Source organism: Homo sapiens, chromosome 1 (assembly GCF_000001405.40).
Source record: "Homo sapiens chromosome 1, GRCh38.p14 Primary Assembly".
In the NCBI taxonomy this organism is placed as follows: domain Eukaryota; kingdom Metazoa; phylum Chordata; class Mammalia; order Primates; family Hominidae; genus Homo; species Homo sapiens.
Window position 1 is genome coordinate 94,362,211 of NC_000001.11, and position 1,153,433 is coordinate 95,515,643.

Consider the following 1,153,433-nt stretch of genomic DNA (forward strand, 5'->3'; position numbering starts at 1 on the left):
ACATCTTTCAAAACTATAATACAATATCAACCTGGATATTTATAGTGATACAGTGCACCAATATTATTGAGTTCCCCAATTTGACTTTTATTCATTTGTGTGTGTGCATGTATACAAGCTTTGTTCTGTACAATTTTATCCCACGTGTAGCTTCCTGTATCCATCACTAGAGTCAAAATACAGGACAGTTCCATCATCACAAAGATCCCTCATGTTCTATTATAACCACACCCTCTTCTTTCCAGTCTCTAGCAAACACCAATCTCTGTTTTTATAATTTTGCTATTTCAATAATTTATACAAATGGAATTATAAAGAATGTAACCTTTTAGGATTATATTTTTTCACTCAGCATAATTCTCTAGAGATTTATCCAGGTTGTTGAGTGTATCAATAGTTCAATCTTTTTCATGGCTGAGTAGTATTTCGTGGCAGTGATATAACACAATTTGTTCAACATTCACCCTTTGAAAGATATCTGGATTGTTTTCAGTTTGAGGCTATTGCAAATATAGCTGCTACTAATATTTTTGAATAGGCTTTTATGTGAACATAAGTTTTTATTTTTCTGGGATAAATGCCCAGTAGTGCAATTGGCGGGTTGTATGATAATTGCATGATTCATCTTTTAAAACATTGTCAAACTATTTTCCGAAGTGGCTGTACCATTTTACATCACCACCAGCAACGTATGAGTAATTCAGTTTCTCTGCATCCTTGCTAGCACTTGGTCTTGTCACTATTTTTTGTTAGCCATTTTGATAGGTATGTAGTAGTATCTCATTGTGGTTTAAATTTACATTTTCCTAATGGCTAATAACATTGAAAATATTTTCATGTGTTTTATTTCCATCTGTGTATCTTCTTTGGTGAAATGTCTCTTCATGTATTTTTCCCATTTTCTAATTGAATTGTTTTTTTTTCACTGTTTTTTCTTTACATATTCTAGATATTAGTGCTTTTTCAGATATGTGATTTGCATATACTTTCACTATGTAGCTTGTCTTTCCTCTTATTAATGTGATTTTTTGCAGATCAAAAGTTTATAATTTTGATAAAGTCCAATGTATCAGTTTTTTCCTTTATGATTGTGTTTTTAGTGTCAAATCTAAGAACTCTTTGCCTGGCTCTAAACTCCACAATTTTCCTCTTACTTTTTTTCTATAAGTTGTATAATTTTATACATGGTAAGTTAATGATCCATTTTGAGTTAATTTTTGTATACAATGTGGTATATAGGACAAGGTGTGTGTGTGTGTGTGTGTGTGTGTGTGTGTGTGTGTGTGTTTTTCTTGCCTATGTATGTCTGTCCAATTGCTCCAGCCCCATTTATTGAAAGGCTATCTTTCCTCCATTGAATTGCTTTTGTACATTTGTCAAAAACCAGTTGGGCTTATTTTGTGGGTGTATTTCTGAGTTCTCTATCCTGTTTCCTTAATCTATGTGTCTGTCTCTCTACCAAAACAATACAGTTTTGATTACTGTAGCTGTATATTAAGTCTTGAAATCAGGTAAACTGAATCTTTTCACTTTATTTATTTATTTATTTAGTTAGTTTTTGAGACAGAGTCTCTCACTGTTGCCTAGGCTGGAGTGCAGTAGTGCGATCTCGGCTCACTGCAACCTTCGCCTCCCAGGTTCAAGCAATTCTCCTGTCTCAGCCTCTGGAGTAGCTGGGATTAAAGGCACTCACCACCACATGTGGCTAATTTTTTGTATTTTTAGTAGAGATAGGGTTTCACTATGTTGGCCAGGCTAGTCTCGAACACCTGACCTCGTGATCCATCTGCCTTGGCCTCCCAAAGTGTTGGGATTACAGGTGTGAGCCACTGCATCCAGCCCTTTCAATTTATTTTTCTTTTTCAAAGTAATTTTAGCTATGTTACTTTCTTTACCTTTCCATATATATCTTAGGATAATCTTGTCTCTATCAACAAAAACATCTTACCGTGATAGGAATTACATTACACTTGTATATTAATTTAGGGAAAATCAATATCTTTATTAAGTTGTCTTCCAATCCATGAACACACTATGTTTTGCCATTGCTCTTTTTTTTCTTAATACATTAAGTTCTAGGGTACATATGAACAGCGTGCAAGTTTGTTACATGGCTATACATGTACCATGTTGTTTTGCTGGACCCGTTAACTCGTCATTTACATTAGGTATTTCTCCTAATGCTATCCCTCCCCCAGTCCTGGGGCCTGGGGCCAGTCCCATGACAGGCCCTGGGGTGTGATGTTCCCTGCCCTGTGTCCAAGTGATCTCATTGTTCAATTCCCACCTGTGAGTGAGAACATGTGGTGTTTGGTTTCCTGTCCTTGTGATAGTTTGCTCAGAATGATGGTTTCCAGCTGCATCCATGTCCCTGCAAAAAACAGGAACCCATCCTTTTTTATGGCTGCATAGTATTCCATGGTGTGTATGTGCCACATTTTCTTTATCCAGTCTATCATTGTTGGACATTTGGGCTGGTTCCAAGGCTTTGCTATTGTGAATAGCGCTGGAGTAAACATACGTATGCATGTGTCTTTATAGTAGCATGATTTATAATCCTTTGGGTATATACCCAGTAATGGGATCACTGGGTCAAATGGTATTTCTAGTTCTAGATCCTTGAGGAATTGTCACACTGTCTTCCACAATGGTTGAACTAGTTTACACTCCCACCAACAGTGTAAAAGCGTTCCTATTTCTCCACATCCTCTCCAGCGTCTGTTGTTTCCTGACTTTTTAATGATCGCCATTCTAACTGGTGTGAGTTGGTATCTCATTGTGGTTTTGATTTGCATTTCTTTGATGACCAGTGATGATGAGCATTTTTTCATGTGTCTGTTGGCTTCATAAATGTCTTCTTTTGAGAAGTGTCTGTTCATATCCTTTACCCACTTTTTGATGGGGTTGTTTGTTTTTTTCTTGTAAATTTGTTTAAGTTCTTTGTAGATTCTGGACATTAGCCCTTTGTCAGATGGGTAGATTGCAAAAATTTTCTCCCATTCTGTAGGTTGCCTGTTCACTCTGATGGTCATGTCTTTTGCTGTGCAGAAGCTCTTTAGTTTAATTAGATCCCATTTGTCTATTTTGGCTTTTGTTGCCATTGCTTTTGGTGTTTTAGTCATGAAGTCCTTGCCCATGCCTATGTCCTGAATGGTATTGTCTAGGTTTTCTTCTAAGGTTTTTATGGGTTTAGGTATTACATTTAAGTCTTTAACCCACCTTGAATTAATTTTTGTATAAAGTGTAAGGAGGGGATCCACATTCAGCTTTCTACATATGGCTAGCCAATTTTCCCAGCACCTTTTATTAAATAGAGAATCCTTTCCCCATTTCTTGTTTTTGTCAAGTTTGTCAAAGATCAGATGGTTGTAGATGTGTGATATTATTTCTGAGGGCTCTGTTCTGTTCCATTGGTCTATATCTCTGTTTTGGTACCAGTACCATGCTGTTTTGATTACTGTAGCCTTGTAGTATAGTTTGAAGTCAGGTAGCGTGATGCCTCCAGCTTTGTTCTTTTTGCTTAGGATTGTCTTGGCAATGTGGGTTCTTTTTTGGTTCCATATGAACTTTAAGGTAGTTATTTCCAATTCTGTGAAGAAAGTCATTGATCGCTTGATGGGGATGGCATTGAATCTATAAATTACCTTGGGCTGTGTGGCCATTTTCATGATATTGATTCTTCCTAACCATGAGCATGGAATGTTCTTCCATTTGTTTGTGTCCTCTTTTATTTCATTGAGCAGTGGTTTGTAGTTCTCCTTGAAGAGGTCCTTCACATCCCTTGTAAGTTGGGTTCCTAGGTATTTTATTTTCTTTGTAGCAATTGTGAATGGGAGTTCACTCATGATTTAGCTCTGTTTGTCTGTTATTGGTGTGTAAGAATGCTTGTGATTTTTGCACATTGATTTTGTATCCTGAGACTTTGCTGAAGTTGCTTATCAGCTTAAAGAGATTTTTGGGCTGAGATGATCAGGTTTTGTAAATATACAGTCATGTCATCTGCAAACAGGGACAGTTTGACTTCCTCTTTTCCTAATTGAATACACTTTATTTCTTTCTCTGGCCTGATTGCCTTGGCCAGAACTTCCAACACAATGTTAAATAGGAGTGGTGAGAGAGGGCATCCCTGCCTTGTGCCAGTTTTCAAGGGAATGCTTCAACTTTTTGACCATTCAGTATGATATTGGCTGTGGGTTTGTCATAAATAGCTCTTATTATTTTGAGATATGTTCCATCAATACCGAGTTTATTGAGAGTTTTTAGCATGAAGGCTGTTGAATTTTGTCAAAGGCCTTTTCTGCATCTATTGAGATAATCATGTGGTTTTTGTCATTCATTCTGTTTATGTGATGGATTATGTTTATTGATTTGTGGTATGTTGAACCAGCCTTGCATCTCAGGGATAAAGCCGACTTGATAGTGGTGGATAAGCTTTTAGATGTGCTGCTGGATTTGGTTTGCCACTATTTTACTGAGGATTTTCACGTCGATGTTCATCAGGGATATTGGTCTAAATTTCTCTTTTTTTGTTGTGTCTCTGCCAGGCTTTGGTATCAGGATGATAGTGGCCTCATAAAATGAGTTAGGGAGGATTCCCTCTTTTTCTGTTGATTGGAATAGTTTCAGAAGGAATGGTACCAGCTCCTCTTTGTACCTCTGGTAGAATTAGGCTGTGAATCTGTCTGGTTCTGGACTTTTTTGGTTGGTAGGCTAGTAATTATTGCCTCAATTTCAGAGCCTCTTATTGGTCGATTCAGGGATTCAGCTTCTTCCTGGTTTAGTCTTGGGAGGGTGTATGTGTCCAGGAATTTATCCATTTCTTCTAGATTTTCTAGTTTATTTGCATACAGATGTTTATAGTATTCTCTGATGGTAGTTTGTATTTCTGTGGGATCAGTGGTGATATCCCCTTTATCATTTTTTTATCGCATCTATTTGATTCTTCTCTCTTTTCTTCTTTATTAGTCTTGCTAGTGGTCTATCAATTTTGTTGATCTTTTCAAAAAACCAGTTCCTAGATTCATTGATTTTTTGAAGGGTTTTTTGTGTCTCTGTCTTCTTAAGTTCTGCTCTGATCTTGATTATTTCTTGCCTTCTGCTAGCTTTTGAATTTGTTTTCTCTTGCTTCTCTAGTTCTTTTAATTGTGATGTTAGGGTGTCAATTTTAAATCTTCCCTGCTTTCTCTTGGGGCATTTAGTGCTATAAATTTCCCTCTACACACTGCTTTAAATGTGTCCCAGAGATTCTGGTATGTTGTGTCTTTGTTCTCATTGGTTTCAAAGAACATCTTTATTTTTGCCTTTATTTTGTTATTTACCCAGTAGTCAGTCAGGAGGAAGTTGTTCAGTTTCCATGTAGTTGTGCGGTTTTGTGTGAGTTTCTTAATCCTGAGTTCTAATATGATTGCAGTGTGGTCTGAGAGTCAGTTTGTTGTGATTTCTCTTTTCTACATTTGCTGAGGAGTGCTTTACTTCCAACTATCTGGTCAACTTTGGAATAAGTGCGAGGTGGTGCTGAGAAGAATGTATATTCTGTTGATTTGGGGTGGAGAGTTCTGTAGATGTCTATTAGGTCTGCTTGGTGCAGAGCTGAGTTCAAGTCTTGGATATCCTTGTTAACCTTCTGTCTTGTTGATCTGTATAATATTGACAGTGGGCTGTTAAAGTCTCCCATTATTATTGTGTGGGAGTCTAAGTCTCTTTGTAGGTCTATAAGGACTTGCTTTATGAATCTGGTTGCTCTTGTATTGGGTGCATATATATTTAGGATAGTTAGCTCTTCTTGTTGAATTGATCCTTTTACCATTATGTAATGGCCTTCTTTGTCTCTTTTGATCTTGTTGGTTTCAGGTCTGTTTTATCAGAGACTAGGATTGCAACCCCTGCTTTTTTTTGCTTTCCATTTGCTTGGTAGATCTTCCTCCAGCCCTTTATTTTGAGCCTATGTGTGTCTCTGCACGTGAGATGGGTTTCCTGAATACAACACACTGATGGGTCTTGACTCTTTATCCAATTTACCAGTCTGTGTCTTTTAACTGGGGCATTTAGCCCATTTACATTTAAGGTTAATATTGTTATGTGTGAATTTGATCCTGTCATTATGATGTTAGCTGGTTATTTTGCCTGTTAGTTGGTGCAGTTTCTTCCTAGCATTGATGGTCTTTAAAAGTTGGCATGTTTTTGCAGTGGCTGGTACTGGTCGTTCCTTTTCATGTTAAGTGCTTCCTTCAGGAGCTCTTGTAAGGCAGGCCTGGTGGTGACAAAATCTCTCAGCATTTGCTTGTCTGTAAAGGATTTTCTTTCTCCTTCATTTATGAAGCTTAGTTTGGCTGAATATGAAGTTCTGGGTTGAAAATTCATTTATTCAAGAAAGTTGAATGTTGGCCCCTACTCTCTTCTGGCTTTTAGAGTTTCTGCAGAGAGATCCACTGTTAGTCTGATGGGCTTCCCTTTGTGGGTAACCCGACCTTTCTCTCTGGCTGCCCTTAACATTTTTTCCTTCATTTCAACCTTGGTGAATCTGACAATTATGTGTCTTGGGGTTGCTCTTCTTGAGGAGTATTTTTGTGGTGTTCTCTGTATTTCCGAATTTGAATGTTGGCTTGCCTTGCTAGGTTGGGGAAGTTCTCCTGGATAATATCCTGAAGAGTGTTTTCCAGCTTGGTTCCATTCTCCCCGTCACTTTCAGGTATACCAATCAGATGTAGATTTGGTCTTTTCACATAGACCCATATTTCTTTGAGGATTTGTTCGTTTCTTTTCACTCTTTTTTCTCTAAACTTCTCTTCTTTCTTTATTTCATTTATTTCATCTTCAATCACTGATACCCTTTTTTCCACTTGATCGAATTGGCTATTGAAACTTGTTTATGTGTCATGTAGTTCTTGTGCCATAGTTTTCAGCTCCATCAGGTCATTTAAGGTCTTCTCTATACTGCTTATTCTAGTAAGCCATTTGTCTAATCTTTTTTCAAGGTTTTTATCTTCCTTCCGATGGGTTCGAACATCTTCCTTTAGCTCGGAGGAGTTTGCTATTACTGACCTTCTGAAGCCTTCTTCTGTCAGCTTGTCAAAGTCATTCTCCATCCAGCTTTGTTCTGTTGCTGGAGAGGAGCTGCAATCCTTTGGAGGAGAAGAGACGCTCTGGTTTTTAGAATTTTCAGCTTTTCTGCTCTGGTTTCTCCCCATCTTTGTGGTTTTATCTACTTTTGGTCTTTGATGTTAGTGACCTACAGATCGGGTTTTGGTGTGGATGTCCTTTTTGTTGACGTTGATGCTATTCCTTTCTGTTTGTTAGTTTTTCTTCTAACAGTCAGGTCCCTCAGCTGCAGGTCTGTTGCAGCTTGCTGGAGGTCCACTGCAGACCCTGTTTGCCTGGGTATCACCAGCAGAGGCTGCAGAACAGCAAATATTGCAGAAGAGCAAATATTGCTGCCTGATCCTTCCTCTGGAAGCTTCGTCCCAGAAGGGCACCCACCTGTATGAGGTGTCAGTTGGCCCCTACTGGAAGTTGTCTCCCAGTTAGGCTACATGGGATCAGGGACCTACTTGAGGAGGCCGTCTGTCCATTCTCCGAGCTCAAACTCTTTGCTGGGAGAACCACTGCTCTCTTCAGAGCTGTCAGACAGGGACGCTTAAGTCTGCAGAAGTTTCTGCTGCCTTTTGTTCAGCTATGCCCTACCCCAGAGGTGGAGTCTACAGAGGCAGCAGGCCTGGCTGAGCTGCGGTGGGCTCTGCCCAGTTTGAGCTTCCTGGGCTGCTTTGTTTACCTACTCAAGTCTCAGCAATGATGGATGCCCCTCCCCCTGCCAGACTGCTGCCTTGCAGGCTGATCTCAGACTGCTGCACTAGCAGTGAGCAAGGCTTGGTGGGAATGGGACCCACCAAGCCAGACACGGGATATAATCTCCTGGTGTGCTGTTTGCTAAGACCTTTGGAAAAGCGCAGTATTTGGGCGCAAGTGTTCCATTTTTCCAGGTACCACTGTCATGGCTTCCCTTGACTAGGGAAAGGAAATTCCCTGACCCCTTGCACTTTCCGGGTGAGGCGATGCCCTGCCCTGCTTTGGCTTGCCCACTGTCTAACCAGTCCCAGTGACATAAACCTGGCACCTCAGTCGGAAATGCAGAAATCACCTGTCTTCTGCATTGATCACCCTGGGAGCTGCAGACTGGAGCTGTTCCTATTTGGCCATCTTGGAAGAATGTGCATTTTTAACAGGGACTTCAGGGACTTGTGAGTTGAAAACCATGGAACTATATCAGACTACCTCAAAAATATCCCCAAATGTTTATAAACAAAGCCAAGGCCATGCATTCAGGCCCGGTGAGGTCCAGGAACTGTGCAAGAGGCCTCTGGCTCAGAGGGGCTGAAACAGGTCTATTTTGCCATTTCTTTAGATCTTCTTTGATATTTTTTATTAGCATTGTTTAGTTTTGGGAACATAAATCTTGTATATGTTTTGTTAAATTTATACCTTAAGTAATTCACTTTTATTGAACAATTTATAAATAGTACAAGTATTTTTCCTTTCTGTGTCCCTGTGTTTATTGCTAGTATATAAGAATACAGTTGATTTTTGTATATTTATCTTGTATCCTGCAAACTTGCTGAACTCATTTATTTCTTGGAGTATTTTTGTTGATTACTTATCACTTTCTCTGTACACAATCATGTAATTTTAAAATAGAAATAGTTTCATTTATGTCTTCCTTATTTGAATGCTTTTAAGTTTTCTTTCCTTGCCTTATTGCTTATTAACTTTTGCCACTATTTTGAGTAAGATTGGTGAGGGTGGACATATTTGCCTTATTTCTGATCTTAGGGGAAAAGCCTCATTTTTTACCAAGTATAGTGTTAGCTGTAGGGTTTTTGTTGTAGATGGTCTTTATCATGCTGGGGAAATTATCTTCTAGTCTTATTTTTCTGAGTTTTTATGATGAATGGGTGCTGATTTTGTCAAATGTTTTTTCTGCATTGATTGATATGCATGTGGCTCTTCATTTTTAGCCTGTTAATGGGTTGAATTACACTGATTGATTTTCAAATACTGAATCAGGCGTGCAACCCTGGTATAAATCTCACTTGGTCAGAGAATATAATTCTATGCTGAATTCAATTTGCTAATACTTTGTTAAGGATTTTTGTGTTTATATCATGAGGGATATTGATCTTTAGTTTTCTTTTTGCACTGTCTTTACCTGGTTTTGGTATTAAGACAATACTAACCTCGTAAAATGAATTGGGAAATATTCATGCCTATTCTATTTCCTGGAAAAGATTGTATAGAATTAGTGTTAATTCTTTTTTAAATGTTTGGTAAAGTTCTCCAGTGAAACCATCTGGATGTGGAGATTTCATTTTTGGGAGTTTTAAGATTACAAATTCAATTTCCTTCATAGTTACAAATCTGAATTATCTATTTCATATAAGTAATTTGTGGCACTTTGTATTTTCTGAGGAATTGGTCCATTTCATCTAACTTGTCAAATTTACATATGTAGACTTGTTAATATGCATGTAGACTTTTAAATAATCAGGGAATACTACTGTGTCCAGAGTTGGTTCCTTCTGGTGGTTTCTTGGTCTTACTGACTCCAATAGTGAAGCCGCAGACCTTCATGGTGAGTGTTACAGCTCTTAAAGGTGGCACGGACACAAAGAGTGAGCAGCAGCAAGATTTATTGTGAAGAGCAAAAGAACAAAGCTTCCCAGAGTGGAAGGGGACCTGAGTGGGTTGCTGCTGCTGACTGGGGTGGCCAGCTTTTATTCCCTTATTTGTCCCCACCCACATCCTGCTGATTGGTCCATTTTACAGAGCACCAATTGGTCCATTTTACAGAGTGATGATTGGTGCATTTACAATCTTTTAGCTAGACACAGAGCACTGATTGGTGTTTTTTTACAAAGTGTTGATTGGTGCATTTGCAATCCTTTAACTAGGCACAGAGTGCCGATTGGTGCGTTTTTTACAGAGTGCTGATTGGTGCATGTACAATCCTTTAGCTAGACTCAGAGCACTGACTGGTGCATTTACAGTCCTCTAGCTAGACAGAAAAGTTCTCCAAGTCCCCACTCAACCTAGGAAGTTCCGCTGGCTTCACCTCTCAATCCCCCCTCTAAATAGGACACCCCAACTGCTGTTGGGAATTGGGCAATGACTGTTCTAGCTACTTCCTGCTGGATAGGGGCAAAGAAAGGGCCCTGCAGTTGTAGTGTCCTCCAGAGGGGAACTCTTTAGGCCAGTCAAAGGGCCAGCAGGTCAGTCCAAGGGTCCTCAGTAGAAGTGGTTAGTTGAGCTCATTTGGGGTTCCACTTGTAAGACCATCTGTAGTTTGATGGCCTCGATCCTACAGGAAACAAATTTGACAAGGAGGTTAAAAATACAGGGCCTGAAGGTGAGTAATAGCAAGATGTCTGTCACGGGACCTAGAAAGGGGAGAAGCCATGTCGCCCAACTTCAGAAGTTGGTATAAGAGTTTGAAAGGCATTATCTGATTTCAGAAGCCGTTTCCTGTAAATGCCGGGGGGCATCTCATACTATCCCTGACTGAAGTGTAAAAACAACACTCTTCCCCTAAGAAGGTGCAGAGTCCTCCTTTCTCAGAAGTGAGGAGGTCTAGGCCTTGGCAGTTTTGGAGAGTCTCTGCTGCCAAAGGGTCTATTTGAGATTGTAGAGTAAGGATAGATTTCATTATTTCTTGCAAACTGTCTGAGAAATCCTTTGAGATTGTGTGGTAGTAGGATAGTGAAGTGGACAAACTTGCTAGTCTGGTTCCTGTAGCAGTGGCCATTCCTAACCCTATAAGTAGGGGTATTAGTTGTATGGCCCTGCACTTATGCACTTGAACTTTGAGGGACACTGATAGGGTCTGATTTCCTGGGGCAATGTTAATGTTGGGACTTAGGAAGACTAAGGTGCAGGTGCCTGTCCTGTTGGTGGGGAGGCAGATATAGGTTGAAGTTCCACATAAGAAGAATATGCCTTGGCTGGGTAGACAGAAATTTACCCTGGCTTTTAAAGGAATAGGGTACACTGTTTTTTCCTTACTACTTCTATCACTCTCTTTTTCTCTCTTTCCTTCTCTGTCTCTCTTTTTCTCTCTCTCTGACTTTCTCTCTGGCTCCTTCTTTTTCTCTTTGTCTCTTCCTCTTTCTCTCTCTTTCCTTCTCTTTGTCTTTCTCTGCCTCTGCCAGCCACTTATGCTGCTGTTCTCCCCTCTCCTTCCCCTTCTGATGCATTCAGCAGTGTAAGACTGCCACCTCCTTGGGTTTTTGCACTGCATGCAATAACTCCATGGTTTCCTTGTGATATTTAAAGGGGGTTCCCCCAGAGGTTAGGAACTCCCTTTCTTTCCATATTGCAGCATGGGGCATGTAGGAGTAGATAAGCATACTTGCTATCTGTATACACATTTATTCTTTCTCCTTTTCCCAGTTCTAAGGCTCGGGTAAGTGCCATTAGTTCTGCTAACTGGGCACTGGTCCCTGGGGGAAGCGGCTTACTTTCAAGTACTATTACATCACTAACTATGGCATAACCTGCCTTTCATATCCTATTCTCCACAAATGAACTTCCATCGATATATAGGTTAAGGTCAGGATTAGCTAAGGGGAATTCTAAGAGAGCCTCTTGGGTGGCATAAGTCTGGACTATAATTTGTTGGCAGTCATGCTCGACTGGTTCTCCATCCTCTGGGAGAAAAGTGGCAGGGTTGAGGGCCACACACGTGCATATTTGAAGCACTGGTCCCTCAAGAAGTAGTGCCTGGTATCTGAGCAGGCAGTTGTCTGATAACCATAAACTTCCTTTGGCATTTAGTATGCCATTTACATCATGAGAAGTCCAGACAGTGAAATCCTTTTCTTGTATTATTTTGATAGCCTCTGACACTAAGATGGCCACCACTGCAATTACCCATAAACAGGCCAGCCTTTTGCTTTTATATCAATTTCCTTACTTAGGTATGCCACTGGTTGTGGGGTTATCCCACGAGTCTGCGTAAGGACTCCAAGAGCTATTCCTGCTCTCTCTGTGACATATAAAGAAAAGTTTTGTCCTGTGGGAAGGCTTAAGGCTGGAGCTTGTACTAGGGCCTGCTTTAAGGTTTTGAAGGCTGTTTCTGCCTCTGGTTCCCATTCTACTATATGAGTATTTGCCCTCTGGGTCTCCTTGATTAGATTATAGAGGGGCCTGTCTATCTCGCTGTATCTGGGGATTCATAGTCAGCGAAAGCTGGCGATTCCAAGGAAACCCTGCAACTGTTTTAATGTCTTAGGGTGAGGATAAGCCAGTATAGGCTGTGTTCCTTCCTTTCTGAGGGCCCTGGTTCCTCTGGTTAAGATTAGGCCTAGATATTAGACTTGTTGTAGGCAGAGCTGGGCCTTCAATTTAGACACCTTGTACCCTTGATTAGCTAGAAAGTTCAAGAGATCTAGAGCAGCCTGCTGGCATGAGGCTTCCAAACTGGTAGCCAAAAGTAAATCATCCACATACTGAAGGACCAGAGTGCCTGGACTTGAGAAGTAGCCTACATCTTGGGCCAGTGCCTGACCAAACAGATGAGGGCTATCCCTAAACCCTCGGGGCAAGACCATCTACATAAGTTGGGACGTGTGGTCTGTGTGATCCTCAAAGGCAAAGAGAAACTGGGAGTCAGAGTGCAGGGGAATACAGAAGAAAGCATCCTTGAGGTCCAGAACAGTGAACCATTCTGCTTCCTCTGGTATTTGAGAGAGCAGAGTATAGGGATTGGGTACAGCTGAGTATAGAGGAATTACTGCCTCATTGATGAGTCTAAGATCTTGCACTAGTCTCCACTGACCATTTGGGTTTTGTACTCCTAGAATTGGGGTGTTGCAGGGACTGCTGCATTTTCTTACTAAGCCTTGAGCTTTTAAATGTCTAACAATATCCTGTAATCCTTTATGAGCTTCAGACCTTAAGGGATATTGCCTTTGATAATGAAAAGTGGTGGGGTCTTTTAGCCTGATTTTGACCAGGCAGGCGTTTTTTGCCCTTCTGAATTGTCCTTCCAATGCCCAGACTTCAAGGTTGATTCCCTCCTCAAGCAGGAGACAACAAATGGGTAATTTGTTCCCCATATTCATGTAGATAATAGCTCCAGCTTTGGCTAATATGTCCCTTCCTAATAAGGGTGTGGGACTTTCAGGCATAACAAGAAAGGCATGGGAAAAGAGCAAAGTCTCCCAATTACAACTGAGGAGGTGGAAGAAATACCTGGTTACAGGCCATCCCAGGATTCCTCAGATGGTAACAGATCTTGAGGACAGCTGTCCAGGACAGGAGATTAACATTGAGAAAGCTGTGCCAGTGTTCAGGAGGAAGTCAATTTCCTGGCCCTCAGTGGTTAAATGTACCCAGAACTCAGTGAGGGTAATGACATGAGCTGGCGCTTGCCCTGGGCACCCTCAGTCCTTTTGCTGGATCATCTGGTTGGGGGCTTCTGGCCCAGAGAACCTTTGCCTTCTGGGGTAGTGCACCTTCCAGTGATTGCCTCGGCATAGTGGACATGGGCAAGGGGGCAGCTTGTTTCTCGTTGGACAATCTTTTTTAAAGTGTCCTTGCAAACCACAGTGATAAAAAGCCCTACCGGGTGATTGGCCTGCTCTATTTTCTGTCCTCTCTGAATCACCAAGGTTTGTTTGTCTGAGGGCCATGACTAAGGCTGCTGCCTTTCTCTGATCTCGTTTTTCGTTTTCAGCCTGTTCCTCTTGGTCCCTATTATAGAACACTGAGGTTGCCGGGTTTAATAATGCCTCCAGATTTTGTTCAGGGCCCAGAGCTCACTTTTGGAGCTTTCTCCTGATATCTGCGGCTGATTGGGTAACAAACTTATCTTTTAGGATCAATTGACCCTCAAGTGAGTTGGGTATCAGGGGAGTATATTTTCTTAAGGCCTCCTGTAGCTGCTCAAGGAAGGCAGAAGGATTTTCTTCCTTTCCCTGGGTTATGGTGGACATCACTGAATAATTCATGGGCTTTTTCCTAATTCTCCTTAGTCCTTCTAGAACACAGTCGACAGATGTTTGTGACTCCAGTCCCCATGATCTGAGTCGAGGTCCCAATGGGGATCCATACTGGGGACAGCTTGCTGACCTGTAGGGAATTTGTCCCTTTCTTCAACTGCCATTCTGTCATTTACTTGACTAAGATACCAGGTATCTCCAAACTCTCCAGCTACAGCTAAAGCCACATTCTTTTCATCAAAGGCCAGGGTTTGATCTAACAATAGCATGACATCTCTCCAAGTGAGATTGAAGGTTTGCCCTAGACCCTGTAGGACATCTATATACCTATCAGGATCATCTGAAACCTTCCCCAGGTCTGCCTTGATTTGCTTTAAATCAGAGAGGGAGAAGGGGACATGTATCCAGGTTGGGCCAAATTCTCCTCCCCCTACAGGTTGAAGGGGACATAACTGATAGCCTGGGGGTTTTTGTGGTCCTTTGGAGATTTCTTTGGTTGTTTCCTTCTGGGTTGGGGAGATTAGAGGAGACTTATCATTAACAGCAAGGGGAGCTATATGGAGGCTAGGATATGGGGGTAAGCTGAGAGGTCCTCCTGTGGGATGTAAATTGCAAGGTTTGCATAGTTGTGGATTGTCCTTCAATGAAAAGAAAGCTTGGACATAAGGTATTTCACTCCATTTGCCTTCCTTCTTACAGAAAAGGTCAAACTGCAGGATAGTATTGTAATTTATACTTCCCTCAGGTGGCCATTTTTCCCCAGCAGAGAGAGAATATTGGGGCAGGCCATAGTACAGAAAAAAATAAGTCACTTCTTTTTCCGGGTTTGGGGGTCAAATTTGTCCCAATGGCTTAGGATGCATTTCAAGGGTGAGCCTGTTGATGCCTGAGTGTTTCCCATCTGAAAGAAAAAACCGCCCACAGTTTTGGTTTGTATATTTTCCCCTGCCCCACCCAAGAACCTGCAACGGTCCCTGGACCCTGCTGATCAGAATAGTTGCACTCACTGATGCAGCAGCAGAAACTCCTCTTGCCCAAGAACCCGCAACAGTCCCTGGACCCTGCTATTGGGATAGCTGCACTCACCGACGCAGCAGCAGATCCCTTTCTTGCCCAAGAACCCACAAAGGTCCCTGGACCCTGCTGATCAGAATAGTTGCGCTCACCAACGCAGCAGCAGAAACATTAGTTTTCCTCTTAGACCGCAAAGAGGACCAAGGAAGGTCAGATTTAGTGGCCCTTACCGACACATTCTCGAAAACCTGTTAGAGTCCTAAGTGTTCTCCTGTTAGTATTGGGACCTTACCCCTGTCCTATAAAGATGTTATGCCCCAAAAATGAAGTGGAGGGCCATACCCTGAGGGAGGGAAGGAATCTCCAGGGTTGGAAGAGTGACGCCTTTTGTCCTCACTTCTCATCATATGAATAGGAAGGATATCATTTCTGAGGCTCCCCATATCCTACCTTCAGGAATAGCTTTTGTTAGGCCTGCTAGTCTGAGGAGGGATCCTAAAATTCCAGGTAGTACCCCCCCTCCCTGATGGGACTTTGAGCAAAAATTATGTCTTTCTGACTGGTGAGCCCGGGTGCCTAAAGAAGGGAGCAGAGTCCTGAAGTTTATACTAGAAATCATTCTTATAGGAGAAACTAGAAAAGCACCAGAGACAGGGAGTGGTTTTTAGAAGCAGGACTAGCCTCGGAGAAGAGAGGTGAGAGGAAGTTTGTCTGACAGGCATTAGGACCCAGGAGGCAAGGGTCAGGATAGATAGGGTAGATGGGGGAGTCTCACTTGGGTGACGTGACTTTGAGAGTTCTGCTCATGGCTACAGGGTCAACCAACTTTTTGTCAGGACCCCGGAGCTGAATGGCTTTCCTCTCTGTCGACCCTCGGCTCAGCCTGGAAGTACAGGAAAAGCAGAAGCTGGTTCCAGGAAAACCAATGCTCCCAACTCCGAAGAGTTGGGTGTTGTTAGAGAGCCCTTTCCCAGAAAGCCTGACACCCGTGTGTTTAGTCCAGTGGCCGCACTAGTTGCTTTTAACTGGCTGACAGGTGCCAATGTTTAGCCCCTGAATTCTAAGGAAAAATACGACAGAATAACAAGCGAAAGAGGTCTGATGGTACGAACCACTTGGCAATAGTCGCATCTGGGTCACCAAGATGTGTCCGGAGTTGGTTCCTTTCGGTGAATTCTTGGTCTCGCTGACTTCAAGAATGAAGCTGTGGACTTTCGCAGTGAGTGTCACAGCTCTTAAAGGTGGCATGGACCCAAAGAGTGAGCAGCAGCAAGATTTATTGTGAAGAGTGAAAGAACAAAGCTTCCACAGTGTGGAAGGGGACCCAAGTGGGTTGCTGCTGCTGGCTGGGGTGGCCCGTTTTTATTCCCTTATTTGTCTTCACCCACATCCTGCTGATTGGTCCATTTTACAGAGTGCCAATTGGCCCATTTTACAGAGTGCTGATTGGTGCATTTACAGTCCTTTAGCTAGACACAGAGCACTGACTGGTGTGTTTACAATCCTCTAGCTAGACAGAAAAGTTCTCCAAGTCCCCACTCGACCTGGGAAGTCCAACTGGCTTCAACTCTCACTACCTGTGATGTCTGTAGAATATGTAATGGAGCTCCTGTTTCATTCTTAATATGGGTAGCAATTTGTGCCTTTTCTTGTCAGTCTTGCTAGAGATTTGCCTATTTTATTGATCTTCTTAAAGAACCAGTATTTTTGTTTCATTGATTTTTCTCTATTGCTTTTCTGTTTTCAATTTTATTGATTTCTGCTCTTATCTTTATTATTTCTTTTCTTTTGTTTGCTTTGGATTTATTTTGCCCTTTTCTTTCTAAGTTCTTGAGGTAAAAGTTTAGATTATTGATTTGAGACTTTTCCCTTTTTCTAATATATGCATTTGATACATGTATTAGGAAAAACAAACATTTTCTTCTGAGTACTGACTTATCTCTGTACTACAAATTTTGATATGTTGTATTCTCATTTTTATTCAGTTCAATGAATGTGTTTATTTATTTATGGTGTTAATGTTTCCACTGTAATAGATTTGTCTCTTTCTCCTTTCAGTTCTATCAGTTTTTGTTTCCCATATTTTGTAGCTTTTATGTTTGTGCATGTGACTTCTTCTTTGACTCATGAATTACACAGACATATGTTGTTTAGTTTCTAAGTGTTTGGAGATTTTCTTCTTAATTTTATGTTTTTCATTTCTAGCTTTACTCCATTGTTTTTGGAGAACAAACTTTGTGTGTTTTCAATTGTTTTTAATTTGTTTAGGTTTGTTTTATGGGCCAGGATGTAGACTATCTCGGTAAATGTGCCGTGGATACTTGGAAAAAAAATATGTGTTCTTCTGTTAAATGGAGTGTTGTATAAATGTCTATTAGTTCTTGGTGGCGGATGGTGTTGAGTTCTATATCCTTGATGACTTTCTATTTGTTCTATCAATTGTTGAGAGAATGGTGTTCATGTCTTCACTCTAATAGATTTTTCTATTTCTCCTTTCAGTTCTATCAGTTTTTGCTTCCCAAATTTTGTAGCTTTTATGTTTGTGCATGTGTCTGTTTTAGTGCACCAAATGTAAAGAGAGGTTTAGTTAAAATAAAGGCATGAACTTTGTTCTGTGGGTTGACCAGCTGACACAACTGTGCCAGGTACTGGGAAGGAGAGGCACTGCAAGTGTAAAGGGCAAGCACTTGCATCTCTGGGCAAATCGTCACTCACTGGACACCTCTCAGTCTGGCCGAAGTCCCTGAAATGTATCTCTTATGGTGGAAGTCTCCAAGTTCTCCGTGTCACTTATCATCATTACTACCTTGAAATGAAGTCAACTCCAATGTTCTTTATAAGGGCTCTTAAAAATGAGTTATTAAATGTGAATTGATTTGCTTAAGTCATAATTTAAAAAACAAAAGCTAATTTAAAAATCTGTCATGTATTGTCATTATTAAATGTTATATATAACATTTTCCATATTAACTTCCCTACTTCCTCATAAGAATATTTTCACCTACAAGGAAAAAGTGTAATCCTAAAGATGTGACCATTTTTTGAAGGGTTAGCTTTCCTTCCTTTTTATGATAATAACACAATAAATGTTTTTAACACAAACGTGTATGTATTAATACCATGTGCTATCCTCATGACTTTTTTTTGTTTTTTTTTTTTTTGAGACAGAGTCTCACTCTGTCACCCAGGCTGGAGTGCAGTGGCACAATATTGGCTCATTGCAACCTCTGTCTTCCAGGTTCAAACGATTCTTGTGCCTCAGCCTCCCAGGTAGCTGGGATTACAGGCATGTGCCACCAAGCCCAGCTAATTTTTGTAGTTTTAGTAGATGTGAGGTTTCACCATGTTGGCCAGGCTGGTCTCTAACTCCTGGCCTCAAGTGATCCACCTGCCTCACCCTCCCAAAGTGCTAGGATTACAGGTGTGAGCCACCATGCCTGGCCTCCTCATGACTTTTTTGCTTTCTTATTTATTATAATATTCTTTAGGAAATGAGTTTAAACTGGACATTATTTGTATTGAAGAAGGAAGTTCTGGATAGTAGGAATTAAGGGCCTTTGCTTGTTACCACACCATAAGGTGGCCAAGTCCAAGCTAGGGAATTGCTGCTTCTTCATTTCAAGAAGTCCTTGTCTTTTGGTTTCCTGTGTGAATGGAAAACAAATCTTGGGACCCCAAAATCACTAAGCCAAAGGGAAAAGTCAAGATGGGAACTGCTTCACACAAATCTGCTTCCCATTCAAAGATAAAAAGCTACATACCTTCCTCACAGTTTGCCCCCACTAGGAAATTCCTTGTGGACCCCAAGATCTTTACTCTAAAACAGTTCTGTCAAATTTCACCCTGATGATGTAAATTGATAGTTTATCTTCACAGGTACAGGTCAAAGGACAGAACTCAAGATCATCCCTCTGCTCACCTGAGACCAATGCATGTCTGACTGCTCCCTCTTGCCCTATGCTTATTTTATCTTAGTAAAAATGCAGATTCATTGAGCTTGATGAATGCATAAGTGGCTATTCTTCTACCCCCTCACATGTGAAGACCTGATCAAAGACTCAAAAGAATGTAATCGTTTGTCTCTTATCTACCCACACCTTTTAAAAATTTATTCCTCTTTCTGCAGTATCTGCTCTTTCTCCTTTAAATATTGAAGCCCTCAAAATCATCTTTGGAGAAAGGCACAGACCTGTCTCCCAGGTGTGTGACCTTAACCTTGGCAAAATAAACTTCTAAACTGATTGAGACCTGGCCAGGCATGGTGGCTCATGCCTGTAATCCAAGTACTTTGCAAGGCCAAGGCGGGCAGATCACCTGAGTTCAGAAGTTTGAGACCAGCCTGGCCAACATGGCAAAACCCTGTCTCTACTAAAAATACAAAAATTAGCCAGGCGTGGTGGTGGGCGCCTGTAATCCCAGCTACTCAGGAGGCTGAGGCAGGGAGAATTGCTTGAACAAGGGAGGTGGAGGTTGCAGTGAGCCGCGATCGTGCCATTGCACTCCAGCTTGGGCAACAGAGTCAGATTCCATCTCAAAAAAAAAAAAATTTGATTGAGACCTGTTTCAGATATTTTTTGGTTTGCACATGCCATTCAGGAGACCATATTTTTCAAAGTATTGGGCAGCTACTTTCTGTTAGGCTCAGAGGGAGACAGGTAAAGGAGGCAGAGGTTTTGCTTTTAAGCAGTTGACAATCCTAAAGCCTCAAAGTGCTACCATTTGAATACTAGTGGTTCTAGGCAAATTCTGAACTGCTCTTGTTGTCTTCACCCACTCGGACCTCAGCAGAAAGAATCACTGAGGAGGTAAAGAGTGGAAAGATGGATTGTGATTATATGATGTTGATGCATGATTCAGTGAAATATAAAGTAAGGAAACAGGGACTGTCTGTAAACTGTGCTACTTAAAAAGAAATGACATGTTTCCCAGTCCTTCTAGGGCACTTAAAATGTCATTTGATTATAAAGTTAAATGTATAGACAGGTCTCAGGGAAAATATGTATTGAGTTTTCAAAACCCTTTTAATCCACTGTACCCAGTGGCTAATTTTGAGGAAGCAGAGTCTTGACAAGGTTGTTTCCTGCCAAGCAGGCTGTGGGGAGGTACTTGGGCAACTGCTTGGTTTACTTTTTAAGCAGGTGTTTCGCTTGGCATGCGGTCTCTCTTTGGGAAATGGCTGGTCCTGCAGGCCCTTACATAACCTTCTTCTCAGACAAGTCCTGCCCCGCCCTTCATGCCATGGCTCTTGCAGCCCACAGTCTGTTTAAATCTTTGATGTCTCTTAAGATGCAGGGCCACAGCCCCTATGAAGAGCTCCTATCTCAATTCAACCTGCTGGGATTTCCTCATCCTTGCAACATACAGGTTTAGTAACCTATACCTGTCACTTAAAAAATATAGGGACGGCCGGGCGTGGTGGCTCACACCTTGTAATCCCAACACTTTTGGAGGCCAAGGCAGGCGGATCATGAGGTCAGGAGTTCGAGACCAGCCTGACCAACATGAAGAAACCCCCGTCTCTACTAAAAATACAAAAATTAGCCAGGTGTGGTGGTAGGTGCCTGTAATCCCAACTACTTGGGAGGCTGAGGCAGGAGAATCGCTTGAACCCAGGAGGCGGAAGTTCCAGTGAGCTGAGATCGCGCCATTGCACTCTCCAGCCTGGGCGACAAAGTGAGACTCCATCTCAAAAAAAAAAAAAAAAAAAAAAAAATATATATATATATATATATATATATATATATATATATATGGACAGCAGAGCGTAATAGTTAAGACTTCAGGCTCTTTATGGAGGCCTCTGGATTCAAACTCACCACTTACTGGACCAGTTTTTTGGTATGTCTCAGCCTCAGTTCCTTCATCTGAAAATGATGATGGTAATCTCACAGGTTAAGTTAATTCTTTTTTTTTCTTTTTTTTCTTGTTTTTGAGACAGAGTCTCACTCTGTCACCCAGGCTGGAGTACAGTGGTGCCATCTCGGCTCACTGCAACCTCCACCTCCTGGATTCAAGCAATTCTCCTGCCTCAGCCTCCTGAGTAGCTGGGACTACAGGCACACGCCACCACACCTAGCTAATTTTTGTATTTTTAGGGGAGATGGAGTTTCACCATGTTGGCCAGGATGGTCTTGATCTCTTGACCTCGTGATCTCCCCCTCTTGGCCTCCCAAAGTGCTGGCCTCAGAGATGTGAGCCACTGCGCCTGGCCTAAGTTAATTCTTATAAAGATGTTTAGAACAACTCAAAGGTCCATCAATGGATAAATGATTAAAAAGCTGAGTGCATATATGAATTTTGTTTATATATGTTTATATAATTTTTGACATTTTGTTTATCTACTTATCCATTGATGAATTCCCTCTTTAAAAGGAAATTCCTTCCTAAAAAAGAATGAAATTTGGATTCATGCTACAACGTGTATGAAACGTGAAGACATTATGCCATGTGAAATAAGCCAGACACAAGAGGACAAATACTGTGTGATTCTACTTATATGAAGTATCTAGAATAGTCAAATACATAGTGACAGAAAGCAGAATAGTGGCCAGGAGAGGCTCGGGGAAAGGGGACATTGGGAATCATGGTTTAATGGGTACAGAGTTTCAGTTTGGGATGATCAAAAAAGTTCAGGAGATGAACAGTGGTCAAGATTACAAAACGATGTGAATGTATTTAATTATGCTGAACTGTACACTTAAACAATGATAAGTTATCTAGTATTTTTTACTACATCAAAAAATAGAGTTAAAAAAAAGTGCTCCGAAGAATGTCTGATACATAGTAAGTTCTCTGTATGAGTTATCTGTGGTATCTCTTGCTTACTGATGTTGCTCTTTAACACTTGCATTTTCACTCGGCATTCAGTTTGATGTCATCTCTTCAATTTCGGGGCAAGGATCTCATCATAATTTGCCTTGTCCTTCACAGACCTGACAGTGTACTTTGCATGTAGTTGGACCCTGTAAATCATTGACTGGTAGTGCAAATTCCAAATGGCCTGTTTCATAATGATGTGACCTATGCTGTTACTCCAGTGGAGTTTATCTCAGTGTTTTCTCTGTGGGAGGCTGTTAGCATGGTGACTAAGAGCTAGGATCTGAAGTCAAGCAGATCTGAGTTTAAATTCCAGTTTTGCCGTTTACTAGCTGTGTACCTTTGGAGAAGTCACTCAGTCTGTCTCAGCTTCTATTCAATTGTGACTAGGATCAATAATACCTACTTTCACATAGTTACTGTAATGATTAAAATGAAATAATTATATAATAAAATTAAATAACACATGGCCCATCCTAGGGGCTCAATAAAGGGTAGTTAATATAAACATTTTTTATCCTAGGCAACACTACCACCTTGACTTCAACACTCAGAGAGACAATTTCTGAAACCAGCCTTTTGCTTGTAGTGGGTGCCAATCTCTGCACTACTGTGGATGTTTCTGCAGCAAAGGATAATGTCTTGAGACCCTAACTACTCAGGTGGATTGTGGGACTTAATGTGCTTCCTAGACCCAGCAGAGTCAGATGTACCAGGAAAATTCTAAAAGCCCTAGCAGAGGGAGAAAAGAAGCTTTCTTAACTCAGAGGGAGTTTCCACTTAATGCCGACAGCTACTCTTAGGTGTGAGTGGCGGCTCAGAGGCTGCAGGGGAGGCAATGCTAAGCATAGTTAGAGCAAAAAGGCTGGGCCTTTCTCCAAAGTCCCTAAGAGATGGAGAGAAGAGGAATTACTGGCCTACCCAGCCCTAAAGTACACACATGAGGAGCAGATACATTGTTCAAAGGCTGAACCTGTTTTTTTAAAAAAATGATGTCTGGTGTGAATGACTTTGATAGCAGCCAGGAACAGGAAGTAGAGTGGCAGCTGCACAGATGAATCCCCGAGAACTGAGTTTTTCCTGTAGCAGGAACCAGATCTGGGCAGATTAAATCTTGCTCTCTCTGAAACACCTTGGGGAGACTTGTTCCCAGAGTGAAGAATGGGGCATTCTCTTAGCTGACAGAAGGGGCACATGGCCATCCCGAGAGGTGAGTGTTGGGGAACAAATGAGGTTATCTTGGAACTGGCATTCCAGGAAGTCTAGAAAGTGTCCTGAGCAAATAAAATACACTTGTGGACTGGAAGGAGACCTCTGATTTTACAACATGTGAGGAGACTCCAGAATACAAAGCAAAGAGAGAGAGAGCAAGCTGAGAAAAAAGAGGGAGAGCAAAAGTGTCAAGAGAACACACTTGATGTGGAGCAGTTAAGAAGAAAGAGGCCAGAGGACTGTACCCATGCTGTTGCACAGAGCACTTACCACCTGACCAGGAGCCACTGACACCAACCCCTGCCATCTGTTGCCATTTCTCTGGCTGTCATGCACCTGGTGGTACAGAGGTACTCTGTATGTGTCAGCCATGGCCTCAAACACAGATGAGTTCCATTTTCCTGTCCATGGAAAATATGCGTAGCTAATCTTCCAAAGAACTTTACATTTCAAAGCTCCTATGTCTAACTTATGAATCTGCTCTTAATCATTACCCATAGCTTGAGAACTGTCACCCTAACCCAACTTTAAGAGATGTTTATCTGTGTCACTAAAGACATCAATTCTCATAAATGGTGCGGAGATGCATATAGATATATGTCTATATATAGCAGGTTACCAAGTAGAATGTGCAGTGTGTAATCTTAACCATGAAAAAAAAATGCTCAAGAAAAAAAGACTAGAAAGTTAGCTTATAGGAGTTATATTCACTTCCTTCTCGATACCTGATACGTACTATAGTTTCCAAATTTTTAGAAGTGAAGAGATTACTTTTAGAATCTGTTTCTTTCTTTCTTTCTTTCTTTCTTTCTTTCTTTCTTTCTTTCTTTCTTTCTCTCAATATGTTTTATATGTAAGTTTCAAAGAAAAAAAGAAATTTCCCACAGCTGCCAAAGCCACATTTCCCTTCAAAGCAAGATGAACAGCCAAGAACTCCTTTCTCTGGGCCATGGATGGGTAGAAGGGTGGTGGGATTGGCAATGACCATCTATTTCTTAAACAGTGGCCTTGAAGGCCATGATGAGCAACAGGCTTCTTGGAAGAAAGGTGTGATATTAATTCAGGGCTTCCTAAATTATATTTTAATTTCATAATAGAAACAATACGCGTAGAGTTTCAAAAACACATTCTCACACTTTTCAAAGCAAGTGTCAAATTACTAAGATAACCTGGGTTTTAATCTCTTCTATTACACATTATTAGTACCGCTAGACTATCAATTTAATTTGGCATATATTTGCTACTTATTATTTACAAGGCAGTTTGCAGAAATGCAAAGCTGAACTTTAATCCAGTGGAAGGGAAAATACAGGTAGATACATAACAATATCACAAGTCAATATATACAATAAATTTGGCAAAAGGCAGTAAAAATGCTGTAGGATTAGTATAATAACTTTTTATACTTTCTGAATCCTTTGTAGTCAATATGAGAATTATAAATATAACAATTTGAACTTTCTAAGCAGTCAGTTGAGTATTTGATGACTAAAAAACTCCCTGGTCAGAAGGCTGAGGCCAGGAGGATTGCTTGAACCCAAGAGGCGGAGGTTGCAGTGAGCTGAGATTGAGCCACTGCACTCCAGCCTGGGTGACAGAGTAAGACTCCATCTCAAAAGAAAAAATAATAAAATAAAATAAAATTTACTGGGTCAATTAAGATTTTCAATGAGCAGCATTTCTTTTATTCTGTTTAATTTTTAGAATTGTGTCTCTGAGAGACTATGATGATTATTTGGAGCTGCTATAAGAAGTTTAACTATCTCCTTGATTTGTTAACATTTTCTTTTCAGTAGATGTGCTCACAGAGATTATTTAGCTTTGGTTCTGTATTTTGGAACATTTTTTCTATGCGAAGCTTTTCCTGCTAAATATGCTTAAACCTTTATTTCACAATTTACGGAAGGTCTGACACCTTCCCCAGTGTTATTGCCAAGTGCCTGGGTGTGTGTTCTGACTCTGCCATTTGCCACTCTGACACCACTTCACTTTTCTGAGCCTCTATTTAACAACAGGACTTGAGTAGTTTGAAATAGTCCATACCATCATTATTTACTTTGGTTTGGTGGAAACTGGAAGCAGTGATGGTGCCTTAACTGGGGCATTTTTTTAAAAGACACTAACAGGTAACCATTTCCATTTCTATAAGCTCTTGGAGCTCCCTGCTGCATCCCACATGGCACCAGGCTACTGACAACCTTGCTCTCTCCTCTCTCCATATTTCTCCCATTTTCCTTCTCATCCTTACCCCTTCCCTTCTTGATGGTCTGAAGAACTCCAAACTCTTCTATTATGAAGAACAATTCCATTTCTTGAACCCTTTCACAAACTCAATTTTGGGTTTACCTTAGCAAAACCAAACCCATTGTGCTACTTAACAGAAGAAAAAAATTCAAATGTAGGATCAGGCATTCATAAAACATAGTTGTGGGAGGAAAATAGCAACTTTTATTCTGCATGGGTGAAAGTTGTTAAGTAAACATTGTCAGTGTTATGCGATCTTCAGCTCTGAGTGCGACAAGGGTCTCTGAAGTTTTCTAATATTTGAATAACAGCAGCAGCATTATAATGTGACAGTGAATGATGGCCTCCCAACTTTTATTCCTCCTGGGCAATTAATTTTTAAAGAATCTGATTCCTTGTACTAAATCTCTTTCTGCTTGAAATACCCAAGGTGCTTTCTGTTTTCCTGCACTGAGCACTTATGATACAAATGAGGGAGTGAAGGCTCAGGTAGCTTAAGTCACTTGCTCAAAGGTCACATAACTTAGAAATGGTAGGTCTATTTGACATCAAAGCCCACACTGCTCTTCAACTCTGTATGTTTCTTAATTATGTTTTTCAGACATGGCTATACTTTTCAAGTAAAATTTACTTATAGTTACCAAGTACAAGTAAAATTATTTCAAGGAAGCAAGGGATAGACATGAAATTTATTTAAAAATAAAACATAATTCCCATGAAGGAATTCTTATCTATGAACGCCTTTGAATTACAAGTGAAAGAAATTCCGTTTAAACTAACGTCTACATGAACAGAAACTTATTGCCACCCGCACAAAGATATATTGTTGCATGACTGTAAAGGGTATATGTAGCTAGATTATGAATGATTGATGCAGAGCATTCTGAGATTATCACTTTATACCTTCCCTCCAATTTTTTTCTGATGTCAGCTCTATTCTCTCAGACCAATTTCTTCAAGTTGTGGACAACATGCTACAAGTGGCTAAAAACCTATATGCTTACAATTCTATAACTAGAAAGGAAGGCTATTTTTCCTAATAGCTCCAAATAGAGAAAATCTGGAGAAGCACCCTACTTGCCCCATCTTGTGTCCCATGTTCATCCCTTGACCAACTTCTGTGGCCGAGGTGATAAAGTTATCTAAGAATATAGCAGTTCCTATTCAGATCACGTGGCCACAGAAGATAGAATTCCCCCAAACAAGTGGAGTAACACAGACAATGACAATGGAGAATCATCTTAGCCTGAGTCCTCCAAACGCCAGAGTCTTGCATTCAGGTAGTTTATTTAAGAAGTATTCTAAGGAGGAGGAGTGAGAGTCTGGAGGAGTAAAATAGGGAAGGAAAAACAAAAAACAATTTAATGATGCATTATTGATTTGGCAGCCACTATGGACAACTGTTGCTCAATCCCACCAAGACCTTCTGAGGATCTAACTTATGAGATGCATCTTAAAATTGCCCATCTGAGTGAAGAGAGAGAAAAGCATTTCTCCACTGGCTTCCAACCATATTGGGCAAGCTTTGCCCCATGACTGTAACTATCTTACATTTCCATTTGGCTCATGGGTGGCAAGTGGCTTCCTATTGGTATCGCACACTTCATCATTAAAGTATCTCCAGGGCAGGAAGCAACAATTATAGAATGTAGTAGGCCCAGATAAAATATTATCAGATTATTTTTGTGCAAAACTATTCAAAGCCTGTCCAAAACTGGTTACTACAGTGATGCCTAAGAGGGCTGGAGAGGATATAAATTCATGCATTGTTGGGAACAGGCCCCCACATCTGGCCATAAACTGGCCCCAAAACTGGCCATAAACAAAATCTCTGCAGTGCTGTGACATGTTCATGAGGCCATGACATCCATGCTGAAGGTTGTGGGTTTACTGGAATGAGGGCAAGGAACACCTGGCCCACCCAGGGCAGAAAACTGCTTGAAGGCGTTCCTGAACCACAAACAATAGCATGAGCGATCTGTGCCTTGAGGACATGTTCCTGCTGCAGATAACTAGCCAGACCCCTCCCTTTGTTTCGGCCCATCCCTTTGTTTCCCATAAGGAATACTTCTAGTTAATCCATAATCTATAGAAACAATGTTTATCACTGGCTTGCTGTCAGTAACTATGTGGGTAAATCTCTGTTCCGGCCTCTCAGCTCTGAAGGCTGTGAGTTCCCTGATTTCCCACTCCACATGCTATATTTCTGTGTGTGTGTCTTTAATTCTTCTAGTGCCCCTGGGTTAGGGTGTCCCCGACTGAGCTGGTCTTGGCAATGCATAAAAAGTGGTCTAATAAATTCCACTCCCTTCACTGCTATAGTCCTTATGGCTGCAGCGCATATGTCTTTCTAAAGCCTCTAGAATATTTGCTACTTCCTGTGCATCGGGTCCAATTAGCATGATATTATTAATATGATAGATCACAGTTATAGTCTGTAGAATGTCAAGATAGCCAAGATCTCTGCAGACTATATTGTGACAGAGAGCAAGAGTGTTAATAAAAACCTGGGGTAAAATGGCAAATATGTACTGCCTTTCTTTCTATGTATAAATGAACTCCTTTGGTCCTTACTGATGGAAATTAAGAAAGAGCAAACTCACCAGATCAATAGCAGCATTCCAAGTGCCAAAGGCAGTCTTGTTCTCTTCTAGAAGACACCATATCTGATGTGGCAGACCTGATTTAAGCCATCACTTGGTTAAATTCACCCTCATTACCATGGTCCATAGAGTTCCTGTAGGGGTCACGTGGGTAATTAGTTGAGAATATAATGGATATCAATGCTCCTGCACTTATTAATTTTTTTTATTTTTATTTATTTATTTATTTTTGTGAGACAGACTCTCGTTCTGTCACCCAGGCTGGAGTATAGTGGTGTGACCTGGGCTCACTGCAACCTCTGCCCCCTGGGTTCAAGCAATTCTCCTGCCTCAGCCTCTTGAGTAGCTGGGATTATAGGTGCACGCTGCCAAGCCCAGCTAATTTTTGTATTTTTAGTAGAGATGGGGTTTCACCACGTTGGGTAGGCTGGTCTCGAACTCCTGGCCTAGGGTGATCCACCCACCCCGGCATCCCAAAGTGCTGGGATTACAGGTGTGTGCCATGGCACCCAGCCCACTCCTGCACTTTTAAAGTGTTTAATGGTGCTGCTAATCTCTGCAATTCCTCCCATATGTGTTATTACTTAGACATATTAACTTGGCTGAGGGGAAGGACAGTTGCAAGTGTCTTACCATGATGGCTCTTACTCTGTAGGCTGGAGAAAAATATGAAGGTTCTGCCAGTTAGTAACTATCCATATCCCGACAGCACATTCAGAAACCAGAGAAATAGCCAAAGGTTAGATCTAACAGATCCCCTAAACCGATTATGAGACATACTTGAGCTAAAATTGCATCTATCACTTGGCTTCTCTATGCCCCCATTCTAACTGGAGCATAATAAAGGTATTTCAGGTCCCTTGATTCAGAATCAATACAGAGCCACGTTCCTCATATACAACATTTCTTGAAAAGTCTGAGGATTTTCTTTTTGCAGGTTCACAGTTACGCTGATAAATAGTCTTAGATCCTTTTGGGGAATATTTATCATATATCCTTGCAGTAGTATTGCAAAATCCTTCCTCAGGTTACCCATCTCTTGTTCAATGAGTGGGCTCCAGGTCTGTGAAATGACTTATCTGGAAAGTGGGTGAGGAAAATCTGTTTTTCTGAAGTGAAAACTGGTAAATGTTTCTGTTCACCAGCTCTTGATGTATTCTTTTTATTATATTAGGTTGGTGCAAAAGTGATTGCTGGTTTTGGCCATTATTTTTAATGTAATCACTTTTGCACCAACCTAGTAAGAGTAAGTAACATTTTGGTTGACTCTCTGTCGCCCTCGTCAGAATGCCCTGACTTGTCAGCCATTGCTGCAGATTCTTCAGGGTCAAGGCATATTGAATCCTACTCTAGCCTTGCAGTAGCTGTCATAGCAGCTATGTCCACATCACTCTAACAGGCCTGCCATTTGACCTCTTCCATTCCAGGTCCTGTCATCCCCTTGATACTAGGAATCTCAATTCCATGGCAATATCTTCTGTCAAGCCCAGCCTATGTAAGACAGTTATCACAAAGTGCTCAAATAATGAGTGCTCCTTAGCACTGCACTCCTCATTGCTTTCATGAAAGAGGTGTCCTCTGGATCCTCCTAGGAAACATTGTCAAGTGCCAGCTTCTCTGATCACACATAATACATTCATTCTAATATTTTTACCTCCTTGAATCTTTGGACCCTTTCCTCAAAAAAAAGTTACAAAGTTACATCCTGTGCAAACATCTGATTGGTTGCAGAAAGAGACCAATCAGAGGTTGAAGTGAAGTTACAAAGTTATACTGCTATGCAAATGAAGACTTGGCTCACAACCAGCCTGATTTGTTGTGGGAGGAGACCAATCAGAGGTTCTTTCAATTTTTCATCTGCCACACAGAAAACGGTGGGGGAGGGAGTGGTTGCAAAGGGAGTGGCCTTTGGTCCTTTCGTTACTTGAGCATGGAAAGTTGGGGTTTTTTCTTTAGATTTAGTTCTAGGAAGTCAGTGTGACTTGGCCTTAGGTTCTTTGCCTTCAGACCCTATTCTCCTGCCTCTGTGGTAATTAATGCTATTTAAAAACATTTCTGTTTCTCCTCTGAAGCATATGATAGAATTCTTCTTCTCTTTCTTAAACTCAACCATGGCTTTAGCCAATAGGATGCATGTGGAAATGACATGTGTTCGTTCCCAGTGGAAGCCTTTAAAAGCCAATGCACAGTCTGCCATGGATTTCCCTCCTGCAACAGTGACCTGAAAAGCTGCAGATGAAGCTCCATCAGCCTGAGTCCTTGTGTGAGGATCATGCAGAATGGTGCCTACAGTAGGTCAACAAAAAACACATGACATGAGCAAGAAATTATGTGTGTTGTGTTAGGTCAGTGAGATTTTGAAGTTGTTTATTACTGCAGCACAGCCCTAGTCTATCCTGTTAGACATTTTGCTTTACTTTTTGAAGCATTCTATCCATCTTACCTTAAAATGATTGCTTGTTATACGGGTGATCTGATGTTGACATCTGCCATCCCATTGATCACCAGAGGGCATGTGATTGTACCTTCCCTCTCTTCCTTTTCCGTAAATACATCTTTCCCAATGATGCGGGTTCAATGGAAGAGGGTAGTTCTCTCAGAAGAGGACCATTTTTTTTAATCAAAGTGAAGAAAACAACTGTGCCTTCTGCTAAAATCTGAAAACAAAGCAAATATGGGTCTTTATAGAGAGATTTGTGACCTTTTTTTAAAGAAAAGAGTCTGTCTAGAAAAGTCTTATTGTAGGCTGGGCGTGGTGGCTCATGCCTGTAATCCCTGCACTTTGGGAGGCTGAGGCAGGCAGATCACGAGGTCAAGAGATGGAGACTATCCTGGCCAACATGGTAAAACCCCGTCTCTGCTAAAAATACAAAAATTAGCTGGTTGTGGTGGCGCGCACCTGTAATCCCAGCTACTCGGGAGGCTGAGGCAGGAGAATCACTTGAACCCAGGAGGCAGAGATTGCAGTGAGCCGAGATCACACCACTCCAGCCTGGTGACAGATCGAGACTCCATCTCAAAAAAATAAATAAATAAATAAAAAGAAGAAGAAAGAAAGAAAGAAAAGTCTTATTGTAGATGGTTGTAATGAGTCCTTGACTAAAGAACTCAAAGAATAGAATGCTTAGCACAATCTCTGGCACATAATGGATATTCATAACATACTTATTCAGAAAGAGAAAGAGTAAAGTGGAAGAGAAAGAGGAGGAGAAAGGGGGAAGAGAGAGGGAGAAGGAGGAAGATCCGAAAGAGATTGAAAGAAGACTGTGGGTTGGGCATGGTAGCTCACCCTTGTAATCCCAGCACTTTGGGAGGCTGAGGTAGGTGAATCACCTGAAGTCAGGAGTTCAAGACCAGCCTGGTCAAGGTGGTAAAACCCCGTCTCGACTAAAAATACAAAAATTAGCCAGGCTTGGTGGTGCATGCCTGTAATCTCAGCTACCTGGGAGGCTGAGGCAGGAGAATCGCTTGAACCTGGGAGGAGGAGGTTGCAGTGAGCTGAGATCATGCCACTGCACTCCACCCTGGGCAACAGAGTGAGACTCTGTCTCAAAAAAAGAAAGAAAAGAAAAGAAAGAAAGAAGATTGCGACTGAAGACACACACACACACAAAGTCAAATTCAGTTGAATATATATATTCAGTAAGAATAATTTAAGTTTCAGAAAGAAGGGTATATCCAGGTTGGCATTATTTTAATCAACCAAGAGACCTATTATAGCATCTATATCTGACAGAGATCTTTCCAATACGATTGATCCATAAAGTCATAAGGCCCATGTGGCAGGGAAATTTGCCCTGCAGCCTGAACCTGATGTAGAGCCTTTTCTTGCTCTGGACACCACTCAAAACTGAATGCCTTGTGTCTCACTTGCTTACAGGATCAGAGAAGGATGCTCAAAGATGGTATAGGTTGCCTCTGAAATCCAAAGAGTTCTTTTCTTTGTGATAGAAGATGCCAGGTATTTTTAACTTTTGGAGCAGTTATTTTAATATGCCTCAACCATTGGACCCACAGAAACTTCACTGGTGTTTCAGACCTTTAAACTTTGTCAGAATTTTTCTTCTATTCTTTAGCATACATGTGATTTACAAAGGCAACTTAGAGTGCTTGCTTCTTACTGCTCACCAGGCACAATTAGCATAATGTAACCAATGTAATGGACCAGTATGATAATCTGTGAGACAGTAATATTATCATCCTCTGGATTCTATTATGACAGAATAGGAGAGTTGACATAGCCCTGTAATAAAACAATGGTGGTGTGCCATGCTCCTTGCCATGTAAAGGTAAACTGTTTCTGATTACCTTTGCTGATAGAAATGGAGAAAAAGCATTTTCCATGTCAGTATCTGCATACCAGGTGCCAGACTGCAAATGACATCATCACCTATTTAAACTTGCAAAAATCCACATTCATATTCCAAGGCCAGTTTGGCTTTTGCCACCAGCCCAATGGACAAGTTAAATGGGAAAATGTAGCCATTGGCAGATTTTTATTAAGGGGGAGTCTGCTTGCCTCAGAGAGCGGAGAGGAAAATGCTTGTGCTGACAAGGAATGTTCAGGGGACATGAGGATTCAAAGTTCTCAGCCCACCTCTTTTGCTGGAATGTCTCCACCACGTGTCTTAGGTTCCTACTCCTTTCCTATCGATGTTGTAACTTAGTACAAGAGACCTAAAGTGTTGTGCATTTAATTGACACTGCAGCCCAGCCAAAAGAGTTCAGTTGGGAGAGTGTTAGACTGAACATCAAAAGGACCCTTCAACTCTGCAGCATTTCCAATCAGGCTCTGTGTTTAATTTTCAATCGTGTCTATCTTGTTTCTATAGGACCTAAGAGACTCTTTTAAAAATGCAGTAGATACTTTCTGATTTCCCACCAATGCCCTGTGTCTGGCATTCAGTGCCTTACATTTGTCCTTTTCTCTAGATATGCTCTCCAGAGTTATGAGACATCCCAGGCCATGCAATCTTTGTGCTTACTGTTACCTTAGCCACTAAATGCCTTGGGTATCCTCCTGAACCTTGCTTTTCTTCTGCATTCCATTCCATAGTCTGAATAATGCTTCTCTCAATACTCCCCCTAGCAAGAGGGTTATCCATATGTTCTGTTTCCTAGAGCCATCCTACTCCCTTTTTAATTGCTTTATCAGTCAGGAGCCTGGCAGGAAAGAGAACCATGAAAGGGGGCAATTAATGAAGGTGCTGTTCACAGACATGTGACAAGATATAGGAAAACCAGAAGAGATGGTGGAGTTCCACAGGGAACTCCTCAACAGCAGGAGGCCATTACCATTTCTAAACTGGAAAGGTCAGGAGAGAGAGAGATTACTGAAACCGGTGAGAGCTGTAGTAGTAGAAGAGGACTTCCCAGCAGGAACCGTGGCCTTTGGCATAGGAATGCATAAATTATCACCAATCAAGGAGACAATCAGGGGAATAAGTCCGTCAGCCTTTTTCTGTCCTCCAATTTTCCAGTCTCTTACCAGTGCTTCCCATTGGCCAAATCCAACTGCAGACTTGGTTAATGCTATTGATAAAGGTCATGATCCTGTGGCACAGTGCAGAGTGCCAAAGAGATGGCAAATGGATCTGAAAGAGCAAGTAAAAATAGTTGGTGCAAAAGTAATTGCTGTTTTTGCCATTAAAATTAATTCTGCAGGTGTGTGTGGTTACCTGTAGTAGTTCCATTTCCATTTCCTCTATGAGACTACAGTGTGAGTGAGTGTGTGTGTGTGTGCACGCGTGTGAGAGAGAGAGAGAGACAAAGAGACACACAGAGAGACAGACAGAAAGAGAGAGACACACACACACATACACACACACAGAGACAGACAGACAGAAACACTTTCATGTTTTTGTCTCCATGGCTACTTCCTTGTTTCCTCCAATCTTTAAACCTGGAAACCAGTCCTAGCAGCACTGAAAATGGATCTCAGGTTTCTGAAGCAAATGCTAAACTCTCTCACATTATTTCTGCCTATCCTTTCCTTCTTGGTTATTGTGTGTGCTCAGCTTTAGACTCTGTGCTGTGGTTAAGAACTCAAACAATAGATTCCAATAGAACCCCAGATTCCAATCCTATTTCCTCAATTACTAGCTGTGTGAGCTTGGGCAAGTTCCTCAGTGTCTCTTAGCTTCAGTTTCCCCAGTTAGTAAAGGGGATAATAATAGTATCTATCTCATAGTGCTATTGTGAGAATAAAGTGAGATACACCACTATAAACAGAAGCTGTAATTATTATTCATTTTTCCCCTTTCACCTCTTGGACCTGACAACAAAATCTCACTTACTGAACTTTAACATTCATCATTTACTAGGACTCAGACTGCAGTTACTCTCAGGAGCTTCCAGCAAACACTTCATCCAACCTCGTTTTCTAGAATCCCCCTGCAGGGGTCACCATCAAGTCAGTGCCCGCCCAGGGATATAGGAAGCTCCTCTTCATCTTTCCTCTCGTCTGCCTCTCATTCCACAAACTGTTCCTCATGTGAATAGAAGTGTGTGTGTGTGTGTGTGTGCGCGCGCGCACGTGCGTGTGTGTTTATAGAACAATTTTATGTAAATTCTTCTTAATTTTATAGTTACATAAATATAACATTAAGTATTTCTATCTCTGAAAAATACCTGAAATTGTATTGAGTTGCTTTGTACTAATATTAAGGCTTTCCTGTGGGCCCATGGGCCTGGATGGGAATGAAATGGTTCCCTGGCCTGGAACCGCATGATCTCCGGAGGGTTATTTAAAGATATGAAAAGCAAGCTAAATGGCAAAGTAATTAGTTCTAGTCTCATGTGATTTGCAGGCTATTTTCCCAGGCTTTGCTGATAGGCCTGTGATGTTGTATTTCAAGAAAAAAAGTGTATATTCACCTATATTTCTTTATATTTAAATTTTTTTAGGATTTGTCTATTTATGCTAGTTTCTTACTTGATTTCAGGATGCAAAAATAAAGCTCTTGATTAGACACTTTTTTTTATTGTGGCACTGAAGACATTTTATCATAACCTTTTTATAAACTTGTTATTTTGAAACAATTTTAACTATTAATATATAGACAAGTTGCAGATAGTACAGAGAATCCTTGTATACCTTTCATCCAGCTTCCCCTAATGTTACCATTGTATCTAAGTATGGCACATTTATCAAACCCAAGAAATCAACACTGGTACAGCACTGCTAACTAACCACAGACTTCATTTCAATTTCCCCAGCGTTTCCACTTATGCTCTTTTTCTGCTCCAGGATCAAGTGGGATCCCACATTGCACTCAGCCGCTGTGACTCCTCAGCCTCCTCCAATCTGTGATGGTTTCTCAGTCTTTCCTTGTTGCTCATGAACTTGACACTTTTGAAGAGTACTGGTCAAGTATTTTGTAGAATATCCCTCGATTTGAGTCTATGTGATGTTTCTTCATAATTAGTTGGGGGTTATGGACTTTTTGGGAGAATGCCATGGAGATGAAGTGCTCTTCTCATTGCATCATGTCAAGGACACATGATATCAACATGTGCTCATCAATTTCTTCCTGGTGTTTTTAACCTGGATCACTTGGCTAAGGTGGTATGTGCCAGGTTTCTCTACTATAAAATTACTATTTTTTTTCCTTTCCATATTCTATTAATTAGAAACAAGTTACTAACTTCAATTAACACTCAAGGGCTAGGTAAATAAATTACACTGCTTGGAGGGAGGAATATCAAAGAATTTTTGGACAGACATTAAAATCACCACAGCATTTAATATATGTTTCAGGGAAAATATTTTGAGGCTATGCTACCATTCTGTTTCTCTTTAAAATTTCACCCAGTAATTTTAGCATTCATCCCTGAGTCTTAACCACAATAATTATTACTGAGATGTTCAAATTTTTTTATTATTATTGCACTCATTCCATCTACATTTATTCTTTGGAATGCTGGAATTTTTCTGTGAGAGTTTTTTCTTCACCCCATTTATTTATTCAATCATAATTTTTATCAGTATAGACTAATGAATTTTTATTTTATTCTTTGGGTTATAATCCAATACTATCATTATTAATTTTGTTTCAGAATTGTTCCAGGTATGGCAAATGAAAGCTCTTTTTATTTCTATATCATCTATCAATCAATCAACATGAGTTCCTACTGCTATCTTTGACCCTATTCTAGCGCCAGAGGGTTGATTCTAGCCATCCTTCTCCTGCTGACTTGTAACTTCATTTTCTGACAGTGGGAAACATGACTTGCATTATCTACAATTTATTTACTTCTGTGTTCAACCCTAATATACCTATAAAATAATATCAGAATCACTAACCTGTCAGAATTGCTAACGTGTATTCTTGTCTGAAACATAAGTAGAATACACTGATTTTATTCAGTTCTTTTTGACTGTAACCTAACAGTTTTCAGTAAAAACACTGTTTTCCAAAATTACTTAGGTCAGCTCCACCCCCACCCCCTGCGGTTTGGTATACAGTTACATTTATTTGTCATAGTCTGCATTCCATCTTGGGATTCCTGGTAGCCTGATATATTTTTTAAAACTTAGATATAGGCTGGGCACAGTGGCTCACGCCTGTAATCCCATCACTTTGGGAGGCCAAGGCGGGCAAATCATGAGGTCGGGAGTTAGAGACCAGCCTGACCAATATGGTAAAACCCTGTCTCTACTAAAAATGCAAAAAAATTAGCTGGACATAGTGGCGGGCACCTGTTATTCCAGCTACTCTGGAGGCTGAGGCAGGAGAATCACTTGAACCCAGGAGGCAGAGGATGCAGTGAGCCGAGATCATGCCATTGCACTCCAGCCCGGCGACAGACTGACAGAGTGAGACTCCGTCTCAAAAAAACAAACAAACAAAAAAAACCTGGATATAGTAAATTTCACTCTTTAGTAGTATGTAGTTGTACTCTCAAAAAAAAAACAAAACTTGGATATAGTACATTTCACTCTTCGGTAGTATGTAGTTGTACTCATATGTAGTAGCATGCAGTTCAGTGGGTTTTACAAAATGCACAAAGTCATGTACTCACCACCATGGTATCATGCAGAACAGGTCCATCACCCTAAAACTCCCTTCTACAGCCCCTTGGAGTGAATTCCTTCACCCTGCCCAACACCTTACAATAACATTTTCAAGACAGAAAGGAGATTAGCAGTCAACTTGTTCAAAAGTGTTATATTTTATAACTTTTTAGAATTTTTTAAATGTATAAAAGTAATGCACACACATTTTTGTTTAACAGTAGATAACTGTGTAATCTGAAAAACGACTCTCCCTCAGTGGTGTTCACATGTGTGAGTATGTAAGGGCTTTGTCTACTATCTCCATTGGTAAGTCCTTGCCCGGCCCAGTCTTCAACCTCTAAATCTGGAAATCTCTCAGTAGCCAATGATTCCAATACCCGTTCCCAGAGGTAACCAGTATTGACCCTTTTATTTCACACATGAGAAAGTTGAGAGCCAAAGATTAAAATTACACAGTCATTTATGAGAAAGCTTGAGGTGGAACCCAGACTCATGACTCCAAGTCCATTGTTCTTTCTACTTCCTGGTGTTTTTGTTCAAGAGCATGTGCTCAGATCAATCTGCAACCCAAATATGGCTGGGTGTGGCATGGATAACTTGTAACAATCAAAAAAACAAAACAAAACACAAACACACATCACTTCTGACCTCAGATGCCGCAGTGCTGCAGTTAGAGGGGAAAGGCATTTGTGTATTTGGGGGAGGACTCCATCCAGATAATATTTACTTTCTACGTTATGACATGGAGAGCTGTGAAATAAAACCTTCCCATTCTGGCTGCACCAGCGATTTAGTAGGGATTTGTAGAGAAGCTTGCAAACAGAAGGTCATAGCATCTGGAGGCTGAGGTGATTGGATCACTTGAGCCCAGGAGTGGGAGGTTCCTGGGTGCCACTACACTCCAGCTTTGGCTACAGAGCAAGACCCTGTCTCAAAGATTTTCTTATGGAAGTTCTTGTTTTGCAAAGATTTGATCAGTTGTAAACAGAAGCACAACATCCTAGAACAATAAAAAAGTAATTGAAGCTGGGTGGCTCCTGCCTGTAACCCCAGCACTTTGAGAGGACAAGGCGGGCAGATCACCTGAGGGTAGGAGTTCGAGACCAGCCTGGCCAAAATAGTGGAAACCCCATCTCTACTAAAAATACAAAAATGAGTCCAGCTTGGTGGCAGCTGCAACCTCAGCTACTCAGGAGGTTGAGGCAGGAGAATTGCTTGAACACAGGAGCGGAGGTTGCAATGAGCCGAGATCGCGCCACTGCACTCCAACCTGGGCAACAGAGTGAGACTCTGTCTCGAAAAAAAAAAAAAGAAAGAAAAAGGAAAGTCATTGATAAAATATGTGTCTTTGAAATTAAACTTTGAGGAACTGAAGAAAATGAGAACCTCTGGAATTTGTGTATTAGCTGTGATGACAGGAAGCACCCTCCCCTCTAGACCAGTGTGGCACTCTGAGGCAAAAGAGAGCAGGAGAACAGCAGTGCCAGCCTGACATAAGAGGTGGAGCTGCCACAGGATCAGGGGATGACACCACCCTTGTGCCTTCCAGCTGAAGGATTCACCAGCACCTAGAGAAAGAGGAGCTGCAGCTCACTGTCAAACTATAGTATGATAATAGCCGAGAATCCTTGAAATACAGCACTGATATTTAAACTTACATTATTACCACTGTGCAGTTTCACGTTTCTGAGCTGCTATGGTTTGAATGTCCCTTCCAAAACTCATGTTGAAACTTAATTCCTAGTGTGGTAGTATTGAGAAGTAGAGCCTTTAAAGGTGATTGGATTGATCATGAGGGCACTGCTCTCTTGAATGACCAATCTGTTAATGGATTCATGGATTAATGTGTTAATCAGGGGAGGGGAACTGGTGGCTAGCACGTGAGTATGCTCAGTCACCTTGCTATGTGATACCTTGTGCTATCTTGGGACTCTTCAGATTCCCCACTAGCAAGAAAGCTCTCACCAGATGTCTTCCTTTAACCTTAGAATTCCCAGCCTCCAGAATGTAAGAAATAAATTATGTTTCTTATAATTACCCAATTTCAGGTATTCTGTTATAAGCAGCCAAAAACGGATTAAGAACATGAACTAATCATTTTATTGCTTGAGTAAAATGAATTCTTTCATATACTGTTTAAGAGAGATATCCAAGCCTGGTCGAACCTGCTAGCATGTATAGTCGTAGGCCTGGTGCCCAGCGTGGGCAGACCAGGGAAACATTTCCAATACGGAATGGTGCCCAAACATGCCCCAATTCTACAGGAATGTGCCACTGTTTATATGTATGAAACAAAATCTCCAACCAGCAAAATCTAGAAATCTTTCCAAGTATAACAACAACATAGGCATCTTTCTGAATCACATACTGGTTAGTTGTGTTTTGAAATTAACTGTAAATCCCACAGGGCATTCTTAACTATTCTGAAGGTTGCTTGAGAGACATTTGAGATAAATTATTTTCCTTCCATTTTTCAGATACCTTAGGTCTTCTTAAGATAAGTTATTTTTTCTTTCATATTTTTAGATATTTCAGGTCCTTCTCAGGACATAAGGTTACAAGTAAATGGTCTTAATACTGGAACAAATTCCAGGGATGTTTAAGTAGATGCAACTCTATCAATCTGAATTTATCTTTAAGATCTTTCTTTTTAAAAAATGATTAGTTAGCTTGTTTGCTCATTCATTCATTGATTCATTTCTTTGGGATTATGATTTACATGCTATAAAAGGCACAGGTCTTAAGTATTCAGTTTGATGAGTTTTGACATTTGTAAATACCCATAAAACCACCACCCCAAAGAAAATATAGAACATTTTTGTCACCCAAGGAAGTTCCTTCATGCCATCTTCCAGTGGATTTTACCCCGCTCCCACATGCACCCACTTTCTTTTATCATACATTGGTTCTGCCTGTTCTCGCATTTGTATTCATTGAATCAAGTAGTGTGTGTCTGCTTATCTGTCTCCTTTCACTCAGTTTTTGTGAGATTCATTCATGTTGCTGTACTTTTCAGCAGTTCTTCCTTTTTATTGAAGAGTAATGTTTCATTGTCTGGATATACCACAACCTGTTTACCCATTCTTTTGCTGATGGACACTGAGTGTGTTTCCAGTTTTAGGAGGTTATGAATAAGGCTGTTATGAGTGTTCTTTAATATGTCTTTAAATTTTCTATTTTCTAAACAAATCTTTTTGTTTTGAAATAATTTCTAATTTATCAAAAGTTACAAAGCTTAAAATGGCACAAACACTCATGTGCCCTTTATTCAGATTTGCCAATTATAAATATTTAACCTTTGCTTTATCATTTATGTGTGTGCTCTTTATGTATGTGTGTGTTTTTCCTCAGGGCCATTTGAAGGCTCTTTACTCCTAAGAAGTTGAGTGTATATATCCTTAGAATATGAATGTTCTGTAATATAATCACAGTATAGTTAGCAATTTCAGCAAATGTAACATTGATATAATACTCTAACCTACCAATAGTATTCCAGTTTTGTTGGTTATTGACCCAATAATGTCCTCAACAACGTCCTCTACCCCCTTCACGCTCTAATCTAAAACCCCGTTTAGGGTCAGCTATTACTTTTGATTGTCACTTCTTTAGCCTCCTTTAATCTGGAACATTTCCATATTCTTTCTTTGCCTTTTATGACATTGATTGTTATTATGAATATAATACTTCCTCTCTTTTTTTTTCTTTTATTACTATACTTTAAGTTTTAGGGTACATGTGCACATTGTGCAGGTTAGTTACATATGTATACGTGTGCCATGCTGGTGCGCTGCACCCATTAACTCATCATCTAGCATTAGGTATATCTCCCAATGCTATCCCTCCCCCCTCCCCCCACCCCACAACAGTCCCCAGAGTGTGATGTTCCCCTTCCTGTGTCCATGTGATCTCATTGTTCAATTCCCACCTATGAGTGAGAATATGCGGTGTTTGGTTTTTTGTTCTTGCGATAGTTTACTGAGAATGATGATTTCCAATTTCATCCATGTCCCTACAAAGGACATGAACTCATCATTTTTTATGGCTGAAAATGTGGCACTTCCTCCCTTTTTAAACAAAATGATCCTCGTCTTAGGTTGTTCTGATGTTTCCTCATGATGAGATTCATATTATGCATTCTAGGCTGGAATCTTGCATAGGAGATGTTGAGAGGCGTGAGATATCCATCTTTCCTACATTGGTGATGTTAATTTGGACTGACCAGTCAAGATTTTGTCCAGTTTATTCATTGTAAAATGACTATGTTTTCTCCATTGTAACTAATAAGCAGTTATCTGTCAGCAGATCATTTAAGATTATGAAAATATCCTGTTCCTCATCAAAATTCACTCCTAGCTTTGGCACCCATTGATGAGTCTTGCCTGATTCAATTTCCACTATGATTGTCACAAAATAATAATTTTCCAGCTTGCACTCCTCCCTTACCAGTTGGCCTTCGCATTTACCTGTAATCAAGAGACCTCTTTTCTCCACTATTATTTATTTGTCTGTTTATTGTAGATATGAACTCATTAATTTCTATTTCTTCAATGGCTTATAATTTATTACTGGACTTATTTTGGTGTACAAATTATCTCAGGTTTGGTCTGGAGGAGCCTTTTCAAGATGACTCCTGTGTTCCTGTGACATGCCCTCATGATTTTTTAATCAACTTTTTAATTTTCTGATATGACTAAATATTCATCTTATACCTACCCTGCTCCATCCCTGGAATTAGCCATTTCTTTGAGGAGCCCTTGTTCCTTTTAGTGGTAAATGGTGTTAAAAGACCAAGATCTAGGTATGAGGTATGATCATTGCTACCAGACTTTGTTTCTTGGTCTTTTCAGTGGACAGAACAAAGAAATATGTAAATGTATACACACTAGTATACAAATGTATACCTGTAAGTACATATACATGCATACTTATCACATATACACACATACACATACCACATACATATTTTACAAATTATACAATCACATCTGAGGTTTCCAGTTGCAATCCATCCCCCTCAGAATTCTTTTTGGTTTTCTCCTACTCCATAATTTTTTTGTCCCTTCTTCGTCAGTGATAACTCTAGATCCCAACAACATCAATACCTTTGCTCATTTGATCAATCCAAAATAAAATTCTTAAACAGTTTAAGAATTACTTTGCCCATAATACTAGAATAAACAAGTCTACTATAATGAGTTCAGGGTTCATGTGTAATTCTTCCTTATCCACAACCCTGCACAAGACTGAGGATGTATAGTCAAATATTATGTTCATAAGCTACATGGATTCCTTCCTTCTTTCCTCTCTTCCATCTTTGGCTCTCTTGTTTTTTCTCTCCAGTGTGGTTATGGTATTAATATGAAATAAAATCAGTTTCATTTGTTGTGGTTTGCTTTCAGTTTTTCATTTTTTCCTTCTTATTCTTATTCATTGAATTTCATTTCTGAATATGTAGAATGTAATCATGCTTCCAAGAGTCAAGCTTATGCAAAAAGATAGTCTCAGAGAAGTGTTACTCTTTTACATCCCTTCCATTCTATTTCTGCATCCCCTTGTAGGTCACAAATTTCATTGTTATCTGATTTTTCATCTAGTATTACTTTTCGCAAAGTTAAATAAATATATGTATATATCTTTATTTTCCCTTCTTTCATATGTTAAAGTTAGCATCCTTCATAAGCTCTTTTGCTTTTATAAAAAACTTAATTATACCTCCTGGAAATTATTTCATTTCAGTTCCTAGAAATCTTCCCTATTTTGAGGCGGAGGTTGCAATGAGCTGATATTGCGCCGCTGCACTGCAGCCTGGGTGACAGAGCGAGACCCATCTCGAAAAAAAAAAAAAGAAAAAAAAAAACAAACAGAAAAGAAATCTTCCCTATTATAGTTTGTGTAGCTGCATAGAACTCATTATGTGTATATACCAAAGATTAATTAGTGTCCTATACTTGAACAGTTGGTTTGTGTTCAATATTATGCTATTTCAAAATAATCTTGTGCATATTGCATTTTTGTATTTTTGGGTGTGTATCTACTTCCTAGTATATGTAAATTCCAAAAGGTAACACTCTAGGGTAAATGCCTGTATAGTTTTATATTTGAATCTGTGTAGCCAAATTCCCCTCAATTGCTTTTCATTCCTACCAGCAATGCATGAGGGTATTTATTTTCTCCATACCTTGCCACATAGTAACATTATCAAGCTTTTTTTTTTTTTTTTTGAGACGGAGTTTCACTCTTGTCGCCAAGGCTGGAGTGCAATGGCCCCATCTTGGCTCATCACAACCTCCGCCTACTGGGTTCAAGCAATTCTCCTGCCTCAGCCTCCCGAGTAGCTGGGGTTACAGGCATGCACGCCTGGCTAATTTTGTATTTTTAGTACAGACAGGGTTTCTCTATGTTGGTCAGGCTGGTCTTGAACTCCCCACCTCAGGTGATCCACCTGCCTCGGCCTCCCAAAGTACTGGGATTACAGGCATGAGACACCGCCATTATCAAGCTTTTGAATTTTTTTGCTAAAGTTGTGGGTGAGAAACTGACTTTAGTATAGTTTATCTTGCATTTCTTTATTAGGAGCGATGTTGAACATCTTCCAACGTGTTTAAAGACCAGCTTTTGTATCTCTTTTTGTAAATTGTCTGTTCTTGTCATTTGCCTATTTTTCTGTAGGATTTTTGGTCTTTTTCCTTAAGTTTTATAAGTTCTTTATCAGTTAGGGATACTGATTTTTTATTTGCAATGTAGGCTGCAAATGTTTTCTTCTAGTTTGTTGTTTGCCTTTTGACTTTGCTTATGGTTTTTGGCATGCCAAAGTTTAGAAATTTTTAAAAATTATATTTATCAATTTTTTCTTTTAGTGCATTTGAATTTTTAGTAACAGAAAACCTTTTCTGATATCTAGATTACAGAGGTATTTACCCATGTTTTCTTGTTGTACTTGTGTAATTTTATTTTCCACATTTATATCTGTGATCCATGTGGAGTTTATTCCTGTGTATGGTCTGAGGAAGGAATTTAACTTTTTTTCAAATGGTTATCCAGCGATCTCAACACCATTTATTAAAAAAAAAAACAACTATATTTGCCTGAGTGAGAAGGGATATTACCTTTATCATACACTAAATTTTTATATGCACTTGTCTCCATTTCTGGACTTTCCATTCTGTCGATCTGTCTATTCATGTACTAGTACCACACTGTTTTAATGATAGAGTCTTTATAGTATTTTGTTTTGTTTTTTTTTTTTTTTTTACAGTCCAGTGGGTTGTTGTTGTTGTTTTACACTTACTATGCCATGAATTCATAGGGAATAGGTTACAGCAGCTCAGGTTCCTTTCCAGTTTTTCTCACAAAGTGTGCTTCTCTGGGTGGAACAGGCTGGCGCTTCAGTTGAATCCAGGTACCTTTCTCTTTGGCTCCCTTCTTTTTCTGATCATTTTCCTTCTTGCGTTTCAGGAAGCTATCTCAGCTCTTAGAGTATGTAATGATGTAATGTGCTCAGTACACACACTGATTCTCTTGATAAGAATCTTGTCCTTAAAGTATTGGTTTATAGCAATGTCAACAACATCCTGAGAACATCGTAGACTTCCAGTTATGGCATGGTAACACTTGTGCCGTGTTCCTTTTTCAACAAGTGCCCATCTCCTTGATGTTTATGACTTAACTTTTCTGATAGATTTGCATGTATGTGGCCAAAGGAGCAATGCCATGTTTCCTAAAAAGCCTGGAGAACATGTATTGGGTGGCTCTCCTCTTTCTCTTTGTGTTCATCATCTTGGCGAATGACTGAAAGATGGTGGTTACAGCCAAAAGGCTATAGTATGTTTCACTATCTAGTGGGGCTATAACCTGCCTTTTCAGTTGCTCTTTGATGTTTATTTTCCCCTATAAACTTTAGGATGAACTTGTCTACCTTCATAAAAACAACAACAACAACAACAACAACAAAAAACCTCATAGGATTTTTTTCTTAAAATTGCATTAAGCTTATAAATTAGCTTAGGGAGAACTGACATACTGATGATATTGAAACATCCTTTTGTTTTTGTTTTTGTTTTTGAGACGGAGTTTTGCTCTCACTGCCCAGGCTAGAGTGCAATGGCCCGATCTCAGCTCACCGCAACCTCCACCTCCTGGGTTCAAGGGATTCTCCTGCCTCAGCCTCCCGAGTAGCTGGAATTACAAGCATGCACCACCATGCCCGGCTAATTTTGTATTTTTAGTAGAGATGGGGTTTCTCCATATTGGTCAGGCTGGTCTCAAACTCCTGATCTCAGGTGATCCGCCCGCCTCGACCTCCCAAAGCGCTGGGATTACCAAGCACAAGGGGTGTCTTTCTATTTGCTCAAGTCTTCTTTTCTGTGTTTCAGGAATGTTTTGTAATTTTCTTCATATAGGTTTTGCACATTTCTTGTAAGTTTATTCCTAAATATTTTATCTTTTTTGTTTCTATTATAAATGGGGCTTTCTCAACCATTGTATCTTACAACTGGTTGTGATTTGTGTATGTGAATATTATCCAGCTCATCAGGAGCACCAGGCTAGACTAAAAACTGAGGAATCTGGATCTCGAGTTTGTTCTTGGTAGTTATTTTATAATCAATTCATTCCTGCTGCTAAAGCGATGGTCAGCAAACTATAGCCTGTGGACCAAATCTGGCCTACCTTCTGTTTTTGTATGGCCTGCAAGCTAAGAATGGCTTTTACATTTTTAAATGGTCAATAAAGAAACAACAACAAACAAAAAATAATATTTCTTGACATTTGAAAACTACAGGGAATTCGAATTTCAGAGTCCATAAATAAAGTGTTATTGGAACACAGCAATGCCGATTCATTTATATTATTGTCTTTGGCTGTTTTCCTGATACAACGGCAGAGCCGAATAGTGGTGGCTGAGGTTCTCTGGCCCATGAAGCCTGAAATATTTATTACTTGGCCCTTTGCAGAAAAAACGTACAGAACTTTTCCTGAAGGAACTCATTCTCTAAGAGATGCAGAAGTTAAGTAAATAAACCAGTACGATACAGAGCTGTCATTTCTATTATAGAGGAGCAAAGAAGATTTTATTTTGACTTGAGGGTAGAGAAAGATAGAGAAAACATAACAGAAAGCGTTGACTGAGCCAAGTCTTGAAAGACAATATACACCGGGATCAGGGTAGCAGATTAGGTTACTAGAATCAGAATGCAAGGCTGCTGCGATGGCTCATGCCTGTCATTCCAGCACTTTGGGAGGCCAAGGTGGGGGGATCACTTGAGGTGAGGAGTTTAAGACCAGCTTGGCCAACATGGTGAAACCCCATCTCTACTAAAAAAATCCAAAAAAAAAAAAAATTAGCTGGGCGTAGTGGCGGGTGCCTGTAATCCCAGCTACTAGAGAGGCTGAGGCAGGAGAATTGCTTCAACTCAGGAGAAAGAGGTTGCAGTGAGCTGAGATTGCGCCACTGCACTCCAGCCTGGGTGACAGAGCAAGACTCCATCTCAAAAAACAAACAAACAAAAAAATCAGAATGCAAAGAATGGGCAGAGCCTGCCATATGGAGACGATAAATCATCCATATGGCTGGATGAGCAGAAGAGCTAAGCTAGGACCACACTAAGAAAAGCATACTCCCATGCTAAGAAGTTTGGATTTTATTCTTAATGTGATGGAGAGTAGCTGAAGAATTTTAGATGAGAGACTGACATGATCATAATTGTGTATTATAAAAAGAGTTTTCATTGCAATGAAACACAAGGATGGAGGAACTTAAGTCTGGAATCAGGCAGAGAACACAAGGCTTCCTCCTATGTTAAACTGCAATAAGACCCTGATAAAGTCGGCTACCACATTCATGTTGTTATACACTCCTATGCGCTTTCTTTTCCTTATACTAATTCTACCCTTATCAATCTGTTCCTTTTTATAACTTTTAAGGCCTTTTTTCCTGGGGTCCTTTTTACACTGAATCATATATCATCTGGGGGGTGGCAGGAGGGGAGGAAGTAGGGAAGGTTAATGGGTATAAAAAAATAGAAAGAATGAATAAGATCTAGTATTTGCTAGCACAACAGCGTGATTATAGTAAAAAATAATTTAATTGTACATTTGAAAATAACTAAAAGAGTACAATTGGATTGTTTGTAACACAAAGGATAAATGCTTGCAACGATGAATACCACATTTACCCTGAAGTGATTATTATGCATTACATGCTTGTATCAAAATATCTCATGTAACCCATAAACATATACACCTACTATATACCCACAAAAGTTAAAAATTAAAATAAAAATTCATCTTATTTTTTTAACTGTTTTGTATTTCGGTCTTTTCTCCCTAATAAATCACTGATAGATCATTGATACATTTTATAACATAGGCAATTGAGACAATATAGTATGAATTAATTTAGACCCACATTGTATTGTAACCCAATTTACATTTTTCTGATCCTGAAATTTATAATTACCATATACCGTTATATCGGTGAAACTTTACTTATTACAACTTTAAAAAATTATACAAACAGCAATAATAAAGACTCCATTGGCTTTTCATAGCTTTTTATTTTAGAACTTTCTGGCATCATTGTGGCGTTTCTGACACATCAGATTTTAGCAATTTTCCACTCTGGTGGGTAGCACATAGTGGTACAGAATCCAGAATCAGATAGTGGCCAGTTGTCACATGAGGACAGTGGGGAGCAGCATCTCAGCCTGGGCATGGTATTATGCAAAGTTCTATTTCTGAGAAGGAGACTTGATAAGGCTCAGCAAAGTATCCAATCATAGCTGGGTTCAAGGCAACACTTTGGTCCTAAGATGGGAACGGTGCTACTGGAATTAATAACCAGTCAAACTAAGCTTTATCAAGCCCTAGGAGCTGTGTCTGGTTGACTGGATATACAGATGGACTCCATATACAGACGGATGGCTGAGCACTGAGTTGCTGAATAGGGCAAGACTGTATAGTGGCTACAATTTGCTTTGTAACTGCATAATTTTATAAATGAATGGAACTGAGCATGCAAGTGTGGCACACAGGGGACAAGAGAACCAAAATTAATATAAATATAAAACTAATGCATGTCATCAGAAACTTGCCTCCTTGCAACTCCCTAGCCTGGAATTTTCACTCTCTTATAGATTCCCATAGTACTTTGATTGTATATCCAGCACAACTTTTATTACAGTGGTCCTTGTGGTTATTATTATTATGGTATGTAGATTATTCATTTCAAGAGGGTAGGACTGTTTTATTTACTTTTGAATTCCTTTTAGGTGGGCTCTCAATTCACAAGTAGCAGGATAATTTCTTGAAATAGCAGTTTTATATTTTCTGTCTAAAATTCTCCCCTTCTCTTTTCCCATTCAGAGAGAAAGGCCTGTGCTTCTTTTTGCCTTCACTGGGGTTGGTAGATGGCTTCCTGACTTTTGATCATCAAAGCTTAGACTGAAACTGAGGTTCAAGGAAACTAAAAAGATCCTGACAGAGGCTGGAGGAGAGAGGGGTTCTTTAGCTGAATAGTGCACAGGTCAGCTGAACGCCTAGGTCTGAAGATCTCAGCCTCACCCCAAAACTTCATACCCCTTTCATGTCATAGAAGGAACCATGAAGGCTGGGGCAATGACAGTTCAGTCACAGCTAGTGCACACAGATGATTAATAAATGGAACGGACTCCATAATGCCCTAGAGATGTATGAGACCCCAGAACTTTGACATAATTCTTAAAGTGGAAAAGCCTGAGAAGATTGGGTTTTTTGTTTCATATTTAAATTTCATTTTCAAATGTAATTGGTTCAACAAATGATGCTGGGACAGCTGGATATCCACATGCCAAAGAGTGACACTGGGCACTCACTTCACACAATATGCAAAAATTGATACAAAAGGGATCAAAGACTTAAATGAAAGAGGTAAAACTACAAAACTAAGAAGAAAACCTAGGGGATACATCTTCATGATCCTGGATTTGGCAATAGATTCCCAGGTATGACACCAAAAGCATAAGAAACAAAAGAAAAAATAGATAAATTGGACTCTATCAAAATGTAAAACCTTTTTGTATTAAAGGACACTATTAAGACAGCAAAAAGACAAACTATGGAATGGGAGAAAATACTTGCAAATTATATATCTGATAAGGGTTTAGTATCCAGAATATACAAAGAATTTTTACAACTCAACAACAAAGAGACAATCAACTCTATAAAAGGGCAAAAGAATTGAATAGACATTTCTCCAAAGATATACAAATGGCCAACAAGCACGTGAAAAGATGCTCAAAATCATTAGTCATTAGGGAAGTGAAAATCAAAACCACAATGAGACACCACTTCACTTTACACTCATTAGGATGCCTGTAATAATAGTAATAAATGAAAAATAACAACTGTTGGCAAGGATGTGGAGATATTAGAACCCTTTTTCATTGCTGGTGGAAGGTAAAATGGTTCAGCTGCTGTGGAAAAGTTTGGCAGTTCCTCAAAAAGTTAAACATAAAATTTTTAAAAGTTTAAACTAAAAAGTTAAACACAGAATTACCATATGACCTAGCAATTCTACTCCTAGTTATATACCCCTCCCAATACATGTACATTCACGTTCATTGTAGAACTATTCAAATAACCAAAAGGTAGAAACAACCCAAATGTGCATCAGCTGATGAATAGATATAAAATGTGATGTTTCCATAGAATGAAATTATTCATCCATACAAAGGAATGAAGTATAGTACTAATAAATGCTACAACATAGATTAACCTCGGAAACTTTATGCTAAGTGAAAGAAGCCAGACATAAAAGGGCACATATTGTATGATTCTATTTACATGAAATGTCCAGAATAGGTAAATTCATAGAGATGAAAGCTGATTGATGGTTGCCAGGGACTACGGGGAGAGGAAGAAGGGGAATGACTGCTTAATGGGTACAGGGTTTTCTTGTTCATGATGAAAGTGTTTTAAAACTAGGTAGAAGTGGGAGTTGCCCCACATTGTAAATGAACTGAATACTGCCAAACTGTTCATTTTAAAATAGCTCATTTTATGTCATGTGAACGTCACCTCATTAAAAAAATTTTTTTGATGTAATAGGTAATATATTCACATGGTTAAAAACTTAAAAGGTACAAATTTATTCAGTGAAGTCTTCCCACCCCTTACCCCTACTAAGTTACCCTTCTTGCAGTCAAGTAGTATTATCAATGTCATGAGTATTTTTCCAAAGATATTTTATTCATCTATAAGCAAATAAGTATATATTACTTTCCCCCACTAGCTCCGTTTACAAATGGTGATAAACTTTGCATATTCTTCCGCACCTGGCTTTTTTCTGCTTAATATTATATTTGAAAATCATATCAGTTCATATAAAATTGCTTCATTCTTTTAATGAGTGTATAATATTCCATTATATTTGTTTATCCAGACCTCCACTGATGGACATTTAGAAAAGTTCCCAATTCTTTGCTCTTACAAAGATGCATTATACCTATGATATTTTACTTATGTGAGAATACATCTGCAGAGTCAATTCCCTGGAGTGGAATTCTGGGTCAAAAGGTACATGCATTTGTAACTATTTTAAAGCTATTGCCCAGTTGTTCTTCTGGAGTTCATATTTATTTACCTGCCTCTCAGAACTAGTAATCAAAAATTACAGTGTTACCACACTTTGGGGTCTTTGCCAATCTGGCAGATAAAAATTGATTTTTAGTGTAGTTTTATTTTGTATCTCTATGATAAGAGTAATCCTTTCATATGTTTAAGAGCCATTTTAATTTTTTTATTGTGTGAGCTATATCATTATTTGCTCATTTTTTAAATTTAGCTTTTGGCCTTTTTCCTACTAATTTTAAGGTACTTTTAGAAAAATTAACCACTTATCTGTAAAAATAAGTGCAGTTTTCCCTTACAGTTTTCTTTCTACCCTGTTTACAGGTTGTTTTTAATCACAAAAAAAATGTTTAAGTTGTGAAATTTATTTATTTATTTTTTCTATGGCTTCTGGATTTTAATACCTAGAAAGGTCTTCCCCATGCCAAGATTATAAGATAAATGTATCATAAAAAATTCTGCCATCTTTTCTTCTAATATTTTTATGGTATCTTTTTTTTCCTTTTAAAAAATTCATTCTTTGAGCAATTTTGAATTTATCCTTTTTATTTTATTGGGAGTATGAGGTATGTATTCAATTTTTTTTTCAGATTATGTAGGATTAAAGAAAAATAAGATTTGGCTCTTTCCCTCATGATAGTTACTGCAATTTAAATAAATAAACACTACGGGAGCTCTGGCAGAAGCCTGAACAGGATGCAATGCGGACACAGTTGGGAGGAAAAGGGAGTACATTCCTCTTTGGGACCCTGATCTAGTGAGACAGGACTATCTGAGTCCATCAGAAAGTCTAGTAGTGGTGAACCTCAAAAAGGAAGAGGTTGAGATCTCAATCTCTTTCCTCCCAGGAGGCTCTCCTATGCAAACTTCCCCAATGCCAGCTTGGGCTAACTAGGGCTATTTGAAGAAACAGCCTTGTCAGGATGTCCTTTCCTTGGTGCAGTTGGGTACCTATTCTCCTTCCATTTCTAATTGGTAAGAGGGGCTTTTCAAGTGACTCTTTTCTGAGCAAAGATGATTTGTTCTCAGTGACTTGAGGTGTTTACCTTTCCAGAGAAATGATTGGCAGGTCTCTAAAAAAAATTTAAGATCTGCCTCCCCAGACACCCTACTACATATTAATAGAATTATATATGAAACAGTAGTAGTACAAAGAAGATAATAATTAACTTGGCAATGGGGTGAAGGGGTTAGGGGGGACTGGTCACAGATGACTGTTCAGAGTAGGAGACCATGAACGCTTCGTTTTAAAGGATAAACTGAGTTGAACGTGAGGATGTTAGGGTAGGAAGGGATTCAGGTAGAAGGAATAGGATATTCAAGGGAAGACTACAGAAGTGAATAGCAGGCATCTATCTCCTGGGGTAGGGGTAGAATATATCTGTAGGAGGGGAGAAGTGCCAAGATAGGAGTTAGAGAGGTAGGCAGAGCTTATATCATCACTGGGTTTGTGTGAGATGCTAAGGCTATTGCAGTTTATCTTGGTGATGAGAAACTAGTAAGGAATTTGTTTGCATCTCATTACCTTTCCTGATGAGCATGTACCACTTCTGTGTCTCCGACCTTGGGTAAATAGTATCACCCTCTTAGACACTCAGCAAGGCAATATCAGAATCAATGTAAAAATTTTCTTCCTATGAATTAATTATTTCACCTATTTCCATTTTATGTGAATCCACAAAGTCATTTTCTTCCTATTTGATCTGTGCTGCCCTGACTCACATGGTCACTACCTTTTACCTAGACTATTTCATGTGTTCAAACTGGTCCCTCTGCTTGATGGTTCCTCCTTCAGCCCACTCTACACACTGCCACTAGCATGATCTTTCTTAAATAAATCCTGAGGTCACTACTCTTTCCCCAGACCTGCAATACACCTTTCTACATGCAGAATAAAAATCCTACCCGGTTGGATTGGTGTTTCAGACCCTCCACAAATTGACTTCAGTTAAACATTGCAAACTTTTCTCTCATTTCACATGCCTCCCTCAGCCTCCATCCACATCAGACTTAATCACCTTCCTCAATCTGCTTCGGTCTCTGCATCTTTGCTCCTGTTGTATCTTCTTCGGAATCCTCTTTTTTCCATCTGTTTTTCAAGGTCACAGTGTCTGCATAATAAATTACCCCCAAATTTAGTGACTTAATACAATAAACACATTACCTTCCACAGTTTCTACGAGTCAGGAATTTAGCAGCATCTTGGCTGAGCTGTCTGGTTTGAGATTACTCATGAGGTTGCAGTCACCTGAAGGCTTGACTGAGGATGGAGGATCTGCTTCCAAGATGGCCCACTCCCATGGCTAGCAAGCTGGTCTGGCTCCTGGTGGGAGGCCTCAGTTCCTCTCCAGGGCACTTTGAGTGCTCTCTGTGGCAGCTGGCTTCCCCAAGAGCAAGCAATCCAAGACACCAAGGCAGAAGCCACAGTGCCTTTTATAATCTGGCCTTTGAAGTCACATAGCATCACCTTCATTATACTCTTTTGGTCACAAAACTCAGCTCTGATGTGAGGGAAATTCCATGAGGGCATAAATATTAGGACACCATGATCACCAGGGACAATCTTGGAGTCTGGCTAACACAACATTTCTTCCAGAGGCTTTCTAGATTCACTAACTTCCTATGCCCTGCCTACCTGTTCTCAGTAGCTCAAATTCTTTAAAAATCAGAGCTCTTGGAGATCTCCCCCATAAAATCACATTTTCTGTTTTTCTTTATTATTTAATATTATGAAGTGTGAACTTGCAAAATTGCATTGTTAATTATCAAAGGACATAGTGCTGAGGAATTTTGTTCTCTAAAATCCTAGACTGTTAGAAAGTTTGTTGTTCTGAGATTCTATCAGTGAGAACAGAACATCCCTTTCTTGCCTGGCAGATTTGAACTCTTTGAGTCACTTAGAGTTACAGAAGCAGTCTCCATTTCCAGTGCAGAAGTTCAGATAAGGGATTTTCAGACACAATATTCTACATTAATCTTAAATGTATGTTTCTAAGAACTAGAATCTTGAATCTGCTTCTCAGCCCAGGTTTGATATTACATACAGATCTGATTTGCTTTAGGCCTATCAAGCACTGCTTTATTTAGATTTTACCTAAACTCCTCTCTTTCTCTAAATACTATAATGACTCCTTATTTCTTCCTTTTTTTTGAGACATGGCCACAATTCCTCTGCTGTATAGTATCTTTTGCTGTAGCAAATTAATAAACTTAATGGGTTCCAGATTTGGTCCTGGTGATTTTTGTCAGATGGGCTTTATCAATAGCTAAAATTATTTGAGCTCGAATAACTAGTGTAATTTTTTAGAATCTCCCATGCTTCTTGAACAAGGGTAACTTTTAGAATGTTTTGTCAATAGATCATTTCTATCTTTCCTCTGACTGTTTTGAAATCTATTTTCTAGACTGTTTTTGACTAATCTTGCTTGTACTTCCTTCACTGTTACAAACTCTAAGATGATACCGTTACTTTCTCACAAGGTTCCCAACTCTTTTCTAGCACTTTATTACTGAATTAGTAATTTCCTGTTTTGTCCTCCTGAGTGACTCCTGCGGTCCTTTAGAATTTAGCTACAGAATCACCTTTGTCAAGCCTTAAGCCTTTATTGAAAGCATTAGACAAAACTAAATATTTTCATGTTTGTGTTCTCATAGCACCTTGTTCATATCTCTAATATAGTACTTACCACATTTATACTTGATTTTTTTTACACGTTTTTCTTCTCTAACAGCCTCTGGAGAATATGATCTCCATGATCTGTTCATCCTTGTGTTATCTGTGCCAGGCATACTTAATTACGTAAATTATGTGAGGTCGTTGGGGCTCACAACACAATACTCCAAAATGAAGGTCTCAGTAGCAAAAGTTCTCTGCCCTACTCTGGCCCTCCTGTCTCTCAGTCCCGTATTTCCCTAGGCTAGCCATAGATATTAGGATCCCTATTCCTCAAGACAAGATGTAGAAACCAGAACCTCTATCCCCTAAAGCCAGCCATAAAAGCCTAAACATATTTTGCTAGTTTTCCCTCCCCCTTTTTCTGTAAAATCTGGCCATAAAGAAATTATCTGACCTGCCTTGTTTGACTGTAGGCTGTTAAGAGCTCCATTCCATTCCTGCCCTATACCCAGAAGGAAGGAATGGTGCTCAGAAGGCCAAGAAGAATCTAGACAGGCCTTGCTGGGTGTCCCCACTCAGTCTGTTAGCATTAGATTATACCATTTTTGTCCAATCACATTTCTACATAGCTGTCCATACTTTGTTGAACCTAAACACAAAAATGGACAATTTTCCAAGTATCTTTGGGTCTCCATTCTGAACGCTCCCATGTATACACATTAAATTTGTATGCCTTTTCTCCTATTAATTTTTTCTTCTATTAATCTGCCTTATGTCAGCGGTTTTCAGTTAACTTTCAGAGGGCCAAAACCTTTTGTCCCTCCAGGTAATGAAAATGTCCACATGACAAATAGTGAATTAGTAGGAGCTTCAGTTCTGCATAATTTAGAATTCACTGTTGAGCACCTCTATACGCATGCCATTATTGTACCTCGTCTTTGTGATCCTCATAACCTGTATTAGGCAACAGCTCATTTATATTGAGAAAACACCTAGGGCACAGCACCACTACTTTGTAGGCTACTTTAATATGTATGTGCATTATGCGAGGTTTTATGAGCTTATTTTCTGACACACTTGCTTTTCTCCAGTTTCCTCAGCTGAAAACAGCGATTCACTGTTACTGTATATATGCTAGGCTCAATGCTGGCGATAACAATTCCTGCAACATAGGGTCAGACAGGAGAAGAATGTTGTAATCTGCAAAGCCCTTCTGATTCTGGGAGTGAGGCCAGCATTAATACAACGCACGATTGTTACTTCTGAATGTCCCTTTGCAAAGAACAGTGTTTCTCAAACTTTTTTCTGACCAGATCTGCATACATTTTACATCGCCGCTGGCGATACATACGTGCAAAACACTGAAATCGAAATTTCTCTAAACAACTCCTTTACTACGTGATGTACTGTGAAACTTTTCTATTTTGTTCTATTCTCAATTTTATTAAAAACGGAGGGTGATGATCCCGATCTACCAAACCAATTTCACAATGCGCTAGAGATTATAACCCGCGGTTTGGAAAATACTGGCTTGGAAAAAGCTCTTTGATCTGTGTCATTCTCCTCACATCTCCCTACACCTCTGCGGAGTTCCGATTGTTTGGTTTCGTCCTGATAATCACTGTGCTGTGTTTTCCCTACACGCTCTGTGACGGGGCCGTCCGCCTCCTTCCTGGGCTCCTTTAAGAGGGTGGTAACGGTACATCACCGCGGGAGTGGAGAGGCAGGGCCCACTAGGTCGTCGCTGCAGGCCAGGCCCGCTCATCCAGTTATTGTGAAAGCCGGGGTGTGCGCGCGAAGAGTGGGAGGGTAGGGGTGAGGCAGGGGCAGCACTGACGCCTCGCAGGGCTGAGTAGCAACAGCTCCTCCGCGCCGCGTTTCCGGAGACCCTGAAGGAGTCCGCGCGTGCGCAGAGCGCGTCCCGGGAACTGTTCCGCCCACGGAGGCTGCCGAGCGCGCTCCCGCCGGGCCAAAGTACAAAGTGGGCTCCAGAGCGCGGGCGGCGCGGCGGCGCGAGCCAGGGGGCGGTCCTGCGCGGCCGGCCCCGCCCTCTGCTCTCCTCCCAGTCTCCCCCGCGCTGCGTGCAGTAAGGTAGCCGCCGCCGCCGCCGCCGCCGCGTCCCCTCGCCGGCTCGCTGGTACCGGCAGTGCCATGGCGGCCTTCAGCAAGTACTTGACGGCGCGAAACTCCTCGCTGGCTGGTGCCGCGTTCCTGCTGCTCTGCCTGCTCCACAAGCGGCGCCGCGCCCTCGGCCTGCACGGGTAAGAAGGCCCGTAGCCGTGCAGCTTTCCCGGGCTGGAGCGGGCGCTCCCCGCGCGCTCTCTCTCCCCACCCGGCCGACAGGTCTCTTTGCCCGACGGGGTCGGGCGGAGAGAGGGCCGACCGCGACTGCCGTGGGACTTCAATGTCAGGGTGTCCGCGAGTCCCCGCCACGACGGCGTCGGTCCCAGCTGGCCTGTCCGGCGACCTCGCTCCACCCCGGGAGTGCGAATTCTTCTGTGCCCGCGGGCGAACCGGCGCCCAGCCAGCACTCAGGCAGCGGCCTCCAGTTGGGGGTGGGAGGGGGATGCGGTGTGTCCCCCACCCCCTTCCCTACATCACCCCCTTCTGTGTCAACTTTCTGGGTGTGTTCTGGTTTTGCCATCTCATCTTCAGACCGTGAAGGATTTGTTTTGGGGACGTGGATGTGTGATTGAGGATGGGGATTGGATTCGCCAGGCTGGAGGCTGGTGTCTAAGTCACTTGGACGAGGTTTGGCTCGATTCCCGACTAACTGCTATTGAAAGTCGCGAGGGTGGCTTCTATGAAACTATTCCCGGTCCACTTGGCAGGATTGCCGTCTAAAGTGGTGAGCCCTTGGAGTCGGTGAACCCTTTGGTCGGTGAACATTTGGTCGGTGGCATTTCATCCGGAAAGGCTGGATCGGTTCTGTCGGACTTAGAGGGAAATGTTTTCCTTCCTGGGCTCTGTAGGTGAAAGATGAGAGTGTGGTTTAGGTGAGGATCAAGCTCCTTTTTAATGACACGCCACTGCTTCCACCGCGGGAGAATTTCAGTGCTTAGATTTAACTTTGGGAGGTTATCAGTTCAGAAAAAGTAAAAAAGAGAGAGCTGAATTACGGTTGCGACATACAGGTATGTATGTCACATACATGCAATTTTTATTTGCTGGACAAGTGAAAGAGAAAAGGCTACTTCCCAAGCGTTCTTGCCAGTCATTGAATATTTCGTATTAAATCTTGACATACTACTTTCATGAATTTTATTTCATTCATTCCTCTGAGCAGGTACTGTTGCCTCCCGTGTTTGATTTGCCTACAATATCTAATTAGTAGTAAAATTTGGGCTAAAACACAAATAGACTTCTAGTTTATAGTACCCTTTCCATTAAGTTCTTTCTAGCCGCCTTCTGTTTTTATCTTACTAGAGTCTGAAGTGATGATCTTTCTTTTCCTTCCTAAATCCATTTAACAGAGTTGAAAATGATTTGCAGCATAGTCTGGGCAATAACAGCGCTTACTCATTTTTCTTCTATTCAGTTTGCTTTTAAAAGGATTAATTTGGGAAAATAAAAAGCAAGTTTTTCTGTTGGTTTGTATGAACTCCCAGTTGCAAATAGAAGTTACCTGTTACCTGGGAACATGCCAGTAGAAAGAAGATGTTAGGTCCTTTAACTTGAATTCTGTTTTTGCAAAGAAGTGTTTCAGGGCATAGAACAGGTGTTTTAATATGGAGGAGGGGACTCGAGGACAGCCCTACAAGTTCTGGATTACTTTTATGATTATATGTATATGTGATATAGTATCACATACATGCCACATACATATAGTACACATAGAGCTTGAAGAATTTTTACAAGTAGAACACACTCGTGTAATCAGCACCCAGATCAAGAAACAGAACATTATCAGCACCCCAGAAATTCTCCTCATGCCCCCATCCAGTCACAGTCCACCTAACTACTAAACCAGTTTGTAAGACCATAGATTATTGCTAAGGGAAATTTTAAACAGAATCTATTGGGAAATAGTAGCGATAGAAGTAAAATAATGTAATAGAATTTGTCTTATTAAATAATTTTAGCTCCTCATTTGCCATTGTAAAATGCCTAAAAAAATTTTTTTTTGAGAAACTTTGTGAGCTTTTGTGGGGATTAAATTCTTTAGCAGGAGATGTACTGAACAAAAGATTATTATTAGTCTTTTGCATTGGGATGAGTGGGGAAAATCTCTATTTTACACAGTATTTTGTTGGAGGAGATTGCAGATTCTGAGCAGATAATCATGAAGTTTAAATTGTTGAGGTGAAATGATTGAACTATTTTGAAACCATTAAAAATGGTATTGAGTGTATTTTTGTAGATATTGTACTTCCAGAAGCTTACAAATATCTTTTAGTCACCACCTTTGGTATCACAGTTTGAAGATTAGAAGATTCTAACTTTATATTTGAGTGGGCTTTTGAATATCTTTGGTAACAGAACTGATTAATTTTAATATCTGGTGCTTAATTAAGGAAACTGTGGCTACTTGGCCTTCTTTTGTCTATGTTGTTAATAGTAGGTTGGTTTTAGAATATATATTCCCTTAGAATTGGATAGGTAATAGAGCTAGTAAAATCACTTTAAAAGTTACAGTGTAACATTATTCCAAACATTGGGAGAATGAGTAATTAAATGTTCTGGGTTACTTTTAATTTTTGTTAATGTAATTTTTTTCACTCAGTTAAATCTCATATATATGTGTGTGTGTTTCTGACCTTTTATTGTGGAAAATTTCACACATATAAAAAATAAATAGAATAATACAAGGATTGCCCAATGCACTTTACCCAAGGAGTACCAACAACATTCTATATTCTTGTTTCATCTATTTCAACCTGCCTGTCACCCCTTATTTTTATAGGTTTTTTAGGTAAAATTTATATACATTGAAATGTACAAATATTAGTTGTACATTTTTTAAACAAATGGATACACTATGTAACACATCCCTATGACAAATTAGAACATTTCTATCCCACCAGAAAGTTCCTTTGTATTCATTCCTGATCAGCTTGTATTCACTCCTGATTCCAGCACTGCTAAGCTAACTTTTTCACCTTAGTTTGCCTAATCTTACCTTTTATTTTATTATTTATGGGGAAAAGAAGAATCTTTTTACTCATGGATAAAGAGGGCTATTTAAAGGAAGTGTCTATTTCAGAATGTTATATTACTGTACTGGGAGCTATAAGATGTGTGTGTGTGTGTGTGTGTGTGTGTGTATTACAAAAATATATGACTTGTTTTCTCAGGGAGCTTACCTTCTTGTTAGGGAAAAGAAACTTAAACACTGATAGCAGAATGAAATGTACAGATAGACATGTCTTAGAAGTTTTGAGAAAGACAAGATTAATGTGTTTGGGAAGGGTTGGGGAAGGCTTCATGAAGGATGTGTGTTAAGCCTAGAAAGGGGGTAGGAGTGGATAACTGGAATAAAGTGACTGTTACAGCATCCTTTATCAGATTTTTGTTGCATTTATGTTAGAAAGAAACTTTGTGGTGCCCTTTCAATCCATCTTCCACTGCCACCAGAGCTCTTTTTAAGAAGCTCAGATATGATCATAATATTCCTTCATTAAAATCATTAATCTACTCTAAAATACAAACTTTCTGTATTCATGGTGTGGTCCTTCCCTACTTTTCCCACTCATCCAACCATAAGTGCTGGGATTACAGGCATGAGCCAACTTGCCCAGCTGATACTTCTTTTTCTTCAAGACTCAGTCAACACTTTGTCTTAGGTGTTTTCTGTCTTTTTCTGATTTCCAAACTGATGTAAGTGTCCTCTGCTTTTATGATACTGTAGGCCAGGGGTCCCCAACCCCCGGGCTGTGGACTGGTACAGGTTGGTGGCCTGTTAGGACCCAGCTGCACAGCCTGTGCAAGCGAGCATTACCACTTGAGCTCCGCCTCCTGTCAGATCAGCAGGGGCATTAGATTCTCATAGGAGCGTGAACCTGTTGTAAACTGCACATGTGAGGGATCTAGGTTGCACACTTCTTATGAGAATCTAATGCCTGATGATGTGAGGCAAAACAGTTTCATCCTGAAACCATCCCCCAACTCAACCCCAATTTGTGGAAAAATCGTGTTCCGCAAAACTGGTCCCTGGTGCCAAAAAGGTTGGAGACTACTGCTCTAGGTATCCCCTACTCTAGCACTTACCATTCTGTATTGTACTAGTTTGTTTTCTTGGCTTTTGCCTACATCAGATCCTGAGTTTCTTGAGGGCATGAACTGAGTCATCTTTAATTCCCTAGTTCGGCTCTGTCATGGGTTAGACAGTGTTTATAGAGAGGATAAATGACATAGGATAGTTGAAGAACTTTTAAGCGTAATTGACAGGCATTTGGAGATGCCTAGTACAAACATGAATAGAAACATTCTTTTTGCAGAAGTAATAGTTGTGTACCTGAGCATATATAACCTGACCTGGGTAGTGGGAAATCAGTGGGCCAATTTTAGAAGGCAGGGAATGGTACCAGTCTGTATAGCCATAGTATTTTATTATCTTTAAAAAACAGAACAGAACAAAGCAGTTTCTTTCGCTTCTTATCAATGCTTGTCAAATAGAGTTCGGATTTCTCATCTTGGATTTCAGAGCCTCCCTCAATCTGGTCTTACTTTACCTGGCTAATCTTATATGCCATTGCCTGCCAATGGGTACTCTCTGTTCCAAATAGGACAGTTTCTACACTGTTCTTTGAACAGGCCACACTCATTTTTGGCTTTGGAGCTTTATTCATGCTGTTACTCATACCTAGAATATCTTTCTATGATATCCCTGTTCTCCAACTCTTGTCATCCTTGAAGGGTTAGGTCAGGGTCACCCTATCCATGAAGTGTTATTTAACTACTCCAGATGATCTAAATGATGATCACCTCTTTTAAAATTTCTGAAGCATGCATTTAAATACCTTTATTGTTTTATCTATTCATTGCTTGACTGGTTATAATCTAGCTAGGTCTACCAAAGTCCACCTGCTTATGGGGTGAGTTTCCTGCTTTTAAAAGCCCCCCTCTGTAAATGGTGGGAACACAGTTTCCTCTCCTAAATATTTCTCAGGAATTTCAGGGAGCTTGTGTTTCTTTTAGTGACATCTTACTTCGCTTCCTTTGGAGCACTTTCTGCTCTATTTTAGAAGGTACTTACATCTTGTCTCTTGAGCCTGTCTCTTTGGCGTCTGCCTTGATTTCTCTAAAGAATCAATCACAAAGCAGATATTTATAGTAGGGCTTTATTGAAAATTTGGGAGGAGTGGTAGGGATTATATCCCAGCATAGTGAACAGCTTAAAATGCTTTTATTTAGAAGTTTTTTGGACATTCCCACTGCTGGAAATTTCTTGACTTTTTTTTTTGTCCTGAGTCTCAGCCCTGTTGCCTGCTGCTGGGCCTTTCTTTACCCATTGGGTGTCCTTATATCTCCAGCTTCTTACTCCCTGCACTACGTTACTGCTAACCCCTCTACAACTTTCCTGCAAACTTCAAAATTCAGCTTTCCTTCCTTAAATCTGCCCCATTCAAATCAAGCTCTAGAAGGGGCTGGCTTCACTTTTCTCAGTTTCACAGGCGCACTGGGTGTTTTGCAAAGTGCAAGCATGAATCATGTGAGGGGCTAGAGCGGCTTGAGACCCTTACAGTTACCCATGAGTAGATGTTATATGGCCCCGTTTGGATCCTCAAAATAAAAAAGAGATGCTTAAGCAACCTTGGATGGAAAAAAAAGCATTGAAGAATTTGCCAGCCAAAGTAGCTGTGTACTGAACCCAACTGAGGCAGATCAGGCCCAGAGCAGTGTTCTGAGAACTGTGTAGCTGTCTGTGGTCTGCTAGGGGGAACTGAGTACAGGTTGTTTAATTAATTATATGTCCCAGTTACTGGCACATTCACATCCTTGGGTAGGCATTCTATTTCAAGGCTTTTGCTCTTGCTGTTTCCCCTGCCTGAAGTGCTCTTTCCTCAGATACTCACATTGCTTACTCTCCCCACTCTTTCAGTCTTTTTTCAGACATCCTTTTAGTGAGACCTTCTATTGCCATTCGATTTATTTTTATTTATTTATTTATTTTGAGACGGGGTCTCACTCTCTCACCCATGCTGGAGTGTAATGGCACCATCTTGGATCATTGCAACCTTTGCCACCCAGGCTCAAACAGTCCTCCTACCTCAGCCTCCCAAGTAGCTAGGACTACAGCCACACGTCACCACACCTGGCTAATATTTTTTGTAGAGACAAGGTCACGTTATGTTGCCCAGGCTGGTCTCGAACTCCTAGGCTCAAGCGATTCTCCCACCTCAGACTCCCAAAGTGCTGGGATTACAGGCAAGAGCCACTGTGCCTGGCCCCTGCCACTCAAAATAGCATCCTGTCTACCTTCCAGACTTTACTTTTCTCCTTAGCACTTATCACTATAAAATATGCTATATATTTTACATATTTATCTTGTCTGTTGTATATGTTTGCAGTATATACATACTGCTAGCATTTAAGTTCCACAAAGGCAAGAATTTTTGTCTATTTTATTCACAGTTATAGCCCCAGTGGCTAGAACTGTGGCTGGAATATATAGTAGACACTCATATTTGTTTGACTCTACAACAACAAATGAGATTCTCATTTTTTGGGGGCTGTGGTTACTATTGTTTTAAATAACACATTCTTTTTGCTACAAATGTAAATGTTGTCTTTAGTATATTTATGAGCTCTTTAGGAGCTGGACCACTTATACCCCCTATATGTACAGGTAAAGCAAGTCTCAGAAACTTAAAAAAATGCTATCATCACCTGCTTTTGACAGTTTAATAGAGTGTAAACATTAAAGACAATTTAAGAAAATTAAAAATCATCCATAATGTTATAACCATAATACAAATATTGTTTTATTTTTGTTTCCTTTTATTCTGTATTTATGTGCATTTTTACAGTTATAACGTACATGTTTTGTTATTTTCATTTAAAGCATACCTCTTTCCTATATTTCCCTGTACATGACCTTCATAACTATACTTTTAAAGAAATACGTAAATATTCCTCTGTGTGACAATATCTTAGTTTATTTTCCTGTTAGCTATTGAGGATCTAGACTGTCTCTGGAATTTTTATGGATTATACTGGTGTATTTTTGCAAGTGAACATTTTCATCTCTGCTGAATAACTTCCTTGGAATAAATTGCCAGAAGTAGGATTAATGAATGGAGGCTTATGAATTTCCTTAGTGTTTGTGGAAACTGTGGGCATTCTTAAACTACACAGGTTGATGTATTACTTTTCATGAGTTGTGCCAATTTGCAGTACTATGAATGAATGCTGACTTAATTACCTACTCATCATTAGGGGATATTTAAATTTTTTTCTACTTTACGGATGCAAAATAGTCTTGAAAGATTATTTTAATTTGCACGTATTTTATAATTTGCAAAAATGAACATTTTTTTGTGCAGCTACTTGATCTTTATTATGGAGGTAGTTTGGCATAGTGTTAAAGAATAGTCTTTAGAGTCAGATGTAGGTTCAATTTTTCCTTTGGCCGTTTGTCAGATCTGTGACCTTGGTCAATTTACTTAACCTCTTTGAACCTCAGTAGAACAGGGATAGTAGTATTTACTCACTCACTCAGCAGTTAAGTGAGGATTAATGGAGAAAACGTTTTAACCCAGTGCTCAGTAAATAAAAGGTAGCTCTCATTTCTATGCTTGCTAAAAGAAAACTAAAAGGACAACAAAACATACCTTTGTTAGCTTCTTAAAAACTCCCGAGCCTTCCTAATTTCCTCAGATACACCCATGAAAATCTCCCAAAGGAAGCCTTTTTCAATTGATAGAATCATTTACTTTCAGAGTTGGAAAGTATCTTAAGTTAGTTTTATGTGACATGGTTTTAGGTTTCTGTATTTTTTCAGTTGCTGCTTCCTGAATATGACAGTCTTTATTTCTCCACCTTTTAAAGAGGCATTGCTAAATGGAATTCGGCATTCAAAGTGTCTTCTCACTGGCACACTAGCAGAGAACTGTGACCTACCTTGTCCTAAGCTTTCATTAAAGATCCTAAGATGTTAAGCTTTCATTAAAATAGCATGAAGTTACATTCATTTTTATGACTCTCAAATATTTTTCACTTGTATTTAGCTTTCACAATGGTTTTCCCTTCTTTCCCCCTCCTCACCTTGATGTGTTTGATTTTTTTTTTTTTGAGATGGAGTCCTGCTCTGTCACCCAGGCTGGAGTGCAGTGGTGCAATTTTGGCTTACCGCAACCTCCGACTCCCGGGTTCAAGTGATTATCTTGCCTCACCCTCCCGAGTAGCTGGGATTACAGGCACCCGCCACCACACCCAGCTAATTTTTTTGTATTTTTAGGAGAAATGGGGTTTCGCCATGTTGGCCAGGCTGGTCTTGAACTCCTGACCTCAGGTGATCTGCCTACCTCGGCCTCCCAAAGTGCTGGGATTACAGGTGAGAGCTACCGCGCCCAGCCTGAATTTTTTTTTTTTTTTTTTTTTTTAAACCTGGGTGCAGGTCTTTATACTTATTTTTGGTTGGGCACATTACTTCTTCCCTCTGAAACTTTTTGATCTGCACAATTAATTACTATTCCTTCTGTATGTTTTCCTAACAAACTTAAAAAACTGATTGGACAGGACTGAGTATAGAACAGTATGTTTACACCACTATAATCTTTCTATTAATTGACACCCTTTGGTTATTGTATTGGCTCTCATTTTTAACTTACCAGCATCTTTTCACACATTTCCTTCTGGTAGTAGACCTGGCATTCTGACAGTATCCATAACCTGATGCATACTGGGCCAGAGTCCTCTTTTGGGATGTTTCTGCTGGAGCTGGTGTGGGGAAGGGTCTTTCTTTCCTGTCACAGAGGTGTGAAGGTAGACCCTAGAACTGTATTAGCCTTGGTCTCTTACATGGAAAGGGCAGAAACCCTGATTTTGTTTATCATCAAATGCTTTGTAGCATAGTGAACAAAATTTACAAAAATTTCGTGGTCCCTTTCAAAGAAAAGAATGACCTTAGTCTGACATAGTTTTTTGGTGAATTCATATTTTCTCCTAAAAGTTACCACTTCCTTCTAAGTACCCATGCCATACTGCCCATTTAGATAAGTAAGTTGTAACTTTTTTCCTAGGATCAACATCACACTCATCCATGACCTGATGAATATCACCTTCTAATCTGTTTCAATGTAATATGAACTTGAATTATGAAGGAGAAAGATAGGATCTTCCTACATTTTCTTTGGAATTTTATCTGCTAAATTAAGTAAAATTTTACGGGAAATGGTATTTCACTATGTTGACCAGGCTAGTCTCGAATTTCTGGTCTCCAAGCGATCGCCTGCCTTGTTCTCCCAAAAGTATCAGGATTACAGGCATGAGCCACTGTGCTCGACCCTATTAGTTCTTTTGGAAAGATTTTTATGTAACTGTTGTTTAAAATGGCATTTATATTATTTCTACATAAAATTAGGCATCAGGCCCTTGCTTAAAAACATGGCTTTCATCATAACATTCTTTTTAAGAGTAAGTCACTTTTGTTTTAGGCATCTCTGTCAAGAATATAGCCTTCTATAAAGTTAAGGATAAAATTCTTTGGATAACTGCTATTTATGTAATACAGTGGAACTATTATAAATATTAAGATGGTTTGAAGCCTTCTTAGGTAAAATAGGAGTATGCTAAAAGGTGTTTTGTTTTTTTTTTTATTTTTTATTTTTTTGCCACAAGATTGAGAAATGGAAAAGTGTTTTTTTAAACACACCTTTCTTATCAGTTTGCTAGATTAGCAGGCCCGAGTGAATGCAGTTAAGTTAATAAAGTATAAAATTGAAAATAAAGCTCATCAAAGCATAATCAGCTAGTTTGATATCTGTAAATAGATGTAGCCGTCTCACCACTATAATGGTACTATAATAATTGACATAAAAGTGGATTATATGATTTACTCTATGCTTAAATTATTTGGACTTTAATATTTTATTAATACATTTATTGGCATTAAAAAGCACTGTGTAGAATGAGGCAACTGCTCTAGGTAAATAATAATTTAGTCAACATGTTATGTTTATAATGTATCATTGCATGTCACTATTTTAAAAATATTTATACAGCTTCTTAAATGTATGAAGTAAGCAATGTGAGACATAGTACGATATGGTTTGGCTGTGTTGTAGGAGGGACTGGTGGGAGGTAATTGAATCATGGGGGCAGGTCTTTCCCATGCTGTTCTCGTGATAGTGAACGGTTTTTTAAAGAGGAGTTCTCCTGTACAAGCTCTTTTTGCCTGCCGCCATCCACATAAGATGTGACTTGCTCCTCTTTGCCTTCCACCAGCATTGTGAGGCCTCCTCAGCCATGTGGAACTGTGAGTCCAATTGAACCTTTTTTTTTTGTAAAGTGCCCAGTCTCGGGTATGTCTTTATCAGCAGGATGAAAACAGACTAATACAGCAAATTAGTACAAGTAGAGTGGGGCATTGCTCAAAAGATACCTGAAAATGTGGAAGTGACTTTGAAACTGGGTAACAGGCAGAGGTTGGAACAATTTGGATGGCTCAGAAGAAGATAGGAAAATGTGGGAAATTTGGAACTCCCTAGAGACTTGCTGAATGGCTTTGACAAAAATGCTGATAGTGATATGAGCAATAAGGTCCAGGCTGAGGTAGTCTCAGATGGAGATGAGGAACTTGTTGGGAACTGGAGCAAAGGTGACTCTTGTTATGTTTTAGCAAACAGACTGTCAGCATTTTGACCCTGCCTTAGAGATTTGTGGAACTTTGAACTTGAGAGAGGTGATTAGGGTGTTTGGCGGAAGAAATTTCTAAGCAGCAAAGAATTCAAGAGGTGGCTTGGGTGCTGTTAAAGGCATTCAGTTTTATAAGGGAAGCAGAGCATATAAGTTCAGAAAATTTGCAGCCTGACAATACCACAGAAAAGAAAAACCCATTTTCTGAGGGGAAATGCAAGCCAGCTGCAGAAATTTGCATCAGTAACAAGGAGCCAAAAGTTACTCATCAAGACAATGGGGAAAATGTCTCCAGGGCATATCAGAGACCTTTGTGGCAGCCGCTCCCATCACAGACCTGGAGGTTTAGGAGGAAAAATTGGTTTCATGGGTCCGTCCCAGGGTCCCTTTGCTGTGTGCAGTCTAGGGACTTGGTGCCCTGCATCCCAGCCACTTCAGCTGTGACTAAAAGGGGCCAAGGTATATCTCAGGCTGTGGCTTCAGAGGGTGTAAGCCCCAAGCCTTGGCAGCTTCTATGTGGTGTTGAGCCTGCGAGTGCACAGAAGTCAAGAATTGGGGTTTGGGAACCTCTGCCTAGATTTCAGAGGATGTATGGAAATGCCTGGATGCCCATGCAGAAGTTTGCTGCAGGGATGGGGCCCACATGGAGAACCTCTGCTAGGGCAGTGTGGAAAGGAAATGTGAGGTTGGAGCCCCCACACAGAATCCCTGCTGGGGCACCACCTAGTGGAGCCATGAGAAGAGGGCCACTGTCCTCCAGACCCCAGAAGGGTAGATCCACCAGCAGCTTGCACTGTGCGCCTGGAAAAACTGCAAACATTCAATGCCAGCCCGTGAAAGCAGCCAGGAGGGAGGCTGTACCCTGCAAAGCCACAGGGGCAGAGCTGCCCAAGACCATGGGAACCCACCTCTTGCATCAGTGTGACCTGTATGTGAGACATGGAGTCAGAGGAGATAATTTTAGAGCTTTAAGATTTGATGGCACTGCCAGATTCTGAACTTGTGTGGGGCCTGCAGCCCCTTTGTTTTGACCAATTTCTCCCATTTGGAATGGCTGTATTTACCCAATGCCTGTACCCTCACTGTATCTAGGAAGTAACTAACTTGCTTTTGATTTTACAGGCTCGTGGGCAGGTCTCAGATGAGACTGGACTGTGGACTTTTGAGTTAATGCTGAAATGAATTAAGACCTTGGGGGACTGTTGGGAAGGCATGACTGGTTTTGAAATGTGAGGACATGAGATTTGGGAGGGACTGGGGCAGAATGATATGGTTTGGCTGTGTCCCCCTAAATCTCATCTTGAATTCCCAGTGTTGTAGGAGGGACAGGTGGGAGGTAATTGAATCATGGGGGCAGGTCTTTCCTGTGCTGTTCTAGTGATAGTGAATAAGTCTCATGCGATCTGATACTTTTATAAAGAGAAGTTCCCCTGCACAAGCTGTTTTTGTCTGCCACCCTCCACGTAAGGTGTGACTTACTCCTCCTTGCCTTGCACCATGATTGTGAGGCCTCCCCAGCCATGTGGAACTGTGAGTCCAGTTAAACCTCTTTCTTTTTTAGATTGTCCAGTCTTAGGTATGTTTTTATCAGCAGTGTGAAAACAGACTAACATGGTGTCTCAGAGGATAAGGACAACAATTCTGTAAATTTTTGTTAATTTAGTGAGTAGGCCTACATGTAAAAAAGCTGTTTTAAAATTAAATATGACTTTAATTTTAAAAATTAAACATTTTTGCATTATCAAAGTTAAATATACACCATGGAAATTTGAATAACTAGAAGAAGGGAGAAAACACCTTTTCTAACGTTTATCATTAGTGTCATATTTTATTGATTCTAAGATGCACTTTTTTTACATTTTAGCATCTCTGTTCACATTTTAACTTCTCTGAAATTTGGATGCAACTTACAATGATGGCATTTAGCTAAAATCATATTAGCATATTGGTGCATTTCCTTTTTACTATGCATACTTTTATCTTGCCTATAAAAATACTGCATATCAGCTTGCATGAAAGTCAAACTTCTGACTATAAATTCATTGTTGTTGCCATTCTTTAGTTTATCTTGGAGGTGTGGCTAAAAAAGGTAAAAATATGCGAAAAAGAAGAATTTGAGATAAAATCAGATTTTTTCCTCTTTCCAGAATGAGGGCTGGAGGAAGTAGCTTGGCCTGAGATAGGCAGGTAGAAATCAATCAACTACTCAAAAACAAAGAACCCAAAGATCATGCCACCAAGTCAAAGTCGAGTGCTTGCTATGTACCAGATGCTGGGTTTTCAGATGTTAAGCTAAAAAGTAAATTAGACAAGAGTTTTGCTGTTAAGAAACTCATAGACTATTGAAAGAGAGAATGTTGTATCTTGACATTTTATATGAAATTTCTAGTTCAAAAAAAACCAACAAACATTCCCTGATAATATTTTATTTAAAATATGGTTTGTTGTTGCTTTTTGAGACAGACTCACTCTGTGGCCTGGGCTGGAGTACATGGTGCCATCATGGCTCACTGCAGCCTTGACTTCCTGGGCTCAATTGATCCTCCCACCTCAGCCTCCTGAGTAGCTGGGACTATAGGTGTGCACCACCATGCCTGGCTAATTTTTAATTTTTTTGTAGAGATAGGGTCCCAAAGTGTTAGGACGATATAGGCGTGAACCACCATGCCTGGACTAAAATATAGTTCTTTATTTACCTGTGAATACAGTTATGTTGCATCAGGAAATTAGATTTAAGATATTTTCAACTGTAGGACTCGTGACTTTTTACCCCATCAACAGTGCCCAAGATATATTGTTTAGTAAAGAGGTGGGGTGGAGGAAGCAAGCATGGGACAGAATAAATGAGGTGATCCCATTTCTTAAGTATCATATAATTTCTAATTTAACTGTTACTGGTTGAATACATTTCTGTATGTATTTTATGACTGGTTCAAGAAAATATCTATTCTCTCTTCCCCCACTGGAGGAAACAGGAATGTGAGAGGAAATAACAACATTTATCCAGTACGTTCTGTTGAGCGCTATATGTCAATAGGCTAGGCTTTGAGATACCAAATTAAATAAACGTTATTTTTAACTCCAGTCTTGTGGCACTATTACTACAAATGCATAGAAAATTTGTACAACTGAGTATGAGTAGACCTGTGGTAGTAACACAGTTTAATTCTTCTGGTTGTTACCTGGGAGGGTTTCATACTGGAGCTTGACCTTAAGAAATATATAGTGTTTTGCTAAGGGGTAAAAGGCATTCCAGGTAGGGAAAACAGCTTGCACAAAGGCATGGAGTTAATGGAGTTATATTTGAGAAGGAACTGCAAGGAGACGAAGCTGGAGATATTACTATAAATAAAGTATTTATTGAACACTTAACCATATTTTAGACATTGTTCTAAATGTTTTACGTTTATTCCTAACAACAGTCTTTTGAAATAATTCTTTTTATTGTCTTCATTTTACAGGTGAGGAATAAGTAAAAATGGTATCTAATTATGAGAGTCCTTAAGTTCGAATTAACCATGTGGAAGGTAAAAGGCAGAATAAAACATTTAAATCAAAGTCTTTCAAATGAATTTAGATTCAAAGAACTCAAGAATCATTCAGGGGTTAAAAAAGGTTTTATATTAAATTACAAAGTGAAATTCATTATTAAAATTCTATTTGCTATATTAAGTCATGCATTGCTTAACAATGGAGATGTCTTCTGAGAAATGCACTGTTAGGCAAATTTTTTTTCTTTTTTTTTTTGAGACGGAGTCTCACTCTGTTGCTCAGACTGGAGTGCAGTGGCACTATCTCGGCTCACTGCAACCTCTGCCTCCTGGGTTCAAGCAATTCTCCTGCCTCAGCCTCCTGAGTAACTGGTATTACAGGCACGCACCACCACCATGCCCGGCTAATTTTTGTATTTTCAGTAGAGACAAGGTTTCACCCTGTTGGTCAGGCTGGTCTCGAATTCCTGACCTCGTGATCCACCCACCTCGGCCTCCCAAAGTGCTGGGATTACAGGCGTAAGCCACAACGCCCAGCCTTTTTTTTTTTTTTTCCAGACATAGTTTCGCTCTTGTTGCCCAGTGTGGAATGCAGTGGCCCGATCTCGGCTCACTGCAACCTCTACCTCCCGAGTTCAAGCGATTCTCCTGCCTCAGCCTCCTGAGTAGCTGGGATTACAGGCATGTGCCACCATGAGCAGCTAATTTGGTATTTTTAGTACAGACGGGATTTCTCCATTTTGGCTAGGCTGGTCTGAAACTCCTGACCTCAGGTGATCTGCCTGCCTTGGCCTCCCAAAGTGCTGGGATTACAGGTGTGAGCCACCACGCCCGGCCCGGTTAGGCAATTTTATTGTTGTGTGAACATCATAGAGTGCACTTATACAAACATAGATGCTATATACACACCCAAGCTGTATGGTATATGGTATAGTCTATTGCTCCTAGGCTACAAACCTGTACCTCATGTTACTGTACTGAATACTATAGGCAGTTGTAACACAATGGTCAGTTTTTTTTTTTTTTTTGTCTAAACATGTCTTTTTTTTAGACAGTGTCTGGATCTGTCGCCTAGGCTTTAGTGCAGCAGCATAGTCTTGGCTTACTGCAACCTCCGCCTCCCAGGTGCAAGTGCTTCTCCTGCCTCAGCCTCCCCTGTAGCTGGGACTACAGGTGTGGGCCATCATGCCCTGCTAATTTTTTTTTTTTTCCAGTTAAAACGGGGTTTTGCCATGTTGGCCAGGCTAGTCTCGAACTCCTGGCCTCAAGTGATCTGCCCACTTTGGCCTCCCAAAGTGCTGGGATTATGGGTATGAGCCACTGCTCCCAGCCTCTAAACATGTCTTAACATAGAAAAGGTTCAGTTAAAATATGGCATAAAAGATCAAAAACGGTGTACCTGTATAAGGTGTAGTTACCATGAATGGAGCTTGCAGGACTGGAAGTTGCTGTGGGTGAATCATTGAGTGAGTTATGAGTGAATGTGAAGGCCTAGCATATTATTGCACATGACTGTAGACTTTATAAACACTGTACACTTAGGCTACATGAAATTTATTTAAAAAAAATTTTTTAGTTTAAAAAAAATCACTGTCTTCCACTTCTATATCTTGTCCCACTGGAAGGTCTTCAGGGACAGTAAAATGTGTGGAGCTGTCATTCATATGATAGCAGTACCTTCTTCTGGAATACTTTTTGAAGGATCTGCTTGAGGCTGTTTTATAGTTAACTTTTTTTTTAAGTAGGAGTACACTCTAATATAATGATGAAAGTATAGTATAGTAAATACATAAACAAGTAACATAGTCATTTATTATTATTATCAAGCATTAAGTACTGTACCTAATTGTTTTATATGACTGGCAGTGCAGCAGTAGTTTCATCACCACATACATGTGAGTAATGTGTTGTACTGCGGTATGATGTCAGCTACAGAGTCACTAGGTGATAGGAATTTTTCAGCTCCATTATAATCTTATGGGACCACTGTTGTGTATGCATTTTTCACTGAAATGTTATGCAGTACATGAGTGTAATACAATCATGGTGCAATACTCTAAGAGTTAAGGCACCTTTTATTGTAGATTATACCACAGACAGAAAACTGCATAAATACATAAATAATGCAATGACATCTTTTACAAAACAAAACACCCTTTTAACCACTACCCAGATCAAGAAATAAATCTTTGCCAGCCACTGCAGAAGCCTTCCACATGGCCCTTCCCAGTCACAGCCCCTTTCCTCTCACCTAAAAGTAATTGCTATCCTGACTTCTGTATAATCGCATCTTTGTGTTTCCTATAATTTCATCACCCAAATGTGCATTCCTGAAAACTATAATTTAGTTGTGTTTGTGGTTTTTTTTTTATCTATGTCTCTTAACCTACATATCCCCCTGCCACCTCCCTTTCCCTTTCTTTCTTACAGTTTATTCCCTGAAGCAGCCAGTTATTTTGACCTGTACAGATTCTGTAGTCTAGATTATGCTGATTGCATACTTTTTCTTCATCCTTTGTATTTCCCATAAATTGGTAGTTGGATCTAAAACCTTGATCAAATTTAGGTTTTGCTTTGAGTTTTGTTTTTTTTCCACTTCCTAGGAGTTAGTGTGGTATATTCACCATCAGGAGATATATAAAGCCAGGCATGGTGGTTCTCACCTGTAATCCCAGCACTTTGGGAGGCCCAGGCAGGAGGATAACTTGAGCCCAGGAGTTTGAGACCAGTCTGGGCAACGTAATGAGACCCTGTGTCTATAAAAAGTAAAAAACATTAGGGAGGTGTGGTGGTACATGCCTGTAATTCCAGCTACTGAGGTGGGAGGATCACTTCAGCCTAGGAGATTGAGTCTGCAGTGAACTGTGATGGCACCATGCATTCCAGCCTGGGCAACAGAGCAAGATTCTGTCTTGCAAAAAAGAGAGTTATAGTGTCTAGTTTTCTCTCTTTTTGTGATTTTAGCAGCCACTGATGCTTGACACCTAGATCAGTGAATTTATTAAAGCTTGCAATATGGTGATATTTGAATTCTGTTATTTCTTCACTTATAAGGTGGAATGCTTCCACAGAAAGAAACCTTTTCTTTTCTGCTATCTGGTTAGTAGTTGTACCTAGTGGTGCAGTTCAATTAGGAAAAGTTGGATATTTGCTTCTTCATTTACCAGTTATCAAAATAATATGTTAATTTCGTGTTATTACCTAAAAGTGACCAGTGAGTTCTTCTTGTCATTATGAACCTTTTGATTTAATTATTTGTGCTTCAGTTTATTACAGCTCTTGTCCTTATTTTTGCTCAATTGTCCCATCTTGGACCAATGGGAGCCTCTTTAAGCTGGCTCCTTAGTGCTTTTGACATGGCTTTAGTGATCTTTGATAGCTTCCTTGCTGTCTGTAGTAATATGTTCCAGGCTCCTCTTAGACATTTCCTGACCCAGATCTAGAATCAGCTTTTTTTCCTAAGAAGAGGTTGCTTCCTTTTATTGGGAAATGGTATTTCAAGATCACAATTGGAATTTAGGGATGCTCATTGCTACTAGGTTGGCAGTTGTTTCTAGGCTTTTCTTATGGACAGAGCCACGATATGCATACTGACACTTCCAATCCACATACAAGATTTCAAGATTTTTTAAATTATCATCTTCTATTTACATCTGTATCTCCTTGTATCCCAAACTGATAATCCTGATTCTCAAAGACACAGTTGATGGTCAAATTAGAGTATCACGGAAATATTCAGTTGCGTTATCCCACTTTACACACTCAGTGTTCTCCAAATAATAATACAAATATCTCTACTATTAATATGATTACTGAAAATAGTTAAATTTTTTTCACATAGGCTCTTTCCATTCTTCCTTATTTTTTGGTTGTACTGTATCTGTGTTGTCAGAGCATATTGATATAGGCATGCCTCATTTTATTGCACTTTACTTTTTTGTGCTTTGGCGGTAATGTGTTTTTTACAAATTGAAAGTTTGTGGCAACCCTGCATTGAGCAAGTCTATTGAAGCCATTTTACCAACAGCATGTGCTCACTTCATGTCTCTGTATCATATTATGGTAATTCTCGTGATATTTCAAACTTTTTCATTTATCATATCTGTTATGATGATCTGTGATTGGACATCTTTGTTGTTACTATTGTAATTGTTTTGGGGTGCCATGAAATTCAAAAGCTAGGTTTCTTGTGCCAGTTAGCCAAGTTGTGAATGCAAAGGAAAAGTTCTTGAAGGAAAACTGCTCCTTCAGTAAACACAAGAATGATAAGAAACAGCCTTATTGCTGATAGGGAGAAAGTTTGAGTGGTCTGGATAGAAGATCAAACCAGCTGCAACATTCCCTTAAGCTAAAACCTAATCCAGAGCAAGATCCTAACTCTTCAGTTCTGTGAAGGCTGAGAGAGGTGAGGAAGCTGTAGAAGAAAAGTTTGAGATTAGCAAAGGTTGGTTCATGAGGTTTAAGGAAAGCAGCCATCTCTATAATATGAAATTGCGAGGTGAAACAGCAAGTACTGATGTGGAAGCTACAGCAAGTTATCCAGAAGATCTAGCTAAGATAATCGATAAAGGTGGACTATACTAAACTACAGGTTTTCAATGTAGACAAAACAGCTATCTATTGGAGAAGATGCCACCTAGGACTTTCATAGCTAGAGAAGATAAGTAAATGCCTTGCTTCAAAGAACAGTCTGACTCTTTTGTTAGGGGATAATGCAGCAAGCAATTTTAAGTTGAAGCCAATACACATTTACCATAGTGAAAATCCTAGGGCCCTTAAGAATTATGCTAAATTTACTCTGCCTACATGTAAATGGAACAATAAAACCTGGATAGCAGCACGTCTGTTTACAGCATCATTTATTGAATATTTTAATACCACTGTTGGGACCTACTGCTCTGAAAAAAGATTCCTTTCAAAATGTTACTGCTCATTGTCAATGTACCTGGTCACCCAAGAGCTCTAGTGGAGATGTACAAGGAGATTAATGTTGTTTTCATGACTGCTTATACAGCATCCTTTCTGCAGCCCATGGATTAAGGAGTAATTTTGACTTTCAAAGCCTATTATTTAACAAATACATTTTGGAAGGCTGTAGTTTCCATAGATAGTTATCTCTGTGATGGATCTGGGTTAAATAAATAGAAAACCTGGAAAGGATTCAGTACTCTAGGTGCCATTAAGAACATTTGTGGTTCATAGAAGAAGGTCAGAATATCCACATTAATGGGATTTTGGAAGAAGTTATTCCAACCCTCATGGATGACTTTGAGGGGTTCAGGATTTCAGTGGAGGAAGTAACTGATGTGATAGAAATAGCAAGAGAACTAGAAGTGGAATCTGAAGATACAACAGAATTGCTTCAATCTCATAATAAAACTTGAAAGGATGGCCAGGTGTGGTGGCTCACACCTCTAATCCCAGCACTTTGGGAGGCTGAGGCGGGCAGATCACGAGGTCAGGAGATCGAGACCATCCTGGCCAACATGGTGAAACCCCATCTCTACTAAAATACAAAAAATTAGCCGGGTGTGGTGGCATGCGCCTGTAGTCCCAGCTACTTGGGAGGCTGAGACAGGGGAATCGCTTGAACCTGGGAGGCAGAGGTTGCAGTGAGCCGAGATCACATCATTGCACTCCAGCCTGGCAACAGAGCAAGACTCCATCACACACACACACACACATACACACACACACACACACACACACACACACACACACACACACAAACTTGAAAGGATGAAGAGTTGCCTCTTATGCATGAGCAAAGAAAGTGATTTCTTCAGATAGAATCTACTCTTGGTGAAGATGATGTGAACATTGTTAAATGACAACAAAGGATTTACAATATTACATAAACTTGGTTGATGTGACAAGATTTGAGAGGATTGATTGACTCCAAGTTTGAAAGTTCTATTGTGTAAAATGCCATCAAACAGCATAGTATGGCACAGAGAACTCTTTTTGTGAAAGGAAGAGTTAATCACTATGGCAAACTTCAGTGCTGTCTTATTTTAATACATTGCCACAGCCACCCCAGCCTTCAGCAACCACTGCCCTGTTTGTTCAGCAGCCATTAACATGGAGGCAAGACCCTCAACCAGCAAAAGGATGAACATTTTTTAGCAATAAAGTATTTTAAAAACCAAGGTATGTCCATTGATTTTTTTTTTAGACGTAATGTCATTGGATACTTGAGAGACTACACAGTATAGTGTAAACATAACTTCTATGTGCACTGGGAAACCAAAATGTTCACGTGACCCACTTTATTGCCTGTTAGCTTTATTGCTGTGGTCTGGAACTGAATGTGAAGTGTCTTTGAGGGTACACTGCTATGTATTCTTTCCCTTTTAACTCTCATTTATTCCTAGTTCTGCAAGTAAATCCATATTGAGTGCTCACTACCTCTTTTTAGGTCACTGGCTTTATAGTCATTCTTCTTGTCCAGAGCTTGTTCTGTAGTAAATTCCTCAGGAAGAGCTCATGGAACAATAATCTCTGAATTGTTTCATGTTGCAAACAGTTTGTCTGTGACCTTTGTACTTGAAAATTTGTCTGGATGTAAAATCCTAGGTTCACATTTTCTCTTCTTGAATATCTTAAATATGTTACTCTATTGTTTTCTGACACTGAGGGTTGTTAACAAAGTCTGTGGCTAATCTCTTTTGCTTTTCCCTTTTAAATGACTTGGTCTTTTGTGTATCCAAAGGATTTTTTTTTCACATTAAAAAAAAATTCTAGGCTGGGCGCAGTGGCTCATACCTATAATCCCAGCACTTTGGGAGGCTGAGGTGGGCAGATCACTTGAGGTCAGGAGTTTGAGACCAGCCTGGCCAACATGATGAAACCCTGTCTCTACTAAAAATACAAAAATTAGTCAGGTGTGGTGGCATGTGCATGTGGTCCCACCTGCTCAGGAGGCTGATACAGGAGAACGTGGGAGGTAGAGGTTGCAGTGAACTGATTGTGCTGCTGCACTCCAGCCTGGGCAACAGAGCGAGACTCTATCAAAAATAAAAAATACTCTGTTTTGTTTGAATATATGAAATTGTATATTTGTATATAATTTGTATATTTACTTTCATGTTTTATCTGTTGTGTTTATTTGCCCTTGTACTTTTTATGGTTTCATATTCAATTTTGAAATTATTTTTCTTTCTAAATTTCTAATATTTTATCACCACATTTGTAAGTTTAAAAAATATTATTTTATGCTGTGAGTTTATGTCTAGCATTGGCTTCTTGTACTTCATTTAGAGACAAACTCTCACTGTGTTCCCCAGGTTGGAATGCAGTGGCTATTCACAGGTGCAATCACAGCTTCCTGCAGCCTTGAACTCCTGGCCTCAAGTGATTCTCTAGCCTCAGCCTCCCAAGTAGCTGGGATTGCAGGCACACACCACTGTGCCTGGCTAGCATTGCTTCTTAATTTTTTCTGGATTATTTTGACATCATAGGTTATAGTTTTTATATCTTGTAGGAATGTGTTTCTCACATGCTTTCATTGTCTGTAGGGATATTTTTATTCTTGTATTTTTTCTTATAATGTTGTAAAAGATTTAACTTTGATACTATCCCATTGTTTGCTTTTCTTTTTTTGTCTGAAATTAATTTTTTCAACTTTTAGAAGAGGAAGTTTGATTTAGGATAACTTTTCTAATTTATGCTCTACAGCACCCTCTTCTGTTGTTTTCAAGTAGTGTTTGAAAATACTGTTTACTATCTGAGATCTCTAGGCTGTTTCTTTCTTACCCTTTGTTCCTATGGTCTCACATAGTATTCTGTTCCTTGCAGTTTCTCTTCGCAGGAGGCTCTGTTCTGAAAGGGAGCTTTAACTGGTTAATTTTGAGTCTTCAAGGGTCCAGGCTGCTCCAAGCCCAATAGACATTACCTTGAACTCCTTGCACTTGCTTACAGTGCTGTTTACTGGACTGTGTGGAATGCCTCCCAGTTCAGCTGCTGCTCTCAAATTGGTCCTTTAAGTTTTCCAGTGAGTTCTTTTAGTGATGTAGGGATCTTCCCGAGGTGGATAAGATACCCTATTACTTCACTCTGCTACCTTTCGGGTTTTGTAGCTGTTGGTAGGTTGTTACCTCCTATTCATATTTTGGGATTTGTAGAAATACTTTGTCATCTAGTTTTCTAGTTTCGTTGTATGTGTTGTCCATGGGTTTTGGGTTTTGCTATCCTAGTTGCTCAGTCAGGTTTTTTCTTGGGAGGTGGAGGATGGGTTCAAGGAGCTTCAAAATAATCCCATTTATCTCAAATCACTAGAATAAAGATAGAATTTTTAATAAATGCCAGTAGAATAATTGGTTAGCCATTGGAAATGCGATAAAATGAGATCTACATCTCATACCATATGTAAGGATAAATCCATTAAAGTATACAAGTGCCAGAGAAAAACATGGGTGGATTCCTCTATAACCTGGGTGTAGGGAAAGCTTTTGTAAGTGTGATTCAAAAATCCAGATGCAACAAAAGAAAATATTGATACATTTGACTATATAAAATTAAAAAGCTTCTGTGTGGTAAAAACCCACCATAACAAAAGACAAATGACAAACTTATAGAACATATCTGTAATATATATCACAGATATAGGGCTAATAAGTATATAGATGATTCTTAAACATGTGATTAACCTCACTTAAAATATGAGAAATGCAAATTTAATCTATACTAAGATACTGTTTCACATACTACTTTGGCAAAAACTTAAAAATGCAACAATATACTTTATTGGTGAGGCTGTGAAGAAACTGGAACTCTCTTAAAATCCTAGTGGTAATGCAGAGGTGCAGCCTTTGTGGAGGGGAATTTGATTATAGCTAACAAAACTGCGTATGCATTTATGTATTGACTCAGTAGTCCCACTGAGGATACAGCTCTGAAAGTGTTCAAATACAGATGTGTAGGGTTATTCATTGGGCATTTCTTGTTATTACAAACTATTGGAGACAACCTAAATGCCCATACATGCATAAGAGGTGGTTGAATAAACTATGGTACTTACACACAATGGAGTGTTACAGAGCTGTGAAGAAAAATGAAGGTGCTTTCTATGGACTGATAGAAAGTGATTTCTAGGAAACATTAAGTGAAAAGTACAAAAGACTAGATATGCTATCTTTTATGTAAGAAAGAAGGGAAAATCAAATATGTTATTTGCTCATTTTGTACAAAAAGAAGATGGATAAATAAGGAAATGATGAAACTGGTTACTTAGAGGGTATGAGTAAGAACGGGGTCAAAAGGAGGGGGTGGTTGAACAAGGTAAGAGGATATTATTGGGATAATCAGAGAAATTGGAATAAGGTCTGATTAGTTTTAGTATTCTATCCATGTTAATTTCATGATTTTGATAATTGTACTATAGTTATATAAGAGAAAGTCTTTGTTTTTAGAATGTAAACACTGAAATATTTAGAAGTAACAATCTCAGATGGCTTAGGAAAAAATGCATGTGTGTGTATATATAGAGAAGAATAAAGCAAATTTGTTAGAACATTAATTGGGAAATCTAGATGGAAGGCATAGAGAATTCAGTGTATTATTCTAGCAGATTTTCAGTATGTTTGCAATCATATCAGAATTAAAAGTTTATTTTAAAAATACTGTGCAATTGCTATAAGCCGTTTTCCCAGAATTCCGTCTGTAAGATGACTTATGTGGCTCTTCTGCCTTTTTTCTAAAGGACTTCCATATTTTTATGGAACACTATTTTATAGTTGCTGTGGAGGAACCCAATTTTATGAGTGTAGTGAATCTTATAAACAAGTTATGCAATGTGCTTTAGTTATCAACTTTTGCATTGGTATTATATATAATTTTTAAAATAGTCTTTACATTAAAAAAATGGTTTAAATATATTTAGGAGGTATAAGTGCAGATTTCTTACATGCATATATTAGACAGCAGTGAAGTCTGGGCTTTTAGTGTACCCATCACCTGAATAGTGAATGTTCTACCCAATAGGTAATTTTGCAACCCTCACCCCGCCACCCTCCCACCTTTTGTAATCTGCAGTGTCTGTTATTCCACTCTGTATGTCTATGTGTACACATCGTTAAGCTCCCACTTATAAGTGAGAACATTTGATATTTGACTTTGTTTCAAAGTTATTTCTTGGGATAATAGCCTCCAGTTCTGTCCATGTTGCTGTGAAAGACATGATTTCATTCTTTTTTATGGCTGAGTAGTATTCCATGGTATATATGTACATTTTTCTTATCCAGTCCTCCATTGATAGGCACTTAGGTTGATTCCATATCTTTACTGTTGTGAATAGTGCTATGATAAACATACCAGTGCAGGTATCTTTTATATATATATATTTTCTTTCCCTTTGGATGTATACCCAATAGGGGGATTGCTGGATGGAATGGTAGTTCTGTTTTTAGTTCTTTGAGAAATCACCATACTGTTTTCCATAAAGATGGTAATAATTTATATTCTCACCACAGTGTGTAAGCATTCCTTTTTCTCCACATCCTTGCCAACATCTGTTGTTTTTTGACTTTTTAATAATAGCCATTTTGACTGGTATAGGATGGTAATCTCCTTGTGGTTTTAGTTTGCATTTCTCTGATGATTAGTGATGTTGAGCATTTTTTCATGTTTTTGGCCCCTTTGTATGTCTTCTTTTGAAAAATGTCTGTTCATGTTGTTTGCCCACTTTTTAATAGGGTTACTTGTTTTTTTCTTGTTGAGCTGAGTTCCTTGTGTATTCTGGATATTAGCCCTTTATTGGATGCATAGTTTGCAAATATTTTTTGCCATTCTGTAGGTTGTCTGTTTACTCCATAGACTGTTCCTTTGTTGTGTAGAAGCTTTTTAGTTTAAGTCTCATTTGTCTATTTTTGTTTTTGTTGTGCTTGGTTTTGGGACTTGGTCATAAATTCTTTGCCTAGGCCAATGGCTAGAAGAGCTTTTCTCTTGTTTTATAAACAAGTTATAAGATGTGCTTATCAGCTTCTGGGATTTGTGTAGTTTTAGGTCTTACGATAAGGTCATTAATCCATCTTGAGTTAATTTTTGTATGTGGTGAGAGGTAGGGGTCCAGTTTCATTCTACATGGCTATGTAATTTTCCCAGCACTGTTTATTGAATGGGGTGTCCTTTCCCCAGTGCATATTTTTGTTGACTTTGTAGACATCAGTAGGTTGTAGGTGTGTGATGTTATTTCAGGGTTCTGTATTGTGTTTGTATAGAAATTTTAGAATTCACATGTTGGGATTTTGGTGGAGATTGCTTCTGATAGATAGATCACTTTCTAATATTGGTTATATTGCCGTATTTTTTTGGATCAGTCTTGCCATGAGCTTATAAAATGTGTTAATTTTTCCCAAAATTAAACTTTTAGTGTAGTTTTCTCTCATGTCTTTTTTATTTCATTATTTTTTGCTTCTATCTGTGTTTTTATATTTTTCGGCTGGGCACAGTGGCTCATGCCTGTAATCCCAGCACTTTGGGATGTTGAGGCAGGCAGACCATGAGGTCAAGAGATCAAGACCATCCTGGCCAACATGGTGAAACCTCGTCTCTCCTAAAAATACAAAAATTAGCTGGGCATGGTGGTGTGCGCCTGTAGTCCAAGCTACTTAGGAGGCTGAGGCAGGAGAATTGCTTGAACCTGGGAGGCGGAGGTTGCATTGAGCCAGGATTGTGCCACTGTACTCTAGCCGGGGGGGCAGAGCGAGACTCCATCTCAAAAAAAAAAAAAAAAAAAAATGGAGTCCCACTGTGTTGTCCGGGCTGGTCTCAAACTCCTGGACTCAAGCAGTTCTTCTGCCTTGGCCTCCTAAAGTGCTGTGATTACAGGTGTGAGCCACTGCACCTGGCCATTTTTATTTATTTTAAATTATTTTAGGCACTGGACAACATGTTGAACCTTCTTCTTAAATATACGCATTTAAGGTTATAAAGTTCTTTGTGAACACTGCTTTAGTTGGAGCCTACAGATTTTTTGTTATAAACCTTTTCATTTTGTAAGTCTGTTGTTACATATATTACTCATTTCAAAATATTTTCTGATTTCTTTGACCCATGACTTTTCACCACCCCAAAGTTCAGTGGTTTCAGCGATTATCTTTTACCCTCAGTTCTGTGGGTGGCTGGGCAGTTCCTCTGCTGGTTTTGTCTAGGTTCACTTGTAAGACTGTTGATTTCTTTTTTCCATTATTTCATTTTTTGTTGGGAACAGGCCCCTAAAACTGGCCATAAACAAAATCTCTGCAGCACTGTGAGATGTTTGCAATGGCCACGATGCCCATGCTGAAGGTTGCAGGTTTACCGGAATGAGGGCAAGGGACACCTGGCCCACCCAGGTTGGAAAACTGCTTAAGGCTTTCTTAAACCACAAACAATAGCATGAGCAATCTGTGCCTTAAGGACATGTTCCTGCTGCAGATAACTAGCCAGACCCATCCCCTTGTTTTGGCCCATCCCTTTATTTCCCGTAAGAAATGCTTTTAGTTAATCTCTAATCTATAGAAACAATGCTTATACTGGCTTGCTATCAATAAATATGTGGGTAAATCTCTGTTTGGGGCTCTCAGCTCTGAAGGCTGTGAGACCCCTGATTGCCCACTCCACACTCTATATTTCTGTGTGTGTGTGTCTTTAATTCCTCTAGCGCCACTGGGTTAAGGTCTCCACGACCAAGGTGGTCTTGGCAAGTGGCGCCCATACATGGGGCTCAAACCCAGGTTGAGGGGTCGCTGGAGTGATGGTTGGAGAACATGGAACTAAGCAGGAGGACACCCGGGTACTCTAAGCAGTCCCCATGGTGGGTAAGAAGGGGAGCTCGGAAGCATCAGGGTAACATTGGGACAAGTGTGGGCTCTGGTTCGTTCCACCTTGGAACCTTTTCACACTGATGTGGAAGGAGAGTATAACGAAGTAACAGAGCAGGTTTGTTTGCCACCTAAAGTAAAAACAGCAAAGGAGGAAGAGGTTCATCCCTACCCTCCTGCACCCCCTCCTTATTTTGAAGAAAAGGAGTGGCCTGACCCTCCAGATCTTTCTTTTCCAGAGGACACTGGGCGAAAAGTAGTTGCCCCAGTGACTGTTCGAGCAGTGCCTCTTCAGTGCTGTAAAACAGGGACCAAAAGAACTGTACATGGATTTTATAGCTCGGTTACAGGAGTCTCTTAAAAAGGTGATTGCAGATTCAGCTGCTCAGGATATAGCGTTGCGGTTATTAGCTTTCGGCAATGCTAATCCCGAGTGCCAGGCTGCTCTGCGACCTATTAGAGGGAAAGTACATTTAGTTGATTATATCAAGGCCTGTGATGGTATCGTAGGTAATCTGCCTAAGGCTACTCTGCTAGCCCAAGCAATGGCAGGACTGAGAGTGGGTAAAGGAAATACTCAGTTTCCTGGAGCTTGTTCTAACTGTGGGAAGCATGGTCATACTAAAAAAGAATGTAGAAAAAATCAGCGAATCAGGCTGCCAGATAGGGGAAAAAAGAAAACTGCTGAGCCTGAAATATGTCCAAAATGTGAAAAAGGAAAACATTGGGCTAATTGGTGTCACTCTAACTTTGATAAAGATGGGAACCCAATTTCGGGCCCCATTCCAAATGGGAGCATTTCCGGCTCAGGCCATTCCCTCACCCCTGGGCAATGTCTGTCCCCTGCCACAGCTGGTAGTGCCGTGGTAGATTTATGCTGCACAAAAGCTGTGAGCCTTCTGCCTGGGGAACCCCTGCAAAAGGTCCCAACAGGAGTCTGTGGACCCTTGCCAGCGGGGACAATAGGATTACTTCTAGGAAGGTCTAATTTAAATTTAAAAGGAGTACAAATACATACAGGAGTCATTGATTCAGATTACAATGGAGAAATTCAAATTGTTACATCTACTTCTGTTCCCTGGAAAGCAGAGCCAGGAGAGCGCATAGCACAGCTCCTGATTGTGCCGTATGTGGAAATGGGGAAAAGTGAAATTAAACAGGAGGATTTGGAAGCACAAATAGACAAGGCAAAGCAGCTTATTGGGTGAATCAAATTACTGATAAATGTCCTACCTGTGAAATAACTATTCAGGGAAAGAAATTTAAGGGTTGGGTAGATACAGGAGCGGACATTTCAATCATTTCTCTACAGCACTGGCTGTCTGCGTGGCCAATTCAACCTGTTCAATTTAACATAGTTGGAGTTGGTAAAGCCCCTGAAGTATATCAAAGTAGTTATATTTTGCATTATGAAGGACCTGATGGACAACCTGGGACTATTCAACCGATTGTAACTTCTGTACCTATAAATCTGTGGGGAAGAGATTTATTACAATAATGGGGAGCAAAAGTTCTAATTCCAGAGCAATTAAACAGCCCTTAGAGTCAACATATGATGCCTGAAATCAGGTATGTCCCTGGTATGGGACTAGGAAAAAATTTGCAAGATTTGAAGGAACCGCTTTAAGCGGAAAGACAAAGTTCCTGCCAAGGTTTAGGATATCATTTTTGATGGCAGCCATTGTTCAGCCTCTAGAACCTATACCTTTAAAATGGTTAACAGATAAGCCAATTTGGATAGAACAATGGCCACTAAGTAAAGAGAAACTGGAGGCTTTAGAGAACGTCGTTAATAAACAATTAGAAGGACACATAGCTCCAACATTTTCTCCTTGGAATTCACCAGTTTTTGTAATTAAGAAAAAATCAGGTAAATAGAGAATGTTAACTGATTTAAGAGCCATTAATTCAGTTATACAACCTATGGGAGCATGGGAGCATTGCAGCCAGGATTGCCTTCTCCTGCTATGATTAAAAAAAATTGGCCTTTAATAGTCATAGATTTAAAAGACTGTTTCTTTACTATCCCCTTAGCTGAGCAGGACTGTGAATGGTTTGCATTTACAATTCCTGCAGTAAACAACCTACAGCCTGCTAAGTGTTTTCATTGGAAAGTGTTGCCACAGGGCATGTTAAACAGTCCAATAATTTGCCAGACTTATGTAGAGCAAGCAATTAAACCTATTGATAAAAAATTTTCACAGTGTTACATTATTCATTATATGGACAATATAATTTGTGCTGCCCCCTATCGAGAAACATTACCCCAATGTTATGATCACTTGCAAAATTCAGTTTCTAGTGCTGGTTTAATTATAGCTCCTGACAAAATTCAGACTACTACTTCTTACTCCTACTTAGGGACCTTAGTAAATGACATTACCATTGTGCCACAGAAAGTAGCCATACGTAGGGATCAATTGAAAACATTAAATGACTTTCAAAAATTACTAAGGGACATTAATTGGATACGACCTGCTCTAGGCATTCCTACCTATGCCATGAGTAATCTATTTTCTATCCTTAGAGGAGATCCTAGTCTCACTAGCCCTTGGCAATTAACAAAAGAAGCTGAGGCAGAGCTTCAGCTAATCAAAAGCAAGTCCATAAAGCTCAAATAAATAGAATAGATCCAGAAAAGACTCTAGATTTGCCAGTTTTTCCAACTCAGCATTCATCTACTGGTGTTATTGTCCACAAGCAGGACTTAGTAGAGTGGCTTTTTCTTCCACATACTAATTGACGGACTCTAACTCCTTATTTGGATCAAATTGCTACTATGATAGGAAACGGGAGAACTCGGATTGTTAGATTACATGGATATGATCCTGGAAAAATTGTTGTCTCTCTCATGAAGGCACAAGTACAGCAAGCTTTTATAAATAGTCTTACTTGGCAAACCCATTTAGCTCACTTTGTGGGTATTCTCGATAATCATTTTCCTAAAACGAAACTGTTTCAATTTTTGAAATGAACTAATTGGATCCTCCCTAGAATAACTAAATTTAAACCAATTGAAGTTGCTGAGAATGTTTTTACAGATGGGTCTAGTAACGGTAAAGCTTCTTATTTTGGATCAAAAGGTAAAGTTTTCCAGACGCCTTATACTTCAGCTCAAAAAGCGGAGCTTTTGTAGCTGTAATTGAGGTATTGACTGCTTTTAATATGCCTATTAATGTGATTTCTGATTCTTCATATGTGGTTCATTCCACACAAATAATTGAAAATGCTCAGTTATGTTTTCTTCTGCCTGTGTTAAACGTCACCTTTTGCAGTGTTTTGCGGTGATGGGCATTCCAGCTTCTATTAAAACAGATAATGCCCCAGGCTATACTAGCCAAGCTCTAGCTGCATTTTTCTCTATGTGGAATATTAAACACAGTACTGGTATCCCATATAATTCTCAAGGACAAGCCATAGTGGAAAAAATGAATCTGTCCCTGAAACAGCAGTTGCAAAAGCAGAGGGGGATAAACAGGGACTACGGGACACCCCATATGCAATTGAATCTAGCATTATTAACTTTAAATTTTTTTTAGCATGCCTAAAGGCTAGATGCTATCAGCGGCTGAACAGCATCTACAGAAACCAGCTGCAAAGACAGAAGCAGAACAACTGGTTTGGTGGAGAGATCTGATAACAAAAAGTTGGGAAATAGGTAAAATAATAACTTGGGGTAGAGGTTATGCTTGTGTTTCTCCAGGACCGAATCAACAGCTGATTTGGATACCATTAAGACACCTGAAACCTTATTATGAGCCAGATGCCAAGGAAGAGATTCTGGGAGGATCCCGAGGACCCCGTAGTTGCAGCCATGTCGAGATTGACACTGAGGAGGATCCCAACTGTCATGAGCAATACCCATCGAACATAGCCACCTACTTGGGGACAGATCAAGAAGCTGTCACAGATGGCGGAATAAAAACCTGAGGAAAGCAGGACAACCAGTCACAATGAGTAATTTGATGGTACCTATGATAGCAGTGATTACCATTGCCGTGAGTATTCCTTCAACAATGGCTGACACAGAGAACAATTATACTTATTGGGCATATTTATCAATCTTGGCTGGCAGTAATGCCTGGATGTAATCACTCTATGACACAGTTACACATGCTTTCTGATCTCAGTATTTACCGTAATGAATCTGCTCCTATAATTGAGGCATACCGCCCTCAAAAAGCTATTTGTAAACAAAATTGAACCTGGCCAGAAAAAGTGAACGTACTTGTTTAGGAAGATTGCATTGCAGAACAGGCAGAGGTGCTGCACAGTGATTTCTATGGAATCATTATTGATTGGTCCCCTAAGGGGATGTTTAGCTTGAATTGCATCTCTCAGTCTGCGTGCCACAGCCACACTTATGTTCAGCTGGTCTGAACAAAATGGTCAGATGGTAGAAATGGTAAGAAGTATGGCAAGAGTTCCTATTATCTGGAAACATGGCGGTATGGTGGCACCTCAACCTCAAATGATATGGCCCGCTGTGGGAGCTAAACATAAGGATTTGTGGAAACTATTAATGGCTGTTAACAAGATCAAAATTTGGGAAAGAATAAAAAGCATCTAGAAGGACACTCTACAAACTTGTCTTTGGATACTGCAAAATTAAAAGAACAGATATTTAAAGCAACCCAGGCACACCTGACCTTAATGCCAGGAACTGGAGTGCTTGAAGGAGCTGCAGACAGATTAGCAGCTAGTAACCCATTAAAATGGATTAAAAACACTTGGACGATCTGTGATTTCACTGATGATTATGCTTTTAATCTGTGTTGTTTGTCTTTGTATAGTCTGCAGATGTGGATTCCAACTCCTGCGAGAAGTAGCTCACTGTGACAAAGCCGCCTTTGCTTTTATTACTTTGCAAAACAAATAAGGGGGACATGTTGGGAACAGGCCCCCCAAATCTGGCCATAAACTGGCCCCAAAACTGGCCATAAACAAAATCTCTGCAGTACTGTGACATGTTCCTGATGGCCATGATGCCCATGCTGAAGGTTGTGGGTTTACCGGAATGAGGGCAAGGAACACCTGGCCCACCCAGGGCGGAAAACCGCTTAAGGCTTTCTTAAACCACAAACAATAGCATGAGCGATCTGTGCCTTAAGGACATGTTCCTGCTGCAGATAACTAGCCAGACCCATCCCTTTATTTCCCGTAAGAAATGCTTTTAGTTAATCTATAGAAACAATGCTTATCACTGGCTTGCTGTCAATAAATATGTGGGTAAATCTCTGTTTGGGGCTCTCAGCTCTGAAGGCTGTGAGACCCCTGATTTCCCACTCCACACTCTATATTTCTGTGTGTGTGTGTCTTTAATTCCTCTAGTGCCGCTGGGTTAGGGTCTCCACGACTGAGCTAATCTCGGCAATTTTTACCCCTTCTAGTAGTTTAGAAGTTATTCTCTTTTTTCTTTTACAAGTTACCCTAGAACTTTTAACATGGGTTTCACTTTTTTCAAGTCTAAACATCAATCGGTAATACTTTATCATCCTCCCAGATAGTAAAAATACTTTAGAATACTACCTTCATTGACTTTTCTCCTAATTTATGAGCATTTGTTGTGGTGTAACTTTTTCTTAGCCATGTGAAATCTCTTAAACCTATTGATTATATGTTTAACTTCAGTTGTATATTTTATTTTTAGAAATTTCATTTGGTTTTCTCAGATCAATGTTACTTTTTGGTAGGTATCTTCTTGGTAGGTATCTACTTCTTGGTACCTACTTCTTGTTAGGTATCTTAAAAATTTTTGTGTGTGTGTTTAAAAAAATACAGTTTACATTGTTTTATAGGATGACTCTGGAAATGCCAACTGAAATCTTGGGTTTGTTTTTGTTTTCTGTAATTTCTGCTGGTCCTTGGTTATGGAGTCTAATTTCCTTAGTGCTTGATAATTTTTTATTACGGTCTGGAGATTTTATTTAAAATTACTTGTCAGAATAATTTTGAGGCTTATAATAAACATACTTTACTTTTAAGAGCAAAGTTTGCTTCTTTACCCAGGAGCATTGTCAGTCAGGGAACAACTTAAACCAAGTTCCTTGAGAACACATTCTAAATTTTTTAGAACAGCATCTTAATAAACAAAAACAACACTCACGTTTCAGATTTTATATTTTTGTTTCCCAAAGGATTTATATCACTGTATTTCCAAGTCATTGTCATGTTAATGTCTTTCAAATCAACATCTCTGCTCATGAACTTCAAATCTAAGCATTTTAAAAAATTGTCTTCTGAACATTTCCGTATACTTAGCTTACGGGATGTGAAATCAACATGTTTATAGTGAATCCAATTACTGTTTCTCTGAATGCTTGTTTTACTGTTATTCTTTATTGTAGTCAGTGAAATCACTGTCCTCCAGTCACCCAGGGTGCAATCTGCCTTTGAGACTTGGAGAAAAATACTTTGCCATTTGAGATATCAGTTTGGAGTTGATAGCTGCTAATACTTCCTCTGTCTTAAGTTTGTGGTCTTCTCTCCCTCTCATTTCCATATGCAGTTAGTTCCCAACTCTTATTTATTCCCTTACTTGTCATTTCTAGTAATTTTCATGCTTCTTTCTTCCACTCTCATACCCACTGTCTTTGTTCAGGCATTCATCATCTCTGATCTTGGGATAATCCTTGGGTGCCTAATACATTCTAATCACTGAGGTCAAGGTTTCTTAGACAGGGTCACCATGTAATTTATTATCCTAACTGGTACAGTTTTGAGACTGAAAGAGTGCAATTAATTATTATATCAGGACAACAGATGTAAACAAGGACCATTCTGGGCAAACTTAATTCAGATGGCCACTCCATTCCAGGAAGATAAGTGCTGAATTTTAAAGACGAGTAGTAATCAAATAAGTTGATTGATGAAGAGTCCTTTAAAGCAAAAGAGATAGTATATGAGCAAATAGTGGGGTGAGAGAGAGCGCAGTATTAGGTTGAAGCATGTGCAGTTGCCATTTTATAAGTGAGAAATGGTCAAATAATTCAGTTTCACATAGTTTAACCTGATAGATGAAGGTAACTTGAGCACAGAGTGTGCCTCGTGGCAGGAGATGAACCTGAAAAGAAGGCAGGAGCCAGATCATGAAGTTCTTTGAGTACCATTTTATGGAATTTGGATTTTATTCTGAAAGTCATTATGTACATATTTATTTTTAAATTTTAATGATAAGGTATTTATCTAATTTTTGAATAGGCAGTACATTCGCATGGTCTGAAATTTTAAAAAAATGTTGGTGTAAGTGGGAATAGTTTGTAGTTTTCTTTGTGGAATTTGATTTTGGTGTCAATGGTTTTTTTTGTTTTTTTTTGTTTGTTTGTTTGTTTGTTTTTGGAGACAGAGCCTTGCTCTGTTTCCCAGGCTGGAGTGCAGTGGCACAATCTCAGCTCACCGCAACTTCCGCCTCCCAGGTTCAAGTGATTCTCATGCCTCAGCCTCCCAAGTTAGCTGGGACTACAGGCATGCACCACCACGCCCAGCTAATTTTTGTATTTTTAATAGAGACAGGGTTTCACCATGTTGGCCAGGCTGTTCTTGAACTCCTGGCCTCAAGTGATCCGCCCGCCTCTGCCTTCCAAAGCACTGGGATCCACCCGTCTGGCCTTCCAAAGTGCTCGGCCTTCCAAAGTGCAGGTGTGAGCCCGCCCAAGTTTGGGTGTCAGTGTTTTACTTGCAGCAAAAATAATGTGGAAGCTTCTTTTACCTGTGTCCTAAAACAGTTAAAGCATTGGAATTATCTGTTCACTGGGGGTTTTGTTAGAACTCCCCGGTAAATCGTTTGGTTTGGTTCTTTTTTGGGGAATAGAAGGGTAGGAGGTGGGCAGCTCTCAGACAACTTTATAATTTCAGTTTTTCAGTCTGTTTTTTCTTCTCTCTGCTAGGTTTGGAAAATTATATTTTTCTTTTTTTTTTTTTTTGAGATGGAGTCTCGCTGTCGCCCAGGTTGGAGTGCAGTGGCGCGATCTCGGCTCACTGCAGGCTCCGCCTCCCGGGTTCACGCCATTCTCCTGCCTCAGCCTTTTGAGTAGCTGGGACTACAGGTGCCCGCCACCTCGCCTGGCTAATTTTTTGTATTTTTAGTAGAGATGGGGTTTCACCTTGTTAGCCAGGATGGTCTCGATCTCCTGACCTCGTGATCCGCCCACCTCGGCCTCCCAAAGTGCTGGGATTACAGGCGTGAGCCACCGCGCCCAGCCGGAAAATTATATTTTTCTAGAAAATTAACCATTTCATTCAGGCTTTCAAATTTCTTTACATAGAGTTGAGATAAGAAGTCTTTTACCTTTTTTTTTTTCAAATTTTATCTATTTTTGTGCTCATTTTTTTTATTTTTTGTGTTTTTGTACTCCTTTTAAAATCAGATTGTCTCGTGATTTATTTTCCAAAGAATCAACTCTTGAATTTTAATGTATTAGTATTTTGTTTTCTAACTCATTAGATTCTGCTTGGGTGGTTTTAAATTTCTTCTGCTTTTTTTTGTTCTTTGTAAACTTTTGGTTGGATGCTTGTATTATTAATCTTTTTTTTTTTCATTTTTTATTGAAATAAGGTTCTGAGCATTGCTTTAGGTGAATTCCACAGGATATATATTTTATATAGATGTATGTGGTCTATATATATATGTATGGGCATGCATATGTGTATGTACTTGGGTATATTCAGTATGTATATACATATACACGTATTTGATGTGGTTATGGAAATAAATTGAAAGAGGACAGAAACTAATGATAACGAACTCAGAAAACAAGTGAGAATATTATAATAGTTCACATGAGAAATTTTGATGGCCTGAATTGAAATCATAGCAGTAGAAATGGAAAGAGCATAGAGAGAGATTGGAAATGAAGTGTATGAGAAAAGGAAAATAAATATCTTAGAATAATTCGCAGCTTTGTGGTTTGAGTAGCTGGTAGATGAAGGTGTGATCACTGATTTAGGGCTTATGTTCAGTATGGAATAATGGAAGAATAGATTTGGGGTGGAAAGGTGAGTTCAGATATAGACATGTTTGCATTAAATCCTGGTACAGATACCTTATTAAAAATCAGATATTCAAGTCAGGGGCTCGGGAAAGAGGAGGAAGCTAGAGATTTTGAGGGAGGGGGTCAGAGAAAGGGTAGATAGTTGATTTTGTGGTTTGACTGAGGTGGTCTAGGATAGTATCTCTTTGACCTAGAGATAGTAGGTCTAAAGATGCATTACTCAGGGTCTAAATTCTTATAGAACTTACTTTCTTTTTCTTTTTAAGATGAAGTCTTGGTCTGTCACCCAAGCTGGAGTGCAGTGGTGCAATCTTGGCCCACTGCAACCTCTGCCTCCAGGGTTCAAGCCATTCTTCTGCCTCAGCCTCCCGAGTAGCTGGGATTACAGATGTACACCACCATGCCCAGCTAATTTTTATATTTTTAGTAGAGACAGGGTTTTGCCATGTTGGCCAGGCTGGTCTCAAACTCCTGACCTCAAGCGATCCACTAGCCTTGGCCTCCCAAGATGCTGGGATTACAGGCGTGAGCCACCACACCTGGCCTAGAACTTTCTTTATAGAACTAATTTTGTTTTCATTTTGATGATAAATTAAAAATAAATTAATATAAGCATATTCTGGGTTATCTGAATGACTACCATGCTATACAGATTTTAGTGCCAGTATTGTGTTTAAATGGTTGCTAAGTGATCATCTAGAGCCCACATGTATGATAAATCTGCTGTATTGGAACTTATATCAGGTTAATGTGTATTAATGTAAAGTCAAGAAAATCATCTTCAACTTCTGTACTCATACTGAATTGTTTTGCCATTAAAAATATCTTTTATAGTGATAATTTCAGGTGAAAGCTATTTTCATAGAACTTCCTGAGAAACAAATCTCATAAAGAAGTTTTTAAGAAACTTATAAATGAATTTTTTTTTTTTTTTTTGAGACCGAGTTTTGCTCTTATTGCCCAGGCTGGAGTGCGATGGCACGATCTTGGCTCACCACAACCTCCGCCTCCTGGGTTCAAGTGATTCTTCTGCCTCAGCCTCCTGAGTAGCTGGGATTACAGGCATGCACCATCACGCCCGGCTAATTTTGTATTTTTAGTAGAGACGGGGTTTCTCCATGTCAGTCAGGCTGGTCTCAAACTCCCGACTTCAGGTGATCCTCCCACCTTAACCTCCCAAAGTGCTGGGATTATAGATGTAAGCCACTGCACCTGGCAAGAAATTTTAATTGTCACAGACTGATTAAAGAAAATAGGACTTATATGTAGATTATGTGTTCAGGCCAATTGAAGCTTTATAAGATGTCATGGTTCCCTCTGAACAAGGTATTTCATGGAAACTTGGAGAGAGAAAAGTGATGAAGTGATGGGAGAGCTGACTGATCATGTGACTCATTGGTAGGTGTGTGTGTACATGTGTATATATATATTTTTGTGAGCATCGTACTGCATGAATCTCCATTTATCTCTAAGTATCAATTTATAACATTTATTAGTGGTAAGCAGTGTGGCATTTTTATTGAATACTAATTTTTTTATTTTTATGTTGATATACATATACATTGTGAAATGATTACTATTATCAAGCTATAGTCACCATCCTGTACATTAGATCTCCAGAACTTATTCATCTTGCGTGACTGAACTTTGTACCTTTTGACCAACTTTTCCCCATTTCCCCCAACCCCTGAGCCCCTGACAACCACCATTCTATTCTCTGCTTCTATGAGTTTGACTTTTTTAGATTCCACATGTAAGTGAGATTATGCAGAATTTGTCTTTTTGGGCCTGGCTTATTTCATTTAGTATAATGTCCCCCGGTTCATCCATGTTGTTGCAAATGACAGAATTTTTTTTTTTTTTTTTTTTTTTTTTTTTTTTTTTTGGAGACGGAGTCTTGCTCTGTCGCCCAGGCTGGAGTGCAGTGGCACAATCTCAGCTTGCTGCAACCTCTGCCTCCCAGGTTCAAGCCAGTTCTCCTGCCTTAGCCTCCCAAGTAGCTGGGACTACAGGTGCATGCCTCCACACTGGACTATTTTTTTTTTTATTTTAGTAGAGACAGAGTTTCACCGTGTTGCCCAGGCTGGTCTTGAACTCCTGAGCTCAGTCAGTCCTCCCGCCTCGGGCTTCCAAAGTGCTAGGATTACAGGCCTGAGCTGCCACACTTAGCTCCTTTTTTTTTTTTAAGCTGAATTTATTCCATTGTATTTATATACCACATATTCTTTATCCATTGATCTCTCGATGGACATTTAGGTTGATTCCATATCTCTTACTGTTATGAATAATGCTGCAGGGAACGTGAGAGTGCAGATACCTCTTTGAGATACTGATTTCATTTCCTTAGGATCTATACCCAGAAGTGGGAATGCTGGATCATATGGTAGTTATGTTTTAATTTTTTGAGGAACCTCCATACTGTTTTCCATAATGGTTGTACTAATTTATATTCTTCTCAACCAACAATGTTCAAGTGTTCTCTTTTCTCCACGTCCTTGCCAACAGTTATCTTTTATCTTTTTGATAATAGTCATCCTAAGAAGTATGAGTATTATCCCATTGTGGTTTTGATTTGCATTTTTCTGATGATTAGTGATGCTGAGCATTTTTTCACATACTAGCCAGCCATTTATATGTCTTTTGAGAAATGTCTATTTGGGTCCTTTGCTCGTTTTTTAAAATTGGATTGTTGTCTTGCTATTGAGTTGTTTGAGTTCCTTATATATTTTGGATATTAACCCCTAATCAGGTGTATGGTTGCAAATATTTTCTCCCATAGTTTATCTCTTCACTGCATTGTTTTGTCGTGCTAAAATGCATTTTGTATAACAGTTTTACAATTCATAAAAGATTTTAAACATATAAATAATCATATTTAAAATATCGTATAATACAACTGAAATTAGAAATAATAATAATCTACGTGCTTTTTAAAATAAGCGCATCTATTGTAGTTAAGTTTGGCTTTTTAGTCTTGTTTGGTGTCCTGGTATCTTACTACTGAAGATGTGCATTCGGCAGATCATCGGAGTTCAAACAGATGTTGAACATAGAGGGTTGAATAATGTATGACCCCTGTAGTAGACTCAGATTCCCCTTTAAAGAAGGGTTTCCTGCCCAGCTGTGAGAAATGTGAAATCCTGACAGCCCCCTCTTTCCCCGCCTTTGTCCCCCACCTTAGAGTCTGGCTCAGCTCTAGAGACACTCCCCTCTCCTCATGTCACAGACTTCCTGGGGCAGCATGCATTTGCAGACTGAGCAAGGCGGAGGTAAAAAAGGCCTGACCATTTCAGCCCATCAGAGAGCACTCTGATGGACAGTGCTTGCTTTAGAATTTCCTATATGGTTGGCTGAAGTTATTTTGGGCTTGCATCAGTTTGAGTTCTGTCCAAACCTGATTTCTCTGCCTTCCATTCACAGGTGTTGATCCCTGATGAACATTTGTACCCCAGACACCATATTACCTCAGCTTCAGAGAAACCAGCCTGCAGTAGCTCCTGATAGCATGGAACTAGTTTAATGGAAGGGAATATACATCCAACAAGAAATTTAAAACGTGATCAATGTTATGTAGAAGCATAGGGTGCCATGGTAGTGCGTTATGGAAAGGACCGATGCCCAGCTAATTATATTGTTTTGGGAGGTAGCCTAGACTAGTAGTCAGAATATGAACCTTGGGCATACTGCTTACTCTCTCCAGGCCACTTTCCTCATTTGTAATATGGGAATGACACATGTTCTGTCATCCTTTAGAAGACTAGCCTAGGATTGCTCACATGGTTGGGGAAAGATTCCCAGCAGTAAGAGGGAGCAATGCACATTTTCCAAGCCTCTGTTTGTGTCAGTTTGCTGATGTCCCATTGGCCAAAGCGGTTTACATGGCCAAGCTATGATTCAAGGATGAAGAAGTAGACTTGCATTTATGTTTGTATTTATACACACACATACACACACCTAAAAATTACCAAACAGAATGTCTGTTACATAATAGTGGTAGTTAAAATTTATTAAGCACTTTTTGTAAATAATGCCTAGTAAGAGTCAGGTGGACTATTATTATTTAATATGTTCTATCTCACTATGATGTGAAAAAGAAGAAACGCTTTTAAATAATTTGGTATATTTGACATCTTAAAATCATCTTAATGATAACACTTTTCACATAAAGTAAAGCTCTCTCTCTCTTTTTTTCCTCTGCAGTAAGAAAAGTGGAAAACCACCATTACAGAACAATGAGGTAAAAGTTTAAATCATCTTCTTTTTGGGATTTCATGCATTTATTTCATTTATTTTGTCATATGATTCTGATTTAGGATTAAATTTTATAATTAGTAGGGAACTTAAAAATACTCCAGTCTTCTACACATTACAGGAATACTCTCTGAAATAGGACTCCTGACAGGAAAGTGTTACTCTAGGAGGCAGCATTAACTGCATTAGTTCTAGCCCATGATGATATTAGTTTCCCCCCCTCTTCTAGCTTCTTAGCAGTGACTCTGTTATATCTTTTGTATCGAGATATATCTTGTCCCCCCTCCCTTCCCCTCCCCGCTTCCCTCCCCTCCTCCACCTCCCCTCTCCTTTTCTCCCTTCCTGTCCCCTCCCCTCCCCTTCCCTCTTTTTTCTTTTCTTCTCTTTTCTTCAAAATTTTCTTTTTACCAACCAGGTCTCATTCTGTCATCCAGGCTGGAGTGCAGTGGCATGATCATAGCTCACTGTAACCTTGACCTCCTGAGCTCTAAGGATCCTCCTACCTCAGCCTGAAGTAGCTGGGACTGTAGATGTGAGCCACCTTGCCTGGCTCTGTTTTCTCTAGTACACCCACATATATTTGAAGATAGTTGTATCTTACGAGTCTTTCTTTTCCTGTGCTAAGCAATCTTGATTCCTTCTAATATGTCTCATGTGACATGGGTTCTGATCCTTTTTCAGTTCTGTATACATTCCTTTGGACCTATACTAGTTTCCTTAGGCATTGTGCTTAGAATGGAATGTAGTTGTCCAGTTATGGCCTGACTAGCATGGAATATATCAGCATGATTACATTTCTTGATATGAATACAATATTGCTAAAATTCATCCTAAAATTGCTTTTAATTCTTTAACCGTAACTATTTTTTACATTAAGTGGAATTTATGGTAAATTATAAACTTCAGGTGTATTTTTGACAACTCTATATCTCTACATGTTATATTCATGATAGATTTATTGAGATATATATACCATAAAATTTATCCATTTAAGTGTATAAATGAGTAGTTAGTGTAGTCACAGAGTTGTGTGGCTATCACCACTACCTAGTTTTAGGAAATTTTCATCTCTCCAAAAAAATCCTGTACTCATTAGCAGTCATTCCTTATTACCCTCTTCCCCCAATCCCTGGCAACCACAAATCTGTTTCTGTCCCTGTTGACTTACCTGTTCTGGACATTTCAAATAAATGAAATCATATAATATGTGGCTTTTTATGCCTAGCTTCTTTCACTTAGCACAATGTTTTCAAGGTTCATCATGTTGTTGTATCAGTATTGCATTCCTTTTTATTGCTGAATAGTGTTCTTTGTATGCATATACCACATTATGTTTATCAGTTCATCAGTTGGTGGACATTTAGGTTGCTTCTACTTTTTGGCTATTATGAATAATAACAATGCTGCTATGAAAATTTGTGCACAAGTTTTTATGTAGAGATATGTTTTTATTTCTCTTGGGTGTGTATCTAGGAGTGGAATTGCTGGGTCATATGTTAACGCAGTTGCTTTGTTTTAGATAAACATTAATTTATTGCGGTAAATGTCAGCTTATTGGGTTTAACCTACTATCTATACCATTAGTCTAATTTTTAGTGCAATTCTCACATCTGGTATGTTAAGTAGAAGAATTATCTACAAATTTAATTTGCCTTTCCTTTCTTTCACAGAACTGCTGATAGTATTGACTATGTAAGGACCAAGGAGATTGCTCTGTGACATCTCTTAATCTTTGTTTCTGGTTATTCAGCTGTGACTACATCCAACTATAGCAAAATCTGGTTCTTATTTCTCCATTGAGACCACAATAATTTTATAAGAAACATCTAATTCCTTTATTAATTTATTAATTCACTTAGTAAGTCAGTCTTTCAGTAAGTAATAAGTTTCCACCCTCATGGAGCTTACATTCTGCATATCAGCTAGTATGCTAGTTATGGTATCCTTAACAAATAAGAAAATTAGAACAATTTAACATGACGTACTTTCAGTAAACTGATGCTGGCTTCTAGTGATTAGTGTCTCTCAAGTCTTCCCCAACCCTCCATGTCAGTGTCTGTTCTCTGAATATCCTGGTGATTGACATCAAGATTGTTGTTCTTTAGTCTCTGTAATATTTCCTTCCTAGTCTTTGAAAAATGTGATAAGATGTGCTTATGTCCACTTCTCTGGCATATCTCCAGCTCCGTGATCTCTCATGTCTAAGTTCTATCTGAGTAATCAAATGTTAGTTATCTGAACTTAGTCATATCTCTTATTTGCATATTGGATATCTGCAAGTTCTAGGACAGCTAGATTCATTTTACTCATTTTTTTCTTATTTTTCTGTACAATATTTTAGCATATACTTATTTGCTGGTTGCATAGTGTGAGAAAGATAAATTTAGGTTATATTAAGTGATTGGCAATAAAAAGGACACAATATGCACACTGATAGCACATTTGTTAAATGTATAGGAAGTACACACGTGTGCTAAAATGAAATCTAGTAGGATATGTAACAAAGGCAGTAGGTTTAATTTTCTTATTTTTGCTCGTCAGAATTTTCTAATTTTTCTACAGTGAATATGTTACTTTTGAGGAAAGCAACTTAACGTATTTTTTTGGTAGAAATTTTTTATATCCTTTGTGATGGAGATAGGGTGGGGAGAGGCAATTTTCATAAGACGTGAATTTTAAGGAGGAAAAAAGAATTTAATTAGAAAGTTGGAGAACAATATAATGAAATTCAAAATGTATAAAGATAAGTACTGTGCTGGGTTCAGTATTTAGCATTCCCATGCATATTTTTGTATTTTGGCATGTGTGTGTATGTGTGTGTATCCATAAACAATATAGTTAGAATTACTTTACATATTTAAAAGTTTCATAAATTCATGTGTAAAATGAATTGCATGTATCATTCTAATTTTTTCCAGCATACTAATTTTTAGGTCACTTCATGTTTAAAGCTGTAGACCTGCTCTTTCATATTCTGTTTCTGTGTATGTGAGCTGCTTTCTTTTTTACAGTTGTATAGAGTTTTCATTGAATAATTTTGCTATGATTTATGTAATATTGGTGTACATCAGGTTGTTTTTAATTTTATGGTATTATAAACGAGTACGATGTTTTTATTTGTGTGGCTAAGCATATGTGCAGGTATATTTGTAGGGTAAGTTCCTGAAAGTAAATTTACTGGGTTATTTTACATTTTACAGTCAGTGTACATTTTACATTTTGATAAATGATACATAATAGTTGTACCAGTTTTCACTTTTCCCTACAATGTATAGGAATACTTATACTCTGTCAGCACTACATGGCCTCTTATTTTACTGCTATTTCAAACATCTTTTTCAGTCAGTCTCACCTACGGTGATTGACGTATCAATAGGAACTTCTCATTGTACTTTGACCTTTGTTACCTTTTGAATTTTAGGTTTTCTTTTTTCCTTTGTTGCATTATTACTTCGACTTCTCAAATAGCTTTTAATGATTTGTTTGCTTTTTCTATAATGTTCATGTTAAACTTATATCACCACAGTGGTCTTTTTTTTATATTTAAAAAAATTATTGGGAAGTTTAGAAGTGGGAAAAGTGGTCTTTTTTTGTATTTAAAAAAATTACTGGGAAAGTTTGGAAGTGGGAAAAGTTCATTGTGAATTTAAAATGAATTCTTAGGAAAGGCTAGTAATATTATGTACTGCCTCTATAGTTACTCTTATTTAGATTGGTTTCAGGTAGAGTTTTGCTGTGATCAAGATTCCTGACATCTCTTTGAATTCAGCCCTTCTGAGCCAGCCTCCCAGTCCAGGTGATCCTTTGCAGAAAACAATGATAATTTGGAAGAATATAGTTAGTTCCTTTCATGGATTGAAACGTAATGAAAATCCATCAGGTTTCAGTCAGTTTAAGGATAGGGAAAGTGACAATAGGAACAGAAGAAAATGAGGAGGAATTTTATACAAGTTAGCAACTAATATTTTAAAGTGTTTCAACGTTACTCTCTTGTAATTCTTTTTTTCTAACTTTCCTCATTGTTTGTCTTAGATCATTTCTTTAGAGTAGCTAGAAACAGGTGGTCCTCTGTTTAACTCAGATGTCCATTTCACCTCAGGATTGTGCCACTTAAAGTTCCAGCTAGCAATAGAGAAGGGTGTTGCCTACAGGTAAGGCAAGGTGAAGTGAGGAGGGAGTGGTGATGGCGATAGGAGGAAGAACAAGTAGTTTAACTTCTTTTTTTAAAAAGGTAGTTAATATGTATCACCTTTTCTTTACTCTTTTCTTCCTATGTTTTCTGGGTTTGGGGAAAATACAAACAGATTAGGTTGAATGTGTAAGGTTTAGCTTGAGGAGAATAGGCTAGTTCAACTAACTGGACTGTGAGTGGGGCTTTTTGTCTGTTTTGTTTGCTGTTGTGTGCTTATCATTTGGAATAGGGTTTGGATCAAGTAGTTGTTTGTTGAATGAATGAATGTAAGCATGTATGAATTAAGTAGACTGAGCCTGTAACTCAGTAGGATGAGGTTTGCAACTTTGTCTGAAAGACCTGAAATGCTGAGTCTCTGTTCCAGCAGTTGCAGGGTAGGTGGATTCTTTTCCAGTTCCTCCTATTGTAGTCTTTCTAGTCTAACCCTATAAACACAGTGCCTTCAGACTTCCTTTTTTGGCCTACAGTTCTGCACTGCACTCAGTGCTTATTTCTTAGGATTATGTCTATAAAGCCTTAGCACAGTGTCTGACACATAGTTGGTAGTTATTATTATTCTAATTCAGTACCCAAACAGTTCACTTAAGGCTCATCAAGTTAGATATTTATTTAATCAAAGCACATTTACATTATAGCTAACTAATAGCGTTACTCTACTAATACAAACAGGTATTTGTTTGTCAGGAGCACAGTAGTTAGCCAGATAAGTGAGCTGTGATAATGGAGTTGGGGAAAGGGTTAGTCAGGGAATTGGGGTTTTTCTGGAGTGTCTTGCCTTTTCCAAGAAGTTTCCCCTGTCCTTCCAAACAGTCCAAGAGTAGTAAGTCTCGTCACGTGTTTCCTTATCTTTGCAAATGGTTTAGTACTTCCATTTTCATGGAGCTAGTGAAAATGAAAAAACTCTTGAGAGAGGTAAGATTATCTTCTTTTAAATCCCTCTACACTCACAGTAAGCTCTCAATCTTTACTGTGGCTTCAAGGCTCTGTCCTTTATAAGCCCTGCCTACCTTTTAAACTTCTCTCATTCTTGTTCCCTTTGCTACAGCAATACTGCCATCTTGCTGTGAAATGTGCACACCGATTTTATTTCCAACACTGTATTTTTGTGCTCGTTGTTCCTTGTGCTTCACTCCCTCCCCTCTGCTACCCACTTTAAATAATCACATGGCTTTTTTTTATTTATGTCTAAGCTTAAATGTCAAGAGACTTTTCAGACCATCCTGTGTGAACTGTTCTTTTTTTTCCCCTCATGACCCTGTCTAGTCTGTCTGTAATAATTTATTTATTGGTTTATTTTTTGTCTATGTTTCTCCCGCTAGAATGTGAGCTGCATAAGTGAAAGAACCTTGTCTGTCTTTGAATTTTATGAGGAAGAGAGAGTGAATTGACAGACTGTATATTGGAAATGTTAAATGGTAAATCTAGGAATCCAAAAGTTTCCTCTATTTAATATCAGGCAAAATTCTGTTCAGGATTTTTTTTTTTTAAATATGGTGTTAATCAGGAAGTGGCTAATACAAAACTCAGTAAACCCTTGACCTTTTTTCAGCTGTCTCTCTGACCTCGTCCTCTGTGATGGTACCTTCCTCACAGCTCCAGCCAGGTTGGCCATTTTGTTCTTCCTCAAGCACGTTGCAGGTGTTCACCTTGGTATTTTGCAGTTGCTATTTCTTCTGCTTGCAGTTTTCTTCACCCAGATAATTGTGTGGTTCCAGAACTCACTTCCTTATTCAGTTTTTAGATAACATTGTTTTCTCAAAAACATGTTTGAATATGAGGAGCAGTGTAAGTATGCAAGTCTGTGTTTTGTAAATTCAGTTTTTATCTTGATAGCTGTTTATGTTGACTTAGATGAAACATGGTTCTTTAATTTTATGATATGTTTGTTATAGCTATCTTAAAAGGGCTTCTTTTTTTTAATGCAGAAAGAGGGGAAAAAGGAGCGAGCTGTGGTGGACAAGGTGTTTTTCTCAAGGCTCATACAGATTCTGAAAATCATGGTCCCTAGAACATTTTGTAAAGAGGTAAGTCTTATGAAATTATAATCTTAAGTATATTGGGCCGTTCTTTAATAAAATACCTGAGGCTGGGTAATTTATAAAGAAAAGAGATTTAATTGGCTCCTGGATCTGCAGGCTGTACAAGCATGGCACAGCATCTCCTCCACTTCCGGGGAGGCCTCAGGAAGCTGGCAATCACAGCTGAAGGTGAAGGGGGAAGCCAGTGTCTCACATGGTGAGAGAGGGAGCAAAGGGCCAAGGAGGTGCCACATACTTTTAAACAACCAGATACATGAGAACTCACTCACTGTCTGGAGGACAGCACCATGCCATGAGGGATCTGCCTCCATGACCCAAACACCTCCCACCAGGCCCCACCTCCAACACTGGGGATTACATTTCAACATGAGATTTGGGTGGAGACAGATACCCAAATTAAATTATTAAGTGTTCAACTTTCAAGGTTATGTAAGATTAGAACAGTAAAATCATAACACTTTGGTTATACTATAGGTCAAATGTTTTCTCTGTAGGTCAAGAAGATTACTAAATTTTTGTCTTTAAATCATCACCTGTCATACAAAAAACCTTGTTCAGTGCCAGTTTTTAAATAGTTTTCTCTTGTTTCTGAAGTATTATTTCATTTTATTTTATGTGAAATGCTAGGGTACTGCCATACAGCTACCCTAAATGGTGTTGCTTTGTTATAGTTAAATACTGTTGATAAACACTAGATTAAATTTCAAAAGACAAACCCTTTTATTACATTGAGATGTTAACAAGTCACATTAGTGTGGAGTATATTTGATTAAATATTTTTAAGATATGCAAAATGATATCTGGATTCATCAGTTATTTCATTCAGGAAGTGAGCTGCTTATACGAATAGTTGTATAATTCGTTCCTTTGCTTTTTTATCAAGATTATCTTCATTATTTGATAAACATTTTTAATGATTATTAAAATAATGCCGTATTCTCCATCTTCCTCAGCATTCTCTCATTCTGTAACTAGAAGTATCATTACCTTCAGCTCTTCCTCTTCCCCTTGTCACCCTTTTTGGTCACTGGGATCTGCTAATTTTTCCTATACTTAACTGTTACAAAAGCATTGCAGTTCCCAAAGAAAACGTACATTCCTTCATCATGCTGGATTTGCTCTTTCCCTCACTTTGGCATCATCTCCTGATGATTCTGCCCTTGAGAAATTCTTTTTTTAAAAAAAGTAATGACACTTGTTTTTTCCTAATTAGACAGAGGTAATACATGTTCCTTGAAGAAAATTAGAAAATGCAGCTAGATTTATTTTTTGGCACCTATCAGCCTCTTACTCGTTTTGATATATAGTCATCCTGTGTGCAAGCATATATTTTAATTTAAAAATGGGATCACACACTTTTAAGATCTGCTCCTTCCCTTATATTATAAATGTTCTTTCTAAGTATCCTAAAGTTTCTTATAAATTATTCTCTCCCTTTACATTCCTACTGTTCTCACTATATCTTACCTGGATTATTATATCTTAATTGGTCTTTTTGCTTCTTTTCCTTTTCCAATTTGTATTCTTTCTTAAAATCCTAATCAAAACATGTAACTTCATTTTCCTTATAGGGTAAATCACAACCTGACTTTGGCCTTCCTTTTAATACCATCTGCTTAGGAGATCATTGTTTTACGATCTGGCCCTATGTCCTCAGCCTTTCATTTGTTTACAACATCATGTCTGTGACATCCTGTACGTCCCCACAACAAAAACAAATATGTTTTTAAAAATTGCTTAATGCTTATCTTTTTTGTGAATATTTCCAGTGACTCTTCAGGCATAACTAATTGTCCTGCCTTTGAAGAATCCTTATTTAAAATACAAGCTTCTCTGGAAAGATGCATATGTTACCTTCCAATCAGTTAACAGCTTAATGTTCATTTTAACTATTGCAGGGGTTCAATGAATGTAAAACAAATTTGAAACATTGGATGAGTCCCTGGGAATTAGTAAGGGAGGTAGAAGGGGCTAATTTGGCCAGCTTCCCACCCTCTGCAGGCCTTCTTCCCTTACTTTAACTTCTATGTCACTGTCTTATTGTTCCAATTTAGAAAATTTAAGATCAGCTTTAAATATGTGTACTTGGGGTTGGGGTGGCAGGATTCTCATCTCACAGAAAGATAACTGATTCCCAGCCAGTCACCCAGCATCTTGACTTTCCCTGCTTCGTAATCTGTCTTGCACAGCATTGCTTAAGTAATATTCTTTAAACATCACTTTTTAACATCACTTTTTGTTCTACTGAGAAGCTTGCGAGAATTTTATGTGTGTAAACTCAGTACAGTACCATAGTTCATATGATTTTAATCCCTTTTTTCCCCCATTAAATCCTTCATCTTTTTTACCTTTAATCCTCATTCTCTTTTTTGTTTTACTGTTTATCATATTTCTAATGCCATAACTGTCTTTTGCTACCCCAAACCTTCCCATCCCACAGCTTAGGACATGAAATGATACAAATATGTTTGCCTAAATTTGTCTGCTACTTTTTATGTGTAACTCTTCCCTTCATAACTAAATTGAAAGCCCTATGAGGGCATGGACACTATTATAAATTTTTCTAACAAATTAAACCAAATTTATTCTACCTAGGCAAAATTTTAGGCTTCAATTTTGGTTAGTTGTATAACTGTATATGTGCAGTTACTGTCATTTTTCTTTGTTAAAGTTATATGTCAAAATATAAGAAAATCAACAATACACTATGATCTAGGTAATCTAAGTTACATTCCCAGCTTCTGTCCTTGACTAGGTATATGAAGGCAAGTCCTTTGACCTGCCTAGGATTCACTTTTGAATTCTGAATGAGAAAGATTAAATGAATCTATGAGGCTTTTTTCATTTATATAATATTCTTGCGTTCCCTTTAAACTATATTTAAAATTACTTATAGAAAAAATGTCAGCCAACTATATTGAAACTTACATAAAGCTTTAGATTTGGAAACCAAAAATTGTTACCAAGGTAATATTTCTTTGAACTTTCTAAAATGCATGTATTTAATTTACTATACCTGGTTTATTTTAGACAGGTTACTTGGTACTTATTGCTGTTATGCTGGTGTCTCGAACATATTGTGATGTTTGGATGATTCAAAATGGGACACTAATTGAAAGGTACTTTTTCAATCACCTTCCTCCTATATGTATGAAATGCTAATTTGTCTCATATTTATGCATTATCTTTATAAGCAACAAATAGATTCTAAGTTAGGTAAAAGATAACCCAAGTCAAATTATGTGTTTGTTCATTTACTTAAAAAATACTTAGTGTTTCCCATGTGCCAGGCAATGTGCTATACTGTGATGGGGTCTATATGCCAGCAACTAGGAGAAACTGTACCAAGCCTTGCTGAGCTGACAGTTTATCAAGAGTTAGAGACAGGTAGACAGAAAATTAAAATGCAGCATAATAAGTGCTGTAATGGGAATTCTAAAAAACCACCAAGTTGGATTTTTGAAATTAATGAGATAATTTGGAGGAAAATTTCAAAGCATTTCAAAGAATCACGTTGAGCATGTTTATTAGAAGGGAAGACAATTCTTAGACATTTCTTTCTGCATCTGGTGATAGTGCTTTTTATATTTTTTCATTATAGTCTTTCTACATATTATTAATCACTGCAATTGCTAATTTTGAATGTAAAAACGTAAAAAATGTCAGTTGGGATATCTTGGGTTATAACAATTTACCATTTATCTGTTAATAAAGAATTTATTTTTCATAATACCAATTAGAATGTCAGAGTAAACATTTTTGCTAGGAATTTTATTTCCTGGTATGCAGTATTTTGTCAGAAAATTCCTTAAAGTATTTAATCTAAAATAACTTTTTGAATGACAGTACTTAAAATTGTTAAATGCCCCAACATTTTGGAATAAAGGTTTTTTTCTCTTAGATTATTGATCTGCTTCTTAAAGATTTGTAGGAAGAGGAAGAATGCTTTATGACCATGCTCTCTGACTCATTTCTCTAGGACAGTAAAAAATCTTGTATGTATAAGGATTAAAGCCTTGAATTACATACTTCTGAATATGGGTAAATTATGTAGGCCCTCACATTCCACCCAAGTCTCCCTGAAACCTGTGGTCAGTCCTGTGCCTTTTAATTTTAATCAAAGTAATATATGAATGTAACTTTAAAAGTAATACATGAACATAGCTTAATGTCAGATGTTCTGCAGGACTTAATGACAAAACACATGAATTCCTTGGCTCCTCTCACTCACAACTGTCATTACGTGGAGCCGGTCTTTTTTCCTATTCTTTTTACTGCTTCATCTCTTATTTTGTGTCTGTGTTTCCATATTGCATACTTGTATTACTGTTCATAGATTTCTCAGTTTCAAGAGTGTAAGTGTTCATTTCCTACTTTGGAAGGTGAGAATTAGCTCTTTTACACTCCCTCCGTGCTCATCTTCTCAATGTTTTATATGTATAATAAAAATTATATAATTTTTGGTTAAATCACAATTTATTGTTTACATGATTTTGACTATTGCTTACAGCTGAGCCACATGGCATACTTTGGTAGTTGCGTTTCCATACAACTTTTTGTTTTTCCTGGTGTTTACAAATTGGCAGTTATTTGTGCACATTAGTTTTTTTTTTTTTTTTTTAAACCTACTTCCCCCTAATTCAGTTTGAGCTTTTTGACAATACTGAGAAATCTTCTCAGTATTGTAATATGGTCAGACACCAACTAATCTATCAACTTCATCTTTCTATTTCCACCCCCGCCCTATACGTTTTGTAGTTTCCAGTGTTCTTGCCTTTTTTTTTTTTTTTTTTTTGAGATGGAGTCTTGCTCTGTTGCCCAGGCTGGAGTGCAGCGGCGCGATCTCAGCTCACTGCAACCTCTGCCTCCTGGGTTCACGCCATTCTCCTGCCTCAGCCTCCTGAATAGCTGGGACTACAGGTGGCCACCACCACACCTGGCTAATTTTTTGTATTTTTAGTAGAGACAGGGTTTCACAGTGTTAGCCTGGATGGTCTTGACCTCCTGACCTTGTGGTCCTCCCGCCTCGGCCTCCCAAAGTGCTGGGTCTTCTTGCTTTAATCAGGATTGGTTGCATTTTAGGCCCACTGAGTAGCAATCACGTTTGAATTTGCTTTTATCATTATTTTGGGAATTTCTTTCATCTTTGTATCCTGAATTAAATAACCTGTTTCTGGATTTTTTGTTTTTCTCTTCCTCAGTTTACTTTCTCGTTTTGGCAGATGCACTCTTTTTCTGAGTAAGGATGAAGGGAGATAAATTTTTGAGACCTTGCAGATCTGAAAATGTCTTTCTTCTAGTCTCATACTTGATTGATAATTTAGCTATGTTTGTGCATTCCAAGTTGGAATTCACTTTTCTTCAGAATTTTGAGAACATCACTCTGTTCTGGGTCTCAACCTTGGCTGCAGAATGATTGGAATCATCTGGAGAATTTTAAGAATTATGAATGTCTGGGCCCCACCACTAGAGATTCTGATTCAATTAATCAAACCTTTTTGAAGCATCTAGTGGATTCTGTTGTGCAGCTCCAGGGTGGGTATTGAGGCCTCTTGCCATTCCGATTGCTCAGCTATAGCTGGAGATTTGTTCCTCCCTCAATCTCCCCCTCAATCTTTTTTTAAAAAATTGTTGATGTTGTATTACTGGATGTTTGAAAATTTCACTGAACATTGGTATGAATTTTTTTTTTTTGTTCATTGTGCTGGGCACTAGGTGAACTCTTTTTCCATCTAGAAACTTATTCTTCATTTGAGAAATTTTCTTGTGTTTAAAAAGAAATTATTCCTCCATTTTTTCTGGAATTCTTATTAGCTGAGTGTTGGAGCCTCTGGACTGATGATCTGATTATCTTATAATTTCTCTTCTATTTTTGTCTCTGCCATTTTATTTTATTTTCTAGGAAATTTCTTTATTATCCAGTGAATTTTTATTTGTTATAATTTTATTTCCAAGTTATCTTCTATATGGATGTTCATTTTTATAGCAATCATTCTTTTAAGTATGCAGTATTTTTTCACCTCTGAAGCTATTTAAGTTTTTAATGTGTTTTTAGCTCCCTGCATTTTTTGTTATTCTGTTGTCATTCACATTAGAGGCCTTCCTCAAGCATTCTGTGACTCTTGGCTGTGAATTCATATTTAAAAGTAAGTGCCTTAAACACTTACTAGAAGCTGGAGTTGAGAGCTTGTTAACTGGTCTCCCTTGAAGGGTGTTTGTAGGGGGACCCTAATCATGTGCACGTGTGTGTAGTACTCAGTTTTAAAATTTAATTATGAAATTTTAAAAAATTGTTTTTCATTTTTTGTATGAGTTTCTGAACCATTTTTTAAAACCATTATTTTGGTATACTTTACACTTACAGAAAAGTTGAAAAATAGAATAAGGGGCTGGGTGTGGTGGCTCATACCTGTAATCCCAACACTTTGGGAAGTTGAGTCAAGAGGATCACTTGAGGCCAAGAGTTCAAGACCAGCCTGGGCAACACAGTGAGACTTCGTCTTTACAAAATATAAAAAAGTTAGCTGGCTGTGGTGGCACATACCTACAGTCTCAATTACACGGGAGGCTGAGCAGAAGGATCACTTAAGCTTAGGGATATCCTGTCTCACAAAAAAAAAAAAAAAAAGATTAGCATAAGGAACTTCCTTATATTCTTAACCCACATTCACCAATTGTAAAACACTCATTTTAAAGTTGTTAACTTTCTCCTAAATAGTTTTGAGCCTCTGCTGTGTATGAAATTCTTTAATATTTGGACCTTATCTCAAAAAAAGTTTTAAAATATTGTACATTCGTACAGGATAATTTTATTTGAAAAGTTAACATATATCTCCATCTCAGTATTTAAGCTACAGTGCAAATTGATTTATTTATTTTCTCTTTTTGCCTTTTCTAAAGTAAGTCCAGATTCATGTATTTCTGCTAAAGAAAGCCTCAAAGAGACTTATTATGGTCCTTAATGTACTTCATTTTAATATCCTTTTCATATTTTAAGCTTATTTGTTGATGGTGACTAATGACTTTGGAGTATGGGCAAATCTTAATAGGAAAGACACCCTCTTTAAGGTAGAAACTATACTAATTCCATGACATGGAGGAAAATTCTTCATACCTTGTTGCTGCTTTATCTAATCATAAAAATATATTTTATTTTCACCCATTTGGCTACAAGCAGAATTTAAAAATTACCAAACTCTCTTTTATAAAGATTCTTAAACATTTGGAAGTTGTAGTGATTAGGGCTATTGTAAAATTGTTTTTTGTTAATTATTTTTTTTGCAGTGGAATAATAAGCAGAAATAAGGCTTTATTCAAGAAACCATTTTTTAAATTTATAGCTGCTACTCCAATGGTAAACCATTGCTGAATGATGGCATGTTCTTGTGTGTTTCACAGCTTGGGCAGCACTAAAGCACTTTGGTTTTAAGTAAGGTTTGGTTCAAACAATTTTAACATAAATTCTCTGAACCTTTTGTACTGTCTTGATTGCTTAATGTCTGTAATATTCTTATTGCTATAAACAACATTTTTGTGTGGTTCTATTTAACTTTCTTGTAGTTAGCGTTTTTTTTTTTTTTAACTGTTTTACTTTTTAGGGGCTATATAAACATTGGAGTATTAATTTCTCTTAATCAGTCTAAAGGAACATTTCCCAAAGTATGTTCTGTGGAATCTTGGCTATGATAGAGGAAATGTTTCATGCTACAAACCCCTCTCAGAGAGTTAAAATGCACATACTATACATTAAAAGCTTTGAGAAGGTCTTTGGTAAAGACATTTGTTAGATTTGTTTAACCTAGGATTTCCCAAATTTATCCATCTAGTCCCTCACAGAAAAGAAATTATTTCTCTAGTCATATACTAGTAATTTTTGTGTGTGCGTGGGCAGCTAGGTTTAAACCACTTAGTCCAGTGTTTAAATGTTTTATATAAATATGTCTTATGAAATTTGGGAACATTATTAAGTATTACTTGAAGTAAGAGTTCTGTGATCAAATACATACTATCTTTGTATTAGGTCATAGACATATCTTACTCAAAGATCCTTTACTTATATAATACTGCTTTGTTCAAATTTTTAATAAAGTTTTAGAACCCTTTTTAAAAATTTTTAATGTATATTTTAAAAGCAGAAAAATATGTAAAACAGATTAACAACAGGCAAAAGAGAAGCTAGTCTAGCTGAAGTGTGTTGAGGAACATGAAGCTTCTGTAGATCCATTCTGGGCTCTGATCTATGCGTTAGTCCCAGTATTGGCAAACTAGGACCCACAGGTCAAATCTCACTACCTGCCATCTGTTTTGGTAAAGTTTTATTAGAATACAGCCACACTTCTTGGCTGCTTTTGTTTTACAGTGGCAGAATTGAGTAGTTGCAGCGGAGCCCTTAGGGTGCACAAAGCCTAAAATATTTACTCTTGACCCTTTGCTGATCCCCATTAAGTCTGTCTCCCTGCCATTAGTTCACACAAATGAGAATCAGATTATTAAAATATTTTAAAACAAACAAATGGTACTTTGTTTATTCATAATAACCCATTCCTGGGACTATAAAGTTGTTAATTGTTATGCTAGCTTAGTTTCTTTTGTAGCCACTTAAGCCTTTTTTTAAAGCAGCCATTTTTACTAAGAAATAATTAGTTATCATTCTGTTTAATTTTGCCATTTGCAGGATGAGGTTCCAGCAAGTTCAAAATGATGACATTTTAAAGTTGCAAACATGTTTTTGCAAAAAAGTGGTTTTTAGCATCTTTTTTATTGATTGTTTTGATTTAATAGAAGTTTCCAAGAGTAATTTTAGAGCTTTACAGAAGTTTTCCTAGTGTTAGATTTTGCTTCTTTTGCAACTAATGCATTGCATGTGGTGGTTTGCAGTGGTATCATTGGTCGTAGCAGGAAAGATTTCAAGAGATACTTACTCAACTTCATCGCTGCCATGCCTCTTGTAAGTTTAATTCATTAAAAATCTTTTTAACACGGGAAATTTGCATCTTATTAAAATCTTTAAGGGTTTTACTTATTAAATTCTTTAAAGACTTATGATACTAAGTTCCTATTTTCAGTTTAGTTTTGTAATTTATAATATAATTTTCAATGTAAACCTTCATACTAGATAAAAAAGGGATTATGTTTGGTTTAATTTCATTTATAATGTGTATATATATTCATATACATATGTATGTGGGTGAGGGGTTTTTTGGCATTTTTTTTTTAACCTTCAGTCCAGGTTTTCTTCAGTGTTTAGCATCATCAATGACCATTAGATAGCAGTAGCACCCTTCTCCTAGTTCTAACAACCAGAAATGATTCCAGTCATTGCAAAATGGGTATGGGCAGGGGGCAACTTGGGGAGTTGGGGGGATTTAGAGGGGGGAATGCAAATCATCCTGGTTACTTTAGGCCATAAACTATTACAGTAACTTGAACTACTAATTTACTTTAAGTTAAATTGGAATTTATGGTCTGAATTTTTTACAGATAAATTGTTTAGTCTAAAATATAAGTGATTTTCTTAGGTTGGTTCTCATTTTAATTTTCTTGGCGCTGTAAGAATGTAATATTCTGAATTTGTGGGTAAAAATGAGAAGCTTGGTTGTAAAATCCAGTTATGTTGAAATTGCCAGAAATTCTTGTTTAATAAAGCTGGAAGCTGGGGCTACATAGCTTTTAGACTTTTTAAAATAAACAATTGGAATAAGCAACATAGATATCAAAGATTAAGATTCAGCAAAGACCACTTGAGAAAATTTGTAATGTAACGATGGAAAATGTTAGTAAAGATGGCTCTAGAAATAATCTGGAAAATAGCATTAGTTGGTGTAAAACCTGTAGTGTTTTTTTTTTTTAACAAATGCAAATATAGTGTATATAGAATTCCGTTGTCTAGGGTTGTAGTGCTGATAGTAGGAAACAGAAAATATAAATGTCTGAACTCCTAAAAGCAAGTCTTTACATTGGCTAGAAAGGGGATATATTTGACTTTTTGCCCGTTTACCAAAAAAAATGGGCAAGGTATGTCGCGTAATTAGTGATATTAACATATTCCATGTAAACTTTAACATAGAATAATTCAAACGAGGTACATTTGGTTTAGCTAAATGCAGTAAAGTAAAACAGAACTGAATTATATAAATTTGGACTAAATTATAAAAATTGTAGGATTTGGGACACAGGAAATAATAGAGAAATAAATTATAGTTTAGTAAGCAGAAATGAAAAGCAAAACCAATAATATTTGTTTGTTTGTTTTAGATCTCTCTGGTTAATAACTTCTTGAAGTATGGGTTAAATGAGCTTAAACTGTGCTTCCGAGTAAGGCTCACTAAATACCTCTATGAGGAGTATCTTCAGTAAGTGATAACCTATTTTTATATTAAAAATATTTAAATAGAAGAGTATTTATGAAGCTGATCAATATAGCAGTTTTTCTTATTTATTGTATGTTTTCTAAGAAAACCACTCTTAGGTACAGAAGCATGTTGGGAACAACCTTTCAGTTATTTGGAATCTAGTCCTGGCTCTTCCATTAATTGACAAGTCATCATTTTCTGGACTTGTGTCCTCCTCTCTAAAAATCAGTTAGGGCAATCAATAGGATCTCTTCTGGCTCCAAACTTTTTTGTTTCTATGTATTTGAGCTAGGTGGTGTAATATGATTTTTTTGTTGTTGTTTTATCTTTAAAGTCACTTGTTTTAAAATCACTTTTCTTCTTGCTATTTTAGAGCTTTCACATATTATAAAATGGGGAATCTGGACAACAGAATAGCTAATCCAGACCAGCTGCTTACACAAGATGTAGAAAAATTTTGTAACAGTGTAGTCGATCTGTATTCAAATCTTAGTAAGGTAAGTTTCTCTCCTTTTTAAAAGATTATTTGTTTAATTTTTTGAATTTTGAATCTAAGCAAATTTATATAGAATTGATTTTGTGGACATAACAGCAGCATGTAAATATTTAATGCTTTTATAAGAAAATTAGAGTTGTTGTAATAGTTTTAATTATTTTAATTTTTTCTATTATTTTTGTGAGGTACTTTGGCAAAGAACTGATAATTTAGTGTCTTATAAGGATTTTCTAAGAATTTTGCAGGTTGATTCCATTAAAACAACAGAAATTTGAATTCTCATCTTTTGACCTGTGTGCATCCGGCCATTGTTAGAGATTGACTGTCAATTTATGTTTCTAACTCCACACTTATAACACTAGACTAGGACTTCCTTTCTGCCCATTTCTCTGCTTCAGTATCTTTAATTCTAATAGATCATTAGTAAGTAGTAGTCAAAAAATTTCACAAGATGCAAGTATATTTCAGTTTTCTAATTACTGTTTTTCCCATTCTCCTCAGAATATTGCCAAAGCTCCTGACTGTGATAGGCCTTAGTCAGTTTTCCTTCTTCTCACTGATTTCTCCAGTTCTTATCTTAGTCATGTTATCTCACCACCCTTACAGCTTTTGCTGTAGTCTTCTTATTAAACCCTCTTCTTTGCCATTACCTCTTGCATTGACTATGATATGTAGTAGGCACCTATAAAATAGTCTGCCCAGCATCCCCTCCCCTCTTCATCTGAGATGCTTCAGTTCCCACTCTAACTCATGTGACTTCCCTTGGTGTTGGCTAGGAGCTTGTCTCATACTGGACCAATGATAGTATCTTTGCCTCTGGTCACAGTTGACCTAGATATACAGTTTTGAGACAAAAGAAAACCAAAACTATAAAAAGGACTGGGTCACATTGTAAGAATAGGAATGTTCTTGCTTCAACCAGATGGATGGAGGGAAGGCAATTCTTAGAGATATATATCCACAAGAGCTGCTCTCCTCATGCCCAGGCCCAATGCTTTTCACTTCCAGCCCAACTTTGTTATTTATTTAGCTCTCCAGAAGCCTTTGCTAACTGATCCCAAACTCGGGAACTCTGACAACTACAAATAGTTCAGTAATTAAGCTTTCTTTTCTGTTCCCATTACCACATTTGAAAGTTTGTTCTCTCTCTTTCTCTCTCTCTCTGTCTCTGTGTGTGTATGTGTGTGTGTATGCATGCATGCATGGTGGGAATGGGGGGTGTATCTATACAACTTTCCATGTAATTTTATAGACATTATTATGTATTCTTTAAATCTTGGCACTTGAGCAAGTCTCAGGTTTTGTCAAATCTGGAATACAGAAGAATATTAAATTAAGTACTTGTAGTGGGGCTGTACACCAGTGTGTAAGTTAGATGTTTTAAACATCTAATTGACCTCCAACTTAAATTATGAGTCATTATTTTTGTCATAAGTTTTAACAGTTCTTGAATTTTATAAGTATCTCTAGCTTCTTGATAACTTATAAGGCAAAAAAAAAAAAAAAAAAAAAAAAAAAAGGAAAGGGAAAGGTAGATGTTGAAACAAGCCAGTTAACAAACCAAGCCATCTATCCTAGTAATAATGTGGATTAGAAAGTGCTGGCTGTTGGCCGGGCATAGTGGCTCATCCCTGCAATCACAATACTTTGGGAGGCCAAGGTGGGCAGATCGCTTGAGCCCAGGAGTTCAAGACTATCCTGGGCAACATGGTGAAACCCCATCTACAAAAAATACAAAAATTACCCAGGCATGGTAATGTGCGCCTGTACTCCCAGCTACTCCAGAGGCTGCAGTGAGCCAAGATCTCCAGCCTGGGTGACAGAGCCAGACCCTGTCTCAAAAAAAAAAGTGGAGGTGCAAGCAGTGGCTGTTGACTTAAAGTGAATGAACACAATTTGTGTTTCTTGAAAAACATTTCAAACTAATGCAGCTGATGGTGCATTAGTTGAGTTGTCTCTGTGTGTAAAGAGCAGTACATTAATGTGTTATTTTGGTTCTAGAGACTTGAGTTTTATATCACAAAATTAGATTCAATGGCTTACTTGATTATTTTGCCATGGAAGTGATAAAGTAATAGAGTCAAACAATATTGGAGCAGGAAAAGCTCCTCACTTTACAGGTGAAGATATGTAGAAACAAACTGGTAGCAGATTTGGGGTTACATCTCAGGTCATTTTATTCAGTGTCTTTACATTATATTGACACATTACTGAGTTACTAGTGGTTAATTATCACAGTAGAGGTATCTTAGTTGATGGAAAGTGATAAATGTTTTTCCTACTTGATGGTCAGTAGACATTGTGTAAGCTGTTCCCATTTTAAGTTTCTTGAGAGGAAAACTGTTATCTTTCATGTATTCTTTGATCTACTTACTATCACAGTACATTGTACATAGTGGGACCTCTACATGTTGATAATTATATATTAAATGTTTAATGACATTTTATAGTTAACATGTTGTATTAGCTATCATTCTAGTGCTTTAGTTTTAATTCTGTGTATTCTAATATTTATTTTACAGCCATTTTTAGACATAGTTTTGTATATCTTTAAGTTAACGAGTGCAATTGGAGCTCAGGTGAGTCTGCTTTTATTTCAACTTTTAAATTGATATAATATAATATTTGAAATACATATTGTGAATAGCTTGATGGCCTGTAAGAATTTTTGTAGATCTCAAAGAATGTATTTTCACATGATTTACCTAACAAAGTCTGGTTATAAAATAATACTTCATTCGAGATTTTAGAAGTACTAATTTTTCTTTTTAATTTTCCTTAAATTAGGTACTTGGAAAAATTTTGTGGCATTAAAAACCAGACAAATGTATTGGCCAGGCGTGGTGGCTCATGCCTGTAATCCCAGCACTTTGGGAGGCTGAGATGGGAGGATCGCTTGAATCCAGGAGTTCGAGACAAGCCTGGACAAAAAGCGAGACCCGCTTCTTTAAAAAATAATAATAAAACAGAAGTTCTTAAACCATGAATATACTTGTACTTATTGTTTCAAAGTAATGTCTAAAAAGAGATATGGAGACATCCATTTTAATATGAAATTCTAATGTTAAAATAACGATACATTTAGAGTGGGTGTAACAGTTCCAAGAATATTTTATAATGTAAATGGTTGGCTATCCCATGAGCCTTATTATCCAAGTCTCTGATATTTGTGATGGCAAGAATCACTTTTAAGTTTTCTTTGAGTTATCTTATTGAAATGTAACTTTAGTCATTTAATATGTAATGTTATTGTTACATATTTATAACACAGCCATATAATAGTATGGTTGTTTTACATATGTGTATGTGTGTATATGCATTTCAGTTGATTAATAAATTATTTCCATACTGGTTTTTGTTGCTTTCCAAAACACTGGAAAAGCAGGGTTTTGGTTTTGCTTTGTTTTGTTTTTCGAATTTTTCTGTTTATTTTCCTAATTCTTTGCTGTCTTGTGATCCAGGTTTTATCATTCTTGTATTTTGTTTTACTATAACCAAGTGAATAGGCCAAATCCTTCTTGTCTCCTTGCAGTCATATTTTTATGGTACTTAACTACATTTTTGTGATACTTAAATATGTCTCCATGTCTACTTGTTATCTGATTCTGCATTTCTTAAAGGCAGAAACTGTTTTAGTTATCTTTTTGGTCCACATTTGTAGTAGTTGTTGATATGCATTGAATTGATCAGATTTACTTTTTTTTTTTTAATCTTGAATACTTACTAGCACATATATTGTGCTAGATAGTAGGAATAAAAAGATAAGTAAGACACAATTCCTGCTGAAGAGGAATTACAATGTGGTAAAACAGGTAGATAGTCAAACAATTATGATGCAGCATGATAAAGTTTAGTAATAGAAGTTTCAAGAAAGTATTTAGTGCCAAGAAGAACTGGAGGTGATATCTGAGCTACTTTGGGGAGGTAAGTAAACATCCATTAGATTATGTCAGGCTTGCCAAACATAAGAACAACCTCACTGAATGGAAACTGTTCAGGAAACATTTATATATTTTAGTATGGCAGAGTATAGGGTATATAGGGGAATGAGGGAAGTGCCTATGATGAACTTGGAAAGGTATGCTTCAAGCATACCTTTCTTTTTCTCTTGGGATGGTCAATGGGTGATGAGGTCACGTACAAAGTTATTAATACATAGTACAGCAGCTGGAAGCAAGATGTACACGCAGGGAAAGACAGAGCTCGTTCAGGGGGAGCTGAACTTGAGGCATCTGCACAGTATTAAGGTAAAGATGTGTAGTACTTATTTCTTGGGTTCATAAGAGTGATAGGACTAGAGGTATAGATTTGAGATGAGAAGAGAACTAAGGAAGGAGTTTGAGGGAATATTAACATTAAAAAAGAAGGCAAGAAAAAGAGGTCTAAGAATTATTGTGGAATCTTAAGAGATTATCAAGAAGAGTTCCAACAGGAGAGTGTTAGATAACATAGAAAAACTGTGAACTGCAATTAGGAGTTTTTAGGTGAGCAAAATGTAGGAGAGCTGAGGGATAAGCTACAGTGGTAAGAGGAAAAGCCCATGAGTAGTAAAAGTGTAGAGGCTACTGTGTACTTTTTCAGAAAAAAAACAAAGGGAAAAAATTACCCAGTAGGGCAATTTCTTTCAGTCATTGAGGTTAATTATAAAAATTGTACATGTTTGTATCTAAGTGAATTTATTATTATATCCCAGAACTTTGTGTATCTTTCTCTCCCAATAATAATAGGGCCCAGCGAGCATGATGGCCTACTTGGTTGTTTCTGGGCTATTCCTAACTCGACTTCGAAGACCCATTGGTAAGATGACAATAACTGAGCAAAAGTATGAAGGAGAATATAGATATGTTAATTCTCGGCTCATCACAAACAGGTAAAGACAAATGCATTAAAGCCTTGCTAAAAATTAATTTCTATGGATATTGATGTCATTTAAATTGACTCCAAAAAGTCTAGTGACACTGTTACTGTAATAATGTGCATATTGTGTTGAAAATATACATTATGAAAGAGACTAGTTTTATAAAGTAGTAATCATGAATATTTTGAACTCTTTTTCTTACTAACCATGTAGTATTCCTGATTCACCTGTTCATACCTTCTGTTGATGAATTTTCTGTTAATTTTACTTCAGACATAATCAGTTTACAATTCAAATTTCAACTTACAATACCTGTTCCAAGACAATTTTGTCTCAATTTTTCCACAAATATTTTTATTTTGACTGTTCATAATGCTCAATGATTCACTGTCACTGCATGTGCCTCTACCTATTTTCTAGAGTTTTTTAAATGTAAGATAGGAAGAAAAAGTGTGGACTTTGGAGCCAGCCATACTAGCTTCAAAATCTACCTCTTCCACTTATCAGTTGCATGTATTTGATTTTAGCGAATTATTCATAGTTTCACTTTTGTTTATAATAGGTAGATAATATAGGGTTGCAATGAGGATTAAATTTGATAATACATATAAAGCTTCCAGCTCAGTTTTTTATATGGAGCAACTGCTCAATAAATGTTCTCATATATTGATCTGTTAATGTTAAGTCATTTTGAGGGTTCTAATATGTATTTAATATTCTACTCTATAGGCATTTGCAAATGACAGTTCCCTCTTCCTTTATTTCCTTGGATTGCTAAAATAGTACAAGTTTTAAATAGGGTTTTTTGCTCTAGGGAGGCAGCGGAATAGAGTTAAGAGGTGATTTGCCAAGTAAATGAAAGATGCCTTTTAGTGAAAGAAGCAGAAAGCATGACTCATGGCTCCAGTAATAAGAACACTCACTGCTTCACGTGAGAACCCTTAAGACAGGGCAGTTCCAGGTATGGCATTATCAGGGCTCTGGCTCTCTGGTGTTCTCTTGGCTCTGCCCTGCTTTGTATGCTGCCCCATTCCTCGGGCTAATTCTTCTTGTGACCACAAGATGGCGATAGCAGTTACAGATTTCACTAGCTCCTCTCCCCTGCAGAAAGCTCCAGAAACAAAAAGGGGCCATCTCGCCTGGTGTGTCTTTATGAGAGCAAAGAAACCTTTCCCAAGAGTCCCACAACTGACTTTCCCTCATATCTTATTGGCTGGAATGGTTACTTGACCATGCCTAAAGCAATCACAGCAAAGTGATTGGCTTAGACCAGTTGGGACCCTAAATGGGGTTGAGGCATTCCTAAAGCATTAGGGTACATGGAAAATAATAGATAACTTTACAAAAGTTGGGATTATTTTAGGAAGAAGAACAATGAAGAGAATAGATGTTGGATGGGCAGCCATCAATATTCCAGGATGTTTTATCCTTTCAGATTTTTCATTAAGGCTAAAATGACTCAGTTCAGGAGGAGAATCCTCACCTCATCTTCTTCCATAGGCTTAGGTGTGGAGAGGAGATAGAAGGAAGTTTTTTTAAAAAGTAATTAGAGGTATAGAATTGTAGGCTTCTTATACTCTTGAGTCTCTGTCATTGTGTCAAGGAAACCATGAAACGCGTGACAAATGTGTCATATCTTATGGGAAGTTAATTTTACTTGAAGTGGTTGAGGTAGGTGGTACCTTGTTTTTATGAAAAACGCAGGTCCATTTCAAAATAGAAATATAAAACATAAATTGTTTAGGGGAAAAAAGAGACTTTAAAGAAATATTTCAACCTTGCCTTCTAGACTTCTCTATAAATATTTTTCTCTGCCATAAGAGGTACTTTGCTGGGAAAGCTTACATCATTCCTGTGTAATAGAAAGACTATAAATGTTAGGGTCAGATAGGAGTTATGATTTCAGCTCCCTGACCTGCTGGCTCTGCAACCTTTACAAATTTACTTAACTACACTGAACTTCTCTTCATCTATAAAATACCTTTTTTTTCTAGTCGTGATCCCTGTGGCCCTTGTGGACCCATGCACATCTGCTCAGGAAACGTGGAATTGTTGTGAGGATATGATGGGGTTCCAGGGTTTCCTCCTGGGAGCTGGCACTTTGAAGCCGGTGGGACTTAGCCTGCTTTTCTGTCTTTAAAAGGCTGTATGTCAAGTCATCACTATCCATCTTTTTCTAGCTGTTGCTTTTTCATCTCTTTCTTGTTTGGGCCTGTACTTTAACTTGAAGTCTGCAATGTTGGTCCCAGCCCTGCCTTTCTGTACATCACAGCAACTTCTTTCTCTAATTTCGAATTTCTGAGAATTCGTGCAGTATGTCTTTTGCAGCCAGGATACCTATGCCATAGGTTGCAGTCCAGCATATGATTCAGTCAGGAGTGTATTCCTGTGCTCCGATCAGCTGAGCTAGGAACAGAATCTCAGGTATAGACTGTGGCTTGAGATGCACCAGATAAGCTCTTAGTCACAAAATGTCCATTTAAATACAAACATTCAGCCATCATATACTGTATTTCAATTATTTTCCAAGCATAGGTAACATTAAAATTAATTGCTAAATTATTTTCTTTAATAGTGAAGAAATTGCCTTTTACAATGGGAATAAAAGAGAAAAGCAGACAGTCCACTCAGTCTTCCGAAAACTGGTAAGATAACACACTTGAGGTTCATGTGTTTATGGAAAGGGTTTTTTTTGTTTGTTTGTTTTGCCTATGGCCGACACACATACACACACACACAAACACACACGTATGTATACATATCTTAAAGATTTTTTGAAAAATAGCTATAAAGGATTTTATACTGCATTTTTAATAAAAAATATGAGATTAAAAACTATCATATCAATATATTCAAGTGCCCATTTATAAAATTGCATAGATTTATTAAAATAATATTAAGTGTACCATCTGATCTTTGACAAACCTGACAAAAACAAGAAATGAGGAAAGGATTCCCTGTTTAATAAATGGTGCTGGGAAAACTGGCTAGCCATATGTAGAAAGCTGAAACTGGATCCCTTCCTTACACCTTATATAAAAATTAATTCAAGATGGATTAAAGACTTAAATGTCAGACCTAAAACCATAAAAACCCTAGAAGAAAACCTAGGCAATACCATTCAGGACATAGGCATGGGCAAGGACTTCATGTCTAAAACACCAAAAGCAATGGCAACAAAAGCCAAAATTGACAAATGGGATCTAATTAAACTAAAGAGCTTCTGCACAGCAAAAGAAACTACCATCAGAGTGAACAGGCAACCTACAGAATGGGAGAAATTTTTTGCAATCTACCCATCTGACAAAGGGCTAATATCCAGAATCTACAAAGAACTTAAACAAATTTACAAGAAAAAAACAACCCCATCAAAAAGTGGGCAAAGGATATGAACAGACACTTCTGAAAAGAAGACATTTATGCAGCCAACAGACACGTGAAAAAATGCTCATCATCGCTGGCCATCAGAGAAATGCAAATCAAAACCACAGTGAGACACTATCTCACACCAGTTAGAATGGCGATCATTGAAAAGTCAGGAAACAACGTGCTGGAGAGGATGTGGAGAAATAGGAACACTTTTACACTGTTGGTGGGACTGTAAACTAGTTCAACCATTGTGGAAGACAGTGTGGCAATTCCTCAGGGATCTAGAACTAGAAACACCATTTGACCCAACCATCCCATTACTGGGTATATACCCAAAGGATTATAATCATGCTGCTATAAAGACACATGCACACATACGTTTATTGTGGCACTATTCACAATAGCAAAGACTTGGAACCAACCCGAATGTCCATCAGTGATAGACTGGACAAAGAAAATGTGGCACATATACACCATGGAATACTATGCAGCCATAAAAATTATGAGTTCATGTCCTTTGTGGGGACATGGATGCAGCTGGCAACCATCATTCTGAGCAAACTGTTGCAAGGACGGAAAACCAAACACTGCATGTTCTCACTCATAGGTGGGAATTGAACAATGAGAACACCTGGACCCAGGGTGGGGAACACCACACACCGGGGCCTGTTGTGGGGTGGGGGCCTGGGGGAGGGATAGCATTAGGAGATATACCTAATGTAAATGACGACTTAATGAGTGCAGCACACCAACATGGCAAATGCATGCATATGTAACAAACCTGCACGTTGTGCACATGTACCCTAGAACTTAAAGTATAATCAAAAACATAAAAAAAAAATTAAGTGTATTTTTACAGAGGTTGCTTAGGAGCCTTATTTAGTGATTCCCACAGAAAGAATTTGTTCCTGAAGCATTCATGAAAATACAATAAAGATTATTATGTAAAGCAAGAGTCAGCAAACTTTTTCCATAAAGGGCAAGATAGTATGTATATATTTTAGGCTTTTCATACCACACAGTGTCTTGCAACTATTCAGCTCCGCTACTCAAGAGTAGCTATATATAATACATGAATGAGTGGGTGTGGCTATGTTCTAATAAAACTTTACTTAAAAAAACAAGTAGCAGGCTAGATTTGGACTATGGGTCAGAGTTTACTGGCTTTTTGTTTTAAAGAATATAAGCATTGTTTCTTGTGAAAGCTTTACTTCAGTTTTTATTTAATTGCCACTTGGAAAATTTGAATTCAAGTACTTTTATTCCATTATTTATTCAAAAGATATTGAATGCCGTCTAGTTGCCTGTGCTCACTCCAGGTGCTAAGGATGATGGTGGTGGACATGATGGATAAAATCTTGCCTTTAAGGAGCTTACATTTTAGTGGAAGTCTGAAGTTTGTGAAATTAAATGTATATTTTAGATGAGTTAAAGAGGTTAAAGAAATTGTCATTTTAAATTATTTCAGAAATTGGATTTTTGCCTCGTCGGTATTTAACATGGCAGAACTTTTAGAGTGCTCACTGGTAGAATGCATTTAAGGTAATTTTTCAGGGGCCTGCAGTTCACCAGTTTGCTCTCCACACGGCTTGCTTATTCTCATCCTTTAGATTTTCAGCCCAAATGTTAACACCTTATTGAAGCTTTGTCTTCTCTGATCAGCCTATTTGAAATGGCCTCCAACAGTTACTTCTTGTTTTAATCATCATCTTTCCTTAAAAGTATATATATATTTGCAGTCAACCCTCTGCATCTGTGGGTTCCAAATCCATGGATTCAACCACACAGATTGAAAATATTCAGAAAAAGAAATTGTGTCTGTACTTATGTACACATATTTTTTTCTTGTCATTATTCTCTGAACAATACAGACATTAGTGTAATAGCTATTTACATTGTATTAAGTTTTATAAGTAATTTAGAGATGACTTAAAGTGTTTGGGATGAGCCAGTTGCGGTGGCTCACCCCTGTAATCCCAGCACTTTGGGAGGCTGAGGCGGGCAGATCAGTTGAGGTCAGGAGTTCGAGACCAGCCTGACCAACATGGCAAAACCCCATCTCTACTAAAAATACAAAAATTAGCCGGTTGTTGTGGCGGGGGCCTATAATCCCAGCTACTCGGGAGGCTGAGGCAGGAGAATCACTGGAACCCAGGAGGCGGAGGTTGCATTGAGCCAAGATGGCACCACTGCACTCCAGCCTTGGCGACAGAGTGAGACTCTGTCTCAAAAAGTAAATAAAGTGTATGGGATGTCGTACTCAGGTATATGCAAATACTATGCCATTTTTCATCAGGGACTTGAGCATCCATGGATTTTGGTATCCAGAAGGTCCTGGAACCAATCCCATCCCCTTTGGATACCGAGGGATGACTGTATTACAGTCTCTAATTATCTTGTTTACTAGTTATGCTCTTTCATTAGAATGTAAACTCCATAAATTCAGGGACCTTCTCTGTTCTATTCATTGTATCTCCAGCTTGAGCACAGTGTCTGACACATGGTAGTCATTGAATAAATGTTCCAGAGATTGTCTAGTTGCAGAAGATACCAAGTTGTTAACAAGCTACCCTGTACTCAGGAAGCCACATTTTAGTGGAGCAGACAATAAATAAACAACTAGATGTTCTGTATAATTTCAGGTAGTAATGAATTCGGTGGCCAAAAATGAAGCAGGATAAAGGGATAGATATGAAGGGGGCTATTGCCCAGCTACTTTAGCTGGAATGGCCAAGATCTTTCTTGAGGAGGTGACATTTAGTCAGAAATCCACATGAAAGTGAAGGAGTCACAAAATATAGATACCTTAGAAGAATGTATTCCTGGCAGTGAGAAGAGCAAGAGGAAATCCTTAAGAAGGTACATGTTTGAGAAACCGTTATTTCTGGAGCTTGGTGAGGAGGAGCAAAGTAGAAGCATATGACCTTAAAAATAGAGCTCAGTGCCAGATCATGCAGGACCTTGAATAATCTGGTAGATGGACAGTTTGAGAACACTACAACTCCAGAATAAAAAAGCAGTTTTAGACTTGTAGTTTTAAGACAATGCGTGCTCATGTTAAAGCTAAAACTGAGGCTGTGTGGCACTGATTTACATTAGCACTCAGTTCAGATTGGGTGTAATACAATTCTTAGATAAAGCACAGACCATGTGTCTCCACTGAAAGCAAAGCATTCAGTGCCAATCCGGACAGCTAGTGTTTCACTCAAACTAGTTAATCTCTGTTCTTTTTGCTTTCGTTGTTGTCCTCTTTTGGGATATGTGTATCCAAAAGCATGGTGACTACAATAGCATTGTGCTATTGCATGCAAGAGAAACAGCATTGTTAAAATTGTTTATGTAATTTCCATGCTGTTTGCATAAAAATGGTTTCATGAAGTGTTTGTTTGGCACCCGCTCTGTGAAGAGCATTGTCCTCGGTGGTGTGATGTACAATATAAACAGAATATAAACAGAAATCACGGGCACTCAGTAAATATTTGTTGAATAAATGAACTATACAGTTTGTTTTATCCTTATAGTAGATTCAGTTTTTTATACAGAGAAAAAGATGGTTTTTTGTTTTTGTTTTCTGCCAGGTGGAACACCTACATAATTTCATTTTGTTTCGGTTTTCAATGGGCTTCATTGATAGTATTATTGCCAAATGTAAGTATATTTTGAAAGAGATGAGATTTGTGGAAAAGGTGAAATACTGTTACTGTTTTAAATCTTACCTGTTTGGTTTCAGACCTTGCCACTGTTGTTGGTTACCTAGTTGTCAGTCGCCCTTTCTTAGATTTGTCTCATCCTCGACATCTCAAGAGTACACATTCGGAACTTCTAGAGGTAAACTGATGATAATACAATGAAAATGTAACAGTAAAAATAAAGCCAAATTTTTAGTCATAGAACTATAAGTAAAAACTAATATTTATTTCTATTTAAGGATTACTACCAAAGTGGAAGAATGCTTTTGCGAATGTCTCAAGCTCTGGGTCGAATAGTTTTGGCTGGGCGTGAAATGACTAGATTGGCCGGGTAAGATTAGTAATAATGAGCTGTTGCAGAAAATAATTTTTAAAAATATATTATCCTTAATGATTGTATCAGTTGAGATTAAGATAAGGGGTCAACATTTCCTAGCCCAGGAAGGTGGTTTTGATAGAAAATTAAGGAAGATTTTTCTGATGGTGAACTTTTCATGTTTCTTGAGGACAGCTGGTTTGCGCAGTACAGTAGATTAGAGGCTGTCAAGTTGTTTGCTCCATGGACACGTATTTGCTAAGTTGGGAAATGTTGAATCATGGCAGTCTTAATTCACAGAAAACTATGTTTATGAATAGAATTTTCTCATTTAAATTTTCTTGTCCTCTACCATACCTTTTTTTCTTGGATCTTAGATACCGGCAACCTAGCAAAACAGATGAATAGAAATGAAGTTGACTTTAATGGGAAAAAAAATGAGATGTTATCTTGTATCTGTAGGCGTGCTTGTGAATGTAGTCATATTATCTAGTAGTAAAATTATCTTTAGACAGTAGAATGAAATTAAATATTAAGATTTCAGTATTTCAATCTCCAATATAAAGGGCATGGTATGGTGTAAAAAACACCATAAATTTTAGGTCACCTGAAGAAGTTTGATGACTGAATATCTTTCCTAGGCCTGTGATCCATCTTCATATTTCTCTTTTTCCTCCTTCTTAGCTCCTGTGGCAGTTATGGTCTTCATGCAATATAGAAGTTGTTAACTACTATGAGTAGAGTCTCTTTCATGAGAATACTAACATTCTTCCTACTTGTTAACTTTTCTTATGGCTTTACAGTTCATGGTATATAAGGTGCTTCTGTTCCTTTAGGGTGTTTCCTTTCACTCTCTCTCTCTCTCTCGCTCTCTTTCTGTGTGGGTGTGTGTGTCTTTCTCTTTCACTCCCTCCCTTCGTCTCCCTGCCCCCCTTTCTTTCTCTTTTTTCCACTTTGTTGAGGTATGATTGACATATAAGAAACTGTTCATATTTAGTGTATACAATTTGATGAATATGGGAATAAGTTATACACGTGTGAAACCATCAAGACCATAAACATTCATCACCTCCCAAAGTTTGCTTTAGGAGGTTTCTGCTTTTTATTCAGAGAAAAATCCTGTTTTCTTCTTCGATGCAGAATACTTTCTCTTTGGCGATCATGGTCATTTTTGTTATCTCCAACCTCTTGTCGTTAGTTTTGATTTTTCTCTATTGCCACAGTGATTTCTATCTAATAATAAGAACTCATCATCTTTCCCCTCTTCAGAGTAAGAAAGAGGGAATCTTTCAGATTCTTCCGTTTGCAGGAAGGCAGCATGCATTCGGCATACATTTAATAAATGCCTTCCTTGGATAGAAAGACCAGCTTTATACATGGCTTTATAGGTCACTTCAGCAAGAGATCAGAGTCCATACTTCCTGGGTCTAAGGAATATACTAGTAGTGGTCCTTTTGTAGTATCCAAGAGAAACCTCCTGAAAATTCTCAGCAAATAACTGCCTTGACTTGGCTATTAATGAAGTATCTGTTGAGTTGGGGATCCTATGGAAACCTCTTCCTTCATCCCTATATTCCTGCTCTCCTACTGAAACATAATAAAGCACACATGTTATCATTAATACTTTATGTTGATGAGACTGTTAGGTTACTTCATTTATACTAAATTATAATTTTAGGAACTTCAGTTTGTATAAAATAAAAGATGTGACAATAGTCTGGAGTTTTGATTATGGTTTCCTTTTCTAAAATTTTAGTTTTACTGCTCGGATTACAGAATTAATGCAAGTACTGAAGGATTTAAATCATGGCAAATATGAGCGCACAATGGTCTCACAACAGGAAAAGGGTAAATATGAGTGTCACAGTTTAAGGTCACAATTTTAAGTGTTTGCTGACATAATATGATGCTTTAATACCTATTTTCCATTTAAGGTATTGAAGGAGTACAAGTCATTCCCTTGATACCTGGTGCTGGAGAAATCATTATTGCAGATAACATTATAAAGTACGTACAGAAAAAGGTCTTTTAGCACCATAAATGTTTGTTAAACTTCATAGTAGTCTTTCTTTTTCAGCTTACAATTGCTTAGTGTTTAAAATTATTTCTGCTTTTTTAAAAAACAGCTTAGAGGTATCATTGACCTAAAAATTGTGTATATTAATATTTAAAGTATGCAACTTGATGCTTTGATATCTGTGTATGTTGTGAAATGATTACGTTTTGGCTAATTAATTTACCTATCGCCTCTACATAGTTAACCATTTTTGTGTGTGTTTAGTGAGAATTTAATTTAGATGTGTCTTAGCAAATTTCAGGTATACAATATAGTATTTTCTACTATTGTCCCAGTACAGTGGATCTACAGAATTTATTCTTCTGGCATCACTGAAATGTTGTGCCATTTGACCAATATTACCCCCATTTCCTCTCTCTCTAACCCCCTGGCAACCACCGTCCTACTCTCTACTTCTATGAGTTTGACTATTTTAGATTCCACATACAAGTAAGATCACATAGTGTTTCTCTTTTTGTGTCTTGCTTATTTTGCTTAGCATAATGTCCTCCAGATCCATCTATGTTGAAAATGGCCCAGTTTCCTTCTTTTTTAAAAGTGGGGTAATATTCTATTGTGTGTATTTTGTGTGTATGTGAATATATACACACTGTACACACTATATTTTCTTTATCCTCTCATCAGTTGAAAGACATTTAGGCAGTTTCCATATATGGACTATTGTAAATAATGCTGGAGTGAACATGGGAGGAAGATTCTCTTTGAGATACTGATTTTATTTCCTTTGGAAATGTTCCCAGAAGTGGGATTGCTAGATCATACGGTAGTCCTAATTTTAATTTTTTGAGGAACATCCATATTGTTTTCCATAATAGCTGTACTATTTGTAGTCCCACCAACAATGTACAAGGTTTCCTTTCTCCACATCTTTGCCAACACTTACCGTTTGTCTCTTTGATAATAGTCATCCTAACAGGTGAGAGGTGATGTCTCATTGTGGTTTTGATTTGCATTTTCCTGATGACTGAGATGTTGAGCACCTTTTCGTATGCCTGTTGGCCATCTGAATTTCTTCTTTTAAGAAGTGTTTAAGCTCTTTGCCCATTTTTTAATCAGGTTATTTGTATTTTTGGTATTGAGTTGTATTAGTTCCTTATATACTTTAAAGTAATTCTCTTTTTAAAAATTTCCTCTATAGGTTTGATCATGTTCCTTTAGCAACGCCAAATGGAGATGTTTTGATCCGAGACCTTAATTTTGAAGTAAGTTTTTAAATGATCATATAAAAGCTTAAATCATCTTTAAAATGTGAACTGAAAAAGATTACCTGAATATTTAAAGTAACTTTAAGGCTCGACTTAGTCTCTGAATCCACAGAATTGCTTTAAAAAGTAAGTCTTTGAAACGCTTAGAAATCTATTTTTCTTAATTGACAGGACTTCAAAATTTCAAATACTACTACCAAAAAACTTTTTGCAAATGAAGTTTATGTCAAGAAAGTCATAGAAAATATAGTAAATTGGAGTCTCCAGTGTAAAATGAGTATTTAAACACACAAATATAATTTTAGTCTCTTTACATTAAAAAGAAACTTATGGTGTGGCTGGTATTGTTGTGACTGTACAGGATGATTTGTACCTATAAAAACAAAATACAGACTGTTTTATTACTGATGAAAACGGGAAGAGCCGCACAGTAGCGCTACAAATAGACACTCACCTAAAACAAGTAAAATCCCATGCCAAGTGAAAACTGATGTTGATTCAATATACTCTGCTAATGAAATGGGATATGGCAGACCAAATTAAAAAGAAAAGACAAAAGATGAATGTTTTTGTACGATTTGTAAGACTCGCAGATTTAAGGGTTACTATTTAGGTTTTCTCTATGTTGTGGCTTTATGAATGGTTCAGATCCAGAAATCTTCATAATTAGTAACAAATTCCTATCACATAGGCTATGTTCCCCATTCTAGACACCATTCCTCTAGAACAACACTTTCCCGTAGAACTTTCTGCAATGATGGAAATGCTCTATACTTTCACTGTCCAGTAAAATAACCATGTGTAGATATTGAGCATGTGAAATGTGACTAGTACAGCTGCAAAACTGAATTTAAAATTTAATTTAATTAATATGATTTAAAATTAAATAGCCACATGTGAGTAGTGGCTATGGTATTGGACAGCACAGCTCTAGAATTCCTCTCCACATGCTAATGTGCATGGCCATCTGTAGTTTGTGTTTCATGTGGGGATTTTTTTCCTACTGCTTTCTTTGAAGGAATATTGTCTGATAGTTTATAAAATAAAGAATATAATTATTGGACTTGTTTTTAATTTGTTACAGTCTTAAGTAAGTCTTCAGTTTTCTGCTCTTAGTAATTTATATTAAGCACATGTCTACTTTCTTCTCAATGAATTATAAAAATGAAAATTGTTAGTTATGCAAAGTACTTTGAACTTATTCAACAATGAGTATTCTATCGTTATCATATTTATTCCAAAGCCAGGAAATACAAGAAGTACAGAAAATGTAAATGTAGTTGGTAAATATTGACTGGCTCCACATATCACAGAAGTGTTTTCTCACATAGCTCCAGGTACTTCAGTCACTTGAATGTTCCTTTGGCAAAGTAGGTAGCCAGGCTTGATTTCCAGTAGCCCCTTTATTGCCACTGTCCAAGGATAAAAAGGACGTGAGACTTCGTTGAAGAATGCCTCTTGTCCCTTTCTCCTACTTACCCTCACTTCTGTCTTTATGCAGAAATAAAATATACCAATAATATAGGGGCACACATGACTGAAGCACAATGAGAAAGGGGGTTGGGATACTTAGAATAGATGGATCATGATTATGGTCCATAATAATATTTTGTCTTGATGTTACCACACTAAAGCTGTCACTTTCTTTTTAGTTCAAAGCCTTTTCTTTTAAAGCCCTTATGTTTGTATTGAATAGACTTCTGTCGTTTCTATAATTTCACTTTTATAGTCTTAAAAATGTCCTAGAAGAAAACCTAGGCATTACCATTCAGGACATAGGCATGGGCAAGGACTTCATGTCTAAAACACCAAAAGCAATGGCAACAAAAGCCAAAATTGACAAATGGGATCTAATTAAACTAAAGAGCTTCTGCACAGCAAAAGAAACTACCATCAGAGTGAACAGGCAGCCTACAAAATGGGAGAAAATTTTCGCAACCTACTCATCTGACAAAGGGCTAATATCCAGAATCTACAATGAACTCAAACAAATTTACAAGAAAAAAACAACCCCATCAAAAAGTGGGCGAAGGACATGAACAGACACTTCTCAAAAGAAGACATTTATGCAGCCAAAAAACACATGAAACAATGCTCACCATCACTGGCCATCAGAGAAATGCAAATCAAAACCACAGTGAGATAACATCTCACACCAGTTAGAATGGCAATCATTAAAAAGTCAGGAAACAACAGGTGCTGGAGAGGATGTGGAGAAATAGGAACACTTTTACACTGTTGGTGGGACTGTAAACTAGTTCAACCATTGTGGAAGTCAGTGTGGGGATTCCTCAGGGATCTAGAACTAGAAATACCATTTGACCCAGCCATCCCATTACTGGGTATATACCCAAAGGACTATAAATCATGCTGCTATAAAGACACATGCACACGTATGTTTATTGCGGCACTATTCACAATAGCAAAGACTTGGAACCAACCCAAATGTCCAACAATGATAGACTGGATAAAGAAAATGTGGCACATATACACCATGGAATACTATGCAGCCATAAAAAAATGATGAGTTCATGTCCTTTGTAGGGACATGGATGAAATTGGAAATCATCATTCTCAGTAAACTATCGCAAGGACAAAAAACCAAACACCGCATATTCTCACTCATAGGTGGGAATTGAACAATGAGAACACATGGACACAGGAAGGGGAACATCACACTCTGGGGACTGTTGTGGGGTGGGGTCCTGGGGGAGGGATAGCATTAGGAGATATACCTAATGCTAAATGACAAGTTAATGGGTGCAGCACACCAGCATGTCACATGTATACATATGTAACTAACCTGCACATTGTGCACATGTACCCTAAAACTTAAAGTATAATAATAATAAAATTAAAAAAAGAACAATAACTACCCTGTATTAAAATACATCAAAATGTTTAAATTAATGAGTTTATTATGATACTCATTATGTTGAAAAGTGACAAAGGGAAAAAAATGTCTTTAATTCTTTCTCTTTTTTGGGTTTCATTTGGAAAGTCTTGAGTCCCCACTTATGTCCTTACTTGTTGGAGTGTTTTACTTCATAACCATGTTCCTTACTTCCTGGTGTTTATCCTGTGATTCTTGTTTTCTCCTCCCCTGGGAACTGTTTCTCTGACTTCTTTTTGGTTCACTGTTATGAATTCTAATCTCTTTCTGACTTAAAGTATTCTAAAGTAGACCTGGGTTTCTCACATTCATTATGTCTTTTTATTGTTTTTCTTAACATAGCCTTTCTATAATCAACAAATGTTCTTCAGTTCTTTGCAGCCTCTAATTATTTTCTACTCATCTGGCTTACTTGAAAATAAAGATTTCTTTCTCTTGGAAAGAGGCATAATAAAACAGACTTGGCCCCTCAAATAAATCTTTCCTACTTTATGATTCATTTGCCTTTTGGGTTACATTTGTAACCAAATAATAAAAACTTCTTTGGAATAAGAGATTTTATACCATTTTCCATTATAAACTCCCCAGTACAGACATATTTATCTGTCTAGATATTATTCTGGGAAGTATGTAGACTGGAGAGATCCTAAGAGGTAACAGCTTGCAGGTTACCATGTGGGGATTAAAATAGTACTTTGTCCAAGGTGGGCGGATTGCTTGAGCTCAGGAGTTTGAGGCCAGCCTGGGCAACATGGCAAAACCCCGTCTCTGTGAAAAATACAAAAAAATTAGCTAGGTGTGGTGGTGCACACCTTTGGTCCTGGTTACGCAGGCGGCTGAGGTGGGAGGATCGCTTGTGCCAGTGAGGCAGAGGTTGCAGTGAGCGGAGATCGCACCACTATACTCCAGTCTGGGCTACAGAGTGAGATCCTGTCTCCAAAAACAAGTACTTTGTAAGTTACTAAGATTTTTACCTTTTCAGTAAGGTATACTTATAGTGTTTAAAGAAACTAATTAATCTTCATAAACACCATACTTTTATATAATTTTTCTTTTACTTAAATTTATGTGTAGAATTTTTTATTTGTTATGATAAATTTATAGAAAGTAGGATTTATCAAGGAGTATTATTTGGGGGGTATATTTTTATTGGTAAGAATATGGTAGTTCAAAGCATTGGTTGATCCGGTAAAGCATTCTGAGAGCCCCAATAATACAATGCTGTTAAGAACTTAATTTTCAGTAAATGTTACTCTTGGCTTTTAGTCTTAATTTAACCCCACAAAAATATGTACTTAATAAATTTTTAATACAGAAAAATTATCACTGGCTTATCATGGCTGACGTCATAATTGGAAGTTTTGTTCAACACTACCAAATGCCGTGAAGTAAAGAAAAGTGAATGCTGAGTAGGTTAGCCAGGCTTGATTTAGAGCATAAAAGGATAACTCAGGATTTCAGTAAGTCTGGTTATTATTTATATACATCATTACAAATCTGTTTTTGGGGTTTCCTGGCATACTGCAACAAATAATGTGGAAGGGTATTATTGGAGGCAGGAATATTGATGCCATTGTAAACCACAAAGAGCAGTTAGGAGGGGAGAATTTATATACGGCCAACATTACTCAAATAAAACGTAGCAGGGAACCATTTAATTACCAGCTCACTGAACTTTAGGACCTTCTAAGGGCATCGCTGTTACAGTAGAGTATGATTATTTTATATGATAACCTTGCTTTATGAGGAACATTCAGTATATTCAATTTTATGTGATAAGGAAATTGTGTTATTTAAAAAGAAGTCTATCAAAATGATTCTTTATCAGAAAAAAGTTTATTCATCTGAACGACTCTTTAACAATTATGTGTGTAAATTGTTATTTTCTTTTAGATCAACTATGTGTTAGGCTGCTTCATTCTTTTTTCTTTAAGAAGTTTTTAAAATGTAAAAATGAAATTTGGCTTTTTAACCATTTCTAAGTGTATAATTTAGTGGCATTAAGTACATTTACAGTGTTATGCAGCCACCACCACTATCCATTTCCAGAACTTTTCCATCATCCCAAATAGAAACTCTGTACTCATTAAACAGTAACTCTCCTTCCTTCCTCTCCCTTGCCCCTGGTAACCTCTCATGCTGTCTGTCTATGAATTTGACTGCTCTAGGAATCACATATAAGTGAAGTCATACAGCATTTGTCCTTTTGTGGCTGGCTTATTTCATTTAGCATAATGTTTTCAAGGTTCATCTGTATTGTAGCATGTGTCAGAGTTTCATTCATTTTAAAGGTTGAATGCCATTTCATTGTGTGTGTGTGTGTGTGTGTGTGTGTCACATTTTGTTTATCCATTCATCCTCTTGGGTCGCTTCCTTGCTTCCACCTTTTGGCTATTGTGAACAATGCTGATGGCTCTCCATTTTGTCACAGTAAAAGTCGAAGTTCTTTCAATGCCTGCCACTACCCTACCCCTACCTGATACATCTCTGATCTCATTTCCTACTATTCTTCTTTCCTGTTCATTCTTCAGTAAAATCAGCCTTGTTTCTGTTTTTTTTTTTTTTTTTTTTTTTTTTTTTGAATAGGATAGCTACATTCCTGCTTCAGTGCCTTTGTACCAGCAAATTTTTTTTTTTTTTTTGAGACGGAGCCTTGCTCTGTCGCCCAGGTTGGAGTGCAGTGGCACGATCTTGGCTCACTGCAACCTCTGCCTCTCGGGTTCAAGCAATTCTCATGCCTCAGCCTCCTGAGTAGCTGGGATTACAGGTGCCCGCCACTGCATCCAGCTAATTTTTGTATCTTTAGTAGAGACAGGGTTTTACCATGTTGGCCAGGCTGTACCAGCTTTTTATGGGTGGTAAAGGTGGGGGCTAGAACAGTCTTCTTTTAGTTAAATCCTAATTCACCCCTTCTTTCAAAGTTTTACTTAGTTGTCATATTCAATAAAGTCTGCTCTGACCACCTTAAAAATGCGGCTTTCCTCACCCGCTCCCAAGTTCCCTTTGTCTGTTTTTTCCTCCAAAGTACTTATTTTCTAATATACTATTTAACTTATATGTTATGTATATTCTTTATTGTATGTCTCTTACCACTAGAATGTAAACCAGTAAGGGTAGAGGTTTTTGGTTTTTTGTTTTCATTTTTTGTCTCTTTAATTCATTAATATGGCCTACTTGCCTAGAACAGAGCCTGACAGAGAGCATTCAATAAATATTCATTGAATTAAATAATAGGAACAGAAGGCTCACCAGCTTAACAAATTTGTTAAAGGCAGGTTACCAGCTAGGGTAACTCATATCTTTCTGATATTTTCTTTCCTATTGTGTTGCATTGGTGTTTAGTGTTGTAAGCTAGAATTATAGCTAAGATTTTCTGATTCTTTACAGAGTTGATCAGATACTTACAAGATCATAAGCCTAGAACTTAACCACTCTTTACATTTTCTCATTTATCTTTATGTTGTTGCAGAATAATTTAGTGACACTTGTATATATTTATAGTGCACATATATTTTGATAAAACACTTATAATTTCTAAGAATGGAATCTACAGAAACATTGCTTACTGTTACATAAGTTGCTGACTTGTACACTCATTGCAATATTATCTAGAAGAGCAAAACAAAATGCAGATGACCTAAATATTTAACCAAAGGGGAGTGTTTAAATAAGTTATAGTATATCCTTACTATGGAAGATGCTTGAGGCATTAAAGGAAAGGAATGGGGGAATCTGAATATACTGACCTGGAAGAATATCTGTGATATATTGTTAAATAATAAAAGCAAGTTGTAGAACAGTCTATAGAGTACGTTTTCATTTTTTTAAAAGAGACTGTGTATACGCATGTATTTATTGTTTTCAAGAATTCTCAGTTTTCTAAACTTTATCTCTCTTTATCTTAAGTTGATGATATCAATCAGTCAGTAAATTTATTTATTTATACATGTATATAGATGGGGTCTTGTTCTGTCAGCCTAGGTGACATCATAGCTCACTGCATCCTTAAACTGCTGGACTCAAGCAATCCTCCCACCTCAGCCTCCCAAGTAGCTGGGGCTACAGGTGTGCACCACCACACCTGCTTAATTTTTTATTTTTATTTTTTGTAGAGATGAGGGTCTTGTTTTATTTCCCAGGTTAGTCTCAAACTCCCAGTTTCAAGCGATCCTCCTGCCTTAGCCTCCCAAAATGCTGAGATTATGGGTGTGAGCCACAGTACCCAGCAATAATAATTTTTTAAGTGAAAAAAAAGTAATGGTAAAAATTGGAAGTAAACAAAGTAAAAGGTCCCTTCACAATACCTCTTCACTGCTCTACCTAATGCTACATTTACAGACAAATAGAAGGCTTATAATTAGCCAGGAGCTATTAATATTTGAGTCTAAGGAAATGTTGATTAAGTATATGTTAATTTGATTTAATTACTTCACAGACTGATTTTTTTTTTTTTTTCAGGTTCGATCTGGGGCTAATGTTCTAATTTGTGGTCCAAATGGCTGCGGAAAGAGTTCACTTTTCCGTGTTCTTGGTGAAGTAAGTACAAGTTGGCCTCAAAATTTTGCAGTCTTATTTTGCCATACTGTCTACCACTTTGTAAATTTTACAATTGTTCTTCTCCCTTCTCTCTCTTTAATAGTTATGGCCTCTTTTTGGAGGACGTCTAACTAAACCTGAAAGAGGAAAATTATTTTATGTTCCTCAGGTAAGACCTAGCTTGAGTTATCTTTGATCTAAAGATCTTTTTGTTTATTTATTTTTTCATGTTGCTTCTAATTGACTTTTGCTCTACTACTGTCAGAGACCTTACATGACCCTTGGAACACTTCGAGATCAAGTGATATATCCAGATGGACGAGAAGATCAGAAAAGGAAGGGAATTTCTGACCTAGTAAGGGAATGTTTATATCCTAGATCCACTGAAAATACTCCAGATTATTTATTTTAATCAATTAAGTATTTTAAATGCCAGGTAGTTTATCTTAAGCTGTAAAGCCTTCCAAAGCTGTAAATTGTGATTTTCTAAGCTGAGGTAAGATGTTAATCCCTTGGCTTAAAAAGAGTTTAATCTTAACCTTTACACCATTGTTTGTTTTCTCATTGCCATCATCCTTTTACTGTGTACAATAGTGTTATTCTCTTTAAGCTACTAGACATATTTTGTCAAGTTTGGTGTAGATACTAGGAGCTGAAAGGTTCAGGGCTACCTTGTGCCACATTCTTTTCTGAAATGTATCTTTTAAGTGGTACAGACAATAGAATTATAGTGATTCCAGTTTAAAAAATAAACCACTATTAAGAATGTTGGCTTATATTAAGTTTAATTTCATCTTTAATCATTTTGCTGAAAGGTACTGAAGGAATACTTAGACAATGTCCAGTTGGGTCATATCCTTGAACGTGAAGGAGGCTGGGACAGTGTTCAGGATTGGATGGACGTACTCAGTGGTGGAGAAAAGCAAAGAATGGCGGTAAGTATACTGTGAAGAAGTTGCACAAGAATGCAACTGGTTCCAGCATTTTGATTAATCAGGACACAAAGTTTCATCTTATATTTTTTTATTCAGCAGCTGTTTCAGTATGGATTAGTTTAAATTATCATAAAAGTGCTTGAAAATCTTTAACTTGCATGTAAATTTGGAATTCTGAAAAATTCATAAATACCCTGCCAGTATCTATGAAAGGAAAAGCTGCAGATCCGACTATATACCAATAATCCATTTTTCTAAAAGTTCAGAGAAACTCTGTAGCTCATTATTCCTGGGATATAAGGTAATCCTGGCTGGGTTATGAAATTTCTTCTCATGTCTCTTCCCTATAGACATCTCTTTTGTATCACTCAGGCTATTCTTTCTGAAATAGCTGAAGGTATTAGAAACGATCCATTCAAATTTTATCTTTATTCTGTTCTTGCCCTTTTCCTCCACTATTATATGTATGTTTTTGTTTCAAGGTTCAGTATCTACTACTTAAAGTTACTTAGAATTTTTAAGTTTTCCTAATATAAACAAGCATTTGAAAGAAACTACTTTAATTGTTATGATGACTAAACTTGTCTCAAACCAAAAATATGCGCTAAACACTACGTAGTAAGAATGAGACCAGCCTGGGCAACATAGCAAGACCCTTTCTCTACAAAAAAAAATTTAAAAATTATCTGGGCGTAGTGGCACACACCTATAGTCCTAGCTACTGGGAGGCGGAAAGATTGCTTGAGCCCAGGAGTTTGAGGCTGCATTGGGCTGTGATCACACACCGTGGCACTCCAGGCTGGGCGATAGAAGGAGATCGTCTCTCTAAAAATAAATAAATAAATAAAAATTTAAAAAGAACGGTAGTTTGGGTACCTTGTCAAGAGGGGCAACTTCATAAAGAGTCATTTTTTAACTATATATTTCATAGTTTGAATAGATCCAAGCAAGAGATTCTCCTCTCCCCCTGCAGAGTATGGAGATTAGAGAAAACTGTAGCTAAGGAAAGAAAGCAAAAGAAATTGGCTTATGGCAGAATTTCTGACCCATTATATTCAGGTTATATTCCACCTTTTTGTTACCTCCGAGTCCCTGATTTTGCAAGTTGTTTTTCCCAAAATCATACCCACTCTACATGAGGTTAATATTAACCTAATAGTGTGACTTGCCTGGCTAGTGCTATAACGTGAGATGAATCTAGTGTGAAGAGTAAATCATAAATGAGAGAGATAATAGCTATATTCAAAATGGAAATTAGGCTGAAGGAGTGAAAATTTGAAATGATTAGGCATTTCTAGAGTCAATTTAGAAGATGACTATAGAAATAACTGCAAAAAAGAGCTGCAAAATAACTTTAAATTTCTGTACTATGTCTTCAGAGAAAATGGAAGGATGTGGTTCAGAAATGGACACGACGGAAACTCAGAGAATGAATAATGAATGTACTTAAACCAAGGAACAGTGTGTGTGTGGTATAAAAGTACAGGAGGGATAATTTTGATTTGAAGATTAGGAATTCAAAGGCGTGCCCAGAGCAGTGGGGGGCTGAGGCGGGAGAATCACTTCAACCCGGGAGGCATAGGCTGCAGTGAGCCAAGATCATGCCACTACACTCTAGCCAGGGCAACAGAGCAAGACTCTGTCTCAAAAGAAAAAAAAAAAAAAAAAAACACATGATCCATAATAGAGGCGTTTGGGAAATGGGGAAAGCTCACCTGTGACACCACTGCATATATAACTGGAGCATGGCCAAGCCATTGTCTAGAGAATTGAATGTGATGTGTAAAAGAGAGCCTGTTGTTTTGTTTCAGAGGGTGGAAAGGAGAAGGCTAACGCTACAAATACTAACGTTGGTGAAATTAGGTAAAGATTATATATGTGTATTCATTTTACTGTCCTTTCAGTTTTTTGGTAGGATTGAAAATTACCAAAGTAGAAAGTTGAGGGGAAAGTAGGTATTAGAATTTTTAGGAAGAACAGACCTAAAAGGCCTAGCCACTTAGAACAGTGAGTCAGCCAGGGTTGCTCCAGCTAATGTCACAATTTGGGATATCTTGTGTTTCTGACCAAAAGTTATCTTTTCCACTCCATTTTTCTTGCTCTTCCTATTTAGTAATAACTTTTCTTATTTTGAATTATGAAAAAGTATATATGATGGAAAAGTGGAATATTTATTTAAGTATAAATTGGGCCAAACCCCTTTACCAGAGATACCACTGTTATAAAATTTTTAGTGTTTTTTTAATCCATTTTTGTAAATCTTTTTTTTTTTTACCTTAAATTAGCAACTATCCCCCTTTCTCAAATTCCCTGAGATCTCTAGAATATTAATCCTTCCCTTTCCTTACAATTGTTCAGTCCTTTTCTGTCTCTGCCTCCTTTCCTGTCCAGTACAGACTTCATAATCCAGGGTGTGGCCCATAGGAGATAAGATATATTTCTTAAGGAATGAACAGTTCATCCCTTCCCCTTAACTTCCTTTCCCACTTTTTGTGTCATCGTATTACCTAAATCCCAGCCCAGTTATTTGCCTTGGCACTTCTCTAACCGCTCTTCTGAGCACAGCTAAAAAACATCAGATGGGCTCACAGCATGGCTTAGCAATCATTTTACTTATTTTTATCCTTCTCTCATTTTTCATGACAATCATTTTAAAACTACCAATTTTGGGTTTTCTACCCCGTTACTTAACCCACTGCACTTGGCAGAATAACTCGCCTTCTACTTTTCAAAGAAAGATAGGCTATTATTTCAATTAAATGACAGCTAATTTTTATTGAGTGCTGAAAAGATGACAGACAGTATGTCAGGCACCTTACACAGGTGATCTCATTTCATCCTCACAACAGTCCTGTGAGGTAAGAACTGGGAATGCCCCCCTAGTTTTTTTTTTTTTTTTTGAGACAGAGTCTCATTCTGTCGCCCAGGCCGGAGTGCAGTGGCACAATCTCAGCTTACCGTAATCTCTGCCTCCCAGGTTCAAGAGATTCTCCTGCCTCAGCCTCCCAAGTAGCTGGGATTACAGGCATGCACCACCACGCCTGGCTAATTTTTGTATTTTTTTTTGTAGAGATGGGGTTTCACCATGTTGGCCAGGCTGGTCTCGAGCTCCTGACCTCAAGTGATCCACCTGCTTCGACCTCCCAATGTGCTGGGATTTCATGCGTGAGCCGCCGCGCCCCATTTTACAGAGGAAATTGAACTTTTGTGCAATTCAGTAGCTGGCCAAGCAAAGACAGCTAGTAAATGTTAAAGCTGGTGGTGGGGGCTTTGTCAGGCTTAGGCAAGCAGTATGGCTGCAGTGTGCATATGCTTATTCACTTTACAACAAGCTTGTCCAACCTGTGGCTCACGGACACATGCAGCCCAGGACAGCTTTGAATGCAACCTAACACAAATTCATAAACTTTCTTAAAATCTTATGAGATTTTTTTGTGTGTGTAATTTTTTTTAAGCTCATCAGATATCGTTAGTGGTAGTGTATTTTATGTGTGGCCCAAGACAATTCTTATTCTTCCAGTGTGGCCCAGGGAAACCAAAAAATTGGACACTCCTGCTTTACAACTTTCTTGTATTGTGGCATTAAGTAGCTGACAGCATAGTGGGAGCGAGAGAGACACATGTTGAGAAAATGTCCATGTCATGTAGTAAGTGTGGTGATGAATGTACGCAGAGAGTCCTTTGGGAGCAGAGAGGAGAGGCATTGGTGGAATGCCCTCAGATAACCATTCCTCTTAATTAACTGTGTGCTGCTCTGTCCTGACCTCCCTACTTCCGCTGTCTTGGAGGATATGTCATCCTTCTTGAGAAAGGCAAATACTTCCATCTATGTTTATGGAGCCTCTGTCTTCTGACTTTATCACATCCTTTTCCTTCAGTTATATCCCCTCCCGCAGCCCCCACCTACATTTAACCTCTTCTAGTCCTTCTCTTGTGGAAAGACATTTTTCAGGTCTCTTTGATCTAAAAAGCAAACTCTGCCTTAGCCAAAGCTTCTCTGTGATCTGTACCTTTCATTTTCTGCACAGTTGAACTTCTTCATAGTCTATACTTGCTGCCTCCCCTTCCTCACTTCATGCAAACAGGTGGAAAGCTGTTTTAGTCATTCATTTATTAGATAGTTGAATGCTACCCATATATAAGTGTCAAGTACATGGTAGTGATTAAAACAGTCTCTGCTTTTCTGAATTTTTTTTTTTTTTTTGAGGCAGTCTCACTGTTTCACCTAGGCTGGAGTGCAGTGGCACAATCTTGGCTCACTGCAACCTTCACCTCTCAGGTACAAGTGATTCTTTTTTTTTTTTTTTTTTTTTTTTGAGACAAAGTCTCACTCTGTTGCCGAAGCTGGAGTACACTGGCACGATCTCAGCTTACTATAACCTCCACCTCCTGGGTTCAAGCGATTCTCCTGCCTCAGCCTCCTGAGTAGCTGGGACTACAGGCACGCATCACCATGCCCAGCTAATTTTTGTATTTTTAGTAGAGACAGGGTTTCACTATGTTGGCCAGGCTTGTCTTGAACTCCTAACCTTGTGATCTGCCTGCCTCAGCCTCCCAAAGTGCTGGGATTACAGGCGTGAGCTGCTGCGCCCGGCCAGGTACAAGCAATTCTTGTTCCTCAGCCTCCCAGGTAGCTGGGACTACAGGTATGCACCACCATGACTGGCTAATTTTTGTATTTTTAGTAGATACGAGGTTTCACCATGTTGGCCAGGCTAGTCTCGAACTCCTAGCCTCAAGTGATCTGCCCTCCTCAGCCCCACAAAGTGCTGGGATTATATATGAAGTGCTTCAGAGGTGTTACAGAAAGGACCCACTTGGATTGTGGCTAGGGATGAGGGTAGGTTTGCCTGAGATGACATTATAAGCAGAAATCTGAAAGCTCTAAGGAACAGAATAAGGCATTTGAGACATCAGAAAAGAATGATGTGTGTTTAAGGCTCTAAGGTGTAAAGCACCTTGTTCCTAGCAGTTGAGAGGAGGCGGTGTTGGCTAGAATGTTGGGGTTAGAGCGTGAGTAGAAATAAGATTGTGCAGGTCTTGTAGACTGTGGTAAGGAGTTTGAGTTTTAAGTGAAATGGGAAGTTGTTGAAGGGTTTTAAGCCAGAGAGTGAAGTTCCCTGATTGACATTTGTGAAAGATGTTCTCTGGTTACATGGAGAGTGGACTGGAGAGGAGCAGCAGAAGTGGTAGGAGGCTACTTGTAGTCTATCCAGACAGGAGATGAGTGTGCTCTGGGCTAAGGGCATGTTTGTGGAGATGAGGAAAAGTGAGTGAACTTGAAACTTCACATTTCTTTCTTGAATGGACTTTTTAGTTCATTTTAAAAATAGCTGTGGGAGAGTGAAAGGGAAGAGGAAAAGGGAAGGACCAGACCAGGGAGGACTCCTGGCTTTCTAGCTGGAGCAACTGTTTGATAGTTTCATTTGCTGAAGTGTTCAAGATTAGGGAAGGGAATGGATTTTAGAGGGAAAATCTAGAAATTACATTTGAGTTTTAGACTTTTAACGTTTGAGAGTCCTGTGAGATACCCAAGTAGAAACTCAAAGAGGAATTTTTATTTTTAATTTTTTAAATGTTTTAAATTTAAAATGTTTGTTTTTTGAGATAGCGTCTTGCTGTTTCAGCCAGGCTGGAGTGCAGTGGCCTGATCATAGCTCACTACAGCCTTGAGCCTTGACCTACTGGGCTCAAGCCCTCCTGTCTTAGCCTCCTGAGTAGTTGGAACCACAGATGAACACCACCATGCTTGGCTAATTTTTTTTTTTTTTTTTTTTTTTAAGAGATGTGGTTTCCCTGTGTTGCCTGGGCTGGTTTCAAACTCCTGATCTCTAGCAATGGCTCCTGCAACAACCTCACAAAGTGCTGGGATTATAGGCGTGACCCACTGTGCCTGGCTGATATTTTTATATATCTGGAAATTTGAGAAGTATGAGTGAGAGATGCATATTGCAAGTTTATAAAATGTAAATAGTATTTGAAATCAGAAGATTGGATGAGATCACTGACAGAATACAGGAAAAAGAGGAGGAGACCTAGAAATTAGCCCTAAGGAGCTCCTGTATTTAATGGTCGAGTGAAGGAGAAAGTGCTAGAAAAGAAGCTGAGAAAGGATCCTCAGAAGTAGGAGGAAACTTAGGTGCATGGTTTCACTATCACTTTCTCAAGAAGGATGGAGTGGTCTTCTAAAGAGAATGTTGCAGAGAAGGTAAATTAAGGATAGAAGAGTGCCCCATTGGTCTTAAACATGGAGATCTTGTCAGGGGGCAGATGACAAAAATTGGAATATCTGTTAGACAAAAGGTCAGAATAAACAATCCCCAGAAAATACATGGGAACATAAATGTAGGAAAATGTTCATCATTCCTGATAGTCAAAGAAATGTATGCTATAATTTTGATGTTAATTTTCATTTATAAAATTAGCAAAGGCTTAAAAAAATGAGCACAACCAGAACTGACAATGGGGATATAAAACAGGTACAATAAAAATTATTGGTGAGAATATTAATTGGTACCATTACTTAAGCAACAAAATATTTAAAATAGAGACCTTTTTGCGTCGGAGTCATCTAGTCTGAATTCTGAGATTTGGTTAAAATATGTACTCTGTAATCTTATTTGTTTAGTGAGCTTTCTTTAATACTAGTTTGAAACTTCCTCTCTCATCAGTCTTAAGGTTTGTGTTTTACTCTGAGCAATTAGTATTTCCCATGAAGTACGTTTTTCCCTTTGTTCAGGATGACAGCAAAAACAGTTATGTTTATATTGTTTCTATTTCTGGGAAGTAGATTTTTTGAATTAGAATAATTTTTATACTTTTGATTTACAAGACTACAAATGCATATTTAACATAAGTTTGTTTCGGCTTACTAATTTTAGGTCTGCCTGTGTTTTACACAAAAAATTTTTTTTATGCTTCAGATGGCAAGATTATTTTATCATAAACCCCAGTTTGCCATTTTGGATGAATGCACAAGTGCAGTTAGTGTCGACGTGGAAGGCTACATTTATAGTCATTGTCGAAAGGTAAGTACGCAGGTGCTCAGTTTGAGGAGCCATGGCCTCCTACCTAGTGTAAACTATGTCCAAATCTGTCCAAAGAGAAGATTCCAGGTCACTAAGTAACAAAATTTCTACCAAAAGATTTCTTGTTTTAATAAAGATTTAAAACATATGAATAAAAGAAAAAGAATTATAAATACAGTTCTGTATATAATTCTCTTTATATATGGGAAATAGATTTAAATATGTTGTTTTATATAAGTGAGATATAAAAGATATATATAAATGAGATACAAAAGATATCTCATTTATATATAAATGAGTTACAAAAGTTTTTAACTTTTATGTTAAAAGATTTATTTATTTATTTTTTAATTTATTATTATTATACTTTAAGTTTTAGGGTACATGTGCAAAATGTGCAGGTTAGTTACATATGTATACATGTGCCATGCTGGTGCGCTGCACCCACTAACTCATCATCTAGCATTAGGTATATCTCCCAATGCTATCCCTCCCCCCTTCCCCCACCCCACAACAGTCCCCAGAGTGTGATGTTCCCCTTCCTGTGTCCATGTGTTCTCATTGTTCAATTCCCACCTATGAGTGAGAATATGCGGTGTTTAGTTTTTTGTTCTTGCGAAAGTTTACTGAGAATGATGATTTCCAATTTCATCCATGTCCCTACAAAGGACATGAACTCATCATTTTTTATGGCTGCATAGTATTCCATGGTGTATATGTGCCACATTTTCTTAATCCAGTCTATCTTTGTTGGACATTTGGGTTGGTTCCAAGTCTTTGCTATTGTGAATAATGCCGCAGTAAACATACGTGTGCATGTGTCTTTATAGCAGCATGATTTATAGTCCTTTGGGTATACACCCAGTAATGGGATGGCTGGGTCAAATGGTATTTCTAGTTCTAGATCCCTGAGGAATCGCCACACTGACTTCCACAATGGTTGAACTAGTTTACAGTCCCACCAACAGTGTAAAAGTGTTCCTGTTTCTCCACATCTTCTCCAGCACCTGTTGTTTCCTGACTTTTTAATGATTGCCATTCTAACTGGTGTGAGATGTTATCTCACTGTGGTTTTGATTTGCATTTCTCTGATGGCCAGTGATGGTGAGCATTGTTTCATGTGTTTTTTGGCTGCATAAATGTCTTCTTTTGAGAAGTGTCTGTTCATGTCCTTCGCCCACTTTTTGATGGGGTTGTTTGTTTTTTTCTTGTAAATTTGTTTGAGTTCATTGTAGATTCTGGATATTAGCCCTTTGTCAGATGAGTAGGTTGCGAAAATTTTCTCCCATTTTGTAGGCTGCCTGTTCACTCTGATGGTAGTTTCTTTTGCTGTGCAGAAGCTCTTTAGTTTAATTAGATCCCATTTGTCAATTTTGGCTTTTGTTGCCATTGCTTTTGGTGTTTTAGACATGAAGTCCTTGCCCATGCCTATGTCCTGAATGGTAATGCCTAGGTTTTCTCCTAGGGTTTTTATGGTTTTAGGTCTAACGTTTAAGTCTTTAATCCATCTTGAATTGATTTTTGTATAAGATGTAAGGAAGGGATCCAGTTTTAGCTTTCTACATATGGCTAGCCAGTTTTCCCAGCACCATTTATTAAATAGGGAATGCTTTCCCCATTGCTTGTTTTTCTCAGGTTTGTCAAAGATTAGATAGTTGTAGATATGCGGCGTTATTTCTGAGGGCTCTGTTCTGTTCCATTGATCTATATCTCTGTTTTGGTAACAGTACCATGCTGTTTTGGTTACTGTAGCCTTGTAGTATGGTTTGAAGTCAGGTAGTGTGATGCCTCCAGCTTTGTTCTTTTGGCTTAGGATTGACTTGGCGATGCGTGCTCTTTTTTGGTTCCATATGAACTTTAAAGTAGTTTTTTCCAATTCTGTGAAGAAAGTCATTGGTAGCTTGATGGGGATGGCATTGAATCTGTAAATTACCTTGGGCAGTATGGCCATTTTCACGATATTGATTCTTCCTACCCATGAGCATGGAATGTTCTTCCATTTGTTTGTATCCTCTTTTATTTCCTTGAGCAGTGGTTTGTAGTTCTCCTTGAAGAGGTCCTTCACATCCCTTGTAAGTTGGATTCCTAGGTATTTTATTCTCTTTGAAGCAATTGTGAATGGGAGTTCACTCGTGATTTGGCTGTTTGTTGTTGGTGTATAAGAATGCTTGTGATTTTTGTACATTGATTTTTGTATCCTGAGACTTTGCTGAAGTTGCTTATCAGCTTAAGGAAATTTTGGGCTGAGACAATGGGGTTTTCTAGATATACAATCATGTCATCTGCAAACAGGGACAATTTGACTTCCTCTTTTCCTAATTGAATACCCTTTATTTCCTTGTCCTGCCTAATTGTCCTGGCCAGAACTTCCAACACTATGTTGAATAGGAGTGGTGAGAGAGGGCATCCCTGTCTTGTGCCAGTTTTCAAAGGGAATGCTTCCAGTTTTTGCCCATTCAGTATGATATTGGCTGTGGGTTTGTCATAGATAGCTCTTATTATTTTGAGATAGGTCCCATCAATACCTAATTTATTGAGAGTTTTTACCATGAATGGTTGTTGAATTTTGTCAAAGGCCTTTTCTGCATCTATTGAGATAATCATGTGGTTTTTGTCTTTGGTTCTGTTTATATGCTGGATTACATTTATTGATTTGCGTATATTGAACCAGCCTTTGCATCCCAGGGATGAAGCCCAGTTGATCATGGTGGATAAGCTTTTTGATGTGGTGCTGGATTCGGTTTGCGAGTATTTTATTGAGGATTTTTGCATCAATGTTCATCAAGGATATTGGTCTAAAATTCTCTTTTTTTGGTTGTGTCTCTGCCTGGCTTTGGTATCAGGATGATGCTGGCCTCATGAAATGAGTTAGGGAGGATCCCCTCTTTTTCTATTGACTGGAATAGTTTCCGAAGGAATGGTACCAGTTCCTCCTTGTACCTCTGGTAGAATTCGGCTGTGACTCCATCTGGTCCTGGACTCTTTTTGGTTGGTAAGCTATTGATTATTGCCACAATTTCAGCTCCTGTTATTGGTCTATTCAGAGATTCAACTTCTTCCTGGTTTAGTCTTGGGAGTGTGTATGTGTCGAGGAATTTATCCATTTCTTCTAGATTTTCTAGTTTATTTGCGTAGAGGTGTTTGTAGTATTCTCCGATGGTAGTTTGTATTTTTGTGGGATCGGTGGTGATAATCCCCTTTATCATTTTTTATTGTGTCTATTTGATTCATCTCTCTTTTTTTCTTTATTAGTCTTGCTAGCAGTCTATCAATTTTGTTGATCCTTTCAAAAAACCAGCTCCTGGATTCATTAATTTTTTGAAGGGCTTTTTATGTCTCTATTTCCTTCAGTTCTGCTCTGATTTTAGTTATTTCTTGCCTTCTGCTAGCTTTTGAATGTGTTTTCTCTTGCTTTTCTAGTTCTTTTAATTGTGATGTTAGGGTGTCAATTTTGGATCTTTCCTGCTTTCTCCTGTGGGCATTTAGTGCTATAAATTTCCCTCTACACACTGCTTTGAATGCGTCCCAGAGATTCTGGTATGTTGTGTCTTTGTTCTCCTTGGTTTCAAAGAACATCTTTATTTCTGCCTTCATTTCGTTATGTACCCATTAGTCATTCAGGAGCAGGTTGTTCAGTTTCCATGTAGTTGAGTGGTTTTGAGTGAGTTTCTTAATCCTGAGTTCTAGTTTGATTGCACTGTGGTCTGAGAGATAGTTTGTTATAATTTCTGTTCTTTTACATTTGCTGAGGAGAGTTTTACTTCCAAGTATGTGGTCAATTTTGGAATAGGTGTGGTGTGGTGCTGAAAAAAATGTGTATTCTGTTGATTTGGGGTGGAGAGTTCTGTAGATGTCTATTAGGTCTGCTTGGTGCAGAGCTGAGTTCAATTCCTGGGTATCTTTGTTGACTTTCTGTCTTGTTGATCTGACTAATGTTGACAGTGGGGTGTTAAAGTCTCCCATTATTAATGTGTGGGAGTCTAAGTCTCTTTGTAGGTCGCTCAGGACTTGCTTTATGAATCTGGGTGCTCCTGTATTGGGTGCATATATATTTAGGATAGTTAGCTCTTCTTGTTGAATTGATCCCTTTACCATTATGTAATGGCCTTCTTTGTCTCTTTTGATCTTTGTTGGTTTAAAGTCTGTTTTATCAGAGGCTAGGATCACAACCCCTGCCTTTTTTTTGTTTTCCATTTGCTTGGTAGATCTTCCTCCATCCTTTTATTTTGAGCCTATGTGTGTCTCTGCACGTGAGATGGGTTTCCTGAATACAGCACACTGATGGGTCTTGACTCCTTATCCAATTTGCCAGTCTGTGTCTTTTAATTGGAGCATTTAGTCCATTTACATTTAAAGTTAATAATGTTATGTGTGAATTTGATCCTGTCATTATGATGTTAGCTGGTTATTTTGCTCGTTAGTTCATGCAGTTTCTTCCTAGTCTCGATGGTCTTTACATTTTGGCATGATTTTGCAGCGGCTGGTACCAGTTGTTCCTTTCCATGTTTAGTGCTTCCTTCAGGAGCTCTTTTAGGGCAGGCCCGGTGGTGACAAAATCTCTCAGCATTTGCTTGTCTGTAAAGTATTTTATTTCTCCTTTACTTATGAAGCTTAGTTTGGCTGGATATGAAATTCTGGGTTGAAAATTCTTTTCTTTAAGAATGTTGAATATTGTCCCCCACTCTCTTCTGGCTTGTAGGGTTTCTGCCGAGAGATCCGCTGTTAGTCTAATCGGCTTCCCTTTGTGGGTAACCCGACCTTTCTCTCTGGCTGCCCTTAATATTTTTTCCTTCATTTCAACTTTGGTGAATCTGACAATTATGTGTCTTGGAGTTGCTCTTCTCGAGGAGTATCTTTGTGGTGTTCTCTGTATTTCCTGAATCTGAACGTTGGCCTGCCTTGCTAGACTGGGGAAGTTCTCCTGGATAATATCCTGCAGAGTGTTTTCCAACTTGGTTCCATTCTCCCCGTCACTTTCAGGTACACCAATCAGATGTAGATTTGGTCTTTTCACATAGTCCCATATTTCTTGGAGGCTTTGCTCGTTTCTGTTTGTTCTTTTTTCTCTAAACTTCCCTTCTCGCTTCATTTCATTCACTTCATCTTCCATCACTGATACCCTTTCTTCCAGTTGATCACATCGGCTCCTGAGGCTTCTGCATTCTTCACATAGTTCTTGAGCCTTGGTTTTCAGCTCCATCAGCTCCTTTAAGCACTTCCCTGTATTGGTTATTCTAGTTATACATTCTTCTAAACTTTTTTCAAAGTTTTCAGCTTCTTTGCCTTTGGTTTGAATTTCCTCCCGTAGCTCGGAGTAATTTGATCGTCTGAAGCCTTCTTCTCTCAGCTCGTCAAAGTCATTCTCCGTCCAGCTTTGTTCCGTTGCTGGTGAGGAACTGCGTTCCTTTGGAGGAGGAGAGGCGCTCTGCTTTTTAGAGTTTCCAGTTTTTCTGCTCTGTTTTTTCCCCATCTTTGTGGTTTTATCTACTTTTGGTCTTTGGTGACCGTGATGTACAGATGGGTTTTTGGTGTGGATGTCCTTTCTGTTTGTTAGTTTTCCTTCTGACAGACAGGACCCTCACTACTGATTTCTTCTCTTCTTTCCTCCCTTTTTCCTTTTTTTCCTTCCTAAATGATATAGAAATTTTAGGTAGTCATGTAAAAGATATCTCATTGATATATAAATGAGATATAAAAGATACCTCATTTATGTAAAACAACATATTTAAATCTCTTTATAATTCTCTTTATATATGGGAAATATATTTAAATATGTTGTTTTATATAAATGAGATATAAAAGATAAAAGATATAAAAGATACCTCATTTATATAAAACAACGTATTTAAATCTATTTCACTTTACCTCATTACTTAGAGTTAATAAACTGACCTTTTCTTAATTTTTCCATTAACTTTATCTAAACATTAGAGTTTTTTTATGAATAAAACTCAACAATAATTATTTGGCAATTTTTAATTTATCCGTTTTATTTTCTAGCCTGAGCAATATTTTACCAAAGCTGCTTTTAGTAGCTAAGTCTGAGGCTATCTTTATTGGTTCCATTCTTTAAGTAATTATTCAATAGTATCAGTTTTCTTTCTTTGAGAAATTGTTACCAACATCTATACTATGGTTAAATTTTGGAACAAATGTAGTATATCCTAGCTGTTTTATAGTTTCTATATAAGTAAATGAGGTAGATGAGGATTTTTAACATTTTGTATGTGTTCTTTGGGAGTTCTCAATAAATAAAAAAGGTCATATTGAGTATATATATTATGAATTCCTACTATTCCAAGTGTGTTCATGATCAGCAGCAGCAGTGTCACCTAGGGGTTTGTTAGAAATGCAGAATTTCAAGCCCTGCTAAATCAGAATCTGCATTTTACCAAAATTCTAAGATGATTCAAATGCGCATTAAAGTTTGAGAAGCACTGGCGTGATGATGAAAGAATTTGCTATTCTTTGTAGAAAGATTTTAACTACTGATTTTATCTTGTTAATGATTTATTTTCTATTCTTGAATTTGCTTTGGTAATATATAATTATACATTTGTTCATGTTGGTTTTCAAATATATAGGTATTAGAGATGTTTATGGTATTCTCATGTACATAAAACCATGTAGTCTGCAGTTGATTCAATGACATAGCAGCTCTTTGCTGGTAATTTTGACCACGTGATTTCCTCTTATGCTCTAGCTATAGGCTTGAAGTCCCCACATAAGACTGTATAAATTCTATAAAACATCAGTTCCATTTAAAAGAAAATTCATATGGGGCCTCATTGATAATTTAAATTACTGTGATACCACTTAAACATGTATAAACATGATGAGGTGTGAATTCCTTAAGCTTAGAGCTCTTTTACAGCTACAAAACTAATATAAACTTACACATTAAATACATTAAATACAGACAAAACTTAAATACAGTTTCAAATTTACAACATTAAAGAGACCTATGATACCGTTTAGATGAAACTAAACCAGTGGTTTGGGATTTAATTAAGGAAAGATAGAATCTGAGGTTCAAATTTCATTATTTTGCATTTTGCTTTTTATTTTGACTTATATACTTCATATATTTTTTATATCCTCATGTAAAGAATGTGTGCATTAAGTAGATGTCTAATCCAATTATTGTAGTATCATAAACAGAGAAATAATATCTTAAATGAGCTCTGAAAAATCAGAAAAGTGTGGTATGGTTGAAATATATGTTTTATTAATACTGATAATATGCTTATTTTATTATGCAATTCCTAACCAATTTAAGAACCTTTTTACAGTGCAGCCAAACTTATTACACATTAGAAGTTTTATTTTATATCACTTTGGCAATCAGAGGTGTAGATACAAACCGAGGAACTTGAATCTCATGGTAAAAATGATCTAGAATATACTTATAATGATCTTTTAAAAATTATCATCAAAATGAAAATAAAATTAAGAAACCATGGTGGAAATTTCCCAGATGCCCTAAGCATGCATTTGCCAGCCTTGAGTGATCCACTTGGAGGAACAGTGACCCAGAGTGGGGTTTCTCAGTCCTGGCACTATTGACCTTTTCACTGTTAATTCCTAGTTGGGCAGGGTTGAGGGTTGCTGTGCACTGGAGGATGTTTAGAAAGCATCCCTGGCCTCTGCCCATTAGATGGCAGTAGTGCTTTCAGTTGTGAAAATAAAAATGCCTCCAGTCATTGCCAAATGTCCCCCTGAGGGACAAATATCACTGACCTCCCCACCTTGGTTGAGAACCACTGATCTAGAGCAACTACAGCTATTATCTATTAATGTTTTTTTTTTTTTGAAAATCTGAAGTACAGATCTATAAATACGTATTCACAATCTGAAATCCAGAAAGTGCTTAAATTTAAAACATTTTTCATAATTTTGTAGCAAGCTCACTGGGTAAAACTTCGCCTAAGCTAACAAAAGATATTTAAACTCTATATGTCTCAATATCAGTGTCCATGTGTGTTGCTACAGAAACATTTATGTGTTTAATTATAAAATTCTGCCTCAGAACTCTCTGGGGGTGTTAAATAATACATTTTCAAAATCTGAATTCCAAGACACATTCCAAAACAGTAGTTTACGGTAGGGGATTATGACCCTGTATTTGAAAAGCAAGTTGACTGTCAACAATGCTATACTGATTTAATTTTTCCTGATTTTGACCTTTGGCTATTTTTATCCTTCTCATATTCCTCTCATATATTTTTCACAATAAAATAGGAGACATGATAGGAGATATGTTTTTTGCCCAAAAGAAAATAATACACTTAATGCCAGTACCTGGTAGTTTTTATTATGTGGTTGATGGCCAGTACTTTCCATTGCTATAAACATTTTGCATCCAGTTGTAAATTTTTTCTCATTGACATTGCTTTTTAACTTTAGTCACTGAAGACTGTCCTCTTAACAGCTTAAAGTACATGGACTAGTTTAATTTGTGACTCTGTTACTCATTAAACCTAAATCATTTTCTTTGTATTAGGTTGGCATCACTCTCTTCACTGTGTCTCATAGGAAATCTCTTTGGAAACATCATGAGGTTTGTATTTCTTTCATTGAATGGTACAGTGAAATTTTATTTTCTTTAAAATATGAATTCAGGTTAATATGGTTTTAGATTTTATGGTTTGTATTCCCTTAAACATATGTCTTAAGGAGAAAAGGTGGTTTTGTTTTATAAAATAGGATTTTCTTAAATATTATAGTTGTCAGTTTTGAAAGCAATGGTGTAACAGTTTTTCTCCAGTTTTATAAGTGACTCTTATCTGTTAATAGTAACTGACTAAACTTTGCATAGTCTTATCACAAATATGGTGAAGTAAACTTTTCTTATCCAGCAGTGACAGAGGAGAAAAAGTCTTAAGAAGAATTAGATGGCAAAAAATTTAGGGACATTTTTAATAGAGGTCAGGACTACAAGGGGGAAGATTGAATAACATAAGCTATGTTTATCAATGTACTGTAGTAAGTAGGATTCATTAGATAGTCACTATAATTTACAAAGATATTCAAATGAGGCTTACATTGGTGCACGTGTATTACTTATTCTGGTGCTTCAGTAGTGCCATTCTCACTATGTCAGTTCTTTTCAACTCAATGTGAAATGCTCAAAACCTGAAAGTAAACCCAGTTTAATTCTCTTTATTTTCTTTCCTCCTCCCTCCCTCCCTCCCTTCCTTTCTTCCTTCCTTTCTTTTCTTCTTTCCTTTCTGTCTTTCCCCCTTCCCTCTTTCCTTTCTTCTCTTCTTTCCTTCTTTTCCTTCCTAAATGATATAGAAATTTTAGGTAAAAGCAAGGATTTGAGAAAAATTGGAATAATGGTAAAGGTGCCTTGTTCCACAAAATACATACCTGATTAAGGACCTTTTTTTGCCAGATACTGAGCTAAGTGTCATGAGGGATGCAAATTAATTACAGTTTTTACCTTCAAGAACTTTAGGATGTAGATGATAGTCTACAAGTGATAAAATGAAGAGCATAGGATTTGAAGTCAGAGAGCCTGGGTTCAGGCACCAAAGTTTCTAGCCTCAGTTGCTTCCTTTGTATAATGAAGTTATTGAGCCTTACCTTCCTATCTCTTAGATTACCATGAAAATTAGACAGGTAGCCTATATGAAAGTACTTAATAAAATTCAGTGAAATTCTATATAACTGTGTGACTTTTAAAGATAGCTTTTATTATTTTATGGCATATTATAACTTGTCAATTTTTCATGAACTGAGCAGGAAATTGAATAACTAGAAATCAAAGGCATTTAAAATATAGCCAAGCCTTTATGTTTTCTCGGAAGTTCATAAGTATTATAGCCATAGGACATTGAGAGGAATTGAGAGCATTTGGGTTTCACCCTTCCTCTTCTTTTGGAGGTATAGACAAGTAGCAAAATAATCATCACGCCAGTGATCATGTGAAGGAGGGGAACACAACTAGAATGTGAGGGGCCAGGATAGCTAAGAAATAGTAATACAGAAAATGGAAACTCAGAAAGCTTTCTGAAAATAAGCCACTAAATAAAAACAGAAGGCTTTGTAACTGCTGTTGTGTCTTCAGAGGTTAGGATATATCGGCAGTTTTTATAGCTCTTTTTCCCCTCTACTAAATTAAAAACAAATAAAAAGCCTTAAGCTGGAGATTTCAAGCTGATTAGGAAATCAGGCTACAGGAAACAATACTGACTGACCTATGGAACAGTCTTGCATTTAGCACAGTTTAACCTACTGGTAGCTGAGATCCTTGGTCATGGAGTTACGGAAGCATTCTGATTTGTGGGATGCTTATAGATTTAGCTCCCTTAAAATAATGAGGAAGTCTGTATTTTACTTTTCATAAAAGACAGTACTATATTCACTCTTAGTTACTGACTTTTTTTCCCCCTTCTTTCCCATAGTACTACCTGCATATGGATGGCAGAGGCAACTATGAATTCAAACAGATAACAGAAGATACAGTTGAGTTTGGCTCTTAGAGAAATCTGGAGAACTATACCTGCTTCAGTGAAATAATTACAGAATATACTTAGAAAGGCAAAGTACATTGTAAAATAAAGTTGAGCTTAGTTTTTTTTAAAAAAAAAAACAAAGCAACAAATTAACTAGATACAGAATAATGGAGAACAAGTTGTTAAAACATTTAATATTATATAGGATATTGCTAATTGTGTATATGTTGGTTTAATTAATAATATGTACTAAGAATGTCCTTATTCTTGTGGTTAAAAACCTGCCTAAATTAAATTGGGCTTCAATCACTGTAACCTGATTCATCCTGGGATGTAAACCATTCGAAGTCAGCTAATTGGACTTTTATGGCTCTATCTTTTCCTTCAGTGAAGAACCCTATTTAAAACTGGGTCATCATTTGTCCTGTTCTAGCAAGATAGTCTTCAGTTTCATTTTCCTGTGCCCTGTGGTAGTTGGAAACAAATCATAATGTATTATTTAAATGTTTAACATCATTGCATAACAGCGTTTATTATACAGTGGCAGATTTCTTTAGCTGCCACAGTAATACTCATTCCTTGTGTGTGTCTTGGAGTGCATTTGACTCCAGGAAAAGCCATTTTGGTTTTCCTTAACTAAATGATAAATGTACCCCTCTCAGTCTGCAGTATTGAGTTGTTTAAAGTATATGTGCAGTCTTGCTTACAAGGAGGGGTTACCATGTATCACACCTAATCTTCCCAATGTTTGGGATATTAAAACACAAAGTCCTTAACATGCCAGGCTCAAGGTCTTATAAGAGTTCTAGATTTTTAAGAGAATTAGACAAATTTGTGTGTGTTAGAAGCCCATTCATTAGAAGTGTGGTGGTTATTTGGTATTAAACTCCAAATGAGCCATAGGAAGGCACTACATGAAATAATGCACTGAGTATGCAATGCTATCACTGTCTTTGACTGTGATTTTATGTTTAAAAAGTATGTTCTAAAATTATTATATATACATGGGTGAATTATGTTTCCGAGGCACTGTTTTATCTCTGTGAATCTTGAATAACTTTTTTATATTTGGGTTATGATGTCAAACGATCCTAAGCGAAGATGATTTCAGTTCATCAAATCATCATTAATGACTTTATGTATTATTTGCACAGGGAGAATTGAAACTGAGTATAATCAATAAGCTAGATACGAAATCAGTTTCTCAAACTGAGCTTCAGAAAGGGGCATTTTGTACTCTTGTTTTTGCATAACTGGTTTTGTTTTTTTGCAGAATTAACTATAACAATCACTGGCTACCGAAGTAAACTGATGTACTGAATTCCATAATACATAACATTCAATTTTTACCACTTCTGTTTAGCGAACTTGTATACTTATTTTCTGTTCAGATTAAAAAAAAAAAAAAAAAACTCAGATATCCTATACAACCTTTGCTTGTTCTTTTTATTCTGGTATCTAAATACTGAGAAGTTCATTTATAATTCAGCCTTGACTTGAAAACATAGATAGTTTAATCTTGACTTGAAAAACACAAAAATAAATTCAGAAAATGCTTTTAGCACAGTGTCTCTTTTTTAAAGTTTTGCCAAGTGTGGTTTTTAATTGAATGAATTTCTCTTTTAGAAAAGTTCAGTAAAATCTGTGTACCTGACAAATGCTACCAAACAGCCAGGAGACCTTAAAAGATACTATTCGTCTTGGAAAAGATTTTAAGGCATGGGAAAGTTTCAGATTTTCAGATTTCTGGGTTACCTTAAACCTACTCGTAGAAGTATTCTCCTAGCTGCCTTATAATTGCTTTTGTTATGATTCTTGCCATCAAAACAACAACAACAACAATTTGGGCTTTTTTTCTTAATTATTTTCTTTTTTATGTAACAAATATTACAGTGCCTCACCATTTGAGGCACAGAGGAAGATCCTTCTGGAGAATCACATTAACATAATAGTGGTTCTTCGAAGACCCACAGTAAAGAAATCCATTGGTTCAAAAACATGATTGACCACGGAACATCTTTTTCTACATAATTCCTATTAACACCTTCCAGAAACTGCAGTGGGAAATGGTAGTTTAATCCGAAGAATAAACCAAAGAATAAGAACTTTCATCCATGAGCACCACGCTGCATGCCAAGACATATCACCGTGTTCTCATAATAAGTTTTTACTTTTTATATAATGAGAAAATAAGTATGAAACAGCAATGGTAGTTTGTTTTGCATTAATAGAATAAAATATATCTAGCATTTGTCTCTTTCTCCCCTTTCTGAATGATTAACATTTGGCTTAAAACCGGTGATATGATAGCATCTGGCATTACTTTATGTAAAGTTTTAACTTTTAAATTTGGTGTTTAAAATCATAATTTGTGCTGAGAAGCAGAATGAATTTTCTTCTAACAGATGGACTTTGACATTGTTAGCTGCAGGAAGCTGTCTCTTTTTTTTTAAACCTACATTAGTGATTTTTCCTTTGTGAAGAATTGGAATGTTCTGACCATTTCCATATACATAACATATGCATGTCACTTTAAGAAAGTGCCAAAAAAACTGAAAAGCAATCCCCTCCAAACCTTAGGAGCAACGATTTTAAACTCTTCTAGTTGGTGTAATTGCATTTCATTTTTTTAAACAATATGCCTTTATAGCCATTTCTTGATTTATCAATTTTAGACATTCCCTACCACCTTTGTTTCTGCCACATCCCCTCATGTAGTTAAATCATTTTTTAAATTTGTAAACATTTTATTGTAGTATATGTACAAAAACATTGATAAATTTATAAGAAAGCATACACACTGGTAACCACACCCAAACACCAAATGAAATAGAACATTGTTACAGCACTAAAGGCTCCTTCTTGTTCTCTTCCAATTATTAGCTCCTGACTTCTATCACATAAATTGGTTTTGCCTGTTTCTGGACTTTATATATATTAGATACCCTTCTGTGTATGGCTTCTTTCCCTCAGTATTGTGAGGCTGATTGATCCATGGTAAGTGTGACCATAATTCCTTCACTTTCATTGCTGTATAATGGTTAATTGCAGACCATCCCTGACTTAACAGAGGGTTCACCTTACAAGTTTTCAGCTTTATGATGGGTTTACCTGGATGTTAAATGCATTTTTTGACTTAACGTATTTTTGACTTACTGTGAGTTTATTGCGATGCAGCTCCATTGTAAGACCAGCAGCATCTCTATATTGAATAGGCTATGTATTCCTCTTCCCATTGATGGGCATTGGGTTGTTTTCTGTTTGGAGCTGTTAGGAACACTTCATAGAAACACTCTTATGCATGTCTTTGGGTGCACATGTGTGTGCATTTCTGGAGTGGAATGTGTTCAGCTTTGGCACTGCCAAAGTTGTTCAGTTTTTACACTGCCACCATAAGTGTGTAAGAATTCTGGTCTTCTTAGTCCTTGCAAAGATTTGGTATTCCCAGTGTTCTTTTTTTAATTTTTATTTTTACTTAATGTATCTTCAGCCATCATTGTGGTTTCATTTTGCATTTCCCTGATGACTAATGAGGTTGAACTCATTTAATGTTTATTGGCTATCTAGATGTCCTCTTTTTTGAGGTGCCTATTTAGTCTCTGGGCCCTCTTTTAAATAATGTTCTATTCCAGATATTCTATATTCTGGATATGAATCTTTTATTAGATAACTATTCTAATATCAGACAAATTAGACTTTAAGACAGTGAGCATTTCTGGAAATAAAGAGGGACATTTCGTAATGATAAAGGTCAGTCAAGCAGTGTAACATTTCTTGATTTGTATGTACCTAATAGCATAGGCTCAAACATAGAAACTGACAATAATAAGGGAAAATAGACAACCCCAATTTTTAGAGTGTTACTTATAGACCATTCCTGACTTAACAGAGGGTTCAGCTTACAAGTTTAATTCCATGATGTTTAATTTCTTTGGAATTTCTGTTAACTCAGGTAAAGCTCCTTTTGCTAGTTCTTAGAGTGGAATAGCAAGCTCTGGGATCTGGATTCGAAAATGCTTTTCAAAAGTAGCAGTTATTCTAAATAAAAATAGTTATAGGCAATACTTTGAAAGCTGTCTCTCTTTTTAAAAAAGATAATTGGTGCAACTCTAATTAGCCAGTCAATTTACCAAGTGACTGGAATGCTTGAGGCAATACAAAACTCCAAATTTTGTCAAACACACATTTATTTTTGGCATTATCTATGACCAAGATAATGTTTTAATGATGGTGGCATGCCCTCTTCCTGGAACACTTTGTAACTTCCCCCCACCTTGCCTGGTTAACTCTATGTCCTTCAGCTGAGATTGTAGGTAACCCTTCCAGGTCCAAGTTAGGTGGCTCCATGTAAGTTCCCCAAAACACCCTACTTTCCTTATCATAACATTTATGTTCTATTGTAATTGACATTTCACTCTGCAAATACATAAGCTCCACAAAAGTTGGGATTATATGTTTCATATTTTAATCAAATCTATAATGTCAGGCATGTAGTAGGTGCTTAGTATTAGATTAAGTTACTGAACAAACGAGTGAATTCAAATGCATAAGTATGGTTCTTGCCAAGGAAATGACAATCCAGAAAAGGGGCTACAATGGGTGGACAACCGTTTTGTACAGTAGTAAGAGTTAGAGTGTAGTAAGGAAGTGGAAAGAATGCAGTGGGAATCCAGGAGAGGAAACCTCCTCGGTGAGATCCAGGAAACATTACAGTCTTGCTGAGTTGGTAGAAGCAAGGAGCATGATCAATGTAAGCAAGGCAAGAAAGCTTTTGGTCTTTAGGAAGCTGTGGATTAAGACAGAGGTCCTCAAATTATTGTCTGGAAAATGTATAGTATTTTTAGTATGATCACTACTCTGCCTTTTCTTATGGCTTGGATTCAGAACTTGCTGATATTTAAGTTTTAATACATGGCATCTTATCAAGACTGTGCAGTTCTATCCATTGGTGGGGTGCCTGTCTCCCTTTTCCATCCCACCTCCCCTACCCTGTTTGTGAAGGAAGGCATAGAGAGCAGTTTCTCAGACTTCAGTGTGCATACAAACTACCTGGAAAATGCAGATTATCATTCATTAGGTCTGGGATTGGGCCCAAGAATCTCGATTTTTAACTAGCTTTCAAGTGATGCTAAAGCTGTTGTCCCAGACCACAGTTGAAGTAGCAGGATCTGGGGTGGGAGCTCTGGCTATAGACTAGAGAGGCCATCACAGGTACAGTTGCAGAAATCTGCAGAATATTCTCTGGGTTCATTTATTCAGGCTTCCCTTTCATGTTCCTTCATGCTTAATCACCTACAGGTATTCTGGATTTTATTTACAATTCCTTTAGTTCTTTTATAATCCAGTCTGTGAACATTTCAGTCAAGTTATCTGTCCTTCTCAGGAACTCAAGATGGCGCCACAATCTTAGTTGTAAAGGACGCTTCCCGTCCCAAATGATGTTAATATATGCAAGGGAAAAAGCATTTCCTGCCCCTCTGAGTTTCTGTTACATCTCTTATTCTCCGGCCTGAAATATGCTTGGAGAAGACAAATTGCTTTGCAAATGGAGCATAGTTGTTTGGTTGGTTTTTGAGAATCAGGCTGGGTAAAGATTGTCATGTCAAAAAATTTTTTCTTACAACTCCTTTAGATCCCTATTTTTAAGGTTTATTAAATTGTATATATTCAAGATGAATTTCAGCTTCTCGGTTTCAAAATTCCTGAATTTTTAATTTTCATTTCACCCAGAAATACAGTGATTTTAAAGTATTAATTATTGATGCTTTAATAATGTATAATCATAGGATTTAAGTGAAAAGGGGCTAAAGATCTTAGACCAATGAGCGCACCTGAAAAAAATTTTCCCATTTTTGCTTAAGCTGTCTTGAGTTTCTGTTCCTTGCAACCAGAAAAATCCTAACAGACTCATATATAACAAACTTTACAGGGAGTGTGCAGTCTACAGATGGAGACTTGTCTATGCTCTATGTATTCTTAATTTGTTTTGGCTTCAGAGCAGGTTGCATTCTGATTTCTCCAAGGCCTGGGAAGCGCCATTTGGGTCTGTGACTACTTCCAGACTCTCTGCAGTAAATAGTAAACACGTATTGCTGATCGCGGTCATTAATAGATCAAGCCAGTGGTTCTCAAACTTTAGTGGGCATTAGAATCACTTGAAGGGCTTCTTGTTAAAACATAGATTGCTAATTTGGTAAGTCTGCAGTCAAGGTCAAGAATTTGCATTGCTACCACGTTCTCAGGTGACACAAATGCTGCTGGTCTTGGGACTACACTTTGGGAACCGTCAGATTAAACTAACAGTGGAATAAAGCAATGGTTTGGATGCATTCAAGAAAATGAACAAAATTTCTTCAGAGAATCAGATATGCACACAAGATTTAATCTTTGCCACCATGCAGATAGCTTTTCTTTAAAAGGAAATAGTCTGGCTTAAAAAAAGAATATTAAAAATAAATATGGACAATTGGGCCCCCAGGCATGGAGGAAAGTGTAGCAGGATGAGGGAGATGTCAGAAAGGCACAGGGGTCTGCTACAGAATGGCAGACGAGCATGTATCTGGATTTAGGAGAAAAAAGGCTCCTCCACCTTCGCACCAAATGCCTTCACAACAGCTGATGAGTAAAATTCTACCTTTACTCTCATTTTTTTTTCATTTTAAGAGTATGACTCTTGATAAAATATTATGAATCATTGACACTTTAATGATTTTTAAATCCTTTCATTAGTTGGAATGGTGAAATGGTATCCTTTGAAATATCCATCTGTGGCTGGGCGTAGTGGCTCACGCCCGTAATCCCAACACTTTCGGAGGCCGAGGTGGGCGGATCATTTGAGGTCAGGAGTTCAAGACTGGCCTGGCCAACATGGTGAAACCCCATTTTTTTTTTTTTTTTTTTTTTTTACAAAAAGGCCGAGCGCGGTGGCACATGCCTGTAGTCCCAGCTACTCGGGAGGCTGAGGCAGCAGAATCGCTTGAACCTGGGAGGTGGAGGTTGCAGTGAGCCAAGATCCCTCCACTGCACTCCAGTCTCGGCAACAGAGTGGGACTCCGTCTCAAAAAAATAAATAAATAAAAGAATTATCCATCTATGTTTTTACCCAGGTCTGTCTTTTGATCCTTGGCCCTTTTCCCCATTTAGTTAGCTCAGTAGTTCTGTGATCACTGTCTCTGGAAGGGATATGGCAGCTGAAAGCAGAGAAAAGTGGATTCTCCTGTGGTTCAGGACAGTGTGAACAGCAGGACTAGTGCATAGACCACAGATTTAAAAGAGAACATGGCAACAAGTAGGACAGAGGCTTCCCCACCCCAGCCTGCCACTCTCAGACTTGAAAAGGACTTTCCAAGCTGGAGGGAGAGGTTAGAGGGGAAGTGGAGGGATCTAGAGGGCAGTTACAGTGGTGGCGGGATGTGCACTTGAACACAACTCCAGTGGAAAGGTAGGTAACCCAGAGGGAGTCACCAAATTGCTTTGGATGGTTTCTATCATCTGGTGGAAAGGAAGCCTAAATAAAAAAACCACGTGTTAGAGAAATGAAAAATACTACTATTGTGTCCGTGGACTCTGTTCTTCTATTTGTACCACTATGGGGCCTCGTGTATGGGAAGTCATGAAGTCTCGTGGCTCTGGAGTAGGAAGTTGCACTAAACGGTGAAAGGCTGGACAGGAGGCTCCTGGTGCATGCACTGGCCTGCACTGAGCAGCCTTTTGGTCCTCATCCATTGGGTGCTCTTCTCTGGAAGCCGGTGGGTCTGTAGAAGGAAGGATCATTCCTTCCTTCACATCCACCTCATCTTTGAAGACTTTGTGGATCCCCACAGAAGAATATGGTCATTTCCTCCTTGGACTTTGAGAGAGAGAGAGCTGGTGAAGGAGAGCTGGTGGAAGATTGCTCTAGATCCAGTGTGGGGCCTGGGGTCCCTAATGGTCAGCAGAATGAGAATTGAGTTAGAAATAGAGTCACAGAGTCAGGGAGAGCCAGGGCAAGCTAGAATCTGGGAGCATCCCTGCATTTGTCTCTCGCCACCTCTAACCATGATGACCAAATGGCTGCCACTTCACTTCTCCTGTCCAAATCTTGTGAAAATATCTCTTTCAGTTAACTATAATCTAGAACCATACAGGGACCATAACTCTGGGAAACATAGTTCCGGATTAGCCAAATTGACACATTATAAAATTGCTCATAGAACCCTATGAGCATAGAGTTGACAACAATACCCATTAAAACATAATTTATTACTTGTAAAAGGGTTACTTAGGTGTTGCGAGGAAAATAGACTGTAGGGGAGTAACTGTGGGAACAGGAGGCTAGCCAGGAGGCTATTGCAGTCTTCCAGTGAGACAGGAGAATGGCTTGAAGTAGAGGGAGAGCAGAGGAGGTGACCTTTGGAATTGGGGTGTATTTTAAAGGTAGAGATAGCAGGCTTTGCTGATGGATTGAATGTGGCATGGGAGAAGAAAGATAAGTCAATGATAACACCAAGAAGTTTTGGCCTGAGCCAATGGTGGCTGTTTCTTAAAATGGGAAAGACTAGGGGAAAAACAGGTTTTGGGTTTGGGAGAAATTAAAGATTCTCTTTGCATGTGTTGAGATTAAGATGCCTGTTAGCTATCCAAGGAGAGAGTTTGTGTAAGTATTTGGATCAACAGTGCAGCTCTGGAGTTCAGAAAAGAGGTTGGAGGCTGTGACACGTATTTGGGAGTCATCAGCATCTAGATATTATGGGCATCTGGCATGATAGAGCCATGGACTTGAATATATTACCTAGAGAGTGATTATTGATAGAGAATGGGAGAACTAATGAGAACTAATTATCTTAGTTCAAGCACTAAGTTAATCCAATATTTAGAAGTTGGAAAGAAGATGGTGTCCAAGAGGGAATAGGAAGTTAAGGAGAAAATCCAGATGAGGGATTCCAGGGATCAAAGGAAACTTGTTTTTTATAAGGTAGAAAATAATACAGGATGTTTATCTTCTGCTAGGAATGATCAAATAATACGGGAGAGATTTATACGGCTGGAATGAGGGGATAATTTTAGGGGGCAGTGTCATTAAGTAATTGAAAAGGCATGAAAATGAAATGTTATTTTACACTATAAGTTCACATTCTAGGGACCTTCTCTTTGTGTTTATATTTGATGGTCAGCGCTTATACAACATGATAGGGTGCTTTTGACTGCAAGGAACAGAAAACCTGACTCAGCTCGCTTAAACAATTAGTCAGATAATGTCCAGTGAAAAGTCCATGGGTTGGGACTTTGAGCAAGGCTTGATCTAGCAGCTTGGTGCTGTCACCAAAGACTTCACTTCTTTTTTCTTTTTTTTTAAGCAGTCATCTATAACATGTCTCAAAGAGTGGTTACAAACACATGTGAAACAAATGTGAAATTCAAAGGTCTTGCCAAAGGAATGAAAAGCAAAGACTTCACTTTTTACAATTGCTCTGCACTGCTCTCCAATATGTCAGCTCCATGTAAAGCTGGCTCCCTTTGTGGTCTCAAGACTGCTGCCAGCAGCTCTTGTGGCTACGTCTCTTCACTATGTTCATCAAGAAAGAGCATCCTGCCATTCCCAGAAAAAAGCCTTGATATACACTCCTCTTAGTCTTGGTTAGGTCACATGCCTACCTCTAAACCAATTTTTGCAGCCATGAAGAAGGAATGTGCTGACTGGCAAAGCTGGAATCACCTAGATCACAGTCGAAAAGCAAGGGCTATGGGAAAGGAGAGCATAAGCATTCATTCTAAGTATCTGAACGAAAGTCGGAGGATGTCATAACAGTAATAAACCTTCCAAGCAACTATTGGAGGAAAATCACACAATTAAGTACACATGTCCTAGAACAGGTAAAAAGAGCATTTGGGAACGAGTTTATTCACCATTTGATGAATAGAGATAATTGTTTAAGGGGCAGTTCCTTAGATTATAAGCCATCAGCTGAAATTAAGCTAAAATGTCTTTGGATTTCATGAGTATTAGTTTCTTATATGTAAGCCAAATTCAGTTAATAATTTAAGATTGGAAAAATATCTTTAGAACGCATGAAAGGGCTGGGCATGGTGGCTCACGCCTATAATCTCAGCACTTTGGGAGGCCGAGGTGGGTGGATCACTTGAAGTCAGGAGTTTGCCAACATGGCAAAACCCTATCTCTACTAAAAATACAAAAATTAGCCAGGGATGGTGGCTCACACCTGTAATCCCAGCTACTCAGAAGGCTGAGGCACGAGAATCGCTTGAACCTGGGAGGCAGAGGTTGCAGTGAGCCGAGATCTCACCACTGCACTCCAGCCTGGAGACAAAGCCAGACTGTCTCACAAAACAAAACAAAGAATGCATGATAGTTTGGTTAACTAACAATTAGCTCTATGGGGTACATTACTGGTCAAGTAATGAAGTATAATTTGGTCCACTGGAGGGCAACAGTTTCTGGATTGCAGCCAACAGTCTTTGGTATGGTTTCTGCCCCAGTGTCAATCACAGTGCTGATTTTTAGTATCGGCTGTTAGGTCTCAGCAATTCAGAGGGATGTGGCAAAGTAGGGAGTGGTTAACATTTGCTGTGTGGAAGCTTTCTGATTATTGCAGTTCAGCCTCATTCCAGTCCATAATGAATCCCTTCCTTGTGATCAGCCAGATTCCTCATTAGTACCCAGACCTGTTTTCTATCTGCCAGTATTTTCCTTAGTGGAATAATTCAAATTCCTTAGATAATGAGGCCAAGAAATTACATAATGCTATAATTAATCCTGGCAGGGAAATATCTGGTTAGGCACCTTCTGCTGTAGCTTGTTCTGCCTCCTCATGTAATGCACTAAGCTCTTTGTCCCAGGTAGCCCCATGTGAGCAGGAATTTGAGATAAAGGTTGAAGCACCTTGAGGATGTGCCCCCATGCCAGTTTCTTTTTTGTTGACTCTGCTGCAAATACATCCCTTTTCTCTGTATAACAAAACACTACAACAGTGCAAGATTCAACCTCTCTAGCCTCTGTGTTGATGGCCAAAAAAAAGTAATAATAAACAAAACCAACCAAATAAACCAACCACTGGTCTGTTTTCCATAATTTCTCCAAAATGGCTATCATTTTTATGAGGACATCAAAGGTTTGTTTCAGGCATTCTTCCTTAGGATGTGGTGTTACATAAAACAGTTCATGTTTGGAATTTTATTGACATTGTTCAATTTCTTTGGTGCAAAGGAACAAAACGGACTTAAAATTTATTAACAGCTAGATAGTGAGCTGAGGCTGCTCATCTGAATGCTTGCTCAATTTCTTTGTGGAACCACTTCTGAGTAGGTGTGCCATCTGGATGTTTTTCCTAGATAACAGTGCCCCCTTCCACAGTGGGAAGCAAAAGCAGTCTTGTGGCCCAGTAGGTGCCAAGAACCTTTTTCATCTCTAGTTAGAATCCTCTTTTACTACAGTTGAGAGAATAAGGCTGTTTTGCATTTGAATGGAGAACTACATTCTAGAGATAATAAAGCCAACTCAACTCAGCCATGACTGACTGAGTCCACTGTGCAGTCACCCTCAAGAGCTGTAAACCATGAGCTAGGCCCAGTCCCTGCCCTCCAAGAGCTCTCAATCTAGCTTGCTTTTAATGGACTCTAGAGATCTCATTCCACTTATATCTCTCCCTATCCTATATTGTCCTTTTACCTAATTTTGTTTCAATACAATCATCCCAAGAATGTTTCTTTTTTTCTCATCTCCAATTAGTCAAACTACTGCCAATGGGAAGAAATCTCTCCAAGTCTGCAGTAGAGAGCATTATCTTTTCTCTTCCCTGTAAGACGACATCCCTGCCCCGTCATGTGCCTTGCAGTGACTCCAGTAGACAAAGTATTGTCAGGCTTGGTCACTTGCTTGGGACAGTAGCATGTGAACAGAAGTGACAATGGGCACCTACAGAGCAGAAGTGTAGGAGATGGGCTTAAAGCTTGAAGCTGTGGTTGCCGGTTTCTACCAGTTTTTTGTTTTTCCCTCTGCCCTGATCTAATTAGGGGCTTCTCCATTGGTTTGCATCCTAGAATGAGAAAACATTGAGAAGAAGTGCAGTCAGCCTACAGTCACCAAAATGTATTATAAGCGAAAAAGATACGTTGTTGTAAGCCACTGACAATTTTACAGTCATTTACTGTAGTAGAGCTAATACAAACACCAAATTGTACATAAATAATAAATGGAAGATAGAATAAGTACAACAGTAACAATTCCCAGTCACCTTTATTTAAAGTATATTAAATAAATTATCTCAATATATACAAATAGAACAATATTACCTACATAAATAGAAAATCCCCATATAGAAAACCTTTTTAAAAAATTATATATACAATGTCAACCATAGAAGCTTTAAGTACCTTAAATCATAAACTCTGTAGTTTGTATAGTAGTCTTATAAAAATATAGTTAGCTCTCAAATGTTTAATGCCACTTAAGTCAGTTAAAGTGCAGATTGTAAAGCATATTAGGAAGGTGCCCAGAATACCAATGTCTCCTGCACTTAACACATTAATACAAAGTTTGCCAATTGTTTTGAATTTCCAAATGTATTCCTGAAAAAAAAAAGAACCTAAACACTATATTATAGACATATGTTAGAAAAGTCCTAGAAATGCACCCAATTTCCTTCCATTTTACTTTCCTACATGGATTGAAGTCAGCCCCTCAAAAGCTTTTCGGCTGGGCATGGTGGTTCACGCCCATAATACTAGCACTTTGGGAGGCCAAGGTGGGTGGATCACCTGAGGTCAGGAATTCAAGACCAGCCTGGCCAAGATGGTGAAACCCCATCTCTACTAAAAAATACAAAAATTAGCTTGGCGTGGTAGTGCGCACCTGTAATCCCAGCTACTCGGGAGGCTGAGGCAGACAATTGCTTGAACCCGAGAGACGGAGGGTGCAGTGAGCCGAGATCGTGCTACTGCACTCCAGCCTGGGCAACAGAGCAAGACTCCGTCTCAAAAAAAAAAAAAAAAAAAAAAAAGCTTTTCAAAAGTCCACCCAGGATTTTTTAAGACATTTTCCCATTTGTTTTTGCTTGGACGACCTGGTTACTCCTTGAGTGCGGAATATATAATCTAAAGCATGTTATGTGCAAAAGGTGCCATGGTGTTAAAAATTAAAACTTGGAATTGGTTGTAGTACCATTCGTTACATTTCAAAGTGACTAATGCTGATGTCAAAACCAGAATGCTAATGGTAATAACAGGTCATATCAAGAGTTTTTTGAACTCCAGGGTCTTCATGCTCCGAAATACTCATTTGCGTTTCCATGTATTCTATCCTCTTAAAAGTTCTCGGTCACAGTGCAATATAGCATTTGCAGTAGCTCCAACAGTGCTTCCTTTATGAAACATTCAGTGGGGAGTTCTCCTTCCAGCTCTGCCCCACTCCTGCCTTTCTACACTTGTGTAGAGATATAGCCAGGATGATGACAAGGATGATGACCACAAATACCACAGCTCCAATGATGTAGAATATTTCTGAAAAATAAAGGGCATCTAGTCAACTTGGAGAGCTCAAATCCCATTTATCAGTGGACAAAATTGACGGCATAACCCCAAATTACACCATCCTATTTTTGTGCAATTTGACTTTCTTTCACTCTTTCCACCACACTTACATTAGGAAAGAATTTGTCAAAACCTGAACGTTTCAGAGTAATTGACAATGGCTAAACACATTTAATGGGCATTTAATAAACTGAATAATGCACAGTCCAGAAAAGATATGTAGTTGGAGGTAAGAACAATGGCTGGAAAGAAGTGCCTAAAAACGATGCTGAGATTGATGGCAATGATTATAACGGAAGGTGAACCCTAAGTGCAAAGTGGGAGATCCAAAGTGCTACCAGGATTTGGGTGAAGAAGAGATAGTAACTAGTTGGTGCAGTAGCAAGGCCTTCTGGTGGAAGTGGCGTTTGAAATGCCTCTCCAAGATAGAGAACGGCCAGGGAAGCAGAGAAGTGTGTGTGCACAAAAGGAGAGGCAGTGGAATTAGAGCTAGGCTTTAGGACAATGACTGAAGGCTGTGGGTAGGATGGCTCAGAGGGGTGCAGGACCAGAGGTAAAGAGAAACCTCTCCTGTCAGTGGCAATAAACAGGAGAGAACAGTTTATTTAAAGTGTTTTAAAATGTTCAAATATCATCTTCACATGGAGCTAAGCCATCATTTCTTTTTTCGTTGTTTCTTTTTTTTTTTTTTTTGAGATGGAATCTCGCTCTGTCACCCAGGCTGGAGTACAGTGGTCCAATCTCAGCTCACTTCAGCCTCCGCCTCCCAGGTTCAAGCAATTCTCCTGCCTCAACCTCCTGAGTAGCTGGGACTACAGACACGTGCAACCACACCCAGCTACTTTTTGTATTTTGAGTAGAGATGGGCTTTTACCATGTTGGCCAGGCTGGTCCCAAACTCCTGACCTCAAGTGATTTGCCTGTCTGGGCCTCCCAAAGTGCAGGGACTACAGGCGTGAGCCACCACACCCAGCGTAAGCCATCGTTTATATCCCCTGACTCTTTTCTTCACTGGAAGTACTCAGAATACTTTCCCTGTAAGGCATGGATCGAGACACACAGGCTTGCAGCTTCCTGCAAGAGTCTGAAGGCCCACAGCACTTCCGGTTAGGGACTGTTCCTCGCACAATGGGCCTGAGCTCCCAACATATGCACATGCATGTACACACACGTGTCCGCCATATACACACATGCATGCATGTGGGTATATTTGATATACTCAATCCCTTCCCTTGATGGGTTAGACTCTACAGCCTCTGTGGCAACAGCCCACAGTGGGTACTCACGAATGTCTACTGTGTCCTGCTGCAGCTGGTCCAGAAGCCACCCCCAGAATTAGAATTTAAGCATGAAAAAATGCCCAGGGAAATCTGTGACTTGTTGCTAAATCCTAAACACAGTTTGTGTATCCAGTGCTCAGCAGAGGGCTTAGCACATGACAGGTGCTCAAGAAAACACCTGCTAATACAAGGGCACAATCAACACAGAAACATTTCTAAATGTCCAAAATCTTTTTTGTACCAAAGCAAAATCAAAACCAAAACAAACAAATAACAACAAAAAACCTCCAGGCAGTTTGTTTTCCTGAATATTTAACCAAGGAAGTATATCCCAGCCCTGAGGGTGGAGCTACTCCTCCAGAAGTCACCCACAGCACCCATACCCCCAGGCAAATGGCTGGCAGAGCCACTCACCTCTGAATTCCCCTTTCTCCTGGCCCATACACTCTACCGGGCTGTCTGTACTCTTCCGGTTAACTGTTCGGGAGGGAATCACTGCTTGAACACTGAAACAGTAGTTTTCTCCTTTATCCACATCAATCAAAAACTCATTAGTGTTTGTTTTGGCTGTTTTCTGTAAAAAGATAGAGTTCTTAATTCATCTGGGCTCTGAGTCAATTCTTTCCCCTTTATTAAGTCACTGTGGAAGTAAAAACCTAGGTTCTAAGCAAAGCCTACAAGAACACAGCTGACACGTGAAGGATTAGAAGTGACTTCGCTAATCAGTTTCCCTTGATCACTGCTAAAAATGCCTTTTCCAAGACTGAGAAGATCCAATTTAGGCATATTGAACCCTATTGAGCCCCTTTAGAAGATATCTGCAGTAAAAGAAAAAGGAAGGGAGTATTATGCATTGAACCAAAAACAAATTTTGTGCCTGGGATCCTCAATAGAGGGAGAAATGTGAGCATGGCGGGACCTTTAGAGATGACCTGATCCAGCCGGTTGGCTGAGGAACCTGGGTCTCCGAGGGGGCCCTGCCCAGAGTCACAGGGTAGTGCAGAGTCACAGGTAGGACCAGGCCTGTTGTCCACCCCTCCCCACAGTGCGCGCTCCCCCTTCTACTCCATCACCTTCTCAACAACTCTGTTCTGCTATTTTTGAATTGGGGAAGAAATGGGTTGTAAAACCCAAGTATTCACAATTTAAAACAGGTCATAAAAACAAATTAAAAAATGCTCACCTTTCCTGAACTTGAAGATTTCCAATAATAAAGTGTATAAATTAAGTCCTTGCCAAAAACATCCCGGAGGCTTAGGAAAGTGTTGTTCCTTCTGACTAAAGTCCGTTCATCTTCTACGGTCACATTCACTTTTGTTCCCACCTGTTCAAAACTCTGAATTGTTGGCTGTCCGAGGTTTGCTGAAACAAAGGAAATGAGCTTGGTTGGAACCAAAGAATTCTGTACAAAGTCAAATCCTGTTTTGTTATCACAATTGACAACTTAATTATCTCTCATATAAAACATGTGCATAGAACCAGCTCCCTGAAAGAAGCAGGCGTGGCGGCCTGGAGCTGAATCCTAAGACATTCTGTGGTAGTGCTGGCCCAAGGGGAAGACAATGGAGCCTCAGATGTCATTTTAAGTTTTCTAGTAGTCACATTAGAAAAAGTAAAAAGGAACAGGTGAAATTAATTTTAATAATATATTTTATTTAACCAAAGACAGTTGACCCCTGAACAACATGGGTTTGAACTCTGTGGATCCACTTGTATGCAAATTTTTTTAAATAAAAGTTACACCAAGTGTGCCGCCTCCTACTTCCTCCATCTTTTCTCCTGCCGTGGCCCCTGCTCTTCCTCCTCCTCCTCCTCCTCAGCCTACTCAACATGAAGATGACGAGGATGAACACCTTTATGATGATCCACTTCCACTTTATCAATAGTAAATATATTTTCTCTTCCTTATAATTCTTTCTCTTCCTTCCTTCTTTCTTTTCTTTTCTTTTCTTTTTTTTCTTTCTTTCCCTTTCTTTTTTAGACAGAGTCTCGCTCTGTCACCCAGGCCGGAGTGCAGTGGCGCAATCTCAGTTCACTGCAACCTCCTCCACCTGGGTTGAAGTGATTCTCCTGCCTCAGCCTCCCAAGTAGCTGGGATTACAGGCACCCACAACCACGCCTGGCTAATTTTTGTATTTTTAGTAGAGATGGGGTTTCACCATGTTGGCCAGGCTGGTCTTGAACTCCTGACCTCAAGTGATCCACCCGCCTTAGCATCCCAAAGTTCTGAGATTACAGGCACGAGCCACCATGCCCAGCCTCTTTTCCTTATAATTTTCTTAATAACATTTTCTTTCCTCTAGCTTACTTTATTGTAAGAATACAGTATATAATACACGCAACATGAAAAATGTGTGTTAATTGACTGTTTATCTTATTGGTAAGGCTGCAGTCAACAGTCAACCGATAGGTAGGCTATTAGTAGTTAAGTTTTTGGGGAGTCAAGTTATACTCGGATTTTCAACTGCACAGGGAGTCGGTGCCTCTCAGCCATGCATTGCTTGAGTCAACTGCATATATCTGGAATATAATCATTTTAATGTGTAATCAATATAAAAAAGTTTTGAGATATTCTACACTTCTTAAATTCCAGTGTGTACTTTATACTTAGAGCATTAGCCATATTTCAAGTGGTCAACAGCCACATGTGGCTAGTGGCTACTATACTGAACAGGGTGGTAGCATAAACTACGATATTTTAGGTTCAAAAATATGTAGGGCTGTGAGAAAGCCCAGGAAATGTCCTTGGTACCTCGAGAAGCCGGATTTAACCACGGGGTCTCTGCAATGGCTCAATTATCTCATGTGCTTTGGTTAAATGACAGGAAAACAAACATCAATTCACAGGCCAAATATGTGTGTGCACATGCAAAACAAACACATAAAATATCTTCTATCTTGCACCAACAAAGGATTTGAAGTAGCTTACAAAAAAACTCAAGAACTATTAATATAAAAGAGAATCATGAGGATGCCATTAATTAGGGGGGAAATGAATGTCAACCATGCCACAGTCACCAGAGGGGCTGCTGACGCTGCTACATTCTTGCCTGGTGCCACAAAAGACACAAGCAGAAGCACCTGGGGGTCTGGAGGGTCTTGCAAATGGGGGCTCTGGGAAGGCAGCCACATTCACCTGGGGTCAGGCCCCCTATTTCAACCCTCAAAGTAGATACCAGAGGAGGATGGTTGGTTGGTTGTCCGTCCACCCCTTCTTTTCACCATTCCTACCTTGAGAAACTGTTCTCTCTCGCTGGGCCTAACACTCACACAACACCTTCATTCTAACCAGCTGGCCTTACAAGAGAAGCTAATTTCACTCTACTCAATGTGCTACATGCATTTATCTAAATTGCCTAGCTCAGAGCCACAGTTGCGGCAAAAGAATAAATCTCCTACTTGACAGGAATTCTCTTCATTCTTTTACTGGCTCCTAGGGCCAGCTTACAGGGGCAAAGGCTGAGGAGGAAAGTATTCCACCTTTCCAAAACCAGAACGAGGGTGACAGGCAGATGGCTGGGCAGGTGCTGGCACATCACGGAACTCAAATCATGGCCAACTGATTAGAAAAGGTCAGCATAATTAGGCTAATTATGGGCTCAGAGGGAAACCATGGACTTTCCTCATTGATTTATGACCGTTTGGGAAAAATCCTCAACTGGGATTTTTAGTGTGATAACGGGACAGAAAAATCAGGATACATGATATATATATAGGGAAAAGCTAAAACCCCGGCCTTGGTGGATTTCCTATCCCTACCCGCTTCCCTGGCCCGCCCTCTCCCAACACACATTCAGCCGGTTACTGAGGACAGTAACAGGGTCTGGGGACAGACTGGGGGAGAAAGTTACTTGATGACACTGTCATCAGCTCCAAAGTTCACATTCTGTGAACCTCCTACCACATCTGGAATGTGTGAAGAGGGCTGTGATACATACCAGTTTCTGAGAAAAAAAGAATAAATATTTTTAATTTTGTAGCCCCTAAAGGCACAAGATCACGAGAATGTTCAGACGTTTCTAACAAGAATGAACGGTATTACAGCCCAAGCCACTTACTCTCCAGGTAAGGTGTGAACTCTGGGGAGTTCTCATACAGAGGCTCCCCAGCAGAACCGGTGCTCTCCACATTCCCTGCCGGGTAGGAGAAGACCCGTGCCAAGTACGTCTGCTTCACATCCTTCACAATCTCGTCGGTGAGGTCACACTCTGTGTCTGTTGTGTAAAAGCATTTGCTTTTCCAATCTCCTGACTTAGTGCTAAAGAAAGAAAAGAAGGAAGAAACATAAATGGAATGTTACAATTTGCACCCAACAAGATAGACTGCTTCCTGGCTGTGGTGTTCTGTGCTAACATCAGGAGCCCTACAATCAATCCTAATGATGCAGTCACTGTGCTGAGCACTTTGCTTTTTTTTAAACATTGTTTTGTAGAGATGGGGTCCTGCTATGTTGCCCAGGCTGATCCTTCTGCTTCGGCCTCCCAAAGTGCTGAATGTACAGGTGTGAGCCATCATACCTAGCAACACCGAGCACTTGGGATGCATGTTTGAGTCCTCATAGCAACCCAGGGGATGGCTCTGTAATTTGCCTTGTTTTTACAAATAAGGCTACTGAGACAAAGTGAGATTGGGTGACTAGCTCAAAATCACACAGCTGGACTTTGAACCAGACAGCTATTTGACTCTTGGATCTGTACTCAACCATTTTGTTAAATATCTTTCTTTTAGAATGTAGACGCTCTCTGTCAGGGTAACAGGAGAGAAAGAGCAGTTTTCCATCAAGATGAGGCAACTGAGACAAAGTGAGGTTGTTTACTATAGTCTACTTATTATAGTTGTTTGTTATATAATGTTCTATATTCTATGTAGAATAGAGTCTATATAGTGAGTCTACATAATAACATGTTATACATATATTCTCTCATGACCACTATTAATAATATTATTAATCATTCATTGACTCCACTATATGCCAGGTATTCTGCTGGACCCTTTACTCATGTTACTTCATTTGATATAATCCTTCCAAGAAGGTGTTGGATCTTTCTTATCCATGAGGACACTGAAGCTCACAGGCACTAAGCAACTTGCAGAAGGTCACATATCTAACGAGTGGCAGAGCTGGGTCTGTTTGCCCCATTATACTACATGCCTCCCTTCCTTTGCAAGATGTGAATCCATCCCAACAAAGATTACAGAATAAGAGTACAGGTAGTATCTGTCTAATAAAGTCTGAGACTAAAAAGCTAAAGACAGATCTTTCTTTTGTGAGACGTCACTGAAGGGGAAATGATTTAAAGGACTTCTACTGACAATGAAATTCTTCTAAATGACCAAAATAATAAATAGGTGAAGCGTCACTGCAACTTGATTCACACACTTCTGTCCCATGGAAAGTGACAGTTATGCTGCTCTTCCCTTTGGCATTACTGACTGCCAGAGCCAGACCCATCGTTCAAGGCCAGGTCCCAACTCCACCTGCTCCAGGAATCTCCAGATCTCCCTGCTGAGCATTTACATCTCCCTCCCCTGTCCCCCAGCATGAGTTTCTCCACGATGCTGTTAATATGAACACAGTCTGCCTGGTACGAGGGCTGCATGCCCTTGTGTGCCCCCATTAAGCAGCAGGGCTATAGGGTCTCGCTGACTATTAGATGGTTTGCATTTACAGGTTGAATTAATACATAATCTCAGGGAAAACGAGGCACCACATGGATTCCATTGTCTAAATTCACACATAAAAGCCACAAATATATTTTCTTTCAAAATCTGAACTAAGTAACCAGGCCAAAAGGATTTGGGTAAACACATTCTTTATCCTAAAGTGCACAAACTAAGATTGATACTGAAATATTTTGGTTTCTATTTATTTAATTTTATGTGATAAAAGTAGAGAGGGTATTTTGTTCCCGAATGACCAAAATGTGTTTTATTTTATCATTTCCATTTCAAAAAGTGAATGAGACTATGCTGTTTCCTTTTTATCAGTACAGCAAATAGTTGTTCAGATAACAGGAGAAAGTCTCCTAGGGCTTTCTATGTAACATAGAGATACAGTATTTGGTTCCTCCCAGCTCACAGCAGGGACCACATACTCTATAGCAAAATTTAGCACAAGGATTTATACAGTACCCTGGTAAGTAGTAAAACTGTATAAACAGGTAATGAAGGGACAATTCTGTAGAAAATCCCTCTGAATGCCATTAATAGCATTAACACTTTAAAAGCCTCCAAGGTTCCTCCAGGCATTGCAAAACCCTCTGATTTGGAATTTTGAGTTAACTAAAAAATTCAGTCACTAATTTGGTTGCAGGTTGTTTTCCAGAAGCTTTGTAAATTCAGCTTTAGAATTCAGAACATTTCCATGGAATGAATATCACCGGTGACGGTTTGTGCTAAGGCTTAAGCCAATAACATTTCCCAACCACCACTGAAAACTGTTAGCAAAGGTGAAAAATGCAGTTGGAGTTCCAAGTAGGGGCTTCTGCACAGCAGTAGTGTCCTGCGGCTGGAGCCAGGCTGCAGTAGTGAGAGCAGTCGGGAGGGAAGAGGGGCAGCTGCTTAAGATGCTAACTGTAGGGAGGGAAAACAGGCAGAGAGGAAGGCCAACTGAGGAGATGCAGTGGGCAAGACTTTCCTTCTTCCTCCCGCTTTGGAGCCTCCCATCAGACTGTGGCAGAGCCACCTGAGGGATGGTGGTGTGTGGATACTGGGTAGACTTTGGTTCCAGACCTGACATGGGCACTCACCATCAGTGTAGTCATGAATAAATCCCTCACTTCTCAGAGCAACAGTTTCCTCAACTGTAAAATGACTGCTCTGGTCCTTTTTAACCAGGAATCTCATTTATTCCTGGGGTGGGCAGGAGAAGAGTGCACACCTCAGGCCGAGGCTGATGGAAAAGCTCCCAGGCCCTCCAGTACAGCAGCAAGAGATTGTTCAGTCCATAGGACCACCCTGAGTCGGCTGGCATCCCCCAAGCTGTAGCCCTGCGCTCTGCTGTTTGCAGATCAGGAGCTGTGCTCATTTAAATAACAGCAGCCTTATAAAGTTCAAGAACTTACAGTTAACAAAGGCTTATGTTTAAAAAGCAGATGAATCATAAATATATTCCCATGTGTCCCTCAAATATTAGATTGAATATATTTAGGAGGTAAGCATTCCTCCCAAAATCTAATTTTTACCATATGGAAGTAAAGTGTTTACTAAGGTAAACTTCAGGCCTGTATCAGAGAAATTACTTACTAATTCTCAATTGGTGAAATCTGAATTGACAAGTTTGACCAGAACTGTAATCATTATTTCATGTTATGAAATTCCTTCATCTTTCTCTCCCCCCACCCCCATACATATCCACACATGCATGCACGTATGCATGCAAGTTCTCCTTGCTGGTTTGGCAACTACTGTCATGAAGTTCATTTTGAAAAACAAGAACATTCACTTAAAAGATGCATCGTTATCTAGAAGTTGCATTCCTAATGCTGTAAAAGGCCTGGCACAAGCTAAAACAAAACAGAACAGCAAAATACCTTTTGTTTTAGCTAGTGCTACTTTTGTACTTTTATGTAATTAGCATTAAAATAATTTCCACAGCAGCTATTCTCTATTTCATAAGATCTCTACCAAGCCTCCTAGAACATTTCAAAAACCAAAAACTTGCCAAGAATATGGTGAAAACCATCAAGGAAGTCATAACCTTTAGATTGAACATGCTGAATTATCGCCTCCTGGGGACAGCTGCCAGTCAGAGTTGAGGCACCAAGAAGCAGAGCCACACCAGACCCAGAGGGTGCAGACAGCAGAGTATTTCTGCTCTGCCAGGCTCAGTGAGTCACGCATTTGGCCTCCTCCACTAAGATCATGTATTCTACCAGATTTCGATTCATGGAGTCCAAAGATGAATGAATCAAACACTGCTTAAGGGCAATGTATACATTGGGATTCCTCCCCACCTCTTCCCTAAGGTGTTAGACATTGTTCACAGTCTAGACAGCAACAGAAAAAGACATCAATGTTTAGATGAGATTAATTAATCTATCATGACCCAAAGCACACTTCAGTGCCTACTCAAGATGGTTCATCTCTCCACAGTTTATACTCCACTTAGGAACTCTCCCATCATTTCCAAAAACAATTAAAACAATTAAAATGTTCTATCAGTTTAAGGTCTGGAAATGTTGCAGGCCTAATAGAGTATGACACCGGCCAGCGAATTGCCAAGAATCCCTTCTTCTTCGTCATCTGTTAAATAATTTCATCCAGTAATCAGCTTTAAAGACATTCTTGTTCAGCATAGGACAGTAGAAACATCAAAGACCTTAATTTTCTTTTTCTGTACCCAGCTTACCTTATTTGAACAGTGTAGACTTGATTGACGGGTTTGGGTTCCCACTCCAAAATTGTCTTGAAATTAGTTGATTTCCAAGTTAAATTATATGCTGCCACAGTATTTGTAGTGCCTTTAAACAACAGAGAAACAGCTATTATTACATGCACTTCAGAGCACTCGAATGTATTGATGTATAAAACACCTTCCCACCTGACATCACCATAAACCTCACTTTTTATTTTTCAACCACAAAAGCTTCATTAGTGAATTATCAAGAGAAAAAGAATCTTCAAATTTTTTCTAGACCTAGAATTTCTTCATGACAAGATTCACCTTGTAATCCCAGGACACCGGCAAGGATCTTGACATTTTCGTTTGAAATTATTCATGGGCAAAGCCTTGTTATAACTTGACCGGGAAGAGCCCAGAGCCATCAGTGTGCCAGTCCAGGACTCAGCTCAGGAAGAGTCAGGTTCAGCCCGCCAGGAAGGGTTTTCAGTAAGTTATGGAAAAAGATAAATCCCACACGTGTGACAAGAGTTAGGACTGCATACAAATGAAAAAAGCCAAACTTCACTTTTTCCACTTTTATCTGAAATGTCGCTACACTGAAACTTCCACAGAGACCCACGGGGACGTGTGGCCTGTCACACCGTCGGCTGTATTGGATCAGGATTATTTCTTATGAAGGTCTGCTTTGCCAGTACGCAGCAGGTCCCAGTCTCTACGCCGTCCCGAACACCTCGTAGAAATACGGGGCATGCACAACGTTGTACCTGCTCCAATCTAAGCAGCAATCCAGCCCTTTTGGATTGCCTCTACCCAAACCTAGAACAAAGATGGCCAGGAAAAGACCAGGGACGCTCTTTATTAAGGGAAGATGCACATATAATGAAAGATAATATCCAAACCTCTGCACGCCAACACGTGCAGACGCAGGCACAAGTCCTATCATATTGAAGGTCGCAACTCACTGGGAAGCCCTTTCCCCAGAGTTAAAGCGGGAGCTAAAAGTCCGCTTATGCAACAACAGTCCAATTACTCGGACACCCCGAGCAAAACTCTCCAGCGGAAGGGGCAGCGGGGTCTGGGGCGCCAACTCCCTCCCTGCAACTCCCGCCGGCGCCCGACGGACTCGGTTCATTCAAGCCGGGCTGGGTGAGCGCAGCCGAGTCCCGTAGGCGCGGGGGACAACATGGGCGCCCCGGGGAACCAGGGCGAGCCCGCTGCCAGCCAGGACTGTCGCCTCCCTCCTGCGTGTGGCGCGCCCCGGGCTTCCAGGGGCTGGTGCCACTCACCTGAAGCGCCGGCCACCTGGGCGAAGACCCAGCCGAGCAGGAGCGTCCGAGCGACGGCGGTCTCGGGGCGCGGGACCCGGGGCCAGGCAGGGGTCTCCATGTCTACCAGTTGGCGGCGAGATCGAGCGGGTTCCGTGGCGCCCGTGGGGCTGGGGAGGTTGGGCTGAAGGCGCCCTGGGCCGGCCAGAGGGAGTGCGAGGGGGTGCGGGGAGCTCGCAGTCTTGGGGAGCCGGTGCCCCGCGCGCTATAAAGGGCCGGCGGCGCGCTCTCCCGCGCCTCTGCCCGCCCCCGGCGCCCGCCCCCGCCGCTCCTCCCGACTCCCCGCCCCCGGCCCGGGTCACTTGCCGTCGCGGTGGGCGGCCCCCGGCGAGTCCACACCCCTGCCCCGCCTCCTCCCGGTAGGAAACTCCGGGACCCTGCAAGGGATGACTCACCCCAGTGATTCAACCGCGCCACCGAGCGCGGAGCTGCCCTGGAGGACGCAGGCGGGTCTAGTTGCCCGGGTCCCCCAAGGCCCCCGGATTCACCCAGGCCCGCGACTCCGACGTGCAGCTTAGGTGGGTTGCAGGTCTATGGCAGGAAAGGGAGGGCGCCTTGGAAGAATTCTTCCCTTCCATTTGGTGATAAAGTGGGAGAGGCGGCATTTACAACATTTAATAGAAAGCACGGGCTCTGGGCTCCCCTCGGGCAGCGGAGGGCATTTCCCGGATGCTTTGCCCACCTGGGGCAGAAGCTCGGGACCTGCAGCGAAGTAAACGTGTGGCTGTGAGCAGGGCCCTCTCCCAGCCACGGTGGCTTCTTCTACCCCACGAAGGTCAAGAATACCTGGCCTGCCCACCTCGCGGGGCCCTTAGCGGGTCGCACAGGAGAAAGGCGGTGGGAATGCCGGTGTCAGCCACGGTGTGACCGGCTCGGCTCACAGGTCTGAGGGTCAGTTGGCTCAGGCATCGCCCGGTACGACCAGAGATAGTGACTGAGGAAGAGCAGCCTCACATCTGGCAGTTTGCCTCTGGGAGAATTCCAGCGTGACATCTGCAGCTCTGTGGTTCCAGAAAGGATGGTTCCCACATTGAAGAAGACATCTGTGGGACTGAGTTCCACCGAAATGCAGAGGAACCAAAAATGAAAATGAAAAATGTAACCAGAGTTGTGTGCCACTAGTTTTAAGCTTTGGTTTTTCTAAATTATTTTCTGGCTTCTCCTTCTGGGCTTTGCTGTAAACTTGCCAAGCATGAGAACAACTCTTCATCTATTGAGTGGCATTTTAAGCCATCCTGTCAAAGTATCTCCTGTCATTTTTATTATTATTACTCTATATTGCCTGCAAGACACGACTGGAGAATTCTTAGTGTAAGAATTGTTTGTTTCCTCTCTCCTTCTTTCCCACGTTTTCCCAGGGAAGTCAGTCTTGCATTTTAATGCATACTATATACATATCTCGTTTAGCTTACTGAACCACTTGTTTTAACAGAATAAAACTGTGCAAAATTTTAATTTTCCTCCTTTGCCTGAACTGAAATAGCACATCCAGGTTTAGCCCTTGTAGACTTTCCTTCCTCGAAGCAGAAAGTTGCCCTTGATGATTTCCTCTTTGAGCTCTCTGCCAGCTCTGAAACCCACAAAATTTATGTTTGCAAAACTAAGCCATGCAATCCTCTTTTTATGCAGGCTCTAGCCTGAGTCATTTTCCCTAAGAGATCTTCAGCTCCACCTGGGATGTGATTCTTTGCTCTCTGGGATTGAAGGTAGCTGAAGAGAAATAGTTACACTTCAGGTTTGTTACAAGACCCAAGAAATTGTTGCAATTCCACTTGGAGTCACTGACTTTTCTGAAATCATATAGGGCTTTAAACAATGTCAAGATCAGCCATTTGATAAGAAAAATGTTTACCATTGGATTGTGATACACAATGTGCCTTAAATATTGATAAATTAGATGAATATTTATTTTGTATATCCATTAAAATAGACAGGAAAGAGAAGATGTTGGGTGTTTGCACAGGCTTTTTAGTCAGTACGGAATGACATTCTTCAAGATTTAAAAATGCTAAAATCATTACTATTTTCAAGAAGAGGGAGGAAGAAAACGTGGTAAATAATATTTCATTGCGAAGTGTTTTTCCCTGACTGATCTAATTGTGGCCAGATCTACTTTTTGACGGTGCGAAGTGTACTTTTTAATGGTGCCAAACAGCAGTTGATCTATAATAACTGCTGCTTGGCACCATTAAAAAGTACATATCTAAAATTTCACTGTTGAAATTTGTTCACAAGAACAAATTGACTGTTAAAATTATTCCCTAACCTTAACACAATTTTTTTTACTCCTGTCAGTAAAGTCAAGCTTAGCAGTTAACAGTTCCCTCCTCCATGATCTATCTTGGAGGCTCTGAGAAGTTCAAAAAGTTACTAAACTATAACAATAATCTCTCTGGCTTGACCAGTCCCTTTCTCATTGGATTTTAGGATGTCAGAGGATGGGAGAACCTCACAGACATTCTTTTATGGATGAGAACCCTGTGGCCAGCTGATCTGAGTAAACTGGCTTGCCTAACCACACAGTGCAGATCTGGTCTTCTGACCCCGGGGGCTTTCCTTCCATCACCAGGCTTTCTCCTACTCCCAATGAAGGAAAGTAAGACTGGGTGGTAAATCCATCAAATGAATGATTAATTAATCCATCCATAAGCACTCAAAAATGTTCTGCATGTACACAAAGTGCAGAAAAGTGCAAAACTGCACAAAAACTGCACACAAAGTATAGAAAATACTTTGCAGTTTGGGGAACTCATTGTTCTTAGGCAGAAATATCCTGATGGTTAGTCCTTGAAATAGACAGACAAGGAGACACGTAGAAGAGTTTGAATTCCCTTTGCATAACCAGTGATGAAATGTGGTTGATGAGAAGTCTGAAAATAACTGCGGAGATGTTTCAGCCCTTCCACTGTACTTTTATAGTACTTGCTGCCAATTTTACCGACTCATTTTCATTGAGAACTTCACTTAATCTCACTTGTGTGTTTACCTGTTAATCTTTCCTGTTGGATTGGGTTTTTTGTCTGTTTTTTTCCTCTCTCAACCCTTTCCACAATTATCAGCACATAATAGGCACTTAATACCTTTTGAGTCAATGAATACTTTATAAAACTATGAGTGCAACCAAATATTTCACTGGTGTTCAAGAGATGAAATCTGTCACTGAAAACTCTTTCTAGGGGCCAGGCAGTGAGTGTTTCATGATGCTGAGATTGGTAAGAAAATACAAATCCATCATGACTGGAAAGGCACCACTCGACCGCAAGTTCTAGCAGTCTAACCAGTGATTAGCTATCTCTGCACCACCAGAAAATCTCACCAGGAGGAGAGATAGCTGAGAAGCAGAAACCAGATACAGAAGTTTGGAAACTAGCTAGCATTTTTTTAAAAGACTGGATTCTACGATGATTCAGAATATACTTCATCATGCGATGAGGTTGTTGATAGTTTTCCTTGCATACAGAGGCTGAATAACTTTTTAAAACAAATTCCTCAAAATGTTTATTTCCCAGGAAAGAGATAGGTTAAGATACATGATAGCAAGTAAAATTGAGAATAATTCAGAGAAACTTATTTTATGCATATGAAATGGTAAAAAGAGCAATGAAACCATTACCCAAAATTCAGGTAAAAGGCAAAGTATGAGAAAAGGCCAGAGGGAATTAGGAGTTAGTAGGAACACAGAGTTCTGGAGGAAAAGGAAAAAAGTGACTCAGCAGAACCTAAGAAACATCTGGCTGGGTATAGTTAGTCATGGAAAAATTGGCAGTCATGATTATGCATTTTGTGAAAATAGCAATATACTAGTCCAACAGTTCATTTAGACCAAAATTAAACAGTTGAAAGTCAGTATGATAAAATCTATTATCCTGGTCATTCAAAATACTTCTATCAACTGTCTAGAACAGCTTACAAGAAGCTTTGCTAAATGAGTTATCACATAGCACCAGTATTCTGAAAAATGTAACTTTAGAGAAAAACCTTCCAATTCAAGTCTTAGACTGGGATTGGTATTTTCAGCAGACATCTATTTTTATAAACGTAAAGCTTATCAAACTACCTTTCAACTTTCATTTTGATGAACAGTAAATATTATTTTATTATCTACATACAATGGTGACAAAATAGATAAATAATAAATATGAATTGTGGGTATTATTTTAGTAACAAAAAGTCATTTAAAATGAAAACCCTTAACCTATGTTCTTATTAATATAATATTTATGTGATTTAAAATTTTGTATATGGTATCATTTACTTAAGCATCTCTTAATTCCTCATTTCTGTAACTCTTTATACCTGACATATGTACTAAATTTGATGAACAGAAATTCATTCATTCAACAAATGCTTGAATGTCCACCAGATACTGGGTTCTTTGCTAGACTCTGGATGTACAGAGTAAAACAAAGAAGTCCCTTTCCTGTTAAACATATCATCATTCCTACTTATGTCCAGATTTTATGTTTGTTTGTTTGTTTTTTGAGACAGAGTTTCGCTCTTGTTGCCCCAGGCTGGAGTGCAATGGCACAATCTCGGCTCACTGCAACTCCACCTCCCAGGTTCAAAGCAATTCTCCTGCCTCAGCCTCCTGAGTAACTGGGATTACAGGCATGTGCCACCATGCCCAGCTAATTTTGTATTTTTAGTACATACAGGTTTATCTATGTTGGTCAGGCTGGTCTCAAACTCCCGACCTCAGGTGATCCGCCTGCCTCTGCCCCCCAAAGTGCCGGGATTACAGGTGTGAACCACCATGCCCGGCAGATTTTATGGTTTGAATGATTTTCTGTCAGCATTTGAATTGGATATAAAACAATCTTAACAGTGTTGTTTATTTACAAATTTCATTCTGTCCTCCCCCCAAAAAGATTTAGGTGTGTCATGATCAGTTCATCAAATAGGTATCTTTAACTCAGAAAATGACTTACAGGTTTAAAATATACATTCTCTATCAGTTTGAACGTATTGATGAACTCTCAAAGTTTTGAATATGGAAAAAATATATGAAGCTCAACAAGAAAGACAGCTTTATAAAAAGGCAAGTCTAGCAGAAAAGATAACCAAGTAGGAGGAGATTCCTCACGTAAGGAAAAAAACAAGTAAAATAATCAGCTTAAAAGCATGTGTGCAAGATATTTCATTGTTATTTTTATGTTTGTTTGTTGACATTTTATAGCCTAGTTAACAGATGCTCCAAATTTTGAGCCTGTAACCCTTCCAATCCCTTGCTGCCTTTGATGGTGATGCTCCATCCTATTATACCAACTCCACATTGAAGCAGAACTCTCAAGACAGAGGTAATTCCTTAGTAAGCAAAGTTATTTTTCACACTGGAAACATGTTTGTTTGACTGGTTGTAATTGTCATCCTAAACCATCATTACCCTTTATGTTACAACATTTTAGCATCTCACAGTTCTAAATCAACTACTTCTATTCTCACAGTTCTAAATCAAATACTTCTATTCCTTGCCATAAGGGGAATAACAGGTTGCTTTAGCGTCATTGTTTGTGCCCCCTCACACCCACCCAGCAAATCCGTATGTTGAAATCCTCACCTCCAATGTGATGGTGTTAGGAGGCGGAGCCATAAGTAGATGATCTGGTCGAGGATGGAGCCTTTGTGAATGGGGTTAGTGCCCTTATAAAAGAGCTTCATCTTCCTTTCTGCCATGTGAGGACATAGCAAGAAGACGGTTCGGGAAGCTGAACCAAACCTGCTCGAAACTTGATCTTGGACTTCCCAGCCTCCAGAACTGTGAGAAATAAATTTATGTTTGTTTAAGCCAGTTGGACTATGGTATTTTTTGTTATGGCAGCCTGAATGGACTAAGATACAGGACATATACTATGGAGACAGCTATTAAAATGACCAATTTAGAGCGATTGATCTTAGACCTGCACCTTATTTTAAGAATAGTGTTTACTTTTCATCTCCAATCACAATGGATTTGTTAACCAAGATCCTGCCTTATATGGGTTAATCAATACTTATTAAGGGATTACTATGCACAGGACAGTATACCAGGAACTGTGAGTCCCTTTGGTAAAATATCTCGTAACTAGTCAGGAAGACGAGACAAATACTTAAGCTTCCACAGGGGAAAGTGGTACGAATGATGTGGGATATAGTGTCACATCTCTTGCTAGTAGATTGAAAGCCCTGTGCTGGAAGAGACTGCTCTATCTTTACAGGTAGCTACAGTGCTAGCAACAGTGCCTGGCACACAGTAGGTCCTCCGTATTCAGAAAGCTTTGCTTAAAGATACAGAAGATGTTCAGGACCTCTACAGAGAGAGTTTGGTTCTCACTGGGGTGATGAGAGAAGGTTCCCTAGAGGAAAGTATTATTTAAGCTGTGGCTTAGTCCATTTAGTCTGCTCTAACAAAATACCTTAGACTGGGTAATTTATAAGTAACAGAAATAACAGTTCTGGCAGCTGGGAAGTCCAAGATGAAGGCACTGGAAGATTCGGTGTCTGGCAAGGGCTCACTCTTTGATTCGTAGCCGGAAACTTGTTGTTGTATCTCCATGGCAGAAGGGACAAGGCAGCTCCATTTAACTTCCTTTATAAGGGCACAAATCCCATGCATGAGAGCAGGGCCTCATGCATCACTGCCTAAAAGGCCCCACCTCTTAATACGATCACATTGGGCATTAGGTTCCAATGTATGAATTTTAGGAGGAAACCAACATCAGACCATAACAAGCTGGACCACAGAGGAACAGCAGAGAGGAGGAGGAGAGTTTTAGTAAGAAAGAGGAGGTCATGGCCTCTAAGAGTGAGCAGAAAACCAGTTACAGGCAGACTCTGGAGATAATGAAGATTCAATTCCAGACCATGGCAATAAACCAAGTATCACAAGAAAGCAAGTCACACAAACTTTTTGGTTTCCTAGCACATATAAAAGTTACGTTTATACTACATCATAGTCTATAAAGTATATAATAGCATTATGTCTAAAAAAGTACAGACCTTAATTTAACAATACTTTATTGCTAAAAAAAATACTAAGAATCATCTGAGCCGTCAGAGAGTTGTACTTTTTTTGGTGGTGAAGGGTCTTGTCTTGATGTCGCTGGCTGCTGACTGATCAGGGTGGTGATTACTGAAAATCGGGGTGGCCGTGGCAATTTCTTAAAATAAGATAACATGAAGTTTGCCACATTGATTTTTCCTTTCACAAAAGTTTTCATCACCCTATATTGAGGTTACACACGATGTCTGTGTCTTCTGCTCTACCCTAGCATCATGCAGGCAGGAATGTGTCTGTCTTGGTTCTCCACCAAAGGCCAGTACTTCTAATACTTAGATGCTATAATCAAGCACTTGCCAAAAAAAAAAAAACAAAAAAGTCTGATAACGAAGACATAGCCCTGACATGGTTCTGACAGTTTATGTCTTGGTTATGGTTATGACAAAACCTTTCCGAGGATTCAGGAAATCTGCAAAATGGCTTTGTTCTGTCTTTTATTTCTTAGCTGATGTCATGATGTCAGTGGAAAAGCAAATGATCATTTGGGAATATCCAGTGATCTCAATACCAGTCTATTACTTGCTGCCAGTGAAAATGGCCAAAAAATATTGTTCTAGCATCCTATAGGTATTAACTGAATGCTCACAACAACCTTCTGAGAGGTAGGTGGAACTATACATTTTACAGACAGGCTAACTGAAGCCCAGAGAGGTTAAATAATTTGCCCAAAGTGGCACAGCTGGGAAATGGCTAAGCTGGGATTTGAACACAAATAGTGGAGCTGCAAGGTGCACATCCACAACCTATGTTGCTATGTGGCCTCTCCTCAATCATGACACTAACACATGCACATTTCCTATGAAAGCTCAGTGAAAACCACTGCACTGATTCAAGTCCCTTTTTCCTTTTTCCCCTGTCTTCCCTACCTGGTGAAGTTGACCCTCTGTGATGCGCCTGGCTTCAAAACATGGGGACTTTCTGAAAGAAAACTAAGCCAAAACCTGGCCCAAGTCAAGAACAAAGGGATCTTTCTTTTGCTTTGTTTCCAACTCATTTCATCCACATCTAGATTGCTTTCCTCTCCAAAACAGGAAAAAGGAAGCTATCTCTGAAAATGGCTTATTTACCCTGACAACATGAGATAAATGCTCCTCAGCATCTTATTATTTATTAAGAAATATGGGTCATGATTACAACTCATAAATATTAGGAAAGCCCTTTCTGACCTACTTCTTGCTTATGGCATCATTGAGCTGATGAGTTAGATTAGTCCATAATCACTTTCACTTATCTATCAGCCATTCCACAGCCCTTTTCTCACCTATGAATTAATGTCCTATTTATCATCGTGATACAAACATCCAGGCTCAAGTTGGAACTTGTCGTGCAGTCACTTCTATTTCCCTGGAATATTTGTGCAGTGATTGCTCCCTACTTGAGAGCCCCGTAGGGAGCCTCTGCAGATGAGCTCCCTCCTATGGGATGTAGGGTGGTCTCCACTACGACCTGACCCCTCCGTGGTCAGTCACTTCCCCAAATGTAATCTATGTTGCCTGGTACCAGCTTCAGAGCCTGCCTCTAGTACCAGGTTATGTGATACCAGTGCCTGGGTGTCACCTAGAAAAATGTCGGCGTCTGCAGAACCCACGACTGAGGCTCATCCCAGGAAAAATCACCTTGTGCCCTTTTCCTCCCTCCCATCAGAAACATTTTTGTCGTTTGGCAATCAGGTTACAATAATCATTACAAGCAGTCATTAAGGAAAAAAACTCATAGGCGCGATGGTAGTTGATTGAGACGGGGCGTGTGTGTGTGTGTGTGTGTGTGTGTGTGTTAGGGAGCTGTTGGGGAAGGTGGAGATTTTATTTTTATAATGAAGAGGGTTTGGAATTGATTGTAAAGGCATGAACCACAAACACCCACCAGCTGTCTCCGAATATCCCACGAATGGGAAAGGAGAGCTTTGGACCCTTACGTGAGAAAGTCATTTTGCCTCTGTTTTTACAGGGCAGAAAGGTCATGCTGTAACTGGAGATATTACCCCAATGATACCAAGCAATACCAATAGATTCTCAGTCCCAGCTGCTTTTTAGCTGAGTGGGGTAGGGATGGTTTCTCACAGTCTCATACAGCGATGAGTTACAATAATAGGTGTGCCAGAGCTGCTATCTCTGTGGTTCTGTTTCACAGAGAAGTTCCACGCACTCTAAATTACCAAAGAGAACTTCTTCCTTCGTTGCAGTTTCAGCTCCAGCTGCTGCACTCTTTCTTGATTGTATCTGATGTCTGGCCCTGCTTTGGTCTCTGCCTTTTGTACGCTGTATCCAATGTGGGCCTCCTGAAAATCTGATCCCTGGATATCTGATTCAGGCCTTTTCTGTTGCTAGAGAAGTGTGCATGCTGGCTCTTGGCTTTCTTATGTGCTTGTGACCTGTTGGGCAAGGCACTAAATAAATATTCTCCAGTCAGCATTTCAAAGAGAAGATTAGGAACACGTTAAGCCTTTAGTTTAAATGGTTCAGTTAATCCAGGAGTAAAGCACACTGAGGTTTGAGGCCATGTGAAATAGCTGACGTCTTAAAATGAAATGTAAGCATGGAAAAGTGGCACACACTCCTTCCATGAAGGGAAGGAAATGTGAACGCACGCTGCCCATATGTGTCTAGCCATTTGATTTCCCTGGGGTTTAGCTGTACTATCTGTAAAAACGGGGCAATGGGCCTGTGGTCTGGATCTCATATTTTATGATTTGCTACTTAAAGACTTGGATATTTGGGCCAGAGCTTATTATCATAGCTGATCTGTGCCAGTTATATTGAATAATTACTATTTCCAATTTTATTTTAAAGTTTTAATTGACATTTATCTGCTTCTAATAATTGTAGTTCATAGTTTCTGGGAACCTACTTTCCAAACTGACGTTGTTCAAAGCATCCAATATTTCTAGATATAAACTGGTTATGAGAGTTTAACACCAAAACCAGACTGACTGTTTCTTTTCACAGGAATTAACTCAGATATTAGAGGTCATTTGCTTGCGGGTCTGTTTGCTTTAGTTCGGCATTGACGTCACATGCAGTAATTATGGTTACTGCGGTCTTAGCACTGTCCATCATTACCAAGACTCGGCCATGCAGTCAGTGCCCAGTGAATGCTCAGCTCTCAGGGCTGGATAATCTCACCAGGCACATTGGTAGGGCAATCACACACCCAGGACAGGGTAGGTGCCCAAAGGAGACGGCTGGGTGAAAATGGGTTGCAGGACAGGCTCTGCACCTGCTATCAGTGTTCATCACTTTCCGTACTCAGCAGGGATGTGCTGTTCTGGGAAGGGCTTTGGGGAAGAGAGAACTAAATAGGGACAGGTGAGAGAGTAAGACACAAAGTAATTTTCTGGGATTCTTCTATCAAGTATAATATCCTCCCAGACAAACTCACTGAATTTTCCCTTCAACTAACAGCCTCTGGCCTCTCAATTCTTCAAAGCCTTCTTGATGATAATGGACAAGTATTGGTGGTTTCCCCCAGCACCCACTTTCTAATCCTCCCACCTTCACTAAGCACCTGCCTCAATGAGTAGATTTCCCTTTGCCTGAACACTTCACAAAGAAACCATTGTCTTACCAGCATTGATGAGTATTCTGCCTAGGGTAGTATTGTTTAGTCACTGATAACATCCTGAATATTTTGAGTGCTTGCCATGCACTAGGCTTCTCTAATTTACTGCTCATGAAAACCCCGGGAAGCAGGCGCCATGACCTTCCCCATTTTACCCTTGAGAAAGCTGGGGCTAAAAGTGGCTAACGTAACTTGCTCAAGATCACACACTGGGGTGTGGTAGAGCTGGGGCCCAAAGCACGTTGTTTCGCTCCAGAGTGCATGCACTTGACCATGACCCAGCCGGTGAGCACCCTACCCAGCACTCACTCTGCATCAGCACAGAGTGAGATTCTGCAACGGCATCAGAAGAACAAGCTGTTCCTCCTGCCCTAGAGGGGGCCTAGGGAGGGGAAGGCAGAAATATGCGCTACAAGAGGACACAGTGCCAGGTCCATGATACAGACAGAACAAGAGTGCTGCAGGGGCCTGAGAAAAGAGTCGTCAATTTTGGGTGCGGAATTATTTTATCTTTCAATTCACCTGGCTAACATGAATTATTATACATTAAAACAATGATTCGGACTGAAAATTGGGGAAACAGTGCCTTTTACACCCACACAAAATGGATGTATGGCTTCAAATAAAATTTTAGAGCCCATTTCTCATTTGCATTCCCCAAATAATTGGATGCCTCTCTGTTCACTTTTGTTTTTTCTCTTACTGTCAATTTTCTTCAAGGGTGAATTTAGCTTCCTTTAGCAGTTTACTTCATTCCTTCCCAAGGTGTTAATGTTGATGTAAAATCTTTTGATTAACTCTGAGGAGGAAGAACAGTCCCTTAAGTTGATCTGCCCCTCCCACACCTGTTAAACTGCTCTAGCTTAATGAAACCAAAGAATCAGACAAACCCCACATCCACCCAGCCCTCTAGTTCACCCCCTGAACAGTTGTTTGATTGATGGATAATGTTTTGACTTGGCTGCTCAAGCCAATGACAATAATGACAGTGTTTGATCTTGTAGACAGAGCCTAAAACTTTGCTGATGTCCTTAGGTGTTGAAAGGAATAAAAATTTCAGATTAGTATAATGATCAAAATGCTACTGAGGATCATATCCAGGTAGAATTTGCTTTTTTCTGTGTAAATTCACTCAGAGTGAGGCAGCAGGAAACCCTAGGATGCGGTGGGTGAGGAGGCTGGAACGAACAAGACCTGAGTGGGTGGAAGGGTGGCTTCCCAACAGCCCCGCTGAGCCCCAGGCTGCAAGCCCCTGTGGGGGTGGAGGGTGGGAATGTCCCAGCAGGACGCCAGCAGACTTTGTCCTTTCTTGAAAACACAAACAGATTGAGAGGTCTGCACAAATTGCTACATGATACCCAACATCCTGTGGCTGAGTAAACGGAGACACTTGGCTACCTAAGTCCTTGCTTATGTTTAAAAATTTAGTATTCCAGGAAGCAGAGATTTTACACCAAGGATGTCCAGGTTTGGACATGATTTTTTTCCTCTTATGAAACAGAAACATGTCTGCACTCTTAAGATACAACAATATCATCCCAGGAATGCAATTATGAGTGTATTGCCAGAAAGAAATGAATATCTTGAAAAACAAATAGAGTCTTCTTTTTTCTTATCAACCAGATAAACCCGTTTTTAAAGAAAAGTTTGCTATGCAAGAAATTTATTCAGATGTATTTTTTCCTAATTATTAATCAACCAGAAAGTAAGTTATGCCACTGAATTAGTTTACTTACCTAGTCACTTTTTGCAAAGCATTAATCTAAGGGGAGAAAAATCAGACTTAGAAGTAAATAAAATATTTTTTCCACTCCCTGTCCCCTTCCAGATGGGGAGGGATGGATGGGCTGTGAGGCCCCCCAGCCAAGAAGCTGGAAGAACTTTCTCGAATCCTGCAGAGCTGCTCAGGGGCCTGCCTTGTATCTGCCTGGCTGTTCCAGGGAGGTTGGAAGACAAACTGAAGGCTTTCCATTGCTGAACATCAGACCTCAGAAGTACTGACTGGAGGGCTCCCAAGCTGGCTCAGATCAGCCTCATATTGCCCCGAACAGTATCATCACCGCTTTGCCCTGGTGGGGAAACTACTCTTTACCCTCTGTATGAACCTATGAAGCACGCAGGTCACTGGGGCAATTTCTGAGTTTGAAGTTGCTTGGATTTGCCATTGCTGCTATGTTGAAGGGAAGGGAGTGCTTTTGAAGAAAATGTTCATCTCTAGTTCCAGTAACAGGCATGGAATTGACACATAACAGGTGTTTGTTGAATTGAGCTGAATAAATTAGAATCTGGGGCAAAATATAGTTGTTCTTTATAGTCCTAAGTCTATTAATAAAGCAGATATATCCTTATTACATGTTTTACTGCCATAAATGTGTCTACCAGAACTAGGAATAATGACAGACGGAAGGGTTGAGGATTCTTTCTGACGATAACCTGCCAGGACACCCGCTTCCTCCCTCCCTGTCCAGATGGGGTGGACTACAGTGCTCTGGCTCACACCAGGGGTGGAGGTATTCCCATTATTTGTCTGTTTTGTTGTCTGTAGTGCTTAGTCAGAATGCTGCCTGATACATTGCAGGGGTTCAATGACTTTCTGTGGAATGAATGAACAGACAGATGGTTACTTACCCCAGGGACATAAGAGCCTCACATAGCTGCAGCGTGAGCAGTGCCCTCTGCAGTCCTGGACCCAGATGCATAGAGGCCGAGATGTTCAGCCTTCCACCCCATGGCCATCCCGGAGCCTGGGGCTGACTCTGTCTGGTTTGGCTGCTTCTCTTCAGACAGTTGTCAAGCTCTGTCTTTTCTCAAACAGCTTTATTAAAATGAGTTATAACTACAAGAAGTTAGTTCTATAGTTATCTTCTATTTTGCAAATTGAACATGCATTCATTATTCTTTGACACTTCCTTGGAATTTACATTTCCTGGATTTTTAGCCCATCTTTAGGGTCCTCTTTCTCACTTTCCTAAAAATGCTTTCATATATTTGATAATGTGTTGGGGAGAACATCATTTTCGCCAGGGATGAGCAGAGAAAGTCCTTGCATATTACCTACTCGTCCTTGATCAGTGGCCTCTGGCAATACCTCCAATCCTTCTTTCCCCGCCCTGCCCCACCTCTTGCCATATTTGCAACCGATTCTCCACTACATTGTTGATTTCAGCATAGTGCCAGTTATTCACCTGTATGCCCTTAGATTCGTAAATGGCCTTTCTCTGTCCAGCCCTATATGTCAGGGAAGTCCACCTCCCAGGCTCCTTTTCCCTCCAGCCTCAGGTAAGTTCAGTCATTGGGAGGAACAGTCAGAAGCCTGGAGGGCAAGAGAAAGGGAAAAGCCAGGGCATTTCTCCCCACCCTCAGACTCTGTGCTGGTCAGCGTGTCCATTGCTGGCTGTGCCTCCATCTTGGACCCAGCTGGGCAGCCCTACACCTGGGATCTGGTAGCACCACTTCTTCCTGTTGCCCCCTGTCCCTGGGGATGGTAGCAGATGTCAGCTCTTGTTCTTCTTGAGACTGCCTCCTGTGCCCTTTCTGGTTTCTCAGCTCTTCCATGACGTTTGTAACCAATTCCCTGTAACAAATCCACTCTGTGTGAGAAACCTGGAGTGGCTTCTGATATCTGATAAGACTCTAATGGCACAGCCCAAAAATACCACTGCTGACTTCATGTGAGCCCCTCACTTTCCTTCTGACTGGAATGGGTGCCCTCACCAGATACCCTGATAATCAGTTATCTGTGGAAAATCTCTGAAATCTTCGAATGGCTAAGTTAAAAGTAAGTATATATTTCATTAATTGGCATTCATCCAAATATTCACTGCATGCTGAAAAATATTTTTAATTTCTATTTCTTTTGGAGCAACCATTTGAAAGATTGCTGGTTGAAAAGAAAGAGCACTAATTTGGCAATGGTTTTGCTTGCCTTCCAAGCCTGGAGACAGCTGGGGTACCTGACTTGTCACTCACTCAACGTCAGGCCGCCTTCCACCTCTGCTAAAGCCATTTGTCCAGTGTGCTTTGGACACCAGTGAGAACCCAAAGCTAGATCCAGTGTAGCTGTCCCAAGGAACCTGGCAGATGACTCAGGGCTGCAGGTCTGGGTTGGTGAGGTTCAGTGGGAAGGGAGTTGTCATCAGAGCCAGACGTGCCTACTTTGGAGTCCCAGCTTTGGATCTCCCAAGCTGTGTAAGGTTGGGAAAGTTTCTTAAATTATTTAAGTCTTTTTTTTTAATATCATTTTTCAAATGAGGAGAAGAAAGCCTGTTTTGAAGGATTGTGAGGATTGCAGATGATGGGTGCTGGCACCTCAAAGGGAGCTCTGAAGATTACAACAGCAATTATTAGTAATAGATGCCTGTCTAAGATGATCCTGTATGTATGAAGTTGGTGGTCGCTTCTTAGTTGTAGCAAGTGTGGCTTTGACTGGCACTTGTTAGCTCTCTGCTAAGTCATGAAGAAACCCAAGAAAACAGAGTTATGTTTGCTTTGTAAAACAAAGTATTACCAGTACATTCTGCTCAACTATGTACTGGTAGCATTTATAAACAATTTATTCTAACTTTTTTTTCAAAATACTGTTGCAAAAAAGTCTTGTTTCTTCTTTCCTCTTTGCACAGCCATTAAATTTCAGCAATTCTAAATCAGAATAGCATCTAATAGACTGCATATGAAATGTGTTTACTATCTTCAAATATTTTCTGGCCTATTCATTAAGTACTCAATATTTATTTATTTATTTATTTAATTTATTTTTTAAGACAGGGTTTCCCTCTTGTTGCCCAGGCTATAGTACAATGGTATGATCTCAGCTCACTGCAACCTCTGCCTCCTGGCTTCAAGTGATTCTCATGCCTCTGTCTCCCGAGTAGCTGGGATTACAGGCACGTACCACCAAGCCCCGCTGATTTTTCTATTTTTAGTAGAGACAGGGTTTCACCATGTTGGCCAGGCTGGTCTTGAACTCCTGACCTCATGATCCGCCCCCCTTGGCCTCCCAAAGTGCTGAGAATTACAAGCGTGAGCCACCGTGCCGGGCCTCAATATTTATTTATAACATCATGTTACTCTGTTCAGTAACTAAAATAAATTGGCAAATATGGATCTGTATTTTATTTTTTTAGCAGAAGAATTCTGTCCTATATTGCTCTTTTCTTTTGGGTATTGGTCAAATTTAAATAACATATACGAAAGTGTTTTTTATGCTATCTGTTACTGGAAATAAAAGCTCTTTAATTAGTTAACTGAGATAGGTGAGATAGGATACTAATATACAAAGTTTTAATAGTCCCAAGATTGGCCCAATAGCTATATGGGCAATGATACTGTGTATTTAAATTAATTTTAATTTTAAAAATAATAAATATATTGTTACTATATGATCTTCAGTAAATAAAGAATATATAGAAAAAGTGAACCTCTCCCCTTCTTCCTCCCCAAGTTCTACTCTTCTCTCCAAAAGACTGTTAAGAATTTGACATCTATCCTTCAAGATCTTTTTCTATGTACATACAGACACACATATGAGGCCTCTGCAGATATTCTATTTTTGTTTATTCCATAAATGGGATTATACAGAATGTATTCTGCAAGTGGCTTTTTGTTCTTTTTTACAATGTTTTGGAGGGCTCTGTACGTTGATTGGTATTCTTATTTTTATTTTTATTTTTCAAAGAAAGCCTCGAGGCCCCCTGCTGTAGGTTCAGAGTGGCTCCTCCCAGGCAGTTAGACTCCCTGTCTATTGAACTTGGGGCGGATGTGCCAGGCAACTCCCAAGGTTCAGAGGCACCTTAGGCTTTACCGTCAATGGGCTTTATATTAGGGTGTAGACACCAGGGCTTTCTACCTGGCTTTACATTAGGGTGGTTGCCTTAGAGACAAAGACCTGCCTTATAGGAAGACCCAGTGAGCAGTAAGGCCACAGCCAGCATCTGTAACTCTAAGACTTGGTTCCTGAGAGCTGGCTCGCTCCTTTACCATCGACACAGTATATAAGGTCAGCTCATGACCCATACCCGAAGCCAGCTGCCATCTGTTTCCAGATATGCTCAGAGGTAACCCAGATCTAAGGCCTTTTAAAGAACACAATAACTTTGTTTCTACTAAAAAGTTGGCTTCCTTAATTGGTTCTTTTCTGGGTTTATTAATCTTGCCTGTTTATTAAACACATGTTGCTTAGCCTTTGTAAGCAGGATTAAAAAATGAAGAGATTCAAAATGATGTTGAGCATTTTTTCATGTTTGTTGGCTACTTCTGTGTTTTCAAAAAGAAGTCATAGATATCACCTCACACCAGTCAAAATGGCTATTAAAAAGTCAAAAAAATAACAAGGGCAGCAAGGCTGTGAAGAAAAGGGAATGCTTATACACTGCTGGTGGGAATGTAAATTAGTTCAGCCACTGTGGAAAGCAGTTTGGAGATTTCTCAAAGGACTTAGAACTATCATTAGGTCCAGTAACCCCATGAATGAGTATATACTCAAAGGAAAATAAATCATTATATCAAAAAGACACATGCACTCATATGTTCATCGAAGCACTATTCACAATAGCAAATACATGGAATCAACCTAGGTGTTCATCAATGGTGGATTGGATAAAGAAAATGAGGTACATATACACCATGGAATACTACACAGCCATAAAGGAGAATAAAATTATTTCCTTTGCAACAACGTGGATGCAGCCGGAGGCCATTACCCCAAGTGAACAAATGCAGGAACAGAAAACCAAATACTGCGTGTTCTCATTTATAAACGGGAACTAAACACTGGGTAAACATGAACATAAAGATGGGAATCATAGACTCTGGGGACTATTAGAGTGGGGAGAGAGGGAGTGGATAAGGGTTGAAAAACTACCTATTGGGTACTATGCTTACTACCTTTGTGATGTCAAACCTCAGTGTCACACAATATACTCATGTAAAAAAACCTGCACATATGCCCCCTGAATCTAAAGTAAAAGTTGAAATTATAAAAATATATATATATATAAAAGAAAATGTGGCACATATACACCACGGAATACTATGCAGCCATAAAAAAGGATGAGTTCATGTCATTTGTAGAGACGTGGATGAAGCTGGAAACCATCATTCTGAGCAAACTGTCACAAGGACGGAAAACCAAACGCCGCATGTTCTCACTCATAGGTGGGTGAACAATGAGAACACTTGGACACAGGGTGGGGAACATCACACACTGGGGCCTGTTGCGGGGAGGGGGGCTGGGTGGGGGATAGCATTAGGAGAAATACTTAATGTAAATGATGAGTTGATGGGTGCAGCAAACCACCATGGCACATGTATACCTAAGTAACAAACCTGCACGTTGTGCACATGTACCCTAGAACTTAAAGTATAATAAAAAAATTAAAAATAATTGTGCCCTTAAATGTCCGCTTTAAATATGCCAATTATGTTTCAATAAAAATATTTTAAAGAAAAAAAAGAAATGTTTGGAATGCCTTTCTGTCTTCCCCATCCACCGCCTTTGCCTGACAAGCAGTCTCCTTATGTGGATGGATTTGCTTTCCTAAGCAGCCTCTCCCGCAGAGAGATGAGTGAAGTTGTTTTTCGATCCAAACACTCTGATCCCTGGCAATTTGTTTCCTCCTAGAAATTAGTGAAATTAGTGAATTGCCTTTTGAGTGTGTATGGCCACCTTTAGTGAACTTGAACCATTCAACTTGTCCCCCTAGAGCTTGCTTATTGTGGGTAAGGAGAAGTGGGAAAGTCACTATGGGATTGAGAGAGATGCCACCTAAGATAGATTTACTCTGCATCTCTGTGAGGGCTCCTCAGCCCATTCCAAACACCACAGCCTGTCTTGTGTGAGGTCATTGACCTTTACAGTCTCTTGGCCTCTTGTGCTCTCCACCCAGTAGCTCTCATTGCCCTGCCTGGGTTTGGGGCCCAACCCATGACATAGATACCTTTGGGAGGTGAAAAGCTGAATTAGCAAGAGGCCAGACAGAATGACACAGACAAGCCTGTCTTTCTGGAAAGCCATTGTTCTCATGTCAACTCTTGAGAAATGTGTCTCTAAGATTTCAGCCAGGAAACTTATGAAGCCCATGCTCTTAACCTGTGGGGCAGAAGATCCCAGGTCAGGGGCTCCTTCAAGGACAGGGCCAGCATGGAAAAGCCGCTGTTACTATTTTCAAGACAACAGGGCCACTGAGAAATGTTTAGAACAAAGCTTTGGTGATGCAGAATCATTCACACTTTCAGCACATTACATTAATCAAAGGAAACTCAATTATATTAGCTATGCTTTGTACCACTTTGTTTATTAAAACCAGGACATGAGCAATGCATTTTAGAAATTTTTTCAGTAAGTCTTGAAATAACAAAGGATTTCTTTGTATAACTCAGTTTGGAATACCAGTGCTGTCCAACAGAGATATGTGAGCCACATATGCGACTTAAATTTTTTAGTAGCCATATTTAAAAAAATAGAAACAGGTGAAATGAGTTTTGAGCTTGTTTTACTGATCCCAATATATCCCAAGCATTATCATTTCAATATGTAATCAGTATAAAAATTATTAATGAGATATTTTACATTCTGGTTTTTGTTTTTACTTTTTTGTGGAGGGGATACTAAGTCAAAATTCAATGTATCTTTTTTTTTTTTTTTTTTTTGAGATGGAGTCTTGCTCTGTCACTCAGGCTGGAGTGCAGTGGCGCGATCTCGGCTCACTGCGAGCTCCACCTCCCGAGTTCACGCCATTCTTCCGCCTCAGCCTCCCGAGTAGCTGGGACTACAGACGCCTGTCACCACGCCTGACTAATTTTGTTTTGTATTTTTAGTAGACGGGGTTTCACTGTGTTAGCCAGGATGGTCTCGATCTCCTGACCTCGTGATCCACCCGCCTCGGCCTCCCAAAGTGCTGGGATTATAGGCGTGAGCCACCGCGCCCAGCCCAGTGTATCATTTTTAAAGAGCGTCTCAATTAGAACTAGCTGTGCTTCAAGTTCTCAGTAGCCACAGGTAGCTAGTGGGTGGCTACTATATAGAAAGAAGAGTGTAATCCTAAGCCTTTTGTATACCACGGACTTTCTGCACTTTTGAATTCTAACGCAAGGAACTCATCATTAACTCAACTTGACCTGAGGTTCTCAGTATGGATGGCAAAGCTCATGTTAATGTGCTAATCATCTGCCACACTAGTCTCCTTCCTGGGCTATTCCTGCTTCCACTATATTTTGTATACACAATTAGGATGATCCCTATAAAGCTGAAGTTAGATACCATCACTTCTCTGCTCAAAACTTTTCCGTGGCTTTACATCCCAGTCATTACCATGGCTTACAAGGCTCCACACAGTCTGATCCCTGCCTACAGCGTTGGTCTCACTTCCTACAATTCTCTCCCTCGCTTGCTCCACTTACTCATCTCAGCCACATGGGATTGTTGCTGCTCTTTGACTGTGCCAAGCACACTCGTGCCCCATTCGCTTCTCCCCTTGTGCTAGAGCTCTTTCCCCAACATCTTCCCATGGTTTACCTTGAACTTCCTGCACAATGTCATTCCTCAGAGAGGCCTTCCTGGAGTACTCTATATAAAATAGCCCTCAAAGAGGGCTTCTCTTAAGGCCCCTTCTCATGACCCTATAGTTTCATCCTCTTCTTACCCACTTTATTGCTTTTCATAGCACTTGTTTGTTAGCTAGTTTATTTTCTACCTCCCTCAGCCCCACACCACACAAGGTGAGCTCCATGAAAGGAGGGACTTCCTCTGTTTCATTCGGAGGCACTGGGGACCCAGCAATAGAATCTGGAACACAGTAGGTGCTCAACAAATATTGGTAAGTGAAAGAATAAAGGAATGAATCCAATTTTGGTGAGAGATGCTTCTGAGTATTATGGGTTCCCACAACAATAATAGATTTATATCTAAGGTCCTTATTTGAGCTTAGTTCTCAAACCAAGCAACTGTTTTCCCAGTGGTAAATACTCCCCTGAACAGAAACGCAATGGCCATGCATTCATCCAGGTCATTCAGCTCTGCTTGGTGTCTCGCTTCCTGATCCCCTTATTGCACTTCTTATTAGTGCAGCCATTATCTCACCTTTTGCAGGCCAGATCAGACATGCTTTGTTTTATTTGATGAATTGTAAATCGATAGTCATCTCACACAGCAGTTCCCAACCTTTTTGGCACCAGGGACTGGTTTCATGTGAGACAACTTTTCCACAGACTGGGGTTGGTGGGGCGATCTTTTCGGGATGATTCGAGTGCATTGGGTTTATTGTGCACTTTATTTCTATTATTATTACATTATAATATATAATGAAATAATTATACAACTCACCATAATGTAGCATCAGTGGGACCCCAGTCCCACCTGGGGGTGACGGGAGACAGTGACAGATCATCAGGCATTAGACTCTCATAAGGAGCGGGCAACCTAGATCCTGCACGTGCACAGTTCACAACAGAGTTTGCACTCCATGAGATTCTAATGTGACAGCTGATCTGACAGGAGTCGGAGCTCATGCAGTAATGCAATTGAAGGGGAGTGGCTGTAAACACAGAAGAAGCTTTGTTCGCTCGCCCACCACTCTCCTCCTACTGTGTAGCCCAGTTCCTAACAGGCCATGGACTGGTATCAGTTGATGGCCCAGTGGTGGGGGATCCCTGTTCTAACTAATCCTACACGTGTTGCTTTGCTCATGGCTCCTGCTTACAGCACCTCGAGTTGCTTAAAACTAGATAAACAATCTCTGTTAAGGAAGTCCAGCCTTCCTTGTGACTATCCGGTTGTCCTTCTCTTTAATAGTATGCACACATTCCCTTCAGAAACTCAGGGAGGATCCCTGGCATTTGTGTTTGGGCATTGGAATTCACACTAATTTCCCTGTCCAGGTTGGGTGCTCACAGCCATGAGGAGTGGCTAAGTAAACATCTGCTCTCGGCAGGGCCCTCTGAGATCAGGCACAGCCATCAACAGTGGCTGCATGCCTCTCATGCTTCTGAGTTACGTTTGTCCTGCTTCTGAGAAGATCAGCCACTTCAGAATGAACCAATTAATACAATCGCTAGGTGCCCTCCTGTAGTACCTCTGTGAGGTTTGAAGGACTTGCCCTGATGAACCTCCACTTCCCTGTAATTCCCTATAAGATCTGCAGCACAAAGCTGTGAAGGTGCTGGTCAGGGGTGGAATGCAACTGATGCTGTCACCAGACTCTAATCCCAATATCTCCCAGATATTCCACAGATACCACATTCTAACCAGAATAATCTGCATCATCTAAAGGGTTTATGATATGTGGCTGTGGGACTGGACCAATATGAGCCCACAGAAGCCTGCATACTTGGAACCACTTGGTGGGATCAATGTCATTAGGAGACACAACTATAAATGCTGTCATTCAACCCAGCTTGAATGAATAACAAAGAACATGCTCCAGGAGGATAAAGAACAGAGCATCTCCTTGGTAAGTATTCTAAATATATAATATAAGTATCATGAATTCTGATTAGTTGTAAGATAAAGCTAAAAAATCTTTTTTATATGAACATAGAAAAGTATAATGGCCGTTGCGAACTATGTCAGAATTATGCAAATTATTTAGAATTTATTAAAGGCTGTGTGACCCATTTTCTTTTTGTTGTTGTTGTTGTTGTTGTTTTGTTTTTATTGCATGGCAGAGTCCAGGCTCAAATGTCACTTCTTCAGAGAGGCTTTCCCTGACCATCCTAGGCAAAGGTCTTCCCTGTTATTTTCTGTCCTGTACACCGTTTTTGTCTTTAATAGCATGTATTGTAAGTTATAACAATACATTTGTTTTCTTGTTTCTTACCTGTGTTCCTGACAAGATTAGAAACTCCACAAAGGCAACAGAACAGGTTTATTTTATTCACCCTTATATACTCAGGAACAGGTACCATACTTGGCCCATGAAGTACTTAAAAATATTAATTGAATGAATGATTTAGTGACAGTCTTTCAACAAATATCCCTAAACAAAAGCGACTAAATCAAGATAAAGTATCATCATTATCAACAGTGAAATTGATATCACTGCTGTCAATATCAATTTCAAAAGTCTAAATTATTTTGAAAGAGGCAGTTGACTAATGCAATCTAGGAGTTAAAACAGGTTAATTCTTGAAAGGTCCTTTATTCTAACTGGGCAAATAATATTTTGTGTTCTAGAATGTTACATTCATGTAATACTGATTTATCAAAGTTTGTAAACTTTGCCAAGCTTTATCCAGAGAGGACAAGAGCAGTGAGGATGTTGGCTTAACTAGATCCAGGAGTGTGAGCTAATGTTAGATTAGAGGTCAATTAATGGATGACTCTACCTGCCAGATTAGGACATCAAGCTTCATTCAATTCAGTTCCACAAATTTTTATCAATGACTTATAGTACTCCAGATGACATGAATTAAATAGGGTTCTATAGTCAATAAACTCAGTCTATCAGAGAGAGACAAACTTGACAATTTTGACAATCACTCAAATAGAAGCACGGACACCGTGATTTAGTCACTCAGAAGAGAAGCAGCTTGCTTCCCTGGTACGCTGGGGAAGACTTGCCAAATGATATGATTTCCACCTTAGGGCCTTGGCACCTGCTGTTCCCTCTCCTAGAATAGATTATGGCCCCAGATTTTCCAGATCACCTCATAACACTTCAGGTTACCTCCTCCATCACTATTTATCTATCTGGTTTCTTCTTGGCACTTACCATTATCTGCAATTATCTAGATATTTCCTTTTTACTTGTTTATTGTCTATCTTACCCCTCAAGAACATAAGCTCTGTGAGAGCAGGGACCTGGTCTTTGTTCACATGCTAGAAATGTGACTGAGACATGGTAGGAAATGGAGATGTCTACGGAGTCACCGAGGGGCTCACAGCAATAGGGAGTCATTGGAACTTCTCGATTGCAAATGATATGACAGAATTGCTTTGGAAAAATCATCCTGGCAATGAGGTTTGTCAGAATGATTGGATGGGGAGACAGCCAATGAATGGGGAGACACAGAATTGGGGTAAGAGAAACATTTAGAAGATACCTATAGTAACTTAGATGTGAGTGATATAAGTAAGGATATGAGTTGTGGTAGGAAGCATGAAAAGGGAGGTTGAATTCAAGACATAAGTTGAAAGAAGAAACTGCACTCACACTGGCCTTCTTATGAATCCTAAGGCAGGCCTAGCCCCATCCTGCTCATGGGGCTTCTTGGACCCTTTCCCCCCAGATCTTTGCATTTTATTTAGATCTCTCCTCATGTGTCACCTTATTAAAAAATTTTTTTTCCTGACCACCTTATCTTAAAAGCATCCTCCCCACCCATGCCCTGATTTTGCTTTTCTTCCAGGCGCATTCACCTCCTGCCATTACATTGTTTACACTGCATTATATTACACATTACATGTAAGCTCCCTGAAGCCAGGAGGGCAAAAACTCATTCTACCTTGTTTGCTACTCTATTTTCAATGAATGGCATATAACAGGAGCTCAACACATATTTGTTGAACTAATTGATACACAAATTAGATTAGATATAAATATGGTTAATAAGAGAAATGGTCAAGGGAGACCTTGGGTCATTAGGAAATTAAAATAACAGAAATAGGGAGCTTGGTAGGAATTACAGGTCCATGAGAAAAGCTCTTCATTAGGACAGATTCAGCTAAGCCTCTATTTTGCAGCATCAGTGTCTGAAACATAGCAGGCCCTCAATTAATCTAAAGTGAATAAAAGAATATCTTATTTGCCCTTCCAATTACTGTATGTCAGGAAATTAATAAAAATTACATCCTCAATGAATAATTTTCCTTCTTCAGATATTTTACTAATGCATATTGGTTTTACTAGTGAGGCTTTGCTAGATTTAACTAAGCCATCCGTACCACAGATTCTTTTAAACTACTGCCTTCAGGGTTTCCTTGGGGAGTACAATTAACATCTTAACTTATAACAATCTAGTTTGGATTAATAATGCCCTGATTTCAATAGTACGTAAAAGCTTTGCTTCTCTGGAGTGTAATTCCCTCACTCTCTTTTGTGCTGTTATTGCCATGCAAATTACATCTTATATATTATATGCCCATCACATAGATTTTAATTATTGTTTTATGCAGTTGTCTTTTAAATCAGATAGAAGGAAAAGGACTTACAACCATAAAATACCATCTTTCATATTTACTATGTACTTATCTTTACCAGTACACTCTATTTCTTTATGTAGATTTGAGTTACTGTCCAGTGTCCTTCCATTTCAGTCTGAAGGACTTCATTTAGTATTTATTTTCTGTATGACATATTTGCTAGTTTTCAGTCAGGTCTGTGTGAAGAGACCACCAAACAGGCTTTGTGTGAGCAACAAGGCTGTTTATTTCACCTGGGTGCAGGCGGGCTGAGTCTGAAAACAGTCAGCGAAGGGAGATAGGGGTGGGGCCGTTTTATAGGATTTGGGCGGGTAAAGGAAGATTAGTCAAAGGGGGTTGTTCTTTGTCGGGCAGGGCCAGGAGTCACAAGGTGTTCAGTGGGGGAGCTTTTGAGGCAGGATGAGCCAGGAGAAGGAATTTCACAAGATAATATCATCAGTTAAGGCAGAAACAGGCCATTTTCACTTCTTTTGTGATTCTTCAGTTGCTTCAGGCCATCTGGATGTGTATGTGCAGGGCACAGGGGATATGATGGCTTAGCTTGGGCTCAGAGGCCTGACATTCATGTCTTCTTATATTAATAAGAAAAATAAAATGAAATAGTGGTAAAGTGTTGGGGTGGTGAAAATTTTTTTGGGTGGCATGGAGAGATAATGGGCGATGTTTCTCAGGGCTGCTTCAAGCAGGATTAGGGGCAGCGTGGGAAACTAGAGTGGGAGAGGTTAAGTTGAAGGAGGATTTTGTGGTAAGGGGTGATATTGTGGAGTTGTTAGAAAGAGCATTTGTCATATAGAATGATTGGTGATGACCTGGATATGGTTTTGGATGAATTGAGAAACTAAACGGAAGACACAAAGTCCGAATTAAGAGAAGGAGAAAAACAGGTATTAAAGGACTAAGAATTGGGAGGACCCAGGACATCCAATTAGAGAATGCCCAAGGGGTTCAGTGTAATTACTTGCTTGGTTGGTGACTTTTTAGGCTCTATCCAAGTTTTTGGGGTGCAGTTCAAGTTGGGCTGGTGTCTCGGATGAGACTGGGGCCTAATAAAAAGGTGTGTCTATACAGGAGCTCAGATGGGCTGTATCCTGTAGCATTCCAAGGACAGGCCCGAATTCTGAGAAGGGAAAGTGGTAAAAGTATTGTCCAGTCCTTTTTAAGTTGGTGGCTGAGCTTGGTGAGGTGCTTTTTTTAAAAGACCATTTGTTCACTGAATACCAAGAGCCTGAGAAACTGCTTCGGTGATTTGACTAATAAAAGCCGGTCTGTTATCGGACTGTATAGAGGTGGGAAGGCCAAACCTAAGAATTATGTCTGACAGAGGGGAAGAAATGACCACGGTGGCCTTCTCAGACCCTGTGGGAAACGCCTGTACTCATCCAGTGAAAGTGTCTACCTAGACCAAGAGGTATTTTAGTTTCCTGACTCAGGGCATGTGAGTAAAGTCAATTTGCCAGTCCTGAGAGGGGGCAAATCTCTGAGCTTGATGTGTAGGAAATGGAGGCGGCCTGAACAATCCCTGAGGGGTAGTAGAATAGCAGATGGAACACTGAGAAGTGATTTCCTTGAGGATAGATTCCCACAATGGAAAGGAAATGAGAGGTTCTAAGAGGTGGGCTAGAGGCTTGTAACCTACATGGAAGATGTTACGAAATGATGACAGAATAGAATGGGCCTGTGAGGCTGGAAGGAGATATTTTCCTTGGTCTAAGAACTATTTGCCTTGTGTGGGAAGAGATTGATAGGTGGAAGTTTTAGTTGGGGAGTAGGTGGGAGTGGCCAGGTGAGAAGAAGAAAAACTGCCGTGAGGGATAGAAGTTGGAATGCTAGCTGCTTTTTTAGCTACCTTATCAGCATAAGCATTGTCCTGAGTGGTGGGATCTGACACCTTTTGATAGCTGCTTTTTTAGCTACTTTATCAGCAGAAGCTTTGTCCTGAGCCATGGATCTGATGCCTTTTGATGGCCTTTGCAGTGAATGACTCCAGCTTCCTTTGGAAGTAAAGCAGCTTTGAGAAGCATTTTTATTAAAGAGGGATTAATGATGGAGGACCCTTGAGTAGTGAGGAAACCCCTTTCAGCCCATATAACAGCATGGTGGTGCAGGATATGGAAGGCATATTTAGAGTTAGTATAAATATTGACATGTAGTCCCTTTGCAAGAGTGAGGGCCCAAGTTAAGGCAATGAGTTCAGCTTGCTGAGAGGTAGTGGAAGGGGGCAGAGCGGTAGCCTCAATCATACATGTGGAAGATACTATAGCATAGCCTGCCTTTGCTGGTGAGTGGCAATTAGGCCTGGTGGAACTGCCGTCAATAAACCAAGTGTGATCAGGGTGAGGAAGAGGAAAGAATATGGGGAAATGGAGTGAATGTCAGGTGGATCAGAGAGATACAGTCACGGGGGTCAGGTGTGGTATCAGGAATAATGTGGGAGGCTGGATTGAAGTCCAGGCCAGGAACAATGGTAATTGTGGAAGACTCAACAAAGAGTGAGTATAGCTGAAGAAGCCAGGGAGCAGAAGGTATATGCCCCAGGTGGGAGGAAGAAAATAGATTTTGGAAGTTATGGGAACTGTAGAGAGTGAGTTGAGCATAGTTTGTGATTTTGAGGGCCTCTAAAAGCATTAAAGCAGCGGCAGCTGCTGCATGCAGACATGAAGGCTAGGCTAAACCAGTAAGGTCAAGTTGGACAGAAAGGCTACAGGGCGCGGTCCCGACTCTTGGGTAAGAATTCTGACCACACTAACCATGCCTAGGAAAGGAAAGGAGTTGTTGTTCTGTAGAGGGGATTGGGGTTTGGGAGATTAGTCAGACACGATCAGCAGGGAGAGCACATGTGTTTTTATGAGAATTATGCTGAGATAGGTAACAGATGAGGAAGAAATTTGGGCTTGACTGAAGTAATGGGGGCTGTCTGTGAAGCCTTGTAGCAGTACAGCCCAGGTAATTTGCTGAGCCTGATGGGTGTCAGGGTCAGTCCAAGTGAAAGCGAAGAGAGGCTGGGATGAAGGGTGCAAAGGAATAGTAAAGAAAGCATGTTTGAGATCCAGAACAGAAGAATGGGCTGTGGAGGGAGGTATTGAGGATAGGAGAGTATATGGGTTTGTCACCATGAGGTGGATAGGTAAAACAATTTGGTTGATAAGGTGCAGATCCTGAACTAAACCTGTAAGGCTTGTCCGGTTTTTGGACAGGTAAAATGGGGAATTGTAAGGAGAGTTTATAGGCTTTAAAAGGCCATGCTGTAACAGGGGAGTGATAACAGGCTTTAATCCTTTTAAAGCATGCTGTGGGATGGGATACTGGCGTTGAGTGGGGTAAGGGTGATTAGGTTTTAATGGGATGGTAAGGGGTGCATCATCCATTGCCAAGGAGGGAGTAGAGGTGTCCTATACTTGTGGGTTAAGGTGGGGGGATACGAGAGGAAGACACGAAGGAGGCTTTGGGTTGGGAAGAAGGGTGGCAATGAGATGTGGCTGTAGTCCAGGAATAATAAGGGAAGCAGATAATTTGGTTAAAATGTCTCGGCCTAATAAGGGAACTGGGCAGGTGGGGTTAAATAAAAAGGAATGTATAAAAGAATATTGTCCAAGTTGGCACCAGAGTTGGGGAGTTTTAAGAGGTTTAGAAGCCTGGCCGTCAATACCCACAACAATTATGGGGGCAAGGGAAACAGTCCTTGAAAAGAAGGTAATGTGGAGTTGGTAGCCTCAGTATTGATTAAGAAGGGGACAGACTTACCCTCCACTGTAAAAGTTACCCAAAGCGTCTGTGATGGTCCTGTAGGCTTCTGAGGTGATCGGGCAGTATCAGTCTTCAGCCACTAAGCTGAGAAGATCTGGGAAGGAGTCAGTCAGAGAGCCTTGGGCCAGAGTTCCAGGGGCTCTGGGAGTGGCTGCCAGGCGAGCTGAACAGTCCTATTTTCAGTGGGGTTCCACACAGATGGGACACAGCTTAGGAGGGGTCCTGGGCTGCAGGCATTCCTTGGCCCAGTGGCCAGATTTCTGGCACTTGTAGCAAGCTCCTGGGGTAAGAGGGTTTGGAGGAACCCCTGGCAGCTGTGGTTCAGGTGTTTGGTGTTCTTGTGTGCTGGAGATGTGGCTGGGGTTTGTCTCACAGTGGAGGCAAGGAATTGCAACTCAGAAATACATTGCTACTTGGCTGCCTCTACTTTATTATTGTACACCTTGAAGGCGAGGTTAATTAAGTCCTGTTGTGGGGTTTGAGGACTGGAATCTAATTTTTGGAGCTTTTTCTACTGTCGGGAGTGGGTTGGGTAATAAAATGCGTGTTGAGAATAAGATGGCCTTCTGGCCCTTCTGGGTCTAGGGCAGTAAAACATCTAAGGGTTGTTGCCAAATGGGCCATGGACTGGGCTGGGTTTTTATATTTGATGAAAAAGAGCCTAAACGCTATCTGATTTGGGAGAGGTCGGATAAAGAAAAGAGAGCATTAACGTTGACTATGCCTTTAGCTGGCAGCCCCCTTTTTTTTTTTTTTTTTTTGAGATGGAGTCTTGCTCTGCCGCCCAGGCTGGAGTGCAGTGACACGATCTCGGCTCACTGCAAGCTCTGCCTTCCAGGTTCACGCCATTCTCCTGCCTCAGCCTCCCGAGTAGCTGGGACTACAGGCACCTGCCACCATGCCTGGCTAAGTTTTTGTATTTTTAGTAGAGATGGGGTTTCACCGTGTTAGTCAGCATGGTCTCAATCTCCTGACCTTGTTATCTGCCTGCCTCAGCCTCCCAAAGTGCTGGGATTACAGGTCTGACTCACTGCACCTGGCCAGCTCCAGCCACCTTTTTAAGAGGAAATTGCTGGGCAGGTGGGGGAGAGCTAGTTGCGGAAGGAAACTAAGCCGGACCAGGCGTGAGGAGGGGAGGTGCTAAAAGGATTATAGGGTGGGGGAGCGGAGGCCGAGGAAAAATTAGGACCTGGCTTGGCCTGGTGAGGAGCAGCCTGGGGAGGAGGGGAGAGGTCAGATGGGTCTGTAGAAAAGGAAGATCAGAAAGTCTCAGCGACGCTTGGGGTTGGGACTGAGGGGACAGTCGGGAGGAAAAGAAGGATTTGGGACAAGCTGCATTGGGAACAGAGACTAGGGAGGGACTGATGTGTAAAAAAATGCCTGGACGTCAGGCATCTCAGACCGTTTGCCCATTTTATGACAAGAATTATCTAGATCTTATAGGATGGAAAAATTGAAAGTGCCATTCTCTGACTATTGGAACTACTCTCGAGTTTGTATCAGGCCCAAGTGACATTACAGTAGAAAATAAGATGCTTAGATTTTAGGTCAGGTGAGAGTTGAAGAGGTTTTAAGTTCTTGAGAACACAGGCTAAGGGAGAAGAAGGAGGAATGGAGGGTGGAAGGTTGCCCATAGCGAAGGAGGCAAGTTTAAAGAGAAGGGTAGAGACATGGAGAGAAGGGGTGGGGGGTGCTTGCCTCCCAGGAAAGTGGAGAAGGGGTGGGGAGAGACACAGAGAGAAGGGGTGGGGGGTGCTTGCCCCCCAGGAAAGTGGAGAAGGGGTAGAGACACGGAGAGAAGGGGTGGGGTGAGCAGCCCTGGGCTGCAATGTGAGTGAGCAGCCAAAGCAGGCGTCCCCGCAATTGACTTGCCACCAAGGGAATGTGGGTGAATGACCAAGGCAGGCATCCCTGCAGTGATCAGACACCAATTAAATGTGGGTGAATAATCAGGCAGGTGTCCCTGCAATGATTAAACACCAAGGGAAGACTGCCTTCCCGAGTCTGTGACTGGTGCCGGAGTTTTGGGTCCATGGATAAAACGTGTCTCCTTTGTCTCTACCAGAAAAGGAAAGGAACTGAAATTAAGAGAAGGGAGAAATTGAAGTGTGGCACCAAGATTGAAAGGAGAAAGAGGTTGAGGGATAATGAGAGAGGTTGGAGAAGAGAGTAAAAAGAGGCCGCTTACCTGATTTAAAATTGGTGAGATGTTCCTTGGGCTGGTTAGTCTGAGGACCAGAGGTCGTAGGTGGATCTTTCTCACGGAGCAAAGAGCAGGAGGACAGGGGATTGATCTCCCAAGGGAGGTCCGCTGATCCGAGTCAGGGCACCAAATTTCACTCACGTCCATGTGAAGGGACCACCAAACAGGCTTTGTGTGAGCAACAAGGCTGTTTATTTCACCTGGGTGCAGGTGGGCTGAGTCCGAAAAGAGAGTCAGCGAAGGGAGATAGGGATGGGGCTGTTTTATAGGATTTGGGCAGGTAAAGGAAAATTAGTCAAAGGGGGGTTGTTCTCTGGTGGGCAGGGATGGGGGTCACAAGGTGCTCAGTGGGGGAGCTTTTGAGCCAGGACGAGCCAGGAGAAGGAATTTCACAAGATAATATAATCAGTTAAGGCAGGAACAGGCCATTTTCACTTCTTTTGTGGTGGAACGTCATCAGCTAAGGCAGGAACAGGCTATTTTCACTTCTTTTGTGATTCTTCAGTTACTTCAGGCCGTCTGGATGTGCAGGTCACAGGGGATATGATGGCTTAGCTTGGGCTCAGAGGCCTGACACTAGTGACGAATTCTTTCAGTTTTTAAAATCTGGGAATATCTTAATTTCTCCACTTTTGAAGGATGTTGAATTCTTGGTTGGCAGTCTTTCTTTCAGAACTTTGACTATGGCATCCTACTGCTTTTTGGCCCCCATGGTTCCTTATAAGAAATCAGCTGTTCATCTAATTGAGAATCCCTTATACATGATCAGTCATTTATCTCTTGCTGCTTTCAAGATCCTGTCTTTGTCTCAGCTTTTAGCAATTTAATTATGATCTGTCTAGGTGTGAATCATTTTTAGCTTATCCTACTTGGAAGGACAAGCTATTTATCCTGTTTTTGTTTTGTTTTTAGCATCTGGGATGTGTACATTAAAGTTTTTGTCAAATTTGGGAAGTTTTCAGCCATTATTTTTTCATATATTCTTTCTGTTCTTTTTTCTCCTCTCCTTCTGAAACTCTCATTATTTGTATTTTGGGATGCTTGATGGTGTCTCACAGGTCTCTGAGGCTCTGTTCATATTCTTTATTCTTTTTTTCTTTGTTTTCCTCAGACTGGATAGTCTCAATTGACCTCTTAAAGCACAGCAATTCTGTCTTCTGCCTGCCCATATATGTTGTTGAACTACTCTAGTGATTTTTAAATTTCAATTATTGTATTTTTCTTCTTAAAAAATTTCTGACTTTTAAGTTCAGGGGTACATGTGCAGGATGTGCAAGTTTGTTACATAGGTACATATGTGCCATGGTGGTTTGCTGCACAGATCATCCCATTGCCCAGGCATTAAGCTCAACATTCACTTGCTATTCTTCCTGATGCTCTCCCTCCTCCCATCCCACATCCTCTGACAGGCCCCAGTGTGTGTTGTTCCACATCCATGAGTCCATGTTTTCTCATCATTCAGCTCCCACTGAAAAGTGAGAACATGTGGTATTTGGGTTTCTGTTCCTGCATTAGTTTGCTAAGGATAATGGGCTTCAACTCCAACCATGTCCCTGCAAAGGACATGATCTCATTCCTTTTTATGGCTGCATAGTTTCCATGGTGTATATGTACCACGTTTTTTTTTCATCGAGCATATCACTGCTGCCCATTTAGGTTGATTCCATGTCTTTGCTATGGTGAATAGTGCTGCAGTGAACATACATGTCCATGTATCTTTATAACAGGACAATTTATAGTCCTTTAGATATATACCCAGTAATGAGATTGCTGAGTCAAATGGTATTTCTGGCTCTAGGTCTTTGCAGAATTGTCACACTGTCTTCCACAATGGTTGAACTGATTTACATTCCCACTAACAGTGTAAAAATGTTCCTTTTTCTCCACATATTGCCAGCATCTGTTGCTTTTTGACTTTTTAATAATATCCATTCTGACTGGTGTGAGATGATATCTCATTGTGGTTTTGATTTGCATTTCTCTAATGATCAGTGATGAGCTTTTTTTCATATGTTTGTTGGCTGCATGTGTGCCTTCTTTTGAAAAGTGTTCATGTCCTTTGCCCACTTTTTAATGGGGTTGTTTTTGTCTTATAAATTTGTTTAAATTCTTTATAGATGGTGAATATTTGACCTTTGCCAGGTAGACAGATTGTAAAATTTTTCTCCCACTCTGTATGTTATCTGTTTATTCTGTTGATAGTTTCTTTTGCTGTGCAGAAGTTCTTTAGTTTAAACAGATTCCATTTGTCAATTATTGCTTTTGTTGCAATTGCTTTTGGTGTCTTTGTCATGAAATCTTTGTCAGTGCCCATGTCCTGAATGGTATTGCCTAGGTTTTCTTCTAGGGTTTTTATAGTTTTGGGTTTTGTATTTAAGTCTTTAGTCCATTCTGAGTTGATTTTTGTATATGGTGTAAGAGAGGTATCCAGTTTCAATTTTCTGCATATAGTCAAGTAGTTCTCCCAGCACCATTTATTAAATAGGGAGTCCTTTCTCCATTGCTTGTTTTTTTCAGGTTTGTCAAAGATCGGATGGTTGTAGGTGTGCAGTCTTATTTCTGGGTTCTCTGTTCTGTTCCATTGGTCTATGTGTCTGTTTTTAATACTGGTATCTGCTGTTTTGGTTACTGTAGCCTTGTAGTATAGTTTGAAGTCAGGTAACAGGCTTTGTTCTTTTGCTTAGGATTGCCTTGGCTATTTGGGCCCTTTTTTGGCTCCATATAAATTTTTAAATAGTTTTTTCTAATTCTGTGAGGAATGTGAAATGGTAGTTTAATGGGAATAGCACTGAATTTATAAATTGCTTTGGGCAGTATTGTCATTTTCACGATATTGATTCTTCCTATCCATGGGCATGGAATGTTTTTCCATTTATTTGTGTCATCTCTGATTTCTTTGAGCAGTGGTTTGTAGTTCTCCTTGAAGAAGTCCTTCATTTCCCTTGTTGGCTGTATTCCTAGTTATTTTATTCTTTTTGTGGCAATTGTGAATGGCAGTTCATTCGTGATTTGGCTCTTGGCATATAAGAATGCTAGCAATTTTTGCACATTGATTTTGTATTCTGAGATTTTGCTGAAGTTGCTTATCAGCTTAAGAAGCTTTTGGGCTGAGACGAGGGGTTTTTCTAGATATAGGATCATGCCATCTGCAAACAAAGATAGCTTAACTTCCTGTCTTATATAAAAACAGTTTATTTCTTTCTCTCGCCTAATTGCCCTGGCCAGAAATTCCAGTACTTTGTTGAATAGGAGTGGTGAGAGAGGGCAAACTTACCTTGTGCTGGTTTTCAAGTGGAATGCTTCTGGCTTTTTTCCATTCAGCATGATATTGGCTGTGGGTTTTTCATATATGGCTGTTATTATTTTGACGTATGTTCCTTCAATACCTAATATGTTTTTAACATGAAGCGGTGTTGAATTTTATTGAAGGCCTTTTCTTCATCTATTGAGATGATCATGTGGTTTTTGTCTTAGTTCTGTTTATGTGATGAGTTACATTTATTGATTTGTGTATGTTGAACTAGCCTTGCATCCCAAGGATGAAGCCTACTTGGTTGTGGTGGATAAGCTTTTTGATGTGCTGTTGGATTTGGTTTGCCAGTATTTTGTTGAGGATTTTTCATTGATGTTCATCAAGGATATTGGCCAGAAGTTTTCTTTTTTTTCTTGTATCTCTGCCAGATTTTGGTATCAGGATGATGCTGGCCTCATAGCATGAGTTAGGGAGGAGTCTCTCCTTTTCAATTTTTTTGAATAGTTTCAGTAGGAATCGTACCAGCTCTTATCTGTGCCTCTGGTAGAATTCAGCTGTGAATTCATCTGGTCCTGGGCTTTCATTTATTGGTAGGCTATTTATTACTGCTTCAATTTTGGAACTCATTATTGGTCGGTTCAGGGGTTCAGTTTCTTCCTGGTTCAGTCTTGGGAGGGTGTATGTGTCCAGGAACTTATCCATTTCTTCTAGATTTTCTAGTTTCTGTGCATAGAGGTTTTTACAGTACTCTCTGATGGTTGTTTGTATTTCTGTGGGGTCAGTGCTAGTATTCCCCTTATCATTTCTGATTGTGTTTATTTGAATCTTCTCTCTTTTCTTCTTTGTTTTGTTTTTGTTTTTTTTTTTTTTTTGAGACGGAGTCTCGCTGTCGCCCAGGCTGGAGTGCAGTGGCGTGCTCTCCGCTCACTGCAGGCTCCGCCCCCTGGGGTTCACTCCACTCTCCTGCCTCAACCTCCTGAGTAGCTGGGACTACAGGCGCCTGCCACCTCGCCCGGCTAATTTTTTGTATTTTTAGTAGAGACAGGGTTTCACCATGTTAGCCAGGATGGTTTCGATCTCCTGACCTCGTGATCCGCCCGCCTCGGCCTCCCAAAGTTCTGGGATTACAGGTGTGAGCCACTGCGCCCGGCCCTCTCTTTTCTTCTTTATTAGTCTAGCTAGTGGTCTATTTTATTAATTTTTTCAAAAAACCAGCTCCTGGATTCATTGATTTTTTTGAAGGGTTTTTCTTGTCTCTATCTCCTTCAGTTCAGCTCTGATCTTGGTTATTTCTTATCTTCTGCTAGCTTTGGGGTGTGTTTGCTCTTTGTTCTCTAGCTTTTTAACTGTGATGTTAGGTTGTTAATTTGAGATCTTTCTAGCTTTTTTATGTGGGCATTTAGTGCTATAAATTTCCCTCTTAATGCTGCTTTAGCTGTGTCCCAAAGATTCTGGTACATTGTATCTTTGTTCTCATTTGTTTCAAAGAACTTGATTTCTGCCTTAATTTCATTATTTGCCCAAATGTCCCTCAGGAGCAGGTTGTTCAATTTTCATGTAGTTGTATGGTTTTGAGTGAATTTCTTTTTTTTTTCTTTTTTTTTTTTTTTGAGATGGAGTTTTGCTCTTGTTGCCCAGGCTGGAGTGCATTGGCGCAATCTCGGCTCACCGCAACCTCCTCCTCCCGGGTTCAAGCAATTCTCCTGCCTCAGCCTCTCCAAGTAGCTGGAATTATAGGCATGTGCCACCAAACCTAGCTAATTTTGTATTTTTAGTAGAGACGGGTTTCTCCATGTTGGACAGGCTGATCTTGAACTCCTGACCTCAGGTGATCCGCCCGCCTTGGACCTCAGGTGACCTGCCTGCCTTGGACTCCCAAAGTGCTGGGATTACAGATGTGAGCCACCACACCTGGCCTGTGAATTTCTTAATCTTGAGTTCTAATTTGATTGTGCTGTCATCTGAGAGACTGTTATGATTTCAGTGCTTTTGCATTTGCTGAGGAGTATTTTACTTCTGATTACGTGATCAATTTTAGAATAAGTGCCATGTGGCGAGAAGGAGGATATATGTTCTGTTGTTTTTGGGTGGAGAGTTCTATAGATATCTATCAGGTCCACTTGATCCAGAGCTGAGTTCAGTTCCTGGATATCTTTGTCAATTTTCTGTCCTGATGATACGTCTAATATTGTCAGTGGGGTGTTAAATTCTCTCACTATTATTTTGTGAGAGTCTAAGTCTCTTTGAAGATCTCTAAGAACTTGCTTTATGAATCTGGGTGCACCTATTGGAGATATATGTATACACACACATATATGTATATATATTAGCCCTTCTTGTTGAATTGAACCCTTTACCGTATGTAATGCCCTTCTTTGTCTTTTTTTATCTTTGTTGTTTTCAAGTCTGTTTTGTCAGAAATCAGAATTGCAATCCCTACTTTTTTCTGTTTTCCATTTGCTTAGTAAATTTTCCTCCACTCCTTTATTTTGAGCCTGTATGTGTCTTTGCATGTGAGATGGGTCTCTTGAAAACAACATACCAATGAATCTTGGTTCTTTATCTGTGTCTTTTAATTAGGATATTTAGTCCATTTACATTTAAGCTTAGTATTGTTATGTGTGGCTTTAATCCTGCCATCATAATGCTTTGCAGACTTGTTTATGTGATTGCTTCAGAGTGTCACTGGTCTGTATACTTCAGTGTGGTTTTGTAGGGGATGATAACAGTTTTTCCTTTTCATATTCAGTGCTTTCTTCGGGAGCTCTTGTAAGGCAGGTCTGATGGTAACAAATTCCTGCAGCATTTGCATGTCTGAAAAATATCTTATTTCTCCTTCACTTATGAAGCTTCATTTGGCTGGATACGAAATTCTGTGTTGGAAATTATTTTCTTTAAGAGTGTTGAATATTGCCCCCTAATCTCTTCTGGCTTGGAGGGTTTCTGCTGAGAGGTCCACTGTTAGTCTGATGGTCTTCCCTTTGTAGGTGACCTGGCCCTTCTCTCTGGCTGCCCTTAACATTTTTTATTTCATTTCAACCTTGGAGAATTTGATGGTTATGAGTCTTGGGGATGATCTTCTTGTGGAGAATTTTACTGGGGTTCTCTGCATTTCCTGAATGTGAATGTTGGCCTGTCTTGCTAGGTTGGGAAAGGTCTCCTGGATGATATCCTGAAGTATGCTTTTCAAATTGATTCCATTCTCCCCATCTCTTTCAGATACCCTAGTCAGTCGTAGATTAGGTCTCTTTACATAATCCCATACTTCTCGGAGGTTTTCTTCATTCCTTTCATTTTTCTTTTTTATCTATTCTTGTCTGCTTGTCTTATTTCAGAAAGATAGTCTTTAAGCTCTGAGATTCTTTCCTCCACTTGGTCTGTTCTGCTATTAATACTTGTGACTGCATTGTTAAGTTTTTATAGTGTGTTTTTCAACTCCATCAGGTCAGTTATGTTTCTATCTATACTGGATATTATGGCTCCTGCTGCTTCCTACAGACACATTCAGGCTGGCAACAGGTCAGCTCCTGCATTGTTTTATCATGATTCTTAGCTCCTTTGCATTGGGTTACAACATGCTTCTTTAGCTCAGTGAAGTTCATTTTTATCCACATTCTGAAGCCTACTTCTGTCATTTCAGCCATACCAGCCTCAGCCCAATTCTGACCGCTTGCTGGAGAAGTGCTGCACTCATTTGGAGGAAAAGGGACACTCTGGCTTTTTGAGTTTTCAGCGTTTTTTTGTTGGTTCTTTCTCATCTTTGTGGGCTTATCTACTTTCGATCTTTGGAGTTGCTGACCTTTGGATGGGGTTTTTGTGGGCCTTTTTGCTTTTGTTGTTTGTTTGTTTGTTTTTCTTTTAACAGTCTGGCCACTCTTTCATAGGCTGCTGCAGTTTTCTGTGGGTCCATTCTGGACTCTAGTCACCTTGGTTTTTCCCTAACCTGGAGGTATCACCGGTGAAGGCTGTGAAAAAGCAAAGATGGCAGCCTGCCCCTTCCTCTGGAAGGTCCTCCATCCCAGAGGGTACTGACCTGTTGCCAGCCTGAATGTGCCTGTAGGAAGTGGCTAGAGATCCCGGTCTTTCAGTCAGGAGGAATGGGATCAGAGATCTGCTTAAAGAAGCAGTTTGGCTGCTTTTTTGTAGAGCAGCTGTGCTGTGTTGGGGATCCCTTCAGCCCCCAGTTGGTTTAGGTTCTGCAATATCCTCAGGCTGGACCAGCTGAGATGCCCAAACAGCCAAGGTGTTGGCCTGCCCCACCACCCCAGGCTCCCCATCCCAGGGAGAAATTAGAACTCTGTCGGCCATAGAACATGGGCAGGGAAGGCCAAGTCCTCTGCTGGGGGGACCAACACCTTAGGAGAAGTGGATCAGGGTTCTGCTTGAAGAAGCAGTCTGACCATGCCTCAACAAAACAGCCATGTTGTGCTGGGAAGCTGCCTCTGCTTCTGTAGACTTGGACTCTCCAAAGCCTGCAGGCTAGAATGGCTGAGTCATCCAAACAACCAAGGTAGTGGCCCACCCTTCCTCCTCAGGCATTCCATCCCGGGAGAGATCAGATTCCTGCTTAAAGAAGCATTCTGGCCAGGCTCTGGCAAAGCAGCTGTGCTGTGCTAGGGAGACACCTCCTCATCTGGACTGTCTGACTCTCCAAAGCCCACAGTCTGGAATGGCCAAGTAGATCAAACAGCAGAGATGGCACCCGCCCCTCCCCCTAGGGGTTCAGTCTTGTATCAGGCAGGCTCCACCCTGTTGCTGGTGGCTTGCTGGAATTCCAAGCCAGTGGGTTTTATCTTGTGAGGTGCCGTGAAAGTGGGGCCCACAGACTGATGCTGCTCAGCCTCCTGGATTCAGCCCACTTCTTTGGGGTATGCACGGACCTCCTGATTTGCCTCGTTGCATACACCTTTATTAGAGATCCTGAGGCCAGAGTATGTAAAGCTCCTGGGTCTCTGTGTGTGCCTGAGCAGGCACTCTGCCAAGACTCCATACAGCTCCGTGTGTTGAACCTAAGGCCCTGATGGTGTGGGCTCACAAAGGGATTCCCTGATCTGCGGGTTGCAAAGATCTGTGGGAAAAGCATGGTTTCCCAGGGTTGCACACTCACTCACCACTTCCCTTGGCTGGGGGTGGGGGTTCCCTCGACTCTGTGTCACTCCTAGGTGGGCTGTCACCCCACCCTAGTTTTCTTTATTCTCCGTGCTTTGAGTTGTTTCCCTGATCAGTCCCAATGCGAGTATCTGGATATTTCAGTTAAAGGTGCTGTATTCACGCACCTCTTTCGTTCCTCTCTGTGAATGCCACAGATCGCAGCTGCTTCTAATCAGCCATCTTGGTCCCCTTTATTGTACTTTTCAACTCCAGAATTTCTATTTGTTTTCTTAAAAGTAATTTTAATCTCTTTATCTGGTGAGACATTCTTCTCATACTTTCCTTTAGTTTAGACATAGTTTTCTTTAGTTCTTTGAACATATTTAAAGTAGCTGACTTTGTCTAGTATTACAGAATCTGGCTTTCCAGGGATAGTTTTTATTGGCTGCTTTTTCTCTCTGAGCATAGGCCATATATTCTTGTTTCTTTGCATGTTTCATAATTTTTACAGACATTTCTAAAAACTAGACTTTTAAAAATATAATGTGGTAACTCTGGAACAGATTCCCATCTCCAGGATTTGTTGTTGCTGGTTTGTTTCTGAACTAATTCTGTAAAATTTGCATTCTTTTTCATATGTGGTTATTGATGTCTCTGCTCAGTTATCTTAGTGGTCAGGTAATGATTACACAGAAATTTATCAAATGCTTAGGACCAAGAAGTGTCATAGTGTTTGGTCAGGGCAGGGGGTCTATGTGAATATTTGAGATACATCTTCAAAATTCAGCCAGACAGCTTCCAACTCCACCTTAGCCTTCACTTCCTGCTTGGGCAGAACCTCAATATCAATCAGAGGTGAGAGTTTAGGCCTTGTTAGTTCTTTCCTGAGTATGTGCACAGGCCTGGGCATGCACGTAACCTTCTAGATTACCAGGAATATATCAAAGCTTTCCAAAGCTCCCTATGGACATTTCACTACCCTGACTTTCTTTTTAAGATTTTTTATTAGCTTATTGTTTGACCCAACTGCTATCTACCACTTTGGGCAGCTATATTGTTTTCAACCAATGCTTCTAGGAAAAGACTCTCCACAGTAGACAGGTACTTTCCAAGTCAGTTCAAATAAAGACATCCTTGCAAGTGGAGTCTCCCAGGAACTACCAGACAGATCAAATAATGACAATTCTGTGGGAATGGGGCTTTGAAGGCAATCTAATCCCACATAACCCCCTCCAGTGTCTTCCTGGATGCTGATTTTCACTGTACTTGTGGGCTGTTGGTTTTCAAGGCTGTTGTTGAGTTGTGGAGGGGGAAATAGGGATACAGCAAATTAAAATGTCATAAATATTGCTACCCTTACTGAGATTGAGCCATTTTTCCTTGAATAAACTTTCCTTGTATTGCTGCAAGCCTTTGCTTAATTTCCAATGTTCTGAAAAATTTGACTCTGACCATTTTTGTCAGTGTTCTCACTGCTTGTATAGAGATGATTTTCCATGATCCTCACTTATGCTTTTCACTGATACCCCTCCACAGATTCTTTCAATGGCATTTATCTTTTCCTTGACATCAACTCTTATTTTTCCGAACACTGAAAAATCTAAAGCCCCAAATAGTTTATACGTGCTCTGTTTTCAAGAAGTGAGTTTTCTGAAGTAAATGTTTATTCTTATGAAAATCACCAGTAAAACAAGGCAATTAATGAATGTACAAACAGACAAGCCACAGAAAAGATAAATTGTTTGTGACTGTCTTCAACTTTCATCATTTGTTAATGTCTTTTTTCATCATTTGTTAATGTCTTTTTTCTTGTTTGTCTTAGTGCAGACCTGGTTAACCTGAAAATTCCTGGTTAGATTTTGACTGTGTGGGTCAGCTCCTCATCTCCCTGGGCCTGAGCAATTCTGGAAGAGAAAGAGAATGAGGTAGAGTTGGTCTTCAGCAGCTCCTTCACTGTTGGCCATCAGTGTTGTAATAATCAGCCTGAGCTGCCATCACAGATTGCCACAGATAGGGTGGCTTAAATGACAGAAATTTATTTTCTCACAGTTCTGGAATTCTGAGATCAAGTTGCTGGCAGGCTTGGTTTCTCCTGAGGCCCCTCTTTTTGGTTTGTTGGTGGCTTCCTTCTTCCTGTGTCCTCACAAAACCTTTCTTCTGTGTGTGCATGCTCCTGGTGTCTCTTCCTCTTCTTATAAGGACAATAGTCCTATTGGATTACAGCCCCACCCTTATGAACTCATGTAACTTTTTTTTTTTTTTTTTTTTTGAGATGGAGTCTCACTCTGTTGCCAGGCTGGAGTGAAGTAGCATGTTCTCGGCTTACTGCAACCTTCGCCTCCTGGGTTCAAGTGATTCTCCTGCCTCAGCCTCCCTAGTAGCTGGGACTACAGGCGCACACCACCACGCCCAGCTAATTTTTGTATTTTTAGTAGAGACAGAGTTTCACCACATTGGCCAGGATGCTGGCCTTGATCTCTTGACCTCATGATCCACCCACCTTGGCCCCCGAAAGTGCTGGGATTACAGGCGTGAGCTACTGCACCCAGCCTGAACTCACGTAACCTTAATTACCTCCTTAAAGGCCTGATTTCCAAATACAGTCACTTTGGAGGTTAGAGCTTCAAAATATGAATTTGTGGGGAGGGACACAATTTAATTCATAAGAAATGTCTAATACACAGTAAGTAAGTTCTCCATAAACACTCATTGATCATATGCGTTCTCTTTCCTTTACATTTCTGCACCATCCTTTTTTCTTCTTTTTCTTTTTTTTTTTGTTTTTTTTTTTTTGAGATGGAGTCTTGCTCTGTCACCCAGGCTGGCATGCAATGGCGTGATCTCCGCTCACTGCAACCTTCACCTCCTGGGTTCAAGCGATTCTTCTGCCTCAGCCTCCTGAGTAGCTGGAATTACAGGCACGCACCACAACGCCCGGCTAATTTTTGTATTTTTTAGTAGAGATGGGGTTTCACCATGTTGGTCATGCTGGTCTTGAACTCCCAACCTCAGGTGATCCACCCACCTCGGCCTCCAAACGTGCTGGGATTACAGGCGTGAGCCACCACACCCAGCCCATTTCTGCACCATCCTTATCCCTCTGCAAGCACCTCCCAAACTAGGCACTATGGCTTCTGGTCTACTGTGACAGCAGCACTATGCAGAGTTGCCAGACTAGGAATCCTGACAACAGAGTTCAAATCCCTCCTCTGGTGTCAAAAAGCTGTATTGCCTTGGGCAAGTCAGTTAACCCACCAATTTTCTCTAGCTTTTGCATTTTTGAGTGGTTTGGCCCAATTATCTCACTGCTCTCTATTCCCTAAGCTCTTGATTTGTCACCAACTTCTACTACTAAAACATCCTTGCTTCATCCTCTGTGTAGCCATATCTAGGGGTCAGCTAGCAAAATATATCCTGATAATGCACTGACTAAATAGCTCTCCAGAGTAGTCTTCGTCTCTGCCAGATGTATTTCTGGAAATACTGTCCCTGTTGCTGCTGCTCAGGTAAGAGTTGCATTAGCATTACTGGGTAGTTTAGCCCAGGAAGGAAACATGCAGTGAGAGAAAGGGCTGGTACGGGAGGTAAGCAGGGGTAGAGTGGAAGCTGGGAACTCATTCACGTATATTTGCTTAATCAACTTTTGCTAGGAATCTACTTGTTCCAAGCATTGTGCAAAGTGATGAACCAGAGCTCACATCAAGGGCTTCTCTGACCATAGGATTTGTATTTGGCATGAATTATAGTTGTAGAAAAAGATAAATGACCTGGGTTCAAGTTTTGAATTTGTTGTTTATTTCTCTGTGACAACAGGCAAGCCACTTACCTCTTCAAAGTCTTGGTTATTCCATTTTAAAAAGAAGGGATGGATCAAGTGTTTTTATGGTCAGTTCTCCCAGTTTGGCTCTCACCTCCTAGAATTCTGTTTCACTGGGAGTTGGGTGTAGATCCTGTCCAAAGAAAAATCTGTATTTTTGAGCTTGTTTTCTGCATAAGGCTGCTCTGCAAAGAAGATGGAAGGAGAGAAGTGTACAAGTGGCAAACGTTTGGAGGGGGTGGAATTAACCCCACAGTTCATTCAGAAAACTTGGAAAGGAACCCTTAAGGGAACCAAGTATTTGCATTCTTATACTGTCCTTTGGGGGTGCTATTAAGGAATACCTCACAGATGATAGGAAAGAACTCATTTTAGCAGTGTAGACCAAGAAGGGTCCATTGTGGGTTATTAACCCTAAGGAGATTGGCCAGGTGTTAATAGTAAATGCAGACTCAAGGGACAAAACTATCATTTGCCCAGTGAAATAGACACTTTAGTCACATGTTTATGTGTTTTGGTGCAAGAACCATGTTTTGTTAACTTCTCTATTTCTCATACCTAGCAACACAGAGTAGAAACTAAATGGACATAATAGTCCTTGTTCTCCAAATGAAATTTTCTTCATGCCACCTGCTTAAAAATAGAGACAAAACCAAAACCAAATTTTAATACTGACAGTGTTCCCTAAATTGCTGAAGAACTAGATTTCATTATCTTCAACAAATTCAATAGAAGTTGTCCATACCTTTGAAGTTAGCAATTTAAGCCTTTGCCTCTCCAAGTCCCAATGGTACCTCTATGTTCAGGCTAACTTGGTCTCAGTGTCAGCCTTCATGGACAGCTTGGATGATACAGGCAAGGTGGTATATCACAGTGGATAAGGCTCGGGCTTCAGGCCAGGGCTAGATTTGAGTTCCGACTCTGCCACTCACAACCTTGTAACTTTGGCAAGGTGCTAATCTCTCTAAGTCCAGTTTCCAAGTCTATGAAATGAGGATGATACTATTACCTACCTTATAGAGTCATTGTGAAGAATAATTTTTAAAATGCATTAAACTATACAGTGACTGGGATAAAATTTAAAGGCACAGAAATTGTGAGCTTTTTGAAGAATTGAGAGTTTGAAGAACTGATAGTTATGGGTAGGAAGGAGAACTTTCTATTTCTTTTATTTTTTCAGGATCCACATAGCATAGCTATATTATTATTATTAATTATTATCATTGTACTTTAAACCTGTATATTAACTTTATCAGGAGACTAGGATACATCTGAACCATAGCATGGATACTTGCTCAACCTGAGATGTCATTAATTGGTTTTCCAGATGTCATTTCAGAGAAGTCCCATAAACCACTGTCCTGTATTATTAGAGTGCTCACAAGGTTTAGAAGAAATCAAGTTAAAAAAATGCAGTCAAAGAGATGCAGCAAAAATAAAACAAAATTAAAAGTAATCTCATACATTTGTATTTATAAATAGTACCATATTCTCTATGAAATAATACTTAAAATCTTTGAGGATATACACATAACTTCTTCAAAGCCATGACAAGAAATAAAACATACACAAATCCTCAATACTGATATAAATATTTTTAAAGTCTTTCCAAACCAGTGAATCTAAACACTACACTTCCTTCTATTTTTCCCACCCTCCCTCCTTCAAATGAACACTCTTGTTTTCTTTAGGTCCCAAAGGCACTTGAATTCATATACTGGTGATCAGAGACTAAAATTTCAAGAGCTCTTCCTCCCAAGTACTTAGAAATATTTGAAATAATTACATGCAGATAGACTCTCTGGAAGTTAGCTTTCCTTCGAATAATTGGAAACAGTGAGTAGTTGGCATTTTAGAGTTTTTCAAAAGAGATATTAATCAGGGCAACTGTTATGTTCTTGGAGAAGGAAAATATGAGCTATGTGGTAGATAAATATTTTGGCCACAGTTATATCTAAAATAAGAAGATGACACTCCCAGGACTTGACAAAGCTTCATTGGATCAAATATGCAGCTCATGATCCCACTTTTTCTTGAGAATTTGGGGTTGAGAAGTGGCTGGATATCCATATTTGTTGAGATAGTAAAGATTGAAGTCACAATAATGAGAATGAATTAGGCATCCGGGGATAATGAGGCATCTCAGCTGCTCTGAGATATTCACAGGGATTTTTGAGAGACCAGAGAGCTTCTCTGAAGTTTATACACCTGTTCAACTTCCTGTGTGTATTTCTTGAAGATCATTTATGCTCCAGATGCAAGATTCTCTCTTATTTTTCTGGAACTCCAGATCTCACCCTCCTTGTAACAGTTAGTGCTCTCGCAAGCATAACTCTAAAGTTTTCCTGAGGCTGGGGAATAAAAGCAAAACAGAATAAAGTTAGAGGCCTGAACAAATGAAATGGTCCTTCTATTTTCTTTCCGTATGTCAGCATAAAAATCCCCTGTGTGTCTCTTTCAAATATGTGATTATTTTTTAAAAACTTCCAACTCCAGACAATAAATTTTGGTTCTCTGTACTTGGACCAAATGCCTAATAGAATGGGTAAGTTTGGGGAATAATCACCACAGTGGAATACATTATAACAATTAGAATGAACAGCCTGCTACGAATGCAACAATACCAGTGACTCTCATAAGCAGAATGTTGAGTGGAAGAAGCGAGACATAAAAGTTTGCACACTATGTGATTTATTTTATGTGAAATATAGAAACAGGAAAACTAACTGGGATAGGGATTGTCCTTTGTGGGAGGAGATATCAGTGTGTCTTCTGGGGTGTTCGTGACATTGTTTTTTGTTCTAAGTGCTGGTTACACAGTTGTGTTCTTTGCAAAAATTCCTTAGATTGTACACTAATCATACATATCCTTTCTGTATGTTTCATTTCATTAAAAAAACTTTTTAAAAAATGATTTACGAAAGCAGCTGACCCTCAAGCCATTGGCCAAAACCTTTTCTGATTTCAGTCTGCTATCCCTCACTTATCTTTGGCGCTTTCTGTATTTTCTAATTTACCTTGGAAGAAAATCCTTTAAGACTTTTCAAAGTTTTCCATGATGGCATCCCTAGTAAACATAATCAAGCATTTATGATTTTGGGTGGCATAACGATTTCCAGATTTCTCTATCAGGGATTTTGTACACTGTTGTCTAACATGTTATAAACTTCTCAGGGTGTTCTTGTTGGGGTCATTTGAGCTGTCAGCTAAATTATTCCTTTTGTTTGCAAAGATTTCAGGAAAACACATGTTCTTTTATGGCAAGATTGCTGTGGTGATTACCAGCTGGCATGGGTTTTGTGTATTTTATTTAGTGATTTCTTACAGTCACCTGATGATAGAGGGAAACTGGAATAGCTCAGATGCAAGGATGATGGAACACAGATTACAAAAAGACATTTTTTTCTGAGTGTTACTAATGTTTTCAATTTATTCATTAATAAAAAGTGCACAGTATAAGCCTTTTATCCCAATCCAAGTACTCAGTGAAAGATTAACAATAAACACTGGATGGCACAGACATGATTTGTTTGGCATGATTTAAACATATGAAAACAGCAATTAACATTTAATATACCACATGACTACTTTTGCTTTTAACAAAGTAATCATCATATGTGGTAACAAATACATATGATTTTTCATTTAGAAATATTATAAGAAAACCACACTTAATATTGCAACAACAAAAATTTAACCCATTAACTACAAACTCTCTTCATTTTTCCTCCTTCAAGTTGCTGTTTTGTGTCTTAAACTGAGCCAGTCATATTTGAGCACATATTTATTTAGAGTGATAGACTCATTTAGAGTGACAGACTTCCAAGTTTCCCTTGAAAATATAAGATATTGTTAATTATATAAACACTATCACATCACATACCACAAAGACACTAAAAGTACCCATAAAATGGCTATATCCAGTAATTATTTTGGAAAGTCTGTCCAAGCTGTAAAATATGACTTACTGACTATGGGATAGTGCTTGGATAGATAATAAGATAAGCTCAGAAATGCTAGCAGTTTTCAAAGTGTTCCATTTGTTCTTTATTTTTATATGATTTGTTGGTAGAGTTTTCCCAAATATAATTAATAAGCAAGAAAGGAGAGCAGTTAAATTAATTAATTCACCTTTATATTTGTTTAATAGAAGAACCAAAATTTGGTTTTTAAAAAGGTGTTTTATGCCAGTAATGATGTGGAAATCTGCAGGTATCTTAAGCTCATCAGAGGGAATATCTTAAGACAATTTTAAAATGCTTGGGTCCTGAAAAGAAATGTCAAACGTAGTGCAATCATAGCTCACTGCAGCCTTGAACTCTTGGGCTCAAGCAAGCCTCCTGCCTCAGCCTCTGGAACAACTAAGACTACAGGCATGTGCTACTACACTGGGATAATTATTTTTTAATTTAATTTAATTTTGTAGAGATGGGGGTCTCACTATCTTGCCAAGCTGGTCTCGAACTCCTGGCCTCAAGCAATCCTCCCACATAAGCCTCCCAAACTGCTGGGATAACAGGCTTGAGTCACTGTGCCAGGCCCTGACTATTATTTTTTAAACACTAAGTTTAAAAGTTTTCACTGATTATTTAAAATAATAAAAAGTAACAAAGAGGCCAGGTGTGGTGGCTCATGCCTGTAATCCCAGCACTTTGGGAGGCTGAGATGGACGGATCACCTGAGGGGTCAGGAATTCACGACCACCCTGGCCAACGTGGTGAAACTGTCTCTACTAAAAATACAAAAATTAGCTAGGCATGGTGGCTGGCACCTGTAATCCCAGCTACTCGGGAGGCTGAGGTAGGATAATTGCTTGAACACAGGAGGTGGAGGTTGCAGTGAGCCGAGATCATGCCACTGCACTCCAGCCTGGGCAACAGAGCAAGACTCTGTCTCAAAAAACAAAACAAAACAAAACAAAACAGGAACAAAGAATAATAAAATAGGTAGGAATTATCCCGAAATGGAAGGCCGTTCAGTTTCAAACAAGTTGACTTTTCAAGGCAACTAGTTAATTAGTTTTCCCCCAGCAAAGAATCACCTTCCTCTCTCAGGCAAGCTTGAACCTGACAACACTGCTTTCATCCCATGCAGGATGGTCACTGCCGTTTCTGGAACTCTCAGTCCCCCATCAGTGATGGTCTATTACAAAGATCTTTCTCTTCTCCTAGGAAGCACAAAGATCCTCTTTCCTGGGTCGGGCTGAGGTTCTTGAGGGCATAACTGTTACAAGGAGGCTGAGACTTAAAGTCCCCAAATGTGATTTTTCTGCTAGAACAAACTATCATAGTCAAACCTCCCTTTTTTCAGGAACAGATGAAATAATCTGAGGAAGGTGCATGGCCTGTGTGAGTGGGAAGAGCAGTGAGGTGGAGGGGCCTCAAGCCCAGAGCTCAGCCGGCCCACAGCTCTCCAGCCCAGCAGCGTGATGGAGACAGGGAAAAGCTCTCCTATAGTGAGACCCTTGGCTTTGACAAGGCTACAGTCACTCTCCCTGGATCCTGACCCAGAAGTCTTCTTAGTACTCTGAATTTCCTTGTATTTAAAGCAGAGATAAAGAGTTCCGTCCTGTAGGACCGGGACTTTTGGGTCAAAAGCTAAACACCCTGCTAAGCCTATTAATTTCTGTGTGATTTCATATACCCAGCACCTTGCTTAGATCTGGTCCTTCACAAAGACCTGAAATTCACTGAGTATTGAAAGTATTTCAGTTCATCTATGTCTGTCACCTTGAACGTGAAACAGGTTTCATGCAAAATATTAATAAAGTAGTTTTTTAGTATGTCTGCCTCTCCAATAGAGATTGCCAAACACTGGGGCTGTCTTGGTCAGCCAGAGCCAAGGGGTGACCCTACAGTAAACACCATACCTCAGGCACTTCTGCTGAAGGGTCCACCTTTCAGCATATCTGCTACACGGGATCCTCTTTTCCGCCCTCCCTCTCTCCCCAGGGCCCTCCTCCAGTCACAAGAAATGACCTGGGATGTGCTGTTGACTTAGGGTGATAGATAGGCCGTCCAGCAACTTATGACATGACCTAGTTCAAAATGATAAACTTGTCTAGGAATGCAGCTAAAAATATCAAGAGGACAAATTACTAGGAACCAGCTCAAAAGAGGGGACATTCAGAAACAGATAAAGCTGGGACCATGCCAGGTCCATGTTCCTGGCATTGAAAGTTACAGGGAAGTAAAACCCTAAGTAAGCATCAGCGAAGAGGCACAAATAAGGCTGAGCAGAGGGAAAGAACACAGCAAAAGGTAGAAGGGCAGAAAAAGAATAGCTGAGAATGTTTTCTGAATTTTAGTTTCTTTTCCTGGGTTTCTGTGCACTCCTCATAATAAACCTCCACACTTTTTGAGTCACTGTGATCTGTTTGTTGCACCCAAAAGAGCAAAACCAGAACAGTTAGATGCATGTGATCTTCCCTTCCTTCCAGGGAGTGATTCAGGCCCGTAGGGGGAGAATCTCAGATGACTGGAGTTATGGATTGCCCATACTAATGGGGCTCCCTAACAGATCAATAATACTACAAACATAGCAGGCCTCAGGTCTCTAAATTACCAGACTGAAGTAATGACTCACTCTCCTCATTTCCAATTCTGGCCCACAGTTTGTAGAAGAGGGCTTTCCTTCCTTGCTGTGGGCTGTCGAGGTCATTGACACCAGGCAGCGATCTTATTTCTCCCTGACACTGTTTCTCCCTGGCATTTGTAAGAATGGAGTAGAGGAGAATTCCTTAAGAAGGCATTTTAGATTTCTGGATAGTAGGAGAAGGAAACCAGAAAAGGCTCAACACCCCTACAAATTATTCTTTGATTTTTTCATAGCCAGCCATTGGGCATTTAACAAAAAAAAAAAAAAAAAAAAAAAAAAAAAGGGCTTACGCAGCAGCTGTGACTTTAGGAGAGTTTCACCTCACCTGGTACTGACGGATAGACTGGTTACCAGGGCTGAGTGTAAATTCTGTTCCTGTATGGGAGGAGACAGAGGTGCCCGACCCAGGCTTGCTGGAGGGCAGCACTGTTGTGGCCAGGACCACCGCTGGAACATCTCCCAGTGCTCTTTCCATCTATCTTCAAAGCAGGATTTCACTGCACAATTGAATGCTTTTCATTCTGTTGCCCAGGCTGGAGTGCAGTGATGCTATCTTGGTTTACTGCAATCTCTGCCTCCCAGGCTCAAACAATCTTCCTGTCTCAGCCTCCCAAGTAGCTGGGACTTCAGGCATGAGCCACTAAGCCTGGCTAAGTTTTGAATTTTTTGTAGAGATGGGTTTCGCCATGTTGGCTGGGCTGGTCTTGAATCCCTGGGCTCAAGCAATTTGCCCGCCTTGGCCTCACCAAGTGCTGTGATTACAGGCGTGAGCCACCCGCACCCAGTCTAAACAATTTATGGTTGTTGTTGTTTTTTAATGAGTTCATGGAAAGTTGATTTCTTCTGTCCATCAATCTTAAAAAGAGTTCTCCTCTTACTGGAAACCTGTGCTGTGAGATGAATTTGAAAGGAGCAGACTCCTGTGACTAGCTCTGCTTCTTTCATTGTTTTCCATCTTGAAAAGCATGTGAAACTGCTGAGTGAGGAAATAATATTTTCTTAAAATGTCATAGCTCATGCCTTTCCATCTTTGAATGGAAAATCTGACCATCAAGGCCTCACTGCTCGGTGCTTTCCACCTGCAAAAGCAATTGGAATCTAGGCTGTAGGCTGAAGAAATAAGCAGTGTGTCCCCTCCAGAGAGTGCGGGAGCCCATACATCTTTGGGAGGCCAGAGCAGTCAGCTCACTGGGAACAGTCCAGAAATTCCGACCTCCCAGGGCACTGCAATGCCACTGTAATTTAGCGTGCTCTAACTCACCTCTTTCGCCTTCAGTTCTGAGAAGCTCAGGAGCCTAGTTCCCATTATGGTGTCAACACAATGGCTGGGACTTAGAAAGACTTAAAAGGAGAAAAGAGGTCACAGCTCTTCCTGCCAAGCATAAAACAGAGGCCCATTTGTGCAGCCCCTCTTTGGTCATCCTGCCTCTGTTCTGAAATAATCAACTTCATGAAAAGAGTGGGCAAGAGCCCCAGATTGTAGCTCCCATCCACCCCGCCCCCAGCCCCACATCTCATAGCTCTTCTTTCATCTCGGCAACAATTACCATCTGAGAAAGGGCTCCAATTTACCTCCTTTAGAATAAAACCGCCTTCAAGAAAAACCACCCAAATACTCCTCAGAAACAAGAGCTCTGATGGGCATGGTAGCATTTCCTCCCTGATGGGAAGGGGCAGTCTTGGGTCTGTCCATCACTCAGATGAATGAATACTGTCGCTAAGCAACCATCTCTAACCCCAGTCTAGAGCCAGCAAGAAGAGAAAGAATGAGGCCACTTATTTCCCAGTCTCTGCTCATTACTGGCTCATGGCTTTGTCTGGAAAGACTATGAATACACAAAAGTGTCCTCAGGCTTACACTAATGGTAATAGTATATTTCAAGACAGAGTGACAGAGAGCAACAGTGGCCTTAAAGCAGGTTGAAGTCACTTCCTGAAGTTCTAGTGAGTTGTCCAAGGCAGCAGATTGGTAGCAGGGACCCAGTAGATAGAGTGGAGTTGTATATATGCTATTTCATTTGAGTCTCACAAGCACCCTGGAAAGTGTTAGCTGTTTTACGTTTGAGAGACTGAAGTTTGAAGACAGGTGAAGTGACTGGGCCAAGGTTACACAGAAAATGAGCAGCTGAGTCAGGCCTGGGTTCTGGGTCTGTCTAATTTAAAGCACTTGCCCTTTCCTCCACACACACTGCAGCCTCCAGACTTCTGGGAAGGAAGTGCGGGAGCCAGCCAGGCAGGTGCTGGTGTTTATTAACAACTAAATATTTGCCAATTTAAAAATCCTATTGGGTTCCTCTCCAGCTGATCATGATTGGATTTCTTTCTGGCCACAGCAGCTTACTAAATGTTTATCCACACTGTTATGCTCATCAAGTATTTCGGGAACATGCCGAGGCTTCCTGGCTTCAGGAAAGGGGATGGAGTCAAGTCTTCATGGTGGACACTGCTGTGTCTGGAGTGCAGCCAAAGTATGGCGGGGTGAGGAAGGAATTGTGTTCTTTTACTCGCCCCTCAGGATGCCATTCTTCGCCCACCAGGCGACGGTAGTCCATATGCACCTTAGCTCAAATTTACTTCTGCCTTTTCCTGCCTGGAAAGCTCTTCTCATCCTCTAAGATGCTTCCCAGTAGAGCCTTCATGAGTCTTCCCAGCAGCTGATTGCTCCTCCTCCTTCCCTAGGGCGATTCGCCTGGCAGGTGGGCCCTGCACTGCACTTCCCGAATCCTCCTTCATTGCAGAACTTGTTGCCCCCGTTGCTAGAAGTGCTGTTGGTAGATGACCTTTGGCTGTCAGCTCCTCAAGGATGCCCGCAGCTGCCCATGTCAGGCCCCTGTCTGGTGGCCCACATCCAGTGATGAATCAGTGTAGCATGTGAAGGCTATCTCTATCTAACCCAGCACAACTCTGAAGGGACAGAGCTCCCTGTGGGGTCGCCTTCATCAAGCCTGTATCACAGCTTAGCATTTCTGCCCACGCTGCTTCCTCCTTCTTCGTTCCACAGGTGTTGAACCCAAGGGCAGTCTGGATGCCCAACTCTGTCTCAGAGACAGTTTTCTGGGGAGCCCAATGTGCTACATTCTCCTTCAGGCCTTCTCTGTACACAACTGTCTGGCCCATTAGATTGCGAGCAACTTAGTGCAGGGGTCCGGTCCGTGGCCTGTTAGGAACTGGGACACACAGCGGGGGGGTGAGTGGCGGGCAAGACAGCAAGCATTACCACCTGAGCTCCGCCTCCTGTCAAATCAACAGCGGCAGTAGATTCTCACAGAAGCGAACCCTACTGTGAACTGCGCATGCGAGGGATCTGGGTTGTGCGCTCCTTGTGAGAATCTCACGCGTGATGATCTGAGGTGGAACAGTTTTCATCCCGAAACATCCCCCCATCCCACCTTGCTATCTGTGAAAAAATTTGGAAAATTGTCTTTCACAAAACCAGTCCCTGGTGCCAAAAAAGGTTGGGGACCACTGCCTTAGAGGCAAAAGCTGTACCTTATTTATTTCCAGACCTACAGTGCCTAACCCAGCCTGGCCAGCAGGTGCTTGGTAGATGTCTATTGAATGAATAAACAGAGTCACTTAAAATGATGAGAGAGACTGAAAGACTCTCTTGTGGATGGACATCTCAGTTAGAGTCTTTTTTCCACTTTGAAAATACTGCCTTCCCAGAAGAGTATGCAAGCAACTCTATTATCTAAACTGGGAGGGGCATGGACTCCTTCCTCCTTTCCCAAACTCTGTCCTGCTGGACTAAAAACTAGGCTTGGGGTGTGGTCCTTCAGGATTATTGAAATACAGTGAGGAGCCAGGTCCAGGAGCTGTGTCTGCAGTGCAGTCAATGTATGGCCAGAGGCTGGTCATTCCCAAATAGCAGCCCTGTGCTCTGCACCTCCTTCCGTGGGTAGATTGTTTTCTCCCAGTTTATTTCTGTTTTATTTTAACCTAACATTTAGAAGATACTCTGTTTCAGGTGAGATAAACATGTTGCTCGCACCTGTCCAGATGCCCTGTCCAAATGAGCCCCAGGGGCTACCTGGTGGTGGCAGTCATAGTGGCAGCCCAGATGGAAGCGTTTCATGTAGAACAGAGGCAATGAGACAGCTACAAGCCAAGGCATTTGGGAAGAACAGTGATTCCTTTTATGACCCTTCCCTGAATGCAATTCAGAGGCATAGGGTTCCTCTCTCCAAGGAAACGATGGATTTATCCCCGACAGAGAAAGAAGGAATACACAGTCCTCCAAGGGAGGAAACTCTGGTAAGTGCTACAGGAGGGACCTCGGTGAACACTTTGAAGTTCCCGGGTCATAACCTCAAATGCTCTCAGGACTATTATGTCAGTGACTTCAGGATTATTGGTCCAGGTCTGCTTCTTTTTTTTTTTTTTTTTTTTTGAGACAGAGTTTCACTGTGTTGCCCAGGCTGGAGTGCAGTGCTGCCCTGCAACCTCTGCCTTCCGGGTTCAAGCGATTCTCCTGCCTCCAAGTAGCTGGGATTACAGGTGAGTGCCACCATGCCTGGCTAATTTTTTATATTTTGGGTAGAGATGGGGTTTGACCATGTTGGCCAGGCTGGTCTCAAACTACTGATCTCAAGTGATCCACCCACCTCTGCCTCCCAAAGTGCTGGGATTACAGGTGTGAGCCACTGTGCCCCGCCCCAGGTCTGCTTCTGAAGGAGCCTGGGTGTAGCCTCCAGCGGCCACAGAGGCTCCTTGCCAGACCTCCTTGTGGCTTGGAACAAACTTGGCCCAAAGGAAAAATGGACAAAAGAGGGGCCTCTCCCTTTGCAGAGGATATACGTCCTCTCCTGACTCAGACAGGCACATTCCTCCTGTCATCAAGTGGCTCCCTCTGATGTGACACCGGAGACCCTCCTGATTTACTGCCATGCAGCTGTGTTTGTGCAAGAATCTACATATAAACAAGAGTTGCCAGCATGTTGCACAAGCAAGTCCTAAAGTCATCAACACATGTCTTTATTTGCAGTCTTCCACCGTGCCTTCATGTTCCTTAATGTTGTGTTTACTATTGGTGATCTCTCCCTGATGTTGGACGAGAACTCTAAGCAGGTTCCAAGATGTTTTGCTTACTCTTAGGTAAGGGACAATTCCAGGGTGTTTTTAAGCAGCAAATACTGACTTAATTCAGCAATTAGAAAGTCCACTGTAAGAGAGCAATCAATACTTGGATCCCGATAAGATGTCAAACCCTGCAGAGGGCCTGCAGAGGGCCTGCAGAGGGCTGTTTGCTGGCTGTGGAGGACTGGGTGGTGGTCTGATTGGCTTCTCCCAAGTGGGGCTGGCCCATGGGGAGGGAAGAGGGGAAAAGTCTCACTTCAGTGGGGATTGTCATTAGCTGGCCTCACCTTTTAGTGCCTCTTGTCCTCCATCTCTTGGGGCACTTTCATGAGCAATTCTCAGGTTCCCCACCAGGTAGTGCCTTCGGCAGTGCTGTCGGACCCAAGTCAGGGCATCTCTGTTTTGAAGGGTTGCTGGCATTCCTTCTTCAGTCCCAAGAATTTACCTCCAACTTCTTGCTATGGGGATCTCTCAGCCCCTGCAGGAGGCCCTCAGGACAACATCCATGTTGACCCAAGCCAGGGTGTCTTTCCTTATAGTCCATCGTTACAATACTGCACAGCCCTTGCCCCAACAAACCAGGGGTGCTGGCCGGCCCTGCCAAGACAGCAATCTGCTGACCCGGCTTCCAAAGCAGCAGGTCGGTCCAGCTCTCAGCCTGTGGGATCCTAGGTGGGAGTCAGGCCTTTCTCCCCAATTATAGGGGTCATATATGAAGCTCTTTGGGGGCCAAGGAAGCAGGCAATCTTCCTTGCCTCAGGGAATAGAGGGGATGGGCCCATAGCACAGCATTCTCCACATAAATCCTCCTCATAGAATCCTCTCTCCTTGCCACCCTCTTGGCACTGTTTTTTTTTTGTTTTGTTTCGTTTTTTTGAGACAGAGTCTCACTTCATCATGCAGGCTGGAGTGCTGTGGTTTGATCTCAGCTCACTGCAACCTCTGCCTCCTGAGTTCAGGTAATTCTTGTGCCTCAGCCTTCCGAGTAGCTGGGATTACTGGCACGTGTGACCATGCCCAGCTAATTTTTGTGTTTTTAGTAGAGATAGGACTTTGCCATGTTGGCCAGGCTGGTCTCAAACTCCTGACCTCAAGTGATCCACCCCCCTGGCCACCCAAATTGCTGGGATTACAGATGTGAGCCACCACACCAGGCCCTCTTGGCCCTTTTTTATTCTCTAAGTGGTGAGAAGATTTAACAGTTATGGAGCAGGTTTTCTGAATTTTCCTTTGAAGCAAACATGGAGATTTGACTTCTTAGTCTGGGATTACAAACATACTGTGTTTTGTGCCTCATGAAAGCTTCAATTTAATATCCCGTTACATAAAACTTTCCAAATGCTGATTGTTACATTCCAATAATTTCAAATTATTTAAAACAAAAACCACACATCTCACAGGTATGTTTATGCAGTGGCATCAAAATCACTAGAAAGAGGACAGAGTCTCAGACTCAGCCATGAATGAAAGCATTTTTCTGCAACAATTCTTACAAAATTTAAGGGCCTGAGGAGGGCAGATTCATGAACACACCTCTGCCCTCTGTGGAGAAAGGGGCTGGAAGAGGGTCCTGATGTCAGTTTGGGTGATTGCAGAGGTGGAAGCAGGGTTAGCAGCAGGGAAATCTTCCTGCTTTCCCAAGTCTTCTGCCCTTCAGCAGAGGCAGCAATGTGGTCAAAGGCATGGATTCCAGGGCTGGCCAGACCTAGATTTGAATCCCAGCACTGCTGCTGATGAGCTGTGTAATCTTGGGAAAGTACTTCACTCCCTGGAATCTCAGGTTCTGCCTCAGCAAAATGAGGGTATTGCTCACCTCACATTGCACAGTCATAGTAATGAGGTAAGATCTTCCGTGTAAAGTGACTGTATGGTCCAGCGTGTGGCAAGCTCTCCATGAGTAACAGCTGTTGCTATTTCAGCTCCACCAGATGCTGTGTCTTATAGTGAACCAGGAGAGAATTTTGGAGAGAACACGCATGATAAAGCCCCCTGGGAAAAGTCACAGCAAAATCTCTCAAACCTGAGCTGGAAAAGAAAAGAGTTAGAAAAAAGGTATTTACTAATCACATCCCAGGTGTCCAGCTGTAACTTTACGAGTCTTTTATTTATTTATTTATTTTTACTTTTATTTTTTATTGAGATAAGATCTCACTGTGTCACCCAGGCTGGAGTACAGTGGCAGTCTTGGCTCACTGCAGCCTCAAATTCCCAGGCTCAGGTGATCCTCCCACCTCAGCATCCTGAGAAGCTGGAACCACAGGTGTGTGCCACCATGCCTGGCTAATTATTGTATTTTTTGTAGAGTTTTTCCATGTTGTCCAGGCTGGTTTCAAACTCCTAGGCTCAAGCGATTCACCCGCTTTGGCCTCCCAAAGTGCTGGAATTGAGCCACCACACCTGTGTGTCAAGCTATAATTTTAGGAGTCTTTGTAAAGAGATTTTTCATTTAACGTTTGGAGTAACTCCATGACATTGGAAATTTCATAGAAAGAAATCAGAGCTCAGGAATGTTTCTTTTTGGTTTAGGTTTGGATGCCTATGGCAGAAAAACCTAAAGTAATAATGACTAAAATAGGATAGAACTATATTTCCCTTTCATATGAAAGAAGTTTGTCAATAGACAATTCAGAGCTTATACAATTTTATGTAGTGGAAGGACATGAGCCCTTTTTGTCTTGTTGCTCTCAGCCTTAGCGTCTACCTTTTTTTTTTCTTTTTTTGAGACAGGGTCGTGCTCTGTCGCCAGGCTGCAGTGGCACGTGGCACGTGCAGTGGCACGATCTCGGCTCACCACAACCTCCGCCTGTCAGGTTCAAGTGATTCTCCTGCCTCAGCCTTCCGAGTAGCTAGTACTACAGGCGCACACCACCATGCCTAGTTAATTTTTTTGTATTTTTAGTAGAGACGAGATTTCACCATGTTGGTTAGGATGGTCTTGATCTCCTGACCTCATGATCTGCCAGCCTCAGCCTCCCAAAGTGCTGGGATTACAAGTGTGAGCCACCGTGCCCGGCCTTTAGCTTCTACTTTATGGTCTGATTCCCGCAATCCCCTCCATGTTCCAGCCAGCAGGCAAGAAGAAGGAACAAAAAAAGAGTGCACTCGCTTTTTTCAAGAACACCTCCTGAAAGTCGAATACATTGCTTTCACTTATAACTCATCAGCTAAAACTTAGTCACATGGCTAGACCTAGTTGCAAGGGAGGTTGGGAAATGTAGTGTTTATTGTGGGAGGTCATTTACCCCACTAAAAATCCGGGCTTCTGATACGAAGGAAGTAAAGAATGGCTTTGGGACCAAACAACCAGCAATTTCTGCTTTTGGTGTGAAATAGCGTGCCCAGAGTTTCTCAGTTGTGCCCTGTCTGCAGAAGACACTGCATACCCCAGAGGCAAGTAGTAAGGACAGGGTGGGGGGCCGGAAGGGTGGGAGCTTAGCATAATGTCCACCCTCAAATTTGGGAGGTGGCTGTAGGGTTCCCGGCTGGCTCTCCTGCAATTCCAGTTACTTTGCCAGGAGCCTGGAGGACTCAGCTAACTGCCTGAATCTTCACTGCCACCTGGCTTTAGCCAGTGGTCACTGGTACTGAAGCCTGTTGCAGCCTGCAAGCCGGAGCGGAGAGGAAAAATTTCAAAGTCAGTGTTGAAATCATCAGGAGGAGTAAAAAGTAGAGCCATTTTTATTTCTTTCCAGGTCCCTGACCTCAGTTTCTCTTTGAGAGTGGTGGATTTGTGGTTCAGCTAATATTTAGTGAGCATCTACTTTATGCAAGACCCCAGATAGGCCCGAGGCAATACAGACTTGAGTGGACAGGGTCCTACTTTCAGGATCATAGATGTGTACACAGATAACTCTACGGCAAGGCCCCGGAAAAGGTAAAGTGAGGTGGGCAATCAGCCTAGGGGGTTGGGGGAACATTCAGGAAACAGAAGGCATTTGAGCTTGGCTTGGAGGAGCAGTTGGAATAGTGATTAGAGTAACTTGGGGAAATGGTCAAAGGGCACCCCAAAGAAAGAAAAGAAGAGCAGAAAGGGCCTGAGAAAAAGTAATTAACGTAGAACCATTGGAGTTTATGGAGGCTGTGTGGTGTGTGTGTGTAGTGTGTATGTGCATGTTTTTAGAATGGACATGGGCATGGAGATGGGGTGGAATGAGATGAGAGAAAAAACTGGGAAAGTAGTTTGAAGTAGCTCGCAGCAGGCTGTACATGCTAGAATAAGAACCCCAGGCTTTATTATGTAGAAAGGAGAAAGTCATCAAAAAATTTTGAAAGGGGGTAACATAATAGGCTTCCCTTTCTGTCATATATATATATATATATATATACATATTTTTTTTAATATAAAGCAGCAGACATTCTCTAAGAGGGCCAAACACCAACACAAGTCACAATAGAGAGGGCTTATTATCGGCATTTTCAGTTTTCCATTTACAGACATTCTATAGTTAGATGATGACAAATTTCCATGGGAAAAGCTCAAAGTGTGGAATGAGCATAGTTCTGTTCCCATCTGAATAGGTTGTCACTAGCCAAGGTCACTGGGGAGGAGGCTCTAGAGACTTGTCCAGATACAGCTTCTCTCTCTGTGGGTTAGACTTAGCCTGACTCCCCAGGAGCAGGGCAGCCTCACCTGAATGGTAGCTGAGCAGGGCACTGAGCAGGGAGGGACAAGAGCTTCCTCTGCCCAAGCCCAGGGCACCTGGAAAGCCAGCCTCCTCTCCTGGAGGAAAGGAGGAGATTGAGAGGGTGACCCGGGGTGGTGGACAACTGCATCCCTCATGTTCTCTGCCACTTCCACCTACACTGTTGCAGTGTCTGAGAAACTTATCAGAACAAGTTCTCCTGTCCATTAAATAGCATTTAATCCTCCGAGGAGCCTTAAGAATTGGGAATATGCTACATTTTACTCTGGAAAATATGTTTAGTTTTTTGGTACTCACTGAAAACCTGGTGCATGGGAGACTGAAAAAAATAAAATGATGTTTTATGCACATGAAAGCAGCAAGTTATGTCAGTTACTTCATCTGTTACCAAGGATTTGGGAATTTTAGAGGCTCACTGGGTAAAAGCAGACTTTATTTTCATTTCCTAGACTGAAACAATATAGGGTTGTGAGAAGTTTAACTGTAATTTTTTTGTCATTGTTTAAAGCTGCAACTTTGAACATTGTGCTGAAACTTAGATCTGAGAGATCAGCAGATCTATATAGTAGCATCTGATTTGTCAGGGATCATCAGGGGATGAGGCATTTCAGAGAAATAAAATATTCCAGTATTTAAATCATATCTCTTGAGGGTCTTAATGTTTGTGTTAATCATTTTTTGATGTAAGAGTTTCCCAAATCTCCAGCTAACCCACTGCCTTGTGAAACAAGAATGCAGTATCAGATCCCATTTGCCCTGCTGATTTAAGAGCATTTGTATGAAAGCCAGTTATCAGATCATTCTGATGCACTGCCCTCTGAGGCTACCAAAACTTGTTGGGTGTTTACCCCTGTCTTCAGCGGACCCATTTGTCATCATCCTATAATTCTGTTAGCCATAAGTACCCCCAGTATATTTTCCTGGGCAAGAATGTGGTATTTCTGTCTGGTGTTGGCATTAGAGGATCTCCATCCGAGTGACAGTTGGGTTTGTTTAGGCTTGCTTTGATTAGCCTTGCTTGCTTGTAATGTGAAGTCCAAAGATCAGAATTCAAGTTCCATTTCTTTCTCTTCTCCTTGTATGATCTTGGACAAGTTATCAGCCCCTCTATACCTGGGTTTGCCCGCTAACAAAAATGGTCATAATAATACCCAGCCCAGGGCTGAGAATGAAGCTGTATCATAAATACAATGTGTTATACAAATGGTAGTTCATTTCACTACAAAATACCTGCTCATGCCCAACTTCACCTTAGGCATATAATTGATCAGGAGTGAGTTGTTGAGAGCACTTCTGAGTTTTAAATAACATGGAGAGGGGCTGTTTATTGAAGGGATAACTGTGGCAGATGCAGCAGGAAGGCTCTAAGGGGAAAGCGTCTCCCCTAAATTTCCTATTATGCAACTTAGTGTCCAGAACACTGTGGTGGTTGAGAATCAGGGTTCAGCAGAATATGCAAATTGCCTTTCCTTTCATCAGGACACAAAGAAAGAAATGAGCCCCCAAAATATCTCTCAGAAGTGACATGGGTTTATCATTTCCATTATCCTTGACACTTTTCAGGGGTTAAATGTCTCTGGCTAGGCGCATGTTATTATTTGAGTATTACTAGCCCTTTAAGAGCCTCGACACTTCTGGAAAGCAGCCCGTGGAGCTGCTTCAGCACCGAGTGGGTCTGAGCTACAAGAGGGTGACCGCTAATCCTAATTCTAACCCCAACCTGAATTTATGAGGTCCTGCTGGTACGCAGAGGGAGGACTGGAGGGACCAGTCAGGTTGGCCAGCTGGCCCAGTGGTATAGGGAGCCGTTGGATTGGGGTTTGTCACATAAACTGGGACCCTGCCCAAAGCCGAGACGTCGTAAGATTCCCCTGTTTTGCACAACCCTGTGGTAGTAGCCACATCCTTATTGTGTAAACTCAGGTTTAACCACAGAACAACCAGCTTATGCCTTGTTAGATGAGGAGGAGCTTAACCCACTGAAGAGTACTTTCTTTTAATAAGGAGAGACAACTTCAAAAAAAATTGTTTTAGGGGCCCCCAAAATTTCAGATGAGGACACTATGAAGATTTTGAGTCTTGCAAGCTGTGTGATTAAAATGATCAAGTGATTAAAATGCTGTTTTAATGCTATTATAAAATGGTATTTTAGTTTGGACACATCCTTAGAAAGACTCCTTCCGCAGAAAAACTGACGCAGCAATTTGTAGAGGGAACTCACAGGTGTTCCATGAACTGAATCACTACATGGGGGATTTTTAAAAGCTGGATTGGGGGAGCAGTGGATGGTAGAATGAATCCTTTATCTTGAAGATATAGCAAAAGTAAATACAAATTATACAGCTTGTAAGATTAATGCTTTTGAATCATAAAAAATAAACACAAAATTCTTGTGGCTTAGTTGCATAAAGATAAGCAATTCAAAGTCCATATCTTTAATGATAGCCTTTTTTCTGTCGTAAGTAAAGACTGCATCAAGGAATTAATGCAAACACATTTCTGCCTACCATCCTTATATTTCTCCTTTCTTGCTAAAATTACCTACTTCACAGGATGTGAGAATTAAATGAGATATGTGTCACTTTGTTTAGCACCAAAGAAACACTAAATAAGTATTGTCAAGTTGAAATCTGAATAGTGCTTTTCTTCTTCTCCCTGTCTTCCTTCTCCTTTTCCCATCCTCACCTGCTTTCTTGGTGCTTACTGAGAACTGACTGTGTCCCCTGGACTGGGGCAGAGGTGGCCCTGCTCTCCAGGAGCTTTGCTTATTCACTTACTCAACCAGTATTTATTGAACTCCAACTTGTACCAGTCTGTCTTCCAGCCCTGAAGACTCAGTGTTGAGGATGAAAAAGTCCCTGTTTACATCCAAGGGTTAATACACCAATACATTAATCAATCCATAGTATAACCTTGAGTACTATTAAGCGCTACAAAGAAAGACAAAGAAGGCTAAAGGGATGGAGAATGGTGGAAGTGAGTTGGAGGCTATTTTACATGGATACATCAAGAAAGCCTCTCTGGAGAAAGTGGCATTTGGGCAGAGTCCTGAATGAGGTGAGGAGGTGGCCCATGAGAGGATCCAGGCAGAGGATGAGGCAGGGGCACAGGAAACAGCATGTGCAAAGGCCCTGAGGTGAGCACAAGCTTGGCATGGTCTCAGGAAAACAAAAAGATCAGAAGGGTATGGTCTCAGGAAAACAAAAATATAGTGAGCTGGGAGAAGGTTGTCACACAGGAGCCTGGAGGCATGGGGTGAGGAGAAGATCACATAGGGCCTCATGGGGCATGCTATGAAGTTTGTTCAGATTGTATTCCAGGATTGATGGGAAGCTATTGGAGAGTTTTGAGTCCTTATATTGTTTATGTGCTTTAAAAGGATCACTTTAGCCACTGGAGAATACAGAAGAGCAAGAGCAGAGGCCCCAACCAGGGGGCTAGTATAGGGACGGAGAGGCAGTATAACACAGTGGGGAAGCCTCCAGGGCCAGACTGCCAGGGTTTGAAGCATGTCTGCCATTGATGAGCAGCATGAGCATGGACAAGTTAAATAACTCACCTGCACTTCACTTCTCTCATCTATAAAATGGAGATGTAATAGGGTTACCACATTGTACAACTCCAGAATCTCCCCCTGGAGTCCGACGAGTGCAGCGTGCACAGTGCCACTCAGAGCTGTGCAATGCAGCGGTCTCCATCATGAGTCCTACCTTGTTGTGTTACCATGAAGATTAAGGCATAACACACATGTAAAGTGTGTAGAACAATGCCTGGTACCCAAGAATATCTCAAAAATATCTGTTATTATTCGTAGCTGAGGTGAGAGATGATGGTAAGTGGATTAAAGTCGTTACAGTGGGGGTGTTGAAAAGTGATAAAATTTGAAATGAAATTTGAAGAAAGAGCTTGTGCTGGTTCCCAGGGCACAACCACTAATGATGATGGAATTCAGAAGCACATCCTTGCCAGGACTTCTAGGTGGGTTTCTTAGTATGATTCTATTTTGGAGCTGAATTTCTCAGAATCTTCCCCACCAGGATGTTTTCCACCTAAAACAATGAGTGGATGTAGTACATATTTTATAGAGTGATTATGAGATTTAAACAGGATCTTGCATGTAAATACCCTAACTTAGTGCCTAGTACATTGTAAGTTTCAATGACCGTTAGCTATCATCGTCATCATCATCTGAGCAGCTCAATGTTTCTGCTTAATGCAGGCACATACCTACAACTCCACAGAAGAGAGATAGCAGCAGTTTTCCCCTCTTGTGAGGAGAGCTAAAGAGAACAGAAGCATTTGGGAATTAAGGTCCTGAGGCCATAGTGTCCCTAAAGGAGGCCTGTTGTTGTGCCCTCAGACACCCTCCATGGCCCTCAAAAGGCCTGGATAAGAACCAGCCCAACCAGGAAGAGAAGCACCGGAACCTAAATAAAGACATAGGATTCAAAAGGCATGATTCACCTTTATTTCATTGGGTTTACCACTTACAGAGCCCAAGTCAACCATGTAAAGCTATGAAATTTATGTTCTATTCCTTTTCCTGACCCGCTTGGCCCTAATGAACCTCAAACACAAATACTGGAGGTGGCAAGGGGACCTCGGCAGGCCCAAGAGCTGCAGATACCCAACTCCTCCCAGGCCCTCCTCAACACCACCCCGCTCTGCTCTGCCCCACTGATGCCAGGTCCTGGTATCATTGCTGTCTGACTACTCACACACCATGAGGTAGCGTCCCTGCTTTTTTTTTTTTTTTTTTCCTGAGACAGAGTCTCGCTCTGTCACCCAGGCTGGAGTGCAGTGGCGCGATCTCGGCTCACTGCAAGCTCCGCCTCCTGGGTTCATGCTATTCTCCTGCCTCAGCCTCCCGAGTAGCTGGGACTACAGGTGCCCACCACCACACTCGGCTAATTTTTTTTGTATTTTTAGCAGAGACAGGGTTTCTCATGTTAGCCAGGATGGTCTTGATCTCCTGACCTCGTGATCCACCCGCCTCGGCCTCCCAAAGTGCTGGGATTACAGGCGTGAGCCACCGAGCCCGGCCGGCAACCCTGTTTTATTTGTTCTTGGATGTATGAACCATATAATTCCTTCTTCAAAAGTCATAAAGGCGAGACTCCAGCCAACAATTCCACATAAAAAGAGAGCGCCATTTTCTCGCTCTCAGGCTTGGTAATGATTCCTGCTGTGAGGCAGTCATTACGGAAATGACTCAGTCTTTCTCTCCTGTGTTAATAAGATTTTACTGTCTTTGGTCCTGACTCAAACTGGCTGAGAGCAATGTGGGGATCACAGAAGCTGTACCAGAGTGTGTCACTATGTAACTTTTCTTAACTTACCAAAATACCATGTGGATAGGAGCCATTCCAGCCCATCGCCTTGCTTCCGAGTTGGCTGTAGTCTTAGCCGGGTTCACACAATGGGCATCTGCTAATCTCTTTCCTTACCTGCCAGGAAGTTGAGGCCAAAGTTCTGTTTTCTCTCTAAAGGCTAATCAAGCTGTAAAGACGGTTAGTGGGCTGAGCTCAAAATAAGGCACCTGAGCTCTCTTTGCATCTCTAACATCCACAACACTAAGCTTCTTCCTGGGGTCCCAGTGTGATAACTGACCCAGGCCCAGATGGCAAACGAAAGCTATTAGGGTGACTGTGGAAACTTCTGTGTCTTCTTCTTGGTTGAAATTATCCTTCTGGAGCACATCTGGAGATCCTGGCCATTTAGAAGCCATCCAGGAGCCATTCATTTATTTGACAGACATTATTGATCACCTACAATCCAATGCCAAACAGCACTAGGCATTGAGTACAGAAAGACAAAAGGCACAGCTTCTAATGTCAGGGACCTCAAGGTGTCATGTAGGGGACTGATGAGAAAGTGAACAATGTGAGTCATATGGTTAGTGCTATAAAATATTCTGGGTGCTACAGAGGCGTTCAAGGAGTACTGACCACACTGGTGGTCAAGAAAGATTTCCTAAAGGAAGACACACTTAGATGACCTGAAGGGTGCACCGGCGCCCTCTAATCAGAGAAAGGCGAGGAAGGAAGCAGAGGGACATTTCTAAAGAGAGAGGGAACAGCACATGCAACAAAGCTGGCTAGCTGTGACCACTAACATCCATTTCCTCCTTCCTGGTCAAATAGCTAGGTGATACCTCCCAGCCTCCCTTTCAGTTGAGGATGCTACGAGACTGCATTCTGGCCAATGGGAGGTGTGCAGAGACACTGGGTGTTCTGGCCTACAAGATCCTCTCGTGTGTTCTCTGTGTGCTTCCCTACCTCAGCTAATTGGGAACAGATAGAAATCAGATCACAAAGGGCTTGTGTGCTGCCTGAAGGAACTCCATGTTACGGTGCTGGTAAGAAGCAAATGAGCACAACAAAGTGACCATACTTAGTGTTTAGAAAAATGGAGGTGGCAGGATATTAGGGACAGGTTAAACTTTACCTGAGCTTAAGAAATCCCCTACCTTTTTGTTTTCCAAAACACCCCCATCCTTTTGTGTTCCATGGCAAAATCTCAAAGGACCATCCTGCCCTCCAATATTTCAAGTAAGACCTGCCTCCATCCTTTCTAGAGATTCCTGTGAGATTCCTTTGTTCACCTGCCTGTGTAAAGCCCCGGGGCCCCTTCCTTTTCTTTGAGACATTCTCCTTTCATGAACATTCTCCCTATTGCAATACCCTGAATAAAACCATCTCCTTGATGGTCTGGTGCATTTGGTCTTTCACATGAGCACTGGATGAGGAGTCAAATCTTCTAAGTGAAATTCTGCTTCTACTTGAGAGTAGACTTCCACCTTGCTTTATTTTGCTTTGTTTTGTTTCGAGACAAGGTCTTGCTCTATCAGCCAGGCTGGAGTGCAGTTTTGTGATCATGACTCATTGAAGCCTCAGGCTCAGGTGATCCTCCCACCTCAGCCTCCTGAGTAGCTGGAACTACAGGCACGTACCACCATGCCTGGCTAATACTTTTTTTTTTTTTAATTTTCATAGAGACAGGGTCTCGCTATGTTGCCCAGGATGATCTTGAACTCTTGGGCCCAAGTAATTCACCCGTCTTGTCCTCCCAAAGTGCTAGGATTACAGGACGTTGACTCCCAACATCCTTGGCCTCTGCTTTATTTTTCTTCAACACATCTTATTGCATATTATTTATCATCAGTCCTCCATTAGAATATAAACTCCTTGAGGAATGGGCTTGCCTTCTTGACCACTGCATGTCCAGGGCCTAGCACAACTCCTGGCATGTAGCAGGTGCTCAATTATTAGGACAAATCATGGCTTGGTGACCTGATCCCAGACCGCCTGAGCTTTCTACCACCCTCCCTCGGCACCTCTGACCTTTCTTGCTCTCCATTGTTTCTCTCCCTCTTTCTCTGTGTTCCTGTCTGTCTCTTTTGCTCTAATCTCTCTCTGCCTGCCTCTCCCCCTTCCTCTTTGTGGATCTCTTTCTTAATCCCTCCCTTCTTGTTTTCCCCCGTCTCCTCCTTGGGCCTTGGGCCTGCAGTTCCCTCTTAGCCCTTCAGCTCTTACTTTTCAGCCAGGTTGTTTATCGGGAGGATATGGACCCAGGTGACAGAGCACCAGCTGTGGAATAAGGAATGACCCAACCCCATCTGTGTTTGTATCTGTTGAGTCATACAACTTTAGCACCTTCGGACATTCGTCTGCTCACAGGCTCCTTGAAAGTTAAAGATTTACCCAGAACTGGCCAAGTCCATGTTTTGGTAACAATCAACAAAGTGATCTATAAGCCTTGCTCCAAGCAGATTGCTGAGTGCTGAGAAGGAAAAAAGAACCCGGGTGAGAGGCCCCTGCCTTTCAGGAGCTTCCAGTCTAGTTAGCCAAGGAGGTGAGGCCCACACACAGTCTTACAGGAAACAGAGAACAAAGACAGGTAGAATTTGGGGTGTAGGCTGTGTAAACCAATGGGTCTGGAAAGGACCGGCCATTGCTAACTTTGGAACTTCGAGACACGTGGTCTGTGTGTGAATGATGAAGCAGGGATCAGGGCTTCGACTGCAGACAGGAAAGCAAGAAGTGAGGGTCAGTGAGTTGCAGTGTTCTGCTGGTAACTGCAAGGCTCTTTCGGCCACTGTGGCCCAAGCTTGCCTGAGGGGCCTCCTCTCTTATCAAGGCCCCACACTGTGTCCTTCTCATCCCATCATCGAACTGAGTTAAGGTGCAGGACTCGGTGAATGGAGATTTCCTCAGAACACAGAGTTAGAGCTGATGAGCTGGGCAGCCAGGTGTGGCTGCACAGAGGCGCATAAGCAGTTGTGTCCTGGAGCTGCAGGCCTGATCTAAGTTTCTTCATGTGGAGACTGCATCTCAGTGTATCTGGAGTGAACTCTCCCTCTGGTTTCTTAATAGCTATCCGCTGAATTGATTGAGATAGTAGGAAATTGTCTGAAAATCTTAATGAATAAACCCTGCAGTATGGCTGATGCCTTTTCCTCTGCAGGCTCAGAAAGTTGCCCACAGGAAAGTACAGCTCTGAGACACAGTGGGAGGTGGGTGGCCAGGTTGAGCTGAGAGCAGAAAACAGAAGGTGGTGACTTCGTGCTGGTTGTGGAAACTCCAGGCTGATGGCGATCCATCCAGTGTGAAACTTGTTTATACTGACACAAAGCTGAAGAGCACTTGGCATTCCTTTAGTTACTGCTTTTATAAACAGAGGGGCCTGAAACTTCCTGGGAAATGCTGGGAGCATCGTACGGCCTCCTAAGGTGGCTCTTTGTGGTTCTATAACTCTGGGGAGGCAGGGGAGGGAACGCATACTTTCCTGAGCCCTGGCTCATTTATAAATGTGGCGGGTGAGGTGGCAGAAATGAGTAAACTGAGTAAATGTTCCTCCCAGAGGATGATTCTTGGAGCAAAAAGGGATTTGAGGGTGGAAGGAAGCGATTAGCAGAAAGGGGTGTGGGGGTGCGCACGGGGCATCTCCCAAGTTCCTTCAGGAGGCGAGCTCTCATCTTACAGTCTTGTTGACTCCTGTCCTTGCTCCCATCTAACCTTGCCCAAAATACACACCAAAAACCAAATCCCCCCAGGAAGGCCGGTTCGTTTAGTCACCCCTTCCTTATCGCTGACGGTCTCCTTGCTCACATTTCACTCCCATTGCTGACTCAGGTTTGTCTTAAAAACTGCAGTTTTTGCACCTTGGGAAGATAATTTTATAACCCCACACCTGCTCTCTAGGTCTGGTCTGTGTGCTGTTAGAGTTGGTGTGTCTATGTCAGAGATACCAACAACATTTGAAGCCATAGTTCATGGCCTGGGTTAATGGATATTTAGGGCAAAGGCCCCAGTTCCACATTCGGATCTCCCTCCCCCACCAATTAGTATATTTAGGAAATATTTAAATGGCAACTCAGCAATGATCAACTCGATTTACTTCTGTTTCTTTATTTTAAAAAATAGGATTATCCAGGTTCCACATTTCAGTATTAAGATGCCTTAAGTTATTGAAATTTCAATTGTAATAAAGTAATAAAATGAGTCCTGGAGGCACGGGAGTGAAAAGGGGCTAATATCTCTAATATTTGTTAACCATTCACCTGCTCTGCCAGGCATCATGGGTGCTTTGCACATGACTTCTTAATCCACCTAGAAATGAGGTGTCAAGAAAGTGTGATTTACTCTCATTTCAGTTGAAGGAAGTACGGCTAAGTGGCATGTGCAAGTTCACACAGCCAATAGAAAATGCAATCGGGACCAGAAGCCACATTTGCAGGACTTCAAAGCCAAGGTTCTTCCTACCACAAAACCAGGATGCCCTCCTCTGCCACTGGAGTCTGCTGGACCAACCAGCAGCACAGGCAATGGCTATTGCTTTTGGTTATAGCATCAACGCAATCTATCTAAGTTGTGTTTTTGTTTTTTTGTTTTTTTTTTTTTGAGAGGGAGTCTCACTCTGTTGCCCAGGCTGGAGTGCAGTGGTGCGATCTTGGCTCACTGCAATCTCCACCTCCCAGGTTCAAGCGATTTTCCTGCCTCAGCCTCTGCAACAGCTGGGACTACAAGCGCGTGCCACCACGTCGGGCTAAATTTTTTTTTTTTTTTTTGTATTTTTAGTAGAGACAAAGTTTCACCATGTTGGCCAGGCTGGTCTCAAATTCCTGACCTCGTGATCTGCCCACCTCAGCCTCCCAAAGTGCTGGGATTACAGGTGTGAGCCACCATGCCTGGCCCAATCTATCTAAGTTTTTCTGTGGAAAAGTAGAATTATCTGCTGAATAATAAAACACCTTTTAGATAAAATTGCATTATGGTTTTCAAACTTCTTGAATCCATATTATTTATTTCTTACCACAATCCTATAGATATCATTATTAGGGATTATGGTGAGCACCTGCTCACCATATTTTTACCAGCCCAGCATCCACTTCTTTTTCTTATGGCACCAACAGATCACTGCCCTTAGAGGATCACTCTTCCTCCATCCTCAGTCCATGTGATTTGCCTAGGGCTGACCCCAGTGACTGGCTCTAGGAGTCTAGACCCAAACCCGACCAATGAGGGCACTGATCTCTGATTGGTTTAGGGGTGAGCATGGCCATGTTGACCAACAAAGGAAATGAGCATCAGCTCCCGACCTTTTGCAGAAACAATAAGACATTGGAGCTTTCCTCCTGGTGGTGGTGCAAAGCTGGCAGGAAGTGCTGGTCGCTGTCTTTGCCTAACTTGGGGAGAGCTGGTCTGAGAATGGAGGTAAATCCAGAGGAGAGCTGAGCTAAAGAGAGGGAGGAGACAGGTCCCCGATGACATTGTCTGGCACCCAAATACAGCAGTGCTCAAAGTCCAGTCTCTCCTGGACTTCTTAGCTCATTAAACTAAGAAAATTTGCCTTTGTTTAAGCTGGTTAGAGTTGAATTTCTGTCACTTTGTTTTATATTATTCAAATTATTGCTCTCTACTGGCAAGGGAAATTTGGTTGAGATCACTGTTTTTCTTCACAAATATATAAATTTGGAAAGGACACTTTGTTTCTTATAAACGGTTACAGCCTGCAAGGTGGCCATCTGCAGGCTGGGAAGTGTAGCCTCTGGCAAAGACCGAAGACAGGCACTTTGAAGGAGGAAGGTTTGGACAGGAATTTAAGCTGAATGGGTTGGCCAAGTACACATATTCAACAGGTTATAAGAGGAGCCATGAATATTCATGAAGGCGGTCCTGACGCATGCATATTGAACAAGCATGCATGTAACATACAACCCGTGTTCACCTAGGGGTGAAGACTTAACATTTAAATGTGTTACAATTAGGCCTTTAATGTCAAAGGTCTTTTTAGGATGCAAAGGCACTCAAATGTGCATCCTCTGTAAACTGGCCAGAGTCAGTCAATGGTTGGTGGTCTTCTTATCAGGAGAAAGTTACTGAAATCAGTCTCTTGTCCAATCAAAGCTGTAGTGATGGCTTGTGGAACAGGGGGTCAGTTAGTGCATGGCAGTGGCTGCAAATTGTTTTACTATTGCTTATCTCGAGGCCAGTGCTTGTTTAACTGCTAGAGAAAAAGGTAAACCTTGTGGCAGAGAACACAGTTTATTCTTTAGGTGTAGAGGTGAGTGACTCAACCCTTGTCTGGCATGGCTCTAGGTCCTGTTTATAATTTAGTATTTTATTGCCACAAAGAGTCTGTTCTGTCAGTCTTATGAGCTCAATTTTAACATTAATGCTGCTCAGTTCTTTCTAACCCATAAAAGGGAGGGGGCATAATGAGGCGTATCTGATCTCCTGTCAAGGCTCAGTTTTTAACATTTTCTGAGGCCTCCTTGGACAAGAGGGAGTCCATTCCGTCAGTTGGGGAACTTAGGATTTTATTTTTAGTTTATAGTTTCATCTTTCCCAACCTTCTTGGCCATTTATGAGTTGTGGATTCTGGGGATACAAGAAGCAGCCAGTCCCAGAGATGTTTCTTATTTTGTCATAGGGTGGTGGAGTGGGTTGCTGATAACACAAGGCATTATGAGCTAAAGTTGAAATCCACTTTCACTTTCCCTGCCTTCTCAATTTTTCTCTCATTTGAAAGGGTGTCAGAGAGCCAGAGAAACTGAAAGAATTAGGAAGAAGAGGGGAGAGGTGGTGTTTGGGGACACTGTTGGAAGGGAGACAGGACCTGCATGTGCAATGCACATTAGGCAATATTAAATGTGACTCTAGGCATTTGGTGAGAGGTCAGAAATGAAAATGCAGTTTTAGGCAACCTAGATAAAAGTGAGAGGTGAAAGGTCAAGTTTCAGGAGTCTATGTGTTAGAGTCATGTGAACCAGAGCAACTCCATCTTAAATAAGAGCTGGGTAAAATGAGGCTGAAAACTACTGGGCTGCATTCTCAGATGGTTAAGGCATTCTAAGTCACAGGATGAGATAGGAGGTCAGCGCAAAATAGAAGTCATAAAGACCTTGCTGTTAAAACAGGTCACAGTAAACGAGCCGGCCAAAACCCACCGAAACCAAAATGGCGACGAGAGTGACCTCTGGTCGTCCTCACTGCTGCACTCCCACCAGCGCCATGACAGTTTGCAAATGCCATGGCAACATCAGGAAGGTACCCTATATGGTCTAAAAAGGGGAGGCATAAATAATCCACCCCTTGTTTAGCATATCATCAAAAAATAACCATAAAAATGGGCAACCAGCAGCCCTTGGGGCTGCTCTGTCTATGGAGTAGCCATTCTTTTATTCCTTTGCTTTTGTAATAAACTTGCTTTCATTTTGCACTGCGGACTCACCCTGAATTCTTTCTTGCGTGAGATCCAAGAACCCTCTCTTGGGATCTGGATCGGGACCCCTTTCCTGTAACATATGCAAGGAAAGAAATGCAGAGGAATGGAACTGAGCCATGGAACAGACATTTGGGGTTGGGCAGGAGGAGTTAGCAGAGAGATCTGCATAGCTCTTATCCTACTTAGCACTAGTGCTGTTCAAGGTAGAACTCACAGCATAAGAATTCACTCTGAAACATAGAATAGGGTGTCTTTAGGTATATACGTATACATCAATATTCAGAAAATGCAGACTCTTAAGATTATAAAATCTGCTGTTCTTCCATAATTTATTCATTTCTTTTGCAGTTGAAGAAAATGTGTTTAGGGCAAGTTACCGTTGGCATGTTTGACCATAATAAATAGTTTGAGTTTTTAAAATAATTTCAGAATGTCTAAGAATTAAATATTTTTTCTGTGTACTTTAGTATATGTGAAATTTAGGGTCAAAACATCACAAAACGCCCTCCAAATGACAAGACCAAAATATTATTTTAGATCAGAGCCTTGTCAACCTTTAGTGTACACTACAGTCTTTTGATTATTTTGAGAAGTCTGTAGTCTTGAAAGCATATCGTATGAGAAGATAGATACTGATATAGAACTGCTAATGGAAACTTGTATGTAAGAATTTTGTTTTTTCTGGCTTCATAGAGCAAACCCTTGTTTACATAGAATAAGAGAGAAAAAAGAGGCAAGAGGATACATTACATTTCTAAGTTAAGTGCAAGCATCCTGGATATTGTAACAGACTGGGAGTTGTATTAGAGTCTATTTGATTCTCAAAGCATTTCGCGGCCTTTCATTAGGCAGCACCCTGCCTTCCACGTCACAGGCTGTCACAGACACTTGTTGAGGATGATGCTGGTGACGTCATCAGTCCTTTTTCAGCAAAGTCTCCTGAAAATAAAGCTCAGATTGGCTGTGCACATCTCTGGACCTAGTCCAGAGTCAAGCACCACTGAGGGCAGGGACCTGCCCAGGGGTGCTGCTGACGTTTGAGATGGAGTGGTTCTTCACAGCACAGAAGTGTTCCATCACTGTGGGACATTTAATATCCCTGCCCTCTTCACTAGATGTTTGCAACACTCCCCAATCATTGCGATAACCGTGACACCATGGTTAACCCTACATTACCAAATACCCTCTAAGAGATTCCGCTTTCTCTTCTTAGTCAGTAACCAGTAGAAGATTGCCCCTTTGGTTCTGAAGATGTTAGCTATGGGAACCTCAAAGGCTTAGGAAACTGCCAACACCTGAGATCTAACTTGATCTAACCTTAACCCACCATCTATTTCTGCCATGACCATGCTACTTTCATCCTTTATAATTGCCAGGCAGAAATAACAAATACTTTGGGATATTGTTGTTCATGACCACTATCCACCCCAGACTTTCCTATCAAATCACATGCAAGTGCTTTAAACCTGCTGCATTAGAATTAAGGCTTTGAGTTATTCACTGAGAAGGAAAAGTTCCAGAAGTTCAGAAACTTAGGAAGCAGTGTGGAGCCCAAGAGACCCAGAGAGCAGCAGTTCTTCTTTAGAGCACATGCAGCTTCTGAGATTCTTCTTCTGGCTGTGCATGTTGAGGAAAAGATGATCCCTTGGCTTCTGCAATCGCCTTTGCACTTGCTCCTTCCTCTGAAGAGCTCACCAGGAAGTCTCTCTGGGCGCCTTCTCCGCACTCCAGACTTCCCACACTCAGCAGCACCTCCACCCTGACCCTGCCTCCTTCCAACTAAGTCGTTTCACTTCCTGTTGTCTGGGGCAGTCAACACATGTAAACTTTCAGAGCTGAGTTTTATTTTTTTTGAGGGAAAATATTTTAAGGAATTTTTAGGGGGATTTCAGTAGAAGACCCAGGGATTCCCAGCACTGTTCTGCTATGCTAAGAATATTAAGTTGTAGTACCCTAAATATTTGCAAAGTCACATTGTCCTTTCCCTTGTTTCTGAAAAGAACAAAACCGTGCAGCCAATAGCTGATCATTCCATTTTCAAGTTCACCTAGGTCAGAAAACCACTGTGGGCAGTTGCTTCAAGGCAGCTTATAACTGCTTCCATGGAAGTCATTGTTTATTTTTATTTTTTAATTAATTAATTAATTAATTAATTAATTTGAGACGGAGTCTCACTCTGTCGCCCAGGCTGGACAGCAGTGGCATCCTCTTGGCTCATTGCAACCTCCGCCTCCCAGGTTCCAGCAATTCTCCTGCCTCAGCCTTCCGAGTACCTGGGACTACAGGTGTGCACCACCACACCTGGCTAATTTTTGTATTTTTTGGTAGAGACGGGCTTTCACCATATTGGCCAGGCTGGTCTCGAACTCCTGACCTTGTGATCCACCCGCCTCAGCCTCCCAAAGTACTGGGATTACAGGCATGAGCTACCACGCTTGGCTGCAATTGTTTATTAAGAGCAGTTACTTGGCCTTTGGGAATATCAATATTTATACTACCAAAAAACAAAATGCAAAGAATTCATGAAGGTCTCTAGAAATTTGAAAAAAGTAGTGTAATGGTGAAGAAGAGAACAGTCATTGGTGTTCTGGATTAAAGTCCTAGCTCTACCCACCTAATGCAGTGGACAAATTACTTGACCTCTCTTATCCTCAGGAGTCTCAGCTATATAGTAGGAATAATAATATTACTTATGACAGGGGGTTTTGGAAAGGATTATGTAAAATAAAATAAGTGAAGAATTGAGCTAATTCCTGGCATATAGTAGTCACTTAACATATTGTAATTATGATGATGGTTTTTCCTACAGAAAGAATGGACACTTGAGAAAATAAAGGTTTTGTTGGGGAGGGGAAGAAGGAAGGGAGGAAAGATGAGCCTAAAGAAGTAAAAACATTTTTTCCAATTACAAATTTATTAACCCCTAAAATAATGTTATAGTTTCAGAGAAAATTAGAAGCATAGAAAAAAAAAAGCAAGATTGTGGTGACATATATGTAATTAACTGAACAAGCAGGAAGAATTCAAAAGCATTTGAATTGAGATCCTAGAATTCATAGCTGGTCTCCCTGCCCACCAAGAAGGCATGTTAATCTGGATTCTTTAGAGATAATAGAAATGTCTTAAATTCCTTTGGGTGCAGTAAAATGGCCCTAGCTTGCACTAGCCCCATTGAAAGGTAGAGATTAAATTGAAGATAACCAAGCACCTGTCATTCTTCCCACTGCCTTCTGGATCACTACAAAGAAATAAGGATTTGTCTTTTCAAAGAGCAGGAGAGCAGTAGCTCATGAGGCAGTGTTGATTGACGGTTCATGCTCGAAGAAAGGTATGAGTGCTGCACTCAATTTTAACTTAAAAAAAAATCTGAGACTTGTATTTCCTGTTAGAAAGCTCTGCAGAGGGGTGTGTCCAAGGATTCTGGAGAATTAATGACAGACATATGGGTAGCTTCTTAGCGACACAGGAGGAGATGAGATGCACGTATGCCGTGTGTTAGGGGGGTAATGGGTGCTTGGATTGAAACTCGTCTGCTGTTTGCTGAGCCCCACTCCTCCTTCAGAGTCGCTTTCAGGCCTCCATTTCTCCATGAAGCACTTTTAACACTGATCCACACTAAAAATAATGACAATAGCATATTAGTAACAATAGTAATTACCATTTATTCAATGCCTACCAGTTGCTAGGCACTATGCTAGGAGTTTAACATATAATATCTATTTCTTAACAATAATCCGATCCTAAAAACAATCCAACAAGCTTTATGCGTATTACCTCTGATTTTTATAACGAGTAAGATAAGTTTTATTATCCTTGCTTCACAGATGAGGAAATAGGCTTAGAGAGGTTGTAGTGTGCCCAAGTCCTCACAGCCTGTTGCAGACACAGCTGGCATTGGACACTTTCCTGAGGGCAAGGGTCTGGATGTGCACATCTTTTGTAGCCCTCATAGCACAGCCCTCAGTCCCTCTTGTTCTGCAAAAGGTCCTCAGCATATGTTATATGATTATGTGATTCTGTCAAAGGTGTTCAAATGAGAGTGACTCCATCTTGAATAGGGGCTGGGTAAAATAAGGCTGAGACCTACTGGGCTGCATTCCCAAGTGGTTAGGCATTAGGCATTCTTAGTCACAGAATGGGATAGGAGGTCGGCACAAGATACAGGTCACGAAGACCTTGCTGATTAAGCAGGATGTGGTAAGGAAGCTGGCCAAAATCTGCCAAAACCAAGATGGCAATGAAAGTGACCTCTGCTCATCTTCACTGCTCATTATACGCTGATTATAATACATTAGCATGCTAAAAGACACTCCCACCAGTGCCATGAAGTTTACAAATGACATGGCAACATCAGGAAGTTACCCTATTTGGTCTAAAAGGGAGAGGAACCCTCAGTTTCAAGAATTGCCCACCTCTTTCCCGGAAAACTCATGAATAATCCACACTTTGTTGCATATAATCAAGAAATAACTATAAGTATACTCAGTGGAGCAGCCCGTGCTGCTACTCTGCCTATGGAGTAGCCATTCTTTATTCCTTTACTTTTCTAATAAACTTGCTTTCACTTTGTGGAAATGCCCCGAATTCTTTCTTGCCCAAGGTCCAAGAGTCCTCTCTTGGGGTCTAAATTAGGATCCCTTTCTGGTAACACTTCAAATAAATATTTGCCATCTACATTTAGGGGTGGTACTATGGTGTGTGTACATCCTGGGGCTGGTATACAGGGAACCTGGATGTGGTCTCTGAGAGAGCTCGAGGCACCGGCATCCACTAGCCACGTGCTGCCAGCAGCTGGGCTGCCTGCCTCTCGCCATACTCATCCACATCCCAGAAAATGCCAGGATTTAGAGCCGGAGCTGACCACTCACACCATCTGGACCATCCCCATCTATAAATCTACACATATAGGGTCTTTTTTGAGTGAGACTCAGAGAGCGTGAGTCAACCAAGTTCATATAGCTAAAAGTGGCAGGGTTGGGACATGAATGCAGGTCACCTCCTAAACCTTCATCCCACCCTTTTCCATGATACAACAGCAAGGCAGGGCATGAGGGAATGTCAGAGCAGAAGATGGCCCTGGCTGAGCTGTCCATGGTGGCGGTCTTTCAGGGAACCCGCCCCGAAAATCACATAGGTTCTTTTCTGTTTTCCTAAGCATCTGCTGGCTTGAGAAATAAAGGGACAAAGTACAAAAGAGAGAAATTTTAAAGCTGGGCATCCACGGGGGACATCACACGTTGGTAGGATCCGTGATGCCACAAAACCAGCCAGTTTTTATTAGGGAAGTTTTTATTAGGGATTTTCAAAAGGGGAGGGAGTGTGCAAATAGGTGTGGGTGACAGACATCAAGTACTTAACAGGGTAATAGAATATCACAAGGCAAGTGGAGGCAGGGGGAGATCACAGGACCATAAGACTGAGGTGAAATTAAAATTGCTAATGAAGTTTCGGGCACCATTGTCATTGATAACATCTTATCAGGAGACAGGGTTTTGAGATCAACTGTTCTGACCAAAATTTATTAGGCGGGAATTTCCTCTTCCTAATAAGCCTGGGAGCGCTATGGGAGACTGGAGTCTATTTCACCTCTGCAGACTTGACATTAAGAGACAGGTACGCCCTGGGGGGGCCAGTTCAGAGACCTACCCCTAGGTGTGCATTCTCTTTCTCAGGGATGTTCCATGCTGAGAAAGAGAATTCAGTGATATTTCTCTCATTTGCTTTTGAAAGAAGAGAAATATGGCTCTGTTCTGCCCGGCTCACCGGTGGTCAGAGTTTAAGGTTATCTCTCTTATTCCCTGAACATTGCTGTTATCCTGTTCTTTTTTCAAGGTGCTCAGATTTCATATTGCACAAACACACATGCTGTACAATTTGTGCAGTTAATGCAATTATTACAGGGTCCTGAGGTGATACACATCCTCCTCGGCTGACAAGATTAAGAGATTAAAGTAAAGACAGGCATAGGAAATCACAGGGGTATTGACTGGGGAAGTGATAAGTCTCCATGAAATCTTTACAATTTATGTTTAGAGATTGCAGTAAAGACAGGCATAAGAAATTACAAAAGTATTAATTTGGGGAACTAATAAATGTCCATAAAATCTTCACAATCCATGTTCTTCTGTCATGGCTTCAGCTGGTCCCTCCATTTGGGGTCCCTGACTTCCCGCAACAGCGGTCAGTCTGGCCATTGGGCTGGGGTGGAGTGACATAGATCACATGCCTGTCAGTCATGCCCCACCCGGCACCACTATGCAACAGCCCCAGATGCACATGCAGGACAGGCAGGGGACCAGCCTGTGGAGAACATTTTGTCTGCCTAGAGTTAAGCCTTGTCAGTGATTGACAATGTGGACCAAGGGAGAAGGTCTATTTTCTGAAAGTTTCATTCTGCATGCTCCCTTAAAAACCCATTGTAATGTTCATCCAAGCAAGCTACACGTTTGTGGCAGATTTCTCTTGATTATATTTGGCTTATTTTGCTTATTTCAGATTTTATCTGTTATACCTGTCTAAACATTCCAGAATAAACCACAGGTATGCAAATCTTGGTTAACTATTTAAAAATAGGGATACTTGCAGTTGAAAATACTTTTATTTTACAAAGTGAGTTTTTTTTTAACAATCTGTACCAAGTTTCACAGATTCACTGTTTTTTTCTTTCCTGGAGGAAATTACCCTACACAATAAAACTATATTCCCCTCGTGTTGCCCCTTTCTTCAAAGTAGGTCAGCAAACCCTCGAGCATATGTTATGTGGAAGGAAGGCTCTGTGGCAGATAACAGCTATGGACACTCATCTCTGTCCTCAAGGGGTTTACACTTCATTTGCAGAAAAACAACAACAGCTGGCAGGTATTGAATACCTCTTGTGTGCCAGGCACTATTCCAGGCACTTTGCATAGGCTATCACATTGACTCCTCCTAACATGCTTAGTGAGGTGGTACTAGTGGGTGAGAAACTGAGAGGCTCAGGGAGGTTTTGTGTTTTGCCCAAGATCACAACTACTGTGAGTGGTAGAGCTGGTCTGTGTACCTGGCAGTCTGACTCCATGCACACCTACCTATTAAGTGCTACAGCCAGCAGGTGCCACCACTTAACAGTTGCTGCTGTATATGGATTGGTTCCCCAACAAGGGTGCAGATGCCTGGTAGATTCACAACATCTTACCTCTTTTGAATGCCCAACAGCCCCAGGAGCGCTGTGCTCCCAGTTCAGGTTGACTAAATGTTCTTTGACTGATTGCACAGGAGAGGGGAGATACGTTGTCTTGCGGTGCCCTGAGAATTGAGATGGACCTTATAAGGAATAAACTCTCTCAACAGTGAGGATGAAATCAAGCCCAGGAACATTTCCTAGGACAGGCCTTGGCAAGCCTTAGCGAGGACCTAATCATCCAATGCTGCCAAGAAGCAATAGTTTAGACGTCGTTATGTCCCACGTTCTCAAACAAGTTTACCTGTTGCACTGGAGAGTCGACTTTCAGTTCAGGGATCAGGAGCCTCCACATGTGGGTCCTTGCTTAGGAACCCTGCGGCAGCATTGAGGGGAGAGAAGCTCGGAGCCCCTCCTGCCCTCAAGTGCTCAAAGTGGAGCTCTGAGCTGTAATAAGGCCTTGGTCCTGGCACCAGACAAAATGTATGTGTGTATGTATATTTATGTGTCTATCTAGCCTTTATTCATTTATATATTTAAATTTTACATTTTGATGATGAAGCCATAGGCCTCACTCTACTTGTCTAGGAGCTGTGTTCTGAGTTCCACCTGCAGCTAACCCCGTGTAGATATTATGCCGCTCAGGGCTGAGGCTGGGGAAAGGCAGGAATCAAAATAGAGGGGCCAAGTCCAGTGGAGGCTGGATCCATCCTGGAATATGTCATCTGTGACATTTAAAGCCACCAAAGGCATTTTCCAGCAACCTTTAACATCCTGGGCAGAGGGGTCTGGAAAAAAGTTGTGTTCCCTCCTTTAACCTCCCTTTCCACCTGGTGCTTCCTTTTCCAAGAATAAAAGGGCGCTACCTGTGTGAGTTGGCCAGGCCACTCTGCAGCCAAAGAATCTGGGGGCTGGCTCAGTGCCAGGCAGCACCACACCCAGGTCTGCTATCCTGCACATTTATCTGCAGAGGCCCTGCACGCTGCTGGGGAGGAGAGGTGGGCTTTCTTGGCTGACTCATGCCGAGGAAGTGAAAAGCCCAGACACATTTGGTTCATCAATTCCTCCCAGGTCTCAGCCTGTGCTTACTAACCCAGGCAGTGTGTACTGACACTGAGAAACTGGGTGTCTCTGGGAGTCAGTGATCTCAGATCTGTGGGTGACATATAGGACTTGATGATTTGATCTTCATTTCAAGTACCAACTGCTTTTTTATCTTCTTTTACTTTGTTCTTCTTTAACTCATTAGGGAATTTTTCAGTAGGATTAAGTAAAATAGATTCCTCAAATTTGTTTCCAAGTTCAGATCCAACCAGGATTTTTCAACATCCTCTTGGTTCCCTGCCACATACAATAAATACTATGGTCAAATATTATTACATCATGACAGCAATGTCTAAGGTGAGGCTTGTAGAAACAGCATTGAAAGGAGTCCTGGATATCCTGGTCCTGATTCTGGAGATGGGGAGGCATTCATTCCAGGATTGGACCTTCTACCCTTAAGGCAGGCCCAGCTCCAGGCTTCTCCTGCCTGAATACTACACACAGTTCCTAAGCCAGGAGCCCTATGTTGGCTCAAGAACCTGGAACTTAAAGCAGACTCCTCCAGTGCTAGAGACAAATGGGAGGTAGCAATGCCCGAACAATTGACCCTTGACAGCTTTGGATGGACAGAGAAGGTCTTCAACAAAGTCATTCTTTCTCATCTCAGTGGTCTTTGAAGAACTCCTTCCAGCTGAGCTACTGTGGAGTTAACTCAGCATGGCTGAGCATTTATCGGAACCTACTAAGTGCTGTGAGGTACCAGGCCCTGCAAAAGTAAGGATAAATGTGCCCAGTTCCTGTCCTGCGTGGACTCAAAGGGCGAGCAGGCCTTGGGTTGATGATTTAGCCCAGGACAATGATCAGAACACACTGTGGGCCTAAATGATTCACCAGAGTCTGCTTTTCTCAGGGATGTAGTCTTGACGGAATCCTAAAGAAGTTCCTTTATCTCTAGCATTTTCTCTTGTTTTCTGTCATTTCCTACCTACTGTGGGGTTTAAAGGGGCTGATGAGGGAGGGAAGCAAATACACAGTGTGTTGAATGAGCAGGTTGGTTACCTTGTGGACAACTGTGCTTGTCCTCCTGGGACCTGGGAAGGATGGTGTAGAACTTTCCTGGCACCATCCCACTTGCAGGCGAGGAATCCGGGGGACGTGTCTACCAGTTCCATCCGCCACTGGCAGAGAGCATTCACTCCCCAGAAAGCCTGGCCTGACCTGCCTGTGGCCCCAGCACATTCCTGAGGACAAAGAAATCCAGAGAAATTGCTGAGGCAGAGAGTCACAGAAGGCGCAGGCCTGCGGAAGGGTGAGGCCAGTGGACCTGGGCAAGGCATTGGCAGACGGTGTCATGCTCCCAGGCCTGGTGGAGCTGCCTGCAGCACAGAGACCAGCCCTCCTGAGGATGAGGGGAAACAGCAGGCAGCGTGGGAATGGCAGCATTAATACCCCACCCAGGGCAGAGGAACGTGGACCCAGCGATGTCAGCCTCTCCTCCCCACACCAGCGGGAGAAAGTGGGAGCACAGGCAGAGGTGTTGTTTCAGGCAGCTCTCCTAACAGAACTTTCCTTATGAAAATATGTAAGCACTCAGGGAAATAGGTTTGAATTAACTTTACATACACACAGTGAGGTTTCCTCAGTCCATACATGGCCTCAGCACAGGCTCAGAGCATCACCTGTACAATTCCTGCACTGACCGACACAGGTTTAGCTGGTAGCAGGGACAGGTGCTGGGTGGGAAGCTCTCAGTTCCTGCTTTTCACCCCCATCTAAGTGTTCTCTGAGACCAGGGATTGATCCTGGCTCACCTGGAGTGTGCTCCACAGTCTGAGGATTTGGGAGGGTTTCTGTGTTCATGCCTACCTGGCAGGCAGAGGTTTCTGTGACCTAAAAGCTGTCTGTGGGAGCCTGTCTGGCTCTTGTGAGCCTGCTTCCTGGGAGCAGCCCCAGCCTCCCTGTGTGTCTCATGCCCCCTGGACTCAACAGGGGCTTGGAAGATCCTGAGGCTGCATCAGGGTCCTTGGCCAAAATTCACACTGGAAGTTACTCTGCCTGACTCCTAGGTGCCAAGGAGTCTATTAATACTTATGAGCTGTTCATTAGCATTGGGAGAAATCAGCCCAAACTCTGGCGGGAAGGGAGGGTGTGTGTTTGTCTAAATAGTTTGGCGCTTGGTCAGCCGCCCTCCTGTTTGTGAAATCTGTGAGGCCCCTCACCACAGCCTGGGGCTGGAAGCAGGCCTCCAGTCGAGCTGGCAGCAACCCCAGCCCCCTAGGTTCTGGCCACAGCGAAGAGAACATTCAGGTTCGAGCCCCCTTCATCCTCAGGCCGGGAGGAGATTGAAGTCTCTGACATGTCTTTTCAACTCCTTCCATTTAATTGTTAATTAGGAGAGAGCAGAGGGAAGAAGGAAAGGTAAATGTTTCCCTTCTTGACAAAGCAATCACTCTGCGGCTGGGCCACAGTTCCCTGACCAGTGAGGAGCCCAGGTGAGTCCTCATCGGCTCAGAAATGGTGAGCAGTTCTTTCCAGCCCTGACCTCCCGAGCCCAGGAAGCCTTCTTGCTTTTCCTCTTTAGGTGAACATAGCCCTTTTGGGTTGAGAAAAGAGCAGGAGATGGCCAGGCACAAAAAGTTATTCTCTAAAGATCTTGCCTAGGAAGAGAGAAATCAAAGCTAAACCCAGGCTCTGTATCAGATCAGGGACCAACTCTCATCTCAGCTGTCGACGCTGCTGTGGTTCCAGGCCTCTTGGATGAACTGGTTGGGCTGCCTGAGCAGTTTATTTCTAAAGGGTATAGGAGCCTCTGGGATAGAACTCATTACAGGGGGAGAGCGAGGCATAGTGGGCCTCGCCAACAGTGAAGCGTCAGGTGTCGGAGGCAAGCTGCGATTCTGACTTCAGTGTGGTTGCATCTGTTCTCCATCTGGTCCCTTGGAGACCTCATCTGGGTCACAGGAGAGAAAGGGTGGCCAGTAAAATATATATACACACATATATATATATGATAAAATATTCTTTAAAAATCTCAGCTTCATCCTGTCACCCACCAACTGTGTGACTGTGGGCAGGTTACCTCTCCTCTCTACGCCTCAGCCTCCTCATCATTAAATGGTGATGCCCGCAGTGCCTGAGAGGGCTGCTCTGAAGTCATTGGAGTTCGTGTTTGTAAACTGCTTAGAATGCTGTAAATGCTAAGTGTTATATAAACAAAACGCAAAGCACCTGTAAGACAGGGCACAAGAAGCTCTAGTTTGGGACTGTCTGACAGTGCCCAAGGAGGAGAGCGAAGCAGGCCTCACGCCTCTCCGCAGACCCCGAGAGGCTCCAGCACATCAGAGAGCAGCACCAGCTCAGCTCCTGCAGCACCCAGGGGTTCCTCTGCTGGCAGGGAATGCTTTGGGGATGCAGAGACAGCTGGGGCTGGAGTGTGCATTGGAGAAAGGCCTGTGTGGGTGGGTAAGAGGCAGCTGCAGGTGGGCCGCTACTGTGAATGTAGCCTCGTCCACACCTGCTGGCTCTGAGGCCCAAGGGGCTGGGTCACAGATAGAAGCCCCTGCACAGCTCCATTCAGAGTCAAAGTCCGTTTCCCTGTAGCCCCTAGGTAGCTCAGAGAAAGGTGAGGGTGGTCTCCTGGGAGGGGCCTGAAGCGCAGCAGTTCTCCCCATCTCACCTGTTATTCTGTTAAGTTTAGTAGCTGAGTCCACTTAGGCTACTATAACAAAGTGCCACAAGCTGGGTGGTTTGTCAACAACAGAAATTTATTCCTCACAGTTCTGGAGGCTGAGAAATCCAAGATCGAGGCACTGGCAGATTTGGTGTCTGCTGAGGGCCCACTTTCTGGTTCATAAATGGCACCTCGCTGTGTCCTCACAGAGTGGGAGGGGCACGTGAGCTCCCGGGCCCGTTTCCTAAGGGCCCTCATGACCTAATTACCTCCCCAGAGGCCCCACCTCCTAACACCATCACCTTGGTGGTTAGAATTTCACCATAAGAATTTGGGACGGACACAAATATTCAGACCATAGCATTTAATAAAACTCCTCCGTTCTTTTGTGTTTCACTTCTATGGGGCTGGGCTTCTTCCATGTTCATAAATACAAATCCCAATCCTTATGGACTGTGCTCACAGGAAACCTTATTTTGAATCCTTTGGCTCACTTGTGAGGGTAGCTGTTACAACTGACAAGTGGAGTCCATGAAAAGTCAACACCAAAAGGTGGGCTCTTTGAAAAGCAGCTGGAAAAGAAAGTGGAAGAGGAATGGGAGGCCAGGCTGCATTTGAAAGGAAGGGTGTTAATTAGGAACCCCTCATTTTAAAGAGGGGCTAGACCCCTTGCTCAAGGCTTAATAAGAGGCTTCAGAACTCGTCCTGCTGGCTCCCCCCAGCCTTCACCCCAGCTCCCCTCTGTAATATAAGCAGAGAGCTAGGGAAAGAAGGAGAAAGAGGGCAAGTGTTAGTCAATGTGGTGTTCACAAGGGGAGGTGACTTCCTCCCCAAAGCTAGGTGGAGACTTGGATGTGCTCTGAGACTGGGGGTGCCCTCGGAGTAGAGCAGAACATGGTGACCCTGGGAAAGCTCTTGAAGAACCTGGCTTGTGTGCTGGGAGTTTGGAGGCACCCATGAACGTTGAGGCCAAAACCTGGAGATTTCTGAAGGCAGAAGGCCTGTGGAAGTGGCCTGGGTGGAGGAACGAGGTTACTGTCCATCAGTTGCTTGGCAGTAAGCTAATTGGCCAAGTGAGGCAATGCCCTGCCCAGAGAGGAAGTTAAAGGCACAAGCCACAATGCTGGTCAAAGGGAGATATGGCTGCCCTGAAGGGGGACTCAGAACAGGGGTATGGCTGGATACAGCTTCCAAAAAACCTTGCCCATCATTTATGATAAGATCAGTGTACCATCAAAATTTCCAGGATCATATAGACCCTGACCGAGCCAGGGTGACACTAGAAACATCCCACACAGACAGGTGGCTGGCCATGTTAGATGGTCCCTGTCCCCCTCCAACCTAAAGGCACTTAACCCATGAAAGGGAAAGTGAAGAATAAGAGGACTGACCACACACTCGACCTCCCTCAAATCCCTTGCTGAGGGCTGACTTTCCCAAGGAGAGGTAAGAAATGAGATTTAAATTGGATCCGAGGTTGGCATTTTGAACCAGACTGGGCTGGACAATGAATAAATGTGATTGTTAGATTATGGAATATACTTAAGACAGTCATTACAGGATGGGCAAAGTGGTGACTGGAGAAAGAAAAAACCTTATCATACTTGTTTCCCACCTACTTGAGACTCCTCAAGCCATTTTTGCAGCCATTAATTCTAGAAACGTTAATAATATATCTTCCTTTTGAAACACAAAATTTGGAGAAACTTAAAAATGGAGCAAGAGTGGTTGCCTTGTTTGGAGCAAAGATCTGAAAACTCTGAAACATTCTTCAAGCTTGGGGAGCTGCTTCCGAAGATTTGTTGATGCATGGTTTATTCGTTTTCTAACGCTGCTGTAACAAATTACCACACAGTGGCTGAAAACAACACAACTCTATCATCTTATAGCTCTATAGGTTAGAAGTCCAACATAGGACTCACTAAGCTAAAATCAAGATCTTAGGCCTTTCTGGAGGCCATAGAGGTGAATCTGTTTCCTTGCCATTTTCAGGTTCTAGAAGTAGCCAACATTCCCACATTCCTTGGTCCGTGGCCATTCTTCCATCTTCAAAATCAGCAATGGAAGGTTGAGACCTTCTCCCTGCACCACTCTGACTTCTCTTCTGCCTTCCTCTTCCACTTTTAAGGACACTTGTGATTACATTGGGCCCACCCAGATAATCCAGGATAATCTTTAGATCAAGTCGGTTGGCAACCTCAATTTCACCTGCAAGTGTAATTCCCCTTTTCCATGCAACCTAACATATTTGCAGGTTCTGGAGATTAGGACATGGACAACTTCGGAGAGCCATTATTCTCCTACCACATGTGGCTTGCATATTATTGAATTCAACTTAATTTAACACAAATGCACGCGATCCTCACAATAAACCAGCCAAGATTCAATCACAAGCCATCACCTTGCCTCACAGGAGTAGGGAGAAGCCCAGCTTACTGTGAACCATGAAAGAGAGGAGCCAAAAGGCTACTGGACATTGATCATGTCCGCAGGGCCAAATGAAAGCTGTTCAATCCCACTTATGCCCCGAGCAGGAGAGCCCGCAGGACACATGCCCCGCACTCACCTGCAGCGAGGATCTGAACTCCTGAGCTGCTGCCTGCCTCCACCCACATGCTCCGCTGATACCAGCACTTACCCTTTCCACTGATAAACATCTTATCAGCACGGCAGGTATCTGGCTTTCAAAATCCTAAATGACTATGACCAGTTTGAGGTGCTACAAGATGCTGCTGACTTAGGGAACAAGAAAGGTGGAGTGCCCTCTCATTAGGTTCCTGAGTGGTAAAGAGAGCTGGAGCCACCCTCCCTCCCATCTTCAGGGAGGCCCAGGGTGGGAGAGTGTGCTGGAGACTAGGACTCAGTGCTCTTAGCTGCGCCTCCTGGGATGGGAGATGCAGGCGGGGATCCTGGTAACTCTTCTGTATTTTGTCAGACTGATGTCTCATCCTCACAGCTCCTGGCTCAGGGAGCACTGACAGTTGCTATCTGGACTCCAGATATGGAAATGGGATTCTAGCCATCATTCCCTGCCATGCTGGCCCAGCCGTACTGGGCCTTATGAGTGTCCTGGAGTGTTGAGGAGGTATGAAGAGCAGAGCCCCTGTGGAGTGTCACCTCCTCACACCTTGCTGGGCCCTCTGGGGTCCAGGGAGTTCTCACCTCCATTAGGGCACCCTAGCAGGTTAGCTTGGCCCTGGGGTAGGGGCAGGGGCAGGGGCAGGGATTTGGTCCGGCATGACCCCTGGTCGTTGGAATGCTTCCCCAGAGCACTCCCTCCCTCGGTCCTGTCATTGGGGCACTTTGAGGACAGCAAACTCACTGTTAGGCCACTCTCAGCGATGGGCTCCTGGGCAGCTGAGACATCAGTGAGGGATTCCTTCCCCACTGCAGCACAGCCACCCCGCCCAGCTGTTTTATACAAAAGCTCTCATTCTGTTTAAGAAGGCTCACCAGCCTGCTGGCAAGGGTGAGACGGACTGTTAAGCCAGAACCTCAAGCTGTTGGGACTTGTTTACCCTTCTGAAGAGTGAGATGGGTCCGTTGTGCCCTAGAATCACAATACCACCTTGATTCAGAGAATGAGATGGGTCTACCCTTTCCTAGAAACACAATATGAGGCCTTGGCATCACCCTTCCCTGAGAACATTCATTCATTTAAGATGGGATCATCTTCCCCCTAAGAACTGACTGAAGACCTTCCTTCCAAAGCACAAAAATCCACAAATCCACTCTAAGCACATTTTTTATAATGAGCACTATGACTTTCATAATGGAAAAAAAAATCATCTGTATTTTTAAATGTTTGAATGGCAAGGCCATGTAGATTGCAGCCAGATGAGATCACATTCCCAATTAAAATAATCAGTTTCCAGTGTTCAGACACTTTGGTGGAGCTGTAGCCTGACAATAATTTTGCCATGGTTGTTTTAGGGATGAGTACACAGGGAAGTTTCCTACCTCAGAAAGAACCCTGGACTAAGTCGGAAGACCTGGCTGTCAACTCCAGCTCTTTCTCTTTGCCGATGTGACCTTGAGCCTTGGTTTCTCCCTCTGTCAGGTGGGGAGAGGGATGTAGCCCCACCTACCTGCCGCCTAGGGTGTTGTGAAATTCTGATGAAATAAGGCCAGTGAAAGAGTGTCATCATCAGGTGGCCCTGGAGAGGAAAAGTGGCTGAGAATCCCCTGCAATGCTGGTGATTCTATTAGGCAACAGTAGCAGAGCATGTACCTGCCCATCACTCCCGCTGCCCTCAAGCACAGCTTCCAAGGGACACCATCAGCCGGGACTAGGACTCCAATGGCAAGGCTGGGAGACTGGGAGACCTGCCTGGCCGGAGGCCGGCTGCACCACGATTTCCTTCCTGGCTTCAGTGAGAGTTTCCACCCAGTCTGGCAGTGAAGTAGTGCCAGGATCTTCTTCAGGAGCATGTTTCCAGGTGAGGAGTCATTTAGGGAACCACACCGCAGGGATCCCCCACTCTCAGCTGGACCCTTGGAGCCAGACTTGCCGACAGCCATAGAGGTCGTCATGCGCTGCCGCCCTAAGACTGCATCCTCTAATACTGCTCCTTCCCAGCCACGCATGTTGATCCTGCTCAGCAAGAATCAGAGAGCTCTGTATCTGCACTGCAAACAGCTGACTTCCTAGAGAAGTGCTTTCATGAAACTGTGTTTTAGTGTGTGATGGAATGTAGGCTTATCTTGAAGCCGAGAACAGAAGCAGCATCTGTTTTCTGAGTCTACTAGGAAGATAGTCATTGCCTTGGCCTTGTCATAAAGGCTTAGTTTCCCTTTTATCTTTGCTTTTCTCTTCACCTTTACCTAACTCACGGCATTCTGCTGCATTTTGTGTATTCTCATACACCATCCTCAGTCCTCTGTGGAAGGAAGAAGGGTATTGCAGCTGATGCTCTCAGTGTCCCACCCTTATCCCTTGGACAAGTCCTGCCAACCAATTGCCTGAACCTGCATTTGCTCCTGAGGTTTCTCCCCTCTCTTGACTAGAAACCGGGGAAGGCAGCATAGTCTAGATGCTGTGGAATGAACACATCTCCAGCAGGAGCTCTGCAATTTATATATAAATATCCCAGCTTCCTCATCCTCAGGTGGAATAATTTCTCAGCATGTGTTTTGCATCTTTCCCCAGAGTTTCTAGGGTTAAGCTCTAGTGGCTTCCTGTGGCAGCTGACTTCATAGGCTCCCTTTCCTTCTAGGGACCCCTTCCCCACTTCCTGGCAAGAACTACTTGCATTTCCCAAATACACTCTTTCTAGAAGTAGATCTTGAATCTTTGCTTGAAGATCCACTTCTAGGAGAATCTAAGCTAAAAGGGATATGAATAAACAGAAATGAATAGAAACCAGTAAAATGTCTTATATATTACAAATAATCAAATAAATGTTTGTTGAGTTAAGGAGATAACAATGCAGTGTATTCTCAACGCTTAGCGCAGAGCTGAGCGCAGAGGAGATGTTCAATAAATGCTTGAAAGGGAGGTAAAATGATCCTAGTTAAGCATAGATTGGATGATCACCCAGAGGATGTATCACAAATGGGCTTGAAGAATCATTGACTAAGTGGACAAGCCAAGCTCTGGGGATTCAGGTAGATTAGAGTTCTATAGGTATGACCTGCTACAGTGGAGGTGGGAGCCTTCTGAATGCTAAGAATGGGGCTAGCTTTGGATTTTCAGTTAGTCTTTCTTATTTCTGTAGTGAATTTTCTTTGATTATACAAAATTTATTTCAAACACCTTTACTGAGATATAATCTATACACCATAACATTCACATTTTATAGTATAATATTCAGTGGTTTTTAGTATCTTTATAGATTGTATAACTAATTCCAGAATACCACCTCCCCCAAAGAAACCTGTACCCATTAGCCATCACTTCCCATTCCAACTCCCCCAAGCCCCAGCCAAGCACTAATCTATTTTCTGTTTCTACAGATTTGCCTTTCATAGACATTTCAAATAAATGGAATCCTATAATATGTGGTCTTTCGTGACTGGGTTCTTTCACTTGGCATAATGTTTTCAAGGCTCATCTATGTTGTAGCATGAATCAGTACGTCATCTTTTTTATTGCCAAATAATATTCTATTATATGAATAGATCACATTATGTTTATCCATTCATCAGTTGATAGACATTTGGACTCTTTCCATTTTCTGGCTATCATGAATAATGCTGCTATGAACATCCATGTACAAGTTTTTATGTGGACCTATGCTTTCATTTCTCTTGAGTATATACCTAGGAGTAGAATTGCTGGGGCATATGGTAACTCTATGTTGAACTTTTTCAGGAGCTGCCAAATTGTTTTCCAAAGTAGCTGCACCATTTACATTCCCAGCAGCAATGGAGGAGGATTCTGATTTCCCCACATCCTCACTAATATTTGTTATAGTCTTTCTTTTCTAGTATATTCTCCTAGTGGGTATGAAGTGGCATCTTATTATAGTTTTGACTTTTCTCTAATAGCTAATGGTGTTGAGCATAATTTCATGTACTTATTGAACATTTGGGTATCTTCTTTGGAGAAATGTCTATTCAGATCCTCTGCCCATTTTAAAATTGTGTTACATGTGTTTTTTATTGTTGAGTTGTAAGAGTTCTTTATATATTCTAGATACTAGACCCTTATCAGACATACGATCTGCAAATATTTTCTCCCACTCTGTAGTTGTTTTTTCACTTTTTTCACAGTGCCTGTTGAAGCACAAGAGTTTTCCATTTTGATGAAATCCAGCTTATCTATTTTTGTCTTTGGTTGCTTTTGCTTTTGGTGTCACTTCTAGGAAACCATTGCCAAATCCAAGGTCATAAAGATTTACATCTAAAATTTCTTCTAAGAGTTTTTTAGTGTTAGCTCTTACATTTAGGTCTTTGATCCTTTTCAAGTTAATTTTTGTACATGGTGTAAGGTAGGAATCCAACTTCATTCTTTTCCATGTGGATATACACTTATCCCAAAACATTTTGTTAAAAAGAGTATTCTTTCTCCTAGTAAATTATCATGGCACCCTTGTCAAAATTAATTGACCATAAATGCAAAGGTTTATTTCTATATTCTCCATTTGATTTCATTCATCTATATATGTCTATCCATATAGCAGTACCACAGTGTCTTGATTACAGTAGCTTTGCAGTAAGTTTTGAAATTGGGAAGTGTGAGTTCTCTTTGTTCTTCATTTCAAGACTGTTTTGGCCATTCTGGGTCCCTTGGATTTCCATATGAATTTTAGTATCAGCTTGTCAATTTCTGAAACAAATCCAGCTAGGATTTTGACAGGGATTTTGTTAGTCTTGTATATCAATTTGGGGAGTGTATCCATCTTAATATTAAGTTATCTGGTCCACAAACATCAGATGTCTTTTCATATATTTAGACCTTCTTTCATTTTCTTCAACAGTATTTTGTAATTTTCAGTGTACAAGTCTTGCACTTCTTTTGTTAAATTTATTCTAAGTATTTTATTCTTTTTGATGGTATTGTAAATGGAATTGTTTCTTAATTATATTTTTGATTGTTGATTGTTAGTGTATAGAAACAAATTGATTTTTGTATGATCCCACAAAATTTCAAAATCTGTTTTTTTCCTCTTCAAAATCAAGAATCATTATTTCCAAGAAATGTTTTCTCCATCTTAAGGCAAGAGATTATTTGAAGCCTGCCATAGAGCACCCAAAGCTTGGGGTTGTCCTTGAGAGAAAACAAAAAATTCTTGGTGTCGGGAACTGTAGCACATGGTTTACTTAGTCTTTAAGATAAGGTAGGCTTACAGAAAGTCATGAACTTTAAAATGTCTGAGAAGTCCTTGAGCACAGAACACAGATCTGGGAGTAGTACAAACCGGTTACAAAATGAGACATTAAGCTCAAAGAGCTGGTAGTGTAATGACATGTGCAGAAGAAATGCATGTTAAAAAAAATGAAAACAAGACAAATAAATACTCTCTCAGGGGAAATGAGTATATGCATTCCACTACCAACTTTGGGCATTGGTTATGAAATTTAGAGCTTGGTTAGATTTTAGGGTCATCCAGCCTTGTCCTCTGAATTTGCAGTTAAGAAAACTGAGTCTGGGCTGGGCACGGTGGCTCACGCCTGTAATCCCAGCACTTTGGGAGGCTGAGGTGGGTGGATCACAAGGTCAGGAGTTCAAGACCAGCCTGGCCAACGTGATGAAACCCCGTCTCTACTAAAAATACAAAAATTAGCCAGGCATGGTGGTGCGAACCTGTAATCTCACCTACTCGGGAAGCTGAGGCAGAGAATTGCTTGAACCCAGGAGGCAGAGGTTGCAGTAAGCCGAGATCGCGCCACTGCATTCCAGGCTGGGTGACAGAATGAGACTTTTCTCAGGAAAAAAAAAAAAAGAAAAAAAGAAAAGAAAACGGAGTCTGGAAAGGTGAAGTGGCTTGGGGTCCTATACAGGATAAAAAGCACAGTTTGGAAACAAATTACCCAAGACATTACCACTATGAGACTTTGGGAAAGGTTGCTTAACTTCCGTCAACATTAGTTCTTCACCTGTGAAAAAGGAAAAAAAAGGATGTCTACATTGCAGACTGGTTGTAGGAAATCAGTTATTCAGTCAATAGTCTTTCCTGGGCACCTTGTGCCAGGCACTGCATTTGGTGCTGAGGATAGAGTGGAGAACAAAAGACATACAGCTCATGACCACAAGAAGAGTAGTTTCAGGATGAGAACTAAATGAGGTAGATAGGTAATAGGGTGCGAGGCTTAGCTTTTTTCCTCTGGCTCATTGTGTTCGCTCAGTTATTTTCCCAAAGGTGGGGGCCTTATTGTAGTACTCTTTTGTTTGTTTGTTTGTTTGTTTGTGACAGTTTCACTTTTATTGCCCAGGCTGGAGTGCAATGGCGTGATCCTGACTCACTGCAACCTCCGCCTCCTGGGTTCAAGTGATTCTCCTGCCTCAGCCTCTCAAGTAGTCTCAGTGGGATTACAGGTGCCCACTGCCACGCCCAGATAATTTTTGTATTTTTAGTACAGACAGGGTTTCACCATGTTGGCCAGGCTGATCTCGAACTCCTGGCCTCAGGCGATCTGCCCACTTTGGCCTCCCTTCCAAAGTGCTAAGATTACAGGCGTGAGCCACTGAGCCCAGCCTGTACTCATTTTTTGAATCCTGAGTGCCAAGCCCAGTGCTAGACACACTGTAGATTCTCAATAACTGTTGAACAAAACGAATCTTCTTCATTGTACCCCAAGTCAAAGGAGGACTTTAAACACATAAAGAAATAACAGAGTTTGGCGTGGTGAGGATGTAGAGCATTTCAGGAGGAGGTGATGACCAGCATGATAAGCCTGGCATTAGGCCAGGTCCTCGTCCCAAGCAAAAGGTAAATGTATCAGTTGAGCAAAGGTTTATTCTATTTTATTTTTAAATTGAAGCTAATCTCTTGATAAAACAAAACAAAAAAAGCTTTCTGGTCCCTTTTTCCTTCTAGTCACATTCACACGTGACTGTCTTTTCTCACAGAATAAATCAGTTTAGCTAGGAAGACTGTTTTAAAATAGAAATAAATGCACTTTATATCAACATCACTCTGAGAGAAAAATAAAAGCAAACCATCACAAGTTCGAGCCTGTCCAAACTGGGATAAGAACGATGGAGGCAATAAAATTATAGGGAGAAGGGAATTCAGGCACAGGAACAGGAGTCCAGGCCCCCAGGGCATCACTGGGGATTTCTGTATGGGAAGGCCCCCTCATTCTTCCTGCTGGGGCTGAAACAGCTTGTGGTTTGCAGTCCCGCTGGGAGGGGGCAGAGAGATCAGAAACCAGACTGGGAGCGGGGAGCAGCTGGTTATCATGAACCATGTATCAGGCATTACACAGACCAGCCAGGTCCCTAATCTCTCCTTGTCTCATAAAAATCAGCCCTCTACAGACCTTATGAGAGAGTGAAAAAAGAGTTGATGTTGAAAACAATACTCAAATGGAAAGCTAGAGGGCTGGATTTTGGATTCAACCCTGCTGCTCCTTGATTGTATGATCTTGCTGGACTTACCTCAACTCTGAATATCTGTTTCCTCATTTGTAAAATAAGAAGCTGGAACTAGATGAGGTGTGTTAAATCCCAAGAGTATTTTGTAATTTTGTAATTTTCAGTGTACAAGTCTTGCACTTCTTTTGTTAAATTTATTCCTGAGTATTTTATTCTTTTTGATGGTATTGTAAATGGAATGCCCATTTAGGGAGTAAGGGAGTAGAGGAGTGCCCCTTTACTGTATCTCATCCATGGCAGCATGACTAATCAATCGCCCCCCACTGTCCTTCCAACAAGTTGCCTGAGCTCCTTCACAGACCAGTGTTGCACAGAACCAACACCAATCATTTGGAACTGGAGTGCAAAATACAGCTTACTTGCCATCCTCGAACAGATGTACAAGGCTTTCTTATGTGATTCTAAATCATTTTCTCTAGGTTTGTGCAGGCTTCCCACTGCAGCTGCCATGCAGCAGAAACTGAATGATTCCATAAAGTCAAGAAATAACCATGATGGCTCTTCGTAAGCGTAAGCTTGGTGAATACTATTATTTTGGTAGAGTATTATTTTGGTAGAGGACTCCCAACACTGCCGTCATGCAGTGAGATCTTGCTGAAGGAAGGGGATCTCATGGGATTGGGGTCTGGGAAGAGGTTTGAAAAGATAAGGAAAGTTCCACTGAGGACTAGAGGAAAGGGTAAAATGACAATACCCTTCTTTGTGGGTCACTTCATAGTTTACCAAGTATTCTCATGTCCACTGTTTGCTTGTGCTTCAAGTCAGCCTTTTGAGGTAAGTGTCCTTATCATTGTTTCTCAGAGGAAGACATAGAGGTTCACAGAAATTAGGTAACTTATCCAAAATCACATAGCTACTAAGGAGTAAAGCCTGGGCCTTCACTAAATATGTAAATGTTGCTTTCGGCATCTGGCCATGACCCTCCCTCTCTACCGCAAGTCTCTCTAGCAAGCTGCTTTCCAGAGAGGCAAAGCTGTTCCAACAATCATGGTTTGACAGAAGTCCCTGACAGAACAGAATATCACATGAGTGATGGCAAACCTTTTTTTTTTTTTTTTTAAATATACCTTGGCTTGACATTAGAGTAGTAATAAGCTCTAAAAACAGTAAATTCATCATGATTCTTGCCCACAGGATGAGAGAGCATGCATGGAAAAGAAACATTCAAGTTTGGAATCAGAGTTTCCAATAACTAAGGTTTTGGAATCACCCAGAATATCCATAAGCAGGATTCCCCCTAGATTTGTGATCTTATTTCCAGGGAATTCCTGGTTTGGATTATAAGTGAAAGTCAAATCTGTTTCTGACCAAGTTTTGGCTTTGATATCCTTAGTGAGGTACTCCCTTTTCCCAGACCCCCAGGAATTTAGCGCCCTAGTCCTGAAACTGGTGACTGGGAACACTTGGAAATTCTTGTGATTGAGCAACTGAGGACTTCAAGTAAACCCCTAGCAGTCAGGACACACCCTGTGTGTGAGTTAGTCCTGAGATCACTGAAGGAAGTTTAAATTCTGGTTCCAAGAAAGTGCCTGTTTATCTTTGTGTATTACAGGATCACTGGAGGTCCAGGGCAGTGTTCCCGGCCTGCCTCACATAGGACGGTGAGGGGTGAGTGGGTTTCACTACAAATAAAGATCTTCAAGTGAATATTTAAATAATGAAATTTCTTCCAATAAAATTTTTCTTATATCTTATTCATATTATTTTCTTCAACTACTTATTTAGCTTGTGAAAATAATAACTATTTTAGTTAATTTCCTTTACTAGGCCCTCAAACAAAAATCACATCTGTGATAGAAAGTGCCTAGATACTTGCTTATACCCTTGTAAACCACACTCCTTTTTAGACTGGGAGATGGAAAAGGGGGCAGTCATGTCCCTGCATCCCAGCCTGCGGACCCAAATCCCTGCTGATGGGGAGGGCCAGAAAATGACAGCAGAAAGTGGGATGCTTCCAGATGTGGCAGGGTGTGGAGTTCTCGGTGTCACAGCTTGAACTTAGAAAGCACAGACTCAATAACAATGGAGGATCAACTGTGGTTTCAACACAAAACTCAGAATCTAAGTGCTTAGAATTACTATGGTCTTAGAGATAGACTGTTAGTTCTTGTTGCATACAAGGTTGTTTAGGGCAAAATGACGGGTACATATACAAAGTAAAAGACAGCATCCTTTCCCTTGAAAAACATACTGACGGTCAGGGTATACAGAACACATAAACATGAAACAATTGGAGAATGATAGACAAATGTCCCAATGCGGAATAAATCAGACAGAAGGAGCAGAGGCAATATGACCGTGGAAGGGGATCAGGTCCCCAGGCTGCATGTACGTTTTCTCCCTACTCTGTCCCCATTGTTCTTTGAGGACATCTGCCCCATCCTAAAGCATCCTAAACCTAAAGTCTTCACTTATTCTTTCTCATTTTCTTTTCCCTAACGAATATTTCCACAGGTTTCCAGCAAGGGCAGAGTATCATACGTTAATTAGAAGATAGAGAGAGATGCCCAGAAATAGCAAATAATAATATAATAGAGAAATAAATATAATATATTGATGATAAGAGAAACAACAGAAGATACAACATATCAGGGGTAAAAGAGATTAAGAATCAACAGCGTATTTTATAAAGAGAATATCCAGCTGACCAATAAACATATGAAAAGGTGCTGAACTTCACTAGTCATCAGGGAACTTGCTATGATCTGAATGCTTATGTCCCCCCAAAATTCACATGTTGAAATCCTAACTCCCAAAGTGGTGGTATTAGGAGCTGGGGGTTTAGGGAAGTGATTAGGTCACAGAGGCAGTGTCCTCATAATGCAACTAGTCCCCTTATGAAAAGGGCCTGGCCGGGCTTAGTGGCTCACGCCTGTAATCCCAGCAGTTTAGGAGGCCGAGGTGGGTGGATCATCTGAGGTCAAGAGTTTAAGACCAGCCTGGCCAACATGGCAAAACCCTATCTCTACCAAAAAAAAAAAAAAAAAAATCAACACACACACACACACACACACACACACACACACACACACACACACAAATTAGCTTGGTGTGCTGGCACATGCCTGTAATCCCAGCTACTTGGGAGGCTGAGGCAGGAGAATTGCTTGAACCTGGGAGGTGGAGGTCGCAGTGAGCCAATATCGTACCGCTGCACACAAGCCTGGGTCACAGAGCAAGACTCTATCTGAAAAAAAACAAAGAAACAAACAAATAAGGCCCAGGAGAGACCCCTTACCCCTTCCATCATGTGAGGGCACAGCAAAAAGGCGCCACCTATGAGCTGGAAAGTGGGCCCTCACCAGATACTGACTGCTTTAATCTCAGACTCCCAGCTTCCAGGACTGAGAAACAATTTTTGTTGTTTATAAGCTGTCAGCTCAAATGGACTACAATAGAACTGCAAATTAAATATCTCACTGTTATACTACCACACATCCAGTTGAATGGCAAAAAGAAAAAAGACAGGCAATACTAAGTTTTGGTAAGGATATGGAGTAACTAAAACTCTCACATACTTATGATGAGAATTTAAGTTACTATCTCTACTAACAAAATTGAATACATATGTACCCTATGACCCAGCAATTCCACTCAACTGAAATGTTCATATATGTTCACCAAAAGACATGCAAAAATGTACTTAGGAGCACTATTTATTATAGCCCCAACTAGAAACCACAAATGTCTGTCAACAATAGTATGTATAAAGGAATTATGGTATATGTATATGATGGAACCCTATACAGCAATGAGAACGAATGAATCTTAATTCCAACTCTGTGAAACACCGTGATGAATCTCACTCACAGAGTGAATGTGAGAGAAATAAACCAGGCACAAAACAGTAGATACTACAATTTTCTTTCTATAAAGTTAAAAAACAGACAAAACTTATCAGTTAAAAGTCAGAATAGTAGTTACCCTTGTTGGGGACAGTGACTTAAAGAGGGCATGGGGGAGCCTTCGGGATTCTGTCACTGTCTGGTTCATCATCTGGGTACTGGTTATACAAGTGCGTTTTCTTTGCAAAAATTCAGTGAGCTGTACGCATTTGATCTGTGCACTTTTCTGTTTGTATATCTTCATAAAATTATGAAGATAAAAATCAATGGTGCATGCAAGAGTAAAGTTGGACTCTTACTTCACACCATATAAAAAATTAACTCAAAATGGACCACAGACCTAAATATAAGAGCTGACATTATAAAACACTTAGAAGAAAACATAGGTATAAATCTTCACGAACTTGGATTTGGCGATGGTTTGTTAGATATGACACCAAAAACACAAGCAACAAAGAAAAAGATACATAAGTCAGACTCCATCAAAATTGAAAACTTATGTGCTTCAAAAGGCACTATGAAGAAAGTGAAAATATAACCCACAGAATGGGAGAAAATACTTGCAGATCATATATCTGATAAGAATCTAGCATCTAGAACATATAAAAGACTCTTAAAAGTCAACAATAAAAAGACAAATAACCAAATTTTTAAATGGACAAAGGATTAAATAGACATTTCTTCAAAAAAGATATACAAATGTTCAATAAGCAATGCAATGATGCTCAACATCATTAATCATTAGGGAAATGCAAATCAAAACCACAGAGATACCACTTCACACACAGTACCATGGCTAACATAAAAAAGACAGATCCAGACAATAACAAGTGGTGGTGAGGACGTGGAAAAATTGGAACTCTCATACATTGTTGGTGGGAATATAAAATGGTGTAGCTGCTTTGGAAACCAGTATTGCAGTTCTTCAAAATGTTTGACATAAAGTTACTCTATACTCCATATATTCTACTCCTAGGTATATACTCAAGAGAAATGAAGACATATGTCTACACAAATAAGTGTACATGAATTTTATCGCAGCACTTTCAAAATAGCCAACAAAAGTAAAAAGAGCCCAAATGTCCATCAACTTATGAATGAATCAGCAAAATGTGGTATATCTACATAATCAAATATTGTTCAACCATAAGAGGAATGAAGTGCTAATGTGTGCCACAATATGGATGAATCTTGAAAGCATGTTAAGTGAAAGAATCCAGTCAAAAAGGCCACGTATTGTGTAGTTCCATTTATAGGAAATGTCCAGAAGGGGAAAATCCATAGAAATAAAAAGCAGATTAGTGGTTGCCAGGGGCTGTGGGAAGAAGAGAATAGGAAGTGACTGTTAATAGGCACTTTTTGTTTCCTGGGGAGGGGAGTGATAAAAAATATTCTGGAATTATACAGTAGTAATATCGCACAACTTTGTGACTATACTTTAAACCATTGAGTTGTACACTTTAAAAGGTTGCATTTTATAGTATGTGAATTATATCTTAATTTTAAAAATCTGGCAGAGGGAGACAAAATAAATAAAGTAACTAGGTAATATGAAAAAAATCAATAGCACAGTTAAATTACTTTGTTTGGAGACCATCTTTGTATCCCTTGCAAGAGCCTGCTGGATTCCATTCTAAACCTTCCATGCTGAAGAGTATGAAATCATGAAGCAGGGATGTGTACACTGTTATCTATCCCTACTTTTCTCCCTGTAGTACCTCCCACCTTGCCTTGTATGTTCATTTTTGCCTTATAGACTAGGGTTTCTCCAAGTGTCACCTGAGTCCAATTGCATCCCAAATCTCTTCTAATGCTTGTGCAAAATTCTTGGGCCTCACTCCACATACACTGAAACAGAAACGCTGTGGGTATAACTCTGGACTTGACATTTTTAACAAGTTACCCACCTATTAAAAATAATACTATTATTAATAATAGTAGCTTTTACCTATAAAATACTATTAATATGTGCAGGCACCATTCCAAATGCTTTACATAAACTGACTTATTTAATCCTCAGCACAATCTATGACTAGGTACTATTATTGTCACCATTTTACAGATGAGTAAACTGAGATACTGATAGATTAAGAAACTTTCCCAGAGGCATAGAACTATTAAGTGTAGAGCTGAGAATGAAATGCAGGCAGCCTAGCTTCAGACTGCAAGCTTTCCACCAGGGCGCAATACCACCTCTTCTCCCCATTGATTCTTATGCTTCAGTCTAAGATTCACTGCAATGATTATTATTTAATGCATCACTTGCACCTGCAGAAATAAAAATCTGTCTCTGCCTTTGATGTGGAAATTTACAAAACCCAATCATCTTAAGGGGAACGTGCCAAGCTGGTATGAGATAGTAAGTTTGGAAATTTGGACATGAAACTAGTACACCTTTGGGAAAAGCATCATGCCCCCTCCCCACCCCCAATCAATGAACTGCAATGATGCAAACCACCCAGAGAAGAGGCCTGTCTGCTGTGGGAGAAACCTGGCCTGAGTTCCATTCTGAAGCCTGGACCAGCCTTCCCCCATGGTGCTTCTGACTCACCAGGACAAGGTGGGGGAGCCTTATTTGTGGGTGTCATTGTTCTTGTCACAGAACTTGGTCAGGCCTGTTAGGAAGTCCCAGCCAGCTTCAGGTTGTCTACTGATGGCCCAGGCCACTTTCAGGCTGGAATTGGGCCTCACAGCTTCTGTGTGGCCAGAGTCAGCACATCCACAAGGGCCAGGGTTGGCTCCACATCACATGGGCACCTTCCAGTGCAGCTCTCCCAGGTGACAGGAGGCACACTGACAAGAGCTTGGTGTTGGATGGTGGAAAGGGCACTAGCCTGGGATGAGAAGACACAAGAAAAATTGCTGCATCTGCCCCTGTGGGTGGGTGCAATGGGCAGTCATGCGGTCTCTAAAGCCTCAGACACCTCACCTGTAGAATAAGGAAAATACTTCCCAGCCAACGCCTCTGCAGGTGGCTAAGATGACTGATAAAGAAAACATCAGTGAAACTGCTTCCTCCAGCATTGGCGTCATTCTGAATTGCCAATCTATAACTCTATGTCTGGCCTTCCTCAACTCTAAAGGACTGGCATTCGCTCACTCATTCAACAAATATTAATTGAGTGAACGTGTGACTTTCCACGTAGATAACATGGAGATCTGCAAAGTGACTAATAGGCATCTGAAGGCTAACGTAGTTGAAGCAGAACTCTTGTTTCTCCAGGAAACCAGCCCCTCTTCCAGCTTGCCCCATCTAGGAAACAGCATCCATATCCATCCACTTGCTGAAGCTAAAACTCAGGAGTCAGCTTTAACTTCTCCCTTACTTCTTTCAATCCCTGAGCAAAGCCTTGAACATGCACTTGAGTCTCTCTCCCACTTGCAACACCAGATTCCAGTCCAGTGCCACCATCCGGCTCTTCATCCATGGCACCACCTCCATGCCAGTCTCTGCTTCTTTTCAGAGGCTCTATATTCAGCAGGCAGGACAAATCACATCACGTCCCTCCCCTGCTGGGAAGTCTGCAGTGGCTTCCCAGTGCACTTGAACTGAAAGCCATGCTGTCAAGGCCCAACATGACCTGGCCCCTTCCCCTCGTACGCAGCTCTCCTTTACTGTGTTCCAGCCACTCCAGCCAGCCTACTTACTCATCCCAGCATGCCAAGCTCATTCCCATCCCAGGCCTTTGCGCTGGCTACTGACCCTATCCTGGAATGCTCTTCTGCCGGAACATTGCCTGACTCCTTCTCATCACCTATGTTTCAGTTCAAGTAGCATATCCTCAGTGAAGCCACCACTCCCTGTCCTGAGTTACTCTCTACCTCTTTATCTGTTCCAGTTTCTGTTATGATCTGATATTGCACCTGTTAGGATCTGATGTTATCCTAACTATGTGTTTATCTACATGTCAAGTATCTGTCATTCCCCTCAAATATACTCTGTTTCACAAGAGAGGCAGTTTGTCTGGTTATCCCCAGCTCCTAATGCTTGACACATAACTGGCACTTAACAAATATTTCTCAAAGGGATGAACTGATATTACTATTACTGCACTGCTTTCAAATACATTTGTCTTGTTCTGAAAAGAATTTAAGGGGGTTATAGAACTGAATGAAATGGAATAAGATTTGTAAAATACCAGCCTAGGAAATTAGGTTTTTTAAGAAAGAGGGTAGGAAACTTAGAAGAACTCTTAGCCTTGCATTGTTCCTGGGCTCAGCCCCGGGAGCGCCTCTTCTCCACCCTCATGCTACCCCCACCTACCCTTTATTCTGCCATCTGCTCTAGGCTGTGGCTCCGAATACCAGCAATGCATTTCTATTCAGCCAGATGTCTACCTGAAACCCAAGCTCACTCATCTCCACTTGGGGTCTAACAGGCCCCGCACTCCTAGCGTGTTCAAATCTACTGCCCCAGATTCCCTTCATGGGAGAGCATGTAGTTAAAGACACTCTATCCTTCCAATTTCTCAGGGTCATCCTTGGCCCCCTCCTGTCCTTCGTGCCCCACACTGTATCTATCAACAAATCCTATTACCCAGAATGTGACCTCTTCCCACCTACTACCATGCTGGCTCAGCACACCATCTCCTCTGAGATCCTGCAGGGGTCTCCTAAGTGGTCTCCCTGCTTCTACCTCTGTCTCCTATGTGTGCTGTCAGCTCGCTAGCTAGAGGGACCCTTTGAAGTTATGCCACTCCTCTGCTCCAAACCCTCTAATGGCTTCTCATCTTACGCAGTGTAAAGGCCCAAGTACAGCAAAGCCCTCTGAAGCTCGACAGGAGCTTGCTTCCGGTTACTTCTTGGACCCTATCGCTGCCTCACCCACTCCACTTCAGCCACGCCATCCTCCTTGCTGTTTCTTCAACATGCTGGGCACACTCCTGCCTCAGGGTTTTGAACTCCCTGTTTCCTATCTCTGGAATGCTTTTTTTCCCCAGGGATCTAGACAGCACACATCACTCCTTCAGGCTTTGCTCAGATGGCAACTTCTCCGTCAGTGCTTCTCAGACCTCTGCTCTATTTAAAATGTATTTTCAGAGTAGTATCTAGAACAGTGTTTGGTGGGTAGCAGGTACTCAGTAACTACTTGTTGTTTAATGAGTGCAGATGAAGAAGAGTGAGGCAAAGGCATGAAGCACACACTTCAAGGTCTTTATATTGCTTAGTGTTGAGCCACAAACTTGCCGCTCCACTTTCTAACAGTCAGCACACACATGAAAGCAGTTTCAGTTATGCGCATCACAGTACCCGTCTATAAAATCCAATCAAACCATTTGTTCAGGAAAAACTTAATAACTCTTCCTGATACCGAGATCAGAGAGAAAGCTCTCCCATTACACTTTCTGAAGAGGTTGTAATATTGTGAGCAAAGTCCTCAGTTCAGAGCACTAGAAAGCTGCAGCAACAAGGAGCAGAGTGCTTCTTATTACATTTTCCAGTGTGGTTGATGACTTATACCAGAGTATAATTAAGGTAAAAGCAGGGCCAGAACAGTTTGGTGCCGAGATGCAGCTTTCTTTTGAATGGATCCAGGAACATACCTAGAGTAGCAGGAACAGATCTATACTCCCAGAAACAAACCTGGAGTACCCAGGATCAGGCATGCTTTATGGCTCTTGCCAGTGCCTCTGAATGAAGCTTGCGTTTGCTGAGAAATTGGCAGGTAGTTTATGAGAATGGGTCATTCTTGGAGTGTCATGGAGATTGTACCAATATAGCTTTAGAAGCACGACCATGGTCCATGTACATGCATTCCCTGGAGTAATGCAGTGCACAACCTGTACAACTGAGTGAGGCATCCCCATTTAGGACGCTGGATAAGTGTAGAGACCTAGGCTTTAACTAGTAGCCAAAGCCAAAGGTGGCTTGCCACATATGTATAAAAGATGCAGTGCCAAAAAAGGATACATAATATCTAATGTACTGCAGAAAAGGGCTAAAGGAATAGCAGTGGGCAGGGCCAAGATGCTTCATAGAAAGAACCTGGAGTTGGGCTATCAGAGAATGGCTACAAGAATACTAGAGTGAAAATGCTCAAAGCAGTTGAAACAAAATATACTCGCCCATGCCAGCTATAAAAGATCTCAGCAGAGCTCCCACTGACCAACTCACTTGAGCTGTGTGGTTTTTCTTCAGTGCACAATTGTGAAATAAACATTGAGGTAGGGCCGGGCACGGTGGCTCACGCCAGTAATTCCAAGACTTTGGGAGGCCGAGGCAAGTGGATCACGAGGTCAGGAGTTCCAGATCAGCCTGACAAACATGGTGAAACCCCCGTCTCTACTAAAAATACAAAAATTAGCCAGGTGTGGTGGCGTGCGTCTGTAATCCCAGCTACTCAGGAGGCTGAGGCAGGAGAATTGCTTGAACCTGGGAGGCAGAGGTTGCAGTGAGCCAAGATCGTGCCACTGAACTCCAGGCTGGGTGACAGAAAGAGACTCTATCTAAAAAAAAGAAAAAAAAGCCAGGCACAGTGGCTCACACCTGTAATCCCAGCACTTTGGGAGGCCGAGGCGGGCAGATCACAGGGTCAGGAGATCGAGACCATCCTGGCTAACACAGTGAAACCCCATCTCTACTGAAAATACAAAAAAAAAATTAGCCAGGCGTGGTGGTGGGCGCCTGCAGTCCCAGCCACTCGGGAGGCTAAGGCAGGAGAATGGTGTGAACCCAGGAGGCAGAGCTTGCAGTGAGCCGAGATTGCGCCACTGCACTCCAGCCTGGGCGACAGAGCGAGACTCCGTCTCAAAAAACAAAAAAAACAAACAAAAAAAACACATCGAGGTAGATGGCTGAATTACATTGCTATTTGGGATTGCTAGCCGTAAACTATTAAATCAGGAGCAGTTACCAGAACTGATGACTGCAGTAAGGTTTCCCACTAAGAAATTTGATTCTATAAAATTTACAGTAATACAAATACAAATATTCACTCCACTGGGGTTCACACTCAGTTCTTCTGTCCAAGGGCTCCTAATTTGCACATGACAGGAAGATCAGTATTTCCCTGTGTCCATGTGTAAGAAGTACATTTCTTGAATTTTTGTGGTAAGTCAAGGACTTCCATGAGAATTAATTTTCACATGCATACATCCCCCAAAGATATATTTTGTCTTTCATTTATTGGAAGATATGAAGAAATTACATGATAATTAAGCTGAAAAATATGCAATGTGGCGATGACTAAGCAAACACCTCAGCTTTCATGATCGCCATTATCATAGCTGACTGGAGTCCCCAGGAATGCATTCATTCAGAGTCAAACCCGCGTTGAGAGCCTACCATGTGCCAAGCCCCATGCTAGGCATTTTTCTGAGGATGGGTTGGGAGTGGGGAGTGGAGATAAAGATCAAGAAGACATGACCCTTGACCTTAAGGAGATCCCAATCTAGTGGAGGAATCATAACTTTCTCATCTGAAAGTTCATCTAGCCCTGCAAGGCAGTGCATGGTGAGCATGCATTTCAGGATGCACCTTGTATGATCTCTGTGGACGAGAGGGGTCTGGGGCCTCCAAGGGAGGTAGGCCTTGAGCTGGTCTTGAAGAAGATTAGAATATGGAAAACTGGGTCTCATAGAGGGGAGACAATCACCAATCTCCTTCCTCTGATCGCTAATCAGAGAGAAATTAAATTCGTAGGGCTTGGTGGTGCAGACCTGTAATCCTAGCACTCTGGGTAGCTGAGACAGGAGCCAGCTTGCCTTCCTGCCTTCCTTCCTTCCTTTCTTTCCTTCTCTCTCTCTCTCTCTCTTCTTACGAGACAGGGTTTCCCTCTGTCGCCCAGGCTGGAATGCAATGTTGCAATCATGGCTAACTGCAGTCTTGACTTCCAGGACTCCAACAACCCTTCCAACTCAGCCTCCCGAGTAGCTGGGACTACAGGCATGCACCACCACACCTAACTAACTTAAATTATTATTATTATTATTATTATTATTATTATTATTTGTAGAGACAAGGTCTCACTATGTTGCCTAACCTATACACCTCTGGAGCAGCTCCTGGGGTTCCCTCCTCCTAACACATACAGCCCAAAATGACTTAGCCAGCAAGAAGGAAGAAAGGAGCCAATGACAAGAGCATGCTTATGATGAGCCAGGCATTCTTCTAATCACATTACCCACAACTCTAACCTCCCCCCGACTCTGCCAGGCAGGAGCAATTGCAATTGCTCACTTCTAGTAATCAAGGAGCAGAAGTGCAAAGATTTTCTAAGTCACACACAGTTAATAGGCAGCAAAGACCAACCACCCTGATAGGTCTGATGCTTTGTACTACTCAGACACAACCAAGTGTGGACAAGGAGGGCCTCAGAGAACTGGATCAGGTGTCCTCATGGGTCTCTCTTCACTGCAGGAGGATAAGAGAAAGAATCTCCAGTGTTCTATTGAATCCAAGCAGGAGCAGATTATTTAGGGAAGCCTGGGGCGGCAGTCCTTTAGAACTGGAAGGAAACTCGAAAAATGTCCAGTTCAACCTTGTTTTACAGAAGAGGGAACTGAGGCTTAGAGAGGTAAAGTGATTTGTCCAAAGTTAAGTGATGCCTACATAGTTTATGGCTCTTCTCCCCACAGTGTACTGCAAATCCTACATCCATGACCTTCATGGACACCAGGCAAATTAGGGTATGCCCTTTCTTGCAGGTCTTCTCTGTGTCTGTCTGGGTTCAAGAAGCAGGAAATGATGGAAAGTGCTCTGTGTTGACAAGGGACTTGTCCATTCTGGGTCCTTTGCTCTCCTCCAGGTCACAAACTCCCCACCTGATGTTCTCCCCTTTCATTCCCACTCTGCTTTCAGGAAAGGGTTGGACAGGTGACACCTTGGTAGGAATTTAAATCATATCATTGGGCACTATATTCATTTAGGCTGTCTCTCCAATCATCAATGAAAAACTTCATCCTCATCAAAGAGACTTCAGTCCCAGCCACAGATTGGTTTTTTGGAGGGGTGGGGTGGGGAGGGGGCGGGTGGTGACAGCAAGGCTAGGAGGGAGGGGGTCATGGGTGAGATCTGATATGCTTAATAGAGCAGCAGTCACTCCAATCAGCTTTGTACCCTGAGGATCTTATCCAAGTTGGTTTTCGTGTCGGAGCTCAACACCGCCTTACAGAAGATGTTTTGGTGATGAAATAAGAGCTTTCGTATCTGTTTAGGCAGCTGGCGCATTTCCGCAAGCCTCCTGACCTGAGCAGGCTGAGTCAGGGACAGGCCTATTTGTTAGATAAACTCAGAGAGTTACAGGTTTCTCAAGACTTTATAAATCCATCCCGTGTGCGAGTACTTCCCTTTCCTTAAATGGATTATTAGAAAAGATTGGATGCAAATCAAGAATTCAATTTCTAACCAAGCAAATTTCCACCCACACAGAGAACTCATTTTAGCGTAGGCAACTTCTAATAAATAAAAGATTTTCTTCAACTCCGAGACTGACTTCTCATTAAAATGAGGTGGGACTCTACAGGGGTCTTTTAAGGGTCCCTGTCTGGGTGCTGAAATCCAACATGTCATAGTTTAAAAACACCGTAGACACACTAAATGAACCTATGTACTCTCATTTGCTGCTCACACCTTCCCTGGGATGAAGGCTGCTGAGTGAGCTCTACGCTTGGCAAGGAAATGTGGAGCAGGTTGTACCCGAGAACGTCCATAATTCCACCTCTGATCAGACAGGTGTGGCATCAAATCCTGGCCCAGACACAAAAGCTGTTTGACTTTGGACAACATACTTAATCTCCCTGAGCCTGGGACTCTTCTAGGTCTTGAAAACAGGGGCACTAACACCCACCTCCCAGTGCTGCTGTGAAGACCACACAAGATACCTTTATAAAGCCCCTGGATATAGTAATCACTCTGTTTCTTGCTAGCAATTATTATGTAAGGAACTTTTCTAAACATGTGTTTCTCTTTTCACATGAGGTTTTTTCCTGAGCATGTGGAAAACTATGATGGTAGATGTTTTGGAAAACACAGAAAACCATAAAAAAGAAAATAAAAATTGTCTGTGTTCCCAACACTCAAAAAGAATCACTATTAACATTTTGATATGCTTTAATTTCATAACATCCACACAGATGCACACATACTTCTATATAGTCACACACATATAATTTTGTGGTTGAGAATGTGTGCTGTTTTCTTTTTTCACCTAACATTATATTTTGAGCATTTTCTTATATAATTAAAAATTCTTAAAAACATCATATTCAACAGTTTCAAAATAATAATATTTTCTGTCTTAATTTCATTGTATACAATTCTTTGTGTTTCTGATTATTTCATATTTTTCTTTTTATTCCTAATTTTGCAGATGAATCGACTGATCAAAGCACATGAACTTTTTAAAAAAGAGTAATAAGTTTACTTAAATAAAGAAAGCTTAAATTATACAGAACTGAAAATATTAGAAATCTATATCTAATTAAATGTGTATAAATTAGCCAACTCCATAGACATTTCTAGTTGAGCATTCGTAAAAATACATATTAATTCTTTCCTTTTATTTAGAGATAACACATGCCTACATAACATAATGACCCTGGCCAAAAAAAAAATCAGATGATAAAAATATTCTCAAGTTGTGAAAATGATGTGAAAAACATTTCAGTGACAACATTCTTCATGAATATAAACCTCTGATTTAATTCCTCTGATTTACCTTTGAACATGCAGAAGCATGATGGTTTTAAATTTTTTTTTAATGTGGTGGTCAGGATTATCATCAAGCAAATATTTTACAGATATTGGTATCATAACACATCAGCTTATTAACATTTAAGGCTTTTTGCATGCACAATATCTCATTGTGAGAAAAACAATTTTAATATTGGTTATTTGCCATAATTTTTTAAACTTTCAAAGCCTTTTCAACATAAGAGAATGGCTGCACACATTTTCTTATAGAATATAATCTTTAAAAAATTAACTAAGATTGGTCTTTATGGTTCCTAGTAATAAGTCCTTGTCTTATTTTTTCATATAGTATAAATTATACGCTTATGTAATATGCAGGACTGCATTAAGACCCAGTAGTTCCTAAACAATGTTACCAAATAACCACATAAATCCCAAATGCACCAAAGTTCAAGTATCTTTGTAGTATCCTTCCACCTAATTGAAGTTGAAGCTGTTCCTTTTGGGTATTTTTCTACTTCAGTATGAAGTATATTGTTAGAATTTCATTAGTGGGTTCATTATGTGGCTTTTTAAAGACAAAAGTGGTTTTGATTTCTCCGATAGTTCACAATTCTGACGAGACATTTTCTTGGAAGTCATATAGTCAAGAGATGCTTTGAATAACAAAACACTCTTTAGTAGCTGTAATCTCTCAATGCCACTGTTACAAATGAGTGTTTATATCCTTGGCTATAATAGCAGTATTTCCCAGATGGCTTCCCTGTTCCCACAATACACTTCATTGTTTTAAAATCTGAATATTTCCATTATTATAATTTGTTTGATTATAATCCTGACCACCACATTTTAATGACTGATTGAATCCAGTTTAAACCAATTATTACATATTTTCTTCAAATTTGCTTTTAAGTAGTGACTTTGCTAGTGGTACCAAATCTATACAGCAGCCATGTAAGGTGTATTGCTTTTCTTCCTGTAAACTATTGGTGAGCACGAGAAGGCAATCCACCAAACTCCAAGATCTCCTATCCTCACCAAATAAGGTACAAATTCACTCACACATCTTTTTCTGCAAAAAATTAAAGCTACTTTCAATCTCAAATTCATGTTCAGCAGAACTTGTGCAACTGTTTCATGGTCCTGCGAAACCTTAGGGAAAGCCCGCCATATTTTGATAATAGGCTGTCTAAAAAATCAGAATCACTGGAGTTAACCAGATATATTTAACTATCATGGTGTAATTTTTCTGGCAGGTGGCCTGCACAAGCCAGTTCATTTTCTTTACTTGTCATGCCCACAGCCCCCACTTGAAGAGGAATGTTCCTTTCCATAGGAAAGATTTGAGATTTGGAAAAAAATGATGAACTTTCTTTCTGCAATAGGTGCCCTTACGTAGTTTATGTGGGCATTTCCTAGCTTCTCCAATTGTTCTAGTTACGTAAGCAGCCAACTGTCTTGGAAATTTCTTAAGCTCCTTCATGTTCTTACCAGTCAAAGTAGAGATCCTTTCTCTAAGACCATCAATGAAATGATCCTCAATAATATTAGAAAATTCCCATTTTTAACATTGGGGTTTCAGATGCTGTAGTTCCTAAACATCAGTGCCTCAGGTTACTGCAGCTGTTCAGCCCAGTCCTGGCATCCACTGGGCAGCCCTCTCAGGCCTGTGCAAGACCTGCTAGGAGAGCGCCCCTTGGGCAAGGTGGGGGCACTTCCCTGACTCCGCCCAATGCTGGTTCTGCCCTTTTCCGGTGGGTCGGTGGGTCGTGAAGGACCTGAAGGAGGGGGAAGAGCTACAGTCTATGAGCTATTAAGGCAGTAGTGGAAATTTGCTGTCCAGAAAATTTGTACCAACTCAACTTCCATCAGCAGGGGAGAAAAGTAAATCTTTGGGAACCTTTGCAACTTTCCCATGCCTGTTCTTATTTGCTCCTATGGCAATTAACAATGAAAGCCAAAAAGACAAGGGGGTCTGTGAAAGATGTCAGAGAACCAGAAAGGGGAGATTGGGAAGTTGGTCCTCATTCCTGGGCTCTGGAAAGCAATAGCAGGAAATTGAATAGATGATAAAAGGTTTACAAAGGCCTGAGGGATAGAAGAAAGAGGGATGTGGGGATGGCAAGGAGGTGCCTCTCAGTGTATATTTTCACCCCTGGATGACACAGAATGTCCTTGGGGCAAGGTGGCAGCCCTGCTCCTTTGCACTGAGTTCTAAGTGCCGTGCTGGGCACACTATGGAGCCCAGGAAGTACCGTGTAACGATGGGCTCCCATGAGCCTGGAGGAGGACATGGAAAATGGATTTTTTAAATGGTCATCTGCAAGAAAAATCCAGAGTGGAATTCTTGTGTCTGGTCAGCTCTATGGACAATTAGGGGCTAGTGTTGCGTGGAAGAGACATAGGTGCCTTTAGACCAGCTCTCTACCTCTGGCTCGCTCTTTTGGTTTGGTTTCGTTTCGTTGGTTTAACTTTTATTTTATTTATTTTTTAATTAACAAATAACAACTGTACATATTCACAGAGTATGTAGTGATGCTTCTATACATATAATAAATGGTGACAGATCAGGGTAATCAGCATGTCCATATCTCAAACATTTATCATTTCTTTGTGTTGGGACCATTCAATATCCTCCTTCTAGCTATTTGAAGCTATATAATGTGTATTGTTAGCTAGGTCATCCTACAGTGGTATTGAACACCAAAACTTATTCCTCCTAGCTAGCTATAATTTTGTACCTTTTAACAAATGTCTCCCCATCCCTCTTTTCCCCCTACCTTTTCCAGCCTCTAGTATATGCTGTTCTACTTTTTACTTCTTTGAGATAGCTTTATTTATTTATTAAGCTTCCACATATGAATAAACATGTGGTGTTCAACTTTCTGGTCCTGGCTTACTTGACTTAACGTAATGTCCTGTAGCTCCATCCATGTTGCTGGGAATGACAGGATTTCATTCTTTTTTATGGCTGAATAGTATTCCATAGGGCTTGTTCTTAACAGACTATGTGAAGGAGGTGATCATCCAGGCTTTTTGGTCTTATAAAACTTAATCCGGCTGGGCACAGTGGCTCATGCCTGTAATCCCAGCACTTTGGGAGGCTGAGGTGGGTGGATCACGAGGTCAGGACAGCGAGACCATCCTGGCTAACACGGTGAAACCCTGTCTCTACTAAAAAATACAAAAAATTAGCCGGGCATGGTGGCGGGTGCCTGTAGTCCTAGCTACTTGGGAGGCTGAGGCAGGAGAATGGTGTGAACCCGGGAGGCGGAGCTTGCAGTGAGCCGAGACAGCACCATTGCACTCCAGCCTGGGCAACAGAGCAAGACTCCGCCTCAAAAAAAAAAATACAAAAATTAGCTGGGCTTGGTGGCATGTGTCTGTAATCCCAGCTATTCAGGAGGCTGAGGCAGGAGAATTGCTTCAACCCGGGAGGTGGAGGTTGCAGTGAGCCGAGATGGCACCACTGCACTCTGGCCTGGGCAACAGAGCAAGACTCTGTCTCAAAAAAACAAAAACCAAACAAACCTAACCCACTTTCCATCAATCCATCAATCAGCTTTCAACGAGCACCCCTTTAATGCTCCGCACTTTTGCACTTGGGCTGAGCCCTGCAGGGTCACACATGAAGTGGAAGCCATAGTACCTGCCTGTGAGGATGTGGTCTTGGTGAGGAGGCCAGACCAACACCCATGAACGCATCACAAACCACAAAAGACCATAGAAAAGCAAGCATCAGACTGTGCATGGAGTGCAAGCTGGTGCAGTGGGAGTCCCAAGGACAGGAGGTGGACAGGACAAGGGCTTCAGCACAGAGGTGAGGCTTGAGCTTTAGAGATCCCAGGGGTGGCCTTGAGATCTACATGCTCCTTTGAGTGTAAAGGGCTGATCGTTCTGAGAGGAGGAAAGGCATCACCCCTCACTTTCTGGGTCCCCTGCTCCTTGCAGGACCACCTGCACAACACCACGGTGCTCAAGGGCTATCAGTGAAGGAAAAGGGAAGAAAGGAACAAATGGCCTGTGGCGGGGTAAAAAACAACTCCAGCTCTTCCTACCAGGCCAACTTTTGTGACTGGCTCCCAGGCTGCCTTGCCTCTGGGGTTCAAGGGAGGCTTGTCTTCTGAGAGTCGGTAGGATTAGACAAAAACTCCAGCTCTGTTCCAAGGGTCTATCAATATCCTCATAGCTGGGTATGTTAAGTGCTGGTATATTTACCCTGTTTAATCATGGTTCCATCCCTCTGAGGAAAAAGCTGATTACAGCCACTTGGGGAGAGAGAAATAACAGTGACCTTCTGCAGAACCAGCGATAACTTATTCCTTGTAAGGAGTGGATAAACAAAATGCCCCACACTCATCACTCAGGAATGTGCACCTCTTTGTGTGTTCTTCCTAACAGTACCTAGTAATTGGGCTCAACACCTCAGTGCAGCATTTCCTGTCATCTCTGGGACAGCAGAGTGGAGGTGACCTCCCTTCCCACTCATTGGAGAGAACATTAATTGCTAGAGGTAATCCTAACCATAAAGTTTCTGGATCAGAGTTGCAATTGCATTGAATAGGAATAAAAGGCTGTTAAAAGGAAGATTTCTATTATCTGAGAAATCAAACTTTCTAGCAGCTTTAACACCTATTCACAATGGGTTTTTATTCAATCCCCATTAAAAGAAGTCAAAAGTTACAGGAATCAAAGCCAAAGTCCCTCCAGAAGCTAACATAGTAATAAAACCATCAGTAATTTTAATGATTGTTTACATATAGTGCCTCCTCTAGGTCAGGCACTTTACTTATGATCTGTTAATTCCTGTATTAACCTAGTAATTATACCCAATTTTATAAGAGCAAATATTAAAGCTCAAGGAGAGATTACGTCATTTGCCAGAGTTCACACAGCTAACAAGTGGAAAAACAGATTTGAACCTGTTTTCCTGACTCCAAAGCCAGCAAAGTTCTTTCAACTGGAGCCAGAAATACCCTAATGCCCATGGGTGACCAGGGTCCCTTCTGGGCCATGTGGTGTGGAGAATGAGTTTGACCACCCCAAATTGTCTTGTTCCTCAAGAGGATTTCCCAGACCTTCAAGGAATAAAATAATGTTGTGTTTTCTCCTAAACTGGTTTTCATCCAAATCTTGTGTTGCTCAGAAAAACATGGAGCCAGAAAGCCAAATTCCAGAGTCCTCTCTGTGGTCATCCCGGGAGGGGCCCAGGCAGCAGGGATATCCTAGGCCTATTCATGAGATGCTCCAGGTTTAGCCTCCCTCTCCCCGGTTGGCCTGGCAGCCTGTTCACTGGCTGCTCTCATAAGCCACCCAGGCTGCGTCCCTCCAGCTCCCATCGCTAGTCAGCTGGGCCAGACCCCACCCCTGTATTCAGTGTGGTTGCCAGACATGCAGCCCCACCATGATCCCCATTCTTCATTCAACCAATATTATGTACCCATTATACATGCAAGGTACAGTCATAAGCTCTTGGGGGACAAGACAGAGATAATCCATGATCTCTGTGAGTGGTCATTCAGGAATATGGAGTGAATGCTCAACCAGTTACTCAACTAATTGCTTAATTACAATTGTATAAATCCTTCAGAAGTTGCCAAGTTGCTAAGGGAGTGTGCAACTGGGGTGGGGATGGGGGGCTTGACTAGGACTGAGGGATGAGGAAAAGCCTCTCCTAGGAAGAAGACAAGAGGGCTGAGGCACACAGAAAGAGGGGTCAGTGGTACAAAATGAGGCCAGAATGGTCAGCAAGGCTCCATCTTGAGGGCCTTTATAGGGCTGGAATTTATCTTAGGAACAAGGAGACTCCATTGAAGGGTTCAGGTTGTGAATGATACATGTGTATGGATCAGGGAAGAAAAGAATGATATGTCTACCAAAAAATTCTGAATTGTGCTGAGAATTAACAACTGTCTTTTTAGCCTTTTGTCTCCCTAAAATAGTAAGTTTCCAGTAACTCACAGGTTGACAATTAAAGGGGTTGTAATAGATGTCCTTTTAAAAAAATAATTTTTTAATAGACAAGGTCTTGCCTGTTGCCCAGGCTGGAGTGCAGTGGCACAATCAAAGCTCTCTGCAGCCTCAAACTCCTGGGCTTAAGCAATCCTCCTGCCTCAGCCTCCTGAGTGGCCTGGACTAAAGGCATGAACCACCACACCCAGCTAATTTTATTTTTTGCAGAGACTTGTTCTCCCTGTGTTGCCCAGGCTGGTTTCAAACTACTAACCTCAAGCAATCCTCCTGTCTTAGCCTCCCAAAGTGCTGGGATTACAGGTGTGAGCCACCATGCCCGGTCCAATAAGTGTTCATGATAATGTGGATTTGTTCTTGACAATCAGGACTCAAGCCCAGGCAATCTTCTGCAAGTCAGAGTATTCACCCACCCCTGCATCAGTCTGAATCTGGAAAACTCTTCTGGCACAGCCACGTTTCAGTGAGTAGGCCCACCCTGCCCCATTCAGAGGGGTGGATTGGAAGAGGCACTTAGGGCCAGTCTGGAGGAAAGAGACAAGGCAAAGAGTAGGATGGTGCCGGGACCTCAAGGACCGATTCCTTTTATCAGCGTTGTCCACATGGGTTGCTCTTCTGGGCCCTAGGAAAGCATTAGAGACCCCCAGACATGATTCTCAGAGTCTGCCCTGACATGTCACCCCAGAAGATCGAGGTCTTTGGTCCTTGAGCCCTTTACTTTGAACACGAGAAGTGTTTGCTCGTGGGATCTACACAAGTCTTTTTTTTTTTTTGGAGATGGAGTCTCGCTCTGTCACCTAGGCTGGAGTGCAATGGCACAATCTCAGCTCACTGCAAACTCCGCCTCCCCGTTCAAGCGATTGTCCTGCTTCAGCCTCCCAAGTAGCTGGGATTACCGATGCCCGCCACCAGGCCCGGCTAATTTTTGTATTTTTAGTAGAGATGGGGCTTCACCAGGCTGACCAGGCTGGTCTTGAACTCCTGACCTCAGGTGATCCACCCCCTCTGGCCTCCCAAAGTGCTGGGATTACAGGCATGAGCCACCATGCCCAACCTCAAGTCTTTTCTGATCCTAACATTCTGGGACCTAATCACTTCAAAGGAGACATGCCATTTCCAGCTGAGGCCCCAAGAGGAATGTTTTATGGTGGACAACTCTGAGGGCTGGCATGGGGCCTGGAGAGGGAATGGAAAGGAAGAAGGGAGCTGATGGGAGGTCCACAAGGACTTTTGTTGAATGGTGGGGAGGGGGCAAGGCAGAAAGCAACTTATGGCATGATTCTACCCAGAGACAGCCCAGCCTTTGAAAACTTGCCTCGCCCAGAGTGAGAAAGATTTAAACAACACACACACACCCACACACACACCCACATACGCCCCCCCATCATACATATATTCCATGCATTTCTTAATTAAGGGAATGCTAACATTTCTTTAAAGTACAGTTCTTAAAATGATATTTGGAGACCACATTCTTTAACTTGTGAGAATATACCTCCAACCTCTTAATAAAATTGTGATTAAAAAAAACTTTCTCTAATTGTGGCTAAATTTGATGTCATTGATTAAAATGTATGCCAATTTGCAACATTAATAACCTTGTTGCTATGCCTGTTCTACCAAAACCCTTTTCCTAGTATTTCTTACATCACCACACATCTGAAAAAGTTTCTTTCATGCGCGTCCGTGTGAAGAGACCACCAAACAGGCTTTGTGTGAGCAACATGGCTGTTTATTTCACCTGGGTGCAGGCGGGCTGAGTCCGAAAAGAGAGTCAGCGAAGGGAGATAGGGGTGGGGCCGTTTTATAGGATTTGGGAAGGTAATGGAAAATTACAGTCAAAGGGGGTTGTTCTCTGGTGGGCAGGGGCGGGGGTCACAAGGTGCTCAGTGGGGGAGCTTCTGAGCCAGGAGAAGGAAATTCACAGGGTTAATCACTCAGTGAAGGTGGGGCAGGAACAAATCACAATGGTGGAATGTCATCAGTTAAGGTGGGGCAGGGCCTTTTCACTTCTTTTGTGATTCTTCAGTTACTTCAGGCCATCTGGGCATATACGTGCAAGTCACAGGGGATGCGATGGCTTGGCTTGTGCTCAGAGGCCTGACAGTTTCCACTGGGCTTCTCCCCTCCAAAGAGTTCCTGGGATGGCCTTGGGATCCACGTGGTGGGAATCAGCCCACAGGTGGGGGAGGGGAAGGTGCTCTTCACCTGTGTTGCATCAGCAGCGTGAGCTGCTGCTATCAAGTGTTGAAAAGAATGTGAGACAAAAAGAGATAATATTTGAAATGGAAAGAAAATAGTATTACTAAGCCAAGTGATCAAATATTGCCAATTTTGCTTGCCAGCTATCATGAACTGATAACAAATTAGCAAAAGGCCAAACTTACATGCACGAAGTTGTCCTAAGCAGTGGCCAGATCCAGACATAACACATATCTCTAGATATCATTCATGGCTTACAAGCTTTGTAGTCTTTGCCCTGTGATGAGGCTATCCTCCCAGCGGGGTAGGAGGAAATGATTCCTTGTGCTCTAGCTGGTTGTAGTGGCTTATACTCTGGCCAGGAGGTCAGAAAACTGTCACAGAACCAACTCTACTCATTATTTGCTGTGTGCTTTGGCCAAGTCTCCTAACTCATTGGAGTCTGTATTTCTTTATCTCTGAAATGACAGCAACACTCAACACACGTTGACTGAGGACAGACTGTATGCTAGTCTGAACTATGTGTGAGTGAACACATAGTCATCACTTCCATGAGAGTGGAATAGTCGATATAAAACTCAGTACCACATGTGAGTGACTCCAAATATTACAGCATCCTCATTTGCTAAATGAACTCTTAAGAAAAGGTTTTTACTTTTATATTTGTTGATATTAAAATATATCAGGATGTTAATTAAATAGACAAATGTCTGTGCATAATAATGTGTTATTTTAATTACTTATAGGTAAAATCACATGCTATTCATTAATTTGTAAATCTTGATTAAAATGTTGAGTTTTCATTATATATTTAAAAATCACAGCCAGGCACAGTGGCTCACGCCTGTAATCCCAGAACTTTGGGAGGCCAAAGAGGGCAGGTCACCTGAGGTCAGGAGGTCAAGACCAGCCTGGCCAACATGGTGAAACCCCGTCTCTACTAAAAATATTTTTTTAAAAATTAGCCAGACATGGTGGTGGGGACCTGTAATCCCAGCTACTCAGGAGGCTGAGGCAGAAGAATTGCTTGAACCCAGGAGATGGAGGTTGCAGTGAGTTGACACGGTGCCACTGCACTCCAGTCTGGGTGAGATAGTGAGACTCCGTCCCAAAAAAAAAAAAAAAAAAAAAAAAAAAAATCACATCATGTTTATAATGCAGAAATACTGCCTTTACCCACTCACAATGCAATACTTTTAATCAAATTCTTCCAGTGCACTTTTGATATCAGTGTTTTGACATTCCCTATGGCCAGTCTTCAAGCCCATTTTTCAGAGCACAGCATCTTCATATTCATCTGGATTGCTTGAGATTCAGCACTTCTTGAATCTAAATATGATGTTGTCATTGAAAATTATACCTCATGCCATGATAGTTTTTTCCCTATTTGTGATCTCATAAGATAACTGTCACGCCTCTGAGCCCAAGCTAAGTCATCATATCCCCAATGACCTGCATGTATACATCCAGATGGCCTGAAGCAACTGAAGATCCACAAAAGAAGTGAAAATAGCCTTAACTGATGACATTCCACCATTGTGATTTGTTTCTGCCCCACCCTAACTGATCAATGTACTTTGTAATCTCCCCCACCCTTAAGAAGGTTCTTTGCAATTCTCCCCACCCTTAAGAAGGTTCTTTGCAATTCTCCCCACCCTTAAGAAGGTTCTTTGTAATTCTCCCCACCCTTGAGAATGTACTTTGTGAGATCCACGCCCTGACCCCAAAACATTGCTCCTAACTCCACCGCCTATCCCAAAACCTATAAGAACCGATGATAATCCCACCACCCTTTGCTGACTCTCTTTTCGGACTCAGCCTGCCTGCACCCAGGTGAAATAAACAGCATTTTTGCTCACACAAAGCCTGTTTCTATGCAGCCACAAAAATTGATGAGTTCATGTCCTTTGTAGGGACATGGATGAAGCTGGAAACCATCATTCTCAGCAAACTATCTCAAGGACAAAAACCCAAACACCGCTTGTTCTCGCTCATAGGTGGGAATTGAACAATAAGAACACATGGACACAGGAAGGGGAACATCACACACCGGGGACTGTTGTGGGGTGGGGGGAGGGGGGAGGGATAGCATTAGGAGATGTACCTAATGCTAAATGACGAGTTAATGGGTGCAGCACACTAACATGGCACATGTATACATATGTAACAAACCTGCATGTTGTGCACATGTACCCTAAAACTTAAAGTATAATAATAATAAAATAAAATTAAAAAAGAAAAGCCTGTTTGGTGGTCTCTTCACATGGACACGTGAGACAATAACCACATATCCTTCAAGTATGGTATATTAATAATGTTGACTTTCAACATGATCTTTATATGGTTTGTTTACTGTGACCTCCAACACTCAACAATTGAGAGGTCAGAGCCTCAGGAATAATTGCCAAACGTGTCAGATTTCTTTGCCACTTTTTTTCCTGTATTACCAGTAGTCTTCCATAAGATCCCACATTAGCATTACTTTAGATGGCTTAAGACTAACATATGTTCATCAAAAACAAGGTTGGTGTCTGAAATAAAGTGATTGAATGCTTTGTGTTCTGTAAAGACTCTACTATAAGATGACTCCAACAGATAATTTTGAGGAGAAAAGGCATAATTATATGTGATAATTATAATAAAGGCTAGAGGGCATTAATAGCTCCAGATGAAAAGTGTTCAGAGATAAGAGAGAGTATAGACTAGCTATATGTTTAATCATTGAGTTGTTCATTTTTCTTAACCTCTTTACCTAGAAAATAAGGCCAATCAACAATACCTCAGAATGTTGCTAGGAGGAGTAAATGAGGTTATAAATTCTAGCATAGTGCCTGGCTTGAAGGTGTACTTAGGGTGAGGGCCATCATTCCCTGAGTTCTTCCAGCTCTGCTCCCACTTGTGACTTTATGGGATGTTAAAGGAAAAGGAACAGGGGCAGGACAAGACAGGAACAAAGTATCTTTGCCCATTGTTCAGCTGAGACAGATTAGAGTTTTTCCAAAGGTGCTTTCCCAAGAACCAAAGGAAAACTAAGACCTAAAGACACAAAGACTGTAGTTACAGAGCCCCTCCCCAGATCTCAGTGTCATTGTTCCTTTCTGCATCCTTCAGTCCTGTGGCATTTTCCTCTGCTAGTCTCACTTGTACATGCAGCCACTATGGAATGCTGGGGCCATGTGAGAGGAGGGGATTTGCATAACAGTAGAAAACCACTGGGATTTGGAGTAGGGTGAACTGACTTTAAGTCAGCCTCTACCTTTCACTGGCTTTAAGATTTTGCAAATGTCCATTTGCCTCTCCAAGTCCCAGTTTCTTTATCCTTATGTAAACAAAAAAGTGAGACAGATCTCAATCAATTTATTTTGTCAAGGTTAAGGACATTTGCAGAAGAAATAAAGACAGAGTCACAGAAAGAGGAGAAAGGCCTGTGCCTTTCTCCAAAGATGATTTTGAGGGCTTCAATATTTAAAGGGGAAAAGTGGGCTGGAGGGGAAAGAGGGAGGGTATGGTAATCCAAGGGAGGGTATGGTAATTCAAGAGAAAAGGAACAGATAGGGGAATAGTCAATTATGTATTTGTTTTGTGCTCAGTAAATTGGCACTTTGCATAAGACAAGGCTAACATAGAATAACTCTGTGGAGATATTTAACCTCTTATCTGTAGATATCTGCTTAGGAACAAAAGGAAAGTCAGCTTCTTGCATAACTCAGCTTTCAGCTTAATTTTTTTCCTTTGGCATACTGAATTGAGGTCTCGAATTTTTATTTTCCTTTCACATTTCTCCACCCTTTTCTTTTTAAAAGCTTTCAGAGAAAGCATTTTAGAAGAAAGTGAGTCTCTGGTATTGGGTTTTATCTGATGTCTGATGGCAAGGACAGTTTATTCCTAGACGGATAGGTCCCAAGTTGTTAGGCAAGCTCACCTTTAGTAAGTTGTGAAGCCTTACATCCCACAAAGGAAAAAAAAAACATAGGAGAGGGAAGAGAGAAAGAAAACAACAAACAAACAAAAAAGGAGAACAATCCTGGAAACCTGATATAGGCCATATTACTCTGAAGTCCATACATCAGTAGGCAGGTATGAAAGTGTTTTATCTATATAAACAGGATGCTATTATTTTCTTCCAAAGTTTAAGTTGTCTAGCTTCAGTTTGTATGGCATTTAAAAAAGCACAGTTTAGTTTTTCGTGATTTTCAAATCAGGAAAAATGGGGAAAAAAGGAAAAGAAGGAAACAAATTGAAAACATTATTTTGGAGACTTGTAGCCAGAAAAAATTTTAGAATTCAGTCCAAATTGTAGAAAACAATAAAAATTAAAAAGCCTTAGGCAAGGTTAGAATCTAATAACAGGTGTACACAGTTTATTTGGAAACATAACTTTTCTCTCTCCAATTCCCCAATTTTATTAAAGACAAAATCGTAGTAGGACCAATTTATTTGTAAAATAAGTTTTAGTTCTATTATACTTGCCTTAATTATTTGCATAAATTGCAGCAAGAATAATCACTTGTCATATAGGCTGTCTCTCTTTTTTTTAAATTGGCTTTGCTGTAACCTTTTTCATAAGGAGTCTAAGATTAGACCTTCTTAAAAGCCTTGAGCCCAGCCTGCAGATACCTGTGTGAATTGGGTGAATTTCTCTCTTTTTAAGGTGCCAAGAAAACTTGGGGTTCCTAGGCCTGCCAGAAAGTGACATTCTTCACTTAACACAGGTCAGGACCCTGTAAAGAACAATGTATAAAGCCAGTTTTTCAAGGGGCTTTTATCAGCTCTGTAGGTCAGCCTCCCTTTCTCAAGGCAATCTGAAAATGCCATTTCAGTCAAGGCCTTGGTAAAACAACCAGTGTCTCCAATTATGCCCTCTTATAAAAGAAAACAGATCCTTATTGAACTTATGCAAATAATTATTTTGTCATAAATTAAGAATACTCAAAAAATAGTTTCCAAATTTTGGAGAAATTAGGTTGAGGGAAAGGATATGTTTTTAATTTTGCTCATAAGAGCATACTTTACTCAGTTGTTAAAAGCTGCAAATAGCTTAAAAGAAGAGAAAGTTTTCTTGACTTTGAAGAACAAAACAAAAAGAATCAGCAAATGTTTTAAACAAAAAGTCATAAAAGATTATTTCAATCTTCAGTTAGTTCAGTCCATTCAATTAACTCCTGTTCTGCTCGATATTGGATCAACAATCCTCATGAATACATCAGACCTCCCTGAGAGTCCTGGAAGTTTTTCTCTATTCCAATGGCACAATCTCTCAATTTACCAGAAACCTATATTTAAGAGTACTCCTCAGAGTTCTATAGCTGATTATAAACGGCCCTATAAAAGGATCAAAGTAGGCCAGGCGTGGTGGCTCACACCTGTAATCCCAGCACTTCGGGAGGCCGAGGCGGGTGGATCACCTGAGGTTGGGAGTTCGAGACCAGCCTGACCAATATGGAGAAACCCTGTCTCTACTAAAAATACAAAATTAGCCAGGCATGGTGGTGCATGCCTGTAATCCCAGCTACTCGGGAGGCTGAGGCAGGAGAAGCACTTGAACCCGGGAGGCGGAGGTTGCGGTGAGCCGAGATCGTGCCATTGCACTCCAGCCTGGGCAACAAGAGTGAACTCCGTCTCGGGAAAAAAAAAAAAAAAAAAAAAGGATCAAAGTAAATCACAGATGACAAAGATCTTAGACCAGTCATGGTTAAAGACACAATTGACAAAAAAATTGTTTACTTCTGTGGCATACAAAGTTTTACATAATCGTCATAATTACTACTACTGATAACATATACTAAGACATATCAGAATCACAGGATTCTCATATAATTTTGGAACAAACACTAATAGCACATTTATGTAAATATTATCCAAAGAAGATTAAATACCATTTTGTATTTGACAATGCTTCCTTTATTATTTTATTGTACCAAATAAACCAAATACATTTCTTTTGGACTTCATGAGACCTAATATCAAAACATTAATGAGGTCAAAAGGACTGAATTTAGAATATGATTTTGGAAAGTTTGTCAAATATCTAAAGTTTAAAACACTTGATATCACAAAATAGGATCGCAGGTCATTATAAAGACAGTCATTCATTTAGCCAAAGTGATAACTCGAAGATTTCAAAAAAAGGCAAAAACCTTTATTCTTTGAGAGAGGAGACTTACTTCCCCAAACAATAAGCCCTGACAAAGACAGCATGAGGCCAATTAAATGTCTCACAAATCTTATAAACAAATCTATTAAATTTTAATCACTTGACTATAACATATAATTTCTATAAACTTTTTTATAATATTTTACAATTTTTTAAATTAAAGTGTTAGTTAATACTCCAAGAAAATCTTGTTAATCTGACACAGGGGCCCAGATGCTGGCCTTGCATCCATGTAACGTTGATATTAATGTTTAATTCATAGAGAAACTTTAAACTAATTTTATTTCTCAAAATCAGCCCTACAATCTCATGTGCCTGTCTCTTCTGTGGTAGTCCCAGGGCCTAGAAGGGTTAAATAGTTTTAATTTCTGGCTCTGTGTCTCATGAACAGTTTATTTTGATAGTCGTCTTCTCCTGGGTTGGCAAATAAGGCTTTAACTGCTGTCAGTGTTTAAGATTTAACAGGATCTGGAGTCCTCTCTAGATCCAAAAGTAAAAGCCCTGTAACTTAACAGCACAGGACTTCAAAAGCAACACAGAGAGTTACATGGATATAATAACCTTAATGTTTTTAAATCTTGGTTTTCCTAGGACTTGCATTAGTTAGACATAGGAAGAGTAGGTCCTGGGTCATAAGTGAAAGTTTTCAATTTCATAGAAGAATTTAAAGCCAAGAGCACAGAATGTTATATTGGAAGAAAATATTTCCTTTAGACCATTTAGATAAAACATTTTTAGTATCAGGACACAATGGAAGTTAGAACCTGAGGAAAAAAATTACAAGAGCTGACGAAAAAGTTGAAGGAGAACATTATTGTCTCAGGCCTTCTCAAAGGGAAGAGAAAACTGAAAATAATGACATGCAATAAAAGTTGAACTTTTGGGTTAAAAAAGTTAAAAGCTCTTATAATTTTATTAAGATTAAATCAATACCTTCAGATAAATTTGTTGTTCCAACCAACTCTTTAATTTGTTAGTGTATTGTTAAATACCAAAGAATATTATAATTTCCTTTTAATTATAGCCAATTTGATCACATAAAGTTCTTTTTAATAAATTCTCTTTTCACAACCCTTATTCCAACTTGCACAAACATTTATGACATGCTTAGATGTCCTGTCTTATCCTAAATATCACTCTTTCTTAAATAACCAGTTATTTTATTTTAGGTCAAAAAATTTACCATACAAGATCCTTTCTCATATAAAATGATTTTCCTTTTAATCTTTCTTACCCCAAATACCTCTTTATATGTATAACTTTCTTTACATCTCTCTTATTTACTGGTTCCCTTTAGCTTGTTTTATAAACAACCTTTAAATAACTTTTGAGTTAGACAAAAATTGTTTCCTTTTAATAAGAACACATTGTTTTTTAGAAAAATGATTTTCTATAATTTTTATTTAAAAAATTGGAAATGACCCAGGTATTTAATTAATATATATTATTTAATTTAACTTTAGGTTCTAAATTATATGACAAGTTTATTTACAAGCATTTATTCTATTACATTTGCCTATTTAATTTGTTTAAATAGTTGATCTAGATTACATATGAAAACTGTGATGGTCATCATTTAGAGTTATTTCCCTGTTAACAATTTTTATAGGCTGTGAATTTCAGGTGTTTACTTAAGTAAGAATATTAAGGTTAAATAAATGTTTTGGGTTTTTTTTGGTCAATAACTCAGGATTTAGCTATTTTCATTAAACCAACAATATTAAATGCTTTATTTATCGAAAAGTTACACAAATATAATTCTCTTTTGGGCTACATTTATAGCTTTACAACCCTCATGCCAAATCTTGACACCTTATAGTATTTAAGAGAAAAAAATATAAAATTGCTTGACCAATAAATCTAAACAATAATGTATGTTGGCGATTCTGAACACATTTCTAATTTTATTTTACCAATAATTTTAAAGCCAGTTTATTTATTAAAACTCTACTTAAGTCACATTAACTTGAAAAGCAACTGGGCTTATTTACTGAATTTGTGAGTTCTCCTTTATTTTTAAGCCAGTTTGGTACCTTGTGGCCATAAACATAACAATACACATGTAGGTATACATAAACACACCTAAGCCCACACACACTCATACAAATAAAGATCCTATAGCTTTTACTTCAGAACTCTAGCCATGAGATACCAATACAAACTTAACCAGTTTACCAAAAAACAGTTGGATGCGAACATGGTTTTTCTCTCAACATCAGTAGAAAGGTCCTCTGAACTAGAAAAAAATTTACATTTTCTTAAGCAAAAACCACATCCTCATGTTTTTATAAACTTCCCCAAAAACACATCATACTATCCTACTAATCTAACTTTTAGTAACTCTAATTCCCAGTAAAAAACCTAGGATTACTTAATTTAACTTAACATGCCTTTAAGATTTTAAATTATTGGAGAGGATTTTGAGACAAAATTTACCAAATTAATCTTACCAAAGATTACTAAAGTCATGTGAACTGAAAAGCCTCTGAGCTAGCTTCTATTAAGTTGATGAACACTGACTTTTCTTTAAGCCAATTAATTAGAGCTCTTTCACATAATTGATAGTGAAATATTATTTCCACATGAGACATAGGAACATATAGACATAATAGACACCCAGACAGAGGCAGATCTTACAGATTTAAAAGTTCTCATTTGCCTGTTTTCAAAACTTTTCTCTATTTTAGACTGTTAATCTCATGATTATCTGTTCCATGTCCTGAACAATTGTTAATGAGGCAACTGTAAATTTGCATCCCAAAGACATGACTTAGGTGAAACAGTGTAGAAAATGTACATCTCAAAGGCACACGCTTAGATCTAAACAAAGGCAATGTCTTTTATGTGAACTTCAAGCCATTGTAGGGACCCAGAAGCTCTTACTAAGTGGAGATTTCCTGTAAAGATGTAAATTTCCTTTGCAAAGAATTTTATTAAAGTGACTCAGTTTGATAGGTGTTATTTTCAATTTAGCTTGATTAGATTACTAGCTTTATGGTAGATCCCTTTAAGGAATAGGGCCAAGAAAGCCTGTACAATTTTCTTAATTTAAATGTACAAAGAAATAAGTAGCCCCCTGTAGTAATGACCATTTCCTATAAACTGTCCTTAGCCATCCCTAAGATTGTGGTTCTCTGCCACCACTACACACACCAAGGCCAAATTCTCTCACAGTACAAGGTAATCTCTGGTACCCCCACCAAAGACAAAGACATCAGGTAATGCAATACAAGAAAGCAGAGCTTTAGACCTGAGAAAAATCTGCCCGTGACTTTTGAAACTCCACAAAGAAAGCAGGACACCCCGAAAAAGGGTGAGTGGCACCTTTATTCTGAGTTCTTTAAAGGGTCTGATTAGAAGCCTTCTCTATGTTTTGTTTTGAATTTGCTTGGTACCAAAGATGGCAAAAGGGGAAGGAGGAATAGAATGGAAGAAAAGTAAACAAAAGAACAATCTTTTAAGAAAGGAAGTGAACAGAGAACCTGTTTGAGTAGGTAGTTAGGCAGACATAAGCAAGGCAGGGCAGTGCCCTACCCCTCAACCAGGACTGCCAGGAGACTGTCAAGTGATGGTCAGGCAGTTATTAAACTGTCTGTCCAAAACAATTGGTCAAAGCCAGCAGCAGGGAAAGGTGGTCTCCCAATAGATAGAAAACACCTGAAGCTGGTGATCAGCTGCTGTCAATAAGATCTCAGGAGCTGGGTGAGTGGAGTCAAGCATGCGCATGCTAAGAGGCAAAATGGCAGTTTAGCTGGGATATGACCTTCCTCTAGGAACACTCTACTGGTAAGAGAACAACGCCTCAAGTGAGCATGCGCAAAAATTCAGCAAACACACTGTGGCTGGGGCCCCTCCCAAGTTCTGGGAGGCCGCTGCACATGTGGACGTCCCATCCCAAAGGAAGAATCAGGGCAGAAGAGACACAAGAGCCCGGAAGCATGCCAACATAAAAAAACCCAAGTTTACATTTGGATCTCTCAAGTTGTCCTCTTGGCCCTCTTCCAAGCGTACTTTACTTCCTTTCATTCCTGCTCTAATACTTTTTAATAAACTTTCACTCTTGCTTTATAACTTGCCGTGGTCTCTCATTCTGCCTTATGCCCCTCAGACGAATTCTTTCCTCTGAGGAGGCAAGAATCAAGTTGCTGCATACTCATATAGATTTGCTGCTGCTAACGAAACCAAGCGTATGATTCTTTCTTCTTTTTTGCAGCTGTGAGGAGTTTTAGCCAATTCAAAAACATTGTTCACCATAACTTGAAATTCTCATTTGGATTTGACCAAATAAGGTAGAGTTGGTCGAATCCAATGTGAGAAAGACTAAAATAATAAGGAAACAACAAAACAACAACAACAACAACAAAACCAATGCGATTACTGAGCACTTTAGTGTTAAAAGGAAATTAAGATCAGCTGGTTGTCAATCTTAACTCTTAGTCATTAAGCAGGATTTTCAAGACAAAACTCCAATTCAGCTACTTACCTAGGAGTGGCGCCCAGGCTCAATACTCCTCTCTACCATTTTAGAAGCAGTAAAATACTCAAACTCACCTTCCCTGTTGGATACAAGCTGAAACTCCAGAAAGGAGTTGCCTGCCATCCATTGTCATGGAAACAGGAAAACTCGCCTTTTTTGTTGGAAGTGAGTAAAACTCCAGAAAAGGAGTTGTACTTCAAAATAAACCTTAGATCTCAACCAAATTTGGGGTGATCAGGGATTCTCCAGAGGGAGTTGCTCCCAGACCTCAGAAAATTGTCTTATCTTTGAGCAACAAAGATAACCTAGGCTGGAACCAAGTACTGGTAAGAGATTTGTCAAAGGTCAGGGGCACCTCCTCTCAGAGTCCCTTCCGTCAGCCGCCAATTTGTAAGCCAAAAAATATCTGAGACAGGTCTCAATCAATTTAGAAGTTTATTTTGTCAAGGTTAAGGACATGCCCAGAATAAATAAAGACAGAGCCACAGAAATAGTCTGTGGTCTGTGCCTTTCTCCAAAGGTGATTTTGAGGACATCAATATTTAAAGGGAAAAAGTGGACTGGAGGGGAAAGAGGAAGGGTATGGTAATCCCTATATTGCAAGAGAAAAGGAGCAGGTAGAGGAATAGTCAATTATGTATTCATCTTGTGCTCAGTAAATTGGCACTTTTCATAAGATAAAGTGAACATAGACTAACTGCCTGTGGAGATATTTAACCTCTTATCTGCAGCTATCTGCTCAGAAACAAAAAGAAAGGCAGCTTCTTGCATGACTCAGCTTTTAGCTTAATTTTTTTTCCTTTGGCATAGTGAATTGAGATCCTGAGTTTTTATTTTCCTTTCACACATATAATGGGGACAAATGTCTTGGAGAAATTTTGAAGATTCTTCTCTCGGAAGATTAGATTGATCATATATCCAAAGTATTCAGTACAGAGACTGGCCAGTAAACAACTGTTAAGTCCTTTCTATTCTTTTGTGTATTTCCTAGAGTGGGCAAAGAATGGAGGGGACAGGTGGTCCATTTCCCTTTTTCTAGGGTAGCTTAGCAAGACACTAGTCATAGCAATAACTCTGAACCACTCCGTTTCCTTTTCTTAGTGAAGGTTTAAATTTTGTTTGAATTTTACTAAAAGAAATGCCTTGTCAAGGATGACTTCCAGAACTAGGGTTGGCTGCTTTGATTAACATCTGCTCTGGAAAAAGCACCCACCTCAAGTTCAAAGTCATTCCCTGCTCTTTGGAGAAGATAAAGTAAGCACATGTCTTCTCTCACCAGCACAAGGAAAACTTCTCCAGGTAGAGGAAGGGTGAAGACCTCATCCTTCAATCTTTGCTTCTTGAACCACCTTCACAGATTTCACAGGGGCTAAAAAAGTCTATCTTCTCCCAGGTCAGCAAAGAAAAGCAGCATCCTTTCTCTTCTGTAGTCAACCTTCATTCAGGCTTAATGGAGTGAAAAAAATTATAACCCTCTTCTCAGAGAGGACTGTCTTTGTTAAAGAAAAGACCCTGATAAACATCTGGGGTTAGAAGGTGAGACCCTGAATCATGACTTAGCTGAAGACAAGCTCATTAGAAGATAATTAAACTTTTCTGAATTAGAATTCAATGGAACTTGAACAGAAAAGATTTATTGGGAGGGTGATGGAGAAAGAAGAAAGATGGCAAGCCACGTGGTTGAGAGGCCAAAAAACTGCTAAGAACAAGGAGGTCTGCTTCAGATTCCAAAGTCATTTGCTCTGTTCTGATGTAACTATCTCCACAGCTTCCTAACCCCTTCAGGACAGTCTGCTTTACAGGCATTCACATTGAGTACGAGTGGCTTTTTTAGTGGAAGTCAAGTGTATAGGCCAAGTCCCACATGTGGGTCACTTTGATGTAAAACAAAGACAACATCTACAGACTGAAGAGCTGAGTCAGAAACTGAACTAATTCAGTGGAAGCAGGAACTCAAAAGCCAAGGCTGACAACAAGCAAGTCTTTTTAGAATTTGTGGATATTGTAGGGGTGATTTTTCTTGTCCACAGGTCTTTGAATTGGTATTTGAGCCCATCTTTATGCATCTTATAGGACAAGGTAGGATTCTCTGGGTGCCATGTATGTGGCATATCCTAGACAAACTCAGCTAGTTCATCCTAGCATCTTTGGGATCTGCCTTGCCTCAGGAGTATCTGCTCCTAAGGCAGTGAGGCTCTCTACTGTGTAAGTGTGAAAATAACCATTATCTTGTTATAGAACCAAACTGGGGTCCATTGGCTCAGCACAGTAAGACCAGATACCCACACCAAGGTTCATAGCAGGAAAAAGGAAGGTATTTATTTGCAGGGTGCCAGGCAAGGAGGATCGAGCAGCTAATGCTTAAGTCCCAGCCTTCCCCATATGGCTTGTAGGTAAAGATTTTTAAAGGCAGGCATAAATTTCAGGAAAGCAGAAGTTACAGACAAAACCACAAATCAATACTGATTTAGCTAAGTCTCTGAACACCCGCATATTGATTTTGGCCGAAAAGGGTGGGATATGTTGAAGCAGGGGGCTCACAGGTCATAGTTAGATTCAAAGATTTTCTGTAATTGGTTAAAGAAGAGAAGTTTTGTTTAAAAATTTGGGGTCAGTGCAAAAGAATGTTACTCTGGTTGGTTATGACTTCCTCCAGGCCTCTCAGAAAGAAATTTAGAACAAAGAACAGTGCTGAGTTCAGTCCCCAATTCCCCCTTATCTGAGGTCTACATGCAAGAAGATCCATGTGGTGGGGGGTCCCAGTTTCTGAGAAGCAACTCAGAGACATGGTAAGATGTTATCTTTAGTTTTTGTAGGGGAACGAAACATTCTGTGATTCTAGCTTCCCTGGCTATTGTTTTAAGCTACTGTTACCTTCTTGCTTTTCAAGTTGCTTATTTACTTCTCAGAACTAGCTAGGTGCCTAGAATTTCCCTTGAAGGAACTCAGGATCTTCCTTTCTTTCCATGTTTGGGGTTGGGGCTAGGGAAGAGGTCCTTAAGAGGAATTCTCTAATCCATCTCAATCTTCTCCCATAGCCTGTCTCTCTCCCAGTTCAGAGTTTTAGGACCAGAAGGAGGAATTCTTCTCCAATTTCTCTTTCCTTCTTTCTGGGTCTCCAATCTTCCTCAGACTTTATGCCACCACTAGAGATGAAGGTAGCTCACCCCAGGTGGTGGTTCTCACTGCTGTCCGCAGTGGGTGTTCAGAGACTTAGCTTCCACCTTCAAGATATACAGAAAGAGTCCCACAGATGTTTAATGGCAGATCCCACTGAGGTAGCCCCAGGGCCTTTGCTGCCCATCTTTGGTGGGACCCACTCACCTCCACCTGTTCTGTTCATGCTTCCCAGACCCTCTCCCAGGGTTGGTGAGATCCTCCTGTTAACCACAGCATTCTCCCTTACCAGTTGGCCAAAAGAAGTGTGTGGGACGTCTATTGGGCGGTCACCACTCTCCCCTGCCAGGGACAGTATCTTCTGGCTTCTGCATATCAGATCATATCTCCAATCAGATGCCTGATTCCTGACTAGGGCCTTTATTTCTTCCAGACATTCCAGTGGGTTGGCAGAAGTCACCATGTTGCCTGTAGGAACTTCAGTCTTAGGCCCAGCCTTTGTCTTTTCTGTGGCCACTCCTGACCTCCCTTTATCAGTTGCTTTCTTGGAGGAATATTTAATAGAGAAGAGCCAGGGACCCCCAGGCTCAGGGGCTCCATCTGCCTTGTCTCTCAGAGCCTCAGCTACCTCTCTTGGCTGCCAGTTTGGCCTCTTGTCAGTATCCTACAGAATTTCTGCCTCCAAGGTCTTCTGACCTCCCCTGCTCTGTTTTTCTGAGGTGTCCCCCAACCCCTGGCTTTCCTTATCAGGGCCTTTTGTTTTTTGGCTACACTATTGGTTTGAGCCATTGCTGGACTTACGGGAACAGGAAGACAACAGGCGAGAAAGCCCTAGGTTTTAACTTCCCCCAGCAATGTATTCCTTCCATGCCCAGCCACTGGGCATTTGTAAAGTACCCAGAGCCTGGTCATGGCCGCGAACGCATCTTTCTGTCCTATATCCCATTTAGAAAAAAAAAATCTGCAGCTAGCTCACTGCCAGCGCTCATTTAATTTTACATAAACACGTTCCTTGAAGCTAAAGCAAATCTGACTGATTTTTCAATGTGAAAACAAAATATAAAAACTGTTCTTGGAGTTATTTCTAAACAGAACTTGTCTCTAATCCTAATATAACAGAAACGTATATGATGATCAGTATTTAATTTTATTTTTCATGTGGTAAATTTCAAAGCATGGGACAAAGGCAGAACATCCCATTCTGCACAAAAATATTGCGTTTCTCTCAGGACCTTCTTGCCATCTTTATCACTGTGTGCTCAGCAAACTTTGCAGCGACCAGTTGGATTCCATTTCCCTGATGTTGGTGGTATGCTCTTGGGGAAATGTCTTCCAGACAGGGAAGAAGCGTGACATCATCAGAGCACGGATGACCTTGAAGACTTTGCTGCCCTGGCCTGTGATGCTTTTCCAGCATTCTTTCACTCAGCGTCAGTCTGAAGTTTATATGGCTCATCGTGTGCTCAGGATTGTCCTTCCAGAACAGGATGTAGGAGCTTAGCACTGCAATGTTTAGAGGGTGACAAAAGAATTTCTTAGACCAGCTGGGCAGATGGCTTATGCCTGTAATCCCAGCACTTTGGGAGGCCTAGGTGGGTGGATCACCTGAGGTCAGGAGATCGAGACCAGCCTGACCAACATGGTAAAACCTGTCTCTACTGAAAACACAAAAATTGGCTGGGTGTGGTGGCGCACACCTGTGGTCCCAGCTATTCGGGAGGCTGAGGCAGGAGAATTGCTTGAACCCGGGAGGCAGAGGTTGCAGTGAGCCGAGATTGCACCACTGCACTCCAGCCTGGGCGACAGAGCGAGACTCCATCTCAAAAATAAAAAAGTATACATATAATTAAGGCCAGGCATCATGGCTTACACCTGTAATCCCAGCACTTTGGGAGGCCAAGGCAGGTGGATCACCTGAGGTCAGGAGTTAGAGACCAGCCTGACGAATGTGGAGAAACCACATCTCTACTAAAAATACAAAAATTAGCTGGGCATGGTGGCACATGCCTGTAATTCCAGCTACCCAGGAGGCTGAGGCAGCAGAACCACTTAAACCCAGGAGGTGGAGGTTGCGATGAGCCAAGATCGCGCCATTGCACTCCCGCCTGGGCGACAAAGTGAGACCCCATCTCAAAATAAGTAAATAAATAAACAAAAAAGAATTTCTTAGACGAAACCTTGTGCCTTTTGTGCTCAGTTGGATAGGAAGTGAGCATCTGATCAGCCAGTCCACTGTTCCCACATTCTCGTGATAATCCAAAATGACACATGGCTTCTTAGTCTTCTTTCCATTTCTGTTGTTTACTTCAATCACAGTATCATTGTGGAATGTTGACAACATTGTCACCTCCTTCTTGTCACACCATTTCAGTGCCATAAGCTCACCACAGAATTAACATTATGCATAGGAATGCTACATTTTCTAGGATTTGACATTTTCCGTGATCAAGAATGACTATATTTTATAAACGGAAACACCACTACTAAAAACAGAATGCTATAAATGGAATGATGTATTTTTTTCCAAAGTCAATATACCACAGCGATGCAAAAATAATAATAAAAGCGAAATATTCTGTGGCAAACTTTGGTGGTAAGATTAGGACTGTAATCTGTGAGTTATCTTGGGGTAAACTCTGCAGCAGCAAGTGTTCCGGGGCAAATGGGAAATGGGTTAAGAAACCCCTTTCCCGCTGCCTCTTTAGATTACATAATTCACTCTGGTTCTCCAGACGTTCTACTTTTAATAACACAAGCTAAAATTTATTGAGCACATCATATGTGCTAGGCACTGTGCTAAGCACTTAGCTTTCATTGAATCATCTAATTCCTACCACGACCCTGTAAAGCAGGAACTATTATTCCTTCACCTCAGAACTGAGGTGCTGAGAAGTTAGGTAACTTTCCTGCATAGCTAGAAAGTGATGGACTAATGATGAAGCCTGTGTTTTTTATCTCTATGCTCTACTGCATCTTACTGAGCCTTATTATGTCTGTCAGCCATTTCCTTTACCAAAGAGAACACCCTACTTCCTGCCCACCCAGTGAGTAGATAAGTATGTTTGACCAGCTGTCCTTAGCTTGGCACATGTAATGGGTATCAAGTAGTGTTTGGGGGATGGATGGAGAGGTAGATGAGTAGGGGGATAGGTAGGGGGGATGGGTGGGTAGATAATGGGCAGACAGTTGGATGAATAAGTGAATGTATGGGTGGATGAATGGATGATGGGTTGATAGATGAGTGGATGAATAGATACATGAGTGAGTGGATCATAGATGAATAGATGAGTGGATGGATGGATGAATGAATAATTGGATGATAAGTGGAGAGATGGGTGGATGAATAGATGTGTGGATGAATGGATGATGAGTGAATAGATGGAAGGATGAGTGGATGCATAGATTGATGGGCAAATGGACGGGTAGATGGACTGCCACATGATCAAGGGGCTTTTGTGAAGAAAAACATTTAGGAACACAAGAAGCCCAACTAATCTAGAGCTACATACTCTCTGGCTGATTTGTTTCCTCTTTTCTCCAGATCCTATAGTCTATTCTGTTTGTAGGAGGAGAGCTTCCTCTAGGTATCTAGCCCCCACAGAACAAATAGAGCAACGGTGTTCCCTCTAACAGTTGCTTCTGCCTATGTTTATTTTCATAGGTGCTTCACATTAACTTTGGAATTCAAAATGGATTTGCTCAGGGTGGCTTAGTTTTCAGTAAGGCTGGCTGTTCCTTGATTCTGGTGGGATCCTGTAGCCCAAACCTGACTCAGAAGCATTGGCCTGCGGGATACATTGTTTATGTCTGGAGGTCTGAGGCACCCCTATTGTGCAGAAACAAGGAAATGCACATTTCCCAACACTTCGGCTACAAAACAGAGGCTAGGACTGAATATAGTGTGCTCTTTTAACTCTGAAAAAGTTCATGAAAAAGTCGAGCTTGCAGGATGGGAACAAACTCCCTTATTAGGCCTTTCCCCTTCACTTCCAGATTCCTGTCTACCCTCATCCTAACTCCCACACAACTCCCAGCTCTCTCCTCTTGTTCCCCTGATTCCAGATGACAAACTCACTCTTGCTAAGGTGTTAGTGATTTACTTCTTTTCTTTACCATTAAAGAAAAATTTCTTCAATAAAAGCCATATTAAACTCAAAGCCAGAGTCACTCGAATTCCCCAAGCAAGTCATATCCACTGGGTCTGTCATTCAGGCTATTAGTTTTATGTATTCTTTTTATTAACATTATATTTAAATCAAATTGATCAGAAAATAACTCAAGCCCAAGTTCATTTCCCATTGACTTTAGTGTTTCTAGAGAGGTTCTTCCCGTCCTCCTCAGACTGAAGATTTGGGGCACAAACATGCTAACCTTTCTCACCAATCCCGGGACCCTCAGCCCATGTCTCACTGCAAGGTATGCAATTCACCAGAAGTGGCCTGCCCTGCTCCTTACATAAGGCCTACTTGCCCCTTCGGAGTGACCAAGGTGCTCTGGCCATGAGGCTGGGGCTGCAGTACTCCTCTGGCAGTGTTCTATCATCATCCTCAAGTACTAGGTTGGTGCAAATGTAATTACGGTGTTTGCCTTTTTTTTTTTTTTAAAGACAAAAACTGCAATTACTTTTGCACCTACCTAATAGTTGTAGTACAGGAAGGTGGTACAGGATGGTAGAAGAAGCCGGGCATGAAGGTACAGGAAGGTAGAGTTACCTCCGCTGGAGAGTTTTCAAGATGTTGACCAACGCGTGCATTTTGACATGGGCATAAAAGAAAGGAAAGAAAAAATTGCATTTGCCCTCCTTTGGTCTCCCTCTGAGCTTTTTGATAAGCTCTACATGCCCAGCTGTAATCCTTTTGCCTGATTGTGAGCTAAGATTACAGGTAAACTCTGTGAACTTTCTGCATGAAAAGTTATATATACAAAAAAGTTCCTTCCCTTGTGCTCTAAATCCTGTTTGCCATTCAAAGAACAGTGGGAAATTGTTGTCGTATCCGATCAGCCTATTTAATGTGAAAGCAGATTAAGTCTTTATGCTCTGTGAACTCTGGACAAACCTGCCCATGACAGGTGTGTCCCAGGCCCTGGCAATTGTTCATGCTGGGGCCCCAAGCTCCTTTTATATCTTCAGATGGAGGGAAGGTGTGCTTTTGGCAGGGAGGAAGTAGTCAGTGTGAAATTGGAGAAAGGCATTCAGTCTTCCAAGTGGACACAGTGTCCCCGCGCACGGCTGGCAAGCAGGGTGCAGGCTGATTTCAGCCAGCTCGGCCCCTCAGGGATAGTGTGTAAGGTGCCCCTGGCCCCTGGGGTTACCTGGCTTTGCTATGAGGATCTCTGGCTGCTCTGGAGAGAGTTAAAAGTGTCTTAGCTTTTGGAATGCTTGCTATAGATTTGCCCATATTAGACCTAAAAAGAGCAAGCGTGTCAGCGCTGGAGCAATGAGAGTATGTAGAGTTGGCAGGCTGGCCAGGGGGCTGCATCACCCCTGCGAGTTCAGAGGCATTTCTCATCAATGCCCGCTCAGCAAAAAGACGCTGAATCTCAACCCTGGCACATTGAAAATTTCTTTGAAATTCTCCAGCCCAAACAGCTCTTAGATATGCAAAGCATAATTGACAGAAACTTGAAGCTAGAAGCCTCCTTGAAAGGCCACCTATGCCAACCCCCAGGTTTTAGGCAAAACCACCCTTCAACTATTCTAGAAAATACTCCTTGAAGCTGATGGGAAGATTGCTGGCTTGAAATTTCCTTTTGAAAATATGATGGATGAACTCCGAGGGCATCCCGAATCCTTGTCTTTTTATTTTATTAATTTTATTGTGTGATGAAAGAAAAATTCTCTGAAGTCAGACGTCAACAACCCACCCCCACCACTATTCTCCTCCTCCTCCTCTTCGGTTGGTTCCCTGGGAGACCACCGTGAGACAAGATAAATGAGCAGCAAGGTTTTTGAAGCCAGTGCTCAGGAACAACACCTCTAAGAAAATAAAGGAAGCAGGACTGAGCTGCAGTACAACTGTCATGCAATCGGGGCAACCTCAGTGTAGCGACCCAGGCAGAAAGTACTTCTCTCTCCCTGCATCAAGGGATCAGTCTCAGGAAAGGAGAGGGATTGGTGTAGATTGGGTCCCGTGCCCACTCCCTGGTCCAATCACTGTGGCCAGGGGATGAGTGATTATGATTGGCCAGCCCCAGGTCACATGGCCACAAATATCAGGGGAACGGAAAAGCTTGCTGGACAGACGAAAACAACAGGTACCACACACCTCTAAAACTACCTCTCAAAATTGTGAAAAGACTAGTGAAAGTATACATAACTGTTTGGGAAGCCCAGGCGGGCGGATCACCTGAGGTCAGGAGTTCAAGACCAGCCTGGGCAACGTGGTGAAACCTGGTCTCTACAAAAATACAAAAATTAGCCGGGCATGATGGCGGGTACCTGTAATCCCAGCTACTCGGGAGGCTGAGGCGGGAGAATCGCTTAAACCCGGGAAGCAGAGGTTGCAGTAAGCCTAGATTGCGCCACTGCACTCTAGCCTGGGCAACAGAGCAAGACTCTGTCTCAATTAAAAAAAAAAAAAAAAGTATACATAACTGCCTAACAGAGGACGTAATAGGACACACCCAATAAATGGTCATTGTTGTTTCCTCCAGCAGCACCGTAAGAAGGAATACAAACAATCTTTCTTCTGCAGTCTTGGAGCAAACAGGTGCTGATAAAATCAACATTAGTTCAAGCCTCACCCCCAAAGTTGAACTGAGCCTGAACCTTTCTGAAGAATGAAGAATGTTTAGCAAACATTCCCCTCCAGTGTGCCTAAACTTCATGTATCTTTGTACTTCCTCGGCCAGATGGGCCTGGACCACCAGAAACGTCATAAGGATGTTTATCTCCTTGAAAACTTCGATGGTCCAAAAGTATTTCTGAAGAAAGACAGTCCCCAGTGTTTTTCTGACCTCTTCACAGAGCCAGAGCCAGGGCATTTGGATGAAGTGGGGAAAATTCCTGTGTCCGAACTGAATATCAGCATCCTGCAATGTCTTGTTGCCAAGAATGGGTCATGTATGTCCTTCTCCTCCTCAAAACTATAAACCTCTCCAGAACCTCCTGAAGAATTAAGGACAGAGAGTTCTGGGCCCTCAGTGACAAGCCCACCACCCCTACTGCCCTGCTCCAATGCTATGCTGTGGCCAATCAGATGTCCCAAAGTTCCCCAAACTCCAGGGTCACCTGCCCTCTACCTCCTTATCATGCTCACTGTTCCCTGTACGAGAACATGATGTTCCCATCTACCACTCCCCTAACTCAACCCTCAAAATCCCGCTCATTTTCAAGCCCACCCTAAAGCCTTTCCTACCCTTTCAACCAACTGTGGTCTTGACTACCTTTAATCTCCTTATGGAATATGTATTTTGCCTTATGCTATGTTAACTTGAATGATGATCTTCATAATTTATTTAAAGAACATTTATCAAGAACCTACTATGTATCTGTACTAGGCACTGGTGAGGAGATGGATGAGATAAAACGAACCCAGCCAATCTGGGGCTCTTAGCAGCCCAGGTGCAATGTATTTCAACTGATGATTTTCCAGCATTTTAAAATTCATATGCTTGTCCTACCTAGCTCATGCATTAGATAATTCAGTCACTAACCTGTTCTGAGTTTTGGTGTCCCTCGATGACAAAATGAGAGCTTCAGGCTACATGGTCACCGAAGATCTCTTCCTACACAGCAGTGAATCTCTCATGTTCTATTGTTGCCTTGTCAGCACTTCATCACTTTGCTCCTGTTTTTATCATCCAGCAATACAAGGTGTCCCTCTGAGCTTCAGAAAACTGGGAGCAGAAGTTTGGAATTAATACATAATAGCATATCTATGTTTCCTGAACATAAACAGTGTGGTGGTCAAGTTGGTGAAAAGCCATAACCTCTTATCTGGACCACAATCTCTTCATCTGTAAAATGGGACAGTGGGAGTAAAGGTCACTAAGGCCCCTTCCAACTCTGATACTCTGTGATTCATAATCATCCCCTCTTTTGCTCCCACAAGAGCACATCATGTTCTGCAAGGAGATGGCTGCCAAACCGCCTGGAAGAGGGAAGCAAACACTCATCCACCCCGAGCCTCACCCCAGGGAGACCAGCTGAGTTTGAAGAAAAGGCTGCAGTGGAGTCCAGAAGGCTTGGGTTTTAGCTGCTGGCCCCCATTCTCTGCATAAATTTGCTGTGGGAACCATTTGAACAACTTTAATCTCTGGAAAGAGCAACAGCCGACATTACTTGATTAAGTAACTCACCCTCCTTAACTCATCTCCCAGCTCCCTTTTCCCAGGTTTGGTACCTCCTGGGTCCTGACCACAGTCCCGTGGGTAGAATGAACCACTGTCTGCAGCACCATGTTGAAGACGGCAGCTTCAATCAAAGAACTTGTTGGCCAGCTACCTGTCACTCAAATAACTTGATGGATGATGAAAAATTTAGTCAACTAACACTGTTCCAAGCAGAGAAGAAGCTTTTTAAGTGGATCTCCTTTTAGCCTACTATATTCTGTCTTTGTCCATTCTTGCAGCTGTAACAAAATACCTTAGACTGGGTGATTTATAAATAATAGAAATTTATTTCCCACAGTCTGAAGGCTGGGAAGCTCAAGACTATGGTGCCAGCAGATTTGGTGTTTGTTGAGATATTGTTCTCTGCTTCCAGGGTGGCTCCTGGTTGCTGTGTCTTCACATGGCAGAGGGACAAAAGGGGTGTTCTCTCTCCCTCAAGCTCTTTTATAAGGGTTCTAATCCCATCTGTGAGCGCTCTGCCAAAGGTGCAACTTTTTAATACTATCTTAATTTGGGGGGCTAAGTTCTAACACATAAATTTTGGAGGGACATATACATTCAAACCATAGTATTTTTCATCTCCCTGTAAAATGTGCTGGCCAATGACTCTCAACATGAAGCCCACACCCTGTGCTTTAACTCCCACCAGCTGAGCTATACAAGCTATATGCTTACCAGGGGGCAGCTGCACTTGTCCCCAAGCCTGTTTATGGCAACAGTCCTTTAATTGTAACCATGTAATTTACTTGAGTATCAAATAAACCAATGAAATACAAGTGCAAAAAGAGATCTGTTGGTTATATAAAAAGAAAACTAAATTAAGGGCAAACAAAGGTAAATTTCTAAAAATATTTGCAGTCAGTTTTGATGTTTGAAGTAAGTGACGGTGTTTGATGAAAAATAATGAAAAACGCAGAAAGATTCTACACTCAGTCCTATAGTGTCTATATCTTCTTATTTCCCTTTGAAGAAGCCAAAACAAAAAAATTATAAATAAGACAGTGTATCTGTAGTTTATCAAACAAAAACAAAACACAAATGCCAATCAGAAGGACCCACACTGAAAGAAAAAAAGTCTTAACATCAAAACATTGACTAATCTTTTTTCTTTTTTTGAGATGGATTCAGACTCTGTCGTCCAGGCTGGAGTGCAGTGGTGCAATCTCAGCTCACTGCAACCTCTGTCTACCGGGTTCAAGTGATTCTCCTGCCTCAGCCTCCCCAGTAGCTGGGATTAGGGGCATGCACCACCATGCCCAGCTAATTTTTTTGTATTTTTAGTAGAAACGTGGTTTCACCATGTTGGCCAGGCTGGTTTCAAACTCCTGACCTCAAATGATCTGCCTGCCTTGGCCTCCCAAAGTGCTTCAATTACAGGCATGAGCCACTGTGCCCAGCCACGAACAATCTTTTAAGTTAAAATACAATATATAAGATATGTTTGAATCAGTTTTGTTACTTTTTAAGTACAAACCTAAAAATATTTTAACTGAACGTAAATGAATGACATTCTGTAGTCTGGGACCCAGGTATTTTATAGTTTTTCAACTTACGTTAATATTTTAGGATTGTCTCCATAGTTATTATTATTATGACAAATTTCAAGCATATATGAAATAGAAAAGTAGAGTGAACCTCCATATCCCGTTGTTCAAACTGTACCATCTATACTTCATCTTTTTCCTTTGCTGATGTAGTTTACAACAAACTTCAGACATGTCATTTTATCTCTACTTCAGGGATATCAGTAGATATCTCTTAAAATATGGAGATTTTCTTATATAATTGCAACACCATCATACCCAACATAATTAGCGACAGTTCTTTAGTGTCATCTAATATTTCTGCCTTTTCTTAGATTGCCCCCAAAATGTCTTTTCACTGTCAGTTTGCTGAAATCATGATATAACTACAGTGTACACATTACATTAGTTTGTGTCTCTAATGCCTTTTTAAATTTAGAACAGTACCCCCTTTTCATGCCATTAATTTATTGAAAAATCCCTTTTGTAAATAGATATATGAAAATTTCAAAGAGTTCAGAGAATTTCAAAGAATAGCAATTGACAAGGTTTTATCGGTGAGAAATCTCAAAAAATGCCAAAACAGACCCCAGATTTCTCAGGGTGCTCAGGGAGCTAATGTTGTCATGGCCCAGGGAAGAGTTTCTACCTCTTTCAGACTGACAAAATGAGCAGAGAACTGGAGACTGGGTTGAAAGATGAAAGGTTTAAAGTTCTGAAAAACAAAGATTCAAGCCGTCAAGAAAATGCAAATCAAAAACACAATGAGATACCACATCACACCCATTAGGATAACTATAATCAGAAAAAGATAATAAACAAGTGTTATTGAGGCTGTGAAGAAATTGGAACCCCCATACGTTGCTACTGGGAACATATTTTGAAAAACAGGCTGACGGTTCCTCAGAAATTAAACAGGGTGAACAATGACCCTGAAATTCCACTCCTAGATATACACTCAAGAGAAATGAAAACATATGTCCACACAAAAACTTGTACGTGACTGTTCATAAAAAATTATTCATAATAGCCAAAAAGTCAACACAATCCAAATGTCCATGATGAATGGATAAATTGACTGGTAGAACCACACACTGGAATATTATTCAGTCATAAAAAGGAATGAAGAACTGCTATGTGCTACAACATGGGTAAAGCTTGAAGATATTAGGCTAAGTAAAAGAAGCCAGCCTTCTGAAGGACACATATTGTATGATTCCATTTACGTGAAATACTCATAATTGATAACTGCAGAGACAGAAAGTAGATTAGTGATTGCCTAGGGCTTGGGAATTGGGAGGATTGGGGGAAGGATGACTGAGGAAATTCTTTTTGGAGTGATAAAAATGTTTGGAATTAGTAGTGGTAGTTGCACAATTCTGTGAATATACTAAAAGCCATTGAATGTACACTTTAAATGGGTGTATTGTATGGTATGTGAATTATATCTCAATAAAGCTGTTAAAACACACACACACACACACACACACACACACACACACACACACACACACTGGGTTTAGGAGTCCTTTATTAGCCAGGCTTGAGTGTAGAGGGGCCCTGCCCAGCAGGGGTTCACCTCTGCAGAGGATAGAAGGGAGCCTGCTTGGTGGCTGTTGGAAAGAGTGACTCAACAATGCCAGTGGGGGTCACCAAGGGAGAGCACGTGGTCACCCTCGCGGGTCCCTACAGTCTTCTGGAGTGGGTTGTTCTGGGTTAGGAACCAGATGGCCTCTTGACCCTGATTTCAGTAACGCCATGAAAGGAAACCCAAGGGGAACATGAAGGAGAACTGATTTTCCTTTTCATTACTGGCTGCCTCACTTCTTCTCAGGGCTGCACTCACCTTTATTTTCCTGCCTGCCTTCCTGGAGGGCAGTGAGACGCAGGCCCAGATCCTTCACACAGGGGAGCGAGAAGAGAGGGAGGAAGAGGCTGCCCATCAACATTGCCACCATGGCAGCCTCCTGCCCCTGAGAAAGTGGAAATGCCCAGGTATGACACGAAAGCAGGTTTTCCCAGGCAGCCAGGGGAAGCTAAGATCCCACGTCCCCGTGGCTTCAGGTGGAATGTGCTGTGGTGGGTGGGCTGTCGGGCAACATCCAGGCCTGAGGTCACAGAATAGGAACGGTGGGATGGCGGTGCAGAAGTTTCCTTGCCTGATTTTGAAAGTCTTATTCAGGCTGTTCAAGCTGCTAGTCTCATCAGAAATGGGTATCTGCCTGGCCCACACATTTCCAATTTTCCCTCTGGCCACAGGATCCTGTGCCCATTTGGCAAAGGAATAGGTCTCAGAAGAAGCATGTGGTCTCATGGAGATTACAGAGCTCAACTGGATCTGCAGAAAGGGCTCTGGGCCGGCTGGTAAAATGAAAAGATTCCATTTGTGGAAGGGCAGCGGTGGGTGGGCCAAATTCCCACGAGGCTTTGAAGATGCTCCTGGGCATCAGCCGGCCTTCCAGCCTCCTCCCTCCTCACTCCCACTGCTTCCAACTGCTGGTGCCACTCAGAAGAAAAGCGGCCACAGGCCACAGCCCTTCCTGGTAGCTCCAAGGGAATAGGTAAATAAACAGAAATAAGACAAACATAAATAAGAGTGTAACTTACAAAGCGTGTGTTCCCAGGGAGAAGAATCCAGAGAAAACACAAAATGTTGTCTAGAAGCCGCAGCCTAGATGCTAAAGAAGTGCTGTCTTCAACCCTGTAGAAACTGATACTCCACCCGCTTGTTCTTTCTGCTTCTAGTCCTGTGACCCCAGGAACCATCCTCTTTCCCTAGGACTATCAGCCAGCATCTCTCCTCTGTCGCCTCCAACCTGCCCTCTTCCCGCTCCACCGAGCACACCTGCAGGCAGGAGTGAGAATCGTTGCTATGTGGAGTGGGCAAGTGTCTTGACCACTGTCCTTCCCATTTACATCATGCCTGTCCTAGGGGTAATAACAATACTCACCTCACTGGGTGTGCTGAAGGTTAAATGAGAAAATGTATGCATCCAGCACAGAAAGCATAATATGTTTTCTTTTCTTTTCTCTCTCCTCCTCCTTTTTCATTCTTTCCACAATCTTTCCTTCCTTCCCCAAAAGTTACACTTTTCCAAGCTTAAAGCTCCATCTTGGCATCAACTGTAACCTGAATGTATGCCATTCACAGCTGATTTGCCGGGTGCTGTGCCACACAGTTCTGAACCCCAGTGAGGGATCAATCCACACCCAGTCCCCAGCTCTACCAGTCTCTGGAGCACTCTGCACTGCTCTCTCCAGCCCTACCTCATGCACACGAAAGGGGGCTTGGCCAAGTTTAGCATGTCATCACTGGCAGCCACACTCTGACCTGCAGTAACTTCTGCACTGGTTGACATTCACCGCTTTGAACATAGAAACAAGAGGCTCCCTGTAGCTGCTGCCTTTTGTGGGCTTCGCCATCGTCCTCCTGAGCAGGTTGGTTCCTGCGAGGGATGCAGCTGTAATGTGCTTCCTTTTTTACTTCTTTGGGCCCTAGCTGCACCAACAGTATGCAGATGTTCTGTGACTGTTACAAGGACCCATGTTAGGTGTCACTGAAGCAACCTAAGCAAGCATGAAGGGATGGGAGGTGTTTTTTGGTTCGTTCTACAACCCTGTAAATAAGACTCCAGCCCTTCACTTTGGGGCCCACACATCACAGTGAAATAGCCAGGCCCATCAGTTTGCTCCAGTGGAAAGCAGTGTCCCAGGGAGAGGGTGATCGTCCTCTTCAGATAACTAGAAACTGCCCAGGAAGCCTCAGCTGTGCAAGAGAACACTCACCAGCCATGTTCCACACACTGAGGCTGCTGCCCTTCACCTGAGGTCTCCTTGACTACATGGCGATCCCTGGTTGGCTGGTGCAAGGTGACCCGCCCTGCCTTGGCCCCATTCCTGCAGCATGGACCTCAGTGGGCGATGGAAATCACCCTTTTCCTGAGCTTCTAGAGTGGCTTTCCCCAAAAAGTGGGCTGTGTGGAGTCTTGTGCATGTGCTGCATAGTCTTGAGAAATGCTCCACCAAAGAGAGACAGAGAGAGAGAAAGAGAGAGATTCTATGGGCAATATATTTAGAAAATATAATTAGAAGGTATGTTATAATATATTCCTCTCCAACTGCTGTTCCCCCCATCTTGGAGGCTCTTAAGGTGTATGAGCTGATGAAGAGAAGGGAGAGGTCTTGCAATCAAGACGTCTGTTTAACATCATAGGGCCCAGTAGCTCCCAGATCAATGGAACACAGCTTGGGAAATGTGGCTCCAAGAGAGGTTCAGAAACCTGTTTGGACATCCAAGCCACATTTGGAGCCTCTTAAATACCACTTCCCATGCTCTGACTCACATGGGGTCTCGAAATCTATATCCCTAAAAGCTCCCCACTCTCTCCTTTGCCCTGCATGTGGGTGGTGCTGGGAACCACTCTTCTGGGACTTGGGGGCAGGGAGGAGGTTGGGTGGAAGTCCCAGGTTGCTGCTTTCTTTAGCAGTTATCCCATTCACTTAGGGCTTTCCAGTGAAGGAGACTGCTGCCAATTAAACAGAACTCCCCTCTCCTTGGTAAGAGCAGTGTTAGGAATGCCCCTTTCTGGAATCAGCCTCTGTTTTCATCCTAAGTAAATCTGAGAAGGCTCCTTGCTTGCATTTGGAACCTGTTCCAGCCTACAGGGAAGCATCAGGATTAAGAAGAATGAATAAATGGGCTGGGGCTGCACATCCAGGGTGTCATCCATGGTGGTGGGTCTAAGGCCTTGCCTGGCCCCCTAGGTCCTGCTGGGTCCTAAAATCCTCTTTCTATCCTGGTGTATTAGTCTATTTTCACGCACTGATAAGGACATACCCAAGACAGGGAAGAAAAGAGGCTTGATTGGATTTATAGTTCTACATGGCTGGGCAGGCCTCAGAATCATGGCAGGAGGCAAAAGGCACTTCTCACATGGTGGCAGCAAGAGAAAAAATGAGGAAGAAAAAGCGGAAACCCCTGATAAACCCATCAGATCTCGTGAGACTCATTCACTATCACAAGAATAGCATGAGAAAGACTGGCCCTCATGATTCGATTGCTTCCCCCTGGGTCCCTCCCACAACAAGTGGGAATTCTGGGAGATACAATTCAAGTTGAGATTTGGGTGGGGACACAGAGCCAAACCATATCACCTGGGCACAAAATTACATTTAATTGTCTCACACACTACATTGCTTCACACCTCTGTGCTTTGCTCTCAGGATTCCCTCTGTTGATACTCATTTACCCAATGCTTACTTTACTTGGATAAGTCTTTTACCAAAGATCGGCCCAGGTATCATTTTCTTCAGGAAATCTTCCCAAATATCAGGTTGGACCCAGTGTTCCTCCTCTGTCTTCCCAACATGCCAGGACAAAATCCCATTTTAACACTTAGTTCATAGGTGCTGAAAGGATGGGTTCATGAGTCCATGTGTTACTAAGCAATCAATGGGCTCGGTGCCCGATGCACACAGAAGCCAATACTATGGCACAAGCTTTTGAGAAAAGAAAAGTTTTATTGCTAGTCAACTGGCAAGGAGGTGTTATCTGACTGGATCCTGCAATTAGGTGTTGCCAGGAGGCATGATCTGCCTAGACCCTGCCGTAGAGTGATGCCAGAGCTTGATCTGATTGGAGCCTGAATTCTGCCATGCAGTGTCTGCTTCTTTTATCAGTCCCCCTCCTCAGTCCACTCCTCGGTTCCAGCCCTTAGAAGCCCCCTGTGGTTGCATATTTGCTTCATCTGGGCATGCTCAGGTTATGTGACCTTCAACCTGGGGGTCCATGGCAATTGAAAAACAACTCACAACTTTCTTCCATAAAAGTTGAGCCAGATTGGTCTGGTGCTGTTATACATACTTTCCCCGACCCCAGCTCCACCCACTTCTACTTGTAAACTCTGTGTGTGTATAAAATACAAGGTCTCATTTGTGAAAATTCTTGCTAAAATCTGTGTCATTTTAAAATGCAAATGATCCACCTATCCTTAATTCCTCAGTGGCCCTGGTGGAGCTCCTCTACATTCATGATTTTCAACTTATTGTCCTCTCCTCTCCCTTGTGAAGGGTTAGAACACCTCGACTGCACCTTAAATTTTTTAAGGTCAGAGAGTGTGTTTTATACATCTTTAAGCCCCTGAGGCCTAAATATTACCAGCTCATCTGTTGATAATCTCTTGGGAGACAGGTTTCATTTATGTGATTATTATCTTTTTGGTTTCACATCCAGAAATCTAAGCTAATGATTTTTTTTTTCTTTTGCAGGCTTCCACATTAAGGACTCAGAAATTTCTAACACTTTACAAGAGGGAGGAGTGAACAGCAAGTGGTTTGGAAATCACAAATTTGTAGGAGCTCAGCAAGTGCTACTTAGGTCTAAGGGACACAGGGCAGGTTTGGATTAAGAAATGACACCAGTTTGGGGCCGGGCGCAGTGGCTCACGCCTGTAATCCCAGCACTTTGGGAGGCCGAGGCAGGCGGATCATGAGGTCAGGAGATCGAGACCATCCTGGCTAACATGGTGAAACCCCATCTCTACTAAAAATACAAAAACAAAGTTAGCCAGGCATGGTGGCAGGCACCTGTATTCCCAGCTACTCTCAAGACTGAGGCAGGAGAATGGCATGAACCGGGGAGGCAGAGGTTGCAGTGAGCCGAGATCGCACCACTGCGCTCCAGCCTGGGCGACAGAGAAAGACTCCGTCTCAAAAAAAAAAAAAAAAGAAAGAAAGAAATTAAAAAAAGAAATGACACCAGTTTTGGCCAAAAAGTTCTTAAAATGAGACTTCACATTTTACAGAAATAACAATAATAACTAAAGAAAAAAAATCCTTTACCCTATAGATTAAATCTGTTTTCTTTGCTTGTGCAACCCACTTATTTTCATGTGGAACCTGGACATCTGAACTAGAAACAACAGCACCAGTCAGGGTTCAGTGGGAGACTAGTGGTACCTGTGAGAGGGAAAACTGAGCTGAGGTCAAGAAATTGACTATCTACAAAGATGCGTGGGATTAAGGGAAATTAGTAAAGGATGATGAGATGCCCAGGAACTAGCAACAGTCGGAAGCCATTACCTATGTTTCCTAGGTAACCTGGAAGGAGTTCCCAGAATCTGGAAAGAATGTAACAGCAGGGGAGCATTGTTCAACAGGGGCTGTGCCTTCGGTAGAAGAATGGAGCCACAGCCCCCCATAGCCCACAGGAAGCTGGGGGGAGAAAGTCCCAACCTCACTCTCCTCCCGCCTCCAGTCTCCTCCCTTGGCCAAACCCAACAGAGGTCAGAGATCAAAGGAGCCTATTGATGCAGATCCTCAACCTTCTGGAGCACAGAGGATGGTGGAGAGGGAGGAAAGGGGATCTAAAGGGACAAGTGTAGAATATCCAGTGCAACAGCTTTTGATTAGAAAAGAAAGTCATATTCCTTTGCTTAATATCCAAATCACAGCAACTCTGAGCCCCTACCTCCCACAAATTAGTCTTTTGCCCTCAAGCCCTGAAGAGGGTGTTGCACCCAACTTCCCTTACTGATAGAACACAAGCCCCAGACCCTCACCTGCCACTGGCTTTTGGCAGGATCTGTGACACTAAAATTACATCCGCTCTTTTCTAATCCTAGCTAATATGGGCTAAGAGAGGACAGTCTTAGGATTCTGGGAACTTCCTGTCCAGCTGATTCACAAAAGTCACAGACCAGCTGTCTTCTAAAGTAAAACTACCTCCTGGCCATGACTGTAATATGCTAGATTTCTGGAGCCCTTTAGAAAAATGGGCTCCTACCGGGCACGGTGGCTCACGCCTGTAATCCCAGCACTTTGGGAGGCTAAGGCAGGCAGATCACAAGGTCAGGAGTTTGAGACCAGCCGGACCAATATGGTGAAACACCATCTCTACTGAAAATACAAAAATTAGCTGAGCCTGGTGGCAGGTGCCTGTAATCCCAGCTATTCAGGAGGCTGAGGCAGGAGAATCGCTTGAACCTGGGAGGCAGAGGTTGCAGTGAGCTGAGATTGTGCCACTGCACTCCAGCCTGGGAGACAGAGCAAGACTCTGTCTAAAAAAAAAAAAAAGAAAGAAAGAAAGAGAAAGAAAGAAAGAAAGAAAGAAAGAAAGAAAGAAAGAAAGAAAGAAAAATGGGCTCCTTCTGGGTGCTTTTACTAAACACTAAATTAGAAAACATGTCTTTATCCTGCAGTCAGGAGACAATGATGTATCGGATGTCTGCTCCATATGAATTAAATAAAAGGAGATGTGAAAGTAAACAAAAAAATTGACTCTAAGTCATGAGAGAAACTTTTGCTTTCAAAATTTCATGAGCATTTTGGACAAAAGCATGGGTTATTTCTTATGCAAAATGGCATTGTCTGTCCTTCGATGGCACTGGTTTTGTGATTTTCTGAGCTTCAGAGCCTCATTATCCACTTACCATCTATTATTACTAATGTTGTCTTGAACTGAGACAACATGTTGTAACGAACCGGTTGTGAAATTTACTGGCAACTTCCAGACATGCCCACCCATCCCAGAGTAGGATAAATAGGGGCCTGGAAATATTTGGTATGCTACAGATTATCATTCTTAAAGGCTTACCACAAACATTTCAAGTTTAGAGCCCAGAAACATTATTTGAAGAATTCTGGCTAAATAGGCATTGGCAACAATTCTCAGAACCACTTTGGCTGACTTGGGAGCATGCATGACTCAACTTTCACCTCTTTTCCCTCCAATCAGTTATGGTAAAATCCTGTTTAATTTGTATTCGTAACCAGGATGGCTTTTAGAATGTTTCCCCTGAAGAAGGAGGAGATACGCTGGATTCTAGTGCAGATCAGAAACTTTGAGTATGAAAACACTGCGGGATTGGTATTAGGATGTTCTTGGCTACAAGTAACTAAAAATCCAATAAAAAAACCCTGACATAATGGAGAAAAATTCTGATTTCACACAACAAAAAACACTACCCAGATATGATAGGCTGGCTCCCAGGTTAGTGACACCATCAAAATCCTAACTTCTCTCCACTTTCTTGCTTGGCCATCCTCAGTGAAAATCTATTGGCCTGTCCTCAGGTTATTGAACTTGTGGTTATAAAATGGCATTCACTGTTGTATCACATGAAAACACAAAACTGTCCAAATTAAAAAATGTTTCTGCATTTCTTTTTAAGAGGGATGCAATCTTTTCTTAGAATCCCTTAGGAGACTCCTGTTCTTTCTTTCTTTTTTTTTTTTTTTGAGATGGAGTCTCACTCTGTCACCCAGGCTGGAGTGCAGTGGTGCAATCTCAGCTCACTGCAACCTCTGCCTCCTGGGTTCAAGTGATTCTCGTGCCTCAGTCTCCTGAGTAGCTGGGACTACAGGTGCGTGCCACCACACCCAGCTAATTTTTGTATTTTTAGCAGAGATGGTGTTTCGCCATGTTGGCCAGGCTGGTCTTGATCTCCTGACCTCAGGTGATCCACCTGCTTCAGTTTCCCAAAGTGCTGGGATTACAGGTGTGAGCCACCATGCTCAGGCGGCTCCTGTTATTTCTTATTAGCCTGAATTGCATTACTGTTCAGGCTGAACCTGTTACTAGCAATAACAACAAGGTCACTCTGATTGACATGCTCTTTGATAGTCACTGACAGCCCCTTTTTAGCCCACTCTTGTCCCTTCTATCACCTGAGGGAGAGCTATAAACCTTACATTGCTGTTTTAAGAGTGGGTTTGTACAATAGTTAGATACAGGTTAGTAATTTTCCAGAAACACAGGTTACTGAGACAAATGAGCAATTTCCCCAGCAAAACTGTCAGTCCCGTCAGGAAAAAAGGGAATGTTTTCTCCATCAAGTGGCAGTTGGCTGGCTTAAGAGGCCAGCAAGCAAATTCTATGTTTACAAGATCAATAATGGGGCTCCTGGAGTCAGAGATGAAATCTCACTATGAAACATCTTAGCTGCATCCAAGGTCAGCAACAGGGGACATTATTGTTAATTAGAGGCCCATGTGATGGCATTTGTTAAAGAAATGAATCTGTCCACCAGTAGCATACACCTTTTCACTTGTAGTGTAGCAGTCTTCCTGTTCCTTAGCTCAACTGGGTCTGAGTTCTTGTCTCACAACCAGGAAGAATGAGGCAAACAGCTACCAGAGAGTGAGTGGAGTAGAATTCATTAAGCGAAAAAAAAATTCTCAGGAGAGAGGGGATGTGGGGGGTGGTTTCCCTCCCCAAAGGGAGGAAAGTCCCCCGTGTGGCTGGGTCCAGGGCCTTTCATGGACTCAGAACAGGGAGTGTGTGCTGATTGGTTTGTGAGTATGTGAAAAAGGCTAAAGTGAAGACACCGCTCAAAGGTGAGCACAACAGTGTAGAAAACCAATTAAGAAAGGGTAGGTATACGTAAAATAGGTGAAGGGTGGGGATCAGTCAGAGGAAAGTGGACCAAATAGGAAGGCAAATTCTCAATTTAGTCCAAGGATTTAAGTTGTAGCTTGGCTTTCAGGCTTTAAACTGTCTTCAGCTTGGAGGTGGTATTTCACCAGGGACCCTCCCTTATCTGCCTAGGCATTTAGCTGTCTCCTGTCACTATCAGTAACATATGGCCCTTTGGGTTAAAGTCCTGCTCATAGACCTAACAGGTCCCACACTGCTACAATCATTTCTTCCCTACTCTCCCAGCTTACATCAATCTCTCCACCTATTTTCTATCCCTAAAATCCTACAGCATGTATAGGTTATATACTTTAATTTATTATAATAGTGATTCGTCTTAACCAGGGAGACAGTGTCATGTAAGAGTTCCTGTGTTCAAATCCTTGTTCTGCAACTTACTTGCCATGGAATCTTGGGTAAGTTATTCAATGTCTCCATTCATGTGTCCTTATCTGCAAATGGTATAGTAAGGGTGTCTGGTTTATAAAAGTGTTATGATTGTTACAGGTAAAATAATTGGTATACAGCAAGTGCTCAATAACTGGTAGCTACTATTATTTTTAAAATATTTATGCCCTTTAGCCCAGAAATTCTGCTTCTAGAATAAAGAATAAGTAATCATGATTTTTTATAAAAACTATATCTTCAGCATTTTTTATAATATCAAAAACTGGATATAGTCTCGGTATACAAGAATAGAGGATTGGTTAAATACATTATAATCTATCCATAAAATGGAACACTATTCAGTAATTAAATGTCAATATCTCTCTCTATATGACATGAATGTTCAAAAAATATGGTTACGTGAGAAAAACAAAAATAGAAAACAATATGGTAGTGAAGACCATACTCCTAAAAGGATGAGCCTCTCTGGAAGGGAATTACGCCAGGACACTTACCAAGATGTTAATGGTGATTAGGATTCTAGGCTATGTTTTTCTTATCTATACTTTCAATTTTTCTATAATCAATTTTTAAAAAATTGTCTATAATTATAAGAAGTCCATGTAGAAATTCAGACTCTCAAACTGTCTTATACTATTTATGTCCTGGCCTTGGCTGACTGTCTTGCACCAAGCTCCCTACTCTGGGAACTAGAGTGAGGCTGTTCTAAGAGGGGGTACTTAGCCAAGGGCAGCCCACCTTGGGTGGGCTCAGAGACCCACAAGTTGTGAGGAGCTCTGTCCAGCAGGGGGATGGTGAGCACGAGGCTGAGCAGCTCCCTTTGGGATCTAGACAAGAGCATGAGGGATGGAGTGGACGTCCTGGTAGGTGATAAGAACAAACCAGTACTTGGGAAAAGGAAAGGAATAGAGATCCCACAAGACAGAGAAACTGTGTAAATAAGAAAACGAAGGAGGTTTCCAACATTGCCTCAAGTTCCCAAAGGCTTGCTGATTTCTGGACCAATTTTCGTCCACTGGTATCCTTAAAGTCAATGCTAATTTCTGAGAGTATTTTTGAATGAGTCTCTGTGTCTCACAATAAAAACAACAGAACCATCAGTTCTCTTAGCATTGTCTTCCCAAATGGATTATGAATCTCTTTAGGGCATGCAGCATGCCTTTCACATCAAGCACATGGGGTTCAAGGCAGTGCACATGTTAGCTGACCACTTAATGCTTCATTCATTCACCATTTATTCACTCAAGAACTATTGAATGTATGTTTAGGGGGTGCCAAGTGTATTTCTAAGCACTGGGGAAACAACAGTGAATAAGACAAATCAAAAAATCACTGCCTTCTTGGGACAGGGAAACATGTGAAATACAATAAATAAAATATATAGTAAGTTAGGGCATGAAAAGTGCTAATGAGAAAATTCAAGAAAGGGAGTACTAAGAGTGAAAAGAGGGTGGACAGGCGTTGCAATTATAAACAGCACAGTCAGAAAGGCCTCCCTAAGAAAGAATATTTGAGCAGAGTCCTAAAGGAGTTGGAGGAGCATGCCATGTAGTTATCTGGGGAAAAAGCATTCCCAGCAGAGAGAAGAGCAAGTGTAAATGCCCCGAGGCAATGAGAGCTGGTGTGTTTGAGAAAGACAGTGACACCAATGTGGCTAGAGTAGAGTGAACAAGGAGGAGAGGGAGGCCAGTGGAAACGGGTCCATTGCCTATAACTGATATAAGTTGTGTTGAACTTGACAAGACTGGAGGACAGAGAGGCCCAAGAAAGGCCAATGGTTGTCACAGAGAGGCACTTGTTGAGGTGAAGCCTTGACCTCTAACCACCTAAGACTGGAAAGTGGAGCCTGAGTCATTGTTTGGGGTCCTATCTTTAAGTAGGAGAGATCAGGGAGGGAAGAGAGGAGAGTCTGGATTGCATGTGGTCAGATCAGGGGGGCACAGAAGGACTGTGGCTTTTACTCTGAGTGATGTGGGGAGACACAGGAAGCTTTTGAACAGAGTCGAGACACAGTGTGACTTGGGTTGTCACAGATCACCAGGCTGCTGTGTGGAGAACAGACTGCAGGAGAAAGAAACAGGCTTTTGCAGCTACCCAGGGGAGAGATGATGGTAGTTCAGATGAGGATGGTAGTAATAGAGGCTGTGGGAAGAGGCAAAGCCACATTCCAGATGTGATTTGGAGGTGTAACACCACAGCAAACATGGTATCTTGAAGTGATATGACTCAAAACAAAGCCTCCGGCTTCACTTTCCAGTTTTAGATTGGAGGGTAAGCCAATCCCTCAACACATCCCTCCCAAAACCAACCTTCCACCTTTCTGGCACAGTATGACTCATGTCGCTTTTAGACAATAAGGCATTTCCATGGGCCATTGCCTGGATGAATCTTCTTTCCTAAGCTACTCCCATATTTCCTTCTTTCGGGCTATTCATCAGCAATTGTCTAAAATAATTGAATGAAGCACATTGTCCTTTTTGAGATCTCCTTATCAAGTCTTTGGTGAGCTCAGACAAAATAGCCAGACTGCCCTGTAAAATTAATTCACACACATCATAGTGAGTGGTGAAAAGCTGAAAGCTTTTCCTTGAGGATCAGGAAAAGACAAGGATGCCCACTTTCACCACTTCTGTCCAACATAGTGTTAGAAGTCCTAGCCAGATCAGTTAGGCAAGAGAAAGAAATAGAAGGCATCTAAAGTGTAAAGAAGGAAGTCAAGTTGTCCCTGTTTGCAGATGACATGATTGCATACATAGAAAACCCTGAAGACTCTACCAAAAAAAGAAAAATAAAAAGGACTAAAAAACAAATTCAGTAAAATTGCAGCATACAAAATCTACATATAAAAATCAATAGTGTTTCTATATGCTAACAATGAACTATACGAAAAAGAAATCAGGAAAACAATTGCATTTACAATGGCTAGGAAAAATATATACCTAGGAATAAAGTCAACCAAGGAGGTGAAAGATCTCTATGCTGAAAATTGTAAAGCACTGAAGAAAGAAACTGAAAAGGACACAAATGAATGAAAAGATACTCTGTGTTCATGGATTGGAAGAATTAATATTGTTAAAATGGCCATACTGCCGAAAGCAATCTGTCAATCTGTGGACCTATTAAAACTATGGAATCCCTATGAAAATACCATGACATTCTTCACAGAAATAGAAAAAAAATCCTAAAATTCATATGGAACCACAGAAGATCCCCTAATAGCCAAAGCAATCCTAAGCAAAAAGAACAAAGCTGGAGGCATCACACTACTTGACTTCAAAATATATTACAATGCAGTAGTAACCATAATAGCGTGGTACTGGCACAAAAACAGCACATAGAGAAATGGCACAGAATAAGAGCTCAGAAATAAATTCATGCTCCCACAGCCAACTGATTTTCTACCAAGTTGTTAAGAACACACATTAGGGAAAAGACAGTCTTTTCAATAAATGGTGGAAAATTAGATATCCACATGTAGAAGAATGAGACTAGATCCCTATCTTTCGCCATATAAAAAAATCAACTCAAAATGGATTAAAGACTTAAATGTAAAACTTAAGATATGAAACTACTAGAAGAAAACATGGGGATACACTTCACAACATTGCACTGGGCAAAAATTTGTTTAAATAAGACCTTAAAAGCACAAGCAGCAATAGCAAAAATAGACAAACAGGATTATATCAAACTAAAAATCCTTTTGCACAGCAAAGGAAACTATTAGCAGAATGAAGAGATAACCTACAGAATGTGAAAAAATATTTGCAAACTATACATCTGACAAGGGGTTAATTTCCAGAATACATAAAGAACTTAAACAACTCAACAGAAAACAAAAACAAATAACCAGACTTAAAAAAATGGGCAAAATACCCTAATAGACATTTTTCAAAAGAAGACTACAAATGGCCAGCAGGTATATAAAAAAATACTCAACATCACTAATCATCAAGAAAACACAATCAACACCATAATCAGATACTACCTCATTCTAGTTAGAATGGCTATCAACAAAAAGACAAAAGAGGCCAGGCACAGTGGCTCACACCTGTAATCCCAGCACTTTGGGAGGCCGAGGCAGGTGGATCACCTGAGGTCAGGAATTTGAGACCAGCCTGGCCAACATAGTGAAACCCCGCCGCTACTAAAAATACAAAAATTAGCCAGATGTGGTGGTTGGCGCCTGTAATCCCAGCTACTTGGGAGGCTGAGGTGGGAGAATCACTGGAACCCTGGAGGCGGAGGTTGCAGTAAGCCGAGGTCGCGCCACTGCACTCCAGCTTGGGAGACAGAGCAAGACTCCAACAATGGATGAACAGATAAAGAAAATGAGGTATATATATATACAATGGAATACTATTCAGCCATAAAAAATAAAATCCTGTCATTTGGGGCAACATGGATGAGCCTGGAGGACATCATGTCAAGTGAAATACGCCAAACACAAAAAGACAAAACACATGGTTTTACACACACATGGAATTTTTAAAAAGTTGATATAATAGAAGCAGAGAGTAGAACAGTGGTTACCAGAGACTGGGGAGAGAAAAGGAAGGTTAGGGAAAATTTTGTTTATGGATACAAAGTTACTGTTAGATAGGAGGATTCAGTTCTGATGTTCTGTTGCACAGTAGGGTGACTCTGATTAACAGTAAAGTACTGTATATTATGAAATAGCTAGAAGAGAGGCTTTTTTTTTTTTTTGACAGTCTTATTCTGTCACCCAGGCTAGACTGTGGTGGCATGATCTCGGCTCACTACAACCTCTACCTCCCAAGTTCAAGCAGTTCTCATGCCTCAGCCTCACAAGTAGCTGGGACTGCAGGCATTTGCCAACACAGCTAATTTTTTTATTTTTAGTAGAGATGAGGCTTTGCCATGTTGGCCAGGCTGGTCTCGAACTCTTGGCCTCGAGTGATCCACTGCCTCGGCCTCCCAAAGTGCTGGGATTACAGGTGTGAGCCACTGCAACCGGCCGAGAGGCTTTTGAAGGTTCTCACCAAAAACAGATAATAAATGCATGAGATGATGAATGCACTAACTACCCTACTTGGATCGTTATACAACATATATATGTGTGTGTGATATATATATGTGATATATAAAAATATATATAGTGTGATATACATAAATATATATATTTTTTGAAAAATCAAATTGTAGAATGAGGTGGTATCCCATTATGGTGTTGATTGTATTTCCCTGATGGTTAGTGAGGTTGATTATTTTTTGGAGTAGTGTGTGAGGTATTGCTCCTCACACAAGGGCATTAGCTGTGGGGGTCTGCCCGCAGACCCTGACCCAAACGACGGATGAATAAAATGTACACTGACACACAGATATTCTGCTTTGCCAGTCCAGCTGAGCGTCCGACCGCCTGCACACCAAGAGAGGTTTGTCACTGCGGTCGGCCCTGAGCAGCTTGCACTCCAGGCATTTATTTAGTATACAATTAATAATAGAAGCTTTGAGGAAACACACTTGTGGATAATTAACATTGTTAAGAGAGTAGTTCTACGAATGATTAAAGCTCAGGTACCACGGTCTAAAGTAAATACCATTAGGGGGCAATTTCCCTGGTCGACCTCCCTCACAGAGGGCCATCTGGCTCAAAGGTTAGTTAAAGGAGGTAGGGTAAACAGACTTAATTGGGGAAGCCTCTATTGTTACTAGTATTTACCCTATGACTTAATGCTCTGAGGTAACAGGCTGCCTTCAGCCTGTTCAATTATTACAAGCTATGTAACCTTTCAGCCTTCCAAAAGATTTGTGACTATTTCCTATGACTTTCCCTAATATTTCCCTTTAATATTTCTGCCATCATCCTGAGTGAATCCCAACACCCCATTAATATGTACAATGACAATGTGTCAATAAATAAATCATCTACACATTTTCTTTGACGATGAAAAACAGTTTCTCCATAGCCTTGGGAAGGAGCAGGGAAGGGAGGGAAGAAAAACAGTAAGGAATGCTTAAGTCCGGGGCTCCTGGTATAAAGCTGCCCCTAAGTTAAAAGTTGGGAAGAACCTCAAAGAGTGATTAAGGTATCTTTCTATGTCATGAGTCACCACTGAGAAACATCAAGTGGTGCCTTGAGACCTCCTAGACTTAACATGCTTCCATATATAACTAATAAATTACTAGGAAGAGACTTAGCCCCTTGATGAATGTCTTATTGAGACTGGACAACATAATTTCTGTGAAATCAATAACCAGCCGTTCTTCCTCACCAATACCCTCCCTAGCTAAACATTGTTCATTAGAAGAGATGAAGCAGCTTTGAAACATACATTATCCCCCATCTTTTTAGCTATTGCTGAGAAATTTTGAGTACGAATTAATAACAGGGAAAAGAATCATACTTAAAAGCATGCCGTAAATGGGGCTGTTGAATTTTTGAGTCAACCAGAACCAGAACTAATGTCTGCCTATATGCATGATTTAATTGCTCAAGGTCACTTTCAAGAAGCTGTGCTAAATGCTGACAGACTTTGTTGGAATTATCAGAATTTTTTCAGGCTCAGTCATCTTGGCCTACCTCAGGGAGAAGTCAGATAAAATGTCAGAGGTCTGACTACCCAAACTCCAAGTCACATATTTTCTTCCTTGCCTGTGCTCACTAGCTTCTTCTAAAGTCCATTGGTTTTAGAGTCAAATGATCTGCTTTTGAAATCTAACTTCAACACTTACTAGAGGCTTAAAATCATTTAACAAATATTTATTGAATACCTACTGTGTTACAGGCACTGTAAACATTGGTGAGCATACAGCTCTTTGAGCCTTGGTTTCTTCACATATAGATGGCACTAATAACCCTTCCTTTGACAGTAAACCCAGTAGGGGGCAGGATTAGTGATAGGATTAAGTGACATGGTGGGGCACAGTGGCTCACACCTGTAATCCCAGCACTTTTGAGAGTCTGAGGCACGCAGATCACTTGAGGTCAGGAGTTCAAGACCAGCCTGGGCAACATAGCAAGACCCCATCTCTCTCTCAAAAAAAAAGAACATTAGCCAGGCATGATAATGCACACCTGTAGTCACAGCTACTCAGGAGGCTGAGGCAGGGCAATCCCTTGAGCCCAAGAGTTCAAGGCTGCAACAAGCTAGGATCACACTACTGCACTCCAGGGTGGGCAAGAGTGAGACCCAGTTTAAAAAAAAAAAAAAAAGATTAAGTGAGATGTTTGCTGAACAGCCAGCACATAGTACATACACAGTAAGTGGTAGCCATTATTGTAAGAAAATATTCAGATTTTAAAAGTGGGTAAGAAACATTTCCTCAGCATACCACCCCTTGAACTAGCAAGTAAGAAACTTGATCCTCTTTGAGAAAGTAATCACAATTGGCCCCAGAACATTACACTCTTTTGAAATGGCCTCTTACTGTTCCATGCCCTATGATTCCATGATGGTTAACTTATACATCAACTTGACTGGACAATGGGGTCCCCAGATATTTGGACAAACATCATTTGGGTATTTCCGTGAGGGTGATTTGGATGAGATAAGCATTTAAGTTGGTAGACTATGTAAAGCAGATTGCCCTCTCTAATGTGGATGGGCCTCATCCAGTCAGCTGAAGGACCAAATAGAACAAAAGGCTAACCCTTCTCTGAGTAGAAGGAAATTCTTTCTGCCTAATTGCCTTTGAACTGGAACATCAGCTTTTTTCCTGCCTTTGGTCTTGAACTGAAACATCAGCTCTTCCTTGGTCTCAAGCCTGTTGGCTTTCAGATATGAACAAACACCATCAGCTTTCCTGCTTCTCAGGCCTTTGGACACAGACTGGAACTAAACCATAGTCTTTCCTGGTTCTCTAGCTTGCAGACTCACCGTGCAGATCTTGGGACTTGCCCATCTCCATAATTGCATGAGCCAGTTTCATCCCATTCCTTCAAGTTCTCTGGAGAACACTAACACATTTCCAACGTCTTTTTCCACTCCCCATAATTTACTCTGTACTCTAGTTGGGCTGGACCCAGAATGCTGCTTGGCCTGCCATGCTCTTATGTGTCTTCCTGCCTTTGCACAAACATTTCCTCTGCCCCCAAAGCCCTCCTCTACCCTAATCTTCAGGGTCAACTCCTGCTCACCTGTTAGAACTCAATTTTTGTGTCACTTAACTCAGGATCTTATCCTTTTGAGTTTGGGCCTTCTCCCATGTTAGCCAATGCTCACATCATTTTCATATACTCTTTTGAAATCACCTCTTACTGGTCCTGAGAAGAATGCCATGATTAACTTTTACAAATGAAGGTTTATAAGCCCCAACCAAAAAAAAAAAAAAAGGAACTTCAGATCCACCATTGAACAGGAGATTTCTTCCAGATTACGTGCTTATTACTGTGGCCAGCTTGCCTTTAAAAGCTCTTTCACAATTAGAGATGAAAACGCCATCCTTCTGCAGAGGCAGCCCTAGCTGTAGAGGGCTGGAGACATGGCCCAGGCAAAGGATATCAAAGGTATGTGTCAATCAAACCTCCCACAGGCCAGTGCTCTTCATCATGAAATGCAAAGGGAGATGTTGGCAGATACAGGTTATGTGGGATCCTCTGAGCTGAGATTCAGAGGGCAGTTGCAGCTCCTTCTTACCTCAGAAGCACTGCAAATGGCATCACAGACAAGGGAGAATTTCCTATTGGTCCCTAGGATGGTTCAGGGAATATGAGAAACCAAAAAGAAAAAAGATAACAGAAGATGCAACGATAAAAGTTGGGGCAGGGACTCCTGGGCATGGAGAAAAAGTGTACAGGAATGCCGGGCATTTCAGGCTGACCTAAGGAAGAGCCCTGGATCAAGAAAAGACTGCCTTCTCCTCCTAGACATCTGGAGTCCCCGTACCTCATCCTGATATCTGGTGACTCCTGGAGGTTTTCCTGGAGAGAGCGGGGAGTGTCTACTTGACATCGAAAGGTCAGTATTGGGGTGAACAGTGAGAGGGGGTTAGTGTGCTGTGGACACCAGTGAATGGAGACCTAGAGGGATGGAAATCCACATGCAGTGTAGGAGATGAGGCTTGCACTCCATGAAGCTAAGGCACCGACTGCATTTTGCTTGAAAAGTCTTATACTGCCAGGATCTGGAGTTCAGATAAAACTCTCTTGGCTACACCCATCAGTGGAGTTACTTCTGAAGTTGTTAAAACAGTGTTGTTATAACACTGCTAGAATGGCTATTAAGTTGTGTATGGCATGGAATAGACCAGAGAAACCATAGGAACTTATTACACCGATTAACTAAATTTTACCTTTAAGGTTTCTTCCAAGTTGCCATTTTCAAGATAGTCTTAACTTTAAAAACAAAAAGAAAGTATTTTCACCTCTTGCTTTACAGAAAGTAGACGAAAATATTATTCTAGATGAAATAAGTGTCTCCACAGCCAAGGATGTATCAGGGAGAATTGCATTCCCCTTGTTTCAACTTCTTTAAACATATCTGCCTTTAACAAATGTGCTGAACATGTGTTGCATACAGTATAATGTTTCAGTATATTCCAGTGATGAATTGCCCAGCACCTTATCATAAAAAATGCCCAGCACTTTTATCACTTTATCATAAAAGTAAATAGTACTGTGATTTTTAAAACTCCCAGTAGTTTGGGTACATAGAGATTTAATTATACTGGATCCCTTCACTCACACAGCATTGCTTATACATCTCCATGCATAACTTGGGTCCACACATCTAGCCTTGGTTTGGTTTTTCTTTTTGAAATATATGGTATATTACTGTTTCTTCAGTTTCATGTATCTTGCTAGCTGAAAGACAACTAAACGAAACTGAAGGCATTATCCTCCCTCCGATTCTCACTCCCTGCTGTGTCCCTGGTGGTGTCAAGGACACAGTTCTCATTTCACTTCCCAGTGTTGTTACTGCTGGCAAGCAAGGCAGGTAAACCACAACTAAATCCACATCCTGCAAGACCCCTAGGAGCTGATTTCTCAGCTCAGAGGCAAAAGAATCAGCAATGGCCCACACTCACCCACTGAAAACCCCTCTAAATGCTCCCCAGCTTTCAGAAGGCCTCATCTCATTCTTTCCTCAGACCCAGCAGGGGTCAGTCCTTGTTCCCAGCCTTCCTCAGGAGGCCCTGACCTCGGCCAGTGCTGAAAAAGGAGTCACTCATTGCCCTGGCTGGGCTTTGAGAAGGTCAGGCCTGAGGCCTGGGTGGCCTCACCTAAGGGAACAAACAGTACACAGAGTCACCCTTCACTGACCCTTGCTCATGGAGGAGGCATGATGTGAAAAGTCCCTGATCCTCCCTCCTTTGCTCTGGAATGTATCTTATTCCTTCCAGATGTTTTCCCTAATAATAGCTGCTTGATCTAATGTAAGAGTGAGTCTGTATTCCCCAAGTGCACTGTGGACAATGGGAAAATAATCCAGAAATGAGTGGGGAAAGAGTACTTGGGGGTTAAATAATCTTTTTTTCCTGGATGGTCCTCAGAGTTGATAACCCATAAGGCCTAAAGTTTGAAAGGAAGAACTAAAACTGTTTATTTGCCAATGACATAATGTCTGGTGTAGAAAATCCCAAAGAATCTAAAAACCAAAAATCAAGCAAAGAAAACCCTCATAGAACTAATAGTTGGGTTTACCACAGTTGCAGAATACAAGATCAATATACAAAAATCAATTGTATTTCTGTATACTATCAATGACCGTGTGGAAACCAAAATTTAAAACACAGTATTCATTTACATTATCACCTCCTCAAAATAAAAAATATGTAAGTATAACCAACAAAACATGTACAGGACTGCTGAAAACTTCAAAATGATGATGAAAGAAATTAAAGAAGAAGTAAATAAATGGAAAAACATATTGTGTTTATGGATTGGCAGATTCAACATAGTGAAGATGCCAATTCTCCATTAGTTTAACACAATTCTCCTGAAATTGACTTATTACTTTAACACAATTCTTATCAAAACTCCAGCAAGGTTTTTTTGAAGACTTAGACAAGATTATTATAAAAGTTACGTGGAAAGGCAATGGATTAGAATAATTGAAACAATTTCCTGAAAGAATTAAATGGGAGGAATCACTCTATCTGATTAAGATTTACTTCATAGCAACAGACAATAGAGACGATGTATATTAGTGAAGGAACAGATAGATCAATGAAATTGAATAGAAAAGCCAGAATTAAATCCACAAAAGTACAGTCAACTGATCGTCAATGGAGGAAGAATAGCCTTTTAAACAGACAGTGCTGGAAAAGTTGGACATCCTTAGGCAAAAAGAAAGAAAAAAATGAACTTCAATCTATATCTCCTATCTTATACAAAGGTAATTCAAAATTCCTTATAGATTTAAATGTAAAATGTAAAACTATAAAACTTTTAGAAAACATAAGAGAAAACCTTTAGGAGCTAGGGCAAGGTGAAGAGTTCTTAGACATGACACTAAAAGCACAATCAACAAAAGAAGAAATCCATTAAGTTGTACTTCATTTAAATTTTAAAATTTTGCTCTGTGAAAGACTATAAAAGAGATGAAAAGACATGCTATAGACTACTAGAAAATATTTGCAAAACACACATATGACAAAGGACTCATATCTAAAATACATGAACTCTCAACACTCAACAGTACCAGGGGCTAGGGAGTAGGGAATTGGGGATGTGACTACAAAGGCATAGCATGAGAGATATCTCTGTAGTGCTAGAACAGTTCTGTGTCTTGATTATGGTGGTTGTTACATGAATTTACGTGTGCTAAGAATGTATAAAATCAGATGCAAAACTAGCGAACTTTAAATAAGGTGTGTGTATTATACTACTGTCAACTGTCTGGCTGTGATATTGGGGAAAATTGGGTGAAGAGTACACAGTCCCCCTCTAAACTACTTTTTGTACCTTCCTTTGAATCTATAATTATTCATTACCTGGATAGTCATCAAGTTGTTAATCCACTCACAATAACTGAGACTTAACTCTATTCTCCCATTGTAGACAGCAAATCTTTACAGGGACTGAGGCTTATATCTCTTTATGCCCTCCATATTCTGGCCACAGCTGAGTGCTCAGTATGTTTCTAAATGATAGCTGTCCTTGATCTCCTTTGGTGCTTGCCTCAAATTGGAATCTTTGCCCCTGCGTCTTTACCTAAAACTGTCTGATGTATCCATCAGCCAGGCCCTGAGAAGCCCCACTTGTTCCAGATTCTTCAGATCCTCCTGGCAGCAGCAGGCCAGTCCAAATGAACATTCCACTCTGTACTTTCCAAGAAAGTGGAAGCTCCTTGAGGCAGGATCTCCTTCTGTCATGTGCACCACTGTATCCCCATCCCCTAGAGTAGTGTCCAATATATAGTAGGGACTCAGAAAATATTTGTGGACTGACTATCCATTAAAAAGAAAGAGAGAGAGAGAGAAAGAGAGAGAGAGAGAAAGTAACGAGCAAAACAATCTTGCATGCAATCTAGCATGCAAAAAAGTCATAGGTCAACAAGGCTCGCTCTTCTAATAGGAAGAAGGAAGCAATCTTTATATGTGTGTCTCTTATAGAGGCCCATCTAAAAACACCTTCATGAGCCACCCTATGTGCAGTGATTTTTCCTTCTTCAGAATTTGCACAAACACCTCAAAGAATTGTTACTGTGTGGTGCACTCAGTTGAATTCTATCCAGGCATTCACTAAGCCATACTGTGTGTTGGGCACTGTACCAGCAATGGGGGTTCAGAGATTAGCAAAGTCTGCTTCCTGTCCCAAAGAAGCTTCCGGCACAATCGGGGGAGACAGACAAGCAGATCATTCCTATGGGTGTGCCTAGGGTGCTAGGATGGCACAGAAGAGAGGAATCCCGGTATAGTCTGGGAACATTGGGGTGGGCTCCCAAGTTATCAGACAGATGGGGAGATGGACAGGCAGGCAGATGACCACTACTGAGTTTTGTGCCAAACACCATGCTGAATATTATACACATCCTCTCACTGAGGCTTCTACAACTCCATAAGGCCAGTTTTATTCTTTCCAACTCACCTGAATCTGGGAGGACAAGTAGGATCGGGCAGGTAAGAGGAAGGGGAAAGGTGATCCCAGGTTCAGAGAACATCATGAACAGAAGCAGGGAAGTGTGCACACCGGGACTGTCTGGGGACCTGCAAGCACAAGTCATTTGTATTACTGGGGCAAAAACTTGACTGAGATCAAAATGGAAAAGGAACCAGAAGTAACCAAAAGAATCAACCCCAGAAGGTTTTGTTTGCCATGCCAAAAATGACAACGGTCTTCAGACCAGTCTCTATGGAAGCCTGGCATTCATGGGGCTAGGCCATGAGTTACTGCACATGTTTGGTGCTAATTTCATTAAAATGTGTTTCAGATAATATTGTAGCAGATGCTGTTTGTACCCTGCCCATACTTCCTGCTCCTTGACATTGCATTACACACTAGCCCACTTCAAACTGCCAGCCCTTGCATTGCTTTGACTGAGTTTTCTTTGACAGACAGAGTCCACTGTGCCTGACCACATGGCCGGTTGCCCACACCCCACAGCTCTCAGACAACGGAGTTGGTTATAAAATTCCAGCTCCATTTCCCCTTGGGAGAAATAACTCTGAGCCACAGGTCCTATGCTGGCTCTCAGAGCTCCCCAGTGGGGTTAGCTCTGGTTGTCCACAGCGGTAATTTACTTGATCAATTTTCCTCCACTGGCTACCTTCCCTTTCCCATCTTTTGTCCTCACCTTCCTGCAAGGTGTTTCCTGAGAGCACCTCTTAGATGAGCTGCTTGCATTTAAATCCTGTGTCAAAGTCTGTTCCTGGGGCAACCCAAGCTAAGACACACACACACACACACACACACACACACACACACACACAGAGGCATAGACTATCTCTGGTAGGATTCAAAGAAACTGATAAATGTGGTGTGGCGTCTGGGAAGAAAAACATTTCTTGGGAACAGGGCTGAGGGAGGAGACTTATTTGTCACAAAATATACTTTTTTTGTTGTTTTCACCTTTTGGCTTTTGCACCATTTCCATGAATTTTCTATTTAAAAAAATAAAATAACTTCCAAAGCTTGACCAGAGGCAATCAAAGAAAACCAATAAATCCTGTTAAAATTAAATAAATACTTTTTTAAAAGCTACCCAAAATATGTACTTTAAATCATTTAAAAAATCAACTGTGATTTTACAACAACATAGTCACATGCGCTTTGTATCAAAACATTGTAACATGTTGGAGACCACCAACGTATTAACTCATGTTGCCAGGAAAATTCTCTTTGAGATAGTCTGAAAAATTTATCTTTTCTGCTAGTTTCATTCATAACTTTGAATGTTTAACAGAGGTGTCACTGATTAGTAAGATTGTAGCTCTATATAGGTGATTTCTTAAAATCCAGGTCCATGCATGTCCTCTCAATTTGTACAAGCATACTACTATGGTAAACTGAGTCACACTCAACCAAATTCACACAGGCAAAACCTAGGTGATCACGATCCCTCCCACTGCATAATGGTGAGTTGTGCAGTCAGGATCATATCACACGAGCACCTGTCCTGAGGCTGGGTTGCTTTTGATTTGACTTTTACATTTAACACAGGGAGTAAAAGCACTTAGATATTGTTAATGATTCAACTTAGAATCAAATTTTCCTCCTACTCCACATTTAAGGTATTGGGTCTGTTTAATTGAGCGCATCCTGAGATTTCAAGGCAAGCTGTTTAAAAATTAAAAATAAAGTAAAGCAAAACAATTTTATGACTTACTTCTGTGAATTGAACTTTCTCAACATTGGACAATAGAAACAAATGCAGGAATAAATTGAATACCAAGGCTGACATAAAACTGCAACTGTACCCATGACCATGAATGTCAAATGTTTACACTTCTTAAAATACTCACATTGTTCAGAGTGACTGGCTTTATAACAATGTGTGCCTATAAAGTACATATCTACCAATAAGATAACTTTTCATCTGTTTCTTCTATTGGTTTTGAATATAACATTTATTTGAAAAACAAGTTACATTTCCAAATGTTTGTGATCTCTGACGTGGATGACGGTGACCAGGGCCAGCTCCTACGCGGGCGTGGGCGAGTGCTGTGGCCAGATGTGTGCGTTTGAGGCAGGCCACCCTGGCTGCTGTTGGAAAGGGAACTGGAGCCAGCCAGCCTCCACTCTAGGCAGACGACTGGAAGGTGCTGGGAGTCAGGCTAGAGATAAAGATTTGGCATCGCAAGCCTGGTGGGAGGTGGTTGACGTCTTGGGTGCTGAGGCTGGAGCCCAGGGCGAGTGTGAAGTAAGAGGAGGAGGTCAAGATGAAAGCCTGAGAAGCCATCTTCAGCCGCTCTTTCCACAGGCATCAGCATCAACCTCTTGACTACGGGACACCCCTGGAGGAGTGAGACTTTGGAATCAACATTCTTGAACACCCCATGAGACCTAAAAAAAACCCCTGCATATAGCAGCTGTTCTGTAAATGTTTCTAGACTGACTTATTTCTTCCAGACAGCAAGGGATTGTATTATAATGAGAATCTCATTTAAACAAATTCATCAAAATTCCTGTATTATAGCCAAACTTGTTTAAATGTCTCTACCTAGGTGGAATTAGCAGCTGGCATCTTTTTAAAAAAATTATCACAATTTTTAAAAAATATGCATACTCTGAATTTCAAGTCAAGGCTAAATTTTAAAAAAAGAAAAAGAGAGTGTGTGCACACACTGGGCACTTTTGAATGGCATATTTTCTCCCTAAAGAAGAAACAAAACAAGGGAGGAAGAGAGGAAGAGAGGGAAAGAAGGAAGGGAGGAGGGAAGAAAGGAAGGAAGGAAGGAAGGAAGGAAGGAAGGAAGGAAGGGAGGGAGGGAGGGAGGGAGGGAGGGAGGGAGGGAGGGAGGGAGGGAGGGAGGGAAAAAATGCATGGTTTGTAGTTAACCAGGCCCTTAGCAGACATCCTATAGAGAAAGTACATGATGAAACATGCCTAGCCTGAGTTTCCTACCTACTCTGAATTTCTTTCCCCTCTGCTGATATTTAATAACTGGGCTCAGAGGATAATTCCTTTTATTTCCTCTCCCTGTCTGCTCCACTCCCCCGCAAACTCCTTCCAGGTTTCTGAAGCAGAGTCTGGGCCTCCCTGAGTGGAACTCGCCCAGCCAGATTGAGAGAGAGTCTCACTGCTCATCTCCCTGGGGCCCCAGTGCCTTGAAGCTACTTCCTGAAGGACCATGTGGGGACCTGAGAGAGGACACTGAGCCTGCTTTCATATTAAATGTGTGCCTTGCCCTGTTAGTTTCTTTCCCTGGGTGGGAACAGAACCACCAAGAAGGGAGAAATGTCTTCCGTGGCGGGGTGATTCCCACCCTTCCCCTCTCAGGAGGAACTTCCCGGCCACCCCACTGTCCGCATTGTCCCTGAGGGCTGGAGGTTGACCAATGTGGGCCTGGGATGGGCCTTACTGTGGTCCCTCACCTCCTCCCTCTGTCCCCATGTCCATCTGTGCAAACTCTGGTTGAGATGACTGTCACAGGAAGTCTGGAGGGAGGAAAGAAGTCACAGAAGGGCAACATCGGAGGGGAAGGAGGGAGGGAAGGAGGCTCTGTGGTGGGTGGGACCCTCCCAGCACCGTCCTCAGGTCCAGGGCTCCACTAGAGGGAAGCGAAGGAACATAGGTTTCAGGGACCCTCGCTTGCCTTTCCAGAGCCCTGTGTCTAATTTCGTTTTTGTAACTTTACATTCTTAAGAAAGTGTCCGCAAATTCTGTAGGCTTCAAGGCCCCGAAACCAAATCCAGATGGTACCACTAGCTGACTTTGAGCCACTTTTCTCCTGCTGCCACCTCCCAGAACCACCCTCTACACATTCCTACATCCCTGGCTCACTCAGCTGCAGCCGCTGGCACAGGTCTCCTTGTTCTTTGGACATACCAGGCAGTGGCCAAGGCATTAGGGCCTTGGCATTGGCTGTTCCCTCTGCCTGGAAGGCTCTTCCCCCAGGTGAAGGCTTTTCCCACCTCCTTCATGCAAGTGGTGCTTTCTCAGTGAGGCCTGCCCTGAGCTCCCTAGTCAAGGTGGAATCCCCGGCTTCTTTGACCTTGTGTTGCCTTCTACCTGCTAAGTTCCCACATCAGTTATCATCTGCTAACACAATTCAAAATCTAGTTATTTACTGTTTTCTGTCCTCCTCCCACCACTAGAACTTAAGTTCCATGAAGGAAGGGAAATTCAAATCTGTTTTGTTTACTGACGCGTTCTGAGCACCTAGTACCTAGCAGTCACTCGGTTCATATTTGTCTGATAAATGCATGAAATTGCAGGTCCTAAGGCAAGGATACTGCCTGCTGCAGTTTGAGGACAGCTCTGGCCAATAAGCATCCAAATGAGAGAAAGAAAAATTGCTTCTCAGGGGCAACTGGCTTTGCAGGCTATCATGGGCCAAGGCCATGGACACCAGTGCATCCTCTCCCTGCCTGTCTGTCTCAGGATGCATCATTTGGCTCTGGGAATGTGCTGCCATCTAAGAACTTGCCAGAACTGCTGAGGCTGGGACAGGAGAGGGGCTGAAGCCTGCCCAGGCCGTGACTGTCTCACTGGTACTGGGGATCGTGGGACTTGTCATGTGTGGTGTCTAGTCCTGGAAAAGTGTAGCTAATTACTAACATAGCAAAGTGCTGAGTTAAAGAACAGAGATGTTTACTCAGAGCTGGTGCTAATTTCCTGCCTTTGCAGTGGCTGCTGGACTGGGAGGTGCACATCTGGCAGCACTTGCTGGCCTGACCCAAGGATGCAGAGCTAGAGCTCCAGAGGGTGATCATCTTGTGTCATTTGAGTCCCACAGGGACACGTCACTGATTGGCATTTTACCCTGGCGCCGAGAAGAGGGCGTGGAGGACACCAAGATGTCCATGGGATTGGCAACCCATAGTCAGCCAGCCAAGACCACCCCTGCAGACAATGCTGATGACATCATGACGATCCTAAGCTTTATATAGTAGTTCACAGTCACCAAAGCTCTTTGTCATACCCTATTTAATTTTATGGTCATCCAAACCTGTAAGAAAGACAGAGCAGGAATTGTCATCCCATTTTCCACAGGAAGAATGTGAGGTCTAAAGGTGAGGCTGTGTATCACAGAGCTAGCAAACGTCATGCTGGACTGGCTTCAGCACTAACAACTACACCCTGTCCTGTGTGCTCAGAGACATGGGCCCTTGACACCCCTGGGTTTAACACTTGCAGCTTCAACTATATCCTAGAAACCTCAAAGGCCCCTGAGTGTAGTGACTTATCCCTGCACTGTGGCTGAATTTGAATCCTCGTTCGATGAGGCCAGCTTGGGAGTCACATGGCTCACAGTGTACTTGGCTTGACATTTTTTAATCACCCTGTGGGCACCCTAACCCTCCTGTGACAATTTAAAAGCAAAACAAAAACAAAAAAAATTGTTTGCTTTTGAAAAATAGCCATCAGCTGCAAGTCAGCTAAAATCAAAGAGGCAATGGATGAGTGTGAATTTCATCATTAGGGGTGTAGTTGTCAATGAGACGTACTCGCGGCTGCCTTCTGATACACACTTGCCAAGTGTCAAATGTTTTGTTAGGTGCTTTACAAATGTTGAGTCTGGGTTGTCAAAGCCTGTGCTTTGAAATTCTACATCGTACTCTTCTCCTTGGAGATGCAACCTAGCAGCCTGTGTAGAGGCCTATATTTCTGAGCTCACATACCTTCAGACTCAGAAAGGTCTCAGAAAGTAACTTGTCTCTTTGTCTGTCTCTCTCTCTGTCTCTCCTTTACCATTGTCCTTCCTCTCTTCCCCCAGTAATTTTATAGCCTTCTTCTCCAATCTTCTCTTTCTTGGGCTGACCTGGAAACTCCAAATTTTTCTCTCTTCATCTTGCAGAATAATCCATTCATTCAACAAATAGTTTTCGGATGCCTATTTTATGCCAGGCCCTATGAGCCACTAGGGAAATGGCAGTGAACAAAACAGACGTGAATCCCTGCCTTCCTGAGGAGTCCATGCTAGTGGAGGACAAACAAACAAAAACAAGGTAAAGTCAGGCAGGATAAAGCAGTGAGGGAAATAAGACAAGAGGAAGGGGAATGGGGAGTGATGGGGCTCCCATTTGAGATGTGAGATCAGGGAAGGCCTTCCTGAAGAAAAGGTATTTGGGCAGAGGCCAGAGTCGAAGAGAGGAGAAAATCATGTCATCGTCAGAGGAGGAACATCCCTAGTGTGGGAATGAGCTAAGCCTAGAGTTGCAGAGTTAACAAACAGGAGGAGGAGGACGAGAAACAAGAGGAGATGAACAAGAAAAGGGATTGTTTAGTATATGTCGCATTCAACATTTGGAACACACTTGTCTTAGTCTAACCATGTGTGCTGCTGTAACACAAAACCACAGACTGGTTCCTCTATAAAGAACAGAAATTAGCTGGGATTGGTGTCCAGTGAGGGCCCAGTCTCTGCTTCCAAAATGGCACCTTGCTGCTGCGTCCTCTTCAGGGGAGGAACACTGTGTGTCACCGAACAGAAGAGCAGAAGGGCAAACCCACTCCCTCAAGCCCTTCTATAAGGCCCCAGTCCCATCCATGAGGGCTCCACCTTCATTACTTAATCACCTAAAGCAGGGTTCCCAAGCCCTGGACCACCAACCAATACAGGTTCATGTCCTGTTAGGAACCAGGCCACACAGCGGGAGGTGGGGGCAAGCGAGCAAGCGAAGCTTCATTTGTATTTATAGCCACTTCCCATCCCTCGCATTACGGCCTGAGCTCCACCCTCTGTCAGATCAGCAGCAGCATTAGATTCTCTATGGGACTAGGAACCCTACTGGAACTATGCATGCGAGGGATCTAGGTCGTGCTCTTCTTATGAGAATTTAACTAATGCCTATGATCTAGCATGGAACAGTTTCATCCCCAAACCATCCCCACCCCTCCAACCTGTTGAAAAATTGTCTTCCACAAAACTGGTCCCTGGTGCCAAAAAGCCTGGGGACCACTGACCTAAAGGACTCGCTCCTTAATGCTATTACATTAGAAATTAAGTTTCAACATGAATTGTGGAGGAGACACACATTCAAACCATAACAATACTTATACTAAAATAATTACATGTTGTTTATCTGAAATTCAAATTTAACTTGGAATCCCGTATTTTATCTGGCAACCCTAGATTTTGGCTTAAGGAGTGGAAAGGAGACCGATGTGGCCACAATGGAGGAAGCAAGGAGAAGATGGAGGGAGATGAGGTTGGGGAAATTTGGAGAGGAGAGGGTGGTTGACATTTCAAACACAGAGAAGCCATCTAGGTATGCTTCCAGCTCTTCCAGTGGAATTGTCTCCACCTGTCCAAGAGAGAAACCCATGCTGAGGGCTGTGAAAGAGGAAATAGGAAAGAACATAGCACAGGGAACTCAATCTAGACTGAGTCCTAAAGTGGTTCAAGTCTGCAGCATCCCTTCTTCGAACGAGGTAAGATTCTTTGGAAACCCTGGGGTATCAACTAGGTCTTGGCTCCTTCACCCAGCAGAGCAGCTGGGTCCTGAGCAGACAAACTGAGGGAGGTGGAGTGGGGGCATGACCTGGGAGCCCAGAGGTTAGATTATCTCAAGACAGGTAAGGTGGGGGGATAGAGTCAGCAAATTCTCAGGGATCCAGAATCCTTGGTGGCTGGCTGTGGGCATCCTGGGAGGGGACAGATCAGCCCAGGGAGTCAAGAATTTGCCATTGGCCAGGACAGTTTATTTGAGAATCTGAACTGGAAGCAAACCTTGGTGACAGATCTGAGCTGTAAGTATTAAGGTTGAAACAGAAAACACCCTTTGAGGTTAAGATGTATATAAACCATTGGGCCTCATGCTGGCCGACTTTGGGATCTGGGGAAAAGCAAGATAAACCTAGGTAGACATTTCAAGGAAATTCTGCTTTAGCCCCTGACGCCTACTTCATAGTAGATGTTTAGTCCCTGAGGATTAAATGAGATGATGTATGTAAATCACCACGCTTGGTACATTGGTAAGTATGACATTAAATGGTAAATGTCCCTTCTTCATTATACTGCTGTTCCCAAATCTGGGACCTGAAGGGAGCTTAAGACACCCCCTACCCCCTTGGCCTGCACACATATACACACACACACACACACAGACACACACACACATATATGAGAGAAACTGCATGGTTAGATCTGAGCACTACAACTGAATCTCTTCCCTTTCTTGTAGATAGTGAGCTGGTAAGATTAAAATGCCTGGCACATAGCAGCTGCCCAATAAATATTGCTATATAAGTAAAAAGGAAATAAGTGGCCTTATTCTCTCTGTTCTCCCAGAGTTCAATTTTTCACTTTCAACCCGACAAAAAAGGAAGTAGGGCTGCCCGAGTGGGGCTATGGAGAATCAGGAGCAAACTGCTCCCCGCCCTTCCCAGTTCAGGGGTGTTGCTTCATCGCCCGACTGACACGCAGGCCAGAGAAGCAGCTGACTCCCCGCAGAGCTGCTGCCTTATAAGGACATTGGCCAGGCCTGCCAGGTGTGTCATCCCAAAGCCCTGTGATGGCCCCAGTGAGTCAAGGCCAGGGTGGATTTAAAAAACTCAGAAAAGCCATATGGGCAGCAAGTGAGAGTTTTCTCACTTCCTTTCCTCCTCACATGTTTCCATATGTTTTAAATTATTATCCCATTTACCACTTACCTCTGCAATTGGGAAAACAGAGAATAGAGTTTTTGATTTAGAAAAGAGGTACTCATAAGCTATTACTCCAGTAGCAAAGGAAATTCTCTCTCTGATTTTCTGGTGGGTTGCTGGCGGGGAGTGAGCTGATGAAATGAAGAAAGTATAGCCTGCGGAGAAGTCCCCTTAAGAATGAATATGTGGTGGCCCCTCCAGGACAAGGCAGGATCCAGCAGCGTAGAGAGCTGCCTCCATCCCAGGGCAGTGCGGGGAGACCCAGTCTCCCTCTGCTGAGGGAGGACTTGATGCTCGCAAAGGCAAGCCAGCAATGGGCAGGGAGACTTGGAGAAAAGTGGTCCTTTTGAAAGATATGAAGGCCCAAGAAGGGGCAGTGGTACTGAACAGAAGTGGCATAGAATCATAGCCAAGAAATTGGGCTTTGAAATCTCACAGACCTGGATTTGAGCCCCAAATTTGCCAACTTTAGCTGGGTGAACTAGAGCAAGTTAGTTCTTTTTTTTTTTGAGACAGAGTCTTGCTCTGTTGCCCAGGCTGAAATGATCATAGCTCACTGCAGCCTCGACCTGAGTAGCTGGGACCATAGGCACACCCCACCATGCCCAGCTAATTCGTTTTTATTTTTTGTAGAGACGGGGTCTTTCTATGTTGCCCAGGCTGATCTTGAACTCCTGGGCTCAAGCGATCCTCTCACATTGGCTTTCCAAAGTGCTGAGATTACACCATGCCTGGCCTTCATCTTTGTAAATCTCCATGGCCTACTGTGTGAAGTATTTGTTCATTTAGGAAATACCTACAGAGCATTTCAATGCCTTGCTCACTTTAGCTCATCAGAGCAAACCAGTGAAGTAGATTCTATTATTATCTCCATTTTACAGGTGAGGAAAATAGGTGACTTGCCCAAGGCCACACAGCTAGTAACTAGGAGAACTGAAATTTGACCCCAGGCAGTCAGGCACCAGGGTCTGCAGTCCCAAGTTTAAACTATGCCAAGAGGCTATAATTGCACCTGCTTTGCCTGATGGAATTCTGGAGGACTAAGTGGACCAGGGCATGTAAAAAGCTCTTATCACAGTGCCTGAAACATGGTCAAACTCAGTGAATGCTACCTATTATCATTTGTCTGTTATTTGTGAGGATTGCCCAGAAGTGGATCCTGAGAGGAAGGGTCCTGTGCAAGTGACTTAGTAAAGACAAGCTCCCAAAGAAACGGGTCTGGTACGGGAATGGGGCAAGTCGGCAGGGGACTGAGAAGAAGCCAAGCAAGGGTGCAACTGCAGGCAAGGTCTCACAAGGGAGTGTGTGAGATTTCTGAGTTTGTCCCCATGGAGACAAGGGAGCTGGGCTTTGTGGCGTTAAACTGTTGGTCTCTGGCTAAGGGATGCCCTAAAAAGATGGAAACTTCCTGGCATGTCTGGGCTCTGCACCTGTGGGCAAAGCAGTGTAGTAACCAGATGGCAGTCTTCCAAAGAGAGTCACGGGTATGGGGCTGTTTGAAGCAAAAGCACCAAAAAGCACTGGCGGAGTTCACAGAAACAGCAAAAATAGATCCAAAGGCCTCTGAGGGAGCAGGAACTGAGCCCACCCAAGACCACCCCTTGCATCACTCAGACCAGCTCACATCTTCCATTCTGTGAACTTCATTCCGCCACTGCGCCTTCAAGAGGGTGGACACTCACAGTTTCTGGGGGAAAACTTAACAAGATAAGAGTTAGTGAGACAAGATACATCTCTTCTCACACAAGTTTATGTAAACCATTCACACAAGTTTCTACAAAAGAATATTAATTGTGCCAGACACAGTGGCTCATGCCTGTAATTCCAGCACTTTGGGAGGCCGAGGAAGGCCGATCACCTTAGGTCAGGAGTTCGAGACCAGCCTAGCCAACGTAGTGAAACTCTGTCGCTACTAAAAATACAAAAATTAGCTGGGCGTGGTGGCACGCCCCTGTAATCCCAGCTACTCAGGAGGCTGAGGTGGGAGAATCGCTTGAATCTGGGAGGTGGAGGTTGCAGTGAGCCAAGATCACACCACTGCACTTCAGCCTGGGTGGCAGAGTGAGACTCCATTTCAAAAAAAAAAGAATATAAAGAATATTAATTGCAACATTAATAATAGCTAAAATGCAAATAAGTCAAACTTATTTGATCTCTAGGGATCAAACTTAGATCTCTAGGGATTTGCTTTTTTCTTTTAACAATTGCATAATATTCTATGGTATGGCTGCATACCATGATTTATTCAACTAAGCCACTGATTTATTATTATTCATTTAACCAAGCCACTACTGATGAAAGTTTGACTTACTTGCATTTGAGCTATTATTAACAATGTTGCAATTAATATTCTTTTACATAAATTTGTGTGAGTGGTTAACATAAACCTTTGCAGTGGTCCCTTGGCTGTGGCTGATATTCATCATCTCCCTGCTCTGCCACTCTTTCTAGAATCCCTCCACTCCCAGCAAGTACTTCTGGCGGTGTAGGTGGCTTGCTTGATGAGGTGATGCAGACTTTTAGCCCTAAAGGGTTTATCTCCCACACTCTAAAAAACATGAATCCTAACAGGTATCCAGAGTTGTCGCCCCTTCCATCTTAACAGGTTCAGTCAACATAAAGTCACCAATATGGTGGACAAAGTACACTGTACTTTCAGTTTCCTAAGAAAGGAAAAAGATGAAATTCCATTAGCCATAGTCAAATGAGCACGCCATCAATACCAAGAAAAACTGTAAACTCGTATTAATTAACCTGTTGTGATTTGGTTAAAAAGAAACCATTAACCAACAGGAGCCAGAGAGGGTTCTCTAAGAACAAGTCAGGCCTAGGGCACATTGAGGATGAGCAAAAGAGAAATTGTAAATCAGTTTATTTTGGTCTTGGTAACAAGTGAAAAAGAATGGTTGAGAGAAATGTAGGTGGAAGAGATAAAAAGGAATGGATAAAGTGTCTATTATTTGTAGATTCCTTTTATACAAACAATTCTTTTCCACTGATAGTTGAAAACTGAGCGTAGTTTTTTCCTGTCTGCTGGGTGGAAATAGATTGTGAAATGTTGTCTTGTGGTTTCTAAAGAGTAAGTAGAAAACTGCATTAAAAATGCAGCACTAATCCATGCGATGTGAGACCTGCCATCAGGAGCTAAACCACCAAGCCAAGGTCCCTCAGAAATTACCTGTGTGGCAGCCAGTTTCTCACATGCTAGCAGAGGAAAGTCTCTCAAATTGCCCTTTAATAAGCAAGAAGAAAAACTGTCTCCCAGATTGGCAGTATTTATTGTTTTTGCTATTACTATAAATATAATATCTGCTTGTAAAATCTCCAAAATATGAAGTAGAATGTGGAAGTCCCTAATAAGTCTAACTTGATCCAGTGACAATATGGTGATAAAACTGTTAGTGGTCTGATATATATATATACATTTTTTCACCTCTTTTGTAGAATAAAAGAATGAAAGGAAGGATGGATGAGCAGATGGATAAAATGCTTTACAATCTGCCTCTTTCACTTAATATATTGCGGACATCTTTCCTTGTAAAAACATAAATCTCTTGGGATTTGCTTTTTTTTCTTTTAACAATTGCATAATATTCCATCATATGGCTGCACCATGATTTTTTTTAACCAAACCAATACTGATGAAAGTTCAAATTATTTGCATTTTAACTATTTTGACAGTGTTGCAATTAATATATATATATATTTTGAGACAGACTTTCACTCTTGTTGTCCAGGCTGGGGTGCAATGGCGTGATCTCGGCTCACTGCAACCACCTCTGCCTCCCAAGTAGCTGGGATTACAGGCATCCACCACCATGCCCGGCTAATTTTGTTATTTTTCGTAGAGACAGCATTTCTCCATGTTGGTCAGGCTGGTCTCGAACTCCCGCCCTCAGGTGATCCGCCCGCCTTGGCCTCCCAAAGTGCTGGCATGAGCCACCGTGCCTGGCCTGCAATTAATATTCTTTTACATAAACGTGGTGTCTTTATCTGATTATTCCTGTAGGACAAATCTCTGCAAGTTCCAGGAATTGCTGGGTCAGAGATCAACCAAATTCTAAATTTGGAATTATTATTGCTTAATGGCCCTCAAAAGGGTCTACAAATTTACACTCTCACCAATGGTACATCAGAGTACCTGTTTCGCCACAACCTGCAGCTTTTATTGTTTACATGGGAGACAAGGAAGAATCCAATGTCTTTGGTCAATTTTTTCATAGGGAATTTGTCTTTTTCTTATTGGTTAATAAGAACAGATTGCTTATTAAGGACATTAATCCTTGGTAATATCAGGGAATATTTTCAGAACAAGCCATTTTAATGAAATAAATGCTCCTAATGGGAGAAAAGGTATAATATTGTGATGTAATAATTTCACATTCATATACAGAGAACCTCCTCAGCCCACCCTGTGCATAGCATGCATAGCAGATATGTGCTGCATAGAACACACATAGAAGATAGACAGATGAACCAAATTGATGATTGTTTAAAGAAAGAGATAAACTAATAAATAAATGCCATATAGTGCAAACTATTATAAGGGAGTTTCAGGCAAGGTTCAGTGCGGGACTAACAGGGGAACAGTCAGCTCTGGCCAGGAAGGGTGGGAAAGGCTCTGTATTTTTCCCTGGTGATCGTCTGTGGGTATCTTAGGTGGTTTGTCTTCTTGCTGATTTGTGAGAGGTTGTTCTGATGCACTAGAATGAGAAACAGCATGCTGAATTCTGTTGGGATGTTCTGAATTTGAGAATACGGTAGAGCGGGATGGTGGGAGGGATGGTAATTCCCATCAAACACCTTCACCTCTCCCATCCCCTGATCTTGTCAGATAATACACATCTCTAGAGGGGGAGTCCCATGAAACCCACGCATGGAGCCCAGTAGAGTGATAAGCAGGTGCAACCTGAAAATGAGGAGTGTAGGCTAAATCCCCAAAGCAATTGGCAGTCTTCGATGAGTTTTAAGTGGTGTTGGCGATGGGGGCTGCACTTCCTATTTGTGTCATAGAAGCCCTCTAGCTGCTTTGTGGAGGGGTTGTAGGAAAGCAACTCTGGAAGGCAGACCTATGTGAGGGCTGCTGGAGGACAAAGATGCTTGGGCCAGAACCAAGGTACCACACAGATTGGAAAGACATAGGGTGGGAACTGCTGACTGTTTGGACACCGGGGATGGTGAGCATGAGTGATGGTGCCATTCCCTGAGTTAGGAGGTGTAGAAGGAGAAGCAGGTTTGGGGAGTTTAGTGGAGAAGTAGGTACCTGTGGGGCTACTAGTGAAGATGCCCAGAGGGCAGCCACATACATGGATTCAGAACTTATAAGTCAGTTCTCAACTGGACCTTTGGAGGGAGAGTCAGCAGCCTGTTCCTGAACATTGAAACCTTGGAAATGGATGCTATTGCCCCTTGCAGGGTTAGGATGAGCAACAGGGCTGGCACAGAACCCTAGGGAACACCAACAGGGCAAGACAGAGGATGGAAGACCAAGACTACTGGGACAAACGCCAACTCTCTACAGGCTCTGAGATGCCACAAGAGTAAGGCAAAAACAACCTAAGACTCACTCTTTAGTTCATCTAGCAAACCCAAGCTGAAAATTTAAAATACACTCGAGATTTCAATGCTGGTTTAAACTGGCTAGAGTATGGAGTCCAGCAGTTCTTTTCCCTGGTATCATAGCTGCAAACCCATCCAAACTGTGCTCTGCTCCCAACCAGTTCTTTAGGATTGAAGGAATTCAGCTTCAGCATATGAGGCGTCTCTATCCCCTGATTCACAAAGTGACTTTTCCACAATCCCAACTAATTCTGTTTCCCTGAGCTGTGCTTCACCAATATACATCTTCTTCTTTCCCTGCAGCCCTGTGGAAAAAACGTTTCAACATAAGGAAGTGTATAATGTGGAGGAAAAAACCATCATGCCCTCTAAGGGTTCATGGTCTCATTGAAATGTGGCACATCCGCCAGCTTCCCAGGGCTCCCGGGCTGGGTGTTGGGGTGGACTGGGAGTCAGATGGTGATGATGTGCCCAAGTGCATCTGACTCTTGCCTAACAGAGGAGCAATTTTTAGCAAATGTTAAGGAGGATTTGCTCTCCCTTTAGGATGATCAATTTTTCCACTAGGCAAGACTCATTCAATTGCCTTTCCAGAACCCTTACACTCTAGTCTGAATCACACATTGGGAAATTAATAATTCACTATCTTGTGCCACCAGTCATGTCCTCAAGTGGATTCTAAATTCCTTGAGGAGCCAGAGGCCATGATGTTACTTCTCCTGGATCTCCCAAGTGCCCACAACTGGGCTACATCCATGGGAGACCCTTGATGAAGTGAAGTTGATCAGGGAATGCAGAGCACTCAGGCCCACATACCTCGGCCTTGGGGAGCATCTAGTGCAACCCCTTACAGATAGGGAAACTGAAAGCCACAGGGGTGCAGCAGCGTGTGCAGTCACACAGCCCATTGATGACAGAGCTGTTACACAAGGAAGTGAGGAGAAGCAGCAGGGTGACAGACCAAGAGTGTGGCCTTTGCCAGGCCTCCTTCACTTACTGGCCATGTGAGCGTGGGCTCCTTACCACACCTCCTCCACTTCCCCTGTTATAAAGCAGAAATCATACGTGAACTTCAGGCTGGGTGCAGTGGGTGGCCCATGCCTGTAATCCCAGCACCTTGGGAAGCCAAGGCAGGCAGATCGCTTGAGCCCAGGAGTTCAAGACCAGCGTGGGCAACACAGCAAAACCCCATCTCTCCAAAAAAATACAAAAATTAGCTGGGCGTGGTGGCATGCACCTGTAGTCCCAGCTACTCAGGAGGCTGAGGCAGGAGGACTATTGGAGCCCAGGGAGGTCAAGGCTGTAGAGGGCCGTGATCACACCACTGCACCCTAGCGGCAGAATGAGACCCTGTCTCAAAATAAAAGTGAACCTCAGCTGAGGGCATTATGAAGACCAAATGGGCAGACCCATAGAAAGCTCGTGGCACAAGGCCTAGAGTAGAATAAGTGTTCAATGAACATCAGCAAAAGGGAAATACATAACTCCAAAAGAAAAACACATAATTTCATTGAAGTGTTTGCCACCTCCAAGTATTTAGTATGAATTTATTAAATAACTTGACATTTTCAACTCAACTCTACTCATATAGAGAATGCAGCTGGGAGTCGGGCACTTTGAGTTTCCTAAGCGCAGGACTGTTCCTTTCCAAGCAAGAGGTCCACACGGCTCCGAACACTGTCTAGGCTGTACTCTAACATTATTGTCAGCACGATTGCCTGCAACAGTCAGGTCTAGCAGTCAGAGCTGGAAATACCCTGCTCAGATGAAGTAATGCAACCAGAGGGCAGAAGGGAGAAGTGGTCCCCACAGCACGGGGGAGGAAGCGGAGGGAGGGTTACAGGAAAAAGCTTTTCCTTTTCACAAACTGTCACTTTAACTAAAATGCAGTCTCATCTCAGCCTGTTGTAGATGCTTATTATACACTGTAAAATCATACTCACTGGAGGTGTATTCTAGCTCCCATCTTTCCTCCCAAAGCTATGCGATCTTGGGAGTTATGCAATTTTTCTGTGCTTAGTTTCATGGTTTGCCCTTCATTCTGCAAAATGGGGATAATAGTAACTTACGGTTAACCCCTGATTAATTACTGCATCAATTTAAAAAAACAATTCCTGTGAAAGATTTAGAACAGAGTGTCTAGCGTATAATAAGCATTCTATAAATATTAGTTGCTATTGTTTTTAAAATTGTCTATCCTATAGTTTTAATACAGCTGTAGAGTTATTATTTCAGGAGCAAAATCTTGATACCCTTTTCCACCTGGCTCAATTTAATCTGAATTCAATTAAAAATCAAAAGAGAATTGAATTTAGAGTTCTATTCATGAATACAAAAGGCTGGGAGGAAACACACCCCAAATGACACAGTGGATGTGGTAGAATAGGACTATGAACAGATTTTGTTCTTCCTTTTCACCTTCTGTATTTTCCATCAATTATTTGTATGATTAAAATCAATCATTTCAGACAAGAGGGACATCGTGAGCTGTGAGAAACATCTTCTATCTGTTGCTTTCTGTAGGCAGAGACAAAGGAAGGGGCTCCAGTTTGCCATTCTCTTAACCGAGAGGCTTCCTACCTCATCTAATGTGGAGATTCTACTGACCCGGGAAGCCTTCCCTCCTGTTACCTCAAGCCGGCCTCCTAGCCTTTTGCCTCCTCCCACCCACAGCCTGCCTGGTTGCAGGTTGGTGGGAAAGGAGGGGACAGGGGGCTGTACTCCCCAGAGGCCCTTCCACTCCTTGACTCAGGCCGGGTTCTGTCAGTTGCACTCTTCTGCTGAGATGTCCATCTTCTGTTTGTGCCACCTCTGCATCCTTGCCTCATTGCCCTGCCCACCATGACAGCCTTCTCTTTCCAGGACTTCAGCAACTGGTGCATCCTTCTTTCCCTTCCATAGTCATGGCTGCTTTCAACACACAGCTGTTGTCTGTCTGTTTGCTTATTTGATTGTTTTATAGTATGATTCCTTTAATAGAGTCCAAAAACTAGCAAACTAGACCATATTTATTGTGAGATGTATATGTAGGTGGCTTACTATAAAGAGCAGCAATTGTATCTATGGCACTGTTCATAGCACTTCATATACATTTTCCATATTTAATCTTTTAAACAACCTTATCAGCTTGTATCTTCTCATTATCCTTATATCACAGATGAAGAAACAGCACAGAGGGATGAAGTAGTTTGCTCAAGGATATATAGCTGGTGAGTAGAGGAACCAAGATGTGAATCAATGTCTTCTGGCTACAGATTCTGTGTCCTTCACCACTGTACCATGTTGCTTTGTAAAAAGCAGCATGGAAATAATTGTCCCAAAAGTCAGAATAGTAGGTAGCTTTAGGGGAGGCAAAGGATTGAAATCAGCAAAATATGTGGGAGAGATTCTGGGATGCTGGAAGTGGTCCCCATCTTGACCTACGTGGTGTTTACATAGGAATTCACTTTATGATTATTTGTTGAACCACATGTGTCTCTTATGTAATATACAGACGCTCTTTGACTTATGTTGGGTTCATCCAGACATAGCTCATCATAAGTTGAGGAGCCAATGCACATGGCTTTAGCACCATTGCAAAGTTGAAAAAGGAAAATCGTATGTCAAACCATCCTAAGTTGGGGACTGTCGGTATATTGTTGATGGGGTTGTGGGGGTACTGAGCACTAAACTCTGGAAGGCAAGTGGCTACACTACAGGTTTGACTTCTCAGGTCTACCTCGACCTGTTCATTCCATAAAACACTGGAGGCCCCTGCTTCATGTTCAGGACACTGGCACCAGCAAAGTTTTTGAGAAGAAACAGCTTCTGGACACTAGAGCAGCTGAAGTGCCTGAGGGGCCAGTGCCATTGAAATAAGTGTCCAGGCCTTCCTTATCCTGGGGCCTGGAGCCAGGGTGGGGTGGGGAGCTTCTTCTAAACTTTCTGTCCTATGGCTGAGGCCCCTGGGAAGTCTTCCAGAAAAATCTTCCAGGAAGACCTGGGCAAGGCACAGCCCAGGGCAGCAAGGCCGTAGTCATGCTGGAGCCAGAGGAAAAGGGCAGGGCCTCGCGTCTTCCGTGCTTGCATCCTGCCTGACCTGGGACCTCCCAGAATGCTGACCTCCATCTCTGCGCCATCTGAGACCCGCACAGGTGCAGCAGTCCTTGGATCTCTGCCTCCACAGAGCCCTAGCTCACTCCTCACTAAAAGGTGGTGAGGAGCCTTTGTCCACTGCTGCCCAGAATGAGGCTCTAGCTTCTTCACAAAGGGGTTCACAAGTAGTGAGGCCTGGGACTCCGGAGTCCAACCCTAATCCAGTCTGAGGCAGGCAGGACCCTGTGACATTATGTTCTTCTCACCGCATCTTGCACCTTACAGGGGGCCCCACAGTGTTGCAGGAGCAATGACTTGTGGCTTTGGGGAGGTCTTTGCTCTACTTCTGGACTCCGGCACTGGAGGCCTGATTCATATGCTGATGATGACACCAGAATTCCCCTTCCACTCCCTAACCAGGCTTGAAAGTCCAGCTTGCTTCCCAGCTCCCCGTCATGGCCTCATCCCTGCAGAGTCGGCACAGTCCACACTTCTCGCTGCCCATTCTGCTTGCTCTCCCTGGGCCAGCTACCCTTCTTTCAGTGCTGCTCATTCCAAATTGGCAGCTCACACCAGCCCCCTCTCCTGACTGCCAGATACCCTTCCTCTTCCTCCTCCTCGTGCTAATACTCAGTGTCTTAGTTTGTTTCGTGTTGCTGTAACAGAATACCACAGACTGGGTAATTTATTCATTTTATTTTATTTTATTTTACTTTTTTTGAGACAGAGTCTCACTCTCATCCAGGCTGGAGTGCAGTGGCATGATCTCATCTCACTGCAGCCTCCACCTCCTGGGTTCAAGGGATCCTCCTGCCTCAGCCTCCCGAGTAGTTGGGACTACAAGCATGCACCACCATACCTGGCTAAATTTATAAATTAAAAAGTTTATTTCTTATAGTTCTGGAGGCTCGGAAGTCTAAGGTCGAGGGGCCCTTGTCTGGTGAGGGCCTTTTTGCTGCATCCTCCCATGATGAAAGAGGAAAGGGCAAGAGCACACAAGACCGGACTCACTTTTATAACACTTCCTCTCTTGCAATAACAAATGCATGAGATTTGTTATTGATGATGTGATTAATCATTTATGAGGACCCATTAATCTATCCATTAACAACATTAATTCATTCATTAATCACCTCTCAAAGGCCCCACCTCCCAACACTGTTGCACTGGGAATTACGTTTTCAACACGTGAACTTCGTAAGCATTTACTGAGTGAATGTAAGCATTTACTGAGGGCTTACAATGTAGCAGACCCAGCATCAAAGTCTACAATATCTTATTTAATCCCGGTTAAGCACACCTCATGGCACTTGTTAGGGGTTCCACATGTACTGAATAAATGAGTCTTCACAATAATCTTTTGTGGAAGTTACTATTAATCTCTCCATCTCATAGATGAGAAAATGAAGACTCGGAGATGTTAAATAATCGGCCCACAGTCACAATGATGAGTGGCAGAGCTGGGATGTATGTCAATAGCAGGTCTGTTTCTAGGATCTATGTGCTTACCCACTGATATGCTGTCATTCATCTGTTCATTTAACAAATATTAATCCAGTACCTACTATTAGACACAGGAGTTGCAACGGAAAATAAAACAGACAAAATCTTTGATGTATAGAGCTAACATTCTAGTGAGAGAGACAAACATTAAACATGATAAGTAACATGTATGATGAATAGTGGTGAGAGCTAATAAAAAGATAAAGAAGGGAAGGAAAGAGTAAGGGGTGTCATTTTAGATGAATGAACAGGGAGGCTTCACAAAGAGGGGATCGTTGGGTAAAGCCCTGAAGGGGGTGAGGGAGTCAACTTAATCTAAGCAAAGGGCTTTGGAGCTAGGGTACCAGGTGCCAAGGCTCTGCGGTAGGAGAGTTCCTGACAAGTTCTAGGAATTGTGAGGAGACCAATGCCTTTGGAGCAGAGGCACTGAGTCTCCCTCAGTAATGGGAACTCAAAGAGTAGGAGGAGCCAGGTTGCATAGGGCCTTAGGTCTCTGTACAGAGTGGCATGAACCCTGAGTGTGATGTGATTCATCGGAAGATTACAAGGGGAGGCATGACGTGCTGATGTGGCTTTTGACAAGATTCCTCAGGCTGCCACACTGAGAGACATGGCAAATGCATCAGCATGGAGACCAGCAATCTGAACAACTGCTATGGCAATTCTTCAGATAAGAGATTATGGTGGCTGGAGCTTGGGTAGTAGCCATAGAAATGGTAGGAAGTGGTTTATTTGAAATACGTTTTCAAGATGGAACCCATAGGCTTCTAGCCTCCTGGGCTCGGCTGCCTGTTGGACACCTGCATGTTCCCCTCACACCTCAGACTCATCATATCAGAAACTGAACTCATTACCTTTCCCCTAGAAATATTCATCCCTCCTGTACTTTAATCCCTGTTATTACCACTCCCAGCTAGACAGTGGCCCAAGCCAGAAACCTGGGCACCATCCTCGATCCGTCTCTGTCCACCTTCCATTCTGCTTTCTCCTTCTTCATCCCCAACTCCACTGCCTTTAATTCAGTCCCACATCCCTCTGGCCTGGACTCTCAACAGTTTCCCTCCTCTGGCCTGGTTCAGCAAACTCCACAAGGAACCAGGATGATCTTTACTGGAAGCAGACCACATCCATTTAAAACTCTTCTGAGACTCTCTGCTGCCTGCTAAAGAAGTCCAAATTCTCTGGCCCAGAGATGTTCAAAAGAAATACAATGCAAGCCACATACATAATTTAAAATTTTCTAGTAGTCACATTAAAAAAGTAAAACAAAATAAGGTAATTGTAATAACATACATGATTAACCCAATATATCCAAAATATTATCTTAACATGTAATTGTCAAAAGACAAAATAACAACAAATTTAGTTTAATGATCTTAGTTGGATTTTATTTGTGATTCTAGAATGAGGCAACATCTTATTTTATAAAACAGAATAAGTGTTCCAATGGGCTGAGCAGATTTTATAGACAGAAAAGGGCTGAAGAAAGCAGAAACAGAATGAAAAATCAGAGTGGTTGTTTCAAAGCTGCTTTCCTTGTAAAGGTAAAAGCAGAGGGCACTTTCCTCATCATGCTGGCTAAAACTGACTCTTTTGGGGATTAGGCTATTATCTGTCTCTCTCTTGATTTCTCAGAAGGTCAGATAAACAATTTACTTTTGGCTTGATAGGGTGGAACTTCAGCACGCATAACTCCACTTTGGTTTGGTCTGCTGGGCCTAGTGCTCCTGCTCAGTCCAAACCAATGACATCTATAAATTTTATTAACATAAGGAATATTAAAAAGCATTAATGATATAGTTTGCATTCCTTTTTTCATAGTAAGTCTTCAATCTCTGGTGTCTACTTTACCCTCACAGCACATTGCACTTTGGACCAGTCACATTTCAGTCACTGAGGAGCAATGTGTGGCTACACACGGGACAGTGCAGCTCCAGCCAATCAACCACAGCCTTGCCCTTGGTATTCTCTAGCTCCTCTCCAGCCTCATCCCCACCCCCGCCCATGGTCCCTCACCTGCTTGTTTCCTGGGCTGCAGCAGATCTTATCCACACACCAGGTTGTTCATGATTCTCCGCCCTTGCACATCAATTTAGAGGTGTGCTGGAGCACAATCAAGTAAATCTCTTCCCAGCTCCCCATTCAGTGATGCCATATAGCCTGAAGTCAGCCAAGCTGGAAGCATCTATACTACAGAAACTGCAAGCACTCTAACACAGGGTGGAACGGGTGGGCCCATTGTGAAACATTTGCCAGCATATCACTGCATGTAATGACCACCACCCTGCCCTGCCACCACCATGCTCTTCTGCCACCCCTCGTTCACTGGATAAACTTGGCCATCAGTGATCTGTGTATGTTTGCCGCCCTACTAGACTTTAACTTCAGAAAGCAGAGCCTAGATTTTTTTTATCCAGTGCTTGGCATGTAGTAGAGTTCTTTCCTCCTCCTATTTTTCATTATTTTTCTGAACACTCTATTATAATTACCATTGTATATAAAAGACCATCAAGAAAATATGTTTAAAATATAATATGAATCCTGTTTCCTCTACTTACTGGTGTCATGGCCTCAGGCAAGGTACTTAACTGTAATGAATATTTGTTTCCGTATAGGAAAAGAGGTTTAAAAACATATTCACTGCAAAGCTGCTGCAATGATTAAACCATCTAAATTGTTTAGTCCAGTAATGATTACATATCACAATCACTCAAAAATGTTTAGGTGTTATTACTAAGTGTTTAAGTATCTATTGCTTGTATAAAGTAGTTTCTCAAAGCCTTTTTGTTAAAATAAATGTTGAATGAAATTTTAGAAATTCCTCGAGTCCGATTCGGAGAGTATGAGTCAGAATTCCAGCTGCAGACAGATGGCACGTACACTCAAAGGGGTGACTAAGGGTAGTTTATTAAAAGAGTATTTACAAAAGTCTAGGCAAGTTTAAGGGAACCCCAGGGTTGGCAACAGTCCATGACCACCAATCAGCCTGAATGTGCAAGGGAAAGGAACATTTACCTGAATGCAGTAAGAACTGCAGCTACAGGAAAGGTCTATCAACAGGAGCTGCAGCCCTCCTTAAATGAACCCAGCAAGCCATCAGTGGAGGAGGTGGATAGATATCCTGCCTCACTTTCCTCCAGCTCTCCAGAGGATCGCCTGCCAGTGCTTCCCAGTGGCACAACCCAGGGAGCCCATGGCAGACCCTGCAGGCCAGCCACTTGGACAGTGAGCCCGATGGAGAGGGCAGCAGATGGACTGGAGGCCCAAGCAGGGAATCACATACACAGAGAGTCTTCAAGTGGGACAAAACCTCCATCAGCCTACAGGTGTCCAGTTTTGCTTACATATCAAAGACAATAATCATTGATACTGGGCAGTGTTTCTTTGGTTTTAGCCTTGAAGGAAAGAATCAGATAACAAGCATTTATGTGGCTATCTGGTTACTTCTTCTTCTTGTTTTTTTTTTTTTTTGAGACGGAGTTTCACTCTTGTCACCCAGGCTAGAGTGCAATGGCGTGATCTTGGCTCACCGCAACCTCCACCTCCCGGGTTCAAGCGATTCTCCTGCCTCAGCCTCCTGAATAGCTGGAATTACTGGTGCCCACCACCACACCTGGCTAATTTTTGTATTTTTAATAGAGATGGGGTTTCACCATGTTGGTCAGGCTGGTCTCGAACTCCTGACCTCAGGTGATCCACCTGCCTCCACCTCCCAAAGTGCTGGGATTACAGGTGTAAGCCACTGTGCCCGGCCAACTATCTAGTTATTTTATCTGCAAGTGTATTCCCTCAAATATAAGAAAGCTGATTTTACTCTATGACCTTCCACTTTGTTGGCATCTCAGCATTCTTAGAAAAAGTTCTTTTCCATGTCTAACTTAAACAACAGAAATAAGCGCTACAACAGAAATATGTTGTATCTTAAACAGTTCTCCATAGAGCAGAAAAAGAATTGGTATATATAACCTTGATTAAATCACCACTATAGTATTTTTACCTTTACAATTGATCATCACAGTACTTTTCATTTTTGTCCTGTGATCCCCTTTCTAATCATCTATTCAGCTTCTAGCCATGGCCTGTCAGACATCCTACCCATGTCAGAAGAGTGGTTAAAATGCTGGTTTGATTATCTTTGCTTCTTGTGGAAGCCTGGAAAAAGATTTATAATTTTCTTGGAAAGGCCTGGAAGGAGGCTATAATCATTTCCTGGCTTTGTTCTGGAAGCTCTCCAGCTTCTCCACAAAGCCCTTATGCTAGACAGGATGGCCAGGAGATCAGTTTCACTTTCCTATCTATCCTAAGATAGCGGTCTTCTGAGTCTTTCCTTGTTTCTGCTGGCAATTTCTAAATGCAAGGGCTGATGCCCATTCCACAAGAAAGAGATAGGGAAGGAAGGGGGAAGGCAGCAAGTGTCTTGCCAACATTTTGATTCCTTCGGTAGAATGTAAGCTCCATGAGGGCAGGGGCCACATCTACCCACTCACCTCATGACCCCAGCGCTTAGCCTAGTGTCTGGCACATTGAAGGTGCTCAACCCTTTTGTAGAATGAATAAATGAATGAAGGCACACAATGTGCCGAACATTTTAAGATATTGGAGATCTTGTTTTTCAGATGGGAAAATGGAGAGCCCAATATTATTTAAAATGTCAGCAATGGGCAAGGCTTCAACCCCCAGTCTTCTGGCTTTTGCCATCCAGTACATCCCACTACTTCCCATCTAAAATGATGCCTTCCTTTGTCAAGTCACCTTGCTTTACCTTTGCTATTACCTCCCTCAAGTTCAACTTTTCAGTAGCAAGCCTGGACCCACAAGCCCTGCCACGATCAAGAGCCCCTCTCTCCACAGTTAACCCATCTATGTTGCTGTCTCTCATTGGCCTTGCCCCAGGGGTCTTCCCTCTTCTCATCTTAAGATCTGCAGCCTTTTGGGGGGTTTATGAGTGTATTGTAGAAGCTTTTTTTTTTTTTTTTTTTGAGACAGAGCTCTGCCTCCCGGGTTCATGCCATTCTCCTGCCTCAGCCTCCCGAGTAGCTGGGACTACAGGCGCCCACCACCACGCCCAGCTAATTTTTTGTATTTTTAGTAGAGACGGGGTTTCACCATGTTAGCCAGGATGGTCTTGATCTCCTGACCTCGTGATCCACCCACCTCGGCCTCCCAAAGTGCTGGGATTACAGGCATGAGCCACCACGCCCGGCCAACCCCCCGTCACCCAGGCTGAAGTGCAGTGGCATGATCTCAGCTCACTGCAATCTCCACCTCCCAGATTCAAGCGATTCTTGTGCCTCAGCCTCCTGAGTAGCTGGGATTTCAGGCATGTGCCACCACACCCAGCTACAGAGGTTTCTTTTTGAGTAAACTCTATGTGGGATATTAGAAACTGTGACTGCCTCAGAGCCACCACCTGCCTGTATTGATCTCCATAGCCCAGTGGCTTGCAGCTCCTGGTGTGCCAATGGTCTGGGTGGACGCCTGCACCACCTGAGGCTGCCCCAGGGTACCAGCATCAAGCTGCAAACTGGTTCCAAAATGAGTTTCCCTTTCCTCCAACCCACCACCATGAGTTCCTGGACACCCCTGGCCTAAAAGTCCCAGAAAATAGTGAGGACAGTGCCTTGTTTTGGTAGCCCTCCCCCACCCACTCCCAAGATCCAGTGTTTCTCTGTCCAGGCTGTCTGCCGCCTGTATCCAGAACTGACCAGTTATAGACCTCTACTACCTCTACTTGCCTTGGCTCCATTCTCTTTGGCAGAGACAGATGTGGAGCTACCAGAGCCCTGGGTGAAAGGCATACTTTTGCATTCGTGCAGGCCCTTCCCACCCATTTATAGGTGTAAATTTTACAAAGCCTAGATTCCTGTGTGTTGGCACTGGGACAGTGTTGTATTTAAGAAGCACAGGACAATATCCAAAATATAATTTAAAAGGAAATGCATTCTTTATTCATCCTCATGTAAGTCATAACAGAGAATAAACATAGATAGGAACTCTTTAACATTTACTAAATTCCCAATTTCTTTCTTTCTTTCTTTCTTTCTTTCTTTCTTTCTTTCTTTCTTTCTTTCTTTCTTTCTTTCTTTCTTTCCCTTCCTTCCTTCCTTCCTTCCTTCCTTCCTTCCTTCTTTCTTTCTTTCTTTCTTTCTTTCTTTCTTTCTTTCTTTCTTTCTTTCTTTCTTTCTTTCTTTCTTTCTTTCTTTCTTTCTCTCTTTCTTTCTTTCTTTTCTTTCAACAGGATCTCACTCTGTCACCCAGGCTAGAGTGCAGTAGTATGATTATAGTTCACTGCAGCCTCGACCTCCTGGCTCAAGCAATCCTCCTGCCTCAGCCTCCCATGTACTTGGGACCACAAGTGTGCACGACCATACTCAGCTAATTATTTTGTTGTAGAGACAGGGATCTCACTTTGTTGCCCAGGCTGGTCTTGAACTCCTGGGCTCAAGCAATCCTCCTGCCTCATCGTCCCAAAGTGCTGGCATTACATGCATGAGCCACCGTGCCCAGCCTAAATTCCCAGTTTCTTCTCTGTTCATAGTTCCTCCAATGAGACTTCTCATATCCCTGAAGAAAATTCCTCTACCCCTTGCTTCCATGACTGCCTTTTTCCTCCAGCCCTATTCTCCTCCTCTCTTAGGATTTTATTAGATAGCTTGACTTAGCTTCTTTCCCAGCAATAAGGAATCTTTTCTCTTTGGAAGAGGACAGAAATCAGGGGCTCTGTAATCAAAGATTCTCTTTAGAGAGATAGGGGAGAGGGAGAAGTGAACACCCACACAGAAATCAGCATTGCCATCACTTAGACATTTTTCAGAATAGGCATAGCTTCATTATTTTCTTCTTAGTCATTAACCCCTAGAAACATATTTTCAGTTGTTCTTTGTGATGTTTAAAGTGCCACATCAACAATTATCATCCCAGCTTGGAAACAGCCTGCTTGCTGGTGAAAAACAAAAACTCTATTCGTGGGACCAGCTCAGAAACAGGGCTGTGATAAGTTTGAGCTAGTAGATCTTACCTGGCTGAAGCAGGGAAGGATGCAAATACATCATGTCTCTTCTTTGTGTGCAAGAGCCTGTTCATCCATTCATTCACTCAACCACTGAACCAAGATTTTCTGTGCAACCATTATTCTTCTGCTAGATGCAGAAGAGACTGAGAAGAATAAGACTTGGCCCTCATCTTCCAAGGAATTCACCTGGAGTTGGGGCAAAATCACGTGATCACATCAACCATTAACACAATTTGGTGCATTATAGCAGACATAGTAGCCGGGGACCATGGGGCCACTGGGACAGCATAACTAACCCTGATATGGGATAAGCATGGATCAGCCTAAGAAGGCTTCCAAGAGGAGGTGTCATTTGATCTGGATCAAAAAAGAAAAGCAGAAGCTTTCCTGATGAAGAATGGAGTACAGGCACTTCAGAAAGAAGCATATAATAGGTGATGCCATAGTTACTTGAAAGAGGATGCTATTTTGGGGGAAGAATAGAAGTTCAGAATAGCTGGAGGGTATGTGGCACAGAGTGATGGGAGATGACACAAGCAAAAATGTGAAGGACCTTTGAAATTTTTGTATTGGGGGCCTGACACGGTGGCCCACACCTGTAACCACAGCACTTTGGGAGGCCAAGGTGGGCGGATCACAAGGTCAAGAGATCGAGACCATCCTGGCCAACATGGTGAAACCCCGTCTCTACTAAAAATACAAAAAAATTAGCTGGGCGTGGTGGCGCATGCCTGTAGTCCCAGCTATTCGAGAGGCTGAGGCAGGAGAATCACTTGAACCCGGGAGGCGGAGGTTGCAGTGAGCCAAGATTGGGCCACTGGACTCCAGCCTGGTAACAGAGTGAGACTCCATCTCAAAAAAAAAAAGTATTGGAAGAAAATGGAAAAAAATTAAAATTACCAATACCCCTCATCATTTCTTAAATCTTATATGAAGTAAGTCACAGTAGAAATCCCCTCTCTGCCCATGGAAAACCATTCGACCAAGGAAACCACTGCTAACAGTTTGATAGATATCCTTTCTTCTTCTTACACTTATGCAGGCATATTTAAATCACGTTTTAGAAACAAAAAGTTAAGTATCCTATACCTATTGATCTGCAGCTTAATTTTTTTCAGTTAGTATCATATTTTCACAGGTCAGTTTATACAAAACTATTTTGTTACTTTTAACAGGCAACAAGGAACCAGTAAAGGACTTTAAGTTTGGGAACAAGTGGATCAAATATGTTTTTTATGGAGCCTGGATGGGAGAAAAGAGGACCGAGGCAGAGAGTCCACTTAGGGAAGGCCATGGTGAGAACTCTATTGAAAAGGCCATAGGGATGAGATTTGAGATTTCTGAGGTAGAATCATCAGGATTGTGACAGGTGATGGATTGGCTATGAGAATGGCTTGGTGAAAGTTCTTTTGTTGTATGTAACAGAAGCCACTCAAGGCAAGAAACATTTCGAAGCCAGGATTCAAAGGCAGGAACGAAATCGGGCCTGAGGATGGCCTGGAACCCAGAACTAGAAAGCTATCAGGAGTCAAGATCACTGTCTACTATTTCTAGGGTGTAGATCTCTCATTTCAACTTCTCTCTGAAGGTCCACCTCATTGTCCTCTGTGTGACTACTTCCCCATGCACTGATGCTTCTCCCAGCTGCAGAGCAAGTGCTAACTTAGATCAGTCCAACCCAGAACAACAAAACCGGAATCTGGGGGGATGCCTGGCCATCGTGTGTGTGTACATGTATGTGTGTGTGTGTGTATGGTGTGTATCGAGGACTAAGCTCTGATTTTTTTTTTTTTACCATGCCTGGCCACTGCACGTGCGCACGTGTGTGTGTGTGTGTGGTGTGTTGAGGACTAAATTCTAATTTTTTTTTTTATCTTGCCCAAATTCCTATCTAAGGAGTCTGGGGAGTCATGCCCTACAAATTATAAATTCTCATCGATGAGTTTTATTTAACCCTATATATGGTGACTTACTTTCCAACCTGACTCTGGCTTACTTTCCAACCTGATTCTGGCATAACATTAAGAGACAAAGTAGAAAATCAAAATATTTTACCCCAAAACGTGTTTCTTTGCCATATTTTGAAATGGCCCTGCAAAGCTGTTCTTTGTGGGGGAAAATTTGCATCTGTAAAGAAACTTTATTAACATAGCTAGGTCTTTTTCTTCCTGACCTAAAGAGATTAACTAAGATCTGAATAGGAAACGTTTGACATCTATCGTCTCTAAGGGCAGCCACTATAAGACTTTGAAAGAATTTTGGTCTCCACAATCTGTATCTTAACCTGAACATTCCCTTTCTATGAATCCCAGGTCTTTAGACACAGGTCTTTAGACAAACTCAACCAATTGTCAACCGGAAAATGTTTAAATTCACCTGTAGCCTGGAAGCCCCCCCTTCCCCCCCATCCCTCTCCCCACCTTTGAGTTGTCCCGCCTTTCTGGACCGACCCAATGTATTTAAATGTATTTGATTGATGTCTCATGGTTCTCTAAAATGTATAAAACCAAGCTGTGCCAGGACCACCTTGGGCACAGGTTCTCAGGACCTCCTGAGGGCTGTGTCACGGGCCATGGTCACTCATATTTGGCTCATAATAAATCTCTAAATATTTTAGAGTTTGACTCTTTTCATAGACAGTGTTTTCAGAATTCCTGGGCAATTTCAACATAGAGCGAAGGTGAAGAATCTCCAGTTTGGCACGGCTCAGGGTCTTGGAGGCGCCATTTCCACGTTTGCAGGAGAGAGGATGTGATTGGCCCAGCCTGGGTCAGGTGTCCACGCTGGTCCAATCAACTGTGGCTGTAGACAGGGGCACCGGGACAGGATGGGAATAAGCAGGGGTTTTTTTTAGCTCAGCCTCTCCTGCTAAGGAGTGGAAAGGAAGGGAGGAGTGGCCCGGACAACATCAAGGTTCTGTAGTTCCACATGGCACAGGCAAATCAGGTTTCGTGTTTACCTCTTGCTCCTTCTTCCCAGGACAAAGCCCTGGCCTTAGTGGAAAATGAGTACTTTATATCACTGGCACGGGTCCCATTACTCCCTCCCTGCCCGAAAGGACAAAGGGAGTGGCCTCGTCCCTGGGCTGCAGTCCCCAGGCTTCCCTCCTCCACCAGGAGCCCGAGCTGCCTGAAGGTGCCTCTCTCAGAGCCATTTAACCAAGTCCCTCGGCAAAGAGCATGTCTGCTGGGAAGTGGAAGCAAACAGCTGTGAAATGATAGGCTGGAATCAACTTCTTTTTTGTCATCAGAATGAGTGACGGGGGAGTGAACTGTGGCTTCATATTTCCACCCAGATTTGGGGGAGGAAGGGAGGCAAGAAATTGCTGACCGGAGGAATTTGAATGCTAGAGAAGCTGGCCATTTGCTGTGTCTTCCCTCATATTTACTTCAACTGTTGTTAGGCAGTTCCTCCCACTCGCCTAAGACCCGTCTTCCTAAATGGAGAATTCCTCACACCCGGCCTCAACGGGAGGTGAAACCTGGGCTGCATTTGAAGGGACTTAGCCTAACCGCAAGAGATTCATGTTTCCTGTGCCTCCAACTCAAAGTCAGATTGCTATGGGGGCGTGGATCTTAACATAACTATCCAAACCCAAGAACAGCCCGAGGGTGGGTTGGAAGAGGCCTCTTTGTCTTCCTGTCTGCCAGGTCTTATCTTCTCTTTTCATATCCTGGTCTTGATCACCGCTTCCACAGTGTTTTTATACTTGGCCCACTTGGCAATTTATGCATGTGTTTTTGAGTGAATATTTTTCAGTTTTGTTTTTATTTCTCTGGAAAAGCTAAGAGGGTTATATTGCTGTGCCAAGACAGAGGACTTACTCTAGATTCAGAAGACCCAGATCTCAAGTCCCAGATCTTCCAATTGCTAGTTTTGTACCTTAGGCAAATGACTTCGGTCCCCCCACCCCCATTCTCCTGTGGCTGTGTTTATACTTCTCTTATTATAGCTATCCTATGTCTGTGTTTCCTAGGAAATTTTGAACATCTTAATATAAATTTTTATTTATCTTGGTAACAAACGCAGTGCCTAGTACATTGCCTGATACATAGATATACAAAAAAAAAAAAAAAAACAAAATGTAAATTCTCACAGTCTATGAAATTGGGACAATTACACCAAATTGTAAATATTGAATAAGACAATTCATGTGATTTATAAACTATAAAAAATACTATGTTTAAAAGTTGTAACAATGTCACTATAAAATTTTGCAGAGTTTTTTTTTTTAATGGTTCTCTTATTCTTACTGCATATTTGAAAAGTTTAGGGTAAGGAGTTTGTGAGGAAAACCTAGGATTTCTTATTTGCAAGAAATTATTTTATTAATTACATGACTTACTCTGTTTCTGGCATAAGCCTCTGTTCTCACTTACGGTGTTTTTTCATTTAACTAGTTACATTGTCTAATGGTTAATATTTGTGGTGTAAAGGATGATAGCTCTAAATGAGGGTTTGTCAACCTTTGCACTGTTGACATTTTGGGCCAGATAATTCTTTGTTGATGGGGAGGGGCCTGTCCTGTTGAGCAGCATCCCTTGCACCCCACCCACTAGATGCCAGTAGCCCTTCCCCCTAGTTGTAACAACCAACAGTATCTCCAGACATTATCAAATGTCCCCTGGAAGGGGGTGCAAAATCACCCCTTCTTCACTGTTGAGCACCATTGCTCTGAAGTTATGACTTATGCTTTTTTCTCTTGCATCTTCTGTTATTAACTTTCTCAATATTTTAAATGTATGTCTCTTAAGTGCTGCAAAATCAGACCACTCTGAAGTCCACTCAAAGCATTTTTCACTCACTTGGGTCTGAAGACAGGCATGTCCTTCAATGCATCTGATTACTCAGAGAAGATTTCCCTAGCTTGCCAGAGAAATTCCCTCTTTCTCCCTCATTCTTCCTCTATACACAAGGTTGGCACAGATCAATCCTAAAATTCCATTCACCATGACTTCCAAAAGCAAGTAGGCTTCTTGCTTTTAAAGCCTGTGATGTCCTACCTTCTCAGAGTTCCCTAGGTGAACACATAATCAAGGCCCCACTGTCAGCCTCCCTGCACTAGAGGGACCCTTGATTTACTGCATATGTACATTTGGGTGTGGTCACTTTATGTTATCATAAAGACAAGTCTCTCCTAAGTGAACAGACACCCATCTTTTCTTGCACAAGTGTACTTTTTTTCTTAGCCTCCCTCCCTTTCTCTGTGTTTGGTGTCTTTATGGACTTGTGCCAATTTACAGGAAGTGACTTAATTTTTCCACCCCATGGACGGCTGGAGCCAGTGTTACAGTCCTCTTGCTGCAGACAAGATGCCTACTTTCCTCCCAGCTTCCTGTTTACCTCACTTCAAGGAGCACCGAGGCCCAAGATTTTGTCTGAAATTCATTTTCTCCAAGATGCAAAAGCTGTTATTAATAACCTCCATTTGTTTGCCTACGACCTTGTTAAGCACGAATGTACCAAGTACAAATGGTACCCACTCCTCTGAGCACTTGGTACTCACTTAACAAATCCCTGTCTCCCTGATAGAAAGGATGCTGTGTCATCAGAAAATTGCCCTACATACTATGCACACAGCTCCCATTCCTTCTTAAGGAACCTCATTCCTGTGGACAAGAAAGAAGGGGGCTTGCTGTCCTCTGACTGCTTATGCACATATTGAATGCCCAGGGTCCGACACATAACAACACTTTTTTCTCCTCAGCTTTTACTTTAGGCTCAGGGTGTATGTGCAGCTTTGTTACATGGGAAAATTGCATGTCACTGGGGTTTGGAGTACAAATGATTTCATCACCCAGGTAGTGAGCATGGTACTTGACAGCTAGTTTTTTAACCCTCACCATCTTCCTACCCTTCTCCCTCAATTAGTCCCCAGTGTCTATGGTTCCCATCTTTATGTCCATGTGTACTTAATGTTTAGCTCCCACTTATAAGTGAGAACATGCAGTTTTTGGTTTTCTGATCCTGCACAATGGCCTCCGGCTGCATCCGTGTTCCTGCAAAGGACATGATTTTGGTTTTCTTATGGCTGCATAGTATTCCATGGTATGTATGTACCACATTTTCTTTATCCAATTCACTGTTGGGCACCAAGGTTGATTCCATATCTTTGTTATTGTGATTAGTGCTATAACGAACATATGGGCACATGTGTATTTTTAGTAGAATGATTTCTGTTCCTTTGGATATATACCCAGTAATGGGATTGCTAGGTCGAATGGTAGTTCTAAGTTCTTTGAGAAATCCCCACACTGCTTTCCACAGTAGTTGAACCTGTTTACATTCCTTCCAGCAGTGTATAAGCATTCCCTTTTCTCCACAACCTCTCCAGCGTCTGTGATTTTTTTTTACTTTTTAATAGCCATTCTGACCAGTGTGAGATGGTATCTCATTGTGATTTTGGTTTGCATTTCTGTAATGATTAGTAATGTTCAGCAGTTTTTATATGCTTGTTGGCCACCTGTATGTCTTCTTTTGAGAAGTGTTCCATGTCCTTTGCCCATTTTTTAATGGGGTTGTTTGTTTGTTTGCTACATAACATTTCTACAGTTGCTTTTGGCAAGAGTGATGGCTCAAGACTGCTATCTTTACAAAGTAGCTACATTTTAAATTAACATTCTGAAGATGAGCTGACATCTAAAAAGACAGGAGAATAGTTTAATAGGAACCCATCTGATAAGGAAATTTGGATGGGCTGTTTAATGGATCCACCATGCTTCAGAATAATTCCCTTCACATTGACAACCACCATCACCACCACCCCTTTGAACTCCTACTTAGTGCTTGATGTACATTATCTCATTTAAATCTCACAACAATCCTGATGAGGTTTTACTGGAAGTAAGTATTATTACTTCCATCTTATAGATGAGGAAACTAAAACTCAGAGATGTTGTGTGAACTTGACCAAGGTCACACAGTTGTTAAGTAGCAAATTTAGGATTTGATCCAAAGCACAACAAAGTGAGATGCTGGACATTAGCAACCAGAACAGAGATTTCTCTGAAACTCTGAAGAGGAATAAAGAGCTTCCTGTCTAATCCCAGCAACTATCACATTAAGAAAAAAATCTTAAAAACATCTCTTGGGGTAATATGAAAAATACAAGATTAGGAATCATAAGATCTGGGTCTTAATCCCTACTTTACTACTTTCAAGCTGAATGATCAGGGACAATTTATTGATTACCGCTGAGCATCGGTTTTCTCATCTCACATGGAAATTACAGGGCTATTGTGAGTAATTATGTTTTAACTGTTAATCTCTACAAAAATGTAGTTCGACCACAGGCATTTCCAAAGAGTCTCATCACCCAGATCCTGGGAAGAACCTGGCTTCTCTACTCAAGTCAAGTTGGACAGCCATTGCTGAGGCTGTCCAAAGACAATGTTCTCTTTCTCATAACATCAGCGATGACACAGGGAAAGCGAGCATGTCAGGCCATGGGGCTGCTTCTCTAATAGGCTGGCCATGTTTGGAACATAGGTCTGGGCCTCTTTTGGCCAGTAACCACAAGGACAGGACGAACAGACGCAAGGGCATGCCTCCAAGTGGCTGGCCAGCACCCGGGGGCTTTGGAACACTGTGGTTAACCTCAGGGCCTGGCAGGAGGGAAAAGTCCTAGCTCCCAAGTTAGTCGCTTCCACAAAAGTAAACCAAAATGAGTCATATGAAGATGGAGAAACCACCAGAGACAGCTTTCCATGTAAGGATCACAGTAAAGAATAAAAGCCAGCAATGGGAGAACTCTAAGCCCTTGGATGGCTGATGTTTCCTTCTTAGTCAGTATGTGAGATGTGTGGCCAGACACGAGCATGGGTATGTGTGTGTGTGCAGTGAGGGAAATCTGTGTGTATTCTTCTGCCTCCTCTGTGGCTGGTTTGCCAGCTGCTGCTCAACATCATTCAAGTGGATTGGAAACTTATACAGTAGTATTATTAGAGGGTGACCCTGGTTCTTTTTGATATTACAAAATTGCCCTTTAAAAAGCTTTTCTTGCTTTGACTCTGAGAGGGGGCATGGAGTGGGGTCCATATATTCTACCTGTGCACATATGCATGTAAATATGAGTGGATAAGCAAGGACAGCCAGAGCTCTTGAAAGTAAATGTCTCAGTAGACGGGTTGGAAGACAAAATTGAGGAAATAGTCCCAAATGTAATGAAGAAAGGATGGAAATTATGAGGGAAAAGTTGAAAGAAATGTAGGATCATTTCACAAAGTCCAACATCCATCTAGCAGGATTCCAGAAAAAAAAAAGTGAAGATGAGGGGAAACATTATCAAAGGAAAGACAAGAATTTCAGACTGGAAGGACCCACCGAATATTGAGCAAAAAGAGTAAAAAGGGACCCATATACACTGTGATAAAATTTAGAAATATAAAAATAATATTCTCAGTGATTTCAGAAAGTAGATACTCTAGAAAAATAAGAATTAGCCCAAGCTTTGCCTTCTTGTCAGTAATTTTGGATGCCAGAAGAGTAACCTAGTGAAGCAATCGATGCCTTTGTAGTACCAAGGGAATTTGATTTTCCATTTAGAATCATCAATCCCAGTCAAACCATTCAAATGTCAGAGCAAATAGTTTTTCAGAACCACACTACTTGATCCTTCAGTAAATAATATGTATACAGTTATATTATAAAAATTCATTATTGATTTTTGTTCTTCAGAATTAACCTATAGACAAAATAAAAACTCAACTGTTTATCCCCCTATTCTGAAAGATTACCTGTGTGCACACTCCAGTAAGATAAAAGAGGAATCTAAGAAAAAGAAATTCATAGGATCCAAGAAACATTAGAAATAATTTAAGGATGTAATTAAAATTTTAGAAAAATACGATGGTAACTGTGGTACATACCTAGAAGATGATGAGACAAAATTAGGTCATTCAAAATGGTATGCTTAAGAATCTGGATGATCTTCATGATATGGTAAAGAGGATGTATGTGTCTATTGTCAATTACTTTAAAAACGAAAAGCAAATAGGAGCCCCAGAATAAAACAAAAATCAGAATTAGAAGCAACCTAAATTAGGACATAGTTTGGAAAAACTGATTAGGGTAGGAAAAGAGAATTCATTTTCTTTTGCATTGCCTAGGATTATTTATTTCTTACTTCATTCTTCAGTAAATAATTTTTATATATTCACAGGATTGACATTGGGGAAGAAACTGTATATTGGTTTTCAATATTTAGAATCAAATTTTAAACAAAGCAGGGAAGACTTAACTATGGTTTCAGAGTAGAATATAATTATTACAAACCCAGTAAATACAAAAGAGAATCCAGGAAAGGCAGAAGTTAGAAGGTGAAGGAAGTAGGAAGGGTGGAGGGGAAAATGGGGTAATGAGTTCCTCATTTTTCTTGTAAGGAATCAAGTGGAATACAGTCTAAAATTATGAAGATGGAAAGACACAGAGGCAGTGGAGGATAACACACACCCTCATGTGGCAGGAGTCAATAAATACTGTTGAAAGTTGATAAATCAAAAAAGAGAGGTATAAGCATATTACTCAGTATTTTGTGGCAACCACCTAACGAACTGAAACCAGAACTGGTTAAAGTGGATTGCCGTTGGGAGTGGGAGGGAGTGAGGACAAGGAGAAGGAGACTTTGCATAGTGTTTTGTCCTATTTGAGTGTAACTTCCATCACATGTGGGCATTACTTTTAAAATAAAACTGGGAAGAAGAATAAGATTACCAAGCGTTGACATTGGGGAAGAAACAGAAGCTTTTATACCCTGTTTGCAAGAGTGAAAACTGAATTGGTCCAAGCTTTTTTTAAAAAAAGTCATGAAATGCTGAGAAAACTTGAAGTTATGTGTGTGCCTTTAGGAGTTCTATTTTAAGTAAGACATGGAAGTTTTAATACACTTATGCTGCAAACTGGGAAGTGCTAGGGAACCCACATCCTCCCCATCAGCCTGGCTGGAGCCATCTGGGACAAGCATCTATTTGTTACAGAAATTTTATACAGCAGGAGCTTGAGAGTGACTCTGTCACTTACCTCATGAATGCACAAACTCCTGAGAAGAGGAGCCGGAGGGAACGGCAGTGGCCTTTCCTGAAGAAATGAGGGATGCTTTTCTCTCACAACTTCATGGCAGGCCACAATTTTGTCTTACACCATATTGTCACAGGAAGAAATGCTGCCTGCGGAGACTCAAGAACAGGACACAGACCAAACAGGAAAATCCCAATGAGACCATGGATCCCTGGAGGGGATCCTCTTTTGCAACCCTCAAAGGCAAAGCACTTTGCAGGCAGTAGGCATTTATATTAGTGTGCTAGGGCTGCCATAACAGAATAGCATACACTGGGGGTGCTTACACAACAAATATTTATTTTCGTACAGTCCTGGAGGCTCAAGTTTGAGATTAAGGTGCACCAGGATTGGTTTCTGGTAAGGCCTCTCTTCCTGGCTTGCAGACAGCCACCTTCTTGGTGTGTCATCACATGACTTTTTCTCTGTGTATACAAAGAGAGAGAGAGATCTCTAGTGTCTCTTTTTATAAGGACACCAGTCCTATCAGCTTAGGATCCAATCCTTATGACCTCATTTAACCTTGATTACCTTCTTGAAGGTGTTATCTCCAAATACAGTCATATTGGTAGTTAGGGCTTCAACATATGAATTTGGAGGTGACACGATTCAGTCCATAACAGTATGGAATAAGCACCTATGGTTATTGAATAATGAATGCTCTGACTGCTTTCCTGGATACATGGGGGCCCTAATTTTTATGCTACATAATGGATGCTGTAAGGAGAAAGAAACTATCCTTCTTGTTCACACCCATCTTTTCCCTCCTCAAGGTGGATGTCATTGCTAATATGATTGCACTGCTAAGGTCATCAAGAGGGCAGTTTTTACAGTGTCCCTATGAGATGGCAGGGACTTGCTCACCCATCACTCAGCAAACATCCACATGTCCATGACCAGCTACTGCCCCCCTCACACCTGGCCCCACATTGGGACCTGGCTCATTCTATCTTCATCACTACCAGCTATGGTCTGAATTTTTGTGTCCCCTTCCTCCACAGATTAATATGTTGAATCCTAATTACCAACTCGATAGTATTAGGAGATGGGACCTTTGAGAAGTGATTAGGTTATAAGGATGGAGCCCTCATGGACCGGATTAATGGAAAGAGAAGAAAAGAAAAGAAAAAAGAAAAGAAAAGAAAAGGAAAGAAAGGGGTCCAGAGAGCTGCCTTGCCCTTCTACTATGTGAGGACACAGCAAGAAGGCATCATCTATGATCCAGGAAGTGGGCCCTCACCAGACACCAAATCTGCTGGTGCTTTGATCTTGAACTTACCAGTCTTCAGAACTGTGAGCAACAAATTTCTGTTGTTTAAAAGCCACCCAGTTTAAGGTATGTTTGTTATAGTCGCCCAAACAGACCAAAATGCTCTCTCTTTCTAACCAAGGGGTAATGAGAGGCTGAGATCTGTATTCATTTTTAGGGGTAAATAATGGGGGCTCCACTTCAGTTTATAGCCTTAATTGTATGCTCTCTGGAGGAGGAGAAAATGGGGATGGGCAGAGATGTAGAATAGATATTGTACACACCCCACAAAAAAATAGCAGCCTTTGTTTTCCATTTGCTGTCTTCTCTCTGTCCTACCATCTGTCCTCAGAGAGAAGAGGCCTCACAGGCAAGAAGAACACGAGAACACAGATGCTCCCAGGGTCCCTGGAAAAATGCCATCAAAATCTAGTGTACATCTGTAACAAAGACAGTTTATTGTTCCAAGAGGCTGCATGTTTCACCTAATAAAGAGTCATATAAACATAAGGAAGCTCTGGCCTCAAGCTACAAATGCATTTGCTCACTGAGTGCCTGACTGGAGGACAGACTGTGCTTCCTGAACAAACCAGAACCATATAAAAACAATCCTCCCTGAGTACACAGGACCCAAAGTGATTTCTCAGGATGCTCATTTCCTTTCACAAGTAGTCCCAGGTAGTATGTCATGTCCAGAGCAGTCCTGGTACTCTCCTAGAACACCACAGCTCAACATCCTTTCGGTTCACTGTCCAGAGGCCTAGCATGCTCATTTCCTCTCTAAACCCCTTGACTCTCAGAAATGTCCCTAACACATTTACAGTTTACAAAGTATTTTCACATGTCATTTAATTCTTGCAAGTACTCTGTGAGATGACAGAGACTCAATCATTCATTTATTCAGCAAGCACTAATCAAGGGCTAGGTACCATGCCAGACCCTGGGGAGACAGAACAAGCTAAGATGTGCTGCCCACACTTGAGGAGCTCACAGAACACCAAGGGAAACAGGCAATGCCCCGGCCTAGCTGCCATGGCAGGAGGGCACCACAACTTAAGAGAGCACAGAGGGAGTCCATTCTGGCTCAGGAGAACCAGGGAGGTTTCCTGAGGAATATGGTCTCATTCCTGATGGGAGTCAGAGCTGAGCAGGCAAAGAAGGGGACCAAAGGAATGCCAGGCAAGCAGGAGGGCATTCAAGTTATAAAAGAGAAAGCGTGGCCCAAGTGTGGTGCTTTGAGCAGCTGAGTATGGCTTGAAGTAGAGTGTGAAGTGTGGGAGGGGAGGTGGACAGGAGATAAATCCAGAGAGGAACTCGGGGCCAGATCACAGGTGAGTATATTTCAGGACATGGTAAGGAAATTTGGATTTTTACCCTAGGGAAATAAATAGGTAATTGCTAAGGGTTTTAAGTAAGGCAGGTACATGAATGAGCTGTGCAGTTTAGAAAGAGTAATCAGAATGGGTAGGTGCAGTGGCTCACACCTGTAATCCCAGGACTTTGGGAGGCCAAGGCGGGCTGATCACTTGAGTTCAGGAGTTCAAGACCAGCCTGGCCAATATGGTGAAATCTCGTCTCTACTAGAAATACAAAAATTAGCCAGGCGTGGTAGCACACACCTGTAATCCCAGCTACTCAGGAGGCTGAGGCAGGATAATCACTTGAACCTGGAAGGAGGAGGTTGCAGTGAGCCAAGATTACATCACTGCACTCCAGCCTGGGGGATAGAGCGAGACTCCATCTCAAAAAAAAAAAAAAAGAGTAATCAGCCAGTGCAGATGCTGGACTGAGGGAATAAGCCAGGAAGATCCTGAGTGGTCCAGGAGAGAGAAGAGATTTTCATTCAGAGCAGTGGGAATGGGGATGGGGAGTAGGGATGGTTCAGGATATATTTAAGAGGACATACAGGACTTGTGACTGGATGACTGTGAATGGTGTAGGGGAAGCTGGGGCAAACATCCAGATTTCTGTTTGGGCCCATGAGTAGATGATGGTGCCATTCACCTAAGTAGGATGAGGAAGAGGAACAGGTTTGGGAAGAAAGTGAACGATTGATTGGGCATGCTGAGTTCTAGGGACATATAAATCCCAAACAGAGATGTTTGGGGAAGTTTGGGTTCAGGGCTCGGCAACTCAAGGGAGAGGTCTGGCTTGGTGATATGGATTTAGGGGACTCTGGCATAGTAGCTGTAGATGGTGTCACAGAAGTATGTGAGGTCTCCCAAAGGGAGGATGCAGAAGCCTGATGTCATTAGACAGATGAAGGGACTGAGGCTGCCTGAAGATCTCATAGCTGGTCCATGGCAGAGCTGGGCTGGAGCCAGGTCTTCTGACTCCAAGCCCAGTGCCCTATCTGCCACACAAAAGTCTAGCCAAGGACTCCTGGATATGAGCCTGGGCTGTACCTGGAAGCCAGCAGGTTTTACCTCTGTTGTTTCCTTGTTTTATCTAATAGGAAGTAGCCCTTGAGCAGTGGCCAAGAAGCCCTTCATCATGTTGCTCTTGGTAGGCTACAAGGGTGAGTGGAGGAATAGTCTAAATACCTACTGGGGAGATACCCTTGGGTGAGACAAGGCAGAAAATGCTCACACTTGCCACCATGTTCACCCTGTCATTCAATCCTTACATCTGCTCTTCCTGGGTCACTCACCTTCCTGCTTACTTCCCTAGACTCTGCTCACATCAGGTTCTTTGCTTCACCTCCCCTCTCCATCAAAATCTTCTTGTTTTAGTCCCATCCCACCTCCACTCTATAGTTCTCTGCTAGACTATGAGATAAAGCAAGTCCTGCTAAGATGGGTACTAATCAGTTAATGAGAAATCCATCCCATGGTACCCACTCCTTTTAACCAGAATTCTTGGAGACATGTAAGTAGCATTGCTAAAGGCAATAATTTGAAGCAATTTGGCCAATTATTGAGGAAAGGATAGGCATATAGGCAGGAGAGGAAGTAAGAGAGAAAGTTGGGGCCCGATCACCATCGGTATGTTTCATATTACATTAACATGTTTGGAGTTGAGTTCATTCAACATGGTGATGCAGTGGCCTGCTGGTTAAGGCCCTCCTTGTCATGACAGTTGACATTCTATTTCAACACCTGTAAACAATAGGTGTGCCCTTCTGTACACACACACCGTAAGCATCTCTTGTCTCCTCATCTGCAATACAACAGAACAGAGACAGGGTGATTTTTCAAATCAAGGCCACAGGTCCCAAATGTTTTTCTCAAATTCTGTTAGTGATCTCATTGGTAGAACCAGTGCCAGGCCGGGCTAGAAATCCAATCAGAAACAATGTTTACTAAGGGCTGAATTAAGAAGGAATCTCTTGGGTGAGGGAGGGTTTTTCTCCCTTGGCAAAATATGATTTGCTGTTTTCAAGTTAATGAAAAGAAGGGGGAAAACAAAAAATAACAACTGAAAGATCTTTTAAAGGAAGTACAAACTTGGACAGACCAAGGAACACTTATGAAACAGCCTGCCCTGCTGTCTGGTTCCAGCCTTGCAAGACTTAAGCCACAGTGACCCCAGGGTCACGGAAAGAAGCAGCCCGCTGGGGTTAGGGTTTGAGGAGGAGGAATGCTGTCCAGCACATGTGGGGCAGGGCGGCAGGTTTATCTCAAGGGCTCAAGATTCTACAGTAAGCCCCAGGGTATGTTGACTGCCTGTCTGGGTAGACATCGGGCCACCCAGTCCTCTAATGTGACTCTGGATGATGGGTTGGCCGCAGATGGTGAGGCGAGCCCAGCTGGCCTTACAGCTACAGACAGGAAATGCCAGAGCCCTGGGGATTGGGCATCATGGAGTTCATTAAATCACATGCCTTCCAGCTGTAAGGTTGTCCAGTCTCACTCCCATCAGTTGATGTCTGAATTCCCTCAGCAACATTCTTACCAAGTGGTCATTAAGCCAGTACTTGAATAGCCCCCATGACAGAAACTTTTATCCTTCAAGAAAGTCAGTTTTGTCTTTGGATAGTTCTGGCTGGAGGGGTAGGAGTTACTAAATCCCTCCATTACTTCAACTGCCTGGTGGGGGATGGTTCTCTGCACTCACACAGAAGACATTTCTGCCCATCCCAAGTGGCAGGAGTTGGTCTGAACACCTGGGTCTGCCAGAAGGCACATCATTCTAGTCACCCTACATCTCCAAGCATAGGTGACAGGGGCATTTTGAACTGCATGTCACAGGAAGAGGTCTGCTTTGTTTACCTCTGAATCTTCAGCAGCTGCCCCATGATTGACACTAGAAAAACTAGATAAATATTTCCAAAAAATGAATTTATGAACAAGCCTAAGGCTTTGCCATTTATCTCATCAAGAAAGAGAATTTGGATTTACAAAAGTCAAATGTGATTTTAAAGGGCATTCAACACTCAACAAAGTCATTCTAACCACTCCTCCCTTAACCCAGTGCACGCCACCTAGGGTAAGTACCAAATTTTGTGCTGTGCTTTTGCAATGGGTCTCTACTTGAAGAGATATACTATTTCCTTTATCATATTGTAAATTCCTCCAGGAAGTTTCACCAGAAAGTTATTCTGACTTATTGTATAACTTCCAAAGTTATACAGTGCAGGGCAGACATTGAATAGTAAAAATGTTCCACACTTGGTCTATACTAGGTACCCACAAATATTTATTGAATGAATGAGTGAATGAATGGCAGAGGGAAAGGCTTTGTTGTTGTTTTGTAAAAGTAGAGAAGTCAGATTATCCAAACTTTACTTCTTACAAACATAAACATGCATATATGCACACACACATTCCTTTCCTTCTCTTAACTTTGAATAATTCTTGGAGTGTTTTGACTATTCCCAAACTTATTTTTCAAAAATAAATATTTCCACCGTTTCCCTTAAATTAACCTACTGTATTTTTGGCCATTAATCATAAACCCTGGGTTTTATTTGTAGATAATAGTAAAAATTAATAATTAAGAATGTACATACTATAAACTGTAAAATAAGAACTAAAGTGACACAGTAAAGAATTATGGATAATAAATATTATTATCCATAAATATTATCCATAATTCTTTATTGTGTTACTTTAGTCCTTATTTTACATTTTATAGTATAAATAGTAGAGGAGATAAATAGAATACTTTTTAAAAATACTGAATTAGTCCAAAAGAAGGTAGAAAAAGAAGAAAAATAGAACAAAAAACAGATGAGACATAGAAAACAAATACCAAGATGCTATATTTAAACTGAAGCATCTCAATAATCATATCAAATGTAAATGGTCTAAACATCCCAATTAAAAGAAAGAGATGTCCAGATTTGATTAAAAATAAGCGAAAAGCAAGACCCAAATAAATACTACCAATAAGAAACCCACTTTAAGTAAAAAGATACAAATAAGTGAAAAGCAAAAGGATATAAACGGTAATCTTAAGAAAGCTGTAGTGGCTATATTAATATCAGAAAAAGCAGATTTCAGAGCAAAAAGTATTTAGCCAGGGATAAAGCTGTTTCCCATTTAGTAAAAATAAAGGTGCTAAATTATCAAGAGGACATAGGATAGGAATCATAAATGCTTATATTTGTAACAACTAACCTTCAAAATACATGAAACAAAATATGGAAAAATTGCAAGGATAAATTAACAGATACATGATTATAATAAAATATTTTAACACTTCCCTCTCAGTAGTTAATAGACACAGAAAGAAAATCAGTACAAATAACAACTCGAATAACACTATCAACCAACTTGATCTAATTGACATTCAGAGAACATTCCACCAAAAAACAAACAAACAAAAAGGTCAACATAATACAAATTCTTTTCAAGTGCATATAGAACATTTTCAAAGACAGACCATATTCTGGGCTATTAAGCAAGTCTGAATACATTTAAAAGGATTTGGGTCATACAAAGTATATTCTCTGACCAAAAATGGAATTAAAATAGAAATCAGTAACAGAAATATATCTGGAAAAAACTGCAAATATTTGGAAACTAAATTTCACACTTATAATCTCTAGGTCAAAAAAGAAATCTCAAGGGAAAATACAGTATATTTTAGAATACATAAAAATGAAAATACAACATATCCAAATTTGTGGGATGCAGACCAAGCAGTACATAGAGGTAAATTTATAGCACTAAATGCTCATATTAGAAAAGAACAGTCAGGCATGATGGCTCATGCCTATAACCCCAGCACTTCGGGAGGCTGAGGAGGCAGGATAACTTAAGGCCAGGAGTTTGAGCCTAGCCTGATCAACATAGCAAGACCCTCTCTCTATAAAAACTGCAAAACAAACAAAAAAACAAACAAAATTAGTCAGGTACAGTGGCATGCACCTATAGTCCCAGCTACTTGAGAGGTGAAGCAGGAGGGCCCAGGAGTTCAAGACTGCAGTGAGCTATGATCATGCCACTGCACTTCAGCCTGGGTAGCACAGTGAGACCCTGTCTCAAAAAAAAAAAAGAAAAGAAAGAAAGAAAGAAGGAAGGGAAGGGAAGGAAAGGAAAAGAAAAGAAAAAGAAAAAGAAAGAAAGAAAGAAAGAAAGAAAGAAAGAAAGAAAGAAAGAAAGAAAGAAAGAAAGAGAAAGAAAGAAAGAGAAAGGAAGGAAGGAAGGAAGAAAGAAAGAAAGAGAAAGAAAGAAAGGAAAAGAAAGAAAGAAGGAAAGGAAAAGAAAAGAAAGAAAAAAAGAAAGAAAGAAGGAAGGAAAGGAAAAGAAAAAAAAAAGAAAGAAAGAAGGAAGGAAAGGAAAAGAAAAGAAGGCCCGGGCATGGTGGCTCACACCTGTAATCCCAGCACTTTGGGAGGCCCAGGTGAGCAGATCACCTGAAATCAGGAGCATGATTCAGGAGCATAATTCAGGAGCATAAATCAGGAGCATAATTCCAAATGCTGAAATGCCAAAAAATCAAAATCCTGAAAATGTAATTCTGGAAAAAATAATTTTTAAAAATTCTTTAATAATATTTATGTTTTAAAAGGGTCTTTGTTTGAGAAATATACCAGAACACTTCATAGGCCACTTTACAAAATGAAATAGGCAATAATAACTATATGTTTTTCAAGCATAAACACTAGATATACTAACAACAGTTGCACAGATATAACAGTTATAAGCAGATGAACTGTATTCACAAAGAAATAGGTCAAAAGCAAAATGTATAAATGTAGATCACTATGGTTGGTAATTGTGTGCACCCATGTTTATAATTTCAGTTATCTGAAATACTGTGACAGATGACCTATGTCGTTTGATAAGATGAATCAAAAACTGCAATGGGTCACCACTGCATATGCAGTCGTGCAAAGAGCCTAGATCTCAAAAAATTTTACCTTTCACAAATGCAGTTGTATGAAGAGGAAATATCTTCACTTATTGAGAAAGCTTTGGTGTTTTTACATACAAGCACAATGGTTACACACAATCAGTGTTGTGATAATGCACTTTTGGGAAGTCAAATTTGCAAAAAAAATGCATAAAACAAATCAAAACTCTCCAAAAGTCTTTACATGGTTTATACCTCTAGTATTAGAAATGATGCAAAGAGAAATACTTAGCATAGCAAATTGTAAAAAATAATGCTGATACTTTAAAATAGTGGGGGAAAAGTAAGAAAAAAACTAAAAAACTAAAAAGAAAATTCAGCATATTAAAAATATATTACAAGGGTAGATTGTGGGCAATTGCACACACGTAGTCCATAAGAACAGGCCAACTTTCATGATCATTAACTATTTTCTGAAGTCTTGCATTGTGATGAATAGCTGCTTTTCATCTTTTAGGGCATGGCTCTCCTCAAAGAATAAGTTCACATTCATTTTCTTTTTTTTTATTATTATACTTTTAAGTTCTAGGGCACATGTGCACAACGTGCAGGTTTGTTACATAGGTATACATGTGCCATGTTGGTTTGCTGCACCCATTAACTCGTCATTTACATTAGGTATATCTCCTAATGCTATCCTTCCCCCCTCTCCCCACCCCATGACAGGCTCCCATGTGTGATGTTCCCCGCCCTCTGTCCAAGTGTTCTCATTGTTCAATTCCCATCTATGAGTGAGAACATGCAGTATTTGGTTTTCTGTCCTCGCGATAGTTTGCTCAGAATGATGGTTTCCAGCTTAATCCATGTCTCTACAGAGGACATGAACTCATCCTTTTTTATGGCTGCATAATATTCCATGGTGTATATGTGCCACATTTTCTTAATCCAGTCTATCATTGATTGACATTTGGGTTGGTTCCAAGTCTTTGCTATTGAGAATAGTGCCGCAATAAACATACATGTGCATGTGTCTTTACGGCAGCATGATTTAAAATTCTCTGGGTATATACCCAGTAATGGGATGGCTGGGGTCAAATGGTATTTCTAGTTCTAGATCCTTGAGGAATCGCCACACTGTCTTCCACAATGGTTGAACTAGTTTACAGTCCCACCAACGGTGTAAAAGTGTTCCTATTTCTCTACATCCTCGCCAGCACCTGTTGTTTCCTGACTTTTTAATGACCGCCATTCTAACTGGTATGAGATGGTATCTCATTGTGGTTTTGATTTGCATTTCTCTGATGACCAGTGATGATGAGCATTTTTTCATGTGTCTTTTGGCTGCATAAATGTCTTCTGTTGAGGAGTGTCTGTTCATATCCTTTGCCCACTTTTTGATGGGGTTGTTTGTTTTTTTCTTGTAAATTTGTTTGAGTTCATTGTAGATTCTGGATATTAGCCCTTTGTCAGATGAGTAGATTGCAAAAATTTTCTCCCATTCTGAAGGTTGCCTGTTCACTCTGATGGTAGTTTCTTTTGCTGTGCAGAAGCTCTTTAGTTTCATTAGATCCCATTTGTCAATTTTGGCTTTTGTTGCCATTGCTTTTTGTGTTTTAGATGTGAAGTCCTTGCCCATGCCTATGTCCTGAATGGTATAGCCTAGGTTTTCTTCTAGGGTTTTTATGGTTTTAGTCTAACATTTAAGTCTTTAATCCATCTTGAATTAATTTTTGTATAAGATGTAAGGAAGGGATCCAGTTTCAGTTCTCTACATATGGCTAGCCAGTTTTCCCAGCACCATTTATTAAATAGGGAATCATTTCCCCATTTCTTGTTTTTGTCAGGTTTGTCAAAGATCAGATGGTTGTAGATATGCGGCATTATTTCTGAGGGCTCTCTTCTGTTCCATTGGTCTATATCTCTGTTTTGGTACCAGTACCATGCTGTTTTGGTGACTGTAGCCTTGTAGTATAATTTGAAGTCAGGTAGCGTGATGCCTCCAGCTTTGTTCTTTTGGCTTAGGATTGACTTGGCAATGCGGGCTCTTTTTTGGTTCCATATGAACTTTAAAGTAGTTTTTTGCAATTCTGTGAAGAAAGTCATTGGTAGCTTGATGGGGATGGCATTGAATCTATAAATTACCTTGGGCAGTATGAGTCTTGCTCTGTCGCCCAGGCTGGAGTGCAGTGGCACGACCTCAGCTCACTGCAACCTCCGCCTCCTGGGTTCAAGCAACTCTCCTGCCTCAGCCTCCAAGTAGCTGGGACTACAGGCACACGTTACCATGCTCGGCTAATTTTTTGTATTTTTAATACAGACGGGGTTTCACGGTGTTAGCCAGGATAGTCTCGATCTCCTGACCTTGTGATCCACCCGCCTTAGCCTCCCACACTGCTGAGATTACATGAGTGAGCCACAGCACCCAGCCAGGATGGTGACTTTTCTAAATTATTTTGTGCTAGAAGTTCTTTATGCTCTACATTTCAAATATTCTGCCGTATACTTAGAACAGATGAGAGCTTTGGTCCAATCAAACATGCTGATTGACAGACAGGACACAGTGAACCTGCACACGGTGCTCTGTTTCCATTTGCCCTCTGTTTCATTATTCTACTTCTCTTCCAAAGCCTGGCTCTATGTTCCTTCCTTTGTGATTCTCCCCTCTCAGAATGAATCACTCCGTGCTTCCTTGGTCGCATAGTGTACATTTCTTTTAAGAGTTAATTGAATTTTTTAAGGTCAGACATGTAGTCCTTAAATATGGGCCTGTCCTAGTCACTAGAAAGCAAGCTCTTTGTGGACAAAGTCTGTCAGTTTTTTAAGAGCTTGCAGTAAGTGCCTTTATGAAGTGGCTGCCCAGCCCATAATACCCTCCTCTGAGAACTGCCTGCTCTGTCCACAGCAGCATGCTCCTTTCAGCACCTATGCTTGAGCTATAAGATCTTGTTCTCTGAGCTGGGCCAGAGTCTCTTCCCCAGAATTTGGAATTGGGGTAGAGCCATGATCTGGCTGTCTCTTGGCCCCTTGCCCTGCACACAGGCCATTCAGGCACTGTCGGGTGGCTGACCTGGTGAAGGTCAGCATGCAGGGAGAGAAGGCAGCCAACTCAGGGAGAAGCAGAGCAGGAAACAAACAACACTCTCAGGACTCCGGACACACCTCAGTCACCCTCTGCCTTGGGTGGCCTGAGATTCCCCTAATCCCTTCCAAACATCCTTTCTTTTCTGCCAAAGCTCTTTTGAAGTGGCATTCTGTTATAAGCCACCTGAAGAGATTTAATTTTAATACTTACACGACCACAAACCAACTTATACCTACTATTTTCAGTATTCTTATTTTATATTTATGCTTATTTTAATTATTCAGAATTCCTTTGTGAATTTAGTACAGCCATTTCCAATGGCAAATCCACATCAACTGCTTCTGTTTTTCCTTAAAGTAACAGCAATGCTGTCTTTTCTTGTCAGAGTGGAAACCACTGACGGAGGATGAGCTGAGCTGGATTTCCAGTAAGAGGGAGGAAAGGAGGCATCTCTTCCTATCTTGAGACATTGAGGCAAATATTTACACTTAGAAACGAAACCCATCCTGAAGATAAAATGTCTCAAAATTTCCCCATTTGGAATTGTTTTCTTATATTTTATCTAAATTCTACAGACCTTAACTCCAGTTAAAATCAGAAAAAATCAGAAATCTAGAGAAAATCAGAAAACAGTTGTTATTGGTCTCTCACATACATACAAGCTATCATTAAGGTGCTGTTTAACCCTTTGTTTCCTAGGCTAAATAACCCCATTCTTGGCCTTCACCCTTCATCGTCTTTTTGGCATGACCCAGACTGGAATCCAGTTTGCTCTTCCATTCCCTGCTGCTTGCATCCTGCTTGATTTCCACATTAAAACAGGATGTTGATAAACCTTCTCTTTCCTCCTCCCAAATGTCTTTAGTCACTTCTCTGCCCTCCCCTCCGTTCTCTCTGTCACTTCCAAAGTTCAAGCGCTCATGAACTCTTGCCTGTGTTTTATAACTAACACCTCTGCTCTCTCCTGTCTTCCTGCATCCCACATAGAACTGCTGACAAAGATGCCCTCCTTCACCAATGCGTTTTTCTAATGCCTAGTCATGATTATAACATTCCCTTGCTCAAAACCCTTCCCTCTTGCATATAAAATAAAGTCTCAGCTCTGTAGTCTTGCATTCACCCCACATTCTGCATCAGCTGGTCCAATTAATCTCCCACTACACTACCTTTGTGCTTCCTATGGTCCAATCAAGCATGCTGATTGACAGACAAGACACAGTGAATCTGCACACGGTGCTCTGTTTCCATTTGCCCTCTGCTGACTTTCATTATTCTACTTCTCTTCCAAAGCGTGGCTCTATGTTCCTTGCTTTGTGATTCTCCCCTCTCAGAATGAATCACTCTGTGCTTCCTTGGTCACACAGTGTATACTTCTTTTAAGAGTTAATTGGAATTTTGGCTGGGCGTGGTGGCTCATGCCTGTAATCCCAGCACTTTGGAAGTCTGAGGCAGGTGGATCACAAGGTCAGGAGTTTGAGACCAGCCTGACCAACATGGTGAAACCCTGTCTCTACTAAAAACACAAAAATTAGCCAGGCGTGGTAGCATGCACCTGTAATCCCAGCTACTCAGGAGGCTGAAGCAGGAGAATCACTTGTACCTGGGAGGTGGAGGTTGCAGTGAGCCGAGATCGCGCCATTGCACTCCAGCCTGGGTGACAGAGTGATACTCTGTCTCAAAAAAAAAAAAAAAAAAAAAAAGAGTTAACCAAAATTTTTAAGGTCAGACATGCAGTCCTTAGATATGGGCCTGTCCTCTTCACTAGAAAGCAAGCTCTCTGTGGACAAAGCTGGGCCCTATACCGCCCAGTAAGCTCCAGGTCCCTAATGTAATGTATGGCAGGCAGTGTGTGATCTGTGAATACTGGTTGAATCAAGTTTGAAAAAACATACGTATCTGCAGGCAAGCTGTGGGTCTACACGGTTTACTCTGGTCATGTGACTACTATTTCAGAAGATCCATGAGGTCAAATGACTCAGCAAAATTTTGCAGGCCAAATAACAGGAAATCCGAACTTCAAAAGCACACTCCATTACCACTGATCTAAAACACATGTGCCTGGAGATCCAGTGCTGGAGCTGGGGAGATTTTCTACAGCACACACCAACCGACTGCCCGCAGCCTGATACTGGGCCTCCAGGAGGGACTGATAAACCACAGGCTCCTCCGGTGTCTGGTCCCCCAGCAAGGGCACTTGCAAAGCCTGCAGATCCCTAAGCATGCATACAGAGCTTTGCCTCCCTTTTCCAAGAATTCTGTCCGCCTAGACTTTCCAGATCATCAAGACCTGCCCCTACAGACACTCAAATTTTTAAAAGTAAAATCTATTTTGATAAAACATATTCCAAAAGGAATACAATCCCACAATTCCCCACCTCCTTAAGACCTCTTCTTGATAGATCCAGGCTGACATCAGATATATTAATTGCTGTCTTTCGCACAGGATTGCCCATCCTACTACTGGAGAGGTAAAAATCATTGTGCCCTCAAATAAAAATTACCACAATAATAATAGCCAACATTTATGAGCACTTTCTATGTACCCAGCACACTAAGAGTTACTCTGCATATATTGTTTCATTTTTGCTTCGCAATATCCCTAAAAGGTAGGTGTTATTTTTCCCATCAGTTTCCAGATGAGAAAACCAAAAAGCAGTGAGGTTAAGTTACTTGCCCAAGGTTGCAAATTAAATAATGGAGACAGGCCCTAACCGAGGCCGTTGGGCCCCCAAGCCCACACAGGTAAGCCCTCCACTCTGCTGCCTCCCTAGGTACAATGAGCCTGAGGTACAATGACCAGCTGGTCCCAGGACTTTGCAGGCTTTAGCACCATGAAACACCAGGAAAAGCTGAGAGTTGATCATCCTCGCTTGAAAGCTGGAAAGCACTCCGCTAGAACCCTTGGCTTTTATAGGCCCTGTGCTCCTCTCCAATGGTCCATCCCTATCCGTTGAGGATGGGGAAGGAGGCCCTTTCCCAAGCAAGTCAAACTGGTTAAGTCCAGGTCTCTCTCTGCAAGGTCAAAAAGAGACACAGGGGCTCCCTAAGACAATTAATAATGCAGCTCTTTGGCCGGGCACGGTGGTTCACACCTGTAATCCCAGCACTTTGGGAGGCCAAGACGGGCGGATCACAAGGTCAGGAGATCGAGACCATCCTGGCTAACACAGTGAAACCCTGTCTCTACTAAAAATACAAAAAAATTAGCCAGGTACGGTGGCAGGCGCCTGTAGTCCCAGCTACTCAGGAGGCTGAGGCAGGAGAATGGCGTGAACCCGGGAGGTGGAGCTTGCAGTGAGCCGAGATCATGCCACTGCACTCCAGCCTGGGCGACAGAGCGAGACTCTGTCTCAAAAAAAAAAAAAAAAAAAAAAATAATAATAATAATAATAATAATAATGCAGCTCTTCTTTAAAGCATATTTGTTCAATACTAGTGGGAGTGAGAAACTTCTATGAGTAAAAATCATGCTTTTTCTTTATATTCAAAATGAGAGAATAGTTGTATACACTTATTATGGGCAATTTTCTAAACCATTCTATGTATATTAAGGCATGTTAAAGAGCTAATTATTTAGATAACGAAAGGGAAAGGAAACCCCTCCTTCCCAAGAAGCAGCATGGCACCATGCATTATTTGGTGTCACCTGTCAGCAAACCACAATGTGACTCTAGTCTCCGGTGTGGATGCAGGTCTCGGGGCTGAGGCTCTGCCTGCAGTTGTGCCCCATTATTTGTTTGGAAATGTCACAAATAGGAATGCTTCCATGAGAACCCTGACACCAGGAACTTAAAGGAACTGCTTACTTGCACAGGAACAGCTCTAGGCAGAAACCTGAGTTAACTGACACTGCGTTTCCAGTTTATTCCAGTGTGGTTTTAGTGCTCCTTCAAAACTAGTATCCCAAGCAGTGTCCATAAGCCCCAGAGACTCCCTCTTTAATTTGCCTGGGTCTGCTGGCCTGAGAAAAGTAACCGGGCTTTGTCACCAGTCTTTTCCTCAAAGACCTTTTCTGAAATCATCTGTGGTTGGGGAGGCTGAGGTTAATGGCAGTCTGGTCCCCAGAAAAGTGGGGCTGCTGTCTTTGGAGAGTGTTGCTTCCATATGACATTAAGTGCTCCTTTGAGAGTTCAAGGTTAACTTCCAGACAAAACAAACAAGGCTTTCTGCCTTGTTTGCATCTGCACAAGCTGGGACATTGTCTTGGCAGGAAGACTCAACGGTTTAGGGAAGGACAACAGGCAGAGGAAAGCTGATCAGCCTAATGGTAAGATTGGCCCTGCTCTGTCTCCCAGTGGCTCTCTGTTTATCTTGGACTCGCTTAGCAACGTCCAACAGGCTGGACGGAGCCATTCCCTGGAGGGTTCCTTGAGCCTACGCATCTCACAAGCCTCCCCCAGAGGGATTCCGCAGTTCCAAGAAGGGCAATGGCGTTTGAGGGGGCAGCTGGGTTACTCTTCAATGAACTAAACGACTCCTTTAGAAACTACAGACCAAATAGTATGAGGGTGCCTGAAAAGAGGAGTAATAAACAACAACAAAAATATGTTCCATGGAAAATTATAAAGGCATTTTTAAAGGACCCTGGGGCTCACATTTCTGTTCATTTTATTTTATTTTTAAAATTTTTTCCTTAAATTTAACTATTTAGGAAATTGATTTTTAAAACCACAAGGTCAAGATATTTTCCTCCTTCAAAACCAAAACCGAACCTAGTCTGTTTTCTTTCAAAGGAAGTTCACAGCATCTCCGTGGAGAGAAGTGGTCACCTTGCACAGGCATCTCAGTGCTACTTTGTCTCAATCTCCATACACAAAACAAAAGAGAAAAACCTGCTCACAGAATCTAATTTATAAGAATATAAAAAGAAGATGCAGACCAAAGAGGATAGCCTCAGAAATATTAAGCTGTTTTCAAAGTAATAAAATCTCATGTCAAACTAATAAGATCAAAACCAATCACAACTTCAGAGTTCACTTGTGTAAAGGATTTAGCTCCAAAGCATTGATGACATCTTTAAAGTTAAAATATACCCAGCTGCATGGAGTGGCTCACGCCTGTAATCCCAGCACTTTGGGAGGTTGGAGCTGGCAGATCACTTGAGCTCAGGAGTTTAAGACCAGCCTGGGCAACACGGCAAAACCCCATCTCTACTAAAAATACAAAATTTAGCCAGGCATGCACACCAGTAGTCCCAGCTACTCAGGAGGCTGAGGCACGAGGATCACTTGAACCCAGGAGGCAGAGGTTGCAGTGAGTCAAGATCATGCCACTGCACTCCTGCCTAGGCTACACAGCGAGATTCTGTCTCAAAAAAATAAAATAAAATAAAAATAAAGTTAAAATATATAGAATTGATGGCCTCTTGCACATGGACATACAGAGAAAAATCTCTAAAAGCCTTGTTCTTTGGCCCTTTGCATTCAGTTTAAAGCAAATTAGATACAGTAGAGACTCATTCACATATTGTTTACATATTGCAAACTTTCCTACTCTCTAAAATGTATTTGCAATCCCAAAATCTATACTTGTGGTCCTTTCAAGGTCATTAGCAAACACACACCAAGCAGCAAAAAATTTCAGTTACCCATCACACTCCTTCCTAGTTGATCTTAAACAAGAAAATTCTCTGCCTTCTTGTTTCAGCTGTCATACTGTAAACTGGGATCCTTTTCACAGTCTATTTAGTGCAAGCTTTTTCATATTTCTGTGCTTTTTCTTGGTGATTTTGCTGCTTAAAAGTGTCTCCAAAAAAAAAAAAGCCTAATTCATAGCAACAGAGAACAAAATGGTAATTGCCAGGGGTGGGGGACAAGGAGCAGGGCAAATGAGAAGACATTGGTCAAAGAGCACACATTTTCAGTTATAAGAGAACAGGTAAGTTCTGTGGATTCAATGTACAGCATAGGTAATGACAGATGTATTAATTTTGTTTTGGTAAGCATACACAAGCTTCAGTAGCCAATTTGTTTAAGTGGAAGAAAGGATATCAGTGATTGAAGATCAAATTAATGAAATAGAGAGAGAAGACAAGATTAGAGAAAAAAGGGTGAAAAGAAACAAACAAAGCCTCCAAGAAATATGGGACTATGTGAAAAGACCAACTCTACGTTTGATTGGTGTATCTGAAAGTGACAGGGAGAATGGAACTAAGTTAGAAAACACTCTTCAGGATATTATCCAGGAGAACTTCTCCAACCTAGCAAGGCAGGCCAATATTCAAATTCAGGAAATACAGAGAACACCACAAAGATACTCAAGAAGAGCAACCCCAAGACACATAATTGTCAGATTCACCAAGGTTGAAATGAAGGAAAAAATGTTAAGGGCAGCCAGAGAGAAAGGTCGGGTTACCCACAAAGAGAAGCCCATCAGACTAACAGCGGATTTCTCGGCAGAAACTCTACAAGCCAGAAGAGAGTGGGGGCCAATATTCAACATTTTTAAAGAAAAGAATTTTCAACCCAGAATTTCATATCCAGCCAAACTAATCTTCATAAGTGAAGGAGAAATAAAATCCTTTACAGACAAGCAAACACTGAGAGATTTTGTCACCATCAGGCCTGCCTTACAAGAGCTCCTGAAGGAAGCACTAAACATGGAAAGGAACAACTGGTACCAGCCACTGCAAAAACATGCCAAATTGTAAAGACCATTGATGCTAGGAAGAAACTGCATCAACTAATGGGCAAAATAACCAGCTAACATCATAATGATAGCATCAAATTCACACATAACAATATTAACTTTAAATGTAAATGGGCTAAATGCTCCAATTAAAAGACACAGACTGGCAAATTGGATAAAGAGTCAAGTCAAGACCCATCAGTGTGCTGTATTCAGGAAACCCATCTCACGTGCAGAGACACACATAGGCTCAAAATAAAGGGATGGAGGAAGATCTACCAAGCAAATGGAAAACAAAAAAAGGCAGGGGTTGCAATCCTAGTCTCTGTTAAAACAGACTTTAAACCAACAAAGATCAAAAGAGACAAGGAAGGCCATTACATAATGGGAAAGGGATCAATTCAACAAGAAGAGCTAGCTATCCTAAATATATATGCATCCAATACAGGAGCACACAGATTCATAAAGCAAGTCCTTAGAGACCTACAAAGAGACTTAGACTCCCACACAATAATAATGGGAGACTTTAACAGCCCACTGTCAATATTATACAGATCAACAAGACAGAAGGTTAACAAGGATATCCAAGACTTGAACTCAGCTCTGCACCAAGCAGACCTAATAGACATCTACAGAACTCTTCACCCCAAGTCAACAAAGTATACATTCTTCTCAGCACCACATCACACTTATTCCAAAACTGACCACATAGTTGGAAGTAAAGCACTCTTCAGCAAATGTAAAAGAATAGAAATCACAACAAACTGTCTCTCAAACCACAATGCAATCAAATTAGAACTAAGAATTAAGAAACTCACTCAAAACCGCACAACTACATGGAAACTGAACAACCTGTTCCTGAATGACTATTGGGTAAATAACAAAATGAAGGCAGAAATAAAGATGTTCTGTGAAACCAATGAGAACAAAGACACAATATACCAGAATCTCTGGGACACATTTAAAGCAGGGTGTAGAGGGAAATTTATAGCACTGAATGCCCACAAGAGAAAGCAGGAAAGATATAAAATTGACACCCTAACATCACAATTAAAAGAACTAGAGAAGCAAGAGCAAACACATTCAAAAGCTAGCAGAAGGCAAGAAATAACTAAGATCAGAGCAGAATTGAAGGAGATAGAGACACAAAAAAAAGCTTCAAAAAATCAATGAATCCAGGAGCTGATTTTTTGAAAAGATCAACAAAATTGATAGACTGCTAGCAAGACTAATAAGAAAAGAGAGAAGAATCAAATAGACACAATAAAAAATGATAAAGGTGATATCACCAACGATCCCACAGAAATACAAACTGCCATCAGAGAATACTATAAACACCTCTATGCAAATAAACTAAAAAATCTAAAGAAATGGATAAATTCCTGGACACATACACCCTCCCAAGATTAAATCAGGAGGAAGTTGAATCCTTGAATAAACCAAAAACAGGCTCTGAAATTGAGGCAATAATTAATAGCGTACGAATCAAAAAAAGTCCAGGAACAGATGGATTCATAGCCAAATTCTACCAGAGGTACAAAGAGGAGATGGTACCATTCCTTTTGAAACTATTCCAATCAACAGAAAAAGAGGGAATCCTCCCTAACTCATTTCTTGAGGCCAGTACCATCCTGACACCAAAGCCTGGCAGAGACACAACAAAAAAAGAGAATTTTAGACCAATACCCCTGATGAACATCAATGTGAAAATCCTCAATAAAATACTGGCAAACCAAATCCAGCAGCACATCAAAAATCTTATCCACCACGATCAAGTCGGCTTCATCCCTGGGTTGCAAGGCTGGTTCAACATACGCAAATAAAGGTAATCCATCACATAAACAGAACCAACAAGAAAAACCACATGATAATCTCAATAGATGCAGAAAAGGCCTTTGACAAAATTCAACAGCACCTCATGCTAAAAACTCTGAATAAACTAGGTATTGATGGAACGTATCTCAAAATAATAAGAGCTATTTATGACAAACCCACAGCCAATATCATAAAGAATGGGCAAAAACTGGAAGCATTCCCTTTGAAAACTGGCACAAGACAGGGATGCCCTCTCTCACCACTCCTATTCAACATAGTGTTGGAAGTTCTGACCAGGGCAATCAGGAAGGAGAAAGAAATAAAGGGTATTCAATTAGGAAAAGAGGAAGTCAAATTGTCCCTGTTTGCAGATAACATGATTGTATATTTAGAAAACCCTATCATCTCATCTGTATATCTCCTTAAGCTGATAAGCAACTTCAGCAAAATCTCAGGATACAAAATCAACATGCAAAAATCACAAGCACTCCTATACACCAATAACAGACGAACAGAGAGCCAAATCATGAGTGAACTCCCATTCACAATTGCTACAAAGAGAATAAAATACCTAGGAATCCAACTTACAATGGATGTGAAGGACCTCTTAAAGGAGAACTACAAACCACTGCTCAACAAAATAAAAGAGGACACAAACAAATGGAAGAACATTCCATACTCATGGATAGGAAGAATCAATATCGTGAAAATGGCCATACTGCCCAAGGTAATTTATAGATTCAATGCCATCCCCATCAAGCTACCAATGACTTTCTTCACAGAATTGGAAAAAACTACTTTAAAGTTCATATGGAACCAAAAAAGAGCCCACATTGTCAAGACAATCCTAAGCAAAAAGAACAAAGCTGGAGACATCACGCTACCTGACTTCAAACTATACCACAAGTCTACAGTAACCAAAACAGGATGGTACTGTCACCAAAAGAAAGATATAGACCAATGGAACAGAACAGAGGCCTTAGAAATAACACCACACATTTACAACCATCTGATCTTTGACAAACCTGACAAAAACAAGAAATGGGGAAAGGATTCTCTGTTTAATAAATGCTGGGAAAACTGACTAGCCATATGTAGAGAGCTGAAACTGGATCCCTTCCTTACATCTTATACAAAAATTAATTCAAGATGGATTAAAGACTTAAATGTTAGACTAAAACCATAAAAACCCTAGAAGAAAACCTAAGCAATACCATTCAGGACATAGGCATGAACAAGGACTTCATGACTAAAACACCAAAAGCAATGGCAACAAAAGCCAAAATTGACAAATGGGATCTAATCAAACTAAAGAGCTTCTGCACAGCAAAAGAAACTACCGTCAGAGTAAATAGGCAACCTATAGAATGGGAGAAAATTTTTGCAATCTATCCATCTGATAAAGGGCTAATATCCAGAATCTACAAAGAACTTAAATAAATTTACAAGAAAAAACCAACCCCATCAAAATTGGGCAAAGGATATGAACAGACACTTCTCAAAAGAAGACATGTATATGCAGCCAACAGACACATGAAGAAATGCTCATCAGAGAAATGCAAATCAAAACCACAATGAGATACCATTTCACACCAGTTAGAATGGCGGTCATTAAAAAGTCAGGAAACAACAGATGCTAGAGAAGATGTGGAGAAATTGGAATGCTTTTACACTGTTGGTGGGAGTGTAAACTAGTTCAACCATTGTGGAAGACAGTGTGGCGATTCCTCAAGGATCTAGAACTAGAAATACCATTTGACACAGCGATCTCATTACTGGGTATATACCCAAAGGATTATAAATCATGCTACTCTAAAGACACATGCACACGTATGTTTATTGTGGCAGTATTCACAATAGCAAAAACTTTGGAACCAACCCAAATGTCCATCAATGATGGACTGGGTTAAGAAAATGTGGCATATATACACCATGGAATACTATGCAGCCATAAAAAAGGATGAGTTCATGTCCTTTGCAGGGACATGGATGAAGGTGGAAACCATCATTCTGAGCAAACTATCACAAGGACAGAAAACCAAACACCGTGTGTTCTCACTCATAGGTGGGAATTGAACAATGAGAACACTTGGACACAGGGTGGGGAACATCACACACAGGGGCCTGTCATGGGGTGGGGAGTAGGGGGAGGGATAGCATTAGGAGAAATACCTAATGTAAATGACGAGTTAATGGGTGCAGCAAACCAACATGGCACATGTATACCTATGTAACAAGCCTGCGCATTGTGTACATGTACCCTAGAACTTAAAGTATAATTTAAAAAAAGAAAAAAAAGTAAGTCAGATTACATAACCCTCTAATCAAAAGCTCAACAGCTTCCCATTTCACTATACAATTTGCTCCCATCTCCTAAAACGTCTGTCCTCACTTCCTACTATCCTTCCCCTCACTGACTCCCTTAGGTCCCACTAGAAGTGTTCCTAATACACACTGGGTCTCCTTCAAGTCCTTACTCAAATGTCACCTTGTGCATGAGGACCTCCCTAGTCACACTGTCACCCTGTCCTGCTTTATCTTCCTCCATAGCACTCCTCACCACTCAACATCATCTTAATTATTTACCTGGTTTATTTCTTGCCACTCCATACCACCACCTCCCTCACACACAGACAGTCCCACAGAACACATAGTCAATTGTTAGCTACATGAGGACAGGGATCTCTGCCGGTTTTACTCACTGTTGCATTCTTACTGTCTTAAACAGTACCTTGTTGGCACATTGAAGTTCATTTATAAACATTTGTTGAATACATGAATGGGAATAAATACTTTAGTTGAAGTAATATCATCTAGGGAGCCATGGGAGAATTTGAATCCAGGTCTTTTGCTCTAGCTTTTCTACCAAGTAATATCCATTAAAATATTTTCAGCTATAATAATAGAATACCCAAATAAAATAATGAAGATAAAGTACTATCTTACAAAACAAGATATTCTGAGGTAGGTGTTTTCATGGTTGATTACTTCAGTAGCCCAGTGATGGTATCAAGGCCCTAGGTGGGTTTTTTGTTTTTGTTTTCTTACCTTTTCTCATTGCCATCCTTACTTATTGTAGCATGTTGTATTTCTCAAAAAATGCCACACCTACATATTTATCTCATCGCACATAATTTTCACACAATGTGACTGGCAACTGACACTCCTCCCATTAAGGGAAGGGTCTGTGTTCTCTCTTCTCAAATCTAGGCAGGGGATTGTGACTGTCCCAGTCAATGGAGTGGGGCAGAAGTGATGCTATGTGACTCTTGAGGGTAGATCACAGAAAGGATACAGCTTCCACCTGGCTCTCTGTTTTCAGATGCTTGCCTCTGGAACTCAACCACCATGTTGTGAGGAAATCCAGGACACATGGAGAAGCCAACATAGAGAAAAGCTAAGGCCTCCCTCCAACGGGGAGCATCAGCTTGTCTGCCATGGAGTTAGCTATCTTGGAAGTGAGTCCTTCAGCCCCAGTCAAGCCTTCAGATAGTTACAGCTCCAGCCAACATGTGATTGTAACTTCATGAGAAATCTCCAAGCCAGAACTGCTCTCAAATTCCTGACTCACAGAAATCATGGGAGATTATTATTATTGTTGTTTTAAGCCACTACATTTTGGAGTAATTTGTCAGAGAGCATTGGATAAATAACATACTTTGCATATTGTCCTTGGGTTTATCCCTTCATAGTTAAAGCATGGCTTCTTTAGCTCCTGATAGCACATCATCTTTTCAGGTAAATACAACAATATTTTGGATACAGAATTCAATTAATCTGCATAGTTGACATCAAGAAACTAGTAACTTCTGAATCCAAATCTTGATCCAGGATTGCATCACTAAGAGCTACAGGACTGGCTAGATGTTTATACTCTTTTTAATCAAAAGCAGGAAGCTACTCTAAAATACTTGAGACAATTCACTTATCTTTACCACTAGTAAGTTCACGAATGAATTTCTGTTTGGAGCATCCACTATGCTAAGAAGCCACGGATTTCATCAACGGAAACCTATTTCTAACATTAAGTATGCCAGTTAGCAGAGCCTCTACCATTGATCATAGATAAAGGTCATGGGAGCTCTTGTAGTAGCTGCTTCTGGAGTACAGTTTTCCTAATTCGAATGCTGGCTCTCCACCCTAGGGTGCAAATTCCCAATTTGGGCAAATGACTGTACCTAAGGTATAATGTAACCCATAATACACACATGAGATCATGATGCTTGTGATGAAGTATATTCAGTTACAGACAGTTTTATACCCAACCTGGCTTTCTTACATTTAGTTCATTCTCACCTCCCCTTTCAAGCACTCTGTCAATCTCAGTATTAATTTTCTCTCACTTCTGAGGAGTCCCATCCACTCAAACACAGGAATGGGTTTCCTTTCTGATATTCCTGCCAGTATACGTTCCAGAGACCTTGTTTTGGCTCCTGTGTCAGCTCAGTGCTTGCCTATTTCCCAAGGAAGACAGTAATCCTTGTAGACAGTTCAGTTCAATCCTATATTAAAGAAGGTTCAAACCTATATTAAAGAAGGACATATGCTATATTTCTTTAACTGCCTCATAATTTGCAATTAGAGTCAGTAACTCTCATAATGGCTGAGGCTGCTTGGAGCCTGCTGGATTAAGACCAGGATCATATTATTTTTTAATGGCTGCCTTTTGGGTTTTACAAGAAAGACACTGAAAAGATAACGAATACATTACATTCCCATCAAATATCCATGTTCTCCTCAGTCTCCATCTGGGGATAGATAGGAAATGCCCTATTCTCTCAGTGGCAGACATCAGCCAAGGTTTATCAAGCCATATGGATACATGGGCATTTACTAAGGAAGGTGGAGATGCCAATAAAGCAGGGGCTATGAAGGTTAACCCCAGGAGAGAGCCTGGATTCCAGGCCACTGCTGCCAACACTGTGATCCTAAACATGCTCCTTAACCTTTCTTGGCCCCTACATTTCCTTTTCTATAAAACAAAAGGTCATGAGATCCCTTCTAGCTGGAGAGGCTATTTCTGGCTACCTAGAGTTGTCACTTCTGGGCAAACCTGGTATTGCTGCCCTCTTTGTTGTTTCCATTTTTTATTTCCCTCCTCCCTCCTTTTTTTCCACAGAGTACCTACTATGATCTCAGAACAGTCCCTGCCCTCAAGCACTTCTCCACCTAGTAGAGGACATAGCAATGATAATTATTATAATCATTATTATTTTAATGAGAATAAACACTAAAATGCTAACTGCCAATATTTACTGGGCTCCCACTATAAGCCAGGTATTATGCTAAGTGCTTTTCATGCAACAGCTCATTTAATTTAATTCTTGCAATACCCCTAAGAGGGATGAACTGTTATTCTACCAGTTTGTGTTTCAGGGAAGTCAAGTGATGCACCTCAAAGCCCATAGCTCTTGCCTGATAGAGCCTTTTGAACAAATAAAAAATCACAGTGCCACACGACAAGTGCTATCATACTGGCATGCACAAAAAGCAGTGAGCAGCTACCAAGAAGGAGAAAAAAAGATCCCTCCCTACATGAATCTGGAAAGACTCTTTGAAGAGGTATCATTGAAGAATAAGAGTAACTTTACCTGATGCAGAAGAATCTCATTGCAAGATTAGATTAACCCGTAACTTAGAAAGTGATGAAGAAATAATAAGTATCACTGTTTTCTAATAATATTACAGTAAAGGAGATGACTTGGGTTTTCATCTGGCTATGTGTTAATGTGGATGATGCACGTTTTTTCACAACATGCACGCATACAAAGATACCCACTTCATGGTTTCAATTATTGCTTCATTTCCTCCTTTGTGCTAAGTGATGCTGCCTATTTGTTGAAAGGGTACAAGAGTTCTCTTGTAGTCTTCTGCCTGCCCTTCCCCAATTTTCCAGTCTATGGGTTTGTTAATCATGTGGTGATTTTCCAGGACAAGAACTTGAAAGTACTCTACTTAAGATACGTTATAGAATAGATCAGGGAAAACCCCTTCACTTTCTAGGAACATTAACAGCTGCGTGAAGGCCTCAGAGAACTGTTCCCTCATTTAATTTCTGGCTTTGACTTATACCTAGCCACATATTTCAGAGTTTAAAAGTGTGGAAATGTGATGTTTTTCTGCTGAATATTCATGTCTTCTTTAGATAATAGGAACTCAGTTTTTCCTGGGGAACCACTTTTCCCCCAGTCTCAGTCCAAGGGCTTGAGAGTGGTTACCCCCGTCCTAGGCCTGGCCAATCAAGGTAATAGTCATGATCCATTCTGGGCTGCAAAGCATCAGCCTTGGAACTTTGCTTGGTCTTCTTTGCAGCAAATCTAGTGAGATATGAGCTTGGTACTACAGGTGCCCATCATTGCCACAGTTGAGTAGAGTCTACCGAAAATGAGGCTAACACAAGCAGCCTCCTGTGTGGACAGAGAGAAAGCAATGAAAGGCATTAACAAGCCTGAGCAGAAACACACTGTATTAGCCTCGTTCACTGCCAGAGGGGCCCCTGAAGGGGACACAGTGACACAGTATCTACTGATACTGCCCTTATTCAAGAGGTCAGTGCTGTCCTTCACCCCTACCTCATTCCCTACACCCTGGCTAGAATCTCATAACTCCTCCAACAACTTAAAATCACTCTCTCACCTTTGTGTTAGATTTCTGTTTCCAACTCTGCCCCTGTCCCCTGCCAAGACCCACCAGCCTCATGGCAGAGACATCTCTTCATGTCCCAGCAAGTACATCTGTGTGGTCAGTCAGGAACCCTCTCAGGGCCAGTTGCAGCCCTTCCATCACCAGGTGACCCTATCTTATGACCAGAGAGCCTTAGACTTTCCACCTTCCCTTGAGGCCCCACGGTCTTCATGCCAAAGAATAAGGTGCCAGGCTTCTCCCTGGACATCCATGGCCTCAATACTAGTGCTGTCTGAGACTACTGGCTCCTCACACCAACCCCCAATCTGCAGAAAAGCAGGTTGGGATGTCTGAATGAGTCTACATGAAGGATATTCCTTCAAATGTGCATCAGCGTGCATGAGGCTGTTTGTTCTGTAAGATAGCCCAGCCATATCCCAGAGCTGATTAAACAACAATTATGCCACAAATATTATACCCAACATTATGATCTTCTAGGATAATACCCTGATTGTCTCTGAACCTCACTGAATGTCATGGTTGCTGGTGACCCACTGTGATGTTTCTGGGCCACATTCTATGTAGCTAAATTGTTTGGGATATTAACATACCTGGAAGGACCTTTCCCCAGTCCATTAAAAATCCTCTAGTCTTTTTAGGCCACTTAAGGAAGGGTCATAGCTAGCATGGTATGGTCTACAAACTTCAAGTCTACATTCCTGACATGACACCACCCTTCCTGGTAGGAACCAGCCACAAGAAGAAAGGCCACTCAGGTTTCCTAGCAATGCCTTATTTTGGACACATTCCAAGACAGCCACAGTCAAACCAAAGTTTCGGGCAGGTCTCAACTAAGACTGGTTTGTATTTCCAAAGTCACTTATAAGCCAAGTCCTGGGACCCAGAATGTATTTTCCCATGGAAACAGTGACATAGACTATAACAAAGTCATCATGCCAAGCCACAAGTGCCTACAGCTATCATGGTGCCAAGAGCACTATTTCAATAACTCCCAATCACTTTATGTAACATTGCTTCCATAGGAAAGCTCCAATTGAGTTTCAATCTCCAATGCAGGATTCTAGGAACACATTTCCAAGCCCCCACATTCATCTTGGCAGCATGAGAGAATTACCTCTTTTGATCAAACGTTCATTCATTCCCACAAATACTTATTGAAACTCTATTTTTCATGAGCCACTGCTCTAGGTGCTGGGGATACAACAGTGAACAAAAGTCACCCACAAAGTTCTGAAGTGGAAACACAAAGTGATCTGATACCATATTGGCCAGCATAATGAAGGGAGGGTCATCTTACTGTTTCTTCCACAATGGCCAGTGAGTTCCACAGGTGAATTTCCATTTTCACCCTAGAATACAGAAATGCAGACTCTTGGTTTCCTAGCTTAACAATGATAAATCTAGTCTTCACTTTGCATTCTATTTTTCAAATTTAGCTGTTGACACTCAAATTGATTAGAAGAAAATCATCAAGATAAGACACATTCTCTCTTCTTCCATGTGGCAAAAAAGGACCCTGGGGACACATTGAGTCTTAACTGAGCTTGACAGGCTTCCTTGGAAATTTTGAAGGGTTTGGGGAGAAGGGGAGGAGGGTAATGCCCCCATGCCAATGGAACCACCAGACCAGTGGATTTCCAGTCAAACCAGATGGCAAGAAAGGAGCTGCATTCTTCTGCTTCCCAGCTGCTCTTGGAGACTCTTCCAGGTAAGTTAATCTGGAATCTGTTTACCTCTCTAACATTTGCTTACTTCCGTAGCACACTGAGAATTCTGCTGCCAAATTGACTGTAGATTGGAGTTTGCACACTTCACTCTTTACTACCACTCATGTATTCACCCAGAGCACTTAAAGACTTCCCAAATTTAAAGGGATGTTTTCTAATTTTCAAGTACTTATTGTCCCTTATAAAGTGATCTTGTAAGGTTTTTTTCCCCCTTCTTGGTCTATGTTTAATGGTTTTTTGTGATTGAAGCAATGGGGAACAACTCTTCCTTACAGCGAAGAAAACAAACTCCAAGAGTAGTAAATCTTCATGAGACTTATTCCTTCTCCTTTTCCTTCTTAATAGGTTTATTTATCTGGATTAAAACTCACATTAAGCTTTTTTTGGAGGGTATTTGCAAAAGGCCTACACTAATAACAAGTGACTTTCCAATGGCATTATTAGATTATGAGCTTCCTTGGAACAGGGAGTATCTTTAGTTCTGCTGAAGAGTGCAGGATGAAAGTTAGACAAAAAATAATAATAATAATAACACATTTAACAGTTATGCAGATATTGCTCAAAAACTGGCTTTTACTAGCAGGGTGGCACATTTCTCTATTGACCTGATATCAGAAAAAGCAAAGCAGTCTTTTAAAGATTCAGACAAAATGTTTCTGGAATACATCTGTTGAAGAACATGGGAGAGGATAATTATATTAGTTGTATTAGGAAATAATAAATTCGACCTGCAAATATATAGAGTATTTAAAAATTCTTTCTTGATAACTTTTATTCCCATGGAGAGTAATTTTCCCAAATCCACTGAAATGAGTTCACATAACTCAATGTTTGTAAATAGCATCCCTCTGATCTCCTACAGAGCAAGTGGAACTGTATTCCAACCCCAGGGCCAGAAACTTGAGACCATGTGCCAGTCCATGGCACCAGAGTCCGGTCTGTCCCCATCTCTATGGCCACTGGTGCAAACATCAAGAGGAGAAGTGGAGGTGGATGGGCCTCCTCTTCTTTTTTTACCCTCCCATGGGGATGGGATGTAAAAGTGGGACCAGAAGAAGACAGAAATAAACAAGTGTTCTCCTGTTCCCTTTAGGAGTCTGAACATGGAAAATAGAGGCCCAGAACCTGCCAGAAGACAGCAGTTTCTGGCAGACATCCAGGAAAGCCCTCTTGTTGTGTCTTCAAAGGCAAAGTGTCACCTTTTCTGGTCTGCAGGGCTTATAGTCAATTTGACTCCATGCTTTGCCACTTTCTAGCTGTGCGACTTTGGAAAAGCAACTGAGCCTCACTCTTTTCCTTTATAAAATTCAGAATAATATAAATTTTACCACTTAAGGCCAAGGATTGAATGAATTAACATTTGTACAGCATAATAGAGGCACCATATATGTGGCACATAGTAAGCATGCCAGAAAGAGTAACTAGTATTGGGTTTTCCTTACATAAAATTACAAAGCCTATACTTTATTCCCCAGGTTGGAGAAGACGCTTTTCCATTTAAGCCCAAGAGATGCAGAGATTCAGCAGTTTATTGGCAATGTTTTGTACATGGCGTGATGGTCAGTAAGAGAATTCTAGCCTCTATTCAAAGTGTTAGACTCTGAAAACAAGTTTGGCTAGTTCTTTCTGTTCAAGAATGAATGACATCACTACCTCAGTCCTTGAAAACCAAATGAGAGAGTCATGGAGGGTGCTTAGCAGAGTTTCCCCACACATTTCTAGAGCATTTCCCGCAAGCTGACATTTCAACCCCAAGCAAATAAAAAGTTAGGCAACACTTTCCTTAAGTACCTTCTACAGAAAGAACACTGTGCTCTAGTTACAAAGCCATGAATGGTTGGGGAAACGGATGCAGTAAAGCATCCAAGGCTAGGCCGGGCACAGTGGCTCACGCCTGTAATTGCAGCACTTTGGGAGGCCAAGGTGGGTTAATCACCTGAGGTCAGGAGTATGAGAGCAGGCTGGCCAACAGGGCAAAACCCTGTCTCTACTAAAAATACAAAAGTTAGCCAGGCATGGTGGTGCACACCTGTAGGCCCAGCTATTTGGGAGGCTGAGGCAGGAGAATCACCTGAACCCTGGAGGCAGAGGTTGCAGTGAGCTGAGATCGCACCATTGCACTCCAGCCTGGGAGACAGAGCGAGACTCAAAAAAATAAAAAATAAATAATAAAAAAAGAACACCCAGGGCTAGATGTAAAGATGGAGCCAGTGTGGATTGAGCCCTGAGCTGGGCATCAGAAGAGCCTGGATCCTTGGCTCATCCCCTCCCCTTAATAGCTGCATGATCTCAAGTATGGCAATCGATGTCCCTAGGCCTGTGTGCTCAAGTGTACAACGCAGGAAGTGAATCTGAAGGTTTTTTCTAATTTGTGGTCTCAGTTAAGAAGAAAAAAAGGAAACATGAAAATATGTGAGATAAAATAACAGAGCAATACTCACTGCATCATAAATCCGGAGGTGGCTAGGCTGGACCAAAGGGGACATCAGGTAGAAAGTTAAAGTGTCTGTTTTTCCCAATTAAGTTTGTTTAAATGATTTAAATCCTTGAACTACACACTTTCCTAAGCTGATAGGAAGGAACTAGTACTGAGTACATTCGCTCACTGGGGCATAAATCTGAGCTGCTGGTGAAGGTTGGAAACTCTGGCATGTGAACCTATCAGAAGCCTTCGTAAGGAAATAGCCACTGATGAGTTCGTTGTGACAGAGGGCTGCAAAACCCTGAGACAGCCTGAGTTAGGAAAGAGGCTTCACCTCCCAGGAGAAAGCAAAATGATCTCATGGAAACCCAGGACTTACTGATAATCACCTGTAAATGAAGCTCTGCCTACGCGTCACTTTGCAAGGAGAATCAATGTCAACATAAGCAGACCCGCCTTGAGGGAAAACAAGGCAGGCTGCTGTACTGAGGAACAGGCTGAACTGGGGTGTGCCTCTCCCATGCCTGCTGCCCAGCAGTCCACCCTAAAGATAAACCAGCCCCAACTGGCTAAGACCTTATTCCTCCACAGCAAATGTGCACCCAACTAAACCTCTATGGTGGTTTCAGACACCAGTATCTGTAGGAGGCCGGCAAGCTGCTCATTTCAGCCCCTTTCAATTCAAGATTCTGGGTGCCCCCAAAGTTCAGCCTATTTACCTCTCCCAGATCATGGGTACCCACCCCTGTTCCCACCTCTGTTGGCAGGGCCTCAGCAGGAGGTCTTTCCATTTCCAAAAAATGGAAAGACCCTGAAGTGAATCATAAGTCACAGTGCTCTCTTGGGATCCCTGTTACAGGAAGTAGCGGGAAACAAGATGCCTTCTCATCCCCATACTGGTGTCAGCTGTCAGGAATGTGGTTTCTCAGAAACATACTGGGTGACAGCCTTTGCAGATACTTTAAGGTGAGAAAGCTCCCAAAAGGGCAGAGAAAGCCCATTCCCACCTGGAACAGAAGTCACCTAACACTGCTCTGATTAGGAAGAAATAGTAATCATTAAACCATATGCACCGCGAGAAAACATGCAAAGATGGATTCTACACAGGCTGGGAGTTCTCACGCCCTGCAGGCTTTCATCATCCTGACCTTTCCAACTAGAACGTCGTCTTTTGCTGGCTAATTTGTAACTGCCCTTCAAGATTCACTGGGGATCAGAAGGCTTCTCCCTGAGCACCTGGCCTGCCTCCCATGGCCCATGCACCCCCTGCCCTTGTTACCGTCATCGGCCAGGGCTTTCCCTCAGAGCAGTGTCTGAGTGGGCCCCAAGTGCCTGATTCAGTGTGTGGCAACAAAAGAGCTCAACAAAATATTTCAGACAAATCATCAATAATCAAATGAACAATTTTATTGGGTATTGTCCAAAGTAACATCCTGCTTCTAATTCATGGAAAAGAGCACAAATTGGCCATGGCATGAGAGAGCACCTTGAAGAGTGCTCCCAGTCCACAGCAGTTTGAAGCCTCTACGGGAAGAACAGTATTTTCTGAGCAATGGTGTTTCCCAACTTAGAGAGAGAGAACTGGTCCTTGAGAGAGGATAGATTTTTATTCCCATTAGATTCATTAGGCAACTGAGGCAGCAAAGTTTCATGGCCAAGTGTCATGATGGTGCAGAATTGCTACGATAGGGCCAGCTTTTCATTCTCCAACCTTGCACTTGTTTGGCAGGTGTCTCCAGTCTGCCAGGCACTTTGCTAGGCACACAGGTGGTGAACAAGACCGACTCAATCCCTGCTGTCATATAGTGGGTGTGCCAGGGACTGACATTAGATGATTAATAAATATATCATTAGATGTTGTCATTAATATTATAAAGTAAAAGTACAGGACACCTATACATGGTTACATGAATGGGAAGGGCCTGGTTGGCTGGCATTTATGAAGAACACACCGTATATCAGGGACTGTGCTGTGCTCAGACCTGAGGCAGTTTACCACGGCCCTCACACTGAGCTGGAAGCAGAGGATTGAGATGCTCCCATGGGGAGGTCCTATGGCTTTCATGCAGCCCCTGTCTCCTCCTTGTCAAAAGTGGAGATAACACTTTGCCTACTTGCTGCTAATCTTAATGTGAAGATCAATGATCAAGCATTTTCTCTTTTCAAAATACTGGGTAAAATTAACATTGAAAGCTTTTCTTTTCTGTAAAAAGCTTTTACAGAAATGAGCAGTGTTAAATTGAATTAAGCTTGGCCTAATGCTGCCTCCATACATATCTTAAGTTTGGCCTAAAGGTTTCTCTGTACATAGTGAGCTGTAACCTAACTTGATGTGTAATCAGACTGTAACTTACTCTTGTAACAAGCGGCCCGATGTCAGCCAATCACAGCAGCTGAACCCAGGTCAACCACAGACAACCCACGTTCAAACCAGGTTCAAATAAGCCAAACTCCAGCTTTAACCATAGGGCTAGTGCTGTACCTCACTTTCCCCTTCTTCCACTTTCTGTATTTGACTTCCCTTTTTCTGTCTGTAAATGTCCAGCTGTGTGGCAGCCCCTGGAGTCTCACTATATCTGTCCTGATTCTAGGGATGCCCAATTCATGAATTGTTCTTTGCTCAATTAAACCCTACTAAATTTTATTTGTTTAAAGTTCTTTTAATAGTGGTTATTTCCTTGAGTTCAGATTTATATTCAACAATCAGAACTCATTTCTCAACAATCCCAACTCTCATTTGTCATTATATATATATATACACACACACGCACATATATATACACACACATACATATATACATATATATGACTATATATATACACACACGCACATATATATACACACACATACATATGCACACACACACACACATATGCACACACACACACACACACATATATATATATATATGTACATGCCATTTTTTCAAAGACAGTAGCGCTGCTAAAGGGTAAAACTAATGGACTGAGATGCATGCTTTCCTTGGGAACACAGCATAGGAAGGTCACCGCTCCTTTCTCCCTCCCGCTTCCCTGAGGTAAGAGAGTTTCCTTCTCAGAGACCCGAGAGGAGATAGACATTTTGCTTTATGTTTCTCTTTCACACCAGTCTACCTCACCATGAGGTGCTGTGAGAATTACAAAGAGAATGTGATTGACATTGGGGATGCCCCAAATGTAGCCCTGGTTTTGATGCACTCACCTCCAGGTCAGGGAAAGAGTTTCCTTGTCCTCAAGCTCACGTGACAAAGATGTGCCTGGAAGAAGGCCCTGCTGGATAGGACAGAACCTGGCAGTCCTCTGAGGGCCCTTCCCAGGAGGTTTGTGCTCCCGAGGGCCAGGACAAGCTGGCATTGGGGTGCAGCTCCGTGATGCACCCTGGAGCTGTGGAGCCCCAGGAAGGCTGGCCTAGGGGAGCTTGTGCCAATAAAGGAGAGTTTGGTTCATGCCCTGACTCTTTCCCCAGGTCTGGCTTCTCTCCTGCACAGCCTCCCTCCTACCTGGAAATGCTGGGGACTCAGCACCAGGTTCTGCCTTCACAGGAGAGGACAATGAAGATGCAACTAATGTCTGTGTGGCACCTGATACAAGAAGCTTGAAGGGCTTCCTCTAAAAAGAAAGCAGCACAGAAGAGGCCATCTGCAGAGCAGCAGGTGTGTGCATGGCTGTCAGGTCTGAAAAACTCACCCCTTCCTTGGCAAGGGGAAGAGCATGTAGTCATGTGATTCACAGGACCCTTTCATGACTACAGCAGCATTTGTTCTGCATCACCTTCCAGGCAGGTAAGGAGCCTGAGGCTCAGAGTTGGCCAAGCTGCCTGTCATGGCACAGCTAGGTGGTGACAGACTCAAGCCAATTGGGCATGTTTCTGCTACATTGCTGCCTTCCCATGACCCAGGGCCTCCTACTATAGAGAAGGGAGAAACCAATTACTTGAGAGTGTCCTTTCCATAACCATATGGCCTGCTTTCTCTCCCTCCCCTCCTAAACCTGAGAAACTAGCTCACTCTAAGTTGTTAATGACTGAAAAGCACACCCTGCAGCATATTTGTGATTTACAAAAACAATGCCCTAATAAAAGGACCAGTTTTTACAGTTCTAGGACTGTAAATGCCAGGCAAGAGATCTGCAGAAGAGGTATTTGAAGACCTCAATGGAGGGTCTGACTCTTTCCCCACCCAGAGAGTGAGCTTTTCCATCCAGAGCAGTGCCATCACTGCTTTACTCTGTGCCTTTGGTGCAAGGCACAGTGCTTACCACATGGCAAATATTCCCTAAGATATCTGGTGATAGATGAATGAAGAAGTGGATGGATGGATGGATAGATGGATGGATGGATGGATGGATGGATGGATGGATGGATGGATGGTTGGGTAGGTGGGTAAGTGGGTGGGTGTGTGGATGGATGGGTGGATGGATGGATGGATGGATGGATGGATGGATGGATGGATAGATGGATTGATTGATGAACTACCCCCAAACTACCCTTCCCAGTAAATGAGTCATTCATTCACTTACTCCAGTTATGTCTACTAAGAACCAAGCCTGCAGCAGGCAATAAACCATGCACTAGAGATATTGCTGTGAACTAGACAGTGTTTAGAGTCTAACAGGGGAGTTGGTCATTAAACAAACAGGGGCCAAATAGTTATTTAGTGATAGTATGGACTAGGTGTGCTAGTAAGGCTAATGGCCACAACTGTATGTTCTGATCATTTAGGTATCCAGCTGCTAATCTGTAATCTAATTTTTAATCTGGCCATTATTCTTACCAAATTCTCATTTTTTAAATATGCTTGGTGTTGTTTAAACAAAACCTATATGATTTATTTTCAACCCAAAAGAGTAATGCTTAAGGTACATGAAGGAAAACCAAGGCACATATATCAAAGCTCTAGAGAATCAGGTTTCAGTTCCACTAAACTATTTCCACCAGCCTCTTCAATGATTAGGATTTTAAAGCTCAAAATAGTTTCCACAGCAGTATTACAATGATATAAAAATTACATGCATAGAAACCCTAAAAGGAAATCACAAAAACATAAATAGTAGATATTTATTAAATGGTATAATTATAGGTATTCTTTTTACTATTGCCATTTTTTAAGTTTTTTATTTAATGGATGATTATTACTTTGTAATAAAATGAATTTTTTAAAAGACTGTTTAAATGTATGATAGATGATCTCATTTTCCTTTTAGAATTATTCATATTGCAAAGTCTACAGTATATTACACTTAGTGGATTTTCACTATGTCTTTCTTTTATCTCCCCACTATGTATTTCTTGAATGAAGGAACAGATGAATGAGTTTTGAATTCTAATAAGACCAACATATGGAAATTTTTGTCTTAAAGTGTTGCGCTCATATTTTCCAAACAGCGATCAAACTTGAGACCTTTGGGCTTCCTCGAAAAAGACCTATCAAAAGCTTGTTTTAGTTGTCTTAATCAGTTCTTAGTTATTTTTGCTTGTGAATACGAGTTTTGAATATAATAAATGGATTGAATTAAAGAAAATATGTTTAAACACATTCTGAAATGTATTACTTCTCTAATTTCTACTATTTAAAAATTATGTCTCCTATTGAGAACAACATTCTGCAGGCTTCTCAAGAAATCTCACTTGTTATCAACAAATATTTGGATCCCATCAGAACATTTGTTTTTCATTTGTAATTGTATTTACTCTGGAGTCCTTCTGTGAACTGTTTGGTTATGACTAATAAGTTAGGAACAATTAGCTAAAATTCATTCAATCATAGGAATTTACATTTGGAGGGGTCATTAATGGTCATTTAAGTCCAGCATTTCTCCCAAGCAAGAATCCCTTCTACAGTCTTGGTCAGTAGTCTTTGGTGTCTGTTTGAATACCTCAGATGCTAAGAATCTCACTGACTCCCATGGAAGCTGAGTTTGTTTGTTTTTTTAAATGCTTATCTTCATGCCCATCAAAGATGAAAGTTTTATTTTGTTTGCATGTACACTTCTAATCCCCAGCACAGAACTCAGCACATCAAAAATCTTCAGTAAATGTTAATTGCCTGAATAAGTGGAGGTTTGAATCCATTCATTCATTTAGTGTATTATTGAATGTCTACTATGTGGTGGGTATTTATCTGAAGCACTGGGGGTACAGCAGTGGACAAGAAAGACATGGTTCCTGGCCCATGAGGTGTTTTCACTCTAGCTGGAAAGACTAATCTACCCATATTTCCCTTTCCTACTTAAATCTTAGACATATCATCAGTAGGCAGATGGAAGCAGCCACTATTAGGACAGGTTGAGGAATAAGTAGCAATTTCTTACACATTCTTAGAGATTACTTGAGAACCTCCAGGGAAGACTACACTTCCTGTCAGGCTGGGCTGGTGGATGTTCAAGTCAGTATTGTTTGAATATTAAAGAAATGTAACCTTATTTTATCCCTATAGCTGATGCAGCAGGACATTCAATACAAAGAGAGAGAAGATGAAGCTGTATTAACACATACATATATGTTCTACTTATTGATACATTTATATATATGTATACACACACACATTTATTCTTATTCAAACACATACACACTCACATAAAAATGGAAAGATATTCACCTAATTTTTTAAATGATTATCTCCAAGTAGTGGGATTATAGATTTATTCTTTTAGTTTTTCTATATTTGACACATTTTCTTCAGCAAACAAATATTACTTAAATAAGCAAAACAATTGTATTAAACACACACACACACACACACACACACACCCACACACAGCAAGTCCGGCTAACTGGTCACGCTGCTGATGCCTCCATGCTTTGTTCCTGCAAATGCCTTCTCCCTCCTCTCTCCCTTTCAACATCTTCCTCGCCCTGTAAATAATCTCAGCTCAAGCATCATCTCCACTAGAAAGCTCTCCTGATGCCCACCTTCCCCAGGGACCCTATACCCCACTTTCTTTGTGCACTTGCTGAACTAGGTAGAGACATTTATGATGGTGCCTTACAGCTATGCATGGCCTGCTCGCCTGATTGCCAGTGCCTGCAGGCCTGGCTCTGTGCCGCTCATCTGCACAGTGCCTCACCCTCAGTAGGGAATTGGGAGATAAGGGATGAATCCCTGAGCCTCTCCTAGGTCACTGATATGGCTGCTCATTGGTCATTCTCCTCTGTAGCTGAGATCACATTGCCCTCCTTACAAACTACTGATGGCTCCTTACTGCCTACTGAAAAAAATGCAACATCTTAGGGCATCCAAGAGCCTCCACAATATGATACCAGCTTGTACCCCATCCCAGGAGTACTCATCCAGCCCTAAACAGGTCATGCCTCCCCACCTTTGCCACTGCTATTCTTTTAAACTAAAATGATTTTCCCCATCTCTACCTAAGGAGTGTCTAAAAATAATTTCTACTCATCCTTACACTAGCTCGAAAGCCACTGATGCTCTGATGTGCTCATCAAAATCTCTGTTGGGAGTATCTGCAATCTCATATGCCCTGGGGTTCCTGTCTGTCCCTACAGCCACGTAAAGTAAGCACCATGAAGGCAGGGGTCATGCCTTAATCTTAATTTAGGAGGCACTCACTGAGGAGCTGTTGATTTAAAATGATTTGGAAAAGAAAAAGTCCACGTTCTCTTCCAAATGAAGGGCTATACAAGTTACTGTGAATGGTTTTAATACAGAAAATGAGAGAAAAGAGATCCAAAAAAATAAAGTGAAATGGGATAGGTTACCAAACAAAGAATGAAACCATATAAGTAGAATTTGCTTTAAGATAAACATTTAGGTATTGAATATCTGAGATTTCTGTTTCCTTGTTTTATGAGCACAGGATTGTAGGAGAGTCAGCGAGCAACCCCAACACCCTTAAGTTCTTAGGTGGTATTTTTGGCTAGAACTAGAAACCAAATGGACACCAGGCAGATTAACAAGATAAAAGCATACTAATTGTATTGGTTTTAAGGAACGTAGGTGTCATGCCAGATCCCTATTGACTCCAATAGGAATGGCACCATGTCTGAGAGGCCAAACAAGAGACCCAGAGCCAGCAAACGAGACACGGGGTTTTATTAGGGAGAAATTACATACAGGAATAGTCCAGTGGTGGAAGACTGAACAGGAAACTGTAACTGCTTGAAAAAAGCATGTAGTTTAGATAGCACCTTCACTTAGCACGCTCCCCCCGACAACCTCCATGTGGCAACCCTCATTTCTTAAGTCATTGCTGGCAGGTGCATCTGCCGTATAGGGTCATTCTCAGGGTGTGAATAAGTCAGTGCTGTCAGATGCAACTACTGTGCCCGTGGGATCTTCACAAGAGAGTGAAATCCAAAGAAATGCCCAAAGCAAGATGTCTTTATACTTTTTAGACAAAGAACAATGAATTTGAGAAGAAATGACAAGAAAAAGGGGATCTGGCTAGGGGTAGTAAATTTTAAGGGAGTCATAGGAGCTATATGAGGGGACATAAAACTAGTGGACGACAGGGGTTACTTCGGTAATATTTATTTAGGTCCACTGCAGCCTTAACTTCCCAGTCTCTGGTAATAAGGACGATTTTCTTGCCCTGGTACATGGAGGTCCCCCTCCAAGAGGAAGCTTTATGGCTTGCTGCATGCAGGGGGAGACAGGACAACTGGCCCTTTCTGAAACTACAATTTCTTCAATGTTTGTAACTCAAAATAATAAATATACCAATGTGGCATATTTTGAGATTGCACATTCTTCATTCCTTCAGAATTCAAAGTCACAGATGTTGGCTTTGTCCTTGACATTGCCTCTGATAAGTTTGGTGATCTTCACCAAGTCATCAAACCCTTCTGAGCTTTAATATCCTCCTCCTTAAAATGTATATAAGAATCAGTAGAAACAATAGCTACCACAGAGCTGTAAAGAGTTCATAAGGTGCTACAGAAATGTAAGGCATTTGTGAATGTGGTGTAATTTTTTTCAATAAATAAATATTAATTGAGCATCAATTATATGCCAGGTGCTAGGAAAAAACAGAAAAATAGCATTAGTGGCATCTACTTGCTTCCTTCCTTGCAGGCATATACTTTTGCAATTTGTTTCTGTCCTTCAGTGACATCAGTGCATAATGCCAGTTTCCCTCTCTTGTCTGTGATAGGGAAAGAGAGAAAGGAGCACACATAGCTCCCCACACATTCCCTGGCCCCAACCCTGCCAAGCCCTACACTGTAGAAACACAGAGGGAAGGCAGACAAAGGAGAGATTATGGGTATTAATGCTCTGGGGAAAATGCAAACCAGCCTGTTCATACCACCGGTCACAGAGTTTGATGATAGACCATGAGCTGTGACCATGAAAGGGATGCTGGCTTGACATTAGGATCAGTATATTTATAAGCAGATCAGGAGCTTATCCCATCATTAGAGCCTTTTGATCTTCCTTGCCCACCAAAAGGAAAAGCAAGACACCATCAAGTGAGGAGCCTGGGCCAAAGGTACCATGATACAGTCCAGTGCCTGAGGAATAAAACAGCCCCCGCCCTAGATGCTGCACTCAGATGGGAATGGAGGGAGTACTTGGGCACCTCTAGAATCATTCATTCAATCAAGCATTCAAAAAATACCTATCAAAACAGTGATAGGTATCAAAACCTATCAAAAAACCTGTCAAAACCTAACCAAAAAAGGTTAAAACACTGACTTTTTGCTGCACAAACCTGGGTTCAAAACTTAGCTCCACCCTTTAAAAGATATGGGACCCTAAGCAAGTTGCAGAACCTCCCTAAACCCACCACTTCATCCAGAAACTAGGATAACACTAATAGCTACCCTTAGAATTGTGGTGGAGATTAAATGTTACGGAGCTCTTAGCACTGTGCCTTGCAACTGCTAAGCATATAATGAATAATTGTTATTATAATCATCATTATCATTGATATGTGCCAGGCACCATCCTAGATCCTAGGGCCAAAGAGTTAGAGAAAAAAAAAAAAGTTATTGCACTCACTCAGGCAGACTACTCACTATAATACAATATGGTCAGTATTACAACAGGGCTAGGAACAAAAAGTTGTGGGAGAAAAGGGTTTGAGGGAGAGGGGTGGTGGCTTCCCAGAAGAGACAGTGTTTTCATTCAGCCTTAGAGGATAAGTAGGGATTTCACCAGGAGAAAGAGAGAGAATAAGGTAAGGCATTCCAGGCAGAGAAAATGTCCAAAGCAAAGTTATGGAGGAAGAAAGGAGCAAGGTGAGTTGAGACAGCTGCATGCAGTGCATCCTGGTCCTTCCTCTCCTCTAGTACATTGCAGAGAATCACCTTGTTCTGCTCAGAAAACACAACCTGGGGTGTGCTGGGCTGATAGAGAGATTCCAAAGAAGGAAGTGCCCAGGACTCTGGCACTCTTTCTGCTGCTTGGAATTCACCCTTCAGCCATTCCAGATGCCTGATTGCCAGGAGGAAGAGCAGAGTTGCCAAGGTCCTAGCTGAGGGAGAAAAGAGGGCAGAGCCTCCCCAGAGCTGGAAGGCCCTTTCAGCAGAGCCCTGGGGAAGCCACAGTCAGCTCCACGGCAGCAATCCCTGTAGGAGCAGCCAAGGAGCTGAAGCGCAGCCAGCCAGGCTGGCCAGCCAGCCTCCACCACAACAGTCGCTATTTACTTTGGATGCTGGCCGTCCCCACAATTCACACACAAGATTTATTACCAGAAAGTAAGTCATACAGGCTGCAGTAATAACATACTTCCTAAACGCAAGCCTTCACTCCTGTGGCTAGGGCAGGAGGATAGGACAGGAGGAATATCATCCAGTTATGGGGAACATCTATCATGCCTTATATGTTTAGAGAACATTTAAGTTCCCTAGGGAAGTCTTTCTCTGTGTCTTCAGCAACTTTGGTATCTGATCACTATAACAGGGTAATAGGCTGGAATTTTCTTTTTCTTTTTTTTTTTCTTGAGACAGAGTCTCGCTCAGTTACCCAGGCTGGAGTGCGGTGGTGTGATCTCAGCTCACTACAAGCTCCGCCTCCCGGGTTCATGCCATTGTCCTGCCTCAGCCTCTCGAGTAGCTGGGACTACAGGAGCCTGCCACCACGCCCGGCTAATTTTTTTGTACTTTTTAGTAGAGACGGGGTTTCACTGTGTTAGCCAGGATGGTCTCAATCTCCTGACCTCTTGATTCGCCCGCGTTGGCCTCCCAGAATGCTGGGATTACAGGCGTGAGCCACCGCGCCCAGCCTAGGCTGGAATTTCCAACTGTGTGTATACTCCCTGTCTTTTCCCTGACCTCTTATTTCAATCAGGAAACAAAGTTTTGTGATTTCTTGTAAGGGGATTCTGACAAAGTGGAAAGCAGACAGCAGACATCAATTCTAGAGCAACGGAAGTCAGAGGCCAAGGCAGGAAGAATGTCTTTAAGGAGCAGCAAGGTAGGAAATGGAGATTCCTAGAAACTGGAAAGAAGGTGGCAAGGTTTTAGAGAGGAGCCGCTAAGTGGTTATGGATTCCTGGAACTGAGCTTGGCCCTGAGGGGAAGAGAGAATTACCACCCAGCCACCTGTGCCAACAGATAGTTTCTGTCCATTGGAGACAGAAACAGGCCATTGGCTGGCCTGGTAATATGGTTTGGATGAACCCAAATCTCATGTCAAAATATAATCCCCAATGTTGGAGGTGGGGCATGGTAGGAGGTGACTGGATCATGGCGGGAGGATTTCTCATGAATGGTTTAGTGTCATCTCCATGGTATTGTCCTCACAATAGTAAGTTCTTGTGAGATCTGGTCATTTAAAACTGTGTGTCACCTCCTCATATCTCTTGCTCCTGCCTTTGCCATGTTAAGTGCCTGCTCCCGCTTTGCCTTCTGCCATATGAGTAAAAGCTCCCTGAGGCCTCCCCAGTAGCAGATGCTGCCATGCTTCCTGTACAACCTGCAGAACTGTGAGTCAATTAAACCTCTTTTCTTATAAATTACCCAGTCTCAGGTATTCCTTTATAGCAATGCAAGAACAGGCTAAAACACCTGGTCTACTACATTCTTATTTGCACTGTTTAAGCAGAAGAGTTCCAGGCAATACGAACTTAGTCTAATTTAAATCATAAAAACAGAGTCGCAGTTTCTGCAATCAATTCCTAGACTTGAGCCAGTTTACAGATCCCAAATGCCTTGAAAGAAGGGGAGGTTTGAGCTCCTTGAAGAAGTACCCATTACACTGCCAAAAGTTTATGCCATTAATCTTTTTCTCAGCCCTCCCCAAAGGACCTATGGCCTTCTGCCAGGGTGACTGTGCATTAGGGAAAACAAAATAATCAGACTTTTAGGTGATTATTGGACACTGACTTACTGGATTAGTGACACTAATCTTAGGAGACCCAAACCATCACTGTGGTCTATCAGTCAGAATATAAATTTTATTTATTTATTTATTTAGACATATGGTCTCACTCTGGTTGCCAAGGCTGGAGTGCAGTGGCATGATTTTGGCTCACTGCAGCCTCGACGTCCCCTGGCTGAGGTAATTTTCCCACCTCAGCCTCCAGAGTAGTTGGGACTACAGGCTCATGCCACTACATCCGGCTAATTTTTTTGTATTTTTAGTAGAGACCCGGTTTCACCATGTTGCCCAGGCTGGTCTTGAACTCCTGGGCTCGAGAAATTCACTCCCTTCACCCTCCCAAAGTGCTGGGATTACAGGCATGAGCTACCATGCCGTCCTAGAGTGGGAACTTCTGAAACTCAGGTAATTAGTGTAGTTTTAGCTCAAGTCACAGTGAGTCCAGTGGGTCTCCAAACGCATTCAGTGGTCATTTCTCCAGTTCCAGAGTAAATAATTGGAATAGACATATTCAGCAACTGGCAGGATCCCCATGCTTGTTCTCCGACTTGTGGAGTGAGGGCCATTACAATAAGAAAGACCAAGTGTAAGCCACTAGAATAGTCTTTACCTAGGAAAACAGTAAACCGAAAGCAATACTGCATTCATGGGAGGGATTCTAGAGAATGGTGCCACTATCAAAGGTTGGAAGGATGCACACGTGGTGATTCCCACCACATCCTCATTCAACTTGCCTATTTGGCCTGTACAGAAGACAGATAGATACTGGAGAATGGCAGTGGATTATAGTAAGCTTAATCAGGTGGTGACTTGAATTTCAGCTGGTCTTTCAGAAAAGGCTTCATTGCTTGAGCAAATTAACACATGCCCTATTACTGGTATGCAGCGACTGGTCTGACAAATGCCTTTTTCTCAATACCTATTAATAAAGACTACCAGAATTGATTTGCCTTCTGTTGGCAAAGCCAGCAATACACCTTAACTGCCTTACCTTGGGGTATATCAACCCTTCAAACCTAAATGTTATATTATAGTCTGCAGGGACTTGATCATCTTTCCATAAGACCACTGGTTTATTACATTGATGAATGCTGATTCCACCTAGTGAGCAAAAAGTAGCAATTATACTAATTAGTAAGACATTCGTGTGTCATATGGTAGGAAATAAATCTAACAAAAAGGGCCTTCCAACACTCCTTTATGATTAAGAAAACACTCAGCAAACTAGAAATAGAGGAAAACTTCCTCAAGTTGATAAAGCATATCTACAAAAAAATCTACAATATAATACCCAATGGTGAGAAACTACAAGCTTTCCCACTAAGTTCAGGTAAAAGGCAAGAATGTCTCTTCTCACCACTCCTTTTCAACATTGCACTGGAAGTCCTAACATAATGTGATTTTTTAAGGAAATAAAATGCATAAAGACTAAGAAGGAATAAATAAATCCGTGCTTGTTCACAGATAACCATGATTGCCTATGTAGAAAATCCAAAACAATCAACAAAAATATTCCTGGAATTAATCAGCAATTATAGCAAGTTTGCAGTATACAAGGTCAACATATAAAAGCCAATTGCTTTTCTATATACCAGCAATGAATAAGTGAAATTTGAACTTTAAAACACAATATTATCTACATTAGCATTTCCAAAAATGAAATACTTAGGTATCAGTTTTGTTTTAAATGTGCAATATCTATATGAAGGAAACTAAAAAATTCTGATGAAAGAAATCAAAGAAGAACTAAATAAATAGATATTTCATGTGTATTGATAGAAAGACTCAATATTGTGAAGATGTCAGCTCTTCCCAGCTTGACCTATAGATTCAATGCAATACAAGTCAAAATCCCAGCAAGTTATCTTGTGAATATCAACAAATTAACTGTAAAGTTTACATGGAGAAGCAAAAGACCCAGAATAACCAACAAAATATTGAAGGAGAAGAAAAAAGACAGACGACTAATACTACCTGACTTCAATACTTACTATAAAGCTATAGTAGTCAAGACAATGTGGCATAGTGAAGGAATAGACAGATAAATGGAATAGAATACAAAGACCAGAAGTAAACCCACATTAATATTGTCAACTGATTTTTTACAAAGGTGCAAAGGCAATAAACTGGAAAAAAGATGATCTTTTCAATGATAGTGCTGGAATAAATGGACATCCATGTGCCAAATATAAAAATCTAAACACAAAAATTAACTCAAAACAGCTCATAAACCTGAATTTAAAGCATGAAACTATAAAACTCCTAGAAAATAACATAGGAGAAAATCTAGATAATCTTGGGTTTGGCAATTACTTTTTAGATATGACAGCAAAGTCATAACCCATGAAAAAAATTAATAGGCTGGACTTCATCAAAATTAAAAACTCAAAAGACCCTTTAGGAGAATTAAAACACAAGCCACAGACTTGGAGAAAATATTTGAAACAGATGTATCTGATAAAAGACTATTACCCAAATAGTCTCATTCACTTCTGTTAAGATTGCAAAATAGTATAACCACTTTGGAAGTCAGTTTGACAGTTTCTTACCAAACTAAACATACTCTTACCATATGATCCAGAGACCCTGCTTTTGTAGAAATTAACAAACTGATTGTAAAATTTATGTGAAAATTCAAAGGACTGCGAACAACCAAAAAAAAAAAAACTGAACAAAAAGAACAAAGTTGGAGGACTTAAACAAAATTTACTATAAATCTATAGTAATCAAGACAGTATGCTATTTGTGTATGGACAGACATAATTGATCAAACAGACAGAATAGAGTCCAGAAATAAATCTTCATACTTACAGTCAATTGATTTTGACAAAGGTGACAAAGCAATTCAATGAGGGAAAAGAGAGTCTTTTCAATAAATGGTGCTGGAACAATTATATATTCATATACAAAAAAAACAAAAAAAATCTTAGACCCTCATCTCTTACCATGTATAACTCAAAATAGGTCATAGGTTAAAATGTAAGTCCTAAGTCTATAAAACTTCTAGAAAAAAAAAACAGAGAATCTTTGTGACTTTGGGTTAAGCAAACACTTGTTAGATGTGACACAAAGCAAGATCCATAAAAGAAAAAAAATTACACTGGAATTTATCAAAATTAAGTGTTTACTTTTCAAAAGACATCACTAAGAAAATTAAAACAGAAGCCACCATCAGGGAGAAAATATTTGCAAATCACATTTCTGATAAAAGACTTGTATGCAGAACTCTTACAACTTAATAATATAAGACAAACATGAAGAATGAAATTAGACTCCTATCTCTCCTATATACAAAAATAAAGTCAAAAGGGATTAAAGATTTAAATCTAAGACGTGAAACTACAAAACTACTAGAAGAAAACATTAGGGAAATGCTTCAGGATATTGGTCTGGGCAGATTATTTTGTGTAAGACCTGAAAAGCACAGGCAATAAAAGCAAAAATAGACAAATGGGATGACATCAAGCTAAAAACCTTTTTGCACAGCAAAAGAAACAATCAACAAAGTGAAGAGACAACCCACGAATAGGAGAAAATACTTGCGAACTATCCGTCTGATAAAGGGTGAATAACTAGAATACATAAGGAATGCAATGCAATTGTTTTTAAAAAATCAAATTTTGAAACAAGCAAAAGATCTAATAGACATTTCTCAAAAGATGGCATACAAGTGGCAAACAGGTATATGAAAAAATGCTCACCATCACTAATTATCAGAGAAATGCAAATCAAAACTACAATGAGATATCATCTCATCCCAGTTAAAATGGCATTTATTAAAAAGATGCTAGTGAGGATGTAGAGAAAGGGGAAGGAACCCTCATACACTGCTGGTGGGAATGTAAATTAGTGCAGCCACTATGGAAAACAGTATGGAGGTGCCTCAAAAAACTAAAAATAGAACTACCATGTGATCTAGAAATCCCACTACTGACTACATATCCAAAAGAAAGGAAATGAATGTATCAAAGAGATATCTGCACTCCCATGTTTATTGCAGCACTATTCAAAACAGCCGAGATACGGAATCAACCTAAGTGCCCATCAATAGGTCTATGGATCAAATGTGGTGTATATACACAATGGAATATTATTTGGCCATTGAAAAAGAATGAAATCCTGTCATCTACAGCAACATGGATGGAACTGGAGATCATTATGTTAAGAGAAATAAGCCACACATAGAAAGGCAAATATCACATATTCTCACTCATATGTGGTAGCTAAAAAGGTGGCACTCACAAAGACAAAGAGTAGACTGGTGGTTACCAGAGTCTGGAAAGGATGGAGGGGAGGGAGGAATGAAGAGAGCTTGGTTAATGGGTACAAATACAGAGTTAGATAGAAGAAATAAGACTTAATGTTCGATAGAACAGCAGGGTGAATATAGCTAGCAATCATCTATTGTACATTTCAAAATAGCTAGAAGAGAATAAACTGAATGTTCGTAGCGTCAAGAAAAGATAAATGATAATGGTGAAGGATATCCAAATATCTCATATACCCCCAAAATAGATACATCTATTTATCAATTTAAAAAGACAACTCTGGTCAGGCACAGTGGCTCATGCCTGTAAATGTCAGCATTTTAGGAGGCCGAGGTGGGTGGATTACCTGAGGTCAGGAGTTTGAGACCAGCCTGGCCAATATGGTGAAACCCTGTCTCTACTAAAAATATAAAAATTAGCCAGGTGTGGTGGCAGGCACCTGTAGTCCCAGCTACTTGGGAGGCTGAAACATGAGAATTGCTTTAACCTGGGAGGTGGAGGTTGTGGTGAGCCGAAATTGCCCCACCACTGCACTCCAGCCTGGGCAACAGAGTGAGACTCTGTCTCAAAAAAAGAAAAAAAAAAAAAGACAACTCAGTTTTTAAAATGGGCAATAATGTAAATAGACATTTTATCAAAAAAGGAAACACATATGACTAATAAGCATACGAAAGGATTTCCAACATTAGTAGTCATTAGGGAAATGCAAATTAATACCACATCCACTAGAATGACCATAATAGAAAAGACTGACCTTACTAAGTCATAGATTGTTGGTGGGAAAATAAAATGGTACAGCAACATTGGGAAACATTTTTGCAGTTTCTCAACATGTTAAATACACACTTACTGCATGACCCAGCAATTTCGCTTCTAGGTGTCCAGTCATCAGAAATGAAAACATATGTTCACAGAAAAACTCATATGCACATGTTCATAGCTGCAGGATTCACAATAACCCAAAACTAGAAACAATTTAAATGTCCATCAACTAATGAATGAATAAGCATATTGTTGCTTATCTATAATGGAAAACTACTAAACAATGGAAAGGAACAAACTACTAATATGTGCAACAGCATGGGTAAAACTCAAAATATTATTAAGTGAAAAATGCCAGGCACAAAATATAATATATTGCTTGACTCCAGTTACATGAAACTTCTAGAAAAGGCAAAACCATGAAGACAGGAAACAGATCAGTGGTTGCCTGAGGCTGAGGGTGGGAAGCAGGATTGACTGCAAATAGACACAGAGAAAACCTTCTGGAGGTGATAGAAGTGGTCTAAAACTGGATTGTAGTTATGGTAGCAAATCTGGAAATTTACTAAAAATCAACTATGCAGTTACAATGGATGAGTTGTACGGAATACACATATATTGCCATTACTTTTAATGACAAAACCACAATTACTTTTGCAACAACCTAATAAATTAAACCCCAATAAAGTCATTTTTTTAAAACAGAGCTAATTCTTGCATACTTCAGTTTGTAGACTTAAATTCATACTGATTTCATGAGCTTTAATTTTTCCCAGGCATAAATCATCCTTGCTAATATGAAAATCAATTTGGACAAAAGCTTTCCACTTGCCTTCCTCAACCTGTAATTTATTTTGAAAGCACAGAAGTTTCTGTTGCATGCCTCTCCTTCAAAACCTTTGCTGTCTTCTGATTATCTCACCTGGGAGGGCTCAGTCACAGGGTCAGAACGAAAGAATTCACAGTCATCATGAAGTGCAGGTACTATTCCATCTTCTATGTACCATCTTCCAAATCTATAGCAATGATTACTTGGAGCCAAGATCACTGAATTTTAAAGACTGAGAAATTCATCACAAGACTTCTAATTTCTCATTAACTCTCACTTTTATTAATTTAGAGATGAAATTAAATTTATTACAAAGCTACTCTCTACCCTTCCAGATCCAGAGCCACCCAAGGACTGAGTTCAAGAATCTTAAAATCCTAGGTAAAACTAACTGGCCCATTTGGCCACACTGCAAATCCTTCTTTCTTCACACTTGAAAAGTTCTGTGGGTGGTTTAAAAGATATTTTTAAATTTTCACAAAACATATAACCCAAATCAAATCATGCTTATGATCTCTTTCTAAATCTATAAATTTCAACTTATTTGAATCACTGATGAAATTATCACTCCAAATAATACAGCTGGATGAAATCTGAACCAAACCATACCTACCAGTCTGTGCAACGAAATTCAGAGCAAAACACACGCACAATTCTGGCAAGTGTTCATTGCCCACATCTACTAGCAGGAGACCCATGACTCTATTTACAAATCGTGGGTTATACATGAAATGTAACTTTTATGTCAAGATAATTATCTCTCCAAAGGAAATAATGACAGTTATATCTTTCAAACTTGCTTTCCTTTTCTTTTTGTTTGAGGCCACTCAGTTCTTCCCAGCTACTGTCAGCACTGCTTCCCTACAAAGGAGAGTATCTGACACGAGGCTTTTATTGAGAGACTGTTTCAGTTAAAACCTCTCTGAGATTCTGAATGGCAGAAAAATTGTCTCCCAGAAGAAACTTACCAGATCTAGCAGAGTAAAAGTCATCAAATGACAGAATCTCAGAGTTGAAGACCACCCACCTAACCCAGGAATCATCTCTACGATATCTCTTGCATTCATCTGTATAATTCTAGGAAACCATGACTCTCTGAGTCCAGAATTCTATAGTTTAGTCACTTTTTCTATTTTGTTTAGCCATTTGAATATGTCAGAGAGTAGGGATCAATTCTGGCTTTTTTAAGCTAGATGGCTAAACTTCTGAATCTAGGGAAAAGTATACCAAAAATAAAAAATAAATGTCATTAATTTAAGCACCCAAGAGAAAACAGCCCATTCCCTCTCCCTAGGATCATCCCATTGACCATTCAGCAGTCGTTTCATTTCATGGCCTTCACATAATGTGCACGGAGGCCACTTCCCACCTACAGGAGGACTGATGAGCATGCAGCAATCTGCAGTTTCTGTTCCTCGTTCACAGTTTTTATTTTCATAAGGCCATGATAGGTACTTCCTCCACCCAATGTGGTATATTTAAATTGTGAATCATTATACAGGAAGTAAAAGGAATTCCCAAAGCTCTATACATATATCCTTTGGGTTTTTTTTTAATTAAATGAGGTTTCATGAATCAAAAATAACACGTACAAATTATGTAATAAAAACAATTCATAAGGCAGGCTTTCAAAGAAGGACTTAGAGTGATTATCTATTGTAAGTATCATTGTGCCAAACAGTTATTACTCACAGGGCTGAGGGTGGCTTGCATTCTCTCTAAAAATAGATCTTTCCATGAAAACACATAATATGTTCTTGTTGCTGTTCGAGGTAAAAACTACAAAAGAGGATATTTTTATCCTCTAGGCAGTTAACTTTCATTCCAAATAGAACCAACCAAATCATTTACAAAAGGAAAAAAAAAGGAACCCAGACATCTGGAAATTTGCTGTGTTTCTTTTCCTGCAGTTTACATTTCTGAAATTCCTTTCCTTATTACATAAAACCATACTCTCTAACCAGTAATATCCAATAATGAATGTCCCCAGTTTGTAGGCAGTGACAGTAAATTCAAGCATCAAAAACAAAAGAAAAATAAACAAAAAGAGAGAGACAGAGATCATTCAAAGAATAAACAGTCCACTCTAACACATCTTTTTCTGTCATTTCTCTCCCAGGCTCCACATTGAAAGGCAGTGCAGTGTTGCAAAAGAGCCTGATCTGTAATTAGAAAGGGCTGACTGCAAATATCTGTGTGAGAACACTGGCTCCATCCCTTACTACCGATGTGACCTTGAGCAAGATTCTTAACTAGCGGTTCCATTTGCTCATCTGTAAAGTGTGGATGATGGTATCTCTCTCGTGGCGTAGTAGGACTAAATTAGATACATGAATAAAGTGCTTAGCACCCTGCCTAGCACACGGCAGTTAGCAAGTAGGATCCTTGCTCTTAGACTTGAGCAGGATTTTGAGGAAGGAATGGCTGAAAACTGAGGGAAAAAAGAAAAGAAAGAAGTGAATGACATAAACAACTGAAGGAGGCAGTTCTGCCTGGTGGCCTGCCCAGATATTGGAACCCTTTGTCCGTATTGATGCATTTGATACTACATATTTGCATCTTGGTGGCCCCAAAATCACACACCAGTGATTTTTCCACCTAATATATTTGTAAGGTAGCTATTCGTAAGCTCCCATTTTTTTAGAGGCCAAGCTGAAATACTAAATGTTGAAGGCCCCAAAGGCAAAGCCAGGCAGGAAAGCCACTGCTTACTGTCATCATTCTGCTGCTTCATCCATCAGCACCAACAGTAGGTCTAATTGTTATTTTCTATTTTTTTTTTTTTTTGAGACGGAGCCTCACTCTGCCTCCTAGGCTAGAGTGCAGTGGCGTGATCTCAGCTCACTGCAACCTCTGCCTCCTGGGTTCAAGAGATTCTCCTGTCTCAGCCTCTCGAGTAGCTGGGATTACAGGTACGCACCACTACACCCGGCTAATTTTTTTGTATTTTTAGTAGAGAAGGGGTTTCACCATTTTGGCCAGGCTGGTCTCGAACTCCTGACCTCAGGTAATCTGCCTGCCTTGGCCTCCCAAAGTGTTGGGATTACAGGCGTGAGCCACCACACCCAGCCCATTTTCTTTTTTTTTTTTAATCTCTAATACGTAAATTTAGGTGAAAATTTAAAATATTCATGATAATACTCTAAATAGGTTAAAAAAATGTCCACATCACAAGAACTAGCAGGTGACATGCACAAATGAAAACACAATTTTATTTTGGGATAAAAATTATGCATCACATTTGTGCTGGATTTCAATAATTCAAAATTTTTAGAATAAAAGCCCTACTCCCCATGTGTAGATCTTAGCAGTCAATATTATTCTTTTCTATCTCTTTTTCTAAGCAGTAACATCTAAAATTACTGAACGACAGGCAAACACTTTAGCAGACCTACCTACCTACCAGGTTCCCTCCCATCCAGTCCTATGATGCATGGATGACCCTAAGAGACAATTTCCTAGTGACTGTGGCCCATTTCTAGCACAATTACTTACCAGGAATGAAAAGAAACCCAAGAAGAAAGCCAGCAAGCCATTGAGAACAAATTGCAAAATACATGGTTTTTAAACCTTAAAGACAGGTTACTGGGATCAATAATCCGCAAGTTTGAGAACCACCATCCTGAATGCTTGAGATATCTTAGAAGCACTGCAGTCCTGAATTAGCAGAAAGTCCAGAACTGGAGGGGGTTTCTCATAGAACTTCCTGAAGGATGCTAATTATCAACCTAAAACCCAAGAGATGGCACTTTCTCCTTAATCCCAACCCCATAAAAAGCAGCCTGGGAGCCATTATGCAGCCATTATCTTTCCCAAAACACACAGAAGAGAAGGGGAGAGAAGAAGAAAGGGAAAATGAATGAAATCAGTGGAGGTGAAGGGAAAGGGCCGGACGGGAGTTTTGCCATCCTGAGTCTAAAAAGCTGAATGAAGGAAAGACACATTATGTTCAGGCAAGGGGGGTTGTGTGCCTGCAATTCCACACCAGCCTGATGCCTCTCAGGCAATGTACTATGGGGTGCCCACGGCTGGGATAATCCATCCCTTCCCTTTGAGAAAGGCAACAACCTTCCCATTTCCAGGCAAGACTCACAACCTCATACTCACTAGGAGTGTAACTGAGATTTCCCAACATTGCATTTCTATTCCTGCGGGAAACACTCAGTGCCTTTGTGATCAGTTTTCAGATGGCAAATAGGATATTTTTCTCTTTCTTAAATTGGCATGGTTTTAGGCCCAGCACAGTCAGATAATAAAGACTTGGCTTTTAGCCAATTTTATTTGACAAGAAACTTGAGAATTTCCAAAAGCGTAATATGGGCATTGATTCACAGTGTCTTTAAAAACTGTATACCAAAACACACGTGCACATCTAGCGTGCAAATGCCTTGTAAGCGTCATGTTTTTCTACCCGTCTTGGTCTGCTGCCCTGCTTCCTGTCATCGTGAACAGGATGTGACCCAACAGGATGTAGTGCTCCCTTGTTTTCTGTTTTCCAGCTCTAAATAACGATGTCTGGGTTGGATGACTTGATCATTGACCTCTAGTGACCATGGACAACCAGAGGAAAATCCACACTCCCATAATCTGAGACTCAAAGCCTGGAAGGTGGCTGGACTTTCTATTCTTTCTCTAGGTTGCTGGTAGTCTTCTCTTTCTAAGTAGGTAAACTTGGGTGAACAGCAGGTAAAAGCCGAACAGCTGATCCATCATCTGACTGGATCCGTAACTGTTCTTCTGCATCTCTGCAGAGCTGTGCTGCTCTAGTGGGGAGCACTTTGGACACCGCAGGAGAATATGACAGGGACCATGGGCTGACTCACAGCCCACCCACCACCCCACCACTCTCCAGCCCCCTTGCCGGGCACTCCACTTGACCATCTGAGATCTCGGGCACTTGCCTACCTGGATGTGTGGAGAGGGTCTGATCCTGACCATCACAGCTGGCTCCTTCTAAAGGGCTGTCGTTTATTTAGTGCCTATCAAGGGCCTGGCCCTGTGCTGGGACTTCACAGACCCAACAGTATATTATTACTCCATTTTATAGATGAAATAGAAAGGTTAGATAACTTGCTCAAGGTTAAAGCTTTTTCTACTCTGGCACTCTTCTAAAGGAGCAGTAATAGAGAAACCTGGAGACATGGGAATTGCCAGTATGACCAATAGCACACCAAGGACAAACACTGTAGAAAGACCAGAATGGTCACCTTTGACTCAACCCCAGCTCCTCTTAGTCACCTGCCGTGCATCAATTTGTCCAGCCCTTTGGGAAGTCATTTAAATCTCTCACCTCTTCCAGTCATTCAGATAACATCTGCTATAGACTCACTACTCCGCTGTCTTTATGTCCCCACTGCAGTCCTGTGTACCAGAGGCTGGTCCTCTAAGAACCACCTGTGAGTGTCTGTTCTATCCTGCAGTCCTCTCCATGCACAACAGAGAAACAAAAAAACAGGAAGAGGGCCCGAGCGCCGTGGCTCATGCCTATAATCCCAGCACTTTGTGAGGCCGAGATAGGAGAACCACTTGAGGCCAGGGTCTTTACAAAAAAAAAAAAAAAAATAGCTAGGTGTGGTGGCATGCACTTGTAGGTCTAGGAGGCTGAGGCAGGAGGATCACTGAACCCCAGGAGTTTGAGGCTGCAGTGAGCTATAATTCTGCCACTTTACTCCAGCCTGGCCAACAGAGCAAGATTCTGTATGAAAAGAAAAGAAAGAAAATGGGGAGAGGGAGGGAGCGCTGTCCCAGGCTGGCGTTCTCCAGCTTTCAGAGCTGAAATCCCAGTGGTCAGGGCTCAGGCCAGCAGACTACTGCCTCACCCCCATCCGCATTACTGCAGGCTGGCTTGGGCCACCAAATGGTACATTTCCAGTATCCACAATGTAAAGAAACCTCTGTCTTATTGCAAAGCATATTATTGTCCACTGGGCCATAAACAGAGGAAGGAAGATGGGTTTGGGAAAAGGCAGGAGGGAGTTAAGAACTCTATTGGCAAGACACATTAAATTTGGGGTTTCAGAGGACCATCTAGGTAGAATTTCCAGTAGGCAACTGGAACTCTCTATCTGATGGAACTCTGAAATACTAAATAGTACCTTGGTTCTCCCACAGTATAATTATATTCATGAGAATCGAAACTATCTCCCATAATGTGAATCTCTTCACCATAATTTACCACTGAATAAGACCCAAATATGCACTGGATTTTAAAAACTGTGATTTATGCAGCTAACAGTTCATAAGTCAAAATTAGAATCCTTCCCTAACTCCATACTTAACCCTGAATTAACCTTCAGATGACTATGATGTTTTTAAAATATGTGGTGTTTAAAGGGCAAAAACAGAGTCTATTTGAACAGTTAAAAGAATTTTAGTAATCTATGGCATGTGTTCTCAGCCTTAGCCACAAATTTTGATACCTGAGCCAAATAATCTAGAGATTATTTGGTCCAGAAATTAATTAAAGGATTCTTTTTAAAAATTCTAATTGCACTAAAGGTTGAGAAACAATGAACTCTAGTTTACTCTCTCCAAAAATATAATTTTCCAAAATACTCAGCCTCTCTAGTGATTAAAGAATAGGATAATAACTCGTCATCATCTCATATTGTCAAATAGGCAAATACTAAAAAGAATCCTACTATCCAAGCATTAACAGAGTGTGTTTTCAAACCATGAGTTACTACCCATTCATGGATCATGAACTTAACCCCACCGTATCTGGTATTTTAAAAAATGTTTTTGAAAAGAAAAGGAAGAGGAGAAAAGAGAGAAAATTTATTGCGCCTAGTCAGGAAAATATGAAAATTTATTTCAGTTATACTTGTGTGTGTGTGTGTGTGTGTGTGTGTGTGTGTAAGTGGGTCACTATACAAAATGTATGTCTTCCAGTGAGTCAAAAGATTTGAAAAACACTCTAGAATGTTGAGAAAAGCACACTCCCCTGGGCTGCTAGTGGCAATGTAATTGGCACAATTTTTCCCAAGGGCCCTTTGGCAGCAGCCTTGAAAAGCTTCACTTTGATCTGGGTGTTTACTCTTCTGAGAAATTATTCTTTTGAAATAACCTCTCAAATGCACATTTGCATGTAAAGATGTACACGTCACTGCTGTTTTTCACAGTGAAAACTTCAAAATATCCAACCGTATGAATTACAGTTAAATACATTATCCATGAAGCAAAATACAACGCAGACATTAAGAATAATGAAATGGATTGATATCTATTGATTTGGAATGATGTTCAGATACATCAAAAGAAAAAGCAGGTTACAGTACAAAACATTAGGCACAGCATAATCTCATTTTGGGAAATGTGTACTGTATTTATAATAAATCTAAGCCATAGAAAAGAGAAGTTAGGAGTACAGGCAAAGCATGACCTTCCGGGTTCCCACATCCTAGCTCTGCAACTTCCCGGCTCTGCAACTTCCCAGTTACACCATCTTGGTCAAAAAACTGAACTTCACAAGATAATCCTTGTACCTACCTCAGAAGATTGTTGTGAGAATGAGCTGAGTTTATACAGGTAAAATTCTCCAAGCAGTGTCAAGCATTTGGTAAGCACAAAAGAAATATTAGTTCTATCTATACCAGAGAGAGAATGAGAGATTTCACATCAGAAAATCTTAACAGTGGCCATTCTCTGGGTGCTGGGATTACGAGCAAATTTCATTTCCTTCTTTATACATTTTGTATATTTAAATTTTATAATCAGAAAAAGACAAGACAGCATAAAAATTAAAAGTATATAATTTTCTCTTAGGGTTCTAAAGTGTCTTTATTTTGATAACTTTAGGTTAAAAAAACAATACTTAGAATGAGAGTAACAACATGTTCTCCTTGGATTGTGCTTACTTCTTTCAAGAAATTCGGTTTGAGGGTCTTTTGCCCAATCAGGCAATGAACTCTGCTCTGAAATTTCATTTCCCTGATTGTGGAATTCTTTCTGTGACTTCAGAGGCTGGTACAAAGATTTTGCTTTCCAATCTCCTTCCGTAAAAGGTTTTCTGCTTTCTCTCACTCTATCAGTCTAGAGTCTACTAGCAGAAATCTGTATTAAATTGTCCCATTATACAGGCCTGAAAGCGACTCTCTGTCTCAGTATCATACCTTAGACGATTCCATTTCTCATGAAATGATGATGACATCATGTCCAAAGAACACTTCAAACTGAGTTGTCCTTTGTGTTTATCCATGAGTTAAAAACAGGGACCTTAAATGGCCTTGTGTGTGGGTGGGGAGACTCATTATTAAAGAAAATGGGGAATTACAGAAATGCACGGAAAAAAAGGATTTAGAAATCATCTATTGTTTCTCAAAGTCCATTATTAACACACTAGCATATTTCCTTTCAGTCTTTTTCTTTGTAATCTTAGATTGCTTTAGACAATTTATAGACACAATTAATCACTTTTTTTACTTGATATTATATGAAAAGTGTGTACCATGCTATCATATAATTTTCAAAAATATTTTAATAACTGTGTAAAGTGTTCTTGAGTGAATAATTTAATTATTTCTTTTTTAAGGAACATTCTGATTGTTTTAGCTATTATAAACAGAACTATAAATAAATTTTGTACAAATTTTGTATGAAAACTTTAATCTTTTTACATATGTAAAATTGTTTTTTTTTAACATGTGTAGAATCCAAAAAATGGAATTACTGTATCAAAGGTCATGAGCTTTTTAAGTCTTAGGATAGTAGTTACAATATTACAACTGACCTGTTATCAAACTACTCTCTATTACAACTGACCCTGTTATCTAATTACTCTCTTCCATTGGAATTGGCATCATAAACTGGTATAATGCTTTAAGAAAGCACTGGTAATATGGATTAATTTATGTGCAGCCAGGTTCCAAAAAGGATTTGAAGCAGTTTACAAAAGCAAACACAGTTAAATAATTTGATTAAGTAGAAAAATCCAGGTAAAAGGGAAAAGTAAGAAAAGAAACAACTAGCATTTATTGAATACTTATTGCATATTAGCACTGTGTTAAATTCATCGTATATAATTTCATTTAATTCCTGCAGCACAGAGGTAAATATTATTATCCCCATTTTCTAGATAAGAAAATGGAGGCCTAGGCCAGGTGTGGTGGCTCATGCCTGTGATCCCAGCACTTTGGGAGGCCAAGGTGGGCAGATCACATGAGGTCAGGAGTTCAAGACCAGCCTGGCCAACATGTTGAAACCCCATCTCTACTAAAAATACAAAAATTAGCTGGGCATGGTGGTGGGTGCCTGTAGTCCCAGTTACTTGGGAACCTGAGGCAGGAGAATCACTTGAACCCAGGAGGCTGAGGTTGCAGTGAGCCAAGATCACACCTTTGCTCTCCAGCCTGGGTGACACAGCGAGACTCTGTCTCAAAAAAAAAAAAAAAAAAAAAAGAGAAAATGGAGGCCTAGAAAGTTAATAACTTGCTCAAATTCACAAAACCAGTAAGAGACAAAACAGTCAAAGTCTGGAATTTGAGCTCTCATCCATTATGCTGCACTTCATGTGGGGATGTACTAAAGTACATTTATTAGGGCTAAGCCACTTTCCAGTGGTCTATGCAGCGACAGAGGAAAATTTAAAGATTTGTGGTATTCATATGTTAAACACAAACCAATTTCTTCTCAGTGTGAGCATACTATTTCATTGCACTCTCTCCAACATTTGGATCATTTTATTTTTAACGTGCATACAGTACTTAAGACATTAGTCAGCGAATGCTATATCACTGTTGTTTTCATTTTAATATCAGGAGTTTACATCTTTCATATGATAATTTATTCCTGTGTCTGCATGTCTTCCTTTGTAAACTGGCCAACATTTTTGCTCATTTTTCTGTTGTTTTCCCCTAAAATTTTTATGATCCTACCTTAGAATAAAGATACAAGGTTTTTAGAAACTATTTGCAGTAGATATGACAATCCCTAGTTTTGAATTCCTATCATTTTACATTAATTTATGTCTGTAGTCAAGTATTTTCCAATATGATTTTCTATTACTTGAAAACTTAGTCCTTCATCCTCTAGAAACTTGGCAAATAGTAAAATTTACATCTGTGAAGTCTTTCTATGATACAATGCCTGTTTAATTCTCATTCATCCAGAATATATTTCAAGCCATGATGTAAATTGAGAACCTATACACTTTCTTTTTATTATTACTGCTTATTTATTATTTTATTCATTTATTTTATGTGTAGCTTTGTTCCAACAAGAATTTTATTTATTCATTATTATTTATGTAGTCCTTCTGTCTATAACATGTAGTTAATTCTTGCACAGTGTATGTAATATGCAGTATCTTTAGGCCACTGAGTGTACTCCACAGAAGTCATCCTTCTGTCACTGTAACCCTATCACGTGCACTGATAACACAAGTACTCCCAAAATGACCCAGTCTCCTTTTGAATTTGATAAATTGCCTGAATATACACTTAGGTAAATTTTAACAATACTTTGCCAAGCCTTCTACCCCACGAAATAATCCTAGTGGATTTAGTTTGAAATAGCATTAAATGTACAAATTAACTTTGAAACAAGTCCTATCTTCACAATGTTTTCCTTTCTTGACATGATGGGCCTTCTGTTTATTCCAGCCTTCTTTCGCATTGCTCATTGAAATTTGTGCCTTTATTTCTATCTGTTACATTTGTTTCCCATTCTGCCCCCACTTTAGTTTCACTTTGTATCTTCCCATTTCCTTAGAGAATGAACAGCCACACATAATGCAATAGGACTTTTATTTAGGGTAGATGAGAAATCCTAGATCAGTTTTCATTTTACTAAACAATTAGTTAACAGAAGCATTGCCTAAGAGGCCTGTGCTCTAACTAGAACGGCAGAGTTCTCCAAGTCATTTGTTTCATCTGGTTAATAACCACTTGAAAGCCCTGTGCTCTCTTTCAAGTTACTTGGCTCCATCTTCTGGTTTGAATTATGAGTACTTGGAGTAAGGGCAGTTAAAAGTTGCCAGAGCAGGGCTGAGACTGGGGTGAGGTGAGTTGCGCATCTAGGGTCCAGATTTAAGGAAGCGTCTGCTCTCAGGCCCCCTGGTGCCTCGTCCACCACACCTGGTCCCAGCCTGCCCCAGGGAACCGGCTGCTGTGAGCCAGCTACCATCTGGCAAGCAGTTGGGAGAGGGAGCCACCGTTTCCCCCATAGCTCTGCCCTGGGCCTGCACAGTGGGAGTTGCTGTCACCGTCCACAAGGAGCACTTGGCCCAGCCTGGCTAATGGGCCCCACTCTTGTTTCTCCAGGTCACTTTTGTGTTTTGTAGATGCAAGAGCCATCTACAGCTGGAACCGACTGACAGCCCAACACCATCTAAATGCTCTTACAAGATCCGTAAAGCCAAATCATTTCCATTTGAGAAGCACTTTGTCTGAACTGTGTTATTGGTCCATGGGTCATGACCTCCCTCTAGCCTGTGCCACCCTAACTGCCCTTAACTGTCCAGAACAACAACCACCCCTGCCCCTGAAGCCTTCCCTGAAAGGCTTCAAGCACAAGAGCTCGTTTTTTAAAAATCCAAGAAGAGCTGAATATGAGCAGATGAAAGCAGCTATAATAAAATGATTATAAAACCTGTATGGGAGGGGGGTTTAGATAGATGTGACACTTGATTCCACAGTCTTTCCATGCTGTTCAAATGCAGAGAGTAAAATATTTTTGGTTTTGTGCTATTTACACTTAGTAGTGTTCCAATATCTTTAATTTGTGAGTATTAAAAACATTCTTTAGTTTTATTATTTTGAAATGAATACTCAGTAAATCTTCCAAAGATGTAGAGGAGGGTTGGGTAAGAGAAACTTATATAAACGTCTTAGTTAACAAAGTGAGGGATATTCTCCTTAGTTAGAAATGGCTCTAAAAACCGAAAAACTAAGATTATAAAATTTAGAATGAGAGATAAAAGGAAAAAGAAAAGCAAAGCAAGGTTGAGGAGCAAATAAGAGGGAAGAGAACATCAGAGAGCAGAAATGTGGCAGGAGCAGGAAGAGGCCCACACACAGTAAGACCCCGGGACAGATTCGAGGCAGCAGACAGGGCTGGGGCATTCAGTGTGGGGCAAATGGGCCTCCCCACCACCACCCCACACAAATTGCTCACAATAATCCTCAAAATTAGCACTTAGTACAATCATTTTTGTTACTAATAATGACTGTATGCCTTTGAGAAAGTTGAGGCACACAGTTCCCCCACTTAAAGCAGCAATATTGATCTATTTCATTATAATGTTATTTGTCTCTTAAATCACTTGTTATAAAAGCAAATAGATATATCAACCCATAAAAGACACAATGGTTTACATTCTTCATGCTCTGAGTGCTGCTGTAAGCCCTGTGACAACAGCTGTGCTTTTTGGCAGTGAACATGAACTCACATCTGTCAGTGCTGTCAGCCATGGAGCCCTCTCCTGTCCCATCCTGAGCTGATATCCAGCACTGTCTGTGGTTTACCCCACCATGGCCTTGTTGCTTGTAATTTAATTTGTGTCCTAGAAAACAACTATGCCTGGATCAGCCCTCTACACATACAAGGTTTCTGTGAAGGGAGCGCCCAGGGTCATCCAGTCAAATTGGATTAGGGCCTAACCTAACAACTCTGTTTTAACTTAGCTACGTCTTTACAGGCCCCGTTTCCTTTTCTGCTTTCCCTCTCTCAGAACAAAGACAGCACTGTTGTGAGACAGAGTAGGGATGGGACTTGACCTCCCTCCCCCATGCCCCACCAAGGACTTTTACTGCAAGCTGATCGGTCTGTGGGGATCCCGATCAGACCATCCAGACCTTGCATCATAAATCTGAGGTATTAGGGGTTAGGGCTTCAACATATGAATTTGGGGGGACACAATTCAGCCCATAACAAATGTGAACTTTTAAAAAGTTAACCTCAGTTATCGAGAACTCTTGCTCACCAATCTAGAATCTCATTTTCTGACAGCCTCACACAATGGAGTTGGCACTTCTCTGGCATCGTTGTCATGCCAGACCCGTTCATGACTGTGGCAGAAGCTCCTGCAAGTGCAACAACTTGTGAAAGATGCACAACATGGGGTGGGTGGGGAGCAGGAAGGACAAAAAGAGCCAGAGCTGCCTGATTGTTTTGTTTTCCCACTATCCAATAAGCAAATTAATATTATTATATCTGCAGCACTAGTCTATAGGAATTCATATTCTAGGTCAGAGTTATTGCTTTTTTGTGTTCCTATAAATGATATATACAACTTGTTTTAAGACAGATTCTGTGCCCTGCCTTTAGAGATCTTAATCTAGTCTGGGTGGGCCCAGGATCTGCCTGTTTCAGCAACGCCCCAGGAGATTCTGTCTTGGGAGCCACGCTGCTAGTGGTGATAAAGCAGTGCCGTCTGGGCTGTGCACCAAACAAGGCCCCAAGACCCACAGCTCCCAAGTCAATCAGCTGATGGACTTTGAGTCAAATCAGCTGATTCCTTGAGTTGTACAAGCACATTCTCCTAATTTGCTACAAATTAAACAGGTCTGTTTCCTATTTCATTGTTAACCTAGGCTTTTAAAATTTATATAACATTAGCTATGGGTTATTGAACCTATAATAACCAAACCAGTGGAGGCTCACGCCTATAATCCCAGCACTTTGGGAGGCTGAGGCAGGCGGATCACTTGAGGCCAGGAGTTCGAGACCAGCCTGGCCAAAATGGTGAAACCCTATGTCTACTAAAAAATTAGCTAAGCATGGTGGCACGTGCCTGTAATCCCAGCTACTTGGGAGGCTGAGGCAGGAGAATCGCTTGAACTCAGGAGGCAGTGGTTGCCATGAGCCAAGATTGCGCCACTGCACTTCAGCCTGGGTGACACAGCGAGACTCTGTCCCAAAAACTAATGACAATAACCAAATCAATAAGTTGCTTTGGGGCCAAGTTATAGTATAGGCAAACAATAACAATTTTGCAAATTAGCCATTGTTATCACCGTTTTAAAGATGGGGAAACAGAGGCTTACAGAGAATAAGTAATTTTCCCAAGATCACACAGTTGGCAACTGTCTGAACCTAGTTTCGAACCCTGAGTCAGCTCAATTCCAAAGGTCCAGTGATTTCCAGACAACTAAATAATGCACCATTTAAAATTCTTCAGTAAGAACTTGCAGTCAGTGCTTTTAGTCTATACAGGATATCAGTTTGTTCCAGGCAGTGCTAAGATGTGTAACAATATTGAATGTCTTTCATTTTAAGACAATTGTAAGATTTAATGAGGACATCAGTGTAATAATAGCTTTGGGGAAGCATAAAACACCACAATAAATATATATGTCAAATATAAGATGCCTCACTATTTGGAAATGTTAAACATTTTGTGAAAAATAAAACATAAAGATGGTCGGCTGGGTGCAGTGGCTCACACCTGTAATCCCAGAGCTTTGGGAGGCCAAGGCAGGAGGACTGCTTGAGCCCAAGAGTTCAAGAACAGCCTGGGCAACATAGCAAGACCACCTCTCTACAAAAAAATATAATTAAAAAATTAGCTGACCATGGTGGTGCACACCTGTAGTCCTAGATACTCAGGCGGTTGAGGCAGGAGGATTGCTTGAGCCAGGAGTTCAAAGGTACAGTGAGCTATGATCACACCACTGCACTCTAGCCTAGGTAACAGAGCAAGTCCCTGTCTCAAAAAAAAATAATTAATTAAAATAAAGATGAGGGAAAATACCCTAGAATCAATGAAGAAAACCACACAGTTTGTCTTGACAACACAGCCACTGGCCTGCAGTGCCATCTGCTGTAAAGAAGTGGCAACTACAGTAGCCCTCAATGCCAGGGTTTTACCAGGGCAGGAGGGCTAGTAACCTCTTCGTTACCCAGGTGTCTCAGAGTGCCAGTGTCCACGTCACGGATATGGAATAAAGGGGGAAATACAAATAAAAGTAAAAGATAAGAGGAAGAAAAATAAAGAAGATGGAAGAGAAAAATAAAAATAAAATAGGGAGGTGGTGTCATCATCCCTGTCATTAGGAGACTACCTCTTACCCGCCAGGTATTTTGCACATTTTATCTACAACCTATTTTGTTGATCTGTCTTACCAGGGGCTTGCCTTTTTTATTTTTCCAGTCTTTTCAAAGAACAAGCTTTTATTTTTATTGATCATCGGTATTGCGTTTTTGTTTTGTATTTCACTCATTTCTGCTAGCGTTTCTTCCCTCTACTTACTTCGGATAATTAGTTTCCATACATATGCCATGTGATTTTAAATCCTAGCATTTCAGAGCTGGAAGGAGATCAAGAAAAACCTGGCTCTCCTCTCTCATTTTACAAAGAGACCCAGAGAAAGAGGAAATTTGCCGTATGTCCTACAGCTGGTGCCTCGTTTCCACACAGATGAGTAATTGCTCCTCCTCCATTCATACCATGTTCCCCTCTTCCTCTTCTTTCCCTCCTCCCTTTCCTTTTCTGCTTTCCCTCACTCAGAACAGAAAAAGATAGCATTGTTGTGAGACAGAGTAGGCGTGGGACTGGGCCTCCCTCCCCCGTGCCCCACCAAGGACCTTTACTGCAAGCTGGTGGGGACCCCAATCAGACCATTCAGACCTTGCACCATAAATCTTGTTCAAGACGCCACACCCACTGATTGGAGGGTCTTGAAGAAGCTAAAATAAGCAGCTCTCACCATCAATCCTACTCAAGGGAGTTAACCCTATCTCCCGCATGCCTCAAGGCCAGAAGAATGGAGTAATCTTTAACCTTAGCTTCATTATGGTAGGAAAAATCACACCCAGGGGTGAAGATTGAACATGCTAATGAGACATGTGACATGTGAAGAAGCATGTTATGAACTGCACAGGGGCTAAAATTTCCCCGCCTCTACATACCTAAACATCACTTTCCCACCATAGCCCCTTTAAAACTGCCTCTCTAACTCCTCCAGGGCCAGCCAGACTCAGTCTCTCTCTCTCTCAAGCCTTGTTTAGGAAAACTCTTTTGGCCTCGGGTCAATTTCTATTGTATTAAAAGCCCAAGAACCCATGGCTGGTAACAGTTGGACTGATAAAATTCAGGATAAATAGGCAAACTTCCCCCTTAAAAGATCTAAATTTAAAATCATAGTGCATCAAATTTTGTACATTTGTGCTGGAAGTTAGTGGTTTTCCTGTTTTTACAACACTACACATGTACTCCAAATAGACAAGGTTACCAAATGCAAACAAATTTTAGAAAACAAAATTCAACCTGCCTCTTTAGAAGCTTATACTTGTACCTATTAAAAATGGTGATATTCAGCTGGGCATGGTGGCTCACACCTGTAATCCCAGCCCTTTGGAAGGCTGAGGCGGGCAGATCACGAGGTCAGGAGATTGAGACCATCCTGGCCAACATGGTGAAACCCCAGTCTTTACTAAAATACAAAAAATTAGCCGGGTGTGGTGGTGCATGCAGGTAGTCCCAGCTACTCGGGAGGCTGAGGCAGGGAATTGCTTGAACCCAGGAGGTGGAGATTGCAGTGAGTCAAGATTGTGCCAATGCACTCCAACCTGGGGACAGAGCGAGGCTCCGTCTCAAAAAAAAAAAATGTTGACATTTATTTCAGATATTTGGCAAAAAACAAAAATAGATGGTATCTTGGCAGTCAAAATGTAAACATAGGCCAGGTGTGGTGGCTCACGCCTGTAATCCCAGCACCTTGGGAGGCCGAGGTGGGTAGATCACGAGGTCAGGAGTTCAAGATCAGCCTGGCCAATGTGGTGATACTGCGTCTCTCCTAAAAATACAAAATTAGCTGGACGTGGTAGCAGGCACCTGTAATCCCGGCTACTCAGGAGGCTGAGGCAGGAGAATCACTTGAACCTGGGCGGTGGAGGTTGCCACTGCACTACAGCCTGGGCGACAGAGTGAGACTCCATCTCAAAAAAAGAAAAAAAATGAAAATGTAGTTTTACATTTCCAGTTAAACAAATGAACATTGCAGGTCATAAAATTCACTGAATGTTGCAGTAAGCTGGCTCTGGGAAAGATAAACAGAGGCTGCGGTTTGACCTGTGGGCCCCTGCCCTGCCTTTCATGACACTGCTCTCAGCCTTCAGAAGCCCTGGTGGCCTTGTGGTGTAGCTCTCTTCCTCTAAAAACCTGAGATAAGAAACGTATCTGGCATTAGTCATTTACATCTTATTATGGATTTATTACTCAAATGCCCTCTCCCAGGGCCATTTGTATTTTAATTTTTTCTCCAATGTGTGTTAAAAAGTTGTCCTCTCTAAGACAGCATTTTAGGTACATTAATCAGGTAGGGTAGGCACGAGAGAGGAGGGCTTTTCAAGTGCCTTGACAATCATTCCACCCACTTACCTAAGACCCTGCATATTTCAAAACAAATTAAGTTGTCCATGTCGTCAAAAAATGTAGTCTTTAACAGCACTACCCAGAACTGCTGCGTTTTTTTTTTTTTTTGGCCAGTGTTAATACTTGTTACACACACCACACACACACACACACGGGTACTTTGGTCAAATCTCTAGTATACTGATGAACACTGCAATAAATGGGATACAGAACAATATTTCTAAACCATATCTAACCACAGGATATTTTTTTCAATAGCGCCTCCAGGTCTACCGTTCCTCAGAACATGCAAGAGAGACCAGGTCATAATCTCCCTTCTGTTCAGTCTCCAGCACCATAAAAGAATAATTTGAAATGCCTTCCTGCTAGAACTCTCATTACTCATTAAAAGACACAGAAAGAAGAAAATGGTCTCTCAAGACTGGTACTCAGAGTGTCTCAGAGTGCCAGCAAGTGCTTCAGCAAGAGGCATCCCAGACACAGGTAGAAATGCTTGGTGAAGGTAAGTAGGAAATTTCTTGAGGTTGTTCATAGGAAGGCTCTGCCCTGCACAAATGCAGAAATGTAGGAGACAATAGATGTGATTAACATAAAAACACCACTAATATCCAACTAAATGGAAATGGTGAGACAAAAGAAAGCCAACAAATTAGACCAACCAGTCCCCAGCAGTTCATACATCTTATCTTCAGTAGAATTCAAGGACTTAGCAGTCTGACTGTTCTATCCTTCTATACTATGGTCAGAGAGTCTATGGTTAGATTGTTTGGTTTAGTCTATAAAGAACCAACCTCAATTTTATTTTATTTTTATTTTTTTAAACTTAAAAAAAGAGAGAGCAAGAGACAGGGTCTTGCTATGCTCCCCAGGCTGGTCTTGCATTCCTGGCCTCAAGCAATCCTCCCTCTCAGCCTCCCACAAGGCTGGTATTACAGGCATTAGCCACTGCACCTGGCCTTTTTTAACTTTTATTTTAGATTTAGAGGGTACATGTGCAGGTTTGTCACCTGGGCATATTGCATGATGCTGAGGTTTGAGGTACAAATGATCCCATTACTCAGGTAATAAGCATAATAACCAGTAGTTAGTTTTCTAATCCTTGCTCTCCTCGTTCACTCCCCCAATAGTCCCTAGTTTCTATTGTTGCCATCTTTATGTCCATAAATTCCAAATGTTTAGCCAACCTCAACTTTAAAATCACACATTAAAAAAAAGTGTAGAGTTAAAAAGTTCCAGATGACTCCCTACCATACACCATCATTTTTTGTAATATCCCCTAAAAAGCAAACTAAATTATGTTATTTAAGGAGTGAAATAATCTAAAATAATAAGTATGTTTAAGTAGGCTGGGCGCGGTGGCTCATGCCTGTAATCCCAGCACTTTGGGAGGCCGAGGCGGGCAGATCACCTGAGGTCAGGAGTTTGAAACCAGTCTAGCCTACACAGCAAAACCCCGTCTCTACTAAGAATACAAAAATTAGCCGGGCGTGGTGGTGCGTGCCTGTAATCCCAGCTACTCAGGAGGCTGAAGCACAAGAATCACTTGAACCCAGGAGGCAGAGGTTGCAGTGAGCCAAGATCACACCACTGCATTCCAGCCTGAGTGACAGAGTGAGACTCCGTCTCAAAAAAAAAAAAAAAAAGGTATGTTTAAGTAAGGGGGTAAACAAAACTGAGAACAGTGGTTACCTCTGAGATTGAAAGCTTAGCAGGAGTTGTGTCCAAGGAGAAGCATTATGGGAATATTCTAGTTATTTAATTGGGTAGTGAGTTTAGGTGTGTTCATGTCATTATGCCTTATAACTTAGTATATACCCCATGTGTACTACAGTTTTTATTATGCAATGTTTGATATATGCAAAAGAATATATTAACATAAATAATGTAATGTGACATATATAATCTTTTGTAACTAAAAAATATTTTTTAACCAAACTGAAAGTCCCTCAGGGCTAAAGGAGAGACTGTGTTCCAAGGAACACATTTAAGAAGGGAGCCTGGTGGCTATACTGTTCCCTTGCCTCACCTCCCCATAAGAATTTTCCTGCTGGGGCTGGGCATGGTGGCTCACACCTGTAATCCCAGCACTTTGGGAGGCCAAGGCAGGTGGATTATCTGAGGTCAGGAGTTCGAGACCAGCCTGGCCAACATGACAAAACCCCATCTCTACTAAAAATACAAAAATTAGCCAGATGTGGTGGAGCATGCCTGTAATCCCAGCTACTTGGGAGGCTGAGGCAGGAGAAATAGTTGAACCTGGGAGGCGGAAGTTGCAGTAAGCTGAGATCGTGCCATTGCACTCCAGCCTGGGCAACGGAACGAAACTTCATCTCAAAAAAAAAAAAAAAAAGTATTTTCCTGCTGGAATCTTGCTGCCCCCACCAAGCCTACCCTTGCTCCCTGCTCTTCAGAGGTACAAGGGGAACACAAGCCCCTCTCCTTCCAGTCCTTTGAGCACAACCAAGACAGGGTAGCATTTTCTAAAAGCTGTTCTACAAAGTGGGAGCAAATGAGAAAGATACAATCACAGAAAGGCAAACGGCTTCTTGGTGTGGCATGCTGGGCCCTAACGGCTGAGTTAGTTCTGCCCTCAGAAGTATACCTTCTCTCCCTCCCTCCTTCTCCCCCTTATTTTCATCCTCCAGTGATACTACATGGCTGGGGGTCCCCTGCTGCTCCATGCCCCTAGCCCTTTAGCCATGCTCTCTCTTCTGCCTGGGAAGCCCTCCCCACCTTTCTCTATCTTGCCATTTCTTGTTCATCTTGCACCATTCAACTCAGGCCCCCTCTCCCAGGAAGGCTTCTTGGAACCCTGGGACTGGGCAAAGAACCCGCATCAGCCTGCCTCATCATTAACCCTCAACTGAGCTTGACCTCGCTGGAGTGGGCAAATATTCCTTCTTGGTGTTCGTGCCCCTTGAGTTGGCCCAAGTCCTGGCACAAAGCAAGTGCTGAGTCAATCCCTGTTGAATAAAGATAGGCTAAAATTAATCAAGGTTCCCCCAGAGACCAGATTTCTAATCCAAAGATTTCAAGGAGAAAAGAAGGTCTTCTGAGGCTGAAACTTCCTCATCCTGAAATGACCAGGATCCAGATTTAAAGAGCTGGGAGTCCTTTGCACACACACCTTGCTTGGTTTCCTTCCCCCCACCTCCCTCCCTGTCTCAGCCAAGTGCTCCCCAGTGCCTCCTTATCTATCCAGTATATCTTGGGCCATTTCTGGACCAAGTACAAAGACCCAAGACCTCTTGCATCCTTCATCTCATCTCTGGCTTCCAGTCTGAGGTACAAGCCCCCATGGCTGACAGGAAAGGCAAGATGGGGAAGGATCTGGTCCTTCTGAGTCAGTGATCCTGCCCGCACTGGAGCCTCTGATAACTGACTCTTGTAAGGTGAGCCCCTTCTTAGTCTGGGACGAGAAATTGCTCCATCAGAGTCTAACATCATGGTATTTTATCCAGAGGGCATCAGGCCCAAAGCATGGTGGGAACTCAGCCACAGGAGCTGATGAGGAGGGTAAGGAAGCCTGGGAAAAGTGGGATGAAGGGTGGGAAGTTCTGGCCTTTCTTAGTGCTGGCCCCAAAGTACAGTGTCAATAAGATTCACAGGCTGAAGCTTAGGTCAAGCTTCAGTCTGCATCTGGGAGACCTGCCCCAAAGAGGTAATAGTCAGACACTTGAAAGCAAAGCAGGCAACCTGAGTGGCCCTAACTGCATCTTTGTGTGACCAGATTGGGACAGAAGCAAGATCTCAACATCTTCAGAGAGCACCTAGAAGTTTTAGAAAAAGGTGCCAAAGGCCTTTGGAAGAGATGCAGATTAGAATATAAGACAAACATGAAAATCATGAGAAAGTTAGGAACAGATGGGCAGGAGGGGAATGTGAGGTATAGGATGAAGAAACACACAGAGAAGAGGAAAAACTGTTAAGGCCAAAGTGCTACAGAAGCTCCAGGGGCCTGCATGGGGTTGGAGTGAAGAGATTGAGGGTGGGAAACTGTGAGAGCTTGGCACCTTAGCTGAGCCAATAGATCTGGAGATACAATGATCCTAAGGCTAAGTAATGATGTTGCCTCAGTGAGGAATAGAGAGGGTCAGGCATGAGTGCCCAAGCTGTGGGGGGTAGAGGGGAGTAAAAAAAAAAAAGGCAGAAACAAAAGAAACAAGGTAGGTATGTTCAAGAGCAGGTGCATCCATACAGAAGTGTTAAGCATGTCTACTTCCCAAGTGGAAGCTCAGGAGGTGGCATGCATTGTCATCATCTGTGGGAGTACAGTCAGGGTGGTGGGAAAAATTGTAGAGGAAAAATTATAAAGATAGTTATAGAAAATAAACACAAACCCTCCTGGAAGGCTGGGGGGTTTGCATGGCTTCAGTACCAGATTTGGCTGAAGGCAGCCTAATCCTCTTTACCTTTAGTTGATAGCAAAAAAGCAAACAACAAGGGAATGTGTGGAGTTGAAATAGCTTGTTTACTCTTGTGGTCCTAAGACCAAACTGATCAACCTCAGGTGCATAATTGCTCTCTGCTGGGGGGTGGGGGGGTCGGCAATGTTAATTACCCTCTAGTGGTGTTTACTCAAGACCTTTGTCATTTAATCTGTACTAAATAAATGCAAACTTTGCCAGCTTATGGGGCAATGCTCCAGACTCAGAACAGAGCCCCTTAGCTGGACTGACAGCTGTGTTAGTGTATGTCTCTCATTCGTTGCTGGGTCAGGGTCTGCAGGTCGGACCCTACAGTCATCGTGTGTGTCTGTGTGTAAAGTTAGAAAAATAACAAAAGTAGAGAAAATAGTTTAATGAACCCCCAGCAATTTAACGAAGTTTAATGAACTTCAGCAATTATCAATGGATAGTCAATCTTGTTTCCCCATACCTCCAACCATTCTCCTTTGCCCTGGATTTTTTAAAAAGCAAATCCCAGAGAGCATATCATTTTTGGTATGTAAATCTAAAAGATAAAGACTCCCTTATTTTAGACTTAGCCCCAGTGCCATCATCAGACCCCCAAATTCTTTAATATAAATTAGTTAATATCATCAAACATCCAATCACTGCTTACATTTCCTACAGTGTCCTCTAAATGATCTTTCATTTTTTCATTTGGTTTAATCTGGATCTAAACAATGTCCACACATTGTAATTAGTTAAAATATTGGTTTCCTTTAATCTGTAGGTTTTCCACATACTCTTTTCTTTCTTGTTATCTTTTTGCTGTTGTGGTGGAGATTGTTGTCAAAACACAATGTCAAAATCGATTTTCCCATTCTTGATTTTGCCGGTGGCATCCCTGAGATGTCATTTGACTTGTTCCTCTATTTCCTATATTTATAGCAAAGTTGGTAGTCAGATTCCACTGGATTTTTCTGGCATGACAATTTCACAGGCAGCGATACGTTCTTCCCTGGGAGGAGGTTGATGGCTGACTGCCCCTCTTTTATGATGTTTGGAAAACTGTGATATCCTAATTCTTTTATTCCTTCTGCTTCTATAAGCCACAATATGTCTATTAAGAGAAACTTCCCTCATTGATTATTTGATTACCCTTAAGTATTGTTCGTATAAGAGAGGTAGAATATGTGTTTGATTCTTTCCCTTTAAGTTTTTGAAATGAGTTGGTCCCTAGAATTTTCTAGAGGCAATCAATAAGGATTTATTTTCATTTGGTATTATTGAGAATTTATGAATATAGACATATTCAATGTATTTCAAGGATGGGATATTTACAAGGGTTTTAGGGTCTGGCATAAGATGGGTTTTTCAAGGCAGGGATGCTGATTTAATTGGCCAGTTTGTTATATAATAAGTTGAGAACTGGCGAGAACAATGAAGGGTAGGAAGTTGAAGCGAGTTTTGAAGGGCACAGTCATGTGGTAACCCAGTTGAGTGATCTACGTATTATCCTGATGACAGCTATTAACCATTAGAGCCTATTGCTCTAATAGGTTTTTAGGAAATTCCTAAAACTGGATTTTTTTAAAACAAATAATAAATTTATCTGAAATGACATCTTAGTTCACAAGTGTAATAATAGTTCTTTCTTCCTTTTCTTTTTCTCCAGTACAATCTTTACTTGGTTTTGGTATCAGGTTGATGCTGGCCTCATAAAATGACCAGAGCAAATTTTGCTCTATTTCTATTTCTGGAGCAACTTGTATGTTATAGAAATTAACTGTTTCTTAAAAGTCCCTTAAAAGCCTCTAGATCTGAGTTGGGGTGGGGGGAGTTTAGGAGAGATATTTGGCTGCCATTTCAATTTACCAAACATTTAGTGGTTTATTCAAATTCTCTATTTCTTCTTATATCAATTATGGCATTTTACATTTTTAGGAACATAACCATTTTATTTAGGTTTACGTATATTAGGGCTCATAACACTTTTTAAATGTTTTAATATATTTTGTTATTTCCTCCATTATTCTGTCTTATTTTGAGTCTTTCCTCTTTTTTCCTGATCAGTCTTGCCAAAGTTTGGTCTTTTAATCTTTTCCATGGGACTGACTTCTGTTTTATTCATCTTCTCTACTTTTCTCTGTGTCACTGATTTCTGCCCATATCTTTATTATTGCCTTTCTTCTTGTTTCACTGTGTATGCTGTTGCTTCTTGTGTTGAATGCTTAGCTACTTTATTTTTAACCTTTTGTTTCCTGATAGATATAACCCATACAGTTCCATCTAACTGGTGTTTTAGCTGTGTCCCAATTTGACATGTAGAATTTTTATTAACATTCAATTTTAAATATTTCTTAATTTCCTTTATGACTCAAGGATGTTGTCTAGTAAGATGTTTTTTGGTTTCCAAATGAGGTTTGGGTAGTTTTTGGTTTCTGTTTGTTTGTGGGTTTTGTTTGTTTTTTGCTATTCTGCTGATATGGTTTGGGTCTGTGTCTCCACCCAAATTTCATGTCAAATTGTAATCCCCAAATTGGTGGGAGGTGATTGGATCATAGGGGCTGAGTTCTCATGAATGGGTTAGCACCATCCCCTCAGTGCTATTTTCATAATAGTGAGTTATTGTGGGATCTGGTCATTTAAAAGTATATTGCACCTTCCCCATGTCTCTCTCCTGCTCCAGCCATGTAAGACATGCCTGCTTCCCCTTCGCCTTCCACCATGAATGTAAGTTTCCTGAGGCCTCCCAAGAAGCAGAAGCCACTAAACTTCCTGTATAGCATGCAGAACTGTGAGCCAATTAAAACTCTTTTCTTTATAAATTACCCAGTCTCGGGTATTTCTTTATAGTAATGCAAGAATGAACTAATACATCTGCTGTATTATTTATTGTATGTGAAAAATTACCACATATGTAGTGACTTAAAACAACATGCATTTATTATCTTATAGTTTCTGTTGGTCAGGAGTCTGGGCACAATCTAACTGGGTTCTCTTTCTTTTGTAATGTCATGTAATCATGGGAATGACTTTCCATCACATTTACCGTGTATTTTTGGTGTATTAGGGGTCTTCAGAGAAGCAGAACCAATAGGATGGATGGATGGATGATTGATAGATAAGATAGACAGACTGATAGATATTATAAAGAGATTTATTATAATGAATTGACTCTCATGGGATTATGGAGGCTGGCAAATCCAAAATCTGCAAAACCAGTGTTCTAATTTAAGTCCAAAGGCTAGAAGCTGCTGTAGAACAAGGAAATGTCAATGTTCCAGTTCAAGTCCAAAGACCACTAGGATGCTGTAGACGGACAGCCAATATCCCAGTTCTAAGGCCATCAGGCAGGAAAATCCTCTTACTAGGTGGGTGGAGTCAGCCTTTTGTTCTATTCAGGCCTTCAACTGATTGGATGAGGCCCACATACATTAGAGAGGGAAAGCTGCTTTACTCAGTCCACCAATTTAAATGCTAATCTCATCCAGAAACACACTCACAGAAATACCCAGAATAATGTTTGACCAAATATCTGGATACCCTATGGCTGACCTATTCAAAATAATACATAAAATTAACCATCATAATTGGTTGAAAGGTACAGGTCCCACCCATATCTGAAGAAGGGAACTACATAAGGGTGTAAACACCAGGAGGTGGAAATCATAGGGGCCTTAAAATCTGTCCACCACACATACTGTTATTCATTACTTCTAATTTTATTGCACTGTGAAATTTATTGAGCCTCCCTTTAAGATCTAATACACAGTTTATGTTTTTACTTTAATGTTTCACATGTACCTGAAAAGAGAAAGGACATGTATTCACTGTTTGATGGAAACGTATATGAGTTATAAATATCTAATGGCTCAAGTTTATTAATTAAATTGTACAGACCTTGTATATTTGCTTTCTGTGTGTATGTGTGTTGGGAGAGGAGAGGAAGTATCTACTGTCTACTTGATCTATTGGATACTGAGAGGAGCCAGTTAAAAATCTCCAACTATAATTCTGATTTATCTGTTTCTGCCTAAATTTCTGTTAGCTGCTGCTTAATAAATATTAAAGCTGTATTGTTGGGCACATTTATGACCTCCCTTATGAACTTTCTATCTTAAGTTTTATTTTGTCAGGTTTTAAAATTACTACATGAGCTTTCTTTGGTTCACATTTGCACTATATCCTTTTCAAGCCTTTTAACCTTTTAGTGTCTGTTTTACACAAGTTTCTTGTAGAAAACATATTGCTGAATCCCTTGCTTTCATTCAATTTGAAAGACTGTTTTTCTTAATTGGTTAGTTTAAGCCACTTACATTTATTGTAATTGCTGCTCTATTTAGGAGGCAGCATAGAATAGCTCTAAGTATGGTTCTAAGTATGGGTTCTAGATCCAGACCACCTGGGTTCAGGCCTTGGTTCTGCCACTTTCTAGCAAGTTAGTTAATCTCAGTTTCATCATCTATAAAATGAGGATGATGAAAGTAATAGTACCTTCCTCATAAGGTTATTATGAGGATCAAATAAGAAACACCCAGAAAAGTATCTGGAACATATTAGGTACACTGAAAGTAAAAATTATTATTAGTAATTTTATTTCTGCTATCAAATTTCATATATTCTAATTATTGCACTTTCTTTTTATTCCTTTTTCCTCTGCTCTCTTGCCTTTCATTTGATAAAATTTTCTTCCACTGCTTTAAAAGTTACATGTTTTATTCTTTTTTAACGGTAGTTACCCTTAAGACCTACATTCACAAATATTTATCCCTATTGATTTATTAAAGTTAACAATTTTTTTCGTCTTCCTCCCATATGATAGTAATTTAACCCAGTACTACTCTAAGTACTCTAAGTAGTACTGGGTTACTTATCTCATCCATTCCAGAATGAGATTTGAGCCCACATGTAAATCAACACACAGCTTCCTTCATTGAGAAAGTCTTGCTACGAAAGTGTCAGCTGAATCAAAGAGTTTGCTTATGACATAGCTGATATGCATTCTGGTACAAGCTCCTTATCTCTTAGAGAACAATTAAGTTTTGTGAACCACCCTTTGAATGGCACTATTTTAGATCACTGTCCTATCATTTTGGCCTCTCATTCCTGAGTCCCACACCCCTCACAATATTGATATTGTCTATAATTTTAGGTCTGAATCATTATAAATACACTGTTCTTTGTTTTTAGACTTTTGAAAAGAGTTTTTGTAAGTCAGGTTTAATGAAATACAGTTTACATACAATAAAATTCACCTTTTCTAGTGTACAGTTCTACAAATTTTGACAAACAGATACCACTGGGTCATCAGTACCATTCTCAAGATAATGGAATATTTCCATCACTTCAGAAAGTTTCTCCAGATTCCCTTCACCCCCAGCACCTGACAACCATTGATCTATTTTCTGCCTTTTCCAGAATGTCACATAAATGGAATCATAGAGTAGCTTATTATATCTGACTTTTTTTCACTTAACATGCATTTGAGATCATCCATGTTTTTGCATATGTAAGAAGTCTGTTCCTTCTTAATGCTTAGTTGTATTTCATCGTATAGATGCATCACAGTTATGTATAGCCACCCACCAGTTCCTGGACACTTGGGTGGTTCCTGGTCTTTTTTCTAACACAACAATAAATTCAGCCTAAATATTTGGCCACTCTCATGCTATATCTATTGTATCATCTCCTGAATTTGTTTCTCTTCTTGCTTGATTATGTCCTCCAAGAATGTCATTCAAATGAATCTTTCATAAGAATATTTTTATTATTAATACATTCTCACATTCTAATGACAATATGGCTTAATAGAAAATAAGTTCAAAGTTATGCTTTTAAATACTTACATATAGAAACATTTTGCTTGAGATAAACCTTTTCAATCTGAAGGTTTTTTTCTACCTTGAAATTTATCTCCATTATATCTTCAAATATTTCCCCTTCTCTGTTTTTATATTTCTTCCTTTCTGTTCTAGTTTTACCCTAGATATAAGCTAGAAAATTTACAAATAAGCTAACTTGTTTTTTAAAACATTTTCTACTGCCTCTGGAGGTTTGCTGAAAGTGCTCTTCCAATTACTAATTCATCGTCAGCTGCATCTTTTAGACTATTGCACATTACTAATACGTAGCATCAATATTCATTCTAATTATTATTTTTATGCTTAATATGTTTTAGTTTCATATTTTTTCCTGATTCATATTGCTAATATCATAACTCATTTTAAATAAATTTATCATGCTTATTTAAAAATCTTGGTCCATCTGCTCTACTGATCAGTTTCAGATGGCATATGTTATTCAGTTGTGGTCTTTTAACAGTAGTTGCACTCCTCCAGTGTCTAATTCTTTGTCCTATGAATTCATGTTCCCCTGGGGTTTCACCTACTCTGTCTGATAAACATGCATCCAGGAAGGCCCAGTGAGTTTGCAGTGGGAGGGTGGTGTGAGCCCAGAAGGAAATCGCTGGCACCAGAGAACCACTGTCTATCATTCCCAGTTTCTCCCACTTACCCAGATCTTTCCTCCAGTCAGGTTTCTACCCTTAGGGAGAAGCAGCACCTAAAGGAAGCAATTAACCTAGCAACCCTAAGGGTGGCAGGGGGAAGGGTAGAGGCTTGATTGAGAGGAGGTGGGGGGAGGTCGGCCTGCAGTTTTTTTTGTTTTTCGTTTTTTAAATTCCTCACCCCAACAGTGCTTTTGCGCTGGTCTGACACTACCTGGAAAACTATGCCACCAGTCGCTTCAGTGGACACTACCATTTCAATTGCGAAGTCAGGCAATGATTGTCCTAAGGCAAGGTGGGAGAGAAGTCAGAGTAAACCACCTCGAGAGCGCCGGTCTCCCGGAGTGTCTGGGTTCGACTCCTGCCTCCACAACTTACTGGGTCTCCTCGAACAAGTTGCATCACCAATGGCCGTGCCTCAGTTTCCCTCCTCCGTAGATTAGGAATAACAATAGCAGTGAGAACAGAATCCAGCACACAGTAAATGCTGCTTACCTGTTTGCTATGTGGAATACGCCACTACACTGTTGCTCGGCCCTCAGGAAGGGTCTGCTGAGACTTTCTACTTCCTGCTCAGGGCAGAGGCCGACCACCCGCCCAAGGTCGTGGCGGCGCCGGCTCAGCTTTAGTCGTCAAAGTGCACATCCTGGGAGCCGCTGCCTCGAGGTGGTTGAGGCGAGAGGGCAGGGAAGCGTCTGAGCCTCTTCCTCCCACCAGAGCAGGACCCCAGCTGACAGCGGGTGAGCTGGGCAGAAACCCATGCCGGGAAGAGGCGGACCCAGTGGACCGCAGCGCCCGCAGTCGCCGGGCCAGGCGCAGAGGCGAACGGGAGGCGGCGCTGCACCGTGCCCGCCCCTCCCCGGCCCGGCCCCGGCTCCAGCCCCAGCCCCAGCCCCAGCCCCGGCCCCGGCCCCGGCTCGCGGGCGCTGCGTCTCCGCGTACAGGAGGCGGCGGCGGCTCCCAGTCACCGGCCCCCGCCGGCGAGCGCACGATGCACTGCCTGGGCGCCGAGTACCTGGTAAGCGCTCGCAGCCTCGGCCCTCGGGGGAGGAGCCCCGGGGAAGGGTCGAGTCCCCCGCCTTCACGCACCTTCCCTGCCGGACGCTTCCGCCTTTCCCGCGCCTCGGGGATCCCGCCCCCGCTTAGTACCTTGGGGCCACCTGGCGGGGAGGAACCTGGACCCTGCTCCAGTGCTGGGGCGGAGGCGGGGGAGACGCGGGCCGCGGGGCGCAAACTTGGGGTCGTCCTCAGGTGCACCTCCAGGTAAGCACTTGGCGGCAGGGGGCTTAACATCCGCTCCGCGCAGAGCAGGTGTTTCAAAGGCTGTGTGAAAGAGCTTCAGGTGGCCACGTAAAAAAATAATATTAATTTTAAAAATTTAGAAAAAGATTGGTTACTTTGGCCCCTCTTCGAGTAGATTTGGGTTCGGTTTCCAGGTTGAGTCCACCTGTTTATCTTCTTTTTCTCAACTCTCCCTTTTTCTGGAAGGTTTCTGCAGAAGGAGCCCCTAGGCAAAGGGAGTGGCGACCCCAGATTTATAGGAAATGCACAGATACGGCATGGTTATTCCTGTTCTTTCTCTTTTGGACTGGTTTGGTAAGTGTGGGTGCTTGGTAGGAAAGAGGCCAGAGTGTGTGTGCACGTCTGGAAATAACTCTGTCCCAAATGTAAATCGTAGTTGGTGCTGCAGTGAGAGACTTCTGCCGTTAACCCACAATAAACATCAGTTTGTACTCGGGAGAATTCTTGTCCTAGACTCGCTAGAAAGGCTGTCTTTTTGCTACAGGCCATGTTCTAAGGGGTGACTCCATTAGGAAATGGGAATTAACAGTTTGCAATGTGATTGCTATTTAGTAAGGCCAATGTGTCTCCTTTTACTCTCCGAACTTACTGAACAGAAGTTCTTTTAGCACCTGCCACACCCCCAAATCAAATATTCCTCAAGCTTTTGGTGCACCTTTAACAAAGGAAAAGCCAGGGTAAGCCTAGAAATAAACTGCATTTCCTTTAGCTGAACATCACACACACACGCGCGCGAGAGATATGTTGTGTTTAGCAGCCAACACTGTTAACCATAGCTAACAAGGAATGATTTTTCCCACTCTAATTTCGAGGTATGTATGATTGCTGGTAAACTCCATCAGGCTATGCGGTTATAATCCTGAGAGAGTCTGTTGGAAGCCGAATCTTGCTGCTTTTATACTTATTTTAGAATTGTAGGTAACAGCAGAAAACGTCTCACCCGACATTTTCAAAGGCCACTTTCACGAAATCATCCATGCCAGGATAAGGCATGCTATTTGCTGCATGGTAAATGATTAATTTATAGAGCAGGGTAATAACTACCAGATAGTAATTACCTTTGTTGAAAAGAATTCCATCTGAATAGGCCCTAAAATATCATGTTTGTTCTTTCCAAGTAAGAAAGGCATTTGTTCACTTATGACCCGTTTCACATAGACAGGCTTGGTTACAGGCACAGTGGAAGGTTAGGTCTGAAACACATAATCAGATGTTTTTTGTTGCTTACGTTGGAACTCTCCCCTAGGAGCTGGGAGAGACAGTGCACCTACAATACCTTCTGCTTAACTTCGCAGATGGTTGGTGTTTTTATCTGAGACTGCTGTTGTATAAATGCAGGGAGCAGCTGGCCTGCCTTGTGCCTGGCAGCTTTGACCTCAAGCTGTTATTGTGATTTAATGATCTGCCGTAGCCCCTCCACAGCTTCAACCTAGGACCTCACTACCAAACTCTCAGCCCAACAGCTGAGAATCCTGGGGAAAATCTTTGTAGATGACCTATCACAGCCTGAAGAATTGTGAACCAGCTGAGAGGTGGCACGGAGCTGGAAACTGCTTTAAAATTACATTTCATTTGCAAAATAAGTCTGAAGTTTTAATATATCCAAGTTCTCACTATGGCATTCTGTTTTAAGAGTCAGAGTCCTTTCTTAGCTCACTGGCTTTTAGTGTCTTTTGCAACATTTTTTATTTGCAGGTATTTAAAACAGAGCAAGGAGTGTTTTGTTTTTGGACTTTTTTTTCTGCCTCTGTTGTTCAGCTTTCAGGTCTTGTGACAGATGTCCTGACTGGTGATGGTGTGCCCTGAGTTAGGGCTGGACAAAGGCTTGGGGGAAGGAGCTGAAATTATAAGCAGAGATGGTTCTTGCAAATGCAGCACCAGCCTGTGTTTATATTTGCATTAAACATAAGGAACAAAGTCTCAAAGTCTGGACTATCTCTGCCTCTACTTACCCCTCCAGTATCCTCTCCTGCCCTGCCTTTTCCTATCATCCCTCAAGATTCCATTTTCCTGATTTTGCAGGCACGGTTGACAGTGACTACCTTGGTGGCCAATGTACTAGACCAATGTACACACCTCCTATATCACCTGTCATATAGAATCGCAATTGCATGTTTGAAATTAGGACAATGAAGGTTTATAGTAGTAGTTTCTTGGAAGGCCGAGGCAGGAAGATCCCTTGAAGCCAGGAGTTCAAGACCAGCCTGGGCAATAAAGCAAGACCCTGTGTCTACAAAACATAAAAAATAATAATCATAAAGTCATAGTTTTATTAGGAGGGACTCAGGAATCCTCAGAAACCACTCCCACCTCTCCCACCCAGAAAAACTTTCCATTCTTCACCACAGGCTTTCCAAAGGAAAGAATGATGGTAAATGGAAAACATCACTTTGTTATTAGATTACTGGTGAGCTGGGCAGAAGCACATGACCCCTTTCCTCCCTCTAAATCCAAACACAGTCCAGACCTTACTACACTCCAACTCGAAAGGACGAGACAAGCATGTCAAGGCACAGTCAGCTTGCCATGCCAGCCACATTGGCAAACAGAGTCACACCTACTCCACAGCCTTTAGGTAAAGGGTGAGTGACACACACTACTAGCAAAGGTGACCCATTCATTCTAGAATCTGACCAGTTAGACTTAGGAGGATCTTGGAGAGTGGGAAAGGACAGGGAGCCTCCTTCCCCAGGAGGTCTGCAGCCCGTAAGTCCTGCTTGCCTTCTAGGCTGGGTTCCTGGAGGCAAGGAGTAGGTTCTGGTCATTCCTGTGTCTCCCAGTAAGAAAGTCTCAAGAACACACTGGGCACTTGAAGAATGTTTGTTATTTTGATTTCTAAATTAGTAATAAATGCAGAATGTCTAGAAGGTATTTGAATTTAGGACAATGTACCTTTGCAGCATAAGGTATCAATACTATATATTAATGAATAGTGTATTATATCTGTTCTCCTGGAATGAACTTGTCAATATAGAGTATTAAATGGTATCCTATATATTGCATACAGTACTGGGAAACTTACTAAGTTTGCATTATGGGAAGATACATATTCAATCTTGGCAGAGAGCCTGTCAGTATGTATTAATGGCACAGTTGTTTGAACTGAAATTTCAAATATTCCACATTCACTATGAGAGTGGATAAAAATGATGATAGATTGCAAGATGTTCTTGTCCAACAGAATTCCTGTGGTCCTTTATTTTGTATGTCTTAAGCAGTTACTCCAAAACACTATTTGCAGATTGGTGAACAGTGTTTCAGTACATATCAACTGTGTTGCTTCTGCAGAATCCCTTAAAAGTAAGAAAAGAAAAACAAAAAAAGTAGTAGAAAAAAAAAAAACCTTGGGGAAAGAATTAGCATAGCCCTGAAGCAGTTAAATTAAGCAAGAACATCAAGGGAAGAAAAATTGAATTGTCCCAGTAAAGTTAGACCAAAAAGAAAAATGATAGACTCTTAAGGAAAAGGTTAAAAAGCACAGAGGTAAGAAAATGGAGAGAAATCTGTTTCAGTGGATTAGATTCTCTCTCTACCTAAATGTATAAGTAGCAGAGGAGCAGGATGCTGATAGATGGGAGTTGCTGACACTGTTACTGACGGAGCAAAGCGCTATGATGCTGGAGAGCTTCACGTTCCACCAGGCTCCGTTTTATATCAGCATCTGCAGGGGTGTGGGGCACTGTGCGCTCAGCCCTTTGGCCAGGCTCTCATATGCCCCCGTTTTTGCCAGGTGTTTATCATGGGCTACTCGGTGGTGGCTGGAGCCGCGGGAAGACTCCTCTTTGGCTATGACAGCTTTGGCAACATGTGTGGCAAGAAGAACTCCCCCGTGGAAGGGGCCCCTCTTTCAGGGCAGGACATGACCCTAAAAAAGTAAGTATCTAAATAAGTCCCCAGTCTGTAAGGAACTGTACCTCAAAACTTTGTATAAATTCATCATTTGGAGCCTGGAAACTTTTCCCATTCAAAACTCTGTCAGCCTATTTTATAAAAAGGAAGGCTGTGTATATAGTACAGGTAAGAGTACAAGTTTTAGAATCATAGTCCTAAGTTCAAATTCAGCCCATGCTACTTTTCAGCTGTGTGATCTTGGGCAGAGTACTTAACCTCTCAAAGCCTAGTTTTCATCTCTCTAAACTAGTTATTATACCTACCTCACAAGGTTGTTTTAAGGATTCATGAGACACTGCATGAGCTAAAGTATAATAAACGTTAATTGCTGCTATTATTCTCCATAATGAATCAGAATCATGTTACCAATCGTATATGTTTGAACCCTACATCATCCACACATTGTTTCTACGTGGAAATACCCGAATGCCACCTGGAACACTGGGGACCTGTGTCCCACCCCTGCCCCAGCTATGGCACTGTGGTGTTGCATTCTTCCCCCTACTCCCTTACCCCACCTCCCACAGGGAAACAGAAAGGGGAGAGAAGAGATGGGAATTCCCTAGAGGGGAGAGAAATCCCTGACCATGAACTTCTAAGATGGAGACTGCCTTGTAAGAATTTTTAAGATTTTAGCTCTTGCTTCACATGACAGAACAAAAAAATGATGTTTTATTTTTATTTTTTATTTTTTTGAGACAGACTCTCATTCTGTCACACAGGCTGGAGTGCAGTGGGGAGATCTCAGCTCACTGCAAGCTCTGCCTCCCGGGTTCAAGAGATTCTCTTGCCTCAGCTTCCCAAGTAGCTGGGACTGCAGGCGCCCGCCACCAGGCCTGGCTAATTTTTGTATTTTTAGTAGAGACGGGGTTTCACTGTGTTAGCCAGGATGGCCTCCATCTCCTGACCTTGTGATCTGTCACCTCAGCCTCCCAAAGTGCTGGGATTACAGCCGTGAGCCACCACACCCAGCCAAAAACGGATTTTTAGGACTCAATAATAAAAGTAGCTCCTAGAAGAGAAATCCTAAGGATCTAAATAAATCCTGAATATAAGTTTGGAGTCACCAAATACAAATCTCAGACTAAGCCTCTTATCCTCCTGAGTGTTGCTCCTAAGGGGGCTCTTGCTCTTTCTGGGCATGGACTAATTACGGAGCATTTTCTCCTGCACTCATAGAGCCACTTACAAAGAAGACAGGAGGAGGAAGGGCGACTTAGATGCCCATGTGCTCCCATTTCACATTGTGTTCATAATGCAGTGTCAACAAACAGTCATTCCTGGTTGAAGTGAGTATACATTCCATTATTCTCAAAAGCCAAAAGGTAGAAGCAACTCAAGTGTCCATCAATGGTTGAATGGATAATCAAAATGTGATATGTATATTACAATGAAATATTAAAAAGGAAGGAAATTCTGACACATACTACAACAGGGATGAACCCTGAGGATGTCATGCCAAGTGAAATAAACCAGTCACAAAAATACAAACATTGTATGATTCCACTTACATGAGATATGTAAAGTAGTCAGATTCCTAGAAACAGAAAGTAAAATGGCGATTGCAAAGGGCTGGAGGAAAGGAGGGTGGGAACCTATTGTTTAATGGGTACAGATTTCAGTTTGGGAAGATGAGTTCTGTGAATGGATGGTGGTGATGATAGCCCAACAACGTGAATGTACTAATGTCACTGTACACTTAGAAAGATTCAGATGGGGCTGGTGCAGTGGCTCATGCCTGTAATCCCAACAGTTTGGAAGGCCAAGGCGGGCAGATCCACAGGGTCAGGAGTTCAAGACCAGCCTGGCCAACATGGTGAAACCCTGTCTCTACTAGAAATACAAAAATTAGCCAGGTGTGGTGGCAGGCACCAGTAGTCCCAGCTACTCAGGAGGCTGATGCAGGAGAATCACTTGAACCTGGGAGGCAGAGGTGGCAGTGTCATTGCACTCCAGCCTGGGTGACAGAGCGAGACTCTGTCTCAAAAAAAAAAAAAAAGAAAGATTCAGATGGTAAATTTTATGTATATTTTAACACAATTTTTAAACTTCTTCAAAAATATGTATATCACACACCCAGGAAATCTGTTCCTCATCTCCTGTTGCACCACCTTTCTCCCATCCCCAACAGGAGGGAAAAAAACCTTCTGGGACCCCTTCTCAAGGTCTCTCCCATAAAGGGCAGCCTACGGGGTCTTCCTCTGCCATTCCTGGGGTCTTGGAGCCTGGATAAGTGGTAGGCAAGGGTTTGGAAGCTGTAGCTGCTAGCGCATAACCTGCTGATGGCAACACCAGTTTCATTCTTGTCCCCCCTCTGCCCTGCCCCTGGGGAGCTGCAGGAGGGTTCTCCTGAGTGTCCTGGCTCTCAACCTGGGAGAAGGGGGAAAAGACAAGCCTTTGGTTCCCAGCCTTGGCCCCCTCCTTTCCACTTCTCACTTCCCTGTGTTCAGTTATTCTCTGAAGCATATTTGAACACTCTTGGGTACAAATGTGTTCTCCGTGGAGTCCATTGAATAGTTTGTGCATTGGCCTGATCTAGCAATCAATGGACAGTTTAACCAATTGCTTCTTTTCCTCAGATTTTCTCAGGTAACTCCCTAGTGCTATCCCCTAGACAACACTAAATCTGGAGAAATAAAGCTTTGTTAATGTTTTTGGATAGTTTCCAAGCTGCACAGCTTCATGGATGACCACCAGTAGGCATCATAAATGTTCAATTATGCTGAAACAATTATGAAAGTGTGCCTGGGTGATCCCTGCATTTGATAGCATGTGGATATTTTTTAAGGCCCACAATTAAGACCAGTGAGAAGCAATGCTCTAACACATTCTTCTGTTTCATCTATTTCCTAGACACGTGTTCTTTATGAATTCCTGCAACCTGGAAGTCAAAGGTACGCAGCTCAACCGCATGGCCCTCTGTGTATCCAACTGCCCTGAAGAGCAGCTTGACTCCCTGGAAGAGGTCCAGTTCTTTGCAAACACCAGTGGTAGGCACTAAGGCCTGGTTTGTTCTTTTCCCCATGATGGGGTAAGCTGTGGGGACCTAGATGAGATCATTTACCCTGACTCTGCTTTCTCTGGAAAGCTGGAAGTTTTACTTCCTTGTGGGTGCCTCTTTTTGTGTGGAAAAGGCCGTAAGCATTTTCTCTTGAGCTTGTTCAGGTTATTTTTTTTCTATCTGGATTTATCTGAAGCCCTAGCTATTCCGTGTATGCTCCCTGCCACTGCAGGGAATGGTCATCCACAGAGAGAGAGAGGAGACAGCCCACATTTAAGACCCAAAGGCGGTGTCAGAAGGAAGGCAGAGAGCTCCATGCACGTGGGCACATCCGGTCCTAGAGATGTACGTGCAGGCTGCGCGTAGAATTGCTGACAAATTGGTCTTTTCATGAGATTTTTGGGGCCAATAGATACTTCCACTGAGCAGTGGGATGTCACAAGTTGTACCAGAAGCACTTGTATAACTAAAATACCTTGTACTGGGTCCACTGTTTAGAATTTTATCTGTCTGAGAAATGGTTTGCCAGATTTTTAAAAATTATTTGCAAAGCCAGGTTTAAACTATCAAGCTTCTACAAGAAATTGTTTTCAAATATGCTTCAGATTATTTTAGGACCAATCATATAACTTTTAGTTTTGAATTTGGGGTTTTGAAGAGAAAGTAAGGAAGAGAGGCCCTCACTAGACCTCAGATTGTATGCCTATTACTTTTGTGTTTCTGTCACCCATAGACCTTGTAGTTGATTCTTTCTCCTTTCTGGTTTGGTAACATGGCTGTGGTTTCCTTACTGACTCACCTGGAAAGAAGGTATAATGTCTGTGTGTTCTGCTTCCAGGGTCCTTCCTGTGTGTTTATAGTTTGAATTCCTTCAACTATACCCACAGTCCAAAAGCAGACTCACTGTGTCCCAGGCTACCAGTTCCTCCAAGGTAAAAGCTTCCATACTTTTTCCTTAACTCTAAACAAAAGTTACTGGGTACTTGGTGTGCATCTGTTACTCTTCTAGGCATTGTGGGAAGGAGATATCAGAAGAGCCCCTGCCTGCAGGGAGCTTACAGTCTACGGAGGCCAGCGATAAAAACATGGAGGGACTATTTGCAGTATGCCTATGGACAGTGGATTAGAAATCAGGCTAAATAAGGAGAAAACTCAGCAAGCAATAAAAATACACGTAGTCTTCAAAGAACACTAGAGCTAGCAAGAAGTAACTTATGAATTATTACTAACGGGGTGATTTTATAAATTAGTGTGTATTTTTTTCTACTCCAATTATTTATTGCAAAGTAGAAATCATTTACTTTGGCCGGGCATGGTGGCTCACACCTGCAATCCCAGCATTTTGGGAGACTGAGCCAGGCGGATCACGAGGTCAGGAGATGGAGACCATCCTGGCCAACGTGGTGAATCCCCATCTCTAAATATACAAAAATATATACTATTTTTTTGTATACTAAAAATATACTAAAAATACAAAAATTAGCCGGGTGTGGTGGTGCATGCCTGTAGTCCCAGCTACTTGGGAGGCCGAGGCAGAAGAATCACTTGAACCCAGAAGGTGGAGGTTGCAGTGAGCCGAGATCGCGACACTGCACTCCAGCCTGGTGACAGAGCGGGAATCTGTCTCAAAAAAAAAAAGAAAATCGTTTACTTTTGGCTTTTTATCATAATTAGACTCTGTTAGTTTTTATTGCTCTAGATATCTTCATAAGAAACAGACCAGATGGACAAGGCCAAGTGATCACCACACCTTTCTTAATGAAAACAGAAAGCACAGGTCCTTATCAAGAGTACACTTGGTGGGCTCCTTGCAAGGTCTTATTCACCCCTGTAAATTAGTGTACTACCTGGCACATGGTAGGCACCTTACAAATATTTGTAGAATAAAGTTGTAATGATGGAACGGTGGTTGCATTGCCATGGCGAATGGCTCATGTTTACACCTTTGAGAAGGCTAAGGGGAAAAATACAATGAGTGTTTATTGCCACCATTATGATGCTGAGATGTACTAAAGGAAAACTTGTATTGATTTTGAATTGTCATTCTTTTGAAAAATGTGAGTATGTTTACAATGTAGGAGACCTCTCTGAAAAATCCCTGAGAAATAATGATTATTTAATTAAAACAAAGCATTATTCCAATCCTCTAGGGTGGTGTTTATTGAACTCTTGTTTGGGACTTACAGTAAGAAATTTATTACATCCCAACTCCTGTATGCACATACCTTCATATGTCCTTACATATATAAAACAAAACTAGAAATCTCACAAAACAACATTTACCCTTATTACATATGATTCACACTCTTAGTTACTACTCTGTTGCCTTTTTAAAAATAATGTATTTCATAGTCTTATAACTGGTTGCAAGTGAAGCTTGAAAAATGCTGAACTAGCAGGTGCTCACAAACACAAAGAGACTTGAGAAGGTTTAAATCACATCGGAGGCAGAAAATAGCCATTTTGTGATATTCTTTTCTAAAATAAATACTCCATGTTGTAAGTAATTGAAGGAGGAGAGAACTATTTGCTGAGGAGAATACCCATTTCATTTTTCTATAATATTCTTTTTTTTGAGACAGAGTCTTGCTCTTGTCACCCAGGCTGGAGTGCAGTGGTGCGATCTCAGCTCACTGCAACCTCCATCTCCCAGGTTCAAGCAATTCTCCTGCCTCAGCCTCCCAAGTAGCTGGGACCACAGGCGCATGCCACCATACCCAGCTAATGTTTTTATTTTTAGTAGAGATGGGGTTTCTCCATGTTGGCCAGGATGGTCTTGATCTCGTGACCTCGTGATCCGCCTGCCTCGGCCTCCCAAAGTGCTGGGATTACAGGCATGATCCACCACGCCTGGCCTATAATATCTTATTTTTAAAATTCTGGTAATTGTAAATGTGTTTATGATATTTTACATTCTGGTAAAATGTAAGGTATCATAAACACATCTTAATGAAACATACTGAACCCAATTTAAAAAAAAACTAGAATGTTTTAGTAATAGGTGGAAGGAAAATTCTCTAGCACTTGGAGAGGAGGACTTTTTTAAGAACACAATTTGTAACTGTAGATGTAACTACGGATGGAATTGAAAGAGAATGGAATTTTTAAGGTTGTAATTTAACCAGAGTTGGATAAACTCTCTTCTTACTATAAATGGGATGGCAACCATAATTCCACAGGAAGCTTATATCTTGATACTTATGATGATAATGGCAAACATTTATTGAGCTTTTGATACTTTTCTAAACCCTTAACATAATTTGGGCCTCAGAAAACGTCTATATTGTAGGTATTGTTTTCATCCCTATCTTACAACTGAGAAAACTGATGCAGAGAGGTTTAAGTTCATACATCCAGCAAATGGAAAAGCTGGCATTCAAACCCAAGCAGCGTCTATGTTTGAGTCAAGACTTGATTTTATTTTGACTGGTGAGTGGCCTTCCTAGACTCACATCAAGCTGGGAGAAAGAGTCTCCGTATCCTGTGTCATAATAGCACCATTTCTTCTCACTCTCAAGCCAGCCCTAGTCCTTTTCACCCTAAATGCAAATGTTTCCAATACTAACTTTTCAAGTAAAGACAAAACCCTTGACTGAGTGGCCTTTTTTGGACAGAAAGAGAGAGAGAAATAGCCTCAAGGGCTCCATTCCCTTTTCCTGCACAAGCAAGTGTTTGTTTAAGGTGAAAATGATCATATTTATCATGGAATAGCAGTGCCAAGACTGAAAAGCTGGAAAACATGAGAAGGGTGGCTATAGGGCCAAAGAACATTTTCTAAATACCTCTTTTTGACTAAACTGATTGTTTCTTCCTCGTCTGTCGGTCATGTGAGGTATAACGTACCCTTTTCGAGTAATGGCTAAATATCAAGGAATTTGTGGACCTAGGTATGAGCTTTTAAGAGCAGTGAAAAAGCACTACAGAAGATAACAAGCAAATAGATCTTTTTTCACTTTGGTGTTCAACATGGTAATGTATTTTGAGTCCCTCATGTATTCAAAATCTAAAAGGCGTGGATATTTTCCCCCCAGTAAATTCTAGTTCTACTCTCCCACATAGGTGCCTGTGCATGTCACTGCATGGTTTGCTCAGCTGAATTCCATATACCTGGTGATCTAAATATACAGGCAGCTTACCCAATGACTTCCTGCAAGTTTGAGTGGCTTTGCTAATGGGAAGAAGAAAAGCAGAAGTGGTGAAGAAACCTCAGGCCATGGCCTAAAGATGCATCCCTGTGAGCCGGGCATAGTGGCTCACATCTGTAATCCCAGCACTTTGGAAGGGCGAGGCGGGCAGATCACCTGAGGTCAGGACCAGCTTGGCCAACAATGGTGAAAGCCCGTCTCTACTAAAAATACAAAAATTAGCTGGGTGTGATGGCAGGCGCCTGTAATCCCAGCTACTTGGGGAGGCTGAGGCAGGAGAATAACTTGAACCTGGGAGGTGGAGGTTGCAGTGAGCCAAGACCACGCCATTGCACTCCAGCCTGGGTGACAAGAGCAAGACTCCATCTAAAAAAAAAGATGCATCCCTACCCCAGCTAATGAAATACTCTAAATCTCGAAAGGCGTAGCAGTTACATAGATGTGTATGTTTATCAAAGTCTCTAATTTTATGTTTAAGATCAGTGTATTTCATTGTATATAAATATTGCCTCAGTAAAAATAAGAGGAATTCCTTACATTCTGAAGTGTATTAAGTTAAAAAAAAAACAAATAATAGAACAGTGTGCAGTATACTTTTGCATAAAAAGTGGAAAATGTAAGTATAAACCTATAAATATATATATCTAGGTATATATTTGCTTGTATAACCATTATTACATCAAGCATGACTTACAGGATGTAGTCAGAAAGCAATTTAATTTTTGTCTTTCTCTGTCTCTTTAAATTTATTCAGTGGGACTAGTTTTTTCTGCCCCTGAATAAAAACACAGGCAATTCCCAAGGCTTCTCTGGTAACTTTTAGGTAATACATACTGAGTCACTTTAAGTTGCAACAGACACTTTCAATTCAATAATTAAAATGTTCAGCCCAGACCAGGCACAGTGGCTCATGCCTGCAATCCCAACATTTTGGGAGGCCAGGGCTGTAGGATTGCTTGAGGCCAGGAGTTCAAGACCAGCCTGGACAACATAACGAGACCATGTCTCTACAAAAATTTAAAAATTAGATTGGCATAGTGGAACATGCCTTTAGTCCTAGCTGAAGCTGAGATGGGAGGATCTCTTGAGCCCAGGGGTTTGAGGTTGTAGTGAGCTGTGATCATGCCACTGCACTCCAGCCTTGGTGACAGAGCAAGACCCTGTCTCAACTTTTTTTTTTTAAATTAAAAAATATTCAGCCCAATGTGATAAACTTCTCACTTGATCGGAGGTTCAAACTTCTGCCCCCTGCACGCTTGGCCCAGGAGCAAGTGGGAAGGCCATAGTCCAGGAAGGAGGCTGTAGTCAGCCTCCCTTCTCCTCTGTTTATTCCTGCCCTCCTCTCCCAGCTTGCTGAAACAGGTTTTGTCTAAGGGGCTGGTGCAGCAAAAGTGAAGGAAGAAAATAGTAGCAGGAACACATTTACTTGTCTGATACTAGCACCAGCATTCTCTGGGCTTGGGAGATGTCCCGGCCAGCTCTTTCCCTCATGGGCATGTTTTGGGTTCTTCGGGGCTCTTTCAGCTGCAGTGCCTTTCATGTAGTCTAATGCATCTGTGCTCTGGCTGGTCATGTGAGAGGCTTTCCTCAGTCCTGAGGCATTAATTAGCTACCTCAGAGAGCAGCCACCTCCAGCTCCTTCTGCCAAGGTCCCCACAGCCTTCTACAGGGCTGTCTTAGACACGATCGGTGGCACCCCATCACTGGGACTTGTGCACATGCAGCCCACAACTAGACCCCAGGAAGCCCTCTGCACCCTTTGCCCTGACAAATGCCCTGGGGGCTCTTAACTCCCCAGCTGTAGCTCTCTGCTCTGCTGTTAAAGCCGCTCACCCTCCAGATTTCTTGGGGTGGCTCAGACCTTAAGCCAGGGGATTCCCTAAGCTCTCTGAGTTTTCCATGAAACCCTTCTCATCTGACTTAGGAAAATGGGGATGGAGTCACATGACAAGTCTAGTAAAAAAAAAAAATTTCAACTCTTCAAAAATTACTCTTCTAATGATTCTCTGCACTTGTCATCACCTGTGCAGAGTAGATTTTACTATATGCAAATAAAAATTAAAATCAAGATGTCAGGATCTTAGGATAGTGTGTAGAGGGTGACAAATTAAATGACTAATAAGGAGCTGATGTGAGTAACTTTGGAAAACAGCTTTGTGACTAGATACTGTAAGCTAAAGACAAAAGGAACTGTATACAAACACTGTACTCCAGATAGTACATTTGTTTGTCACATAGCTACTGGTTAACAATTGTTTTTCTCATTTTTTAAAAATTCCCTAAACAATACAGTATAATGGTTAGCAATTCTGAAATTACATACTAGAATCGATTATAGGGCCTAGAATCAGTAATACCCCACCATACCCAATACCCAGATCATGGTTTCTAATCATTGGTCTTCAAGGGTTCTTTGGAGAAATGGCAGGTTCTAGGACTTGGATAAGGAAAATACCAGCTACGTCTGGTATCATCATCCTGTAGCATCAGAAAGTAAGGAAGTGCTCAAGAAAGAAAAAGAATGGGTCTTGTCAAAAGGACACAGATGACTCGTAGTGGCCAAAGCTGGAATAGATTGAATAACACAATTAAGATTATAACCCAAAGAAAAGAATAAATGTTGATGAGGCCATACTGATATGAATAAATAATTGAATAAATAAATAAATGGGGGGAAGGGATAAATCCTTTTTTTCTTTTTTTTTGAAACAGTCTTGCCCTGTTGCCCAGGCTGGAGTGTAGTGGCACGATCTCAGCTCACTGCAACCTGTGCCTCCCGGGTTCAAGCAATTCTCCTGCCTCAGCCTCCCGAGTAGCTGGGATTACAGGCACCCACCACGACACCTGGCTAGTTTTTGTATTTTTAATAGAGATGGGGTTTCACCACGTTGGCCAGGCTGGTCTCAAACTCCTGACCTCAAGTGATCCACTCGCCTCGGCCTCCCAAAGTGCTAGGATTACAGGCATGAGCCACTGCTCCCGGTGAAAGGGATAAATCTTTACTTCTTCCTCCAAGAGGTGGAATTTCCCTCCCTTTGAGAGTGGGCTAGGCTTAGTGACTCATTTCCAAGGATAGAGAGGGAAAAGAGAAAAATAACAACTTTACAAGGAGAAACCCGGCAGGTACCACCTTAACTAGGTGATCAAGGTCAACTTCACCAGTGTTGTCATGTTCCTCGATAGGATTCTATGAGAAAGGCACTTCACCTCTGTGGCACTGTCCCAAAAACCTGTTGACTGTAGCCTAATCATGAGAAAACATGAGAGAAATTCTACAAATTAAGGGACATTTTACAAAATACCTGACTATGAATCTTCAGAAATGTCAAGGTCACGAGAAACATGGAAAAACTAAGAAACTTGTCACAGGCCAGGCACAGTGGCTCACACCTGTAATCCCAACACTTTGAGAGGCAGAGGTGGGAGGATGGCTTGAGCTCAGGAGTTCAAGACCAGTTTGGGCAACATAGCAAGACTCTGTCTCTACAAAAAACATAAACTGTCATGACCAAAGAGGAGACGTGACAATAAAATGCCATGTGCTATCCTGAATTAGATCCTGGAATAGAAAAAGGATGTTACGGTGAAATCCAAATAAAGGCTGTAGTTTAGTTAGTAGTTTAGTGACAATGTTAAATCTTAATTTTCACAAATATACTGTGGTTATGTAAGACATTTACATTAGGGGAATGTGAGTGAAGGATACACAGAGGAACCCTCCACCATCGTTACAATTTTTTTGTAACTCTAAAATTATTCAGAAATTTAAAGTTTACTTTTAAAAATGCTCTGCTTATCAACTTCCAACTCTTTTATGCTCTCAGCATGGATGTGGGTTTAAGAATAATCTAACCACTTTTCTCCCACCTCTTTTTTGGCATGCCCTGAATGGTGGAGTCTGGCGTCTCATTTTGGAGTAGAATTTTTATTATCTTTGAGCTCAGCCGCAAATTCCATTTAAACTTCCTATGATATTTACATATGCTAATAAAAGTCTCTAGAATGGTTTGCAAGAAACCAAAAATCATGGGTGCCTGTGAGGAAATGTACTTCGGTAGCTCAAGGACAAGGAAAGGCAATTTCTTGCTGTTTGGTCTCTTGTACTTTTTGGAATTTAAGCCATGTGAATGTATTACCCCTTCAAAAATGTAATTACAAAAAACACCGTTTGTGTTACTCTTCTCTTGAACCACTATCCAGTGACTCAGGAACTGTTTCTGTAATATTGAGACTTCTGGAGAAAGATTCTTCCACGTGTTCTATGTTGTGCTTCATTAGAAGCTTGGGAAGTCATTTCTTTTCTTCAGGGCAATGAAATCTTTTAACATTTGGATTCTCCTTTGTTTCATTCTTATACATTGCACAAAATGATTGGTGATTGGGTTTTGAGCAGCTTTTTAGATAATTTGACACTTCTTTGGTTGGGATTATTTCCACCATTTGGGGTTCATGGAAAGAAAGAAGAACAGGACCCTGTGAAGGTATCAGTGGCCTCATGAAGATTCATTAGAATGCATATTGCTAGGCTTTTTTACATTTCAGGAAGAAGCTAAAAAAAGGTCAACTTTCTCATCTACCCAAGGCAGTTATCAACTGCAGCATCAATCACACATTTACTATCCATTTATTGAGCACCCACTGTTCATAGCAAGGCTCTCAAGCCTCATATGCCTTCCTAAACAGGACGGAATTAAGCTAATAGTGTCATTAACACAGCTTCTGTCTCATCCAGTTCACATCCCTAATAGTTCCTTACAGAAATACAATTCTTTTGTTGGGGTTGGTAGTTTGTGTCTAAGAAGGGCTAAGACAGGAGAATAAAAATTGTGGTTCCCACTGGGCACAGTGGCTCATGCCTGTAATCCCAATACTTTGAGACATCAAGGCAGGTGGATCGCTTGAGCTCATGTTGCCCAGCCTGGGCAACATGGTGAAACTCTGTCTCTACAAAAAATGCAAAAATTAGCTGGGCGTGGTGGCACATGCCTGTAGTCTCAGCTACTCAGGAGGCTGAGGTGGGAGAATAGCTTGAGCCCTGGAGGCAGAGGTTGCAGTGGCCCATGATCGAGCCACTGTACTCCAGCGTGGGTGACAAAGGCAGAACCTGTCTCAACAAAAAAAAAAAAAAAAAAAAAAAGAGGTTCCCCATAAATAAAATGTAGTATATGTACACATACCACAGAGTAGTATTTAGCCTTAAAAAAAGAAGAGATCCTGCTATTTGCAACAACGTGGATGAACCAGAGGATATTATGTTAAGTGAAATAAACCAGGCATGTAAGGGCAAATCCCATACATGACCCCACTTGTATGTGGAATCTAAAAAAGTCAAATTCATGGAAACAGAGAATAGAATTGTGGTTATCAGGGATGCAGGCAGGGGAAATGAGAGATGCTGGTCAAAGGATACAAGTTTCTGTTACGTAGGATGAATAAATTCTAGATATATAAAGTAAAGCATGGTGACTATAGTTCATAATACTGTATTGTATATTTGAAATTTGATACAACAGATCTTCAGTTTTCTCAAAATATGATAACTATGGGAATTTATGGATACATTCATTAGCTTAACTGTAGCAATCATTTCATGAAGTTTATATATATCAAAATATCACATTGTATACCTTAAATATGTGCAATTTTTATTTTTAAAAATGTTGCTCCCCAAGTTTAGGTTTTTGGTTTCTGTGGGTTCCCATAATCAACTTCCTATTCAGAACATCAGCTAATCGATGTAGCAGAGCATACTTGCCTGGCTTTCTAAGGTGTGCTCTGCAAATGGCATGCTAGACGCCTCTCTATTACTGTAGTTCTTAAGCTTTTTTGGTTATTGAGAATGTTAAATAAACATCTTTTAAAGATAAATGTTAAATAAACATTTTTGCCATCTTTTTTTCTCTATTTTTAGCAAGTCATTTCCCTTATTTAACCGATGTGTCCCTCAAACACCTGAGTGCTACTCCCTATTTGCATCTGTTTTGATAAATGATGTTGACACCCTCCACCGAATTCTAAGTGGAATCATGTCGGGAAGAGATACAATCCTTGGCCTGTGTATCCTCGCATTAGGTAATTCTCAGTTAAGTTAATTTTAATAGTTGTTTATGGAATGCCAAAGTTCCTAGCATTTTATATGTTGTACAATGAAAATTAGCCTCTTGTTTTAAATATAAAACTCTGTATTTTTAATAGATATTTTCAGTGTTTCAGATTTAAGTGGGATGGGGGCAATACGAATAGAGGAGCGGCTGGCCCTCTGGCAGAAAGCCTCAGTGGGTAGGGTTGCCTTGATATACTGACTATGTTCTAGTGTCTGCTCCTCACTGGGGATGGGTATATAAAGCAGATTGCCAATTTGTGGATGGGACATGAAAAATACAACTGTCAGGGTGACCAGAAACCATGTCTTCTGGCCAAACATGCCTCCACCTGTAGGTGGATCAGAAAGCAGATCAGAAAGCTGCTTGGTGAGCAGGGCAAGGACATGTATGCATCCATGTTAAATGGAGTCAGACTGCAAGGGCCTGCTGTATCCTGCTCCTCTAAGGGACATACCTGCTTTGGGTTGTAGACAGGTCAAGGCCTTCAGCCTTCTCTGGGCATTTCTGGAAGCAGCTACCCACTCTTGATCTTTTGAGTTCCCATTTTCTATGTTTCAGTTGGCTGAAATCAAGAGCCAACTTTCTCTTTGAACAGGTGAATACACTCTGCCCCTTTAGACAGTGGTAAGAGCCTATTGTCTCCTCGCTTTCCAGTGGCAGCCCACAAACCTCTTGGTAGAGAGAAACTCTTTGGTCAGACATTAACATATTTCTAACAGTTAACAAATTGAGTTTTCCACAATTTCATTACTAAAAGGTTCCTAATTCCTGAATGCTTGGGGATATTTAACTAGTCACTATTATGACTTTCAGACTTCTTACTTAGGCTGAAAATGACTTCAATTGACTCAAACAAGATGCTTTGACTCCCAAATACTGGCTTGGTTACAATATATAACAAAAAAACCTCAGGTTATTCCTGATATCTTATATAATGACCTAATGTCCCTGCAAGGACATTGTCATGTGCTTATTAGATTCATAATGGTATTAACAGCTGTCGTTTACTGAGCACTTACCATGTGCCAGGCATTGTACTTATTCTTCACTCATTAAAACCTCATCAGAATCCCAGTACCACTCATAGGAGATGAAACTGAGGCTTAGAGAGGTTTAGGACTTGGCCAGTGTTGCACACCTAGGAGAAGAGGTGGCAGAACTAAGACTCAAACCCAGATCTGTGTGGTCCCAAAACCCACCTTACTAAACATAACTCTGATCTAGATGCAATCCTGATTTCCTATGTCGAAAATAGTACATACAGCTTATTTCATGGTTAGGATCTTAAATTCTTCATTTTAAAGACATTATTAATCTTTCATATTTAATAAGAGTACCTTAGAACATGTAAAGTTAGAACTTTACATAAGCCCAGTATGAAGTCAAAAGATTTAAGTATGATAATTTTAGATGGTTCATTTGGACTTGTAAGAAAAAAAGATTTGGGCATTTGAGAATAATATTGCTATAAAATTTTTTTTCTTTCTTTCTTTTTTTTTATTGAGACAGAGTCTTGCTCTGTTGCCCAGGCTGGAGTACAGTGCCATGATCTTGGCTCACTGCCAACCTCTGCCACCCGGGTTCAAGCGATTCTTGTACCTCAGCCTCCCGAGTAGCTGGGATTACAGGTGCCCGCCACCATGCCTGGCTAATTTTTGTATTTTTAGTAGAGATGGGGTTTTGCCAGGTTGGCCAGGCTGTTCTCGAACTCCTGACCTCAGGTGATCCACCCGCCTCGGCCTCCCAAAGTGCTGGGATTATAGGTGTGAGGCACCATGCCCGGCCAAATTTTTTTTATTTTTGAGAAGAATACTAGGACTTTCAGAGACAGGCTTACCACACTTGATTGAATGGTGCATCAGAGACTGCCCCACGTATACCTTGTTATTTTTATTTAGTGTTTAGTAGATATCCCAAGATATTTAGAGATTGAATACAATCCTCAGCCGTCACTGTTCTGGAGGGTTTTGTCATCGCAGTACTACCATCATCTCCCCTATCCTTTGTTGCTATTGAGGTTTATGTGTTTTGCTTAATTTTTCAGCCTTGTCTTTGGCCATGATGTTTACCTTCAGATTCATCACCACCCTTCTGGTTCACATTTTCATTTCATTGGTTATTTTGGGATTGTTGTGTAAGTATTTCTCTACTTGACTGATTTCTTTTCGATTAAATGAAAAGCCTTTACATTAAGTACAGAACTTAAAAGTTGGCATTTTTAAGCTACATGGAGTCTTAAAGAGTATCTAGCCCTGTCACTTTACAAATGAGAAAACTTGGCCTCAGGGAGGACGATGGGAGTTGCTATGTCTCACAGACAGTGCAAAGTTAATGACCAATCTTTTTTTTCTTCTTTCTTTTCTTTTCTTTTTCTTTTTCCTTTTTTTTTTTTTTTTTTTTTTTTGAGGCAGGCTCTCACTTTGTTGCCCAGGCTGGAGTGCAATGGCGCGAACGCAGCTCACTATAGCCTCAACCTCCTGGGCTCAAGCGATCCCCCTGTCTCAGCCCCCCAGGTAGCTGGAATTACAGGCACATGCCACTACACCCAGCTAATTTTTGTATTTTTTGTAGAGACGGGGTTTTGCCATGTTGCCCAGTCTGGTCTCCAACTCCTGAGCTCAAGCGATCCGCCCACCTTGGCCTCCCAAAGTGCTGGGATTACAGGTATGAGTCACCACGTCCAGCCATATCTGTAGTTTCTTCTGCTGTGCTATGCTGCCCCTGAGATGAGCTTTCCAATACCGTGATCCTGTATCCATAACGTTAAAAGAGAATCCCAGTACCCACTGGGAGCATTTTAAAGGATTTCTTCTGAATGCGCACCTCACCCATTGGCACGTGGGTGCCCACAGTTGTCATGTAAAGGTTCTGACCAGCCAGAAGACACACAGGCCTGCATGGAAGCAGAGTCCTGGAGACCCTGTACTGTGCCCATATTTCCCTCCCGGTTGCTGGATTGTGGATCTCACCAGCAGTTGTTGGGAAAGAGGTCCGAGGGACAAGGGCACGCAGGAGGCTCAAGGCAGCAGCCATTTACCAACTGGTGTGGGGTACAATCAGGTGTCACTTAATGACAGGAAGGGATGTGTTCTGAGAAATGCATCACTCAGCAATTTCCTCATTGTGTGAACATCACAGGGTGCACTTACACAAACCTAGATGGTAGAGCCTACTACACACCCAGGCACATGGTATAACCTATTACTCCTAGGCTACGAACCTGCACAGCATGCTACTGTACAGAATACGGTTGGCAGCTGTAACAGAATGGTCAGTATTTGTGTATCTAAACACATCTAAGCACAGAAAAGTACAGTATTATTAATCTCATGAACCACCATCATATATGCAGTCCATTGTTGATCAAAATGTCATCATGCAGTGGATGACTATATTTTAATTTTTAAAAACTGATGTGATTGTCATGTTTCTTTCCCCTGAGTCATCAGCTCTGCCCTCAGCAACTTAGAGCCCTGTAGCCCTGTGTCGGAGGACAGGCACAATGACTTCTGAGGGTTGTTTCTTCCTGTCCACTCCAACCTTCCTATAGTTACTGTGGATATGGCATAAGGTGGTATTTCGTACCTAAATGTGGAGTACTTGCAATGTCAGGGCATCTTCCAAATGAGCTTCTGACTTCCATGATTCCCACAGGCCGTGTAAATTTTCCTGGTTTTGTGGGTGAGCAGCCAATATCCAGGCTCCACAGGAGTTATCACCACCAGAGCTTGCTTAAAACATTTAGACAGTGAGCTCTGGCATTGTCCCTCTCACCATCCTGTCCATGGGGTTTTCCTCCTGCTCGCATCCAGACCCAACCTGTGGGTTAGGTGCCTGTGTTCTGGGGTCACCATCCTGGGTCTCCCAAAACAAGCATCATCCCAGAACTTGTGGGTCCTCTATGGGTTGCCCTGGCTCTGCCCAGCTTCTCCAGAGGGCAGCAGTTGCTTGTAGGGTCCGGGTATTTGGGACCCACTGCCAGAGCAGTGCCACGCGGCCGGTGGGCAGTGGCTGGACTTCCTGTGTGATTCTGTGTGCTGGGGAAAGGTTACCTCATGGCGTGTGCCCTGAGCTCTGCTACTGTTCTCTTTTCTAGTTGTCTGCGGTGTTTTATGGTGGCTGTATTATGACTATACCAACGACCTCAGCATAGAATTGGACACAGAAAGGGAAAATATGAAGTGCGTGCTGGGGTTTGCTATCGTATCCACAGGCATCACGGTAAGAAATGCTCTTCTAGCAGTAGGTCAGGTAGCCAGCCAGGACTCTGAAATCCAAATCATTGAATTCTAGCCAAAAACAACTATAATTTGTTTTTCTTTTGATTTAGAATGTGCCTTCTTTGGATTTGAGATACCTGTATAGGGATAATTCAAAACTCTTCAAAAATAAGAAAAAAAGGTTTTAGTTCTTCCCAAGTCATTTCTGCCACCTCCCAGAGACTACTGTGTTATCCTTGCTGTTGCACTGTTCTCAGCCCCAAGGGGCTACAAGGTGGGCATGGTGGGTGGGCGGAGGCAGGCTTACGGCAGTTCCCATTCCCTGTTTGTGAGGTGCGGCTCCCCTTTGCCAGTGTATGCTCAGCTTCCGCTGCCCTCTAGCACACAGAGCCCTTTGTTTCCAAACCCGCTGGCCACTGGGTTATTTTGGTGTTCAGAGAACTTGCTGCCTCCTCAGTGAACTCTCTAGCTGAAAACAGGCTGACTTAGAATATTGAGGGAGCAGGTATTAGTTACTGGTGGTGGGTGGTTGGCAACCAAATGTCATTCAGGACCCTCTCCAGGGGCCGTTAGGAAGGCTCAAATCACAAGGCCCTGGGGCGGACCCCACACTGGCTTCAGGTCCCCCAGAGTCGTCGTTGCTGGTGTGTTGCTTACTGACTGTTCTGTGGAGCAGCTGCAGCCAGGGGTTTCCACAAGCCCATTGAATCTTGCAGCAAATGCAGATTCTCACACCAACAAAATTCTCTCATAGGAAATCCTTCTATTCTCATATTTGGTAGTTTTCACATTTTCTCCTTTCCACGGTGAGGTTTTGGGTTTGTGATCTTCACATAAAATGTGCCAGGGAGTAAGGGTACAATAAAGTAAAGCACCTGGTTGCTCTCGCCTCAGGCAGGGACCAGACCAGACACTCAACAGAGTCTGCAGAGGAGGCTGGAGATGAAAGGGCTTCCCCATTCCCCAGGCTGGGCATAGGGGAAGAGGAGCAGGGCTGGGGGCTGGGGAGGGTCCAGTTCCTCCGTCTACCCTCCACAGGGCTCCCTTTTTGTTTGTACACTGCACCATTTATGCCACCCAGATTTCAGGGCCGGGGCAAGGTTAGGGAGAGGGGAGGCCATGTGAGCAGGGAGGCTGTTTTCACCTGGGTCCATGAGTTCTGCACAGGGGCTACTCTATAAGGCAGAATTGAGTCCCAGCTCACCTCCCGTTCATTTGTTGTGAGTTCTTACCAATTCCCGGTTGCTAGATGAGCTAGTTCACTCATCCTCAGAAAAGCCCAGATGGAAGTTCCTCCTCAGCCTTTACAACTGAAGGGTCTCCTCTGGGTGTCTTGCGGGGCCTCTCCTGACACCTCTCCCTGCATGGTCAGGAGGCTGTGCTCCCAGATCCTGGAGCAGCTTCTGCAGTTTATCCACTGTCACTGTCTTTCCTCCACTTGACTGTTGACGGCAGAAACGCTCCAGCAAAGCTGGAAGAGAAAGAGCATCTCAGGCCAAGGGCACAGCATGCATGAGGTCACATGGGCAGGGGTGTGACTTGCAGGAAGTTCCCTTGATGGAAGCCTGAGATGCAGGTGCAGGGAGGGTCATGTCACAAAGGTCCTGATCTGCAATGATGATAGGTTTGATCTTTCTCCAGAGGCACTGGGGTGCCGTAGATGGATTTTGAGCCGAGAAACACCATCTTTGTGTTTGCGCTTTACAAAGGTCCCCTTAGCTGTGGAGTGGAGGAGGGACTGAGGTGGGGCGGGGTGGGGGGGGTGGTCAGGGAGGTTAAATGCAGAAAGCTAATGAGGTTATTGGGGTCTAGAAGAAAGAGGCTGAGACTTGAGCTGTGGCATCAGCGGTGGAAACAGAGAGGAAAGGAAGGCATGAGCGGTATTGAGGAAACTGAACCAGAGGTGATTGAGACTGTACTGGGCACTTTGCCAGTCCTTGACCATAAGAATGGCCCTGCTCTCTAGGAGCCTAATCTAATGGGAAATTCAGACGAGAAAACATTTATAGAATATGTTAAATAGTACAATAGGGTAAGTGTGGAATAAAATGGGAGCACACAAGAGGGGAACCTAACTTACTCTTGGAAAGTCTAGAAAAATTAGGGCCACTGGAGGTAAAGAATACAGGGGGAAGAGGAGGTTCTAGTATGAAGATAATGAATTTGATTCAGGATAAATTGAGTCTGACATACTGTAGGACATCCACGGCCTTGTCAATAACTGATGTGCTTATTCTTCCAGCACCTAGAGGAAAGTGAGGCTGGAGGTTTTTATTTGGAGGTTGTCAGCATCTAGGAAGGATGCTGAAAGCACAGAGGAATAGGAGATACCCCCAGAAGATCTCAAGAAGCAGCAATTAAAGAAGTAGGAGAGCTAAAAGAAAGATCATGGAAGCCAAGGGAGGAAAATGTTTCGAGAAAAGAGGAGTGGACAAGGGATCTAATGCTATGCTGAAGTCAAGCAAGACCTGGAATGTTTCCATGGCATTTAACATTCAGGAGGTCACATGAAGTGACTTCAGAGAGAGCTGTTTCAAAAGAGTGTTGGGATCTGGATGTTTGTGGGTGGTTGAAGAATGAGTTGGGGTATGGAAATACAGATGATGGGTGTAGACAAGCCAAGAAGCTCGGCCATGAAAACAGTAAGAGACGGCAGTGGCTGGATGGGGATGGAGGGGTGCAGAATGGTTTGTTTCATTAATATGAGATTTGTAAATGTTTATATGCAGGGAGGGAAAGCTAGAAGAAGGCACAGAAGGTGGCTTTGAGTCTTTTTGCCTCATACTCATATTCCCTTGACTTTTGCAATATCTTGGGTTCTGTGGGATGTGGAGGGGAGGATATAAGACAGTTCCTTGACATTAGAAGACCTTATTCTCATTTTATCTTTTTCACTGACCAGACTACAAGGCCCTTTATGGAGGGACTGTGTCTTCTTCGCTATTATGTCTATTAAGATCTATTCCAGGGACCAGCACTTACTAGATGCTCAGTTAGTGTTTGCGAATGCATCTGTAAAATTATAACAAAGTAGTGAGTAACTATCTTAAAAGAGCTGTTTGCTGAGATGTCATAATAATAGTAGGGCTTGCTTTAAGCTCTACCCAGTTCTCCATTATTTGGAAGTAATTTACTCAAATCCCTTTCTCACCAGGCAGTGCTGCTCGTCTTGATTTTTGTTCTCAGAAAGAGAATAAAATTGACAGTTGAGCTTTTCCAAATCACAAATAAAGCCATCAGCAGTGCTCCCTTCCTGCTGTTCCAGCCACTGTGGACATTTGCCATCCTCATTTTCTTCTGGGTCCTCTGGGTGGCTGTGCTGCTGAGCCTGGGAACTGCAGGTAAGGGACAGTGGGTGTGGGTTCCATCACCTTGGAGTCATACACAGAAGACCATTTTGGAACCACTGGCCTGTTTCTGTAGGCACCTAACCCCTCATTGAGCCAGAGGTGTCTGATGACAGCAGCGTTGGTGCTTGGGGCTCTGTCATGGGGAAAAGTGGGAAGTTCTTTTACCTCTTCTATATTGGTTTTAAAGAAGCTGGGTTTGTGTTTCATGAGAGAATAAATTCAGTAAGGACTGAAAGCTCTAGGAAAAACTACAATATGAACAAAGGCCAACAGCAAGAATATTACCAGATGTCTCCAGGTATGAGTTTTATCCAAGGTAATTTGCCAACCCCTATCAAATCAGTAGGTGACAAAGAAGAACCCAGGAAAGACTCTATTAAAAATATATTGTGCAGCCGGGTGCTATGGCTCATGCCTGTAATCCCAGCACTTTGGTAGGCCAAGGCAGGTAGACCACGAGGTCAGGAGTTTGAGACCAGCCTGACCAACATGGTGAAACCCCGTCTGTACTAAAAATACAAAAATTAGCTGGGCGTGGTGGCGTGCACCTGTAATCCCAGCTGCTGGGGAGGCTGAGGCAGGATAATTGCTTGAACCTGGGAGGTGGAGGTTGCAGTGAGCCGAGATTGCGCCACTGCACTCCAGCCTGGGTGACAGAGCAAGACTCTGTCTCAAAAAAAAAAAAAAAAAGTGTTATGCCCAGCAGAGCCAGTGTACATTTAAAGCAAACTCATAGTTCACATGCCTTGGTCCTGAAAAGACAAGATTCTCTCCTCCATCCTTTTTTCATATCCACACAGTGGTTCTTCACCAGGGCTATTTCTCAGAATCAGCTTTGGTGCTTTATTAAAATACAGTTATCTGGGTGCCAGCCTCAGAGATTGATTCACGTGGTTTGCGGTGGGACCTAGTATATGTTCTTGTAAAGCTCCGTAACAGGGCAAGCATATTCTAAAGCAGCACTATTCAGAGTGCAGTCTGAAGCCAGATAAGGAGCTTAGCTAGAATGGACGTCATTCCATTGCTTCCTTCATTGAGAAAGTTTTGCTATGGAAGAAACTGTCAGCTGAGAAACGATGTGCTTAGTGATGCAGTTGATCTACATTCTGGCACAAGCTTTTTATCTTACTAACAATGTGAGGTTAGACAGCTTTTCTGTGGACCACACTTTGAGTGGCACTGTCCAGATCTTTTCTAACTCCTCTGTTTGATTTTCTTAAGGCCCAAATTCAGTACACATGGATGCAAGTACAAAAGAGTAAGTGGCTTCCTGATACTGTCACCAGACTGATAAGGACCACAGCTGATGTCAAATCAGCAAGGCTGATGCAGTTCCTTAATGTTTTCTCAAGTTTATCTTGTCCCTTACTGGCTCCAGTCATATAAGTAAGAACAGCTGCCATGTAATAGATTCTTAGTAAACTCAGTCCCCTTCCTTCTCCTCTGGAGCTAACTGAGGCCACAGTGCCAAGATCGTCAGCAGGCTGCCTGGAAGGCATGGCCCTTGGAGGCCTATGTTTCCACCTTCAGAGGTGCATAGGGGCAGTCTTCTACTAGGGGCTCCCTGGAAGCTCGCTGAAGGCCTGCAGTGAACTTCTGATAATTACCCAGGGAGGAACATTGGTCAAAAGGGTATAATCCATCAGAATGAGGTTTGTCTGGAAGTGAAAGAAAACTCAAAACAACAGTGGCTAAAGTAGGATGTAAGGTAATTTCTCTGTCACACAGATGAAGTCCACATGGAGAGGATCCATGCCAGCCTAGTTCTCTAGCGCTCAAGGACTCAGGCACCCGCTTTCTTCTTCTGCAGCCTCTGCCCTTGCTTCCACCTCATAGTGAAAGGCTGCTCAGGCTCCCACTGCCATGTCTTATTCCGACCTTGAGGAGGGTGGCAGGGAGGAAAGCGAGCATGCCCCTCCCAGAAGTCACAGGTGGCGCTTCCACCCACACCTCATCAGCCAGGTCCCAGTTACATAGCAGTGCTTATCTGCAAGGGACACCAGGAAATGTAGTTTCATTTTGGGCAGGCACGCACCAATCAGAGGTTCTATAACCAAGAAAAGAGGGGAGAATAGATATCGTGAGACAGGTGAAGTCTCAGCATTGGATGGCCTTCCTCTAGCGAGCTTGAAGTGGGCTCAGCCCTGGTCAGAAGGGAGGGCAGTGGCCCCGGTGCATGAAGGGAAACAAGCCTTTGTTGAAAATGTCCTAGATTCTAATCTCTGTACTGGATGCTTTCTTATGTTCTGTCCCCCAGGCATCACAGTCCCCGTGTGATGTGGGTATTGTTATGTTCAAGTTACAGGCAGGAAAATTGAGATTCTGAGGAAGTCATGTGCCGGAGGTCATACAGCTGGGAGGCATGACGTGCTGTGACTCTAGAGCTTTGGAATGGAGCCTGTGCTCTTTCCACTACCTTACACCTCCCTTGCATCTGGGATCCAAAGCTAGGAAATAAAAATAGGCCTCTTTAGGCCGGGTGCAGTGGCTCACGCCTGTAATCCCAGCACTTTGGGAGGCCAAGGCGGGCGGATCATGAGGTCATGAGATCGAGACCATCCTGGCTAACACGGTGAAACCCCGTCTCTACTAAAAATACAGAAAACTTAGCCGGGCGTGGTGGCGGGCGCCTATAGTCCCAGCTACTCGGGAGGCTGAGGCAGGAGAATAGCATGAACCCGGGAGGCGGAGGGTGCAGTGAGCTGAGACCACACCACTGCACTCCAGCATGGGCCACAGAGTGAGACTCTGTCTCAAAAAAAAAAAAAAATAGGCCTCTTCAAGTTTGCTCAGAATGAAGCTGTATCAGGGACCACAGCAGTTGGCTGGTGGATGTGGGCTGTGCCCATAATGTGTCTGGGGCTGGAGGTTGACAGCTAGAGCCAGCTGGGGATGAGGTGTGATGGAGGTGGTGGCAGTGGCCCTGGGCAGCAGCACTGTAGGGCTTGAACCCTAGCCTCTAGAGAATCATCAGAGAAACAGTGAGGTCTTAGGAAATATGGCTCAGGACCAGTGAAGGACCCTCCTCTTCCCACCTCCTTAGGTGCAGCTGGCCCAGCCAGGGGGCCCCTTGTTGGCTGTGAATCTGGATAAGGGGAACTGTGTCTGTGGCTAGACCCCATGATGTTTTGGAGCAGGGATGGTTTTAATTTAATTCAGAAGTATTTGGTGGGCACTGTGGGGATGAGGCGCTGAGCACGGCACTAGGGAGAGGTAGGGAACAGGATTGAGGTCGACTCTCTGCCCTCAGTACTTATAGTCAAGCAGGATGGTCCAACAATGAAACGTGTGATCGCAGTGAAGATTGATGGATGTGATGATCAGAGAAATCTGGGGAGCTATGGGAACACCAGAACAAGGCCGTAACCCATGCTGTGAGTCAGGGAGGGCTTCTTAGAGGGCAGGCTGGAAATCGCCAGGTCAGAAAATACAGAAAGAGGCAAAGGGGGATGCAGCAGAAGTCAAGGCAGCACAAGGAGAGGACCTGGCCACAGAGGTCAAGGGAAGAGCCCAGGCCAGTGAAGTCAGAAAGGAGCAAGCCCCAAGGCTGACTTGGGCATGAACTGCCAGCCTGTGCCCCTTAACTGCCAGCCTGTGCCCCTGACTAGGTCTAGGTTGGGCCCAGGGCTTAGTAGCCTCCACTGCAAGAGAGACCTGGAGGTTATTCTTCAGGGCTGAAGGTAGCGTGTCATTCTGCAGCCACCTCTCAGGATCACACAGTGAAGTGTGACGATTCACTGTTAGTGCAAGCAGCAAACAGCGAGAACAGTAGAGGGGCCAGAAAGGAAACTGGGTGCCCCGGACCTATGGGAGGCATCTATGAGCAGGTCGATTTTAGGCTTCTCAGGAGAGAAGGTGCTACGCAGAGCCACCACCCCCCTTCCCCACCCCGCTGGGGTCAGGCATCATAGAAACCAAATCACCCGTCCCCTCCTTCCACCTGCCTGTGGCCGACCCAGGTGCACAGGGTCCCCTTTGTTCTCAGAGGCCTTTTCACCAGTGCCAGAGAGCCTGGCTCTGCGGCTGGGCAGATCAGCAGCTGAATCACTTTTTGATCTTCAGAAGATGCCCCAGCTAACACTTGAGAGGGACTCTGAGCCGCTTTCACCTCTTATGAAGAGGCGCCAGGTGATCGGGTGGCGAGCCCGCTGCACAGTGCCCGATTGTCTCATTCCACGTCCCACAGGCAGCTTCAGCGGGGACAGACACACTCTTCAGTTAGCGCCCAGTTTTGTGTGTGGGCGTCCTCAGTACATAAATAGTTGTTTGTTTGTTTTTGTGTTTTGTTTTTTGTTGGTTTTTGTTTGTTTGTTTTTCTTGAGACAGGGCCTCAATCTGTTGCTCAGACTCAAGTGTAGCATCAACCTCCCGGGCTCAAGCGATCCTCCCATCTCAGCCTCCCCAGTAGCTGGGGCTGCACATGCCACTATGCCTAGCTAATTTTTGTATTTTTTTGTAGAGACAGGATTTTGCCGTGTTGCCCAGGTTGGTCTAGAAATCCTGGGCTCAAGCAATCCACCTGCTTTGGCCTCCCAAGGTTTTGGGATTATAGGCGTGAGCCACCCAAATAGTTGTGTCAGATGGTTGAATGAATACTATTTTTTACTGCATTAAAAAAAATAGGAGTGAACTTGGGTTGATCATTTTTGCCCAGATGGGCTATTTTTCTAATGACTGTTAATCATTCTTTTGACTAGTTGACAAATTCTGACTTGTTTGGGGATTTTTTTTCAGCAGGTCATATCAAGCCCCCATCTTGCACCACCCAACAATGACATTTAGTAGTCCATTGGGATTTGTCTGGTACCAGCAATAAGACAGTAATTACTAAAATCCAATAGGAAAAAGTGAAAACTGTGGTAACCTTGGTAATCTGGTAGGTTGGAAAGAGCTCAGATGACCTGGTCACCTCCAGTGTTCATTAAGGTGGTCTGGAAGCTCCAGAGTCTGTACAATAGAAGAGAACCATATTGGATTTTGGCAGGGAGTGGACTTCCCGCGAGGTCTGTGCTGCAGTTAGAAGATTTAATCACAGGACTGCACACAGCATACACCGTGTACTTGGGATACACAAAGGGGTGAGCTTGGAAAGGAGGCAGCAGGGTCAGACAGAGAGTTTTCCATAGGTTTCCCATCAAATGACCTGGAACCCAGGCTGGCTCTGCCTCTGCTTCCTTTTTGCCATTTTTGCAATGGAAAACTGATGTAAGGTTGCCTCACAAGGATGTTAGGAGGCTGAGATGAGACAAGAGCTTTGCTTTGCAAATAAGGGACCATATGTATTTTTTATGTTAGGAATTAATGTTGACCAAGGAACATCTAGTACCTTCAGCTCTGTAGTTTATTCTTTGCTTTCTCTGGCACATTCAATAACACAATTTAGAAGAAAATTGTCTTTTTTTTAAGTTTTCAGAGATCTAGAAGATAATTGAAGTTATTTTGCAAAAGCCTGCTAGTGGCCCAGTCTTGTTCTAGGAAAAGAGTAAAGGGAGGTTGCACGGGAGAGAGTTGAAACAGCTCCTGCATTTCAGAAGTTCCTGGTCCCTTTGGGAAGGTGCAAAGGAAAGCAGTCTCCATGCACATCCCCATACCTTTGCTCCTGCTGGGATCTTCCTCTAGAATCCCCTCCCCTGCCCAACTCTCACCCCAACTCTCCCCCTAAACTGCTTCCCCAAACTAGTCATTCTTCAAGATTGGTTTGAGTATTATTATTCTTGGAAAATCTCCTATAAATTTCTCAGCCATACTTAGATATTTCTCCTCCATTTTTTTCCTTGCATATTTTATATTCTTCATTCTTTCAACAACTATTTATCTCATGCCTGCCCTGTCAGCCCTGGAGTCACACTACATGCCCTGGGTACTTGAGATACAGCAGTGAACAAGACAGCAGTTCTGCTCTCCAGGCCTGACATTCTACTGGGTGGGCATAGAGGCAGTGAATAAGGAAATATGCATCCCTTAGTGATAAATGCTATGAACAATAAAGCAAGATGTATTGTCATCCCACAAGAGGAAGAACACGTGAGGGCCAGGACCATGCCTTTTTCTTTCTGTGTCTCTTAGCTCAGTTCCCTACCTGAATGGATTCAGTTAGGGGTGCTGACCCAGGGAATAACATCACATCAGTGTCATGGTTGTGAAATGAGATGGATACATGAAGAACTCATATATTGCAGGCTGCCTGTCAATGAGATTTTCCTCTCTTTTTTCCTAATCCTCATGCTGCCAGAGCCGAAGCTGAAGCCAGTGGGAGACACAGGCAGGATGAATGTCAGCAGGCTGGGGCTGGCAGGACTCTTGGGCCAGTTTGCTGGACAAGGCCAAGTGCACAGAATGTGCTGGAAAGTAGAACCCCTCCAAATTAGGCCTGCTTCCCTTGGGGAATTATCCTGACCAGCTGGACTGCCTTCCATAAGGAACTGCCATCTATAACAATCATTATATCACCTTAGTCTTTTGAAATGCTTTAAAGCTTGCTAATAATATCCAGACTTACAGCTAACTGCACTATGAATATCTTTCAGATTATTTTGATGCTCTCAAGGAAGATCTCTAGAAAATTGTCTCCAAATCTCTTTAATAGAATATATTACTTGAGGAAGATATATCCATTCATTCATTCAATCAACAAATATTTATTGAATATTTACTGTGTGTCAGACCCTATTAAAAATGCTGGAGATACAGCTTTTCTTCCAATTTGGAGGGTAGAAGGAGACAGGCTTTAAATAAAGTAAGTCAGTCAATGTTATAGTACTTTAAAAGTTGATAAGTGGCATGGAGAAAAATTAAGCAGAAAGGACAAATAGGAAATGCATGAGGGGGCAGGGTGTCATTTTAAATTTGACGATCAGGGGTGCCTCACTGAGAAGGTGATGATGCAGAAAGATTTGAAGTAGGTGAGTGCAGAGCCATAAGACCATCTAAAGCAAGGGGAAACATCCCAGGCACAGAGGCTGGCAAGAGGCTGGAGTTCTAGGGCACAGCAAGGGAAGCCTATTCAGCGAGAGTGGAGTGGGCGAGGGAGAGCTTGGTTCAGAGGGGAGTCAGGGTGCACACAGTCAGATCCTGGGGCCTTTCTGGCCTTTGTAGGAACTTTGGCTTCTAACCTGAATTGGGAAGAAGTCTTTACAGGATTTTAAGCAGAATAAAATCTTGACCTGACTACATTTTAATAGCAGTGATTCAGTAAGAAGAGGATGGTGGCTTGGAATAGGTCATAATGTTGGAAGTGGCATGACATATTAGATTCTGCATCTATTTTGAAGGTAGAGCAAATTGGATTTTCTGGTTACATGAAAGAAAGAGGAGTTGGAGAAGACTCTGAGGGATTTTGGCCTGAGCAACTGGAAGATAACTTTGCCATAAACTGATATATGGGGCAAGAATTTGAGTATAGCATTTTAGGGGTAGATCAGAAATTAATTTTTAGTTGCTTTAATTGAAATGTCTTTTAGACCACCAGATGGAGATGTCAAGTAGGCAGTTAGCTATCTGAGTCTGAAGTTAGTGGAGGAGGTCCTGGCTGGGATTCACATTTAGGAACTTGGGAACATATTAATAGTATTTAAAACCATGAGATTAGAATGAATGTAGATAGAGAAGGGAAGAAATCCAAGGACTGTGCTTTGAGGCACTTCAGGATGCCCGGGAGATGAGGGAGAACAAACAGAGAAGACTGAAAGGGAGTGACCAGTGGGTCGAAGGAGAAGGGGTGGAGTGTGGGGCCCTGGAATGCAGGTGAAGGGTTTCACAGAGATGTGCGCGGTCCAGTGTGGCAAGTGCTGCCGCTAAAGGAAGAACTGAGGATTGACCACTGAATAATCATGATTGGAGTAGGTGAAGAGAAAGTGGGAGGAAAAGAATTGGAAAGAGTAAGTATAGACAATCTTGAGGAATTTCACTGTTAAAAGGAACAGAAATGGAGAGGAAGCTGGAAGAGGAAAGAGTCCACAGTAGATTTTTCTTAAAGATGGGAGATAGTTGCGAATGATTCAATAGAGAGAAAGATTTTGATGAAGAGGGTGAAAATTATTGAAGAGTTATGTTCACACAGGTTAGAAAGAATGGGATCTGGTGAAGTGTGGCCATAGGATCATGGGCCATTTATTAATATCATGTTCTGGGAGAGGACTCAGATTATGGACCCGTGTTGATAGCAGGTTAGGTGTGAGGTGGTCAGCACTAGCAGAGGTTTTCTGATTGCATCAGTTTTCTCAGTGAAACAGGAGGTAAGATCATGGGCTGAGAGTGAGGATGGGAAGGAAGCTCTTGAAGGTTGAAGGGGGAATTTATAAAACAGTTGGGCAGAAGAAGGGGAAACAAATGGACCAATATGGGAGCATGTAAGTTTCTGATAGTAACTCAGATGGTATCCTCTCTCTGATTTTTTTTTTTTTTGCCTCATTTATTGTTCCGCCTAATAGCTGAGGTCCAGCATAATACCAGCATGGAGTAGATGCTCAATAAATGTTTAAGTTAATTTCAGAATTGGAATTCTATCTACCTATATCTCATTTATAGCTAACCCTGTGTGGCACTCACTGTAGCTGACCCTATTGCACTTACTATTCTAAGAGCCTTACCTGTTTATTATACTTAACTCATAACAGCTATGTGTATTGCACTAAAAGCCACAAGACAGGACGAGATCACCAAGGGTGTGAGAAGTAGGTATTACCATTCTCCGATTTCAAGTGATGAAGCAGATTTCAAAAAAAGTCCCACTATTTGCAGGAGGTTGCTTAGGGGACAGTGCAGAGATGTGACTCTCAGCCTGTGTGACTCTCAAGCCCAAGCCAGTAATCACTGTCCCAAGTTCATCTTGCCTACTCTCTTCTTCACCATCAGAGAGCTGTGGCCCACATTGTTTGTCACACATTTCAAAGCTGAGCCTGGAACCAAGCCTTCTCACAATTCAGTGCTCTTCCCACCACCATCCCCTGAGATCTGTCATATCTTGGGATCTACCCATAGTCTACCTCCCATTAACACCCATTAGCTACCCATGATAGTAGCTGTAGTGCCCAGTCCATAGAGACAAAGCAACTGTCATGTGATGAGGGGATCTTGCCTGCATTCACACAGCCATCCAGGAGAGGGCAGTCATGTGTGCCTAAGCACGTCTACCCCACCCACAGGCTCTGCAACCGCAGACTCCGAGCTAGATCCAACCTGTTTCCCGGCTTTCGCCCTGAAGCCAGAGCGCCCCTGAACGTTTGTCTAAACCAATGGTTCTCAAGCCCCCCGCGCCCCCCGGTGACTTTTTGCCCCTGATATGGCATTTGGCAATGTGTGGACACATTTTTGGGTTGTCGTGGCTGTGGGAGGGGAGGGAGAGCTTCCTGGCATCTGTGTAGAGAGGCGAGGCTTGTTGCTAACACCCTCCAGTGCGCAGGACAGCCCCAGCCCCAGCCCCAGCCCCAGCGAAGATCTGGTCCACAATGTCGGTGAGAAACCCTGCCCTAAAGGAAAGTCCTAAACAGCCCCAGGAACAAATAGAAGATGGCTTTGATAAGGATGTTCAGAAACAATAGTGATCACTCAAAAATAACTTGCAGGTTCTGCTTCTTTGGGGAGTGCCAAATGCCATTCTTTGGGGGAATGCCAAATAATGTCTAAGCGGATCTTGACTCATCACTTCAGCTGCTCCCACCGCTGACTGTGCCAGGTTGGGAGGTGTGCGTATATGTGCACTTGACAGCACAGGGCAGCTGAGAGGAGAGTCTGGCCCCCATTAGCGTCCAGGTCCTGTAGGACATACTTACCTTTGTCTGTCTGAAGAAATCATCCTTCCTGTTCTGTGGAAATATTCTCCGCCCGCAAACTATTCGTGATATTGTAAACCTAGTTTTGCAAAAGCATAATCTGTCGCTGATACTGCTGGGCCTTGTAGGAGGAGCAGGTACTTCTTCCCTGGCTCAGAGCACTTCTCATATTCCAGAGTGGTTCTCAGAGTCCACTGACCTCATCTACCTAACAGGCATTCTGTTTGGGAGGGGCCACCTCCTCTGGAATTGGGAATGTTTCCTGAAGCATGCCCTGAATCACCCCATCTTAGAAAACCATAGGCATTTATCCATGCCTTACCCAAAACAGAGATTGCCTCCAAGCCAAAGTGAGCCCAGCATTCATAAAACATTAACCTCTCTATAAATCAAGCTGTTCCACTGTTTCTTACAATGTAATTCTTGTTCAGCAGAACATAGAGCTTGGGAATTAAGATCAGCCTTAGTCAGTGGAATCAGTTTTTGATCTACAGCACGGATATCCTCCCCTTTCCTTCACACAGACCCTACTGTGAATATCTAAGGACTCCTGAATGACGAGCCTAAAGTCAATTTATAGCTATGGCAGGAAATATGAAACAATCTCTAAATGTTCTTCAAGCTATAGGTTTCACCAAAGACCAGAGCATGCATCTTCTTCCCAGTAGTAGTTGTTTTAAAATCCATAGTGGGAAAAGATCTAGAAATCATATGCAGCCACAAAGCTGGGATTTGGATTTACCAGTGAATTTACCAGTGGATTTACCAGCAGAGTAAATTTGGATTTACCAGTGGATTTACCAGCAGAGCTAATTCAAGGACTTCTTTAGAGGAGAGAAAAGAAAGCAGGGTATAGCCACGTGAATGGCAAAAAGTTGTTACGGTGACCTTGCTGGCCTCAGTTGAAAGTAGTACTGTGCTCCTGAAATTTAATGATAGTAATAAACCATTATCACTTATGGCGCGATATGTCTATGGGTTGGGCACTATACCAAGTACTTTCCAAGTACTCTCACTCCGTGCTCAAAATACCACCAGGAAATAGGTATTCTAGATAAGGAATCTAAAACTCCTCCAGGTATTCCAGATAAGGAATCTAAAACTCCAGGAAGCCAAATAACTTGTCCAGGGTTACCCACAAAGGGGTAAAGCTGGGATCTGAACCTGGGAAGGTTAACACTGAGGCCCAGTAGATATTTTAAATGTGCTAAGAGAGTTTGCTCTTGAAATGAAATCTGAAATAGATCCTTTTGAGATAACAAAGACCCTTGTCTCTTTTATAAAGTTTAAATTTTTGGTGAAGTAGGATTCTATAATGTGATACTAAAAGCTTTGTGTGGTTTCATCAACGTGCTGAGTTTGGTTTGCATCACAAAGTCATATGGTAGGAAAACTACGGATTTTTAGAGTCCCATGTGTTTAGGTTTATATTCTCCTTCTACTAATTTTGAGCTCTGAGACTTTACAAAAGTTACTTGCCTCTTCTTCTTCTTCTTTTTTTTTGGAGACTGGAATCTTGCTCTGTCACCCAGGCTGGAGTGCAGTGGCGTGATCTCGGCTCACTCCTACCCTCGCCTCCCAGGTTCAAGAGATTCTCCTGTCTCAGCCTTCCGAATAGCTGGAACTACAGGTGCCTGCGACCATGCTTGGCTAATTTTTGTATTTTTAGTAGAGGTGGACTTTCACCATGTTGATCAGGCTGGTCTTGAACTCCTGACCTCAGGTGATCCGCCCACCTCAGCCTCCAAAAGTGCTGGGATTACAGGCATGAGCCACCACACCCAGCCTACTTGCCTCTTCTAAACCTCAGTTTTCACATCCACAAAGTGGGATGAGTATTATAGCATATGTCAGGTGTCTTGGAAATTGCCTACCAATGGTCACTGTAATTATCACCGTTGGTGTTATTTAGAAGTTAAATGTGTGTTTTTGATTTTGATTTTTGTATATTTTAAATTATGGTGGGTACTTGATTTTGGCATTTGTTTTATGTAATGCCAAAGGCCAAGCATAAAGAAACATGGCTTGTTGAACCATGGTTCATGCTTAGGAAAACATTGGTGTAAAGCATGTTTGTGTTTGAAACTTTAGGAGCTGCCCAGGTTATGGAAGGCGGCCAAGTGGAATATAAGCCCCTTTCGGGCATTCGGTACATGTGGTCGTACCATTTAATTGGCCTCATCTGGACTAGTGAATTCATCCTTGCGTGCCAGCAAATGACTATAGCTGGGGCAGTGGTTACTTGTTATTTCAACAGGTAGGTCCAGTGTTTTTTTTCTATTGGTTTGTCTATGTGGTTTATCTATGTGCTTCATGTTAATATCTCAAAAGATATTTGGGAATGTTGACCTAGCCCCTTAAAAGAAGTTGGCAAGAATAAAAGAGTAAGCTAAAATTTGGGCTGTATTCTCATTTGGTGGTGAGAAGAAATATTACACCCTAAATCTGTCACATTTCCAACCTTTTTACTTTAAGCTAGAAAATTTAGAAAGAAGACAAACAGAAAAGAGATCATATTGCTTAGACTTGAAAGATAAAAAGGGGCTGCTCTGCCTATGGAGTAGCCTTTTTTTTTTTTTTTTTTTTTTGAGATGGAGTCTTGCTCTGTCATCCAGGCTGGAGTGCAGTGGCGCGATCTTGGCTCACTGCAAGCTCCGCCTCCTGGGTTCGAGCGATTCTTCTGCCTCAGCCTCCCAAGTAGCTGGGACTAAAGGCATGCGCCATCACACTCGGCTGATTTTTGTATTTTTAGTAGAGACAGGGTTTCACCATGTTGGCCAGGATGGTCTTGATCTCTTGACCTCGTGATATGCCTGCCTCGGCCTCCCAAAGTGCTGGGATTACAGGTGTGAGCCACCGCACCTGGCTGCCATTCTTTTAATATTAAAAAAAGGAAGGGTGGAACTCCCCTATGAATATCCATCCTAATTGACTTCAGACAAAAAAATTACTGGTCTATTTTGAATATACTTCAGTAAATTCTGTGAGCCTCAGTTTGTCCTCTGCAAAATCAGATAACATTTGCTTGGGGAAAAAAATTAATCCTAAAGGAATTGTATGTAATTACAAAATATAATTTATATTATAGTTAAGAACCAGTGAATTAGTTACACACTTCTCTGCTTATATCCCTATCACATCATGAAAGCAATTGAGGACACACACAAACACACACACCCCTGAACGCTTTACCTCTTCTGTGTGTGTGACTCACCCCAGGGCAGTGAGAGCCCTCAGGACAGAGGAACCCAGCCAGGGCAATGGCAGGACTGGGCTCAGAAAGAGAAGTTTACTCTTCATAGGGCTGATCCTCCTCCAGCCTCTCAGACCAAATGAGAGAGAAACATGAGCTTCATTGGGAGAGACTATCTGCCAGGGGTGATTCCTGCCATTGAGCAGTTTCCTCCTGATGATAAGGAGCACTGTCGGGTGTTTGTTTGTTTGTTTGTTTGTTTGTTTGTTTATTGAGACGGAGTCTTGCTCTGTCGCCCAGGCTGGAGTGTAGCGGCACGATCTTGGCTCACTGCAACCTCTGCTTCCTGGGTTCAAGTGATTCTCCTGCCTCAGTCTCCCGAGTAGCTGGGACTACAGGCGCCCACCACCACGCCTGGCTAATTTTTGTATTTTTAGCAGAGCTGGGGTTTCACCATGTTGGCCAGGATGGTCTCGATCTCTTGACCTTGTGATCCACCCGCCTAGTCCTCCCAAAGTGCTGGGAATTACAGGATGAGCCACGACACCCGGCCACCACTGTGGGTTTTTAATGTAGTGGTGCAGTTCCGGAGCCTCCATCATTAGAGACTCCAGAGGACTCACAGAGGGGCTGTTGCCCTTGGCATTGAGAACCTCCAAGCAGCCGGGGGTGGGTTGTGTGTATTGCTTCCTCCCAGGTAGGGGAGCAAAGAGAGTATTCTAACCAAATTTGCCAGCAGGTAATATTTGCCTGACAGTAATTTTGTGTTATCTTAGAATAACAAAATCAAAGCATTTTCAATGAGGACTTCTAATTTGGACTTCCAGTGAAGCATATGCATTTATCTCCTAATCTCTTCCCTTTCTCCAGCCACTCAAAAAATCATGAAAGATTGAAACAGGCACAAACACACCAGGACAGTAAGAAACAGAGAGGCAATGACAGCAGATAAGAAACACCAACCAAATGGTGAGAGCCAAAGAGAGGGAGGTGGAGCAGTGCCCTAAGCCCGCTGGAGAAAGCAGAAGCAGCCTGTCCGTGTGTGTTGGCTGCATGAGGAGGACAAATAAGATGCAGCCTGAAGTGAGCCACAGAATCCCAGAGAGGCTCAGGAATTCAAGTATAAAAAGTATTTCCAAAGATTAGCTGAAAGCCTTCCTCAGGAGTAGTTAGACCCCCAAATTCCACACCAGCTGAAGACAGGAAAATTTGTTCTCCAGAGAGGGAAAGCAGAGAGGGCCTGGACTTGGGGTATCAGGTACAGCTGAGGCTGGGGGCAAGTCTCTGTACTGAAAGCAGGGGGAGTAAGTGAAAGCCTAAACACTGAAATGAGGTCCCCCACATACACCAGCACCCCACATTCCACAGTTCAGCTCCCAGAATGTTGGCAGCTCATTTGATATTCCCTAGGAAGAGGTTAGAGGATGCTTTTGTGGAGAAACTGCCTAACCCAAAGTAAAGACCTACAGATAGTGCCATATGGGGTCCCCCAATGAAATGGATTCCCTGACTCCTAGCAAAACAGTGAAGCTCATCAGACAACAAGCAACATGCCTCACACAGAGCTTCCAGGTCATTCTGGAGAGCCTCACTCTTCAATTTGAACTGTTTACCAGTGATTATTAAACATGATGAATGCCTCTAAGTGAAAGAAGAGATCAAAATGAACAAATAAAATGAGCTTAGGGAAAACGGAGACAATGCAGGCTGCAAAAGGAAACAACAAAGCAAACTATAATATTATCAGAGAGAACAAAGATGTATTGCTAGGATCCCCTCCCACCAACAAAAGAAGGGCATAGTGAGAAAACAAGACTCTTGAGTAATTAAAAGTATGATTACAAAAGTGAACATTTTCTATTGAAGGATTAAAATATAAAGTGGAAGCACTCTTTCAGAAGGTAGAATAAAAAGACAAAGAGACACAAAATAAGAGAGAAAGGATTAAAAGAGGATAAATTTGGGAGACCCACTATCTGATTAATATGAGCCCAGAAATACAGAACAAAGAAAAGAAGAAAGAGAGGAAATTAACAAAGAAAATTTGCCAGGGCTGGAGGACACAAGTAAAAAGAAGATTCCAGAAGCTTCCCGAGGGAAAAAAGATCACAGGCAAAGGATCAAGGACCCAGAATAGGATCTGACTTTCACCAGCAACTCTGAACCAGAAAAACAGTGAAGGAAGGCTGTAGAAGTCTAGTGAAAGATTATTTCCAACCTAGAATTGTATAGCCAGTCTATACCTAGTATAGAGTTGTATACCTATTCTTACTACCAGTCAAGGGTAAAGAAGAACAAAGTCATGCACAGGCAGTCCCAAGATTTCCCTGCCCTCATCCTTTCTAGCAGGGATGTTCCCCACTGAAACTCATGTGTAAGCCAGAGAGGAAAACATGAGTTTCAGAAAACAGGCTTGAGCAGAGCAGAGCAAGGAATTCCCAGGAGGGTAGCTGCGCAGCAGGCGTGGAAAGCGTCCAGTCCAAGGTAGACAATGGGCTCCAGGAGAGATGTCACCATGAAAAGAAAATGGAACTGAGGGAATACCAGGTGTGTTCGAACACGTTAAGAAAAGCATTACACGTTGGTGAAGCGTTCGGTGAGGCCCATGGAAATCCAAGCTAATAAAAAAATGTGAAACAATTAACTTCAGAAAAAAAAAGTTGTACAGGAAGGGAATCTAATTGGAATATGCTACTTAGATCAGTTGTGAATATTATTTACAGCACATATTATTTATGTATGAATAACAAACACTAAGCATTAACTAAAAGCTTTGATGTAATTACATTGGAAGAATGGGAACATGAGTGTGAGGAGATTGGGGGAGTTAGGCTATGTAAGAAAATAAAACCAGAATCTTTCATAGTAGAAAAGTCAGTAGACAATATCTGAAGCCAAAAAACCAAGAAATAGCAGTAAGAACATGTAATTTTGAGGTGTGGAAGTGAGTTCTCTAATAACAACTAAAATATTATCTCAGGGAGAGAGAATTATGAATGGGGGAAGAAAACTGCTGTTTTTCCTATTAAGCCTAGCAGTGATTTTTGGCTTTGTAAGACACTTTACATATTACTTTGATTAAAAAAAATTAATTTATAATATAACACACAATGATTTATTTTTAGCACAACTATTGCATTTATTAAAGAGCTCTGCTTCCTTTTTGATTTTCTGCCTAATTTTGAAACCTCAAGATTTTTCCTAATCTTCAAAGTTCACAATTCTTCGTATCCTTTTCTGGCCTGCACTCAGGGTGAGGATTAAATATAGCCAGGGTGCATTCATCTTTGTCATTCATTTATGCACTACGAGGGCTGAAGAGTTCATACAAATACCATCAGGTACCAGGATATGGGCAATCTGTAGAATTTACTTTTTACAACCATTTGCTTGAAGAAGGATCAACTGAGAGCCATAAAGGTGGTGTTAGGGATGTGATAGGAAGGAGCTAGAACCCTTCAGGGTGGTGGAGGGACACTTGAGGTGTGACTTCATCATCATTTTCAAATATACAAAAGAGGGTTTCCAGCTGCTCTATATCTACAGATGGAGAAGAGGAAATGGATTCATAGCAGAGCCTAAGGAATTTAGGTAGAGATAGATGAATTTCCTAACCTAGCAAGAGTTACCCAGGCCAGCTAAAGAATCCTCTTCTTTCTAATAAAGACGATTTTCATTTTCTGTAGAATAGGAAAGAAACATACAACCTTCTCAGCCCTCCAAACCCCATCTTGCAGTGATTTTGTTGTAAGAAATACTGGAAGAGACATGGTCTCTACAGGGACCACACAGTCCTTTGCTGGGACCAGCTTTACGTTGGAGGCCATTTGTCCCATGCAGCCCACACCTAGTCCAGGAGCCTCAGCACAAAATTAATTCTCCATAATGTCAGAAGAGTTTTTAGTGAGCACGAGGCTGGATCTAACTAGAGCCAAAGCTTGTCTCTAGGACCATGATGCGGCTTGCCTGGCTGTATGCACTCTGTTGTCTGATGGGAGTAGAAATTACAAAACAGTACTTTGTACCATGACCCAAAGGTGTTAGAGGACTTGGATGGATGGGACCATTAAACCCTTTGCCCCACAGCTTGGATTGATGTGGTATTTTGGGCAACTGGCTTCGTTGTTCTGGGAGCCAGGCACCATTAGCACTCAAAGCAGCCACACATCCAAAGGAAGGGGGAAGCTGGGCTTCATGGGGCATATGCTAGAGTCGCCTTACCCTCTAACACTGCCCGTGTCTTCCTTATTGCCACTACCCACAGAATTGGGGTGGATGTGGTCCAGTGGGAAGATCTAGAGAGAGATGAGGAAGGCTGACTGGGGGCCCAGTCCTCCCCAGCCTCCTAATACACTCATCGCTGGGTTGCCCCATATGCTCAACACTGGAATGTTGTCCCCCAGGTCAATTCTTAAAATATGAATAAGTCCAGAGGTAAGTATTATATTTAGCATCACTGGGTGTGTCAGATCCTCTTCCTGAAGGCAGGTTTGGCTGGTTGTGAGGGAGACAGAGCTGGAGGCACTAGCCCCACACACAGCAGGGGAGAGGTGGTAGGATGACGTTACCTTTGAACATGGAAATGAGTCTGAGACTAGGTGGGGGCCTCAGAGACACACCACTTCATTAGCCTTTTTTTTCTGTAGGGCTGTTTCTAGTTTTGAGGGCAGGTATTGAGTGACTCCTGGCTCCAAGAGCTGGCTTGGGTTGAAAGGGCCCTCTTTTTAAGTTCCGTCTCCCATCACGTGATAACCCAGCTTCTGGAACCTCTGCATCTTCTTCCAGCCAAGCCAGGCAGAGCCTCCAGCCATAACCAGGATGTGTTACAGACTAGGGAAGCTGAGGCAGTGCAGGTACTCCTCTGCCTGAAGTGGTTAACCCCATCACAGTGAAACCTCAGAAAGCTGATGCCTAACCCCAAACTCTAATACCTGGAGGGCTAACCCCAAGGCCCTCATTCACAGAGGCCTATGAATCATGTGTTTCCCTACCAGATGGAAAGCAGGTGTTGTCCTCTTCTCCCTGCCTCCCCTCTTGAGCACCATAATAAGTTCTAAGGCACACAAATCTCCTCAATGGAAAAGTAAACGTTCTTCCTTAAAAAAAAAGAAAAATGAGGGAAGGGAAAAAAAAGTGTGTCAGATTTTCCTGGCCTACACTACTCTTCTAGTTTATCAGATCTAAATGAATTCCTATTAGCAATAGCTTCCGTGGTTTTTCCTACTTTAAATAACACTGTGTTGAAACACACATCCTTTTTTTTTGTGGGACAACTGGGTTGCAGTTTTTCAGCTCCCAATATTACTTTCATGTTCTCTTTTTCTTCCTGGCTGATTTGAGTAACAGCAAAATGCAGCCATTGCCAACTCTTGAAACATTTCTGGCTGCCTTCCTTTTCCTCTCTCAAAACCTAGGCTGCTGTCAAAACCTTAATTCATAGTGACTTATTAGCAACCAGAGCAAGTTGTAGAATAATCCATTATAAAGAAACCAAGCTTCACTTGGAATCTGTGAAGTTGCTTCTCAGAAAGACCTTATTTTCTAGAACTGGCTTCAGCGGGAATTCAAAGGGTCACCCGTGGGGTGGCATCAGCCCCCACTCCTTTGTTTTATCTTTCAGGGTTAGGGGAGAGTGATGGCTGTGCCCATTCTGTTCTTTCTCACTTTTTTTTCCCTGCCTGTGAAACTGACTTGTACACATTCTTGGGAGCTGCGTCATGACAAGTCCCGTAAATGATTCACACTGAAGTGACCTTTAAAGAGCAGAGTAGAAACCAGCAGGATTTGGGGAGCCTAGAGCTGTGTAGGAGCCAAGCACCCAGGGCTTTCTGTCCCTTTCCTGTAAGTGGGAGCTCACTATTACCTCTCTGGCCACTGATCCTGGTCATGTGATTTGGTGATGATTTTTAATCACCAGGTGAATGCTGGCAATATTTATGTATACTCCTGTGTAAGTTAAACCTTGGAGATTGTGCCGCAATTAAAATTCTGAAAGTGAAAATGAGATGAATAGGCACCCTAAAGGGTTGGTGGATGGGCTCTGCATTATGAAGAGGGAAACTTTTTTAACTCATCAATTTTTTTAAATTTTTTCTGTTTTATTTGTAGCATTAAGTGGCACCAAAACGAATTAAATTAATACAAGAAACAATTTAACCGAAGCTACCAAGGAGTATAAAAAGTTCGCCAAATGCTTATTATGTCACAACTTTCTAAGTTGTTAGTACCACAGATGATTGGAACCAGAGAGCTTTTGCTGCTTTATAAAAAGTGTTTTTAAAATGCTATCCTTTTCCCTATTTCCAGAAGTAAAAATGATCCTCCTGATCATCCCATCCTTTCGTCTCTCTCCATTCTCTTCTTCTACCATCAAGGAACCGTTGTGAAAGGGTCATTTTTAATCTCTGTGGTGAGGATTCCGAGAATCATTGTCATGTACATGCAAAACGCACTGAAAGAACAGGTAAGGCTACCTCCTGATACACAGCACGTTCTGTGTTTGGGTTGCCAGAAACTTAATTACTGGAAAACTACAGCAGGTCCCAGGACAGAAATGTGACCTGTGACAGCGGGCCGTGCAGAAAGCTCCTGCACTCCTCAGCTCCCATCCCCCGCCTCTCCCAGCAAAACTTTTATTTTCCCAGAGTCTGTGTTTTGTTTATGGTTTTGTTTATTGGGTTTTCTCCAACTCGGTGGAGATGGCGTGGGGAGGGAGTAGTTCTGAGTTAGCTGATTTTCCTTCTTATGTAAATGCCAAACAGACGGGATGAACTCTTAAGGTGAAATTTAAACAAGTTTTTTTGTGAACATTTATCATGCCTTTTTAAGTAAAAAAATATACCATAAGATAGGAATAATATTTGTTCATTTCTGTTTTGATGCTAAAATATTGCCTGCCTTTTGTGTTTCCTAGAGACAGTCATGGGAAATTCCTGGTGTGTGTGAGGAAGAACGAGGGAGAAAAGGAGAGGGTTTGAATGAGAGTGTGTATGTGTGTGTACATGCGTGTGTACACATGCGCTTGAGAGTGAGAAATGGGCAAGCTGACCTACATCTCAGCTCAAAGGACAGAGAACTGTAGGGCTTTTGTGCCTGGGGGATTTCTCCTCCTAGTTTTTATTTCCATGCACATTTGGTTATGAATGCCAGTGGAAACCAGAACACCAGGAAAACAGCTGTTCTCATGGTATTTCTGGCCTGCCAAACAAGAGAAGATTGGACTTTTCCCAAGTCTTCTGTTCTCACACAATGTTAATCTCTTCCCCCGTCACCACCTTAGAGTTGGTGACTTGGTCAGTTTCACAAACTTACCTGATTCCAACCTTTTGAGTATAGCTATGTGTCCTTAGTAAATTCAGGACATTTTACCAATAGGTTTACATTGTATTTTGGAATTGTTTTCATTTACTTTTTAAAAAGATATCTGAATTGTTGATATTTTAAAATCTATAACCAAGATTTAAAGTTAGTTTATCAATTAGAAGCAATTGATTGGATAACACATAAAATTATCTGGCTTCCTTATCTGGAAATGCATGCTAAGCAGTTGCCCCTGATTGTAGAATATTTTCTTGTATTTCTATTAATATTTTGCTTGGCCACATTTTGATGACTTGAAGAGGCATTTCCATATCCAGGGCAAAACTAGCTACTTTTGGCTCCTGCATTTTGAAATCAATCCTTCAGTCTTAGGAAACTTGCAGGATTTCTTGAAGAACAGGACAGCGTTTTATTTTAAATCTATTTGTGATATGTGTGTGTGCGCATTGGTAATAGATAATCATAAATTAATGAGCAGCCGGGAGCTTGCTCTCCCTCCTAAAGCTAGGCATTTTAAACTCTCTGGGGAAACGGCCTTTCATAAATCTAAAAGAGAAGGCCCAAGGACCTCAGTGGAAGGCCCAAGGTCTCTCTGACTGAGGTCTAAAAGGTTATTTATCACTTCCCAGATCCCACAAGGACCAAGGGCCAAAATTGCTTTTAGTGATGTCACTATTGGGAAAATGTGTCCTTTCTTAGGTTAAAAAAAAATTTCTTCCTCAGCAGCCTTACTGCCCCACACTGTGTCTACAATTTAAATGTCTCACACAGCCACTGTGTGATTTTCCCTAGTTAAATAGGCTCATTCACCAACACAGCCAGGCTGAAAAGTGTCCAGATCAAGTTTCATCCAATTGAATTCACATTGGGATGAGAAAATGTCCATATAAGGCTGAGTTATTCCTGGGGTCCTCATCCTAGGCTATTTCAGGATTGTTTTCAGGGATGTGTTCACTCTGGAGAGTGGGTAGGATGCCTCCGAGCACCCTTCCCCCAAGAGGTTCATTAAAGTATTCATTCTTAAGCTATGCACAAGTTCAAGTTATATTTCAAAGGAGTAATTTATCCCTCGAAATTTAGTCCTGAAAAAAATCTCACTACAGGATTTATTTCCTCCAGAGTTAAACTTGATTCTTTATTTATGTGGGCACATAACTAGTACCTACAGTGTATTATTTGTTTTTTTTGTTTCTGGGATGTGGATTTTTCGTGAATATAAACTTTGGTTTGAAAAAGCAAAGTGTACCATTTCAGACACTTAAGGGCAGATGAAGGGGGAAGAGAGGTTTTTTTTTTTACTGGAACCAGAAGGCCTGCTTTTGTTTTGCTGTTCAGTATGGACTAACCTCCCTAATAGCACCCCTAACACGTAAGTCCACAAGACAGAAATGTTGCTCCTCAGTAATACTAGAACCATAATTAGTAGTAGTAGTATGCACACAATAGAACTTCTCCCACGCCACCAGTGTTTCCCCAGGTGCATAAGTAAAAACTGTGTTTCCTCAGAAACTGCCTGCTTTTCTTCTTTCCTGTGTTGTTTTTGACTCTGTTCCTTTGTTCTCAACCTGATCCAGCAGCATGGTGCATTGTCCAGGTACCTGTTCCGATGCTGCTACTGCTGTTTCTGGTGTCTTGACAAATACCTGCTCCATCTCAACCAGGTACGTCTCTACCTCTTGCCTCAGGAACACACAGAAGGGTCCAAAGGTGGGCTTCATCTCTTAGGTCAAGGTTTGGCAAATTCTTCTCTAAGGGGCTAAATTGTGTAAACATTTTAGGCTTTCAGACCAGTCTCTCTGTCACAACCACTCAATTCTGCCATCATGGCAGGAAAGCAGCCATAGGTAAAATGTCAATGGGATGGATGTGGCTATGTTCTAATGAACCTTAACTTATCAACACTGAAATTTGAATTTCATATGATTTTTACATGTCAAGAAATTTTCTTTTTTTGATTTTGATTTTTTCTCAACCATTGTAAAATTGTAAAAATTGTTCTTAGCTCCTGCCAGAGAAAAGTGGGCGGTGTGATGGAGCTAGCTCCTGAGCTGTAGTTTGCATACCCTACCCTAGAACCATAGGCCTTTAAAGCCATGCTTCAAATTCTAAAAGAAAGTTTTTCTCTTTTCAGAAATAAAGAGGGAAGGGAGTATTTAGAAACCCTAAGCATAATGAATATATATCAACTAAGAGCTAATTTTCAGTGTCTTCTCTAAGAACTATAATTTTCCTGAACTAGGAAAAGAATTGCCTCCCTAATTTTCATAGATTTCACCAGTCTTTCCTTTTCAAGCTGTAAATATGCCTTTAAAATTATAAAAATTATATCTTGCAATTGTTTGGATTTCAGATTTTTTTCCTTTCCTGAATTTTTCAAATTGATGGAAATTTAAATATGTTGTATTTCTCTATAGAGCATTTAGGAGATTTTAATAGTCCTTAGTCAAATTTACACAAAGCAGTATTTTTGTAAGTTAGCAAACTGTTTTATAATTTAAATGTTCACAGAAATCTCACTTAGAAAAGTATTTCTTATAATTGCCCCCTCCCAAAGAAATGTACCTTTAGAAGTAAAGGGACTAATTAGACCACCTATGTTTAATGTCTTTTAAGGGGTATTTAGAATACTTTTCATTATTCAGGGAAAAATGTAGCCTTCTTATAGTAAGGTCTATTTTTAGGCTCTTAAACTTGGAGAACATTTTAGAGTATATTTAGTTTTCATTTGGATTGCTATAAGCCAGCATGTATAAAACACAATCAAATACCATAGGACCTTTCAGAATGGGGGGGAACATATAACAAGTCAGTCCAAACCGTTTGAATACATTTGTCGTGGTGTAAGATGTTATAGCTATTGTGTATATATCCAGACGGCAACTTCATAAATATTTTGAGATGCATTGCAAAAATGTATTAACTATGATAAAATATATATGCATGAAAAATAAAGTCTAAGAAACATATAGATAGACTAGAAAGACAAAAGCAATGAATGGGACCATTGATATACAAATATGTTGGCCATATGGCCCTACAAGGCCCGAGGGTTGACCTGTTATCCCCTCTCACTGTACTACGGGAATTCAGGTACTTTCCGCATCCCTCTTTCACTCATGGTTTTCATACTGGCCCCTGGAAGCCTAGAGGCTCCTGTGGACACTGTGGGGACCACCACATTAGGAGGGCAGAGAAATGGCTGAGGTGGAGGAAGGGTGGGCCCTGGCCCCATATACCATGCCTATACTGCCTGGCCTTGCGGCCTGAGCAGCTCCACTTTATGTGGTTTAGGGGTGGGAGTGTGGGAGTGTACTGAAGGTTTCATTTGAGGACAGGTCTCTGCTGCTGAAACACATTTGAAAACCTCTGGTCCCATTTTCACATTTGTTTCCTCTGCCCTGTTATCCTGAGATACGTATTTTCCTGCCTTCTGAACTTTCACCACCTTAATTAATCCAGGACCATTTCCCTTGGTAATTCAAAATGTTTCCAAACTCATAAGTGACATTAATGTTAACCACACCTTAATGACCATTGTGAAGGTGACGACTCCTTTTAAAAGCTGTGTCAATGGAAGTAATGATCCCTGATTCACAAAAAAACTAAGCCAGCCTTGATCCAGCTCCTGTAGTGAGTCAGTGGTGCAAACAGGGATAGGTCTTTCAGATTCTAATCATGGTGCCTGTGCACTAGGCTGTGGCTAAACCTGCTTTGTAGTGTCTTTTCCTTGGGGTGACTCCTGTAGAACTGGGTGTTGCCAGCTGATATGGGTGATGCTCAGAGGCCTAAGGTTCAGGAGATTGGGAAGAGGAGGAAGAATGAAAAAACAAGAATTGATGTGAATATTAATGGAGAGGGAAGGGTCACCTCTGGTCTACATTGACTACTGGAAAGCAGAGTGAAATAAAAATGTTTAAGAATAAAGATGATTGTAAATGGTGATCAGAGCAACTGTCAGCCTCATTTGGCAGTAGACAAAGGAAAGTGAGCATAAAGTGAGAAAAGGAATTTAGATTCACCTTTTCAGAAATTTCCTTGCATTGGAATGACTTACTAGGGGACATTGTGGCATCTCTGTCTCTGGAAATCAGATTTAAAAAGGCTGAACCCTATTTTATGTTCCTCATTTTGTGGAATAGGAGCTGGAAAATACTAAAAGAGAATGAGATCCATTTGTTACCATCAAAACTCAGATGCTCATCTTTATTTAACATCAAGGAGATGGTTGTGTTTTCCCACTGCTTCTTAAAAGCCTAATCCATCTTCACTAAATCCTAGTAGGGAGGCAGGTGGCAGTTGCTGCATTTTGTGAACACCCAGCCTAAGGCTGCACAGGCATTCACTTACAAGGTGGGGAATGAAACTCTCAGTCTCATAATTTCTCATTTACTTTTCTCCCTACATCATAAATACTGAGTGTGTGCATACTGAAAAAATTACATGTTCACCTCACACATGCGTTCATCCAGCAACCATGTGTTTATGCTGTATGCAGACTATTTCTACCTGGGCATAATAGGGACCAGGACCATGGTGATACAGAGGTGATACAGAGTCATTACTGTATAGTGCAAAAGGCAAGCCTCCAAGAAATTGACAAGCTAGTTGTTGGGAGCCAGGGGCCAGTAAGTGGTATATGCATGAGACATTTATATGACAGTACAGAAAAGTACATGTTTAAGTGTTGGGATAGGGCTGTGGAAGTTCAGAAAAGGGGAATCTTGGTCACTGGGAGAGGTCATTTGACTCTGTAATTAGGGGAAATTTCCTAGGAGAGGTGGACCTGAGTATAGAGCACCCACTGGAGATCACCAGCTACTAACGACAGCAATAACAGCTGTGGGTATTGGCAATAAACTATTTTGCCAGTTGTATGCTGAGCACTTTTCCTGCATTATATCAGTTGTTAGGTTTTTTGTTTTCGTTTTTGTTTTCTTTTGTTTGAGACGGAGTTTTGCTCCTGTTGCCCAGGCTGGAGTGCAGTGGCACAATCTCAGCTCACTGCAACCTCTGCCTCCCGGGTTCAAGTGATTCTCCTGCCTTATCCTCCGGAGTAGCTGGGACTACAGGCACATGCCACCACATGCTAAGTTTTTGTGTTTTTAGTAGAAACGGCATTTCACCATGTTGGCCAGGCTGGTCTTGAACTCCTGACCTCAGGTGATTTACCCGCCTTGGCCTCCCAAACTGCAGAGATCACAGGCATGAGCCACCATTCGTGGCCAGTTGTTAGTTTTTGAGATAGTGTCTCCAGTTTACAGATAGGGAGATTGAGGCTTAGAGGAGGCACATAGTGGCAGAACTAGGATTTGAATCCAAGTCTGTTTTCCCTCCAGGACCCAAGCCCTTAACCACTGTGCATTTTTAAAATAGCCAGAGGAGGACTCATGACCACCACCTGGGGATGTGAGCAAAGCCAGAGTCCAGACAAGTAGAGCTGGCAGAGCACATCTTGTTACACAGCAGACTTTTGTGGAGGAAGACGGGAAAGGTGAAGGAGCAATGAAGATGATGAACTCACTGTAACTGTAATCAAGCAGTTATCCATCCAGAAAAGGCTGGTCAGGGTGGCCTGGCCCCTCCTCCTTTCCTCAGGCAAGTTAGTGGTCAAAGCGTCTGGGAGTGTTGGCTGGCCATTCTCAGAGACTTTCAGGCAAAGGGACCTTACAGCCTCCCCTCTCCCTCCCAGCACTTTCCAGGGGCCTGGCTAAGAACCCCACTGTGAGACTACAGGCTAAGCACTCAGCAAGAATGGTGTACTTACTGTTTCTTACCAGGTCTGCACACAGTTCCTCATGGAAATGTCTCCCTAAGTGCACATCTCTTGTCCATTGTGGACACAGGCCTCTGTCCCAGCCATGATGTTGGCTTTAGGTCAATGTTCCTCTAAGTATGAAACCCACTGGTGAGCCCCAGGACTCTTCCTGATGGTTCCAAACTGATCTGAACATTCTAGAAAATCCTTTTTTCAATTTTTATAGGCAAATAGCAGGATTCCATAGGTTTTTCATTTTTGCATACAACAAGGAGCTGTTTGCCAATCAATAAAGTAAAGCGTGTGTTATTAAAGCTTACTAAAATGTGTTCTTTATAAATCCAAATTGGTGTCTTAACATAGTTTCTTAAGGACTCAAACTCATTACTCTTTTCAGACATCTAACTGCCGAGGCAATGCCTGGTGACCCTGCAAAATTTATGAATGCACACACGTAGACAGTTGGGATTTGCAAACTGGGAAAAGAACACTTCGCTACCACCAGTGTTGCCTTGAGTTGACTGTGTTGTTTGGTTGCAGTCATTCTTGTCTTGATGTTTTACTTCTGTTGAGTATTCCATTTATTTTTTTATTTTTTATTTTTTTTGAGACAGAGTTTCACTCTTGTTGCCCAGGCTGGAGTGCAATGGCACGATCTCGGCTCACTACACCCTCCGCCTCCCAGGTTTAAGTGATTCTCCTGCCTCAGCCTCCCGAGTAGCTGGGATTACAGGCTTGTCCCACCACACCTGGCTGATTTTGTATTTTTAGTAGGGATGGGGTTTCTCCATGTTGGCTGGTCTCGAACTCCTGACCTCAGGTGATCCACCCACCTCAGCCTCCCAAAGTGCTGGAATTACAGGTGTGAGCCACCGTGCCCGGCCTTTTGTTTATTCATTCTTTTTTTTTTTAAATCACTTTAAGCATTGCATTCCTCTTCAATGCTTTGTTCTTCTTCCAGCAGAAGTGGGAATGGGTATAGGCAATGAGCTGTGGGCTAGTGTCAGAAGTCTGAGAACCACCATATCTATACCAGTCTCCTGGGAGAAGCTTCCAGGTAAAAATGACTTCAGTCAGGTATAGCAGCAGTTTGCCTCTGCCTCTTCATTATTTGAGTAACTTGGGTGAGTCCCTTAAACTTGCTGAGCTTCTGCAATATGAAAGGGTTAGATTCAGTGACCCCCAAGGTTCTTATGTGGCTTTTTGACCCTTGTCATGGCATCCAGCCCAGAGCTGGGGGCATGCACAGTGCTGCCCCACAGCATCAAAGCCATGAGATGCTTTGTGTGGGAAATGGGGGGAGAGTGGAAAACAATATGAGCTGTTTGTTTTCCTGTGGTGTTCCAAAATGACAGGCTCATTTCTCTTCATGATATACCTTGTATCCATGGTGAGGACTTATCCTAGAACCACAAAAATCAGTGATGTTTCATGTTGCCTCAATTCTGAGGCACTGGAATCTTGTAGAGTTGTCTGAGAATGTGAATGAACAAAGAGGAGCCATTTATCTGTATCTACTTACAGCGATCCTGCCAGTAGTTCTGCTATAACATATAGTGATAAATAAAATAACTGGTGATGAGATACTGGTCAAATGCCAGGCAGCTCAGTCATTCTCAACAGTAGGAGTGTACTGTAATGTCCAATGCCTTTCACAGCCCTTTTCTGCCTTGGGCTATCATGCAAGATAGCTGCGAGCCTGATGGATCTGTGCTGCATCCCCTTGAGGAGGGAACCAAGTGACCCCGATGCACCTTGATGCAGTGTGTAAAGCGTGCAGCTTACTTTCCTTTGTCATCCCTCTAGATAAGATCTAGTAAGTACATGTACAGATTGTTGCCTCTTGCTATTTGATCAGAAATGCCAGCAGCTTCCTGTCTTTCTGACTGATGAATATACTGGTCAGAAAGGTCCCAGATAATCTTGTGAAGGTCAAGGCAGAGAAAAACCTGCTGCTTCTGGGGAAATATACACCTCTCTCCCCTTCTTACCTCATAGTGCCTCTCCCCAACCTGCTCTGCCTGCCAAGACTGTTTTTAGTGAACATAATGTTGGTCTCTGTCTTCTAAGCCTTTGCGGCAGACTCAACTTTGTAGTATCTCCAAACATTCTCTTCCCCCGCCCCTTTCCTTGCAGTTAGCTCTGTTTCAATGACTGTCTTTCTCGTAGTCCATCAATAGCTAAAGCACTCAATGACTTTTCCACATCAGGTTTGGTTGGTTCATCCCAAGCCAGTTGGCAGATCTCCAGTGACTCCTCCTTTCTGCTCTCCCAGAGCAGCATGTGCATCTCAGAAAAAAAGTAAAAATATTGTACAGTTTATCTCACTAGATTAGGAAAATGATGTAAAGTTTCTTAAGAAGAAACAGTTCTTTCAGAAGCTGGCATTGCCATAATAGGTAGTCTCATCACGTAGCATCCAGACAGCCATTCTTTCAGTGACAGCGGTGGTTCTGAATCCTCCACCCCTGCTGACTGGTTTAGAGCTATTCTGGGCAGCCAGCTGATGTTGAGAGCTCTGGAGAGATGCCTCGTGTGTGCGTGCTTCAGAAAGAAGCTCACATGTGTGTCAATATGATAGTTTGCATTAAGGCCCATTTATAGACAATGGTAATCCCCACACCCAGCTGTTGTGTGGCAAATGCTACTACCCTGGCTTTAGATAGAAAGGAATTAAGACACCTATTTTTCAGAGGCCCCAGGCTGTCTGGGAGAAAACAAACTGAATCCTCATGTTTCCTGGTGCATGGTTCAGAAGCTGCCAGGCATATGGCTGTGGCTTAGTGTGGCTTTCCTGGGAGCAGCCTCTCTGGAGCCTAGCTCCCACCTGCTGTGGGCATGTTACAAGACTCAGGGCTCAGGAGGGTGAGGCCCAAAGCCCTCTTCTCCAAGTGGGCCTTAGTGCTCAGTCCTTTGGGGTAAGGCCCAGTGAGCAGCCGCCATGTTAAATTGGACTCTGAAGTGCTTCCTGACATGAAATTTCAGTGCCTTCTCAGAGAGGGAAGTAATGTTTGTTGAATGAATTATTGCATGAGAAAGGGAGGGAAAGTTATATAAGGGCACTCAGGCAGCTAGGAACTCCTGCGAGGCAATTGAGTGGTCAGTGCAAATGACTTCGACTTCCTCCTAAGTGTGCGGCTCCCGAAGACAAGAATACCAGCCACTCACTGGCACTTACTATGTACCGGATACTGTGCTACTTTATGTGTATCAACTACCTATAGCCTCACAAAGTAGCCTGTGTAGTATTTTTTAAACAGATGATAATACTTTGGTTCAGAGAGCTTAAGTAGTAACCTGACCTAGGTTAGACAGGAGGAAAGTAGCAGAGCTGACTCTTGAAGTTTTGAAGACCCAGTAAGTCATTTCCTCTTCCTTGTCCAAGTTCTGAATAATTGTGAGATGTAAGAGTCAAACAGATGAAGATTAAAAATATCACCTTGAATATGAAATCATCTGATTGGAAAACTACCACAGGAACAGCTGTAGGCAAGTCGGCTTGTCAATGTTTTACCCCTGAATCAGAATGACCAACCCACCTTTTACCAGGCCCAGCCAACAAGGTGAACCTCTCTATGGATCTGAGAAAGGATGTTCCTGGTGACAGGTGGATCGCAAAAGAGAATGAGGAAGGGCCTGAGCCCGCCTACACTCTGCTGCTCCCTCCAAATTTGCCCAGTCCCTTAAGTTCACCTCCTTCCCTGAAACAAATGAGAGGCATTAGCCTAAAGGAAGTCCCTGACCACAGAAACCCAAAGCCAGGGAAATCAAGACTAGCGCCACAATGGGATTTAGAGCCAGGTTTTCACCAGTCCACTAGGGCACTCCTTCCACAGGGTAGGGACTCAGAAGCCCAGAACTTTAGAGATCATGAAACAGCCTCCCCTCATAATAGCGGAATCTGGGGTCCAGAGGGTTTGAATGCCTCACCCAGGTTACATGGTGGGCAGAGCTCATTCTGATTCCATTCCCTATCCTGCATCTTCTCTTCCTTGCCCCTTCTGAGCCTCCTGGAGGACAGACAGGTGTGTCACTTTACACAGTATGTCTACATGAGCTGCCCTGGGGTACCTTTTGGCAGAAATCTATGTAAATCTCCCCCATATCTTGGGCAATATGGAGGAGGCCATGCTCATGGAGGCAGAAGGGTGAGGAACATTTGCATCCTGGGAAGTTTGGGGTCTCACCTTTTATTAATGGTAGCAAGGGCAACTGGGACTGTTTCCAACAACACTAGTTGAAAAGGTCAGCTAATCCAAGGAGTTGCCATTTGTGTAAATCTGAGCCTTCTTTCATAAGTCTGAACTCCATGTAGAACATGAAGCAAACCCTTTATGTTCTTTGTGCCTTCCTGTCATGACATGTTCTAGGTACACTGGAAATATGCTGAGGGAGACTGCCCAGGTTTTTAACTTTAAGAAATCCACCTTTGAATCAGCACATCCAGTTTCCTCATAAAGAAGGAAGCAGGTGACATGTGAAAACACTGTGTTCTGATGAGCAGTGTTCAGATGTGGGGATCTGGCAGCTGAAACTGACTCCTCCTATGCCCTCCCACCCACAGGTTATTGTGTGCAGTGGACACCACGCTGCCTGGGCTAGGCCGGGCCGGGCCGTCATCTGTGATCACAGCTAGGCAAGGGCTAGAGTGGGGAGGTGCCTCAGAGTGGAAAAGGGAACTTTCCAGTCTAAGTTGTTAACATTACTCCCAGTGCTCAAGAAATGTGAAGAAGATAGATTAGCTTCAACGTTTCCCAAATTCACTTAGTGTGGAAAATAAAATGAAACCATTAAATAGCTCCTACACCAAATGTCCTCTTCCCTTAGGATAGAGAGCAGGATTCTTTGGGGCATTGCTCTTTGTCTGGAACAGTTGTTGTCCAAGGGGTCTGACTGCCCACCTTGAAGTCCATGCTCTTGTAAGCAAGGCAGTGACTGTAGGCACGTTCCTCGGCTGTCATTCTTATTTGTCCTACGGCATTAAGACTTGTTGAGAGAAGGAAGTGATGACTGGCCAGAGACTAGAGAATGCATTCATAAAAAGAAAAAAGCATATGAAAGGAGATGTGAGTCACTGTGGCTGAAGGAATACATGCCACTTTGATTTAGCAGTCACTAAGTCATGTCCTGCTACAAGCAGGACTCCCATGACACCCCAGGCCACCACCACCTGAGTCTCATCTTTGAATGACTTCTACATGCTATGAAGAGCAGCTGCAGATTCAGATGTGCAGATGATACTGTATCATGTCTCTCAACCTGATTTCTAACTTTGAGTTCTCATGCCACTGGACGGGTGGAAAATTTAATTTGTTATTCTTGAGCTATCCCTCCTCGGAGTTATATGAGGTTTCAGGTGTCCCTAGACATTAACAGATATAGGTTGCCCTTGAGACATCATCCTCCCATCTTTATGGCCACTCAGGCCCTGCTTGGGAAGTAGGAATCTTTTACCTATGGTCACCTATGGTCCTATCTGCCTTGATGTGCTAGCACTAGGTGACTACCTGTCCTGGTCACCTAGAAGCCCCATGTCTCTGGTACCCCCTCACTCCCAGGCAAACCAGGACCCTGGAAGTGGTCAGAGAAGAGCCTTGCCACTTCTCCAAGCTGTGTTTAAAAAAAAGGTCGGGGGCAGACCTGGACCTTCAGTCAAGACCCATAGACCTTTGTTTCCTCTTCCCCCAGCCCAGGAGAGTGTCATTTTCTAATGTGGGGCTGGAGGAAACCTGCACACTCGCCTGCTGCTCCAAGGTGTTTGGTCTATATTGGGAAACCTCTTTCTTCACCTTTTCCCCTGGTAGGTAAGGGCTTAAAGAGCCTAAATTTTGGAAAACAAAAGCCAGTGAGAATTGAAGACTGGATGTCTTCTTGCCTCCACTCCCCACCTGGCCCCCTAACCTTAACTGGGGGAATGAGCACAGAGCCCGAGTCCTGCTTGAATGGGGAATGTGGAGAGAAGAGAAAGGAGAAAATACACAAGGCGGAGAAACAGAAGCAAAGAGAGCAAAGTCAACCATCATACATGTCTTAGGGATGGCTGGACATTCCTCCTTCCATTGAGAGTCCCATCTCTACAGACATTTGAGAAACAAGTTTGTGAAAAGTAGAAGAGGAAGCGGCTAAGAGAATTTTGCTTCAAACAGCTTTCTTATCTAGGTGGGGCGAAAAAGTTCCCAAAAGTTTTGGCAAGTGGATCCAGGCTTTGACAATGTTTCAAGTGGTTTCCTCTTCTCTGTCTCCTGCCTTCTACAGAATGCCTCAGTTGGCATGGGTGGGGTAGAGAGAGCATTTGCTAGACTTGCATTCATCCCAGGAACAAGACAGCTGAGGTTGAATGACTTCATCGGGATGCACCCCAGTGTGGGTGGAGAGGGGTGCTCTGGGTGTGTTTGCCATGCCCACGTCTTGCTTCCATCAAAGCAACAACAGAGAAATTTGGGCTGGACGCGGTGGCTCACACCTGTAATCCCAGCACTTTGGGAGGCCAAGGCGGGTGGATCACGAGGTCAGGAGATCGAGACCATCCTGGCTAACACGGTGAAACCCCGTCTCTACTAAAAATACAAAAAATTAGCCGGGCGAGGTGGCGGGCGCCTGTAGTCCCAGCTACTCGGGAGGCTGAGGCAGGAGAATGGCGTGAACCCCAGGGGGCGGAGCCTGCAGTGAGCCGAGATCGCACCACTGCACTCCAACCTGGGCGACAGCGAGACTCCGTCTCACAAAAAAACCAAAACAAACAAACAAACAAAAAAAAAACAGAGAAACTTGGTTGGGGCCCAAAGAATGCGAGGCTCCTGACCTCGCTTAGTGCCCTGTCCCCAGTCCCCAGCCTGGAGCTTGGCCAAAGCGGACCTTCCATGTGTGTCCATGGATTGAAGAATGAATATGAGGACCCGAACGCCCTCAGTATCAGCCCCGGGTTCATGCTGCCTTCACACAGCTTTTTAACATATACCAAAAGGAGCAGGGAGGCAATAAAGGAAAAATAAATACTAACTCAAAGGAGCTGCCCTTTCTTGTTGGACCTGCTGTAACCACACTTAGAACTGACTACAAGGGAAACTACTTTCTGAGCAGAAGATCCAGTGGAGAGAGGAAGCTAAAATGGGAGGGACAGATAGTCTTTGAGGTTCAGAAAGAAAATATCTGTCACGCTACAAAGCCACAGTAATGAAAATGGTGTGGTACTGGCATAAACATAGATACACTGTGCTACATAGATCTATAGACCATGTGAACAGAATAGGAAGCACAGAAATAATGCCTTGCATATGTGGCCAAATGATTTTTGGCAAAGATACCAAGACCACACAATGGGGAAAGGACAGTCTCTTCAACAAATGATCTTGGGAAAACCAGATATCCACAAGCAAAAGAATGAAGTGGGACCCTTACCTTATACAGGAAAATTAAAATGAACTAAAGACCTAAAAGACCTAAAACTATAAAACTCTTAGAATAAAATACAGGAGAAAAGTGTCAGAACATTGGATTTGGCAGTGATTGCTTGGATATGACACCAACAGCACAGGCAACACAATAAAAGTAGACAAATGGGACCACATCAAACTTAAAAACTTCTACACATCCAAGAAAATAGAGTGAAAATCATCCTATAGAATGGGAGAAAATAAATTATATATGCTTAGAAGTTACTGTCCAAAATACATAAGGAACTTCTACAATTTAACAACAACTACAAAAAAAAAAAACCCGATTTTAAAATGGGCAAAGGACGGCCGGGCGCAGTGGCTCACACCTGTAATCCCAGCACTTTGGGAGGCTGAAGCGGGCAGATCATGAGGTCAGGAGTTTGAAACCAGCCTGACCAACCTGGTGAAACCCCATCTCTACTAAAAGTACAAAAATTAGCCAGGTGTGGTGGTGCATGCCTGTAATCCCAGCTACTTGGGAGGCTGAAGCGGGAGAATTGCTTGAACCTGGGAGGCAGAGGTTGCGGTGAGCCGGGATCATGCCACTGCACTCCAGCCTGGGCGACAGAGCGAGACTCCGTCTCAAAAAAAGAAAAAAAAAAAAAAAAAAGGCTGGGCGCAGTGGTTCATGCCTGTAATCTCAGCACTTTGGGAGGCGGAGGTGGGCAGATCACGAGGTCAGGAGATCAAGACCATCCTGGCTAACACGGTGAAACCCCGTCTCTACTAAAAATACAAAAAATTAGTTGGGTGTGGTGGCAGGTGCCTGTAGTCCCAGCTACTTGGGAGGCTGAGGCAGGAAAATGGTGTGAACCTGGGAGGCGGAGCTTGCAGTGAGTCGAGACTGCGCCACTGCACTCTAGCCTGGGCAACAGTGCAAGATTCTGTCTCAAAAAAAAAAAAAAAGAAAAAAAAAGGAAAAGGACTTGAAGAGACATTTCTTTAGAGAAGCTATACAAATGGCCAATACAAAAAGACACTCGATATCACTAATCATTAGGAAAAGGTAAATCAAAACTGCGATATATCACCTCACACCCATCAGGATGACCACTATCAAAAGAACAGAAAATAAGTGTTGGTGAGGATGTGGAAAAGTTGGAACTCTGTGCACTGTTGGTGGAAATGTAAAATGTTGTAACTGTTATGGAAAACAGTATGGAGTTTCCTCAAAAAATTAAAAATGGGTCTATAATACTATATGATCCAACAGTTCTGTTCCTGAGTGTATAGTCAAAAGAATTCGAAGCGGGATCTCAGAGTTACTTGCACACCTGTGTTCATCACAGCATACGCTCAATGGCCAAGAGGTGGAAGCAGCCCAAGTGCCCTCAGCAGATGAATGGATAAAGAAAATGTGATATAGTCATACAGTAGAATATTATGTATCCAAGTATATTTCTTCTTTTCCTTAAAAAAGAAGGAAATCCTGTCATATGCTACAACATAGATGAACCCCAAGGACATTATGCTGAAGTATATAAGCCAGTCACAAAAGGACGAATACTGTATGATTCCATTCAGTATTTCCAATCATCCATATAGTATGATTTCTTTCTCAACCTCAGTACTGATTCCATTCATACAGTATTTGTCTACTTTTACTGTATTTGTCAAATATGGTATTTTGACTACTTTAGATACTTTAAATGCTGAATGTAGTAGTCAAAATACTGTATTTGGCAAACACAGTAAAAGTAGACACTGTATGAATAAAATCATGCAATATTTGAAGTATCTAAAGTAGTCAAAAATCATGGAAACAATGTAAAAAGGGCGCTGGGGGCTAGGGAGAGGGGAAATTAGTGTTTAGTGGGTATAGGGTTTCAGTGTTGCAGGATGAGAAAGTTCTAGAGATCTGTTGCACAACAATGTGAATATACTTAACACTACTGAACTCTACAGTTAAAAGCGGCTAAGATGGTAAATGAATGTTCTACATTTTTTTTTAATGACAAAAAAAAAAAAGGCAAAGAGCTGGTGTGGTGGCATGCACCTGTAGTCACAGCTACTCCGTGGGCCAAGGCGAGAGAATTGCTGGAGCACAGGAGTTCAAGGCCAGCCTGGGCAATGTCGTAAGACCCCGTCTCAAGAGAAAGAAAAGATATGTTACTACAGTGAATGTCTCTGAAGCAAATGCCTTTAAATTATAAACGTTTTTCACTGCAAGGTGGACCAAACTATGTTACCAAACGATAGTTATTCCCAGCAGCCAGTGACTGGATTTCTGGCCAGGCTGTCTGTCACCAGGCCTTCACCAAGCAGCCTGGCAGGGCAGCTCTGGCTTCCTCACCCCTAGGCTCACCAACAGTGTGCTTGTGGAGGCACATGCACCTGACTTGAAATTATCTCCCCAAAACATGCAACACATGAAAAACATGAATGTTCCAGTTTCTGCTCTCCACCTCTCTCCCACCATTTCCTCAGTTCTGGGCTTCAAATCAGAGAAGGTTGACATTCTCTTAAGAACCAATCGGCCAGGCGCGGTGGCTGATGCCTGTAATCCCAGCGCTTTGGGAGGCTGAGGCGGGCGGATCACAAGGTCAGGAGATCAAGACCATCCTGGCTAACATGGTGAAACCCCGTCTCTACTAAAAATACAAAAAATTAGCCAGGCATGGTGGCGGGTGCCTGTAGTCCCAGCTACTCGGGAGGCTGAGGCAGGAGAATGGCGTGAACCCGGGAGGCGAAGCTTGCAGTGAGCTGAGATCATGCCACTGCACTGAAGCCTGGGCAACAGAGCAAGACTCCGTCTCAAAAAAAAAAAAGAACCAATATTCTGCCGGGCACGTTGGCTCATGCCTGCCTGTAATCCCAGCACTTTGGGAGGCTGAGGCGGGTGGATCACAGGTCAAGAGATCGAGACCATCCTGGCCAACATGGTGAAACCCCGTCTCTACTAAAAATACAAAAAAAAAAAAAATTAGCTGGGCATGGTGGCACGTGCCTGTAGTCCCAGCTGCTCAGGAGGCTGAGGCAGAAGAATCGCTTGAACCCAGGAGGTGGAGGTTGCAGTGAGCTGAGATCGCACCACTGCATTCTAGCCTGGGTGAGAGAGCGAGACTCCATCTAAAAAAAAAACAAAAAAACAAAAACCAACCTTCTAAAGTCTGTAAGTCCCATAGACATCCACTGAGTTGGCCCAGTATGCCAGGCACCATGGTAAACATTTGGCATACACAGTCTAAGTTTATCTTCTCTAGGACTCTGCGTATTAGGTAGGTATTATCCCCATTGTACAAATGAGGAAACTGAGCCCCAGAGGATGAAGAGCATGTCCAGGGTGACAGCACTACTATGTGGTCATCCTCGTGGCTCCAAAAGCTGTGGCCCACTGGCTTTGCTGTGCTGCCTGGAGTTCCTTGCCAAGGATAAGTGTAAAGAGGAGGAAACCAGGGAGTGGCGCTCACTAATAGGGACGAGCCCATCTATGTCATCTTCCTTCTGAGGAAGCTTGAAGTCAGTAACAGCCCAGGCATTCCCCGTCCTCCGTGTTTCCCATGTCACAGGTCCACTGTTTAATTTTGCCTTCCAGAAAGCCAGGCCTTGCTTCTGATTTGCTCCTTTCCACCACTGATTATGCACAGGTCAAATGGGATTAAAGGATGTAACAGCACTCCAACTGGGAAAGAGCTTGGGGGATGAAGGTGACACTTCGACACGGTCCTCTAACTTGGACCTGCCTCTTCGTTAGGAATCATTGTTCTGGTGGGCTTTCCCTGCTGAGTGCAGAGCTTTGCTGGCAGATCAATGAAGGATCAAGTCCAGCAAGATGCCGTTGCCTAATGTGGCCTTTTCTGAATTTGTGGGAGGACAAGGCTTATCTAAAACAAAGAGCACTGGCTATGAGCACCTGATTCCTGTTCCATCTTTGTCGCTTCCTCTACCTGGTCACAGCCTGTCGAGATTGCCAATTCCTCATTGGTGAAATAAGAGCATTTTTCTAGGTGATATCTAGGATGCCTTTTAATCCAACCATTCTGCTGAAAGAACAAAGGGATCAATCAATTGAATTTGGGTTTCATATGAAGAAATATTATTCAGAAGACATTATTGGTTTGCCAGAGGATCTTTCTTTATCTGTTCAACAAATATTAGCCCCACAGAGAGGCCAGGGGTCAGAAGGCATTTCAGCAGAGAGAACCGCATCTGTGAGTGGAGGAACCGCAAGGGCCTTCCAGGATGGTGTGAATGCAGTGGCCCACAGCAGGTGTGTGAAGGGGCAGGCATGGTGGCAGTGCTGGATACACCTCATTAAGAAACAAAGACTAGGCCGGGTGCGGTGACTTATACCTATAATGCCAGCACTTTGGGAGGTCAAGTTAGGCAGACAGCTTGAGCTCAGGAATTCGAGACCAGCCTGGGCAATATGGCATGAACCCATCTGTACAAAAAACTACACAAACTTTGCCAGGTGTGGTGGCGCATGCCTGTATTTCCAGCTACTCGGGAGGCTGAAGTGGGAGAATCACCTGAGCCTGGGAGGAGGTTGAGGCTGTAGTGAGCCATGATTGAGCCACTATACTCCAGCCTGGGTGTCAGAGTGAGACCCTGTTTCAAACAAAGCAAACAAACAAAGACAACTTAGATGTAGAGACTTTCATCATCAAAGAGGCTATAAGTGTTCAAAACCCTGACAAAGTCAGAATAATGAAACTCACTAAAATCAGGATGCAGGAGAAGGCGTGAGAGGACTCAACTTTCTTATCTACACTGCCTAAACTTAAAACCCTATGTTAAAAAAACAATAAGTACTCTAACTTCCTAATGTTTCAGAAGACTTTTTTAAAACCTACGTCTTGTGTGTGAAGGTGCAATTTGTCTGAAATTTGGGTATCCCTTCAGTGTCAGTTTAGTTTCATTTTCGTTTGTTGAAGTCAAATGAGCATTTGTCCTTTTATTTAAAATACCATGGAGAGTATGAGTTCATTATCGTAGCGCATGCTCAGTGTATCCAGCCTGCCTTTCTTCCTCTGTGTATATTCACAGAGGGGTGCTGGGGTGAAGGCCAAGCAATGTTAGCAGTGGTTATTTCTAAGGGGTGGGATCACAGTGGCCTTCTTGCTTCTTTGTCTCTGTGTTGTTTGATTTTTTTAAGATTAACATGGAAATAATAAAGCCATTCTAAAAATTAAGCAAAAAGAAAAGTTTTAAAAGAGCAAACAAAATAGCACGACCCTGTTCGTGGCTTCATAGGCAGCTCTCATGTTTGTCCTTCCTTCTTCCACCCCACCTCCCACCTGGCTGCAGCCCCAGGGGACTGGCTGCTTTCCCTCCTCACCATCTCATTGGATGTTTGTTTGCATCCTGGTGACCGGTGCATTCCTGAAGGGATCTGAACGGTGAATGCAGGGCCCTGGAAGGCCCAGAGGCTGTGCACTGCCTCACTCCACATGTGTTTGTGATAAAAACAGGGCTCAAGATGAAACTGGTCTGGGACGGTTCCTGCCAGTTTTACTGTAGGTCCAAGGAAGGCCCCTGGATGTATGGGGATGTATCTGGACTCGGATTTCACTGTATTTTTTTTCAGTTCTGAGGAAAGTATGAATGCCAGTGTTATTTATTCACTGTTCAGTTTCTCAAGTTTGTTTTAGTAGTTCTTGCTTTGAGAATAAATATCGGAACTCTGTGAGGAAGGCATTCCAGAAATAAAGCTGGCTATTCATGGCATGGTTTTTGGCAAATACCTTCCCTCCACTACGGAGGGAAACTCTGTTTACCTTTTTGAAGAGTCGGCAGAAACCCAGGTTCACAGTTCTGCCACCAAAAGAAGAAAGCAGTTCAGTTCAGTGAGAGGACAGACTCAGCATGATGGACAAAAGGCTGAGCTGTGCTGGCTAAGCGTTTGATTTCAGGAGTAAAAAAACGCTCTTTCTATGTTAAAGCTGCAATTAACGTTCTTGGATAGCTCTCACAGTAACTTAAATAGGTAATCTAGATTTTCTCTTACCTAAAAGGACACTTAAATCTCATTTTCTTCAATAATTACAATTTTCTATAAAATGAGAATAATACCGGCCAGGCGCAGTGGCTCACGCCTATAATCCCAACACTTTGGGAGCCCGAGGCAGGCAGATCACATGAGGTCAGGAGTTTGAGACCAGCCTGGCCAACATGGTGAAACCCTGTCTCTACTAAAAATACAAAAATTAGCCAGGCGTGGTGGGTGCCTGTTGTCCCAATTACTCAGGAGGCTGAGGCAGCAGAATCAATTGACCACAGGAATACAATCGCGCCATTGCACTTTAGCCTGGGCGACAGAGTGAGACTCCCTCTCAAAAAAAAAAAAAAAAAAAGAGGCAGCAGGGAATAATACCACCCATGGTGATTATTTCACTGAGTTGTGGTGAAAACAGATGAGATCTAATGAGACGATGATCCGAGGGTGACTGGCCACGAAGCACAAACATAAAGCATCATGGAACATTGGAGTTGGTGGAAGTCTTTTCCAAGCAGCAAAGTGAGGGCCCTTGAGAAGTGACGTGATTTGGTGGAAGCCGTTCCGCAAGTCTTTGGAGGCAACATGACTGGAATCCAGCCTCTTTCCACTAAGCCATCCTGCCACATCCTCAGCTGTTTTCAATGGTGCATCTCATGAGAACACCACTTTGTTATTTTGAACTTTCCAGGAGAAAAAGCACAAAGTACAGCTCAAAGTAAAGTTTTCCAGCAGATGGGCCTGAACGAGTTAGAGGTCCACTTCATGGAAGATGGACGCAACATCTATGACACGCGTGGAACCGGGGGCACACTACTTTACCTCTCTGTGCTTTAGTTTCCTTAACTACCTCATCGGGTTGGAGTTAAGAGGACTAAATGAGTGAATGTGTTCGGGGAGAGGTAGCATAGAGCCTGGCACATAGTACATGCAAGATTAATGCCATTATTATTTATTATTAGCGTTATTATTTATTTACACACAGAAGTTGCACACCTGCCTACTGACTGGAAAAGAAAAAGGCCACAGATGGAAATTAGAAAGTTGTAGCTATCATTAGGTCTGTGCCAAGGCATTTGGGATATATCACTAAGGCATCCACCGAGGTGGGGGTGGAGGGGAGCCAGAGTGCCTGGAGGAGTTACTATTCCTAATACTCCTATTTTCTCCCAAGAAGAACTCACGGTCTTTGGGCCTAGCCCCTGGCTTATGACTGCTGGCGGGTCGGTGTGCTCAATGGCTGCATGGCCACCACAGCATTTCCACCCAACTCCAGCAGAGCCCCGTAGGCATTGTGGAGGTGCTTGGGGAGTCTCCTAGGCTTGAATAGGAATGAGCCTTGGAAGGTGCAGAGCTTCGTGGCTCAGCAGAAGATGGTGATGAGGGAGATCTGACCTGAACTTCCCCAGGGCAGCCTGGGAGAGCTTCCAGAGGCACAGGCTGAAAATCGTGAGTCCTCCTGAAACTTCCTTTCACTGCTCTTGCTCCACACTCTGCATCAGCCCCACCCACCGAGGGCTGACCCCCGACTCTTCCAGACCTGTTTCCCATTTCTCCTCTGCTGGGGCCCCCCAGTAGCCTGCTGGTATGCTCATGTCTGTGGCTCATGTTGCTGGCTCCTGCTGCTGCCTCCTACCCTGCTGGAGACAGGCAACACTGGGGCCAGCTCGTATGCCACTTCCATGAAGCCTTCCCTGATCCCTCCTGCTGGGCCCTCTCTTCCCCTCTCCCTCCAGCTTGTGGTTCTGCTCTTTGTGGCCCTCACATGTGCACTTGTGCTATGTATTTCATTGTTTTGAAGCCCTCACAGCCACACAGGGCGTCCTCATTGTGTTCTTCCCCCAGTGCTTCTCAGCCACTCGGGACAGTCCCAGGTGACCAGTCCATTAAAGTCTGAAAACTAATCCACCTGTACCTGGAGGGAGTCTTGGATCCCAAGCAAGGGAGTGAGAATTGGGACATAATATTGAGATACTACCAATGCCAACTTGGGAATCCTTCCTCGTATCTGTCTTGTGTGTTTATAGCTTCAATTTCAAGACAGAAATATCCACCCACCTGTTTTGTGATGCTAAAGAAGTATGCACACTGAATTTTGGGAATAAATCAAAAGCCGAATGCCACTACCTCCTGCTTGCTTGTTTAAAGGTTAGCCTTTAGGATCTCTTAACTTCCACAACCAATAAAACGTGTTTCCTAGTCCTTATTATGGCCAATCATTTCCACATTTTGTTAGAGTCTGCAGATTACCTTGGCACGTTAATCCTGAGTTCTGTCATCCCAGGCAAATACAAATGCTCAGAACAAGGACTTACGATGAAAATGTTAGTGCACTCCATCTTCCAGCTGCCTGACAAGCAGCTTCTACTCAGAATAAGTATAAATTAGCTAATGCTGAAGCTGCAGAAATGTTTAATCCGTATCCTGTGTCTTGAGTGATTCCTCCCTCCTCCCCCTATTCATTCAGATGTTAATTCTAGATCTCTCTGTTGCACTCAGGGTTGAATCTGGTAAAATGCTAGTGGTATGGTACCTGCAGGAAGGCATATATAATTTCTCTATCAGAGTGCTTTTAATGCCTTCTTTCAGTGGGCCTGATACATAAGAAAAGATAAATGCTTATGGGCCCCAAAACTCTTTGGAGTCAACACATGCATGAGAAAGTATAATACCTTTTTAAATTTTAATCATTTTAGCCAAAGAGCGAAATCTGTTTTTACTACTTATGAGAGATGGTGCTAAATTAAATACGAGGCAGTGATCTGCAGAAAAAGAAGTCCCCACAAAAACAGTGCTTCCCCATGGGAAGCAAGAAGCACTTTAGGAAGCTTAGAGTGGGGAAGTGATGGGGTGGTGGGCTGGAGGCAGCCTGAATGAAGAGAGGAGGCAGAGACAGAGGCTGAGCGGCAATGGTGGAGCTGCTGTAAGACGATGCTGGGGGCTGGCAGGTGGTCTAAAAAGCCCTTTCCTGGATCCCTGTGGGTGTGAGGGATTAAAGCCTACAGGTAAAGCAACTACAGGCCCCTGCCACACCTCCTCAGGTGCTTAAAGAGTTGCCTCTGTGTTCCCAGTTGTAAATGAGATCATCTTTGGTGATGTCTGGATGATAATAACCACTCTTTATTACACATTTTCTCTGTGCTTTACAGGGAGTAGGTTCTTTAATCCTCCCAACATCCCTTTGCGGTAGGTGCTGTAAGTCATTTTATAGATGAGGAAATTGAGGTCTTAGAGAGGTTAGATCATTTGCCCAAGACCAACAGCTAGTCAGTGGTAGAATTGGGATTTGAGCACAGAGACAGTCTGGCTACAGAGCCTGTGCTTACCGTAACCACCATGCTTTTAAATAGCAATTTTTCCTAATGAAAATTGATAGTGTAATGTCCAGAAGGTTAGAATTTAAAAAATTAAAATAAAACGGTCTCTGTCTCATGGATTCACCAGGGGACCTGGGGGAAATGCCCTTGATCTTGGTTTCCAGTCTATAAAAGAACAATTATGCCATTCTTCACCCACCCATCCTACAGATGTGCTTTGAGGATGAATGAATAGATTGGTCATCAGGGCTTTGAAAACCCAAGATGATTGAAGATGCCTAGTTAAATAATATGAGTAAATGAGTTTCCACATCCCTGCACAAGACTCAGGCCCCCAAACTGGAGCAGCTTTCCAGCAACAGCTGGTTTGAGATTTTCAAAGCAAATTTCACGCACATTCTATGTAAGTCCAAAACCAAAATTTCCTTGTGGAACTTTCTTTTTTTTTTTTGCAGGAAATTCATCTGACGTCTCACTGAAAATCTCTAAGGCAAGCATGGTGCCCTATCAGGGATATGGTTTCCAGCCTTTTGTCTTTTTTTTTTGAGGCGGAGTCTCGCTCTGTCACCCAGGTTGGAGTGCAGTGGTGCGATCTCGGCTCACTTCAACCTCTGCTTCCCGGGTTCAAGCGTTTCTCCTGCCTCAGCCTTCCCAGTAGCTAGGATCATAGGCATGTGCCACCACGACTGGCTATATATATATATATATACACATATATATGTATATTTTGTATTTTTAGTAAAGACAGGGTTTCACCATGTTGGTCAGGCTGGTCTTCAACTTCTGACCTCTTGATCTGCCCCAACCCCTGGCCTCCCAAAGTGCAGGGATTACAGGCATGAGCCACCGTGCCTGGCCCAGCCTTTTGTCTTTAAGAACCAAACATTCTTCTCTTGCTGGCCTTGAAGAGGGAGTTTGGTAAATTGGGTCAGTTAATTCTGCTCCCTTAACCCTATGCTTGTTAGTGGTCTTCATCTCTTCTACTTACTCTATTAGGACCCGCACTGTGGGAGGCTGATTACTGCAGTAGACTCCACACTGATTTCCTTACGATGTGTCTGAAGGGGTGTACAAAAGGGTTAATTTGTATATCATGAAATAAAAAACTTTCATCCTTTATCCAAACCAAAAGGAATGACAACAACCCAAGCAGGTAGTATTCTCATGTATTTTCCCAGGAAAGTTATAAATTCTTGTTGTAATCTGCAATGCAAGTAGCATTTTTAAAGATTTCAAGAGACATAAATGGTCTTGAAATGTAGTCATAAGGGGAAGGTATTTTGGAAAAAATAACCTGAGAAATCGTCTCATGTGAACATAATCACACACACACACACACACACACACACACATTTGTAGTCTTTGATATAGTAATCTTGTTTCTGAGAATTTATGCTTAAGAAATTATCTAAAATCAGGAAATCAAGAGTTCATTGCATAGTTGTTTATAACAGCAAAACATTTGAAACAGTCAACATGTCCCAGCTACACACATGCACGTACACATGCACATATGTATATCCCAGAATATGCGTTAAAAATTAAAATTATAAAAGCCATGTAGTAACATAAAAATGCTTATTATACAAAGAAAAAAGCCAGATATATAATCATGACACCATACCAGTTACACTGTATATTTTTTATTTCTAGCTTTTTTTTTTTGAGATGGAGTTTCGCTCTTGTTGCCCAGGCTGGAGTGCAATGGCACGATCTTGGCTCACCGCAAACTCCGCCTCCCGGGTTCAAGCAATTCTCCTGCCTCAACCTCCCGAGTAGCTGGGATTACAGGCATGCACCACCATGCCTGGCTAATTTTGTATTTTTAGTAGAGAAGGGATTACTCCATGTTGCTCAGGCTGGTCTTGAACTCCTGACCTCAGGTGATCCTCCCGCCTCGGCCTCCTAAAGTGTTGGGATTACAGGCATGAGCCACGGCACCTGGCCTATTTCTAGAATTTCTATTCAATTTGTTTTCTACTCTGCCTCTTCATTTTTCATACTGTTCTGTTTATTCCTTATGGTCACTGTTTCTTTCACTATTTTCTTAGTACCTTAAACATACCTCTCTAAATACTTTTTTTCCAGGTTGTTCTCAGGGTAGATTCTGTTTGTTGTGATGTTCATTTCCATGGGTCCTCTATAAAATTTTCCTGTGAGCTCCTCGTCTTCTCCAAGGGTTGTTATCTGTAGGACTCCTCTATTCCCTGGCCTGGGAGGTGGCGATGTTGCTTTGCCTTTGCAAAACCCTAGTAATTTTAACACTCTTAGGCACATAGTGCATTTCTGTACCACCTTCCTGGAATGGCTGACTGAGGCTGAATTGAGTATGAATCCTGAATTTGTTGAAGGAGCTCACTTCCCTAGCAAGGGCCTAATTGCATGCCTGTTGCACCTTTGGGTTCAGCTCTCACAAACCATTAGATCCCGCTTGCTTTCTGGTACCTAAACTTCCTTTCCTGCCCTCAAACTCTATTGTGCATTAAAAAATAACTTATCGCCAGGGTGGTGGCTCTCGCCTGTAATCCCAGCTACTCAGGAGGCCAAGGTACAAGAATCGCTTGAGCCCAGGAGGCAGAGGTTGCAGTGAGCCAAGATGGCACCACTGCACTCCAGCCTGGGCAACAGTGTAAGACTGTCTCAAAACAAGCAAATAAAACCCTTATGCTTTACCCATCATTTCCACATGTTTGTAGTGGGACATTCATATTAACCATAAGTACCTATTTATCTTTTCTATTTGCTGCAACTATATGAAAATATATATGGATATAATCAGACTGGAAAGGACTTTGAAAATGGTATTTGTTATGGGTAGAGAGAGTAGGTTTATTGTAACTCTAGTTTGCAAACACTCTGTATTAATATATTGCCTTAAAAACAATTGTTATAAGAATTATCTTTTAAACAATTCTCTTCTGTTTCAGAATGCATATACTACAACTGCTATTAATGGGACAGATTTCTGTACATCAGCAAAAGATGCATTCAAAATCTTGTCCAAGAACTCAAGTCACTTTACATCTATTAACTGCTTTGGAGACTTCATAATTTTTCTAGGAAAGGTGAGATATCTTGACTAAATAAAGGAGCCTGGGATTCTGAAAATTAAGCCATACAACAATTGGTTTGAAAGGGAACTATATTTCTTGAGTACTTACTCTATAGTGGGTGCTGTGCTTCATTATCTCATTTAATCCTCAATCCCATGAGGTATCCCTACTTTGCAGAAGAGAAAATGAAGGTTTAATAACCTTTCCAGGGTACTACAATAGGTAGAGCCAGAATTTTAATCTTAGTCTTACTCTCTTACCTGTGATCAGTTCTACCATTCTGATTCCCTCTTTTTCAGGTCTAAAATGAAAATGCTACTAATCTCAGAAAATGAACGTTTGTGGGTTTCTCATTAAGAATATATGGAAAGAGTATTGAAACCTGGACTGGGCACAGTGGCTCACATGTGTAATCCCAGTATTTTGGGATACCGAGGCAGGCAGATCACTTGAGGTCAGGAGTTTGAGATCAGCCTGGCCAACATGGGAAAACCCCGTCTCTACTAAAAATACAAAAATTAGCCGGGTGTGGTGGCGGGTGCCTGTAATCCCAGCTACTCAGGAGGCTGAGGCAGGAGAATCACTTGAACCTGGGAGGCGGAGGTTGCAGTGAGCCGAGATCACACCACTGTACTCCAGCCTGGGCAACAGAACGAGACTCTGTCTCAAAAGAAAGAGGGATGGTTTCTAAAAAAAGTTTTAAAGTGAATAGGCTTATTTTGGTGTTAAGTGAAAAAGCAGAATAAAAAGCTTGTGAGATATTATTACATTTATATAAATACAAAAGCTAGGCACAGATAAAATTACATATAACCTTCCTACTCGCCATTAACTGGGTTTCCTTTTGATACAGCTTTTCATTTTTTCCTCTATTTCATTCTGCCAAAATTTCTGACAAGCATTCTTTACAATAGTGCACACACACGTTGCACACAGGAACGTATATTAAACCATTACTTGTAACTGACAAAAACATCTAAGCAACTGATTCATAAAGATTTTCAACAAACTCTTCTTTTGCACAGGTGTTAGTGGTGTGTTTCACTGTTTTTGGAGGACTCATGGCTTTTAACTACAATCGGGCATTCCAGGTGTGGGCAGTCCCTCTGTTATTGGTAGCTTTTTTTGCCTACTTAGTAGCCCATAGTTTTTTATCTGTGTTTGAAACTGTGCTGGATGCACTTTTCCTGTGTTTTGCTGTTGATCTGGAAACAAATGATGGATCGTCAGAAAAGCCCTACTTTATGGATCAAGAATTTCTGGTAAGCAAACATTTCATTTCCAATTGCAATCTCCATGCTCGCAATCTTGAAAGTTTTGTAAAGCTGCACACACGAAAGAGGCTCATACCCAGCCTCTCTCTTCTAGAGGGCTCTGAGGCTTCTACTACCCCCGGGCCTGAAAGTGGGATTTGCGCTGAACTCTCCAAGGCTGAACCCACCTCCCTTTCTGAGAACCTTCTCCCTGAAGAAGTGAAGCTGAACAAGAATGCTGATCAGATGGATTCCTAAGTAGCAGCAGCACTTCTTACCCTGGGCAGAAGATGTCCTGAACACAGTAGTTCAGCTCCCTTTGGTGCTCATGGCATGATCTGGCCTTTTGGGTGGTCTAGAAGTTTAACAGTTGATCTTTTTCTAAAGCATTTTTGCATCTCCAAGCATGATGTTCATACCCACTATATTAGGGAGAGCACACTTGTGTGCTCCTCTGTGCCAGTATTGACAGATCTGCAATTCTCAGGCCCTTTATTAGCCCAGGCACACCAGTGTGAGAAAAGCCACACCCTCAGCGGAGCGCCCATACTGCTTATATCTGGAAATAGCAGGCAGCTGTTTGCAACAGCCTTTGCAACACAGTTGTTGCTTATTTGCCTTATCCTGGGTAGACAGGGATATTTTAACAGCTGAATGATGTCTCATCTCTTTTCCTTGTCTGAGTTATATGATATTTGCATACTTTTCTTTCATTCTGTTGCCATAAAAATTAGGTGTTAAAGCCCTTTTAGCTTTAAACAGAGCATTTAATGCACTCTTTGGTTCAGCAGGCACTCAATTTTTTAAGAACCACTTCTACAATTTATAATTAATGTATCCTCATCCTTCTCCATATAAAACATAAACTACAAATTTTACTTTTTTTTTTGAGACAGAGTTTTGCTCTTGTTGCCCAGGCTTGAGTGCAATGGCGCAATCTCAGCTCACCGCAACCTCCACCTCCTAGGTTCAAGCGATTCTCCTGCCTCAGCCTCCCAAGTAGCTGGGATTACAGGCGTGCACCACCACGCCTAATTTTGTATTTTTAGAAGAGACGGGGTTTCACCATGTTGGTCAGGCTGGTTTTGAACTCCTGACCTCAGGTGATCCATCTGCCTCGGCCTCCCACAAGTGCTGGGATTACAGTTGTGAGCCACCGCACTCAGCCAAAATACAATTTTTACTTTTTACTTGTTTATTGACTTATTTGTATGTACTCTAAGGAAAGTGCTTATGATGGTGGTATGTAGCTAGCCAGGTCTCCATCCCCTGATTTACTTTTCCAGTTAAAAATCCACCTTGAAATCCGGGCACTATGGCTCACACCTGCAATCCCAGCACTTTGGGAAGCCAAGGCAGGTGGATCACATGAGGTCAGGAATTTGAGACCAGCCTGGCCAACATGGTGAAACCCTATCTCTACTAAAAATACAAAAATTAGCCAGGCACAGTGGCAGGCGCCTGTAATCTCAGCTGCTTAGGAGGCTGAGACAGGAGAATCGCTTGAACCCGGGAGGTGGAGGTTGCAGTGAGCTGAGATGGCGCCATTGCACTCCAGCCTGGGCGACAGAGGGTGACTCCGTCTCCACCACCTCCCCCCCAAAAAAAATCCACCTTGAAATTTACCCCTTAAAATAGTTTTTTCAACAGAAGAAACTTTCTTAAGGATCCAGTTATCTGAAATTTAAGGCCAAGAACTTGTAAATGGCTATCATTGGGACTCAGAAATTGATACTCCATAATATGGCACTTTGACATGCTGAACTGAAGAAGCCTCAAGAACTCTCTGACCTTCTCCCAAAGCACAGGATGAAGCTGTCATCTGAATGAAATCCCCTTATCTGCCTAAAGTCCAGACCCACCAAAGAAAAAAACCACCTCTGGCCCCTTCCCTGAGTTTTCCATTAACTGGACTTATATAGCAGAAACAAAGACTAAATTCAGTCAACACACCTGGACAGACTTTTGTCACAAACCACTGTCCTGTGGGCCCAACAGACTTTGTTCCCAGCCACTAAGTGTTCTTCAAGCTCATTAAACTCCCCTAAAAGTAATTCACCACCCCCATAAAATCATCCACACTTCCCCATCTCCCTTTCCCAAAAACAGAATTATCTGTACCCCATTTAGACACTCACTGTGATTCTCCCCTGTGCTACTTTATATGCCATTTCTCCTGTTAATCTGCCTTTTGTAAGTTAATTCTTCAGCAAACCGTCAGAGGGCAAAGGAGAAGTTTTCCCTCGGCCCCTACGTTATCAACAGTACAGACACATAATACTATTCTAACTTGTTCTTTTGTTTTTCAGAGTTTCGTAAAAAGGAGCAACAAATTAAACAATGCAAGGGCACAGCAGGACAAGCACTCATTAAGGAATGAGGAGGGAACAGAACTCCAGGCCATTGTGAGATAGATACCCATTTAGGTATCTGTACCTGGAAAACATTTCCTTCTAAGAGCCATTTACAGAATAGAAGATGAGACCACTAGAGAAAAGTTAGTGAATTTTTTTTTAAAAGACCTAATAAACCCTATTCTTCCTCATTGTCTTTGTCATTATTGTTTGACCAGGTAACAATACTGGAACTATATTAGTTTACCTTTTTTTGTACAAATTAGGACAGAAAAACTCTTCTAAAACCATGTTTATATGCATCAACTTACAAAGTACACTATGTAAGAACTGAGGTAAGTTTGTAAGTGCACAACTAATAAATAAACCTTTTTAAGATAAGGATTTTGTTAGCAGAAATCTCTGGATTTTTTTTTTTAAAGGGACAGCATCTCACTATGTTCCCAAGGTTGGAGTACAGTGTCTATGCACAGGTGCCATCATAGCTCACTGCGGCCTCCAGCTCTTAGGCTCAAGTGATCCTCCTGCCTCAGCCTCCCAAGCAGCTGGGACTACAGGCATGCCACCATGCCCAGCTTGGAAAGTTGCTTTTATACAGAGTAGGATACTTCCCTACTCAGCCAATCCTGGAAATATGCTAAATGGATTAACTTTTCAAAGTACAATTCTTAGATTTGGTGACAATAAAAGCCAAAACTGTCTACTCTAACATGAACTACCACCTGAACTGGGCATGTACAGGAGAGGCAGGAGTGTAACCAATGATTTAGTCTGTGCACATGCTCTTCCTTTTTTTCTGAATACTCTTCCTCCTCTTTGCTAATGGCAAACTCCTACTTATTCTTCAAAACCCAGCTCTGATAGCATCATGCTTCTGCAATGCCTCTGAGCAGCATTACTTGCCCTCTCTTCTGTCCTTTTCCTCCATGCTCTTCTCTGATATGACTGTGAATCCACTTTCTGTTATGTCTCTCCACCAGATCACATTCCGTGATGGCACACACAATTTATCCAAACTCCTGATACACAAGCACTCCTCTTACAGCAGACATTCTGGAAGAAGTGGTTTTCAACCACAGCCCCACCTGAGAAATTACCTGGAGACAGATTTTTAAAAATACTTCTGCCTGGACCTCAGAGATTTATGTAGATGGGAGTGAGGGGAAGAGCTTTTCGTTTTTAAAACTCTAACCAAATAGAAACATTTTAACATGTTGATTGGCAGCCTCATGGGAATCAATCTGACTTAAATGGCAGGGCAGGTAGTGTGATATAAGGCTTCCCTTCCCTAAACTTTGAAGAGTCAAAGATGACAAGGAAAGCCTTAGAACTCAGGTCTACTTTAAATGCAATGACTTTTTTCTTAAATGCCACCATTGAATTAGGTTGACTCCAATAGTTTCCTTTACAAGCAGTTTCCCAGAAGCATTAAACCTAGTCATTGTGGAATGATGAGCAAATAGCCTTCACTTTTGTGGGCTCATCAAACCATGTGTATATACTCCTCATCTCTCAGCAAAAAACAGACGGTTTTCGCCCCCAAACCTAATAGAGCCAATCCTATTAGAAGACATGGCTTGGCTGAGACAATGTCGGAAAGTGTGAGTTACTAATTTTCTTTTAGTGACTGCATTTTTGTCACTATGACACCTAGCTATTGTTTGTCCTTCCCTCTGTCAGGACTGAAGGTTTATGTTTCACTATAAACCCTGGCTTATTACCAAGCAGCACATCCTATGGCTGACCTAGCATGTTTCTTATTCATGTTTACTTACCCTAAGATAGGAAAATTCCCCACCCCTCCTGTCAATATTCCTAAAGATTTTAAGATTATTCCAAGTTGAATTTAAGATGAATCTGGGCCAGCCAAGTCAGTGAAATAAGCAAGGGTCAGAAAATGATTAGAATTCTGTCATTTACTATGTGTAATGGTTTCCTAAGCCTCAATCTCCTTAAGCATAGAGTGCAGTGTTGTGTGAAGTAAATAAAATGTTAATGTACCTTGTAACAGTACCTAGGAAAAAGGTACTTAAAAAAAAATCTGACCCTACCTATCTAGAAGCTAGCCAGAAAATAATCAGCCTGTGGTTCATATGAAAGTTCAAAAAAAATATTTATTTATAAAAAATACAATGGGATAAGTTTATGCTGAGAAATGCAGCAATAAATACAGTTGAAGAAAACAGAGCAACTCTACATTGATACATTGGCACAAACAGGAAGAGCAAATGCATCACCCAGGCCTAAATGTCCACAGGCCACTTTTGTACATGCTCTTTTAGAAACACCACTCTGAAAAGATCTTGTTCGCTAGGTAAGAGAATGAGTACACATATAATCACAAATGCACACTGATCATGACTTTATTTAAAAATTAGCAAACAATACTGTAGAAACATTGATATGTAAATTTCTAAAATGCTGCATCTTAAATTTAGTTGGCAAAGACCACATTTAGCAATAAGCATGAGTTTAGTCTTCCATGTAGAAACCAGATACACTAAACTGTAAAAAAAAAAAAAAAAAAAAAAAGTTTCCTATTGTTTGAAAATACCAGTTTAATATAAGATTGTAAAAATGCATAGATTTTTGCATAAAAGAACTGGCTGTACAAGAGTACTCCCCTTTCACAGTATTCCTTTTTACTTCATATGCGAGTTATTGATTATGCTGTAGGATTTAACTATTACAGCACTAAAAGGCAACTATTGAGGGAAGAGGCAGAAAAAGGAAAAAGGAATGTACGTAAGGCAATTTTTCTTAAAAGTACAATAAGCTTAATAGTGTTTTAGGAAGACAAGATAAAAATTACTCAAGGCTAGCTTGGTTCTCACTGAATAAAAACAAAGGACTAAATACTGAGCTCCTTCTGTGTGGATCTAATAATCAATGCCTTGGTCGCTATATTGGTAATCTCTGGGGTAGTCATCCTGGTACTCGCCATGATACTCATCAGGGTATTCTGCCTGATAATCACTATCACTGATTTCCGAACCATTTGTTCCTGTTCCTTGGCTTCCGTTGTGAATGACAGGTTCTGTAGGAGCAGCACAGTATTTGGGATCATATACTTGCCGCCCAAGCCCATACACACTCATTCCTTTCTGGGAAGCAACTTTGTTGGTACCCATCTGTAGGGAAATTGTCGAGTTGTCCACCGGCTGTAATGTTAGCTTCTGATCATAGATGTCTCTTCTGGTACCTGGTGCTAACATCCCTGCCTGGTATTAGAACATAGTATAAAAGTTAAAACAGCAGCTAGAATCTATTCTTGTGAATAATTTATAAATTATAGAATTCACATTGAATATGAACAGTAATACATGAACTTTCATTTGGTTCAGGGGTAAAGCTAGCTTAACCAAAATATCCTGATACCGAATCACTTCCATGAAGCAATATTCATTGGCTTTTGAGCTAGGTGAGACCTTTCTTCAAAATCCTTGCTCTGCTATAAAATTACTATGTGGCCTCAAACACGTAAATTTAGCTTTAGGTTTCTCAAACTGCAAAATGGAGACATTACTACCTACTCTGGATTTAAGAGAGAATGAGACATAAAGAATGTGAAATCATAATGCTTCCACACCAGAAAGTTCCATGTGAATGCCCATGGGGACCACATACATTATCTGGGTTACCAATTTCAAAAATTTATAATATATTCAACAGAAACTATGTTGAGCAGATCTTAAGGACTTGAGTCTTTTCAAAAGGCTGAGATACAGAAGAACCAGCCACTTCACAGCCACTCCCCTCTTTTTCAGAGTACAGTAACTCATACTTCATCTCTCTACTTACATCAAGCACACACTTCCAGGTTCAGAGTGGGTAGAAAAGTAAACGTGAGTGGCAGCTATGAGAGACATAATGCCGCACCCGGTAGGATGTGTTCCATAAGGGCAAAGTTTGATAAATCTCCCTTGGACTCGGTAAGAAAATGTTTTTCAAACCCTATCCCAGCTGTTGTTGGATGTGAGACCTGTCTGTTCTCAAATGGTTGTTGAACTTCCTTCTGAGGTGCTGGTGATCTATTTTTAACAAGGAAATATTTCTATCTTGGATGTGGTATACTGGTATTTTCACCATGTTGCATTTCCATCTCCTTATATTGACACATCTAATAGGAATGCTAGTTAAATCCTTCTTAGTGGAACACCAGGTAATTTTACCTATTAATTAAGGGCTCCTTAAAAAAAAAAGTCAGCATTTAAATGAGCAATATTTTACTTGGATTTTGGAGCAAGAACACTGTAATAAACATATCTTTTTTTCTGCTGGCTAGGTAGAAAGGCCAGCTGTTCTAACTGCCAACAAAAACCACGAGACACATCATGCTTTTGCTGCTATCGAAAAGGTCTTTTGATTATTTTGCTTTCCCAGCAAAGTCCACATTCCTGAAGGAATATACTCTAAATAAACTATACAAAAAATACCTACTTTAAACTTCTGGTTAATAAAAATAAGGTAAGTGTACTCTTGTACACGTATAAAAAGGTATTGCTTACCTGGCTGGCTCCTTTATTAGTGCCCATCTGCAGACTAATTGTGGTCTGGTCAAAAGGTTTGTCAGTTTGCATTTTGGGATCATAAAGATGCCTCCTAGTCCCGTAAGCTGTCATACCTGCCTGGCTGGCACATTTGTTGGTTCCCATCTTTTAAGTTAAAAATAAAATTGCACAAATTATCAGATGTCAACAATATACACAACACAAACAAAACTTTCCATGCTACCAAAAAGACAGAAGGGGCACAACCGACAAGTTACTGAGCTGAGGCTCCAGTCAACTCTTCTATGTGTCTACAAACAAATTTCAAGTGCTAACTTTAAAAAGAAAATTTTAAAGTCACTATAGATAAAAACTCATACATAGAAGAATTAAACACACTTTAACAGGTGGACTGACACACCAAAAGTCATTACAGTGGCAGAATAATTTCCTCTGCTACTCTTTCCCCAGATAACCAAATTAAGAGGTACCAGCTTCGGTTATTTCAACAGAAGTAATCCTAGGCCAAGCAATATGCTGTTCTACTCCAGGAATGTTTTACATAAAATGTGAAAGCAAATGCCAAGTGTTTTCTCTGGGAGCTTAACAAGGGCTTTTTAAAGTTTCAAAATCACCAACATTTTCTCCAGAAAGGAACCACATTTTATTCCTGTAACTCCCATGTCCTTGGACAGAGCTGGAGAAAGGTGGAATGAGGAATTTGAACTCAGCAAAGTTCAGGGAAACAATAATTAATTTTTCTTCCCCACTGAGAACAGTATGGCTTCAGGACCAACCATTACACCCTGTTCCACTGGTTAGGCACACTTTTCTGATGTTGGATCTTTTTTCTTTAAAAATAAGATTAAAGAAAATCTTTATTACTAATATAAAATCTGTTCATTGAAGAAAATTCAGAAAACACATATAAGCAAAAAGGAGGGGGGAAAAATCATTGTGATACCACCATCCATTCACTGTCAACATTTGTGAATATCCTTTTAGCTTTTTAACCTATGTGTCTATGTATATATCTATAGATGCACATATATACAAATACATACAAAAACATGTGCATTTTTAATTTTAAAAATCCATACTGACCACAGTATTTGATGATCTGATTTTTTTCCCCCATAACCTATCTTTTCAAACTCTAGTGTATAATTTTACATTACACTTTGCTTTTATGGAGTTGTAATTCAACCAACTGACTACTGTTCTGAAATTTAGGTTTCCAGTTTCTCACCACCAATACAATTTTGTACTGTGTAAAAATAAATCTAACTTGCATAGACTCAGTAGAAAGGGGCACTGTATCAAGCAGGTACAGTGGCTTTTGGAGAGTAAAGCCAACAGCATTTGGGGAATTAGCAATGACGTTTCCATGACCAGTGAAGAGAACAATGAAGAGAAGGAAAACATCTGAACTACGTATTTCAGAAGAATTTAAACTGACAAATTCTAACAGGGCTTGGCTGCTATATCATGATTTGGTACTGTAAATAAGTGACTTTGGCATTAAGGTCGTGTAAAATTGCCTAATTTGGTCAATAACATTAAGGAATTTATAAAGTACATTTCTGGCTGGGTGTGGTAGCTCATGCCTGTAATCTCAGCACTTCGGGAGGCCAAGGCAGGAGGACTGCTTGAGCTCCAGAGTTTGAGACTATCCTGGGCAACAAAGTGAGATCCCATCTATATATAAAAGATAAAACAGGCCAGGTGCAGTAGTTCACGCCTGTAATCCAAGCACTTTGGGAGGCCGAGGTGGGCAGATCACCTGAGGTCAGGAGTTCAAGACCAGCCTGGCCAACATGGTGAAATCCTATCTCTACTAAAACTACAAAACTTAGCCGGGCATGGTGGCTCATTCCCATAATCCCAGCTACTTGGCAGGCTGAGGCAGGAGAATTGCTTGAACCCAGGAGGTGGAGGTTACAGTGAGCCGAGATCGCGTCACTGCACTCCAGCCTGGGCAAAAGAGTGAGACTCTGTCTCAAAAAAAAAAAGATAAAATAAAAAATTTAAAAGTGTATTTTTCTTTTTTAAAAAAAAAAAAAAGACAATATGATTCAATTAAAAATTTTCGTTTCCTGGAGAAATAATTGTCAAGTCAGGTGGCATACCTGAGGTTTCCTCTAAAAAATTATCACTGTCTTATGGGCTTTATAAATAGATATAAATTGTATAAACTACACCCCCCCCCCAGTACTATAGTACTTCTGTCTATTCTTAGGAGAGGCTTAATATTTTGCATGGTGAGAATTAATCATATTGAATAAGTAATTGAATAAGCAACACCACATTACTTACCTGCAGACCAATTACACTTTGGCCAGCTTTTAATTTTCCTTCATCAAAACGTCTTGTTTGTTTTTCTGCATACTTAACTCCAATGTCAATGGTTGTATGGAATCCTTTTGTTTTAGCCTAGACAGAAACATGCACACTAACTGAAAAGGCCAACAGAGTTTCACAGAAGGAACAACAAAGAAATGATATGTCCATAGACAAAGGGGCCCAAACTAGAGATAAAAAGTATTTAAGGCTGTTCAATAATATACTGCATCATTTGAAATGTGAGTGTTCTAAGTAAGCTATCTAGTACGATGCAGCTGATGTCAGCAGCCTTTCCACAAAGCTACTAATTACAGAAGAGACAGGCCCCGCCCCACCTGGTCTGAACCCCCATGAAAAAGCAATGATGCAATTCATCACCAATGTGGTGGGAATCTGTTAACCAGCCATTAAAGACATGTACGTACCAGACCTGCTAGAGCCACCAGAGTAGTCTGAACCTGGGTCATGTTTCCATTCTCAAAAAGATCATTTGCTTCGAATATGTCATGTGGCTTCATACCATAAGCCTGAATAGCTTTAATAAAGTTGCCAATATTCTCCAACTATAAAGAAGAAGAGTTTTATAATTTCTGGAGCTAAATATTGACATTCATAATTTCTAAGAATTCCAAGTCTTCATAAACAGTTATAAGACGCTGCCCAGAAAGCTGTTTGACAAGGATTCAACCAAATACATACTAAGCATGGCTCTCTCTGGAACAGGAAAGAGCAAGAAGAGAGTGTGTCTCTCACTGTGGGTCACATCACAGTCTTAATATTTTTAAGCAGTTACGTGTTTTCAGTTTTTATGGGCAAGATCTTCCTTATATATTTTAAAAGGATTCTGTATCAGAGCTATCCAGGCCTGGAATTTTATTTGTCAAAAGGTGTATAATTACTCATACTAATAAATAATTCATTATGTGTTATTTTAATTTCAGAATACATTTGTGGTTACTAAATACTCATTCTCTCATATCTCCAAACACATGTTCAAGACCAGTAAGTATCCCATTTTCCTTCCTCATACACACTCATGAACTAAGGTTATGTCTGATACAGTGCTCTGCAGTCCACTGTTAGTTATGTGGAATGCCTTGTTTTTTCCCTTATCCTTAAGGTCTGGGTTGCATTTCTCTGTGTAAGCTGTGTCAAGTCCTTTCTGAATGTACACAGACTAAATATAGGAAAACTTCTAAGCTAAACGTAATAATTACAGAACTAGTTAAATAAGTAATTACAGAACCATTACAAAAGGGCAAAAAATTAAATATGCACAAATTTCTGCTACAATGTCTATGTAAAAACCGTAATCAAAAAGTTAAAAAAAAAAAAAACACAAAACCAAAAAACCAAACCTGAAATCAAGTTTTCACTACATAAAATGCAACCAACTAGAACCAGAGGTGGTTGGTTTGGCTGTTACCTGAGGCCAGTTCAGTGAGGACTCGTTGACCTTCTTCACTGAGCCTGGCTGTAGCTTGTTTATAAGTCTGAAAAGAAAAATATGAGAGACATCTTATTTACTGGCACACAAAAACAAGGATTGAAATATCAAGTTGCTCCCTTTAGCATCAGTAAGGGAAAGCATTAAAGATATCTGTAGAATATCAAGGTCTGACACCCTGGGCTGAGAAGGAGAGTGAGAGAGAAGGCTGTGGAAAGAACTGGAAGAGCAGAAACAGATTCTGGAGGGCTGTAACTCACTCGCAGAGGATGATGCCATCCTTTAAGCCCAGCTGGAAGTTGGGGCCAATGCTCATGCCTGTCACCTCTTCTATCCAATTGCGAAGATCTTCTTCTGCCTGATGATCATACTTGGAAGCAATCTGAAATACAGGTTAACTCACTTTAGAAGAATTTCACAAAAGCATCAGAAACTGCCGACTCACAACGCGCTCTGCTTTCACTAGCCATTAAGACCACAGCTGTGAAGTGTAGTAAATGACACTCAATAGATCTCAATGGCAAACTTAACCGTTACAACTTCAGTAACTAATAACAAATTTTTGGTGAAGACCGTGTCATACAAAATTTTGAACAGACCATGGAGAGGCTGGGACTGACAAGGAGAGAACATCAATCAAGAGACATCAGATTTCATGATCCACAGGAAGTGACAAGGATTTAATGGTATGTTACAATATGGCACTCAAACTTTAAGGTTTAAGTCATTAATCACCCTATTCCAAAAAAAGCTGGGGAAAGGATTCTGACACATGCAGTTATTTTACAGAGTATCTCACCTGGCCAATACATAACATTCCAATAGTTTTGTTGACTGGAAAGTTCTGGTATTTGCCTTCTATTCAGCCAAATACACACTATATACTAAACACACACACACACACTTTCCTCAGTACTAATTACTGTACAATATTTAAATTCTGTTTATGTAGTCTCTATCCTATTAGACTTCTTACAGGCAGGAAAAGCATCTAGTTCATTCAGATTCTTAGTATCTAGAATTGAACCTGACACCCAAACATGTGATAAAACTAAAAGAAAGTTTAACTTTTTACTTGCAGAATTCAAAAATAAAGGCCAACTTACCAACACAAATGCTATGCTATTATACATGGTAAAACTATTAAACATAAGTTTTGAAAGATCCCTTTTTAATAAGACCAGACCTCAATTTAAAATAATTGAAAAAATAAAATTTAAACAAAATATTGTGAAAAAAATCACATGCCCAAGTTCTTAAGCTATCCCTTGTCCTGGAGTCCCCTTAAAGTGGCTGGTCAATCAGGGTTATGGAGAACACAGCTGAGGCAGGCATAGTGGCTCACACCTGTAATCTCGGCACTTTGGGACTGAGCTGGGTGGATCTCTTGAGTCAGGAGTTCGAGACTAGCCTGCACAACATTGAGAGACCTTGTCTCTACTAAAAATAAAAAATTCAGCTGGGCTTGACGATGCATGCCTGTCATCCCAGTGACTTGGAAGGCTGAGGTAGGAAGATCACTTGAGCCCACGAGATCGAGGCTACAGTGAGCCATGATCACACCACTGCACTCCAGCCTGGGCAGCAGAGTGAGACCCTGTCTCCCGCCCCACTGCCAAAAAAAAACCCACAGCTGGGAAGAAGGAAAGATCCAGTATCATTTGTCTTCTCATTCAGCACTGGTGAAAATGCCAAGTATACATAGGAAATGCTCAGGAGATAGAGATCATGAGCTTGGGAATCAATTACATCATTGGAAATGGGAATGAAGGTAGAAATGTCTGCTGTGTCCATAAGACATAGGGAGGTTTAATCATTGGAAGAAATGAAATGGCATCTTGACATTTTAGTCACAAAGAAGTCCCACAAGTTCCAGTCTACACCACTCACGGAGGAACCAAGCAGAACTGTGGGAAATGCCCTAGGTTCATAGTGCCAGAGCATATAGGACTGTGGGCTGCATTCAGGTCCTTTCCAAGGGAGAGAGCCTGATCACCAGGATCAGGACAGACATTTACGAACCTGGCCAGCTTACCTGTAAGTCACCCAACAGTGAAAACCAACGCTGAGTCTTAAAAAACAGATTCAAAGCGTACACTTGATCACAGTTCCTTTTTGTGTCCATCAAAAGCCACAACAGCCTTTTAACTTCTCAAGGTAGGAAAAACATCCCGTTTCCCAGGTCAAGTAGGTGGAAATGTCTACATTCCAGGTCCCCCTCTTGAAGGCTCACCATGCACCTGAGCCTGAGAGATCCCCTGGCACATAATCAGACCACTCCTGGGCTGTTTTCAGGGCCTCTTTTCCCCTCCCCGCCACGCCAAGGCATGAAGCTTCTGCTTTGACTGAGAGAGGGCAAATGATTTCACTAAATTACTGTGGCATTAGGGAGATGGCAGTTCTTGATCCTTTGCACCCTTTACCCAAGTTGGAGAAATGGCTCTACAGCTTTGACAGAATAATGGATAATTGATTTGAACTGTAGATTTACTTAACCAGAATTACAAAAGAAAATCCAGTAAGTTTATATTTTCATATTAAGACGACTAACTTTGCAGTGTTTCATGGATCAAGTCTGGCCTGGAGGTTAGTTTATAAAAGACAGTCTTAAATACAATTTGTTTTCCAGGCTAGTCTCAAACTCCTGGTCTCATGCAATCCTCCCGCATCAGCCTCCCAAAGTGCTGAGATTACAGGCATGAGCCACCACCCCCTGCCTCCATTACTCCTATTATACCTCAGATAAATATTCTTGGATAATATATCTCCTCCAACACATCAAATAAACCCATTTTTATGGCACTTTTAGAAAATAAAACAAAAATTGGCAGACACATTTTTTAAAAATATTTTTTTTTGAGATGGAGTCTTGCTCTGTCACCCAGGCTGGAGTGCAGTGGCGTGAACTCAGCTCACTGCAACCTCCACCTCCCGAGTTCAAGCAATTCTCCTGCCTCGGCCTCCCGAATAGCTAGGATTACAGTCACACACCACCACGCCACGCTAATTTTCATGTTTTTAGCAGAGACGGGGTTTCACCATGTTGGCCAGCCTGGTCTCGAACTCCTGACCTCAGGTGATCCGCCTGCCTCGGCCTCCCAAAGTGCTGAGATTAAAGGCGTGAGCCACTGCGTCCAGCCGATAGACACGTTTAAGTCTTGACTATATTTTTACACTGGGGTCTTGTTCTGGGTGCCTAGAAAAATAAATTCTCACTATATAAACTGGAGGTGGTGGTATGAAAGGGGATAGGCAAAGAAGAAAAGGAGAAAAGAGTACTCCTCAAGCATTAACTATGGAAAGCAAATACTAATTGTAAGGTGATTTTTTTTTTCCCCAAAAGTGAGGGCGTTCTCAACTAGGAGATATATTTTGATCAATCTGAAGAAAAACATAATATGCTAGGGTGAGAGGAGTTCTGCCTTGGCGCCATGCCTGGCTCCATCTATCTTTGCTATGGGCCTGGGTTAGTTCCTCTAACTTCTCTCGATCCAAGAGGAAGTCTAAACTGGATGCCTGCACTAGGTCCGTTCCTACTCTCAGCTATCTACACAATTTGGTCAAATAATAAAAAACTGAAGAAGTATTTTCTCGTTTCTTCAAATGTAGAGAAAAATTATGTTAGAGTAGTTTGGGATATTTCACAGGATGGTGATGGTAATTCTCATACCAAATGACATCAATTAATATTTAAGCAGAAAAACATTAAAAGCATATTTATGCATCCTTTGTTCAAAATGTGTCCAACAGATTTGGTGCCATGCCCCAAACCACGAAGTGACTACAGACCTAACTTGAAATATCCTAGTAGATCCCAGTAAGAAGTTTTCACCTTCTCTGTTGACAGTTCTTGTCAAGGAAGTGATGAGATAGAAAAATCAAGCACTGGAGTCAGATGGACCTCAGTTCAAATCCTGGCTCTACCAATGAGTGGTTGTGGGGGGGAGCTCTGGACAGGTGATGCTGTCCTTGAGACTTACCATATGACCACGTGCACAGAAGAAATTCGTATGTACAAGCATGCAAAACTCAAAGCCCCATATGATCAATTAAAAATTAAGACTAGGAATGCAGCCACATCAAATAACTGTTGGTGTGGGCTAAGGGTTTCCTTTAAGTAAAGGAGCAACAGGATTCTCCTATCCAAATACTTCGAATATTTTTCTAGTAAGTGAGCTTTATGCAGTCAGGCCAGCTAAACAGCATTATCTTTTAAAATCAAGGAACTGAGAGCAATTTAAAAAAGTAATCTTTGGCCAATAAAAATGATTTACTATCTTCATCTAAAAAGCTTTAATTTCTCAACATCTGGCAGAAAAACGCTGACATTTTCTTTCTCTCAACAAAAGAAAGTTAGCTTAAAATAATTGCTTAAACTTACCTCATTAATACTTCATGGAAATTTCACTCTAATTTACTTAAAAATTACTCTTCCTGACAGGGCGCAGTGGCTCACGCCTGTAATCCCAGCATTCTGGGAGGCCAAGGTGGGCAGATCGTGAGGTCAGGAGATCAAGACCATCCTGGCTAACACGGTGAAACCCTGTCTCTGCTAAAAATACAAAAAATTAGACGGGTGTGGTGGCGGGCGCCTGTAGTCCCAGCTACTTGGGAGGCTGAGGCAGGAGAATGGTGTGAACCCGGGAGGCGGGGCTTGCAGTGAGCTGAGATGGTGCCACTGCACTGCAGCCTGGGCAACAGAGCAAGACTCCGTCTCAAAAATAAGAAATAAAAATAAAATAAAAATTACTCTTCCAAGTTGTTGATAAACATCCTTTTCTTTATTCTTCTTCAAGATTTATTTTCTTGGCCTTCCCAAGCTGCTTTCGCAGACTTTCTGCCTGGCTCTTTCAAATCCACAGCAGCCCCTCTCTTTATATGCCCACCTTCCTTTCTTAAACACGCACACATTCTCCAAGCAGTGCCTGACAGCCTTCTTTGCATCAAGGAGCACTTACAAATGATCCAGAGACCGAGGAGAATACTGTCTAGGCACACCTGCTGGAGACTCCTCCCCGAAACTCTCCAACATCCCTCTAGCCAGATACAATCAACATGTGAAGATAATGAAGACCAAGAAAAAAGCCTCCTAGGGCATAGGATACAGCTGATCCTCCTCCCTACATTCAGCGATTGGCCTGCTCTGCTCTCGCTCCTCCGACAGCTTCACCTGCTCCTCTTCATGTTCCTGTGCCTGGGTCCAGGGCTCATCCTGTTGTGGTCGTGGTGGCGGCTTCAGCCCTTAGAGCTTCCCTTGGCTCTCTCCTCAGGACAGCTAAGAGCACCAGTGTGGAGTCACCCTTCAGTTCAAATGCAGATCAGTCCTTTCTTGTTTCATGACCTTTCTTTAGCCCTCACTTTCTTTTGTAATTCTAAAATAATAATTGGTTTTTTGTTGTTGTTTGTTTGTTTTTTTGAGACGGAGTCTCGCTCTGTCACCCAAGCTGGAGTGCCATAGCGTGATCTTGGCCCACTGCAACCTCCACCTCCCGGGTTCAAGCGATTCTCCTGCCTCAACCTCCTGAGTAGTTGGGATTACAGGTGCCCACCACCACACCCAGCTAATTTTTGTATTTTTAGTAGAGATGGGGTTTCGCCATGTTGGTCAGGCTGGTCTTGAACTCCTGACTTCAGGTGATCCGCCCACCTCAGCCTCCCAAAGTGCTGGGATTACGCCCAGCCAATTCCAAAATAATAATTTTTTTAAAAAAATTAGGCTGGGCCAGGCATGGTGGCTCAGGCCTGTAATCCTGCAACTTTGGGAGGCTGAGGCAGGAGGAATCCTTGAGCCCAGGAGTTCGAGACCAGCCAGGGCAATATAGGGAGCCCGTCTCTTTAAAAAAAAAAAAAAAAAAATAGGCCAGGTGGGTGGCTCATGCCTGTAATCCTAGCACTTTGGGAGGCCAAGGCAGGAGGATTGCTTGAAGCCAGGAGTTCCAGGTTGCAGTGACTGATAATCATGTCACTGCACTACAGCCTGGGTGGCAAAGTGAGACTCTGTCTTTAAAACAAAAATAAACAAATAAATGATATACAAGTATGTAGCGCATGCATTCTCAACAGGGGTGGTGGTGTCCCAAAGAGGTGAAAAGTGTTTCTTGTGGTGGTTTCTACCAATGGTGAAAAAAATCTTAAGACAATACAAAAACTTGGGACCCTCCAAAGCTCAACTCTACCCAACAAAATCTTATTCCTTTGTACTAAATCTAGCAAGGGATAGGAGGTAACTAGGAACAATGTCTAAAACAACTCTTGGAGAAGGTGATCATGAAAACAAGGTTAAGAAACACTGAGATAACACTAAAATGTACAAGTCTCTCCCCCCACAAATCACACTCCATTCCCAGAGGGAAGGGCCTATCCTTCAGCCAATTATTCTTCCAGCCCACAGGCACACATATCACATATCACTATTAATCATATATCCAAGAGCTCTGGACTAAGACCACCTTCAGAAACACAACCCCGAGGGCCTATGTGTCCTAACAGTGAAGGCAGACACTAGAGCAGATACAAGCCTACCAGCTGCTGGGAAACAGCCATGCCCCTCCCTGGCTCTGAAATTTGAGAAGCTTCCCCCTAAGAACCCTCAGAAAGGGAGAAAGAGTAAAGGGAGACCTAGCTTCAAAAAGCACCTCCACAGCTGACCCAAAAGCTCGATTCCTGCGCTGTTGAATGGTACTTCTCGGTGTACGCCGAGAGCATTCAGCTCAAGTACCATTTGAAAAAAAGATGGGGGCACATCTGCCATGAGGTAGAGTGATGACATTCATGTACAAGAACTGTCTGATGCCCCCATTACACCCAGGACATTCCAGAATCTACTGAAGAATGAAGACTGCTTGTTTTTCACATGGATTCCTTCTCACAATGTATTATCATCACAGAGCTTGTTCAAACCTGGAAGCAGACAATTCCTGGTTATTGTCCCCAGTGATTACAACAGTCTCCCTAATTTCAGCTGTGGCTCCCCGTTTTGAGCCACCAGGATAATCCTGCATTACTCCAAACTCTCTAAGTAAACTCGTATTCAACATTAGCTTCTGTTTTTCAAGTGTTCCGTGTGTTCCTTAGATTCTTCTTTCATCTTCTTTCTCCATTAATCCTTCTTTCTGTCCTTCATCTAAATGGCTAGTTCATATCAGGCACAGTTCAAAGGCAAAGTCTCTGTCCTAAAAGCTTACATTCTAGCAGAAAGAGACAAATATTAAATACGGTGTATTAAAGAGTTCACAAAAATATATATAAAATAGGGTGTTTAAAATAAAGAGAGAACAATGGGGGCTAACATGGTCCCAAAATAGGAACCAAATAGATTTCCATCTCAAGTATCAAGATTCCTCCTCTCCTTCCTTCTCACTATCACTTGCTATTCTTGGTATCTCATGCAAGGACAATGAACAGGTTTCAACATTTTCATCTACCCTGTCTCTCCGCAATGAATCCTATAAACATTTACTGAAGATCACACGCTTTCAAGTCAAACTTCAAAACCCTGTGTTCCCAAGTTCCAGTGTGACCTTGGCAAGTAACTGAACCCAGGTCACCCCATTTCTTGTGGGTAGACTCCTTCCTTCCAGGGCCACTGTGAGGATGAAGCCTGTTCAATAGGAATGGAACCCACCGCAATACCTGACACACAACAGCATGCACGCCCTCCAATTTTATCAGCTCCAGGTACAGAGCATTCTATTAACCAAACCCCACTGCAACTTGTTCAATCCATTGTTTGCAATAGCAAAGAAAACCCCACTGCAGACAGGCTCACCTGGGATGCCAGCCTTCACCACTGTCCACTCCCTTTACCACTCTTCCTGAGGCTGGTTCCTGCCTCTCTGTCTTTGCTAAAGCTCTTCTCTCTGCTTAGAATGTGTTTGCATCCCGAATTCTTATTCTTTTTCAGATTGTTGCTGACAAAAAGGACAAAGGAACTATTTTACAAAATCAGGCATGTATCTTATGGGGGGTGGGAGTGGGAATTCTAGAGAAAAACATTTTACATTTGGGACAGTGATGTCAAGATAGAATGCATGCTTTTCTTGAGGTCACCACAGAATCTAAGACTCATTCCATGGCACGAACGTGCTAAAGATTTGATGCGGAGGAACTAGACATTTAAAAGCTGTGGAAAATCATGCTCGCCTCAGGTAAACAGAAGTAAAGTCCAGGAGCATTTTAAAGCCAGGTCCTCCTCTCAGAGGTACAACTGTGTCTTCAGATCAAGGTATCAGCATATGGCACCAACCAGCACAAATTTTTCCCCTCCAAATGTCTATAATCAGGTAAATACAAAAACATTATGACTCAATATACAAATATTGTGAGACTGACAAGAAATTAAAGCTTCAAAAATTACTAGGACGGGTGCAGTGGCTCACACCAGCAATTTGGGAGGCCAACACTGGAGGATCACTTGAGTCCTTTGAGACTAGCCTGGGCAACATAGTGAGACCCTGTCTCTACAAAACCCACAAAAATTAGCTGGGCATGATGGCACACACCTGTGGTTCCAGCAACTTGGGAGGCTGAGGTGGGAGGATCACTTGAGCCTGGGAGGTCAAGGCTGCAGTGAGCAGAGACTGTGCTACTACACTCCAGCCTGAGTAACAGAGGGAGACCCTGTCTCAAAAAAAATATAAATAAGCCAGGCACAGTGGCTCATGCCTGTAGTAATCCCAGCACTTTGGGAGGCCGAGGCAGATGGATCACCTGAGGTCAGGAGTTTGAGCTCAACTTCGCTAACATGGTGAAACCCTGTTTCTACTACAAAAAAATTAGCTGGGCGTGGTGGCACACATCTGTAGCGCCTGTAATCCCAGCTACTGAGGCAGGAGAATCGCTTGAGCCTGGGAGGCGGAGGTTGCAGTGAGCCAAGATCATGCCATTGCACTCCAGCTTGGGCAACAAGAGTGAAATTCCATCTCAAAAAAAAAAATTTTATATATATGATTAAAGAGGAGCTGGTCCAGTGCCTAAAGCAAAGAGTATAACAAACGGTAGAAAGATGCAGAGCTAACAGAATGTCAATTTTGTCTTCTCTGTCTAGAAAATGACCTTTAGACTGCAAAGCTTAGAACACATATAGTTTATAGTGGATTTTTGAAAGTTCAAATCTAAACAAGGAGCGAACAAGTATAGACACTGGATTCCCAGAAGAATCTAGACTCAGAAATAACAAGTAACAAAAAAGTGGGTATCAAGCAGCTCACTGTGAGAGAAGCCTTGGCAAACGGTAGTAACTAGAACCTAGAGAGAAGCCTGCTCCCACTCCATCCCCACCCAGAGGGCAAGGATCTATTACTGGCTGAAGAGCCCGGCAGGCGCCCTCCTAGAGTGGACTCTTGGGGAGAGAGTGTGCAAGCAAGCACTCAGGGAGAAGGGCAGCCATCACCAAGGCTGCATGGACACACAAGGCATGTCCAAGAACACCTGCCCATGTCCCCTCCTTGAGGGGAGGTCAGGCTCCTGTTCATCTTAGTAATCCTCATGCCCATGCCTGATACATAGTGGGCACTCAATCCATGATTTTTCACCCACTGACAGGATTACCAGCCTAGGGAAATGCCTCAGATTTAAAGATCTATCTTGTTTCGGAAAGGCATCTGCATTTGAATGTCACTGCCTTTTATGGGCGTCACATCTCCTTGATCTGCCAATCTGGTAATCTTAGATGGCCCACTAGGGATATAATTGCATTACTTTCTCATAAAAGTTCCTTATGTCTAGCGCACTCCTGAAGTCCAGTTTAGTAACCCTAGAAGGAGGGTACAGTCAGAAGGAACACCATGCCCACTGTGCTGATTATGTCATGGCAGAGGAAACTCGTGGTGATGTGTACCTCAATGTTTGGATTTAGATGTGTTCTCTTCTGTTTTGGTCATTAATGACTTGGAAACTACTTGGCATACTTATTAAGGAAACTGGGAATCAGAAGGATCTTTCTTACGTTAATACACAGTTTATTCAAAATATATGTCAAATCCTGCCCCAAAGTTTTAGAACTAGTAACACTTACTCAGTGAGTTGAGTAAGTTAAAAAGCCAACACTATCTTGGTCTGCATAGTTATACAATTCTTCATAAAATAGTATTGCTTATTTGTTTAAATCAAAACAGCCCCATGAGGTAACCAAGGAAAGCATTATTTATAAGAAACGGGTGCGCATGGAGTTCATGTGAGCCATAAAACCTCCCAGAGTGATCATCACCATACTTTATAGACTGGAGAAGTCAATTTGACAAAGCAAGGATTAGAATCCTTCTTCTACACAGAGTTACCTTGTCTACCTGGCCAAGTGATTCTGTTGGTTAAAACAGGAGGAGCTAAAGCTTTGTAATCAAAGGAAGTCAGTTACCAATCCCAGTGTACTCTGGTAGGTTAAACCACATCTGTGGCAATACTATGATCAATTCTGAGTGATGCATTCTGAAGGGACACTGATAAGCTGACATCAGTTTCTAGAAGGAGTAAACTAGGTGGGGAAGGGATTAGAAAAACCATATATAGCCTATTATGAGAAACTGGCTAGCCAGGAGTGGCTACATATGACCTGGAAGTTTAGGAGAGGCAGGTTAGCTCCCATCTAAATATTTAGATGGAAGTCATATAGAAGAGAGAGTTGATTTATTCTGAGTGACACACAGAGGACAGGCCAGGGAAATATATGGAGAAATTCCTGAGAGATGGACTAGAAGCAAACAGGCATGGAAAAATATCATGTTTTGAGTGCCAATGAAGCACAGGCAGGAAGAGATGACCTCCAAGAAAGCTTGTTGGAGAACATTCTCTCACTGGGAAGAAGGCCAGCCGGGTCTTGAATTTTAGAGATCTGTAGAGATTTTGCTGAAAGGAGATCTTAGCTGAAGCCCCACAGGTAAAAAGAGGTGAAAATAGAGATGTTCCTCAAGTTTTTGTTTTCTTTGTCTCACCACTAGAATATTTAAGAGTCTAACAAACTCATTCCCGCATTTGTAGGTATCAGCTCTTTGCCACTCTCCAGATTGTCAAGCACTGTCTCTTCAGCAGGACCTCTAGGTGCCTCCAAAATAACCCTTGAGTCAGGAGCATGGGTAACACTGAAGAACTGTCATTTATCTTTCCATAACGACAAGGCACATGACCTGTTTGCAACTTTTCTGTAGTTTCAGAATGTACACTCACTCCTCATCAACTCTTCAGCAAGCCCGCTCCATAGGACAAGCCTCAGTCTACTGTGACTCAAGGAAGGCATGAAATCCACCTCAACGTCATTGTCCCAAAAGTTCGCTGTATTGTTCTGAAGGAACTTGTCTCAACCAGCCTGGGGAACCCTCATCTCACAGATCACTGACCACCCGCATCCCCATGCTCCCATCTGCCAACCCCAAAACTGAGTCGAAACACCACGCGGCTCCTTTACTGAAGGTTATTATTGGGACAAGGCATGAAAGTGGGCCAAGGAGAAATGGGATCTCAGCCCTTTGGGTCAGCCTTAGTAAATCTGGAACTCCTCTTGGAGTCTAGATCCAGGTCTAGATCTCAGATTGCAAATGCTTTTTTGCTTACTACAATGGAGTCTGTCCATTTGAGAAAGGTGGCTTTACACAACCAGCTATGAACAGAGAGGAAATCGAATTTTAAACATGGGATAGATGCTGATGGAATCTTACAGATATGTTAACTGTGCAAAAGAGCACCATTTTTTCCCCAATGAAAATGAGAAAATATGACATTTCCATTACAAAGTAGGATAGAATTTCCCATTTTCTCTCTTTTTTTTTTCAAGACAGTCTTGCTCTGTCACCCAGGCTGGAGTGCAGTGGCATGATCATAGCTCACTGAAGCCTCAACCTCCCAGGCTCAAGCGATCCTCCCACCTCAGCCTCCTGAGTAGCTAGGACTATAGGCATGTGCCACTACAGCTACCTTTTTAAAAATGTTTTGTAGAGATGGGGTCTCCCTGTGTTGCCTAGGCTGGTCCCATTTCCTCCTTTTAAAAATATTCATACTGTGCCTTATGAAATACCATACAAAGGTATTTTGTACTTTCTGAGACCCTAAGTAAAAAGCCATTAGGTTCATTTTGCTTTTAATGAGGATGTGTGAAAAAAAGATGAAGTCAGAGGCAAGGCTCAAACACCTGCATGCCACCAAATCCTACACAAATGCCACCCAAAGATAGGCTGGATGCAAACTGAAGTCCAAGCTTCTTAAACACCAAGACAAAGAGGGACATAATCAACTACAAGATTCAGAGTTCCTCTAAAAGAAAGTCAGCCTGAACATGGTTTCCCCTTTCCAGTCCCGAAGTCTGCAAGGATCTTATGATGAAGTCACAGGGGACCCTCCACATCGACAGTAAAGGTGAACTCCATATTTTACATAATTGTAATGCAATCTGAGAGCATGGATGAGGGAGAAAATAAGTTACCCTGAAAGCATTACATCTTCCATCAGAGTGCTATGCCCCAACACAAAGGTCTCTTGGAGATAATACAGTAAAGGCTTGCTACAGACAACCAGGCTCTAACAAAATAAACCCAACTTCCCATCCCTTCCAGATCAAGGGCCAATGGAAAGAGGAGAGTGAACCAGTGCCCAAGCTCCAAAGGGGCAGCCCAATCAGCAGTGCGCTCACAGGGAGGGCTTAGCCTGGGCCATCTCTTCCTATTCCTGCTCTCTTCCCCATCGGACATCAGTGGCTCTAGCATAATAAGGTCAGGAGCAAAGTGACACCCCTATTTCAGATGAAAAGAGGACTTCTCCACATCAGTGCTGCGTTTTCATGGTCCTCTTCCCTTCCCCTTCTGAGCTGGGCCCCTTCTCTTCCCACTGACCCTCCTGCCCTTCTGCTTTGCCCCCACACACCATCTGTTTTGGGCTGTTGCCTTTACTTGGTCCATCAATGGGCACAGGCTACCCTGTCTTCCCTGAAATGGCAAATTTTTAATTGAACCTGCTGCCAGCCTCATACACTGTCCTGTTTGTCATTTATTTCATGCCAAGCCTGCCCATTTCCTCCCTTAGTACTCTCTCCTAACCCCTGGAAATTTGCTCTACCGACGATCTCTCAAAAGGTCACCAGTGCAGCCTGGGCAACACGGTAAAACCCTGTCTCTACGAAAAATACAAAAAATTAGCCAGGCATGGTGGTGCACACCTGTAGTCCCAGCTACTCGGGAGGCTGAGGCAGGAGGATTGCTTGAGCCCAGGAGGTCAAGGCTGCAGTGAGCCAAGATCATGCCACTGCACTCCAGCCTGGGGGGAAACAGGGGAGGGGGATTGCAGGGAGTGGGGAACAGAGGACGATCCTGTCTCAAACAAAACAGGTCATCAGTGACTTCTCAGTAGCCAAATCCAGTGGCCTGTCTCCAGTCATCCTCTGGGCCTCTCTGTAGCACCTAGTATTTTCCAGGAGGGCCCTCTAATCTCTCCTCCTCCAGCTTCTTGTTAAAGGACTTTATCCTGGGATTTCTTGCTCTGGTCTGCCCTCTCTGGACTCAGTACCCTCTCGTCTTGAAAGATGTCAATTCTCCCTGAGCTCTGGCCTCAGATTAAAATGGTTAGGAGCAAGGGCTCTGGAAACTGAATGCTTGAATTAGAAGCCCATTTCCACCATGCACAAAGTTTCCTCTGCTTCAGTTTTCTTCCCTGCCAACCAGAGATCATTAACAGCACTTACATCAGAAGGTTACTGGGAAGAATCAATGAGTTAATTCACATAAGTTGTAAGAACTCAATAAATGTCAACACTTATCCTTCCATCTATGCTTTGCTGGCCATTCCAATCAAGATACTGGAAAGATTTCTTCCTTTGAATTCAATATATCATTAAAAACCACTTACTTGACATGATTTGATAGCCATTTTGATAAGATATCATTTTAAAGCTACCTAAAGCTTCCTGGATTTTTTGTTTGTTTGTTTGTTTTTGAGATGGAATTTCGCTCTTGTTGCACAGGCTGGATTGCAATGGCGCGATCTTGGCTCACCGCAGCCTCTGCCTCCCAGGTTCAAGTGATTCTCCTGCCTCAGTCTCCTGAGGAGCTGGGATTACAGGCATGCGCCACCATGCCTGGCTAATTTTGTATTTTTAGTAGAGATGGGTTTTCTCCATGTTGGTCAGGCTGGTCTCGAACTCCCGACCTCAGTTGATCCGCCCACCTCAGCATCCCAAAAAGTGTTAGGATTACAGGCGTGAGCCACTGTGCCTGGCCAAGCTTCCTGTTTAAAAAACTATTATCAAATAATTTGTGGAAAAAACGCCCTCATCCCAGCCCACTGTCAATTCCCACCTGAGTCTGCTGGGGACGAGGGATGGAGTAGGGATTACAGATGTCAATGACTCATGACTTGGTAATAAAGAAACTAAAACAAGTTACTTTTTTCTTTTTTTAACATCAAAAGATCCTCCTCCTCTTTCTTACCATTGGTAGGAACTAATTTTTTTGGAGAGCAATTTGGCAATATCAAAATACATTTAAATGTTATGTCAAAAGTTACACACTTTTCTACACAAGTACTTTTAAAGGAAATATCCACCAGCAGGGAAGCAGTGAATAATCAGTGGAAATCCATACAACAGACTATAATTCAGTTTTCAAAATGGTTGAACAATATTCAAAGCAGTACAAGCACTTAGGGTAGGAGTAAGGTATACAGGATACTTTCACTTATTTACTTTTCTATTTTGGAACTGTTGGCATAAAGAGAAGTGGTTCTCATAAGCAAGGAAGATGGCACCCTGAGGTAGATGTACTGTCTTCATGCAGAGATGACTTGTCCAAAGGTTGTGGGCTCAGCAGGGATTCGGACCCAGATCTGACTCCAAGTCTAAGTCTTTTCCATCATTGGATGCTCCCCTATCCCTACTCTACAACAAAGCTGAGAGACAGGAACTCTCTGTACTATACACAGTCTTAGCACAGGCAACTATGCTATCTGCCTGAAGATGCTTAGACTCTGGCTTAACATAAAGTCCTTTTAACTCATGGAGATGTGACAATATATCCAAATGTACCCACCACCAATATCATCGTATCAGACTAATGCACATGAATATATTGCCCAGTTGTAGAAAGGACTAATTGGGCCGGGCACAGTGGCTCATGCCTGTAATCCCAGCATTTTGGGAGGCTGAGGCAGACAGATCACCTGAGGTCAGAAGTTCAAGACCAGCCTGGCCAACATAGTGAAACCCCGACTGTACTAAAAATACAAAAAATTAGCCAGACATGGTGGCATAGGCCTGTAGTCCCAGCTATTCAGGAGGCTGAGGCAGGAGAATCACTCGAACCCGAGAGGCAGAGGTTACAACGAGCCGAGATCACACCACGGTATTCCAGCCTGGGCGACAAAGTGAGACTGTCTCCCAAAAAAAATAAAATAAAAAAAAAAAAAGTCGGCAAGGGGTGGGAGGAATTGATTTAAACAAGCCCATAGGAATCCTTAGTTCCAAAGCGCATTGCCAGCACAGTTCAAAAGTTCATAAGGCTGGGTGCGGTGGCTCACACCTGTAATCCCAACACTTTGGGAAGCTGAGACGGGTGGATCACTTAAGGTCAGGAGTTCAAAACCATCCTGGCCAACATGGTAAAACCCCATCTCTACAAAAAATACAAAAATTAGCTGGGCATGGTGGTGCGCGACTGTAATCCCAGCTTCTCAGGAGGCTGAGGTGTGAGAATTGCTTGAACCCAGGAGGTAGAGTTGCAGTGAGCCAAGATCGTGCCACTGTACTCCAGCCCAGGTGACAGAGCAAGACTGTCTCAAAAAAAAAAAAAAAAAGTTCATAAGATATTTGGCAGAGCTGTTTCAGACTAAAAACACTTTAACTCTCCCACTGGCCCATATGAAGACCAACCTCCTGCCACATGCATGTTTTTTGAAGGTGATGTAAGACCAACTGCAGGAAAGGGTGTCACTAAAGAAGAAAAAGAAGGGGGGGAAGCTCAGAGATGAATAAACCTTGAAATGAAAATCTGGCTGGCAAATAATGCGTCTGTATGTAAGCAAGGAGAGGTAGGGATGGGGTTTTTAAAAAATACAACATCCAATTCTTTGAAGAAAGATAAGGAAAATCCACCCCAGTATTCAGAGTAGAGAATGGAACCATTCAGGGGAAGGCATCTAGCCATAGGTGGACTCTAAAGAGCAGCCCTAGGGTTCCAGCTCAGCTGCTAAGGCCCAAAGACCACAGCAAGCTCACAAGATGATGCCTAATGTACATATAATTTCTACACTCAATTAGAAGCAGAATATGATTGCTGTTGCTATTTTTGCATTCAAAGTGGAATCACATGTTTGAATTAACCAACAGCAGGACAGAGACTTGCTACACATGGTATTGATTGTTTTCTCTCCTATTTCCTCCCACAAGAAACAAAAGGAGACCAGGAAATTGTGCACTAATGAAGCACACTCTATCCATTCACAGAGCCTGGGTAACATTAAGGGTGAGAAGCTGCAGATAATGGAGAAAGATCAGTGTCCAAACATTTGGGAGTGGAGGCGGGAAGAAGCAATGAAGCCATAGCCCGCCCAGTGTGGCCACTCCACAGCTAGAGTTCCCTGGAAAATTATCCAGCAGAGGGGAAATAACCATAAATGCTTAGGTTACAACTGACCCAGAAGAGTCCTTCCAAGCACAAAAGGCCTCCTCTTTTCTCTGCATTCATGCCTCCAATTCCCTGGCCTTCCCACCGCAGACACAGCACTCAACAGTCACGCCCACACCCTGAAGCTTCCTGGTCCCTCCCTACCTTGTGGGGGAAAACTAAGCATTAGTCTTCTCCACTCAAGGACTTGCTTCACACAGGTCTAGGTAGAGACTTCATAAGAACACATAAACTCAAAGCCTCCAGATTCAAGCAAGCCAAATTCAAACACTTGAAGGAAAATATGTTAACCAGCTAGCTGTGGAGGAATACAAGCCCTATCTGAAACCAAGAAAGGAAAGATATATCTTATTTAAAAGGAATCAACCTGTTAGAAAAAGCAGAATACAACCAAGCCCGGTAAGCAAGACCTCTAGCTCTACAGAGAAGTCCTCAGCCCTAAGGGCAATGTGGACAGAATGGTGCAGATCTACAGACCTGGTGCTTTCACTGTGGAAATGCCTCACACGCTGCCTGGTGGTGGAGTCCTGGATAAGGACTCTGGGGCAGATCACATTCCTGACACAGAAATGAAACACAGTAGTACTGCTTGGTGTCATGTCCCCTATCCACCAGAAATCTCAGGCAGATACAAACAGATTCGTGAATGAATATTAAAGTTCTAGAGATAATATCAACATCCAGAAGAGAAAAAGCAGCTCAGAACACAAGACTGAGCCTAATTAGCAGAGAACCAGTCAGCAAAATGAAACCATGGCTAAAATTTATATAATGTGGGCTTTTGATTCCAGGCATTATTCTAAACACTTTACATGGATTATCTATCTGATTTCTCCCAACAACCCTATAAAGATGAGTGTTATGATATCCTCATTTTACATACAAGACAGGCAGGTTAAGTCACTTGCCAAAGTTCACAGTAAGATGCAGAACCAGGAATCCAACCCAGTTCCCACAGTCCATGTTCTTAACCACTAAGCTCTACTTTCCCTGACAAGAACCTTGTATGACAGGTATGGAGAAGTCTTCAAGTTCAAAAGGGTTCACATGGCCATAGGTTTTTGTAAAACTTAAAAGATATTTATATATTTTTCATAATGAGGACCCCCAAATTGTATAAACTTCGTCCCCACAAACAACCTGGATCTACCTATGAGTTCCAAGAATCCTTAACAAAAATCTGAGGGTACAAGTACACATAAATAAGTTAAGAGCCCATTTGGGCTATAAAATAAGTTCAGAGTTAAGGAGAGCCAATGCACATGGTATATGCTACAGGAGGGTAATGCCTAGATTTAAATGGAACTTGCCAACAAATTCTAAGGACAAGCTTTCTCCAACCACCACCTAGTTTCACTGAGAAAGAAAATGCAGGGCTGGGCACAGTTGCTCACACCTGTAATCCCAGCTCTTTGGGAGGCCAAGGCAGGTGTTATCACTTGAGGTCAGGCGTTTGAGACCAGCCTGGCCAACATGGTGAAACTCCAACTCTACTAAGAATACAAAAATTAGTCAGATGTGGTGGCAGGTGCCTGTAATTCCAGCTACTCGGGAGGCTAAGCCAGGAGAATTGCTTGAACCTGGGAGGTGGAGGTTGCAGTGAGCCGAGATCGTACGACCTCACTCCAGCCTGGGCAACAGAGGGAGACTCCATCTCAAAAAAATAAAAAAGAGAGAGAAGAAAATGCATTTCCTCACTCTCCTGAATACAATGCTAATGATGGGTGAAAAACCAAAACGATCCAATTGTGCTTACTTTTTTTATGCCGCAGATCAGATTCATTATGACTTTAAGGATACACTGTTAAAGAGGGAAAGGAGGCAGGAAACACTAACCCTCATGTCCCAACCTGGAAGGGAAACAGGCACTGGGGAAAAAAAAAGCCTATACCTCTGTTGATGGTGGGTATTAGCGATGTCATCATTGTCAAGATTGTTTCTGAAATCTAAAGGACTGTCTAGAGACAGAACAATTTCCACAAATGTTAGACTGTAAAAAATCAGTGAGCCTGACGATAATCCTCGTTAAAACTCCAGAGTAAATAAGGATGAGAATTTTAAAGAGGAAGCATGGTATCTCTTGTCACTTCAGCAAAGTGTATCTTATTTATCTGTTTTGGTCAAGACAGGAAAACAAAAACTAAAGCAGACCAACAGCAATAGCTGGTTCCTACCAGGAGCAAAGTCCCTGGCTGAATGGCCCCTTCTCCAGCAGTATTCAGGAAAATGCAGGCACTGGACAAATCCTTGCAGAGGACACCTCTACCATTCCTAACTTGGAAGTCTAAGAAAGAGCCCAGTCAAAATATCTATCTTAAGAAATAATCCCAAAATCAGCAGCAAAGATGAAAAATTTCAACATAATATTAACTATTTAACTACTTAAGAAAAACAAGGCTAGGAATGGTGGCTCACACCTGTAATCCCAGTGCTTTAACAGGCCAAGGCAGTAGGATCACTTGAGGCCAGAAGTTCAAGACCAACCTGGGCAACATAGCGAGATCAAAAAATAAAATATTTTTTAGAATATTTTCTTTTTAACCACATCCTTCAAAATCATCACACTTGCACTACAGAATTATCTTATTTAGACTACAGAGTTAATTTCTAACTTCTTATGTCTAGAGATAGCAAAATCTATTCCCGATGAATAAATTCATTAAATCAACAAATATTCAAATATTTATTGAGCATATGCTATGTGCTAAACTATATTGTAAAATATCGATCTTGAGACACACCCGCGAATAAGAGAGCTTTATCTCTGGTGGGAAGAGACAGATAATAAGCAAACAAAAAAAGATTTTAATTAAAAACCAATTTCTGAACTTCCAAGTTTAAAAAGAAAAAAGCTAAGCCCACCAACACATTTTTACCAAGATTCTGGTGCTCTACCAGCAAGACAAGGCAAACCACCCTCGAGTGTAATTTATAGCTGGGTCACCCTGGGTTACTCTGATCAGAAGTACCCTCAGAGCAGCTGTGCGTCTAAAGCGCACCCGGCAAACAAGCTAGGAGGACTTCGCGGACACTGGTCCTATCTAATTATTACTGTATGATTGTTTAACTTCAACAACCAAAGATTTTGGTAATAAGCCTTTCAAGAAGGTTTTTAGGTGTTGAGAAATACCATTTTGTAATCAAGAAGATCCCGTGGGAAGCTGCTTTGCTCAAATCAGACATTCCAAGGGGGCAGAAGACTGGAAGAATGTGCATTCCAATTCCATGCTTCTTAATATTCCAGTTAGCTTCCTCCCAAAAAAACATACCGAGGTAAGATTATTTCAGCTCCCCATTTGTCAATTTATTTTTTCCACTTTCCCTGAGACCTGTAAGAAAGGTTCCTGCGGCATTTGCTCTAAACCTGATGAAGACATGCTTCACTGCGTCCTCTCTTCCCATCCAACTTTACGGGAAACTACCCCCAACTCCAACATTTTGCCAGGAAATACTGTGCTTCCCTTGAGTACCTGTTATGTTTTTTCATGGTTTACGAGGCACAGAGTTGTTTCACTTTTCATTTTGGTTCCCAAGATGCATTCAAGGGCCTGGTTCAACCTGTAGAATACCTGTAGGGCCCATTATTTTATGAGTGTTTCCATCCTCCACCGAACCATCCCTACCAGTGTCTGCATTTTCCCTGGCCCTTTTACTCTCTGATAGTTTTTGTAAACTCTAAGTTATTGATCATTTGGTGTCATTTTTTTCTTTGTTATTAAAGAAACTTTGTTCATATTCCAGGCTGAAAGACTGGAATTCTTAGGCTTTTTTTTTTTAAGGCTGTTTTCACACATCTTCTTGCCTATTAAAAAAAGTAAGCTTGTGTGTTCTGCCATGTATTATCATCTTACCAATCAAATGTCTTAAAGATTTTTCTCTGAAATTTTACTGATTAAAGTATTTAAAATCAGAGACTTCCTCAATTCATTGATGAAATGCTTTTACAGCTAGAATATTATATAACAAGACCAAAAGGTATTAATACAAACCAAATACTTAAAGAGGCAGGGACATACAAATCTTAGAAATATAATACTAAAAACTAATTTTCTGTTACTAAGAGCTAATAGCTACAATACAGTCACTGAGTTGAGTATAAGCCAGACACATCTCCACAACATGGTGTCTGGGGGTGGCAACTATTGTTTTCCCCCATTCTACAGAACAGAAGCTAGGAGAGAGATGTCAAGTAGCTAGCCCAGCATCACAGAAGGCAGGAAGTGGCAGAACGGGGACTAGAACTCACATATGCTAGACTCCCAGGTCCACTCCACACTGTCTCCCCAGGATGTTTCTATACTTCTTTGTTAAATGAGATGTGGGGGTAGATGGGGGGAATCTAGCATTCAAGCAATGTATCAATTATGCAATAAAGAAAAAGCAGGAAGGAATCAAAAGGTGTCAAACCACGCAATGTCACTTTTGTATATACCCACCTTTCACCCGGGAGTCCTGAGGCCTCAGTCAAAATGCAGCATCTCATACAAAGGCCTAGCAAACATGGCTATTTGATTCCCAGGCCCAGAACAGATCAGAAACAGTATGACATAAATAATCACAATGTCAAGAAGTGACAGGTGGGTAGCAAAAATGGGAGGAAGGGCTGGGCGCCATGGCTCACGCCTGTAATCCCAGCATTTTGGAAGGCCAAGGCAGGGGGAATCACCTGAGGTCAGGAGTTGGAGACCAGCCTGGCCAACATGGCAAAACCCTGTCTCTACTAAATAATACAAACATTAGCCGGGCATGGTGGCAGGCACCTGTAATCCCAGCTACTCGGGGCGCTGAGGCAGGAGAATCACTTGAACCTGGGAGGCGAAGGTTGCAGTGAGCTGAGATCGCGCCACTGCACTCCAGCCTGGGCGACAGAGCAAGACTCCGTCTCAAAAAAGAAAGAAAAAAAAATGGGGGGAAGGCGACAGACAGCAGAGTTTGTGTAGAACATCCCTAAGTACTTCACTCAACTAAGACATCGCTTTTAGAGTTAAAATTCTTAGAATAGTCCAACTTCTGTGACCTTGAGCAAATCTTTCTGAGCTTCAGTGTACTGATCTGTAAATGATGTTGGATAATCCCAGCAATCCTCCTCACCTTACAGGACTGCTCTGCTGTTAAGATCAAAAGACTTCCTATGAAAGAATACTGTCTGAAAGGACTACAAAAATGAAACGGGTTATTAAAAAATGGGTTTGGTGCTTAAAGGGATAAATCCACAGCTTTCATAACTAACTTTCCAAAGGTTCTAAAAACTGAGGTTTTACCGTTTTTAAATATTTACAATAATTACAGTGATCTAGCCTGTGTATGCATTTCCTTGGATCTGCTCAGTATTAAGCAGGAAAAGGGCAAAAGCTGCTACATTAGTCAGCAAAAAAGAAATTAGCATGGATATTATTAACATCCAAGAAAAGTAAGTCACTTGAAGGGCTGCCAACGTTATCAGTACCTCATTTACAATGCAAAAGGTAGTAGAGACTCAACTGCTGCCAGCCAAGAATCACTGGGGGGAATTACAATGAATGTGCACAACCAGGCCAAAGTATCACATCACATCCAACATTTTGGACATGCCCATTCCTCTGAAGTTTCCTAAAGTTCGGTTTGTAAATCCTGGAAGGAAGGAAACAGTAACTTGTTACAAACTTTTCAGTTGGTGAGGTTTGCACTCAATCATACACAAACCATTCACCTTTCTGCTCTCTAAAAAAATTGTTAGCAAACTGTTGTCTAATACGGGCAACACGTTTGAAAAGGTAAAGGACCTAAACATTTCAACTTTAGATACATAGACTAAAATCAACTCCTTGCTTCAAAGACAGTATGATGTGCAGACTAACAGCGGGAGACAAGAGCCACAACTCTCCCTTGGGGTTTGACAACGGTGCGCTTCATTACCTCTTTACATAATTCGCTTCACACCGCCTACCCCCGCAGCCCCGGGATGTTCCAGCTCTGACAATGCCAGTGCCTTCCACCAGCGGTCGGACGGTGCGGTGGCAATCCTGACATGCTTGGGCTCCCGGGAGGTTAATGGGAATTAAACCACAGGCAGCCCTCCTTTGTGGCGCTTTGGCCAGAACAGCAGAAAGGAGACAATGAGCGTTCTGTGCACAGTTCCGCGCCGATTGGCTGGTCTCTCCCCCCAGAAACCCCTGATGTCATGGGCTTGGAATGCAGGGAGGGAGGAAGGAAGGAGAGGATTTGGGGAGGGGGACGCCTCTCATCTCTTTCCCAGGCCAAAAGTCCTAAAGATAAACCTAACGCATTCTTGGGCTCAGTGGCAAAGCTGAGCGTCACCAAATCCCAATCGCTCCAAACTATAAGCCGCCTCAGCAAACAAGCCCCAAACAAAAGCAACCCACAAAAATAATCCTTTATGTCGTGAAAGTCTAATGTACTTCAAACTTCTCAGTGTTTCATAAAAAGTCTCAAGCCTAAGCAGATATCACTCGCACAGTGGCGCGCTCAGGCTTTGTCTCCATTTCCCGCAAAAGCAACAGCAGAAGCAGCAGCAGCAATCTGCCTCCAAATGCCTCCCAGGCACCGAGATCGGAGACTGTGATGGGTCCCGGACCGGCTTCCGTTCCTCGGGGCCCCTGGGGTCGGCGGGACATTAGGCGGTCTCTCTCCCCGTGGGGAGGCGCGGAGTCCGCCAGCACCCGGGGCCCGGGCAGATGGCGGGGGCTGCGGCAGCGGCTCGCCGGGTCCCTGGCCGCGCAGACGGGCTCCGCCTAAGGGCGAGTGGCCACGCAGGAGCGCCCCCTTCCCGGAGGGCGCGTTCTGCAGTCACCAAACGGCCCCCGAGACCCCCGCAGCCGGAAAGGCTGGCGCCGCGGGACTCCAGGCGCCCGGGAACCCACCGCCAGCCACTAGTCCTGTCCCACGGCGCGGGAACAAAGCCAGGCGGGTGCCCGGGAGCCGGCCCCGCAAGCCCGGGGACTGGACGCGACCGGGACAGGCAGAGACGCTCGCGCCGCCTCGACGGCCCCTCTCCAGGAAAACGGTGAGCCACAGCGCGAAGAGCAAACGAAGCACGGCCCAGCGCCAGGCCAGCCCAAGGGTGCCCCGGGGGCCCCCGCGCCCGCCCGAGCCAGGCGTACCTTGTTCTTGACTTCGGCCGAGAGCCCATAGGAAGGGCCCTTGTTGAAGTGGGTCATGGTGGTTCGGGCGGCGGGAAGAGACAGCGCTGGGGTCCGGGGTCTCTCGCACTTCGCTTCCCCGCTCCTGGCCCCGAGGAGTGGCCGCCGCGGGGGATGCTCGAACTCCCTCCTCTGGGAGGCGCAGGAGACGGCCGCGGGGCGCGGGCGGTGCCTGGGCGACTGGGTCCAACTGGGTGCTACAGAGCCTCGAGCTCCGCTGCGAAGCACCCGGCTGCCTCGCTCGCCGCCCGCACCTCGGTTCCCCACAGGCCGCCCCCGCCTCCGCCTGGGCCTTCGAGGATTGGCCGCCGGGCCCGACCAATGGAGGGCCGCCTCCTCCCGCCTCTGCGCCGAGGGGCGGTGCGGCCAATTGAAGGGCCGCGGGGGCCGCTTTCCCTCCCGCTCCCTCCCCGCGAGGTCCCCGGCCCCCGCCCCAGCCCTCACGCCACCGGGGCCGGCGGCTAGGCGGCCCCGCCCCCGGGCTAGGCAGGGCGCCTGGGGGCTTCCCAGCCACAGGCCATTCACGTCAACCTCCAGGCATCCTCCGCGGCGGGCCGGACCGGGCCGGCGGAGGGGAGCGGAAGCCCACCGGGGCTGGCCCGCCGCTGACCCGCCGCCTCCGTCTGCCTCCTCCCGGGCTCTGGGCCCAGCGCGCCCAGATGCCGGGCAGGACCCCTCCGCCCGCTGCTGGAACACCAATAGCAGCGTTGGAGCCTCTGGGCCGGAGGAACTGGGGCCTCCACCGACACCTGCTTCTTCCCTCACCTCGCAGCCTTCCACACCTGTTGATCTGACCTCTGCCCCGCTGCCGCCCAGGAGTAACCTAAGGCTTTTGGCCTGATTCGAGCTCACTCCGTCTAAACCTCTAAATGCGGTGCGAAAAAATCCTGGGGAATGTGCCATGCAAAGCCTGGGCATTTCAAGTGCTTTTCTGGATTCGCATCAACTCCTCTTTACAGGCATCTTTATCCGGAATTCAGCTCGTCCCAAACCCCACGTGGTGTAGCTCTGCTTGTGTTTTTGAATCCCGGGGCCTCTTTGAATCAGAAGCCCTTTGTATAGAGATAAGTATCCTTTAGGCCAGAATCAGCCTCCATTTTTTTCGCAGTCCCATTTCCTACCCGTAATACTTTCTTCTGATTTTAAAGCCATTTGATAGAGAAGGGACAGGGAACAGAACCTTCGCCCCCCGCCTGAGCAGCTGGTAGACTAGATATCTTCCAAACATTATCTCATTTACTTCCCTGGAGTTACAAATAGGTAGATTTCATGTCCGTTGAGGGGTGAGAAAGCTGAAACTTTGAGACTTAAGAATCCTGGCCGAGGTCAGCCTCCTCCGAAGCTTCATCTCTTGCCACCACTTTCTGGTGCACACCTAGGACAGATTTCAATCCCTGAGATCCCAGGATGAAACCTATGTTTGCCAAATACCAGCTACTGTGCCAGAAGAGATCATGGAACCAGGTGTGGAAAGCTGCTTGAGAAGAGGAGCCAAAACATCATAGTTGAACCGTCCTGGAATAGAAGTGAGTAAGGTGAACCAGGTGTGGTGGCTCATGCCTGTAATCCTAGCACTTTGGGAGACCGAGGTGGGAGGATTGCTTGAGGCCTGGAGTTCAGGAACATCCTGGGCAACATAGCAAGATCCTGTCTCTACAAAAAATCCAAAGTTTTTTTAAATTAAAAAAAAAAAGTGAGTAAGGCAGCTTGAACCGGAAATGCACAAAACTGCTATCCAGTTTGCAAGGCTTTTCCCAATGACTTTGAGGGATGGAACCTGAAGGAAGCGGGAGGAGGCAAATAGGGAGGAAAGTGAAATGATTTATAAATGACTTGCTAATTTTGTCCAAAGGGAGTAATGATAATTAGGGCATTCTTCCCACACGAAGATGACACAATTGACCCAATATCATTGAGGCTAACAGTTTGGGCTGTTTTTCCAGTAGTATGACAGTGACGGTGTGTCAACCGCAGGACCTCACCCACATTTCTTTGGGACCTAGGAGTGTGGGAAATAGCAGCCAGATTTGAGGTACAAATCATGGTGTCCAGCCTGCAAAGCCTTTTTGCAGCAATCTAAGCCTGACTGCTCCTGTTGTATGCTCAAAGTCATTTTAATCTACTTTAGCTTATTGTAAAATGTTCAAGAATTGTATTTTGTCTTGAAAACCATGAATTTTATTGTTTAGGGGGAGTTATTTTTTAAGGAGTGCAGGATTTCAGTTTTGGATGATGAAAAAGTTTTGAAGATGGGTAGTGACAGTGGTCACACAACATTGTAAATGTACTTAATGCCATTGTACACTTACGTGACTTTAAAGTAAACATGAAATTTTCTACATTTGTTTGTTTGATCAACTGTTATCCTCCCTAAGGTACTTGAAGTTCTTTCTGACATTGCCACTGGAACTTACTATTTAAATATTGTTGGTCCTCTTGGATTCCATCAGTACTCCAGAGACTTCCTTCGTTTCTAATTTAACTCATTGTGTAAGAATACGTAATGCTGTTGTTAGCACTAGGGAATGTATCTGAGTCTCATGCACCAAAGTGTGTTAGCAGCAGCAAATCTGTATGGGTCTGCAGCAACCTCAATTCTTGCCTCCTCCAAAGAAAGAATTCTACCGAGAGGCATAAGGCAGAGGGAGAGGCCAAGGCACGTTTTAGAGCAGGAGTGAAAGTTAGAGCAAGAATGAAACGAAGTAATGTACACTTGGAAGAGGGCCAGGCGGGCAACTTGAGAGATTCAAGTGCGCTGCTTGACCTTTGACTTGGGGTTTTATACATTGGCATGCTTCCAGGGGGTTGTGTCCCTTTTCCCCTGATTCTTCCCTTGAGGTGGGCTGTCTGCATGTGCAGTGGCCTGCCAGCACTTGGGAGGGACCACATGCTCAGTGTGTTAACTGAGGTTGTACGCATGCTCACTTGAGGCATTCTTCGCTTACTAGTCAAGTGTTCCTAGAAGAAGGTCATATATGAGTACCAGTTAAATGCCACCATTTTGCCTCTTAGTTCACACCTGTGAGCCCACTCAGCCAACTCCTAAGATCCTATCCAGAAGCTGCTGATCACCAGTTGTAGGTATTTTCTAGCCATTGGGAGACTGCCTTTCCCTGGTGCCGGCTGTGACCAGTTATTATTTTAGAGAGACAGTTTAACAACTGCCTGACCACCTGATGGTTGCGTGACATTCCTGGTGGGAGCGGGGAGCCCTCTCCTGCTCTGCTTGTGTCTGACTACCTACTGTGGCACTATAGAATCAAATGAGAAAAACTTAAAATTTGGGACAATTTTAACAGCTTTATTGAAGTATATTGATATAACAAAGTATATTTAAAGTGTTCAGTTTGATACACACATATACACATAGATACACCTATTTAAAAACCCATCACCACAACAGACAAAGGACATATTCATCATACCCAAAAGTTTCCTCATGTAGCCCCTCCCTCCCAGTCTTCCTTACCTCTCCACCCCACCAGGCAACCCCTGATATGCTTTATGTAACTATACATTAATTTGTATTTCCTAGAATTTTATATAATTGGAATCACACATTGTATATTCTGTTTTATCTGGCTTCTTTCACTCAGCAAAATTATTACGAGATTCACTGACGTTGTAGCATGTATCATTAGTTCATTCCTTTTATTACTGAGTAGTATTCAACTGTAGGGATACACCAGTGATTTTACCCATTCCCTTATTGATGAACATTTTGGTTGTTTCTAGATTTTGGCTATTGCAAATAAAGCTGCTATGAACATTCATGTACAAGTCTTTGTATGGACATATGCTTTAATTTCTCTCCCATAAATACCTATAAATGGAATGGCTGGATCAAGTGAAAGATGTATATTTCACTTTTTAAGAAACTGCAAACTTTTTCCAAAATGATTGTACCATTTTACATTCCCACCAGTGCGTATGAGAGTTCCAGTTCCTCTGCTTCCTCACCAACAGTTGGTAGGTCAGTTTTTTTAAATTTAGTCATTCTTATAGATGTGGAGTATGGTATCTCATTATGGTTTTAATTTGAATTCCCTTAATACGTAATGATGTTGGGCTTCTTTTCATGTATTTATTTGCCATCTGTGTATCTTTTTCATGAAATGTTTGTTCAGATCTTTTGCCTATTTTTATTGGATTGTGTGTTTTCTTATTATGGTATTTAACTTGTCACTGTTAGGATACATTTCAAAAATCCTGACCAAGTTCTAACAGTAGAATGTGTCAGTAAATGCTCAGTTTAAGTAAAATGTCACATTGCAAACTAACTACCAGGGTGTGGCCCAGCAATCTTAAGTACTTTCCCTGGAAGTTTCTGTAATATGCAGAACACTTTCAATTGAAATAAATGCTGTTAAGGAGGTCAACTCAACCTTTCCAAATTTTTATTAATTAAAAGCAGTTGTTGGAGAGTTGTAGAAAAGTATTTTTTCACAGAGGCAAATTTGTGGGTCATATTGCCATACATCTTGCCACGAAAATAATAACATAAAGTGTTTTGAAGAATTCACCCTGTAAATCTGTCAGAGGCATGTGAACCAAAGCAACTCCATCTTGAATAGGGGCTAGGTAAAATAAGGCTGAGACCTGCTAGGCTGCATTCCCAGACGGTTAAGGCATTCTAAGTCACAGAATGAGTTAGGAGGTCAGCACAAGGTACAGGTCATAAAGACTTTGCTGATAAAACAGGTTTCAGTAAAGAAGCCAGCCAAAACCCACCAAAACCAAAATGGCGGCAAGAATGACCTCTGGTCGTCCTCACTGCTACACTCCCACCAGCGCCATGACAGTTTGCAAATGCCATGGCAACATCAGGAAGTTGCCCTATATGATCTAAAAAAAGGAGGCATGAATAAGCCACCCCTTGTTTAGCGTATCATCAAGAAATAACTATAAATAAGGGCAACCGGCAGCCCAAGGGGCTGCTCAGTCTGGAGTAGCCATTTTTTTATTCCTCCTAATAAACTTGCTTTCACTTTACAGACTCGCCCTGAATTCTTTCTTGTGTGAAATCCAAGAGCCCTCTCTTGGGGTTGGATCGGGACCCTGTTCCTGTAACAAGTCCACAATGCCAGAGAATTAAAGAGAACCACAAAGGTATGGATCAGTTATGGTAAAGGCAGAAGGGACCCTAAAAGGCTCAGAGGCTAAGGGACTTTTAAGCACCTGCTATGTGCTAAGCACTATTAGAGGCACATAACAGGCAGTGAGATCAAAATTCATCACCCAAATAGGGGCATTTTTGAGAGTGAAAGGGCACTATTAATATTTTTTTGTTTCAGGCAGTCCTGATAAAGCCCCTTCATAGTGTGCTCATTTCACCCTCAAAAGTGTCCCGTTGAGATGCTAAATCACAGTCACCCCACTTATAGGCATCACTTGCAATAACCCTATAATAATCAATATTATCTATTCCTACTTTATAATCAAAAACTAAGGTTTAGTATGGTACACAACTCGGTCAATATCAAACAGTTAACAGAGAGCAGAGTTGGGATTTGAAACCAGGCCTGGTTTAGAATGATTGCTCAAAAACCAACTTCCCAGACTCCTGAAGAATCTGAAGTCACCCTTTTTTGAGGGGGGCAAGGGGGGATGCTTTATGGAATTTATTATAAAAATGCCCCTGGCCTGGTGCAGTGGCTCACACCTGTAATCCCAGCTCTTTGGGAGGCAAGCGGATCACATGAGGCCAGGACTTCGAGACCAGCCTGGGCAACATGGTGAAACCCCGTCTCTACTAAAAATACAAAAATTAGCCGGCAGGGTGGCACACACCTGTAGTCATAGCTACTCAGGAGGCTGAGGCGAGAGAATTGCTTGAACCCAGAGGTGCAGATTGCAGTGAGCCAAGATTGCACCACTGCACTCCAGACTGGGAGACTGCACTCCAGCAGAGTGAGACTCTGTCTTAAAAAAAAAAGCTCCTATCCTTTACATCTTTTTCTTTATAATAACAACTTTGTATTGGATTTGGCAGTGATCCTTTGTTGTTGCCCATCTTCATTTGAAATCAGTTTTTCCAAAACACATGTGAGCAGCCGAATAGAAGAGATGCATAGGATGAGGTATGGGAGAAGGGGAGCAGAACTGCCACGGCCTCTCTGTCACGCCCCACTTCAGGAACCTTCATGGGTTCAGCTACCTGGAAGCTCCCTGAAATTGCTCTTGTAAGGTACATTTGCTCCTTTTTCCCCTCCCTTTGGAGAGTGCTCACCAGTTACTCCAGGTGATACTATTAGTACATCCATCGTGTGCCACCTTTTCCACCAGAGGCAAGCATGTGGCGGACGTTTCAAAGGGATTACCTTATCCCCCACTAGGCCAAGTACTGGGCTCAAGGAGGCACATGACCCAAACAAGGTCCACCGGAGTTCTTTATGATAAACAGATATGGAAGCTGAAAACGAAGTCAAACCGACTTAGACAAAAAGTGGACTTTAGTGGTTCATGTGACATACAAGTCAAGGAGATGTAGCATTGGGCATGGCTAGAGTCAAGGACTCAGTCAAAGGCATGACAAACCAGGGTGTCTCCACATACCTTTTCTCTTCTGCTAACTCCCTCAGCCCTACCCACCAGGGGAGAAATTTACCACTGAAAGGTCCAGGTTTACATCCTAATCTTCTAAGTGAAAAACTTCCCAATGGTTCTAACAAAAGTCCCAGAATTGAGCCTCACTGTCACCTACATATTTCCATGCTAATCACTGCAGCTACCAGGAGGAAGGCACTGCTGGCAGGCCTGGGTATGTGCCTAAAGTAGGTGTGGAGGTAAGTTGGCAGCTCGGCCAGCACCACAGGAGCTGAGAGAGGGAAGACGCACAACCCCAAAGGAAAATGGGGGAAGAGATGCTGGCGAGGCAAATAAAGATGATGCCCACTGCACAAGCTCTTCTCTCTCCAGTCTGTATTGCAAGGCCGCTCACTTCCATGGCCTCTTTAGAGTCCCACACTTGATTTTTTATCCGTTGTTTTTTATTTTATTTTTTTTATCTCGAGGGTTCCTAAACTTGTAAAAGCTTCAGATCCCTCAAAATCTGAAGGTATCCTACAAGAGAGTCACCCAGAATATCTACCTCCCTCTTCTCAATTTAGGAACCAAGTGTTGTCAGTTGCTCAACTACATTGCCTTTCGTCCACTCCCAACAGCTTGAAACTGAGGTTCTTATTGCCACAAAATGGCATCCTGCCCCTAGCCTTTTTCTCCTGATTCATCTCCAAAGCCTTACAGCAGGGCAGTTCCTTTAAAAATTAAAAACACTATTACCATAGACCTCTAGGAATATACCCAACCTAACTGAAAGCAGGGTCTGAAAGAAATGCTTGTATACCTTTGTCCACCAAGATGTGGAAGCAACCTGTGTCCATCAGTGGGTGAATGAGAAAACTAGAAGTGGTATATACATGCAATGGAATATTATTTCCTTAAAAAGGAAAAAATTCTGACATATACTGTAACAAAGATGAACGCTGAGAACATTATGCTAACTGAAATAAACCAGTCACAACAGGATAAATACGGTGTGATTCCATTCTACTATACTATATGGTATTCCGAATACTGCATGATTCAGCTAGAGGATGAAGAGACCAGGTAGTGGGGAGTTACCATTTAATAGCTACAGAGCTTCAGTTTTGCAAGATGAAAAAAGTTCTATGGTGGTGATGGTAGCACAACAGTGTGAATATACTTAATGCCACTGAACTGTTCACTGAAAAATGGTTAAGATAATAATTTTTATGTGTATTTCACCACACTTTTTAAAAATCTGATGCCTCAATAGCTTTTCTAAATATGCATGGGATCATAACTACCTTACTTAAAAGTCTAGTGGCTCTTCATTTGGCCACGGGCCAAGCCCAAGCTCTTTGACTTACAGAGTCGCTATAATGATAATTTTTAAAAATCATGTATGCAAAGCACTTAATTATGCCCCAGTGCCTGACACAGGGTAATTTCTCAATCATTGGGTGTTATTAGCATGCTTATTACTAAGACTATTATCTGGCCTCTCCCTGCCTCTCCAATCTTGTCTTCTGTCACTTCCAACCTTGTGCTTTAATTCTAGAAACAGCCCTGAATTGGCCACGCTGTTTCACACTTAGGTATCTTTGAATACGTTGTTTTCTCTGCTTCTATTTGTTAACATTTATCCTTCAAAATTGGATTCAGATATCACCTTTCCCAGAAGGCTTCCTTGTCTCACAAACCTCCGTGAGATTTATTCAGCCCCTTTTCTATTTGTCCTTTCTATTTTGTAAATGTTCCTATTGTTGCTGCTGACACAGTGTCATGTAATTTATTTGTTTACATGCCCCTTTCTAGACTGAGAGTAGATTTAGGGCAGGAAACTATGTCTTCTTCACTGCATCATTCCCTAGGATCTTATATTGAATCTGGCATAAAGTAGATGGTCAACAATTGCTTGCCTGATGAATAATATGATGAGCACTTAGTCATTTTTACAAATCTTATCCCATTTAATATTCAAAATTACAATTAGAAGGAAATATTATTGTCCTCATTTTTTTTTTTAGAGGAAGAAACCGAGGCTTAGAGAGGTTAGTGACTTGTTTAAGGTCACAAAGCACTAAGATCAGAACTAGAGCTTAGGTTTTTTTTTTCTGCTTCTGAAACCTATGTTTTTCTTGGCACATTAAGTCATTATAATCTATAGTTTCCTCAGACAGGAAGTGTAAAGAACACAGAAAAGCAAGAATTAAATTCTGGGGTGGCTCAGAAATTTGGAGAAAAAGAAAAAGCAAGTAAAATCACAAACAAGTACAAAGAATACTAAAATGAACTCAGCAAACAAGGAAGAAGAAAGTTTTAAGGAAAAAGCTGAACAAACATACAACGTAAATGCAGAAAGGAAAAGAGCCTTTTATTTTTTCAGTATGGTCCTTCTCATGGAGAAGCCTCAAGCCACAGCTCCAGTAGAAATCACATTCTGGGGTAAGGAAGGGAAGAGTCAGTGAAGAAATGGAGGGAGCAGATTTAGAAAACCGTGTTTAAGGCCAGGTGGCAGTGGCTCATCTCTGAAATCCCAGCATTTCGGGAAGCCAAGGCAGGTGGATCACTTGAGCCCAGGAGTTTGAGACCCACCTGGGCAACATGGTGAAACCCCATCTCTACTAAAAATACAAAAATTAGCCAGGCATGGTGATGTGTGCCTGTAGTCCCGAGGATTGCTTGAGCCAAAGATGTCAAGGCTGATTGAGCAGTGATCCTGCCACTGCACTCCAGCCTGGGCGATGGAGTGAGATCCTGTCTCAAAAAACTAGAAAGAAAGAAACCAGTGGAAGGAAGCTGAGAAGGGGGCAGTCCTTAACAAGTAGATAGCTGGGTTGAGAGAAGCAAAAGCGAATTTATAGGGTTTCTAAAGGCAGGGGCCAGGAAAGCTGAAGAGGTGAGAGTTCTGGGGGTGGAAGGGGCTGGCAGGAGCTGAGGGAGTGAAGTGCTCATTCTGGACATGAGGAAGGAAGACAGACCACCTCTCCCTTTGAAACTCCTCCTGCCACTTTCTCTTTCTCATGATAGCTGTCCTTCCTCTCCTCATTCCCATATTCATTTATTCTCACTCTCTCTCTCTTTCTCTGTGTGTGTGTGTGTACGTTGTTTCTTCTCTCTCCTTGCCTTATTCCTGCTTGAAACAATTGGGAATACCTCACTAATTTTATCTATTGTCGTTCAGGTTCAAAGACATTGCTGATTCTCTAAATTTGGTGTTAACAATAAAACACAGTGTTTTGACAGCAGCCACAGGACTTGGCAGTCCCAAAAGGGAATTCTGGAAGAGAGGAGAGGCCTCAGTCAGGGTTGTCTTTTTCTGGAGTTCATAACCTTCACAAGACTTTTATGCAATTATTTTTGTGTGTGTATGTACTCACCTACATTTTTAGGGAATAGGATTCTACTACATTTATTTATTGTCAAAGGGAAGGAGGATCAGAAAGGTTCCAGGCCCCACTGCCTTTTATAATACCTCTATCAAATACAGGTGCTCAGTTTTAGCTTCTTTATGATAATTTGTGTTCTTGATTTCGATAAGGATACAGCTTAAAAGCTTTTATTCGTAAGAAGTAGGGTTAACATCAAGAATCTCAACTCAGCAATCTTTTGAAATGCAGAATGACTCACATTCCAGTGTCACATTCCAGTCTTTGTTGCTTATCAAAAACCTTAGATAATTTAAGATGGTATCAAAATACTAATGCAGTTTAATTCCTTTGTAAACAGTGTTCACTCTGAAACGTCCCTATTGAAATGCAATTCCTTTCACTAGTTGAGGCAGTGGGAATAAAGTGTATTAATGGTCTAAATTTCATCACGTAGCACTGTTCTGACAAAGAAAATTATTTGCAGATTATGCTGAAAGTTGCTTAGCACCTGTTTCTTAAAATAAATGTGTTTACTTTTTGGTAGTGAAGACGCTTGGAAAATAGGCATTTATTTCCATAGTATTAAAAGCATTGGCCAACTGTAATGGTTCCCAGGGGGAGGATCACTTGTGGTCAGGAATTCAAGACCAATCTGGGCAACATAGCAAGACCCCATCTCTACAAAAAATTTAAAAATTAGCCACACAGTTACAGTGAGCTATGATCATGCCATTTCACTCCAGCCTGGGCAATAGAACAAGACTCTGTCTCTATAAATAAATAAATAAATACACTAATATAGTAAGCAGAAAACTCAAGTAACATAATTTTTTTGTTAAGTTCCCATTAGATGACTCACTTCAGGAGGGCAGGAACCATTCTGTTCGACATTGTATTCCCCACACTTTATACATAGTAATCATTCAATAAATGTTTATCTTGTTAAAATAATTAATTGGGAAGCATTCTGCTGAGACTGTACCAGTGCCTCAGGTTCCAACACAAGCAAACTAAAACCCAACTCAATGTAAGCACTAAAATGAAACAAACTTAACCAGTTAGAAATGACCAACTAACTTCTAGATGAGGCCAAAGGGACTTTTCACCTTAACCTAATTTTTTTTTTTTTTTTGGCCTTGCTTTCACAAACACCTTATAAATGTTTCACCTCATGCTCCCTGGGTGGAATGCTAAACCCCTTGCCGCCTGGTACTGCCCAATTCATGAATTGCTCTCTCCCCAAATAAACTCTGTAACATTTTCATGTGCCTAAGTATATCTTTTAACAATCTAATCAATGAATATAAAATAACAAGTTGATAACAATATCATATCATGCTCTAAAGCATCTTCAGAGGTATATCATTTGGTGAACTTTATTTCATGAAATTGACTCATTAACTGTTTGTTGAGAGCCAGTCCTGCATAGGGCTCTTCCAGGCCCTGGGAATACAATCGTAAATGAGAGGGTTAAGATCCTTCCTTAGGAGCTTTTGGTCTAGTAGGGGATGGGTTACAGGCCATAGTCAAGCAATAGCATAAGGAAGATTATTTCAGGGAGTCAAGAGCACTGTGAAGATAGTGAATGGATACTATGCCGGGGAGTGTGTGTGCTGCTTGAGAGAGGGTGTCTGGGGAGGAGGTGATGTTCAAGCAGAGATGTGAATGTTGAGAGGATAAGGGAGAAATGCATTGCTGGCAGAGGGTGTCGTCAGGGCAAGTGTATTGAGAGAATCAGCTTGAAACAGAAAGAAACAGAAGTGGCTGGGGGCATTGAGCAAGTGGGAGAAGGATGAAGTGGGAAGGGTAGGCAGAGATCAGATGAAGCAGGGTTTTGAAGGCTATGAGGATTTTGGCCTGAAAGGAGGAACAATGAGGATCTGTGATCCTGAAAAACCCATCTGTCTTTATTTTCTGAATTAAAGGTTAAAATAAGACCAGATTAGTTAAGTATTGAGGTGATTTAGAAATAGAAATTCTTGAATGGTGCATCTAATAACTCACCTGAAAAATAAAATTAGGTAGGTGGGCACATTTTCCAGCCATTTTAGATAAATAAGCACTGATTATAATACTTGCTCAACTGAGAGCTTTATGATTCAGAGAAGGAATGTGGTCAACATAATAGGAAAGAATTTTTCCATTCTTTTTTGTGTATTTAGAATTGGCCACTATACTAGTTTCCATTTCTTTCTCCAACTTTGCATTCTAAATAGTTTGGATCATGATCACAAATTAAAATAAATATATATATATATATATATATATATATATATATATATATATATATATTTTAGCCTCACCTAAAAGTTTTTTTCTTTCAAAAATATTTTTAGAGAAACTGCTTTGTAAACTGATTTGAGCAATTTTTGCTTTCAGTTCTCAGCTTGAAGAGGATATGGGTGTGATTTATAGGCATTATTCCAAATGCCAAAAAAAAAAAATCATTTTCAGCTGTTAAAATTTTCCTTTGAATTGCCTGGTTTTACTGTTGTCTTACCAGAAATGCTGTGGTCTGACTGTGTCTTCCAAAATTCATGTTGAAACTTAATCTCCAATGCAATAGTATTAAGAGCTGGGGGTCTTTAGGAGGTGATTAGGCCATGAAGGCTTCTCTCTCATGAATAGGATTGAGGCCCTTATAAAAGTGGCTTCACACAGAGTTCAGCCCCTTTTGCTCTTCTGCTTTTCTGTCATGTAAGAACACAGCAACAAGCTGCCATCTTGGAAGCAGAGAACAGCCTTCACCAGATATATACTGAGCCCCCCGGCAACTTGATCTTGGAGTCCCAGCCTCCAGAACTGTGAGAAATAAATTCCTATTGTTTATAAATTACCCAGTCTCAGATATTTTGTTATTGTAGCATAAATGGACTAAAACAAGGAAAAAAAGAAACAGGAAAAAAAAAACTTCAAGAAACTTAGCTACTTAATTATTTTCAGAAAGTATAATGGTTTTATATATACAGTTGATTCTTGAACAACATGGGTTTTTTAACTGCATGCATCCACTTACACATGTGGATTTTCTTCTGCCTCTGCCACTCTTGAGACAGCAAGACCAACTCCCCTTCTTCCACCTTCCCAACCTACTCAATGTGAAGATGATGAAGATGAAGACCTTTGTCATGATCCACATCCACTTAATAAATGGTAAATATATTTTCTCTTCCTTATAATTTTCTTAAGGACATTTTCTGTTATTTAGCTTTCTTTATTATAAGAATATAGTATATAATGTACATCGCATACAGAATATATATTAATTGACTACATTGTTGGTAAGAACTTCAGGTCAACACTAGGCTATTAGTAGTTAAGGTTTTGGGGAGTCCAAAGTGATGCATGGATTTTCAACTGCACAGGGGGTTCACACTCCAAATCCCCATGTTGTTCATGGATCAATTGTACATATGATTTATTTCCCTCTGACATCGTGTTCTCTGGAACATATTCTTAATGAAAGTTTTGAAATACAGTAGGCAGTACAGGGTAGAAGTTAAGAAAACAGCCTTGAGTTTGTCTGCTGTGGACCTTAGGTAGATTATTTACATGATCTTTGTAAGCTTCAGCTGTTTCATTTGTAAAATAAGGTTGTGTGGGATTTAAATGATAATATGTTATTATTTCTAAATATATCTTCCCAAGGTGAAATTAAACTTGCTTTAAAAAAAACTGTGAGCTAACTACACGTATTTTCTTCATATTTTATCCAGTCTGTAGTATTCTGTTATAGCAACAGAAAGATGAAGTTTACTGCCGGGAGCAGTGGCTCATGCCTGTAATCCCCAAACTTTGGGAGGGCGAGGCAGGCGGATCACTTGAGATCAGGAGTTCAAGATCAGTCTGGCCAACAGGGTGAAACCCTGTCTCCATTAACAATACAAAAAAAAAAGTAGCCAGGTGTGGTGGCACACACCTAGAACCCCAGCTACTCGGGAGGCTGAGGCATGAGAATCTCTTGAACCCAGGAGGCGGAGGTTGCAGTGAGGCAAGATCGTGTCATTGCACTCTCCAGCCTGGGTGATGACGTGAGACACTGTCTCCAAAAAAAGAAAAAGACTAATTTTAGTTAGCTCATGGTTCTAGAAGCTGAGAAGTCCAAGAGGATGGTGCTGGCATCTGGTGAGAATCTTTTTGCTGTGTCATAACATGGCAGAGGGCATCACATGGCAAGAGAGCAAGAACATGCATGTCAGCTCACATCTCTCTTCCTCTTCTTGTAAAACCACTAGTCCCATCATAGAGGCCACACCCTGATAACTTTAATCCAAATTACCTCCCAAAGGCCCCTACCTTCATCAACATATACATTGGGGAATTAAGTTCCCAACATGAAATTTGGGGGACACATTCAAACCATAGCACTAACACTAACTCTCAGTTATTTATCTTATACCCCAGTTATTTGTGTATTCTTATCTTGGCATGTATGAGTTAAACCACCGTTAGTTATTATCACATGATTAACTTTGGTAATAACCGCTCTTTTTTCATGGGTGCTATTCCCATCTTTAAATCTTCTTTTCTTTTTTTTTTTTTTGAGACGGGGTCTCACTCTGTCACTCAGGTTGGAGTGCTTTGGCACAGTCTCAGCTCACTATAACCTCTGCCTCCCAGGCTCAAGTGATTCTCCCACCTCAGCCTCCCAAGTAGCTGGGACCACAGGTGTGTGCCACCACACCTGGCTAATTTTTTGTATTTTTGGTAGAGATGAGGTTTCACCATGTTGCCCAGGCTGGTCTCAAACTCCTGAGTTCAGGCAATCCACCTGCCTTGGCCTCCCAGTGTGCTGGGATTACAGGCATGAGCCACTGCATCTGGCCTTACACCTTTTGTTCTTCTTCTTTTTCAGAGACAGGGTCTTGCTCTGTTACTCAGGCTGGGGTGCAGTGACTCAATCAGAGCTCACTGTAACCTCAAACTTCTGGGCTCTAGCAATCCTCCTTTCTCAGCCTCTTGAGTAGCTGGGACTACAGGCATGTACCACCATGCCCAGCTAATTTCTTTTTTTCTTTTTTCTTTTTTTTTTTTTTGAGACAGAGTCTTACTCTGTCACCCAGGCTGGAGAGCAGTGGTGCGATCTCAGCTCACTGCCACCTCCACCTCCCAGGTTCAAGCGATTCTCCTGCCTCAGCCTCCTGAGTAGCTGGGACTACTGGTGTGTACCACCATGCCCGACTAATTTTTATATTTTTATAAAGATTAGGTCTCTATATTTTTGTAGAGACAGGGTCTTGCTATGTTACCCAGGATGTTCTCTAACTCCTGGTCTCAAGTGATCATTTTGCCTCGGCCTCCCAAAGTGCTGGGATTACAGGCATGAGCCACCACACCTGGCTGCATAGTATCTTAAATCCATGGGATAGGGATTATATCTTATATCTGTTCCTTACTTGTTCCTAACTGAGTTCTGAATACAAAGCAGGTGTCCATTTATTATTTATAAGTTAAGATTACAATGTTACCTCCTGAGGACTGCTGAGTCATTTATACAACCATCCAAAAGACTGGTTAATACGTAACTTAAAAAGTTGCTGGCTCCTTCAGATGTAAGCCAAAAATACAGTTCTAGTCTGCGTCAGCCCACAAAGGATGAACAAAGGTTGGCAAGTGCTGCTCTTAAAATGCACACATCTTTTTATCCAATTTAGTCATTCAACAAATATCTGTTGAGTGTCTACTGTGTACCAGGTTCTGTCCTAGACTCTGAAGAGACAGCAGCGAGACAGACAAAGTCCATGCCTTGAAAGTCATGATTTTCTCTGCTTGAGTTTTATCATCTGAACTAATTCAGAAAAAGTCAAAACGATTGTTCTTAGGTCTTTTACTTAACCAGAACCACACGGGCCCAAGGACAGCTGCACAATCAGCCTTGCCTTTCTATTACGGAACATACCTGTGCTTCCAGAATAAACTCCAAACATCTAACTGTACAAAGTCTTCTTCACATAGAATGTCTCACTGACAACTAGGTTGGCAAAAAGGGCTCTCAAATTCCATGTTCTAGTCAGTGGCCTGCTTTTAGTAATTCAGTAAAGCAGCTGTATCCAGAAAACCTTTTTTTCTATGGTCCTCTTTCTGTCTTACTGTCTTACCTGGCTCCCTCTCACCGAGCTGATCAGTCATCTTCTCCAGGAAGCCTCCTTTGTCCTGCTACTCCGTCTGGGTAAATACACACTTCTGGGTTCCCATGACTTTTAGTTTTTAATCTATATAATAGAATTTAATGCCCTGTATTACAATTGACTGTGTATGCTCCTTAGATTTAAAGACTAATTCTTTTATTACTGTGATGACTGTAATAAAAGAAAAAAAGTAAGAAGAAAGGGAGGGTGTGTGGTGACATTGATAAGAATTCTCTCCAGAGCCCATTTTTTAGAGTCAGATCCATTTGTGTCAAACCCAGCAACACCAATTATTAGTTGTGAAGCTTTGAGCACGTTACTTATCTCAGTTGGGTCTCTTGACCCTGGCACTAATCATTTGCTTAATGAAAGAATAGTAATCATTATTAGAGGCTTGATTAATTATGATAGCATGACTCTGTGCAGGCACTGTTTTCAGCACTTTTTACAAATTTCCCTATAACCTAACATAACCCTGTGAGGTGAGTAATGTTATATCCCTTCCATAGATAAAAATGAATAAACTGTGGCCCAGAGAGGGTGACCTGCCCAGGTTAGTCAGAGGGGTTCCAGGGTCCATTCACTTAACTATTACACTCTAGTTGCTGGCTGCAAGGGAGAATAGGGGAAGAGAGACAAGGATGAGCTCAAAGAACCCCCTGCTTCCATCAAGAAAAGCGTCCTTCGCCACTCTCATTTCATTTACTGGGAATTATCCTGCCAATACCCCAGAAGTGCCGGTCTTCAGTCTAACATTCCTTCTGTTATGGTCTGAATGTTTGTGTCCCCTCAAAATTCTCATTGAAATTTAATACCGAAGGTGATGATATTGGGAAGAGGGGTCTTTGGGGGGTGATTAGGTCACGCAGATGGTGCCCTGTGAATGGGATTAGTGCCTTATAAGAAGAGGTAAGAGAGCTAGCCTGCCCTCTTTACTCCGTAAGAGGATACGAGAAAAAGTTGGCAGTCTGCAACAAGGGAAAAAAAACCTTCATCAGACACAGGATCTGCCAGTCCTCGATCTTGGACTGCGCAGCCTCCAGAACTATGAGAAGTAGATGTTTGTTGTATGAGCTTCTCAGTCTATGGTAATTTGTTAGTGATGTCCATGCTAACTAAGACAGAAATTGGTACTGAGAAGTAGAGTGCTCCTTTAACAAATACCTAAAAATGTCAAAGCAGCTTTGGAATTAGAAGTTTCAAAGTGCATGCTAGAAGAAGCTGAGATTGTCATGATGGGATGTTTAAAGTCAATTCTGGTGAAGGCTCAAAATAGTAAGAGAAGAGCTCTAGAGGAAGCTTTTATATTCTTAGATAATATATAAGTAATCATGGACAGAATGTTGGTAGAAATAAGAATGATAAAGGCCATTTTGATGAGGTTTCAGATAGAAATGAGGAGCACATTATCAGACAATGGCCAAAAGGTGATCCTTATTATAAAATGGCAAAGAATTTGGTTGAGTTGTGTTCATGTTCTAGTGTTTTGTGGAAGGTAGAATTTGTGAGTGGTAAAATGGATATTTAGCTGAAGAGGCATCTAAGTAAAGTGTTGAAGAAGTGGCTTGGTTCCTCCTAACTGCTAACAGTGAAATGTGAGAAGAGAGAATGACTTAAAGATGGAATTTTTAAGCAAAAGGAACTGGAACATAATTATCTGAAAAATTCTCAACCTATCTGTATTGCAAAAAAAATATGAAAAGCACGTTTGGAAGAGGACACTCAGGGTGTGTGGCCAAGAAACCATTCAATAAGGAGATTAGGTGTGAACCATGAATTTACTCAGCTCCCCACAGATAAACTGACAGTTTAACTTGAAGGGGAAGGAGAGGGAAGGAATGAAGGAAGGATGTCAGAAGTCTTGGATTTTGCAGGACAGTACCTTAGAGCTATTTGGCTGCAAATGTGCACTATTCTCCAAGACAAGGGAAGAATGACCATGAAAGCGATTCACAGATCATCAGGGCTGCCTCCTTAGTTTTGAAATGAGGAGCTGTCGCCTTGTTTTCAACAGGTCAGATGATCCTCACTCAAAGCTGTGCAGGCTTGACTCCAACCTAGCAAGACCTTTGGGGGCAGGACCCCTGCCTGTCAGAGCCACAGGATAGGGACTGCAGCCTCAGTGGGTGTGGAAGGTGAGACTGCCACACAGCGGGTCCCAAAGGCAGGACCGTTTCTCCAGCAGGCCTGGAGGGCAGAGTGCAGAGCTAGGAGACTTAGGAACCCATGGAGTTTGCCTTGCTAGATTTGGGCTTATTTGGGACCCGTCACACCTTCCTTCTTCCCTATTTTTATCTTTTGGAATAGGAATATCTACCCTATGCTTGTTCCACCATTGTATTTTGGAAGTACATAACTTGTTTGGTTTTATAAGTTCACAGCTGGAGAGGAAATTTGCCTCAGTATGAATTATATGTGGAGTCTTACCCATATCTGATTTAGATAATACTTCAATGAGACTTCAGACTTTAGATTTTGGAGTTGATGCCAGAATGAGTTAAAAATTGGTGGTGAGGCTGGGGAGCTGTTGGAATGGAATGACCAAGTGTATTTTGCATTTGAGAAGGACATAAGTTTTCAGGACCATGAGCAGAATGTGACAGACTAAATTTTTGTGTCCTCCAGAAATTCATATGTTGAAATCTAATCCCCAGTATGGTGGTATTTGGAGGTGGGACCTTATTAGGTCATGAGTATGGAGCCCTCATTAATGAATGGGATTAGTGCCCTTATAAGAAGAGATCAGAGAGCTAGCTTGCTCTCTCTACTCCATGTGAGGATACAAAAATAAGTCATCAGTCTGCGAGCCAGAAAGAGGGTCCTCACCAGAACCCAACCATCCTAAGCTTGAACTTTCAGCCTCTAGAACTGTGAGAAATAAATTTCTGTTGCTTATAAGCACCCAGTCTATGTTATTTTGTTAAAACAGGAAGGTGACGAAGACACCTTCCTTTTTTCTCAAACTCTCTCCTAGCTACTAAACAGATCTCATATAAACACACTAATTATGTCTGTTTTGCGGATCTAGCAGGAAAACACAGCTCCGAATACTAAAGAGCCTTTCTTCTTTATTTGTGACTGTCATCTTCTCTGACAGACCAAGCAGCTTTGGAAGATCTGTGTGGGAAAACAAGGTCACCACCTAGCCAGCCAGTCTATCTTCACACTCACAGGAGACTTTATTAATTGACAGAGAGATGTCAGTTTCTCTTCCAATTTCTGAAATTTCCTTTTCACTCACTATTCCATTTAATGCATAGGCTTGGCTTTTACACATTATACATAATTTCCTTCTAAAATAATTACACAAATACCTCTAAGAATGGTGGGTCTCAATATAGAAGCATGGTCAATAAAGTAGATGACCCTCCGCTGAAAATGACCCCCCGCTGAAAATGACCCCCCAACTTTACCCCCACCCACAGTAGCCCCCGTAGCTAGGCTTGTATTCTTTTACCCTCCCCTCTAAGTTTAGCTGATTAGAAGTCTGAAGATGCCCCAATCGATCCTCTTACCTGGGTATTTGAAGTTGAATTTCTTGTTTGGTCACTTAAACTGAGGTCTTATAAATTTAGAGCAATCTTATACGTAGAAAAACAGAGAAAGCAGGTTTAAAAGTTAGGTTGCAGGTTCTGGCTTCCTCAATAAAATCCCAATATAATACTAGCTCAAATGAGATCTATGTTTCCCTCTTATATAAGAGTCTGAGGCTAAGCAGTTGGGTCAGGGCTAATAATCACATTAGCTCCATGGAGTTGGGGACCCAGGCTCCTTTCACCTTGTTGCTCTGCCATTCTCCACCTGTAATTCTATTGCTAGGTTAAAGACAATTACTTCAACTCCTGCCATCTTATTCACACCCAGGCAGCAAGGAGGGAAAAAGAGGAAAGGAGGCGCCCATTCCTTTCTATTTAAGAGTGTAACCTGGAAGTTGTACATATCATTTCTGCCCATATCACATTGGCTAAAGCCTAGTAAATGCCTACAATTAACAGCAAGGGAAGCTTGGAAGTGCATCTGTCAGCTGAGTGGCCAAGTGTTCAGCTAAAACTCTCTTTTCAGAGAAAAAGGGGAACAGTGACATCATAGGTACAACAAGCAGCCTCTGCTCATCTCCACAGATAAAACTGATCTCCAGGAAGTGAGCACGAAGTTGAGGCTCAGAATAAAAGCAGCTGTGAGAGACTTGGGGCCTCCAAGAGACAAGGAGAGCAACACTGGTTCCTGTTAGCATCCAGTTCTTGGGTTTTATCCCTCATTGAGACGCAGAAGCTTTCCTTCCCTTGTGTATAATAAATTCCTGGCTTTGCATAAGCCAGCCCAAGTGGCCTTCTGTTCCCTGATACCAAAACGTCTTGTCTAATACAAACTCATTATATGCTCCTGGAGGGCAAGGGTCACATTTTACTTTTTTATTCCCGACCCAGGGTTTAGGTAGTACCAATGCTCAGTAAATAAATACTGATTTGACTTAATGTATTGCCTCCTTCTGCAGCTGGATGCATTTGCTATCTGTCTCCATCATTTTTTGCCAGTTATAGAATGTAGGCCTCCAAATTCCCTCAAAAAAACAGAGAAGGTGGAGTCATGAGGAGATCAAGAAATGTCTTAATTTGAGAACTGAAGAGGAAAATACTAACAGTTTTGGCACAGCTCTTCCCTGAAATCTGTCAGCACTAAGGGAAGGGCCAGCAGCAATAATACAGCAGCAGTCTTCATGGCACTGTCAGGCAAATCAGGAGGGCTACAAGGGCCTGCTTCTCTCCCCTGTGTGGACAAATGCTTGTGGCTGTGAGTTAAATACCAACGCAATCAGCTCACTCTCAAATGAAACTGCTCTGGCCCAGACTTGGAGAACAGTCTTGCATGAAACTTTTTTTTCCAGTGTTTTAAATTTAACCAGCTGGAAAGAAGTATCATTTTATTAAATCTTTTTGGCCGGGCATGGTGGCTCACGCCTGTAATCCCAGCACTTTGGGAGGCCAAGGCAGGCAGATCACCTGAACTCAGGAGTTCAAGACCAGGCTGGCCAACATGGCAAAACCCCGTCTCTACCAAAAATACAAAAATTAGCCAGGCGTGGTGGTGTGCACCTGTAATCCCAGCTACTCAGGAGACTGAGGCAGGGAGAATTGCTTGAAACCAGGAGTCAGGGGTTGCAGTGAGCTAAGATTGCGCCACTGTGCCTGGGTGACAGAGCAAGACTCTGTCTCAAAAAAAAAAAAATCTTTATAAAATGAAAGATTTGCTTTTTTTTTTTTTTTCTAGACGGAGGCTCGCTCTGTTGCCCATGCTGGAGTGCAGTGGCACGATCTCGGCTCACTGCAAGCTCTGCCTCTCAGGTTCATGCCATTCTCCTGCCTCAGCCTCCCAAGTAGCTGGGACTACAGGTGCCCGCCACCACACCCGACTTATTTTTTGTATTTTTAGTAGAGACGGGGTTTTACCATGTTAGCCAGGATGGTCTCGATCTTCTGACCTCATGATCCGCCCACCTCGGCCTCCCAAAGTGCAGGGATTACAGGCGTGAGCCACCAAGCCCAGCCTGAAAGATTTGCTTTTTTAATGGGAAATCTGCATTCTATCAAAGGGATAAAAAATAATGCTCGACTAGTTCATTTGATACAAAGGCCAGCACAACACTACCCAAATACATGCTTTTGTTGATCATCTTTGACAGAAAATAAAGCACGGGGTTTTGAGAGGTTTGCCTAACAAGGGCTTTTAAGCTGCATTCTGTGGTATCATAATAAAAACTGCAGGGTTCATGTTAAACCAAATAATTTTACATGTCAGCCTGGCATGTAGAAGGTATTCAGTTAGTTCTTGCTGAATAAGTATATTTCAAACTGTTGCTGAAAGAATAGTCTAGAAACATCTATATGTGATACATTCACATTTGACTCTCAAACCATACAGAATTCGTTAGTGAATACCAAAATTAGCTTCACAGACACTGGGAAGGAAATCAAGACTATTGGGGAGGGAACGGGGTAGAAAGGGAGGTGTGTGGAGTAGGAGTGGGACCCAGGGAGCTTTTAGTGTACAATGACCGAAAAATTGTAAATTACCGCATTGCTGCCTTCTGCTTTATACCAAGTTTGTCCAACCCGCAGCCTGCGGGCTGCATGCAGCCTAGGATGGCTTTGAATGTGGCCCCACACATATTTGTAAAGTTTCATAAAACATTATGAGATTTATGCTTGGGCCTTTTTTTTTTTCTCATCTTATGTCATTAGTGTTAGTGTATTTTATGTGTGGCCCGAGACAATTCTTCTTCCAATGTGGCCAAAGGAAGCCAAAAAGATTGGACACCCCTGCTCTATACATTACAGTGTATAATTTTATTTTATTTTATTTTATTTATTTATTTTTTTGAGATGAGTTTCACTCTTGTTGCCCAGGCTGGAGTGCAATGGTGCAATCTCAGCTCACTGCAACATCCGCCTCCTGGGGTCAAGCGATTCTCCTGCCTCAGCCTCCCGAGTAGCTGGGATTACAGGCATGTGCCACCATGCCCAACTAATTTTGTATTTTTAGTAGAGACAGGGTTTCTCCATGTTGGTCAGGCTGGTCTCGAACTCTCAACCTTAGGTGATCCGCCCGCCTTGGCCTCCCAAAGTGTTGGGATTACAAGTGTGAGCCACCGTGCCTGGCCTACAGTGTATAATTTTTACAGCACTAAAGACTCTTAACATTTTTATAATTTTAAAGAAGGGTCACTGAAGACACAATGCTGCTTGGAGCGTTTTTATCCCTTATTCATTTAAGAACACTTTTTCAAATTGTATGTTTCTGAGTCATTTTTTTAAAATGATATGTTTGTTTACCTACATTAAATTAGATGATGCTGTGATACCACTCTTTCCCAAATAAATGTGTTTCCTTTAGAGATAACTAGTTCAGCCCATCCCCGGGTTCAATGAGTCACTAAGAGGACTCATAGGACTCAGCCTACTATCATGTAACACTAATGGCTATGATTTATTTCAGCAAAAAGATAACAAGCAGAATCAGCAAAGAGAAAAGGCATCTGGGGTGAAGTCTGGGGAAAACCAGGCACAAGCTTCTAAGGCTCCTCTGTCAGTAAAATCACAAAGGATAAATTAACCCCCCAGCAGCAAGTTCTGTATGTGAAAACAGGTGTGAAATGTTGCCAACCAAGGGAGCTCATTAGAGACTCGGTGCCCCACGTTTTTACTGGAGCCTGGTCATGTAGGCAGCCCCAACCTGGCACATATGGAAATACTGGCTTCCCAGAAGAAAGCAGGTGTTCAGCACAAACCACATTGTTTGCACAAACAGTCTGGCACAATGAACCACTCTTATCAGTTAATGGTGGGAACCCTTGCAAAATCTCAGTTCTCTCCCACATACCAGCCAAGGGCCAACCTTGCAAGCCTGCCTTTTCACAGGCAGTAGTTCGGGCCTGTTATGTTAATTATTTTCTGCACAATATCATCAACAGAGTGTCAATAATCATGATAGTGACATTTACAAGTTTGATGGGGTTCTTTTTGCCCCCAAAGCTGATGTCTAGTCCCTTTCTTTATCATGAAATTAACATTTATGGAGCCCTTATCACATGCCAGGCACATGGTTTAAATCTTTTAATATTTACAGTAAATGGGTCCTGTTTTTGTCACAGTTGTACAGATGAGAACATTTAGATCATATCATTTAGAACATATCATTAGACTTGCCCAAAGTCTCACAACTAATATTTGTAGTGCTGGGATTGGACCAGGAGGGCCTAACTCTGGAATAGGCACTGGGGAAGTTCTCAACAGTTTCACCACACACCTTCCCTTTCTTTTCTTTCGTTTCTTTTTTCTTTTTTTAATATGGTCATCAAAAATAATTACACATTCACACACACACACACACACACACACACACGCACACACCTATATCTCCCCATACTGTATGGACAGAACACAAATACAACCAGGTATATAACCTGGTGCAGACTGGCCTTCCAATATGTGTTGAGATGAATGAATAATGAAGCACAACATCTGAATGTCTAGCATTTAAGTACCGCATCCTTAAAATATCAACATCATGTCAACTCCTGAAACTCAGTAGAAGGACCCTAATGAAAGAAAACCTAGACAAGCCTCACCAATAAGTGCTTTAGTTACCTGTCCATTTGGACCTGTTTTTTGTTTTGTTTTGTTTTGTTTTGTTTTTTATCTTTTGAAGTTGAGAAGATTGAATGTCACATTTGAAATAATGCACATATTCATCACCAACAAGTTTTTTGAGTCCTTAAAATGTGCAGTGCACAGAATTACTGCCCTTTTTTCAGAGATGTGTCATCAGCAGCTCTGCTGGAACTACCCTAGAAAATTTGGCCACGGTTCTTGCTCTTGCTGTGTCTGGTCAAACCAGCAGGTTTGATCTGGGACTATAACTTCAATATGTGCCACCTGTGTTTCCATCAGAATGGAAGGGATTATAGCCCTCATCAAGTTGGACTAAGTGGTCTTCCCTGAATGGATTATCCAAGACAGCGCTCAATGAAAGAAACCACTGCTAGCTCTCTGCACATAAAATAAAATTTTTTTAAACTTCAAAAAAATTAAAATAAAAGCCAAGAGCCATAAACAATTGAAAGCATCTGATGCCTGCCTGGTGTTCCCGGTTCCTGCTGGAGCTCAGCTTCAGCCCAGGTGAGACCAGACGCTGTTGTCATACAACAGGCTTAGCCAAACATGTGGATTTGATTTGTCAGAAAGTTAAATTGGGGACTCTAGTGCCTTTTGAAAGACGTAATCTGCTCCAGAGACCTTGCAAAGGGCATGGCTGACCTTGCATCTGTTGTGAAACTGGTAATACCCTCAAGGCAGGGAGGAAAGCAAGTTTTGACAGAGCAGAATTGAGAAGCATGAAGCTGCCAGGAAAGCAGAGGCAGCATAAAGTAAGATGATAATGATAACTGATTTCTTCTTTGCAATTGATTCTTTCAGGATGCTATCCCAAGGTAATAATAAGACCTAATGTATACGATGCTTTACTGGTTTTTTTCAAAGGGCTGTCACATGTATGATCTCACATCCTCTTCACAGCAGCCTGGAAAGGAGGCCAGATCTGCATTATTACGCCCATTTTGCAGATGTGACATAGGCATAAGGATAATGTGACTTTTCCAATATCTTGGAACTAGTGACTTGTCTTTTAATCTTGGTCAGTGCTGCTCAGTCTTCAATGTCCAGACAAACCACTTCAGGATCAGCAGGTTCAGTAGGCCTGGGGTGGGCTCAAGAGTCTTCATTTCTAACAAGCTCCCAGCTCATACAATAAGAAATCAGAATGCAGAATGCATTACTTTTAAATTGGTTATTTGTTCTTATTCTGAAATAAAGCCTTCATTCACAAAAAGCATAAAATTGCACAGATGCTTAAAAATATTATTATAGTCCATATACCGTATGACCTACTACCTGGGTAAGAATTTGAACATGACCTGAAGGCTTCTCCCTCATGGCACCTCACCCCCATTAGCCCTCTCTCTCCTCCCAGGAGAAAACACTGTCTTGGCTTTTGTAATAATTATTTTCTAGCTTTTCTCTAGGAAATGGATGTTTTGAAGAGTTTTTTTGTTGTCGTTTCCCTGGTCCCTGATACTTTGAAATCACCAGTATTTCACACATGATAAAGGTACACAGGCCAAAGAAGTAGATCTTATCTTTTGAAATCTTTAGTAGGAAAATCCCCTAGAGGAGTCCAACTGGGGCTTGCTCTGCAAAAGTGTTCATAAAGAGACGGTATCACCTGCACAAAATACTAACTTTAGGACTGGGGTGTCGTGGGAAAAAAATGGACCCTGGCTCCTTGCTACTATATCAAGTCAATATTTAACAAATCAGTTAGAGACATTCAGAGTCTAATTCTGATGGCGGGACAGATAAGAAATGTCAGTATCCAGAGGAGATAATGAAACAGATGAGGAGGACTTTGCTAAATGTTCCATCTGCCTTAGGTAGTCTCGCTTACAGTGTTTCCTATTCCTTTCATTTGACGAAATCATCAAGCCTAATTTTCAAGAAAACAAAATTTCCTAAAACAACTGCCTGTAAATATTATCTTTCCTTTGTTCAGCCCCCAGGCTGATTAAAAGTTGGACTGGCAGCACATTCAAAGGGGCAAGAACATAAGAGCTGCCAGTGGTTGTATTTAGTACCAGGTGTCTAGGAAGTCTTGATGTAACAAACAGAAGGATGGAAATTTCTCAGATAGCTTCTGACTAGGCCTGGGAACTTAACAGAGAAGAAGGCCAAAAAAGGCTCCTGCTTCTCTAGAAACTGACCCTCCCTCAGGCAGTCTCTACTATGTGTGTATCAGTTAACTATTGCTGTGTAACAAATCATCCCAAAATGTAGTAGTTTAAAACAACCACCACCATTTCTCATGATTCCTTGGTTTGGCTGGGAGATTATGGTGCTGGTCTTCCCTGGACATACTTTGGCTGAGGGCCAGCTGGGCTAGAAGGACTAACATGGTTTCATGCACAGAGCTGACAGTTGGTGCTGGCTGTTGTCTTGGATACCTCAGATTTCCTCTTTTTTTTTTTTTTTTTTTTTTTTTTTTTGAGATGGAATCTCGCTGTATCGCCCAGAATGAAGTGCAGTGGTGCAATCTCGGCTCACTGCAAGCTCCGCCTCCTGGGTTCACACCATTCTCCTGCCTCAGCCTCCCAAGTAGCTGGGACTACAGGCGCCTGCCACCAAGCCCGACTAATCTTTTGTATTTTTAATAGAGACAGGGTTTCACCATGTTAGCCAGGATGGTCTTGATCTCCTGACCTTGAGATCTGTGCACCTTGACCTCCCAAAGTGCTGGGATTATAGGCGTGAGCCACCACGCCTGGCCGGATTTCCTCATTCTTAAATGTTAGACCCAGGGATGCTAAATATTCAAGATTTTAATGAGCCTCGGTTATTAAACCACTGGTAGCTTGAAATCAGCCATGGTGGGAATACTTTTACCACAAAAACATAAGCAAATGCTGTAAATCAAGTCTCTTTCTGTGGAATGCTGGTTTACCGGAACACTACTGCCTACATCTGTGTGTGCCTTGTAGAGCCCTTGCACCACGTGGCTGCTCAGTATGTCTGTTAAATTGAATCCTCAGTTAAGAGACAGAGAGTTGTAAACAATGCTGCAGTCTTAGTGTCAAAAAATATCCAAAAACTTATAAAATTAGGGAACTAGATCCAAGATAGCTGAGTTTCTTTTGGGGATATGCAGTGATCACCACACACACACACACACACACACACACACACACACACACACACACTGTCTCTCTCTCTCTCCCCCACTCTCTCTCTTTCTTTCTCCCTACATATTGTAAACAGCATCAGCAGCTCTGTTCATTTAAACTGTTAACAGTTTTTGGATGGGGAGTTTCTGACTCTGGCATAAGTGTGTAATTATACACTTATATCCTGAAATATAAATGTAATCATCTAGTTTCCCACAGGACAGGAGTCCATAAAGCTACACTGATGTGTCTGAGAGAGATATGAAGGTGAAGAAGAGATAGGACAGTCAAGAGGCATGCCTCGCCGTGTATCTTTATTTCTGTCCTCACTGTGTTGTCTGTGTTCTGGCATATTTTGACTTGCGCCTTTCTATGGCTGCCTCTGCACATATCTCCGTCTCTTCTGCTGTTGACTAGAGTGGGTAGTTTGTCTAGTTTTCTCTGAATTTGTTTGGGTCCCCCTCAGATCTCTATCCTGGTGAAAGAGGAGTATGCATAGCAAGTTTGGTTAGTTGCCTTTTCTGCATAGATTGCTATGTTTCTTGGCTAAGCATTCCCCCGGGCCTTGGAAAGCACTGACCCCTGCATTTCCAGGACTTGTTTGCATCCGGAAAATGACTAATTAGGTCCTTGGGACTTCCTTACATTCCTATCCCAGGTATCTTCTTTGCTTCTTCCACTGCCTTTTTTTTTTCTTTTTCCTTTTTTGACTGGCCAGAGAAAAGTAAAGAACAAAAGTAAAGCTCATAAACATAGACTATCCACTTTTACTTGTGTTGCAAAACAGTCTCCTGTGCTGCTGGCTTTCCTTCCTTTGCCCAGTCTTAAATGTTAGCGCTCCCCAAGGTTTTGTCTTTTGACCTTTGACTTCTGCCTCCTCTCACTTACTGGGTGGTCCTGGGTGATTTAATCCACTCCCTATTACTGAAACTGATGGCCCAAGCCAGACAGCCCCAGAGCCATGTATTCACTTACCTACTGGACATCTCTAATGGAATATCCCATATGTTCTCAATGCTTACATTCTGATCGACGCTTATTGCCTATTTCCTTAAACCTCAGCTTACAGGAGACATTCTAGACATCTTCTCCCTCATCTTCAGACCCATCCTATTGAGTCTACCTGTTTCAGTTATCCATTGCTGTATAAAAAACTACCCTAGGCCAGGCGCGGTGGCTCACACCTGTAATCCCAACACTTTGGGAGGCCAAGGTGGGTGGATCATTTGAGGTCAGGAGTTCAAAACCAGCCTGGCCAACATGGTGAAACCACATCTCTACTAAAAATATGAAAAGTAGCTGGGCGGTAGTGGCACACACCTGTAATCCCAACTACTCAGGAGGCTGAGGCAGGAAATTCGCTTGAGCCTGGGAGGCGAAGGTTGTAGTGAGCCAAGATCATGCCACTGCACGCTAGTCTGGGCAACAGAGTGAGACCCTGTCTCAAATAAATAAATAAATAAATACAAATACAAATAAAAAACTACCCTAAAACTTAGTGGCTTAGAACGATTTATTATTTCTCATGATGCCATGGGTTGCCTGGGTATTCCTCTGTTGGTTTCCCCTGGGCTCCTTCATGTGTCTGCGTAAGTTAGTGACAGCTGGGCTGGAAGGCTTAAGAGGGCCTCCCTCACACGTCTGACAGTTGACGTTGGGGAATGGTTGCTGGCTAGAGAGCCTCAGTTCTTCTCCATGTGGCCTCTCATCTTCCACTAGGCCAGACTGCCTTCCTTGCATTGGAGTCTCAGGGCAGCTTTCCAAATGAACAAAGGCAGAAGCTGCCAGGCCTGTTAGGCCTAAGCTTCAGGACGCTTAGGTCATGTCTGCTGCATTGTATTTGTCAAAACAAGTCACAAGTCCAGCCCAGATCCAAGAGGGTGGAAAAACGAACTCCACTCCTCCAAGGGAGAAGCAGCAAGGTCACACTGCAAAGGAGCATACAAACTGGGATGGGAGGAATTTATGAGCATAAAACAAACTAGCACACTAACATATGAAGGCCTGTGGAATTTGTTCTCTGTCAAGGTCTGTCCCAATCTGACCTGTGTTTTAGGATGATAACTCTGGTGATTTGTGGATATGAGTTAAAAAGGTCAGAGATTAGAAATAGGAAGCCCAGCAGGGAGTACATTTCAGTAGGCTAGGCAAGAAGGAAGAGGGCATTGTTCATAGGCTAGGGATGGGGAGTGCATATGGAGAAATGGACATGAGATATTTCTGAAGTAGAATTAGAGAGAGGCCAGTGTTTACTATATGCTCTGTACCAGCATAGGTGATATAGGGAGATGTGAGTAAGATATTAGTAAGAGCCAGCCAACAAATAGATACTCAAATATTTGGTTAATGAGGAACTTAAAATCTTTTTTGGAAAAAAGGAAAACCTAACAACAACAAAAAAAGATTCTAGTGAACTACACGTTTACTTCATCTGATTACAGAACCTCTCTTTCTCGTTTTTTTATTTTTTTGAGAAGCAGTCTTGCTTTGCTGCCCAGGCTGGAGTGCAGTGGCACGATCTCAGCTCACTGCAACCTCTGCCTCCTGGGTTCAAGTGATTCTTGTGCCTCAGCCTCCTGAGTAGCTGGGACTACAGGCATGCACAACCGTGCTTGGCTAATTTTTGTATTTTTAGTAGAGACAGGGTTTCAACATGTTGGCCAGGCTGGTCTCGAACTCCTGACCTCAAGTGATCTGCCCACCTTGGCCTCCCAAAGTGCTGGGATTATAGGAGTGAGCCACAGCACCCGGCCACTTTCCCTCTTCTGAACACACATTATACTTACCATCTGTCCTGTTCTCTGCACATGTAATAACATACTGCCTTCTACTGTTTTGTTTTGTTTTTTTGAGACAGAGTCTCTCTCTGTTGCTCAGGCTGGAGTGCAGTGGCGCAACCCTTGGCTCACTGTAGCCTCAACCTCCTGGCTCAGGCCATCCTCTTTTCTCAGCCACCTGAGTAGCTTGGGTTCCAGATGTGCTCCACCACACCTGGCTAATGTTTTGTAGAGACAGGGTCTCGCTTTGTTGCCCAGTCTTGTCTTGAACCCCTGAGCTCAAGCAATCCTCCCACCTTGGCCTCCTAAATTGCTGTGAGTAGAGACATGAGCCACTGTGCTGGCCTTCTATTATTATTTAACCTTTTTATTTTTGTTAACCTTATTTTTCTTGCTAGATTTTAGATCTGTGAAAGGTCTAATGATGTGAGGCCACTCAGGAAATGCACAGAATAAGCTCTGTGCCGTATTAGAAGGAAACAAATTGGATGGGGACTCTTGTCAGAGAAAACACCAAAGAGATTAGAGTTGCAGTGGAATAATTCTTAAAAACACACGTAAGACAGCAAGTGTTCACCAAGAAGACTGGTGGCTACCAAATGCTTGCTCCCTTTTCCGTAGCAGAAAGTTGTTGTTGGGAAGTGGCTCTGCAGTCAAGGGCCATCTTCCCCAGCCCCACCATTCCTCTCCATGGAGTCATGTGATTCATTCTCAGCAAAGGAAAGTGAGTGGGAATAGTGGAGGCCACATCTGGGCCACCATGGTTAAAACGCAGATTTGTCTTCTCTATTCTCACTTTCCTTTCTGCCAGCTGGACATAGAGGATGCAGAGGGCCTGGAGGATAATGGATCATGGGTGAAAGAAGTTTGGGTGTCTGAATTACTGCATGGTGGAAAAACTCCCCCCAACAGGGAACTCTGGCTTTGGGCTGCTCTTTGAGAGAGACATAAATTCATTGTGTTCAGCCACTGAAATGTGGGAGGATTATTTGTTACAGCAGTGTATTAGTCAGGGTTCTCCAGACAGATAGGACCAATTGGTTATGTATACGTATAGAAAGAGATTCGTTGAGATTTATTGTAAGGGATTGGCTCATACAATTATGAAGGCTGGCAAGTTCAAAATCTGCAAGGTAATTAGCCAGGCATAGTGGCATGTGCCTGTAGTCCCAGCTACTTGAGAGGCTGCGGCAGGAGGATCACTTGATCCCAGGAGGTCAAGGCAGCTGTGATCATGCCACTGGACTTCAGCCTGGATGACAGAGTGAGATTCTGTCTCAACAATCAAACAAACAAACAAAAATTTGCAAGGTAGGCCAGCAGGCTGAAGACCCAGGGAGGGCTGATATACAGTTCAAGTCCAAAGACCATGTGCTAGTAGAATTTCCTCTTGCTAGGGGAGGTGAGACCTTTGTTCTATTCACCCCTTCCACTGATTAGATGAGACCCACCCACACCATGGCAGGCAATCTACTTTACTCAAAGTTGACAGATTTAAATTCTAATCTAATTCAAAAGCACCATCACAAAAACATCCAGAATAATGTTTCACCACTATCTGGGCACCGTGGCCCAGCCAATTAACCACCCCAAGCAGCTAACACTTCCTTTATTTGCACCAAGATGTGTTGCGACTAGTAGCCAACTCATGCAGAAATGTCATATTTCTCACTCCTCTGTCTTCACTTAGAGGCTGTTCCTACCCTGGTAAAGAAAGGCACATTATTTTCAAGGTATAGTGAATACCTCAAACTTTCCACCACGATATAATGACTTGTTTGCAAAAGCCCTGGAGAACAGAGCATAATCATGACATTGCAATCCATTATGTCTGCATAGGAAAGGATATGGTCACCTGGGTTTTATTAAACAATTTCTGTCTCTGCCTAGAATCAGAATCAGGCACAGCGAAGATTACCACCAAGGAGCCTGCCCCACGTTTCCATTTTCAACAGAAATAAATGATGGGTTATTCTTGTAGTTGAGTGCCCTTTAGAGTGAGGTCGCCTGACTTCTGTTGTGTTCACTGTTGTGCCTCTCATGTCTTGATTCTTATGATGAAGTTTATAAGCAGGGTAGAACAACAGGACTGAAAAGAGGATAGATATAAACCAGTACCTTAGGGAACAACTAGTAAAATTAGCTTCCTTACCTTTGGCAGCAAAAATGGGCACTCAAAAGCTAAGCATCTCCCCTGCCCCTTGCCATGTTTTATAAGAAGTGGAGGGGAATTAGTATTATTTCTTGGCTCTAACAATAAAACTAAAAAGTTTACTACAACCAGCATTCTGATCAATGCCCTGTAATAATCTAGGTAACTTACTACCCTCTTTATGAAGCCTACCCTTACCACTCTAGAACTCTTTATTTCTTTTCTTTTCTTTTCTTTTTTGAGATGGAGTCTTGCTCTGTCACCCAGGCTAGAGTGCAATGGCACAATTTCAGCTCACTGCAACCTCCGCCTCCCAGGTTCAAGTGATTCTCCTGCCTCAGCCTCCTGAGTAGCTGGGATTACAGGCACCTGCTACCACGCCCGGCTAATTTTTGTATTTTTAGTACAGACAGGGTTTCACCATGTTGGTCAGGCTGGTCTCGAACTCCTGACCTCAGGTGATCCAGCCTCCTCAGTCCCCAAAGTGTTGGGATTACAGGCTTGAGCTACCATGCCCGGCCAGGACTCTATTTCACAGGCATTTATTCACAAATATCAGTTGAGCATCTACTATATAGTGCTATATAGCATTACATCAAGAATTGTAAAGAACTCGAAAAAGCACAAGTTGTGCTCTCATACATCTCAATAAACTCAAGATATAATATCCACGTACACTAACTTTGTGTGTGTGAGAGTGTGATGCTTAAAGGATAATGCTATTCTGCTTTTATTTATTTTTTTAATTTTTTGAGTCACTGTGTTGCCCAAGTTGGAGTGCAGTGGTGCAGTCACCACTCACTGCAGCCTGGACCTCCTGGGCTAGGTGATCCTCCTGCTTCTGCCTCCTGAGTAGCTGGGACCACAGGCACACACCACCACATCCAGCTAATTTTTTAAATTATTTGTATCCATGGTGTCTCTCTATGTTGTTCAGGCTGGTCTCAAACTCCTGGGCTCAAGCAATCCTCCCACCTCAGTGCTGGGATTACAGGTGTGAGCCACTGCACCTGCCCAAGTCCAGGAGGAACTTTAACCCTCTGTGTTCCTCTTGGACTTTCCTTGTCTAGGATATCTGAACACTGTCTATGGCCGGTAGAATGGGCTGGTTTTATAGATCCTCTACCTTGAAGGCCAATCTGCCTCTCTGATCTCTTTTTAAAAATCCCTTTTTCCTCTGAATTGTAATGGAATTACATAATCACTACTGAGGGGATCTGGGACAGGGACAAGAGGGGATAGGGAGATCTTCTCATTTGTGGGGGAGAGTGGGAGTGTCCGGCAGCCCAGGGGCCTGTGGGTCTGGTCTACTTCCTGAGAGTCCCTCCCTGATTCTAGAAGGAGGACAGGGCAGACATGGCATGAGGAGGAAGCCTGTTGACTTGTTGACTTGCAAAGAATCTTAGCAAGGTGCCAGAGTGAATGCACCCGGACACGGGGAAGCCCACCATGTGGACATAGCTTGGTTGCTGCATGTGTAACTAGAAAAAATACAGTTGTCTGTTGCCGGCTTCCTGCTTCTCCCTTTTTTCCCCATCACTTGTTCTTGAAGCTAGTGGGAGTTGGATTCTTCCTGTTTGACCGTGTTGGAGTGATATCCTAGCCTTCAGCTCTGTGGCCTGCAAGCCCCTCAGGCCTCTCTCATACCTTAAAGAGGAGAGATGGGGTCAGGAAGAGACTTCCTACTCTCACTATATAGTGCAGCTCTTGATTTATTTATCACATTGAAATGTTTGTTTGTTTGTTTGTTTATTTATTTCAGACAGAGTCTCACTCTGTCACCCAGGCTGAAGTGCAGTGGCGCCGTCTTGGCTCACTGCAACCTCCGCCTCCCGGGCTCAAGCAATTCTCCTGCCTCAGCCTCCAGAGTAACTGGGATCACAGGCCTGTGCCACCACGCCTGGCTAATTTTTCTTTTTTTTTTTTTTTTTTTTTTTTTTTTTTTTTTTTTTAGGGGAGACAGGATTTCACCATCTTGGCCATATGGTCTCAAACTCCTGGGCTCAAGCCATCTGCCTTCCTTGGCTTCACAAAGTGCTGGTTCACAGGAGTGAGCCACCACGCCTGGCCTGGATTGAAAACTTTAGACTGAGGTTTAGGTACTTTTGTTGGGTTCAACCTTCAGTAATTCCTCTAGGCTAGGGTTCAATCCCAGTAACCAAGCTCACCAGTCCTTGCTCCCAAATATAACTGCTACTTTTCTCTTTTTTTTTTCAAGCTGAACCTCAAAAAGTTAGCCTGGCGAGGGGAGGATGATGAGATTTCCCCTGTTGTCACATAAACAAGGAAGTAAAGGGGGCCCCTTGTGCTCTCAGAACTCCAAGCATGAAACGATGTGAGTCTAAGCATTTAAATCACTTATCTGGGATGAAGCATAAAAAGCTTGATTTTTTTTTTTTTAAACCAATTAGGTTTTAGCCTCCATGATACATTTTGGGGCCTGTGGTTATCACTGCAATTACACTTCAATTCATGCATTGGATACTTTGAAAAGGTTTAATAAACAATAAGAATATCAGCTGCCATTTATATTTATGCTTCTAGCACTGTCCCAGGGGCTTTAATATGGTACCTATAACCCTTCCAATTATTCTCATTTTAGAGTAGAGATAACTAAGACACAGGGAGGTGAAAAAAATAAGCAAACAAAAAAACCTGCCCAAGGACACACGACAGGTCAGAGGTTAAAAAAAAAAAATTAGCTGGGCGTGGTGGCGCACGCCTGTGATCTCAGCTACTCTAGAGGCTAAGGCAGGGTTCACACTCCCGGCTCTTGGTTTACCGAAGTTCTCATTTATTCCACTATCTCATAAGAAAAATGAAGCAAATCAAGTCACACTTTAAATCGACTGAGGAGATTTTGCTGTAGAAAGGAATCTGGTAAATCCCTTCATCAAGTAAATAATCCTTTGTGTGTAAATCTGGACTTATATAAAGTATATGTTTTTTGGCATGGTTAAGGTGAGCTACCATGTTCCTTTCCGGAAAGTAAAGATGATTTAAGGAATATGAAGGAGGCCTTTGTTCATTCCTTTGATGGATATTTATTCAGTGCTCCTCTGTGGGAATGCTAAGATGAGAAAAGCAGACGGTCCCTGTCTTCAGGGAGCATATCATTTTTCACTACCCCTTGTTATTGGGTTGCTAAAAAAGAGAATGTCTATTTTATTTGTGGAAGTAAGTCAGTAGTTTAAAAAACTTTTATTTTCTTTTCTGCTTATCGCAGTAATACATCTCATTAAAAAGTGTAAAAAAACCAAACATTATAAGAATGTATAATACAAAAAGTTAGTTTTCAGTATTGCCAGCCCCAAAGAAACAACCACGGTTATAGATGAAAATTTTAACCCTTAAAACTCTTTCTCCAGAGGAGAAACAGAGAATACCATCTAGTAATTTCCCTATCCTGGCTCCTGCAGTACCTTCAGGACTTGGAGATTTTTTTTTTTTTTTTTTTTTTTTTTTTTTACTGGGCGGCTCCTGACCTTGGGGAAAACAGAAACACAGCTGAAAGTAAATATGGAACAAAACTCTGGCCATGGGGCCTGAGAAAGGCTTTTTTCCACTGCCTTTTAAATGTATTTTCATGAAAAGACACCAAAGACATTTAAAGTTAGGATTGTTCTAGAAAATCCAGGATAGATAGCCACCAGATGTCTATGGGGAATCAGGGCACACCACAGTAAACACTCAATAGATATTTGCTGGAGGGAGGAATGAAGACTGTACTTATATTTAGAAAATTAAAACAACCCTGAAGTACATGCTGGATTTTACAGGTTTTCGATTTATCTCCTCCTCTTTTTTTTTTTTTTTCCCCATGCAGAGCAAAGGGAAAAACAGCTAAGTGTTTCCTGGCTGAATTTTATTTTGCTTTCAGTTTCTGCCATTTCAGTTCCTGTTATCGTGCTTTGAGGTGCACTGAACTGCAGCAAACCCAGGGGATCCAAGGCTACGTTGAAAAGCCTTTGACCACAGTGCAGGGAGCAGAAGACATTAATGACGTGATGTCGACACAGCCCGCACTCAGGATCCTCCAGGAAAAGAACACAGAGATAACCCCGGATCGATGGTACTTTTTGAAAATGCTTTATTGCAAAAGAGTGGCTAGGGTTTTACAAGGGCTATGAAGAAACATATTAAGGTTAATAAAGCTTTTTATTGAGTGTTTACTGAGTGTTACTATGTGCTTTACATCTATTAACTCATTTCATCTTCAAAACAACCCTATAAAGATGTTACAACTATAATCCTAACCTTACAAATGAAACAACTGAGGCACAGTGAAGTGCAGTGGCCTGCCCAGGTAAAAAGCAAGACAGAATTTGAACCCAGGCAGCCTGACCCCAGGGTCCAGGTATTAAACCATTCTGCTATAGTGCCTCTAAGATAACAGAGAAACTTGATGAATTACTGGGTTACTGAATTTTAGTTTACATAGGTTGTTTTTTTCCCCTTAAGAGTAGAACAAAACATACCTGAAGTATGGAAAATAACATTTATTTTATTTTATTTATTTATTTGAGATGGAGTCTTGCTCTGTCACCAGGCTGGAGTGCAATGGTGCGATCTAGGCTCACTGAAACCTCCGCCTCCCAGGTTCAAGCAATTCTCCTGCCTCAGCCTCCCGAGTAGCTGTGATTACCGGCATGCGCCACCACGCCCAGCTAATTTTTGTATTTTTAGTAAAGACAGGGTTTCACCATGTTGGCCAAGCTGGTCTCGAACTCCTGACCTCAGGTGATCCACCTGCCTCGGCCTCCCAAAGTGCTGGGATTACAGGCGTGAGCCACTGCGCCCAGCCAAAAATAACATTTAGAAAAGTTTTTAGCCTTGGAGCCCTGGAGGCAGAGGCCGCAGTGAGCGGTGATTACGCCTAGGCACTCCAGCCTAGGTGACAGAGCAAGACTCTGTCTCATAACAAATGACTTCCGATGGGACAGCCCAATGGGAGCTATAGAAAACCAATGGGAAGTAAAATTGGATGACTTATGCCCTTGACTGCAGGAATGCAATCACCGTGGGTAATGGGAGGATAAATACGAGAATGGAGGCAGGGATTTAAGCCCTGCCATCCATGTTTACTAGCTGCAATTAACCCTGGGAGTTTCTTAGCCTCCAGAGTGGGCTTCCCTCTGAGTTGTGGGTTGGCCCCAAAGATGCCAAAATTTATTCCAGTTATAAGTTATATTTTAACCAAATTTCTGGTCTCCATTTTTCCTTGGAGAATCACACAAGAAAGGAAATAAGACTGAGTTTCCCCAAAAATAAAATTATGTCATTTTTCTTTTCTTTTGAATTCCATTGATAAGCTAAGTGTAGAAAATAGTCCACTGCTAGTGTCAAACTTGTAGATGAGAAGCACAGCACATCAAACAAAAACCTCAAGGTGTAAGAGTCTTTTTTTTTTTAATCAAAATTATGCAAATAACACATGAGGCTGGACGTGGTGGCTAACGCCTGTAATCCCAGCACTTTGGGAGGCTGAGGCCGGGCAGATCATGAGGTCGGGAGTTTGAGACCAGCCTGACCAACATGGTGAAACCCAGTCTCTACTAAAAATACAAAAATTAGCCAGGCGTGGTGGTGCACACCTGTAATCTCAACTACTTGAGAGGCTGAGGCAGGAGAATCACTTGAACCCAGGAGGTGGAGGTTGCAGTGAGCTGAGACCGTGCCATTGCACTCCAGCCTGGGCAACAGAGGGAGACTCCGTCTCAAAGAAAAAAGAAAAAAGAAAAAAATAACAGATAATAACCTGATCAGGGAGAAAATTCAAATGTATAGAAACCCATGTTCAAAAAAGTTAGAGTTCTTCATTTCCTTAATTTTATCTCCTCCACGGGGTAAGTATAAATTTAAGTGAAGAAAATGATTTTAATAAAGTCAATTTAAAAAATTAGCTTCTGCTCTGAAAACCAGAATGACAAAATTTAGCCTTAGTTTGTGTTCTTGTTGTCATTTATTCATTGATAGGCGGTATCTCTTTAGCTCTCATGGTAGTCAAGCTGTTATCTGAGTTTCAGGTACTATAAATGTGCTTTAATTGTGTAGTTTTTTTTTTTTGTTTTTTTTTTTTTTAGAGACAGGGTCTCATTCTATTGCCCAGGCTGGAGTGCAGTGGCATGATCATAGCTCACTGCAGCCTTGAACTCCTGGGCTCAGGCTATCTTCCTTCCTCAGGTTCCAGGGTAGCTGAAACTACAGGTGCACACCACCACTCCTGGCTATTTTTTAAAATTTTTTGTAGAGATAGGGTCTCACTATGTCGTCCAGGGTGGTTTTGAATTCCTGGCCTCAAGTGATCCTCGCACTTCAGCCTCTCAAAGTGCTGGGATTTCAGATGCTACCATGCTCGGCCTGTGTATTCTTTAATAGATCTGCATGATAATTCAAAAGTCAATTGTTCTCTCTTTAGTGCTTTGGGTAAAATGCAGTGGAGTGGAAAGTCGGCCTAGGAGCTAGAATGCCTTAGTTTTAGTTAGGGCTTTTGTGACCAGCCACCTGTGTCTTGGAGTATCTTTGGTCCTGTGTCCTCACCTGCTAAAAATATAAGTGAGGTGTCCAGTTATAGACCTTCTATCTCTAAATTCTGTGTTTTCACATCCGAGGTTTTTTTTTTTTTGTTGTTGTTGTTGTTGTTTTGAGATGGCCTGGCCTGTTGCCCAGGCTGGAGTGCAGTGGCATGATCTCGTCTCACTGCAACCTCCACCTCCTGGGTTCAAGCGATTCTCCTGCCTCAGCCTCCTGAGTAGCTGGGATCACAGGCACACACCACCACACCCGGCTAATTTTTGTATTTTTAGTAGAGATGGGGTTCTACCGTGTTGGCTAGGCTGGTTTCGAACTCCTGGCCTCAGGTGATCTGCCCCCCTCGGCTTCCCAAAGTGCTGGGATTACAGGTGTGAGCCACCGCACCTGGCCTCACATCTGAGTTAGTAACTTCTGTTGGTGGTACTCAAAGAAGAAGAAAAATATCTAATTTATTTTTCTTTTGCTGACTGCAAGCAGAATTAGCTTATTTGTGCTTTGGCAAACTACTACTCCTATGGTTCTGTCTTTTGTTTCAACCCCATAATGGCTATTTTGTATCTCAAACTTATATTCACATGATTACATCTGATTTATTTTGCATGTCAGTCTAACCACTAAGCATATGTCATCACGTTACTTAATTTATAACAGAACATAAATTTGCTGTGTTGGCTCCTTTAGTTAAAATAGAATCTAGTAATTTACAGTCACCCACAAAGTAATTCACAGTGAAGAATACTAAATAACAATTAACAATGGCCAAGAGGCTCAGGAGAGAAAAAAATTCAAGGCAGATTTCTGTTAAAAAAAAAAAAAACCATTTTCTTAAAAAAAAAATCTACTATCTTGTTTTCTATCTTTTTTTCTGGCATTCCGCTGTCCACAGAGACAGGTTTTTGTTTTTTGTTTTGTTTTTTTATTTTTGAGACGGAGTCTCGCTCTGTCACCCAGGCTGGAGTGCAGTGGAGTGATCTCAGCTCACTGCAACCTCTGCCTCCCGGGTTCAAGCTATTCTCCTGCCTCAGCCTCCTGAGTAGCTGGGACTACAAGTGCGTGCCACCACACTCCGCTAATTTTTTTTTTTTTTTGTATTTTTAGTAGAGACGGGGTTTCACTGTGTTAGCCAGGATGGTCTCAGTTTCCTGACCTTGTGATCTGCCTGCCTCGGCCTCCCAAAGTGCTGGGATTACAGGCATGAGCCACCGCACCCGGCCACCAGAGACAGTTTTATACTCTTCATTTTTGGAAGAGCCCCTCTCTAAAAAGCCTCAGAATCTTTTAGTATCTTTCTGCAGGGGGAGAGGGGAAGGTATACAGAGAATCTAATGAAATCTATAGCTGTCTTCCAGAAAATACATAGATACACGTAAATCCCCAAAGTCATAGCCATTTCCATGGACTCCAGTTTAAGAATCCCTGGCTTAGAAGTTGGGGAAAACAAGATCCAAAAATGTTGGACATATGATTACTGACTATATTATACAGCAAACAATGGTATAAGCCAGAGCCTTAGTATTCCAAAATATTTAATATATAATTTGGATAGGGAGTAAATTAACTCCTATTTACAATCCAGTAAATTTATGAAAAATATCATGTTAACAGGTTTGGTTAAACAAATCTGGGTTTGAGACCACTGTGCCGCTCTCCAGAACAGTAGCAGAAAAATGTAAGGAAATCCTTCCATTGTTACTGACTCGTTTCCTTTTCAGAACTGGAATATACCTTTTAACATGCATTGCCTTATACTTAAATCTATACATTCAGCATTCTTATATAAGTCACGACTCTTTCTTTCTTTCTTTGTTTGCAATAGAAAAGTCCCTAAGAAAACAAGGATTCATGTGGTAGCCCTTGGATACTTTAATTATGTGACTAGACAATAGAGGGAACAACAAATTCATAAAAACCGTGACATTCTAAATCACAATTGTCAAGATTGATACCAAGTTAGAGCCTCCACAAAAATCACTGATGCTTCTAAGAATTCAATGACTTCTGTTGCTCAAATCAGATCACTCTAGCCAACGTTGATATGAAGAATGTATGGGCAGCTCCCCAAAGACCTGTTGCCACTTACTCCAGTGTTTTTAGGACAGAAACAGAAAACTTTTCCTGGTGGTTTATAAATCCTTCTAGGAGTTCTCACTGGTTTACGGACAAAGGCAGTCTTTTAAGAAAACTTTGTTTAAAAAAAATTATAACTGACAGGAGGCTGTAGTAACAATTTGAAACATGAAATACATACATGAAATACATAAAAAGAAAACTAAAGCAAAAGAAAGGAGACTCCTATTAGGAGTCTGGAGTGGCTTTATTAAGCCCATGACTTTAAAGCATGTTGAGAGGCAGACAAGTGACTTCTCTAAGCATAATGAATGGAGTTTTTCCATTAAAGAAAGGCTGTACTATTACTCTACATGTCCAGCAAAAACTAGTTTCATTTCAGAATTAATTTTTTCAATAGTAGAAATTACATTTTTTCTACTTTCCTCTTGGCTCTTTCCTTATTCCTTTCTTGGGTCTTACGCTACGTGTTTCACCAAATGGCCAGCTCCTGTTTACTCTGCTTGCTCTGATGAAAAGATCATTTGCTGCCATGCGAGTGGGAATCTCCCAGCTTTACCATTTTGTCTGCTGGGCCTCTCTCCTGTTCCTGCCACCATTACTGGGGTTGACACTAAGAAACGCTCACAGGAAACTGGTGCCAGTGGTGGCGTGGGGATGAGAAGGAAGCCAAACAAGAACTGCAGGGAACTAGAAGGCCTACACTGGGGGCGATCTTCAGAAGGCTTCTGCTGAGTAGTGAAGGTCGGGTCTTCTGCATTACAGGGTGCCAACCATTGGGCAAGTGTATGCTTCTTCACATTATCTTTTGGTTCATGTATCCATGTCCTCAACTAAATTGAAAGTTCTTTGATGGCAGAGACCAGGTGGTAGATGGTTGCATCTATTCATTTGGCTTCTCCCACACACTTTCCTATTCTTCTCTTTTGGGTTCTTTGGGTAATTTCTCCCCTACCCCATATGGCATTGATGGGGCTATCAATCACAGTCCCAGACCTCCCTGGTCATAATGATTGGTCCATGGGGACTTGGGCAGAGCTAATCAAAGGCTTCCCTGCTATTGATAAATGAGTATCGAGAGAGGCATTCATTCTCTGTTCTTTGGGGTTGCTGAGTTGGGAGATGTGAACCTGAGGCTTTTGGTGATTGTTTTGCTTGCCAACTAGAGAATGCCTGCATACAGAATGAAGACAGGAAGAGAAGAGCAGGGCCAGGAAAAAAGAGGAGGCCAAAATAGGGCCCTGACAGTTATTATTTGAGCTCTTGAATCTATCAGGCTTTGAAATTGGGTTGAGACCTAGACTTTGTTTATCTGAATCAAAATTATTTTTTAATTTAAGTTGGGTTTCTATTATCTCAACCTTAAAAATTTTAAGTTAATTTCTTTTTTCTTTTCTTTCCTTTTTTGGGACAGAACCTCACTCTGTCACCCAAGCTGGAGTGCAGTGGTGCAATCATAGCTCACTGTAACCTCGACCTCCTGGGCTAAAGGGATGCTCCTGCCTCAGCCTGCCCTGTGTAGGTGGGACTATAGGCGCATCCCACTACACTCAGCTAATTTTTAAAAATTTTCTTGTAGAGATGGGGTCTTGCTATGTTGCCCAGGCTGGTCTTGAACTCCTGGCCTCAAGTGATCCTCTGCCTCCGACTCCCAAAGTGCTGAGATTACAGGCGTGAGCCACGGTCCCCGGCCACAGATAATTTCTTAAGGTTCATAATGAATCAACAGCATTGTTATAGTGCCAAGTGCACCATAGATGTTGGTTGGTGGAAACATGATTTGTTCAAAAACTGATTCCAATTGTACTTCAGCAGAGGGCAAAAATCTTCAGAAGATATGGCAAAAATGGTACAGGAAAATCTATTCTAATGCTTTGTTAATATTCCCAGCCCAGAGATACGACACTTTTGGGTAAGGGCCGACAGGAGGGACGGGGCGGTGCAGTGAGCACAGGGGCTAAAAAGCACAGCATCCAAAGTCAGGCAGGACTAGGTCTCAATGTTGGATCTGCCACCTGGCAGCTGTTTGACTTGAGGCAAGTCACAGAGCATCTCTAAATGTCAGTTTTATAGAGAAAAGGGAAATAGTACCTATAGTTTACTGGATTGTGAGGATTAAATGTAAGGCAATTAATACAATGCTAAGAGGCACTGTGAGTATCCAATAAATGCTTATTATAATGATTATCAGTGTCTTGGAAGGAGACATTGCTATGAATTAAACTTTATAAAATCATACAATTATTTTTAAAAATAGAGCTGAGAGGCCCTTTGAGAGCAAAAAAGTACTCATCTCTCTCTATATAACACTAAAAAAAATTTATTAGTAATTTAAATCCCCTGCATTTCCCCCACAGCCTGCCTTTGGCTGCATGCAAATTTAAGACATGAGACAAAGTTCGATTCCTCTATATAAGAAAGGGATGGATTGTAAAGTCCATTGATTGTTGTATCTGCCAGCACCAAGAATATTCCTGGGAAATGGTAGATACATTAAAAATATTTGGTTTTTTAAAATTAATTTTTTATCTTTTTAGATTAAAAAATTTTTTTTTTTAGAGATAGGGTCTTGCTGTGTTGCCCAGGCTGGTCTCAAACTTCTGGATTCAAGTGATCCTCCAGCCTTGGCCTCCCAAAGTGTTGAGATTACAGGTATGAGCTACCACTGCCATGCCCCGGCCAAAAATATTTGTTGAATGAAGCCAGGTGCAGTGGCTTCATTCAACAAATATTTGAATATATATATATATATATATTCAATATATATCTCTCATATATTAAATATGTTAATATAATATTCAAATATATATATATCTAAATATACAAATATTTTTGACAGGGTTTCCTGTCACCCAGGCTAGATAACAAATATATATATATGTGTATATATATGTGTGTGTATATATATATACACATATACACACACACGTTAACATATATATATATACATATGTACATATATATTTGTTGAATGAAAATAGACTTGGAATAGGGAGAAATCTTGAGTGTGACTGGAGAAAGGAAAGGGAAAAAAATACCTTTGTAAAGGGGAAAGGAAGAGAGAAAGAGAATTTGGGCAGCTGGTAGAGGAAAAGGGTATTTGCGGGGGTAAAGTATTTCAAGAAATCTTTAAGGATGTTTTGCTGGTGATATATGATACAACCCAACCTCCCCCACACCCTCCGAATCTTCAGTAAAAACCAACACTGTTATTCAAAGCCTTTGGAATCATACTTAGGGGATTTTAGCATGTGACAATGCAGGCAACTGACCTCCAGGGCAGACATGGGGCCCAGGAAGCCTGATTACATCTGTATTGTATCCAGAGGAACAAACAGGGCCCAGAAAGGTTGCCACTAAAAGTATGGCAAAAACCACAATTACTTTTGCACCAACCTAATACTAACTACTCTCTAGGGCTGCTGTGAGGATTTAGTGAATTAATACATGTAAAAGACTCAGCATTGTGCACTCACTACTATTATTACTGTTAACTTTAGATACTTGCGGTTAGTATCCAAAACATATCAAAAAGTGACTACTTGGTTTTAAGTACATCAAATTATGCCTTCTAAAAAATATTGTAATATTTTAACAGTTTTTTCCATAAATTTGCTTTTTCAAATTACCTATAATGTGATGGGTGTTTCCTTATGAATAGTAATTGAAAATATGTTTGGCTAGATTTTATTTCTATGTCTCAGGATGTCCTTGGAGGGAAGGCAGGGGTCTTAACATATCAAAAGTAATTTCCTGGCTTTAGAGTTTAAAGGAAATAAACAAAGACCTACTTATTTGATTGGCCAAATGCTCGCTCGACAGGGTTAAAATCTAATTAAAGTATCTTTTAGATGTTCCGTGGTTGGACTAGCAGCTGTAGGTCAGAAGTTCAGAACAAAAAGTGAAATCCTAGGATTAACTGTCATACTCTTGTATCAAATATTTTTCTGTTGATTCAACTTCCCATGGTAATTTTTTCTGGATGAGGCTTTGCCACCACTTGTGTCTGCCACCTTCTGAGTTGGCACCGATAATGTAGTACGGAGTAGAAAAGCAACTTATCTGATGGAAGAGCTTTTCAGGACTGTCTCTGTGTCTCATGAGAGACACGGGTACCTGCAGATTCTGTGGATTTTGTTGTGTGGAGCATGAAAGGGAAGAGTCATGGAATCACAAGAATGACAGGCTAAGCCCTGGCTCTGCCACTAGCCAGCTGTGCAACCCTAAGCAGATACTCAAGCTTTCTCAGTTTTATTTTCTCCAGAAAAGGTGGTAATGATAATACTTAACTCATTAGGTCCACCCCTAACATTTCCAGGACCCCTGGCAAGAGTGTACACAAAAACCTCTGCCACAGCCCCCCTCCCTTCTCTTTCCATCTGGCTCCATCCTGCCCTCCACACCTCAGCTTGCAGGTCCTAACTCCTGCCACACCATTCCCCACTGAAAACCACCCATGCCATCTCTCAGCCCAGGGGCACAGTTCACTTGCATTCCATGGGGCAAGGGGCCCAGGCAAATCCTAGAAGCAGGCTCGGGCCACTGAGGCAGGGAATTTTGGGGCCTGGGCAGCCAGAGTTTGGTCTAGAAAAGTGTGGCCCTTCCAACCCCATAGGGAGGAAAGTGGCAAATATGTGTCTTTAAAGTGTGGGCCTCAGTTGCTTGGGTCTGAGAATTAAATGAGTCAGTGCACACACAGCACTTCTGACATCGAGCGGGGAGTGTGCCCTTGGAGAAAGGGATCCTTCAATAGGAGTCAGTGCCCTTAAGTCTCCTGTAAAGGTCTTGTCAAATTGATGTTGGAACACCTCAAATATTTACCAAACAATGAGGAGCACAGTCCTTAGGTGGATAAAGATTATGGTGACATTTCAAACTCGATAACAGTGTATTGAAAGGCCCAACATAGACTATTTCAAGTCAGAGAAACCTCTTCAGGTTCAGATTTGCAGACTGATCCTTTTCTCTTCTTTTGTTTGAGATGGAGTCTCAAAATATTTGATACTCTGTCGCCAGTCTGGAGTGCAGTGGCACAATCTCGGCTCACTTCAACCTCTGCCTCCCAGGTTCAAGCGATTCTCCTGTCTCAGCCTCCCGAGTAGCTCAGACTACAGGCGCGTGCCACCACACCCATCTAATTTTTGTATTTTTAGTAGAGACGGGGTTTCACCTTGTTGGCCAGGATGGTCTTGATCTCTTGACCTCGTGATCCACCCACCTCGGCCTCCCAAAGTGCTGGGATTACAGGCATGAGCCACCGTGCCCGGCCCACTTTTTTTTTTTTCATGAGTTAAGCATGAAATAAAAGTAATTTTTAAGTGTCCTTTCTTGTTCTCATTTAAAAACCTAGTTTGTTTCATTTATCTATAATCAATACATTCTTTGGCTTTTTAGCATCTGAAAATTTCTTACATGATATATATTTCTAGAGCTTTTAATTATGGAAATGCTGAAACGTATATGAAATAGAGGGAATATAATGGGCTTATTTGTGAATCTCCATGTACCCACTGCCCAGTTAGCTTCCACACGCATGGCTAATCCTGTTTTATCTATAAACTCTCCTTCCTGCCCCACTCTGGCAATGGATTTTCAATCAAATCTCAGGCCTCTTATCATTTCATCCACAAATACTTTGTTTTTTATAAGATTTTGATGAAAACATTTTAAGCTTTTTCCATCTGGCTGCTTTAGACTCCGCTTGTTCAACTGGGCTGTCAATGGACCAAACCACGAGTCTTTTTAGATGCCTTGCATGGTTTTAGGTCCAGATAATTCAGGGCAAATCGGTTTGAAAATTGAACCTCTTTTAATTTGTCTGCCAGACTGGAACTGAATAAGGGAACATTTTGGATACTTTTTATTCCTTGCTGAATTTCTGCCAACTCTGTATATGGTATTTCCATAAAAGTCTTGTTTTTCTCCCTTTTCTTTGAAGAATGAAACTTCTTTTCCCTTTTTCTGAGAGGCGGGAAGAGACTGTCCCCAGAGTCCATTCCTCCTGCGGCTGCTTGGCTTTCCTTGGGCTGTATTCCCTTCCTACTCTGAGTGTGTACGTTCTGGGGGTTGGCAGTCCAGTGGGGACCCAGACATGGGGATGGTGGGCCTTCTTGATGTCATACAAAGATTACTGCACTTCAGTCACTGGAGCTCAACTGAAAACTTAAAAAAGTTCTCTTGGGCTGGGTGCGGTGGCTCACGCCTGTCATCCCAGCACTTTGGGAGGCCGAGGTGGGTGGATCATGAAGTCAGGAGTTCGAGACCAGCGTGGCCAAGATGGTGAAATCCCGTCTCTACTAAAAATACAAAAATTAGCCGGGCGCAGTGGCGGGTACCTGTAATCCCAGCTACTCAGGAGGCTGAGGCAGGAGATTCACTTGAACCCAGGAGGAGGAAGAGGTTGCAGTGAGCTGAGATCGTGCCACTGCACTCCGGCCTGGGTGACAGAGCAAGACTCCATCTCAAAAAAAAAAAAAAAAAAAGTTCTCTTTACAGTCATTGAATTTTAAATCATTATCCTAAAAAGATTGAGAGAGGAAAAAAATGATTTCAAATTGGACAGAATTTTTTTTTTTACATCTCCTTGCCAGAAACATTGTTCTCATTTTCAGTTGAATGGCTTGGGTATTAATTAAAGCTTCATGCTCAGCCACTATCTCCTTTTCTACATTCTTGCTGCTAATCGTCATATATGTAACACATGACTTCTGTTTAAATGCTCAAGTTTATTAGAGTGGAAAAAAATCTCAGTTATACAGGAAAGGAAAAGAGATTAGGAATCAAGTCCAACCATGTGCTTATTCATCTGCATATGGTTAAAGATTTAAAAGAATCCATTGGTTTCTTTTTCACTGCTGCATGCAGGCCAAGGAGAAAGGAGGAAAAAAAATCATTTTCCTATCCATGGTGTAGAAATACATCTTCTGCCTTTTGCCTGGCAGGCAAAAAATTTCTTCCTCTTTTAATATTAAGCGAAAGTACCCAAGCTTTGGAGAAACTGTCTCCTTCTGAAAGGTTATTTTTCTAATTACCTATTGCTTTGTGACAAATTATTCCAAAACTTCGTGGTGGAAAACTACTACCATTTAATCATGCCTATGAACTCTGTGGATCAGCAAATCACAGGGCACAGAAGGGAGAGCTTTTCTCTCTTCCAAGGTGTCTGAGCCTCAGCTGGGAAGACCAGAAAGCCTGGAGTGACTCAAATGGCAGGGCTGGAATAATCTGGAGACTTCTCCTCTTGCATGTCTAGTGCCTCCAGTGAGATGACTCAAAGTCTATACTAAGATGTGACTGTCAATTGGAATGTCTACAGATACCATAAAATTCACCCAGTATACAATTCAGTGGCTTTTAGTATATTCACAGAGATGTACAACCATCACCACTGTCGAATTCCAGAACATTTTCATCACCTCCAAAAGAAGCCTCATACCCATTAGGAGTTGCCCTCCATTTCCCCTTCTCACTGCCCCTGGAAACCACTAAGCTACTTTCTGTCTATGGACTTGCCTACTCTGGACATTTCATATGAATAGAATCATGCATTTGTTGTCTTTTGTGGCTGGCTTCTGTAACTTAGCCTACTGTTTACAAGGTTCATCCACACTGTAGCATGTATTAGTACTTCATTCCTTTGTGTGATCGAGTAATATTCCACTATATGGATATACCACATTTTGTTTATCTGTTCATTAGTAGAGCATTTGGGTTGTTTCTACTTTCGGGTTATTATGAATAACGCTGCTGCGAACATATAAGTTTTTGTGTAAATACATGTTTTTAATTCTCCAGGGTATACACCTATGGGTAGAATTTCTGGGTCATATGATAACCCTATGTTTGATTTTTGTGAAACTGCTGAACTGTTTTCCACAGCTGCTGCACCATTCTACATTCCTACCAGCAATGTAGGAGGGCTCCAATTTCTCCAAATCCTTGGCAGCATGTATTTTCTGGGTTTTCTTGGACTATAGCCACCCTAGGGGGTTGCTGCCCTTAGTTTAAAAAGAGCCTCCTGGCCGGGCGCAGTGGCTCACGCCTGTAATCCCAGCACTTTGGGAGGCCGAGGCGGGCAGATCACGAGGTGAGGAGATGGAGACCATCCTGGCTAACACAGTGAAACCCTGTCTCTACTAAAAATACAAAAAAAACAAACAAAAAAAAAATTAGCCGGGCGTGGTGACAGGCGCCTGTAATCCCAGCTACTCGGGAGGCTGAGGCAGGACAATGGCGTGAACCCAGGAGGCGGAGCTTGCAGTGAGCCGAGATCGCGCCACTGCACTTCAGCCTGGGCAACAGAGCGAGACTCTGTCTCAAAAAAAAAAAAAAAAAAAAAAAAGAAAGAAGAGCCTCCTTAACACACCAGGGGAGCTACCACTGATGGAGACAAATGTGACTGAGGGCTTGAGGGCTTACTATTTAGCAGGCTCTGTGCTAAACACTGTACATACATCATCTGAATGTTTAGTGCTCCCTACAACTCTAACGCAGGTACATTATGCTTATTTTACAGAAAGGTCAAGTAACTTGCCAGAAAAGGGATAGAGTTTGGGAGATGTGGATTTCCCATATTAAAAAAAAATTAGAGAACTTGGATACTAAGGTAGGAGTTTGGTGGCCCAAGTGAAAGGTTATTATTATTATTTTTTCAAAACAAAACAAAAAACATCTAGCTGATTGTGGTTGGCAGAAGTCTCAGATGGCCCCCAGAACGGGCATGGTGGCTGACGCCTGTAATTCCAGCACTTTGGGAAGCCGAGGTGGGCGGATCACTTGAGCCCAGGAGTTCGAGACCAGCCCGGCCAACATGGTGAAACCCCATCTCTGCTAAAAATACAAAAGTTAGCCGGGCTGGTGGTGCACTCCTGAAATCCCAGCTAGTCAGGCGGCTGAGGCACGAGAATCGCTTGAACCAGGGAGGTAGAGGTTGCAGTGAGTTGAGATTGCACCACAGCACTCCAGCCTGGGTGACAGAGTGAGACTCCGTCTTAAAGAAAAAAAAAAAAGATGTCCCCTAATATTCCACCCCCTGATTTACATGCCCTGGATAATCTACTATCCGTTAGTATGGGTGGGATCTGTGAATATCATGACATGTCATTCCTCTGATTATGTTACATTAACATGGCAAAAGGGACGTAATTATGATCCTAATCAGTTGACCTTGAATTAATCAAAAGGGAGATTACACTGACTCAGTCATGTGAGTCCTTAAAAGATAGGAAGCAGGCCACCACAAATCCTACAACTGCAAGGAACTGAATTCTGCCAACAACCATCTGAAGGTATCTGAAAAGGATTCAGAGTTGCAGATCAGAACTCAGCCTTGGCCATCATCTTGATTTCAGCCTTTTGAGATCTTGAGCAGAAAACCTTCTTTGCCTGGATTTCTAACCTACAGAGATAATGTATTGTTTTAAGCCAATATATGTGTGGCAATTTTTTACACAGCGATAAAACTAATACACAGATCACTGACTGACTAAAGAGGAGATAGGCCGGGCGCAGTGCCGCATGCCTGTGATTCCAGCACTTTGGAAGGCCAAGATAGGAGGATTCCTTGAGACCAGGAGTTTGAGACCAGTCTGGACAACATAGTGAAACCCTGCCTCTTATTTTAAAAAAAGAAGAGATGAATTCGCTGATGTGACATTATGTAAAGCAGCAGTTCTTAAAATGTGGTCCAAGGTCCTGGGGAGTCTTCAAGACGTTTTTAGGGGTTTATGAGGTCAAAACTATTTTCATAGTAATATTAAGATGTTATTTGCCTTTTCCTTGTCATTCTTATGATGGTATAGTTTTCCAGATGCTACAAGATGTGTGATGATATTGTTCTGACAGCCAGTGGAATATGTCCTTTTATATTCTTGCGTTTAAAATTTTTGTCTAGTTTCTACAATGGTAAATATTGACAAATATAGCTCACACAAACAAAAGCTCATTGGGATATATTTTTTTTTTTTCTGAGGCAGGGTCTCACTCTGTCACCCAGGCTGGAGTGCAGTGCCATGATCTCGGCTCACTGCAACCTCCACCTCCCAGGCTCAAGTGATCCTACCACCTCAGCCTCCCAAGTAGCTGGAACTATAGGTGTGCATCACCATGCCTGGCTAATTTTTGTATTTTTTTTGTAGAGATGGGGTTTTACTGTGTTGCCCAGGCTGATCTCAAACTCCTGGGCTCAGGTGATCCATCCACCTCGGCCTCCCAAAGTGCTGGGATTACAAGTGTGAAACACTGTGCCCAGCCAGTTTTCAATAATTTTTTAGTATAATGAGGTCCTGAGATCAAAACGTTTGTGAAGCACTGGTCTAGATAAAATATAACTGAAGTGAGCCTAGACAAGTCTGAAGCTATAATTTTTTTCTTTTTTTTTTTTTGAGGTGGAGTCTCGCTCTGTCCCCCAGGCTGGAGTGCAGTGGTGCCATCTCAGTTCACTGCAACCTCCACCTCCCTGGTTCAAGCAATTATTTGCCTCAGCCTCCCAAGTAGCTGGAATTACAGGCGCCCGCCACCACGCCGGCAAATTTTTTGTATTTTTAGTAGAGATGGGGTTTCACCATCTTGGCCAGGCTGGTCTTGAACTCCTGACCTTGTGATACACCCACCTTGGCCTCCCAAAGTGCTGGGATTACAGGCGTGAGCCACCATGCCTGGCCAAATAATTTATGTATTTAATTAGTGCCTATGTTTTGTACAGAGCTGTGGTGTAAATACTATCAAAAGTGGAACAAGGATACAAAACTAGAATGAGGTACAGTCCCTGAAGACAAACATAAATAATCAGCAATAGCATTCATTATTCCTTCCACAGGTGTTTCTAAGAACAAGGACTGCAATTCGATGGTATATAACTCAGCACTAACCTTTGGTATGGGTGGCTATGTCACAGAGTTATTTAGAGAATTTGCTCAAGCTAAATGAAGACAAAGACTTTGTGGGTGGGGCAAAATCTAAGTTGGGAGTGAAGTAGAAGGAGGACAAATATTTAAGGCATTATCCTTTGGAACTCAGGTAAAATACCACTTTCTTAGAAAGGCCTTTCCTGATTTCCCTATCTAGAACACCAACTACCTTCTACTCCGTCATAGTACCCTGTTACCCCATTTATTTCCTTTTGAGGACATTTTTTCTTTTTTCTTTAAAAAAAAAAAAAAACACCTAACGTAGCTATTAAGGTAAGCCTGGCTGGAGCTAGAATGCCTTGGTTCAAATCTGAGCTTTGTCACTTTCTAGTTCTATAATCTTTAATAAATTACTTAACCTCTCTGTGGTGTAAATATTATAAAAAGTGGAACAAGGGCCGGACGTGTGGCTTACACCTGTAATTCCAGCACTTTGGGAGGCCAAGATGGGTGGATCACCTGAGGTTGGGAGTTCAAGATCAGCCTGGCCAACATGGTAAAACCCTGTCTCTACTAAAAATACAAAAATTAGCCAGGTGTGGTGGTGCATGCCTGTAATCCCAGCTACTCGGGAGGCTGAGGCACAAGAATCGCTTGAAGCCAGGAGGCAGAGGTTACAGTGAGCCAGTAAGGTGAGATTGCACCACTGCACTCCAGCCTGGGCGATGGAGCGAGACTGTCTCGAAAAAAAAAAAAAAAAAAAAAAAAGAAAGAAAAAAGTGAAACAAGTATACAGAACTAGCATGAGGGGAAGTCTCTGAAGACAAACATAAGTAATTAACAAAATCATTCATTTGTTCCTTCCACAGGTGTTTCCTCAGTTCCTCAATAAAACTTGCTCATCAAGCAAGAAATTTTTGTTGAAGAGCTGGCTTAGGTTGTAACTATGGGACTGAAAAGGAAAGGGTAGATATGAACTAAGTCAAAGGCAGAATCAATAGGTGATGACAAAGGAGAGGAACAGTAAAAGTAATTTCAAGGAGAGAAGAGGAAGACGAGAAAATTCTGGGGATAATGAAACAAAAAAGGCAACCAATTATAATTGGGTAAAGAAAGAGTGAAAAAGCAAAAATGATCCCAAAGTTTGTTGCTTGAGGGACATGATAGAAGCTAGTGGGCTAGCATTAGTTAACTACTCCAGTGCGAAAAGGAGGAGCTATGTCAAATTCATGTTTAAAATGAGTGGGCAGCAGGAACACAGTTGTAGATGATTTGTTTTTAGAGTGCTAGAGGGATGGGCCCTAACAAAAGAATGTTGAAGGCGGACAAGATTTGGGTGTCTGCTCATTGTGCGCCAGGGCTGAAGTCATGGGAAGAAACCCCGTGAGGCTCAAACGCTGACCTGTAGGGAGAAGGACAATTTTCTTTAACACTTACAATGATGTTCTTATTGTTGGTAAAAGGTGCTTAATACATTGCTATCAAATGCCTTTTGGGGGATGGGGCTTTTCAGAAAAAAAAAAAAGCACTCATTCAACCCAAGGAACTGTATAGTAAAGGGGTACGTTTCTCAATTTTAACTTACCATGTATCTTTGAAAGGTAGAATGATGTGTTCCAAGTTGCTTTTATAAGGGGAAGCTTGGGTCATCTCCTTCCTAGCAAGGACATCTTGCTATTCAACTCACAATTGTCACCACTCCTCTTGTTGACACGGTTTCATAGCACTCTTCGTTCCAGGCTAAAGTTTCCTGTCATGATTTTTGGGCATCCTTTTTGAAACAGTTAGACATTCTGACCTGGCAAGCTACTGAGACCTTTTAGGATAGCTGGACTGTAGATAGAAATCTTCCAGGGAAGTAGGTGTGGGCAGGATGTGTGGTTTCCCTGCCTCTCATTTGAAGACTGATTCAATTAATTTTTTCATGAACAGTCTCCTACAGTAAAAGTTGCATTCAGAGTGTTCTAAGAGAAACTGGAAGGGACAAGCTAGCTACTCATCTTCTTCAGTTTGAGTTGGGACTGGCGCACTATCTTTCTGAATGTCACAGAAATGCACAGCAGGGAAATTGTGCCACCAGCCCCCTCTGCTAATGGGACCTTGAGGACTCAAATTAGCCATAACAGTAACACACAGCAGAGCATGCACTTGTTTACCAGAGTAATCTGAATGATCAGGAAGATGCAATAACACATGTCTCAGCCTGGCTCTGAATGAGTACACAGCAGCCTGAACCTATGAAAGATATAACATTTCTAAACTTTTGGTGATATAACACATACACATTCTTTCTCTGACATTCCAGGCTAACCACTGTCTTAAGTTAAGGCTCTGCAAAACATCTGGGACATATGTTTCTGGAAAAAATTATAGCATCTTTTCTACAATTCTCTCTGGTCTGATCTTTGTTAAGCTCTGACCTGACAGAAGCCTCTGCAGCAGGATTACCTGTGGGGGCCCAGGGAAGCTGCCCCACAGCACAGAGAGGCATTCACTAAACGCAGTTCACTTTCCCTTACCATTCATTTACCTAGTGCCACTCAGGGAACAAAGTACAGAGCAGAGAAAGCCTTAAACAGCAATAAAATGCAGATGCTGTTGTCCCTGAAAAAATCACTTTCTTTCTAGAACAGTCAAGGCTTATTTCACCTCAGCCCCTGGTTGTATGATACTAATACGCTCTGATACTCCAGGGAAGCAACCAGTGACTGAGATTTGAGGATTAAAATCAAAGCACAATGAACTATCATTTGGCTGCCCCAGGCCCACTAAATCCAGACAGCAAAGTGTTCTCACCATTCTGAGACACCTTCGGCTACACATTTCTCCAGCCAAAAACCTAGGAAGATGTCCGGCTGACAGATGCGCCTGTTACATGATTCAGAGAAGACAGTTTTTTTGTTTTTTTTGCTTTTTTTTTTTAAAAAAAAAAAAAAGAAAAAAGGCTGGATCAGCCTCAGGATTTTAATCTTACATGATCGTGGATAATCATGTCTCTTTTCACAAAAATTCAATCACTTCACTAATCACTATTTATTAGATTTATATCATACTTATAAAGCAAAAGATTTAAGAGGAAAAAACCTATATATACTACAGGAGAGAATCTTCTCTTTTCTGTTTTTTATTTTGTTTTGTTTTTTTTTTTTTTGGCTGCTTTGTTAAAGAAGCAGAGGTTAGAGGGAAGGAAATGGAATTCCTGTTTTTGAGGAGCTCCTGGGCCAGGCACTGCACTAACTATTGTACTTCTATTCCAGTAGACATGGCACCACTAGAAACACAGTCTCAAGCAGGACCAGCGAAAGAATTCAGAGGGTCTAAAATATAAGTTCATTGTTTAAAAAAATATTCAGAAGTTCAAGAGAGTCACAGCAGAACATTAAACCAAGTGGAGGCCCTCTTCAGTGCAGAACTCTGTGTGACTGCACAGGCCACACACCCGTGAAACTGGCCCCACTAAGAAGTCAGGTTTACCTGAACTTGAATTCTGGCTTTGCTACTTACTACTCATGTGATCTTGGACAAGTCATCTGTAAAATGGGAATAATAACAGTCCCTACATCATTGAGTTTTGTTTTTTTTTTTTTTTTTTGAGACGAAGTTTCACTCTTGTCACCCAGGCTGGATGGAGTGCAATGGTGCAATCTCGGCTCACTGCAGCCTCTGCCTCCCGGGTTCAAGCGATTCTCCTGCCTCAGCCTCCCGAGTAGCTGGGATTACAGGCATGTGCCACCACGCCTGACTAATTTTTGTATTTTTAGTAGAGACAAGGTTTCACCATGTTGGTCAGGCTGGTGTCAAACTCCTGACCTCCAGTGATCCACCCGCCTTAGCCTCCCAAGGTGCTGGGATTACAGGTGTGAGCCGTCATGCCGGCCTAAACAAGAGATTTTAAAAGATACTCTGTATTAAGGCCAACTACTCAAAAAGCAAGACTGAAGTACAAAAAATGATACTGGTTTATGCTCAAGGTTCTGGAGGCTTGTGGAGTGCAAATTGTCATGAAGCCAATTTAATATAACTGCTTCCTTTATGCTGAAAGGATTCACTGGGGACATCACTGTTTCCATACAGGAAATAAAGCCTTTTGTATCTGAACCAAAACTCAGAAATACTTTTTTTCTCTCTTCTTTTACAATGCAGAATACTTTACAAAAAAAAAAAAAAAAAAAAAAAGCTGTAGGACAGGAAATATTACTAATCATACAAACTCTATATTTAGTTCTGTAAAAAAAATACTACTAAAACAGCCAGAAGAAAATTTGCAGGTAGTAATACATATTTTTATCTAGAAAAGAAATTTGGTTTACAGAGGCATAAACATTTAGTAGTTACGTTTATCAATGTTTGTTTCATAAGAGAAGCCTCAGTTTCTTCACTGAGTCATCTGTACATTTTTTATTCCTTACCATCAATAATTCTCAGGACTGTCAGACGCCTTTACAAGAAACATGTAGGGTTTTTTTCCCCCCAATTTGAGTACATACTACTGTTAACTGCAAAATTCTAAAGAAGTCAGTTGCCATTTGTCAAACAATTCGCCCAAGGTACACCGATTTGGGATACTTTTCTTTCAGAGCCGGCCACTGAACAATGAAGTAATCTGAGAGATGAAACAGAATCTTTCCGGACATGGATAACGTTTCTACACGGCAGATGCTTTCAACGTAGACAATGATCACTTTCTTTATTCCTAGTATCCCAAGGAGAAGGGCAGATACACAGATAGGAACACATGTTCCTGGTCCGTTACACAACACCTGAAAGAAAAAGTTGAAGGTCAAATGAAAATACAGAATAATAATCTAAGGGAGGCATTTTGCATTAAGAACAGCCTGATTTCAGAGGGGATCTGCTTATGATTCTAATAAGTCCTTCTCTGTCAAGAACCAGGATGCAGCAAACAGCGCATGTTTAAGCCCATGCACTTTGGAGCCAGGCAGAGCTGTGTTGTCTTGGCTCTCTTGCTTACCAACTGTGTGACTCAGGGCAAATCACTTAACTTCTAACTTCTAGCACAGTTCCTGGTGCTCAGTCAGCACTCATCGGACAGGCATGTGTTGCTCTTCTCTGACTGCTCTGTGGACCTTGAATGTCACATAAAAATACAGAAAACAAAATCAACTGAGATTCACTGTTTTCTTTAATGTACCAACTTATTCTTGATTTGGGAGAAAATATCTTTAATTGACTATGAAGATTTTTTTTTTTTTGAGATGGAGTCTCGCTCTGTTGTCCAGGCTGGAGTGCAGTGGCGTGATCTCGGCTCACTGCAACCTCTGCCTCCCGGGTTCAAGCGATTCTCCTGCCTCAGCCTCCTGAGTAGCTGGGACTACAGGCGCCCGCCACCACACCCGGCTAATTTTTTTTTGTATTTTTAGTAGAGATGGGGTTTCACCATGTTAGCCAGGATGGTCTCGATCTCCTGACCTCATGATCTGCCCACTTCAGCCTCCCAAAGTGCTGGGATTACAGGCATGAGCCACCGAGCCCAGCTGAATTTTTATAAGCCATTGAAGAAAATAAGAGAAAACCTGTTTCAGAGAATTGTTGGTAAGATATTACTGTTTTCAGAGGAAAAAGCATTTTACACAACATCTTAATTATATGCTCATGTTGACTGAATTAGTAAAATCTAATAAAGCACTTTATTCCACAAACCATAAAACAAGAGGTTTGTGATTGTCTACACATATCTATTGGGCATGCTCTATGTCACATGATCTTACCAGCCTAAGGTCCACAAAACTTAGCACCAGAGAATCTTAGAGTTGGAAAGGTTCCCATATATACTGTCTATATTGTTTATACCACCCCAGCATTTCAAGGACTCTCCCCGACAGAAAGAGAGCCATCTTGCCTCCATGTGAACATGGTCAGGGCTGTAGGGTTTGAAAAAGGTCACCTGGTCTAGGCTCCACCAGGAGGTGTGACCACCTGAAACACCATTCACAGAGCTTTGGGAAAAGAGTCTGTTTTAGATGAGACCAATCTTCCTTATGTCTTCCTCAAAGCTCTCTACCTACCATCTACAAATCCCCTTTCTGTCTTTTATGGAGAATTTGTCTTCAGACTTTCCCTTGAATTACCAGCTACTAAGCTGCTGTCCAGACTGGTCTTTAATCTCCATTAAGTTGCCCCTATAACCCTTCTTCATAGTCCCCCAAGGCAGTGTAATAGAAAATGGAACTGAGAGTCAGGGGAACAAGGTTAAACAAACTGCAAACCAGCTCTGTGATTCTGGGCAACAGCATAAAGAACAATCACCACCTCGGCCCTCACCACTGCTATTTATTCACAACGCACTATGGCCAAGTACTGCACTAAACATTTTACGTGTATTACATTTTAATTAATCGTCACAGCAATCATAATTTGAGACAAGTTCTCTTTTTTTTCTTTTTTTTGTTTTTAATAACTCTGTATCATTCCAATTTTAGTATATGTGCTGCCAAAGTGAGCACAAGCAAGTTGTATCATCCCTTTTTGCAGAGGAGAAAAGGCAGGCACACAGAAGTTGGGCAAGTTGCTTGATCACATGTTTAGGAGGTGAAGGAGTTACGTTGCTTCAGGTCACTTTTTTTTTATTTCTAGCAGTTACCTTACTAGAAAATGGGTAGGCTGGACTAAATGTCTTTCAGGGTTCTATAACTCTACAATTTTCCTCTTTGTCTTAAACCTAAATTACAAACTTGCTCTGAATCTTTTCAATGTTTAGAATTCCAAAAATCCAATTATTGCCAGGCACTACTAATATTTTGGACTGGATATTTTAGTTATGGGGGCCTGTCTTGTGCATCTTACTTAGCGTGCTTCGCAGCATCCCTGGCCTCTACCCACAAGATTCCAGTAATCAAGACAACCAAGAATGACTCCAATCACTGCCAAATGTCTCCAGTTGACAACCACTCTATTAATGCACTCCCTAATCCTTGGATTATTTGTGTTCTTTTCTTAGTCTTTGTTTCAATAATACAGAACAAAATAAAAACTACAGCTAAAAAATAATGCAAGGATTGCTGGATCTTGAATGTCACAGAAAGAATTTCACATTTGTTCCTCTTTAAAAAAATGCACAAATCCATGTGTTCATTTCAACATCTAGTCAACTCTCTATACACAAACTATGTATACACAGCTAGAGATGTCTGTATATGGGAAGGGAAATGACTGGCATTGCTGGGAGATGCATTAACAACCTGCCACAGGTCAGAAGTAGAGACTGTTAAGATAAAAGTGTAAATTAAAGGTATTTTGTTTATCTCTCTTGCATCCGTATATTTGGAAGCACCTTACTACAAAAGTCCCTGGTACAATAAAACCACAAACCCATAAATCAAGGACTGAAAAAAAAAAAGCAAACTAATCTCAAAGGAAACCTAATCTAAGGAAAGCTACTTTTAATTACACAAAGGTTTTACCTCTTTTTGCAGCAGCCTAGGCAAAAAAATAAAAGTGGATTATGGAGTCTTCATTATTCAAAGAAGCATACCAGAGAGACTTATTCCAAGCATTGAACAAAGCAGAACTCACTGAGACAGTCTAAGTAAAGATGTTAAATGATATAATGATTGGAACTGTCTTTTTAATTTTAAAAAACACAGAAATACTCTTCATACTTCCATTTCTCAAAATATAAATTATCAGTGAATGTGTCTCACACCACCACCCGGGCCATCTCTCTTCCTCACTACTCTGTAAGCTCCTTATGGGCAGAGTCCGCTTCTAGAACAGTGTATACTCTGCACCTAGAACAAAGCAGCCATTCACTAAATTTTGCTGAAAGGAAGAAAGAAAGGAAGAAGCAAGGGAGTATAGAAGGAGTGGGTCTTTGCTTACCCTATATTGACTCAAATGTTTCCTTTGCCAAACTTGACCATCTGTAATTCTAACCATACACTTATGTGGTTGACTGACAGCTTTTTTTTTCTTTTTTTCTTTTTTTGAGACACAGTCTTGCTCTGTCACCAGGCTATAGTGCAGTAGCACAATCTCGGCTCACTGCAACCTCTGACTCCCTGGTTCACGTGATTCTCCTGCCTCAGCCTCCCGAGTAGCTGGGATTACAGGTATGCATCACCACACCCAGCTAATTTTTGTATTTTTAGTAGAGACGGGGTTTCACCATGTTGGCCAGGATGGTCTCGATCTCTTGACCTCATGATCCTCCTGTCTTGGCCTCCCAAAGTGCTGGGATTGCAGGCATCAGTCACTGCGCCTGGCCCTTTTTTTTTTTTTTTTTAACCATCCCACATCCATCACCTTTTCCTCGGGAACGAACCACTGTATCCTTCGCTCTCAATTTAAGTGCTTGTGTAGACCTGACTCCACACCCAGCTGTAAGGAGAGGATGTATGACTCCAGTCTGACCAATCAGAGCATCGAATTCCCCTGGTGAAAGTCACTGGTTCAGGGAAGAGCACACAGTCCAGTCAGAAACCACAAGACTTAGCAGAACACTTGCTGGAGCTGCTGAGAAAGCCGCACATTTTCTACTGTTCTGGAACTGAGGAGGATGTGGCCTTGGTGCTATTGACATCCATTTTGCCACCATGTAGAGAGCTTGAGAATGAAGCCATCACAAAGCAGAGCAGAGCCGAGAGATGAAGACAGGCCAGGTCCCAAAGGCAGCATTACGATCCATGAATCCAGTTGTGCCTGAAGGAAACCAGACCTGTCCCTAGACTTGCCAGGTAGGTGAGGGAATACATTCTATTTCTGCTTAAATCATTTGAATCAGGATTTCTGTCACTGGCAATAGAAGCATACTAAGTGACACAGCCCTTTGTTTTGTTCAACTCCCTGACTAGCCTCTGACCATGTGCAGCACCAACCAGTAGGGGTTCAATATGTGTCTGTTGGATGATTAACAAATCAATAAATAAACTTCTCTAAAAGCAGGAAGTCTAAGATACTAAAAATAATATGTTATGGGTTTAGAAAACGGAAAGAGGACAGGACTGATATAAATACAAGGTCATGAGCATAGATGAGCCAGATCAAGGATCAAGAGCAGTTTCAACAGGATTGTTGTTCTGTAGATTTGGGTCACCACAGGTCAAGTCCCATTGGCTGAAACATAACATTCTGCATGTATGAAAAGACATATTTTCAGGAAACTCATGGATAAGAAAAATAAGTAAATGCATAGAAAAGATGTATTTAACTTGAGTAGTCTGAATTTGACTCCTGATCCAGTAAAACACCCCCGCCAAATATGGGCTAAGAACTTTGGCATCCTGGGTTGGTTTGTAGGTCAGAGATCACGGAGTTGAGGGTGACCCGAGAGAGCATATGAAGGTAAGACTGAAAGGCAGCTGAAGAGTCCAATTAAGGCTTCAATTTTAAGAGACTGGACAGAGAAGCAGAGTCCAACTCTAAGGCACTGGCCCAAACACAGACTTTCTGATAGCCTCTTGCTGATGGAGGTGAAGGCTGGAGAGAGGTCATGAACTGTAGGAACACAGCTGCAGGGAAAGCTTTATTGAGCTCCTGGGGCCATGGATGAAGGTAGAGAACTGGAGCCCACTGTCAAAGCTGGGCTGGCTCGGGTAGGTAGCCTACCTGGAGGTCAAGGGTTCTGTCAAAATCAATGCTTCTGTTTATAGGGTATTGGCTCCATTACGTAGACAGGTAAATGGGGAAATGAGGAAGGGAGAAAACACTGACATGTAGGAATTGTCAATAAAGAAAGAAAGAGAAGAAGCTTGGCTGTAAAGCTGAACAGGAAGCAAAGTCAGGAAAATGCTTTAAGAATGGTTAGACAAAGAAGAAGAAAACCACAAGGTCCCTTGCCTATCCCTAAAAGTGTGTCAAAGATGATGAAATGATCAATACCATTTCTTGCAGGTAGCAGAGCTACAAAGATAGAGACAGAGAAAAGATCTTCAGATTTGGTCAAGAGAAGAGTAATGGAAACCTCAGAGATGGCTATTTCAGTGAGTCATTGGACCAAAATACAGGGCAGGGGAAAAGTAAGCATGCTGTGGGAGAGGGGAGCTCAGGTGTCAGCTGGATGGGCCAAGCAGGGCTGGGGAAAGGGTTTACAGAATGGAATGAATGATCTACATGTGAACATAAACATCAGTGAGAACAAACTGATAGTGAAGGAGGAAATGACCACATAGAAAAGGGTAAGTTCTTTCAATACCAGGAGAAAATAGTAAGTATTCAGAGTATTTGGTTCATGAGGTTGGTTTGGGAAAAGTTGTACTGAGAATATGATAAAAGATAAAAATAGTGGCATAGAAAGTTTGCCCCTCTTTTAAATATTAACTTTTCATCTCAGTGTGAAAAATACAGAGAAGCACAAAAAAGAACACAATCCTTTTAATCTCACCAATCTTAACATTTTGGTGTATTCTCTTCTAACTTACGTCTTTGTATATATTTATACTCTAATATATGTTCATATATGCATATTTGCAATTGTGAGAGCTTATACATAATATTAGTAAAGTTAGTTATATTTGTTTTTAAAATACTTTTTAAAAACTCACGGTTTTTAATGACTGCATATATTTAATCCTATGGAGATCTCATAACTCATTAACCATTCTCTTGTTAATGGAAATGGTTATTGTTGGAAATTTAGGCTGACTCCTTTTTTGTTATTCTAAATCATATTGTTATGAACATCTTTGTGTATAAATCTGTGATCCCTAAAGTTTAATTTTGCGTTAAACTATATACCAGAGTTCTTGCTGAGTGAGAGGTTGGAAGAAGTAGCTTTCAGGATTTAAGGAAGTTGTGGAAAGTTTAATACAACAATTATTATGGATCAGGAATGGACCATGTGGTCTTTTTTTTTCTTTGTTTTGTTCCTGTCTAGAATTTGTTTAAGCAATTTCCCAGAGTATGAGCTGTGGTTGCAGGCAAAGCCCCTTTCTCACAGCAGAAGTGAGATACTCCTTTCTAGGCCTCCTTACAGCTAGTAGATGGGCCAGTGACTTGCCCAGCTATTTCTGCCTAGATCTGACCAGGAGCTAGTGCTACAGAGGGGCAGGGCTGGAGGAGACTCTGTTCTGGTAGCAAAGGTACTGCTGGCAGGGGTCCAGCATCCAGTGCCAGTGGTGCCAGCTGCAGCGTTCACTGTCCAGCAACAGTAGCAGCAGCATCTCCTGAAACCAGCTCTGTGGCCATAGAATTTCATTCATGGTTCTGGCTGCTCAGTTCCCACTTTGTCCCTCTATATTTTCTAAGCCTACTTAATTGACATTGCTGGTAATTCCAAGAGTTCTCAATAGCCTTCACTAAATCCTTTTTCTGTTTCAATCAGCCAGAGTAGATTTCTATAGTTTGCTATCAAGAACCCTAACTAGATGGGAGGAACAAAGATTTGAGAGCAGCAAATGTAGAGACAGAGGGGGCCAGATCACATCAGAGCAGTCACAGGATTTCCTCAGACAGGGCTAAAAGCACTGGACCATGGGCATAGGAGTCAGACAGGGCAAAACATGGATGGCGACTGCACAGCAAAAAGAGGCTGGGAGAGTGCTCCAGGGTACGGAAAGGATAAGCAAAAGGACTTATCTAAGACAGGAGGGCAAAAGCAGTGGGACAAAAGCCTCAGGCAACTAGAAAGAGAAGAATCTGAGAGTAATCAAGGGAGTAAAGAAGAAAATGCAGTTAGAGTCAGGTGGTATATAACATGCAGAGGTTACAGTCAGGGGACAGGAAGGCCGGGCTGAAGCCTGGGAAAGGCAGTTGCTGAATGTCAGCGATCAGTGGAGGTGGACAGCAGGAAGGAAAAGGATGTGCAGCAGATGGGGATGACGTATTTGCTTGGCTCACATGATGGTACATTGTATTTCTTCTTTTTTATGTTTATTTAATCATCTGAGGAGTAACAGTTAAACAGAAACATCAAAATATCAAGAACAACATTAAATCACCAAATAAATTCTAAACCCTCGAATCCCTGACTATCTATGAACCCAAGGTCTCTTACAATTCTATTGGTAACAGAATTTTCAGAGATGTCATCATTGTGTATACAGCATTTTGGGGTCTACTTTTCCACGTATACAACTACATCCATTCCATGTTTCTACATAGGCACAATTGTGCCACTGCGTGAACGTACTACAGTCATCTAGCCACTTGCCGATTTCTCTTTACCCAGAATAGCTTTCATCTTCTTTTAAACCATACCAAAAAGGTAAGCAAGTTATAAATTGTTTTCATTTAGGCTAATGCACTAATGTTTTAAGGATACTGAATTTATTGGCTCATCCTCAAATATTAGTTACTTGCATTTTGCTTGGTGACAACTCAAAAAAACTTTCCAATTTAATCAAAAAAATAACTGAGAAGAACAGTAAACTTCGGTTCTGTAGGATCTTGCCCAGTTGATAAGTTCCCTCTAACTTGCTCTATCGATTATTCTGGTCTGGTCAGAATATTCCTGCTTGTTGTGCATTGACATAATTCATCAAGAGGCTGAATAACATGGTGCTTATGCACCAAGGCTTTGCAATCATGCAGACCCTGGTTGGCTGCTTAACAGCAATGTGACCTGGGACAGTTTACTTACCCATGCTATGTCTCAGTTTCCCCTGTCATGAATTCATTCGTTCAACAAATATTTTATTGAGCAAAGATAATATGACAGGTATTGTTCTGAGCATTAGGGATTTATTAGTGAACAAAAGTCCTTGCCCTTGTAAGGTTTACATTCCAGTGAGTAGGCAGAAAATAATAGATATGTAGTCATGTGTTGCTTAACAATGGGGATACTTTCTGAGAAATGCATTATTAGGTGATTTCACTGTGTGTGCACATCACACGGTATACTTATAAAAATCTGGATGTTACACCTACGCTAAATTGTATAGCCTACTACTTCTCCTAGACCACAAACCTGCACAGCATGCTACTATACTGAATACTGTAGGCAACTATAACACATGGTTAAATATTTGTAGATCTAAACACATCTAAACATAGAGAAAGTAGAGTAAAAATACTGTATGAAAGACAGAAAATGGGACACCTGTATAGGGGACTTATCATGAATGGAGCTTGTAGGAATGGAAGTTGCTCTAGGTGAGTCAGTGAGTGGTGAGTGAGTGTGAAGGCCCAGGACATTCCTGTACACTATGGTAGAATTTATGAACACTGTACACTTAGCCCACACTAAGTTTATGAAAACATTTTTGTTCTTTCTTCAATAATAAATTAACTTTAGCTTACTGTAACTTTTTTTACTTTATAAACTTTTAAATTTTTGAAAAAACTTTGATTTTTGTAGAAATATTTAGTTTAAAACACACATTGTACAGGTGAACAAAAAGATTTTTTATATCTTTTTTTTTAACTTTTAAGCCTTTTTGTTAAAAACTAAGACACAGACGCACACATTACCCTAGGCCTACACAGCATCAGAATCATCAATATCACTGTCTTCCACCTCCACATCTTGTCCCACTGAAAGGTCTTCAGGGCCACTAACACGCATGGAGCTGTCATCTCCTATGAGAACAATGCCTTCTTCTGGAATACCTCCTGAAGGACCTGCCTGAAGTTGTTTTACAGTTAATCTTTTTTTTTTAAATAAGTAGAAAGAGTACACTATAAAATAATGATACAAAGTATAGTATAGTAAATAAGCCAGTAATATAGTTATTTATTATCAAGTATTATGCACTGTACATAATTATATGTGCTATACTTTTACATGACTGGCAGTGCAGTAGGCTTGTTTACCCGTGCTACATTAGGACATCTATGATGTCACCAGGTGATCGGAATTTTTCAGCTCTATTATAATCTTACGGGATCACTATTGTTTGTCTGTCATTGACTGAAAAGCAGGATAAGGAAATGGGGTGATATAGAAGACAAAGACTTTCCTGAGGAGGTGACTTACTTACAAGCAAGTATCTGATGAATTGGTAGGGTATTCTGGGCAGAATCAGATACTGATAAGAGCAAGAGGCAGTAAAGAGGATGACGAATGAAGATTTTGTGGACTGACTCGAAGTTACTGAGGACCAATGGAAGAGGAGGGTTGAAGAGGAGGGGGAGCTTGAGACAGATTATAGCTAAATAGAAATGTTATACCAGGGTGAAACTGTATCTCAGGGTTCTGAACTTCTTGTAGTGAATAACCTAAACAAAGATGCAGGGCAAGACAGAATTGGTCCTGCCAGTTCTTAGTGGGAGGTGGAGAGTCAGTTCTAACATATTCTCTTCTTGGGAATTGGTAGCGGTGAAGTGGAGAATGTTAGGGATGGGGAATGCTAACCAAACCAGAAGCAAATGTAACACAGGGGAAATGCTATCTGCTGGGGAGATTAAATAAGATAACACATGAAAGCATTTAACACAGTGCTTGCTCCACGGTAATGTGTCAATAAATGGTAGCTATTATTATCCATCAAAGAATAAAGTAGTATACTTGTGGCATTTTTCAAACTTTAAGGGTACTGTGTGGAACAAAGGCCAGAGCCTTATGAAACACATAGACTATGTGGGCTATGCTAATCTTGTCCTCAAGTCCTGTTACTCTGTCACAGGCATAGCATTGACCTGGCATGACTTAGCCTACCCTTCAGGGCATACCAGATAACAATAACCCAGCCATCCACTTTGGTCTCTTTGTCTTCCAGTCTTATATATCACTTGGAGTAGACTGGGCAGGGCAAAAATTGAGGAAGGGTCACAGAAAATAGTGCTCTTGGTAATCAGGCTTCTTCTATCTTTTTATATAAATATATATATTATAATATATTTATATATTTATATATATCAGGCTCCTTCTATCTTTATATAAATATATATTTTAAATCTTATTTATATTTATATATAGATATTTAAGTATTTATATTTAAATATTTAAAAATATTAAATATAATTATATATTTTTATATCTTTACATATTTATATACATTTATATAATATATAAAGATATTTGTAATTTATATATATTTATACATGTATAAAGATAGAAGAAGCCTGATTACCAAGGGCAGTATTTTCTGGACTTCCACCAACGGTGGATGCCTAAAGGATTCCTGAGCTTCCCCTACTCAGGATCTGCAGTGACCCTGTAGTATACTTCTCAGACCATGGCCAAATGGCCTTGAAGGTCTGTAGCCATAACATGGTGAACAAGTCTGATGACACGATGAATAAGCCTGAGCTTGTCCATTTCAAAACAAGAGTTGTCAATTTTGCCCTCGTACTAGACTTCCCAGCCTACTTGCGAGCATGCTGATTTTTGGGGTTTGGGCTAAGCTATAAGCAGTGCAGACATCCAGACATCAGGCTCCAAAATCCCCTCTACAACTTAGGGATGCACAGCTTTGGTTTCAGTGCATGTCAGTAGCATCCTACAGACCCAACGTGCTACACAGTCTGCACGTTCCATGCATGTTCATGGCTGCTTCCCTGACTGTAACTGCAGGGAAGACAAAAGAGCTCAGAGGTTGTCAATGCCACACTAGGTTGGTATTTCATTTTCTTGCCCTGATGTTCCATCACGAAAAACAAATACATAAATAAAGACCTAAACATTTTTTTGGTTGGAATGGTCAGGCCATGCCTGCTTAGCATCGTCACTACAGATCTTTATCAGGCTAACCAAACATTGTTTTCCCAACCTTCCTGGCTGCTCCTACTTTCAGTTGAGGAAACCGAATCTTTTAGTTTTCCTGTTCTCTGGACCAAGGTGATGATTTCCTGGCTTCTTGATCTTTTTTTGTTTTCATTGTGTTTTCAACTCTGAAATGTTTTCACAGAGGGTTTTAAACCCTACTAACCCAGTATTTTTTCCTTTTGTTTTCTCCACACCCTGAAGTAAGTGGCTTCTCAAAAGCACAGACAGCTAGAGCTAGATGAAGCCTCAGGGAATAATTTAGGTCAATCCCTTTCCTTCAGCTTGAGGAGTAAGGGAAACACACTGACATTTTCTGGGAAACTGCCACTTGCGAGGTATAGAGTCTACATGTGGCATTTTGCAAAATTACCTCATTTAAACCTTAGAATAGCTCTGAGAGGTAGATGTTCTGTCTTCCTGTTTTAGACAAGGAAGCTATGGTACAGAGAAATTAACTGGTCTATGTGAGATCATACAGTTAGCTAGTGACATAGCTGAGACTCAAACCCAAGCTTTTTGAAGATTAGGCCAGGGTTCTCCTCTCTACCATACTGGCCTGGCTGAGGCCTGCCAACTAGGTCCAGCTTTTGTTAGAAGTGGGCTTAAGGCAAGAGGGTTCTAAGAAAGGTTATGACACAGGGAATTTAATTAAAGGTTAAATTCTGGCATTTGTTATTAACATTTTATATAGCTTTAATAGAGATATCAGTAGCAGACTATAACATGCTATTATTACAGTAATATGGATTAGGAAAGGTTTTCAGCAGAGAAAATGGTGAAATGGTTAACATTTTCACAAGAAAAGGGAGTATTCGTCCTAAACAGGAAGAACTGGCTTGAATTCAAAGTGATTATATAACTCCTGACTTCAATCATGGCACTCTCTTAAGTAGGTAAGTGATATTTTTCCTGTGACACTTCCTTAATTTTTGTACACGTACCTATGTATTAAATTTCTATCTTGCTGAACTGAAAACTGGTCAACAGTGTTCTTTATTTTATGTGCAGACTATTTTTGCAGTATAAAAAATAAGCTTAAGAATTTTTATAGAAGATGATCTGATTCATTAATTCTGAGTCAAAGGATATGTAAGAACACTTCTCTATGAGATTCTGTGCATGTGTGTGTGTTTATGTGTGAGAGAGAGATACAGATATACAGAAAGAGACAGACACATTCATATATTCAAAGATAATGAAACAGAGGCAAGGAGGTAGAATATGACAAGTTGAGATCCTAAAGTTGCTGTACTCTTGGTGTGCTTAAAGAACGTGGTATTTTGGGCAAGGCGCAGTGGCTCAGGCCTGTAATCCCAGCACTTCGGGAGGCCGAGGCAGGCAGATCACTTGAGGTCAGGGGTTTGAGACCAGCCTGGCCAACATGGTAAAACTCCGTCTCTACTAAAAATACAAAAATTAGCTGAGCGTGGTGGCACGTGCCTGTAATCCCAGCTACTCAGGAGGCTGAGGCAAGACAACTGCTTGGACCTGGCGGGGCAGAGGATGCAGTGAGCTGAGATCGTGCCATTGCACTCCAGCCTGGGTGACAGAATGAGATTCTGTCTCAAAAAATGTATATATTTTGGAGCCAAGTTTGGATTCCACACATTGACTAAGCAGTCAAGGTCTGCCAATAAAAACGTCCTTCACTGTCAGTGCATTCAGGCTTTCAAAGGTTGTTTCCTTTAATTGTCCATCACACATTTCCCAAAATCCTAGCAGTGATGCATCTCACCCATCAGTAACTTACAGAAGCTGAATGACACTGCTTTGTTGAAATTAGGAGGTTTTTGGAGGGTTTTAAAAACTGACTTCAAGTTTAGCTGCGTTACATTAAGACTGCTTGACTGCACTAATGACGCTTTCCTACTGCACATGCAAAAGACAAGAGCATTGGTAGGACTTCAGGAAAGCAATGAGTTTATCCCAGTTCTATTCAGAGAGGATCCCACTGAAAGCAAGTAGAGGAGTGACTCTATGCTAGTGTTTCTCACACTTTCACGTCACATTCATCAGGGGTACTTAACAGAAATGTAGATTCTTTCTAAATCAGAATCCCTGGGTCTAGGCACCAGGAATATACATTTTAAACAAGCTCTCAGGTGATTCTGGTGCACACTGGAGATTGGGGACCTCTGCTCTACACTATAGGAACAGGGCTGGCTATGTCCAAGCATGGTACCCCTACTTTCAGTCAACCTGGCAGAAGGGGTCTGTGTGTGTTAAAGAGGAAAAGCAGTGGGAAGAAGGAGATGTGGGCACTGGTGATCCATCAAAGGCCAATCTCTCTCATCCTGCTCAATACCACTTTAGGGGCAAGCAGCCCTGCTGAACCCATCTGGGAGGGGCTTTTCAGTGAGCCTGAGGTTTCCCATAGCAGAGAGAACTGCCAGATATTGGAGAACTCAGCCAGAATGCCCTTCCATGTGATGGTTAGGTGTTCGGAGTCATCTCTTAGAAGGCAAGTATCCCTGGGTGGAGTTCTATCCAAAGGACTAGAAGTTAGTTCCCTAATAATCTGTTAACACTTTATTTTTATTTTTATTTTTTTGAGATGGAGTTTTACTCTTGTCACCCAGGCTGGAATGCAGTGGCACAATCTCGGCTCACTGCAACCTCCGCCTCCCATGTTCAAGCGATTCTCCTGCCTCAGCCTCTTGAGTAGCTGGGATTACAGGTGCCCACCACCATGCCCAGCTCATTTTTGTATTTTTAGTAGAGACAGGGTTTCACCGTTGTTGGCCAGGCTGGTATCGAATTCCTGACCTCAGGTGATCCACCCGCCTTGGCATCCCAAAGTGCTGGTATTATAGGTGTAAGCCACCGCACCCAGCTGTTAACATTTTAAAAAAGGGTAGTTGAGAGCATCCAGAGAATATGGACAGGATATAAGGAAGACACCCAAAAGTGGAAAAACAGAAAGACATTAATAGGGAGGTGGCGGGTGGCAAAGCACCATATCCCCTGCCACTTAAGGTCATCTTGCCTGCCAAGGTGTCCCATTCCATCCCTGCTAAAAGGGCATGTGAGAAATGGTTTGCTGCAGGTGCTTCACATTACAACCTGGGTCTTTGGGGAGGTGAGGGCACAATAAGTAGGGCCTCATTGGTGGGGCTCAGTCTGTCAGTAGCACCAGAGTGGACCCTCTCCCAGAGTAGTCTTAAAGGCAGGGGCAGCAAGTTTTAATCCAGCAGTTGATCTGGGAGACAACTTGCCTGACTAAAAGCCGAATCTTGTTAAGGAAGAGATTCTCAACCACTATGGTGATAATATTAAACCTCTGAGTTTTCTAATTCAAATATGAAGCCCCTGTTTATTGAAACAGTTTCTGCCTAATTGCAAACAAGATGGGGTATTTGAGGCACTGATGGTCCAGGGAAGGGATAGCTGTGAAAGCATGGGCTCTGGAGCCTGACTGCCTGGGATTGCATCCTGGCTCTACCACTTCCTGCCTGTGTGACCGTGGGGGAATCATTTCACCTCTCTGTACTTCAGTTGCCTCATCTGTAATATGTGGATTTGAGTAGTGCTTCCCTTATGGGGTTTTAGCGAGGATTAAGTGAAGTAAGATCTGCAAAGAACTTAGATCCTAGCACGTCTTATATTTGCTGCTTTTTTTATTTTTAGTTTCTCCGTACAGGGCTGCCTCACAATAAATACCAAAAGGTGTGTCTTGTAACTGAAGCGGGGAGGAGAATCTTTGTGGCATCTGTATGATTGATGTTCTTTCAAGATCGACAGTGGCTCTTTTGACTGCATTACAGTCTTCTCTCCTCCTCCAAATCCCACTGAGGGTATGGCTGGGCCACAGTCCAGGCATCTCCTGTTGGGGCAACAGGTTCTCAGGTTCTCATTGAAGAGCCTTTTAAGGGGAAAAGAGGTGGTGGTGGCAGAATAAACCCCTATTTTGTGCAGTTCAGCTAACAGGGAAAGTAATGCACACCAAGTTATTTACTGGTAGGGCTTCTCAGGGTAACATTTAAAATAAAATTCTGTTGGAGAATGTAGACAGTCTATTCTAGGGCATAAAAATGGAATTATCTTAACCAGGATTAAACCGCACTTCCTGAGTCTGACGGAGCGTTTCCAGGGAGAGTAAGTGCCATGTAGCCTTCTATGCCAGTTGTCCATTGTTGTTCCTGACTCCCACCTCCACTGGCTGTCTAACCCCATTCAGCCTTCCCTGCTGGCCCACTATGGTGTAAGTCTTTGAAACAGAGAGCTGGGTCTGAAAACAAAACCAGGCTCCCTTTGGTTGGGGGAAGTGCTGGCAATGGGAAGATATGAAAGAAAACTGGATAGAGGGACACTAACTTTAAATGTGATGTTAATTATAAGCAAGTGTGCTAAAATCCATGTTAAAATTCTAATAACTACCACCAGCTTATCACTGTGTGTTGTCTCATCTATATGACTTTATTAAAAAATATATTTATGAATTAAATAGTTACAACCTGAGCAGAAGGGCAGCACAGTATAACAATAAAGTACAGATGCTGTAGTCTCAGGCTGTCTGGGTTTGAATCCTGTCTGCCACTTGGCCTTCAGACTTTGGGTAAGCCAATTTTCTTTCTAATGCCTCAGTTTTCTTATTCACAAAATGAGGATAGACATGGCAGGTAACTAACTCATAGGGTTACTGTGAGGATTAAATACGTATAAGGTATTATAGTGGTACTGGCATTTTACCTGGCAGTTGGGCTTGGGAAGATGAGTAAGCCATCAGAGAGCTTACAATCAAGAAATGGTATTGTATTCAGCCCCTATCGCATGCTTTGTACAAAGCAGGTACACACAAAAAAATCTCATGGGAAGCCTGCAGAAATTACTCATACATTGTTAGGTGTCTAGAGGTGCTGGCAAGTTTAATATCACAAAATCTCTCAGAACAAACACAGGTTTTATATAATACCTGTACAAATATGAACAAAACTTTTGAAACATGTCATTAGTTAAAAACTCCATGCTCCAGTCCTGAGAGTCTTTAAAAACTATGAAACATCCTTATAAAAAGCAGACTACAAAGAGAGAGCTTGTCCCAGAGGTCAAATTCCCTCCATTCAGGCAATTTAAGGCAAAAGAAAAATGCAATTTAAATCCCTCCACCCCCACCAAAAAAGACATAGTCCACAAAGTTAAAAAAAAAAAAAAAAGTCCTCTAGCTAAGTATCCAATTAAATATTTTCAGTAGACCCATTTTTTTTTTTTTTTTTTTTTTTGGAAAACCTGAAATGAGGCTTCAAGTGCTTATCTGAATGGTTAGACGTAATTATGAGGCAGGAGTATCTATAACATCCTGGCATTCTTGAAAGCATGCAGCCCCCAAATGTCCCCAACACACCAACTTACTCCTTTTCCACTCTTCCTTTTCCCTCCTCTCTCACTCTGTCTTCAGTCAGTGAAAGGCAAATCTCTGTGTTATCCCATTCCTTGCAATTTTAACCTGCCAGGGGATTCCCTCTCCAGCTCCCTCCTGAGGGACTGGTCCAGTTCTCTTACTGGCCAAGTCCATCTCTCCTTTGGCTCCAGCTGTCTTTCCCACGCTGGATTCCTCATGGAAACCTTCTTATCCTGCTGGGAAAGGACCTCTGGCAGCACTGCCATTTACAATCTTATTATTTTAACTTTAGGAAACAGCTCTCCTACTATGATACATTTCTCTCTTTTCCTTTTCTCGCCCAAATCCTGCTAATTTTACTCAGAAAGCCTCTCAAATCTGGGCCTTGCTCTTGATCTCCACCATCCCTGCCTGGCGCAGGCCATCTCTCCTCCCACCTGGTTCCCACAACCCTCCCACCCACATTCCCAGCCCCAACCCCTCCTGCTCCATTTCACTCTTTACAGTGCTGCTACATGCCTTTTTCCTAAAATGCAAATCTAGTTTATGTCATCACTTATCGTCAATGGCTTCTTCCTGCCTTCAAAATAAAGTCCAAATATCCTGGATTAAAAGTTCCTTCCTAAACTCACTGCCTATACTGTTATTCTTCATTATTGTGGTTTGAAGGCTCACCTGAATTATTTTCTACGGTAATAGAGAAGCTGCATAATATTGTTCCAGTTACTAAAACAACAATAAATGTGAGGAATCAAGAAATATATTTCTGGCCAGGCGCAGTGGCTCATGCTTGTAATACCAGCACTTTGGGAGGGCAAGGTGGGAAGATCACTTGAGCCCAGGAGTTCAAGATCAGCCTGGGCAACAGGGTGAGATCTTGTCTCCATAAAAAATAAAAAAAAAATTAGCTGGGTGGCATGCACCTGTGGTCTCAGCTACACTCAGGAGGCTGAGGCAGGAGGATTACTTGGGCCTGAGAGGCAGAAGTTGCAGTGAGCTGTGTTCATGGCACTATACTCCAGCCTGCGTAACAGAGCAAGACCCTGTCCTAAAAAAAAAAAAAAAAAAAAAAAAGAAATATATTTCCTGTTGGTAGCCATGCATTTGGTGATCATTTAGGTACAACCAGTTGTGCACTTCTAAAGCAGACTTAATTGTTCCAAATGCTTTCTTTGTTCAAATTAATCAGTTCTGTAATACATAAACCAGGATTAGCAAAGATTTGGCCAGTGTGAGTTAATTCAACCTATGCTTACTGGAAATCAAAAGCTTTAGGACCAATATGCCACACTAAAAAAAAAAAAAAAAAAAAAAAGGAATGAAGAAAGAGAAAATCACCAAATTGAAGGTTCAGAAAGAGAAGAAGAAGAGAGGGCACAAAGACACATACCTACCGAATGACCAATTCCACCTCAGGCTGCGCCTGATCAAAAAATGGCAGTTAACACACACTCATATTCTTTGTAAAGAATTTGTAATTTCATTTTAGTCTCCACAGCCACAATAGGAGGTAGCTATGATTATCCATATTTTAAGGTGAGAAAACAGGCTTGCAATATTTATTTTGCTTACCATGGTAATCACTGGTTAAATACAATGCTTAAGGTTAGGGGGTAATACTCAACCCTCCTGTTTCCGTGGAGGGAAGGGAATTTCCAAGCCCCAGGTGGGAAGAGTACAGTCTCTTCTTTTCAGCCTTCTCAGTCTATCCTTCCCTAAGGAGAAAGAGCAGCTTGCCTGATCAGTGAGTTTAGGAGGACAGATTGAGGATGCTCAGCCAGCCCCCATGGGTTTTTTCACTTTTTAAATTCTTTTCAGCTTGTCGGTTGTCAACATGTGACCATGCTCTACACCCCGACTGGTGTGCTGGATAGGGAAAAACAGAGGCAGGCCTGCTGTCTAATTTAGGAGAGAAGTATTAGTAAACCTAGGGTGGCTGCATATATAAGCATCTTCCAACATGGCTTTTATTGTTGATAAAGTGAATAATTTGATTTCTATGGCTTCTTTTTTTAATTTTTAATTTTAAAGACAGAGTCTCACTCTGTAGTCCAGGCTGGAGTGCAGTGGTGCCATCTCTGCTCACTGCAACCTCCGCCTCCCGGGCTCGAGCAATTCTCGTGTCTCAGCCTCCCGAGTAGCTGGGATTACAGGTGTGCACCACCATGTCTGGCTAATTTTTGTATTTTTAGTAGAGATGGGGTTCCACCATGTTGGCTTGGCTGATCTCGAACTCCTGACCTCAAGTGATCCACCCGCCTTGGCCTCCCAAAGTGCTGGGATTATAGGTGTGAGCCACCAAACCCAGCCGTTTCTATGTCTTATTTCTCAACTGGTTATGAATATAAGTGGAGAAGACAGAGGGCTATTAACTAGCTTCCTAAAAGCCAAATACAAGGCATAAATATAGGCATTCAATTAAATGAATGAATGAATTTGTCCAAGGCCACATAGCTAATAAACTATAGAGTAGAGACCTGAATCTGTGTCTGACAGAAAGGCATGATTTTCTAAACTTCCACTTTGGTGCTTCTCATATGATGTTCTATTTCCAGGCTTAAATTCATGCTTCAATATGGTTGCCAGGAAACTGGAAACACTGGTTGTTGCAGGCACAAAGTACCTTAAAGACAGAGGTATGCCTAAGAATGTTGCTGATAATCTATTTTTCTACAACAGTGATGAGGGATGAGTTCAGCAATGACTGCTTGTTGTCAGCTATCTCATGGGCCAATATTGATAAAGCCCTGTAAGTACCTGGGGGGGGGAACCTGGAAGGTGGGGAGAAGTAGCGCAAGCGGCCCCAGCAGCAGCATGGAACAGATCAGGGAGGAGAAAGACAGGCAGCCTCGCCTTAAGTTGGATGAGCACAAGAGGGGTGGGGCAAGGGACTGAGGACCAGGGGAAGGAGGCTGAGCGGGTTGGGGATGGGGAGAAGGCAGGGGAAGGAGGATGAACATAAAAACGCCAGGACAGCAAAAGCCTGAAGAGAAAAATATGTCCAAACAAAAAATATAAAGGGGAGACAGATAAAAGAACAGGAGTAAATCACATGCTACGAAAACAGCCACAAACGGATTTTCCATTTCATGTCAAAATGATGAAAAGTGAGAGCTGGCCTGTGTGCCAGTAGCCTTCAGAAACTCAGAAATAAAATATCCCATTTGAAAATAGTTTGGGGAGCCAGTAGATGACAAGATTCCTCCTGCAGGCAAAAGTGAATTAAAGCAACGATAGTATCTACTGCTCCTTCCCCACTCCCACTGTTTGGCTGGCAAGCACATGTGAGCTCAGCAGGACTCTGTAATTGCTTTTTAAGAGTATCCGGTAGAACTCAAGATTGTGTGTTCACAAACTCCATATAAAAACAGGGTCATCTTTGCCTTCCACGAAGTGTTTTTCACCCTGTTTCAAGGCCCAGCTTAGTCTTTTTTCCCCTTACTAAAGTGGCAAACAAAGAATTCTCTGACACACTGCACCCACTGCAGATGAAAGCACTTAAGTGTGAGTGAAAGCAACAATGTTGAGAGTGACATTTACTAGCTGAAAACAGTGAAATCAGAGCGTTCCAGTTCACGGAGATTAAATGTCAGGCTTTAAACATTTAGCAGAGTATTAACTATGGAAGTTTTAAAGTTTAGGATTCGGTTTTATATTGCAAACAGCACTTAAAGCAAGGAAACAAGTGGTCCATAGGCTGAATAAACATATTTATTTTCAATTGAAAGTGAATGAACTGCAGGGCAGTTACTGAGCTCAGTGCAACAATACCAGAGGTGCTCACTGTCCTTCACCATCCCAGATTAATAAGAGAAGGGTGACATTCCTCACACTTCATGTTTTGGAAGATACAAGTCAAAGTCCAAAACACAGGGGTTTGCAGGCACATAATATTCCACAGTGGTTGTGGACTTTAAAAGTTCAAGAGTTGTTATATTATTGTTCTAGAACGAATGCCCTCATTCTTTTTTTTTTTTTTTTTGAGACAGGGTCTTGCTTTACTGCCCGGGCTGGAGTACGGTGGCACCATAATGACTCACCACAGCCTTGACCTCCTGGGGTCAAGTGAGCCTCCTGCCTCCACCTCCTGAGTAGCTGAGACTACAGTGTGTGTCATCATGCCTGGCTAATTTTTTAAAAATTTTTAAATATTTTGTAGAGATGAGGTCTTGCTATGTTGCCTAGGGTGGTCTTGAACTCTTGGCCTCAAACAATCCTCCTGCCTCGGCCCCTCAAAGTGTTGGGATTATAGGGATGAGCCACCATGCCCAACCTGAATGCCTTTTAATGCACCAAAAAAGTTAGAGAGGAAAATATAGCACTTTTGTTTTCTTTTAAGATTATTTTCCATGGATAAATTTATGACAAAATTAGCTATAATTTCTAAATATAACATCCATTTTTTGATTCAATCACAAAACCTCAGAATTTGATATCAGCAGTCCTTTCATTCAAAGTCAGCTAGTAAGTATCTTTTCTATTATGCTTACTATGAGGTGTTGGATAGATACAAAGCCAGTGATAATGGATATTTCAAACTTTGTTTTAAACATCTTGTAAGCATTGTATTCAATTCCCAATATCTTTATGAGGTGGCCACGATTATCCTCATTTTACAGATAAGAAACCTGGGGCTTTGAAAGATTAAGGACTTTGCCCAAGACCAGAGGACTACTAAATTATGTAGAACTGAAACTCCAGCCGCTGACTCCAAAGCATGGGTAATTAACTTTTTTTTTTTTTTTTTTTTTTTTGAGACAGCGTCTCGCTCTATCACCCAGGATGGAGTGCAGTGACACGATCTTGGCTCACTGCAACCTCTGCCTCCTGGCTTCACGTGATTCTCATGACTCAGCCTCCTCAGTAGCTGGGAGTACAGGTGCCTGCCACCATACCTGGCTAATTTTCGTATTTTTAGCAGAGACAAAGTTTTGCCATTTTGGCCAGGATGGTCTCGAACTCCTGACCTCAGGTGATCTGCCGGCCTTGGTCTCCCAAAATGCTGGGATTACAGGTGTGAGCCACTGTGCCTGGCCCAGAGTCTCGCTCTATTGCCCAGGCTACAGTGCAGTGGTGCAATCTCGGCTCACTGAAAGCTCTGCCTCCTGGGTTCATGCCATTCTCCTGCCTCAGCCTCCCGAGTAGCTGGGACTACAAGCGCCAGCCACCACGCCTGGCTAATTTTTTCTGTATTTTTAGTAGAGATGGGGTTTCACCGCATTAGCCAGGATGGTCTCCATCTCCTGACCTCGTGATCTACCTGCCTCCCAACGTGCTGGGATTACAGGCATGAGCCACCGCGCCTGCCCCCGCCCCCGCCTTTTTATTTTTATTTTTTGAGACAGAATCTCGCTCTGTTGCCCAGGCTGGAGTGCAGTAGCATGATCTCAACTCACTGCAACCTCCACCTCATGTGTTCAAGCAATTCTCCTGCCTCAGCCTCCTGAGTAGCTGGGATTACAGGTGCATGCCACCATGCCTGGCTAATTTTTGTAATTTTAGTGGAGACTGGGTTTCACCATGTTGGCAGGAACTCTCCATCTAGCAGTGACCACAGAGATGTGAACAAATACAGTTTAACTCAAGCAATGCCACAAGAAGAATATGAAGAGAGAGACACACAGAGTAATTCTGATCTTGGAAGACCTCACAGAGGAAAAGACATTGAAGCCAGGTCTTGATGCATGAGGATAAGTCTTTCAGGCGAAAAAGGCAATCGTTACTCTAGAAATAAGGAACTGCATGTACCAAAATTTAGAGGGCTTGACACATCCATGGAATGTTCAGAGTTCAGTGTGTATTTGAAGATGGGGAGCCTGGAAGCAGAGACACAGGCAGTTACAACAGCCAGGTGAACATGAAAAGGGAGGCAGGAGCAAGGTAATGAAGGAGGCCAGAGTCAGGACATGTTTCTAAGCCAGAAACGAAATGGTCTATGACCTACTGGTCACAGGCAGTGAGAGAGAAGAATCCATAGTTGCTGGATTTGTATAATGTTATATCATTTAGGCCTCAAAATTAAGGAAGTAAGACAGATTGGGAGTGGGGACAGGGATCAGAAAGATGGTATCTTAGTTCAATTTGGAAAAACTGAGTTTGAGATACTTGGGAAGCAGTTAAGCATCCTCTTTACTGCATTCTTTACTTGAAGAAACATTGAGTATCTCTTGTATCAAGTAAAAAGAAAATTAAAAGAGGAACAAAACTGGACCCCGTCCTCCTAGAGTTCACTGTATAGTCTGGTTCTTCATGGAGCAGTAGATAAGGGGAGCTTACAGGGGGATTTGTGTTTGTTATGGTGACTAAGGGGTGCTAGTTGCACTTATTGGACAGGTGCCAGGGATATGGACATTCTGCAATACTTGGGACTGTCTTACATCCCTCTTGACTTTCAAATGTCCCATTGGACATCTACGTAGTGAAAATCTGTTTAGAACTGTTTGAGCCTAAAACCTAACTCTGTTTCATATAGAAAGGCAAAATTTTTTTTGCAGGTTTTATACTGAATTGTCCTAAATAGAACCTCCATGGAAACTGAGGGAAGACTGTACTTGGTTTGTTTGGAACTTTACAAAAGCTGTTCACCATTTTAAAAAATTACATCATGGGCAACAAAGCTGCTCACAGGTTTTGAGTTATCAATACGATGAACCCGGACTGGTCTGAATTGTAGCTGTCCTACTCATGGTAATTCTATATTCAGAATCTATGCACTTGATTATGCCTCCTGGTTTGTCATGCCTGGGTATGTACATATTGCAAAACACGTAATTTGATTACAAATTCCTTTCCTTTTATTTTTTCCTTTTTATTAAAATTAGAGCATTTTATTACACTTTTGGAATTATATATAGGTAGGTTCCATTAACTATGACTTTCATTTTAGGATAGGAAAAGGCATGATATAAAAAGGATTACAATAGGTTTGAGAATCACTAGTGAGAGATGGACATATATAAATTGAATTGAATACAAAGGAATCCATGGAAACACTTCAGAGAGGTAAAAAGTAAAAGGGAGAACCAGGAAGAGAGATTATTGGCCATAGGAGATCTGGGAAGACTCATGGAGGAAGTATGAAATGAGCAGGTGCTGACTGATATCCTCCGTTAGAATAACTCCAGAAATGTGGGGCTTAGTACCCACCTTAGAACCTGCCTCCAGTGAGGCCCAGTCATTCTGGCATGGCTTTGTTATCAATTTCTTTTCCATGCTTTACCCGTATCTTCCCGACAAAGGTCTTTGTTCTGGAAGGCTCCAATGGGCAGAGCATGATGAATCCCTAACCTCTGTGGTGTCTCTTCTGGAATCTGAAAACTGTGGTCTCTGTAATACTTTCTGGTTAATCTCCTCTTCTTTAGGCTAAATCTCCCCACTTCCTCCAACTGTTTCTTATATAACTCGGTTTCATATTTCCTCACCATCTGGATCATTTTCCTCTGAACATGCTGCAATTTGTCAATGGCCCTTTAAAAGTGTGATGCCTAGAACCGAATGTGGCTTCCAGAGCTGAAATATATAACTGTATTTCCTAATATTTCCAAAAGGCAAAAATGTTATCCCTCTGCACAGGCAGTGAGATCAGGACAGAGGAGGGGGGTGGGGATGGTCTGTCTTAACAATCACCGTACTGCCAGTATTGAAAAATTTCCTTTTTTGTTTGAGCAAGTTCTATATGAATTTTTAATACTTGCAAGTAGACTTCTGATCTCAAAGAGGGGTTTTCCCCCTTTGTTCGTTTTTGTTGTGAGGTATAAATGAAAAAATGTAGGTCTGGCTAACAAATACTAACAATTATTTTTATTTGCTGATAGCATCCATCTACCAGCATCCTATGGTCATTTCCCGTCTGAAGACATTTTTCCCTTAACAGACTGTGCCCTGCCCATGTCCCAAGTCATCTAACCAAGACTGGCGGGAACACCACCCTTTCCAGGGGCTTGGTCTATAAATGGAATTAGTATTGCTGCCTTAAGCTTGAATCTGGTATGTATCTGGAAAACCTCTGCATTCCTGCACGTCTAGTGAACCTCGGCTTTAGCCCCAAAATGCAAAGTTCCATCAAGGCCCCTGATTTTTCATCCCATTTTGGTCTGAGACTGAAATCCTGCAGCAACTTGACTGGCTATTGCCAACATGTTGTCTACACAAGCTAAAACAGTACCAGTTTATCTCATTCTAGATGCTAGGGGCCCCATAAACCACAGCAATACCACCCACTGGTTTGAACTTATGGAAACTATAGCAGACCTCTGCATAAGGAAGCCAATCTGACATGAATACTAGCTTGCTATCCTCCTTGAATGCAATGACTTCAAGAAGTGGGAGACAGGTTAGCCATGGAAGTCTAAGCACTTTATGTTATATCTGCCAGCTGCCCAAGTTTCAACATGCCTTTACAGCTGAACAGACCAGTTCCAAGGTAAACTAAATGAGAGCAGGCATATTTGTCTGTTTTGTTAGCTGATGTATCCCTCACCCTTAGAATAGTGCCAAGCACATGAGAGGTGCTCAACAAACCTTAGTGGAATTAACTAATAAAATGATCTGGTATGCTAGACATCTATTTTTGTTTTTCTCAGTATTTCTTTCTTCTGAGAATCGCTTCTTTCCCATTCCATGTTATTCTGGTGGAGCTGTCAGCCATGAAACAGAACAAGCTAACAAATGGTGTCATGAGTCTAGGGGCTCACGGAAATACAAGTCCCTAACTCCTAGATTCCCCACAGTAAGCAGGTATCTGTAGTGCTTCCTACTTCTAGAGAATTTGAGGCATACAATCAGGAACAGTGATGAATGTGGGTGGTACATGCTGCAGGTAGATTTATTCAGAGGCTAAATTTTATGTGAACACTTATCACAAAATCCAAGCCAACAGGGTAAAATAAACCTCTAGTGAGATAAGCTTATGTTTCTATTACTGACTTTCATAACTAATCAAATACAAATATCAGAAATTAAATTATTCAAATAAATTTAAGATGAAACTTTTTCAAATTTCTGTTAGATGAAATACAATTTTTATAAGGTTAGCTTTAGTATGATAATACTATTTAGAAAAATAGGTTTTTCAGAAAAAATGTAATCTGTAGAATAAAAAAACCCTATATATTGGATTTAAATGATCCAGTAAGTGGGTAGCAGGAGAGCTATGGTTGTATAAGGATTTTTAAAAATTGTGGTAAAATATATATAAAATTTACCCTCTTAACCACTTTCTACATGTACAATTCAGTGATGGTAAGCACATTTACAAGGTTGTAATTGTGCTATCCATTTCTAGAACATTTTTGTGATTACAAACAGATACCGTGTATCCCTTAACCAATAATTTCCCATTTCCCCCCTTCTTCAGCCCCTGGTAATGTCTATTCTGCTTTCTGTCTCTGTGAATTTGTCTATTCTGGCTACCCCAAAGAAGTGGACTCAGACAGTATTAGTCCTTTTGTGCTGGCTTATTACCATGATGTTTTCAGGGTTCATCCATGTTGTGGCATGTATCAGAATTGCATTTTTTATGGCTGATTAATATTCCATTGTGTATATATACTACATTTTGTTTCTCCACATCTGTTGATGGACACTTGTTTCTACCTTTTGACTTGTGAATAATGCTGCTATGAATACTGGTGTACAAGTATCTGTTTGAGTCTCTGCTTTCAGTTCTTTTGAGTATATGCCTAGGAGTAAATTTGCTGGATCATATGGTAATTTTTTTATTTTTATATTTATAAAATATTATATATTTTATTTATAATCATGTTTTATTTTTTGAGGAATTTGCAAAAGGTTTTTTAAAATGACTTACAAGACAAAAATTTATTAATTTAGGAACCATACATTGTGAAAATTTTTACTCTTCACTATTTCACTTATCATTATTAAAGATGGAGTGATTACTATAGTAAGTAGAGCAGAGAATATATCATTTCCTTGTAGTGAAGGAAGGAGGAATTTCCAAGCAACACAAAGAAGTCACAATAATTGTGTTGTGCTGAAATGGATTTTGACCAGTCACCAGGGTTTTGACAAACACAAAATACACTCTTATAAAACCCAAAGTTCCATTCAGAAATAGAGAAAGAATAAATCCCATTATTTGATCATACAATTGTATTCTCTGTATGCAAAATAATTGATCAGTATTCATCAAACATGTAACAGTCATGAAAGATAAGGCAAGACTGAGGAACTATCACAGGTTGGAGGAGACTAAGGAGATCTAACAACTAAATATAATGTGGATTCTGGATTGGATGTGGAACAGAAAAAGAACAATGGTGGAAAGACTGGTAATAAAGTCTGTAATTTAGTTAATAGTATTATACCAGCATTAATATCTTGGCTTTGATAACTGTACCTATGATTATATAATATGTTAACATTAGTGGGAGCTGAGTAAAAAGCACATAAGAATTCTCTACTATTTTTGCAACTTTTGTGTAAGTTTAACATGATTTCAAAATTAAAAGCTAAGAGGAATTATAGTTTCTAGACTTTAACAGGCATTTGAAATTATTAACCCAAATAATTACAGATAGCAATGATAAATTTGGGGTTTTAACTATGATCCATGAATGAGCCTCCAACATTCACAGAGGAAAAAATATTAGACTTTTTATAGTTAGTGCCTCTAATAAACAATTCTCTCATGTCCCCTCATTGTCATACTGGTCCTGTGTTTCTTCCTCCTAGATCCATCCTCCCAAACCTTTCAACTTTATCTTCTGGAACAAACTTTACATAAGAAAGCTCCTCCTAACATTTATAGCTTCTCAAATAATTTTCCTCTTCAACTATTGCCAAATCAATGTTTATAGCTCAGATTGCTCTCTGAGTTCTGACAGTACATCCAATGGACATCCCTACTTCCAAATGCAGCTGAAGTTTGACTCATTTGCCCAAGTTAGAAACATAGGACTCAGCCTAGATTTGTCCTCAACCACCTCCATTCTCTGCTCCCAAGTATCTTAGTCTGTTTTGTAGTATAAAATCCAATATATTACACTCACTAAAGTATAAAGCTGAAATTCAGCCATCTTTATCATTGATATAGACACAATCAAGTTGTCTATCAATGATAAAGATAAAACCTCACTTTGGCTTAAATGGCAAAAGAGATTGTAGAAATTGGTTATAGGTGAATTCAGGAAATTTTTGATGGTGAAAATGCCCTTTATATTTTGTATTAAAAAAGAAAGAAGCTATAAGCTATTGTATACTGATATTTCTATCAGCCATGTGCCTACTCATTTGTGTATTACGGATTTAGAAAATACCACAAAAATGAATTAGTTCCTTTTGCCATTCCTAAATTCTACAAAGAAAAGATAGTTCTTGACTAGAAGAGGAAAAAAAAGCCAGAATATCATTCCATATTTAGTAAAAAGTTCTAAAGATTTGGAAGATAAAATTCCAATTCTAACAGAGCATAGCAGAAATAAGAACAACCAAAGTTCTTCATTATACAAATAAAGATATTGAATAAAGTCAGAAGAAACCATCCTGACCATATATTTAGAATACTGTGTGTTGACCTGGCCTCACTATAATCAGAAAGTCAACTCAAGAAAAGAATGATAAATAGGAAGGCATCTAGATTAGCCTAGAAACCTGAAGATCCCAATTACTTCCTGCTATGGACTGAATATCTGTGACCTTCCAAAATTCATCCTTGAAATCCTCACCTCCACGGTGATGATATTAGCAGATGGGCTTTTGGGAGATGATTAGGTCATAAGGGTGGGACCCTCATGGAATAGGAGTAGTGCCTTATAAAAGAGACCCTAGAATGTTCCCTCATCCCTTCTACCATTTAAGAGTACAGTGAGAAGACCACTGTCTATGAACCAGAGAGTGGACTCTCACCAGACATCAAATGGGATGACGCCTTAACTGTGGACTTCCCAGACTCCAGGACTGTGAGAAATAAATTTCTTTCTTTCTTTTTTTTTTTTTGAGACAGAGTCTCACTCTGTCGCCCAGGCTGGAGTATAGTGGTGTGATCTCAGCTCACTGCAAGCTCCACCTCCTGGGTTCACGCCATTCTCCTGCCTCAGCCTCCTGAGTAGCTGGGACTACAGGCGCCCGCCACAGCACCTGGCTAATTTTTCTTGTATTTTTAGTAGAGATGGGGTTTCACCGTGGCCTCGATCTCCTGACCTTGTGATCTGCCCACCTCGGCCTCCCAAAGTGCTGGGATTACAGGTGTGAGCCGCCGTGCCCAGCCGAAAAATAAATTTCTATTGTTAATAAGCACCCAGTTTATGATACTGTGTTATAGCAGCCTGCAGAGACTTCCATATAGAACAGGATTAAGATTCATTATTCTTTATTATTAGAATCTAAAAACTATATGTGACTAAGTGTTTTAATTTGTATTTTTAATGACTTAAAGTGATGAAAAGTTGATATGGCTTGGCTATGTCCCCACCCAAATCTCATCTTGAATTGTAGCTCCTATAATTCCCATGTGTTGTGGGAGGGACCCAGTGGGAGATAACTGAATCAAGGGGGTGGTTTCCCCCATATTGTTCTCGTGGTAGTAAGTCTCACAAGATCTGATGATTTTATAAGGGGTTTCCCCTTTGGCTTGACTCTCATTCTCTCTTGTCTGCTGCCATGTAAAACGTGCCTTTTGCCTTCTACCATGATTGAGAGGCCTCCCCAGCTACATGGAACTGTGAGTCCATTAAACCTCTTTTTCTTTATAAATTACGCAGTCTCAGATATGTCCTTATTGGCAGCATGAAAATGGACTAATACAAAAGTAAAACTCAAAACATTTAACCAAATTTAGTTTAATTCTCATTTCATCATATGAACTTCTACTAAATATCATTTGGATCTTTTCGTGGATGTCACAGTAACCTGAAATCTCTAGGTTGGGGAAATAATACCATCCAACTGGGTCAGAAGTAGACTCGGAACTGAACTCACACAAACTATTTTACAGTTGTTTCGTCTTATTAGAGTGAGCTACTGTGCACTGCAGTGGAGTCCAATAAGATTTTGCTGCTCATTAAGTAATAACTCATTCTTCACATCTGCTACTGAGAAACACAAATGCCAGATTTGGTAGTCATGAAAGCTGTGTATCTCAAACAGGCAGTTTAGTCATATACCCTATCACCATATGTGGGTTTCTCCTTGAGAACATCTGTGGTCCATGGTCAACGGGACCTGTTCCAGGAGCCCCTGCTTTGATAGAATTTCCTAGTATGTCATGTTAGAATCAGTGAATCAGAGACTCTTGGAGCTGGAAAGAAATTATAAGTTCAAAACTGATATCACAGGAAAAGTATAATCTGATGAGATACCAGTCAAGTCTTTCTTGTATTTGTCCTGTTGAAACAATGAAAAACAGGTCAGGCACGGTGGCTCGTGCCTGTAATCACAGCACTTTGGGAGGCCGATGAGGGCGAATCACCTGAGGTTGGGAGTTCAAGACCAGCCTAGCCAACAAGGTGAAACCCCTTCTCTACTAATAATACAAAAAAAGTTAGCTGGGTGTGGTGGCAGGCACCTATAATCCCAGCTACTCAGGAGGCCGAGGCAGGAGAATTGCTTGAACCTGTGAGGCAGAGGTTGCAGTGAGCCGAGATTGTGCCACAGTGACACTGTCTCAATTAAAAAAAAAAAAAAGAAACAATAAAAAAAAACCCAGAAGAATCTTTTCCTCTCATCACAAATGTTAGAGTTGCTATATATAATTAAATATAGAATTGTCTCATTTTTCTAGTGCAGGGTAACAAGCTGTATTTGAAATTAACCATAAGCTATTGTTTATTCACTTATCCTAGCCCTCCATCTCTTTTGATGGAAATAAGTTTCCTGCTCTTGTTTTGATTTATTTATTTTTTTTTTTTGAGACAAGAGTCTTGCTCCGTCGCCCAGGCTGGAGTGCAGTGGTGCAATCTCGGCTCACTGCAACCTCTGATTCTCCTGCCTCAGCCTCCTGAGTAGCTGGGACTACAGGTGCCAACCACCACGCCCAGCTAATTTTTTGTATTTTTAGTAGAGATGGGGTTTCACCATATTGGCCAGGCTGGTCTCAAACTCCTGACCTTGTGACCCACCCTCCTCAGCCTCCCAAAGTGTTGGGATTACAGGCGTGAGCCAACGTGCCTGGCCAGTTTCCTGTTCTTTTTAATAAAAATACAGCAACCAGGATCTGGATATCTACAATGTTTTGCCAACAACTAAAACAAACAACACCCCAAATCTGTACTGACTCTGCAGACAAAAGAGGTCAAACAATTACTTCAGAGTCTCAAAATTAATTTATAGGCCTAGTGAGAAAACTAGACTAGTCTAGTAGACTAGACTCCAGCTTGGATATTTTACTGTTCTCAGGTTCCAGTGAGATAAAATGCTTCAGCATATATTTTTAGTCATGGGTTATTTTTATTTTATTAGCATTGCCTTTAAATCACTTTTTTCTTAAAAAAAAAAAAAAACCCTTCCAGCATTTCCAAATTTATGATTCCCCACTTGAATTATGCAATTCCATTATGAAGCAATGGTCTATAGTTTACCCTTTATCCAACTTTTATCATTTTTTATTTAGAATCATTCCCAGAAATACAAATTAGCTGATTACTGAACAAGTTCTAATTACTCCCCAGAGACCATGGGAGCTTAGGGTTTCAGTACAGCATTGTTCACTGTTTGGCTGTGAAACAGACTTCCTCCTCTGGTGACTGATCTGTTATTGATTTAAGAACTGACCTAAAGGGCTATTTGTTCTGGGCGCTTTGAAGAGCGTTTGCTTCCCCTGACTTTCAGAACTATTCTGTTGGACATCCTGAAGCCTTAGGCCATAATCTTTACTATGTAGTTTGTGCAGCCTGGAATAATGGAATAGTGGCTAATTAACCTGTTCTCACCCCCAAAATAGGGCCTGTGATTTAAAACACCTCTAAAAAATCACACTGATGCTTCAGTCTGGAACCCTGAGGCAGGTCAATTCTGTTCCCAGTCCAGATCATCCTTCCTTCTTAGCCTCAGACTTGGGGCCATGGCTGGATTCTAGATTACAAACTCTTCTGAGCACAAATTGCCATCTCCATTTCCCATGGTGCCTAGCTCTAGTCTCAGCTCACAGCAGTTACTCAATACAAAATAAAAACAAATTTGTAAATAATTTTTTGAATTATCTACAAATAGTTAAAATTACATGTAAACTTATAATTACAATTATTTACAAATTGATTTATAAATAATTTTTATTTGTAAATAAAAAGCTTATAACAAAATTATGGCTAAATAACTTCAAAGAATAGCTTTGACAAGTAGGTTTTATGATCCCAGAGCAATGACATCAGAAAGTCTTGCACCATATTAATAGTTTCAGGCTATCTTAAGAAATAAAAAGTAATTCAATGAATAGCATTTTGTTTAAGAATTAAGTGAGCATGTTGATGGAATGGCAGCAGAAAAAGACTCGAGTTCCTAAGGCTTCATTATGATTCCTAACCCTTTGCAATCTGAAGAGAGCGCTATACAGTTTTAAACTTGCCACGGCACTCAGAATAGGGGAGGCCTAAGTCCCCCTTCTTTGATAACAAAGAGGGCAGAACACACCTGATAGTGGGTTGGGAGCAAGTCAGGGTAATAAAGGTGAGCCAAGAAGCAGTTCAAGGGGCTTGTGAATGCCATTCACCTCTCAGTGGGATCCAGGAGGGATCAGAGGGTGTTAGCTGAGGACGAGATATTTAACCGAGAGAGATGGAGATCTGCAGGGAGCTGGGACTGGGTGCTGCTAATTTCCATCTGGTAGAACTAGCGTGTTCCAGTTCCTTACTATTCAGTTATTAATCAAAGACCTCTCCAAGCACCTGACACACTGCTAAGCTCCACAGGGATAATAAAGCCAGAAAGCTTGGTTTTTGACTCTTAAAGTACTCACAATCTAATTTGGGGAGGGAGAAAATTCAGCAGAAGTTAAATGACTAGAGAACAATTAAATGCTAAGCTCTAAGTTCAAGAGGAGTTCACAGGAGGGCAAGATCTGGATGGAGTAAAGGTGCAAGACAAAAAGCCTCAGAAGAAGCCTCAAGAAAATGAGGAACCAAACTGGGGAACTAAGGTTGTTTGTAAATCAGGTGCATGTGGATAAGCCCTTCTTGAGAGGGGCGGGTTTGGACGGATGTCCTTGAATGGTGGTCCAGCAGGACAGAGCTGAAATTCATTAGTAAATCCTGACACACTGTTTTTGGAAGCGATGGAGTCTGTGATGAAAATATAAGAGGGCTGGAAAACAAAGAAGACAGAAGCAAATAATCCTTGGTTGTTTCCATGCCTGAAGAGGCTCACTGTGGCATGAAAATCAACATGAAAACAGTCAGAATACCATAGCATCCAAACTGGGCATTGTGTAGACATTCCGTGGTCTAAGTTTTAAAACATTTATTAACTCCTTATTAGCCTCTTGATTTCTGGAAGAGAATATTTAACTTAATGACAAAAGAGGAGAAAGATCCAGCAACCTACCATGGGGGCTTCTTATGCATGAATGTTCACACAAGACTATGAAGTAGATATCATGGTCCCTGTTCTACAGATGAGGAAAAGGAAGTTTATGGAGAATAAACAGCTCACCTAAATTTGTCCAAATGGTAGAGTGGCAGACCTAGATTTTAAACCCTGGTATGCATGTTGCCCAAGCCCATTTTCTCTATCCATGTAGACAGCACCTGATACCCTTCGAGAGAAGAGTCTATGATGTCTCATTTGTTGTGTGGTCAGAGAGCTGAACCTGGAGCTGGGAGTGACAAGAACTGTTTTTTTTTTATTCATGCTTTCCTATTAGTTCTAAGACTTTGGACAAGGCACTCCCTTCTTTTGGTTCTATTATCTAAACTTTAAAAATAGGGTATATAATTAAATTGTTGGTAAGGTATCATCTGTGTAAGTTTGTAATTCTAAGTGTACAAATGCCTTCTCCATCAGAGAATGACCATTGAATAATATGACTGCTCTAATAAAAAGAGGAAAGGGAATATGCAGACACATGCTGATTTTTATATTTAGAAACCCACCAAGATATAAATATAAATTTAGAAATCTGCCAAGATCTAAATCTGATAAATATGAACTGTTCTGCCACAACAGCAATGGCAGCTCCAGGACTTTAAAGAAGAAGGTTCAGTGACAGCAGGTTTATCTCACAACTGTTTGCAATAAGCCCACTGCCTTCATTTATATGGCATGCATTTAGTCCCCAAGAACATCTATTAGGCCTCCAAGCCACCCCTCAGCACTGCTACTGCCCACTCAAATCCTCAGAAAAAGGCTTGAAGGCTGCACACAAATACAATCCAGTCAGGGAACCTACAAAAATGAAACCACCAGAGGTAAGAGACCACAGAGAGGATAGCCTAGACAGGTAGTCACTATTTAGGGCTGCTTAACATCCATCCTGCAGTCACCAGCCCTTGCAATTTTGCAAAAGGGGTGTGTGTGTGTGTGTGTGTGTGTGTGTGTGTGTGTGTGTGTGTGTGTGTGTGTAGTGTGGTGTGAAATACCTTGACCAAATATGTGGTCCCAATACTGACCAACTATGTGAATCAGACAAGATGTGTGTGTCTGCTATCGCCCAAGGATCATCAGTTTGCTGCAGAACTGGCTGATAAAAAAGACAAGGCAGGAGGCCCTGATGAGTGCTGGTCTTAGAAATAAAAAGGGGATAATTGAAGCAGACAAAAGGCATTGAGAAAGACCTTGTCCAATTCACATCTGAATAAAGTCCATCAGTAATCCCTAAGTTCCTACACATCTAACTCCTGCAATGCTTAACTGTTTTTAACACCTATCTGCTTCCTACAGTCAACTGCAGGAAAAGCCTTAAAACAAAGAGTCACTGTGCTAGGAAAAAAAAATGGCAAAACTGGTGAAAATTAAAGTTCATTTCCCAGTAGACCTAAGGGAGACCTAGGAGAAGAATTCCTGCGGTATAATCTGATCGGGGCAGTTGGAAAGGAGTGCAGGTAAACAGGCCAACCTCTAGGGTCTTTGTGACAAAAACAGGTGGGAGAGAATGTCAAGGATAAGATGAAACAGGGGCTTCAACATGATCCCAATGGAGGGGAGAGGTGTAGATGAGAGGAAGAAAGAGAAAGAACAGTTAAAGCATGGAAAGAGACAGAAGAGAGAGGAGGGCCACGAGCATGTATCAGGGAGGGCCATAGAAGGGCAACCACCTTCTCGAAGGCCCCTTGGGATGTGTATGGGTGACAGGTGCTCCCTAAGGAAACCCTGGGGAACCCCAGAATGACTCTAATAGCCACATCGACATCATAATTCAAGCACATATATATATTTTTGAGATCTACAATATCTAAAATCCAATGAGGCACTGGAGCTCCAAGGATCATATGTCCTGGCAGGAGGTGAGCAGAAGTAAGTGGTTTTGAATGGCAGGGAATCACTTTCCCAGCAGAGGGAGTGGCTTGGTTAAAAGCAAGTGCATCTGCCAACTGTGATCCTTCTCTTGGAGCTTCTCATTACTCCTATTTGATAGGAAGGAGAAGCTAAGTCAGAGAAGCTAACTGATTAGCTTTGAGTCACCACACCTAACTACTGACAAAGATGAGAGTAAAGCCAAAACCTCCTGATTTGTAGGATGGTATTTTTTCTTGTGTATCACAACTGAGGTAAAATGGATGCAAACCAGAAAAAAAAGTAGATTGGAAATTATAGGAAATCAAATGGGAAGCAAATATTCAGGATGAATTCTCAATGAAACCTATAAAGAAAATATGAGGTGGCCAGGCGCGGTGGTTCAGGTCTGTAATCCCAGCACTTTGGGAGGCTGAGGAGGGCAGATCACTTGAGGTCAGGAGTTTCAGACCAGCCTGGCCAACATGGTGAAACCCCGCCTCTACTGAAAATAAAAAAATTAGCTGGGTGTGGTGGCACACTCCTGTAATCCCTGCTACTCGGGAGGTTGAGGCAGGAGAATAGCTTGAACCCAGGAGGCAGATGTTGCAGTAAGCCGAGCTCATGTCAATGCACTCCAGCCTGGGTGACAGAGCAAGATTCTGTCTCAATTAGTAGAAAAAAAGACAAAAGAAAAAAGAAAAAAGGGACGGAAGGAAGGAAGGAAGGGTAAATATGGGGAATTCTTTTATGACCTTAAGAATGAAAGTTTGCCTTATATAAGCTGCACCTGGTTTCCACAGAGAGCAGGAAATTCACCCCCTACCTTCTCCCAACCTCCAGCCCCTCCCAATTCTGTTCTTTAATAGAAGTGACCAGTGGGGAATTTTTCTCTCCCTGTGTGACTTCACAGAGATGAATCATGGCTCCTTGAAAAACTGCAACAGGCAAATTGGCTTAGGAATAATTAAACAGCAACAGACCAAGTTCCCTGAATCCAGGCACTGCCTCCACTAACAAGGTTTATCTACAAAATACTGTACTGTGTAAGTAAATCTTGTGAAAAATAACATCTGGAACTTTAAGATGTAGACACAACTGATTTAAGCATGTGACACCTGTCTTTAGAGAAAAGTGATTAGCCCACAAAAGCAAACCTGTTTTCACAAACTGTCAGCCATAAACATATTTTAAAAATTGCTTGTGTCAAAGATTTGTATAAGTGGCTTAAATGTGAATTCAGGAAGACCAAGAATGCAAAATGGTATTTTGCTAACAAATGGAATTTGCTGCCCTTTGCAATTCTACAGCTGATTCCACTGCAGGATTTCACTTTTTATGGCAGAATATGGAAGTTTTGACATTGCAAACACGTGAAACTTATAAATCTGGTATTCACATTTCTTAAAAGAATTATCAGTCACAATATGTTCTTTCTGTAATTTGAAGGTCTTATCAGCAGGGACCTTCTTGCTATTTTTAAGCATGTATAATACCAGTTCAAGCTCTCTAACCTGTTTCTGATTGGATCTTTTACATTCCTCACCCAATAATGCTAACACAGCTTTTGCAGTAAGCCATAATAGTATTTGAAATTTGTAAGGTGTTTACTCATTCCACTTATCCTCATTCTTGATTGTAAGGTCCTTTTGAAGAACATTTTAATAATTATTTGCCCATGTATCTTAGGGAAAATCAGTTAACCCTTTTGACTATGTGGAAAAGGCACCACTGAAGTTGAGAAGCCGCTTGGCTTATATCTGCTGTAAAATGCTGTCCTGGTATGAGTGGAATTTCAAATTGCATGCTAACAGGTAAAGAAGCGATAACCTGGCCGGGCACAGTGGCTCACGCTTGTAATCCCAGGACTTTGGGAGGCCAAGGTGGGTGGATCACCTGATGTCGGGAGTTTGAGACCAGCCTGACCAACATGGAGAAACCCTGTCTCTACTAAAAATACAAAATTAGCCGGGCATAGTGGTGCATGCCTGTAATCCCAGCAATAAGCTTTCTACAGCTGATTTAACTTCATGTATGTTTTACACTAGAAAAAGAAATCCATGATACATGGCCGGGTGTGGTGGCTCATGCCTATAATCCTAGCATTTTTTGAGACCGAGGCGGGTGGATCACCTGAGGTCAGGAGTTCAAGACCAGCCTGGCCAACATGGTAAAACCCCATCTCTACTAAAAATACAAAAGTTAGCTGGGTGTGGTGTCATGCGTCTATAATCCCGCTACTCAGGAGGCTGAGGCAGGAGAATCGCTTGAACTCGGGAGGCGGAGGTTGCAGTGAGCCGAGATCATATCACTGCACTCCAGCCTGGGCAACAGAGTGAGACTGAGTCTCAAAAAAAAAAGATAAAAAATTATACAAGGAGAAAAATAAGTCATCAAATTGCAAAGTATCAAAGAGTAAGCGCTAACTGAAAAAGATACATCTACTCAATGACTTCTGGGCAGGGTAAACAAGGAATTAGAAAGACCATGAAGGAGAGGGCCTTTGATCTCCAGAGGCTGTTAGAAAACACTATCTGTGTTTTAATCTTTTTTTTTTCTCCCCCAAATGAAGTAAAAAATGCTAAGTGGTGGCCAGGCGCAGTGGCTCACTCCTGTAATCCCAGCACTTTGGGAGGCCGAGGCGGGCAGATCGCCTGAGGTCAGGAGTTTGAGACCAGCCTGACCAACATGGAGAAACCCTGTCTCTACTAAAGATACAAAATTAGCCAAGCATGGTTGTGCACGCCTGTAATCCCAGCTACTTGGGAGGCTGAGGCAGGAGAATTGCTTGAACCCAGGATCCAGAGGTCACGGTGAGCCAAGATCACACCATTGCACTCCAGCCTGGGCAACAAGAGCAAAACTCCGTCTCAAAAAAAAAAAACAAAACAAAAAACCCCACAAAACTCTAAGTGGTTCTACAACACCAAGAAATTAAAGTAAAGCAACTATTGATGAAAATGTTTTGGAACTCGATGCTGTAAAGGTGTGTGGTGGTTGCACAGCATAGTGAATGTACTAAAATGCCACTGAATTGTACACTGTAAAATGGCTAATTTTATGTTATGTGAATTTCACTTCAATTAAAGAAATAAAGCAAGTGTACTCTGGTTAAGGTGAATGAGAAACTTTCGCCATTTTCTTATGGTGCTTTGATAAAGAGAATATTTAACACTTTAGAAACATGTTATCAAAAAAATCCTTAGACGAATTCAGCGATTAATTCAGAGGGAGCAAAAGTTAACCAAGGAGCAGTTATGCAATGTTTTTTTCCTATTCTACTTTTTCCAGCCCACCTAAAGGCTGTAAATGGTCATCATCAGGTTTTAATAGCTTCTCTGACTTCTCCTTTCCTAATCTCTCTCCTACCCAGATTTACTCTTTCAAAATTTATTGAACTCCTACATGCCCCACGCTCTAGAATAGGTGCTAGCACTGCCAAGATGAGTAATACACCTCACCGTTCCTCAAGGAGTTCACAGTCTGTATTCAAATTTTTAAAACTTCCCATGACGCTTCCCTACTGACTCTAGTTACACAAACTCTAAAACTTTAATGATCCCACTTAACTTGGAGAGCAGCACCCTTCTGAGGCTCTCCATTACATATTCAATTATCGGTGCTGTCTGTGCCCCCTTCTTTTATTTTTTCCTCAGGTCAAAGAGCGATTTTAAAGATTCTAAACAGAAACATCACTTTCTTGATTTTCAAGTGCTATACAAATAGAGCTCCTGCTTCACATGATCCTTTAAAATAAGCACTGAAAGTCTGTGAAGCTGGGACTGGTTCTAGGAATTATTCATGCATCTAAGGTCATTTCAAAGGCTTCCCTTCTCTTCACCCCACCCTCTGTTCTCACCTCGTCACCAGCATCTCCCATTACCCTCATCTATAAGGCCAGGTCTCTGGAGCTCACTGCCTGTGACCACATCAGTCCCTTCTTCAAAAACAGTTTTGTTTACCTCATGTTTTCCTTTTTCTTATCCTCTCACAACTGAATTCCTTTTCATTCAACTTTCATTTTTGTTTTAACTGTGACCTCACAGCTATCCTTGGGAAAACACATTGGCTTTCACCTTGAAAGGAAGAGTCCCCACCAGCCTCAGATCCAAAATGAGCCTGTGATGGGCTGGAACAGTGACAACTCAAGAGTGATGCAGGCAAAGCAAAACAAGAGAGCAAAAATCACAGGCAAAGCCACGCTGGCTTCTGCAGACAGGAAAAATGTAATGTTTGCCAAGTGGAAAAAGCATCGACTTAGAAAGAAAAATCATTTTCAAGCTGCTGAGAGTCCCCCAAAATGGAGACGAATCAAAACAACTCAAAGCAATCTAACTGCTAATATGCAGCCTAATTTTGACACAGATGTTGTTCGGAACTCACTCAATGTGAAACAGAAGCTATAACATTTAAACTAAATACCTCATTTATGGATGGAAGCAGCTACAGGTTGTCACTCAGCCAATGTGTCAGTGGCACAGCTGGTAATTTCACCATGCAACTGGGAAAAGCAGTTTGTCAGTCACAAGAAACCAGATATTTGGGGGGATTTTCACATCAAACCACTTCTCGCAGTGGACTCTGACCATCATCAGACTTGCTAAATGCACGTACAGTGCAGGGCCAGTCCTTCTGTATCTTTAAGGAGGCTGCCAAATTTACAGCGCATATATGGAGAGGAAACACACAGTGGGAAGGGGTAACACTGGCATTATTTTAACACATTATAGAGGACTGGGCAACAGAGGAGCAGGAACTGAGGAAACCTAAACAAATGGCTCCCAATTATGATTTCATTAATCTTGGAAAACATGAAGCAGTAAGACAAGTGTGGTCTAATTGTTTCTCATCTGACTTGGCTTGGAAAACCTTACTCTCACTTAATTCCATTGACAGATAAACATCTTGGGACAGCTGACCTTTTCTTTGTCTAGCCAAGTTTCCTTTGAACATGTTATAAAGTTTTTTGATCACCACCAAATATAATACCAGATGAAAGTCATTATACAAAGAGAATCAAATTAACAACAGTTAAGGAGAAAAAGTTCCTGTAAGGGTTCTGGCATGTCAACAATTAACAAGAGTTAATTGCCTCTTCTTAATATTTCAAACACATGTTAATTAGTAGGCCAATAAAAATTTTATATACTATACAAACAGTGATAATCTTGGTGCCACCTAGTTTGTGGCTCACCACAGAAAACACCTAATCAAAAAAAAAATCACAGTATCCTACTTATAGATAATAACCCACCATCCATGTCATCAACTTTTTTTTTTGAGACGGAGTCTTACTCTATCCCCCAGGCTGGGGTGCAATGATCTCAGCTCACTGTAAACTCTGCCTCCTGGGATCAAGCAATTCTCCTGCCTCAGCCTCCTGAGTAGCTGGGATTACAGGCACCCACCATCATGCTTGGCTAATTTTTGTATTTTTAGTAGAGACAGGGTTTCACCATGTTGGCCAGCCTGGTCTCGAACTCCTGACTTCAAGTGATCCGCCCGCTTTGGCCTCCCAAAGTGCTGGAATTACAGGCATGAGCCTCCGCACCCAGCCATCAACTTTCTACTGCTATGAACTTAGACATTTCACAGCTCAAACTGGGTATGAAACATGGAAAAAAATGACTAAATAAAATAATGGACTTCTTTCATACAAAGCGTGAGTGAGTGTAGATGTAATAAGTACATCTAAATTTGTCATGGTGAATTAAACCAGCTTCAGGCAAAGAGGCAGAGTATTAGGTTGAAATGGTCCATTTCCTTTCAATTTGTTAATATGGAGAATCTGAAATTTATTTTTTACTTGATTAAAAATTAAATTAGGTTTCATTTTTGTATGCAGAGCTCTTTCCTTGAGTATTTCATTTGGTAATGGCCAGGGTGGAATGAAGCCAGTAATCAAACACTGCAGACTTTGGAAACCCTCCTGGTTTTTCAGACTCTTAATAAAGCCTGAGAAGAGCACCAGTGTAGGGAGTGGGTGTCTTTGTTTTTGTGATGACTCACTTAATCCAGTATTCATTCATTTATTTTTAAGTCATTCCTCAAATATGTGGAAGCTTTTCTAGAAAGGACCATGGAAAACGCAAAAATACTTGGCCTTTACCCTCAAGAACTTTATAGATCTTTTTCCCCCAACATAAGCAGTCCTCTTACTTTAATAATCAGCAATCTCACAAATTAACTTTTCTATTCTTCTCCTTGAAACAAATTCCTCTTTAGGAGTATATTTTCAAGAGAATATGAGATCAGCCTACTCATTCGATCCGGCTAATTTTTTTGTATTTTTAGTAGAGATGGGATTTCACTGTGTTAGCCAGGATGGTCTCGATCTCCTGACCTCGTGATCCGCCCACCTCAGCCTCCCAAAGTGCTGGGATTATAGGCATGAGCGACCGCGCCCGGCCTTTTAAATAGGGTCTCTATTTTCAACTGAATTAATCTGTATTTCAAGTCTACCTGTTGTTTCTTTACTCCATTTTCCCTGAAGCCAAAGTATAAGCTTCCTGAAGAGCTGTTTTATTCATCCCTTTTAGTACCTGCTGCATTAAAGATATTTTTTAAAATACTGGATAACTTTTCAATTGAGCAAGTTAGCTAATATTAGCAGAATCTAATACATGTCTAAAGAAAATTGGAGTTACATAACATCTTGGTTACTTAGGTCTCTCTGGCATGGGCAATTTCGTGGATGTTCTTAAAGTGAACATGAAGACTTGAACAACTTGGTTTGCATGACTTTTGTGGGATTTTTCTGGGTCAAGTGAATAGCGAGCCATTTTCACAGATCACCTCAGTCCACTCAGGGGTAGAGCTGTGTTTACTTTTATACCTCGAGTGCACAGTATAAATCCTATCACAGAATAGGGTCCTAGTCAAGTTTCATCATGAGATTTTAGGAATTCAGTCACATCTTCAGGCTCTACTTCTAATTCTAGCTCTGTTGCTACTTCCATCACCTCTGCAATTACTTCTTCCACTTGAGTCTTGAACCTCTCAAAGTCATGCAGGAGGGCTGGAATATACTTCTCCCAAACTCCTGTTTATGGACATCTTCCCATAAATCAAGAATGTTCTTAATGGCATCTAGAATGGTGAATCTTTTCCAGAAGGTTTTCAATTGACTTTGTCCAGATCCATCAGAGGAATCACTATCTATGGCAGCTACAGCCTTACAAATGTTTTCTTAAATAATAAAACTTGCAAGTCAAAATTATGCCTTGATTTATGGGCTGCAGAATAGATGCTGTGTTAGCAGGCATAAAGATATTAATCTCCTTGTATATCTCCATCAGAGCTCTTGGGTAATTAGGTGCATTGTCAATGAGCAGTATATTTTGTATTTTTTTAAATAAAAACATCCAGCCCAATATATCAAGAGCAGTAATATTTTGAAAGGAAGCTTTGTCTCTTGAGTAGTAGGTCTCAACAGTGGGTTTAAAATATTCAGCAAACCATCCTGTAAACAGATGTGCTGTCATCTAGGCTTTGTTGTTCCACTTACAGAGCACAGGCAGAATAGATTTAGCATAATTCTTAAGGGCCTGAGGATTTTCAGAATGGTAAATGAGCACTGGCTTCAACTTAAAGTCAACAGCTACACAGAATCAGCCTGTCCCTTGAAGCTTTGAAGCCAGCTATTGACTTCTCTTTAGCCACGAGAGTCCTGAATGACATCGTCGAATATAAGGCAGTTTTGTTTATATGGAAAACATGTTGATTAGTGTAGCCACCTTAATCAATTATCTTAACTAGATTTTCTGGATAAATTGCTGCAGCTTCTACATCAGTACCTGCTGCTTCACCTTGCACTTTTATGCTATGCAGATGGCTTCTCTCCTTAAGTCTCAACCAACCTTTGCTACCTTCAAACTTTTCTTCTGCAGCTTCCTGACCTCTCTCAGTCTTTACAGAATTAAAGAGAATTAGGACCTTGTCCTGAATTAGGTTTGGCTTAAGGGAATGTGACTGGTTTGATAGTCTATCCAGACCACTCAAACTTTCTCCATATCAGCAATGAGGCTATGTCATGTACTTATCGTGAAACCAGTGTGTTCACAGGAGTAGCACTTTTTTTTTTTGAGATGGAGTCTCGCTCTGTCGCCCAGGCTGGAGTGCAGTGGTGCGATCTCGGCTCACTGCAAGCTCTGCCTCCGGGGTTCACACCATTCTCCTGCCTCAGCCTTCCGAGTAGCTGGGACTACAGGCGCCCACCACCACGGCCGGCAAATCTTTTGTATTTTTAGTAGAGACAGGGTTTCATTGTGTTAGCCAGGATGGCCTTGATCTCCTAACCTTGTGATCCGCCTGCCTCGGCCTCCCAAAGGGCTGGGATTACAGGTGTGAGCCACCGCACCCAGCCTGGAGTAGCACTTTTAATTTCCTTCAAGAACTTTTCCTTTGCATTCACAACTTGACTAACTGCCTATTGCAAATGCCTTCCTCACTAAGCTTAATCATTTCTAGCTTGTGATTTAAAATGTGAAACATAAGAAATACTACCTTTCACTTGAACACTGAGAGGCCACTGCAGGGTTATTAATTGGCCTAATTTCAATATTGTTGTGTCTCATAGACAGGGAAGCCCAAGGAATGTGTGTGTGTGTGTGTGTGTGTGTGTGTGTGTGTGTGTGTATGTGTGTGTGAGACAGAGAGAGGACAGCAGGCTGTTGGAGCAGTCAGAACACATACATTTATTAAGTTCACTGTCTTATGTAAGCACGATTCACACTGTCCCCAAACAATTACAACAATAACATCAAAGATTACTGGTCACAGGCCAGGCGCAGTGGCTCATGCCTGTAATCCCAGCACTTTGGGAGGCCGAGGCGGGCAGATTACTTGAGGTCAGGAGTTCAAGACCAGCCTGGAAAACATGGTGAAACCCCATCTCTCTTAAAAATACAAATATTAGCAAGGCTTGGTGGCATGCACTTGTAGTCCCAGCTACTCAGGAGGCTGAGGCAGGAGAAAGAGTGCTTTGTGATAAAAGTCACAAAAATCCAAGGATGATATCTTAGTCTATTTCAGGTGCTATAATGAGATACGATAAACTGGGTGGCTTATAAAGAACTGATATTTATTTCTTACAGTTCTGGAGCCTGGGAAGTCCAAGATCAAGGCACCAGCCAGTTCAGGGTCTTGCATACTACCTGGCACACTAATAAATGGTAGCTGTTTAAGAAAACAGTATGTCCTGTTACTAACGAAAGATCTACAGGGAGTTACTTTCTCTCTCCTTAGTGATGGTCTTACTTACCAAATCTGGCTTCACCCTGTGAATTAGGGGAAAGGAGAGCCACATGGAGTGCAAGGTGGTGAAAACGGTGGAGGGCCAGGACTGCTGAACCTCCCGGCTTCTTGGAATTCGGTGAATGTAGTATTTGGTATACTAGAAGGAAACAGATGGAATCCAAATCAACTGAGTCACTGATATCAAAGTTAAACATAGTAACAATTAACAGCTGTAGAAACAGAAATGCTTTCTTTAATTTAAATTTTCATTCTAACCACTTTTAAATTAGAGTTGTAATGCCTATCTCATGCTTTATATAACACATCAGATGGGATCACATATGACAAAAAAGTTCCTATGATTCAAAAAATGTTAAAGCCAGTTTGAACAATAAGTTGGGGGAAGTTTCTATAAACTATGTTTCAGGCAAAGAATTTAACCTGCTGATATACAAAGAATTCTTACCAGTCAATATGTAAGACAAGTAACCTAGTATCAAGATGGGCAAAGACAGACAGATAACTCCAAATGGAAGAAATACAAATAATGATAAACATGTAAAAAGATGGCTAACAAGCACAACAGAAAACAAGTCATTTTCGCCTACCTGATTGGCAACGACAGTGGATAACCAGTGTTGTTGAGAGTATGGGGAAATAGACATTTACATTCACTGGGTAAATACATGGGTACAACTTTTTGGGAGGGCAATCTGGAAATATCTATCAGAACTTTAAATGTGTCTTCCTTTGATCCAGCATTTCTGCTTCTGGAAATATATCCCACAGATTACCCCACTGTATCATTGTTTGTATTTGTGGAAACTGAAATTAGACCAAATATTCTCCAGTAGGGAATGGAGAAGTGCATACAGTAAAATATATGGAGATATATTAACAAATGACATAGAACTATATGAACTCGTATGGAAGATATCCCAAGACACGTTAAGTGAATCATGCAAGTTGGAAGACAGCATGTTTAATATAATCCAGCATCAATTAACAAAATACTCACATGCATACATACACACATCAGTATTTGTTAGTTTGGTTTTTTTTTGAGACAAGGTCTCACTCTGTTGCTCAGGCTGGAGTGCATGGTGCAATCACAGCTCACTGCAGCCTTGACCTCCCTGGGCTCAGGTGATCCTCCCACCTTAGACTCCCAAGTAGCTGGAACCACAGGCACATGCCACCATACCCAGATCTTCCCACCTCAGCCTCCAGTAGCTGGGACCACAGGTGTGGGCCACCATGTCCACCTAATTTTTTTGTATAGACAGGTTCTCGCCATGTTGCCCAGTCTGGTCCTGAACTTCTGGGCTCAAGTGATCTACCCACCTTGGCCTCCCAAAGTGCTAGAATTACAGGGTTGAGTCACTATACTCGGCCATGCATTAGTATTTTCATTAAAAAAAATCTGGAACTGGGCTGGGCACAGTGGCTCACACCTGTAATGCGAGCACTCTGGGAGACCCAGGCAGGTGGATCTTCTGAGGTCAGGAGTTTGAGACCAGCCTGGCCAACATGGTGAAACCCCATTCTCTACAAAAAATACAAAAAATAGCTGTAGTCTCAGCTATTTGGGAGGCTGAGGTAGGAGAATTGCTTGAACCTTGGAGGCAGAGTTTGCAATGATCAGAGATCATGCCACTGCACTCCAGCTTGGGTGATAGAGCAAGAGTCTGCCTCAAAAAAAAGAAAAAGAAAAAAAATCTGGAGCTGGAACTACATGCCAGAAATTACAGAGAAGATGATATTACAGGATATTTTCATTTTTCAGGTCAGAATAACTTTGAATATGTTTAAAATTTGCAACAAGAAAGTGATATTTTCATAATCAAGAGAAACCAACATATTTTCCTTGAATCAAAATTCCAGATATATTGGTTACCTATTTCTGTGTAACAAATTATCTCCAAATTTACCAGCTTAAAACAATAAGTATATTCTGTTTTTCACAGTTTCTGTGGGTCAGGAACCAAGAGTGGCTTAGTGGCTTGCAGTGACTCATGAACTTGAAATCAAGTGGGTGGCTGGGGTTGTAGTCATCTGAAGGTTTGACTGGGGCAGGAGAATCCACTTCCAAGGTGGCTCACTCAATGGCTGGCCATTTAGTGCTGATTGCTGGTTGGTGTCCTTAGTTCCTTGCCAAATGGATCTTTCCATAGGGCTCCTTAATTAAGTGTTCTCATTATGCAACAGCTAGCCTCTTAAAAGTAAGTGCTCCAAGAAGAGGCAAGGCAGAAATTGTCACGTCTTTTATGACCTGACCTCAGAAGTCACATTTTGATATTTCTGATATTTTGATATTAGTTACACAGATCAACCCTATTTGATATGGAAGGGGCTACACTGGAATGTGAACACCAGGAAGTGAGAATCATTGAGGGCTTTCTTGGAGCCTGGCTACCACACAGTTAAGTCAGAAAGAAAAGAACAGAATAATTAATACATTCTTCCTTTCCCCTTGGCCTTGAGAAACAATATGTTCCTTGAGAAAAGAAGATAGAGAAGCCTTTTTCTAAACCAGTGAAAAGCATATAACTACATTCTTGCACTCAGAAAAAGGTGTGAAATTGTGTTTGGAGGCTTCTATTATGCTCCAAGAGAACATGAGTGCAGTTCTTACAGACTCAGCAAAAAGTGAAAATGGAAATGTGTGACCACTCTGCTTCTTCATATGATGGCAAAGAATATTTTCTCATCTCTCCATGGTATACCAGTGTAGAATGGGAGACCTGGGCTCAATATGTATCCACTATTTTTATTTATTTATCAATCTTTTATCAAATCAATGTTTTTCCTTCCAGAAGCTAAGGTACTAAATATTGAACTAGAAACTAATACTGAGTAGTTCCCAAACTATAAACCACTCAGAAGCAATAGCAAATTGTTTGAGGTTTATGCTCATCTAAGTTGTGGAGATTACTAATTGAAAAACAAGTAATAGGCCAAGCAGTACTGTAGAGTCAAAATCCCTTCTCAGAAACCTTTTGGGTCAGAAGTGTTTGGACAGGTAATATGGTTTATATACCACATATTATATAATATCCTTTTTTGAAGTTTGGGAAAGAAATAAAACATATTAATATCTCTGCAACAATACATGAATATTCACACTAAACAGGATAAATAAAGACTATAAGCTTCATGCTGATTCAAATCAGGTTTTGCCGTTAAATAAGCTTGTGACAAACTGGATTTTTTTTTTTTCCAGTTTTCAGAGCTCTTTAGGATTTCAGACTAAGGGACTGTGGACCTATACTACAAACTACATTTGAATCCAGTAAGATGTCATGTCATTGTTATTATTGTGATAAAAATAATTCAGTAGAATTCCATCATAGAAGTTTTTTTGGCTGTTACTTCCACCAAATTGTGTGGCCTAATCTCAATACCTATAATATTTTATTTAAAAAAGCATGGGTGTTTATCATGTTCCTTTAATTTTGTTAAGGCTGTGAGCATACAACTTTACGAAGCAGCAGCAATGAACAACATTTCTGGATTATATCCAGACAGTGTCACCAGGACTGGAAGGATGATCAGTTTGATTCTGGCTCCCCTGATTACACCTTGGCTCCAAGGACATAAACATCCAAGCCTGGTAAAGCCTATGCAAGAGCGTCTGGGGCTGGAGATAGCTTTCCTAGACCTGGACGTGGAAGAAAGTCTACATCTCATCCCTGGCAGCAGCCTGGAGCAGCTAAGAAAATGGGTTTAGGAAGTCTCAGTCCATTTTCAGAAGAATAGAAACTAGTGCAAGCATGTTCTGGGGTGGGAACTGAGGGACCTCCAATATATAAAATAGAAAATCAGGCCTGAGGGTAAGGCAACAAGACCAGTAACTAAAGTTTGATGACCTCTCTTTTTACTTGTGGATGTACCATACAAGGAGCCAACCTCCCAGTCTCCAGACCAGAAGTTTAGCTGGGAGGGGAGTCTTGGTTCCATTTGTGTGCTGGAGCTAGCTCAGCCAATGACCACATGCCTACAGTGACCAATCATCTAGACTGCAGAGGTGGATCTCAGCCTACACTTGTTGTCTCAGCATAATTATTGATAGTGCCCCATGCTCTCAGAAGTATCAATTTAAATAATAAAGCACATGGTTATCCACAGGGTAGGGCAATGAGGAGCCTCTTCCAAGTCAGAGGGCAGGATACTTGTTCAGCACAGCCTGAAGAGTCAATATGGTGGGAGAATCTGCATCAAAGTCAGGGATGAAAGTTGAAGTGGTGGCTGGAAAGAAAGCCAAGGTGGAAGCCCTAACCGTGACATTAACAATGACTGGCACGGGACAGGAGAGTCCATCTGGTGCCACTCTCTGGCTTACAGCTCTAAACTAGAGAAGCTCCACTTCCAAATCCTATCCGATCTTTCTCACATTATTTTTTGACAGTAAGTTCAGGTAACTGAAAATCCTACTAAAAAGACTGCTCTATAAATCCAAGTCTCCACCTACACATCCCCCCACCATTGTAGCATATCCGTTCTCCTCAGAGATATCTTTCCTGACTAGCCTTTCTAAAATATCCCCATCCTCCCCTCTCCCCATCCCCACGTACACATATTCTTCCCTCCTCCATCACCAAACTTTCTGTGTGCTTTAAAATAACATCTACTATACTGGCATATTATATACTTATTTATTTATGTATTGCTGTCTCCTCCATTAGAACATAACTTACACAAGGAGGCCAGGAACTTACTTTTTAGACGGAGTTTAGCTCTTGTCATCCAGGCTGGAGTGCAGTGGCACGATCTCAGCTCACTGCAACCTCCATCTTCTCAGTTCAAGAGACTCTCCTGCCTCAGCCTCCCAAGTAGCTGGGACTACAGGCACGCACCACCACACCCACCTAATTTTTGCATTTTTAGTAGAGACAGGGTTTCACCATGTTGGTCAGGCTGGTCTCCAACTCCGGACCTCAGGTGATCTGCCCACCTCGGCCTCCCAAAGTGCTGGGATTACAGGCGTGATCCACTGCGCCTGGCCCTGGGCCAGGAACTTTAATCACTGCAATCTCAGTGCTTGTAAGAGTACTTGGTTATAGTTTGTAGTAAAAAAAAAAAAAATTTTATTGAATAAATAATTCAATATGTCATTACACAGTAATATAAATCAATTCCATCTTCCTATCACCTAGCTGAGATATATTTAGAATATAGAAAGGACACAAGGGGGGTAATTTGAGAGTGTATACTTAAAGCCTTATTTGCAAGGGCCACTCTTTAAATGGGTTGAACTGAATGGAATTCATGAAGCTAGAGGAGAGAGGCTGGGGTAGTGCAGGGAATTGTGGATTTATAAACAGCCAAAGCTAGAAGGCACCAAACCCCAAAGGTTGGGGAAACAGGAAGGAGGGACACAAAGGAATCAAAGACAAATGTCCCCCTTCCCTAACATGTTCTAGGTGAAAAGCCTCTGTGGGTCCTCTTTCCAAAAAATAGGACCATGAGAGAGGAGTGTGCTGAGGCTTTGAGGTATGCACACAAAGGGGAAAGGAGCCTGCCAATTAGAGCAGCAGGGCATCCCCTTCTGCATCTAACAATGCTTCAAAAACTCTCTGCCCCACTGTTTTTCTATGATACCTGCTATGCTGCCAGGCAGTCAAGTAGATGGGAACCCGGGCCATCCTGACAGGGACAGTGCCCTCAGATTACCTATACTTGACACAGAAATTGGGTACTGGGTTACTTGATGTCCTGTGTCATTTAAAGGAAACACTGAGAGCCAGGCTGTGGCAAAATCTTAAGAGAGTTTTTATTATTTTACATAGTTTTAGGAAATAAAATCAACTATATAAAGAAGTCAATGAAAAATAATCAATACAAGGCTTATATTCTGGTCTTAAAGTTTCCTTTGAAGACAAGGGAATGAGACAGAGGTTCAGACAGCTACAATTCAGGCCTGCTATGACCTTTGGCCAGGAATTACCTAGGGGTTCTGATATCTGGAGAAATCCAAATGAAGGCATCTTTATAGACGTTGTTTTTGTTAGTCTGTACCTTTGCTCTAAGGGAACTGTTCCTGACCCAGCTTCATGTCCTATAATGGGATGCAAGACATAAAAGATGCCTGCTCCATCATTTTACCACCCCTACCTCCCACTCCCAGAACTACCATTTGGTTCAGGAGTGGCCACATAACCCTAGCAGGGCCAGTCTTTTCCTGGATTCCTATAGACCAAGGAAAGTAGTTCTTCCTTTGAGGGACACTGTAGGCTGCTAAACTGGATCTCAATCCATCCTACGGGGGCTGAGAAATACATACATACATACATACATACATATATATATATATATATACACACACACACACACACACACACATACATATATATACACACACACACACATATATATATACACAAATATATATATATATTTGTATTCCTCTATCCACTAGGCCTTTCTACAGTGACTTAAAACTATTATATTTTCCACCACAATGGGCTACTCCTTCTGTATTCCCAAGGTAGAAATCAACAAATCAACAGTAAAATCTATCATAGATTTCCTTCTAGATATGAAGATCTATGAGGTTGCCAGGGACCGAAAGGAGAGAGGAGGCTGCCCCCATGTTTCCTTCTCCCAAAACTTTTATACACATTCCATAGCTAACCACTTATTCCACATGTCTCGGCTACTCCCACAATTCAAGTCATTACCATCTCTCACCTTGACTACTTCAACAGCCTCTTAACTAGTCTCTTTGCTTCTCCTCTTGCTCCCCTACAATCTATTCTTTATAGAATTGCCAGACCCATCTGTTTATAATGTAAAGCAGATCCTTTCATTCTCCTGCTTAAAATCCCACAAAGGCTTTCCACTGCACCAAGTCCAAATGCCTTACAGTTGCTCCCAAGGTCCCATGTAATCTGGTGCTGGCTCACATCTCTAATTCCTCCTTGTTCATTCACTTGAGCCACACTGGTCTTCTGTCTGTTCTTTGAATGTGTCAGACTCACTCCTTCCTGAGGGCCTTGTCTGCTCATTCTAACAAGTTTGATTTGCTCCCAGACTGTCTCACAGCTAGCTCCTTCCTGTACATCAGATCTTGTCTAAACATTACCCACTCAGAGGGGAGACAGTTCTTCTCCAAATATGTGGTCTCTCCACCACACTGTCTTGTTTTACCATCTTCATAGCAATCACCATTACCTCCAATTAACTTGTTCATTTATGTGTATATGTGATTGTATGTAGTCTGCCCCTCTTCCAGGGATGCAAGCTCCATGAGAGAAAAGGATTTCATCTTGCTCACTGCTACGATCCCACTGCCTGATGTTTTGCACATCATGGGTACTCAGTAAATAACTTGCTGAACAGACAAATGACTATCATTATAATTTCTAGAAGTCTAGTCCATGCTGGATGGTGATGGGGAAGATGCTGGCTCTTAACCTCATGACATCTCAGGGTTTTAAGGGACATACTATTCCAACTTTCTCACTTTGCAGATGAGGAATCTGGACTTCCCTAAAGTGACAGCACCAGGACCTGAACCCAGGTCTTCCATGTGTTCTGAAATATGCTGCTGACTCACCTCCTTCTCTAGATCTTGCTTGGATCTCTGTGTCTCACTGCTGAGGAGCTGCTTTCCCCAACATATAAGGAGCTGAACCACGAAGTTTACTCCCTGCCTCCTGCTACTCTTATGTATAGCCAACTACTCATCCTGATCCATTTCCTTTTTCTTCCTTGATTTTTCAAATCACCCACTCTCAAACCCATAGAGTTTGTTGTCTCTTTCCCTGCCTCTACAGGAACTAAGCTCCCTGCCTCCTCCTCTCTCTTTGCCCTCTGTGCCCTGTTTTGCACTGTAGGCTTGGGTTACCAAACCCACCTACCACTGTTACCAGTGACCGCCCGCCACCTACCCCGACACATTCCCTAAGCCTTTTAGGGGAAAAATCAAAATAAGAACACAACAGGACCTCAGAAATTTTGAGACTTTTCTGTTGAACTTTAGGCCTCAAGGCCCTTATGGCAAGTTCTGCTGTCCTGCTATTGCTCCTACCTGGCAGTCAGCTGGGTTATATGTTCCTAGAAAGGATGTTTTTGTTTTGTTTTGTTTTGTTTTCTCTCTTTCTTCTCTGTCTCTTTCTCTCTTCTTTCTTTCTTTGTAGTTCAATGTGTATATCCTGCAAAATTTACCTGTCTTCAATATAATCCAGTCTCTTTCACACTATTGGCCAAAGAAGTAAGACTCTTTCTTATTCTCTATCGTATAGAAGAAAACATATTTTAGTGAAACAGTGAAACAACCTTTCCATCTCAGCTTCCTAATTCCTGTAGAACAGGGCCATGTCCCATAGTACTCTGTATGCCCACAAGGCCTCCCAACGCTCCCTATATGAACTTGACTGATGTATAATCAAATATATGGTGGCAAGAGAGACAAGAAAAGTAGGATGCTGAAGAGTGAAAAAACAGAGAAATGGATTTTGTTCAGGCTTCTAGTGTCTGATAGTATATGAAACACTGAGTTAAATACTAACAGTATATGACAACTTGTAACTTTCAAAGTATGTTCCAGAATTACATCACTGTTAAAAACCACAAACATATCTGGCTTTAGATTTGTGAAAACTAAATAGGAGTTTATAGTGATTTAGATGGAAATAATTCCACCAAAGAATCCAGATGGCATCATAAACCACAACAGAGGAGATCAAGTGGTTGATGAAGTCATTCTTTGCTGTTACCACACACTGAAACATACAATACCTTTATTATTTAGTGAATGCCACACGACTGAAAAGTCCTGGAAACAAGACAAAGTTAAAATGGTAAAATTTCATTCAACCAAAAATGGTTTCAGCTTTCTTTCATAACTATTTAAAAATAATGCAATGTATATTTTTAAATGTATGTTGGATGGTTCAACTAATCATTATGAAATCAAGATGACCATAATTTACCACAAAATTTTTTTTTATATGTCCTTCAAGTACTTGGTAGATACTTTATGGTGCTGATGAAATGCCATGAAGTGTCATATAAGTGAGGGTGCTGTGGGCCCCTGATATAGTTTGGTTGTGTCCCCACCCAAGTCTCATCTTGAATTGTAGTTCCCATAACCCCCATGGGAAGGACCAAGTGGAGATAATTGAATCATGGGGGCAGTTCCCCTGTGATAGTGCGTTAGTTCTCATGAGTTCTGATGGTTTTATAAGGGGCTTCCCCCTTTGCTGGGCACTTATTCTCCCTCCTGTCACCCTGTGAAGAGGTGCCTTCCACCATGATTCCAAGTTTCCTGAGGCCTCCCCAGCCATGTGGAACTGTGAGTCAATTAAACCTCTTTTTTTTTTTTTTTTTTTTTTTTTGAGATGGAGTCTCACTCTGTTGCCCAGGTTGGGGTGCAGTGGTGCGATCTCGGCTCACTGCAACCTCCACAACCCAAATTCAAGCAATTCTCCAGCCTCAGCCTCTCAAGTAGTTGGGATTACAGGTATGCGCCACCATACCCGGCTAATTTTTGTAGTTTTAGTAGAGACGGGGTTTCACCATGTTGGCCAGGATGGTCTCAAACTCCTGATTTCAGGTGATCCGCCCACCTCGACCTCCCAAAGTGCTGGGATTAAGGGCGTGAGCCACCGCGCCTGGCCCAAGCTTCTTTTCTTTATAAATTACCCAGTCTCGGGCAGTTCTTTATAGCAGCATGAGAACAGACTAATACAGTCCCATGATGGGTCCTGCTGATAACCACTTACTTTGCATGAATCAAGCTCTCTGGACCTCAGTGTCCCACTGTGAAGCAAGGAGGGCTAGCTGAGATCAGGGATCCTTAACTAGCCACCATGATCCCACAGCTGGCTCAAGACTGGCTTGTCAAAGAGAAATGAGGCTGCACTCCAGCTCTGCCCCAGGGCCTGAAACCACCCCTCACTTTACCTCCAGAAGCTTCTCCTTGCCTGGTGGTCTGAGACTTCAGGGAAAAACAAAGTAGTTTGTTTCTGAAAAAATTATGGGATTCTGGCTCAAAAGATTTTTAAAGCCTTTTATAAATGCACATTTATTCTCTCTCAGCCTTTATTGACTCCTTCTTTTGACAATATCGCAATTTTCCTTTGGGTAACTCATTCCTCTCATATTCTCAGCCGGACGGTTTGGTGGTATTTGCCTCCTGTCCCCTTCACCCCTAACCCTGCCTCTAAGAGTAGGCCTGGAATGGCTGAAGCAACATGGAGGAATCATTCCTGGCTACAATGATTAGCTGAAAGATGGGAGTATAACCCCACTGGAGTACCATGAGGCAGGAGATGTTTGCTGGGGCTCTCTCTCCCATATGCTGTAAGAGATCCTCTTCTTCCTCATGAAGAGGAAGAGACATGAGGCCAGGAGGTGCTACAGGTTTTTGTTACCCTAATGAGAGAGCTTGGAGCTGCTGGAGGCAGCACTGTGGGAAGCCCGGTGGAGCTGCCACTGCAGAAGACAGAGCAGAGAGACAACTCTTGCTATAGGGATATGCCTGGGCAACCGGACCAAGCCTCGCCAGAAATAAGACTGAATTTTTCCTGTTTTGTAAGTTGACAAATTCCCTTTATTGTTCAAGCCAATTTTAAGCGTAGGTTTATGTCACTTGAAGTTGAAGCACCCTTCCTTTGTCCTTAAAATGGTAAGAAAATTGCATTCCTTTTCTTAAAATAAAATATATATATTAAAATCATGTATGAAACAATTGTTTACGACATTGAATTTCAGAGCTGTACTCTCTAAGCATGGATTCATTCACTTGTTTCTTCATTAAACTTTCAACAAGCACCTGCCAGGTGACAGGAACTGGGCTAGGGAAACAGAGGTGAATAAGACATTCACAAGGAACTCACTGCAGTCTATCAGGACAGCACAGGAAAAGTGATAATTGCAGTCAAAGGGATAACTATAATATGAGACAATTATTAAATATAATGTTAGCACCAAGTAAGAAGTAATAAACTGGACCAGGTGCGGTGGTTCACACCTGTAATCCCAGCACTTTGGGAGGCCAAGATACGTGGATTGCCTGAAGGTCAAGAGTTTGAAACCTGCTTGGCCAACATGGTGAAACCCTGTCTCTACTAAAAATACAAAAAATTGGCCACGCGCGGTGGCTTACGCCTGTAATGCCTGTAATCCCAGCACTTTGGGAGGCCGAGGTGTTTGGATCACCTGAGGTCAGGAGTTTTGAGACCATCCTGGCCAACATAGTAAAACCTTGTCTCTACTAAAAATACAAAAATTAGCTGGGTATGGTAGCACGTGCCTGTAGTCCCAGCTACTTGGGAGGCTGAGGCAGGAGAATTGCTTAAACCCAGGAGGAGGAAGTTGCAGTGAGCCAAGATCGTGACACTGCACTCTAGTCTGGTGACAGAGTGAGACTCCATCTCAAAAACAACAAACAAACAAACAAACAAAAACCCCAAAAAACAAATTAGCCAGGTGTGGTCATGGGCACTTGTAATCCCAGCTACCTGGGAGGCTGAGGCAAAATAATTGTTTAAATCTGGGAGGTGGAGGTTGCAGTGAGCCAAGATTGCACCACTGCACTCCAGCCTGGGCAACAAGAACAAAACTTCACCTCAAAAAAAAAAAAAAACAAAGTGATAAACTATAAGGTTTTTTTTTTTTTTTTTTTTGAGACAGGGTCTCCCTCTCTTGCCCAGGCTGGAGAGCAGCGGCATGATCATGACTCACTGCATCCTTGACCTCCTGGGCTCAAGCGATTCTCCCACCTTGGCCTTCTGGGTAGCCAGGACTACAGGCATGCCCCATCACATCTTGCTGATTTTAAAAAAACTTTTTCTAAAGACGGGGTCTTCCTATGTTGCCCAGGCTGGTCTGGAATTCCTGGGTTCAAATGATCTTCCCACCTTGGCCTCCCAAATTGTTGGGATTACAGGCGTGAGCCACCACGCCCAGCCAATACATTATTCTTTGATAAGGTAAATCAGGCTTCATGAAGAGATTCCTGATCTAACTTGTGCAGGATATAAAATTTTCTAAGTATAATAGTGTGGGTGTGGTTGGTGAAGGGTCTTCTTGCCAGAGGAAGCAGCGTGTTCAGAGCTGAGAGACATGAAATAGCATGGAATATCTGGGGAACTGTATTTTGGTACGTAAGAAGCAACATAGGGAACAACAGAAAATGGAGTTGGAGCGGAATAATGGGAGCAGAAATGCATTCAAGAAATACCAGTCTAGTAATTATGAAGAGAATGGACAGAAGGGGAGAGGGCACGACCAGAGAAGGGCAATCATTGGGGAGATCACTGAAATACATCAGAAGAATGATGCTGAAGGCCTGACGGCCAGCAGCAGCACTAAGGTAGAGGAATGGAGATGACAAGCAGTGAGAAGGGAGATTTAGGACGCTGGAGAGTTTGGGATAACTCTCAGGTTTTTACCTAGGGTGAACGGTACTGTCATGACCTGGGGAGCAAATAGCAAGAGCGGAAACAGGCTGACAGCACATCATGATTCACTGTGGTCTTGTTTGGAGCATAATTTTGAGTTGGTAAAATACTCTTTAAGTATAAAATATATCAATATTAGAAAACATACACAGGTATTTTAGGTTGAAATGGGACAGACAGGAGTTTGTACTATAACTGAAGCAATGGGTAGACCTAGCAGGCAAGTGGACGGAGGAAGACAACTGGGAATCTAGGAAGATAATATTCAGGAATCTGGATGCTGGACTGATGCTGACAGGCCCTGGAGAAACACAGCCTGGAGCAGAAGCCTCGCTTGACGTTGACAAGTCAGACTTGAAAGCCAGGTGTGAGATCTCTGCCGGGTGCAGTGACTCACGCCTGTAATCTCAACACTTTGGGAGGCCGAGGTGGGCGGATCACTTGACCTCAGGAGTTCAAGACCAGGCTGGGCAACACGGCAAAACCCTATCTCTACAAAAAATACAATATTAGCCAGGTGTGGTGGCTCGCACCTGTGGTCCCAACTACTGGGGAGGTTGAGGTGGGTGGATAGCTTAAGCCTGGGAGGAAGAGGTTGTAGTGAGCCAAGATTGAACCACTGCACTCCAGCCTGGGTGACAGAGTGAGACCCTGTCTCAAAATAAATAAATAAATAAATAAATAAATAAATAAATAAGATTCCTAATCTCAGCCAGGCCTCCTTATTTCACAGTAGAAGACTAAGGCCCAGAGGGGTTGATTCACACAAGGTGACAGAGCTGGTTATTAGCAGGACCCACAGCTCCCTTACTCATATGTTGCTTCATGACATTTCATAAGCACCATAAAGTGAGCATCTACCAGGTATTTGAAGGACAAGGGAGTATCCCTCGGCACCCATTGTTTCCCTTTTACTTCCTTGCCATGCTCACCTGCTTGGTCAAACCTGACTAAAACTGTAAGTACATCTCTAGTCACAGCCTGGCCACATGCAGAGCTTAGAATTATGCTGTCCGTGGTGTGACTGCAACTACCAGAATTATTTCCTTGGGCCTAAAGGCTGGAAGGATCTAACAGCCTCCATTTGTACAAAAGGAAGGACGTAGGGAATTCCAAAACAGGCCATGTCCTGATTTTATAACAGCACAAAATAAATTGTATGTTTGTACTCAAAGGTATAGATTTTTTTTTTAATTGTGCTATTTATGTTTTTAAAACCAAACATTGGTGATTAGAATGCCATAAATTTGCTTTGAAATGGAGAAACAACAGTACTATATTATAAAATGTTACTGCTCTTCATGTTGTAAGAATCCCATACAATACAAATTTAACTGGCACTGGGAAATTGGTTAAATTACCACAAGGTTGAAATAACGGCACTATGTTATTCACAGCTATTTTAATTTCATCTGTTCAGAACATGATTTAAAGAAAGTTTAACCTGACTGGCTTTAGGTCTAGAGATAGAGGAAGGAATAATTGAGATTTGGGGAGGAATTTAAGAGATTAAGCTGTTTAAAATACTTTAAAAGCATGTATATATCTACCTGATATACTATTTCAAAAATAAGAATCTATTCACTGAAATGGCCACATCAGAATCTCTATTTGCAGTAAATTACAAATATTTTCTTATTCAAATATTTTGCTCATTTAGACCGGCCTCCTTTCAAATTAGAGATTTTTTTTTACCTTTACCTATAATTCAGTAAGTTAAGGTCCATATGAATGAGGAAAAGTGCACATATACATTATACACACTCAAAACCATAACTATGTTAAGCCACCAGTTGTAATATACATTACAGTTGACAAACTTAAATAAAACCCCACAGTTTAAACTATACAGTTACAAACATTTCTTTCAGAACTGATTGGGAGGCCAAGGCAGAAGGAGACTAGCGTAGGCAACACAGCAAGACCCCATCTTTACAAAAACAAAAATTAAAAAATTAGCTGGGTGTGATGGGCCTTACCTGTAGTTCCAGTTACTTGGGAGGCTGAGGCAGGACTGCTTGAGCCCAGGAATTCAAAGATGCAGTGAGCTATGATTGCACCACTGCACCCCAGCCTGGGCAGACAGTGAGACCCCGTCTCTTTAAAAAAAAAAAAAAAGAAAGAAAGAAAAAAAAAGAAAGGGAAAAAAGAACTGCTTAGGAACTGTGGAAAGTAACAACAAATACACTCAATGTAGACATCTCAGCAAGCTGTACACAGTCTCAGTCCACTGTGCGAAGTTAGCACCCCACCTTGTGGAAAACAGTAGGTGGTGTTCAGTGGAAGAATGTCATGTTAATTTTAGAAGAGCTGGTTGATAAATCCTGCAACCACCAAACTGCCACTGATTCTTATATAAACAGAAAATGCAAAACCAAAAAAAGAATGCAAACCAAAAGAATCCCTATTTATTACACTAGCAGCAAAACTTTTGTACTTCCAAAATAAAAGGATATGAGCCTCAAAATATTGGTGCTTGTGGTATGTGTTTGGATTATTTCTGTAGAAAATATTTATTTAGATATTTATAAAAAAATAAATATTTCATATTAGTAGGTTTTTACTCCCACTGGGGCTTGTATCTCTTCTTAGTTTTGTTTCTAAAAAATAGCTGTTTTCTAATTGTAACTTTAGAAAATACAGAAAAATATTCAAAGACAAAACCAAAAATCAACCAATATCTCCCTACTCTTTTGAAGAAGCCCCCACCCCAACACTCTATCTCACAGAGATCTCTCCCTCCTCTGCATTCAAAGCACTCATTGTCCTTTGCTTATCTTTGATTTAAACATACACACACACACACACACACACATACACACAGTTTGAAAGTTCTTCTGGTCTTCTCAGTTTCGTCAGACTCTTCGCGTTATTTATCATTCCTGTTACTTTCTTGGCACCATGTCTTCTGGAGTTCTCTGTCACTTTGCTCTGTTCCCAACTGTTTGTTCTCTAGGACCACCTATGAAGTCTTCACACTGGAACTCCCTTCACTGCTGTCCTGAGAATTCCCTTCCCTTCTCTCCTGGACTGAGGCCCAGATCCCTGGAACTGAGTCTCCCTTTTGGGTGCCCCTTGTTTTGGTGGGGCACACCCTCTGTGGGAGGGTACATGAGGAATCCATTTGAGACACTGCTCCACTGTACTTCTGAAACCTCAAATGTGATTCCTTTTCTTGTTCTTTCTGGAAGTTTTTAGTATCTTCTCTTCATCGTTAGTTCTGAAACTGTACATGACGTGTCTTGTGACTACACTTTCACTGGACTCAGGATAGTCCTTTTATTTTAAAAGTCGGGTCCTTCTGTTTTGGAAATTTCCCTGGGTCATAATTTTGTTTCATTTTGAACTTTTCCCATTTCCTTGTTCCTTCTGAATAATGGACTTGCAACATCCAGTTTGGTTGTCTAATTTTCTTGCCTTTCTCTACTGTTTTTTACGTTTTCCTTATGCTTTTAATCTTTTTCTTGAGTTCTTCAATGTGATCTTCCAATCTTTCATTGAATTTTTATTGCTGAAATCAAAATTTTAATAGCCAAGGGGTTTTTTTTGTTCTTAGTTTTTTAAAAAATAGGTCTCATTCTTGTTTTAATGAAATAATGCCCTCTCATTTCTTCGAACATAATTGTTTTCGTTTAAACTCCCCACTGCCACTGAAATGCCCTTTTCTCTAGTTCCTTTCGTTAGTTTTCTCTTTAGAGGCTTTCCTCAAATGTCTGATATTCTGTAGATGTTGATTCAACTACTGATTCTCAAGGGCGATGGGAGGGGAGGCCCCCCATACACACGTTATAAGGTCTGGAGACATTTTGGGTTGCCATAACTGGTGGTGGGGGTTGGGGGAGCACTCTTGGCATCTGGTGGATAAAGGCCAGGGATGCTGCTAACATCCTGTAACACACAGGACATTCCCCTACAATGAAGATTTGTCTGTCCCAAAATGTCAATAGTGACGAGGATGAGAAGCCCTACTTCACATTAAAGAATGAGGCATTAAAAGGCCGACTGCAGGCTCTATGTTCAGCTCTCTACCGCCTCTACTGAGAACTAGTGCAGGTCAGCGGCTAAATGATCAGCAGTGCACTGCCACCTGGTGGCAGGATGAGGGAGTGACATTGCAGAGGAAAGAAAATATAAGTCCTTCAACACTTGGAGGGGCCCGCCTGGTCCATTTCTGAAGCTTCAAGGACCTTTTAGGGGAAGGAGAGGAAAGAGGAAGGTAGAGAGGAGAAGGAAAAGAAGTAGAAGGAAAGGAGAAGGAGCGAGGAGGGGGAGAGAGGAGAGAGAAAGAGAGGGTTGAAGAGAGAGGAGAGGAAGAAGAGAGAGAAGGAGGGGAGAGGGAGAAGGGAATGAGGGAGGAAGGGAGACAGGGAAGGAGGGAGAGAGAGTGCACAAGTGTGTAGAGTTTAGGAAACGGTTTTGAATCTGTGCAAAGTGGTTCTGGGAAGTCCCTCTAAATCCCAGGGAGTTTCCAGGTTCCTCTAGGCAACACTTTAAAGACCCTTGGAGATCGGGATGCTCCCCTTTCAGACATCCCAGGGTTGGTGATGGCAATCCCATTCTTACAATTGCTCAGAACAGCTTTGTAGTCATGTTTGATTCCTCTGTTTTCTGCCATGAAATTCTGTTAACTCCACTTTCAAAAACATCCAGAATCCAACTATTTTCCCTTACTCCTGGCCCTCCTGATGCAAGCCACATTATCTCTTGCTGGGATTTCTGCAACAACCTCCTAACTGATTTCCTTGGTTTTGCTTTTGGTGTATTTGTAACACAGCCACACGAGTGACCTGTGTAAAACAGTATGATTGTGTCACTCCTCCAAGCAAAACTTTCCAACAGGTCTCTATTTTCCTCAGATTAAGAGAGGAAGTTTTTAAAAGGGCTTACAAGGTCCTAAATTATCTGGTCTTTGCCCACTCCTCCCATCTCCTCTTCAGTGTCTCTCCTTCCACTCACTCTCCTCCAGGGACCAGGATTACCTGCTATTGCACCAACATCCAGGAATATTCCTCTCTATGGCTTTTCCAGAGACTTTTCCCTCTGCTTGAAACACTCTTCTCTCAGGAGTCCCCATCGCCTTCAAGGTCCTAAGAGCAATCACAACTTTTCCACCCCATCAAAATTCCCAGTTCCCCATCCCTGTGCAATCTGCCCCCACAGCACTGATCACCTTCTAACAGACTTTACTATTTTCTTCTTCACTATGTCTGGTATTACTGTCTTCTCATCCAGGTCAAGTGGAGTGAGCTCCATGATGGCAGACATTTTTTTGTGTTTTTTGTTCACTTGTGTATCCCAACTATCTATAATATTGCCTGGCAAATGGAAAGCAAATATTTATTGCTGAATAAACAAAGTATTTTTTTTTTAAAAAAAGCATTAGGATTCTGACACCTACTGCATTATAAATTTGGGAAAACTGAAAATCTTTGTTAAGTTTTTAAACATCAGGAACATGCTTCTGTATTTATTTTTACCATATTTAATGTCTCAATAAGATTTCACTATTGGGCCCATATTGATCATTTCCTTTTATTCAAGCTCCTTTCCCAGTGTTTAATATTTTAGGTCTCTTTCTTCATTATTTTTCTAACAGTTAAAGCTAGCATATAAGGAAGTGATTGAGTTTTGCATATTTGGCTTGAATCTGATACTTTTCTGAACTTGTATTACTTGATAGTCTTTTGTTGATTTTGTTTCTAGATATAATTATTTATAGCATATATTACTTTATTTCTTCTTTTTCAATGTTTATACCTCTTATTTCGACTTAGGTGGAGGGCCAAAACAAAACACAGTATGACTAATGGCAGATACTCTTCTTTTGGTTCTGATTTTAGAGAGAAAGAATGTAATGGACATTGGCTTTTGGCTCCAAGTATACTTTTTCATTTTAAGGAAACCATTGACAATGTTGGAATAATAGGTTATTTGTGCAAAGCAGTGTTTTAGGAAGCTAAATGTGGACAGCCAGGGATATCAATGTGATTTAAAGAAGACTAGAGTCCAAATCAGTAGTATGTGTAGAGTTTGCATATACATTGCAAATGTACTGCAATGTATACATTGTATTAGTATACTAATTGTATAGTATTAGCATACTGTATTAGTATATTAATAGAATTAGTATAATAGTATACTAACAGAATGGTATACTAATAGAATTAGCATACTATATACTAATAGAATTAGCATACTATATACTAATAGAATTAGCATACTATATACTAATAGAATTAGCATACTATATACTAATAGAATGGCATACTAATAGAATTAGTATACTAATAGAATGGCATACTAATAGAATTAATATACTAATAGAATGGCATACTAATAGAATTAGTATACTAATAGAATGGCATAGTAATAGAATTAATATACTAATAGAATGGTATACTAATAATTAGTATACTAATAGAATAGTATACTAATAATTAGTATACTAATAGAATAGTATACTAATAGAATTAGTATTATATTATTATACTAATTAGTATTATATTATTATACTAATTCTATTAGTATATACTCAGTATACTCAGTATTGCTGGCTTGAGTAAATTATTGAAAAATATGAATAGAGGGCATAGTGGCCACAACAAAAATAGTTTGGAATATCTATTACACTGGTTTCTACACCATATATTTATACTCCTAACTTCTAGGTGTACTTCAGAATAGGAATTCAATCAACAATCTAGCACAGGAGTCTCCAACCATCAGGCTGTGAATCAGTAGCAGTCTGTGGCCTGTTAGGAACCGGGCTGCACGGCAGCAGGTGAGTGGCAGGTGAGCCAGCATTACCACCTGAGCTCTGCCTCCTATCAGATCAGCAGCAGCATCAGATTCTCTTAGAAGTGCGAACCCTATTGTGAACTGTGCATGCAAGGGATCTAGGCTGTGCACTCCTTAAGAGAATCTAACTAACGCCTGATGATCTGAGGTGAAACAGTTTCATCCTGAAACCATCCTCCACCATCTGTGGAAAAACCGTCTTCCATGAACCTGGTCCCTGGTGCCAAAAAGGTTGAGGACTGCTGATCTAGCAGAATGCTAGAGTGGGCAAGGGTTGACAAGCCCTTTAATGTCAGCAAGTTATTTAATTTGGGCTTCTTTATTTCCCATATTTATTGCAGTAAAATTGGAAAGTTATAAAAGTGCTTGCAGAATGTGTATAAAATGTACTTTTTAAAATAACTTACAGAATAAAATAATACTACAGCATTTAGTGAAAAACTGAAAATGATAGGAAATGGTATAACAATACTATAGTTTACAATCATTTTAAAGTAAAAAGCAGTCTAGGCGCAGTGGCTTACGCCTGTAATCTCAACACTTTGGGAGGCTGAGGTGGGTGGATAGCTTGAGCCCAGAAGTTCGAGACCAGCCTGGGCAACCTGAGATTGCTGCACTGCACTCCAGCCTGGGCGACAGAGTGAAACCCTGTCTCACAAAAAAACATAACATAACATAACATAACATAACATAACATAACATAACATAACATAACATAACATAACGACATGCCTGTATGAACCAACATGGAAAGTTATCAAGGTACAGAATTAAATTTTTTTTAAAAGTTGCAGACAATATATAGGATGTGATTTATAAACTAGCCATAACCTGCTCCTTCCAAAAAACACCCAACACTGTCTCTAGGGTTATATGTATGTGTGTATATATAATTCATACTTTGTTATATGTATACATGTAACAGAAGGGGAAAAAAAGCACTGGCAGGATATAACTCAAACTGGTACAGTGGTTACTTCTAGAGAGTGGAACTGGGATAGTGACAGGAAACTTTCACTGTTTACTTTGTATATTTATTTATTTTTTTTTAGATGGAGTTTCGCTCTTGTCACCCAGGTTGGAGTGCAGTGGCGTGATCTCGGCTCACTGCAACCTCTGCCTCCTGGTTCAAGTGATTCTCCTGGCCTCAGCCTCCCAAGTAACTGGGATTACAGGCGCCCACCACCACGCCCAGCTAATTTTTGTATTTTTGGTAGACACGGGGTTTCACCATGTTGGCCAGGCTGGTTTTGAACTCCTGACCTCAGCTGATCTGCCCGCCTTGGCCTCCCAAAGTGCTGGGATTACAGGTGTGAGCCACAGTGCCTGGCCTGTTTTTTTGCATATTTCTGTATTGTCCAAAGTTTTAAAATTAAGAAACCAACAGGCCAGGCATGGTGAGTCACGCCTGTAATCCCAGAGCTTCGGGAAGCTCAGGTAGGAGAATTGCTTGAGACCAGGAGTTCAAGACCAGCCTGGGCAACATAGCAAGACCCCATCTCTACAAAAAATAAAAAAGCCAGGTGTGGTGGTGCATTCCTATAGTTCTAGCTACTTGGGAAGCTGAGGCAGGAGAATCACTTGAGCCCAGGAGTTCGAGGTTGCAGTGAGCTATGATCATACCACTATATTCCTGCCTGGGCAACACAGCAAGATCCTGACTCTTTAAGAGAAAACATAAACAATAAATAAAATTTGGAATGAACAGAAAAGAGCAAAGCAACAGAAAAATAACCACTCATAGTCCTGCCACAGTTAATTATGGGGCATATTCAATAAAGATTTGCTGAAATTTCCACTAAACACAGTGTCTTGTATAGAATCAGCACTCATTTTGTATTTTTTGATTGAATTAGCAAATAAATAATGTTTATTGGGAAAACATAAGCCTACTTACAGAGTAGTGGGAAATCTAATTAAGTGGCCTGAAAGTTGGCTCTGACTTTTAACCCTTCAAATCAGTTTTCAGCAACTTCTATTGTTGTTTTATATATGAAAAACTCTATATTTTTTTAAATGCAGGTTAAAAAATGTTTTATTCATATGTCACCGAGCTTTTTTCTTCAGTAATGTGAAAAGGGGCCAACTCATGCTGTAACAGAAGTTACAAGGAGTAATAGTTGGTTGCCAAGGGAGGCAGTTAAGAAACAAGGCTCAGATTCAGAAGCAAATAAAAGAATGAACCAAAATCCACACTGCAATGCCCTGAGCCTCATTTCCTTCCACGCCTTGGAGGGGTGGATGTCCCTGCTGAAACATGGCCTATTGCTCTCCAGGAAGAACGTTCTGATTTGAGTTTTCATTTACCTTCATAGGGCTCTGGTAATTGGCTCTATTTGGAAAGGTTACTCTCCAATTTTTGCTGGAAGGTATTACTTTACTACTCTTTACTTTAGAACTAATCCCAGTGGAAATTACTTTTTCTTTGGTAGGCTTTTCAAGGTATTTTTTTTTCATATAAGTAATTTCACAGTCAAATATCCTTTTTTTTTTTCTTAGCTCTCCACTCTTTGCCTTTCTAATTTCAGTTGTTAGTCAAGGAAGCCTGTTTCTTATTAAAAAGCTACTTAAACTACTCAGAGAAAGACAGGCTGAAGAGTAGAGTTAAAAAGTTATTAAACCAGGAGTATTATTTGCCTTTACTCTTGTGTAATTATAAATAAGGTGAATTAGGCACCTAAAATATTATACACCATTAAAATATACACTGATTCAGAAGAATCAGAAGAAATTTGAATGAAGAATTTGTGCAAGAAATGCAGGCCACCTCTAACATTCAATTAATAAAATTATACTAGTTTAAAATTTAGCTTAAAATCTGCTGTATATTAATATCTAGCATAAATAGGTAAATACCAACATTAATTTTTTTCTTGCATGAGGGCTATGAAAGGTTATAATTACAAAAAGATAAATAAATAAACATTTAAAAAATATGGGGGCAAGCACAGTGGCTCACACCTGTAATCCCAGCACGTTGGGAGGTGAAAATGGGCAGATTGCTTGAGTTCAGGAGTTCGCGACCAGTCTGGGCCACATGGCAAAACCCCGTCTCTACCAAAAATACAAGAAATTAGCCTGGTGTGAGTGGTGTGCACCTGTAGTCCCAGCTACTCAGGAGACTGAGGTGGGAGAATTGCTTGAGCTTAGGAGCCAGAGGTTGCAGTGAGTCGAGATCGCACCACTGCACTCCAATCTGGGTGACAGAGTGAGACCCTGCCTCAAAAAAAAATTATTAAAAAATAAAAAATAAGGGCCAGGCAAAAAATAAGGGCAAGGTAAAAAATACAGGCTCATGCCTGTAATTCCAGCACTTTTGGGAAGCTGAAGCAGGCAGATCATTTGAGCTCAAGAGTTTGAGACCAGCCTGGGCAACATAATGAGACCCTGTTACTACAAAATATCAAAAATTAGCCCAGTGTGGTGGTGCACGTCTATAGTCCCAGCTACTTGGGGGGCTGAGACAGGAGGATCACTTGAACCCAGGAGGTGGAGGCTGCAGTGAGCCATGATTGAGCCACTGCACTCCAGCCTGGGTGACAAAGAGAGATCCCGTCCCAAAAAAATAAAATAAAATAAAAATAAAATTTTTTTCTACAAACTAGCAAAAACATTTAGAAATTTATTGGATAATTCCATATCAGAATAAGTTATTAACCAAATGACAGAAATTTCCTGTTACTTATATAACTATAAGTGATTAACATTTCTAATTTGTATCTTCTGATTTCTGGGAAGCTCTCTGTGTTTTTGGAGGAGCAAGCCTGTGTTGAAAATGTGGATTTTGGCTTCTCACCAGAACCAAGTGTGAATCGATGCCCTTTTATTCCTGAAGCGTTCCGAGCGATATGGATGAGATCTTCTGCCAAAGCACAAAGTGCAGTTACTATTAATGCTTTAAAATGATCCAGATTTTCTGGTTCACTTAAGAAGTCCGAAAAAAATTAAATTATAGAGAGATAGTTCAAGGCCTGTAACCACAGGAGTGTTTTCTATAGCCAGGAAATTGCAACTTACACAATTATAGTGCATTATTTAAAAAGTGAGGAAAATTGGGGGAGAGAGGGGTGCTATTTACACAAATGGTGCAGAATAGGCATCCACACCAAGAGTACCTCAAAACTCTGACTTTCATTAGAAAATGAATTTGACTTTGGTTCTGATAGAATAGCAATATAAACTAGCTTTATAACCCTCCTTCTATAAACAGTTTTAAATGCTGTCAGAAATATAACAAAAATACAATTTAATCTGAACCAGGAAGAAGGAAACGGAAGTCCCTAATTGCCACAAACAAGAAGAAAATGAAAAGGGAACAGGCAGCCTGTGACATGAAGGTTTGAGGAGGATGACATAATTATTCCAGACACCTAAGGGCTGGGATTTCAGGGCCTCTAAAGGATGGGGAGGAGAAAAGCCTACAAAAAACAAATTGATAGCTGATATTTCCAAGACAATAACAGCTCCCCTATATCTGAAATTTATTAATAGAAGGCCCTAAGGCCCAGTTGTTAGTCTTCTTCTATTTTCTATCAATCAATCCCTGGGTAATTTTTTTTTTTTTTTTTTTTGGAGACGGGGTCTCACTGTGTCACCCAGGCTGAAGTGCAGTGGTGTGATCTCCACTTCCTGCAACCTCCGCCTCCTGGGTTCAAGCAATTCTCCTGCCTCAGCCTCCTTAGTAGTTGAGATTACAGGCATCAGCCACTGTGCCTGGCCTACTCCCTGGGTAATCTTATCTAGTTTCTTGTTTTACCTACCATCACCTATACACAGAAGACTCCAAAATCTATATTATAGACCAGACTTCCCTTCTGAACCTCAGACTCATAGATCCCATTGTATTATCTACATCTTCTCTCGTATGTTTACAGATAACCCACAATTACCCCTCCTGATGACCCCTCTAACCTTCTCTGTGTTAAGTGGCAACTCCATTCTTCCAGTGGCTCAGGCCAAAAACCTGGGTGCCATCTTCCACTCCTCCTCATTCTCTCACACCCTACATCTTATCTGCCAGTAAATCCTATCAGCTCTGACTTCAAAATATATTGAGAATCTGACTTCCTTCTCCCGCATCCACTCCCAGTCTAAGCCATGCTGATCTCTCATTTGGAGCACTGCAATAGCCTCTAAACCCCTCTCCCTGCTTTTGCCCTTCTCCCCTTCAGTTTAGTCAGCGACTAAAGTGATTCTGTCAGATCATGTCCCTCCTCTACCTAAAGCCTCCCAATGGCTCCCCATTTCACTCACTGGAAAAAGCCATCCAAGCCAACAAATGAACAACAAGGTCTTAAAAGACCTAAGCCTAACATCCTTACCTTAACCTCTATGACCTCAGATCCTACTCGCCTGCTTCCTTCGCTTTGGCTACATGGACTCTCGCTATTTTACAAACATGCCAGGCACGGCCCCACCTCAGGGCCTTCTTTGCAGTTACTGCTTCCTCTCCCAGAATTCTCTTTCCCCAGATGGCTTAACATCTCACCTCCTTCAGGTCTTCATCTAAACACACCTTTCCTGGTCACTACCTAAAATTACAACCCCCCTTTAACCCTCTGAATCTTCCTATTCCCTTGCCTTGCTTTATTCCTCTTCTTAACAAGTTTTCACTAACGCATTATAAATTTTACCTAATTATCTGGTTTATTATCCCGCCACTAGAATGTAGCCTCCATAAGGGCAGAGATTTTTCTGTTTTATTTACTACTGTATTCCTAACACTTAGTAGGTATTCAATAAATATTTGTTAAATAAGTTTGTGAATGCTAAACTTTGTCATGAAGGAAAACTAGAATTCTAATCAAAGGAAGGACAAAACCAAGACATATTTTCAGGTAAACAAACAAAAACATGAAAAGTCATCACTTGCAGAACTTCCATGAAGGAACGAATGAAATACATACCTCTGAAAGAAACACACTGAATCCAAAAAAACAAGTAGGATACAAGAAGCAAGGGTAAGAAAGAAAATGCCATATAAATATACATCTAAATAAGCACAACTGTATAAAGCAATAATAATGATAACTAATTTAGGTGGTATAAACACAAATTAGAACCAAAATACTACACAATAATATGTAAGAGGAGAAGGAGTGCTCACAGTTAAAACATTCTCAACACCTTGTTTAAGATGACAGCAAGAATGAGAAAAAAATAAAATAAAAATAAAAGGTTTGTTTTTCAGGAGGAGGATGGAGATATTATATTTTTTCCTTTAACTAGTTACTCATGTTAACAATTTACGAATAATGTGTAAGGGGCCAGGCGCAGTGGCTCACACCTGTAATCCCACCACTTTGGGAGGCCGAGGCAGGTGGATCATTTGAGGTCAGGAGTTCGAGACCAGCCTGGGCAACATGTTGAGACCCTGTCTCTACTAAATATACAAAAATGACTCAGGTGTGGTGGCACGTGCCTGTAATCTCAGCTACTCAGAGGCTGAAGCAGGAGAATCAGCTGAACCCGGGAGACACAGGTTGTACTGAGACAAGATCGCACCACTGCACTCCTGCTTGGGCACCAGAGCAAGACTGCATCTCGAAAAAAAAAAAAAAAAAGAGTAATGTCTAAGAGAATAGTATAATTTCCATTTCCAAATGAAAGGAGAAGCGGGGAATAAAGACATCTTCATTAACACAAACAGAAAGCAGCCCAAGGAGGAAAAACAAAAAGATTCCAAGAAAAAGGTCTAAGTAAAAAGGACAAAATAAAATAGGAGAAAGAAATCTAACGCATCAGTAATCACAACAAATGTATATGTACCAAACATGCTAGTTAGAAGACAATTCCCAGTTCTGAATTTTTAAAATTCTGCTATATGTCATTTATAAAAGACACATAAAAAATGCAATAACACACACAAAAAAGTGAAAATAAAGAGGTGGGAAAATACATACCATGCAAACACTAACCAAAAGGAAGCTGGTATTTCTATGTTAATGTTAGATAAAATAGATTTTTTTTTAAAAAAAGCATTATTAGGGATAAAATGGGTCACTTCATAAATGATTAAAAATAATTCACTACATAGAATCAAATTTGAGCTTCATAATGATTAAAAATAATTCACTATGTAGAATCAAATTTGAGCTTCATAATGATTAAAAATAATTCACTACGTAGAATCAAATTTGAACTAGAATGCAAAAATATGTACAGAAAGCTAACAAATACAAAGAAAAAAGACCAATTCACAATCACAATTTTTACATACCTGTCTCTGTTTTTTGGGATTTTTGTTTTTTTTGTTTGTTTGTTTTTAGAGATGGAGTCTCACTCTGTCACCCAGGCTTGAGTGCAGTGGCATGATCATAGCTCACTGTAACCTCAAACTCCTGGGTTCAAGCAATCCTCCTGCCTTGGCCTCCCACAGCGTTAGGATTATAGGTATGAGCCACAGCACTCAGCCCATGCCTCTCTCTTACTGAATAGATCAAGAAGTCAAAACAATTTATAAAGATATAGAAGATGACTTGAACAATGCAGTAAACATTATGGACATACACAGAACTCTGCAACAAACAATGGGGAATATAATTTCTTTTTAAGCACAGAAAATGTACTCAAACTCAAACATACTAGGCTACAAAGTAAGTCTCAACAAATACCAAGGAACTTCTTTTACAAGAACACATTCTCTGCTCACAATGTCAGATTAGAGTTTTACAAAAAGTCCAGCTACATGTTACTTACAGACAACACATCCAACCTTGCCTCAAACAACAAAAAAATGAATATTAAAATTGACAAATGTCTGGCTTCAAACAAGCAAAATTAGGACTGGAAGAGGGCACAAACTACAGCTACAGCACAAATTACAATATTAACAAGAGAATATTATTGATAGGGTTTAGATCTGTGTCCCCACCAAATCTCATGTCGAATTGTAATCCTCAGTGTTGAAGGAGGGGCCTGGTGGGAGATGACTGGATCATGGGGGTAGAGTTCTCATGAATGGTTGGTCATGATCTCCTTGGTACAGTATAGTGAGTGAGTTCTCACGGGATCTGTTTGTTTAAAAGTATGTAGCACTTCCCTCCACCCCTTCCTCCTGCTCTGCCCATGTGAAGTGCTGGCTCCTCCTTTGCCTTCTGCCATGATTGTAAGCTTCCTGAGGCCTCCCCAGAAGCAAAAGCTGCTATGCTTCTTGTATAGCTTGCAGAACTGTGAGCCAATTAAACCTCTCTTCTTTTTAAATTACCCGGTCTTGGGTATTTCTTTATAGCAATGCAAAAATGACTAATACAATTATGAAAATATTTATGTCAATACATTAGCAAATTTACATAAAATGGACACATTCCTAGAAAAATGTCCTAACAACACTGATTTAAAAAGAAACACAAATCTTGAAGAGTCCTATAACCATTACAAAAAGAACACATCAGGCCCAGGTGGTTTTGTCTTAGACAAGTTCTGCAAAACTTAAAAATAACCAATTCCGTGCTTACACAAATTCCTCCTGAGAATAAAAAGTTGTCTATACTCCACAGCTCATTTGATGAGAGTACTGTAACCTTGATACCAATACCAAAGAAAAGCATGAGAAAGGAAAAGTACAATCTCACACATGAACATACATTTAAAAATCCAAAACAATATGTTTGCAAACCAAATCTAGCAATGTATTAAAATATAACACACCATAAACAAACTGAGTTTATTCCAGGAATTCAAGAATAGTTCATACCACGTACTTGGCCATATAAACAAATAAAATGGGAACAACCATATTATCTCACATGCAGAAAAGACATTTGATAAAAATCAACAACCAAGTATGATTTAAGGTAAAACTCTTGGCACATTTTTAAAATCAGAAAGAATACAAGGATGTCCACTACATTATTCTCTATTTGTTGCTGTTCTGGAAGTTCTGACAAAATAAAATGAGAAAAACAAAAGGTGTAAGGATTAGAAAGAATTAGAACTACCACTATTTGCAGATGATTAGATTATCTTCACAGATAACAAAGATTCATAGTAAATTATCAGCTTTAATTAGAATCTAGTAAGTAGATCTTCTAAGATTACTATACAAAAATCAAGTGTATCTCTACATACCACCAACACGGAAAATGTCACTAAAAGATATATTACTTCCAAGAGTAAAAAAACAATACAAGACACTTAGAAATAAACACACCAAAGATATGCAAGACTCTTATAAAGACAATTAGAAATGTTACTGAAAAGCATTAAGGAGATCTAAACAATGAAGAGAGAGAGAGATGAAGTTTCTGGATAGGAAGACATCATCATATAGATATAAGTTCTCCCCAAACTGATATATTCAATTTAATGCAAATAAAGATATCAACAAGATTCTTTTGTGAACTTGTCAAAACTAATTTAAAAACCTATGTAAGAAAGAAAGAAAAATTAAAACACCTCGGCCGGGTGTGGTGGCTCACACCTGTAATCCCAGCACTGTGGGAGGCCCAGGCGGGCGGATCACGAGGTCAGCAGATTGAGACCATCCTGGTTAACATGGTGAAATCCCGTCTCTACTAAAAAAAAAAAAAAAAAAAAAAAAAAAAAAAATTAGCCAGGCGTGGTGGCGGGTGCCTGTAGTCCCAGCTACTTGGGAGGCTGAGGCAGGAGAATGGCATGAACCCAGGAGGCAGAGCTTGCAGTGAGCGGAGATGCACCACTGCACTCCAGCCTGGGCTACAGAGTGAGACTCTGTCTCAAAAAAAAAAAAACAAAACAAAAACAAAAACAAAAAAAAACTTCTGAAGGATAAAGCTAAGGGAGTTTGGTACTGGGTGAGGGATAGACAAACAAACCAGTTAACAGAATAGAGAGCTAGGCTGAACAGCTATATATTAGAAGCAGAAAAAAAAAGAATAGAGAGCTAAGATACAGACCTATACATACACAAAAACTTCACGTATCAGTGGTGGCACTGCAGAAATGGACTGCTGAATAAATGGTGCTGGGCTGGGCCCCTATTTTGCCATATGGAAATTAGATCTCTTTCAAACATTATACAGAAAGAAATCAATTCCAGATGAATTAAAGACAAGTGTGAAAAGCAAAATGTGGCCAGGCACGGTGGCTCATGTTTATAATTCTAGCACTTTGGGAGGCCAAGGTGGGCAGACTGCTTGAGTCCAGGAGTTCGAGACCAGCCTGGGCAACATGGAGAAATTCTGTCTCTACAAAAAATACAAAAATTAGCCAGGTGTGGTGGTGCGCTCCCATAGTCCCAGTGACTTGGAAGGCTGAGGTGGGAGGATTGCCTCAGCTGGGAAGATCGAGGCTGCAGTGAGCTGTGATCACGCCACTGCACTCCAGCCTGGGTGAGAGTGAGACACTGTCTCAAAAAAAGAAAAGAAAAATATTAAAACTTCTAGAAAATAACACTTGAGTATAACTCTATGACCTTTAAGTCCTAAGGGAAAATATAAATTTGGATTCCTAAAGGAAAATATAAACATTAAAATCTAAAACTTCTGGCTGGGCGTGGTGGCTCACGCCTGTAATCCCAGCACTTTGGGAGGCCAAGGCGGGCGGATCACGTGGTCAGGAGTTCGAGACCAGCCTGGCCAACATAGTGAAACCCTGTCTCTACTAAAAATACAAAAATTAGCTGGGCATGGTGGTGCACACCTGTAGTCCCAGCTACTAGGAGGCTAAGGCTGGAGAATTGCTTGAACCCAGGAGGTGGAGGTTGCAGTGAGCTGAGATCAGGCCACTGCACTCCAGCCTGGGCAACAGAGCGAGATTCTGGCTCAAAAAAAAAAAAAAAAAAATCTAAAACTTCTCTTCATATAAAACAGTGAAAGGATAAGCAGGAAGAAAATGTATACCGTTTTATATATATATAAATAAATATATATATACATACACATACACACACACAACTCTGTTATATGGATATGGAAATATATTGTCAATGTAACCTTCCAAGAAATATATATATGCACATGCACACACAGTTAGTCCTCCAGATCTATGGGTTCTGCATCTGTGGATTCAATCAACCATGGATCGAAAATATTTGGGGAAAAAAATGGATAACTGTATCTGTACTGGACATGTACAGGCCTTTTTCCCCTTGTCATTATTTCCTAAATAATACAGTATAACAACTATTTACATAGTATTTACACTGTATTAGGTATTATAAATAATCTGAAGGTTATTTAAAGTATATGGGAGGATGAGCAATGTGCAAATACTACGTCATCTTATAAAAGGGACTTGAGCATCTGCGGATTTTGGCATCCGTGCAAGGTCGTGAAAATACATGCACACGCGCACACACACACAGATGGTCATTTCTCCTTAGATGACCATCTGTGTGTGTGTGTGTGTGTGTGTGTATGTAGATATATACATATGACCTATATATAATATGAAAAAGGATTAGTTTACAGAATAGACAAGTAGAAAAAAGAGAAGAAAATGGTCCTAAATTGAAGAAAGATCGTAAGAGTCCACTGAATTCAAGAAAGAATTAATAAGAAAACAGACATGTAGACATGGACTGATTAAATTTCAGAATTCTAAGGAAAGAGAATCAAACTAGGATCAAACATCTTTTCTGGAACTCTGACTGCTGGAAGAGAATGGAATAGTATTTACACACTCTGAGAGGAAAAAATTATGGCATTACAATTAGTATTGTACATCAAGCCAAACAACTGTAGGGATATTATGTCACAACAAAGGTATCTTCAGGCCGGGCATGGTGGGATCACCCCTGTAATCCCAGCACTTTGGGAGGCTGAGGTGGGCGGATCATGAGGTCAGGAGATCGAGACCATCCTGGCCAACATGGTGAAAACCCGCCTCTACTAAAAATACAAAAATTAGCTGGGCATGGTGGCACATGCCTGTAATCCCAGCTACTTGGGAGGCTGAGGCAGGAGAATTGCTTGAACCAGGGAATCGGAAGTTGCCATGAGCCAAGATCACGCCACTGCACTCTAGCCTGGCAACAAAGCGAGACTCCATCTGAAAAAAAAAAAAAAAAAAAAAAAAAAAAAGATATTTTCAGAGATGATAGCCGGGCGTAGTGGCTCATGCTTGTAATCCCAGCATTTTGGGAGGCTGAGGAGGTGGGATCACTTGAGGTCAGAAGTTTGAGACCAGCCTGGCCAACATGGCAAAACCCCATCTTTACTAATAATACCAAAAAAATTAGCTGGGCGCCGTGGCACATGCCTGTAATCCCGACTACTTGGGAGGCTGAGTCAGGAGACTCACTTGAACCCAGGAAGTGGAGGTTGTAGTGAGCCGAGATAGCACCACTGCACTCCAGCCTGGACAACAGAGTGAGATTCATTCTTAAAAAAAAAAAAAAAAAAAAGATACTTTCAGAGCTGAAAAGACTCTGGAAATATACCGTCCATATAACCTTTCTCAAAAAAAAAAAAATACTGAAGGAAACACTTGAGCCAAATAGAAAACAAAATGAAATCAGAAGAAGACATGGTATACAAGAAACAGCGGTGAGTTAAGAGTATATAACTGTTGATGTTATGATGAGATTTAATTAAAAAGTGATACTTGAGCTAGGAGAAAGCTAATGAAAATCTACTCTACAGTTTTTAAAATTTTATTTTTTTTCCTCTCATTCTTGACATTTCATGATTCTTTTCCCTCATATTTGCCTTATTGCCTGGAGAATTCCTTTAGCCTGACTTTCAATTCACAAATAAGGTTTTTGGCTATATTTAGCCTGATAATTACTGACTCAGAACTTTTAATTTTGATAAGCACTTTGTTTTAATTTCCAAGGAATCTTTCTTGTTTTAACATTGCTTCCCTTATTAAAGAGATTATTCTTGGCTGGGCACAGTGGCTGACGCCTGTAATCTCAGCGCTTTAAGAGGCTGAGGCAAGCGGATGACGAGGTCAGGAGTTCGAGACCAGCCTGGCTAACATGGGGAAACCCCGTCTCTACTAAAAATACAAAAATTAGTTGGGCGTGGTGGCGGGCACCTGTAATCCAAACTACTAGGGGGGCTGAGGCAGGAGAATCATTTGAACCCTGGGCGTTGGAGGTTGCAGTGAGCTGAGATCACATCATTGCACTCTAGCCTGGGTGACAGGGTGAGACTCTGTCTCAAAAAAAAAAAAAAAAAAAAAAACATATTATTCTTGTTTATTTGGAATATCTCCTTGAATTTCAATGATAATATGAAATTTAAAAAGTTATTTTCTTTTTTTCTTCCTCTTTTTAAGTTTCTTGTGATCACCCAGGAGCTAAAAAGTTATTTTGTTTCTATGTTAACTTTTGGGAGGGGCCCTTTGTTTTGAATCCGTTAATTATCTTCACAATATCTAATCATATTTCATTTTCAGCTTATTATAAATGAAAGTCTAGATTAGTGTCATCTGATAGAACTTTCTGCAATGATAAAAATGTTCTATTCTATATGATCCAAAATGGTAGCTACTAGCCACATGTGGCTACTAAGCATTAGAAATGAGGCTAGTGCAACCGAGGGACCAAATTTTAAATTTTACTTAGTTTTAATTAATTTAAATTGAAATACACGTAGCCACATATGGCTAGTGGCTACTATACTGGACAGTGCAGGTCTAGATTGTTAATTATACTTGGCTAATATGGGTTCTTCCAGCAAATGTATTGATCACTATTGATTTCTTCAGCAAGACCCCACCTTTTCCTAGTCTGGTGAGCTCCATGGAAGGTACAAAAGATGGCTGAGCTGAAGCGTAGAAAAAGATCAGTAGGGAAACCCCCCCAACCTTAGTAAGGCTTGGCAGGAAGGTGTCTGTCTCTGCCTCTTTGTCTTTCTGTCCTTCACCACCCTCCTATACATACACACACAAACACACACACACACACACACACACACACACACACACACACACACACACGTGGTGGTACCCAGTGGTGGCCAGCAGAAATGTTCACGCTATCTCCCTCAACAGCTCATTTGCATCTCTGCAGAGCTCTTCCCAGCTTCAGATTCATGAGTAGAGGCTCTTTTAGGAATGGAGCAGAATTTTCTCTCTAACAGTGGCTGCATTGCCCCAGTAGGCGACTGTTAGTAAAAGGAAGTTGAACAGAGATGCTTAGTCCTACATTGCACTTCGAAAATACAAAATAATGGCACTATAAAAATCCAAAATCTGGCTGGGCACAGTGGCTCACGCCTGTAATCCCAGCACTTTGGAAGGCTGAGGTGGGCAGATCACGAGGTCAGGAGATCGAGACCATCCTGGCCAACATGGTGAAACCCTGTCTCTATTAAAAAAAAAAAAAAATAGCCAGACATGATAGTAGGCACCTGTACTCCCAGCTACTCAGGAGGCTGAGGCAGGAGAATCGCTTGAACCTGGGAGGTGGAGACTACAGTGAGCTGAGATCACACGACTGCACTCCAGCCTGGGTGACAAAGTGAGACTCTGTTTAAAAAAAAAACAACAAATAAATAAAAATAAAAATCCAAAATATTTTTATAGTTAAGACTATTAATGTGAAGCAAACCCAACTTACTTGGTTCTAAGTGTTGTGATGCACAGTATATAACTACTGTCCCCCTAAAATTCATGTCCACCTGGAATCTATGAATGTGACCTTATTTAGAAATAAGAGCACTGCAGATATGATCAAGTTAAGATGAGGTCCTTCTGAATTAGAGTGGGCCCTAAATCCAACCGGTATCCTCATAAAAAAGGCATGTGAAGACAGAGATACAGAAAAGGTCATATGATGGTGGAAGCCGAGATTAGAGTGACGTAGCTGCAAGCTAAGGAAGGCCAAGCATTGCTGGCCACCACTAGAAGCCAGGAGGAAGCAAGGAGGGATTCTTCTTCAGAACCTCCGGAGGGAGTATGGCCCCATGACACCTTGATTTCAGACTTCTACCCTTCAGAGCTATGAGAAAATACATTTCTGTTATTTTAAGCCACCCAGTTTATGGGTGGCAAAAACCCAGTTTTGTTACAGCAACCCTAAGAAACTAATACAGTATTGATTCCTAAAACAAAAACGAAATCACTTTGGCTTATTTTCCACAGAGGAAAAAAAGTACCACACATTTTGCTATAGCTGAATGATAGCAAGCAGATTTATATACCAATCTTGTTTGACGTGGATTTTTTGAGAATACATTTTAGTAGTATGTTAGTTGGGGATAAGGTTTACAAATGACCAAAAGTTAACACAAACAGCCTTGAGAGAGAGAGAGAGAGAGAGTGTGCGTATGTCACAAAGGTGGGAACAAAGGGAGTGGGGTAGGGTTCTAGGAGTGGGTCCTGATTTCCCAAGAAAAGAACCACCAATCCAGGACCAACACAGCTATAGCAGGGCCTCTTGAGCCACTGAAGGCAGCACCAGACACTGGCTTCTCCTCTCTTCCTGTACATTATCTTCATTCTTCTATCTATAGACTACCTTTATCTTCTAAGTGAAAACATGACTGTCAGCAGCTTTCAAGCTTTATCATTTACAGAGCTTGCCTGAAGACAGACTGATTCCATTCTCTAGGTCTCCAAGCCCAGAAAGCTCAGAGAAAGACTTCGATTGGTCTGAGTTAGGCCAGCTGTCCACCCCTGAACTATCCAGAGCAGCCCTGCAGCTGGGCCGTTCCCAGAGAGAGGGATGGATAAAGGCACTCACTCTACATAAGGAACAGCTCTAGTTTCCTTCCTTAATTAAGAAGTAGTTTCACTTAAAAAAAAAAATCTCTAAACACTGACTAAAATGCTATAATGAAGTGAGCAACCAGGGGTAAAGAAGTACTAATAATTTCAAAGGCAGACACAAGTATGATTTGGAGAAGAAACAGCAGTCATAGATAAATCAAATTATCAATAAACGTAACACATTGATAGAGAGCTTTAATGAAGAGCCAATAAGCACATGAACAGGATGCTTCGTGTATGTAAGTAAAAATAAAATAATTTTCACTATTGGAATTCAACGAAAAACTGCTTTCTCTATTTAAAAGAATAAAAAATATGCAAAAAATTAAGCAACCATTTTTTTTCCTTCAACTTTTAAGTTCCAGGGTATGTGTGCAGGATGTGCAGGTTTATTACACAGGTAAACGTGTGCCATGGTGGTTTGCTGCACAAATTAATCCATTACCTAGGTATTAAGTCCAGCATCCACTAACTATTCTTCCTGATGCTCTACCTCCCCCAACCCCTCCCTTCAACAGGCCCCAATGTGTGTTGTTCCCCCATATGTACCCATGTATTCTCATTGTTCAGCTCCTACTTATAAGTGAAAACGTGTAGTATTTAGTTTTCTGTTCCTGCATTAGTTTGCTGAGGATAACGGCTTCTGGCTCCATCCATATCCCTGCAAAGGACATGATCTTGTTCCTTTTTATTGCTGCATAGTATTTCATAGTGTATATGTACCACATTTTCTTTATCCATTCTATCATTGATGGGCATTTGGGTTGATTCCATGTCTTTGCTATTGTGAATAGTGCTGCAGTGAACATATGTGTGCATGTATCTTTACAACAGAATGATTTACATTCCTTTGGGTATATACCCAGCAATGGGATTGCTAGGTCAAGTGGTATTTCTGCCTCTAGATTTCTGAGGAATCGCCACACTATCTTCCACAATGGTTGAACTAATTTACATTCCCACCAATACTGTAAAAGCATTCCTTTTTCTCCACAACCTCACCAACATCTGTTGTTTCTGGACTTTTTAATAATCGCCATTCTGAGTGGTGTGAGATGGTATCTCATTGTGGTTTTGATTTGCGTTTCTCTAATGATCAGTGATGTTGAGCTTTCTTTCATATGTTTGTTGGCTGCATGAATGTCTTCTTTTGAGAAGTGTCTGTTCATGTCCTTTGCCCACTTTTTAATAACAGTTTTTTTCTTGTAAATTTGTTTAAGTTCCTTGTAGACTCTGTATATTAGACCTTTGTCAGATGGACATATTGCAAAAATTTTCTCCAATCCTGTAGGTTGTCTGTTCACTCTGATGAGTTTCTTTTGCTGTGCACAAGCTCTTTAGTTTAATTAGATCACATTTTTCAATTTTTACTTTTGTTGCAATTGCTTTTGGCATTTTCATCATAAAATCTTTGCCCATGCTGGTGTCCTGAATACTACTGCTTAGATTTTCTTCTAGGGTTTTTATAATTTTGGGTTTTACATTTATGTCTTTAATCCACCTTGAGTTAGTTTCTGTATAAAGTGTAAGGAAGGAATCCAGCTTCAATTTTCTGCATATGGCTAGCCAGTTCAACTCCTTGCAAAATAGAAAATTCTTTCCCCATTGTTCGTTTTTGTCAGGTTTGTAGATCAGATGGTTGTAAATGTGTGGTCTTATTTCTGAGTTCTCTATTCTGTTCCATTGGTCTGTATCTGTTTTTGTACAAGTATCACGCTGTTTTGGTTACTGTAGCCTTGTAGTATAGTTTGAAGTCAGGTAGCATGATGCCTCCAGCTTTGTTCTTTTTGCTTAGGATTGTCTTGGCTATTTGGGCTCCTTTTTGGTTCCATATGAATTTTAAAATAGTTTCTTATAATTCTGTGAAGAATGTAAATGGTGGTTTAATGGGAATAGCATTGAATCTATAAATTACTTTGGGCAGTATAGCCATTTCACAATATTGATTCTTCCTATCCATGAGCATGGAATGTATTTCCATTTGTTTGTGTCCTCTCTGATTTCACTGAGCAGTGGTTTGTAGCTCTCCTTGAAGAGGTCCTTCACTTCCCTTGTTAGCTATATTCCTAGGTATTTTATTCTTTTTGCAGTGATTGTGAATGGGAGTTCATTCATGATTTGGGTTTCGGCTTGCCTGTTGTTGGTGTATAGGAATGCTAGTGATTCTGCACATTGATTTTGTTTCCTGAGACTTGGCTAAAGTTGCTTATCAGCTTAAGAAGTTTTTGGGCTGAGACAATGGGATTTTCTAGATATAGGATCATGTCATCTGCAAGCAAGGATAATTTGACTTCCTCTCTCCCTATCTGAATACACTTCATTTCTTTCTCTTTCCTGATTGCCCTGGCCAGAACTTCCAATACTATGTTGAATAGGAGTGGTGAGAGAGGGCATCTTTGTCTCGTGCTAATTTTCAAGGGGAATGCTTCCAGCTTTTGTCCATTCAGTATGATATTGGCTCTGGGTTTGTCATATATGGCTCTTATTATTTTGAGGTATGTTCCTTCAATACCTAGATTATTGACAGTTTTTAACACGAAAGGATGTTGAATTTTATCAAAGGCCTTTTCTGTGTCTATTGAGATAATTACGTCGTTTTTGTCTTTAGTTCTGTTTATGTGATGAATTACATTTATTGATTTGCGTATGTTGAATCAACCTTGCATCCCGGGTATGAAGCCAACTTGATCATGGTGGATAAACTTTTTGATGTGCTAAGCAACCATTTTTTAATTTGAAGATTTATTTTATAGAAATTCATATCTTTTGGTAGCAAAGGAAATGTATTTCATCACCAGCAAACATTTGACTGCCCATTGTGGGTAGGGCACTGAAGTGCCATGAGATTATTACTAGAGACAATTAAACTCAATGTGCAACTTGTAATTTTCTTAGAAATAGAAATTGTCACTTACCATGTTACTAGGGTCTCTATCAGCTCGATCTAGTTCAAAAGAATTTATTTTATTGGCACTCATTTCATCAGTGTCAGCAATGACATAATGTCTAGGTGAGTAGGCATTGGACAAGCTCCCAAGCAGCCTCAGGATCTCAGTGGTATGCCCACCTGGAAAAAATATCAGAAGTCCTAAGATTAAGAAACCCACAATGGACATATCCATTTGACCATGTTATACCAATATCATGGTTTCAGGTTGGGGGTGGGGGGGCACTGTAATTGTATATTTCTCAGAAGACACAAGGAACATTTGAAAACAATAAATCTATGCCCTCGTATAAATACAACTTTTATATCAAAAGCAGATAATACATGTATAAAAATAAAATCAGCACTAGCAGTAGGTACTAAGGAAGGCACAAAACAGTATAAGACATAGCTCTTGCTATCAAGAAGACTGGTGAGAAAGGGGCAAGACACATATATGAAGACAAAGAAGATGCAAGACAGTAAGAAAAACTAAAATGTGAAGGGTAAGCAAATGGTTATGAAAAATCAATGCCTTAAAAATAAGGAAGAACCCCGGAAAAGGCTGAGATGACTTGAAAGGTGAAGATAATGGAGAGATAGGAGTAGGGAGGCCACTGGGTGGAGATGGGGATTGTTAGGGCATGAGATGACAAGATCTGAAACATGTGTTCAAAGAGTGATAGCAATACTGGGAAGAAGGGTACAGGTGAAATAAGGCACGAAAGCAGGATGGGAAAAGGGAAGCCAGTCACTGAAGGTTCTATGTAGAGAAGTAAGGTGAAGGGGGCATGAGCGCTGATCAGCAGGGCTTGGGCCTTCCTAAGAAACATCTTTTGTTCACCACTGTAACCCCAGCTCCTATGAGAGGTCTCAGCACACTGCAGGTCCTCAAATATTTATCAGCTTCACCAAATGAGTAATGTTCAGTTTCTGAAATAATATAATCTCCAAAATTTTAATACATTAATTTTGAAAGCATAAATTTAAAAATCAACTATGTTCATTGAGACAATGAAAACATTGTTTATGAAAACAACAATAGAATATCTACCTATCTATAAACGATTTAAGCACAACAGTCAAACTCCTTATCAAGGAGCCCTATCACACCCATTTCAGTCTCGTTTCACAAGCTCTCTGCCTCAGTCAGGTTGATGTCTTCAACATTCTCTGCATTCACCTTATTCGTTACTCACTCCTTGCCTCTGGTCATGCTGCTCCCCCTACCTACAAGGCTTCCTCCACCCCACCTCCCTTATTGTTGTAAGAAAGAGTATATAGTGATACAAGAACACAAACAAAGATAAATTAAACATGAGTTTTCCCCCAACACAAATTCCCTCCACCCCCTCACCTCCCCCCAGGTGGAGTTTCACGCTTGTTGCCCAGGCTGGAATACAATTGTGTGATCTCGGCTCATTGCAACCTCCACCTCCCAGGTTCAGGCGACTCTCCTGCCTCAGCCTCCCGAGTAGCTGCAATTACATGCGTGTGCCACCACGCCCGGCTAATTTTTGTATTTTTAGTAGAGACAGAGTTTCACCACATTAGTCAGACTGGTCTTGAACTCCTGACCTCAGGTGATCCACCCACTCGGCCTCCCAAAGTACTGGGATTACAGGCGTGAGCCACCATGCCAAGCCCACATTTTTTTTTAATAGTAGAAAGGAAAGGATTTCGTTCTAGATCCCAGAAGGAATTATATATAGAAACAAATTTGGCATAGATTTAGTGTGAATTTCAGGAATTAAAATCATACATTAGCTTTATAACCTGTCACCCATCTTCTTGACTGGGGCATATAATTTACACATCTGGTTTATACTCATTTTAGTATCTTTGGTTTAGCCTCGAAAAAAAACAAAAAAGTTAGGCCAGGTGCGGTGGCTCATGCCTGTAATCCCAGCTATTCAGGAGGCTGAGGCAGGAGAATCACCTGAGACTGCACTCCAGCCTGTGCAACAGAGCGAGACTCTGTCTCAAAAAAGAAAAAAAAAACAAGTGGTGGTACTCCAAGTAGGTATTTGTTTTCACAGCTGGAATAATTAAGGATAAAACCTAATATCCACAACATCTTCCACTACAATTAAAACTTCATTATACCTGCTTTAATAGTCTTTTATTTCCTTTTTTAAACTTTTTATTTTTATTTTTATTTTTTAAGGAAACCCTCATTGAATACTGTGAAAGTTGTCAGGATAAAAATAGAGTCACTTGTGACAAAATGGAGCTGGGAAAGGCCATGAAGGAAGGGTTCTTAATGCTCAATCGCCTGAAAACAAGAACTGTTACAAAAGACTATACCAAAACCACAACCTTGTACAAAGGCCACTGCAACCTTATGCAAAAAAAAACTTCTGCAAGGACATCTGCCCAGCAGTTGCCTGCCTAACCTTGGACTGATGCCACCCTTATTATTGATCCCTGTAAGCAAGGATAATTGTTTCAAAACAACTTATGTAACCCTCCCCATTTTAGCTTTAAAAATTGCTGTCTTCCCTTGCCTCTTTGAATGTGCCCATAGTTTACTCGGCATGTGTGTTCCACACTACAATGCTTACTCTTGAATACACTTATTATCTTTGGAGAATCTCTCTCTGTTATTTAGCTTGACAGTATATTCACTGAAAATTTAAACTTGTTACTGAATAAAGTCATTAAAATGATGGATTTTGTCTTCCATTTTACTCTTTTATTGATACATTTTTTTTGAGAATAAGAATCTCTAAGTTCTACCTTAAAATACATCCAGCATCCAATCATTTCTCACCATTTCTTTTGCTACTCCCCTGCTCCAGGCCACTATCACCTCTCATACGGATTATGAACAGTTTCTTGATCTGTTCCCTGACCCACTTCCCCTTCAGTCTATCGCAACATAACATCCCGTGTGACCCTATTCGAGTTGATCAAATTATTTACTTCTGCTCAAAATCCTCCAGTGGCTTCATGTCTCATGTGAAATAAAAGGCTTCTTATACTCTGACCTCAACTATGTTCCCTCTTGGAGCTCATCTCCTGTTCCTCCCCGCTTACTCAGTCTACTCTAATCACTCTAGCCTCCTTGCTGTTGGCTGTCATCTCCCCAAGAAGGCTTTCCCTGACAATCTTCATAAAAAAGCAATGCCCCTTCCCCAAATCGTAGTGTTTATCACTGCATAACTTACTATGTAGTCTATTTATTTGTTTTGCTTTTTATCTCCCTCTATCCATGCCTCACTAGAAGGCAAGCACCATACTATGAGGGCAGGGATTTGTGTTTGTTACTGCTGTACCTCCTATTCCTAGAAATAGCAGGCTGTCCTATTGAATGAAAGAATGAATGTTTGATATTAAATCTAACATTTGCCTAAGAAGGCTGTATTATGTTTCAAAGAAAAGTAGTTTTGGCAAATGTTCTCTGAACAGAAGTGATCTACTAATAATTTTTTATTTTTTTGAGATGGAGTCTTGCTCTGTTGCCCAGGCGTGATCTCGGCTCACGGCAACCTCTGCCTCCTGGGTTCAAGCGATTCTCCTGCCTCAGCCTCCTGAGTAGCTGGGATTACAGGCACCTGCGACCATGCCCAGCTAATTTTTTTGTATTTTTTAGTAGAGATGGGGTTTTGCCATGTTGGCCAGGCTGGTCTTGAACTCCTGACCTCAGGTGATCCACCTACCTCAGCCTCCCAAATTGCTGGGATTACAAGCGTGAGCCACAGTGCCTGGCCTACTAATAATATTTTATGATATCTAAAGAGTAAATGTCGCTTGGTCTTCAAGGTAAATATTGAAAATGCCTTCTGCCTCCTCCAAAATTTTGGGCATGAACTATTAAACTGCTTATTTGATTACAAGTCTTCCTTTAATTGGCATGGTTCTTTCAGGCCCTTGATACCTTCCTACCCTCAATAATCTGAATGAAGGCACCATTTGCCAGGTGAATTATCAACCTTAATTTTGGTTTCTAGTCCACCAAATGTAACACTATCAAGTGAATGGTTCTAACATCCATCCATTTGTTCAAGTCAGAAACCTGGAAATCACCCTTCAGTCCTTCCCTCCCACATCCTCTACTTTCAATCCACAGTTGTGGATTTAACTCCTAAAATCTTCCAATCTCATCTGAATGCGATTGCTTTTCTCCAGCCCCACACCTATCACTCCAGTCAGACTCCAGTCTCTCAACTCTGGCCATTCCAAGTGCTATCACCTTCTTTTCACATCCTTATCTGAAATATTCAAAAGGCTCCTATTTGTTTCTCTACTTCGGTCTTTGTCAAGACATTCTTTTGACAATGCAGGCTTGAAGTGGGTGACTCTCCACTGAAAAAGATAAGTCATGTGCGGTGGCACGTGCCTGTGGTACCAGCTACTCGGGAGGCTGTCTCAGAATCGCTTGATCCCAGGATTTAGAGGCAAGCCTGGGTACATAACAAGAGTCTGTCTTAAAAACAAAAACCAAAACAAAACTTCAAAAGCTCCTTTTGCCACCAAGACTAATAACAGTAACCATTTATTAAATGCTTATGTAAAAAGAAAAGAAAATGTCAAGACCTTCCAAATTTATTATGCCAAGGGGAAAAGCTAAGCCCTGGAAACTGACTCATGTAACATGGCTTTTTCTCTTTGGTGTATGTCTGTTGCTTCCTGACCTTTGTGTTGAGATGTTATACATTAACCAGATTCCCTAGTCTTTATTCAAACCTAGACTAAATGACATTGGAGATAGAGGCCTTTGTGATTGTTACCTCCTTATACCAGAATGTTAAACAAATCCCTTAGTGTGTAATCAATAGTAGTGTTGGGACTTAGAAAATAATATCCCAAAATGAAGGCCTTAGAAGCAAAAATTTTTCTCTGGCCTTCTCCTGTCCTCTGTCTCTCAGTCCCATACTCCCCTGAGGCTTGCCATAGAAACTAGAATCTCTCTTCCCCAGGGCGGGTCACAGAAACCAAGAACTCCTTCTCCCAAAAGCTGGTCATAAAACCTAAAAATACTACTCTAATTTTACTCCACCTTTCTGTGTAAAAACTGGCCATAAAGAAATTATCCGAGCTGGGGAGCTGGGCGAGGTGGCTCACACCTTTAATCCCAGCGCTTTGGAAGGCAGGAGAATTGCTTGAGGCCAGGAGTTCAAGACCAGTCTGGCACACATAGCAAGACACCATCTCTATTTTTAAAATTAATTAATTAAATTAAAAAAATTATCTGATCTACCTTGTTTGACGGTAGGTCATAAGACCCCCATTCCAGAGAGGGCCCTACCCCACATCCAGAAGGAAAGGAATGCATGCTCAGAGAGACCAAGAAAAATCTAGACAGGCCTTGCTGGGCTTCCCTACTGTCTATTAGCATTAAATTATACCCTTTTGTCCAGTCATAATTCTACATGGCTGTCCATACTTTGCTGAACCTAAGCATAAAAACAGACCATTTCCCTTGTATCTCTGGGTCTTCATTCAGAACACTTTCATATATGCTTCATAAATTTGTATGCCTTTTCTCCTATTATTTCTGCCTCATCAGTGATTTTCAGTGAAACTTCAGAGGGCAAAAGGGAAGTTTCCCCTTGGCCCTTACAGTAGCCAACCAAATCTTGTATCTGTATGTTGGCCTTTGTATGGAAAATATTGTAATTTTGTTCAGCATCTCTGTTCTTGCGTATACAAACTACCTTCATTCTTCCCCACATGGGGAGCACTGATTACATTCTTTGGTATAGGTTTGCTCCCCAGACACCCAATCTCACGCTTTGTGCTTGAATAAACTCTTCTAACTGGATATTGAGCCCTTTGATTATTTTAGGTTGACACTATATGTCAAGCACTTTACTGAACACTTTATTTTTTAATTTAAGCTTTTGATTATATCATTTTATTTTATTTCATTTTGAGACAGGGTCTCACTCTGTCAACCAGGCTGGAGTGCAGTGGCACAATCTCAGCTCACTGCAACCTCCACCTCCCAGACTCAAGTGATCCTCCTACCTCAGCCTCCCAAATAGCTGGGACTATAGGTGCATGCCACCACATCCACCTAATTTATTTATTTATTTTAATGTAGAGACAGGGTTTCACTATGTTGCCCAGGCTGGTCTCCAACTCCTAAGCTCAAGCAATCCGCCTGTATCGGCCTCCCAAATTGCTGAGATTACAGGTGTGAACCATCACGCCCGGCCTAAACACTTTAAATATGATCCTATTTAATCTCTCCTGTCCTCTCTCAACCCATGTAGAAACAGAAGGTTCAGCGAGGTTAACTAATTGCCTGAGATCCCCAAGGTAGTAAGTGGCAGAAATGTGATTCATGTGTGGTGTTATGACAACCTAGAGGCCTGTGGTCTTAACCCCTACATGATATCAACAGTGGAGTAGCAGCAATTGCTTTATAAAGCAGGATTTTAGGCCAGGGGTGGCTCACGTCTGCAACCCCAGCACTTTGGGATGCTGAGGCAGGAGGATCACTTGAGGTCGGAAGTTCAAGACCAGCCTTGGTCAACATGGTGAAACACTGTCTGTACTAAAAATACAAAAATTAGCTGAGTGTGGTGGTGCGCCTGTAATCCCAGCTACTCGGGAGGCTGAGGCAGGAGAATGGCTTGAATTTGGGAGGTGGAGTTGCAGTGAGCTGAGACTGCGCCACTGCCCTCCAGCCTGGGCAACAGCGTGAGACTCTGTATAAAAAAGAAAAAAAGCAAGATTTTAAATACTCTTTACAATCTGGACTCAGTTTACCTCCCTACATTGAACTCTACACGATAGTGTTCTCTCAACTCTGGTCATTCCAAGTGTTATCACCTTCTTTTCACATCCTCCCAGCCCTCGAAACCCTGGCTGTCCCTCATCTGACTAATTCTGGGTCATCTTTCAAGTTTCAGTTTAGCATCATTTCTTCCAGGAAGCTGTCTGTTTTTTAAGACCTGATAAAGTAGTGCCCTTCCTGAAGACTGCCATAGCAATTTGTACTTCTTACACAATTATTACAAGATTATAGCATTTATCTCATTGTGGCAAATACTCATTTTGATTTATTTTCTGTTAGTTTTTTTGTATTCTCTATTTCATTTACTGCTGTATCTTTGCATCTCTCACAGGACTTAGCACGGAGTCAGCACTCCGTGGCAAGTAATGTTAGTCAGTTTTGTTATTTCCAGAGGTTAGTTTAGTGTTTGGTCTTTCTAACAGCTCAAAACAGATTAAGTGAATAAAGTAATGCGTTATACTTGAACATAAACTTAGTACATTTACTCATACTATACATGTTCTATCTGGATGCAATCTCCTGCCATACCCAAATGTTTACATTGTGTCTGTGTGTGTCTGTCTGTCCCTGTCAAATATGTGTATTTAAAATTGTAAGCACCTACAGAGTTGGTGGATTTAGATTGTATTACCTGACAGGTCAGTGTGTTGCTCACACTCTGCCACCGCGTGTGTATTGTTCTACAGCCCGTAGATCATTGTTTTTATCCTCTTGGACTTTGTATATTTATAAATGTGACAATTCATTTTGCCTCATTTGTCATGTAGCATTCGTGTTTCCTAAACTAAATACGCAATACCTAGATTAATAATGCACAACAGCCATACGGGGAAACTGCATGTTTGCATCAAAAGGCTTCTACGTTCTCTGTTCACTAATTGTTTGAAAAATATACGCTACAGAGAGTCTTAATTATAGACAAGTGTAAATTACTTGTCATAAAAAAAACCTCTGGGCCGCGTCAGCAAACCAGCCCCTACCCTGGCTGGACTGCCCGGTTCCGGCAAGGCAGAGAAACTACAAATCTCTGCATGCAACACTCCAAGAAGTGCTAAGGGTACCAGGGAAGAGCGTCGCGGTGCACTCTGGGGTTTGTAGTGACCAACCCAAGTCCGACAGTCGCCTCCTCGATACTTACCGGACCCAGCCACTACCAAGATACTGAGAGACTCCCGGGGCGTAACGTCCATGGAACGAAGCACTACCCATATTCGCAGGATTAGGAAAACCGCCACAGCTCCTGCGGCCGCAGCTAGAACGAGAACGCACACCATGCAGAGAAACGGCGCATGCGTCCAACTTCCGGGGACCAGCCGCTGTCAAAGTTCACAACTACGGGTGCCGAAGCGACTCAAACGCGGAGGACGCACGTCTTGGTGGGCTGGTCTTTCCTGAGCTGGGAGGAGTGGAGGCGACGGAGAAGCTGAGGTCCCAGTCACAATCCATTTTACCTCATTTATCATGTAGTATTCGTGTTTCCTAAACTAAATACGCAATACCTAGATTAATAATGCACAACAGCCATACAGGGAAACTGCATATTAGCGTTAAAAGGTTTCTACGTTCTGTACGTTCACGTTTGTCAGCGGAACCCCTGCTTCTGCGCGGATTGTGCGCAGCTGCAGCCAAGCGTAAGCTGAAAATTGTAAAGTTAAGCGCTGGGGAAGCTTGATTTACGCCCACGACGAGGTCAGGCAGTCTCTGCGCCCTAAAGGTCCCGAAACTCCCCAGTTAGGAGGTGTTCTGGCTCTGTCAACTTCGTGAATGCCACCTGAAGCTAAGGGAATACATCCTTTCTTTCTTTCTTTTTTTTTTTTTAATGCCAAGAGAAATGTTTCTGTTGCACACAGACATTACTGAAAGTGTTCGCCAGTAAGGACCCTAGGCTTAAACATCGAATTTAGGGCCCTCATCCAAACCCCCTGTCTCCCAACATGTATGTTTTTAACTTTTCTCGAGGTTTTCACAGCTCTCAGTGTGACCAGAGTAGTTGAGGGTGACCACCTAAAGGTAAGCCACACTCCTAAGAGGATTGCAAAGCTCAGTGGCTCTAGGTAGCAGGATAGACAAGGCACAGTCCTACAATTAATATTCAGTTAATTTTATCACAAAGCATTTCCAGTGTGTTTCTCATGTCCTCAGCCAAAATGATGATCTGCCAACACCCCCTTCAATCTCAATTTTGCTTATGTCTAATTAATTAATTGTTAATAAATTAATTATGTCTAATTAATCCACATTACGACAACATAAAATACTAAGATCAGGAGCCCCTTCACCCCAAATATAATTTGCCTTCGGTCCACCATAGACCTACCTGTAGGTTATATTGAACAGGTATACAGATGAGTAAAAAGGTTCAGAAAGGTGCAACTGCTTGCCCAAGTGGAATAGCGTCAGATCTAGAATCAGAAACCAGAAATCTGAGTCCTGCTGGACAGGAGTACTGCATCCTGTATTCCTTTGCTAAATTCAAACTTGCCTGATCACCACACTTACCTGGAGCCTAGAATGTGTTATTAAAGGTGCAGACTCCCAGGGTCCATTAGGAAACACTGAATCAGAATTTCCGGGGATCGGGCACCTGGGATTAGCTTATGTAACCAGCGTGTCCATTCCTATCAGCAAGCAAGTTTGGGAGACTTTGTGAGTAGAGTCCGTGGACCTTACAACACTTTCCAAATTGTCTTCCATCAAATCTTCTTTCTTTTCTTTTCTTTTCTTTTTTTTTTTTTTTGAGACAGAGTCTCACTCTGTCGCTTGGCTGGAGTGCAGTGGCACAATCTTGGCTCACTGCAACCCCCACCTCCCAGGTTCAAGCGATTCTCCTGCCTCAGCCTCCCAAGTAGCTGGGACTACAGGCATGCACCACCATGCCTGGCTATTTTTTTTTTTTTTTTTTTTAGTAGAGACAGAGTTTCACCATGTTGGCCAGGCTGGTCTCGAACTCCTAACCTCAGGTGATCTGCCCGCCTCTACCTCCCAAAGTGCTGGGATTACAGGCATGAGCCACTGCGCCCGGCTCCATCAAATCTTCTTAACTATACATTCTCGCAGTAAGACCTTAAAGTGGATATTAGTTCCCTTTTTACAGACAAAGAAGTAGATTCCATAAAAGTTAAATAATTTGCCTAAGTCTACTTAGCTAGTAAGGGTGGAGAAAGTTCATAGTTGTGGACTTAGAAGTCAGTGTCTCTCAAATTTTAATGGAATCAGAATTCTCTGGGCTTACAAATGCGTAGTTGGAAGTCCAGAGGTAGGGTCTTTGGTGTAGTAAGAAAAACAGCTCAAGGATAATACAAGGAGTATCATTTACTTGTATATGCCCACTCTGCCATTCCTAATAATGTCTTCAACCTGAAACAGTCTTACCTGATACTTAAGACACTAGTGGTCCCAGAATGGGATGTGTGGATGGTTACATCCAACAGGGCAATCTCCATAGCCAAAAAAGAGGTTATCTTGTCGGGTCTTTTTTGCCCCTCCCCCCCAGTCTTGCTCTGTGGCACGGTCTCGGCTCACTGCAACCTCCACCTCTGGGATTCAAGCAATTCGCCTGGCTTAGCCTCCCAAGTAACTGGGACTACAGGTATGCGCCACCACACCCAGCTAATTTTTGTATTTTTAGTAGAGACGGGGTTTCACCATGTTGGTCAGGTTGGTCTTGAACCTGACCTCATGATCCGCCCACCTCAGCCTCCCAAAGTGCTGGGATTATACGGGTGAGCCATGACGCCCGGCCTGCTTTATTTTTTATTTTTTTAAAGGCAAGGAAACTTATTCTAGAACCCCTCACAGCAGACTTTCTTTCACTCCTTTTGGCCATACTTATATCACTTTCCCAGGCATAAAAGGAAAGCGACTTCAAAGCTGGTGGAGGTGGGAGGAGGATGATCTACAACTCACCTGTAATACATGGCTGTTGGATGGAGGGTGGGTACTGAACAAAATAGGCATTCTCTCAGTGAGGAGGAAGCTGCAGGGAGGGTTGTTGGGTAGGCAAACAATAGCATCTAGATTGCTGTGATGATGATGTGTCTGAAACAGCTTTGTAAACTGACACATGCAATGAAAATGTCAGGCATATGATAATTACTTAGCTCCAGGCCCCAAGCTCTATATTAAGGTAGATTTAATACTTGGAGGACACCCTTGCATTTCCCATTACTTCATCCCCTCACTATTATAATTACCTATATCTGTAGGAAATATTAGTTTGACCACACTTGGCATGTAGCTGGAATGAATGGAAGCAATCAAACATTGGGGGCTTGCAAGGAAATGCAGAGAATCAAAGAGGGTGGGGTACCAGACATTGTTTGGACTTATTGGTTGAATTATTCTGAATTAAGGTGATCATAAAACTCTTTAGTTTTCCTGCCAAGAAAGTTGAGAACTGCAGGGAGCAGCTAGGTAGCAGGCAGGGACAGGAACATAGCTGAGAATTCCTGCCAAAAATGTCACCTGGGTAAGCCAAGTCCTGGGCTGTGACAGACACAGAATGTATAGATAATCAAGAAGTCAAGAAGCTGTAGTGGGCCAGGCATGGTGGCTCATGCCTGTAATCTCAGCAATCTAGGAGGCCAAGGCAGGAGGATCACTTGAACCTCAGAGTTTGAGACCAGCCAAGGCAACAGAGTGAGACCCTATCTCTGTAAAAAATTAACCAGGCATGATGGTGGTGTGTACCTGTAGTCCCAGCTACTCAGGAGGCTGGGGTGGGAGGTTTGCTTAAACCCAAGAGATCAAGGCTGCAGTGAGCCATATTTGCACTACTGCACTCCAGCCTGGGTGACAGAGACCCTGTCTCAAAAAAAAAAAAAAAAAAAAAAAAAAAAAAAAGGCCAGGTGCGGTGGCTCATGCCTGTAATCTCAGCACTTTGGGAGGCTGAGGAGGGTGGATCAGCTGAGATCGGGAGTTTCAGACCAGCCTGACCAACATGGAGAAACCCCGTCTCTACTAAAAATACAAAATTAGCAGGGCATGGTGTCACATGCCTGTAATCCCAGCTACTCAGGAGGCTGAGGCAGGAGAATTGCTTGAACCCGGGAGGGGGAGGTTGCAGTGAGCTGAGATCGTGCCATTGCACTCCAGCCTGGGCAACAAGATCGAAACTCTGTCTCAAAAAAAAAAAAAAAAAGCTATAGTGGATTAATCAGGAAAGTTAAGACTGAGTGAGAAGAAGCAACAATTAAAATTTCTCTTGGGAAGATGAGTTGCGCTGACAGTACATTTAACAGATTCATGGAAGTAAATTATAGTGCTGCAAAAAGCATGAAAACTATGTTAATAGTTGACAAAATGAATAACGATATGTGGTCTATAACCAGTCATAAGTAAAGCATGTCTGGGAGGTGATTTTTTTTTTTTTTTTTCTGAGACAGGGTCTCACTCTGTCACCCAGGTTGGCATGCAGTGATGCGCTCTCAGCTCACTGCAGCCTCAACCTCCCTGGGCTCGGGAGATGCTCTCACCTCAGTGTCCCAAGTAACTGGGACTACAGGTGTATGCCACCATGCATGGCTAATTTTTGTATTTTTTGTAGAGTCAGGGTTTTACCACATTGCCCAGGCTGGTCTCAAACTCCTGAACTCAGGCAATCCACCCGCTTCAGCTTCCCAAAGTGCTGGGAGTACAGGTGTGAGCCACGTAGCTCAGCCTGGGAGGTGATTTTTATTCTCTTCTTTTTTTTTTTTTTTTGAGACAGAGTCTCACTCTATCGCCCAGGCTAGAGTGCAATGGCGCGATCTCAGCTCACTGCAACCTCCGTCTCCAGGGTTCAAGCCATTCTCCTCGCTCAGCCTCCTTAGTAGCTGGGATTATAGGCGCCTGCCACCACATCCGGCTAATTTTTCGTATTTTTAGTAGAGACGGGGTTTCACTATGTTGGCCAGGCTGGGCTCGAACTCCTGACCTCATGATCTGCCCGCCTCGGCCTCCCAAAGTGCTGGGATTACAGGCATGAGCCACCACACCTGGACAATTTTTATTCTCCTCTTAAATCTATTTCCCAAAGTTTCTACAGCAAATATTACTCATGCACATTTTTAAAGTTATTTTAGAAGTTCAGATAATTTTGTACTTTTCTGTAGGATTGTACATGTTAATTTATTCAACATATTTAATAAGCATCTGCTATGTGCCAGACACTGTTTTAGGTGCAGGGGATGTCATATAAATAAGACAGTGGTCCAGGCAAAAACTTTGGACTAGGGAGATAACAGTGGAGGGAGAAGAGGTCAGATTTGATATACATTTTATGGGTAGAGTCAATAAAACTTGTTAAGGGATTAGATATTGGGGATTAAAAAACAAGGAGGAATCCAGATGACTCCTAGATTTTTTGATTCAAAACTGGTTAGGTGGTATTATATGCAAAGAATAGACAGACTGAAGGAGAAACAAGCTTTTGTGGGTAGGGGAAGGGGAGGAGATGATGAAAGTGAAGTGGTCTGTTTTTGACTTTAGTTTGAATAACCTGCTAGGCATCCAAGTGGTTATGTCAGATAGGCAGTTTTATGTGCAGACCTGAAGCTTGGGTCAGATCTAGTGGTATAAATTTAGAATTCATTAGCGTATAGATGGTATTTAAAGCTATCGGATTGGGTGAGATCACCAAAGAAGAGTTGAGGTCAGTCCTGTCAAATAGAACTTTCTACAATGATATAAGTGTTCTGTATCCATGTTGTATACTATCCACATGTACCTTTTAAGCAATTGAAATATGGCTAGTGTGATTGAGGAAATGAGTTTTATTTCATTTAAATTATTTTAAATTTAAATAGACACATGTGGCTAGTGGCTACTGTATTGGACAGTGCAGGATAGAGAAGAGTCTGGAGGCACTAACATTCAGAGGTCTAGTAGAGGAAATTGAGCCAGCAAAGAAGATGGAAAAGAAAAGGGGTGATAAGAGGAAAATTAGCAAAGAATGGTGTCCCCAAAAACCAAAAAAGGAAAATAATTGAAGAATGAGAGTGCAGTCAGCTATGTCACATGCTGTTGACAGGTGGGATCAGACATTTTGGGAACAGGTTAGTCACTGGAGATCTAAATAAGGTAGTGATGGAAGGCAGATGGAAATGAAAAGAAAGAATGGGACATGAAAAAGAAAAAAAAAACAGTCTCCAGTTATCGCAGGTTTTTCTTTGAGGGGAATGGATAAATTGGGTGGGAGATGGAGGAGCATTTGGAATTGAGGAACCTTATTTTTTTAAGATGGGAGTTAATTGACATATTGATGTTAAAAAGAGGCGGTAGAGGAAAATTGCTGTGGGAGGGAAAAAGAATGAGCACAGGAATAAATATCTTCAAAAGATGGAATGGTTTGGAACCTGGAGCACAAGTGGGGAAGTTGGACTTTGATAGGAGGAACGACCCTCATTCTGTCGTAACAGAATGGAGAACAGGGATGAATGTAGATATAGGGATGTTTGTAGAATCTGTGGTGAGTCAATGAGAGTGTGGAGAGTGTACAGTGTGGGAAGCTTGAAGGAAGACAAGGTATGAAATAATCATCTTAAAGAGTAATTGGCACACTCACCAGGACCAGTGTAGGATTTCTGGGCAGATTATAATGCCCATTTGAGGCTTCTGATAGCAAATATAATGAGAAACTAGTCAGCATAATTTTATATATTTTCCCCCCAGTGGAAAAGGCAGATAGTTGGTGCTATGGTTTGACTGTGTCCTCCAAAAAGCATGTGTTTGAAATGTAACCTCCAGTGGAACTTTGTTGGGCGGTGGGGCCTAATGGGAGGTGTTTAGTTCACGAGGGCTCCACCCTTATGAGTGGAATAGTGCCATTATGAAAGGGCTTGATGCTGCAAGTTCCATCTCTTGCTCTCTTTGTGTTCTTTTGCCCTTCTGCCTTCTGCCTTCTGCCAGCCTTGGATTTTGTACTTCCCAGCCTCCAGAACCATGAGGAATAAATTTCTGTTCATTATAAATTACCCAGTCTCAGGTATTCTGTTATAGTAGCACAAATATACCAAGGCAGTTGACTAGAGTTGGAGCATTGATGGGTGAATACAAAGGAGAGAGAAGACGCTCTTCAAGGGAGTGAGGTCTGTGGAATTTCATGTAATCCTAGTAGAAAATGAAGACAGGAGGGTGGGGGTGGGGGAGTGGATGAATAGTAGCATGGTAGTAAGATCTGTGGATTGGAGGCCCCCAGAAGATTGAAAAATTGCAATGAAAGAACTAGAGTAAGTGAACTGTAGACATAAGAGATGGTCAGAGAGTGGAATGCTTGAAGTGAATGTTGTGTTATTACCAGTAGTAGTATTTAGAGTATCACTGGGAATGGATGAAAAATATCACTGCATCCTGAAATCACTGAGGGGTAGAGAGGAAAATAATTAGCTAGGAGCTCATGTGTTCAAAGAGTAAAAAATTGGAGAGTGGTAGCAATTAAAAAGATCATTGGGTATGAGCTGGATATCTTCCATCTGTCTCTCCAGATTCATTCTCCATGCTTTCCCACTTCACTCAGTTCCATGTTAGCTGAGACTTAGGGACTAAATCAACCGGTTTCCTTGCCCTCTGATTCTTGTTGAGTTTGGCCAGTGATGATCTTCAGCAGAAGATCTGATGGAGGGAAGGCTGTGTCCCTGAACTGAAGGTTTCTGCTATTTTCGATATGGCCTTTTTTATACATATATTTTCTTCAGGGTCCCCGCATTTCCTTTCTTTGTTCCTTCAGATCTAGGGGGTGGTACCAGCTCCACTGTTACTAGCCCTAGGTTACTGCACCATCCCTTGTTCTTTCCCTACCACATTCACACCTTTGTAAATAACCCCTTTATAACTCATCCTCAAATTAACCTGATACAAGTGTGCCACCTGTATGCTATTGGGGATACAGATACTGACTGATACAAGGTGATAAAACTACATGGCAAGTACTTTAAAGGAACTGGAGTTTGAAAGAAGGAGGAGAATGGTGTGGAAGCAGCAATAGAGAGAAAGAGGGATGCCCTCCCCGCCTCCTGTGGGAGTGAGAAACAAAAGGCTTCTATTTGAGAGACATACTGGGGAAGTGTGAGAGAGCAAGCCTTCAGCTTAAGAAGGGAAGTGAAGAAGACATTCAAAGAGAAGCTTAAGATAGAGGGAAAATTTGCAGGTTATAGCAGGATGCCCAAAAGGTGCTGTGAAAGGCTTTGAAGGGTGGTGTGGAACAGAGGTTGGGTCAGATTGGGGGAACTATAGAGATAGGAATTAGAATGATAATGGATGATCTGAGAGGCGTCTGAGGATTTAAGTAAATAGGAATGTAGGCAGGCTTTCAATTCATTTTAGTTCAGTTCATATCTATTAAATGCTGCACACTAAGCTAGGCACTGAGGGGTACAGTGGTAAGGTAATAACAGTTAACACCCAAGCAGTGACTTAACAATGAGCCTGACTGTATAAACTGCATGCCTCTTGACAGGGCCTCCTGGAGAAAAGTCATTCAACCAGTTCTTTTATGGGTTGCCTGGGAGTGTGGGCTGCTAGGGATCCTGGCAGCTAGGTCCCTTCCCAGCAGAGTTCAACCATCGTCAATCTTAATAAGGGTAGAAAAGTATAGATAAAAAAGAATGAAGCTTTTATGCAACAACCAGGGACACCACTTTGGTCAGCATCATGCCTGTCCATGACAAGGTAGGATAAAGCTGGAAGGGATTTCTTAGTCTGGGTCAGAGACAGAACTGGGACCATGTGACCACCAGGAGTGATGGTTACACACTTTGCTGTTAAAGATCATCTAGAAGATTGGGCAGGATGGGTGATAAAAATTGTCCTAGTACAACCCAAATAATCTTAGTTATAGTCAAGATTTTTTTTCCTTTTTAAATATACTAATGTATATTTGAGTCACAACCTTTTCCTGGATGAAGCCACTACCTAGGACTCTTCAAATGCTAGCCCTTGAAGGCTAAGGCAACTATTTAATACTTACCATAATGGGCATTCATTGTGTATTTATTATATGCCAGGTACTCCAAACATGGATTAGCTAATTAGACACTTCTGATACCCATTTGACAAACGAGGACACTGAGGTACAGAGAGATCATATCATTTGCTCTGGGTTACAAAGCCAGGAATTGGTAGAGTCAGGGTTTAATCATAGTCAGTCTGACTCTATAGCCCACACTTGTATCTTCTCCATTATCATTAAAACTATTTATTGTAGGCTGGGTGCAGTGGCTCATGTCTGTAATCCCAGCACTTTGTGAGGCCAAGGCGGGCATCACTTGAGGCCAGGAGTTCAAGACCAGCTGGCCAACATAGTGAAAACCTGTCTCTACTAAAAATACAAAAATTAGCTGGGTGTGGTACTGCATGCCTGTAGTCCCAGCTACTAGGGTGGCTGAGGCATTAGAATCACTTGAACCCGGGAGGCAGAGGTTGCACTGATCAGAGATGGCACCATTGCCCTCCAGCCTGGGTGACAGAGCAAGACTCTGTCTTAAAACAAAACAAAACAAACAACAACAACAACAACAACAAAAAAAAAAAACAGCTGGGCGTGGTGGCTTACCGCTGTAATCCCAGCACTTTGGGAGGCCGAGGTGGGTGGATCACGAGGTCAGGAGATCAAGACCATCCTGGCTAACATGGTGAAACCTCATCTCTACTAAAAATACAAAAAATTAGTTGGGCGTGGTGGCGGGTGCCTGCAGTTCCAGCTACTCAGGAGGCTGAGACAGGAGAGTGGCATGAACCCGGGAGGTGGAGGTTGCAGTGAGCCGAGATTGCGCCACTGCACTCCAGCCTGGGCCACAGAGTGAGACTCCGTCTCAAAAAAAAAAAAAATAAAAGAATGAAAGAAAAAAAAATTTATATTTATACTAGCTACTGTGCTATATATTAAATAAAACAAGATAGAAATATTATTTACTATGTCTGATTTTTCATTTATACAGTTAAATAGAAGGACAATGATTTTTTAAGTGGTTTTTTTAACATTTCTGTCAAGGATTGCTTTTCCTTTTTCTTGCTTTTTCTTCAAGTACATTCAAAAAGGATTCTCTCTAGATAGATAGATAGATAGATAGATAGATAGATAGATAGATAGATAGATTGACTCAAGCCTTGTTTAAGATGAATTTAGTGAAATTACTAAGACACAACAATTGCATTCTTTCTCTTTTTCACTTTATGTTGATTTATCCCAGATACATCTTTTCAGACATGTTTATAAATCCCTTGTCCTAACCTTGTACACCCCAAATGCTCCATCAGTTCCAAATTTAACAAAACATGAAAATATTATTTAAAAGGACATTCCCGGACTAGCATGGGAAGCATCATTCATACCACATTATAATGTTTATTAATGACAACCACAATAATAGCAACTTCTTTAATTTTCAAAGTGACCATTTTTTCAGTTTTTGACCTATAAGTAAAGTAAAGGCAATTATGTTTCTGCACTAAACATTGCTTATCTTTGAAATCTACTAAATTAATTTTCTCCTCAGCCGAGTCCTCCCTCCCCACAAAGCCTGTGTCTGGCATCCTCATTACGTTTTTATTTTCTCCTTCATTGTGTACATTGCCCTTTTTTCTCGAATTATTGTCTGCCGCCACAGAGCTTTTTGTTTTTAATAGAAACACACAAATTGTGTCTCTTCATTTTTTATGTATTCATTATTCCTTAACTTTATATGAAGAAAAAGCATGGCATACCTACTGTGAAAATCATATGCATAATAACACACACTGCCTACCATTTAGTAAGCATGTACGTACTTTCTCAACCACCTCTCACAACCATCCTATGGTCTTAAGTACTATTATTATCCCCATTCTGTAGGTGAGGAAATGGAGGTTTTACCATGTTAAATGAACACTGCTGGTGCTTTGACTTAACTTCCTGTGGATGTACCGTGGCCATCTAGTGACTTCAGGAATATAGTGATGTTGCTTAAGGGAATGTATTTAACAACACACGTTTTACAGTAAGAAGGAGGAGACAGCAAAATGAAAATTACGGATATGCTACTTAAAGGTTATTATTATTTTCTCTTGGAATTTTTGTGCAAATAACCAATAACACGTTACAACAGTAGAGAGACAGCTCTAGCTATGCCTCTTAACCTGGTTTCTTTTCAGCATTTCCATGACTTATTTAATATCCTGTTCATCTTTCATCAACATTAGGCTGATGAATCTTCATGAATACCTTCTCAATTTGTTAACAAAACAGGTTTGTTAATTTACTGACAGACTTTTTTGATATAAATCTCAAGTGACTTAGCTATTTCGCAAGCCTAAGATTCCCATCTCCTCTAAACCATCACTCCAGTGGGCTCTTTACTGATTATATTTGTTTGGGATAGGTTGAAATATAACCTAAATGAACCTGAGAAAGTATTCACACTTTGTAATACTGGATTAATATTTGCATATGGAACTGTGGAATAACTGTGTCTTAACTTAGAAATGTAGAAGAATCTCTAATTTCCCTTTCTGAAAAGATGCTAATAATCTAAACAAACTCTTTTATGGTCAGTTTCTTACATCATTTATCCTTTCCTGAATCTTGAACCACTGACTCTGTCTCACTGTGTCTTTACCCTTAGCCTATAAAACTAGCTCAAGTCTTTCCCATTAAAAAATAAAAGCAAAAATCAATAAAACCCTTCCTCAATCAGTCTGGCTCAGCAAAGCTCCTTTAAACTGCCAGACAGTCCAGCCACATTAAAATGGCACTCCAGTCTTTAAACCACACCTTTTATCTCTTCGCCAGAGTGCCTTTCCACTCCCATTCTATTTTTACGCAGTTGGACTATGTCTTGGAACTGAAGCCTTCTACTGAGCACAGAGCAAAGTTATATTTCAGATGTTGAGAGGTGATCATTCTGAACATGCAGTCAGGCAGCCTATTCTTGGTGAATTATATGGATGTTCCTGTCAGCATATGGAGGAAGCATGGCCCTCCCAATGACTCAGAAGTCATATATTGACACAGACTTGCCCTAGAATGACACTGTCCTGTGCATGCTGGGTACCTCTATAATATACTGACCCAAAGAGTGTCTGAGAGCTTGGTTGAAAACTAACAGGAACAGATCCTTTCTCTGATAAAGCTTGCAAATAAATGGGGCATATTAGGTTTGTCTTATCTTGGCCAACCTTCCCTGTCAGCTACCACTAGGTGGCTCTCCACTGATCTTTCTAAAAGGGTTGAGGGACCACTCAAGAGGGGGGATCTTCCAGACTTAGGTCTCACAAGGAGAACCATTCTCTTTACTCCCCTGATGCCTTCTCTCATCCTTGAATTTCTTTCTTCCAGACCTCAGTCTGGTGGCCTTGGCTACCTCCTTCAGAAATATTCAAGCACTTCCCACCAAAAAATGTAGACGTTTCATCTCGGTTTATTCTTCTGTATCACAATGCCTAAGACTTCATCTGAGTGAGTACGTCAGTAACTGGGGGTTTCAGCGGACTGTGAGCTCAAGCCCCATGAATAAGGTTGACGGTGAATCTGCCAATGGTGGTTGAATTCTCATACCAATGTGAGAAGTGAGCTGTGTCACTTAGAATGTAAGCACTCGTTGTAATAAAAAGCATTCAATTTCCTCAGAGACAACAAAATCTAATCCTTTCTCTGTGAAATAATATTTTTTAAAGGAATTTTGGCTTTATTATATAAGAACAAGAGATTCCTGCTTTCTCTACTACTTTGAAGAATTAGAGCCAACTTTAGAATTTGTTGACTCTGAGTCTCTTACGGAAGTTTAGAATGGAAGGTGGGGGAGGGGGCGGTTGAATATTCGAGTTTAGTCTGCCAAAGAAAGGTGCCTGAAGTTTATAAGATTTACTGTTGCTGATTCATATGCTTCTTCAGATGTATTTGTTTATTGACCCCTTCCACCTCAGTTGATGTTCTGAAAGGGTAGGGCTTTGCCCAAACTCCAGCTGTGGCTAAGGTGTTTTCTGGTCCTTCTTCATCTCTACACCCAATTTGGACCCCTGACTCTCCAGGGAACAAGCTATCTATCTCATGCAACAGTGGCAGTTACTGACTGTGAGAGTGGAGATAGAGGGTACTATCTCTGGAGGCCCCAAGATCTGGTTATTCTAAGTTTTAACCAACACATTCAAGAGAAGTTCTGAACTTTGAGAAAACTTTTCCAACCTAAGATACAGAGCACTCTGTTTTTCCGGCTGTTCAAGATGCATTTCTTTTCTTTTCTTTTCTTTTTTGAGGCGGTTCTTCTTCTCTCTTACCCAGGTTGGAGAGCAGTAGCATGATTGTAGCTCACTGCAGCCTTGAACTCCTGGGCTCAAGTGATCCTCCCACCTCAGCCCTCTGAGTAGCTGTGACTACATGTGCATGCCACCATGCTTCGCTAATATTTTATTTTATTTTATTTTATTTTTTTGTAGAGACATGGTCTCACCATGTTGCCCAGCCTGGCTAATCTTTAAAAAAATTTTTTTTGTAGAGACAGGGTCTCACCATGTTGCCCAGGCTGGTCTCAAACTCCTGGCCTCAAGAGATCCTCCCACCTCGGCCTCCCAAAGGTCTGGATTACAGGCATGAGCCACTGTGTCCAGCCAAGATGTGCACTATATGTATGCTGGGCAGTAGAAGAAGAACTGTGGACAACCCTGGGCAGTAGAAGAACTGTGAACAACCCTAGTCTTTTGGACTCTGTTGGGGCTTAGAAAACAATGCCCTGGAATATGGTACTTTGGCATGCCTAGTACCTTGAATTAAAGAAAATTGAAAGGCTTCGGAAATAAGACTCAGAACCAAGGTCTCTCTCTGACCTTTCCCTGCCCTTTGTCTCTGGGATCCTCTTTCTTTCTGAAGCACAGGGAGGGACTCTGTCTCTGGAATTTCCTTATCTGACTAGTAAAGTTTTTTTACAAAAGAAATGCAATTGTCTTAAGACCCCCTCCCTAGGAATTTTATCAAATAACCAGGAAAGAGGCTGGGCGCCGTGGCTCACGCCTGTAATCCCAGCACTTTGGGAGGCTGAGGCAGGTGGATCATCTGAGGTCGGGAGTTCTAGACCAGCCTGACCAACATGGAGAAACCCCGTGCCTACTAAAAATACAAAATTAGCCAGGCGTGGTGGCGCATGCCTGTATTCCCAGGTACTTGGGAGGCTGAGGCAGGAGAATCCCTTGAACCCAGGAGGCGGAGGTGTTGGTGAGCCAAGATTGCACAATGCACTCCAGCCTGGGCAACAAAGACTGAAACTCCGTCTCAAAAAAAAAAAATTAAAAATTAAAAAATAACCAGGAAAGATTACCACCGGATAAAAAAAGAGACTGGGAATCTTTGCCATGCTCAGACAGACTTTTCATTTATTCTTCTGAGGGCAGCTCCAAGAGATTTTCTGGCAGAATTTTTCTGTATAAGACAACCTTTGTTCACAGTGACGTTCTGCCCCTTATCTTCTGGCCACCTCTTCCAGAGTTCAGAGGAACTTTATTCCAGGCCATTGTTTTTTGACCTCATTCATTTCCCCTACACCCTGCTCCCCATCTCCTCTTCCCCTAGGAAGAAGAGTATATAAGCATCTGGACTTCACTGAGTTATCGGGTAACCACATTCCTGTGATTTCCCCCACCTCCAGCCCCCAGCTGGTTAAATAAACTGTGTATGCCCTTTTCTCCTATTAATCTGCCTGTTGTCAGTTCAGTTTTCAGCAAACCTTCAGAGGGCAAAGAAGAGTTCCCTGTTTGACCTTACAACCTACTACTGCTACCCCAGCTCAGTCCCCTGAGAGTGGTACTCATGCCAATGGAATTAGTCATTGCTAGTCGTCATCTTAACTGTCGGATTCTTTCTGTGAAAGCCAGTGTTCTTAAAAAAGACCAGGCTATACTTGCTGTCTCATTTTCCCTCGTTCATTTTCATTTCCCAATTCACTGAAATGTAACTTCTACCATAATTATTCTCTAATAACATCTGTATTTTCAAGTCCAAAGAATATTGCCTTTTTAAAAAATATATTATTATTTTTTTCTTTCCACAATAAGACATCTGAAAGCAAGAATATTTCCTTTTCTTATCTTTCTTGTCTTCTCTTAGCCAACTGAAAAAAACCTTTTTTATGAAATTATTTTCTTCTGTTGACTTTTTTCTTTTCTTTTAGACAAGCATGTTGACATTGACATAATATACCATTTTCTTTGATTCTCCTCATACCACTATTGTTCTATCTTTATATTCTTCTTAGGTCTCTCTTTTTCTATCTACTTTCCTAAAAATTACAAAAACAAAACAAAACTGTTGGCTGAGCACAGTAGCTCACACCTGTAATCCCAACACTTTGGGAGGCAGAGGCAGGAGGATTGCTGAAGGCCAGGAGTTTGAGACCAGTCTGGGCAACATAGTGAGACCCCATCTCTACAATAAAATTTTAAAAAAATTATAGCTAGGCATGGTGGCACATCCCTGTAGTCCTAGCTACTCAGGAGGCTGAGGTGGGAGGATCACTTGAGCCCAGGAGTTCAAGGCTGCGGTGAGCTATGGTGGTTCCACTGTACTCTAGCCTGGGTGACAGAGGCACACCCTGTCTCTTAAAAAAATAAATAAATAAAACTTTTATTTATAAAATATATTCAGAAAAGTACTTGAAATCATAAAACGGAAACGTGGGTACCCACCAGCTAGATTTTGCTGTATGTTTTTTTCAGGCTCTCACTTTCTTTTCGTCTAAGAAGCTTATTTATCCCCTTTTGGTCTTTGCATTTCTAAGGATTCTTAGCTATGGATATCTTTCCTTTTTACTTTTTGTGGCAGATTAATAGTTGTCCCCAGAAAACTGTTCTCCCCTTCTTGCTGGTCACGTGTTCACTCAGCTGGCAACTACATTTCTTATCCTCCTCTGCAGTGAGGAGTGGTTTTGTCAGTAAGTGCTTGCCAATTAAATATAACTAGGAGCAATGAATACAACTTTTGCCTTACTTTGTTAAAGGAAGATGGCTTGCCTTGGACTGCTTTCTTTCTCTTTCATGGACATGTCTGTGACCAGCTGTGATGATGAAGATGGGGAAGACATCCTAGAAGAGGGTGGAACAACAAGATGGAAGGAACCTGGATCCTCTATGACCTGAATTTTAGAAAGGCAAACCTAGAACAGAGCTGCTCTTTTATTCTAGGCCTGGCTGTTAGGTGAGAGGAAGAGAAACATCTATTTTCTTTATGTCACTGGATTCTGGGATCTCTTAGCCTTTACTCTAACTAATACAGAAATTGATACTTGGAAATGGAAAACTTCTAAAATCCAAAAACATAGTACTGCCTAAGCAGTCAGAAAATTGGCAGTGAGGAAACAGACCTCTCAGGCTGGGAAACTGTTGATCCTTGTTAGGATGTGATAAAACATTTGGTAAAAATGTTACCTATTTAACTTGGAAGGCTGATCATGTTCCTTCTGTAGTTGAATTCTAGGGGAAGCATTTGGAAGAGACCAGAATATAGATATATAATGGTTTCTCTTTGCTGCATTTAGCAAGGTTTTTCAAGAAAGCAATGAGCTCACATAAGAAATGATGGGTTTGCACGCAGGATGGAAGAAAGTAAAGAATGTACACTCTATGGCCACACCACCCTGAATGCGCCTGATCTTGTCTGGTTTTGGAAGAATTTACAGAATATTGGGGCCTCCCAGTATTGGAAAGTTCAATTATTTCTATAGTCCAAACAGGGTATTGGAATGTTGCTCAGAGACTTTCTCCAAGTCCTCCCATTAAGATTCTTCAGCCAAAGAAAGAGATCTAGCCTTGCAGCAAAGATCAGATTAAGGGAGTTGCCCTCACTTATTTTTTAAGATTATCTTAAAATAGCCACCATTAAAACAATGAAAAGATGAATGAGTAGATGATAGGAACTAGTGAATAAGCAAATTTAAGAGGTAGATTGAAAAAATAACTTGCATTGTAGTTCCTGGTGAAGCAGGAAATTTTCCCTGACTGCTTCATGAGTAGGACCCAGAGTGTGGGCACTGGGGCTACCCAGCCATTTCTCCACTAGCAGGGGTAAACTCCACTCACTTGAACCCATTATGCTCAGCCCCTCATGGGAAGGAGCATGCAGGTGAGCAGGTGCAGGAGCTGGGGTGAGTGCTTTTGGGTGCCGGCAGGAGCAAAACTCTGTGCAGGCCCCGTGGCAGTGTCTAATGGGGAGTACCTGTGACCCCTAAAACCCCAGAGAGTGTGTGTTACAGTGCGCTTTTAGCTGTGCTGTCCGTGGATGGCTTAAGTGTTAAACAGCTCAGTGGGCCCTCTGCTGTTTTGCATGAGGCAGTTGCTCTTCACCAGCAAGGGCAGAGGGTCAGTGTGACAGCCTTTGGAGGGATGCCTCTTATTTGGCATGCAGGAAAAATCAGGTTTCATGAACGAATTGAAGGGTGGTGAATGTGGAGAATTTTATTACCAATGAAAGTGGCTCTCAGAGGGAAGGGGAGCTGGAAAAGGGATGGAATGGGAAGGTGATCTTCCCCTGGAGTCCAGCCATCCCCTGTCAGACTCCTCTCCAAAGCCACACCATCAAGCTGTCCCTTTGAAGTCAAGCTGCTTCTCTCTGACATCCAGCTCCTTCTCCTTTTCTCTTCTCTCTGCTGGTGGAGCCTGGGGTTTTTATGGGTACAGGATGACGGTGGGGCAGGCCATGGGTAGTTTTTGAAAAGGCAACATTTGAGTGGGAAAACAGGAATGCACGTTCCCTCTTTGGGCCATGGTTCCAGGCTTGGAGGTGGGACCCTCACCGGGGACCTGCCCTCTTCTGCCCAGAATTTTCCTGCCTCCTGTCCCTATCACTGGCACATGTAATGGATGGGTGACAAACAGCATAGAAGCCTACAAGTCCCCACATGGTTTCATTTTTCATGATTTCCAAAAATATTAAATGAAAAGTTACAGGAATAGACAATTCATAAGTTTTTAATTGTACACCCTTATAACTAGCATGATGAAATCTTATGCTATCCCAGCCATCCCTCCTGGAAGGTGAATCCTGCCTTTGTACAGCATGTCCATATTGTATATGCTACCCAACTATTTGTCATTTAGTAGCCCTCCCAGTTATGATCCACTGTTGTGGTATGGCAGTGCTTGTGTTCAAGTAACACTTATTTTACTTAATAATAGCCCCAAAGCACAAGATTAGTGATGCTGGCTATTCAGATAGCACAGAGAAGCCATAAAGTGCTTCCTTTTAATAAAAAGACAAAATTTCTCAATTTAATAAGGCAAGAAAAAAATTGTATGCTGAGACTATTAAGAAAGATCTACAGTAAGAACGAATCTTCTGTCCATGAGATTGTGAAGAAGGAAAAAAATTCATGTTAGTTTTGTTATGGCACCTCAAATTGCAAAAGTTACAGCCACAGTGTGTGATTAATGTCTTGTTATAATGAAAAAGGCATTAAATTTGTGGGTGGCAGACATCTAAACATGTTCTGATTGATGGCAATGGGGTTCAGTACCATTGTGGTTTCAGGAATCCATTGTCTTGAGACATATCCTCTGCCAATAAGGGGGGACTACTGTACTACATTTTTGTTTGTTTGTTTTTGAGATGGAGTCTTGCACTGTCGCCCAGGCTAGACTGCAATGGCGCTACTGAACGGTGACAGCATGCTGGAAGTCCTCACAGCCCTCGCTCGCTCTCGGCGCCTCGTCTGCCTGGGCTCCTACTTTGGCGGCACTTGAGGAGCTTTTCAGCCTACCACGGCACTGTGGGACCCTTTTTCTGGGCTGGCCAAGGCCAGAGCCGTCTCTTTCAGCTTGCAGGGAGGTGTGGAGGGAGAGGCGCGAGCGGGAACCGGGGCTGCGCGGGGCGCTTGCGGGCCAGCTGGAGTTCCGGGTGGGCGTAGGCTTGGCGGACCCCTGCCGGCCCCGGGCAATGAAGGGCTTAGCACCTGGGCCAGCGGCTGCGGAGGGTGTACTGGGTCCCCTAGCAGTGCCAGCCCGCCGGCGCTGCGCTCGATTTCTCACCGGGCCTTAGCTGCCTTCCTGCGGGGCAGGGCTTGGGACCTGCAGCCCGCCATGCCTGAGCCTCCTACCTCCTCCGTGGGCTCCTGTGCGGCCTGTGCCTCCCGGATGAGCGCCGCCTCTTGCTCCACGGCGCCTAGTCCTATCGACCACCTAAGGGCTGAGGAGTGCAGGTGCACGGCACAGGACTGGCAGGCAGCTCCACCTGCAGCCTCGGTGCAGGATCTACTAGGTGAAGCCAGCTGGGCTCCTGAGTCTAGTGGAGACGTGGAGAACCTTTATGTCTAGCTCAGAGATTGTAAATACACCAATTAGCACCCTGTGTCTAGCTCAGGGTCTGTGAATGCACCAATGGACACTCTGTATCTAGCTACTCTGGTGGGGCCTTGGAGAACGTTTATGTCTAGCTCAGGGATTGTAAATACACCAATCGGCACTCTGTATCTAGCTCAAGGTTTGTAAACACACCAGTCAGCACCTTGTGTCTAGCTCAGGGTTTGTGAATGCACCAATCGACACTCTGTATCTGGCTACTCTGGTAAGGCCTTGGAGAACCTTTGTGTGGACACTCTGTATCTAGTTAATCTAGTGGAGAGGTGGAGAACCTTTATGTCTAGCTCAGGGATTGTAAATACACCAATCAGCACCCTGTGTCTAGCTCAAGGTTTGTGAATGCACCAATCGACACTCTGTATCTAGCTACTCTGGTGGGGACTTGGAGAACCTTTGTGTCCACACTCTGTATCTAGCTAATCTAGTAAGGACGTAAAGAACCTTTGTGTCTAGCTCAGGGATTGTAAACGCACCAATCAGCGCCTTGTCAAAACAGACCACTGGGCTCTACCAATCAGCAGGATGTGGGTGAGGCCAGATAAGAGAATAAAAGCAGGCTGCCCGAGCCAGCAGTGGCAACCCGCTCGGGTCCCCTTCCACACTGTGGAAGCTTTGTTCTTTCGTTCTTTGCAATAAATCTTGCTACTGCTCACTCTTTAGGTCTACACTGCTTTTATGAGCTGTAACACTCACCGCGAAGGTCTGCAGCTTCACTCCTGAAGCCAGCAAGACCACGAACCTACCAGAAGGAAGAAACTCTGAACACATCCGAACATCAGAAGGAACAAACTCCAGACGCGCCACCTTAAGAGCTGTAACACTCACCGCGAAGGTCCGCGGCTTCATTCTTCAAGTCAGTAAGACCAAGAACCCACCAATTCCAGACACACTACCTTGGCTCACGGCAACTTCTGTCTCCTGGGTTCAAGTGAGTCTTGTGCCTCAGCCTCCCAAGTAGCTGGGATTACAAGTGAGTGCCACCATGCCCAGCTACTTTTTGTATTTTTAGTAGAGACAGGGTTTCCCCATGTTGGACAGGCTGGTCTTGAACTCCTGACCTCAGGTGATCTGCCCACCTCAGCCTCCCAGAGTGCTGGGATTACAGGTGTGAGTCACCACACTTGGCCTTGTACTAAGTTTTTGAAGAAATTCTATTGCTAAAGAAACCACAAATCTGACTTGGAAATGCCAGTCATTGTTCATATCCTAAGGCAGTCTCTAGGAAAACATATTCTCCAACATCCACTTCAATTTTTAACCTGAAGAATAATGCACAAGGAAGAACCTCCCAGAGGGTGAACCCAGGGGCCCAGATGAGGCTAATCAAGGAATTTCTTTCATGGCCAGTGGAGAGATTTCTGCTTGGAAAGAAAACAAACGAACAAGCAATTAAGGACTACTGATTGTGTCAGGTTTCCATTCTTTTATTTTTCAAATGGAAGTTTTTATTGTGGTTAATTCTGTTTCTGTTCTAACCTTGCATATTGGGTTGAAAGTGGGGATTGAGTATCTTTCTTTTATGTTATGGGTCATCGGACTGTAAGCAGTCATATCTGGATGTATCAGAGTAGGCTGTACTTCCCCCAGAGGTACTGACCTTGAGCTGGCTGCAGAAAGTAGATAGGACCACAGGTAGAGAGGGAGATTGAGCTGTATGTGAAGAAGAGTCCACTCAGATGTTTGGGTGTCCCAAGGGATTGACTATATCTCTTTGTTAGCCTTCACCTTCATGTAATGCAGTCTTTTTGGGAGTATTGATCTGTTTATTCAGAAACCTATTACCTGCATATTGACAATTCCGAAATTCGTATGTCCAACCAGGATTCTCTTCTATGTTCTAGACACATATATGTTATCCAAATACTGGATACCTTTGCATGAATTTACCACAGGAGAGACTTCAACTATAACATGTCCCAAACTGAAATTATTTCCTTTTACCTTAACCACATATCTCTTCTGTGGTAGATTGCAATAAATAGTCATAATCTTGTCCCATCCCTTTATATATGACCCTGTGCAATGTGACTTTTCTGTTTTTCTCATTAAGAGATGGACTCCAGACCTTTACTTCATTGTGTCCGGGTTGGCCTATGACTTGTTTTGACCAAAAAAATGCATAAAAAATAATGATATGGGAATTTTGAGCCTGGACCTTAAGAAGCCTTGCTCTCAGTCTCTTGGAAAGTTCCTGTCATCATGTGAAGAAACTTGGGCTAAGCACCTCCCTTTTTTCTGATACAAGGTCTCACTCTGTCACCCAGGTTGGAGTGCATTGGTGCCATCATGGCTCACTGCAGCCTCAACCTCTGTGGCTCAAGCAATCCTCCCACCTCAGCCTCCCAAGTAGCTGGGACTAAAAGTGCATGCCCTCACATCTGGCTAATTGCATTTTTTTTTTTTTTGGTAGAGATGGAGTCTCACTGTTTCCCAGGCCGGTCTTTAACTTCTGGGCTCAAGTGATCCTCCTACCTTGGCCTCCCAAGGTTTTGGGATTACACCATGCCTGGCTGGCTAGCCTCTTTGAGGATAAGAGTCTACATGGAGAAAGATGCCCAGCTGACATCCAGCACCAACTTGCAAGGCCCAGTGAGATCTCTTGTACCATAATTATTGATAATTTTTAAACGGCAACAACAGAGTGATAAACCCTTCTAAGTGAGTGCTGTATGCCACTGCACAGGTTAAACATCTGTGAACTGGTCTTGATCACCAGAGAGTTTATCTGGACCATCAAGAACCCACCAACCTTCCAGGTGACTGTCACCACATGAATGAGCTCAGGTGAAACCAGCAGAAGAACTTCCCAGCTAAATCCAGCCCAAATACTGACCCACAGAATTGTTAACCCATAAATGATTGTTGTTTTAAGCCACTAAGTTTTGTGATCATATGTTAGGCAGCAATAAATAACTAAAACATACTTACTCCCTTATCGCCTATCCTGGATAATTAAAGCCTGAATAATTTAACTTCACCCACAGTATGAGACCTGAGGAATTCTTCAGGCTTTCTACTTACTTGTGCATCCATGAGTATGAGTTGTGGAGTCAGACTACACGAGTTTAAATTCTAGCTCCTCTTCTAATGTGACCTTGAACACATTATTTGTGCCTGTATTTCTTCATCTGTAAAATGAAGATAACCTTATCTTTCTTACTAGGATCTGTGAAGGTTAAATGACATAACAAATGAACAGCACTTAGCACGGTGGCTATGCTTAATAAATGTCATGATTGCCTTGGATCCAATCATACTGTACCTAAGATTCAGAATGAAACTTGCAGGAGTACTACAGAAGACTGCTGGGGTCACACAGGAGCAGTTTTCAAGGAGGTCAAAAACAGACATGGTCCTAGAGAAACTACAAATTAGTGTAAAGTGACAAACTTGTGCTCTGGAGTCAGACTTTCTACCTTCATATGTCAGCTCTGCCACTTGTTCTGTTTCTCGGCACATTACTTAACCTCTTTAGGGTTTTTATTTTTATTTTTATTTTTATTTTTGAGACAGAGTTGCTCTGTCTCCCAGGCTGGAGTGCAGTGGCGTGATCTCGGCTCACTGCAACTTCCACCTCCTGGGTTCAAGTGATTCTCCTGCCTCAGCCTCCCAAGTAGCTGGGATTACAGGTGCCTGCCACCAAGCCCAGCTAATCTTTTGTATTTTTAGTAGAGACAGGGTTTCACCGTGTTAGCCAGGATGGTTTCAGTCTCCTGACCTTGTGATCCACCCGCCTCAGCCTCCCAAAGTGCTGGGATTACAGGCGTGAGCCACCGCGCCGGCACCTCTTTAGGTCTTAATTATGTATACTGTAAAATGAGAATAATAAAAAGAAATCCCTCATAGTATTATTGTGAGAATTAAGTAAGGACTAAATGATTAAGTCATGTAGGCTTGCCACATGGAATATTCACACCACATGATATTTGAAAAGTGAGTATTGGTCAGAAAGGCAAACCAAAATTGCTTTAAGAGAAAAATTACAACATATAAAGTACACTGTATACAAGACTGCAAACAAGATATGAGGTAAGCGATCAGGAGCCAAAGGGAAGATAAACAAATTAAGTTTAGAGAGGAAGGCAGATGTGAAACCATTCAAGACTTTAGTCATTGCATCAGAAAGTATCGGAGTTGTGTTTCCTCAATCTCTCTGCAAGCTACAGCTGCAAAGCAGAAGGTACACTAACAGCAGGCTTTGGATTGTAGGTAACAGTTCAAGCAATCTGAGGTTATTCTCTACCAATTAGCCATTCAAATTTTAAGTAGAGGAGTGACATTTTGAAAGAGTACCTTGACAACAACTGGAGAACAGAAAGAGCAGGACAGAAGGTCCACTGCCTGTTTTTGTAAATAAAGGTTTATTGGAACATAACCTTTGTATTGAACCATTTATGTATTGGCTGTTGCTGTTTTCCGGCCTTAGGTGTAGAGATGAGTAACTATGACCATCTGGCCCACAAAGCCTGACCTATTTACTGTATGATTCTTTAAGAAGTTATTTGCTGATCCCAGGGAGACTGTTGCAGTAACCTGGGGTAAGACAAGGGTGGATAGCTTTGCGGAAGGGACAGTAAGAACTTTGGAAAGGCAAACCTATAGATTGTGCCAAAATAGTCAATGTCTCTGAGGAAATCATGACCCAGATATCAGTTGGGATCATCCGTTTTGTTTTTAAACTAGATAATATTGACTCAAGCCCCTATTACACAACTCTTACATTATATAGTGTTTCATGAAGTATCCTGCCAATTTTCCAGACGTGATTTCAGCACTACCTCTGGCCCCCGCTAATGGGTTCAGTTTATGGACTATTTCACTGGACTCTAGGTGTGCTATCTCCTTTCTGCTCCTTTTTGATATAGCAGTGCAACTCGGCCCCATCCTGTGGTTTCTTCATTTACCTCACCAGCACCTCCCCTCACACCATGTGTGCGTCTTGCAGAGGTATGAGAATTTAGGGGTAGTGGAAAGCCTACTGGAAATTTGGAAGAAATGAGGGGAGTTAAAGAAATACAAGTAACTTAGAATATTACACATTTTAAAAAAGTATTTTAGGCATACCATGAAGTTACTCTGCCATCCCTTTCTTTTCACTCTTTCTCATCTCTTCTGTCTTGTCCCCAACTCCTTCCACATCTCCAAGTTAATTTCTTTTTCTTCCCCTTAAAAATGTTTTTTTTCTTGATACATAATAGATGTACATATTTTCAGGGTACATGTGATAATTTAATACCTTTATATACTTTGTAAATATCAAATCAATGTAATTAGGATATCCATCACCTTAAATATTTGCCTTTATGCTAAAATTCAAATTATTCTCTTATAGCTATTTTAGAATATACAATAGATTATTGTAAACTGTAGTGACACTACTGATTCCAAATTAATTTCTGATATAGAACAGTCCTTCTTGTTATTCCTGTCTCTTATTAACCCAAGTTCTCTAGGCACACCATCTATATATAATGACTCAAGATGTTTTCCTCTGAGAAGAATTCTACTGCCAGCTATGAGAGAAATGGTTAAACTTCACTCTAGTATCAGGGTTTCTTGGACCACAGTGAGATACTGGTTTGTATCAAAAAATGTGTAATCCAACTCATCCAGCTGGAGGAGCCAGGAAAAGGAGGTAGTCCAAGATGGGAGTAACGAAGTAGGGAAACCCAGATCACTTCCACAGGAGTAGTGTAAATACCTAAGAGGTGTGTGTGAGGTTGTAAATGAGAGAGGACACCAGGAATCAGGAACAGAGGAAATCAACCAAAGGAACTGTATTGTAGACTCTTGCCCCCTTTTGAAAGGAGATGGTGTCGTAACTTTTATATATGTTCCACTTAATAGAGTATTAGACACACCGTAGGGACACAAGAAATAGTTGATAAACGGAACTCTTAACTTCATGCCATTCCTGAAATCTAGTTCTCTTTGTGCTCCTGGGGCTTTGCTGTTTTGATATAGATCAATTTACTGCTCCTGAACAAATCAAGCAGCATTAGTTTTATTTCTAAACAACCTAAGCAAAAGAGCATCAGTAAGTGTATTTCATATATTCTTCCTTCAAATAGATGGAAACTAGCTCTCAATATATTTGTATCGTAACAACATTAATAACAAAAAACAGTTACCACCATCATTTATTGAATGCTGACTAGATCCGATATACAGTATCAGATCTATATAGCACAATGATCTGTGTACTCTCATTTAGGCCTCATAATAGCCCTTTATTATATTCATTTTAGAGATGAGAAGATTCTGGCTCAAAGAGGTTCTCTTTCCTAAAGTCATAATAACTGGTGGTTTTTTTGACTTCAATACTCTTGATCTCAATAACACTAGTCCTCGCTGCCTCATAACTGGTTGCCCTGCCCCATTTCTAAACCTTTGTTCTCCTTATTCTCTTGCTTAAAATCCTTCATTGTTTCCTCATTTCCTCCAGGGCAGAGTCTATGTAATTCGGTGTGGCATAGTTTATTTTTCATAATCCTTGACCACTTTAGTGGCCTTAGCTTCTCCTGCTGTTTCCATAAACGCATATTGAGTTCCAAACATTTGTGGTTCCTGGGGACATGCCCAGCTCCTCTGTGCTTCCGTGGTTTTGCATGTTCTCTCTCATTCTGTGGTATTCTTCCTCCCCATCTGCCTAGGCTTCAAAACCAGAGACCCAAGTTCTGATAAATCTCTTTTTTGAGATCTCCTAATCTCTCTGGATTTTGATTCTCCTGTTAGAAAAATTGAGATGATCTTTCCTCAGTTTGGAAACAGGTTATCTGTAATGAATTGTGGTCTTGCGTCTCAGTGGCTGTATCATCTTGGGAAAGTTGCTAGGCTTCTGTAAGCCTCAGGGTTTTTCTAGAACGGGATAGGCTGGGTGCGGTGGCTCACACCTGTAATCCCAGCACTTTGGGAGGCCGAGGTGGGTGGATCACCTGAGGTCAGGAGTTCAAGACCAGCCTGACCAACATGGAGAAACCCGGTCTCTCTAAATACAAAATTAGCCGGGTGTGGTGGCGCATGCCTGTAATCCCAGCTGCTCGGGAGGCTGAGGCAGGAGAATCACTTGAAGCGGAGGTTGTGGTGAGCCGAGATCGTGCCATTGCACTCCAGCCTGGGCAACAAGAGTGAAACTCTGTCTCAAAAAAAAAAAAAAAAAAAAAAGAACAGGGTAATGATGTTTCTTTAGAATAGTGCCTGACACATAGTAAGTATTATCTTATCATCACTATTTGGTCAGGCACGGTGGCTCACGCCTATAATTCCAGCACTTTGGGAGGGTGAGGCGGGCAAATCACTTGAGTCCAGAAGTTCAAGACCAGCCTGGGCGACATGGTGAAACCCCCTCTCTACTCAGAAATGAATCGTTATTATACGGATCTTGCACAAACTAAATAAGAACAACATGATCTAGGATAATAGTTATTACCACATTGTGCTTCCTTAGTGATTACCTGCTCATCTTTTAAGATTCAGCTCAAATTCACATTTACAATGACTTTCTGTATGCACTCTGTACACTCTACACATGGTTAGTCATTTTGTCAATTGTGCTAAAAAACTCTATTTTTATTTATTATATCACATGTAGTTATTTGTTTAAGTCCTCATTTCCTCTGCTAGTCTGGACTCCTTGAAGACAGGAACTATTTTATTATTCATCCAAACCTAGCATAAGTAGGTATTTAATATACTTTGATTAATTGATTGCATATATATACATTCATTAATAAACAAGAATGATCCTCAAGGAACTTATAGTTACTACAACAATGATGATGATGACAACAATGATGTAATGTTTATTGAGTATAATTTGCTCTACACTGTCCTAAACTCTTGGTACTCATTAACTCATTCAATTCTCACCAACTCTATTAGGTATTATCCCCATGAAAGTTTTTTTTTTTTAATTATAAAATCTTATTATCACTATTTGGTCAGGTACGGTGGCTCACGTCTATAATCCCAGCACTTTGGGAGGCTGAGGCAGGCAAATCACTTGAGTCCAGGAGTTCGAGACCAGCCTGGGCGACTTGGTGAAACCCCCCCTCTACTAAAAACACAAAAAATACAAAAATTAGCTGGGCATGGTGGCTCAGGCCATGGTCCCCACTACTTGGGAGGCTGAGGTGGGAGGATCGCTTGAGCCTAGGAGGTAGAGACCTGGACAACAGAGTGAGACCCCATCTCAAAAAAAATATGTATATGCATATATATACATATAGAATAAAGAAATTCACAAACGTAAAAAAATCTTATTGTCACTATTTTACAGATAAAATAACAGGCTCAGAGAAGTTAAGTAACACACTCAAAGTCATATAGCTATGAAAAGGTGTACAAAAAATTTATGTTTCAATAGAAAATCCTGCATTGCTGGCTGGGTGCGGTGGCTCACGCCTGTAATCCCAGCACTTTGGGAGGCTGAGGCAGGCAAATCACCTGAGGTCAGGAGTTTGAGACTAGCCTGGCCAACATGGTAAAACCTTGTCTCTACTAAAAATACAAAAATTAGCTGGGCATGATGGTGCATGCCTGTAATCCCAGCTACTCCAGAGGCTAAGGCATGAGAATCACTTGAACCCAGGAGGCAGAGGTTGCAGTGAGCTGAGATTGTGCCACTGCACACCAGCCTGGACAACAGAGTGAGACTCTGTCTCAAAAAATAATAATAATAATAAAAAAGAAAAAGAAAATTCTACATTGTTTAGAGGACACCTTCCAGATCATCTGATTCCTGCCTTTAATTGTCTTTGAGCCATTTTACAACTCAGTATAAATATGTCTTTTTCAGATTTGCTTAAAAACAGGTTGTAACATCTGCCTGGTTCCCTCACTGAGTTAGTTAAATAAAATCTTTGACATTATTTCCTTTTCTATCTGTGTCAGTCATGATTTTAGCTTTTTCTGAAAATTATCTTTTAAGAAAGATATAACTGGAATGCAACCCCAATTCTGACTTCAAGGCCCATTTATGCAACTCAAAGGTCTCCAACTTTTTTTTTTTTTTTTGAGACAGAGTCTTGCTCTTTGCCCAGGCTAGAGTGCAGTGGCGCAATCTCAGCTCACTGCAACCTCTGCCTCCTGGGTTCAAGTGATTCTCCTGCCTCAGCCTCCCAAGTAGCTGGGATTACAGGCGCCCGCCAATGTGCCCGGCTACTTTTTGTATTTTTAGTAGAGATGGTGGTTTCACCATCTTGGCCAGGCTGGTCTTGAACTTCTGACCTCGTGATCCACCCGCCTCAGCCTCCCAAAGTGCTAGGATTATAGGCGTGAGCCACCGTGCCTGGCCTAGGTCTCTAACTTTACTGTACACCTTACTGGGGAGCTTCTTTTTATTTTTGTTTCATTTATTTAGAGAAAGGGTCTTGCTCTGTCACCCACGCTAGAGTACAGTGGCGTGATCATAGCTCACTGCAGTCTGAAACTCACTGCAGTCTCAGCCTCCCAAGTAGCTGGGACTACAGGTGCGTGCCATTGTGCCTGACTAATTAAAGTGTGTGTGTGTGTGTGTGTGTGTGTGTGTGTGTGTGTATTTTGTAGAGATGGAGTCTTGCTATGTCACTCAGGCTGGTCTCAAACTCCTGACCTTAAGAGATCCTCCCACCTGAGCCTCCCAAGGTGTTGGGAGCCACATTGCCCAGCCAGGAGCTTCTTTTTAAAGTGCAGAGCTCTGTGTTCTACCTCAAGAAACTCTGATTTACAAGGTTTTTTGTTTGTTTTTGTCTTTTTAACATGACTCCAGTTATTCTGTTGCAGGTGGTGTGAAAAACACTGCTTTGAACAACTCTATGATACTGCTTTCCTGGTAGGAGAAATAAAGTACCTGTACAAAGCAAGATATACATTTGCTTAAACTCTCAAATGAGAAAAGAGGGAGAGAGAAATTCTCAGCCTTAACTAGGAAAGTTTTGACAAGAAAAGATGGGAGGAAAAGACAGTGTGTGTGTTGGGGGCAACATGAGCAAAGGTAGAGATGCAGGAAAATGGAGAATGACTAGTAGTTGGATTTGGTGAGAATGAGTAAAGAGTATGAACAGTAAAAATGGAAATGTAGGTTTGAGCTCAAATGGTGGACATTAACACATTTAGTTAATAGGCAATAAAGAGTAAGAGAACGATTTTGATTTGAGGTGAAAAGAAGATAACCAACAGCAGGTCAGAAGAATTCTGAAGAGGCATGAAGTTGCGGAGAGAGAGAGACAACTTATGAATGACAAGAAAAGAAAAGATATGAGATCACAAGGATTTGAGGACTCTTCTATAACCAATGGATATTTATTGAGGGTCTATTTTGTGTGAAACATGTGGTACTGAGCAATGGGAGAAGATGGAAAGGAAATTATTAACTTGGTATGATGCCAGGGAGACATAAGAGGAAAAGGGTGGTATACAGGTCTAAATTTGGTGAGTGAGAGTAAGGGTAGAGGAAGTAAGTAAATGAAAAATACATAGGGAGTCTGACTGACAGAATTTGCTGTGTACTTGGATAGAGAGAGCTGAGCAAGAGGGAGGAGTCTAGGAAAATTGAAGTCTCTAGATTGGGTGATTAGAAGGATGATGACTTCGTGAACTCAGAGAAAGAAGAGTATGGAAAGGAGGAGGGATCATGAGTTATATATTTTATTGCATTTGAAGAACCTGGGAAAACATAGTAGAGTCTTGGGAATATAGGTCTGAAGCTCAAGAATGAGTTTTAGATGGCATACGTGGAATTGATACCAGATTCACCTTAGTGGATTGGGGGAACAGGGAGGACAGGGTTAAGCCAAAGCTAAGATGGATTTCAAGGTAGGTAAGAACCTGGAGTGGGCAGAAGTGAACTGAGCAAAAGGTTAATTGCAAAATTTAGAGCTAAGAATCAAAGCAGAAAAGACCGTTATGTTCTCAGGTTCAAGGAATTATCAAAACTTTGAGATGGAAAGCTCAAGGGCTAGGGGAATGCAGCAAGAGCTAATTGAGAAATGAGAGCAAAAGCAGTGGATAAAGTACTATATATATATATATTTGCAGAACTTCCTTTAGCAAGAGTAGTGTATTTGTTTGGAAGAACTACTTTTTAAAAAAAAAATTTTTTTTTTTGAGACTGAGTCTTGCTTCGTTGCCCAGGCTGGAGTGCAATGGCACGATCTTGGCTCACTGCAACCTCCGCCTCCCAGGTTCAAGTGATTCTCCTGCCTCAGCCTCCTGAGTAGCTGAGATTACAGGCATGCGCCACCATGCCCGTCTAATTTTTATATTTTTAGTAGAGACAGGGTTTCACCACGTTGGCTGGGCTGGTCTTGAGCTGCTGACCTCAGGTGATGCACCCGCCTCAGCCACCCAAAGTGCTGGGATTACAGACGTGAGCCACTGAACCTGGCCAGAAGAACTACTTTAGGTAGGCAGTGAAACTCCATTGGATTTAATCAACAGAAGATGTTTCTTCAACTCCTATGTAGGAAAGAAGAGAGGTTGGAAGATAGAGCTCGTAGAAGTTCTACTCAACTTCTCAGGAACCCCCTACTCTTATGTTAAGTTGGGGAGAATCGTGAAATGTTTAGAGATAATTTCCTGTAGAAACTAGAGGAAGGGCTGAATTCTGGTTCAGAGAGATGAAGGAATAAGAAGGATGTCAGTGAGTTATTTTTATATTGACATTCTTATAGAATGATTGGGCTTTACTGTTGTAATGGTACAAGCCAAAGAAGACTAAAATTATTAAAACCACATCTAAATTATTTAGGAGACATGATTTTGAATTTCAGCTCTTTTTGTTCATCCCATCCCCTACAAATCAATTTGACAAGTGTTGAAATTCGACAGTGGTGTATTTAGCTATTGGTTATGGTTTTTTATTTCCCAAGAATGTCTTGTACGACTAGCAATCAGAATTTACACAATTGTTTTCAAAGTTTCCCATGATACTCTTACAATGTGCATTATTTGTTAAACGAATTAATAATTTGGATTAAGACAAAGTGAACTGAAATCAAGTTCATTTCACCTCTATGTTGATACATTAAGAGGATGACTTTCTCTTTCTGTACTAACAGAACACTGTGTGCCTAAAACAGTGTTAAAAAGCCAAATGCTGATAGATTTTTAAATACCTGGTAGAGGATTTTATCAACAAACCAGAGGGCTTTGTAGGAGCCATAAAAGGGGAGGCAAAGCAGCCCTTTACATCACTTGGCTGTATTTTATTAACTTTAGGTAATTGCTTAGGATAAAGAAGGAGGAGAAACACATCATTCTCTCTAGAATGTAGATTATCAGGTAAGACTCTCCCTCAGCCACAGAACTTTGAGCTTCCTAAGCGAGTTCCTTGACAAGCTGAGAACAATGGGAACACTTAGATAGCACCCACCTTGCAGGGTGCAATGTAAGTTGCAAAGGTGTACAGATGCTCCTTTACTTAGGATGGTGTTGTGTACTGACGAACCCATCATAAATGGAAAATACACTAAGTCAAAAATGCGTTTAACGGGCCAGGCACGGTGGCTCACGCCTGTAATCCCAGCACTTTGGGAGGCCGAGGCGGGCGGATCAGGAGGTCAGGAGATCGAGACCATGCTGGCTAACACAATGAAACCCCATCTCTACTAAAAATACAAAAAAATTAGCTGGGCAAGGTGGCGGGTGCCTGTAGTCCCAGCTACTCGGGAGGCTGAGGCAGACGAGTGGCATGAACTCCGGGGGGCGGAGCCTGCAATGAGCTGAGATCGCGCCACTGCACTCCAGCCTGGGGGACAGCGAGACTCCGTCTCAAAAAAAAAAAAAAAAAGCGTTTAACATGCCTAATCTACTGAACATCATAGCTTAGCCCAGCCTACTTTAAACATGCTCAGAACATTTTTAGCATGGCTCACACCAGAAATCCCAGCACTTTGGGAAGCTGAGGTGGGTGAATTTCTTGAGCTCAGAAGTTCAAGACCAGCCTGGCCAACATGGCGAAGCCCCATCTCTACAAAAAATTAGCTGGGCATGGTGGGGTGCACGTGTAGTCCTAGCTACTTGGGAGGTTGAGGCAGGCGTGGATTGATTGATCCCAGATGGTCAAGGCTGCCGTGCGCCCTGATCACACCACTGCACTCCAGCCTGGGTGGCAGAGTGAGACTCTGACTCAATAACAATAAAAAAAAATAATACTTTCAGTACAGTATTCAATAAATTATACAAGATATTCAGTACTTTATTATAAAATAGGCTTTGTGTTAGATGATTTCGCCTAGCATCAGGAGAGAGTATAATTGTACCACATATCACCAGCCTGGGAAAAGATCAACTTGACAATGCAATGAAACGCATTCAGTAGAAGAATCTTGAAGGAATGCATTTCACTGCATTGTAAAGTCGAAAAATTGTTAAGCTGGACTATTTTAAGTCAGGGACTATCTGCATAAGACAGATTTATTGAAAATAAATTCCCTGAAATATCCTTTTCCCTGAAACTAGATTGTCTTCAGGTAATTGATAATCCAGGTGTATTCAGTGATTTCACTCTCAGAACAGTTGTGAGACTTAGAATTGTACTTTGGACTTTAATGTACCATAATCTTGCCTCCTCCATGGGTGGTGGGTTTTGATAATTAGGCACTTGTCCAGAAAAGCTGGATTTTGGATGAATATATTACTTCATTTGTTTCTAAATTCAGAAAATATTTATTTATTTTTATTGGTGGCAGCAATAGAGACTAATTAGAAAGGATGAGTGCATGGCCGGGCGCGGTGGCTCACGCCTGTAATCCCAGCACTTTGGGAGGCCGAGGCGGGCGGATCACGAGGCCAGGAGATCGAGACCATCCTGGCTAACACGGTGAAACCCTGTCTCTACTAAAAATACAAAAAATTAGCCAGACGTGGTGGCGGGTGCCTGTAGTCCCAGCTACTCGCGAGGCTGAGACAAGAGAATGGCGTGAACCCGCGAGGCGGAGTTTGCAGTGAGCCGAGATTGCACCACTGCACTCCAGCCTGGGTGACAGAGCGAGACTCCGTCTTAAAAAAAAAAAAAAAAAAGAAAAGAAAAAAGAAAGGACGAGTGCAGAAAGAAGACTACTGCAAAGAGGACTAGTTTGGAGGCAGTTGTTCTAATGCAGACACTGAATGCTTCTGTGGGACGAGGAGGAAGTCAATGATGACCCCCAGGTCTTCCTGATGGCTTAGTGGATCCTGTAGCCATAGCCATATGGAGAGATAATCACTGTAGATAATATTCCATTTAAGAACTTGTTATTGAGAAAGGCTCAAATTCTGAAGACCTCAATTTCTATCTATAAATGTTAAGAGGTAAAGTGAGTTTCTTACCTGTAACAAAAGAAACAATTTCAATGCTAAAAAATCCTGACATTTACTTCAACTTCATTTCAATTTGATATGTTTGTGAAATTATCTTGTATTTTCTACTTACCACAGAGAATTTTAAAATCTGAGACTTTAAACATAATTTTCCTTATTGAAAATAAATCCCCTTAAAATATCCTTTCCCCTAAAACTAGATTGTTTTCTTTTTAAAATCAAAAAAGGGCCAGGTGTGGTGGCTCACGCCTGTAATCCTACCACTTTGGCAGGCCGAGGCGGGTGGATTGCTTGAGCTCAGGAGTCCGAGACCAGCCTGGGCGACATGGTGAAATTCTGTCTCTACCAAAAATTGGCTGGGCGTAGTAGTGCATGCCTGTGGTCCAAGCTACTCAGGAGGCTGAGGTGGAAGGATTGCTTGAACGTGGGATGTGGAAGTTGCAGGGAGCCGAGATGGCACCGCTACACTCCAACCTGAGTGACAGAGTGTGACCCATCTCAAAACAAACAAACAGACAAAACAACAACAACAAAACCAAATAAAAAATTATTAATATATTGCAAAGTATAACAAAAATATTTTGAAAAGGGATGGCAATGGGTAATTTTCAAAACCGTTACTTGCTGGAGGACAAAAAATGCTTTTTAATTAAAATGCACAGCATGCAGGTCAAGATTAAGTGGGAGATCTGAATGCAGCATATGCATTTTCCATAAAAATAATAACTGTCATTTTCGATGCTTCTGACTTCTCATATAGAATGTCTAAAACAGGAACTTCGGTTAGTGATACACATGATTCATATGTATGGGTTGAGCTGCTTATAGTAACACCATTGCAGGAATGATAGTTGTAATAACATGAGGTAAATTTTATTGGGAGATAAGAAATTTGTAAGGGAGATAATATGTTTGCATATTTAACAACAGTCATAAAAATAGTTCTTTTAGGCCGGGCGCGGTGGCTCACGCCTGTAATCCCAGCACTTTGGGAGGCCAAGGCATGCGGATCATGAGGTCAGGAGATCGAGACCATCCTGGCTAACACGGTGAAACCCTGTCTCTACTAAAAATACAAAAAATTAGCCGGGCGTGGTGGTGGGCGCCTGTAGTCCCACCTACTCGGGAGGCTGAGGCAGGAGAATGGCGTGAACCCAGGAGGCGAAGCTTGCAGTGAGCCGAGATTGCGCCACTGCACTTCAGCCTGGGCGACAGAGCAAGACTCTGTCTTAAACAAACAAACAAAAAAAATTTGCTCTTTTAATTTTTAATTATTTTTAGGGTAGTTTTTTGTCTCTGTGAAGTGGTTGGTTTATATCACTACAAAAATATGATTCTTTTGGAATTGAATATTTTAGCAGGGGATGGCAGTAGAGCAGGGGCTCTTTATACTAAGGAATACTTCTAAACTCTAAAGTTGTATTTAGCTATAAGGTCTATGAAAACCACTTATGAATAGTTTATCAACTTTATTTTTAAAAATCGTACATAGGAACAGGATAGGGAACATGTTAGTTCTGATTTTAATCATATTGATGTATGGGTTCTTCATGTTTCAAAACAGTAAGCAGGAATTTTTATATGCTGATAAACAGTGATACTCTAGTATTATCCAAGCAACGTCTGTTAACAAGGCATTTTAGATCTAGAATTAAACAAAAAAAGATATAGCTTTGTAAATTTCCCTCTTTTTCAAAAATGATGGTGGGGAGACCAATCTGAAGAGGCTGTCGTGAGAGATGAATGCTCCTAAGTCAAAGAGTAGTGAGGAAGTAGAATAACAATATGTTTATGGGATGAGGTTGGTTGGTTTTAATTTGCATATAGTTTTACAAATGAAGACCATTTATAATGTGTAAAGGTCCTTTATTTTTCTTTTTCTGTGATATCTGTTCATGTTTTCTAATTTTCTCTCGAGTGTCTGGTCTTTTTCTTCTTTGATATATAAGCTTCTTATATATTTATCTGTGATTTGAATATCAGATATTTTTTCCAGTTTGTAATTTGTGTCTCATCCTTGCTTATGCTATTATTGTTATTTTTGCCAGGTAGTAGTTTCTGATTTTTTAATTAGTTAGATTTATTAATCTTTTATGGCTTTTAGATTTTGAGTCACAGTTAGGCCTTCCCATTCCTTTTTACGAATTCCAACGTAAGGAGAGAATTCATCCATATTTTCATGGAATGCATTTTTTTGTTTTTGTTTCTGTTTTGCTCTGTCATCCAGGTGGGAGTGCCGTGGTGCAATCATGGCTCACTCTGGTTTTGACCTTCTGGGCTCAGCCATTCTCCCACCTCATTTTTTGATTTTTTCTAGAGAGGAGGTCTCACTATGTTGCCCAGGCTGGTATCAAACTCCTGGGCTTAAGCAATCCTCCCATCTTGGCCTCCCAAAATGCTGGCATTATAGGTGTGAGCCACCATCCCTGGCCTTTGTAATACATTTGTATATTCGTATTTTGCATTTAAGTCTTTGGCCCATTTGGAATATTTACTAGCATACAGAATGAGACATAGATTTAACTTTATTTTTTCCAGGTGCTATCCATTTATTCAAGTGTCCATCTTACCCCACTGACTTGAGATGCTGCTTATTTGGGTCTATTTCTGGGCTTTCTATTTAATTCCATTAGCCTATCTATTCCATTGGAAATCCCAAAGTATTAATTATTGAGATTCTATAGTATTTTTTAATATACAGAAGGTTATTCCTTCCTCACTGATCTTTTAAAAATTGTTCTTCTGGTAAACTTGTTTGTTTATTTTCCCATGTGGACTTTGGAATCATTTTGTCCTATTCCAGAAAATTGCCAATTAGTGTTTTCATTGATATTGTAATACATTTAAAAATTAGGGGCACGTGCAGTGGCTCACACCTGTAATCCCAGGACTTTGAGAGGCTGAGGTGGGCAGATAGCTTGAGCTTAGGAGTTTGAGACCAGCCTGGGCAAGAAGGCAAAACCCCGTCTCTGCAAAAAATACAAAAATTAGCCAGGCCTGGTGGGTGTGCCTACAGTCCCAGCTATCCAGGAGGCTGAGGTGGGAAGACTGTTTGGGCCCAGGAGGTTGATGCTACAGGGAGGGAGATCTCATTTGAGCCAAAATTGTGCCACTGCCCTCCAGCCTGGGCGACAGAGTGAGACCCTGACTTTAAATAAATAAATAAATAAAATTAAAACTTAGAGAGCATTTACATACATTGACTTTTTCTCTCCAAAACCTGGTCTGATTTTCATTTGTTCAAGTCTACTCTTGTGTCCTGCAGGAGTGTTTTAATGTTTTTCTCATGTAAGTTTTGCATTTTTTTTTTTTTTGAGATGGAATCTTGCTCTGTTGCCCAGGCTGGAGTTCAGTGGTATGATCTCTGCTTACTGCAACCTCCGCCTCCTGGGTTCAAGGGATTCTCCCACCTCAGCCTCCCAAGTAGGTGGGACTACAGGCGTGTGCAACCATACCTGGCTAATTTTTTGTATTTTTAGTAGAGACGGGGTTTCACCATGTTGGCCAGGCTGGTCTTGAACTCCTGATCTCAAGTGATTCACCTGCCTCAGCCTCCCAAAGTGTTGGTATTACAAGCGTGAGTCACCATGCCCAGCCAGTTTTGCATATTTTTTGTTAATTACCCCTACACACTTTTTGTTGCGATTATGTCTTTTTCTTCTTTTATTTTGTAAGAGTATTGTTTATCTGTTTGTACTACATACACATAATGTGTGTATGCATATATATATATATATATATATATATATATATATATATATATATATACACACACACAAACAATTTTGGTAAATTAATTTTTTTCCTGCTCCCACACTTAAATTTTTTATTGTTTATATATTTTTTAGTTGATATTTTGGGTATACATATACACGTACATGTGAGGATATACATATGTATACCAAAAAAATCAACTGAAAAAATGTATATTTAAAAAATATATATATTTCACTTGATTTATAGGTATAAAATCATATAATATAGAAATGACAGTTTTACACTTTTTTTGTCAATAATTATATCTTTACTTTCTGTCTTTCCTCTAGTTCCTTTGACTGATACTTTCAGCCCCACATTAATTAGTAGGGGAAGAACGAGCAACCCTTTTGTCCTGTTGACCTGAGCAGGAATCCTCCAAATTTCCCTATTAAATTTGAAGCTGGGTTTGAATTTTAAAATTAATTTTTAGTCAGACATTACTACTTTGCTTTATGTGAGAAATGGAAAATTTCATCCAACAACAAGATCCCTAAATGTCCAACAATAAGGGATTGGTTAAATACATTATGTTAAATTCATTGAATGTAACAGAGCACTTACAAAATATGTAATCTTTTTGTCATTGAAATAAAACCGAAAGTATATGCAAGTATGCATGGAAAAATATCGAGGAGGACATTCAATAAATGGATCTAGGCCAGGTGCGGTGGCTCACGCCTGTAATCCCAGCACTTTGGGAGGCCAAGATGGGCAGATTACTTGAGTCCAGGAGTTCAAGACCAACCTGCACAACATGGCAACACTCTGTCTCTACAAAAAATTTAAAAAAGTAGCCAGGTGTGGTGGCGCATGCCTGTAGTGCATGCCTCCTACAGGTGGAGGTTGCAGTGAGCTGAGATTGCCCCATGCACTCTAGCCTGGGCAACACGGCAAGATTCTGTCTCAAAAGAAAAGTAAAAAAAAAAAAAAAAAAGGATCTAAAAGTTATAAGCATATAAACTGGTGATTGATAACATAAATTTCAACTAATTTATAAAATCTAAAAATATCCATAACATTTTAGCATAATTTAAAAACGTTAGAGATTTATGAAAAATTGGCCAGGTGTGGTGGCTCATTCCTGTAATCCCAGTGCTTTGGGAGGCCAAAGCAGGAGGATTGCTTGAGGCAAGGTATTTGAGACCAGCCTAGGCAACAGAGCAAGACTATCTCCACATAAAATAAAAAAAAAAAAAGATTATCTGGGTGTGGTAGTGTGCACCTACCCAGCTACTCAGGAGGCTGAGGTGGGAGGATTGCTTGAGCCCTGCAGCTCAAGATTACGGTGAGCTATGCTCATACCACTGCACTCCAGCCTGGAAGACAGACAGATTGTGTCTCTTAAAACAAAACAAAACAAAACAAAACAAAAAAAAAGAAAAGAAAAGAAAAGAAATGAAAGACATTTACAAAATAATAACTGTGTTCTTTGTTCTGGATCCCTTTCTGTTATTAATTATTTTCAAAATGAAAAAATAAGCCTCTCCTGTTTAATTATGGAACGACCAGAGGTGTTTATCATGTATTCTTTGCAAAATGACATGAAAATGATAGTGTAGAAAGATGTTTACAAGATATAAGCCACAAGGAAAAAGGGAATAGGAGAAAAGTCTACAACAGATAAGAGATTTCAATAAATTGTAAAAGCCAGAAATTGGACAGAGAAGTGATAACTGGCTTGGCAAAATGGAAGAGAGGCTAACCTCAGTGCTTGGAGGAAACTTAGCACTTGATGGTGCAGTGGACTGTGGAAGGCAGGGGCAGGGCACAGGCTGAAAAAGGAAGATTGCTGTATAATGGTTCACTAGGCTCTTGGACCCCTGGGTCCCTTCTCCACCTCATTCAGGCAGCCTGCACTCATGCCCTCCACCCTAACATTGCCACTATCAATGCAATCCCTCTATGAGGTTAGAAGTTTCTCCTCTGGAGAAAGGAGTTTATCCTTTGGTGAAGCGTTCTCATAAACAAAACGTCTAACCAGAGAATGGGAAAGAGCCCTTGGAAATGACAAATGTGTTTGAAATAGAAAGTTCGGTGGAAGATAAGGTTAAGGAATTATTTTGGTCAAGGATGTCTCAATCTTGGCACAGTTGCCATCTGGTGCTGGAAATTCTTTGTGTGGAAGTTTGCTCTGTGTATTGTATGACGGTTAGCAGCATCCATGGCTTCTACTCACTAGATGCCAGACCATCCCCCTCTTTCCTGTGGCGACAACCAAGAATATCTCCAGACATTGCCACGTGTCTCCTGGGGCAGGGGAATCAACCTTCTCCTCCTTCTGCCCCGTTTGAGAACCTCTATCTCAGACAATAGATAAGAAAGATACAGAGATGATCAATAGGATAAAAGGACAATACATTTAGAGAATAATATAGATGTTCCAATAACCTACTAACAAGAATTCACAAAAAGAATAGAGAAAATGGAAGGGAGGAAAACAGCAAATAAATAAAAGAAAAAATTTGCAAATGAGATAAAAAAGACTGCTTGGTATCCAGCACAACCACTGAAAAAAGACCTATTTGTAAGGTGCATCAATATGACATTTCAGACTACTAGGGAAAATGGAAGATTCTAGAAAGAAAAATAGGTCAGATACAGAGGAGTGGGAACTAGAAAGGCATTAGACATTTCAATGGCAACACTGGAAAAATGCTTTCAAAATGCTGAGGGAAAATAATTTTCAATCCATCTAAATTATCAGTCAGGAATAAGAGTAGAATGAAGACATTTTCAGACAGGCAAGTACTCTAAAAATTTACCCTCTAGTACCTCTTCTGAGTAAGCTACTGGAGTCTGTGATCTGGCAAAATAAAAGAGTAAACTGAAAGTTGTGTGTTTGGGCATTGGAAGATATTATTGATGGGCATTTGATAGATATGTTGAAGCATTTGTATCTAAAATTTAGGTTAGATACATTTTTATTTTATTTATTTATTTATTCTTGTAGAGACATAGTCTTACTAAGTTGCCCAGGCTGGTCTTAAACTCCTGACCTCAAGCAATCCTCCTGCCTTGGCCTCCCAAAGTGTTGGAATTACAGTTGTGAGCCACTGCATCCAACCTTAGCTACATTTCTTTTTCTTTTCTTTCTTTTTTTTTTTTTTTTTGAGACAGAGTCTTGCTCTGTCGCCCAGGCTGGAGTGCAGTGGCGCGATCTCGGCTCACTGCAACCTCTGCCTCCTGGGTTCAAGCGATTCTCCTGTCTCAGCCTCCTGAGTAGCTGGGATTACAGGCGTGCGCCACTAAGCCCAGCTACTTTTCGTATTTTTAGTAGATACGGGGTTTCGCCATGTTGGCCAGGCTGGTGGTCTCAACCTCCTAACCTCGGGTGATCTGCCTGTCTAGGCCTCCCAAAGTGCTGGGATTACAGGCATGAACCACCACACCTGGCCCCTAATTGTTGATTTGAGTGAACATTGTAATATGGTTATGTTGCAAGGAAGCATGAGGGCAAAGTTGTTGTGGTGGTGGGTAAAAGAGCTAAATCCTCAAATACCATAAGATGTCAATAAAGAATATGTAAAACTGAAAATCAAGAAATTCTGTTACAAGGTTATCATTTAGGAGATGAAGAACATGGTAGGGTTGTGTGGAATGTAGGGTGAAGACAGGTGGGGAGAAGCAGGGCCGGGGGCTGATGGCACTCATTGATGTTTTTTGTTATAAGCCTTTAAGAATTATTTGATTTTTCACTTATGTGTGTTACTTTCACTAAAAATAAAAATGCAAACAAAACAATACACATACATTGTAGAAAATATATCACATATAATAAAATGCGCAAAAAGAACATAAAAAGATGGCCAGAATCTCATCCATCCAGAAAACTGAGTGTGCCTGTAGTCTCAGCTATTTAAGAGGCTAAATGGGGAGGATTGTTTCTGTATTTTATGGGCTGCCTCCATAGATGCCTGGGAGTTAGAGGCTGTCATGTGATATGGTATCTGTGACTGGCCACTGTACTCCTGTACCCCAGCATGGGCAGCATAGCAGACCCTATCTCTTAAAAAAAAAAGTCTCACCCACCCAGAAATAACCACTGGTAATATCTTGAAATAGTTTCATCTGAAAACAAATGAAAGTACTTTTAAAAAAACCTTTTGGTTTGTTTGTTTGTTTGTTTAGAGACAGGGTCTCACTCTGTTACCCAGGCTGGAGTGCAGTGGTGCAATATCAGCTCACTGCAGCCTCCAACTCCTGGTCTCAAGCAATCCTCCTGCCTCAGTCTCCCAAAGCACTTGGGATTACAGACATAAGCCAGTGTGCCTGGTGAAAGTATTTTTAAACACTTATAAAACTACAAACACTCTTAATACACTAAAACTACCAACACAGGAAAAAGTAGTGCTTGGGGTTATTCATTTTTTAGTAATTCAGCCTTTCTGATCAAAATGTTTGGCGTCATTTAGTTTGTATCTTCACTAACAGAGCAGAGTGGAGAATTAAGGCAACTTCTCAAAATATTTTTGCTTTAATTATAATTTTTAGAAAAAAAACAGCTTTTGGTCTTAGTTTTTCAAACAATTGGTTCTATTCAGAAGATTAAGAATTTTGGAAAATAAATTCATCAGGAAAACTTACTTCATTTAAAACAGTTTTTGGCTGGACATGGTAGCCTGTAATCCCAGCACTTTGGGAAGTCGAGGTGGGTGGATCACTTGAGGTCAGCAGTTCGGGACCGGCCTAGCCAACATGGTGAAACCCCGTCTCTATTAGAAATACAAAAATTAGCCAAGCATGGTGGTGCATGCCTGTGATCCCAGGTATTCGGGAGGCTGAAGCACGAGATCTGAAACTGGAAGGCGGAGGTTGCAGTGATCCGAGATGGCACCACTGCACTCCAGCCTGGGCAACAGAGCAAGACTCTGTCTCAAAGAAAAAAAAAAAAGAGTTTTTGTATTTGTTGCCCATTTCAAGTGTGGATAAATACTTTCATTTCTCTGATCTGTTTGCTTGAACTGTTTCAGTGAATAACAATATAAAAAGTGCAATTCGGTCTTTATACATCCCATTTAAAATGCAGAAAAACTTCATATGGTAAATACAGAATTCTGAGAAAGTATCCTTGGAAAGGGAATATTGGTGAAACAATTAATAATACAGATTTAATGAACTGGATATATATATATACACATTATATATATATATATATAATATATATGTTTGTTTTTGAGACAGAGTTTCGCTCTTATTGCCCAGGCTGGAGTGCTATGGTGTGAGCTCGGCTCACACAACCTCTGCCTCCCAGGTTCAAGCGATTTTCCTACCTCAGCCTCTCGAGTAGCTGAGATTATAGGCAAGCACCACCATGCCTGGCTAATTTTTTATATTTTTAGTAGAGACAGGGTTTCTCCATGTTGGTCAGGCTGGTCTCGAACTCTCAACCTCAGGTGATCTGCCCGCCTCAGCCTCCCAAAGTGCTGGGATTACAGGCGTGAGCCACTGCACCCAGCCATGAACTGGATATTTTTAAAGAGATTAAGCTACCCTGAATTTTTCAGGAAAAAATACAGTTGATGTATTCTTCTACCTCCTAAGGTCACTGAGTTTTAATTAGCTTAAAACTTGCAACATTCAACTACTATTTACTGAATTCCTCTCATAGCTCAGGCCTTGTCCTTGATATATTAACTTATATGTTCTGTACAATCTCAAAAACAATCTTGCAGTTTTCATGAGGCATTTGTAGAGGCCTAATATGAAGGAATATAGTGGGACATAGAGTATAGTGGATTTCTGTGGGTTTACCTGGCTTTGGTTACTGCTGTTGGTGTTAGAGAATTATGCATATCAAAGATAATGATGGTGCATTTATCAGGAAAGAACAGAGCTACTATCAGCCACCAGAGACTAGCATGGGAGAGTTTCTGTAGGAGGTAGTGTTGATACAGACTCTTGAGAGGACACTGTGAAATTGGTATTTTCTGGGCTGACTTCACAGATGTTCACATATAACCATCCTGCCCACAGAGAGTTATGAAATAGCTATGTGAGTGCACAAGGTAGCTATTGCGCAAACCAAAGTTGTCAGGTACTGCACATATTGTGAAGGGACTATGATGGGACACCGTGTGGTTCAAAGAGCACTGGAGCCCTGGTACATCCTGAGAGTCTTGGGGAGAAAAAGGGGAACACGCATTTGGGGGCCTGAAAGATCTTTCTCTCTGCTTGACTGCAGGGCAGGTTTCTGTCCCTCCCTGTTCTGTGGTATAGATTTTGTCTTTTCCACATCAGTCCAGGTCTTCAGAGTCACTATGAATTATTATTACCATTTTAAAGATGAAGAAATTGAGCCTCAGTGAGGTTCAGTTAGCTAAAGGCACACAACTCTAATAAACTGACAGAATTCCAGGTTCTGATTTAAATTCTATTGCCCTCTCTTGAAAATAAACATGGACAGCTTATATGAGCTTTTGTGTATATATTTTCTGGTCTAAATCTGCGGCAGATATGTGTGTCTTTCTGCGCATGTATATAGTAGATCAAATATGTTAGCTCTATTGACATTTCTTAGAAATAAATATCCTGTTATCAATGATAGTGTTTACAAATTATTTATTTAGAACTTACCTCTTTTCAAGAAAAGGCCTTGTGATTGCTCTCTGCGAATTATAATGCATGAGTATACCTCTTTGTTATTTTGTTTTGTTTCAGACAATTATCTCTGGTTGATGCAGATCACTTGGAGGCTTTTGGGGCTGTATATAACAGGTCAGAACATCTATTTAATGTCAAACTTTATCTACTAGGCAACTTGGAATTCTCAGCCAGCACCAAATATTCAAATCCAACTTCCACACCCCGACAACAGAGGGGTTCCGGGTGTAGGTGTAGTGCTGGTGCACCCATGAGGGTGTTTTTCAGGAATTCTGGAGGTGGTGCTGGAGAGAACACGCTTCTTCTACACGCGCCCCCTACCAGTTTGGTATGCACCTGCAGCCCCAAAGAAGAACTGGCGGGACTCGAGTGTGGCCGTGTCAGACGTGGCAAGAAAAACCAGCAGTTGCCTTTTCATCTCTTTTCTGATGATCTAACCATGAAGTCCCCAGTATTTGAGCATTTAAGGCAGAATGTAAATTCATAATTTAAGAAGATTTTTTGTTACGTGGCTAGCCCAGGTACTGACCGCTGCGGGGGCGGGCTCACACAGTTCCCCCGCTGGCAAGTTTTGTGACTTGCTTTGGAAAACCCGGGAATTGCACCCTCTGCCCTTGGCAAGGTGTGAGCTTCCAGGATCTCTCCGCTGCGACTTCGGGTGTTAGGGTTTTTGGGCTCTTTCCGGGACCCAAGTTCCAGGGCAAGAAGGTCTGCTCGGCGGCCCGCCTCGGGGCCCCGCCCACTTTGGCCAGGGTCGGAGCCGCCCGGAGCGGGAGCCGGAGCCCGAGCGGCCGCGGCCCCTTTAAGGAGCAGCTCTGCGGTAACCCGAGCCCGCAGTCCGGGCGGGCGCGACGGCCGCCGCGGTAGCTGGAGCCTCCGCGACTGCACCTCCAAGCGGCCCGGAACCCGCGGCTTCCCTGGCTCCCGTGAGCATCTCACCGGGCGGCACTGGCCAGCGCCAGCCCTCGGGCCGGCCCGGATGAGCAGACTCCTGTAGACACCCGCCGCCCTCTCCCGGCTCGGCGCAGCCGCCGCCCGCGCGCGACTCGCCCCGGGACCCGGCACAGGTGACGCCGTTTGGAGGGGGGGTTGGGGAGGAAGGCGGGCTTGCCTCGCCCCGCGGCTCCCCCGCGCCAGCCGCCAAGCGCAGCCCGCGGAGAGGGGTGCCGCGGCTTCCCGCCCCTGGCCTAGCGCGGCCGAGAGCTCCTGCGCCTGGAGGCTGGGTGGGCGTCCGGCGCGCGGGAGGCGGCCCGGGGCTCCCGGGCGGGCTCCGGCAGGTGTGTGCGGAAGGCTCAGCATCGTCCCCGCCCGGCGGGCCACGGCGTCGCTCCGGGAGCAAATGGTGTCCCGGGGCCCGCGGCCCCCGCGCCGCCCGGGCGCCCCGCATTCCTCTCGCGTTTCTCGGGCTGCACGATTCCGGCTGCCCTGTCTGCCTGGCGGTGCCTCTCGGGTCTGAGCTTAAAGCGGGTGGGTGCAAACCTTTGGGCATCCAGGGAGAGCTTTCTTGTTAGAGCCCACACACAATCGGGCGCATCAAGTGGGTAAGTCCCCCTCCCCCGCCGCCACCTTCTGAAACAAGTAGCTCTTATTTACCCTTGCAGTTCTCAAGTGGGTCCCATTTTTAGCCACTGAGTGCTGAAAAGTCTAGTGGGAAGGGACCAGGCGTAGAGTCGGAGGGAGAAATTGGTTTCTATTTCCATCTTTACCTCTGTAACCCCTAAGTGCCTCGGTTTACCCAGCCATGAAATGGGATTCGTAATGCCAGCAGTTTCCTACCCCTCCAAGACGGCAGAAAAACCTCTGTGAAAACACTTTGAGTCTAAATTCATTTAAGAGTCGCTGTTGCTGGTCTGTATATTTTTAATTGTACACACATTTGAGTGTTAATGTGGTGCACACTTTTATATGAAATTATGAAATTTACTTTAAAGACTGATCTTGGATAATGTTTAATCCAAATACCAGTTTGGAGAAGATGGAAGAGTTTGTGTGGACCCTAGGAATTGATGTGTGAAATAGGAAAAAAGATTTAATAAAATCTTTACGCAGTCATAAATGGAGTTGAGAAAAATTGACCTTGGATTGTGGTGTTTTAAGTGAGTTACTCCCGTGCCAGCGCATGGTGTCGATTGAAATGTAGCTTCATCTTTGTGTAGCCGATTAAGGTAATAAGTTAGAGAATCCCAGCTCCCTTTTAATTGTGCTATATATGAGGAATTTTTATCCTTGCTTATCTTTTCCTTAAATTGGGCGAAACGAAATTAGAAAAGTGTATTCCCGCCGTGTTAGAAAATATGAAAGAATGGGTGAAGAACCATGGATTTTAGTTTATTTGCCACGCCCCTCCTGTGCCATCTGATAACCCAGAGAATATTTTGAGGGTGCTTCTTTTTTTTTCTACGCCTGCAACTCCTTTTGTCCCATTACCTCCCTCTGGAGTTTGAATCTTTACTGTCCTCATCCTTGAGATGAATTTTATCTGTTTAGGCTGGATGCCTCTGACCCAGCTGCCCAATCAGTCATTATTTATTTACAGTATTAGATTTCCATTTATATTCATTTCACTCTAAGCCTTCTTTACCCTGGTGGAAAGAATAATGGGTCTTTGCTACTAATGCTTTATACTTGGAGGTGAACTAGGAATGGCATGCTCAAGGTGCTGAGACTAATGCAAACCCCAGGGAAGCTAGGTCTTCACTGGAGTCTTCTGAATAGGTCCTGGAGTACAGATGCAAGAGTTGGCCTGTCTTTTCCTTGATTTTCTGAAATCTCCACTGGGTAAATTCATCTGATTGCCAAGGGAAGTCTTATGAGCAGGGAGCTATCAGAAATCTGAGTGTTAGACTGATTAAGAGCCTTCCCTGCAAAAGACTGGGGAGAAAGAAGTAGTGGCTTTGTAGGTGTTGGAGAGTCCTCCCTGTAACCAGATAACTAGTAGGAAGTAAAGGATCCCTAGATTCCCAATTGAGAAATGGGAAAGGGGCTGGGTTTCAAAAGGGAAGTGGCACAGCTTCTAGGCAGGTTTGGGAATGTACCTGAGGTTTGATGGGCCCTTCTCCCTCTTTCTCTTTGAGAGTGTTTCTGGCTCCTCAGAGTCAAGCACAGCTGTCTTAACAGTTTTCAGACCTGTTTACTCTCCTCTTTGGTGCTCTAAAGGAGGCCCAGCGTTCATGTTCCTCTCTCAAAGCTGGTCTTGCATGTATTAGAGGAAAATGGGCAGTTTAGTTTGTAAGAAACTCTTTAGACCTCAGTGTCTCTCCCCACCCTTCTTTCCAAATTAGTCCCACATCCTACAGATTAAGGATTTGTTTGGGCTTCAATATCTCAAACTGGGATACTCAGTTTGGCTGAGAAGAGTAAACTGAACAGTCTACACTAAGATATGAAAAGCTAGCTTTTCTGTTAAGGAAGATAATGAATTAATTGTCTGGGTGAGAATTATGGGCATTTGGACAAAGGAGGGCCAGACTGGGGGTGGAGTTGTGCTGGACAACTTGTGCCCTCGTCCTTGAGAGAGGAAAGGATACCACCAAACTAGTGCAGTCACCCTGTTGTGCTTTTTCTTCTTCCATTTGCCTTGAGAGAAGAAGAAGATAGCAGTATGGAGGTGGAGTCACCATCTGTTCTCAAGGATGGGAAACAGACTTTAACTGAACATTAGGAATGAGCTGTATTCACCTGGCATTGGTATCAGGCGCTGGATGGATTACACCAGAGAATACATTACATTAGGAAAGTAAGGCTAATTTTGTAAGAAAGTCTAGGTATTTCCAGAGTGACTTTAGTGGTATTTTTTCTTGTTGAGGATGAAAGGTTGCACACAAAGAAATGGAGGCCTACTGCTCTGAGGCTTGTTATTCCTGGTGAGACAGTTGGATGTGCTGCAAGCAGATCCCAGACCTGATCAGGCAGGATAAGGCAGGAATAGCAAAAGGTGTTTCTTTGTTCAGAACATTGGTCTGTTCACGGAGAAGGCAATGGATATATAAGAAGGAGCTTCTGAACTGGTGTAAAAGGCCAAAGCTTTTGAAAACAGCCAACGAAGAAGACACGTGGAAGGCTGTTCAGAGCTTGAGCCAGCACTGGAGGAAGGGAGTCCCAGACAGCGGGACCAATATCATGGGTGGAGTTTGAGTAGGTGGACAAACGCTTGTCTAAAGCAGTGTTTCAAACATTTTCAGACTACAACAGTACAAAATGCATTTTTACACTGAGACCCAGGGCATAGCAAGTATATGTGTATGTGAAACTAGTTTCTATTTCTATTGAATTTCTGTTTCTAGTCTGTGTTCTTAAAAACTCATAACGTGTTAGTGGATCACAGTCCACTATTTGGAAACCACTTTTCCAATGGGTAGAAAAACAGGTTGCAGTGGAGCAGGCTGGGCGGAGGGGGATTGGAGATACTGGAGGAGGTGTGGGGAGCATAGAATTGATTGAGCACTACCTGGACCCCTGTCGGTGGGAGAGAAGGCAGTGTAGAGACTCATCTTGTGTCTGACAGGTGCAGAACTCACATAGATGAAATGATGGGACAGATGCAGAAGAGGGGACTTTCCACCAGTTCTACTTACTTCAAAGCAAAATGATTGGCTTTAAGGAAAAGGAAACGTGCAAGGAGTGAACTTGGATATGTAAGCACATTTCTTTAGAGCAGTAAGATTTTCGTCTGTACGCTTAATGAGGAGACAAAAGGACCCAGAACAAATTGGCTGATGAATTCAGGTCATGTCCACTTTCATGGCCGGATAGGGAGCAGAGGGGCTAGTAGTGCAGGGAGGGTGAGTAGGAGGCTCACACCTCCCCTCACAATTTTGAGAAGTTGGAGCAGAAGCAGCGGATGGAATGTGTTTTGAAACCCCATTTGCTGATCAAACTCATTAGGAAGTTGGCTGCTTGCCTCACAGAGAATTTGAAAAGTATTCTTTTTTTCTTTTTGAGACAGGGTCTCGCTTTGTCACCCAGGCTGGCGTGTAGTGGCACAGTCTTGGCTCACTGCAACTTCCGCCTCCCGGCTTCAAGTGATTCTCCTGCCTCAGCCTCCCAGGTAGCTGGGATTACAGGCACCCGCCACCACCCCGGGCTAATTTTTGTATTTTTGGTAGAGACGGGGTTTCACCGTGTTGGCCAGGCTGGTCTCAACTCCTGGCCTCAAGTGATCCGCCCAACTCAGCCTCCCAAAGTGTTGGGATTACAGGCGTGAGCCTCCGTGCTCAGCCTGAAAAGTATTCTTATTACATTTTATAAAAGGGCTAGCCTGTCAGGACTTCCTTAGAAGTATAGATCTGTGATCAAATTCCAATCATCATTTGTAGCCTTTGGGGGTCATCTAAACAGCTTCTTGGAGAAACTGATGAGGCAACCAGCAATTGTGAGTTAATTCCAGTATTTGCCCTGGAGTTAATCAAGGGCAGAGTCTTAATCTGTAGTTAATCTGTAGGCTTTTGATTTCCTTTTCATGACTATCAACATCTGGTTACAACACCGAACACTCCTAGCAGCAAGAAAAGCCTGGAGGAAAAGTACACAGGTGGCTGGCGTGGTGGCTCACGCCTATAATCCCAGCGTGGAGGTGGGCAGATCACCTAAGTGAAGAGTTTGCGACCAGCCTGGCCCACCCACATGGTGAAATGCCGTCTCTATTGAAAAAAATACAAAAATTAGCCACACATGGTGGCATGTGCCTGTAGTCCCAGCTATTCGGGAGGCTGAGGCCAGAGAATCGCTTGAACCTGGGGGCAGAGGTTGTAGTGAGCCGAGATTGTGTCACTGCACTCCAGCCTGGGCAATAGAGTGGGACTCTGTCTAAAACAAAACAAACAAAACAAAACAAAAGTACACGGGTATCAGAGTTCACCCCAGCACGTTGCTTAGTGACTGCTTGCTTTTATCATTGATATTCCGACCTAGTTGCAGCCTCCCCTTGACCTGACCCTGCCTTATCAGATTTTCTTACCTTAGTTGATGTTTTCAGTGTTTGACTTCACCCTTCCTCAGCTGTCTGGTATTTATCTAATGCTTTCAACTCTGGTTTCTCTGTTATCTCTGACAACTCTCCCCCTATCCCCCACCAACTGCCTTGTGGTGTCCACCTGACTCCATGGAGCTCAATTCTGGGTCCTGGCTTGTGACATGTTACTATTCATTGAATTCTGCCATGGCAAACTCTAGGAAAAACTGCACATTGATGAGTTTATGCATTTATTAATTTAACTTTAAAATTTTGGGGACCTGGAGAAACTTTCTTGGTCAAATTAATTTTAATTAGTTTTCTCCAAATAGGCTGAAAAAATCTTTGAAAAATTAAACTTCTCTCTATATCTGTATTTAGTGGAATGGGAGGAAGAAGGAATTTTCATTTGATGAAAAAGTTTGAAAAATTTACAAGTTCTTTTTATAAAGTGTTACTTTATGGACATGATTTTTTTTTTTTTAAAAAGAGAAATAGGGTCTCACTGTGTTGCCCCAGGCTGGTCTTGAACTCCTGGGCTCAAGTGAGTCTCCTGCCTTGGTATCCCAAAGTGCTGGGATTACAGGCCTGAGCCACTGCGCCTAACCCGGGACATGATTCTTAAAACTAGTCTTGCTCAATTAACATGTTTTGCTCCATTACATGTAAAAATATTGAGACAGGAATTTAATTAAATGCTTTGTAATTTGTTACATGTAAGGACTTATAAAGACTACAGCTTTGTTTAGAATGAGGTTTCCTTCCCTTTTCATATTTTTTAAACCTGTGTGAGTGCTCCCAAACAGATCAATTTCTTACATGCCCTATGGAAAAGTGGAGGAATCCAGGGCAACATAAGGATGAAAGGGTGAGGCCAAGAGGAAGGCTTGATCACCTGGAGCCAGAAGAAAGAACCAAACCTTTAAGACATATTTAGCATTTTGAAGATTTGAGAACACTTTATAGTCACAGGCCTCTAAATGTTTAGTGTTTTTTTAAATTGCAAAAGTAAAACTAGCTCATTACAAAAAAATTATAAATGATCAATATTTAAGAGAATGAAAATTCACCTCTGCTTCCTCTTCCAGCTCCCACCCTGGCTAGTTTCACTCCTAAACACACCTAGTTATCAGTTTTGGGGGTAAGGCCCTCCAGACGTTTTCTCTACAAATGGCAAAATGTGCCCAGAGTTATTTAGTTTTGAAAAATTTATTATTTTGCAGCTTGCTTCTTTTATCACCTTTTTCATTTAAATGTCAATAACATGTGATAGTATACATATAACCATATTTCTATTGGTGGACCTTGAAGTTACTTCTAATAATGTTTTGATAAACACTCTTATAAATACTGTATATCTTTTCAAACTTGTGTGAATTTTTGAGGGTAAAAGACCAATTCATTGGCATACTGCTTATTTTATAATTCGGGTAACACAGTGTTATCAACATTTACATATTCTGCTATTTAATTCCCCAAATATTCACTCAGCAGTGAAAGCGCAGCGTTAGATGTTATGGGGATTTCAAGGTGGGGCAATGCATCCTCCTTACCTACAAGAGGTCACTCTCTGATAGGGGGATTAGGCATGCACATTGACTATAGTATCTTTAGTTTTATTTATATTCCCCTTTGTTTCAAACAGGATTTGGGATTTTTTACAAAGATGCATATGATATGACAAGATAAAGTATATTTAGTATAAAGAAGGAAAAGAAGATGGAAGTATAAGTGAGGCTGGTTAGTGTATTTCGAAGTCCTGTTCTTTCCTTACTAAAAGTTCTGGCTATAAGCTTTCCAGCAGCAAAGAGAAGAGGCAAATGATCTATAACAAGCTTCAGGGTGTCCAGAAGAGAAACCAAATCAGAGAAGCACACCTATTCCTGATTCCAGAAGGCGAGAAAAATTTTCTCCTTTGGGTTTTCATTAAGAAAACACTATATTTGCAATGGCCACATCCTGAACAACCTTCCCAGTATCTTACAGTAAAACCTAGTGACTTTGCCTTACGATGCCATCTCATATCATGTTGCCCAGTGCTAGCCAGGGGTATCATGCCATGGCACTGCTCAGTGAAAGGTCAGTAGGGTGAGGTGTAGGTTCATGGGTTTAATCCAGAAATAGCTTTAAGAGGACCTAAAGGGACACATGAGCAATGAAAAATAGCAATGTGATCTTGTTTCTGGATAATTTTTCCACAAAGTAGTATAGAATATACAATTTCAGTGGAATTGCTATGAGTAAAACCTACAGAATACTAAGCCTGTAACTTTTGAAATCAGAAATGAGGAAGTTTTAGATGGCATTAACTTAATAGAACTATAGCACTGGCTGGGCAAAATATTTTTCTAAAAAAAAAACAAAACAACAAACACCACCACCCTGTACTTGGTCCACACAACAAGGATGGTACTTAATCAATCCCGTAAGTTAGAAAGGATTAGAGCCACCATTCTAAGAAGTCTTGATAGCATCTTCAAGATTAAACTTGTTAATAGGTTATACAGTGTGAGAATGTCATCAGGGCTTAGAGGTCTACCAGGTGGGTCAGCTTGACCCTGTTTCATAAAGCCAGGAAGAATTCACTTCCCATGAGTTATCTGGATCTGAACTTCCATGACCACATTCACCAAATTCTTGCCTTGGGAATGTTGGCCTAAAACAGTTCTTCATTATCAAGTCTGTGGGCCAAGCTTAGGTTTTTTTTATGTGACTTACTACACCTGAATTTAAACATGAGGTTGAGGCTACCTGAAGTTTGTGATGTGATGAAGGCACATCTGATTCGTTTTGCACATCACCTTACTAAGCTGTGAAGTAGTTCAAGGAAACATGTCACCATATCTAGATTTTTTGACTGTCTGGCAGTATCAAACCTGAATCAGGTAGATAAGTATCATGTTTATTGGGAAACAGTGCAGTTGGGACCAGTTTTAGGCAATGGCAATCTTATGGGAAGAGCTTAGAAAGGAAACCACTGTCAAAGTAGCTCGAGTAGAATTTTTATCTTTTAAGACTAGTCAAGAGGAGGAGGGAAAGAGTAGATCAAGGAGTTCCATTTGTAACTGTGAACAATCAATGGAGACAACTCACTACCTTCAGACTAGCCCTCGGGTAGAGTGGACCTTAGGTAACAAAAGGCCACCTAGAGAATTTAGAAACTCCTTGGCTGTCTTCTCATTTTGGCCACCAAATTATCCGGTCAGATCATAGGTATAAACAAGCTGCAGGGCCCTTAGGCCAAGGGTTAAATCAAGAGGGAAATGATCACATTCCTTCAAATATAGAATATAATATTCCTGTATGATTTGGCATGACTGGAGAAATATTAAATAGGTGTAACATTTCTTGCTTAAGAAAGGGCTGGTATTCCGGCCATAGTGGCTCAGACCTGCAATCCCAGCACTTTGGGAGGCTGAGGCAGGAGGGTCACTTGAGTTCAGTAGTTTGAGACAAGCCTGGACAACATAATGAGACGCCATCTCTATTAAAAAAAAAAAAGGAAAAGAGGCCAGGTGCAGTGGCTCATGCCTCTAATCCTAGCACTTTGGGAGTCTGAGGCAGGAGGATCACTTGTGTTCAGTAGTTTGAGACCAGCCTGGACAACATAGCGAGACGCCATCACTATTAAAAAAAAAAAAAGAGGCCAAGCGCAGTGGCTCATGCCTCTAATCCCAGCACTTTGGGAGGCTGAGGTGAGTGGATCACTTGAGGTCAGGAGTTTAAGACCAGCCTGGCCAACATGACAAAACCCCATCTCCACCAAAAAATACAAAAATTAGCCAGGCATGGTGGTGCATGCCTGTAGTTCCAGCTGCTTGGGAGGCTGAGGCAGGAGAGTTGCTTGAACTCAGGAGGCAGAGGTTGCAGTGAGCCGAGATCACTCCACTGCACTCCAGCCCAGGTGACAGAACGAGACTCTGTCTCAGGAGAAAAAAAAAAAAAAAGGCTGGTAATATCAAGAACTATTCTTTATTGAGTCGTCTTTTAATCTGTTGCCAAATAAACCATCCATAGACCCTAGTAGCTTGAAACAGTGATTTATTATTTCCTGTGATTCTGTGGGTTGGCTAGGTAGTTACTGTGTTGGTTACAGGTTCACTCAAGTGGGTGCCTTCAGCTAAAGGGTTAGCTGGGCTGAAGGATCCAAGATGGCTTGCCAGCATGGCTGGTAGTTGATACTGAGTGTTGGCTGTCAGCTGGGCAACCTCAGTTTTCTCATTGTGGCCTCTATCTACCATCCTCTGGTAGACTAGACAGGCTCCTGACATGATGGTCTCAGGGCAATTTTCCAAGATAGTGTTTTTTAAGTCCTACCTAGGCTCTAGAACCATCAAAGCCTCTCTTCTGTTGTATTCTCTTTGTCAGCAGTTGGCAAGGCCAGCCCAGGTTCACAGGGCAGAGACATAGACTCCACCTCGGGATTGGGGGCCTGGCGTGGCAGTGTCATTGTTGCAAAGGAATTTATGGCCACTAAATGGTTTACCACAGGTGACTGCATGTACTAGGAACTGTGCTTGGTGCATTTAACAGATTATCTCACTTAAGCCACATAACTATCTTGCCATTAGGCATTCTCATCCCCATTTTAAAGAACCCGCAGGTCACAGAGGTTGTGTTGTTCTTGCCTGAGGCTACTTGGTAAGTATTGGAACTAGGCTTTGACTCTAGGTATCTCTCCAGCTGAGCGGCATTCATCTTAAGAACCCAACAAGTGGGAGACATATGCTAACTTGTTCTTCAGCCCCTCTAACTCATTTAATACCACTTCCTTTCCTGTGGGGAACAGCCACAAGAAGAAAAAAAGAAGGCAGCAGGCAAAGCCCTACCTTAGCCACTTCCCTTATCCTAAGGACTTTCCAGGGTTAATGAGATCCATGATTTGGAGGTGAGAAGAACTTCCCTGACTCCATAGGTTCTGACTTCCTAGGTAGCTTGGCGGTGACTGAGTGATCCCTTTAAAAAAAGAACAAAATATATTTGGGGAAAATCATGCTTTGTCCAGGTTTTCCTTGAGTTCACAGAGTTGGCAAAAAGCCATGAGATGTTCCAAGCCAAGAGCTCCTTTTGTGATCCCTCCAGGAAGGGAAGAGCAGTGATATGGAAATAAGTACATTAGATGCCAGGTGGAAAAGGCAGTCTGTAGAACCTCTCTCTTTTTTCCCAAGAGTCTCCCCAGACAGTAGAGAGCCACCTGGTCTCTGCTTCAGCTTCAGGGACTCTTCCTAGCATAGACTTCTTCCAAGGCTGGAGTCCAGTGTTTTGTTTGAAATGTTGATTTCCTTGAAGGTGGGCTCTCAAGCTGTATAAGCTTCAAAACCGTTACTTTTTATTTGTGCCAGCTACTATATTAATTTGACCTCCCAATTACTATTGTCTCCTGGCTGAAGGCATTCTGATTTATCCAAAATCCAATGGCTGTAATTGTAACTCATAGGTTGAAAAACAAAGATTTCTTTATAAAAGTTTTAAGTGAGTCTGTAGTCCCAGATACTAGGGAGGCTGAGGCAAGAGAATTGCTTGAACCTGGGAAATGGAGGTTGTAGTGAGCCGAGATGGTGCCACTTTCTAGCCTGGGCGAAAGAGTAACACCGAAAAAAGTTTTCGGTGGAGTGAGATGCTAGGGAGCAACATTTGTCACGTAAATCACATGTGTACTCTGAGGCATAAGGCCTAGAAAATGACCTGAATTTCCTAAGGGTAGAATTCTTCAATAAGTTTGGAGTTGAGAAGCAGAGGAGCTGAAGGGAGAGATGGAGAAGGCCTTTTTCTTTTTGGCTTCATTCTGCTTGTTAAGCATTATAAAAACAAACCCCAAGTAAAGGAATAAATGTAAATGAAATAAAACATTTAAAATGAGACAAAAGATAAAAAGTTGATGCAAAATAGATGAATTATGTCAGATTTAATTTATTTTTAAATTAAAAGCTAGAACATGTAAATGTAAGCTAAGAAAATAGGAATAAAAGTTTTGTTAAAATCCAGTTAAAATTACTGTACCTATAATGGAAGGGAGAACTAGTTAGGTGTTGTGGATACCAGTGGGAGAAATGATTTCTTGGAACAGCAGGAATTTTCAGGGAGGGGTTAAAGAGGTGGGATAGCCTCCTACCCTTGCTGTGTCAGAATATCTTGGTGTAGGGACTCTCGGTTGTTTGAAAAATCTATATCAACAGAACTCTTTTGCTCCCGCAAAACAAACTATAGAAATTCCTACAAGTAGAGAAGACTTTGTAGTCTAAGCAGAATTGTATGTGTGTGTGTGGTGGGGGTGGCAGGGGAGCCTGGGATATGAACATTTTAAAGGCACTTAATTGGATCAGAGAAAGATTCCTGGAAGGCATTTAGTATAGGATGTACAAGGAAAGATAGGATTATGACAGGAAAAGAAAAGTCTTAGATTAAAGAAATGTGTAGCAGAGTTGTGACTCAACTGTCAGATCGGTTTTCTGAGCTTTGGTAGCAAGGTGGGGCCACCCCCAGCCTTTGAGTATGGATACTTTTTTGCTGAGAGTGGATGACACAGAGCTTAGTTTAGAGAACAGGGGTTAGCCTCCTTCCTAATCTAATGTCTGTGGTTGTAATTATTATATACAATTATGAGAAAAATAAAGGTCTATTAGAAATGTGTGAAAAGTTAAGCTTAAATATTTTGTTCTTTGTTATAATCAAAACAATCTGTAATCCAAAAAGATTGTTTCAAGGAGGTGTCAGTTGCCAGGGTCTGTAGCAGGCAGAATTGATCAGTTTCTCTTTAACTTGAACTCTGTTATGTACTCTTGGAGGAGTAAGGGCTGAAGAAATAGGAAATAGAGAATAAAAATATAAAGGATACCCTTTTTCAAAGTTCAGTATTTTAGTCGACAGGGAGGAACCATAGAGAAATCTTTTCTATAGCCATGAGCAATTCCTTGTTAAACCTTAAGTAATATCATTTATCTTTGAAAGGGAGTGTAACAGGCCAGGCGCGGTAGCTCACGCCTGTAATTCCAGCACTTTGGGAGGCCAAGGCCAGTGGGTCATCTGAGGTCAAGAGTTCGAGACCAACCTGACCAACATGTTGAAACCCTGCCTCTACTAAAAATACAAAAATTAGCCGGGTATGGTGGTGGGCACCTGTAATCCCAGCTACTCAGGAGGCTGAGACACGAGAATAGCTTGAACCTGGGAGGCAGAGGTTGCAGTGAACCGAGATCGTGCCATTGCACTCCAGCCTGGGCAACAGAGTGAGATTCTGTGTCAAGAAAGGGAGTGTAACTTAATTATATGAACATAGGGCTTCTTCACCTTTCCTAGCTTGGTCTTCTTTTCCTCCCATTTGGTTCAATTTAAAAAGCAGTACCATGAATATTAGAGGATTTATAGAAATTGGGTTGACTTTTATGCAGCTGGCTTCCTGTAGACTTTTACACTCACGATAATGGTTCTTTAACTTGATGCTCAGAAAAGAAAAAGAGGTGGAACATTTTCTTCATATTATCCTCCTAAGTCTTTTTCCCTATATGTCTCTTCACATACAATTAAAACAACAAAAAGCAAAAACTATAACTGCAGTTAGCTGAGAGCTTTATATACATTCTTTTAGATGCTTAACAATTTTTACATGATGGAAAAGTCGAAAATGAGTAGTTGACATTCTTTTTCTTTATTTTATTTAATTTATTTTTTTTTGAGACAGAATCTTGCTCTGTTGCCAGGCTGGAGTTCAGTGGTGCGATCTCGGCTCACTGCAGCCTCCGCCTCCCAGGTTCAAGGGATTCTCCTGTCTCAGCCTTCCGAGCAGCTGGGACTACAGGCACGTGCCTCCATACCCAGCTAATTTTTTGTATTTTTGGTAGAGACGGGGTTTTACCATATTGGCCAGGCTGGTTTCAAACTCCTGATGTTGTGATCCACTGGCCTCGGCCTCCCAAAGTGCTGAGATCACAGGCATGAGCCACAGTGCCCGGCCCGACAGTTATTCTTTACTAAAATTTCAATGTCTTTGGTCATTTTTTGACATTTTGTCAATGTTGAGATAGATAATTACAGTGTACCACCTATATGAAAATGCAGACAAAACTCAGAATGGGTGTAGGATGGTATGCCTTTTTTGGCCAGGGTTTTTTATTTGTTTCTTTGGCTTGGTAAATAGCTCATCTTCTGCAGTGATGTGCTTATTTACAAATGACTTAGAGTTTGCAGATAGAGACTTTTACATCCTAGAGTGTTAGGACTACTGGTGGTGGTAAATAAGTCAATAAATCAGTACTTCTGCAGTTGATAAGAATGTTAAAGTACAATTACAGGTTGTACATGAAACTTTTGAATGTATATCATGTTAAAAGGAGCTTACAGTAGATAAATATACTCCATTTATAATGGTACTTTTTGCTGTTGGACATATTTGGAGGTGAGAATACTTCTGAAGTCAGTATACTTTCATGCGGTAATACTATGGTTGTCAGTTCAGAAAATTCCTTTTCTAGTATTGTGATTACCCTGGTAAAACAAGGAATCTATAACACTAGCAGAATGGAAAGCACATGTAAGAGTATGTCTGTTATTATAACTGTTTTATTTAACATATTTATTGAGCATAAATTACATGGAAGACATTGTGTTGTGCATGGAGATTTAATGGTGAAGGGAAAAATGCCGTATTTCCCACCCTTATGGGGCATACATTCCACTGTGAGAAGGAAATGTCTGTTTAAGTCGCAGCTGTAAAGGAGAGGGACATGCAGCATGAGGGCAGGTAATGGGGGAATTAACCTGTTGACAGAGCTCAGAGAAGACAGCTGAAGAACCATGGATGTGAACTTGGGAGTAGAGGGGTATGGAAGGGAGTTAGGGAATAGGATGTGCACAGGCCTTGTGGAAGAAGGGAACATGGCATCTTTAAGGAAGAGAAAGAAGGCCATGTTAGCTGGAATGCAGTAAGTGAGGGCAGGTGCCAACTGAGGCTGGAGAAGATGGAGTCCTCGTAAGAGCATTGAGAAACAAATGAAGGTTTTAAGATGAGGGTGGGTAAGGAAGTGACATGATCAGAGATGGCTTTTAGAAAAGATTCTCCTGGAGCCCTCCAATTTGTTCTTCACTCTAAGGAGACCAGTTTGGAGACAGTCCAGAAATGTGATGATAGTAGCTTGAGAAGAAAATGCATCTTTTTGATAGTTATTTAAGAAGTATAATCCATTGGACTTGGTGGTAGATTGAATATGGTGGCAGAGTTGGAAGGTGCAGAAAGCAGGTTATCAAGGGTGACTCCTGGGTTTCTGGCTGTCAGATCTGAATGTATGGTGCAATAGGTTGACTATGGTTTGTCCCCATCAAAACTCATGTTGAAATTTGATTCGCAATGTATTGATGTTGGGAGGTGGGGCCTAGTGAGAGGTGTTAGAATCCTGGGGGCAGATCCCTCATGAGTGGCTTGGTGCCATTCTTATAGTAGTGAGTTCTCATTCTGGCAAGAGTGGATTAGTTCCTTTGAGAGTGGGTTATTATAAAGCTGGGACGCCACCCAGGTTTTGTCTCTTTACACATACCTGCTTCCCTCTTTGACCTTCTCCACTATGTTATGACTTAGTACAAAAGTTTTTGCTAGAAGCCAGGGCCATGCCCTTGAACTTCTCAACTTGCAGAATTGTGAGCTAAATAAACCTATTTTTCCTTTATAAATTATACAGTCCCAGATGGGCGTGGTGGCTCACACCTGTAATCCCAGCACTTTGGAAGGCCAAGGTGGGTGGATCACTAGAGGCCAGGAGTTCGAGACCAGCCCGACCAACATAGTGAAACCCTGTTTCTACTAAAAATACAAAAAAATTAGCCAGGCGTGGTGGCACACGTCTGTAATCCCAGCTATGCTGGAGGCTGAGGCACGAGAATCGCTTGAACCCAGGTGGTGGAGGTTGCAGTGAGCCGAGATTGCACCATTGCACTCCAGCCTGGGTGACTGAGTGAGACTCCAACTCAAAAAAAAAAAAAAAAAAAAAAGTAGTCTCAGATGTTCTGTTACAGCACCACAAAACCGACTCGGATATTTGTGATAACCATTCACTGAGATGAAGAACCTAGCTGAGGACCAAGTGTAGGGGTCAGGTTATGAGCTTGGTTTGAGATGCCTTTGAGACACTGTGTAGTAATATCAAGTAGCAGTAGGCTATATACATTAGCTCAGAGGAGAGATCTAGGATGAATATTTAAACTTTAGATTTTTCTACGTTTAAGTGGTAACTGAAGCCACAGGTGTAGGTGAAATCACATAGGAAACAAGTAGATAGAAGATGGTCTGGAGTCTTAAAGAACTCTGTTATTTAGTAGCTGGGTAGAGGAAGTGTGGTGTTATGGAAGTACAGGAAGAAAGCATTTCAAGGAGAAAATGGTCAGGATCTGATGTTGTGGAGAGGTCAGGTAACATGAAAGCTGCACATAGCAGTCATTGTTAACCTTAGCAACAGCTATTCCAGGAGAGTGATGTGGATGGGGACAACAGTGGAGTGTGGTGAAGTGTCAGATGAGAAATGATGACAGAATACAGGCAAATATTTCTAGAACTTTGTCTGTAAAGGAGTGGAGAGAGAGAGAGCGCAAGTGTAAAAATTCAAGCAAGAGAGAGAAACTTTATGGAAAGAGAGGATTGAAGAAGAGGTTGTAAATCTGTTGATTTTTGTTTTTGCTGAGAACTTGAGCCTGTTTAAGAGCCAATAGACCCTGGTGTGTGATGTTCCCGTTCCTGTGTCCATGTGTTGTGGGGTGGGGGGACGGAGGAGGGATAGCATTAGCAGATATACCTAATGTTAAATGATGAGTTAATGGGTGCAGCACACCAACATGGCACATGTATACATATGTAACAAACCTGCACGTTGTGCACATGTACCCTAAAACTTAAAGTATAATTAAAAAAAAAAGAGCCAATAGAAAGAGCCATTTGAGAGGGAGAGAGTAAAGGATAATGTGGAGCAAAAGATTCCCAAGAAGGCCAGAAAGGATGGATCTAAAGTGCACAAGTTAGAGAGGTTGACCTTAGGTGGGAAGACAGATAGTTACAGATGGAGGTAGTTTGTATAGTTGGTAGTGTGGGATATTGAACGTTTTCATATGTTGGCTTCTACTTTTTTGTGAAGTAGGATGGGGGTCATCTGCTGAGAATGGGGTAGATGGATGGTGTTTTGAAAAGAATAGGGACAATTTGGGAATTTTATTGTGGACTCTGAGAGGGTTGGTTGGAGTGGCAAATGGTTGGAGTGGAGGGCAGTGTTGAGGGCTGTCTGATCCCTCTGTAATTCTCACACACTGGCTTCAACCTTCTCATGTGTGACATTCTGCAACAGAGCTCTGATTGTTCTGGACTCATTGCTGAGTAAATAGTTGGGCATATCCAGGATTAGGATTTTGTCAACTCTTGGCAATGGAAAGGGAATTTGGGTGTTAGAGTGCTGTGGAAATGATGGACTTTGGGATGTAAGCTGATTAAAGAGGGATGTACAAGCAGAATAGGGCTAATGGGTTGGGAAAAAGCTGAGAGGTCAGTGGACTGATAATGTTGTAATACTGCACAGCTTGAAGGAAAGAAGGCCCTGGTCAACAAAGGGAATACTTGAAGCGTTATTTTCGAGGCAGAAAACGATGTATAGGGGACAATAAAGGTTCATGGGTGGGTAAGGTGGCATGGAAGACATGCCATTCCAGGTGAAGATAATGGACTGAGTCGTCTAGGAGATGCGAGCCAACAAATGGGCAGGAATATGGCAGGGCTTGACGACATCAGTGAGCCAGGGCTAATGTCTTTGAGTAAGCAAAAGTGATTGGGAGATTAGAATATAACAGTGAGGAAAGGAGGAGGGTGGTGTAACTGAATGGCAGGACCCTAAAAAGGATATGGGTGTTTGCAGTGGGCAGGGGAATGGAGAAATAAGGCCTGAAGGGGCAGAGGTGCCAAGGCCATCTCCTGACTCCAGAGTGTGAGAGGCTGGGCAGCTGCTATTTGAGAGGGTTGCAGGAGAAGAGGGGTGTCTTCAGCATGCTCAGAGGAGAGGCCAAGGATATGACACTACTTTCTGGGTGTAGAGCAGCAGTTCCAAGGGACCTAGAGGAAGGTTGTGGGAGGTGGAGAGGGTGATGGGCTGGGAAGGAACTTGGAAGCAAAACAGCGGTACTCAAGTGGTAGAGGATAGATCTCTGCAGTGGGCACTGCCTACATTTTAAGTGTTGCCTGATGAAAACAGGCATGAGTTAGGGGTCTAGACCTGGTGGCTGTAGGATGGTTTTATTTTCCTTGACTAGAGTGACAACAGGCCCAGAGATTGTATGTCCTGTGTGCTGCTGGAGGTGGATGATGGTAGAAGCAGAGACTAGGTGCACACCATATGCTGAGTACTGTTCTAAGTGCCCAAGAAACATTATATCATTTATTTCCTATTACAACCATGCCAGGCTAGTACTGTTGATATTTCTGTCTTACAGATGAGGAAACTGAGGTTCTGTTAAGGTAAGTTTAGTAATTTTTCTAAGGCTACGCAGCTAGCAAATGGTAGAACTGAGACTCAAAATCAAGACTTTGTGCCTGTGTACCTCCCATGATGGTGTATATACTTAACATTTCCTTCCCTGTGAAATTATTATTTTTAACATATCTGATAGACTGTTGAGAAGTTAATGTAATAGGAATTGTCTTTCTGAATACCAAAATTAAATTCAATTTTAGACCCCAAATCTTGTTTGCAGAGTCCTCTGAAAGTTAGACTAGGGCCCCTGCCTTCTGCAGACAACCCTCCCAGCTCTTCTTTTACCACTTCCATGATAGACACTTGGACACTTCTAAAGGGCTAGAGGGTGGTTAAGTTAAACTGCCCACTTGTGTCATTTTGAGTAATGCAGAATAAGTTCCTGGTCTCATTTTTTTGTACACTTTTTTTTTTTTTTTTTTTGAGACAGAGTCTTCCTCTGTCGCCCAGGCTGGAGTACAGTGGCATGATCTCAGCTTATTGCAACCTCCGTCTTTCAGGTTCAGGTGATTCTTGTGCCTTAGCCCCCTCAAGTAGCTGGGACAACAGCCGCATACCACCACGCCCGGCTAATTTTTGTATTTTTAGTAGAGATGGGATTTCACCATGTTGGCTAGGTTGGTCTTGAACTCCTGACCTCAAGTGATCCACCCGCCTTGGCCTCCGAAAGTGCTGAGATTACAGGTGTGAGCTACCATGCCCAGCCACAACACTTCTTTAAATGTTCAAGGAATGCTCTCAAGTTCGTTTTGTTTTGTTTTTGAGACAGGGTCTCATTCTGTCACCCAGGCTGGAATGCAGTAATGTGATCTCCGCCTCCTGGGCTCAAGTGATTCTCCCACCTCAGCCTCCTGGTAGCTGGGATTACAGGTGTGCACCACCACACCTGGTTAATTTTTGTATTTTTTTTGTAGAGATGGGGTTTCACCATGTTGCAAAAGGCTGGTCTTGAACTCTTGGGCTCAGGTGATCCGCTGGCCTTGACCTCCCAAAGTGCTGGGATTACAGGCATGACCCACTGAGCCTGGCCTGCTCTCAAGTTTTCAAGTTTTTTTTTTTTATTTTTTTTTAAGAAATCTTGTTCCCAAGCTAACATTACTCAGCCTCTTAGCTCTTTATGACATGATAAGATTACCATCTTTACACCACTCTAAGGGTACTTTGGTATGTAATTAATTGGGAGTATATGGGACTGATGCTTGATCAAAAGATGCACTTCCACTCTTTCTGAGTATAAATGAGCCTGAAATTTGTTTTTTTTTGTGTGTGTTTAGTATTGTTGTTATACTGTTGTCTTTCATTGATTTGTGTCACTTACAATGCTAAGGTCTTGTGTGTATGGCTATTATGCCAAGTCCTATACTTTGGTATTGCCTTTAAAAATTTTATTATATTTTGCCTTTATGATTTGGATTCATTATTTCAGCTAATCAAGATAATTTCAAAACCTGATTCTGTTAACTTAATGTATTAGCTGTCTTTCCCACCTCTGTGTTGTATGCAGCTTAAGTAAACATACAAATATTTACAAAAAATATTTGCTAAAACAGGACCAAAAAAGAGAAAATTGTATAAAATATCAAGAGATATTTCTCAATTCTACTTTGGATCATTAATTTACATGCTGCTTCTAGTTTTCAGCTAGCTCTTGGGCTCACTAACTTTGTTGATCTAGCCACTTTTTTTGGTATTTTTCATAAGGCTATCATGAGAAACTTTCAGAACTTTGCTGGGATCAAGGTATCCTTCACTTGGTATTCTCCAATCTACCAGGATTTGTTGGTCAGTTATTTGTGGAGGTAAGGTATAGGAAGGAATCCAGGATGACTGAGCTGTTCCAGGTTGGAAGATGGGGCAGTATTGTGGATGTCCATGTCATTCATTGAGGTATGGCACCACAGAGAAGGGCTGGTTGGGGTTAAGTTCAACTTGGGCGAAGTAGAACCTGTGGGGCCTCTGGATGCACAAATGGAGCCCATCCAGAGGGTGGCTGACCATTCAGGGCTGGTACATGGCGGGTGGTGAAATCTAGTTGCACACAGTATAAGCAGTGTTGGAGGTGCAGGGCGCATAGCCAGGCAGAACCTATAGTATGCAGAGAAGAGGTTCAGGTAGTGGGGGTTGGGGGGAGGTAGTAAACATTGCCAAGTTAAAGGTGTTTATGCCTGATCGCCTTCATTTTCTTGGTCAAATGGGAAGAAACCTCATCTATTTTAAGAGGGAGAACTAGAGATTTGAGAGCGGTGAATATTTGGAGTCAATGTGGGAAATAGGAAAGGGAGCTTGCCAGGGATGGGAAAAGGAATGCTAAGCATAATTGGGGCATTCTTCCCAGCTTCCCCCTTCTTTGCTGCCCTTAAAGACAAACACACAGACCCATCCCCTTCTTTTTAGGGATTTTTACTGCAAAACACTCCAGCAGTGGTTCTCACTGGGGGATTATATCAGAAAATGAAGGAGAGGGGTTATGTATGTGCATGGAAGTGGCACTGGTATTTGATATATTCTCTAAGGAATCCCTGTATTTGCAAAGGAATCACAAATGGGGGAAATGAGTGAGTGATCGTGTTTTGGTGGGGAGGGGCTGGTAATCCTAACCTCACCTACTAGAACTGAGTCTGTTTTTTCTAAAGTCAATTTCCTTTAAAATTGCCCCTTCTTCCCCTCATCCCCTCTTCCTTCTTCCTCTCTGTCCTTCTTTCCTCCTCCTCTTCTTTTCTCTTTCCCTCCCTCCCTCCCTTTCTTCCTTCTCTTTTTTTCTGAAACAGCGTCTTGCACGGTCACCCAGGCCTGAGTGCCCTGGTACACAATCATAACTCACTGTAGCCTCCATCTCCTGGGCTCAAGTGATCCTCCCATCTCTGCCTCCTGAGTAGTGGGGACTACAGGAATGTGCTACTACACCCAGCTAATTTTTCTATTTTTTGTAGAGACGGGGTCTTGTTAATGTTGTCCAGGCTGGTCTTGAACTCCTGGCCTGAAGCAGTCCTCCTACCTGGGCCTCCTAAAGTGCTGGAATTACAGGCATGAGCCCGACTGAGAACTGAGTCTTTTGGGCTCCAGCCTAAAAGCATCTTATTGGGATTTTAATAGAAGAGAAAATGTCCTCTTGGTTTACTTTTGGATACCTCCTCACTATTATGTGTTACCTCTCCTGGGTATTTATTCCTTGGAAAGCAGGGAGCATTCTCTTAGCACCCTACACTTACCACTTTGTGTGGTGAGGATCAATTTCTTTGTATCCCTACTGGCTATAAGCATGTCTCCCTATTTTGTATTCCAGCACAGTGCCTGGCTCATGGTGGACCAGAGACAGATGGATGGACTGTTTTTTGATGTGAAGACTGAATTAGCCCTGGCAGTGCTGTTTCCCAGGGCCCTATCTCTGGGAGTCCTCCTGCTGGAAGGGAAGTGCTCTCATAGCTGATAGTTAAGACATGTACAGTCATGCATTGCTTAACAATGGGGATACATTCTAAGAAATGTGTCCTTAACACAATTTTATCATTGTGTGAACATCATAGAGTGCACTTAACACAAACCTAGATGGAATAGCCTACCACACACCTAGGCTTTATGACATAACCTGTTGCTCCTAGGCTACAAACCTGTACAGCATTTACTGTACTGAATACAGTACAGTACTGTACTGAATACATTGTGTAGGCAGATGCTACACAATGCCAAGTATTTGTGTATCTAAATACTACATTGTATAGTATTTACTGTACTGAATACATGGTGTAGACAGATGCTACACAATGCCAAGTATTTGTGTATCTAAATTCTACATTGTATAGTATTTACTGTACTGAATACATGGTGTAGACAGATGCTACACAATGCCAAGTATTTGTGTATCTAAACATAGAAAAGGTACAGTTAAAAAATGTAGTATAAAAGATTAAAAATTGGACTAGGCATGGTGGCTCATACCTGTAATCCCAGTGGTTTGGGAGGCTGAGGTGGGAGGATCACTTGAGGCCAGGACTTTGAGACCATCCTGGGCAACATAGTGAGACCCAGTCTCTACAAAAAAAAAAAAAAAAAAAATGAGCTGGGTGTGGTGGCTATGTGGGAGGCTGAGGCGGGAGGATCACTTGAGCCTAGAAGTTTGAGGTTATAGTGAGCTATGATTGTGCCACTGCACTCCAGCCTGGATGACAGAGTGAGAACCTGTGTCAAAAAAAAAAAAAAAAAAAAAAAGATAAAAAATGTTACACCACCTCTGTGGAGCAATTACTGTGAATGGAGCTTGCAGGACTAGAAGTTGCTCTAGGTGAATCACTGAGTGAGTGGTGAGTGAAAGTGGAGGGCTAGGACATTACTGAACATTACTGTAGGCTTTATAAACACTGTACACTTAGGCAACACTAAATTGATTTTAAAAATTTCTTTTTTCAATAAATTAACCTTAGCTTAGTTTCTTTTTTATTTTATAAACTTTTTTATTTAAACCTTTGATTTTTTTTTTTTTTTTTTTTTTGAGACAGTTTCATTCTTGTCACCTAGGCTGGAGTGCAGTGGCGTGATCTTGGCTCACTCCAGCCTCCGTCTCCCAGGTTCAAGTGATTCTCCTGCCTCAGCCTCCTGAGTTGGTGAGACTACAGGCATGTGCCACCATGCCTGGCTAATTTTTTGCATATTTAGTAGAGATGGGGTTTCACCATGTTGACCAGGCTGGTCTCGAACACTTGACCTCAGGTGATCCACCAGCCTCGGCCTGCCAAAGTGCTGGGATTACAGGCGTGAGCCACTGCACCCAGCCTTTGATTCTTTTTAATAACACTTATCTGAAAACAAACCCATTGTATGGCTGTAGAAAAAGATTTTCTTTATATCCTTATTTTATAAGCTTTCTTCTATTTTTACAATTATGTTATTATTATTTTATTACTTTTTTGTTAAAAACGAAGACTCAGACACACACATTAGCCTAGGTCTGTCAGAACCATCAATATCATTGTCGTCCACCTCCACATCTTGTCCCACTGGAAGGTCTTCAGGGATAATAACACACATGGAGCTGTCATCTCCTATGAGAACAATGCCTCCTTCTGGACTGCCTCCTGAAGGACTTTCCTGAGGCTGTTTTACAGTTAATTGTGTGTGTGGTTTTTTTTAATAAATAGAAGGAATACACTGTAAAATCATGATAAAAAGTATAGTGTAGTAAATGCTTAAGCCAGTAACATAGTCATTTATTATCATTGTCAACTATTATGTACTGCACATAATTGTATGTGCTAGACTTTTATATGACCGTCAGTGCAGTAGGTTTATTTACACCAGCATCACCTCAAACACGTGAGTAATGTGTTGCGCTGCGGTGTTATGATGGCTACAGCGTCTCTAGGTGATAGGAATTTTCAGCTCCATTATAATCTTATGAGACCACCATTGTATATGTGGTCTGTCATTGACTGAAACATCGTTATGCAGTGCATGACTGTACTTCAGACCTTTTCATGTTTTTCCCTACTAAGAAATCAGTGTCAATTAAAGTTTATGTAAACCATCTTTAATGAAAAGTATAAACATTATTTCATTCAACAGGTCTCTGGAAAAGTTTCTTTGATGTCCACAATTCCTGTGAATCAAGATGGACTAATTATAATGTAGAGTTCATGTCTAGACGCTCTTGTAAATTGCTACAGAAGTATTTCCCTTATCTGTTTCAGCTGCTCTTCGCTAGGCCAAATAGTATCCCAGCTTTCTGCCAGCTACTAGCTACCTGTAGAGGTATATGAAGTAGGTGTGCTTTTCCAGTTTTACTGTATATTCCTATACTTAATAATCACCAAACTCTTGCAGGCCCTTAACATATGTTAGTAATGAGCATCCTTTGGTTTTATCACTTTTTACCATTTTTCTTGCCTGATTCATGCATTAAAGTGAATGAACAGGGGTAGCTGCTTCCTACCAGAAGCCTTGGTTTTCTGGGGAAATTTGTAAAGATCTCTAGATTAGTTCTTGATTTGGCATGACTGATTAAGCAAGCAGCTGTTCACTAAGAGGCAAAGCTGAGAGTAGAACAATTTAATTGGCTTCTATCTGTTGAGCTTTTAATGGAAGTCACAGCTTGAATATATGGAGCTCTTTATTTAGTTTTAAATGAAACATTTTTCCAAAGGGAGACTCTAAACATATATCCCAAAGTCTTACCTGATAATAATTCTGTTCAAAATATAATATTCATCCATTAGAACAAAGACTTAAAAACTCGATTTTTGGGCGAGGGTGGGATGATACATTTTTTAATGGTGAATTGTTTGAGTGCTTTTAAATACAGTAGTTAAATGAACAATTCATAAAATGGATAAGGTATGATATGTTTTATGACACCTTTTAACATTCATGAAATAAATGCTTTGTATACATTGAATTTTAACAAACTAAATGAGCAGCCCGTGCCCACCTTCTGCTCTAGGATCAGCAGAGAGCATACGAAAGTCTTCAGGGGAAACCTCCTCACATTTAAGATTAGATTCTCCATTCTCTTCTGATTACTGATTATATTTTTTTTCCAATTTTGTGTCCATCTGGCCTCCAGATACCTATTTGCTTTAATCTTAGAAAAGCATTATTCTCCTTACATCCCACTTAGCAAATTATGGTAATGCTTAATTTATGTACAAAACTTTTATGTATTGTTTGGTTAATATTAAACCTAGGCTAAAAGACCACAAATTAAAATTTTAATACCCAATAAACATATGTTGAATTAAAAAGAAGTAAAAGAGCAGTAAAGTTAATGGAGTCTCATAGAGAAGAATTGTAATATCAATATTTTTACCAAGTACACACACACACACACACACACACACACACACACACACACAAAGAATGAGGAAAGAATTCATTATAGACATATGAATTCTGATGGAAGGGGCCCTGTGGGAGATTGATTCTTATTACGATATCCTGGTTGGAAGGGAATGAAGTGGGGTTATTGCTAGTGCAGTCAATGACTTGGCTTTTCTCTGGTGAATTGATTTCAGTAGGTGACTTTATTTCTTTGCATTAGGCAGCTGGAAATGTGTATTGATTTATTTCTTTTTCATTTGAGAATCAGCTTTATCAAAGATGGAGCCATAGAAATGCTGTATTTGCTGGATATGAGCAAATGCCTTAGTGCCTTTTTTTTTTTTTTTTTGCTCTGAATGTTCCTAAGATTTTTAGGAGCCAAATAAAGTTCAGCTCAATGAAATAGAAAACACACTTTGAGTGTGCATATATGCATAGTACTATTCTTTCTGCTAACTCGATTGTTAAGACCTGAAGCTCTTTTATAAAAATCTTTTTTTTTTTTTTTTTTTTTAATAAGGGATACAAAGCCCTGCAGGCCTTTTGCTCCAAGAATGTGTGTGATTGAAGAGCATGTTTTAAAAGTTAAATTCTCATTTGTGCAGTGACGGTGTTAGCGGTGGAGGGTGTTCAGGTTCTTGGCATTTTGAACAAAGAATTAGACAAAATGCACAAAGCAAGGAAGGAATGAAGCAATGAAAGTAGCGATTTATTAAAAATGAAAGTACACTCCACAGGGTGGGAGTTGGTCCTACCATAGGGGCTCAAGAGCCCGGTTACAGAATTTTCTAGGGCTTAAATACCTGCTACAGGTTTCCCATTGGCCACTTGTTGTACACCCCATGCAAATGAAGTAGTGGCCCACAATCTAGGCCGGTTGTGGTGCCTCACGCCTGTAATCCCAGCACTTTAGGAGGCTGAGGTGGGCAGATCACGAGGTCAGGAGTTCAAGACCAGTCTGGCCAACATGGTGAAACCCCGTCTCTACTAAAAATACAAAAATTAACCGAGTGTGGTGGTGCGTGCCTGTAATCCCAGCCGCTCGCGATGATGAGGCAGCAGAATTGCTTGAATCCGGGAGGCGGAGGTTGCAGTGAGCTGAGATCTATCGCACCACTGCACTCTAGCCTGGGGGACACAGCAAGACTCCATCTGGAGGCGGGGTTGGGGGCGTGGCGGAGGGGAGGGGAAGTTACACTTCTGTGCAAAGGAAGACTTGGCTGGCAGTCAGTCAGATTGGTTGGGGAAAGCAACCAATCAGAGGCTGAAATGAAGTTATAAAGTTATACTCCTATGTAAACGTCTGATTGGTTGCGGAAAGCAACCAATCAGAGGTACTTTCAGTTTTCCATTTGCCACTCAGAAAAGTGAGGGAGGGGTTTTCAAAGCGAGTAACCTCCAGTTATTTTGTTAGTTAGGTGTGTAAAGTTGGGCTTTTCTGTTTGATTTAGTTCTAGGAAGTCAGTATGAATCGGCCTTAGGTTCCCTGCCTCCAGACCCTATTGTCTTGCCTCAACAGTGCAATGGCTCTTTGCTAAGACTGTGTTCTTCTTAAGATTTTAATTTTGTTTTAAATGTTGTTTGTCCTGCTCCAAAATTAGTTTTTTAATTATGGAATTATTTTTTGTTTTGTTATTACAGGCAGTGTTAGTTCTATGGTTTTTGGCTTGATTGTTTCTTAGAAATTATGTAACCAACTCTTTCATATCATAGATGAGAAATTGAGGGATAAAGAAATCGATTTGTCATAAATTTAATTGAAATATTATTAGAAGAATAGTTTTTACTTATAGTACTTGAAATTCTCTGTTAATATTAAGACTTAGATAATTTTGAATATCATGATGTTAAAATTATAAATGACACCTCTAATATTGAGATCTTTAAGATAAAACAGACATAAGATACATGACAAATAGATGGTAAAGGTGAAGAAATATACAAAAGGTCAAAAATTCTTATAGTTTATATTCTTAACATTTGTTCTAAATTTTAAAAATTACTAAAATTACAAGACATATTTCTTAAAATAAAAAAATTACTCTAGGTTTATTATGAGACAACAATTTATAGCTGTCATTTATCTTAACAGGTTGAAGAAATATGGAGATCAACACAAAACTGCTCATCAGTGTTACCTGTATCAGCTTTTTCACCTTTCAGCTTCTTTTCTACTTTGTAAGTTACTGGTTTTCAGCAAAAGTTTCTCCAGGTTTCAATAGTCTCAGCTTCAAAAAGAAGATTGAATGGAACTCAAGGTAAAGCATATGAAAATGTAATTGATGACAAGAAACTAGTTTATGAGATAAAATTATTTAAAATATTTCAAAAAAGTATTTCATTTAGGATCTAATGTAAGGCCAAATTTTTATTTGATCTTAGAAATAAAAGGAAAAACAAGTAGATGATCTCATGCAAAAAAAAGTTTAAGAATTCATATATTGAAAGATGTTAGGAGAAATTTACTTAAGTTTCTGAGGAAGTGTGTGAAGATGAAGTAGACTCCAGCTGACTGTGGATGAATACTAGTACTTTCGTGTTCTTCTTTGAAATATTTATAACAAACATATTCTTTGGAAACAAAGATGGAAGAAAAAATTAGTTGTACTTTTGAGTAGCTTATACCATACAGCATTGGCCAACTTAGCCAGACCTGGGGCAGTTAGACTCTACACATCAGGGAACAAAGTGTACAGTCAGTGCATATGAATCTTTTAATGAACTTTGCATTATAATTTAGAGCCCTCCAGCATTTATTATTTTGTTATATAATTTTAAAGTAAAAATTTCTTTTTAGTTTTTTTTTTTTAAACAGAAAAGTAAATGGAGAAAGAATTAGACATCTATTGATATAGAAATCTGCTGGAGTTTTATTTTTTATTTTTATTTTATTTGTTTATTTATTTTTTTGAGACAGAGTCCCGTTCTGTCGCCCAGGCTGGAGTGCAGTGGTGAAATCTTGGCTCGCTGCAACCTCTGCCTCCCAGGTTCCAGTGATTCTCCTGCCTCAGCTTCCTGAGTAGCTGGGATTACAGGCATGCGCCACCATGCCAAGCTAATTTTTGTGTTTTTAGTAGAGACAGGGTTTCACTAGGTTGGCCAGGCTGGTCTTGAACTCCTGACCTCAGGTGATCCACCCACCTTGCCCTCCCAAAGTGCTGGGATTACAGGCATGAGCCACTGCACCCTGCCAGAGTTTTAAAAAGTTGGTTGCAATTTTTTTGTGTGTGTACAACTTATTAATCTCACAAGATTTCAAACACAAAATGGCTCTGATGACTTCTTCACGTGCTTTAGAGCATTTTATGTCCCCAAACATCACTGTGCATTTGTAAACCTCAGTGAGTCAGAGCAGCCGTGGCCTTATTTTTTGTTGTTGCTATTTAGTTGAAGTTAATACTAACCATAAAATGGATTCAGCAAGTCTCTAAAGTTTGCTATAATTATCTTTCATTGAAATTTCCTTTTAAAATTCAAGAAATTCTGTCAGTGTCTGAGTATTTATTTGAGAATGGTCATATTTGATTTGAAATTCCCTTTGAACCAAATTGTTTTGCAGGCATCTACTTTTATGATTCAGACTGTGAATTTAATAAGACTCTAGTTGTTTTTTTTTGTACTTTACAGTGATGTATCGGGTTCATACATGTCAAAGTTCTTTTCACCCAAAAAGCAAGAATTATTTCTCCACATATTTTCAAAAAATAAGCAGTATGATTATTTTGTCTTAAGACTAGCACAAAAATATTGTTCAAATGCATTATACTAGAGATACCATTACTTTAAAAAATCTTTTCTAACATATGAAGATAGATGGAATGGTAGGAAAGAGAAGGGGGTACATACGTTCTCTGATTAAATGTTGAACTATTTTCATTTCCTCTTTCCTGTGGTTAGGATAGGTAAAGGCATTTGAATGTTAGGTAGCTGCAAGTCAGAGAAATAGGAAAGGGTACAGAGAGATGGAAGCCAAGATGAAAATGAAATGAAATTGAAGAATATTTTGCATTATCTAGTCTTATCACTGCCATTCTATGACACAGGAAATACCATTTGGGAAACTGAATTTCTATTTGAAAAAGGAGTCTGGGATTATATAAAATTCATTTAGGTATTCAGTGGTGTTTTCTCTTTTTCTCAAGTTTGCTCCTGCTTCTCACTCCAGCTTTTTTTACAAAGGACTTAAGCTGTAAGGTGGAGAGTGCAAAGTAGGACAAGGAGGCTGTATTTTGAGTAAAATATGTATAAATGTCTTAAAATTCAGCTTCCAGTTTGAAACATACAGGTAAACACACATAATTCTTTCTAGTGATCAGGAAAGAGTCTCTAAACATGAGTTGAGAGTGGTCTGAGCCATCTAGTATAAAAAGAAATGGAGGAGAAAAAATCACTGGAAATGCCCATTTGAGAGACAACAGTTTAGTTAAAAGTGAGAAATTGTTGTACTGAATTGTTACTTTTTCTGAAAACGTGTATACTTACAGGTGCTACATCTTATAATGTAAAAAAATTTTCTTAATTACTTATATTCACTTTCTTACCTATCACATTGAAAGTCTTATTGTGTTGAAATACTACTAATTTTTAAATGTTTCTCTAAAATTTAGCTGAGTTATATAATTTCTGTTGGCAATATTTACACTACTTGTGATTAGTAACTTAAAATTGCTATTCTAAAATAGTCATTAATCATTTCCTTAGAGTGCTATCCCTTTATATGCACAAACATTTCTTTTCCACCCTCTTTGAAAAAAAATTGAAATATTTTATCTTGGGTAATATCTTGGAATTTCTTTTTAGATACTAAGGAATCTAAATTTTCCTTTGCTAGGAATCTGATTTTAAATAATAAAATATAAAATTTTTATTAACAGAAGTTTCTGAAACTATAGTATAGACTTTTAATACAGAATAGTGTATGAGTGAGGGCAGGGTATTTGTTTTTCCTCCTCATTACAGAGGGAGATATTTGATTGGACCAAGTAATATTTAACTTTTCTGTACTGAATCATACACCATTTCCATCAGCTGAGGGCTTAGAATGCTTTCCATTTACCACATAACATCTCAAAAGAGAAGTGAATCTGAGGCCTGAGTGTCAGAAATAAAAAGTTAGGTTTTTCAAAAGGGAGCTTTCTGACTATGGTTACCAAACAGTAAAACAAGTTTGTAAGAGAGATTATATATTTTTAAATTTTATATAATTTTTGAATAGCAATAGAGAGTGGGCTGTATGACCATTTAAATGGAGTATTTTATTTTATATCAAGGAATTTAATTTTTTTTTTTTTTTGAGACAGAGTGTCGCTCTGTTGCCCAGGCTGGAGTACAGTGGTGCAATCTCCACTCACTGAAACCTTTGCCTCCCAGGTTCAAGTGATTCTTGTGCCTCAGCCTCCCGAGTAGCTGGGATTACAGGTGTGTACCACCATACCCAGCTAATTTTTGTATTTTTGGTAGAGATGGAATTTCACCATGTTGACCAGGCTGGTCTCAAACTCCTGACCTCAGGTGACCCGCCCACCTTGGCCTCCCAAAGTGCTGGGATTACAGGTGTGAGCCACCATGCCCGGCCAAGGAATTTACATTTTTATCCTGTGCTCAAGGTGTGCTTGGCATGAAAATTATAGACTTGTAAACCAGATAAATTGGATTAATTATTCACATTTCAAAATGATTCTTAGGTATTATAAATGATACTTGGTCAATGCCTTTAAATTGGTGAGAATCTTTGCTTATTTAAAATATGGCTTGATTTAGCATGATACATCTATTTTGTAACACACTATTAGGTCAAGTATATTGGTTTCTAAAGTTACAATGAAATTTTCTGATACCAAACCTAATATTAGTTGATATATTTTACTTTTAAAGATTTGGGATCATATTGTAGAGAAAAATTTATTGCACACCAGTAATTTTTAGAGAGAAAACTTTGCTGTACCTCTCATTTTTTATCCTAATGAAGTTTCATTACTTGTGAACTTCTCAATAAAGATGTGAGAAATCTGAAATTGTTGGGTAAAAAAACTTTATTGTATGGATGAATACACAGTATCCTAAGTATAGTTCTCTAAGTAACATAGAGCTTGGGAATTAGTCACATCATTAAATTTATTAACAAGATATATTCATAGAAACTTATGGTTTTTATGTTAAACTTATTCCTTCTATACAAGAAAACTTGACCTGGATCTTGAGAACATTGTGCTTTCACTTGGGTATTTCTTTTAAAAACAAATTTTCCGTATACATTTATGGTCCTCAATTTTTCTATTTAGAAATGTTTTCATAATAATGATAAAGAGGGACTAATAATAGCTACCCTTGTTTTCTTACAAATTTGTTACAAGAATCAAGTGCAATAGTGCATGTCAACGTACTTTAAAAACTGAAGCCTCCCAAGATAATAAATCTTCATATCATGATCCATTCGAATTGTTTTAAGGATATGGAGTTTGTTAAAGCCAGTAGATCTGGAAGTCATTCCCAGCTGATTGGAGCAGGAAACTTATCCTGCATTGATGCTGTTGGGGCTGGAGCTTGGAGCCAAGGGTAGTGGCCTTGCCAGTTGCCATCTGGCTGCACAAAAGTCTGTCAGCTGCATCATCATGTATGCATTTATCTGTCTTAGAACTTTTAACCAATAAGTGATTCACCAGTTCTCTAGCAGGAAATTGTAGGCCTTGGTATCTTCCTCCTTCTTTATTCCAAAGTAAAGCTGTGGCCTTTGGATTTCTAAATGGCAAGAAATGGCAATTTTGCATTATACTCTCCGTTATACTTCACACCTGTATATAAATGCTTCCAGGTATAACTTGTTCAGAATGTTCTGTGTCTTGTCAGGATTAAATTTTATTGCAAAGAATCTAAAATCTTTGTGTGTATTTTGTTTAATTTCAGGGTAGTATCCACATGCCATTCTTTGGTGGTTGGTATTTTTGGCCTGTACATTTTCTTATTCGATGAGGCTACTAAAGCTGATCCACTTTGGTAAGCTGTTTCTTTTTCTAAGATTGCCAATTTCATTTATGTTTTGATATTAATTATTTATAAGAACATCACTTACTTTAAAACAGAAAACATATTGATCGTATATGCCTTATTAAAATGCTTGTGCTCAGACATTCTAGCAAAGTGCATTTAAATGATTTATTTTAGATTTGAACACAAATGAAGGCCATTTTGCCTTAGTGTAGCAATTGTTATCCAAAACAAGGAGAATATGATGATAATTTAAACATTTTTACTGTGTTAATGAGTAAAGCCAAGTTATTGTAGTCACAGTTCTGAAGAAAAATAAATCATTATTGAGATAGGGTAGTCAACTTGGATAATATCTACTTAAGACTTTTTTGTCTCCAATTTATGTTTGACTCATTTGATATCAAAGAGATGAAATGAGAGTTACAGATGGCCATGTGATAGGAATTTAGTACCACAGGATTTGAAGCACTAATGCACTAATAATAACTGTGTTCAGTAGTAATAGGATAACATGTAAGATGGTCCTTTTAGAAAAATTTAAATGTCATTCCAATGGCAGAAATTTTGCAAACTGTTTCCTGGTGTTATATGAGAAGGCTTAGTTCAGCTTAGTTTGAGAGAGCAGGCATGTTTGAAGAAGCACTGCACTGAGATGAGGTAGTTGTGGGCTCCGGGGGATGTAGGGCAATTTAGCCTTTTCTTTTGACCACCACCATTTGACTGCAAGGACGTTTTTCTATTCATAAATATAAAATTATTCCCAGAAGAATAATATCAGTATTGATACATTTTCATTGGGATGCTGTTTTTCAAAGAGAATTAATTTATTGAATTTAATTCCATGACTAGGTTTTTAAATAGTCTACCTACAAAATTTCTAGCTTTTTAAAAATTTTCGTTTTCATTTTACTAACGTGACCATCAGCAAAATAAAACCAGTTCTTTTGGGAAGTAAATTTCATAACAAAGATTTGATTCATTGTTCAAGTTTTGCCTTATCGAACTTTAACATAATTTTTGATTTGAATTTTATGTCATGATTTACTCCAGGTCAAATTTTCCTGGTTATATTTACAGATCAAAATTTGTAAAGAAGGCACAACTTGTGCTAAATCTTTCTATTAAATATTTGTAGTCCAGCTATTTTAGTTAGTGTTACTTTCACTAGTAGTTCACTTTGTAACTATCTTACTATGTAAGATAACAGCAGTAGTTACCTTACTGCTAACACCAGTACCACATGATGCGTCACAGTTTGGCTAAACTGTCATTGTGTGTTTTGCAATTTTATTTGAAGATGACAGCTTACCATTTGAGAATCTATAGAAAGCAATTTTATTATATTTAAATCTCTATAGAAAAAAGAAGTAGCGGTCATCTACAATCTATATACTTTAAAAAGGAACCTTTTTTTTTTTTCAGGGGTGGTCCATCACTTGCAAACGTGAATATTGCTATTGCCTCAGGCTACCTCATTTCTGGTATGTGAGATGTTGTTTTATTGTCTAATTCCTTGTAAACTACTCACGGAATTATACAAAGAATATATAGTCTATGCTTTTGGTTTATTTGAGAGATAGCATTTAGGAAGCATACAGAGGAAAAAAATACCTCCCATGATGGTAGAACATGAAATGTCTTTTCATGAAATGGTTTTCTGTTTCTCACTGAAGATCAGAGTTACAGAGTGATGCCTCAAACAACTGAGGCCTGGACATTTTTTATCAGCAAGGATATGGTCCCTCTTTGTCCTAATGAGGCTCTTAAGTGTAATGACTGTGAAACTAACGAAATTTAACTTTTAGGGTCCCTCACTTGCAAGAGTTCTTGAAATGTGTTCCAGTAGTCATGGTTTTGTGTTGTTTTTGTAAAATTTGCAGAAGTAAGCTTTTTTCTTTGTTTTTCTTTTTAATAGTTATAGTTTTTGGTGGCGTCACTATTTTGAATTAGTATTTAATTGCATTCTTTTTTATTTTTAAAATATTTTTTGTACGATTTGTTTTATAAATGAGTTGGTCATTTTGTACCTTCCCTATGACCATCTTATCTCTGTTTGAATTATTGTAGTGACAAAAATCAGTCACTTAAGCTTATTTAAAATTATTTCTATTCAATAATATTTTTTGTTTATTTTAACTCTGGAAACAAGTTATTCATTTATGCTTTCAACAAATATTATATTACATATGATTAGGTTGGTACAAAAGTAATTGCAGTTTTTGTGATTAAAAATAATGGCAAAAATCACAGTTACTTTTGCACCAACCTACATGCCAGGCCTTGTGCTAGATTCTGAGGGTTTAAAGATGCTCACAACCTGGCCCTTGTCTTAGAGGAGCCACAGGAGTGTGGATGAGACAGGCATATAGGAGCAGAGATTTTATGGTAAAGTAGATAATCAGACTAACTGAGGGATGAACAAAGTGCTGTGGGCTCAGAGTGGACAGTGATGAGTTGGCAGGAGAAAGAGTTCAATACATTTGAAAAACAGTGCAACTTTCTTCTTATGTAATACCTTACTCACTTTTCTTTCTTACAGATTTGTCCATTATAATTTTGTATTGGAAAGTGATTGGTGACAAATTTTTTATAATGCATCATTGTGCGTCCCTGTATGCATACTACCTTGTACTGGTGAGTTCCAGGATTTTCTGTAGCCTAACTAGCAGACAAGATTGGGAATAGTGATGTAAAGGTGAACATAAATCTAAACATACAATTCTTAGTTTTTAAAGACCATCTCCAGATGCATTCAGGGATTGCTTTTGTGGTATGCTATCTTCTGTATTAACTAAAATAATACCTTTATGTGTGTCTGTGTTGGTGTTGGTGTGTCTGTTTGTATTCATAGATTTTGAGACAGACAAATGACCCTAATTCTTTGAATTTCCATTTAAAACCTTCAGGATTGTTGTAGCTATAGATATTTGTCTGTATTTCTAGATGCATTTATGATTTAACAGCAAAGAGTATGAGCCAGCGAAAATATTTCTTTTCTGTTTAATTCCATGTGCAATTACATATACATAATTACATTTAAGTAGGTTGGAGCAGTGGAGAAATCTTGCTCAGACTTTTTCAGAATTCCAAGACCAAGGTTAATAGAGGATTCTTCCAACAGATCTCAGGCAGTAAAGCATATTAAATTATATATCTAAAATTTCTACATATACATATGTAAACTAGCAACTTTATATTCCTTGTATGTTTGTTAGGTTTCTCTAGAATCAATTGTTTTTCAACATAAATATACCAACAAGCTCAAGGTAGATATTGCAACTGCAATTTTTTTCATAAAGATGGTTGCTTTTTTGATATGTCTATGTTCTGTTGTTATAGTTTAAAATTTGTCTTTTAAAGTGAATCTATTCATAGGGAAACAAAATAGGAAAAGTTAGATGAAATGATGAATGTTAACAGATGCTATAAGGATCCTATGTTATTTACCAATCTTACAGTAGTTACTCATTGACTATAAGAAGGTTTTTTTCTATGCAGTGAATTCCCAGGTCATTTTGTGCATTTTGTTATTCCAAGTAAAGCTAACAAAAATAATAATAATTATAATTTTGGGGGGGTAAATGATCATGAAATTCTTATCACTTATGCAATAATGAGAACTTGTATTTGGAAAGCACTTTGACTTAATACTTATGTAACCATTTAAGCTGTTTGCAGTAAGCTTTTTTTCTTAAATGATTTTGTTATTAGAACCAAAGTAAAACTTAAAGTGATGAATAGAAGCAAGTTCCCTGCAGTTTTAAAATGTATCCTTACTGAAGAAATAGTTGAAAAGTAAGATTCTTTGGAATTTAAGGTATTATAGGTTATATAATGTCTTGATTGCTATTTTTGTATCTTTCTACTATATTTACTGACGTTTTGAAATTCTCTGGCAAAGTAATTTAGAGCTTAATGAATCCTCTTCTGTCTATATAGAGAGGTACAAATCCTACAGCCTTTTTTCCTGATACTCATCTTTCACCCCTGGAGCAGGATACTAATTATCAAATAAACCTGACAAGCTGATCTCTTATTCTAAGAGAAATGAACACATTTATGCTTTAATCCTCAATTTTTAAGGACAAACTACCATCCTTTGTACACCCTTTCTGACTACATTGATAGCCTTCACTTTTTGTGTATGTGTTCCTTGTGAATCACTTCTTTCTCCAATTAAACCATGCCTTTAGATAATGAGTTAGAATATATTTGGAAAACATTTAAACTTGAAAATCATTCAATATGCATCAATTTCCAAGCCCACCATATTATTATTATTTATTTTCTTTTTTTTTTGAGATGGAGTCTTGCTCTGTCACCAGGCTGGAGTGCAGTGGTGTGATCCTGGCTGGGCAGAAGGGATAATGGGGAATTACTGTTTAATGGTACAGAGTTTCCATTTGGGAATATGGAAAGTTCTGGAGATGGATGGTGGTGATGGTTGTATAACAAAATGAATGTACTTAATGCCACTGAATTGTACACTTAAAAGTTGTCAAAAGGGTAAATTTTATGTCATATATATTTTGCCATAATAAAAATGTTAAAGCAAGCTTATGAGATAACTGAAACAAAGTTAGGAAGGAGAACTAATAACATATTGGACAATGTTATTACATTTTTAGAAAGGCTTCATCCTAACTATAAACTGAAACAAATGGGTGGAACTTAATAGTGATAAATGTTAAGTTTTGCATTTAGGTTCAACGATGCATAAGGATAAAGAATGACCTGGAGGTGGTAGATGATTGCATCTCAGTTATGCCAATTTATCACATCTGCTAAAACAGAAAGCTTTTTCAAATTTAGATTCTATTAGAGGAGGCCTGGTATCCAATTCACACGTAGTTTGCCCAGTCAGACCACATCCAAGACCATCATCATCTGAAGTCCCTAAACTTGCATGTATCTGGAAGAGAGCTGCTAGTTAACTGTAGAGAGGAGATATTAGATTAGGTAGCTATTGTCTTATAACAAACAATTGAAGGACCTGGAGATGTCAGCCTAGAAAAGCTAAGAACTATAAGGACATGATGGCCTTGAAATGTCCCTGGAAATGTGAAAGGACTACTAAGTGGAAGGGGGAGTAGACTTATTCTGGATTGATTCTGATGTTGGGACTAGGACCAATGGGGTGGTAAAGAGAGGTAGGGGAGACTTCTATTTTATGGAAGAAAGACATCCTCAGTGATTGGAAGATTATCACAATGGAAAGGCCTTTTAAAGTGGCTATTCTACCATAAGATAGCTTTAGTCAGATAGATATAAAAGTAGATACAATCAGCAGAAGCTTTAGGTAGGAGCTTGCACTAAATAATCTTTAAGGTTCTATTCTAATTCTGAGATTCTGTGATGCACCTGTTTTGTTGAAATGATTTGATTTAGTTCTGATGCAAGAGAACTAGACAATGGGGGAATTAACAATAAGCTAAGTTATGTCACCAAGTTCTTAAGTAACCCTAGGAGGAAGAGGTGAAAGCAGCTGGCCTGCCAATCCATTCACTTCCTTGGGGGACAGGAGGGGAGAAAAAGAAGGCACGTGGCCCAGTCTAATCTCCTTGTCAACAGGACTTAGGATAAATTGAGTACTGATGTTTGTTAGGAAGAAGAAACATTAACTCTGAAATGCCCTTAGCAGTGTGTCCCTGGGTAAGGATTACCTATAGTAAAGAGAACCCAGTATCTATAAGGCACAGCTCATTGGAGAAGGTCATGTAGGCACACAGCAAGGAAATAAATAACTGGGTTGCCAGTGGCCCTTGATGTCCCAGACCTCTCTCTGCTTCATTTGAATTATTTGATGGTCTCTATCTTTGTAACATTTAGTAGAGCTTAATGCTAGGTAGGAACACTGTTTCACATGAGTCTGATTTGGCAGTCCAGTCCTGTGTGTTAGCTCAAACCTTCATCTCTGTCTTATAAGCAAATAATCAAAAACCTTGAATGATTACAATTAAGCAAATAATTATTAAACATAGTAATAGATTTTGTTTCCAAACCTCAATTCTAGGTTGATGGTACCCTGAAACGGTTTCCATTAATAGGTAATAGACTGACCCAGAGTCTCAAGCACAATTGAAATGTGCTTGAGACTCTGGGTCAGTCTATTACCTGTTAAAAAATGCCCCATCATTGCCACTATAGAACACGGTCACGTTTTTACACAGGATTCCAATTTGGGATGCCCAGAACTTATTTCCTACCAACATATAGTCGTAGTGTAGTGTAGTGCAGTGCAGTGCAGTGTAGTGTAGTATAGTAGGGAAAGGGTGCCCATTTCTGTCCAGGCCTTTGGTGGTAGAACAGTCAGTATTTAGTACCATACTAGCAGTAGTAGGTGCATAATTTAGTTCTCTTTTCCCCCCCACCTTATAAACCTCTGGTCTTAGCCACTCTTAGCTGGTAGAAAAATTTCCCATAGTAAGAAAATCCAGACTTCCATAATCGCTTGCTAAAAGGAGAATTTTCTTTTAAGCTGCGGAAGGGATCAGAAAAATCCTGTTTTGTTTCCCCTCACAGTCATGCAGAGGCCATGGCAAATGTAGATTTTACTCTATGCAAAGCTCCTTAAAGGTAGATGACAGAGTAGAGACACCACACTAACCATAAATAACTTGTGAGTTTTGCCATAATTTACCAACAATAAAGTATCAGAATTTGTAATTATTTAAAAATATTATAGAAAGATTTAATCCTATCCCTTTAATAGCATCTATCTCATTTGTATTTTAGTAGGTTTTCTTGAATAGGAGAGAAAAGGATAAAGTAACAAGGAATTATGCATAACCTGAATCTTATCTAATGGCCACCTATGCTGATGGACGTATGTGTCACATGTGATGCTATCTGTCATTGGATTAAATGGGCCCAGAGTCATTGATATATTGACGGGTACAGGATCAGAAAATATAGACTCAAGATTACTGAAGCATAGTTCTGCACCCCAGTGTGACTCACAGAGGTTTTTTTTTTTTTTTTAAGATTTTTTTATTTTTCTTTTTTTCCTACTGGCAGGATCAACCAGGTATTACAGAGATTTTGAGCTAAGGAGGGTGGGGGATAGGGGATAACAATAGGATAGAATGAGTGGTTTCAATTAGGGATGTAAGATTTAAATATAAGATACTATTTAAAAATTAAAGTGTCATCCAGGGATCAATCAGTAATACTGTAGTAATTTAAGGAATGGAAAGATCATTGTGTTAATTTCTGTTAATTTTTCTTCTGAATATAGATGTTGGTAAAAAAAAAATTGAGTTTGTAGAAATACTGGGCTTAGTAAGTATAATGTTTTCTAGGTCTGATTCTCCAGAGATAACTACTGATAGTACTTGATGTATATTCTTGCAGTTTATATAAGTTTTACATAAATGTTCATATGTATATTTATGCCTTTTTGAATTTTCTAAGAGAGCTTTTGAGATAGATGGGATTTAAACCCAGCCTTCAAAAATATGCATATTTAGGTTGGAAAAAAAAGTAGGGAAGGCTTTCTAGGTCAGAAAACATTTTGAGGAAAGTCACTGAGGAGATGTCAGATCTTCATGGGTGATACTGAGGACTTGGGGTGTCAGGGTATGGGATTTGTGTAGACATGGGTGATGGTTGTACATATGGATGAGTAAGATAGGGCCAGCTGATAGGTGGAGTGAAAATTCAGACTCACCAGCCCTGCATTTTTGCTTTTCACGGAATGGTTGTAGGATCTTTGGCCAGAAAATAACTTGATACAATTGGCATGTTAGAAAAATAAAGCTGATGATGATATGCAGAAAAAAATCTGATTGGGGAAGAGGATATCTTTTAGGAGGTGCTTGAAGTAATATAGGTGACAGATTACAAAGAAGCTAATTTTGATGGTTATAGTGGTGGTTATATTAATGAGGAAGAAACAAATCTGACTCATTTTGCAGTGAGTAGAGCACAATATCTAATTTGGATTTCAGAGAAGGAAGGGAAAGAAAAGACCAAAATGATCCAGAGCACTAGAGGAAGACGACACCATGGAAGGAAATGGGAGAAGCAGTTTGGAGAGATACTGTGAGATGTTAAGAGGTTTTTGGAGATGCATGGCTATCCCAGGGGAAAGTGGCCCATATGCCATTAGAAATGAAGGTTTGTGTAAAGGGCAGTGCAGTCAGGGTCAGGGACCAGAAGAAGAATGATCAGGCAAAGGATAACTCGGAAGGTAGAAAGAGAACCATAAAAGAATGCATTTGGAAATCAGTGGTTTCCAAAAGCAATATTGGAAGCAATATTCCCTAAAAGCAATATTGTAAATAAAAAGCTGAGATAAATAATGTTTTAGCAGAGGCCATTTAAAAAAGCTGTTTTAGGTAATTCATTTTTATTTGAGGATTAGGAAACATTGACAAGCAAAAAGAAAAAATGATGCCCCAATCTCACAACCTATATAATTATATTATTTACTTACTTAACATTTACATTTAGGAATGTACTTTTTTCCTATATACATACGGGTTTATGCATATGTCAAAAACAGCATTTCTCATATAAATATATAATATGTATATTACAAAAATGTGATCAAAACTAAAATTTAAATTTTCATTTTACATATTGAAGTGGTTCTGGCAATCTTGGGTCAGAAAGCAAGGAACCTATCAAAGACTAATGGGACTGTGTCAGAAGGACACAAGATCCAATATGAAGGCTCTTCTGTTGGCTTAAAATGTGACATTTTGATCATCAATTAGAATAATGACTATGGTTGATTGAAATCCATTGACTCGTAAGTTCTTAATTATATTTTTAAAAAATGAAAGGAGAAAGCAAGCCAGTTGGGCAGTCTTGCTTGACGTCTCATGTGGGTGCTGTTAAATGGCAGTTGAGGCTGGAATTATCTAAAGGCTCATTGGTAGGAGTTCAGTGGGAGAGTATCTATATGTGGTCCTTCCGTGTAGCTTGGGCTTCTCACAGCCTCATAATTGTGTTCTGAACAACATTTCAAGAGTAATTGTTCCAAGAGACCCAGGAGGAAGCCGCAAGACTTCTTAGGACCTGGCTTCAGAAGACTTACTACATAGGTAATTCCAGTATATTCTATTTATCAAGTGAGTTGCTAAGGGCAGTTCAGATTTAAGAGGTAGGAAATAAGACCACCTCTTGATACGAGGAACATTTTGCACATACAGGGAGGGAAGGAATTGATGTGGCCCTGTTCAGACACTATCCGTATCTTGATTTGTCAATGTTGGGTAATAATGTTAGATAGTATTTTCTTGCTGTGGTGGACAAGAATTTAATGTTCATACCTCTATTTGCCTTCCCTTCTTCCTCCCAATGTAGTTAGGGAATGCTAGTTGTCACTCAGTTCCTTTTAAAACTTTAAGTATTCTTATTTCTGGTCCTATAGCACCCCTTGATACTTAATTTTTTCTTTTTTTTTTTTTTTTTGAGACAGAGTCTCATTCTGTTGCCCAGGCTGGAGTGCAGTGGCACTGTCAGGGCTCACTGCAGCCTTGACCTCCCAGGGCCAAGCGATCTGCCTGCCTCAGCCTCCTGAGTAGCTGAGACATTCGCCACTTTACCTGGCTAATTTTTAAAAATTTTCTATAGAGATGGGGTCAGCCTATGTTGCCCAGGCTGGTCTCAAACTGCTGGGCTCAAGTGATCCTCCTGCCTCAGCCTCCCAAAGTGCTAGGATTACAGGCATGATTCACCATCCCTGGCCTCTTGATACTTCATTTATTTATTTATTTATTTATTTTTTATTATACTTTAAGTTCTAGGGTACATGTGCACAACATGCAGGTTTGTTACATATGTATACATGTGTCATGTTGGTGTGCTGCACCCATTAACTCGTCATTTACATTAGGTATATCTCCTAATGCTGTCCGTCCCCCCTCCCCCCACCCCATGACAGGCCCCGGTGTGTGCTGTTCCCCATCCTGTGTCCAAGTGTTCTTATCGGTCACTTCTCACCTATGAGTGAGAACATGCAGTGTTTGGTTTTCTGTCCTTGCGATAGTTTGCTCAGAATGATGGTTTCCAGCTTCATCCATGTCCCTACAGAGGACATGAACTCATTCTTTTTTATGGTGCATAGTATTCCATGGTGTATATGTGCCACATTTTCTTAATCCAGTCTATCATTGACGGACATTTGGGTTGGTTCCAAGTCTTTGCTATTGTGAATAGTGCCACAGTAAACATACGTGTGCGTGTGTCTTTATAGCAGCATGAATTATAATCCTTTGGGTTTTGACCCAGTAATGGGATGGCTGGGTCAAATGGTATTTCTACTTCTAGATCCTTGAGGAATTGCCACACTGTCTTCCACAATGGTTGAACTAGTTTACACTCCCACCAATGGTGTAAAAGTGTACCTATTTCTCCACATCCTCTCCAGCACCTGTTGTTTCCTGACTTTTTAATGATCGCCATTCTAACTGGTGTGAGATGGTATCTCATTGTAGTTTTGATTTGCATTTCTCTGATGGCCAGTGATGATGAGCATTTTTTCACGTGTCTGTTGGCTGCATAGATGTCTTCTTTTGAGAAGTATCTGTTCATATCCTTTGGCCACTTTTTGATTGGGTTGTTTGATTTTTTCTTGTAAATTTGTTTAAGTTCTTTGTAGATTCTGGATATTAGCCCTTTGTCAGATGGGTAGATTGCAAAAATTTTCTCTCATTCTGTAGGTTGCATGTTCACTGATGGAGTTTCTTTTGCTGTGCAGAAGCTCTTTAGTTTAATTAGATCGCATTTGTCACTTTTGGCTTTTGTTGCCATTGCTTTTGGTGTTTTAGTCATGAAGTCTTTGCCCATGCCTATGTCCTGAATGGTATTGCCTAGGTTTTCTTCTAGAGTTTTTATGGTTTTAGGTCTAACATTTAAGTCTTTAATCCATCTTGAATTAATTTTTGTTTAAGGTGTAAGGAAGGGATGCAGTTTCAGCTTTCTACATGTGGCTAGCCAGTTTTCCCAGCACCATTTATTAAATAGGGAATCCTTTCCCCATTTCTTGTTTTTGTCAGGTTTCTCAAAGATCAGATGGTTGTAGATGTGTGGTATTATTACTGAGGCCCCTGCTCTGTTCCATTGGTCAACATCTCTGTTTTGGTACCAGTACCATGCTGTTTTGGTTACTGTAGCCTTGTAGTATAGTTTGAAGTCAGGTAGCATGATGCCTCCAGCATTGTTCTTTTGGCTTAGGATTGTCTTGGCAATGCGGGCTCTTTTTTCATTCCATATGAACTTTAAAGTAGTTTTTTCCAATTCTGTGAAGAAAGTCATTGGTAGCTTGATGGGGATGGCATTGAATCTATAAATTACCTTGGGCAGCATGGCCATTTTCACGATATTGATTCTTCCTACACATGAGCATGGAATGCTCTTCCATTTGTTTGTGTCCTCTTTTATTTCCTTGAGCAGTGGTTTGTAGTTCTCCTTGAAGAGGTCCTTCACATCCCTTGTAAGTTGGATTCCTAGGTATTTTATTATCTTTGTAGCAATAGTGAATGTGAGTTCACTCATGATTTGGTTCTCTGTTTGTCTGTTATTGGTGTATAGGAATGCTTGCGATTTTTGCACATTGATTTTGTATCCTGAGACTTTGCTGAAGTTGCTTATCAGCTTAAGGAGATTTTGGGCTGAGACGATGGGGTTTTCTAAATATACAGTCATGTTATCTGCAAACAGGGACAGTTTGACTTCTTCTTTTCCTAATTGAATACGCTTTATTTCTTTCTCCTGCCTGATTGCCCTGGCCAGAACTTCCAATACTATGTTGAATAGGAGTGGTGAGAGAGGGCATCCCTGTCTTGTGCCAGTTTTCAAAGGGAATGCTTCCAGTTTTTGCCCATTCGGTATGACATTGGCTGTGGGTTTGTCACAGTTTTTATTATTTTGAGATACATCCCATCAATACCTAGTTTATTGAGAGTTTTTCGCATGAAGGCTGTTGAATTTTGTCGAAGGCCTTTTCTGCATCTATTGAGATAATCATGTGGTTTTCGTCTTTGGTTCTGTTTATATGATGGATTATGTTTATTGGTTTACGTATGTTGAACCAGCCTTGTATCCCACTGATGAAGCCAACTTGATCATGGTGGATAAGCTTCTTGATGTGCTGCTGGATTTGGTTTGCCAGTATTTTATTGAGGATTTTTGCATCAATGTTCATGAAGGATATTGGTCTAAAATTCTCTTTTTTTTGTTGTGTCTCTGCCAGGCTTTGGTATCAGGATGATGCTGGCCTCATAAAATAAGTTAGAGAGGATTCCCTCTTTTTCTGTTGATTGGAATAGTTTCAGAAGGAATGGTACCAGCTCCTCTTTGTACCTCTGGTAGAATTCGGCTGTGGATCCGTCTGCTCCTGGACTTTTTTTGATTGGTAGGCTATTAATTATTGCCTCAATTTCAGAGCCTGTTATTGGTCTATTCAGGGATTCAACTTCTTCCTGGTTTAGTCTTGGGAGGGTGTATGTGTCCAGGAATTTATCCATTTCTTCTAGATTTTCTAGTTTATTTGCGTAGAGGTGTTTATAGGATTCTCTGATGGTAGTTTGCATGTCTGTGGGATCAGTAGTGATATCCCCTTTATCATTTTTTATTGCATCTATTGGATTCTTCTCTCTTTTCTTCTTTATTAGTCTTGCTAGCAGTCTATCAATTTTGTTGATCTTTTCAAGAAACCAGCTCTTGGATTCATTGATTTTTTGAAGGGTTTTTGTGTCTCTATCTCCTTCAGTTCTGCTCTGATCTTAGTTATTTCTTGCCTTCTGCTAGCTTTTGAAGTGTTTGCTCTTGCTTTTCTAGTTCTTTTAATTGTGATGTTAGGGTGTCAATTTTAGATCTTTCCTGCTTTCTCTTGTGGGCATTTAGTGCAATAAATTTCCCTCTACACCCTGCTTTAAATGTGTCCCAGAGATTCTGGTATGTTGTGTCTGTGTTCTCATTGGTTTCAAAGAACATCTTTATTTCTGCCTTCATTTCGTTATGTACCCAGTAGTCATTCAGGAGCAGGTTGTTCAGTTTCCATGTAGTTGAGTGGTTTTGAGTGAGATTCTTAATCCTGAGTTCTAGTTTGATTGCACTGTGGTCTGAGAGACAGTTTGTTATAATTTCTGTTCTTTTACATTTGCTGAGGAGTGCTTTACTTCCAACTGTGTGGTCAATTTTGGAATAGTGCGATGTGGTGCTGAGAAGAATGTATATTCTGTTGATTTGGGGTGGAGAGTTCTGTAGATGTCTATTAGGTCTGCTTGATGCAGAGCTGAGTTCAATTCCTGGATATCCTGGTAACTTTCTGTCTCGTTGATCTGTCTAATGTTGACAGTGGGGTGTTAAAAGTCTCCCATTATTATTGTGTGGGAGTCTAAGTCTCTTTGTAGGTCTCTAAGGACTTGCTTTATGAATCTGGGTGCTCCTGTATTGGGTGCATATATATTTAGGATAGTTAGCTCTTCTTGTTGAATTGATTCCTTTACCATTATGTAATGGCCTTCTTTGTCTCTTTTGATCTTTATTGGTTTAAAGTCTATTTTATCAGAGACTAGGATTGCAACCCCTGCTTTTTTTTGCTTTCCATTTGCTCGGTAGATCTTCCTCCATTTCTTTATTTTGAGTGTATGTGTGTCTTTGCATGTGAGATGGGTTTCCTGAATACAGCACACTGATGGGACTTGACTCTTTATCCAATTTGCCAGTCTGTGTCTTTTAATTGGCTCATTTAGCACATGTGCATTTAAGGTTAATATTGTTATGTGTGAATTTGATCCTGCCATTATGATGTTAGCTGGTTATTTTGCCCGCTAATCAGTACAGTTTCTTCATAGCATCGATGGTCTTTACAATTTGGCATGTTTTTGCAGTGGTTAGTACTGGTTGTTCCTTTCCATGTTTAGTGCTTCCTTCAGGAGCTCTTGTAAGGCAGGCGTGGTGGTGACAGAATGTCTCAGCATTTGCTTGTCTGTAAAGGATTTTATTTCTCCTTCACTTATGAAGCTTAGTTTAGCTGGATATGAAATTCTGGATTGAAAGTTCTTTACTTTAAGAATGTTGAACATTGGCCCCCACTCTGTTCTGGCTTGTAGAGTTTCTGCCGAGAGATCCGCTGTTAGTCTGTTGGGCTTCCCTTTGTGGGTAACCCAACCTTTCTCTCTGGCTGCCCTTAACATTTTTTCCTTCATTTCAGCTTTGGTGAATCTGACAATTATGTGTCTTGGAGTTGCTCTTCTCGAGGAGTATCTTTGTGGTGTTCTCTGTATTTCCTGAATTTGAATGTTGGCCTGCCTTGCTAGGTTGGGGAAGTTCTCCTGGATAATACCCTGAAGAGTGTTTTCCAACTTGGTTCCATTCTCCCCATCACTTTCAGGTATACCAGTCAAACGTAGATTTGGTCTCTTCACATAGTCTCATATTTCTCAGAGGCTTCGTTCATTTCTTTTTACTCTTTTTTCTCTAAACTCTTCTCACTTCATTTCATTCATTTGATCTACAATCACTGATACCCTTTCTTCCACTTGATCAAATCGGCTACTGAAGCTTGTGCATGTGTCATATAGTTCTCGTGCCATGGTTTTCAGCTCCATTGGGTACCTGAGGTCTTCTGTATGCTGTTTATTGTAGTTAGCCATTCGTCTACTCTTTTTTGCATGTTTTTAGCTTTTTTGCGATGGGTTCGAACATCCTCCTTTAGCTCGGAGAAGTTTGTTATTACTGATCGTTTGAAGCCTTCTTCTCTCAACTTGTCAAAGTTGTTCTCTGTCCAGCTTTGTTCTGCTGCTGGCGAGGAGCTGCGTTACTTTGGAGGAGAATAGGTGCTCTGATTTTTAGAATTTTCAGCTTTTCTGCTCTAGTTTCTCCCCATCTTTATGGTTTTATCTACCTTTGGTCTTTGATGATGGTGACATACAGATGGGGTTTTGGTGTGGATGTCCTTTCTGTTTGTTAGTTTTCCTTCTAACAGGACCTTCAGCTACAGGTCTGTTGGAGTTTGCTGTAGGTCCACTCCAGACCTTGTTTGCCTGAGTATCACCAGTGGAGGCTGCAGAACAGCAAATATTGCAGAATGGCCAATGTTGCTGCCTGATCCTTCCTCTGGAAGCTTTGTCTCAGAGGGGCACCCAGCCATATGAGGTGTCAGTCGGCCCCTACTGGGAGGTGCCTACCAGTTAGGCTACTCAGGGGTCAGGGGTCCACTTGAGGAGGTAGTCTGTCTGTTCTCAGATCTCAAACTGTGCTGGGAGAACCACTACTGTCTTCAAAGCTGTCAGACAGGGATGTTTAATTCTGCAGAAGTTTCTGCTGCCTTTTGTTCAGCTATGCCCTGCCCCCAGAGGTGGAGTCTACAGAGGCAGGCAGGCCTCCTTGAGCTGTGGTGGGCTCCACCCAGTTCGAGCTTCCAGGCCGCTTTGTTTACCTACTCAAGCCTTAGCAATGGCGGATGCCCCTCCCCCAGCCTCACTGCCGCCTTGCAGTTTGATCTCAGACTGCTGTGCTAGCAATGAGCGAGGCTCCGTGGGCATGGGACCCTCTGAGCCAGGCGCGGGATATAATCTCCTGGTGTGCTGTTTGTTAAGGCTGTTGGAAAAGCGCAATATTAGGGTGGGAGTGTCCCGATTTTCCAGGTACCATCTGCCACAGCTTCCCTTGGCTAGTAAAGGGAATTCCTGACCCCTTGTGCTTCCCAGGTGAGGCGATGCCTCGCCCTGCTTCGGCTCACACTCTGTGGGCTGCACCCAGTGTCTGACAAGCCCCAGTGAGATGAATGCGGTACCTCAGTTGGAAATGCAGAAGTCACCCGTCTTCTGTGTCGCTCATACTGGGAGCTGTAGACTGGAGCTGGTCCTATTCGGCCATCTTGGAACCCCCGCCACCTCTTGATACTTTTAAAAATGAAGATATTAGTGCCCCAATTTTTTCTTCTACTTCTCTAACTCCTACTTTGCTTCTCAGTTTTTATCACTTGTACTTTTGTATTGCTGAGAATTAAAAATATCTACTTTGTATTCTGTAATCATAGTTTTTCTTTGTAGTCAGTTGATCTACACATAGAAAATCAGTAAAATATTTATTATGATTGTATTAAAATAGTTGATTGCAGGACCCAGATTACATTTTCTGTGTAATTTTTTTGGAGTTTCTAATTGCCTTCCTTTTTTCCCCCCATCATTTGCCTTTACTACATATTTGAGTAGCTTCATATCCTCAAGGATACTACTCCATCTCTGCAACCGTCTTTTCCCAGCTCCCACATACCTGCTCCAGGAGTTTGCTGTTCTGCTGCAGTCTGAACAGATTGCTGTCTGTGCTGCTGCCCAGTGGCCTGGGGCTCCCTGTCATTCCAATCTTGGGCTGAAGTCACTGTTTCCTCAATCCCATGTCTTTGACTTTCTTGTTTATTCACTCATTTTGCTGCAGCATATCCTCAAATGATACCTAAGAAAGCGAAGGAGGTAAACTGAGTCTGTTGAAAGTTCTGAAGATGTTTTTATTCTCAGACTATCTGGTGGTATCATTATCTCTACTGGTGGCATATGGATATGTAATAACATTTAACCAATGACTATTGTTATGTGTTTCAGTGTCATAGGTAACTTTGAGTGAATATCCATATATCTTCTCATTTGTGCACATGAATAATTATTTTCAAAGAATAATTTTGTTGAGTGGAATTCTTGGGCAAATAGTATGTGTGTGTGTGTGTGTTTTTTTTTTTTTTTCAGACAAAGTCTCGCTCTTGTCCCCCAGGGTGGAGTGCAATGGCGTGATCTTGGCTCACTGCAACCTCCACTTCCCGGGTTCAAGCGATTCCCCTGCCTCAGCCTCCCAAGTAGTTGGGATTACCGGCACCTGCCACCATGCCCGGCTAATTTTTGTATTTTTTAGTAGAGACGGGGTTTCAACATGTTGGCAGGCTGGTCTCAAAGTCCTGACCTCAGGTGATCCACCCGCCTCGGCCTCCCAGAGTGCTGGGATTACAGGCATGAGCCACTGCGCCTGGCCTAGTATATGTATGTTTTAAGGATATTGATTCATTCTGCCAAAATTCTCTTCAGAGAACCATTGTGTAACTGGTTCTTTTCATCAAGAGGCTGCTTGGTTTCTGTTGTTTGTTTTATTTTTGTTTTGTGAAGACTGCAGTTAACAGGGATCAGGAACTCTGAAAAGGGTTGGCTAGAAGAGTCTTTACCTGAGCAATGTGGAAATGATACTGGGAAAGAAAATAAACATATACTGTCTGTAAATATCAGAAGGTTTATATGAAAAAGAGATTGGATTCAATTAAGTTTTTTGGGTTGTGAGGATCAGAAGTAGGACAGGCAGGTGGAAATCTGAGAGAGCAGTATAGTTTTGGAACTTTTGAATAGCAGTCCCAGGTTGCAGTGAGCTGCTTACACTTCTCACTATGGGGTAGTCCACCCTAAGCTGAGGGCAAACTGGAAGAGCTTTTGTGGGTGGGATTTAAAAATCTATGGGTAATAGAAAGTAGGTAATTTTCAGAGGCCATTTCAACCATGCCACACTGTGGTATGATGAACATAAAGTCATCATGAACACAGTTAAGTTTAGGTTGGATGAAATATATTATAGTTGTGCAAAGTGAGATGAAAAGCTGACAAAAACCATAGGATCAATAAAACAGTTTAGTTTACCCTTAGAAGTATTAATTTTCCTTTTCATCCTGGATGCTTTTCTGCAACAAGTAGAAAGTAACAACTACTTTTGGAGGGTGATTTGTTCACGTAAGGTTATCTTTTATAGTAAAATAGCAGTGTTCATTAGTAGTGCATCCAGTCCTTCCTGACTGTAATGATCTGTCTAATCATCCATTCCTCCCCATCATCCAGGCCTGAACCTTAGACCTGTGTGGTCACCCTTGCATCAGTAACTAGGTGTGAATGATTGCACCTAGGCAGGAAGGAATAGGCCGTTTTAGGCCTTGTCTTTATAATAAGAAAATTTACCTTGTTCAGTTGTTTTTTTAGAGACAAAGTCTCACTCTGTCACCCACGCTGGAGTACAGTGGTGCAGTCATAGCTTGCTATGGCCTTAACTCCTGAGCTCAAGTGATCCTCCTGCCTCAGCCTCCTGAGTAGCTGGGACTATAGGCACACGCCACCATGCCTGGCTAATTAAAAAAAAAATTTTTTTTGTAGACGTGGGGTCTTACTATGTTGACCAGGCTGGCCCAGAATTCCTGATCTCAAGCGATCCTCCTGCCTCAACCTCCTAAAGTGTTGGGATTATATGCATGAGCCACTGTACCTAGTTCTTTTTCCTCTTTTGAGTGCCTTCTCTTTTGAGTGCCGCATACTGATGGCCATCAGTATTTTTCCTGATGGCCCTCAGTATGCGTCTCATTTTATTCTCATGTCAGTCTTGCTATAAAGATGGCATTGTGCCCATTTTACAAAAGGAGAAACCGAAATTTAGATTAGCTTTGCCCCAAGTTGCCACCAGAGCTAGGATTCAAATCCTGCCCTCCATACCACAGGCGTATTGTCATTAACTGTCTCCGCCTCCCAAAACTTAATTGCTTTTAACTATCCCTGCCTCCCAAAATGTAATTGCTTAATTATAATAATAATTTGCTCAAATAGAGGAAGTTTTAAAAAGTTTGCCAATAAATATTTCTGGAAATTCTGTCAGCATTGGGATATAGTGGTGGTATCTGTTGGGAAATGCTGAGTGTTGGGAGAGAAGCTGAGGCAGGGCTTGCATGTCTGACATAATGTAAGAGAGTCTTGGAACATGTGCGGGGTCCAGGGTCTAAAACCCCTTGTGGCCTTTGGAACACCAAGCTCTGTGCCAAAGGGTGGAAGGCTACCCTGACGCACGGTAATCTAAGCCCAGGGCATAAAACCGCTCGTGGCTTGGATAGAATCCAAGGCTCCTGGCTCTGGAATGTGTCTAGACTTGCTGGCTCCTTGCTCCTTGCTCTCCCAGGATCGATTGTATCTTGAGTTAAAAGAACCTGCTCTCCATTATCTCAAGTAGCAGAGCATATGCTAAACCATCACAGCTGTAAATCATGTGCTTAATGTAACGCTCCCTTTCGACCCCCACATTCTCACCACCTGTTTCTTTGTTTGATCACCAATAAATAGTCTGGGCTTCCAGAGCTCAGGGTCTTTGCAGCCTCCATACTTAGTGTTGGCCCCCTGGACCCACTTTCTCTCGTAAACTGTCTTTTTTCATTCCTTTGACTCCGCCAGACTTCGTCACCCCCACGACCTGGTGTTGGGACCATCACCCCAACAGTATCAAATGGCATTCTTAGACACTTCCATCTATCGTTAATTTTAACTCTCTCGTTTTATGTTTTATAAAGTGATGAGGACAATGATGGTAGTAATGGCAGCCATATAGTCCTAACAACAGCCCTGTTTAAAAGTATTAACCATTCATTATAGATTTCTTGGAATAGGATCAGAGGAGTTCAGTAATAGGCACAAGGTTACACAGCTAGTAAGGTCAGAGCTATAACCCTGGTTTGTCTTTCTTTTAGACTACATCCTATTGCTCCTTAGTTTGCAAGTGTGCTCACTGTCTGCTTCTAGATGTTTTACTTCTGTTACAATGGTCCCACATTCCCCTGCCTCTTCTACTTGCTTACCCACTTTTACCAGCCTTGCTTCACTAACTCTAAATGTATCAGTGTTTGGAGATTCAGACATTTTTATTTTCTCATAACAAATTTGATAACTTCTAATTCTGTTCCACTGATATCTTTATGAGATTAAAATCTGGATGGCTTTCTCCTTTTCTTTTGGAATGAAATGTGAGTGAGCTTTTTTTTTTTTTTTTTTTTTTTTTTTTTAAGAGACGGGGTCTCACTAATGTTGCCTTGGCTGGGCTCAAATGATCCTCCTGCCTCTGCTGGCATTATAGGCATGAACCACCACCTCCAGCCAAAGGCTAATATTCTGATAATCCTCTCTCCCACTCAGAAATAGGCCTGAAGGACTCTTGGGATTTTGACTTTAGAGGTGATGTGCTTGTTTAACAGCACTGAGAAGGCAAGGTTCAACTCAGGAAACATGGGCCAGGCACTGTGTAAGGCTTTATGGATATAACAGTGAATAAGGAACAGGAAATGTAGATATTTGCAAGGAGCTAAGTACTCTCACAGATAAGCAGAGAGATCTGCGGAGCCAATTGACTGGGGGTTCTCCCAGCTAAGAGTTAAGGGGTCAGGAAAAACTTTTCTAGAGGAATGTAGCAGGTCCACCTTAAGAGCTGTGCAGTCTGGGGTGGGTGTTTGTAAACCTTTGCTCAGCGCAGTTTCTGAGAAGTAGGGAGCTAGCTCCTTGGGGCTTATAGATCGCTGGCTATTTCTAGACTAGGAAAGCACTTCTCTCACTTTAACGTACCTTGGACTCACCTGGAGGGCCTGCAAAACACAGCTGCTGTTCCCACCCCTCATGGTTTCCCATTCAGTATGTCTTGGATGGGGCCCTGGAATATGCATATCTAGCAAGTTCCCAGGTCATGCTGATGCTGCTTATCTGGGAACTACACGAGAACCATTGGGCTAGAAGTACTAGAACTAACCATTCTCTTTGGGAAGAGGAGAGAGGAATTAGAAGAGCCAAGATGTTATGCCCAACTTTTTTCAAATTCAAGAGACAATTTCCTCAAAGCATGGAAAATTTGCATTTTGGCCAAAGTTGTTTAGATGAACATAACATCAAATTTACCATTTTTACACTGACTCTTTTAATACTTAATGAAAATCATGAAGTCAGGTTTTATCTGATATTAATTTGGTACTTTGGTTAATACTTTTAATTCTTTACCAGTATGAAAGGAGTTGGAAAAAGTAATCTTTTAAATTCTCAAAAAAGGTCTTAAATATAGTATACTTCATGATTTTTTTTTTATTTTTAAAGTTAATATTAACTAGAGAGAAATTTTTAGAATTTTTTTAAAGAAACGGTTTTGCTGTGTCACCTAGGCTGGTATGCAGTAGTGTGATCACAGCTCACAGCCACACCCTCAAACTTCTGGGTTCACATGATCTTCCTGCCTTAGCCTTCTGAGTAGCTGAGTCAGACTACAGGTGTGCACCATTGCGCCCAGCCTAAAATGGTTTTTAAAATTTAATTAAGGCTTAGGCTGTTGCTGCTATAGTATTTTGATATTTTACATGACTTTGAGGAGTCTGCTTTAAAATACTTTATAAGTTGTATAAAAATAAATTTTGGTATTTGATCTTATCTTTGGAAAAACTATTTATTTGAAGGATACAGTAAGAAATTTAGCAAGAATTTTGGCTGACCTTAGGAACACATTAACTCGTAACATTTTGCAGCAGTCTGGTCTGTCATCTTCTCTAAACATTGAATGTAGTTACATAGAATGCCATAGACTTAGAACAACTAAAGAGAATTGTTAGGAAAAATAGATCAGAAGAAAAATCACCTTTGACAGGAGAAAGTCAGTGTTATGAATGAGAGAAATTATCCTTAAGGAATAAAAAGTTCACCTATAATTTTTTTAATGCTTCATGTTTATTACATACATGAATCTGTCTTAGTGAGGGGTTATAATAATACAAATCATTCTTTTTTTTTTTTTTTTTTGAGAAGAGTCTCGCTCTGTCCCCCAGGCTGGAGTGCAGTGGCGTGATTTCGGCTCACTGCAAGCTCCGCCTCCCAGGTTCACGCCATTCTCCTGCCTCAGTCTCCCGAGTAGCTGGGACTATAGGCACCCGCCACCACGCCTGGCTAATTTTTTGTATTTTTAGTAGAGACAGGGTTTCACTGTATTAGCCAGGATGGTCTCGATCTCCTGACCTTGTGATCCGTCCACTTTGGCCTCCCAAAGTATTGGGATTACAGGTGTGAGCCACTGCGCCCAGCCATAATGCAAATCTTTCTAAGATGTTTATGTCTGGTGTCTGGCTCAAGTAGGAATCTCATTAAAATAACTTTTTCCTTTCATTTTTTTGTCCCCTCAAGAGTCATATTTTAGTTGTATACTGTTTCCAAAGTTGTCCTTTTCCCTAATTTGCTACAGAATTTAACTATAGAGATAGCAAAAAAACAGAACATTTCTCTTATTTTACTTTACTTGTTATTTTAACTTCTTCTTAAATATTCCAAGCAAGTCTTTTGAGAAAACTCACCTAAACTTTGAACAAGCCACCAAATTTTTTCATTAAAAAAAGCACACAAAATACCTAAGGAGTTTGAAATGCAAATGGCAATTTGTTCCTTATTATCTTTAAAGTGGTTCTTTATGCTGAATAAATTAGAGGGCTCAGACATTTGTGCTTTTCTCATCCCCCCCCTTTTTTTTAGCCGCAAATGTGATTTCGAATATGTATTAAAATGAATTATTTATTTGTTATTTTAAATTTTTGTATAGAGATGGGGTTTTGCTATGTTTGCCCAAGCTGGTCTCGAACCTCTAGGCTCAAGTGATCCTCTTGCCTTGGCCTCCCAGTGTGCTGGGATTACTTTTGTGAGCCACCATGCCCAGCCTAAATGCATTTATAATAAAACAAAGATGAGAGTGGCCTGTTCAGAGCTATCCTAGTCGTACCATTTTACCACTGAAAATCCTGCAGCCCGGGAAACCCCTTCCTCTGATACCAAAAAAAATCACGGCAGCTATGATTTGCAGTTCACAATAATGGATCATCCACTGATGCAACTTAAGTGTGTTGTAATTGTGAGCAGTAACAGTCTATCATTGACATTGCCCGTTGGATTAACTGTTTTGATTTGTATTGACATAGTGTTAGTTTAACCTACCACACTGTGAATACTGTGACTGTATTTTCTGAGAGTTCAGATAATGAAAATGAGAACAGTTATGATATCAACACCAGAGTGTCCCAGACATCACTGAGAAGGAAAGTTATTATTGTATATGGAAATCTATGTTATTTTATATATATTAGTATATAATGATATGTTATAGACAGAGGGAAAGACACATAAAATTTAATTAGGGAGATAAAACAGAACATATTGCACAATAGGCAGGAAAGAATTTGGGATTGGGCATTGTTACAGTTTGAATTGTGTCCCCTCCAAAATTCATAGGTTGAAGTCATAACTCCCAGTACCTTAGAATGTAACCTCAGTTGGAAATAGGGTCATTGTAGATGTAGTTAGTTAAGATGAGTTTGTATTAAAATATGGTGGGCCCCTAATCCACTATGACTGGTCTCCTTGTGAAAAGGGGAAATTTGGACAGACATGCACACAGGGATAATGCCACGTGGAGACTGGAGTTAGGCTGCCACAAGCCAAGGAACTGCAGGAAGCTGGCAGAGAGTCCTAGAACAGATTCTTCCCTAGTTGCCTGCAGAGAGCTCATGACCCTGTTAAACCCTTGATCTTGGACTTCTAGCTTCCGTAACTGTGAGACAATACATTTCTGTTGCTTAAACCACCCACTTTTTGGTACTTTGTTATGACAGCGCTAACAAACTAATACAGGCTTGGTGAAGGAGATGTGTAAGCACCTAAGGAGACTGTGTCTCTCAAGTCTGGGATAAGACAGGCAAGCACATCTAAATTAATCTGCACTTCTTCCATCTTGTTTAAATAAAAGCATTTAGTATAACAGAAAACTAGTATAGAATAATAATTTCAAATAAATACCTATTCTTCATATTTGTGTGTTAAAGTAATAAAACCTGTGCATAATTCTTTCTCCTCCATTGTTATGTCTCTGGACTGGTATGGCTGTGCCCTAGTTGACTCTCTGAAAAGTTGGTCACCCCCTGTGCATTCAATGCTCCTCTTGCCTGCTGTTGCTGTGTCTTTGGCCATCCCTCCTTCCTTCTTCCTCATCACAAATTCCAGTATTGCTAAGGATAATGAATTTGTGATTATAAAAAGTTTTAGATTAACCTTGTTAAAGGTAGTTCTTATAATCTAGCTTAGAATTTTGAATCCCTAAAATAATTTTCACGAATAAATACTAAAAATCATCAAATAAAAAGTCCACCTATTATTTTTTTAATGCTTCATATTGTTCTCATTTGGAAGGCAGCATGGTATAGCCAGTAGAAAAATAGTTTCCAAACTTTTGTTTACATCTAATGTATTGGGGTAGGGAGGACTGTTTTCTTTGGCATGTAATCATAATTCTGATTTAATTGGAAGTGCTGGAGTGACTCCATTTACTTAGTAGCAATTTTTAAAGTATATTAAGTAAAATTTTTAGAATGTATACTTTTGGTTTTCCTTCCAATGTTTACTAACTCTACTAAACTTTTCATATTATTTAATTGGTAGAATGTACTAGGTATTATGTTTAAATTTAGAAAGGTCTCAAAGATCCTAAATTTAGCTCCAGGATCTTCTGATTCACAAATATATTTTTCAGAACAAACATGGTGGCATGTGTTGTCATACTGGGCAAATATACCTGTACTCACAGGCTTATGTATTGTTATTGAGGATAAGTGCTTTTTTGAGATTTTTAAGGTGCTTCCAGTTAGTAATGGATATAAAGTGAGTTACTATCAGGTGTTAAATTGTTATAAAACTCCTCATCTTCTGAAATTCACAGTACTTTGTGATCATTCTTTTTTTTTTTTTGAGACGGAGTCTCGCTCTGTCGCCCAGGCTGGAGTGCAGTGGTGCGACCTCGGCTCACTGCAAGCTCCGCCTCCCGGGTTCACGCCATTCTCCTGCCTCAGCCTCCCGAGTAGCTGGGACTACAGGCGCGTGCCACGTGATCATTCTTTTCTACAGTAATTTGAAAATGCCATTACTAATGGTTATTTAGAGTTCATTTGTTTAACGTGACACAACTGCTTGAAGCCTATTTTCATTAAGTGGACACTGTATACATAAGTGAACATAAGTGTATAATTTACTGTTTTTTAAAAATACTGTAGAATTCCAAGGATCTTTCTATATTCTCACGAAGAAAATCAGTTTAACAGTAAAAGGTAGAAAACTTCTTGATCTGTTTTGGTATTGATTGTTATATTATGCTGAGAAGCTATTGGATATTTCTACGGTATTTGGGAATTTTGTTAAGAATGTTATCCTTGACGTTGTGTTTTATGTTTATCATTCAGAAAAATGGAGTGCTGGCATACATTGGGAATTTTCGCCTGCTTGCAGAGCTTTCCAGCCCGTTTGTGAATCAGCGGTATGTTACTGATATCATTGATTATTTTAAAGTCATGCTGTTTATTTTTAGTTTGGGCAAATCCTTTTCCCGTGATCCTCAAGTTACTATATAAAAGATACGGATCTGTGATATGAATTGTTATCACCATCATACAAATGAGGAAAGTGAGTTTTGGAAAGGTTAGAGTAACTTACCCAAGTTTCCCTAGCTAGCAAGTGGTGGTGCTAGCTTTTAAATCCTGCTCTTTGCAGTACGATGGTGCTTTATGATGCCTGCTTCCAGCTCATTCTTTCACCCTCCACGTTGTACACTGCAAGATGAATGGTATTCACTGAATCTTAGATTTGAGTGGGGCTCTTTATGGAAAAGGACAAATATCACTGTGGCTCATTTTGAGTCTAGCTCATATTCCTGACACTAACTTCCTCCTGTCCCCAAATTCTTATATTGACATTATCTTAGTGCCTCATTGAAATACATAATCTTTTTATTTTTTAAATTTAAAAGGCTACTTTTAGCTGGGCTCAGGGGCTCACGTCTATAAATCCCAGCACTTTGGGAGGTTGAGGCAGGAGGATTGCTTGAGGCCAGGAGTTTGAGACCAGCCTGGGTAACATTGTGAGATCCCATCCCTACAAAAAAAAAAAAAAAAAAAGAAAAAAGAAAATTAGCTGGGCACGATGGTGCTTGCCTGTAGTTCTAGCTGTTTGGGAGGCTAAGGCGGAAGGATTGCATGAGTCCAAGAGTTTAAGCAGTGTGTCCAGTGAGCTGAGATCCAGCCTGGGCAAAACAGAGAAACCCTGTCTGTAAAAAATTTATTTTTTTTAAAAGACTACTTTTATTTTAAATACATACAATGTAAATAACTAAACTAACAATTTGTAATATTGATAGTCATCACTAGTGAATTATTATTATTTTTGAGATGGAGTCTCGCTTTGTTGCCCAGGCTAGAGTGCAATGGCGCCATCTCTGCTCACTGCAACCTCCACCTCCTAGGTTCAGGTGATTCTCCTGCCTCAGCCTCCCAAGTAGCAGGGATTACAGGTGCCCACCACCATGCCTGGCTAATTTTTGTATTTTTAGTAGAAACGAGATTTCGCCATGTTGGCCAGGCTGGTCTCAAACTCCTGACCTCAATTGATCCACCCGCTTTGGCCTCCTGAAGTGCTGGGGTTACAGGCATGAGCCACTGCGCCTGGCCCATCTCAACCATTTTTAAGAATACAGTTCAGTTGTGTTAAGTATATTCACATTATTGTGCAACAGACCGTTAGAACTTTTTCATTTTGCAAAATTGAAACTCTACGCCCATTAAACACTAATTTCGCTCTCCTGCAAGTCCTAGACAACCACCTTTCTACTTTCTGTTTCTATGATTTTGACTAAATAATTCATATGAATGGAATGATACAGTGTTTATCCTTTTGTGCCTGGCTTATTTTGCTTACTATAATGTCCTTGAAATGCATCATGTTGTAGCATATGACAGGATTTTCTTCTTTTTAAAGGCTGCATAATATTCCTGTTGTATGTGTAACACATTTTCCTTATGCATTCATCCGTCCATGGACATTGAGATTACTTGCACCCCTGGCTATTGTGAATAATGCTGAAATGGACATGGGCATACAAATATATTTTTGAGACCCTGTTTCAAATTCTTTTGGATATATTTCTAGAAGTGGGATTGCTGGATCATATGATGGTCCTTTTAATTTTTTGATGAACCTTCAGACAGTTTTCCATAATGCATACATCTTTTTACATTCCCACTAACAGTGCACAAGGGTTCTGATTTCTTCACATCCTCATCAACACTTGCTGTTTTCTGTTCTTCTGATAGTAGCCATTCTAATGGGTGGAGGTGGTATGTCATGTGTTTTTCTTTTTCTTTTTCTTTTCTTTTCTTTTTTTTTTTGGATACAGGGTCTCACTCTGGTTCCCAGGCTGGAGTGCAGTGGCATGATCTTGGCTCACTGCAGCCTTGACCTCTCAGGCTCAAAGGATCCTCCCACCTCAGCTTTCTAAGTAGCTGGGGCTATAGGCATGTGCCACCACACCTGGCTAATTTTTGTATTTTTTGTAGAGAAGGAGTTTCACCATGTTGCCCAGGCTGGTCTCCAACTCCTGGGCTCAAGCGATCCTCCCACTTTGGCCTCCCAAAATTCTGGGATTACAGGTTTGAGCCACCGTGCCTGGCTGGTCATGCGGTTTTGATCTACATTTTACTTTGATTCATGGTGTGGAGCATCTTTTCATGCATTTCTTGGCCATTTGTATATCTTTAAAGAATTGCCTGTTCAAGTTCTTTGCCAATTTTTTCCTTTTTTTTTTTTTGATGCAGTTTTGCTCCGTCGCCCAGTCTGGAGTACAGTGGCGTGATCTTGGCTCACTGCAACCTCTACCTCCTGGGTTCCAGTGATTCTTGTGCCTCAGTCTCTTGAGTAGCTAGAATTACAGGCATACACCACCATGCCCAGCTAATTTTGTATTTTTCGTAGAAATGGGGTTTTGCCATGTTGGCCAGGCTGGTCTCGAACTCTTGACCTCAAGTAATCCTCCCACCTCGGCCTCCCAAAGTACTGGGATTACAGGCATGAGCCACTGAGCCAAGCCCTTTGCCCATTTTTAAATTGGGTTATTTATTTTGTTGTAGTGGTACTGAATATTGATACTTTATCAAATACATGATTTGGAAATATTTTCATCTATTCCATAGGTTGCTTTTTCACTCTGCTGATTGTTTCCTTTGATGTGCAGAAGATTTTAAAGTTGATGAAGTCCCATTTGTCAGTTTTCGTTTTTGTTGCCTGTGCTTTTGGTATCATATCCAAAAAATCATTGCCAAGTCTAATATCCTGAAGCCTTCCCCCTATATTTCTTTCTAGGAGTTTTATAGTTTGGGCTTATGTGTAGGTCTTTAATTCATTTTGAATTAATTTTTATATATGGTATAGGGGTCCAACTTCATTCTTAGAATGTGGATATGTAGTTTTTCCAGCACATTTGTTCAAGAGACTATCTTTTCCCCATTGTGTAGTCTTGGTACCCTTGTCAAGTCATTTGGCTGTACATGCAAGGGTTTAATTTCTACAGTAGCTTCTAACTGACTTCCTAATTCCAGATACACCTTCTCTCAGTCCTTTCCTCACAGTGTTACCAGAATCATCTTTCTTACATTCCACTTTCACTACCTTATTTTTTCACTAAAAGCTGCATCCTGTTTACACTTCTCTCTCTGACTTCTGAAGTTCTCTGTGATGTGCTCCATATGCCTTCAGCCTCTTTTTTAAAATTATTCATTAGAATCAGTTTTCTATCCTTACTGTCTTATGTTCCTTTGGGTTTTTCTCATATTTCTTCCTTTATTCATATCCTCTGTTTTCTCCCCATCTTTGAAAAATTTACTTATCCTTTAAGTCTTAGTCAAAATCTAAAACCCGGGGAAGGCTTCTATGATTATATGTCTTGTTATTTAGTACAGGGGTAACACAGTAAGTTGGGAGTATTCCACATCAGAGACACATAAGTTAGAGCACTTACCCTGAATGAAGCCTCATGAATAATTTCAAAGATACTGGCCATTGGAGGCACAAGCAAAGCAGGAAGATGTTCAGGACAATTGACAGGGCTCCCTAGTTCTGTGTGCCTAGGGTATACTCTGGAACAAGATTACTTGTGAGGTCTCTTTTTAAAAATAATTTTATTTTTTATTAAAATTTTTGTTTAACCGCTAGACCACCTGGGAACCTGTGAGGTCTCTAAGTGATGTATGCAGTTCATATTATTTACATAGAAGGAGCTCTCTTGGTGATAAAACACCTCCAGTTAATCTTGAGTTACATAGCTTATATGACATTCTCAAGGGGGTCAGATCTCATAAATCCATTAATTCCTGGGTCACTTACCATAAGCAATCCTAGACTAAGTATGTTCTTCTAAAAGCATCCCATAGATGAAGCCTCTCTTGCTACAAATTTTATTAGTCTCTTTATCAAGAGGTTTGGCATTAGTGTGTTTACCAGGTGATTAGCCTGGATCAACTGTCTTTTTTTCTTTTCTTTTTTTTTTTTTTTGTTTTTTTTTGTTTTTTGGAGATAGAGTCTCGCTCCATCGTCCAGGCTAGAGTGCAGTGGCGTGATCTTGGCTCACTGCAACCTACACCTCCCGGGTTCAGGCAATTCTCCTGCCTCAGCTTCCCGAGTAGCTGGGACTTCAGGCGCATGCTGCCACACCCGGCTTTTTGTATTTTAGTAGAGATGGAGTTTCACAGTGTTGCCCAGGCTGGTCTTGAACTCCTGAGCTCAGGCAATCTGCCCACCTCGGCCTCCCAAAGTGCTAGGATTACAGGTGTGAGCCACTGCACCCGGCCTCTTTTTAATTTTTATTATTTATTTGTTTTTGAGATGGAGTCTTACTCTGTCACCCTGGCTGAAGTACGGTAGTGTGATCTTGGCTCACTGCAACCCCAACCTCCCAGGTTCAAACGGTTCTCCTGCCTCAGCCTCCTGAGTAGCTGGGATTACAGGCATTCGCTGCCATCTCACCTGGCTAATTTTTGTATTTTTAATAGAGACGGGGTTTGGCCACGTTGGCCAGGCTGGTCTCGAACTCCTGACCTCAGGTGATCCACCCACCTCGGCCTCCCAAAATGCTGGGATTACAGGCGTGAGCCACCATGCCCAGCCCTTTTTTTTTTTTTTTTTTTTTTTGAGACAGTCTCACTAATATTCTCCCTGCTTCTCTCTGGGTGACTTCTTTCCTCCCAAGGTGTCAGCTCTTAACTATTTACTCATATTGGTGTAAGGGACTATGCCTTAGTTTTGGAATCGGATAAACTCAAGTTGCAATGACCTTGGACAAGTTACTTAATATTCCTGTATTATAGTCATTTTATCTATGAAAAGAACATATTTAATATTACCTATTTCTTTGTATTATAGTCAAGTGTTTTGTTCTCTTAGGTGGCACGTTGAATCAACATGTGTAAAGTAACACAACATATTTCCCTCTATACTCAGTGCATGGCCCAGCTGTCCACTTGGTTACTGCTGCTCAACATGGGTGAAGTGTTTTTGACTATTTCTCCCTCACTTTATTTGATCCAGCATTAGGTTCTACCATATCACCTCCTAATATTTCTCACCTTTACCACCTCTTCTCTGTCTCTACCTTCAGTGCCCTAGTTCACCATCTCTTGCTGGCTACCTTACCAGTTTCTAACTCTGTACTGTTTGGTAGGGTAACCACAAGCCACATATGAATATTTACATTTAAATCATTTAAAGGAAATAAAATTAAAAATTCAATTCCTTAGTCTAACTTTTGGCATTTCTAGTGCTTTATGGCTCCATGTGGCCATACACGGAACCTACAGCTATGTGTGAGCAACATACCTTTAGTAGAACATTTTTATTATTGTGGAAAGTTCTTTTGGTCAGTGGGGCTCTAGGCCAGGTTGGCAAACCATGCATGGCTCATGGGCCAGACCCGCTGCCTGTTTTTGTAAACAAAGTTATACTGGAGCACAGCCATGTTCACTTTTCTGCCATGATTGCTTTAACTCTACCATGGCAGAATTGCATAGTTCTGACAGAGAACAGATGGCCACCAACAGCTACTGCTTTAATGTTCACTATTTGGCTCTTTATGGAAATAGTTTTCCAGCCCTTGTCATAGACCATCTCCTGTCTCCTATCCTGTTCCCCTTTCATCTCTCTTCTATATTATTATCTTTCACAATAAAGAAATATATGGCTTTGTAGGAGCCTACAACATAGCTTAAGAAGAAAAAAATATGTAGCTTCCTTGGTTAAAACCTCTCAGTGGCTCTGGCTGCTTACAGGATAAAATATGAGCTCTTCAGTGTGACACAGAAAGCTCTGCAAGAAGAGCTGTCTTATCTCCTTCTGCCACATGGCCCCTCAAACCCTCATCTCACACCAGCTTGTCCATCTACTGGCAATGCCTCCTGTCTTACTTGTTATTTAGAACTCAACCCAGGGATAATTTCCATCACTAAAACCCATCTCTTTCCAGGCTGAATTGGGTGCCTCTTACATATCCTTTCACAATAGCAACATATGTGTATATTACTATACTTAATGTATTTTATTGCAAAGTTCTCTCTTTTTTATGTTTCCTATTTATCTTTACATTTCATTAGATCAAGGGCCAAATTTTGTTAAACTTTGCATGGTCCAGTGTCCACACATTATCTGGCATGTAGTAGCCATTTGATTGCTTTTTGAATGAATGACTCCCAAGAGGTGATAAGTTAAGCTTTAGCTAATTCTGTCTCTTGAATATGATTCTGATTATGAGATTTTGAAGCAGGATAAAGCTACCTTTGACACTAATAGGCACCTCCATTTGTTTTTGTTTGAAACTCTTTTAGAGAAATTATAAAATTAGAGATAGTTTAATTTTATAGTTTTATAATAAAAACTTATACTGTACCTTTATCTAAAAGCTTTGAATCCTTCCTGTTAAGAAAATGAGAACTGGCGTTAGAATATGAATAAGAAATGGCATCATTGGGCAGTAAGGAGATTGTAACAATATTGAGCACAGCTTCTGTCAGAGTTTCCATAGTTTAGTTGTTTTCTTTTTTAGTTTGAGATATTTTTATTTTCTCTCCATTTTAGAGCTTTGTATATAAGAAGGCACATGGCATACATGTGCTGGGGTACAGAGTGAAAAAATACTGAATTAGTTTAGACACCTGGGCTTCAGTGAAATTTCTGCTGCTGAGTTATGCCCACACGCAGGTTTCTTTTATATAAAGTAATTTAATGGTGCTAATTTCTTTCTTGCCTAAATGCTCTTAATTGTTTTTGAGGACATATTTTATGAATTGATATTGAAATTGAATACCTTGTAAAAGCTTTGCACCTGTGTTTCTTAATATGTTCATTCAATATTTATTAAATACCTCTTCAGTACCTAAATGTCCCATTCTGTGACTTCAAGGAGCTTTAGATATAGCGTCTGGCTTCATGTCTGTGTTTGAGAAAATAGTACCTAAAAATATAAAATACAATTTTTTCTTTTTTCTACTAAAAACACAAAAATTAGCTGGGCGTGGTGGCACATGCCTGTAGTCCCAACTACTCGGGATGCTGAGGCAGTAGAATTACTTGAACCCAGTTGGTGGAGGTTGCAGTGAGCCGAGATCACGCTACTGTACTCCAGCCTGGGTGATAGAGTGAGACTCTGTCTCAGAAAAAAACAAAAAATTATTACCTCATTGAATATTAACAGTAATGTTCCATGTTAACACAATATTTGTGTGTGTATGAAAAATAACTGCATTGCCAAAACAAACCAAAAAAAAAAACAGTAGGAACAGTGTCATTGTTTTACATTTTTGCAAATCTCTTTAATATCTGGAATGATAGAATTCAGCTGGATTCTCAGATGGGCTTCTGTTTTCAGTCTGTTGTGATAAGTAGTGTTTGAAGCATATGAAAAATATCTAGCCTCTCAGAGTTAATTATGCAATAGAAAAAAAGTATTTTAGTGGCCTTTTCAAATACTAATAATTGTGGATATTCCTTAATATGTCATCAAAATATACCAAGAGGTAGTTTCTTAAAGGGTAAGTAAATGTGAAATCTGAAACCATATCAATGAACTTTTCATACTCTGTTATATTCAAATTCATTGGCCTTTCTTGGGCTTTAACCTGTTTTAAATTTGTTTAATTATTTATTTATTTATTTATTTATTTTTTTTTTTGAGATGGAGTCTCGCATTGTCACCTGGGCTGGAGTGCCGTGGTGCGATCTTGGCTCACTGCAACCTCCACCTCCCAGGTTCAAGCAATTCTCCTGCCTCAGCCTCCCTGAGTAGCTGGGATTACTACTACTCCCTGAGTAGCTGGGATTACTATGCCACCACGCCCGGCTAATTTTTTGTATGTTTAGTACAGACTGGGTTTCACTATGTTGGCCAGGCTGGTCTTGAACTCCTGACCTCGTGATCCACCCGCCTCGGCCTCCCCAAGTGCTGGGATTACAGGTGTGAGCCACCGCACCTGGCAGGCCTTCAATCTTTTACATATGCATAATTTTGATTCATCATGTCTTGGTCATTGGGAAAATATTGGCTCACTGAGTTATGTAGGTCTTCTAAATGTTGAACATTTATTAGATGACATTTAAAATATCACCGCAGATCTCATTAGAAAAGTCTTTAAGTATTGAGAGGCTGTCAAGCTCACAGTTGCAGATAACAAATTTTCCAATATTCTGATTTTCATTTGAAAGTTCAGATTTTGTTGTTGGTATCAAAACTGTCAGTTGCTTTTCTTTATGTGACAAGCCCACTTTTTTTTTTTATTTTTGAGAGAGTGCCTGCCAGATGGCTCAAGCAATCATAGTTTATTGTTTTTTGTTTTTTTTTTCAAGTAAAAATGGCAGTCTGTGGAAGAACCTGGTAGTTTAGCTTACAATTTAAACCATCAGTTGAGGGTTTTTCCTCAAGAAAACCATTTTACTTTGTAGCAGAAATGCCTTATGTGTACTTCCCATTTTATCATACAGAATATTAAAAAGACACATACTCAGAAGTCATCTAATAAAAATAATAAATAATTCTTACTGCTTCATTAAGGGCATTTCTAACTGAAACTTTTCTTTTTTCTGGTTTTGTTTTTAACTGCAAGCAAGCATGTGGTGGGAAAGGATACAGTGGCTACTAATACCATTTCTTTATTTGTGCTAAGATGCCAACAGTTTTATTTACTAGCACTTTACACTATCAGTATAGAAGTCAGCACAATGAAAAAGGCAAATAATGTTTTAATACTATTATTAAAATAATTATATCTTGAAGACCTCCCAAAAAGGACTCAGGGGTCCATAAACCACATTTTAAGACCTATCATTGATTGATACTTGTCACGTAAGGCTTCACAGAGAACGTGGCATACACTCTTAAAATGTTTTAGGACTTTTTTTTTTAAGAAGTGGATGGAGAGGGAAGGGCCTTCATTCAAGAAGAAAAGAATCAACATAGGATTTTGAAAAGTGAAATAAACATGCTATGGGAAAGAGAAAGTATAGGATCAAAGAGTATGTCTTAGGGGTAGGGTGGATAGATGTAGAGGATGTTGAGTGTCTGGGAGAGCTGATTGAACTTGACCCAGTAGACAGTGAGATTATAGTGGAGAAAGACATTCTGGAAAGAGCACTGAGTGGTTATAACTTTTGATATTTGTAGGATAGATTGTAACACTGGAGACAAAAGTTTGGGTTAGGTTACCCAGTTCTTAGTTGTGTGAATGGACAGTGTAATTTTATTAGTTCCGAAAGTAAATAAGAGTCCATATTAAGCTGTGGGACTAGAGAGATGACAAAATAGAGATTTTGAAGAAATGAAATGAAATTGGCAATGAACGGATAAAAAATTAGAGAATACGGACAAGTTTAAGACAAATCCTATATTGGACCCAGAGAAATGTGCCCATCAAAAGTGACAGAGAATTAGGAAGACTGAGAGGGAAGGTGACGAATTTAGTGCGGAGATATTGGATAAGAGGACAAACAGAGCATCTGAGTGGAAATTTAGTGAGAGCTCGAGAGAGGAATGTTGGGATGATCAGAATAAGGTGATATTTTAACCTGTGAGAAAAGATATATTTAGAAGATTAGAGTTAAATGTTTAAGACTGGAAAATCAGCCAGGTGTGGTGGCTCACGCCTGTAATCCCAGCATTTTGGGAGGCCGAGGCGAGCAGATCACAAGGTCAGGAGGAGATCGAGACCATTCTGGCCAACATGGTGAAACCCCGTCTCTACTAAAAGTACAAAAAAGAATTAGCTGGGTGTGGTGGCGCGTAGTCCCGGCTACTCAGGAGGCTGAGGCAGGAGAATCGCTTGAATCTGGGAGGCGGAGATTGCAGTGAGCCGAGATCGCACCACTGCACTCCAGCCTGGCGACAGAGCAAGACTGTCTCAAAAAACAACAACATAAAAAACAAAAACAAAAAAAACAAAAAAACAAGATTGGAGAATCAGAGAAAGAAGAGTAGATATAATGAAGGAATAATTTAGGAGTAGTAGGGGAACCAAAATAATATGAAGCTGGAGGGAAACTTGTCTAAAATTCAGTTCTTAAATTCCTAACCTTCCAGGGTTAATGTTTATTAAATACAAATGTTTACATGCCTGAAGAAATTACATTTGCAACTAAGATGTAAGTAGAGTCAGCTTACAGCCCAGTCCCTTCACAGAGTTCCAGAAACAGTACAGCATCCAAATCCTTATTGGAGTTTTTCCAAGGATGTCAACAAAGATCCAGTTTGTTACTCACAACAGCACTTCTTAAAATTCTCTTCATTCCTCTTGGACTCACAATATCTTGACCCCACAGCTTTCCTAAGGCTCTCTCAAACTTCTGACTCTCAACTCCTCTAAAACTCAACAAACCAGTGCCATCAAGGATCAATTATTTGTCCCTGTCCTCTTTTCTCACTTTTTTTTTTTCTGTGCCTGCAAATAGCCCTCCATCCTCTTTCCAAATGTAAATGTGAATTAGAGCAAATAATTCCTAGTTTTTACACTTTTTCTAGTTTTTACACAATTTTTAGTGAGTACGATACCTCTACACAATTAACTCCCAGTAAACTTAATGGGAAGGTTCAAGTTCCTTTAGAAGGGTAGGAGGAGGAATAATTGCTAAATGACCAAAGTTAGGATTTTCTCTCTGGAGTGAAGGGAGGATTGTATTAATAAATACATACAATTTGCTGTCTTTTATGCCTGTCTTAGTAATAACAGTAAATGGTGGGTAAAAGAAAGTGTTGCTGTTCTTCTTTCCTTCCTTCCCACATGCATGTTTTCCTCCCTTCCCCTCTTTCCTCTCAGATTCAGTACATACCTTCACAAACTGTTAGTCTTTATTTGCTAGAATGAAAGAATGTTCTAATTAGGTAAGAAGAGGTGGATTCCAACAAAATAAGTGATCTTTCTGCCATGGAAGAGGGAGGTAAGGAGGACAGTTATGTAAATATTATTTCACCTTGAGTTAATATTTGGGTTCTTTCCTTTGAAAGAAACTGGTTTAAAGACCAGGCACTGGTTAGATGGAAAAATTGGCAGAAGCTAACACTATGGTTATGAGGAAGCTATGGGTGACCAATTTCTTTTTTTTTTTCTTTTTTTTTAAATTATACTTTAAGTTTTAGGGTACATGTGCACATATGTAACTGACTAATTTCTTTTGTAGAGTTGCAGTCATATCGTCTTGGGTTTGGGAGTGTAGTAAGAATGTCTGTGAATATGTCTGACTCTCCTTTCAAAAAACTGGCAAAGAAGAGAAGCAGTGGAGGGGAGGTTTTTGGATTAGCAGGAATTGAGCACGTTGGTAAAAGAAGAATCAATTTATAGAAGGGGAACTTGGTAGAACAAGGGAAGGCAGGGTAGTTTATTGAATAAATCCTAGAAGATGAGGACTCTCCTCTGAGTTGAAAGGTAAAGGTGCCTGAGAAGAAGTTTTGAGATCTTGGGGTCAGAGTGGAAGGAATTCATGGTTGATGGACTCTAATGCAGTTGACTCCCGAACAACATGGGTTTGAACTGTATGAGTCCACTGACACATCTATTTTTTTCAATAAAATTTGCACTAAGTGTGCCTGCCTTTCCTTCCAACTTCGTCACCTCTTCCACCTCTGCCACCTTTGCGACAGCAAGTCCAACTCCTTCTCTTACTCAAGGCTAGTTAACGTGAAGACGACGAGAATGAAGACCTTTACAAAGATCCACTTTCACTTAATAGTACATATATTTTCTTTTCTTTATGATTTTCTTTTCTCTAGAAAATAACGTTTTTCTCTAGCTTTATTATAAGAATATAGTATATAATGCAAATAACATAAAATAATGTTAATTGACTTTATGTTATTGGTAAGGCTTCTGGTCAACAATCAGGTGTTTGGGCAAGTCAGAAGTCAAGCAATTTTCAACTGTGTGGGGAGTCAGCACCCCTAACCCTGGTGTTGCTCAAGAATTAACTGTATATCAGTAAGAAACCAGATGCTCTGATGGGATTGAGAGACAAAAGTGAATGAGGAAGGGAATTGACTTGAATGGCAGGACAGGTTTGGAAGCAATTATATGGGAACTATGGAGTGAAATGAAAGGACTGTCGAGCCAGTTTGAGAATTCTGCTGAAGTTCAAATCTTTTAAAATTATATTTGTGCCATTTATCTTAATAAAGATTGGTGGGTAATGATATTTATTGAATTTACAGTATGGGGGAGTTGTTACTCTGTGTCATGGCAGCTTCATAGTACAAAGGAGGTACTATCATTTATCCCCATTTATAGAGATAGAACAAACATAGAGGTGAATAGCAGAGAGAGCTAAGACCACACAGTTGCTCCATGGCAGAACCAGGCTTTCAACCCAGGCGGCCTGACTGCAGAGCACCCTAGCTACTCTTCACGTCATTCTGTATTGCCTAAGGAAAGCTGGCTTGATGAAACACTGGAGATCAGCAGAGTGGGTGAGATAGATGAAGTGGCAAGAGAACGGAGGGTGCTGATGTGTGTTCTGAAGTTAACTTGGAGTTTGGATTAGGTAGGAAAGGAAGTGAAAGCGTGGAGGCTGATAGAGAGAGATTTGAGGATTTGAAGGTCAAAGAAGTAGTTTAGGTGAGATTGGGTAAAGAGAAATATGGAAGGCTTATGATTAGAGAGGAATGGGTTCACTGAGGTATAATATTTCTTGAGTAATTCCAAGGCTGCCATGTAGTCAAAGAAATGAATGGCTGAAGGAGAAGGGAAGTCTTTGGAGAAGAGAAGGCTTGAGGATCAGAGACCTGGATTAGAATGTGGATGTCATTGCTTTAGTGATGTTTTTCCTATTTGCAGTATTATTTCATTAATTTAGCCATTGCTATCTAAATAGTCTTTCTTAATTGTCTTAGATAATTTAGCCCTTTTATCCTACATAAACTTATAAAATGTAATACATCTCTCATCCTATATAAATTATTTGATATTTTAATCACTCAATAAAATATTTTCAAGCTTTTTAACTATTAATTTTTAGTTTCTTATGTTGAACAATTTTAGCTTAATCATGACTAATTCAGTTAAATTGAATATTAAGATACACAGATATGTTTTACTGCCTTTGCAATTTGATCTCTAAAATGATGTAAAATTAGGCAAGGCAGTTTTTTTAAGGAAGAAAAAGTGGAATAGAGCGAATGTTCACTGACTTTTTAAAAACCTTTTTATCTTTAGAATAGTTTTACATTTACAGAAAAATCAGAAGGCTGATACAGAGGGTCCCTGTGTACCCCACACCCAGCTTCCCCTATTGTTAGCGTCATAGATCAGTGGGTGCAGTTGTTAACAATTAGCGAGCCAGTGTTAATATCTTATTGTTAACTAAAGTCCATACTTTGTGTGGATTTCTTTCGTTTTTGCCCAGTGCCCCTTTTCTGTCTCAGGATCCCTTCCAGAATGCCACACTACATTTAGTTTCATGTCTGCTTAGGCTACTGTTGGCTGTGATCGTTTCTCAGATGTCCTGTCTCTGGTGACCTTGACGGTTTTGAGGAGTACTGATCAGGTGTTTTGTAGACTGTCCCTCAATTTGGGTTTGTCTGATGTTTTTCTCATGATTACACTGGGGATATGGGGTTTGGGGAGGAAGACCACCGAGGGACAGTATCATTCTCATCACACATATTAGGACTGCATGCTGTGAACATGACTTAATCATTGTTGATGTTAAGCTTGTTCACCTGAGGTACTGTTTGTCCGGTTTCTCCATTTTAAAGTTATTCCTTACACCTGCCCTCCCCCTGCCCCTTCCATACTGTACACTTTGGAAGGAAGTCACTGTGTGTATTAGTTTGTTGGGGACTGCCATAAAAAATGCCACAGTCTGGGTGGCTTAAATAACAGAAATGTGTTTTTGCACAGTGCTGGAAGCCGGATGTCCAAGACCAAGGTGCCTGCAGGGTTGGTTCTTGGTGAGGCGCCTCTCCTCTTCTTGCAGGAGGCAACTTCTCTCTGTGTCCTCACATGGCCTCTTCTCCGTGTGTGCATGGAGGAAGAGGGAGAACTTTGGTCTCTCCTTTCTTTTAAGGGCACTGGTCCTATTGGATTGGAGCCTGACCCTTGTTACTTTATTTAACCTTAATTGCCTTCTTAAAGGACCTATCTTGAAATACAGTCACTTTGGGGCTTTAGGGCTTCAACATAAGAATTTAGCCGGGCGCGGTAGCTCACGCCTGTAATCCCAGCACTTTGGGAGGCCGAGGCGGGTGGATCACAAGGTCAGGAGATCAAGACCATCCTGGCTAACACGGTGAAACCCCGTCTCTACTACAAAATACAAAAAATTAGCCGGGCATGGTGGCGGGCGCCTGTAGTCCCAGCTACTCGGGAGGCTGAGGCAGGAGAATGGCGTGATCCCGGGAGGCGGAGCTTGCAGTGAGCCAAGATCGCGCCACTGTACTCCAGCCTGGGCGACAGAGCGAGACTCCGTCTCAGAAAAAAAAAAAAAAAAAAAAGAATTTAGTGGGAAACAGTTCAATACATTACACTATACACAGCCCACACTTGAGGACTAGGGGTTTATGCTTTACCTTGTTGAAGGTGTGATTTCTACATAAATTATTTGCAGTTATTCGGAACAGATTTGTTTCTTCTCCCCTATTCATTCATTCATTCATTTATATCAGTATTGATTTCTGGATATTTATTTTATACTTTAGGTTATAATCCAATACAACATTATTTATTTTGTTGCTCACATTGTGAGTTTTGGACCTGGAGAGCTCATTTGGTTGGTTTCTGTGTTCCTTTGACATAAAGAAACGTCATTTTGTTTTTTGAGCACTTTCTTGCTCTCTGGCCCTAAATGATACTCTAACAGGTTCATATTGTATATTGTGTATTCTCTGTTCCCAGCCCTCAAATCAGGTATTTCTCAAGGAACCCTAGTTTCTTTCATTGGAGAGTGGTATTAGAAGCCAACACGTGGATGCCATGTATGCTCATTGTTACTGAGGCATCATTGTTTCTATGGGCTCCTAGCTGACAGAACCTGGAAATATGCTGACCTGTGTGTATACACCTATCTATAATTATTTCTGTATGTATGCATTTATAGCTATATCAAGCTAAAATAGTTCACTGTTTCCAAATCTAATCCAGTATCTCATGGAAAAAATCTAGCCGCCTCTTGCTTGTCTGAAACCTTTCTATCCAACAATGAGAAACCTGGTTCCCACTATTTTTCATCAAACAAATCCATTTATTTGTTCAGTCCTGATATACATGTATAATGGTTTCAGAATTGTTAATTGTTTTTGCGTGAACTAGAGTACATTGCCTGTATACAGTTTCTTTTGCCTTTGTCTTATAGTCTCCATCTTTGAAGTCACTTAGGTCAGCACCTCTTTCTACCTTACTCCTTTCAGGGATGTTATATCATGCATTTGTAACAGTTAAGATTCTTTTGTCACTGTTTGCATTGCATCCTGGTATCCCCCAACCTCCTAATTGATTGTTTAAAATTTTGCATACATCAGGTTCACTTTTTGTGCACTTCTGTGGGTTTTGATAAGTGCATAATGTCATGTATCCACCACTATAGTATTATGCAGAACAGTTTCACCACCCTAAAATATCCCTTGTTTTACCTACTCAATCCCCTTCCACTCTTTCCGAAACTCTGGTAACCACTATTCTGTTTTCTGTCTTGATACTTTTGCTTTTTCTAGAATGTCTATAAATGGAATCATACAGTGTACAGGATTTTCAGACTGATTTCATTTACTTAGCACTTTAGATTCATTCTTGCTGTTACATTGATAGTTTATTTTTATTGCTAAGTAGTATTCCAATGTATGGATGTACTACAATGTTTGTCCATCTTGATGGCTTGTAGTTGTTGGCAGTTATGAATAAAGCTGGTGTAAACACGTATGCAGCTTTTGTGTGGACATACATTTTTTAATCAGTTGGAAAAATACCTAGGAATGTGATTGCTGGTTTGTGTGCTATGAATATGTTTAGTTTTATGCCTGCTAAACTGTCTTCTAAAGTGGTTGTACCATTTTGCATTCCTAGCAGCAATGAATGTGTGTTCCTCTTGTTCCACACCCTTGCCAGCAATTGTTATTGTCCATTTTTTGGGATTTTAGCTATTTTAATAGGTGTGCATAGTATCTTGTTGCTAAAATTTGCACTTTCTTTTTTTTTTTTTTCTTTTTTTTTGAGACAGAGTCTCACTCTTGTTGCCTAGGCTGGAGTGCAATAGCACGATTTCGGCTCACTGCAACCTCTGCCTCCCAGGTTCAAGAGATTCTCCTGCCTCAGCCTCCCAAGTAGCTGGGATTACAAGAATGCGCCACCACACCCAGATAATTTTGTATTTTTAGTAGAGATGGGGTTTCGCCATTTTGGCCACATTGGTTTCTTTTCTTTTCTTTTCTTTTCTTTTTTGAGATGGAATCTTGCTCTGTCGCCCAGGCTGGAGTGTGGTGGTGTGATCTCGGCTCATTGCAACCTCTGCCTCCTGGGTTCAAGCAATTCTCTGCCTCAGCCTCTGAGTAGCTGGGATTACAGGTGCCCGCCGCCATGCCTGGCTAATTTTTGTATTTTTAGTAGAGACGGGGTTTCACTATCTTGGCCAGGCTGGTCTTGAACTCCTGACCTGATGATCCACGCTCCTCAGCCTCCCAAAGTGCTGGGATTACAGGGGTGAGCCACTGCGCCTGGCTGGCCAGGCTGGTTTCAAACCCCTGACCTCAGGTGATCCACCTGCCTCAGCCTCCCAAAGTGCTGGGATTACAGGCGTGAGCCACTGCAATTTGCACTTCCTAATGACAATAGTGAACATCTTTTTATATGCTTAGTTTTCATCTATATATATTTTCTGATGAGGTTTTTGTTATGCTCTTTTACCAGTGTTTTAATTGGGTTGTTTTCTTATTGTTGACTTTTAAGAATTCTTTGTGTACTTTGTATACATGTACTTTACCATACATGTATATTTTAAATATTTTTTCCTAGTGTGTGGTTGTCTTTTCTTTAACAGTGTCTTTCGCAGAGCAAGTTTTAATTTTAACGAAGTCCAACTTAACTAACTTTTTCTTCCATGGATGACACTTTTGGTGTTGTATCTAAAATAGCACCACCAGATGCAAGATCATACAGGTTTTTTTCCTTTTTTCTTATGGAAGTTTTATAGTTTTGCATTTTACATTTAGGTCTATGATCCATTTTGAGTTAATTTTTGTGTAAGGTGTGAGATCTCTGCTTAACTTCATTTTTCTCGATGTTGATATACAATTTTGCACACCTTGTTGAAAAGACTTTTTTTCTCCACTGAATTACCTTTATGCTTTTGTCACAAATCAGTTGAGTATATTTGTGTGGGTCTATTTCTGAGCTCTCTTTTCTCTTCCATTGGTTTATTGATCTTTCACTAACACCATGCTGACTTGATTACTGTCGCTTTATAGTTAAGTCTTGGAAATGGGTAGTGTGAGTCCTCCAACTTTGTTCTTTTTCAGCATTGCGTATGCTATTCTAGGCCCTTTGCTCCTCCTTCACTGAATTTTAAAATTTAAAAACTAAAATAAAAATGGTTAATCCTCAGAGATGCACTATAAATGTGATGTTTCTTTAATTCATTTTTCAGGTGGTTCTTTGAAGCTCTGAAGTATCCCAAGTTTTCTAAAGCTATCGTTATCAATGGAATACTCATGACAGTAGTATTCTTCATCGTGCGGATTGCCTCAATGCTTCCTCATTATGGCTTCATGTATTCCGTGTATGGAACAGAACCCTACATAAGGCTTGGAGTTTTAATCCAGTTATCCTGGGTCATTAGTTGTGTTGTTTTGGATGTGATGAATGTCATGTGGATGATCAAAATTTCAAAAGGTTGCATCAAAGTCATCTCTCACATCAGACAAGAGAAAGCCAAAAATAGTCTTCAGAATGGAAAACTTGATTAAAAGAGTGCTACCGATAAGCAAACTTCATTACTACCCAGCATATCTGCTGATAGGATGAATTCTTGGCATGTTCTTGTGTACCTTTCTTAATTATAATTGTTATTCAGGATTTCAGTGTCATTTTTTTTAAACCTTAGAAAAGAGAAGGCCGGGCACGGTGGCTCATGCCTGTAATCCCAGCACTTTGGGAGGCCAAGGTGGGTCGATCACTGAGGTCAGGAGTTCGAGACTAGCTTGGCCAACATGGTGAAACCTCATCTCTACTAAAAATACAAAAAAAAGTAGCTGGGCGTGGTGGTTGGCGCCTGTAATCCCAGCTACTCGGGAGGCTGAGGCAGGAGAATCGCTTGAACCCGAGAGACGGAGGTTGCAGTGAGCTGATATTGTGCCACTGCACTCCAGCCTGGGCGACAGAGCAAGACTCTGTCTCAAAAAAAAAAAAAAGAGAGAAACTAAAATTAAAATTTAGTTTTCATCCCAAGATGTCTTTTCTGCCTTTCTTTTGCCTTATTTACAAGCATGGATAAAAATCTTAAAGGTTTAAATAAAAATGATCAATATAATGGTGAATCTTTTGAGAAATCTCTTAACTGCATTGGTATTTTTTCTCTGTGAAAGATGACTATGATAATCTGGTACAAATGGTTTTATGTCACCAATTTTGCTGCAAGAATGGGAACTGCTTTTAAATCTGTAAATAGCTCTTAACATTTGTTGTATGCACTCTTTTCTTACTATGGCTGTCAACACTTGTGTAGGGTTTAATTTCTAAATTGTTGGCATGTTCTTTTTCTCAGGCTATTCAGAAGTAACAACATTTTTCATTTCAGACATGCAATCACCTATTAATGATGAAATATTTTACCACTTTGGGAATATTTAATTAGTTTAGTCATGGAGAATACTTCCCACATTTTAAGATTTTTTCAAATATCACTGTCATTTCTATTTTAGCATTTTATCAAATTATTGCTTTTTTATTTTATAATAAGGCTTAAGACAGATTATAGACCTCCTTAAGAGATGAGTTTCTTCTTCTAAAAATGCATGTTGATAGAGGACTATTTAGGCTAATCGGAGGAATCATTAAGAAAGAAAGTTTTAACACTGTTTATCCCTATCTGCTTTCCTTGCACTTTTTCTGTGAAAAATATTTTCTGTTTGCAAAATCTTCCCTGAGTTCTGAACCCAGCACCATCAGTACCAAAGTCTTATGCAATATGTATTTATTATGCTCCTGAAATAGGCCTCTTCTTGATGAGACCCAAACTATTACAAAAATATCAGTATTCATATTTTACTCACAATTCATACCCGTGCTTACTTAGTTGGCATTTTAGTGCTTTGAATTTCTATCTTAAAGCACAGAAAAAAAAAGGTAATTTAATCCAAGTATTCTATCATCAAAATTATTGTCTGATTATATGAAGATAAATGACTGGCGACTCTGGTTGTGTGTGTATGTGTTTTGCTTTTACTTTAATTCTTGCAATCCAAATATAGAATTATATATTTATCTATTATTGCCTTTATTCTTTAAGCACTTGAGTTTAATGATTATTCTTACCTGAGAAAGGAAGAAATTTAATTCTACCAGTGATGAATACTTGAAATTAATTGAACTCATACCAAAAGATGTAATCCAGTTTCTCAGTTTGAAGGAGAACGTTTGACTCACTTTCATTGTTCATGCTAGCTGAATATAATCAAGACTTTTGATTTGATTTGCTTTTATTATTCAATGCAGATAGAGCCTGATAAGTTTTAGAACATTTAAAGAAGATTGAAATCTCAGTCAGTAACTAAATGATAAAATGAGATTGATTGGCTTATACTAGGTACATTTATTTTTGAAAGAATTAATGTAAAATAATAGTTATTTTTAAAGCAGCTAATATTACACTGATAATTTGTTGCTAAATTTAGTGCTGTCCACATCATAGGTGCTTAAATATGTACTGGTTAACTAGAGGGGGGTAGGAAAGCAAGCGGTTTTATCTTGTTCTTACCTTTTTGCAGGAAAAGTGGCTTTAAAAAAATTTATATAATAAAACTATTTTGGAAATTCATTCTTTTAGAAAGAGACCTTGAGATAAATATTTTTTGACTCTGGATATTTCTATAGTTCTGAACACAGATTTTAAACCCACTATCAAAATGAAAACAATATAAAGCTATATTAGTGAGTCTCCATGTAGCAGTTTGTTTTTATAGTTACTGTTTCATGCTTAAAACTTCATTCTTACTTTCATTAATGTTACCCTTCACTGGTATAGCCACTCACTAAATAAGTATATTTAAAACATCAAAATTTTGAACTAAAGTTTGTGATTCTCTTATTCAGCAATCCTTATCTTATGCTGGCTGCATGAGTTAATTCAACATCCAGATTAAATATCCTGAAGTAGGTTCTATATATTTCCTCATACAACAGACATGGAATGGAAATGCCACTAGAAACTGCCCTGCTACTTTTAAGTCTGACCTTTGCAGGAGGTACACTTTGCTGTTCTATGATTGTATTCACCTACCTAAAATACAAATGAAGACAGAACATATCATTTACTGCACGATGAATTTTTCATTTATTAAATGAAAAACGTTTGCTAGACATTTTAAATATTAAGTATTTTGACTACACGGATTAATTTAAATGATTCTATCAGGCATTCTGATATTTAACAACTCTATTAAAATATTTATAGAAAAATAAAAGCAAATTGATATAAATTTTTGAGCAATTCTATTTTTGTAGAAAAAAGATAACCTGTAATTATAAAGATGTTTTTTGAATGTGTAGTATCCTAGAAAATAAAAGTTCTTGTGAAACTTAAAAAATGAATGAAAACCAACTAATAGCATGCAAGATCATAGATCCTGCATTAAATTTTTATTTGTGAAAATTTGAAAATTATGAGCTATAACTTATAAAGTTTGCCTTCTTATGTCTAAAATCTTTTAAAGGATTATTTGCATTTATGTAAAACTGGAAATGAAGTTATATATGAGTGCAAAGAAATTGACTTCTGCTCAAATATGTGTTGATACCCTACAGTAAATTGAATTAAATTTTTATCCCAACTGTTTGATTTTATTATTTCATGGACTAGCCTTACGTTAAGTGAAATACTATTTATGTTGTTACCACCCCTAAGAGTGACTCTGATATATTATGGATGACCCAGGACGGTCTTAAAGGTCTAGTTTTAAAAACTGCCTAGTTTGTAAGTATTTGAATCCAGTTCTTTTCTAAATTTTAATAATTTGACTCAAAATTTTTGCTACAGGGTCAACTTTTAAATTGTATATTTCCTCTGAGGCACACTGGGCATTTGGAGAATGGTTCTTCACTGGTGTAGAGAGCCAGGTTTACTGTTGGTTGCACCATCTGTTATCAGGCATGCAGAAACATTTTTCTTCTGGAGAAACAGAGGGGAAGGTGTTGTTACAGTGTACATGTTTCCTCTGTGTCGTTTTTAAGGGAAATAAACATGTTCCAAAAGATGCTGTTAAAATAAATATTTGAACACGTTTTCTGTTTCTAGGTTGCTCTTAATTCCAAACATTTAAATAAATGTGCATTTGAATAGCTTTAGGTGGTTTAGTCTATTAGCTGAAATGGAAAAGTTCATGTATTGACATCATCAATAATACTTCATAAAGGTTTATGTATTTTTATGTGTTTGGATTCCATAAGAAGTTGAACTTAGATAATTTTATCAAGAGTAGCACAGTGTTTCTCAGGTGCGAGCCAGCATACAGCGAGACCCTTCATGTGTCTCTGGATGCACATATATCTTCCCAACCTTAAACACAGCTCATTGAAATACATTAAAGCTACTGAAAGTGAGTTCTGATGCAAAACACATGTGAGGTGTGTAGGAACAATGAAAAGCTAGAGGATCTGGAGTTAGAGGAGGCATTGAGAGTGCTTTTCCCTTAAACGCCGTGATAGTCCTCCCTTGATCTAGAAGTATTCTCTTTGAATCCTTCCATCTCTTCCTCCTGGTACACCAGATGACTTCATCAGCATCTCCCTCTTTTATGCTAACACCTTTCGCTGTCAACTTTTGAGACCTCCCCATGTATCTATAAGCTTCCCAGTCTCTTATGGCAAATTTAAAAGTTTACAAATAGGTTCTCTCATTGAAAAAAAGCATTGTAGTAAAGTTTAAAGTGGAGCTCAGACAAATCATGACTTATTAAGAGACTACAGGAAGCCATTCAGCATTTAATAATAACTGTTTACAACATGAGGCAAAGCTAATAATGTTATGGTTTTATTAAGAGATCTGTCATCTCTGTTTTTCTTAAACTGGTTTAACAGTCAGAGCTTTGTAATGTGTTTCAGCTGAAGATTTATTATAGGCTTGTAAATTATCTAAATGTTCTTTTTAGACCCCATGACAGGAGCACAGAGGAACTGAGATAACTCTGTGTTATGAGAGGGTGGATGCTGGCTTGTGCCAAAATTATTTTAGAGTCCTGCTCTTTAGGGAAAACTTTGCTATGGTAATGTTTCTTTGAAAACAAATTTACCAGCAACTGCGTTACTTGGTGTTTTCCAAAGTACAACATCCAAGGCTTGAACCTTACCCGTTTCTAGGCCAGACTAGGCCAGCCTCTAGTTTTGATAATAATTCATACCTTTATTGGAATATATTTTGGATAGCAGTGAAGAATTGAAAGCAGCTCCTAAAGATTGGTTTGTTTGCTTTGAAAATGTTTACACTTATTCACTCTAAGCAGTGGACCATTTTGATATCAGGCCCTATACATAAGACCAAAACCAGAAATATTTCTAAATCTCAAAGATTTATAAGTACAGTACCTCTGGCTGAAAACTCGTTAAACATCTTTGGATATTTTTTCTTTATATCTTTATGTAATTATTTCTGTAATTAAGTGTACATTAGGGTTATTTGCTACTTAACAAGCCTAAAGGTATAGCTGTATATAGAATGTGCTCTGTGTTTTTCTGTTTCCTGCTTGGTTTGTTTCTGGTATGACTATGTCTACTTTTTATTTAAGGAATTTTGTGTAGATAATACTCTCACTAACTTGTAAATAGGATAAGTTATGAGATTTTTTGGTATTAGAATTTGTAATAATAATGACTTTTAGATTTTATTTGAAAAAGCTACTTGGAAAGCAGTAAATAGAACTATAGTGATATATATAGATACATAGATATATACTTTTTTCTGAGAATGTATAATATATAATTGTCAAAGATTTTTGGAAGTCTTTCAAAATATACTTAATACCATTTTGAGAACATACCTTCTAATTTATTTCCATAAGGCTGAAGAACTTTTATTTACAAAATGTAAGACTAGATAATGTATGAATCAGTGTTACTAGGACTTATCAGTACTTAAAATAGCAACTTGGCATTCTTTATTTTGTTTCCTGGTTGTTTTATTTGGAGGGATAATAAATGTCTAAGTTATTTCCATTAAAATTTTGAAATGTTTGTATACTTTATGTGTGCCATTTTAAAGTATATGCAAGTTCTAAGCAATAATCTGCATGTTATACAAGGTTGACATATTTTGTCCTGAAATTTTTAGTTAACATTTCAAGAATGATAAAATGAACACCCTGTAAATTACCCTTCTCCCCCTCCCCTCCATGAAAACCTTGGGATTTTCTTGTGCTAGAACACTACCACAATGTGGTGCAAAGCTTTGTATTTTGTGGAAAAAAACAATAAAATCACAATTATTTAGTGCAAAAGTTTGTCTGCAAGGTGTATACTTTAATAGTAATTAATGAATAGATTAATGATAAAATTATGTTCTGCAAATCAAATAATCTCTTCTAGCACCTTAATCCTAAAGGTAAATTTTTATTCCTCAGGATGCTTGTAGAGCTTGCTTATTTCCTTCCCTCCCTTTCTCCCCACTGAGGTCACAGCTTGGTAGCAAACCAGCAGGAGTTGCAACCATTTTAGTCATGCTTGTTAATGAAAGGAATGGTGCTGTCTAATCGATTTGTTCTTTTAGATTAAGTAAAACTTTGGCAGTTGTGTTTTTAATCTCCTTGCCTTTGTCCCTAGGCCTCTTATGTGGTCTCTAGTGCTTTTTGCTGAATGTCTTGGCTGGAATTCCTACCTTCTCAAATTGCCTGTGGTCTTAAATCCTGCATCTTGGTCTGAGAATATCCAGTAGGTCAGGAAGCAGAGCACTAATTGAATACTGAAGAGGTTTGCCTATGGAGAGTACCATGAGTCATGCTTCAGAACATGCCTAAAATGTTGTGTCCAGACTGGCAAAGGAACAGCTGAATTTCAGAATGAAAATAGCAGTCACAGCTGTCAGTGGAGATAGGCCACAGGTGATATTACAAGTATTCAGAGCTACTTGAAGCAAGTGTAAATGGGGTCTCTGCCACACCTCAGGCTGTTTCAGACATGATCCATGTTTTGTTCTTCTATCTAGTCTTTTTCTAAAAGTCTGCTTACTGCTTTCGTTCCCTTTTGATGGTCCTTCAGCATGCATAAAATAAGTGATTTGACAAATTTGTAACTGTTCCCTATGCTAGTAACTGGTCTTCTGACAGACGTTCCTAGATGCCTCCCCCCCAAAAAATTGGACTCTTCATCTAAGGGTGGTGCACACCACCCTCTGCTTGAGTAGCTGTGCCCATTGTCATTTTTGGCACAGTGCTCCTAGATCCTCCCTGCCATTGCTGCCTAGTCCCTTTCTCTTTTCATCTACCTCCAGCTAAATTCAATTACCATATCTAGTCTTGTCATCTTACCAGATCATGGATTATACCAGCAGAAATTACCTGTGGAGAACTTTTGAAAGGGACTTGTACAGAAAAGGAAAGGCAATAGGGATGATAGGCTGGATGATTGGCTGTATTTCTGTTGAGGATAAAAGATGGAAAGGTGGATATTTGGAAAGAATGACACCAAGGAAAGAGGAAGGGACTTCAGAGAACAGAAAAAATAAGAAAATGTTATGTATATATACATTGCATTTTGGGTGACAGGAACCTATCAGGGAAAAAATGAATATAGTAAAATTCCTATACATGGTATCAAGAGTATAAGAAGTTACAACTTTTCTCAGAACCAGGTATGGTAGCCCTGTTACTTGGGGAGGCTGAGGTGGGAGGACAACTTGAGCCCAGGAGTTTCAGTTCAGCCTGAGCTACATAGCAAGACCCTGTCTCTAAGGAAAAAAAAAAAAAGTTTTGTGACTTTTCTGTGTTGAATACGTACATATTCATTATATATGCTTCTCTATATGTATGTAGGTGGGTGTATATACATGTATAAAGTACACTGTTGTGGACAGAAAGGATGTATGAATGGATGAGGCACAAGAGGGTAGAATTTTGTTTGAATTGTCAATTAGAGCAATTTGGAAAGAGTGAGGTGCCTAAAATCCTACAGTAACCATGAAGAAGCATCTTAATCTGAGTCTTAGTTTTGTTATCTGTAAAATAATCTCTGATGTTCCTTCCAACTCTCCCATCCTATTAGTAAGAGCTTTAGTTTGAAACGAGGCAATCAGGAAGGAACAAGTGTAGCTTTGAAGGCTTAATAATATGATTTAAATGACATTCAAGGAAGATTCTCAGTGTCAAATTAGATGAATGAGAGTACAGAAGAGGTTTAGTGATGGAGAAACTGGCCAAGGACCTGCAATGTAGTTAAGTCTGATGGCTGGCATGGGACAAGGAAGATAAATAAAGGGTCTGACCTGATAAATATCAGAGAGAGAGGTAAAGGGATTTAGAAAAACAACCTAACTCAGGAAACTCAGGAATAAGGCTGTGGAATGGAGAGGGGACAGATGCCACTGGGTTGTGATGTCAGAATGTGGGGAGCTGCAGTCATTTGCCATGAATGATAAAAGAGAAGGCATAGTAATTGGAAGAGTGGTGGAGCCTGTGACAGACTTTTAACATAATGCCAGTGTTGTGCAGAGTTTCTCCCAGAGAGCATCTGGAAGAAAGAAAAAGCTCTGTCCAAGTACCACACTGTTGTGGTTTTCATGACTTTTCGGATTTCTGACACAATGTCTTGCCTTGACCCCTTGTATCTGGATATTTCAGGTTCCTGACTGGTCACTGACCCATGGTTTCCTCAACACCCTTTCAGGTTCCAATGAGCTGACCCCATGATTCATTGTTCCCCATAGGGTCAGCTCAGCCCTGTCAAGTCAAGGAGCTTGAGAAAGGTCTAGAGATGATAGTAAGAGGCCTAAAGAATAAGGCCCTTCTCTGAAGTCCACTAGCTAGAGGCTACTGTGGAGTGGGGAGACCCCAGCCTTGCAGTGGGATTGGTTCCCTGCGTGAGGTGGTCTTTGGATGGTGCAAGAAAGGGCAGAAGCTCAAAGGGTGGAGCAGAAGCAGCTGTGGATCCTGGAGCAGGGGTGGAGGCTGCAGGGACTGTCTTAGGCTCCCAGTTTCAGTTTATGAATTCAGAGGGGAAATGGAGAGGCACTTTGAAACATTCTCTCTTGGACAACCATGCCATTTTTTTGTTTGTTTTTGTTTTTTGAGTCAGGGTCTTACTCCGTCTCCCAGGCTGGAGTGCACTGGCGCAGTCTCAGCTCACTGCAATCTCCACTTCCTGGGTTCATGCGATTCTCCTGCCTCAGCCAACAAGTAGCTGGAACTACAGGTGCGTGCCACCGCACCCGGCTAATTTTTGTTATTTTTAGTAGAGATGGGGCTTCGCCATGTTGGCCAGTCTGGTCTCAAACTCCTGCCCTCAAGTGATCTGCTGACCTTGGCCTCCCAAAATGCTGGGATTACAGGCGTGAGCCACTGCGCCTGGCCCCATGCAGTCTTTTAATTGGTCTTCAACTCCACACTGTCACCTCCATCATACATGCTACCGATGGAATCATCATTTAGAATACATCTGAAATTTTTGTCACAGTCCTGCTCAAAACTTCCAGTACTCCACTCCCAAGTCTAAATTCCTTAAGCCAGATCTAAGGTTCTCGATGATAGCTATAGCCCTACCCTATCCAACCTCATGGTACCCCTGAAAGTTCTCCCAGAAGGGTGCCACTGCCGCCCCCATGCTCATCCAGCTCCAGGCACTTAAACGTTGGCTGTGATGTGGCCTAGAGGCCCTTTCTTTCTGATCTGCATTCTATTCATCCTCAAGACCATATAGTAAAGGAATTGGTTCTTATTTTTTTCACTAAAAATTAAACAAAAATGTTCAGATAAGAGTTGAGAGAAAAAAGCCTCATTAAATTATTTTAACATTTATTGAGTACTTACTTGTTAAATTGTCACATGAATTCCTGGAACAACCAGGATAAATAAACTCATTCTTGACTGGCAAGCTGGATCTCAGAACCTCCTGTCCTGTATAAGCGGGGCCACGGCCAAGCTGCTGTGTTTTCTCTTAGCTGAGAGGTCAAAGAAATTAGTTCCCCCCACCCCCATTGAATGGGGCAACTAGTGGGTGCAGAGCCCACTACAGGCTTTAGAACAGACTTTGATATTTTGAATAACACCATAGAAAGTCTTTTCATCTGGGACTCCAGAAACCTGGATTCCAGTTCTGGCCCTAATACCTTCTAGTAAGCATTTTAGGCAAGTGCTTTCACCTTACTGGCTTTTGTTTTTTGATCTGGAAAGTGAGGAGTTGAACTGGTTGAATTAAAGGCCACTTTTCTTTCAGATTCCATCATTCAGTAATTATGGGCTGGGCACGGTGGCTCATGCCTGTAATCCCAGCACTTTGGGAGGCTGAGGTGGGCAGATTGCCTGAGCTCAGGAGTTTGCGACCAGCCTGGGCAACAAGGTGGAAACCCTGTCTCTACTAAAACACAAGAAATTAGCCGGGTGTGGCAGTGTGTACTTGGAATCCCAGCTATTCGGGAGGCTGAGGCAGGAGAATTGCTTGAACCCGGGAGGCAGAGGTTGCAGTGAGCCGAGATCACACCACTGCATTCCAGCCTGGGCAACAGAGTGAGACTGCATCTCAAAAAACAACAACAACAAAGAAAACACGGTAATTAGAATCAAGGTTAGGGACATGTAGCCCAGGGTATGGTAGGGTATGAGCAAATTCCTATCAGACAGCAATTCCAGAATACTAGTTTCAAGTGTGTAAGTTTTTGGAGGTGGTCTAAATTTCAATTTTGATTGTGACTGTATGCTCTTGAATGAGGCCACTTGTTTATGACTCCATCTGCCTCACTTGTAAGAGGAGACAGTATCAGTTGCAATCAATGAACCTAGCCAAAAAGGCTAACTATAAATATTTGCTGAATGCTTCAACATTCTTAGGGGAAATAGATAAAGTTTTAATGATGTACTTTCCCACTGTACTTGCAGCCAAGTTGAATTTTGTCATATTCTTCCTAGTGTTAACATTTAAAAGATGTAAACATTTTCATCATAGTATCTAAATATAGAACTCATTTTGTTTCCCACAATTAAATATAATCATCAGAAAGGAAAATAGATGATTAACAGAAATGTAAATGGTAAGTTATTTAGTCCCCTCTCACCAAAACCAATCTGAATCCTCTATCTTGAGAAGCCAGTCCATCACTAATGGGTCATTTACCTTGATTGACTCAGTGTTAGGACTTGCTGTGAGATCAGGACTTTCTATAAGATTTCTGTGTTCTTTGTGACTCTATATGTACACTGCTGGGATTATTTGATGGGCTTTGTGGAGAGTCAAGGCCAGGATGAAATCAGATGGGGACATTATTATGACAATGTTTATTGTCTGTGACTTTGCTGGTATACTTGTTTCCTGCAACATTATTGATCTTTAGCTGATTGGTGATAATTATCTATAGTAGATCCATTCCTGATTTTTACAATTGACTCTCTGAGGTGGCAGTTCCCAACCTTTTTTGGCACCAGGGACCAATTTCATGGAAGACAATTTTTCCATGTGACAGGGTAGTAGGGAGGATGGTTTCAGGATGAAACTGTTCCACCTCAGATCATCAGGCATTAGTTAGATTCTCACAAGAAGCATGCAGCCTAGATCCCTCGCATGCGCAGTTCACAGTAGGGTTGGCGCTCCCATGAGAATCTAATGCCCTGCTGATCTGACAGGAGGCGGAGCTCAAGCGGTAATGCTCATTAGCCCACCGCTCATCTCCTGTTGTGTGGTCCAGTTCCTAACAGGCCACAAACTTGGCCTGGTGTTTGGGAACCCCTGTTCTAAGGCACCATATCATGAAGGAAAGTAAGACGTGTGCATGCTGTAGGGAAAAATGTAGATGATTCCTTAGCTTTGTAATAAGCAAAACTAAATACTAATTAGGATTTATATTCTAAAGAATGGAGTGAGAAAATAGATGTAATAGTACTGTAATTTTTTTCTTTAAAAATTACTACTCTAAATGAAAACATATGACTTTGAACCATTATTTTTCTTTTTCTTTTTCTTTTTTTTTTAAACGGAGTCTTACTCTGTCGCCCAGGCTGGAGTACAGTGGCATGATCTTGGCTCCCTGCAGCCTCTGCCTCCCAGTTTCAAGTGATTCTCCTGCCTCAGCCTCCCGAGTAACTGGGATTACAGGCGTCCACCACCATGCTCGACTAATTTTTGTATTTTTGGTAGAGACAGGGTTTCACCATGTTGGCCAGGCTGGTGTTGAACTCCTGACCTCAGGTGATCCACCTGCGTTGGCCTCCCAAAGTGCTGGGATTACAGGCATGAGCAACCGCACCTGGCTGAACCATTATTTTTTAAAAAAGGAATCTAAGCTGTTTATTTAAAAAGTAAAGCCAGAAGTCTACATTCTATTGTCTACCCCTTTCATGACTTTCTAGCCATTAGCTTCAACTCCTAAATATCCTTACCCTAGATCAAACCAAATGTTTACATTTTCTATGCTTAACCCAGGTAACAGAGACCTGCTGGAACATTATTCAACTCTGTGTATTGGGGCCACCACAAATTCAAGATCTCATTCACTTAAAAAAAAAATTAACACTCTAGGCACCATGCAAGGGAAAGGGAATAAACGGTGAACAAAACTGTCAGGGTCTTTGCCCACAGGGAGCTTAGAGTCTGGAAGGGAATAGAGGTTGCAATTAACTGAATGTTTGTATCCCCCCCAAATTCATATATTGAAATTCTAACCTTCAAGGTAATGATATTAAGAGGCAGGGCTTTGGGGAGGTGATTAGGTCAGGAGGATGGAGTGCTCATGAATGGGATTAGTGCCCTTAGAGACCTTAGAGAGATCCCTGACCCCTCTGCCCTGTGAGGTTACAGTGAGAAGACAGCTGTCTGTGAACCAGGAAGTGAGTCCTCAGACAACAGATTGGCTGGAGGTTTGATGTTGGACTTGTCAACCTCCAGAACTGCAAAAAATTTCTGTTACTTATTTCTATAATTTATGAGCACCCACTTGATGACAGTTTGTGATAGCAGCCCAAACGGACTAAGACAGAGATAAGGAACAAGGGAAAGCAAATCAAGTGATTCTGTGTAGAGTGTGTCTTTCATCTTCAACTCCTAAGTCTGGCATAGTGTTTCACATTTAGTAAGTGACCAGTCAGGAAGTCAATAAAAAAAATTGATACAATAATAAAAAAGAAAAAGTAAATATTTATTCAGTATGCATTATGTACCAGGCTTTATTTTAGGCTCTGAATATTTATCAGTGAAGGAGGCAGACAAGGAAGACTTAGCTCTCTTAGAACTTAAATATTCTAGCAAAGAGAGATGGGCAGTAAAGAAGTCTGAAAAAAGAAATAAACATAATACAATTCCAGATAATAAGAAGTAACATGAAATAAATAGAAGAAAATGGAAATTGGGGACAGTTTAAACAGGTCACTTTGTGGAGATGGCACTTGTGCTAAGACCAGGCAGGAGGCATCTGCAAGTATTGTGAAGAACAATCTGTGCAGAGGAAATAGCAAGTACAGAGTCCTGGAGGTGGGGAGACTGGTGTGTTCAGTGAAAAGGAGGCAGTGTGACTGGAGCATGAGGGAGGAGGATGAGAGATGAAGATGTGGTCGGAGAGGAAGGAGGCATAAGATTATGCTGGGTCGTTAGGCCATTGTAAAGTGTTTGGCTTCTTACTGTGCCAAGAATAAGCATTCCGGGTTTTAAGCAGTCCAAGTGAGAAATGATGTGGACCTAAATCTAGGGTTTCAAACATTTTGTTCCACAATCCACAGGAGGAAACATATTTTGTGTGGTGACTCCACACATAAACACAGATACATAAGCAAAATTTAATGAGACAATACCCTTACCGTGAATGACGCCCTCTGAATTTTTCTGTTCTCTTTCACTGTAAAAGAAGAAATGCCGGTTGTCACCCACAAAACTGATTTGATAACTCAGCAATGAGTGGCAATTTACAGTTTGTAAAACATTGGTTCAAACTGAAGTGGTGACAGTGGAGATGAAGAGAAATGGATGGATTCAGGATATATTTTACAGGTAGAGTTGACAGTAGTTGTTGATGGACTGCTTACAGGAAAGTGAGGGAAAAGCCTCGATAAATGATTTTGTATGATTTTGGCTTGAACAAATGGGAGAATGGTGGTCCTAAGATAGGGAAAACTAAAGAAGAAGCAGGTTTGAAGGAGAGATGGAGGAGAAATCAAGAAATCTTTTCTAAACACTTTTTTAAAATCTGATTATATATGTTATTCATACAGATTTGTAATATTAATTGCTCAAATTATAAGCCAACTATAAAAAAATCTTTTTATATAGACTCTTAAATATATCTTAAATGTTATTTGTATTTTCATCAAAGAGATACAACTTGCCTACTGAAATAAAAGAGAAAGAAATGTGATCCGTGGTCTTGCCACACAAATATGACAATGCTTAGTTGTTTAATGTCTTCTTAATGTAACCTTTTCTATGCATAATTCTTTAATCACTACCTAAGCATTTATAAAGGTAATTCATTAGGACTGGGATCATATAAACACTGTCCTAGTCTGTTTGTTTGGACTTCTATAACAAAATACCTTCTACTGAGTAGTTTATAAACCACAGAAATTTACTTATCCAGTTCTGGAGGTTGGGAAGTCCAAGATTAGGGCCTGGCAGATTCACTGTCTGGTGAAGACCTGCTTCCAGGTTTCACATCCTGGTTTATTGACGATGTCTTCTTGTTGCATCCTCATATGGCAGAAGGGTTGAATGAGCCTCCTTGGGCCCATTTTATAAGAGCAGTAATCTTATTCATGAGGTCTTCTCTCTCATCACTTCCCAAAGGCCCTATTTCTTAATCCCATCCTACCAACCTTGTGGGGTAGGATTTCAACATAGGAATTTTTGTTGGGGACACTGACATTCAGACCATAGCAAGCAGTTTAGAGATGATCAGTGGATCTGGAGACAGTGACATTCATAATCATTGATGCTTAATAGGTAGCTTAATTTTTTAAATAATAAAGTGGTTTTAACGGGGAACCAAATAATTTAATGTTTTTCAAACTTTAAAAATCCATGCAAATTATAACATCAAAATTTTCAACCAGTTTTGGATATGTGCCCATACTTGTACATATGAACACCATCACACTCCTTCAACATCCATCCTTATCCCCACTGAGAATCATGAATACATTTTTTTTTCATTTTTCAAATATATAAAAAATGATGAAATATGCCTGTCCAAACTACATGTCCCCTTTCTGGTCCCTTTCACGCCTCTTCTGATTCATCTTTTTACAATCTACTCCATGATCTCATTCCTTGATGACCAGTGATTTCATCAAGCCCAGTTGGCCTTTACCTTTACATACAGCGAAGCTTATTTCACAGTTCTGAGAAGAGTGTTAGAGACTGTGTCTGTACCAATCTGAAACCCACATCAACAGTTTCTTTTTATATTTCAATGCTTATTGGGCACTTTGTATGAAGTATTGTTGTAGGTTCTATGTAAACAAATATGAGGGAGAACATGAGGCCTGCCCTCAAGGAGTTTATAATCTAGACTTGTTGCCAAGCAACTTTAAAAAGATAACCTTTTTATTTTAGAGCAGTTTTAAAGTTACAGAAAAACTGTGAAGCTAGTACAGAGTGCCAGTATACCCCGTATACCCTCAGTTTCTCCTTTGGTTAACATCTTAGGTTTGTTTGGTGTATAACATTATAGTCAGTTTAAATCATACAGCTTACAGAATTTTGAATTCTGACCTTTTCACTTTACAATGTATCATAAGCATTGTTTCCATTTAAAATGAATATTAATGCTGGCCAGATACTCTAGATATTACCTTTGCCAGCCACCTCATTTTTCAGATGAGGAAACTGAAGCACAGAGAGCTCTTAAGTGTTTTGGTTAAAATCAGAATATGGAATAAAACTGTACTTGCAGGCAGCTGTCCCAGGTCCCTGAATGTCATATGCTGCTGCTTCTCATTTACCAGGGAGAAGATGTGAGGATATAGGGACTGCTACCTCTCCACTCAACCAACCAACATTTACTGGGTACACACTGAGGATCAGTGATTGTGCTGGTGGTGGTGGGGAAACAGCACAGAGCCTGGCCAGTCCCTCTCCTCAAGGAGCTTACATTGTAAATGTCTGGGAGTTGAGATCACAGAATAAAAGGACATTGAGTTACCGTTTTACTTTGGTGAGGTGTCAAGGACAGAGTGTACTGGGGAATGGGAGCGGAATAATTTCAGAGGGTTGGAGTGCTGGGCTGAATAATGGCCCAAAGATGTCCATGTCCTAATCCCTAGAATCCGTGGATATGTTACTTTACATGGCAAAAAGGACCTTGAAGATGTGATTGAGGATCTTCTTGATCTTGGACTATCGAGGCTGGCCCAGTGTAATCACAAGAGTCCTTATAAGGGAAAGAGGGAGGCAGGAGAGTCAGAAGAGATGTGACTGGAGATGCAGCTGGCAGTGTGATGGGATTGTTGGCTGGAGGCCAGGCCAGGGAACAAGAAATGTGGGCAGCCTCTACAACCTGGGAAAGGCAAGACACATATTCTCTGCGAGAGCTTCGAGAAGGAATGCAGCCCTGCCAATGCTTTGATTTTGGTCTGTAAGACCTATTCTGGACCTCAGACCTCCAGAATGATGAGAGAACAAATTTGTGTTGTTTGAAGCCACTAAATTTGTGGTAATTTGTTACAGCAGAAATAGGAAACTAGTGAGCTGGCTCTGTAGAGACTAGTTTTTATGAAAAGAAAGACATGCTATTTAGATATTGTAGTACAGAATGTTAGATTTAAAGGTTCATCTCTGCTCTAATCCAATAGCTTCATTTTTTTAGTTGAAATTAATGATGAAAAAAGTATCTGCCAAACTTTTTCTTATTTAAACTGATTAGATTACTTTTGTTTTGAAACTATATATGTAGCAGCATGATTCATGATAGCCCCAAACTGGAAACAGCCCAAATATCATCAATAATAGAGTAGAAAAAGAAATTGTTATATATTTCTTCAATATTACACAGCAACGAGAATGTATGAACTACAGTTACATGCAGTAATGTTGATGAATCGCTTGAACTCATGTCATTGTTGCTGGAAAGAAACTGGATACAAAAGAGTTAATACCCTATGATTCCATTTACATAAAGTTCCATTTACATACATAAAAATAGGCAAAACTAATCTACGATGTTAAAAGTTACCTTGGACAGGGGTGGGACTGAGTAAGGACTGGGAGAGGGCAGAATGGAGACCTTTGGGACACTGGCAATGTTGTATTTCTTGGTCTGTGCTGGATATATGGGTGAGTTCACTTTGTGAAAATTCATATTAATTGTACAAACTTGTGCATATTATATGGTAATAAAAAAGGTGGCTTAGAATAAAACTGTATGACTGTGTTTGATCTGAATGGTGGTTCTAACAATAGCTTGACCTAAAGAATATGAACTTTTAGAAGGAAAGCAATGAGCAGAATCCCCTGCTGGGTCCTTCCTGGATCCATTGCCCAAAAGGAGAGCCAACAATCCTCCGTGACTTTAGAATATTGAATATACAATTTTGTCCGAAATCCATTTGAAACACTTGCTTTATGTGTTGACTTATTAACCTCTCTGCCTCTGGGACACATTATTTTTCAAGCTGGTGTTTAAAAATATTATTTAATTGTGGGTAAGTAATCTAGGTTGGAAAGGAAGTCTTTCCAAGTTAAGGATAAATAACAGTTGCCTAGTGATGTTTCTGTGGAAGAACAAGGCTTTCTGGTGTGTTTGGAATTGTCTCTACTAAGGGCACTCTTTATTTTAAGCAGGCTTCAAGTGGAAAGCTAAGCGCAAAGCCTAACTAATGACGCCCTTCACACCAACTATTGTGGCAGGATAATTTGTACAAGGCGGATGAATTCATTTATAGAATGCTGAACAATTTATATATTAAAAAGTGTCTAGATTAAGTGATTTATATAATATGTATTTAAATAAAAATATTCAACAGTTTCAATGAAAAATAGAATTTTCTGTGACAAATATATTTTATAAGCTGTGCAGTCCTCACATCATTTTTGATTTCCTGAAAGTAAAAATGTGTAGATAATAGTTGAATAACTTGGAGAAATTCTTGTTCTTCAGCAAACATTAAGGAGAACTTCAATTAAATTTAAGTAAGTTCTCTACCCTTCCAGGCTTGTGCTCTTTGTTTACTGTGTTTTTGAGGCCACAAGCATGTGAGCACTACAAACATTAACTTATCTTTGCTAAGAAGGATAAGGGCCAACACAGTACTTAGAATTCCCAAAGTACTTATATCAACCAGATTATTTCCTCACAAGGTTCCTTATCACATATAATTCTGACCTCTAGTTTTTCTTTAAGCTTACCTAAGGCTGAAAAAGTTTTGAAGGATTCTTAAAAAGTTTTTTTACAACTTTAAGGGAGCTCAAATTATGAAGTTGGATATTAACTTGACACAGTTTGATTTTTGACAACTTCCTACCAAATAAAATGGATTAAAGTTAGTGCTCAGCTCTGGTAGAGAATATTAAAAACAGCAACAGTGATAACAAACAACAGAAACACCCTGAAAACATAAATAAAAGGAAAATAATATATAAACACTGCAGTGCTATCTGAGTAGCTAGTCAAGAGAAAATATGAATGCTCTTTAGGTCAAAGCTGACAGGATTTTTATATCAACTTAATTAAAGTAATAAAAAAGAATAATTTTATATGCTACTTTATCCATACTAGTACTTAGGTTACAAAATTGGGTGGGAGAAATTTTGGGACAATGATATATTAAAGAACAAATGAACAGAAAAGGAACATATCATGTACTACATAAAATTTTTAAAATTTAGTTTTAAAATATTTTCTTGTTTATGAAGTCTTAGACTGCTTATTAAAATCAGTATTTACTAAAATAATAATACTTAAAATACTTATTTACAACTGTAATGTAAGAGTTTTAAAAATAAGATTGCCTCCTTTCTTCTCTCCTTACTTGTCCTTTCTCTCCATCAGTGATTAAGGTGCAGTGACAGACTTCCAGTGCTTCTCAGTGTGCGTTGAGGATTTTATTCAATGTAGGTTCTCATTCAGTAGGTCTGTGGTTGATCCTGGAAATCTGTGTTTCTAATACACTGCCAGGGGATGCCAATGCTGTTGGACCTTGGACTAGGATTTGAATAGCAAGGATTGGAAATAAGATGTATTAGTCCATTCTCAAACTGCTATAAAGAACTACCTGAGACCAAGTAATTTATGAAGAAAAGAGGTTTGATTGACTCACAGTTCCACAGGCTGTACAGGAAGCATGGCTAGGAGGCCTCAGGTGACTTACAATCATGGCGGAAGGCAAAGGGGAAGCTGGCACATCTTACCATGGAGGATCAGGAGAGAGAGAGAGTGAGGGGCGAACTGCCACACACTTTTTTTTTTTTAAATTATACTTTAAGTTCTGGGGTACATGTGCACAACGTGCAGGTTTGTTACATAGGTATACATGTGCCATGTTGCTTTGCTGCACCCATCAACTTGTCGTTTACATTAGGTATTTCTCCCAATGCTATCCCTCCCCCAGCCCCCCACCCCTGACAGGCCCCAATGTGTGATGTTCCCCTCCCTGAGTCCATGTGTTCTCATTGTTCAACTCCCTCTTATGAGTGAGAACATGTGGTGTTTGGTTTTCTGTCCTGTGATAATTCGCTGAGAATGGTGGTTTCCAGCTTCATCCATGTCCCTGCAAAGGACATGAACTCATCCTTTTTTTAGGCTGCATAGTATTCCATGGTGTATATGTGCCACATTTTCTTAATCCAGTCTATTATTGATGGACATTTGGGTTGGTTCCAAGTCTTTGCTATTGTGAATAGTGCCGCAGTAAACATACGTGTGCATGTGTCTTTATAGCAGCATGATTTATAATCCTTTGGATATATACCCAGTAATGGGATTGCTGGGTCAAATGGCATTTCTAGTTCTAGATCCTTGAGGAATGACCACACTGTCTTCCACAATGGTTGAACTAATTTACACTCCCACCAATGTGTAAAAGTGTTCCTATTTCTCCACATCCTCTCCAGCACCTGTTGTTTCCTGACTTTTTAATGATCTCCATTCTAACTGGCATGAGATGATATCTCACTGTGGTTTTGATTTGCATTTCTCTAATGACCAGTGATGATGAGCATTTTTTCATATGTCTGTTGGCTGCACAAATGTCTTCTTTTGAGAAGTGTCTGTTCCTATCTTTTGCCCACTTTTTGATGGGGTTGTTTGATCTTTTCTTGTAAATTTGTTTAAGTTCTTTGTAGATTCTGGATATTAGCCCTTTGTCAGATGGGTAGATTGCAAAAATTTTATCCCATTCTGTAGGTTGTCTGTTCACTCTGCTGATAGTTTTTTTTTTGCTGTGCAAAAGCTCTTTAGTTTAATTAGATCCCATTTGTCTCTTTTGGCTTTTGTTGCCATTGCTTTTAGTGTTTTAGTCATGAAGTCTTTGCCCATGCCTATGTCCTGAATGGTATTGCCTAGGTTTTCTTCTAGGGTTTTTATGATTTTGGGTCTTATATTTAAGTCTTTAATACATCTTGAATTAATTTTTGTATAAGGTGTAAGGAAGGGATCCACTTTCAGCTTTCTACATGTGGCTAGCCAGTTTTCCCAGCACTGTTTATAAAATAGGGAATCCTTTCCCCATTGCTTGTTTTTGTCAGGTTTGTCAAAGATCAGATGATTTTAGATGTGTGGTGTTATTTCTGAGGCCTTTGTTCTGTTCCATTGGCCTATATCTCTGTTTTGGTACCAGTACCATGCTGTTTTGGTTACTGTAGACTTGTAGTATAGTTTGAAGTCAGGTAGTGTGATGCCTCCAGCTTTGTTCTTTTGGTTTAGGATTGTCTTGGCTATGCAGGCTCTTTTTTGGTTCCATATAAACTTTAAAGTAGTTTTTTCCAGTTCTGTGAAGAAAGTCAGTGGTAGCTTGATGGGGATAGCTTTGAATCTATAAACTACTTTGGGTAGTATGGCATTTTCACAATATTGATTCTTCCTATCCATGAGCATGGAATGTTCTTCCATTTGTTTGTGTCCTCTTTTACTTCATTGAGTAGTGGTTTGTAGTTCTCCTTGAAGAGGTCCTTCACATCCCTTGTAAGTTGGATTCCTAGGTATTTTATTCTCTTTGTAGCAATTGTGAATGGAGTTCACTCATGATTTGGCTCTCTGTTTGTCTGTTATTGGTGTATAGGGATGCTTGTGATTTTTGCACATTGATTTTGTATCCTGAGACTTTGCTGAAGTTGCTTATCAGCTTAAGGAGATTTTGGGCTGGGACGATGGGGTTTTCTAAATATACAATCATGTCATCTGCAAATAGGGACAATTTGACTTCCTCTTTTCCTAATTGAATATGCTTTATTTCTTTCTCTTGCCTGATTGCCCTGGCCAGAACTTCCAATACTATGTTGAATAGGAGTGGTGAGAGAGGGCATCCTTGTCTTGTGCCAGTTTTCAAAGGGAATGCGTCCAGTTTTTGCCCATTCAGTATGACATTGGCTGTGGGTTTGTCATAAATAGCTCTTATTATTTTGAGATACATTCCATCAATACTTAGTTTATTGAGAGTTTTTAGCATGAAGCGCTGCTGAATTTTGTCGAAGGCCTTTTCTGCATCTATTGAGAGAGTCATGTGGTTTTTGTCTTTGATTCTGTTTATGTGATGGATTACGTTTATTGATTTGCATATGTTGAACCAGCCTTGCATCCCAGGGATGAAGCCGACTTGATTGTGGTGGATAAGCTTTTTGATGTGCTGCTGGATTCGGTTTGCCAGTATTTTATTGAGGATTTTCACATCGATGTTCATTAGGGATATTGGCCTAAAATTCTCTTTTTTTGTTGTGTCTCTGCCAGGATTTGGTATCAGGATGATGCTGGCCTCATAAAATGAGTTAGAGAGGATTCCCTCTTTTTCTGTTGATTGGAATAGTTTCAGAAGGAATGGTATCAGCTACTCTTTGTACCTCTGGTAGAATTTGGCTGTGAATCTTTCTGGTCCTGGACTTTTTTTGGTTGGTAGGCTATTAATTATTGCCTTAATTTCAGAACCTGTTATTGGTGTATTCAGAGATTTGACTTCTTCCTAGTTTAGTCTTGGGAGGGTGTATGTGTCCAGGAATTTATCCATTTCTTCTAGATTTTCTAGTTTATTTGCATAGAGGTGTTTATAGTATTCTCTGATGGTAGTTTGTATTTCTGTGGGATCAGTAGTGATATCCCCTTTATCATTGTTTATTGCATCTATTGGATTCTTCTCTCTTTTCTTCTTTATTAGTCTTGCTAGCGGTCTATGAATTTTGTTGATCTTTTCAGAAAACCAGCTCCTGGATTCATTGATTTTTGAAGGTTTTTTTGTGTCTCTATCTCCTTCAGTTCTTCTCTGATCTTAATTATTTCTTGCCTTCTGCTAGCTTTTGAATGTGTTTGCTCTTGCTTCTCTAGTTCTTTTAATTGTGATGTTAGGGTGTCAATTTTAGATCTTTCCTGCTTTCTCTTGTGGGCATTTAGTGCAATAAATTTCCCTCTACACCCTGCTTTAAATGTGTCCCAGAGATTCTGGTATGTTGTGTCTTTGTTCTCATTGGTTTCAAAGAACATCTTTATTTCTGCCTTCATTTTGTTATGTACCTAGTAGTCATTCAGGAGCAGGTTGTACAGTTTGCATGTAGTTGAGCAGTTTTGTGTGAGTTTCCTAATCCTGAGTTCTAGTTTGATTGCACTGTGGTCTGAGAGACAGTTTGTTATAATTTCTGTTCTTTTACATTTGCTGAGGAGTGCTTTACTTCCAACTGTGTGGTCAGTTTTGGAACAGTGCGATGTGGTGCTGAGAAGAATGTATATTCTGTTGATTTGGGGTGGAGAGTTCTGTAGATGTCTATTAGGTCTGCTTGGTGTAGAGCTGAGTTCAGTTCCTGGATATCCTTGTTAACTTTCTGTCTCGTTGATCTGTCTAATGTTGACAGTGGGGTGTTAAAAGTCTCCCGTTATTATTGTGTGGGAGTCTTAAGTCTCTTTGTAGGTCTCTAAGGACTTGCTTTATGAATCTGGGTGCTCCTGTATTGGGTGCATATATATTTAGGATAGTTAGCTCTTCTTGTTGAATTGATTGCTTTACCATTATGTAATGTCCTTCTTTGTCTCTTTTGATCTTTATTGGTTTAAAGTCTATTTTATCAGAGACTAGGATTGCAACCCCTGCTTTTTTTTGCTTTCCATTTGCTGGTAGATCTTCCTCCTTTTCTTTATTTTGAGTGTAGGTGTGTCTTTGCATGTGAGATGGGTTTCCTGAATACAGCACACTGATGGGACTTGACTCTTTATCCAATTTGCCAGTCTGTGTCTTTTAATTGGCTCATTTAGCACATGTATATTTAAGGTTAATATTGTTATGTGTGAATTTGATCCTGCCATTATGATGTTAGCTGGTTATTTTGTCCGCTAATTAATACAGTTTCTTCATAACAATGATGGTCTTTACAATTTGGCATATTTTTGCAGTGGTTAGTACTGGTTGTTCCTTTCCATGTTTAGTGCTTCCTTCAGGAGCTCTTGTAAGGCAGGCGTGGTGGTGACAGAATCTCTCAGCATTTGCTTGTCTGTAAAGGACTTTATTTCTCCTTCACTTATGAAGCTTAGTTTGGCTGGATATGAAATTCTGGGTTGAATATTCTTTTCTTTAAGAATATTGAATATTGACCCCCACTCTGTTCTGGCTTGTAGGGTTTCTGCTGAGAAATCTGCTGTTAGTCTGATGGGCTTCCCTTTGTGGGTAACCTGACCTTTCTCTCTGGCTGCCCTTAACATTTTTTCCTTCATTTCCACCTCGGTGAATCTGATGATTATGTGTCTTGGGGTTGCTCTTCTCAAGGAATATCTTTGTGGTGTTCTCTGTATTTCCTAAATTTGAATGTTGGCCTGCCTTGCTAGGTTGGGAAAGTTCTCCTGGATAATATCCCAAAGAGTGTTTTCTAACTTGGTTCCATTCTCCCCATCACTTTCAGGTATACCAGTCAAACGTAGACTTGTCTTTTCACACAGTCCCATATTTCTTGGAGACTTTGTTGGTTTATTTTCACTCTTTTTTCTCTAGTCTTGTCTTCTTGCTTTATTTCATTAATTTGATCTTCAATCACTGATATCCTTTCCTCCGCTTGATCAAATCGGCTATTGAAGCTTGTGTATGCTTCATGAACTTCTCGTGTTGTGTTTTTCAGCTCCATCAGGTCATTTATGTTCTTCTCTACACTGGTTGTTCTAGTTAGCCATTCCTCTAATCTTTTTTTCAAGGTTTTTATCTTCCTTCAATGGCTTAGAACATGCTCCTTTAGCTCGGAGAAGTTTGTTATTATCCACCTTCTGAAGCCTACTTCTTTCACCTCATCAAACTCATTCTCCCTCCAGTTTTGTTCCCTTGCTGGCGAGGAGTTGTGATTCTTTGGAGGAGAACAGGCATTCTGGTTTTTGGAATTTTCAGCCTTTCTGCTCTGGTTTCTCCCCATCTTTGTGGTTTTATCTACCTTTGGTCTTTGATGTTGGTGACCTATGGATGGGGTTTTGGTGTGGATGTCCTTTTTGTTGATGCTGATGCTTCTTCTGTTTGTTAGTTTTCCTTCTAACAGTCAGGCCCCTCAGCTGCAGGTCTGTTGGAGTTTGCTGGAGGTCCACTCCAGACCCTGTTTGCCTGGGTATCACCAGCGGAGGCTGCAGAACAGCAAATATTGCAGAATGGCAAATGTTTCTGCCTGATCCTTCCTCTGGAAGCTTCATCTCAGAGGGGCACCCACCAGATGCCAGCCAGAGCTCTATTGTATGAGGTGTCTGTCGGCCCCTACTGGGAGGTGTCTCCCAGTAAGGCTACCCGGGGGTCAGGGACCCACTTGAGGAGGCAGTCTGTCTGTTATCAGAGCTTGAACACCATGCTGGGAGAACCACTGCTGTCTTCAGCGCTGTCAGTCAGGGACGTTTAAGTCTGGAGAAGCTGTGCCCACCACTGCCCCTTCCCCCAGGTGCTCTGTCCCAGGGGGATGGGGGTTTTACGTATAAGTCCCTGAGTGGGGCAGCTGCCTTTTGTTCAGATATGCCCTGCCTACAGAGGTGGAACCTAAAGAGGCAGTCTGCCTTGCTGAACTGCGGTGGGCTCCACCCAGTTCGAGCTTCCTGGCAGCTCTGTTTACACTGTGAGCATAGAAGCTGCCTACTCACACCTCACCATGGCAGACGCCCCTCCGCCTGCCAAGCTCCAGCATCCCAGGTTGATCTCAGACTGCTGCACTAGCAGCGAGAATTTCAAGCCAATGAATCTTTGCTTGCTGGGCTCGGTGGGCATGGGGCCCACTGAGCCAGGCACTGGAGGGAATCTTCTGGTCTGCTGGTTGCGAAGACTGTGGGAAAAGTGCTGTATTTGGGCAGGAGTGTACTGTTCCTCCCACTACAGTGTCTCTCACGGCTTCCCTTGGCTAGGTAAGGGAAATCCCCTGACCCCTTGCGCTTCCTGGGTGAGGCGGCGCCCAGCCCTGCTTCGGCTTGCCTTCTGTGGGTTGCACCCACTGTCCAACCAGTCTCAATGAGATGAACCAGGTACCTCAGTTGGAAATGCAGAAATCACCCATCTTCTGTGTCAGTCTCACTGGGAGCTGCAGACCAGAGCTGTTCCTGTTCGGCTATCTTGGAAGAGTCCTCCTGCCACAGACTTTTAAACCATCAGATATTGTGAGAAGTTACTATCATGAGAACGGCATGGGGGAAATCTGCCCCCGTGATCCAATTACCTTCCACCAGGTGCCTCCCCTGACACATGGGGATTACAATTCCACATGAGATTTGGGTGGGGACATAGAGCCAAACCATATCAGAAGAGTTCCTCCTCAAAGAGTTCATAGTCTACTTGCAGCCACTTCCACTCTCCACTTGAATTCAAAAAGTTTCAGTTGATTTTTCAGATGACATGTACAACCAGATGCCAAGCTGGAGTTTCTCCCTTCTTTTAAGATCTAGACAGAATTGGATAGAAACACAACCCTAGTTTGATAGCCTATAAAAATCCAGACTTTCCCACAGTTTATTGAGAGAACCCAGAGGTAAAACTTGGTCCTTCTCTAATTTTCACAGAAAACCACCTGCACAGAGATGCTGTCTATATCTATTTGTAGACTTACTGTTGTAAACGAAGATAAAGGAAGAGATGATGTAAACAGGGCAAACCCCTCTGAAAGGAACTGTGGGCTCTTGCTTCCACAGATTAGCTCAGTATCTTGATCTTCTCACTGTCTGCAGTGCTGTATCCATCCTGCAGTACACACTGTAATTGCCATCCATAAGCTCAGGCTTCCCAAATGTGTGCAAGAGAGCAGCACCTGAGCTACATCTAATCAGATCCCTATTTGAACTCTCTTTTAAAACAAGTAAGGCAAAATCTTCCTTCTGTCTGGAGAAATCTCTTGTTTAGTGTAAATGTTTAATAGGTAATCATATAAGTAACATTAAAAAACATGCTGAAATGATTAGACAGGATAATAGACAACATAAAGCAATGTTTAATTACTTGGTAAGTACTGGCTGTGTGCCAATGTAGAGATCAACTATCAGGTGTGTGTATGTGTGACTTCCTCCCATTCTTTACATTACTTAAAGTCACTGAATCACATAAGCAATAATATAAATGTGTTTAGTATTTTACTTATATATAAGACAAAAATTGCCAATGCTGTCTAGCCAAAGACCACCAGGAACACACTTGTTATTGAACAAGTTGGATCTATTACTCTGGCAGTAAGGAAGAAGGCATTCCATGGGGAACATCCTCTTATGCTGGCTGCCACTCACCCTACATTTGCATAACTTAGAAGTTTATTCATATAACCCTTCTGAACAAGAAGCTCAAGTTCTATCACCTTTTAAAAGGCAAAAATAAAAAATGGTGAAAGGTGAGTATCTTGCTATATTAGTAAACGAGAAGGAGAGATAAAAGGAGAACCAAGGAGACTGTGGTAAGGAAACTGGAAGTTTTAAAGTAGTGAGTGATCAGTACTTTCAATCTTCCTCAGGTTAAGTAAGATGAAGACTGAGGAGAATCCACTGGATTTGGACTTTGAGTCACTGTTGGGTAGACACATGACTGCAGTGGTTTGAAGAGTGAGTGAGAGGTGAAGTAGAGGCTGCACTTGGCCCTCAGTATCCATACACTGTGCATCCATGTATTCAACCAACCTCAGATTGAAAATATTTTAAAAAATGTGCCTATATTGAACATGTATAGCTTTTTTTTCTTTCATTATACCCTAACCAATGCAGTATAACAACTATTTACAGAGCATTTACATTGTATTAGGCATTATAAGTAATCTAGAATGATTTAAAGTATATTGGAGGATGTGCATGGGTTATATGCAAATACTATGCCATTTTATATCAGGAATTTGAGCACCCTTGGAGTTTGGTATCACAGGAAGGTCTTGGAACCAGTCTTCCAGGGATAGGGAGGGACAGCTGTCCTTGTCTTGCAGGAACCTTGGCCATGAAAGGATACTGTGAGGGGATACTGTGTGTGTGTGTGTGTGTGTGTGTTGGGGAGCTTTGGGGGAGGGTGGAGGGTGGGGAGTGACGATGTTGTAGGTAGGCTTCCTCAGAAGAAAGTGTGGCTTTGAGGATTTCCAGCCTCACTTTTATTATCTGTCTCTTTAGGAATTTTAAGTTAACCAAGGGACTGGTATATCATGATCAACCATTGAAATGCCAAAATGCTAAGTGAATTATTTTAAAAATAAACCCTTCATATGTCAAAACAATTTTAGATTTACAGAAAAGTTGCAGTCAGTACAGACAATTCTAATACAACTTGCACCCAACTTCTCCTCCTGTTAACATTAATATGATACATTTGTTATAATGAATCAATATTTATACATTATTATTAACTAAAATCTATACTGTATTCAGATTTTCTTAGTTTTTACCTAATATCCTTTCCTTATTACAGGATCCCATCCAGGATACATAACATTTAGTTATGTTTAAAAAAAAAAAGTAACTGGGAAGCCATTAGGCTGAGAGGGCTCTGGGAAGCCATTAGGCTGAGAGGGATCTGTGTTCTGGGTTTCTACGTAAGCAAACCTTGCAACCCAACTCAAAGTAACTTTACTCATCAGAAACTGCCAACTAGAGACTTTAAGGATACTGTCTCACTTTAACCAGTCAAACATTTTCTTTGTGTTGCTTCTGTGAACACTTCATAAAAGCGTTCCCCTCATATCCCCTCTATGGAGCCCAAACCACACGTGGTTTGGTGCTGCCTGATTCATGAATTGCTGACTGCTCAGATAAACTCTAAAAGTTTCATTTGCCAAAGTTTATCTTTTCATGGTCTCATCTTGACTGTGACAGTTTCTCTGATTTTTCCTGTTTTTGATGACCTTGATAGCTTGGAGTACTGGTCAGGTACTTTGTAGAATGTACCTCAACTGGAATTTGTCTGACGCTTTTCTCACTATGAAACTGGGGTTGTGGGTTTGGGCGAGGAAGACCACAGAAGTAAAGTATCACTTTAATCCCCTCACATCAAGGGTACAGACTGCCGACATTACTTACTGCTGTTGATGTTGACCTTGATCACATGGCCAACATAGTGTTTGTCAGGTTTCTCCACTGTGAAGTTACTCTCCCTTCCCCACTCTCCTTTTGTACCATCCTCACTGATGGAAGTCACCATGTGAAGCCTGTACTCAAGGAGTGGGCATTTGTACTCCACCTCCTTGAGGGTGAGGTTCTACATAAATTATTTGGAATTTTTATGCATCAGAGTTTTGTCTCATCTCCCCAGGATAAATGGATTTTAATCCTTAAAAAGACTGAATGATGGCTGGGTATGGTGGCTCATGCCTGTAACCCCAGCACTTTGGGAAGCTGAGGTGGGCAGATCATGAGGTCAGGAGATTGAGACCATCCTGGTGAACACAGTGAAACCCTGTCTCTACTAACAATACAAAATGTTAGCTGGGCATGGTGGCGCGCACCTGTAGTCCCAGCTACTTGGGAGGCTGAGGCAGGAGAATCGCTTGAGCCCGGGAGGCAGAGGTTGCAGTGAGCCAAGATCACACCACTGCACTCCAGCCTGGGTGACAGAGTGAGACTCCATCTCAAAAAAAAAAAAAAAAAGACTGAATGACTTCATGCCTTGCTTACTAAGATTAAACTCACAGGATAAATTTTATCCAGGAAGCTAGCTATTTGGTTCATTTTTTTCAATACAGATTAACATGCTGATGGTAGCAGAAGTTGAGAGCAGTGAAGAAGAGCCTCACGAAAATAATATTCAGTGTGTCTTATTCACATATTTCTTTGCACAGTCATTAACATTTCCACAGGCCAAGTAAAAAGTCATATAGTGGAAACTACTTGTAACTGAGTGATTTGAATAACACAATGCTGAAGTACTGGATCAACATTTTATTTTAATTTTTTTAATATTTATTTTTTGAAACAGGGTCTTGCTCTGTCAGCCAAGCTGGAGTGCAGTGGTATGATTACAGTTCACTGTAGTCTCGACCTTCTGGGCTCAAGTCATTCTCGCACCTCAGCCTCTTGAATAGCTGGGACCACAGGTATATATGTATTTTTAATTTTTTTTTTTTTTTGTAGAGACAAGGTCTTGCTATGTTGCTCAGGCTGGTCTTGAACTCCTGGGCTCAAGTGATGCTCCTGCATCAGTCTCCCAAAATGCTGGGATTATAGGCATGAGCCACTGCACCTGGCCTAATTGTCACTTTTATTTTCTGACTTCTGAGTAGGTAGCATAGCGTAAAAAATTAGAGTTTCTTGTCTGTATAATTAGCATTGGGAATGGAAGAGAAACCGCAGAAGAAAGCAAACTGGTTGTGCTGGTCAGCCATAGTTCACCTAAGTTCTACCACTTACTAGTTGTATGACCTAGGGAAAATTACTTGACCTCTGTAAGCCTCAATGTTCTCACCCATAAATTGAGAAAAGTAATAATACCTACATAACATAATTTTGGGGGACTAAATGAGATAATATACTTTTAAGTGTATTTGTAAACTCTAAAGTTGCACTGGTTGCTCAAGCTGACACTCAATTGCTGGGGCTGACACTCAGCCAGGGTGCACTGCACCCGCCAGCAGAGATGTTTATACCTAGTGTTTGTTAGATTGGCCAGGCCTCAAGCTGCATTCGCTGTTAAATATTGCGAATATCACCACTGCTAGCGACTGGGGAACCATACTGAGTCAGCTTCCTCCTGGCAGTCACAGCCATTTACGTACTGTTGGAACTAGCACCATAGCTGGGCCTCACTACATGTGGATGATTAAGATTCCCTGATGTCTGGGGACACGAGTGTGGGCAGCCAAAGATTTACCTTGATGGATTTTGAAACACAAACTTTCCTCTTGCAGAAGGCGTACTGGCTATCCTTGGGTCAGCATGTAATGTTGGTATATTCCTTCACAGAGTATACACAGACAGGCAGACAGACATTCCTGTATTCATTCTGTGGACGCCCATCTGCTGGTGCAAACAATTAAAACAGTGGATATAGTTTTGTTCCTTTCCTTGCTTTCCCTTTCTTAAAATGTTACCCAAAGTAATGAACACATGACGGAAATCATACTCCTGAATAATTGCTTAAGTATAAGTAGGTTAGGCATCAATACAAAGCTATCGAAAATTCCAAGCCATATTTATTACTGACTTTGGAGATGGTTCTTTCAGTGAATCATATGACACCATTAAATATAAAAATATATTGAGTCGCATCCCCTCAAATACATTATAACTTTAATGCTCTTTATTGAATCAATTCTACTTTTATTGGAAAAAAATGATTTGTGCTTTTGAGAGAAACAGTAATATAATAATTTCCAAGTTGCATCCTATGCTTTGTTTTTCCAAGTCAATATTTTGGCTAAGGAGTTTAGTTTTTGATTCGTAAAATTGTATCAGCTGGCTAAGATTGAGTACACAAACTTTTTTTGTAATTGCAAGTTACTTATTAAGGTGGGCTTTTAAAAGGTCATTATTTTGGTGACAAAAGCAATCACCCATTTGATTTTGGTAATAAAAGTTAAAATCAAGCTAGGTGCCGTGGCTCACACCTGTAATCCCAGCACTTTGGGAGGCCAAGGCAGGTGGATCACTTGAGGCCAGGAATACGAGGCCAGCCTGGCCAACATGGCGAAACCCTGTCTCTACAAAAAACACAAAAATTAGTTGGGCATGGTGGTGTACTCCTGTAATCCCAGCTACTCAGGTGGCTGAGAGATGAGACTCGCTTGAACCCGGAAGTCTAAGGTTGCAGTGAGCCTAGATTGTGCCACTGCACTCCAGCCTGGGCAACAGAACAAGACTCTGTCTCAAAAAAATAAATAAATAAATAAAATCAATAGTCCATAAGGAAAAACAAGAACATTTCCGTTTCCTTCTCATTGTCTAGCTTTGAAGACCTGACTTCAACTGCAGGGAGAATGGAACTCTCTGTACTGTTTCAGAACTTAGTGATTTTTCCTTTCCCCAGTCACAAGTCTTATAGTATAAAAACTACCATGAGGTAGTTCGTGGAGATAAGGTTTATAACATCAGTTTATTCTTTTATTTCACCCATAGGTATTTCATAGTTCTTAGAAATTCTCACTACTGAGCAAAATGATATTGTCTTCACTTAACTTTGTTAAGCATATCACTTGATAATACTGAATTTGAATTCTATTAAGAAGAAAATACATATGATCAAAGAAGCTGGGAGTGAAATGGGCCATGAAATCCACTGGATATACTCACATGTAACCCATGCAATGTCTGGATGACTTTAATCTGTGCAAGAGTAAATAATTCAAAAACCAGAAAGGTTCTCAGAAATCATGGTGTAATTTGCATCTTTTTACAGTGGAGGAAACTGAGTTCCATCAAAGTTAAGCAACTTGCACTAAAACAGAGCTGCTGAGGAAAACTGAGCTGACTCATGGTCTGAGTTCTTTGTGCTTATTTTACTGCTTCTTACCCAGTGCTGATTAGGGCATAGTTTAATCCTACAGAGAATCAGTGCTTCCAGAGCCACAGACTTGTAACTGAAACAGCCAGCTTCATTCATTGCACTTTTAAAGAAGTGAGACAGCAGGGCTCAAATCTGGCTGTTAGAGGTGTGTGAAAAGTAATACTTTATTATTACTAGTAAAATGTATAAATGTATTAAAACTGTGAATGATTACAATGGTATGCTTTTGGTTGCAAGGAATAAAATCCCAAATAGAACTAGCTAAGGCAAAAAAAGAGGATGCTTTGATATTAGGATTCTAATAAAAAGCATAATTGAAGAAAGAGCTGCACCACCAAATCAAGGATAAAGCTGGCTTTGAGAACAACCTGAACAGTGACTGAATGTTGCTGGGATTCTCATTCTCTCTATCTCTTTCTAGCTCTCAGCACCTTCTTTAAGCTTTTACTTTGAACTCCTAGGGATGTTGGGAGTGGGGTGAGGGTAGTTACTGTACAGAAATTGAGAGCTTTTGGCGGGGGGGGGGGGGTCACTCAAAACTAGGTTCAAATTCTGCTTTGCAATTTTACCTTGGACATGTTATTTAATGTCTCTGAAGGAATAAAAGTTCAATAATAACTGCCTTTCAGGGTTTTTGAGAAGAATAACATGCAATAATGTACATAATACAATTAGCATAACTGTTGGCCTATAGTAGCTACTCAATAAATGGTAGTTATTGTTATACATTTAAGATATTATTTGATTATAGGTCTTTCGTCCCTACTCTTCCACCATAACCCTGGCTGAAAAACCAACAGACACAAAGCCAACTGACAAAGATCAGTTTTCATAGAACCTAAGATGCCATCAATTGTGAGATGGACCACTATTTTATGTAGCTCTGCAAAAGAAAATAGCTGCCAATTATACTCTGGGTTATTTACCATTTGAAATTTTTATTTTATACTTCTTAAAAAGCTCTTTTAGATTTAGTTAGATGTATATGATCAAATATCACTATTATTCATACATAGAAAGGAACATATCAGTCAAAACTTGGCTAAAGTATTCCCAAAACTTGTTAACATTCTGTCTGTGAACCACATTTCAACTCAGAGGCATTGGTGTCTGTATTCTTCCATATGTATTATCCTTTGTTTCTTTGATAGCATTGGTGAAACTGCATTTCTTAAGAAACAAACAAACAATCCCCCCCAAAACTCCACTAGTACCTCCAGGACTTCTTTCCAAGATGTTAATAGTCATTCTGCCATTCTATAAGATTTCATGATCTCAGAAATCAAGTCATCAAGGAAATGACAAAATAATGCATGTACAAGCCATCTTGTCTGCTGCCTGGCTAATGCCAAGGCGAGATGCCATTGATGTTTTGGAGCTTCTTGATTTCAGAGACGTTAAAATATATATAAAAAATGCATCTAAAAAGTGATATACAGTCTGGGCATGGTAGCTCACACCTGTAATCCCAGCACTTTGGGATGCTGAGGCAGAAGGATCATTTGAGGCCAGGAGTTTGAGAACAGCCTGGACAACACAGCAAGACCCTGTTTCTACAAATAATAATAATAAAATAAAAAGTGATACATAAAGAATACTAGACTGCCCATATCACTACAGGTACCTCACTTTGTCAAAAATAAATATAATTGGCCGGGCGCGGTGGCTCACGCCTGTAATCCCAGCACTTTGGGAGGCCGAGGCGGGCGGATCACGAGGTCAGGAGATCGAGACCATCCCGGCTAAAAAACGGTGAAACCCCGTCTCTACTAAAAATACAAAAAATTAGCCGGGCGTAGTGGCGGGCGCCTGTAGTCCCAGCTACTCGGGAGGCTGAGGCAGGAGAATGGCGTGAACCCGGGAGGCGGAGCTTGCAGTGAGCCGAGATCCCGCCACTGCACTCCAGCCTGGGCGACAGAGCGAGACTCCGTCTCAAAAAAAAAAAAAAAAATAAATAAATAAATATAATTATAAAATTATTTGAAATAGCGAGTTTGTTTAATGCATTAAAAATTATTTGAATAATTGCTGGCTGCAGTGGCTCCTGTCTGTAATCCTAGCACTTTGGAAGGCTGATGTGAGTGGATCACTTGAGGTCAGGAGTTCAAGACCAGCCTGGCCAACATGGTGAAACCCTGTCTCTACTAAAAATACAAAAAAATTAGGCAGGCATCGTGGCTCATGCCTGTAGTCCCAGCTACTCAGGAGGCTAAGGCAAGAGAATCACTTGAACCCAGGAGGTGGAGGTTGCAGTGAGCTGAGATTGTGCCACTGCACTCCAGCCTTGGTGACAGCAAGACTTGGTCTCAAAAAAAAAAAATAAAAAATTTGAGTAACTACTCAGTCTGTGTAAAATGAGGTGTATTTGAATCAATCATTTTTTTTTCTTTTGGTTAATATTAACAGACAATGGTAGGCTGAGCTTTTAGGCTAAAAACAATTTTCCCTAAGTGAAGATTTGGTTTTCTTCAGTTCTATTAGCATTTCATTCACAGAGACAGATTGGTGCCATTTGAAGACACTTGAAACCTGTATTTTTTCTTGCCAAGATTTGTTGTTATAACATAAAAATCAAGCAGTAGCAAAGCTTACATGTTTTTTAAAAGAATAAATTCCCTTCAATTTTTAAGCTGAGAGCATATTCAGCTCAAATTCAGAAAAAAACAGGAATCTTATGAAAATATTATGAACTTGCTTACCTGTCTGTTTTCCCCCAATACTTCTAAAAATTGAGATGTACATAAAATAAAATGCACAGCTCTTAAAGATACAGTTAAATGGCTTAAACTCATGTAACTACTACCCCAATTAAGAAACAGAACATTTTAATCAACAATAAAAAGTTCCCTTGGGTCCCTCTCCAGTGAATCCCCTGCCCCCTTCAACATAATCTGATCTGTTAATTTAAGCCATGGTCAACAACATATTGAAGTATCAGAAAAATAAAAGGAGAAGCATCAGAAAAATAAAAAAAGAAAAGAAAAAGAAGCTTCTTAAGAGATCATGACTTACAGACTAAGATATCTAAGTGCCTCTTCTTAATTTTAATTACTGTGGTTATATTGTTATACATCACTTGCCTTGAGTGACTTATTTTAAAAATAATTAGTAGTAACTTGTATAGTAACAGAACATTATACCCTACTCACTTATTCAGGTGGAAATAGGATAGATTTCTAGCTAGCCTGGATCAGGTACCATGGGGTATCTCATTACAGTTTGGGACATAAACACTATATAGATTTACCTACCACATGACTTCCAGACTCAACCCAGTAATGTCAAAACTTTATATTGCATAGTAGCTTTAAATTACTTTAAAAGCCATTTTTATTTGCGCATAATACAATCAAGTGAAGTGGTAACTGTGAGCAACTGTTAGTCAAATGTGAAAAGTTACTGTAAAGGTGACATGCACTCCTCTTTTCAGCTCCCCGTATGAAGCTGTGGGGCTTCGTTAGGATTAATCCATTGTTGCATTTGCCCATTTGTATTTTCTTCACTACTCTCAATGTGAATCAAGTAAAGACATCAGTATTAATCTGCCTGCTTAACACTGATGTGTGTCAACATGTTCAAGGTATGATAAAATCTGGTAGAAATCAGAGTGGAGGTAATAAGAAAAGTGAACCATAACCTATTTACTTATACACTATAACCATGCATTAATTCATTCTTGACTCATTCCACAAATATTGAATGCCTTTTATATGCCAGGCCCTGTGCTAAAAGTTGGAGATACAACCAAAGATGACATAGAAATGCACCCTCATCTCATGAAAATCATAATCTACTGGGATTATAGACATATAAGCAAATACAGTTCCCTACGATAAGTGATGGGGAAGTATAGGATGAGTGGAATTCAGACCTGAAGAATGAATAAGAGTTCACCAGAGGGAGAAGTAAGGAATTATCTTAGGAAAAAGGGGAAAGAGGTAATGACAAAGTATGTGGTAATATGATCCCAAGAGTAGAAGCTCTGGCTGTGTTTCATCTGGAAGTATAATGTTCATTTTGAAACTAATGAAGCTATCAGTGAAAAAATGTCTGGCTAATTAATGTTTTGAACAGCAATGAGAATCACGTAAATAGACAAGGATTTTACCTAAAACAACAAATGACAAAGTATTATAGCCTAGCCTTTTATTCTTAGATAGCTTTTATATCACTAAGGCAGAGAGATAGAAACACACACAGAGAGACGTAGAGAGAGAGAGAGAGAGAGGGGCAGTCAGACAGACAGAAACAAAAGCCAATGTGGTATTAGCAGGTGGCAATTGTGCTACAAGGGAGATTTTTTCTATTGACTTTTTTTCCCCACTAAAAACAGAAGGAAATAATGTTAAAAAGTGAAAAACAACAGGGAAATGCAGAAACACTCCCACAAAGGGGTTATTGTTTTGATCCAGATTGTGTTAGAAACACGAGCAAAATAGTGCTTCTTTGTTTCATTGCCAGGAAGTACATCACCGTCATTGTGAAATTCTTGAGATTCAGACCGGCAATCATCTACTCCCATGATTTCAACAGGCTGCAGATGACCACATGTATGATTTTTTTTTTTTTTTTTTTTTTGAGACGGAGTCTCGCTCTGTCGCCCCAGGCTGGAGTGCAGTGGCGCGATCTAGGCACACTGCAAGCTCCGCCTCTCGGGTTCACGCCATTCTCCTGCCTCAGCCTCCCAAGTAGCTGGGACTACAGGCGCCCACCACCACGCCCGGCTAATGTTTTTGTTTTTTTAGTAGAGACGGGGTTTCACCGTGTTAGCCAGGATGGTCTCGATCTCCTGACCTCGTGATCCTCCCGTCTCGGCCTCCCAAAGTGCTGGGATTACAGCAATCACTCGATGGCGTGAGCCATCGCGCCCGGCCATGTATGATCTTTTAAGACCTGTCTCTCCCACTATACTACAACTTCTAAGAGATCCTGTTGCAAACCAGTTTCCCTGGGACCTGGTGCAATACTTGGCACATAGTAAGGTGCTCAATAAGTGCTTGTTGAAGAATAAAGGCAGAGATCTATCTTTCCAGCCACATTTCCTTAAGCTTTCTTCTTCCCCCGCTTACCCTATGATGGGGAACCTCTATCACAATGGCCAAACCAGGCATCCTAGGCCTTCTCCAATGGTTTTTTACTTCTTTGGCAGGACCTTCATCACTTTATCCCAGGAAATGCTGGTGCCCCTCTGGGATTAGATTCCAAGTGCCTGGAGGGCAGTGACTATGTCTCATTCACTCACAAAAACACCTGAAATTTTACAAAATGACTAGCATATAGTAGGTGCTTGTTAAGTCTAAGTTATTTTATCAAGAATTTATGAACTTTATGATGAGTTTATTTGTATCAATAAATATGTATCGAATTCCTAATCTGCCAGGCACTGTTTAAGGTATGGAAGATACAGAGGTGAACAAGCATGATAAGGCCCCTGGAAGCTTACTGGAACTTTAAATTCTAGTAGAGACAAACTAGATCCCTATCTGTCACCATATACAAAAATCAATTCAAAATAGATTAAAGACTTAAATTTAAGACCAGAAACTATGAAACTACTAGAAGCAAACATAGGGGAAATGGATCAGGACATTGGTCTAGGCAAAGATTTTTTGGGTAAGACCTCAAAAGCAGAGGCAACATAAACAATAGACAAATGGGATTACATCAAACTAAAAAGCCTCTGCACAGCAAAGGAAGCAATCAGCAGAGTGAAGAGGCAACCTACAGAATGGGAAAAAAAATATTTGCAAGCTATCCATCTGACCCAAACTCATCTTAATGAGTACAGGGCCTGTCAGATTAAAACCAACATTTTCAAGCTCCCTTTTAACTGGCAGCAGTCATGGGGACTGAGTCCTAGTCAATGAAATTGGACTGAATCCCATTCTTCTGACTCGTGATCGGAGCTCCAAAAGCCACCCTGAACCACAGCATGACCATGGGAATCAAATCTGTGCAGAGCAGAGCCACAAAATAGATGGAACTTATATCCTGACACCGGGGAGCACCAAAGCTCTGCCTACCTCCACACTTGAACGTTTAAGAGAAAACCAATTGTATCTTGTTAAAGCCACTGCACTGTTAGGCTCTGTGCTTTTTTTCACCTGAACTAATCGTAAATCATACATCTGTTAAACACATCACTTTAGAACCTGTCATCTTCTGTCTCTTAATATCATCCACCAACTCTATTCACTCCATTTGGCCCCGGTTTTCCTTTTTCTTCCCTATTTTCCTGCTTTATTTTTGTCCTTTTTCCCTTAATTGAGCATTAGGCAAAACTCAAATATCCTGATGTATTATCTACTGAACACATTTTAAAAATTAACATTTATTAAAAAGAATATGAAATACACAAATGTAGAGGGAATGAAATACTGAATCTTCATGTACCCATCACTCCACCCCACCAATCATTAACCTATGATCAGCTTCTGCCCCACTCACACTATAGCCTCTTCCTCCCTCCTATATTATTTTGAATCAAATTTCAGACCTCATATTGTTATTGAATCAAGTTTCAGACTTCTTTATTTAAGAAGCAGGCAAGTCAATCTTTTTTACTTTTTCCTTACATAAAGACAAATTCCTAACTCATGACTTCTTTTGCCTCATAAAAATCAATCTTTTCTTTCCCTATTTCTCCTCCTTTTCCCCCTTCCCCTCTTCCTCCTACCTCTTTTTTTTTCTCTTTCTCTTTCCCTTCCTACCTTCTTCCCTCCTTCCACTATAATTTTTAAAAAGGAAATCCAAGTCTAATTTTCCCAGTTTTACCTGTGGTTCCTTGATATACATCTGTCTTTCCATTTTCAATCACTTTTGCTAAAATGGCAGAGTTTACTCATGGATAGTCCCTTTATGAGTTTGGAGAAAAGGATATTTAAGTCACACAATCCTCAGCCCTCTTTTAGATAATAAAAACTGGCTACACTAGTAATACAGTGGGAAAATATAATGAATAAGAAGAATCCATTTATAATAGTCACCAAAATTAAATATTGGATACTATTTTAACTAGAAAAACTCAAAAACCCCAATGATACCAGTGACTTGTTTTTATAACATTGAGAAGGCATTGAGCTTTTATATTGGTGGATTTGGGCCATATGGATGGGTTCCCATAAAGCAAGCTGGAACTGTCTTGATACCATTCATGCATAGAAATCAAGCATGGCAGAGTGCAGCCGATATTTTGGAGGGAGTGCAGATTACTTGGACATGATGGAGGCAGATCTTTCCACACAAGGGTATGATCACAGAGCCAGTGGCAAATTCTCATAGATTTTATTTGCTTTTATCATTATGAAAAATAAATTTACGATCTGTATACTGTAACAAAACAAAACAACTATGACTAGTTAACATCCCAGACTTTGTGTACTTTTGGAGGGCTACTGTGTTCCTGAGCATTTCCAAATTATTTCTCCCCTCGGAAATTGTGGGAGGTATATGCTACTCCTACTCTGTTACTTTAACCTACATCATAATATTGAACTTTACACCGCTAAGGAAATGTGATAATTCTTGTATGCTCAGCTTGGTGAAAGAATTTGTAATTGTTTCATATTGTGTTTACTTGTCTAGACCAAAGGCTGTAGTCACTGGAAACATGGACTTGTTTTCATCTCTAACTCTCCACCTCTCCACACTCAGCCTGCAGAGCCCGGCCAACAATCAGTGAGTGTCTAAGAACATTTTGTGAAATGAGTATGCGAATGCAGAAACTCTTTAGACAGAACCAGTAGCACAGGTTCTTGGAGTTCAGATTTATTTAGGAAGTTGGCATTTAAGCCCTCTTTTGGTTGTTTTGGTGGTTCATGAAAGTACTTTTACCTTTCTCAGTTTTGATTTGATATTTTTTCTTATCACACTCCACTCCAGTATTAGGATCCTCACCTTTTTTTGACATAACACTTAACTCTCCTAATACACTTGAAATTGTGCATTCTCATTTCTATGCTCACGTGAGTTTTGACTTAAGATTTCAAACTCAGAGTTGAGTAAGTCTACATACTACTCATGAGAAAGTGAGTAGAACTGTTTCCCCCCAAAATGAAAAGAACTATCTTCTGGGTTATTGGTTTTAACTGAAGGTGAAAGGTTTTAAACCTTTTCCCCTTATGGTCTTGGGGAAGCAACTATTTAGAAAATTTGCTTGTAAAAATAATACTTGTAAAAATAATAATTGTTCTAGCAAATCATACACCTTTGTGTGTGTAAGGGTGAGAAGGGAGAGAGAGAGATGGAGGTAGACAATGCTCTAACTGTAGACATTCATCCTACATTTAAATATTTTGAATTTTCAGTAGCCTGTGAATACGAGGAAACTTATTACATTAAGGTAGACTTTAGAGATTTGACATGTAGCTGATATTTTCACAGTGCAAGAAATATCAAGCTGACATTATGCAGTCTCTGAGATGATTATTTCCAAATGTCAGAGTGCAGAAACTTATTCATGGGACTTCAGTGCCTTAGGATAGTGTCAATTTAAAAGACATTCACATTGACTTCTTTTTTATTTAAACATGCTAAATGAGGTATGAAAAGCAGATTAAGAAATCAACTGAGAAAGGAAGAGCAAAGAAGAAACCTATTGACAAGAAAATTTTAAATCATAGATTGATGTACTCTTTAATCAATTTTCATGGACCTATTGCTGACAGCAGGCTTTAGCAACTGCCTCCTAATCCTTCCTACAGCTGTAATTTTGCTCTTCATGTTATTTCACTCATCTCACTTATAGTGAATTTGGAAAATTAAAAATAAGTAAAAACTATTTGAATATTTTATAGATTTTTTTTTGCTCTTGAGACGGAGTCTCGCTTGGTTGCCTAGGCTGGAGTGGTGCAAAGGTGCGATCTCGGCTCACTGCAACCTCCGCCTCCCGGGTTCAAGCGATTCTCCTGCCTCAGCCTCCTGAGTAGCTGGGATGATAGGTGCTTGCCACCACGCCCAGCTAAATTTTGTATTTTTAGTAGAGACAGCATTTCACCATGTTGGTCAGGCTGGTCCCGAACTCCTGACCTCAGGTGATCCACCCGCCTCGGCCTCCCAAAGTGCTGGGCTTACAGGCATGAGCCACTGCGCCCAGCCTATTTTATAGATTATTTTCAATAAATAAGTCAAAAACCAAATTGTTTGACTTTTCATAGTAACACTGGATTTCGAATTAAAATAACTTAGTAATATTTTAAATTAAAAACGTATTCTTTTGTTCAATCTCTTTAGCAGTTAATTATGAACCTACTGAACTGCTGGAACGTCTGTTATTTTGGAAATAAAGGAGTTTTTTTTTTCTTCAAGCCAATTGGCCATATCAGAGATAACTGCATTTAAATAAGCCTTCATCTTCCCAATTATGTGCTCCTAATTACTCGGGGTCACTGAAATCCCATGGCATCTTCTGAAAAGCATTTTCCCTGCAGTCCATCTTGTTAGGTTTCCTTTCTGTTCCGGGAAGCCAGTATCTTTTCCTTTATCAGATTCCTTTTTTACCAACAGCGGGAATGGTAATGGTGAATGGATGCAGGGTTTTAAAATCAGCCAACTTTGTTCTGACTTCCGTAGGTCAGTGACTGGAGTCACTGCCTAACAACCTAAATTCCCAGATTTATCTCATGAAATGTGATTTCTCATACAAACAAAAGTTGTGAGAACTCCATGAGCAAGACCAGCTGCTTGTGGGGACTGCCAAATTTTAAACTGTTATTTGAACAGCAAAAAGACCAGGCAAACATCCGAGAGACAGACCTAACTGCAGATAAGTCTTGTAATCTTGTTCACTATAGTCAAAACAGAATGGATTGCTTATTCTGTTACCCTATTGGTATTGCTCACATTTTAAAATTTAGGTGCTGGGCTCAAGAATGATAATTTTATTATTAAGCTTCAAGAGTCACATTGTATTGTATGCATTGAATATCACGAAATCGAAAACACTGAAAAGCTAGCGTTTACATTCTTGGATCATACCCCCAAAGGCCAAGGATTCCCACTGGCCGCTTGCAGCAGGGCTGTCTCCTGTGAAGGCAAGAGACAAACGAGGAGCGTTATGACACTTTGCTCCCAGGACTTTGGCGCACAGTTCCCATGAGTCCAGGTCCGTCCAGTCAACATCCTGAAGCCAGGACTGGCAGGTCCTGACCCTCCCTTTTTGCACCCGTAAGGGGAAGGGCCCGGGAATCTGGACCTTGTCTAGAGTCCCGGCGCCAGTACCAGTTCGGAGGGCATCCTGGAGGTTGTTACTAACCCGAGCCTCTTCCAGGCTTCCCAGGCACCAGGGTTGCTAACAGCTCCACGGGGGCGAATAATTTTGTTTATTTTGTTAACTGTGGTTATCTCCAACACTCAGTTCAGACCTGAGCCGGGCAAAGTCTCACCTTGTCTCCTGGTCACTTCCCTGCTTGTTTGTTTCTTCCTAACTCCCAAGTGTCTTTCGCCCAGTTCATCCCCACCTCAGCAGCCCAAGGCTCGGCGGGGACGGTCGGGGTTCGAAGCCTGCAGCTAAACTTAGAGGGTTCAGGCTTTGCTGGGAGGCCTCCCTGTGCTCAGAAGAGCCGGGGGTAAGCTGGGCGGTCGCCTTGGGTGCAGACAGAGGCGCAGGGCCTCGGCCTCCAAGAAAATTCCCAAACCGAGAGGCTGAGCTTCGCGTCTGTAGTTACTGAGCAGGAGCTTCTGGGCGGAACTTCTAAGGGCCCCGCCCGCCCCGTCTGCCCTGACCCTCGCCCGGACTCGCCTCGCCCACGTCCCGTTTCGCTTCGCCCCAGCTCCGTCTCGCCCCGCCCCCGTCCCGCCCGGTTGCGGAGGCGCGGGGCGCCCCCGGGTGGCCGCGGGCAGTGCTGCTCCTGGCCGGTGGAGGCGGCGGCTGCGGCAGCGGAAGGGGAAGCGCTGAGGCGGTGGGGCCCACAGCCATGGCGGAGCCTGTGCAGGAGGAGCTCTCGGTCCTGGCCGCGATTTTCTGCAGGCCCCACGAGTGGGAGGTGCTGAGCCGCTCAGGTGACTACCCGCGCGCGGGAGGGACAGGGCGCCCTCAGGGGCCACCCGCGTTCGCTTTGCGTCTCCTCCCCACCACGGAGCCTGGGCACCCCGCCTGGGCCCACGTATGGGGACCGGGTTAGTTGAATGATGGAATGACACGCCCGGAGGCCGGAGTGGTGTCGCAGCGGGCGGGAGTGTGAGGCGACCCCAGAAACACTAAGAGAGCGGCGCGGCCCACTGGGGCCTCTGCCGCCGGTCCCGCTCCCGGAGCCGGGGGCCCCTGCGTGCGCACCCCCAGGCCCTCCCCCAGCCTCCCACCCCTCAGATCTCACCCTATAAAGAAGCCTGTGCTGACGCCCCCTCGTTGTTCTGTGTCCTTCCTAAGCACTATGCCCTAGGCCCCCCCGAGAGCACTCCCCGGTTCTAACTCTACACGGGTATTTGTAGGTCTTAAGTTGCAGGAGGGCAGGGTCTGTTTGGTAATGACTCCAGGCACCTGGTAGGTAGTAGGTAAATGTTTGTTGACTGAACTTTTTCATTTATCCAGTGCTCAACCTCAACTTTATCTGCATTCTATTTCCAAGTTGATTGCTTTTCTGATACTTTTTTTTTTTTAGGTGGAGTCTCTCTTGTTGCCCTGGCTGGAGTGCAGTGGATCCATCTGGACTCACTGCAGCCTCCGCCTCCCGAGTAGCTGGGATCACAGGCGCGTGCCACCATGCCTGGCTGAATTTTATTTATTTTATTTTATTTATTTTTTATTTTTTAAGACGGAGTCTTGCTTTGTCGCCTAGGCTGGAGTGCAGTGGCGCGATCTCGGGTCACTGCAACCTCCGCCTCCCGGGTTCACGCCATTCTCCTGCCTCAGCCTCCCGAGTAGCTGGGACTACAGGCGCCCACCACCACGCCCGGCTAATTTTTTGTATTTTTTTTTTTAGTAGAGACAGGGTTTCACCGTGTTAGCCAGGATGGTCTCGATCTCCGGACCTCGTGGTCCGCCCGCCTCGGCCTCCGAAAGTGCTGGGATTACAGGCGTGAGCCACTGCGCCCGGCCTTTTTTTTTTTTTTTTTTTTTTTTTGAGACAGAGTCTTGTTCTGTCCCCCAGGCTGGAGTGCAGTGGCGCGATCTCGGCTCACTGCAAGCTCCACCTCCTGGGTTCACACCATTCTCCTGCCTCAGCCTCCCGAGTAGCTGGCACTACAGGCGCCTGCCACCATGACTGGCTAATTTTTTGTATTTTTAGTAGAGACGGGGTTTCACCATGTTGGCCAGGCTGGTCTCAATCTCCTGACCTCGTGATCCGCGCGTCTCGGCCTCCCAAGGTGCTGGGATTACAGGCGTGAGCCACAGGTGCCTGGCCTTCTGATACTTTTTTTTAAACAAGCTCTTGAGGGCTTTATTAGTCATTTAGCCCACATTTATTGAATCCCTGCTGCCTACAGACTTTGTCAGGGTTTCAGAGACACCGCTACCCATGGCCTCTAGGAGCTTACAGTGTAGAGAGGTTCTTTTGACTATTTTTTGATGATAGGTGAAACTTACTGTCCCTGTATGTGGCTTCTATTGAATAAAAAAAAAAGAAAAAACACTGCCATGTATGAGAAAGTGACTCAGTTTTCACTTAGCTTTCAGATACATTATGTACATGTTTGGGGCATGAGATTTATCGTTCTAATGTTATATTGTAGCTACCATTAAAATTGGCTTTCTGACCATAAATTGGTTAACCTTTAAGAAGGTAGTCTAGGCCTGGCGCGTGGCTCATGCCTGTAATCCCAGCACTTTGGGAGGCCGAGGCGGGCAGATCACCTGAGGTCAGGAGTTCAAGACCAGCCTGGCCAACATGGCGAAACCCCATCTCTACTAAAAATACAAAAATTAGCTGGGCATGGTGGCACACGCCTGTGATCCTTGCTACTCGGGAGGCTGAGGCAGGAGAATCACTTGAACCCGGGAGGCGGAGGTTGCAGTGAGCCAAGATCTCACCATTCATTGCACTGCAGCCTGGGTAACAAGAGTGAAACTCTGTCTCAGAAAAAAAAAAAAAAAGTAGTCTAAAAATGGGCTGGATGTTGTGAGAAAACCATTTAAGATTAAGATCCTTCATGATATCCATTGGGTGTGTTATTCACTGAAGGACAGGGAGTTGACTTCCATTTATTCCTTCTTGCATTCATCCACTCACATCCACTCATTGGGCACTGTTATGTTCCAGGCACTATGCACCTATTAGTGTAATGGAGTTGCTTTCTTTTTAGTGCCCAGCCTGACTTGTATCTTTTGAAACAATTGTTTAAAATCCATATGAAGGGGTTTACTCACTTTTAGTGTTTTCTTGTCATCCCTCTTCTGATTGGATAATTCTTCACCATCTCCCTCTCTGTCTCCACTGTTCTCTTTATTGATAATTACTTCTGCCTGAGGCAGCTATTTGAAGAGATCATCAGTTTTCCTAAATTCCTTTATTATGGCTCAGTTGGGAATATCCTGGAAAAATGAACCTGCAATTTCCCATCACACCTTAAAGAACTGGTAATGGTCTGGGTCATTAGTACACAGCTGAGCATAAAACACTGCTGAAGGGTCAGAGAAAACCCAAAAATGTAAGCATAGAAAGAAAACAGTTTCTTAATCTTGAGAACACTGTGAACCCTTTATCTGCTGTTAAATTGAGCATGACTTTCAAGCCATGCCTCCTAATTAGTTTAATTCCATGTTCTGGCATCAATAAGTAATTGAATTATAAAAGAATTCAGTGTAACAACTTAGGACATTTTGTTGCTGAGAGGTAGAATAATTCAGTGATTGAAATGGGGATGTTTGATGTTCACAAGTGGGAATTAAGGGGGTAAGGTAAAGGCCTTTTTTTTTTTTCCCATGATTTTCGTAACATCTTTTTACAAAGTAAGGACTTCTTTAACAGACCACAGTAAACATGCAGCAGACTGCTGGCTACCACTCACCATCACTGTCAGTTTGGGTTGGAGGATACACACTTGATACCAGAACACTCTAAACACTAGTTCTTTTCTGGCCTCCCCCAAATAAGGTTCTCCCTTTTGCCACTGGAATCAGGAGAATGTTGCAGAGGAATTGCATTCCTGGTAACAAGATAACCCAGCAAGACTCAGACTGCTAACCCAAGGATCAACTATTAAGGCCGTAAGATTGAAGAAGCTAAATAATTGGATTCCATTTAGCTGGACTAATTTTATGCTGAGAATTTCAGGGGATTTTATCTGCCTTTTGATCTCTTTACAATGGTTATAGTAAGCTTCTAGTAAGAGGCATAACCATCTCTTAGGGGTGCAAATTAAGTAAGTCCCTACACTCCCATCTACAAGGGAGGGCTGTGGATAGACCACATTAGGGATATTCTGTTTTTCTGTATGCATTGTAGTCAGTCCAGGTGCCAGATTTGATGGGGTGACCTGCCATGTACGTGATACTTGAAATGCATCTTACTTGATGAGGGGTACTATTGGTCTTACTTCACAGAGAAGATAACTGATACTCAGACTGGTTAAATAACCACCAGGCTCCAGGTGTATGGGCCTTTGCACTGCATCATGCTCCTTAATAGAGAGATGGGGCTGTTGCATCAGGAAAATAGTTCTTGGAAAGCAAGGAAATACTTGTGCAGAAAGAGCGATAATGAGCACCCAGAGAAAAGATATGAGTGTGAGCCAACTTATGTTCAGAACAATCCCAAAGGGGAGTGTTTGTGCATGTATGTGTGGATCTATGAGAGGCGTGAGATTGGTATTGTATCACCATTTTCCTGATGAGGAAATTGAGTGACACAGATTATGTGGCCATAGTCAATGTTCGTTATATGTGGGAGTTGTGCTTCTGGAAAGAATCTTACAGATAAAAAAGTTGTAAGATGGGAGAACCCAATATCATGTAATAGGTTTTCACAGAAGCTGCAGAGTGAATTTTTGTATTTTAGCAACACTAATGTTCAAATTAGTTTGGGCCTTCTTATAAAATGAATCATGACTGTCACACATTGACCCCTCTAAATCTGCTCAGCTCGGTTTTATGCTGATTGTCAGTATTGAGCTGACTTCTATAAAACCGATGAGATTGCTACTTTTAGCTTCATTTATTTTTAGTTTTTTTTTTTTTCTTCTGAAGCTACATTGAAACTTATGTAAAAATCCAACTGAAGCATAAAACAAGCACTGGTGTATGCTTGCCTGGGAGCTGCCTGGGAGCAAGAGGAGACAGTCTTGTCTTACCAAGTATGAGAGGGTGCTGAAGGTTTCTTGGTGGTTTTCTTCAAAGTTGTATCTTGAGGATATATAACAATTGCAAAGAAAAAAAACACAAGTGTAGGGAAGGTCAGATGTATATGGTATGTAAACAATTTCTTAATGGGCTCTTAGTGAATCCTGAAAAACCCATTCTCTTAAATTTTACCTTTTTTTAAAAATGTCTTCTGTTATTTGACTGCATTTATAGAGTTTCTGTTGTGTGTTGTATTTTATTAAGTAGAATGAAACCTTAAAAATAGCATTAGTGTGAATTTGGAGTTCTAAAAGTTTAAGTTTCTCTAGTTTGAATTTCTGTTTGGAATGTGTTTAGGAGCTTACTTTCTGATGTTTGTAAGGAAGCATAAGGTTTGAAACCTGTTTCAGTTTGTGTTTTAGGTATGAAAATGATACACTTACTATAAGACAGAATGATTTGGTTAGAAACAACAAGTAGTCAATTTGTATCAACTTGAACAAGAGGGCAAGACCCTTTTGGTAGGGTCTTTAGAATACATGAAAACACCCTTGGACTTATGGAGATTTTAGTTTTCTGGGGCAAGCCTTAAGTTTTCTAGGGCATAGATGTTTGTTGAGAATGATCAGTTTGTGAATTAAGCTTATTAACTAAGGTTCTGGGGGGCTAAGGAGGGGCAGAGATTAGTATTAGATTTAGAGCATAATTATTTTTCTGCTAATCACTGTTTCTAAGCTGTTAATAACCTTAAAGCAGATAGGGGCAACTTTGTTTTCTTTTTTATTATGGCAAAAAAAGAAAACAAAAAATCAGACTTACAGTGCATGTGTCATATGAAAAATTCTGAGGCAGAAAGGAGCCAGTTTAATTGCTTGTACAATGTCAAGCAGATGAGATATGGAAGAGTACAATACATACTTCTAGAGTTTTTGGGAGAAAATGAGTTTTTAAAAGTATGTAATTTTATTGCCACATTAAATACCAGAAGAATGGAGTATGTTATTGGGCTTTTCAGTTTCTTGTAGAGATGACAGTATCATTTTGTATAATCTTATTTTGCAGCTACAGTGTATGTGTGGGTGGGCAGGGGGATTTACCAAGACCAATTAGGAAGAATGCTAATCCTTTCCAATTCTTAAAAGAACTAAGGCAGTTTTCTTCCGAACATATAACTAGTATGACGGTCACAGTTTTCTAAGGTGAAAGTCAGGAGTTTCACCCATTGCTATTCTGTTTGCTGACTAGGACCAGAAAATAACACAGAGAAAAATGAAAATTGGTAAGGACTGACATGGCTGGCTCAGTAGCTTTTCAAGACTTTCCCCCTGGACTACCAACATGTTTCTTTCCTGTGGTTCCCTGCACCAGAGAGGACCCGGTAGGTGTTTATATGGCACAGGTTGGAGAACACTGTGGGTCTCAGGGTTTTGATCAGAAAAGGATTCTTCAAAGTTTGCAGCATAGCATCTTGCTTCAGTGCGGATACATTGCCTTCTTTTGTAGTAAAATCTCTGTCTCCTCCTTATAGGGACCCTTGTGATTACATTCAGGGCTCACCTGGGTAATCCAGGATAATACTCCCCTCTCGAAATCGTTAACTTAATCATGTCTGCAGAGGCTCTCTTGCCATGTGAGGGAGCGTATTCACAGCTTCTGGGAAACAGAATGTACACATCTTTGGGCCCATTATTTACCACAGGTACCAGGGATTTCTGCACCTGTGAGATCCGTGATTACAAGCTACTAGCACAATTCCAAGAGCTGTATGACTGTACAATTTAAAAGTTTTTTGTATCCCCCCATTTTGGTTGTTGTTTAAAAAGAAAATCAAGATATTTCAGTGCTGGAAAAAATGTTAATTTAGTTTAACCACAATAATTCTGGACATGAAAATACCATAAAATAAGTTTGAAATACCATGGAAGTCATTAGGTGGGACTTAGGGAGGAACTGTGGAACTGGACAAAATTTTAGTAGACAGAAAGTTAAGGGCCTTCTTGGAGATAATGGGAGCAAGAGGCAGAGATGGGACACCCAAGACTGAGGACATGGTATAAAATGGGTAGTTGAAGCAAAAAGTGAGGAGAGAGGAAGTCAGAGTGGTAGGCTGGCCCTAGGCGTTGCATGGAGGAATTTGTAATTCATTTCATTCTGGGAGAGTGGTATTGGGATAATTTGGTGTGGGGAGAGGCAGGCGGCGAGGAGACCACTATTGCAGAAGCCAGAGAAAGGCCTGAATTAGGAGGGTGGAAGGGAGAGAAATTCTGGAGGACTTGTGGGATTTGGCAGTTGAATGCTAAGTATGAAAGAAGGAGGGAAAAAAAAAAGTTGAAGGCAGCTTTAAGATTTTATGCCTAGGCTAGGTGTGGTGGCTTACACCTGTAATCCCAGCACTTTGGGAGGCTGAGGCGGGTGGATCACCTGAGGTCAAGAGTTTGAGACCAGCCTGAACACTGCAGTGAGCCATGATCACCCTGCTGCACTCTAGCATGGGTGACAGAGTGAGACTCAATCTCAAAAAGCAAACAAAAACAAAAAACAAGCACAAGACCAGTGATAGAGTTTCCTGTGGAAGGGAGGAAGACACTTCTTTCTCAGATAAAACAGTGAAAAAGAGCAAGATGATTAAAAAAAAAAGTATAATCAAGTGGCCCAGCAGTTCCTAGGCAGCAATGACAACTGCAGTTCCTTGGTCACTAACACACTTCCATGGATTCAGCCAGTAAGGAGACAGTGAACCCAGATGGATTTGGACAGTTACTGCTTAATGCACAGCAGGCAGCATTAGCTTCATGTTCACATTGATTCTCCTTGTCCCCCAAGTTCAATGGGGTGATGTAGAGGTAGGCTGAGGTGCATACAATGCACTCAGTGGGTCTTTGTTATAGCTGAGGGGCAGTGAGCTTAGGAACCCTCCGGTATTATGAGGGAGCTGCTAGTGATCCTGCTCAATCTTTGTCCTGAAGGAATATGTTACCTTATATTGCTTAGGAAACAAATCTGCCCCCTGACCTGGAGGGATAAACTCTAGCTTCCAAGGCTGTCGGTTATGCAAAAGTCCTTGAACAAAGATATTAATGCCCTTTGCTCAGAAGGCATTCAGAAATGCCAGATTGTGGGCATCCGACCCGCAGACACTGACCTAGTGATGGATGAGAGACGTACACTGACACAGACATTTTGCTTGTCAGTGTGGCTAAAGGGGTTCTGCTCCTGAATCTGCAGTGTAGGCCATGATAAGCCGGTGAAGTTCACATTTATTTAGTACAGATTAAATGACAAGGGTCATGAGTAAACACCACTAGAAGGTAATTAACATTGCCACCCCTCCCCACCCCCCCCAGGGGAGAGCAGTCATGCACCCACAGATAATCAAAGGTTGCTCTTAGGACCACATGAGTAAACAAGCTATTTAGGTAAACTCTCCCACATTCCCTTGTTATTTGCTCTTTTGCTATCAACTCGAGGTAAAGAGGATTCGGCTGCTTTCAGCCAAATCTTTTACTGAAGCTATGCACCACCACCCCCCAGCCTTCTAAGAAGGTTTGTGACTATTTCCTATAACTATCTTTACAATTTTTCCTCTGCAGTTTTTCCCACCACCCTGACTGAACTCCCACACCAGATCCCTGGAGAATTATCTACCAACACAGACATTTATGTTTATATAAATTATATGTACATGTATATGTACGCATATTTATGAATAAAGAAATGTTTAGGTGTAGAAGAGAAGTCAAGGAAGATCACTTGGGATATATCCCTGCTCTCGTGTTCTGAAACACTGGATTGAGTCAATATGATGGGATCTGTGTCTTACCTGTCATTTTCCCTCAGAGACTAGTACAGTGCCTTGAGCTTAGTAGGTGTTCAGTGAATGCTTGTTCAATGATGAATGATTGAAGATCTTTAAAAGTTCTCCTCCTTCTTGAAGAGAGAATGTCAACTCCCTAGATGATTATTAGAAAGTTTATTCAGCCTAAATGGTTGTGTGTTGTCTGCAGTTCTATTTGTAATGTCTGTTTTACATATTGAAATGTACTATTTTAACATAGGCAGCCTACTTTAACAATAAAGTATTTTTTTTTAAAAGGGTAAGTAGTTAGGCCGGGTGCGGTGGCTCATGCCTGTAATCCCAGCACTTTGGGAGGCCAAGGCGGGTGGTTCACCCGAGGTCAGGAGTTTGAGACCAGCCTGGCTAACATGGAGAAACCCTGTCTCTACTAAAAATACAAAAATTAGCTGGGCATGGTGGCATATGACTGTAATCCCAGCTACTCGGGAGGCTGAGGCAGGAGAATTGCTTGAACCTGGCAGGCGGAGGTTGCAGTGAGCCGAGATCATGCCACTGCACTCCAGCCTGGGCGACAGAGTGAGATTGTGTCTCAAAAAAAAAAAGAATAAGTAACTAGATAGAAGAAGAAGGGTTTTGAGAAACATGATGGGTTTTGGAGGAATGTACAAAGTTAGATTTGGAAAATTCTTCTTATGAAATACACATATAAATTGTATCATTTTAATATGGTCTTCTTAACGGTTAACTGTCTATGTTTCCAGATGATGTCCTAAAATAGTCGTTCCTTGCAGCTGGTACTGAAGAGTGTATGAAAGAAAAACTCTGTAACAGATGTGTCTGGTCCTGTATGAATCAATATCTGTAGCAATGGCTTTTATATATGTGGAATCAGAAGGCTCAGGAAACAATTTTAATGTTCTGTTAGGTTCTTTAAAATGGGGATACATTCAGGTCTCAGTTGTTGAGGCTGTTGAGCAGCAATCCAGGTATGAAAATGGGAAAGATTTGACTGCTTCTCTCATGCAGGGGAATAAAGCAAAGGCACGTGCAGAGGGAAGTAGGGGTAGAGAGAGGCAAGTTAGCTTCAGAGAGATTTATTTGCACCCAGTTCTGTTCTACTCAGCCTGACGTTTTATCATCTTTTTGAAAAGTGGCATGAAGTGGTGTGGAACACATCAGAGGGTGAAGCCAAGCAAATCTGAAAGAGAGCAGAGGATTTCATATGATATCCTATGTGTGCTTTCCCCTTCCTTCTTAGGAGCTGGAAGAGGCAGAATTGATGTCCACTCAATTTCAGTTCATCTTGCCACCTTCATATTATACTGATACTAATATATGTGAAATAAGAAGAGAACATTCCAGGCAGTTACTATGTCACATGCAGTCATCAGTTTCTCTGCAACCCTACAACCACAGGGGATTCCATTGCTTGCTTTGACTTGGACTTCTCATAAAATGACTTTCGTTGGATTTAGTGTACAATTTTTAAGTTAATTACTGATTTTGTATATATGTGGTATTGTATCTTTGAAAGCTCATATGAGTTTATTAGGGATTTTCAGAATTATCAACTAAATCTGGCTAGAAAAAAAATTATCTGATGAAAAACCTTTCTGGTAACTTAATAAAAATGGGGTGATAGCAAGTGTAAATGCCAGTTAAATCCTGGGTGCTGGTGTGTGTGAATACATGAATACATGTGTATGGTTGAAGGAAATAATTTGTAAATCATAGCTTTCCTAGTATTACGTGTCCCTTCATAAAATAGCTCAGAGTTTTCTCATGAAAAATAAATTGACATTTGAGACAAAAGTTTGAACTTGCTGGTGTTCCATTCAAATTGAATAATGTACAGCTAATGATTATTTTTGGATGCCTTCCAGAGACAGATGGGACCGTGTTCAGAATTCACACAAAAGCTGAAGGATTTATGGATGTGGATATACCTCTGGAATTGGTGTTCCATTTGCCAGTCAATTATCCTTCATGTCTACCTGGTATCTCGATTAACTCTGAACAGTTGACCAGGGCCCAGTGTGTGACTGTGAAAGAGAATTTACTTGAGCAAGCAGAGAGCCTTTTGTCGGAGCCTATGGTTCATGAGCTGGTTCTCTGGATTCAGCAGAATCTCAGGCATATCCTCAGCCAACCAGAAACTGGCAGTGGCAGTGAAAAGTGTACTTTTTCAACAAGCACGACCATGGATGATGGATTGTGGATAACTCTTTTGCATTTAGATCACATGAGAGCAAAGACTAAATATGTCAAAATTGTGGAGAAGTGGGCTTCAGATTTAAGGCTGACAGGAAGACTGATGTTCATGGGTAAAATAATACTGATTTTACTACAGGGAGACAGAAACAACCTCAAGGTGCCAAAAAGTTAAATGTTGAGTATGAATCTGGCTATTTTCTGCTTTAAATGGTGTGTCTTTAAGTGTGTTTTATAACAATGGGATAGATTAATTATTAAGATGTTTCTGCTTTCATTATTACAATCTTAATGGATCTTCCTTTTCTTTTTAAAGAATGTCTGACTGCTAATTACAAGTACAAACTTGCAAAGCTTGAAGAATAAGATTGCATTTTAAAAATCATGTCACTTAATAAAGTGACAGGTTATTTAAAAGCTCTGTGGCACATGAGTGTTTGTTTCTGTAATTAGCTATGAGCTTGAATTTTATAAATGTGCACTAAAAGTTTGTGCATATTAATATTTCTTCCCATAGTTAGGCACAGCAAGGTGTGTATTTGTGGATAGTCTGCAAGATTTGTAACTTTCTGGCTGTTAAAAATACATTCTGACACTTTAATTTGGTATCTATAATACCTGGAAAGAGGAGCTTGTCTGTTATAACCGAGATTTCATGTTAGTAGAAGTAGAATCATTAGGGCTGTCAACTTGTCACCTCCTACCTAACTTTTGCTTTCCACCTGACTTGTCTCAGCAGTTGCTTTCAAAATCATCATCTTCTTCAGATTTTTCAAGTTCTTATTCTAAACTCATCTGACCTGTTTTAGGTGGGACAAGATGAGGAAAACTGTTTTTTATATTTTAAATATTAGAAGAGCTACAAATCAATAGGTTTTATACTTTCAGATAGGTTAGGTCATGAATAATTACATTTGAATTTATTTAAGACAAATTTAGTGTGAACAGTGAATTTATTTAAGACAAATCTTAAAGATTTGTAGAATAATGACTTAGTTTTTTCATGATGGGCTCTTACCACAAAACTGCTTTGGCATTTGGTTAACCAGACTCATGCTGGGTTAAAGTATATAGATATAACAGTAATTCAGATTTAATGCATATCTTGGATTGGGACTGACTGAGGAACCTCTTGTTTTAAAGTGATTTGTAGTATATCTATAACGTTTGATCCTTTTGGGTAAAATAGTAGCTGACAAAAAATAAATACAAATTAATTTTCATGCTCATCTTTACCTGAAAGACTCAGATTTCTCTTTAAGCCAGCTCAGGAATATTAGGCTAAACCCAGCTGTTTTGCAGATGTTCTTACTCAGATTGAAACATCAATTAATTAACAGGTATCTATTCATATTTAACTAGAACCCTGCTAATGTAGAGAAAGAATACTTTTTTAGGAGATCTTTTTTCAGTTCTCTCTAAAATGTCATTTTATATAAATTTCTCTTATATTTTTATAAGATTGTATACTAGGATTGAGGATGTATAGGTACATATTTATAGATGCTATCAATTTGGAATGGTAAGTGCTGTGTGCCTGGTAATGTCATTTAGCTGCTGAACTTGTAATAGTAAGAACAGTGGCTTGTGCTCTCAAGTGTGCCATGGCGCTATATCTAGATACTCCTCTAGTGCTTTGCATGTATTATCTCATTTAATTAGTACAACTTCCCCATGAGGTAGATCCTGCTATTAATTCCATTTTATGGAGAAGGCAACTGAGCCACAGAGGATTTAAGTAACCAGCCCAGAGTAAGAACTAGTAGGCAGTTCAATCCAGATTTAAACTTGAGGAGTTGGATTATATTGTTCTTTACTCCTGTATCCACCACTACATTATTCTGCCAAGTATGTTAAAACAAGTATATAAAAATTCTTACTGCTTGATTTAAAAAGGGGGTATTTAAGCATGAAAATAAGCCTACAGGTTTATAGCTCCTTTAAAACTGGGACTTTGAGACTCAGAGTAAGATATGTATTTAATGTACTGATTTATTATTTAGGAGTACTTGATTCTTCAGAAAACCTCCAAAGTAGATGTGGACTCAAGTGGAAAGAAATGCAAAGAGAAAATGATTAGTGTACTGTTTGAAACAAAAGTACAGACAGAACACAAAAGGTATAATTTAGTACTATTGCAGATGGAAAAGCAACTGAATCGATAATTATACTCTGACAAATCTAGGCATATTCATGAGTTTCTTTTGTATAATGCAGGTTTCTGGCATTTGAAGTCAAAGAGTATTCAGCGTTGGATGAATTACAAAAGGAATTTGAAACTGCAGGACTTAAGAAGCTTTTCTCCGAATTTGTACTTGCTCTGGTAAAATGAAATGGAAGACAGGAATCTTTTAGTAAAATAGCAGTGTTTTTTGTTGTTTTTGCATTGGATTTGGGGAGTGGTTAATTGAAATAGTCAATTTTAAAGTTTCTCTGAAGCAAAATGATAGGCATCATTCTAACTTCAGGAACAAAAGCCAGTTCTGTTTTATGAAATATTAAACATGAAGAAAACTTGTATATTCTAATGTTTGCCAGGAAAGGCTAGGTTCAGTAGATGAGACATTATTTAAAAGATAAATTTAAAAAGATGGTAAATGAACACTTGTTTTTATAGACAATATTTGTTTGAAACTATGTAATTTTCTGGCTAATTTTCTTGTAATTAAATGATTTTTTAAAAAAGATTTGTTTTCATGTTTGCTTTTCTTATGTTTATATTTTTAGCATTTGATCGCCATTTTCCCCCATCCAGGTTATGTCTAATGTTTTAATAAATGTTAAGAAAAATATAACACTGATTTTTTTTAATGGAATTGCATAAATTGTTTAACTGCAAAGTTCTATAAAACAAGATTTATAGTTGCTTTTTGAGGGTGTTCTAGAATAGCATGATACTTGCTAGCCTTAGGACTAGAGATTTGATTCCAATTAAAATTCTTATTTGAAAAATTGAACTTCTTGTTTTATAAGAAGAGAAATGTTCATACAGAATGAACCTGGCTTGCAAGATGGAGGAAATTATATAAAAATACTATTTTTTATTTCTTATGAAATCGGTCAAAACATGGTGAAACATACTTATCATGACCTAATGAGAGAAGCCGTAAGATAAAACTTGTATTAAAATCTGTAATAAAAACATAAGTAGATATTTGTATCTCGGAAAGGATATTTGTACGCATGAAGCCACTTGGGCTGCTAAAATAAGGGGCTGAGTCATGGAAGAAAGGCCAAGTGAATCCCTTTGGCTGCCACCTATGAAGTATAGTGATATCATTATATAATTATAACTGATGGGGGAGGGAAGTGAGGAGAATGTGGCATGCTGAGCAGTGTTTCCTGACAGTAATGCTCTGTGATGATGTCAGTTCAATCTGATTGTCTTATTTTCAGGTACCTTTATAATTTAATTATACCTATCTGTTGATTATTTTATGGGGTTTCTTTAATGAGGAGATGTTCAGTTTACTCTCATTCTAGTGTGTTGATTTTTTTTTTTTTTTTTTTTTTGGAGAACTGGTAAATGTAGTTAGATTGTTCTATGGCAACAGCATGTATAGCAAGGAGAAGCTACCCTTCTGGTATGCAGAACTGAGAAAATAGGCTTGAAAATTTGGGACTGCTCATTATTACCCCTTCATTTGATTTACTGTAGTTTCAGTGAAAATTAAAATAATGAAAAAGAATAGAGTTGAGAATATTGGCCATATGGTTGAGATGGATTGAGGGGATCATGATATAATAATATTTTACCTTGACTCTTCTCTGCAAAAATATATTCCTGCTTATGCTTTCTGGTGCCCTTTTAGCCTTTCATCTTCAAATCTGACTCTTTACAGAAGAGCTTGAATCAGATCAACTTGAATGTTTGCTGTAATGACTTTTTCCAAATTAATGATATTTTTATCTGCTAAAATTATTTTTAAAAATATTGGTTATTATTACTTTCTTAGATGTTTACATCTAAGTCTTTCACATATACATACACATCAGAATAGAAAACTAAAACTTGACAGAGTTAGCGATTTATATAAATGTAATTTGACCTCTGGATAAAAGAAAATTTTAAATTATATACCAAAAAGCTATGAGTCTCTTTGGTATTTCTTTAGTATTAGAGGAAGAGACTCTTAATTATTTGCCTTTATATTTTTTGCCTCAAACTCTGCTGCTTTCTTTTCAGCTTGAGATACTTATGAAAAGATAATTAAGACTTCTGCTTCAGTGATGGTGGACCAGCTTTTCACTGAAGAAAACTAAAAACAAAATATAAAACACATCCTCTTAAAATAATCAAAGTAAATAAGACAGTGAAAATTGCTGGGCTAAATCTTGGAGGGGAGAGAAGTAAACCCAGCACTTAGGGCTATTTTTTCCTATGGGTACATTGGCCACCCTGCAATAGTTAGCTGAAGGGCCGAGTTCATTTTTGTCAGCTTGAAGATGTAGGGAGTAAATTTGGGGTCTGGAGGATAAAGTAGGTGGGGCCAAGAGCTAGGACCCCCAAAGGACTACACTGTGTTAATAAAGGTGAACTGTACATAAACCAATTGTCCTAGACTATAGGTAAGGTTTGAGAATTCTGGTGGGTCCAGAAAATCTTAAATCTTCAACTTGGATGATTCTAATACTCTCAAATCCTCCAAATCTTCTTTGAAGAAAGCTAACATCCTCCTAAGGCCTCAGATTATATCTGTGAATAATTTTAAAATTCAGTATCTCGCAAATGATCAGAGGTAACTGGATACACGAAGAGACAAGATAGAAACAGCAGAAAAAACTCAATGGAAATCGGCTGGTTGTGGTTGCTCACATCTGTAATCCCAGGAACTTGGGAGGCTGAGGTGCGTAGATCGCTTGAGCTCAGGAGTTCGAAAACAGCTTGGGTAATGTGATGAAACATGTCTCTACAAAAAATACATAAACTATTAGCTGGGCGTGCTGGCATGCACCTGTAATCCCAGCTACTCGGCAGGCTGAGGTGGGAGGATTGCTTGAGCTGGGGAGGTCGAGGTTGCAGTGAGCTGAGCTGAGATCGTGCCACTGCACTCCAGCCTGGGTGACAGAGTGAGACTCTATCTCAGAAAAATTCTGAAACTGAAAAATGTAAGAGTTCAAGGGATGGTTAATCAGTTAAGGTCCAGTTAGGAAATCAGAAACTAGGCATTTCAAACAGTAAATTTAAAACAGACTGATTACAAATTAAAAAGGCTGTAAGAGTTAAAAGGAGAGGGAGTGGGGCTGGATAAAAGAAGAAAAGGAGGAGGGTGAGACACTCAGAGTTTAGAAACTGCTAAGAGCCTACATTTGCTATTGCACTATTGGAGACGTTGTAATAGCCTATATCTGCTATTGCACTATTGGAGACGTTGTAATAGCCTATATCTGCTATTGCACTATTGGAGACGTTGTAATAGCCTATATCTGCTATTGCACTATTGGAGTCTGCTCAAATGCTGCCTAGACCAGAGCTAAAATTGCTAATAGGCACTGTCTCTGGTCCATTTGAATCTGGAATCACTCCACCCCTGTTGCTGCTATACCAACTGCCAACAAGGATCACAGTGCTATCTGTGCTACCTTCTGATCTCCCAGAAGTGCCTTCTATTGACAAGCCTAACAGGAACCAAGCTGGCAAGGAAGTCTGGGGAAAGTAGATTGCAGAATTTCAGCCTCAGGAGAACAGAGCTGACTATAGAAGGATGACTGTGTGTGAAATGGGGAGAGGGCTGAGTGCCCACAGAAAATAACCAACCAGGACACTTATTTTCAGCTATTAAGCATCCACACACACATCCTTCTACCCATATTTAAACTTCTATGCAGCAATAACAGTTTTATGCTTCTGTCTTTGTAGATTTAACTCTGTTCTTTATGAAACTCACCATTCCCTCAGAAAGGGGAGAAACAGCCCCACCAGTTACTACTGTTCTTATTGGTGTTAATTCTTCTAGTTTAGTCACAATCCCACCTAGATATTCTGTAGCTTGAAGATTAAACTGTAAAGTTCCCTATCATTAGTATTAGTGGCATTCCTTGTACTCCTACGGCTTGAGAGGGGGAAGGAAAAAAATAGTTACTATATACAAAGATATTTAGAACAAGCAATGAAGCACATTTACATAACTACTTTGGTACTTGTTTCTGACTGGTCATGAAGCTGTAGTTGATATTTGTAACTTCTTCCTCTACTTAATTTTTCATTGCTCCTGGCCAGCACTTCAGCTGGCAAGTGTTCTTTACCTAGTAGGGTAGCTGAATCTTCATTCTGGATGGGTCTGAGTCTTTAGTAGTTGGGGTGCTTATTAATTTTCACTATTAAATAAGTCTTAAGAGGCAATCCAGAGATTCCCCTGGGGTCCTTGACCTCATTGTGTAGCAGCAACCCAATATCCGTAATAATAATCTAGTTCAGTCACCCCAGCCAATACAGGGATCTCTTTCTTTGTTTTTTAGTTTAGTGTGATAAGAAACCTAATATATCTAGGCATCAGTCTCAATTTTCAATTCATTTGAACCATTTTATGTGCCTTGGTAGAAGAATTCTTTCCTTGTGAACTAAGACCTGTAAACTAGCATAGTCCAAGTTTACAGGGATGAGAATTAGAAATTCTGTGAGAGGGTTATTAAGTATACTACTGAGAGGAATCAGTCCTATTTTTATCCCTTGATTCCTGGACCCATGTATTCTGGCAATGGGAGAAATACAACTATGCTGATCACTGGTTCAAACTATATGCTACATTTTGTATAATAGCACTGAAGTCTCTCAGGGGCTTGTCTCCCACCAGGACTAATAACTGAGTTTTTTTTTTTTTTTTTAGACAGTCTCGCTTGCCACCCAGGCTGGAGTGCAGTGGTGCGATCTCAGCTCACTGCAACCTCCGCTTCCTGGGTTCAAGTGATTCTCATGCCTCAGCCTCCTGAGTAGCTGGGATTACAGATGCATGTCACCATACCCAGCTATTTTTTTGTATTTTTAGTAGAGATGGGGTTTCACTATGTTGTTCAGGCTGGTCTTGAACTCCTGACCTCAAGTGATCTGCCTGCCTCAGCCTCCCAAAGTGCTGTGATTATAGACGTGAGCCACCACACCCAGCATAACTGTCTTAACAGGTCATTATATTATTCTACCAAGCCAGCCACTTCTGGATGATTAGGTACATGGAAAGTCCTATGAATTTCATCCATTGCTACATTTATTTTGTTGTGAAATGAGTTTCTGATTCAGAAGTTATATTGTGAGGGATATCATGTCTATAGGATCATAGTTGGTTGTATTATAGGAAGGGACTTCAGATTCATATCCAGAAGTATCAGTTTAGTAAGGACAATTTGCTGGCCCTTCCATTAGGGAAGGGGTCCAATGTAATTAATCAGCCACCAGGTAGCTGGTGTTTTTTTAGGAGGGGAGGCCTTTTTCGTGGCTTACTATGGGTCTTTGTTTTTAGCAGGTTAGGTACTCAGCAGGTTAGCAAGATCACCCTTGGTGAGGGGAATTTCATGTTGTTGAATCCATGAATAACCTCCGTCCCTGCTGCCGTATTTACTTTGTACCTGAGCCCACTAAGCAAGCACTGGGGTGCTAGGGAAAGAGGCTGACTAACATCCACTGGAGGATTCAACTCATCTATTTGATTAATGGAGGCCTTCTCTGCGGTGGTTGCCCTTTGAAAAACATCACATGGGACACAAATATCCTCACATTTTGTGCTCAGCCTGAGAACTCCATTCCTATACCTCTGTCCCAGATCTCCTTTTCATTAGTCCTTTTATTTTGTTCTTCAAAGTCTGTGACCTCCTGGTCAACCTGTTAGCTGCTGCTCATGAAATACTGTAAATCTATACCTCAGGGCATCTCTTTACCTAGAGAAGGTACACAATCAGAATTACTGCTCAAAGTTCTACCCACTGCGTAAATTTCTCTTGATTTCTATCTTTCAGAGACACTCCACATTTGAGTCAAAATTGCTAAAGTGAAGAATATTGTGAAGAACCACCCATAAATCAGGCCTGAAATATTTCTTCCGTGGTTACCAAGTTATCGGAACTCCCCACAAGATCCTCAGTGTGGACTGAGAAAGAGGAAGCTGTGCAGAAGGACTAGTTACTATAGATAACTGAGCCACTTGAGCATGCAGCTTAGTTGTACCTTTGGGACCCACTTGTGCCTGATCTCATATATATTACTTCATCTACACATGCCCAACTTTACAATTTCATGAATAAAGTAATTCCCAGTTCGTGATATGTAGCTCCATGTTCAATTGATGTCTCATGGTCAATTGTTCAATTTTATCTAAGACCCAGTACCAAGCTAGGAGCTCTTTTTTGAAAGAGGGGGCCGGGCACCGTGGCTCACGCCTGTAATCCCAGCACTTTGGGAGGCCGAGGCGGGTGGATCACGAGGTCAGGAAATCGAGACCATCCTGGCTAACACGGTGAAACCCCGTCTCTACTAAAAATACAAAAAATTAATCGGGAGTGGTGGTGAGTGCCTGTAGTCCCAGCTACTCGGGAGGCTGAGCCAGGAGAATGGCTTGAACCCAAGAGGCGGAGCTTGTAGTGAGCCGAGATCGCACCACTGTACTCCAGCCTGGGCAACAGAGTGAGACTGTCTCAAAAAAAAAAAAAAAAAAAAAAAAAAAAAAAAAAAAAAAGGATAATTATTTGCAGAAGAGGGCATGGCTTTGATTAAAATCTTAAGGCTCTGTTGGGCTTGTGAGTTCTCTAATATAGCATCATTATAGGCCATAACTATATTGAGCACCATTGGATCTTAAGGGTCATAAAGCCTAAGTAGCAGGGCAGTTTCATCACAGTCTGGATGTGTAGCCTATTGTTTTGCTCTGGGCCCCACTCAAAACAGGCAACTCCAAGAATTAATCAGTAAATAGGTCAGAGTATACATTCAAAGATGGGATATATTGCCACTAAAATCCAAAGATACCTAGGAAACATCATACCTTAATGGTAGGAGTACAAGGTACGGTAAGTAACCTTTCATATTGGAATATTCCAGGATGTACCTTAAAACACTAGATTCCTAAAAACTTCACTTAGGTAATTGGCTTCTAAATTTTCTTGGAGTTTAACTCCCTCCCTCTGATAAGTGTCTTCTAAGGCATTTAGGGTGTTTGCTACATTATTTTCACCAGGTTCAATCAGCATGTTTGGTGAGATGTTAAAATGAATGAAGTCCTTGAATACTGGTTTATGACACAGATTCAGAAAGTTGATAGAGTCCTAAAGTAAGATATAGTCCTAAAGTGGAAGTTTGTGGCTGTGGTTGCTTCCAGTGGCCTTTGCAAATTAATATAGAGTAAAAAGCATTTGCCAAATCAAGAGCTAGATATCAAGTACCCAGAGGTATGTTGATTTGCTTCAGTATAAGACTACATTTGGAAGAACAGCTGTAATTAGAGCCACCAGCTATTTAAATTTGATAATCTGCACTTACCTCTAAGACCAACTTGATTCTGGACAAGCCCAAAAGGTGAGTTAAATGGGGATGTTATAGGAATCACACTGGGCAAGAACAGTCTTTTCAACACATGGTCCTGGCACAATTAAATTTTGCCCCTATCTCATATACTCTAGGTTAATTTCAGATAGATTACAAGCCTGTGTGAACATAGAATATTTTCTTGACTTTTGGATCCTAGTCTTAAACAGGACACAAAGCAATAATCCTTACAGAAAAGACTGATAGATTGTACTACATCAAAACTAGGAACAACTGCTCATCAAAAGATATCATGAAAGACAATAGAAAAACAGGTCGGGCATGGTGGCTCATGCCTGCAATCCCAGAACTTTGGGAGGCGGAGGCAGGTGGATCACGAGGTCAGGAGATCGAGACCATCCTGGCTAACACGATGAAACCCCATCTGTACTAAAAATACAAAAAGTTAGCCGAGCATGGTGGCGGGTGCCTGTAGTCTCAGCTACTTGGGAGGCTGAGGCAGGAGAATGGCGTGAACCCGAGAGGCGGAGCTTGCAGTGAGCCGAGATGGCGCCACTGCACTTTAGCCTGGGCAACAGAGCGAAACTGTCTCAAAAAAAAAAGAAAAAAAGATAATAGAAAACCAAAACTCAGAATGGGAGAAGCTATTTGAACACATTTAATTGCTATTGTTCAAATATTTAGAACATTAATAAGAAATAGACAATCTAATAGAAAAATGGGCACGAGAATTTTGAACAAGTATTTCACAACTGAGAATATACAAATAGCCAAAAAACATACGTAAAGGTGCTCAACTTCATTAGTAATCAGGGGAAATGCAGAGATAAAACTATAGTAAGACACCACTAGTCACCCACTAGAACAATTAAAATTTAAAAGATGAATATTTGCATCCACCGAAGTACAGAAATAAAAATTAAAAAAAATATATTTTTAAAAAGATGGATAATAGCAAGAGTTGGCAAAGAAGTGGAGCAATGCCAATGCTGATATACCATTGGTGGGAGTATATTGACCCAACTGCTTTGAACAAACAGTTGGGTATTATCCATAAAAACTCAAGATTCTATACCCAAAACCCAGCAATTCTACTTCCAGGTACATACCTTACAAAAATGTGTACATATGTGTAGGAAGTTACATGTACAAACATGTTCATGACATCATTTTTAATAGCCCAAATGAAGCAACCCAAGCATTTATCAGCATAAAATGGACAAGTAAATTGTGGTATATTCATACAGTGGAATACTATATAGCAAACTATATGAGCAAATTACAGCCTCATAGGGCAACATGGATCCATCTTTAAAAATCAACATTGAATCAAGTGAAGTAAACACAAAAGAATATATACTATCTGATTCCAAACATTCAAAAATAGGTAAAACGATGCTTAATTATAATGAGGGACACATACTTAAGTGCTAAAACTAAAAGACGAGCAAGGAAGTTGTTATAATAAAAGTCAGGATGGCAGTTACAAATCGGGACATGGAAGGGGTTGTGACTGGAGAGAGGCATGCAAAGACATTTTTTGGCAGATGGCTATGTCCTGTTTCCTGACCAGGGTGCTGGTTTATCAGACATTTTGGTTATAATAATTCATTAAGCTATACAATGACTTTAAGATATAGTTCTGTATGTCTTCCCCAATAAAAGTAAGCTTGGCTTAAAAGTGCCAATTATTACAATATTTTTAGTAAATAAAAATATTAAAGATAATTCTTAAATCTTTGTAATTAATAATGATATTTCAATCCTAAAATTTGGCTTAGCCACAGACAGAATTGTAAGGTAGATGCTGAAGGGTAGGCTATTATAAGTAGAGTGGTTAGAGAAATCTCCAAGGAGATGGCATTTGAACCAATACCTGAATGAAAGGGGACCAACCACAGGAAGATGAGCAAAGTTGAAGACAATTTGGTTTAAAATCAACTCGTAGAATTGAGGAGTATCAGTCACTGTTACCTACTGGTAATTTAGGCAAATCATGGACTAAGTAATTTTGCAATGTTTGCACTTTTGAGTCTCCTGTAACCTTGCTACTCAAGCTGTGGCTCATGGACCAGCATCATCTATTGTTAGAAATACAGAATCCCATGCACTATCCCAGACCCACTAAATTTGAATCTACAATTTAATAAGATTCTCAGGTGGTTTGTGTGCATATTAAAGTTTGAGAAGCATTATCCTATAATTATATGTTCATAAGCAGATATGAGGAGATTGAATGTGAAAAGTTGAACAATAGACATCCATATTGTAAAGGGCATTCCAGTCCCAGAAAGCAAAAAATATATAAAATTCATAATTACCCTTTGTCTATCAATCAAACAATATTTGATCATATTGCTTTAGCATTCTTACATATTTTAAATTTTGTTCTTTGTCTCATGATTGAACACTCAAGTGAGTAAAGATTAATGATTGTATGATAGAAGTTGTACATCCACCTTTCTTAGCATGACAGCTGAGCTCCGTCTTATCTTAATTATGCCAACTTTATGAGAACTTTTCTTGTTAGCACTATTTTTGACCCTTCAATCTGTTGTTTTTCACTTATTTTTATACAAAAGGGAACACATACCATTCAAATAACAGTACAAATACAGCTATGTAAGATGAAGATGCTGTTGAAATTTTGGAACCTTCACAAAGTAGCTTAATTTGTTTGTCAGTTGATGCACAAAAGTCTAACTATGAGCAATAAAAAAAAGTTTTAAGGTATTCACTATTATAAAATGCATAGGGCAAGAAAATGAATTTGAAATTAAAAGATTCAAAGTAGGAGCAATCTCCATACTATGAAAAACAGACAGAAATACCTAAAGTTTGCAAAACTGCCAGTGATGCGTAAAAATTACCAATAAGTGAAAAAAATTGGGGAATGGAATCTTCATTTTTGATAAGTTAATTATTTCAACTAATTTAATATCTCAATCAGTTTGCTTTCCACCATTTTGTTTTTGAGAAGATTGCTTTTTTCTAAGTAACCTGGATCGTAGGTTTCAATTTCTTCAGATCACTTGGTTATGTTGCTTTATTCCTTCCATCCCTTTTGTATTAGTCAGGGTTCTCCAGAGAAACAGAACCAGTGTGTGTGTGTGTGTGTGTGTGTGTGTGTGTGTGTGTGTGTGACAGAAAGGGAGAGAGAGAGAGATTTATTTCAAAGAATTGGCTCATGCATTTGTGGAGGCTGGCAAGTTCAAAATCTACAGAGTGAGCTGATAGGCTGCAGACTCAGAAAGAGCCCTGTTGCAGTTCAAGTTTGAAGACTCTGAAGATGGATATCCAGGGAAAAGCTAATGTTGCAGTTGATGTCTGAAGATAGTCTGCTGGCAGAATTCCCTTTTACTTTGGGGTGGAGTTGGAGGGTGGGGTCAGCCTTTTATTTGATTTGGGCTTTCCACTGATTGGAAGAGGCCTGATCACATTATAGAGGTGGATCTGTTTTACTCAGAGTCCACCAATTTAAATGTAAATCTCATCCAAAATACCCTCACAGAAACAACCAGAATAATGTTTGACCAAGAACCAGGCCCATTCAAGTTGCCACATAAAATTAACTATCACACCTCTCAAGAAATATCCTGTCAGTTGCTTTGCTTTTAGAGGTGAGGAATGTGGCTTTCAGTTCATATCTGCTTAACTCATTGCCATCTCTTCCCTACCATGTTTTCATTGCTATAAAACATTAAATACTGATATGAATTTGTAGTAGCATTGGTAAGACAGATACCTTTTACAAAATAAGTTAACAACTTGACAAACTGTAGTTTCTTTTGGCTTGAGTGACTCCTCTTGAGTCACAACTAACCATGATAAGAGATTCCACAAAAAGCTACATTTCTGCTAGCCTAGGAGCATAACAAATGTTGACTGAAGGACATATATTGATTTTTTTAAAAAGTGAGCTCATCTGCTTTGGGATATCGCTCCAAAGCTGTAAACTTGTGTTTGCTCAGTTCACTGTTGGCAAGACACCCTGAAGTAGTTATTAGGAAGGAATTCAGGAATTGCACTTTTATCTGTGTGATCCTTCACCTGGTGCATTTCTGGTGCTTCTGATAATGCTGCTCCTTCATCACTAAGGCATGGTTAGCCTCTGCTAATCTTTAGCAATAGAACTTTCATGCAACCAAGAGAGCTATGCTGTAAAGTGCTAATGATTTACCAAAATTCCATGCATGAATCTCTTGATTCTTTGAGAATTCCATCCATTTTCATAACTGTCATTATTTCCCTCTATGTAGTTGAGTCTCAAATTTACATCTCAGGTCCTGACCTCTCACCTGACCTCTAAACACTCATTTCTAACTCTCTGCCTCACATTACAACCTACATGTCCTGCCAACATCTTAAATCCATTATGATTAAAGTAAACCCATTAATGATCTAATTTTTGTTATTGTTGACTGTTGAAATTACTATTAGGCTTCCAGGATTAATCTTGGATTTTCCTTTGACGTCTTCCTTACTCTCTTACATCCAGTTAGCTTCCAAGTATAGTTTGTAGTGATTCTTATATTCACCCATCTTTTCCATTCTCATGGCCACCACTGTATGTAAGTGGCCAGGACTATTGGAGGTCACCAAACTGGCCTTCTCACCTCTGTTCTTCCACTTATCCCATTCTATAGATTGTTACAGTTGATAATCCCTCATCTAAAACTGTTGGAATTAAATCTGTTTTTAGAATGAAGATTTTTCTTTTTAATTTTTGCATTTTTAGAAAGGTAATATGGTTGTACCATATATTTTAAAATCTACCCAATGGGGCTGGGGCAACATTCTGTAATCAAACACAGTTATTTCTTCAGTGAAACACATGAATATTCACATTAAGATAAATAAAGAGTATAAATGTTCTCACTTTGATTCAGGTTAAACTTGGATGCTAAATGAATTCAGATTAGGCTGGCTTTTTAAGGTTTCAGAAAAAAACCTTAATATTTTTGGTTTTTTAGAACTTTTTGGATTTTGGAATTGTGAATTAGGGATGGCAGACCTGGACTAGATAAATCTTCCTCAAGTAGTAGTATCACTCCCGTTTCCTACTGAATTAGTTGTAAACTCTTGAATCTGGTATCTTCAAATGCCTTCTCAATTTGACCCCACATCATTATTTTCTGGGTTTATTTTCCACTCATTCTCTATGTAGCCTTTTTGCCTCAGCCAAACTGTATAAATATTGCTTATTTTTCTTTCCTCTGCATATAATCAAATTTGTCCTTCTTCTTGAAATGTTATTTTTTTCTTGTGCATTCTTCTACAAACTGTCTGTTGACATCTTTTCTATATTTGCAGAGCTGTTTCCTGTATAAAATGCTTGATCCCTATTTTGGGATCAATAATTGTTCCTTGGTCTGAATTCTTGTAGCAAGCCTCAGTTTTGACATATGTACAATCAATCAGAATAATACCCCTTTCTTACCTCTTAGACTTGTCATTACACTAAATAATGTACAAATGCCTCTAGCACGGTGTCTGACATGTAGTAGGAACTCAATTGACATTGATTATTCCCTTTTACTCTCTTCCTCCTTCCTTTCCTTTTCTTAGTATATGCTGTACTTTATGTTATCATTTTAAATGTACTTTGTTCTTCCCATTACTAGATTGGAAGTTTTCGAGGGTAGGACCTTACTTATTGGAGGCACAGCAAATATTGAGTTATGTGAAATGAATACAAATTGTGTTACTAGAGAAAGTTAAATTCCTCTTCTGGATTCTGGAAAGACATTGGTTTGTCTATGTATGAATGTACATTGAAACTTCAAACAAAACAAAACAAAACCTATGATGACAAATATAAGTCTTCAAAATCTCCATCAATAACATTCTAACTGCCAGAGATCACCCAATATGACCTTCCATATACTTTCTCTGTTTCAAATATTCTTTGTATTATTATTTCCTTCTCCTTCCTAATCTGGAGACAGAATGGTTGTCTTTTTTAAGGCAAGACCACTTGCCTATACATACTTGATTCCATCCTCTGTCTTCTCTGAGATTTCATAACATTAATTCTCTCTTGCATTTTTAATCTTCAATAATAAAAATGCTCAAATATTTCCTCTTATAAATAGCATCCTCTCTTTGATTCCCACTTTGTTTTGTTCATTGAACTGATATCTATTATGTTATTATGTCATCGCCTCCCATGCCTCTTTAAAAAATTGTGTTGTGAAATATAACACTCATACACAAATGAATAAGATATAATTGTACAGCTAAAGAAATTATTATGAAGTAAAATCTGTATAAATACCACCTGTTCAAGAAATAGAACTTTGCTAGCATCTTTACACTTCCCAGTCTCAACCCCCTGAATTGACCACTATTTGGATGTTTATGGCAATCATTTCCTGGTTCTTTTTTTAATTTTACTACCTAAGTAAGCTAACAGTATAATTTAGTTTTTTAAATTTGTTTTTAAATTCTTTATGATAAAGTCTGATCTCTTCTGCTCAGTCTTGTATTTGTGAGATTCATCTATTTTATTGTTTATAGCTATGAGGCATTCATTTTCATTGTTGTATGAAATATTCATATAGCCCAATTTATTTATCGAGTCTACTATAGATTGTTATTTGTCTAAATATTTAAATTTTTTGCTATCACAAATGGTAGTGCAATAAATGTTGTTGTAGATATCTCCTGGTACATGTAAATATGCATTATTGTTGAGTATATAACTAGCAGTGTGATTACAAGGTTTTAGTGTTTGCATATTTTCAACTTTACTGGATGATGCTAAACTGTGTTCCTAAGTGGTTGGGGCAATTTACACTCCTGGCAATACTTGGTACTGACAGTCTTTTTAATTTTAGTCATTACAGTGTGTGTCTAGTGGTGCTGGATATTAATAATATTGAGCACATTCTAATATATGTTAGCCATTTGGACATCCTCTTTTGTGAATTGTATCTTCAAATCCTTCATTCATTATTCTACTGGGCAGTCTGTTGTTTTCTTATTGGGTGTAGAATTCATTATGAATTCTGGATATGAGCCCTTTGTTGGATATATGTATTGCAAGTAGCTTCTCTCACTCTGTGGTTTGCTTTTTGTTGTGTCTTTTGATGAACGGAAGTTCTTTTTTTTTAGTAATATGACTGTAAAAATAAAATTCATTTTTAGGTTACAATTTGATGACTTTTGACTCAAGTACACATCCGTAATCATCAACCACTACTCCAATTGTTGGGTCCCCCAATATCGTCTCTGCTTTCTTCCTGTGTCCTGACCAAGGAAAACAGAATGCCTTGACTACTCTGTGACCTGGCCAGCTACATGTTTTTCCTGCATCCTTGAATCCAAGCTAGGGCGTTGAACATTCCCCACTACTGATAAAGCTGTTTAGGTTGTTGCTGGAAACACAGAGATTGATTATGTTACTATACACGTAGAAGGCGTCCACCTTCGGAAAAATTCTTTAAGCTCTCACATAAACTCCATAACCTGACCCCTCATTGCGGACATACTCAGGAAGAACATCTCCCCCTCACTGTCGCTCAGGCGGACCTGCTGCAGCCTCCTCCTGTGTAACTTGTAAGTTCCCCTAATAAATGCTTCAGATTGGTCACTCTGGAGTTTAGTGCTTCCTTCTCTGAAACCCAAGCAGGCCCAATCTCAGGAAGGTTTGGGACGGTCCCTTGAAGGAGTTCCCCTGCCACCATTCTTGGGGTGACTCCAGCTGCTGAGTTTGGCCGGAGAGAAAACCAATCTACACGTACAACCTTTCCACCTTTCCGCCTCCCCAGAACCTTTCCACCTCTCCAGAAAGTTCCCTCAGCCCCATTGCAGTCTCCTCCCCTCCTCTTCTTAGGTAATCACTGTTTTGATTTCTATCACTGTAGATTAGCTTTGCCTGTTCTAGAATAAAGGTGTTATTGAATAATGTGTACTCTTCTGTGTCCAGCTTCTTTCACTGTCTGTGATTTCATCTACATTATGTTGTGTATTGTGGTTTGTTCCCTTCTATTGGTGGCCAGTAGTCCACCATATAAATTTATTTAGCCATTCACCTTTGATGGATATTATGAATAAAACTGCATAAATATTTAGGTGTAAGCCTTTTTATAGATACAGATTTTCACATCTTTTGGTAAATATCTAGGAGTGGAATTTCTATGTCTGTTTAACTTTATATAAGAAATAGCCAAATTGTTTCCAAAGTGGTTGCACCATTTTACGCTTCCATTTGCAATGTACTAGGTTGGTGCAAAAGTAATTGTGGTTTTAGTCATTACTTCCAATGCAAAAACTGCAATTCCTTTTTTTTTTTTTTTGAGACTGAATTTTGCTCTTGTCACCCAGGCTGGAGTGCAATGGCGCGGTCTCAGCTTACTGCAACCTCTGCCTCTCGGGTTCAAACGATTCTCCTGTCTCAGCTTCCCAAGTGGCTGGGATTACAGGCGCCCACCATCAGGCGTGGCTAATTTTTGCATTTTTAGTAGAGACAGGGTTTCGCCATGTTGGCCAGGCTGGTCTCGAGCTCCTGACCTCAGGTGATCTGCCTGCCACGGCCTCCCAAAGTGCTGAGATTACAGACATAAGCCACTGCGCCCAGCCAAAAACCACGATTACTTTTGCATCAACCTACCTATGTTCCAGGCGCTGCATTCCTTCACCAAAAATTGGTATTGCTATTCTTTTTCATTTTAATCACTCTAGTGGGTGGGATATTACACCAAGGTTTATGTTTAGTTATCTGTAGGTTTTCTTAAATGGTCTGAAACAAGTAATTACCTCAGAATAAAATATTTTAGGAACCAATGCTGGCAGGATTACATCTTATAAAGAGGATATTGTTCACCAGTTTTGGTTCTGAGCAATCTTGAGCTAGTCCAGTGCTGGTGTGAAGTGTGCTAGTGCTTTTTTTTTTTTTTAAATCAGGATGCATCTTGATGGTTGGTGTCATAATTTCTGTTTCAGTGGTCTTCTGAATGTCCAGAGCCACTGTAAGGGGAATTGCCTATGCAGGCCATGCCAAGTCTCAGAGCATAGCAGAACATATTATAATACTTCTGGTGCAGTAACAGGCCACTGTGCTTTTGGGGGTCCCTTTCCGGAAAGTAGCGGTCAGAATGATTGACAAAGGCCTTCTGCACAGTAAGATAAGGTGCTCACTTGAATGGAACCTGGGTAGTGGCAGGGCACTGACTTTCTTCATAGATCATTCCCTGAGACTCACTCTAGGTGGTCTATGAATACCACCTCGCCTTTGTCCGCCTGGTCCTTTCAGATTGGTTCCCCTTATCTTCAGGCTCTACTGTCTCACCCTCTCAAAACAATTCCTCTAAAGGCTCTTAACCCACAACCCAGAGAAAATTATGTTCTCTGGTGGGAGAAAAGCTAGTGGTGGTAGAGATCAATAGGTGTTTACATAGTTTCCATTTTAACCTTCCTTTATAGTAATGAGCCCCAATTTCTACCTAGGCACAGTGCCATTTAGAATAAAATCCATATTTTTTAGATTTCCTTTAAACTAGGCAGGGCCATAAGACCAAATTCTGGGTCTTGAACATGACTTCCAGGAAGGCTTCTTGAAGGTGCTGGCTCACTGGGCGCTGTCTCTTTTGCTCTGCCCCTTCCCCCGCCCCCGGCATGTGGACACAGTCCCAGACATTCCAAAGGCATCTGGGATGATGAGGTGAGCTTGAGGGTGAAAGTGGAGCGGACAATAGGAATTACCCTCTGAATGTTTTTTTATGTGAAAGAATATAACTTTGCGGCTTTAAGCCACATTTTAAGTTTTCTATCACATGTCATCAAATCTAGTCCTGATGTACATATATGAAATTTGGAACCTATTACAAGTAACAGAGTATAAAATGTGACTGACTCTGAGTCATTCCAAATCTATTATTTATGGCTTAAACTTTTTGTCTAGAGTTCTTAGAAACCTAGATTTTCTTAAAGTAAGCTTTTGAAACATAATATCCAAGAATTTAATTTTTCTTTACCTGTGTCCAGCTTTAACAACCCTTCTTTGTTGCAGTGAAGGTGAGATGGACCTTATGGTTTGGGCTGAAGAAAAGATACAAAAAAAAAAAAACAAAAAAAAACACAAGAGGAAAAGACAGATAAGTTAATATTTTAAAATACCATCCCATATCATATTAAATAAATATTTCTTCGACTATTTGTAGCAAAATATCACCTTAGCACATTCTCAGTTTATGTTCCCATGTTACTAATAAAGTACAAGGCAATTTGGCATGCTTTTTTGTTATGATAATCTGTTTCCTAGAATTATTACTAATAATTATTCATAATTTCCATGGTGTTAAGATAGTATACTCAGAATGGCGCTAAACTTTTTGCTCTTATTTCTCCTGAAGACACAGATTCCTATGAAAATAACACACAAAGGGGGCAAAAAGGAGAAAAATCTGCTGTGAATTTAATTTATGGTCACTTCTTGGTTTTCATTAGGCCCACTGCTGGATTTACCTTATCAGGCCACAAAAATGTGAATTCCCAAGAAATCCAAGTAGAAAGAGAATAGAGAGAAGGGCAGAATACATTTGATTTCTTTAAAGTTAGAGCTTTGTTCTAGGCCCTCAAGTATGAAGTTATTTAGATCTATTTATAAATCATCTATGTATCTATATTGATAAACCAACTCCACGTGCAAGGGAGCATCTCAGTTAACTTTGAATGAATGAGGTTCCCCATGATCCAAAGGTCAGTTCCTTAATTAGCAAGGCCTTTTTGGAAACATTTTGGAGATGAAATATTTTAAAATGTTTTAGTCATGTGTATTAGTCTGTTCTCACATTACTATAAAGAACTACCTGAGACTGGGTAATTTACAGAGAAAAGAGGTTTAATCAGCTCTGAGTTATGTGGGCTACATAGGCTTCTACTTCTGGGGAGGCCTCAGGAAACTTACAATCATAGTGGAAGGTGAAGAGGAAGCAGGCATGTCTTACATGGCCAGCATGAGAGACAGAGACAGAGACAGAGACAGAGAGAGAGAGAGAGAGAGAGAGAGAGAGAGAGAGAGAGAGACAGAGAGAGAGGAAGTTCTATGCTCTTTATAACAACCAGATCTCGTGAGAATTTATTCACTATCACAAGAACAGCAAGCGGTGAGTCTGCCCTCCATGATTCAATCACCTCCCACCAGGCCCCTACTCCAATACTGGATTACAATTTGACATGAGATTTGGGTGGGGACACAGAGCCAAACCATATCATTCATCTGATAAGCAAAGTAGATTGAATATACTAAGGATGGTACAACTGGGGTTGGTACTAACAGCTTTGATTACACCCTGTTGTGATATGAAGGAGCTCTCTGCAGTTCTACTGAAGTAGAAGAACCTCAGCTTCCATGTTTTGCAGTCATCTGATAAGCAGAGTAGATTGAATTTACTAAGTGCAATGCACCTGGGGGTTGGCACTAACGGCCCCAATTCCATCCTGCTGTGATATGAGGAAGCTCTCTCCAGTTCTATTGAGGGAGAGGAACCTCAGCTTCCACATTTTCTGAATGGTCCTATTGCCTTCAAGTTCCAGCAGGTGTTTGACACTCTTTTCCTTTTGCTACCTCTGTTTCATTTCTCTCTCTGTTTTTCCCTACTTGCCATTCTTGGTGCTTCTTTTAATCTCTGCCATTGTAGAGATTGGCTGCTTACTGATTTCTTTCCTCTTCTCTCTTTTTTGTCTTTTTTCTTCTTTGCTGTCTTCTCTTTCCCTTTTTTGCCACTTCTTCCAAATTTTATGGTTTTATTTTATGGTAGCAGGGGTTAGTTTTATAGCCATCATCATTAATCAGAGTGGATCTTCTTTTAGTTAGTACAACAACTGATCACAACAAATTTCCCTTGGTACAATTACAGGTTTTAGAAATTGGTTTTAAGTTCATGGTTTGCTCCTGAAGGTTGACAGTGCTTGACTGCATAAGTGGGGTGTTGTATGTGTAGAAGTCATAGACCTGAGAACTAGAAAGAACTAAAAAGATCATCTAATCTGCTTTTTTGAAAAAGTGGGGCTACTGGGGTAAGTTACTTAACCAAGGCCACTCATATATCTGATAGCAATACTTGGGAGATAATTATATTAGCTCTTTAGTCCTATGTATAATGCAAAGAGAACTCAAGGAACCAATGAACAATTGTTGTCCAATAGTTATAACCTTTTAGGGAAAATATCTGCTCCATTCTGTTCTGGCACTTTAGAGAGGTGAGATGATTTTCTTCATTCTTTTTTTTTTTTTTGGGACAGAGTCTCCCTCTGTCACCCAGGCTGGAGTGCTGTGGTGTGATCTTGGCTCACTGCAACCTCCACCTTCTAGGTTCAAGTGATTCTCATGCCTCAGCCTCTGGAGTAGCTGGAACTAAAAGCATGCGCCACCACGCCCAGCTAATTTTGTATTTTTAGTAGAGACGGAGTTTCACCATGTTGGTCAGGATGGTCTTGAACTCCTGACCTTAAGTGATCCACCTGCCTCAGCCTCCCAAAGTGCTGGGATTACAGGCATGAGCCACTGCTCCAGGCCAATTTCCTTTATTCTTGAATTGTAAAATTATCCTTACACTTATACTCACAGTGAATTCATAGAGTTTCTTCACAAATAAAAGCTATTTTCTTAACATTGCGATTATTTATGTATGAATACAACTTATAGTACCTGGTGCCTGAAACTTGCTATACTTCTTGTTTCATACATATTAGGAGTTTCAAATAACCAGATGATTTTTTGTTAGGGAGTAAGCATTCCATGTGTCACAAAATCTTATATTTACTTTAAAAAATCTAAATATTTTGCTGTCAGATAAATGAGCATATAATAAAAATCTCCTTTGGAGCTACATTTATGCATTTCATTTTATATAGACAAATAGAATTTGAAACCTGGAAAGAAGCTTAGCGATTTCTGGTTCAACTTTCCAACCAGTGCAGTAATTGTTAAAAATTGTAACTGTGATAGCCATCCACTTCCTGCTTGAAAAACTCCAGAGATTAGTATCACCCTCATGAAGCAGCTGTTGTTACTGGACAGCACAGTAGACAAAAAGTTATTTCTTGCATTCAATCAAAATCTACATTTCTTAACCTATGGCTTTTTATTCTAGTTCTGGCCTCTGGAGCAACACAGAATTAGTATACTCTTCTCTGTATGACAGCTCTTCAAATATTTGAAAGTAGTTATTATGCCTTTTCTTATTCTTCACCTCCCAAGTTGCTTGAATAATTTATCAAAAATTATAGCTTCTCCCACTCACCTGGACATTTGCCTTTCATTACATTCTAATTAGTCAATGTCCCTCTTAAAATGCGGCATCCAGAATTGAATTCTATGTTATAGACATGGTTTAACTAGCCAGAAATACAGTATAACAGTCACAGATAGTGATCTGTGGGTAGCAATTTCTCAAGGGAGCCTCATCCTTGAGATAGACTAAGACTCTTAAAAGAAAGGGACTTGTAGGAAAACACTTGGTAAATTGTAGAGTGCTTTATAAATGAAATAATTTGTTATGTCCCACTTAAGACTTTAAAATACAACAAATAATCAAAGAATGTAATTTTTTTACACATTCTTTATAGCATTTTACACAGGGCTGATTTCAACCGTTGTCTGCATAGGGCTAGTTTTTTTTTTTTTTTTCCCTGTGGAAAAGTAGAAAAACACTTTAAATCTCAGCCGTTATTCTGGGTTACTGGGCCCTTTCTTGAGTTGAACAAATTTTATAGTCTTTTTTAGGACATGATTTTTTGAAACAAATGATAAATGTCATTTTTTTTACCTGTACATACTTATTTAATGAGGTAATAGCAGAATCTTCTATTGACAAGACCTTTTAATAAGTAGAACCACTTTTACATTTGAAGTAGTTTTAAATATGTAACCTATATTGCTTCAATTTTAAAGTAAATTTAAACTTCTCTGATTTTAGCTAATTTAGAGTGGAATGGGAATCTTACCTGAATATGGTTTAATATTGTCATCTAACCATTCATTCATTCTCAATTGCTTACTTAGTATTGATTACATGTTAAGGACTTGAAAAAATTAATAAATTGGTGTTTTTTCTTTCATTATTAACTCTAGAAAAGTTTTTTAAAAGAATAACTTTTTTCTAAGGTGTTTGGCATATATTTGTACACGAACATTCTGATTAAGGATTCTAACATTCTAACAGCAGGTTATAGTTGGCAAATACAAATGTGAATATGAATGTGCATAAATAAAATTGTGAAATATAAATATGTGGCCCCAATGGGATAATCATAATGATGAGCACCCAGCACACTCCCTGGCACATAGTAGATTCTTAACTACTTAATATTCATATTTGCCATATGAATATTACATGTTAGGGGAATATTATTCCTAGTCTTGGCAGTGAACCTGTAATTACAATGGGAGATTGAGTCCTATAGATTTCTGTGCCATTGTTCAAATGAGTGAGACACTTTGGGACTGCACTATATTTTAAGACCTCATATCTCTTTTGGAGGAACATTATTTCTTGGTTGAAAGAAATTACTGTATTTTCTCAAACATGACAATATTGTGGTGGTTGTAGTTTGATTTGTAATGTGTCAAACTCTAAAAAGCATAAATTGTTTAAAAATACATAAATACTCAGAATAAAATCAGTCATTTAGTACTAGCTACATTGGAAAGAAATTTAAGAAAAACCTAGTAAATCACTTTTAAGGATATAGTATTCTAAAATTTATTTAGAAATATAAGAGAAAATTAGAATTCTGGAGAATCATCCATTTTTTTGCACACTTTTAAAAAAATCGTGCAATTTAAATTTTTTTTCCTGTTACAAATCTTGGCAACTAGAGCAATGTAAATTAGAGGGTAATTGCTTTGTAAAATTAGATTTGAAGTCATGTAATTTAAATTTATACTAGTAGGTCCAGAATTTCCCTTTCTATTAAATTTACTTTCCTTTTAATAGTTTAAAAAATTATTATTCAAGTAAGTAAACATTTCCAGAGAAAGACTGTGTTTTCTTTTTAGAGTTTGTGAACTTAAATCTTCTTAAGCTAGGTATTATTTGGCTAATCATACAATTTATACTCATAATAGGCTGAAGAGCTATAAATATTCTAATAGCTTCTAGTGGTTATTGTTTTTGGCAATATGATGTGTGGGCTTTTATATCAATATTAGTTAGTGTTTTTTAAACTTCATAGTATTTTCCTCCAGCAAAGAACTGGCTCTTTTCTGAGTAAGAAGAAAATTTTCGCTTAAAATGAGGCCATTTTGCATATTAATTAGGAGGTCTTTGAACTCTAAGAATAAAATCCATTAATGCTTTGGGTATGGAACAATTATGCATTCAAGGACTTTAATTTTATGCTAATAATGTGACAAGCTTTACATTTCTTTGTTTTGTTTGCATTTTCTAAAGATAATTTAATGCAAATAATCCATCCATATACTGCATAGAGCGAGTCGGATGGTTTCCCTGTAGTTAAGATTGTATCAGCTCTCCTATTATAAATCTCTATTACCCATGGTTTATAATTTAATTGAAAAAACTCACTGCAGGCAGAAATTCAACACTTAGAGTTTCAGGCTAAAAGCAATATTTCTCTTTTTAAAAATTGCCCCCTCTATTTAATTTCATAGTTAATGGAAATATAAGAAGGATGATCCTGGAGCTGATTTTCAACAAAGCCAAACAGATCATTGTCTATAACTAAAATAATTTCTAAATAACAGTAGTTGATATCTTATCAGTGGTCTAATACTACAATATTTAACTAAATAAGAAAAGACAACAGTGAATTCTGTTTATCCTTTTCCTATATGAAAAATACACACAAGGAGAACAAGAAACTTCTGTAAGATCAGACATGTGTAAAATGTATAATTGACAATATTGTCTGAGGTGTTATGTTTTTGTTTGATTTCAAAGTGCATACTTTACTCCTTTTAGTTGATCTAGACTAATGCTATGGAATCTGCTTTTTGTTGAACCAATATAGGAACAGGGCATAGGGCAGGAAGATGCACGCTCTGAAATTCTTCACTTTATCTGTCTTCATCTTAAGTTTATACTTCAATTACCTTGATGGGATTCAGGGGTTAATTAACAGGCATAGCAACTTCAGCAGCCTTACCAAGTAAAACTGAGAAGAGTTTTTAGACCCATGATGGTTTTGTCATCAGCTTTTGAACTCAAATCCTGTAGTATGGAAAGGTTAACCTGCCAGGTAGTATGCAATCTCCAATCAAGAGTAGTGGTTTTATCAAGCCCAATGAGACAAAGAAAATATTAGTGAGTTAGAGCAATATGTACTCTATTTCCCTCAACCCATGAACATTTTCCTATTTAATTCTTACTTGTAACGCTGCATGTGACATATATGCTATAATTTTTTAACTGTAGGTATTATTGGAAACTTGCTGAAAAATGATCTGGCTCTATATATGCAATGTATTGTGTTTCTAAATCAGTTTCCTTTGAGCCTCTAAGGAAAATTATTGAGGACAATAATACAAACTTACATCTCTTATAACACTTCACCATCTACAGAGGGCTTTAATACACATATGCACAAGTGCTTAGATAATAGAGAAAGCAGAAGCTAAAAGATTAAGTGACTTGCTCAAGATGATGAAGCTAACAAGTGGTGCTTAGTGCTAACATTCTGTCTTCAAGCTAATACACCTTTTCCTGTAGCCCAGTGGCTCACTCCTTAGTTCTTTTGGGGGACCTCATATTTTTAACTTTGAGAAATAGAGTCAGTGATACCATCTTAGTTTGTTCCTAATGTTATAATAAAATATCTTAACTAGGAAATTTATAAGTAATAGAAGTTTATTTCTTACAGTTTTGGAGGCTGGGAATCCCAAGATTAAGGGGCTGGCATATTTGGTGCCTGGTGAGGGCTTGCTTTCTGTTTCACAGATGGTGCTTTGTTGATGCATTTTCTAGAAGGGACAAATGCGGTATCCTCACATGGTAGAAGGAATTGAAAAAAAAAAGGCAGCTCTCTGAAGCCTCTTTTATAATAGTATTAATACCATTAATAAGGGCAAAACCTTTAATCAGTCCCCAAAAGACCCCACCTGTTAGACTACACAATGGAGATTAAGTTTCAACATGAATTTGGGAGAGACACAAACATTCAGTACATAGCAGACATCATGAGGAGAATGCCTTGTATTTACTTGAAGTGTGTCAGAAACTATAAGGGAATTTATAAAGTTTCTAGTCAAAATCTTAAAATATTCCATATTATCTTAGATTCATAAATAAATAACTTAAAGCTTAGATAAAATTTATGTACATCTTAAGCATAACCTTGAATGTAAATGGATTAAATTTCTTATTTAAAATATATAGATTGGCTAAATGGATTAAAAAAAAACCCCTAAGACCCAACTATATGCTGCCTACAAAAAACTCATCTCACCAGCAAAAACACACATACACCAAAAGAGAAGGGATGGAAAAAGATACACCATGCAATTAGAAACCAAAAATGAGCAGGAATAGCTATATATATATCAGACAAAACAGACTCCAAGTCAAAAGCTATACAGTCAAAGATGGACATTATATGATAATAAACTGATTAATTCAGCAAGAGAATATTACAACTGTAAATGTATATGCACAAAACATCAGAGCACTCAGATATATAAAGCAAATATTATTAGATCCAAAGAAAGAGACAGACTGAAATACAATAATAGCTGGGGACTTCAACACCCCACTCTCAGCATTGGACAGATCATCTAGACAGAAAATCAACAAAGAAACTTTGGATTTAAATCATGCCACAGACCAAATAGACCTAACAGACATTTATAGAACATTTCACCCAACTGATGCAGAATATACATTTTTTTCATCAGCATGTGGGACATTCTCCAGGACTGACCATATGTTAGGACATAAAGCAAGTCTCAAAAATTTTTTAAGAATTGAAATCACGTCAAGTATCTTATTTGAACCATGACAGAATAATACTAGACATCAGTAATAGGAAGAACTTTTGAAAATATACAAATACATGACAATTAATCAACATACTCTTGAATAACCAATGAGTGAAGAAAGAAATTAAGAATAAAATCTACAAAATTTCTTGAAACAAATAAAAATAGAAATATAACATACCAAAACATTTGAGACACAGCAAAAGCAGTATTTAAAAAAATTATTAACTTTGTACAAGTTTAGAAAAGCAGTATTAAGAGGCAAGTTTATAGTAATAAATGCCTACATAAAAACTAGATATATTTAAAACACCGTAAAGATGCATCTGAAGGAACTAGAAAAGCAAAAATAAACTAAACCCAAAATTAGTAGATGGAAAGAAATAATAAAGATTAGAGCACAAATAAAGGAAATTGAGACTAAAAATACACACAAAAAATCAACGAATAAAAATACTTCTTTGAAAATGATAAAAAATTGACAGACTAAGAAAAACAAGAGAGAAGACCCAAACAAATAAAATCATAGATGAAAAAGGAGACATCACAATGAATACCACATAAGTAAAAAATCACTAGAGAGTACTATGAACAACTATATGCCAATAAATTTGAAAACACAAAGAAAATAAATAAATTACTGGACACAGACAACCTAAAAAGATTGAATCAAGATATAGAAAACCTGAACAGACTAAAAACATATAACAAGAGTGAATCAATAATAAAAAGTCTCCTAACAAAGAAAAGTTCAGGACTGAATGGCTTCACTACTATATTCTATCAAACCTTTAAAGAAAAAGGAATAACAATTCTTTCAAACTATTCAAAAAAATTAAAGCAAAGGGAATTCTTTTTGATAACTCATTCTGTGAGGCCAGCATAACCCTGATGCAAAAGTCATATATGGACATAACAGAGAGAGAGAGAGAGAGAGAGAGAGAAAGAGAGAGAGAGAGAGAGACAGAGAGAGAACTACAGGCTAATAACATCCCTGATGAATACAGATGCAATAATTCTCAAGAAAATACTAGCAAAGCAAATCCAACAACACATCAAGAAGATAACACACTATGATCAAGTGGAATTTATTCCAGGAATGCAAGGATAGTGCAACACAGGCAAATCAACAAAATGTCATGGATCACAACAGTAGAATGAAGGTCAAAAGACCATATAATTATATAATTGTCTTAAGTGTTGAAGAAAAAGCATTTGAGAAAATTAAACCTCCCTTCATGATTAAAACTCTCAGTAAATTAAGTATAAAGTACCTCAACATAATAAATGCCATGTATGAGAAACCTGCAGCTAACATCTTACTGAATGAAAAAAAGCTGAAAGCTTTTTCTCTAAGAACTGGAATAAGACAAAGATACCTGCTCTACCATTCTTATTCAATATAGTACTGCAGTTCTACCTTGAGCAATTAGGCAAGAGAAAGAAATAAAGGGCATCCAGTTTGGAAAAGAGGAAGTCAAATTGTCCCTATTTGCAGATGATGTGATCTTATATATAGAAAAACCTAAAGATTCTACCATGCAAATTTTGAACTAATAAACAAATTCAGTAAAGTTGCCAGATACAAAATCAACATACAAAAATTAGTAACATTTCTATATGCCAAGAGTGAAAAATCTGAAAAAGAAACCAAGAAATTAATCCTATTTACAGTAGCTACAAATGAAATAAAATTCTTAGGAATAAATTTAACCAAGGAGGTGAAAGACGTCTACAAGGAAAACTACAAAACATGGGTGAAAGAAATTGAAGAGGGTATAAACAAATGGAAGACATCCTATAATCACGTATCAGAAGAATTAAAAATATTGTTAAAAAGACCATACCAATCAAAGCAATCTGCAGATTCAATGCAATCCCTATCAAAATACCAATGACATTCTTCACAGACATAGAAAAATAAAACCTAAAATGTGTGCAGAACCACACACACAAAAAAAATCCCAAAGAGCCAAAACAATCCTAAGCAAAAAAAACGAAGCTAAAGACATCACATTACCAGGCTTTGAAATATAATACAATGCTGTAGTAACAAAAACAGCATGGTACTGGCACAATAACAGACACATAGACCAATGGAACAAAATAGAGAACCCATAAACTAATCCACGTATTTACAGTCAACTGATTTTTGACAAAGATGCCAAGAACACTTATTGTGGAAAGAGCAATCTCCTTAATAAATGATGCTAGGGAAACTGGATATCCATATACAGAAGAAGGAAACTAGACCCCTGCCTCTCATTCTATACAAAAATCAACTGTAAAAGGGGCAAAGATCTAAATGTAAGACCCAAAACTATAAAATTACTAGAAGAAAACATAGGGGAAACACTTCAGGACATTGGCTTGGGAACAGACTTATTATGAATGAGACCTCAAAAGCACAGAGAGCAAAAGCAAAAATAAGCAAATGGGATTATGTCAAATCAAAAAACTTTTGCACAGCAAAGGAAACAACCAATAGAGTGAAAAGACAACCTACAGAATGGGAGAAAATATTTGCAAACTGTTCATCTGACAGGAGATTTATATCCAGAATATACAAGGAACTCAAACATCTCAATAGCAAAAAGGCAAAAAAAATCTGATTAAAAAGTGGGCAAAGGATCTGAACAGACATTTCTCAAAAGAAGAAATACGAACAGACAACAAAGGTATAAAAGGATGCTCAACATCACTAATAATCAGAGACATGCAAATAAAAAACAACAGTAAGATATCTCACCATGGTTTGGATGTCTATTATCAAAAAAACAAAAATTAAATGCTGGTGAGGATACAGAGAAAGGGAACTCTTACACACTGTTGGTGGGAATGTAAACTAGGGAAGCTACTATGGAGAACAGTATGGGGGTTCCTCAAAAAAACACAAACAGAAGTACCATATGATCCAGCAATCCTGCTACTGGGCATTTATTCAAAGGAAAGGAAATCAGTATATTGAAGAGACATCTGCACCCCCATGTTTATTGCAGCACTATTTATAATAGCCAAGATATGGAATCAACCTAGGTGTCCATGAATGGGTAAAGAAAATGTGGTATATATACACAATGAAATACTATTCAGCCATAAAAAAATAAAATCCTGTCATTCATGGAAACATGGATGGAACTGGAGGACATTTTGTTAAGTGAAATAAGCCAGAAACAGAACATTCAACACTGCATGCCTTCACACATATGTAGAAGATTAAAAAAAAAGTAGATCTCATAGAAGTAAAAAGTAGAATGAAAGATACTAGTGGTTTGGAAGGGGAGGGGAAAGGGAGGAATAGGGAGAGATGTATTAAAGGATTCAAAATTATAGCTAGATAGGAGGAATAAGTTCTAGTATTCTATACCACTGTAGAATAACTATTATTAATAATAATGTATAGTTTCAAATAGCTAGAAGGAGAATATTGAATGTTCCCAACACAAAGAAATAATAAATGTTTGAGATGATAGATACACTAATTACCCTAAATCGATCACTCTAATTGTATGTATCAAAACATCACTATGTACCCCATAAATATGTTATGTGTCAATTAAAACCTACTAAAATCCATATTCATCTAAGCTACACAATAAATCGGTAATAAAATAAAAGGAAGTCATGAATTTACTAGTCTGTCTGATGAAAAATTGTTCTTAATGTTTTGATTATATCAAAAACATTGCTTAGGTATTAAGGTTATAAGAAAAGATTGTGTGAACACATTTGATTGTTCAGTCTTAAAGAGATTTTTGAGACAATAGTAGATAATTTCCAAGGATGTTTTAAGGTAGTAATGGTATAATAAAACAGGGGATACATTAAAAAAACCTCTAGGATTGCTTTGAATCTGGAAGTTCATATTTTTTGTGTGTAGTGAAAAAGCAGACTATTTCTAAAATTTACAAACCAATTCAAATTTCTTTTTTCCATTATAAGAATTTGCATAAGCCATTACTTCTATCTCTTTTATTTGTTGCTTTTGAATTGAATAAATTTAGAATGTAAGGTAGGGTTTACTTTTAAACTTTCTTTTCTTAGAAAAGTTTTCCTGACTCATTAGTTTTGTGAATGTTGTGTAATACTGAGTTCAGGTATTCAACTTGATAACATTTCATGTAACTGAATGGTCAGTCCATATGTCATGTAAGAACCAATAACCCTGTTTCCTTCTACCTTGTCCTGAGCAGACATTATCATCTAAGTCTCTTCATTCTTACAAGTTGAATTTGCTCAACCCTTTTATCTTTTTTGCACTGAAATACTCTTGCTAGTGCCCCCAGAGATCTCTCAATGGTAGCATCTGATGTATGATTTTTAGGCAGTACCTGGAGAGACAGTGAGATGTATTTGAAAGATGATGTGTTTTTTATTTAGACCAGGTGTTGGCAAACTTTCTGCAAAAGACCAGGTAGTAAATATTTTAGTTACTGTGGTCCACATGATCTCTGTCACAACTACTTCACTCTGCGACTGCAGTATTAAAGCAGGTATAAAAAAATATTTAAACAACTAAGCATGACTGTGTTCCAATAAATGCTATTTATGAACACTGAAACTTGAATTTCATATAATTTTCATGTGTCACAAAGTATTTTTTTTTTAGTTTTTTCAACAACTAAAAAATGTAACAGTCAGCTGGGCGCCCGGTGGCCCACGCCTGTAATTCCAGCACTTCGGGAGGCCGAGGCGGGTGGATCACTAGAGGTCAGGGGTTGGAGACCAGCCTGGCCAACATGGTGAAATCCCATCTCCACTAAAAGAACAAAAATTAGCCAGGTGTGGTGGTGGGCGCCTGTAATCACAGCTACTTGGGAGGCTGAGGCAGGAGACTCACTTGAACCTGGGGGCAGAAGTTGCAGTGAGCTGAGATCACACCACTGCACTTCAGCCTGGGTGACAGAGTGAAATGCTGTCTCAAAAAAAAAAAAAAAAAAAAAAGGTAAAAGTCATTCTTAGCTCACAGGCTGTGGAAAAATGGTGAGTGGCATTTGGCATATGGGTTGTAGTTTGCAGATCCCTCCTTGCTTTAGACAGACCTAGCTTTACATAGCAGCTCCATTAATTATTGGCTTTATGTTCTTGGGTACATTAGTTTACTTTTCTGAGTTTCAGTTTTGTCAGTAAAATCGGAATTTGTGTATGAAGTATTTGTAAGGATTAAATTAGATAATGTATGTAAAACACATACTGCAGTAATTGTTAATAGTAAGTAATTTGTAAATAGCAAATATAAGGGCAATAGTTTGAATCATAAATGATTAACTTGCTTGATGACTCTTCCTTAATTAATGCTGTTAACTTCTTTTTTCTCAAATGGAAACATCTTTCTTATTCATGTTTAAAATAATATACATTCTTTTAAAAATAATGTGAAATAGAAGGATAAGAATAATAAGATGATAGCCAGGCACGGTGGCTCACGCTTGTAATCCCAGCACTTTGGGAAGCCAAGGCGGGCGGATCACCTGAGGTCAGGAGTTCGAGACCAGCCTGACCAACATGGAGAAAACCCATCTCTACTAAAAATACAAAATTAGCCAGGTGTGGTGGCAGGCATCTGTAATCCCAGCTACTCGGGAGGCTGAGGCAGGAGAATCGCTTGAATCCGGGAGGCAGAGGTTAAAAAAAAAAATAATAAGATGATAAGAATAAGATTAACCCACAGGGTTAATCCCATAACAACCCTAGTATATAGATATGACCATCTCCTTCATTTCATATATAAGGAGACTGAGTCTCAGAGATGTTAGGTATTGCCTAAGCTTACCATTTATATAATGTTTATTTACTTTTTCCTGCCCAGAAAAAATGTCTCTCTTGGGGGAATTGTGCTTTTTCCATCCCAAATGTGGCTGTGGTGGGGGGTCAATCAGATTCTCACCCCCTGTGGCTACAGGGTAGACATGTGTGTCGGAAAGGGTCTAACCCCATGCCCTGCTGCCCTGGCCTGCTGTATTATTTGTCCACAGTTGACCATGTGATCCGGGCATGCCCAATCAGCAGCATTTCCTGAAGTAATTTTAATTGAAGCACCAGGGAACCTCTTTTCTCTTTAGCCACGAGTCTTGGAGAACATAAGTTTAGTATTACCTGAAGCCATGGATTGAACTTGTGGGAACAGCTGGCCTGGGAGAATGAAGCCAGTATGAGGAAGCAGTGCTGGTAGGCTCTGGGAAGGGAGAGAGAAAAAACCTGATGACGTTTGACTCCCCAGATCCAGGCATTTCTGAAGGCAGATCTGCCCCTGGATTCCCTATGGCTTGATGGTGCAAGCCTTGACCAAAACTTTTTCCTTGGGTTGGTTTTATTTTGTTTTTCCTGTGTGTGTGTATGTTTTCAGTCAAGATTATGGACTGAGCAGCTAGAATCAGGATGTAAGCCCATATATGGCTGACCCTAGAGCCTTGAGCTTCTCTCCCTTTCCTCTTCAGAGACAACCACTGCTAGTGGTTTGATATTTTCCTCGTGACTGACTTTTGGTTTTTAAAATGACTATGCAAATATTGTGGTATACATGAATATTTAAATTTGTCACTAATTTAAATTTATGCTTGCCCCAACACTGTCACACTGTATATCTTCTGTTGCCTCTCCAGGTGCACCCCATACTCCTTTCCATCCTTACCAGCTCCAGCCTGTTTTGTGCTCTGGGAGGCTGGCCTGGGAGTAAAGGTCCCTTGGCTTCTGCTTTATGGTAGTGCTGGATTAATGAGAGATACTGGCAGGAGATGGGAAGGAAAGAGGAGAGTTAAGCTGAGGTGTTGTTTCTCCTGGCTTTCTCTGCAGGGTTGATGAGTGGTGGCTGCCTCCCTTGACCCAGTGTCACAGTTCCTGGTAGTTGAGCCTGTCTGCTCAGCTTTGTCCTTCTGCTTGTAGCCCTGGGGACTGCACGGTCCTTTATAGGTTCTCTCCACCCTGCCCACACACATATTAATAATCCTTTTGTTAAACGCTCTTCAAATTACCCTATTTTAATGTGATCTTTGTTTCCTGTCTGGACTCTGAGTAATACTACTCGTATGAATATCTTTTCCCTCCACATTTCATGTCAAGATATGGTATTACCCACGTTTTAAATCATTTCAGTTCTCATAAGGGGAAAATGGCATCTTGTTTTAATTTATATTTTTTTGATTATTATTGAGTTTGAACATCTGTTCATATGTGAATTGGTTATTTGCATATTCTTGTTAATTGCTTATTAATATTCTTTGCCCATTTTTCTTTTGGGTGATCTCTCTCTCTTTTAAATTCCTATTATGAGTGGAATATTTTTTCTATTATGTTTTCCAACTGATTGCTGTTAGCATAAGTGAAAATTATTGATTTTGTGTTATTCTGTATTTTTCTGAACTCTTTTATAAGTTTTAATAGTTTTAGTTGATTTTCTTGGATTTTCTAATATCATTTGCAAAGAATGATAATACTGTCTCTTCCGTGCAATTTATGTCACATTTCTTTATCTCGTTTTACTGCATTGGCTAGATCCTCCAAAACACTGTTGGACAATAGTGGTGTTAATGGGAATCACTGGGCAATAGGAGTGTTAGTGGGAATCACTGGGCAATAGGAGTGTTAGTGGGAATCACTGGGCAGTAGGGGTGTTAGTGGGGATCATTGGGCAATAGGGGTGCTAGTGGGAATCTTTGTCTCATTCTTGACTGTAACTCAGCTCTTCCCAGAATGTGTTTCACAGAATACTACCACAGAGAGTTAACCCCTTGAGAGAAGTTCAGACTCGTGCAGAAGCACTTCACACTCTTAAGGAGTCTCAATGCACATAAGCATGTTAAAGGCTCTGAGACTTTTTTTTGTCCTTGCCTAATATAGCTCTGGTAATGAATTTTATGCAGTACATTATCAGCTCAATAATTTGCATGGGTCCTGGAGGGCCAAAATACAAACAAAATGTTTTGCGATAATATAGCTAAACCACTGTGGTTTTATGCAAAAATTCTGCTGAATTATTCTAAGGTTTATTTATTATGCCCCTTCTCAATGCTTTTTACTCTAGAAACATAAGCCACTGTATTTTGTATTTAAGGGATCAGATGGATCATTCACTATTTTGGCATGTTTGCCTTCAAAAGAAACAATTGAAATGAAAAAACTAACTTAAATGGAAGGATAGTGTTAGGAAACCATAAGGATAGTGTTAGGAAACCATACTATTCTTGCTCCTTCCTTTTCTTCTCTGTTTTACACACACAGCACACACACACACACACACACACACACACACACCCAAACAAAAACATAAAAGCCAAACAAAAAACTCCATACACCAATGGACCTCAAGTTACTATTTTCTCACATGTACACACTTTCTTCTTAATCCCCTTCTCCCTTCTTTTCCTTTCCATTATTTCTTCCTTCCCCCTTTCCTCTCTTCCAATGCATGCCTAATTATCTCCAGAAAAATCTTTCTGTTATTGCTCATTTTCCACCCCAACTATAAGTTAAAAATTATTCTTATCATTATGTCATTATTGATGAAAACAACATTAATATTAGGGAACACCAGTAATAAGGGAAGGGAAAGACAGTAGTTTTAAAATTTACCATAACTGTATGGCTAATACATGTTGTTATGCAGTCATGTGAAATTAGGCCCTAATAGAGAACTGGTGGTAACCACTTCCAAAGACCTTGAAAAAGCTCAGAAGTCCTTTTCAGAATGCTCACAAACATCTCATGTCATGTTGTTTTGTCATCCAATTAAATCTATTGTTCCTAGAGCATTTAAGAAAAATAAACTATTATTCTTTTTATTCTATTTGACTTTCCATTTTCTTCAATTACTAGGATGAAACAGTCTTGCTTCCTGCTGTATTTCATTGCAAATATTTCAGATATGCTATAAACCTAAATTGAGCTTTTATAGATTCTTTTTTTCAGGATAAACCTCATCTTCATTTATTACTTCTAGGGTAATATTCATCTTAAGTTTCAAAAATATGACATGTAAATAAACTCTGAGAAAACAACTCACTTATAAATTGGCAATTTTCTGTGTGGTGAATAAAAAGAAATACCAAAAGATATACTCTTCTATATTTACAGACTTTCTTTAGTTAGATTCGGTCAAATTTGTGGATGTGAATTTAAATCACATTTCTAGCTTAATATACAGAATTACAGAAATTCAGTAGCATCTCAACTTAATTGATATCTCATTATTTTAGTCATATGTTCTCATTTTTCACTTTAAATTCAATTTCTTTTATTTCTGAAGTTAGGATTCCGATGTTTTAAAGATTCGATTCATGACTCTATGCTAAATAGAAAGGCATACTGGATTTGTTTTTCTTCTGGACGTGGTTGGGAGTGGTGCCTGGCAAAATGCCTTTTCCATTAAATAATCATAAAAAGAAAAATTTATTATTGCTAACGAATTCAGGGATTTTGCTTACTGGAAGTAGTCAAGCAGTCTGAGACAAAAATACACATTGCAGTATGAACCATAACATTGCTTGGTTTGTAATATAAGAGCTGCTAAATATATTTTGAATATCACAAAGACTGTATTTCTTGCCTGGAGCATGCTCTTTGTTATACCCTCCGTCTCATATTCTTATCTTTTTCATGAGGAGTAGTGAATCTCAATAAAATCTATGGATTGTGTTATGTTTAAAGGCTCCTAACTGAACTAATATGTTCACAGATAAGATCAATAATATAGGCGTAAACCTTTAAAATTTAGATGGAAGTGGAAGCTGCCTAATAAAACTCTGGTACTGAATTTTATACAACATATACCAGTCTTTTAATTTTATATTCAGGTCCCGAAGGACTAGAAGACAAACTGAACACATCTGCGATTTTCTGGATTAAACGATTATAGTTTTATGTAAAAACTCTGAATGCACTTAAGGTTTATGTATTGTAAAGACATTGTGTAATGGTTATTCATTTCATTTCTTTGTTAAGAGCCTTTGTCTAATGTTGAAATTTTGAATTAAAAGTTTTATGTTTACACCTATTTAGCTGGACCATTAGTTCAGGATGCAGACTAAGGAAGCTCTATAGTTCTAAAGTAAGCTTCATTCAACATTTTTTTAGAGAGTTGGTATCTAACGCTGTATTTGTAAGGCCATCAGTTATCAAACCATGTAAGTGCTAAATTCCTTTTGAAGCTTTCAAGAGGTATTTTAATTGAGTTTTCAAAATTGCTTTTGGATCATACAATTCTTTCGTGCTTTATTTCCATTAACAAAATAGTAATTAAAATTAAATTTTAAAAGAAATAACCACAGTAGGTCATACTTTTATTAACTTGAGGTAGATAATGAACCTGTCCTATATAAAGACTGAGCTAAATCTGCTGAGAGGCTGTGGATAGTGTATTTTAATTAAGGTAATCCTTATTTGCATCTAACAAGCAGCATTGCTACTTAGAAATTTAAGACCTTAGTGATGCATATTAGTACATTACCTCAACAAATCTAATAGAGATTTAATACTTATGTTTTGAGGAGCTATTTGTCATAAAGTAAGAGTATTTGCATAGTAAATTTCAAGGATATTATTCTTTTCAGAGTTTTCTACAATTAAGCAACACATTAAACATTAAAATTTTATAATTTCTGTAGTGCTGGGAATGCTTGCTTTGTTATTAAACTGAACCTCATTTTCAGCTGCACATAACCCAATGGAAAAGTCCTGTGTTAATAAAGACATAACGAATGTACTGTCACTAAGGTTTTTTTCCTCTTAAATCTGAGTGATGGCCTATGTATTTAAAGAATGTTTTAGCATGCAAAATGCAACTTGGAAGACATCCATTCAGTTGGATGGAGAGTATTTAATCATTTAAAAAGTAGGCCAAAGAGACTTATCTCAACCATACTGCTAAATAGTTATGAGCTGCATCATACATAAATTAAGTGTGCTCTAACTGGGGGTATGGATAGACTCTTTCTTTAGTCAATTAAGTGTTTACAGTATTAGTATCTACTTTAGTTAGTTAGAGTAAAGGAATTAAAGAGACCATTTTAATTAAGAATGACAACTTTATTCTCAAGGTCCTTTTTATTTTGATAGTTAACAGGATAATTTTAGCATTTGCATTTTATTGATCCAGAGAGAATGATTTTATGAAATATAGCTTAGAAATAAGGCTCAACAGCTGTGTTTACCTGTGGTCACGTAGATTTGACTTGTGGTGAAGACCTCTGTCACTTAGACATCTTTACCTGGGAGTAACTTATGTAGGGTATGAAGGGCAAGATTCCTTTCCTACAAAGAAGGAATTTATACCTTGTTCGGCTTACCTTAGACTTCTGTGTGTTCTTTCTTCTCATTATCTTCTCCCATAAACTAACAAAATCCCTTTGCCTTTCCAACCAAGAGGAAAAGGTCTAGAAAGTGTTTGCCCCCAGTATCTAGAGAGTTCATTGGCTCCCCTTGCTTGTAGTAGTTTAAAAGATTCCCCACAGCAGGGAGTGCAAACGTTTAATATTCATTCAATGAGAGTGATGTTTCAAAGAACTAATTCAGGTTATATGGGTGTGGGTGCTCTATATGTGGTCATTTTTAATTAAGCGTTGCATCAGTTCTAATAAGAATGCTAAAATATTCAGATACTTAGTTTTATCATATGTTGGAGCCAGTATAGAAGGTGTTATTTCAAGCTGTGTTTACAAATAAGAAATGTTATCAATATATTTACTATTCTTATATATAATTGGCTAAAAGTGTCTAATAGTTGTAATGTATAAAAACTAGTTACATCTAAGAGATATTAGTAATAAAATGTTATTTGAATTCTCTTATCATTAGAAGGGCAAGTTGAAGTTGTGGAAATAACAGGCTTCTGAAGAGACTCACTCTGTTGTGGGTTCAAATCTCAATATTGTGATTCCTGGCTGGGTGATCTTGGGCCTTAATTTCTACATTTGAGCATTGGAAATCACATTGCAAGGGTAAGTATTGGTTCCTTCTTTCCTACACTATCAAATAATATATTAATTGGGAAGCTCTAGTGATTTCATGGACAAAATGTATGGCAACTGTTCCTTCCCTGTTGTGTTTTTGTTAACTATTCACTCACCCTTACCCCTCATTATTATTTAAGAGTTGAAAAACTAAAGCCCAGAAAGATAAAATGATTGATTTGGGATAAAACCCTAATTAATTAAAAAATAAAAATGGGTAGCAAAGATCAACTCATCTGGGTCACTCAGTCATGGGAATGCATCAAGTTTTGCCATAATCCCCAACTCCTTACTCTCTCTTACAACTGTCACATATCCCTCATGTTGAAGTTACCTTCTTGTTTGCTGTGTACTTTCAAGCCCTTGAGTAAATTCCCTCCTTGCACTCACTACCAAAATGCCAAGAAGAATCACCTATACTGCTATTTCAATTTCCTTATCATTCTGTTTTCTTACCCCCGTAATAAGCTATTCTTTTCCCAATCATATTTAAAAGAAATTCTTTTCCAAGGTCATTAATGACCCCTTCTTGGTTACTTAGTGAGGAATTGCCAAATTGTCGGTTATGTCAAAGAATTTATGACCCGATATCTTAGATTAGGACTACTTTCAGGCTATTTTGTTGTTTATATTGCAATATTTTAGATGCTCAGTAAAACTTGATGATTGGAAGCTTATCAACTAACAAGCTGACTTGTGGGTGGCCAAATCTGTCTTCTAATATAGCCATAAGAGCTAAAAATAGCACCCAACACTTAAACACTTACTCAGCACTTTCTGTGTGTCCAGGACTGAGCACTTGCTCTTTATTAATTCATTTAATTATCACTACAATCCCACAGTGTTGCTATTATTACCATAACCATTTTACTTATGAGGAAACTGAGGCATAAAGAAGATAAGAAAATCATCTGCACAAGGAAGTCCTGGAACTGGGAAGCTGATCCAGACAATCTGATGCCATGGCCCAATCTGTTGAGCACTTTGCTATTTTGGCACTTCCATTTTGTAGGCTAAGGAAAACTGACACAAAGATATGTATGGGGCCCAGATCTTTCCTTCAGTATTTATTTTTTCCATTTGAGGTAGCTCTGGTGAAGGACATGTATGGGAAAAGATCGGAGAGGAGAAGGGAGTAATTGGAGTCAGCCAGATGTAACTGCGTGTTGGCTCTGCAACTCCCTTGTATGACCTTAGGTGAGCTGCTGAGCTCTCTGAAGTTCCTGCTCTGTGAAGGGTCATGCTAATACCCACACCATCTGCATCATGGGCTTCTGTTTCATGTCACATATGTAGCAGATTTCTGTTCCAGAGTAAGAGCTTTATACACTGTAGCTATTACTATTATTTGTCCACTTATGTCACCTTAGAGAGGTAAGGAATCTCAATAGTACTCTTTTGCACAGAGTGCCATCGTTCCAAAGTTAAGGTTTACTTCATTTTTGATATCTTGGTGGCCTGCAATGTCCCTAGTTTCTATGATATGAGTTTTATAGTCGTGTTTTCAAGTAAATATAATTTTTCTCTTCTGGTATATACATTCTCCCTCATGATAGAGTCATAAACATCTGCATGAAATTCAGGGCTCAGTGCATTAATCCAAAATATTTTAATGAAGAACTTACTTGCAGTTAATCTCTATGATAACGCTTTGTGGGAATCAGTAGTGATTAAGTTAATTTTGGAAGAATAATGGTAACATAGTATGTTTTCATTTGGAAAGAGGGGAGGGAGTTTCATTTTTCATTTCAATAAATCTTTATGGAGTATCTACTATGTTCCAGGTTCTGTATCTGGATAGAGTGAATACATTTCATTTTAAGTGATCACTAAGCAATTAGGCAAGGCTGTCTGTTATGTTGTGTTAAAATGGATTATGATTCTGAGCCAGCAGGAAAGAGTGCGGGGGGTTGGGAGAGGAGGTGACAAAATTGAACTCTGCATTTGCTGTTCATGATGTAACCACAACAATATAGCCCAAATCTCAACCTGAGTCATGTTGTATTAGAATCTCACTGTTTTTATAAAGTGCTTTGAAGATGTTAATTTTAGGTTGTTTCTATTCTATTTTATGTTTATGTAAATACACACACATATATAATAGAATAATATGTTAATCAAATATTATGTGATTTCTGGTATATTTTGCCTCATCCATAATATTATTTGATGCCGTCTTGGTATGACCAATGTATAGGAGCTTATCTTCAAAGAGAAGGTATTAATTATCTTCAGATACATAACAGAGATGTAGTCTTTGCTCTTTAGGAGTTTGGAGTTTAAAACACGCAGTTCTAAGACAAAAACACCCTATAAATATCAAACAGGTACATAATTTGAATAAAAATTTTTGTGTTTCCAGAAATGTCACTTACCTACCTTAATCAACATGTGTGCTAGTAATTTTTGCATCTGTTTCTGCAAAACCAGAAAGAACTAATGATTCAATTCTAATGGGAAAAGAGCAAAGATGTTGCAAAACCATACAGTTCTTGAAATTTGTTTGTTCCACACATCTTATTATTGTTATGCTCTTTATCTATGATTACTGCACTAAAATATTAACCTTTTAAGAAAATTCATTGCACATTTGGTTGCAGCACTGCGATCTGCCAAATTATAGCATTCTGAATGTTTACAAGTCATCGAGGTTCCCCAGAGGGGCTACCTAAATTCCCTGAAGGGAAAGAAAAATTAAAATCATTGTTTTCCCCTTCTGCTTTTGTTCACAGAGAGAACAGACTTGTTTGTCAAGAACAAACACGCAGAGGTGAGAGATCAGGAAACAGCGGGCCCAGGGAGCCAGGCTCTGCTTTGCTGAACACAGTTGGAAGGAGTGAGTCCAGCAGCCAGTCACCATGAGGTGTCTCAGTGTCTGAGGAGAATTTGTGTGAACTGTCAGCTGAAAGCATCGACAGCTTCCCATTAGTAATGAATTATGGAAATAATTTTATTAATTTCTTCACCTCAATCAGAACATGTTAGTGAAAGTTGCTCAACCAAACATCAAAGAACCATTGCATTTTAACCTTTTAGTCTTTTACCGTGTAACCAGGAACAGCGAAGAAATAAATTAGTGTAGCATTCCTTTAAAAAAAAAATGCCTGGAGATAAGGAGTGGACATAATTTTTTCTGTTTTTAATTTAATAGCAGGTTTATGGTTTTATGCAAAGCCATTCACATTACATTTGACCCTCTGGGAGCTGCTTTTTTTTTTTTTCTGTGGATATAATTTTGAGTCTTTAATAATCTGTTGTTAAACCCAGTCTGAGTTTGATTAATGAATTGTGATGAACCGGTGCATTAATTTGCAGGTTTGGTCTAATGCCCTAAAAGGCTGCTTTGTTGCTGGTTATTAATGCTCAACTCTTCAAGAGGAGCCATGGGATGGCAGTGTGTCCCAAGTAATGAACAAGTTACACATTTGAGCAGTCCCAATGATAGAGCTGTAGCTCTAGAAGTGACCATGGAGCTACATTATTGAAAGAAAAAAATCCTGATTTAGCTTAATGCCCTAGAACAGGGGGCCGCAGACCTCCAAATCTACAGGTCTCTGGATGGAATTCAGGGGAATCTGTGAATTTCAATAGGAAAAAAATCTTTAATTAATCTCCAACTGAAATTTAACATTGTTCAATTATGAATGTAGGTGACAACCATAGTATTCTTAGCTGTATCTGTGACTTTGTCATCTCTAGAAATCACAAATATTTCCAGAACATGTTATAGAGATGCAAGTACCTCACTATGTCATTTGGGCTTGTCACTACCTCAGAATTATAGTAAGTATGAGGACAGCTGCCTGACTTGTTATTTAATGTAATAAAGAAGTACATATTTTACTATCTTGTTCATTTTTTAAAAAATGACTGTATTCAATATAATTGGTTTCATTTGTAATTTTATTTTAGATATCAAAACCAGGAATCCAAGAAGGGGTTTATGGCTCCAAAATGGTTAAGAATGCCCTTTTCTGAGTGACTGTTGTCTGTGCTGCCCCTTAGTGATACTTTACCTGTTCCTCAGGGCTCTATTTTCAGGAACATGCAAGCTTCAGATATGTTACCAATGCGGCCATGATAGCAATGACTAAGTTGTGCAAACATCATCAACTTTGCAATTACTCTCCTCCTCACTTTCCTCCTCCTAAGCTCTGGAAGCTATGAACTGTTTGTTTTACTCACTGGTATTTCCCCAACTCATATCTTATTTGACACATACTAGGCACTTCGTAAATATTTAATAAAGGAGTGATAGCTTTAAGAGAAAGTATTTTTTGCCTTGTTAGAGTAAATCTGAGTTTTAAAATCATTTTTGTAAATGAAATAAAATTTGGTATCCACATTCTAAAGAGCTTATTACATTATAAAAGGTATTTACAAGGCATTAGAAATGTTTATAGGAAATAATATTCACCAGTTTATTGTTCAGCAATTCACTTTATCAGGACACTATAGATTCTCATAACTGATTTTTTTTCAAAGCATTGTTATAATTAAACGAAGAGAACTGGAATTCTCCAAAGACATATATAGTTTTAGAGAGTTAGGAAAATCAAATTAAGAAGAAAGATGAGCATGTGTGTTGGGAGTGCGTGTAAGTGTGTGGATATGTTTGTGTGTCTCTGTGTGTAAAGAGATCCAACCTGGCGAAAGAGTCTTTAGAGCTGTAAGTTGCCTTAGAGATTATTTTTCAATTTAATTTAACAAGTATTGAAACTGAAGCACAAGGAGGTTAAATGGCCAGTGACCTCCTAATTGCTAAATCCAATAAACCTTTCTCAGACCTTATCTTATTTGACCATGCTATTGCATTTTATGTTGTTTACCTTCTCTAGGTCTGTGCATACGCTGTTTCTGCCACTCAGAATGCCATCCATTCCACTCCTTCCTATCCTTGCCCCCTACTCTTCTCCCAGGACAACACATCTTTTAAGCTGTCCTGGTCTCCAGCCCTCAAGTAGAACTTTGTTTTAGTTTAATGTTTCTCAGTTTTTCTCATTATTTCCCCCAGATAGCCTTTTTAGACATTTTTCCACCTTAATTCTCCTCACTTTTCCCCTTACTCCATTCTCTGGTGAAATTTTAATACTGCAGATAGACTTGTATATCTTTTTATGCATTGTGACCTTTTGGAAGGCAACAAACCATTATAATATCGAAGATTTTTTTCCCCTCAAGAACCAATTTCTCCTCCTTTGGGTGAGATCACCCTTGTTGAGAACATGTGCTCCAGTAGAACCCAAATGTCACAAGAGTTTCCCCGTCCTGTGGATTCAAAATAGGATCACAAAGGGCTCCAAACTTTGCCCATTTTGCTAAGTAAATTCTAGTCTTTTCCATGGGATTTCCTCCCTCCCTAAACTCCTCATGGTGTTTATCTGTTTTTAAGAAATCAGTCTTTGTTCTGTCTGCCTGGGAGCTGGGGACACAACATTACTGTTCAGAATGAGCTGTACAAAAGCTGTCCTCCATTTTGCCCTTGGTCACGATGGTTCAAGCTGACAAAGTGCCGCTGGTGGGCAGTGAATCTCAGAACACTCTGTGGTTGCTGCCACAACTGCCTGGTGGGGTGGGGAAGACAGTCACTATTGCTGCTTTTGCTCTTGGCTGTAGGTGCTTATGTTTTCTGGCCTCGGTCTAGATATCTGGTAAAGTAATTGCTCAGCCAAGTGTGTATTGCAGCAATATTTTGTGGTGATATAACTCCTTCAACTCCCATCTCACACCGCCATGTTCTCTAGGTACATTCAGGATACCAGGTCAAATTTCAGCTTCCTGGGTGCCCCATAGTCTCTCCTCCCTTCAAGCTTGGCTCATGTTGTTCCATCTTCCTGGCATGCTCTTTCTTCTCTTTTTCCAGTAGATAATGCTACTCTCGGTTGCCATATCACTTCTTTCAGGAAGCTTCTTGGATGCCCCTTTAGAATCTTTATTTGTTATTCGTCCTGTGTGCTCTGAAGGCGTCCTGGATTCCTAGGTTATTATATACAGATTGTTTCTTTGTCTATATATCCTATCATACTCTAAGTTCCTTGAAGGCAGAAAGCACATAGGGTTGTTAGATTTAGCAAATAAAAATACAGGACTCCTAAATGTATTTTCCAGACAAACAACAAATAATTTTTAGTATAAGTAGTCCCATAATTGGATATTTGAATATGGAACATACATATTTGAATATTTGAGTATAGAAAATACTTATACTAAAAATTATTCATTATGCCATTCAAATTTAACTGGTTATTCTATATTTTATCTGGCAATCCTACAAACATATATTGTGCTTATTGTATTCCTGGAGCCTAGCACAGTTCTAATCATCTAGGAAGTACTCCATAAATGTTTATGGAATGAATAAATTTATTCTAGATGCTGGTGACATAGCAGTGAATGAAAACAAAAGTCTTTGCCTTGTTGGAGATTACATTCTAGTGGGTGAATACAGATGATAAATAAGTAAGTAAAATATATAGTATGTCAATGTTGGTAAGAGTTATGGAGGAAAATAAAGGAGAAAAAAGGACATAATATGGAACTAATTTTTTTTCTCTTCAAACTTGCTCTATGTTCATTTGTTCTCATCTCAGCTGATGGCAATTCTATTTTTCCAGTTGCTTGGATCAAAACTCTGGAAGTCATCCTTCCTCTTTCTCTTCTATCCCTCATCCAACCTGTTAGGAAATTTTTTTTAACCTTCAAAATATATCCAGAATCTGACCACTCATCACTACCTCTGCTGGTAGCTCCTTGTTCCAAGCCAGCATCATCTCTTGCCTGGGTTATTGCAATAGTATTCAAGATGGTGGCTTTTCTTCTGCTCTTGTCCTTTTATATCCCATTTTCAACACTGCAATCAGACCAAGTCTTTTAAAATGTAAGTCAGATCATACCATTTTTCTCTTTAAAACTCTCCTGTGGGTCCCCATTTTTTTCATTCTAAAAGACAAGGTCCTTAAAATAGTTATCATGGTTCTTCATGAGAATCCTTATTCCAACCCCTATTCCCCGTCCTCCCTCTGTTACTTCTCTGACTCTCCTCCAAAAACTATATCGATCTAAGATGACCAAGTAACTATCTTGGTTTGCCATGGATGCTCCTGCCTTACCACTGAAAGTCACACATCTAAGGACACCCCTGAGTACCTGGCAAACTTGGACAGTTGCTCACCCTACAAACCACTGTAGCCATGGATGCCTTTTTACTGATCCTCAGGCATGTCAGACACACTCACTCCTACCTTTGGCCTTGGCATTTCTTCTGCCCGTTTGGAAAGCTCTTCCCCCTGCATCTGCATGGCTAATTTCCTTACTACCTTCAAAATTTTGTTCTGATGTTATTCTCACTAAAGCTTGCCCTGAAAGTGCTATTTCCAATTACAACTCTTTTCTCATCCCCTCTGAACAGTGTCACTAATATCCCTTACTCTGTTCTAGTTTTCTATGCATAGCATTTATATACGTCTAACACACTGTATAATTATTAATGCATTTATGTTTATTATTTGTTTGTTTCCCCATGCTAGACTGCAAGCCCCATCAATGCAGGAATCTTGTTTGGTTTGCTGTTTTGTCCTGAGCACCTAGGACAGTACTTGCCTCATACGGGTGCTGGATTAATATTTGGTGAATTAAACTGAAGAGGGATTGGAGGTTGTTTGGGGTGGAGGGAATTAAAATGATAGATAATGGTCACAGAAGAAGGTGATATTGGAGAGAACCTGCTTTGTGAATCTAGGGGAAGAAACAGGGAGAGGGAATGGTGAGTGCAAATGTCATGGGGCAGGAATGTGCCTGGCCTGCCTGGGAAGAGTGATGAGGCAGTAAAGCTAGTGCAGAGCAAACACAAGGTAGTGGTAGGAGGTGGTATAGGAGAGGAGATGGTGTTTCAAATTATGTAGAGCAAAGATCGTAAGAATCCTTTGGATTTTATTGTGCACAAAATAAGAATCCAATTGGACAATTTGGTGGATGGAGATTGGTGACTTGATCTGGATCTGATTCAGCATTAACAGTTCACCTGGTCACTATGTTGACCAAAGCCTATAGGAAACAAGGGCCGAAGCAGGGAGAGCAGTCATGAAATTGAAATGAAGACAGAGAGATGCTGTTGGTTCAGACAAGATTAGTAGCTGGGGAGGTAGCAAGAAATGGCCAGATTCTGGATGTACTTTGAATTAAAGCCAACAGGAAATGTTGATGAACTGAATGTGGGATGTGAGAAAAACAGGAGTCAGGAATAATTTATAGTTTGTTTTTAAGTAAACTCTTTCTTCAAATATAGCATGCATGCATAAAAATGCCCAAAGCATAAATATGTAGCTTGGGGAATTTTTCTTTTTTCTTTTTTTTCTTTTATTATTATACTTTAAGTTTTAGGGTACATGTGCACATTGTGCAGGTTAGTTACATATGTATACATGTGCCACGCTGGTGCGCTGCACCCACTAACTCGTCATTTAGCATTAGGTATATCTCCCAATGCTATCCCTCCCCCCTCCCCCCACCCCACAACAGTCCCCAGAGTGTGATGTTCCCCTTCCTGTGTCCATGTGATCTCATTGTTCAATTCCCACCTATGAGTGAGAATATGCGGTGTTTGGTTTTTTGTTCTTGCAATAGTTTACTGAGAATGATGATTTCCAATTTCATCCATGTCCCTACAAAGGACATGAACTCATCATTTTTTATGGCTGCATAGTATTCCATGGTGTATATGTGCCACATTTTCTTAATCCAGTCTATCATTGTTGGACATTTGGGTTGGTTCCAAGTCTTTGCTATTGTGAATAGTGCTGCAATAAACATACGTGTGCATGTGTCTTTATAGTAGCATGATTTATAGTCGCTTGGGTATATACCCAGTAATGGGATGGCTGGGTCAAATGGTATTTCTAGTTCTAGATCCCTGAGGAATCGCCACACTGACTTCCACAATGGTTGAACTAGTTTACAGTCCCACCAACAGTGTAAAAGTGTTCCTATTTCTCCACATCCTCTCCAGCACCTGTTGTTTCCTGACTTTTTAATGATTGCCATTCTAACTGGTGTGAGATGGTATCTCATTGTGGTTTTGATTTGCATTTCTCTGATGGCCAGTGATGATGAGCATTTTTTCATGTGTTTTTTGGCTGCATAAATGTCTTCTTTTGAGAAGTGTCTGTTCATGTCCTTCGCCCACTTTTTGATGGGGTTGTTTGTTTTTTTCTTGTAAATTTGTTTGAGTTCATTGTAGATTCTGGATATTAGCCCTTTGTCAGATGAGTAGGTTGCAAAAATTTTCTCCCATTTTGTAGGTTGCCTGTTCACTCTGACGGTAGTTTCTTTTGCTGTACAGAAGCTCTTTAATTAGATCCCATTTGTCAATTTTGTCTTTTGTTGCCATTGCTTTTGGTGTTTTAGACATGAAGTCCTTGCCCATGCCTATGCCCTGAATGGTATTGCCTAGGTTTTCTTCTAGGGTTTTTATGGTTTTAGGTCTAACATTTAAGTCTTTAATCCATCTTGAATTGATTTTTGTATAAGGTGTAAAGAAGGGATCCAGTTTCAGCTTTCTACATATGGCTAGCCAGTTTTCCCAGCACCATTTATTAAATAGGGAATCCTTTCCCCATTTCTTGTTTTTCTCAGGTTTGTCAAAGATCAGATAGTTGTAGATACGTGGCATTATTTCTAAGGGCTCTGTTCTGTTCCATTGATCTATATCTCTGTTTTGGTACCAGTACCATGCTGTTTTGGTTACTGTAGCCTTGTAGTATAGTTTGAAGTCAGGTAGTGTGATGCCTCCAGCTTTGTTCTTTTGGCTTAGGATTGACTTGGTGATGCGGGCTCTTTTTTGGTTCCATATGAACTTTCAAGTAGTTTTTTCCAATTCTGTGAAGAAAGTCATTGGTAGCTTGATGGGGATGGCATTGAATCTATAAATTACCTTGGGCAGTATGGCCATTTTCATGATATTGATTCTTCCTACCCATGAGCATGGAATGTTCTTCCATTTGTTTGTATCCTCTTTTATTTCATTGAGCAGTGGTTTGTAGTTCTCCTTGAAGAGGTCCTTCACATCCCTTGTAAGTTGGATTCCTAGGTATTTTATTCTCTTTGAAGCAATTGTGAATGGGAGTTCACTCATGATTTGGCTCTCTGTTTGTCTGTTATTGGTGTATAAGAATGCTTGTGATTTTTGTACATTGATTTTGTATCCTGAGACTTTGCTGAAGTTGCTTATCAGCTTAAGGAGATTTTGGGCTGAGACAATGGGGTTTTCTAGATATACAATCATGTCGTCTGCAAACAGGGACAATTTGACTTCCTCTTTTCCTGATTGAATACCCTTTATTTCCTTCTCCTGCCTAATTGCCCTGGCCAGAACTTCCAACACTATGTTGAATAGGAGTGGTGAGAGAGGGCATCCCTGTCTTGTGCCAGTTTTCAAAGGGAATGCTTCCAGTTTTTGCCCATTCAGTATGATATTGGCTGTGGGTTTGTCATAGATAGCTCTTATTATTTTGAAATACGTCCCATCAATACCTAATTTATTGAGAGTTTTTAGCATGAAGGGTTATTGAATTTTGTCAAAGGCCTTTTCTGCATCTATTGAGATAATCATGTGGTTTTTCTCTTTGGCTCTGTTTATACGCTGGATTACATTTATTGATTTGCATATATAGAACCAGCCTTGCATCCCAGGGATGAAGCCCACTTGATCATGGTGGATAAGCTTTTTGATGTACTGCTGGTTTCATTTTGCCAGTATTTTATTGAGGATTTTTGCATCAATGTTCATCAAGGATATTGGTCTAAAATTCTCTTTTTTGGTTGTGTCTCTGCCCGGCTTTGGTATCAGAATGATGCTGGCCTCATAAAATGAGTTAGGGAGGATTCCCTCTTTTTCTATTGATTGGAATAGTTTCAGAAGGAATGGTATCAGTTCCTCCTTGTACCTCTGGTAGAATTCGGCTGTGAATCCATCTGGTCCTGGACTCTTTTTGGTTGGTAAGCTATTGATTATTGCCACAATTTCAGATCCTGTTATTGGTCTATTCAGAGATTCTACTTCTTCCTGGTTTAGTCTTGGGAGAGTGTATGTGTCGAGGAATTTATACATTTCTTCTAGATTTTCTAGTTTATTTGTGTAGAGGTGTTTGTAGTATTCTCTGATGGTAGTTGTATTTCTGCGGGATCGGTGGTGATATCCCCTTTATCATTTTTTATTGCGTCTATTTGATTCTTCTGTCTTTTTTTCTTTATTAGTCTTGCTAGTGGTCTATCTATTTTGTTGATCCTTTCAAAAAACCAGCTCCTGGATTCATTAATTTTTTGAAGGGTTTTTTGTGTCTCTATTTCCTTCAGTTCTGCTCTGATTTTAGTTATTTCTTGCCTTCTGCTAGCTTTTGAATGTGTTTGCTCTTGCTTTTCTAGTTCTTTTAATTGTGATGTTAGGGTGTCAATTTTGGATCTTTCCTGCTTTCTCTTGTGGGCATTTAGTGCTATAAATTTCCCTCTACACACTGCTTTGAATGCGTCCCAGAGATTCTGGTATGTTGTGTCTTTGTTCTCGTTGGTTTCAAAGAACATCTTTATTTCTGCCTTCATTTCATTATGTACCCAGTAGTCATTCAGGAGCAGGTTGTTCAGTTTCCATGTAGTTGAGCGGTTTTGAGTGAGATTCTTAATCCTGAGTTCTAGTTTGATTGCACTGTGGTCTGAGAGATAGTTTGTTATAATTTCTGTTCTTTTACATTTGCTGAGGAGAGCTTTACTTCCAAGTATGTGGTCAATTTTGCAATAGGTGTGGTGTGGTGCTGAAAAAAATGTATATTCTGTTGATTTGGGGTGGAGAGTTCTGTAGATGTCTATTAGGTCTGCTTGGTGCAGAGCTGAGTTCAATTCCTGGGTATCCTTGTTGACTTTCTGTCTTGTTGATCTGTCTAATGTTGACAGTGGGGTGTTAAAGTCTGCCATTATTAATGTGTGGGAGTCTAAGTCTCTTTGTAGGTCACTCAGGACTTGCTTTATGAATCTGGGTGCTCCTGTATTGGGTGCATATATATTTAGGATAGTTAGCTCTTCTTGTTGAATTGATCCCTTACCATTATGTAATGGCCTTCTTTGTCTCTTTTGATCTTTATTGGTTTAAAGTCTGTTTTATCAGAGACTAGGATTGCAACCCCTGCCTTTTTTTGTTTTCCATTTGCATGGTAGATCTTCCTCCATCCCTTTATTTTGAGCCTATGTGTCTCTGCACGTGAGATGGGTTTCCTGAATACAGCACACTGATGGGTCTTGACTGTTTATCCAATTTGCCAGTCTGTGTCTTTTAATTAGAGCATTTAGTCCATTTACATTTAAAGTTAATATGGTTATGTGTGAATTTGATCCTGTCATTATGATGTTAGCTGGTTATTTTGCTCTTTAGTTGATGCAGTTTCTTCCTAGTCTCGATGGTCTTTACATTTTGGCATGATTTTGCAGCGGCTGGTACCGGTTGTTCCTTTCCATGTTTAGTGCTTCCTTCAGGAGCTCTTTTAAGGCAGGCCTGGTGGTGACAAAATCTCTCAGCATTTGCTTCTCTGTAAAGTATTTTATTTCTCCTTCACTTATGAAGCTTAGTTTGGCTGGATATGAAATTCTGGGTTGAATATTCTTTTCTTTAAGAATGTTGAATATTGGCCCCCACTCTCTTCTGGCTTGTAGGGTTTCTGCCGAGAGATCCGCTGTTAGTCTGATGGGCTTCCCTTTGAGGGTAACCCGACCTTTCTCTCTGGCTGCCCTTAACATTTTTTCCTTCATTTCAACTTTGGTGAATCTGACAATTATGTGTCTTCGAGTTGCTGTTCTCGAGGAGTATCTTTGTGGCGTTCTCTGTATTTCCTGAATCTGAACGTTGGCCTGCCTTGCTAGATTGGGGAAGTTCTCCTGGATAATATACTGCAGAGTGTTTTCCAACTTGGTTCCATTCTCCCCGTCACTTTCAGGTACACCAATCAGATGTAGATTTGGTCTTTTCACATAGTCCCATATTTCTTGGAGGCTTTGCTCATTTCTTTTTATTCTTTTTTCTCTAAACTTCCCTTCTCGCTTCATTTCATTCATTTCATCTTCCATCGCTGATACCCTTTCTTCCAGTTGATCGCATCGGCTCCTGAGGCTTCTGCATTCTTCACGTAGTTCTCGAGCCTTGGTTTTCAGCTCCATCAGCTCCTTTAAACACTTCTCTGTATTGGTTATTCTAGTTAGACATTCTTCTAAATTTTTTTTCAAAGTTTTCAACTTCTTTGCCTTTGGTTTGAATGTCCTCCCGTAGCTCAGAGTAATTTGATCGTCTGAAGCCTTCTTTTCTCAGCTCGTCAAAGTCGTTCTCCATCCAGCTTTGTTCCATTGCTGGTGAGGAACTGCGTTCCTTTGGAGGAGGAGAGGCACTCTGCTTTTTAGAGTTTCCAGTTTTTCTGTTCTGTTTTTTCCCCATCTTTGTGGTTTTATCTACTTTTGGTCTTTGATGATGGTGATGTACAGATGGGTTTTTGGTGTGGATGTCCTTTCTGTTTGTTAGTTTTCCTTCTAACAGACAGGACCCTCAGCTGCAGGTCTGTTGGAATACCCTGCTGTGTGAGGTGTCCGTGTGCCCCTGCTGGGGGGTGCCTCCCAGTTAGGCTGCTCGGGGGTCAGGGGTCAGGGACCCACTTGAGGAGGCAGTCTGCCCATTCTCAGATCTCCAGCTGTGTGCTGGGAGAATCACTGCTCTCTTCAAAGCTGTCAGACAGGGACATTTAAGTCTGCAGAGGTTACTGCTGTCTTTTTGTTTGTCTGTGCCCGGCCCCCAGAGGTGGAGCCTACAGAGGCAGGCAGGCCTCCTTGAGCTGTGGTGGGCTCCACCCAGTTCGAGCTTCCCGGCTGCTTTGTTTACCTCAGCAAGCCTGGGCAATGGCGGGCGCCCCTCCCCCAGCCTCGCTGCTGCCTTGCAGTTTGATCTCAGACTGCTGTGCTAGCAATCAGCGAGACTCCGTGGGCGTAGGACCCTCCGAGCCAGGTGTGGGATATAATCTCGTGGTGCACCATTTTTTAAGCCCGTCGGAAAAGCCCAGTATTAGGGTGGGAGTGACCCGATTTTCCAGGTGCCATCCGTCACCCCTTTCTTTGACTAGGAAAGGGAACTCCCTGACCCCTTGCGCTTCCCGAGTGAGGCAATGCCTCGCCCTGCTTTGGCTCGCGCATGGTGCGCGCACCCAGTGGCCTGCGCCCACTGTCTGGCACTCTCTAGTGAGATGAACCTGGTACCTCAGATGGAAATGCAGAAATCACCCGTCTTCTGCGTCGCTCACGCTGGGAGCTGTAGACCGGAGCTGTTCCTATTCGGCCATCTTGGCTCCTCAGGGAATTTTTCATAAAGGTAAAACACTCATGTAATCACCTCCTCCTGCAAGACATAGAACATTGCCAGCTCCCAAGTGGCCCTGCCTATGCTGCCTCCTGGTCATCATCCCTCTTTTCCCAAGTAACCACTGCCACTGGCTTTTCCCACTAAGACAACGTGGCCTATATCCACAAGTTTTGATATGTTATGTTATTATCATTCAGTTCAAAATATTTTCTAATTTCCATTGTGATTTCTTCTTTGACCAATTTCCAAATAATTGTGGGATGTTCTAGTTATCATTTTTGTTACTGGTTTCTAGCTTAATTCTACTGAGGTCAGAGAATACATTAATGGTTTCAATATTTTGAAATTTGTTTGAACTTGGGGACTTGTTTTATAGCCCAGCATATGGTCAGTCCTGACAAGTGTCACATGTTCCCTTATTAGATGCATAATTTTTTATACAATAACTAAGTCAAGTTTATTAATGATACCTTCTAGTTGATCATTTAATAAGTAACTGAGAAAAATGTGTTAAAGTATCCACTATCATTGTGGATTTATCTCTTCGTACTTTTAGATGTCAATATTTGCTGCACATTTTTTGGGAGAATACAAATCTGAAATTATCTTATCTTTCTGGTAGATTAATTTGTAAACACCATTATCAAATCTCCTTTTTTATTTTTGATAGTAGTGTTTACATATCTCTCCTTCCATTCTTTTACTGTCAACCTTTCTGTGTCCTTATACTTAAGATATGCTTATTTAGGCAACATATGGTTGAATTTTTATTTTTTCTTTGAGTTGGATAAACTTTGTCTTTCAATTGAAGCATTTAGTCCATTACATTTAATGTAATTACTGATATATTTGGAATTATATTTATTGGCTATAACAACATGCATTCTTTACTTAATAGAGTCTAATATAAATTAATAGTTTTATCACTTCTCAGACAATGCTAGGATTTAAGAACATATTAACTTCATTTATTTCTTGTCTGTTTGAGTTATTGCTGTCATACATTTTAATGATACATGTATTTTAAACTCCATAAAATATTATTATTACTTTGTAGTCAATAGCCATTTATATTTATACTCATATTTACCTCTCTGTTGCTCCTCATTCCTCTCTGCAATTCTGTCTTTCCAGCTGGGATCATTTCCTTTCTGTCTAAAGAACTCCCATCAGTATTTCTTTTAGTGTGGATCTGCTGACAAAAATCTGTATTATCTACAAAATCTTGTATTAAATTGGAAAGGTATTCACTGGATATAGATTGCTGAGTTTCCAACAATTTCTTTCAGCACTTCAAGATGTTATTCTATTTTCTTCTGGCTTCCATGGTTTCTGTTGAGAACTTAGTTGTCATTGTAGTTCCTTTGAAGGCAATTTGCTTTTTTATCTGGCTGTTCTTATGGTTTATTATTTGTTTTTGTCATTTGGCAATTTCACTGTGAAGTGACTAGTAATGTATTTATCCTGTTGAGGTTTAACATCTTTTATCTGTTTTGGAAAATTTGCAGACATTTTCTCTTTAAATATTTGTTTTGCCACCATTTCCTTTCTAATTCTCTTCTGGGGCCTCAAGAACACTTATGTTAGGATTCTGCCATCTCCTGTGTATCTCTTGTACTCTTCTCTGTATTTTTATTTTTTCTCTTCATGCTCTGGTCTGAGTATTTTCTTCTGAGATATCTTACAGTACTAATCTTTTCACCTGTGTTTTGTCTACTATTAAACTCATCTATTGAATTGTTAGCTTTATTATATTTTTTTCAGTTCTAGCATTTTCACCTGATTTTTTTAAGATTCCATTTGGCAAAGTTTTCTTGTCCTCTATTTTTTGAACATTTGAATCCAAGTTTGATAACTCTATTATTTGCATCATCTCTGGCCCTGTTTCTATTGTCTTTTTACTTTTTGTCCTGTTTCTTGGTACGTTTGGCATTTTTAAAATTGAGTGCCAGACATTTTGTATGAAAAACTGTAGAAGCTGTAGATGACTCCTCTAGAGGTTCTACTTCATACAATGGTAGGCAGCTAGAATAAGGGCAAAGAGACTCAATCTCAATCTAATCAGTGTATGACTGAAAAGAGATTGGGTTTTAGAATTTATAAGGCTCTAGGGTCATCCACCGGCACTCAATCTGCAGGCTGGGTAATCTTGGGCAAGTTACTTAATATTTCTATTCATCAAATTTCTCAAGAATCACACAGGAAAAATAATAGTACTTTCCTCATAGGGTTAGAAGATTAAACAAATTAATATAGAAAAAGTACTTAGAATAGTGCCTGGTCAATATAGTGGTCAATTAGTGTTTGCTAGTGTAGTTTTTTTTTTTTTTTTTGAGACAGGATCTTGCTCTGTTGCCCAGGCTGGAGTGCAGTGGCACAATCACAGCTCACTGCAACCTCGACCTCCTGGGCTCAAGTGATTCTCCCACTTTAGCCTCCCAAATAGTTGGGACCACAGGTGTGCCGCTACCACAGGCTAATTTTTAAATTTTTTTGTAGAGATGGTGTCTTGTTTTGTTGCTCAGGCTGATCTCAAACTCCTGGCCAGCCTCAAGTGATCCTCTTGCCTCGGCCTCCCAAAGTGCTAGGATTACAGGCTATACTGTTCCCTGCCTAGTGTAGCTATTTATTTGTGCCCTGATCAGACAAAAACTTAAGGCCAAAATCTTCTCTCTCATTGCCTGCCTTTAACAAATATTAATTGGGATAGCAGCTAATGGAATTCAATGTGTGGAGAAAGGTCAGATTTTGTTAAAAGATAGACTCAGAAAATACAGTGGAATTATAAAACTTAAAAGCTCTTGCAGTATTGAAAATAGGGCCAAATAGGTCATGCAGGCATCTTGGTGCTGGTCCATGGTTATCCCAGATAATTTCCTATATGCAATTCAGTCAGTTTGTATACTGCTAGATGGAGTTTCAGGGCACAATTCTTCCCCTCTGGAGTGGATTTTGAGGACTCTTCAATTTCTTGCCTTCTGTCCCTGGAGTGGGAGTGAGGAATTGTTAAAAGAAGCAAGGCTCAAGAAGAGGAAGTGAAAACCTTAGTTCTCTCTCCATTCTATCTCTCAGGCTTTCTTTACCCCCTTTTGGAATGGTGAATTCTTAATCAAGGCTCCAGGAATGATGTTCTATCAAACTGAGAATTAGACACAATTTCATTAGAGAAGTTCCCAATTAATGTTTCTTTCTCAGTCTTATAAGAATCATCCTAGTAGGATCATTCGAGTTTGATGAGATTCAAGGTACATGATTATGCCACAGACACCGTACATGAAGCAATCTGTGTTTTGACTGGTGATAAATTGATAATCACCTACCTGGTTAAGCCAGTCCACAGAGAGGCAGTTAATATTGTGAAACTTCAATAAAGTCGGCTGTCAATGCATAGATATTGCAGGTGAACTCCTTGATCTCTCATTGTAATCCTTAGAATCTCTGTTATCCATCACTCTATAATACATTTGTTTAGCAAGGAAGTAGGCCTCTAAAATCTTACCATCAAAGTAAGCCTCAACAATAACGTTTTTAAATCTGACACACAAGTCTCAACAACCATCAGAACACTATTTAGCTGTCAAATTTAGTGAGGTGATGTCAATTTACAGAAGGATGGCAAGAGATGGCAAAGTGTTCCCCTTTCTTTTATGGAACAATACAAAAGTTTTAGAGGTATCCTTTTGCACTCCGCTTACCAATCAGGCATTTGAGTAGCAGGTTTTGGTATTAAGCTTTCCCTTTCCCTGACAGATCAAAATGCAGACTTCCTAAAGTTTATGAGATTTTCCTATTGCTAAGTCTTAAGTGGTGCAAAGTAGAGTAAGGATCACATTATAGAAGGTACAGCTTTATTTTCATGAATAAATATTGTTAAAAAACAAACAATATTGACAGATGGTTTTTATTTAGAATAAAATATTTAATAATTAATTTATTTATTTATCTTAGCTGTCTTGTACTTGGTTTCATTGTGAAAATGAGTTGTCACTTCAATAATTCTTCCCGGGGAACGTATATTCCGCAAAGGCCAAAACTCAAGAGTAAAACCAGTCATGGCTCCACTTAGCATTTCTAGGCTGTTACCCTTTATGAAGACGACATTTGGTCTTCCCCTGGTATATTTTGAATTTATATGAACATTCTAATGAATGATCTTATTGTGTGTGGTTCAATCTCCTGAGGAAAGAATTTTCTTCTATTTAATCTCAGGAAATAGGATCAGCTCTGCCAAAGTATTAGGGGCCTAAGGAAACACTTCCTGTATTTAAATTAAGCAGCTTTAAAACTGCTTAAAGGGGTCTCACTGATTAGAATTCCAGTGGAGAAAGCTCGGGAAGATTTCAGATTGTATCTGAATCCACTTCGCTTCTACTCCTGGTGGGAATTTTGAAAGGATTTTTATAGTTTCCTTAGGCAGTCAATTACAGATCTTCTTTTTCCAGTAATTTTTGAATTCATTATTCTCAAATATCGGAATGCATAAAGGAAAATATATCCTCTAAGCTATGGTATAAGACAGAGTGATTCAATCAAAGGTTTCTTACAGTTTGGAAAAAATTTTCAGTTTTTCTTACCTTTATTCAGAATTGTCTTGGGAGAAGTATGTAATCAAGACTTGCTGAGGAAATTGACTTTTCTTCATGACAGCAGCTCCTTGAGAACAGGGACATGTATGTTACGTCGTAACTTTTCCTAGAGCACCATGCACAATATTTTGTATAAAATATAAGCTCAATAAATGTGTAATTAAATTTACTGATGTATATTGTCTTGACAAATACTTATCAGGTATTACAGAGCATTCTGGTAATTGAGAAAGACATGGGTTGTTATAAGATTTGTTTTAAGGAATCCTTAGACCATTCTACTTGCAATCAGTTTCTCATACCAATGGGACTTTTTTGGTGTCAGTAGACTACTGCTAGCTGATAGGATGTTTGCTTTGACTTTTAACCCTATCCTAACTAAATTTAATAAAATAAAAGTAGAGAAAGCAAGAACAATATTTCAAAACCACTTTTTTTCCCCATATGGTGCATTATATGCAAAAAAAGTTATATCTAATGTGGTAATTAAAGGAAATTTTCACAAACTTATTGAAGGCATTGTATAATATTTTTATTCATAGTAATAAACAGCAAGTTGAAATATCCAGAAGAGATACAGTAATAAGAGGTAATATTTGTTGAATACTTAGATGGGCCACATGCTTCTTTACCCCTTCACATTCAAAAATTAATTTGATCCTTTCAAGCAACTGTGAATTTGGCACCATGATTAACATTTATATATGAAGAAGTCAAAGCTCAAAATGTTCATGTGGGTAAATTCTGGTTTAGGAACTAGGCAGAATGAACTAATATGGACAATCCATTATACTCTTCTTTCCTGCCCAGCTTCCACTTTTTAAATTGTGTTAAAATATATATAACATAAAACTTCCCATTTTAATTATGTTTTAAGTTTACAGTTCAGTGGTATTAAATACACTCCCATTGTTGTGCAACCATCACCACCACCCATTTACAGAAACTTTTTCATCTTTCTAAACAGAATCTCTATACCCATCAAACCATAACTCCCCAGTCCCCTTTCCTCCCAGCCCCAGAAACCCCCATTCTACTTTCTGTCTCTATGAATTTGGGACCAGATGAGCCACATTTTTAATCTCTAGGACCATTGCCTCCCAGAGCTGGGTCACATTTTCCATTTTTTTATTTGACAATTTGCTTTTTCATAGGCAATCGACTATGTTTTAGACCCAGTGTAAGTTTTTTCACTCCTAGGGATGTGGGCCTATACTAATTTCATAGTCATACTAAAGACCTTTGGCATTTTAGACCTTTGGCATTTGATCTGATGTTTCCAAGGACTTGCCAGAAGACTCTGTGACCTATCTACCTCGTATTTCCAATCCACATTTAGTTATCTGTTCCAGGACATCTTTGATCATTGGACTCTAATGAATTTGAAGAGCTCACCAAAGCATTTCATTTTGTTAAATGTTCCCATTGAGGCTTCATGTGCTACGTGGAGTTCCATTAATGTGTAACTCAGTGTCATTGCATTTAGACAAGGCCAGTCCACATGGCAGAAGAATTCTCAGAAAGAAGGAAGCCAGAACACCCGAAGGAGGCATACAGAGATGATAAACCAATATTGTTATTTATGACACAGAACATGAGCTTCAAGAGATTTTTAAGCCATTTTCAACTACTTTGTAAGAAAAAGCTGATAGGTCCATTTATTGGGTTTGGGAAAGAAATGTGGCTCCAGCACCATGACCATGCAGTGACAAGGTTAAGACAGATAAGCAAGAGAGTAAAAGACCTGGGCTGTCTTGCTCACGACTTTGGAGGGCTGGTGTAAAGTAAGCTTCTAGTTAACATTTGTTGAGTGAATCAACAAAACTGCTGTTAAATGAGATTTTCCAGGACACCAGATCAAAATATCCAAAACATGATCATCTCAAAAGAAGATTAACTCTGAATTTCCTTGGACTTCGAGAGGTAATGGGGATAAGCACTAACCATATGCTTGCTCCCTCTAAGATTCACTGTGACCATTCACTAATATGCTTTTCTATGTAAACGAAACTGATGGAAATGCAGGCCTGTGGAGCCAGTAAAGCTTTTGCCTGATCTTTAAAACTTTCCTGTTTGCTTATTTGTCTCCTATACTCAATAATACCACTGTGTGAGAACAGTGGGTGGAGTAATCTTAGATGAGTCACTTTGATTTCTCACCTATAAAGAAATGGGTTAGGCTGGGTGTGGTGGCTCATACCTGCGATCTCGGCACTTTTGGAGGCTGAGGCAGGTGATTTCTAGAGCCCAGGAGTTCAAGACCAGCCTGGGCAACATGGTAAAACCATGTCTCTACTAAAAAATTAGCCAGGTGTGGTGGTGCGCACCTGTGATCCCAGCTACTCAGGAGACTGAGGTGGGAGGATCAGCTAAGTCTGGGAAGTTAAGGCTGCAGTGAGCCATGATTATGCCACCGCACTCCAGCCTGCATGATTAGAGTGAGTGAGACCCTGTCTCAAAAAAAAAAAAAAAAAAAAAAAAAAAAGAAATAGGCTGTAATGAGTGAGCCTTGTAATCGATTTGTACCATAATCTTGGATTTTCTCCTTTTTTCCCCCCTTCTTTGTTCTTGCAACCCACCCCTGCTAGCTGGGTTTTATACTTGTTGATATACACAGAATTTCTGATTTTAAAAACCATTTGCAGATGGGAGGAGTACAGAAAGAAAACGGGGTGGGGCTGGGTGGTGAAGTGTAAAGAGGCAGTGGAAGAAAGACTGATTCCTTGGCCCTATATTTTAAAGAGCTTCATAAGATGAAGAATGAATTCCCCAACAGGAGAGACTGAGCAGTGGTTTTCCTTCCTGCAGCGAGATGTTATATAATGTTCCTGAAAAGGCCTGTGCGAATCTCATCTCTGGCAGTCCATGAGCAGGAGGACTTTCTCTGGCTGGCTCCTGTTTCTACCCTGACTCACACGCTTTACAACGAAGCAAGCCGCTGCTCCCTTCTGGGAGTCCTGAGACAAGATTCTCAAGACTGGAAAGAGGTCAACAGGTTGTTGTAACCCCTTAGCTACATTTGTCTCTATTTTTCTAGATTGAGCAAGGATTTGCTTTCCCTTGTTTTAGGAATTACCCTGTCAGTACAAGCAGCTGTTGAATTAGTATGATGGGGAGGAAGGGGTTATCAAATTTATTTTATTTTATGTGAATTCTCATTTTTTGGAAAACAATCTATCCTGTAATTATTTCAGATGCCAGTTCTCAGTTTTGTAAAGTTAGGTTTATTGAGTTTTGGGGCATTATTTCCAGCGAGTTCTTATATGTATATATGAAAAAATTAATGTAACACTGAAAAGTAATTATTTAAAAAATTATGAATAGAATCTTAAAATACCTTAGGAAATTTATAGATTTTTAAAAACATATTTTCAAAAATTACCTTAAACATGTAAATCAGCTGTAATCTTCCAGTGAATTAGGAAACCCATGTCTTTGATGTTAACCCTCTTTACTAGGGACTAAAACCCCTCTTGGGTCATAACCACATCCAGTTATAGTGGAACACTAGTTGAAGACCCTGTCAGAACTCCCAAAGAATCAAAAATTACAACTGGGAATCCAAACAGAGATGCTCAGGTGTTCTTGAAAAAAGAAGGCTTGGCATGCAGAAGATGTTCAATGAATATTTATTAAATAAATACAACTGAAGAAGCTGATAACTGAGTTTCTTTAAAAAGGAGGTTTTTGAAGCTAGCTCCAAAAAACACAGCAAAAGCAGTGGCTTCATGGAGGAAACCACAGCATGGAGGACACTTGGAATTGACATGTGATGAACTCTGTGTCACGGATCTAGCTCAGCCTCTGCTATAGACTTGTATCTGTGGACAAATTATTTCACCTCCATGGGCCTCAGTTTCCTCTCTGTAAAAGAAGAGGTTGTCAGTGGTTTTCAAACTGTGATTTTCTTTTTGTGATCTAAGTCTTATGAAGAATTATAATATACACACTAGGTAAAAGTAGACCCTCCTGGGTTGCATCTGGGGAGGCATTCTGGAGTCCTACCTGCCCTAGCACCCCTCAACTTGACGGCACACAGCTGTAAAGTGACCAGGCTTAATGATCTGTTAGGTCACTCTCCAGCTGTGACATTCAAGGGGAGTGCTAATAATCAGTGTTACAAGGAGCTGTCTGGAGGCCAGTGGAGGGTTTTTGAGGACGTATTTTGAGAAGTACTTCTTTAGAGTGTCATCTTCTCCCCTCAAACCTATTCCGACCCCTGCAGTCTCTAACCCTGTTGATGGCACCACAATCTATGTTGTCTCCTATGCTGGAAACCTAGGAGTTATCTAAGACCCATCCCTCAGGGTCCATATCCAATAAAACACTATCTTCTTTCAGTGTTGACCTTTGAACATTTCTTATACTTACCGTTTCGTCTCCAGCCCCATCTTCACCACCAGAATTCAGGTCCTTATCCTCTTTCTCTTGATCCTTATCTTCTTTCACAACAAACTCCTGGTCAGTCTACAGACCTTCAGTCTCCTTCCTTCCCTATATGGTCATTCCTTTACATAAAGTCTTTTAATTGTTCTCCGTGACCCATAGGACAGATCCCATCTCTCTGGGAGGGCAGAGAAGGTTTTCCTAGTCTTTCCTGCCTCACTCCCATCTTTCTCATACCATACTTCATGCTCTGGCAATATCAAGCTGCCTGGAGTTCTTTGGATATACCATGTAGTTTTACACCTTCACTCCTGGGGACATAGTAATTTTTCTTCTATTTTGCCCTCTAATGTCTTCTCCCCCTTTTTTCTGTAGCTAATTTCTAATCTTTCTTTAAGTCAGTGCAAGTGTCTTCCCTGTGAAAAGCCTTTGCTGACCCCTTGGCTGAGCTAAGGGCATCCATGTATTTCTTAGGACTCTGCACATTGCTCCCACACTATATTAAAATTATTTGGGTACATGTGTCTCTTCTACTAGATTGTAATTCATTAGTGACTAAGCCTTGTTTCTTTCTATCCCTCTTCCTCCCCAGTGCATGACATCCACTAGGCACTCAGTAAGTGGCCTATCGTGGGATTCTCTCTGGTCTCAAAACATCAGCTCCCTGATTTAGCCTCACATGAGATCAGTCCAGAGATTTAAGTGGCTTCAGGGTCATGCGAAGGGCTAATATGAAGTACAATACTTTCAAAATTTAAAAACCATGTTTTCACTTAAAATAATATTTCTTCGATCCTAGCATTTATCATGAAGCTATTTTAAGCTTTGAAAGTACTGTTTGCTTTTCCTCTTAATAAACTCATCATTTAAGAAGAGAAAAGTCAAAATACACGAGTGAAATACACATTGAATAAATTTACTCAAGTAGACTTTTGAGTCTTTGAGTAAATTTCTCATTTTACCTCTGTCGTAACATGAGCCTTCTGGAGGGTGAATGCCTGCTATGTTCCTCAACCCCGGCGCACATGAGACTCTGGCAAGAGAGCCATCCTCTTCACTATGCAAGTCTCCTTCTCCTTGCCTAGCATCTGAGCCACCAGGAGCCTATATGGCACCTCTGTGTGAATTGGGAAGGCAACTCCTTTGGTGTGATGCAACCCCAAAGGCATGGGGTTTAGAAATAGGACATTGCCTTTGTGCTAAGAAAAAAGTGACTGTTCTCTAGGGAGATGGCTCCAGAGGGAGTAGAGTTGGCTTTGAGCCCCTCTACCAGGCACCTTTGTGAAGTGCAGAGACTGACCCTGCCTAATGCAAACAAAGAGCCACACATCTCCCTCTTGCCCCACATGGTAATCTGGGGCTGCCAACCAAGCCCTAAAGGAGTAGAGATGGTCTCTCTGAAGAGCATGTTGGTGGGCTTTCTTGTTAAGCCTAGCTTGCCATTCTGATGGAGCAGTAGCATACTGTGGTGCTTTCTGAGCTCTGACCCAGAGGAATCCCTTCTTTGTCACTTTGTATAGCTCATTTTGCTAAGTGACAAAGCTGAATCTGTCACAACATGAGCCAAACAAAATAGCGATCACCCCCTCACATGTGTGGAGCCTCTTCACTTTGACGCACTCTGTGGTAAGCGTTATTCACGAGCAGTTAATTATCGGTCTTCATGCATAAAATGAATGTGACATTGGAGACAGATGTTTATTGTTTGTTACATATATATATTTTTTCAAAACTCCAGCTACCGAAATTGGCTGAAATTACCATCATAAAGCACTGCCTTTGTACATTCAGGGTTGTATTCTGATCCCTGACCTGCAGGAACAGCACACTGAGGGGGTAATATACACATGTACAGACTTTTCTTTTTATTGACAAGATGAATGGAATTGCTTTAACAACTGTGCTCAGGCTGAAACAACTGCTGAGTTCCACCAGGGGCTGCTGTTGAACTTCTAAAAAAAGATCATCTTTTGGAGGAGAAGGGGGGTAGTGGCGGATGGGGAGGGAGGGATGGGAATGGGGGAAGAGGAACAGAAAAAAACAAATCTTGGAAGAAAACCTGACATTTCTGTCTGAGGTGAAGCATGCTTTGCTGATGCCACACATGGAATGTTTCGGAAGTGTCAGTAATAAATACTTCTATCAGAAATCTTCATATTCTATATTTCTGCTTATCATACCCCAAGGAGAGTCATACAAAGACATAGCTGTCAGGGTCTAATTTGGATCTGAAAACTATGGCGGTTGTCAGGCATCTTTTCCCATGTGTGATATTTATCTTCTCTCACAAACAAACTGAGTGCAGGGTTTTTAATTAATTTCCAAGTGTCTCCCATGGTAATTTTACCCTAATATATTAATACGATGATTTAAACCATCATTCAGAGACAGACTTTTGGTTGAAAATCACTAAAGGCTTAGATGGTGTTTAGTGTTATCAATAAGCTACACGTTCGTTGGTTTGCAGGGAATCAATAAAGTTGCCCTTTCCTCATTTTTATTTTTAGAGGCATCAGTGGGATTTTATCTCTTTTAAGTATATTAAGGAAATCACGGGTGAGCTGATTTTGTTATTTTTCTTCTTTTGATTGGAGGAACTTCTTAGGCTGTTTCTCTTACTGCCTGTGGAAGGCTTACTTTAAGAAAAGTTCTTGATTTGATGATGAAGGAGTGGATTTTCTTCTTTAAATAGTCCCCTTCAGAAAAACTTGATTTTTAAAAAATAAAGGTGCCAGAAATAGGCCACTGAAAGGGGTATACCCCTGATGTATACAAACCTTTTGGGGGACAGCAAATGAATTTATCTTTTCTTTCCCTGCCCATTAGCCTTTTCAATAAAAGATGTGGAATAAAATGCATAATAAAAATTTTAAGGACAGGAGTAAAGTTGGAAGTGTAACACATGTTTCTTAAACAGTGTATTTTAAGAACAAATGAACATATGTTAATAAGCTAGCTTTAACCATTCCACAGTGTGTATATAGACTTCAAAACATCATGTTGTATGCGGTAAATACATACAATTTTATCTGTCAATTTAAAAAATAAATAAATTTCAGAAAAAAACCCCAAACAAAACAAAACAAAAAAAACCTAAATGAAAATGAAAGTGATGTCTTCCATAATAAGAAGTCACATTTAGAAGAGCTTTATTTATTTGTTTTTGGCAATGCTTGTATCTTTATTTAATATTATTATACTCTTAACTGAAAGGTTGCCTCAGATTTTATAAAGATTTTTTTCTCAATTCGCCTTTAGGATATTTGATTACTAGGGTGATAGGGCAATCTTTCAAGAAATATTTATCTTTCTCTGAAAAAGGCATTCAAACATCATTGAAAACCCATAGCAATAAAAGGTAGATTCCTAGAATGTTATATGAGGCTTTTAATGTCAATTAAAGATGAAATTTTTGGAAATGCATGAAACTCCTTCATATAGAATTGGAGATTGCATCTGTGACTTTTTTTCTGTATGGGGGTTTATTTCTTTCCTTCTCTCCTCAGTCCTCAGCCCCAGCCATAAAAACACTTTTCCTAGATCCATTAGGAAAATTTAATAACCAGATATCTCTCTAATGAGAAAGGATTTTTTAAGTTTGGCTGCTCTGTGCTAGTAATTTGTATTTTTTTCTGGTCTTGCATGTTGTATGTAAGCACCACAAAAAAATCAGCCTTTTAAACAGAGATTGATTCTGACAGCTTTTATTTTATGTGATTTCCAAGAATTGATATAGGAATGCTTCTTAATTGAAATAGTTCTCCTTTTTTGGTTTTTATTTTATTGTCCTTTACTTCTTGACATCTTGTACATTAAATCAAAGGCTGTTTTAGAGACATGAAATGACAGCTTTTTCAGAGTCCGATTCTGGATCCTGATAGATCTGCATTTCTCAAAGCAGACAAGTTGCTCTCGCCAGCCTTGGAGAAGCTTCCTGCATGATGGGCACGTCACCTAGAAACAACATAAACTGCAGGTTAATCACCGAGGAACGGCTCATGTCAATTCCCCACTGCCCTGCTTCCTGTCTAAGAGGAATAAAACCAAGAGTGACTGTTTCTTTGCTATTTAATTTAACAGAATCTGAACTCAACTTTAGTTTGAAATTATATTTCCTCTTGGCCAGGATGGAAAGGCTACTCATGTCATTTAGTAACGCGTTGTAAAGAAAAATCAAAGCGTCCTCATGGACTGTTTTTCCCTGTCGTATCTGCCAGTGATGAGAGAACACATAAAGTGAATGAGACGTGACACAGGCATGCACAGAGAACCCATTTGTTACACTGAAATTCTCAGGAAAATGCTATTTGTGTTACTGTGATGTTTTGGAGTTAGAAAAGAGTTTTTTGGGAAGAAAAGTGTCTTGATATCAGTGAGTAGAAATAAAAATGAGACAGGATGCAAAAATATGATAGCACAGTAAAGAGCAGCACAACAGAGCAGACCAGTCCTCCTTAGAGGTAAAAAGTAAACATCTTATAATGGGAACAGTAACAAGATGAGTATTAGAGATTTGTTTTTCAGTTCTGCCTAACTCTTTGTAACTTTACAATGTAAGATTCAGAAATTGGAGCCAATTACCATAATATGTGGTGGTTTGGTGGGAGCATGTTCTACATCAGACAGTTAAAAGGTTTTATTGCTATTAGGAGCAAGTTAATGCCCTTGATAATGTCTCTACTTGCTTTGTAATGTCTCTTGTTGAAGTATAGAATTCTTTTATCTTCTTATTACATTATGCAAAAACTTGAATTGAAAAGATATTTGCAGGAACATTTAAAGTAGTGCATCAATCAGCTTCAAAGAAGAGAAAATGTTCTCAGAATAGCTTATAAAAGGATAACTGTCAGTTTTATTTTGGATGAACAAAGGCGGCAACGTAAAAAGCACTTTATTGTAAAAGCATACTGTGCAATTCAATAAATATGCCATATAAATATAAAAGAGAAGAAAGTTCATAATTATCTGATGACTTAAATGTAATTTAAGTAATACTTTTAAAATGCACCTAGCAGTGAAGTACTCTTTTTCTATTGGGTTCTGAGTTCTAGCCACTAAGCCCCCATTAGGTGATAACTTAACTCTCTCTCTTTCTCTCACTCTCTCTCTGATAGCATAAGGATTTGAATGGATTAGTCATGGTCCCGTTTTTAATATATCTCTAAAAGATATAGAAAGAAGTATGTGTGGAAATCATTAGCAAAAATTTTAACCACCACTTAATGGTGCAGGCTTTTCAAAATGATTTGGTCTTATCTGCACAGTATTCAATTGTTTCTCATTGTCATTGCTGCTATAAGACAATTTTGAATTTGAATGTAACCGTATTGTGACTTGAAATAGCAGTTCCCAGTGTTTTATGTTTGTTAGGAAAAGCCATTAGCAGTGCAGTTTCTGGACTTTCTAAATCAGGGGTGCTTTGTTACTTTTTATGTAAGGGTACTTACAATTTTCTTATAATTAGAAATCTTTTTTCTTATTTAAGATAGATGGTTTTTAACTGTAAATGCTAGCTATACAAGCTTATTTTTCAAATGTTTCCCAGGTAATGAACTCTCACCTCATAAATGCTGCAGAGATGATTTTTTTCTGACAACTCTAAAAAATCTACAATGTGAACTACCTATTTAAAGAAAATATTCAGATCCACATGGAAAATATAACATAAATTTTTAGAATAGGAAAAAAATCATCTATAGAACTGAACTTCCCTATAACTTATGTTTCCACGCATGTCAATATGCATCTAAGCATGGACAGCCAGCTCCCTGCATGTAGAAGGCACTTTTCAAGTATTTGTTGATTAAAGTTGGAATATAAAAATATCCCAATCAGTAAAAATCTGTCTTTTGCTTTTTAACCTGACAAAGGGATACTAATCCCATATTAAATAGAGTAATATAAGTGTTCCCCCAGATTCTGGTCTTTTCAAGACTCAGAAGATTTCATTTGAAGTAAAAAAACCAGGTTAATTCATGCAACCACACTATTGTACCTTATAAAATTATATTAATGTTTGTAACACTTCTAAGAAATAATCTTCATTTATTTTAAAACTGCAAATATGGCACCTTATAATAGGAAATCAATTCATAACTTTATTTATGACATCATTTTGCTGGCAACTTGTTTCTCATGACTATTGTTCATGATACCTAATTCATTAAAGTAATTTTCTCCTTCTTTCAGTGGGTTTCCTACAGACTCTATAGCCAGTACTCAGTGCACTGCTGCTCTCTGAGATACCCCATTTTCTCATTGCTCCTTTCTTTTGGTATGTTTGGGAGCACTCTCATTTTGAAAGTACAAGGAAAATTATCTCATAAAAGAATGTAATAACAACAGAACTTCTGAGATTTCAAAAACGTAGAATTCTTAAGTTATTGAACTATGGGAAAAGCTGTAATTTATAACCAGTAAGTTAGTATGTTGTACACATCTGTGTACTGTTTCAGAAAATAAAGGTTGTTACCATAGCAACTGCCACATAACATAGAACATACGTTATTTGTGAGATGCCAGGCTCCGTGTTAAAAAAAAAAAATCCCTCCTCATGGCTGCTGCCTGGTGTTTCAAGGATTTCAGCCTTTTCTTTACTATAATAAGGGATCCTCTTTTTTAGTGTCCTGTTATTTTAAGTATTTTCCTTATTTTTATTTTCTCATTCTTTTAGGGTTTGTTAGCTATTGGTAAGTTTGTGTAGTACTGCTATGATTCGGTGACTGCCTCGAAGAGATTTCTCACCTAGTGTTAATTTGTTAATTTTTAAGAAATTAGAATTCCTCTTTCAGATATAGCAACATGTATGTGTTAAGAATACATTTAGTTATTCTGAATGCAACAGGTAAATGCAACTGGTAACATTTTATTTTGTGGCCCTTTGAAGATTTTACAATTTTGTATTGTATGACCACTATGGTATTTAACCACTTTTTAAAAATAAAAATGTCACCTAGGAGTATGTATTTTACAGGTGTCATTTTTTATTTTAAAATTTGTGTCATATTTAATTTCATTTGAAACTATCATATAATGACAAAATTTAACTTCTAAAGAAGTGTAGATTTCCAGTCTTTTTTGGTAAGTGCTAACGCCAAAGAATAAGAACGTTGACAAATAATTCTGAAGTCTCAATTTTAATCCAACTCCTTTTAGTTTTAAAGGCAGAATAATGAATGAATAAAAGGAAGGAGGTAATAAAGCAAAATGGAGGACCCTTTAATATGGCTGAGCAAGGGATCAGAATATCCAACCACTTTGAAATTAGTCTGAAAACAGCTTGACACATTAGAGCAACGATTTTTGGACTCATTGTTCTCATCCACATTATGGCAGAGATTTTTTATATGTATCTGTGAAGATTGGATTTCTTGTGCATGGTGAATTTTTAGCCCAGATTCAATATATTATTGCAAACACTGACATATTTTATCAGGTTAGAGGTTTTCCAAAGAATAGCATCTGAGTTTTCCTTTGCTGGGTACCAGCTTTCCCTAGAGACAGCTACCTCTGTATCTTTGGAATGGTTCTGTGTCACAAAAATGTGACACAGGATATCAATCCTGAAAACAAAACACTTCTGGTGAAAAATGGCAGAATAGATAATACTCCTCCTTTCTTAAAAAATAATAGTTTAATCAATAAGCATTTATTAAACATCTACCATGTGCCAGGCACACTTTTGGGGACATAAAGATGAATAACGGAGCTTCCCTGTCTCCAGGGAACTCAGAAATTTAATCAGGCAGAGAAGAGCACCATTAACTGACACAATGAGCTGTATGCTGCAACCTGATCTTTCCACAGGTCTCATCAGTCAACAACAACAACAACAACAACAAACAGTAATCATAGTTGACATTTATTGAACACTTAACTTTTTGACAGGCACCTCAGATGTATTTTGTAATTCAATCCACACAATAGTGCTCTGAGGGTTTTTTTGACAAGAAACTGGGCTTACAGCATTTGAATAACTTGCCTAAGGTTACACAGTGGAGTAAGGGTTCTCATGCCTGTTAAACCTAAAATATTACCTAAAATAATATACCTTGACCACTTGTTGCATTGGCACTGCTACCGTCCCCATCCCTGGCACCTTTGTCTCTCACTGGGCTCTGCAGTAGCCACCTGATAGACTTTCTGGCTGCCTCTTGGCCCTATGGTCCATCTTCCAAAGACTGGAAATCTACTCTTCTTTAGCTCCCAGGGTGGCCTTGTAAGAACATAAGTCAGATCACGTGCTCCCTGCTTGGAATTTTCCAGTGACTTCCCATTACATGCAGAACAGAATCCCAGCCCTTTTCCATGGGTTACAAGGCCCTGCAGAATTTGCCACCTTTCCCTGAACCCTTAAACTTCATCTCCTACTGTTCTCCCCCTAGCTTGTTTACAGTGCTTTAGACCGGGATCAGCACACTTCTCAGCACAGGGCCAGGTAAATATTTTAGGCTCTGCAGGCCATGCAGTCTCCCTTGCAGCTACTCAGCCCTGCTATTCTAGCATGAAAGCACCCATAGATAATAAATAAGCAGACGAGTGTGGCTATGTTCCAATAAAACTTTATTGACATAAACAGGCAGCAGGCTGGATTTGGCCTGTAGACTGGAGTTTGCTGATCCTTGTTGTAGATTTACTCTTTTTTCTTTTCATTCCTCCAATTTGCCAAGGCTTTCCAACCAGAGGGTTCACCTCAGATCTTCCCTGGGCTGCCTCTTCTGGCCACTGCATCCTCACTGTGAATGAGAGATTAACCCGGCTCCTCTATTTAAGTAGTTTGCTCTACTCATCTCCTGCATTATTACCTACTTTATTGTCTTCACAGCCTTTATCACATGAAACCTCTCATTAATGTATTTGCTTACTTGTTTATCAACTGTGTCTCCCTCTGTAAGGTGAACATCCTGTGAGGAGGACACTTTTTGCCTCGCTCACTGTGGTGTTTCTACCAACTAGAGCTGAGCCTATGGCATGAAAAAGGTGCTCAGGAAGTGTGTTCAGTTGAATGGAGAACAAGCCTGACTAACTCTAAAGCTTGTGCTTTCTATGATTTCCCAATATTCCTCTTCTGGAAGAATGAGCTCACACCAATGGTAATTTGAGGAATTTGTCACACTGGATTCATGAGGACCTGGCAAAGCTTCACCACCACGCACTTCTGGTCGACCCCAGGGAATTTCTCCCATGGGCATGTGAATAAGGCTGACGTCTGCCCCATGGTGTCCCGGAGTATTGACCTCTCATGCTGTTTATCACTGCCTTTGCTGACAAAGTCCCATGGCCACTGGGTATCATCACCTCCATCAGGCTTCTGTGTCACTTCTCCTGCATAGTCTGCACTCACTGAGCACCTTGAATGTCTTGAGACACCACCTGTGGGTGTCACAGAGACCACCTGGTGATGCCATTGCCCCTGCTGCCACCTCTATCTGAGCACCACTGCCTCTGTCATGTGCCCAAGCCTTCTGCTGGGACTACCCTTGCTTCCAGCCCCACCACGGTGCCACCACTTCAATGAGCTAAGCTGCTTCTAGTGGATGGTGGAGTTAGATGATCACCCTCTTTCAATTTTCTCTCAAATTAGTGATTCTGAATTAGTGTGGCTTGTGCTCCCAAATTGAATAATTTTAAACTTTTACTTACCACCATCTCTCTTCCTAAATGTAGTACCTGATGCTTACGTGAGGCTCATTGTGTGCCTGGCAGTGTGGGGAGAGATTTACATACATTAACTTGTGCAATGCTCACAACAGACCCATATTATTTTCATCTCCACTGAGGCCAGAGGGGTTAACTGACTCACTCAAGGCAACCAGCAAGCAACAGAACTTAGATCTGAATCCAGGCAACTGGCTTTAGATGCATGCTATTAATCACCCATCTACAAGGACCTAGACATGTGTCTATGGGGCTAGGCTTGGGATAGATGCAAGAAACTGATACCACACTCCAAAGCCCTATTTCACAGTTACCCTGGGGGTAACAAGCCTAGTCAGTTAAGTCTCTCAGTGCCATGTGATTCCTGGGTGCACACCACTGGCTTGCTAGATCTGTGTAATTACATCTGAACTGAGGCTGAAGCAAGGACTGTTCTCCCCAGACTCTTCTTCGAGTAAGGTGCTAAGGTAGACGCTTGAACTGTGTCTTTAACACAAAGGAGTCATGAACTATGTAGGGAAGGAAGTGAAATTTGAACTGCATCCTGAAAGATGACAGTGTTTTTGCCAGAGACTTTAGAAATGGACATAACCAGACCAAGGGGCTAGTGCAACCTATATTCCTTACAAGACAGAGAACAGGCCAAGGCATGGCAAGAGAGAAGGATGAGAAAGTAGAATGGGCTGGAATTTGAAGAGCCTTGATGCTAGGGAATTTGGACTTCATTATCTAGGCAAGAATAGGAGTGGGAAGGAGAGGCATCTAGTAACAGCTTTAACACGTGAAAGCTAGATATCAAAGAGCTCCCTGATATTCTTGTTGAGTGGAGGTTTTGAATCTATGGTTCAAAGGCTACTTGATGTCTCCTTGGTCTCTGGGTGGTCTGTGGACTCCCCTCTTATAATATTGATTGGGACAGGACTCTACCTTCATGGCTGTCATGTGAACTAATGATTGACAATGGCCCTTATCAAAATCAGTTCCATTTTCCTCATTCCTTGTAATAAAGTTTACCCTCTCTACATCTGTTCCCACCGCCTGCCCCAGCAGTAGTGGGAGGTGATTCCTGAGTGTTGTTATATTGGAGTGGCCCCAAGAAGTTCTAGAACTACTGCTCCAGAAGACCTCAGCCATGGAGATAATGTCACACCTGATTGTCTTGAATGGCTTTATCCAGGTTAGCCAGTCTTCTGAGCCCTAGGTCAAACCTCCCAGCCACCTCCCAGCTGGGATGATTACAAATGGACTCACCCTTAGTCTAGTAAGTTGCCTGGCAAGCGTGGTCATCTCTGATGACTTTGGAGACTGTCCAGTTTTCATGTCCACTAATTAGGCAGTTATTCACGCTTCATTTCACTTACTCAAAGGGCTCCCTTCCGATCGGAACACTTGTGAAGTTCTTCTGTGACTTCACGATGTTCCAGATGAAGTACGTCTTCTTCCCTTTTGGAATCAAATGCCCCTCTAGGATTGAGTCTCTTTTACCCAAACCACTTTTGAATCTTGTCAACTTTGTCTGTAAGAAACATTTAGACTTATCTTACTCTTATCAGTACAGAGGTCTTACTTCTTTGGCAAGCATATATAAAACTGTAGGGGAGAGCAGCCCAATCCATCTGTTTTATGTGCCCTCCCTACTTCACCTGCTTCTCCCCTAACCCTTGACCACCCCAGCTTGAGGACTAGAAAGTGAGGGGAGTGGAGAGTGATTCACAAGGTGCAAGGTTAGTGGATCCCACAGGAGAACAGCATATAGTTTCATGAGCCTTGTGAGGAATTAGAAAGAAACAATTAGTCTGAAGAAACATTCATCATTTTTATAACTTGTATCCTGTTTTTCCAGGGTTAATCCAGGCACATCAGTTTTTCTATTCCCATTATGTTCCAAGTTTTTAAAACATGAGACCCTTTTTTTTCAAAGGAAATTTTCAATGATTGCTCTATTAAACAGACAAAAGTGGGGCTGTGGTTGTTGAAGGAGGTGGTGGAGCCTGGGTATCATTCCTCCTAGCGCCCCTTTCCCTCATCCTTTAATACCCCCGCCCCCCATCAAAGGTAGGGCTCTGGGGAAATGAGGGTGGAAACTTCTGTTCTACCCAACCCATTGATTCTGACATTCACTCTGGGAGGTGCAGCTTGTATAAAAAATGATGTAAAGGAACATTTTAAGAATGACCTATTTTGTCTTAATGGTGAATAACTCTAGATTTCCCTGGAAATGGTGTGACTTCTTTAGGATAGTAGAAAGAACACCAAAACACAAAGGTTCTCAGAAACATCCTTCTCGAGAATATTCCTTGTCTTTTTCACTCCCAAAATTACTCTCGTAATGTATTGCATATGCAATACTCTTCCCACCAAATAGGGAAAATGATTCCTTTCTCAGCTCCAATTTTTGCTCTATTTTCAATGGTGGGGGTGGGAGTGGACACCAAATCACACAAAATATCTATCTCACAACCATATACAAGTAAAAGCCAACGTATCACCATTTTTAGCTGAATTCTAACCTTTTTGGGGAACTGGGAATATAAAATTTTGAAGTCACCCATATATTTAAAACTCAGAAGAGAAAACAAAGAACTTTACAGAAAGAAATTCAATAATAAAAATATACTTTACACAGTTATAATCAGTTCAGTTGGTGAAACACAGTTGAGGAGAAAAGAAAGGAAGGAAGGGAGTGAAGGGAAGGGAAGGCAGAGGGAACCTGAGATGTGGAGTGGCGGGAGCTTGGGAGATAGAGTGGCTGGCTGTTCCCGCACCACCGCACCCTTGGTTGTGTCCCTCATTTGTGGGCGATCCTCGCCTGGTGCTCAGCAGCACTCCAGTCCTGCCCTCGTGTGACCTGTGGAGCTGCTAGCGGCAACCCTCGCCATCTCAACTCACCTGAGGCGTTCCTTGACACCTTGGCTTCTTGGGAGGAGCCTTGTCAAAAAATGTCTACATCTTCTCTAGAGTGCCTTCTCCAGATCTGTTCTTTGCATTCAAGGGAAGTCCTTGTGCTGTGGTGCTTTTGGTCTTTTTGAAAAATGTTTTTCATGAATCAAAGGGAAAAGTAAAAATGAGAAATATTTGGTTCTTTTCTGGGGCTTTAATTTTTTTCCAAAAATTTTTTGAGTACTTTTTTTTCCTTTCTTTCTTTTTTTTTTTTTTCCCTTAAGAGCTCAGCTCTTGATGGAGAAGTGATTTTTCTAGGACAGTTTCCTAAACTTTAGTCATCTACATACCTCTTTCATGATCTTTGTTCTATCTGCATACCATCTGGTTTTTTTTCTCAATATTTTCTTTCTATCAATTTAAAATGGAATAATTTAGCCTTATTCTTGGATAAATTCTTATTATTTGATAAAACTGGTGAAATCACAAGTGTGTTATATTTTTTAAAAAACAGATAAATACTGGGGTATGGGCAACTAAAATGATCTTGCCAGTGACAAATCTTCACCATTTGGGAAATATCATTCGAGGAAATGGCCTGCTACTGGCTTATGACTTTGAATACAAACCTAGGGGCTGATACAATTGTCCACTATGCATCAAAGAGGAAAGAAATGGGAAAGCTGAGGGACTAGGAAAGAAGCTATAGAACCCAGCATAATATTTATTAAGACCTTGGAATTCTTTTCAAGATAAATTACATTTATATGCACTTATTATATGTATGTATTAAATTTACATCCCAGTTAAGTGTGATGAAGTTATTCTAAGTCCATTGCCCAAAAGATGATTATCCACAAGGGCACGATGTGGTTTTGTCATTGGTTTCAGCAAGTCATTGTAAGGAGCATTTTCCTGAAGGTGGTGTGGTGGTCTTCTCATTGCTATGTATTTGTTCTTCCTAAAATAAGAAAGATTTCTGCGATTTAAAAAAATCACACTACTTAATAATACTCTCGATTAACTGAGTACCTTTGTAGTTTCTCAGGAAAAATATAAAATTGGGTTGTATTATTACTTTATGTTTTTCTCTTTGGCACGGAGTTTCCTTTTCAGATTCCAGGGTAAATAGAACAAAGGATCAGTTTTTATAATTTATTTTTTTTTTCAAGAGCATCTTCTGGTATCTCATTATTTGGAGATAGCTGTGAAAAGAAAGATCGGGAAAATAGAAAGGCACAGTTCATTGTGTAATTCACAGTCATAGTAATTTTTTTATTTATATGTCTTTTTGGATGCTTTTTTGCTGGGAAAGACAGAATGGAATAATTTTCTCTTTTTCCTCTCTTTTGCAAAACCCATTGATGCAACACAATGCATGTTACATAATAATCACAGATATCATGACTTTGGGGAAGCAGGGTTTCAAGTAAACATGCTGTACGCTGTACAAAGTATTTTATGAAAATTTCACTTTTTGTGTTTGAGGATAATAAAAGGATTCCTTTGCGTCTTAGAAAAGAAATCCTAAAAACAAATGAACAAATGGACTCGGTCCACGGACACCTAGCCAAGACTGTCTCTGAGAAGAATGACATGCCTTCAGCATGAAGTAGCTACAAGAAAAGGACATGTAATTAAGGAGGAAAAAAAAAATCAGAAACTGGAGCCATTAAAGAGACTGTGATATGAGGAAAACATTGTACAGGAGATGTGACCGAAGATCTCAGATCTGAGAACTGAAAGGGAATGAAACTAGTTAAAATTCCACTGCTCATTCGCTCCACGGGAGAAATAACATTCCTGTGCGATGCCACTTGCCACTTCATTTTTAGAAACAATTAAAAGATGCAAATATTTATGAATCACTGTGTATGTTGTAATCCTATTTTGAAAACAAACATTGCCTTGTACTTTAGGTTCTCAATGCTGGTTGCTGTTGGGATTCAGGGGTTAAAGCAAGCACTTCAAAATGAGCTCACTACTGCTACCCAGACAAAGGGATGCAACTCTGAGAGTGTGTTCTGTTTGCCTGCAAGCTGTTGCCTATGCCAAATGAGCATTTTAAAAACCATTCAAATTAAGTTGAAAATTTGTAATTATATTTTCCCTTTTAATTGTAACTTATGCAAATGTTATATTCCAGCTGTACAAATAATTTTCATTTCAGACTACAACATTCACATTAAATCTAGCATGTAACACCCTGATACAAGATTTTTCCCAAGCTGTAGTTGCAGATTTAGAGGGCTAGAGTTGGCTCTGTTAGTGATGGCTTCCATTGTTGTTACCCTGCAGTTAAGTATAGATTGCAAAGTGGCAATAGAGAAGGGAGACACCTTTGCCACAATTTGCTGGACACAATTTATGAATAGAACACATAGAAAGAGAATGAGAAAGCAAACACATACACAAAAAGATCAACAGCTAAGAAACTTGGATGTTTGGTAAAGTGAATATTGTGTCCTTGCTGTAATTGATGAATTCGGCTTGCAGTGCATTAGTTACAGGAAGGGAATACATGTGACTCATTTGTTAATTGTCAGCCACTTAGTGCAAACAGAAATTGAGTATTTTCCATTTTCAATGAAAATTTTACTTTGGGAATTTTATGTACAAAACCAATAAAATTTTTAACCAAGAGTGAAAGAAGCACAGATTGTTTTAAATACATGCACACACACAGTATTTAAGGGATCACACATATCTGAGAAATAAAACAAAAAAGAAAAACCCTATAGAAATGCAGCATATTGTTCTGATTCCTGAAGAGTTTTCTTTACATAAATTTGGGAAGATTTTCATATTCTTGGTAGGCAAACACAAGGAACCTTGATTTACTTCAATCTAGTTCACTGCTGATCAGCTTTTTGTATTTAACAGCGTTCTAGAAGCAATGGAAGAGACAAAAAAAGAAAATTTAAGACACACCCTCAAGTAATTCACAAGCTTGTTGATAAACAAGGCAAACTTATGGAATAAGATGGACTGTAATAAAATGACATGTGTGTGTTTATACACCTAACAGAGAGTTCAACAATTCATTACTCAGTTGGGCAAACTGAGACTTAGTGTGGCTTAGTGATTTGTTTAAGGTCACACATCTAATAGTGATAACAACATTTTGGAAACCTAGGAGGTCTAGTTTCTGTCCTTTGTTTTTTCCATCATTAAGGCATTTGTCAGTTGAAAGCTGCACAACTAGAAATTACATTTGCCAAACATGGTTTCTTCCTATATTTGCCTGTGGAATGACTTTTGACTTAGAAATCATGTAGGTTTTTAACACTTGCCCAGGCCCTAGATAGAGATTGGAAGGGTTTGTTGATCTCTAATTAGCTCTGATTAGTCAAAATTGATCTTTAAACTATAGAAAATCCAAAACAAAGATCCCATAGCCCTAAAAAGTGTGCTATAAATCTGTATGCTTCAGGTTAAAGAGCAAATGATTAAATCCAGATTGATTCTTGTAGCAAAAGGGCAGTGCAAGAAAATGCTGGAAAATAATGGCTGGGGACAAAAGGCTCTGGTGGTGTATGAGTCATCAGCCTGGGACTGCTCATGGCCCGGTCTTTGTTCATTACTGCTGTTAGCACACATTCTGTTATACAAGTAACTATGACAATGCCATATTCCCTTTACTTGTGAAAAAATTTTGGGACCCACATATGGCAAGAAAAGATTGATGATCTAGGGTTGGTGTATTGCTCTCTGTGCAATAATTTCCTAGAGATGAATATGGGAATGCACATTTCTCTGTACACTGATTGATTTATTCACTAGTTCATGTATTTATTGACTCATTAATCATGGATTTTTGGGGTCACTTACTATGTACCAGGCAATATTATGTTTAACACTGGGAACACACATAGACAAAAGCAAAATTAAATCACGTATTTAATGAATGTTTATTGTCTACATGTAACTTATGGTTTAATGGAACCAGAAATTCTTGACTTCTGGTCTCAGCCCTCATCCAAAGAGTGTGCTGCCCATAAGTCCAAAGCCAGATTAGTTGTCCTATATGTCGTGGCATCTCTCATTTAGCCAAACTGAGTGTACACTCATAGATGCAGACTCTCCTGCATATCTTACCAGGAGGGCAACCCTGTATCACTGAAGAGATATGTTATCTTCCACAGTAAAATTGTGGTTAAAAGCATGGAAGTCAGAGTTAGACATGCAGGAGTCATATCCTGGCTCCGCTGCTCACTAGATGAGCATCCTTATTACAATTGCAGTTTTCTCGTTAGTAAATTGAGTGCAACCTGTAAAGACTGCAGTGAGGATTAAATTTAAATAAATAAATGCTGACACCTAGTAAGCCCTGACAAATGGTGGCTATTAATAACATTGTGCTAAAATTTGTTCCTCTTTTAATACCCACTTTCATTGGCAAGTGATGTCTCTTGCTTGCCCTGTATTAGCCCCACTGTGTCCATGGCATTATTTTACTGTGTGAGTACAAACTTAGACACCTGGAATTTGCACTCATCCTCTGGTTCCCTTCATTTACTTTGAAATGCTGCTGATAGTTTGATTTTCTAATTGTGGTAGTGAGAGGCTACTGAGCTCATTTATGGCTATTTTCTGGAGGGCATTCTGTGGAGCAGCCAGGAAGAAAGACAACCCGGGCTGGCTTTCTGCAACCGCAGCAGAGCGATTTCTGGGATGTAAATTGCATCAGAGTTCTTCCATCTTTTCTCCTGGTCCCCTCTACAACCTTCAGTTTCTGCTTTCTTTTCTCCCTCTCTTTCTCTTCTCTCCATCTACTCTTTAGATATTTACAAATACACATTAACTTCACAGTTCCTGACTAGGACATTATCTTTATTAACACTTGCAATTTGTGTGGATTATAGATCTTTTCATGACCTCTTTAGTGCCCTAGGATATGCCACTGCCATTTATTTGTATAATCTCCTACTTTGATGAAATGCAGATAAGTTGAAAAATCTGCCAAAAATTGTTGTCCGCAGGATATTGGGAAACAAGCACTTCCACAGTTAATTGTGTGTGCATTTTTAATCATAGTCTAATAAATTGGCTTTTTATTTCTTTAAGTTACTCTGGGAGAAGTCTCAGAATATTAACATTTTTGCTTCACATGGGGACATCTGCTCATCCTCAGAGTACATGCAGAAATCAACAAAATTGTGTGGGCATGGGGATGTTTTATTTATATTTCAGAAGTAGGAGAAATTCTTTCCTTCAAGCTTTAGAACCATACTAAGCTTATAGGGTAAGAAAAATTCACACACTATATTATAGTACCCCAGTGGGCTAGGATCCACAACATAACATTTTCCCTATCTTGCTGTCTTTTTTTCCTTTGGGAGAGAGGTCTCTATCCCGAGCTTCTCAGACTATAGGGCACATAAGAATCGTTGGGGTGTCTATTAAAAGGCGGATTCCCAGGTTCCACCATCCAGGGATTCTAATTCATGGGATAAGTTGGGACCTGGCATCCTGCATTTCACATTAAACCACTGCACAGAGTCTACTTGATTCTCTCCTTTGATTTCTACTCTTGCTTCTGCCCATTTTCCCAAGCTCAGCTAAGGAAAGCTGGTGCAAGAGGAGGTGCCTGACAAAACAGATGTCGCTGTGTCAGAGCTGTTTATTCTGAGCTCACAGTGCTGCCTAATACACAGTGCCATCGGGTTGTTGCTTAGGGAGACACCTATGATGCCATTAATTATTTAGGGATCCAAAGTAGCTGCCATTAATGAATTTGAATGTATTACAGTGATCCTAATCAGAGTAACAGATGCAAAATGACAATATGATACACACAATTTTCCCCCAGCGAGTTACACACTATTAAGGTCTGTTGCAGTCAATGAATCCAGATGCTTCCCTACTCTTACTGACCATGAAAGATCCTGGTTTCATTACATGAAAGAAAATAAGTTCATCCCATTATCTTGCAGAGTTAAAGCGAGATCCAATTCAGCAGCTGGTAAGGCATCATAAGTTGGTTTGCAATAATCCTGCCCCCGTTTCAGGATTGACTGAGTGGAAGAATTCTATTGCATCTGGGCTTATCATTCCCTTTACATTATTTTTATGCTTTCCCAGATGAGATGCTTTACTCTTGCTAAGAAAGCCTCCAATGGACAAAGCAAGTTTTATATACACATAATGTGAGAAAAAAGCAAACTATTTTTACAGAGGGTAAATTCATTAAAATCAGAGTAACAAAACTAAAGTCAACCATGATAAAATGGGAAACAGAAAGCTTCTCAAGAGTATATTGCTAAAAATGTTGTCAGATTTCTGATATAAACCAGGCCATGCATAGCAGCATTTCCCCCTTCCTGTCCTAGAAATTATGCAAAAGAAAAACCAAAAAACAAACTGAAAACGAAAAGCTCAAAGGCAAATATAAACCATAGACTGTGCAACATCTGTAAAGGCTGCCAGGAGACACTGAAATTGTGCGGTGGCCGCCAAGGAGGAAAAAGAAGGAGGCAACACCAAGAGAGCCCAGGGGTGGCAATTGGAGGAAGTGCCAGCAAAAATACTCATCCTGAAGGGGCAGGACTCACCTGAAGTGCTAAGGTTAACATAGTTGTTCTGGAATTGAGGTTTGCAGGGTCGGTGCAAAAGTGTTCCTATCCTGGTTTGGCTCTGAGAAATACAGGAGAGGGCTGAGCAAAGAAACCAAAGATGAGCTGTATTTGAAGGAAGCAGTTTATTTCTGGGGCAACAGGAAGGGGAATGAAGCCTGAAAGGCCACCTGGCCCCTCCCCAGTAAAAACTTCTTGAAAATAGTTTGTTTGGGAAAATGTAACTCATTTAGTGGTGAAAAGCTTTTAAAAAAGGGCATTGATAAAAAGATCCTATGTGAAAAATGGTGGAAAAGAGCGGCGAAATCACCAGCAGATGGAGGACATTCATAAATGGATGAAAATTGTGTCCTAACTATTTGCCATGAATTAAAATAAAAACATATGCAATGAGGCAATTACCTTGAGCAATTCCTTTTTAAAAAGTGTATTCATTTATTAATCATCCACTCTGTGCTGTGCTTTATAAGACTTTAGAGACATCATTATTTATTTATTTATTTTTAATTTTTTATTTCCATAGGTTTTTGGGGAACAGGTGGTATTTGGTTGCATTAGTATGTTCTTTAGTGGTGACTTGTGAGATTTTGGTGTACCCATCACCCGTGCAGTATACCCTGAACCCAATTTGTAGTCTTTTATCCCTCAACCCTCTCCTATGCTTTCCCCCAAGTCCCCAAAGTCCATTGTATCATTCTTTTGCCTTTGCATCCTCATAGCTTAGCTCCCATTTATGAGTGAGAACATATGATGCTTGGTTTTCCATTCCTCAGTTACTTTACTTAGAATACTGGTCTCCAGTTCCATCCAGGTTACTGTGAATGTCATTAATTCATTTCTTTTTATGGCTAAGTAGTATTCCATCATATATATATATATATATATATATATGGCATTTGGGCTGGTTCCATATTTTTGCAATTGCAAACTGTGCTGCTATAAACATACATGTGCAAGTATCTTTTTTGTAGAATGACTTATTTTCCTCTGGGTAGATACCCAGTAGTGGGATTGCTGGATCAAATGGCAGATCTACTGTTTAGTTCTTTAAGAAATCTCCACACTGTTTTCCATAGTGCTTGTGCTGCTTTACATTCCCACCAGCAGTGTAGAAATGTTCCCTTTTCACTGCATCCATGCCAACATCTATTATAAAAAATGCTGAGCATCACTAATGATGGAGGAAATGCAAATCAAAACCACAATGCAATACCATCTTACTCCTGCAAGAATGGTCATAATTGAGCAATTACTTTTGAAGGAAGACCCCAAAGCAGAAACACAAGAACACAGAGGAGAAGTGAGTAGTCGATGAAAAATATGAAACGTGCTGAAATTCAGGAAATATGTAATTCCAGAATGATGACACAACTGAAAGAAGCATGAAGAAGAGAGATGTGATAAAAACACAGTGATGGAAATAATGAACATAAGAGAAAAGAAAAGGAGATCCCAGATACATGCAATTGAAGTTGTAGATGAGAAACACAATCAATGAAACAAAACCCAAATGTTTAAAGATATGATTCAGGAAAAACTTCTGATAATAAAGTATGTGACTCTACACACTGCAAAGGCACTGTGTGTCCCAGGGAAAAGTGACCCAGATCATCATCAACAAGGAATACCCTAGCGAAATTATTGAACTCTAAGAAATGAAGGAAGAATTCTTTGGGCAGTAAAAGGATGAAGTAACTTGGAAAGGGAAAACAATCAGCTGAATTCATCTTCATATCCATGGCCATATTCAACACTAGAGGGTGGAAAAGTGGTACCTTTCAAATTCTCAGAGAAAGAAAGTGTGAGTCAAGGATGTTATATCCACCCATGTGCACAGAAGATTTCAGGGAACTCTGTTGCTAGGGTCCTTTTGTGAATAAGCAACTCAAGGGAGAAGTTCTGCCATCAAGTGTAACTGTGGCAAAAGAACTGGCAGTGAGCTTTTTATTTTTCTTTCTGGAACTGGAATTTTTATCAGGAGAAAAATGAAAATATACAAAAGTAGAGAAAACAGTATAATAAAATCTCAAGTACCCATTATACAGCTTCAACAGTTTGCATGGCCAATCTTGATTCATCTATATCTCGTCATTCTCTCCCCATCCTCCAGTGGATAATAATCCCTCATTTTATTTCTTCCATAACCATTTTAGTATGTATCTCTATTACAGAAAAATATTTTTTAAAACACAATGCCAATACCATTATCACACCTAAAAATAAATGATAGCAATTCTTTAATACCATAAAATAGCCAGTTAGTGGTTGTATTTCTGTGATTGCCTCACAATTAAAAAAATTTTTAAAATAATTTTTAAAAATAATAAAAAAATAGTTAATTTGTTTAAATAGATCTACAAATAAAGGCCATACATTGGAACTGATTACGTCTTTGAGTCTCTTTTAGTGTATATGTTTTTTTCTCTCTCTTTTTAAATTTTATTTTTAATTGTGGTAAAATATACATGTTTTAGTCTATTTTGTTTTGCTATAGCAGAATACCTCAGACTGGGTAATTGATAATGAACAGAAATTTATTTGGTTCACTGTCTGGAAGCTGGGCAGTCCGAGACTGAGGGGCTGCACCTGATCAGGGCCTTCTTGCTGCATCTTCACATGGCAGAAGGTATCACGTAGAGAGAGAACACTTGTGAGTTCCTCTCCCTAAGATGAAGCCAAACTCACTTTCATAACACACTCCTGTGATCATGAACCCACTCCGGTGATAAGAACAATGATTTATTCATGAGGGTGGAGCCATCATGACCTACTCACCTCTTAAAGATCCCACTTCTCAATGCTGTTGCACTGGGAATTAAGTTCCCAACATATGAACTTTGTGGGACACAGTCAAACCATAGCAACATATAACAAAAAATTTATGATCTTAATCATCTTTAAGTGTACAGGTCAGTAGTGTTAAGTATGTTTATGTAGTTGTGCAACCAATCTCTTGGGCTCTTCATCTTTCAAAATTAAAACTCGATTATATTAAACAATAATTCCTCATCCCCCTTTCTCTATCCCCTGGAAACAACCATTCTACTTTCAGCTGCTATACATTTAACTACTCTAGGTACATCATATAAGTAGAATCATTTTGTGACTTGGTTATTTTACTTAGCACAATGTTCTCAAGATTTATCCATGTTGTAGCATGTGTCAGAATGTCTTTCCTTTTTAAGGCTGAATGATATTCGATTGTATGTATATGCCACAATTTTGCTTATCCATTTATCCACTGATGGACACTTGGGTTCCTTCTACCTTTCAACTGCTGTGAGTAATGCTGCTATAAACATGGATGTACAAATATCTCTTCAAGACTCAAGCATATACCCAGAAGTGGAATTGCTGGATCATATGGTAGTTCTATTTTTAATTTTTTTAGGAATCACTATACTGTTTTTTTTTCCACAGCAATTGCAAAACTTTGCATTTCCACCAACAAATGCAGAAGGATTCCAATTTCTCTACATTCTTGCTATGCTAGCCCTTGTTATTTTTTGTTTTTTATTTTGTTTTTTTTTTTTTTTGATAGTAGCCATCTTAATGGGTGCCAGGGGGTATCTCATTGCGGTTTTGATTTGCATTTCCCTAATGATTAGTGATGCTGAATATCTTTTCATGTGTGTATTGGCTATATATCTTTTTAGAAGAAATGTCTATTCAAATCCTTTGCCAATTTTAAATTTGGGTTTCTTTTTTTCTGCTGTTGTTGAGTTGTAGGAGTTCTTTATATATTCTGGATATTAGCCTCTTATCAGATATATGATTTGCAAATATTTTCTCCTATTCTGTGGGCTATCTTTTCACTCTGTTGATTGTTCTCTTTCATGCACAGAAATTTTTAATTTTAATGTAGTCCAATTTATCTATTTTGTCTTTTGTTGTTTGTGCTTTTGATGTCACGTACAAAAAATCATTGCCAAGCCAACGTCATGATACTTTCCCCGCGTGTTTTTCACTAAGAGTTTTATGGTTTCAGCTCTTGCACTCAGGTCTTTGATCTGTTTTAAGTTATTTTTTTCCATGTGATATAAGATACGAATCCAACTGTATTCTTTTATGACCATGAAGCTAACTGTATTTGAAAGTACAGCCAAGACGAAGACAACTGTGGAAGTTAAGGTAACAGAACAGAATACAAATCTTATATAAATGACAAGGAATGACATTCCTACATGAACAACTAACTACAATGAAAAAAAGAAAAAGACAAAGAAGTTGGGAGGTAGATTAAGTTTGCCGAGTCCTCACTGGCAAAGCTGACAATCAAACTATTTTATTGATAAGTGAAGTAATAAAAGTGAAATGCTTATTTCAAAGGACAAAGATAATATGTCATTGAGTGGTACAGGGGAAAGAGAGAGATGATGAGGAGAGAGAGGAGAGAGAGAATAAGAAACCAATAGATGTTATCATCTAAAAATTTTAAAAACCTGAGGATTTTTTAAAAAGTTAAAACTATAAATGCAACCAATAGAATAAAAATACAAACTTCCTCAAAGAGCAGAATGACTGTACACACAAAAAGACACACCATCCCTCCCTCTCTTTTTTTCCTTCTCAAAGTTGACCAAACTAAACTTAAGAAAAAATATAAAATAATGCAAGTGAACTGAAACAAAATATATCCATCACATTAAAAATTATGAATGAGCCCGACTCAACTATTACATGAGAAAGACCTTCAGATTAGATTCTAAACAAACACCTAACAGCCATATTCCAAAGAAAGACTTAAAACAAAAAGATTTAGAAAAGTTGTAAAAGGCAAACGAGGCAAATTCAAACAAAAGAAATTAAGGATTGCAATCTAAATATCAGACAAAGTAGAATTCAGGTAAAAAATCATTAAATGAGACAAATAAAGCATTTTATTACATGGGTTCTGATTTTCAATTGCTTCAAAACTAACTGTTGTAAACTTAGTGGCAAATAACAACCATATTTTATCAAATTATCAGATTTTGTGGGAATTCAGGCAGGGTATAGCAGAGATGACTTGTCTCTGCTGCACAATATCTGAGACCTCTTTTGGGAAGATACAAATAGATGAGGACTAGAAACATCTTGTAGATGCTTCACTCACATGGCTGGTGCACAGGCTAGGAAGACTGAAGCCTTGGTTCGTCTGGGACTGTCAACCAGAGCCCCTGAGCGTGATTTCTTCATGTGGCTTGGGCTTCCTCACAGCATGTTGGCTTCAGGATTGTCAGACCTTTTTTTTTTTTTTTTTTTTTTTTTTTTTTTTTTTATGTTTTGAGACAGAGTCTCACGCTGTCACCCAGGTTGGAGTGCAGTGGCGCGGATCTTGGCTCACTGCAACCTCTGCCTCCTGGGCTCAAGCGGTTCTTCTGCTTCAGCCACCTAAGTAGCTAGGATTACAGGTATGTGCCATCATGGCCAGCTTCTGTATTTTTAGTAGAGATTGGGTTTTGCCATGTTGGCAAGCTGGTCTTGAACTCCTGGCCTCAAGTGATCCACCCACCTTGCCCTCCCAAAGTGCTGGGATTACAGGCGTGAGCCGCTGTGCCCAGCCAGACTCCTTACATTGGCAATCCAACAGCAAATGTCCACAGGGAACAAGGAGGAAGCTTCATGGCCTTTTATAATTGTTGGATATGGTTTGGCTGTGTCCCCACCCAAAATCTCATCTTGAATTTTAATCCCCATAACCCCCACTTATCAAGGGCAGGGACAGGTGGAGGTAATCAGATCATGAGGGCAGTTTCCCCCATGCTGTTCTCTTGATAGTCAGTGAGTCTCATGAGATCTGATTTTTTCTTTTTTTTTTTTTTTGAGATGAAGTCTCTCTCTGTCACCCAGGCTGGAGTGCAGTGGCACCATCTTGGCTCACTGCAATCTCCACCTCCTGGGTTCAAGCAATTCTCCTGCCTCAGCCTCCCGAGTAGCTGGGATTATGGGCACCCGCAACCACACCTGGCTAATTTTTGTAGAGATGGGGTTTCACCATTTTGGCCAGGATGGTCTTGATCTCCTGACTTCATGATCTGCCCACGTCAGCCTCCCAAAGCGCTGGGATTGCAGGCATAAGCCACCGTGCCCTGCCAAGATCTGATGGTTTTATAAGCATCTGGCATTTCCCCAGCTGGCACTCATTCTCTCTCCTGATGCCCTGTGAAGTAGTGCCTTCCACCATGATTATAAGTTTCCTGAGGCCTCCCCAGCCATGTGAAACTGTGAGTCAATTAAACCTCTTGCCTTCATAAGTTACCCAGTCTTGGGCAGTTTTTTCTATCAGCGTGAAAACAGACAAATACACAGTCTTAGTTGATTTGTGTGGCTATAACAAAATGCCATAAATGGAGTAGTTTATAAAAGAAAGAAACTTATTACTTATAGTTCTAGAGACTGGGACGTCCAAGATCAAGGCACTGGAAGATTGAATATTTGGCTGAGAAAATATTTAATCAAAATGCTGAAGGAATAGCCTGGTTCTTCTTGACTGTTTCTAGTAAAATTTTAGATGAGAGAAATGATTTAAAGATGGAATTGTCAATCACTGGGCAGAACACTCTGTACAGAACACTGTGTACGGGTTATCAATTCCAGGGGAGAAGAACACTGTGCATGTTAGAACACTGTGCATTCTAGAGGAGGACTGTAAACACTTCTGCCCCTTGCATCTTGCTATAGGAATTGCTAAGGAAAGCACAGTGCAGTCAAGCACTGGATGTAGCAATGCTTTACTTACATAGACAAGATATAGAGCAAGGTCAGCTTCAATAGTGTGCATTGATACCCCAGGGTCAGTGAGTCTCTTCTGGCAGCCAGTGCAGGGCCATTTGCCTAAACACACCCTCTTATGCCACAGAGGACAGACCTCTCCTCTGTGGAGCCTGAAATAGTGAAAGCTGAGGATAGGCCTGCATACCATGGACACACATGCTGAAACAGAACAAAAGAATACTTACTGAGTATGAAACAGGAAAGTATGTTTCCACACAATGTGATGAGCCTGACAAGGGCTGTGTGAGCACTTTACCTCTTGGTTAGGAAGTGTTTCAGTTTCCATACCCATTCTTGTGTGGCCAAGTGGGGGTCAAAAGACTACACATAAGACTGCCATCCTAACATTAATCAAAAGGGAAGCAAAAAGCTAAAGATTTGAAGTATTCTCAGCCTATCATATTGTAAAGAATAAGATAGAATGGTGAGCGAGAACACCAAAGGTGTGACCAAACAATCATCTGATAAGGAGATTAGTCTCACAAGTTCTACCTTCAGAAAACACTAGGACATGAACACAATTCAGTCAAGTTCTTTACCACTTTATAACAAGGGTGACCTTTCCTTCATTGTCCAAAAACATGTTCCTCATTTCCAGCTGAGACCTTATCAGAAGGATCTTACCGTTTATGTTTCCAACAACATTCTGTTCAGGGTTACTTAAGTGTTCCCTAAGAAGACTGAGGCTTTCTCTACAGCTCTCCTCGTTGCTTTCTGGGCCCTCATAGAATTGCCACTAATAGTCTGTTCATGGCAATGAGGCGTTTTCTTGCATGCACCTCAAAATGTTTCCAGCCTCTACCCTTTACCCAGTTTCAAAGCCACTTCTTTTTTTTTTTTTTTTTTTTTTTTTGATACAGTCTTACTCTGTTGCCCAGGCTGGAGTGCAGTGGCATGATCTTGGCTCACTGCAACCTCCGCCTCCTGGGTTCAAGTGATTCTCCTGCCTCAGCCTCCTGAGTAGCTGGGACTACTGGCATGCGCCACCACACCAGGCTAATTTTTGTATTTTCAGTAGAGACGGGGTTTCACAGTGTTGGCCAGGATGGTCTCGATCTCTTGACCTCGTGATACACCCTCCATGGCCTCCGAAGCCACTTCTATATTTTAGTTATTTGTTGCAGCGCCCCATATCCATTTTCTCAATGCCAAATTTCAGTCTTAGTATGTTCAGGTTACTATAACAAAATACGTAAACTGGCTGGCCATAAACAACAGAAATTGACTTCTCACAGTTCTGAAGGCTGGGAAGTCCCAGATCAAGGTGCTGGCAGATTTGATGTTGGATGAGGGCCTACTTTCTGTTTCTGAGATGGCACTTTCCTACTGTGTTCTCATATGGTGGAAGGGGCTAGCTAGCTTTCTAGGGCCTCTTTTAAAAGGTTACTAGTTCCATTCCTGAGGGCTCTGTCCTCATGACCTAATTATCTTCCAGAGGCCCCATCTCCTAATATCATCACTTTGGGGGCTAGGATTTTAACATATAAATTTAAAGGGGACAAAAACATTCAGACCAGACCTAGCCTCAGAATCACATAGCATCACTGTACATGTGCTCTATTGGTTGAAGTAGTCACAGGCTGGCAGAGATTCAGGAGAGGTGGCAAAGATCTTACTTCTCTAGGGGACAAATAATTTGTCAAATAATTTGTGACCATGTTTTAGATCTGCCACAATGCTAAGGGATCTAAATTATAGTCTAAAAAAGCAGTCATTAGTATCTATGTATTTAATAAAATAGGAATAGATGAATTTTCCTTAATATGATAGGGCTCAGTAGAAAAGCCAGAATCAAGCTTAATGGCACACAATAGAGACATTCCTTTTAAAGGGAAAAAAAATGTTAAGGATGTCCATTATCACTTATATTATTTTACATTATTTAAGTATGAGCCAAAGCAGATACATGAAAAGGAGAGAATAAAATTAATATGATTTGTAGATAATGTGAGGTTTTACCTGGAATTCCCAAGGGAATTAGTTGAAAAAACACTACAATGAAAAAATTTGGTAATTAATGAGAAGAAATTAATACAAATAAATTAATAGCTTATAGATAGAATAAGAGAAGATATGCTATTTACAGTAGCAACCCAAAATACTGAAATGCCTAAGAGTACATGCTAGAAGAAATGTAAGAGACCTGTTAAAAATTAGCAAAATAAACTTTAAAACACTTCCATGAAATGCCAATAAGTATATTGAAAAACCTTGAGCAGATAGATAGAAATAATAATAAAGATGTCAATTTTTTTCTAAGTTAATTGCAAAAAAATAAGAATTTGTTTTTTGAAACTAGACAATTCAATTATAAAGTTCAGGCCTGGTGCAGTGGCTCACGCCTGTAATCCCTGCACTTTGGGAGGCCAAAGTGGGCAGATCCCTTTGAGCCTAGGAGTTTGAGACCAGCCTGGGCAACATGGCAAAACCCCGTCTCTACAAAAAATACAGAAATTAGCCAGATGTTAATGGCTCGCACCTAAAGTCCCAGCTACTTGGAAGGCTGAGGCTGGAGAATTGCTTGAACCTGGAAAGCAGAGGCTGCAGTGAGCCGAGATTATGCCATTGCACTCCAACCTGGGTGACAGAGTGAGACCTTGACTCAAAAAAAAAAAAAAAAGTTCACATGAAAAATAAAGACTAACAAAACTCAGAACAAGAATAATATTGATAATGATGGTAAGGAAATGAGAAAAGCATTACCATATATCAAAACATATTTTAAAACTCAAGTAGATAAAACAGTGTTGTAGGTAAATGAATGGAGACAGATCAATTAAACAAAATTTAAAAATCTAGAAACAATCAGGTATACACAGAAATAGCTCTAAATACATATGGGCTTTTAGTACGTGGTACAAGTGGAGTATTCAAAAATTAGTTTTGGAATTAGTTTTGGACCACCTGTGTAGATATTTGAAAAACATAGTTAGATTTTCTTCTCAACAATTATTTGGAGTACATTCCAAAGGGTTCAATGAATTAAGCTAAAAAAGGAAGTTATGAAAGTACTAGAAGAAAACATGGGGTGGTAGTCTCAGATTTCTCATCTAGTAACACCTGCTTCATAAGTTTGTGTTAAGAATTAGCAGACGTTTTGATACATAATAAGAATAAATGCTAACTGCTATTATTATCATTAATAGTATAAACTGATACTATTATTATCATTAATAGTACACAACTCTACTCTTAATAAAAGAGTAGAACTTTTTGAGGGGGGATAGGAGGAGGTTTGGAATCTTTTCCAAAATTTCACTTATAGATCTTTCTTGTTAATGTGAACTGGTTTCTTTTTGAAGTTATTATATGCAATAATTTTAAGTGAAGTAATGGAAACATTTAAAGGGCTATGGCAGAAAAAAATGAAATGATAAAAGTATGATTTTACCCATCCTTAGCTGCTGTCATACCAATAAGTTATGTTGTAGCTGGGGAGAATATCTAGATGAGAGGAAATGAATCTTTTTTCATTAGTATTTTCTTTCTCTCTGCCATTTTCATTCTCATCCCCTTTCTCTTTCTTTCCCTTTCATGAAACATATGCCACTTGTATTCCTTGCCTTTGAAGACATCTTTTTTAGAGCTTGTTGCCTCATAGAGCTGTTGTTCTTTCCTAACACACTACCAAACTTTTGGCGGAGTATGCTACCTTTGCTGCCATGGGACCATCCACTTATTCCTTGCTGCCTGTATCCCAGCACCCCATCCTCCAATTGTAAATGTTGACTTCAAGGATATAACCACCCAATGACCGAATCAAAAGCTTTAGAGCTGCTCTTTCTTCAGGACTGCACCTGCATTTAGCTCTGCCGATTACCCTTCTTGTAACACACACCTCACTGTCCTGCTTCTCCCACCTTTCTGTCTGTTCCTTTCCTGCCCTGCTCTGGCTCTGCTTTCTTCTTATTCCTCCCTCATCAGTACATCACACTTCCAAGTTTACTCCTCATCTTTCTGTTTTTTTTTTTCTTCATTATCTTCCTTGGAGATTCTATTCAGACTTGTGATTTCAACTCCTACAGCACTATAAAAGATTTTCTACAGGGAATCAGCTTCTCTCTTTAAAATAAAACTATAAACCCTCTAAGTTAGCGGCAGAGAGAACTTTGAAAGGTGACTATTCTCATGAGACAGGGCAGTCATATAAGTATCCTTGACTCTTCTTGCCCCTCTTTTCCTGTTTTTTCTTCTCAAGAGTTCTCTAAATATTTTCTTCCTCTTCAATCACTATACCTGGATTTTTTCCAATATAGGAGGCATTTTCAAGAACAGATATTTGCCAAATCTCAAGAAGATACTAAGAAAAAGATTATAGAAACTATTTATGGCACAATAACAGCCAATTTTCATAAGACATATCTCCAAGTTTGTTAATTATATAAAAGCAGTACAGCCTTATTTAGGATAGTTGGCATTGGTTGAGATGATGTGGGCTGGTACCAAGGTAGTGACAGTGGAAATGAAGAAGTAAGGATGGATTCATGAGCTGTTTACTGGGTGGACAGAGCTGTGATTGATGAGGTCTGCCGGTGAAGGCCAAGGAGGAGTTAAAGATGAATCCAAAGTGATTCACCTGGGCAGTTGAGTGAATAGAGATGATATTAATCAAAGTTATATCCAAATGACTACAGGGAACTCATTTTTGTAGGGAGGATAAATAGTTTGGTTTATGATATTTTGTATTTAAACTACTAGTAGAACATTTGGAAATATGAGTATAGGTACCATATTCTTAAAACATGTGTTGGCATTTTCTTCCCTGGGAATAGAATAAGATCTAATTCATCTTCATGGCCTCAACTATTGCCTACATGATAGTGATTCCTATGATAGTCATTAGTGTTTAATATGGTTTGCTGTGCCCCCACCCAAATCTCATCCTGAATTGTAGCTCCCATAATTCTCACATGTTGTGGGAGGGACCTGGTGGGAGATAATTGAATCATGGGGGTGGTTTCCCCTATACTGTTCTCGTGGTAGTGAATAAGTCTCACAAGATCTGATGGCTTTATAAGGGGAAACCCCTATTGCTTGGTTCTCATTCCTTCTCTTGCCTGTCACCATGTAAGACGTGCATTTCACTTTCTGCCATGATGGAGGTGCCTCCCCAGCTATGTGGAACTGTGAGTCCATTAAACCTCTTGTTTTAAAACAAATTACCCAGTCTCAGGTATGTCTTTATCAACAATGTGAAAATGGACTAATACAGTGCTGTTTGACCAATACTTCCATGTTTCTGCTTTCCAGACACATGGAACAGTGGTACTTGCTATACTTTTGAAATTAGATGTGACCACATTGCTTGCTTTGCTTAATAAAATATAAGTGAAATGTGTCATATCAATGTGGAAGCTTTAAGAGACTATGTATTACTCTCTGTGTGTCTTCCTCAGTACCATATTGATTGTAAAAGTGCTTTTCAAGGCAGAGCCTCCATCAGCCAGGTGTCCTGAGTGAGTGTGAGTTAGAACACTGGGCATGTAGTGATTTTGAGAAATAAATCTGATTTTAACTTAGGTGCTTGCTGTGTTTCTTTTGCTGGGCAGAAGCCATTTAGTTTAATTAAGTCCCATCTATTGATCTTTGTTTGTGGTGCATTTGCTTTTGGGTTCTTGGTCATGAAATCTTGTAAATTTTGACAAATGTTTAACTTTTTATAATAGATTTGTGTATATTTTATGGTAGTATTTGATAAAATAGGCTAGTATCTACATATATTTTATTTGCTTGTTACATGCTTAACTTTTTCTTAATTTAAAAAATATTTCTTGGCTACATAGTTCATCTGTAAGTTTTTCCAAACTGGAGAAATCTCCCCCAAAATTTCCAATATATTTATTGAAAAAAGTCTGTGTATAAGTGGACCCACATGGATCAAACCCATATTTTTCAAGGGTCAAGTGAACTTAGTATTATTATATGTGAAACACAGTATTTAATCTGTTTTATCTTACTTTTTCACTCACAAATTCTTATATTGTAAGCCACTCAATAGATGTTTTATTATTAAGTAATGGGTCTTTATCTACAGTTTGCAAAACACTGACTAAGGGTATGAGCTTTGGGTTTGGAATGCCTAAGTTCAGTCTGGTTCTGCCACTTACTACTGCCATGGCACATTCAGCAAGATGTATAACCACTGAGCCTCAGTTACTTCTTTTATAACATGGGATACTAATTTCTGCCTAATGATCTATTTTGTGATTAAATTAAATGAGACAATAACATAAACGGCTAGGCATGTTTCTTGCAACGTTTTAAGTGGTCATAAATCAAAAGGATTCAAACTTTCTTTTTGGTTGGGAAGATAAGTCCTGACATGACCGAAAGATCAGATGATCCAACTTCTCAGAAGCTGTAGTGTGACGGATACATCACTCGCTAACATATCAAACCTCCCTGGCCGACCTTCGTTGCTGTGGGCTCTGTGACTTCCCACACTCATGCTCGCTGAACACATTCTGCGTCCGCAAGCTCACCTTGTGGCTGTACTCCCTGGGGGGTATGAGCCTTGGGCACTCATACTTCCTCAGTCACGAGAATGCCATGAGTGAGGGGAACCAGAATTTGCTGTGCATTTGGGACAGTCTGCTCTTATTATCATATTATATTGTTTTCTCAGCCTTTTTCTTGATGATCTGAGTGACTTTGCTGTGGCAGACCTCCTTGCCAAAGTCCCAAGTTGAAATTATGAACCCTCACACTCATCAACGACGTTGTGTGCCCTCTTTCTGACGGCCTGTTGTCTTGTCTCTCCAAATGATTACAAGCTTGTAAAGGTTGCATTTACTCCATACGTGTAACAGTGCTCAAAAAAGGTTTATTTGTGGGGTCCATCGACAATACTCTTTACCTCCTATAATACTCTTTACCCGCTTTGTTTTCCTAGACAATTCTTACTAATTTTTCAAGTCTCTGCTCAAAAATCACTTTCTTTGGGTGCTCCCATTCTGAGCTCCTAAGTTATTCCTTCATTTTTTCAATACTTTACAACTTAATACTTTCCAAGCAATTATGAAATTGCTTGCGGAATTGTCTGTATTTCCTGCTATAGTCTGAGCTCTGTTAGGGTAGGAGCTGTTCTGATGTGCTGTAACCTAGCACCAAACCACAGTGCTTTTCTTAGAGCATTTTGGCATATCTCTATTTAGACCAGACACCTGAATGTTTGTGTGGACTAGACAGCTGGCATGTGTGAGTTAAGCGAGCCAGATGGAATTTGGGCAAGTGGAGATTTCAAACCTCACTTAAAGAGACAGCTACTGTTTAGCATTAGAGGGAGGTTCCCCAAAAGAAGGGTCCCCTCATTACTAAAGCTTCTGGTTTTTAAAAATATTGGAAACTTCCTCAGTTTTAAATGTGGGAAACCAATGTCTTTTAATTAAAAATCCCTACAGGCTGCTAGTTAACAATATTTAGACTATATATAATAGATATATGCATATATTTATAAACATATTTATAATCTGATTTTTTTTTTCACTTATTTTGTAAGTACTTTTTCCCAGTCAATTTCACATATATTTTCAGTTCCCTTAACTGTCAAATGAAGATAATATGATATTATTTCACAGGATTATTGTGAGGATTATATGAAATTGTGCATTCAAAACCCTGAGAGCAAAGTGAGGCCCCTTGTAAGTGATCCATGAATGGTAGTCCCTTTTCTCCTTTCTCTTGTTCAGTCTTCATGTTATGAAATCAGTAGCCCTAGCAGTGGCTAAAGAGAACATGTTCCCTGGAATACTTTGTCAGGTGTTAATAGATATTGGATAAGAGGGGTCCTACGGGCAATGGATTCGGAGAATGTGATATAAACAAATTTAAGCATGTATCTTTACAAAGGACTTCTTAAAGACTTTAATAAGCTCATCTGCTTTGTACATATTCAGAAAAGGATAGATATGCAATATTTCTCACAGTTAATTGACCTCAATGAGTGTCTCATGAAGTACAATTTGTAATGTGGATGCCTGAATCCCCTGGGGTCTTACTTTAAGGTCTCCTTAGAGGCAGTGGTCAGAGCCTGTGAGAAAAGCTCCAGTTAAATGGGCCTGTTTTGCCAAACTGCCCACCTTACTAGTCCACCCTGGGTTGGCATCAGTAGTTATATAGAGTAAGAAATTCAAGGCCCTCAAACAATTTTATTGATCCTGCATTGCTTTAGTAATAATGCCATAAACAAATGCACCCACTGAACAGCAGTTAGTTGATGCTGGCTAACAAAGCCACCCCTCTTGCTATCATTGATTTTATCTTTAGCTACCTATTTTCCCAGAAGAACTAAAGGAGGTGATTTTATTTCTGTTGATTCCATTCTTGAGATCGTTATGTTGATTATGCGTATTCTCTTCTTTTCATGTAGATGTTTGAAATTTCTCTAGGAAACATTTTCTCCTGCCTAAGATTGCACAGAGCATCATTTTTAACACGTAGTAAATGTTGCTGAGTAGAAAAATGTGTGCATTACAACGTATTTTTGCAAAGTAAGAGGTTTATATCTTTGTAATTATTTTCAATGTGTGTTTATTGATTTTTATAATACAGGGATATTAACTTGAAAGAGAACAAATTACATACAACAAATTAAGCACTTGCATGGATTAGAAAATCGAGGTAGTGCACTCAAGGCATGACTAATACGAGAGTGTTGCACGATAGAAGAACTGTGTGGTTTTACACCACATCTGGGAGGATTTCATCCAGCTACTTGTCTGAAAGGATCTTTAACTGAAATGCAGGTGCAAGATGGCATAAATTTATAGAATTAGAGAATTTTAGAACTGGAAGAGAACCTTAGATAAAGAAAGTGAGGATAAGAAAAATCAAGAATCATATTCAAGATTATAGAAAACTGGTGGCCTGGCCAGAGCTAGAACCTATGTTCCTGGACATTGGTCTTGTGTTGACATCCCAACTACATATAGTTTCTTCTTGAGTTTTTGTGACATCATTGATCAGCTTTGTAACCTTGGACAAATAACTCTTTCCTCATTCATAAAATAAGAACAGCACCCAAATGATTTGTATTAGTCCGTTTTCATACGCTATAAAGAGCTGCCCAAGAGTGGGTAATTTATAAAGGAAAGAGGTTTAACTGACTCACAGTTCAGCATGGCTGGGGAAGCCTCAGGAAATTTACAATCATGGCGGAAGGCAAAAGAGAAGCAAAGCCCCTTATTCACAAGGCAGCAGGAAGGAGAAGGAAAGCAGGAGGAACTACCAAACACGTATAAAACCACTCGTGAGAACTTACTCACTATCATGAGAACAACATGGGGGAAACCGTCTTTATGATTCAATTACCTCCACCTGGTCTCTCTCTTGACACGTGGGGATTATGGGGATTAAAATCCAAGATGACACTTTGAGTGGGGACACAGCAAAATCATATCATAAAGAGAAAATATGTATAGATGTAGCATTAGGTTTAGCACAAATTAATATACACTATCACTTTATTCATTTGGCATGTATTTATTGAATCTGTATGAAGTTTCAGGCCCTAATTTCTTTGAGAACAGATTTTTCCTTCCAGTGCAGATATTTACCATAAGCATTTAACATAATTTACATGACATATTTTTCAGTGTGTAGGGAAAATATTTTACATTTGACTACAATAATCGCAAAGAAGACATATTCAAAAATTCTCAAATTCTAAAATTCAAAGACTTGTTATATGATGTGAAACCCATTTGACTAAAGTTGCTATATAAACTACTTATTAATTTACTAACTTATAAATAACTTTTTAAAAAGGGAAATGACAAGTGATATTCTTATTCTCTAAAATAATGGATCAGAAGCACTTTTCTCCAGGAAGGTAAGAGTGCTGCTAGCCCAGTGGGGCCAAAGCTTTCAAGGGATGGAGCAGCTGAAAGGGTCCAAACATCTCTTGCCTGCCATGCGTCTCAGACCTTTTCTTTCAATTTGTCTCCTTCTCAGTTCAGTCTCCTAGTTTGATATGTACCTGAGGTTTGGGGCAAAATGATTTCAAAATGGATAATGAAAATTTTTCAGGATTCAGAACAACTCAGTTCATGGTGCTCATCCCCTGGTTCTGCTTCTTTCTAAGGACTGGAGTTGAAATTTGTAGAAATAAAAGACTAGGTGAATGGTGATCAGGTATCACTTGTTAACCAGTGCTGAGGGCACTCCCTCCCAAGATGACTTTGGATCTTCTAGTAGTTTCTTAGAACTTGACAGTGGGTTGGAAGGAGCAGGGTGTAGGAATCAATAGTGGATTGATTTGAATATCCTCTTCAGCAGGACCTGACGTGTCTCTTAAGGTTAATGTGACAGGTGAGCCCATGGCTTATCTTGGCTAGCTCTGGGCAAGAGGAGGTCTACAAGACAGTAAAATTTGTTGGAATTGTCATACAGTTTCAGATTGATAACTGGAAGTTTTCCACCAGATCACATCTATGCTTTAAGGGAACATGATCTCTAGATCTTTCTGGCGTGTTTGTTATACTTCTCCTTTTGATTGATTGCCTTTCGTGGTTCAAAATGCTACAGAAATATTAGTAGTTTGTTCTTATAACACACTTTTTAAAAAGTTGTTTTGAGCTAGTGTCAACTTTTCTAATAAGTTGAACAGGTTCATTCTTCAATTCATATTTGGAAGCTTGATATTACAGCGAAGTTTCCACTTTCATAAAGAATCAGTAATTACACATTAGTATTTGTTATCATCTAATCCTTGTATATATTTCCCTTCCCCTTATGAAATTTGAAAATATTTTCTAAATTTAATTATATTGCCTCAAATCTTAAATATTATGTGGGAAAATATGATGCTTCCTATAGAATAGTCCCCAACTTACAGATTATTTATTTCTTATGTTTATTTCAAAACTTGCTCGTTTGAAACTCAGAAAGCACTTATCCAAAGAAATACTATGAATATGGTTATATTTCTAAACAATTTTTTTCATCCATAATGTACCTGAAATATTTTACATTTATATTGTAAGGTAGACAGAAAAACAGTTGCTAAAATAGCAAACAAGAACAAAATTGTAAAAACAGACAAGGAAGTCAATATTTATTTATATTAAATGCTAGGTTTGGGGAAAACCAATTTTAATTATAGGAGAATTTTTGGAACTTTAGGAGAGCCCCTGAAGGGATTTTCAGAATCATGAAAAGTTTGTTGTGTGGGCTCTTCAATACATTGAGTTTTGATGTTCTATTCTTTCATACAAGTGTATTAGTAACATTGTATTTATATAACCTCAGCTACGGCCAGGGCAATTCTTTGGTTTCATATATAAATTTGGGAGAGTGAGTATAAGACAGGAATTAGTAGAAGAACTGCTGCAGAGCATTGAAGGCCATTTAGAGGATGACATCAGGAATTGGAAATGGGGCTGCTAAGGACTGACTTCTGTCCTCTCAAGGCTCATATGTTGAAGCTCTACCCACAGTGTGATGGTGTTTGGATATGGGGCCTTGGGGAAACAATTAGGTTTAGATAGGGTCACAAGGGTGGATTTCCCCATGATGGGATTAGTGCCCTTGTAAGAAAAGAAAGAGACACCAGAGCTTCCTCTCTGTGGCCATGAGGACACAGGTAGAAGGCAGTCATCTGCAAGGCAGAAAGATAGCCCTTGCCAGGAGCCCAGTCATGCTGGCACCTCAATCTTGGACTTCCAGCCTCTAGAACTGTGAGAAATACATGTCGGCTGTTTAAACTACCCAGTGTATGATATTTTGTTGTAGCAGTCAAGCTGATTAATACAGGGGCCAGATTATGGAATCCTGTGATCCTCTCCAGAGGTGAAATGCATGGTTTACAGCATGGTTCCAGGGTTGAGTTTTCAATTAATGGTAAAGGGGAAGGACAAATACTATGGAGTGGAAAGCAGGGGAAAGAAAATGCTTTGGATGATCAAATTTGGGGTCTTGGCAAGCAGGGAAGAGAAGAATCAGGAAGAATTCATCTTGCAAGGAAGTGGAGGTTTGAGGGAATTGGAGGCTAATTGTTGGACATTCATTTCTGGGAGAGTGCTATATTGATGTGGTTAAGACTTACTACGTAGCCTTGTGAACAAACTGGCTTTTCTGTGACATTCAGACATGGAATTTGAAGCTTTATGTTTTTTTTAAGTAAAATCCGTGGTTTTTAAATTTTTCTACTTTTTTACATTGAACATTTTGAAATATTTTTAATAATCCATATTAGTGTACAGTGTAATGTGTAGTTCTTTTGCTTAATGATACTTATAAGTTCTGATTTCTCTCTCTGAATAATTTTCATATTTGGTGCTTACATAAGGCTTCACAAAATCTTGTGCAATTGTCTAATAAACTAGTCTTATGTTTGTGTTAAGAGAAAAAAAATCAAAGACATGGAATATTTGTTATGGTCAAATGTGAATATGTTGGTTCTAGGACAAGACACTGCTGAAACATCACTCTAACACTCCCACCCTAGTTTTGAATGGGGGTGGGTGTGGATGGGTTTTCAGATTTTTTACTCAACATTTCACAGATGTTTCCAAATGTCTTTGTGCTACTGTAACATGCGAGTGCTTTTCTCCATTCATCTTCTGAGTTTCTTTTGGGGATCAAGTGAGATAATGCTCATGCAAGCTCCTTGTAAATAGTCACGTTCTATGCATGTGTTAATTCTTCTCTGCCTTGCTATTTAGATACAATGGCTATACTCAAACAAATACATCGAGGGCAACTTCCAGGACCAAAAGCTACAGCTCGGCACTTTTCCCTGCTACACTCCTGGGTTTACTTCTTAGTGAATGCTAAATGCTTGTGGCAGGATCCTGACCCCAAATCATTACAATGGATAGACTGTGCGCGCACAGCTTAAACTATACGTGCGCTTGCTGCAACATGATGGATATAACGGCTTGCTGAGAATTTGATTTATTTTCCAATAGTTTAGCATCCCTCTGCTTTTATCTGATATGACTATTTTACAAGCGTGTGTACCAAGCATGGCTTCAAAATTGCAGGTTATGAAATATAGAAAATGGAACAATTGCCGTGCATAGCAGAAATCTTCCTGTTCAGTCTGCATGCGTATATTTTAAAGTAAGATGGACTGCTGAATGGTGAGGAGCTTGCCTTGGGCTTCATTTTTTTCCCCTACAGGTGAAAGGAAATGCAAGACTTTCTTCTTCATTTTCAACTTCATATTGTTAGTTAGTTTTTCACAGGCTGGTCTGTGATGATGGGTTTTTGCCTTATCATTTGCTGGCATAATAAAAATGACATGATGATGCAGAAGAGAGCAGTTCCCCTTTAGGATGGAACAGAACAGCCAATACCAGTGATGGAAACATAGCAGGCTGATGGGGATGACTCCCCCTTTCTCATTTCACCTCAACCCAGTTCTCCATTTTCAATAATACACTTGTTTACTGAGAAATGGTCATCAGTACACTTGTTTACTGAGAAATGGTCATCAGATGCATAGGTTTGTGCATAGGAAGGACTGGCTAGTTGACAGTCTGCGTGGCTGAGGTACCAGCACAGCAACACTGTTCCTAGAAGGTCAGCTTGCCTCAGTGGAGGTTATATGTAATTTGGAGTTCTTACCTGAAATATTTCTCTTCCCCACACCATCATAATTGACTCTTGCCTGTGCCTAATTGGGACCTAACAAAAGAGCAAACTGAGGGCTGGTTCGCCTCTAATAACACTCCTACTCTGTTGGAGGTTTCCTTTAGTGCAGCTGTGTGGAAGGGATTGCCAGCCAGTATGGACCCTGATTGTCATCACTCCAAACAGACTTAAGCAGAAGCCAAGTGTGACAGACTTAGAACCTTGTGCTGGTGTAGCAGAGCAGGCATGTTAATGGGTAATGCAAGGAGGCTGAGGGATTAAATGTGCAGCTATTCTTTGGATATGTCAGGGATGTCTGTCATCTAGGACTTTCTCCCTGGACTAAGTACTCACCAATGCATTAAAATACTTGGTGAAAACTCAGATAACAACCCCACTTTCATGGGTAGACAACTCTATCAACTTACGTTTCTTATATGCCATGATGCTCTTGAGTTTCTCCAGTTTAGAGACACACTGCACTATGTATCTCTTTCTTTTGCTCCGCTGTATATCTTGGATAATTAATCATTTGATGATTTTCAGTAAGTTCATAATAAACAAATAATTTGGCAATTATTTCAGAGCAGCACGTAGTTTGTTTCTTTTCGACAAGTGTCCCTTCTGTGGCTTCCCATCTAGGATAAATGCCTAAAATTATTGAGCATTTCCTATGTTCCAGACCCTGTGCTAAGTGCTTTACATGGTATTCATAACCCTTCTAGGAAGTAGATGCAGTAATTACATCCATTTTATAGAAAAGAAACTAAAATATAGAGAGGTTAACTAATTTCCTTCCCTTCCTCCCATCCTTGTCATCTCTCCCTGCTTCTTCTCTTCCTCCCTCTCTCCTTTTTTTCTTTTTTCTTCCTTTTTCCCATTTCTCCTCCCTCCTTCCCTCCCTCCCTCCCTGCCTGCCTGCCCGCCTTCCTTCCTTCCTTCTTTCCTCCCTTCTTTCCTTCTTCGCGTCTTTCCTTCCCTCTTCTTTCCTTCTCTATTGAGCACCATTGCCCTTTTATTCAAGTAATAGTACTCCAGTATCATTTGGAATCCCTTCTCCATATCAGGTGCAGCCTTGGTTGAATAGTCAATCAAGGTGTCTAAGTGTCTTCCTCTCCACACCCCACATACTACCACCCCTGACAACCAGGTAGTGCCATGTGACCAAGTCTGGGCCAATCAGTTTCTTTTCTGGGGCACTAAACTCTTGAGCAGTAATATCTGGATGGAAAAGCTGCACCCTGCTAGAATATCAATTTTCTGCTGCAGCCTTGATCCCTGGAGAGGTCTTGCCCTTGTTATGTTCATTCATTCTTTAGCTATTCTTTCAATTCTGTGGGCCACACTGTAGCTTTTTTGATACCCCCTTTATGGTTAAGTTAACCAGTGTGGATTTCAGTAGTTTGTCCTCAAAGAATCCTATCAGATATAACTAATAACACTGACATTTGTCCCATATTGTGATACAGACCTTCCTGAATAACTTTGAGTAGTCCTATGATATAGCTTCCTTCTTTAACTGGCTGTAGTAGCTAGAATCTTCACCATAATAGCCAACTCTATTTTTTGTCATTTAGGGTTTGGACTTTCTTAGTAACAATTCAACAAGTATATGATTGCCTTCCTTGAAGGAAGGAACATTCTGATTCTTTTGTATCCAACACAGGAGGCCACTGGGATCATCCTCCAGGGAGTGTGAGATCTAGGGTCCTCTTTAAGGAGATATAGCATCTGAAGCAAATTGTTGCGTTTTTTTTCCTGCTTCTTCCAATTTTATACAGTTAGAAATCTGGCTTATCCCATTGATTCTTGATCCTTGCTCTGGTGTTGCTGCATGTAAAACTTTATTCTGACATGCCTGGTTTCAGATGTGTATTGTTTTATACTTGGGAATGTAAAATTCTGTTAGTTATCGGAATAGCTGAACTCACCAGCAGTCATCCATAAGAGGCTACTTACTTTAAAAGAATGTTAGATTTAGATGATTTTCAAGGACAAATTGGAAGGAAAAAGAAAAGAGCAACAAAAAAAGCCCTGACTTGGCAGCTTTGGGATGAACGAGGGTGAGCTGGAGAGTGGACTAGAGGGAGTGAAGAGGAGAAAAGGCAGTGGAATGGAGGTGGGGTTTGGGGCTGGGTGTGCAATTTTGCTCCTCAACAAAAGATGCCATTCTTTTCTATCACAGCTGGTAGTGTACACTGTTTCCTTCCTCTCTTTAGCAATCTGGTTCTGCAGAGCCTCTGAAACACCGAGCATGGAACACTGGACGAATTCTAGGGTCAACTGGAAATGAGCCAGTGCCTGTTGGCTGGCCAGTTGTCCACCTTCATTTATGTCTTTGTTTGCCCAGTACTTGTTCACTCATTTTCTGGTAACAAAAACTCGATTACATTTGGGAACATTTCTCTGTGATTTGCAGCTGATGTGATTCAGTCTACAACCTCACTGTCAGCTCCTGAATGAGCGCAAGTCTAGCCATTTCACCTCTTCAAGCTGTGGCAATGACACACAATCCTAAGATTCTCTTTGGAACTTCTGGGAAGAGGCTGTCTTTCCAGTAGGCTTTATGAGATGATGAAAATGGATGTGGAGCTCTTGGCAGCCTTCTCACTGTGCAGTGGTGAGATGGAATTGGAGAGAGATAGCTTTCTGACAGCAGTGTTGGAACACCTGAATCCAGTCTTGCCAGTCTAGAGCTACCTTAGGCTTTTCACTATCATGAACCAATATATTTCCTTTTTGCCTTAAGTAGTTTGGTTTCTAACAGATCAACTCCTCATGACTTCTGATTAGCTCTGGGATGCTTGCAGTCCACAGAAGAGAGGGCCAGTAGATTTTGGAGACAGAAACTTTTTCAGCTTCCAAAGTGCTTTGTGTATTTTTCATTATGCAGCTTCTTTAAAGAAGTGGTATAATGACTTTCCTGTCAACTTGAAATAAAATAGAAAAGATCTATGCAGGTGATCAAGGTGAGGGGCCTTGCAGTAATGCCACCATGGTGTGGGAGATACATCATGGCTTGGATTATTATAGCAGAGAAATAACTAGATTGTCAACAGCATTGTGTGAAAAGAAAAGCGTTCTTTTCTCCTCCTTCCACTTGCTTGTTTTTATGTGCAAATTTTAATTGGGGAAACGTGAATGATCAAAAACAGATTTCCCTCCAGAGAAGAGGCATCACGGCTTATATAAGATCTGGTACTTTTATCTGAGTGGCCTAAGAATAACTGAGCTAGCCTAGCAAGAGGAAGGATGTGTCCACCTTCTCAGTTTCCACTAACAACATCCTCTGTCTTTGCTTGATGAAGAGTCTTTTAGATCATGACTAAAGCCTGGACAAGCTTCTCTGGAACCAATGACAGTTAGTCCTTCAGAGTGAGTACTCCAGCACATGGTGGGATTTGATTTATCTTAACAAATCAACTTGTCACAAGCCTAAATTCTTTGTTGGTTGGTCAGAGTGACAAGCCATAGAACACTTGTTTGTAGCCACTTGATTTCCACTGGACTCACAGCATCAAAGAAGCAAAGAAACATTTGTCCTGATTGAAGGTTGAGTCACATAGAGAGGGGTCTAAGGACTGAATGGAAATGAAGATATAAACATGAAAATTAAAATGTCAATAAGGCTAGTATTTGATGCCTGGAGCACATGCACTGACTGCGAGCAGAATGGAAGATATTGAGGATGTTATTGGGGAGAGAAGAAGACAATGGAGAAGGTGGAAAAGCTCCAGGGAAATAAGACTTGCTTTCAGGACTCCTCTGGTGCTGACAGTTGATTGGCTACAGTCAGTCTACAGCCTTGGTGATAATTTAAATTGATTGCATTTGTAGCTTTCATAGGGGAAAGGGAAACAGGAGAGTAAACGATCTTTTGGAGTTGTCTTAGGAAACCGAATTATATATTTAAAATGGAGTGGGGTTTGGATTTGAGACTAAGGCCAAAAGAAGCAAGCAGAGTAGTTCATGCACCATAATTTCCCTTCACTTATGAACTCCTCTACACTTCTGCTTAACTTTGCCTGTTTTTTATTCAGACCTATGTGTATATATTTGCATGCACATAGGTCTGAATAAAAAACAGGCAAAGTTTTTGGGTAAGCTATGATGTGGCGTTTCAGAATTACTGGATTTTGGGGTCCTTTTAAGTTTCTGTAGGTTCTTGCTGCCTGAATTGAGGTGGAGAAGTATAGTTCTGAAGTCGCAGAACTACATTTATTTCTGCAAAGGTGGACTCCAGAACCTAGTGTGAAATGGAAGTATTGAATATGCCATAAAATAAAATAAAATAAAATAAAATAAAATAAAATAAAATAAAATAAAATAATGTTTCCATTTTCTAGTGGCAGATATGGAGATTGAGTTGTGGGGAACCTAGAACCATGAGGATCTTAGAGAAGAGGGAAGAGATTGTGGGAAGCACTGTCTGTGGGGCACCCACTTGCATTCACCGCTTCATAGAAATAGGTCATATACAAATTGGAATGGATTTTGAGGTTGGAACGAACTGAGTCTTAACACTGATTCCCCCTAATTGTTAGACACATAATGACTGACATAGGACATATTCTTGGAGTCTCAGTTTCTTTATCTGTAAGACAAGGATAATAATGCCTTTTTTCCAGGAGTGTTGTGAAGATTAAATGAAATGATGTGTTTGTAACTTGAGTGTCATGCCCTCTTGCACACCTACTGTAATGTGCCTCCTGGAGTTGTGCAATGAGGCATCCTGGTCTCCACATCCTCCAATTTTCTGGGACTTATCTCAAGTTGAAGGCAAACATAAAATGACTTCAGTCGCTAGGATTCTCTGTGGGTGGGTCTGGTGGGTGCTCACATTCGCCTGGTTCTCTTGTTTTCGACTCTGGGTTCTGCTGGGACCTTGTTTGCCATCTTGTTTTCTGTAGCTCCTGTTACAGATCTAGCTCCATTCTCCTTCATTCCCTAAAGACAATAGGAAAGTTGTTGTACACAGCAGATTTTACTGAGGGTTTTGATGATGGAGGAGAGTGCCATTATCCTAGTCTGAAATGCTTGGTGGCAAGAGTCTTGCCTGCCAAAGCGAGGACAGGTATCATATATATCATGACAGCACTACACCAGCTGCAGCATGGAATAGAAAATACGTTTAAAATAAAATGTTAGTTTTTACTGTTCCTAAACTTCTTGCCCATTCTGGCGCCAGGAAATTCTCATTACTCTCCTGCTCTTTCAACTCTGGCTGCCCTCCATCTCTTGGGACCTGCCCCCATAGTCCCTGTCACCTTCTCTTAGATCCTTCTATTTCCGGGTTCCCTGAACCCCAACCCCCACATCTGCCACTGGAAAATAAAAACATTCTCTTACTTGATTACATAGCATACTCAATATTCCCATTTCACACTAGGTTCTGGAGTCCATCTTTGCAGAAATGAAAAATTCACCTAGATATCTAAATATGAATCCTGTCCCTCTACAATGTGAGAGTGCTATAGTCATTTTTTTAAAAAATAATTCCTCTTCTCATTATAGCTGCAAAATACTAAGCCCATAATAGATGCTCAGCAAATAGGAGTGAATGATAGAATCAAAACAGTAATGTTAACAATAAAAATAAGAAGGATATGAAGTTTATCTGTAGTCTATAAGTATAGCATGTGGTTCCCATCTTCATACTGGTGAAACGTCACTGGATTCTGGCGTTGGTAGAAGAGGAGTTCATTCAACAGCTACTGTCCCAGTTGCCTCAGTAAAAAAAAAAGTTTTCAAATAGGCCATTCACATGGCTTGGGTTTGTGCCTTTGTATGAGTTATCCATGGCACGGATGATATTCAGCGAATTATCCCACATATGGCACAAAAGGCTAGAAATAAGGAAAATTCTGCAAGTATTCTGGACCACAGATCCAGAAGGCCAAACAGACTTAGAACTGGTCTGAACATGTTCTGAGCATGATTTGAGCTTGGGACACTGAGGTGGACTCTATCCCTTCCTTCGGTCTTTGGTTAAATGCACCTTCTCAGCAGTGCCTTTCCTAGCTACCCTTTGTGACCTTATAATCCCCTTCCTCCTACATTCCAGCTTCCTCTTCTTTATTGTTCTCTAAAGCACTTATTACCATTGGACAGACTACATATTTTACTTTTGCTGCTGTTTGTTTTCTCTGTTCTTCTGTTAGAATATAAGTGTCACATGCGGTGTGGTTTTATTCTGTCATTTACTGCTGTGTCCCAGAGCCTGGCACAGAGCCAGGTACTTTGTGGGTTCAGTAAATATTTGTCAGCTGTTTATTGAGTGACTGACCTACTGAGGAACTGGATTATGATAACAATGTTCTATTCTCTTTCGTGGTGCTTTATTTTTTACAAAGAGCTTTCATGTATGTTATTTTCCATAACTCTCACCCACTTAGGAAGTAGATAGCAAAGGTAAGCTCAGAATGGTAATGTGAACTCTCTGGGTCATTTAGTGAACTTGGGGGCTGGAACCCTTTTCTTTTGACTCCAAATCCAGTGTCCTCTCCACTGCATACACCAAGCAAACATGTATTGTTTGCGTAAAACATAACAAATACTTTGGGATACAAAGAGTGATGGAAGTGTTCTGGGCTAAGTGTCACAAGCATCTCTGTTGTGCCATTATCCTAGTCTGAAATGCTTGGTGGCAAGAGTCTTGCCTGCCAAAGCGAGGACAGGTATCATATATATCATGACAGCACTACACCAGCTGCAGTCTGCAATGCCAAGGCTCTGTGCCAAATTGAACAAAACCAGATCAGACTCACTTGTAAGCTCTCCGTGGGCAAGTCTTTACCAGCCTAATAGCATTGGTGGTAGTTGTAGGGGATGAGGGGGTGGGGGTAGAGGGTACAGAAAAGTACAAATGCCTGAGAGTGGATGGGCTTGGGGGCTTATGTTCACAATAATAAAAACCCACATTTGTCAAGAGGTTTACAGTCACCTCATTCCTTTAACATTTGCCATCATATTTGATATTTAAATTTTTTAAAGCAACTCTCTTGGTTAAAATGAGCAGGCATGGATTTGTCTGCTTTATATACAAGGAAGCTGACGCCTAGACAAATTGTGCAATGAATCCAATGTTAGAGTATTAGTAAGGGACAGAATTACATTTTCATCTTAGGATTTTTGAAGCCAAATATTGATGCTTTTTTCTTTTTGTTATTAGCAGTGTTGGAGAAGTTTAGCATGAATAAGAATCAGGTGGAGAGTTAAAATACCCCCAGAGATTCTGGGCAGGGTGCAGTGGCTCACACCTGTAATCCCAGCACTTTGGGAGGCCGAAGTGGGTGGATCACCTGAGGTTGGGAGTTTGAGACCAGCGTGACCAACATGGAGAAACCCCGTCTCTACTAAAAATACAAAAATTAGCCAGGCATGGTGGCGCATGCCTGTAATCTGAGCCACTTGGGAGGCTGAGGCAGGAGAATCGCTTGAACCTGGGAGGTGGAGGTTGCGGTGAGCAGAGATTGTGCCATTGCACTCCAGCCTGGGCAACAAGAGTGAAACTCTGTCTCAAAACAAACAAACAAACAAACAAACAAACAACCCAGAGATTCTGATTCTGTAGGCCTGGGGTGACACACAAGAATCTTCATTTCTAACAGATTCTCAGGTGAGACCAATGCTGCTGTTCTGACAACTACACTTTGAGTAGAATTCACATAGAGAGGAGAGCAAACTTTGCAATTGGGTATCTCTCTAGCCAGTCCCCTGCATTCCTCATATACGGGGATGCTGTTTTTTGAGCATTCCATGCATACTCCTACCTCAGGGCCTTTGCTCTTGCTTTTTCTTCTGCCTGCAATGTTTTTATCCCTAGATATCCACATGTATCACAACTTTTTTTTCCTTCAACATGCTCACATGCTGCCTTTGCAGTGAAGGCTTCCTCCACCACCCCACCCCTAAGTGCTCTGTATCTGTGATTACTTTCCATATTATTTTCCACCTTCTTGTATACCAGATACTTACTTACTTAATTTGTCCATTGCCTGTCTACCAACTCCCCAATAAGGGTGGAAACCCCAAGGACAGATCTTCATCTTTTCACTGTATCCCTAGCATTTAGGACAGTGTCTGCCATAAAGCAGCCTCTTAAAAAGAGTTACTGAATGAATGGAGGGAAGAAGCACATAGAATCAGGGGCTTTGCCATCTTGTAAACATAGATTTCTTGCTTTTACTTTGGAGTTTCATCCCTCACAGGGAAAGATCTTATTCAAGGTCGATTGTTGATCAAGGGCCCACAAAGAGCACTGGATAATACCAGAGTGTGCCTGTCCACAGTCATGAGTTTCAGAAAGATCATCCTCTTCCCAGGGTGACTAAGGAGGGGCTGCATGGGATGAAAGGATGCAGAGAACAGAACGTGGTGCCTGAAGAGCCTGCCAAGATGTGCATCAATGTCCAGTGCAGGTTCCTGGGAAGCTAACTGGACCCTTGTTGCTGCGCAGATGAGCATGAGGGGCCAGAGCCCTCAAAGCAGGGTAAAGAGCAAAGGAGACATTAAACAGCCAGCAGAAATCTTTCTTTGTGAATTTTGTAAGAAGTTCTTCACATATAAAAGGAAAATTTGTCTTCGTTTACTTGAGTGAGAAAATAAGACTATATTTTCAAGTCCTTAATATATTTACTTAAGACAAAAATTAAAATTGCAGAAAAGCACAAAGAAAACATCCAATGATTATTGCCATTTTGCCAGATTTACTTCAATATTTAATAAAATAAATAATACATTATATATAAAGTTCACATGCCTTTTGTCTGGGATTCCAAGCCTCATTCCCCTCCCTAGGTCCCTAGAAATAACCTCTGTCATGAGTGTTGAGCGTTTTTTCCAGTTAGTAGAATTAGATCTATTTACACACAGTGATATGTTTACTACATCTCAAAAATTACAATTTAGACAGAAAAAAAGTTGTAGAATGAGTTTTTACAGTATAATGGTTTTCACTGAAACACACACACACTAAGCAGTGTTATGTATTGTTCATCCTTTAAATAAAAATTTCTTTAAGAATGGAGCACTTGGGGAAACTTTCAGAAATATCAGTGCTATTTAAGAATAACTCTCCATAAAGAAAATCTTTATGAAAGAAGAGGGAATAGCAATCTAATACTGTTTAAGATAATGTCAATTTCATTTTACGCATTTCCTTGAGTTTCTAAGGATTTTTAAAAACTTATGGTGATAAAGTCTAGAAAAATACTAACACAGGTGGATTTGAATTTATTCATTGGATAATTGTACAGTTGAAAGAAGCCCTTGAAATGAATTAGATACATGATTGATTAATGATTAGTTTCATTCTTTCTTCGTTTATGGTACTTGGGGATAAAACATGCCATACTATGTTTGCAGAACTCTATTTAGCAAACCTTTGGTCTTGGTGACTGTATAAATTGGCAATTACATGCACTTTAAACAGAGGAATATTGTGTTGAATTAAATTGTACAGTGGTTTGGGTTGAACCCAGTTCAACCTAGCAAGTCTTTTGCTTATTAAAACTGTGCAATAGCTATAAAATCTGTATATTATCCGAAGATACACTCCTTTACAAAACAATCACATTATCAGAATAGTTTCTCAGAGTGTGAAAAGAATAAGATATTAAAATATATTTGAATCATGAATCATATTTGATAGCACATGTTCTTTCTTCCTTGCTTCGTTTACACATAGGGCTTAATTCTAGGCAGTGCCTCTCAGCGCTTCCATCAGATTACCCATCATGTCAGAGGAGGGGAACAGGCAGCTCAAGGGCTCTGGGGCTTTGCTCAAGGCGTCTCCTGCAGGAAGAAAATATTTATCTAAATGTTCATGTTTTTATTCAAATTTTATAGGATTTGCATTCTAATCTGAGATATTTACATTTAATAATATACATATGTTGTTTAAATTACTTACTAGTTAAATTATTTAACTTTTTAATACAAAAACCTCGAAGCAAAATTGGTTTTCCAGAGAAGACGGACCTTGGTTATTCTGGCATTTTGTCACTTTTCTCTAATGGGAACATAGGGTGATAAACAGTACTTTAAGGTATTATGCTAAATTTGTGGACAAATTATAATTTCACAGCCTTAGTAATTCTTATAGTTATCCTCCTGACAATAGATTTAGGTGTTTTTATTTTTTTTCCAGGGTCTTCCTCGGTTGCTCAGGCTGGAACGCAGTGGCGAGATCTTGGCTCACTGCAGCCTTGACCTCCTTGGCCTCCTGAACAGCTGGCACAACAGGCACGAGCCACCATGCCTGGATAATTTTTGTATTTTTCATAGAGATGGGGTTTTGCTATGTTGCCCAGGCTTTTCTTGAACTCCTGAGCTCAAAGTAACCACCTCAGCCTCCTAAAGTGCTGGGATTACAGACAGGACTCACATTTCTTTTTCACTCTTTTAAAAAATCTGTGCCTTGGTTTGTCCATTTACAAAGCGGGATGAGAAAAATACTATAGTTAACCTGAGTTTCTCAGATTAAAGTAACCACATACAAAATTCTATGAACAGTAGCCAACATTTAATGACTTGGTCAAGTGTCAGGGGCTGTTCTATGTGCTGCCGGTGGGTTAATGTATCTGGTCCTCACGACAGCCCCATGAAGCAGGCACTTTCATCATATTCATGTTCAGATTAAGAGTGTGCAGGGCTAGGAGGTCAGGAAATTACTCCACTGCGGTACAGAGTTTCTCAGAAATTCTCAGAACTATGGTCATATAAATATTGGAAATGTTGCATATTATACAATATGGAATGACAATATAAAACAAACCCTGAAAATTGTTGTAGTGAAAAAAAAAAACCCAAATAAGTCTTCCTTAATTTTGTTAACCAAAAATTTTCTAAAATAATTTAATAACAGGGTATTTCCTCCTCTTCCTCCTTTTACCAGACAGCTATTATTATTCTTCAGAATTAGGGTCCTCAGAACAGACTTGGAGAATCAACTGACACAGCCCCATGAGTCTGGAGGGGACATGGGGCTTGTGGGGACGGGGCAGGGATTCTCAGTTCTGATACTCTAAACACTGAGAAAGCAGTTTGCTGGATCTTTGGCATAGATCTTGGGAGAGAACTATAGTTAATTTAGGTAGATGAGACTCTCTCCATAAAGTAATGATAGTTGAGAATTAGTTGAGAAATTTTCAATTTAATCAAATAAACACTTCCTACGTGCCACCTTTCTAGGTGTTTGGGATAACACAGTGTGTAAAATCGACATGTACCCCTGCCCTTAAGGAGGAGTTAAACAATCAATGAAATAATTAACTATGTGTTATATAAGAAAGAAAATGATCCCAAGCCAGAATTGTTAGATTTCTGAAAAAATGTTTCAAGAAAATGCTGTTAGATTATAGCAGAAGCCTACCAAGGGTGGGACAATGGGCAGACACCCCGTCGGGTGCAAGCAGTGAGGAGTGCTCTGTCTGCAGGGAGTCACCGAACAGCAACACAACCAACAAAAAGTGGTCTGCTTGTTATTGTCACCATGAACCAGTGACAACTTCATTGATAAAGGAAATTCATTCATTTCTTTTGTTGGTCTAAGTCTTAAACAATTATTATGGTTACTGTTACATTTTAATATACACATACACTTCAAATTAGCACCTTTTATTATCTATTCTTTAATAAAAACTCTATTCTACATGAAAATTAATTCAGACAACCCCTAGTTATAAATTCCCTCCCTCCACACTTGCCCTTCACACACACATTCAGAATCGCTAGCGCTTGCTTCAGGAACAGAACTTGTCTCCTATCCCTGGGTTAGTATATATGCTTGAGTTTAAACAGTCGTTTTGACATAAACAACAATAGCAGAGTGATTGTAGAGACACAGAAACTGAACTTGGGCTATATCAATTCTGTCATTCTTTTTTTTTTGAGATGGAGTCTCGCTCTGTCGCCCAGGCTGGAGTGCAGTGGCATGACCTCAGCTCACTGCAACCTCCACCTCCTGTGTTCAAGCAATTCTCCTGTCTCAGGCTCCCGAGTAGCTGGCATTACAGGTGCACATCACCACACCTGGTGAATTTTTTTGTATTTTTAGTAGAGATGGGTTTTCACCATGTTGGCCAGGCTGGTCTTGAACTCCTGACCTCAAGTGATTTGCCCGCCTCGGCCTCCCAAAATGCTGGCTAGGTGTGAGCCACCAGCGGCTGGCTTAATTCTGTCATTCTATGTGGCCACTACATAACTGCCATCATTCTGTATGTTTATTTGTTTGCAATTAAAAAAAATGAAAGTAAGAATTGCCAAGTGTCATATTTTTGTTTGGAAAGTAAAAATTTTAGTTCATACAGAAGATATTTACTAAATTTGAATAATATCACTGAAATAGAAATTTGTTTTAAAACAAGTCTTATGTAATTATTTAATAATTAAATATTTAACATTAAATGGCAGTATTGTACATTTCTGAGGCAAACAATATGTAGATATAAGTTTCCCCCCCATGAATGTGATGAAAATTATTGATCCACTGCTTTGTTTCCTTTTTTGTGCTATAACATTTATTTTATTTTTTTCTTTGTTCATTGTTAAATTTTAGTACTAGCATGCTATGAACATGTAATTCAATTACAGAAAAATTTCACTGTCTCTGATTCTTTTCTGGCCATTATTATTATTAATTTTGTGATTATTCCTAAAGCTAATTCTGTTTTAAGGAGGAGAGAGAAAAAATGATCTGCTCTGAGTGTCAAATACACTAGTTATATCATTGAACTTGAATGAGATTAAGATTCCCTTTTGGGAAGTTAAATTTATCTGCCCAGCTAATCATCTGTCTTGTGACAGGCCTAATAACTTCTAACCAGACATTCCTTCATTGTACCTAGTCTAACAATGTTATCTAACCACTTTCTCTCCTTCTAGAAACATGTCTAACAAGAGAGAAACCTCAGAATTGGTGTTCTCAGGAGCCCTTTTTCTTGTGGCAAGTTTGAAATAAAACTTGGACTGGACTTTACAATTAATTGGTCTAAAAAATGCCTTTAATGCATGTTAGGTAAGATCTATTATTAAAAAGCAAACAAGAGAGCCCAGAGCAGGGTAAGAGCAATTGGCAGCATTGGTGGGGGTTAGTGGGTGGCAATTTAGCATGGAGTGGTTAGAATAAGCCTCATTGAGGAGGTAACATTTAAGCAAAGATGTGATGATGGTGAGGGATTTCACCATGTGAATATCTGGGAGAAAGGCATTCCAGACAGAGGGAGTATCACGTGCAAAGGCCCTGAGGTAGAGATTTGCTGGTGAGTTGGAGGTTATAGTAACAGGCTGTTGTGGCTGCTGGAGAGGGAGCCAGGGATTTGGTAGGAAACAAGGTCAGAGGGGCTTTGTGGGTTATTATACAGACTACAGAGGCCCTGCCTCTTCTTAGATGTCATTCTCTACTTAAGACCTTGTTTAAAGTCCTTTTTCTTCACTTCTGAGATGGTTTCCTCACTTAAATTCCTACAGAATTTGGTCACACCTTCTTATATTCTGTTTTGTCGTAAATGTTTGGTTTCTAGTCTTATCAACCCTCATTGGATTATTAGCTGTTTAAGGGCACAGCTGTGCTTGATTATCCTTTGTAATCTCACTCATTCACTTATTCATTAGAAATTTATCGAACACTTACTATGTGCCAGGAACTAGGCACTTATTAAACACATTATTATTGACTAGGCCCTTATTAAATATATCATAGCCCTCTCCTCTCAAGGAAATCATCTATTAGGAAGACACACAAAGATAGCAGCATTTTAGCACAGTAGGAAAAATATTATGGAAGCATAGAGAGAAATGCCCAATGGGGGAACCGGAGGATGGACAGGTCTGATCAGAGATGACTCCAGGAGGAGGTGATTCCATGTACAAAAGAAACACCTGTGGCATAGAACTGTACCTTGTGCCACTGGAGGAACTTTCTGTATATCTGTGAAGAATAACAGTTCTAGGGGGAAAGAAGGTGCAGTCTCTCTGCCTTTGAATAAGGCTACTTACCACTGTTATAGACTCTTGGCTGCAGCAGCCCTGGGTTCCATCACTGGGAGGGACATATTCACCAGATGCAGCCCTTTCTTGACTCAGTTCCTTCTCTCCTGGTTGAGATGTTCCTTTTCCACCCATCCAGTGTTCTTCAGCAGTCTGACTCCGGTGGGTGAATTATCTCAGAGGTCACAGCATTCCTATGGTTTTGGAATGTCTTTGCTTAGCAGTGGGATTTTGTTCTGAGGGTTAGGAAGAGTTATGGGCTATATTCATGAGTATCTACGACCATCCTATGCAGCTAGTGGGAAACCTGAAATTACTTGAATGCCTTGTTTTGCTTCTATATATAGGAAAATGGAGGCACAGGTTGGATAAGTGCCTTCCTTAGTGTCATATATTAAGTCAGTGACCAAAGTGGAAGCAGACAGATCTGTATATTAATAATTTGGGAGTGCTATGTGCCAGACTATGCTAGTTGGCATGGAGTCAAAGGCCATGGCTTATAGTAACTGCAAATTTTTAGACTTTTGTGCTTCAAATGCAGAAAAGTAATGATGCATTAACTTTGCATCACAAAGTTAACTTTCTTGTTGCTTTTGTGTGTATGCATGTGTGTATACATGTGTGAGGGTTTTTTTGAGTGCAAAAAGACAGATCTGAGTGTATGCAATATGCTTGAATTGGAGGCTATACACTGAGCTACACACTCATTTGAATGATTGACTAATTATTCCCTTTATTAAGTGCTCTGAGGTTTTTATTTTGTTTTAACATTTGGGCACCCATAACACCTTCCAGTTGACAATAAGAAATTATTGACTTTGTCATATGCAGCAGTTCCCCTTTATCTGCCGTTTTGCTTTCTGTGGTTTCAGTTAACTGCTGTCTACTGAAGCCTGAATATATTAAATGGAAAATTCCAGAGATAAATAATTTATAAGTTTTTAATTGTGTGCTGTTCTGAAATCTCATGCTGTCCTTCTCTGTCCTGGCTGGAATGTGAATCGTTCGTTTGCTCAGGTTTCCACCCTATGCCCCCACCTGCTAGTCACTTAGTAGCTGTCTTGGTTATTAGGTTGATTGAGTGTCTAGGTGGCATGGCAGTGCTTGTGTTCAAGTCACCCTTATTTTACTTAATAATGGCTCCAAGTGCAAGAGTAGTGATGCTGGCATATTGTTATAATTGTTCTATTTTATTAGTTATTGTTGTTAATCTCTTACTGTGCCTAATTCATAAATTAAACTTTATCATAGATAATTATGTATAGGAAAAAACATACTTCTATAGGGTTTGGTACTATCCAGGTTTCAGTCATCCAAAAGGGGTCTTGGAATGTATCCCCGGAAGATAAGGGGGAACTACTGTATCAAGTACTTTGAAGATAGTACCTTATTCTCCACTCTTGGCTTTTATAGGAAGATGGAGGAGCATCTCCCAAGTGCTACTACTTAATTTTTATGTATAGGGGAGCAAGCCCATGTAAATAAAGCACCTTGCCCAAGGAACTCAGAGCGCAAGAAACATCTGGCCAGTGTTTTGTAAGGCCCAGGAGGGAGTAACCTCTGTGATAATACATGCCACCACAGAGTTCCTGGCTTGCTTGTAATTACAGTAAGAGGTTGTAACTTGAGAGAAGGTGGTAGAAGACCAGGTTAAAATCATCAAGGAACTCTTCTCCCACCTGCTGGATTTTGAGTGGCCTCCTCCACCCAGACCACAGCGGGCTGAATTGAAACCCTTCTATCATCACATGAAGAAGAGCATTTCCAGGTCACTGTTAAAAAGAATGGCATGTTTGGGGTAGGGAAGGCTTTATCCAGGATTGCCTTCAGTGTTATTGAGCAGCATAGTTGCTCTGAGAAAAGATCTCTCCAGACAAGGGGCAGAACTGTTTAAATCCTACTCAGGAGCTCTACTCTTTAAATTTGAATCCAGTTTGTCTTGAGCTCCCTGATGTGGGTACTCAAGAAAGATTTGTAAATGTATTCATTTCTTTAGGTCAAGGGATTGTCCTCCTTATTTGACCTCTTTAAAATGCAGACTCCCTGGAGAGATAGCACATTAAACTACTAATAATTACACCCTAGAGGCAAGAAGTTTATAACATTTTTTTTCTTCCCCAATAAGGGGACATTCAAGCAGCAAAAAGGTATTGAAGTGGGAGGTGTTAAAAATGGGGAAAAAGTTTAGTCCCACCTCTGATTTGGAGCCTAGTATTAGTGGTGTGGGTGGAGCAGATTGATTGGCCAGGTCCACTGAGGCTGCAGCTGGGTGCCGGGCCCTGAGACCGGAACTTGAGACCAGGAGATATAAGGTGAGGAGAGAGAACAAGGACAGGGTAGGAGATGCTGTTTAGTCTGGGTGCTCTGAGGAGGAGATGCCCAGGCTGGATTAGACAGACAAGAGATTTATTAGAGGGAATGCCTATGAGGGAACATAGGAAGCGGGGAGAGCCATCAGACTATGATGTAGGTCTGAACCTTGTGAATAAGAGAGGGAAGGAAATAAAGCTGGGTGGAAGAGTCTTAAGCTGAAAGAGAGTCGAAAGTGCCTGTCAGAAGAATCTACTATCTTCCAGGGATGGCCCTGCCTTAATGTTCCTGCTGTGGTCAGCTGTTGACTGGGAGCAGGTGGTAGGAAGTGAGGCCTCCATGTGAATGTGGTGATAGATTACAGAGAGCAGACACTGGACCTATTGCTCAATTTTGCACCTTGCCAGCAGAGATCTGAGGGGTGCACTGTCGTGCCAGTGTCTTCTATAGACAAGAAAAGCCTGCTTGGAGCTCCTGCCAGGTGTGGGCCACATGGTGTGGGATTGAGCTGCCAGGGTCACAGCATGCATTTGGAGCAGCCAAAAGGGAAATGAAGACACAGACATTCTACTGTGGGATGCAGTGTTATGTAGCAGAAAGATGTTTGGCAGAATGCTATTTGTCCAACTTTTAACTCTGCTGATGACTGGCTGCATGGCCTCAAGAACGGTGCTTTGGACCTCTCAACCTCGGTTTCCCATTAAATGAGACTAATAACACTGATCTTGCAGGATGAGGTCTGTAAAGTGCCTTGCAAATGCCTGCCACAAAGCAGCCATCCCATAAGAGGGAAGCTGTTTGTGGTTCTCTTTTAGGATTGGCTAGATTTTCTGTTTGCCCAATATCTTGTGTTTTAAAATGTGCCTAAACATGCTTTTGAGATATGTAAATGTGCTTAAATATGCTTTTACATGCATCAGTTGTTATATTTTAGAAGATGATCCCAAACAAGACTGCAGTTGTGTAGGGAAGCCTGGCTAAGAGCTCTAACACGTGAACAAGTTCATTTTCCATGTCAGCATGCTCTAAGGCTGATTTGATTTGGGACCACATCTGAAATTTAGCAGAAGCTATTATATTTGGCAGTCACTTTTTTTTGTACACAGGTTCATGATGTCTTTTAACATGTCAGAATGATTAAGTTGTTTCTGGAGGAGGACTGGCATGGGGTAGCAAAAAGAGCATCAGGCCAGAAATCAAAAGGTAATGACAAGTCATTTGTGTAAAGTGCTTTACAGTTTATAAGGTGCTTTTAAAAAAGGTTGGGCTTCAGGGTATAGTAGGTATTAGCATCTCATGTCACAGATATGGAAACTGAAGTACAGAAAGCTCGAGTATGCATAAGAATGTCTATGCTATGCATGCTGTGGAGGGCATGGAGAAATTAGAAACTTGTGATGAACACTCAGGAGAGACTCAGTGCACTTCACTTACAGCATGTCAAAGAAATAAGAGGCATGGGTCTCACATGGGGATGGAAGATACACCTTTTGCTTGGCGATAGTCACTGGACTTGAACCTTGGGCGGCAAAAATTCTCAAAATTTGCTTAGGAGGAAGCTACAAAGGGTGACATTATGAAAAACTACTTAATGTGCCTTTAGGCAAATGCAAAGTTCCTTTAAAGAGCTATTTCTTGGAAAATAACGATAATGCTCATGCCAGTTATTTGCCCATTTGCTCTCCACTCCATTCCCTGCTCTTCTCTGCCTTGCTTTCTGTTGCAGGGAACTACATTTCCCAGGCTCCCTTCTCTCTCAGTTTGAAAAGAGGTTTGGCTAATGAGCAGCACTGGCAAAAGACCAGAGGGCAGGAGGAGTGGGGCCACTCCCCTCTTTCTTTCTTCTTTGGGCAGCTCCCCTGGCAGCAACTGAGTCTCTGCCATGGCTTCAGTTCTCACTCAACAGACCCATCATGGTTCCAGGTTCTGCCAGGTGGTTCTACCTCTTCCCTTTGTCCCTCCAATTTAGGGGTGGTGGCAGCTTCCTGTTGTTGCTAATCTCTGAGTTGTTTCTCTGCCCTTCTCTGTTGACTCCTAATCTCTTCCATTATCTGTATAATCAATTCCCTGTATTAAGTAAGCAATGAAGAGAGGACTCCTTATTCAATAAGTGGTGCTGGGATAACTGGCTAGCCATACACAGAATAAAACTGGATGCCTACCTTTCACCATATACAAAAATTAACTCAAGATGGATTAAAGATTTAAATGTAAAACCTCAAACTATAAGAATCCTAGAAGATAACCTAGGAAACATCATTCTGAACATGGGCCTTGGGAAAGAATTTATGACTAATTCCTCAAAGGTAATTGCAACAAAAACAAAAATTGACAAGTGGGACTCAGTTAAACTAAAGACCTGCTGCACAGCAAAAGAAACTAACAACAGAGCAAGCAGACAGCCTACAGAACAGGAGACAATATTTGTAAACTATGCATCCAACAAAGGTCTGATCTCCAGAATCTAGAAGTAACTTAAATAATTGAATAAGCAAAAAACAACCTCATTAAAAAATAGGCAAAAGACATGAACAGATACTTTCAAAAGAAGACATACAAATGGCCAAAGAAGATGAAAGAAATCATCACTAATCATCACAGAAATGAAAATCAGAACCACAATGAGATACCATCTCCCACCAGTCTGAATGGTTATTATCAAAAAGTCAAAAAAAAAAAAAACAACACACAACAACAGATGTTGGCGAGGTTGTAGAGAAAAGGAAACACATACCCCGTTAGTGGGAATGCAAATTAGTTCAGCCACTGTGTAAAGCAGTTTGGAGATTTCTCAAAGAGCTTAAAACAGAACTACTGTTTGACCCAGGAATCCCATTACTGGGTATATATTCAGAAGAAAACAAATCATTCTACCTGGAAGACACATGCACTCACCTGTTCATCACAGCACTACTCACAATAGAAAGGCATGGAATCTATCTAGGTGCCCATTAGTTGTGGATTAGACAAAGAAAATAATGTACATATGCACTATGGAATACTATGCAGCCATAAACAAGGATGAAATCATGTCCTTTGCAGCAACATGAATGCAGCTGGGGGCCATTATCCTAAGTGAATTAACACAGGAACAGAAAGCCAAATACTGCATGTTCTCACTTATAAGTGGGAGCTAAACATCAGGTACTCGTGGACATGGGAGACTACTAGAGCAGGCAGGGAGGGGGGCAAGGCTTGAAAAACTAACTGTTGAGTACATTGCTCAGTACCTGAGTAAAGGGATCATATGCACCCAAAACCTCAGCATCATACAATATACCCAGTTAACAAATTGCACATGTGCCTCATGAATCTAAAATAAAAGTTGAAAAAGAAAAAAAAATATCTACAGTAGTATCTTCTTTCTGACTGGATCTTTGCTGATACAATACCTAGTGTTTATTGAGTTATTAGCATGTACTGGACAGTGCTCTGGATTTTTAAATTTTACCTCATTTCATCCTTATGATTCATATAACCCTGTAAGTAGGCATTATGCTTAATTGTCCCAGTTTACAGATGAGAAATGAGGCATCTGCAGCACTAAGGCATGATGTATTGAGCTCAAGGTCAAACAACAGAGTAGCTGTGGTGGGATTGAGAACCAGGTGCTCTGGTTGACCACTGTACTACACTGCCTCTTGATCACAGCCTCAGAAAGCAGCTGAAAGAGTTGAGCTTCTCCGCACTTTCACTCAAGGGCTTTGCCTTGCCCTCTAGAGGTGACACGGACTCACGTGGAGCTGCACAGTGTGTCTTTAAACCTTTAAAACAGTTAAGGGTTTTAATTTGATCTTTCATTTCTGATTTAAAAAGTAGTATGAATTCATAGAAGAGATTTCAGAATCACTCATAATGATAACCTTCATGTAGCAATCATTATTAATATCTGGGTGTTTTTCCCCAGGTTTTATTTTGTATGGGAAAACTATCTGGGAAACTGTTTTTTGCATAATGTGATTTTAAAAGAGAAAGTTGACTGTGATCAGGGAGTATGCCTTGCGAATATAAGCATCGGAAAAGAGAAACTAATGTATAATAAAAGTGTTGTGATCTATTGACTACATTGCCCTGAAAGTTCACTAGCATGAGACATTGTAGCTATTTATGCAGGTAGACCTAAGGTAAAGAGGAAGTGTAAAATCAGCAAAACTCAGGCTCTGTGCATACCTTGGAAATGTGCCTACTAAATCTTATTCAGTATGTGTCAGCCTCCTTACATTTCGGTTTTCCCAGAAGATGACTTTGGGATGAAATTTTGGAGCTCTCTCGACTGGAACAAAACATTCTCTATTTGTTATACCAATAATGCTTTAACTTCTTGCATTTTACTAGTATTCTCCACCTGAATTCTCCCTATCCACCTAAAAAAGCAAAACCCAGCAATAATTCAAACCCTCGGAGGTACATTATGAAAAACATGTGCAGCAGAATGGCCGTATGCTAAGGTAGGCACCCAGGGATGAAATCCCAAGCTTTATTCCCTGAACTCTCTCCGCTACTCTGTCATGTGGCGGGTGGTTCACTCCACCTTTACCATGCTTCAATGTTTCCAGTCAAGCAGAGGCAAGTGGATGATATATCTGGCAGGTACTTTTATAAAGGCATTGTGAGAATGTAGAGGATTCTAGGAGGAACTCTGCTTACCACCTATTGTGCCCTATTTCAGGTTGAGCTCAGAGTTTAAGAGTCCTAGCAGTGAACTATGACTTAGAGGCAGTGACTTGGGATGCTTTCATAAGCTTAAAGGTTTGACGTGCATTTTTCTCTAAATTGCAAATGTTTGTGTCTACTCATCAGTCTTGAAAACTTTCTTGGACCTGTCATTGTACACAGGTAGATTTTCTCTCTGTCCTACAATTTTTAGCTTCCTCTATAATTACCTTGTTTACTCACCCTCCCCCGCAAGGACTCTCCTAACAATTACTTTGTTATAATGTTTAAGATAACAAAGGTGATAAAGGCAGCCAGAGGAACCTGGCTGGCTGGGGTATGGAGTGGATTCTCACCCAGTAACATGAAGAAATGGTACAGCTATTTGCTCTTCCACAAGGAGAAGGAAAGGAGGAGGATGAATGGGAACAGGGCACAAAGGCATCATGGAAACCTGCAAGTGAGAGTTTGAGGCATCTATTTTACCTAGAGATAACTAAAAGAGACTGATCATGATAGCAGTATGCATTGTTCCAAGAGTCTGTTTAATTGAAATGATGAGAGTAGGCCTGGAAAATGGAAGGAACCAGCTGCAGTCTCTTTGTGGCAAACAAAGATCCTATGAGGAGACGTATTTAAGCCTGGGATCAAGGAATTGGAACGAACAAAGGTCTTGATTCCAGCTTTTACTGTATTAGTGTACTGTAATCTCTGGCACTGAATAAAAAAGCCTTTGGAGATAACTTGCCTCCAAATAAAACAATTTTATCATTCTCTGGGGTAGTGGGGGAGGATGCAAGAACCTACTACCTTGTTAGACCAGAATTTCGTGAAACAAGGACAGCACTCAGGATGGTCCCTCTGAATGAATGAAATGCAAAGAAACAGTTTCTTAAAACCCCACGATTCCTGTTTTTGAGTTATTAGCATGTTTTTTGAGGTTCTTTATAATTTCATGTTCAACTTTGTTTTACATTATGGATACAAATACATTTTTATATCCGCTACTTTTTTGTCTGTCTGTAGCATTCTTTTCATGATTGTTCCGGGGTGATTGTGTTATGAGCTGATGTATTATGTCTGGCATAATGGACATCTAATGTTTGGGAGACCAAGAACTCCCTTTCCTCCATTCTCTTCATTAGGGGACAGCATGCCTCTGTGACAGAGACTGTACGTGTCCACCAAAACCTGTTTTCTCTTCCTCCTGGGCATCACGTGGAGAGGAGCCACCTGATCAGGACTGTGTCATGAGTGAAAAATAAACTTTGACTATGCTAAGCCACAGAGAGCTAGGGGTTTATCCATTTGCAGTAATTAATATTACCCTTACTTAAACACCTTTTATTTTGGGAACTGCTTTTCTCCATTCATGTAGATTCAGCAGGCAAAGCCATGTTTTTAGAGTCCATATCTCAACCCCATTTCCACATATACTTTATTGATTCAGGGGTGGCTCACTGACCCAAACTGAGCCAACCAAATAGAATTTTAAAATTCTAACCAAGAAAGACGTCAGTTTCTCTCTAGCAGTGGAAAATGTAAGATGTTAAACTTAGAAACCACCAAGAGAACCGTCTAAAAGTGAGAGACAGGATGAAAAAAGGAGGTGGGAAGGAAGGAGGAAGACAGGAAGGAAGAGAAGTAGGGGCAGGAAGAGAGACAGATTTTCCTTTTGAGTCTCTGAATCTTCTTGCTCTTTTGTCCAGTTATCTGTCTGCCCTTCCCATGGTTTAGATGTGATAGTACCTAATAACTTTCCAATATATTCCCATTTGTTGCCTAAGCTAGTTTAGGTTGGTTTCTGCAATTTGTGACCAAAAGAGTCATGACCAATACATGTCATAAGAGATGACTTATTACATTGTAATGTAGTGTTGAAGTCCATCATAATAGATATCCAGATAATCCATCTCCAATGAGTATATATGACAGTCAAGGAAATATAGAAGCAAGAATATAGAAACAGCAGGTTTTTCTGTTCAAAAGCTTATAATCTAGTTTGGGAAATAAATACTATATAAACCAATGCCAGAATCCATGGTACAAAAAAAAAAAAAAAAGACTGCAGGGGAATTGTTAGGTATTTGGCATAGAAAGTAACTATCTTGAACAGGGAAAGAGGACTTGGTAGAGTCATTGGGAACTGCTTGAGGAGAAAGGCTTGACTGAGGTATTTCTCTCTCATCTAAGATACCAACAGTTGACAATGTTTTTAAGTAATGGGAGAAAAAGGTTAGAAAATCTAATTTTTAAAAAAGGTTGAAAGCACATAAAAATATATTTTAAAATGACCTAACCAACAATTTATAGAGCCACGTCTAGAGGCACTCATCAGCCAGTAAAGAACAAGGTTTCATTTCCACCATTCTTTGCCTTGTTCTTTAAGCTTCAGAAATACTGAGCTGCTGAGAGTTGTCTTGTCCATACACAGTTTGCCTGCTCAGCCTGCTTTTTTCCGTTGGGAGGTGCCTTCCAACCACAGTAGCTGCTGAAGAGACAGCTCCAAATAGCCATGCTCACAGTGGACTATTCTGGCCACAGCTGATTGGGCCAGAAGTGATCACCTGATCCAAGCCGAACTAATCACATGACCTTCCCCTATGTAGTTTGAACTAGGAGAGGTGGAAGTGTTAAGGCTGTGAAATTACGGCTAACAAAATAGGCAGGTAGAGGAAATTGATTATCAGAAAGGAGAATGGGGCAGACGTTCAGGTTGAAGTGGACATGGGAGGTTGTGTGGTGCTAGTTCTTGGCCTTACTACCTGAAATTGGTTTCCTTACTATTCCCTTCAATACTAACAGTAAACTTACTTTTTACTTGAGCTTCTTAGAGCTGGTGTCTGCTTCTCATAGACAAACAATCCCTGATCAGAGTGTTCCCAAATATTAACACAATGTGTTTCGTTCCTGTGCACGCATTTCTCCTGCCTTCAGTAACTCTGCACATTCTGTTCTCCAGCTCACTCTGTTCGTTTCTGAAAACCCAGCTCAGCAGTCAGTCCCCTTCTGTGGAAGGTTTTAAGTTATTTATTGAAGAATAGATAGCTCATAGTAAGGAAGCAGAGGGACTTTCAGTTAGGGGAGGGTAATGGGAGCCAAGCAACAGAGAAGGGGTGTGTACAGGAACAGGGCAATGAGAAGGATCAAAGCAGAGGCTTGTTTATGTTAGAGAATAGAGGGGAGAGCAAACTTCAAGTACTTCTGCAGGACAAATATTTGTGATCTTGGCGTCATTTTGTCTGAAGGCTAAGGGCTCACCACGTACTGGATACCACGGAGAGGTCATACTGTAATTTATCCCAGCTAAGAAAGAAACTGTAGCTATTCCCGGGTATCAGTAATAACCCATTTCTGTAGCATTGCGAGGTTCAGCTCAAGACAGAGGACCACCCAGACGTACTACAAATGTTTCTGCTAGAATTCAAATAAATCACATTTGCAGACACTATAGTGCTTCCCATCAGGGGTGAGAAGGGTATGTGCAAAATAGTGCAAGCTCTGAGGGGCTGGGAGGAGCAGTTCCCCACATTGCCAAGGAGGGCCATAATGAAGACTGTCTTCCTGCTGGGAAGCACCAGAACGCGTTTATTGATTGGAGGTGAATGCAGTGAATGTAAAGTTGGGGAGTTTTGCAGTTTAATCCGACATCTGTCATTCTCGGAAGAATGAACAGTTCAAAGTAAAACCTCATCCATATTGATGTGTAAGAAGAACTCTGGGCTAGGAAAAATGGGGCCCATGAGATCAGGACTGGGAGAGCTAAGACAGAGCAAAGGTCTTCCCAGTAGCTGTCCATAACACGCGGACCAAGTTAATTGCCCTGTTGGAAGAATTAAGGAAATAATATACTGAAGCAGCTAATATAATGTCTGGCTCAAAATGGAGATTGAAAAAATATTAGCTCTCTTCTCCTTTCAAATCGGGAAGGTAGGGGAAGCTTTGGAAGCAGACTTCTGACTGCTGGAGAAGAAAAATAGAAAAAACAACAACGTGGAAACACAGATGTGTGTTTCTGGTGTGCAGGGAAGTTGAATTTTCCATTTTGGGGAGAGGTTTTTTTTTGGTGGGGAGGAGGGAGCAAAGATGGAGTGCCTACTTTATTATTATTTTTATCCCTCAGGTTGGCAGGTGGTGGAGAGAATACCAAGACCTAGGCTCTCCTGATCTCCCTGCATCCCTGTCATTTTTGGCAATGTCGCTAATCGGCCCAGCAGCCCGAATCCACACGCCCCGGCGTCCGGGCTCTGCAAGGTGCAGCTGGTCTCAGGCCCTGTCTCAGGTAAGTAATGGGCACTTTGGGCTGCAATTTCTGTTCCTGAATAGGCCTCCTATCTCAGAGTCATGCTTCAACAAACACTCAATTAAAAGGAAAAAAACCTCTGGGTGATGGAAGGCACCCTATTACTGAGAAGCAGGGGATGTTTACTGAAGAAAGCGACTTCTCCCTAGTTACTAGTAGCCGAGCGAAGATTTATGAGCCAGTTTGTCCCATAGCGATCAAACCTGAAATGTGAAGTTTAAACTGGCGCATTGTTTAATCAACAAAACAAACTAGGCCATGGGAGTTGCTTAGAATTGGGAATTAGGCAAAGCAGTGGAGTGTTAAGGCCATGGTTAAAAACAAGCTAGACCTAGGGTGGTTCTGTTAGCAAAAGACACTAAATTTAACACCAGACGCCTACAGATGAGAAGTCAATATTATTTTTTATTAAATGTTCACTCGCAGCTCATGACGGTAATCTGAAAAAATACATTTTCTTTCCAGAATACAGAAGTAATCAGAATTTATTCACGTGGGCCGACTGAGAGTTTTGACGTCAAAGGGCAATCCTGTCTGATTGATACCACTCAAATGGCAATATTGTTTGAAGAAATGTAGTTAGAGAGATGGCAATTTAAAGGCTATAAGAAGTTACAGGAAAAGTGAGTGTAACATTCCATACCGATTTCTGACGTGCGATACTACATGGTGTTGAATTGCCAGAAACTTGTCAATTGGGTTTCCTAGAGATTGAGTATCTGAAAGGAAAGGGAGGAGGAAATGTGGTTTTCAGGCACCTTACAAACACCACAGTAAACTATTTTTTTCCCCTGGGCTAGTCATTGTGGTAAATGAAGGCTTTGGTTTCTAAGACTCTGTTAATAAACCGTAGTCATTTCTTTCAAGTGTTTTACTTTGAAAAAGTTTTTTGGCTGGGTGCGGTGGCTCACACCTGTAATCTCAGCACTTTGGGAGGCCGAGGTGGGCAGATCACTGGAATCCAGAAGTTGGAGACCAGCCTAGGCAACATAGTGAGACTTGGTTTCTACGAAAAATACAAAGATTAGCCAGGTGTGGTGGCCAGCATCTGTAATCCCAGATACTTGGGAGGCTGAGGTGGAAGGATCGCTTGAGCTGGGAGGTTGAGGCTGCAGTGAGCTGTGATTGCACCACTGCATTGTAGCCTGGGTGGCACAGCGAGACCCTGTCTCAAAAAACAAAAACAAAAACAAAACTCAAAAAACAAAAAACAAGGCAACAAATAACAGTTTTTTTTTTGTTTTTTCAAACAGGATTTTGTGAATAGAGACTATAAAGCACTCCTGTAACCTTGGCCCCAAAGAGGGCTCTCCAGACAGAAAGTTGCCTGCATGTCCCGGTGCGTGTTTTTGAGTGTGATACTGTTCTTCACTGCTCTGTCCCAAGAAATCCAGCATTGCCTATGGCATACCTTCTGAGGAAAGCCTTTGGGGCAAAGAAATTACAAAAATGAAGGTGGGGGAGTATTACAATTTGTAACAGTCACTTAAGAATTCTCAACATGTTTTTTTCATTGGCTATAAACAAAACAAGGTAATACAAGACACCTGTGACCATGCAAAAAATAAGAGGCACAGATGCCCCACCGTTAAAGCAAGCAGGTCACGCAGCAGGGGCATTCCTGTGGGTGAGCGGCCTGGGAGACCAACAGAGAAGAATCACCCAGGAGGTAAAACAGCATTCAGTGAGCAAGAGGCACAGAAGTCTAGGGTGAAATTGCCAGTGAAACAGCCTTCTCAGAATGCTGGGATTTTAGAAAGCACAGCTGGGAAGTTGTGGGCTGGAGAATCCATCAGCCTCCCTCGTTGTCTATCTCTTTCCTTCCTAACTTTCTTGTATCAGCCATCAGTGCCACACTGGGTGCTGGGCTTGAGGGGATAAAATGGGGAACATACGCACCCGGTTTCTGTCCTTAGGGGGCTTAGAGTAGAATGGGGAAGAGATAAACCCAAGTAAATAGCATACAAATAAAATAATTGCCAACTGTGATAAAGGACTTTGAAGAAAGCAATTAAAGTTCTGAGTTAGAAGGTAACATGAGAGTAAATTGCGTTTCCTAGGGTGGTCAGGAAATGTTTTTTTGGACAGACTTAACATATAAACAGATCTGTAAGGAGCAGGGAGGATTTTAAAGTTTGCAGTGGGTAGAGAGGTTGGGAAAGTACTGAAAGAAAGTGGTGTGGTTGGAGAACAATATACAAATGTGACAATGAAACAAAATGGAACAAAAGAAAAGGGAAGGCTTGTCATCAGACGTGGTGACAAGTTCATTTTGATCTCTCACCCTCTATCTTCACGGTCTCTTCAGGCCTCCTAGACTTCCATTGGAAAGCCCTGGCCTCTTGGAATTACAGGTGTTGGAAATCCACACCAAACTAACTTGAGCAGGGAAGGGGAATTACCATACTGTGAGCTGTCAGGGTGCAGCTGACCAATAGATGGCTGGGGCCCGGGGATATGGGCATCGAGATTCACTTTTTTTTCTCCTGTGGTTCTCCTTCATTGTCCAGCAGACAGGCCTTGGCCTGTACTACAGTGGGACAGTGTTTCCAGTAGCAACTGTTTATCTTCCCAAATTTGCCACCAGGCAGTGGGGGGCTGTCTTCCCTTACTTCCAGTTTGGCTCATGCTTGGTGAGAGACTCTGTTTTCCTTGGCTTGGGTCACATTCCCACCCAAGGAGACAGGGTGCTGCCGGTGGCAGCGTGGGGGAAAGGAGCAACTCCCCTGCAGATGCCTGCCTGCCTGTGAGGGCGTCGATATGAGTGAGAAAGGGTAAAGAGCTGTGAGTATGTGTATTGTGAGATTGTGTGTGTGTGTTTATGTAGATGTGTGCATGTGTATGTGAGTGTGTATGAATGTATGTGTGTATGTGTGACTGGGAGAACATGTATGTGTGTACATTTGTGAGTATGTATATATGTTGAGTGTTATGTGTAAAATTGTGTCTCCCTAAAATTCTTATGTTGAAATCCTAGCCCCTAATACCTTAGAATTCAACGTTATTTGGAGAGAGGTCTTCGTATAGATAATCAAGTTCAAAGGAGACATTAGGGTGGGCTGTAATCCCATTAGCTGTTGTCTTTGTAAAAGGGGAAATTTGGACACAGAGCCACTCAGAGAGGGAAGAGGTCGTGAAGAGACACTGGCAGAAGATAGCCATGTACAAGCCAAGTAGAGAGGACTGGAACAGATCCTTCCCTCACAGCCTCCGAGGAACCAACCTGGCCGACACCTTGATTTCAGACTTCTGGCCTCCAGAACTGTGTGAGACAGCACATTTCTGTTGTGGAAGCCACCCAGTCTGTGGTACTTTGTTACAGCAGCTCCAGCAAATGCACACCATGAGCGTGTGTGTGACTGTGGGCATCTGAGTGTCAATGTCAATGTATGTGTAGACTGGGAGTTGCTCTGGTCATAAATCTAAAGATGGCTATCATGCTGCTCCTTTTCTTTGCTTATCCAATACCACTCACATTTCGAGGCCTGCCACAAATCCCCCTCCTTCTTGACATCTTTCATGGGTTCTCAGTGCTCCAGGTGCAATTCTGGCTGCCACCAATTAATCGCGTGATTCATGGTGACCTTGAGGGAAACAACCTTTCTCATTAATCTTTGGGTCCCTGTATTTGTCTTATGGCCCAGCATGTAGTAAGTACTCAAATAATATTTGTTTGCTTCACTTAACCTTCTATTTAATTTTTTTTACTGTGAAATAAAACAAATGTAGAAAATTGTACAAAACAAGAGTTTACAGCCCAGTGTTTTATCACAAAGTGAACATCTGTGTAACTACTACACAGAGCAAAAAATACATTCCTCAGCACTCAGAAAGCCCCTTGCTCTCTGCATGTCCTCTTCTGGTGACTTTACCTTCCTTGCCCCTGGAGGGTAACTACTACCCTGATTTTTATGGTAATCACTTCCATGGCTTTCTTTATAGTTTAGGCACCTAAGTTGCATCCTAAATCTCATAGGTCAGTTTGCTTGGTCAATAATAAAAAGGTGTTCAACTTTGCCAGTAATCAAGAAAATACAAATTAAAAGGATGATGTAATAACACCAGACACACAGCAGAATAACAAAACTTAAAATGACTGGTAGTAGTGATGTTAAAAATTAAAAATTGCAAAAACAGCTGAGAATATATATTTATTTTGGAAAAGTTTGGCATCATCTCAAGTTGAACAACAGAAGTGTGTGCAATGTGCACCCAAGACATGTTTGTGAATATTCCTAGCAATGTAATTGGTAATAATGGGTTGATGGAAAAATCACATTGTGTTTTTTGTTTGTCACTGTCTGATTACTATTGATATTGAACCTTCTCATGGTTCTTGGTCATCATGGCAGGGATTCTTAGTATGTTTTGAAGTACACCTGCAGAGATTCCTATTAGACATCTAAGTGAAGATGTCACGCAGGGAGTTGGATATATATGGAGTTTATGGGAGAAGTCAGGGGATGGTGATAGAAATTTGGGACCATCAGCACACAGATGGTATGGAAAGCAATGGAAGAGATAAGATGACTTAAGGGATATGAGTGCTGATAGAGAAGAGGGCTGAGGGCTGAGCCTCAAGTGGGAGTGAGAAATCCAGTAAATGAGATTGGAAAGTAACAGACAGTGAGGTAAGAAGAAAACCAGACACATATGATGTTCTATAGTCCAAGAAAAAATATTCCCCAAAGAGGGAGTTATCAAATGATGATATTAAATAATCAAATGATACTGGGAAGTCAAATAAGACAAAAATTAGGAAAAGACTATTAAGTTTGGCAATACAGAGGTCATTAACGACCTTGAAAAAACAGTTTTAGTGAAATGGGGGGATAGTAACCTGAATGGAAGGAGTTCAGGAAAGAATGAGAATCAAGGAAGTGGATGCAGAGAGCATGGCAAGGTTTTGAATGGTTTTACTGTGAATGGAAGCCAAGAAATGGATAGTGGAATTAATGCTAAAAGGAGGAAGATGTGGGATCAGGTAACAAGCCAGGAGAGAATGAAGACAATTGCTGTGCCAAAATCCTTATGTGGGCAAGAGGGGACAGGATCCATTGCACAGATGGAGGGGCTGGCTTTAGAAAGGAGGACAGACAGTTCAAGCCCTATTATAGGAGGACAGGCAAGGTGCAGGCACAGCAGCAGAGAGGATGCCAGGTTTGACTGCAGGATAAGAAAGTTCTCTTTGGGGTGTTCCTTCTTTCTTAGTAAAATAAGATATGATGTCCTTCAGAGACCAATGTGTAGGATGTGTTGAAATTTCAAGTGAAGAAGAGTGAGTGTGTGAGAGACTTGTCTCAGAGGGCAGGAGAATGAACTGGCAAGGACATTATGCCAGAATTCTTGGTTAAGGTTGAGGACATTGTTAAGGTTTGTGGTCGTGATTTTAAAGTGTGATTAATCCAAACAATTGTGGGATTTTTCTCTGGCCTTCAGAATTGGCTTGGGTGTAGGCATGGAGTAGACAGAAAGCTGAATGTAATTAGGATTGCGGTTCTGTTTTCTGAGTACATAAGGGGCAAGGTGAGCAGATGAGAGCTGAGACTGTATATGAGAGGTGATGTTAGAGATGGACCATGGAATTTAAACTGGGGAAAGAGGGAAGTGAGAACCTGATGGTCAGCAAAAGGGTGGTAGGTCCAAGATTTGAATATCCTGAGGTTACTGGAATTGTGGTAAAAACAATGATCAAGATGGAAAGCTCAGAGGTTGTAATTAGAGGGACACTTAAAACCAATATTTTGGAGGAGTGAAGTTATTGACAATGAGAAGAGACAGGGTATGACCAGGAAAATAAGTGGCTGAGGTGGGATATGGGATAAATTCAGCAAAAAGAACAAAAGTCTGTGAGATCTATGTGATTATTTTGATTATTTAACCACTCCCCATTGTTACAGAAGTGGAGAGGAAGACAGTGAGCAAAGACACATTCTTTCATTTAATGAGAGTGATCAACAGATTGGAAGGTAGATTCTTGCAACAATGCAAAGTATCAGATGGTATGGCTGGGTTTACAGGATGGAGTCAGGAGTGTTAATCTGAAAGAGGCAATGAGGAGAGCTCCCTGCTCCTTTAGGACAAATGTTATCAGAGGAAAAACACAACCTGTGTAGTGACTGGGGGAAACTGTTCCTTTGGGATCTACTGGAGATTTTCATTGGAGTGAGAAGATGATATATTCAGAGAAATTGAGTTTCTAGGTTTTTTTTTTTCTTTCTTTCTTTTTTTTATGACAGAGTTTTGCTGTGTTGCCCAGGCTGGAGGGCAATGGCGGATCTCGGCTCACTGCAACCTCTGCCTCCTGGGTTCAAGCAATTCTTCCACCTCAGCCTCCTGAGTAGTTGGGATTACAGGCGCCCATCATCATGTCCAGCTAATTTTTGTGTTTTTAGTAGAGATGGGGTTTCACCATGTTGGCTAGGTTGGTCTTGAACTCCTGACCTCAGGTGATCCACCCACCTTGGCCTCCCAAGCTGCTGGGATTACAGGCATGAGCCACTGCACCCAGCCTCTAGGTATTTTTACTCCTAACACACCATGACTTCCAGAGGACCCGGAAAAGGGTTGGGAGGGCAGTGAAGGGAAAGGACATGGGGTTAGATTGGCAGATAGAGAAAACTATATGGGGCTGTGAAGGTGACAGGGATGAAGGCACTGAAGCTGGTCCCTACGTCTTCTAAGGAAGGAATGGGTCACTAGTTTTTTTTTTGTTTTTTTTTTTTTGAGACAGAGTCTTGTGCTGTCGCCCAGGCTGCGGTACGGTGGCTCATTCTCAGCTATTGCAAGCTCCGCCTCCTGGGTTAACGCCATTCTCTTGCCTCAGCCTCCCAAGTAGCTGGGACTACAGGTGCCCGCCACCACGCCTGGCTAATTTTTTGTATTTTTAGTGGAGACGGGGTTTCACCATGTTGGTCAGGATGGTCTTGATCTCCTGACCTCGTGATCCACCCACCTCGTCCTCCCAAAGTGGTGGGATTACAGGCGTGAGCCACCGCGCCCAGCCGGGTCACTAGTTTTAAGCAGACCTTGGACTGGTATCTGCCAGTGAGTAGAGGTTTGAGAGGAGATGCTGAGCAAATGTGACCATGTGTGGCCCACCAGGAGCATGGGGAGCTCTGTGGGACTCTCTTCCATTCTGCTATGAGTAGGTTCAGGCCAGACAGGGGGCCAATCATGCTAATGTGAGGCAATCTCTTACTGATACAAATGTAGAGAAATAAGATCATTTAGGTAAAGAAGGCTCTGGGTCAGTATACTTCCTGATTTTTGTTTGCTGATCTCAGAAGAAAATACTGGGATAAGATATTCCACAGAAAGGAATTTGTTTCAATCATAAGCAGATGAAAATGCTTTGGTACCCATAGAATATTCTGGTCCTGGATGTTTTTAGCAGTTTATATTTAACCAGCTATAATTCTTCTTAAGCACCATTTTTGTTCAGTCTTTTGAAACTGAAGATTAGTCTTTCAATGAAAAATCTGCATTTCATTGTAAAGATGGAACACAATGCCTTCGGCTCACTTACTCTGTGGAGGAGCAAGCTTATTTTGGTAATGTATCTTTAGCATATTGTAAAAACAGTGATTGTAGCAAATTTATTTCAGGGAAGACAGACTGAGACATGCACATGTGTGGCTCAAGGGGCATGAACCATACATATTCCATTTCCCATACTTCAAGTAATGAAAATTTTAGAGGTGATGTCAGTTATCTTTGATTTCAAATTGGGCGTCTGTGATGAAAGAACCAGTGAGGAAAAAAGTAATTTCAGAATGGGAGATTATTGTAATTAGAGTCGGCAACAGATCTCTGTGCTATGAAAATGTTTGTTTACGTTCTCCTTCCTTGGGGAAGATATAAAGTCTTAAGAAATTTGACCATTGGTCATTTCTGCCTCACATTCTAAATATTGTGCCTAGTAGAAATTGCAGGGGAAAAGGCTTATATTCCCTTCATGGTGCTAGCCTCACTCTCAAGCAATTTTCTGGCAAGAGGCATCCATAATAACATCCACCAACATCCACCAAGCCCTGACCATTTATTTGACTACCATTATGGATTTTGAGTCTATTCTCACATGTGCATTCCTGTTGCCACTGTCCCAATTCAGACCCTCAACATCTTTCAGCCATGAAATTGCTGTAATTTGTGAAAAGGTAAGTATGATGATTTCAGTCTAAATCAGTTAAGGAAAAGCTGTTTTAAGGGGATGAAGTTTTAGTTAGGTTTAAAGGCAAGTTAGAATTTTGAAGCGTGTTGTAGGTGGGAAGGATGTTTTAAGTGAAGAAATCATGATGAGAAAGCTTAGGGCCCATTTGGGAGGTAGTAAGCAGAGTAGTTGACCAGAATTCCCTCAGGAAGGAAATGAGATGGGAAAGTTAGGGCATGTTTTAGTCAAATTCTGATTTCCCAGTGAAGGAGATTGAGCTGTACTTGGAGAATTGAGAACAATTCACCTCCCTTTATTTTTGGTGAAAGGAAGCTAATTTTCACCTCTCTGGTGTCTTGGATCATCCTGAGGAAGAAACTGGAGGAGAGGTTATAGAGGATGGTAGTCACAGCAAATATCTCTCCTGGAAGAGAACCTGCAAGCTGTGATGGTGGGTGTATTAGTCAGGGTCCTCTAGAGGAACAGAACGAATAGGATATATGTATATATTAAGAGGCATTTATTAAGGAGAACTGACTTACATGATCACTAGGTAAGTCCCATGATAGGCCGGCTGCAAGTTGAGGAGCCAAGGAAGCCAGTGGTGGATCAGTGCGAGTCCCAAAACCTCAAGAATAGGGAAGCCAACAGTGCAGCCTTCAGTCTGTGGCCAAAGGCCCAAGGGTCTCTGGCAAATTACCAATATAAGTCCAAGATTTTGAAAGCTGAAGAACTTGGAGTCTGATGTTCGAGGGCAGGAAGCACCTAGCACAGGAGAAAGATGAAGGCCAGAAGTCTCAGCAAGTCTGCTCTTCCATCTTCTCCTGCCTGTTTTATTCTAGCCTTGCTGGTAGCTGATTAGATGGTGTCTACCCAGATTGAGGGTGGCTCTGCTTCTTGTAGTCCGCTGACTCAAATGTTAATCTCTTTGGCAGCACCCTCACAGACACACCCAGGAACAGTACTTCGAATCCTTCAATCCAATCAAGTTGACACTCAGTATTGACCATCACAGTGGGGGAGGGACCACAGCTGCAAAACCTGCCATGGAGATCTACCAGCTCCTGTGGCTCCTGGTCACAGCCAGCAGGAAGGCATTTAGAGGTCAACTGAACACTGCCTCTAGATCTGCCATCAGCAGGACTTTGGCATGCTTTTTGTTATATTAAAGTTTTTGTTGTAATTGAAACAGCTGTAGAAAAATTAGGCCTTGGGACTCAATTGTGCTGCCATAAAAGATCATAATTCTTAAAAACCCAAGTCTAATAGAAACCTTAGTAGAAGTGCAGGCTCTCACAAAGTTCTAATTTTGCAAATAAATAAGACAGGAAAGCAATCTCTACAAAGACTTTATGCTAATAAAAGAGACGGTTTTGCAAGGCAAAGATGGCCAGTAACACATTCAAAAAGGCAGAAATTTAAAAATTCATCCTATGTGTATTTTACAGTTTCCAGGATAGAGCCTAGTACCATTCCTGACAGAAAGCAGGTGCTCAAGAAATATCTTGTAAATGAATGAATGTGAAATGTTCTGGACTTGGGAAGTGTGCTCATAATATTTACTTGGCTTAAAATTGTTTTTAAAAAATTGTTATGTACAAAGATTATGTGTTAGAAACAAAGAAGAAAAATATCCCACCATTTTCCCCAACTTTTAGGATTCTTCAGACCAGGATAAAGACTAATTTCACTAAAAAATCTATAAAGTGAATAGATTCTGAATACTTGATCTGGCAAAACTCTCACAAACTTGTTGAAGGCCAGAGCAATGAAAATATTAATTAGTTATTTAGTGTTTTGAGATCATGGGAGAGTGTGGATTCTATTTGCTAAATAACTTGATATGATTTTAAAATGCAACTATCACAGCAGAGTGGTTTGCACAGCTCTGTTGTTCTTCCCTGTAACTTGTTATCTTTTGTGTTTCATAGCCTTTTTGCTGTTGGCAATGTCAGTGAGGAATCTATTGCCCACTCTTCCAGTGGGTCAGAACTAAACCAGGGAGGAATTATGTATATTAGCAGATACAGGAGTTTGGGGTTTAAGGGTATCACTCTAAAGTCGCAATTCACACACAAAGAATCAGTTTTATGTGGTGTTTGGGGCTGTCAGGTGGGCTGGTTAACCAGCTTCCCCGGGGGTGACTTTTCCTTATTTGGTCATATTTGCATCAAAGATAAGAGTCAGGCACCATCTGGTGTTCAGGCAGTTTATTCTGGAGCACTCTTATGGTGGCATGGACCAGATATAGTCAGGGGTCAGATGACCCCCTGAAGGGGAGGTTTTCCTTTGGATACCATTCTCAGAGTTTGGGGGATCCTTCCCCCTTTCTTATACCTGTATTCTCTCTGGGCCAGTTACCAGGTATTTATTTCATAAAGGGAGTTTAAACTGTTCTTTCAAGGGTAAGCTTTGTTTTAAGGTTCATGAAAGTTGCATCTGTACTGAGGTGGCCTTGTCTCTAGGGCAATCCGTTGTCATAGAGACTGGGTAATCTTTGGGCCAGAGTTGGAACTCCCCAGGCCAGGTTACATCATACTGCTAAGTGACACATAGTGTAGGCCCTGTGAGATGTATGAGTGGGCCCTATGGCGATCATTAATCTTATAGCCATGATATGTCTCTTACAGTATACTACATTTTGGGTGAGGAATCAAATTGTGGATGGCTCAGGCTGAAAATACTGTGTTGCTTGTAAGGACTGGGTCTTATAACAACATCCAGCAAAACCAAAGGGCTGTGCAGAAAGGTTTGGTTTGACAGGGGAGTGAACAGAGGCTCCTTTTAGCAGTCTCAACTTGAACCTGCTAAAGTCTGATTGAAAGAGAAAAGACCAAAGGGCTAAGGTGGGAGAATTTTCTCCCTTCAGTGTTTGGGAGAGAAAACTATGAATGCCCTCCAGCATATTGAAGAATGGAATTGTTTTTTAAAAACAGAATTTGTGGTTGTTATAAAAAATATTGAAAATACATTGTCATAGACAGTGCACTGGGATTCTTCTCCTGGGAGGGAATGCTCCTACTTAGGTGAGGGGTGTACCTGGGATTACAGACTAAAAGTGCAACATAAGAATAAACCTTTATCTGGTGGTTTCTTTATATCTCCTCCAGTGAATTCTGACTTTCGTTCAGAATGAGAGGATGGATTTTCTTGCCTTACAGCTTCCGGGGAGGCATGCTGTGGGAGTCTCACTGCTTCGAAATAATTCGTGGATGTTTTGTGAAACCTTTTGACCCGGCTGGGAGCCTGGGGCTTTTGAGCATTCAAGAATAATAGGCAGCATTGAAAAGGAGTGGATAGAATGTTTTATTAACTGTAGCTATTTTTATTAACTGGAGTCAGGGGAATATCAGAAAGGATCAAAATTTAGGAATTCTTTGAAAAAGCCTTTATTTTACATGAATTTTATTTTACTTTGCTCTGATGCTTTACTCCATGGTATAACAGATGCCCTAACAAATGAGAGGGCTAAGATGAGGCTTTGAAGTTTGTATTTATTGTTAAAAGTGAGAGGGATATGAAGAGGGAGAGAGAGAGAGGTGAAGAGGTAATGGTAACTTCTTTGAGAGCTGTTTCTTGCCTCCAAAATATGTATTATTCACAATAATGTTTAACCAACATCCATCTGTCTTTCTTAGTCATGCCCACTTTATAGATTTTTATATATGCCCCAACTTAATAGGTACATTTTGAACACCAACTATGGATAAAGCATGTGCTAAGAAGTGTAAGGATTTAGAAATAAATTTCATATAGTTTTGGCTCATATTCTCTTAGTTGGGCTTAACTGAAAATTATAAATTTATTATCCTCCCTGCCTTCCATCTCAATACTCCAGGCATAACCTTTATCCTTAGTAGATGAAACTGTTAGGAATTTTTGGTTATAAGCAATAGAAACTAATGCTGGCTAATTTAGGCAAAAGAGATGTCTGTAGAAAGATAGGGAAGTTGCTTATGAGATTAAAGATCCAGATTTGGAACAGACAGGAAACATGAAGCCTCAGAGGGTCTTGATAGAAGGAACTAGTCAACTGTCTTGTCAGGGTCAAGAATTTACCAGTAATAAGGAAATTCTAACTATTTTACTATTATTCTTATGTTCTAATTCTAGGAAGGAAGTATCTGATTGTCCAAGATGAGTCACATGTCTGCTCATCATCTGTCTGGGGATGATGAGCCATCTTGATTAATAGACATAGCATACTGTGAGGGGAAAAGTAGCTCATCAAAAGTTGGGATATATTACTAAATTAAGTTGGAAGAGATGCTGGGCAATCAGAAAATCAATAAATATACTTTACAGATAGGCCAGACAATCTCTCCCCTAACTCCTACCTGTGTTAGGTTATGATCTGGGTCACAGAAGGTATAGGACATTGGAAAAAATGTTAAATCAGGGGGTGAGGGAGCTGAACCCACCTCTTCTTCCCCTCCCTCATTTGAGGGGCCCATCTACACCCAGAGGCAGAAGCAATATCTCCAGACGTTGGAAAAAGGGACTCCTGGGCCTAGGACCACATGGTCCCTGACACTGAAAAGTTCATTGCGGTTTGAGGCACCTGTGTGGAGTGGGCTGTACATTGGAGAGGCAATAAGCCAAGTATGCTGGGGCTGACTACACATCAAAGGGATTCCTGCTATTCTGAAGTCAGTCAGGTGCACTTGGAACTGTCCGTGGTGCTGACTGGCACCCCCATAAGCCTGTCCTGCAGAATGTCTGGTCTCACTACTCAGGACCCAGACAAGATTGTCTTTGTGGTGACAGCTACTCAAATGGCCCATACCCAGATATGGTCCTTGAGGTGACTTTCACTTGTGCCTATATCACTTGGGTGAGTATACCAGACCCTCCCCCACCACAATGGGCCTGACCACCATATAGAGATCAAGACTGAGCCAGAAAGAAAATTATAGATGTTTACATTGTCTCAGTATTAAAAAAACCTACTGATGTTTTGATTCTAGGATTAAAAACCCAAGTTTTCCAGAATCAGAGCTAACGCCTGCTTGATTTCTCTGTGACTGAATCTGGGCTGTTTTGGGACTGAACAGAAGCTCTCAAAAGGATATAATCTACTTGATTGGATCAATTAGTTGAATTATTGCACATACATTTAGTGTACATTTGTAATGGATAAGCCCTTAGAAGAGTGCTGCATGGATACAGACTGAGTTAAGGATTGTAGAAAACAGGGAGTAAGGATGGACAGTCAAGCTGTGCTCAGCTTCTACTGTTGCAAGAAAAAAACATGGGCACAAAATAAGTAAGAAAACATATATGTGTGATGTGTAGAGATTAAATGTCAAACCATGTCATGCTGGGATGAGCTATGACCCAGAGGAAAATTGTGTAAGCAGTATGAAAATCAGGACTCACCTATGGGTATGTGATATTTCTTTATATCAGAAGGGGTCTGGCTAGAGATAGGATGGATGGGCTATTTGTGAGACAGAATGGCAAGAACAACAGTGTTTATAAAAATATTTTTGACTGAAACAGTAAGAGATACATATCACTTTGGGGTGCATATGCCCCTCTACACCTCCCCTCCACATTTCTGGAACAAAAGTTTTGTGAAGTAATGCTTATGTTTTTTAAGTCTTACTTTAAAAAGTGACTTATGGGCCAGGTGTGGTGGCTCATGCCTGTAATCCCAGCACTTTGGGAGGCTGAGGTGGGCAGGTCACCTCAAGTCAGGAGTTCAAGACCAGCCTGGCCAACATGGTGAAACCCCATCTCTACTAAAAATACAAAAATTAGCTGGGTGTGGTAGCGCATGCCTATAATCCTAGCTACTCAGGAGGCTGAGGCAGGAGAATCACTTGAACCTGGAGGGCGGAGGTTGCAGTGAGCTGAGATTGCATTACTGCATTCCAGCCTGGGTGACAGAGTGAGACTCCATCTCAAAAAAAAAGGGACATGAGTTTTAAGGATTACTTATATTACTTTAAACAGTGACACACTCTGATATTTTGTATTCTGTTCAATTATATTCTATACCTGTCTATTCAATTTCTGGAAAAATTGCTGGTTGTAGTCCAATAGATTGCATTCAGAACCACTAGTGGGTCACAACACATACTTTGATAAATACTCCATAGTGACTGGATAAAGCTTCTGAAATCTGTTAATCTAGGTTAAAATTTTGAGTTTTCTATTTCCTAATTTTCCTAAATAAGTAGTGTCTAAATCGTCTTGGGTTGTCATACAAAATAGCATAGACTAGGTGGCTTAAACAACAGAAATTTATTTTCTTGCTCTTCTGGGTGCTGAAAACCTGAGATCAGGAGGCCAGCATGGTCAGGTTCTGGTGCAGTGCTCTTCCTGGCTTGCAATTGCTGCTTTATTGCTGTGTTCTCACATGACCTGTCCTTGGTGTATGCAAGTGGAGACAGATGTTTCTCTCTTCATCTCTCATAAGATCACTAAACTTATCAAGCCCTAGGACTCATTTAACCTTAATTTCCTCCTAAAAGCCCTATCTCCAAATACGGTGGCATTGGGGGTTAAGGCTTTATCTTGTGAATCTTTGGGTGACACAATTCAGCCCACAGCACTTGGGTAAGTTGTTTAACATCTCTGCATCTCAGTTTTTTTCTCAGTGAAATGAAGGTAATAATGTACTACATAGTTTGTTTTTTCATTAACAATATTTACATGTGCCAGGTCCTAGACAAAAGAACAAAAAAGCAGAGAGAAATCCTCACCCTATGGGACACTCGTGAATAATAAATGAAGAAATGATTGTAAAGTGCTGAGCAAAATGTAGTGCTCAATAAACATTTGTGGTTGTCATTGTTAATTGGTAAGATGCACCTGGTTGAAATGGAGTCCATCCCCTAGATGAGAGGAGGTGTCTCCTCCTGTCATGTTGTGGGTGAGACACGGTTGTTAATGTGGGTTCAATCAGCCTGTCCACATGGCTTGGATGTGCCCTTCTGTGTATTCCTCACTCTGCCATCACAGAGTCAGGCCCAGCACTGTGGGGAACTCAGCTGTATCAAGATAAACGGCATGATTTTCCATAACTGAGATGGATAGGAGTCATAGGGACTTGTAATCGAGATGGATAGTTAGACATAAATGCAGCTCTAATGCGTCACATCAGTGCTATAATAAAGTTATGAACAACGAGCTGTGGGAGTACAGAAAAGGGTGGTGAGTTCTGCTTGGGGTGGAAAAAGCTTCTCAGAAAAGTAAGATTTGAGCTTTTCCTCTCTTAATTTTCAAGAAAAACTTAACGGTGGTGTTTTAAGCAGAGGCAACAGCACAAAAATGCTTGCACATACATGCCTAGGGTAGGATAAGAAGCCGTCTGGAGCAAGGGGATGCTGGAGGTTGATAGTGAGTGGGCAGGTGCAGGTATAGCAAAAGGGACTGTCTAAAGTCTGATTTCTATCTTAGGAGATACAGAAAAGAAATATTGGGGGTTTTAAACAGGAAAGTGTCTAGCAGTTGGGAGGAATGGTTAGATAGGTGGGCATTCCACTAGGAAGCTATTACAACTCAGGGGAGACATGATGAAGGTGTGGCAGTTGGTAGTGGGGAGAAATGAACTCATGTAAGGGACATGTGTGAAGTTGAATTTATGGGGGTTAGTGGAAGATAAGAAAGTTAGAGGAGTTGAGATGACTTTAAGATCTTTCTCTTTGGTCATCAAGGGGCCCTTATCTGAATAGCAGATACAGATGGAAGAGTGAGTTTGGAGAGAACAGTGAGTTCATAATGGGCATGCTGAATTTGAGTTTTCTACATGGTTTGTATAAACAAGAATTTTGTGATAAAGAGAGAAGTAACCACAGACGTAATTATATTATGACATAATATTCAGCCCCAATTAGCTGCTGAGAAACCTGTTAACCCAACTTCCACAAAAAATCGTATTTGAGAAAGTTGAATTTGAAAACTAATTTGAATGTCTGGCAGTAACTGAGTTGCCAACAAACTGGGAGGATATAGCCTGACGTGTTGCCTGTTTCTGATGGTGCACACACTGTTTCTTTATTTAGAACCTCTTACCAGTATCAATTAAACCCAGTTAAATTTGACATCTCTTAACCTTACATTGGATCAAATTCACTGCTACAGCAGAACCCATATGGCACGGAGACAGTTGTACGCATCAGTTCATTGCTTATGTAGAGTTGCTGGCCCAGTGCCAACCAGTAATCACTGCTTTTTTGTTAATAGACATGTTTGCTTTGCAGTCATTTCTATACACAGGGCTCTGGATTAATTAGATAGAAATCTGTCATCCATCTAAGAAACCACAAGAACTCACTTTCTGTGCTTCTGAGGGAAAAGGAGCAGCAGATTTTGGCAAATTTAAAAAAAATCTGTTTTCTTGTTTCATAAGAACTTAGCAGACTATCTAAATAACCAGTGCATAAATAATTTTTGATAATTAATAAGGAGCATAGAATGGGTTGAGGAATTGAATAGGTGAGCCCTCAGATGAATTAAGGTGAGAGTTTTCTCATGATATGAATTAGTTAATTTTTTTAAAGCACTTAAAAAATATTTGTTTCCTTGCAAGTCAACAAGTGAATTTCGTTTGGGTGTAAAGATTTACAGAAAGAGCTCCTCTGGCCATCAGGTCAAAGGTTTGTTCAAGCTGAAAAGATAGCCACCAGGTTTCTTTGCACACAGGTTTGGGTGGGCAGAGAAGTGACCTTCCAGACAGTTCTGCAGCAGAGCTCTGCTGTAACTCTGCCTTTGGGGTCTGCAGCACCAAGCTGCCTCAGGGAGAGACCCCTCCACCTTGAGCAAGTTCTGCTACATCACTAATGAAACCCCACTGGACATGACTTATGCAAAATTCTTCTCTGAAGTCAATATTTCCAGACTGAGTTTCTCTTGTGGTAATACAGATATTGCTTAGTGTTTCTTATATGGAAGCATCAAAGATTTAAAAAGTACCCCAGAATTTCCACTCCATTTTTATGGGTCGTTTAGCCTAGCCTAGTGCATGATATGTATTTGTTGAATGAATAGAAGATGGAGGTAGAAAGCAGAGGAACTAAACTCATGTCTGTGTAATGATGTCTGATGTTTCTATATTCCTGCATTTAAAAGGCCCCAATCTGCTATATGCATTCGACCTCTTGGTTAAAAAGAAAGCAATCTATACCATCCAGGGTTAAATAAATGATTGATTAGCCTGTTATTTGAATTACCCAGGTTGTTGCAAACATGAATCTTGCATTTTTAGAATTCCTATTTCTTTTTTAAATGTTTTATTTTATTTTTAATTGGCATATAGTAATTGTTTACATTTAGTGGTTACAATATAATATTTTGGTATATATATACATTGTGCAGTAATCAAAATAGGCTAATTAACATATTTATCACCTCAAATATTTATCATTTCTTTGAGGCAAGAACATTTAAAATTCTCTTATTTATTTTGAAATATAAAATATTTTATTATTAACTATAGCCTCCATGCTGTGCAATAGATCACCAGAACTTATTTCTCCTATCTAAATGAAACATTGTGTCCTTTGACCAGCATCTCCCCTTTCTTATCCCACTCCCTCAGCCTCTGTTAACCATCATTCTACTTTCTACTTCCATGAATTGGACTTATTTAGATTCAACATATAATGAGATAACATGGTATTTGTTTTTCTCTGTCTGGCTTATTTCCCTTAGCATAATGTCCTCTAGGTTAATCTATGTTGTCACAAATTTTCTGCTTTTAAAAGGCCAAATAGTATTCTGTTGTGAATTTATACCACATTAAAAAAATCCATTAATCAATTGATGGGCATTTTGGTTGTTTTCATATCTTGGGTATTGTGCATAATGCTGCAACGAACGTGGTACTGTAGACATCTCTTCAGCATACTGACTTCAATTCCTTTGGATATATATCCAGAGGTGGGTGGGATTGCTGGATCATATGAAATTCTATTTTTTGATTTTTGGGGGAACTTCTGTATCATTTTCCAAAATTGTTGTACTAATTGACAATACCACCAACAGTGGACAAGAGGTCCCTTTTCCCCACATTCTCACCAACACTTGTTTCTTTTATGTTATGACAGATAGCCAATCTAACAGGTGTGAGGTGATATCTCATTGTAGTTTTAATTTGCATTTCTCTGGTGATTAGAGATGCTGAGCATTTTGAAATATATCTGTTGGCCATTTATGTGTCTTCTTTTGAGAACTATCTGTCAGGTCCTTTGACCATTTTTAAATAGTGTGGTTTTCTTGTTATTGAGTAGTTTGAGTTCCTTGTATATTTTGGATATTAATCCCTTATCTGATGTATGATTTGTAAGTATTTTCTCTTGTTTTGTGGATTGTCTCTTTCCTCTGTTGATTGCTTCCTTTGCTGTGCAGAAGCTTTTTAGTTTGATGCAATCTCATTTGTCTATTTTTGCTTTTGTTGCCTATGCTTTTGCTGTTATATCCAAGAAATTACTGCCCAGACCAATATCATGAATCTTGCATTTCTGACTATTTTCTACATAATTTGTTCAAATTCCACTTTATACTTATTGATCGCTCATTAATTGGTTCACTATCATGCTATGTTGGGTACTTAGAGACTGGCAGGTTGAGGTTAATAGACCTTTTCCTGCTTTTCATGGTAGTTGCCTCAAATAGCTGTATTGTGATTACGCAGTAGACAATCCATCTGATCCCTTATTTCCAACTTCCCCAATGAATGAGGAAGACCTTAGTTTCCTTGCTCAATACCATATAAGACCTTAGTTGTAGTATAAAGTTATCAATGTAATTAGCCAGGGAAAGGAAGTAGAGGATATAGGACAAACTAGGCGGCCATAGAACTGATGCGGGCAAGGTGAGTAAAGACTTGTTGTGCCTAAGGCAGAACAAAGAAGACATCAGAGCTGATTCCTGAAGAGATACCCAGGGTTGTGATTGCCTGAAGTGTTTCAGGGAAGGTAGGTGAGAGCCAGTGGGAGTAGAATCTATATAATTCAACATCTGTGTCTTAGGTCTGGTTAGTGGATTGTCACATAGACAGGGGCAAAAGGCTAGGCAGTACTCACACACAGCCTGTTAGGGCAGTGTTCATTGGGGAAAACTTTCTGAGGGTAGGGCAGTAGCAGTGTGCAGGTTCATCATTGTCCATTGCATTCCAGGGAGGCACATGGGGATCTAGCAGGACCAGGGGTGAGGCTGTGGGCTTTGAGGCTGACAAACCACATGGTTAGGGAAGCATTGGGCTCTGCTTTGTTGAGCTCAGTGGTGTGGATGCCATGATAATGTGTCATGGCAGAACCTTAACTCTAGTCCTGTCTTGCCAGTTTGGTGATAGTGTTAGATGGAGAACCAGCCTCTCCCCTGTGTGGTCAGAAAGCTGAGTTCTGAGCCATGGAGTTGAATCTGTATGTCAGGGCAATCTGGGAGAAAGATTTACATCAGCTTCCTTGATGCCAGCCCTTCCCTTGACACATTGTATGTGGGAAAGGAGATTTGGGTTGGCCTGGATTGATTGTCTTAAGTCCTAAGCCGTAGTTAGCATCCATGAAATTTGCAGGAGCTAGCTTCTTTTTCTGGGAGACATGAATAAAAGGGATCAGTCCTGGGCAAGTCAGCCCTTCCTTCTCACCGAGTGATCAGACACTTGTTTTCATAAATCATCAACATGTCCTGGGAAAGACATAGAGGTGCAGAAATAACAGAAACTGCCATTAATTGAATGCCTAGTATATGCCAGATACCTTACTAAACACTTTCTCAATGAATTATATCATTAAATAGTGGCAACACTTAAGGACAATAGCATTTTAGGTAAGGGACCTATGATAATCAGAGGTTAAGTAACTGGTTCAAGACCATTCCACTAATCAGTGAAAGAGCTGGAATTTATTCTCAGGAGTTCCAACTCCTAAGCCTGTACTAACAGGCATTACCCTGTACTGCCTCATTACCTCTACTGGATGGTCCCAAGATCACGCAATCCAACTGCATATCCTAGTAGTTCTGTTTCTGGGAATCCTTATGCTTACGAAGCTCAATAACAGAAGTAATATCACATTAAGAAAATAAAGGTATGCTTTGAGAAATATAGAAAATAACAAGCAATGTATTTACTTACTAACTTTGAAAGTAAATAACCGTTAGCAATTTACTAACTTAAGAAAATTGTCATTTTCATTCCTTTGATGATTTTTGCAGCCTTATTGAAGTTCCGTTCACCTATTTTTAACTCTACTTAGCAAAAATTTTCTCTGTGTCAACTGTATCAGACTTTGCTTTTACTTGCTTATTTTTGGGCAGTTATCTTTAAATATTAATATGAATGCTTCACTTAACAAAGCCCAAAATTCATAAACATGTTTGTGCTCCTCCAAAACAGCATATGGAATTTGTAACAGTTTACTGATGGCCTTTGCCCTCCTAATTTTCATGCGATTATTACCTACTATTTAAATTGTTTTTAACTGTCTTAATATCAGTCGTTGTTTTCCTTTTTTCCTCCCAATTTCAGTCAATGCTTGTTTAGAATTACCTACACATTTACCAGTTTCTTTGGTCACTATTGCTTCTTGCAACACATTCATTTCCTCTATATTTGATTTCCTTCTTATTGAAGGATACTATTTAGTAGTTCTTTCACCAAAGACTTTCTCTCAATCTTTGTCTGAAAGGTTTTCATTAGTCTTGATTTTTAAATGATTAGCTAGCTAGCTATAGAATTTTCTAGATTGACATTTATTTTCTCTTTGCACTTCCTGTTATTGGTGTGATTCATCAATTTTAAATTTACTTATTTCTCAAATCTTAGAAAATTATCAGCCTTATAATTTCAAATATTATCATTCACCCATTATATCTCTTCTTTTCTGAATTCTTGAGATATATGTCATATCTCCTCATTTCCCCTTCGTATCATTTAATGATTCTTTTATACTTTTCATATATTTAGCTATGTGAGCTGCCACTTGGATAATATACTTTTATCTTTTTTACAGCCTATTAATTTGCTTTCTGATGGAGCTGGTCTGCTTTATAACTCATCCATTAAGTTTTTAAATTTGATGACTATGTTTTTCATTTAAAAAAATTCTGTTTGATACTTGTTCACATCTAGGTATTTTAAAATTTGCTAACTTTTAAAAAATTGTCATTTCCATTCCTTTGATTATTTTTATAGCCTTATTAAAGTTTAATTTACCTATAATAAACTGTACATATATAAAATATTCATTCTGATAAAACTGGTAAATGTATATATCCATTAAACTATCACCTCAAGATAGTAGACATATTCATTGCAAATTCCAAAAATTTCCTTCTGCTCCTTTGTAATTCCTCTCTCTCTCCCTTACTTCTCCTCACCCCGATCCCTAAGTAACTACTGATCTGCTTTCTGTCATTATAGAATACTTTTCATCTTCTAGAGTTCAATATATATAGAATTATAAAAATACAATGTGTATTCTTTTCTTCTGGCTTCTTTCAGTAAAGTGATTTTGAAATTCACATTTTTGAGTGTAACAATCACTTATTACTTTTTATTGCTGAGTAGTATTCCACTATATGGATGTACCACAATTTGCTTACCCATTCACCTGTTGATGAGGCTCTAGATTATTTCCAGTATTTGGCTGTTACAAATAAAACTGCTATACACCTTCAAGTTTTTGTAGAGTTATATGATTATATTTGTAATACCCAGAAGTGGAAAGTCTGAGTTATATGGCATGTATGTTTAATATTTTAAGAAACTACTATATCATCAGTGTGTAGAAATGCAATTGATTTTTCAGACTGATCTTATATCCTATAACCTTATAAACGCTCAATTATTAGTTTTGATAGCTTTTTAAATCATTTTTTGGATTTTCTACATGGATAATCATGTTCTCCATGGTGTCTTTGCCGGGTTTTGTAATCAGGCTAATACTGATAAAATAAGCTGGAAAGTATCCTGTCCTCTTTAATTTTCTGGAAGAGTTTATGTAGACCTTTTATTATTTTCTCCTTAAATACATGGTATAATTCACCAGTGAAGGATTTGGGGCATCTAGTTTTCATTGTGGGAAGGTTTTAAATAACACGTTCGCATTCTATCATAAACATAGGGCTATTCAAATGATCGATTTTTTTTCTTCAATGAGCTTTGGTAGCTTGTGTTTCTCAAGAAATATCCATTTGGCCCAGTATGGTGACTCATGCTTGTAATCCAAGCACTTTGGGAGGCCGAGACAGGCAGATTGTTTGAGCCCAGGAGTTTGAGACCAGCCTAGGCAACATGGCAAAAACCCATCTCTACAAAAAATACAAACATTAGCTGGCCATGGTGGCATGTGCCTGTAGTTCTAGCTACTTGGGAGGCTGAGGTGGGAGGATTGCTTGAGCCTGGGAAGTCGAGGCTGCAGTCAGCCAAGATTGCACTGCTGCACTCCAGCCTGGACAATAGAATGATACCCCATCTCAAAAAAAAAAAAAAAAGAAGTATGTTAATTTTATCTAAACTTTACAATTTATTGGCATAAAGAAGCATGTTAAAGTTGCAACTTTTTTTTTTTAAGTGATTGCTTCAGGATTTGTAGTACATGTTCTTAACTTAGGGAACTCATAGTCTACCTTTAAGTGATATTATACTAACTCATGTATAGAATAACAACTGCACAACGTTTTTGTCCACGTCTTTCCTCCAAGGCTTTATGCTTTTGTTGTCATCACTTTACTTCTTCTTGGAGGGGTTAACTCTTGCTTAATGCTCTGATTTTTTTTTCTGTTTAACATCTCATTGCTTTGTATGCTCATGGATTTCTATTTCCCTTTTTTTTTGAGTTTGAATATATAGTTAAAATTTAATCCAGCCATTCTGTAGTTTATAGTTGGTGGAGATTGTCCACATCAGCTCACTCAACCCTGCTGTTGGAAATCCCTCAAAGAGCTTACTGTCCAATGAGAGAAAACAATAATAAACCTAATCATAATTATTCAATTATAATTATGATAAGTACTATGGAAGTACTATGGCAACTGAGGCTCCTAATTTTGTTTTGGATATCCCTAAAGAAAGCAATTTTAAGCTGAGACCTGAAGGGTGAATAGTGATTGCCTAGAAGAAATGACATTGGGGTGCAGAAATTGCATTTCAAATATATGCAATTGTACAAGTATAAGAGACACTGTTCAGTTTTAAAATGTAGATAAGAGATAACGGTGTCTCAACATTTAAAAACTGAACAGTGTCTCTTATCAACATTTTTAAATTGTTCAAATATAGGCAATATGTGCACAGGTATGCTCAGAGAGCTGAAAGAAAAGTCAACTTGACTAAGCCATATTAATCAAGAGACAGACAAGTGAGAAAGAACATTTTGATGATTTTGAAAATTTTTGAAAATAATTGTTAAATGTTAGTGGAGAGAGGGTGGATATTTGTAAAGAAAAAGATAAGGCATTGGGATGAGGTGCGAAGTGCAAAGAGAAATGTACTACCCAGGAGTGGATGCTGTCAACACTGACAAATGCACTATGATGGCTAATGGAACCAGCTATTCATTTACTTTATGTTTTCTTTCACATAGCATTTATTTCATGTCTATACAACAGGAACTGTGCCTTCAGTCTAGTCTAAGTACAGACATATAATTAAATAATTATATTTGATAAGAAGAGAGAGAAAAAGGGGCATTTATCAATGTATGTGTTAAAGTTGGCACATTTAGATTTTAGATTTCTTGTTTTAGATTTCTTTTCCTTGGATGCTTAGATTTTTAGACTTCAAGGGGGTAGGTCTGGGAGCTTACAGTGTTGGAGGCACATTTGAGAGAGCCTGGCTGTCAACCCCACAAAAGGGAGGTGGGAAGGAGATAGTGAGGAGGATCATGTCCATGTTTAGGAGGTGTGGAGACTGGGATATAGCCAAATATTCCCTTACCCTCATATCTTTCTGAAGGTAAAATTTGGTTAAAATGAACACAAAAAACATTCTCAGTCAACAGATATAAGAGGATCAAGAAAAGCACTTGGTAGTTGGCAGAGGTGTTAGGAATAGGTCTTCCTAAGGAGGAAAGACAGCCAAAGGTTAAGTTATTTTTGCATGCTGAGATCTTAGCTACCAGACACTAGTTCTTTATCTCTGCTTCTTTCTACTGTGGTTCTAAATCCCTCCAAAGTGCAGGACCTGAAGAATCATGTTAATGTGCCAGCTCCAAGTGATATCTCTGAATAGAGTAGTGAGAGCAACAAGGTAGAATGGACTATATGAGAAACACAGAGGTAGGGTATGTCCTTGGTGGTGAGATGTGACCTTAGAGGGCATGAGTCTGGTTGAGGCTCACATATTGGGAGTTATTCATTATTTAGATTTGTCCAGTGTGACATCATGATATAGACTTATTTAGATGAACAAAACATCAAATGCATGGTGTTCATTATGAGAATAGTAGCTTTTTTCTGTTCTTCTGGAATTTGTGCTTCGTCTACTATTTTCTTAGGGGTTGATTGTCATAAAACTCAGTAGTTTTTACTAGTATGGAAAAATGCATCTCCCTCCTTCCAAGAAAATGGCGTTATGTATGTGTGTTATAACAGATAAGTGTGTGTGTATGTATTTTTGTGTGTGTATATGTGATTTATTTCCCTTATCATCATAGAAGGACATTATGCATTGCATTTTGCAGAACCAGATGGGGAAACTGGACGGATTGTGTGTTTGGATACTTGTGTCTGGAAGCTACAAACCAGAACTAATTAGAGACAGTTGTGGTTGGCTGTGACAGGAGCAAGCTTTACGGCTGGTGGACTTTAATTCCCAGAGTGCTACATAGCAAAGAGAAAACTTATAGACACACTTCTGCCAGCTGGGAATCTGTGGGCACTTTTGCACAGTATTTCTGTGGGGTGCTTCCTATATAGAACAGTGTCTCTTATCAACATTTTAAAACTAAGTATCTCTCACATAAAACTTGACTTGTTGCTTGCCTTATTAAAAGCTGGAGGCCTGAACGTTCCCATAGATTATGTTTGTAGCCTGCCTTGATGATATATGTGTAAATTACTATGCTCTAAAGCTCATTTTCAGGCCTGTTGTCCTACAGAGGTTTTTAGTTTCTGCCACAAATAAAAGATCTATGGCTCACACAGGGTAAAATAAAGAATCTACAGCTAACATGAAGTTGCTGAGAGAGCAATGGCCATGCCCCAGAATCTATGGATGGCCAATGATGTCCAATGTATGCAAATGTGTTTCCACCATGACACTGGATATAGAAATATTTATGTAAGGACAAGGTTTAATAAGCATTTTCAGGCACCATTTAAAGGCCACAAAGGAATTAGGCCTAAATGGGGCTGAATGTATGTAACTAATCTGTTCAGACACTCTGGCCAAGGACTCAGGTGTTTAGAGCACAGTAGTAACTAGTTTAAGACTGTATATATTTAATCATCAATTGCTCTAGTTAATACTATTCTAATTCCTGGCTTGTTAACTGCTTGTGAATATACAAAGTTGGTAACCAGGTTATTCAGCATGACAGGAACAGCACAAATCTATCAGCAAGCCTGGGAAAATGTATGTATGCATATCTGTATAATATATACATATAATTATGTATATATAATATATATAAAATATATAATATATACATAAATGTATATTAAATATGTAATATATTTACTATATATGTATATATTACATAGATTTAATATATGTATATATAATTATGTTAATATTATATATAATTATACACATAAAATTGTGTATAATTATATATAATATATAATCACATATACATTATATAATACATGTATATATAATATATAATTATATATACATATATAAATATAGACATAATTATATATGGTATATATTATATATGCATAATATACATGCATATATATGTGTGAATAATGCTTCAGATCATTTTTCCCAAGCTTGCTGATAGATTTGTGCTTTTCCCGAATAATCTGCTTATCAACTTTGTTGGTATATATATATCATATGTGTATTATATACACAAATACACATGCATACATACATACTTATCTACGTCTATATCCTCTATATCTATATCTATATTTATGGAGATATAGATGGCAGGAAAGAGTGCCGGTGAATTTTTAAATTGTAAGGTTTTTTTTTTATAGCTACCAATAGCATAACTTTTCACATGTATGGACATAATATGACAATTCTGACCAAAAGAAAGAGGATTTAAAGTTTGAATACAGAAAACACGATAGAGAAGGATTCTGCCGTTCCAGGAGCACAATGCCTAAAAGCTGTCCCTTTTTGCATAGAACCATGGTGAAAGATAAGCAGATGGGAAAAGAGCCCAGAAATCTGCAATGTGGGATATCCTGAAGAGAGCTCAGACTTCTGGTTCAGCAATTGATCTGAGGCCAACACTGGCCTGAGGTGAGTCTGCAGTGTATATGTCTGGATAAAAGTGTAAGAGTAAGCAGAGATGTCAGCAAGGCCCAAAAGGCATTTGTGACCACTAAGAATATGGCTAAACATGGTGTTCCTTAAAACTAGAAGTTGATTTAATATCACAGGACTATTTAAAAAATCATCTCTTCCATGACATATTTTTTTTATCATCTCCTACATGATATACATCTCTTTTCACCACCTTCACCAGTAACTATGGTTATGACTTAATTCTTTCCTCCATCTCCTTTTCATTTGAGGTCCAAGACATAGAATATTGAGAATTCAGGATTTGGAAGTAAAATTTTAATTTAGAAACATTGCTTAGGGGGCTTAGAGACAAAACGCTTATCTTTAGGGGCAAATGGCCAAAGAGAAAGATCTACTCTAGAGCATACGTGCAGCTTAATTTCCTAGGAAGCTCCTTCTACCAACCTCTATAGTTGGCTTTTGTCATCTTGAACATCCTTCTCAAGCTTCTACCTCATCCCTGCCTTGTTTCCATCAACAAATGACACATCATCCTGGAGAAAATGGAAGTTATTAGGCGTACGTTCTCACAGTTTCACTATTCCTTGTTCTAACTCCGTGTATCCTCATCTTCCCTCTTGACTTGGATTAACAAGACTAAAGTCACTCTACCACATGTCCCCTTGATCTATCCCTTTTACTCCTCAAACTACTACAACTCTCTACTGAAAGTATTTTGCCAATGTCACCACTGACTGTATAGTTGCAAAATCCAATGGCTATTCTTTAGATCTTTCATTTCACAACATATTGCATGATTGATTAAATCATCAATTTCTCATTTACAAATTTTTAAACATTTTAAAATTTCTTATTTACATTGGATTTTATGACACCATTTTCTTCTAATCCACCTACTTATTATTTTTGATTAAGCTTTCAATTTTTTTTCTTCTTTTGACTGTCCTTAAATACCAGTATACCCTAGGCTTCCTTTTCTTCCAACTTTACACTTATCTTTCCTGGAGAGTTTCATTCATTCCCGTGATTTCAGCTACTACTTCCATGTCTATAACTAAAAAATCTTAGTGTTTAACTAGATTCCTGCTGCCCAGAATCATATACATAACCATTCATCATTGAACCCTTGAATTCCAGTTAAATTAGTTTTCTACCTCATGCAGGCTTGCTTGATTTTCATAAAAATTGGAATTTCAATTTGTGAGACATGCTTCTAGATCTAAAAGCAGAATTTCAATTGGGATAAACTTATGTTGTATGCGGGCAATGTTAAAATATGCATTTAAACTGAAGTATGAAATGGAAGAATGAGGAGGAAAATACATGGGTTAAACTATAACCCATGACTCCTCTTCCTCTCCCATTCCCTTCCTTCTCTTTCATTCCTTTCTTATCTATTCCTGAACAAGTGTTTCTTAAAGCCAGTAGGTAGGCAGAGCATAACAGGTGTTCATGTGGAGAGGGGACCTGATGTTTGATCTTAGAGGTCAAGCAGAGTGAAGAGGGTGCGACAAATCGGAGAGGCCTAGAGTGTGGTGTCAGAGTCCACACAGTGTTGGAGGCATGCACATGGACAGGCGCCTTATGTGGGGTGTCAACGTCTGAGCTGAGTGAAGAGTGTTTCATGCAGAGGAGATGATGGCAGCAGAGATGGAGGAATGGTTACATCTAGAGTGATAGATCAAAACAATAAATATATTAACATTAATGGGATCCAAGTTCTTACTTTTGGAGAAAAGAGATATACATGTGGCGGGGAGAAGACTAAAATGAACCCTGTGGTGTTGTATTTAATTTGGAGATATTAGTGTGAACTTATGATTAAAGACAGATAACAGATATAAAATAATATAAATATTAAATGTATTTGTGACAAGTGTATACACATATGCTACTTATATGTACACATGTACTACATACACACATGCATATACACATATGCAAACACACATACATTTGTATACTCCCTATCTCTGTGCATTGTAAGGATCTTGGAGCAGCAGCTCTTCTAATATCAGTGAGCACAGTTAGCAGCTAAATATTGGTTTCTAAATACCATTCTCTAATAAGAGAAATCAGAGCTCCTTGGGGAAATGACTCATTCCAGGTCTGGGGAGGGAAAATATAAGATGAGCTGGAATATTTTATGCCAGAAAGTGAGGAAATGATCAAAGAATGATGGAGACTTGCCAAAAACACAGGCACCTGCTTGTAGGGGCCCTCAATGACCAACCCAAGGGCAATTTCAGCATCAAAATAAATTATGGTAGTAATAGGTTATAACCCATTGTATAAAATAAGAAACCATGGCTTCATATATGTATAAATAAACAAATGAATAATTCAAAATTTGATGAGGAAATGGATAGTTATACAGTCTCAAAATACCTCTCTACAGAATATTTATTAATTACACAGTGAGAAAGAGTTACTTCAGTGGAGAAGCCTAGCATATACCACCTTAATCAAGCAATCAAAGTGAACATCATTAATAAGATAAATCAAGACTGTGTCCCACCTGGTAGGAGGCAGTGAGAATACAGTATCACTTCTGTGATATTCCTGCCAAAGATGCCTAACCTATATCATGAGAAACACCAGAAAAATCCAAACTGAGGGACATTTTACTAAATAACTGCCAGTTATCTTCAAAAATGTTGAGGTCATAAGCATCAAGGAAAGAATAGTTTTTCTAGACTGAAGGAGAAAGTGGGACATGAAAATTAAAAGGCACGCATGATTCTTAGCTGAACTCTTCTGATGTAGGGGACATTATTGAGACAATTGGTGGAACTTGAAGGGGGTTCTGAGGAATAGACAATAGTTATGTATCAATGTTAATCTGATTTTGTGGTTATACAGGGGAATGTGTTTGTTGGAAACATACTAAAATTTCCTGGGGTGATGAGCATCAGGTCAGTACCTTACTTTAAGTTATTCATGGAAGAAGTTTTTTGTACTTGCAACTTCTCTGTAAGTTTCAGGGTTTTTTTTTTTTCAAAATAAAAAGAATTATCTAAAAATATGAAGCTATGGATTGGATAGGTCATCTAGGTTCTGAAAACAAGGTGGAAAGAGGTGATACATAGTACCAGGGTGGGGCAAGGCTGTTTAAATGGGTTGTACAGGGCCAGGGAGATTCTAAGTCACTGAATTGTAATAACTACACACTGAGAAAAATGCAGAAAGATTCCTAGTGACTCTGCATCCAACCATTGAGAATCAATAGAAAATTAAAGAGAATGAAGAAAAAATGAATTCTTACAAATCATCATCAAACAGGAATGCCAGAAATAAGGTTTTACTTTTCACTGGCAATGATTAGGAAAGGACATCTCTGTCTTCTCACTGTCTCCATTCCTACCCCTCTCTCTCTCCATTCCCATCTCCATCTGTGTCTTCCCTTTCCCAACCTTTTGTTTCTTTCTAAAATCTGATGTAACCTCCCTCCCAACCCACCAACAAACCCTCTTTGTATGTAAAACCACATTCTTGAACTGGGAAGATTTGACTTATTATCCATTTAAAATGTAAATGTCTAAGTGGACACTCTAATTTTTGGCAGGTCATGAGTTACTTAAACATGTTACCAAAGGGGGCCCAAGTAGAGACTGTTCCTGTTTGTGTCAGCCAGGCAAGACTTACCTTTGTCTTGTAAATGGTGGGCTGTACTCTCCTTGCCTTATGAAGTTCAACCTGTTACAGGCTGCACCTGTCTTTTATCACATATGACTTTAGGTCACATTATCTCATTTCTGCTGAATGGGTGGCTGCACATGCACAGTGCACATACACATTTGTATGTATCTAGTTATCATGTATATTTATTTAAATTTCACAAATGATGAATAACCATAGAAAAATAAACAGATAAAAAGCAATAGACAAAACCACAACAAACCAAACCATATGAAATCTCATCCAGAGAAAGCCACTGTTGCACTTCATTAAATATAGTTGGAGATCTTTTCCTAGGCAAAGATATATTTGTGTATGTGTATGCATATTTGTGTTAACAAAATAAAACCATACCAAATTTACTGCTTTGTAACTTTTTTTCACTCAATGATATTTTACGGTTATTCTCTCATGTCAGTAATTGTGGCTCTATATCTTGTTTTTGAATGTCTGCATAGTGTTTTATTGTGCATCATCCCCATACCAATAAGGGCTTGTATTGTTTTCAGTTTTTGCTATTATAAACATCAGGTTGATAGACATCTTTGCAGATACATCTTTGTGCATTTGTTCATTGATTTTCTTTGTATTAATTCCTAGAAGGGGGATTTCTGAATCAATGGTTTTGGGATTCTTTTGACATATATTGCCAGACAACACTCCAGAAAGGTTGTACCAATGGACATGCCTGCCAGAAACCTTACTAAAAATTTTTTAGAGGAATAATTTATACAAAGTAAAGTGCATAAACCTGAAGTACACTGCTCAATGAATTTTTGCAAATGTACATACCAGTGTGAAATGGTTTGTCTCTCTGTCTCCACCCAAATCTCGTGTCAAATTTTAATTCCCAGTGTTGGAGGAGAGGCCTTGTGGGAGGTGACTGAATCACTGGGGCAGACTTCTCCCTTGCTGTTATTGTGATAGAGTTCTTATGAGACCTGGTTGTTTGGAACTGTGTAGCACCTCCCCCTTCACTTTTTCTTTCTCCTGCTGGTCATGTAGGACGTGCCAGCTTCCCTTTCCCCTTCTGCCATGATTGTAAGTTTCCTGAGGCCTCCCCAGCCATGCTTTCTGTACAGCCTGCAAAACTGCAAGTCAATAAAACCTCTTCTTTATAAATTACCCAGACTCAGGTAGTTCTTTATAGCTGTGCAAGCATGGACTAATACAGAAAATTGGTACCAGAAAAGTGGAACATTGTTGTAAAAATAACTGAAAATGTGGAAGCAGTTTTGGAACTGGGTAATGGACAGAGGTTGGAACTGTTTGGAGGGCTCAAAAGACAGGAAGATGAGGGAAAGTTTGGAACTTCTTAGAGACTTGTTGAATGGTTTTGACCAAAATGCTGATAGGGAAATGGACAGAGATGGCCAGGCTGATGAGGTCTCAGATGGAGATGAGAAAGTGACTGGGAACTGTAGTAAATGTCACTCTTTCTATGCTTTAGCAAAGAGACTGGCAGCATTGTGCCCCTGCTCTAGAGATCTGTGCAACTTTGAACTTGAGAGAGATGATTTAGGGATCTGGTGGAAGAAATTTCTAAGCAGCAAAGCATTCAAGATGTAACTTGGCTGCTTCTAACAGTGTAAGCTCATATGTGTTTGCAAAGAGATGGTCTGAAATTGGAACTTTATTTAAAAGGGAAGTAGAGCACAAAAGTTTGGAAAATTTGCAGCCTGACCATGTGGTAGAAAAGAAGAACCTATTTTCTGCGGAGAAATTCAAGCTGGCTGCAGAAATTTGCATAAGTAAAGAGGAGATGAATGTTAATAGCCAAGACGATGGAGAAAATGCCACCAGGGCATGTCTGAGATTTTCACAGCAGCCTCTCCCATAACAGGCCTGGAGGCCTAGCAGAGAAAAATGGTTTTTGTGGGTGAGTCCCAGGGCCCTGCTGCTCTGTACAGCATTGGGACATGGTGCCCTACATTGTGATCACTACAGCCATTGCTAAAAGAGGCCCAGGTAAAGCTCAGGCTGCTGCTCCAGAGGGTAAAAACCCTAAGCCTTGATTGCTTCCATGTGTTGGGGTGGCTTCTGTGGTGTTGGGTTTGCAGGTGTGCAAAGGGTAACAGTTGAGGCTTGGGAGCCTCCGCCTAGATTTCAGTGGAGGTATGGAAATGTCTGGATATCCAGGCAGAAGTCTGCCTCAGGATTAGAGTCCTCATAGAGAACCTCTACTAGGACAGTGCAGAGGGGAAATATGAGATTGGAGCCTCCACACAGAGTCCCCACTGGTGCAATGCCTAGTGGAGCTGTGAGAAGAAGGCCACCATCCTCCTTACCCCAGAATGCTAGATCCGCCAACAGCTTACTCTGTGCACCTGGAAAAGCCACAGGCACTCAATACCAGCCCATGAAAGCAGCCACAGAAGGTGTACTCTGCAGAGCCACAGAGGCAGAGATGCCCAAGGCCTTGGGAGCCCACTCCTTGTATCAGTGTGTCCTGGAGGTGAAACATGGAACCAAAGGAGATTATTTTGGGGATTTAAGATTTGGTGACTGCCCTGCTAAGTTTTGGACTTGCATGGGGCCTGTAGCCCCTTCGTATTGGCCAATTTCTCCCTTTTGGAACAGGAGCATTTACCCAAGGCCTATACTACCATTGTATTTTGGAAGTAACCAACTTGTTTTTGATTTTACAGGCTCATAGGTAGAAGGGATTTGCCTTGTCTCACATGAGACTTTGGACTTAGACTTTTGAGTTAAGCTGAAATGAGCTAAGACTTTGGAGGACTGATGGGAGGTCATGCTTGTGTTTTGAAATGTGAGAAAGACATAATCTTTGGTTGGGGCCAGGGACAGAATGATACGGTTGGCTCTGTGTCCCCACCCAAATCTCATGTAGAATTGTAATTCCCAGTGTTGGAGGAGGGGCTTGGCGGGAGGTGATTGAATCATGGGGGCAGACTTCCCCCTCTTCCCCCTTGCTGTTATTGTGATAGAGTTCTCATGAGATCTAGTTGTTTGAAAGTATGTATCACTTCTCCTTTTGCTCTCTCTTCCTCCTGCTGGCCATCCAGTGCCAGCTTCCCCTTCCCCTTCTGCCATGAATGTAAGTTTCCTGAGGTCTCCCTAGCCATACTTTATAGCCTGCAGAACTGTGAGTCAATTAAAACTCTTTTCTTTGTAAATTACCCAACCTCAGGTAGTTCTTTATAGCAGTTTGAGAATAGACTAGTGTAACTACCATTCAGATTGAGACACAGAACATTTTTGTTACCCCAGAAAGTTGCCCATTGAGGCAACCACTATTCTGACTTTTGCCATTATAGATTAGCTTTGTTCCTAAACTTCATGTAAATGGAATAGTATAATATATACCTTTATATGTCTGACTTTTCTTGCTCAATATAATATTTTGAGGATACATCCATATTGTTTTTTATATCAGTATTATTTTCTTAAATTTTGGGGTAGTATTTTATTATCTAAACGTGCCACAAGATTTTAAATCTGTTTTCCTTGCTGATGGATAATTGTATTGTTTCAAGTTTGAGGCCATTATGAGTTGAGTTTCTGTGAATATTGTTCCACATGTCTTTTTCTGGATATATTCATTCATTCTTATTGGGTATATATTAAATTGTGGAATTGTTGGGCCATTAGCTAGGTATATAAGTAGCTTTATTAGAGATTCCTAAATAGTTTTTCTAATTATTGAGGCAGTTTACACTATTCTCAGCAGTGTATTAAAATTTCCTGTTGCTGTTACTGGTGGTGAATCCATACGGGTCTGCAGCAAACTCAATTCTTGCCTCCCAGAAGAAAGAATTCAACTGAGGGGCATAAAGCAGAGTGAGAGACCAAGGCAAGTTTCAGAGCAGGAGTGAAAGTTTATTAAAAAGCTTTAGAGCAGGAATGAAAGGAAGTAACGTACTTGGAAGAGGGTCAGGCAGGTGACTTGAGAGATCAAGTGCACGGTTTGACCTTTCAACTTGGGGTTTTATATGCTGACATACTTCCAGGGTCTTGTGTTACTATTCCCCTGATTCTTCCCTTGGGATGGGCTGTCCGCATGCACAGTGGCCTGCTAGCCCTTGGGAGGGGAGCATGCGCAGTGTTTACTGGTGTTGTATATGTGCTCACTTGAGGTGTTCTTCCTTTACCAGTCAAATGTCCCTAAAAGGTCATATACCAGTTAAACTTCACCATGTTGCCTCTTAATGTGTGTGCTTGAGCCCACTCACTCAACTCCTGAGATCTTGTTGGGAAGCTGCTAGTCACCATGTCAAGTGTTTCTTTTTACTGGTGGATTGCCTTTCTTTGGCACTGGCTGAGACCAATTATTATTCTAGAGAGACAGTTTAACAACTGCCTGACCGTCACCTGATGGTCACCTCACATTCCTGGTAGGGGAGGGAGCTCTCTCCTGCACTGTTCATGTCTGCCTGACTACCTACTGTAACATTGTTTCACATCCTTCTCAACACTTGAAAGTAGTCCTTTTCTATCCTCCAAAGCCATTTTATTATCTTTGTGGTAGGAAACATTTATCTTCTCCCTATTTTGGTTATATGCTTAATCCAGCACTTACTAAATTTATTCATTTATTAATTTTTGTATTTAGTTAATAAATATGCATTAAACAATTATTATTGTGCCTGATATTGTATTAAGCCTTATGGGTACAAAGATGAACTCATAAGGAACTGATAATCTAGCAGATAACACAGGTATGTGATGAAGGCAACAGCATAAGCATGTACTTTTGCTGAAGCACATGGTGATACAGAGAAAGGATAATATTAAGGAGTGAAAGATGGAGGGGACAGCAAACAGGATTGTTGCATTTCCACAATAGAGATGATAATAATAGCTAGCACTTACTGAGCACACGTTCTACTAGATACTGTGCTAAGTGTTTCACATGCCTCATCCTATTTACTGTTTGGTGTAGGTTATATTATTACTATGCTCATTTTACAGTTCAGAACATTGAGACATGGAGAAGTTGAACAACTTGTCCATAGCCACACCACTAGTAAATTAGGAAGCTGCTATTCCAACCCAGGAAATTAGGCTCTGGAGCATACACTAGACTCTTGCTTAGATAACAAGATAATGTGTGAACAGAGGGGTCTTGAAAAAGGCATGCAAGGCAGTGAAAGCAGCTGTATACCAGCAGTGGGACAGAAGATAAGATGCAGTCTGGCAAGTCTGAGGAACCTCCAGTAAGAGGCCAGAGGGAATATGATAATCAGAGCCAGAAGAGATTGGAATGAAAAATGGCAGCGGCCAAACCTGCTGGGGTGGGGGTAAGGGGAAATGATGATAGAATTCCAGGGATAGCTGTTCACTGAAGGTCGCCTCTTCTTCTGCCCTATCATCACCAATCACCAAGAATATTTAAATGTTTCATCATGTTGTTGAATGAGCCATTTGGGCACACTTGCCAAATAACTGAGCATTTGAATTTCCTCGAATGGAGCAGGAAGAATTACTTGAAGGTATGTGAGCAGACCCTGGTTTCAGATATGACGGTTCCCTGCAGCGTCTGCTTGCCCGGTGCTTTCTGTTTAACACGTCCATCTGCTAGGGAGACGTCGGCTTTCACATGAGCTGAGGACAGTGTTCCCAAGCCTTCTGAAAGAGTCCAGTCATAAAAGGATAAAACCCAAGCAATGTTCTGATGTGTAGTGCAATGGGCGATGCCAGTTTTTGCTAAAATAGGATTAAGTTAAAAAACACACACTGTAAAGCATTTGTCTTGCTTAAATAATTTAACAGGTCTTGCATTCCTGTTTCAGTCAGTTTCAACAGAAACGCTTCTCTGGGGGTTGTCCTCGTGAACATCATCAGACTAATCATGTGGAAGCGCGCCTGGTGCCAGTTGGATCAGGAGAGAGCGGGTGGATGCCTTGTGGTCCTGGTGAGGATGGGAAAGGAAGCAACGTAAAGTATACCTTTGGGGAAAATGCAAACTTTTCTTGCCTGTGGAGTGTGTGTGTTAGTATTCAGAGACTGTTGGCCCATTGTTTGCGACTCCAGCCTTCTCAGCAGAATGCGTGGCAGATGGCTTACATTTGCATTAGCCTTCTGGAGAAGGAATTTGCTACCAACAACATAAGCTGCAGCTTTTCTTTTCAGAATTTACAACAAATTGGCCAGAATGGCAATTTAAAAAAAAACATTAGCATCACTATTTCCACATTCCCTTTCTGAATAGGGTAAATGATTCCCTCTCCAACTGTGTCATTTGCACTCCCCCCTCCCCAAATGTTTATTAAAATGATTTAGGTATTTCATTATGCAAAATGACTTTTATAAAAAGACCTTTCTTTTTGCCCCACAGTCACACATAATTTCTTTTGTCACTTGTTATAGAGTGGAGTTATGTGAAGCTAGGACATATTATTTGTTCTAGTCTGTATTGGATAATTTATTACATTAAGGAACCAATAATTTTCAAATATAATCAGATTTAAGTTTTTAATAAGATTCATCTTCCCATTCACACTTGCTTAATTTAAGGATATTAAATCTGCTCAGGAACGAGCTGCCTCTCAAAGCCTGTGTGCCCATTAAAGGGCTTTATTCCTGATGTGTTAATAGGATTTAATTACATTACTGTCTTCATGCAGAGTCACAGTGCAATAGTTAACTGTGATAAGCCAAGCAAACAACAGCCTGAAAAGGAAGTTGTGTGTAGTAGTTGGTTTATCGGCTTAGAAAATCAAGACGATTATTATTTTAAAATTGATGGTTGCATGCATTTGCATCATGTTTAGTTCAAATGCTGAAGAGAACAAACTTTCTCTTTTCCTGTAAAAAGAAAATCACTTAAAAGGCCACCCACATAAAAGGTGAACAATAAACACTTAACAGAAACTACTTAATTGCCATTTATCTTTTGAATTGCAATGAGATTTTTACTAGCGACTACAAAGAGATTTGTTTCAACAATTTACCCTGCTATTCTTTTGTCTTTTTGACTATTACATCCCTGATTTGGAGTTCAGAATAATAGCTGTGTTCATGGTTAAAAAGTAATGATTTTTAAATTGCTCTTTTATCCTGTCTTAAACTTTAAAAAAAAGTCTGCTCCAGCTCTGGCCCCGTTTCCCCCTCCTTGAGTCCCCCAATTGGTTTAATGACAGCAGAGCTTCAGCCTCCTGTGGCCTGACAGGAGAATGAATCAAGATGCTGCCCTCAGTAATTCTTGTCAATTTCTCCATCAGGATCATTTGCATCGATTGGAAGTGTTGACTTCTGTGAATTTCTGTTTCATGTGAACTTGACAGAAGTCAGTACTTTTGCTCCATCACAGATGCCTGTGAAATAGAAGAATGATTTTTTGAGCATTCCAATGAATTTAAAAAAAAGAAAGAAATAAAGAAAAAGAAAAAAGCCCAGCAATATGCTATCTGGTTGAACTTTTCACTTCCAAAGTGATTGACAACTTCTGACACATTTTCATGAGAGATCACAGACCTGGCAAACAAAATTTGAGATGATATACAGTCTTGCTTTACTTTGTTAAGAGTTGTTATGGAGTACAAAGAAAAGGCAAGAGAAAGCATTCAAGTTAATTTTCTTGTTAACGGTCACTTTCTACCTGGTCTGTCAGAAAAATGTTTCTAATGTGATTTTTTTTTTTTCCCCGAGCCAAGATGGTGGAAGGTAGAGAAGAATGGGAAGACGACTACGCCCTTACTATTATTGTTCTGGTTTCCTTGGAGCCACTCCACTTTTATCTCTTCTATGTGTAGGGATTTTTGTATACATTTTTAAAGCAGTTTCACTTTTCAAGAAAAGTTTGAAAATCAAAGAACAACATTTGCTGCTGTTCATCCCTCAGCCTGCTGTTTATGGTGATCATCAAGATTCCAGTGTGTATTCTTCCAGGATTGGCTCTGAGAACAGTCGGAGGACTGGACCCTCGAGGCCATGCTGAGGCTCTGTGCACTCCTCCTGCCCTGCTGTACCTGCTCTGTCCCAGGGTCAGGTGGCTCAGGTCTACGTTCCTGGCTGTGTTTGGGCAGGTGGCCACTGTGCTTGTTCTATCTTCAACTCTGCTAAAATGTACCATGAAGTCTTTTCTTATACTCCAAGTTGGAACTGATTTCTCTTTTCTGTGGTCCTGTAGGGGAGGGAAAATAATTTTCTATCTATCCTTCATAGTTCTTAGCTAGGACAGACTTATATAACAAAATAGAGATTAACAAGAGAAAAAACAAACAAGTTTAACATGTATATTTTATGTAACATGGAAAACACTCAGGAAATGAGTAAATCTCAAATCTCAAAAAGGTAGCATTGAATTCAGGCTCATATAACATCTCCAACAAAGAAACAGTAAATTTTTAGAGAAGTAACAAGACAAAGGAAATTGATTTTGAGTCCCTAGGTGTGGCCAGTTGTGGGAAGGCAAACATATGGTAGATAAAGGCTGGCTGGTAAAATCTGCCATGTTAGACGGTTTGCCAGTGCTGTCTCCAGGCTGATAAGGACCTAAAATTATCTTCAGTGATCAACCTTTGTTCTTCCCAGTAGAGGAGTGAGGAAGGATATCTCTGCCTTTGTACAATTATGTCCTGTTTTTAAACAAATGGGAGAGGACAGAGAGCTTTTCCTGTATCTGCTTCTTCTCAATTGCCTTTGTAGCAGGATGAGCCACAGACAAGAACCCCTCAGACACCCAGTTGTAGAAGGAAAGGGCTTTATTCAGCTGGGAGCATCGGCCAACTGATGTCTCCAAAAGTTAGCAATTCCTATCCCTTTTAAGGGCTCACAACTCTAAGGGGGTCTGCATGAAAGGGTCGTGATCGATTGAGCAAGCAGGGGGCTCAATCGAGCAACATGGGGGCTGCATGTACCGGTAATCAGAACTTAACAGAACAGGACAGGGATTTTCACGATGCTTTTCCATACAATGTCTGAAATCTATAGATAACACAAGCAGTTAGGTCAGGGGTTGATTTTTAACTACCAGGCCCAGGATGTGATGCTGGGCTATCTGCCTATGGATTCCATTTCTGCCTTTTAGTTTTTACTTCTTCTTTCTTTGGAGGCAGAAATTGGGCATAAGACAATATGAGGGGTTGACTCCTCCCTTACCTTCGCCCCCAAATAATCCTTATACCAATAAGGCATATTGTGGGGTGGCATATTCTGGTCCCCTACAGTCCCACATCCCTATTCTACATTTCACTCTTTCTGCCTTCTTCCTGTGATCAGGTCTGTCTCCTCTACTGACTCTCTAACTCTTCAATCCAGAGATGCAGTCTTGTCTATCTTTAAATAAATTATCAGATAAGAAATTGTCCAGCTAAGTTCTAACACCAAGATGCTTCATGTTAGTTCTTCTTTCACCATAATAACTCCTTCCGCATCCAGCTAATGTCTTTATGTATAGAATGTGCTTAATAAATGTTTGGAAAATCAAATGTTCTGTTTTCCTTCTGTGTATCTGGACTTTAATTAGAAATCAAAGTTGCTGTAATCTTGGTTAGTTAAATATTTGTGATTTGGTTTTTGTGAGGTCTCTCACACATCACCATATGACGTTGTGCCTATTATGTGCTATCACCATCCTTGACTGGTATTGACAGAATTTTTCCTTCTGTTACCAACTTTGTTTCCTCTTTTCTTACTCCCTGCCCTTTTCCAACTGTAGCATATTCCTATCAATATGCATAGTGACTCAAAAAAATAATATATAGGTGTGAATTTCCCAGAATCTCCCATTTATCCCATTTATTTAACAGTACACTGTTAATTGTTGCATGTTCCTACTACGTGCCAGTCATCATGGTCCACAGTGGGAATATAAAAGTGAATTAAAAAATCTCCTTATCCTCAATGTTATATAACTAGATTACAACCTAGTGGGTGAGACGGCAAACATGAATACCGAAAGCAGTAATATTCCCAGTTGAACAAAATATAATTTCTGCCATTTTAGCAGATCTTAATAGTCCTTAATTCAATATTAATGTACTTTATTTACCTACTTAATTGTAAACACACTTAACATTCTTTTTTTCAGAGTTCATACTTAAGGAATTCAATCTGAATGAACCCAGGAGAGGGCAAGGGATAGTCATTTGCACTCGGTTTTCAGAAGCTATAAGTGAATACTATCAAAAGGCGATCCCTATGACTTGGTCATTACTGAAAAGGCAACAAAATTGAAGACTGTCTTCTCATAATTAGGTAAGTCAGAGATGGATCACACAGGACAAAAGGTATGTGGAGTGTGAGGCCAATATACAGGTTCACTGATGAGCAAAGCCTTTTTCCTACCCTGTGTTCCTTCACATCGACTACAGTCTGTGGATTATTCACATTTTAGGTATTTATTTGAATTATACCCTTCAGTATTTTGAACCCTCACCCCCTCCCACCACTTCAATCATTCTTTTACTTCTTCTGTTCATCTTAATCTCCCTAAAACTTCATTTTAATGTTGTAGTCTACTTGATCACTCCTTTAATGTTCAACTAGCATTTCTTTTAGGGTTTCTTATAAACAAGGTGTACACACATAATAGTTTGCACAAAGTTAAAGAGGTAAAAAGAGGCCATGGCATGTGTGGGCAGTGAAAAGCCTGGTTAGAGTGCAGGGGCAATAGGAGAGAACAGGGTGGAAGATAGGCAGGGGCTGGGGCTGGTGACAGAGACCCAACAGAGCTGTACTAAGGCCAAAGAAAATTCTGAATTCATAGTGTGCAAACAGGAGCTACAATTGCACCTTAATTTCAATAATAGATATAGTTCTGGAAAGAGAAAAGTGAATTTCTAAATTTCTTTCAATTGAATTTCATAACAAATATGAGAGGCATTTCTTTGGAGGAAAAATTGGTTTTAACATATTGGAAAATAATGCTTAAAGTCTACCAATGTCTGCTTATCCTTTTCTTCTTTCAAGGCCCAGTTTCATGTGAATCTCCAAATTTCCCCAGTAATCTATATTCCTCTGAAATTTCATAGTAGTAGTTGGATTCCATCTTTGTAATTAAAAAATAATATATATGTACAGTTATGAAAAAGTACCTGGGGTACCCCAAAGTATGGTGCTTTGGAATGCTGAGTACTGTGACCCAAAGCACATTGGAAGACCTCAGAGCCAAGGTCTCTACCCTTCTGCCCTTCTGTCTCCTGCTCCCCTTTCACCCCCAAGGCAAATCATAGAAACTAGAAATATTACTCTAACCCTGCCTTTCTGTATAGGAGCTGGCCATAAAGAAATTGTCTGACCTACCTTGTCTGACAGTAGGCTATAAGGCCCTCATTGCAGTGGGGTCCTATCCTAGACCCAGGAGACAGGAATGCTACGCAGAGAGGCCAAGAAGAATCTGAACAGTCAGGCCTTGCTGAGTTTCCCTACTCAGTCTATTAGCATTAGATCGTTTCCTTTTGGTCCGGTCATATTTCCACATGGCAGCCCATTCTTCATTGAACCAAAGCATAAAAAATAGACAGTTTTCTCTGAGTCTTTGGGTCTTCATTTCTGAAAGTTTCTGTGTCATGTGAAACTTTGATTAAGTAAGTCTGTATGCTTTTCTCTTGTTAACCTGTCTTTTTTTGCAGGAGCACTGTCCCTGACCTTTATGATTGGTGAGAAAACGTGTAACACCTTTCTGCCCCCACATGTCCATAATCTGTAAATCAGACCAAGAGAATAACCACGTTTGCTCAGGGTTTATTTACTTTTCTGAGAGAATATACTATTCATTGACTATGTTATTTGTTGTTTATTAAAGGCTTAGGCTATATGAAATTATATGTTGTTAATTTCTGAATTTGTATCCAGTTTTGAAGGAAATGATTTCTGTTCAGGAGATAAGGTAAGTCCAAAGGTTAATGCCTTATGGGACATGGCCAGTTTTATATCTAATTTAACAATCTTATTTTAACATTCTATTATTAAATTTCCTGTAAATACTCAGCTCCTCAACTATTCATCAAATCAGTTTTTCTATCTTACTGTTTTCCTCATTAATTTATGAGTTCAATAAGTTCTTTCACATGGATTCATTCTATTTCACATGAATCATGTTTTTTGCCTTTTTTTGAACAGTATACTTGGATAATATAAGTTCTTTTTAGACTTCAGCAGATGAAAATACCAAAACTTTTGTACCTATAGTGTTATCAGAGCCATTTATGAACCATACCATTTGGTAATTCTGATTCATTTTTGCTTTATAGCTTGATCATCCTTTCTGGCTGGTAGGTCCATATAGTATTTTTCTTCCCTACCCCACCAAATTAAAATGTTTTATAAAGGTCTGAGGATGAGTGTAAAACCAGCAGTGATGTAGGATCTGAGGAAAGTTATAAAATAAGATTTTCTTAAATGCTTTCTTTAAAGGCAGCATTTATATATATATATGATATTATGAGGACAACTATGTATATATATGTCATCTATACACATATACATGACGTATATATCATTGTCCTCATCATCTCATCAATTACATTGTACAGGAGGGAATGGTTAATTTCATCTTTTGGCGTTAAGGAGTAACATCTGGGCTTAAATTGGTGCTCTTTAAGCTGACAAGTTTGGGGGAAGAAAACGTCCAAGTATGGTATTAAGGAGTTTGACATATTTGGGGAATTGGATGTGGTTCAGCATTATTGGGGAGAAACGAGAGGGATGGGAGTGTGAACCAAGCAGGTGTTGGCTCATGGAGGGCCTCCTGAGGACTTTGAGCAGTGCATTAGCTTCGTATTGCTGCTGTAACAAATTACCACACATTTAGTGGCTTAAAGCAACAGATACATTCTCTTACTGTCTAGAGCAGCTGTACCCAACCCGTCTTTGAATCAAGGACCTTTTCTGTTTATCCATGGTGGTGGATATCATGAAAATTATGCACAGAACACCCCCCTCCAACCTTTTTTTTTTTTTTTTTTTTTTTTTTTCAGCTCATCAGCTATCGTTAGTGTATTTTGTGTGTGGCCCAAGATAATTCTTCTTCTCCCAGTGTGGCCCAGGGAATCCAAAAGGTTGGACCTGTGTGATCTAGGGGTAAAAGGTTTGAAGTGTGTCTGCAGGGTTGCATTCCTTCTGGAGGCTCCAGGGGAGAACCTGTTCCCTTGTTTTTTCCTGCTTCTAGAGGCCTCCTGCATTAATTGGCTCATGGCCTCTGTTATTCCAATGTCTGCTTCTGCTATTTCACCAGCCTTCTGTGAGTCTGATGTTCCTGCTTCCCTGTTATAATGAGCCTTGTGGTTACATTGGGCCCACATGGAAAATTCAGGATGATCTCATCTGAAGAGCCTTAACTTAAATACATCTGCAAATTCCTTTGCCATGTAAAGTAACATATCCATAAGTTTCAGAGATTAGGATGTGAACATCCCTGGGGGGTGGGGCATTGTTTAGCCTGCCATAAATGGTATCTCATAGTTTCTGGTAAATCATTTGAAGACTGTAAGCAGGTGATATGCTGATATAGGGGTTCGCAAATTTTAGTGTGCATGAGAATCAACTGGGGTGCTTATTAAATATATCAGTGATTCTGATTCCGTATCTCCAGGGTTGGTCTGAGAGCTGCAGTCTTAACAAGCAGCCAGGTGATTCTGATGCAGGTGTTTTGGCAGTCATCCTTCGGGAGACACTGTTCTGATGGCTGGGTGGAAAATGGGCTGAAGAGAGGAGAGCTTAGAGGTCACAAGACCTGGTGGTAGACTAATGCATTAGCACTTAGAGTAGGTAAAATATATTTATTGATTATTAAAAAATAACCTTTCAAAAGCCCAGGGATATTGAATACTGACAATGAAATGTGAAAAAAAAGCCCAGGGAGACAGTGTGTTTATTCATATGTGAAGATATCAGACAGATATGGTCTTAATTCTCTCAGACTTTGGGCAATTTACTTCATTACTTTAAATCTCAGTTTCCTTATCTGAAAACAGAGATTATAATAGCCACTTTGTGTGGTGATGTTGAGGCTTAAATAAGATGTATAAGAAGAACACCTGCCGGGCGTGGTGGCTCACGCCTGTAATCCTAGCAATTTGGGAGGCCAAGGCGGGTGGATCACGAGGTCAGGAGATCGAGACCATCCTGGCTAACATGGGGAAACTCCATCTCTACTAAAAACACAAAAGATTAGCCAGGCGTGGTGGCGGGCGCCTGTAGTCCCAGCTACTCGGGAGGCTGAGGCAGGAGAATAGTGTGAACGCAGGGGGTGGAGTTTGCAGTGAGTGGAGATCACGCCACTGTGCTCCAGCCTGGGCAACAGAGCAAGACTCCATCTCCAAAAAAAAAAAAAAAAGAACACTTAGAATGCCCCCTGGAAAACTGCAAGCACTCACAAAACTCACAAACAGTGGTTATTGTTTTCCTTTGTATCATCTCATATCTAAAGGACAGATGTTATTTTCTAAGAAAACTCTCAACTTAATTCTAATGTGCAGAATATCTGTGGATTACTTTTCTGTCACACACTTTCCTAAAGCTCTATAGAAAATACTACAGCAAAACTCAGGAAGAGCCTCTTTGAACACAGAGCCAGCCCACCTTGCTTCTTAAATCTATCAGGCATTCCTCAGGACACATTTCTCTTTGGTTATTCAGACCCTGTTTCCCAGCACTTTGTCAGCTTGAGGGTGATGATCCTGGCTAAAGGAAGAGGATGTAGAACAGCAGAGGCAAAGCATCAAATGCAACAGAGAATGAATGAGCAGCCCTTAGGAGAGAAGTCTTGTCAGAACACACATATGAAAATAATTGGAAATCCCATCTTCTAAAATATGAGAAGCAAGAACATTTGATAAAACAGGACTGTGAGTTCAGAAACTTCTCTACTTACAAACAACAGAGAATTTTAGGAACTTTCAGAGAAATAAGAACAAAATTTGTCTCATAGAAAGATGTCCCAGCTTTGCCAGTCAGATGACTATAGCAGACTCAGGAAGGCATTTACAAAAATGAGGAGTAGGGTCTTTTTGTGTTTACAAATAAATGGGTTTAGGAATAGCCTTTTAGCACGAACCTGTCATCAGGTAAAAGGACTTCTGTTTGGTGATTTAAATGGATTCCCTATGTTATTAGTAAAGTAATGGAAAATTGTCCTTAAGAGAATTTCTGTATAATGAGGTAAACATATTTGTCTGCTGCAGAAGGTGGTTTGGGGCTCCAATTATGCTGGGGAGGTGGGAGGTGATAGTAGCAGAGCACAGCTACTGGCAGTAGGTGGTACCAGCCCTGCAGTCACCCTGCAAATCATGAATACTGGGCATCAGAGAGTGTGGAATGGGTAAGAATAGGAAAGTGTGCTCAAAACCTTACAGGTGTGTTTGCTTAGACTAGGCTAACATTGGCAGCCCAGTTGGTAGAACACTATGTGTTAGAAAAGAAAAGACATCACCTACACAAAATTCCAAGGGGAATATTTAACCTACTTAAAATAAGAAACTGCTTTTAGGTATGAAACATCCATTTACATTAAAAGAATTGTTGTATACTGCTTATGAATAACCATGCTTAACTATTCTTTAAAGTACGTCCTTTAGGGACTATACCTGTCCAATTTTTGTGAATCCAGTTTACTAGAATGTATTTTGAACCATATCAAAACTGTACTTTGGGGAATAGATTTTACAGTTCAATTTGAAATAATGTGGTTGTGTATTAGTCCATTCTCATGCTGCTAATAAAGACATACCAGAGACTGGGTAATTTATAAAGGAAAGAGAGGTTTAATGGACTCACAGTTCCACATGGCTGGAGAGGCCTCACAATGATGGCAGAAGGCAAAGGAGGCGCAAAGGCACCTCTTACATGGTGGCAGGCAAGAGAACATATGCAGGGCAATTGCCCTTTATAAAACCATCAGATCTTGTGAGACTTATTCACTATCATGAGAACAGCACAGGAAAAACCCACCCCCATGATTCAATTACCTCCCACCAGGTCCTCCCACAACACATGGGGATTATGGGAGCTACAATTCAAGATGAGATTTGGTTGGGGACACAGCCAAACCATGTTAGGTTGTATTGAATGAACCGATTTTACAGATGAAGAAATTAAGGAACAGATAAATTAACATGCTCAAGATCCTATTCTGAGACTAGTAGCATCCTTCTAAACATGGAAAGCAGTTGGGTGCAGTGGCTCATGCCTATAATTCCAGCATTTTGGAAGGCCGAGGTGGGCAGATCACTCGAGGTCAGGAATTCGAAACCAGCCTGGCCAACATGGTGAAACCCCATCTCTACTAAAAATACAAAAATTTGCCTGGCATGGTGGTGGGCACCTGTGATCCCAGCTACTTGGGAGGCTGAGGCGGGAGAATTGCTTGAGTTGGGGAGGCGGAGGTTGCAGTGAGCAGAGATCCTGCCATTGCACTCCAGTCTGGGCAACAGAGTGAGACTCTGTTTCAACATAAATAAATAAATAAATAAAAAATGAAACATTTGACATTCGGTATGTCACATGTTTGGAGCCAATCCAAACAACATGTGACATTTGGTATGTCAGAACTTCAGTAGTGAGCAACCATGAATTAACATCCGGAAACTACAGCAGAAAAGCAGCTGTATCTATGTAATTAAGCAGCAAACATTATTCAAAGACTTTAAGACACCTTTGTGGTACTGAATTTACACAAGAAATCCAGAAAGAGAGCCTTCAGTGAAATGTATCCTCAGTGACAGGAGGTTATGTTTCAATTTAACAAATTTGACCAACTGACTTATCAAAATTTCTGTTTCTGATGAGTGGATTATCTCAGCTTCTAACTCTGCTCTACTGGTGATGTGGCTTTTGACATTTCTCTGTTCATTTGTATCTAACCACAGGGTGGAGGAGCAAGATAAGGTGGAGATCATCTTTGGCTATGGATTAAATCTCTATAGGAAGCTCTTAGTGGGACTGGTGGAGGGAAGTTAAAATGAGGTTTAGGTGTCATTTCTTGTTTTGTCTCCCTGCTCCAACCCCCAGTGTGTCGAGTGTTCGTGAGTTGGCCTTGAGGAGCCTCTAAATGTATCTGAGATGCTCTGAAATGCAAGTCACACAAGATAAAACATCGCTCCTCTGCTTAAAACCATGTTCCGCTGGAACACCGAATTCACATTGTGAAGGAAAAATATAATACATTAAACAGATGTAGTAATATTGTTTTATTTTGGCAAAATTTCTTGTGTTATGTGTGTATATATGAGAACACTTATATTCTCTAAATTTACTTTGTTAGTGATTTATGAGAATAAATGGAGAGGTGATCCATACATTCTCTGTGTGGATAAGTAGACTTGAAGACTTCAATTTTGACCATCATTGCTCAACGCTACTTTTCTCCCTAATTAGCATTAGTGTGTGAGTTAAGAGTTAAATAATGATATTTTTGCTTATAGAATTAGGTGATAAACACTGATCTTGACTTTCATAAAGGCTTCCCTGTTTGTATCATTACAAGTGGATGGATGATGACAAAGTTGGTTAATGGTTTACGTTGTCTTACAGTACTATTTTGAGAGGTTTGATTAAAAAAAAACTTATTCCTGATTGCCTGAAATGCCTGGAAAATAGCCCTTTTTCATTTCTTTCCTACTTTCTCTCCTTCCTTCCTTCCTTCCTTCCTTCCTTCCCTCCCTCCTTCCTTCCTTCCCTCCCTCCCTCCCTCCTTCCTTCCTTCCTTCCCTCCTTCTTTCCTTCCCTCCTTTCTTCCAGACACATTTTCTAAGCACCTACTAAATACTAGGCATATGCACTATGTACTGGTAATGCAGTAATAAATAAAATGAATATGATTTATACCATCCTGGCACTTTCAGAAACCAATTATATTAAGTATGTAAGTAATTAGTGAAATGGAATTATGATACATGTTATTAGAAGAGTTTGGGGTGCTGGGGGAATACACTGGGAACCTCCTATGTAGTCATGGGGAGTCCTGAGGAAGTAACATTTAAACTGAGCTTTAAAGAGAAGGAAGACAGAAAAAGGGCTGAGAATTTGGTGGTTAACAGGATGTGTGTGAGGAAGAGGATGGGGATGAAGAAAGGCATATGCAGAGCCTGTGGCAGAAGGACTGGTATATCCAAGAAGTAGAAACAGAGAACAGGGGGAGCAGAGCAGTTGTTGGAGTGGGGTAGTAAAGATGGCAGATCACATCAGCTGTCTTTGCTGGGGTCCTATGGAGAGTTAATGCACTGTCTCAAGAGCAATGGGGAGTCACAAATGTTTTACAGAGAAGAGTGACAGGACCAGATTGGTATGTTTCAAAGATGGACTTGGTGCAGTGTGAAGAGTGAGTTGGAGAAAGGCCAGGATTAAATCTGTGGGAGCAGAAAGGAGGTTATTTAGTTGGCTAGTATGAGTGTGATAGTAAATTTTATGTGTCAACCTGACTGGGATATGGGGTACCTAGATATCTTGTTAAACATTATTTCTGGGTGTCCTGTAAGAGTGTTTCTAGAGGAGATTACCATTTGAATTGCCAGACTGGGTAAAGCAGATGGCCAATTTGTGTGAGCATCTTCTAATCTGTTCAGGAAGAAGGGTGAATCCACTCTCCGCCTGACTACTTGAGCTCAAATATTGACCTGTCCTCAGTCATCCTAGCTCTTGGGTCTTCAAACTCAGACTAGAATCTATACCATTTGCTCTCTGGCTCTCAGGCCTTCAAACTACACTACTGGCTTTCCTGGGTGTCTAGGTCATAGTCAGCCAATCTTGGGACTTCTCAGCCTCCATAACTGCATGAGCTCATTCCTTTTAATAAATCTAATTATTTATATTCTTGGAATATATGTATCTCCTATTGGTTCTGTTTTTCTGGAGAACCCTGACTAATATAGTGTAAGATAACATAGGCAAAGAGGGGTGAGATGAAGGTAGGAAAAAGGTAGATAAATATATACAAAATTCAACTGGACCCTGTGATTAATTGGAAGGTTGGGTGAGTGGTCAGGCCAACTACCAGCTCTTGTAAAGTGTCTTGTCCTTGGATCCAAATGGTTGTTGCAAAAATCTGTGTCATTGTCTCACATCTTATACACATAGCTCTTTGTGGAGTACAAACAGTCCCCAACTTACTGTGGGTCTGATGGATTTATTGAAGTATTAAATGCATTTTTGATTTAAGATAATTTAACTTACTATAGGTTCATTGGGATGTAACTCCGTCATAAGCTGAGCATCTGTTTAAGGAGCATCTACATAAGGAATGGGATGGCTTAGAGTTCTCTGGACAATTTCCTGTCCTGGCTGTCTTCCTTACTTACTTTGGCACTTAGGAGAGAGATGTCATCTTTTGCTTCCTCACCTGGGATTTGAAGCCATCACTGGTCAGCTTCCTTGGCATTGAATAACCAGTCTCCCGACAGATTCACCTTCCTTCTTCCCTACCCTGCTTTCCCTCCCCCAGAGTCCTGTTCTTTAGTCCAGGAGATGTCTGCACCCCTCTTCCTCAATTTGGTCCATTTAAGTTGTGGATCTCCCAGATGTCACTTCCAAGTGCTCACGTGAGTCTTTGCTTCGGGTCAGGCCTTTAGATTTTTCTCCTGCCTGTTCTCTATGTTCTCTCCTCAGCGAACACACTTGCATCCAAAAGAGTGTATGCATGCATCTCACTGTGGGCAACAGTCATTCTCTGGTGAGCTGTGTGGAAAATACTGGATAAAATTATTTTAGAAATATATATTTTTGAGGAATCATTGTAAGAAATCATTTTGGAAAAAGTCTTTCTGACCTAATTGCCTGGTTACCCATCCTTCTCTTCTTTGTTGTCCATGTCTTACTGTGGCTGTGTGGAGGGATCATTCATGATCTGTGTCCTCGAGGAGCAGGGTGGAGAGTGGCTTTGGTAGAGCAGCCCTCCCATGTCCCGCACCTCTGGTGTTGGCGGGCCTGGGCCAGCATTGGAGGCATTGGGGCAGGTACTGCCCCTAGTAGGGTTTGGTGGCATAGTTGCCAGCTTTGGGGCTGGCAGAGAAAGGAGATGACCACAGAATGAAGGAGGAGGAAAATAGTGGATTTCAGACCCCAGGACACATGGGAGACACATGCAGGGGAATTTCAGTGCCACCTGGGGGGAATTTGAGGGGTAACAATGAGTGGATGCGGGGCTGTTTCAGACAGATACTCTTTGCGGGCTGATTCTGCTCTATATTAATGTCAGGCTGATGAGTTCAGGAAACATGGTTTGCTGAAGACAAATTTACAGTGGAGGAATGATAAGAGAAGAGGCTAAAAGCATGAGCTGAGGCTAGATCATGCTCTAAAGCCTTGAATGCTTTAAGGGCAGTGGTTCTCAAACTGGGGATTCTGCATTGTTAAAATGCAGATTTTGACATGGAAGGGCTGGAATGGGGCCTGAGATTCTGCATGTCTGGAAAGCTGCCCCATGATGCCAGGGCTGCTGGGCCTTGGGCCTCACTTTGAGTAGCAAGGCCCACTAAGTTAAAGACTATAAAGCATGTTTAGTGAGACTTGTTGTGAACCTTTTATCAGAAGCACGAGATACAATATACACTTTAAGATCCAAGAGAATGTTTCTCAATGTGTGGTTCTGCGGGATATCAAAAAACGTTTAGCTTTGGAGTCAGTCTCCCTGGTTTGAACCTTGACTCTACATTCAGTAGGTGTGTAACCTTCAGGAGTTATCTAACCATGCATGTCCTCAGTTTTGTAGTCTGTAATATGGCAATAATCATGGTACCTACCTTATAGGGGTTGCTCACTGCAATTATCCAGTTTGAAGAATGTGGATTAAATAAATTAAGCTGATATCTTTACTTCAGGACGTCTCAGGACCTTTACTTTGCTAAAGTGATGCTCCAAAGAGGATGTAAGGTAAGTGGCATTTCCCACTCTTATTTTCCTGGAATGTTTGGTAGGTCTATTATTTTTTGCACCTCCTCTTTTAGGATTGATCTGGTGGCCGAGAAGAAGATGGTTGGTTTAAGAAGAGACTATAGGCTGAAGAGATTCTTCAGGACATAGGTGTGGAAGAAAGGAGTGTGGCAGAATGTCCAGATGTTGAGTCACTGAGGCAGTGGTGTAGGGTGGAGAGGAAGGAGTGGTCATAAGAAACTCTCTGAGGCTGGATCAGGCAGGAGACTCATTAGATGTGAGGGTTAGAAAGAAGGGGGAGTCTTGTAAGATTCTTTCCCCCCTAGAGAGAAACAGAAGGCCAGGGGAGAGCGCCATGTGTTTAATTTTCCATTCTGATTGAAATTCTGCTGTGTGTTGCCCACAAACTAACAGCATGCCTCTTGAGTCTCTAGGGCATTTTACAGTAAAGCCACATATTTTCTGAAGTTAGGTCAAGACTGAGCATATGAAATTCCTCAAGTGTGAAATTCCACTTAACCCCATTAATGCTTATAACCCTGAGTAGGTATTGTTTATAATTCACTCCTGGTTACCAGTGGGTATTTGCATTTGCCAAATCTTTTCAATCCTATCTCAAACTAAGTTTATTTTAGGGAAAAAAATTTGCCTTCCTGTCAAAAAGCTGAGAAGAACCAATCTCCCCCTCCCATTCCTATGGTTTGCACATTTGGCTGTAGCTCTGGGGTGTGTGTGTGTGTGTGTGTGTGTGTGTGTGTGTGTGATGTTATTCTGAATTTCATAGTACTTATGATAGTAAAACCTTACGTTTATAAGGGCCTTTACAGTTTACCAAAGGTTTGGAAATGGATATTACTCAGCATACCTATTTTTTTTTCCTTATATGTGGCAAAGAAAGTGGGGATGGTATACAGGTTTATATGTAATCTGTAGATACTTTTCTTCCCCTGGGAAATTTCTACAGCTCTTATACAGAGATTTCATACATGGTTGATGCTGAAAATATTAAAGTGATTATTTGAATTATAAGGATAAATCCATTTATGTGTAAGTACAGTTACTGAACCATGCTTGCAATGTAAGGAGCCTAGTTGAGATGCAGCTGGAATAATTTTATCCCCCTCATTCCTGCTCCCAAATTTAATTACATACTATAGCTTTATTTAAACACACACACACACACACACACACGTTACATGATTCAACATTTGCTTTAGGTTTAATTTCTTTTAACGGCCCTTTGACTTTCTCTAAAGTAAATTCTTTAGTTAATATCTTAGAGTCATTTTGACCAAAGTCTAAGATACAAATCTTTTGGGGCAGCAGTTCAAGTATAATCTAGGACGAATATGAACCACTTTAATTTCTGCAGATGGGGCCCTCTGTTTCTGGCCACTACCTAGATTGTAATTAGTGAAGGTCTCTCATCACACTTTACAATGCCGATTGGTTTAGAAATCAGGCTTTCAGATTATGTACAACCATTATCCACAAAAGCTGCCACTCATGGAACATTTATTTTGTGCCAATGACTTTACAAACATTAATACGTTTAATCCTCCCAGCTATTCTGTGAGGCCAGGATTTCGACACCATTTTCAGAAAAGAAGCAGCAGAGGAAGAATCCTGATCTCCTGGCCCCAGAGCCTGTGTCTCCACTGGCTGACAGGTGTCAGCTATGGGGCTGAAAAATGTTGATTGAGAGTTTTATTCAGAGAGTTTAGGCTACCTAGGAACTTGGAACTATGACAAAGCATTTGTATTAATCCATTTTGCATTGCTATGTAGGAATACCTGAGGCTAGGTAATTTATAAAGAAAAGAGGTTTATTTTGGCTCATGGTTTTACAGGCTCTGAAAGAAGCATGGTGCCGATATCTGCTTCTGCTGAGGCCTCAGGAAGCTTCCAGTCATGGCAGAAGGTGAAGGGGGAGTAGGTATTTCACATGACAAGAGAGGGAGCAAGAGAGAGAGGGGAGGAGGTGTGAAGCTCTTTTTTTACATGACCAGCTCTCTAGTGAACTAATAGAGCAAGAACTCATTTCTGGGGGAAGGACATCAAGCCATTCATGAGGGATCTACCCCCAAACATCTCCCACTAGGCCCCATCTCCAATACTGATGATCACGTTTCACATAAGATTTGAAGAGGGCCGGGTGCAGTGGCTCACCTGTAATCCCAGCACTTTGGGAGGCCAAGTCGGGTGGATCACTTGAGGTCAGAGTTCGTGACCAGCTTAGCCAACATGGTGAAACCACATGTCTACTAGAAATACAAAAATTTGCCGAGTGTGGTGGTGCATGCTTGTAATCCCAGTTACTCGGGAGGCTGAGGCACAAGAATTGCTTGAATCTGGGAGGCGGAGGTTGCGGTGAGCCAAGATCACACCACTGCACTCCAGCCTGGGCAACAAAGTGAGACCATCTCAAAAACAAAAACAAAAACAAAAACAACTTTTTTTGAAGGGGACAAATATCCAAACTATATCAGCATCAAATTTAACTTTCGCTTATTGCAGAACCTCTTCTTTTTGTCTTACAAAAAAGGAACAAAAATAGGTCATGAAAAAAAAAACAAGTGATGAATGATGATAATTTAATCTTTTAGTTTGAATGGGGAAATTGGCTGGAGCTTTAGAGCTATAAACCTATTAGATGAATATTCAAATATAACAGGCTGGATGTAGAATGGAAGGAAATCGTGTCAGTCAGCCAAGACCCGATCCTGTCTTCTGAGAGTGTGGGTTTCCAGTGTTTACAGCTTTCCTTCTCAGAAGCAGCACACTCTACCTCACCCTGAGGTCTCCTCACTCGAGATTGGAGCCAATACCAGTTGTCTTATAGCATGGCCAAACATCCTCGTGTGCCTGGCACTGTCCCAGTTCAGTGCTGAAAGTTCTGCATTCCTCAGTCCCAGGAAAACTGGGGTGGTTGGTGACCCTCTTGTCCTAAAGAGGGGACCAACTCTGGTGCAGAGAGTGGACTACAGATCTCCGTGGGACCTGAAGCTGGTCTCCAAATGAGGCATGTCCTGGCTCGGCTTCCTTCCCTGGCCCCTGAGAGCACTCCCTCCATACATCACTTTCACAAGACTGTTTCGGAGTCTGCTTCTAAGATAGGGTCTTAAGACCTAAGACAGGGTCCAACCAGGAAAACAGAAACACTGAAAATTTAAACTAGTAGGATTTTAAAGCAGGGATCTAGTTACACAGATGATAGAAAAAACTGAGACATCAATTAGGGGACAGTGAGGCAACCCAGAGATTAGTGACAACAGGAAGCTACTGCCATCCAAAACTGGGGGACAAAGGACAGGAGCCTAGGGCTGGGCTTAGCTAGAGGAGGTTAAAACAACATGGACTGTTGGATGGGAGCAGAAACATGGAAAAGACACAGCAGAGTTGAAGCAGAAAGGGAGGAAAGAAAACACCTTGGTTTTTCCCTTCCCCTGAAGTGCCACTACCAGTCTCTTGCAGAAGCCAGCTATCAAAGATTGGGCAAAGTGTCCTGGCTGTCCCAGCCCTCTGGCGATGCAGTGCAGAGCAGGGGCAGGGTAAGGAATGGATCTTAGAGTGTGCAGGACCAGCACAGTCCCTGTCGCTGTTTTCTCAGTAGTGAACCCAGAATTCTGTCTCTGAGTCAGCACCCAATTCTTTTACTAAAATCTGTTTATTATTTTTTGCTTAAATAAGCTATTGTTTGTTTATAGATCACTTGTTTCCATGCTGGTGATTTGGAGTTTCTTTTTCACAGGCTCATGTGGCTGATTGTCTTGCTTAGTGTGTATTTCTTCTACTCTGAAAGACTGCAACTCCTTTAAGACAGAAATGGTGTCTTCCAACGCTTTGTGACAGCCTTAATGCATTGCACATAGTACATGCCCAATAATGGGTTCTTGATATTAGAATAACAAACTCAATTTTTAGCAGTCAGGGCATTTCTCTGTTAAGTCCCTGTCTTTAAGGAAACACTTAAAAAATATTGCATCATTTTGCACCCATAGAATGCACTCTTCTACAGGAAGTTCCATTTCTCCCCTTGCACATGATCATGGAATCCGTGGCATTTTTCCATCTCCATTTAGCATGTAAAACCAGTAACATCCTTATTTGAATTCTTCTCTACTGATGCTCAAGTGTGAAGTGAAAAATAGAAGTATGCCTCCAGATATTTTCAAACCTGGCTCAGCTTTATAATCAATGTAATTACAACACATTTAGTGTTAGAGAGTATTTCTGACTTGCAGAGTGTAATGTTAAATCTCAGTGTGTATGTGATTGTGTGTTGCGTCTGTATATTTGTGAATGTGCTATTATGGTGAGGTTCCTTTTGTGCTCCAAAGTTGGGCAGGGTAATTCTTCACTCTGGACAAAAAAGTATCTGCAGAATTAGAGACAGTGTGGTAGAGTAACTCTGTGGCTGGGAATCAGACATACTTATATCCAAATCCAGATGCTGACTCTACAGGGCTTCATGACCTTGGGAAAGTTGTTTAACTTTTTGAAACCTGTTGGCTAATATGTAAAATGGGACTATACATAGCGTTCAGATTTGTTGTGAGTATTTATATGTATATATATGCAGAGTGTCAGGCTGATAGTAAATACTTGATAAACATTTGTTATGATTGTTCTTGGGTTATGGTGGTTTGGCTGAATTATGTATTTACAAGCCTAATTTTGAAGTATTTTATGTAGATAACTTTAACAAACATACACCACTTTTCCTGCCTTATACTTGGACAGGGCTTTATTTTTCCCAGCAGTCTCTAACTGAGTTACCTCATCTGATGTTTACAGCTACTCTGGAAGGTCATCAGGAAAGCATTTGAACTCACCTTGGCCAAGGCTGTGTAGTTGGGTTTGAGGTCCATGTCTGCTTTTTCTCACTGGTGTTGTTTCATAATGTAAGGGGTTTGCCTGAAAGGGGGTATTTCCTTTTCATCTGAAGACTGAGTATGGCAATTTCTCAGGTGTTTTTTTTCAGAACCATCTGAACCAAAATTAATCCACACTATTCCCCTGAAAGGAACAAAGGGGAGAAAAGACATGCTCTCTTGTTCGTAAGAATTGCCAGAGCTTTTTTTTTTTTTAATTAAGTGAGGATAGATACCTTCACTCATCTATCCACTTTTTAATTTCCTATGTTCAATTTGATTAAGATGTGTTTCTTGAAGATATGTGCTATCTGCTTCTTGTCGTATAAAAAGTTTAATATCTTTCCCCTTTTATTGGACTAGTAAAGGCATTTGACATTAAAAATAATAGCTTTGAATTTTCCTGTTGCTGTCTGCATTCAGTAGGGAGAATATTAAGAATAGATGGGAAAATTCATTTAGTTCTTTCTCTGAAGGGTCCTTTCAAAGCATTATACTTAACATGATCTACTCTGTAATCCACAGATGCATAGAATAAATAAAATAGAATGATAATGTTAGTTCCTTAGTGTCTAATCCAGGAAATGAATGTCTGTTAAAGAAATATGGCTACTAATATTTTTAAAAGTCACTAAAACTTTCTTCTTCCTTTGTTTAGCTGAACTTATTTCTTCCCAGTGTTTAGCTGAGAGAACATGTGAATTTATGCTCAAGGAAGGGCAACTACAAAGGACCTTAAGAAAACAATATTCTGTTTTGTTATTAAAAGCTGCCAAGTTGATACAACCTCTAAATTGTGTCCTATGCTCCAGCCCAAGTCTGTTTTGGGACAAAAAGTTGAATTTGGACAGAGCTTCTCACATCGTGATAGAGGTGGAAGGAAGAAGAATAAGCAAACAGGCTGAGGGTCCTGCACTGAAGTATATCAGTGTCCTGATGAGACTTCCAGTCATGCCAGAGTCACATGAATTGAGGACTCTCAGGCTGAACCCCTTTCTGGGGTGGGCTTTCAAACAGGAAGAGTTGTCCTGTAGATCTGCATGTTGAACGTTTTTCTCAGTTCTCCCTTTATTGGCTCTGTAATAGCTTAATAGTTCTAAAGAATGGGGGCTCTGAATAGAATCACACCCCCAAGTTTACATCTTGATTATCCAGTACTAACTCTACGTGGCAAGCTAGTACCTTTTCATGCGTCCGTTTTTGTGGTAGCCAGCTTCCAAGATAGACCCAGTGACCCCCACCTTCTTATGTTGATGCCCTTATGTAATCATCTCCCACGTTTACCAGTTAGTCTGTGTGATCAATAAAATATGCAGAAATGATGATGTGTCACTTCTGAGATCAGGTTATAAAAGACTGAGACTTCCACCTTGGTACCTCTGTCACTTTTAGGTCACTTATTCTGGTGGAAGCCAGTAGCTGTGCTGTGAGCCCTCCCGAGAGACCCATGTGGCAAAGATCTGAGGTCTCTTGCTAAAAGCCACATGAGTGAACTTGGGAGCAGATCTTCCAGGCCCATCAAACCTTCATAGGACTGTGTCTCTAGCCAACATCTTGACTGCAGCCTCATGAGACACTGGGACCGAATTACTTGGCTATGTTTCTCCTGGATTTCTGACCCTCGAAAATTGTGAGGTGGCACATTTGTTGTTTTAAGCTGCTAGATTTTGGGATTAATTTGTTAAATAGCAATAGAGAACAAATATGGCTTTCTCTTGACAAAATGGGGTTAACAATAATAGTATTAGTACTGCTATGTTTTAAACATTTGTGTCTCCTCAAAATTCATGTTGAAATTCTAACCTCCAAGATGATGGATTAGAAGGTGAGGCCTTTGGGTGGAGTCCTAATGAATGTCATTAATGTCCTTATGAAAGATACTGGGGAGCTGTGGAGTTCCTTTCCCTATGTGAGGACACAGCAAAAAGTCAGCAGTGTGCAAGCCAGGAGAGGGCTGTCACCAGAATCTGAATGTGCTGGACCCCGATCTTGGACTTTCCAGCCTTCAGAACCATGAGAAATAAATTTCTGTTGCTTAAAAGCTACTCAGTTTAATGTATTTTGTTATAGCAGCCTACATAGACTAAAACAAATATCCATGTAGGTACTGAGATAGCATATGTAAATGGTACAGAGTTAAATGTTCGATAAGCAGTGGCTACTATTGTTTTATTACTCTTAAGTTGATTCTTCTCTCAGATCGAAACATAGCTTACATAAATGGGTGGGACTGGGACTTTTGCCACTGTCAATGTGTGGACATGCTTGGGTGTCTACATCTCCATTTAGTGAACACCTTCCTTTGTCTTTTTTTTGCCAGTCCTGTCCTGTCTCACCACTGGTTCTGGTAGAGGGACGAGATTCAGCTGACTTATCAAATTGTGGCTGTTAAGCCCTTGACTTGGTGTCCTAGACATTGGATCAAATCAGTCTGGCTACTAAACCCTGAGAATGCTTTGGAATTGAGCTTTTGCAACTAATTTTTCTTTGTCGGGGATTTTTTTTTTTCCTTTTAAAGAGAAGATAGAATGTGGGTCAGGCAGTGGAAGGAGTAAGAATCTTGGATGGAGTCAAGGGAGTAAACATAAATTTGTTTCTTAGTAAGAAAGGAAGAGAGATCTTTGCTTCTTCCAGATTTTATTTTAATTCACTATCGTGTGAGCTATCAATATACATTTGAAGCACAGTGGTTATGTAATGTGGACTGTTTTTTTCTCTTGGAGAAGGGAAATACAGCTATTCTCAAATATTTAACAGAGAGGCACTCTTGTTCTTTTGGAAAATTCTTCTTGGGTCTACCTTATAGCTCCAGGAATTGTAGGAGAGGAAAGTGATGCCTACATAGTTGGCCAGTGTGAGAGAGTCAGCCTTGGCAATCTGTGGGAGAAACATGTCATGTGTGGATGTCATGAATTGTTCTCCCAGGCTGGTGTCTTTGTTCACAGCTGTGTATGTTATGGCTAGCATCAATACCTTTTGATACATGTGTTATTTCCCTCCATAGTTAAAGGCTTTGGTCAACAATAGTCTTTTCTGAGAAGAGCACAGAGGGTAAACAAAATCACTTCTTTCACAGTGGGATAAACTGAAGCACTGAACAATTATGTTATTCACCTCAGGACAGTCAAAACTAAAAGCCAGGTACTTAATTTTCACACTAACCTACACGTTGATACTGCTTCATCATTATCAGTGTTATTATTTTAGAATCAATGCAACAGGCACGTGACAAATATCATAGATTATGGAAACAGTAGATCTTTTTTTTTGTAAAAGTGGTACCATTTTAAATTTATTTATTGCTCTTAAGTATACTAGATAAATCACTTAGGTGTCTATAAATCTCATAGTTCCCTTTAGTCTCCAAGTTTTGGATAACAAAGGTGCTTTGGAATATTCCATAGGTGAACAAATGCATCAGATTTATGGAGGATTTACCTAGAGGGAGAAATGAAAAGCAGTGACCCAAGGAAGACAGGGTGGTTCTCTAACCTGTACTTGGAGTTGTTGGTGGTCTTAGGGCTCGATTGCTTGTTGTTAGAACAGTCTGGGTTGTGTTTTAGTACAGCCTGAAGGTTCCTATTTTCTTTTCTCTTTCTCTGACTCACTGCCTAGTCATTAGCAGAAAGATATTTTGCGCTGGGGCCTAGGGCAAACAGGGATGAGGGGTATGAACCTTTCATTTACATTAAGCAGAGTAAAGTAAATTTAATCACTCCTAAATCATGCTGTGCTATAGCATATTGATTTGCTGACTGTCAGTTGAATGTTACCTCAGAAACAGTGTCCAGCTTCTTGTTCCAGTTCTAGCAGTAAATTTCCAGGTTATTTTAATTAACACACTTTTACATTTAATGCAGCGGGCTACACTTTTCAAGGCACATTTGCACATATTGCCTTATGGAATCCCACATAACATCTCTGTCCACATTACTGTGTACACACCGTAGGGTATTCTGAAAACTCCTCTGTCACCGTAATGATGCATTAAATTAATCTCTTGTTCAGGGATTTTGACATGAAATGACCTGGGAAACAGGCTTGCACTCTTGAATAAGTCACTAAGACTTCCCTCAAGTGGTTCCTAGAAAGGGCGGCTTTCAGGCAATTCTATCATACATAATAATTAGCAACTTCTAAAAATAACTGATGGAGGAAGGCATCACTATAAAGATATTTGGGAGGCCGAGGTGGGTGGATAGCATGAGGTCAGGAGTTCAAGACCAGCCTGGCCAACATGGAGAAACCCTGTCTCTACTAAAAGTACAAAAACTAGCTGGGCATGGTGGTGCATGCCTGTAATCGCAGCTACTCAGTGGGTTGAGGCAGGAGAATCACTTGAACCTGGGAGGCAGAGGTTGCAGTGAGCTGAGATTGTGCCACTGCACTCCAGCCTGGTGACAGTGAGACTCTGTCTAAAAAAAAAAAGGTGAGGCGGGTGGATCATGAGGTCAAGAGATGGAGATCATCCTGGCCAACATGATGAAACTCCATCTCTACTAAAAAAACAAAAATTAGCTGGGCGTGGCGGAGTGTGCCTAGTCCCAGCTACTTGGGAGGCTGAGGAGAATTGCTTGAACTTGGGAGGCAGAGGTTTCAGTGAGCCGAGATCACGCCACTGCACTCCAGCCTGGGTGACAGAGCGAGATTCTGTCTCAAAAAAGAAAAAAAAAAGTAAAGTCATTCTTCCCTCCAATTGGAGAAATAATACTGGAGTTTAGAGAAAAGGAGGAATAGTAAGTCTCAACAGTAAGGTTTTAGTTGTTCCATTGTTTTCAGCCCCAGCACCTATGTTCTCTTTCTGGTTTTGAAAAGGAAAAGGACTTTAAAACCAGAGAGGCCTGAGTTGAAATCTTGGTTTGTACTGTGACTACCCAGGTACAGTAAATGAGTGGCACAGGCTGAAGGAAAAGTGCTGGCCAGTGAGAGCCCACTGCCGTTCTCTGGGAGAGAATCTAGGCATTAAAAGCTTGGTTCAAAGAGTATTAGTTTTTTTAACAGTGTGTAGGCCATATGAAACAGGTCTGTGGGCAAATCTAGCCCACAGGGCTTTAGTTGGATACTTCTATCCCTTACTTTTGTGTAACTTGATACAATTTGGGTCTCATTTTTTTTGACATTTCCTTCTGGAACCTATAATTGATTCTATTCAGAGGCATTCTCTTCTGAACCTTAAGAATGGTGTTTTCTTTGACCTATAGTATATTTTCCTTAAGTAAATCAATCACGGATGTGTGAATTTTCCTGTTCTCTACTTGTTCTCTGCTTAAGTGATTGCTGAACCCCCTTCTATGATTTTAACTTTCTCTTAAATTCTAGCATGTACTTGGTTATCAGTTGTAGCTTTCTTTTCTTCCCTTCCTTCTTTTCTCTCCCACTTAAAAAAGTTGAGGACTGCAACACATGTACAGAAAAGTGCTCAATAAATGGTCACAAAGTGAACAACTGCGATACTTCCACATCAAGAAATACAGCATTGCCCCAATCCTAGCAGTCTCATCTCTGCCCCCTTCCAATCACTACCCTCTCCCTGCTCCCTAGAGGAGCAGGGCACTATTCTCACGTCTAACAGAATGGCAGTTTTGCTTGTTTTTGAGCTAGATGGAATCATACAATATACATTCTCTTGTATCTGGTTTCTTTTGCTTAATATTATGTTTGAGAGATTCATCCATTTTGCATGTAGCTGTGATTTGCTCATTTAATTGTGATAAAGATATGCTATTTACTATAGAGCCACTAACCCCAGGAGGCTATTGAGCCCTGGAAATGTGACTAGTCTGAAATAAGATGTGCTATAAGTGTAAAGTACATACTGGAGTTCAAATATTTAGTACAAAAAAGAATGTAAAATATTTCATTAATAATTTTTAATATGGTTTATATGTTGAAATTATATTTTGGATGGATTAGGTTAAATAAAATATATTATTAAAACTAATCTTACTTGTTTATTTCTTATTTTTAATGTGCCTACTACAAAATTTAAAATTACATATGTAATTCACCTTATATTTTTATTGGACACTGCTATTATACAGTATTCCATGTTTAGCCATCCTACCGCTAATGTATATATTTTTGACTATTACTAATAATGCTGCCATAAACATTCTTCTACATGTATCTTGATGTACATGTATACATTTCTGTATGGAAGATGATTTATTAGATCTTTGTGCATTTTTTAACTTTGGTGGATAATGACAAAATATTTTCCAAGATGGTTGTACAAAAACTATCCATATATGAACACCCTTGAATTTTGACATCTTCTCGATCCTTGCCTTTTCCTGTATTTTAAATTTTAGCCATTCTGATGTGTGTTGGTATCTCATTGTGGATTTAATTTGCAGGAGGATCGCTTGAGGCATGGAGTTAGGAGTTTGAGACCAGCCTGGGCAACATAGCCAGACCCTGTCTCTACAAGAATAAATAAATAAATAAATACAAAAATTAGCTGGGCATAGTGGCACGTGCCTGTGGTCCTAGCTATTTAGGAAGCTGAGGTGGGAGGATCACTTGAGCCAGGGAGTTTGAGGCTGCAGTGAGCTGTCATTGCACCACTTCACGCCAGCCTAGGTAACAGAGCATGACCCTATCTCTAAATAAATAAATAAATAAATAAGATACATAAAAATAATAATTCTGGAAGAGTAAGTACTCTTACCTTTTTTCTCCTCTTCTTCTACAGTGTCCTTGCTATTCTTGATCCATTGCATTTCCATATAAAAGTTGGAGTTCTCTCGTCAATTTCCACACAATGTATCTTTCTGGATTTTGATTGGGTTTGCATTACATCTATATATGAATTTGAGGGGAATTGTCTTCACAATGTTGAGTTTTCAATTTTTCCATGATTATGATAAATGGTTCCATTTGTTTAGGTTTTCTTATGTTTTTCTAAGTAATATTTTATAGTTTCTATGCAGAAGTCTTACAGATCTTTGGTTAGTTATTCATATTTGTCATATTTTGATGGTATTATAGTAACATCTTTGTAATATGTCATTTTCAAACTCTTAGTGGCTAATATAAATCAGTCATATTTAAACATTAAGCTTTATCCAGATATCTTGGTCAATTCATTTATTATTTCTAATAATTTACCTATACATTCTTTTTTCAACACCAACAATCATGTCATCTGCAACACAATAAATTTTATTTTTTTCTTTCCAATCCTAATATCTTTTTTTTCTTGCCTTAATGTACTGGCTAGGCCCTCCAAAGCATCTCTGCTGAAATTCTCTAACTTGTCTTTTGTCTCCTGGAACATTCTAAGCATAACTAAAGTCTGTGACAGTTTACTCCATTTTCTGGAGCCCCTGTATGTCTCTTCCTCTTGGCTATTGTTCTTGGTTTGTGTTAACTCTGTCTGGTCTTCTTATGTCCCTTAGTGCATTTGAGATTGAGTAGTGAACATTGTTTAGGATAAATATAAAACAGTAGAGGTGTCATCCTTTCCCAGTGAGCATTTGCTTCATGCAGTGGCTGGGATGCCAATAATCTTGACTCCTTGCCACTCAGTTCCAGGAACAGATGATTGGAAGTTGACTGCAGTTCATGAAGGGGCCTATTCGTTTCTGATACATGTGGCAAACAGAAGAAGAGAATGATGCGTGGTATTCTAATAAGGTCGAGGCTCTTTATTTATTGTTGTTTGTTTTTATTTAAGGGTTCCGTGCATCTTACTTTTATATTCTTTTCAACATTATTTTTTTGTTTTAAGGCACAGGTCATATGTTTTTAAGTTTATTTGGTTTTTGCAATAGACTGAGTGTTTGTTTCCCCTCCAAATTCATATACTGAAACCCTTATCCCAGTGTTATTATATTTGGAGGTGGGACCTTTGGGAGATAATTAGCTATGAGGGTGGAGCCCTGAGGAAAAAGATTAGTGCCCTAATAAGAAGTGGCTAGAGAGCTAGCTAGCTTTCTTTCATGAGAGAGTACAATAGTGTCCTTTTATCTGCAGTTTCACTTTCCACAGTTTCAGTTACCTGCGGTCAATTGCCATACAAAAATATTAAATGCAACATTCCAGGAATAACTCATATCTTGTAAACTGCATTGTTCTCAGTACCGTGTGATGAACTCTTGCATGGTTCTGCTCCATCTCGCTGGGATGGAAATCATCCCTTTGTCCAGCCTATCCCCACTGCATGCCCTATCCACCCTTTAGTCACTTAGTTGCTGTCTCTGTTATCAGATTCACTGTGGAGGTATTGCAGTGCTTGTGTTGAACTTGCTTTTATTTTACTTAATAACGGCCCCAAAGCACAAGAATAGCAATGCTAGCAATTCAGAGATGCCAAAGAGAAGCTGTAAAGTGCTTCCTTTAAGTGAAAAGGTGAAAGTTCAAGCTTAATAAGCAAAGAAAAAACATGCTGAGGCTGTTAAGATCTATTGTAAGAACACATCTGTTAAACTGTGAAGAGTATATTGTTATAATTGTTCTATTTTGCGATTAGTTACTACTGTTAATCTCTTAGTATGCCAAATTTATAAGTTAAACTTTATCAAAAGTATGTATGTATAGGAAAAAAACAGCACATATAGAGTTTGGTATTATTGCGGTTTCAGGCATCCCCGGGGTTGTTGGAACATATCCCCTAAGGATAAGAGGGGACTACTGTCCACTGAAAAGTTGGCAGTGTGAAACCGGGAAGAGAGTCCTCACCAGAATCTGACCATGCTGGCACCCTGATCTTGGACTTCCAGCCTCCAGACTGTAAGAAATAAATGTCTGACGTTCATAAGCCGCTTGTTCTATGGTACTTTGTCACAGCAATTTGAATGGAGACAGTGCTTATACTCTCTTCCTCCTCTTGCACCCTCTCTTGCTTTTTTCTGAGTTCTTTTTTCTAGATACCTCAGAATCAAAGAATAGGAGGTTTGTAGAAATAGCTGTTGATGTGAAATGTAAGAATTGCTGCTTTGGTGAATGACTTTAGTCTTTATTCCTAGGGTCCCTGGACTCTTTTATTTCTAGGGTCCCTGGACTTGTTATCATTTGAGCCTTAGGTTGCTCCTCTGGAAGGCAAACTCAGACTGAGCTCCAAAAGCATTAACTGGGCTCTCTAAGTCACTTGCAGCTTTAATAATCTATGACTATTTAGTTATTGGTTCAGGGTTCATCAAGACAAATGGGCTAAGGGTACATTGTGTGAATTCTATTTCTCATGAGACATTTCCTATCTTGCACGCCAAGTCCGGTCCCATTCTTCTCTTGTGTTAAAACTCCAAAATCTTTCATTGAAATAGAAAAAGAAATGCTGACATTGATAGCACAGTAACAATCTAAATCGGGCATGTAGCTCCTGCATGTAGTTCTGCTTTCTTTGTGCATGCGATACCTCCTAAATGTTGAACAGCAGGGGAGATAATATAGAAGCCAGTGTGCTCCACAGGGGATGGGTGGGCATGAGTCATGCCCATTGCCACCTGCTGGACTCTTCCTCCTCAAGAATCAGCTTAGTCCTTGCAAAGCATCACTATCCCCACCCCTGCTGGGGCCCCCTGTCTCAATGATGATACTGGTTCCCTTTGTCTCCGCTGTCCTGTCCCATCCTCCTGTTAAGGTAATATTTCCAATAAAGGCATGCTGAATTATTATTATTTTTTTCTTTGCAACTTCTGACCGTGATTTCACTCTTCTGGCTTTTTCTCCCAGTATTCCGTTGGTGTAGCTCTGCATCTTTGTCCTTCACTTTAGAAAATGGTAATTTATTATTTTAAATGTTTCCCAAAGGTATAAAATGCCCTCAGGTGTTTCACTTCTAAGAAGTGAACTGTTAGGAGACAAGTCACCACAATCTCCTTATGCCAGTTTAATCACAGACCGCCAGAGTATTTTTAAACTATTATTTGCATTTTTACTTCTCTAAGTGAGCCACATAGTTTTTATATTCCCTGTGGTCTTAAGCCAGCCCCCTACTCTAGTGTTATATCTCTCTGGCCCCGGATGTTTGGCAATGTGTCTTCTGAGAAATTAACCTTGCTTTTGCAATGGGAGGTTTGTCTGTTCAGCAAGACTAGAACTAAGTTAAAACGTTCAGAAAAGGAGAATTTGATTCTCTGTGATATTTTCTTAAAAAGAGCCTGGAGGTATATTATTGCAACGCTGTTTCTCTCTCTCTCTTTTCTCAGTTCATTGGTGTTCATCCTTGCTCACATTGATATAAGAGCCGCTGGGGACTCTAATAGAGCTGCTAATGCCACTTCCTTAGAGAGGACTTTTCTAATCATGTTCTGCAAAGTAGTTTCCCTTACCGTTCTGTTTCTCAGCTCCCAGTTTCTTTCCTTCACACCACTTGTAACGGTTAGTAGTTTTTTTTTTGTTTGTTTGTTTTGTTTTTTTTCAATTATTTGCTTGCCCACATCTCCGGACTTCTACCCTCTATGAGTGAGTGAGCTACTGTATTCTTGGCATATAGTGCACTGCTTTGCAACAGGAAATATTCAGTAAATTTTGGTTCAGTTAATTGATGAAAAGGAAAGGAGTTGTGGAAGTTCAAAGACTATGTTTTTCTTGCTTATGACCACTTCTTCCCCTTTTAGCTGCTTGTGTTTAATGGATGCTGGGAGTTCACACACAATGCCCTTGCTCTCCTCCCAGCGTTGTATTCAGCCTTACAGTAATTTCTCCACAGGGGGTGATGAGAGAAAGAGTGAGAAATCTCTTGAAAAGGAATCCTGATGTATCTCCTGTGGAGGATATGTGTGCACATTTAATGTGGTCCACACAGGAAGAAAATTTGTTGGGCTACATGCTTGGAAGTGGAGAGGTAAGGGGGTGGTTTCAGTGTCATTAATTGATGATGTGATAAAAATCCATATTCTTTCTGTATCTCTGCTTTGTAGTCTTGTGCCGGCTTCACTGCAGGGCAGGATGTCCTTGTGGTTGCAGCAGGTAGTTTTGGGGGCTATGTGCTTTGTTTTTCACGTCAGGTGTGTGTGTGTGAGAGAGAGAGCGAGCAAGAGATCAAGAGAGTAAGAGAGAGAGCAAGAGTGTGAGAGTAAGAGTAAGAGACAGCACCAGATCCCCAACCACTCAACAAAAGGCCTTTTCTTTTCTTTCTTTTGTTCTAATCTGATTGTTTCTAATCAAATTGGGTTGGTTACATGCCCATCTCTGAACCAGTAATTCCCTATGGCCCTTATTCAAATTTCATTTCAGTAAGGCTTACCCTGATGACTGAGTCTAAAATCACAAGTCCAGCTTGGTAGCTTTGTTTCTCTCTAGTTCACTTACTGTCATCTAAGCAATGATGCACTTTACCGTTTTCTCTGTTTGCTTATTTTTCATAATCTTCTTAAGTGCGGAGATTGTTTTATTGATACAAAATATTTTACATATTTATGGCATACATGAGAGTGTTTGTTACATGCATAGAATGTGTAATGATCAAGTCAGGGTATTTGGGTATCCATCACCTTGAGTTTTTCTCATTTCGATGTGCTGCTATCTTTTCAAGTCCTCTCTTCTAGTTACTTTGAATTATATAAGATATTGTTGCTAAGTATAGCTACCCTAGTCTGCTATCAAACATTATAACTTTTTTTCTTCTATCTAACTGTGTGTTTGTACCCATTAACCAACTTCTCTTCATCCTTCCCTCCCACCTCCAGTTCCATCCATATTGCAGTACAGGGATTTTATCTGTTTTGTTTCCTGCTGTATCTCCAGTCCCTAGAACAGTTCTTGACTTAGAAGTCACCTAATAAATATTTATTGATTGAATAGATCAATCAATGCCCAAGGATCACTTACTAATTTATTATTATTATTATTAGCACTGTCTTGCAAATACATGGTGCTTAATGCAGCTAATTGAACTAAATTGAGTTGGATTTACATGAACATGCAGGGGTATTTCATGGGACTGTTGCCTTTGGCCTTTTTAACAAACAGTTTTATTGAAATATAATTCATATATCTATAATTCACCCATTTGGAGGTATGCAACTCAATGGCTTTTGGTATATTCACAAATTATGCACCCATCACCACAATAACTTTTAGAATATTTTCATTACCTCCAAGAGAAACTTCCCACTCCTTAGCTATTATCCTCCAACTTTTCCATCTTCCTCAGACCTAGGCAGCCACCACTTTACTTTCTGCCTCTATAGATTTGTCTGCCCCTGGTATTTCATATAAATAAAGTCATATAATATGTGGTCTTTAGTGACTAGCTTCTCTCACTTTGCATCATGTCTTCAGGGTTCACCCATGTTGTTGTATGTATCCATACTGTACTTCATTTTTTTATTGTCAAATAATATTCCAGTGTATGGATGTACCACATTTTATTTAATATCCTTTCATCAGTTGATGGACTGGCCTTGGTTTTTAAACCAATCCCTGTCAAGGGACATGGGTTTGCCATGATTGGCTTATAAGGCTTATAATCCTCTTTGCCCATCCCTGGACCTTCGTGTCAGTCCCTCCACCGGAAGTACCAACACAGAGGGAGGGACAGAATGCATGCCAATGGTGGACTGCTGGATCCACAGCAACCTGTAAACCAGCAGATCCATGTAGTGTCACAGAAGCTTCCTTCTTTCTTCCTCCTACATTTTTATTGTCATATATTTCTCCTTCCCAGTCATTAGTATTATTATTATTATTTATATTGAAAGGCCAATTGTTTGTGGCACTAAAACCACAGTAAAATAGGAGGTAGGCCAGCAACAGAGTGAATTGCATTGGCTCTTTCTTCAGTTTAATTTCTTCATCAAAAATGTCTCTTGTTTTTCAGTGGATGCTGAGGCGTTACTCCGAAGGACTACAGTAAAGAGAAATCATCATTCACCTAGGATTTAAATACTTTCCCAAGGCAGTCTCTTCTTAATTTCCTGTGTTCTGTCTGTTGGAAGGCTCACTGGTGCAGAGCCAATATGAGCCATGCTATATTTCAAACAAACGCCTTTTTGTTCTGGAGGTCTGTGTATTCTTTTCTCTTTTCCAAGTAATTAAGCCAGTCGGGGAAAAAATACCAAATGTCATTTTGTCCATTTTTATTTCCCCTTTCCTCTCTGATGAGAACCTTTTTCTCATCAAGAATATTTCCAAAGATGACTTTATGTAGTAAAATGAGGACATGGTCCACACTTTTTAATTTAGTGGCAGAAGCTTTGAGAAAGCAGCTTGCTACTTGTAGTCCAAGCAAAAATGTGTAAATGGCTTTATTGAAAATCAATATGCTCTTGTGAAGTGTTGTTCATTTTTGAGTTCTTCACAATTTGTTGCTTTGCCCTGATGAGAGTTGCAGGGAGGTTTACAGCTCTGGGTCTCTGAGTTTGAGGTTTTATTTTTTCTTGTGTTTTCTGCCATGAGCATAGGAATAAAGGATCATTTGGTGTCTTATTTTGTTTACTCTTTGGAAGAAGAGATGTGTGCCTTCTTTTTCTTCTTTTTTGATGACACGGGTTGAACTGCTACCGAGGAGTGCAGTTGTCACATAAAATGTAGTCTCATAAGTGAGGCCAAATTTGCTCAGACTTTCTGGATGTCTAAGGCTTCATGAAAGTTCCCTCAAAATGCTGTAGACTGCTCTCCTCTAATCCCAGAGAGGGGAGAGTTAAGCAGTGGAGGATTGATCTCTGTTGGTGTGCCAGGGCAGATGTCTTCATTCCATATAGAGAATGCCTAGGGTATCAAAGTTAGGTCGAGTTCTGATCATTATTGTGAGAATACAGATGAATTTTTAATTGGTCACAGTTTTGGTGAAAGATTAGCTGTGAGATTGGATTTGTCAAAATTTATGTGGTGGTTACTGTTTAATGTGGCAGCATCTGAGGAAGATCAGGGTCATTTGTAATGACTTCATTTGATTTGTACAGATGAATTACAACATTTTTCCTGCGCTGAGAAACTAGATATTTTCTCATAAATTTCCATCAACCCTTTAAAAAGTTTAACCTTCATTTTAAGCCTAGAGATAGCATAAATCTGAACTGTGAGGTGTGGGCAATGGTTGCTGTGTCACAGCAAGGTCTTAATGAAATAGAGCTTGAGAGGGGGCTATAAGAGAGAGAAGATGGAGAAGTGTGCCCTTGGATAATTTTTTAATTAATCAATGCCCAAAGATCGCTTATTTATTAATTATTATTGTTATTAGCATGTCTTACAAATACATGGTGTTCAATGCAGTTAGTTGAAGTCAATGGAGTTGGATTTACAGAGAGAATGAGACTTGATCCCAAATAATTTTAACTTTTGCATAAGAACAAAGTATTTTATGTTTTGGTGTTTTATGTAAGTAGGGAAGCCAGGACAAGCCCAGGACTCATTGAATAGTCCTAATTCTCAGCTTTACATTTTTTTTCCCTATAAAATTCTTACCCTACATACACATAAGGAAATCATATTTACATTTTGGCCTTGTCCACATTCTTTATGCGCACAAGTACCTCAGTTTCTTTTCAGTAACCTCTGACCCTGTCCTGAGAGCTTTGAACAATCCCAACAAGCCTTGCTAAGTCCCTAGAGAGAGGCTGTTATTACAAGTATTGCTAATATTCCATACTGTAACTTAAACATTACCTGCTGTACAATTTGATTACTAGTTAATTAGGATTGTGTTTAATTTGATCAGAACCACTGGAATTAAATCTTTTTATATTAAAAAATTATAAAATTTGATTGTTCCAAGAAAAGATTATTAGAGTGCCAATCAGTAGTTAGAAAAAATTGTCATCAAATAATAAGACTAATCTTATGAACTAATTGGAAAACAGCCAGAAAAGCCTGGCAGTCTAAGATTGTTCTCTGGAAACTGAGAGCCAGTGAAAACCTTTTTAATGGTTCCTTGAGCTGACCTTTTGTAGTTCGGATGTTTATGATAAAGTACTGGCTATGAATTTATTGTTGGTATGGATTGAAAATTTACTTGTGATACTTAATAAAATAAAATGTAGGCATAACCACCATTGTTTTGGTTCATTCAGTGATATTTTTCATTCGCTTATTTGTATGTGCTTGCCTTTATTTATTTTTGGGCAAACAGAATCAGATGAGTTAGGCTAGGTCATTCCTAAAAGGTTTTCTAAAGTCTACTCTGTCATACCCAAACATCTGCCAGTGTTTGGGCAACCAGATCATCCGTTTCTTTTCTTCTATAATGTGTTACTGTATGTAAGATTCTGAGTTAGAGTTGATGCCATTCATTTAGAGGGTATTGAGAGGAAATGGTAGAGAAGTTTTAAAAGTATTTCCTAGGAATCCCTGTCTCACCTCAGTCTGGCTTGACCAGCTGAGAAATGGGGAAAGGGCTGCTAGCATTGGGCAGTGGGATTTGGTTGTCTCAGTCACTTGTAACTGGGCAACCCCCTACTGAGATGACATGATCATGAATCTACCTTCTGTTTTCACAAAATATGACTAATTTGGGGACATTTAAATATACATTACATCTTATTAAATAAATGAAGAATGCCATATGGAGCTTTACAAAAATAATGAGGAAACCTCTAGCTACTGAATAATATATTTAAGTACTGAATCTAATATGCTGTGTTCAGTGTCTTTATGGAATTTCACAGACTTAACCAGTTTTCCTTATTCTCTATAGTATTGTGGGGTTTTTTTGTTTACAGTTAGTGGTTCTCATAACAAAACTTTTACCTTAATAAAGGCCCCTATTAATCCAAGTAGTTCAGAGAGGTATTTTCTTTAAAAAAATTTTTTTACTGATACACAAATTTTTTTATATTAAAAAATTATAGAATTTATGTTCCAAGAAAAGATTATTGCAGTGCCAATCAGGTAGTTGGAAAAAATTGTCATCAAATAATAAGACTAATTTTATCAACTAATTGAAAAACAGCCAGAAAAGGCTGGCAGTCTAAGATTGTTCTCAGGGAACTGAGAGCCAGTGAAAACCTTCTTAATGGTTCCTTTAGCTGACCTTCTGCAGCTCGTAAATATGTAGTTGTACAAATTTATAGGATATATGTGATATTTTGATACAAGCATACAATGTATAATGATCAAATCTGGGTAATTGGGATATCCATCTCATCAAACATTTATCATTTCTTTGTGTTGAGAACATTCCAAATCTTCTTTTCTAGCTATTTTGAAATATATAATAAGTTATTCTTAACTCTACTGAACACCAGTTCTTATTCCTTCTATCTAACTTTTTTTTGTACCCATTAACCAACCCCTCTTTATCCCTCCCTCTCTACTACCCTTCCCAGCCTCCAGTAACCACTATTCTAGTCACTATCTCTGTGAGATCAATTTTTTAGCTCCCACATATGAATAAGAGTATGCGATATTTGTCTTTCTTTGTCTGATTTGTTTCACTTAACATAATGTCTTCCAGTTCCATCCATGTTGTTGCAAATGACAAGATTTCAGTATTTTATGGCTGAATAATATTCCATTTTGTATATATACCCCATTGTCTCTCTCCATCCACTGATCAGCATTTAGGTTGATTGCAGTTGCTTCTTGCCCTTGGAAATCTCAGTAATATACTATTTCCTCTATTTTTGGATAGAGGGATCCAGTGCGATTTTTGCATCACATTATATTTATATTTTTGGTTTTTTGATGACACTTCATATTGTTTTTCATAGAGACTGTATTAATTTATATTACTGTCAACAGTTCCTGAGCATTCTCTTTTCTCTGCATCCTTGTCAGCATTTGTTATTTTCTGACTTTTTGATAACAGCCATTCTAACTGGGGTGAGATAATATCTCCTGGTGGTTTTGATTTGCATTTCCTTGATGGTGAGTGATGTGGAGCACTTTTCTCATGATGCACCCAATTTGTATGTCTTCTTTTGAGAAATGTTTATTCAGATCTTTTGCCCATTTTTTAATCAGATTATTTGGTTTTGGCTGTTGAGTTGTTTCAGTTCTTTATATATTCTGATTCTTAATCCCTTATTGGATGGATAGTTTGCAAATATTTTCTTTCTTCATTTTCTTCCCTTTGCTGATTGTTTCTTTGCTATGCAGAAGCTTTTTAGCTTGATGTAATCCCATTTGTCAATTTTTGTTTTGATTACCTATGCTTTTGAGATCTTATTCAAGAAATCTTTGCCCAGACCAACGTCCTGAAGCATTTCCTCTTGTGCTTTATTCTAGAAGTTTCAGTTTCAGGTCTTACATTTAAATCTTTAATTCATTTTGATTTGATTTTTTTATATGGTGAGAGATAAGGGTCTAGTTTCTTTTGTCTGCATATGGATATCTAGGTTTCCAAGAAGAGACTGTCTTTTCCCCAGTGTATGTTCTTGGCACCTTTGTTGAAATGAATTGGCTATAAATGTGTGGACTTATTTCTGGATTTTCTATTTAGTTTCATTGGTCTATGTGTTTTTATGTTAGTACTATACTGTTTTGGTTGCTATAACTTAGGTAGTGTGATGCCCCAAGCTTTGTTCTTTTTGCTCAGGATTGCTTTGGCTATTTTGGATCTTTTTTGGCTTCACAGGAATTTCAAGGTTTTTTTTTCCATTTTGTGAAGAAAGTCATTTGTATTTTGATAGAGATTGCATTGAATTTGTAGATAGCTTTGTGCCAGAAAGGTATTTTCTATTGCTTCAATTCTGTCTCTCGGTAAAACTGACAGGCTACCCCCACCTCTCAAAAACCATGTACTTTATTTTATTCCCTTTGTTATTTCTCACCAAAATTTTACCTAAGGAAAAAATAAAAATGAAGTAGGTATTTTTTCCTGGTTTTAAGATGAGATCTTTGAACCTCTGCAGATTATTATTCTTTAAAAATTGGCAAGATTAATATTTCTACTAGACTGTGTAAGATTAGAGCTTTTGGCTGTATTTGTTGCACCGGTCAGGCCCTGAAAATTACAAGAATAAACATTCACTGCCTCCATAATGAAAGATTACTGGAAGGATATATCAATAACTTGAATTCTTTCATGTATCAGTTTTCCTGGACGCTGTGATGTGCAATAAGCTTCTTAAGTACTCATAATATGTCAATAATAATGATAATCTTAATAGCTAATATTTATTGAGTACTTACTATGTGCTATGCATGTTACAGAGATTATAAAGTTTAATCTTCAAGGTGACTCTGTAATATAGACATATTATCTTCATTTTATAGATGAAATGGTGACTTAAAGAAGTCAAATGATTGTCTAAGGTCACACAGTTTTTAAGTGGGGATTAGAATTCAAGTAGATTGAATGCAGACTCTGAGCTATTTTGTGTTTTGGGTGTATGTCAATTTTTAAATGATTCACTGGCATTCACTGGCTTTAAGACCTAAATATAAAGATCTTTTTATCTCCACCTCATCTGCCACTCCCAACCCTTCCAAGCCAGTTAAGTACTCTTAGTTTCTTTATAAGCATATGGAGTTTTTAATGTTAATGCACACATGAATAAATATGAGCATATACTCCCACTTTTTTAAGGACACAAATTGTAGCATTTGTATATACTAGACTGAATGCTTTTCTGCATCTTAGAGCCTGAACTCTTACCTGCCTCACTAAGTCTATCTTTTAAAAAATTTTTAAATGTTTATGAATATATGGTAGATGCATATATGTATGGGGTACATGAGATATTTTGATACAGGCATACAATGTGTAATAATCACATCAGGGTAAATGGGGCATCCATCACCTTAAGCATTTATCATTTCTTTGTATTGCAAACATTCTAATTATACTTTTAGTTATTTTTAAATGTACAATAAATTATTATTAACTGTAGTCACCCCATTTTGCTATCAAATACCAGATCCTATTTATTCTATCTAACTACATTTTTGTACCCATTAAACATCCCCACTCCCCACCCTCCTACTACCCCTCACTTCACCTTTTGTGAAGGTGATTTTTCTCTGGTGGTATGTTTTAATTTCTTGCTTTTTATTTTTTGTGTATCTGTTGTATATTTTTTGAGGTTACCATGAGGCTTGCAAATAACATCTTATAACCCATTATTTTGAACTGGTAACAACTTTACACTGCAAAAACAAACTAATAAGCAAAAAGAAAACTAATAAAAAACCCACAGTTTAATTTCATTTCCTCAGGTTTTTAACTTTCTGTTGTTTCTATTTATATCTTATACTGTTTGTATCTTGAAATATTGTTGTCATTATTATTTTTGATAGGTTCATCTTTAAGTCTTTCTACTTAAAATATGAGTAGTTTACCCACCACAAATACAGTGCTGTAGTATTTTGTGTTTTTCTATGTACTTACTATTACCAGTGAGTTTTGTACCTTCAGATGGTTTCTTATTGCTCATTAACATCATTTTCTTTCAGATTAAAGAACTCCCTTTAGCATTTCTTGTAGGACAGGTCTGGTGTTGATGAAATCCCTCAGCTTTTGCTTGCCTGCAAAAGTCTTTATTTCTCTTTCACATCTGAAGGATATTTTTGCTGGAAATACTCTTCTAGGATAGTGTTTTTCCTTCAGCACTTTAAATATGTCATGCAACTCTCTTCTGGCCTATAAGATTTCCCCTGAGAAGTTTGCTGCCAGATGTAAGGGAGCTCCTTTTTATGTGATTTGTTTCTTTTCTCTTGTCGCTTTCAGGATTCTTTCATTGTCCTTGACCTTTGGGAGTTTGATCATTAAATGCCTCGAGGTAGTCTTTCTTGGGTTAAATCTGCTTGGTGTTCTACAGCCTTCTTGTACTTGAATATTGATATCTTTCTATAGATTTGGGAAGCTCTCTGATATTATCCCCTTGAATAAAACTTTCTACCCCTATCTCTTTCTCTCTTCTCATAAATGGAGCCAATAACTCTTAGATTTGGCCCTTTGAGCCTATTTTATAGATCTTGCAGATCTTCATTCTTTTTTATTTTGTCTCCTCTGACTGTGTATTTTCAAGCTAATTCTTTCTTCTGCTTGATCAATTATGCTAGCAGGAGACTCTGATGCATTCTTCAGTATGTCAATTGCATTTTTCAGCTCCAGAATTTGATTGAATTTTTAAAACTATTTCAATGTCTTTGTTAAGTTTATCTGATAGGATTCCTTTTCTGTGTTATCTTGAATTTTGTCGAGCTTCCTCAAAATGGTTATTTTGAATTCTCTCTCTGAAAGGTCACATATCTCTGTCACTGGAGGGTTGGTCACTGGTGCCCTATTTAGTTTGTTTGGTGAGGTAATGTTTTCCTGAATGTTCTTGATGTTTGTGATTGTTCATCAACATCCGAACATTGAAGAGTTAGGTATTTATTGTAGTCTTCGCAGTTTGGGCTTGTTTGTACCTGTCCTTCTTGGGAAGTCTTTCCAAGTATTCAAAGGGAATTGAGTGCTAGGATCTAAATCTTGGGTCACTGCAGCATCTTCTCTTAGAGCACACCCCAAGCCCAGTAACACTGTCACTCTTGCAGACTCATAGAGGTACCCCCTTGGTGGTCTTGGGCAAGATCCAGGAAATTTTTCCAGATTACCAGGCAGTCCTCTTCCATCACTTTCCCCCAAACAAATGGAGTCTCTCTCTCCATGCCGAGTTGCTTGTAGCTGGGGGAGAGGTGGCATAAGCACTCTTGTGGCCACCACCACTGAGACTGTGCTGGGTCAGACCCGAAGCCAGCACAGCACTGGGTCTCACCCAACGCCCATGGTGACTACTGCCTGGCTACCACTGATAGTCACTTAAGGCTCAAGCACTCTTCAGTCAGCAAGACCCAAATTTAGCCAGGGTTGTGTGCTTCCCTTCAGGGTGGCAACCTCCCCATCAGCCCAGGAAAGGTCTAGAAATGCCACTCAGGAGTCAGTGGCTGGAGTCAGGAATCTTAGTAATCTACTTAGTGGTCTATTCTACTGCAGCTGAGCTGGCACCCAAGTCACAAGACAAAGTTCTTTGTACCCTTTCCTCTCCTTTCCTCATGCAGAAGGAGGCTCTCATTGTAGACACCACCACCCCAGGCCTGCATCAAGCACTGCCTGACTACTGCTGATGTTCATTCAAGGCCCATGGGCCCTTCACTGAGCTTGGGATGAATGCTACCAGGCCCAGGTCCCTCCCTTCAGGGCAGCAGGCTCCTCCCTGGCTCAAGGTGGGTCCAGAAATGTTGTCTAGCAGCCAAGGCTTGGAATCAAGGACCCCGGGAGCCCAATTCATAGTCTACTCTACTGTGGCCCAGCTGGTGCCCAAGACGCAAGACAAATTACCCTTTACTCTTCCCTTTCCATTCCTCAAGCAGAAGGAGTTTCTCTCCATGGCCACCAGAGCTGGGAGTGCACTGGATCACACTTGAAGCCGGCACAGCCCTGGGCCTCACCCGAGGCCCCCAATGAGTACTGCCTGGGTACCATCAAGGCCTGAGGGCTAGTACACAGGTGAAGAACCTTGCCAGGACTGGATTCTTCTCTTCAAGGCAGCAGTTTCCCTTCTGTTGCAGGATGTGTCTAGAAATGTCATCTGGGAGCTAGGGCCTGGAATGGGGACCTTAGGACTCTGTCTGGTATCCTATTCAACTGTGGCTGAGCTGGTATCATAGTTGCAAGACAAAGTCTTCTTTACTCTCCAGTCTTCTCTCCTCAAGCGGAAGGAAGAAATCTCTCCTGGAGCTGTGAGCTACGCTGCCTGGGGTTTGGGGAAGGGTGGCACAAGCACTTCCTTGGCTGCCTGGCTGGTGTCTCAGTTGTGTGCCCCCTGAGTTGACTGGTTCTGAGCCCAGCACAGCACCAGCACTTGCCCAGGAATTGCAGTCATTTGGCCTAGACTGCCTTTTAAGTTTATTTAGAACCCTAGAGGGCCTTAACCCAGGGTGGTGGGGCTAGCCAGAACTCAGGTTTCCACTGCGGGGATGGGTGATTCCCCACTGGCTAGGGCTGGTCTAAATGCTCCCTCCATGGGTGAAAGCTAAATTCTTCCTCATGTTGCTTTCCACTGTGACAGGGCAGCACTGATTTCCAATGCAAAGTCCCACAAGCACTGTGCTCTCTTTCCCCCAAACATGCAGATTCTCTCTCCAAGCCACATGACTGCTGCTGGGGAACAGGAGAGGGGTGGTGTCAGCAATTCAAGACTGTCTTTCCTACCCTCTTCAGCACCTCTTTCCTGGCTATGATGTTAAAATCAGGTACTATAATCACTCAAATGATTTTTGATTCTTACGAAGGTGCTTTCTTTCGGGCATAGTTGTTCAACTTGGTGTTCTTGCAGTGGAGACAATCACTGGAGGACAATACTTGGCTATCTTGCTCTGCCTCCTCCTCCCACCTCCTAACTCCATCTTTCATAGATGGTCTTTAAACTGTTTGTCTTGTTTGCATAGACCACCACTATGATTGGGTGGTTTAAGCAAATTTGAAAATGAAAAGCCCCATAGGGCAGTGTTTATGATAGTCTCCTCAAAGGTGGCTGTTTCTCCTAATGTCCAGTCCTTATATGATTATCTTGTGATGCATAGACTGATTCCTACAATAGAGTTAAGACTCTGGCTTTATCTATCATTGGTGAGGTAATGAGCTGGAAAACCTCTGCTCAGAAATTATCTGTAAGTGAGGTGGATGCAGACTTCCCTGATTTTTCTGTCTATCCTCCTACTACAGTCATATTTTACACACACATACACATGCACACACATACATACACACATGTTATATATAATTATATATAAACAATACTTTACATATCATGTATAATTTATATCTATTATATAATTATAAATATATAATTTATGCATATGTAAATTAATAAAATCTATTTTTAGAGCATTTAGGTTTACAGCAAAATTGAGTGGAATGTGCAAAGAGTTCCTATATACTCCCTGTCCACAACATGCACACCTTTCCCCACTATCGACATTCAACACCACAGCGGTACATTTGCTAAAATATGTTATATATATTTTTGCTTTTGTAATATACTCTCTCCAAAACTGAACTGAAATTTAGTTGACAGTACATAAAGAACATCTAGTTTGTTTGGGGCACCATGCAGCCCAAGTGTGTAGTGAGTGAGGGTAAGAGGGAGTAGAGGGTAAAGAAAAAGAAGACATGGTGTGCATGCTCTCAGAGATCCAAGTCCTGTTGGGATATTCGATCACATAAAATGGCTGAAGAATTATTTTTCTGAATAATGATATACTGATGAGAAGAAAGTACTACATATAAAAGGCATATTTACTACTGTAGCAACACAGATTTTGAGATCTTGGAGACATGGAGTGGGTTGAGATATGCCTTCTATACCACTTCAGTAATAAAAGGGAGTATAGAAGAGCATATTAAGTTCATGGAAGCCATTCTTAGCCTGTTTAAGGAAGTGAATAGTTTTTCAGTATTTCCCAAGCCACTTTAGAATCAGCCACTTAAAAGCCAAAAATATGCTAATAGTTATTATAAATGGGTCTTATTTATTAAAACAGGTCATTGTTAGCTTTCCTTGGCAAGATCTGGCCTTCATTCAATGTTTTGAGCCACTTCTCTGTGACCACAGGAGGCAGTATAATGCCATGAACAAAGCCTGGGCTTTGGTGCTCGAGACAGGCGTTTTCATTGTACCTTCACTGTCTACTAGCCTGTGATGCTGATCACATGACTTTGCCTGTGAAAGCCTCAGCACTTGGTAATATTGATGTGAGGATGGATGGAACAGCTCACATCAAGTGCCTAACGGGGTGACTGACACATGGTGAGTTCATAGTAACTATATGACCACTTTCTTGAAAAGGTTGGAGAAATCAGACTTTTTAAAGAGGACAAGGCTGCCAAATGGGAACCAATAGGAAACATAACAAAAATTATTTAATATATTTAAAATGTGTTAAAATGTGTTTTTTTTTTGGAGATAGAATCTCACTCTTGTCTCCCAGGCCGGAGTGGGCGCAATCTTGACTCACTGCAACCTCCGCCTCCCAGATTCAAGCAATTCTCCTGCCTCAGCCTCCCAAGTAGCTGGGATAAAATGTATTTTTAAAATATACATTTATAATTGTGACTAACCTGCCCTTGACATATTCTAAATGACGTTACTGAGATTTTACTAAGGAGTTGAGTTCTGTGAAGTTGACTGAAGAAGAATTAACAAGTAAGTCTGACACTGTGATTGTGATTCCAGGGTGGATGGCCATTTAGAAAGACCTTGAACGTTTAGGTAGAGGGTCATAAGTAACTGCTACATATTGAAGGCTTCAGAAACATATTCCCCATGAAAACATGCTGAGCTATTTGTCTACATCTTAGTTATTTTGGGCCTGCCAAATAGCAGTCCCAGTTGGGACTGTATGTCTGGGTCACCTGGTTCTTGCTATAGTGTGGATTTCTTTCAGCAGACAGGCAGCGGGGTCGGTTTCTTAATTGTTAACTCTAGTAAAGGATACTTGTCCAGAAGACAGCTGCCAAATTGCTAGACAGGCTTATCTACGCTCTGGAACATTTTATTCACACACTGCTTCTAATGTGGCCCATCTTCTAAAGAGGTTTCTGCCATTAGTTTTTGAGACAAAATTTCATTCTGCCCTGTAGTCTCATTTTTTTGACTGTTGGCCTTAAGAGGGTTATTACTTTGTTGGCTAAAGAGTGCTAAAATTTTATGACATGCCATATGGAACCAAAGAAATAAGGAGATGACCTCTGTTGCACTGTATCATTAGGACTGAATATCACCTGTCTCCTGCCTTCAGCCATTTTCCTGGCCCCTGGATGAGGTCTGTACCAGTGGTCTGAATTAATATTGTTTTGGCTCCTAAAAGCTACAATTTCCCTGAAGTGGCAGTTGTGGTAGAGCACTTTTTCCCTCTTTCCAATTTCCTAGATACGTCCATACATGGAATTGAAATGGCCTCTTTCTACCTGCTGTGCGCATGGGACCTCTACACCTGTTCAGTCATGAAACCACTAATGAGACCTCACCTGTCCTATTCAGGATTTTGACGGAATATGAAATCTCATTACCCGGAGTCAATGAATGACATCTGTTCCCCATCCCCCTCCTGAAGCCATCATTCCATTTGCTTGGTGCTGTGAAAAAGATGCGCCACTCAGAGAAGAAATTAGAGTCCAGAAGAGAAGGTGGCGCTCCCTTGTCCAGCCAGACGGCAGCTACCGGGCTTCTCAATATTCTGGCCCCCATTTAGACCTTTGCCCTAAAAGAATTAACACAAAAGAAACTTCATTGTTTCCGACTTAAAAAAAATTCTGATGATTTGTTTCAGAAACAAGTCAAATCCTTAGCAATGTGGGGTTTTATTGATAAGGAAGATAAGGAAGATCTTAACCTGAAAACGTCTAGCTAACAAAAACTCCTGCTGACCTGATTTAAAGTGGGTGTGAATGTAAAGGATATTTATATACTTTGGTCTTTCTCAAATCATTCTTTTGGAAAGAGAAGGTATAAATAAATGCACATGAATATAATACATAAATAATACTATAACATTTTTGTTTGGGGAGTATTCATAGTAATATAGTAGGTCGGTGCAAAACTAATTGCAGTTTTGCCATTACTTTTAATACCAAAAACCGCAATTACTTTTGCACCAAACTAATAATATATGTAACACACAATCAATATAAAATACCACCAAATTAATTTGTCTAATGCATTTTCATTGTTTTCATTCATTTGCTATTCATTCATTGATGAAAATGTTCACTAAAGAAGCATTTATTGAGTATCTAATGTGTGTCAAACACTATAATTGCTTCTGTGAATACAAGGATGAATACATTTAATGTTTAGAAGAGGAGAAATGATAAAGTAAATAATGATAGGCCATGTGGTAAGTCCTATAGCAGGTGGGTGGGAGAGAGTGAGAGCATTCCTGCCTGGGATGTGAAGACCTCAGAGGGTGGAAAAGGGATCATAGGGTGGCCAGGAAGACAAAGGTAGGAGACCACTCAAGGTAAAGGAAGCAGCCTGTATAAAGATAGGCAGGCAGGAAACAGAATCTCAGGTTTGGAGACTTCTAAGGACTTAGACTGGCTGGAGGAGAGAGATAATGTTAGGCAGATTCTTCAGGGTCAGATCATGCAGGGCTCCTAAAAGCTACAATTTCCCTGAAGTGGCAGTTGTGGTAGAGCACTTTTTCCCTCTTTCCAATTTCCTAGATACGTCCACACATGGAATTGAAATGGCCTCTTTCTACCTGTTGTGCGCATGGGACCTCTACACCTGTTCAGTCATGAAACCACTAATGAGACCTCCCCTGTCCTATTCAGGATTTTGATGGAATATGAAATCTCATTACCCGGAGTCAATGCCAACTTATGCCAACTTATGGCAACTTATGCCAACCTTTATGCCAACTTAAAGAGTATGGTTCTTTTTGCTGCAAAAGAAACTTTTTGTTTGTCAAGAGTAGACTCTCAATAAAATTTTATTGAGCAAAAGTGAATTGCACTGAAGATTTCTTTTTAATTTTAATTTTTTTGGTGAAAGAGTTAAGTGAACACTGGTAACAACTGAACCACAATAGATTATGCTGTCATGAAAACAAGTCCCCAGCTCTGTTCCTTCCCACTTAGATGAGGTTTCACTCCCCAGAGGCAGCCCCTTCTGCTGCTACTCCTCCTACAATTTTCTGTCCTTTGGCTCTAATCTGGACTCATTGTTCCCTCTGTTTGCTGTACAGCTGTCATCCTGGCTTTTCTCCTACTCCTCTCCTAGGTTATACCTCTATCTCTTGGTTCCTATATTGGCCTCTTTCTTTGTTTATGCCTTTGTTTTGCTGGAGTAGCTCCTTAAGAAAACTATTCCCTGAAGTAATTTTCTCTTCTTTTTCAAACTCCCTTTAATCTTTATTCTCTCTTCCCAATCCACTCTTATCCCTCACTTAGGCAACCATTTCCAATGTGCTTAATGTGCTCTTCTTGCATGATATGTTCTTGCAAAGTGTATATTCTTTTGTTTGTATACTTTTTTTTTTAATGTAAGTAAATGGCATGCACTACTGTGTTGGCCATTTACCTGTAACTTCTCAGATCAATTTCCCGCATTTTTCTTGCTCTGTTCTATTTCACACATAAGGGGATGACCCCAAAAAAACTGCATTTCTCAGACTTGCCTGGCTTCTGGTTAATTTTGGCAAATAGGAGGCACTGAGATTAGAATAAAGGAGGTAGGAAAATGTCGGTGTATTCCCTCTATCCTAGCTTCTGCCTAGGTGGTGACTTTGATGGTGGCTACATCTCCATTGTGCTTCTAGCACCAGCCAGGTGGCCTAGATTCCAGGCTCCAGTGATGTCCCCTTACTTTTCTCTTTATTCTTCTGGCACATGCATTTTCAAGGGTGGAATCTTGCCACTAAAGGGGCTAATATTGTTCTTGGGGGAGGGGAATCCTGCTTTTTATGTAGAAAGCACAGATATACTAACAGTGCACGGATAGATATTCAGCGTATCATGGTAGGGGATGATTAGAAAAAATATACCTGAAAAGTCTTGGAGGAAAAACAATGAAATAAAGGTGAAGAAACTGCATCAGTTGTTGGCTTCTGTACTGCCTTACACTCCTTTATTTGCTCTTTGAAGCTCTTCTAGAATGTTGAATTAATTTTCTATATTAAATAACCCCTATTTAACGACCTGGCATAAGTTCTGTTTTCTGGGAAGGATTCTTACTGACACAGCTACGTTTTTCATGTCTTTTACATTTTATCCTCTCTAAGCATTTTATTAGTTAAACCTGTTAGATAAAACAGATGTAACAAATAAATACAAATCTATTTGTTAGATCTGTTAGATTTGTTAGATAAAATGTTCTCTAAGCATTTTATTTGTGAGGTCAATCCATACTGCTATGTGTATATCCAATCCCTTGTTTCTAGTGTAGGGGTGGAAAAATAGCTTTTTCTCTACCCACCCTGAAGGCTTACTGAAATCACTGACAATAGACAGATTAATAGGAGGAAAAGGCATCTAAATTTATTTAATATTCAGAAGCATGGTGGAGAATGATTACCTAATAACCCAACGAGGTCCAGATGCTTATATATGGTATTTCTTCACAGAAGAAGGGGAGATGGGGGGTAAAAAAGTAAATGATTTTCAAGGGAAGTAAAAGAGCCCAAAAATGGTGGTCTGAGAACAGTTCCTCTGAGCTCTGGGGAGGTGGTCGGAAGGTGTGGAGCAGAACTTTACTGAGAACAAAAGTTGTCTATTATGCAAATAAACTTTCTCAGGCAATTTCTTCAAGCTGTCCTCAGAAGAACAGATAAAAAGTCTGTCTGGCCACATTGTGATCAAATTAGAATTTAGGATTAAGAAACTCACTCAAAACCGCACAACTACGTGGAAACTGAACAACATGCTCCCAGATGAATACTGGGTAAATAATGAAATTAAGGCAGAAATAAATAAGTTCTTTGAAACCCATGAGAACAAAGACACAATGTACCAGCATCTCTGGGACACAGCTAAAGCAATGTTTAGAGGGAAATTTATAGCACTAAATGCCCACAAGAGGAAGCAGGAAAGATCTAAAATCAACACCCTAACATCACAATTAAAAGAACTAGACCAGCAAGAGCAAACTAATTCAAAAGCTAGCAGAAGACAAGAAATAACTAAGATCAGAGCAGAACTAAAGGAGATAAAGACACAAGAAACTCTTCAAAAAATAAATGAATCCAGGATCTGGTTTTTTGAAAAGATCGATAAAATACATAGACCACTAGCCAGACTAATAAAGAAGAAAACAGAGAAGAATCAAATAGACACAATATAAAATGATAAAGGGGATATCACCACTGATCCCATGGAAATACAAACTACCATCAGAGAATACTATAAACACCTCTAAACAAATAAACTAGAAAATCTAGAAGAAATGAATAAATTCTTGGACACATACACCCTCCAAAATCTAAACCAGGAAGAAGTCAAATCCCTGAATAGACCAGTAACAAGTTCTGAAATTGAGGCAAAAATTAATAGCCTACCAACCAAAAAACGTCCAGGACCAGATGGATTCACAGCTGAATTCTACCAGAGGTATGAAGAGGAGTTGGTACCATTCCTTCTGAAAGTATTCCAATCAATAGAAAAAGAGGGAATCCTCCCTAACTCATTTTATGAGGCCAGCATCATACTGATACCAAAACCTGGCAGAGACACAACAAAAAAAGAAAATTTCAGGCCAATATCCCTGATGAACATCAATGCGAAAATCCTCAATAAAATACTGCCAAACTGAATCCAGCAGCACATCAAAAAGCTTATCCACCATGATCAAGTTGGCTTCATCCCTGGGATAAAAGGCTGGTTCAACATTCACAAATCAATAGACGCAATCCATCACATAAAACCAAAGACAAAAACCACATGATTATCTCAATAGATGCAGAAAAGGCCTTTGACAAAATTCAACAGCCCTCATGCTAAAGACTTTCAATAAAATAGGTATTGATGGAACGTATCTCCAAATAATAAGAGCTATTTATGACAAACCCACAGCCAATATCATACTGAATGGGCAAAAACTGGAAGCATTCCCTTTGAAAACCAGCACAAGACAAGGATGCCCTCTCTCACCACTCTTATTCAACATAGTATTGGAATTTCAGGCCAGGGCAATCAGGCAAGAGAAAGAAATAAAGGGTATTCAAATAGGAAGACAGCAAGTCAAATTATCTCTGTTTGCAGATGACATGATTGTATATTTAGAAAACCCCATCATCTCAGCCCAAAATCTCCTTAAGCTGAAAAGCAACTTCAGCAGTCTCAGGATACAAAATCAATGTGCAAAAATCACAAGCATTCCTATGCACCAATAATAGAAAAACAGAGAGCCAAATCATGAGTGAACTCCCATTCACAATTGCTACAAAGAGAATAAAATACCCAGGAATCCAACTTACAATGGATGTGAAGGACCTCTTAAAGGAGAACTACAAACCACTGTTCAAAGAAATAAGAGAGGACACAAACAAATGGAAGAACATTCCGTGCTCACGGATAGGAAGAATCAATATCACAAAAATGGCCATACTGCCCAAAGTAATTTATAGATTCAATGCTATCCCCATTAAGCTACCACTGGCTTTCTTCACAGAATTAGAAAAAACTACTTTAAATTTCATATGGAGCCAAAAAAGAGCCCACATAGCCAAGGCAATCCTAAGCAAAAAGAACAAAGCTGGAGGCATCACGCTACCTGACTTCAAACTATACTACAAGGCTAAGTAACCAAGACAGCATGGTACTGGTACCAAAACAGAGATATAGACCAATGGAACAGAACAGAGGCCTCAGAAATAACACCATGCATCTACAACCATCTGATCTTTGACAAACTTGACAAAAACAAGAAATGGGGAAAGGATTCCCTATTTAATAAATGGTGTTGGGAAAACTGGCTAGCCATATGCAGAAAACTGAAACTGGACCTCTTCCTTACACCTTATACAAAAATTAATTCAAGGTGGATTAAAGACTTAAATGTAAGATCTAAAACCATAAAAACCCTAGAAGAAAACCTAGGCAATACCATTCAGGACACAGGCATGGGCAAAGACTTCATGACTAAAACACCAAAAGCAATGGCAACAAAAGCCAAAATTGACAAATGGGATCTAATTAAACTAAAGAGCTTCGGCACAGCAAAAGAAACTCTCACCAGAATGAACAGGCAACCTACAGAATTGGAGAAAATTTTTGCAGTCTATCCATCTGACAAAGGGCCAATATCCAGCATCTACAAAGAACTTAAACAAATTTACAAGAAAAAAACAACCCCATCAAAAAGTGGGCAAAGGATATGAACAGACACTTCTCAAAAGAAGACATTTATGCAGCCAAAAAACATATGAAAAAAAAGCTCATCTTCACTGGTCATTAGAGAAATGCAGATCAAAAGCATAATGAGATACCATCTCATGCCAGTTAGAATGGCGATCATTAAAAAGTCAGGAAATAACAGATGCTGGAGAGGATGTGGAGAAATAGGAACACTTTTACACTGTTGGTGGGAGTGTAAATTAGTTCAACCATTGTGGAAGACAGTGTGGCGATTCCTCAAGGATCTAGAACCAGAAATACTATTTGACCCAGCAATCCCATTACTGTATATATACCCAAAAGATTATAAATCATACTACTATAAAGGCACATTCACATGTATGTTTATTGCAGCACTGTTCACAATAGCAAAGACTTGGAACCAACCCAAATGCCCATCAATAATAGACTAGAGAAAGAAAATGTGGCACATATACACTGTGGAATACTATGCAGCCGTAAAAAAGATGAATTCATGTCCTTTGCAGGGGCATGGATGAAGCTGGAAACATCATTCTCAGCAAACTAACACAAGAACAGAAAACCAAACACGGCATGTTCTCACTCATAAGTGGGAGTTGAACAATGAGAACACATGGACACAGGGAGGGGAATATCACACACCTGGGCCTGTCAGTGGGTAGGAGGCTAGGGGAGTGATAGTATTAGGAGAAATACCTAATGTAGATGACGGGTTGATGGGTGCAGCAAACCAACATGGCACGTGTATACCTATGTAACAAACCTGCACATTCTGCACATGTATCCCAGAACTGAAAGTGTAATAAAAAAAAATTTAAAAAAAGACAGAGATTACAGATGTACTCAAATCAAATTGGCTTACTTGCCTATATTCTTGTTTTTCATGGATGTTGGCCCCTTAAGTCCTAGTTGCCTCAGCAACTCTCTAGAGCATTTACATATGAATATGTGTATAGGTGTGTATAATGTATGAAGAATTGTGGTACATTTATATGCTGTAAGCTACCCTATCCTAGTCAAAATAATGGGGATATAAATAGTTATAAAACTATATAGGTGATGCCATGCATTGTTTTTAAATAAGCACAGGTGTAATAAAGTAGGTGAGTTGATTACGAATTTAAATTTCTAAGAATTATTTTTGAAGGATCTCAGTAAATATAGTTTGAATGGTAAACATTTATAGATAAAAAAAACAAAAGCCTGTCTGGGTATAGTGGGGACTCGGAGTCTCTTCTCTTCTCCTGTGGTTAATTTTTCCTAATTATTTGATGAGATTCCTAAGGAGGGGGTCTTAAGACAGTTACATTTCTTTTGGAAAGAAGCCTCCCTAGTCAGATAAGGAAATTCCAGAGAGAGTCCCTTGCTGCGCTTCAAAAATGAAAGAGGATCAGAGAGACAGAGGGGTGGGGGAGGGTCAGAGGGAGACCTTGGTTCTGAGGCTTAGTTCTGAGGCCTTTCAATTTCTTTAATTCAAAGCACTCAGCCTGCTAAAGTGCCATATTTTGGGGTATCTTTTTCTGAACCCCAACAACAGTACTCCATGGTGTACCCTTGCCACATTTAACATTACCTCTCCCTTTGTTATGGACACTTAGACTGCTTCCAGTTCCCTACTCTACAAAAGAGCTGCAATAAGCATCCTCATATATGTACCCATAAGGACCCCCTGTGGGAATTACTTTGGGATACAGATACCGCAGTGAAATTTCTGGGTTATGTATGTAATCATTTTGTCACCAGATTGTTCTCTGGGGTGTCTGTATCTACACTTCTACAACTTTATACTTGTTGCCAGCTTAATGGACATAAAGCGGTAATTCCTTGATGTTTTATTTTGAATTTCTCTGTGAACTAATTATTTAAAAAATACTTCACATATTTGTTGGTCTTTTGGGTTCCCTCTTTTGCAAATTGCCTATCTTACCCTTCCCCTGTTTTTACTGAGGTTGTTTTTTTTATACTAGTTTGCAGGAATCCCTTAAATATCCTAAGTAGTGACTAGCTTAAACATAGGTATGTATTATATCAATCTTTTATATGTCTGTTGACTTTGTCAGTGGCTTCACATGATGACAAGTTGAGCTTAAGTTGAACTCTTAAGTTTTATATAATCAAATTATAAATTTCTTTTTAGTTCTATAGTTTATGCTTTTGGGGGTTTTAAATAAAACTCCCAAATTTCTTTCTAGTCTTTGGAATATATAGATATTCTGTTACATTTTTGTCTTTTAAGCTTATTTATTGCTTTCTCTTTTATTTTTAAGACTTTAATTTATCTGGAGCATAACTTTCTGGAGGTTTTAGGTAGGGATGTACAATTCTTTTCCTACCACCATCCAGTGAACCAATAGATGTCTATATGCTTTCTTTTCTGAAGTTTTATAGTATCCCTTAGAAGCTTATATGGAGCGTACCTCCTCGCCCCCATCTCTTTTTATCAAGGCTGATTCTGTTTGTTGATATTTATTCTTTCTTGTAAATGTTATAATGTATTTATCAACTTCCTCATAAAAATTCAAACTAGCATTTTTATTAAAATTGCATTAAAAAAGAGAAGCTCTTTGACTTTTTACATCTCTAAAATATCTTTACTTTGCTCTCACATTTAATTGATAATTTGGCTGGGTATAGAACTCTATGTTGAAAATTATTTTCCCTGAGAACTTTAAAAGCACTGGCCCATTGGCTTCTAATATCTGCTGAGCTGATGAGAAGGCATCCTTTGCAGGTAACTCATTTTTCTTTCTGGAGGCTTTTAAAATCTTTTTGTTATGCTCAGAATTTTGACATTTCAAAATTATGTGTTTAGCTATGCATCTTTTTTTCTTTTTAAGTTATCATGCTAGGCATTTTGTTTGTACTTTTAATCAGAAGACATGTCTTTTTTAAGCTCTGGGAAAATTTCTTGTATTATTTCTTTGATAATTTTCTCCCTTTTAGTTTCTTTTGTTTGTTTGTATTGTTTTTAGGTTTCTCTTTACGGAGCTTATTAACTGGATGTTGGTAACCTTTGAATTTCTTTTCTTTTTTCATGACTTTGTTTCTTTGCTTCATTTCTATAAAATTTATTTGACTTTTTTTTAGTTCTAAGTATTTTATTTCAGGAATGATTTTAAATTTCTAGTATCTTTGTTTCCAATTTTTATTAATTAATTCTTTGTCATAGCACTCATTTTGTTTTGTGAAGGCAATACTTTTATTTACTGTAGGATTTAAAAATCATTTTCTTTTTTATCTGACTTATTTTGAAGTCATTTTGTCTATTTCTCTTTCATACTGTTTGTTCTCTTCATGTTTCTGGTCATCAGTGGCTATGTCTTCATATCTAAGAAAGCAGGACTGCATACTGGTATGAATTTACTCTGCTATTGTGGAGGTAGGACTCTTTTCCCTAAGGTATCTTCCCTGAATGGGAATTTTAAGGGGAGTTCTGTGTGGGGTGGGTGGGGCAAAGCAGAGCATATCAGTGTTTACTTTATGATGAGCCAGGGGGAATCAGTTCACAGGCTGTGGGCCCACACATACCAGGATAGAAGGTCTTTTCTCAGGGACACCAGTAAACATACTATCAACATTTGTTATTCCCATGTGAACAATTGCTTTAGAGATTTATTGGCTTTTGATGTGGGAGTAAATGCTGTCTGACAATTCTACTTCAAACAGGCAGGTGATAAACTTCCATTTTGATGGATAAAATTTGTCTTGTCTATAGTTTTAGAAGTTCCCCAATTGAGACTATCTTCCTACCTTCATGGAAGACAGATGGCACCTTCAATATGAAATAATTAGAGAAGGTTTGTATACAAAAGAACTATTTGTAATGATATGCACAGGAGATGGTGCAATAATTCAGCGTCTTGTTAGCGATTGAGCTGTTACCATGCTGAGACCCAGAAAGACCAAGGTGGGAATGTTTTTATAGAGTCAGCCTTCTTGAATGGAACAATGACTTTTGGTGGATGAATACAGTTATCTCTCAGTGACCTTGTAGGGAGGGAGCCACCATTCTCCTCCCTTCACTACTACAAGTGCTTCAGCTTCACATTGGCTCAATCCAAGTGAAAGCCAGAGGACTTGGGAAACAATTGATGTGCTCCATACAGATGACTCTCAGGACAGAGAGCAGAGTAAAGAAAGGCAGACAGGGGATCTGGTAGGGAAAATGGAAAATATACAGCAAAATAAGTCTGCCTTGTTTGAGGCCTATCTGTAGCTGCCAGATATTTTGAGATGGCTCGACATCTAAAGCTGCTTTTGCTTTGGAGATATCTGTGCCCTGTGGACAGAAATGAATTAAGGGGCCTATCTTAGTTCATTCGGGCTGCTATAACAAAATACCATAGACCAGGTAGCTTATAAATGACAATTTATCTTTCATAGTTCTGAAGGCTGGAATATCCAAGATTAAAATGCTGGCAGATTCTGTATCTGGTGAGGCCCTGTTTCCTGATTGATAGATGATGCCATGCTGTTGTGTCTTCACATGGTGGAAGGGGCTAATGAGCTCCCTTGGGCCTCCTATAAGGAAACTAATTTCATTTACATAGACTCTAACCTCGTGACCTAATTATCTCCCAAAGGACCCACTTCTAACAACATTATATTAGGGACTAGGTTTAACATATTTTTTTTTGTTGGTGGAAGGGATACAAATACTTAGGCTATAGCAGGACCATCTAGATTTGGGTGAATCCAATGCCACTGTTTATTAATATGCCATAGATATCTTCTGTAGGGATAGTGTTGCAGGATGAAACTTGTTGACTTTAGGTCCAAGTCCTGAGATTGGACAAATATAGTTACTTACCCGGTAAAATAAATCACAGAAGTAGGAGTGGGATCTTTTCAGATACCAAAATTAAAAACTCCATGTGACTTTCTCTATTTTAATAACTCATCAGTAAAGCAATTTTAGAAGGTTGTAATGAGGAGATATATGAGCATGGACATTTGAAATTTCTAAAGATAAGAGCAAACTCTGCTCTGGGTTCTCTTGCTCAGCAAGATCTAATTCTTGTGCAGAAGCCATGAATTTTGAACCAAGAGGCTTTCTGAGATTTACATCCATACCTGATGTTTGCCAATATAATATCTGGAATGTCCCTGGTCTAGTTCACCCTTTTTCTGAGTGCTGACAGCAACTTCTCAGATGAGCAGGTAGTTGGAAATCTCATGTAACCTAACTCCTTGACCCTGGCAATAATGTGTTGTTGCAGGGCTGAGGTATGGAATCCTTCTGGACTTGATCTTTCTGGTTCTGTTACACTCTGCAACGTTAGAGTGTATAAAAACAAAAATGTAAACAATATTTTGTCAGGGTTCTTTTTGCCTCCACACCATCTAAAAGGCTTTGCTTGGCAGAATGCAGTGAACCAGTGTCACTGTTCCCCCCTTGAATACCTTCAGCTTGCTCTATCATTTTCGTGGAGCTGTAGTCTCTGCAAAAAGAAATTGCTCTGGTCACTAGGCATCCATTGGTGGCAACTGTGCTTTAGAAAGCCAGTGACTTCACTTTTGTGTTGATATAGAACCTCCATTCCTGAGCTTGAGGACAGTACCGAGTAGGGGAAAAATAAAGTGCCTTCTTAATTTCTTTCAGGCTATCAAGGATACCCTGTTAGGAAGCCTTAGCAAGCTATTTTTTTCCTAGAAAATTATCTGTTATATGAAATTGAAAAAATAGTCCATTATGTTCTTCAATTTTTCTTTGAATCTGAGTTAGTTATTTATTTCATTCTTCTCATTGTTTTTTAAAAATTATTTTTATTTGTAATTTTTGTGGGTACATAGTAGGTGTATATATTTATGGGATACATGAGATATTTTGATACAGGCATGCAATATGTGATAATCTCATCGTGGTAAATGGGGTATCTATACTCTCAAGCATTTTTCTTTTGTGTTACAAACAATCCAATAAAGCCTTTTAGTTACTTTAAAATGTACAATTAAATTATTATTGACTATAGTCACCCTGTTGTGCTATTAAATACTAGGTCTTATCCATTCTTTCCAACTATTTTTGTACCCATTAACCATCCCCACCCCGCTGCCGCCATGCCCCCACTATCCTTCCCGGCCTCTGATAACCATCATTCTCCTCTCTATCTCCATGAGTTCAATTGCTTTAATTTTTAGCTCTCACAAATGAGTGGGAACATGTGAGGTTTGTCTTTCTGTGCCTGGCTTATTTCACTTATTGTAATGACCTCCAGTTCTATCCATGTTGTTGCAAATGACAGGATCTCATTTTTTTATGGTTAAATAGCACTCTATTGTGTATTAATAACAGATTTTTTTTATCCATTCATCTGTTGATGTACATTTAGTTTGCTTCCAAATCTTGGCTATTGTGAATAGTGCAATAAACACGAGAGGGCAGATATCTCTTCAATATCCTGATTTCCTTATTTTGGGGTGTGTACCTAGCAGTGGGATTGCTGGATTGTATGGTAGTTCTATTTTTTTTTGTTTTTTTGAGAAACATTCAAACTGTTCTACATAGTGGTTGTACTAATTTACATTCTCACCAACAGTGTACGAGGGTTCCCTTTTCTCCACATCCTCACCAGCATTTCTTATAGCCTGTCTTTTAAGTAAAAGTCATTTTAACTGAGGTAAGATGATATCTCACTGTAGTTTTGATTCGCATTTCTCTGATGATCAGTGATGTTGAGCACCTTTTTATATGCCTGCTTGCCATTTGTATGTCTTCTTTTGAGAAATGTCTATTCAGATCTTTTGTTCATTTAAAAAATTGGATTATTAGATTTTTTTCCTATGGAGTTATTTGAGCTCCTTATATATTCTAGTTATTAATCCCTTGTCAGAGGGATAGTTTGCAAATATTTTCTGCCTTTATGTGAGTTGTCTCTTCACTTTCTTGATTGTTTCCTTTGCTGTGCAGAAGCTTTTTAACTTGATGTGATTCCATTTGTACATTTTTGCCTTGATTGCCTGGGCTTGTGAGATATTACTCAAGAAATCTTTGCCCAGACCAATGTCCTGGAGAGTTTCCCCAATGTTTTCTTATAGACATTTCATAGTTTAAGGTCTTAGATTTACATCTTTAATCTATTTTGATTTGATTTTTGTACATGGTGAGAGATAGGGGTCTGGTTTCATTCTTCAGAATATGGATATCCAGTTTTCCCAGCACCATTTATTGAAGAGACTGTCTTCCCCAATATATGTTCTTGGCATCATTGTCGAAAATGAGTTCTCTCTAGGTATGTGCATTTGCTTCTGGGTTCTCTATTGCATTCCATTGGTCTGTGCATTTGTTTTTACTCCAGTACCATGCTGTTTTGGTTACCATAGCTCTGAAGTATAATTTGAAGTTAGGTAATGTAGTTTCTTCAGTTTTGTTCTTTTTGCTCAGGATAGCTTTGGCTCTTCTTGGTCTTTTGTGGTTCCATATAAATTTTAGGATTGTGTTTTCTATTCCTGTGAAAAATGTCATTGGTATTTTGATAGGAATCATGTTGAATCTGTAGATTGCTTTGGGTAGTGTGGATATTTTAACAATATTCATTCTTCCAATCCATGAACATGGAATATCTTTCCATTTTCGTGTGTCCTCTTCAATTTATTTCATAGGTTTTATAGTTTTTATTATAGAGATCTTTCACTTCTTTGGTTAAGTTAAATTAATTCCTAGTTGTTTAATTTTATTTGTGGCTATTGTAAGTGGGATTACTTTTTAAATTCCTTTTTCAGATTGTTCAGTGTTAGCATATAGAAATGCTATTGATTTTTGTATGTTAATTTTGTATCCTGCAACTTTACTGAATTTGTTTATAAGTTCTAATAGTTTTTTTGCAGTTTGTTTGTAAGTTCTAATAGTTATAAGTTCTAATAGTTTATAAGTTCTAACAGTTTTTCCAACTACGTTATATCATCTGCAAATGAGGATCATTTGACTTTTTTCTTCTCAATCTGAATGCTATTAATTTTTTTCTCTTATGCGATTGCTCTAGTTAGAACTTTCAGTACTATGTTGAATAACAGTGGTGAAAGTGGGCATCCTTGTCTTGTTCCAGATCTTAGAGGAAAGGCTTTCAGTTTTTCCCCATTCAATATAATATCTGCTATGGGCCTGCCATTCACGGCTTTTATCATGTTGAGGTATGTTTCTATACCCAGTTTTTTGTGTTTTCTTTTTTAAAAATCATGAAGGGATATTGAATTTTATTAAATGCTTTTTTAGCATCAATTGAAATGATCATATAAATTTTTTCCTTCATTCTGTTGATATGATGTACCACAGTAAATGATTTACATATGTTGAACCATTCTTGCATCCCTGGAATAAATCCCACTTGGTCATGATGAATAATCTTTTTAATGTATTGTTGAATTTGGTTTGCTAGTATTTTATTGAGTATTTTTGCATCAATATTAATAAGGGATATTGGCCTGTAGTTTTCTTTGTGTTTTTGATGTGTCTTTGGTTTTACTATGACGGTAATACTGTCTTTGCAGAATGAGTTTGGAAGTAGTCCCTTCTCCTCTATTTATTGGAATTGTTTGAGTAGAATTGGTATTAGTTCTTCTTTAAATGGTGGAATTCAGCAGTGAAGACATCAGGTCCTGGGGTTTTCTTTACTAGGAGACTATTACTGTTTCATCTTGTTACTTGCTATTGGTCTGTTTAGGCTTTGGGTTTTTTCATAAGATTGTGTTTTTCAATCTCGGTAGGTTGTATGTGTCTAGGAATTGATTCATTTCCTCTAGATTTTCCAGTTTATTGGCATATAGTTCCTCCTAGTGGCCACTAATGATCCTTTGAATGTCTGTGATATCAGTTATAATGTCTCCTTTTCCATCTTTGATTTTATTTACTTGAATATTCTCTTTTTTTCTTAGTCTGGCTAAAGGTTTGTCACTTTTGTTTATCTTTCAAAAAACCAACTTTTTGTTTCATTGGCCTTTTCTTTTGCTGTTTCAATTTCATTTATTTCTGCTCTGATCTTTATTAGTTCTTTTAGGAATTTGGGGTTTGGTTTCCTCTTATTTTTCTCGTTCTTTACGATGCAACATTAAGTTATTTGAAGTTTTTTCTCTTTTTTGATGTAAGCACTTATGGCTGTATATTTCCCTTTTAGAATTGCTTTCACTTTCACTGTATCCTACAGGTTTTGCTGTATTGTGTTTTCATTATCATTTGTTTGAAGGAATTTTTCAGTTTCCTTCTTTTTAAAAATTTTTAATAGAAACAGGTTCTTGCCATCTTGCCCAGGCTGATTTTGAACTCCTGGCCTCAAGCGATCCTCCTGCTTTGGCCTCCCAAAGTGCTAGGATTACAGATGTGTGCCATGATGCCTGGTCTCAATTTCCTTCTTAATTCTTCATTGACCTATGGTCATTCAGGAGGATATTGCTTAATTTCCATGTGTTTGTATAGTGTCCAAAATTCCTCCTCTTGTTGATTTCTAGTTTTATTCCTTTGTGGTTAGAGAAGATGCTTAATATTAGTTCAATTGTTTTGAATGTTTTAAGACTTGTTTTGTAATTTAATGTGTAGTCTATCCTTGAGAATGATCCATTTGCTAAGGAGGAGAATGTGTATTCTGCAGCTGTTGGATGGAATGTTCTGTAAATACCTATTAGGTCCATTTGCTCTACAGTGTAGATTAAATCCAATGTTTCTTGTTGATTTTCTGTTTAGAAGATCTGCCCAATGCTGAAAGTGAGGTGTTGGAATTTGTAGCTATTGTTGAATTGAATTCTAACTCTTTCTTTAGCTCTAATAAAATTTGCTTTATGTATCTGGGTACTCCAGTATTGGGTACATATATATTTACAATTGTTATATCCTGTTGCTGAATTGACCCCTTTATCATTATGTAATGACCTTCTTTGTCTCCTCTTATAGTTTTTGTCTTAAAATCTATTTTGTCTGATATAAGTTTAGGTACTCCTGCTTTTCTTTGGTTTCCATTGACATGCAATATCTTTTTCTGTCTCTTTATTTTCAGCCTCTGTTTATCTTTATAGGTGAAGTGCATTTCTTGCAGGCAACAGATCATTAGATCTTGCTTTTTCATTCATTCAGCCACTCTGTATCTTTTTTATTGGAGAGTTTAGCCCATTTACATTCAATGTTATTATTGATAAGTAAGGATTTACACATGCCATTTTGTTATTTGTTTTCTGATTGTTTTGTGTTTATCTCTTCCTTTTTTTCTTCTTTCCTGTCTTCCTTTTAGTGAAGGTGATTTTCTCTGGTGATATGTTTTAATTTCTTGCTTTTTCTTTTTTGTATATCTATTGCATGTTTTTTGATTTGAGGTTACCATGAGACTTGCAAATACTGTCTTATAATCCATTATTTTAATCTGATAACAACTTAACCCTGTTCCAAACAAACAAAAATAAAACTAATAAAGACTCCATGTCTTAACTTTGTTCCCTGCTTTTTAACTTTTTGTTCTTTCTCTTTATGTCTTATTGTACTGTCTATGTCCTGAATAGTTGTTGTAGTTATTATTTTTGATTGGTTCATTATTTAGTCTTTCTACTTAAGATGTGAGTAACTTACACCTTACAATTACAGGATTATAATATTCTGTGCTTGTCTATGCAGTTACTATTACCAGTGAGTTTTGTACCTTCAGATGATTTCTTATTGCTTATTAATGTCCTTTTCTTTCAGACTGAAGAACTTCCTTTAGCATTTCTTGTAGGACAGGTCTGGTGTTGATGAAACCCCTCAGCTTTTGTTTGGGACAGTCTTTATTTCTCTTTCATGCTTGAAGGAGGATACTTTCACTGAATATACTCTTATGGGGTAAAAATTTTTTCCTTCAGCATTTTAAATATGTCATGCAACTTTTTCCTCGCCTGTAGGGTTTCAGCGGAAAAGTCTGCTGCTAGATGTATTGGAGCTCAATTGTGTATTTTTTTTTCTCTTTCTTGCTGCTTTTAAGATCCTTTCTTTATCCTTGACCTTTGGGAGTTTGATTATTAAATGCTTTGAGGTATTTAATACCTCAAAACCTCTTTGGGTTAAATGCCTTGAGGTATTTAATACCTCAATACCTCTTTAGATTAAATCTTCTTGATGTTCTATAACATTTTTGTATTTGAATGTTGATACCTTTCTCTAGGTTTGGGAAATTCTCTGATATTATCCCTTTGAATAAACTTTCTACCCCTATCACTTTCTCTATTTCCTTCTTAAGGCCAATAACTTTTAGATTTGCCCTTGTGAGGCTATTTTCTGGATATTGAATGTGTGCTTTATTGTTTTTTATTCTTTTTTTTTTCTTTTGTCTCCTCTGGCTGTGTCTTTTCAAATAGCCTATCTTCAAGCTCCCTAATTCTTCTGCTTGATCAGTTCTGCTACTAGGAGACTCTGATGCATTCTTCAGTATGTGAATTGCATTTTTCAACTCTAGAATTTGGCTTGATTGTTTTTAATCACTTTAATCTCTTTGTTATATTTATCTGATAGAATTCTGCATTCCTTCTCTGTGATATCTTGAATTTCTTTTTTTCTCAAAACAGCTACTCTGAATTCTCTGACTGAAAGGTCACATATGGCTGTTTCTCCAAGATTGGTCCCTGGTGCTTGGTTTACTTCATTTGACAAGGTCATATTTTCCTGGCTGGTCTTGATGCTTGTAGATGTTCTTTGGTGTCTGGGCATTGAAAAGTTACGTACTTATTGTAGTTCTCACAACGTGGGCTTCTCAATCTGTGCCTGTCCTTCTTGGGAAGGCTTTTCAGGTATTTGAAGAAATGTGAGACCCAAGCCCAGTAATGTTGTGGTTCATGCAGACTTGTAGATGTATCACCTTGGTGGTTTTGAATAAGATCCATATGAACTCTTTGGATTATCAGACAGAGACTCTTTCTCTTTCCTTACATTCTTTCAAACAAATGGTATCTCTCTCTCTGTGTTAAACTACCTGGAGGTAGGGATGGGGTGATGCAGGCACACTGTGGCCATCACACCTAGAATTGCCCTGGCTCTGACTGGAAGCCAGCACAACACTGGGTCTTTCCAAAGGCCTGATGTAACCATTACCTGTCTGCCACCTATGTTCACTTAATGCTTTAGGGCTCTGCAATCAGCAGGTAGTGAAGCCAGCCAGGTTTGCATTCTTCCTTTCAGGTTGGTGAGTTCCCCCAGGCCCTGGGCGGGTCCAGAGATGCTGTCTGGCAGCCAGGAATCAGAGTCAAAAACCTTAGAAATTTACCTGGTATTCTCTTCTATTCTGGCTAAGTTGGCACTCAGATTATATGGCAAAGTCCTTCTCTCTTCCCTCCCCTTTACACAGGCAAAAGAGCCTCTCCCTGTGGCCACTACCACCTCTAGCCCATAAGCAGATCACACTGCCAGGCCACTGCTGATGTTCACTTAAGGTCCAAGGGTGCTTCAGTCAGTCTGTGGTGAATACTGCCAGGCCTGGGACTCACACTTTAGGGTAGTGGGCTCCCCTCTTGCCCAAGGCACTTCCAAAAATTTTGTCCAAGAGCCTAAGCCTGGACTTGGAACCCAAGAGCCTGCTTGGTGTTCTATTTCACTGTGGTTGAGCTGGTACCTGAAGCCAGCACATCTCAGAGTCTCATCCAGGGTCCATGGCATACTATCTGGGTATTGCTCTTGTTTATTCAGGGCCCAACAATTCTTTCAGCAGGTGGTGAATCCTGCCAGGACTGGGTCCTTCTCTTCAAGGAATAGTGTTCCTTTTTGGCCCAATGTGTGTCTAGAAATATTGTCTGGGGGCTAGGGCCTGGAATATGGGCCTCATAATTCTGCCAGGTGCCCTATCCTACTGTGGCTTATCTGGTATCCAAGATGCAAGACAACATCCTCTTTACTCTTCTCTCTCCTCTTCTCAAGCAGATGGAAAGAGTCACTTTTGTTGCTCTAAGCTTCCCTGTCTGAGGTTAGGGGAGGGGTGTTGTAAACACTTCTAAGCCACCCTGCCTGATGTCTCCCTAGGTCATATGCTGCCCCATTCCATTGGCTCTAAGTCCAGCATAGCACCAGGACTTGCCTAAGATTTTCAGTCTTTATGTCCTAGACTGCCTTTCAGGTTCACTTGGGACCCTAGTACGCTTCAGCCTGTTGTGGTGAGGCTTGCTGAAACTCAAATTCTAAGCACTGGAATGGGCCATTCTCCTCCGGCTAGGGCTGGTCCAAATGGTCCCTCTGTGGGCAGGCACTGACTGAGTTCAGCATGGTTTTACTTTCTGCTGTGACAGGGTAGCACAGAGTTCAATGCAAAGTCACTCAGTCACTGTGCTCTCCCTCCCCCAAGTGCACAGATTGTCTGTCTGTGCTGCACGGCCATTGCTGGGAGGAATGAGGGAGAGGTGTTATCTGTGAATCAAGACTGTCTCTCCTATGTCTTCAGTGCCTCTTTCAGCAGTATGAGGTTAAAACTAGGTTCTGTGATTACTTACCTCATTTTTGGTTCCTATGAAGGTGCTTCTTTGTGTGCAGTTAGTTGTTAAAATTTGGCGTTCCTGTAGGGGGAACAATCAGTGGAGCCTTCTATTCCACCATCTTGCCTCACCCTCAGATCTTTATTTTATATTTTGTATTTTGTATTTTTTTTTTTTTTGCTTTTCCTCTCTTTTCTTTATCAGAGCGGACAATAAGTTGTTTACTTTTTGGTGTTTTTAATCAATTTTATATTTTACTGTTTAGCACCTTTTTTCTTCATTTCTAAGTCATTCATTTCTCCTTATCTTTATTAACTTCACCTTTCTGCTTTTCTTAGCCTTATTTTGTATTTTGCAACTTGGGTGCCTAATTTACACATTTTCCTATTTCTTTTTGTATTCAGAGAAGTATTTGAGGATACTATTTTTCCTCTGACTTCTCTTTTAACTATTTCCATAAGGTCTTATATACTGTGTTTTCACTATTGTTATTTTCTAGATGTTCTTGAGTTTCTGTTTGAATTTGCTCTTTTATCTTCAACAATATTTTATTAGGAGATTCAGAAGGGCTACATTAGGAAATTCTTTTAAACTATAGTATTACCAATGATTGAACTTGAGAAAATTAAGTTCTGTGTGATGAAAGTCAATGAAAATGTGTGAGGGGGGTTGAAATGTTCTGTGAATCAGTAGCAAACTGCTTTTTTTTAGTGGAATTAGAAATAGTTAAGGCTGGAAGAATCTGTAGAGAAAACGAAAAGTGGAACTAGAGGCCAGGTCTAGGTAAAAGTAAAATGAGACACATTATCAGTAAGATGGCATCTGAAACACATTATCAAAGAGCACTATCCCCATCTCCTCAAGCCTTATTGCTTTCTTGATGTCTGAACCACACAGTGTCACTCTTTACATCTTGTGCTGGGTTATAATTGCTCATATTAGACTGTAAGCTCTTTGAGGGCAGAGAGTCTGTTCTTTGAAGTAACAATCCCTGGTGTTCACTCTACCTAGTTGTACTGTGGCTGATTATAGTTGGTGAGATCAAAGTGTCATAGACACTAAACAATGAAAATGCCATTAAATGAATATAAAACTTCTAGAAGATACCTGCTGCCAACACAAATTAGATTAGTTGGCATAAAAATCTGCTCTGGATCAATCACTTGTTTTAACTGTTTGGGTAATATTGCTGTCATGTTATAAATTGCTGATATAAATTTTTCTCAAGTTTCATAATATTCAGAAAGTGACTCTTTAAAAAGTTTCAACGTGTCTTTTACTTTGAAATCATAGTCTTTTGCACTTGTATTAGTCTTTGTTTGCTTTTCTCTGGTCTCAGCAAAATGCTTGTGTAACTGTCTGACCTTTTCACAAATTATGGCAGTGCTTAACAGTACATTTTTCTGGGCTTGGTCTTCTTTCCATATATAGAGAACTCAGAGCTGTCTTGCATGTGCCCACTTGGGCTACAGAAGTAGGGACAGTCATTGCTCTGGGTGTTTATAATGAAGCAGGTGGGGACTGAATGGATGATGGGCACATAGAAAGATAATTGATTAAAACTCACTTATACAAAGACAAAATCACTATATTTTAAATCCAAAGTTGGCCAAACCACTGTAGTGATTACTGCATCTCCCCTTAATAGTTAACAACTACAATAATAACAGCAACAACAACAACAAAGAGCTGCTGTCATTCATTGACTGCTTACTCTGTGTCAGATGCTGTTCTTAGCACTCTCCACGGCTAACTCACTAAATCTTCATGACCCAAGTAACTATGACTTTACTCATTTTACAGATAAGATAACTAATACACAGAGAGATTAAATTTCTCAGGTCCCTGAGTTAGTAAGTGGCAAATCTGGAATTCAAATTCCAAAGCAGTCCAGTTTTAGAAGCTTCTCATTACTATTATATGCTGCTGCTTCTAATACAAAATGATTGGGCTTTAAGTACTTATCTATTCAGTGGCTTACACATTATCAACAAGAACAGTCATTAGTGAAATCAAAGAATTTCAAAGCCAGAAGAAACCCTAGGGAGCAACAAGTTGGTCAGATCTCTCCAGTTTTCAGATGAGAAGTTGGAGGCCCAGAGAGATGGAAGAGCAGAATTATAGATATGGAAATGGACAGAGCCAGGAGTTGACTTCAGGTCTTCTGCCTCTTAGGATATTTTCTTTTTAAATGACATTAAATATTCTTTCCTTTGTTTTCATCATGTACTATCTTGTATAAAAGGTAGAAATTTATACTATTCCTATTTTTATTCTATAATTGTGCAAAAAAAAGATCAGGGATGTAATATTTGTTGAGCAACTGTTATGCGCTGGCTCCATAGTAATTCCGGGTTGCAAATGCTACTGTCCTTTTTATCCAACTGAGGAAGCCAAGGCTCAGAGAGGTTAAAAACTTGCCTGAATCCTAGGGCTAGTAAGTGTTGGAACTCCATTTGAATTCTTACTCATTGGACTTTGAAACCAACAGTCTTTGTACTCCCTGGACTGTCCATGGTTAAGGCCTTCAAAGAGTACAGACTTCATTAACCATATATATTTAGCTCTAGCTATTTACTCATTTTTCTACTGAGAGACATGCTCTCCTCCAATGTTGCAAATATGCCTGGTACATCTATTAATGATATAGTTTATTAAAAGGGAGGTTTTATGGATCTCTGCCTTTTGGTGAAAAAATTTTCTGGCAGAGTGCCTCCTGAAAAAAAAAAAATCTCCATTACTGAGAAGCCCTTTCATTTGTAATTGCTTCTTAGGTAAGACTATTAGATATTCCTCCCTAGCTGCTGTAGCTGGGCTATAAATTGTCTGCACTTTGTTTTGTTGGGATTTTGTGGTTTAATTGTTCCAAGTCACTTACATGGAGCTACATTTACAGACACAAAGAGGAGCTGGACTGATGTTTAGCTGTCTTGCACCAGCTTGTATTTTTGGATTAGCTAGTATCCCAGGAAAAGGGTTTGTATCCAAGATAATCCTTCCTCTGGACTGGTTTTCTTTCTGTGTTTTGACCCTCCCAGAAGCAGAAGAGTCATCTTGCCTCTCAGTAAAAGCAGAGAAGGGGAAATATCTTTGAATTGCTGGGTAGGATAGCTTCTCTCGCTCAGCATTTTTTCTGTTCTCCACAAGAAAACCTCTTACTGCAAAATATGTTTGTTGGTGGATCACAGACTTCAAACTCACAGGACCTTATCTCCGATACACTGAAAGTAAATGCAACATATTAAATAGTTTAATCAAAATGAGGTAGAGAGGCTATGAAGTGTCTGTAAACATTTGGTAAGCAATTTTGTCTTTTTTGCTGTTGTTCTTGTTCCCCTAGTTGCCATTACAATTCTTGGTTGGGGTTACTAGTGTTTGTTTTTAATCTTTAACGATACTGTCCCTTTCTTTGGCTGTTTGTGAAATCTCATCCAGGAATCTGATGCAAAGAAGCACGAGGACCTTCATTTTCACTCCAGTGGTTGTGGTGACTGTGGTGAGTCTGGGGGAACGGGGCAAGTTAATTGGTGGCGAGTTAATCCCCCCCCAAGAAATGTGGGGTCAGAGGCAAAAGACAAAAGCTTAGACATAGCCTATTATTTTCTTGTTTCCTTCATTTGCCTGAATCCATGAAGCCAGTGGGAGTCAATCAGGCAACACAAGGATACTCCAGTCTCTTTTCTTGCCTTCCTTATAAAGGCAGTCATAGGAGTTGGGCAGGTAGCACGGCCTATTACATTGTCCTGGGATCCACACCATCTAGCTGGCCTCACCACCGTAAGGCCATTTCCATCTGAAGGATCCAGGCAGTTCTTTACAATGTACCATTATAGCAGAACTGCTTCCTTACCTGAGTGGCATTTCAAATTAACATAATGGTATCCTAATGAGCTGTGCCACTTTCAACTTGCCAAATATGTTCAAAGTACTTTTCTCAACAGCAGTGTCATACCCAGTCAATCAAGTAATCCATTACCCACTGGCTCCTGGCTGAAGGAAAGGTCATACGCTTGTCTTGCAAAACAAAAGAGAATTGTTTCAAGACAGAGGCCAATTGTAGCATGTTTTAAATGCTTCTGGCTACCTGAGTGCCCAAACTTGACTAATCTCATGGTAGGGGTGAAACTTACAGAGCCAATTCTAATATAAAACAGCAGACACATAACAAACCAACAAACCCATTTCCAACTCTTTAACAAAGGGAGTTACTTCAGCTTTTCTTGGGAAAGAGGTGATTGTTATCCACATTCAGGAAGCCCCTGTGAGTTGTAGAAATGGGACACAGCAATAATCAAGAATGCCACTGAAGGAATATTGAAAAAGTAATTAGATTTTCCTTAGTTCATCATCTAATTAGAGGGCAGGTTAAAGTCCAAAGTAATGAAATTAAAATCTAACTACCGTTAAATCTGTAATGTTTTTTGCTGGTACCAGAGCACCTGGCACTGTAGGAGTCATGTGAGGACACAGAAGCCCCAAAAGCAGAGGAGTGTAAGGCTTTAGATAGAATTTGACAGGGCTCCATATGAAACAAGGGCAGGGGATGAGAACAAATTGACAAGATATCAGGACGTGTGATTCTTTGTTGAAAAAGGAATAATACTTATATATAGAAGTCTCAGTTTGCTCTGCTGCCAGATTATTCAGATTATGTTATTATAATAGGTCTAATAGGTCTAGTTTTCCTTTGTTAGTATACTTTTGTGGGAGATAGGCCCATTCATAGAAAATATAGACTTTTTAGCCATAGCAGTGTTTATTGCACCATTGGCAAATAATGAAACATTTGGACATTAGAATCAACTACAGGGATAGCATGACAATCCACAAAAGTACCTGGACTGAGTTCATTACATTTTTAACAGGAGAGGAATACACAACAGAAGAAACACGCACCCACATGAACACACACGGGCACAAAGAGATACTACAGAATGGGGAGCAATAAATTATTGGCCTAATTCGTGCCTGGTTCCAAAGAAAAGGGGCAGTTGGAGCCCCCCAGGCCATCTCACCGCCTTTCCCCTGACTGGGTCCCTCCATCTGGTAGTTGCCAGCCAATGTTGGAGGTCTGACCCATGCTTTTCTCTCCTTGGGAAAAGGTGAGTTTAAATATTTGGCTTCTTACTAGAGAAGACCTATATACAAACAGAATAGCCACACTGGCCTGAAAGGGCCAAAGTAGATAGCAAGTAAAGTTTTATGTTTCAGATATGAGCATGGGGTGGTGATATGGTTTTGCTCTGTGTCCCCACCCAAACCTCATCTTGAATTGTACTCCCATAATTCCCATGTGTTGTGGGAGGAACCTGGTGGGGGATAATGGAATCATGGGGGCAGTTTCTCCCACACTGTTCTCATGGTAGTGAATAAGTCTCACGAGATCTGATGGTTTGATAAGGGGAAACCCATTTCACTGGGCTCCCATTCTCTCTTTTTGCCTGCTGCCATCCATGTAAGACATGACTTGCTCCTCCTTGTCTTCTACTATGATTGTGAGGCCTTCTCAGCCGCTTGGAACTGTGAGTCTAATTAAACCTTTTTCTTTTGTACATTGCCCAGTCTCAGGTATGTCTTTATCTTAGAAAACAGACTCATACAGTAAATTGGTGCCAGTAGAGTGGGGTGTTGCTGAAAAGATACCTGAAAATGTGGGGGCGACTTTGGAACTGGGTAACAGGCAGAGGTTGGAACAATTTGGAAAGCTCAGAAGAAGACAAGAAAATTTGGGAAAGTTTGTAACTTCCTAGAGACTTGTTGAATGACTTTGACCACAAGCCTGACAGCAATATGGACAATAAGGTCTAGGCTGAAGTGGTCTCAGATGGAGATGAGGAAGTTGTTGGGAACTGGAGCAAAGATATGTGTTGTTGTTGTGTTTTAGCAAAGAGACTGGTGGCATTTTGCCCCTGCCCTAGAAATCTGGGAAACTTTGAACTTGAGAGAGATGATTTAGGGTATCTGGTGGAAGAAATTTCTAAGCATCAAAACATCTAAGGGGTGACTTGGGATGTGTTAATTCAGACTTGGGATGTTAAAGGTATTCAGTTTTATAAAGGAAGCAGAGCATAAAAGTTTGTAAAATTTACAGCCTGACAATGTGATAGAAAAGAAAATCCCATTTTCTGAGGAGAAATTCAAGTTGGCTACAGAAATTTGCATAATTAATGAGGAGCTGAATGTTAATCCCCAAGACAATGGGGAAAATGTCTCCAGGGCATGTCAGAGGTCTTCTTGGCAGCCTCTCCCATCACAGGTGTGGAGACCTAGGAAGAAAATATAGTTTCCTGGGCTGGGCCCAGGGTCTCCGTGCTGTGCACAGTCCAGGGACTTGGTGCCCTGCATCCCAGCTGCTCCAGCCATGACTAAAAGGGGTCAAGGTACAGCTTGGGCCATGGCTTCAAAGGGTGTAAGCCCCAAGCTTTGACAGCCCCAACATGATGTCGAGCCTGAGGGTGCACAGAAGTCAAGAATTGGGGTTTGGGAACCTCCACCTAGATTTCAGAAGATATATGGAAACGCCTGGATGCCCAGGCATAAGTTTGTTGCAGGGGCAGGGTGCTTGTGGAGAACCTCTGCTAGCACAGAAGGGAAATGTGGGTCAGAGCCCCCACACACAGTGCCTACTGGGGCACTGCCTAGTGAAGCTGTGAGAAGAGGGCCACTGTCCTTCAGACCCCAGAATGGTAGATCCACTGACAATTTGCACACTTCACCTGGAAAAGGTGGCTGTACTCTGCAAAGCTACAGAGATGGAGCTGCCCAAGACCATGGGAACCCACCTCTTGCATCAGCATGACCTGGATATGAGACATGGAGTCAAAGGAGATCATTTTGGAGCTTTAAGATTTGACTGCCCTGCTGGAGTTTGGACTTGCATGGGGCCTGTAACTCCTTTGCTTTGGCCAATTTCTCCCACTTGGAATGGCTGTATTTACCCAATGCCTATACCCCCTTTGTATCTAGGAAGTAATTAACTTGCTTTTGATTTTACAGGTTTATAGGTGGAAGGGACTTGCCTTGTCTCAGACAAGACTTTGGACTGTTGACTTTTCAGTTAATATTGAAATAAGTTAAGCCTTTGGGGGACTACTGGGAAGGCATGATTGGTTCTGAAATGTGAGGACATGAGATTTGGGAGGGGTCAGGGGCAGAATGATATGGTTTGGCTCTATGTCTCCACCTAAATCTCATCTTAAATTGTACTCCAATAATTCCCACTTGTTGTGGGAAGAACCTGGTGGGAGATAATTGAATCATGGGGGCAGTTTGCCCCATACTGTTCTCATGGCAGTGAATAAGTCTCATGAGATCTGATGGTTTGATAAGGGGAAACTCATTTCACTTGGCTCTCATTCTCTCTTTTTGCCTGTTGCCATTCATGTAAGAAGTGACTTGCTCCTCCTTGTCTTCCACCATCATTATGAGGCTTCTGCAGCCACGTGGAACTGTGAGTCCATTAAACCTTTTTCTTTTGTAAATTGCCCAGTCTTGGGTATGTCTTTATCAGAGCATGAAAACAGACTAATACAGGTATTACTCAAATGTCCACTTTTTCTTCTCCTATAGGGTTCTCTTCCTCTGAAGAGTTAGGAAAGAATAGGAGTTGTCCCCAAATTGTCCACCCCATCTTCATACACTCCTCCCAATGCCTTCCAAGCCCCCAGGCCCACCCTGCCTGAAATTCCTGCCCATGGTCCCCATGATACCTCCATAGGCTGCAGCTCCCTCCAGGCAGCCATTAGAGGACTGAGGATGTGGTTCACCCACACTGGACTGCCCATCTCTTGTTCCCCAGTACCCTCTCACAGGGGTGTACAGGTATGTTATTGAATAAAAGGTTTAGGGTAAAGGGGGGATATTTAATGTTGTTCAAATTATGACTTTCCCCACATTCCATGGAAAACTCACCTGAAAAGAGAAATTTTAATGGGGGTCCTCTCATAATTGCCATAGTTGTTAACTTTGTAGGCCACTTTTTTTTTTTTTTTTGAGATGGAGTCTCGCAGTGTCGCCCAGGCTGGAGTGCAGTGGCGCAACCTTGGCTCAGTGCAAGCTCCACCTCCTGGGTTCATGCCATTCTCCTTCTTCAGCCTCCCGAGTAGCTGGGATTACAGGTTCTCACCACCATGCTCAGCTAATTTTTTATATTTTTAGTAGAGATGGAGTTTCACCATGTTAGCCAGGATGGTCTCGATCTCCTGACCTCGTGATCCACCCACCTCAGCCTCCCAAAGTACTGGGATTACAGGCATGAGCCACTGTGCCCAGGCCTGCATTCCACTTCTAAGTTAGCCCTTTCAGCAAGAATGTATGTATCCTTCTTCTAATCTCCACCACATGACTCTCTATGCGTCTTTATCCACAGAGGTAGATATTATTCTCCATCCCCAATTTTAAAGTCTGTGTTGCTCAGTCTGAATGAAAATTCCCCAGAAAGCTCCCCTCATCTTCCATCCCCAGCCCACAGAATAACACTGAGTCTGCAGAGTCATCCAGGGTAGACCTGAACACCAATTCTGGTCACCAAAGGTTGTCCCACAGTGTGAGATGTAAATATGCTTCTTTATTTTTCTAAAAATTAAAAAAAATTGGACACACATACACACACACACACACACACACACACACACGCACACACTGACTTTCCAAGGCCACTATCAATTTTTAGAGACAGTCCAGCGGAAAATCATAGCATGAAACACTTTTACAACAGCCTGGTTCTTTGCATGGTGCTGTTCTCACAATGGCACCGCTCACATTTTTATGTAGCATAACAGTAGTTTAACTCATCTCACTCTTTCTCTACTCCCATCTTCAAATTGTGTTTCCTTAGGCCCAAAAGGAATAAAAAACAGAGCTACCCCTGAGCCACATACTTGTTTGTGGATGCTCCCCTAGCCAGATGAAGTACAAGGCCCCTGCTAAAGCCTCATAAAGCCTCATTAAATTCTTAGGTCCAGGTAATCTCGCATCTGAGTCTCTGCCTGGTGGCTGGGGAACAGGTGTGTGCATGTGGAGGTTCATTCTTGCAGTTACTTCAGTAAATGCTGAGTAATGTACATCATTTAATAAAGCATATGAGACAAAGCATGTCACATTTTAACCTGTCAACCGTCTTTCCATTTAAGTCACATTTTATAAGATAAGTGATATATCTAAATGCTTTATTTCTAAAATCCCCTTCTTGGTCTGGCTGGTTCACCCCTTCCCACACTTCAGGTCTGTTTGTGTGTCACCTCTGGTCTTTGCTTATGCTTTTCATCATAATACCCTGTTTATTTCTTTCAATCTTGCATTTATTAATTTACTTGTTTATTACTTGTTTTTCCTTTCTAGAATGTAAATTACTCCATGGAAAGACAATATCTGACTTACCCACTGTTGAATATCCAGCATAAGGTACATAGTAGTTATCCATAAATGTTTGCTAATTTGAGAGGGCAGAATAGCCTGGAGGTAAATAGTGTGTCTTGAGGGCCAGGCTGCCTGGCTATGAATCCTAGCTGTCCTCTTTACTAGCTGTGTTCTGTTCCTTCTGGAAACTCAGTGTCAGTGGAGCATCCAATTCATAGAGCCTATTCCTGAGGCACTTCTCTGTGCCTGTTTCTCCATTTTTTTGAACAGAGATAATAATAGTCCCTATATCACAGAGTTGTTGTAAGCATTAAATGAAGCATAAAAATATATGAAAAGTGACACATATTGAATACTATGTGAGTTAGCTGGTATTTTAAATGATTTTATTTACATTAATTGAAAGCATATTGAATGCCTTACGTAACAGGGCCTTTGCTAGTATAACCAAGACCATAAACAGGCATGACTTACAAGATGTTATCAGTATGCCCCTTTGTTTTCCTTCTACTACCCCTTTAATTTTTTTTAGATAAGAATATTGGGGATTTTTTTGCAACAGAATGAGAACTGGCAGACTTGATGACTTTTCTAATCTCAGTTCTATGACTAGAATCCTCAGCCCAGTGTAAAACCTAACTCAATTTCAAATTAAACATTCTCCTCTTTCCCAGCTTCTGGTAGGTCAGGAGCTACCTTGGTAAGAGGCAAAGGCCACTTTTTTCTTTCCTTTTGCCCTTTATTCACCCCTACCCTCCCTGCCCCCTGCCAGGATGCTAGTCACAGTTTCTGGCCCTTTCCTTTTAAAGCACAAAGGAGTAGGTGGAAAAGGGAAAACAGAAAGTTCTTACTAGAGTGATACTGTCATAAGATGGCTTTGGATTTTCTAGGATAAACAGGTGTTCAAAGCTAATTCCCATGCACTGGTTTCCATGGATTCTTAGGAGGCTCTCTGCTGGGACCTGCTAATCAGAAGCTTGAGAAGTAGCACTTCTTTTTTTTCTGGTGGCCAGTATCTCTTTTGGTCTAGTTTTCCAGGAATCCACTATAGGCAAAACTGTCTATTGACATCCTTCAGTCATCTAGGCGGTTCTCTTGGGCAATACTTAAAATGGCTCCAGGCTGTATCTCTTCCATGGTAGGAAATACTCCTGTATTCTTTACCTTGATATTGGTGGAGTACAGTTACTTCCCAAACATGGCAGTCTACTTTACCTTAGCACCACCTGAGGCTGATAAGCACAGTTTCTCATTTCCAGATTTTTCAGGCATATATCAAGACCAGTCTTCTGATCCCTCTCTCAGACATTCAGGGGATATGTACAAGGCAGAGGCCATTCAGTGGTCCATTTGAAGTTTTTGCTAAGCTGGAGCTGAGAAATCAAACAGCCCCACTACTACCCTTGGGGCAGCAAGCAAGAGATCAATTGCAGAGATTTTCCCAGAGAATACCTTCTCACAAGTATTCTTTTCAATTCCACCTCCTCACTCTTTTGAGTGAGAAGGCATTTACATATGCTTTGAGAGTTTTGGAGCCTTCTAACTGGTTGTTAGCACATCTTTGGAATTTCTGTTTTGTGTTCTGGTATTTCACTTTGCAATTTTCCATTGTATCATAGAAGCTCAGTCAAAAGTTCCAATTTAGGGGGCTAAGATGGTTGACTAGAAGCAGCAGCAATTGGAGGCTCCCATCGAAAAGAACTATAATGGCATACGAATCTTGCCCTGGCAACTGAGGTATCCAGGTTCTGTCATCAAAACTGACTAGGCAGCTGGTGTAACCCATAGAGAAGAAGGAAGAGCAGTGTGGTGTGTTGGCCCACTTGAGAACCACACGGGGCAGGGGAGCCCCTACCCCCCAGCCAAGGGAGGCAGTGAGTGAGCATGCTACCCAGCCTGGGAAAACATGCTTTTTCCACGGAACTGTGCAACCCACAGATCAGAAGATCCCACTAGCAAGCCCATGTCACTGCGGCCAAGGGTCCCAACCACAGAGCCGTGCAGATTCTCAATAGCCACTAAGCTAGAATCTGCTTAAGCCTGCTGAGCTCCTGGGGGGAATGGCGACCAGCACCACAGCTGTGGCTGCCTGCTGTCTAAGCTGTTTGAGACCCTTGGCAGGGTGGGAGGGTGATAGCCAACACTGGGACTGTTAGCTGCCTAACACACTAAGCTTCCAGGGTAGAGGAAGGATGGCAGCCCTCTCTGTAGCTCCAGACCATGCTTTTCCCTGCTGGAGCTGGGGATGCTGGATGGCTTCGTCCCAAGAGGTATCCCCCACAGCCCAATACACTGGCTGTGGCAGATGGCGGACAGAGTGCCTTTTCAGGCCTGACCGTGACACATCCCTCCTCACTGGTGGGGCCTCCCTACAGGAACTCTGACAACTCCAGCCAGGTTCTCAGGAACAGAACTCTGATCTCCTTGGGCCTGAGCCCCTAGGGGGAGGTGTGGCCACAGTCTCCCCAGACCAGTAGACTTAGTTTTTCCTTCTGCTAGTTCTGAGAAATCCAGACAGCTCAGACAAATGGGCTTCCCCCAGTGAAGGGACACTAAGGGACATCCAAAGTGCTTTGTTAAATGGGTCCTGCTCCCCATGCCACCCAACTGGGTGAGACTCTCCAACAGGGGTTGTCAGACACACTATATAGGAGCATTTATACTGGCATCAGATCAATGCCCCTCAAGGTCAGAGATCCCAGAGGAAGGAGCAGGCACCCATCTTTGCTGCTCTCCAGCCTCCTTGAGTGACATCTCCATGTGTGGGAGTGAACCAGATGAATAGGGCCTGAAGCGAACCCCCAGAAAACCACAGGAGCCTTACAGAAGAGGGACCTGACCATTGCAAGAGAAACAACAAACAGAAAGCAACAACAGAATCAACAACAACAACAACAACAAAAAGTCCCCACAAAAACCCCATTCAAGGGTCAGCAGCCTCAAAGACCACTACTCGACAAACTCATGAAGATGAGAAATAATCAATGAAAAAATGCTGAAAACCCCAAAGGCCAGAGTGTGTCTTCTACTCCAAATGATTGCAGTTCCACTCCAGCAAGGGCAGAGAACTGGATGAAGATGAGACGGATGAACTGACAGAGGTAGGCTTCAGAAAGTGGATAATAACAAACTCTGCTGAGCTAAAGGAGCATGTTCTAACCCAATGCAAAGAAGCTGAGAACCTTGATAAAAGGTTACAGGAGCTGCTAACTAAAATAACCAGTTTAGAGAGGAACATAAATGACATGATGGAGCTGAAAAACATAGCCTGGGAACTTCATGAAGCATACACAAATATCAATACCCGAATAAACCAAGTGGAAGAAAGGATATCAGAATTTGAAGACCATCTTGCTGAAATAAGGCAGGCAGACAAGATTAGAGAAAAAAGAATGAAAAGGAACAAACAAAACCTTGAGAAATATGGGACTCTGTAAAAAGACCAAACCTATGACTGATTGGAGTACCTGAAAGAGACTGAGGGAATGGAACCAAGTTGGAAAACACATTTCAGGATATTATCCAGGAAAACTTCCCCAACCTAAAAACACAGGCCTAAACATTCAAATTCAGGAAATACAGAGAATGCTACTAAGATACTCTATGAGAAGATCAACCACAAGACACATAATCATCAGATTCTCCAAGGTTGAAATGAAGGAAAAAATGTTAAGTGCAGCCAGAGAAAAAGTCCGGGTCACCTACAAAGGGAAGCCCATCAGACTAACAGCAGACCTCTCAGCAGAAACCCTATAAGCCAGAAGAGAATGGAGGCCAATATTCAATATTCTTAAAGAAAAGAATTTTCAACTCAGGCCTGCCTTGCAAAAGCTCCTGGTGGAAGCACTAAATGTGGAAAAGAAAAACCGGTACCAGCCACTGCAAAAACACACCAAAATGTAAAGACCAATGACACTATGAAGAAACTGTATCAACTTGTGTGTAAAGTATCTAGATAGCATCATGATGACAGGATCAAATTCACACATAACAATATTAACCTTAAATGTAAATGGGCTAAATGGCCCAATTAAAAGACACAGATGGGCAAATTGGATAAAGGATCAAGACCCATTGGTGTGCTGTATTCAGGAGACCCATCTCACGTGCAAAGACACACATAGGTTCAAAATAAAGGGATGGAGGAATATTTACCAAGCAAATGGAAAGCAAAAAACAGCAGGGGTTGCAATCCTAGTCTCTGACAAAACAGACTTTAAACCAACAAAGATCAAGAAAGACAAAGAAGGGCATTATGTAATGGTAAAATAATCCATTCAACAAGAAGAGCTAACTATCCTAAATATATATGCACCCAATGCAGGAGCACCTAGATTCATAAAACAAGTTCTTAGAGATCTACAAAGAGACTTAGATTCCCACACAATAATAGTGGGAGACTTTAACAGTCCACGGTCAACATTGCACAGATGAACAAGACAGAAAATTAGCAAGGATATTCAGGACTTCAACTCAGCTCTGGATCAAGTGGACCTAATAGACACGTACAGAAGACTCCCTGACAAATCAACAGAATATACATTCTTCTCAGTGCCACATGATGCTTATTCTAAAATCTACCACATATTTTGAAGTAAAGTATACCTCAGCAAATGTAAAAGAACTGAAATCATAACAAACAGTCTCTCAGATCACAGTGCAATAAAATTAAAACTCAGGATTAAGAAACTCATTCAAAACCACACAACTACATGGAAATTGCAACCTGCTCCTGAATGACTCCTGGGGAAATAATGAAATTAAGGCAGAAATCAAGAAGTTCTTTGAAACCAATGAGAACCGAGAGACAATGTACCAGAATCTCTGGGACACAGCTAAGCAGTGCAAAGAGGGAAATTTATAGCACCAAATACCCACATCAGAAAGCTAGAAAGATCTCAAATTGACACCCTAACATCACAATTAAAAGAGCTACAGAAGAAAGAGAAAAGAAATCCAAAAGCTAGCAGAAGGCAAGAAATAAGATCAGAGCAGAACTGAAGGAGATAGAGACATACACAAAAGAAAACCTTCAAAAAATCAATGAATCCAGGATGAGGGTTTTTGAAAAGATTAACAAAATAGACTGCTAGCTAGAGTAATAAAGAAAAGAGAGAAGAATCAAATAGATGCAATAAAAAATGATAAAGGGGATATCACCACTGACCCCACAGAAATACAAGCTACCATCAGAGAATGCTATAAACACCTCTACATAAATAAACCACAAAATCTAGAAGAAATGGATAGATTCCTGGACACATACACCCTCCCAAAACTAAACCAAGAAGAAGTCGAATCTTGGAATAGCCCAATAACAAGTTCTGAAATTGAGGAAGTATTTAATAGCCTACCAACCAAAAAAAGCTCAGGATCAGACAGATTCACAGCTGAATTCTACCAGGGATACAAAGAGGAGCTGGTACCATTCCTTCTGAAACTATTCCAAAAATTGAAAATGAGGGACTCCTCCCTAACTCTTTTTATGAGGCCAGCATCATACTGATACCCAAACCTGGCAGAGACACAACAAAAAAAGAAAATTGTAGGCTAATGTCCCTGATGAACATCGATGCACAAATCCTCAAAAAAATACTGGCAAACCAAATCCCGTAGCATATCAAAAAGCTTATCCACAACAATCAAGTTGGCTTCATCCCTGGGATGTAAGACTGGTTCAACATAGGCCAATCAATACACATAATCCATCACATAAACAGAACCAATGACAAAAATCACATGATCATCTCAATAGACGCAGAAAAGGCCTTTGATAAAATTTACAATCCCTTCATGTTAAAAACTCTCAATAAATTAGGCATTGAAGGAACATATCTCAAAATAATAGGAGCTATTTATAATAATCCCACGGTCAATATCATATTGAATGGGCAAACCTGGAACCATTCCTTATGAAAACCGGCACAAGACAAGGATGCCCTCTCTCTCCACACCTATTCAACATAGTATTGGAAGTTCTAGCCAGGGCCATCAGGCAAGAGAAAGAAATAAAGTGTATTCAAATAGGAAGAGAGGAACTCAAATTGTCTCTGTTCGCAGATGACATGATTGTATATTTAGGAAACCCCATCGTCTCAGCCCAAATCTCCTTAAGCTGATAAGCAACTTTAGCAACGTCTCAGGACACAAAATCAATGGCAAAAGTCACACGAATTTGTATACACCAACAATAGACAAGCAGAGAGCCAAATCATGAGTGAACTCCCATTCACAGTTGCTACAAAGAGAATAAAATACTGAGGAATACAGCTAACAAGGGATGTGAAGGACCTTTTCAAGGAGACTTACAAACCACTGCTCAAGAAAATAAGAGAGGACACAAATGAATGGAGAAACAGTCCATACTCATGGATAGCAAGAATCAATATCATGAAAATGGCCATACTGCCCAAAGTAATTTATAGATTCAATGCTATTCTCATCAAACTATCATTGACATTATTCACAGAATCAGAAAAAACTACTTTAAATTTCATATGGAACCAAAAAAGAGCCTGTATAGCCAAGACAATTCTAAGCAAAAAGAACAAAGCTGGAGGCATCACGCTACCTGACTTCAAACTATACTACAAGGCGCAGTAACCAAAACAGCATGGTACTAGTACCAAAACAGACATATAGACCAATGGAACAGAACAGAGACCTCAGAAATAACAATACACATCTACAATCTTCTGATCTTTGACAAACAGGCCCAAATCAAGCAAAGGGGAAAGAATCCCTATTTCATAAATGATACTGGAGAAACTGGCTAGCCATATGCAGAAAACTGAAACTGGACCCCTTCCTTACACCTTATACAAAAATTAACTCAACATCAACTAAAGACTTGAATGTACATCAGAAAATCATACCCTAAAAGAAAACCTAGGCAATACCATTCAGGACATAGGCATGGGCAAAGACTTCATGATGAAAATGCCAAGATCAATTGCAGCAAAAGCCAAAACTGACAAATGTGATTTAATTGAACTAAAGAGCTTCTGCACAGCAAAAGAAACTATCATCAGAGTGAACAGGCAACCTACAGAATTGGAGAAAATTTTTGCAATCTACCCATCTGACAAAGGTCTGATATCAAAAATCTACAAGGAACTTAAACAAATTTACAAGAAAAAACAACCCCATCAAAAAGTGGGCAAAGGCTGTGAACAGACACTTCTCAAAAGAAGACATTTGTGTGGCCCACAAACATATGAAAAAAAGCTCAACATCACTGATTATTAGAGAAATGCAAATCAAAACCACAATGAGTTACCATCTCACACCAGTTAGAATGGCAATCTTTAAAAAGTCAGGAAACAAGTGCTGAAGTGGATGTGGAGAAATAGGAATGCTTTTACACTGTTGGTGGGAGTGTAAACAAGTTCAACCATTGTGGAAGACAGTGTGGTGATTCCTCAAGGATCTAGAACTAGAAATACCATTTGACCCAGCGATCTCATTACTGGATATATACCCAAAGGATTATAAATCATGCTACTATAAAGACACATGCACACATATTGTGCACACGTTTATTGCGGCACTATTCACAATAGCGAAGACTTGGAACCAACCCAAATGTCCATCAATGATAGACTGGATTAAGAAAATGTGGCACATATACACCATGGAATACTTTGCTGCCATAAAAAAGGATGAGATAATCTCCTTTGCAAGGACATGGATGAAGCTGGAAACCATCACTCTCAGCAAACTAACACAGGAACAGAAAACCAAACACCACATGTTCTCCCTCATAAGTGGGAGTTGAACAATGAGAACACATGGACACAGGGATAGGAACAACACACACACTGGGGCCTGTCAGGGGGTAGGGGGCAAGGGGAGGGAGAGCATTACGACAAATAGCTAATGCATGCAGGGCTTAAGACCTAGGTGATGGCGTGATAGGTGCAGCAAACCACCATGGCACACAGATACCTATGTAACAAACCTACACGTTCTGCACTTGTATCCCAGAACTTAAAGTAAAAAACAAAACAAAACCAAAATTTCCAATTTAACAATCTATTACACTGGGAATACAAAGTAATTTCTAGTATGATGCTGGGCACACAAAGTAAGCTATATTCTGTGGCTTCAGGAAGCTCCAGGTCCAGTGGAGCTTCCGACTCATGGGTCTAATTTTGGTCTTCCTGCCATCAGCCTTTGTGGTTGCCCTGGTCCTCTCTCTCTGGTTATTAATTCGTATTGCTTCATTTTTTTTTCTCTTTTGTCTTCTCCATGCTACTCTTATCATCTCTCTTTCTCTTGTCCGTCTTTTTATTTTTCATCCTTTTCTTTCTCCCTGCCTCTCTCCCTCTTGTCTTTCCTCTTCTCCTTTCACACATGCACAGTTTATGTCCTTACTATGCTCAAAGAAATATCTCTTGATTCTGTTACTTCTTTATCCTTCTTATTCCTTCTCTTCTCAGTGTCTAAACCAATGGGTTACTTTATCAGTTTATGCCGTTACTATGCTCAAAGAAATATCTCTTGATTCTATTACTTCTTTATCCTTCTTATTTCTTCTCTTCTCAGTTTCTAAACAAATGGGTTACTTTATCACTACAATGATTTCATTTTCTGTAATATTTACCTCTTGAATATTCCAGTTTGACTTTCCTCCTCATCATTCTTTGAAGTCTTCCTACCTTCAGCTATCTATGTAATCACAGATATTTAATAATTATTTGATGCCACAAATACAAAGATCTATACACTTTGATTTTAGTTGCCCAACTTCTTTTGGCTTCTCTTTGGCAGTTCTTAGTAAATTTTGTTTTGGGGATGCCCATTCTCAAGGACAGGGGTATACTTACCTATTTTTGCTTCCAAACTGAACATCAAAACAAAGCATCTGACAAATGTTTGGAATGATGAAATGAATGGATGCAAAGCTCACACTTGTATTATTTGTGTCATTCATTCATTTATTAATTTTTAAACAAATTTATATATAGGGTTTTTGCTGTGTGCCAGACCCTGTTTTAGGTGGTAGGCATCCAATATAGCCATGGTTCTTGTTCTCATGGAATGTATATTCTAAAAGAGGAAGAGGGAGCAGGAAATAGACAAACACATAAAAGTACTAATTTCAGATGGTTATAAATGTTATGAGGGAATTAAAGTAGGAGGTTGTTAGAGAGAGTGATAGAGGAGGTGGGATTAGTGGGCTATTTTAGGTAGGAGTTCAGAGGAGTTACTCTGAGGTGGTTACATTTAACCTGAGACCCATTGTGATCAGAAGAAACCAAACATGGGACGATCCAGAAGAAGAACCTTGCAGGTAGAACACACAGTTAGTGCAAACATTTGAAATGAGACAAATCTCAGTGTGTTCAGAAAACAGAAAGAAAGCTAGTGTGCCTGAATTTTAATAAGTCAGAGAAATGAGCTCATACATGTCAGGGGTCAAATTATACAGGGTTTTAAAGGCAGCAGAAGGAGAAATGGGGAACCATTGGGAAGTTTTAAACAGGAAAGGGACATGATCTGATTAATATTTTAAAATATTTCGTTGGCAGCCAAAGGGAACAATTAGGAGGCTATTGCATAAGATCAGTTGATAGATGAATGTGTCATGAGCTAGAGTGGCCGGAGTGGTGATGGACATAAATGAATTTGAGACATTCTCTGGAGTTAGAGTTGATGGACCTCATAATTTGTTATAGGGGATTATCAGAGAAAGAGGTGAAGAATGACTTTTAGGTTTTGGTTTAGAAACTTGGTACACAATAATGCCATTGCTGAAATGGGGATGACTGGAAGAGGAGCAGAATAGGAGGTAGAAAATTAAGCACTCTATTTGGACACATTGTATTTGAGATTTTGATTAGAGCTTCATGTAGAAATGCCAACTAGGCAGTTGGACAGCCAACTAAGGTTTAAGGGTGAAATTTGTACTGGAGGTCTCCCTTGGAAGTCATCAGTCTATAGATGGCGTTGAAGCCATGAAACTGGATGAGATCCCAAGCGAGTGAGGAAAGATAGAAAGGAGGGGTCTTTAGACCCAGTGTGGGACATACCAGGGTTTAGAGGGGAAGCTGAGGATGATGAGCTGGCAAAAGAGATCAAAAAGGAGACATCTGTGGTTTGTAGGAAAACCAGGATATTGTGGTGTATTAGTCTGTTCTCACACTACTATGAAGAACTGCCCGGGAATGGGTAACTTATAAAGGAAATAGGCTTAATTGACTCACAGTTCTGAATTGTTGGAGAGGCCTCAGGAAACTTATAATCATGGTGGAAGGGGAAGCAGGCACATCTTACATGGCAGCAGAAGGGAGAGAGAGTGAAAGGGGAAGAGACCCTTATAAAATCATCAGATATCATGATAACTGACTCATTATCATGAGAATAGCATGGGGGAAACTGCCCCCATGATCCAATCACCTCTCACCAAGTTCCTCCCTTGACACGTGGGGATTACAATTCGAGATGAGATTTGGGTAGGGACACAGAGCCAAATCATATCATGTGGTGTCATAAATGACAAAAGAAGAGCTTATTTTAGTGAGGTGGTGGTTGAGAAGTTGAGTTGGATGAGGTCAGAAAAATGATCACCGTGTTTGGCAATGTGGAGTTTACTGGTGACCTTGAAAAGAGCAGTCACTGTGCAATGGTGGGAACAGAAATCTGATTAAGGTAGGAAGAAGAGAGATTGGGAAGTGAGGAAATGGATATGATGACCATTGATAGCTTTCCAGACGTTTTGCTGTGAAATGAGAGCAATAGCTGGACAGAAACGGAATCGAGAGGAGATTGTTGTTTATGTTATTCGTTATGGAGAATTTTCACGCTTCCTGGGGATATTTATCTATTTCTTAGAGCAAGGGAAAAATTGGTGTTAGGAGGAAAGTTCCTGAGATGGCACCTGATCCGTTTATTTTTTTTTTTCTTTTCCAGACATTTTTTCCTTGTATAAGTAAATGGTTACCTAGTTTTGCAAAGATAACTATGACATAAACCTCTTCTTGTTGTTGTGGAAGTGTTTGAGACTTTTTCTACCTTCCATAACAAACTACAAGACTTTTCAAGGAAATATTTTCCTGCATTGTTGTAGTATCTCTTCATAGCCAAATCTAGGGCTGTAAAGCTTTGGGCAGAAAGTGATTGTTCCATGTCTTTCTGGGACTAAGCTAAATTTTGAATTTGGAAGCATATTTTAATAGTTGAATGTGCTGGTTTCTGTCTATACGACTCTGGTGGGCTAGTAGTTACTGTGCCTAGTGACTCTGGATTCAAAACAGAGACTTGTATGATTTAAAGGAATGTAAAGATGTACAAAGAATGGAATGGGGTACTGTGGTTTTCATAGCATCCATGGCTTGAATAATAGACGTGTCTTAAAAGTTTATTTTAGAAGTAGAATTAGAGTTTATGAGTTTTTTTTAAATATATATATTTGGAATAAAAGAAATGTACTCATGAGCTAGGGAGTAGTATCATGGGCTTATCCTGAACAAGCCAAGGTGAACAGGTACCAATCTATTCTTTGCAGAGCTGGGTTTTGTGCAGCAAATTGGAATTACTCAAGTTCCTCAATACAGTCTGTGCAACATGAAAAGTCAGTATAGAAAATCCTTATTGACTTGGTGATATGGCTGTGTGATGAAAGCAGTAATCATGTTTAGACCAGCTATGAAACAAAATGCAATCCTCACACTCGCTCACTGCCCATGATAGGATTATATTCTGATTGACTGAAAATGTGGTCAGCAGGAGGATCATTTGGCGGCAGAAGAGGCCGATTTTTCTGATGATCTAGAAATCAGATTTTGATTCTGATGATTAGATATTTGGCTTATAGTCTTCTCACTCCTAAAAAATGCTGCCAAGGTCAGTCTGTCTTATATACTTTGGAGAATGAATGAATAATGGTTTATTATAACAACAAATAAGTCAACTAAAGCCTCACGACTCAATGCTGTTATCCTTCACCAGGCAAATTCAGCCCTCCTGTCTAGATGGGTAGTGTGAGATTTAAGGATGCTGGAGAGCTGCCATTTAGCTATTTAGCTTTATTCTTTGAGGAAAGACTATAGACATTTATTTTGAGGGGAATTTAACTTTAAGAATATGTCAAATATTGAAATGCTCATGGAATAGTCTTTTAAAATAAGTTTCTGATAGGATTCTTTAAGTTTAAACTGAGAATTTTTTATTATAAAAGTAGTAATATATTTAAGTTGAAAACCAAACAGTGTAGAAAAGTATGAAATAAAAGTCCTATGCAAGCTCCAAACTCATCTCCACTTCCCAAAGAGAAGCACTGTGATAATCTCTGTGTGTAGTGCCTATTATGAGTCGGGCACTGTGCTAAATTCTTTATAAGACCACTTTCTTTAGCCCTCACAACAACCCTATGAAGTACATACTGTTACTATTCCCATTTTAAATATGGGGAAACTGAAACTGAGGCACAGAGAAGGTAAGGATCTAAGTTCATGTAGTTTATTAGTTGAGGAGCTGTTTGTAAACTGGGGATGTCCATTTCCAGATGTCATGCTCGTAATCCCTGCCCATTTATGTTTCTTAGTCATTTTCCATAGAAGTACATGTAGATCCATGCGTTCTCATTGTTCAGCTCCCAGTTATGAGTGAGAACATGGGGCCTATCGGAGGGTGGGAGGCTAAGGGAGGGATAGCATTAGGAGAAATACCTAATGTAGATGACGGGTTGATGGGTGCAGCAAACCACCATGGCACGTGTATACCTATGTAACAAAACTGAATGTTCTGCAATGTACCCCAGAACTTAAAGTATAATAATAATAATAATAAAAGTACATGTAGATCCACCTTGTTCTTCCTCGTGGCTGGCATAATAGTTTATGGTATGGATGTGCCATAAGCATTTACCTAACTCCTGCTGAAGGTTGTCTTCAGATTTTTACCATTACAAAATATCCTTCTACAGATACCTTTACACCCATAATCAAATATTTTTGTTGGGATAAATCCATATACATTGACTCCATTAATCAAAGGCCATAGCATTTCTCACTTGAGTTAATATTGTCAAAGTTGCCCCAGAGTTTTTAAAATTTGTAGTCTCACTGACAATGCATAAGATTCAAGATTAGGTACTGTATTATGAAATTATTCAAGTCATTGCTAATCTGTAAACAATGGTATACTTTTTTGTTTTAATTTGCATTTATTATGAGTGATATTGACTATCTTTTCACATATTTACAGGCTATTTATATTTGTTTTAATATAAATTGCTGGCTTATGTTCTTTCCCCATTTTTCTGTTGAGTTATTCTCTTTTTCATATTGATATTCCTCTGTTTCATGTGTTGCAATTTTTTTCCAATTTAAAAATTTCTACTTTGACTTGTTAAAAAGAATGTTTTGATTTTAAGTATTCAAATTTAGCAACCTCTTTCTTTATGGCTAATATTTTGTTTTTCATGTTTAGGAAGGCTTTTCCCATTCTTGGCTAATAATGAAAACGTATTCACCTATCTATTATTTTAGTATTTTGGTGCTTTCTTTGAATTTTTGTTCCATCTGCAATGAATTGCTGTATTAGCAGCAACTTATTTTTGCTAATGATTATTTAATTGGTCCAACACTATAAAATACTTCCTCAATATTTATTTATTTATTTTTTCAAAAATATACTTATTTAATACATTATTTATGATTTTCCTTATAATATACCAGATATCTATATTTATAGGATCTGATTATACTTGCATCAGTAGCAAACTTTTTAATTACAATAGCTTTATATTATGCTTTCGTATCTAGTACAGTTATAATCCCTTAGTTCTCCTCTGACTATTCTCACGTATTTATTTTTCCAGATGAACTTAAGTACCATTTTGCCAACTTGAAGCAATATATTTATTTCCAGGATAACTTAGGAGAAACTGATATCTTTATAATGCTGCCTTCCTATCCAAGAATAATATGTGCTTTCTGCTTATTCAAATCTTCTTCTAAGTCTTTCAGGAGAGTTTTAAGGTTCTTTTAGATAAGTCCTTCTTATATTGCTTGAATTAGAATTCTCAGCAACAAACATAAAGAGACGCTGTGGCAATGCTCTGATTTGTTTTACTTCTGCCTCCCCCTGTTTGCTCCACATGTTTGCCCCACTTTGTACCATTTTCCTCCACTTCTGGCTCCCTGTTTCTTGGTCATTCCATCTGCTCATTTCGACGTTGGCTCTAGTGCAGAAGGAGAACATATCCAATGGTGGAAATGCAGAATTAGAAGTTGATGATTGTTTTGCTTTGACCATTAGCTTCCTATGAAATAATGGAACTATGCCTGTGTTTCTTTCCCTTACTCCCTCAAAGACTCTAGAAAAATAAGAAATTGCTTTAATTAAGGGAGGGAGGGGAGCATGGGTTGAAAACTACCTATTGGGTACTGTGTTCACTATTTGGGTGATAGTTTCACTAGAAGCTCAAACCCCAGAATTATGTAATATACTCATGTAACAAACCTGCACATGTACCCCCGAATCTATAATTTAAAAAAGAAATTGTTTTAACAAGTATTGAGGGGAATTTTGGTTTTGGAATAAAATAAACCAGTAGTTTGCAAAGTATGGTCCAGGAGCCTCCTGGTTAAAAATTGCCAAATGTGCTTGGTGAAAGTGTAGATTCCTGAGCCCATCCTTAGATATGAAAAATCAGAATCTTTAGAGGCAATGCCTGGGATTTTATATTTTCGGTAAATATGCCAAGTCAGTGCTTCTTCAACTGTAATCTCTATGTGCATCACGTGGGCATCTTTTAACAATGCAGGTGCTGATTCAGTAGGTTTGGGTGAAGCAAGATTCTATATTTCTAACTAGTTCTCAAGTGCAATGATGCAACTGGTCAGTGGCCACACTTTGAATACAAGGCTTTAGAGATTTTTTTTCTCCCTGAATGTGAGAACCACTGAATTGAGCTAGAATGGGGCATTAAGGATAGAAAGAAGACTTTGCTTGAGAGGAGTCCTGTAGAAAGAGAATGTGTGCTTCCCTGCGTGGGGTATCCCCATATAAAACCCTGATCCCTACCCCTCTTTCTATCACTTCCACATGATGGTTCAGTTTACCCTAATTCCTGAGCACGCTCTGTTTGATACAGGCAAGGGCTATAGCAACAGCTCTTCCAAGCCCTTCCTGGGAAGGTCCTGGCATGAGTCCTGGTGTGATAGACTTCAACAATGACCTTTTACTGAGGTGTGATCTGAGACTTGGTAGTGGGTATTCTGGGCCCACGTTACCCTTCCACTTGGACAGACTGCAGTAACGCGGTGTGGGCGGAGGGCTCCGGCACTGGGATATGTCTGGAATGTTGTATAGACTACTGCTAATGAGCAGAATCAGAGGATAAAGACAAAGACTCCCTTCCATTAGTATTATTGACCAGGGGATGAGGGCCTGAATGACCCATTGAACTTTGCTTTGGCTTTTTCCAGCCTTCAGTGCACTTAATTCTCCCACAGGCCTTGCCAGCACTTTTTTGCTGATAATACTTGATGTTTGAGGTGGCTGGCCCTTGCTACAGAATCAGTGAGTCATGGAACATAACTTTCCTTTCTTATATATCACGCTGTTTCATTTGGGGACCACATCTACCGTTTTTCTCTCCATAAACTATAAGCTAACGTTGCTAAGTGAACAAGCCAGTCCAGCTCTCCTCAGCATAAAACAATCCTGAATAATTATCAACAGGGCTGCTGAATATGACTACATGTTGTGCAACAGCAGGGGATGGGATTCACGTATGTAAATGGCATTCCTAAGGTTCTACAGTGTAGTGGCTCTGATTCCAAGGTACTTGCAAAAATGGAGCTGGGAGGCTAATCTGGGTAGTAGGAAAATGTTGGTCAGACGAAAGACAATAGGAAGAGAAGAAATATATTTTGACTACCCAAGTTTTCTGTGCAAAACTGAAAGTGTGCCTCTCTTACAAACGGCCCAAAAAATTGAGAATAAATGATAAGATTGTATAGGACTTTTAGATGAAAATGACAGAAACCGAAATCAAAACAATTTAGACAAAAGGGTTTTATTGGCCTAGATAATCCAGGAAAGGACTGAGCAATCAAATACAGGGAGGACAGTGATACAGTTGAGCCCAGACACAACTGCAATCAGGGATTCAAATGCTTTCATTTCTCTGTATTGGCTTCATTCTCTTTGAAGGCTGCTTTCTTCTGTGCGGCAGAGAACATGGCCTACTGATAGCTCCCAAGTTGTACATTTTAAATCTTTTGTTTCTAGACACTGATTCTCTTTCTTTGTTCCAGTGGGCAACACCTTGAGAAAAGACTCTGGTTGGCCTGGCTTGGACCAATTGGCTGTGGTCAGCATGGCAGCATTGTATAGAAAAATGGCAATTCCTCCACAGGAATCACATAGCCAGAGTGGAGTTAGGTTTGGAAAAATTCCCAGAAGAAGGAAAGCCTTCTGGGTAGGCTAAATAGCAGACGTCCACTCTGAAGCACATTTGCCCTTCTACACGTACTATAGTCTAAGGGGGATTTCTGTAGACTGCATGAAATCCTATCCGTATTCAGCAAGAATGCAGCTCTCTTCCGGCCTGTGGTTCCACTAAAGGCTTTCCCCTAATGCTGTTACAAGGGGCAGCTGTATGACAGCAATAGTTGCTTATTTATTCACTGTAGTGACAGTTACATTTCATGGAGCAGCTGCTGAAGCCAAAAATGTTCAGCAAGGGCAAAATGTGATAAAAGCTCAATGCAATTTGGTTGCACATTATTAAGTTTTAATTTTTGGTTCAGGAATAAATTTTGTTTTCTGAAGCTATTTTTAACTCGTTTCTACAGTTGAAAAAGAGATGAATTACTCTCATCCCATCAATTAAATTGGTTAGAAAACCCTCTTGGATTTAAGACCTGAGTTTACTCTAGCTGAAACACAGGCAAAGTAGAGTTTATTTGGGGGTGGAAGTAGAAGTAGGATTCTAGGGAATGAATTTGTAGTGGCGTTTTGAAGACATTTAAATTTTAACTTTTTACACCACATTTCTTTACCTGTAAAACGAGAATAATATTAACACTGTTGTTTGGATCAAATGAATTAATGAGTGCACAACAGTTAAAATGTAAAGCACTAGATGTTAGTTAGTGTTAGTGTATTATTACTACATTGATTTGTGCTCAATGAATGATTAGTCAACAAGTTTGATTGCAAGTAGTAGACACTCTCTCAAAAATATGGTTTGTTACAAGGCTGTATTAGACAATACCTCATGCAAAGAGGGTCCAATATTAAGTACAGGTGGGCCCCAAAGGGACAGGAGTCAGGAATGGAGATGTTCTCTCTTTCCCCAGGGCCATGTGGTTTCTTACCTCTGATTTTCCGTGTTTCTGTTCCATGCTCCTCTTTGCAGTTCAGCTTCTTCTCTCTATTCTTTCTTTCTTCTCTCAGGGCCCACATTAGAGCTTTTGCATAGCTTTGGTTTGGTATTAGCTCCAACTCCAAACCTGCCTGGGTTTTAGTTCTAGAGCCCATCGCAAAGTGGTGCATTCTATGTGTCTTAGTTGGCTTCTTATTAGAGAATGGTTGGCTGGCACTTGGCCTTGGGTCAGTTTTTCACCCTGGGACATCCACTGAGATGTGACAGGGCAGAGGGGTCCCATCAAACCACTTGGACCTGCCTCTTCAGCAGGGACTAAGGGCTGGGGAGCTGCTAGAAAGATGGTGGGCGAGAAAGCATCTGAGATCCTATCTGCTGCAAATGGCTGTGAACGAAATGATGAAATGCCAAGGTCCTCTGACAATAAATCTGGGGGATAGGATCGTTAGTGCCCAGGGCTTCCATGGTGGCAGGGGTGCCAAACCCAGGGCTCTAGAGTTTGGTGCCAAGCCAGCATCTAGACATGAACATTCTAGGTAGTTGTATGAAAGGAAGAACATTCAGAAGAAGGGCTCTTTAACATATTTGAGCCCCAGTTCCATCTATAAAAAGGTGATAATGTCTACTTTATCAGGTATTAGAATTAAGTGAGAAAAGGTATCTTACAGCTAGTCCGAGATACTTGGAACATAGTATGTGTGCAATAAATGTAATTGCCTTTTGCTTTTCTTTCCCTCCTGCTTATGCACTATTTACTATAGAAGCATATCCATTTAAAAGAAGCAATTAAAATGATTTTCCTATTTTGTTGTACTTGAAAATAAATTCAATTATTTGTAGGTAATTGATTTAAGTGATGTCTATCCAAACGGCTTACTAGATTTTTCCTGTTTCTGATAGTAAAAGGAAAATCAGAGCCACTTAATACTTTTTATTGATTTCTTGAGATAAATGCTGGTGTGACTTTGCAAATACTGTCTGTGTACTGAATTCGTAATAACAGACTATTTCAGGATCCTCTCCTAGTATGCAGGTCTCTCTTTGTAAACAGTGGTGGTGCCTCTCAGATGCAGCCTCACACTTGGAGGTGAAAATATTTCCTGAGCAGCTTCCTGAACTTATTCAATATTTAGAAAAGGGCACCTCATTATTTTCCCTTTCTTGCCCCAAGTGATACATGCTCTCTTCTGGATGAAGCCTTCTTATTTCTGTCTTCCATAGCTCACTCATACATCTCTGCTGTTAAAACTCTTTTCTCTTTCTTTTGTGCTTTCTCTTTCAGCTGTGTATTTTCTCTCCTGAATCTTCAGCTTCTGCCTACAAGAACTTCTCCCCCTTAGTCCACAAAGAAGTTAACTTTGCCTTATCTTTAGAAAAGCCCTCTTAAACCTGCTTCCCTTTCAAGCTAACCTCCTATTTCTTTCCTTCTCTTTGCCAACATAAAAAATAGATAGAGACGAATCTCCAAATGAAAAGGTTTTATTTAAGAATAATATGCGAGAAGTAGGATTATAATCTGGGACATACGTACGGAACAGGGTGGCCTCTAGTATGTCTGGAAGAACAAAGGAAAATGGTTAGAGTTTTTAGGGGGAAAGAAGAGGTTATACAAGTTGATTTGAAGGAAAGTCCATTGGTGCTGGCAGTATCTTCTAAGGGCTGGTGAGTTTTGATCAGCGAGGGTTGGTGTTTGCTAGGTAGGACTTAGAATATTGGACTTCTAGTCAGGCCCTTGTGGTTTTGGATTAGGCCTGTGAGACAGTGTGTCAGGCAATTGTTCTTGTATCAGCCACTAGCTGTCCTTGTACTGCTAGCTGTCCTTGGGTGACTCATGTAGTAAGTTGCAGTATTGCCTGATAATAGTTCCTGTTATCAGGCAAATCATGTGTGAGAGCTCCCTCTTCATTTTGCCAGGGTTTGACACAAGTGACTCCATTTTGAATCTGACAACTTTCTTACCTTCCAAACTTTCAAAAGGGTTAGTATGGGTTGATTTTCACAGCTTCCTTGTGCCTCACTTCCTTTTCAACCAGTGGCCCACAATTTCTACCTCAACTGCTTTACAGATTCTGCTTTCCCGAGCCATTAATAGCCGTCTCATGCTAACTCACATGACCTCCTAATGTTTGATCTTGAACATCCCTTTCTCGTTGAAATTCACTGCTTTCTTGACTCCTGTGACAAAATACTCTACTGCTTATTTTCCTACCTCCAAGGAGACATGCTTTCTTCTTCTCCCCTTCATACTCTATGTCTGGGTTTCTTTTGTAGAACTTGACAGATATTATTAGCTTTGCTTTTTTATTATGTGTCTCCACCAGACTATAAGCTTCAGGAAGGCAAGGCCTATTTCTGTCTTGTTTACCACTATAACCGGTGCACATTTATAACTATAAATGTTACCATTCTCCCTGTATCTCTGTCCACATGCTCTGAGGGTGCTTTTGTCTCCTTTCTCCTTTACCCTCTCCATCTAATCAGGCACGGAGGCCAATTTTACCTCCAAAGTATCTCTGGACTCCGTCTCAACATCCCTGTCCCCGCTGCTCAGCGTGAGGCCCTCCTGATGTCTAGGCAGCACTTAGGGGCAGAGTTGACAAGGTGATATCCCAGTCCATCCCCATGCCAGTCTGTCCCATGCAGTGTTGACAAATTTTCCTTCCTAAAACACAGCATGGATCACCTAACACCCTGCTTACAGACTTCTGAATCTTCACAGTGGTTATTCAATCAACTCTATGTTGCCCTCAATTTACCCTTCAATTATTCCCTCCTGTTGCTTCCCATCTTATTGACTTGTGTGCAGGCAGGGAATGGGGGTGCCCTTAGTCAACTAGAGAGGAATGAAAGAGTTGCTTTATACTACTTTGGAGTGTTGTCCTGGTCACTCTAGAGCTCCAAGACACACTGTTAAATTGGGAAGGTAAGACAAATTTAAAAAGAACAATAATATCTATAGGACAAAGAAAGGAAAATAATTGCTGAGCACAAGCGATATATTGCCTATTTTATTTAGCTTGGAATAAATATACCTTACTCTGATGGTAAGATTAAACCTAAATGTCCCAAGATAGAAACAGACAGTAAAGAATAGTGATTGAGTGCACGGACTCTGAAACCAAACTGCCTGGTTTTAAAAAGCATTTTTACTAGCCATGTGACTCTGAGCAAGTCACTTAATCTCTTATGCCTCAGTTTCCTAATCTGTTAAATGGGAATGATGAAGTTGTCAGTATTACATGAGTGAATACATATGAAATGTTTAGAAGAGTGCCTGGCACATATAGTACTATACAATTGTAGGAGGCTGTTCCTGGTGTTGATTCAACAAATATCCATCAAGTGCATATAATTGGGCAAAGCACTGCACAACTATTGGGTAAAGTATGAGGGAAGGAAGAAGGAAGGAGAAAGAAAAAGTTAGAAAATGGAAGTCTGGGATAACTCACTTTTCTGACTTGGACACACCATGAAATGAGTGCCATTCACTAAAGGAAATACAGTAAGAAAAGCAGGGAATAGGAACTTACATGTTCAAGTTTTATGTTATAATTTCTATTGGTTTCTTTTTAGACCTTTTCAAGTAGCTATTATCTCTCAAAATGTGAAATCCACAAATGCGTATTACTTTTAAATAACTTTAAGGGCCGAGAACAGCAGATAAGTAGGTAGATTAGAAAAATACTTCAGGAGTGGGAAAAAGGTAACATTTATGGGTCCATATTCCTATTCCAAACAATGCCTAGGAGAAACTGTTGGTGAAATCAGGAAATGCTGCCAGAAGAGCTGGTAATCGGTCACGTAGCCTGCTTCCTAGCAGCATGGGACGGATGTGAGCACTTGCTTTTCCCTGTTCCTCTGTGGATCAAACCTGGGTCAAGTTCTAGGTGGGAGCTGTTCAGTGTTGCTTTTCTCTCTACATTAAAATAGTCAGTGTTCAAGAATAATTGCTAGAACAATAGTGCCAGGTATCAGAAGTTTATATTATTATTAATAAACTACTTATTCACCACTTATGTGTAAGACATTGCATTATATATTTTACATGAATTACTTAATTAGGTGGGATTTCATCTATCTGTAGAATATTAGAGCAAGAAAGGGCCTCAGAGCTAATATGGTCCAACCTTCTCATTTTGCAAGTGAGCAAACTGGAGCCATGGAAAAGATTAAATAGCTTGCCGAAGATCTCATCTTGAGTTATTGTTACTAACAAGCTGGCAACGCAATACGGCTGACAAATATGCAACTGGACACTATGAAATCACTCGGGCTCCTCAATCTTTTTAAGTTATTGATACAAACAAGTAATTGTGTCTTTGCCTCACAATTTAACTAATTCCGTACCTGACAATCTTTAAACAAGACAAAGTCTAATTTTCAGAAACATGTCCTTTTGTGTTTTGTGAATGCAACCCACTCAGGTTTTGGAAACACATGGATACTACATTGAGCTGAATTACTCGTTTTTCTATTTTTATCCTCATTTATAATCTCTTTTCAACACCTGATTTAAAAAAAAATTGGAGAGAAAAATTGTGATAGCATTTTGTCTGTGTCTTTAAGAATTTACCTAAAATGTCTAGCTCCTGAAATAAGCTAGTAAATAGATTTACTTTGCTCTGTGAGCCTGTACCTTTCTTTAAAGAAAGAATAATTACACAACTTGGGGGTTATTTTCCCTCTGGCTAAAAATGGCCTGGTAAGTACCCTGAACAATCTCTCCCCTCTGTTCCCTCCTAGCTTTCTCACATGCTCTGCATGCTGTTTCTTGAAAATCCAGATGCTCTGGGCTCCAGCTTGGTCTCTCTGCCTAACATCTGATTTGAAACACTGCGCTAAAACCATCTGCTGTATTTGGGGAATAAAGGGTGGAGTGAGTAATGCTTTTTACAAATGTGTCCAAATAGGGCAATCAAGAGAAGGATAATATTAATAAGACGTGAAGGCCTGTTTGGTGCCGAGCCCTCTGGTTGGCCACTCAGTGGCTTTTGGGGTATTTGTGTTCTCTGCCTCACACCAAGCTTGTCTCAGCTTGTGCATCTTACCGTTTCTTGGCAGCAAGATATCTGTTATACGCTCTGACTAAACTGAACACTTTTAATGGTGAAGTGAGAATTCTGAAGTTCAAAAAAGCCTGAGATGGATTGTAAAGTTGCTATTCTTGAAAGATGCGCTTGAGCTCCTCAGCATCCTTTGTAACTAACATGCATCTGGAGCAGCTATGATTCTTGTTTCTTTCCCTCACTATGGACCCATTTCCAACTGAGCTGGATGTGTGCCCTCGCAGCTCTGTGCAGGGATTTCGGTGGGCTGTCTGCAGGTTTTATTGAACATCTGTAAATCCTCGGCTTGGGTATGCTTCCAGCTACCACTTTAATCTGTTCCTGGTATACAGTGCTCTAGGTTTTTAGCACTGGGGGCTGGGGAGGCATCTGTTTTGCTGCTGCAAGCAGAGGATGGAATAGTAACCTTGGTTTCCCATGCGCTGTGGAACATGATGAGGAGTTCTTAGGAGACCACGGTTACCGTCTTTAGCACAATCTGCTCTCTTTTCCCAGAGAAGTACCATCTCTGAGAAGCATATTTTTCAACTTATTGTAAATGAAGCCTATAGGGCTGCATGGGGCAGGGAAATTATACATAATTTATCCAAATATTTGTTCTTTCTGAGAGAGGAGTATGAGAGTAGGGATGCAGCTGTGGGGCTCATAGAGACACTTAATGGAGACACGTCGAACAAGTGAATCGTGAGAGGGTAGAAAGGCAGGGGCTGTGGGTCTGGGCAGAGGGTGTGGGAAGTTGGGATGGGTGGACACAATAGGAAACCGAGACTGAAAACATCTGTGCTGCTGTCTCTGTGAATCCTTGGTGCTTAACTCTTCACAGAAGCTGGATCTGTGTGTGGCCAAGACCTGTTGAATTGCTCGCCTGATGTAAATTTCCCAAGACTTTGGCTCATACGTACTTTAGCCTCCTGGTTACAGCCAAGAGGAAAGTGACTCAAAACCTGCTCTCCTAAGGTTCTCTGGGAAGCCTGCTATGTGTCTGGACTGCATGGGGTCTCTTGACTTCAACCAGACTTTTCAGCATGTTTCAGTCAGTCTCTAAGGAATGAATCTTTGCTGAGATTTTTTTTTCTCCTCATACTACAGAAATTCTCAGAATTGTTCACACAATCTGGGAAGTTCAAATATTTTTCCCTAATCTTTGAAGACATTGATGTGCAATGCAGAACTTTAAGATCCAAAAATCTTAATTCAACAGAAAAGTCTTGTTGTACTGAGAAAAACAAAACAAAAACAATTCCTTAAATTATCTGAACATTTTAGTCTTTTCCCTCCCTTTTTCTCACTTCTTTTCCCCTCTAAGGACACAGCAAGAGTAAGCGGAAGCTATTAGGTTGGTGCAAAAGTAATTGAGGTTTCGGCCATTACTTTCAATGGCAAAAACCACAATTACTTTTTCACCAACCTAATACTTCATGGTGGTGACCCTGGAGTTTTCTTGCTATCATCCAAACACTTTTAAAATACCTTTATTTTGGATTGTTTTAAATCCATTGTTTTACAAACAGTGAATTTAAATTGAGGACCTCCTCCTCTGGCTGGAGTGCCCTGAAGAATTGTCCTTTATGCTAAGGAAAGGTAATTCTTAGGAGGGAGTCTCCTTTAAAGAGCCCCAAGCTAACGGCTCAATAATAATAATAATAATAACAATAAAAAATGCCATTCATCGGCTATCTACTATGGACCTGGCCCTTTATGAATGCTCTATTCAACCTCACAACATCCTTTCAAACTACTATTATTTATCCCCACTTTAAAGCATAGAAAATTGAGTCTCAGAGTTAAGTGAATTGATTAACTTTACAAAGCTTAATACATGATGAGGCTGGGATTTTTTTTAAATTAACTTTTATTTTAGGTTTGGGGGTACATGTGAAGGTGAGTTACCTAGGTAAAGATGTGTCATGGGGATTTGTATATATTATTTCATCACCCAGGTATTAAGCCCAGTACCCAATAGTTATCTTTTTTTCTCTCCTCCCTCCTCTTACCCTCCCTCCTCAAGTAAACCCCCATGCCTGTTGTTGTCTTCTTTGTGTTTATAAGTTCTTATCATTTAGCTCCTACTTATAAGTAAGAATGTGCTGTATTTTGTTTTCTGTTCCTGCATGAGTTTGCTAAGGATAATAGTTTTCCAGCTCCACCCATGTTCCTGCAAAAGACGTGATCTCTTTTTTTATGGCTACATAGTGTTCCATGGTGTATATATGCCACATTTTCTTTTTCCAGTCTGTCACTGATGGGCATTTGGATTGATTCCATGTCTTTGCTATTCTGAACAGTGCTGCAATGAACATTTGCATCATGTGTCTTTATGGTAGAATGATTTGTATTCCTCTGGGTATATACTCAGTAATGAGATTGCTGGGTCTAATGGTAATTCTGCTTTTAGCTCTTTGAGGAATCGCCATACTGCTTTCCACAATGGTTGAACTAATTTACTCTCCCAACAATAGTGTATAAGGGTTCTCTTTTCTCTGCAACCTCGCCAGCATCTATTTTTTTACTTTTTAATAATAGCCATTCTGACTGGTATGAGATTGTACCTTATTATGGTTTGGATGTGCATTTCTCTAATAATCAGTGATATTAAGCTTTTTTTCATGTATTTATTGGCAGCATGTATGTCTTCTTTTGAGATGTATCTGTTCATGTCCTTTGCCCACCTTTTAATGGTCTTATTTGTTTTTCCCTTGTGAATTTGTTTGAGTTTCTTATAGATGGTGAATGTTAGACCTTTGTTGGATGCATAGTTTGCAAAAATTTTCTCCCATTCTCTAGGTTGTCTGTTTACTCTGTTGATAGTTTCTTTTGCTATGCAAAAGATCCTATCTTGTCCATTTTTGCTTTTGTTGCGATTGCTTTTGGCCTTTGTCATGAAATCTGTGTTTGTTCCTATGTCCAGGATGGTATTGCCTCGGTTGTCTTCCACGGTTTTCATAGTTTTGGATTTTGAGGATGGGATTGGAATCCAGCTCTGTCTGAATCCCAATCCCGTGATGCTTGTTCATCTCTCTCTCTCTCTCTCTCTCTCTCTCTCTCTCTCGTTAATTGTATTCTGTAAGAGGACCAAGTGTTGAGCAAATTGGAGTTGAGAGACATCGGTAATTAGGACAGTTGAGGTAGTAATCATAGCATTTGCTCAGTGGTGTAGGCATTACAAGAGCCTTTCTTTGCTTGCTTTCTTTCTATCTTACTTAGTTCCCACAACACCCCTGGAACATGTCTTCTTCAACCTTTAAGTCAACCTAATGAAATGATTCACCTTGGAGTCACTAGTAAGTTCAGACAAGCCCAGGACACTGCTGAACCATCGATCGCAATTGCCCAAAACCCAGGTATGGTGACACACATCTTTATTTCCTGACCTGCTTCTGCTTGATTATAGTCCCTCAGTCCCAGCATCAAAGACTATTGTCTTTCACTTTCAACTCTACTTTTGTCTTTTCAATTTGTTAATTGCTATTGTTCATCCCAGCTGGACCCACAATGCCAAGACTTTGGCTGCTCTTCACTCTGCAGTTATGTGGCTGATCTGGCAGGATAACCCACCCAGAACCAAATTAAATTGGAAGGTCAGTTCAGCTGGATAGTTGCCAGGGAGGAAATCCTACCCAGATGCCACTTAAATTGGGAGATCAGTAGGGCCATTTACTGGAGTGCCAATAATTCAAAGCATCAAAATACACTTGTGGTCTAAACTATGCCTGGAAATATAAAAACATGGAGAAAGATGATATTTCCATAACTCGTCTCAGGGAGAGTACTGTATATCGTGTAAGAAAAACACAGATAAGCTACTTTGGAGGGGAGAGTGACAAGACACCCAAGGTAAATTATTGAGTAGCAATAGCTGGCAAGAGCTAAGTTGCTGAGAAAAAGAAGGAAGATAGAAATTGGTAGCCTGCAGCCCACGGTGCTCTTTCCCCTCTTAGTCTTCAACATCTCCTGTAGACAATGTTGAACAGATATTGAAACAAAACAAAGAGGCACCTGCTTCAGGACTACCAAATTGTTATCCTGCTATGTCACCAATATGTCTCATTCTGCTCCTGACCCCACCAGCCTCAGAACCTAGATGCTAGAACAAAGCTCCTTGGCTAGTACTCAAGCCCAGCCCCTTCCTACTCCTGTAAAGTGGGTTTGTATAGATGTAGGTGTCGTTGTTGTCATCATCATCATCGTCATCACATTTTCAGATGAGGATCTCTGAAAGTGAAATACCCAAGGCCATTCACCTAGGAAGAAGCAATGGCTTCTAAAACTACAACATGATCCCTACATAGCACATACTAAGGTAAACTAATACTATTTTTAAAAATCTAACAATGGTCATAGAAGACTGGAGCTGGTCTTTGTGTTTCCTGTCAAAGAGTTCCTCTGCATCTTTTCTTAGTATGCTAGGAATACATATTTCTTAAAAGTATCCTGACTTATGTCCAGAGAAAGCAAATACTACTAGTATTTGCCTCTTGTTCTAGAATGTGTTCTCAGAAAATGTTAATAAACACATATATGTCTTTAGTGATCACATTTTTTAAACTTTTATGTTAGGTTCAGCGGTATAGGTGCAGGTTTGCTATATAGGTAAATTAAGTGCCACAGGGTTTTGGTGTACAGATTATTTAATCACTCATGTAATGAGTGTAGTACCCAACAGGTAGTTTTTCAATCCTCTCCCTCCTCCTACCCTCCACCCTCAAATAGGCCCTAGTGTCTGTTTTTCCCTACTTTGTGTCCATATGTACTCAGTGTTTAGCTCCCACTTGTAAGTGAGAACATGTGGTATTTGGTTTTCTGTTCCTGCGTTGGTTTGCTTAGGATCATGGCCTGCAGATCCATCCATGTTAGTGACCACATTTCAAGGGTGCTTTTACGTTCTTTCACATTAGGGAACACTATCATGCCTCCAGCTGACCAAGAGCTGAGTCCTCTTGGTCCAGGTGCACTTCCATGAAAGTGCCTGAATTGTTCTTTTGCTTAGGACTTTATAAGCTCCTTAAAAGTTCATGGGAGAGGAAGTCAAGACCACCAAGGAAAGAAACCATACACATCCAAAGTGAACTGAAGCTTAAGTATATTTTTAAAAATTCACACCATCTAAAGGCATGAGTGTGGTGTGAGGGCTCCAATCTCTTTTCACTAGGAGATTCTTGAAATCCTAAATCAAAAATGGTTTGGGATTGGTGATATCCAGTTGTATTCTAGAGATCTTCCTTCATCCTGACTTAGTGTTTCTGAACAGAATTATTCACTTCTCCAGTCCAAGCTGGTTTGTTTGTTTGTTCCAAATCTTAACATCTGTTTTCTATGTGGTTGATTAAAAGGTTAGAATTCAAGGCAGGCGTATTTTCTGCCTCAACCACCCATAATTTAACCACTATACAGCTATTTTTCTTGCTATTTCTGTTTCTAAATACTACCACACATGATTTTTTTGGGACTTCTTTTTGTGACCCCTCTATGCGAGGAAGTTAGATTTGTTTATAGAGCTCTAGGGCTTGAGGTAGAAAAAAATTATCTCCAGGACTCTTTCCTGCCTGGAAGAACCTTCTTCAGCCACTTTCACATCCCTTCTGCTTGTCTGCATCTCATCCATTACCTGGGACTCCTCCACTGCCCAGTCCTGAGGCAGTGCTCTGGGTTCTTTTCCAGGAGTACTGCTTTTGGTCATTAGCTGACTGCTGCTCACTGGATGGCTATGTGAAGAGTCTCTTTACACTGCAGGGCTGGTTGGAAAGTCATGGACCCATTGAAGGCAGTGTGAACTCACTGTCTTGTGTTTCTGAACAGAAGAGCAAGGCATATCTGGCTCTGGTAGAACTGGAGGGGACAGATGTCTCTCCTTGTTCTACCTGTTTAAAGTTAACAAAGAGTAATAGTCTGGGAAAGAAACCTGAAAAAAAAAAAAAAAAAAAAACAAAAGAAAAAGAAAAGAAAGGAAAAGAAGAAAAAAGTGAGGGAGAGGCCAAAAAAGAGCAGCCAGACCTTCTGCCCTTGCTTCAATAATATCTGATCCATCATGATCGTTCCTGTGTACTGGAGTTCTGAATGAGGTCTCCATTGACCAAAGGAGACTGCTGCAAAGATAAAAAACTGAAGGGCACTTATCTTATCCAGTCCCTTCATTGCAAAAGATGAGTAAAATGTGTTATAGGAAGGTTATGAATAGCTAGGGAATATCAGAAACACACATATTGTCTTTTCCCTTTATTAATAGATTGTGGGGTATAATGCTGATCTGCTACTATTAGATACATTGAGATCAGATATAATCTGCATCCATACAGTCTTTCCAGAAAATATTATTCCCATCCTTTGGCAGGGGTGCTCAGTGCACTTGAGTCAGATGAGAAACATTCTTTGGGAATAATAGAGTTCTTCTCCCTTAGAAATGTTTCATGTACTTCAGAGTTGCTGCCATATGGTTCCCATAAAGGTTCTGCCAAAATTCCCGTGGTTCTCACAAGAGCTCCTACCTCCTCTGTTCTTTTAATCTCCTGCTGCGGGTGGCAGACATGGGAGAGACAGGCAAGCTGCAAAGGGAAGTCGACGAAATAAAATTAAAGCCCTACAATCGTGTTCGTGTCAATGTAGATGGGGTGCCCCCCTCGGTTTGCTCACAGAGGTGGGTGTGAGATCCTACAGGACGGTCTGGAAGACATCCCATGGAAGGCACTTTATTTTGCCCAGAAGCTGGAGGAAAAGCAGAAGGCAAGTGTTGTCTCTTAGAAGGCCTGGGCGGGGGGTAGGGGGATGGTAAAGGTTTAAGGAGAAGAAGTCTTTAGGAATTTTTACTTCACAGAAAAAAGAGAATGATACCTAGAGGCTTGTCTGAATTTGTGAAACAATGTAACAACAGAAAGAGGCAATGTTTAGAAAGGCTACCCCTCCTGATTATGTGTTCTGGCAGGCAGGGCAGAAACAGTCTCGGTGCCCATGTGAGGACTGGAACTGGTTTCTTTTCTCCTTTACATGATTGTTCTGAGTCCCTTCTGTTTCTTGGTGAGCTATATTGTGGTCTCTCTCCCAATCCCCCACCCTAAATTCTATGTACGTAAGTGATTGACAACTTTCTTCTTTAGAAAATCGCAAATTTCTCTTGAAGGTAAATGGCAGCGTTACAAGATACACTCGTAGAGTCTGTAGTTGTGGAACATATGCTCCTGCTTGCTAATTTCTGACTGCACATTTTGAAATAGATTCTTTGAGATTAATGACCAATTATTAGCTCTGACGTGATGCTTGCTAAGTTGGATGTGGATTCATTTAGTAAACCTTGTGTGTGCATTTGTTTTTTTATGTTTAGCAACTGCTTACATGGATCACCTGTTTTTGTTTTGCTATGACTTCAAAGTAGGTAAGGCAAAAAGAGACTTTTGGCCCCTGAAACTCATTCCAAAAATTATACTGAAGAAGTGAGATCTCTAGGTAGGTCTTGCTGAGTTTGGCAAGCCCAGGGGGGCTTATATTTTGATGTCATGTCACTTCTTTCCCAATTGTCCTGTTGTTTGACTCATCTAGAGGAGATTTAGCACACATGTTGGAGAGCAGTGAGGTGAAATAAAGGTCACTCAGGAATAGCATCCTCACAGGTCCTCATTCTAGCCAGGGTCCATCTGTATAAGCTCTTTGGGTGATCCCTCCCCACCTCCGTAAATGTTTGCCTCTCATGTTGCAGGTAGTCATGGGGCTTTTGCTTGATTTGACTGAGACAGTGAATTGATTTCACTCCCCCATTTCCCTCTCCTTCTACCCTATTTGAATTGTCTCTGCATGCTTGAAGATGAGGTAATTAAATATATCTTTGAAGGATATAGAAAACAACACCACCCTCCTCCTTGCCTTCTTCTGGGGAGTGCAATCCGGTAAACTACCAGGTTGTCTTGTCAAATGAGTTATTGTTTTTCAAAATGTAGCCTGAATGGCATCCTTTATAATTAAGGCTTCTGGCTTTCAGTTTAAAGTGATATTTGCCAGTAAAAGCCTGCCAAAAAATAAATAAATAAAAGCAGGCTTACCGTTAAATATTGATTTAAACTTGGAAACTGGCTCCAAATTTTGTTATACTAGTCTTGATCTTCACGGCCTCTGGGCATCTGTTTCAATTTGGTCAAATTGAAATGGGGAGGGACAGTGCCAGGCTAACAGCAAGGTGATCCAATATAGTAGGATGAGTTGTATTTGATGAAAAAGAGCCAGGCAAAGTCATCTACAGGTCCTGGGGATAGGTGAACTGGACTCGGATAAAATAAAAGCTGATGGGCATCTTAACCTGTCCCTTGGGCTGACCTGAGCCAGTGATTATATTTTTGAAATGTAAAAAAACATTGGGTTATCTTTGGAGGACAGAATTTTTTTTTTCTGCCTTTCTGTGTTTCCTGTTATATAGAAGCATTTCCTGCAACTGGTCTGGATGGGCATTTTTCCTTATGATCCTTCCACAGTACTGGGAGGGATATTTAAAAAGCTCAAATGCAAAACATTTCCCTAGGAACCAAATTCCTCAATCCCCACTTTGAGTTTTTTTCCTATGTAGGAAAAGGATAAGGTTCTCAGAAGAGTTTTCTCTTCCTGAGTATATATGTTTGAGATTGAGAAGTGTTCTTATCTATCTCTATCTCTCATAAGAGAAGGCAAACAGGAAGGGGGAGAGTTAAAAGTTCCTGAAAAAAGGGCCCTTGATGAAACTGAACTCTGTGGGTGCAAAGTGCCTGAGATCTATTAGTTTTGGCAACCCCAGTTATTCCAGTGTCTCTCATCATCTGTAAAGTTAACAAGGGCTGATAAGAGATGATGAGACGGGGTACTGGTTTGTATTTCCAGACTCATAAATATTTCACAATACCATTTTTTTTTTTTTACAATCAGATACATTAGTTTGCCAAGTATGCTGCTGGATGTTCATTCAGCACTAGTGTTTAACAAAAGCCCGGTTTTAAAATCAGAGGATATGAGTTGGGGGGGCCTTGAGGTAAGCATCACTTGTTATTGTACCTGGCTTTCAAATGCATGTCCTAATTTGAGAGAGGGAGTTGGTATTTGACCTCTAGAAACTGCTGCTGTCTACCTTGAAAAATATATTGTTATGTTCTATGGGCAAAAAAGCATCAATCTTAGCTACACTCTCATATTCTTTCTCATTCTCTAGCTCCGCCAGTGCCCTTGTGTTTCTTTGTACTTCACACCATGGACAGTAGAATCAGGCACCAAAGGGTGAATTTAATTTGGAACAAACCTCTGTCTTGATAGAACTGCCTTTGCCCGGGCTCAAACACAGCAACCTGCAATTTCCTGAGGCTGTGCCTCACCTAGCACTATCACAGGCTCTAAAAATTAAGTCCAGCCTCAGCATTTCTCATAGCTAACCCAACTACAGCAAAAAAGGGGTATAGACACACAAGTCAGCCAAGTAGCAATGGTTTTCTCCCTGATGTAATCAAATGGAGTGCAGGGATATCACTTGATTAACAGCTGCGGTATTAATTTCCCTTTTTGGTTGCTTGACTCACAGCAAGAATCATGTCAAGGCAGCAGAGAAGCAATTAAATTGATTTTAATCTTTGTCAGAGAAGATAACATGCCTCTTTCTCTTCTCATTTAAATAATTAAAGTTTCAGTAGGTATTATTTCTGGCTTTAAAGAAATTGGTATCTTAATGTAATAGAATCCTTGTAATTATATACTTAATGGTCCTTAATAAGTTAATCATGGTTTTTCATTTAACATGTATTTTTTACTTATTAAACTTTTATTTGTTATAGTATCTTTGCTTTCAAGAAGAAGGGGGAAAACACAAAGAATGATAGATATAAAACAGTTCTGTTATTTCTTATATTAATCCTTTCAGCATTTATTTTCTTCTTCTTTCATGCTGTCTTGGACTTAAATGTGAAGTAATTTTTTTACATTTCAGTTCATTTAAAAGAAGCCCACTTATTTTAATACCAACATACTTAATTTTAATAATAATAAAATTTTGGGCTCCTATGAAAACTTCTTTTAATAACAACATACTTAATTTTAATAATGATGAAGTTTTTGGCTTCAATGAAAACCTCCTTGTGTAATATTGTATTACTTAAATTGTTTTGAACTCCTTTAAACTTAAAATTTCATTAAGATCTTAGAGAAATATTGAAAAAACATTGCAAATGGTTTTATTCCTCTTTGGCATTGAGTCAGACATTATATAGTTATTTTACTACTCGCCCCAACATTGTGAGATGCATTTCAAGGAAAGGAAATAGAGAAAAACAAATAGGGGCAAAATTCATCACAGCCTTCCTTGTTAGATGCTGGATTTTAGCTTTGATGCATACGTAGCCTATATAATGTTGAGCATTACATAATTTAACTATATAAACCCCAGTTGCTACCAATGAGAGGAGTGACTTGTGTAACAGAAGAAGTGTTATCTGGAGAAAACCTACTTCTCAATTCAGATTCCTATGAAGAAATGAGCTTTTCACCAAAAGGTTTCAAAACTGCTTCCTTTTCAGGGCGCTGAACACTGACTAAGAGGAGAGAGCGCACATTACATGGAGACCATGGTCCCCATACCAGAAACATGAGAGTAGAGAGAAGCAAAGCCAGCATCGTGGAGCCAGTCCCTTTATCCAGGATCTTGGAGGGATACAGTCTTCTGTAGAAATTAAATAAAGACTGAATTCTTCAATGGGTATTTTGAGAAGAGAGCCACTGTAAGCTTATACACTGTGAATTGCAAAATGTTACTGCCTCTGGGTGGACAGGTTTTAAAAAGACTTTTTTTTTTCCTCCTGGCATGGCTGACAGAGGGAAGGCTGGGTTTCAATCCCATCTTTCCCTTCCCTTGCCCAGTGCTTCTTTATGTGCACAACCTGCACAACTATATGTGGTTTGCAAACACGCATAAGCAAAGACTAACAGCTTCTGAAACAAACTCTGAATAAAAGAGGGAGCATATTAAGGCAGATGGCAGAGGAGGTGAGCAGCATGGGCAGATAGAAGCATCACAGAGACTACAAGAAGAATGTGCCAGACCGGCTCATAGTGGCCACACTGATTAAGAATTACCATCAGCTCTTTAGGATTTGGAAACTTGGAAACACATTGTGTGTTCTTCCTGGTTTGTTATAGAGTATGTGTATGTACTTCTTTCTCTTAAAAATATTTATTTTTAAAGAATTGACTTATAAAATTATATGTATTTGTCATGTATAACACAATATTTTGAAGTACAGTCCTGTGTCATAAGGATATGTTCTGAGAAATCCATCAATTTTGTCATTGTATAAACATGATAGAGTGTATTTACACAAACCTAGGTGGTATAAACTACTACACACCTAGGCTACATAATGTAGCCTATTGCTCCTAGGCTATAAACCTGTATAACATGCTACTGTACTAAATACTATAGACAATAGTCACATACTGGTGAGTATTTGCGTATCAAAACATATCTAAATATAGAAAAGATGCAGTAAAAATATGGTATTACAATCTTATGAGACCACTATAGTATATGAGGTCCATCATTGATTAAAACATAGTTATATGGTGCATGACTGTATATATGCATTGTGGAATGGTTAAATCTAGCTAACTAACAAATGTGTTATATCACATAGTTATTATTTTTGAGGTGAGAATACAATATTCACTCTCTTAGCATTTTTTAAGAATACAGTATATTAACTATAGTCACCATGCTGAATGGTAGATCTCTGGAACTAATTTCTCCTATCTAAGTGTGATTATGTACCCTTTGACCAACATCTTTCTAACCCCACCCCACAAACACCCCATAATAAAGCCTCTTGTAACCACCATTTTACTCCTTTTTCTATGAGAATGGCCTTCTTTGTCTCTCCTTTTGTCTGTCCTTACAGTTTTTTACTTAATGTCTATTTTGCCTGATATTAATACAAGTATACTTCCTCCTGCTCTCTTTTAGTTTCTACTTGCATAGAATATCTTTTTCTGTTCCTTCATTTTCAGTCTGTGTGTC

At 40.5% G+C, this 1,153,433-nt stretch overlaps 8 protein-coding genes, 15 long non-coding RNA genes, 2 other non-coding genes and 3 pseudogenes across 85 annotated transcripts, besides 66 other annotated features; 16 read left to right on the forward strand and 12 right to left on the reverse strand.

Moving 5' to 3' along the window:
- On the forward strand, window positions 22,921–156,453 carry ABCD3 (ATP binding cassette subfamily D member 3). 9 transcript variants are annotated; one of them, XM_006710802.3, is made up of 24 exons: window positions 56,179–56,378; window positions 93,523–93,594; window positions 96,397–96,433; window positions 102,565–102,663; window positions 105,709–105,797; window positions 111,556–111,625; window positions 112,933–113,030; window positions 113,404–113,527; window positions 116,049–116,105; window positions 118,254–118,396; window positions 120,960–121,029; window positions 125,332–125,401; window positions 125,484–125,581; window positions 125,682–125,773; window positions 127,515–127,606; window positions 127,693–127,765; window positions 128,974–129,037; window positions 136,392–136,469; window positions 136,573–136,638; window positions 136,735–136,824; window positions 137,285–137,404; window positions 144,328–144,432; window positions 152,936–152,992; window positions 154,842–156,453. In XM_006710802.3, the coding sequence occupies exons 1-24, from the start codon at window positions 56,269–56,271 to the stop codon at window positions 154,917–154,919; spliced, it is 2,052 nt and encodes a 683-aa protein (XP_006710865.2). In that variant the 5' UTR covers window positions 56,179–56,268; the 3' UTR covers window positions 154,920–156,453. The 9 variants fall into 9 exon arrangements, with proteins under 9 accessions (XP_047282512.1, XP_006710865.2, NP_002849.1 ...); XM_047426546.1 differs by lacking the exon at window positions 56,179–56,378 and adding an exon at window positions 65,892–87,204; XM_047426556.1 differs by lacking the exons at window positions 56,179–56,378; window positions 93,523–93,594 and adding an exon at window positions 22,921–23,028.
- RPL21P26 (ribosomal protein L21 pseudogene 26) lies at window positions 44,177–44,712 on the reverse strand (annotated as a pseudogene).
- Window positions 55,368–56,159: an enhancer, noted in NCBI's record as "H3K27ac hESC enhancer chr1:94883134-94883925 (GRCh37/hg19 assembly coordinates)". NCBI's record gives its function as "activates a minimal SCP1, AML or CMV promoter by ChIP-STARR-seq in naive H9 embryonic stem cells {active_cell/tissue: H9 hESC(naive)}" and the evidence as "EXISTENCE:reporter gene assay evidence [ECO:0000049][PMID:30033119]".
- Window positions 55,368–56,300: a biological region, named in NCBI's record as "H3K27ac hESC enhancer GRCh37_chr1:94883134-94883925".
- Window positions 55,921–56,300: a silencer, noted in NCBI's record as "silent region_1096". NCBI's record gives its function as "represses an Ori minimal core promoter by ATAC-STARR-seq in GM12878 lymphoblastoid cells {active_cell/tissue: GM12878}" and the evidence as "EXISTENCE:reporter gene assay evidence [ECO:0000049][PMID:35858748]".
- Window positions 56,631–56,770: an enhancer, noted in NCBI's record as "active region_1347". NCBI's record gives its function as "activates an Ori minimal core promoter by ATAC-STARR-seq in GM12878 lymphoblastoid cells {active_cell/tissue: GM12878}" and the evidence as "EXISTENCE:reporter gene assay evidence [ECO:0000049][PMID:35858748]".
- On the reverse strand, window positions 166,963–179,549 carry F3 (coagulation factor III, tissue factor). Of its 2 annotated transcripts, NM_001993.5 has the most exons (6): window positions 179,327–179,549; window positions 178,047–178,158; window positions 173,755–173,954; window positions 170,880–171,058; window positions 170,111–170,270; window positions 166,963–168,386 (listed from the first exon to the last, which is right to left on the reverse strand). In NM_001993.5, the coding sequence occupies exons 1-6, from the start codon at window positions 179,424–179,426 to the stop codon at window positions 168,250–168,252; spliced, it is 888 nt and encodes a 295-aa protein (NP_001984.1). In that variant the 5' UTR covers window positions 179,427–179,549; the 3' UTR covers window positions 166,963–168,249. The 2 variants fall into 2 exon arrangements, with proteins under 2 accessions (NP_001984.1, NP_001171567.1); NM_001178096.2 differs by lacking the exon at window positions 170,111–170,270.
- Window positions 179,469–179,748: a silencer, noted in NCBI's record as "silent region_1097". NCBI's record gives its function as "represses an Ori minimal core promoter by ATAC-STARR-seq in GM12878 lymphoblastoid cells {active_cell/tissue: GM12878}" and the evidence as "EXISTENCE:reporter gene assay evidence [ECO:0000049][PMID:35858748]".
- On the forward strand, window positions 179,764–192,255 carry LOC124904223 (uncharacterized). The gene is made up of 2 exons (XR_007066234.1): window positions 179,764–184,662; window positions 191,788–192,255. It is a non-coding gene; the product is annotated as an uncharacterized LOC124904223 (long non-coding RNA).
- On the forward strand, window positions 181,492–181,569 carry MIR12133 (microRNA 12133). The gene has a single exon (NR_162147.1). It is a non-coding gene; the product is annotated as a microRNA 12133 (primary transcript).
- Window positions 190,673–191,174: an enhancer, noted in NCBI's record as "H3K4me1 hESC enhancer chr1:95018439-95018940 (GRCh37/hg19 assembly coordinates)". NCBI's record gives its function as "activates a minimal SCP1, AML or CMV promoter by ChIP-STARR-seq in naive H9 embryonic stem cells {active_cell/tissue: H9 hESC(naive)}" and the evidence as "EXISTENCE:reporter gene assay evidence [ECO:0000049][PMID:30033119]".
- Window positions 191,175–191,674: an enhancer, noted in NCBI's record as "H3K4me1 hESC enhancer chr1:95018941-95019440 (GRCh37/hg19 assembly coordinates)". NCBI's record gives its function as "activates a minimal SCP1, AML or CMV promoter by ChIP-STARR-seq in naive H9 embryonic stem cells {active_cell/tissue: H9 hESC(naive)}" and the evidence as "EXISTENCE:reporter gene assay evidence [ECO:0000049][PMID:30033119]".
- Window positions 192,256–200,892: 8,637 nt separating the features above from the next.
- LOC105378861 (uncharacterized) lies at window positions 200,893–274,855 on the forward strand. The gene is made up of 3 exons (XR_001738160.3): window positions 200,893–201,403; window positions 273,581–273,671; window positions 274,714–274,855. It is a non-coding gene; the product is annotated as an uncharacterized LOC105378861 (long non-coding RNA).
- Window positions 243,185–244,384: an enhancer, noted in NCBI's record as "P300/CBP strongly-dependent group 1 enhancer chr1:95070951-95072150 (GRCh37/hg19 assembly coordinates)". NCBI's record gives its function as "activates an origin of replication core promoter dependent on BRD2, BRD4, P300/CBP, MED14 and CDK7 cofactors, with strong dependence on P300/CBP, by STARR-seq in HCT116 cells {active_cell/tissue: HCT116}" and the evidence as "EXISTENCE:reporter gene assay evidence [ECO:0000049][PMID:35650434]".
- Window positions 246,300–246,800: an enhancer, noted in NCBI's record as "H3K4me1 hESC enhancer chr1:95074066-95074566 (GRCh37/hg19 assembly coordinates)". NCBI's record gives its function as "activates a minimal SCP1, AML or CMV promoter by ChIP-STARR-seq in naive H9 embryonic stem cells {active_cell/tissue: H9 hESC(naive)}" and the evidence as "EXISTENCE:reporter gene assay evidence [ECO:0000049][PMID:30033119]".
- Window positions 246,801–247,301: an enhancer, noted in NCBI's record as "H3K4me1 hESC enhancer chr1:95074567-95075067 (GRCh37/hg19 assembly coordinates)". NCBI's record gives its function as "activates a minimal SCP1, AML or CMV promoter by ChIP-STARR-seq in naive H9 embryonic stem cells {active_cell/tissue: H9 hESC(naive)}" and the evidence as "EXISTENCE:reporter gene assay evidence [ECO:0000049][PMID:30033119]".
- Window positions 254,142–458,022, reverse strand: SLC44A3-AS1 (SLC44A3 antisense RNA 1). 7 transcript variants are annotated; one of them, NR_160780.1, is made up of 6 exons: window positions 457,746–458,022; window positions 370,048–370,227; window positions 317,215–317,397; window positions 276,227–276,348; window positions 260,509–262,399; window positions 254,142–254,861 (listed from the first exon to the last, which is right to left on the reverse strand). It is a non-coding gene; the product is annotated as an SLC44A3 antisense RNA 1 (long non-coding RNA). The 7 variants fall into 7 exon arrangements; NR_160779.1 differs by lacking the exon at window positions 370,048–370,227 and adding an exon at window positions 408,052–408,103; NR_104131.2 differs by lacking the exons at window positions 254,142–254,861; window positions 260,509–262,399; window positions 276,227–276,348 and adding exons at window positions 295,323–295,845; window positions 343,229–343,347.
- Window positions 262,918–263,425: an enhancer, noted in NCBI's record as "H3K4me1 hESC enhancer chr1:95090684-95091191 (GRCh37/hg19 assembly coordinates)". NCBI's record gives its function as "activates a minimal SCP1, AML or CMV promoter by ChIP-STARR-seq in naive H9 embryonic stem cells {active_cell/tissue: H9 hESC(naive)}" and the evidence as "EXISTENCE:reporter gene assay evidence [ECO:0000049][PMID:30033119]".
- KATNBL1P2 (katanin regulatory subunit B1 like 1 pseudogene 2) lies at window positions 288,143–289,274 on the reverse strand (annotated as a pseudogene).
- Window positions 297,097–297,615: an enhancer, noted in NCBI's record as "NANOG-H3K27ac hESC enhancer chr1:95124863-95125381 (GRCh37/hg19 assembly coordinates)". NCBI's record gives its function as "activates a minimal SCP1, AML or CMV promoter by ChIP-STARR-seq in naive H9 embryonic stem cells {active_cell/tissue: H9 hESC(naive)}" and the evidence as "EXISTENCE:reporter gene assay evidence [ECO:0000049][PMID:30033119]".
- Window positions 299,093–299,898: an enhancer, noted in NCBI's record as "OCT4-NANOG-H3K27ac hESC enhancer chr1:95126859-95127664 (GRCh37/hg19 assembly coordinates)". NCBI's record gives its function as "activates a minimal SCP1, AML or CMV promoter by ChIP-STARR-seq in primed H9 embryonic stem cells {active_cell/tissue: H9 hESC(primed)}" and the evidence as "EXISTENCE:reporter gene assay evidence [ECO:0000049][PMID:30033119]".
- Window positions 305,969–306,726: an enhancer, noted in NCBI's record as "NANOG-H3K27ac-H3K4me1 hESC enhancer chr1:95133735-95134492 (GRCh37/hg19 assembly coordinates)". NCBI's record gives its function as "activates a minimal SCP1, AML or CMV promoter by ChIP-STARR-seq in naive H9 embryonic stem cells {active_cell/tissue: H9 hESC(naive)}" and the evidence as "EXISTENCE:reporter gene assay evidence [ECO:0000049][PMID:30033119]".
- Window positions 310,629–311,951, reverse strand: PGBD4P7 (piggyBac transposable element derived 4 pseudogene 7; annotated as a pseudogene).
- Window positions 349,382–350,339: an enhancer, noted in NCBI's record as "H3K27ac hESC enhancer chr1:95177148-95178105 (GRCh37/hg19 assembly coordinates)". NCBI's record gives its function as "activates a minimal SCP1, AML or CMV promoter by ChIP-STARR-seq in naive H9 embryonic stem cells {active_cell/tissue: H9 hESC(naive)}" and the evidence as "EXISTENCE:reporter gene assay evidence [ECO:0000049][PMID:30033119]".
- Window positions 351,766–351,815: a silencer, noted in NCBI's record as "silent region_1098". NCBI's record gives its function as "represses an Ori minimal core promoter by ATAC-STARR-seq in GM12878 lymphoblastoid cells {active_cell/tissue: GM12878}" and the evidence as "EXISTENCE:reporter gene assay evidence [ECO:0000049][PMID:35858748]".
- Window positions 358,203–358,492: an enhancer, noted in NCBI's record as "active region_1348". NCBI's record gives its function as "activates an Ori minimal core promoter by ATAC-STARR-seq in GM12878 lymphoblastoid cells {active_cell/tissue: GM12878}" and the evidence as "EXISTENCE:reporter gene assay evidence [ECO:0000049][PMID:35858748]".
- Window positions 361,043–361,544: an enhancer, noted in NCBI's record as "H3K4me1 hESC enhancer chr1:95188809-95189310 (GRCh37/hg19 assembly coordinates)". NCBI's record gives its function as "activates a minimal SCP1, AML or CMV promoter by ChIP-STARR-seq in naive H9 embryonic stem cells {active_cell/tissue: H9 hESC(naive)}" and the evidence as "EXISTENCE:reporter gene assay evidence [ECO:0000049][PMID:30033119]".
- Window positions 366,231–366,731: an enhancer, noted in NCBI's record as "H3K4me1 hESC enhancer chr1:95193997-95194497 (GRCh37/hg19 assembly coordinates)". NCBI's record gives its function as "activates a minimal SCP1, AML or CMV promoter by ChIP-STARR-seq in primed H9 embryonic stem cells {active_cell/tissue: H9 hESC(primed)}" and the evidence as "EXISTENCE:reporter gene assay evidence [ECO:0000049][PMID:30033119]".
- Window positions 371,997–372,939: an enhancer, noted in NCBI's record as "NANOG-H3K27ac-H3K4me1 hESC enhancer chr1:95199763-95200705 (GRCh37/hg19 assembly coordinates)". NCBI's record gives its function as "activates a minimal SCP1, AML or CMV promoter by ChIP-STARR-seq in primed H9 embryonic stem cells {active_cell/tissue: H9 hESC(primed)}" and the evidence as "EXISTENCE:reporter gene assay evidence [ECO:0000049][PMID:30033119]".
- On the reverse strand, window positions 383,650–383,690 carry MIR378G (microRNA 378g). The gene has a single exon (NR_039620.1). It is a non-coding gene; the product is annotated as a microRNA 378g (primary transcript).
- Window positions 395,783–396,077: an enhancer, noted in NCBI's record as "tiled region #2553; K562 Activating non-DNase unmatched - State 24:Quies". NCBI's record gives its function as "activates a minimal TATA promoter and a strong SV40 promoter by Sharpr-MPRA in K562 cells {active_cell/tissue: K562}" and the evidence as "EXISTENCE:reporter gene assay evidence [ECO:0000049][PMID:27701403]".
- Window positions 420,952–421,714: an enhancer, noted in NCBI's record as "H3K4me1 hESC enhancer chr1:95248718-95249480 (GRCh37/hg19 assembly coordinates)". NCBI's record gives its function as "activates a minimal SCP1, AML or CMV promoter by ChIP-STARR-seq in naive H9 embryonic stem cells {active_cell/tissue: H9 hESC(naive)}" and the evidence as "EXISTENCE:reporter gene assay evidence [ECO:0000049][PMID:30033119]".
- Window positions 430,495–430,544: a silencer, noted in NCBI's record as "silent region_1099". NCBI's record gives its function as "represses an Ori minimal core promoter by ATAC-STARR-seq in GM12878 lymphoblastoid cells {active_cell/tissue: GM12878}" and the evidence as "EXISTENCE:reporter gene assay evidence [ECO:0000049][PMID:35858748]".
- Window positions 440,084–440,163: an enhancer, noted in NCBI's record as "active region_1349". NCBI's record gives its function as "activates an Ori minimal core promoter by ATAC-STARR-seq in GM12878 lymphoblastoid cells {active_cell/tissue: GM12878}" and the evidence as "EXISTENCE:reporter gene assay evidence [ECO:0000049][PMID:35858748]".
- Window positions 440,244–440,303: an enhancer, noted in NCBI's record as "active region_1350". NCBI's record gives its function as "activates an Ori minimal core promoter by ATAC-STARR-seq in GM12878 lymphoblastoid cells {active_cell/tissue: GM12878}" and the evidence as "EXISTENCE:reporter gene assay evidence [ECO:0000049][PMID:35858748]".
- Window positions 458,147–533,037, forward strand: SLC44A3 (solute carrier family 44 member 3). Of its 26 annotated transcripts, none has more exons than NR_146575.2 (15): window positions 458,147–458,268; window positions 458,739–458,846; window positions 462,283–462,425; window positions 465,297–465,433; window positions 466,283–466,376; window positions 475,501–475,661; window positions 477,738–477,827; window positions 479,790–479,914; window positions 483,068–483,254; window positions 495,125–495,290; window positions 502,533–502,689; window positions 505,121–505,207; window positions 526,448–526,482; window positions 528,920–529,057; window positions 532,608–533,036. NR_146575.2 is itself a non-coding variant. In XM_005270440.3 (15 exons), exons 1-15 carry the CDS (start codon window positions 458,242–458,244, stop codon window positions 532,710–532,712), a joined length of 1,866 nt encoding a protein of 621 aa, XP_005270497.1. In that variant the 5' UTR covers window positions 458,147–458,241; the 3' UTR covers window positions 532,713–533,037. The 26 variants fall into 26 exon arrangements, 24 of the variants coding, with proteins under 24 accessions (XP_005270497.1, NP_001107578.1, NP_001245269.1 ...); XM_005270440.3 differs by lacking the exon at window positions 526,448–526,482 and adding an exon at window positions 530,071–530,307 and having other exon boundaries at window positions 465,297–465,337; window positions 532,608–533,037; NM_001114106.3 differs by lacking the exon at window positions 526,448–526,482 and adding an exon at window positions 530,071–530,307.
- Window positions 458,151–458,340: a silencer, noted in NCBI's record as "silent region_1100". NCBI's record gives its function as "represses an Ori minimal core promoter by ATAC-STARR-seq in GM12878 lymphoblastoid cells {active_cell/tissue: GM12878}" and the evidence as "EXISTENCE:reporter gene assay evidence [ECO:0000049][PMID:35858748]".
- Window positions 474,278–475,477: an enhancer, noted in NCBI's record as "BRD4-independent group 4 enhancer chr1:95302044-95303243 (GRCh37/hg19 assembly coordinates)". NCBI's record gives its function as "activates an origin of replication core promoter dependent on BRD2, P300/CBP, MED14 and CDK7 cofactors, and independent of BRD4, by STARR-seq in HCT116 cells {active_cell/tissue: HCT116}" and the evidence as "EXISTENCE:reporter gene assay evidence [ECO:0000049][PMID:35650434]".
- Window positions 504,148–504,649: an enhancer, noted in NCBI's record as "NANOG hESC enhancer chr1:95331914-95332415 (GRCh37/hg19 assembly coordinates)". NCBI's record gives its function as "activates a minimal SCP1, AML or CMV promoter by ChIP-STARR-seq in naive H9 embryonic stem cells {active_cell/tissue: H9 hESC(naive)}" and the evidence as "EXISTENCE:reporter gene assay evidence [ECO:0000049][PMID:30033119]".
- Window positions 511,663–511,832: an enhancer, noted in NCBI's record as "experimental_9624 CRE fragment used in MPRA reporter constructs". NCBI's record gives its function as "activates a minimal promoter by MPRAs in K562 erythroleukemia cells, with activity observed for both the introgressed and non-introgressed 1:95339514 variant alleles {active_cell/tissue: K562}" and the evidence as "EXISTENCE:reporter gene assay evidence [ECO:0000049][PMID:34662402]".
- Window positions 522,057–522,943: an enhancer, noted in NCBI's record as "H3K27ac hESC enhancer chr1:95349823-95350709 (GRCh37/hg19 assembly coordinates)". NCBI's record gives its function as "activates a minimal SCP1, AML or CMV promoter by ChIP-STARR-seq in naive H9 embryonic stem cells {active_cell/tissue: H9 hESC(naive)}" and the evidence as "EXISTENCE:reporter gene assay evidence [ECO:0000049][PMID:30033119]".
- A 1,709-nt stretch (window positions 533,038–534,746) lies between the features above and the next one.
- Window positions 534,747–564,900, reverse strand: CNN3 (calponin 3). 5 transcript variants are annotated; one of them, XM_047444480.1, is made up of 9 exons: window positions 563,423–563,559; window positions 560,658–563,137; window positions 548,701–560,011; window positions 541,193–541,314; window positions 540,912–540,978; window positions 539,911–540,048; window positions 539,459–539,575; window positions 537,161–537,307; window positions 534,747–535,873 (listed from the first exon to the last, which is right to left on the reverse strand). In XM_047444480.1, the coding sequence occupies exons 4-9, from the start codon at window positions 541,246–541,248 to the stop codon at window positions 535,532–535,534; spliced, it is 867 nt and encodes a 288-aa protein (XP_047300436.1). In that variant the 5' UTR covers window positions 541,249–541,314; window positions 548,701–560,011; window positions 560,658–563,137; window positions 563,423–563,559; the 3' UTR covers window positions 534,747–535,531. The 5 variants fall into 5 exon arrangements, with proteins under 5 accessions (XP_047300436.1, XP_047300442.1, NP_001830.1 ...); XM_047444486.1 differs by lacking the exon at window positions 560,658–563,137 and having other exon boundaries at window positions 548,701–548,842; NM_001839.5 differs by lacking the exons at window positions 548,701–560,011; window positions 560,658–563,137; window positions 563,423–563,559 and adding an exon at window positions 564,628–564,900.
- Window positions 548,214–549,150: an enhancer, noted in NCBI's record as "H3K4me1 hESC enhancer chr1:95375980-95376916 (GRCh37/hg19 assembly coordinates)". NCBI's record gives its function as "activates a minimal SCP1, AML or CMV promoter by ChIP-STARR-seq in naive H9 embryonic stem cells {active_cell/tissue: H9 hESC(naive)}" and the evidence as "EXISTENCE:reporter gene assay evidence [ECO:0000049][PMID:30033119]".
- Window positions 548,214–549,548: a biological region, named in NCBI's record as "BRD4-independent group 4 enhancer GRCh37_chr1:95376115-95377314".
- Window positions 548,349–549,548: an enhancer, noted in NCBI's record as "BRD4-independent group 4 enhancer chr1:95376115-95377314 (GRCh37/hg19 assembly coordinates)". NCBI's record gives its function as "activates an origin of replication core promoter dependent on BRD2, P300/CBP, MED14 and CDK7 cofactors, and independent of BRD4, by STARR-seq in HCT116 cells {active_cell/tissue: HCT116}" and the evidence as "EXISTENCE:reporter gene assay evidence [ECO:0000049][PMID:35650434]".
- Window positions 557,833–558,333: an enhancer, noted in NCBI's record as "H3K4me1 hESC enhancer chr1:95385599-95386099 (GRCh37/hg19 assembly coordinates)". NCBI's record gives its function as "activates a minimal SCP1, AML or CMV promoter by ChIP-STARR-seq in primed H9 embryonic stem cells {active_cell/tissue: H9 hESC(primed)}" and the evidence as "EXISTENCE:reporter gene assay evidence [ECO:0000049][PMID:30033119]".
- Window positions 564,008–564,437: a silencer, noted in NCBI's record as "silent region_1101". NCBI's record gives its function as "represses an Ori minimal core promoter by ATAC-STARR-seq in GM12878 lymphoblastoid cells {active_cell/tissue: GM12878}" and the evidence as "EXISTENCE:reporter gene assay evidence [ECO:0000049][PMID:35858748]".
- On the forward strand, window positions 564,150–601,060 carry CNN3-DT (CNN3 divergent transcript). Of its 3 annotated transcripts, none has more exons than NR_168376.1 (4): window positions 564,150–564,530; window positions 569,662–569,775; window positions 599,107–599,223; window positions 600,715–601,060. It is a non-coding gene; the product is annotated as a CNN3 divergent transcript (long non-coding RNA). The 3 variants fall into 3 exon arrangements; NR_033998.1 differs by lacking the exon at window positions 564,150–564,530 and adding an exon at window positions 565,818–566,192; NR_168377.1 differs by lacking the exon at window positions 599,107–599,223 and having other exon boundaries at window positions 600,769–601,060.
- Window positions 564,538–565,417: a silencer, noted in NCBI's record as "silent region_1102". NCBI's record gives its function as "represses an Ori minimal core promoter by ATAC-STARR-seq in GM12878 lymphoblastoid cells {active_cell/tissue: GM12878}" and the evidence as "EXISTENCE:reporter gene assay evidence [ECO:0000049][PMID:35858748]".
- Window positions 573,390–574,244: an enhancer, noted in NCBI's record as "H3K27ac-H3K4me1 hESC enhancer chr1:95401156-95402010 (GRCh37/hg19 assembly coordinates)". NCBI's record gives its function as "activates a minimal SCP1, AML or CMV promoter by ChIP-STARR-seq in naive H9 embryonic stem cells {active_cell/tissue: H9 hESC(naive)}" and the evidence as "EXISTENCE:reporter gene assay evidence [ECO:0000049][PMID:30033119]".
- Window positions 574,245–575,099: an enhancer, noted in NCBI's record as "OCT4-NANOG-H3K27ac-H3K4me1 hESC enhancer chr1:95402011-95402865 (GRCh37/hg19 assembly coordinates)". NCBI's record gives its function as "activates a minimal SCP1, AML or CMV promoter by ChIP-STARR-seq in primed H9 embryonic stem cells {active_cell/tissue: H9 hESC(primed)}" and the evidence as "EXISTENCE:reporter gene assay evidence [ECO:0000049][PMID:30033119]".
- Window positions 574,643–574,937: a silencer, noted in NCBI's record as "tiled region #980; K562 Repressive non-DNase unmatched - State 22:ReprW". NCBI's record gives its function as "represses a minimal TATA promoter and a strong SV40 promoter by Sharpr-MPRA in K562 cells {active_cell/tissue: K562}" and the evidence as "EXISTENCE:reporter gene assay evidence [ECO:0000049][PMID:27701403]".
- On the reverse strand, window positions 612,195–710,741 carry ALG14 (ALG14 UDP-N-acetylglucosaminyltransferase subunit). Of its 5 annotated transcripts, none has more exons than NM_001305242.2 (5): window positions 710,553–710,741; window positions 702,656–702,807; window positions 673,636–673,672; window positions 664,919–665,050; window positions 612,195–621,096 (listed from the first exon to the last, which is right to left on the reverse strand). In NM_001305242.2, exons 1-5 carry the CDS (start codon window positions 710,686–710,688, stop codon window positions 621,086–621,088), a joined length of 468 nt encoding a protein of 155 aa, NP_001292171.1. In that variant the 5' UTR covers window positions 710,689–710,741; the 3' UTR covers window positions 612,195–621,085. The 5 variants fall into 5 exon arrangements, 3 of the variants coding, with proteins under 3 accessions (NP_001292171.1, NP_659425.1, XP_005270639.1); XR_001737025.2 differs by lacking the exons at window positions 612,195–621,096; window positions 673,636–673,672 and adding exons at window positions 621,334–621,423; window positions 679,283–679,402; NM_144988.4 differs by lacking the exon at window positions 673,636–673,672.
- LOC124904224 (uncharacterized) lies at window positions 631,281–646,791 on the forward strand. Its single transcript, XR_007066235.1, has 3 exons — window positions 631,281–632,830; window positions 639,831–641,996; window positions 643,770–646,791. It is a non-coding gene; the product is annotated as an uncharacterized LOC124904224 (long non-coding RNA).
- Window positions 642,054–642,203: an enhancer, noted in NCBI's record as "active region_1351". NCBI's record gives its function as "activates an Ori minimal core promoter by ATAC-STARR-seq in GM12878 lymphoblastoid cells {active_cell/tissue: GM12878}" and the evidence as "EXISTENCE:reporter gene assay evidence [ECO:0000049][PMID:35858748]".
- On the forward strand, window positions 668,095–669,321 carry LOC105378863 (uncharacterized). Its single transcript, XR_947610.4, has 2 exons — window positions 668,095–668,185; window positions 668,357–669,321. It is a non-coding gene; the product is annotated as an uncharacterized LOC105378863 (long non-coding RNA).
- Window positions 680,958–681,566: an enhancer, noted in NCBI's record as "NANOG-H3K4me1 hESC enhancer chr1:95508724-95509332 (GRCh37/hg19 assembly coordinates)". NCBI's record gives its function as "activates a minimal SCP1, AML or CMV promoter by ChIP-STARR-seq in primed H9 embryonic stem cells {active_cell/tissue: H9 hESC(primed)}" and the evidence as "EXISTENCE:reporter gene assay evidence [ECO:0000049][PMID:30033119]".
- Window positions 681,567–682,175: an enhancer, noted in NCBI's record as "H3K4me1 hESC enhancer chr1:95509333-95509941 (GRCh37/hg19 assembly coordinates)". NCBI's record gives its function as "activates a minimal SCP1, AML or CMV promoter by ChIP-STARR-seq in primed H9 embryonic stem cells {active_cell/tissue: H9 hESC(primed)}" and the evidence as "EXISTENCE:reporter gene assay evidence [ECO:0000049][PMID:30033119]".
- Window positions 699,386–705,335, forward strand: ALG14-AS1 (ALG14 antisense RNA 1). The gene is made up of 2 exons (NR_132786.1): window positions 699,386–699,979; window positions 704,834–705,335. It is a non-coding gene; the product is annotated as an ALG14 antisense RNA 1 (long non-coding RNA).
- Window positions 710,183–710,262: an enhancer, noted in NCBI's record as "active region_1352". NCBI's record gives its function as "activates an Ori minimal core promoter by ATAC-STARR-seq in GM12878 lymphoblastoid cells {active_cell/tissue: GM12878}" and the evidence as "EXISTENCE:reporter gene assay evidence [ECO:0000049][PMID:35858748]".
- Window positions 710,503–710,862: an enhancer, noted in NCBI's record as "active region_1353". NCBI's record gives its function as "activates an Ori minimal core promoter by ATAC-STARR-seq in GM12878 lymphoblastoid cells {active_cell/tissue: GM12878}" and the evidence as "EXISTENCE:reporter gene assay evidence [ECO:0000049][PMID:35858748]".
- Window positions 722,199–722,919: a transcriptional cis regulatory region, noted in NCBI's record as "candidate enhancer chr1.7351 targeted for multiplex CRISPR interference". NCBI's record gives its function as "positively regulates TLCD4 gene expression with high confidence in K562 cells {active_cell/tissue: K562}" and the evidence as "EXISTENCE:mutant phenotype evidence [ECO:0000015][PMID:30612741]".
- Window positions 722,986–723,634: a transcriptional cis regulatory region, noted in NCBI's record as "candidate enhancer chr1.7352 targeted for multiplex CRISPR interference". NCBI's record gives its function as "positively regulates TLCD4 gene expression with high confidence in K562 cells {active_cell/tissue: K562}" and the evidence as "EXISTENCE:mutant phenotype evidence [ECO:0000015][PMID:30612741]".
- Window positions 724,812–725,276: a transcriptional cis regulatory region, noted in NCBI's record as "candidate enhancer chr1.7353 targeted for multiplex CRISPR interference". NCBI's record gives its function as "positively regulates TLCD4 gene expression with high confidence in K562 cells {active_cell/tissue: K562}" and the evidence as "EXISTENCE:mutant phenotype evidence [ECO:0000015][PMID:30612741]".
- TLCD4 (TLC domain containing 4) lies at window positions 730,307–835,397 on the forward strand. Of its 2 annotated transcripts, none has more exons than NM_001199679.2 (7): window positions 730,307–730,671; window positions 781,681–781,846; window positions 786,492–786,581; window positions 787,998–788,056; window positions 789,115–789,209; window positions 811,606–811,679; window positions 829,340–835,397. In NM_001199679.2, exons 2-7 carry the CDS (start codon window positions 781,692–781,694, stop codon window positions 829,656–829,658), a joined length of 792 nt encoding a protein of 263 aa, NP_001186608.1. In that variant the 5' UTR covers window positions 730,307–730,671; window positions 781,681–781,691; the 3' UTR covers window positions 829,659–835,397. The 2 variants fall into 2 exon arrangements, with proteins under 2 accessions (NP_001186608.1, NP_689700.1); NM_152487.3 differs by lacking the exon at window positions 730,307–730,671 and adding an exon at window positions 755,145–755,407.
- Window positions 733,903–733,962: an enhancer, noted in NCBI's record as "active region_1354". NCBI's record gives its function as "activates an Ori minimal core promoter by ATAC-STARR-seq in GM12878 lymphoblastoid cells {active_cell/tissue: GM12878}" and the evidence as "EXISTENCE:reporter gene assay evidence [ECO:0000049][PMID:35858748]".
- Window positions 748,843–749,119: a transcriptional cis regulatory region, noted in NCBI's record as "candidate enhancer chr1.7357 targeted for multiplex CRISPR interference". NCBI's record gives its function as "positively regulates TLCD4 gene expression with high confidence in K562 cells {active_cell/tissue: K562}" and the evidence as "EXISTENCE:mutant phenotype evidence [ECO:0000015][PMID:30612741]".
- Window positions 751,529–751,758: a transcriptional cis regulatory region, noted in NCBI's record as "candidate enhancer chr1.7358 targeted for multiplex CRISPR interference". NCBI's record gives its function as "positively regulates TLCD4 gene expression with high confidence in K562 cells {active_cell/tissue: K562}" and the evidence as "EXISTENCE:mutant phenotype evidence [ECO:0000015][PMID:30612741]".
- Window positions 753,370–753,897: a transcriptional cis regulatory region, noted in NCBI's record as "candidate enhancer chr1.7359 targeted for multiplex CRISPR interference". NCBI's record gives its function as "positively regulates TLCD4 gene expression with high confidence in K562 cells {active_cell/tissue: K562}" and the evidence as "EXISTENCE:mutant phenotype evidence [ECO:0000015][PMID:30612741]".
- Window positions 755,152–755,298: a silencer, noted in NCBI's record as "fragment chr1:95582918-95583064 (GRCh37/hg19 assembly coordinates)". NCBI's record gives its function as "represses an EF-1alpha promoter that drives an FKBP-Casp9 reporter gene in an ReSE screen in K562 erythroleukemia cells {active_cell/tissue: K562}" and the evidence as "EXISTENCE:reporter gene assay evidence [ECO:0000049][PMID:32094911]".
- Window positions 755,152–755,505: a biological region, named in NCBI's record as "ReSE screen-validated silencer GRCh37_chr1:95582918-95583064".
- Window positions 755,226–755,505: a silencer, noted in NCBI's record as "silent region_1103". NCBI's record gives its function as "represses an Ori minimal core promoter by ATAC-STARR-seq in GM12878 lymphoblastoid cells {active_cell/tissue: GM12878}" and the evidence as "EXISTENCE:reporter gene assay evidence [ECO:0000049][PMID:35858748]".
- Window positions 755,586–755,635: a silencer, noted in NCBI's record as "silent region_1104". NCBI's record gives its function as "represses an Ori minimal core promoter by ATAC-STARR-seq in GM12878 lymphoblastoid cells {active_cell/tissue: GM12878}" and the evidence as "EXISTENCE:reporter gene assay evidence [ECO:0000049][PMID:35858748]".
- TLCD4-RWDD3 (TLCD4-RWDD3 readthrough) lies at window positions 755,713–882,745 on the forward strand. The gene is given in 8 exon segments (NM_001199691.1): window positions 755,713–755,881; window positions 781,681–781,846; window positions 786,492–786,581; window positions 787,998–788,056; window positions 789,115–789,209; window positions 811,606–811,679; window positions 868,692–868,784; window positions 882,001–882,745. Coding segments are annotated over 7 exon segments (606 nt in total). The 5' UTR covers window positions 755,713–755,881; window positions 781,681–781,691; the 3' UTR covers window positions 882,041–882,745.
- Window positions 773,046–773,546: an enhancer, noted in NCBI's record as "H3K4me1 hESC enhancer chr1:95600812-95601312 (GRCh37/hg19 assembly coordinates)". NCBI's record gives its function as "activates a minimal SCP1, AML or CMV promoter by ChIP-STARR-seq in primed H9 embryonic stem cells {active_cell/tissue: H9 hESC(primed)}" and the evidence as "EXISTENCE:reporter gene assay evidence [ECO:0000049][PMID:30033119]".
- Window positions 773,547–774,047: an enhancer, noted in NCBI's record as "H3K4me1 hESC enhancer chr1:95601313-95601813 (GRCh37/hg19 assembly coordinates)". NCBI's record gives its function as "activates a minimal SCP1, AML or CMV promoter by ChIP-STARR-seq in primed H9 embryonic stem cells {active_cell/tissue: H9 hESC(primed)}" and the evidence as "EXISTENCE:reporter gene assay evidence [ECO:0000049][PMID:30033119]".
- Window positions 774,602–774,794: a silencer, noted in NCBI's record as "fragment chr1:95602368-95602560 (GRCh37/hg19 assembly coordinates)". NCBI's record gives its function as "represses an EF-1alpha promoter that drives an FKBP-Casp9 reporter gene in an ReSE screen in HepG2 liver carcinoma cells {active_cell/tissue: HepG2}" and the evidence as "EXISTENCE:reporter gene assay evidence [ECO:0000049][PMID:32094911]".
- RWDD3-DT (RWDD3 divergent transcript) lies at window positions 801,009–871,772 on the reverse strand. 2 transcript variants are annotated; one of them, NR_125948.1, is made up of 5 exons: window positions 871,490–871,772; window positions 859,476–859,621; window positions 842,886–842,923; window positions 818,124–818,149; window positions 801,009–802,988 (listed from the first exon to the last, which is right to left on the reverse strand). It is a non-coding gene; the product is annotated as an RWDD3 divergent transcript (long non-coding RNA). The 2 variants fall into 2 exon arrangements; NR_125949.1 differs by lacking the exon at window positions 818,124–818,149.
- Window positions 854,405–854,905: an enhancer, noted in NCBI's record as "H3K4me1 hESC enhancer chr1:95682171-95682671 (GRCh37/hg19 assembly coordinates)". NCBI's record gives its function as "activates a minimal SCP1, AML or CMV promoter by ChIP-STARR-seq in naive H9 embryonic stem cells {active_cell/tissue: H9 hESC(naive)}" and the evidence as "EXISTENCE:reporter gene assay evidence [ECO:0000049][PMID:30033119]".
- Window positions 871,741–872,070: a silencer, noted in NCBI's record as "silent region_1105". NCBI's record gives its function as "represses an Ori minimal core promoter by ATAC-STARR-seq in GM12878 lymphoblastoid cells {active_cell/tissue: GM12878}" and the evidence as "EXISTENCE:reporter gene assay evidence [ECO:0000049][PMID:35858748]".
- On the forward strand, window positions 871,945–885,015 carry RWDD3 (RWD domain containing 3). Of its 7 annotated transcripts, none has more exons than NR_103484.1 (5): window positions 871,945–872,105; window positions 877,567–877,600; window positions 882,355–882,441; window positions 884,332–884,447; window positions 884,546–885,015. NR_103484.1 is itself a non-coding variant. In NM_001278248.2 (5 exons), the coding sequence occupies exons 2-5, from the start codon at window positions 877,660–877,662 to the stop codon at window positions 884,658–884,660; spliced, it is 759 nt and encodes a 252-aa protein (NP_001265177.2). In that variant the 5' UTR covers window positions 872,000–872,105; window positions 877,567–877,659; the 3' UTR covers window positions 884,661–885,015. The 7 variants fall into 7 exon arrangements, 5 of the variants coding, with proteins under 5 accessions (NP_001265177.2, NP_001265176.2, NP_056300.3 ...); NM_001278248.2 differs by having other exon boundaries at window positions 872,000–872,105; window positions 877,567–877,699; window positions 882,001–882,488; NM_001278247.2 differs by having other exon boundaries at window positions 872,000–872,105; window positions 877,567–877,699; window positions 882,001–882,441.
- Window positions 872,281–872,460: a silencer, noted in NCBI's record as "silent region_1106". NCBI's record gives its function as "represses an Ori minimal core promoter by ATAC-STARR-seq in GM12878 lymphoblastoid cells {active_cell/tissue: GM12878}" and the evidence as "EXISTENCE:reporter gene assay evidence [ECO:0000049][PMID:35858748]".
- Window positions 926,370–926,570: a silencer, noted in NCBI's record as "peak328 fragment used in MPRA reporter construct". NCBI's record gives its function as "represses an SCP1 promoter by STARR-seq MPRAs in K562 erythroleukemia cells {active_cell/tissue: K562}" and the evidence as "EXISTENCE:reporter gene assay evidence [ECO:0000049][PMID:32103011]".
- Window positions 935,206–935,796: an enhancer, noted in NCBI's record as "H3K27ac-H3K4me1 hESC enhancer chr1:95762972-95763562 (GRCh37/hg19 assembly coordinates)". NCBI's record gives its function as "activates a minimal SCP1, AML or CMV promoter by ChIP-STARR-seq in naive H9 embryonic stem cells {active_cell/tissue: H9 hESC(naive)}" and the evidence as "EXISTENCE:reporter gene assay evidence [ECO:0000049][PMID:30033119]".
- Window positions 946,803–947,097: an enhancer, noted in NCBI's record as "tiled region #5488; K562 Activating DNase matched - State 12:CtcfO". NCBI's record gives its function as "activates a minimal TATA promoter and a strong SV40 promoter by Sharpr-MPRA in K562 cells {active_cell/tissue: K562}" and the evidence as "EXISTENCE:reporter gene assay evidence [ECO:0000049][PMID:27701403]".
- On the reverse strand, window positions 948,718–956,053 carry LINC01760 (long intergenic non-protein coding RNA 1760). The gene is made up of 2 exons (NR_135588.1): window positions 955,938–956,053; window positions 948,718–948,983 (listed from the first exon to the last, which is right to left on the reverse strand). It is a non-coding gene; the product is annotated as a long intergenic non-protein coding RNA 1760 (long non-coding RNA).
- On the reverse strand, window positions 953,578–955,773 carry LOC105378864 (uncharacterized). Of its 2 annotated transcripts, none has more exons than XR_947612.3 (3): window positions 955,701–955,773; window positions 954,672–954,727; window positions 953,578–953,764 (listed from the first exon to the last, which is right to left on the reverse strand). It is a non-coding gene; the product is annotated as an uncharacterized LOC105378864 (long non-coding RNA). The 2 variants fall into 2 exon arrangements; XR_947611.3 differs by having other exon boundaries at window positions 955,614–955,739.
- An 83-nt stretch (window positions 956,054–956,136) lies between the features above and the next one.
- On the forward strand, window positions 956,137–959,431 carry LOC105379825 (uncharacterized). Its single transcript, XR_001737799.2, has 2 exons — window positions 956,137–956,204; window positions 959,084–959,431. It is a non-coding gene; the product is annotated as an uncharacterized LOC105379825 (long non-coding RNA).
- A 29,609-nt stretch (window positions 959,432–989,040) lies between these two features.
- LINC01650 (long intergenic non-protein coding RNA 1650) lies at window positions 989,041–989,897 on the reverse strand. The gene is made up of 2 exons (NR_146486.1): window positions 989,822–989,897; window positions 989,041–989,419 (listed from the first exon to the last, which is right to left on the reverse strand). It is a non-coding gene; the product is annotated as a long intergenic non-protein coding RNA 1650 (long non-coding RNA).
- An 18,153-nt stretch (window positions 989,898–1,008,050) lies between these two features.
- Window positions 1,008,051–1,014,482, forward strand: LOC107985420 (uncharacterized). Its single transcript, XR_001737800.2, has 4 exons — window positions 1,008,051–1,008,093; window positions 1,009,548–1,009,706; window positions 1,010,193–1,010,350; window positions 1,010,981–1,014,482. It is a non-coding gene; the product is annotated as an uncharacterized LOC107985420 (long non-coding RNA).
- Window positions 1,045,657–1,046,268: an enhancer, noted in NCBI's record as "OCT4-NANOG-H3K27ac hESC enhancer chr1:95873423-95874034 (GRCh37/hg19 assembly coordinates)". NCBI's record gives its function as "activates a minimal SCP1, AML or CMV promoter by ChIP-STARR-seq in primed H9 embryonic stem cells {active_cell/tissue: H9 hESC(primed)}" and the evidence as "EXISTENCE:reporter gene assay evidence [ECO:0000049][PMID:30033119]".
- Window positions 1,075,915–1,076,469: an enhancer, noted in NCBI's record as "NANOG hESC enhancer chr1:95903681-95904235 (GRCh37/hg19 assembly coordinates)". NCBI's record gives its function as "activates a minimal SCP1, AML or CMV promoter by ChIP-STARR-seq in primed H9 embryonic stem cells {active_cell/tissue: H9 hESC(primed)}" and the evidence as "EXISTENCE:reporter gene assay evidence [ECO:0000049][PMID:30033119]".
- On the forward strand, window positions 1,112,527–1,117,146 carry LINC01761 (long intergenic non-protein coding RNA 1761). Its single transcript, NR_033966.1, has 4 exons — window positions 1,112,527–1,112,965; window positions 1,113,104–1,113,164; window positions 1,114,534–1,114,770; window positions 1,115,129–1,117,146. It is a non-coding gene; the product is annotated as a long intergenic non-protein coding RNA 1761 (long non-coding RNA).
- Window positions 1,117,147–1,147,905: 30,759 nt separating this feature from the next.
- On the forward strand, window positions 1,147,906–1,153,254 carry LINC02607 (long intergenic non-protein coding RNA 2607). Of its 2 annotated transcripts, NR_110621.1 has the most exons (3): window positions 1,147,906–1,148,152; window positions 1,150,310–1,150,412; window positions 1,151,941–1,153,254. It is a non-coding gene; the product is annotated as a long intergenic non-protein coding RNA 2607 (long non-coding RNA). The 2 variants fall into 2 exon arrangements; NR_110622.1 differs by lacking the exon at window positions 1,150,310–1,150,412.
- The last annotated feature ends 179 nt before the right edge of the window (window positions 1,153,255–1,153,433 follow it).

Coding starts and splice junctions, on each gene's coding strand:
- TLCD4 (NM_001199679.2), top strand. CDS start 781,692: ATGGAGATCAACACAAAACTGCTCATCAGTGTTACCTGTATCAGCTTT. Junction 788,057..789,114: donor CTCAGGCTACCTCATTTCTG/GTATGTGAGATG, acceptor TCTTTCTTACAG/ATTTGTCCATTATAATTTTG. Junction 811,680..829,339: donor AGCCCGTTTGTGAATCAGCG/GTATGTTACTGA, acceptor TTCATTTTTCAG/GTGGTTCTTTGAAGCTCTGA.
- SLC44A3 (NM_001114106.3), top strand. CDS start 458,242: ATGCACTGCCTGGGCGCCGAGTACCTG. Junction 475,662..477,737: donor CCTGTGTATCCTCGCATTAG/GTAATTCTCAGT, acceptor TTAATTTTTCAG/CCTTGTCTTTGGCCATGATG. Junction 505,208..528,919: donor ACCTGCTCCATCTCAACCAG/GTACGTCTCTAC, acceptor CTTCTGTTTCAG/AATGCATATACTACAACTGC.
- F3 (NM_001993.5), bottom strand. CDS start 179,426: ATGGAGACCCCTGCCTGGCCCCGGGTCCCGCGCCCCGAGACCGCCGTC. Junction 178,159..179,326: donor CCAGGTGGCCGGCGCTTCAG/GTGAGTGGCACC, acceptor TGTTGTTTAAAG/GCACTACAAATACTGTGGCA. Junction 168,387..170,110: donor GGAGAAAGGGGAATTCAGAG/GTGAGTGGCTCT, acceptor TTTATTTTTCAG/AAATATTCTACATCATTGGA.
- ALG14 (NM_144988.4), bottom strand. CDS start 710,688: ATGGTGTGCGTTCTCGTTCTAGCTGCGGCCGCAGGAGCTGTGGCGGTT. Junction 702,808..710,552: donor CTTGGTAGTGGCTGGGTCCG/GTAAGTATCGAG, acceptor TATTTTTTCCAG/GTGGGCATACCACTGAGATC. Junction 621,097..664,918: donor ACAGGGTGAAGCCAGATTTG/GTAAGTAAGACC, acceptor TTTTTCTTTCAG/GTGTTGTGTAACGGACCAGG.
- RWDD3 (NM_015485.5), top strand. CDS start 872,021: ATGGCGGAGCCTGTGCAGGAGGAGCTCTCGGTCCTGGCCGCGATTTTC. Junction 872,106..882,000: donor GGAGGTGCTGAGCCGCTCAG/GTGACTACCCGC, acceptor GATGCCTTCCAG/AGACAGATGGGACCGTGTTC. Junction 884,448..884,545: donor GTACAGACAGAACACAAAAG/GTATAATTTAGT, acceptor TGTATAATGCAG/GTTTCTGGCATTTGAAGTCA.
- CNN3 (NM_001839.5), bottom strand. CDS start 564,684: ATGACCCACTTCAACAAGGGCCCTTCCTATGGGCTCTCGGCCGAAGTC. Junction 541,315..564,627: donor CGGCCGAAGTCAAGAACAAG/GTACGCCTGGCT, acceptor CCTGTATTTCAG/ATTGCTTCCAAGTATGATCA. Junction 540,049..540,911: donor CCTCACTGAACTGGCCTCAG/GTAACAGCCAAA, acceptor TCTTCTTTATAG/TTGGAGAATATTGGCAACTT.
- ABCD3 (XM_006710802.3), top strand. CDS start 56,269: ATGGCGGCCTTCAGCAAGTACTTGACGGCGCGAAACTCCTCGCTGGCT. Junction 93,595..96,396: donor ACTGATCATGTGACTCATTG/GTAGGTGTGTGT, acceptor TTTCCTCTGCAG/TAAGAAAAGTGGAAAACCAC. Junction 129,038..136,391: donor TCCGAGACCTTAATTTTGAA/GTAAGTTTTTAA, acceptor TTTTTTTTTCAG/GTTCGATCTGGGGCTAATGT.